General features: G+C 37.9%; 6 protein-coding genes and 1 long non-coding RNA gene across 19 annotated transcripts; 4 read left to right on the forward strand and 3 right to left on the reverse strand.

Annotated features, from left to right (window-relative positions):
- Positions 1–7,854: 7,854 nt before the first annotated feature.
- Positions 7,855–9,916, reverse strand: LOC5575435. Its single transcript, XM_001661900.2, has 2 exons — positions 9,227–9,916; positions 7,855–8,366 (listed from the first exon to the last, which is right to left on the reverse strand). The coding sequence occupies exons 1-2, from the start codon at positions 9,734–9,736 to the stop codon at positions 7,887–7,889; spliced, it is 990 nt and encodes a 329-aa protein (XP_001661950.2). The 5' UTR covers positions 9,737–9,916; the 3' UTR covers positions 7,855–7,886.
- An 8,303-nt stretch (positions 9,917–18,219) lies between these two features.
- Positions 18,220–18,954, forward strand: LOC110679124. Its single transcript, XR_002502234.1, has 2 exons — positions 18,220–18,499; positions 18,612–18,954. It is a non-coding gene; the product is annotated as an uncharacterized LOC110679124 (long non-coding RNA).
- Positions 18,955–29,976: 11,022 nt separating this feature from the next.
- On the reverse strand, positions 29,977–287,565 carry LOC5574464 (protein fem-1 homolog CG6966). Its single transcript, XM_021848954.1, has 7 exons — positions 286,415–287,565; positions 45,972–46,131; positions 31,553–31,753; positions 31,263–31,481; positions 31,016–31,202; positions 30,316–30,952; positions 29,977–30,255 (listed from the first exon to the last, which is right to left on the reverse strand). The coding sequence occupies exons 1-7, from the start codon at positions 286,493–286,495 to the stop codon at positions 29,977–29,979; spliced, it is 1,764 nt and encodes a 587-aa protein (XP_021704646.1). The 5' UTR covers positions 286,496–287,565.
- On the forward strand, positions 131,203–132,054 carry LOC5574465. The gene is made up of 2 exons (XM_001661429.2): positions 131,203–131,285; positions 131,347–132,054. Exons 1-2 carry the CDS (start codon positions 131,235–131,237, stop codon positions 131,836–131,838), a joined length of 543 nt encoding a protein of 180 aa, XP_001661479.2. The 5' UTR covers positions 131,203–131,234; the 3' UTR covers positions 131,839–132,054.
- A 16,629-nt stretch (positions 287,566–304,194) lies between the features above and the next one.
- LOC5573338 (protein groucho) lies at positions 304,195–968,994 on the forward strand. 13 transcript variants are annotated; one of them, XM_021849485.1, is made up of 16 exons: positions 304,195–304,896; positions 346,602–347,616; positions 644,106–644,197; positions 705,510–705,573; positions 777,129–777,173; positions 907,578–907,715; positions 908,127–908,162; positions 954,034–954,237; positions 964,891–964,992; positions 965,335–965,391; positions 965,798–965,980; positions 966,045–966,289; positions 966,368–966,617; positions 966,680–967,103; positions 967,160–967,374; positions 967,654–968,994. In XM_021849485.1, the coding sequence occupies exons 2-16, from the start codon at positions 347,581–347,583 to the stop codon at positions 967,759–967,761; spliced, it is 2,199 nt and encodes a 732-aa protein (XP_021705177.1). In that variant the 5' UTR covers positions 304,195–304,896; positions 346,602–347,580; the 3' UTR covers positions 967,762–968,994. The 13 variants fall into 13 exon arrangements, with proteins under 13 accessions (XP_021705177.1, XP_021705181.1, XP_021705179.1 ...); XM_021849489.1 differs by having other exon boundaries at positions 967,175–967,374; XM_021849487.1 differs by having other exon boundaries at positions 954,040–954,237.
- LOC5573342 (vitellogenin-A1) lies at positions 891,665–898,394 on the forward strand. The gene is made up of 3 exons (XM_001660768.2): positions 891,665–891,775; positions 891,846–897,059; positions 897,116–898,394. Exons 1-3 carry the CDS (start codon positions 891,745–891,747, stop codon positions 898,315–898,317), a joined length of 6,447 nt encoding a protein of 2,148 aa, XP_001660818.2. The 5' UTR covers positions 891,665–891,744; the 3' UTR covers positions 898,318–898,394.
- A 15,055-nt stretch (positions 968,995–984,049) lies between the features above and the next one.
- LOC5573340 (zinc finger protein 583) lies at positions 984,050–985,214 on the reverse strand. Its single transcript, XM_001660770.2, has one exon. It carries the CDS (start codon positions 984,800–984,802, stop codon positions 984,068–984,070), a length of 735 nt encoding a protein of 244 aa, XP_001660820.1. The 5' UTR covers positions 984,803–985,214; the 3' UTR covers positions 984,050–984,067.
- Positions 985,215–990,201: the final 4,987 nt, after the last annotated feature.

Below are 990,201 nucleotides of genomic sequence, written 5' to 3' on the forward strand. Positions count from 1 at the left end.
CAAAACAAAAAATGTCAGGCACGGCTCTTCAAAACTGTAATCTTCTTCTTCCTAATGTTTTTTCAAACCCGAATGCGAAATGAGCCTCTGTACGTGCCATAAATTCTTTTGTTCCCATGACTTTTATCAAGATTATTATAATGACAGGTTTACCAATTTTAGCAGTCAGTGGGTGCGCAGTGTGGTAAGCTGCGGGAAAGGCGGAAGTGAAAGCTGGCGAGTTGGCTAGCTGGCGGGTTTGTGTACACTGTTTTTCACTCAACCGTTTCTATTGGGTTAGGGAATGTTTACTCCAACAAACATAAACACAGTCAAGTGAAAATTTGCTCATGCATTTTGTCGCGAATCAAATTTTCGTCTTTAATGTAGTATTCCGGTGTTTTGTGTCGAAGAAAAGCAGATTAGCAGATTAGCAGATACTTGAAAAATTGGTTTACAATTGCACGTAATGCATGTAAATGGCTTCTTCTTTCTGGCGTTACGTCCCAACTGGGACAAAGCCTGCTTCTCAGATTAGTGTTCTTATGAGCACTTCCACAGTTATTAACTGAGAGCTTTCTTTGCCGATTGACCATTTTTGCATGTGAATGGGAATCGAGAAAATTTCCTTTACGAAAAGTCCCTCGACCGCGCGATTCGAACCCACGACCCTCAGCATGGTCATGCTGAATAGCTGCGCGTTTACCGCTACGGCTATCTGGGCTCCCGCATGTAAATGTAGAAATTACGAATAGTGCAGCGGGTGAGAGCCACCCACCACCGATGGTCTACCGATTAAAGAGAGGATGCGCCACGGTGTCGCTGTCTGACGATGACGGTTGTATTCTTGTAACTTTATCTCGTAAGTTAAGTCATTCTACTATCAGTGCATTACACAGTGAAGTAAATTCAGATACTTTGTCGCGTATACCACACAGATGTGGGTGTAGAAGAAACATTTTATACCTACTTTGTCACGCCATGCATGTGATATCCAAACAACCAAAACAAACTCGTCAGCTGTCACTTGGCATTTCAAAATGGCGGAATGGGAAATCTGACACATTGGACTACCTCCCTTTTAAATACCTTGATCACCGCTGCCGCCGCCAAGAAGAGAAAGAGGAAGCAGTCCACAGGAGAATTTGAGGTCGAACTGTGAACACGGTCGGGTGAGTCATTCTCTCATTGTGGTTCACCGTTCGTTTGCGTTCACCCAGCCATCATCATCGCCGCCGCAAATTTCATCGGCCGAGGAACTGTTGACCAGTGAATCAGCGGAAATGAGACGAAAATAGGCATTTTTCAAACAATCCGACAATTCATTGCCGCCTTTATCTGCGAGAAACAGATTTCGTGAACTGCTATATTTGTTGATCATTGTGCTGACGAAAAGCCAAGATCGATCCGATCATATGCACTGATCCAACTTTATCGGCTCTAAACTTATCGCGATAAATATCAGACGGGAAATAACAAAAATGTTTGCCGCCGATGGGGTTCGAACCCATGCCCATGAGCAAAAACGTTTTCAAAACGCGCTGGTACCATAACCACTCGGCCACGCCAGCTGAACTAAGAGGGATAGAAATTTGGTATATAAAAGCAACATGCAGAAGCGATGGACACTCCAAACGACGAAACAAGAGAAGAAAAGAAGGAAGCCAACTTTTTGTTGCTGGTGATAATATAAATTCACTGCTGCAGATCTCGTGAGAGCCCACTCACACTGATAACATCCCGCAGTGTTATTTATCTGTAAGAGCATCAAAGCTAACAAAGCCATCGGCCCTTTTCAGGGCCATCAAATTAGTGGAAAAGAGTTAAAAGAGAAATATTTCCGACTTTATATATGACTTATATTCCTAAATCAATTTCACACCTTCATACAAAATTTCATTTGTCATGAATAATTTATGACTCAACAATTTGTGACTGAATTCGCGGGCGCTGCCGCAGTGCCGTCGGGGTGAGTACTAAACATTTCACAACGATTGTAAAATAGAGTGGCATTTCCAACAGCGTCTTTGATGTCAGCGTCATATTTTATAGGAAAACTTTGATTAGAAAAAATATCATATGTAACAAAATTGCCACATATTTAGAATGCTTTTGAAAAGAAATTCTCATTGAACAAGTGTAATATGTTGGCACCCATGGATCAGAAATTTACCTTCATAAAGAAAAAAACTATTGATTTTCAATAGCTCGTATTGAGTATTCAGTTAATGTCAACCCTTCCAACATGTTCGACCAATTTCTCACGCATTGGCATTCTCCGATAATTTTCAAGTAATTCCAAGCCCAACACATTATTGTTACATACCCAACCCATTTCCCAGATTGGTCGATCAGAAAGCGAAGAGCACATAAGGGAGGAGCATCATCTGCTATTCTAAGGTTATAAAACATACTTCCTTCGTCGGATTTAGTTTCATTCCATTTCCGCTTTCGAGCTGGTAAGAGCTCTTCCGAACTTGCATAGCGAGAAGTACCTTGCTGCTAGAAACCTACTGTCAATACAGCATCTGGTTTGTGAAATTCAAGATTAAAAGATTGAGCTACGTTTCCAGATTTCAACTTAATCTCTGTGATCCGCTACTCTGTTGCTGTTATGCACCCATGAAATATTCAGCTGGTTTGTCGTATAAACAGAGAACTTATTCACATATACACTTTCGTTGGGGTTTCCCTGTTTAACAATGGCAATCAACTGTACATCCCGTAGTGCTAGTCATCTGTGACAGCATACAAGCTCAATCGGCCCTTTTGAAAGCCATCAAACGTTCTTAAAAGGGATTATAGAATAATATTTCCTGATTTATCTATCATGATCTTAATCTAGCGGTATTGTACAAAACTTGATTTGGTTCACATAATTTATCTCACATAATCTCATGAATTTTTAGAATTTACTCGTGGACGCCGCTGCAGCGCCGTCGGACCGTAATAACATCATAGTACTCAGCATTGTATGGCATTTCTAACTGCATCGTTGATTTATTGTGTAATGGGGGAACACTTCCTAAATTCTTGAGTACGGAAATTGGGAAATGTATTAAATTGCAACAGATTTTTAATACTGTTCACTAAACTGATTCTTGACCAGTTATAATAAGCATTTATTAATCTGAAATTTTTCTACATGTTAGTTTCAATAAAAAAAATGCATTGCAAATGTCATATTATATTAAGCATTCATATTAACGCTTGCATTGAATTTCGAATTCCGATTTCATTTACGAATCAGAATATTTATCAGAATTTATCAGAAATATTTAAAATTTGCTCGAAGGCAAAACATTCGTGTTTTTGCATTTATGGTAAACTATTGAAATAATGTTTTTTGTCCATCCGAACGCGTCCATGAATTTTCAAAGATATGCGAATCCCTAACCAAGACATCAACTTTATATACCTTATGTTCCAGATGGGTCGCTCAGAAGAAGGCGAAGAACAGGGAGGAACATCGTATGCTATTCAAATTGTGTAAAACATACTACTTTCGACTGATTCGGTTCATTTCATTTAAACTTTCGAGCTAGTCAGAGCTCCTCGTGGAAGTTGCAGCATCGGTACAGCTAAGATACAATCCCGTTAGGCACCACTACAAGAAGCCTCATGATCGGCTGATCTGAAAAGCTGCCAATCCACAATGGTCGGGCTCCATATAAAGGGGCGGCCAAAACTACCAAAAACTTTTTTGAGATTTTCATGATTTTTTTAATTTTAATATATACCTCATGTGTTATATTATTATGATCCTTAACTGAAATTGAACTAAAATTTAAATTTCCATGACTTTTATGACGGCAAACTGGCTGAAGTCAAAAAATTGAAAAATGTAACTATAAAATAAAGCACAAAATTCATAATTTAGGAATGCAATATTTCCCCAAAGTTACCCATTATCTGAAAGCTTATGGTTCAACACTTTTATCGAGCATGAGGATGGAAAAAAATATTTGGTTGAAGTTTTAATACTATTCAATATTACACTTTAGTGATTTTGATGATTTTGAACATGAAAAACAACTCTTGTCGCGTCATGTCGCCGCCATTTCGAATATTGCACTTCAAAAAACATTCTTAGATCTCACAAAAAACCTTTAAAATTTTTGCAGAAATTTGCTGATTTGCAAGTTAGAGCTATTTGATTAATTCAATATTTTACATATATTTTGACGATATTTTTCATACAAAGTTTATTTAAAATATATTTAACCACTATTCATACACATTTTGATCAAACTCGATCAAATATAAACAAAATTTGTGCTTTCAGTCCAGTTTGATAACAATTTTAATTTAAAAAAAATCTTTTTTTCAAAGTTACGTAATTTGTGAATAACCCCTTCTGAAACAACAAAAACGCCAAAGAACATATTCAGATTACATATTTCATCGATTAAGGCGATAAAAATAGTTTTGGCCAAACTTCACTTTTTTCCGACCATTGTGCAATCTTCAGGTATGTGGAATTGCCCAAGACTGAGCTACCTTTCCAAATTTCGACTTAATCCCTTTGCTTGTCAAATAGTCTATTTCCCAGATCAGAAAGCGAAGAAATAGGCTAAGGCGCCGTCCATAAATTACGTAACGCTCTAGAGGGAGGGGGGAGTAGGCGCAAGCTTTACGGCTCATACAAAAATTTAAAAAAATTCATACAAAAAGCGTTACGGAGGGGAGAGAGGGGGTCAAAAAATTTTCAATTTTAGCGTTACGTAATAAATGGATGCCGCCTAAATAGGAAATTAGCTATATGAAATTCATGTCTTGGCAAGGGATCTACAAGATGAGCATCATGCTGTTATTGCATCCCGACGGCACTGCAGCAGCGTCCTCGGAAACATCCTTAAATTATCGTATTGTCGATTATTTGTAATAAATCAGATACTGTATGATGCTACGAGATGAATTAAGAGATTATAGCAAGCATGTGGTAAACATATTAGGAAATATTGCACAAAAAACTCTTTAGAACACTTTTGTTGGCTCTGAAAAGGGCCGATTGAATTGTTGAATTCGAGTCACACGGACACATTGATTGATTGGCGCACTGGTTGAAATCCTCCTAGCCCGATGAGATTTGCGGTGGCGGCTTCTTCTTCATTACGGCGGTCTTTGAAACTTGATGGGGTTTTGCTTAGCAACTGCCTTTTTTTTCTCCTCCTTCTTCTCGGATGCCAGCCACAATCACAGTTTAGGACTGCGATGGCGGTCACAGCCATCTCGTTCTCCTGTGGACTGCTTCATCTTCTACTTCTTCTTCTTGGCGGCGGCAGCGGTGATGGATTTGGCTTCGGACGGCATCTTCTCTCTCTCGTACGACAGTTTGATTTGAGCAAAGCACGACAAACGGGGGGTCCTTTGCTATCGATGTCTGTGCCTGAGAAGCACGCCCGGTCAGAGCAAGCCAATCTGTTGCCTGCTGAGATGCGATCCAAGCGGAGAGTGAAAAGCAAATGACGCAAACTTTTCTCTAGCACCCCTATTTATAGATTTGCTTGAAATCAACATTCTCTTTTAAAACAATTATTAAACTATTTGGGCAGGTATGTGGGATTCAGTAAGTAAACGACATCACCTTGCCTTGTGTTTCGATTGAGGTGCTAATAAAGGAATTTCGTAAAGCCAGCAAAAAGTTATAAACGTATGCCAACGTAACGCTCTTAGTTTTGAAATTCCAATTTCACTTCTGTATAGAGAATTATAGCAATTTTAGTATCAAATTGAGCGGCATAATCAAATGCAAACGCATTCAGTTTCCGGTGGTTAGTGCCTGTGCTTTTATTGTTCATAAGTCGCAAGGTGGAACTTTCCCCGAAGTTGTGTACGCCTATGACAAAAGCAAGGATCAGCAATTGGTATATGTTGGTTTGTCGCGAGTTACTTCACTGCAAGCACTCTTTTTGACAAACTCTACCAATTATTTCAAGTTCCATCACGCCAAAGGCAGCATCCATAAATGACGTAGCATTTTATGGCCAATTTTTAACAACCCCCCCCCCCCCCCCCCCCTTCGTTGCTTATTTTTCCATACCTAAAATGCTACGTCATTTATGGACGGTTGTTGACTTGAGGAACGAGCTGCAGCGCTTGGGCAATCATCGATTACGGCCGCTTGGAGACGAACTGCGCGGCATACTGGATCATAGTAACCCTGCCTGCACATTGATGAGTATCAATGTACAGAGCCTAAATGCTAATGCAATGGATATTGCTACAGACCGAATTCTGACCAGTGTAGAATTCCTTGCACTGAGTGAGATTTGGCTAGACGATCACTCCTCCGTCGACATTGCTGGCTCCAGCTGCATAACCAGTTCAAACGCTCAGGCGTGAGAGCTGGAGGTGTGGCGATTTACCAGAAGGATACGGCCTTCAACGTACTGTGCAAGATATGAAAATGTTCATGACCCGTAATTTATTCAATTATCTATCTATCTTCTATCTATCTATATCTATATAAATAAAAATGGAATGGTGTTTGTATGTCACGAAATGGGTAGGGAACGGTCCAACGGATTGTCACAACTCTTTCACAGTTGCATTAGCCAAGGGTTCCGACGTGTTCGTGCGTAGAAAAAGTTTAGGTAAGTCTTCGGAATAGTCTTAGAAACGGGAGGAAACTAATGTGCCATTTTGTTTGGGAGATTGTATGACATTTTTCAACAGCCTACTTGATGGCAAGACGAAGCTTGCCGGGACCACTAGTGTAAAATAAGATACTTCTATTGTAGTCACCGGTTACTTTAATATTGATGTTTTCAAACAAGAAAATATTAAATTTGTCTATTTCATAAATTTGAAGGTCCACATTAGGTGGTTCTTGTACGATTTAATGTTTATTAAAAATATAAGTGTAGTGTGCAGTCGATATTGTTCATACTTTTCGTACCATAGACCGATTATCACGATCAAAGCACCCGAGCTATCAAACATCTAATCTACTGGAGGAGCTGGAGCCAGAACTGAAGCCGATCACCCAGCCAAACAACACAAGGAAGCAACGATCAAACAAACAAACTCAATCATCTGGCACAACACTGGATTATACCTCGAACCCCAAACACTGGTTCTCGGAACCACAAAACGACAAATGGTCCTTTTCAGAACCACCAAAATGAGTCCAAAAGGAGTTAATTTCTGAAAACTTCTTCCGATCAATAACAACGCAAAACTAATATACTTACAAATTCATACACATAACAAATTATTAATAATCTTTCATTACACTGATACTCAAACTTCACTGTTATTCAAACATCATAATCAAATCAAATCCTTTTTATTTGACTTTGAAATCTGAAATCCGAAACTCAGAAAAAGCTTTTAAACCATATGACAGATCTCCCTCATTGAATACTCACAATCACAGCACCTATCATCAAACATCCTATCACCTGCAATAAGCTACCGCACTGTTGTAAGAGTCTGACCCAGAATTGATCGAAGTTGTGTCCATAGTAGTTCTACGTCAACCCCGCGGTAATGTAACAGACATTACCCACCCCAATTTTTTCAAGAAATTCGCTCCAATCCTTATCATTCATTTTGCCATTCTCAGCTAAACATTTCGCGAATCTCAGCAAACAAACATAATGACTGATTAGATCTCGTCAATGACTCTATTTCTGGGTTCATAGCGGTGCCAGTCTCGATAAAATGTATTGAAAAACTGGCATAATCCAAAAAGGCGGTGTGGTTTTTTTTTAATTTAAAAATTACCGAATTTGGCAACATCTCCATTTTGGCAACATAAAAATCACGCCTTGTTGCCAAAATCGGTAACACACTGTATAACGTAAAAAGGCGATGATACGAGGCGATATAATTGCCAGTAAGTGTCGTTCTTTCTAATTAAAACGTTTCTTTATCGATTTTTTTATAACAAATCGTCGGTCCTATTTATTAGTATTTGGTAGGAAATACCTGTACACCCGCAAAGAATTTCTTTTCAGATAACTACCCCAGCCCTCGGTTGCCCTCCGCTTTTGCTCCTCGGCTTCCTTGAGTGCCCTCAAGCGTTCCTTTTCCTCTTCCTGCTTCCTCAGCGTTACATACTCGACTATGTAGCTCAGCAAATCTCTCAGACCATTAACTTTCTCATCCACCACCATCAGCCGCCCCACTCCATCACTGGTGGTCCTTTTGATGGTCTCGAACTGCGTATTCCTGTAGTAATAGTTAATGGACGTGGCAATTATCCCCAGTAAAGCACCCGCACACGAACCAATGATGGACCAGTACTTGACGTTGTTGGCCTGGGTTCGTTCTTTTTCGTGCGACGTTTTTACCGCTGCGGTCAGGTGCGAGAACAGTTCCCGCTCTTCCTGGTCCACAATCTGGAATATCTGATTCTTTTCCTTCTCCCGTGCTATCACCTGAAAAACAAAACAGACAAATGAAGCATTATCAATTTTTATTATTAGTTGTATGAAATGATAATAACATTCATTTCTTAGATGTTATGTGTTCCTATTTTGTTAAAATTAGAATTAGGCTACCATTATGTTAATGCGGGGCCCAGTTAGCCGTAGCGGTACACGCGCAGCTAATCAGCAAGACCAAGCTGAGGGTAGTGGGTTTAAATCCCACCGGTCGAGGATCTTTTCGGGTTGGAAACTTTCTCGACTTCCAAGGGCATAAAGTATCTTCGTACCTGCCACACGATATACGCATGCAAAAATGGTCATTGGCACAGCAAGCTCTCAGTTAACTGTGGAAGTGCTCTTAAGAACACTAAGCTGAGAAGCAGGCTCGGTTCCAGTAGGGACGTAATGCCAGAAAGAAGAAGAAGAAGAAGTTAATGTGTATGTGATGTGAAAAAATATTTATTTTTTCGGATGCCACATGCCTCTCCGCCAAAGGACGAAGCCTGCGTGTCATCTGTAGTAGATTGCAAAAACGTTTGGATTTCTTTTTCTTCATTCTTGCAAAAATGGAAGATTTCTCCTAATGCTTCCAAAGCTCAACTTATAATATTGTCACATAAACCAAAAGCCCTTTATTTAAATCCTTCAATTCAAGTAGACATGTTATCACGATAAGAGGGGTTCCAATAAATTGGTCAGATGAAGTTAAGTATCTAGGGCTAGAATTTAACTTTCAAAACTCACATTGAGGGCATTCAAGCCAAATGTAACAAATATGTAAAATATCTTTATCAAAACTTTGTCCTAAGAGTAAGCTGTGGTGAATGATTATCAGTGACTAAGCCTAGATGATCATACCCCGTACTCACATCAAATTCCTCCTTGATCAGTTCCACGTACCGATGCTCCCCTCGCACAGCTTTCTGCAGCTCGACGTGAATGTCCTGCATCTGCTTCCGGATCAGAGTCAACTCGAGCAAAATATGCCTCCGGCGTTCCTGCACCAACTGTAGCTGGTTCTGAATTTCGATCACCTTGCTCTGGGCGGCAATCACTTCGCTCATTCCGCTGAACTCGTTGTAGAAAGATTGCGCCTCGTAAAGTTTGCTTTTGGCCAAATCCAGCAAACTGATCCTCCGGATGGCCACATTGCTCCCGGAGGTGGATGATTGCCGTGCTTGGTGCCGGCTCGATTCCGGTTCCTGTAGCGTAATGTACTCGAACTGGCCGGCTGACTGGGGTGGATCCTGCTGGGAGGAATCGCCTATCGACGGTGGATTTTGTTTTTGGGATGAGTAATCTTGGTTCCGAATGATGTAACAGCTGCTTCCGTGGATTGTTCTCCAGCAGGGAGCTGAAACTAGCTTTTTGGTTAGCATTGTGGGCAACTAGCTTACTTTCCCGACGGGGAAAGGTTGTAGTTAAATTATTCAAAACATTTCAACACGAATAGATTAAATGCAACGCTGATAAACGGAGGAATTAGGATTGCAACTCAAATTTACTGATAATTAGAAAATCGTGTGCATCATCGGCTTCGGAATGTTATCAGCGAACTGTCAAAAAACGAAAACAACCCCAGTGCAAAATTAATGGGTGATAATATACAGCAAAGTTTTGATATTGCGATTTAAATAGGGCTCTGCGTGGGATTTTGATTTTCATTGATCATAAAATTTTGTTTTGAGTTTTGTCAAACTCCTTGGTTCAAACCTGGGTGCTGCGGTCGGACTCAATTTGCTTGTCAAGCGGGAGCCTGATTGTTGGAGCCAAACATTCAAGATTGTGGTTATGTTACTTGTGAGAGAGTAATGTGATCTCTTGAGAAAGTATTGTAATCTCAGAGATAAAATATATATTTATTTTTGTTGTTTTCTTTATATTGCAACAAATTGTTCAATAGTCTAAACAATATTTAAGATTTATTTTAACAACAGTGTACCTAATATTCACACATGGATAAATACTTGACACTCCATGCACAACATTTTGTCGGTTGAGTATTTCTTCTCCTTTTGGCTTTTAGCCACCCAAATAATCTTTAAAATCAAAGCGTTCGAGATGCTGATGCCATCGGTATTTCTGAAATTGATTAATCGGAATCGTCGTTTTCGATGTTATTCGTTTTGATGTTAGGAATCGAGTTGATACATCTTATTGATTAAGGGGGTATGCTACGGTCGGAATAATAAAACCATCGACATGATCCTTTCAATAGGGTCCTAAAGGCCTGTCCCAATTTTAATGCCAAACGCTTAAGTTTAGGCTAAAAACACATGTTTACTCAATTTTTTAATGTTTTTCTTTTGTTTAAGTTCAAAAAACATTTTTTTAGATTTTGTCACACTCCTTAGCTTAAACTCATATTTCGGGTGTATTTTGCTTTCCGTGTACCTTCCGAAATGTCAGATAGGAACAACCCCAGTGTTAAAACTAAATGCCCTGTGTTGTTTTTGTCGATTAAGCGTACGTCAAACATGATAAAAAATGTCAAGGTTCATTTATGGACCCAATTTTTAAATTAAAGTTTAAATATGATGTAGCCGTTATTTGAGCGGGAAAAATTGCTAAAATAGTTGCAGTAACATGCTCTTTCGTGTCATTAAATAAAAACAAGATTTCATTAAACATTTTAGGACCCAATTGCTCCTCCGGCAACTTTTGAACGAACTCAGCGTTATAATCCAAAGGCACCGTCACATAAAAATGGAATAGATCCACGGACTTCTAGCCAGGGGGGGTATACGCAACGAGGTACGCCTACCGCCTACCGTTCATGTTTTGTGGGTGTATTCGTTTGGCTCACAACGCTGCTTGGCATCCCGCTATTTGAGTGTTGAAATGCATCAGCATTTGCTGCCTGGCATGGCCCGCGTTTCGACCTGTGTTGTTTGGGTCGGCCCGCGCAGATGATGCTGTTTGGGCCGGCCCGCCAGAGAGATGATTGTTAGGCGAGTTTTGTTTGTAGTTGACAGCTGTACACCCACCCTGCTTCTAGCAGACCCACTATTAGCCGATTTCACAATGAGAAAGTCATTCGAGCTAGGACGCATTTAAGCTCTCCAGAGAGAGATCAGAGAGCGAAATTTGATAAACAGAGAACTCAAAGTGACGTTTGAGGGACTAATACGACAAAATCAATTCTTCACATGAAGCTTGTTTCAAGATTTGCTTGAAAATAAAAAGGGATTCAATTCGCAGCACCCAGGTTCAAACCAAGATTAATTTAGATACCTTGGTTCAAACTCAAATTTTGTATTCCACACGGAGAAAACGGAAAACCCATATTTGAGTATGTTTTAACTTACTTTTGAGTTATTTTTCTCTCCCTATTTCATTCGCTCTTTCTATTGTTGTCAGAGAGCGAAGAGCAAAACAACCCAAAACCCGAAACTTTGTGTGTTACCTCAAATTTGAGTAAGTGGCATAGTACTGAAAATTTGATCTGGGTTTGTTCACAAATTTCATAACGCCAAAAATATCCATTTTTTACACCAACCCACCCCCTCGTAACACATTTTGTATGAATATTTCTAAGATTTTGTATGAGCTGTAACGTTCTAAGGACACCCACCCACCCTCTGCAGGTTGAGTGAAAAGAACTTAGCCAGTAGGTGTTCTACCCCATCAACTCAAATTTAAGTTAGGGCTTATCCATAAATTTCATAACGCTATAGGGGGTGGGGGGAACATGTTCTTAAGATGTTACGGCTCATACAAAATTTATAGACTTTTCATACAAAAAGCTTTACGAAGGGATGGGTGGGTGCCAAAAACGGCCATTTTCAACGTTATGAAATATGTGGATGAACCCTTAAAGCACGAACCCCCGGGCCCAGAATTGAGTGGAATGAGCTCACTTTTGAGTACTTCATTCTCTCCGTGCTTGTTTTCCGAAATGTCAAATAGAAACAAGCCCAGTGTTAAAAAGTTGAACCCCGTGACAGCTAAGTTTAAAGCAGTACTTCCCAAACTGTGCGCCGCGGCGCCCTGGTGCGCCATAGCACTTTTACAGGGGCGCCGCAAGTTGATTCACATTGAACTCGAAAATCATCCCCTGATCCTAGAATTCCTTACAATTTATCTGAACGCTATTATTTTTGATATGTTTGTTGCTTGCCGAAGATGAAAAGCTACTATAATAAATGTATCTGAAGGCAGGCTCCGGTGGCATGTTTTATTTGAGTAGCACCAATAAAGTACAGCGTTTGAGACTATTTTTATCATACTTTTTTTTTGTTGTGTATCCTTTCGAAACTTTTTATTTGAAATTGTTTTATCTCGTAAAAATGAAAACAATATTTAACAGCAGTCTTTCATTAATATTGTATATCCACTTCAATGTTGGATTATCCCGTCTAGTTAGAAGACTGTTCAAAACAGTCGTCGCTAGCATGCCATAAATTTTGAATCACCCTCTTCTGACATTTATTGCAAACACTATAATTTTTTCATAGTTGAATCGTAGTGGTGGAGCAAATTTTTGATGTTTACGAACGTGTTTCCAGGAGACCAAAACGAAAAAGTGTTTTCAAGAAATTTCATATTCTACTCATTATTTTTACCTATTTTTTATGTATATTATTTATTTCAGGTGCTGATCGCGCACGGGTAGGGCCCATTATCAGATGTGCTTTTTCGGGATATCGGAATGATTAATTAGACGGCATACGGTGGCTTCTTGCCATTGCAATGGTCAAACGATAACTATTTATTTGTCTATATTACGTACACATACATCGAGGGGCAGGGACATGCATCTACTCATTTGCACAAACAGGTGCATTAAATAGGACTAGGACTGGAAATTAAATTGACAAACGGAGTTACGAATTTGTTGCAGAAACTATAAACGCTTGCAGCAAGATTCATTGAGTCGCCAATGGTCAATGAAGTGCATAACAATTCATGACCATTGAATGTAAACCGACATTTTTATTAATTACTCAGAAACCCGATTAAATTTATCTTTGACTAGAAGCCGTTGTTGCTAATGTAAATAGAGATAAAGAACAGATTATTCGATATTCGTAACTTCGTGCAAGAGAATTGTGGGAATATAAATAATAGTAGATGAAAATGAGCGAAATTTTTGCTTTGTGGTTTTCGGTCGTCAGTAGAGTAGAATAGGGTCGTGAGAATATAGCGTACGGCTGCTTGTCATGGACCTTAGCAATTGATAATACTTTTATTGCTTATAAACTTTGTTAGTAAGAGCAGTTGATTTCTATGCATGCTTTCAATTTGTTTCTCGAGGTGAAAATTAGATTTGGCGGATAGGTGTTCAATCAATCATCCTTTCCCATTCCCCAGCTTTCGCAAGGACGTGGCCAGGACTTTCGATTATTGGAGGATGCGTCTATCTTTTCTAAGAGTTAGAGGTTAGTCCCAAATTTCTGACGTTGGTAACGGACGGGAAGGAGGCAACCCTCATACAATGGTCTAGGACTGTACCACCTACGAATTTGTGCGAAATGCTTAATGCTAATGCTAATGCTAATCTCTGAACGTACTTTCTCGATGACCAATTGATTACCGTTAAAAAGAGCTCAGAAGTTATACACGATCCATACCATTTTGTCCGGTCATCATACAATTGCAAAAAAAAACTCGTTCATACCAGATAACTTATAACGGATCCGAATCGTTGTAAGCCTACGACACAATTTAGGATTATGAGAAAATGGTTTGTATGAATACAAAAAGTTTAACACGAAGATATTATTGCTGGAAACACACATCAAGTGAAAATTATTGACAGTTCAATCAACAAAATAAAATCATTGCCTGCTTAGATTTAACTATAAAATCTGCAGGCAAGCAATGTCAAAATTAAATTACCCCTTGTTGATTTATAGCTAGCGTAAAAAGCTGGATTCCATCCAGATGAAACAATGTTGGCAATGTTGTTGAAACACTTAATTAGGATAACTATACATACCTTACGCGCAATAAACTATTGCCACGTATTGAATTGTTTCATTGAACCTGTATTTTGAGCATTAGAAACATTTATCACAAGTTGAATTTTGTTTAGTGAAACATACTTTGATAAACATTCCATCCAACCGCCCCTCTTTTTCCGAGCCGTGCAGCCGGCAGCCGAGTGTCAACAACAGCTGTTTTGGAAATCTTACTCGACACCCACTCTGCTGTCCTTGTCCTTGTCTACTTGAAAGAGTAGGGGAGCTAGTTTGCGCGCGAAAATCTTCTCGCTCATTGTTGCTGCCAAATCTGACAGCGACTGTTTCACCGACAGTTAAGAACGACGGCTGTTTCAAACGGTCGTGAACAGTTAGGAACTGAACGGTCAATATCACAACTGGTAGTAAACGGGTTTTTATTGAAAACTAGCAAGAAAAGTAAGTTCAAAATTCATCTTCCAAGTTTAATCTTCAAAAATTTCAATATAAAACCACTATCGTCAAATCTAGCATCAACATTTAATAACTGAAGAAATTTTAACAGTCATCATCAAAACATTTCCAAGTTTTTCAATATTGTTGATATCCAAACCTGTTTTTTTTTTCAATTTATGAATACTGAACCCGCATAAAAAAATACAATTCGCCTTATAACCTCAACAGTTTATTTCTTCTAATCGTTAATGTTAGTGTATCATAAACAGTCGATTAAATGTTGAACAATTTGAAACCTAAAGCTTTTCACTATTAAGAACAGTTTGAAGCAACCAAATCAAATAGTGACAATACATGATAATGCTCAGTAATTGTAAAATAGTATAAAGATAAAAAATATTGAGAAATGGTAGAAACATACTGCCACCTTTCGTAAAATGGTTTGAGCTTATATCTGAACGACACACATACAAACATGTATTTCACAATATGATACTTTTATTCAACAGTTTGGCAAACAGTTGTATGTATTGATATTAGTGAGCACACTGTAGTAGATATAGTTTCCATTATGAATATTAGAAAAAAAAAATGAGTCATGTGTTGTAAATGTTTAGCGTGTCGATCTTTAAGTATAAATTTGCCATAAAAACGGAAAAGGCGCGGAAATTCTTACTCACTGAAACAAGCGTTGCAGTAATGAGAACCATGAACGTGTTTTTAAATTTACTATTCCAACCACGATTGAGCTATCATGAACGCTTTTTATTTGCGTTTTGTTCCCTTTCAACCCAACCGCGTCGATAGCCGAGCGGGTAGCGTTCGCGCTTGGCAATCGCCAGATCCTCGGTTCGATACTGATCTGCTGCAAGTTTTTAACCATGATATAGTCATTTTTACTATACAAATGGTGCCATGGTAAAATTGAATGCACAAAATATTCTAAATAAATGCGAATTTAGTCTGCACAAATCAAGTGGCGTTGTGTATTTAATTTAACCCTCTGATATAGTATTTTCAACCGCAACGCTGTTCTCAGTGTATAGTCTTTTTCGGCAGTGATCGTCTAAATGTGGTTTCGGACCTGGAATTGTGTTCGGGTTGAGATGAGACGGATGGCATTGCCAGGTGTGGAAAGCAAGACACGAAACTATCCGAGCGTTCGACTTCGTGTAGTTGCGAGTCCTGCTATGAGAGTGTATAGCATGCGATCATGGAGAGTGCGATAGAGAAGGAGAGCTTGCAAACTGTGACTACTTCGCGTCGGAAAGGCATGTTGATCGGCTTCTAGGGTTCGCGGCCGATGCCATGATTCGGTAAAGTCAGGCTGTTAGAAAATGTTAGCACGATTAGACGTGTTAGTTTTAGTAGTAAGAAGTTTAGGCCGAAATAGTTTTACCCGCGGATTGTTTGATGTGGCAAACTTTCCGACCAAAACGCTAAGCGTCACGACAATGGCGTAGATTAGCTCCCGTAAGTATTAAAGCAAGACTGAATTGAAAAAAGTCTGGAAGAAATGTAGTGGAAAACAGTGCTTCAGAAAATGGCGGTCGATTGTCCCAAGCCACGTGGACTAAAACTTAGTGCCGGAGTTTTGCTATTGCGGTGGGCAATACTGTTGTTAGCCTGAGTGTGGTAACAAAAATTGTAGTCAGCTGGATTTAAATTTGGCAGCAAGAAGTCAGTGATTGTAATAATCGAAAATGAAATGAAAATATAGGAGCGAGAGGTCTCCTGAAGAAAAAAAAAAGAGCGAGAGGTCTCTTGAATAAAAAAAGGAGCGAGAGGTCTCCACAGCAAAAAGAACAGTTTCTGGGAAGGCAGGAGCGCGAGGTCTCCGATGGGTAACTTTATCTAAATGCCAGGACAATAGGTCTTCAAGAAGAGAAAATAAAAAATACGACAGAGCCAGGAGAATTAGTTCCGGATTGGATTTGAATCGGATTTAGAATAAGTTTGAGTTCGGATGGTATTCAGATTGGATTTGGATTGGTTTTGGATGGATTTGGTCTGGATTTGAATTGGATTTGGATTGCATTTGGACTGGATTTGGATTTGATTGGTATTGGATTTAAATTGGGTTTTTATTGGATTTAGATTGGATCTGAATTGTATTTGGACTGTATTGGATTTGGAATGGATTTATATTGGATTACGATTGGATTTGGATGGATTTGGATTGGATTTCAATTGGATTTGGATTGCCTTTAGACTGGATTTGGATTGGATTTGTTTTGGATTGGGTCTGGATTAAATTTGGATTTTGATTGGATTTGATTGGATTTGGATTTGATTGGATTTGGATTGGATTTGGATTGGATTTGGATTGGATTTGGATTGGATTTGGATTGGATTTGGATTGGATTTGGATTGGATTTGGATTGGATTTGGATTGTATTGGATTGTATTGGATTGTATTGGATTTGGCTTTTGATTTAATTTGAATTTGGAGTTGAATTAGATTTGGATGGCAGTTGGACTGGATTTGGATTGGATCTGGATTAAGTTTAGATTGGATTGGATTTTGATTGGATTGGTATTGGATTTGAATTGGATTGGATTGGAAGTGGATTGGATTTGGATTTAGATTTAGATTGGATATGATTGGGTTTGGATTGGATTTGAATGGGATTTGGATGGCATTTAAATTGGATTTGGATTGGATCTGGATTAAGTTTCCATTGGATTGCATTTGATTGGTATTGGATTTGGATTGAATGGGATTGGATTGGATTGCATTGGATTTGGATTTGGATTTTGATCGGATTTGAATATAATTCGGATTCGATTATGATTTGATTTTGATTTGATTTGGATTGGGTAAGGATTATATTATGATTTAAATTTGGAATGGATTTAAATTTGACTAGGAATAGAATGGATTTGGATTGGATTCGAATTGTATTTGGACTGGTTCCAAGTCTGTGGCATAGTGTTTCATTATGCCGATGTAATTTTATTATATCTAAGCACTTAAGATAAAACGTTAAACTCTTATCAGATATTTAAAACGAATTATTATTTTTGACTAAGAAAAAAAAAAGAAATTATTTTTAAGAGAGTGGAGAAGGGGAATATTGTAGTAGATATAGTTTCCATTATGAATATTAGAAAAAAAAAATGAGTCATGTGTTGTAAATGTTTAGCGTGTCGATCTTTAAGTATAAATTTGCCATAAAAACGGAAAAGGCGCGGAAATTCTTACTATAGTCTTTTTCGGCAGTGATCGTCTAAATGTGGTTTCGGACCTGGAATTGTGTTCGGGTTGAGATGAGACGGATGGCATTGCCAGGTGTGGAAAGCAAGACACGAAACTATCCGAGCGTTCGACTTCGTGTAGTTGCGAGTCCTGCTATGAGAGTGTATAGCATGCGATCATGGAGAGTGCGATAGAGAAGGAGAGCTTGCAAACTGTGACTACTTCGCGTCGGAAAGGCATGTTGATCGGCTTCTAGGGTTCGCGGCCGATGCCATGATTCGGTAAAGTCAGGCTGTTAGAAAATGTTAGCACGATTAGACGTGTTAGTTTTAGTAGTAAGAAGTTTAGGCCGAAATAGTTTTACCCGCGGATTGTTTGATGTGGCAAACTTTCCGACCAAAACGCTAAGCGTCACGACACACACTATATATGCAAATTTGCAACATTTTGCTGCAAACTGTCATGTTTATTTTGTTCGATCCAGTCAGAGTAATTAAGAATCAAGTTTAAGTGAAGTTATTTAGTACTATAATACGATAAAATAGATCCTGTTTCCTCTTCGGGAACACCTGAAAATCCATAAGGTAAGAAAATTATGTATGTACCAAGTGCAAGGGCCTCTCTCCATCGAGCAGCGCTGAAATTCCATCGCAGAATTCTGCCAGTATTCAAAGTCAGTTTTTTTTTGTCAAACAGATCCGCATTCCGACCGGGTTCCGCATTTCGATGGATGGTGCGAATTTGCATCCGTGAGCTGTTACTACTGGAGTGCATTTGACGAATCCTTGTCAATGATCGCCTGTAAATTGAGTGACTGCAGTGTGAATGCGTAGGTCAATATTCCGCCGGAAAGAAAATGGATTCAGACCAAAGATCAAGCTCAACAGCGGATGTTTTTTGGATGGGCTGATTTGTATGTTGTAAAAATGTTATGAAAATGAGCATATTCTGATTGAAATGTTGTGAAAAATGGTGCTTGATTTATTTGTATAACTTTATCGCGTAATGTCTCAAATAAAATTTAATATAATACAATCGATTGCTTTTCGTGTTCTTTTCATAAGTGACGTCATTCTATATTCAAACTAAAAACTAAAACATGTGTTATTCGAATTATGCTCAATTTTTGATGTATTTCCATGGTGATACTTTCAATAACATAGGTACTGTTCAGGTTTTTAGTTTGAACATACTGTTTCTATTAGTAGAGGTTCACTAGAAAGCAGTACGGCATACGGTTGAAATACCATAACGCATCATAATCCAACAACTTCACATACATTATTGTTTATTTTTCAATTATACAGGACAACTATTTAAATACGGTTTGCTTTACAGTGAATTGGGCAAAAAATGGATAATATATTGACTGTTTGATAAATTGTAAACTAAAAATTTTGTTCAGAAAAATCGGCGTATTTGAATGGTTACATAACTTAACCGCCTATTTTCCACATTGTTATTTTCCCTAAAACCATTTACCAAACTGTAAAACCTATTTCTGGTACAGTTGTCATATAGTTATTTTTGGTGATTTACAAAACTGTTTACATATTGTTACAAATGGTGGTGAATAGTATAGGAAACAGTGAATGTATGGTTCATGATTATGCGGGAAGTTTTTTAATGTTTCATGTTTCATATCTGTGCATTGATTGGAATAAGTGCAGGTAATGCCATGTGAAGGAATATTTACTTATTATAACAGAAGCTTCACGAGTTCACTCTTTTGCAACTCATCATATCTTTGTATGTGAAGATTTACGAATAAATTTGAATTTCCTACATTTATAATTTCAAAGATAACTTCATACGCATAAACTGCCCTTCTACGCCTACTTGTCCCATGTTCTATGTAAACCTTATGGACCGAGGGACAAATATGCGTAAAACGGCAGTAAAGTTGTGGAAAATAAAGAAAGCTACTTATCATTGTTCAAGAGCTAGTCCGCTAAGACCACGCAGATCCTAGCGAGGCTAGCCCGTCCACATCCGATTGCAAATCATAAAGAAATACAATACAGTAGATGTCTCCTTCAACTGGGCAGCTAACTGACTGATACCTCAATCATCAGCTGCAACTCTCTTTATTCAAACCAGGTATACATTTACAATTCAATATCCTACACAAATATCATACCTCTCTCAACTAAACTTCCACACTTTTACCTACGACGACGCATGCTTCTCAACCGACGATTCTTCTACCTGAGGTGCGACACTACCTCTATTCCAACAATCATCACATTATTTTTTTTTTGTTCTTAGTGGTACTTTTCTTTAAGTTATTGTCATGTTTGGTCCATATTAAAAAAAAAGCTTGTGCGTAAGAACGTTCCTTCAATTTAAATGTTTGTTCCAGTGCGCCGCGTCATTCCCAGAAAATTGCTAAGGGCGCCCCGAGCATGAAAAGTTTGGAAACCTCTGGTTTAAAGCAATGATATTCAATGGACTTATCCACGGTCTTCTTTTATCCTCGACTTTCTTTTTCTTTTCTGCTCTAAATGCGGGCAATGTTTACATAAAATGACATCCGGACCAACATCCGGACGACGAATGTTCACCAGATGAACATGAAGTGGATGAATGCACAATGAAATCGTTCATTTTTTGTAAACACGGCCCGCAGTAAAAGGTGTTCTTCCCGGTGGAAGAAGCAGACGTCACATTGTAAATTAATTCATGCAGCAACCCACAATGGACCGATGCACGCGTTCAGTATTTGACGTTTGAGCGGTGCCGTGTTATTTACGTGACCATGGCAACGAGTGAATTTGGCACCGCTCAAACGTCAAATTAGTGAACTCGTGCACTGGTCCATGATGCGTTGCGTCAAACGCACGCATAGACCAATCCAGTTGCCTGCGTAGTAGTGCAATGTTGACAAAAATTTCTTTGTTTGCTGTGAGAACTGTCACAACATTGCTTTTGTTTGCTGTGAGAATCCAAATATAAACAGTATTGCAGCAAAACAACCACTTCCTTGTTGGCCTGCAGTTGACCGAAAGCTCAATAGCGTCAAACAAACATCGATACGTTTTCATTCTGAGGAAATCGATTTGTGTAAGATTGATTGGGCGTTGGTGTTCGTGGCAGTTTGCTTGGGGACCTCTATGAATTGTCGCGCGCCCACCAAATCGGAACGCGCGTATGGGACACGCGACGTGTGACTCGTTCCCGACATAAGTTTTATAATGACATGTGTGGCGCTGCATTCTTACGATGTTTATGAACACAACGCACTATTCAAATATTAGTCGCGACGCTTGTAGTTAAAAAAAAAATATAATTAAAATAAATGTTGGTCCATATTTCTGTCGGATCCATAATACTAAAAACGCTGAAGCTGTGCTAAACTTTGAAAATCTTCAAAGTTGACGCAGTAGCCAACGCGTTAAGAAAGATTCAAAATAAAAAAATGGCTAGTTTTGAAGAGCAGTTGATTGTTTTGGTAAAGGAGTACTCAAAGGGCTCAAAAGAGTACCGAAACGCCCAAAAATAAGAGCATATATGGATGCACATTGCGGGCCAGCTAAATAAAACAGGTAATTATTAAATGTTTATTTTACTGTATAAATGAAAACATGAATCTCAAAATAACCTTTGTTTTTCAGTTGAGCAAGAAAAAGCTCGCTAGAGGAGCCTCAGGGACCGTTAAGAAATGGATCATTAAAATAACCAAAACGGCCGCTATGGAAAGCATAGATAGCGCCACCGTTGCCTTGTGTGTTTGACAGAACAGCAATGCTGTCACAATGTTAAATCCCATATACAGTGGCGCCTTTGTTTTGATGCGGTGAGCACTTGCAAAAACTACATTCAATGATCCATTCATCCAGGAATTCCTTTTTAGATCTGGATGAATCTAAAAAGGAATTCCTGGATGAATGGATCATTGAATGTAGTTTTTGCAAGTGCTCACCGCATCAAAACAAAGGCGCCACTGTATATGGGATTTAACACCTCCTGGATACCTCCAGGAATTCCTTGTGGGATTCCTCAATGAATTCCTTCAGGGATGCCTCCAGGAATTCCTTCAGGAATTCCTCCAGGAATTCCTTCAGGGATTCCTCCAGGAATTCCCTCAGGGATTCCTCCAGGAATTTCTTCTGGGATTCCTCCAGGATTTTCTTCAGGGATTCCTTCGGGGATTCCTCCAGGAATTCCTTTAGAGATTCCTGCAGGAATTTCTTTAAGAATTCCTCAAGGAATTCCTTTAGGAATTCCTCCAGGAATTCCTTTGGGGATTCCTTTAGAAATATCTTCAGGGATTCCTCCAGGAATTCCTTCAGGGATTCCTCCAGGAATTCCCTCAGGGATTCCTCCAGGAATTCCTTCTGGGATTCCTCCAGGATTTTCTTTAAAGATTCCTTCAGGGATTCCTGCAGGGATTTCTTCGGAGATTCCTCCAGGGATTCCTTCGGGGATTCCTCCAGGAATTCCTTTAGAGATTCCTGCAGGAATTTCTTCAGGGATTCCTTCAGGGATTCCCCCAGGAATTCCTTTAGAGATTCCTGCAGGAATTTCTTTAAGAATTCCTCAAGGAATTCCTTTAGGGATTTCTCCAGGAATTCCTTTGGGGATTCCTTTAGAAATATTTTCAAGGATTCCTCCAGGAATTTCTTCAGGGATTCCTCCAGGAAAATCTCAAGGATTCTTCCAGGAATTTCTTCAGGGATTCTTCCAGGAATTTCTTCAGGGATTGCTCCAAGAATTCCTTCAGGGATTCCTCCAGGAATTCCTTCAGGGATTCCTCCAGGAATTCCTTCAGGGATTCCTCCAGGAATTCCTTCAGGAATTCCTCCAGGAATTCCTTCAGGGATTCCTTCAGGAATTTCCTCAGAGATTCCTTCAGAGATTCCTCCAGGAATTCCTTCAGGGATTCCTCTAGGAATTTCTTTCAGGGATTCCTCCAGGAATTCCTTCAGGGATTCCTCCAGGAACTCCTTCAGGGATTTCTCCAGGAATTCATTCAGGGATTCTTTTAGGGATTCCTTCAGGGATTTCTCCAGGAATTCCTTTAGAGATTCCTGCAGGAATTTCTTCAGGGATTCCTTCAGGGATTCCCCCAGGAATTCCTTTAGAGATTCCTGCAGGAATTTCTTTAAGAATTCCTCAAGGAATTCCTTTAGGGATTTCTCCAGGAATTCCTTTGGGGATTCCTTTAGAAATATTTTCAAGGATTCCTCCAGGAATTTCTTCAGGGATTCCTCCAGGAAAATCTCAAGGATTCTTCCAGGAATTTCTTCAGGGATTCTTCCAGGAATTTCTTCAGGGATTGCTCCAAGAATTCCTTCAGGGATTCCTCCAGGAATTCCTTCAGGGATTCCTCCAGGAATTCCTTCAGGAATTCCTCCAGGAATTCCTTCAGGGATTCCTTCAGGAATTTCCTCAGAGATTCCTTCAGAGATTCCTCCAGGAATTCCTTCAGGGATTCCTCTAGGAATTTCTTTCAGGGATTCCTCCAGGAATTCCTTCAGGGATTCCTCCAGGAACTCCTTCAGGGATTTCTCCAGGAATTCATTCAGGGATTCTTTTAGGGATTCCTTCAGGGATTTCTCCAGGAATTCCTTTAGAGATTCCTGCAGGAATTTCTTTAGGGGCTCCTCCAGGAATTCATTCAGAGATAAAATGCGCCTCTTCTCTTCAATATGTTAAGTAGTTCACGATCTTCAAGAGTTTTAGGTAAAACGCGACAATGAAGAAAGGATACTCTTTTCAATTTGGAAGTAAAGCTTGATTCGCTTGAAAGAGTTTAAGATCTCCTGCCTAAATCCTCCAAATTCGGAACAACTGATCACGATAGGCGGCACTCTTTGCTTCCTCACTTGAATCAAAGAGCCTGACTAGAGCTGCTTCGATTTGATGTTCGGAAAATTTGTCTAGAGCATCCCCAACTAACCATGGAGCATTATATCATTGCATATATAATGCAGCTGCATTGCCGTAAGCCTATCATTAAAGTAGTTTAAAAGTGGAAAAGGACACTTTTACAGTTGAACTAATGCGAAAAGGACGATAAAGCAATGAAGCAATTTATAAAGTAATATTAATGCAGCAGTACAAATTATAAAGTGATGTTTGTGCATTGATACAATTGTAATGTAGGGTTAATGCTTTATTGCTTGACAACTCTTGAAATTTGTCGAATAAAAGCAATGTTGCATCAATGTTGTTGATATGCAGTAGAATACGTGCAATGTTATAATGCTTGTGGTTACTTGGGTCGAACTGTTTGCTTATTTCGATGCAATTATCAACATTATCCATTTCTCCCTTGGAAAAAAGCGCGCATTCTGGAGATACGTCCTATCTTCCATTTTTATCACGTTTAGTTTTAAATCCCGCTATTATGGGAGGAAGGAATTCAGAGATTCACCCTTCCTTTTGTTAAAAGTTCATAGTTGCAACCATGTTTAGTGAATAAACGAAAGAAGAACAGACCTTCTAAGAGGTTTTTTTTTCAAGACGGTGTCCAATATTATTACCACCGCTAGCTTTCACTAACGTGTCCAACGAAAAATCGAAGGCACGGGTCCAAACAACGATCGTAAAGCTATCAATAGTAAAAAATAGTACTGAAAAGTACTGTTTTTGTAGCACTGAGAAGTACTGCTTTATTGCTTTAGGTAGTTTTAAAAACTTCCCAAAGCAGAGAGAATTTGTGTACGCACAGCACGAAGGTACGATAGTGCATTGCGCACTCATGTTCATAATCGTGCTTCTTATACAGTTTATTTAATTCGAATCGGACTTTCTTTCGTTCCATTTCTCATAAAAAAAAATCCGTTCGTCATATTATTTTAATAATTTTTGTTCTGTATAATTTTCCATACTAATAATCGTTCTGGTTTCTGCGTTTGAATCCATGTGGTTCACCTATTCACTCTCACTTGGTTTTCGACATTTCTCTACACCTACGCTCCACGCTCTACATCCCTTATGCACTCGAACCCACCCACAACTACGACATTCCAACTGAACTACAACATATTTTCTTCACATCGGGGATTAAATATTCCTTTGTCAACGCGGGTAAAATGATACATTCTATAGTTTTTTTTTAACACATGCAAATGGCGATTGTTTAGCTTGTTTTTGTTCATTCATCTCCTTCGAATTCACTATGTAACACTGTAACGTATAAGTTACATAAGGGATGATTTCTCTCTATGTCTCACTGTTTGTGTGCCGGGTAGTTAATATTTGATATATTTTTACTCCTTTTACTGGTTCATTACAAATCTTTCAGTTCTCTACAATTGTTTCAATCTGTTTTTGCTACTTTAAACGCTATAAGTCTGTTTTATTACCTGTTCGAAGAACAATGAACTGTTCATGGGTGTTTGTAATTTTGCTGGCTTCTATCGCCAATTCAGCACTATCTCGTAACGATGCTGACTTAGAACTGTTTTATAGCGTGTATATTTGCGTATAGAAGTATGCAGATAGAAATGTAATGGGTTTGCGATGTGCGTGAGACCGAATAGGGTTGATTCTGATCATAAAATTTAGCTAACTAAGGAGTTGTCTATAAACTCGTCGGTATCTTACCTTTTGAAACAAGAGTTCAGGGGAGCATTTTGTTCACCAGTTTATTCTATGTATAATGAAAAAGCAGAAAAACCGGCTGCTTTTGTACAGAGACAACGGTCCTGTTCCAACATTTACAATCTCCGTAACACAAAATGAGACTATGGTTGTATGTATTTCCTGAACACTTGAAAATGAAGATGAATATTCACAGTACCAGTCTAAGCGCTAACCTAAAACGTAAACGATAGAAACTGTTTGAGTTTTTCCACTAGAATATTAAAGCTAGGAAGTTTAACAAATTCAATGAGCGGATTAATGAAATTTCCAGAAAGTTGTTCACATTAAAACTTATCTCATACTTAACTATCACCGCACGTTTCTTTTGACGTTTGTTCGTTTCATTCATAACTTCAAGCATACGTAAAATTGCAAAATAGGCAAAAAAATGAGGTTCTTACATTGCTAAACAGAAAAAAAATCTTACTGTGTGAACACGAAAAAGAATCAAAATTCATTCATTAGGCTTCCAGCCCGGCGTCAGGGATTCAGACTCGTAGAAGGCTTGTACACAGTTTGCAAGGTAGCATTACCCGAGGCCCACCGCTGCGAGTTTGACCACGTGGTTGCGAACTGTTTCATTAGTTAAGAAATGTAACCTTCCTGTCGTGTGTGGTCGAAACCCGCAGCCAGGCCAAACTGGGCTCCTCCCTTTCTAATCTAAAAGTAAATGAAACTCATCACTCTTGTCCGTTTTGAATTGCTCGCTCAAATCGGAAGCTGACGGTCGTCATGATCAATCAGTGAAAATGGTGCCACAACTGTTGTGTGATAGCATTCGTGGGCCAAAGGTCCACGGTATATGCGTGAAAGAAACGGGCAGCACTCTTTCGAAAACTTAAAACCACTAAATAGTTTGAAATAGGTTTTTTTTCATCAACTCTAATGCTTGCACTCGTTCTCGTAACTCTTAAACTAGGGGCTTCGGCAGAATAGAACAATCCAATTCCTCTGGAAGCTTCTACGGCATATATGCGATATACGAGCCGCATCTGTAGTCCTGCTATTGAACGACCTCGACTTGTCTCTAATGGGAATCGATAAACTCGTACAAACACTTGGGCACCTGGTTGTGGTATTCTATGGCGTGACGCTGCAGGACCCGGGCGGCCAGGCAAGGACAGGCGGGTATACTTGATTGGGTTGACCAGCTCGTGGAGGCGTTGGTTCTGCAACAGCGACTCGAACGTGTCGCCATCCAGATTTTTGGTGTCCTGCGAAGAAATGATGATAATTAGTAAGACCAATTTAATTCAGATTTTCTTTGAATTGGGTTTGATTCGGGTTTGGATTGTATTTGGATTGGATTTGGATTGGATTTGGATTGGATTTGGATTGGATTTGGATTTGGATTGGATTTGGATTTGGATGGATTTGGATTGGGTTGGATTGGATTTGGATTGGTTTGGATTGGATTTGGATTGGATTTGGATTGGATTTGGATTGGATTTGGATTGGATTTGGATTGGATTTGGATTGGATTTGGATTGGATTTGGATTGGATTTGGATTGGATTTGGATTGGATTTGGATTGGATTTGGATTGGATTTGGATTGGATTGGATTGGATTTGGATTGGATTTGGATTGGATTTGGATTGGATTGGATTTGGATTGGATTGGATTGGATTTGGATTGGATTTGGATTTGGATTGGATTGGATTTGGATTTGGATTATTGGATTGGATTTGGATTGGATTTGGATTGGATTTGGATTGGATTTGGATTGGATTTGGATTGGATTTGGATTGGATTTGGATTGGATTTGAATTGGATTTGGATGGATTTGGATTGGATTTGGATTGGATTTGGATTGGATTTGTGGATTGGATTTGGATTGGATTTGGATTGGATTTGGATTGGATTTGGATTGGATTTGGATTGGATTTGGATTGGATTTGGATTGGATTTGGATTGGATTTGGATTGGATTTGGATTGGATTTTGGATTGGATTTGGATTGGATTTGGATTGGATTGGATTGGATTTGGATTGATTTGGATTGGATTTGGATTGGATTTGGATTGGATTTGGATGGATTTGGATTGGATTTGGATTGGATTGGATTGGATTTGGATTGGATTTGGATTGGATTTGGATTGGATTTGGATTGGATTTGGATTGGATTTGGATTGGATTTGGATTGGATTTGGATTGGATTTGGATTGGATTTGGATTGAATTTGGATTGGATTTCGATTGGATTTGGATTGAATTTGGATTGGATTTCGATTGAATTTGGATTGGATTTGGATTGGTCAAGGCTAAAAAATACATTTCGTCTAGTTTTTAAGATTTTGCCAAGCCCATTGGTTTCTATTGGGTTAATTTTGTTTTCTGTGTACCTTCTGAAACGTCAGATAGGAGCAGTGTTAAAAAGTAAAACCCCTACACTGGAAACATTCTACAAGTTTGATTACGGTGTTTCAAGCGTAGATTTTCTCTTATTGTAAAACATGCCCATTGAACGCGTAAAACCAGACGCTATCAACAATCCAAATCCAAATGGAAAACACGTTAATTTACAATTAATCAAAAACATTGCTGTAGGGTCCTAAAGCCCTGTCCTAATTTTAGTACCAAACGCCTAAATTTAGGTCAGAAACTCATGTTCACTAAATTTTTAAATGAGTCTGGTTGATTTGAGCCAAAAATACATTTTTAATGGTTTTTGAGACCTTGTCACCCCCCTTGGTTTAAACTCAAATTTTGGGTGTATTTTGTTTTCCGTGTCCCTTCCAAAATGTCAAATAGGAACAATCCCAGTGTTAAAACTATAGGCTCTGCGGCATTTTGCCGACAGAGCGAACGTCAAACATGATCAAAAGTGTCAAGGTTCATATTTGGGATTGGTTCCTAAAATGTTTAATGAAATCTTGTTTTTATTTAATGACACGAAAGAGCATGTTACTGTAACTATTTTAGCATTTTTTCCCGCTCAAATAACGGCTACATCATATTTAAACTTTAATTTAAAAATTTAGTCCATAAATGAACCTTGACACTTTTGATCATGTTTGACGTTCGCTTAGTCGACAAAAACACCACAGAGCTTTTAGTTTTAACACCGGGGTTGTTCCTATCTGACATTTTGGAAGGGACACGGAAAGCAAAATACACCCAAAATTTAAGTTTAAGCCAAGGAATGTGACAAAATAAAAAAAATGTTTTTTAAACCTAAACTAAAGAAAAACATTAAACAAATTGAGTAAACATGTGTTTTTAGCCTAAACTTAAGCGTTTGGCATTGAAATCGGGACAGGCCTTTAGGACCCTATTATTTTAAAAATTAAAGTTTAAATATCTCGATGTGTGGAAAATTTCTTCCCAGGAATGGTCCAAAAAATCACATTTTTCTGATCGCAGTACACAGTTGAGAAGAAATGTCAATTCAAATGGGGCTCTCTGTTGGACATTCTGTTTCGCTCAAGAAAATTAAAGAAATTCCTTGACTAAATGGGTCAAGAAATTTCCTACAAAGCGCCCCATTTGAATAGGGTCCTAAAATGTTTGAAAAAAACTTGTTTTTATTATATAAGATGACAGAGCGTGTTATCTTATATAATAAATTGGCAAATTTTCCCGCTCAAAGAACGGCTATATCATATTGAAACCTAAATTTTAAAAGTGGGTCAAAATTTGAACCTTGACACTTTTGATCATGTTTAACGTTAACGTAGTCGACAAAAACGCCACAGGGGCTCAACGTTTTTACACTGGCGTTGTTCCAATCTGACATTTCGGACGGGACACGGAAAACAGAATACACCCAAAATTTAAGTTTAAAGCAATGAGAGTGACAAAATCTCAAAAATCAGAAAAAATAGTTTTTTAGCCGAAAACCAAGGAAAAGCATTTAAATATTGAATAAACATGTGTTTTTGGCTTAAACTTAAGCATTTGTTATTTTAATTGGGACAGGACTTTAAAACCCTAATGACATTTCTTCACAACTGCTACCAGAAAGATGTAGTTTTCTGGACCATTTCTGGGAAGAAATTTTCTAAGCTCCGAGATAGGCGATTCCTTTTCTTGTCAGTAACAAACCAGCCTTTAGTCGACATAAGGGCCCACAGTCGACAAAAGGGTCGACAAAGACGCCACGGGTTTTTATTTTTTAACACTGGGCTTGTTCCTATCTGACCTTCCTATCTAGGAAGGTACACGGAAAACAAAATACACCCCCAAAATTTAAGTTCGATCCAAGGGCTGCGGCAAAATCTCAAAAAGGGCTCATTCATTTATTTCATAACGCTAAAATTTGCTATTTTAGACACCCACCCACCCCCTTGTAACGCTTTTTGTATGAATAATATTCAGTGTTTATATGGGCCGTAACATCTTATGGACACCCACCCACCCCCTTCAGCGTTATGAAATTTGTGAATGGGCCCTAATAAAATAACATTTAAAATTGAATAAACTTCAGCGTTTGATTCGAAAAATGGGACAGGGTTTTACAATTTTATTCTCTATTCCATCAAAATCAACCCGGAACCTCCGATACTCACCAAATGCGCTCCATACTCCAGCAACGTTTTCGCTAGATCGGCCGGGCAGGGTCGGGTGAGGGCCGCTAAATGCAGGGGCGTATTTCCGGCTTCGTCCTGTGCGTTCGGATCGGCACCGACCTGGAGCAGTGCTTTGGCGAGGCGTGGCGATGGCAGTTGACAGGCTGGATAGCGACCGACCAGGGCCGCCTCCTTGTAGCACGCAAGATGTAGCGCCGTCCGTCCGGATTTGGCTACAATCTAAAAATAACGTTTCAAGGTTAGGTTCACGGGCTTGTAGAAGTCCCATTAGATACTCACTTTTAAACTGACTAATTCGTAGAAAGCACGCAGGATCTGATGCTTCATACTATCACAACAAATTTCCTCGTCTTCGTCGAGCAGTCGCGCCAGAAGGCAGGCCAAGTGCAACGAGATGACGAGGGCGCGGTTCAGAGCCGTACTGTCCCGTTCGTGTGATGGCATCTGCTCCATCATGCGCTGGCCGAGTTGCACTTCGCGGATCGATTTCTTGAAGATGATCAACATGTCAGAGGTTTCGATCGGAGGCACAATTCGTCCGCGGGTAATCGGCCGGCCGGCTTCCCCAAGCATGAAACTGAACAGTTCGGCGAATGACAGAAGCGAGGATTGCGTCATTGGGTTCAGGGGTTCCAGGATGTTCTGCTGCATCGACAGGGCGTACGTCCACAGTTCTATACACCGGTCAAATCGACCTGAGTCGGCGTAGACGGCACCTCGGAAGCGAATGTAATAACTGGTATCGGGATGGACCGGTCCGAGTATCCGTTCACGTATGAGAAGCGCCTGCATACGCATCTCGTCTGGGTCCATAACCAGCTCGTCCAAAGCGCTGAGGTCATTCACTTCCTGGGCGTAGTCGTAGGCGGGAACCTGTTCGCGCACGGGTTTCGGCAGGACTGGGTTGTTGCTATATCTGGAAGAATCAGATCTGAGTTCATTGACCATAGATGTCATGACGTATCAGTTATCCACAAACCTATCTTCCATGGCACGTTTCCAGAACGAGAGTGCACCGAGCATGTCACGTTTCTTGTCTACATAGGTTGCACCGAGGAGTTCGAGGGCAGCTATTCTATCTTCCCGTTTCACGAATGGCAGGCTAATGAGGTGTTCTACGATGGGCAGGTGTCCTGTAACGCTGGCAGCTAGGAGGGGTGTCATTCCTGAAAGTGAAGTTCCTTGTGTAAGCACTAGAATCAGTTGAGGTCAGTTGAGCAACTCACCATAGGAATCTACGTCCATTGTAGCACCATGCTGCAGGAGCAGTTGGAGAATTTCCAGCGAGCCGGACTCGGCGCAATCGTGCAGGGCGGTGTTGCCTTTCACGCTACGCCGGTTCACGTCCGCTTTGAGCGATAGAAGGTAATGTGCAATTTTGTAGTGTCCCTTGTAGCAGGCGATCATCAGGCAGGTGTGACCGTGACGATTCGCCACTTCGATATCTGCAAAAAAGACGCGCGTCAATCATAAGTTTGAAGAAACGATCCTAGATCGCAAACACGGCGACACCTACCGGCACCGTGTGAAACGAGATATTTGACGATTTCGTAGTGCCCATCGAAGCAGGCCGCTCGCAGGGGTGTGCTGTTGGTTTTGGTTGTACTGTTCACTTTGGCACCGTGCTGAACTAGGAGTTTCACTATGCTGGTGTGGCCGGCGGCTGAGGCGCACCATAGGGGAGGAGCGCCCTCTATCGTTTCGCCGTCGAAAATCACTGGAAAGAGGAGGCGTTTAGTAAATATTGAACCAAACGGAATCCAGAAGTTGGAGGTCAGGAATTGAGTACCGCTCTGAGGTATGTAGGGGAACACGGGACAGTATAGACACCCTAAGGAATTTGCCTATTTTTACTGTAAAGACATGAATATTATACTGTTTTTTATGTGCAGTATGCTTTTTAGAGTACTTAAGCATTTGTTAAGCATGGTTGCATAATTAGGAAAAAAATATTTTGTTTTCAAAAGAAGGTTTGAAAAAAGCTTATATTTGGTAGTCGCCATCAAACAAGCGGGGCAAAGTGGACACCCCATGTAGGCTTACTAGAAGAATTTTTCAGAAAGGAGGACATTTTGCTTTACTGGTTTTGAAAAAGGAGGACATTTCAAAAATTTGCCATATCTTAACAAATGTTTATTTTTGGAAAAAATGCTATTGGAAAATAATGATAAGTGAACCATTTCTTCAAGAATTAACCTGAATCACTCAAAACCAGTTTGAGGAAGCAAACATAGCGAAGTTTCTACACCCAACACTAAGTAATGACAATTAGAACACTTAGACAAAGTGATAATTAGAACACTGATTAAGCTACTTACAACAGTGATAATGATCAGACGAATCTTAATTTTTTACCTTTTATACAAAACTAAAGTTAAGGGCATACTTACAAAACATATTTTATTTTACTCTGAGAAGTGCAAAAATTTTTGATTCGTGATTTCCTGAGCAAACGGGGAAATCATTTTGTAATTTTGATTTTTTTTTTCCTAAATGTTTAAGATCTTTTGTATTGTTAAATAAATGGACTTTTATTCCGTTCGTGACCAAAAAAAATTAAAAAATCTTATTACAACTCTTCATATTGTATTTAAAGTTGAAAACATTATATGACACATGAATTCCGCTGTCCTGAATATAAAACACTGTGTCGGTTTATTGATTAGATTAGATTTTTAAATAAAATATGCAAAAAGTTCAAGTATATTTTAAAAATGACCTGGGGCAGACACGAACATTCTGAAAACGCCATTATTTTTGTTTATTTTTATACTTTCAAGCCCGGGGTGTCTGGTCTCTGTGCATTCAGATCGACTTTTTTTGTCGAACAGTGTAATAGCGTTTTCGATAAGATGAATAGATGGTGTGCTTCTTCTAGACAGATTTCCATAGAAACGTTTTTTCTTCACTATTTTTTTTGTTAAATAAGAACATACATGGACCTGTATTTCTCATTTTCAAGAAGAACTTAGCTAATACCCTTTAAATTTGGTTGATAAATTTGCCCTGATATAATCCCAATATTATTGTTAAAGAATATTGTGCTATATAATCATAATTTAAGTGCAACCATTTTTATCTTGATAACCCAAAAGCATTTTATACCCGATAGATCTTCATGCAGCATGGGAAAGGTCGCTGTTGACCGAATATGCACAGCGAGGTGATAGGAAAGAGTTCATGAAGATATCCTTCATTATCTAACAATTAAGCATTATCTAGCAAAACAAATCAGAAACACTTTTTCAAAAACGATTCAAAAATCTTGGAAATATATAAACATATTTAAAAATTTAAAATTCGTAAACGTATAGAAAAAAGTGAAAATTCACAAAGCTACCAACATTGGTTTCAAATTGATAAATCCTTTATCCGTATCCAAGACTGATATATAGCTAGAGATTCTCAAGAATAAATGAGCAGAAAACAAATGGATAAATTGAATATTCGATTTATTTGAAAATGGAGGACATTTTCAGCTTAAAGGAGGACGGGAGCACGCATGATCAAAAAAGAGGACATGCCTCCCAAAGGATACCATCTGGTAAGCCTACCCCCATGGGGCAGTATGGACACCTTTATGTTTATAGGAAAATTGTGCCGCGATCGTTCTCAAAACCCCGAAAAATGAAGTACACATTCAGTAAACCATAGTGACAGGTCACTGTGTCACTGAAAACATGATCAAAACCAATTTACGACATTTTTCGTAGAGATGCAATATTGAAAGCCTCCAGGTTAGTTTAATATAGAAAATTGACGATTTTCAACCGATTTGTGGTTCCGCTTCATAATCATTGCATTGAATGCTCAATATTTTTGGATAATTTTGTATTTGAAGTTATATTTCTTTCTCTTTAAAGTGTCAGCTCTACTTAGTCCCCTGGTGTCCATATTGCCCCAACAGTATAAGAAATTTTCATATAAGTTTTTCAATGTCTTAAAGTACCAGAAAAAAATCTACTATATTTTTGAACATAGCATAAATAATTGAAGATTCAATCAAGAGCTACATTATCGGTCAACTTGCAGTCATTTGCATCTGAAACCTTATTTGGTGAGGTGTGAATGTTATAATTTTCGAACCAAATGAAATCATGCTCAATTTTTCGATTAAAAATCAATGTTTTGAACATTTTTTCTGAAATTTTAGTGGATAATTTAGTCTTCCAACAGGTAACTGAAATATTGTTTGCATTGAAAGTGTAAAAGTATTCGCTTATGCAAAGATACAGGGGGTGTCCATTCTGCCCCGGGTGTCCATACTGCCCCCGGTACCCCTATTAATTAAAAACATGTAGACATGAGCAATGCATTTCAAATCCATTGAACAACAATTAACTATATTTTGGAGTTCAGCTGTTCCCTTAGCGATTCCTTGTCTAGATATTTATCCAAAGATTCTTCAATTATTCAAAAGATCCTACGAGGTATTTTTTCACAGATTCTTTCAGAAAATCCTGCAAAAGTACTTTTTGAAGGAAATCAACTCAAAAATCCAACAATAATTCATCAAAAATATCTCTGGGAAATACGCCTGTTAATTCTTCTTCCCTTTGCCATACATGGATTCCAGTGCCCTTCCAGTTTTTAGAAATTACTCACCGAAAGACAATACAACCATGATTTTTGTAAATGATTCTTCAAGACATTCTTTAAGAAATTGCATCTGGAATTATTCCAAGACATACTTTAGCAAAAATTGTAGGAATACTTTTACAATACAAATTCCACACAATATTTTCCCAAGAATCAACTGAAGGATGTTCGAATCAGAGAACTCTGCTTAAGCAAGAAACCCTATTACATTTAATGAAACTATTTATAATTCTTCTAAGAGAACTCGGATTTTTAAAGAAAACTTTCCTGCCTTTCGAAAATTTATTTGAAAATTTCTCAATCATTTTTACAAGAAAAAATGCGAAAGGCCTTACTATTTCATTGAATTATGGTATGTATGTTGAATGGAAATAAATTATAGTCAACTCTCCCTAACTCGTTATTAACCTTTACGTTACCGGCCTCCGACAAGGCATTTTCAAACAGCTGCCATTTCGACAATTTCCATTCGATTTTTTTTAACTACCCTCAGTTTACTTTAAAAAGGTTTCAGTTATTTGTCATAAATGAACAATTCGGTCCTAAATTTTTTTAAGGTGAAGATGAATCGAAGCCAAAGTTCAAATTTTCAAGAGCACGGATTTGGAGAACCAAACATCCGTTTGAGCTGAAAATCTAATCGATTGGTCACCACCAGCTAGTGACCAATCGATTAAGTTTTCAGCTTGAATGGATGTTTGGTTCTCCAGATTCGTGCTCTTGAAAATTTGAAGTTTGGCTTCGATTTATCTTCACCTTAATGAAATCTTGTTTTTACTTAATAACACGGAAGAGCATGTTACTGCAACTACTTTAGCAATTTTTCCCGCTCAAATAACGGCTATATCATGCTTAAACTTTTATTTAAAAACTATGTCCATAAATGAACCTTGACACTTTTGATCATGTTTGACGTTCGCTTAGTCGACAAAAACACCACAGGGGTTTTAGTTTTAACACTGGGGTTGTTCCTATCTGACATTTTGGAAGAGACACGGAAAACAAAATACACCGAAATTTTGAGTTTAAGCCAAGGGGTGTGACAAAATTTAAAAAAAATATAAAAACATGTTTTTTGGACTTAAACCATCGGAAAACATTAGAAAATTGAGTAAACATGTGTTTTTGACCTGAGCTTAAGCGTTTGGCACTAAAATTGGGATAGGGCTTTAGGACCCTATTCTGTATTCCGAACCATGCCGGAGATATTCCGGGTTGTACTGGGGTCACGAGGGTGCCAAATTCGGTAAATGTAATTATTTTTTTTTATTTATTTCAGCTACAACTTTAAAGTTCTTATGTAAAACGTGAGATAATGGTCGATTGTCATAATTTTAACATAAATTGAATAAGCGGACCGTTCCACTATGGCCGGTTTCCATACAGACTGGCGGCCAAAAATATTTTTTTCATCTCATGTCGTATTAATGAGTTTTGTGATACAAATTTTATTTTCAAAAACAAGTTTTCGAGACTAACTTTTGAATAGGGCCTATAGCAAAATAATAAGTTTTGTTACTAATGATGTATATAAGCCATTTATGCGATTAACGTTGTGCAAACCATTATAAATATTATAACTTACAAAAAAATGATGATATGTATGATTAAGCTATATTCAGTCATCCTCTAAATTATTTTTTAGCTGTTTTTAATAGAAAATAATTAAAAATATTGGAAAAATTTAAAAAACCCTAAACCAAAAAGTGCAAATTTGTGCAGCTAAATTCTTCACGATCCTTTAGTTTATACCTCAAAGTACCCTTGGAAACAAATTTTAGCCTGGGACAACTTGGGACAAAAAAGTATAGGATGTGTAAAGTTTCGATAAGAAATCAAATATATTTTTTCAGTGCACTCCACGCATTTTCCCGACCTAAGGTACGAATTTTTATTTCATTTTATTTTTCTAAGATAGCTTTTTAAATAAGCTTTCGGACAGTGTATAAAGATCTGTATAAAATATTACGATTATGCAGTATATTGTATTCAAAGTGTACCTTGTGTTTCACTGATTCTTTTAGTTTTCTTAAAAACTCTAACTTTGACATACTGTATCAATTAAACTATACAAGATCCTGCCCTTATATTCGAGGATTATCTTAATAGAAGTGTTTACTATGGAATGATGCACAAGGAAAACCTATCAGAACAAGTCATTTTTTCGATTATTGGCCACCTGACCGCCCATAGTGCGTTCCGTAACATCGTAGCCGGTTCCACCAGGGCCAGTTTGGGGGACCTTCTTTTTCATGTCCAAAACATACCGTGCGACGTATCAATCTTCGTGAATTCGAGAGAACATGTCAATAGAAGAAGTAAAATTACGGTACAAACAGAAGCGGCCACTCCAGATCGTGGCAAAGATTCCACGACCCAACTAACATTTAGTGCAAATGTAAGGCCCTCTTTATACGGCTTTATGCTGAGTAAAGGCGCTGTACATACGAACGAAAGCTTCTATGCGATCCTTTTACCAACAAATCTGACGAATCTACTCAGCTACTTTTAAGCTGTGTTGACAGCCCCTATTCATACCGATCATTGCTCTATCTCGACAGTTATACGACAAGTAGCTGTGTAACATCTTCGGAAGGCGCTTTCTCAATCATTTCGCAACTGTTGAATAATTATTATACAGCTTCGCTGTATTATCGATTAAATATTATTTTCAAGCTGTTTCACAGCTTCCGGAATTCATATCATTAGTATCGGAATTTAATTTTCCCAACGTTACCTGCCACCGCTTGGAATCGAATCTGCATCCACGATCTCGACGCTGTCCTTGTTGCCACCACAGTCTATATCGAAAGGCAAAGAAAACACACCGTTTTGTTCTACATCGAAAACGGTTCACACAATATTTTATAATGATCGTAAAAGATGCCATAGCCGCGCTTACACCACTTCATCAGGCTGTAAAATGGTGCGAAACGTCAAACGTAATGTTTACATCTAACAAGCTGAGTAGATGCGCCACAAGTTGTTGTTTTACAGCATACTGCTGTATGCTCGCTGTACAACTAACGACAAAGCGCTTCTTAAATATATATTGAGCAGCATAACAAATCATATTGTATAGAAGCAGCCGGATTGACGATGGCGAGTTTTATTCCACATCATTAGGTTGCTATTTTTTACGGTGTTGAGTTACAGCTTAGTGAAAGCAGCAAAAGCAATAACTGACGAAATTTATTCAGCTAAGATTTGTAGCTGCAAAACGTTTGCGTTACAGCTGTATTAACGCTAATCGTTCTATTTTTTGACAGCTTTCATTTTTTGCTGAGTTCGCTGCTTCAATTCAACTGTTATACAGCACAAAGCAAATAATCTTGGCTTATAGCGCTAAAATTGTTAGTTGGCGAGGGCCTCTTTGGGGACATTTCTGTTTTATGTCTAAAACATACTGTGCGATGTCTCAATCTTCTTCAATTCAGGAGAACATGCCGATAAAGGAAGAATAAACTAAATATCCATAGCTGTGGCCACTCCACAGCACCTGACACAGGTTCCGGCAGGGCCTCTTTGAAGACATTTTCGTTTTTTGTTGGAAACATACCGTGCGACGTTTCAATCTTCGTGAATTCAAGAGAACTTGTCCATAAAACAAGAAAAAGCTCGGTACGAACAGATGTGGCCACTCTAGATCTCCAGGCACAGATTCCACGAGGGCTCCTTGAGGAACATTTCCGTCCAAAAACATACCGTGCGGCATCTCAATATTCATGAATTTTGAATAACTTGTCAATAAATGAAAAATAACACTATAATAAAAGATTTGGCCACTCCAGAGCTTCTGGCACAGGTTCCATAAGGGCTTCTTTGGGGATATTTCTGTTTTTGTCTCAATCTTTGTGAATTAAAAAATAACATGTCAATAAAAGAAGAATCAACTTATTAACATGTGATGTGGTCACTCCATAGCTTCAAGCACAGGTTCCACCAGGGCCTCCTTGGAGATATTTCTGTTTTATTTCCATAACAAATCGTGTGACGTGTCAATCTTCGTGAATTCGAATGAACATGCCAATTAATGAAGTATGAACTAGGTATCAACTAATAAGGTCACTCCTAAGCAGTGCTGGGAATGGTAATAGTAGTAGGCTTGAATTTTCGCGAAAATCACGTAGCTCTCCAGTACAGTAGTTCAAAAACGTGAATCTCATCAAGTAGCCTATGTTAGGTACACGAATTTTCTAAATCATGAGTGTCATTGAAGGCTCTAAATGCGGGAAATGCAGCGGGAAATAGAACATTTTTCTACAGTAATTCTGGGTTGCCCTTAGCAACGGATGTTTTGCTATTTTCAAGGCTTTTTGCCTACAGCAGCGATGGGCGTGAGTTTCACTGGCTTCGCTGACTGTGATTGGCTTTGCTTGGCTACTGTAGAGTGAATTTCAAGATTTTTCCCAACCCTGCTCCTAAGCACCTGGTTCCGCCAAGGCCTCTTAGGGGACATTTCAGTTTCATGTCCAAAACCTATTGTGCAACTTTTTTTTTCTTGTTTCTGTTCGGGATGAACCACTGCGACCAGTTTTCTTTGATCTTTTTGTGGTATACCCGTGTTTTTTGTTTAGTGCATGACGTTCTACTCCATTACCACAGACAAACAGACGTCACACTCTCATCATTGTCCATCGACCACCTTTTAAACGTTCGATTCAAAAATATGGTAGGTGGCCATTCCGCCACCCGCAGCGCTCGCATCGTTTTTGTTCGCGTTTGACGTTTACACACTACCGCCATCTGTTGGCCAGTCGGCCAAATACACTAAATTTAGCATTGAGCGTACATGTTCTCGTGACTATGATTTGGATCGAGATGTGTTCTAAGTGTTACGTCTGTTTGTCTGTGCCATTACTGTTGAGAAATAATGGAGTAGTCGGTTTTTTATACAAATATCATTCTTTACCATTTTGCATAGAGGCTCTTTAGAAAAAGATACCGCTATTTATACCTTTTGGAGAAAACAGTTTGTCACCATTAAACTCTCAAAAGCGCGCCCCTTAATCAGGTTCGGCCACGGTTGAATGATACTGATTTTGACCATGCATCGGTACTCTAGCGCATCAAATTATTACTTCTACTTATAAGGTTCAAAGTCGTTTTTTAAACCGTGACCAGGTTTCATCGCATGAGACATTAAGATCAGTTTCAATCTTCATGGATTCGACAGAACATGTCAATTAATGAGGAATAGACCCTGTGTTTCCACTCCTGAGCATCACGTAAAGGTTCCAGGAAGGCCTATTTTATGACATTACCGTTATTTGAAGGAAAAAATATGTCAATAAATGAAGAATGACCTCGCTACCAACAGATCTGGCTACTCCAGAGCACAAGGAATAGGTTTCACCGAAAACCTTTTTGAAAATTTTCCGTTATTTGAAAAAAACATGATGTGCAACGGGTAAAGCATAATGAAAATTCTGAAAAGTATTCAAATAAATCTAGGATAAAATACATACAAACTGATGTGGCTTCTCATCACTGATGCAGCCTTAGGCAGGATCTTTCTAAACAGATGTTTTTCACGATTTTGGGAAAATCTTTTATGCAAATCTTCATGAATACGTCAGGAATGCACTCCGCAACTAGTTAAAACTCAGCAGAAAGTTGAGAAGAAAACTAACAAGAAATCCACCAGAACTTTTCGAATCAAAGAAATCATCATCAGGAATCCAACAAAAATCTTTAAAAAGTTTTGGCTAGAATGTTACCAAGAATCTATTCTAAACTTCGAAGAAAATTTTCTATTAATTACTCAGGGTTCTCAATAAATTTGTTTATAAAAAACTTAGAAGGAATTCGCTTTGGAACTCCTCACGAATATACCATAAAACAGTCTTATGATTTATGAAATCCCTTTGGCTTACTGACCTTTGGCATATTTACTGCCAATAATTGTTTTAACAGTATAAAAAAGAACAACCTATTGCCCGTTTAAAGAAGAGAAAATTCGACCAAACGTCGGTTCCGTCAATCGTACCGCTTATTCATGAATGGAGGAATTCCACGTGCAACAGAATCAAAATTTTGCTTAGAATATGTTAAGAATTTCATCTAGCCAGCAATTATCTAATTTGCAACCCATTCAAGATTTCATGTGTTAGCCGCAAAAGGTTTTCCTACAGATTAGTGTTCGGTCCATTGATTGTGTCACTAGCCCCTACGGGGGAGAGCGATGCAATAGAAATCAGACGTGTCCGGTTCGCGCAGTGCGAAGAAAAAGTGGTGTAAGCCAGTCATAATTGTTTGGTTCATCGATTGTATTACTTGCCCCAGCTAGAGCGAGCGATGGGACCGGAAACACCCACTAACCCAATGTACTTTCCAAGACAATTGTGGAGATGCAGAGGTATATTCAGTCTTTGAACTCTCGATTCGTGCTCTTTGAGAATGGTTAGCTAATCCCAAGCCCCATTCATTAAATCTCTGTGCATCTTCGACTGCTTCGGTCAATCAAGGAGTGCAACTACGAAGCGGTCATCTATGCTTGAGCGGTCATTATCCGCAAAGGTTTTACTTACAAATTCTTCATGCATTTTTTATTTTTTTATTTTTGAAGCTTGAAACTGAATAAGCCAGTTCATTCGCCCCAATTCAAATTGTATTGCTCTGGAGTGGCCAAATCTTCGTTTATTGACAAATTCCCCCGAATTCATGAAGATTGGGACGTCGCACCGTATATTCCGGACAAGAAACGGAAATGTCCTCAAAGAGGCCTTGGCGCAACCTGTGTCAGGCGTTCAGGAATGGCCAATTCTATGAAAATTTAGTTTATTATTTCTTTACCGACATGTTCTTTTGAATTCGTTAGGGAGGTATCGAGATACAGAACACATATTTTTCAACTTTTAAAATTTTCTTTTATTTGTCAAATTACATTATAAATAGTATTATTAACGTGAAAATAGTAAAATTCCAACACATTACCCTATTTGACTCTTTTTTGACAATCTGGAAATTTTTAAAATTTTGTCACCCTGAAATGGGTTGTAAACCTTAATTTTACTGTTAGTATAATCATAATATTCAAATTCATAACATTAGTTAACATTTCCATATTTGAAAAAAGAAGAAAATATCGAGTTGGAGAGGTAAACTTGCATAGAAAACTGAAACTGATAACATCGAGTTAGGTAACATCGAGTTAGAGAGGTATCGACTAACAGAGGGATCAAAGTATGCCATATTGAAGAGACCGCGCATTTAGTTAGGGAAAATATCGATATAAAGAATATCGAATATGGGAGAGTTGACTGTAACACGGTCCTATTTTTTTATAAAGAAATCCTATTTTTAATTTTATTTTTATTAATACGAAAGTTCTTACAGCAAATTAAGAATATTTTTCCGCTCAAATAACATCTGTATAATATTTGAACTTTTATTTAGAAAATGAGTTAAAATATGAACCTTGACACTTTTTATCATGTTTGACGTTCACTTAGTCGACAAAAACGCCAAATTGGGATAAGGCTTTAGGGCCCTATTTTCAAATGCTTCTCGTTGATTTAAATCCAAAAATATTGTTTTCCGTGTTTTTAAGATTTTGCACACCCTTTGGTTTAAACTTAAATTTTGAGTGTATTCTGTTCTCCATGTCCCCTCCAAAATGTCAGATAGAAACAACCCCAGTGTTAATAAGGAAAGCCTCTGTGGCGCTTTTGTCGACTTGTGAGTGTCAAACAGGATCAAAAGTGTCAAGTTTCATATTTGGACCCATTTTTTAAATTAAAGTTGAAATATGATATACCCGTTATTTGATCCCGAAAGATTTACAAGGTAGGAGCAAGAATACGTTCATTAAATAAAAACAAGATTTTATAAAAAATAGGATAGTTTTTATTTCGATAACTTTTGAGCATCAAAAATGTAGAAAACATCATTTCTACATTTTTCATGCTCAAAAGTTATCGAAATAAAAAGTTTTGAGTAAAGCCGGTGTCCGGGCAGAGATACTTACCGAATTAGATTTTCACAGGATATTTGTCGAGAATTCGAATTGTTCCATTCGAAATTCATCCAATAACTGCGCTTGAAACATTCCAAGATACTTTAGGCATTAGGGTAAGTCGCTAAATGTTGAACGATCTAATTTTTCGCCAAATCTTGAACATCCCTCCCCATAAGAAAAGCACGGGTTGTTCATCACTTGGCGAGAAATTAGAAATTATATTGTTTAACAATTGGCGACTTACCCTACTCCTAGTATGTGTTCTTCTGCTATGAGTTACTCAATACTTAAAGCGTTTTTCTAGAAACTTTTCTAGTAATGTTTTCCTGACATCTCCAAAACAAGTGAGGAAAGGAGTTCGGAAATTGAACTTTGACTTATGCCAAGAAATTTTTTCTGAAAAATAAATCCGTGTGATATTTCTAAAAAACAGCCTAGAAAATGTACAAGGATCTGTAAAATAACTCATGGACTTTTTTTGTTTATTTTTTCTTGAGGAAGTCTTAGAAGATTCCCTAGATAATAATTCGTAGGATTTTTTAACGAAATTTCTCGAAAACATTGGACAGAATCTCTAAAGAAAAAAGTTTGTGTAGGAATGATCAGAAGGAATCATGTAAAAATAGCTGTAGTATAAACTAGTGTGAAAACTTAAATTAACTCTTGAAAATTTTATGGAAGTTTTTGAGAAACTTTCTAAGAAATGTTTGATAAAACTGCAGGCGTAATACTTGGATGAAATGCTGGAAAAATTCCAAGAAAAAAATAATTCGAAGGAGGAAACGTGGCTGAATTCTTCAAGAATCCACATGAACATGCGGAGACATTCTTGCAAGGTTAAAAAAACTTAAACTTTTTTTTTGTTTTCAAACACCCTGGAATAAACCTTTGTGGATTCCCTCGGAAGAAATTCTGTAGAAATTTCTGAAAGATCTCCTCAAAAGAGTAACAACTGGATAATTTGCTTGAAGGATAAGTGAAAAAAAATATCCGGAGAAAATTCTAGGATTGCTGTGGAAAACAAATAATACCGTTTTGATTCGAATCCCGGACAGCTTCAAATTCCGGACACTCTACTTTGTATGGGAAAGATTTCACTCGAAATGTTTCAAAATGGGCCGTCAAAAAGTTCCCAATTTGAATGATGATTTTTATAAACATTTCACATAGCAATCCATGAAAATTTACAATGTTCAACTAGTTTTGACGTCTTTCTAACGGATTAGTGCATTTAGTTAATGATTCGACTATTCTAATTGTGTTTTTCATGAGCTGTCCGGAATTCGAATCAATGTGTCCGGAATATGAAGCAAAAGTGTGGTTGTGTCCGGAATAAAAATCATGAAGAGGCCGAACATTTTTGTTGATTAAAGTGAATTAAAGCCGTGGAATCCAAATCTTCACCCAGCATTCGGAATTGAGGTGTTTACAAGGCTTGATTACGCTAAAGTTGTATAGGGAACGATTCAATTTATATATGTATCGATTAGTTGAAGTTCACTGAACCCTTAAGTGTCCGTAATATGAATCAAAACGGTACCTGAAAAAAATACTGGAGGAAGCAGCTTTGGAGTTCTCAAGCATTTCTTGGAGCAAAATCAGGAGAAATTCTGTTGAGCATCCGTTGAAAAATTACTGAAAGTATTTTAAGGAAAACTGGTAGAGATATCTATAGAAGAATTTCTGGAGAGATCCCTGAAGGACCACTTGAGAGCTTTTGTAACTAAAATAATTATAATAATTCCTCTGAGGAATCTGAGACGAAATTTTCGAGAAGCCTATTAAACCCGTTATAGTCTCTGAAGGTTTCTTTGGAACCCGTACAATTTTGCATCATGTTTCAATGCAAACAGAAGAAGGAAAAAAAGCAGTGCTGTTGTCCTAATTTCCTCATCTGTTTCTAGATAACAAATAGATGAACAGCAACAATTGAATTTGGGTAGTTTTTTTTCCTTTGTGCCGAAATGACTCTGCAAAGATCGCAAAAGTTATCAAGGAAAACTCAGGATGCTTGAAACATGTTTCATAGCGCAGAAACTTCATTAAATATTTCACTGGAATTTCTTTAGCAATTTAAAAAAAAGTCACTCGAAAAATCGTCATAATCTGCTCTAAATATGTTTATGAATGATGTAGCAATATATAAGTAGGGATTTAATTAAATAATTTTTCAGGAATTAACTAAGAATTACTTTCAGAAATTTCTACGGCAATCCCGAATCAGCCAAGAACTTCTAGAGATTATGCAGTGGAAGTACTATAGAAATTGCTCTTAAAATCGTCAAGAGATTCAGTCACGATTTGATAGATCTCGAAGAGGATTGCTCCATTTGTTTTTGTAACGGTTAAAGAAGTTTCTTGTAGTAATTTTTACAGTTGGTTTCCCAGGATTTTCAGATCTTAGTGAAATACCTGGTAGAATATTTGAATAATACCTGGGATGATTCGAAATATTCCTCCTAGTAAGAAGTTCGAATAAACATTTATCCGTAAAATATGTTCAATGCATGAAAGGTGTTTCCCTTTCTTATATTCATGAGCAGCCAACAAAAAAAAAAAAGTTTTTTGTGAATGTTGGGTAAAATTTTCAACTTTTCGAAACAATGATTTCCATGAATTTGAACTTTAAAAGGTTCATGTTTCACATGATTTAAGCAAGGGAAATGTGTTGTTTACTAAAATGGCATCTGAATTTTAATAAATATTATCAATCAGAAAGCAAAATACGTTAAAAAGTCAGGCGCGATGGGTGCCAGTACTTGTTTTAAGAATATAAAACATTCAACATTTGCATTATCAAATAAAAATTTCAATAAATAATCAAAAAAAAAAAATCAAAGTTACCTCGGATTACGGTTCACCCATGCTAGCGGTGAATGTAGATCAATTTTGGGATAGGAGAGAAATGTTGACGTTGTATTTGTTTTATGGAAGCCGCGAAGTCCTCTGCATTTCCACAAGAAAACACTAGGGGTTCGGGTGGGAATGGATTGTTTAAGGGATTCGTTTTGTTAACCCGACCAGTGGATTACAACAGAGTTGTAACAGATTTTGTTACTCAGTAAGCGCGTTTTTTCTAACATAATATGTTATAATTTTGTCAGGTTAGGTTAGTAGTTAAAATAATAAAAAATACAACACAATTTCCTCTACACTAAACGAAATATGTTATAATTTGAACAAAAATGTAACTCATTATGTTTCAAAAAAAAAAAAACAAAAATATAACTCACTTTTTTTTTATAATAAATTTTGTTATAATTCAGTTATGGAAAATAACAATAACTGAATTATAACGAAATTTGTTATAAAAAAAGTGTTTCTCTTTGCCTCAGAGCGGTTACCTTTCCACGTAAGTAATCAGATCCCATCCTACCTGATCCTGACTGTTCGACGTCGGCATGGCACCGTTTGATCAGATACTGCACTACGTCGAAGTGTCCATTCCGGCAAGCGATCAGCAGTGGGGTGGCGCCACCTGTCTTTGCCGTCACCAACATTTCGATCTCATTCTGTGGCCGTCCGCTGATGTATCGCTGCAATGAGAACGGAAACAAAAAACATTGTTGTTACTCAAGTGGACTACTTTCTGGCATGAGACGTACTGAAGTACTTAAGTCTTGAGGTGTAATGGTTGTTGATACCGAGCTTGTTGATTACAAATAGTGAGTTGAGCCAAAACAGGGAAGTGCGTTCTCATCGTCGACTGTCGCCTGCATTTGTTGCATAAATATTTAAAGTTTCGAATGGTTTCTATAAATAATCAGTCGGGTGGTCGTTACACAGTATGTGACAAAAAAACTGGGAGGTTTTCAACAAGGTGATAAGGTGTTTGTTGTCTTGATTAATGCACGTTTATGGACAAAGGACGAAGCCTGCGAGTCATCTGTTGTAGAGCTTGAGCTTGAGATTGAGCTTGATTGGCCGCCCGTGGATGCACTCCAGTATCGCCAGATCAGCTGCACTTACACAAGGAACCAACTGAATGACTGCTTGGGACTAACAGGCATCCTCAGTGTATAAGTGCTGGTGATCTTCTATTTTTAGGCAACAATGGCACCTGCCACGTCAGAATGCAGACCAATGAGGGGAAGGGGGAGGAATTGATGATGCATTGAACTGACTCCCACGTAGACCGTATATTCCACTGCATCCACGCCAGTTCATGCGGGAGTGTATGTATTGGGGGAAAGGCATGGCAGAGAGGTTTGCTTTTGTGGTTAGCAGACTGCCTATGTATCAGGCGTAAGAAAGGCGTGCGCGTGGAAGTAGGAAGCGTTAGGGAAACGGTTTCTTGTCCGTCTCTGGTTCTAGCGTTTGCTATGAACGAATAGGTTGAGTGTGATATATTTAGAATGAAGGATAGAAGTAAGTGAGAGATATACAACTACAAAGTACGAGGAAAGGGACGGGCCTGGGATTGAACCCATGACCTTCTGCATATGAAGCAGAAGCGGTAGCCATCAGACCACCAACCCCGTCTATTCTGCGAGTCATCTGTTGTAGATTGCAAAAAGGTGGGATATTTTTTCTCATAATTGCAAAACTGAAAAATCTCTTCTAATGCTTCCAAAACTCAACTTATAATATTTCCACATAAACGAAAAGCTCTTTATTTGAAACCTTCAAGTAGACATGTTGTTACGATGAGAGGGGTTCCAATAAATTGGTCAGATGAAGTTAAGCATCTAGGGCTGATGCTAGATAAGAATTTAACTTTCAAAAATCACATTGAGGGCATTGAAGCCAAATGCAACAAATATGTAAAATGTGTTTATCCACTTATTAAAAAAAATCGAAACTTTGTCCTAAAAACAAGCTTTTGATTTTCAAACCAATTTTCAGGCCAGCCATGTTGTATGCTGTACCAATATCGACTAGCTGTAGTAATAATAGAAGGAAAGCTCTATAACGTATTCAAAATAAAATTATGAAAATAATTCTGAAGCTCCTTCCCTGGTATGGTACTAATTTTGAAACGTTGGAACATGTGTCGAATAAAATTATCAATATTATTTGTTTTCCGTGTCCCTTCCAAAATATCAGATAGGAACAACCCCAGAACAACAACAAACTAGAACCCCTGTGGTGTTTTTGTCGACTAAGCGAACGTCAAACATGATCTCAAGTGTCAACACGGAGACGGAATTCAACTCAATTTTGGGTTGTTTCAACGCAATTCCGTAGTTGAGTCCAATAACTCAATTTTGGCTAAATTTCCAAGGTCCCCACTAGGTAGTTTAACTTTAATTCCATTAGAAAAATATACTCAATTTTGGGTTGATTTAACGCAAAATTAAGTTCTTTCGACCCAAACATAAGAAAAGTTGCATTTACCCAAATTTGGCTTATTGGGCCAAAGTACCCCCATTGGGTAGATGCAGCTCTCTCTATTTTTGACAACATTCGTGTGGGAGAAAGAAAAAACCGAGAGATTTTGGGTTGAAACTATAATCGATATACTTAATTTTGGGTAAAGTAAACTCAAAAATTAGGTAAAAATATTTCTCCGTGAAGGTTCATTTATGGACCCCATTTTTTAATTAAAGTTTAAACATAATATAGCCGATATTTGAGCGGTAAAAATGGCTAAAGTAGTTGCAGTAACATGTTCTTTCGTGTTATTGAATAAAAGCAAGATTCCATTAAAAATTTTAGGACCCAATTGGAAGCGGGCTTCTTCTCCTATAAACAGGCGAAATCAACTCAACCTGTAAAAACTGAAGGTTTTGAAGAAATCGAACATTTTTAAAAATCTGGTATAATAATGAGTTAACTCAAATTTTTCAAAAAAGGCTCGAAATATCTGGATTTTCTTAAGTTAAAAAGAAATCTAGGAAGTTTATTGACTTTATTGAAAATACACACTGTCCCAAGAAATGCTGACGTGACTTTTGATGGCGTCGATGACAACTTTCGACGATGACGACGACAAATGAAAGTTGTATTAGAGTTCTATATAAGTATAGCCTAGTACAGCTACACAGGTCACCGGCATTTCTAAACCAGCTGCTCTAAGTGTTCGAGACAAGCAGCGACGCTACTGCGATGTCAATCGAGCATTGAGGAACTGAACAACGTTCGCGTCGGTTTTCTAATCAGTAAAAGTGATCGGAATTGGTTCGATTGGTTCGGTGGCGGCGCAGCAGTGTGGAAGCGACCAAAATAACGGGGTGAATGGTTCAATCGAAGCTTCGCTTGTTTGTTTGGCGGGGAAACTGAAAATAGATTTGCATTCACGTGCTGATAGTTTTCTTTCGAGTTTTCGTTTTCGTTTTGATTTGCAAATTTCGATCGGGTTGTTCTTGACATTGTGGAAACGACATTTAAATCGATTGAGCTTGAACTTCTAGCAGTTGTTGCTCTGCGTAGAAAGCGTTGAAAGAATGAGATGGACGAATATTCTTAAATGTCTCTTTCATTATTTTCTCACAACGAAAATTATTTATTGGTAAATTCTCGATTCTACTCTCTTTTTTCAATTTTACATCAATTATCAGAGCCTTTTATAGCCGTGTCGTTAGAGTCCGCGGCTGCAAAGCAAAGCCATGCTGAAGGTGTCTGGGTTCGATCAGGATCTTTTCATAGTGGAAATTTCCTTGACTTCCCTGGGCATAGAGTATAATCGTACCTGCCACACGATATACGAAGGCGAAAATGGCAACTTTGGCAAATAAAGCTCTTAGTCAATAACTGTGGAAGAACTGCGCTGAGAAGCAGGCTCTGTCACAGTGAGGACGTAATGCCAAAAGGAAGAAGAATGAAACGATCAATTTTCATAATAAAATTTTGCCAACAATATTTCACCAATTCCTTGGTTAATGACCCCTTTGCTTTTCAGGCGGGAGATCAAGTCTGCCACCATTTATCCATTTTACCCGCGAAGCAAACAAATTGAATAGATGTCGTGAAAATCGTACCTTGACTGATGAATCATACCCTCCGCGTGGCATATTCAAGCGCAATATTAAACAGTAGAGTAGGCGCACGAGATCTATACGCAGCACGCTGGTAGAGAATTTTTGCTAACGAGTTACAGAGAAGTTAAATCAGATTTTAAGAGTAACTTCTTACTTTTTCGATTTTAACCTTCCAGTCGTCGCGCGGTTTGCCTCCGTTAGAACCACCGCGCTGCTGTTGTGTACGTAAAGCGAGGTTTTTTCAGCGGTGTTGTACAAAATACAACAGCGCGACGACTGAAGTGTTAACAAGAACATTTATTCTAAACACATGTTTGTAATAAAAAAATCGTTGTTCGTTGATCTTTTTTTTGAAGTTATGAACGATTGTATTTAAAAAATAGTCACCTTTTTGTCATTTAATATCATGAAAAGTATTATCAGTATCATTTTCTTCCGTTGTGTTCGAATGCAATTTGGGAAATCTTATATAGGCCCATTTAAAGTATTTCTTACATAACTTTTACATAATTATAATGATAATAAATCTTCGAACTGTTAAGTGGAATACCTATAAATAAATGGAAATCGAATTTAGTATAATACCATTTTATTCCAGTAGATTTTTGTATCCTTTGGCAGATACGCGTATTTCGACCTCAACTGTAAGGCCGTCTTCATTATCGTGTACTGTAAAAGTTCAGTCCATAGACTACACGACACTGAAAACGGCCTTACAGTTGCGCCGAGCAAAATTAAGTAACAAAACGATAACAAGTTGAGCTATCCAATAACAAGCATTTGATAACTTAGTTTGTTTTCATTATGGTTGAATAAGCAGGCAACATAACAAACGTGATAACGAAAGTTTATACTAAAGATATCTCATTGTGTTATCATTTGAAACAGATTGATAATGAGTCTTGTTAAACAACCAAATTCCTCATTGAAATCTCATTATGATATCAATTAACTATAAAGATCGAATAATGATAACAAACATTTGACGTCATTCACCTGTCAGTGGCATGCTCGATCTGACAGCTCAAAATTCGTTGATAGGGATGGTATACAAATTATGTCACGCTAAATTTCAACTTTCTACCCTTAGTCGAACTTTTTGTATTAGCCCTCCAAAACTTGTGTAAGGCTTGTCACGATTGGCTTGACCCCCTCTTGGAGCGTGACATAATTTGTGCACGACCCCTTCCTATCGATAACAAAAAATAATAAAATTAATTCATTATGTGTATCTTTGTATCACTATATTATGCGGTTGTTATTGGACTTTGCTCGGGGAGGTTGATCAATGTGTGACGTTCCATACAAACTTATTGATAGCTTCTCGAAAATAGCCTTTTCTTCGCCTTGCTCTTTATATTCACCCTAAATCCTTTATAACTATGAGTTTTTCGAAAAGTTACTAAATAGCATTAAAACACAACGGAATAAAATGATACAGTGCTTGATCGTTGATCAAAAGCAATATCTTTCAAATGGCAGTTGTTTAGTTTGTACCGTATTGCCGCTCTCCATGATTTAAATAGGGGGAGATCCCTCAGTGCCGGACAGCACCCAATACCGGACAAAGCCGAAACATTGAGAAATCATGGTCCAATCAAGATGGTGTATTAGTAGAAAAGAAAGCTATTATGTAGACTAATGATTGCATAGAATAACACATCCTTGAAATATGCATGCCTTTTTAAAAAAGTAGAAAAGTTTGAAAATCTTTAAAAAATTGACGTATCCACTTAATTTTGAGCCAATTAAGTAAATATTTTGAACATGAAAAAATACTTTAGATCCCGCAAGCATGATCGAACATAATCCTAATTTGAGAGTATGAATGTATTTTGTACCTTAATTGAACTAAATATGGATAAATTACAATTTTGGTTAAGCACCTCCTGTCCTCCAGTTTCGGACAGCTTGATTTGTTATATGATATCTTTGTAATTATTGCGTCGGTGTCTCAAAATACTTTCATTTTTCATGGGTTCCGTCGATCATGGTATCAAACAAGCAATAAAATTAAGAAAAATGAACATTTAGAACAACATCGTAAAATGTGCCATTTTTCATCATATATGGAAGAGATTTTTGATAGGCATCTTGCAAACTAAGAAAAACTCAAATTATTCTTGTAAATGTTGCAAATGTATTGAACTGGTAATTATGAACTATTCCTATAGTGTACACATTCCATGATGTTCAAATTTACAGAATTTGAGGCATTTCCAGATCGTGTCCGGTATTGGGTGCCACCTTTTAAGATCGATCAATTTTGTACTAAAATTCATCATTAAAATGCAGTGTCAAAATTAATATTTATGTTTTCAAATTTATTTTTGTACACTATAAAAATGATAATATTTATCATAAATGGGTAACACGAGCCCATAAAATCAATATTTTTTCAAATTATGAATTTAGTGGCTTAAGTGTCCGGTACTGGGGGATCTCCCTAACAAGAAGTGGCTTTTTTGTTTACAAAATCCGTTTATGACTTCAGATGAGATGATAGAAAGTTGGTATCTTCATGATATAAAAACAACGATTTTCTTTTTACAAACAACTTTCAATAATATTTTCGTTGCTAAAATCATTTTAGAAAAAGTTGTTTTGAAGAATCTTTTTTTTTTTCATTATAGATGCTTTAACCATATAGGTCATTCGCGTCTTATTTAAAGAATCTGGTTTCAGAGGTACTTTATAAGAAATGCTTTTGTCCAAAGTTGGAGTTTGAAAACGTTTCAATTATTATTATTTACATCTTTGCAGAAGCGGCTACCAGATTTTGAATTGATTGAAATTGAAAGTTATTGATGCAACGAACTGCATACATATTTTTTGTTATCACGAACATTTTTGTTATAGTTGGATTTCTCTAGGAGCATCGATCCTTTTTTCACTCAGAATCAGAAGCTAGTTGACTAAGCCATATTCAGAGTAAATGAGACATAAATTTTCCAACTCGCAAAACAGAAATAAAAAATGCTGCTTTTCAACACCTCTATGGAATAGTGCTAAAAATTTGCACTTTTAGTTACTGTTCTTATAGGTGGGAAAAGTAGTTCTTCCTAAGTTCATTTTTTTGATAAAAGCCAGGTCTGATATGCAACGAAATTCAATAAAAAGAAAGGCTAGGTGAGTAGAACACTAATATATTTCAATCAACATAAAATATGAGTGATGGTCGCTGAAAACAAGCCTTTTCTCTGTTTTTGTCAATTTCAGACGTAATGTTTTCAGAGAAGTTATCCGTAATTGAGAATTGCATCTTCTTAGAAAAGAATTGAATAGGGTGGTTCTTATATAAGCTTGAATTTTGATTCAAACTTTTTTATTTGAACAAATTTGTGGCTGCGCTCTTTTGTAAATTTTTAGAAAATGTTATTTTGAACAACTTTGTAAAAGACACTTTTGATCTAACTCTTCATTTGAGCTAATTAAATTTATTCTGAAAGTTTTTACTTTAAGTAGACACGGAAAATCAGTTATTTTGGGTCTTACTTTTTGTTTTCAGTTCGACGTGGATGTGATCTTCAAAAAAAATGTAGAGGAAGTAATGATACACATTTTTGCTGAACATTGAAAGTTTATAATTCTTGTAATTTTAATGTTATAAGAAAATTCAAGCGAAAAATTATGAAATCTTTGGATGCTTATAACTTATGGAGTTGGTTCGATAAAAACAAATACAAACAAAAAAGTTAGACAAAAAACTGATTTCCGGGTCCACCCTTAGTTAAAACTTTCATAATCAATTAAATTAGCTCTAAAGAGTTAGACCAAATGTGTCTTTTACGAAGTTGTTCAAAATAACATTTTCTAAAAATTCACAGAAGAGTACAGTCACAAATTTCCTCAAACTAAAAAGGTTGAATCAAAATTAAAGCTTATACTCCCTATTCAACTATTTTCTAAGAAGATGCAATTCTCAATACGAATAACTTCTCTGAAAACATTACGTCTGAAATTGACGAGAACAGAAAAAACACTTTTTTTACTGCTAAAGTTTCGATTCGGAGTATTTATTTTTTATTTTTCTAGGTCAGAGACCTAGAGAATACTGGAGTCGCCAAATGTTTCAATGGGTTCTCTGGATAAATTGCTGTGTAAATCCTGGAAACAATTATGAGGGAGACAATTATGGAACATCAAGAATTTTATTACTTTTACGATGGATTTGTAAAAATCTTAAAAGAAATCATTTTGGAAAATAAATTTTCCCAAGTTTTCCGTGAAAAATGTATTAGAGAATTCATGAAGAAATCCTTAGAGAACTCCATTAAAAAACAAGAAATATCGTTGTATGATTTTCTATGAAAAATTACCTGAACGAATGCTTGGTAGAATTATCGGCGGTATTCTTGGAACATTCTCCGAGAAACTTGGGTAACTTCATCAGTTTTTGGAGGAATATCTGAGTAATTTTTTGTAATAATAAAATCCGTGGAAAACATCTCTGGACAAATACTTCAAGAATTACTGGAAAATCCCATTAAGAACTTTCTCTAGAAATTCCTGGTGAAATCAGTGAAATTCTTTCCACATAATATCCTTAAATAAATTTAATTTGTAGTGTGTAGAATAGTTTAGGTTTACGGACGAATACCTGCACTTCTTTTTTTGGAATAGACTCACTCCACGAATTATTATTGGATTGTTCTTTTAAAGGGCTGTTGGACGAACCCAGAAAAAAAAAATGCTGGAATAATTTTTGGATCTCTAGACAGAAAATCCTGCAGAAACTTTGGAAGAAATTGAATTCCTACGATATGATTTTTTTGAAGAATTTATAGTAGAATCCACTTCAAACCCTGAAAAAAAAACACCTAATGAAATTCTTGATCAAAGGCACAGTTGAATTCATAGATATAACTGTTAAGAAACTGTCGGAGAAATTCAAAATCCTTGAATTCAAAAATCTTTGCATCCAAAATTCCTTGGACACAGTTCTTGGATATACTCTGGAGAAATATTTGAACCACTTCTTGGCGGAACTCCAGGACAATTTGCTGATTAAATGCCTCACGTAATACGTATCAAATGTTCCTAGGAACTCTTCGAGGAATCTCTCAATTAACTTTGGACAAATTCTTGTGGATTCCCTGGAAACATATCTGAAGAAAATCTCAGAAGTTTTTATACATGGATATCAGGAGGCCTAGGGAAGATTCAAATATAACGTCCATCGTTTTTCTGGATAATTAGACACCCTTCCCCCTCTGTTACGATTTTTCAAATACCTAATACGAGGTTACGTTTTATGGAGGTATGACTGTAGTTTAATTTATTATTCATAACTTAATATGTACATTTAAATTATCTTTTGGGACCACATCGAAGCATGTACAAAAATTGATCATAGGTCAGTGTTAATTTAAATGCTTCTATGGGCCTTTTACTTTGAACGGGCACTGTATTAGCAATATTCAATTGTTAAAGTCACGTTTTATTCATGGCATTTAACAGCCCTGGCTATGACTGTTCTTTGCCAAATTACCAGAGAATTAGCAAGAAAATTTTCATTCTCGAAAAGACTCTCGACTGGACGGGGATACAAGTCGCCACCTTCGGCATGTTCTTGCTGCATAGAATAGAGATCTCACGTAACTTTTCAAAAGGATCTATGTAGCCACAATTGTGAGCCACATTAATCTCTTATGTTGCGTTTTTTGTATGGAATGCTAGCCAAGGACATTGTCTTCCGATCTATAGTGAAAATTTTTCCTAAGGTTTAGTATTGCACTGTTATAACCGATATAGAGCGAGCGAGGATAGAATCTCTTATTGTTACCATTATTTGGGACTTTACGAAGATAAATGCATTTTAGCTGGATAGCCCGAAGTATGGCAATGCGTGTTTTCGTACCGATCTATTTTGTCAGAAGTGTTTTGTATGATTGCAGGGACCTTCTACTCGAAGAAGATTGGGACCGCTATCTTACCAAAAACTACCTAGAGTTTCGATCTACTTCGTCGTAAGCGCTTTTATTCGTCGTATGAAACATAAAATGCTCCACTACGGCGGATATTCGAATTTACCTACAATAGATTTTTTTAGCTGTCATAGTTCGTCGACTTGTAGACCAATAAAACTATTGTATTTTGATAAATAGCCAGAAGCGTCGCGTGACCTAATTATCCACCTGTGCACCGCTTACTTAACTTTATCTCTTTTTTTGTCATGTCATGCTAAGTTTTTCAAGAGCGTAATCATCATTCTGGAATATGTATTTTTTACTTAGCCTTTCAATAGAATCAAACATTGCATATTTTAATTACTAATCGGGCTGTTCAGTTAAATTTATCAATAGAGTTGTATATGGGTATTCAGCTTTTATATATTCTAAAAAAAATTGAACCAGAACTCAAAGTTTCAACATTTTCCGTGCCCTGGAACTATTTGAAATTAGTATGGAAATCTTTTTTGATCTCCTAGGAGCTGTCCGGATGAGATGTCATAAAGCCTCAAATTTGAGATTGAAATCTGTGAATGGTCAATCATTTACAATATCAAAATTAAGATATCGACCATAATGAAATCGTCAAAAAAAATGTCTGCTTTCGTTTAATTTACAAAAACTGGTAAATTTGTCATTACTGAACGACCCAATTTAATCAACACGTATTTTATGTGATTTTAAAATCAGACATCATTAAATGATGAATTCTGAAGAAGTAGTGACAATTTCAACAGCACTGGTTTCTAACTAATCTTGTAATTAAAAACTGTGACTAATGGTCACCAAATCTTTACATAGAAATGAACCAAAACAGTTAGTATCGTGTAAAATACTCGATTTTTATTGTACGTTCTTTATGACCCAGCACAAATTTCGTAGAACAAAGTCACTCAGAAATAACGCGATTTGTGCAAAACTCATGAAGAGCTTCCAGAAATGTAACACCAAGGGTTTATTCACAAATTTCATAACGCCAAAAATGGCCATTTTCAGCACCCACCCACCTGGTCATAACGCATTTTGTAAGAATATTTTCCGAATTTTGTATGACCTGTAATAACTTGAAGATACCCACCCACCCCTTCAGCGTTATGAAATATGTGAATGGGCCCCAACAGCAAACAGGTAGCGAAAAAAATCGCTCTAAATTCTAAATCTACTCTTGATAAGTAAGAGAATGAAATGTGTGAAAATCAGATTTTTATCTGCATTAGTCTCGAAATGGTAGTCTGGTAAAGTCGTGGCTATACTTTCTGGGACACACTATATGCAAAAAGTTAGGTTAGTTTAGGTTATCTTCCACTGCCTGAGACACACCTGCGCTTCACGCGTGGTGATGCCGATTACTGACGGCGCGAAGGCAAAAAGAGAACAAGCAGAAGGAATCTCTCTCGTGGATTGATTTCTCTCTTGTCACTCCCATCTGCGTTCTCACACTGATCGACTTGGTTGGTTGCTGTAGCAAGATGTGCACTGGCCGGAGTTGACGCTTTGGCTACTCACACACTGGCATTTGTAGTTCGAAAAGCTCTCTACCACATTGGCAGCATTGCGTGTACGATACCGGGCAGCCCGTTTCCCGATGAAAGTGCACACGTTGGGTTTCATCGTCACAGCCAACAACGTGTAGCGTGGAATAAAGTGTCACGCAGCAATGCGCGAGGAAAAATAAGTTCTCAGATCGCGCGACGCCACAAAACGCCTATTTCATTTCATTTGCAGTGCAAAATTTTAACAACTATTTTGATGAATGTAAATTACGAAGCAAACTATTGATAACAGTGATACTTGTAATGGTTGTTAAGTGAATGAATTATTAAATTGTCATTGATAAGTAGTACATATTGATGGTGGTCAGGATGAATGAGATGCCACCTGTGCAGTGCACATGTTGCACATGCTGACGCGACGCCTCTGTAAATAGCTAAAGCCCAATTATACACTTTGCACTTCTTCACCGAAATCACATAGACGAAAACATACCGAGCGAAATCAGATTTGAGGTAGACTGAGCCACGCCAAATTACGATTCATATTTCTTCCACCCTCCGAGTGATTTACTTAACCGGGCACCTATTTACACTACGGAATACCTTCGTACATCTTCACTGAAGAACTTTATTCCAATCACATGCCGTGAAACTTTCATAATTCACGAAATTTTACGAAATCCCCTCAACTACCGCATATAATTGAGAACGTAAACAAAATTTTCAATCGTTCGGACCGAGAGAAAATAAAACTTTTGACATCAATGTATGCGTGATGTTCGGCGTAGAAAACTGTTCTTTTGATTGTGGTGTTTTCGCTGCACTGTGAGTAGCTGTCATGATTGTTTGTTCGGTCAAGACTAGCTGTGCTTATTTGTGATCTAACGCAAAGCTGAAATGCATAGATGGCACTCTTCTAGAATTGGGCTTACTGCATCTTAATCAAAATTTCTAGTGATAACTTTGGAAGAAAAATCACCACAATCATTTATTTGACAAGACTTTTGCAATTTAAGGCACAGGAAACCGTAAATATTCAAATTGACGCTTATATTGAACTATTCGGTAATCCAATCCGCATGGTTATTAAATTAATTAACTCATTACGCGTGGTAAAGATGGACAAAGTATGGGTGAAATTACGAAAAAATCCACGTGTTCGGCTGACATTCGAACCCAGGACTCTTGTATGCTAGACGAACATACGTCTAGCATACAAGAGTCCTGGGTTTGAATCCCAGCCGAGCACGTGGATTTTTTTCATAATTTCACCCATAATTTGTCCATCTTTACTACGCGTAATGAGTTAATTAATTGTCGTAAATATTCATTTTAATTTGAAAAACTTTCGCAACCTAACCTTTTGATCGCCAATATGTTTGGGCTGTATTTTGATGGTCCCAATCAGTTTTAAAAGAAGTCGATATGTTTAATCATGCTGAAGGATTTGAAGGAGATGTCCGAAGAGCTAAATATTCTTGTAAATCATGTTATTATAAAGTTGAAGTGTTGTATTTTATTCACTCACTCTATCACAGTGCACTATGGTCCAGGAATCAGTTTTACGCGTAAAACTGATTCCTGGACCACTGTGCAGTGAGTCGTTAGTTGTGAGACGAATCAAAACTGATTGCGACCAAAATGAAAATGGATACGACGAAAATGGGCAACGGTAAGTAATAATTTCATTATTGCACAATGGGAAAGCCGTCTTAGCGAAGAATTGTTTGGCATCGGTTTGTATCAGCATTGTTTATTGAAATACTGGGAAAATTGCAGGGTTTCGCTGATCAAAGCTTAATACGATGGATATTAGCGCATCACCCCGAATTCAAATACAACGGCTCAAATGCACTCAACTTGACATTCAACTTGCGAGGACAAATCAATTATGTTTTTCCTATTATAATGCTATCAAGACGACACTCAATGACCATGTTAAACGAACCGGCTCCACGCCGCGCGTCGTCGCCAGAGGAAAAGAAAGACGCGCGCCCAAAACAGAGAGAGACCCAACCAAAATAGTCAAAACCGCTATGCTAGAGCTTGAATGGAAAACCGGTTCGCCATTGTGTATGTGACTTATGCGCGCACGGTTAGGTTGAGTTGATGCGGGAAGGTATTGTGCAAGATCCGAATTTGGATATGCATAGTTCAACTCAAATCAGCTGAGCAGCTCGCTGCTGCTGCTTCAAGGAAAAGGGGTGAACATATCATGGTTAACGGTTAATTTCCTCTCTAGCAGTAGTAGATGCCGCTAGTGCTAGTCGACAACGCCGGGCTTGTTGGGCCGATCAGGTTGACAGTGAATATACACACGGTCGGCAGGTTTTCAGCTCGCGACTTTCAAGGTCGCTTGTAGAAGGTGTTAATTTTTGCTCGAGGTTGTGTGTTATTTCCTACAAGATGTGTAGATACAATACGAATATGGAGTATTTAGAAATAGAATGAAGTGAATTAAAAACAAAAAGAAGGGTTAATCTCTGAATTCACAACTACCTTTCAAAAAAGTGGGCTTTAAAACTGTCACTGAACGTGGCAAAAATGGAAGAAAGGACGTTTCTCCAGAATGCGTGCTTTCTTCCAAGAGTGAAATGGGTAATGTTGATGATTGCATCGAAATGAGCAATCAGTTCGATAATTTAGACAAATTTTCCGAACACCAATTCGAAGCAGCCTCTAGCGCAGACTCTTTGATTCAAGTGAGGAAGCAAAGAGTGCCACCTATCGTGGTCAGTCGTTCCGAATTTAGGGGATTTAGGCAGGAGATCTAGAACTCCATTAGAGGAATCGAGGTTTCCTTCCAAGAAGCAAAGAAAGGAGACTGTCGCGTATTGCCGGAAACTCTTAGAGATAGCGAACTTCTTCTCAAACATCTTGAAGAGAAGAAGCACAATTTTTTTTACTTATGACGACTAAACCGAAAGTTTGTTCAAAGTTGTTTTGAAAGGTTTCTCAAGTTACTATAAGTCACCTGAAGAGATCAAAAATGGAATAAATGATTCACACCCAGTCCAAGTAATCATTATGAAAAAGAGAACCCAATCTGGGATTGTTCGGAAAGGGCTTTCACAAGAATATTATTTAGTTCACTTTAACAAAAAAGATCTAAATAATATTAAAGTTTTAGAAAAAGCTAGACTTATGATCGATGTCCGTGTGACATGGGAAAATTTCCAGAAACCTGGAGGAAATTACCAGAACCCCACTCAGGGGGCAATCAAAAGTCATTTTTTTGGGCTTGCCCTTCGCGTAGGCAAGTCGTCGAGGTTCGTGCCAGGCAGATGAACAATAATGTCCGTTACGATAACGGTCGTTACCGGAATTTCCCTGGTAGAGTATCGAACAATACTCATTTTTCAGTTAACGATCGCTTGATTACGATCATACCCATCAGCAAGATAATAAACAAGCTCATTCACACACCAATTTTATTCCGCCGGGTAGCCGTTCGAATCTTTTAATTTCGAATGTATCTACCCAAGGAAAATCCTTTGCCGATATCGTAGCAGGTAATTTGAACTCCTCCCCTATTCGTACTATGAGTACCCATTCTACTTGTTTCAAATCAAATGGGAAAAAAACCCTGCCGAAAATTGTAACGGAAAATCATCAAATGTACCCACTTCAAGTGATATGTCTGCCTCTGATTTTAATTTTCTAATTAAACAATTGAATCTAATGATTAATGCAATGTTCAAAGCCACCACTATGACTGAAGCAGTCCAAGTTGGTGTAAAATTTACTAATCAAATTGTTATTGGATAATGTTTTTCTAATGGATCCAAAAATTAAAATTTAAATTAAAATATTTTAAATTGGAATGCTCGTTCTTTGAATGGTAAAGAGGACGAGCTGTTTACTTTTCTTACAGCTAATAACGTGCATATAGCAGTTAATACTGAAACTTATTTAAAACCTGGATCCAAACTAAAAAAAGACCCTAACGTTTTTGTTTATCATAATGATTGACTAGATGGGGCAAGTGAGGGAGTTGCAATCATCATTCATAGGAGTATAAAGGTCAACTGTTTTCGTCATTTGAAACTAAAATTTTTGAAACTTTGGGTGTTTCTGTTAAAACACAGCTTGGTGAATATACTTTCATAGCTGTCTATTTGCCTTTCCAATGCTCTGGACAGCAAGTTAATTTGCTCCAAACTGACTTGCGAAAATTGACTCGCAATAAGTCAAATTTTTTTGTCATTGGTGACTTTAATGCCAAACATCGGTCATGGAATAATTCTCAAAGTAATTCCAACACCAGAATTTTATTTGATGAGTGCTCTTCAGGATATTTCTCAATTCAATACTCTGATAGCCCTACGTGCTTTTCCTCTTCTAGAAACCCTTCTACGATTGATTTGGTCTTAACCGACTCTAGTCATCTTTGTAGCCAACTGATTACTCATGCTGATTTTGACTCTGATCATGTCCATGTTACATTTCAAATACCTCATGAAGCGATTCTCAATCCTATCAGCTCCACTTTCAATTATTATTGGACCCTGACTCTAAGCCCTTTGGGAAAATATCTAAAATGTTTAAGAAACCTCAGAAGCCAATACCGGCATTGAAAGAGGAGAACAAATTATTACTAACTAAATACGAAAAAGCTCAAAAACTTGCTATGCAGTATGAAAGTGCACACAATTTTAATTTAGGACTCACTAGTACTAGTCCAATTGAAAATCAAGTTACTCAGGACATTTAAACCATTCTCAATCAAAAGAACGTTTTCGAAAATTCCTGGGAGACTGATTTGGAAGAAATGTTTTCAATTAGCATATTTTCATGACAAATGGAAAAATGCTAAGGTTGTTCCAATTCTGAAACCAGACAAAAATCCTGCAGAAGCTTCTAGGTATCGCCCAATCAGTTTGCTTTCCTCCATCAGTAAACTTTTTGAAAAGGTCATTTTGAACAAAATGATGGTACGCATCAAAGAAAATTCAATTTTTGCCAATGAACAGTTCCGCCATGGACATTCGATCACTCATCAATTTTTACGTGTAACAAATTTGATCCGTTCCAACAAATCTGAAGGCTATTCTATTGGTCTTGCTCTTCTAGACATAGAAAAAAGCTTTCGACAGTGTTTGGCTTCATGGCTTGATTGTAAAATTAAAAAACTTTAATTTTTCAACATACATTGTTAGAATAATTCAATGTTATCTGTCAAATCGTACACTTCAGGTTAATTATCAGAACTCCAGATCTGAAAGACTTCCTGTAAGAGCTGGTGTTCCTCAAGGCAGCATTTTGGGACAAATATTATACATTCTTACATTCTTACCTCAGGGATGTCGAAAATCCTTGTGTGCGGATGACACAGGCCTCTCCGCCAAACGACGAAGTCTGTGTGTCATCTGTAGTCGATTGCAAAATAGTTTGGATATTTTCTCTTCATACTTGCAAAAATGGAAGATTTCTCCTAATGCTTCCAAAACTCAACTAATAATATTCCTACATTTGTCAAAACTTTGTCTTCACAACTAGCTAAAGGGCGAACACGAAATTATTGCGACATAATTAACAGGGCATAACTTTTCTACCATTGGGTAAAAATCAACCAAATTTTGCACACTTTCTCATTGATGTGTATTGTTTACATGCTGTCAAACTCGAAGTCGTGTTTTTCGTTTCAATGAAAATGGAGGTGAACCAACGCGATTCGGGAGAACAAATTCTTTCCAAACACCTGGAATTTCCTGAACTGTCGCACCGACAGTAGGGAAAAATGTTGAACATTCACCATTCAACCGTCTCCAGGGTGTTGAAGCGGTTCCAGGAGCGGTTGACGTTGGACCATGGTAAAGGAGCTGGAAGAAAACCAGGACAGGAGAACAAAAAGACGGAGGGAAAGGTGAAGCGGATGATTAAAGCAAATCCCAACGTCTCAAGCCGTGATTTGGCTAAAAAGATCGACATGTCGCAGAGCTTCGTCCAAAAAGCAAAGAAGAGAGCTGGACTACATACATACAAGGTACAGAACTTCCGAAACCGCGATGAGCGGCAACAATCGACGGCTAAAACTCGGACACGGAAGCTCTACGAGAAGATTCTGACAAAATATGGCTGCTGTGTGATGGACGACGAAACTTATATAAAAGCCGATTTTAAACAAATTCCTGGGTTAGAGTTTTTCACCGGCAAGAGCAAGTTCGATGTGGACGACAAATTTAAGAAGAAGAAAATGTCGAAGTTCGCCTCCAAATATCTCATTTGGCAGGCCATCTGCTCTTGCGGATGAGGAGTGAGCCTTTCGTGACAAAGGGCACAGTAAATAGCGAGATCTATAAATCGGAGTGCCTCGAGAAACGCCTTTTGCCGTTCTTGCAGCAGCACGACAAAACTCCGCTATTTGGGCCAGATTTGGCATCATGCAACTATTCTAAAAGTGTCGTGGAGTGGTATGAGGCCAATTCTGTCCATTTTGATCTAAAGGACATGAACTGTCCGGAGCTGCGCCAGGTAGAGCAGTACTGGGCAATAGAAGCGAGAACTTCGGAAGAGCAAATAGACAGTCAAAGACGAGAAGGACATGTTAAGAAAATGAAAAAATAAGATGAGAAGCTGGTACCGGATGACACTGTAAAGATTTTGATGGAGGGCATCATGCAAAAATGCCTTCAATTTTACACTCAAGGCTTCATCGATTAACTTTTCTTTTGATTTTTGAAGTAAATATATGTGTAAAACTACCCTAAAATTTTGGTTTGATTCTAAACATTATAAGAAAATTGGCATGACATTTTCGGTGTCGGAATAATTTCGTGTTCTTTATTGATATTCAAACAAATTTTCAGGCCAGCCATGTTGTATGGCATACTAATATGGGCTAGCTGTTTTTAAACCAGAAAGAAGCACCTAGATAGCATTCAAATTCTTCTATGGAAATGATTATGCTTCTTCAGTGGTATAAAACTGAAGAATGACGTAGAATTCCTTATATTGAAGCACTGGAGCAATGTTGAATATAATTATTAATGATTTTGGGCAGAAACCGGTATAATTTTCTATTACATGATAAGTGCTTCGTATAATTAGATTAGGATAAGTTTATTGACAACATAGTATGATAGTCTAGCCTAACATAAAAACCTGGGTTAAGAAAATGAAAGTAATGTTTGAAATGATACTAATAAAAATTTAAAAAAGTTATCACTGAATAACTGCCACAAATCACACATTTTATGAAAATCTTTCAGAAATATCCTGCACCTCTAGTCGATTACCTGTCGCATCTTGCGTTCCCACTTCCTTCTTCTTAGCCCGAGCCACGACAGCAAAATGATGATCCCGATTAGCCAAATTCTCAGCAGCACCTGTTTAAACGCGACGTAGCTTTTGAGACCCTTCCACTTGAGCAGTTTCAGAATTGCACCCAGATAGAACACCATGACGTCGCACATTGGAACACATTTGCTAATCTCCCACGAATCTCGAATCTCCAATCTCCGAACACAACGCTAACAAATGCTTATCGTTTCACCACTTTTCGTCTACTGGATACAGGCGCTGCCGTTTATCAGCGTTCATCCATCGGGAGAGTTCACCACATTCAATCGTCCAAGAGCTGCGCACCGGTAATCAGAAATCCAGTTTGGGATTTCGGGGCTTCCTGCACTTCTTCTGGGATCGGTCAACTATCACTTTTCGAGCACTGCAACTGGACGACGACGGTAGAAAGGCACGTTCAGACGCGAACTTTTCCAGAACAAAATGCTTTCGAATCTCGAGCAGGCTTATTCACCGGTTGATGATCCAGAGAGAATGTTGTGAGTGATCTAATCGAACACGAAAATCTCACGCGGGGGAGCATTACGTGATCCATTCCGTTAGCTCCCGAGGAATATTCCACTGTGAGTGTTTGTTCGGAACAAACGCGGGATGGAGTCGCGCGTCACGTCGTCTGCTGCGCGAACAGAATTCGACCGAGACGTTGAATAACCGGTGAGGAACTAATATTTACCCTCCCAAATTTTGCCGTTTTCGATCCGGCCTTCTTTTTGTTTGGTTCCTCAACATTCTCGACGAAAAACTTCAAATTTCGATAGGTGTGCGCTTATGAAACCCGCTAATTGTAGGATGGAAGAATTGATTGGGCCAGTCGAGCAGTCGAACGGTTTCCATACATAATCGGGAGTTGGAAAAATTCAAGGTTGCCCAGAAAACGGAGCTGAGTGGAGCCACCGACGAGTCAATCTGTGCTGGGGTGTGGAAATGTGTTCGTGAAAAATTTTAATCGATCGAGAGGCGGGTGATCGACGGCGATTGCTCCAGATAGATGTATGAAAGAAAAAAAAATGTATCGATGATGAGATAATTATAACTTTCTGCACTGTTTTCAAGTGATCGGAATTGAGCGGGGATTCCGCTCTAATGTGCTGGCGTCTTCGGACCATGAAACCAACAAAGCCCCCCTACACGCATGGTTGCTGACAGAGTTTCCTTGAATGGGTTGAGAATGTTGTTGTTTTTTTTAACATTAAGACCTTGGAAGTGGTCTGAAGATTGATTTCAAGTTATTTTATGAATTACAAAACGTGATTTCACGGTTTGATTTTTCGATTATACGGAACATACGTTTCTTCACGTCCTTTTGAGGGGTTGTCCATACACTAAGTGGTCCAATTTGTGGGACGATAATATGCGACACCTAAGATATCTCAAGCTTCCGTGTAATATTTTGAATTCGTAGGGATACATTTAATATCTAGCAACAACAGTTAGATCTCTGAAGACTTCATAGATCATATCGCTCTAAATATCCTGATGGTTTGGCTACTTTCAAACTAAGTCAGCTCCAGGTTTCTTATCGTACGAGTTAGCTCAGGCCTATGGAAGACCCTTCCATGAATCAAGTATCCTTTCTTCTTCCTTTGCTAGTTTCCTGGCGAAATTTGTAGTACACAGGCTCTTGAACCATTTTCTCCTGAAATACTTGGTGGTACTCTACAAACAACCCTCAGGTGGTTTCTTGTAAAATCTGAGATCTGTTAGAATCTTAGTTGATAATTTCAAAATTTTAACAATATTTTAGCCTATTTCAGGTCTCCTATTACAGGGTGCCAATTACCTGAAAAACATGGTAAGTCAGGGAATTTCATTTTCGGTTTGTAAAGTCAGTGAGTTTCACATGAGATCAGTTCTTAATATTTTTTGTCAGTAAAGCTGTTAAAATTTTAATTTAAAATTTCATAACAAGGGGTTACCAAACGCTTGTAACTTCCCAAAAATCAATAATTGGTTGAAGAGCAAAAATCAGCAGCAATGATTGATAGAAAGCTCAAGCCACAAATTAAGGAAGTGCTCTCAGAACACTAAACAGGCTTGGTTCTACAAGAAATATTACTTAATAAGAGGGATGACAATCTGGAAATTGCTGTTGAAGATGGTTGTCAACCTTTTTTTATTTGATGTATGCAACAGTTTCGATTGCTTGCGTTTAAATTTATATTGTTTTCAAAAAAAAAACCCTGGGCTGTTTTGTCGACAATTACATGTAAGAGGAGTATGACTTAAAATTTGAGTTTTAAGGATTTGGCACTAAACAGTTTTCAATCGACACAAATCACTGCATTGTTTACACTATATGGATAACTTTTATCTCTACTAATGTAATCAAAGCATCTAAACAAACAAACCTCTAGTTGTAAAGTTCGCAAATAGTTGATTAGTTTATAAAACAGGTGATGCTTTCTTCGTTCACATCCATCGTTCCATGTTTTCTAGACCTTCTCCAGCATCCCTCACGAAATTATCAATATTTGAAACATGAACTGTAACATTTAGAAAGTCGTGTCTCCCCTCTTCGGATGATGAGTGTAATTTTTGAATATTTCGAAAGTTCAAAATATTCTGTTTCAATCATATTTCCAAATTGGTACACCTCAGTAGCGCAACCAAGATTTGTTTTTGAACCCTACACCCCCCCCCCCCCCAGAAACAAATCTTGATTTCTTGATACCTTGAAGTTTATGGTTTTAGGAAGGTATGTTTATATAAAAAAATTGGTTGAAGAATTTAAATTATATTCTGCTTTTTTTACATGTATAATAAGGTTGAGTTAAACAAGATTAAATTACTTTTGCGTGATATCGTTCAATCGCCCTTCATATATTTTGTACGTTAAGCGCCATATCAATTATTGCATGTGGAGACATAATTTTCCAATGTTACAGAATTTGCAATCCAGAAAATATAGGGTAGGTGTTAGGGACATAGTGGTTCCCTACATCGCCATACGTGATAACTTGAATTTCTCCACATTTAGAATGATTTTGTGTGTTGCAGCAATGAGATATAGGATATATCTTAATGTTAAAACATACAAACGGATTAAAAATGTGAAAAATATTTAAATTTCACATATGGCCAAATAGGCAACCACTATGACCATAACTGGTACACTTTCCCTAGCTTTCTCCGCTTCGAATTTGAATATGGTATAAGTATACTTCAATGTTTGACAAACTTCTCACACAAATGCTTTGGCTTGGTTTTTATAAAAAGTAAAACAATTTCGTGAGTTTTATCCACAGACAAACAGACGTAACACTTAGAAGAAATTTCATTAAAATCTATCGCCCAGCTTACACCATCATCATCTGGTGAGCATGTTGCACGAAACACAGTATGAATCACGGGGGAATCGCGGTAGTGTGAAACGTCAAACACGAAGAGATGCACGTGCCTCTGGGTATGTGTTTTAAAACATAGCAAATTTAAAATTTTCGTTAAATGTGTGGTCGATGGATTTTTTTTTGTGTTACGTCTGTTTGTCTGTGGTTTAGCCTTACAGCATTCGACACAATAAATTTTACATCACGGTCTCCATACAAAATGGTCAAGCTTGGAAGCCTGGGTCTCAGCTTAGAATATTCATTACAATTTTACTTAATTTTACTGAGCAGAAACTTCATGATAGTTGAGGCACATCTCAATTTGTCCAAATTGACTTTTGTGTCTACGACCTTCAGGTATTTTCAAAATTATACACCTACATGTTATTTCATGCCAAACGTACATTATGCTTAAAGTATTTTATGTCGAATATCTAGTATGCCTAATGTCTTTATGCCAAACGTCTTTATACCTAATTGGGTTCACTCAAAAACAGCAGTGATTATTTGAAAAACTGTCTTATTTTAAGGATTATAAATCTATTTTTTGACGCATTGTTGCTCAGTATTTTGAAATTATTTTTATTATGTTAAATGTCCTAAATCAACACATTATATAAACCGGCTTTTTCAAGTTTATAGACATTTCGCAACTAAAAAAATATGCATCGAAACTTACTTTAATTATGCCATAATTTATCACAGCTTTGCTTAAAATATTGATTTATGTAATATCGGATTTACAGTCAACTCTCCCTTACTTGATATTCCGTATCTCGATATCAAGTTAGAGAACCATAGTGTAAGTCAGTTTTCATGGCTTCCTCGATAATCCCTTGGATCTCATTCGCATTTGGTTTTGTGTTCTATAATTCGATATCTCTTCTTCTTCTTCTTGGCATTACGTCCTCACTAGGACAGAGTCTGCTTCTCAGCTTAGTGTTCTTATGAGCACTTCCAAAGTTATTAACTGAGAGCTTTCTTTGCCAAACTTGCCATTTTCGCAATCGTATATCGTGTGGCAGGTACGATGATACTCTATGTCCAGGGAAGTCAAGGAAATTTCCATTACTAAAAGATCCTGGACCGACCGTGAATCGAACCCAGACACCTTCAGCATGAATTTGCTTTGTAACCGGACTCTAACCACTCTGTTAAGAAAAGCACCATACCATCCTAATTCTATTGTCCCAACAATATCTAGTTCTGGAGAGTTGACTATATAAATCGCACCAAAGCCGTTTTCCCATACAAAATGGTCGAATTCAGCATTCAGCATAACCTTTATTAACTTTACAAAAAATATGCCGATAATTCCTTCAGGAATTCTTTCTGCTTCAGGGTTATTAAATGATCCGAAATTTTATTGAACCTCACCAAAATTTATTTCGTTGTATTTCGCTGGAAGGTCATATAAAAAAAATAAAACGAAATCCCAAGAAATCCCTCCGAATTTCAACAGGAATCCAACAAATGCTGTTCAAAGTGTTCTACAAGAAATCTTTCTCTATTTCTGCGAATAATTTTCCTTAAATAATAGTTCAACAAAGTCCACTGCCAATCCAAAAATTCTATCGACATTTTTAATGGAAACTTCCGCGATAGTCCAGTGGCGAAAGAAATGCGTAATATGTATCCGTTAGAAATCAAGACCAATAGCATCACAGCTAATATGTGAATAGTGCGCTGTTTTCATGAAAATCGTTAGAATGCAGCACCACAATAAAAACTGATTTCAAAATACGGCGAGTTGAGGCGCGTCGCGAGTCTCGCTGGCGCGATCCGGTTTGGTAGTAGTGCGACAATATTTTGATCATTCAAAGTAAATTTGTTACATATCTCTCGCAACTTACAGCATTCTTGAAATCTGATTAAAGTGAAATGGAGGTAAAGGAAATTTCGCATCTAATGAAAGAATAATCCAATTTCCCCAAGTTCTGTACTTAGTCCACTCTGACTTAACGCCGGATAATAAATAAATTCGAAAAATATATTTAATTTTCATTTAAATTACCCAATTTTATCAATATTTTTCCCTAAAATAATCTCGGTAACCTCGGAAATTTATTAAAACAATGAGAAAAAAGGTAAAGGAATGTTAAGAAATACAATTCGCAAATAAATTCATTTAGTTTTTCATTGAGAAGTTGAACATTTTCCTTTTGATTGTAGATCTTCTTATGAAAACTCTAGCACATTCTATGAGAAAGGCACTTGACAGAATACTTTAAGCCATCTCTCGATTTTTTTCAGAAAAATTATCGAAGTTTCGCCTATACTTTCTTTTCGATTACTTTGGCAGTTATTGATAAAATTTTTCAGAAATTCCGTCAAAATATATTTAGCCGTTGCGGTAAACGCGCAGCTATTCAGCAAGACCATGCTGAGAGTCGTGGGTTCGAATCCCACCGGTCGAGGTTCTTTTCGGATTGGAAATTTTCTCGACCTCCCAGGGCATAGAGTATCTTCGTACCTGCCACACGATATACGCATGTAAAACTGGTCATTGGCATAGTAAGCTCTCAGTTAATAACTGTGGAAGTGCTCATAAGAACACTAAGCTAAGAAGCTGGCTCTGTCCCAGTGGGGACGTAACGCCAGAAAGAAGAAGAATATTTAAAAAAATATCCTTCCATAAGTCTCTGTTAAGAAAAGCACCATACCATCCTAATTCTATTGTCCCAACAATATCTAGTTCTGGAGAGTTGACTATATAAATCGCACCAAAGCCGTTTTCCCATACAAAATGGTCGAATTCAGCATTCAGCATAACCTTTATTAACTTTACAAAAAATATGCCGATAATTCCTTCAGGAATTCTTTCTGCTTCAGGGTTATTAAATGATCCGAAATTTTATTGAACCTCACCAAAATTTATTTCGTTGTATTTCGCTGGAAGGTCATATAAAAAAAATAAAACGAAATCCCAAGAAATCCCTCCGAATTTCAACAGGAATCCAACAAATGCTGTTCAAAGTGTTCTACAAGAAATCTTTCTCTATTTCTGCGAATAATTTTCCTTAAATAATAGTTCAACAAAGTCCACTGCCAATCCAAAAATTCTATCGACATTTTTAATGGAAACTTCCGCGATAGTCCAGTGGCGAAAGAAATGCGTAATATGTATCCGTTAGAAATCAAGACCAATAGCATCACAGCTAATATGTGAATAGTGCGCTGTTTTCATGAAAATCGTTAGAATGCAGCACCACAATAAAAACTGATTTCAAAATACGGCGAGTTGAGGCGCGTCGCGAGTCTCGCTGGCGCGATCCGGTTTGGTAGTAGTGCGACAATATTTTGATCATTCAAAGTAAATTTGTTACATATCTCTCGCAACTTACAGCATTCTTGAAATCTGATTAAAGTGAAATGGAGGTAAAGGAAATTTCGCATCTAATGAAAGAATAATCCAATTTCCCCAAGTTCTGTACTTAGTCCACTCTGACTTAACGCCGGATAATAAATAAATTCGAAAAATATATTTAATTTTCATTTAAATTACCCAATTTTATCAATATTTTTCCCTAAAATAATCTCGGTAACCTCGGAAATTTATTAAAACAATGAGAAAAAAGGTAAAGGAATGTTAAGAAATACAATTCGCAAATAAATTCATTTAGTTTTTCATTGAGAAGTTGAACATTTTCCTTTTGATTGTAGATCTTCTTATGAAAACTCTAGCACATTCTATGAGAAAGGCACTTGACAGAATACTTTAAGCCATCTCTCGATTTTTTTCAGAAAAATTATCGAAGTTTCGCCTATACTTTCTTTTCGATTACTTTGGCAGTTATTGATAAAATTTTTCAGAAATTCCGTCAAAATATATTTAGCCGTTGCGGTAAACGCGCAGCTATTCAGCAAGACCATGCTGAGAGTCGTGGGTTCGAATCCCACCGGTCGAGGTTCTTTTCGGATTGGAAATTTTCTCGACCTCCCAGGGCATAGAGTATCTTCGTACCTGCCACACGATATACGCATGTAAAACTGGTCATTGGCATAGTAAGCTCTCAGTTAATAACTGTGGAAGTGCTCATAAGAACACTAAGCTAAGAAGCTGGCTCTGTCCCAGTGGGGACGTAACGCCAGAAAGAAGAAGAATATTTAAAAAAATATCCTTCCATAAGTCGTTTGGGTAAGCCTTTAAAAACTCCTAAATAATTTCACCAGAATTGCACGAATTTCGCCAGAAACTGAACCAAAAATAATATCTCAAGTTTTCAAAAGAAGGTAAAATTGGACTTTATTGAAAAAAATTCAGTTTTTCAGGAACTTCATTAGTATGACTTAGGATACAAATATCTTAAATAATTTGAAGAATACCTTGCAATATCATCAATTTCGAAAGACTAATAGCTAGTGTTTCGTTAAAAATTCAGTCAGATACATCGACAGCAATGCTTTTAGACAATCCTATAAAACAATTCTACTATTCCGATAAGAATTCAACAAAAATTTCTCCAATCATGCCGACAGAAATTGCTCATAGAATATTGCACCAAGATTTATGACTTTACCCAAATTTTATACTGATGTTACCCTAAGAATACTGTCGTAGATTTTTGAAGTACTTCAACATTATATCCAGGAATAACTTTACGCCCTAAAATTCATTAAAATTATCTTCAAATGTCTTCAAAATGGAAACATGTTCATATATCTGGAACATCCCCTTTGTACTATAAGGAAATCCCTAAAGAGTTATTTTCCTTGGACAAAGCCCTAGAAAAATTCATAAAAAAATCTCTGAAAAGATCTCTATTGTACTTAGTGGATGTTTTTTTTACAGCCTAATCCCTTAAATAGTTCTTGAAGAAAGTTCTCAAGAGTTTTCTGAAGTGCTGAATGAATTTCTGGGTGGCTTAGAGAAGAATAAAATGCCTTATGGATTTCACGAAGAAATTAATGGAGGATTTTATAATTGAGTTGTGAAACTCTTGGAATTCTTATTTTTTTGCTGTTTTTTCAAATACTTTCCATAATTTTTTTTTCAAAAATTGTCAAGAAAATCTTGTAGAATATGTGTTGCTATTTATCGTAGATCATCTGGTTCCGAGTTCGACTCGTAGCCGTAACTCACGTAAATATCTCAGGATACAGCATTTCTCTCATAGTCGTTCATTCACTTTTCGAATCAAGGAGAGTCTGTTCCCAACACATGAAGCAAATACGTGCAAGCGCTTTTTAGAATTGAGCAGGCATGATAATACTCCTCAACATCATCAGAGTTCAGTAACATACTCTGAGTAGCAGCCTTTGCCTCTAAGCCAGTGATTCCCAAAGTGGGTGAATTCGCCCCCCTGGGGGCGATTTTCAGGTCCAAGGGGGCGAAAATTTATAAAACTGAATTTGGGGGGCGAAAATGCTAGAAAGGGGGCGAAAGTGGGAGCAATTGAAAATCAAAAATAGATTCAAAGTTTGTAAGCGGCACTCATATTTTAATGACTGCATATCATCTGAAGAAGAATTTATTTGACACCTAACTAATTTATCGGTTCTCGTTTTTAAATTATAATAAACAAATTTGACGATTGTCATTGGATCTAAATAGTTTTTGCTAAAATTAATATTGAATGCTTTTTGAAAGCAGAAACTTTTGGCGATGTGTGAAATTTATTTCCAAGTCTAAGGTAAAGTTTGTTGACTTTCTGCTAGGGGATCTTCAGAATAAGGCACCTTAAGTTTTTATTATGTTTCACACATTTATTAAAGTACTCATTTGAATATTTTGTTAATACGCATACTTAATAGTATTTATAGTACAAATCATATTATAAACAAATTCATGTGACTTTGATGGACAAAAAATGGGTTTCAATGATAAAATCACTGAATACCACATACGTAAATCACCCTACTCAAAAATAGGCCTGAGCGACATAAAATTTCATGGATCAACGCTTTAAAAAATCTAAATTGAACGTTATATTTCAGTAAATTATGAGTTGAAAAAAGTTTGGGTTTACTGATATTTTCTTATATTTTGCCTAGATTCGATTGTTTCCAGAACAGCCAATAATGTATTACCCGAAATTTTTTAAGTTTATTTGAACAACTTAAGAAACATAAAAAAAGACAAAAAAACAGAAAGTGAGCCGACCATTTTTTGATAATCGCACATCAGATTTGTTGATACTAAGGCAATTAATGCATATGATAGATATTACATGACTCTTTTATGGACATACAAGTAGTAGACACTCTTTTTGCGGTATTTTTATTGAAGCATTATAATTGACTGCTACATCCTTTTAAATTTGACCAATGTTTGGTATACTTATGATGAGATATTGATCCACACTTCAACGTAAGTGTAACGCTTAGTACAAATGTTTAGATTTCATATCAGGGGGGCAATTCCAAAAAATATAGGTCTCAAGGGGGCGAAAGTCAAAAAAGTTTGGGAAACACTGCTCTAAGCAAAGAGGCAACGAAAAATGAGCGAGGAAGATGCGGCACAAAATACAACAGAGCGAAATTCCATCAAAAAAGAGTGCCATCACAACTCCGCGAGGCCTGTTTTGCTCGAGCAAGTCAATTAAAAGTTCTTTTAAATTGTGAGGTAATGTGAGCATATCAACAAAAGAGAAATAGTACTACAAAAATCCTCGCATTGTTTTGTACTCTAACACGAATTGTTTGAGGATCTGTGTTGAAAATTTTGAGTTTAATTTTTACTCCTCAGAAAAACGTCAGAATCGCCTCATTTTTACATCGCAAAGGAGATTCTGTCAAGCCTGGTAATAAGAATTTATGATATGGTACCATTTTGGCCGCATGGAGATCTTAAACCTTCAAACAGCTTCTTTTTGTAGTTTTCAGAATCTTTAAATATTCTATGAAGCAAAAAGTCTATGAAAATTTCCAATAAGTTCTAGGAAGCATCAAATTTAGTAGGTAACTTGTAGGTTTGAAGACTTTTATGCCAGAGACATCTAGATAGCTTTAGAGTGTCCCTTAAGTTGAACTGTTTTTCCTAAGCTTCATGAGGCTTCGGGATGAAATCTAATAAAGGGTGACTTCTGGATGTTTATTAGTACAAATTTCAAATTATCACTCCAGACTACTCTTCAGATGATATAAGGGTTTACTAACAACTCTACAAAATTTCAGCTCTATTGGTGAACCTGTAATTTAGCACCAGCTGTTCGAAGTTCGTATGGGATTTACTTTGGTAGGACTCATTATTGTAAAGGAAAATCGCCAGAGGTCACCTATTGATCTCTATAAAACAAATCTGAAGGCAGACCTTTTTCCATAGTAAATCCCGTATAAACTTTTATCAGCTGAAGCTGAATTATAGTTTCTCCGACTGAGATGAAAATTTTCACAGTTGTTATGGAACCGATATGACACTTGGAAGTAGGACTTGAGCGAAACATCATATTTTTCATACAATCGTGTCCCACGCTAATGTTTTCCACTGGGAATGAGCCTGCTTCTCATCTCAGTGCTCTAATGAGCTATTCCAAGCTATAAATCTAGAGTTTTCTTTGAACATAGAAAGGATGTTGAGAAAACTTCTAATTCGAAAAGTTTCTTGACCGGTGGGATTCGATCTCACGACCATAAGTTCAATAGCAACGCGTTTACCGCTACGGATATTTGGGCTCCTGTGGTGTCGACTTGAAAATCCATTTGAGAAAGTTATGCTTTTATGGGCATTCTAAAGGTCTAGCAGATGGTTCACATGTATTTTAGCCTGATCATGCTATTGAGCTTTTGATCTTTCAAAAAAGCTTGCACTAATGTTTGCGCGAGTACTTGATCATCCTGCATTACTCAGCATTCTTCATCAGAACGATCGATGATAGTTGATGACTATCGTACGGAATCTTTCTATCTAACCCATAATAGAATGAGAATGGAACGAAAGTCATCGTCTCGCTCGCCAGCACGGAAAAGTATCAGCAAAACAAGTTTCTATAAAGACTCTAACAAAAGCTGCCAATACCTAGAGTTTGAACCCCGAGCTCGAATACGAACACTCAGATCCGAAAGTCCGACTCGTTTGTCCATTACGATTATTCTACACGGACTACGAACAGAGGGGTTTGTTGTTTTTGTGTTAGATGAACCGGCCCTCGTGCGTGACCTTGACGGTTTGAATCGCCTCGCGTCAACTGCGACGACGAAGGCGACAGCTTCCTGAAATTTGTTCGTCCCTTGCGTCGACTTCACGGTCACAGTTGCAACCTGTTCCGAGCGAATTAACAGTAATAATTGATGAACCGTTGGTTGGGGCAAGTGGGCGTTGACAAAGGATGATGGAGCACAGACAAACAGATGTTCAAACCATTTTTGTAAGCACATTCAGAAATTGCTTTATAACGTTGAACGTTTAGAAGTATGCAACTTTGCGTAATGCATTGAAGCTTGCTCGAAATATACTTATTATTCTTCTTATTCTTCTTGCAATTACGTCTACCTTGGGATATAGCCTGCTTTTCAGATAAGTGTTCTTATGAGCACTTCCACAGTTATTAACTGAGAGCTTTCTTTGCCACATTTTTTCAGTCGTTTATTGTGTGGCAGGTACGCTGATACTCTATGCCCAGGGAAGTCAAGGAATGTTCCATTACGAAAAGGTCCTGGACCGATCGCGAGCCTTCAGCTTGGCTTTGCTTTGTAGCCGCGAACTCTAGCCTCTCAGCTAAGGAAGGCGAAATATACTTATTATTCCAAGTAAAATTGATTTATCATAAAAAAAATAATGTTAAATTCAGAAATATTGTTTTATAGACTTATAATGTTTGTCACGTTATTTGAACTTAAAACACTTTTGTCGGTGATTTCTATTAATTCTGTACTTTTATGAATTAAATCTAATCAACCTTCTCTATTAACAATCTTCAATCCAGTTCAACAAGCAAATAATGTCAAACAGTAGTTTGGTTGTGGATTTTCATGTGTTAACATAACTGTTAGAAAAGTCATCCCAAAACCAAAAATCGATTCCCGTCTGTATGTAATATTATAGGTGTATCCATAAAAACATTATACAATCTTTTAACTGCAATCGGTTACTAAGATAACAATATTGTTCTCAAAATGAAAAATTAAAGTTTCTTAAAAAGAACGCAGAAATATTAAGATGTTCTTCCAAACAACTATTAATGTTATCCCGTTTTACGGTATTGAGAAAAGAAAATTTGATGATTATGCCGCTTGCAGACAGTTTTGTTTATTTATCCATTGACTGAATCCATGAGGGATTGATATACAAAGCACTTGGCGGAACTCTACACAGGTTATTGTCGGTCGTGAACTATGTCATTCTTTGTGATTGAAATAGGCTGGGTCTACGGTCTACTTCAGTGCATTCAGTTTATTAAGTGGTACCCAGTAAACACAAACTCGTATATAATAGGATATAAGAGTACAAATGTGGAGGCGATATACGCACATGCGCCATAAGACTACATGAAAGATGTGCGTATATCGCCTCCACATTTGTACTCTTATATCCTATCATATACGATGGTGTGTTTACTGGGTAATGTCTTCGTTCAAGATAAAGTATAGCCGTCAAGCAATTCAATGCCCGGTCAGTGTTGAACAGATTTTAGCTGAATATTCCTTAATCGATTGGTGAATCGACTATAACAAACCACAGGTTTGTCGAATTTTAACATACGTTGCCAAAATAGGTCGTGAGTTTTTTTCATTTCATTAGTCAGAGAGTTGTCTCACCCGACAGTTTTTCATAAACCAATTATCTAAGTACGTTCATTATCAATATTACCGACAAGACATCGAATTCATTGTAATTTTTGGATCAATTTTTGAAAAAATAGAGTAAGTTTACTAGTAGTAGCCACCCAATAAATGATAATTTAAGGAAAAATTTTCAAACGAGAACTTTGGACGAAGTTGTTTTTTAAGTATTAAAAAATGTAACAGAGTAGTACAATTCTGAATGTCATGATAGTTTATCATCACCGCACAGATAACTCATTTTACTTCTAATATCGACAACAAAAATTTGAACACATCTAACGTTTTGCAGTTGCTATTAGGATTAAAAGTTCATATAGAAAATGCTATGACTTTATTTTTAAACATGGGACTAATCTCATATTTTTTACAACATTTTCAACTAAAGTGTGTGAATATAGAACAATATCGATTCGAAAATTCATATAATACAGTTATAGCTTCTCCTCGAAGCTGGAAAATCTTCTCCCAGAATTTGGAAAAGCTTCTCCCAGATGCTGAGAAAGCTTCTCTCAGAAGCTGGAAAAGCGTCTCACAGAAGCTGGAAAAGCTTCCCTTAAGAAGCTTTAAAAGCATCTCCCAGAGTCTGGAAAAGCTTCACCCAGAAGCAGGAAAAGTTTCTCGTAGAAGCTGGAAAAGCTTCTCCCGGAGGCTGAAAACGCTCCTCCAGAAGCTGGAAAAGCAACTCCCAGAAGTTGGAAAATCTTCTCCCAGAGGCTGGAAAATCTTCTCCTAGAGGCTGGAAAAGCTTCTCCAGAAGCAGAAAAAGCTTCTACCAGAAGCTGGAAAATCTTCACCCAGAGGGTATAAAAGCTTCTCCCAGAAGCTGGAAAAGCTACTCGCAGAAGCTGAAAATGCTTTTACTAGAAGCTGGAAAATCTTTTCCCAGAGGCTGAAACAGCTTCTCCAGAAGCAGGAAAAGCTTCTCCCAGAAGCTGGAAAAGCTTTACCCTGAAGCTAGAAAAGCCTCTTCCAGAAGCTGAAAAGCTGCTCGCAGTAGTTGGAAAAGCTTCACCCAGAAGCTGGAAAAGCTTCACCTAGAAGCTGGAAAAGCTTCTCCAGAAGCTAGAAAAGCCTCTCCTAGAAGCTGGAAAATCTTCTCCCAGAGACTGGAAAAGCTTCTCCAGAAGTTGGAAAAGCATCTCCCAGAAGCTGGAAAAGCTTCACCCAGAAGCTGGAAAAGCTTCTCCAGAAGCTAAAAAAGCTTCTCCCAGAAGCTGGAAAATCTTTTCCCAGAAGCTGGAAAATCTTTTCCCAGAGGCTGGAACAGCTTCTCCAAAAGCAGGAAAAGCTTCTCCCAGAAGCTGGAAAAGCTTTACCCTGAAGCTAGAAAAGCTTCTCCCAGAAGCTAGAAAAGCTTCTCCCAGAAGCTGGAAAAGCTTCTCCCAGAAGCTAGAAAAGCTTCTCCCAGAAGCTGGATAAGCTTCTCCCAGAAGCTGGATAAGCTTCTCCCAGAAGCTGAAAACGCAAATTCCCAGACCGGCAATCATTTGGCCTTACCGTTTTTAGGATTGTCATTGCTTGTGAAATAACAAATTCCTCTTGGATCAAGTTTTTAAACAAAGATGAACAATTGAGTTCTTAAAATGGTCCGTTTCAAATGCTTCTTCAGATTCGATGGAAATTTTCCGTAATCGTTTCGAGTGTAATAGTATACTCGCAATCCAATCTCAACAGCTGGAGAACGTTGCCCTTATTTTGCCAGATAATAACAGAAAGAAAACTTGAGAAGGACCAGCTTTGAAACTTGTTTTGCCTCTGTTCAAAGTTCAACTTGCTTTACTGTCCGTCTGGGAAACGTCCTTCGTTGAACCGGGAACGGAAAGTTGGGACCGTCCACTAATTACGTGTGACGTTCTTCTACATGTATCCAATCTTGCTTGAATTGTTATGTCTAAAAAAATTATCCGTTTCGTACTACATGGAAGCACCCTCTCAAGGCACCAAGGTGGACGATGTTTGATGTCTGATGGGGATGGACAACAATTATCTACGCTTCACTTCGCTGCATCAGAATCAACAGCAGCAACAATCTGCGGCGATCTTCCACTGTCCAGGAAACGATAATAACGATACAAGTTGTTTGTGGCAATGCGCATTATTGCAAGAAGAGTGGAGAACTACGGACCATCATTAGTGCGATGGAGAAAATTGCAATGGATTGCTGGTTTTGCAGTCGGATGTTCTGCCAGGCGTGGTGACTCAATGAAATACAGTATTTCATGAAATTACAAAGAGCTGGGCTAAGATACGTAATGTCAGATAATGCGTATAATCTTCTTGGAATTACGTTCTAACTGGGACAGAGCTTCCTTCTCACCTTAGTGTTCAATGAGCACTTCCACAGTTATTAACTGAGAGCTTTCTTTGCCAAACTTTCCATTTTCGCATTCATATATCGTGTGGCAAGTACCATGATACTCTATGCCCAGGAAAGTAAAGGAAATTTCCTTTACGAAAAGATCTTGGACCGACCTGGAATCGAATCCAGGCACCTTCAACATGGCTTTGCTTTATAGTCGTGGGCTCTAACCACTCGGCTAAGGAAATATGTGGGTATACTGGTCAAGGAAACTCTTATTAGATAACTGTAGAAATGATCATAGAACACTAAGCCGAAACAAAAGCTCCTTCTCTTTTGGGACGTAACGCCAAAAAGAAGAACAAAACGACTGATATTCTATTTAAAGGGCAATAACTCAACCGGGGATTCCTTGACTTGTCATGCCAATAATGCGCAGAAATCGGACCCTCGCCATTAATTCTTTGTTCGCTCGGTCCGATGCACTGCACTTCCTAGGCAGAGCGTTGACACAATTTATTACGGTCGTAATACAATTCCATCATCGCAGCTAGAATCTGCTCAGCTCACGGAAAGTGTCTCCCCACGGTTCAGGACGGAACCTTGACAAACGAACGGTTTCTCCTTTATTCCGGCGGCAGTCGATCAAATCAAAGGCGACGTGGTCACACTCAACCGACCATCTACACACCCTGAAGTGGACACACGAAAATATCTTTCTCAATTTATTTTGATACGTGATCATACAAAATATCCACGCCTGTGTGTCGACGAATCAAAACGATCAAGTTCAAGTTCAGCGGTTTTGCACCCCGTTCTTGACGGTGACCCTTCGTTTCCGTGAGTATGGGTTCGAATTCGTTTGCTTCGCACAGTGGTTCCATTTGTTCTACGAAACGGTCATAAGTTTGTTCTATCTTTATTAACGAGATTTTTAGCTCTGAGCAAGTTCATCACGGGACCAACGGCTATACTTCCCTTCCGAGGAAAGTCGTCACTGTAACCTTTACGTCATAAGTGACTATCTCGGTGATGGGATTCTGTACCATGTTTTGACAGCTAATCAGCATAGTACATTCGAATTTTTGCACGGCCGAGTAATACAAAGTTTTCATACATTTATTTTCAACATGGCTTTATTTTTGCATGAAACGTTGCATTTGGAGATTTTGTCAGAAAATTCAGTTGAACTTACAAAAAAAATGTTTTCAAGAAAATCGATTACGCCTTTACTATTATTTTATCGTTATTTTGTATGATTGATGAAATATCGGCAACGCAGTCTTTTTTGTTAAAAACGAGTTTTATTATTTAACCCGACGCCATACCAGCGTCAAAAATGGTCCTATACCATTTCCCGGATACCCCATTTCCCGGAAAATCATTTCCCGGAATACCTCGTTTCCCGGAAAGATATTCAAGAACAATTGAAATAATCGACGTCAAAAAAAAACTGGAGGGGTTGTGTGCAAGACACGACCGCAGTTTTGACGTTGGATAACTTTAAGTTGGTTAGAAATGGTCTTGAAAATGATTTTTATAAATGATCAATTGTTTTGGGGCAATGTTACACATAGTTTAGTTTGATAGTGATATTCTTTTTAAGATATATTATTCAAACCAACTCATAAGCATACTCTTAGTAGCCCTGAAAAAATACTCTTGGTGGCCCTGATGTACCGTCGTTTGAGGTGATATTGGACTTTAAGGGTGATTTTGGACCACTATTTTTATAGCAAATTAATATCAGAACCTTAATATTTACTTTGTAAATATCCATGAAATGCAGCATCGAAACGGGTGGTCAAAGTCACCCCCTAGGCTCAATGTCACCCTGCACGCCGATTATACTTTTTTGATGTATCGTTTAGAAAATCCATGCTGAACTGCATCCTCACTTTTTATGTTTAATTCAAATATTTAAACAATTATTGGCTTAGCAACAGGCAACGTGAATTTAACTTATATTTGGTCGGGGTTCTGCTGAACTGCACAAAGTATCAAATCCATCATATTGAGATATTTAACTTTAAAATCCACTCATCTGCGAGTACATCACGAATGACTCTTTTATAACTTTTACCGCGTTCAAATGACTAACAGGGTCCAATGAACAAGTCAAGATAGAATATTCAAGAAAATCATCAGATATTTCCCATGTAAACTCTTAGTTCACTCTGGCTGAACCAAACTATATGAAGGTGGTTGATATTCTGATTTGAAAAACAGTCTTACCGGACAATTAAGTAGCACAGTAATAAGACATATTCCAGTAAATCCTCTAAGGCAGTATAAGGACTGTTCATTTAAGAAAGTGGACACGTATTTTTTAAAGCAAACTGTTTATTTTCGAACAAATTCATGAGTTGTTTTGAAATATATGGAAATCAAAGTAATCTCGACCAAATTCACATAAGTTTGAACATTTATTGAGCATTCCTGGATAATGATCTGACTTTTCTCTTGATGCCTCCCATCGAATTCTGCACAACTTTCTTCGTAACTTTTCTTTGTGTTGCTTACCACATTTTCTTTAAAAAATCTATGGAACTTGCTTATCTTCCATCTTTCTTAAGATTATGTTTGATTATTGCCCAATATTTCCAAATGGGGCATAGTTATGGGCGATTCGGTAGAATCTGCCATGTTTTAACAAATTCGACTTTTTCCTTCTTGAACATCTCCAAAGTAGCCAGCCCTGGCCAAAACAATGGAGGCTTGTTATACTTTCGGTAGATGGGCAGAAGACGTTTTAAAATGCATTAAGTTCTGTATTTTTTGGCGTTGATTGAACCCGTTGTGAAAAATGTAGTACTTTTCATACCGCAGGAGCAAATTGTTTGCCATAAAAAACTTTTTTCCCAATTTTTTCTGTTCGGATGTATTGCAGGTCGTCATAAGCATCTGTTTTCGATACAGTGTTGTTAAATTGGAATTTGGACACTTCGCGATTTAAGCCAAACCTCGGAACGACAGCTTTTCTGAACACTATTTGTGCAGAATAAATCTGCGTGTCGCCATGTTAAACCGACCTATCGCTTGGAATTTACAACTGTTCGATGTCAACTTTCTTCTGCTGTCAAAATAAACACTTGAGTACACACTGAAACAAAATTTGAATTTTTTCCTTGGAATTTTTACACCAAAATGTTAACAATCAGGTGTCCACTTTCTTTAATGAACAGTCCTTATATCATGTAGAAAAATTTTCTAGATCTCATATCCCTTCGAAAGGTTTCCAACTGTAGACTTACTTTAAGACTAAATAATCTCAAGACATTCAAGACCTCTTCTATGGTACTATGTGCAGTCTATGAGGAATCATTCGGATGATAGAGTTATTATTGTCCATACTGTCTGTAAATTCATTGGATAATTGCCCTTCTTCCATACATAGGCTGTTCTTTCAAGTTATGTCATAAGAACAAATCATAATGTTCAAACTGATAAACAAATCGATTCACATGAATTCCGATTTTAGATTCTGTCATTCTCATAGATAATCACCCTTCTTTTGAACATTTGCCGTTCTTTCAAATTACATCCGATTCTGTTTTTGCACGGGGGATGCGTACCGTGCAAAAAAAAGTTTTCAGTTCAAAATTTCAAAAATTGTGCAAAAAAAGTAACACCATTTCTCGACGTTTCATGCAAAAATAAGGTTTTGGCGGAAAAAATGTATAGAAACTTATTTTGCACGGCCGTGTAAAAAAAATCCGTGCAAAAACAGAATCGGGTGTATACCGAAAGAAAAAATGTTTTGTCGAGAAGGCTGCCAATATTCCCAAGTAACCAAATAGCACTATAATTCGCCCTCCGTGCTAATATAAGGCTTTTACAGAGCTGACATGCCCTACAGCAGCAGTATAACAGCCCTATAAGCCCAAAAAGGCGAATTAGCGGGATAGTGGTTACTTGGGTTAAACACCATAAGTTTTCCCTTCTTTCAAACTTAGGTTGTTCTGTTGAATTATTGTATTAGAAACAAATCATTTTATACAAAAGTTTCACATATTTGATTAACTTCCACCTTGTCAAATTTGTAAGGCTTTTGATGCTTCCACAATTCCTTCCCCACCTTTGGAATAAGACATTAGCATGAACTGTACCACTATTTACTTTACATACCACTATTTACTTGATTTGAGGTCGCTGAATCTATTGCTGTTTTCAAAAAATCTTATGGCACGTAAGATTTTTGCGATATTGACTGTTAGAAATGCATTGTTTATCGATCCCTGTCAACTTGTATGCTGATTCATGTGCTTAATTTCCTACAGAAGTCAGTTTTAAGGTGCTTAAAAATAAGGAACAACGAAGATTGTATCATTTTTTTACTTAAAAGGTACCTTTCAATGTAAGTATTGTGTTGTGGCCAACAACAAGCCACCGGGGTGCATCATGCCGCACCACACCGGTGGACGAACATGCCTCATGTTGAGGCCACAAACACTCCATAAATTCTGCCATTCTGGCAACACTGAAACTACTTACCTGTAGAGCATACCATAACAATCGAGCATACCTGAAACAAAACAGAAAACATCAGTAAACCATTATAATTTCATCATAAGCAATCAACTTACCTTTCGATCTTTCCAGACCGAACACAATCCAACGATTGTTTATTTACATTTTCATTCTCTCTATTGTCTGACAGTTCCAGAATATTCAGTCCGTCAATTGTATAACAGTTTAGACACAACACATTATTGTATACAACAATGCACATCGAGAATATTCTATGCAAGTACAATAGGGTAGAGGACTATAAATACAACACCATGTGATATACCAAATCAGTCTGAAATAAATCGTGAACTAGAACGTATCTCTCTCTTAGTAATTATTCCCTACCGGATCGTATCCGCGGGAACATATTGTATCCAGCCATGAAAAAGAAACAACGAATTTTGTATGAAGGCTACTAGCATGTGCGAAAAGTCGATTAAGTCGATAGTGAATCCGACAATTTCAATCAAACTAGGATGACTTGCTGTTTTTTCGGCATTTTTGTTGTGTTCGTCATGGGTGGGTTTTTTTTAATAGCCTTTGGGCTCAAATTTTGCATCAATACTTTTAGCATATAAGCGCAACTTGCTGCCACAATTCAAAATATTTGGCTGGCAAAAACTCCCATGACGACGTAAACAAAACGAACTATATAACTGTTTCATACAATAGTTGAAGTCATGTTATACATGCTCGGGAGTAAAATTATTAAAACAAAGATTTACTATAGATACAATAATCTCTTAATCGAAATGTGATGGTCTGGGGAAGTTTTCCATGGAGTGGAGTAGGAAGCCTCATGAAAATCGACGGAATAATGACGGCAGATTCCTACATCAACATCTTGCGGGAAAATCTGGAGATTTCGTTGATCCAGACGGGCCTTGAAGAGAAATTCATATTTCTCTAGAACATCGACCCGAAGCATACTGCCAAGAAGACCAAGTCTTTCTCACGATCTTGTCGGATTAAACCGCTGGAATGGCCTCCACAAAGCCCAGACCTCAACCCCATCGAGAATTGCCGAAAACCAATCGATGAACCAATGGAGAATTAAGTTCGTGGCGATTGAAACATTGAAATCAATATAAGCTCCTGGATGCCATATAACACTTTAATATGTACCGGGACCACATAGGCGTAGATGCCACATTACACTTTAATGTGTACCGGGCCCACATATTCAGCGAGACCAAGCTGAGGGACGTGGATTCGAATCTCCCACTGGTCGAGATTTTTTTCGTAAAGGAAATTTTTCGACCTTCAAGTATGGAGTATCTTGTTCTTGTATCCGTAATAAATTTTCTGCTCAGATTAACCAAAACTAAAATTTTAAGGTTGTTTTGGAGATAACAATAAATATAGTTAATTTAACATTATATTGTTAGAATTAACTATATTTCATAGTTGTTAACAACTATATCTTTGATTGAGTTTACAAACGTCAAATTTCAACTATATTATAGTTGCTTCAAAATAAATTTAATTGAGTATACAATATTCTGCAATGTTGATCCGAAATTTTATTCTGCTTTATCACCTTATCTTAAATGGTGTGTTGCTGCTTTATCGACTTACACAAACAAAATAACAAAACCATAAGTGTGCTTTGGTAAACTTACATTTGATACGTGGTCTCCTGCTTGTGTGCAGGTTATTTTACCACCTACACTGTACCTCGCAAGTTACAAGTAAGTGAGCATGACTTGAAGTGAAAAGATGTGAATATTTTCTGATTTTGATAATAATCAAAGTTATAATTGATATAAGCACAAGTGGATCACTGATCCAATGATGTATGTGTATACGATTTGATGATAATTTAGTGCCGGACTCACGCCATGATTTTGTTTTGAAACAGCTATTTGTACCTAAGTAAAAGTAATTAACAGGATAGTAAGTTCAATACATAGATATTCCTCTGAACATGCCCCACGATATACATGCAAAAATAGGGTCATAAATGGGGACGGACCTGGTGTAGTGGTTAGAACACTCGCCTCTCACGCCGAGGACCTGGGATCGAATCCCATCCCCGACATAGTCACTTATGACGTAAAAAGTTATAGTGACGACTTCCTTCGGAAGGGAAGTAAAGCCGTTGGTCCCGAGATGAACTAGCCCAGGGCTAAAAATCTCGTTAATAAAGTCAAACCAACCAAACCAACCTAGGGTCATAAATGCCTTTCTCAATTTTAGTACCAAACGCTTAAGTTTAGGCCAGAAATATATTCTTCTTCTTCTTATTGGCATTAACGTCCCCACTGGGACAGAGCCGGCTACTCAGCTTAGTGTTCTATCTAAAAGCACTTCCACAGTTATTAACTGAGAGCTTTCTATGCCAAAGTTGCCAATTTCGCATTCGTATATCGTGTGGCAGGTACGATGATACTCTATGCCCAGGGAAGTCAAGGAAATTTCCATTACGAAAAGATCCTGGACCGACCGGGATTCGAACCCAGATACCTTCAGCATGGCTTTGCTTTGTAGCCGCGGACTTTAACCACTCGGCTAAGGAAGGCCAGAAACATAAGTTTACTAAATTTTCAAAAGGTTCTCGGTGGTTTAAGTCGAAAAAAACATTGTTTTGCGTTATTTTAGATTTTGTCACACCCAGAGGCGCGTCCACGTTCGAAACCATGGGTAGGACAAACGTTGGCAGATATTTTGTGCACATTGAAGCTAAGAAAAATTTTAGTTCTATGGAATCCTAGACTTAAAATTTCATATTTGAAGGGCTCAAACGCAAAGGGTGAAAGTTACATTTTGGTCGGTTTTGAGTGAGTTGAGGAAATTCTTCTGTTTGAAGCATTCTTACAATGGTTTCAGGTGATTTTCCCGCTTAACAGAAGAAATAACATGATTCTTAGAAATCAAGCTTTTTTGACTCTCATACAATTAGTATAGAATGGAAAATTGTATTGAAAGTTCGAAGTATATTTTCTCAAAACTAGTTTTTTTTTTCGTTACCACAAGACTAAGGATGCTTTCCAACTCGTAGCAACTGAGTGCCTTAAAATAGGAAATAAGAGAGATCTTGCCTGAAAAAAGAGACTTAAAAAGAACCAGAAAGAGGCTGAAAAGAAACCAAACAGGATCCAACAAAAAAAAAAAAAAACAAAACCTATTAGGAGCCAGGAGATAAGAGTTTGATTCTTCATAGCATCAGAGCAGACATTTGAAAATCCATTTTTTTGAATTACTTGATTTTCTCCTAGAATTTCATCTGAAATTCATTTAGATAAAATGTTCAGATATTACTTTACTAGGGAATTTCTTCAAGAATTTTGTGTTGGATGCTTCAAGAATTCAACCTGCATTTACCCAAAAGAACCACAGAAATGGAATTTCTCCAAAGACTCATCAGAATGCCTTCAAAAATTCTTTGTGTAATTTTTCAAGAAAGTTCCAACTCCTCTAAGATTTCATCCAATGATTCATCCAAACCTAGTGGAAGTTTCAAGGGCACTCTTAAAGAACAATGAGCCTGGACTCTTGAGAAAGTTTCAGCAGATTTCCTAGATAATTTGCTAAGATAATCTTAAAACAAAATCAATCGAATCTCGAGATAGCATTTCGCAGGATTTTATAATCGAAAAACATTGGACAGAATCTCTATAGAAGTTTGTGTAGGAATGTTTGGAGGAATTATTGGGAAAATTGTTGTAGTATTAGCTGGTGTTTGGAAAAAAAAACTGCAGGAGTTATTACTCGGATGAAATGCTGGATAAATTTCTAGAAAAAAAAAATATTTTTATGATTTTTTTTAAGTACTCTTCAAGGAACTTTGGATTTCTGGGATGAATCGTGGATGAATTTTTGAAGGAATCCACATGAACAGAAGGATGAATTCTTGCAAGATTTCTTGAAAAACCCGTTGGATATTGTTTTTCAGATACTCTGAAATAAACCTTTGAGGATTTCCTCAGGAGAATTTCTGTAGATATCTTAGAAAGATCTCCTTGAGGAACAACTGGAGAATTCAGTGAAATATTAGTGAAAAAATATCTGGTGCCCCGGAGTTCCCCGTAAGTAGTTAAAAGCTAAAGGTTTCGTAAGAAACTGAAGATTTTTGAAGAATGTTTCATCGTCCAGAAACTCCTTCATATATTTCATTGGAATATCATCAACAATCCTGCAAAACAAAAAAAAAACAATCAGAAAATCGTCATAATCTGCTCTAAATATTTTTATGAATTATGCCACAAATCTCAGAGGGAGTTTGATGCAATCATTTTTTTAGGTTCTAACTGTGGAAGTTCTATAGAAATTGCCTTAAAAATCGTTAAGAAATTCAGCAAGTCAAGAGTGATCGCACCTTCAGAAATCGCTAGCACCATCACACTCGTGCTCGACGATGCGATTAATCCATAACTTCATCCAAAAATTCTCCAATAATCTTCTGACAATTCACTATCGATGTTCCAGAAACGCTCATGGCAATTTATTTCAGAACATTTACGGTTGGCTGTAGATATGTTGAAGGAACCGACCACAAGGGCTTGTATATTGAACAGATGATAAATAGTTGAATTTATTTTCAAGCTTTCTGCTGATCTAGTTTTTTTTTGCTAAATCTTTATCTTCATCTTTATTGGAGCAGGGATCGTGGGTAGGACAATCCTTTGACTGTCCTACCCAGGTGTTTTTGTGCGTAGTACATGTCCTACCTGTCCTACCCACTTCCCGCGCCACTGGTCACACCCTTTCACTTAAACTCAAATTTTGGGTACATTTTGCTTTTCGTGTCCCTTCCGAAATGTCAGATAGGAACAACCCCAGTGTTAAAACTAAATCCCCTGTGTCATTTTTGTCGATAAAGTGAACGTCAAACATGATCAAAAGTGTCAAGGTTCATATTTGGTACAATTTTGAGAATCAAAGTTTAAATATGTTGTAGTCGTTATTTGAGCTGAAAAAAAATGCTTAAAACATAAAAGAACATGGTCTTTCATATTATTGTATAAAACAAGAATTCATAAAAAAATTGGGACTCAACCGGCATAGAAAGCTCTCAGTTAATAACTGTGGAAGTGCTCTTAAGAACGCTAAGCTGAGAAGCTGGCTCTGTCTCAATACGGACGTAACGCCAGAAAAAAGAAGATGTACCGGAGGTGGTATATATATATATATATGCTTTAAGGTTCTGCACTTTAAAATATTTGAAATTCATAGCTGCCTATCTGTCTTTTCAGTGCTCTGGACAGCAAGTTAATTTGCTTCAAACTGACTTGCGAAAATTGACTCGCAATAAGTCAAATTTTTTATCATTGGCGACTTTAATGCCAACATTTTGAAAATGATTCTGAAGCTTCCTCCCTGGTATAGTACCAATGAGTTACATAGGAAATTTAATGTTGAAACATTGGAACAAATTGCAAATAAAATAATTAATAATTTCAAGCGAAAATCGTTACAATCTTCTATTGCCACGATTAATGCGTTATATATTTAAGTTAAGTAAATTGAAATCGTGTTTTTTTATAAGCAGGTGAAATCAACTCACCTATAAAAAAAACTGAACTGCTACGGCAATTCCGAGAAATACATGTAAAAATGTAGTCTTCTACATTCTTGAGTTGATTCATAAAAAGCTAGGAAAGCGAAAAACAAGACAACCTATTTTTCGTTTTTGACCTATGCACGGTTCCACTGTGCATCGCATAGGTAGTTTCGTTTAAGAAGAACCCAAACGTGGTTCATAAACGCCGAGCAGACATCTCACCACTAGTGCCGGAGAGGCAGAGATCAACAAACTCTCTGATCGCACACAAATGGCAAGCTGCCTTATAAGGACGATATGCCCGCTATGGTGAGATCAACTCAGGAAACGGACTGGTTCGGTTGGGGAAGCAGAAATGTTCTTTGTTGCTGATGCTAGCTACGTAGTTGCAGCGATTTACGCGTAGATCAAGAAGTTGAATGGCTTGTTGGAATCTGTGTACACTTTGGTGCCGCATTCTTTATGGCGTTCCAAAGTTGAACTTTGTACTCTGGTTTTTTGTTGATCGATACATCTGTGAAACCCTCGAACCTTGTTTGCATAAATTACCAAAGTGACGTCAAACGTTTTACGTGGTTGAGTAAACATCTAGTTGATTAAACGACGGATTTATTTTAATATTCATGAAATCAATCGATCTGAAACCGGTTTCAAGTTGAACGACAAAGCTCTTTCTAAACAAAAAAGTGGCGTGGCAAGACAGGTTTGTATGCGAAAAGTGCATTGTCAAGCACAATAACAATTGATACTGTGGGATGACACGGTGGTAATTTCTGGTTGATGACACCAGTCAAGCAATCACGCGATGTAAGACGATGACGACGGAAGAAAAATAAACAAATTTCTACCAGAAGTAATGGCACGAAGACACGGGAGAGCAGGAACATAAAGAAATTCCATTCTTATCGGAGGAACAAGTGCATATTGATGAGAGTGTTACCACAATGATCGTTCAATCCGTCATCCAGATGATGCACAAGTGCAGTTGAATGTACCTACGGTAGTGCGATGGTCTTTTGTTCATAGTAATTTTTTCAAGTTCATATTGATCCTTCAGTGTGACCCAAATAGCTATTGCGGTAAATGCGCAGATATTCAGCAAGACCAAGCTGATGGTGTCGTTGGTTCGAATCCCATCGGTCAAGGATCTTTTCGTAAAGGAATTTTTTCGACTTCCCTGGGCATAGAGTATCTTCGTATCTGCCACACGATAAACACATGCAAAAACGGTCAATCGGCATAGATAGCTCTCAGTTAAAAACTGTGGAATTACTCATAATAACACTGAGCTGAGAAGCAATCTCTGTCCCAATTGGGACGTAATGCCAGGAACAAGAAGAGGAAGCTAAGGATCGTGGGCTATAATCCCGCCAGTCTAGGATCTTTTCTGAACCAGGTGGTATTGCTTTTTATTAACTCTTTTGGTGTTTTCATTTACAAAATTGCTGAAATAATTGTTTTATGGTGCTCTTGGTCTGATATATTTTAGGGGGTCCAATTTCAAAAAAGTTAGAAATCTCAATTCCCCATACCTTTCTTATTATTGTTATGATGAAAATAATATTCTGGGCAGTTATCAGCTTTTTCGGTGGTGATTTAAAGGTCGTCCAAAGACGATGTAGGTTTGTATGAAATTTTTATGGATAATGTGTTCCAAACACGTAAGTTCTGTAATGTTTGTACAATTTATCGCCGGATAGTGAAAACTCATTCTTCAATTCATAATTAAGAAAGTTGCTGAAGACTCCAATCCTTTTTTAGCTAATTTTGTTTTACATTATTGCAAAAGTCTGCAGGGTTATAACCCCATGTTGGGCTTAATAGTAGAAAACCAATTCATGAATATCTCTTCTCTCATCCGTCGGATTGAATTGTTCTCTTCAACAACTTATCACCATGAGATGATAAAATTGTTCTTACTTTTCAGTTCTAATGTGTTTGGAACATATTTCAAAATTTCTTCATATTAATTTCCATATCAACCTACATCCTCATTGGGCCATGTTCAAACCACCACCAGAACACTATTTCTATCACAAGGTTGATAAGGAAGATATGGGAAATTGGCTTTCTATACTTATTACAATTTTGAAAAGCCCTAAGGTCCATATGCCATAGCTCATTTATCTTGACAGATCATCATCAGTACTCCTCTGCAAATTCTCCAAATATACTCATGATGAGTCTGTAGCACAAAATCAAAAAAAAAAAAAAAACAAACGAACGTCGGGACAAAAGGTCGAAGAGGTTGAGGTTGTTTTTGAAGAAAAGAAGAAACTTGAAATTCACAATAAACTCTACTGGAATTTCAGAAAGACTTCTACATGAGTAATAACTAATTAAAATATCTACCTTCCATGCACTTTATAGATTTTTTTTCATAAGAATTACAAATACACACTATACAACAATCAGAACGCAAATGGGGTTGCTGTAATTAAACTGATTGATGTGTCCTATTACAGTGATTTCCAACACGACTTCTCAAGGGCAGTAATGACTTCTTTTTAGGTTCAGGGGACCATTGCTAAGCGTTGTTGTTTTTCCTGCTTGAAAACGATTGAAAGTTTACACAATTATAAAAATAATAGTCATTTTTTTTTTAATTTTAACACGCTAAAGCTTTGCCATAATATAATATTTGTTTGTTGAACACAATTATGCACTTTTTTTTGGAATACAAAACTAAAGTCACCTACAATTCATATATAAAAAAAAAACTTATTAATAAACTTCCAATATTTCCATATGAGCTCAATTTATCTCCAGATTTATGATCTGACCTTCTAAGCAATGGCTTACATCGTTTAGCTTGTTCATGCCTGACAAATTTAAATTATTCTTTTTTAGATAATAGTTAGTTTTTTATCACAAAATGCCATATTATCAATGAAGTTCATACATTTCTGCTTTACATTTCTCTAGTTTTTCAGATCAATATCTTTGTTTCAACAGTATTTGAGAAAATGTTAAATATTTTTCGAGTCTTTTATTCCAAATCCATTTTTATTATTCTTTAGTGGCCATTGTTAAACTCACTTAATGATGAAATTAAGGCCTGATTTTTTTAAATATATAATAAATCGATGAGTCATTGTATACAAATGAAACCTTTTTTGCTCTACAAACATAGGTCATAATTAAATAATCAAAATGTATGCCTGAACTGGGCCTTGGTCATTTTGCATAAAGCAATTTGGCATAATGTCATTTGGCAAAAAGGACATAAGACATACACGATCATTTAGTATAACAATTTTTCATCAAGAACAGATATCTTTTAAGAGAAGCGTCATTATTCTGATTATGTCAAATGGTGATGCCAACCAGCCATGATGCCAAATGGCCCGCTCTCCCTGAGCTCATGGGCCTAGCCAAAATTTCGTCCAGGGGTCGAGGAGTGTTCTGTGGACGAACAAACTCAAATACGTCTTTAGCAGTTTCACTAAAATGAGACTTTCACTTGTCGCATTTTTTTGTGTGTTTTGTTAACTAGTACCATAATCCGGGGTAACATTGATCAGCGGGGTAATATTGATCGGTATGACTCTCCTCATAAGAAGTTCGAATCAACATATACCGATAAAAAAAATCATGTCTCACATGAGTTCTGTGAACGATATGACCAAGAAAAATGCGGTTGATACTGAAAATGACATCGCCGAAAACGATTCCACTGTCAAAACATTCAAAAATTTGTTCAGATAAGCATAACTCACAAATTACTATAAAGAATTCAGAATTTCCTTAGTAAATTGCCTACCTTTAGGCGTATTCCACAATTCAAGGTGATTTAAAATTGATATAACTCAAAAAGTAAACGACTTATTAGAGTTTAGTTACTAATGATGTATTCAGTATTACTGAGAGCTGTTTTTATATCAGCAAATAATATATATAATATTTTTTTGAACATGGTTCAAAGTTTCAGAAAACAAAAACAGTACATACACATGAGCAATGAGTGTCAATACTTATTTTAAAAATATAAAACTTGCAACAAATGCTTTATCGAAAAAAAAAAGAAATATCCATAAAAATGATCAATGTTACCCCAAATTACAGTGATACTAAACTTTTGCAGGATTCCCCTTTTCTTCTTTAACGGTAGGCAAAGTGAAGTTCAACATGCAACTTGATAAAAATTTTTGACAATGTGACGGGTTCGCTAAGGGTTTTACAAGGATTGAAAAAAGTCTGAATATTTGATTGTTGGCGAAAAGGGCCAGAAATCAACCTTAAAAAGCTTCAAGAGAAATTCTTTCTAAGGGTTCCGGGACATTTGACCGAAATGGCCATTTGACCGAAAAGGTCATTTGACCGAACGTCATTTGGCCGAATGTCATTTGACCGAATGCCGTTTGGTCGATATTGTAAACAATAGTGAACTACAATTAGCATGAAATTGTAATGAATTTTAAAGCTGAATTTCAAAGAACAATTAAGACTTAAGGTAAAGATGCATCGAAGCCAAACCTCAAATTTGCAAGAGCACAAATCTAGAAAACCAAGCAGCGGTTTGAGCTGAAAACTTAATCGATTGGTCACACGCTGGTGGTTTCATAGGTTTACGCATTGCATTTGTAGTTAGCTTTTGACAGTAATTAAAACGGCTTACGGCTTACTCGTCCTTCATAGCATCGATTTACTTCAATCATTCTGATCGTACTTAGTAAATAAAGTAAATTCTAGCTACCACAAGTTTGGCTTCATGTTTTCACAAGATTTGAGATTTCTTACGCGCCATACAATTTATTTTTAATTTTCATATAAAAAATCTTACCATGGGGGGAGGGGGGGTTGAAAAACCCCGGAAATTGTCTTATGTAATTAATGGATCGCCCCTAACGGCAACTGATTGAGTGGCTACCGATTCTAAAAGCCGAAGGCAACCAAATGCATACCGAATGATTGTTTACATTCTGATTCCGTTGGAGTGGCATTCGGATTTGAGTGCTGATGAGTGTTCACTGACTGGCAATCCACACCACGGAATGATTCAGTGAGTGGGAATCCGCTCACTCAGTTCAATGCATTCGGCGAATGGATGCTTAATGCTTTCACTCGTGCCTCGCAGATACAAGTGTATTGGTATTCACTTCTCTTCGTGTTCCTTCCGGTTCTTGCTTTTACACAATCGGTTTTGACGCTTTCATGCTACACTCCACCCAGTGCGATTCAGCTATCACTGAATGTTCGGTAGCAGCAGATTTTTTGCTATTTTTTATCGGTGGCGTTCGGGTGAGTGAGTGAATTTTCCCATGCTTGACTGCCGATGATTTAAAGAAGGTAAAATTCCCTATTAAAATATAAGCTAAATTTTTGTCAATAATAATGAAACCAGTACAAATCGAAAGAATAGTTTATGTTTAAAAGAACAAAAAAAAAATTCTTATTAAATTATCTAAAAACACTTCAAACCCTACCACACCGTTGGTAACTCAGAGGCGAACCAACCATCAGCTTGGAGTCATGACGCGAGTTCACAAATTCGTTCTGAATGAAAGGATCGTAAAAATCCTAAAAGATAACTTATAGAGCAACAAACGTGACATCCCGCCACATCATAAAGATCATAAAATCTATTAGCTGATCGATTGTTGGGCCACACTTGTTACACAATGCTACACATCAACGTAGAAAAACATATTTTATTATTCGTAATTCGACCACACGGCATTCGGTCAAATGGCCGGTCACTTTCCTAAGTATCAACTAAAAATATCTTAATAAATAAATAATAAATTATAGGTTTGAAAACCGATGAAGACTCGTGTATTAGGGGCGTTATAATTTTTAATTTTAATTTTACAATCTATAGTGGAAAAATATGCGGAAACTTCTTGTTTTAGGACAATTTGAGTTAGAGTGGGACAAAAGGTAGTAACCAAATGTTGTTCCCCGTATATTTGTGGGTCTGCATCTCAACTTATAAAGTTCCGAATTTACTGAAATAAAAAAACGACCTAAAATACGGTCTTCAATACCAAATGTCCACAGCACTTGTAATCAACCATCAAAAATTTCAACCAAATTTTTTATTCAAATGCTCATTTACTTGTAACATGCAAAAAGCCAAATTTTTATGACCCCCCGGCCCAATTGGAATACCCCCCGTGATTGCTAATTTTACAAAATCCCATGATTTTGCTTGAGAGAAAATGATCTTTGGTCGAAATTTTTTGAGTGTGTGAACAATTGTTTTGTTGGATACAGTGTTTCCAAATATGATTGTTTCTAATTTTGAAAATTTAAATCGATTTTTAGTCAATATTTTTTATATTAAAAATTATGATTCCATCGTTACTCGTTTTGAGCCAATCTTGAGAAATTGCGTTTTTAAGTAAGAGTTTCGCCGAAAAAATTATTGTTCAATGCAAATTTAAGGTATTTTGCGTTGATTCAAAACTAAACAAATAAAAGGCAACAATACAAATCATAAGAGTGTTCCCAGATTACCTTTTTATAGTTAAATTGTTAAATAAAATACAAAACTTAGAGAGCACGATATAAATTAGATGCTCTAGTAATTTCGTTCTAACGTATCAAGTTAAGTGTTAAGTTGCAGTGTTGACAAATATGTGAAATATTAATCATAATTTATATTTCAAATTATTATCGAAATAAGTAAAATGTATAAAAATAATCAAATCTGACAACACTGACATCTTATGTTAGAGTAGATAAAACTTTTGTCAGTTAAAATAAATACTGGATTGAAAAATTAGTAGAGGAGAACCAATTCTACAGAAATGATGATCTGGAAACATTGATGTGGACTTTGTTTCAAAATTAATTGTTGTTCCTAATCAGCCAAAAATATCTTAACTTTGTACTTCAACAATAAATAGTTAAATTGTTAAATAAAATACAAAACTTAGAGAGCACGATATAAATTAGATGCTCTAGTAATTTCGTTCTAACGTATCAAGTTAAGTGTTAAGTTGCAGTGTTGACAAATATGTGAAATATTAATCATAATTTATATTTCAAATTATTATCGAAATAAGTAAAATGCATAAAAATAATCAAATCTGACAACACTGACATCTTATGTTAGAGTAGATAAAACTTTTGTCAGTTAAAATAAATACTGGATTGAAAAATTAGTAGAGGAGAACCAATTCTACAGAAATGATGATCTGGAAACATTGATGTGGACTTTGTTTCAAAATTAATTGTTGTTCCTAATCAGCCAAAAATATCTTAACTTTGTACTTCAACAATAAATAGTTAAATTGTTAAATAAAATACAAAACTTAGAGAGCACGATATAAATTAGATGCTCTAGTAATTTCGTTCTAACGTATCAAGTTAAGTGTTAAGTTGCAGTGTTGACAAATATGTGAAATATTAATCATAATTTATATTTCAAATTATTATCGAAATAAGTAAAATGCATAAAAATAATCAAATCTGACAACACTGACATCTTATGTTAGAGTAGATAAAACTTTTGTCAGTTAAAATAAATACTGGATTGAAAAATTAGTAGAGGAGAACCAATTCTACAGAAATGATGATCTGGAAACATTGATGTGGACTTTGTTTCAAAATTAATTGTTGTTCCTAATCAGCCAAAAATATCTTAACTTTGTACTTCAACAATAAATTCTTCGTCGGAATCCATGAATACTTGAGATTTTATATGTAAAATTTTGATTTTTGAACTAAATTACGCAATTTTTCAAACCTGGTTTGGACCAGCTCGTGTTATCTATTGTAAAATGTCTGATAAACACGATTCAAAAGATATTCCACTATGTTTTGAAATGGGCGAGAAACCGTTTCCTTACACTTCCATTCATCCATCATTATAGCACGCCTTTCCTAACGCCTGATCCATAGGCAGTCTGCAAACCAAAAGCAAGCATCTCTACAGACTCCTACACCTTCCCGCATGAACTCGCGTAGATGTAGGGTTATATCCGGTCTACAGTGGGCCAGTTTTAAATGCAACACCAATTCCTCTCCCTTCTTCCAATTGGTCTGCATTCTGACGAGGCAGGCGCCATTGTTGCCTAAAATAGAAGATCACCAGCAATTAAACATTGAGGGTGTTTGTTAGTCCCAAGCATTCATCTGGTCGGTCCCATGTGTAAGTGCAGCTGATCTAGCGATACTGACCATAAAATCTATTGACCAAAATTTGGTTGAAATCAGTGATGATCGATTATATGTTTGTACTTTTTCGTGGACATTCACATTCATTACAATTCTGTTATAATAAATAGACAGAGGATTAGTCAAAGACAAAGGTAAACGAGTGATTAAAAAAAAAAAAATTAAAGTTGTTGGATAGATCTGTTTAGCAAAAGTACTTAGTCTCAGAAGTTTGTCATGTTTGTCAAGCAAGCCAATCACAAGCTTCAGATTCGAAATGGTAATAAATAGGGTTATTGACTAAATATTGACTGCTCTAATTTCTCTCCAAGTGTCGAATAGCCCTTGCTTTTTTCATGGGGTGTACAATATTTGACGACTTACTCTATTTGATATAATTTTGAATTTTAAGCTTCTAGCAATTTTGGGTCTTCTCAGTACATGGCCATAGCACCAGTTGTTGCCAGTATGGATTATACATCATTTCATGTAGAAAACCAGCAAGGCAAGGATCATTTCGTGTTTAATAGACCACATCCATATATAAGGAACAATAATCTAATCTCGGGAAAAAATCAGAAGACAATTCAAATAATTCACTTTTTATAAAAAATTTAGCCGCTGTGTACCTTATTTCACCATGGTTGTCCACTCTCATAAGACATCAATGAGACTGGCCAATTGAGGAATGCGATTTTCAATGAGGAAATGGTTTCTGTGTAGTTTGGACAATTTCCTCATAAAATGTGGATAGAAAGCTTATGTCTGACGTAAATTTTGTACGCTTCCCATATATTTCCAGGGATCTCAGGAATTCCTGAGAATTTTATTCTCAAAATTCAGTAGACACATTATACCTTCATTTTATTGCTTTGTAGAAGCGACTACGAAGCAAAGAACGACAATATGCCCTCAGTAAACTTAGTAAATTAATCAATCCTCTGCATGCTAGTTGTCACTTTGCGTGATCACCGTTCGATTCTCAGTCTGAGACAGTCCGGATCCCGAGTGATGATGTTACAATCGTAAACAATTACATCAGCAAGTCGACTTGGTTGGAATTCCTCGGCGCTAGAAAAGTAGGTCGTTCCCGTTAAGATTACGGGCTCAATATTTTCGATTGCACGCGCTTTCTATTTAACGATTTTTACTGGGAATTAATTGTCCCCTGACGGTCGTGAATCAAGTAATCACTCTGATGAGACAGAACCAAATGAAGCATGACCCCCATCGGGACAAGGTCAGTCGCCCTTTTGCACGAACCAATTCTCGGACGGAACAACAACGTGTGTTCACAGCGCACAGCACGGCATATTTCACGCGTCTAACCCCGAAAATAACGGAAAGCCGTAACAACCAATCGAAAAACCAAGTTTCCACCTTGCTGAATGGGGACCAAGAGCGGGTGAAAAATAGGGGGGAAAACTCATTCATTGAATGTTGTCGGAACAGTCGACTACGTGACGAAGCAAAAGTAGGTGTAGGTTAGATTTCCGACAAATTTCAGCACCCCATTCTAACGAGTAGTGCCACCCTCATCCTATTTGACTGGGGGTGGTTCTAGTTTTCCGCTTTTCGTGCTCCCCAATTTTGACGGCACGATCGCCCTTGACATAGTCTTTGCGATTGTTTTATCGCTCTCCCCCTCTAGGGTTACCATATTTGCCTTTATCGAAAATGTTGAAAAGCATAACATAGGATACACTGACTGTACATTTCAATAGTTGCCACTCCGTGATTGATCGGATCTGTTAAGAGTTGCACTTTGATCCAAATGAATAAGGGATGGGACTTTTCGCTTACTCTCGAAGTGCACATTTCAGCAGCTCTCTTATTATAGATCAATAACGGAGCCCATTCAAGTCCTTACAGTCTGTTAGGATGGGGAAGGAATGTTAAGGTATAATGATTAATGCTGCTAGACACCGAGAATACCTCTGCATCTCCACAATCACCATGGGAAGGGTGTTTATTAGTGGGGTATGAAAAGTATATATTTTAACTTATATAAAACAGGAATAATGCCGACACTTGCAGTGACGAACAATACAATGTTTAATCGAATATTACATAAAAGTAACGCTGTCATGAAAAAATGTGTTATCATATACATAAAATGATCTCACCAGTTGGTAATCCTCGACTGAACACAAATATCTTTTCACTAAACTGAATAACATAACAAAGACAGAAACAATTTTTTAAGTCAAAAAAGAGTAAATTTACTCCATAGAGTTCACCGATGGTAGCCCTACTCTTCCGCCGCGATAAGTTCTAATGAATGCGAGTGAAGATTAGTCACTCTCGTGGAAAGTTTCTAGAGGCGAAAGTCGCTTTCTGCCTACGTCCACAAGAATGATTGCTTGAGCCACCTTTCACCTTAATTTGTGCCAAGTTAATTAGCACGCACCACCTTGACGACGTTGACGACGACGACGATGGCAGCTCGGGCAGGGTATTGATTCCATAATTTATGGTGACCTTGTGGGGTTGGAAACCTTGCACCGATTTATGGCATTTTCCGTTCGTATACGATGGCTGCTGATACCCCACTATCGACTGGGGGGAAATCTTACTAACAAATAGATGGATTGTTTCTCGGTTTAATGGCATCAAGTTTCGATGGAGGAAATTACCTGTAAAAGAGAAAAGAATTGGTGAGTAAGGATCGCAGTAGTAGAATTGTGAGGAAGTTGGTATCAATACTCGAGCTTAAGTATAGCTTAGAACCTTTTTTCATGAGGTTAAAATATTTTTTTAATTTTATTTTATTATTTTTCATTAGACGAAAAAATCACATAATAAATAGACCACTTATACTCCTTTGCTTGTGGCCTTCCAATTATAAAGTATTATAGTGTTATACATATTCTTATGATTAGCATTAAGATTTATTGGAAAGGTACGCTGCAGTTCACATGTATTTATTCAAATTCTGTGCTAAGCCTTTAGATTCCCGCCGAGTTCATAAATCATCGTGCCTGGTTTGTTGTTGCTTCAGCTTCCGACAACAAATCCATCGTAAACCAACAGTTATACCGACCGTACATTAATATTTAAACAGCTATTGCAGCAGGCAATAGTGACAAACAGCGACCATATCGCGATATGCAAGACAGAGTGGTGTTCCTAAGGCTCGTTAAATAGGGGACACTGGGGAGACTTGATTCCCTTTTTACACAGAAATAAATATCCATGTAAATTTCAGCTTAAAATCATGCGTCAGATTTGTCATAAATATACAATTCGATCTGGATGCACAAAAACGTGTAATTGTGTCACAGCCTCAGGAAATAAGTGACAATTAATAGTTTTTCATAGTTTGTGTGAAAATCCTTCGTGGATTCCTCTACGGATAATGCAAGGATATCCGCAAGTTGTCTAAGGGGCCTTTCTTAGCCGAATGGTTAGAGTCCGCGGCTACAAAGCAAAGCCATGCTGAAGGTGTCTTGGTTCAATTCCCGGTCGGTTCAGGATATTTTCGTTATGAAAAGTTCCTTGACTTCCCTGGGCATAGAGTATTATCGTACCTGCCACACGATATACAAATGGGAAAATGGCAACTTTGACAAAGCTTTGAGCTTTCAGTTAATAACTGTGCAAGTGCTCATAAGAACACTAAGCTGAGAAGCAAGCTCTGTCCCAGTGTGGACGTAATGCCAGGAAGAAGAAGATCCTTAAGTTGTCCTCTCGAGGTTCTTCCAGATATTATTTCGAAGATTTTTTCAGGATTGTATTAGTAGTACATTCAGGGATTCCATCAGAAATTCTTCCTAAGGTTCTACAAGAAATTAATTCACGAATTCCTCAAGGGATTCCTCAAGAATTTCCTCTAGGAATTCTCCTAGAGGCACCATGGATTTTTATTTCATTAAAATCTTTTCAGGGATTTTCCTTGGAACGGAGCCTAATCTCTACAGTGATTATTCCTGGGATACCTCAAATGATTCTCCAAGAATTCCTCCAGGGAGTCCTCCAGTAATTAACTCAGATAATTTACACCTGATTCTGTTTTTGCAGTTTCCATACATTTTTTCCGCCAAAATCTTATTTTTTATGAAACATCGAGAAATGGTGCTACTTTTTTTGCATAGTGTTTGAAATTTTGAACTGAAAACTTTTTTTGCACGGTACGCATCCCCCGTGCAAAAACGTAATCCGGTGTACCCAGATAATGCTTCAAAGTTTACTGTAAGAATTTCACTAAAGTCTCCTCCAGGGATTTCTCAAGGAAAGTCTCAACAAGGGTCCTGAAGAGATTCACCAATCAATTTCTTCAGGAATTTTTCCAAGGATAATTACTGGAATTACTCCAGAGATTTTCTCCTCGTGCGCTCTCCATAAGCTCCTGCAAGATTTTTTCCAGTGATATAACCGGGAATTTCTCAAGCGATTTCCTTATGGATTACTCTAGTTTTTTTTTCTAGAAGCTCCTCCAGGGGGAATTCGTCTTGGTAATTATCCAGAGATTTTTGTTTTCCTAAAAATACTTCAGGAAAGGAGTTTCTGGAGTGATTAATGGAAAAATTCATCGAGAAAACCCTAGAGGAATTCGTAGGGTGAATTCTGATGAAATCTCACGTGGAATTTCCAGAGAGTATCTGGGTGGAATCACCGGAGGAATTTTTAGATGCTTCGAACTAGTCTTTGGAGATATTTCAAGTGAAGGATTAGGGTAATTTTTGATAAAATCTCTGGATGAATTCATCTGAAATGCCTAGAGAAATGTTAGGAGGATTTTACGGAGACACAGAATGAATGTCTGGAGAAATCTAAAGGAGAATCCCTGGAGGATTGTCTGGAAAAATCCTTGGAATAGTTCACGTAGCGATATTCCTGGGGGTATCCCTGGAGGAATTCCTGTAGATAGCTCTTATGGAATTCCTATAGGAATTCGTGAGGTTTTTTACTGTAGAATCCCTGGAAGAATTACAGGTGGATTCCTGGTAGAAACCCTGGAGCAATCCTTGGAGAAATCCATAAAGGAATCCCAGAGATATTTTTTAAAAGAATCTCGAGATGACTACCTGAGAAAATCCCTGCCAGTATCCATGGAGGAATTTCTGTATAAATCACTTGAGAAATATCTGAAGTAATTCTAGAAGAGATTGTCATAGTATAACCTAGAGAAAGCCTTGAAATCCTTAGAGGAGCCTCTGGCTCTGAAGGAATATTAGGAGAAATCTCTTGAATAATATTTGGAGTAGTCCTTGTAGTAATCTCAGGAGGAATTCCTGGGAAAGTTCCCGAAGGAATCCTTAGAGAAATTGCTGGAGAAATTCCTGGAGAAATCTCTGAAAGAGTGTCGAGAGTAATTTTTGAAGGAATCTCTGGAAGTTTTCCTGAAGAAATTTCTAGAGGATGTACTGGAGCTTAATATAAACGGGTCCCAAAATTGCGAATACAGCCGAACTTTTTATGCTCACTTTTTTTACGCTCCCTCTTCTTAAGCATCTTCTGTTTACGCTCCAAAAATTCCAATCTACGCTTCTGGCTGATGACGAGAATAATTGTAACATGGGTATTTCTGGAACAGGACCGATGAGTAGATGCCAGAAATAGAAGTCTGACGCCATTTTTGAATCCAAAATGGCGACTTCCGGTTTGTGAAAATCACTCGAAATCCATACAATATGGTTATTTTTGGAACGGGACCGATTAGTAGATGAAGGAAATCAAAGTCTTACGCCATTTTGGATTTCAAGATTGTGACTTCCAGTTTGAAAAAAAATCATTTTAAACCCATGCAATAGTGGTATTTTTTGAATGAGACCGATGGTTTGATAACGGAAATCGATGTCGGACGCCATTTCGAAATCCAAGATGGCGAGTTCCGGTTTATGAAAATAATTATCAATTTCAAAATGGAGTCGGACATCGTTTCCGTCATTTAGGACAAACCCTACCTCTTCACAAAATTTCTTGATAACATTCGAAATGATAACTTTTTTACGCATCTAATTCTTTTTACGCTCCAAATTTCAACTTACGCTCCCTCTTTGTACGCTCCCCCAGGGGCGTAAAACAAGGTTTGGCTGTACTGTTAAAAGTTTTAAGTAGTCAGCGATAGAAACTTGTATATAAAAAATAATGTACTATGACTTGTCAAGTGATACAGAATCCATATATATTTTTTTTCTAATTTGACAGTACTTAACGGAAATGGTATTCGCATATAATAATTTATTGTTTGGAAGCCCCATAGGCGCAGACCAAGCAGAGGGGCATGGTTTCGAATCCCACCAGTCAAAGATTTTTCTGGATTGGAAATGTTCTCGACTTCCCTGAGCATAAAGTAACTTCATACCTGCCTGCCACACATGAAAAAAAAAAAGAAAGATTCCAGCTAACAACTGTAAAAGTCTAGGAGAGGCCTAGCAAATGTATATGTTTTAGAAATAATATCGTCGCAATGAATCTATGACATTTGGTCGAAAGACATTTGGTCGAACGACATTTAGTCGAATGACGTTTGGGCGAAAGTACATTTGGTCGAACGGACATTTCGTCGAATGGACATTTGGTCGAAAATGGTTATTTGCAACAGAAAGCATACGATATTTAGTCGAACCAACATTTCATGTAAAGGATAGTCGTCGAATCTAAATAGTATGAAAACAAAGTTTTACGCTTAGTCTGACTATCCTCGAGAGTAGCATACAAGAATGATTGAATAATTGACTACTAAAGTTTTGTTATTCAATTTGATGGACGCTCTTTCGACATATTGATCAACCTCTCGCGTTTTTGACGTTTTATGATGCTTTTTCGTTCAGGCATGTTCTGATCTGCGATTCGAGATAAGCCTGATCTTAAAAGGAAGTAACTTTTGTCGCCTCAGTCAACTCGTCTTCCCTTTCCCGATAGATAGAATTAGTATAATTTTCATTTTTAACAATTCAAGGCTTCTACTGCAAACTCTGTTATTCCCCCAAGGTCATCAACACTGTCAGCAAAGACATATATTTTCTTGAGGAATGTTATTAAGCTGGAAGTCACAATAAGCCAATTGGCCATAAATAAAGTTACCGACACCAAACATTCACTTCGTCAAAAAGGTTTTCCTCAAAGCAAAAAATTTACCTGCTTTTTCAATTCTGATTTCCGCATTCTAAAATCTTACCCACGTCCGTAAACTGCAAGACCCAAAATTCAAAGAAACATCCCGACCACACTCTCCGAATGCTTCCATCAGATGAAGATCAGCAGTTCATTACGAAGAACGATGACATTTCAAAGGAATAATAAATAGTAAAAACATTATGTTCACATCTTTGAGTAATAAAATAACTTGTGGAGCAGTTTTTCAAAGAATGATGTTATTTTCAAAGAATAATGAATTCAGCTAAATATTTCAGTCGATGTACAAAAAAACTATTTCTAAAAAGTTCATTTGAACAATCATCAAAATCATAGATTTCGGCATAACTTCAATTTATAAATAAAAAAATGTATGAAATTTAAAAATAAGACTACATAAAATGTCACATTTTTATTCAACAAAGTAAATGATTCAGATTATTAAAAAGATTACGTTATCTTACAAACTTTAAAAAAAATGAGAAAATAATGGTATATTTTACCAAATGATCTTCAAACAAATCATTTGAAAATAAGCTTTCAATCAAATTTCTATTCAACTACCAATATAAATGTTCCACAGCAATTCGACCAAATGTCCATTCGACCAAATGTCCTTTCGACCAAATGTACTTTCGACCAAATGTCATTCGACCAAACGTCATTCGACCAAATGTCATTCGACGAAATGTCCTAAAGCCCGTCGCAATAGTCACGATTTTCACAAACTTCGTAGTAAAATAGATGTGTATTGTAATATCTGTAAATTTCAATTTTCATTGAGGAAAATATTAATTCTTTGTCTAATCCAGTAAACAATCCTTCTAATATTCCTCCAGAGAACTGACGAAGCGTATCCCTTGTGAATCTTCCACAAACTATTAAGGTATTCAACCATGTGCTTTTAAGAGATTCCTTTGAGAATTGCCAAAAAGATTTTTTCATAAATTATTTCAGTACCTTTTCTGTGAATTCTCCAAGAACTCCTTTACTAGGTTTCTCTGAGTTCCTCCTGGGATTCTCATGGAATATTATTCTCGTAATTAGTATGAATCATTCAACAGATTTTTTTTCTGAATTTTCTTTTACGCTCTCTAATTCTACCAGGAAATTTCTAGAAAAATCGCTATCAAACTGCTCTAGAAATTCATTCAACGATTTTTTCAGGAAGTTCCTCTACGTATTTTGTGCATATAAATACAATTCTCGAAAACTTATTCAAATAGTCTCAAGTCAAAAAAGTGAATAAACTTACTTTATTGATCCTACGTGTTTCGCAGACGATATTCCACATGTTCCGCTTCTACCCAACTAGATTTTTCACTTTTAGAAGGTTTAATTTCCGGATTTACAAAACGACGAAAGTAAGATTTTCAACTTTCGCAACCTAACCACTACTTTCGCCGCTACGCTGTATAGAGAGACAAAGTGACTTAACCACGAATCAAAACAAAACACTACTTGAGCCGATTTTACACTGGTAGAAAAACGTCGAAAGTAACTGTATGAAACGGCTTATCATTTTGTTATAATTATTTTTGTTGAAAATAATAGAAACTACCTAGTTTTTGAACGCGATCTGATTGTATGCAAAATTTGAGCGATGTACACGGCGAAAAAATGTTAATAAGGTGATTCATTTTAAAACAGTTTTAGAAGACAGGTTGTGATTCTTCTCAATTAGTTTTTCTCAAAACCGTATGAAAGTTGCTTACGTCGATTTGAAAAAGTAATCGAGATATTGTAAGTTTAAAATTTCATCCAGTTGTTCTATGAAAACTTGTTTACGACTTTCTGGAATTATTCGTGATTACTTCAAGGAATAATACAACAAATTCTAGTAGTATCGCCAAATTTCTTTTCATGATCAGCAAGCAAAAAATCCTTTCCAGAAAATTTGCAAAGAGTTTATCGACAGCTAGATGGAAATTCCCCTCACAGGCTCGTCATACAGTTTCTGTTCAGATTCTTTCAACAAATCTTTCAGAAAATCTAAAAAAATCAGATTAGCTTAGCTTAGACTGACTACACATATCAATGGTTGCTATTCCGTGATTGACCGAAGTCAGTGAAAATGCACAAAGAATCAACTAGAAGATCGGCTGGGATTGGCCATAATCTTCTTCAGTGTGCATAATTCAATAACGGCGCCGGTCACGTCCTTACAGTCAGGTGGGATTGGGGGAAGGAATGTTAGTGTGTAACCTTTGCTATTTGGAGACCGTGTTTGCCTCTGCATCTCCACAAAGGTTACTGGGAGGGATGTTTGTTAATGGGGAGGATCGTTGGAACACAGGATTCACTTTGATAAGCGATTAGACCATGATAAATAATTATTGGTGAGATATAAATATGCTTATATGTAAATATAATATTTTCATTTGATATGAACAATATCTATGTAGAGAAAAATTATGCCGACACTTGACGTGACGAACCTTTCAAAGTTTGTTGAATAAAGCTAACCTTTCGCAAGTCTACACTCATAGTGTCGAACCATTCAAATTTTTTTTTAATTACAAAAATAAAAGGAAAAAGGTGTTTTGAAAAAAACAAATTTAGACATAAATAATTTATGAATCAGAGTTTATGTCGACACTCACAGTGACGAACCTTTCAAAGTTTGTTGAAAAATCTTATTTACGTCTCACCGTTGTAACGATTAAAGGTGCAGTCATACATATTTTATAGATTAGAAATAATAGCATGAAACGAGCTCACCAATTGATCCGCCATCCTTGAGCAGCAACAATCTTTCAGCTTCACTCGTTTGCTCGGCTATATAAAAGTACTCAGAGAAAATAGGCGCGCGACCCGAGAGGTAAAACCACTGCTCGGGCTTTCTTGACGCACTGCTCAGGAGCAAACGTCAACGTCGATAGATCAAAAAGAACTATTCGAACGCGGCACTACTTCACTTTACTCGACCGATGCGCGACATGTTTGATCCTGCCCTCATCGCCGGCCCCCGCAGGAGCAAGCGTCTAGGTCGAAGGATCTAACACAACTCTTTCAGAAAATCTTAAAAAATTCACAGCAAAAATTAAAATTAAATGGTAAAATGTTCTTAACGATATCTCAGTTTGTTCTTCACGGATCAATCTGCATTTTTAACGGAAAATGCTTTGAGAAATTTATATTCCTTTACAAATCAATTGTATGTTGTTCCCCACATTTTTCCACAACTCTCTCGAATTTCTTCTAAAATGCCCACAAAAAAAAACAATTATTTAATATTTTTAGCGGAATACCTTTAACTGTTCTTCCGCGAAAACTTTCAAGAATTTTCTACAAAAATTCTTGTCCTTTTTTCGTCTCTTATAAAAAACAATGATCGACATTAAAGCAGATCGAATTTTAACTGAAGGTATTTTCATCTAACATCTTAGAAAATGTTTTGCATGAACTCCGAAGGTTCATGATACTATGGTGAAGAAATGGATGTAGGAACAAGTGTTTTCGTACTTGTGGAAATTCCAATCAATCTTTTTTGGATGAATCATTATTATAGTGGAACTGTAGAAATTCAACACGAAAATATTGGCGGTAATTTGGAAGAATTTTTTGTTGAAATTTTTTTTAACGAATTTCTGATGGACTTTCATAAATCAGGAAACACACGTCAATTCTTCCATTTTTTGCAAATTATTAAAATATGCCTTCTCGTTAAAGTTTTGCTTTTTGGAGAATGGAAAGATTTTTGTACGAAATTCCTCGAGGAAGCGTAATGGGAAGGAAGCGTAAGTAGAAGAAACAACAAACTTTTGAAGCAGGAAGAAACAACAGATGAACAACGAACGATAAATCATTATTGTTATGAAATAGAAATGATTATTAATACAGTTAACTCTCCCTTACTCGATATTTTGTATCTCCATATCGAGTAAGAGAAACATAGTAATCGCAGTTGCACTGGTTTTATGTTCTGTAACTCGATACCTTCCTAACTCGATGGTCCCTTCAATATCGAGTAAGGGAGAGTTAACTGTAATGTTCATCAGATGTGAATGAATACAGGATCTTTAAACTCTCTCTAATGAATAAAAAAAAACTTCAGAATCTTGTTTCAAAATTATGAATGAAATTTAGCAGAACTCATTCCTTGACTTCTGGATTCTCCAGAATTCATCCAGAAGGCATATAAGAATGCCGCCTTGAAATTGCACATGGATTCTGCAAGAAATATTTTGAATAAGATCCTCAAATTTGTTTTATGAATATTCAAATAAATACCATACTCCTCCCCAGTAAGTGTGCTACTTGTTTCTCCACAGATTAAAAGACAAAAACCGGGTATTTGAAGTAGAACTAAAAAAAAAAAAATATTGAAGAATTTCTGGCGCAATTCGTGATGTATAGTAGGGGACCGAAATCCGTAAAGGCTGAAAATCCGTACAGTTCATTCAAAAATAAGGTGTTTTGTATGAGGTAGGCGGATATAGATTGATTTCTTAGGTGTTCGGATTTCGATCACATTTTGGTTTTGGAAACATTTCTGAAAGAGTTTTAATGAACTTCGCTAAAAAAATGTAATAACATTTTTGTTAAAAATATTTGTAGGAATTACAGAGGAATACTAAATATTCCATTATCAGCGAAATATCTCAGTATGAGATTTCAAGAACCAACGATTTTGTTTTGAAAGAATTGCGAGGGAAAACTTTGAGCTTTTGAAAAGTTAAGGTTTTTCTAGTTGAACCCGTGAACATTTTCCGGAATTTATTTGTGAATAAAAAGTATGCATACATAGAAAGAATGTTTGTCCTCCAAAAGGTATTCACGTTGAAAGTAGGAACAAATCTCACAATGTTACAATATTACAATATTATTGACTAATTCCCACAATGTTTATAGCAAAGTTCTGAAGCCACCCTTTGATATTCCTTGAGAAATTTAATTGTCTTAAAATTCTTCAAGAAATAACTAGGGGGAGATCCCCCAGTGCCGGACAGCACCCAATACCGGACAAAGTCGAAACATTGAGAAATCATGGTCCAATCAAGATGGTGTATTAGTAGAAAAGAAAGCTATTATGTAGACTAATGTTTGCGTAGAACAACACATCCTTGAAATATGCATCCCTTTTTAAAAAAGTAGAAAAGTTTGGAAATCTTTTAAAAATTGACGTATCTTCTTAATTTTGAGCCTATTTAGTAATTATTTTGAATATGAAAAAATACTTTGGATCCCGCAAGCATGATCGAACATAATCCTAATTTGATAGTATGAATGTATTTTGTACCATAATTGAAGTAAATATGGACAAATGACAATTTTGGTTAAGCACCTCCTGTCCCTCAGTTTCGGACAGCTTGATTTGTTATATGATATCTTTGTAATTATTGTATCAGTGTCTCAAAATACTTTCATTTTTCATGGGTTCCGTCGACCATGGTATCAAACATGCAATAAAATTAAGAAGAATGAACATTCATAACAACATCGTAAAATGTGCTATTTTTCATCATATATAAAAGAGGTTTTTGATAGGCATCTTGCAAACTAAGAAAAACTCGAATTATTTTTGTAAATGTTGCAATTGCATTGAATTGGTAATTATAAACTATTTCTATAGTGTACACATTCAATGATGTTCAAATTTACAGAATTCGAGGCATTTCCAGACCGTGTCCGGTATTGGGTGCCACCTTTCAAGATCGATCAATTTGGTACTGAAGTACATCATCAAAACTCAATGTCAAAATTCATATTGATATTTGCAAATTTATTTTTGTACACTATAAAAATGATAATATTTATCATAAATGGGTAACACGAGCCCATCAAATCAATATTTTTCGAATTATGAATTTAGTGGCTTAAGTGTCCGGTACTGGGGGATCTCCCCCTATGGGCGGCTTCGAAAAAAATGCAATAAATCTATTGGAAATGAGTCAAATAGTTTTTGAAATTTAAAACATACACAGTCGACTTTCCATAACTCGATATTCGAGGGACCATAGCTTTATAGAAAAATCGAGTTATAGAATATACCGATACCAAAAATCCTTAAATCATAGGAACAAATTTCGGTATGTTCAATACTTTTATGATTATTTCTGCAAGAAAGCAACATCATTTTTCTGATAGTATATTGAAAACTATTCTTTATTTATTTTTTTTCAAAATGCTCGAAAAATCATGTAATATTTATTTTATGTTTTTCAACTTCCCTTATAACTTGCATGTATTTTTTAACCGGTAAACTAGAATTAGTTCAAGTTTCTCCGTATAAGAATGACATCGGCTAGTGGCGATATCGAGTTATGGAAATATCGACTTATGGAGAGCACGGTGTATGGGAATTTGAAGGGATCGATAAATACATCGAGTTATACAATATCGAGTCGTGGAGAGTCCACTATATTTTTTTATTTTGAAGTTTGTAGTTAAAGCAATACGTTCTTATATGCAAAAATATTAAAAAATAAGCAAAATTTAAGAGATAATTAATTGCTGGAATAAAACACTATGGGTGATTTCGTTGAACTTTTTCACACTAGGGCAAATTTCGGCCATCCATATGAAGAACACTTCAAACAGGTTAATATTCCTTGAAAAAAAGGTTTTATTTAATAATTTTGCGGACATTATATGTGATATAGTTGATGTATAAATTTCTTTAGTGAATTCTCATCATCGAACACCTAAATATGGTAGCTTGTGCCAGAAAAAATATCAAATTTGTGAAACCGAATTATTTATTTTCATTGATCCCTTGTTTTGTACGAAAATATCTAAAAATTGAGCTTATCGCACACAACAACAAACTGGTTCTAGCGGTAACCTTTTGAGCGACGGCTAAACGGTTAATGTTTTAATTGTCGTGCGATTCACCGAAGTCAGAGCCTCCACGCTGATGCTGTGTACAAGTAAGGTTTAACAAATATCGTTGTACATCATTAAAGAACGTAACTACTGAAGATTTTTTTTAATTCAGTTTTCGTTAAGTCATGTAAATTTCTTCAGAATATTTTATTTCACGTTAGAATAAGGGTATGCGATATGGATTTTTTCCATGTCGATACGAAACGATACGATACGCGGAATATCTTGCGCTGATAATGACGAAACGAAACGAAATTTAAAAATGTTTCGTGTGACTCGATACGAAATCAAATATCTCACGGAATTTTTCGAAACGAAACGAAATTTTTGAATTTGTTTCGCGGAATACACGTTTAAGTTTTTTTTTCTTGTCAAAAGCTGGAAATTTGACAATAGGCATAAAAAACGTCTTTTTAAATCCTCTATCATATGGAAACCTTAGCGTTGCTCAGCGGAATCCTTACATGTTTTGGTAAGACTTTTTTCTGTTTGTTTGAAATCTTCTTAATAAGTTCATAAGGTTTCATTTCAATATATCTGACACTCACACAAGGCAATGAGTGGGTTTAATTTAAATGTTACAACTAAGAAGTGGGTTGAAAAGCACTTACCAACATTTAAAACAATCTCAAAAATATTGAGAGGAGCCCAAAATTAATTTGATTTTTAGAAATGCCTTACAATTGTTTTAATCATGTAGATGTGATGTTATGCTAATACATACCATAAAACATGGAATAATGATATTCATTTTTTTGCTGTACTTTATGCTTTGTGGCTTGAATGAATGTGGTTGGGGACACAAGTCGATAAGTGATCATGAAAACACTAAACTGAGAAGCAAACTCTGTCCCAGTTGGGACATAACGCCAGAAAGAAGAAGAAAAATAAGTAGAACAGAGGAATCACTGGAATATTTAGTATTTGCATTAGTATTTGCTGGAGTATTGAATTAATTTAAATTTTAAAGAATCCATCAACACATACCGTAAAACGGGGTAACTTTGATAATGCGGGTAACTTTGATAATGCGAGACTCTCAACATACTAAACGAAAAAACAAAGTTCCTGTTGATCTGTTAAGCAAAACGAATGCAAAAGTAAAGAGTATTAGTATGACACTTCATGTTAAAGCTGTTTCCGTTGGAATCAAGTACATTTGAGGATTTATATGCATACATGGAAAATTTATAAGATTTTGGCAATTTTGAAATGCTCTCAAACAATCTGTTCTACGATCACTATTTGATGAAGTCATAATGAAATCGTCACTTATACTTGATAGCCTAGTTATAGTAGAACTCGAATTCGGTCTCAAAACTCTTAGCGAATACTATTTTTACAAACTGGGACCATTTTTACAACTGGGTCAGGAATTTCCATATAGCGTTAAACGCCTAAAGATATGCAACTCCCTACAAATGTTCTGTAATCCATTCAATTTTGTTCGAGTGATGCTCCATTATCAAAGTTACCCCAAAACAGAAAACCGACTTTCGATTATATGAAAAATTATATATCCATTAAGAATAAATCTTTTGGAAATCTATCAACTGGAATCGATAGTTAGAATACCAGTACTTGTTTTAAAAATATGAATTAAAATTCTTTGAAACAGCATGCATAAATATTCAAGTTTTCTTCGAAAAAACTATCAAAGTTACCCCGTTTTACGGTACCTAAGAAATCAATCAAGATAAATTTAAAAGAACTACAAAAGTAATAAACTCCAAGAAATATTGCGACAGCAACTTAACCAGGATTGCCTGTTAGGGTTAATTTAGAAATTCTTAATAAATTTTCTGGAAAAGCCTTGCACTAATTCTTGGAGGTATCAAATCTGGATAAATGCAAACTTTTAGAGTAAACCTTGTAGAACATACTGAAGGCATTTCTATTATTTTATAGAGCAAATACTGGAGAAATGATCCTATTCCAAAATCTGTGGAGGAATTTCTGGACGATTTCTGGAAGATTTAAGGATTGTTGATATTATCTCATTTACAGATTCTGTGTTTAAAACTGACTACATAATCACATTTTCACTAAATTTTGAGCCTCGAGAGTATTTTAAAAAATATTTGAAAATTTCGAACAAAAAAAAGTTTTTAACCTGGACTACATAGCATAGATGAACCGCAAATAAGATTGACAAGTTCACCTAGGTTCGTTCAGACAATCCGTCTTTCAATGAGCTAAATTTAATGTTTGGCTTATTTTTTTTCTCGAGATTTAAATGTGCGAAAATCGAAAAAAAAATTTGCGCTTTTCCATTGTGAAATACCCTAGGTACCCCACTAAACTTGAATCTAAATCCGGAACCAATTTTGATGGTGCATGCAAATTTATAACTGATTTGTGATTTTTACTAAAACAAATCATCACAATCGATCGAAAGATGGCGAAACTAGAGAATTTTGTAATGATATATTATCAATATTCGCATTTTTGGGGGTCGTGAGGAAATTATGTCACGTTATAAGAGGAGAGAGGGAGTTGGTAGTGTGGTACAGCGTGAATAAACCTAGATTCATTTTTCGATATAACATAATGTATGCATTAGAGTGGTTCAAAAAATCGTTTTTGCTCCACACCGCTTATTTGATTCTAGATCAAATTCTAAGTGTCCTCCCAAAATTTGAGCTCATTCGGATGAAAACTGAGACTGCACAAGCCGTTTATAGTTTATATGCGAATAACTATGGGAATTCAATCGGTCATAATGTTTGTCCATGTGCTCTTGGAGATTAGAACTACGTTGATACTGTGAGCTACATTCATCAGCTACAACTTTGCCGAAGACCGTTTTTAAATTGGACGCCCCAGTAATTAGTTACTGATTTTTAATGAGTTGTAAAACTTTGGCTATAATTATTGGACTGCTCTGCAGGCATCACTGGATATATGCAGTAAAACATAGTAGCCATGATTTGTGCGTGCTATCTTTCGCGCCAGGTGCAGCAATGTTGCCTGTTAAGAAGTTAAATGAGCACTGCTGAAGAATTTGTGACTGGATATAAATCCATAACTAATTACTGAGGCGTCCGATTTGAAAACGGTCTTCGGCAAAGTTGTAGCTGATGAATGTATCTCACAGTATCAACGTAGTTCTAATCCCCAAGAGCACATGGGCAAACACTATGACCGATTGAATGAATTGCTTGCTTTTCCCATAGTAATTCCCATATAAACTTTGAAGGGCTTGTGCAGTCTCAGTTTTCGTCCGAATGAGCTCAAATTTTGGGAGGACACCCAGAATTTGATCTAGAATCGAATGAGCGGTGTGGAGCAAAAACGATTTTTTGAACCACTCTAGTATGCATCTTCCTTGTGTAAGGTGAATATAGATCGAAAGCATACTTCAGAATTTCAAGAGCACAAATCTAACGTACCCGACAGCGGCTCAAGCTGAACACTTGATCGATTGGCCATCGAGTAACCAAACGATAGAGTATTCAGCTTGACTGAACGTCTGGTTCTTTAAATTTGTGTTCTTGAAGATTTGAGGTGTGGCTTTGGATCACCCAAATCAACACGATTTTTACGGCGACAGCGCGCTGTAGCGACAAACAATCGCTGCGGTTTCGCTGCTACATGTAGAATTTTATGACACAACAACGAAATCGCGGAGATCCTTTACTCATTGATGCGTGCTATAAGTTTTCTCTTCTATTCTCTCGCTGTTCTTATGTAGAGTTAAAAGTGACGTCATAGCGGGAAAGCAAGAGAGAGAACTAATGTGTGTATCAATTATTTGCACCACCTGAGCAAATCCAGAACATCAGGGACTCACGCTCCACAGCTGTTTTTGACATTTGTGTATAAACAATTTTTGCAATATATTAACGGATTTGCTCAAAAGGACACGCGATGTTCCCCGGAGGGAAACGTGGATTTGCTCTCTTCATTCTTATGGGAGATAACATTGCGGTCGTTCATCAAATGCAGTTATTCCTTTCCTGGACTATTCGCCGCGAGGAATTTAGGGCAAATGGGCGTTTTTGGAAACTTTACAACGGCAGGGTTGGTTGGTTGTTTGGTTTAACGAGGCTTTAACCGCAAAAGCGGCCATTCGCCTATACAACGGCAGGGCAGTTTATCATATCCTGCGGACCAGTCAATACTACAGTCATCCCACAGTTATGAATAACACACAGATATGGGTCAAAGTTGGATTAAACGGAGAATATCTTATCAAATGGAGTAGCAATTACGCAGAACCCATTTTACCTACGCGAACCATAAGTCTATACAGCATCGCAATCATGCTTAAACACATTTGTTCCATTCGTAGGGAATAAAATATCATACATATGACTAGAAGCGTTGATTCATATTTGTGGGGCATTGAAACCCATACCACAGTTATGAATCAAATATAAGACGATTCCTAAAGAAACGCCAAAACGTATGCTTTCAGTAGCACACCATTCGTTTGCCTCACAGATAATTTGCTGTTATAGTGTTCTGATCCATGATATGAGTCGATTTGAGCCATTATACGGATTCATTTTTGACTGTAGCTAGGAGTAGAAGCGAACGCTTTGCTTTTTTTTTGTTCGAAATTAAACTCGAATTTCGCGAAATTCCGTTTTATTCCGTTTGTTTTCAATTTTCCGTGGAAATATTTTAACAATTTGGCGAAACGAAACGAAATAGCAAAATACAAATTTCGCCTGTGCGAGTTCCGTGGAATTCCGCGGAATTTCGTTTCGAAGCGTATTTGACGGAATCATTCGGTATTTCGCATACCCTTACGTTAGAATAAGGTAATTTGTTTTATTTTAAAATTTTAATATTAATTATTATCCAAATGTTTAAGACTTCTGGGAAATGGGGTGGGATCAAGTCTCCCCGGTGATCAAGTCTACCCAGTCTCCACTACCGTGTACTGAACGTTGTATTTGTCACCGGGTGTGCATGACTTGTCATTGAACAACCCGCCAGACCCCCCGCCACAGTCAACGAAGCTTTGTTTAGGAATCTTTCGCATCTGGCCGCACTCCTGAGTGTTTGCGTCGATGCATGGAGCAAACAAAAAGGGATGAGTAGAGAGACAGATATTGCGCCATTCATTATCGCGGCAAGCGCACATGTGAAGCAACCAACAAACAACCGTGACGCGGCCAGCCCTCATAATGCACTCGGATTAATTGAAACAAGCAACCGAGGATCGGTCTGTATATCTCCTTTCATCCGCCTGGAGGATCCCGAAAAGGAAATTCCAGTTAATGCGATACGATACGGTCCAAGAGACACAACCGGATTCCACGTTGACACATTAGCGAAGTTGAGCGCAGGCCTTTGTTTGTCTCCGGCCGGACGGAATATAATGTGGATCGATGCCTTTGTTTGAGATGGTGAGTGATTTATCGGTTGCTTGAGAGTCGGTTGGATTTGTGGTCGTGATGGAAGCAAGAGTAACTAATTGCACGTCAGATAAGAATTCCACGTCTTGGCAATGTTTAACACTCACCAAATCCTGCAGTTCCAGGATGCTCCATTTTGCTCTGTGCCTGTGTTGAATTGTAACTGTTAGTGGTCTCAGCCTTTATTCGAATGTTTGTCGAAGTACTGCTTTCACCTTTTAATAGAGTCCTTTTTTACAAAATCTTGACTTTATTATATAATACAATAGAGTATGTGCTTGCTACTACTTTATTTTGAAAACAGAATTTGTTATCGCAGAATTTGCAAATGCATACGGAGATTCAAATAAAATGTTATCTGACAACAACGGGAAACGAACCGCAGCGAAGATCTTCTTCATCGGCATTCACCGGTCGGTCTTGTGTTTGTGAACCGTTGAACTATTTTTTGACGAAAATTAATTCACCCACAAGCCGCTTGCATCGCGGTGCATTCAAATTCAGAGCGCACAATCGAAACAATGTCTCTCCAGTTTTATAGACTGTGACATAATTTCTTCTCCGCTGTACCCTTCCTGTGCACTGCATCAGCGATAAGTGCAGCGCAAACGTAATTTAGTAACAAACCGCAATAATGTTGCCATGCTCTGCGCGTTCGTTTGTCTGCTAGCTAAATTTGCCAAACAATTGCATTTGGCTTAATGTGGGCCAATTGGGCTCAGTTCGGTTGATGCAAACTGCATTCAATTATCTGATCACGATGGATGTGATGTTATTTGCTACAACAGATGCGACCTCGGTACTACAATCAACTCAACTCACTAGGACTATCTTCAAAGTCCATCACAGAGCCGCAAACTAACTGCAAAGTGGTTCGGTGTCGACATACATTGTAGATCACATGCGTTACATTCAAAATCATGTCTAACGATTTGATTCTAATAAAATTCGATTCAATTACTTGTTCACGAAAGGACAACACAAATATACACTTTTCAACAAGTGTGAACCACCATCATTAGGATGTTCCAAAATTTCATTTTGTCGGAAAATATGGGAGCCAAGGGAAACCAAGCCGCCATCGGCACCCATCGATAGAATTCCAATTTTATGTCAGTGATCGCTAGTATATGCTAAAACTAGAGGGTGGTCTTTTCGGTTTTCTCAAATTGGTGGACCTCTCGTACGCTAAACAGATTGCGAAAATGCCCATTTTTTTTATAAATAAAAAATTGAGTAAACATGTGTTTTTGGCATAAACTTAAGCGTTTGGCACTAAAATTAGAACAGGGCTTTAAAACCCTTTTCCGGTGAGTATATTTTTTGCGATTTTTTCCAGAAGCTCCTCAGGAAATTTCTCCAAGACTTCATTTCGGACTTTCATTGTGAACATTCCAGAAACACTTCACAGGGCTGTCAGAGACTAAGTGAGCCTTTTCTTCAGTTAGCCTCAAAGCCCTCCAGGATTTTATCCGGTGATTCTTTCCATCGGTTTCCCTAGAACATTCTTCAAGGCTCCCACTTAGAACATCTTCGAGAATACGACCAGGGATTCTCTACAAAATTACCTTCAGAATTTCTTCGCGATTTCAACTAAGGCTTTTCTAAAGATACCTTCAGGAATTACTTAAGAGATTCATCCTAAGATTTATTTGGAAATTCGTCCAGTAATTCTTTGATATATTGCTCAACGGAATCTTCAACAATTTGCCCAGGCATATTTTAAAGACATGTCTCAGAGATTTTCCAGACATATCTCCAGGAAAAAGTCAAGGAAATTTTCAGTAATTAGAGAAATTAAGGAAAAAAATGTGAGGTAGCTTTTAAGAAAATTCTAAAGTAGCCTCCGATGAACCGATGAGCCCTTGGTGAATAAGAGTTCCTGAAATAACTCACGGAGACTTGAGAAAGTTTTAAATGATTACCTAGATAAATTGCTGAGATATTTGAAAACAAAACTCAGAATTTTCTGAAGTAAATCCATGAATAACATCGGACAACTCTTAAATATCTATAGGAATTCAAAGTGTAATTGTTTAAGTTTTCCCTCGCGGAATTTGAAAAGAAATTGTTGAAGAATCAGTTAATAGTCGCGTTATAGTCTCTGGAAAGATAAACTTCCATAAAGCTGTAAAATTTTTCAACAGAATTCAATGCAAGCAGAATTACAAAAAAGAGGATTTGAAAAAGATACTAAAAATATGGACCTCTTTGAGACTTGCATTGAAATGGATATTAAGTTTCTCAAGAGAAATGCTACAAGACTTCAGGGAAAAATATATCAGGGAATTATTTTAGGAATTCCTCAAGAGAATTGCTGCCAGAGTTCTTTAGGTAATCACTTCTAATCACTCCCAAAATTCTTTTCAGAACTCTAAAGCTGAAGAACTCAAAAGATTTCTAAGAAGATGAATTTCATCCAGAATGAGTCGAAGAAAATGAAAATTGTTCTCGATAATCTTCGATTTGGGTAAAATTTTGCATATGTTTTTGATATGGTGGAATAAGCGTTTCCCATTAAAAAATCGATCATTTTGACTCAAGAATAATTTTTAAAAATGGCTTATAAACCTTTGCATGCGAATTATTTGAAAAATTCTAGTTGCGGAACTGTTGATTTTAGAGAAAAATGTTCTATGAAGAAATTGCAGTGAACCGTTCGGATTACAAAAAAGATATGCACTGAAAAAAATATTTTTTTTTAAATTTATAATTACACAGAAACACAATTTTTAATATTTTTTAAATTTTCACCGTAGAATCTTGATAGTAAGCAGATGTTTGTGACAAAGTTAAGTGATGGAGAATTTTCAATAAAAAAGTTTCTCTAAGAACAACTTTTGGTCGATTTTCAAAATTTTGTTTTTTTTTCTTGTCAAAGTTCTGATAATACGATAAGAATCTTGAAATTATCCTAGACCATAATGAATATCTTAATCACTTCTCTAGAAGTAGCCATTTTCGAATGCAAAAAAATATAAATGATATAATAAGATAGGCCATTTCCATAAGTTATTCGCAATACTCCATCATGTAAAATAAGTAAACGTCAAGAACAACTTGATGGAGAATCGAGAATAACTAATGAAAATGGCCTATTTTATTATTTAAATAATATTTTAAAGCACTAAACTCGATATAATTCGAAAATGGTTACTTCTAGAGAAGTTTTTCAGATGATTAAGAGTGATTCAGAATAATTTCAAGATTTTCAAAATCAGTTTTCAAAATCAATTTTCAAAATCGACTAAAAGTTGTTCTCAGAAAAACTTTTTGGTAAAGATTTCTCCATCGTGAAACTTTGTCACTACTATCAAGTTTATATGGTAAAAACTTAAAAAAATAATAAAAATTGGGTTTTTGTGTAATATAAAATTTTAGTTTTATTTTTAAACGTTTCATGAAAATAAAATAACATTTTTTCAGTGTATATTTTTTTCATGTAGTGAACCGTAGTGAACATAGAACATTTTTCTCTAAAATCAACCGTTCCGGAGTTATTTTTTTTTTCAAATAAATTGCATGCAAAAATTTATAGGGCCATTATGAAAAGTTATTCTTTAGTCAAAATGATCGATTTTTCTATGGAAAACACTCATTCTACCATACTTAAAACATGTGCAAAATTCACTGCAAATCTAGGATGATCGAGTTCTGACCGATTTGATATGGAATTTGTCAGGAAAGGCTAAGGAGCAACTCGTCCAGCAATTTATTTAGGTAAGTACTCTGGAATTACTCCTAGATTTCCATTAAAAAAAAAACTCCTGTGGAGATCAGCCAGGAAACCTCCAAAAATGACTCGGAAAATTAGTGCAGAAAGTCTTTAAGATGTTGTTCAGGATTGTTTTGGGGATTTTTTCCGGGCAATCAAATGATTCTCCTGCTGATTATATCAGGTATTTCTCAAAGACTCTCAGGAATTGCCCCAGAACTCTTATGGGAATTCCTCAAGGGATTCTTCTAGTAATTCCTACAAAATCCGTGATCTCCCCAGGAATTATACTGGGTATTTTTTTAGGAATTCCTCGGTAATTGCCACAAACATTTTTTTGGAAACGTCTTCAGGAATTTCTTCAGAAATATCTCCGAGTATTTCCAAGGGAATTTACCAGCAAGTTTCTCCAGAACTTCTTCGGAACACTCGTCTAGTCATTCCTTATGGAAACACTCAAGGAAATTTTTCCGGTGATTTCTCCATAAATTCCTTCAGGCATTCCTTAGCAATTTTTGTCGGACTTCTTCGGATAATTCCTTTAGAAGTTATTTCAGGCATTCTTTCGGAAAATTCTCCGTGAATTCCCACAGGAATTTCATCCTTTAGAAGTTCCTCTAGAAAGTTTCTTCAGAAATTTGTTCACACCCGGTCATTACTCGAGAAAGTTCCTTCAGGTAATTCGTGCATAAAATTTTTCTGAACGATATTGTAGGATTATTTTGTTCAAAAGTTCCTTTGGATTTTTTTTAGTAAGTTTCTTCGAAAGTTCCTTCGGATGTTCCTTCGGAAGTTCCTTCGGAAGTTCCTTCGGAAGTTCCTTCGGAAGTTCCTTCGGAAGTTCCTTCGGAAGTTTCTTTGGAAGTTCTTTTGGAAGTTCCTTCGGAAGTTCCTTTAGAAGTTCCTTCGGAAGCTTCTTCGGAATTTCCTCCTAAATTTCCTTCGGAAGTTCTTTCGGAATTGTCTTCGGAATTTCCTCTATAATTTCCTTCGGAAGTTTCTTCGAAAGAACTGAAGGAATTTCCGTAAGAAATTCCGAAGGAATATTCGAAAGATTTTCCCAAGTAACTTCCGCGAAAAATTCCAAACGAACTTCCGAAGGAACTTCTAAAGAAAATTCCGAACGAACTTCCGAAAGAAATTCCGAAGCAAATTCCGAACGCGTATCACAATGAACTAGCGAAGGAAATTCCGAACTAATATCGGAACGAACTTCCGAAGGAACTTCCGAAGTGAATTCCAAAGGAACTTTCGAAAGAAATTTCGAGGAAAATGCCGAATGAACTTCCGAAGAAAATTCCTAAGGAACTTCCGCGAGAAATTCCAAACGAACTTCCAAAGGAACTCTCGAAGGAAATTCAAAAAAAATGACGGAGGAACTTCCAAAGAAAATTCTGAAGGAAACTACGAAGAAAATTTTGGAGGAAAATTTAATGGAACTTCCGAACGAATTTTCTAGGAAAATTTCGAAGGAACTTCCTGAAAGAATATTTACTTTCAGCTATCAAATATCCAAATATTTGTATGTAAAATAAATGTTTCAGAACTATAAAAATGTTCCAATATTCATCACTAAAGGTTTCAGAAATTTTGGAATACCCTATCCACCATGCATTGTGCTCCAGCGCTCTGTTAGTAGTAATTTTACGAGCTGTTAACTCAGCAATTGCAACATGCTGGACCACTCCCCTCGTCGCATGCTGGTCCCACACTGCACTGCTGGGCCTAACCAATAATGCTACCCGCCGTTAATTTACAACCGCAATCATTTCGTGACGGTGAATTACGCGCTCCACAGTCGATAGTGTTACAAACTCTTGTACAAAACCAGTTGACCAACACGCATATGCACGGGTTAGCATCATAAACTGCCGGGCAAAAGTTGTCTAATTGAAACTCGCTATGGATTTTTTGAGGAAGGTAATAAGACTTATCTTACTTCGTAACTATTTTGCCCAAAAAAAATTTTTTATTCTTCATTTTTACTGAAAGTTGTGACATAATTCATGAATAACACTGAAATAACATTGCTTTTTTTCTTAGCATTAGATCGACCAAAATTTTAAAACAATGCGGTATTAGAAACCTAATTAGAAACTTTTCAAAAAGCATTCTGAAAAATCGGTGGAAAAGAATCTGAAAATTTCCTAAAACCAATGAAATAATTGCTTAGAAAAATAACCATGTTTTATTTGAAGTTAAGTTATATTTACAAAAATCACACTTGATTTTTTTTTAATATAATTCAACTTCAAATATAAATTTAGTAAAAAAAATCTAAATTTAAAATACGAAGTAAGGTGAACATGGAGATATGAACAAAATAATTTTGCATGTTTTTTTCTGAGGGTGACCCCAAACTTTTTCACGGCAGTGCGCCTACTAAGAGACCCTAACAAATTGGTGGTAAATGAGCTCGGGATTTTATGGTTCAGAGGAGCCCCTCGGCGATCGTTTTGTGGCTGGGATTAGATGAGAAATGCATTCGTCAACGGAGCTCCACACATGACAGCAAATTGATGCAACTATTATTATGTGACAGTCTCAGTTGGTCGTATGTCGTAGGGACCCCGCCGGTGCTTTCTCGTCACGTACACTGTAACCAATTCGGAATGGGGGAAATGTTATCATAACCTAGGAAAAGGATTACCAACACTATTATAAATAAGTTCAGTGAATAAAATAATTTGAAACAAGCATGAATTAGCAATTAAAATTCCAGAATAAACTTTGAGCATATATTTTCCGCAGCAATATTCGCGAAATATAGCAATGAAATATTGAAAATATACTTCTTGAATTCAATATTTTACAATAAAAAAAAACTATAAACAAGCATTACAGATTTATACATTTTTCAAACAATAACCGAAAATAGGACTTAAAATCTTCTAAACAGCAATCAAATTTTGCGGTTTTAAAGACATTTTTTTCATTTTTCTATTGACGTTTTTTGAAATTTAAAAAAAAACATAGGATTATTTTGAATTTTCAAGCTTTTTACTGCTAGTTATCATTATTTTTCTTGCGTCTTCTCATTTACATTTTTTAATAGCAATATCGATTAATTTTTAATTGCTAGTTTCGAATTGAAAATAGCTTATTTTTATCGATTTTTCGGTAAAAATACATATATTTATCAGTTTTTTTTTTCAATTTATTATTGCTAAATCTACTCAAACTACTGTCAAACCAAATTATTGTATTTATCACTTTTTGAAAAATCGAAGAATGCTCCCCTTCATTAAATGCTTGTAAATTTGTCTCCCAATTCGGAATGAATAGAGATAGTGTTGCATCCCGTGAAACAGGCATAACGGCGACGCGTTGTTCGCCCCATAATGCAATTGGTCATCATCGTTAGAGCTCTGATTGATAAAACCACCGCGGCGTTGCAAGAGCGCTGATATTTTCCTTTTGATTCATCAAGGCTACGAGAGATTTAGATTCGGAGCTGATGGGAGAATGTTTAGTGCAACAAGTCGTAAAAAGTTAATCGACCAGATCTAATGTGGTTTGCAAAGATTATATAAGTTTCGATTTACGTGCATCGGTTGCCTTGAAATGGCTTGAAAAGCTTGGGGAAACTGCTGTTTTCAAACAACGCACCGCTGATGAGCGTTTAACAAAAGGGAAGGGAAACAAAGTTACTATTTTGAAAACAACTCTGAGAAGAACTTCCTAGAACAATACTTATGTTTCAGTGACGCTTTGATAAGGTTTCTTATCAGCAGATTCAATTTTTGAAATATCTATATCTATTTTATTTTCAATATTTGAAAAATCTACCAAAATTGTCCCATGAATCCAACCAGGATTCAATTTTTAATCTTTCTAGGCAAATAATTTCAACAGTATCTATGTTTTGCTGCTCTAGATTTCTTCTACAAGATTTATCTGAATAATGTTACCTCGCTTCTTAGCCTATTTTTATACCTATATGAAATGTCATACACAGTTGTTGGTGCCCTCAATTATTTCTTTAACGAGTTTGAAATTAATATTCGTATATCTAATAGGAAAAATGTACCAGTCATGGCCATAGTGGTTCCCTATATAGACATATGTAAAATTTTGATAACGTCTACATTTTAAAATAAAGAAATATGTTATATGTTACTGCTAAAATACACAAAACCTTTCGAAATATAGAAACATTAAAATGACACCGTATGGCGTCATAGGGAATCACTATAGCCATAACTGGCACACCCACCTTATATTATTACAGGAATTCTGCATACAACAATGTTTGGTCTTTTGCAGTTCACTAGAGAATCCCACAAATTCACCAAAGAATATACATTCAAAAATCCTTCCAGAATACTTATATATCATTATTTAAATAAACATCTTCTAATTTTTTTCTGTCAGATATCTATTCATCATTTCTTAGAGAGGAGTACTCCAGGAACTCATCGAGAGGTCCATTTCAACATGGGTCAACAACTATGTCTACTTTTTATCCACAAATTGATTCCGCAATACTTTCTTGGATTTGATTGTTGTTCCACCCTGCTTCATCCTAATGTTGTTTCTCCATCCTTCGCATGACGCTTTCTTGAGGAACTTAGTATAAAAATCTTTCCATACTACAAAATGTATTAAAATGTTAAAAGAGGAAATTCTAGGAGTTTTGAAATGTTGCAGGGTTCTTTTAAATATGGTTCCTGATTTCTGAAAGTCGTCAAACAATTTATGCTGGAATCATTTTTTTTTTATTATAAAGTTCTTCAAAAACTTTGTTGCATATATTACTCTATAAATCTGATATATATTGGAACTGGATATGGATATGGAACAATACTCTAAAAAATATCGAGGTATTTCTGGAGTAGTTTTTTAACAACATATGGAGAGTGGATAGATTTGTAGATGTTATTTATGGAAGAAGCCCTGGATTCGGAAACAAATATGGAGTGATTTTGAGAACCTGGAGACTTTTATTTTTAGAAGTTCAAGAATGAATTGCATAATCCTTAAGTAAATCTTTAGATTATTTCTAAATCTGTAGAAGAATTGTTAATGCTGTTTAAAGTAAAAAATGTCTGAAAAATACTTGATTGGATCGCTGGTGAATTTTTCGGGAGAGTCCTACGACGACATTCCAGATGGAACAATAATATGATTCTGCGAAAAAATCCCTGAACGTTTTGCTCAGAAAATCTTTGAGTATTTTTGCGTAAGAGTTTTCGAAAGAACAGTATTCCGCTAGGAACCTTATATGAATATTTGAAATATTTTAAATTTTCTCAGGTAAGCAGTTTTTAAAAGGACTTTCAATATATTATTTTACAGAGGGAATTTTGGAGGGAGCAAATAAAATTGATTGTTAGATAAATTCAAGGATATACTCAAATATTTTTTTAAATGCAGATAGATCTGTGGAAAACTATTCTGAGAAAACGCTGACAACATTTTCCAAATTGAAACCTGTTGAATTGTTAAGGAAAATCTTTTGAAATATTAGGAGGAATTCTTAGAGTTACCTGGAGGAACCATTTAATTTTGTTTGCAGAAAGTTCTGGATAATTTGTGCTACGATTTTTTCAAGCAATTCTTGAAGAATTTCCAAAAGAATTTTTGGAAGATTCGTTACAAGAATTTGAAGAGCAACTCTAGGAAGAATCTCAAAGACAAAGTTGAAGAATTTGTGTAATGGAATCTGAAAGATGGAAGGTTCTTAAAATTTCTCGAACTAATTCTTTATAAAGTTTCTCCGTTCTCAATCTTGAACCAATTTTAATGAACTACTGGATGATATTTTAAACTAACATGTTTTCTGGAATTATACACTGTATAAGCGCAATTTTTTAGGCAATTTAATTTATATTATATATAGGGTAATTTTAAGGTAAGATCTCAAAGCCTAAAGAAACTTCAGGATAATCTGAGAATCTAATTCAATTCCAAATTATTTTCTTTGTAAAGGAAGCGTTCAAAATTAGGCCGTTCATTGAAGTGCCAAAAGAAGAGAAATCGAAATATTTCTCATGAACCCATTAACTTCAACTGCTTTCAGAATGGATAACAATTCATTGGGAGATTATAGGAGATAATTGTACAAGATTGTTTAGAGATACTCATATTATTTTCAGCACAACATACATGTTAGAATCCTTTCATCTAAAACCAGTTTTTATTCACATTCAATTTTTAATACAGCTTTTACAAAATTGAGTGCTACTCCTTCTGCGATTGTCGACATGGTTTGTTCTGGGACTGAAATTTCGGTTGATCACGGTCAAGTATTTTAGTTGTATCTCGTGTACCAAAGTTATGTTTTATTAAATCTGTGTCCTGGCTCAGTTCAAATTTACTTTCGCGTCCGTTTTAGTGTATTTTGTGTTTTAGGAATAAGGAAATCGCCTTATGAAATAAATAATTTAACTATAACTGTTGCTAGTATATGGCGACCGTGAAAGTGTATGAATTCAGACAGGAACAAATAAAAATAACGTTTGTTTTTTTTTCTGAATCGTGCTTCGATGGAGAGAAGAGGATATATAAACGGAACACTTCAAGAAGACATCTAACTAAAGAATTCATCAAATGCCCCATTAGAAAGGAATCAGAAGATGTTACCTTAACAACTGAAGTGAATTCCAATATAAAATGCTGTAGTTGGTGAGTTTGGCCCAGTTGGCAAGCTTAATTGGCTTTTTTTTTTAATTTCTAATCCAATGACTAACGAGTAACTGCAGGGAAAGCAAACATTTTTCTGAAATTCATATTCTTAAATTTGGTACACTGAAAATTCTTTTTTTTATTCGAAAGTTCTCAAACCCAAAAAATCTTGTGCTCTTTCGAATTCAAATCACATAAAAAAAACCTCAAAATTTAATCCAATAATATTAATATTTAGAGGCTACTTGAAGGTGGATTTTCAAGCTATAAAATAAGTCATTCAGGGAAGTAAATTAAATTATATTGTTTTTCAACCAACTATTCACATCATTATCTTCAAAATTAAGTTTATAAATACTTTATAGAACATCAAATTAGTCTAAAATAAAACTAGCCTTAGTTAAAGATTTTTTTTCGAAATTTTTCCTCACTTTACTAAAAAATCATCTTTGTTTGACCATAACTTAATGAATACTCAACAGATTTCAAATCTTAATATGCTTTTAAAGCTTAATAAGTTGTTTTCAAAATGCGCACATTTAACTAAAAAATGGGTTAGCAAAAACATGATTTTTTGAAGGAAAATACCAAACTTTTCAATTTTTTTTTCAGAAGAGCACACGAATTTTTGGTTTCGAGAACTTTTGAGAAATAAGCCGCACCTTACTGAAGAAGTGTATAAGTTTCACAGTTTTGTGTCAGATTTCCGCAACAACACATTTTCTGTGTAAAAAGAGTTTAGATTAAAAGTTTTACATACATTTTATAGTATAAAGACTACTTTGAATCATTATACGTGCCTTGTTTTGAAATCAACTGGTGCGCTCGTTTCATGCTTGTGATAACATTAATTTGTATCGAGGCAACGTTACATTTATTTAATAGTTAAACAAACTATGGAAGTGTCGACATTAGCTTTTATTCCAGTTTGATTGAGAACCTATTCTTTTATTTGTCACAATTACTAAAAATAACCATTGTATAGTTCAACATTTAAATGTCGTCGCACTGTTAGATAACTTTTTAAATTGAGTTTAAATGAGTCGCATTCACTTACCAAGGTGAATTTTGATCATGTAGCTTTTGGTGATGTTATGCTACTGCCAAGCTACATCCGTTAGTTCCCCGTGCAATTTTGATTATTCCAGTCAATCACTGAGTAGCAACTACGAATTGTATGATCATAAATGCTTGTGATTTGTTATGAGACTTAAATTACACTGTTTGCAAGAATGTTTAGTTTCTTTGAGAAAATATTTTTGGAGTATCATTGAAACATTTAATTAAAATTCCGAATTCCTGTCTGGGAAACATTTCCGGAAGCTACTAAACTTTCCTAAAGTTCCCATTTCTGAGGCTCGTTTCCATAAGTATTTTTAGTGTTTTAAGTGTGAAAACCCGCTTGACTTAGGCTTCTATCTTAAGGTTCGATGAGTTCCATCAATGGTTAGACTTCTAAAGGTATGCTTTTAATAAGTTATCCGTATTTTTAATCGAAGTGTTTGAAATATGAAGCAAAAAAGAGGAATCGTCCGGAACAAGAATCACAAAAAGGGCATACATTTCTATTTACTAACGTTTTTCAAGTTGCGTAATTAAAATCTTTTCCCACCAATCGACATATAAGTGTTTTCAAAGCTCGATATCACTAAAGCTTCACAAAGGATAATTTATTTTCCATACTATTTGATATTGGCGTAGGGGGGGGGGGGGGCTAGGGGGTCTAAGAAAGTTCAAGCTCCCCTAAGAAAATTATAACTCTCATGCTGAATTCACATCTTCCTAAAGGAATTTTTTTGATCGAATGTGTCAAGCCCTCTCTAGGTTTGAGTTTAAGTTACGCTATGCTATTTGATAAATTATACTTCACAAAGGCCTTAAATGTCCATAATAGGAATCTCAACGGTACTACACGGGGAAAATGTGGCACTTCAAACAAGGAAAAAGAATCATGAATTCGGGAGGAACGTGCATTTTTATGTTATGAAATGAGTTAAAGTCATGATATCATAAATCATTTAACCGTAATGCCAGCTGTACCTTACATTTTGAATTTTTAGCGAAGAAAAGTGTCAATTCAAATCATGAAATCATAAAGTTTGTATGCTGGAACCATGCAGGAAATGCGTGGAAACACAAGCACAGGTCATGGATTTAGTTAACTGTTATTTATGATTCTTCTCTTTAGAGATGGCCAAAGAGAATCGAAACCGTTCAAAAGATCCGGATCATCTTTCTTTGCCAGCCGCTGAGCCACTAAACCGTTCAAAAGAAGTGGTTCACTAAAATGAGTGATTTGGATCGGGTCCGTTCACAAATATGAGACGTTTCGCCCATATCTACTTCTCTTTGACATACCGTTTTGATTCATATTACGGACAGCTTCAAATTCCGGACACTGTACATTGTATTGGAAACATTTCACACGAAATGTTTCAATTTTTGCCAATCAAGAGTTCTCACTTTCGAGGCTCGTTTTAGTCAACATTTTTCATAGATATTGATGAAAATTTATAATGCTCAGCTATCTTAGACGCCTCTTTAAGGGTTTGTCGATATCAATTACACTGCGGAACACGTTTTTGTCTCCAGCATCAAAATCCATTGCCATTTACAGAAATATCGTAACACGTCTAGTTTTTGAGATATTGGTGGCTGAAAATGCAAAAATTGACTATTTAAGCCAACTTACATGCAAGTTTGCCAGCTTGTAAGGCAATTAATTTGCTTAACTTGCCACAGAATTCAAACTTTACGCCTGTAACAATACTTATCATCAAAGTTTATAATACTTTTGATGCGAAAAAGTTATTTTTTGATGGTTTAGAAAAGTATTGTATTTTGCCATATAAGAGAAACGAAGAATTTTGTATGGAGACTGCAAGCATGTTGAAAAAATCGGTTTAATCGAAATTTAATCGTGTAATTTCAACCAAAATATATCTAAAACAAAAGTTTAAGTCCTCCTTTGCATGCTTGGTGGATAAGATCCCAAAAAAGTTTGAAAAAAATACACTTCAAAATTTAGGTAAACTTTAATAAAACCAATGTTTCAAACAACTTTGGCGACCTGTAGCTAAAAATTGTGACGTGCTGGGAAATTTCTGAGAACGGCATCAGATTCAGCAAACCCAAATCTACTAGAGACACATAATTTGATCCTTGAGACAAGCAAAAATGTCATTTTTGTTGCGCTGTGTTATTTATTTGACTCTTTTATTTATGATTTCCATGAGCTGTTCGAAATTTGAATCAAAATGTCCGGAATATGGGGCAAAAGTAAGAAAGCGTCTGGAATAAGAATCATGAAAAGTCCACACATTTCTATTTATTTAAAATTATTCATGTCGCGGAATCAGAATCTTCATCCACCATTCGATAGTCAATTGTTTTGAAGGCTCGATAAAGTGGAGGAATCATACAGAATGATTCATTTAATATGCTTTGTGATGGGTTACACTTCACTGAGGCCCTAAGTGTCCGTAATATGAATCAAAACGGTAAGTCCAAAGCACACAAATTCTTGAAAAAATTATCATTCTTTCACAACTTGTGATCATGATTTCATGAAACGTAGAAATTTATGATATCATGGCGTTTTGTTTATGAATCCGGCAATTTCAGTGTACTGATATTTTTACTATAAGATAATGTATTTCTATCGCTCACCTGCTTATGTTCAAATACAGTGTTCATTACTGATAGGCCAAAATGCAAGCTAAATTATGCATTCTGAGAACATCTGCTCTCAGGGATGCGTCCCTTGAAATTTGAATACACCAGCCACGGCCAACATTTGCGCAAATATTTGCCGATCGCTGTTCAAAGTTCTGCATCAACTATAAAACATCGCTTCCTACTTTGACCTATTGTCAGTTCCCTTTCAGAATGTTTTCCATTAAGTTTATTATTGTGGTTGCGTTGACGTTATGCGCAGTGGTAGGTTTAATATTCATGCTGGAAGCATGAATACTCAACCTTATTAAAATTATTCTTACAGCTTCCATCAACGTTGGGAGTGCCAATTTTCTGGTTCCCGTGGAGCTACCTTCTTCCTACGACCAGCAGCAGTAGTGGATCTGGCTCCTCCAGCTCCAGCAGTTCTTCGACAACATTCCGACCAATCATGGCAAACATCTCCATTGGAAACCGTCGGAATACGAGCGCCATGGTCGATAGTGGAACCGTCATCAACGGTCTGACCATCAGCCGTGGCCGCCGGGATGTCCCCTTGGAAACTATCCGGAATGATCCATCCGTGACAAGCGAATCGTTCATCCAGGTTGGGAACCAGGTGATTCGACTCCCGCCGGGAAACGTAGCCAATTTGACGATCAACATCATCGATGGAGTGCCGTACGTGTTTGGAAATACGGAGTCTGACGTTTCCTCGGGAAGCGCAAGTGGAAGCAGCGAAGGCATGTCTGGACTGTTTTCACGAGTTAGGAACTTCTTTGGAGATTTGCTTGGTCGGAATCCCAATGCTAATTGACTCAAAAACTGCCTTTGTGATTTCGAAATACTGTGCCAGTTTTGTGTTATTATGTGAAAGGTTGTGAAATATAGTTCTATGTTTAAAAAGATGAATCAAAGTGAATGTAGATGTTACATTTTATATTGTTATCTTAAATCTGATACAAATCTTACATTGATTTTCAATACCGTAATAAAACCTTCTGTAGTATGGAACTTATTAAGCAATCGAAAATGGAACTAAATGTTAAAAAGTGATAATCAAAAGCCCAAAACAGTATTCCGCGTACATTCATATTTAACGGATTATTTCTTCATTAGCGGTGACTCATTTAATGCTTCTTGAGCACAAAGAGTTGGAAAAAAAAACTTCGCCCACTTGGCAACCGTTGTTTTCGTCCATGACTCGATAATTAATTTCGAGTTTAACCAAGAGTAAGTGTTTTCAGTTTCGAGAATTCCCACTTGTCCACAATGATGGCAATACGTCTTTTATGGCTGTGTTTAATGACTGACATATCATTTGTTTAACACTCTCCGTTAGAGGAAGCTTCCTACTTTAGCGAAAGGCGCGGTTCACCTACTGCCCAAAGCAAATGTGTTATTATTGTTATTACGAGTGCCAAATTGATGTTCATCAGCCAAATTATCACTCAATAAGAATACAATTCTTGAGATCTCCAGCAGAAACCCTACAAAGCAGCAACTTTCCCAAAGTCGAACTAATTGCGCCCATCGCCGCCGCCGCCGCCGTTTCGACCTTTGGTTAAATGGCAACCTTCGGAAAGTTGCTGTTTGTTACCCGGCAATAGCGCTGCAATTGCACTCGACGCGATTGCCCAGAATGCAGCATGCTTGCATGCAAAAATCCAATACCCGCCAATAGCAAATAGCTGACACGCTTCGGCACTAGCACTTGCACTAGCTGAAGCGCTGGAGAACGGTCTCGAGCCAGTACTCTACGGCGGCAGCCTGTTTGATGCACCAATAAAAAAGTGAAAATGTTCTACTGAAAGTCAAAAACTGCTCTATAATAAAAGGAACTTACAGGAAGTCTTACAGACTTGGAGTTCTAATAATTAACCTGAAGTGTACGATTTTATTGATAACTTTGGATTACTCTAACAATGTATGTTGGAAAATTAAAATTTTAAATTTTACAATCATGCCTTCACTGTCGAATGCTTTTTCTATGTCTAGAAGAGCAAGGTCAGAAAAATAGCCTTCAGATTTGTTGGAACGGATTAAATTTGTCACACGTAAAAGTTGATGAGTGGTTGAATGTCCATGGTAGAATCCGAACAGTTCATTAGCAAAAATTAAATGTTCTATAATGTGGACCATCATTCTGTTCAAAACGACCGTGTCAAAAAAATTCTGATGAGCTGATTGGACGATAGCAGGAAGTTTCTGTAGGATTTTTGTACGGTTTCAATATTGGTACAACCTTAGCATTGTTCCATTTGTCAGGAAAATATGCCAACTGAAAACATTTGTTAATTATATTAACTAAGAATGTTGTGGAGATTCTGCCTGGGGAATTCCTGAAAATAAAAACGTTTCCTTTCAACTGCCTGGTACGAGCCTTGACGATTCGTTTACGCGAACGGCAATCCCAAAAGTTCGACTTGTGGTTACCCCTGCAATTTGCAAGCTTTTTGGTATCTTCCTTCACAGGACAGACGTCCTCAGCATGATAAGAACCTCCGCAAATCATGCCTTTAGCATCCATGCGGCAATGTTTTGTTGCCATGACCCCACTTTTGGCACCGACGGCACTGAATGGGGTTCTGGAAATTTCCTCCAGGTTTCTGGAAATGTTCCCATGTCACACGGACATCGTACAAAAGTTTTGCTTATTCTAAAGCTTCAATAGTATTGAGATCTTTTTTGTTAAAGTGATTTTTTTTTCGACTACCTGTGGAGCATTTTTATTTTTTTGTAGTCACAAAAACTTTTTGCCATCGGGAACGGTTGAGTTACTTGTAATTATGTTTAATTTCAATCTCTAGAACCGGTTCCGTCGTCGTCGTCGTCGTCGTCGTCGTCGTCGTCGTCGTCGTAGAAGTTGTCGTAAGATATTCACCATCCACCAATGAGCAAATATTGTAGTTAATGAACTCTCGCGAACGAACGAACGTGGCACAAATGACTGTCCCCCTTTCGGTAGTAAACTAGGACTGTATAAGCTGGGCTAATACAAGTGAGGGAGAAGTGCCCAGAACTTTCAACACAAGGACTTGGGCGTTTGGATAAATATTGGTCGGGTAAACAGATTTTCCTTGTCTGTAGGATGGCGGTTAAAATAAATAATGATTTCATGGGTACTTGTAGAGGCGTAACTCCATGGAAAACAAGGAAACGGTGGTTTGCAGAATGCCTATTAATGAAAAACAAATGAACAACTTGCCGTTATAAATATCTAAACAAATTCACATTTTTTATGGACTCTGTTTGGGATCCAAGAACTCCTCCCGTACCTTAATTTATTTCAGAGCAAGTACTGTTTGGGCGGAGTTTTTGGCCAAGAATTGATCAGAAGCTTCACCCAGCACTTCGAAATTGGAATAGTGGCTCCAGGACCAATGAAGTCATGCTCCATGGCTAGCTAATTCATCATCTAATTCATCCCCAGTGATGGCCAGGTATCAATACAAGGTTTACAGAGTTGACTGAATTCAGTTCCTCAATTTGAGTTCGACATGCAATACCAAGCTTCGCCCTTGAGTTGGCCGAAGCAAAAGCTTTTATAGCAGCCTGAGTATCTGAACAGAACATTACGCTCTTTTGAAGTGCTGATCCACACAAAAAAACAAATATTTCTGCCTGAGAAACGGTGCAGTCTCTACCAAGTGAGTAAAACTGATTCAGTCTTAGCTCACGAGGATATACAGCAGCACCATTTCTACTTTCAAGAAGGTAGCCATCAGTGTAACATACTATATTGTTTGATATACTTCTTTCCAAATAGCCAGACGTCCACTATTCCTATGAAGGGATTTGTGTGGTAAATGTCCTGTAAGGGAAGTGACAAGTAATCGTGTGATCACTTGGACAGTTTTGTCCCAATTCACCAGAAGTGGAAACAACGAAGTGTGTGTTGATCTACGATTCACTGAATTTTGCACCAGTACATTCAATACCCATAAACGGTAAAAGCAAGAAAGTGCTTCTTGTTTAAGATGTATGTGTAGTGGTGCAACATCGAAAAGATCCTCGAGCGCTGCCATGGGAGTCGTAGATAGCGCACCAGATATTGCCATCAAGAAAATCTTTTGGAGATGACCCAATTTTGATTGGATTGTTCTCACTTCGCCCTTTTGTCAGCACACAAGACATCCATATGCCAATATTGGTCGAACAACTGTTGTGTATATCCATTTGATATACTTGGGTGTGAGGCCCCAAGTCTTACCAAAGGTTCGTTGCTACTGACCGAAAGCCCAGGAAAGTTAGGATTTGGAATCTAGAACGACTGCAACATACTTTACCTGATCAGTAACCCTTATCTCAACGCTGAAAAGACGTTAATAAATGTTTTATTCGGGCCATACTGGCGACATCAACCCTCGACAACCTGAAGAGCACATTGAATCAGGTCGAATAGGGTGCTTAAGCAAATACCAACTATCAAAGCTAGATAGTCATCGGCAATTCCATAAGTTGGAAACCCGCTATTTTTGAGTCTCCTCAATAGCGTATTTTTCAATATCTAAAATATTGAATATGGATACGAGATTCCACAATAGTGGTGACAGGACTCCCCCTTGGGGGCATCCGCAAACACTCAATTTTTGAATCGCTGCTTGACGCGATGTCGAAAATAGATGTCGGTGTTTAAGCATTCGATGACTCCAATTGGAAATCAGTGTAGGTAGGCCATGGTTTCGTGCAGCTTCCAATATAGCGTCGAATGACACGTTATCAAAGGCACCCTCAATATCCAAGAAGCGAATGCTTTTCCGATATCGTATACAACTTTGTGTAAAAGAGTCACAGTGGATTTCCAGATTGGTAATCATGTTGATTCACAGAATGTGATGATCGATAATGCGTTCCAGACATTTCAGAAGAAAAGAGGTCAGACTGATTAGTCTAAAATTCTTTGCTTCTTCATACGAAGCACGTCCTCCTTTCGGAATGAAGTTCATAGTAATATCACGCCAAGATCTGGGAATATACCCGGTAGCAAAACTGCTTACAAGTAGCTTTTTCAAAACATGTTTGATAAACTCAAATCCCTTTTGTAGCATAACAGGATAAATCCCATCCGCTCCTGGAGATTTGAAAGGGGCAAAACTATTAAGTACCCATTGAATCGATTCAGCAGTTACGATACTGTCCAAAGCCAGAGACTCGTAACTACATGAAAAGACATTTGGTTTATCTATAGGTGTCTATTATCTATTGTCTATAGGTATTGTCTATTATCTATAGGTGTCCAGGTTTGGGGAAAGTGAGTATTGCAAAAGCATTCTAAATCTTCTTCATCAGAAGAAGTGTAGTTACCAATAGGTAAGCAAATTTAGTCCACTTGGAAATCCTTAAATTTTGCAAGGATCCTGTTTAGCCGACTGACTTCACTCAACGTGTGACATTTGTAGGGTTTTTCCAGCCGGGTACAGCAAAATGAAGAGTCTTCTTGTAAGCCTTGCGAGTCGACTCGAACGAATCTAATCCAGTTGAACGGCGTTTGTTTCAACTACTTCTATATGGTTTCCTGAGTCTAGTCAGATCGGAATTCCACTATGGGGTATCTCTGGTAGTATTCACAAACTGCAACATGCTTCTCCAAATGCTCTCATTATGTAGGATGTTGTAGTATCATCGGTTTCACCCAAATCACTTGGATTTTCGGTGAACGGAGAGTATCCATGAAATTTTGTCGCAACCAATTCAATGTAGAGTTCCCAGTTAGTTGACCGAGGATTCCTAAAACGCAACGTTTGCGAAGTTACATTCGAATGTTAAAAGAAAATGTAGCGATAATGATTCTTCACTTGATACATGTCAATTCGTCAACTCGTGACTGATTCTATTCGAGCAGAGCGTTATCTCTAACACTTCTTCTCTAGCAGATACCATGATGCGCGATTGTCTATATTAAGTAATCCAAGGTCTGTACTACTTGAGTATTCCATAAGACTGAAGCCTTTCAAATTGATATTTGAGGTACCCTAGATGATGTGATGAGCATTTGCATCACTGCTCACAATTAACGGAAAGCCTTTTCCTACACGGTGTAGGACAACTCGTTTGAAGTCATCCTTTGGGGATGCTTCACCATGTGGTAAACATACCGAACATTAGACGTATTTCCTGTTGAGGTCACCTACAGAAACATCAATTGTGACAGCACATGCATCTCTGGTAGTTATCTCAGAAATGAGTGTAGCAACGATTGCGAAAAATCTAGATCCGTATCTATTGAAAGTCGTCAAAATCAAGAAAGAACAGAGAACACTGTGTAAAACGCATAATGCAAATCTATATGGGTGATAATTTAAACCGAATTGCAACATATTAATAATCCTACCCTTATTTAGCCTAGAGAATTAAGAAGGACAGTCGATTATCTTGGAGAAACACGATTGCTCTGGATAGCACAGGAAAGGCATCATACTGTGGAGGGCGCCCTGGTACTCCACGTGCTCCGGTTTTATTTAGACCCCCCCAAACCATTCAATCCTAGGCACGGTAAGTATAAAACTGCATCACACCATGAATATGGGGTCACCTGAGTGGTGGATTTTTACCACCGGAACAGGCAGTCCCTAGTGTTAATTCTTAGCCAATTGAAAAAATCGCTACCGACACTACGCGGCTAGCTAGGCTGATCGGGAAAAGGAGGTTAGCAGTGATGATTAACTCCTGACGTGTCCAACCAGCCTGTAAAGCAACCACTGTTACTAGAACCAAGAATACCTCTGCATCTCCACAGTTATCATGGATAGACTATTGGGTTAATGGCATAAAGTAACCTGAGTCACCTTTGGTTGGAGATGCAATCTAAACGAGTTTGTCATTTCATGTTTGTCATTAACGTAGCTAGGATTTTTTTTTTCTGGAGGGTGCTTAGGGGGGCCTAGCAAATTCTTGTTTAACAGAAGTACTTATCTCAAATTTCATAGTTTTCATAAGTTTGTATTGATTTTTTTTTTGTTTGTAATTTTGTCTCACGTCGCTGCCCATCAGTGTTTTTTTGTAAATTTCAGTTTCCACTTCGAAAAATATAAAACAGTAAAAAATAACGTGAAGATTTTTCCCAAATAACTACTGTGTTTTTAAGAGATTTTTCTGTGAATTTCCAAGGTAATTTCTTCATGAATTATTTCCGTACTTGTACCGTGCTTTCTACAAAAACTTCTTTACCAGTTTTCAGTTCCCCCTGGGATTCCCACGAAAAACCATTTGCATGATTAGCAGTTATTTTTCAACATTTTTTTCCTGGATTTTCTTTAGGCTTTCTTAAATTTATTCATAATCTTTTTCAAAATACATACAAAGATCTAAAGCCAGAGAATGTTTTACAAGTTCTTTTCAATACTTCTCCAGGAAGGCTCTCTATACATTACAATTTGGAGTGTTTAAATATCATCCAGTTGTTCATTAACAACAGAGCATTAACCAAAAAAACACAAGAAATTCTAGGAGCCGCACCAAAGTTGTCTGCAATCTCCTAGCTAGGATTTTTTCCATAAATTCTTTAGAGAGTCCACCAACAGTTTTTCCAACTTTGCACATGAGAATCCACGTGAAATTTTTCTTCAGATTCCATTAACAAATGCTTCAGAATATCTCTTTCGGCAAATCTTCAAGGATTAAAATTGAAAAATTATCCTTGAACTTCCAACAATAAAAATATTAAATGATTCTTCCAGGTGTTCTTCCAAGGATTCCTCCCAATATTCCACAAGATTTTCACAGCTTTTACTTGGAGAAGTTCTCAGCAGATCTATCCGCATTTTTTTCACAGAAAATTCTCTTAGTGCTAAGATTTATCTTTAAGAAACTCTCTCGAAAAATATATTTGAAGAATTCTTCAAGAAAATTTAAAAGAGAAATCGATCATTCCTATAAAATTTCTAGCGAAATACGTTCAACTATTTTCAAAATCTCTGACAATTTTCCCGAGTAATTTATTAATTCAGAGAATTATGTTATTGAATGTCGTCCTAGGGTTTCTCCGAAAAAATCACAAGAGATTCATGCAAGTAATATCCCCAGATTTTTTTTTCTTTAAACAGCACTAGAAACTTTCTGGGATTTTTTATAACAGTTTTACTAAAGGATTTTGCAATTCACTCTTGATCTTCGCGAAAAATGTTTCCATATTCCATCAGCTATTGTTTAAGGTTTTATAACTTACTAAACACATTTTTCTCAATTCCGGGATTTTTCCATAAATAACATATGGAAATCTATTTACTCTCCATTGTTTGTTCAAAAACTACTCCGGGAATACTTCAATAATTTTTCTGACGATTTTTTTTACAAATCACTTTATATACATTTTATATCAGATTTCACGAGTTACAGACACAAAAAATAGTTTTGAAAGAACTTCTATAGAAATATGTTCGATAATTTTAGCTTAAATTGAATTCAAAAAATTGCTTGAGTCGTAAAATTCAAGAATTTACCGTAGAACCTTTTCGACGATATATCCCACAGAGAAGCTTAAGAGATTTTTGTGAAATTTAGTACAAACCATATTGTTCTCTTTTCTTTGTCCTTGATGTTGAAGTATTTGACGAAAGTATTTGAATCTGACATCTTAGGAAATGTTCCGCATGAACTCCAAAGTTTCATGATACTATGGCGAACAGATTGATGTAGAAACCATTTTTTCCTACTTGCAGAAACTCCAAACGAACTTTTTTTTTGTGGGGATTTTTTTCAATTAGTGTGTTATTATTGCCATAATGTAAGATTTTTCTAAATTTAAAGCTTAGAGGAAATGCTTTCGTTACTTTGAAATTAGTTGAGGACTTTCAGAAATCGGGAACCATACGTATGAAACTTCTGTAATTTTTCAAAACTTCTAGAATTAACGTTTTTATTTGGATTCTTTAAAGTGTTGCTTATAGGAGTATGAAAAGAAAGCTCCTCAAAATAGCGTCATGCAAAAATTGGAGAAAGAACAAAGTGTTGAAGAAGATTGACAGCAACATTTTAAATTAATTAACTCATTAAGCGTGGCAAAGATGGACAAATTATGGATGAATTTATGAAAAAAATTCGCGTGCTCGGCTGGGATTTGAACCCAGGACTCTTGTATGCTAGAGAGCGCTTTACCAACTAAGCTACCGTGCCACTTGGTGACCCAATAACTGAGTTGATTACAAGTTTAGAATTCAAATCCCTACAGACCACGCGGACCCCTTTCATAACCCATATCCATCCATCTCATTTTACTACACACGCGGAAAGAGCGAGTGCGATTTATTTAGTGTTGAAACTGTCTGTAGGGATTTGAATTCTAAACTTGTAACCAACTCAGTTATTGGGTCACCAAGTGGCTCGGTAGCTTAGTTGGTAAAGCGCTCGTCTAGCATACAAGAGTCCTGGGTTCAAATTCCAGCCGAGCACGTGGATTTTTTTCATAATTTTACCCATAATTTGTCCATCTTTACCACGCGTAATAAGTTAATTAATTTAATAACCATGCGAATTGGATTACCTAACAGCGTCAATTTAGCAAAATTTTAGATGATCATAAATATTTTCTCTAGAAGTGATTACAGGATAATTGAAAACTCTCTAATAAATAAAGAAAAAATAGTTTTCTCAAGAAGTTCAATTTTCTCAAGAGAATCTAGCAAAATTCCTTTCTTGACTTTCGGATTTCCCAGAATTCTATATAATTTTATTTCTGAAGAAATATGTTGAGGAAGATCCGTAAAAATTTCTATATTAATATCTTATTAAATTCCTTCCCTTACCCAGTTATTTTGTTAAATGCTTCTCTACAAATTACTTTATCGTTACTCTGAACTCTGAAACAAAAACTTTCCTGTTTTTTTTATTTTCTCTGAAGTTTGAAGCAGAATTTCCAGAAAACAAAATCCATTAAGGAATTTTTGACTCAATTTATGATATATTTTGGAAATGTTTCTGCAAGACTTTTGATGCGCTTCGCGAAAGTGTATATTTTCATGAAAACTTTTTAGAGAATACACAGAGAAATATCTAGTAAAACTTTCAGCAAAATATCTCAGCATAAGATTTGACAGAATCTATGATTTTGTGGAGGAATTGTGAAGGAAAACTTTGAACTTTTGAAAGGTTGAGTTAATTTTGTATTGTTGATTATATGAACAAATGTGAAAATATTATTTGATTAATTTTTAAGAGATTTGCAGTTTTAACTACAAACATTTAAAATGTTCTGAAGTCACCCTTCGATATTCCATGAGATAGTTGATTATACTAGATTCTTCCAAGAAAATCGAAGGGTGGCTTCAAAGACTTTGCTACAAATCTGTTGGAAATAAATCAAATACGTTTTACTTGGAAAAGTGATGTTTATAATTGATGTTATAAGTAAATTCTTAAAAATAACTTTCAATAATGAAGCATAATCAAATAAATATTATATTGTTGTAATAAAAACTGTGGTCTATTTTATTAAACTTTTTTACACTAGGTTTCTGCCTTCCTACTGAAAAAAAAACTTAGTCAGGTTGAAATTTTTTCAAAAGATATGCAATGAATTAAGCATTGTTTTTCGCCAAAAATTCCCGCTTTCTATTGTTTAAGAAATGCTTTTAGTAATTTTGCCAATTTTTTCGTGTAAGTTTGTCGGTCATTATACAAGTTTTATGGAGGGATTACTTCAGTGAACTGCTATAATGGAAAACACCATCACCGGACCATCCAAAAAACATGGGAAATCATAATGCAGTTAATATGCTGCTTTATGCCAAAATATTTAGAACAGCATTTTTAGCATTATTAAGAAAATACGAATTTTCAGGAGTTTGACGCTTTTTCGTACCACGATAGTTTTTGCAACGAAGATGTAAGACATTGCGACAAAGATGAAGACATAGTCCATTTTACGAGACGTTTTTGAACAGCTGATCGCTTATTTTATGAATGAAATTTTGACAGGAGGCGGTGTCGTAACGTGTGAAAGTAACAGCAACATCATCAGTGTTGCCGTTTCCCAAAATGGACTATTGCGCATTTCGCACACAATAACGAACTGCATTTAGTGGTAACACAGCGTAACAAAAATGACATGTTTGCGTGTCTCAAGAACCAAATTATGTGTCTCTAGTAGATTTGGGGCTGCTGAATCTGATGCCGTTCTCAGAAATGTTTCAGCACGTCACAATTTTTAGCTACAAGTCGCCAAAGTTGTACAAAACACTGCTTTTATTAATGTTTACATGGAATTTAAAGTACAATTTATCATACTTTTTTGTAATCTAATCCACCAAACATGCAAAATAGAACTTGAACTTTCATTTCAGACATAATTTGATTGAAATTGCGCGATTAAATTTCGATTAAACCGATTTTTTCAACATGCTTGCAGTCTCCATACAAAATTCTTCGTTTCTTCTATATGGCAAAATACAACAATTCTCTAAACCATCAAAAAATAACTTTTCCGTATCGAAAATAATACAAACTTTGATGATAAGTATTGTTATACACATAAAGTTTGAATTCAGTGGCAAATTAAGCCAATATATTACCTTACAAGCTGGGAAACTTGCATGCAAGTTGGCTGAAATAGTCATTTTTTGCATTTTCAACAGTCAATATCTCAAAAACTGGACGTGCTATGATATTTCTGAAAACGGCAATGGATTCAGCAACCCTTAATTAAGTGAATAGCGGTATTTTGGTGCTGGAGACAAAAACGTGTTCCGCAGTGTAATCATTCGAGCGACAGCCGGGCGGTTAATCTTTCGATTGTAACGCGATTCACCGAGTACAGAACTGCCGCGCTGATACGACAAGCGACAAGCAAGAAAACAAATTGGTATTTATCAAGAATCACGTGAGCTGTTGGGATTTGAATCCGAAACTTGTAAGCTTCTCAGCTATTGGATCATCAGTTGTTCAGTTGGTCATTGATAAACTATTCCATTTGAACCATTTGACTGAATAAACAATAAATCCTGTTTTGGATGAGTCCTCCGAGCCCACCGATTGTTCCCACTAGGATTACTGATGATTTTAAACAGCATGCCGGCTGATCTCACCTGAAAATAAAAAGATAAAACAAATTGGTATTAGACGTGTTATATATTTAAAGGGTGTACGGAATCAGATTGCGATACACAACAATATTTCGAAAAATTCGTACGTTCAACCAATCATCTTCAAACTTTTAGGGAGTAAAATAAAACATGTTAATATTATCACATATTTGTTTTATTCAATTTAAATACCATATCCAAATGCACTAACTTTTCTCTTCACACTACTCATAAGGTCCTGTACAACACTTGTACCAACTTTTTTTTTTCGCGTGGCAGTCCGAAGACGTCCTCAGGGATATCGAATATATGATGAGCAATGAAAAATTGAACACCCGGAAGCTGCCGAAAGTCTGCTTTTACATACGTCTCATGATCCATAACGAGACAATGTGGTTTTGTCAACATCTGGATGTAAAGCTTCCTTTCACGCATTTTACTTATCGTATTCTGCCGTTCATCGCGATTAGGCGCCTTTTGGATTTTGTACGTAGGGTAGGTGTACCAGTTTTGGCCACCCTAAGGAAACATATTGTTTATACATAACTCAAACGACCTTTGGTTACTGTCAATACATCAAACGAAAGCTATCAATCCATGCTCAGCGAGGAAAATATAAAAACTAATCAGAAACTTTGTTTTTGTATTAAAAATGGTGGTGGCGAATACTGGACCACTTGTACCAGTATTCGCCACGATTTTAAGTTCGGTTCCTGAATTCGCCACTTACGTTGATTTCTTATGGAGAGTGGCGAAACAGGAACAGGTGGCGAAAAATAGATTCAAAGGAGCAAAAATTTTAGGGAAACACCGTTGAATGTAGCATTCCCAGCTTTCTGCTGATGGCACGATTAGACAGATCTGCTGTTCTGCATCTTCACAACGATTGCACATCTGATAGTGAAATTTACACAGCGTAAACAAATATACATCGAACAAATTATACCCAAAAATTCAATATAAAATACCCAACGGGTAAAAAGTTACAGCCATTTAAAAGTGGTGCAATTTGATTCCGTACACCCTTTATTCAATTAGGAATGGTTAGTGAGGGTAAGTATGCTAATGATTTCTGTTGTAGTTCAGCACGATGTTGATAACGAAAGAATCATCTGTGTGATGTTTTCATTTCTTTAAGCAAATTTGAAACTTTAGTAGTATTATCGTTTATAAGCTTATCCATTAGGCGGCATCCACAAATCAAAAATTTCCAATTTTAGCGTTACGTAATAAATGGACGCTACCTTATCGCCAAACTACTGTACCGTCCAAGGTAGCATCCGTAAATGTCAATACAGTGGGATTCCGTTTTTTGCATGCTCCGTTTTTGGCACCCCCCGATTTTGGCAACAAAATGGATCCGTTTTTGGCAACATTTTTCAATACTATTAAAATTTGTAAATTTTTGTAAATATTATCGTGTCTGTTGCTTTAGTCACTTGAATAGCATGTCAACTCCACACCGATTACTTTCCAGATTTCCATTTTCGTCGATGTTTCCCCAAATCTCACCAACTACTAAAAACTCGCGTACGTGCTTATTTACTTCAGTCATACATAGGCAACGTTTCATGAGACCAATAATATCCACCAGTATCTCAACTTAAGAGCATCTTGAGGAATCGTTAGAGTGTATAACTGGTTATGGAGGATTATGTCCAAAATCTGGTGATTCCTAATAAACTCTAGGGCGTCTTGTAAATTTTTAATGAATTTCTAGTAGTATTTTTAATATTTTCGGCGAAAGCTTGAGGATTTTGAAAAGGTTTCCAGAGGAATTTGAGCTGTGCTAGTGGTAGCCTAATAATAATAAACATTTATTTTTTTCATCGGAGGCTTGAGAATTTACGGCAACATCGCAGCGGAATTCCAAGATGTTAACTCATAGCAAAATCCTTAGCAAGATCCTGAGAACTCTATGCGAGATCCTACGGATGCTTGGCAAGATGCTTCAGAGCTCAAGCGTTTTTTCTGTAGATTTCTTATGAGAACCTGAAGATTCCTATAAGGTTCTTGAGGTTTCATAACAGGATCCTGTAAATTTCAGTTGATTTCATAAGGCAGGTGTAAAACATATATCAAGCTGAATTAAAAAATATTTCAAGTAAAAATTAAATTCTACACAATTACAAGACATTTATGCATCTTCTCATATTTATGTTTGCCCTTTTGATACAGTCAACCATTCATTAGAAAATGATTTACTTTATCAGAAACATAAATTGAAGAAGCAATTCTAACTTACCGAATTTTTCAGATTTTATGCTATAGTCCAAAAGTTAAACTGATTTTAAGGTGAAGATAAATCGAAGCCAAACCTCAAATTTTCAAGAGCATCTGCCGCAATCGCTAGCTGGTGGTGACCAATCGATTAAGTTTTCAGCTCAAACGGGTGTTCGGTTCTCCAGATTCGTGCTCTTGAAAATTTGAGGTTTGGCTTCGATTTATCTTCACCTTAAATGTTCATTTATTTAGAAAAAAAGGTCATGTCGTTTTGCAATACCCAGCGCTATTGATTCGCAAATACGTCTTTAAAAGAAAACATTTTTGTTTTCGTTTTCTCTCATAGTTTTAAGAAAATGTCCAGTTTTTCAATAAAAGTCATTTATGCGGTTATTGGTTTTACAAGGCCCTCTTATACAAACATTATGCATAAAGCTTCTAAAAAATAATTGAAGACGTTGAGGCGTAAAAACGCGACCAGAAAATCGTTTGCCATATTTAATATTACGGAGCTATAGATTCATAGCATAGTATAACCCTTCGGTAAAATGCTTCGAAGTGAACCTTTTCGAGGTCTCAACGCCTTATGATTCCATAAAAAGATGTATTAATATTGTAATGATGCTTTCAGAACCAATAGTTGATAAATAAAATTCGAAATATGGGTTCCGATTTTGGCACGGTTCCGTTTTTGCCAACTGAAAATTTCAACTTTGTTGCTAAAAACGGAATCCCACTGTACAACACACTTAAATTATTTTACCGTAATCCGTAAATTTCACCGTAATCTCAACAGCTGAACAGTTCGGTAAAATAAATTAACGGAGTACTGTAAATTTTTACAGTATTCCGTAAAAAATCACCGGAAACCGTAAAATTTCGACGGAATTACGGTGTTTTATTTCACCGAACTGTTCAGCTGTTGAGATTACGGTGAAATTCACCGTACGAGCTTAGTGTGAATATTTCATCATCCATACCAAACAAAGGAAACTTCCCAATGAGCAGTCTATAGGCATACCAAACCAATGGTTTACCAACTATCACTGTAAACAAATTTACCGGTGGCAAACATTGGCCCTTTCTCTATCGACAGTCACTCAGACTCAGCTCAGCATCTCGTGCTTGCTGGCTTGTTGTTATACAATAGCCGTTTACAGTCAGTGTGTGTTGCAATCTCCTTATGGCACCTTCGTTCTTCCTACGTTGTCTACGGGGCGTTTGGTTTCACTATCTTTGCTCTTTTTCTAAATGTGTTGAGCCACTACACCTTCCTGCTGAGGAACAGCTGCATCGAGCGTGTACTACCTAGTTACTTTCTATACCAAATAAACAAACTCTTGGCATCGCCGTCGTGACAAACGTGAGAAGCTCGCCTCAGAAGGAGATATATGTCTCTCTTACACGGTGATGCGCGAGGTTGGTTCTTGTTCGGTGTAGAGAGTTCAATTCTCTACTCAAATCTACTCTACGAGTTTTCCGCGTTTCGTCATGGTCTCGGGGAGAGAATGTGGACGGACTGGTAGGAACGGAAAGCGGAGGTTTTATATAAATAGCGATATTCAGATCGGTGACATCCTACAGTTTGGATTGTTGTTTAGGTTTTGAAGAAATTGATAGCATGGGCTTACTGTACATTTCAATGATTGCTACTCCGTGATTGATCGGAACTGGTAAGAATTGCACTTCGATTCAAATGAATATGGGATGGGACTATCGGCTTACTCTCGAAGTGCATATTGTAGCTCTCATATTATTGATCAATAACGGCGCAGGTCAAGTTCATACAGTCAGTTGGGATGGGGAAGGAATGTTAGTGTGTTATACCGAGAATACATCTGCATCTCCACAATCATCACTGGAAGAATGCTGATTGGTGAGGAAGGAGAAATACCTGGGAGTCACCTTTAGTCGGTGATGCGATCTATCGATAAAGAGGAACAATACTATTTTTCCTGTTCGTAGATCTTTTCGTAATGGAAAATTGCTCGACGTCCCTGGACCTGAGTATATTCGTGATCACCACATGATATTCACATATAAAATAGTCAATTGGCAAAGACACCTATCAGTTGATAACAGTGAAAGTGCTCATTAGCACACCAAGCTGAAAAGCATGCTTTGTCCAGTTGGACCGTAAGAAGAATAATCGCCTAAAAAGACTTCCAAGCAGCAAAATGCAAGAAATTGATACGATCTTGTCTGATTTGAATTCTGAATAACTGATTGAATGTAAGATGACTCGACAAAATAGTACTGCTCAAGCTCAAGGTAAACGTCCGACCCTCCAATACTTATCTTATCACTCGAAGAGCACTCACTTTGTAGGGTTAAAAGGAAGCTTATCTGTGCTCCGTAACTATCAGCAAATGTTATCAACCTCTCCTCACTTTGTTGGAACCAAAAAATTACACAACCTTCATTTCAATTAGAGTGGCCTCAACATCTATAAACAAAAGCTCAACTCAAATGCAATGTTTCGTAATAAAAAACCAAGTCCATAGCGTGTTGTAGATCTTTGATCCACGGACCACACGTCAACTCACTTCCTTTGCCCAAACACAGTCCACTCTCTTACCATGCGATTCCATCCGTCTGTCCGTCACCTTGTCAGGTTACCTTTAGCAAATCCGCTCGCGCATATCTATCCCTCATCTGACCACGACCACTGTGCATTTGACTACCATAGTCAATGAATGGCTAAGTAATAGATTCCACCACCTCTTCCCCCACCGAAAGGGCATTCATTATAATGGGCGCGGATGTTTGGTCGCGGCTTTCGACCCCCTTTCGAGAAACCGGACCTTCCACGTTTCCGATCACCGAGGCGGCATCCGTCGTCACCTTTGAAACCTTTGCTCGGCGCGATCGTTTTGTTTACAATTTCGACTACACCGGCGACTGGTGGTCATTGACAGGGTGGCCAGACCTAACGAGTTTTGGACTATCTATCGATTCATGGGTCTGAGTTAATAAACTATGTACTGATATACCAAATTTATCAACGAACTTATAATAATCTTATTTTATATATTTTAAAAATAAACTGTTTTCTTTGAAAGAAAGTAAAAAAGTAAGTCGAGTCCAGTACACGACACTGAAGACGGCCTTACAGTTTAGGTCGAAATACGCGTATCTGTTAAAAAATACAAACTGTAGTAGTATAGTACTAAATGCGGTTTTTCATCTTCTTAAAAAATTAAGAATTTTAAAATCTCGGATGGCTTAGAATCTTTTTCTTCTTGGCATAACGTCCTTACTGGGACAGAGCTTGCATCTCAGCAGTGTTCTTATGAGCACTTCAACAGTCATTAACTAAGAACTGTCTTTACCAAAGTTGCCATTTTCGCATTCGTTTATCGTTTGGCAAGTACGATGATACTCTATGCCTAGGGAAGCCAAAGATTTTTCCATTAGATTGCTCTGAAAATTATCCAGAGATCCATTCAGAGATTTAAGCCATGTTTTCCTATCGAATTCTTGATTCCACATAAAATGTTTCTATGCATTGTTCAAAGGAATCTTCAAATAATTGCTCCACAAATTTTGTCAGAGATACACGGAAAAAATATGCGACAATCTTAGCTTAGCTTAGCTTTGACTGACTACACATATCAATGGTTGCTATTCCGTGATTGACCGAAGTCAGTGAAAATGCACAAAGAATCAACTAGAAGTTCGGCTGGGATTGGCCATAATCTTCTTCAGTGTGCATAATTCAGTGCCTCTATTTATACAGGGTCAATAACGGCGCCGGCCACGTCCTTGCAGTCAGGTGGGATTAGGGGAAGGAATGTTAGTGTGTAACCTTTGCTATTTGGAGACCGTGTTTGCCTCTGCATCTCCACAAAGGTTACTGGAAAGGATGTTTGTTAATGGGGAGGATCGTTGGGTCAAAGGATTCACTTTGATAAGTGATTAGACCATGATAAATAGTTTTTTGTCAAATATAAATATGCTTTAATGAAAATATAATATTTTCATTTGATATGAACAATTTCTATGTAAAGGAAAATTATGCCGACACCTGATGTGACGAACCACCCAAAGCCCGCTGAACAAATATCTAAATGTAACATTCCTACAGCTGTCAGGACGAAAGCATGTGTTATTATATTTTACTTATTTGAAAAGAAACAAAAACTCGATTGGTTGGAACATCATAGAACACTCTTATTCTTATGCCGACACTCACAGTGGCGAACCATCCAAAGTTTGTTGAATAAAGTGAACCTTCCGCAAGTCTACACTTGTAGTGTCGAACCATTCAAAGTTTTTTTTATAATTACAAAAATAAAGATAAAATGAAAGAGGTGTTTTGAAAACAAAAAAATGTTAAACATAAATAATTCATGAATTAGAGTTTATGTCGACACTCACAGTGACGAACCATTCATAGTTTGTTGAAAAATCATATTTACGTCCTACCGTTGTATCGATTAAATGTGCAGTCATACATATTTTATAGATTAGAAATAGTAGCATGGAACGAGCTCACCAATTGATCCGTCATCCTTGACTGAGCAGCAACAATCCACATTCAGCTTAACTCGTTTGCTCGGCTATATAAAAGCACTCAGAGAAAATAGGCGCACGACCCGAGAGGGAAAACAACTGACGACTGCTTGGGCTTTCTTGACGCACTGCCAAGGAGCAATCGTCAAGGTCGAAGATCAAACAGAACTAACCGATCGCGGAACTTTTTCACTTCACTCGACCGACGCACGACATGTTTGATCCTGCCCTCGTCACCCGCTCCCGCAGGAGCAAGCGTCAAGGTCGGAAGATCAAACAGAACTCCACGGAAAAAATATGCGACAATCTATACAAAAAGTAAGAGTCATGATTTCAAGGGGAAGGTATTCATGTTAGGAAAATATATCATGACCAAAAGTCATGAAGTCTTGTATAATTTTACCGTTACGCCAGATGCGTTAGGTTTTCAATTTCAAGCGAAGAAACATGTAAATTTAAATCAACAATGAATTTTGTATGCTGGAACCATGAAAGAGATTTATAAGAACATTTTTTTCATGGATTAAGTTATCTGTCATTTATAATTCCTGTTTTGATGTGAAAAGTGGCAATTTCGGTCTAGAATCATGAACACAGTTCATGAAAATATAAGCACTATGCATGAGTTTGGTTTAATTGATGTTTAAGTGATATTTAAACTGTGATTTATCGAAATTTTTACCGATCTAATCCACCAAGCATGCTAATCTTCTTCTTTCTGGCATTACGTCCCCACTGGGACAGAGCCTGCTTCTCAGCTTAGTGTTCTTATAAGCACTTCCACACTTATTAACTGAGAGCTTACTGTGACAATGACCATTTTTGCATTCGTGTACCGTGTGGCAGGTACGAAGATACTCTATGCCCAGGGAAGTCGAGAAAAGATCTTCGACCGGTGGGATTCGAACCCACGACCCTCAGCTTGGTCTTGCTGAATAGCTGCGCGTTTACCGCTACGGCTATCTGGGCTCCTGGGCCAAGCATGCTAATAAGAACTCCAATTTGCGTTCAAGGTGTAATTTGGTTTAAGCTCTATTAAACTTACATTGAATCGACATTTCCAACATGCTTGCAGTATTTATAAAAAAAAATCTTCATTTCTCTTATATGGCAAAATAAAATACTTTTCTCAATCATCAAAAAAACAACATTTGGGCATCGAAAATATTGTAAACTTTGTTGAGCATATGAAGTTTGAATTTTGTGTTAAATTAAGCAAATGAATCACCATACAAGATTATCAGCTTAATCTTGCATGCAAGTTGGCTAAAATCGTCAAATTCTGCATTTTGCATGTCTTAAAAACTAGACGTGCTATTATACTTTTAAAGACGGCAAATTAATCTTCAATTGTAAATTAAGTAAATAGCGGTGTTTTGATGCTTGCGACAATAATGCAGCAGGATCTGAAAACATAAACTTATTCTATGAGAACAAGCATTATGCGTCAATTGAATTAACAGAATATATAAATGCATTGACAAAGATGAAATTAGTAACAGTAAGATTTGTGAAAAGCCCTGAACACAAGAATTCTTGAATAATAGACATGGTTTCAGTCTTGTAGTCATGATCTCATGAAACATATAATTTTATGATTTCATAACTTTTTGTTCACGAATCTGGCAAATGATTTTTTCCGTGATATTTCCTAATAAACTTCTGATTAACTGTCAGGTTTTCCCAAAAATTGTTCAAGGATTTGCAACATTTTTTTCTTCTCTGTTTCAAGAGTTCTTCTTTGAGAAATTTTTTGGAAAATCTCTGAAAGAGTCCCAGGAAAAAAAAATATTGAAAGAATATGTGTGAGGATTTTCTTGAAAAATCTCTGGATGTATTATCTATTGAAAAGTTCGAAGAATAAACATTCGAATTTCTGAAAAATTATATGGTCTCCTAAACCCATTTCTGTGAAAAAAAATCGAGGAGACGTTTCCAGGAGTGTCCCTAAATACATGTTCGCTAGATGTGAATGAATTTTATATTTAATTTAAATTCTTGCAATATTTTTCTACTAGGAAATTGATAAAAGATGAAAATGTAAAATATTAGGAACAAACAGGAAAATACATAGACAATCACTAGAAATGTTCCTTCATGTTTTTGTATGCAATTTTTTTTAATATTGTCTTTATGATCCCTCAAAGAATGGAAAATAGAGAAATTGTCTGAAAAAACTTTTGAGGAGATCATCAATTGTTAATGATACCTGTAATCCCTAGAAAACATCATAAAGGTTATGGATTTTGATGAATTTAGAATTCTTTGGTATTCTTAAAGAATTCACTTGACGAGTTTTTGGGGAAATATTGTTACTGAAATCCATTGAATTTGCATTATTTTAGTAATCCCTAATGGAAAATATAGAAAAAGTAAAAGAAAATTCAGGAGTGAATGTTGAAAGAAAAATCTTTGACGAAATTTTTTTAATGATTATATTAAAATTATAGTCAACTATCTTAAACACTATTTTAAAGGAATCATCGAGTTAGGGAGATATCGAGGTTGTATAACACAAAACCAATGCAAATGGGATCAAAGGGACCATCGAGGTAGCCATGAAAACTAACTTTTAGTACGGTTCTTCTACTCGATTTCGAAATACGGAATATCGAGTAAGGCAGAGTTGATTGTGTTTTATCTTCATCTAAAACAAACTTCTATTCACATAATGAGATTTTTTTTTGTCAAACTCTCAACAGTTGATCTCTTGGTAAAAATTTCCCATTGTTTGAAAGCAAACAAGCAAGGTCTGCTGACTCTCTCCTACCTGCTCGGTGTGAGAGCAAAAGAGCAGAAGAGAGTGAAAGCAAATGTAGATTAGATTAGCTAAAAATAGAACTGTATCGGTAAGGAAGATACAGATAAACTGATTCCGGCACAGTAGTGGCCACGAGCACGGAGTGCCTTAAAAAAAAAAAAAAGTTTCTATTGTGCTAACCTTGATGAGTGCGTCCGCTTTCTCACTATCCGGAATCGGATAATGCGAAGGGACCCAGACCAAGTTGATGATCTGATGTTCTAAATAGATGAAGTGGCGTAGCTTGAGTTTGCGGGGCCTAGTGCGGAGAAAGATTTTGGGGCCCCCAAAACAAAGATATGTACCACATCGACAACGTAATAATCAGTGGCGTAGCTAGAGTTTTCGTGGCCCGGTGCGGAGGGAAATTTGAGGGCCCCTTACATAGGGGTATGCATCGCCGTGAAAATTAGCTACCTTATGAGATAAAGTAGCTTGACACAGCTACTAATGCAGAGTCCCTGCGCTAAAAATCTGAACTCAATGAAAATAAATATTCCTATTATTTTTTAATTATCATGTACCTTTAACATTTTCATCGTAAAGTAATTTCTAGAGCGACATTTTGCGGAATCCAAGAAAAATATATAAATTAACTTGTTCAGAAGTTTTCGTATGAATTTTTCAAAGGATCTTTAAAGAAACTATTTTCGAATTTTGTTTGACAAAACTTGAAGAAGAATATCTTGAAAACTTTCATAGAATTATGCTAGTAATTCCTAGTTATATTCTTGGAAAAGTCGTAAAAATTCTTGGAACAATTGAAAGGAAAATTACTGGTGAATTCTCTTGACAAATTCCTTAAATTCTAATTCACTGGAAAAATCTTTCTTGTTTTTTTTTATGAAATCCTATGCAAATAGTTGATTCTATTATATGAGGTATTTGCAGTAATGCTCATAGAAATATCATAGAAGTAAAAATATATATTTGGAACTCTGACGGAGTTTCTTAATTTCTTGGCAGATTTTCTGTTGAAACTCCTAGTAATGCTTTAAAAACCTCGTGTAAGAATATTAAGAGGAATCCCGGGGAAAATCTGGAAGAATAACTGAGAAGAATCTGGAATAATTACTGCATGTACCGCTTGAAGAACTGCTTCCAGTAATACCTGAAGTAAGTCAAAGACGAATCCAAGACGGACTGCCTAGAAAAATTAAAGGACGAATCCAAAAGGATTGCCAATGATCTGAGGAATCATTGCAAACTAATATGATAGTTATCAATAGGAAATCCTTAGAGAACTCGAGAGGTTTGTTTGAAATAATAAAAAAATGTGGTAGAATCCCTGGAGTTGTTTGTGAAGGAATAGTTGCAGAAAAAACTTATGAGGTCTCATCCGAGAAATGCTTGGTTAACAATTTTCATTTATTTTTTTTTATTTTTTTTTTGTAGGAATTGTTGAAGAGTCCTTGAACAAAATCTGGAATGGATTTTAAAGATATTCCCTGAATCTCTCTGAATCTTTACCGTTATTTCTTGAAAAATTGCTTGATAAATTTAAAAGTTTCCATATAGAAATGGCAGATAATTACCCGAGAGAAGGTGAATAGCTGAATGATTAAACTAGTGATTGGCATGATTGACCACCAGCAGTTGCTACTCCGTTATTTCAAGAACAGCTTTATTTACACTGCGAACCAACATACGTTACTCAGGATCAGTAACATCCTCAATGTGTACATACTCGTGCTGTCATTATTATAAAAAACGATACCGGCACCGGCTGCGTCCGAATGCAGGTCAATTTCGGGATGGGAGAGAAATGTTGACGTGTTACTTGCGTACACACGGATGAGTGATACCAATAGTGCGGTTACTAACCAAACTACACTACTGACGCACTCTGATTTATTTTTCTTTTTTCTTCAATCGAATAACGCGAACCGAGCACAAATGATCCGGATTCCGTCTCTCGCTCACAAGGGAATATGCAACAGATTCAATGAATCAAACACTACTAAACTAGTTATTCACTTAGGTACACCCATAGTTATAATAACAGAAATTTGCTCTTAACTTAACATTATAATGTTAAAGTTAGTTCTTTACAGAACAAATCATTAAGGCGAAGTAGGCCCTCATTGAAATTTGTACTGGGCATCGATGATTGTGACTAATTCGTCTAACGATTATGAATTAAAGAAAATCACTTGGTTTTGCACGGATATAGCTGAATAAGTATCAGCATACATTTTGAAAGTCAGCGGTAGTAGTGATATTTTTCTGTACCAATATTATTTATGATGACTGAGTTTCATCACTTTGAAATTGCAAGCTGCAAAATCAACATGGCTGTCAAAACGAAGGACGGACTACTTAGCCTTAACTCATAACTTCGAGTTTGTTGTTTGTTTTTGTTTTTATTAAAATGTTTGTTATTAAATTAACTAAATTTCATGTTCTCATGTTATTTCAGGGGCAGCTTGTTGTTATTATAACTTAATTCAACCAAGTTGCTACAAGTTAATTAATAAATAACATTTATAAAATTAACTAGCAATTTACGTCCACTTGGGTAGATACTAGGGTAAAACTGGTTTTCGTCCAAAGAAATTCTTTCAGGATTCACTGTAAAAAATGTAGAATTTTTCTTGAGTAATTGGTTGTTAATGTAAACACTGAAAAAAAAAACCAGTAAAAGTTTTCTGTTATAATTCCTGAAAAAATACCTAAACCAATTCCTAAGAGTGCTTTAGTGATTGTTCAACAAAAATTTGGTGGAAGCTCTGGATATATTTAATCACAAAATTTTGATAAAATCTATGTCACCCGAGGTTAAATTTTGCAAAATATTGGAAAGAAATCTTGGATGATTAATACCTAACAAAATCTCGATTAATGAGCAAATTTATGGAGAAATAAACTGGAGATTGTTCAGTGAAATCCGTCGCAGAATCATTGAAATGCTTTGTAACGCAATTTATCAGAAGAATTCCAGAAGGAAACATTATTTTTACCTATTACAGACACGCAGTATTTCACTGTCCGTAACGCTGGTGGATGACCTTTTCGTGGTGCGTTACGGGGTAAGATCTACCATGTTGTACTCTAGGAGGTCGAAGTTGAAAAATGGCTCAATCAGCATCTGAGGTTGGTTTCAACTCATGAGACAAGTACTTACAGAGTTCAAAAGTTTATCTTTCGATATCTAGGAGGGAAACGATTCCGAATCAGTGGAAAAGCAGACCTCCTAATTTATAAAATAAGCTTCTTGTTTCAAGGAATCTAAATGTCTCATGCGATGAAACCTGTTCACAGTTTAAAAAAACGACTTTGAACCTTATAAGCAGAAGCAACAATTCGATACGCTAGAGTACCGATGCATAGTCAGAATCAGTAATACTGATACTGATTCAGTATCATTCAACCAGCTAGATGGCCGAAACTGATTAAGGGGCGCGCTTTTGAGAGTTTAATGGTTATAAACTGTTTTCTCCAAAAGGTATAAATAGCGGTATCTTTTTCTAAAGAGGCTCTATGCAAAATGGTAAAGAATGATATTGGTATAAAAAACGACTACTTCATTATTTCTCAATAGTAATGGAGTAGAACGACATGCACTAAACAAAGGACACGGGTATGCCACAAAAGATCACAGAAAACTGGTCGCAGTGGTTCGTCCCGAATAGAAACAGAAAAAAAATCTCCTGCTGGTCCTCTTAGGACTGAAGGATCAATTTTGAAATGAATAGTAGGTAATCAATCAAAACTTGTGCTTTCGAAAATATCTCAAGGGTTGAAATCAACATTAAGACCTGCTTGGGTCAGACCGTATAAAATAGCGGAGCTATTAAAACGTTGGAGATCATAACTTATTAAGAAAACATTCATGAATCTAGGACCGTAGTTCAGACGCAATATCTTCAACCTTTGAACCTGAGTCTTCTTCAAGGCCGCAATTAGATGAAAAAAGGTTCCTTAGGGGCCTTATCATGTGTGAGGTCGATGGAATTACATCTGTATTAGTTGAAATAACTCAAAACTATTTTTGTAAAGGTCCCCAAAATGTGGGGGTCCAAGGCCATGTTCACGCCGGGGCCCTCGGCCTACTTTAAATCTAGCCCACCTGAATAAAAAAAAAAAAAAATAAGGCATAATCAAGGGGCCCCATACCACCATGCCATGTGCATTTTGATTTTGGGGACTATCAGAATTATCAATTTCTTATAAGCTATTTCATTTTGTTTTATTTCTGTGATCAATCTTTACCGCGATTTTGGGGCCCCTAGGAATTCGGGGCCCGGTGCGGACCGCACCCACCGCACCCCCCTAGCTACGCTACTGGTATAAATAGCTACATGATCAGATAATTACATTTGTGTCAAGCAACTAATACAGTGGTTCTGTGCTGAAAAAGCTGAACTTATCAAAAAGGAATATGCCTATTATAAACAAATCTCTATGCTCCTTCATTTTTGTTTTTTTTTTTTTTTTTTTTCGAAAACGTTCAGGGTTCAGCAACTCTTTGGAAGACTCGTCAAAAAATCTTGGAACAATTTCTAGAAACATATTTGTTAAAATAGCTGGACAATTTCCTGAAATTCTATTTGCGCGAATAACAGAAAAAAAAACTTTTAATGTATTATTAGAGGAATTTTTGATTTAATTCTCCTTGAACTTAAAAAACTTCTTTAGGAGACACTTGAAAAATGAACTTGAGTGATTCCAAGCAACAGCACCAAAATTTGGTGAATTTTTTAATTCATTTTTTTCTATTGAGCTGAAACTTTGCACAGTTTTCCAGTTCCATCTAAATCGTCATTTTCCGATATCAAATCTTCAAGTTGAGTCACGACTAACTTTTCAAAAGGGTGTATGTGAAAATGGTTCAAAAATATTCAAAAAGCTGCACAGCAAAAACGGTTCGTTCGATTGTTAGACAACTAAAGAAACAAAGTTAGACAACTAAATAAAGATTCCAAAAAAAATACACACAGTAAAAAAAAAAATTTTTTTGCATTAAAAAACATCATTTTTGTCACAAAAACTCAAATATCTCAAAACCCTATCGGAATACCAACGTAATTTTTTGAGGGAAAACGGTCCATTATATTAACTATCTACCATAAAAATTTGGTGATGGTAAGCCAATAAACAAAAAAGTTATGACATTTCAAACATGTCACAATTTTCACATTTAGTAGAAAAAAATTTTTTTTTTTTTTCGGTGTAAATTATTACGGGAACCGCAGTTTGTTGCTGATTTTATTGTTAAGGGCCTTGCGTGAATTAAACAAGTCGTTTTCATGTATTCATTAGTATTATGTATATTATATGTATAAATATTATGTATATGTATAAATATTATATGTATATGTATATATGTATAAATTAAAATGAATTAACAGATTACACGAAAATAATTTTTTTTTTACCAGGATATTTTTTTTTAGAGTATAATCGATGAGTTTCTAAATGTTATATATAAACTTTAAAAGTTTTGGATTTGGGTATGCGTTATGAGATCATGAAAACATTTTATTAATACTTATTTATTTATTTATTGTTATTCAATTTTTTTACAATATCGAACACTTTTGCATCATTATCAGTACAGTTCGAGTATAGTTTTGCTTTAATTTTATTTTCTGACAATGGAATGAAACAGTGAAATTTTTGGGTTCCTTGGATCGTTTTCGCGTTATTATATTGCTCGCTGAGCTCTGATGCCGTTAATTCGTACTCTTCAGTAGTAGTAAAACAATATGATAATTTTGTTAAATCTTCTTCTTTTCTGCGATTCGCCCAATCAAATAGTTCTTTTGCAGTTTTAATTGGATGCTCACGTTCTTTGGCTAAACTTGCTCTTGTGGCCATGCGCTTTATGGTTCCTCCAATAGCATCACAAGGACCTTTGCCATGTGACGTAGCAAAGAAATGCCATTCTGCATCAGTTCCGTACTTTGATATAAATTGACATAGGCTCGATAAATTCTTACGGTTTTTGTACTGCGATGCTGCTCCATCAGACATGAAATATATCTTTCTGATTTCTTTATCCTTATCAACGCGAAAAAAGTTAATCATTTTGGCAATGAACAAATTTACGGATACTGAGTCGTGTCTTAAATCTTCGGAAATTACAATAAAACTAAAATGTTCAATTTGCGTACTTCCATTGAAATAAATAACGAATGGATGAATTGTAGCTTGTTGTACGTTCCAGTGATGGGACTGCACTTCATCTTGCAATACAAAGCTATAGTTTTCAGAAAAATCACAAATGACTAAAAATTCACCATCTTGTAATGTATTTTTCGTATTTTTTAAAAAGCGGGATTGCTCTGTTTTAATAAAGCCGCGAGGAATTAAACTTTCTAATTTCAAGCAAAAAAATGACACATTTCCAATAGATGCTATAATAGTTATGAATAATTCAATAAAATATCATGAAAACAACTTGTTAACCTCATGTGGTACCCTTAACAAAAAATTCAGCAACAAACTGCGGTCCTAAAAAAAATTAACAATGAAAAAAAATTTTTTTTTTCACTAAGTGTCAAATTTGTGAAATATTTGAAATGTCATAACTTTTTTGTTTATTGGCTTACCACCACCAAATTTTTATGGTAGATAGCTAATATAATGGACCGTTTTCCCTCAAAAAATTACGTTGGTATTCCGATAGGGTTTTGAGATATTTGAGTTTTTGTGACAAAAATGATGTTTTTTAATGCAAAAAAAAAATTTTTTTTACTGTGTGTATATTTTTTGGAATCTTTATTTAGTTGTCTAACTTTGTTTCTTTAGTTGTCTAACAATCGAACGAACCGTTTTTGCTGTGCAGCTTTTTGAATATTTTTGAACCATTTTCACATACACCCTTTTGAAAAGTTAGTCGTGACTCAACTTGAAGATTTGATATCGGAAAATGACGATTTAGATGGAACTGAAAAACTGTGCAAAGTTTCAGATATTTTTGAAATGGTCGATCAGAATCGACTTGCATGCCTCCGTGGAATCCCTCACTTGGAAGAAAAAATATATTTTAAAAATCTATCATATTATCAAACTTCTCAAATTCTTGATAGATTTTCTTGAAGAACTCCTTGTAATGCTTCTTCTAAGAACTTAGGAAAATTTATGAAAAGTAATCTGGTGAAATAGCTTTGAAGTTTCTGGACAAATAACTGCACGCATGCAAGAAGGACTGAATGAATAAATCCAAAAGATTTTCTGAGGAATTGTAGCAAACTTCACAGAGAAATCCTAAGAGATATCTACAGGAGATTACATGGAATGATCTAAATAATTCGTGTAAGTAACTCTGGAGGTCATTGCAAGTTTCTCCTCAGTAAAATGCTTTGTTTAACCCTTGAAAAATTCATGGAATGATTCCCATAGGAATTCTTGAAGAATCCTCGAAAACAATCTGGGTACAGTTTTGAAGAAACTTTCGAAATCTCTAATGCAATTTCTGGAAAAAAAACCAATGAATTCGAAAGTTGGTTTTTTAGGATTGGCAGATAATTGTCTTCTTGCTTTATTAGAGTGTTTTTTTTTCACCGCAAGCAATTCATTCAGAAGTAGCTAGAAAAATCTTGATGGCTTTGCTCAGAATATCCTGTAGAGTTTTTACATGGAAGAACTGGAATATTTTTTCCGGAGCATTTGAAAGTTTAAATTTTGAAACCAATTCAGTTAAAAAATCTGCATGAGTTTCTGAAAGAATTTCGAGACCAATTTTTGGAGGTGTTTTTGTGACAGTTCAACGATGTTTTGGGGAAATCTCTGTGTTTGTTTGCTACTACTTTGGTAAATTTTCCCACTTAAATGACGGCTATATAATATTAAAACTTTAATTTTTAAAATGGATCCCAATTTTAAACTTGATACTTTTGATCATGTTTGACGTTCGCTTAGTCGAGAAATATGACACAGGGGCTTCGCTTCTTAACACTGCGGTTGTTCCTTTCTGAAATTTCGGAACAGACACGGAAAACAGAATACAACCAAAATTAGAGTTGGAAAGTTGTGATAAAATTACAAAAATCGGAATAAAAAATTGGACTTAATCGAACCAAAAAAAATTTTAATTGAGTAAACATGAGTTATTGGCCTAAACTTAAGCGTCTTTTAGGAAAAAAATAAACTTTAAAAAAAATAACCAAAATCTACTTGAATCTCAGAGCCGCCTTTAGCTATGAGGAGGCAACGGGCTTAACCATGCGTATGGCAGATTAAGCTACACTAGTTTGAATGAAAACAACTTACAAAACTTGAAATACCTTAAAATTTGGGGGCATCACTTTATATTTGGCCTTGAAAGATAAACAAAAAAATTGGGATAATCAAGGGGCCTCTATACATCGTCAATTTACGTCCCCCATGTTTATTTATTGAGGGTCGTGGGTTCGAATCCCACCGGTCGAGGATCTTTTCGGGTTGGAAATTTTCTCGACTTCCCAGGGCATAGAGTATCTTCGTACCTGCCACACGATATACGCATGCAAAAATGGTCATTGGCATAGTAAGCTCTCAGTTAATAACTGTGGAAGTGCTGATAAGAACACTAAGCTGAGAAGCAGGCTCTGTCCCAGTGGGGACGTAACGCCAGAAAAGAAGAAGAGAAGATGTTTATTTTCATTTTGGAGTCTTACAAGTTGTTAGTATGGAAAATTTTCACGGTTAGAGTCCGCGGCTACAAAGCAAAGTCATGCTGAAGTTATCTGGGATGATTCCTGGTCGTCCAGGATCTTTTCGTGATATAAATTTTCTTGATTTCCCTGGGCATAGAGTATCATCGTACCTGCCACACGATATACGAATGCGAATAGTTGGCACCTATAGAATATACTATCACGCTTGAAAGTGATTAAGATGGATATGCAATATGTGGTGACTACAGGTTTTTCTTTTTAAAGTACGTTCTAGGCTATGGCGTCTTTCAGTTCGTTATGATCGAAACTGGATTTAACGTTTTTGAGCATAAAAGACTAAAAGCATAACCTAGATTTGCTTCTAGGTTATTATCGCAGTTGTATCCCCTAGAACGTATTCAAATTACTTTTAGCTTTAGAAAACCAATAAGATATAGTAGGATTCAGTTTTTGGCTACACAGTCAAAATTTTCAGTTATCCAACACAGATCTTTATCAAAATGATAATAAGACCTCGGAACGGTCATTTTGAAGCAGATTTTTGTATGGCAAAACTATGTTGCGAATCGACTCAAACTACTCAAAAAAGGTTTATGAAAATATATCAGAATTAGAACAAACGTTTCTATCCCAAGAAAAAAAGAAAAATTATCAGTCTATGGAGAAACATCTTGTAGATTATCTGGTATATTTTTGAAGAAATTTACAAAAGCATCTGCGAGAATTAGTTTTTTGAAAAGGATTTCCAGAAAAAAAAAATCAGGCGATATCTTTCTAGGAGTGGCTGGAAGAACATTATAAATATATTTGGCGCGGTAAATGGCTGGGCATGGCGTACCATTGGTACCTCGCGTACCTGCAGGAATAAAATAGACCCCTTTGTGTGGTCCTTAGCCTCTTGCCCAGCAACTCCTATCCCTACCTCCTCGTGGTACTGGCCGGGGTACGAGTAACCTTGGGGAAGATCGGGTAACCAACCCCCGGTGGGAACTTTGGTCGTATGCTGACAGGGAAGGGGGGGTTTGCCTTTGCAAACCTGGAGCGTCTGTACTCCATGTTAGGAGCGGCTCACAACAGCGTCTGTTCCCCATGTCAGGGGCGGCTGATCATCGTCCGAGTGCCAGAGAAGGACTCTAAGCTAAACTGCGCACTATGGCCCTCCGAACATTTAGGGGGAATGGTCCTCCGGAAATCTAGGGGGTTGGTGTCAGGCCCTGCAAGCCAACCGTAAAAACACATCAGCACAGGAACGTCAACGAGAGAACACGGACCGGAACAATCGGCAAAGACCACAGGGACGAAAAAGGACTAGCGATTGGAAACTCGGTACGTGGAACTGCAAATCTCTCAACTTCATTGGAAGTACTCGCATACTCTCCGATGTACTGAGGACCCGCCGTTTCGACATCGTAGCGCTGCAGGAGGTGTGCTGGACAGGAGCATTGGTGCGAACGTTTAGAGGTAATCATACCATCTACCAGAGCTGCGGCAACACACGCGAGAGATGTAGTTGCTGTACCGTTCTCAAGAAACGCGGAAGTTCTATCAGAAGCTCAACACATCCCGCAAAGGCTTCGTGCCGCGAGCTGAGATGTGCCGGGATAAGAATGGGAGCATCTTGACGGACGGACGCGAGGTGATCGAAAGGTGGAAGCAGCACTACGATGAACACCTGAATGGCGCAGAGAACACAGGCACAGAAGGTCAGGACAACGTGGGTCACAGTCGAGGATGGAGAGAAGCGGCCATGAACCGAGTGAATTGGCGAATTATTGTTGGCGAGGCTTTATCAAGATAATTGATGTAAAGCCAAATAAGTAAGTATTTGGGAGAGATTTACGGAGAAACTTTCTACAAAAACTCTAGGAGGGCTGACATGACAGTTTAGATGACATCGATATCATATGCAGAACATAGATATATGTCCAAGCACGTACCGATGGCAAGCTCCCCGAATGACTTTTTCAAGAGCTGTGAGTGCTATGCAGCATGTTTGAATTTGTGTCAAAACTTCCGTGTCTTGATTTCTACACTGTTAAAAATAATGAAGATTACTCGTCATGTTAATATCATTTATGCGATATAAACATGAAATCATGTAAATTTAAATCTGAAATCATGTTATAATGCGTTATATGTCACGTAATCCCACAGGATCCTGTTGGATTACATGTGATATAATTGAAGTTTACATGATATGTCAAGTAAATATCCATGATATGCCAAGCTCCAATTATGTGCGTTATATGTCACAGAAATTTACACGTTTCGTTCGAACTGTGTAGTGATTTTTTTAACATCTTTCTTGATGGTTAGCCGCATTGTTAAAAAATGCCGACGAATTACTGAAATCCACAATCGAAATCCCGTAAACTAAAGGACATGTTTGGACTGGGAAGCATTAAAAGTATCTTAATATAAATTCTTGTGTTTTGTGTAGACAAGTTGTACCAAATCTACGAAGCAGCTGTTTCTATTAATAACTTTAACTTCCTACAGACGTAAAGGAGCTGGTCAGTGAGTGTGAATGCCTGAGAAAAGATGTGACTTTTAAATTTTGAATTCTTGATTTGTGCACATTGAGAATGTTTCACTAATCCCATATCTCATTTATTGGATCTCTGTGCGACTTCAATTGTTCCAATCACGGAGTAGCAATTGCGAATTGTATGGTAATAACTCTCATGTTCTCATGTTCATGAGGGTGTCCGGCCATTTGGCCGAACGCCGTTTAGCCGAATGCCGTTTGGCCGAACCCCATTTGGCCGAATGCCATTTGGCCGAACGGGTCGTTTGGCCGAATGCCGTTTGGCCGAATTACGAACAAAAAACATATCAAATTACTACAACACTTATGTGTAGGATTCTAAGGTGTTGCTTAATAATTGATCAGCTAATTAATTGACTTTAATTATGTGACGAGACGTCATGTTTGTCACTTTTTAAGTGCTCCTAGAGAAAATGCTAAAATTGACCTGTTAATTTAGGAATAGGTTGTAAACTCCACTCATTGCATCAAGACTCAAAGCACATGATTGTTTCGTCTGGGGTTACCAACGGTATGATAGGGTTCCAGTTTTTTAATGATTTCATTAGAAGTTTTTTCTTCTTTTAAGCATAGGCTATTCTTTCGAGTTATACTGGTTTCGTTACTATTTGCAATAATTCAGCTTATATTTTAATTGGAAATTTTACCTATAAGTCATCGGCAGTTCTTTGTAGTTATACTACTATAAAAATTTTTTGCATTGCACTTGCTTAAATTTTTATAAGAGATTTTTCCTTCTTTTGATCATAGGCTGTTCTTTCTGTTTCTTCTCCAATATTCAGATTACAACGTGTGAACTGAGCTCTGCACCGTTGTTTGAGTATAGCAGTAAACCGATTGACTCGGTGAACAATTACGTGGAAAAAGCTCCCGTTGTGAAAGGAAGAAGCCAAAATTGGCGATTACTAGAATTATTAAATGATTTACTTATACGATTCAAGGTTTCAAAGCAATCCAATCCTACAGCAGGACTAATAAGTCGTAAACCGATTTAGTTACTGTCAAAAGCTGACTACAAACATAATACAAAAACATCTGCTGGCAGCTATTACCGCTAGCAGAAAAGATAATATTTACTTACATTTAGGATGTTCTTCTTTCAACACTAACTGTTTGTTGATCCAACATCAAAGAGCCAATTATGAGTGTGTCAATTATGAATAACCTTCTTTAAGAATAAGTTGAATAAGTTCTTTGAAATTCAGTTTCGAAACTCACTACAATAACATGCTAACTGTAATTCAAAATTATTTCCTATTTCGGCCAAACGGCATTTGGCCAAATGGCATTCGGCCAAATGACCCTTTCGGCCAAATGGCGTTCGGCCAAACGGCATTCGGCCAAATGGCATTCGGCCAAATGACCCGGAACCGTTCATGAGCATGTTCTCATGTTCATGAGCATGCTTATGTTTGATAAGCCCAGTAGGCTAAAAATAAACAATCTGGCCACCCTGATCATTGCAACGAACTACTCGAAAACGCACAACAATCATAATCTTCGCGTGTCCATCATACCTGGGGCCCCCGACGACGTAATAATCATGTTCACTCCCCTCTCCCCTTGTCGTCACTACAATATTAAGTGCTACTCTGCTGCAGATGCGCTGGCCAGATTTTTGGCCCGTTTGTTACCCGCTGCTGGTTAGCTACTTCTTCAGCCCGGCAGGCAGCGCTCGGTGATTGAAAGTGAAAATCGGGGCCAAGGTCTCTCTCCGGTGCGCGAAGCCTTCGTCCGGTTGCTGCTGGAGAGCGTTTGGTGGAAGCATAGCGCACACCCCACGAAGAGACGATAGCCGAAAATGAATCGGAAAACTGGCCGAATCGATTGGTTGGCTGTTTGATTCCAACGCCGCCGCCCCCATCCGATGGCGGCCAATTAATTGCTAGGCTAGAGGAAGTTGATGAGATGATGAAGAGGGCCGACTTGGTTTGGGAGGTGAAAGGTGCACACAAGTCACGTGCCAACACCTTCTCCACCGAACCGGTTGTTCAGAGGTACCGTAATTTGACCAGTTTAGTACCGAGGTACAATTCCTCCAAAGTATGCTAAGCATCTCGTTTGAATTCCAGACATATGATAATTTCTAGTTTTAGGTTTCAAATGATAACACTGTGGAGAATCGCGATTATCTAAAGAAAATGGCCTATTCCATCATTTAATAAATAATTTTTCGCATCAAACTTGGAATGACTCGAAAATTTCCACTTCTATATAAATAAAAATGATATTAATTGTAATTCATAATACCTGTAAGATACAAAATGGCTTTTATTTCACCAAAACAAAAACAATATTTTGAAAATCGACCAAACTTGCTCTTAGAAAAAAAAATACTTAAAAAGAGATTTCAGCATGAAACTTTGCCGTTAACATCTGTTCTCTATAAAATTCAATGGTGAAAATTAGAAAAAAAAAATATTTTCATGTGGGTTTTAGTGTAATTTGAAATTTATGGTTTATTGTTGTTTTTTCTTGATAAATTACTAAAATATTTTAGATTTGTACTTTTTTTCTGAAAATAGAAGTTTCGTAGCTCATAGTTTCGTAAAAACTCATAGGCCAATTTCAGATGTTACTCTTGAGTCAAAATGGCCGCGTTACGTAAGGAAAACACTTGTTTTCTACCATACTGAAACCACGAATAAAAGTCAATCCAAATTGAAGATGATCAAGCACGATTTTTAATAATTTCGACTCTTACTAAATCGTCATATGTAATTTGTACATAGAGATAAATTTCACTCCAGAGTGTCAACTTTAATTTTCGATTTTTTATATTTGTACTGATTTTGTTCTGATCAATGTACGCCTGGTTTACGGTACCGCCTAGTCGACGATACCGTACGACGGAATTTACCAACGCGACGAGATGCTCCGAAATTTATCGACCGGTTTGGCTTCTTTCACCTTGATTTGCATCGAATAAAAACTATAATTGGGGTTTTGAATGCCGTCACCGATGCTACTCGTCGAACTTGTTTTTTATTTCTTCCCCTCTTAGAGATAGGCTTAGAGAGGATGCGGCGATGTTCCTTGACCTTCGGTGCGTTTTTGGTCGTGAGGTAAGGGTTACAAAAAATGGTTGGCTTGCTAGGTGTCTCGAATTCCGGTGGCTGATTTTGACCCTAAGGCAAGGTTAACATATTTTGAAGTGAGTGATCTTCGAAGATCTAAGCGAAATTAGATTCGATAGATCATCAGATTATGTATGGGTTTGAATTGACAGAGTAGCGTTACACATTGTAAAATATATATCAAAAATATGTTTACATTAGTTTACACGAAACAAAAAAAAAACATTGAATACATCTTGGAAAAAATACATCCATTCACATTTACAGGGTGTTGGCTCCGGAATGCAGATATTTTTAGGGCAGATAGGTCTTCTCGGGGCCTTCCTTAGCCGAGTGGTTAGAGTCCGTGGCTACAAAGCAAAGCCATGCTGAAGGTGTCTGGATTAGATTCCCGGTCGATCCAGGATCTTTTCGCAATGGAAATTTCCTGGATTTCCCTGGGCATAGAGTATAATCGTACCTGCCACACGATATACGAATGCAAAAAATGGCAACTTTGGCAAAGAAATCTCTCAGTTGATAACTGTGGAAGTGCTCATAAGAACACTAAGCTGAGAAGCAGGGTCTGTCCCAGTGAGGACGTTAATGCCAAGAAGAAGGTCTTCTCGAGATGTAAAAAATGTCCAAGGAACATAGGGTCAAAAATCACTGCTAAGTGAGTTTTCCACAATTTTGAATTTATCAATCTGCCAATCTTTCACGCCCTATAAACTATATACTAAAGTCTTGTTTGAAGTTTGAACGCGTCCACGTTCAAAACCATGGGTGGGACAAACGTTAGCAAAAATTTTGTGACTCCATGGAAATCTAGGCTGGAAATACAAAGTTACTAGATTTGAGGGGCTCAAAGATTTCTAACTCAATTCAAAGCAAAACTCATACATGTCATGGTGGTTTGAATGTTATTGAAATATGAGACTTTCACTCCAAATATCATAAAAAAACGATTGATATTTGAAAAAGTTGTGGCTAATTATTGTTTTTCCACGTGAATATTGTAATTTTTGGTCAAACTTTTGTCGCGTGGAACCAAATATAGATTAAATCTTTTTCAATATTTTATGTAAGGAGATATCTAGGCCCATCATAAGGCTGCTTTTAGGTGTATTAGTTTTTGCATAAATGCTGGGAAACTGTTTTTGGCTTATAGTGGGGCAAAAGTTCGACCCATGTATAAACTCACGGTAAAAAATGCATATTGCCTGAAATTCAAATATTATCTTCAAATTTAACGAATTTTGCTGATCGTGCGAAAAATGTCACCAAAATTTCACATTCCTACTTAGTTTTCGTTAAACCGCTATTTTCGTGTATATTATAATAAACTTTGTACTGAACAATTTTGTAATGAAAATTTAGTGTGTATTTTTTGGCAAACATGAGTTTACGGCTGTTATAAAGTACACACTAAGCTCATCCCACAATTACATGCAGGAACTCCCGCTAGGATTTTTTAAGGGTTCTCTTAGAAATTCATTCAGAGGTTGCTTTAGTTACTTTTACTGGGATTCCTTCATGAATTCTTGCAAAACTTTTCCCTGAGATTTCTTCAGGAATACCTCCAAGAATTCCTCTAGGAATTCCTTCTAGGATTCCTTTAAGGATACTCATGGGAATATCACCAGACTTTTGTTCAGGTATTCCTCATTTTCAGGAATATCGCCAGAGATTTACTTTTACGAACTTTACGAATTGACTTTATTTACGAAAACTTCAAGCGATACCCCCAGGAATACCTAAAGGAATACCTCTTCCACAGGGATTCTTCGTTCCAGTAATACATTCCTTTAGGAATTCCTCCAGAATTACTATCAAAAATACTTCAAGGGATTCCTACAAGGATTTTTCCAGAAATAACTGCGTGTTTTGCTCCAGGTATTCAACCAGGAATAGCTATAGTAATTCTTCTAGGAATACCTTCAGGGATTCTTAAGAAACAACTTTGAGTTTTTTGCAGGAATACATCGAGGTATTTCTCAAGAAATACTCCAGGTATTACAAGAGGAATACCTTAAAAATTGCTCCATGAATTGTTCCAGGAAAATCGACTTGAATTTGTCAGAAATAGGTAGAACAGGGTTGGTGGTCTGATGGCTACCGCTTCTGCTTCATAAGCAGAAGGTCATGGGTTCAATCCCAGGCCCGTTCCTTTCCTCGTACTTTGTAGTTGTATATCTCTCATTTGCTTCTATCTTCCATTCTAAATCTATCACACTCAAACTATTCGTTCATAGCAAACGCTAGAACCCGAGACGGACAAGAAATCGTTTCCCTAACGCTTCCATTCTTCCACGCGCATGCCTTTCCTTACGCCTGATACATAGGCAGTCTGCTAACCACAAAAGCAAACCTCTCTGCCATGCCTTTCCCCCAATCCATATACTCCCGCATGTACTGGCTTAGATGCAGTGGTATATACGGTCTACGTGGGAGCCAGTATAATGCATCATCAATTCATCCCCCTTCCCCACATTGGTCTGCATTCTGACGTGGCAGGCACCATTGTCGCTATAATAGAAGATCACCAGCACTTATACACTGAGGATGCCTGTTAGTCCCAAGCAGTCATTCGGTTGGTTCCTTGTGTAAGTGCAGCTGATCTGGTGATACTGGAGTAGCATCCACGGGCGGCCAATCAAGCTCTCAAGCTCTCAAGCTTGAATTTGTCAGAAATAGGTCCTAGGATTCCCCTTGGAATTCCTCCAAAAATTCTTCTGACTTAACTTTAAGGATTCTTTTAGAAATTTCTCCGTGGATTTGTAAAAGATTTTTGTCAGAGATGTCTCAAGTAACTTGGGGATTCTTCCAGGTTTTATTCCAGGAATATGTCTGAGGTATTCAAGATTTTTCTTCAGAGTTTTCTCTTCGAATGTCTCTAGGGAATTTTTAATGAGAAATCACCACGAATGCTTAAAATGATACCTTCAAAAATGTCTTCAGCAATACCTCCAAGGAATACCTCCAGGTATACCTCCAAAGATTTCTTTAGTAATTCCTCCTAGGATCCTAGGGGTATTCTAGCCCTAAGTATCTATCTTGGAATACCTACAAGGATTTTCTCCGGAGCTACGTTCAAAGACTCCTTCCACGTATATTTACAAAGATGCCTCCTGAAAAAAAAAACAACAAGCATTCCTTTTAGGATGCTTCCTAGAGTTCTTCATCGATTTTTTCAGGAATTCTTTTTAATATATTTTCAATACTTCCTCCAGACATTCCTCCAAGGAGTTTTCTAGGAATTCCTTTCGAGTTTCAATCGACAATTTCCCTTGAACGTTCAACGCTCCGTCATCGTAATCATCGTCATCGTCGAAAGTTCAAAAGCAGCTTTTCTGTGCAAAACTAAAAATGATTCGATGAAAATGTGTTCACTGTGTTTCGGTTGGAAATTCCGAAATCAATGACGGATTCTGCCTCCTGAAACCCCTCCAAGATTTCCTCCGTAAGCTTTCCCAGGAGATCCAGAAGTTCTTCCAAGATTTTTTTCTGAATTTCTTCCGGAATTTTTATGGTTATATCTCTAATAACATCTCCAAAGAGTTCTACCGAGAAGGCTTCCAGATGTTTCTTCAGAAATACCTTCAAAGATTCCTTCAAATTTAATTGAAATGCCTCCAAAATTTCTCAAATAATATATCGAGACATTCCTTCAGTAATCCGGCAAGGGTTTTTCCGGAAACTCCTCAGGGTTTTTCTATTAGTTTTGCAGTGATACGTCTAGAAATTTATCAAGGGATTCCTCCAGGAATTATTCCAGGAAGTTCTCTACGAATTCTTCCAAAGGTACCTGCAGGGATTCCTTCAGTGACTTCTGCAATGATTCCCTGAAGAGTCCCTCCAGAGTTTCGAGCAGGAACTCCTCGTGAGTTTTTTTTTTCAGGAATTCTTCCAGATTTTCGTCAATTAGGTTTTCCAAGAATACCTTCAGGAATTTCACCAGAGATTTTTCACCAGGGCTCTAGATTTTTTGTTTGAATTTTTCTAAAAAAAACACTTCGTGAATATTACATGGAATTGCTCTAGGATTTCCTCCAAAGATGTCCTAATGCATTTCTTTAAAAACTCTGGAAAGAAAAAAAATCCTTTAGGATTTTCTTTTAAATCCTACGAAAAACACTGATTGAATATTTTCAGGAGTTCGTGAAACAACATCTAAAATAGCTTGATGGGTTTTTTGGAAGAACCTATAAAGGATTTAAGGCAAACCTTTAAAAAATCCGTGAAGCTATCCGTTGAAGAATTCTTGTAGCAATCCATGCAATTTATAAGACTCGTGCCAGGTGGTTGGGGCCCAGATAGCCATAGCGGTAAACGCGTAGCTATTCAGCAAGACCAAGCTGAGGGTCGTGGGTTCGAATCCCACCGGTCGAGGATCTTTTCGGGTTGGAAATTTTCTCGACATAGAGTATCTTCGTACCTGCCACACGATATACACATGCAAAAATGGTCATTGGCATAGTAAGCTCTCAATTAATAACTGTGGATGTGCTCATAAGAACACTAAGCTGAGAAGCAGGCTCTGTCCCAGTGGGGACGTAACGTAACGCCAGAAAGAAGAAGAAGCCAGGTGGAATTTCGGAAAGAAATTCTGAGGAGAAAATTTTCAAAGAAATTCCAGGTGCACCTTAGAAAAATTCTTGATGACTTTTTTTTTAAAATTGGATTAAAAAATAAAAAAATATATCGGATGGAATTTTTGAAATTCAAAACTTGAGGTACATTTCTGAAAAAATTTTTTTTAGGAATCATAGTAATATTTGAGCAATTTATTAATTGCTGAATGATTCTCTTTTGATGTTTTTATCATCAGGGCGGTCTGAAATTCGAAGAAGTTTGAAAAACCAACCTCCCATACCTTTATTACCATCCTTACAATTAAAATAATGTTCTGTGAAATTTTCAGCTTTCTCGATGGTGATTTAAATGTTGTTCAAAGACGATGAAGGTTTGTATGGAAATCAGTATTGAGAATTTTCGAAATACTTTCCAAAACGCTGGAAGTGTAATGTAAATCAAAATAATCATCACATAGTAAAAACTCATTTTGGGAAGTTTGAAAGAAGTTGCTAAGAAGAGCAGTTCAAGAAGGAGAAGAGATATTCATAAATTTGTTTGTCATTATTTAGCTTCATATGGTAATTTATCCCTGCTAAATTCTGCAATAAATGATAAACAAAAATAGCTCAAAAAGGATTTGTTTCTTTAGCAATGTCCATAATTGAGTTTGAAGAAAAATTCTCCATAGTAATTTCCATATGTGCATTAGAGTGCGGCTTATTTTTCGAAAGTTCTCAAAACCAACAATTCGTGTGCTCTTCTGAATTCAAATCACATAAAAAAGGAAACCTCAATTTTTAAGCCAAAAATATTAAGATTTTGCGGTAGCAAAAGCGACTTGAAGGTGAATTTTAAAAATATGAAATATGACCTTCAGTGAAGCCTTCATAACTTTGTTATTTTCTATCCAATTTTGAAGCTCTCAGTATCGTTCTCTTCAGAATCAAATTTATGAAAAGTTCGTAGAACACCAAATTTGTCTTAAATCAAAACTAGTCTTAGTGAAAAGTAGTTTTCTTTAAATGTTTCTTCTTTTTACTTAAAAAATTCATCCTTGTTCGACCATAACTTCATGAATATTTATCCGACTCCAGATCTTTGTACATGCTTTTGAATCAAATTTAAAAATGCTTCTTAGACCTTTTTGAAGGTTTAACGAATAAGAAAACCCACTTTCAGCTTAAGTATTACCGTTTAACTGAAAATATGAAAAATATAGTATTTTCCATTGAAAATTCAGGTTTTGGGTTTTTTTTTTTGTTTAACGACTAAGTCACTTTTTTAAATAAATTTTTGGTATGTACAGTTTGAAAACAACTAAATTTGCTTCAAAAGCATGTCAACATATTTTGAAATAAATTTAAATAAATTTGAAATAAATTATTTGGATAAAACTAATTTTAACTACAGTGAAACCCCATGAGTCGATATTGAAGGAACCATCGACTCATGGAAATATCGACCAATGGAACAGCAATCCTTTGGTAAGCTGCTTCTAGGGACCATCATAGTAATCATGAAATTTTGTTTTTAGTATGGTTTCATGAGTCGATATCGAGTCATGGAACATCGACTCATGGAGGTATTACTGTAGGTTTAACATTGATTTTAGACAAATTTGGCTTTCTACAAACTTTTCATAAATTTAATTTTGCAGAGAACGATGCTAAGAGCTTCAAAATGGGATGGAAAATAACTAAGATATATAGACTTCACTGAAGGTCATATTTCATAACTTGAAAATTCACATTCAAGTCGCTTGCACCACCTCTAAATCTTGATAGGTTTCCCTTTTTTATGTGATTTGGATTCAGAAGAGCACACAAACATGTTGTTTTGAGAATTTTTGAAAAATAAGCTGTACCCTAATGAGAATACATCGTATTTGAGCACCCTTTGAATCACCAGAGAAAAAGCTGAAAATTTAACTGAACACAATTTTAATTGTAAGAATGGTAAGAAGGATATGGGATAGTTTATGAAGCTTATGAACATATATAAACTTTAAATGAAATATGTTTTGTTGGAAAATTTATGAGAATACCTGATTTAATTTTTGAGCAATTCTTACGGAATTACTTAAGGAAGGACTTCCTGGCGTAATCCCTGACAAAATTCTTTTAGGAAATTTTTGAAAGAATCCTTAGAGTTATTTTCAGTAAATCGTGAAAAAATGTTAAGAATTCCTCATGGAGAAATCCATCAAGAAATTGTTGAAAACCTAATTCCAAAAATAAATTACTTGAAAAATTTGTAAACGAATTGCTGGAGAAAAATAACAAAAAATTCTGATCATTCTGGTGGAACTGTAGCAATTCCGGAAGTGACTTTTGTAGAAATCTTGAAGCACTAATAAGGAAAACTCCGGAGGTGCTTAAGGTGAAACAGTTTAGAATCAACTTCTAAGATTGCATTAAAACTTCAGAGACACAAATCTCGCAAAGAAAACATCCAACAAAAGTGCACTTTCTATTTTGGCTTTGTGCACTAGCAGAAATCTTAAAATAAGTTGATTGAAAAAAGGTTGGCAAATATTTCTTCTGTTGTCTTTGAAAACGTGAGTAGGGGCACAAGTCGGCCATTGTGGCAGCCATCTTTGGATTGCGAGGTGTTTCACCTTAAGAATGAACTCTTTGAAGGATTCCAAAAGAAACAATTTAAAAAAAAATCTAAATGCAGCGTTTGGAAGAATCCCGCATGTGTTTTCTGTTAAAGTATTACAACAGTCTTTGAAAATTTTCAAAAGATACTTTTGAAAAGATTTTAGACGAATCTCCTGGGGTCTGCTAAATGCAACTCTTCTAGAAGTTCCAAAAGATATCCCAAAAGATTTCATGAAGAAATTAAAAAAAAGCTCCTTAAGAAATAACACCTAGATTTTTTGCAAGAATTTATAGAACACTCGCTAAACCTTGGACCAGTTCCTAGAGTAATTCTAGAGGCAACCCTTAAAAAGTCATTGAAACATTTTTTTTTAATCCCGGCAGAAAGTTTCATGATAAATACTTGAAAAAATCTCTAATCTGCATAAATTTCTTGAGAAATAATTTGTATAATCCTCGAATTAATTACTAAAATAATTCTGAGGGGCTTCCTAAAAATATCAGGAGATACTATTTGTGAAATTCTTTGTTGGAACTCCAGGAGATTTCGCTGAAGTAATCATTTGAAAACCCCTAGACGAATTAACTGGATAATTTGCTGAATGCATCCAGTTTAATTGGGTCCTAAAATGTTTAATGAATTCTAGTTTTTATTTGATAATACGAAAAAGCATGTTCTTGCAACTACTTTAGCAATTTTTCCAACTCAAATTACGGCTATAACATATTTAAAGTTTAATTTTAAAAAATATTCCAAATATGAACCTTGACACTTTTGATCATGTTTAACGTTCACATTATCGACAAAATTGCCCATGGCTTTTAGTTTTAACACTGGGGTTGTTCCTATCTGACATTTCGGAAGGGACACGAAAAAAAATATAACCAAAACTTTGAGTTCGAACCAAGGGGTGTGACAAAATCTCAAAAACCAGAAAAAAAGTTTTTTGGACCTAAACCATTATTTAAAATTGAGTGAACATGTCTTTTTGGCCTGAACTTAGGCGGTTGGTACTAAAATTGAGACTGGGCTTTAGGACCCTATTATTCGCGAAAATGACATTTAAAAAATTGCAGCCGAACAAAATTTTGAAGTCATTTCATAAAATATATTTGCATTTTAATAGGGTTACCAGAAAGAGAGTTGGTGTATTCAGCAAACTTGTTTCGATTTCAATAATTTACAACTTTGTCAAAGACACGATATTTGAAAATTTAACTGACAATCTTCAGCGCCACCTATCACGGAATTCTGAACTAAATATTATGGTCACCCCAAATGCCATATTTTTTTTTAAATTTTCATCTGACGACATCATACCGGTAGAAACATGTTTTAACATGCTACTGAAAAAAAGGTCACGATTTTGACTGCTGAGTTGCGTGATTGACAACTCACGCACGAAACATTTCAATCGCGAGTTATGAGAATTTGAGTTCTCGCAACATTTCCTGAAACCACACTAAAAATAATCCTAACTATTTCGTTTATCGAAATCTCGAGTAACTTTTCAAAAAGACCTATCTAATATTGAGAGGATCTTTTTGTTTATTTTCATTTTAATCAATAATCAGGATTTTTAGCGTCCTTTTTGTAAGAAACGTTAGCAAAGGATATTGTTTTTCGATCTATAATGAAAAACTTTCCAAAAGTTTTAGCATTGCACTGTTATAGTCGAAAAGAGCGATAGAGAAGAGAATCTAATAGTTACATACCTAGGTCAATTAGTTCAGCGTGAAATCATCTAGTCTCTATCAACGTCCAGGCGTATAAAACATCATTTTTTTTCGTTATTTGAAAACAAAAATTTTGTGCGATTCTTTAAAATTATAGATTTCGAGAGAAAAATAAGTAAAAAGCTCCCGAACATCTCTTAATCCTATAATTACCTTGCAACAAGAAGGCATCCAACGGCATAACAAGCATATCATGCTTCATTTTACATCACCGAGAATCGATATCCATCTAGCGAAGATTGCATGACATGCCCACTTTTCATGTAAAATCATACGAATGTAAGCTCAATAAGCCCATTGCTATTACACAGTTTTGCCCGCTTACATGTTACTAACCAATAGAAGCCCGGACAAGGGGGTGAGAGTGCAAGTGCACAGTTCACTGAGTTCACCTTTCTCCCATTTACTTACCGGAGCACTCACTACTGTCACGTATTACTCACTCCTCTTCGCGCAGGTTACGGGCTTGCAAAACGTTCAAGTCGATACCAATCAAATCCACGCGGGGATTAACCCCTTCGTTCCCGCCCACCTCTTCAAAAGTTTGCTCAATATAGGTTATGTTCCGTTCGCGCTGTTGCTGTGCAATTTCTGTGTGAACTGAAGCAATCGAAACCCAATAAATGTGGTGCATTGTTTTTGTTTCATAAAGTTTTTCGATTTTGCAACCTCTCACTACACTTAGAGGTTGTGGAGTCTCTCGGTGGTACCGGCGCACAGTGGTCGAATTTTGTACAAATTTTAGCCGAAAATTGCATACTAAATTAAAACATACCATCGTGGGTAAACTTTTTGAGGTTTCTGAGTTTATCAAGGAGCTAACGATTACCAAGTGGCAATCTTTAAAACAAGTTTGATGATCTGATTTGCTGTGTAAGTCATAGTGTATTGAATACTATGGAACATTTATAGCACGTTGACAATTCAATGATCACCTAAAAACGTTTTCAAAATATCTTACAAAAAGCATTTTTTTTGGTTTTGTTTGATTTTATACACTGTCAAAATTCTCAAATACGATTCAAAACATTTTCAAAACAAAGAAAAATGCGCAATTGAAGTCATAAATCATCGAATACTATGGAAAATTTGTAGCACATTGAGAGGCCAATAATCATTTGCAAGCGTTTCCGAAATATTTGAAAAAAAAATTAAAATAATTCAAAATTTCTTGATACGTTTCATTTTATACTCTTTTCGTCATTCTTAAATGATTAACAAATCAAATACGATTCGAAACGTGGTGTATTCTTCCAAATGAGACCGGTTGAGCTTGATTTGGATTAGAGTTACAAAACAAAAGTTTAATTTTCAGCTGATATCTTTCAAGTTCACATGATGTTAAAATGGAAACATACGCCAATGGGTCCAAATGCGTGGAGAATTGATATTTAATACCAATCAGATTTTTGTTTTGTTTTTTCCAATGTTGGACAACTATGCGTCGTCTTCCATTTACTCGCACTTTGAAAAAGCGACGTTCCACTGAGCGCTTGGTTTGGCTTTTTGATTTGCTTTTTTTTTCTCTCTGTCTCGCCTATCTGCGCTTCGATTCATGATGTCTGGCGCTACTGTTTGCTACTGTTTGCCAGTTAAATAACCAGGTTATGGCATTTTAAGAGTTGCACCAGGGCACATTATTACAGTTTTAGGTCGTAGTTAGATACACAGGTCGGTAAGCCTGACTGACTCACTAACTGACTGGCTGTTATTACCTTTTGCCCTTGGCTTTTTTTATGCTCTTATGGGAAACTGTACGGGAGTTGAGGTGGTTTTGTGTCTGTGAATAGGTTAAACGTAATAGAGTAATTGCTACTTATTACAAGTACCTTGGGAGCTTTTGGCTTTCTGTCACGGAAAAGTTTCCGTTTGTTTTACATTTCTATATATATTTCAATCTAGGAATAGTTCGTCAACGTTCGATTCTATCTTTAGCTTAGATGAACAGAGTTTTTTAAGAATCTGTGTTAAGGAAGACCATCATCAAATTTTGGTAAAACTTAGCCGACAACAACATCTATTCAACTACATATAAATATTTTCAAAATTTATTCAACGACATATTAGTCTTCATTTATTTCGGTAACAATTTATAATTTTTCAATTGAATAGAATTCTACGTATTTTAATAGACCTAACCTAATTTTGTAAAGAATTGATCGATTATTATTTATAGAAAATTTGCAATATTTTTCGCCTCAACTAATTGATAATCATTCGATATTTTCTTCAATATTTCATCATTGGAAATATCATGAAATTCATTGGATCTATATGAAGTAGACGGATTCAGAATAACTTCAAAATTTCACTTTAAACAAACAAACGTTTTGCAACAAAGTTTTTCTTGTCATCCTTGAGGTATCTCAGACAACTTTGAATTATTCCAACAATGTAATAGGAAAATTGAAGTTTTTTTTTCATTTTACAATCAAGCCTTCATGCCTAAACGTGTCGGATGCTTTTTCTATGTCTAGAAGAGCAAGACCAGTAGAATAGCCTTAAGATTTGTTGAAACGAGTCAAATTTGTTACACGTAAAAGTTGATGAGTGGTCGAATGTCCATGTCGGAGTCCGAATTGTTCATTGCCAATAATTGAATTTTCTTTGGCGTGGATGGAAGCTACGGCAAGATTTTTTGTCAGGAAAATATGCCAACTAAAAACATTTGTTAAATATATCAACCAAAAATGATAAGCTGATCTCTGAAAAGTACTTGATGAGGATGTAAATAATTCCAAGATCGCCAAGGGCTTTTAGATTTTAGATTTTTTAATAATGATTCTTACTTCTTCTAAATCAGCACCCCAGGAATTTTCGAAAACGTTCTCTTGATTGCCTCGAGTGAAACAAATCTTACCAAATTTATGCAATAAATTTATTCTGTAAACCAAGCCCCACAAATAGAGTACTTCAACCTCAAATTTTACACGGAACTTGACTCCGTAACTCCACGTGCCGTACCGTAGATTAACTGGCAATCAACCGAACTCGGAACGGGCAAGAAAAAAATTGGATTTACAGCGGATTTAACAGCATTATCACGTCTTGTCGGGTGTCACGTCCTACTCGTCGTCGTAAATTCGTTTGCCATGCCAGGCCGGGTGCCATACACCACCATCGGAACTGCATGTGCACCAGCAGAGTGCCATCCATCCATCAACCCTTTACCGTTGTAGCAATGCAATTTCAGACGGGGTGTGGAATGGTAAAATCGAATCACTAATGATTTTCGGAAATGACAGATTCGTGTGATGATTGTGAGCACATGCTTTTCTGGTGACTATCCATACTGGTAACTGCTGAGTCGAGTTTATGAGCTTGGTGGTGGTGTTTTGAATAATAACTAACCGGAGATGCGTTGATCTGACATTCATCTGTGAAGTGCCGGTTGATTAACTTATTTGCACTTCGATGATTCGGAAATTTGAAGAAAACTCATATTAGAAGTTTCCATAATAATAATTACTGTTCTGTGTTCAGCGATTCAATGTTGTTGAGTTTTTTTTCTTTTTTCGATATCATTTTCATAATGATTTTTTTTACGTCCCAACACAGCTTCTAAGTCTAATAGTCTTATGAGCACTTCCACAATTATTTACAGAGGGCTTTCATTGACAATTGACCATTTTTGAATTCGTACATCTTGGGACAAGTACAAAGATACTCAATGCCTTGGACCGTTTTGTGATAATTCTAAAGTCTGTAATATACCTGAAATTAGAGAGAGAATAAATGTTAGAATGCAACTTCAGTTAAATCACAATTTTACCAAGTCTAGCTTAAGGGTTTTTTTTTAGAGATTACGTCAAGATATTTTTCTATTAAATTTTATATAATTTTCTTAACTAAAAACTATTCTTGAAACTTCTTCAAGGACATCCATCAATGCCTGAAGAAGTTTTCTCTTAAATTATTAAAGAGTTCAAACAAAATATTCTCTTTAATACTCTGCGAAGGATTCTTTCGAGGATTCAAACATAATTCGTCCAGAAGCTTCTCCAAAGGTTTCCCTCAGGATTCATCATTAGCATTTTCATCAGCTTTTCTCGAATACCGTCGATGGGGGTAACAATGATTCTAGGGGATAACATTTGGCCAAAATGAACAAATATAATACTTGGAATATTCCAGCTAATAACGCTAATATTACTAAAATCAATAATTCATATGCTAAGGAACTTAAACTTGTATTTTGGAACTATATAAAATTGACGCCATAAAAATGTTTCTGTGCAAAGTATCACATATATTTGGAGATTATTGATATTTTTCGATGATTACTAAACACTGAAACACGATTATAACGTTTCGGCTTACTAGCCTATAATTGAGGCTGTTCTTTCAAGAGAAAAGTATTTTTCATAGTTATTATAATTAAGGTTCATTCTTACTCAATTACATGATCATTCTTACTAAAACATATTTTTAGCTCATTGGTTGACTTAGGCAAGATTTCATTCTTTTCTAAGATTAAAATTGAAAGGTGTGAACTATACTCTACATCATTACTTGCGTATAGCAGTAAACCGAACGATTCAGTGGACACTTACGTCAAAGAAGCTCGCTGTTCCTCCGTTGTAAAAAGAAGAACCCAAAACTTGTTGTTGCTAGAACTATGAAATAATTTACTTAGTATGATTCGAGGATTCGAAACCAATCCTGCAAAACGACGAACTCGTAAACCGTTTCAGTTACTGGCAAGAGCTGACTACAAACGCAATACTGGCAGCTATTAGCGCTAGAACAGAAATAAAAAATAGCTTACATTTATAATGTTCTTCTTTCAGCAAAGACTGTTTCTTGAACTAACACTAAAAAGATAAATAATTATAAATCAATGGTGATTCATCCATTCTTTTTTTTAAGCTGAATGAGTTTTTTTTTAAATTCATGCTAACTATAGTTCATTTAAGGACTTTTTACATCAAAACGTTTGGCTGGGGGCTGGGAAGCTGAACTATCTACAAGTAAATTCAGCAATGTCTTAAAAACTAAATGCCTGGAATTGTTATTTCTATCGTCATTCCATACAAAATTGACCATTCGATTACAGAGTATGAAATATTCGCCTGTTTGATGTATCGCCTGTTTTCTTGCTAATACAAAATATTCTGTAAAATTTTGGCTTTGAGATTTTAAAGATAAGATAATCTCTTTGCTCAAGGCAAAAGACACTATCGATTATGAGTTTACTGTTATCATTCTGTTGCTAAAATTTACATGTTTATAGATTTTACTTAACACTTCAGTCGTCGCACTGTTGTATTTTGTACAACACTGGTGAAAAAACCCCGTTTTTCGTTCACAACAGAAGCGTGATGGTTCTGACGATGGCCAACCGCGCGACGACTGGAAGGTTAAAAGCATTTTTATTGCAAAACTGTTGGCAAGCTTCCCCCAAAAAGTGCAGATTTGAACCAAACAGAATTTTGTGTGCATAACTAAATACTTCACATGTCAAAAAGCTGCCTTAAATCGTACATGCAGTGCTGGGAATGGTAATAGTAGTAGGCTTGAGTTTTTAAAAGTATTCTGTGATTAGTTTTTTTCATAAATTTACAAGGAATAGCTTAGAAATCTTAGGCTAAATTCCAGTTAGAACCATTGTAGAAATGTGTGGGAAGATGAGCAGAGATTCCTTTCAAGGAATTATGGATATATTTTTAGGTTTGTTTCTACTTATTTTTCCGTTTTCGGAATTTTTATGGATTTATTTACACCATTTAGAATTATTTCTAGATTGTTTTATTGCATCTTGTAGGATACTCACTTATTATTGTCCAGGAATTTCTCTTGTGAAACTTCTAGAAATATCTCCAAAGATTGCTAAGGAAATTCCGTAGGTAATAATTTCATTTTTTGTGTACTCAACCCCTTTACTTGCAGCATCATATTTCAACAACAAGAAAATATTTAAATGATGATAACTTTTTTGTTTTTAAATATTATTGCACACTTTTTTCACAATTTTTCAAAAAGTTCATCTTCTTCAAGAGTTGGTGTCGATTTCGGTCATCTGAACACATAGCCATAACCCGCGCAAATATCTCAGGCTACACGCTTTTTCTCATATTCTAGTATCCGCTTTTAGAAACAAGACTTCAATAAAAGTCTATTGTGAAAGAATGAAGCGATTTGGTGCCACCGTTTTTGAAGATGGCGCATTTATGTTTGTGGTACGGATCTTGAAAACTTGAAATCAAAAAACATATTCTAATTTTAAAATTTCTTGGGGGCAGCTCAACCGGTTTGTATATATTTTTTATAGAAATTCCTAATTATCTAACATTGTATAGCCCTTGTTTTATTTTTTTTCAATAATTAGGGTCCTAAAGCTTTTGATAAAATGTTTTAAATTAATTAACTCATTACGCGTGGTAAAGATGGACAAATTACGGGTGAAATTATGAAAAAAATCCACGTGTTCGGCTGGGATTTGAACCCAGGACTCTTGTATGCTAGACGAGCGCCTTACCAACTAAGCTACCGAGCCACTTGGTGACCCAATAACTGAGTTGATTACAAGTTTAGAATTCAAATCCCTACAGACCACGCGGACCCCAAACTATCTGAAAAGTGCCTTCAGGTGTTATTTATTGTTCCATTCCTAATTCTTCTCCCTACTGTCCTTAAAAAGATGTTTTTACTGTTTACTTTTTTCTCAGTTGTTTTATGGAATTTAATAGAGAAACTCAAAAGTAGATTGGAGTACCTTTTATTTCCTAAAAGAATGTAATAGGTAGAATTCGACACTATTTGATCCAAAACTGTCATCAAAATTTTTGTTGAAATAGATAAATAAATAAATTATAACAATGATGAATTCATCAACGTCAAGATCCTTAACTGAACTCTTTTATTGATGAAATATTAATTATTCGACGAAATGTAAGTTAGAATTCAAACAAAAATAAAAGTATCGGCATTTTTATCAACAATCTATTATGCGATTAGCAAAATTTTGATATGCAATTTGATGGACGCTCTCCCAACCTATTGATCAGCCTCTTGCGTATTTGACGTTTCACCCTACCCAGCAAGCCTATTCTTGTTGCCTCAGTCAACTCGTCTTCCCTTACATACATAGAAGTCACAATGAGCCAAGTAAAGTTACCGACACCTAACATTCACTTGAAGCAAATTTATCCTGCCGTTTCAATTCTGATTTCCACATTCAAAAATTTTACCCACGTCCGTAAGCTATAAGACCCGGAATTCAAAGAAAGATCCTGAGTACTCTCTCCGCATGCTTTCATCGGATGAAGATCAGCAGTTGATTACGAAGAACGATGACATTTCAAAAGAATAATGAATAATAAAAACATTATGTTCACATCGTTGAGTACCAAAATAACTTGTTGAGCAGTTTTCAAAGAACGATGATATGTTGATAGAATTATAAATTAACTAGAGGTAAATATTCCAGTCAATGTACAAAAAAACTACTTCCAAAATGTTTAATTGATTAATCATTGAAATCCTAGATTTTGGCATAATTTCAAATTGAAAAGAAAAAAAATAATCAATTTTACCAAATGATCTTTCAATTAACAATTTGAAGATAGGCTTTCAACCAAATTTCCGTTCAACTAAACGTCATTCGACCAACATAAATATACCAAAGCAATTCGACCAAATGTCCATTCGTCCAAATGCCCTTTAGACCAAATGTACTTTCGACCAAATGTCATTCGACCAGACGTCATTTGACCAAATGTCTTGCGACAAAATGTCCTAAAGCCGTCTTCGAATCTATGACATTTGGTCGAATTACATTTAGTCGACGTTTGGACGAAAGTACATTTGGTTGAACGGACATTTAGTCGAATGGACATTTGGTCGAAAAGGTTTAGTTGCAACAGAAAGCATATGATATTTGGTCAAACCGACATTTCGCGGAAGGGGTCGTATCTGAATAGTATGGAAACAAAGTTTTACGTTTAGTCTGACTACTGTCGAGAGTAGATCTTTGTCGCTAATAGATGATAGAATAATTGAAAAAGTATCAGCCATTTTACCAACAATCTATATGCAATTAGCAAAATTTTGTTATTCAATTTGATGGACGCTCTTCCAACATATTGATCAACCTCTTGCGTTTTGACGTTTCACCCTACCTTTTTGTTCAGGCATGTTCTGCGATTCGAGATAAACTGATCATAAATGAAAGCACATCGTTGAGTAGCAAAATAACTTATTAAGCAGGTTTTCAAAGAATGATGATATTTTTAAAGAATAATAAATTCACTAAAGCTAAATATTTCCGACCACTACCTGGTGATGGTGAAACTGCGCCAAAAACTATCCGTCATTAACAATGTACGGTATCGACTCCCGCCTCGGTATAACTTAGCGCGACTGGCCCAACCGAACGTCGCTGCCGCATACGCGCAGCATCTCGAGGTAGCGTTGCCGGAAGAGGGCGAGCTTGACGAAGCCCCTCTTGAGGACTGCTGGAGCAACATAAAAGCAGCCATCAACAACGCAGCCGAGAGCATCGTCGGGTACGTGGAAAGGAGGACATGTGACGATTGGTTCGACGATGAATGCAGGCAGGTTTTGGAGGAGAAGGATGCAGCGCGGGCTGCAATGCTGCAGCAAGGAACGCGACAAAACGTGGAGAGATATAAAAGAAAACGAAAGCAGCAAACCCGCCTATTCCGGGACAAAAAGCGCCGCCTGGAAGAAGCGGAATGTGAAGAAATGGAACAGCTGCATCGTTCACAAGAAACGCGAAAGTTCTACGAGAAGGCAGCCGTGCCGCGAGCCGAAATGTGTAGGGATAAGGACGGAAGTATCTTGACGGACGGACGTGAGGTGATTGAAAGGTGGAGGCAGCACTACGATGAACACCTGAATGGCACGGAGAACACAGGCGCCGAGGGTCACGACAGCGGAGAAAGTTGCTACGTCAGCACGGCGGATGAAGGAAACCAACCTGCCCCCACATTGAGGGAAGTTAAGGATGCCATCAACCAGCTCAAGAATAACAAGGCCGCTGGTAAGGATGGTATTGGAGCTGAACTTATCAAAATGGGCCCGGAGAGGTTGGCAGCCTGTCTGCACCGGCTGATTGTCAGAATCTGGGAAACGGAACAGCTGCCGGATGAGTGGAAGCAAGGGGTCATATGCCCCATCTACAAGAAGGGCGACAAACTGGAATGTGAAAACTATCGTGCGATCACTATCCTGAATGCCGCCTACAAAGTGCTATCCCAGATTATCTTCCGTCGTCTATCACCAATAACAAATGAGTTTGTGGGAAGTTATCAAGCTGGTTTCATCAACGGCCGCTCGACAACGGACCAAATCTTCACTGTACGGTAAATCCTCCAGAAATGCCGTGAATACCAAGTCCCAACGCATCACTTGTTCATCGATTTCAAAGCGGCTTATGATAGCATCGACCGCGAAGAGCTATGGAAAATAATGGACGAGTACAGCTTTCCCGGGAAGCTCACAAGACTAATAAGAGCAACGATGGATGGTGTGCAGAATAGCGTGAAGATTTCGGGTAAACATTCCAGTTCGTTCGAATCCCGCCGGGGACTTCGACAGGGTGATGGACTTTCGTGCCTGCTGTTCAACATCGCGCTAGAAGGTGTCATGCGGAGAGCCGGGTTCAATAACCGAGGTACGATTTTCACGAGATCCAGCCAATTTGTTTGCTTCGCGGATGATATGGATATTGTCGGCAGAACATTTGGAACGGTGGCAGACCTGTACACCCGCCTGAAACGTGAAGCGACAAAAGTCGGCCTGATGGTGAATGCGTCAAAAACAAAGTACATGCTGATAGGCGGAACCGAGCGCGACAGAGCCCGCCTGGGAAGCAGTGTTACGATAGACGGGGATACTTTTGAGGTGGTTGATGAGTTCGTCTACCTCGGATCCTTGTTAACGGCTGATAACAACGTTAGTCGTGAAATACGGAGACGCATCATCAGTGGAAGTCACGCCTACTATGGGCTCCAGAAGAAGCTGCGGTCGAGAAAGATTCACCCTCGCACCAAATGTACCATGTACAAAACGCTTATAAGACCGGTGGTCCTCTATGGACATGAAGCATGGACCATGCTGGAAGAGGACCTGCAAGCACTTGGAGTGTTCGAACGAAGGGTGCTTAGGAGGATCTTTGGCGGAGTACAGGAAAACGGTGTGTGGCGGCGGAGAATGAACCACGAGCTCGCTAGGCTCTTCGGCGAACCCAGTATCCAGAAGGTTGCGAAAGCCGGAAGGGTGCGCTGGGCAGGGCATGTTGCAAGACTACCGGACAACAATCCTGCAAAGATGGTGTTCGCGTCGAATCCGGTTGGCACAAGAAGGCGAGGAGCACAGCGAGCGAGGTGGTTTGATCAGGTGCAACAAGATCTGGAGAACGTGGGCCAAAATCGAAGTTGGAGAGACACAGCCATGGACCGAGTAAATTGGCGTAACATCGTTAACGAGGTTTTATCAAATTAACTGATGTAATACCAACTAAATAAATAAATAATAAAGCTAAATATTTCAGTTAATGTACAAAAAAAGTACTTCTGAAAAGTTTAATTGAATTGGCATAACTTCAAATTACAAATAAAAGGATGCATGAAATTTAAAATAAGAGAACATAAAATGTCTCGTTTTTTATTCAATAACATTAAATGATTCAGATTATTCAATATAATACGTCTTACCTACTTTGCAAAACTTAGAAAAAATATTTAATTTTACCAAATGATCTTTTAATAAACCATTTGAAAATAAGCTTTCAACCAAATTTCCGTTCAACTAAACGTCATTCAACCAAAATAAATACAGTGAAACCTCCATGAGTCGAGGTTCCATGACTCGATATCGACTCATGGAACCATACTAAAATCAAAATTTCATGGTTACTATGATGGACCATCAAACAGCTTTTCAACTGATTTTTGTTCCATTACTCTATATTTCCATGAGTTGATCCCTTCAGATATCGACTCATGGAGGTTTGACTGTACACCTACACGATATACGAATTGTAGCAAATCCTCCTAAATATTTTCGTCGATCAGTTACTGGAATATTAAGCATTGTTGAATTAATTTTTCTTTGAAAATGTTATCGTTCTTTATATATAACTGCTGAGCTTTATAAAATTACATCTTCCAGAGTCAGTACTCGGAACCTTTATTACTTATCAAGTTTTACAGCGTGGCCATGGGTAAGAATTTAGAATGCAAGAACAGACCTAACAGACCCTAAAAGGGCCGATTTTGATCGTCTAAATGAAACATAGTGAATTATTGTTGTGATTGTGACTTCCAGCTAAATTACATTCCTTGGGCTAACATGTGACTTTGATAATGGAGTCGGTGACTTTGATTGAAAACAAACTGATGAATAATTCAACCGACTTTATAAACACACAAGACAATTGTGTTTATCCAGTTCATCACGTGAGGTGAGACTAACCAACTTAGTTGACAAAAGTTGACCTGCTTCAATTTGAGATCAGCTCATCACGGTGCATCTGAAACGCAGAAGAAGCCTAAATGGTGCAAATGGCATCAATTTGGGTCAACAAGGCAAGGGGTCAATCGGCTATATGGGGGGTAGTCTGAGTGATAAACTGCAATCCCAAATTATCGGTCGTCGCATATTGTTCAAGAAATACCAGTACACCAATGCAAATTTTTGTAGTTTATCATTATGTTCTAGCATTATGCAATCTCCAGTAATAGCACCTTCCATACATGCTTTCCCCCTTTTCAATTACTCAATCACTGTTTATCAACGTCAAAATTACACTCTGTAAAATAATCTGTAAAAATTCCTGTTCAACTAAAATTTCGATTAAAATCCTTGCAATTAAATCTCATATGATTCTTAAAGCAATAACATTCTTTTCGACCAAATGTACATTCGACCAAATGTCCTTACGACCAAATGTGCTTTCGACTAACGCCATTCGACCAAATGTCAAAGATTCAATTTTACCTGGTTAGGAATCTTCTTTTTGAAAGAATGACATTGAGAGTATGGTATCATCCTTGAAAAATGATGAATTTGCTTATCAATCAAGAAAATCGTCATTATCGTTATATTTGAATGAGCTTAAACGTTCGAAACTTTTCAAGATTGTTTTCCTTTTAAATCATATATCCTCAACAATACAAACACACCAAAAATAATTTTGTGATAAGTTCCAACATTTCTAACAAAGACTTTCAAACTATCCAGCTTTTTACGCTAGCTATAAAACTGCGAGGGGTGGATCGATTTTGACATGTATTGCGTACACATTTTATAGCATGATCTTAGTATGCAATAACTTCATAATGTGGATCGAACTGTCAATAATTTTCACTTTATTTGTTTTGGTGTTCTAATTGTCTTGTACCTATTGAAAATCAAATAAATTAAAGATTAATATTTTTTATCAGTAACTGCATTCCTTCTATACCATTCCAGGAACCACGCACTGAAGAACCTTTATCTATAAGTGGAAATAAAAATAATGGGATATTTGATATATGTGTATTAATTTGCGCTTCATTGTTGGCTAAAATTTTTGGAACGACCCAAGCAAAACAGCCCCGGTCGAGCTATGTTTTCCTCGAGGATCGTTCAGCACTTCCTCACTCATTCGCATTGATTTTTTCACATAGGGAGCCTTATGCTACGCCTGAGAACACCCATATTGGCCAGAATGATTCCATTCTGACGAGATGTCCAAAGTGTGTCAAAGCGAAATGGTCTAAGATGTACAAGAATTTGTTTACGTCTAGATCTATGTGGGTTATGAACAACGCAAAGCGTAACATGGTATAATTTTAATTAAGTATTTCCGATTGGGGCTTACCGGGGAATTGCTCAGGTTAGGATGAAAAAAAGATGAGGAAAGGTATTTTAAATTGCATTGATAAAAGAACACCCTATTATTGCGAAATCGCATATAAAACTACAAGATTACATCGGATCGGTCATCAGATCCGTCCGATAATACGTCAATCGGATCCGGGGTCATAATACATCTCAGCGAACGAACCAACTTAACATTTCGAGCGCATTAGTTTGAAACAAAAATGCTGTCAGCAATCGTCACGACATTTTATTTTTTTTTTTTTTAATTTTTACTTATTAATTTCAGTAAACACGATTGAGCATTCATTTTACAGGCACAATTACAACCAAAACCCTTTAGATGAGTTTTCACCAAACCTGAAAGAAAAGAACCATTAGTACAATAATAAAATAGAGAATATTTTTTAATTTTCTCCAAACCCAGCTAACAACCTAAGACAACAACATAACAACACAATCGTTTCTTTGACAACATAACATAATCAAAAATCGCAAAGCTTACTGCGACCCAGCTATAAAAATTATAGTGTGGGCAAGGAATGTCAGAAGGGGGTGATTCAAAGTTTATAGCAAGCTAGCGTAAAAAGCTGGATAGATTTAATATTGGCGTTGCCCAGCACCGCTATTCAGCAAGACCAATCTGAGGTTCTTCTTCTTCTTCTTCTTGGAATTAACGTCCCCACTGGGACAAAGCCGGCTCCTCAGCGTAGTGTTCTATGAGCACTTCCACAGTTATTAGCTGAGAGTTTTCTTTGCCTAAGTTGCCATTCTCGCATTCGTATATCGTGTGGCAGGTACAATGATTCTCTATGCCTAGGGAAGTCAAGGAAATTTCCATTACGAAAAGATCCTGGACCGACCGGGAATCGAACCCAGACACCTTCAGCATGGCTTTGCTTTGTAGACGCGGACTCTAACCACTCGGCTAAGGAAGGCCCCTACTAAGCTGAGGTTCGTGGATTCGAATTCCACTGCTCGAGGATCTCTTTGTAATAGAAGTTCGACTTCCCAGGACATATAGTATTTTCGTAACCGCCACACGATGCACATGCCAAAATGGTCAGTTGGCAAAAGAAAGCTCCCAGTCAATATCCATAGAAGTTCTTATAATAACAATCTGAGACTCAGGCTTTGTTCTAGCTGGGACGTGACGCAAGAAAGAAGAAGAAGATATATAATATAGGCAAGTCTGTTGTATAGGTAAGGTCCCATAAATTCTCACTATTTTTGTTTTGAGATCTTAATGATTCGTTGCCATACATTTTTAGACTCTCAAATTTGGCATTTCTTCCATGCAGAACTTTTATTGTGCTGCTTTTTTGTTTCGAAAAACATATATTTAAGTGTTTTTTCTTCCCATAACTGCTCCGCGCAGATCTCCAAATCAACCAACCACAAAGTTAGCGAACGTCAGATCTGAACTATTGACCCAAGCCGCGTTACCGGTTTTCTCATTATTCATTCCACGATTCCGACTGGATCGTAAATAAATAACCACATCATTATGACTAGCCGGGTTCTTCTCCCATCCGAGTTTCGATGAGCGATGGAGAGTTATTTTTTATCGATAACATGCGCAAATCAGCAAATCGGTTTCCGATGATCCAGCAATAAACAGAACCCGAAACGCTTCCCATGCAAGGTCATTAGCTTGGCCTTTAATGGACAATTTGCGCATTTAAAAATGATTCACCGCTAATCATAGAATATATGCTTCCTTTTCCCGGTATGGTAAGATTTGCCGTGGATCAGCATCCAGGAACTGGCGGGTCGATCTAAGGGAAGATCACGATCCCGGAAAACAAACACCCTTCAACTGTAAGTACATACCAGACTCGCTAACATAATGATTCGCGAAAACAATCCAATCGGATCCCTTTTGCGCAAATGCACTCCTTATTTGGCAGCACGGGCGATCGATCACGACCAGCAGTACAAGTTTGCTTTTCTCCATTCGAATAGAGGAGACTGGGGAGCTTGATCCTATGTTCATGATGCTGTTGTTACTCTGCAGGGAAGTCATAATTTGATGAGATGGTTCAAAATTGCGTAATCAGATCTATGTTGAATTTTATTTAAGTAAATTTGAACAAACTGCTCCTAAAACATCATTTAACACACCATCTTAAAAAAATCAGCTCCGACATTGTCTTTCGCATAGCCGAATTATTGCATGAAAGTACTTAGAATAAAATTATTTTAGATTTTGAGAAAATAGAGTAGGATTAAGTCTCCTCTGGGATCAAGACCATACCCATACTCCCCTACACAGCCAGCTCAGAGAGCTGGAATCCATCTATCTGTGACTGTCTTCCGGGGTCATCAACGATACAAATTGTTCAACAACAACGGCATGAGATAGCCTGGGATTTAATACCTGGTGATTGAAGTTCTAGTTTTCTCTATAAATAACCTCTCGTCGACATCGTCGCCATTGGATGACATCGCGATGAAGACAAAGGCCAAGATGGGGGCGCACAGAATAGGGTTGAGTACCTGAATTGCGGAGGGTGCAGAAATAATCGATAAAACGGAAATTGAAAGCACGGAGGGCGCAACATATGTCCCACCAGGTTGAAGGCATGAAGGCCAGCACAGCAAGTACGAAGCGACAAGGTAGTTGAGGGTGCTACAACTATAAGTCCTCCAATAGCTGGGGTTTGTCTTCCGAATGTTGGATACAAAAAGCATACAGTATCGACCTAGCGATTGAATTATTTAAATTTTTGAATTACAAAAAATCCATGCCCATGTTTTGAGGTATAATCTTCCATATACCATCTGCACCTGCGAGATGTATGTAGAATCAGTGCAAAAAGCACCTGCGATATACTCAGACCTGCTTCCTTAACATGACATGCCAATTTCGCCGGCTACGGGTATTCCACTGTAATTAATATATGGTTTGAGCTTGAAGTTGTGGAAAAAACAAAATGACAATCATTCCCCGCGCCGCCGCCGGTCTGGGTCGTTCGTTATGAATCATCATTGCTGTCTGCCGCTTCCCGCAACGAAACGGTACCGAGTTCAGAGTTGTTTGTTGGTACATTATTGTGTGTATGTTATTCTGCTGCCGATTCCGTTTGCCGATAAATTAACCGTCATGTCCAAATCGCAATCATTTATTCATTAGCGAATAACATGAAAAGTGAATATGTTCATGCGAGGGCTTCGAGGGAGTTCGGCAGGTGTGTAACTATAATGATAGGATGTATATTCCTGTACGACACAAACAAGTGGGAAATTTGTCTTTCGAAAGGAACAGCACATTAGACGACACCGGATTGGCAATTGTGGTTGTCATGATTTTCTTAGTACCGTCGTTGGGGGTGACTATGGGTCAAAAAGGGATATGTGTGATTTATTTTTTGAATAACTATCGCAATTTAACTCCAATAAACTACAAATTTGGTGTGTATGTACTTTGATGGTACATTAACAACTGTTCAAAAAATTAAAGACAAATATTTATTCACAGCGGCACCACAAGTGAACGAAAAATGATCCAATCTCACCCCATAGAGAGGGTGACATTGGGTCACTGTAATTGAAATAACTTGTTTTTGAGAATATGATTTCAAAACCATTCACAACTGAAAAATATTGATGAAAAACGATGCAAACAAGACAAAAAGATATCTAAGATGTGTCACAAGTATGATAAACCCACATAAACGAAAGATTATACTGAAAATTGAAGAGCTATGAGAAAAAATATGTAAACCCAACATTTATCGTCAAGTTTACATAAATTTTCTTGGTGTTTCCCTCAAATTGTCTTCAAAGGCTCATCCCCATTGCTATAAAGCCCATTCAGTTTCCCCAAAGGTGTACTGAAACAGTGATTATTTTAAACTTTCGCAAATAGTTAAATTTCGGTGCGACATTCCACGATCAATAAATTTCAGGCAGAAGTTGACGTCATAATCCAAGTATTTCAGCGATCCAACTTATTTGAACTTCCGTGAGATGTTTCTATAATATGAAAACACTGATAAATAATCAAATTTAGAAAAAAACACCCTTTTGATAAAAAATTACGATGTTGCTGCGCACGAAACACAGTTGCTGGTTTGAGAAGTTGTCAAAATGCGTTGTATTGTTATTCAATGCACGGAATACTCAAGTAGACTTGTTTGATGTTTCAGAGATGCTGTATTTTTAAAGAATAAACTCATTTTAATGAAAAAAGAGAACACCCGGCACCGTAAAATATCAAAAAAGTGGACTTGGAATTTCATTTACTATCGTTCTTGCTTGACCCAATCTCACCCCCATTTTCAATGTTTTAGACATCGTACCGAAAAAAATGATTTTTTTGTGGGAAAATCAAACAGATTCCGGAAAATACCTGTGATGTGTAATGGAAAGACTTTCAACATTCGACTAATACAACGATAGAGGCTAGAGTACATGCGTGAAACTTTGTACAGGAGAAATTTAATGTTGTAAATTTTATCTAGTTTGAACATGCAAGTTTATTGATGTAGTAAACAAAAACTACTATTTCTAAAAATGCATATTGTTATGAATTATGTGTAATAATATGTTCCCTAACATATGAATTATTAATTTTAGTAATATCAGCGTTATTAGCTGAAATATTTCACAAAACATATTTTTCCGTTTTGACCCAATCTCACCCCCTAGACCCATTGTCACCCCCATCGACGGTATAGTTTCAATACTCAGCTGTTTCACTCAAATAAACTACTGAGATTTAATTTATTGATTTGGGGCTGTTTGGGCACATCAGGAGTTAATCATCAGTGTTAACTTCCTTTTCCCGATCAGCCTAAATAGCCGTGTAGTGTCGGTAGCGGTTGTTTCAATTGGCTAAGAATTAACACTACGGATTGCCTGTTCCGGTGGTAAAAGTCCACCTAACAGGTGACCCCTAATTCATGATGTGATGCGTACCGTGCCTAGGAATGAATGGTTATGGGGGTCTAAATAAAACCTAACCGCTAACGGAGCCTGTGGAGTACCAAGGCGCCCCCCACAGTATTGAGCCCTTCCTGTGCTACCCGGAGCAATGGTGCAGGTGACCTTGTGTTTCTCCGAGATAATCGGCTGCCCTTCTCCAGTCTCAAGCCTGAGGCTAAATAAGGGTGGGATTATTAATACGTTGTAATTTAGTTAAAAATTTTCACCTATATGGTTTCGCATTATGCGTATTACACAGTGTAGTCTGTGCTTTTCGCCTTTGGCGACTTTTAAGAGATACCGATCTGTTTTTTTCGCTGCTGGTCTTTTTCGTTCTGAGATTGCGAAAAGCTTAATCCTGCCTAGTTTGGGTAGTGGCTACGGTTAGGATAGCTTAGTTAGACCAATCTTCAGCATAGAATATCAGCAACGATCAATCTTTGTAGACTCATGCAAATGGTACAGTTCAAATGGCGCAAAAACCTTACTTTTATCTAGGTAACCTTGTGGACCCAGTTTTTGTTACTTTCCCAAACATGAAATGGCAAACTCGCGTGCCATACCTCGTGCATGGGTGCTCGTAAATAGCGCTGACGTTGCTACACTCATTTCTGAGTTAACAACCAGAGATGTATGTGCTGTCACAATCGTTGTTTCTGTTGGTGACCTAAATAGGAAATACGTCTTTCGTTTTGTGGTGTATTTACCACATGATGAACAATATCCATTGGGGTAATTTCAAACGAGTTGTCGTTCACTGCCTATGAAAAGGCCGTCTACTGACTGTGAGCAGTGATGCTGATACTCATCACATTATCTGGAGCAGCTTAGATATCAATTTGAGAAGCTCCAGTCTGATGGAATGCTTAAGTAGTTCAAATTTTGGATAACTTATTTTAGGGAATCACCCAACCTTCATGGTATCTGCTAGAGAAGACGTGTTAGACATAATACTCTACTTGAACAGAATCAGTCACGAGTTGACGAATTGGCATGTATCAGATGATGAATCATTATCTGATCATCGCTACATCTCTATATGAATGTAAATTCGCAGACTTTGCATTTGTTATACTCCACAAACTGGGAATTGGTTGTGACCAAATTCTATGAATTCTCTCCGTCCATTGGAAATCCTAGTGATTTGAATGTTTCCACTTCCGGTGAATAGAGACACAATTGTCCTTGCTTCGAGTGAATCCCACAATTGCTTGTCACTTTGTTCCTCACAACTCCCTTCGCGGGACGAGTTGACGTCTGGCTATTTGTAAAGGAATATGTCAGATAGTCAGGCTGCTTATAAAGCTCTTGCTTCGACCAACTCTAAGCTTCTAATCGCACGTCGAACTCAATTTGAGGAACTGAATTCAGTGAACTCTGTAAAACTTATATGGGTCCTAGCTATTCTTCCATTGCTGGGAATGAATAGGCTTATGAATTAGCTCGCAATGGAGCATCGCATGACTTCATTGGCTCTCAGGCAGCTATTCCAATTTCGAAGTGCTGGGTGAAGCTTCAGAAATTCTTGGGAGGCAACTCAGCACCAGCAATATTGGAATAATTTTGAGTCATGTCGTCAAACAAAATTGTACATTACTGAGCCATCCCAAAGGTGGCTAAGTATTTAACAAATCTGTCAAAGCAGAATTGCAGTCTCTTGGTTACAACCTTGACTGGCCACTGCCGACTCAACTATCACATGGCAAATATTCAGTTGTTGATACATTTGTGTGTGATAGTTGTGATTCCGATTATGGAACTTCTTATCACCTGATATGTAACGATTCCAATTACTTGGTTAGCACTTATTAAGTGAAACTGATTTCAGAAACCTGAATCTTCAGGACATTCTAATATTCTTAACCCACTGTGGTAATGAGCTATAGGCTCTCTTTACGCTCATGCGTATTGCAGTGTCCTTTTAAGGGCGCTGTTCGAACCCATTGTGGTATGGAGCTACATGCTCTCAATACGCTTATGCGATTTTCCCTCTTCAAGGGACCCTACTTCTATTTCCTTCCATCTTTCCCTTCCCTTTCCTCTCCTATCGGGTAGATGATGAAATAGGCTCAAATATGGCGATGGCACAAATCTCCCTAATGGCGGGGAACGTGCCACTGGAGCCGGCCTTCTGATACCTTCTGATACCTAACAACGAGAACAGAGATTCATTTTGATATGAAAGCCGTATCATGGGGAAATCTTTGACCTATTTTGGAGTCTCACAAAATTCTACCAAAAATTTTACCAAAAATATTCCAAATAGGTATGTCTTAAAGACGCCGGTTAGATTTCACAAATAATCCGCTAGAGATATGTTCCCGTCGATTCTATGACACTACCCCGAATGCCATTACCCCGAACGCCATTACCCCGAAAGCCATTACCCCGAATGGGTCAATACCCCGAACGCCACTACCCCGAATGGGTCACTACCCCGAACGCCATTACCCCGAATCCAAAACATATTGAGATTAATTCTAATTAGAAGGTGGGGAGAAAATTGTATGATTCCTTATAAGTATTAAGCATTTTTGGCTTAACAATGAATTTTTCAAATATTAGGATATGAAAAAGGAGCTAGATTTTCATAAAACATACTAAGTTTCGTTTGAGCTTGTGCTCTAATTTTGATGAGATTAACACAGCTACACTGCAATGCTCTGAAGAACAGCCTATATCAAAAGAAGGGTGAATTAGTTAAGAAACCTTATAGACAATCGTTCCATAGTGGCATAGAAACGCTAATACACTTGTACATGTTAGAAAAACGGGGGCCTCTGACCACCGTTACAGTAATACTTTCGTTAGTTTGTGGGATCATTCAGCTGAGTTTCAATAAGATAACCACAAAAATAGTTGTGTTTGATTCAATACAATGAATAAATAATGATGGCAGAAAAGTGGTGAGCAGTTCAATAAGAGACCTGACTGCACCTTAATGCAAGAAGATAAAAGAAGGGAAAATTAAATATTAGAATAAGCAGGATTAACTTGATGAATGCCTTAAGGCTATCCTGCTTTAAAAAAAAATAGCTGTTCCATATGGAAATATTAACGCCTAGCATACCCAACGAAAATTTGGAAGAACAGCCTATTCAAGAAAGAAGGGAAAATTTCTTGTGAAATGCTCGCTGCTATGACGTAAATAATCACTGCAACAACATGATACTATCGCACAACCTATATTTATAACATAGTTAAATCGTTGTTAAAAACAACATTGGAATATGGACCTATGCACGAGTTCACTAATTTGACATTTGAGCGGTGCCGAATTCACTAGTTGTCATGGTCACATAAATAACACGGCACCGCTGAAACGTCAAATAGTGAACCCGTGCATTGGTCCATTAACACCACCAAGAAGTTCAAATGCCGTCAAGCACGCAGCTGTTAAGCGAGACCATATTGAGGGTAAGGGTTCGAGTTTCTCCGATGGTGGATCTTATTGCATTAAAAAGTTCCTTGACATCCCGGGGCTTAGAGGCACATGTGGAAGAATGATAAATTGACAAGGACAGCTCTCAGTCAATAAAATTCTTGTTTTGTTGGAAGCCTATTCACAAATTTCATAACGCTAAGGGGGGTTATGGGTGGTTGTCATCGAAATGTTACACCTCATACAACATTTGTAGAATTTCCATACAAAATGGTAACGAATGGATGGGTGTCAAACATGACAATTTTTGGCGTTATGAAATTTGTGAATAAACCCTTGAACTGCGGAAGTAGTCACTGAGCTGAGAGACAAGCACTGTCCCAGAAAGAAAAAGAAGAAGATAGTTGCCTACAAGATATTTCGAAAGAATAGCTGACATATGAAAGAAGGGAAAATAGAAAGCAAAGGGAAAGCATTTTACCGACGAATTTTACACACCACTGATTTCCAGTTTACATTAGAGACGAATTCACGAATGGTTAATCCTCTATAACGTGATGACCATACATCATTTTTGCATGGAAAACAAGATACTGCATTGTATCTCAAACTTTTCGGGGTAATGGCTCATTCGGGGTAGTGGCGTTCGGGTAATGACCCATTCGGGGTAATGGCGTTCGGGGGTAGTGACCCATTCGGGGTAGTGGCGTTCGGGGTAGTGGCGTTCGGGGTAATGGCGTTCGGGGTAATGGGATGGAGCCGTTCCCGTCCTATCATGGCGGACCTATGCACGGTGTTCAAATCTAAATCGTATATCAGTGCCAGTGTCCTCCCCTCTGTACGGTCCTTAGCCACCTGCCCAGCAATTCCTATCGCAATTCTCGCGGTACTGGTCGGGGTACGAACAACCTTAGGGAAGATCGGGTAACCAACTCCGGTGGGTACTTTGATCGTCTGCTGACAGGGAAGAGGGGTCTGCTTCTGCAAACCTGGAGCGTCTGTACTCCATGTTAGAAGCGGCTGATAACAGCGTATGTTCCCCATGTCAGGGGCGGCTGATCATCGTTCGAGTGAATGATCCTCCGGAAATCTAGGGGGTTGATGTCAGGCCCTTCAAGCCAACCGTAGAAACACATCAGCACAGGAAAGTGATCTCTCGTTACGGACCAGAACAATCGGCATAGACCACAGCGTTGGAAATGGACTAACGGCCTTCCATGCCGATACACCTGGAGATCACCACAGCAGACAGAATTACAAATCGACCACATTCTGATTGATGGACGGCACTTCTCCGACATTATCGACGTCAGGACCTATCGTGGCGCTAACATCGACTCTGATCACTATCATGACCACTGGTGATGGTTAAACTCCCCCCAAAACTCTAAATCGTTAATAACATACGGTACCGACGGCCGCCCGGTATGACCTAGAGTGGCTTATGCAACCTAGGCTGCATTATCGGAAGAGGGTGCGCTGGAAGAAAGCCCTTCTTGAGTACTGCTGGAGAACAGTAAAAGCAGCCATCAACAATGCAGCAATGAGCAACGTCGGGTACGTGGGCCGGAATCGACGGAACAATTGGTTCGACGAGGAATGTAGGCAGATGCAGGAGAAGAGGAATGCAGCGCGAGCTGTCATGCTGCAGCAAAGAACCCGGAGAATACGGAATGTTCTAGACGAAAACGGCAACAGCAGACCCGCCTCTTTCGGGAGAAAAAACGTCGCTTATAGGAAACGGAGTGCGAGGAGATGGAACAGCAACGGCTTCGTGCCGCGAGCCGAGTTGTGCATGCATAAGGATGCGAGCATCTTGAAGGACGAGCGTGAGGTGATCAAAAGGTGGAAGCAGCCCTTTGACAAACACCTGAATAGCGCTGAGAGCACAGGCAATGAAGGACGAGACAACGGAGGAAATGCCTTCGTCAGTACTGCGGGCGATGGAAACCAACCAGCCCCCACTTTAAGAGAGGATAAAGATGACATTCACCAGCTCAAAAACAATAAAGCTGCTGGTAAGGATGATATCGGAGCTGAACTCATAAAGATGGGCCCGGAGAGGCTGTCCATTTATCTGCAACGGCTGATAGGCACAATCTGGGAAACAGAACAGCTACCGGAGGAGTGGAAGGAAGGGGTGAGGCGTATTTCATCTACAAGAAGGGCGACAAGTTAGATTGTGAAAATTTTCGAGCGATCACCATTCTCAAAGCGGCCTACAAAGTATCATCTCAGATCATCTTCCGTCGTCTGTCACCTATAGTAAGCGAGTTCGTGGGAAGTTATCAAGCCGTACTGTATGGCAAATCCTCCAAAAATGTCGTGAATACCAGGTCCCAACGCATCACCTTTTCATCGGCATACGATAGTATCGACCGCGTAGAGCTATGGAAAATCATGGACGAGAACAGCTTTCCCGGGAAGCTCACGAGACTGATAAGAGCGACGATGAAAGGTGTTCAATATTGTGTGAAGGTTTCAGGCGAACACTCCAGTTCGTTTGGATCCCGCCGGGGACTACGACAAGGTGATGGATTTTCGTGCCTGTTGTTCAATATTGCGCTAGAAGGTGTTATGCGGAGATCCGGGCTTAACAGCCGGGGTACGATTTTCACGAGATCCAGTCTTTTTTTTTTGCTTCGCGGATAATATAGACATTGTCGGCCGAACATTTGAAAAGGTGGCAGACCTGTACACCCGCCTGAAACGCGAGGCAGCAAAGGTTGGACTGGTGGTGAATGCGGCCAAGACAAAGTACATGTTAGCTGGTGGTAGCTGGTGGGGCCGAGCGCAGTGTTGCGATAGACGGAGATACGTTCGAGGTGATCGACGAGTTCGTCTACCTTGGATCCTTGCTGACGGCTGACAATAACGTTAGCCGTGAAATACGGAAGCGCATCATCAGTGGAAGTCGGGCCTACTATGGCCTCCACAAGAAGCTGCGGTCAAAAAAAGATTTCCGCCCGCACCAAATGTACCATGTACAAAACACTCATATGGCCGGTAGTCCTCTACGGGCATGAAATGTGGACGATGCTCGAGGAGGACCTGAAAGCACTTGGAGTCTTCGAACGTCGGGTGCTTAGGACGATCTTCGGCGGTGTGCAGGAAAATGGTGTGTGGCGGCGAAGGAGCTTGTCAAACTCTACGGCGAACCCAGTATCCAAAAGGCGGCCAAAGCTGGAAGGATACGATGGGCAGGGCATGTTGCAAGAATGCCGGACAGCAACTCTGCAAAGATGCTGTTCGTGTCGGATCCGGTTGGTACAAGAAGGCGTGGAGTGCAGCTCGCTAGGTGGGCGGATTAAGTGCGTATCGATTTGGCGATCATGGGACAGAACCGAGGATGGAGAGATGCGGCTACGAACCGAGTATTGTGGCGTGAAATCGTTGATTCAGTGTTAACTGTCTAGATGTTAACTAAATAAATGAAACGAATGATGGAAAAGGGGGTCATAGTGAAATGAAAAGGTAATAATGAAAGAAGGAAACATAACAATTTATATTGTTAAAAATGAATGATTTTAGGAGGGCAAAGTAAAGTATGCTAAATCTTTCCTTACGTTGTCACTGGTATCTGATATACCCTTTATAAAAATATCGAATATCTAAGAAAACGAACCGACAATATGACCAATTGAGAATATTCTGACAGTAGCGTAGCTATGGGGATTCGGTGGGTGCGATCCGCACCGGGCCCGGGTTCATAGGGGCGCCTAAATCATGGTGAATATTTCTCATAGCAGTAGAAATTCATTTTTTAACAAATTAAAACGTAAACAGGAAGGAAAACAACAGGTTTCGAGGGAAACTGAATTTGTAATGTGTAGGGGCCCCTGCAGCATCCAGTTGTATTGATGAATGTAGCATTCGTTTAAACCTTATGGGACAGTAATATTTACCAGAATATCGGGTCATCAAATATCCGGGAGTCTACTATAACTTGAAGCTGAGGAAGTCCGAAACTGCTTTCTTCTATGAGCCATGTTCTGAACCAAGCCAGTCTCCAAGCTTTTTATGAATGTTTGTACTCCAAAGGTTACTACATGATTGTTCTAAAGGTTTACAGATTCATCATAGAAAAATATATTGTAAAAATTTCTCTAGTGATTCTCTCAGGGATTAATTTTAAAAATATTTAAAAGATTTCAATTTCAAAATAAATTTATTCACAACTTGCCACATAAAATCGTTCACCAATCCAACTAAGGGATTATTCCGGCAATTTTCTCAGGAATTTTACAAAATTTCTTAAAAAGTTTTTTTCAATTACCATCTCAAATTTCTCTGAGAGATAAATATTCCTATATTCAAAGAAAACATACATACGTTATTCTAAGTTTGAAATTATTCGTCTAGGCATTTTTTTAAATGTATTCCTTGAAAACCCCTGTTATTTTTTATTATAAATTCAACCGGGAATTTGTCGTACATATCTCCAAACCTTTTGAGATCTTTCAAACATTTTTCGGGTATTTTTTGAAGTAAATTCTCAATTGATTCTCCGTGCTAATAATTCATTTAGGGTTGAACATAAAACGCTTCCTGTTAATTCGTCCATCGAGATATTCCAAGGATTTTCTCTGAAAAATCCTGCAGCAAATCATGAGTTTCGTAGAGTAAATTTTACAATAATTACTTTATCAGTTTTTCGTGACACTTATTCAGACATTCTCAACAGTTTAGAAAATTTTTAAAAGACTTCTGTCTTATAGAAATTTATCTTTTTACCAGAATCAGTGAGACGCCCGTAGGGAAATCTTGGATGAAATCTTTTAGAACTCTTTTGGGAATTTTCTGGAAGTACCTGTTAAAGGTTATATTTAGATAAATTTCTAGAAAGTCTGAATGATAAAAAGAAAAAAACCAGAAAATTTCCCGAAGGAATCTCTAGCGTTCTTTCTGAATTCTATGGAAGAACCGCTGGCACGGTGCCCCGACAGACCGTTATTATGTAAAAAAATTGCCCATAACATCTGAGTACAGGGATCGATTCCTAAGGTCATTTTGCACCTCTGGGACAATTTAAAAAAAAATCCCTAGGCGGGACCTCGAGAAATCCTGATTTGAAATTTTTGACTTGAAATTTCAATATAATTTATATTAAAAATACACAATAGCGCCGAGAAAACCTCAAAAAGACGGCTAAACTGTCCTTAACTAGTATATAATTGTTATAGATCTATATAAATAATAAATATTTGCAACTGACTTAACTAACCAGAGTGGTTTGAGTATGTTTTTATTATGGCCTAAACCAGTAAGCTTAGTTCAATGGAATGAAATCTAAAAAACAAAATTACAATTTACTGTTTATGCTCTGTCGAAAGAAGTCAAATTTTCAATGGTTAATATTTTTTGTTTACAGCTTGTTTTTCGACTTTCACATTTAGTGACCAGCCCACTGAAGTCTGCCATATTTATTTTTATTAATAATATTTGCTTCTTTGAACGTCATGTACCACTCTTGATGTATACGCCATGTTTTCCACCGAGTATTGTCCTTGAGCTTTACGTTAAAATTAACGTATTCTGTATTCTCATCCATATCACGATTTTGACTACTCGAGGAACATCATTGTCACATATTGGAAGTATTCTGAGATTTACAAAGTCTACATCAATTTCAATGCCTAGTACTATCCGAGTTTCAACATCACTAGGACTCCCACTCTCTAGTCCTGCTATCATGTACTTTTTTTCTATTATTGAAAACTGATTTTCTTTTCGAAACACTTTTCTGTTCACTTTCTATGATAAAAGATCACGATATCGTAAGATAGAAGCATTGCAGTGGAGTTTATTTTGGCAAAATTATTTACGAAAGAGAGAATGGATGAAGTTTGATAAGCTTTTATTAAGCAACAGTGTAGAAATGTAATTTGCCATTGCAAGCAACGGGTTCCCAAGCTAATTACGTTATCCGTAAAAGTTGATCATCGTAGCCAGAACAAGGGTTTTTACTGCACGGGCAGACATAATTGTTACACGTCCAAGGCTCTTCGACAATTTCAAATACATCTCCATCAAGAAACTGCGTTTAGGATTTCGGAATTTTTTCCAGTATTTTTTTGTCAGTATATATATTAGCAGCATATCGGTGATATGTCACAAATTTCAAAATGGCCAGGCCCACTGCGCAGACTTCGGTTTGAAGATAATTGAAACAATAACGGTGACCAATTTATCCAAGTGTGGATAATATAATAAATGCAAATGTTTGAATTTTCAATGGAAGAAACGGGGACAACCGTACTAACCGTTTGATATCAGGGAGAAGCTGGGAGTGGCTTTGCTAAGAATGTTAATGCACACTCCATGAGTTGCTTCTCCTGAGATGGGACACATGTATTTCTCTCTTGTGCCCTGGCTCATGAGCCTTGGCTTAAGCGCCTTTCCTCGCTCTCTGGAAAGAGATGAAGACCTACCCATTTTGCAATAAATTCAGTTAAATAATAGATCTTCTGATCTTCATTAAAAAATAAATAAGAAAAAAACACACACACTTTTAAAGAATATATCGCACGCTATGCCTAAACCAGCAGATCATAAAGATCGAATGTACCTCGAATTTTTCCCCGCTAGATATCAGTGTTTAGTCTATAATTTTATAATCGGAAGGTTACAAAACATTCTATCGGTGAATTTTTTTTTGTATGAGCAGAAATGAAAATTGTTGAAGACTATGATAATCTTGAAACACTTTTGACATATGAGAATGATGCTCTACGTATAGTCGAAACCCTGTTGGGGCTAAGAATACAGAATACGGTAATGGATCATTAAAATAACCAAAACGGTCGCTATGGAAACATAGATAGCGCCACCGTAGCCTTGTGTGTTTAACAGAACAGCAATGCTGTCACAATGTTAAATGGCGCCTTTGTTTTGATGCGGTGAGCACTGACAAAAACTACCTTCAATGATCCATTGTAACGTAAAGTTACAAGGACAATACTCGGTGGAAGACTAGACGTATACATCAAGAGTAGTACCATATGTATAAAGAAGCTAATATTATTAAGCAAAATAAATACGGCAGACTTTAGTGGGCTGGTCACTTAGTGTGAAAGTCGAAATATAGGCTGTGAATGAATAATATTCAGAATTGAATGTTTCACTTTTATCGAACATAATATCAACATTATAATGAAATTTATTGTTTTAGATTTCATACAATTGAACTAAACTTACTTATTTAAGCCATATAAAAATATACTTAAACCACTCTGGTAAGTTAAGTCCGTTGCAAATATTTATAACTATAACGACTATAACAGAGAACAGTTTGGCCATCGCGGTTTTTTTTAGGTTTTTCGGGGCTATTGTGTAATTTTTATATAAATTATATTGAAATTTTAAGCCAAAAACTTCAAATCGAGATTTCTTGGCTCAGAGGTACAGAATGACCTCAGGAATCGAGTCCTGTACTCAGATTTGATGGACATTTTTTTACATAATAACGGTCTGTCGGGGCACCGTGGCTGAATGAGTGCCAAGAAACGAATCTTTGAAATAAATTCTGGAGGGTATCTTTGGAAAAAATCCTGGATGAATTCTTCAAGGTTCTTCTTCTTTCTGGCATTACGTCCCCACTGGGACAAAGCCTGCTTCTCAGCTTAGTGTTCTAATGAGCACTTCCACAGTTATTAACTGAGAGCTTACTATGCCAATGACCATTTTTGCATGTGTATATCGTGTGGTAGGTACGAAGATACTCTATGCCCTGGGAAGTCGAGAAAATTTCCAACCCGAAAAGATCCTCGACCGGTGGGATTCGAACCCACGACCCTCAGCTTAGTCTTGCTGAATAGCTGCGCGTTTACCGCTACGGCTATCTGGGCCCCAAAAATTCTTCAAGGTATTCTAAATGAAAATCAGAGGAAAATCCTTTTTGAACTTTGTGTAGGAGTTGCTCAACGAACTCCTGAAGAAATCTTTGGATTATTAAGCGATAGAAATTTTGAGGAAACACCTGAGTTTTTCTCTCAGTAAATCACTAAATACGTATAGAAATATTTTGCGTAACGTCAAGAGAAATCCTTACCGAAATTTTCATAAAGATCCTCTGAGAGATAACTGGTTGGATTCTCTGAGGAATCTCAATTGAATTCGAATCCTGATTAGTCTCTTCTTAATCACGTTTTTCAGGCATGAAGTTTCTTAGACTAATTCCATCCAGCATTAGCCGAAAAAAAAGGACTCGATACTCTTCGATTTGGATAAAATTTGCACATGTTTCTAGTATGCTTAAAGCATAGCTTAGCTTAGCTTAGACTACACATATCAATGGTTGCTATTCCGTGATTGACCGAAGTCAGTGATGATGCACAAAGAGTCAACTTGAAGTTCGGCTGGGATTGGCCAAAATCTTCTTCAGTGTGCATAATACAGTGCCTCTATTTATACAGGGTCAATAACGGCGACAGACACAGATTTGAAATAAAAGCATGAAACGAGCTCACCAATTGATCCTTCATCCTCGACTGAGCAGTCACAATCCACTATCAGCTTCAATTAACGCGTACAGACTAACTGAAAAAGAAATCACTCTGGAAGGGCGAGAAAAATAACACTTTTGCTTTTCATGCAAAAGATCGCTCTGATGACACAAAAAAAAAGCACTTGGGCTTCCACGAAGCACTGCCGAGCAAAATGCGCGTAACCCGAAAGAACGAAGAAACAACAACAACGAGGCACGAATCCGACTCGTTTGCTCGGACCATATTAAAGCATTCCTTGGGTAAAATTTTGCACATGTTTTTGGTATGGTAGAATAAGTATTTTCCATAGAAAAAACGTTCACTTTGACTCAAGAATAACTTCTGAAAATAACATATGAGTTTTTGCATGCAATTTGTATGAAAAATTTTAAGTCTGAAACTGTTGATTTTAGAGAAAAATGTTCAATGTAGAAGTTGTAGTGAACCATTTGGACTATAAGAAAAAAATACGCACTGAAAAAATATTTTAGCATGAAAAATTTTTAAATACCACAACAACTAAATTTTAAATAATTTTTAAATTTTTACCGTTGCATATCAGGAATTAGAGGTTTTAGATAAAGTTTCATGACGGGGAAATATTTATTAAAAATTTAGGGTTTGTGCGTTTGAAATGCAAATATCAAATGCAGGAACACCAAATGCGGAGAGATTTTTCACAAGAAATGCGGTGTCAAAGATAGATTTTTCTTGCTAGCACGGCGGTGATTTTTATTATCGTTGCTAGGTGTCCTTTGATTGTTTTGTGTTACCGCATTTGGAGGACGATTAGTCAAGGTTTGCATCTCAAATGCAAACAGCAATACAATAAGAATCTTGAAATCATTCTTATCCATAATTAATACCATGATCACTTCTCTAAAAGTAGCCATTTTCGAATTATATCAAGTTTAATGCCAAAAATTGATAATTACATAATAAAATGGGTCATTTCCATTAGTTATTCGGGATTCTGCACACCATCAGTGATTCCGATGAAGGATTCCAAAAAAAAAAAGTCATACGGCAATTCAAAAAGTTATTATTTTAGGAATATCTTCAAATTTTACTTATAGATTTGGACTTCTCCAAGAACTAAACAGTTATTCATCTAAGGCATAGTTACCCAAAATGTGTTTCGCAACTCCCTTTTGGTCGCATTCACGTTTTCTTTCAAAAACGAAATGGATCATAAAACAACAATTTTCAGAAATTGTGAAATGATGGTGAATGCATGCCGATGTTATTCCTGATACCCTCAAGTAATCTTCTACGAAATTGCAAAAAATGTTGAACGCATCTTGTTGCAGAACTCGATGTTAAATTGTCGAATGAAAGACTACTATTGTACATCTGTCTTTTAGTTCTTTCTACTGTTGGCATGACATCATTGCAGAAGGATGTCTCAAATTCATGTGCCAATTAAATTAGTTCAACGACACCACTCGTGTTTCCAACCAGAAATATTCCTCGATATAATATTTCCACTTCCCGTTTTCACACCGGTGATACGTTCGCAGCTGATACCTAGCGAGCTATGTATTGCATTACCGCTAGAATAAATATTTTACCATGGAGGAAGAGGAGATAGAGGGGGAGGGATGGGATGTTGTCAAACGATTCTCCGGCTTTTCGCCGATCGACGCAATGATCCGACGCAACAACGCCGCTTTCCGACGTAATAGCCATTTAGGTGCCGGCCGCTTCTGCTGTTGTTGTTGGTGAATTCGCGTCAGATCTGATTTGCCGCCACATACTGGGTGAATATACTAAAAATAGCGCACGCTATTAACTGCTGAAGTTTTTCATTTTCACGCTACCTATTTGTTGTGGGAAAATCCGCCCGAAAGTCATTCGTGAGGATGGTTTAGCAGTGCAACAGTATTTTGTTCGGTTTTGGGTTCAGTTGGATGCCTACTGAAATTTTCAATTTACAGTATTATTATTTTTTTCAATGAGGTTGTCTCGAAGTTTTGTCTAGTTTGGGTCAAAACTTCCAGTTATTCGAAATATTTCATTCATTCGTCTACGGCAACCAATTTCTTGCCCCAATTCTGCCAAAGATCATCAATTTTACAAATTCGATTCTCATGCAGCAGCGATGTCTCCACAGTATGCTCATCATTGGGTAACCGCGATCGACCATCGCCGAGCAGTATTCTTGCGCAATTTTCTTCTGTTTCAGTTACAATTTTCTCATTCTCCATCAAGCTTCAATCGATCGTTTCGCTTGTTTTGTTCAGTTTTTCGGTCACTTACATTTCGTCGGACGTTGATGGCTGTTCGAAACTCTGCTCTGCTGGGACGACTTGTCGATGACGTTGATTAATAACCGATCTATCTAATCCTCGGGCAGTCTCTAAGTGAGTGTGTAGTGCATCTATGTGATCCATCGCCAATCGCTTCACTTACCTATAAATAGAGATGAACAAGAAGAGAGGAGGGCAAAATGAAGTAATTAGTTTAGTGGCGAACAACCAGAGTGAATGGGCGCTTGAAGACTTGAACTGGCCCATTTTGGACCCCATGGGAAATGCGAGTCGTTGAAGGATGGTGGAAGAGAGGGCGGCAGAGGGGGTGACATAATCTCTTCGTTTACTGTGTGCAATTAGATGAGGCTTTTGGGCTGCGGTTTTAATTTTGCACCACACAACTGCTGGCAGCCAGCGGTTGATGGCATGTGAAACAGTTTTAGTTATGAGATAATGTGGGAGAGTAGACTTTTATGCAACAATGCTAAAATATGATAGTTTATCTGCAGTTAGTGAATGGAAAATCACGGATTGGTCTTATTGAGCGGAATCAGCGGTTTTTTTTTCAAAAAGTATTACTGTTGTGTTACCAGAAAACTCCAGATATATAAAGCGGCATGGCTCAACTTTGGATTTGAACACTCGATCAAATTATTTTATGAACATTTTTGTTGGGGTATTGATAAACACGCGGCTATTTATCAATACCATACTGAGGTTCATGGTTTCAAATCAAACTGGTCGGCGATATTTTCGTTGGAGATTTTTTCAACTTCTCAATAAAACCATGGAGTATCTGTATGTTAACTACACGTTATACAAATGCAAAAATGTTGGTTTTAAAGAAAACTGTCAGGTGAGTAATGACTGTTAAACTTTTCTCGTTCAAGATATAATGCCAAAATGGAGAATTTTTATTTCAAATTCTGTGAATACTAATTTAGAGCTTTCTGTGGAAACTTCTATAAAGAATTGTGTGGAGAACTATGAGTAGATCTTTGTAGAAATGTATTTTAAGATTTCTATGGATATACCCTTAGAGACTTCTAGGGAGACCGCTACGTAAAATTTAGAACAAATAACTGTATAATTATCAGTAGACACCTTTGAAGGCTTTTGTGAAGCTACATGTAGATATCAATCAGCTCGTTGGGGAGACTTGTGGAGGCCCCTGTGGGGGTTGAAACTATTATGAGGATTTCCGTAGATATTCTTGTTCGGCCTCTATGTTAATCCTGCAAACATCCTTTTTGAGACTCATAAGGACACCCCTGGCTCTCTAGTCTTATATCCACAAGGGAGACCTTCGAAAATATAATTCAGTTAATATTAATTTGAAATCCTCGTAAAGACTTCGTCGTTGTGCAAAACTATCTGAGAATCACGATTTGATTTGACTTCTAAGCACTAGTAGGGAAATAGAAACTGACACTGAACAGTAGGCCGTCCCTTATTTTTTGAAAATGCGAAATGTTATAAGTTTATGATGACTATCAACGCGCACAGGAGAATGTGTAACTAGTGGCTTTTTATACCCATGTAGCGTGCACTAGAGTAGCGAGCTCGATTTGCGCACGGAGGTCATGGGCTCCTGATATCTTCAAGGCCGTTGGGGGACCACTTAGCGTTCACGTTCATTTCATTTATTTAGTTAACATCTACACAGATAACACTGAATCAACAATTTCACGCCACAATACTCGGTTCGTGGCCGCATCTCTCCATCCTCGGTTCTGCTCCACGCTCGCCAAATCGATACGCACTTGACCCGTCCACCTAGCTCGCTGCGCTCCACGCCTTCTTGTACCAACCGGATCCGAAGCGAATACCATCTTTGCAGGGTTGCTGTCCGGCATTCTTGCAACATGCCCTGCCCATCGTATCCTTCCAGCTTTGGCCACCTTCTGGATACTGGGTTCGCCGTAGAGTTGGGCGAGCTCGTGGTTCATCCTTCGCCGCCACACACCGTTCTCTTGCACACCGCCGAAGATCGTCCTAAGCACCCGACGTTCGAAGACTCCAAGTGCTTGCAGGTCCTCCTCGAGCATCGTCCACGTTTCATGCCCGTAGAGGACTACCGGCCTTATGAGCGTTTTGTACATTGTACATTTGGTGCGGGCGTGAATCTTTTTTGACCGCAGCTTCTTGTGGAGGCCTTAGTAGGCCCGACTTCCACTGATGATGCGCCTCCGTATTTCACGGCTAACGTTATTGTCAGCCGTCATCAAGGATCCAAGGTAGACGAACTCGTCGACCACCTCGAACGTATCCCCGTCTATCGTAACACTTCTACCTAGGCGAGCCCTGTCGCGCTCGGCCCCACCAGCTAGCATGTACTTTGTCTTGGCCGCATTCACCACCAGTCCAACTTTTGCTGCCTCGCGTTTCAGGCGGGTGTACAGGTCTGCCACCTTTTCAAATGTTCGGCCGACGATGTCCATATCATCCGCGAAGCAAACAAGTTGACTAGATCTCGTAAAAATCGTACCCCGGCTGTTAAGCCCGGCTCTCCGCATAACACCTTCTAGCGCAATATTGAACAACAGGCACGAAAGTCCATCACCTTGTCGTAGTCCCCGGTGGGATCCAAACGAACTGGAGTGTTCGCCTGAAACCTTCACACAGTTTTGCACACCTTCCATCGTCGCTCTTATCAGTCTCGTGAGCTTCCCGGGAAAACTGTTCTCGTCCATGATTTTCCATAGCTCTACGCGGTCGATACTGTCGTATGCCGCCTTGAAATCGATGAAAAGATGATGCGTTGGGACCTGGTATTCACGACATTTTTGGAGGATTTGCCGTACAGTAAAGATCTGGTCCGTTGTCGATCGGCCGTCAACGAAGCCGGCTTGATAACTTCCCACGAACTCGTTTACTACGGGTGACAGACGACGGAAGATGATCTGGGATAATACTTTGTAGGCCGCATTTAGAATGGTGATCGCTCGAAAGTTCTCACAATCTAACTTGTCGCCTTTCTTGTAGATGGGGCAGATTACCCCTTCCTTCCACTCCTCCGGTAGCTATTATGTTTCCCAGATTGTGCCTATCAGCAGGTGCAGACAAATGGCCAGTCTTTCCGGACCCATCTTTATGAGTTCAGCTCCGATACCATCCTTACCAGCAGCTTTATTGTTCTTGAGCTGGTGAATGGCATCCTTAACCTCCCTCAAAGTGGGGGCTGGTTGGTTTCCATCTTCTGCAGTACTGACGAAGGCATTTCCTTCGTTGTCCCGTCCTTCATTGCCTGTGCTCTCAGCACCATTCAGGTGCTCGTCGAAGTGCTGCTTCCACCTTTCGATCACCTCACGCTCGTCCGTCAGAATGCTCCCATCCTTATCCCTGCACATCTCGGCTCGCGGCACGAAGCCGTTGCGGGATGCGTTGAGCTTCTGATAGAACCTACGCGTTTCCTGAGACCGGCACAGCTGTTCCATCTCCTCGCACTCCGTCTCCTCCAGGCGGCGTTTTTTCTCCCGAAAGAGGCAGGTCTGCTGTAGCCGTTTCCGTTTATAGCGTTCCACGTTCTGCCGGGTCCCTTGCTGCAGCATGACCGCCCGAGCTGCATTCTTCTCCTTCAAAACCTCCTGGCCTCGTCGAACCAATCGTTCCGTCGACTCCGTCCCACGTACCCGACGTTGCTCTTAGCGTTCACGTAGGGAATTCATATTTTTACATGATTTTTTTCTTACCAAAACGATCACTTTACAATGACGAACTTATAACATTTCACATTTTCGAAAAATAAGGGACGGCCTACTGAACAGTCTGTAAGTCGCAGACGAAATAAACCTTAGTGTCACAAGGTAAGCAAAATATATTATAAATTAACCGAATCCACTCGTCTTAGTTGTATTTTCATTTTCTTTGTTATGTTTGCACAGTGAAGTAAAGTGTTGAAATTTTTATTAGTTTTTTAATTTTATTCCAATAAAACCTCCGAATTCCAGCCGAGCATGTTGATTTATTTTTTCATAATTTCACCCATAGTTTATCCATCTTTACCACGCGTAATGAGTTAATTAATTTAATAATCATGCGGATTGGATTACCGAACAGCTCAATATAAGTGTCAATTCATATCTGATTGTCTCTATACTTCATTTATCGAATTGATCTGAAACTTTAAATATCTAGTCAACTAGGTTCTGCTGATATATCCGTATTATGATCCGAATTGACTTGAATGCGGATCGTCCAACGGATATAGGGTCAGAAGCTAGTTTACAGTGATGAATTCTGAGTTGGAACAGGATCGTTTGGCGAACGATAACTTGTTAGTTGGCTCTCGAAAAAAACAAGAGCTTAATGTGGCTCATGTGGATTTTATTGAAATTTGTTTATGTTCCAACTATAGCGATTGCAAAAAATTTTTCGTAATTGCAAAATATGTTGTAAGCAAGTCTTAGCTTAGACTAACTACACATATCAATGATTTTTATTCACAAAAAATTAACTAGAAGTTTGGCTGGGATTTCATCAGTGCCTCTATTTAAACAGGGTCAATAACGGCGGCGTCCACGTCCATGCAGTCAGATGGGATTGGGGGAAGGAATATTAGTGTATAACCTGTGCTACTCCAAGACCTCTGTTTACCTCTGCATCTTCACAAAGTTCGTAGGATCGTAGGGTCACAGGCTTCTCTTTGATAAGCGGTAAGACCATGCTAAACAATCATTTGTGAGTAAATATAATATTTTTACCATACATGAAAAAAATCAAATCGAAGAAAATTAATGCCGACATATGTAGTTCTAAGACCTTAAAAGTTTATTGAACACCTTCTAAAACGCAAAATTCTTGCCGTTGTCAGGACGAAAGCATGTGCTGTCATATCTCACTTATTTAAAAAGCAAAGAATAAATAGAGCTGCTACTCCATCCTTGATTGTGCAGTCAAAAACCAATTTAAAATCCGTCAACACAAAATGCTGACGTAGATATTGAATCACTGCGTAGACGCTCACTAAAAGAACTCGATTGCTTGGACCCCCGTAGAACGCCTTGTCCAGCGCACGATCACGAAAAAAAAAAAACTTCCCCAGTGACCCGAAAAGAAACCGCAGTTCTTAGGCTTGATTTATAAGAATTTATTATAGAACGTTTCATTAAAAAAATGGTAAAATTGGTAAATTTTATAAGGATCTCGCCAATAACATTGTTTTCTATCATTTATATCAAGTTCGACAAAGACAATGAATTCATATCAAGTTCTAACAAATGATGTCTACAAAAAGTTACACCTCACTGCATCGTAGGGTTTAAAAATTAATTTAAGTACAGGATTGTCAAATAAATACAGAAAATTTAATACAGGATTCTCAAACAAATTTCACCAACAACTTAGGCACGATTCTCACAGAATATTGAACAAGAATGTCCCCTAATCTTAGTAAGGTTTCATAGAATGTCAGACTTCTATCGAATCCAGGATATTATTCTGCGACAGGTTCTTGCACAATCATTAATAAATTTCTTACAGAATTCTGAATATCACAGACTTCTCCAGATTCTAATTAAGGATTTTTAAATAATTTTAGAATGGAGCGTCCGCGGCTACAAAGCAAAGCCATGCTGAAGGTGTCTGGGTTCGATTCCCGGTCGGTCCAGGATCTTTTCGTAATGGTAATTTCCTTGACTTCCCTGGGCATAAAGTATCATTCTACCTGCCACACGATATGCGTATGCGAAAATGGCAACTTTGACAAAGAAAGCTCTCAGTTAATAACTGTGGAAGTGTGCTGATAGAAACACTAAGCTTAGAAGCAGGCTCTGTCCCTGTGACGACGTAATACCAAGAAGAAGAAGAAGATATCAATAAAATGCTATGATACTAAAACATCATCATTCCTCTAAATAATAAAACTTAATTTCTTACAAGTAGACTCCAAGAGGCAAAACCTCGTCTTACGAACTAAGTTCCGTCGTTTTACGCATTGGTTCAATTTACTAACCCCCGATCTAGTTTGTAAATTTAAGTTACAGTGAAATTTAATTTATATTCATTCAGATATTTCTATAGTAAATTTCACAGAATGCATCGTAAATCCCTCCAAGAATTTCGTATGGAAATTCTTAAAGGAATACATCAGAAAATCTATTAGGAACTCCTGAATAGACTTGCTTAAAAATCCTATATCAGGTATCTTGCAGGAACTTGTGGGTCCATAAAACAATATGTTGTGAAATTTTCTATGAATTTTGCCCATTATATTGTGATTTTCTTAGATGCATTCATAGGTTAATGATAGTAAAACCTTAAGAAATCATTTGAAAAAGTCCTGAAAAATATCTGAAATTGTTTGCAGTAATATTTTGATGAATCCTGAGAAAAGCTAATAGATTTTTTCTAATAGAAATCACAGGATTCACTCCTAGACAAATCAATGCGATATATTTAAGATGTACTTTTTGAAGAATTCTTTTACCAATTTTGTTATGAAATCACTGATAGAATCACTTAGAATTTCCTGAAAAAATGTTTCTGTAATATTTGGAGTAATACAGAGTAGAATCCGGAAACGAGTGCTTGAAAGAATAGACAGGGGATAATAAAAAAATCCAAAAATTACTATCGGAGCCATTTTGCAAACTTGTTTTAAAATGTATTTATGAAGAAATTCTCAACATAATATTTTAAATCTGTTTGATGAAAATTACTTTGACGAATCCCTGTTTTTGAGGAATCGCTGCTTAAATATATTACTACTCGAATCTCTGGAAAACTCCTGGAAAAATCAGGAAATTCCTGTAAGAATCTTGAAACGAGTTTTGGAAGAGCTCACAGAGATATTCCTAAAGATGTGTTTTGATTCGTCGTTCGTGTTTTTTCTGATTTAGGATTTCCATATAAAATGTCAGGAAAATGAAGGTATGGAGACATCCTTCAAAGAGTTTATTGATCCCAAGAGAGTTATCAGGAGAAATTGGTCAGCGTTAAGTCAAAGTCGACCAAGTACAAAACTTGGGAAAATTGGATTATTCTTTCATTAGATGCGAAATTACCTTATCTTCATATCACTTTGATAAGATTTGATGAATGTTGTAAACTGAGAGAGATGTGTAACAAATTTACTATGGATAATCAATAAAAATCCATAAAAGTATACAGTCAGAGTGGACCAAGTACTTAATACCATAACAGCGAAAATGATCAGCGTGCTGATGAATGCGAGGAAATGAAAGACATTTCAAGTGATTTATCAGATTTTTTTTACATCGAATGATTCATCTTCTCATCCATCAATTTCTATCCATAAATATTACTTGATTCGATGCATTTGATTTTGATTTTTGACCATTTACCATATTTGGATGGGTGGTTAGAAATTGCCCCAATTTCTGTGCAGACAGAATTAACAAAGTGTCAAAAAGCAATAAACTAATTGATTATTGCAATTTTTGAAGTCAATTCCAGAGTCTGATAGAAGGTTTTGGTAGTTTTATGGTGTCTTTATAGAATGTCCTAGAATACGCTCATTGGACCAGTATAGCTTGGCCGGCACTCAAATTTTCACTTGGTCCACTATGGCTGAACGCATATTTGAATATTTCTGGCCTTCAATGCCCTGACCCTGCAAGTTTCAATTTTCAAGCTATCGTGATGCAACTGATTTTTGGATTGAAAATATAGATTATTGAAGAATTTACGATACTGATATCGAAAGATGTTGATAATCTGTTTTTGTTAGAGATATGCATCCAATTAGACTATGCAAGCATTGAATGATTATTATTTTCCAAGAAATTATTCAGTCAGAGTGAACCAAATCACTGAACGGTGGTATTTAGTTCAGTCAGAGTGGACCAAGTGCTCACAGTCCATCAAAAAATCTTCCTATTAGATGTTTGGATTATGTTTTTTTCATGATTTTCACTTCACATTATATTGTTTGAAAGTAACACAAAGATGTGTAGAAATATTGAACCAAATTTTAAATTACTACTTGGGACTAATAGACACCCTCATTGTGTATAAGTGCATGTGATCTTATATTTTTAGACAACAATGGCGCCTGCCACGTTTGTATACAGACCAATGAGGGGAATGAGGATGATTTTATGTTGTATTTAAAACTGACCCACAGTAGACTGGATATACCCCTTCATCTACGCCAGTTCATGTGGGAAGGTGTAGGGGTAAGGTAATTCAGTGCACTGGTTAGTGTTATTAACAATATGGTGCAATTGTCTTTTTTGTTTCGGACTTTTGTTAGTTCATTTCTTTAGTTGTTTAGTATGTTTGCAAAAGTTCAAAACTCCTCAAAAGCAAAGTAAATTTTTCATGAAGGTAATCATTTTCGATTTTTTTTCTTTCGGCCTTCAACACTATTTCAGGAATCCAAATCAGGGCTCGTGGAATCACATTTCCTGGAAGTCTTTTGAGAGTAATTCTGAAAATCGACGAAAGACTTCTATTGCAAGTACCATGACCCCACAGTTATGGATCAAACAGTGTAGAGTCCAACCTATAAAATTCAATAAAACGACATGGAAAACGTAAAATTGTAATTGAAAAGCACGAATTGAATCGTTTCAAATTGGAACTTCGGTTAGTAAACTGTTTTGAGTGTAATATTTACATAGGATTACATAAAAATTAAAAATTGCATCGGTTTCTGAAAACCATATTATGGATCAATTTTCATATAATGGATCAAATTGTGACATATTACGGATCAGTGCGCAAAATCAAGAGATTTTAAACTCAATGCATCTGTATTGCATGATTTGGTGAAAGTTAACAATGTGTCACATATTACTGCAAAAATAGCATTGTTAGAGCTGGAGACAAGGGTAAAATGTCCTTTTTTGTGATATACTGCATTGTAGTAACTGAGGCATGAACTGTTTTCGCTCCACACCAAGTTTTCCACCCATTTTTTGTCTGCTAAAAAATTAAATTTACCAACCTTGATGTTGTATCAGTTTTATCCTTAGTGCTATTGTCTGAAAATGTCGAATCCAATGCTTAAAATAATAGAAATCTACATTCTTTGGAAGTGATCCATAACCGTGGTAAACAATCATTTCCTGGTTCATATTATGGATCACTAGTTAGAAGTGATAATATTCGGTATTTAGAATCAACAATCAAGAAAACTGTTTTCTGAAGATGAATTCACACTAAATCGAAGCAAACGAGCATGTTTTATGCTATAACATATGAATTTTACCACTTGTGGGTGCTTATGAATGCTGACGGCACTTCTTACAGAAAACGACCATATAATGATAGCAGTGTGGTACCAACTAAACATTTGTTAAATACACCGTTATTTAGCGGTTGAATGTTGTGCTTAACTTTACAAATGCTAGAAGATAAATAGTATAACATGGGAAAAATATGTTTGACGTCAACGTTTATGTTTTGAGCGAGTTATCCGATGTTGAACGCCAAAGTGATCCGTCACTGTGGGTGATCCGTAACTGTGTGGGCATGGTATCTCAATAAATGAATATTTTCAATTGGATAATTTTGTCCAACTGCTGCAATATACAATTACCCGCGAACCCCTTCAATTAACACTCGGCGGAATCCTCACATCGCCATACCTTTCTCTGACCCAGATTCTCACGTGCGGCTGCACATGAATTCACAACGCTCGACCAACCGGCCGACCTACCTACATAATGCTTTTTTCCCACCTGAAACCCTAGTTGTCTGCGTTCGTCCAAGACGGTCGGTAGGTAAGTATGTACCGACGATTGCAACGCCTAAGACCAGCCTCTGGGAGCCACCGGCACACACTGGGGCAGATCGCTGTTTTCGACGACCAAAACCTCTAGTACTCTAGATATGCACCCATTGTGCGGCACCCAGAGGTTCAGTTTCCAGAAGAGTTAGCAAAATCCTAATCTCCGAACATATTATTAGTTGAGAAACAAAGTACAAACAGTATTTTTTCGAAATGTTTTTCTTGATCTGCAACTTTAAAACATGTTCCACAACAGATATAACTATCTAAACTTGTAATATTTCAAATATACGCAATTTTGCCATGATTTTTAAAAACTGAACCACTGTGCACCACCCACCGCCACCAGCAACAAAATGCATCACTTTTCTCCTTGACTGATTTCTGAGCAGAGCAGCTGTCTCGGCCTGTGGGTTGGTTGCAACTTACAACCACCATCCATAAGGTATCATCAGCCTGGGTGGTTTTGAAATTGAAATCAACAAAATTTGAACACTTCTCCACAGCACGCGACCACACCATTCGCGCGCATTGGCGAGATTTTCGCAATTGAAATTACCCTCTTGAAACCAAGCCCGGCTTTGGTTCCCACGTGCGAAAAACAACTAAGCTTTGCAAGAATTAGCTGTGAAAGACCGGCATTGATGCGTTTGAACTATTTTTGTTGTGGTACTTTTCTTGCTTCAAGAGTGTTTGTAAGTAGTACGTGGTGTAAAGTAAAATGAGGTGGCTGGCTTCGTCTAGGTGGGTTACATAATGTAACTGGATACTTCTTCTATACTACACCTACCGGCTGTCTCCACAACATTTGCAGCATGCCACATAAATTTGCAGTATTTACACCTGTAAGTAGTGGCAGTGAAACTGAACATCGATCGAATCGACTGTGTCTTTTTCCATAGGCAGCACTAAATTTCTGGATATAGTGACCCAAGTCTCTTAAGAGATACTTGAGTTTCTACTTGAATTTGAATTGAAAAACGTATTTTTAATTGAAAAAGTTTTATGAATCAGCAAAGCAATGCTAAAGGTGTCTGGGTTCGATTCCCAGTCGGTCTAGTATCTTTTCGTAATGGAAATTTAAGTGACTTCCTTGGACATAGAGTATCACCCTACTTGCCACATGATATACGAATGAAAAAAATGACAACTTTGGCATATACAAGAAAATTTACGCATAGCTATTCAAACACACCATCAAATTGGTTGTTTCGCTCAAAGTTTTATAGCATAGCATTAATATCTGTGATAGCGCTTAGGCCCCTAACCCTCGAAACCCCCCACCGAATGCCACTGGAAAGCCGAGTCCAGCCGGCATTTGGCGTCGCGTCGTCAAAACACCACAGCAGACCCCACTAATGCGTTCCCCGCTTAGGGGCGGCCGGTGTCGATGCCAGCAATGTTTGATCAATCGTGGCACGGAGGAAAATTGGTCAGTTTTTCTGCAAACAATCCAGACGGAAAACCCGAGTGCAGATTTCCGACGGTGCCTAGCCTATACACAAAAAGCGAAAGTGAAAAACACCATTGACTGAGTGAGTGTGAGTGCTGCGAATGTTTGTCTCGGCACAGAAATTGATACAATTTTTAAATGGATAGAAAAAAATGTGTAATAGTGTAACAAGTCCGCGCAATTATTTCATTAGCTGCCGGTTTGACGGTGTGCCAGGTGAATCAATACAAACACGATTTGAACAGGCGAAAATGGGTCTGTAGGCTTTTCGAGTTGATTGACTCGGAGCTCGGTCGGTCATGGACGGTGGATGGCGGCTGGCACTTGAACCAAATTAGAGCCCATTGGAAATTTATCGGTAATGATGATGATGATGATGACGATAATGATGGTGATGATGATTGTTGTGACCATGTGGAAAAGTTGCCCGGATAAATGCTACACATTTTAATTGAGTTGCGCGATGTGAAGGAAGGGATTCAATTATTAGGTAATCAAATTCGTAACGAATTAAAACTGGTTGATGACGAAAATGGATGTTAAAATTACTCTTAAAACCTTTCAAATTGAATTTAGGGGATCCTAATAATTCAATGTGTGGTTTAAGCTTTTCTTTAGGTTATACAGCCGGTGGTAGGTCATTAGGCATAAATTCGTTTGGCATAATGGTCGTTTGGCATAATGAATCTGTAACCAAGCATTTCTTAAGATGACATTCGTTTTTACGTTTCTATTGACTCTTTCTGATGACATCAAGCTTTTTTTAGTCAATTGATACAAAATGACACTTTATTCAACAATCATATGCTCTTGAATAAAATGAAGCATATAAGGAAAGTAATTCCCAATTGTATTTCATTATCTATCCAGCAATTACCGTTCTTTCAAATATGAATTCTTCTTTTGAGTTCCGCTATTAGAATAAATTTTTGCACTGAAGATTTTGATATATTTAGCACAAATTTACCCTTCTTTCAAACAGTCTATGTTTTTTCTTCTTCTAAATATGATGTAATAATAATTATAGGTATAAAACTGTTGAATTGAATTTTAACTAAACTTCACCTTCTTTAATACATAGGCTGTTCTTTGGAACAATATTATTTAAATATTTTATTGTTTCCAACTAACCAAAGGGCGACAATCGATAATATTGATCTGCTCAAGTAATCAGCGCAAATGTAACCGGGCAAATGGAAAAATCAAAATCACATCTCGAAACGAACAAATTATGATCACATATCTCAATTTGATATTGATAAGATGTTCGAAAATTTTGTAAGTCTCAGTGTTATAGCTCAAAATCTGAAAATATGTCAAAATGAGGCCATTGACACGAAACCAAACACATTCAAAATCAAAATGGCGGGACTGAACAATGTGACATCAGGACAATATCTAAAAGCAAAAAGTAGTCGCAGAAAGTGAAGAAAATGATGCTCTTAGTGGATTGGTTAGCATCTCTTTTCATAGTTCTGAAGGTCGAAAGGTTCGATCTTGGTTGTTGACTGCCTGATTATTTTTATTTTTCGTCATCTGTAAGGTCATATTATGATATTGGTTTGTTGGTTAATTAATAAACTTGCCAGATATTGTTTTGATTTTATAATATCTTAACAAGATGTTGTTCACTACTTCTCCATATAAATTTTTGATATCAATATTGATCTTTTATTCTCTTATCTCCAACAAACTCGTCATGTAATTACTTTAGAACAACAGCTTTCTACCTGCTTGGATTTATATTTCAGGGTGATGAACGAAACGGCCGTTTAATATGCACCCTTCTTTCGGCGGTTCTTTCGAGTTTTACCGTCCTCAGCATTTTTGCTAATATGTGTATAGCCGAGAATGACAGAATACCTCCTTCTTTTGATTGCTTATCGTTCTTTCTCGTTCACCATCCAGCCACCGAAGATTATTAAAGCACCTATTCAAACTGCACAACTTTTCGGGAAAACGGTTCATTCGGGGTAATGGCTTTCAGGAAAAAGCGTCATTGGAGGAACTGGCATTTGGGGAACCGATATTGGGAGAAACGACATTCAGCGAAAAGTAGCACACCCACTTCCATGATTCTTAACGCAATTTTTGATGTTTCTTCGTTTTATCATTTATGGTTTTATAATATTTGGCGCCCAATCATAAATTTTGCCATCTTTTAAAAATAGGCAGTGCTTTATATTTATACTTTTTTAAATTTTATTATTTCGTAAAGCTAAATATTTTGTTGTCTTATCATTTCTTGCAAAACGTGCTGTTAGAATGATAATTACTTTAGAATCTGTCAATATTGACATATTTTTTTTTTTGCGAACACTTGATCTCCTTTTGAGAAATGCTGAAAAAATATTATTTCAATCACAAATTTTTTCTTTATTCAATAACAGACGGTGTTTTTGATGTATACTTCCAAAATTAAATATATAACATATATTGAGACGTTCAAAAAATTTGCAATAAATAATATCTTTTGAAAATGTGTTGTTCATTTGAGTTATGCTGTGAAAAGATTTTTTTTTTGAAGTCTTGAGTCTTGAACATTTTAAACGAGAAATAATCTGCTTCCGTATACATATATGCTATTTTCGTATATATGCTGCAATAATAGATCTTTGGATAAGAGTTTCAAACGTTTGCAAAAAAAATTTCATTTTATCTTGTTTCACTTTTATAAAATAATTTTCATCTAGTGTTACGTCCAAACTGGACAGAGCTTGTTCTGCAGCGAAATATTGTATGAGCGTTCCCTTTATTAATAACTGCGAACTTTCTTTGCCAATTTACTATTTTCAAATATGTATATCCCAACCAGTTTAAAAATACTCTATGTTCTGGGATGTAGAGAAAATTATTATTCCGAAAAGATCTTCCACCAGACCCGTCACGAGTTTTATTTAGTTAAGCTCGCTAATGCCACAACAATTTTTGACATTCATAGCTTGGAAAATCTCTGAACGAACACCACCCTTGTTGAACCTACCAAATATTCTTGCTTTGGGCCACCACCGATTTGGTGATCTCGGTAAGAGCTTCGAAAATGCCGATATTCATACTAAGTCAATCATTATGCCAAACGGTAATTATGCCAAACGGGATACAATCATCGAAACGTGCAGAAATCCAACGATTGATGAGCTTGAGCTTGATTGGCCACCCGTGGTTGCTACTCCAGTATCGCTAGATCTGCTGCACTTACAGAAGGAACCAACCAGATGACCCTCAGTGTATAAGTACTGGTGATCTTCTATTTTAGGCAACAATGGCGCCTGCCACGTCAGAATGCAGACCAAGGGGAGGAATTGATGTTGCAATTCAACAGCCCACAGTAGACCGGCTATATCCCTGCAGCTACGTCAGTTCATGCGGGATGGTTTTAATGGTAAGGTAATTTTATGGCAGATAGGCTTGCTTTTTGGTTAGCAGACTGCCTACGTATCAGGCGTAAGGAAAGGCGTGATATAATGATTGAAGAATGGAAGTGCGTAGGGAAACGGTTTCTCGTACGTCTCTGGTTCTAGCGATAGCTATAAACGAATATAGTTAAAAAGATTAAGAGTGGAAGATAGAAGCAAGTGAAAGATACAACTACAAAGTACATGGAAGGAGACGGGCCTAGGATTGAGCATATGACCTTTTGCTTGTGAAGCAGAAGCGGTAGCCATTAGATTAGCAAACCTCTTCTTGATTTATTATTAACTTATTAACTTTCTTATATCAACCTTAAACTTAAAAAAATGAATTATTTTTCTCTTGAAGTCTTGTTGGAAGTTTTCATGTTAATGAATGTTTGCTCGGAGTCGTGAGTTAGAGTCTCATTAGAACACGTTATTAGCGTATTTTTCGCTAATTTATGTCTCAATTTGTCAAACAAACACACTGTGTCTTCTGATTACAAGTTCCCAAAAGTAGTTTTCATGTGTCAAAAGTACTTCTTTTTTTAATTTTGGCATGGAAAATGCTGCTAACAAAAAAAGCAATCCCTCTAATGCATTGAAGCTGTGCATACGGGTACATATTCTAATTGGTGAGGCTGGCAAATGAGATTGCTTCTAATTGAGTTAATGTGACCGAACCGACCGTTTCTTTCTCAGTCCCTGTCTGAACAAACCGTATCCGGAAGTCGACTCCGGAGCTTTGTTCACACCACTTGCAGCCATGAAGGTCAAACGCGCAGCTTCCCGTTTCGATGACTGCTTCTGTTCTGATTAGAGTGTCCATCCCGGGACATCCCGGGACAAAAAATCCCGGGATTTGATAAATTTCGGGATTTCCCGTTTCCCGGGATATACGATCTGCCGTCCCGGGAATCCCGGGATTCCCGAAATGAATGCAAAATTCATTGAATGCCACTAGGTCTAAATACAAAACAATGATATTTTTCTTCAGACTCAAGCTTTATTACATAAAAGGGCTGATTCCCATATTTCATACCGCTGAAAATGATCATTTTGGACACCCACTCACCCCCATGTAATGCTTTTTGTATGAATATTCTTCAATTTTTGTATGAGCCGTAACATTGTAAGGACACCCACCCACCCCCTTCAGCGTTATGAAATTTGTTAATGGGCCCAAATAGCTCTGCAAAGTTTGTCATTGATAACGTCGGATAACAACTGCAGCAGAGAAATTCGAAGACGTATCATTGCCGGAAGTCGTGCTTACTACGGACTCCACAAGACCTTGCGGTCTGGTAAACTTCACTTCCGTACTAAGTGTACCATGTACAAGACGCTAATAAGACCGGTAGTCCTCTACGGGCATGAGACGTGGACAATGCTCGAAGAGGATCTGCAAGCGCTAGGAGTTTTTGAACGACGTGTGCTTAGGACGATCTTCGGCGGAGTATGTGAGAACAGCGTATGGAGGAGAAGAATGAACCACGAGCTTGCGCAACTCTACGGTGAACCCAGTATCCAGAAAGTCGCCAAAGCTGGAAGGGTACGATGGGCGGGACACGTTGTGAGAATGCCGGACAACAATCCCGCAAAAATGGTGTTCACCTCAAATCCGGCCGGTACAAGACGAAGAGGAGCGCAACGAGCTAGGTGGTTTGACCAAGTGGAGCAGGATCTTGGAAGTGTGGGGCGATCGAGAAATTGGAGGATAGCAGCCATGGACCGAGTTAGTTGGCGTAACATTGTGGCGCAGGTCATGTCTTGAAGGACGTAGCGCCAGCAAAAGTAAAAGTAAGTAAGCTCTGCAAAGTTTAGATTACTTTCTGAATATATGAAGCAAGTTGTTTTAATTTTATGACTTAGATGCTTATCACACATTCATTTCTCGCGTTCAGTATCATAAGGGCGGAACTGTAGTGATTGATTTTTCTTTATCGATTTTATCTTCCGCTAATTTCGTGGCCGGGCGACTGTTTCCGACTGCTATTTTTGACTCAGTAGAAAGTTCTCATCATTTTTCATCGTGTGCATCGTGTTTCGAAAATCGATTGAATTTCATGTAATAATGCAAAGAGAAAATTGACGAAGAGAAATTGATCACTGCAGATATGCGAGATTTATATAATAGAGAATTTGAAAAAAAATCCCAGCAATCTCGTTTTAGTCAAGGTATTTTTTTTTGTTTAGTTACCTGATGAAGTTATATATGAATTACAATATGATACAGTTAACCATTTATCTTTAAAAATTACTTTTTCCTCATATTTTATTGTTGGAATGTTGTATAGTTGAAATTATACTTGAATTTCAACTAAAAATACTGGTTTTATGGAAAATCTGAGAAATCCCGGGATCCCGGGATTTCCCGGGATAGGCATCCATTTTTGTCCCGAATCCCGGGACAAGCAAAACGGTCGGGAAATGGACACTCTAGTTCTGATCGAACACTCGACGACGGCTACGTCGATCTACCGGACAGTCGGCCAACTTGTGCATTGCTCCCACAGAACAGTCCAACAGCTCGCTATTCTATTCATATCGCAGCGTTGCACAAAGGCAACCACACCAGTACAGGAGTGGTTTTCCAACAGAAAATGCACTCTCATTCAACTCACTTGCTCGTGTGCGGCTATAGGTAAGAGGTGCACGCCACAAATAAATAACACGTTCGGTCGATTTTCGATCGGTATTATTGTGGTTGGTTTCATGACCTTTGGGCATTCGCTTCCCTGCTGAGCGAGCGGCCGTTAATAACGAGAATTGACACGCGGACATCCATATGTGAATAATTAAGGGTATACGATATGCAATTTTTTCAGGTTGATATGAAACGAACCCATACACGGAATGCGTAGAACTGATTAATGACGAAACTAAGTAAGAAATGTTTCATGAAAATAAATACGAAATCCATTATGATACGGAATTGTTAAGAATGACACGAAATTTTGATACAGTTCCCCGAAATATATTTTTCAACATTATTTTTCCGATTTCATTTAGAAAAAGGCTTGGTAAAACATATAGTGTTGGATAACTTTTTCGAATTATCACACAAAATGGTAAAATCACAGCGCTTCAGATGTATTTTAAATTTTAACGTATATTATGTACCATGTCTTTTACTTCCACGAGTTTAAAAGTAATAACGGTTTTATCAACGTTAGGTTTCAGAAGAGCACTTGCATAACCAAAAGATACGGGACCGGGAGCGAACCCACACACCTTCAACATGACTTTGCTTTGTAGCCATGTACTTCACCACTAAGTTAAAACCTTGATTACACTACGCGCGCAATGCACGATCGTTCCTTATAAAAAGTTCAATATTCGCTCGAACTGTCCGAGGTTCTGTAAGTACGAACTGTTCGCCCATATTCATATATCACATAATTCGAACAAACATGTCAGTTCCATGCCTGAGGGTCGTAGCAACTAATGGTCAATAAATTTTTAGGTCAAAATGTCACTAATGCTGTTGATGTTATTAGAGTATATTATTATCAAATGATTTCCTCATCTAATCCTTCTTCACTTTGAGGTATTAATTCCAATTCTCCTATGAATGCCTTCAAAGACCGTTCCAAAAAGGAATGCAAGAATGTTTAGAATTGCCTCCATGAATGACGCAATAATAAAGTCGAGGAATTCCTTTAAAAAATTCGTCGAAAACTCAAGAACTTAATGAATTTTTAGAAATTTCTCCAGGAAACCCAATAACACTTCGTGCAAAATTTATCATGCGATTTCGTCAAGATTGTTTCCAAGCGATTTTGCTGGGATTTAACAGATGTTTTTCATGGTGTTTTATAAATTCCATTTTTTTTTTCGTCTAGAATCCATGAACCATGGACTAAATTCCGATTTTTTTCATCTAGAATTCAGAATGGCAACGTCTTCTGTATTCAATTGTTGAAATAATCATTTTCGGGTGAATTAAGGCCAGTGTCCGGGATTCGGCGTTCGAATTACCCGAATCAAAACGGTACAGGGATTCTTTTTTGAATGTGACTTTTCTGAGGATTCATTTTGAAATGGATTACTTTTTAAAGTTCAATTTAAAATGTCTTGAGTTATTTTATTTTTGAATGTATTTGAAAAAAACAATCGAGCACTGCGAATCCCGATTATTTCATGAATCCTCTAAAAAAATCATTAAGCAGGATCCATCAATTAGTTTAGAATTTCAAAAAGCACATTTTTTTCTCATTTGAAATCGACAATATTTACATGAAAAAGTGTTCTCTATATTACATTATCTTCAATCGAAACGTTGTGAACAAGTTCTCATCAAACAAATTTCAGTTATGAGTAGAAAAACTGCTTTAGAACATTCTGAATTTCGATTCTTGAACGTTAATAGATAACAAAGGGGCCCAGATAGCCGTAGCGGTAAACGCGCAGCTATTCAGCATGACCATGCTGAAGGTCGTGGGTTCGAATCCCACTGGTCGAGGATCTTTTCGTAAAGGAAATTTTCTCGATTCCCAGGGCATAGAGTATCTTCGTACCTGCCACACGATATACACATGCATAAATGGTCAATCGGCAAAGAAAGCTCTCAGTTAATAACTGTGGAAGTGCTCATAAGAACACTAATCTGAGAAGCAGGCTTGGTCCCAGTTGCGACGTAATGCCAGAAAAAAAAGAAGATAACAAAGTTAATTAAGAAAACTGGAGAACTTTTTAGCGAATATTTTCACGGATAAATCTACAATTGTTTCCTGGAAGCTAAAAGAATTCATTTCATAAATACTTCCAGCAATTCCTTAACCAATTTTTCTTTACATTCCCTAAATATTTTCAGTATTTACTTTTTCAGTGATTTACTTTGACACATAAGGACTGTTCATTTAAAAAAGTGGACACCTAAATATTAGCATTTTGGTGTAAAAATTCCATAAAAACAAATAAAATTTTGTTTCAGTGTGATCTCAAGTGTTTATTTTGACAGCAGACAAAAGTTGACATAAAAAAATTATAAATTCTAAACGATGGGTCGAATTGACATGGCGACTCTCAATTTTTTTCTGCACAAATGGTGTACAGAAAAACTGCCGTTCCGAGATTTGGCTTAAATCGCGAAGTGTCCAAATTGAATTTTTTCAACGCCAAAACAGATATTCCTGACGACGTACGATACATCCCAACAGAAAAATTTGGGAAAAATGATTTGGTATGGCAAGCAATTTGCTCCTGCGGTATGAAAGTACTACATATTTCACGACGGGTTCAATCAACGGCGAAAATTAAAGAACTGAATGCATTAAAAAATGGCTTCTGCCCATCTACTGAAAGCATACCATGCCTCCATTGTTTTTGCCAGACTCGGCTCACTATGCTTCAGCTACTTTGGAGATGCTCAAGAAGGAATAAGTCGAATTTGTAGAAAAATGATCGAATCCATCAAATTGCTCAGAACTACGTCTCATTGAAACATATTGGGCAATAATCAAACGGCATCTTAAAAAGGATGGAAGAGAAGCAAGCTCCATCGATTTTTTCAAGAAAATGTGATCAGCAGTTCAAAAAGCAGTTCGAAAAGTTCCGAAAAAAGTTGTGCAGAATTTTATGGGAGGTATCAAAAGAAAAGTAAGAGCATTCTCCAGCAATGCTCAATAAATGTTCAAATTTATGTGAATTTGATCGAAATTACGTTGATTTCCATGTATTTCAGGTAAACTCATGAATTTGTTCGAAAATAAACAGTTTACTGTAAAAAACACGTGTCCACTTTCTTAAATGAATAGTCCTTATGAGATGAAATTTCTTGCCTAAGATTCCATCCATCCTCTATGAATTATTGTAATTTATAGCCCAGGTTCCCAGTTCTAGTAATTTTCTAATTAATTGCTCCAGGAAATTTATGTTGTGTTTTTTTTTTTTCAAAACTGCTGTCCGTGTTTTTCATAGAATTTTACAGGTCAGGTGTTCTCACACCTGTATTAGTTCTAGAAGAAATGTTCGCTGATATATTTTACGGATGGCTAAAATATTAACGTCCCATAAAAAAATATAAAATTTCCATGAAAAATGCAAAATTTGCCAGTAAAGAAACAAGGGTTATTTCAACAGAAAAGTTTAAAATTTCCATAAAAAAAATTAAAAAGTGCATAGATAAAATCACTCGCCACTAGCTCAGTAGAGAAACCTATCGAAGAACAGAGACTTACCTTGTTGTGCTAAACTCGTCAAACGTTCCTTCGCCAACTCTGGTTCCTGAATCGGGAATCGTTAATCAACGCATCTACATACGACGACTAATTAGCTCCAATTGTGAAAACAATGCTTCAGTTTGACTGAAAATTTATGAAATCCATTACACACATTATTCACATTATTGGAAAATTACGTTATTTTTATGGAAAGTTTTACTTAAATATTGGAATTTTCTACAACATTTTCATGTATTCATTGTCATTTTGAATTGCTCAGTTGGGTTTGTTTATTGCAACTTTGCATTTACTGCTATTGCTCTTTTTGATTTTTTGAATGGAAATTTTAGATTAATTGTGGGCGAATTATTATTTATTTATTGCAAATTTTGGCTTTTTTTGTGGAAAATTTATAATTATTTCTTGCTTTTTGTGAAGAAAATAGCGACAATTTGAGGTTTTTAAATGTAAAATTCGATATTTTTTAGTGATATCATTGTCGATTCTACTGCACTTTTGAATCTATTTATTGCTCAAATTTTTTTTATTTATGGAAAATTTTGTTTTTTCTATGCACTTTTTAATTTTTTTATGGAAATTTTTGACTTTTCTGTTGATTTTACCCTGGTTTTTTTACTGGCAAATTTTGCATTTTTTATGGAAATTTTATATTTTTTTATGGGACGATTAATTGTCTGCCTTTACGGATTGAGGCTATGAAACGGGATTTGTCTCAGCTAGAACGTAATTATCAAACGTAATCGGGGGTGGACAAATTCCGGTAGAACTCATGAAAGAACATTTGGGTGAATAACTAAAATAATTGTGGAAAAATCCTCGGTGTGATTTATTGTGAGATTCATGAAGCATTAGAAATTTCAAGTTACTAGCCAAATTTTGTTTTTTTTTTTCATTTTGTGTGAATTATTAATAGAATCCAGAAGGGAATTTTCAAACGGTTTCCTGAAGGAATACCGGACGAAAATCTGGAAGAATTCTTGAAAGAAAATTGGGAAAAAATCCTTTAAAATCTTTGGAATAATTTAAGAAGGAAGATGATTCTAGATATGTCACCAAGGATTCCTTTAGCAATTTATCCGGGTAATCCTTCTGAGATTTCTCCATCAATTTCTACAGGAATTTCCTCCAAAAGTTGCTCTAGGGATTTTTTTCAGGAAATCTTCCAGAGATTTTCCCAGGTATTCTGTCAAAAACTCCGGCAAGAATTTCTCCAGGGATTTAACCAGATATTCCTTCAGGAATTTTCTCTAGGAATTCCTCCATAAAATCCTATAGGAATTTATATTTTTGGTTTGTTTTGACACAAATGGTTGGTGCGTTCGCAAAAACAGTCCGATATAAGAATTTTGTACCTCAAATAAAAGCTTAATAGTATATCTAATTGATCAATGTATAAACTTTTGAATTTGTATCAAACATTTTGCTAGCGAGACAAATAATGGCAAACATAAGTCCGGTCCGCGGGCCGCATCATTTTTTCGACAAAAAAATATAAGATAAATTCTAGCTTTACTTCATGTATTCGATAGATATACAACAGAGCTTTCATTTGAGGTAAAAATAAAATCATTTCGGACTATTACTGCGGAAGCACCAACCATTTATATCAAATATGAGACAAAATGGTTGCTCTTGCAATCCCCCCAAGTATTTATCTACGGATATCTTAAAAAAAGTCCTCTCGAGAAGGAGTTTCTAGAAAAAATTGTTGAATAAACAATTCTCATGATTATTTCTGATGATATTCTGGAAGAATTTATGGTGGAATCTCTGGAGGTATTTCTAGATGAATTCTTGAAAAAATCCCAGTGATATTTGTTGAGGCTTAGAACAATTCTCTAGATAAACTTCTAGGGAACCTGGAAAAATCTTTTTCCTATAGCGATTTTGCTTAAGCTATCTCTAGGAGAATTGCTAGTGAAAACTCTTGAGGAATCGCTTTAGGAATTCGTGAAGTAATTGCTTGTATAATCCTAGAAAAAAAAATCCAAGTGGTGTCCCTGCAGGAATTCCTGATAGAATCTCTGAAGCAATCCGTGGAGAAACCCAGAAAAAATCTCCGGAATCAATCCTGGAGAAATTTCTAAAGGACTGCCTGGGGAACACACTGAAACTATCTTCGAAAGAATTTCTGAACAAATGTCTGTAGTATTCCTTAAAGAATTTGTCCTAGTGTATTGCCTGGATGGAAATCTTTGGAGACTTCTCTGCAAGAATCTCTGTAGACATTTTTCGGGAGAAGTCTCTGAAGGAATATCATGAGGAATCGCTTGAAAAATGCCTGAAAGAATTTTTTGAGGAATCCCTTAACCAATCCCTGAAAAAGTTCATGATGGAATTCTTGAAAAAATTCTTGGAAATTTTCGCAATTTACTGAAGACTTTCCCGCTGGAACTCCGAGAAACTCGTTGCAAAATTTCTAGATGATTCCCAGTAGAGATTTTTTTTGAGGATTCCCTGGAATAATCCTTGGGGAAATTCATGGTAGAATCCCAGGCCGAATTTCTGAGGAAATTATGAAGGTACTTCTGAATGTAGACGTGTTTTATTTGGACGATTGATTGAGCGGTGAATGCAGAATTCGGTAGGTTTGTTCCAATATGAACCAATGCCCATATATGTCATACGTGCCAGAACGGCTACCAAACGTATCCTATGGCCTTTCCCATTCTATTTACATTCCACAATATCCCGTAACACCTATGAAAGGTCGTAGAGTTCTCTGCATCTTTTTAAGTAGGTGTTCAAATAATCATTCCTTCCCATTCCTCAGCATTCCCAAGGACGTGGCCAGAACAGCTTTCGACTGTTGGAAGATGCGTCAATCTTGTCTAAGAGTCAATGGTTGGTCCCAAATCTTTGACTTTGGTAACGGACGGGGAAGAGGCAACCCTCATACAACGGTCTAGGACTTTACCACCTACGAATTTGTGCGAATTGCTTAATGCGTATGCTAATGCCAATGCTAATTGCTAAAGGTACTTCTATCTGATCAAGTCTAAATATCTTATTGCGATCAAATGTTCTTCATGATTAAATCTCTGGCGAAATCGTTGTATGGATCACTGTAAAGATTACATTGGACAAATTTCTGGTTAAATCCCTGGAGGGATTCTTAAAAAAGACCCTGGAGAACTCTCTGTGTACTTCCATATGCAAAAAGTAGACATGTATAAAATGTACTGAGAAGTATTTACGCATTTTTTCGTAATGTAACAAAATAAATAAGTGCTTTATCGTCAGTGCAACTGAAAGATCATGGAGAGATATGTTTGAAATTAATATCAACTCAATTTGACTTGCAATTCACAGCATTGGCGCCAACTGGATATCACCGAAGCTAGAAACTTTAATCCCGGAAGTACAATCTTTAACGGAGCTTATGATTCTTGGTAATTGGATCAACATACAGAAACTTCTCTAAATATTTTGCTGGAGTTTTTTCAACAATTGTGCAAACATTTTTAACTGTTTCTGACAAGAATTCTTTCAGAAATTCTCAAAATGTTTGTATAAATCATGGGAAATATCATTTTCTAGGAATTAATATAGGATTATCTTGCAAAAATATTTACAACAATTCAGCCAAGAACTTCTACAGAGTGTGCTTTGGGAACTCTGTAGGAATCAATCAACAGATCATAAACAGATTTTTTCCAGGAATGTCTTGAGAAATCAAAAGCATCAGCGATCATCGCCAGTAGCACTACGCTCGTGTTGCAAGCGATTTTTGTTTGAGATGCGTATACTCAGTACACGATTTTTTTTTTAATTTATTCAAAAACATTTACATCAGGTTTTAGAAATTCTGTAGGCATGATGTCAATTCTTTGACTATCCTATACAGGTATTTTTGTGCGTAGGACATGTCCTACCTGTCCTACCCACTTCCCGCGCCACAGATTCTAGTCAATCACTGAATAGAAACAATTAATTGTATGGTCATCAATGCTATAACTAAAATACTGAGAATAAATTTTTTTATAACTAATTTGATTCCGTGGATTTTTGCAAAATTTCGTTTCGAACGCATTCATCAGAAGTATCGCATACCCTTAAGTACGATAGTTCGCTGACTACGGAACAACCAAACGAGCGTGATAGTAAACGATACGAACCGAACGGACGGCGCGAGTTCTTGCTTGTGATTTCTTTTGTGCTGGTGTTATCAAGTGTCCGGTCGATCGTTCGTTCGCCCGGCGATCGCACCGTTAGGAGTGAGTGAGTGCTGCGGTAATTGGTATTGCTTCCACATATGGAAGAAGATTAACGACCGGTATCCAAGTGTCGCGTCGCATTTCGATCCTGCTCGGTGTCTAGCCTCTAAAGTGGCCTAGCTTCATATCGTTCAACAAGTTCAGCAATAAGGAAGTAACAGCTGCCGCGCCGCTGCTGTGGAGATCTTGTACGATGGGATAGACTGACACTCGTTTAGTAACTAGCAGCGCGTGGTCATCCCGTCTATTAAAATGTTCATATTAATGACGAATCATGATAGGGCAGTTTGGGATTGGATACGCGAGGCACTTACTATATGTAAGACTTGGAGAGCAATTAACGGGAATGGCCTGCAGGCAAAGGAAGCGTAATGACTAAGAGGTATGACATACAGATGAACAGGGTAATATCTGGTGTTTTTAAGTTTGGATCGTTTGAAATTAAGCAGAATAATCCGCTTCCTACAAAGAATATTTGTTTGAGCCATGACCACAAAGATGCCAAGAATACTACAAGTTACCTAAAGGTGATTATACCCTACAGTAATCAATTCCGGTAAATGTACACTAGAGCAATTTAAATAACAAAAGCAAGTTTGAAAATCCCCTCCCCTGCTTACAATCTAAATGATGAAAATAGTTGTACCGGTGTTGAAAATATCAAGCTTATTTTTTCGTTAGGATTTTCAAATAAACATTAACCTAATTGGGCCATCTTTAAATCCTCACGAGTATTTCTTCTACTACTTGTATGTCACTCGTATCCACTTTTCAGTGGATTGTTTCAGAATTTTAAACTTTCCTCTACATATGTATCTCAACGAAATCATTAGTTGGCGCTTTCTTGGAAAAGTGCTTAAAGTTCGAATAAGTTTATCTGCAAAGTTGCTGCACAGTTTAAAGCATATCTTTTAATCTTATCCCAACCCACACTAGGGTAAATGATGGCTTCGGCACCCTGAGGGTATTTTTGGCAGCACTAATTTATCGTCCTTGTTTAAATTTATCTACGGAACAAGAGTTAACTTCAATGGACTCAACATATTCCTTGAACTATTATCTTCCATGTGGATCTCATCTTTCACAAAAATATTAAATAACATTGGTTAAATCATTAAATGAAATAAATGCTTACGAAATTATCGTCATTCGTGAGCTGCCGAATAAAACAACACAAGAACAGCTTAAGAAAAACTCACCACTTTAAACGGTCCAATTCTCCGCTCCAATCACAATTTTTTCATCAAAGCTACGCACTAGCGTTGGGCAATTTTGAATCGATGTTCCGAAAATCGATGTTTCCTTTCCGATTAATCGATTTTCTGAATCCATGTTTGGCACACCTAAAATCGGGTGAATCGATTCTCTTCATTCGATTCTTTGATTCGATTCATTTTGTTGAAATCGTTGAATATTTCTTAATGAGTTTGTCGAGAAGAAACCATATTTTGAACTAAGCTTGAAGTAGTAAATCTGTTCGATTGCTTTTCGAAACTGATTTGATTGAAAGATGTTGAAATCAAATGCAAATGTGTTTGGTCTCATTTTAAGCTTTATAAATGTCAATTTGTATCCGATTCGAATCGATTCGAAAACATCGATTCAAAGGATTCGATTAAATCGGTGAATCGATTCAGCAGTTCAAATGTGAATCGATTCAGTAACATCGATGTTTTGCACAAATTTGCCCAACGTTACTACGCACCGATCACTTATGCACTATTGAACTTTCGATTTGTATATAAAGCACTCGAAAATACTTAATTTTAATGTTTCAAATCACATATTAAAATTAATGCACTTTGATTTCCTCAGCAATCGCTTTTATTACTGGACAAGGTTGCCAGGAAACCATATTTAATTGCGGTGTATTTATTATTCACAATTTAAACTCGTACAAAAAGTCGAACACAACTAATCAATTTATTGGAATTAGGCAACAAAGCATACATTGGTAATAATTGAGCCTATCAATACTTTCCTTATCTGTGTATTGTAGCGCATAAACATCAATAAACCAACAAAAAATCGTGAAACATCGCAACCGGAATATTTTTTAATGTTACCATTCACTTTCTGGGGAATAACATGGCGATAGAGCATTCAAGAGCAGCAACCTTTACAGACCACAACCATATCGAGCCATTCAGCGAATAGTTCAATTCACAGTGAAATTATTTACCTTTTGCATTTAAAGAAATTTGAAAACAACTGCGCAAGTACCGTCGTTGGGGGTTAGATTTGGCCAAAAATGCGTAAGTCCTCATTTATTTTTAAACAACTTTCGCAATTCGCATGATATGTTCGGCTAAATATGAGAATACTTTGCAAATGCTGAACAAATGATTGAAATTTGATTATTTTCCTTTAAATAGGAAACTTATGAAAATTGGCACAATCTCACCCCTTCGAGGGGGTGACATTGGGCCAAACAAACTACACTCAGGAAAGTGAACTATCGATAAACATAGGAACCCCTTATGAAAATTCTCCACAAGAAATCGGATTGAAATTCATAAATTTACGTAATAAAACCGAAACAAAAATAGTTTTCGCGGCATCCTGGAATCGCTCCAAGAACCTTGTGTTCGATAGGCTCGTGCGCACTCCTTTTGTCTATCGACGCCTTAATGTGGGGTGATGCTAAGACGATACATACAGCTTTCGTATTGCAATAATTGTTTCATCATTCTTAAGGCAAAATATATGAATTTCTATAGTCCAGTTCGCTGCGTGTAGAATTGATACGCAATAAGAACAAATCAAGAGAGCTGTGTTCCTTTCAAGAGCTTTCCAATATGATGGACAGGAATAAGAGATTTCAAAATAGTATTCGTCCTCCTAAAAGCGAGATTATCTGTGTAGCCTCAAAAGTGACAATTTAAAAAGGCCTTTTTCAAGCTTTTTTCGATGATTTATTAAAAATAAACTACTAGTTCCATGAATCTAATATTTTGATGGTACATTTTATATTCTGCAAATAAAGAATAAAATAATATGTTAATCAGTCCATTTAGGTACGAACAAGTAAATGGTACCAGAATCATAAGGTAGAATAAAGATTATCGCTCGAGTTAGGTAGACATAACAGTACAGTCAAGCTTCGTTCGTTGCGCTATACCTGTAGCACAGAGAACAGACATGGAGGCTCGAACGAAATTCCATCAAAATCATGTGTAAAGGTTAGAGTCAATCATCAGCGCCGCAAACGCGGGCAGCGCAACATACAAACTCGTATTGACCACACGATGGCACTAGCGAACGTCAACATACATTGGCACACAAAGCAACGCTAGCGACAAGTGGCAATTTCTGATTGTGACACTAGCGCCAAAGTGTAAAAAGCGGCAAAATTGAAGCTCCTATATTCTGATGACAGCGCCGCGTAACAGGAGCATAACGACATACTTTGAAATGACCAGTACAAAGCTTTACACACGCTGACGATTCAAGATACACGTCTGTTCTCTGTGCCTGTAGCCCACTTAGTGCAAGACTTTGACTAATCGGGCTGATTTTCGAGCTGTCAAATAACATAAAACAAAAAAAAAAAGGAGCTATCAACATTGATAAATTGCGTCTTATGTCAGAAAATGACGTTTGCCTTCGTTTTAGGAGGGCTATGAGCCTACGCATGCTATAAAACGTTTGACTTTTACTGTGCGCCCTGTTTTCAAGTTGCCCGTGAGAGAGAGCGAGACAGCATGAACACACGGCGCACAGTAAAAGTCAAAAGAACAAAAGAATTTATGGCACGTACAAAGGCTCATAGCCCAACTAACGGGAGCCCAATTGAAACGTAGCCCACTTAAAGATAGTGCCAAGAGCGAAATTCGACTGTAGTAGTAGATAATTTCAAGGATTACCACGGTTACAATATTGAGAAGGTGATATATTCCGAAAACTGACAGCTACTTGATGACGTCATTCCTAACCATCTCGAACACATTTGTGAAATCGAATGATCTAGTGGTCCTGATGGTATATAGTACGATAGAAGTGACGTCACATGTTTACAACCAAATTCGAGTTTAGACCAGTAAGAGCCTGCTTTGTTTATTGTTATGCCGTGAGGAATACTACATTAAAGTTTTTTAATATTCCCATTGCTTGCTGATATATTTCAGATTATAATTTGGCCCAATGTCACTCTCGACGACAGTACCTGTAAACTTTGACAGGCACTGGTGCCGTTGTTTTCAGTTCTTTCAAAGGAGAGGAAACCAGTGTGTAGCAAGTAATGAGTTACAGTCGTCGGCATTAACCAGAGGACGGTGTGTCCATCCTTTTCTCTTTTGTGATTTCTACCTTTCGTGACGACAAAAGTCATGCGTGTTGTTTGAATGCGGATGGATGGTGTGGATCAGGAGCGAATTTATTCGTGCTGTTCGGAATTTGAATCAAAGTGTTCGGAATATGAGACAGAATGAACGCATTGTTCGGCATTTGAATCAAAATGATGTTCCATACTCTTACGTAAAACAATACTAAAACTAACTTAATCAACATTATTATCGGTACACCCAACAGCTAACAGTTAGACTTTGCGAATAAGTTAAAATTTACACAAATATTAGCCAATTTATGCCCATCAGATGCATTTGAAGTCACTGTTGGCCTTAAGTGTTCGGAATAAGAGTCAAAACGGTACGCGCAATTCAAACGCAATTCTGAAATCCAAATTATCCGTTCCGTGGATTTTCCTTGCAGAGCACAATATTATGAACCAATTAACAATGACGTCACGCTGCAATTTCTTGTTTGTTTGGTTGGTTCTTGGTTAGAATCGCACCTGCTGCAAGTTTATAACCATGGTATGTCAATTTTCACAGCCGAAATGCTGTCACAGTGAGACTTGATACAAAAAATATTCGATGAAATAAATGAAAATGAATTTAGGCAGCGTCCATTTATGACGTTACGCTAAACTTTTCATTTTTCGAACCCCTTCCCCCTCCGTAACGGTCTTCGTATGAGAAAAAAATATGTATGAGCCGCAACATTTAAGCTTACTTCTCAACTCACTAAAGCGTTACGTAGTGTGTGAACTGCGCCTTTATCTGCTCAAATTAAGTGGCGTTGTGCATTCAATTTGATTCTCTGTTACTGTATTTATAACTGCAACGCTCTTTTAAGTGTAGTCTGTATTTTTCTGCATAGGTCCTTTCAACCAGTAGAACATAATGTGTGACGTTTAATTTCAGTCATTGTCAACACATGCGAAAAGTAACCAATACATAAGCTCGTTTTTACACAGTTTTGGATTGCCGAAGAGAACATTTTAGTTGCCGACAATAGTAATTGCATTGCCGATAAAAGAACAAGTGCCTCGTGACTTTGGCGAGGAAAAATAGATGATTTAGGGAACAAAATAGTTTTTTGTGTATAATAACCAATGAATAAAGAGTGTTCAAGTGTGTTTCAGGTGTCTCCTGCTAATTCTTTTGCTTAATTGTTGTGTATAATGGCCTTTTTAAAAGTCCAGCTGCATAGACTGCCGAGAATACGTAAGTTCCCCTATTGAATGTAGGAATTATTTTTTTTCTAGTTCATTTATTTGAGCCTCAATCGCGTTTAACGCTTTACGGAGCCGAAATTCATTTTTTGTATTGTTTACAAATCATTCACTTTTTTGTACTAAGATTAGTATGGGGTGGAGCCAGGGTACTCGTGGCAACTCGAGGTCAATGGTCACAATTTTTGGAAGGAAGGACATGGTGAGGATTGGGTTTAGGGTTTTCTGCAGCACATCCGCGAGATATACCTATCGTGGTATCGCGATTAACGTGTAGTGGCGTTGGTACCAATTTCTTGCCGGCATTCGTCTGCCGGAACATACAGGGGACAAAACACAGAAAAAAAACTGGAGAAGAGAACACAGTAGAATGAAACTTTTATACTGGACAAGCGAAGAAAATCAAAAATTGCGACCATATAAATGAGATCGCGGGTGCCCAACACATCTTTAACAAGAACATAGGGTTGTCAATGTAGGAATTCTTGATTTGTGGTCGTTTTGTTTTCAAATAAATAGGGCTTCTATTGAGGGACTGAAACTTTTAACTTAATCAAACCGTGTTTAAATTGATTAAATAATATCAAAGGAAGTTTTCAGTCAACACTTCAATACTAAACAGTCTGAACATACGTTGATTTTTTGTGTTTTATTTCACAGACATTTTGGTTCCAAAGAACCTTTTTTTTTCAAGAATCAATACAGTGTCCGTTCGATTCGAGCAACATACAAAAATCTCTCATTGAACGAAAAAAAATCAGCAACCTATTAAACCAAACCATTTATCGAAACAGACCGGCAAACCGGCTGCGGTGTTGTTGTTTTGTATGTTTTATTAGCGTTTCCACGCGCATGGAGGTAGTAGTCTCCCCAAGAGAAAAAGGAAACGAAATACATAATAAAACCATTCAAGGTCGAAACAAAATCGAATGCACGCTTCGAAAATTTCACGCAAAACTGCGCACGATTCGGGCCAGCTCAAAGTTAATAGAATAAATTCAAATTTCTACCGAAACTATTTTATGATGCATTAGAGGACTGAATAACTGCAGCGAGAAAATTACAGAGGGTGGTGATCACGGTGATCATTGAGAATCATTTCGGGTTGAGAATTGTCTTGACTTCACAGGTCAAAGAGCATCTTCGTGTGTGACATTGTGTACATCGAATTTCAATGCAAAACTGGTTAAATGACAAAGAAAGCTATCAGTTGATAACGATGGAAGTATTTACAGAATACCATGCTGATAAGCAGGCCTTATCCTAGTAAGGGCATGAAAAATTGTAACATGGAATGAGAATAATTTTTCATGTTACACATTTCGTTACTGCGTGCAATACATCGCACTTATTTTTGTCTTGGGTAATTAAGATCAATTTCAAAACCGAATGGAACGTTGTTCTGTTTCTGAAACATTTCTAGGGTGCTGAGTAAAATCAGCGTACCGGTCGCCGACCGCACCGAGGGGAGAAGAAAAACCAATAAAACAAGCTTACGTTCGTGCGTTCTGCTGTGTTTAGTTCCTTAACCTTTGAGTGTCTCTCGGTTGTTGTGGTGTGTTCTGCTATATGGCAAGATAAGTTGAACGTTTTCAAACAAAATAGGTATCATCGTGCATGTGAGTGTAGTATAAATTTAACTAGCATGAAAAAAAGAATTTTGATAGGAATTACTAAGCTCTGATGAACACAAATTCTTGATTAATTACACTGCGGAACACGTTTTTGTCTCAAGCACCAAAATACCGCTATACACTCAATTTAGGGTTGCTTAGTCCATTGCCGTTTTCAAAAATATCATAGCACGTCTAGTTTTTGAGAAATTGGCTGTTGAAAATGCCAAAATTGTCTATTTTAGCCAGCTTGTAAGGCAATTTATTTGTTTAATTTGTCACAGAATTCAAACTTTATGTGTATAACAATACTTATCAACAAAGTTTACAATACTTTCGATGCGGAAAATTGTATGTATTTTTCCATATAAGAGAAACGAAGAATTTTCTATGGAGACAGCAAGCATGTTGAAAAAATCGGTTTAATCTAAATTTAATCGTGCGATTTCAACCAAATTATGTCTAAAATGAAAGTGCAAAATGGCATGCTTGGCGAATAAGATCACATCGATAAAACCAGTGTTTTATGCAACATTGGCGACCTGTAGCTAAAAATTGTGACGTGCTGGAACATTTCTGAGAATTAAATCAGATTCAGCAACCCCAAATCTACTAGATACACATAATTTGATCCTTGAGACACGCAAACATGTCATTTTTGTTGCGCTGTGTTACCTATCTAGAACACTATCGGCTCAAAGATGGAATCCTTTCAACGAGCATTTCCAATATTGCATAAATAGAAGATTTCATAGAAAATCCAAATTCGGAGTTAATCATTAATATAAACCTCCTTTTACCGATCTATGGCCGCGTCGTTTCGGTAGCGATTGTTTCAATTGGCTAAGAATTAACACTACGGATTGCCTGTTCCGATGGTAAAAGTCTACCTCACAGGTGACCTCTAATTCATGGTGTGATGCGACTTCATTCTTACCGTGCTTTGGAAAGAATGGTTAGGGGGGTCTTAAAAACCCAACCGTTAACGGAGCCTGTGGAGTACCAGGGCATCCTCTACAGTATTGTGCCCTTCTTGTGCTACAACCATGTGTTTGCTTAGTTTTGGTAAATGGCAACGGTTAGAATAGCTTAGGTCAATCTTCAACAAAAAATAACAGCAACAGGGGCCCAGATAGCCGTAGCGGTAAACGCGCAGCTATTCAGCTAGACCAAGCTGAGGGTCGTGGGTTCGAATCCCACCGGTCGAGGATCTTTTCGGGTTGGAAATTTTCTCGACCTCCCAGGGCATAGAGTATTTTCGTACCTGCCACACGATATACACATGCAAAAATGGTCATTGGCATAGTAAGCTCTCAGTTAATAACTGTGGAAGTGCTCATAAGAACACTAAGCTGAGAAGCAGGCTCTGTCCCAGCGAGGACGTAACGCCAGAAAGAAGAAGAAGAAGAAGAACAGCAACGATCAACCTTTGCAGACTCATGCAAAATTATGCAGCCCAATAGACCCTAGTTCAATGACCTTACTTTCGTAAGGAAAACTTCTATTCAGGTAATCTTGTGGACTCAGTTTTTGCTACTTCCAGCAAACATGAAATGGCAAACTCGCGTGCCATGTCTTGTGCATGCGAGCTTGTTAATAACGCAATCGTTGTAACACTCATTTCCCAGATAACTACCAGAGATGCATATGCTGTCAGAGCTGATGTCTCTGTCGGTGATCTCAATAGAAAATACATCTGTTGTTCGGTTTATTTACCACATGATGAACCATCCCCAACGGATTGTGAGCAGTGATTGCAAATGCTCATCACATCATCTGGGGCAGCTCAGATATAATTTTGAGAGGCTCCAGTCTGACGGAATACTTAAATAGTACTGATCTTGGATTACTCAATATATGCAATGACCCAACTACAAGGGGTACCCCATGGTGGAATTCCGATCGACCCACTAAAATGGAGAATTTCCAAAACAATGCCGATACAATGGAGTTCAACACAGAAGGAGTCGAGGACGCAAGCGCGTTCCAGAAAAGCGGTAAGATGCCACGATCTCCGGTGCATACCACGAAGAATCTACCGACGTATAGTAGTAGCTCGAAGCAATGTGAGACACAAAAACCACAAGGAGTATTAGGGATTCAGAGTCCAGTGTACACACCGAAATCGAGCAACAACGCTGCTAAAGGAGGGAAACAATCTGAAAACTCAAGGTTTACGGAGGAGGGATTCCACGGAGGCATGCAAGTCGATTCTGATCGACCATTTCAAAAATATCTGAAACTTTGCACAGTTTTTCAGTTCCATCTAAATCGTCATTTTCCGATATCAAATCTTCAAGTTGAGTCACGACTAACTTTTCAAAAGGGTGTATGTGAAAATGGTTCAAAAATATTCAAAAAGCTGCACAGCAAAAACGGTTCGTTCGATTGTTAGACAACTAAAGAAACAAAGTTAGACAACTAAATAAAGATTCCAAAAAAAAAAATACACACAGTAAACAAAATTTTTTTTTGCATTAAAAAACATCATTTTTGTCACAAAAACTCAAATATCTCAAAACCCTATCGGAATACCAACGTAATTTTTTGAGGGAAAACGGTCCATTATATTAGCTATTTATCATAAAAATTTGGTGATGGTAAGCCAATAAACAAAAAAGTTATGACATTTCAAATATTTTACAAATTTGACACTTAGTGAAATTTTTTTTTTTTCATTGTCAATTTTTTTTAGGACCGCAGTTTGTTGCTGAATTTTTTGTTAAGGGTACCACATGAGGTTAACAAGTTGTTTTCATGATATTTTATTTAATTATTCATAACTATTATAGCATCTATTAGAAAGTTAGACGCGATCCAGTGTTGTGATCTAAAGTCTTGATAGTGTCATATTTTTTATTGTACGTAACTGAAGAAAAATTCTCTCAATAGTGTTGAAACCTTTTGATAAAAGAAACCTATAAGAAATCTAATATTGAAGACAAAAGCTACAAAAAAAGTTTTCTATACAGGTATAGACCCGCCTTGGTAGAGAATAGACTTTGTTAATCATATTTGGGAGAAAGCGAGTAACTTCAACAACATCAAAAACATGATAGGTACATACCATGAACATACACACGAAAAAGCTAAAAATATACTACCACTATGGTTATAAAAGATTTAATTGTAAAATGTTTCTTCAGTCAAGCAAACGACACCAAACTAGTCAGTAAAAACTTTAAAGTGATTTTGTTTATTAAAATCTAACGAGCAACATGAGTAGTCGCTTTCTCAACTGTTGCAGGCCGTTTGCAGAAAAAAAGTGTTCGAAAGAGCTACGAAATCTCACCGAAAGCACCATAGATAAACTGAAAACGGCTGGTTATGCTCCAATGTCTACATTGAATACAAATTTACGCATTTGTACGTCCGTTTAAACGTTGACAAACGGGCAATCTGTACATCATCGGTGGATTAGGTTGCAGGAAGTTCGAAAACAACAACAACTGAGGAATTACTAGATGCATCGACAACAACTGAGGAGTTACCAGAAGTACCAAGTGCAGATAGTCTTGCCACGGTACCATCAGCGACATCTGTTTCAACGAATCAATCAGAAGATGAGTGCATCCAGAAGGTCAACATCGAACGCTTCAACGAAGGGATAGCTGGAATAAAAGTGACTCCGATTAAATGGACGAAGATGGGTTACGTCAATTATCCCGAGAAAAAATACCGTGAAATCAACGAAGCTGTACGAAGAAACCTCTTCAAATTAGGACCTGAGGATGTGGAAAATACAGACTACGATGAGGTAATTATGAATATGAAGGAAAGGTTCTCGAATCTAGCCACGACAAGGAAAGAAAAATTATTGATTTTGTCGATGCTGCCAAGCTCGTGGTCTATTCAAGATGCCATTGATGAGTTCAAAACCAATAGAAATACAGCAAAAGAGGCAAAACAATTCAAAAATAACTGTCTTGCAACCAAAAATGCTAGGTCGAGTACTTCATTAACAGATGAGACAAAAGAAAAAATAATTCAATATTTTGAAGACGATGAAGTAAGTAGAGCTATGCCTGGCCAAAAAGATTATGTATCTGTAAAAAAAGATGGAAAGCGTCAAGCAATCCAAAAATGATTAATGATGACTACTTTGAAAGAAGCGTATATACGCTTCAAGGAAATTAACGAAAATATTAAGGTAGGTTTTTCCTCATTTGCAAGCCTTCGTCCAAGGCAATGCAAGCTTCTATCCAATTCAGGAACACATAATGTTTGTGTGTGCACAACACACGAAAATATTAACCTAATCTAAACTATGCATGAAAAGAATCAATTTATCAAAGGATATTGAAACGTTAACTGGTAGTCTTTTGTGTGAAAATACAACATCAAATTGCTATCTCCGATCTTGTTCGGATTGTCCAGATTCTTCATCATTGGAAAATACTTTATTCGCTGAGTTTGAAGAAAATTATATTGATCAGTTATCATTTGAGCAATGGGTGACCACGGATAGGTGTGACCTAGAAACTATTGTAAAACCTGTAGATGAGTTTGTGTCATTTTTTTGCTTGAAATTAGAAAGTTTAATTCCTCACGACTTTATTAAAACAGAGCAATCCCGCTTTTTAAAAAATGCGAAAAATACATTACAAGATGGTGAATTTTTAGTCATTTGTGATTTTTCTGAAAACTATAGCTTTGTATTGCAAGATGAAGTGCAGTCCCATCACTGGAACGTACAACAAGCTACAATTCATCCATTCGTTATTTATTTCAATGGAAGTACGCAAATTGAACATTTTAGTTTTATTGTAATTTCCGAAGATTTAAGACACGACTCAGTATCTGTAAATTTGTTCATTGCCAAAATGATTAACTTTTTACGCGTTGATAAGGATAAAGAAATCAGAAAGATATATTTCATGTCTGATGGAGCAGCATCGCAGTACAAAAACCGTAAGAATTTTTCGAGCCTACGTCAATTTAAATCAAAGTACGGAATTGATGCAGAATGGCATTTCTTTGCTACGTCACATGGCAAAGGTCCTTGTGATGCTATTGGAGGAACCATAAAGCGCATGGCCACAAGAGCAAGTTTAGCCAAAGAACGTGAGCATCCAATTAAAACTGCAAAAGAACTATTTGATTGGGCGAATCGCAGAAAAGAAGAAGATTTAACAAAATTATCATTTTGTTTTACTACTACTGAAGAGTACGAATTAACGGCATCAGAGCTCAGCGAGCAATATAATAACGCGAAAACGATCCAAGGAACCCAAAAATTTCACTGTTTCATTCCATTGTCAGAAAATAAAATTAAAGCAAAACTATACTCGAACTGTACTGATAATGATGCAAAAGTGTTCGATATTGTAAAAAAATTGAATAACAATAAATAAATAAATAAGTATTAATAAAATGTTTTCATGATCTCATAACGCATACCCAAATCCAAAACTTTTAAAGTTTATATATAACATTTAGAAACTCATCGATCATACTCTAAAAAAAATATCCTGGTAAAAAAAAAAATATTTTCGTGTAATCTGTTAATTCATTTTAATTTATACATATATACATATACATATAATATTTATACATATAATATACATAATACTAATGAATACATGAAAACGACTTGTTTAATTCACGCAAGGCCCTTAACAATAAAATCAGCAACAAACTGCGGTTCCCGTAATAATTTACACCGAAAAAAAAACTTTTTTTCTACTAAATGTGAAAATTGTGACATGTTTGAGATGTCATAACTTTTTTGTTTATTGGTTTACCATCACCAAATTTTTATGGTAGATAGCTAATATAATGGACCGTTTTCCCTCAAAAAATCAATCGTTGGTATTCCGATAGGGATTTGAGATATTTGAGTTTTTGTGTCAAAAATTATGTTTTTTAATGCAAAAAAAAAATTTTTTTTTACTGTGTGTATTTTTTTTGGAATCTTTATTTAGTTGTCTAACTTTGTTTCTTTAGTTGTCTAACAATCGAACGAACCGTTTTAGCTGTGCAGCTTTTTGAATATTTTTGAACCATTTTCACATACACCCTTTTGAAAAGTTAGTCGTGACTCAACTTGAAGATTTGATATCGGAAAATGACGATTTAGATGGAACTGGAAAACTGTGCAAAGTTTCAGCTCAATAGAAAAAAATGAATTTAAAAATTTACCAAATTTTGGTGCTGTTGCTTGGAATCACTCGGAGGTGAAGAATAAGGTCGATGAACTCATCCAGTTCGTGAAGGACCACGGCACAATGTGCATACCGCGATCAAGAGCAAGCTGACGAGCATCAAAACCTCTGTCAACGCTGCCATGAACGGGCAGAAAGCACTGAGGATGAGAGCCGACCTTGCCAAAAAGGCACTGAAATAGGTTACAGAGCAAGCAGCGGCTGACAAGCTTAGGACCCCGAGGTGATAAACCTACGAAGAAGCGAGACAGAGAGTCACCAGGAGAAGGGGGAGTCTTAAAAAAGCATCCCAACGAGCAAGGAAAGGACGAGAACGATGACGGATAGCAAACCGTCGTGAACACCGGAGATAAAAAAAAGAAACAGAAAAAGAAAAAAAATGCCATACTTGTTAAGGCAAACGACCTACCAACGTATGCAGATATCCTTCAAAGTTAAGGACGATCTGAACCTGAAGGACCTCGCAAAAACGTGGTTAGAACGCGGCGAACCCAGAAAGGGGAGATGCTGTTTGAGCTAAGAGCGATCCAGCGATCAAGAGCTCGGCCTATTATGAGCTAGTCACGAAATCTATGGCGAACGTAAGAGCACTTACTCAGAAAGCAGTTTTTGAGTGCAGATATCTGGACGAGATAACAACCGTGGACGAGGTGAGTGAGGAGCTGCGTAAGCAATGCAGTCTTGAAGGGGAGGCCATGGAAATCCGTCTGAGGAAGTCGAACGACGGCACACTGTCAGCGACGATTCGGCTACCAGTAAACACGATGCACAAACGGGTGGAGATAGGCAAGAACGAATTGGTTGGTCGATATGCCCACTGAGACTTGTCACACGAGCAGATAAGCCACCGATGAGATGCGGAGGTAACGCAGATCAACCTGAATAAATGCGACACCACACAGCACCTGTTGTGGCAGTCGATAACAGAAACTAAGTGCGACGTTGCGATAATAGCGTTATTGAAGAAGTGATTGCCAGCTCAAAATCAACGTAATTTACTTTTGCATCTGCTACGCACCTCCACGATGGACGCTCGAAGAATTTAGTCGGATGTTAGAGGAGTTGATCGATGAACTAGTTGCTCGAAAACCAGTGCTGATTGGAGGTGACTTCAATGCATGGGCCATGGAGTGGGGTAGCAGGGTAACCAATGCCAGAGGTTACAACTAAGGCACCGTTAGCACAATTCGGAAAGCCGAACGGGAGTCGATCATCGACCAAACAATTTGTAGCCCACCACTGGCGGGCAACATGAACCCATAGCTATCACCTGGCGATTCGCTACAGAATTGGGGATGCCACGAAAACGGGAGCCCGCAACGATCGATGTGGAACGAGAGACTCAACGCCCTCTGCGCTGCTTGCCTTAAAGCCAGAGAGCAAGGAACGTAGAAGTCAAAGAGGAGCGAAAGGTCGTATTCCAAGCAGCCATAGCTGCTTTCAAACGCGAGATAACGCTGCGAAAGTCTGAGTGCTACAAGGAGTTGTGCCGAGCAGCTGACGCCAACCCATGGGGGGACGCTTATCGAGTGGTCATGGCGATAGGAAGTTAAGAGTAACGGCGGGAGTTCCGCAAAGGTCCATACTGTGTCTGACTCTATGGAATGGGATGTACTTCGGTGTCCTATCATTGGAGTTACCCATGAGCGTCTAGATCGTCGGCTTTGGTGATGACGTTATCCTAGCAGTATTAGGCGAAATGCTGGAGTAGGTGGAAGTACTAGCCACGAAGGCAACGCACTTACAAGGATCATGCCGAACGCTCATGGTCTGAGAAGCAGTAGGAGATACGGAGTTCCGGCCGAGTGCTATCAGCGGAGAGGCACCAGGCAGCAAAATGATGAGCGATCCTACCCTTTGGAATCTGGCGAACAATATGGTGGTGAAGATAACGTCTATATTGCAGAGAAACTGGCGGGAAGAGCAGCGAACCGAGAGGCAGAGGTCGTCTGGTCGTCGGAGCACGATTAGTGCGGACGTCTCCCCAACCGGTACTGGTGACAACCTCCGACGCCGGAGGAAGTCAGGAGGAAAAGGAAGCAAGAAGGAAATAAGCGGATGAAAGACGGAAGGAGAGAGAGAGAATCGGATGAAGATAACGTGCAAGAGCAAACCTCTGGCAGACTGCGCATAGTGCAAGAGCACAGAGCGGGAAACGGTCAAGAGCGTAATCGAAGTGCAGATGCATAGCTTGCACAGATTGCGTGCGACCAAGCTGAGGGTCGTCGGTTCGTATCCCACTGGTGGAGGATATTTTAAGGGTGGAAAATTTTCTCGACTTCCCGGGGCATAGTGTATCTTTGTACCTGCCAGACGATATACGAATGCAAATATGGTCAATTTGCGAAGAAAGCTCTCAGTTAATAACTGTTGAAGTTCTCATAAGAACAATAAGCTAACGTAACGAAAATACATTTTTTTTGTTTGCTCATAATTTGAACCAAAACGATAAATCAAAGTTGAGTATTTTCATGATAGTACTTACAATCCTCTGTATTAGCCTCAAATATGATTAAACAACTTCCATACAATAGACATCATGTTATGGCGATGATAGATTCTGTGTTCCGAATATTTTACATACCTGCGGAAAAGAAAGAAGAAGTGGATTATTAATTAAGATGCTTTATATTTATGTGGAGAGCAATATTAAAATTGATACGGTAATTTAGTTTCTACAATACATTCATTCAATTGCAACTGCATTCTGTATATAAACTCGGTCAGTAATTTATATTATAATTTTCCTATCAGCTGTTGAAAAATATATCAATAAAACAGAAAAATCGCACAATGCAAAATAAAGCAATGATTTTCGGAAATAAGTACAGATGCAAAGAATTGTATTTACGTACTTCAATCTTAAGAGTTCATATTAGATGGCTTGTTAATAAAACATGTTCACCCAAAAACGTTGATGGCAAACCCATTGCACCGGCCAATCCGGTTGACGACCGCAGTCATGTGAAATATTTCGAGCTCCACATGACCGACCCGAATGCGGAAAAGAATCCCTCAGGGCATTACACGTTTTGTCGCTCCACACTGTCTACCGATGACTGTTGGGAAACCCTAGTTACGCCTTCTTCCCACCCACAGTCATTCCAATATAACGGTGAACACTGTTGAACGCTCAGAACGTTCGCTAGCATGTGAGCTAATCACGTGCTAAAACATTCCGTTCTTCCTCGTTTTTCCGAAATTGGATTCCGACACCACAATCATAAAAATATAACCTCATTCAAGAGCTCACGAATATATGTCTCGGAGAACTGGCATCGCAGTGTCTTGGCAATCACTCACTTATTTCACTTCGAAAACGTGGTTTGCGCTGCATCACGTTCATGTGAAATTTTCCAGTCTCAAAATTATACGTTTCGACAGATTTTTTTCCACCGTCGCTTGCGCGATATACTTCTGGCGAACGTGCGTGACTAATTTAGCGTGACTGTTGCCGCGTCGTCGCAATTGTTGTTGTCGTCACCAAACAGCGACGAGGTGCAGTTGCAATCAATGAGTGCGATGACGACTTTCCAAAAAAAAACCCTTCGCAGGTTCCCAGCACCCGCAATTGGGGCTTGATTGGCGCACTGTGGTTTAGATATTGAAAATGATGATGAAAATAAAACATTTTCAATATTCATCTATTTCGAAGATTTAATACTATGATGGAAAATATGTTTATGTTTTAAGGTGAAGACGAATCGAAGCCAAACATCAAATTTTCCAGAGCACGAATCTGGAGAATCGACCACCCGTTTGAGCTGGAAACTTAATCGACTGGTCACCATCAGCTAGTGACCAATCGATTAAGTTTTCAGCTTAAACGGATGTTTGGTTCTCCAGATTTGTGCTCTTGAATATTTAATGTTTGGCTTCGATTTATCTTCACCTTAATTCGCGTGTGTGTGCTTAACTATCCGATGTTGTAGCTGAATGTTTGACATTACTTTTCAACATAAACCTATGTTTGGAAATTGGGTTTTTGACAGCTTTTTCAAAAACTGGACCTCTGTGTTGGCGGTAAGCTGGCGAAGGCGGTGGCAGACAGATTGCACTGAATGGCGGTCGCACAGAAGCCGGTGTTATGTGATAATGAACCAAATATTATTGCACAATTATTTAGCGTTGCATTTGGTATGCGTTGCGATGCGTTTCCCAGCGATGATGATTGAGGTAAGGGTTGTTTTTATTGATGGGTACTAGAGGTTTAATTAGAATCGAGAAGTTTCATGTTCATCATTGGCTTAACAAATGCTATACTAAATAGGACTTGTTTAACCCGTATAGGCCTGAGTGAAAGAAAAATTACTAAAACTTACACCGCTCAACAAATACTTAACGGATTTTGATTATTTTTTGTCAGTATACTCGAACACATATCTAGTTTCTAAAAGTGGTCAAAGGATCTTGGGAATGTTCATGTGGCCGGAGTTATTGTGGTGGATCACTGGGTCAGGTCGGGTGACAAGGATTCTGTTCTTCTGTGCCCCTGGAGGTAGGCAAATTTCAAGTCACAGATAATTTCCAGAATCGGCTATAATGTGGCCACTACATGAAGCAGTTTTAAGAAAAACTGCATCAGCGTAAACCTTCTGATAATCGATTAAATTGAATAATTATGTCGACTGCATTTGATCTATCCTACAAATAACCATTTTCGGGTCCTCAGGATGCCTGAAATTTATGGTAAAGTGCACAATTTGTATCTTAACGTATGTTTCAAGCTTATGGAAACGCGTTCAAGTGAACTATTACGTTTGATCTATACTTATAGAGATTTGAAACGGTTTAATACCTAACAAATCTAGAGCCGGTTCTTTAGGATATTAAATCCGAATGGCCGCATCTGGTACACTCTAAACGGTGCAAAACTATTTATTTATAATGTTGAATATCAGATCTTACTGAATTATGCAAATTAAAATGATTGCCATTGCAAATAAACAAAGATAACTTGGCATGTCCCAACAAATCGCCTTTTTCTACCCGACTTGACCCAGTAACCCACCGCAATAACTCCGGCTAATGGAGTATTCCCGAGTTCCTCTGGCTACTTCTAGAAACTAGATATGGGGGCCAGCATACTGACAAAAAATTATTTGGATTCGTTAAGTATTAGCTGAGTGGTGAGGGTTTTAGTATTTTTGTTTTCACTCAGGCCTATACGGGTTAAAAGCGATCCCATGAAGCTAATAGACGATGGCTCAGAATTACGCAATATTTAATGGAGTCAATTCCCACAACAGAAAGGAAGAATTCTGCAGAGTCTGAGTCTGAGACCTCTGATGAGACTGAAGAAGCCTAGTTCTGATTCTGTAGAAACTTATGCGGAGATTTTTTTTTTTGAAAACTTCCAAAAAGGTTTGAGAGACCCAATGTGAATCTTTTGCAGATACTCCTAGGAAGAATTCCTCATAAACGTATGAGAAACTTTCGTGGCGACATCAGCAGAGACTCCATTGGAGTCTCTTTTGGAAATTTCGGCGAAGGCTTCTTTGAAGACTTCTGTAGATACTTCATTGGAGTCTTCTGCAGAGGCTCTTTTAGAGTTTTATGCAGAGTCTTCTGAGGGGACTTCTGTTGAAACTTCTGCAGATATTTCTGTGAAGACTCCTGCAGAGACACCACTGGAGTCTTCTGCATGGACTTATGCGGAGACTTCAGTAAGACTCCACTTTTCTGGAGACTTCTGTGAAAAATTCTGTTAACCCTCTAGTACCCAACACCGCCTTTAGACAGGATACCTTACCTTTTAAAAATTTGTGTATTTTTTCTTAGCTTGGAAATCAAAATGATTTTATTTTAGGCTTAGCCCTGGGCCATAACACGCGTATTAGGAAAGCTTTAAACAACTTCTGAAACATTTTTGTATTTTTTAAAAATGTAGGAAGACTTGTATGATTTTATGACCTACAAATGATTGGGTCTATTTCAACGAGTAATACAAACATTTGAACATTCTATAATTTTCTACAATCACAGAACCTATCACAAAATAAAAGGCTGGAGGAATTGAAGGAATTTCTAATCGCTTTTGCCGTTAGTTACACAGAAAATAAAATATGTTTTAGAAAAAAAAAAGATTTTTTTTGTTTTCCAAAGTAGTGCAAACACTCCTGTTTTGATTATGTATTGTCAAAAATTGGTACCGTAAATTCGGGTGAAATTGATCAGTAGGGTGAAATTGATCACCGTGTCACACGATTTTATATCTTCCTAAAGGAGCAAAAAAATCAATTTAACCTGCAGTGAGCGAACGTTGTTTGTCGTAACTATTGTAGAATTGTGTGTTGTGAAGCTTTTTGCGTTAAACAAAGTTAATTTCTATTAAAATAATGTAAAATTTAAAAATCATGTACGGTGCAGTATTGACAAACATCCATAAACTTCTAGTTCTAGACAAGCATTTGAACATGGTTTAAACCTGAAAGTTTGTAAGGATGCTGAAGATATATCCCCAAACCAGATTTCATCACCAAAACATGTATTAATTTGCTCATTTGATTGAAATAATTGAATTTCTGTTAGATATCGGGAAATTCCTTAGGAAATTGCAAACATTTAGGCGCTTTCCGCATAGTTCTTGAAATTTAACTATTCATTATTTCTATAAATATTGTATTGTTAAGAATTTGGCAAGCATATTCGGATTCAGGAGGCCAAAATTAGGTATGTAGAGTTGATTTCAAAACTAACAATAATCGCATTGACAATTGATCAATTTCACTCCGAAATAAGATCCCCCGATATTTTATTTTAGGTACATTTGTTAGAAAATTTCGTTACATGAGCCAATGAGGCTCACCTTTGTACTTGTTTTCCTGCATTCAGTTGTTTGACATTGTCAACTTTTAAGAAAACAGACAAGAAAAACCTTGAAAAATGATCAATTTCACCCGAAATTACGGTACCCAGGAGAGGCTCCAAAAATAAATAAAAAAAAATGATAGGGACGTTAAAAAAAAAAAAAAATACAAAAGCCAAAATTCATAAATTTGCGAATAAAAATACATCATTGCCATGTTAAATTCAATTTTAGATAACGAAAAATGATACTTGGATCGAATATATTGGATTGGAGGGTTAAGGCGAAGCAGGCCGTCATTGAAATTTGTACGTGTTGTTGATGATTGTTGCTAAGTCATGCCACAATTGTGAATTCAAGAATATCAGTTGGTATTGCACTGATAAATCTGAAAAGTTATCAACATACTTTCTGCGTGTCAGCGCAGAAAACCTATGTTGGTGCAGAATCTCTTGGGAATCGATGATCTGCTGAACTGATTTAACGCTTTTGTGTTGAGATTATATGCTCGAAATTTGTATGATTGAGATGAAATAAAATTTGTTTTTTAGCTCCTAGTTTCCAAATTCTTCAATGAGAAGCATTGAAAAGGGTTTGTTGTACTTACATGAGTAATTCAGACAATTTCCAACAGATTTCTTGCCTTTTTTAAAGTTATTGAGTTAGAGATTTTAAAAATACCATCTTTTATGGCAAACTCTTCCACCTGGTAAGATATTTTTATATTTCAATGGAGATTTCTTTAAAATAGATTTTCAGAAAATATGTAAGGGTATTCTTCAGAGATTCGTTCTAAATTTCGTACAGGATTTCCTCCACAAATTTTACCAAACTTTACACCATGTTTTCTTCCAATTAATTATTCCTAGAGGTTCCACTAGGAAGATTCCCGCACTATCTTTGTCAGATTTGTCTTTTAAAATTTCACTATTACAGATTTTGTGTTGGATTACGCCAAACTTTTTTGCAAGTAGTCTCCAAGGTACATATCTGAAATCTTTTTCTATTTATTTATTTCGCCAATCAATTGTAGAATACATGTTTGCATCTGAGAGAGAGGAGAAAGCTGGCTTAGATTGCGAGCTCCCAAAAGTCAAGGGAACCTGTCATCAACTGTCACTGGAAAACCGCACATTCGAAGGGCAAAGTGTGAAAAACCGCCAAAATTTGGCCAAACAAAAACTGAATATGATTGAAAATTCAAGTTGTTTTCCTGTGCTCTCGCATATTAAATAGTTGATTATTTAAATATTGTCAATTGGACACAAATTGCTATTGATTTTTTTTTATTTTATGATCTTTTTGATAACAAATGGAATGTGATTATGGTTTTGACCCAATTTGTGCTCTCCGAACCATTGTGCACCCAAACATGAGAAGAAGAAATCAAAAAACCAAAAAAAAAAAACAAGCCAGTTGTCAGTGAGCTGTCTGCTCTCTCTCAGGTTTGCATAATTCTATGTTGTATTATATCTTAAAGAGTTAAAATATTGTCTTAGCATTGTTCGTGACAAGGTCAAATCAATTACTGTGCAATGTTGATTATAAAGAGACATCAATCGGGCAAATGAATTCCGATTTCTTAACTGTGTACTGGGCGTGTAGAAATTCAAACTTGATAAGAGTGTTACTTGCAAGCTTGTTTATTAATTTCTAGGTGGCGTACAACTCAGTGAAAAGAAATGAGCTGTGACAGGTAATGTTTTCATGGTTTTCTGGTGAGACTAATTGGGCTGATACGTACTACGCAAAATTGAAGGCGATATATATGAATGATTTATGTTATAAAAAATATTATTCAACGCGAGTTTATTGAGAATTAATCTGTAGTCTTATGCGACTTAACTCATGATAATAAAGTTGATTTCACGGCCGCTACCGGTCAATCAGACTTACTTTGTACCAGTATGTTGGAGGTGCAACTGTTATGTTGATGTTTGAGGTTATGGCTTTCAGTTTTAAATAAGCGAAAATCCGTTTTTGAGTTTTATTTAAGTCTGAAAGCCATAACCTCATACATTTGTAAAAGTATACGGAAGGAAATGAAATGCGAGGAAACTCATCGATCAAGTGATTTCATCCACCATGGAGTGTGGATGTGATGCAATTTGTAGAAATGAACGACTTTATTCGTAAACTGTTATACGGCTTCTGGTTGTCTTGGTCCATTGGAATCTCATGCAGAGTCCTCTATGGAGACTACTGCGGAGACTTCTGTAAAGAGTCCATTGGAATCTTCCTCAGAGACCTCTTAGGACAATTCCGTAGAAAATTTTGCGCAGACTTCTGTGAAGACTTCATTGAAGTCTCCTGCAAAGACTTCAATGATGTCTGCTGCGCAGACATATGAAGGGACTCCTGTGGAGGATTTTTCTGGAGACTTCATAGGAGTATTATGTCTTATGATATCTGTGGAACCTCTTTAGTAAAATAAGTAGCTTAATACCAGCTCATTAGGCTGACATATTCTTATTCTACTCTTATTCCGAAAAATCTTATGGTTTTGATGATACATCCAGTAGCGTAGCTAGGGGGTGCGGTAGGTGTAGTCCGCACCAGGCCCCTGGTCTCTAGGGGCCCGGAATTATAGTAAATATTTCTCATAGCAATAGAAATTCAGTTTTTTACAGTGTAAAATGAAAATAGGAAAGGAACATCAGGTTTGAAGATTACAGGGGCCCCTGTATTATTGAAGCCTTTTAGAACAGTAATTGTTAACAGAACTTCGTGTCATCGAATATCCTGGGGCCCTCTATAACATGAGCCTAAGGTATTGCTTTGGAACCATTTCTATTTTGAGCCATATTCTAAACCAAGCCGGTCTCCATGTCTTTTAAAATGAATGTTCGTACTCCAAAGATTACTACGCATACTCCTTAGGTTTGAAGATTCATCATGGAACAGCCTCAGGAGTTCAAGAGCTTTGATCGAGAATACATTCAAAGACTCGTCCAAAAATCCCTCCAGAGATTATTGTAAAGATTTATCTAGTGATTCTCTCAGGACAATTCACTATATTCAATTCTTACAAGATTTGTTTTAGTAATTTTCTCTCAGTTTTACCAGTTTTATAATTATCATCTCAGAGCTAATAACTAGACAAATATTCCTACAGTAGTTCTTCTAAAAAAATATACATAGGATATTCCAGGGTTGAAAAAAATCATGTAGAGATTTTTTTGAGAAAACAAACAAAAATTCCTTGAAGAGATCAGTTATTTTTTCAGTATTCTTTGTGTCATTTTAGAACCTTTCCTTCAAGAATTACCCTACAGATTATAACATAAATTGTTCCATAGATTCTACCAAGGATTATTTCACTAAATCTAACAGGAATTCTTACAGAAGTTTAAATTATAAATTCAACCGTGGATTTCTCATACATCTCTCCAAAAATACTGAGTCCTTTCCAAAATTTCGTGGATAATTTTTGAAGTAAATTCAAAATTGATCCTTCAATCAAGTAGTTCATTTGAGCTAAAACACCACAAAATGGTAGAGTAATGCTTCCTATTATTCCTTCAAGAATTCCACTCGAGATTTTCTAGGGATTTTATTTTAAAAATCCTACAGAAAATTTTGGGTTCATCCTTTTTTTCGGGACACTTATCCAAGACTTTCTCAAGAGTGTAGAATAAATCCTAAGTTCTTTAAAAGACTTCTTTCTTGTAGGAAATTATCATCTATTATCAGAATCAGTGATATTTTTGAGATTTAGCTTAGAAATTTCCCCCGTTTTTTTAAGGGATGAATACTTTGTGAACTTTTTGGAGCATTTTTGGAAGAAACTGTTGAAGAAAAGGAAACTTGGAAAAGATCTCTCGAAGTTTAATATAGATAATTTTCTAGTTGCAATATTGAAGCAACTCTGAATGAAAATAAAAGGAAATTCAAAAAACACCTCGAAGAACCTCTAGAGTTATTTCTGAATTCTATGGAAAAATCGCTGGCTGAGTGCCGAGAAAGATCACATCCTTAAAAAAAAAAATGATAAATCCCTGGAGTAATTTCTGAGGGTATCTTTGGAAAAAAAAAACCTGGATGAATTCTTCAAGGTATCCTTAACAAAAATCTGGGAGGAATTCTTTGTGAAATTTCTGAAGGAATCGCTCAGCGAATTCCGAAGAAATTTTTGAATTATTAACTGGAGGAAACACCTGAATTTCACTCTCAGGAAATTAAAAAATACAGTAATATTTGACGTCACGACACAAGAAATCCTCTCAGAAATTTTAGAAAGACCCTCTGAGAGATGGCGGGTGGGTTGTCTGAGGAATCTTCATTGAAACGTGGTTGATCGGTCTCTTTCTGATCACGTTTTTCAGGCATGAGGCCTCTTAGTTTATATTTTAAAATACTTAGCCGCTACCAGCCCTTTTGATTAGTCACCTATGAATTGTATGTTAGTATAGCGCCCCTAGCTACGCCACTGAATACATCTGGACCGTTGTAAAAACCTTTTTGGAATCCAGTAGAAATGTTTGTTTAGATCAATGGAGAGCTCTGTATCGCATACAAACTTATGCATAACTTCTTGAAAACCCCCGGCCAAGTGAACTATTAAAAACTTCTGCTATTAAAGTATACTTCCGAAGTTTGAACTCTTCATTAAATTTGATTTTAAGCTCCTACACTCGCCAACGGCGTTGCTGGCTGAGATTTCTATTGAGTGGGCTCAATGTGTAACTTTTTCGCAAAACTTCACATCAATTTGTCCATTTAATCCAATTACAAAGTAGGGTCGATGTACCAATAGCCGCATAGCTAAGAACAAATATTCGTATAAAATCGAAAAATAACGCTAGCGTCATTATTTTTACATCACCTGAAAGCTTTTTATCTTGGTTTTGTGGGAAAAATATGAAAACTGCGAAAACTCATATGTTTGCATTTATTATCGCTTGTGCCACTATAGGAATACATGTGCCTATAGTAGCACTATTTCTAATTTCTGTTCCTATAGTAGCACTAGCATCACGGCGTTGGCAAAATACTAATCAAAACCGTATTTTTACAAAGGTTTTATATTTTTCCTTGAAAGTGTGGATCAAAAGCTTTCGTTTGATGTAAAAAAGTATTCAATTCATTAATTATTTCGTATAATAAAAAATAGTTTCTCTCAGTAGTGCTACTATAGGAACAATAGGTTAACTATAGGCGCAAGGGAGCTCATATTTTAAGCGAAACTAATTATTTCGATCATTTTTTGAACAAAATCCAGCTGTGTATCAATGGTACTTAGATAAATAGCTCCTGATCTTCATGTCAAAAAATATTTTGAAAAGATTCATAGCAAAACGGCCGTAAAAAGCCACTAGTGCGACTATAGGGGACTGTCCACTAAGGGAACACTGACCCTATATGTAATGTATAGTTTTTCGGTAGTTGTCAAACTTCCACTCGACTGGTTAGCCGTAAACCACGAATCATAATTAAAAACAGGTATGATAATCGTGGTAGCTGAGCGTCAATGTTCTCATCGAAGATCTAAAATTTTTCTGTTGAAATTGGAAGGGTTCTCGATTTACACTGTTGTAACAATCATTGTCTTTATACCTTAATAAATAATAAGTCTTAATAAATCTGTTTCTTCGATTTTACTGTCATAACGCTGGATGGAAATTTGCTCTTACATTTATTAGTAGTTTTTCTTTCAAATTTGCTATTCTTTATAGCGTTCATAGTTATTGTTGGAGTTATGGCTACTTACGATTTCATGATAGATTTTTTTCTAATTATAAACATTGGTTGTTCTCTCGAGTTATTTTGCTTCAAATTCAAAGAGTTGTTGGCATCAAAGTTGCATTGATTTAATCCGAATTTTTTCCATTTTTTTCAATATATGCTTGTCTTTAAAATTCATCAATACATTGATTATTGGCACATTTCATATCACGTAATTGGTATTACTTTCTTAGTTCAGCAAATCTTAATATAAAGCCCTTCAATCATCTCAGAGTACATTGTAAAAATTTGGCATTAAATGATGAATTATGAAAGTTGTTATCTAACATCATTTTTTTATTTCATTTGGCCTAATAACTATTTCGACCTAATGATTCATTCCGCCTAGCGTGTTTTGGCCTAACAACCCTCGGTCTAATGTACTTCGGCTCAGCATCCTCATAGAGATTACTCTAGTTCTGTTTGTTTTGTTCAGGATTTTCTTAAGAGTATCTTCCATTGGTTATTCTAAAAATTTGTCTTTTCTTTACAGGCATTTATCCAAGAATTGCCCAGAGATTATGCTTGGAATGTTCTCAGCAATTCTTTTAGGAGTTCTGCCAGGTATTATTATAGGAGATTCTTCCGTAGGATCACTCCAAATGAACCTCCCAAAATATGTTCAAGGATTTCTTCAAAATTTTTGTTGAATTTCAACCCGTTCCGGTCCGGGCTAAGAATTTAATTTAAAAAATCACCCTGGCCCCAATTTCAAAACGATATTTTTGAAAATTCCACGAATGGTGCATCTACATATCTATTTTTGAGGAAAAATATTTAGGGAGTCATTTGGACTTTAAAGCTAGAGTTATAAAGGGGGTCTCCTGGATCAAATCAGGTCAAAAAACGGTCAACTTCCTCTTAATCACTGAAAATTCAAAAAAAAAAATAACTCAAATGTAGTCAATTATACTTTAATTGATGCAAAAGTCAAACAGGCTCTGTACCAGCAGGGACTCAATGCCAAGAAGAAGAGAATGAAGTTTGATTCATACCTTGAGCAAGATGCATACGGGAAATCACTTAGGTTTCAGATTTTTGCAAAAGTTGACCTCTGATGTCTGTTCTGTGCAACTTTTTCCGATTGTCTTGCAATTCATGCAACCCCGCTCGCCTTAGTTACGATGCAGCGAGCTTCCACGCTAGGATGAATGGGCTCTTAAATACTGTTTTATTGTAATCCAGCGCATTCAGAATCTGACTCCAATGATTCAAATCAACTAAATCATGACTTTCGCATCAAGTAATGTATAATCGACTACATTTGGGATAGTTTGGAATTGTCAGCGATTAAGAGGAAGTTGATCGTTTGACCCAGGAGACCCCCTCTATAACAAAAAACTCAAAGTCCAAATAACCCCTATATATTTTCCCTCAAACATAGATATGTAGATGCACAATAGTTCTTAACATTTTCAGAAAAATTTGTTGAAAAATTATTTTAGGGTGATTTTTTGAATTTACTGCTCTACCAGTTCAGGTATGTGTACAAAAACTTGTTTGAGATACAACAAAGTTTGGAGTTCAAAAAGGTGTTCCACTATCTATTTTCTTAAATAATCTCCAAACAAAATCTCCAAAAAACAGATAATTTCGCCTGTGAATGTAAAAAAAATTGTCCTGGATGTCTTCAAATTATCTCTGTTATACATCCTAGAATACCACCAAGTATTGTTCGTACACTTCATACAAATGTTCCTTTTGTATTTTTTTTTAAGAATTTATTTTAAATTTTTCTGACATTTGAACTGAAATCCTTAAGAAAATCAAAATAAGAGCCACGAGCATGCCTGATATCAACATTTATTTCATGACTGAAACAGAATATTGATTACGGATTCCAGCAAAATCCACTTCAGATTAAGGTTTATCTTCAAAGAACAATAACATCTTCAGCTTTCCCTGAAATCAGTGCATTTTCTCTAAAGCCATTATTTTCGATCGAGTATGGTTTTCAGCGGTGTCATCTTCCTCTGACATCCAAAATGCGGAGCCAGTGTTTTTCCTGCACCAAATATTTTCGGGAAAAAGCAACAAACATCCCGCCTGCTCACGCGTTTTATCCCAATTTTTTTTTCTTCATCAGGCAAACTTGGACGCACGACCCAGAATCGGTGCCAAAATGAGGCGACGTCCACATGCCGCAAACGTACAGTGCTGTTCGGATTAATAGCAGTGCCTGCCAATTTCTTTACAGACTGGTGGCCAACTTTGACATGCTCTTGCTTTGATCCCTTACAAGCAATTGAGCTAAAATTTTCTCCAGGGAAGTACAATTATGTTCAATTTTGTAATCACAGTATTTCAAATTTGTCTCTGCCCCTGTCGGAGAGTGAGAAACTAGGTGATTATTTTTTGTTTTTCCTCCTTCCTGAAATTTTTCTGCTGAAATGACAGCTGATTCATTATTAAACATTAACTTGGTTTAATATTTTAGCATTGACACTTTTGATCATGTTTCACGTTAACTTTGCAGGCAGAAACCCTCTGTGGTTTTGCTTTTTGACACTAGTGTTGTTTTCATCTGACATAACGGGAGATGCACGAAAAATATAATTCACCTAAATTTTGAGTAAAAATCTAGGGGTCTGGCATAAACTAAAAAAACAAAAGAATTTGTTTTTTTTTTATTTGAACCAATAGAAACATTAGAAAATTTAGTAAACGTTTATCTGACGTAATGTCAAGCGTTTGGTAAAAAAAATGAGAAAGTTTATTTAGAACCCTATTGCTTGTAAGGGAAAAAAGCTAGAGCATGTCAAAATTTACCATTTTGTTTGGACAGCACTGTACTTTTTCTGTTTCCCCACATATATCATCAGGACGGACTTGTTTACACACGGTGTGGATAGCTATCGGTTTGTCCTTCGGTCCCATTTCCGTATTTTCCCACCTAGTGTCGGGTGCATCCCCGCAAAATCTAGATCACGTTGCATCTGTCGATAAATTCGCCCTGACGGCTAGTTTGTTTTTCCAATATTTGGGGCCAACCAGAATGGGAACGTGATAAATTCAGTTCAAGTTCACACGCGGATTACTCTCGGCGACGAGGGAACACGTGCACCCAATTCAATTTGTCTGATGCGGTTATTGATAATTAGGGAGCATGTGAATCGAATTACCGAAAGTTTATCGCCGTTTGAAATTGGAGTTTGTTTCAAGAGAACAGCACCGGTAGCGACACTGTGGTGTCCAATTATCGGCCGATTTATGTCCTTGTTCTACAGCGAGAAGCGTTAAGCGAACCGTGTCCTCATTTCCTTGTTTTCTGGTGGAAACTCGATTAGTGGATTGCAACAAGGTGTATCATTTTTTTTATTATTTGTTACCAATATCAAATTTTGTTTCATTTTCGTTAGAAGTACTTAAAGCTGATAGAAGTACCAAAAACCTATTAATACTTTTTTGTATTAAAACTTAATTATAACACAATTTGATATAAAGAATCTGAGAGCATTGCATATGGATGGACAAAAAAAATACAGAAAATAAAAAAATGGAAAGGAAACCAAAGATAGAAAAGAGAAAAAAATATTGTAAAATAAACTTTGTTAAACAATCGTTATTTCAATGTTAACTAACCAAAATTATAATATTGTTTTATTAGTGCTAACTAAGTAACAAATTTTGTTGCAATTCTGTTGTATTCTACTGGTCGGGTAGGTAGCTATCTACGTTCGATTTCCGTCGGAGGTTGACCCTGGACGGGCACCTCCAAAGCGTCACGGTGACGGCCTCGTAGGGTTGTAAAAGTTCGTCACGTGTTCCGCCATTCCGGATTGAGGTAGCCCCGGTCAAATGTGTGCCGCAATGGAAACGCACGATAACGCCGTAGTAATCTGATTGGGATCGTCATTTGCGTTTATGGTCAATGGTCACAGTTGTTACCACGGGACGTTAGATGGAGCCAACGTAGGTGTGATAGGGACCGTTTTCTAATCAGGGTCATTGCGACTGGTGTCGGGGAAATCACGCGATGCCGACGTATATCCGGTGGATGGCATTGTCTGGTTACAAAGACACTAATCGATAAACAAGCGACGCCGTATTTCATGGATATATTTCAATTGTTGACGTAGGACTACAGAGTCGACACTTGTAGTGACGAACCATTCAAAGTTTGTTTGAAAATGACATAAACGTTACGTTGAAACGATAAAAAATGTGTTATCGTAAGTATGAAACGAGCTCACCCACACGAACAACGCGATGCATTCAATTCCATCAATTTTTCAACATGTTATAAGCTTACCAATTTTGCAACAATTTTGCCTAACCTCTGTAGCTTTAACAAAAATTAGCATGAATCACATCTTCTTCTTCTTCTTTCTGGCGTTACGTCCCCACTGGGACAGAGCCTGCTTCTCAGCTTAGTGTTCTTGTGAGCACTTCCACAGTTATTAACTGAGAGCTTACTATGCCAATGACCATTTTTGCATGCGTATATCGTGTGGCAGGTACGATGATACTTTATGCCCTGGGAAGTCGAGAAAATTTCCAACCCGAAAAGATCCTCGAATCACATAGATAACAATATTTGTCATTGGGAAGCACATATTTCCATTTCCAAAGATTTATTCATGAAAATTTTATATACTTCATTTCCTACAATCACCCAAAGTCACATCCTTATCTTATCACGAACCTTCTGAGTCAAACAAAAGTGCACACAGTATGCACCTCTTAGTCCACTACTGATTCGTTACGGCTTGCTAGTTAAAAACAACCGAATCTAATTTCAACACAGCGGAGCAAACAGAAAATTTTGAAAACAAAAAATAACAACAATCCTCTTGTCAGCCGCCGATGTCGATAGCGGTGTTAATTTAGTTATGATTATGTTCACACCACACGACCGAGAAACGTGGTTCTGCTTGCGGGGTGTACCTTTCCTATGGGGCCGGCGGCCTCTAGTCTAGAGTCTCGCTCTAATCATCAAAATGTGTGCAAGCGTTATCACATCGCTGCCACTTTTTTTTTTTTGCGATGAACTGAAATTGTTCTACACCACGAACATAAAATCAATTTGGTAGCGCACAGTGGCGCATGGTCGGATAAAAGCTCAACTATTTAAATTTTCAAAATTATATTTAAAATTAATTTTCGATACAGGTTTCTGTACTACTGAATGATGTTTTCCCAAAACTTAAGATTGATTGATTTGGTTTTCGATACTTCTATCACATTTCAAGTGTGCGAAAATTAGCAAAATATGATTACTTAAGATGAAGATACACCAAAGCCAATTCTCAAATTTTCAAGAACATAAATCTGGACAACCAAACCCTAGCTGGTGGTGACCAATCGATTAAGTTTTCAGCTTAAACGGATGTTTGGTTCTCCAGATTTGTGCTCTTGAAAATTTGAGATTTTGCTTCGATTCATCTTCACCTTAAGTAATCAACTAGCAAAAATTGAGAACTTACTTCAAACAGCTCTATCTCAATGAAATCTCAGCCAATTTGATCCTAACAGGTCTAATTTAAAAGCGACGTCCTTCCTCTTCCCCTCATTGGACGACATTCAGACGTGGCAGGCGCCATTGTTGCCTAAAATAGAAGATCATCTGCACTTACACACTGAGGATGTAAGTCCCAAGCAGTCATCTGGTTGATTACTCGTGAAAGTGCAGCTGATCTGGTGACACTGGAGTAGCAACCACGGGCGGACAATTAAGCTGAAGCTCAGGCTCAATTAACTTTACATCATCTTCTTCTTCTTGGCATGGCGTCCTCACTGGGACTGAGCATACTTCTCAGCTTAGTGTTCTGATGAGCACTTCCTCAGTTATTAACTGAGAGCTTTCTTTGCCAAAGTTGCCAATTTCGCATTCGTATATCGTGTGGCAGGTACGATGATAGGGTAACGGTCGTATTTTGGACCCCCTAAGGAAGTGATTTTAGTTTTAGGTCCCAATTAATTAATTGCACAGCGTAACCAAGCCAAAGAACATGCCAAAATGTAGAGAAAAACTTCCTCTACGAGATTAAAATGCTCAAACGGTCATGTAGAGTTAAAAAAACATCGAAAATAATTGAATTGTGAAGCACTGTTTTTCATTATTTTGGACACACCAATACATTTTGGACCCTTAAAGTATATATTTTGACCCCCGGCATTTTTTATCATTTGACGACAAAGTCCATGACACTGGATGTATAATATGCTTGCCCATAGTTTAATCAATCGATTGACAATGGAAAACCGAAGGAATTCTAAGCCTTTAGTTCAGAAATTTGAAAAAAGTTTTTGTTTACATTTGAAAAATTTCTGACGGTTTTAATTTCTGTGTGCAACGTGTTGTAACCAGGGTTGGGAAAAAATCTGATACTCATTCTACAGTAGCCAAACAAAGCCAATCACAGTCAGCGAAGCCAGTGAAACTCACGCCCATCGCTGCTGTAGGCAAAAGGCTTGAAAATTGCAAAACACCCGTTGCTAAGGGCAACCCGAAATTACTGTAAATTACGAAATAAATGTTCTATTTCCCGCTGCATTTCCCGCATTTAGAGCCTTCAATGACACTCATGATTTAGAAAACTCGTGCACCCAACAGAGGCTACTTGATGAGATTCACGTTTTTGAACTACTGTACTGGGAGAGCCACGTGATTTTCGCGAAAAGTCAAGCCTACTACTATTACCATTCCCAGCACTGGTTGTAACGATTGCATGGATGAACCGATTAAATTAAATTATTTTCAGATAACATAAATACATTATCTATGTACAAACGGTTGATGCAAGTGCGAAATAGTTCCATCTTTCCAAACGGCATGCGAATTGAGTTGGTCTTTCGATTTTAACTGGTAAATTTGCAGGAAAATAGGCCAGGGGGTCCAAAATATATAGGGGTCCAAAATATATCGGTTACCCTATTCTATGCCCAGGGAAGTCAAGGAAATTTCATTTACGAAAAGATCCTGGACCGACCGGGAATCGAACCCAGACACCTTCAGCATGGCTTTGCTTTGTAGCCGTGGACTCTAACCACTCGGCTAAGGAACCCTTTTAACTTTATATGTAAAAACCGTAAGACTGTCGTCAAATTGGATGTCTATAAGGCACTATGAAAGATGCGGGTCAGAAGCGGTAGCCATTAGTAACAGGTTCATTAAGAGTTAGGAAAATTGCCAATTGCTAAAAGTTCGGAAACTTAATTGGTTGTGATCTCAATGCCCAGCAATTTTACCCTGGCCAAGTATTGACAAGGACACATGACATTAAAAATTCATACAGTTCCTTCAAGGGTTCGTATGATAGACTTCGCCAACATTTCTTAATTCACAATTCCCGAAATTCTGCAGGCATCCCTAAAATAGTGTTCTTCTGAAAAATTTCTTCCGAATTCCCTTGAAAATGTTTTTGGATTCCATAAGAGATTAATCCAGGATTTGGTTTTGGTTTTTCGTTTCGTTTCATGTATTCTATCAAATGTAAACTTTACCAACACAAAGCTTCAGTACATGTAGCTTATACAAACTTTGTTAAGATCTCTCAATTTGTTGTTCCAACAATTACACTAATTTTTATTTAATATAATATTTATCAAAAGATTCCTTCTAATGTTTCCTGTCTTCATAAAAACTACTCAGTATTGTTCCAGGGAGCTGATTTTTTTTTTATTTCAAGAATAAATTCAAGATTATTTGAAGTTTTTTTTTCTCAATTTCATCTAGTTTTGTTGTTTGGGATATCGTCAAGAAATTTCTGTAGACATCAGTCTTAATATTTTAATGCGACTTTGTCATACATTTTCCGGGTTTCTATCCAACTCTTTTGATAATTCTTTCAGAACGAACACCAACAACTACTCGTAGAATAATTCAGAAGCTATTTTCAGATTTTTTCCCCAGGGATTTCTACACAAATTTTCCATGCATTTCAATCCATGTAGGAGTTTTTTCCAATTTTTTTTCTCCGAAAACCTCAGAGATTCTTTCAGGACGTCTTGCAAGGATTTTTCGAAAAAAAAAAACAATAATATCACTTGTAGACATTTATGGAAGAGAGAAAGAAGAAAAACTCCTTAAGAAACATCTTTTGGAGTATAAAGATTAAATTTTGGTAGTGTTCCTAGAGATATTCGTAGAAAATTTTAAACTATAAAATAAGAACCCAATAGAAGCATTAGATGAATTTTGTTTCAGATAAAAATTTTGTAGCACAAAAGTACCTGGGTAGGACAGTCAAAGGGTTGTTCTAGCCACGATTCAACAAATAAATAAAAAGTTCAACTGAGAGCTTGAAAAATAGATAAAAACTATTTATCCATTGTTCTATATACATACAAACACGATCAATGCCGTATCCATTCTTATGAAGGATGGGGGACACCATAAGGTTTTTTATGGTATTCTTATGCTTAGTAAAACGTGACATGCACAAACATGACCCCCAAAAGTTCTGTCTCGTGAGAAGAACGATTGAAAATCCTGGGAAACTAACTGTAATAATTGCTTCAAGGAACTTTTTTAACCGTTAGAAATACAAATGGAGAAATCCTTTTTGGCATTTCTGAATGAATCAATGGTTGGTTTTTCAACGTTCAAGAATCAGTCATCACAATTATCGTCAATATCCAAGCTTCTAAAGCAGTTTTTTCTGCTCAAAACTGAAATGAATTCGCTGAAAACATGATTACTGTTTGTTGGTTGGAGAACACATTTGCATTTATTTATTTTTTTTATTTTGAACAAAAAACTGCTTTTGATTTTTTTGAAATTGCTGACGGATCCTGCCCCTTGAAAATATCTACGACCAACCGACCGATGAAGAATCGTTGGTTGAAGTATGGATTGATCAAATACCAGCCGCACCGTGTTATACACAGCACGAGTGTGATGGTGCTAGCGATTACTGAAGGTGCGATTACTCTTGATATAATCTTTCAAAGTATTGCTGAATCTCAATCAATCACAGCACACTCTCTAGAAGCTCTTGGCTGATTCATAATTGTCATAGAAATTTCTGGAAGAAGTTCTAAGTTTATTCCTGAAAAATGATTTAATCAAATTTTTGCCGATATTTTGTGGCATAATTATGTCAATTTTATGAGACATTTTTTTGTTGTTTTGTTGAAGAAATTCTAGTGAAATATTTTATGGAGTTTCTGCGCGATGACACATTTGTCAAGCATCTTTAGTTTTTCCTGACAACTTTTGCGAAATTATAACCGGGTCACTTCGGTACAACATAAAAAAAAATACACATAATCACTGAACTTTTGCTGTTCATCCATCTGTTATTTATGAATAGAAGAGGAAATTAGAACAACCTTACTGGTTGTAAAAGCAAGTAGTTTGGTCTATTTTTGTTTCTCTTTTTTAATTAAACTGATTTAACAAGGATATAAATATAAGGGATATTAATATTATTTAAACTAACGTTGATCCGATGAATGATTTCAAAGGCAGGACTGGTAAAATTGCATAGACTCCGAAAAAACCTTCCAAAACTATAACGAATTCAACAGGCTCTTCAAGAATTTCGTCCCAGTTTCTCCGAGGAAAAGCTTTATGAATTGTCATAGTGATTTTATTTAGAATACTTTCCGGGTTTACTATAGGGATCTCTACAGGAATTTTTCTGGAGATTTCTCGACCAATTCTCCCAAAAATTCTTTCAGCGACTTTTCAAAGGATGCTCAGAAGTATTTCTCTAGAATTCTTTCCCGGAAATCCTTGAGAACTCCAAAGTTACCACCTCCAGTAATTTCCTCAGATATTACCTTGATTTTTTTCCAAAGCTATCCTAGGATTTTTTCCAGCACTTCCAGAAATTTCTACACAATTTCTTCTGAAAAAAATCCACAAAGATTTATTCCTGAGTTTAAAAAAAACTTAAGTTTTTTTCCCCCAAAAACCCTGTGAGAAATCCAAAATTCATTGAGAGGTTCCTCGAAAAAATCTATTTTTTTCTCAGCATTGCATCCAAGTGTTATAAAGTATTTTCAAAAAATTTTCATGCAAACATCAAAAGTTTATTTTAGTTCTCACACCAAATAATACTACAATATTTTTTCTTATTATTCCTACAACCATTCCTACACAAAATTCTATGGAAATTCTGTCCAATGTTTTTCGAGAAATTGTTTGCGGAATACCATCCTCAGATTCGATTTGTTTCGATTATCAAAGCAAACTATCTAGGAATTCTTAAACTTCCCCAAGAGTTCAGGAGTTATTTTAGAGATCCTTGTTCATTAAGGTGATTTTAAAATTTACAGAAGTTTTATGATGGTTACTTTAGGATTTACTGAAGTTTCCTCTAGCTTTCTCTCTTCTAGACCTCACGGATTTACTTTTCAGAAAAAATCTTTTGCATTACCCTGGATACATTCCTGGAAGAATTCCTGAATATAGTTTTAGTAAATTTACTTCAGAAAATCTCAAAGAATTACTGGAGGAATATCTGTAGAAATCTTAGAAGGAATCTTTGAAGCTAAGAAAAACCCCTAGTTGAAATCTAATGTAAATCCTGAAAAACAAATTTAAAGAGAATGTCCAGAAATTTCTAGAGAAGTTTGATTGAATTTTAGAAGACATTTTGACCGGGAATCTTGGGGATGTCCTAGGAACATCGATGAATTAATCACTAGATAAAATCTTAAAGAAGTTTCTCGAATATTTTTTGGAGGAATTCAGATGATTTCTGAAATAATCCTTTCGTAATTCCATTTCCGTGGTACTCTTTGGGGAAATTCAGGTTGAATTCTTGAGATATCCTACATGAAATTCTTGGAGTTATTCCTTAGGAAATAATCACTAAATGAACTCCTTTAGAAATTTTCGGAGTAATCACTTACGCTCCTTGCATATGAGCCCCTGAAATATATTTCAATTTCCAGCCTAAGATTCCATAGGGTAAATATTTTTCTTAGCTTCACTATGCACAAAATATTTGCCCATGGTTTTGAGAGTGGACGCGCCTCTGCTAAGGTAAGGTAAGGTACTTCTGCTAAAATAACTTTAAATGAATTTTGATTTTTGCAAGAACTTTTCAAAATATCTTTGAAAACTCCATGGAGAATTTCTATATAAAAATCTATCTTATGGATTCCCAGATAAACGCATATAGAAAATATTGCACAAATTGTCCTAAGATTTTCTATTCTGGTACATGAAGTAATTCATATGATAATATGGAAAGGAATTTTTTGAAACTATACAGAAAAAAAATCCAACTGATTCTAATTATCCGAAGAATTATTCAAACTTCTTTGAAGAAGCCCAAATAGCTTCAGAATAAATTATTAGGATAATATCTACTCAAGACAAAGTACAAGAAATCCTTGGAGTTATTTCTTGAGTAATTCCTATAAAAAGCAGTATTTGGCAGATAAGTTTGGTGTTAATTTTGTAGAAATGCCAAAAGCGAAACTGAATTTTTGGAAGACTTTCTCAAGGATTTCTCAGTGATTTCTATGGACAACTTTAAAATTTTTTAGAAAATTTAAAGCAAATTCAAGGAATCCTTTTAGTACTGTAAGCAAAAACCTGAAAGAATATTGTAGGTTAGGAGGTAGTTTTTTTTAGATAAAAACTGGATGAGTTTAGCAAAAAGCAAGAAAATATTTTTGAAAAATGCAATTCTTTAAGTGTAATTATGGATATGATTTCCGCTCAAGTTAGTGAGAAAATTCATGGGAAAATTTTCCAACAAAAATGTTGAATAATTTCCTAAGGTGGCACTTTTAGAGGAATACCATCAAACTTCCCAGTATGTTCTATGCTAGAAAAACTTAAATAATTCGTGATGCAATTCCTTGTACCATACTTGGCAGAATAAAATGCGCATTGGCTGTTTTTCTATACAAAATTGTTGTGTAGACTGTAGATATCGGTTTCTAGTACTCCGATTGACCTAAAATTTAATCCGCAACATGGAAGTAGCTTCGACTTTGCTAGGCTGGAAATTTAGAGCTTTTTATAAACAAAAATAAGAGTTACCGTAAATCTGACATTTATCAAAAATCATACTATTTTGAATTTAAAATAGCATCTAAATGGACAAACTTATAGCAATCTGCTCTTCTGTAAAATTTATAAATTTAATGACACACAAGATCGTAGGAAAACAACTTGAGAAACAGAAAACTATTTCGGGATTGCTCAAGACTGATCGAGGAATTCGGTCGGTAGCAAACCAGTTTGATTTATTTTCGTCGGCCAGAGGGGCACGTTGTCTATGGGGTGAATGGATCAAATATATTTTTATAAAAGTTTCAAGCTATTTAGTATACCTTTTCTCAACCGTTTAAAATACTGCATCTTGATCTATAATTGTTCTAAATATCCAGTAGAATTTCGATTTAAAACTTGAGTTTGTATCTCTGTTTTCCATCACAGTATAACTTTTTGCATATTATTAAAATTGTATATAACTACAGCCATTTCATACGTTTTTTTTAAACGTGATCTTGACCAAATACACTGAAATTATTAAGTTTCAAATTTTCGTTTATTTCTATGAGGGTATTTCGATGCTTCGAACATCGAGCATAATTTTATCTGGTTAGGATCGCCGTCGAATTTTATATGTTTCGACTATTGGAAATTTTCGGTGAGCATAATTGTTAAATTAGAATTATGCGGCGCGACGGATCGTACTCAACTTTTTCGCCATAGAAATCTTTCGATTTAAATGCTTCTAAACCCCGGCTCTATTTTATCAAGTAGATTATGAAAGGTCCAACAATAAAAAAGAGAAATAATGAGTTCAGAATATTAGCTACAGTATTACGAACGGCTTTAAAATGCTACAAAATATACTATTTCTTGAAATAGTACACTTCTACCTGTTAAGAATATTAAAATGAAAGATTACCAACAGACTACGTTCAAATTCCAGTTAAAATGCCCTGTCGGGGCTTTCCTTAGCCAAGTGGTTAAAGACCGCGGCTACAAAGCAAAGCCATGCAGAAGCTGTCTAGGTTCGATTGCCGGTCAGTCCAGGATCATTTCGTAATGGAAATTTTCTTGACTTCCCTGGTCATACAGTATCATCGTACCTGCCACACAAATAAAGCTCTCAGTTAATAACTGTAGTAGTGCTAACTGAACACTAAGCTGAGAAGCAGGCTTTGTCCCAGTGGGGACGTAATGCCTTGAAGAAAAAGAAGAATGAGTTTGATTGGCCACTTGCAGTCAGGAACAACTATACTTGCACAAGGAATCAATGGATGCTACTTGGGATTAGGTGAACTTCCAGTGTGCAAGTGTTGGAGTTAGGGGGGTCTGTAGCCTTGATGTTACGCTTTCGCTTCATAAGCGGAAGGTCATGGGTTCGATTCCCAGCCCCTCCACAAAAAAACCGGTCCAGCCACCAGAAGACGCATACCCCAAACATAACATAGTAAATAACGATGCCTCAATTGAAAAAGAAGTCTATCCATCTGTACAAAACTTGACTGCGCGCACAAAATATTAGGCGTGTTGTTTTTAAACATTATGAAAAACTTGAACTAATTGTTGTACACATACATCGATTTAGGTACGTACGGTAAATGTATATCATCATATCTAGATAAATTTTAACGGAAGCATGAAACGAGCTCACCAGTTTATATTCCATACGTAATTGCATAACAAGAAAGCGCCCAACAAAAATTCACTCCGGTGATGCGAAAACCGTAACCGCTTGCTCGAAACTTTAAAATCAGTTTTTCTGTTTATTCTTTATTCGAAGAAAATTTGTTGTTTAGTCAGACTGGACCAAGTATTTTTTTATTGATTTCAGGAAAACACATTTAAAGCAATTGAAATTACAAAATATGCGACTTTTTTATTGTAATATTGGAACTTATATCTATTTGTAAAAAAAACACTATCTCAATAGCATTGGAAAGATCAAAATTTATAGATTGCTCGACTTTTTACAAGGCCAAAACATTATCTAATCCGCTCTAGCTGCACACCGACCAATTATAACTGGTATTCAGCACCGTGATAAAACCGAACGTGAAGTAGCGATCAAAATGAGTGATGATAAAACCGAAAAAACACTGTAATATCAAATGCATGATCATGGAATCGAAGTTTTTTATCCAACCGCTACTTGTTTAGTTTGCATTCCTGAAATTATTGTCTATATGAGCTTTTATGGTGGTAAGCTCCATCGAAGTTAATACGCCAATCGTGTATTATCCTCGATTTTACTATAGTAAAATCGAGGATAATACGCGATAGGCGTATTAACTTTGGTGGAGCTTACCACCATTAATCTTTCTACTACTTCTTGCCATCTTGATCATTTTTGTCATTCGACATTCCGTTTATTCAATCTTTTGTACTTCATCCTTTTGTCTTTCGACCTTTGGCCATACTTTATTTGAGTATACGAAAAAATAAACTCGAGAACAACCTAAAATGCACCGTGAACTAGATCATGTTTATATGAATGTGTTGCTTTGATTCGGGAACGTACATGAAAACGTGCCATTAGTTCACGGTGCATTTTTGACAGTTCTCATCTTCTGTAACTCATTTTTAAGCGTGTATAGTCAATCCCACATATAATACGGCATTCTGTTTTACAATTCTTCTAAAATTCCAATTAAATTTCCACTTAAAAGTTAAACTTGTTTTTCTGCTCTCAGTCCTTGTATATTACTGTATTTGTTTTAAATGTATGTAATTTCAACCTTTTTAAGCAACTCAAAAAACCGTCATCTGGACAAAATACACAGAAAAAATGAAGTTTTAAATTGTCGATAATTTTTATGAAGGTTGCTTCCAATATCAAGAAAAATTATCGTTTTGAATCGCTTTGAGACCTGTTAAAGCTTCGGTCCAACCTTAGTAAGAAGATACACCACTGTGCAGCGGCATTTTCCAAATAGAATTTTTTTCTCCGCATGAGAGCCGCTATGGAATGCAGCACCAATCGACCACCGGGCACACTTTCGCAGTCAGCTGATACTGACAGACGGGACCGGGGGCGAAATGGTCATTAAATGTAAATTATGGCGCTCATCGGCTGGATTTGGTGTGCTGACTGGATGGCAACTGAGCAAATCAACCAAAATAGTATGGCAAAAAAAACAGGCAAATCTGTCATTATCGGCATCGGCATATTTTCGGGATGTGAATTATTTTATTGCTCGCCGGCAGAACAAAAGCATAGACTCGCGAAAAACAACTTATCAATCAGGGCAGAAGCCGTCATCTGGCTAATTGCGGGTCATCGGATTTTGACACTATAAATAAAAAAAAGGTGGACATTCCTTTCGGGATCCGTCACCACCGTAGTGCGCGAGCTATGATGAGCAAATCGACCGAAATCGGGTGATTTACATTTTTTGCAAGCTGTCATGTCCTTTGTCAGCGAGGCGATAAGTCATTCCACGAATTCGATTTTTTAACAATAAAGCAATAGCGGGCTAAAACCGCAACTTTTAGAAGTCACTTATTTAAACGTTATTCACGAAAATAATGAGAGTAAATTAAGTCTCTTAAATTTACAGTTATTCCAATCCAGAAAATGCGTTTGTTTGTGATAGGAAAGATTTGTCCATATTGGTAAGCCTACTGAACCGGCAAGCATGGTTTAGTAACTCCGCGTGCAGCGAGGTTGCAGTCTATTTGTTCCATTAGTTCCAGCTGGAGCTGGAGTGGAGCTAAGCGAACGAGTGCAATGTGGTGGTGGTGATGTGTCGTCACGACCCACGACAACAACTGTGTTGCTCGGCTGGAATATTGCACACTGCTGCTCTCGCGTAACAGCGCGCTCCACACACTACTCTGGCGAAACGAAGCAGGGCAAAAGTTGCATCAATCTGCATTTTTCTCCTTTCATATTTTTATTCCTAAGCACCCATAGAGACGGCGGCGGCGATGGCGCGGGAGTCGGCAATGGCAAATAACGAGCCACTTGGAACCGGCCCCAAGTGGTGCTGGTACGAAATTCTGAACAAAGCACGTAGCTCCGGCGTTGATTGGGGCCTGTTTTTGATGGTTAGTCAAGACAAAAACCTCTGTTGGTTGGTATTTTCGTCTTTCATTGTGAAATGCCGAACTGAATTGAACGATGATGCACTGAAAAACCTACAATAGGACAAGAACTAGTTCGGTTTACAATTAGCTAGCAATAATTTGTTTTCCTCTTTCAATGCCGGAATTGGCTTCTGAGGTTTTTTTTTCAAAATTTTAGATATTTTCCAAAAGGGCTTAGAGCAAGGGTCCAATTGAAACACTTTATTTTCAAATTTTTGTTTCTCAATTGAGAAAAACGTATTTTAGTTCATTTTTACAGATTATGCCATATATTTTCATAGCAGGATCACGAGTGCGTTGAAATTGCCTTCTTCTCACGTTTTGAGGACGGATCAAGAGTCTATAATCGTGGATTAGAAATTTTACTTCACATTTTGGTATTGCAATAGTGGTTTCTGCGCTCGTGTACATACACGGTACATGTCACCAACACTACTTAAAAATTGCTGGTGGAAAACATAAACAATGATCAGCTGTTCCCAGCATAATCAAATGGCTGTATTTTTCAACCAGCAAATTTGCGCATGTGTTCGTGACACCGCTCGGTGAGAGCTCATTGCCTCTTGCTTCAACAATGGAATTTGTTGAAGTTTCAAGAGCATTGTCAATATCAAATATGGTTTGCACAGATATGTTAACATCAAGATTACTATCGATATATGTTTCATATGTATTCCAGTCGACTCGTTAATAATTTAAGGTGATTATAAAACGAAGCCAAACTTCGAATTTTCAAGTGCACAAGATTGGAGAATCTGACAACAGTTCGCGTTGAAAATCAATCAAATTACTTGCTTGCTGGTGGTGACCAATGGGATAAATTTTCAACGCAGGGCGCTGTTTGGTTCTCAAGTCTTGTGCTTTTGAAAATTTGAGGTGTGGCTTCGTTCTATAATCACCTTAAAGTGGAACTGATATCATTGATATTCTCTTAATGGGATATTTCAAATGTAACAGGGGCATGATCAGAATTAAAATCAGCGTGAGTAACCAGTTGGCTACAAAGGCAACTAGAGTCTATTAACACCAAATCAACCGTAGAAAGGTTTCTAGAAGAGGAAAAACAAGTAGGGCTATCAGGGTATTGGATTTAGAAATATCCTGAAGAGCACTCATCAAATGAAGTTCTGCCGTGAAATATTCCATGAAGCAATTGTGAAATATTCCATGATCGATATTTTGCATTAAAATCACCAATGATCAATTTTTTGACTTATTGCGAGCCAATTTTCGCAAGTCAGTTTGAAGCAAATTAACTGGCTGATCAGTGCAAATAGGCAGCTATGAAAGTATATTAACCAAGCTGTATTTTAACAGAAACACCCAAAGTTTCAAAAACTTTAGTTTCAAATGACGAAAAAAAAGTTGATGCTTTATACGCGAATGAATGATGATAGCAACTCCTCCGCATGATCCATCAAGTCGATCATTACGATAAACAAAAAAGTTTGGATCTCTTTTGAGTTTGGATCCCGGTTCCAAATAAGTTTCAGTTATAACTGCTATATTTGTGTTATTAGTTGTCCAACAGCTCGTCTTTTTCTCTATTGAAAAATGTGTTTTTAGATAACACATATTTTTTCAAACCAGTTTTCGTAGTTTCTTCTTTGCGTGATAATCTTCTTGGAATTTCAAATAAGTGTGATTTGAAATCAAACAAACTTGAGCCTAGTTTGTTACACAATAAAAGAAAAATCAACAAACGGACCAGTATTAAATTAAATATAGTAGGTATGTGTGCATATGGAATATATCATGAAGCATTTATGCATATAACGGCACTACAAGTAAACAAGAGTGGCTGTGCAGTTCAAAAGGAAAAAAGGGAAGACAGAGCCACGACTGGAACTACGATGTTTTGTTGACTCGTAGCATTTTGTTGTTATTCTCGAGCTTCGGTGCTGTGTATAGAGCAGCGTAAGTAGAGGAGAACTTGTAAGTAACTATCGGCCTACCAACAAACGGTAGGCAGACAGTTAATGGTATGCATGGTTTTGCCTTGTTGATTGCGTAGTTTAACACAAATTACAAAACTAAACTAATAAATCTTTAGATGTCAACATCAAATCTTAGGGAGAAAACATCTATTCTAGAAGCATACAAAGTATTAACAGTTTTGAACAGATGAGAATTAGAATAAAAGTCCGGTAATTTTTTGAAGAAAATAGTTGAGAATGTCGAGAAACATCTTCTCAGCAATCCCTACAATGTCTCTCCAGGGATCACAAAAAGACTTTGTCATAACACTCGTGTAACCTTTCAAAAGGACCTATCTAACACTGAGAGGCCCTCTTTGTTGTTTACTTTCTCTTCAATCAATAACTGAGTCGTATTAACCTCATCTGTTGCGTTTTTTTTATGAAACGATAGAGATCTATAGTGAAAAAACTTCTCAAAAGCTTCAGTATTGCTTCTTCTTCTTTCTGGCGTTACGTCCCCACTGGGACAGAGCCTGCTTCTCAGCTTAGTGTTCTTATGAGCACTTCCACAGTTATTAACTGAGAGCTTACTATGCCAATGACCATTTTTGCATGCGTATATCGTGTGGCAGGTACGAAGATACTCTATGCCCTGGGAGGTCGAGAAAATTTCCAACCCGAAAAGATCCTCGACCGGTGGGATTCGAACCCACGACCCTCAGCTTGGTCTTGCTGAATAGCTGCGCGTTTACCGCTACGGCTATCTGGGCCCCTATGAAAAACATTGATTGATTCGAATACTGAGTGGGGAGCAATATTCACATCGCATTTTCTCAGAAACAACGATCTGATGATTGGCCCTTTTGAATTATTACGCGTGCTTTCTGGTATCTTCTAGAGCATTCTATAGTAAACCATTCAAAGCTTTTTAACCGATAAAAGATGGAAAAAAGACTAAACGAAATCTGCGTAGATTTATCCAAAAATGTCTGCGCATTTTCTTGAAGACTCTCCACAATTTGTTCACTTAAATAAAATATTGGGATTCATACCGATTTCATGTTTGATGGCTAGTCGAACAAGTTTACACAATTCATGGATGAATCAAAACTATCACAAGACAACATTTTGTCGTATAGGTATTTTATTGTCGTATTATTATCTCTCTCCATCAAGAGGGCGTACAATCGGAAAATTTCGTGAACTGCCATTGGCCTTAGCAAATTACTCTCTCTTGCTCATTCGTTGAAAACCAAAAGGGCCTGTCTTGGGTCAATGTACGCTAGCAAAATTCTAGTAGGCCGATAAAATAGGTCAAAGTCAGGGAGAAAATTGATTATTAACGTGTAGTACTAGTAAATCGTCATACAACGAGTAAGAAATCACATTGATTGATTTAAATCATAAGAAAAAGGAATTGAAAACGTGGTAAACACTGTTTACACCGAATTTTCGCAGAAACAACCATCTGGGAATTGACCCTTTTCGAATAGTTACACGAGCTTTCTTCCAGAACATTCGTCATGTCGATGAATTTTCTCCAAGATTTTCCAGAATTTGTTCGCTTAAATGAAATGTTGGGACCGATTTCATATTTGATGTCTAGTCAATCAAGTTTACACAAGTGATGGATGAACCAAAATTATCACGAGACAGAAAAAAAATGAAAATTTGTGCCATAAGTTTATTCATATTTAGATTCTTCCAAATTTAATTTTATCAATCAGATGCCCAGAATAAGAGAGTTAATGGCTTCCGTCGACAATTCTAACGGAACTTTATATTCAAATTGTTCAACTGATTTCGCTCTCAATCCATCCAGTGATTCTTCCTGACATTTTTCTTCTGAATCTGTTCATTGATTATTTACAATTTGTAACTGAGATTGATCCACTAGATATTGCTGCTGGAATTCTTCAAGCGATTTATCATGATATTCTTTCAGAGATTCCTCTGAAGCCTCCTTCAAGGATTCATCCAGGAAAAACTATAGGAATTCTTACAGAGATGTTGCCAAGTCTTTCTTCAGGGATAACACTAGAACAATCGCTTCAAGGATTGCTCCAGATATTTCATCAGAAATTCCTCCATGGACTACTCCAGGGATACACAGGTAATCCTTTTGAGGGGGGGGATATACAGGTAATCCTTTTGAGGGCTCTATAGATTCCTCTAAAGATCGCTTCAAAACATCGAAAGACAAAACATCGAATCCCAAAACGTCGAAAAGACAAAGCGTCGAAAAGAAAGAAATTGAATGAAATTACAATTCATGGAAGAATTTTTTTTTTCCAAAATAATAAATAATTCATTGTATGCCAAACGGTAATCATAGCATATTTAAACGATCCCGATGTGAAAAAGAAGTGTAGCAAACAATGTGAAATTTTTTCCGTATCCGGTTTTGTCCTTTCGACGTTTTGTCCCTTTCGACGTTTTGTCTTTCATAATTTTGTCCCTAAGCCGCTCCAAGGATTACACCAGGAATTTCTTCAACGACAAGTAATTACCTCATGAATTTTTTGAGGGATTCCTACTTATTCCTAATTTCTTAGGGAATACCTTCTGGAAATTCGCTGGGGTAGGTTACTCCAAAGAATTTTTCAGGTAATCTTCCAGGCATTCCCTCAGAAATTTCTTCAGAAATTCGTTCTGGCTTTCTAAAAATTCCTCCGGGAATTCCTTCAAGGATTCCTCTAGAAATCCCTTCAAACATTAACCATGGAATCATTTTTCCAAGTATTTTATAGGAAAATAAGGATTGTCTCAGGAAAATCTCTACCTAGATTCCTCCAGGAAAATTTTTTCATTGATTCCTCCAGATATTTCTGCAGCAATTTCTCCAAACTTTCCGCGATGGATTCCTCCACGGGTTATCCAGGGATTTCTCCAGGGATTCCTCCCGCATAATCTTCACAGTGATTCTTTCAGGGATTTCTTTAAGTACCGTCAAATGGGGTAACTTGCAACACTTTTCAACTTTAAAGCTATGGGGATGAAAAATATAGGGATTCAGATGAACCAAAAACAATCTGGTATCCTTATCGCCACGAAAAGAACACTGCGTGGTATTTGTTTTATTATAATTTGGTTTCCTGGGATCAGGAAATACTGAAAATATACATTTTTCATGCTACCCCTGATGTGGGGTAACATGCAACACACAGTGCTACCTAAAGTTAACCATCAAAACTTAACCAATACTTTCCATTTAGTAATTTCCTACAGTAAAAACATGACAATAAGCAAAAACAAGGTAACATACCCTTTAAAAACTATTTAATGATGCTTTAATTATGAGTATTTTGCCTATTCGATTGAAAAGTCAAATGGTATAGTATTGGGTATCAACACGTGAAACTATTGGCAAATTACAAGTCTTGAGGCTAGTGGAAAGCTATTCAAATGTTTGCGTGTTATTTTTTTCTACAAATACAAATGGTTTAAGGTTATGCATTACATAATTCATTTTTTATACATTTTTTAACCAAAGTAACGTATCATATATTGATATGCTATGTCTTGAAATAACCTCTGTTGGTCTTTTGTTATATTTCATGCAAGAAATTCACAATGACAGATCTGCATGCTATCTTTGATACTGATTTTTTAAACTAATCACATTTTAAATTAAGAAAAATAAATAATTCTAATAAAAATGTGATTTGTGTAAATTTTCTATTATTTGGTACCAATCGTGTAATTAATTGGTTGCAGTACTACAATTTAAACGTAAATTTACGAATAAATGTTAAATTTAGCTTTTTCATCTGTTTTTGATGACAAGCGGTAAGAAATATAGTGCAGTTGAGAATAAAATTGTTGTTGCAAGTTACCCCATAGGGGTCGTCAAAAACGTTTTTGATTTTTTTTAGTGTTTCAGCATGAAAACTAAAAAAAACTTTTATGTAGTATTTGTTTACACTATAAAATACTGTAACACATAGCAAGTGCCTCGAATTGCATATTTCTTCCGTTTGTGTGGTACTGGGAACGTTTTTCAGTATTGTTTTAATACAATTAAACGTGTGATATGTGAAATCAAACAAACAACAATAGAAAAAATACTCAAATCATCGCCAAAATCATCTGTTTTATACCTTAGGTGTAATAAGTTAAAATAATTTTAATCCATGCTACCGAAACCATCAATTCCATTACATGTCAATGTGTTGCATGTTTCACCCCTGTTGAGAGTTACCCCGTTTGACGGTACTACTTCAGGCATTTCTCCACAGATTTCTTCTGAGATGCCTCCAAGGATTGCTTCAGCAATTTACCCAGATCTTTCAAAGATCCTTTCATCAATTAACTCAGGTTATTTTTTTGACTCATTCGGTATTTCTCTCAGGTAATCGATTATCCTGCAGGAATTCCTACAGGAATATCTCCAGACATTGTAAAGCAATTTCTTCTGAAACTTACTCCATAAAAATCTCTATATGGGTTCTTCTAAATAACTGTTCCAGAGATTTCTCGAACAATTCCTCCAGAGATTTCCTCTGGTATTGATCCAGAGACTCCTGCGAGATTTTTTTTTTCAAACAATTTCCCAATGAATCTTCAAAGGGTTAGGCAAGGATTTCTCAAGGTATTCTCCCAGAGATTCTTCTAGATATTACTCTTAGGATTCCTTCATGTCCATGTCCATGTCATGTCAATACTACACACATTTCTTCATATTTTTATTTTCAAGAGGAGTCGTCTAATCTCTAGGAATTACTCTAAGCCATAGTTTCCCAAACTTAATTTTCGCGACCCCCCAACGACGCTTCAGCACACTTTTTGTATAAGAGACAGAGCGAAGCGCTGGTAGGCTAGGGGGTCACGAAAACCAAGTTTGGGAAACAATGCCTAAAGATTCCTTCATTAAATATTTCTAGAGGTTCCTCCAGGGTTGGCTCAAACATTATCTTCAGCTTTTCCACCAGGAACTTATCGAGGGTCTTTTAAAAAACTTCTTCAGCAAAGGAGTACTCCGAGCAATTTCTAAAAAAATCTTGTAGACCCTTTCAGGGTAATTTCTGATTAAATCCTTGGTGGAAATCAAGAGAGAATCCCCACAGGAATTTGTACAGGAGTTTTCGGAAGCCAATAACAAATCTGTGGTAAAAATTCTGTGAGAATTTCTGGAGGATTAGTTAGAAAAATCTTTGGAGTATTTGATGTAGCGATTTTTTTGGAGATATCCCTGGAATAATTATAGAAAATCTAAAAAATAAAATCTTGTAGTAATTTCTTGTAGAATCCCTGGAGGAATTCCTGGCGGAATCTCTGAAGAAATCTCCGGAATAATTCCTGGAGGAATCTCGAACGGTCTACCTGGGGTAATTTCAGAAGGTATGTTTAGTAGAATTTCTGCAGAAATCACTGGGGAACTAACAGGAGTAATTCTATAAGATCCCTGGAGAATTCCTGGACAAAGCCAAATTTTTTGTAGAGATTTTCCTGTTGGAATTCTTAAAGGAGTATCTGGAAAGATTTCTGGAGGTTGCTCTAAAGGAATATCAATAGAAAACGTTAGAAGAATCCTTGAATAAATCTCTAAGGGAATCCCTGGAGCATTCCCTGGACTAATTGCTTGAAAAGTTTTCGGAGAAATTCTTGAATGAATCCCAGTAAAGATTGAACTGGAGTAGCCTATGAAGAAATCACTGGAGGAACATGAATCATTGTAGAGATTTTCCTGCATAAATCCCTGAAATAATCTTTGGATGGATCCCTAGAGGAACACCTGACAGAATCGCTGGAGAAATTTCTGAAGGCATTCCTGGAGCCTTTTAGTAAGCGGTCCAAAATTTCTAGTAACGATCAAATGTTCTCCCAGGAGTAATTCTAGGAGAAGTCTCTTGCAAAGTTCCTAGTCGAATTTCTGGAGGAATCGCTGTTGTGATTACAGTAGAGATTATCTTGGAGGAATTCCTCGTACGATCCCTGGAGGAATCTTCGAAAGAATTCCTGGAGAAATCTCTGGAACAGTGTCCGGAGAAAGGGCTGGTGGAAACATTGGAGTTATTTCGGCAGCAACTCTTGATGCAATCTCTGGAGGTTTTTCTGAAGGAATTCCTGACTGTATGTCGCTTTAGATGCAGATTAATCATAGACAATTTTACTTTCTTCATTTCTGGACAAGCATTTGAAAAGGGAACATCGTCAAACAATTATCCCGGAGTTCCGTAGTTCCTCCAGGAATTGCTCCGTACTTCCTCCATAATTTTATTTAAAGATTCTCTAGGATTTTTTCAAAGTTCCTCTAGGAATTCCTTCAGAGTTCCTTCGGGAATTTCTTCGGAGCTTTACCGGTAAATGCTAATGAGTTGTTGCAGAAATTCCTCCGGAGTTCCTTCAGCAATTCTTCTGAATTTTACCCACCATATCCTCCAAAGTTCCTCCTGAGAAACACCGGGAATTCTTTTGGATTTCTTTCATAGCCCCTTTTGGAAACGTTCCGAAGTTTTTTCAGAATTTTGAACATGAATTTCTCCGCTGTTCCTCCAGCAATTCTTCCGGAGGTCCTCCAGTAATTCATCTGGAGTTCCTCCGAGAATTCCTTAGGAGTTCTTCGAGGAGATTTCCTCCAAAAAATTCTTTGGGGATTCGCACCAAACTTGCTAAAGATAAAAATACTAAAGGGATTCTTCCGGGGATTTAAAGAATTCCTCCGGGAGTTTCGCAAGCGATTCTTTCGAAGATTATTTCTAAAAATCGCTCCGAGGATTTCTCTTCAAGAATCCCTCCGGGGATTCTCTCCTGCAATTTCTCAAAGTATTTCCAAAAGCAATTCCAGCGGGGAGTTCGTCTAGGAATTCTTCCGGGATTTTTTTTTTCAGAGAATGGATCCGGAGATTTCCTCTAGAAATTTCTTTGGAATTCGCTCCAGGATTTCCTCCGAGATCTCCTCCAAAATATCATTCAAGAATTCCTACGGGAAATTCAAGGATTCCCCGGGAGATTATTCTTAAGAACCACTCAGGGGATTTTCTCCAGGAATTCTGCAGAGGATTTCATCCTTAATTTCCTCTTGGGGTTTCGTCCAGAAATTCTTCCGGAGTTATACCCCAAGAACTCATTCAAAGGTTTTCTCCAGAAATTCATTGGGGGATTTCGTCCAGAAATTATTCCGAGGATTTGCTACAACAAAATCTCAGGGGGTTTTCAAAAGTAATTCCTCCGGAGATTTCTCCGGTGTTTTCCTCTAGAAATCCCTTCGAGGATTTCGTCCAGAAATTTGTCTGAAGATTGTTACCAAGAATCCCTCGGAGGATTTCCCCCAAGAACTTCTCCTGGGATTCTCTTCAGTAATTTCTCAGGAGATTTCCAAAATCAATTCCTGTGAAATTCCTCCGGAGATTTTTTTTCAGAGATTTTCTCCAGGAATTTCTCCGGGGGTTTGCACTAGGAGTTTCTCCGGGGATTTCAACGGTTTTCTCCAAGAATTCCTCCGGGGATTTCATCCAGGAATTTCTCTGAAGATTTCCACCGAGAATTCCTCCGAAGATTATTCCCAAGAATCCCTCCGAGGATTTCCTCCAGGAATTTCTCTGCATTGAAAACTTCTTTTTGTATTTTATCCAAAATCCATTTCGTAAAACAAGATTTCGTACATATAACGCTATTTTCATTCATTGTACGAATTATTTGCACTGGACAGAATTTCGCGATTTAGTGACTTTACGAAATAATCGTAAGATGTACGATATGCAATTCGTAGATGTGCGTTATCGTGTTGTTCGTATTACGAATTATTTAGTATTACGAAACTGATCGTTTAATCTACGAAATCATTCGTTGTTTTCTGCAACGAAAGATTTCGTAGACACATTTCGTAAAATAAAACATGACACGACCGCAGCCGAGGGAGATAAGAAGAAGCGCGTATAAATGTTCGTTCTGAATAAGAAACAAACGAATTTTGATTACGAAATGTTTAGTACATTATAACAATCATTGTTTGTTTTGATTTCGAGCTTGAATCATATTACGAAGCTGGTTGCATACATTTTACGAAACTGTTTCGTTGCAGAAAACAACGAATAATTTCGTAATTCAAACGAACGTTTTCGTAATATAACAATATATATTTTCAGTGTGGAAGTTTGCACTAAGAGTTTCTCCGGGGATTTCAACGATTTCCTCCAGGGATTTGATCCTCCGGGATTTTTCTTCAGATTCAGGATTCCTCCGGGAATTTTCTTCAGAAATTTTTCAGCAGATTTTCAAAAGTAATTTCTACGGAGATCTCGTCCAAAAATTGTCCTTTTTTTTTTCAAAGAGTTTATCTGGAAATTTCGTCCAGGAATTTCACTGGATTTTGCGCCAGGTGTTTACCCGGAGATTTCGTCTAGGAATTTTCCGGGAAATTCTTCCAGGAATTTCTTAGGAGATTTCCTCCATAAATTGCTCCAAGAATTTCCTCAAAGAATTCCTCAGGGAATTTCCTCCAGGAATTTTAAAGAAGAACTACTTTTTTCCAGGAATTTCTCAGGGGATTTCTAATTGTGATTCTTCCAGAGATTTTCTCAGGAATTCTTCCGTATGTTTCCTTCGGGGAATTTCTCCAGAAATTATTCCGGGGTTTTCTTCCAGGAATTCCACCAAAAATTGCTCCGGAGATTACCTCTAAAATTCTTTTAGGCTCCAGAAATTCCTCCGGAGAATCCCTCCGGAGATTTTCCGGAGAATCCCTTTGAGGGTTTCCCCCAAGAATTCCTGCGGGGATTTCGTCCATGAATTTTTCTGGGGATTTCGTCCAGGAATTCTTTTGGGGATTCCCTCTGGGGATTTCATTAAAAAATCCTCCGAGGATTTTTTCAGAGAACTAATCCACAGATTTCCTTCAGAAATTTCTCAGGGGATTTGCAACAGGAATCATTGCGGAGATTTATTCTAGGAATTTTCCGGGAATTTCCTCCAGGAACATCAAGGATTTTCCGGAGATATCAGCCAAGAACTCCTTTGGAGATTTTCTCCATAAATTCCTCTCGGGATTTCATCCAGAAATACTCATCGAGGAAATCATAAAGAAACTACGCTTATTTGAAGCCTCCACAGCGAATAGCATCGTAATTTCTCCGGGAAATTCATTCGGGTACTTCTTCGAAGTTGTTTTTTTGCAATAAACTTAAGAATTCCGCTGGTTCTCTCCGCTATTTGTTTGTTTTTGTTGATCACATTTGAAATGGATCAAAAAAAAAAAAAAAATTACAACAACCGGTGCATGTCGGTGTGGTTTGATCTATTTTTACTGGTCTACTTAATTTTGACAGGTCCATTTTTGGCACAGATTTGAATATTAAAAAATGGACCACCGGTGAAGTTGCCCTAACTGCAACAAAAATTTAACTCTCATGTTATAGTATTGCACAATGGGCTAAACTAACCTACTTCTTGGGCAGAGTATTGTCTTTTATCTGACAAAAACTTGTTTGTTGTAGTATGTTCCATATTTAAATGGCAAATATTTGTTTGTTGTGCACAGTTTGTTAATGTGGAATTTGAACAATGATTCTGCGAATATAACAATTTATACAGCCACAAAAACCCTATTGATCAATGAACACCTCGATCATCTAGGATGATTTGATTATTATGATGATTGAATGAATGACAATCATTTATTTATATAGAAAAAAAAGATCGACCATTGTTTCCACTGTTGAGGAAACAGGTGCCTATAATTGAACCAATCATCGAAATCCAAATGTAATTCGTTTGCCCTGAGGTTAAACGTTTCAGTAACAGTTCTCTGTTGTGACAAATCTTCCACTAACATTTTCCTCACAGCCACAACAAACATCAACCAGTCTTCCCGAGCGTCATTTCGCTTCCTGTTCGTTCTCTTTCTCTATTTGAGCTGTGCAAAGAAGCGCAATATTATGTAACAATCTCAGTTGAAGATAAAAATACATCTTCGCCCGTATCCCATCCATCCATCGACCGAAAGCCAAATCCGCGCACGAACCCAGAAGAGATGCAACCAAATGGATAGAGGGCATAAATAATCTCGTTCCGTCCACAGAAACGTCTACTAGTGAGTGAATCCCCTTGAACTCAGCGCATCCACGCGTTATCGGACGGCAACAAACTCACACACATTTTACACATTTACACACAGTCGGCAGTCAGATTCTTTGCACACAAACGACGACAACCTACCTTCAGGACAACCAAATTGCCGTCACGAGCTGCGTTGAATACGTTCTCCTTGTTATCCATTGCTATTGCCAGCATCGCCATCTGAGCGCGGCTATTCTCTCTGGAGGTACAACTCCCTTGAAATATTCTTCCTCTGAACTACTGTGACAACACACCACTATTTAGCCAAGCACTCAGCACTTGCAACTTTGGGAATTTCTTTCCTTCCCGATTTACGTCGGATCCAAGCTTGATTCTAGACTTTTCTCTTTCCCACTTTCAACTCTTTCACACGGGATCACTACTCCTCCTCAGATTGCCTTCGTCACTTCGATGTTTTATTTTTAGCTCTCTCTCATCACTTCCCTAATCGCACTCTCCCGTTTTCCTACTTCTATTGTTTCACTGATTTCTTCGGTTCGGATCACTAGGCACCTTTCTTTTCCTTTCGGCTTTTTTGTTACATTATACCTCCTCTATGACATTCTTCGACGATTCTCGGAGACTGAGGCTGATCGCAGTGCCCTTCCTGTCCATCCAAGCGTTGGCAGAAGGCAGAAGCACTAATCTCACTAATTTCAGTTTGCTCTGCCTGTGTATTTAAAACACAAACACAGATTCGAACAGATGGTCTCGGATTTGTTGGACTTACTCTTATTCCTACTTCACTCTGTACCCTCACCAATAATTTGCAAGGACCTTGTCCGCAGAACTTTTAGCTCCTGTTTAAGGGTCAAGTTCTTTCTACAAAGTTCACGCACCGTTTCGAAAGTGCACCAAAAATTACTCTCCAACTTCCGGGGCGAGAGTAACTATTTGTTCCTTAAAGATCGAAGCAGGCTTCCACTTTGAACGAAACAATTAACTCCAGGGCTTCCTTTGATTAACCCCAACGCAAACCACGCGCAATTCGCGAACTACTAATTCTCGACTCAGAACAAAACTTCGAATCCAATTTCCAACCTGACGCGCGGAAACTTTCGTTCTCGTTTTTGTTGGTGATATTCTAAGTTCAACAAAGAATCGCGCGTTGGCTCAATTATTCGGTCTTGACTTGACACACACTTGAACTCTCGGGGGAAAGAAAGCGAAACCCTTCTGGGGAGGGACAGCTTTGTTTTGGTTTTCTCACTGCGAACCCAACGAATGCGAGCGAGCAACTGAGCGACCCAGCTGGTAACGGACGACCAACAAGCCCCACAAACCACATCAGCGAACCAGCTTGATGGTAGAATTGAACCAACACATTGACGCTAGTGGTGGTGTCGCGATTGTCGCCAACGGCTCGCCTTCCATTGTATTAATGCGGGCAAAGTTGCTTTGTGCCAGAATTACGATAATAACTCGTTGAAAACCATAAAGATATTCATCGGTGAGATTAGATTCACTGAAATAGAACTAGAGACTTCATAACGACCAATCAAGAAATTCAATTCGTTCAAAATCATAGCTTATAAGGCGACGGCTCCGTAATGCTTCTCTGACAATTGAGCCTAGAATGTCAAACATTCTTTGTTAACGAGACGTTAAACCCACCATCGAATTATCTCTATCCACCGAACGCCTTATTACCAAGCAATCAATCTTTGCAAACATGCCTATCTTCGAAGCAATCCATCGAATTACAATGTGTAAGTTAATAATAAACGGTGAGCAACATCAACGATGATGAGCCCGCATTCGTTCGATGGATGGATGTTTCAATGCGCATGTTAGCTTGCCAATCACGTTTCATAACAAAAAAGTAAATATGGCTCCCGTTGAACGGAGCGCTTGCCGTATACGGTGAGAGAAATGGTATCTCCGACGTCACCACTACTACTGCGACGTGCGATGCCACGTTTAACGGAAATCGTGAAACGGAGGAAGCGGTATCGTTTCGTTAGTCGTCGACTGAATCGAAATGTTTTCTGAGCGATAAACGATAAAGTGGTGAACAAGTAGGTTACAGCTAGTTGTACAAAGATGGCGTTTTTGGTGAAAATAGAGATGCTTTGAGTAGAAAATTAAAAATATTAGTTTTCATCCACATTGAATTTAATTTTGATTTGGATTGGATTTGGATTGGATTTGGATTGGATTTGGATTGGATTTGGATTGGATTTGGATTGGATTTGGATTGGATTTGGATTGGATTTGGATTGGATTTGGATTGGATTTGGATTGGATTTGAATTGGATTTGGATTGGATTTGGATTGGATTTGGATTGGATTTGGATTGGATTTGGATTGGATTTGGATTGGATTTGGATTGGATTTGGATTGGATTTGGATGGATTTGGATTGGATTTGGATTGGATTTGGATTGGATTTGGATTGGATTTGGATTGGATTTGGATTGGATTTGGATTGGATTTGGATTGGATTTGATTGGATTTGATTGGATTTGGATTGGATTTGGATTGGATTTGGATTGGATTTGGATTGGATTTGGATTGGATTTGGATTGGATTTGGATTGGATTTGGATTGGATTTGGATTGGATTTGGATTTGGATTGGATTTGGATTGGGATTGGATTTGGATTGGATTTGGATTGGATTTGGATTGGATTTGGATTGGATTGGATTGGATTTGGATTGGATTTGGATTGGATTTGGATTGGATTTGGATTGGATTTGGATTGGATTTGGATTGGATTTGGATTGGATTTGGATTGGATTTGGATTGGATTTGGATTGGATTGGATTGGATTTGGATTGGATTTGGATTGGATTTGGATTGGATTTGGATTGGATTTGGATTGGATTTGGATTTGGATTGGATTTGGATTGGATTTGGATTGGATTTGGATTGGATTTGGATTGGATTTGGATTGGATTTGGATTGGATTTGGATTGGATTTGGATTGGATTGGATTGGTTTGGATTGGATTTGGATTGGATTTGGATTGGATTTGGATTGGATTTGGATTGGATTTGGATTGGATTTGGATTGGATTTGGATTGGATTTGGATTGGATTTGGATTGGATTTGGATTGGATTTGGATTGGATTTGGATTGGATTTGGATTGGATTTGGATTGGATTTGGATTGGATTTGGATTGGATTTGGATTGGATTTTGGATTGGATTTGGATTGGATTTGGATTGGATTTGATGATTGGATTGGATTTGATTGGATTTGGATTGGATTTGGATTGGATTTGGATTGGATTTGGATTGGATTTGGATTGGATTTGGATTGGATTTGGATTGGATTTGGATTGGATTGGATTGGATTTGGATGGATTGGATTTGGATTTGATTGATTTGGATTGGATTGGATTTGGATTGGTTGATTGGATTTGATTGGATTTGGATTGGATTTGGATTGGATTTGGATTGGATTTGGATTGGATTTGGATTGGATTGGATTGGATTTGGATTGGATTTGGATTGGATTTGGATTGGATTTGATTGGATTTGGATTGGATTTGGATTGGATTTGGATTGGATTTGGATTGGATTTGGATTGGATTTGGATTGGATTTGGATTGGATTTGGATTGGATTTGGATTGGATTTGGATTGGATTTGGATTGGATTTGGATTGGATTTGGAATTTGGATTGGATTTGGATTTGGATTTGGATTGGATTTGGATTGGATTTGGATTGGATTTGGATTGGATTTGGATTGGATTTGGATTGGATTTGGATTGGATTGGATTGGATTTGGATTGGATTTGGATTGGATTTGGATTGGATTTGGATTGGATTTGGATTGGATTTGGATTGGATTTGGATTGGATTTGGATTGGATTTGGATTGGATTTGGATTGGATTTGGATTGGATTTGGATTGGATTTGGATTGGATTTGGATTGGATTTGGATTGGATTTGGATTGGATTTGGATTGGATTTGGATTGGATTTGGATTGGATTTGGATTGGATTTGGATTGGATTTGGATTGGATTTGGATTGGATTTGGATTGGATTTGGATTGGATTTGGATTGGATTTGGATTGGATTTGGATTGGATTTGGATTGGATTTGGATTGGATTTGGATTGGATTTGGATTGGATTTGGATTGGATTTGGATTGGATTTGGATTGGATTTGGATTGGATTTGGATTGGATTTGGATTGGATTTGGATTGGATTTGGATTGGATTTGGATTGGATTTGGATTGGATTTGGATTGGATTTGGATTGGATTTGGATTGGATTTGGATTGGATTTGGATTGGATTTGGATTGGATTTGGATTGGATTTGGATTGGATTTGGATTGGATTTGGATTGGATTTGGATTGGATTTGGATTGGATTTGGATTGGATTTGGATTGGATTTGGATTGGATTTGGATTGGATTTGGATTGGATTTGGATTGGATTTGGATTGGATTTGGATTGGATTTGGATTGGGATTTGGATTGGATTTGGATTGGATTTGGATTGGATTTGGATTGGATTTGGATTGGATTTGGATTGGATTTGGATTGGATTTGGATTGGATTTGGATTGGATTTGGATTGGATTTGGATTGGATTTGGATTGGATTTGGATTGGATTGATTGGATTGGATTGGATTTGGATTGGATTTGGATTGGATTTGGATTGGAATTTGGATTGGATTTGATTGGATTTGGATTGGATTTGGATTGGATTTGGATTGGATTTGGATTGGATTTGGATTGGATTTGGATTGGATTTGGATTGGATTTGGATTGGATTTGGATTGGATTTGGATTGGATTTGGATTGGATTTGGATTGGATTTGGATTGGATTTGGATTGGATTTTGGATTGGATTTTGGATTGGATTTGGATTGGATTTGGATGGATTTGGATTGGATTTGGATTGGATTTGGATTGGATTTGGATTGGATTTGGATTGGATTTGGATTGGATTTGGATTGGATTTGGATGGATTTGGATTGGATTTGGATTGGATTTGGATTGGATTTGGATTGGATTTGGATTGGATTTGGATTGGATTTGGATTGGATTTGGATTGGATTTGGATTGGATTTGGATTGGATTTGGATTGGATTTGGATTGGATTTGGATTGGATTTGGATTGGATTTGGATTGGATTTGGATTGGATTTGGATTGGATTTGGATTGGATTTGGATTGGATTTGGATTGGATTTGGATTGGATTTGGATTGGATTTGGATTGGATTTGGATTGGATTTGGATTGGATTTGGATTGGATTTGGATGGATTTGGATTGGATTTGGATTTGGATTGGATTTGGATTGGATTTGGATTGGATTTGGATTGGATTTGGATTTGGATTTGGATTTGGATTTGGATTGGATTTGGATGGATTTTGGATTGGATTTGGATTGGATTTGGATTGGATTTGGATTGGATTTGGATTGGATTTGGATTGGATTTGGATTGGATTTGGATTGGATTTGGATTGGATTTGGATTGGATTTGGATTGGATTTGGATTGGATTTGGATTGGATTTGGATTGGATTTGGATTGGATTTGGATTGGATTTGGATTGGATTTGGATTGGATTTGGATTGGATTTGGATTGGATTTGGATTGGATTTGGATTGGATTTGGATTGGATTTGGATTGGATTGGATTGGATTTGGATTGGATTTGGATTGGATTTGGATTGGATTTGGATTGGATTTGGATTGGATTTGGATTGGATTTGGATTGGATTTGGAATTGGATTTGGATTGGATTTGGATTGGATTTGGATTGGATTTGGATTGGATTTGGATTGGATTTGGATTGGATTTGGATTGGATTTGGATTGGATTGGATTGGATTTGGATTGGATTTGGATTGGATTTGGATGGATTGGATTTGGATTGGATTTGGATTGGATTTGGATTGGATTTGGATTGGATTTGGATTGGATTTGGATTGGATTTGGATTGGATTTGGATTGGATTTGGGATTGGATTTGGATTGGATTTGGATTGGATTTGGATTGGATTTGGATTGGATTTGGATTGGATTTGGATTGGATTTGGATTGGATTGGATTGGATTTGGATTGGATTTGGATTGGATTTGGATTGGATTTGGATTGGATTTGGATTGGATTTGGATTGGATTTGGATTGGATTTGGATTGGATTTGGATTGGATTTGGATTGGATTTGATTGGATTTGGATTGGATTTGGATTGGATTTGGATTGGATTTGGATTGGATTTGGATTGGATTTGGATTGGATTTGGATTGGATTTGGATTGGATTTGGATTGGATTTGGATTGGATTTGGATTGGATTTGGATTGGATTTGGATTGGATTTGGATGGATTTGGATTGGATTTGGATTGGATTTGGATTGGATTTGGATTGGATTTGGATTGGATTTGGATTGGATTTGGATTGGATTTTGGATTGGATTTGGATTGGATTTGGATTGGATTTGGATTGGATTTGGATTGGATTTGGATTGGATTTGGATTGGATTTGGATTGGATTTGGATTGGATTTGGATTGGATTTGGATTGGATTGGATTGGATTTGGATTGGATTTGGATTGGATTTGGATTGGATTTGGATTGGATTTGGATTGGATTTGGATTGGATTTGGATTGGATTTGGATTGGATTTGGATTGGATTTGGATTGGATTTGGATTGGATTTGGATTGGATTTGGATTGGATTTGGATTGGATTTGGATTGGATTGGATTGGATTTGGATTGGATTTGGATTGGATTTGGATTGGATTTGGATTGGATTTGGATTGGATTTGGATTGGATTTGGATTGGATTTGGATTGGATTTGGATTGGATTGGATTGGATTTGGATTGGATTTGGATTGGATTTGGATTGGATTTGGATTGGATTTGGATTGGATTTGGATTGGATTTGGATTGGATTTGGATTGGATTTGGATTGGATTTGGATTGGATTTGGATTGGATTTGGATTGGATTTGGATTGGATTTGGATTGGATTTGGATTGGATTTGGATTGGATTGGATTGGATTTGGATTGGATTTGGATTGGATTTGGATTGGATTTGGATTGGATTTGGATTGGATTTGGATTGGATTTGGATTGGATTTGGATTGGATTTGGATTGGATTTGGATTGGATTTGGATTGGATTTGGATTGGATTTGGATTGGATTTGGATTGGATTTGGATTGGATTTGGATTGGATTTGGATTGGATTTGGATTGGATTTGGATTGGATTTGGATTGGATTTGGATTGGATTTGGATTGGATTTGGATTGGATTTGGATTGGATTTGGATTGGATTTGGATTGGATTTGGATTGGATTTGGATTGGATTTGGATTGGATTTGGATTGGATTTGGATTGGATTTGGATTGGATTTGGATTTGGATTTGGATTGGATTTGGATTGGATTTGGATTGGATTTGGATTGGATTTGGATTGGATTTGGATTGGGATTTGGATTGGATTTGGGATTGGATTTGGATTGGATTTGGATTGGATTTGGATTGGATTTGGATTGGATTTGGATTGGATTTGGATTGGATTTGGATTGGATTTGGATTGGATTTGGATTGGATTTGGATTGGATTTGGATTGGATTTGGATTGGATTTGGATTGGATTTGGATTGGATTTGGATTGGATTTGGATTGGATTTGGATTGGATTTGGATTGGATTTGGATTGGATTTGGATTGGATTTGGATTGGATTTGGATTGGATTTGGATTGGATTTGGATTGGATTTGGATTGGATTTGGATTGGATTTGGATTGGATTTGGATTGGATTTGGATTGGATTGGATTGGATTTGGATTTTGGATTGGATTTGGATTGGATTTGGATTGGATTTGGATTGGATTTGGATTGGATTTGGATTGGATTTGGATTGGATTTGGATTGGATTTGGATTGGATTTGGATTGGATTTGGATTGGATTTTGGATTGGATTTGGATGGATTTGGATTGGATTTGGATTGGATTTGGATTGGATTTGGATTGGATTTGGATTGGATTTGGATTGGATTTGGATTGGATTTGGATTTGGATTGATTGGATTGGATTTGGATTGGATTTTGGATTGGATTTGGATTGGATTTGGATTGGATTTGGATTGGATTTGGATTGGATTTTGGATTGGATTTGGATTGGATTTGGATTGGATTTGGATTGGATTTGGATTGGATTTGGATTGGATTTGGATTGGATTTGGATTGGATTTGGATTGGATTTGGATTGGATTTGATTGGATTTGGATTGGGATTGGATTTGGATTGGATTTGGATTGGATTTGGATTGGATTTGGATTGGATTTGGATTGGATTTGGATTGGATTTGGATTGGATTTGGATTGGATTTGGATTGGATTTGGATTGGATTTGGATTGGATTTGGATTGGATTTGGATTGGATTTGGATTGGATTTGGATTGGATTTGGATTGGATTTGGATTGGATTTGGATTGGATTTGGATTGGATTTGGATTGGATTTTGGATTGGATTTGGATTGGATTTGGATTGGATTTGGATTGGATTTGGATTGGATTTGGATTGGATTTGGATTGGTTGGATTGGATTTGGATTGGATTTGGATTGGATTTGGATTGGATTTGGATTGGGATTTGGATTGGATTTGGATTGGATTTGGATTGGATTTGGATTGGATTTGGATTGGATTTGGATTGGATTTGGATTGGATTTGGATTGGATTTGGATTGGATTTGGATTGGATTTGGATGGATTTGGATTGGATTGGTTGGATTGGATTGGATTTGATTGGATTTGGATTGGATTTGGGATTGGATTTGGATTGGATTTGGATTGGATTTGGTTGGATTTGGATTGGATTTGGATTTGGATTTGGATTGATTTGGATTGGATTTGGATTGGATTTGGATTGGATTTGGATTGGATTTGGATTGGATTTGGATGGATTTGGATTGGATTTGGATTGGATTTGGATGGCTTTGGATTGGATTTGGATTGGATTTGGATTGGATTTGGATTGGATTTTGGATTGGATTTGGATTGGATTTGGATTGGATTTGGATTGGATTTGGATTGGATTTGGATTGGATTTGGATTGGATTGGATTGGATTGGATTTGGATTGGATTTGGATTGATTTGGATTGGATTTGGATTGGATTTGGATTTGGATTTGGATTGATTGATGGATTTGGATTGGATTTGGATTGGATTTGGATTGGATTTGGATTGGATTTGGATTGGATTTGATTGGATTTGGATTGGATTTGGATTGGGATTTGGAATTGGATTTGGATTGGATTTGGATTGGATTTGGATTGGATTGATTGGATTGGATTTGGATTGGATTTGGATTGGATTTGGATTGGATTTGGATTGGATTTGGATTGGATTTTGGGATTGGATTTGGATTGGATTTGGATTGGATTTGGATTGGATTTGGATTGGATTGGATTGGATTTGGATTGGATTTGGATTGGATTTGGATTGGATTTGGATTGGATTTGGATTGGATTTGGATTGGATTTGGATTGGATTTGGATGGATTGGATTGGATTTGGGATTTGGATTTGGATTGGATTTGGATTGGATTTGGATTGGATTTGGATTGGATTTGGATTGGGATTTGGATTGGATTGGATTGGATTTGGATGGATTTGGATTGGATTTGGATTGGATTTGGATTGGATTTGGATTGATTTGGATTGGATTTGGATTGGATTTGGATTGGATTTTGGATTGGATTGGATTGGATTTGGATTGGATTTGGATTGGATTTGGATTGGATTTGGATTGGATTTGGATTGGATTTGGATTGGATTTGGATTGGATTTGGATTGGATTTGGATTGGATTTTGGATTGGATTTGGATTGGATTGGATGGATTTGGATGGATTTTGGAATATGCGATGTGGATTGGATTTGGATTGGATTTAGGATTGGATTTGGATTGGATTGGATTTGGATTTGGATGGATTTGGATTGGATTGGATTGGATTTGGATTTGGATTTGGATGGGATTGGATTGGATTTGCGATTGGATTTGGATTGGATTTGGATTGGGATTTGGATTGGATTTGGATTGGAATTTGGATGGATTTGGATTGGATGGATTGGATTTGGATGGATTTGGATTGGATTTGGATTGGATTTGAATTGGATTTGGATTGGATTTGGATTGGGAATTTGTTCGTGGTGGGCCTCCGTCGCGGCCCGATTTTCGAGCGAATTTGCGAAGAAGATGCTGCAACGAGTTTCGACGATTTGATGAAGATTGCGTTGAAGAAAGAATGTACCCTACAACTGCGAGAAATTTTGGACGTCCATAAAATCCAGCATGGTACAGACAAGAAGCAGTCAAGTTCTGGAGCGAAGTGTTTTGACTGTGGTAGAGGCGACCACGATTTACGGAAGTGCCAATACAAGAGTTACGTCTGCAAGCTCTGTGATAAGAAGGGTCACTTGGCGAAAGTTTACACCACGAAGACGTCGGAGCAGCCAAAGGAGAAGAAAAAATCGTTTGGAGCAGAGAAGCGAGGACCAAGAGTGAACCACCTGAGGATCAACAATCAACCTGGATGTGCCCCCACCGATGATGGTACGGATTCAAGTCAAGCCCTATTTGGTTCGAGATGGACACCGGTAGTCCGGTGAAAGCCGTTTCCAAGGAACTTTACGACACTTTGTTTTCTGCACTGCCGTTGAACATCGATTCCAATGATGAATTCACATGCTACAATGGATCTGGTTTCCGAGCGGTCGGCACATTCAATGCGGAAATGCGATACAAGGATCCTCCATGACCACGGAGGAGATTTACGTGTTCGAGGAAACAAGACAGCCGTTACTGGGCACCATCATCAGAGGCCGAATGGAATACGCCACTTATCGTCGATACGACTGTGTGCAGATTATCGTATCACGGTCAACCCATTCCTGCTGGATGACCGTCATCCGTTTCCTGTGATCGAGAAAATTTTTGCAGCGCTTCAGGGAAGCAACTATTTTTCAAAGCTCGACCTGAAGAACGCGTATTATGAGCTAGAGGTGGATGATGACACGAAGAAGCTGTTGGCCTGGAGCAGACACAGGGGTGCCTACTTGATGAACCGACTTCCGTTCGGAACGAAGCCAGCGTGTTCCATTTTTCAAGCGACATTGGAGAAAATTCTTCAGGGATGCCGTGGAACAGTAATTTATCTGAACGATATAATGGTGTCAGGTCGGACCATTACGGAACATTTGGCAAATCTGGATGCCGTGCTGTCCCGGCTCAAGGAGGCCGGATTCCTGCTGAACAAGACGAAGTGTGAGTTTTTCGTTCAGGAAGTTGTTTATCTTGGTCACGTTATCGATCAGGATGGCTTACACAAGGATTCTGAGAAGGTGAAAGCAATTATGGATGTTAAATCACCGACGGATGTCAAGGAGGTTCGAGCGTTTGTTTGCCTGGCCAACTATTGTGCCAAATTTTGTCCAAGTTTGGCCCAGTGTTTGAAGCCATTGAACGAGTTATTGAAGGACGACGTCAAGTTTGTGTCGACGAAGAATCGACAGAAGGCTTTCGAGATGGCGAAGAAACTTCTTTCCGAAGACACAGTACTTGTCCACTACGATCCAAAACTCCCAGTCAAGCTTTATTGCGACGCTTCGAATGAAGGAATTGGAGCAGTGATTGTTCACGAGTTCCCGGACAAAAGCGAGCGACCCATCTCATTAACGTCCAGGATCTATAAGAAGCATGGAGCTAATTACTCGGTAATCAACAAGGAAGCACTGGCTATTTATTGCGGAATCAACAAATTCAAGGCTGGCATTTTGTGCTGATGACAGACAACAAGCCGGTCTGTTCAGCCCCTAAGGTGTCCCGGAGACGGCAGCTGGTCGGCTTCAACGTTGGGTGGCATTCCTATCAGGTTATGATAACGATATTTGACACATGGAAGGAGTTCAAAATGTTCCCGCACATTATTTGTCCCGGTTTTCCACCGGAAGCGACGAGTGTGCTATAGACGAAGACGAGGACGAATTAGCAAGTTTTCTGAATTTCATCGAAGCAGAAACTCGTTCACTGGTGGACCGCAAACAAATCGTTGTTGAATGCCGTCGTGACAAGCTGCTTAGCCTGTGTAGCTGAATACGTGAAATCGGGCTGGCCGAACTCAATTCAAGAGGACAATCTGAAGAATTTTTTTCAAAAAAGAGAAGAGCTGAGCGTAGAAAAAGACGTTCTCCTGTGGGGCTACCGCATCGTTTTTGCTAGACGAGTTCAACTTCGTATTTTTGATGGCCATCGCTAGAGAAAGAAATTGAAGATATTTGCAAGAAATGTGAGTTACGTATCCAGCAGCGACCCATACCGAGCGATCGAACCTCATCATGGCGTTTGACGAATGCACCCTGCGACCGAGTACACGTGGACCATTTCTGGTTCCGAGGGGCGGATTGCCTTGTGCTGCTGAACAACTATAGTAAATTGAGCACGACACCTCAGTCGTCTACAGCGGCAGATTCACGAGAGCGTTAATATCTCGACTCCAGAGAGGCCTGAACGTCTTTGCAGATTATTTGAACGGCTGGAAGATCTGTACACTCTTGTAAATAATGAAAATTACCGGGGACGTAATACTCGTCATGACTGGATGACACATGATGTAAGTGATGGGACGACACAAAATCGTGACCTTGAAGATGTATTGAACAAACACGAAAACAATGGAACTGTGATTGACATTTCTCGAATCAGACACCAATGTTTTGGAAATTCGACTCAAATTTACGTCATTTGATAAAAACATTAGAGGAGCGCTTTGGTGACTCGATCGATAAATTCAGGGCTCGTTGCCACCAATCTGGCCAGCAGGTGATCCGGGACCTCGTTCTCCCCTAGGTTATCAAATTTTATTGATAGTTTTGTAAACAGTAAATAGGTAATTAGGTAATTGTAATTTTAAAATAGTGCTTGAGCCCATAAGGCCAAAAGTAACACCACTAGGGTAAAACCAACCTAACTTGAAAAAAAAATCAAATAACAAAACTGAACAAAGCGGAAGGACCTCTAAGTCAAACTAAAAAAAGTAAAAGCCAAAGAAAAATAAACATAAATTTAATGCAATGTCTAGTCTAGTCAGTTTAAGATCCAGCTTCAATAAAGAAACAACCAATCTTCAAACAAGTCTTAATCAATTTCCTACAACTTCCATCAGCCGAATTGAAAATTTTCCGTGCCAATTGCTAATTTTAAGCACTATTCGACCTGTTCAATAGGATTGTAAAGAGATTCGTTAATTAATTACCCAAGTAACCGTACAGCTGTATATAGTTGCATCAATATCACTTTATATGCTATTATAAAATATGGCATATAAAGTCATACTGCATTACATGTCTCATTAATGCAGTATTAAGGTGGAAAAGGGCGCTATTAAAGTGTAAATACGGCTGCATTTCCTAGCTCTATGTTGGCAATTGCTAAAGTATAGTTACTGCCTGTACCGTATAAAAGCTATAGCCAAAGTGTATTTAATGCACCATTATTTTTAGATCAAAAATAGAAACACAAAAATATTATTGTATTTTTTTGTTCGTTGGATGTCAGCTCAGTGTTGTTTACGAACTTATTTGCTTGTCTTTTTTTTTTTGTATGATTGGTGGGATTCGAACCCAAATTAAGTGAGATGTTTTCGATGACCCGCCGCGCCTATCCTCCGGACTATGGATGCTGCATGTCTTGGCCGGGAAATTGTGCAACTTCAAGCAGCGCCCTTTCGTTGCCGGTGGCAAATACTGTCGGTTTCTCTCTAAGTTGGACCATCACAAGTGTGTAAGCTTCCTCAAAGTGTGATAGCAGGGATACGTCGAATCATGATAATGTGTTTAGTGCACTTATTCCTTGTGGTTCAAGGAACAAGTGCACCAAATACGTTGAGATGATCCGTTGCAAGCGTGCACTCTTATCACACTTTTTCTGCACTCTACAAATTTCGTGATAGTTCAATTTGGATAAGATAAATCTACGAATTTCAACCAGATTTCCTGTGGCGAATTTTCATAAGAAATATTTAAGTATTTATATAGTCTATTTGTCTGAGTGAATGAAGGATCGACGATAAATACTGCATTGAAGTCTTGCCGTTTTTCTTGCGATGAAGCACTGAGTAAGATGATGCAATGAAGCATTGAGCGGTGACCGTATATCACCCATTAATGCACATTTCATTGCAACAATAAAGCAATGCTACATTGCATTCATAAAATGGGATTAAAGCATTAGTGCACGCATATTGCAGAATAAAAGCAATGATGCATTGCACTCGTTGAATTAAAGTTAAAATACGGTAATACCTTAATGCTTGTGGTTACTTGGGTAGTTGTGTTAAAATTGTGTTCTTTCACCAACCGATTGACATTTTCGACAGTCTTGAAAATATACACGGATGCGAGCAATATGGTGACAGTTGATTCGAACATGTCTCTATGGCTCCACCCACCAGTGGTCTGGTCCGATTCGTCAACCGTCAAATCGGTTTTACAAACTGTCAAATTGGTTCGTCAAGCAGCATCACACACTGTCAAACATAGTACCAACGTGAGAACAAACCTGCGGGCGAAGTCAATGTTGGTCAAACAGTCTGAGTCATTTGTTGCTGTAGTCTTGAAAACGTATTTGTGCAAATATCTTTGAAACCCATTGCACTGGGTTTGTTGAAGATGCATTAGTCGAGTGTTTTGAAGCAAAAATCGAGGATTTTGGACATGTTCAACTATTTATTGCCCGAAAATGTTGAAACATTTTTTTCTTTTTGACTTCTCGTAGGTTTTCTTAATTACAGTGACTCAATCTCATTTTCGTACGGGGCACTGTTTTCATATCAAGTTGGTATAAATCTATTAAATGGTGCATGGACTTCGATATACTTTATCAATAATGAAGGTTATAGGTGTCATCTATTGTTTGGCAATGACAAACTGTATTCATTTGCTTAAATCTTTGGAATAATGGAAAAGTATTGAGATTGTGTCTATAATTGACCCAATTCCATATTCGTACACCTAACAAAAAAGAAATATACAGCATTCAAAACTAATTTTAATGGACTAGATGATTACTTAAGCTCTTCGTTGTGTTGTTCAAATGCAGTAGAATACATTTGGAAAATTTAAAAGCGGACATATTTGAAACTTAAGTAAATTTTAGAAAAATACCAGTTTTCCCATGCTTTTCCTAAAATATTCGGTATGTCGAACAATATATTGCATTTTTTTCAACATCACTTCCTTAAGAATGATAACTTCGAATATTGCACAAGTTTCAAAAAATTATAATCAGTTTTAGAGTAGCTAGGAGTGGATATCGACAACTTATACTTTTGAATCTTAGGTAGTATAACATTTATAACAAATCTAAAACCAAAAATTTTAGTCAATTTCTTTATGTTTGGCTCCTATATGTATATACATAATCCATAGTTAATGTTCCTATCAAAACATTGCGTAATTATCATTTTTAATTTACATACATATTTACATTACATGATTATAGAGATTTAAAGAATGAATATTATTGCCATAACCGCAACACAAACGTTTTTTAAAATGATGAAGACAACAGGATATATTCTATTAAAAAGTATATCAATGCTCTCCGCTCATTCAAGTTTTTTTGTATTTTTCTTATAAAATCAATAAATTGCAAAAGAGGGTGCTATTTTGAATATAATTTGAATATTATTGCAAAGATAATTGAATATTACGATCACATCAATTATGTGGAGGTATGTACAGCGTAGTTTAGGGTACTTTATTGTAAAACGAAGTTCGTAGTTCAAATTATTTTTACAGACAAATTCAAAATTAACATTTACCTGTTGTTTAGAATGAAAATTTGGTTTACATTGATTAAAAATATCATTTTAGAAGAGTTTTGAACTTATGGCACAACAATTTTCTGAACTCAAAAGAGATAAAAACTGTTTATGATTTCTGTAAACTATATATAGTTCAACTAAATTTCTATCAGAGCTTACGAGTATAATCTATAGATTGGATCCAATGACAAAAATAAACGTTATTGTACGAATTATAGGATTTTCTAGCAAAAATCATTGGAAAACTGGCATTTCTCATAACTTTACCTTAATTTCATATATGTCCACTAATAAATTGTCCAAATGTATTTCACTACATCTGAACATCATAATAAAGCATTTCAGTAATCAAATAGAGCTTCTAAATTTAGTTTTGAACGTTGTGCGTATGAATTTTGGTAGGTGTACGAATATGGAATTGGGTGAATTTTAGACATCAATTGGGTTGTTTAGCGATGAAAAATTCACGTATTTTTGGAGCTTGATCGAAAGAGCACATTTTTCTAAGTGTAACACGATTTTATTGCGTTTCCATATCTTAATTTTGATATAGTAAATAATGAAAAAAGATTTTATTCCGTCGACTCAATGACATTTCAATTTACATAATGACAGCTCGTCCCGAAGTAAAATTTGCCGAGGGGTGATTCAAACGCGATTTCCATACTAAGTTCAAACGTGTTTTAAAAATAGTTCTAGGGCACGGAAAATTACGAAACTTTGGATTCTGGCTCAGTTTTTAACGTAGAATCAGATTATGTAAAAAACCGGATACCCCTAAACAAGCCAATTCAATACTTTTCTATTAATCCAAAGATGAATGTAAATGGAAACATTTTGTGATTGGCAAACAATAGACGACACCTGTTACCTTCAATGTGGATGAAGAATTTGTAGCTCAATACTTCATTTAATAGTTTTTTACTAACTTGATGTGGAAACAGTATCCTGTACGAATATGAAATTGGGCCACTGTATTTGATTTTTACACGCCTTTCTGACTTTGTTTTCCAACTTATAATTAAATTTTGGAAATTGGGTTTTTGCCATTTTTTTAAAAATTTTGTCTGTGGCACGTCAGTTTTGAGTCAGAGGTCGCCAAAGCTTCATAAAATACTGATTTCATTGAAGTTCCCATGAAATTCAAACTGTCATTTATTTTAGTGATCTCATCCGCCAAGAATGCAGAACAGGACTTGAATTTTCATGTGAGATATAGTTTGGTTCAAATCACGCAATGAAGTTTCGAATAAATCGATTTTTTCAACGTGCACGCAGTCTTTTTCCAAACTCTTCACTTTTTTCTTAATATATTATCTTTCCTTTTCGAAAAACTGAGCATCGGAAGAATTCTGAACTTTGTTGATTAGATATGGCGGGGGTTCGACTGTAACACTACATCCTTCAGATTTAACGGCTACGCAGTCTTTACTGGATTAAAACGAGGTTTATTACTTGCAATGCAACTGAAAATAATCTATACTATCGGATATGACTTTTGCTTTAAATCTAAACAGTAAAAAATGTTTAACAATCCATGTCACATACCTATCCCCATCTGAATTTGGTGGTGCTGTCATTTCCAAGCGTTTTTTTTTCTTTTATTGACTGTCAATGTCAGAGAGAAAAGAGAAATAATAACAATCATTTAATGGAGAGCGAGCGATTGAAATAAAATTGAGCACGGCGGCCATCTTTTTTTCTCTCTGTTTACCAACAAAGGCTTTGGGCGTTTGCACGCACACTTTCTCACGTCACGTCGACTTCATTGAGTTTAGTGAACTCCCATGTCTCTGTTGAACAATATTTTTACAAGTTTTCAATAAAATCGTGAAACATTTGTGAAATTAGAGCAATCAATGTATGATTAGATCAAATTCAAGCATTTCCAGACAACATTACCCAATGTTTATATTACGTCGTTCGCCAGGACCACACGTGAATCGCATCGCTCTCTGCTCTCAATCCGTAGCTCTTGCACTTCCGAAGCTCCCGATAATCGGCGTGTTCCGAACACGCTTCGTGCTCCGTTCGCTCTTCTGAGCAAACCATAGCACATCACATTGTGAGAGCATACCGGCACACATAGGCGCAAATCGCGCCCTCAGTCGTACTTTCGAACCCATCGGAAGCGTTCATCCACGTCGTCCGGAGTCTGTGCTCAGGCAGAACTAATCAGCGTATTCGTTCGTTCGTCGGAATTCCTGGCAAGTGTCACGCGCGCATTCACGCATTTCACAGCTCGTGTTTGTGTTATAATTTACGACGGTTCGCGGCCATCATCATCATCAGCAGCAGCAGCGCCAACCATCTTGGCAAGGGGTGTGTCAATTGCCGTCGCAGGGGTGTGCTGGTGGAGTGCGGGGGGTCGTCAATTTGATTCGATCACAGTCGGTGCCGGAGTTGTTGGTGGCGATTTTTTTTCGGGTAAATGACCAAGGTGTCACCTAGTGCAAATTACCCCTGGGGGTAACGTATGTGAGCACTGAGCAGCACGCGCGCGCTTTTCTGTGTACCTCTACAGTTGGTATGATTGTTATGCAAATGCGCAAAAGTGTGTCTTTTCTGCGGAGAGTTTAGATTGTGACAACAAATTTCGGGAATTTCGGTCGGAGGAAGGGATCGTGAGGAAACGAGAGAAAGGCCAATCAGTGTGTGTGGTAAAGTGTGAATTTTATTCTCTCCTGTGGGTAGACACGAAGATCTGTCGTAACGGCGACAAGGTTGCTTTTTTCAGCGGAAGCGCCATCTGTGAGGCGCAGTGGAGGAAGAGCGTGAAGAGAGAGAGAGGTGAGAAGCGTTTAACATATTGTGGGGATTGTTCACACCAATCGTTTTGCTATTGTTTATTTTTTCGAGTGTGTTTTTTTACCGATTATGGAGAATCGATGTGTTTTTTTTTTTTTTTTGAAGAGCGAGAGCAGTTATTGTTTGCTCAGCTCAGTGGAATGAATGCAAGTGCACGTGAGTTGGTGAAGAGCACTAATTGACTCCTCGTAGCACTCCCTTTGAAAGTGCTATCAATTAGTTAATTAAAATGAATTGTGCGGTTACTCGATGTGCCATCTATCGTTTCTCTTCATAGTCGGTAGTGATTTCCATAAAACAAGTGTTTAATCGCAAGGCTCACCCACTTCAAAAATCACTGCCGCCATGAAGTGCAGCGAATTACCGAAGCGTCTAATAAGCGGATTCATTCTCAATTTCGAATTTCCAAATTTGCTCAGAAGGTACAAATAGGAGCTCCGCCTGAGTCATTGCCCGTGGTGTGAGCGAGTCGAGATCGATTTGAGAAGTAAATCACCGGTTCCTGCAGAAGGGGAAGGCGAAGAAGGGTAACGGATTCGGCACACTTGAGTGTGAAACGAAACATGACTTCTCCAATATTGCCGCCGCCTCTTTAGTTGAGTTCGAGCTGTTGCTGCCAGTGATGCCAGATATTTTGAAATTTTTGTAGTTCTGCGGAATTGAAGTTTTTATGAATCTATGAAAATCGACTTTTTGTTACCGAAATCTACGGAATCGAAGCTAAACTTAAAATTTTCAAGAGCACAAATCTGGAGAACCAAACACCCGTTTTAGATAAAAAAAAAAACTAAATCGATTTGTCACCACTAGCTAGTGACCAATCGATTAAGTTTTCAGCTTAAACGGAGTTTGGTTCTCCAGATTTGTGCTCTTGAAATTTTATGGTTCGGCTTCAATTCATCTTCACCTTAAAAGACAAAAAGACAGTTTTCTTTAGTCTTTCCAAATACTAAAGAAAAGTGAGAGTCAAGTTAATTAGTTGGATCAGAGCGTAACCAATAATCTATTGAGAAATTGGGTTTGTTTTGATATAATAAATGATTGAAAAGTATACGACGTCTTGAAGTAAAGTTTGCCGAGGGTGATTGAAAGTGATGTGCTAACAAATTTCAGCAGCGTTTTTAAAATAGTTCCAGGGTACAGAAAATTTTTGAAATTTTGGATTCTGCTTAAATTTTTAACGTAGATGCAGAATATGTAAAAAGTAAGAGGTTGTTTCCGAGATACGACCGCCAAGTTGACGTTGGATAACGTTAGCTTCTTCTATTTGCTGGCTTGAGACAGTCACAAACTTATGAAACATTTCTTTTGCTAAAAATCCAATTAATTTTCACACTATTTGTTGCATGTCAATTCTGATTTATTATAGACATTGTGTGTTATTATTTTGTGTTAATACAAAATAATCACTTTACATGTATTCAGAAGCTTAAGCGATTATATTGAAGAATTGTTTTTCAAATGTATTAATTCAAAATAACTCTTTTTCATTGATTTTGTGGCCCTGAAAAGGGGAAATTAGGGAATATTACACAATCAACTCTTTAAAACACATTTGTTGGCTCTCAAAAGGGCCGATTGATGAATTGTTGAATTTGCGTAACACGGACACATTTTGACGGCGCACTGGTTTCAATCCTCCTCGCCCGATGAGATTTGCGATGCGGATGACGATGTGCGCTTCAACAAGCGGCTTTGGTCGATTTTCTTCAGCCATCTCGTACAACAGCTTGCCTCTGGTGGCGAGGAGCTGAGCAGGTTTGGAGGAGCTCTTACCAGCTCGAAAGCGAAAACAGAATGAAACCAGATTCAACGAAGGAGGGATGCTTTATACCCTTAGAATAGCAGATGATGCTCCTCCTTTCATATTCTTCGTTTTCTTATCTGGGAAATAGGCTATATGAAACTGATGTCTGTGTAAGGGATGTACAGATTAGCATTATGCTGTTATTGCAACCCGAAGGAACTGCAGCAGCATCCTCGGAAACAGCTTCAAATTGCCGTATTGTCAATTATTCGTAATAAATCAATTATTGTATGATGCTATGAGATGAATTAAGAGATTATAGCAAGTATGTGGTAAACACATTAGGGAATATTATACAAATAACTCTTTAAAACACATTTGTTGGCTCTCAAAAGGGCCGATTGAGTTGTTGAATTTGCGTAACACGGACACATTTTGACGGCGCACTGGTTTCAATCCTCCTCGCCCGATGAGATTAGCGGTGCGAATGACGATGTGCGCTTCAACAAGCGGCTTTGGTCGATTTTCTTCAGCCATCTCGTACAAATTAGGGAATATTACACGGACGGTGACGGCTGTGCCGCTCGATCTAATGAACCAGAATGACCGCGCTAGCCTCCCGCATGGCAATGACAGCGGATCACTGGCTGTAGCGACGATTTCTGGCTGAAAACGATTATGCTGGCTGGTGCACTCAAATGAGCGGCTTCAGTTGCTGCGGCTCCGAAATGCGTGGTTCTTCGGTTCTAATGCGTGTTGTATTCGCGTCCTATTGAAAACTGAACTGAGGACGCGAATGACTCTCGAAATTTGCTCGCCGACCGTGTTCACAGTCTGACGGCAAAAAGAAGAATGAGGGAAGAAGCAGGGTGCGGTGCACTTTTATAGTGGGAAGCGGAACCGAAAAATGTGCTTGAACGTGATTGGTTAGATAAGAAAGGGGTCAACGTTTTACGATATTTCAATAGTTTGTTGCTAATAATCAATAGTGTCCTCCATTTGGATCGACGCGTAGATAAATTTCCAATCGATTCATGGATAAATATTGAAAATCTATCGATAAATGACTGAGTTATTAGCGGTCAAAACCTGACCATTTTTCGTTACATGCTCAATTTTTCGTTTTTCTGAATTGTACCCCCATATGTTGCCGTAAGACGTTATCCAACGTCAAAAACTGGATACCCCTAATCGAGTCTATTACGAATAGGTACAAACAGGGTTCTGAATTTTCGTATCAATGATGCGAAATCTACGATTTTTCGCACGTAAGGAGAATGCTTTTTTCGCTTCCTCACGTGAACATCTTTTATCGCTCACACTAATTTTCCCCGGAGCTACGATGGTGGATAACCGAAAATCATTCCACTCCGGGGATAATATATTTTTCACTCCATCATATTTTCGCTCACCAACTGCTCCCGAGAATTATCACTATGTGGATAAACAAAAACTAGTGCCGGCGACGGGATTCGAACCTAGAACATTGCTAAAAACAACTGCGATGCGTGCACGCTAACCATGCTACCACACCAACTTGACGAAAGGGGTGGTTAATTTGGTGCTTAAAAGCAACTGCTGCTTGTGGCGATGGATACAGGAAAAGTTCTCCATGGATCGGAGAAAGAGAAAACAAACTTCTCACAGCTGCGGAAATGTGCAATTATCTATTTTCGCTTTGTTTTGTGGACGGATAATATCGCAAGGCAGCTAATCGCTGAAAATTGCTGTGAGGGATAAATCCATTATCGTGAGAGTGAGTGAGAATTCGGAAGCCTGGGTACAAACTTATGAAAAACGAACATAATTTAACATAAGTTTTGGCACTAACACCATAGACCTCAATTTCATTAATTCTTCCAAGAGTTCTTGTGGTGATGTTACCAAGAATGCTTAAAGGATTTTCTACAGGAAATTGGCCGGCACTCGTCAACGCTACTACCTTCATTATCTTCCACAAGAAATTACTCAAAAAAAATCCCAGGAATTATCCAGTTATTTTTCTAGATATTTTTCAACCGATTTCTGCAGTTTGTACAAGAGTTCTTCCAATAAAATTATCAAAGGGTTGTTTCATGATTTGTTCCCAATTGAAATAAAAAATCGTTTAGGGATTTATTTTCTTCAGAAAGCCCAATATGAATCTCCTCATGGGTTCCTATGCTGATTTTATGCATAAATTATCCATGCAGTCATTACAAATATTTCCCGAGCAATTACTCTTGTAAATCCTGTATTATTAAAGGTTTCACGACTGCAAATAATACAACAATTACTCCAGTAAATCCTTCGAACAATACACTTTTTTCAGCGATGTCCTATGTTTTTCAAAACGAAATTTCATAAAATTCTGAACAATATTCCAGATATCCAGATTTTTATATGGATTTTTTCCAATAATTATCTTGGTTCTTGCAGGAATTCACTAGGGATTTCTACATAAGGTTCATTTAAGATTCCTTCATGATTACCTGTAGAAATATTTTCAGGGTTATTTTTTTCAAAAATTTCACCAAAGATACCTGAAAAAGAAGTTGAAAATTCGCAAGAGATAATCCTGGATAAATTCTTTGAAAGAATCTTATGGGAAATCGCTGAGGTAACTCTTGAAAGGTATTATTGAAAAAATCCTGGCTAAAATCTTTTTTGGAGTTTCTATAAAATCCGTGGAAGTATCTCTGTGATTAATAAGTTATTTCTACAAAATTATAAATTGAACTCTTGAAGAAAAGGATTTCTAAGCTTAGTTTTGATTGAAATCCTAGAAAAATCTATGTAAGAATCAATGGATGAATTCCTAGAGGACATAAGGAGTCTCTTTTACAAGTCGAGTCGATCAAAATGGCTAAAATATTAACGTCCCATAAAAAAATATCAAATTTCCATAAAAAATGCAAAATTTGCCAGTAAAGAAACAAGGGTAAAATCAACAGAAAAGTTAAAAATTTACATAAAAAAATAAAGAAGTGCATAAAAAAAACAAAATTTTCCATAAATAAAAAAAAATTTGAGCAATAAATAGATTCAAAAGTGCAGTAGAATCGACAATAATCTCACTAAAAAATATCGAATTTTACATTTAAAAACCTCAAAATGTCCCTATTTTCTTCACAAAAAGCAAGAAATAATTATAAATTTTCCACAAAAAAAGCCAAAATTTGCAATAAATAAATAATAATTCGCCCACAACAAATCAAAAATTTCCATTCAAAAAATCAAAAAGAGCAATAGCAGTAAATGGAAAGTTGCAATAAACAAACCCAATTGAGCAATTCAAAATGACAATCAATACATGAAAATGTTGTAGAAAATTCCAATATTTAAGTAAAACTTTCCATAAAAATAACGTAATTTTCCAATAAGGAGTACTAATGTGTGTAATGGATTTCATAAATTTTCAGTCAAACTGAAGCATTGTTTTCACAATTGGAGCTAATTAGTCGTCGTATGTAGATGTAGTAATTGCATTTAAGAGTTCGATAATTAATTACGTAAGAATTTAGGGGAGGGGAGAGCGGGGAGATTGGCCGGGTTTGAAAACACATTTCTTGCCATATAGAAAAAATTAATGTTTCATACAAAAAATTTTGATTTGGCGACAGATCCTCATCGGAAAGAATTTGGATCGAACGTGTGGATTATTTTCAGAGTAGCAACGACCAGTTACCTGTTTGTGAATATTAACAAACTGGATCGTTCCATTATCAAACTTCGTTCAGTTTAAACCTTAGGGCAACTTCACCGGTGGTCCATTTCTTGGTCCAATCAAAAATGGACCTGCCAATATTGAGAATTTTCCACCTGATGCTGATATTTACTGATAGGTGGAAGAGCGGGTGCTGCGATAGAACTTCGAAGCAATTTTCGGTTGAATTTCCCAGGAATTACTGGATAAAATCCAGAAGAAACTCCGGAGGGATCCAAGGAAGAGCTCTGAAGGAATTTCGGTGAAAGTTCTAGGACTCTTGATAAATTCCCGGAGGAACTCTAAAGGATTTCTTGGAGGATCTAGGAAAATTCTTGGAGTAACTCCAGAAGAATCCCTAGTGGAATCAGGAATTTCTGAGGAATTACTGATGATACTCCGATGAAATTCCTGCAGGAACTATGCCATTCGGCACGATAGATCCACGATGAAAAGAATTTGGATCGAACGTGTGGATTGTTTTCAGTGTAGCAACGACCAGATTGACCTGTTTGTGAAAATTAATAAACTGGATCGTTCCATTATCAAACTTCGTTCGGTTTAAACCTTTGGGCAACTTCACCGGTGGGCCATTTTTCGGTCCAAATTTTTTTTAAAAATGGACCAAATTAGACCTGAAAAAATAGACCAAACCGCACCCAAGTGCACGGGTTATTCAATTTTTTTATCCATTTCGAATGTGATCAACAAAAACAAACAAATAGTATTGAACCAGCAATATTCTACAGTTTATTGCCGGAGCTAGAATTTTCCACCTGATATTTACTAATAGTCGAAAGAGCTGGTGCTGCGGAAGAACTTCGATGCAATTTCCGGTTGAACTTCCGGGAATTGCTGGATGAAATCCAAGAGAAACTCCGGAGGGATTCGAGGAGGAGCTCTGTAGGAATTTCGGAGAAGTCCTTGGACTCTTGATAAATTCCCGCAGGAACTCTGGAGTATTTCTTGGAGGATCTAGGAAAATGGTCGGAGTAACCCCAGAAGAATTCCTAGTGGGTTCAGGAATATTTTTGCGGAATTACTGAAGTAACTCTGTAGAATTCCTGGAGACACTCCGATAAAATTTCTGGAGGAACTATGGCGAAAATTTGAAGGATTTCTCGATGGAGCACCAATGGAACTCCCGGAGGAAATGTGAAGGAACTCCAAAGAAAATCCTTTTGGAACTCTGAAGAAATTCTTGGAGGACTTTTTAAATATTCCTGGGGAACTCCGAAGGATTTGCTGGAGGAGCTGCTGAATTATTTTCAGAGAAACTCCGGAGAAATCATTGGAGGACAACGTGGGAAACTCTGCAGAAAGATCTTCATGGAATTTTCTTAAAGGACTTCGGGCAATTTCTGGAGAACTTCAAGGAATAATCCAGTAAAATCCAGAAGAAATTCCGAAGAATTGCTGGATGAAATCTAGACGAATTGTCAGAGGCAATCAGGAAAAATTTCTGGAAGAACTTAAGAAAAATCCTAAAGATACTCCGAAGGAATTACACGAATTGTGGAGGGATTCCTTAAGAAATTCTACAGGAAATTCCCGGTGAAATTTTATGAGGAACTCTGGAGGAATTCCCGGAAGAAATGTCTATGGAGGAAATCCAAAGGAGTTACCGGTAGAGCTCCGGAGGAATATCCGCCAAAATGTTTTGATAGAATTCATGGAGGAATTTCTAGAAGAACTCTGAAGGAACCACTGAAAAAACTCTGAAAGAATCACTGGAAAAACTCATAAAGAATTCCTGAAGAAACTCCAAAACAAATCTTGGAGGGATTTCAAAGACTTTTTTTTCGTAGATATTCCCGGAGTAACTCTGAAGAAATTCTCGCAGGAACTCTGGAAGAATTCTCGGTTGAGCTCTGGAGGATTTCCCAGAGGATGTCTGGAGGAATTCCTTGAGGAACTCTTAAGGAATCGTTGGATGAACTCTGAAAATATTCTTGGAGGAATTTCCGAGGCAACTCTGAAAGAATTCCCGGAGGAACTCTGAAGGAGTTCCTGGAGGAGCTCCTGATGAATTTCCGGTGAAATTGCGTAAGAATGAATTTCCAGAAGAATTGCTGCAGGAAATGCGGAGGAATTCATGGTTGAAATCCGGAAAAAAAACCTGGTGGAATTTTTTAAAGAACTACGGAAAAATTCCAAAAGCAACTATGAAGGAAATCCAAAGGGAATCCTGTTGGAGCTCTGGAGGAACTTCGGAGGAAATCCTGAATAAAAACCAGAAGAATTACTGAAAGAATTTCAGAGAAATTTCTGGAGGTACTCATGAGGAATTACCGGTGAAGTTCGGAAAGAATTCTGGGAGGATCTCTGAAGGAATTTCCGGAGGAGTTTTGAAGGAATTCCTGGAGGGACTCCGGAGCAATTCTTGGAGGAACTAGCCGATCAGAAGAAAAGTGCTACTGAATACCAAACTGAGGTATTCCATACCAGATATTTTCCAACACTCACAACCTGAATGAGGTATGAATGAGTCCTGCATAAGAGGTAAAATACCTCAAATAATATCTCATGCATGTTTTATTAACACTAAACTGATAATTAGATCAGGTATTGTAATACCTAAATAATACGTGATGGATTTTCATATATAAAAGAGCAATTTTTCAATAGTAGTTCAATACCTCAAGCAGTCCTCAATAGCTGTCGAAATCCTCAATGAAGTATTTTTGATTATTTTTTAAACAGTTTTTCCAATACCATTATAATACCAAATTGAGGTATTGATTACTGAACAATACCTAATAATGGTATGATGCCAAAATATGGTATTCATATGTTGTTACGAGTTATTTATTCCTCCTCGGGTACGGAGGCATTTCTGGAAAAAACTCCGGATGTATTTCTAAAAATACTCAGAAGGCATTTCTGGAAGAACTCCGGGATTATTGTTAGAGGAACTCCGGAGAAAATCCTGGAGAAACTATGGAGGATGTTGGAAGGAATTCCCAGTGGAACTCCGAAAGAACTTTCCAGGAATTACTGGGTGAAATCCAGAGCAACCGCTTGAGGAGCACCAAATGATTTTTTGGAAAAACTCTCTAAGAATTTCTGTTAAAAATGTAGAAGAAGTTCCGAGAAATTTCTGAATGAAATCCAGAGGAATTGCCGGAGGAAATTAGAAAAAAATCTGAAAGAACTTGAGAAAAATCCTAGAGGATCTCCGGAAGAATTACATGAGGAACTCTGAAGGAATCCCCAAAAAAGTCTAAAGGAAATTCCCGGAGAAACTCTTGAGAAATTTTATGAGGAGCTTTGGAGGAAATGTAAGGAATTTTTTGAAGTAACTCGTGAAGAAAATTCCTAGTGAAAATCCGGAGGATTTTCGAGGTATTGCTGTAGAAATTCCGAAATAAAAATCCAAGAGGGTTTCTCTTGCATATCTGAAGAAATTCCCGGTGGAGCTCCAGAAGAATTCCCGGAGGAACGCCGAAAAAATCCATGAGGAACTCTGAAGAAATTCTTGGAGGACTTACAAAGAAATTCCTGCAGCGACTCCGGAATTTCCGGATGAATAATTTTTGGAGAAACTTCGGAGAAATTCCTGATGCAACCAAGGAGGGAATCCCGGAGGAACCATGAATAAAATCCGGGAGGAGCTCCAAGAAATTCCTGGAGGAAATCCCGGAGAAATATCTGGAGCATATCTCCGAAGGAATTCCAGGAGGATATCTCGGAGAAATTAATGTGAGCAATCCCTGCAGAAATTTCTGAAGGAAAACCGCGGATGAATTCCTGGTGGAAATTATGTGAAATTTTGTAAGAAATCCTCACAGGAATTTATGGTGGAAATTCAATGAAAAATTCCAGAAGGTAATCTCCGGAGGAATTTCTGGAGAAATTCTTGGTGGAAATCTAAAGAGAAATTGCCGGGTTAATCCCCGGAGGAGTTTCTGGAGCAAATCTCGTAGGAATTGCTGTAAAAAAACCGCATAAATATCTGGAGGAAATTCACGGAGTAATTTCTGAAAAAAAAAATCCAAGTGGAAATCTTAAGAGGCATTCCTGGGAAAATTTCCAAGAAGGATTCCTGGAGTGAATCCCCGGAGAAATTCCTCGTGGAAATCTTAAGCGGAATTCTTAGAGAAATTCTCTGTAGTAATATCCCAGAAGAACTTCTGGACGAAATCGCTAAGGGAATTATTCAAAGATATCTTCAGAATGAAGATATCTTCGGATTCCTGAATGAAACCTACGGATGCATTCCTAGAGGAAATTCTCAGAGGAATGCCTGGACGAAATCCCTTCAAAAATTTCCGATTCAAATCCCCAGAAAAATCCTGGGTTCCTGGAATTCTCCGGATGAAATAATCAAAGAATTTTATTAACAAAATCGCTGGAGGAAAAATCCGGAAGAATATCTGAACGAAATCCCCGGAGAAATTCCTAGAGAAAATCATCGGAGGAGTTCTTGGGGAATATCTCCGCCCGGAAGAATCTCTGAAAGAAATCCCCGGAGTAAAATTTCGGAGGAATTTCTGGAGAAAATCCCCTGGAAAATACCTGGAGGCTATTCTCGGAGGAACTTCCGAAGGAAACCTTCGCAGAAATTTCTGATGCGAATCCCCCAGAGGCGTCGCGTGGCCTTATTATCAACCTGTGCACTTCTAATTTATGTTGAATTCGTTTTTTAACCTAGGTTGGAACTGACGCAACCTGTTCTGAACCACAGTTTCAACCCCAACCCGATTCAAGTTCGGCCGAACTACAATTTGCTTGACGTTGGATTATTTATGTGCTGATAACCGACCCAGTTCCTAAAAACGAAAACAACATATGTGTCATTTTATATATGTAATTATTAGGTACACCGTGGATTCAAACCATTTTTTTCTAAGGTAATAAAATGTATAATCAATCTTTACTAACCTTCGTTTTCAAATATATTTGTTTTTAGTCTTTCAGTTGATTAAAAACATACATGATTGCAGATGCTAATCGGGTTGTTTAGTTTTATTTACTCACTTTTTCATTTCTAACGATTAGTCATCATTATGGGGAAATTGTAAAATTACATATGAAAATAATTCAAATTATGCGGGTCATCAGTTTCGATTTATAAAGCACTGGATCCTAACTAATATTGCAATATAGAGTTAGTGATCATAACCCACATATTTTTACATAGAATTAATACAAGATCGTTCGCTTCGTGTACTTGGTGCACGCATCAAGAAAATTGCTCGCTTTTAAACCACACCACTAGCGTTATACTGACGATGACGGTACGGAGGGCACGACCGCTTTTGAATTCATTTTCTGATTGTCTTCCGACTGACCATCACAAGTACCACCGCGCTAATACTGTATGCTGGAAGCGAGGTTCTTAACCAGTATTGTACAAAAATACGCGCGGGCCCTGGGTCTCAAACTTACAGAAACTTCTTACCGTCAGCCGTCTAAAAAATCACGCCAGTACTCCACACCACAAGCGTGGTGATGTTGAAAGAGCGAAGGAAAAAAGAGAGCAAGCAAAATGGATCTCTCTCGTGGATTGATTTGTCTCTTGTCTTCCCACCGCACGCTCGCACAGATTGATGTGGCAAGACTGTGCACCGGCCAGAGTCGACGCTTTGGCTACTTACACACTGGCATTTGTAGTGCAAAAAACATTCTACCACATATACAGAATTGTGTGTACGACGAAAGGCAACGCGTCTCCGGATGAGAGTGCACACGTTGGGTTTCATCGTCACAGCAGCAACGTGTAGCGTGGAACAAAGTGTTGCGTAGCATGCATCGCACTGAGCGCGTAGGGAAAATTAGGGCACAGATCTCGCGCCGCACCAAACAGCTTTTGCATTTAATTTGAATACCAAAAATATAACAACAAATATTTTGAAAGGTGTAAATTGCGATGATCAATGATAAAGATAATTGAAATAGGCTAAATTTTATTGAGAGAATTGAAGAACCGTACTTCAATAATAGTAGAAATTGTAGGTTGTTATGATGAACGATTTGCCACCTGTGCAGTGCACATGTTGCACATGTGGACGCGACGCCTCTGGAATCCCCAGATACATTTTTGGACATTTGGACCCGTGGTATTTATATTCGATTGGAGGCAAAGCCTCAGATACTGTTTGTTTAATGGTTATTGTTCACATACTACAAAATGTTTGAATTGTTTAAATTGAATTAAATTAATGAGTCAAAATAAAGACATTTTTCATGCACTAGCTGTTGATGCAAGTGTAAAACAACCATATCTATCCAAATACATGCGAACTGAATCGCTCTTTTGATTTAAACTGGGAAATTTGTTGGAAAATGCTCTATGCCAAATAGACGTCCAAATTATATTGTTTGCCCTAACTGTAATACTTCGCAAGCAAGGTGGCAGAAATTGCATACAAGTTGTATTTGTTCGCCACGGCGTTCATCTTCTTCTTCTTCTTTCTGGCGTTACGTCCCAACTGGGACAAAGCCTGCTTCTCAGATTAGTGTTCTTATGAGCACTTCCACAGTTATTAACTGAGAGCTTTCTTTGCCGATTAACCATTTTTGCATATGTATATCGTGTGGCAGGTACGAAGATACTCTATGCCCTGGGAATCGAGAAAATTTCCTTTACGATAAGATCCTCGACCAGCGGGATTCGAACCCATGACCCTCAGCATATTCATGCTGAATAGCTGCGCGTTTACCGCTACGGCTATCTGGGTCGGCGTTCATATAACAACTCATGTATAAAAATTCCTCAATAAGTCTAATCTACGAAATCAATGCCCCAAAAATCTGGCATCGCTGATTACGTTGCTATTTGCCAGATTTGAACTGCTCCGTTAAATGGTTGGACTGACGCTGAGTGAGCAAGTGTTACGGGCTTAAGTGGGCGTGAAAGAGAAGAAATACGTACGAGCACACGACGCCTTAGTCTGGTGCGGTTAAGTACTACCTAACTAGCAGAAGTGTTTCTTTGCGTTCTGGATCTGGGGATTCCAAGGAGAGGAATTTCGGTGGAACTGCAGTCACGGTTTTGCTCGCTGAATACGGCTCGAATTGATTGATTGAACAATTGCAGAAAACATGCTCATCATCGGCTCCATCGTCCGCCGTCTGCCGACGACGACGACGACCGTTTTAGTCGTTGTGAACGGAGAACGAGGGAAAAAAGAGCAGAATATTTCCGACTCGGATCGGAAAGCGATAAAAGTATTGAGTGGGTTGTTGAGCGGCCAAGTGAAATCATGTTAATGGTTGAGGATGTCATAGGAATTGGATGATGGTTGGAGTTGAATTAAATGCCACTTGAAATACCTAGTATAATACTGTGCTGAGGAGTTTTATAAAATGAATCTTCTTCTTCTTATTATTATTATTATTATTATTATTATTATTCTTCTTCTTCTTCTTCCTCTTCTTTTTCTTGGAATAACGTCCTCATTGGGGCAGAGCCTGCTTTTCAGCTTAGTGTTCAATAAGCACTTCCACAGTTATCAACTGAGAGCATTCATTGCCAAAGTTGCCATTTTCGCATTCGTATATCGTGTGGCAGGTATGATGATACTCTATGTCCAGGGAAGTCAAGGAAATTTCCATTACGAAAAGATCCTGGACCGACCGGGAATCGAACACAGACACCTTCAGCATGGCTTTGCTTTGTAGCCGCGGACTCTAACCACTCGGCCCATGCTCACCATGTGTTGAAAAAAACTAATAGTATTCGATTCTAGACTGAGATACAATAGATTTTTGATTGATAGAAAACAATTTTGAAATTAATTGAATTTTGCAGCTAACTATATAAATTGTTGTGCGTCTGATCCTTCACGTTTCTTGTGCAAAAACGGTAGACTATTACAGTAGTGAATTAGTATTTTGAACAAAAGGAATATTTGTAAAAATATATTTCAGGGAGTGCGGAGTTAACTGGACGTATCGACCTTCGAAAACCAGCTACATTCTCTTCGTATGTGCAGAGAATAGGAATTGCCCTTGGCCTCCTTTTTTCCCCGGAACTACCCTACGGCATTACATCGGGAATGTATCAGCCTGTAGAAATAGCCTTTGCGAAATGCTTCTCGTAGCCGACGAGAGATTCCCTCTCCTTTTTTGATTCTGAGTTGTCTTGATGATTTCCACAACAGTTTGGATGGCGTCTGCAGTAGAGCTTCCTTGCCGGAAGCCGAAATGCATATTCGACAGCCTGTTCTCATTCTCCTCATGCTTCGTAAGCCAGTTTGCTGGACGTATCCAGCAAGCATATAGGCCTATACGCTGAAGATTCGCCTGGCGGTTTGATATCGTACCAACCCGCTTCTGGCAAACGGATTTGCCGCGCCTTTTCCGATGTTGTTTACCCTCTCCATTCTTCAGTGTCCCCTTCCAGACCGCTATCGTCAACCGCTGTAAGTAGTCGTCATCCCTGATCCCATGGTTATCTAGGCAAGCAGAGAGGTCATGCTAGGGTTGACTCTATCCCTTATGCACGATTCTCATGGCCGGATCGGCGCAGGTCGGGAATGGTCATCCAAGCCAACTACTCATCACTTAAGATGGACGGTTTCCGAACGTATCCAGAGGCCTGGAAAGGTTTTAATGGGACGGAGGAAGTCGTGCCATGAGCCTACTCGCCGTTTCAAGTTGGTGTCACCCTTCCTTACTCAAGGAGCAGAATGACACGACTGTCAGCCCAATATCGCGATCCAATCCAAAATCCTTGCCTTGTCCTATTTGAGCGCCGTAATCGTTTTTTACCAGTAATTTTACTGGCATCTATCCTGATGTACCGATTGGCACTTCAGGGGGTTAACGCACTTTGAAAGCGGTACCAGGTCGCTTGTTCAGAACTACTTGCAGATATGTGGCCTTTTTTAGATATTCAACAGAGCCCACTGTTAAACCCCCGCCACGCCCTAGTCAGTCTCTGCATGAGCTATGGTCTAATGGACCAGAAGCTTGGCCACCTATTTCATACGGATGTGTGAATTGGGACAGACAAATCAAGCGTGTGCTAGAATAAGGGCGTAAGTCGCATGATTGATTTCTCTTCGTCGATACTCTCTTCTGTGAATAAAGGTGACAAGATGCGGGTTTGTTGGCATTTTTTCACTTCAGGACGCTAGGCAGTAATGCAATCTTGCCTCCTGAGTGTAGTAATTTGAACAACGTCCGTTCAAGCCAAGTTTAGATCAATGACTGACAGTATGTTTTTCTTGGTTTCCATACTCCCTTTTTTCTAAGCCTACTTATCATACGATATTGCCTTCTTGACTTCCTTACATTACTTCCTCTTTCCACTCTTTTTCAAATAAATTTAGTGTCCAATCTGTAATTTTATTAGTAACTAGAGCAAAAAAAAAATGATTTAATTTTTTTAGGTTCTAGGTAGGGGAACTTACGTATTGTCGGCAGCCTAAGCAGCTGAACTTTTAAGAGGGCAATTTTACGCAACAATAGAGCGCAACAATTAGCAGCAGGCACCTTAACTACACTTGAGCACTCTTTATTTGTTAATTATAATACACAAAACACTATTTTATTCTCTAAATCTTCTATGTTTCCTCACCAAAGTCACGAGGCACTTGTTCTTTTATCGGCAATGCAATTACTATTGTCGGCAACAAAAATGTTCACTTCGGCAATCCAAAACTGCGCAAAAACTAGTTTATGTATTGGTAACATTTCGTATTTGTTGACAAATCCTGAAATTAAACGTCACTCATTATGTTCTACCCGTTGAGAGGGCCAATGCACAAAAATACAGACTACACTGAGAACAGAATTGCAGTTATAAATAGAATAGCAGAGGGTCAAATTGAATACACAACGCCACTAAATTTATGCAGACTAAGGCACCGTCCACAAATTGCGTAAAGCTCTAGAGGGAGGGGGAGTAGGCTCAAACGTTGCGGCTCAAACACAAAATTTATTTTTTTCGTGCAAAGACCGTTGCGGAGGGGGGAAGAGTCGAAAATTGTACATTTTAACGTTATGTCATAAATGGACGCTTCCTAATTTCGTTTTCAATTATTTGATCGAATATTTTTTGTACATATTCAATCTCACTATGGCAGCATTTCGGCTGTAAAAATTGCCATGTTATGGTCTTGTAGCAAGTGCGAATCCAGCCTAGAAGTTGCAGCGTGACGTCATAGTTAATTGATTCATAATATTGTGCTCTGCAAGAAAAATCCCCGGAACACGATTATCGGATTACATACTTGAATTTCAGAGCTGCGTTTGAATAGGTTACATGCATGCCCCTATTCGCTACTCACACTGTTTATTAGGGTGCGGCTTATTTTTCAAAAGCTAACAAAACTAAAAATTCTTGTACTCTTATGAATTCGAATCATATTAGAAGAGAAACCTCAAAGTTTGAGCCAAAAATATTAAGATTTAGAGAGGGCGCATGCGTCTTGAAGGTAAATTTTCAAGTTATAAAAAATTGCCGTGAGCTATGGTGACTTATAACTTTCGTAATTTCGAACCAATTTTGAAACTTTCAGCACCATTATCTTAAAAACTAAGTTTATGAAAACTTTGTAGAAACTAGTTTCAATAAAAAGTAGTTTACTCCAAATGTTTCCTCATTTTACTAAATTAATATCTTTGTTTGACCATAACTTCATGAATACTCAACCGATTCCAAATCTTTTTGCATGGTTTAGAAGCTTATTTAATTGTTTTCATACTTTTCATACGCCACATTTCACTAAAAAAAAAAAAATGACCAAGTTATTTAACAAAAACTGCACATAACCATGAATTTTTAACGAAAAACGCCAGTTTTTTTTATTTAATTTTTGTCAGTTAAACAATATTAAAGCTGAAACTGGTTTCCCTCATTTGTTAAACCTTTGAAAAGGACTTGTCAACAATTTTTGAAACAATACAACTTTTTTGCTCATGTTAAAAAATATATGCACTATTCAATTCGTAATTAAAACAAAATGCTTTAAAAATACAAGTTTTATAGGAAAAATGTAATTTATGGTGAAAAAACATAAACAATCCAAAGAAATTCGATTTTTTCTTTAAAAAAATATGTTTTAGGGTAGTTTTTGTTACAAAACTAAGCCAAAACCATTTTTTTAGAAAAATGTGTTGTATGAACAGGATGGTAACAACTTTTTTGTATGAACAGGATGGTAACAACTATTTTTTGCTGCTTCAAAAACAAGTACAGTCGAAGGGGGACGGACTTGGTGTAGTGGTTAGAACACACGCCTCTCACGCCGAGGACCTGGGATCGAATCCCATCCCCGAGATAGTCACTAAAAATTTCAGTGACGACTTCCTTCGGAAGGGTAGTAAAGCCGTTGGTCCCGAGATGAACTAGCCCAGGGCTAAAAATCTCGTTAATAAAGATAGAAAAAAAAAGTACAGTCGAAGTTCGTCATAACGACCACTTTTATAGCGACAAAAGCTCTCTATAGCGACATTTGTCGGTCCCTTGATAAAGATTTTAATGTTATCACTATTCTCTATAACGACATTTCTCTATTACGACGGTCCCTTGCCATGTCGTTATAATAAGCTTCGACTGTACTAATATTTGAAATAGGTTGAGTATTTATGAAGTTATGGTCAAACAAGTATGAATTTTCCAGTAAAATGAAGAAAAATTTCGAAAAAACTATTTTTAACAAAGACTTGTTTCGATTTAAGACAAATTTGAAGTTTTCATAAATTTAATTTTGAAAATAATGATGCTAAAGGTTTTAAAATTGGTAAGTAATAACCGAAGTTATGGTGACTTCACTGAAGACCATTTTTTATAACTTGAAAATTCACCGTCAAGACGCATGCGCCACCCCTAAATTGTTAATAGGATAAGAGATAGAATTTAAGTAAAGTACATAATATTAAGTTTTCAGTCTGTGTGATCTGTAGTCAAAGACGGTGAATAAATAAATAAATAAATCTTAATATTTTTGGCTCAAACTTTGAGGTTTCTCTTCTCATATGATTTGAATTCATAAGAGCACACGAATTTTTGGTTTTGAGAAATTTTGAAAAATAAGCCGCACCCTAATGTCTAGGTAACACGAAATTGAAAATTCTACAGGCTATTTTTACATTTTTTTACGTTCATATTATTCTCAGTGTATGAGAAAATCAGAATAGACCCTTTGGAAATCAATGCACTTATGACCTGACACAAAAACATCATCCTCTGATTGCCTGTAGAACAACAGGAGTGTTGCCAAAAAAGTTAACCTATTGAGAGACGTATATTTTATATGTTTCCCAGCATATTAAAGATTATGCACTACAATCTTCAAATAAGAATGTATTAAAAGGCTCTATTGTTACCAATGCATGCTTTGTTGCCTAATTGCAATAAATTAATTAGTCATGTTCGTTTTTTTCTGTCAATTTAAATCGTGAATAATAAATACACCGCAATTGAATATGGTTTTCTGGCAACCTGGCTCCGTAATAAAAAGTGATTGCCGAGGAAATCAAAGTGCATTAATTTTAATTTGTGATTTAAAGCATAAAAATTAAGTATTTTCGAGTGCTTTATATACAAATCAAAAGTTCAATAGTGCATTAAGTGATCGGTGTGTAGCTTTTGTGAAAAAATTGGCATTGGAGCGGAGAATTGGGCCTTTTAAAGTGGTGAGTTTATGTAAGCTGTTCTTGTGTTGTTTTATTCGGCAGCTCACGAATGACGATAATTTCGTAAGCATTTATTTCATTTAATGATTAAACCCATGTTATATAATATTTTGGTGAAAGATGAGATTCACATGGAAGATTATAGTTCAAGGAATATGTTGAGTACACTGAAGTTAACTTTTGTTCCGTAGATAAATTCAAACAAGGACGATAAGTTAGTGTTGCCGAAAATACCCTCAGGGTGCCGAAGCCATCATTTACCCTATTAGCTAATGGTTTAACAAGTCTTTCAATATTTGCTCAAAATTTATCCAAATATTATACACTGAAACAAGTTATTAAATTTTGAAGATTCATTCAACCTCAAGTTCAACCTACTCTTTTAATGAGCCATTATCACTTCAAATATTTAATAAGGTAATATATTCAGTGCTGAACTCACCGAGAAAAAAACACATTAATAAACATAATAATTGTGACAACACAAATATTATACAATAAAAAAAATTGGGAACGATTTGAAAGACCTCTTTTAGCTTATGTGGAAATGTTTCATTGGAGAGGTTATAAGCTCGATGCTTCTTACGATGTAATAAAATTATGTTTTATACTTCTTTGTTTGAATCTAACTAAAGAATACGCTCCACAGGAAATGCTCCCATATGGCCTTGTTGGGAAGACTGTAAAGTTTATTTTTTTCATGGTTTTACAACGTTGCTTTCTAGAAAATGCAATTTCACAATCTTTGAATAACCAAGGACCTAACGATCTAAAATATTTGATCACGAACTCAAGTCTTCGCATCTTTGCCTTAACTACTCGAAACCAAGGCATCCCGTATCGATTCTGCATTGATATTTTTCCAATAAAATGTTTGTCATGTTCACGCCAAGAATTATTGTCTGCGTATCAAACGAAGTTCATTCTAGAATAAACTGAATATGTAATTAAAACCATTGTATTGTTCAGAAATTATCTATTACTATCCATTGCTCTGTTTCCGCAAAGTTATCATTAGATATGTAATGATCGTAATTTGGATTTACTAACATACTGTGCAAACATAGCCGAGATGTTCCGTGAAATCACTTGTTCTCATTTATCATGTAGAACAATCCGCCCGGATGATCATACAAATAAATTTGTAACGAACTTATACTGCAAATCATAAATATAATCAGGATGAGAGAGATCTTCATCAGAACAATTCATAGCTAATAGTGCTAACCTGGGCCCCAAAGTGAATGAAGAAAAGAATTTCCACATGTGTGACGTTAACCTTAACCAATGCATTGTTCTCAGTCTGGGGTTTATTCGAAGGCATTCAAATTAATCGACTTTAAACGTAACATTCATTTTTTTAATTTACAACTTTTTGAATCATTTTGCCGATTACGAAACTCCAAAAACATACGAAATTCGTTCGTTGCAATACTACGTCTCTAATGAACTCCCGTGAATTGGGCCAGATGCCACCTAATATATAATATTTCTATCAATTCATCCATCAAGATTCCATCCATACATCAAGACCCAATCAAGACTTTATTCACATATAGACTCTGTCTAACCGGTCTAACCAGACATTTCTGATCTCCAGATTTCTGCCCATTTCCGTCAGAATCTATTTTTTTTTTGGTTCTCTGCCTTTGTCCATCAGAGACCTTTTGCACGAATTTCTGCCCTTTTCCGTCAGAAATCGTCAATTTTCATCTCCGCCCATGTCCGTCGGAGACTACTGTTTCAATCATTTCGTAGGCGTTCTGTTCTCTCAGAATCCTCATTAGTTGCTCAATCTATAAAAAATATTACCTGTGTTCTACCAACTACGCCATTGTAGTAATTTGAACAACGTCCGTTCAAGCCAAGTTTAGATCAATGACTGACAGTATGTTTTTCTTGGTTTCCATACTCCCTTTTTTCTAAGCCTACTTATCATACGATATTGCCTTCTTGACTTCCTTACACTGAGGTGAAAAACTGCTGACAAACTTGCGTGTTGTCGTCTTTATTAACGGAAGAGAGGATCGATGAAGAGAAAACGATCATGCGACTTACGCCCTTATTCTAGCACACGCTTGAAATGATCATCGGAGCACCTATGAACCGGATGCTTACCTCCATTGGAAACGCAGGACCAACCTCGGAATCTGCCCAGATAGCATCGAGTAGCATAAAATCGGTTCGGAAGATTTTCCTACGTCGAGCAACTTTCGCTGGATTTGGCTAGCTCTACCGTTGGAGACTAGGGCGAGTAGCTTCAATCGTCACAAACCACCAGTTTCGGGCCGGCGGGGCACAGTAGAAATATCGTATGGAGTAGCCGTCTCCCGATTCATTGGTACGGAGAGCCTTCACTCCGTTACCAACGACTACGTTTAGTGAATTTTGCTGCCACCAGGGGGATGGCCATCAGTAGCACCTACTTTGCACGCAAGGATATCCGTAAATACACTTAGCGACACCTGAATGGTAAACTTTGCACCCAAATAGATCATGTTCTGGTAGATGAGCGACGTTTCTCCGATGTCGTCGATGTTAGAACTTTCAGGGGTCCTAATGTTGACTCAGACCACTATCTCGTTGTAAGCAGAATTCGAGCGCGGTTATCAACCGTTTCGAGTTCTAGAAATCGACAATCGTTGCGTTTCGATATCCAACGCCTGTCAGCAGATGGTGTATCAGCGGACTACCATCGGATGAGCGAAATCAACGAGAGCATCAACATAGGCGTAAATAGTCATCAGACTTGAGAGAGGCCACGGCCCCTTCTCATGAGAGATAAAAGTCATAAAAGATTAAGATAACTTAGCAATGCTTGTGTCGATTAGGGGGAGATCCTCCAGTACCGGACACTTAAGCCACTAAATACATAATTCGTAATATATTGATTTTATGGGCTCGTGTTACCCATTTATGATAAATATTATCATTTCTATAGTGTACAAAAATAAATTTGAAAAAATAAATATGAATTATGACATTGTGTTTTGATGATGTATTGTAGTACCAAATTGATCGATCTTGAAAGGTGGCACCCAATACCGGACATGATCTGGAAATGCCTCGAATTCTGTAAATTTGAACATCATTGAATGTGTACATTATAGAATGCAATGCAATTGCAACATTTACAAAAAATAATTTGAGTTTTTCTTAGTTTGCAAGATGCCTATCAAAAACCTCTTTCATATATGATGAAAAATAGCACATTTTACGATGTTGTCATGAATGATCATTCTTCTTAATTTTATTGCATGTTTGATACCATGGTCGACGGAACCCATGAAAAATGAAAGTATTTTGAGACACTGATGCAATAATTACAAACACATCATATAACAAATCAAGCTGTCCGAAACTGAGGGACAGGAGGTGCTTAACCAAAATTGTAATTTGTCCATATTTACTTCAATTATGGTACAAAATACATTCATACTATCAAATTAGGATTATGTTCGATCATGCTTGCGGGATCCAATGTATTTTTTCATATTTAAAATAATTACTAAATAGGCTCAAAATTAAGAAGATACGTCAATTTTTAAAAGATTTTCAAACTTTTCTGGGGATGCATATTTCAATGATGTGTTATTCTACGCAAACATTAGTCTATATAATAGCTTTCTTTTCTACTAATACACCATCTTGATTGGACCATGATTTCTCAATGTTTCAACTTTGTCCGGTATTGGGTGCTGTCCGGCACTGGGGGATCTCCCCCTATGTTTGTGAACCGATTATAGTGGCGCACTTTCATACAGAGGTAGATCAAAACCTAAAAATCGTCTAAAACCGACTGATCAACTTTCTTGAATACCAAATGTCACTTTTATGGAAACATAGTATAAAATTATTTAAAAATCAATGTTTTCGTTTTATATTGTTAAGATGACGTATTCAACCCACTCTTATAGATCTCGAATAGAATACAAGGATTTATAAGCAGATTATAATCAGGATTTATCTTTCCAATTCGTTTTGAACTAGATGTTTGCAAAGTCATAAAACAAGATAAAGATTCAAATGTCTCACCCAAGTCTTTGAAGAAAAAAATGCTTGCTAGTTTGAAAATATGGATTATTGTTGCTCAGCATTTCTGTAGCAAACGATTCATTTCTCTAAACATCTCGAAACCAAAATTTGTACATGAGATTGAATAATACCTCTTTTGTTAGAAACTTTAAATCCTTAAGCTGCTTGGCTACCATCAAATTGAAGGTTTTTTTTGTATTCAAATAAAGCTGTCGTCAGCAAATTCGTACGATAACAGTTGTTTGAAGAAAACAGGATGGAAGGTATTTTGCTCATGGATTTGTTATTATCCAATCATAGTAAGGCAGAGCAAAATTTCGACCTTAGTGGTATAATCAAAATTTTTATAAAAACAATAGCAGTTGAAAATAAATACCATACAGTGAACCTTCAACATATTTGCTATAATTTCGCTGATTATCTTAAACAAACTTTTGCCCGATCGGTGGGGCTCGACACTTTTACGACAGACATGCTTTATATAAACTTATGTTCACAGATAAATTCACTCAAATTTTTCATCAAAAAGTTGCCCAAAGCCCATAAAACCGTTTTTCGCATAACTAGGTGAAAATGTGAAATGTTGGTGACTTTCTTCGCACCATCATGCAAATTTCACTAAACTTGAAGATAATATGTAAAACTGGGGTAATTTGTAAATTTCCCTGCTAGATTATATGGGTCAAACTTTTGGCCCGCTGATTCGAACTTTTGCCACACTATGGGCCAAAAATTTATTCCAAGCAATTATGTTGTAACTAATACACCTCAAAACATCCTTATGATGCATAAAAACACCCTCACATAAAAAAATCAAAGATGATTTTATCCTTATTCATTTCAATGCAATGAAAGTTTGATCAAAAACTATAATCTTTACGTCAAAAAAACAACAAATAGCCATGATTTTTCCAAATCTCAATCGATTCTTATGATATTTGGAGTGAAAGTCTCTTACTTGAACACTATGGCATTTAAAAGCTTTGATTTGATTTGAGATAGAAATCCTAAACATTTGATATCTTATCATCAATCTAGAAACAAGTTTTATCTATTTTTCTTACAAATAACGCAACGTCTTCTAATTACAGAAATTTTTCATGAATGCATATATATATTTATAACGAAAAAAAAAAAAAAACATCTCTGAACCGAATTAATGTGGTGACGGACCTGGTGTAGAACACACGTCGAGAACTTGGGATCGCATCCCATTCTGGAGGTACCGTAAACCGGGGTATCATTGATCAGGGGGGTAACAATGATCGGAATGACTCATCTCGTAAAAAAAATTTATTATCATTTATTGATGAAACATTTCCAAATCATGAACGGTGCTTCTCTTTCTTATATTCATGAGCTAATAAAAGTGAATATTATTGCGAAAATTGCGTTTACCTTATGCGTAAATTTGTCAACTTTTCCAAATAATAATTCTAATGGTTCAGCATGACACTACCGAAGATTCATGTCTCACAGAAGTTCTGCAAACGATATAAGCAAGGAAAATGTAGTTCTAACTAAAAATGGCATCGCCGAAAAGGATTCCGTTGTCAAAATATTTATAAGTATGCTCAATTAGGCAACATTACCGAATTACTGTTGAGAATTTAAAATTTCTCTTAAGAAATTGCCTACCTTCAGGCGTATTCGGTGGTTCGAGGTGTTTTTAATTTCAAAGTAACTAAAAAAGTAAATGACTTGTAAGCGTTTGGCCTTCATATTCGTCTTCAGAGGCCATGATTTAAGTAAGTAACGACATTTTCAATATTACCGAACGTTGTTTACATAGGTGATCAATGTTACTCCATATCAGCTAAATCAAAAAACGCTTTAAACATTTTTTTCAGCATGCTAAAATTTGTCAATAAACAAAATACAGTATATAGTCTCGAGCTATGGGTGGTAGTACTTGTTTTAAAAATAAAAAATTTGCAACATTTGCATTTTCAAACGAAATATTGAAGAAAAATTCAGAAAAATGATCAATGTTACCCCGGATTACGGTAGTCACTTACGACTCAAAAAGTAATAATGGCGACTTCATTTGGAAGGGAAGTGAAGCTGTTGGTCTCGTTAACAAAGACAAACAAAAAGAATTCATGTAATGTCCATATAAACTACGTAAAACGCCTAAAAAATGACGCAAGAAAAAATTATAAAAATTAATAAAAAGAGGGTCGTATTATAAACACTTATAGAAGAATTAAATGCGTGTCTTAAAACAATCTTCAGTATGAATAAGGTTTTACGTTTATTCAACAGAAACAAATAGTAACATGGTCTTATTATCTTTTCAATCTAAAAACTTCAGAAAATTGGTGTCAACATAACATTGAAAAAATTGTTGCGACATCTACGATTTTACACGGTTCGATGTGGTTTTTTGTACGAATCTGCCATTATCTTACTATATGTAAAAAAAATCAATGTTTACAAATGTCACATTTGAATGCAACTGCTTCACTGTCGTCTACTTTCTAGCAGTTTATATATGTTCCCGACGTCTCGAAGTCAAATTTATCGAATAGCTCATAAATTTGAATATGAAACATTTAAAAGTTCGCGAAAAATGTATGTTAGCGCACATACTAGCGTTCATGGAACGATCACTATCGGTCGGGACTTGTTTTAAGGAACGATTACGGAACACACAGTGACCAAGGATTCTGGTTGCTTCTTCTTCATAGTAATGACGACTATAACTGTAGTTTCACACTCGATTTGTTCTTTAGCGAATGGACTGTATTTCTGACTTGGACGGATAACAGTAATGACACGTGAACTGGAATATAACTTGGACTAATAACGGTTTATTCTAACATGGAAATGGATCTATCTGCGCGCACGTTCTTGGAGAAGTTATTTGTACTACGAGTCACAAGGACTATTATTTAAAACTCTCTTCTGTGGCGGATTTATAGGCTTCATGACATACATTATTAGATGAACAAATATAGCAGTCTTCTGGTTCAATAGATGAAAGGTACAATAGATTCTCAGATAAGCACTCATACATAAATCCTTTTCTTTACAATTATCTCGGTTATGCCGACAACTGGTGGTGAAGCTGCTACCAATGTTATACAGTGTGACATTCTTTTTCCGGATCATGAATTTGCATAAACATACCGGCCCCCTTGAAAGGCGTAAGTCTTTTAGCTGAAGGCTTTCAACAAAATTTGAATTTCTTGGCTATGGTATCTAGCGAACGAACTTGCCTAACTAGGAGCTTGTATAAATCTAACTCGAATTGTGTGCTTACTGATACGGAATGTTTACAGAGTTTAATACTCACGATCTAATCCTGCACCTCTCTGGATTATACTGTGCTGCTGGATGCAAACCAGGTGATCATAAGCCAAACGGTTCAGTATTCTTCAAGCAAGGAACGGAGCTGACCTTGCGTCAGCTGTACTTCATTCATCTGTCGTATCTGCTCCAGCTGGTACAAGTGCTATCATGATCGGGAGATGTGCTGACATCTGGATTCTATGCTGGATTCCTTTCATGGACAGACTCGGTGTGGAACAAACCAAGTAGTTTCATCATCAATCGCTTTTTCCATAGTTGTGGTAGGGGTTGAGTACTGCTTGCAGTCCGGCATGGAAATGTTATGATTGCTCTCAAGTTGACTCGGTTCCTGGCAAGTTGACAGTTCCAGCTTCATCAACGTCCTCGATTCACATCCGTTTCACCTAATCTTCCTTGGTGGTGGTACTGGATGCCATCGGTTGAATGACTGGTAGATCGATCGTTCTCTTTCACTGTTGCTTACAGAATTGAAGATCTGCGACTGGGTTTCAGCTAAAGATGGACTTCAAAGGATCGTTACTTCGGTGGAACGAGCGTGGTTGATGAAACCTGTCTATGATGGCTGTCTGGTCCAGTCTTGTCAACGTCCTTGAGCCGATGAATCTGCAAGTATCAAACGACTTCAGAATTCTACTTAAAATGCCAAATGTGAACTGGAACACTGATACTTATCTGTGTCCCGGAGCGGGTGCTCCGGGAGGACGTGACGAAGCGTTTCGACTGGAACCGGACTGATGACCGTGATTAATGGTTGAGAACTGCTGGTCTCCTCTCGATGATCGTTATAGGATGAACTGGATTTCTATCGTAGCTAGCTGGTTGATAACATTCGGCAAGTTGATTGGTAACTGATTTGATCCCTCTTCTGGATTCTACGGTTGTATTCTTACTTCACGATTGTACTACAATGTATGGCCCTGATCGGTTTCTGGTTGGCAATCTTCGACCTTAGAAGGTAACTGTTTCAGTGTCTGGATGAATTTCGCTGGATCGTCATCCACATCTCGTGTATGGATTGAAGCGGCTATGCGAAACGTATCGCATGACGGTTGTTCCCTACGTTAGGCGAACATTGATGAACTTCTTCTGCTTATCCGATCTGGAAACGGAGGCCGGTTGGCCTCCGTACACGTCCCTTGACGTGGCCTTGATGCTCTCTCATTGACGAACGTGTATACTGTTCTGCTTCTAACTGATCTGGATACTGGTGTGGGCTGAATGACAAACTTTCCGCTACTGGAGTCTCATAATCTGCTGATTGACGATCTGGACGATTTCTACAAGCTTCTACGGTTTGACTGGATCGTGAATGGATTACTGATGACTGGCTAATCTTCGACGATAAAGACACTGTAGTCTTGACACTGGCACGATACTCTAGTTGCGCTCCTCTGGATGTCCAACTAGCTGTTGTCTACCTCTGTTGAGGCACTAGTTGAACCGACTGAACTCCACCGTTGTGAAGCGATGATCTCCCTAGCCGGGCAGATCCCAACCCCATTCCTACGAGCGCATAGAAATGGGGAGCTTGCTACTTTAGCAAGCTGACAGGACAACGCAATTGCTCCTTGTTGCAATGCGTTGTGTCCACTCTTGTCGAATGAACCAATGGAAATGTATCGTGCCTTCCTCATGCCCCAGCGACTCGTTCGCTGGACTGTTGGCAAGCTGCTCATGAGGCACCAACGGACCTTTAACCGTTGGCGTGGAATGTCAACCCTGTGTGGTCGACACAACGAAGATAGCAGAAGCTCGGCTGTGCTTAACAAACTTATCTTGCATCCTCTCGTGACCGGCAATAGACGGCGCAAATTGGTTGAGATCCAGAGTTCTATCTGGATTGGACTGACTTCACAATTGAAGCCTCAACTTAGGTAGAAATTGCTGTACTGGACTGGAGATCAGCTTGACCTCCATGGACTTCATACTTCCGGACTTCCGAAAATGACAATTTGATATGTGGGGTTCACCAAAATTCAACCCAAGGGAGATTAGTCTTCAGTTAATGTCGAAATAGAATGGGAGCGGTAGTAATACGCAAAAAAGTGTTTATTTTGCCAACTAGTTCGAAGTTCAACACTGTAGTCAATAATGAAACAAAAAACTGCACGCTTCTGTGCTTCAAAACTTAAATGGAATTTTCGTGTCACTCAAAATTAACGAAACACCCGATTGAAAGGGTTCTTGTTGCACACGGAATCATTTGCTAACGGGTCTCCTTAACGCGTTCCAACCCGGCATTGAGTTTGGTGTGATGCTTCATCGGACAACGATCACAGCGGGCTTCACGGGGACATTTCTCTGCCGGGTGCGTAGCGTCGAAGCAGTTGAGACACAAAGCTTTCTCTTTCACAATCTTGAGACGCTGACTGGAGAGTAATTTGCGGAACCACTCACAATTGATGAGGCAGTGTCTTCCTTCACAATAATGGCAGGCAACTTGGGCAAGAGGGGATGATGATCCACACCCACGATTTACCATCTTCCTCGCTCCGTCAGTTTGTTTCTCTGAGCCCACTTCCTTGGTGTCATCATCTCCAGCTTCTTCCGTATCTTCTTCCTCTGGATCGGATTGTGCCTCATGGAGTTTCTCAATGGGTTGTTGTTGGCGAAGAGGTTTTCCCCGCAGTTTGCATAGAACGACTTGCATCGTTTCGTCGATCTGTCTGGTGGATTCGAGCTGTTGCGTGGCGTCCATCTTTAAAACTCTACATTCTCCCAAAATGCGATTCCTCCATTGCAAAAGTAGCGAGAGTGCGGCACGTAGGAATTCGTTTTCCTCTTCTTCGAGCGAATTTTAACTGTGACGGACGCAAACTTTGCACAAAATGATCGTGTTCGGTAGTTGAGTTTTCCTCCACTGACAGTTCACACGCGAGATCGAGAGGTGATCGGAACTATTCGATTTTCGCCCGTTCAAGGAGCATGGGTTTTCTTGCGGCTGGTGGTCTTGATTCGCATTTCGCCCGTTTTGATCAAAATGATTACTTTCATTTAATTTAAAGTTTGGGATGAAACATCTTCAATTCAACGTAACTGAGTGTGGCGGTAACACTCGGAATTCAAAAATCAACTTTTTCAACACATATGGCAAAGGCACGTAAAACAGAATCTTCTCGAACTCGATGGAAAAACTTCGTCGTTGGACTTTTCAAAGCAATCACTTGTATTTTCAGGAATTTTGGATATTTGCCTTGAACGTGTACTTAATTGGAATTTCGCCGCAACACACACAGTGGCACAAATGGTTCCATTGAGAGCGATGAACAAACACTGAACACAGTCGTAGTTGTACCGACGCAAGCATTTTAGCGCGAAAACGAACAAAAATGGTCACAAAACACCGACAATGATCCTAATCGGCCCGAAACCATCGGATCCGGCTCGAAGGACCAAAATATGTTAGCGCACATACTAGCGTTCATGGAACGATCACTATCGGCCGGGACTTGTTTTAAGGAACGATTACGGAACACACTGTGACCAAGGATTCTGGTTGCTTCTTCTTCATAGTAATGACGACTATAACTGTAGTTTCACACTCGATTTGTTCTTTAGCGAATGGACTGTATTTCTGACTTGGACGGATAACAGTAATGACACGTGAACTGGAATATAACTTGGACTAACAACGGTTTATTCTAACATGGAAATGGATCTATCTGCGCGCACGTTCTTGGAGAAGTTATTTGTACTACGAGTCACAAGGACTATTATTTAAAACTCTCTTCTGTGGCGGATTTATAGGCTTCATGACATACATTATTAGATGAACAAATATAGCAGTCTTCTGGTTCAATAGATGAAAGGTACAATAGATTCTCAGATAAGCACTCATACATAAATCCTTTTCTTTACAATTATCTCGGTTATGCCGACAACTGGTGGTGAAGCTGCTACCAATGTTATACAGTGTGACATTCTTTTTCCGGATCATGAATTTGCATAAACAATGTATACAAACAAAAGTTCGCTTACTGCACCATTGTTTATTTTCGAGATTTTGTTTGTTAAACTTTACCATAACTCTCATACACAAACATTTCCCAGTAACGACGACTCGTTCTAGATAATTGATCACAACATATCACAGCTTGTTTTAAAATATAAAAAGACTTTGGTTTTATAATTAACAGCCCCCACCCCCCCTTGCCCCTCCCTATTTACGCCAATGAGCATCAACCTCAGCGATCTAGTAGAGGCTAGTAAAGCTGAGCTTGTCATCCATCCTGCCATCATCCAAGATGCCTAAGGGATGCGATCACCTACCGAGATAAGAGCTTTCTGCTCGGACTCACGGTTGTTGACCACTATCTCAGTCTTGTGATGGACTAGTCCCAGTTTCCTAGCCCTCATTCGTTCCTCAACTACGGCGATAGAGTGCGCTGCGGTCAACTCTACTTTTTCTATCGATTCTTCGTAGACTATAAGGGAGATGTCATCGATAATGCCAACAATCTTGACACCCGTCGGAAGGGGCAGCCTCAATACGGCATTGTACATTAGACTGATGCAAATTTTGAAGTTCTTGCTCCCCTATGCTTAAACGATGTCAATTATGATGAAAATGATCCTCCCAAAATTTGAAGTGTTTCGGAAGAAATTTGGCTGTGCACACGCTATGTAAATTACTATGGAAAAGGCAAACCTTTTGTGTTCAGTCCTCTAACTGATCGTTGTAATAATCTATGGAAAAGTGAACACACTCATCTCTTGTGAAAACTTCCCAGCTACAACTTTGCCGAAGACCATATTTTGATGGGACGTGAGGATGCTGAGAGAGTAACACTGCTTTTTTGCTGTAAAATATAGTAGCCTGGATTACTTCGATCTATTCTTCCCTACAGGAGCACCACTGTTGCCTGCCGAACAGTTGGTTAAGCATGCTACATGCAAACCAACTTTATGGTGATAAATAACAATTTATCCTGACGTTCAATCAAAAAGTGGTCTTCGGCAAAGTTGTAGCTGGGAGGATTTCACATAAGAAGAATTTGTTCACTTTTTCATAAAATTTTATGATGATATAGAGAGCTGAACACAAAAGATTGGCGTTTTCCATAGTAATCTCCGTATAAACTTCAAATGGCGTGTGCACAGTAAAATTTCTTCCAAATCACTTCAAACTTTGGGAGGATGCTATTTACCATAAATAAAATGGTTTAAGCATAGGGGAGCTAAAATTTTAAAATTTGCGTCACTCTATTGTATATTGCATTCCATACTACTGGGCCCAGAATAGATCCTTGAATTACACACGCTATAAATCGAACACTACGCTTGTAAAAAGATCTACATACTTCGAATAATCAATTAATTAGTTTATCGAACACCGAAAACACTCCGTCCTCAATAAGCTGTGTAGGTCACATCGTTCAACAACTACTTACACTCACATTTCACAATCCAGCATCGAACATTGTCATACAACACTGACTGCTTGTGTGTAGTAGGTAATCATCAGACCTCAGATCGCACAGCACCTCCTGTCCTGCGCCGGAGACAAGCAATCAGTATAGTTCCTACTTCTGTGTCGGTTTTCGCCGAGTTGAGTTGAGATTGGATATATCGTCGTAGTGTATAGTGTCGCGAGCAGTACGTAATTAATTGCTCAGATCCGTTCCCCCAATCGTCGTCTATCCGTCTCGACCCGATCGTGGATGACCATCCACACTGTTCTTCGTTCGAACGGTAATCTGACTGAACAGCATCCCATTCGCGTCAGCTTCTGAACCGTGTTCAACCAACCAACGAGCTGCCTCTGCCTTGCGGGGGCACCGTCAGAAGAGGTGTCGACGGATAAAAAGTCATAATAAATAATTAATTAATTCGGTGCCACTTCTGCTTACTGCTTTGCTACCGAGTTGTTGCTGTTGTTGTTTGCGGTGAGAGAAGCTAATTTGCACTCACCGGCTTCGCGTCAGCTACTACTATAGGTATATTCTCAAGAGTGGAAACGTTATCGCCAGTACATATCTGTGAATGGACCTCGGCTATTCCCGGGATGTTGTATCAACATTGGGTTGTTCGATTTGTATGCCGGTTAGGGTGTTATAAAAAATAAATTTGTATTCTTGGGTATTCTAACCATCTCGATGATTCCTATGTAGGACAAAAACCGCATATTAGTTGAACTAGGTAGAGTTTTAAACTATTTCGTCGCAAGCGCTATTTTGCCGTTCTTCGCTTATTTGTCCCGCAGTTCATAAGGAGCTCGTCAAACTCTACGGCGAACCCAGTAACCTGAAGGTGGCTGAAGTAGTAAGGGTACGATGGGAAGGGCATGTTGCAAGAATGCCGAAAAACTGCATTGTAAAAATGGTGTTTGTTTCAAATCCGGTCGTAACAAGAAGGCGAGGAGCATATTGTTGGCGATGTTATATCAAGTTAATTGATGTAGTATCAAATAAATAAAATAAAATGATAGCTGTCATAAAATTTGACAAAATCAGTAAGTTTTTCTAGATGCTAGTCCGAAAAATCAAATTGTTTTCAAAAGTCTTAATGGGGCATCCTCTAAAAGTAATTTATCGGAATTCTCCCATTCGAAAGTTTGTTTGTAACTTTCCCTTCTACCATTTGAAAGTTGAGCTCTCAGATGTTCTGACAAAGCAATATTTTGGGACACCCTAATGTGCTCGTCGAGGGTCTGCTGTCCAAGTTTATGTGATGTTCTGTGGTTTGAGCTCTTAAAGAATCAAAACCAGAAAGGAGACCGAAGAATGCAGTTCAGCGAATAGGGGGAAAAGCTGTCCAAGGTGGCAGCCAGAGCCACCAATTAGCATACAATCGTGTAAATCGAAACCCAGGACGAGGAAAGAGAGTGTCATTGACGGGGAAACACGATTCAAAAGAGATAAAAGTTCAACATTCGGTGTATGTAAACAGAAGCACAAACGAAGCAAGAAAGAAACAACGAACGGAGTGTGATCATCTCCGCGATGGAATCAGAAGCACAAGCAGCAGTGAGCAGAAATAATAAAATTTAAACAAATTTGCGGCTTCGGGTGGTGGTTGGAATCGTAGCATATAAACAAAGGAGGCTGTGGGATGGGTGGGGACCAGTAGAGCAGGGCCGGCTAAAGGCGCAGCGAAGCGGAGCAAAAACCGAACCAAAGAAAATTACCCGTTTTAACGTCATCCGTCGTGCCGGTCTCGTGGCGGGTCCGTAGTCTCGGTCGCGCCGGCTTGGATTGCGGTTATTTCGCACGGATAGTGCTTGACATTATTGTTGTATTTTTTCGGTTTTTATTTCTTGCGATTTCAATCTAGGGTGGTCTATATGGATGTCGATGATCAGTCTGATGTCAGATTCGATAGACTAGTACTGTGTTAAATCTCTAGTTATATGTTAAGCCTTCCTTAGCCTAATAGTTAGAATCCGCAGCTATAAACAAAGCCATGCTGAAGGAGTCTGGATTCAATCCCCAGTCGGTCCAGGATCTATTCGCGATGGGAATTTCTTTGACTTCTCTGGGCATAGAGTATCATCGTACCTGCCACACGATATACGAATGCAAAAATGGCAACTTTGGCAAAGAAAGCTCTCAGTTAATAACTGTGGAAGTGTTCAATGAACACTAAGTTTAGAATCAGGATTGATCCTATTGGGGACGTAATGACAAGAAAAAGAAGAAGAAGAGGAAGAAGTTATAAGTTAAGATTTTTGAAACAGGTGCTAGTAATAAAGACGAAATAAAGATATGGTATTCGGACTCAAAGTAGGTACCACTTCTTGTACAAAATTTGGTCCGTTACTCTAATACCTCATGTGCCATACAATTTTAAGGCTAAGTAGCCCGTCATTTTCAGCTTGCATTTAAAAGACTCTTGATAGTTTATCTTCTTCTTTCTGGCGTTACGTACCAACTGGGACAAAGCCTGCTTCTCAGATTAGTGTTCTTATGAGCACTTCCACAGTTATTAACTGAGAGCTTTCTTTGCCGATTAACAATTTTTGTATGTGTATATCGTACGAAGATACTCTATGCCCTGGGAATCGAGAAAATTTCCTTTACGAAAAGATCCTCGACCAGCGGGATTCGAACCCACGACCCTCAGCATGGTCATGTTAAATAGCTGCGCGTTTACCGCTACGCGCTATCATGCTTAAAGTATGCTGATAATTTTTGAGCTGTGTCAGTACAAAACCAACTGTTTTTCTTTAATCCGAAATCGTGAGATGAATTAGCAACAATCATCAACGACGCGTACAAATTTCAATGACGGCCTACTTCGCCTTAAGCAACTGCGAGGGACATGGAAGTCTTCATTCCATCTGGTACCATTTGTCATCAATAATACTTGCAATTATTTACTATACAGCTAGGCATTTTCTTTGCGCATATCGAGTCGTGATTAAAATTGCATTCAACTAATTGTAATATAATAGCTGCATGTTTACAACATTTCGGATGTAATTTAACGCAACATTCAATAAAAATAAAGTATACTACAAATAAAAATCATCTTAATGTAACTTGTTCTCAAAGGATTTTATTTTCGCAAACTTCTCTCGACAGTTATACTCAGCAAAAACTTATTTGTAATATCACGTTTTTTTTCTCAGGGTACTTCCAAAACTTGCTTTTGAAATTACTCATGACATCATTCTTGAAATACCAGTACGTATTCCTCTGAGGATATCTGAACCTGAAATAGTAATCTTTACAGAAAAAATCTTGTATAATCACGTCGTTATTTTGCGTAAAATGCTCTCTGGCAATTCTTGAATTTGTTGATTTATTTATTTTCAGTATTTCTACAGGAATCATTGGAGGCCTCGTCAAAAAATTTCATTAGGGCCAGTTTTCTTCTGTTCTTAGCAAAGTGTTTCCAATCGACAATTCTTTTGGCTAAGTATTTCTTCTTGAATTCATCGAAGATTTACTACAGGGTTTTTATTTCCGGAATTTACTAAGAATACTATATTATCCTAAAATTCTCCAGAAATTCCCTCTGGCATTCAGTTCAAGAAGTTGATGTGAGTTTGTAAGAGATAGCTCATGAATGTTTTTCCAGTCGTACCTGCTCCTGATTTTCCAAGAACTATTCGAGACATTACAATTCCTATAGCGGTTTCCGCAGAAATTTTTTAGGGGATTCTCGACGATAGTTCTTGAGGTTTTTTTTTTGCCAAAAAATCTTATCTAAGAATGTGGGGCAAGAGTTCCAATCAAGTGTGGGCAGGCTTGATAAGAACTCCTCTGCGATGCAAAGATGAGGCGATTTAGACGTTTTTCTGAGGAGTAAAAACTAAACTCAAAATTTTCAACACAGACCCTCAAACAATGCGATTATTTTTTCAGGTACTCTCTCTCTTTTGATGCGATGCTCACCTTTACTCACACTTCAAAACAACTCTTGAGTGTGCCGCCCGAACAAGACAGTTCTCGAGGAGTTGTGATGGCACTCTTTTTTGATGGAATTTTACTCTGTTGTGTTTTGTGCTGCATCTTCCTCGCTCATTTATCGTTGCCTCTCTGCTTAGTATCTTTTTCTCTCCCTCGAAAAGAGGCAAAGGAAGCATGCTGCTCTAGAGTATGTCACCGAACTCTGATGATGTTCACTAGTATAATAGGCCTAGGCAAGCCCGTTCAACCGATTATAATTTTCACGTCTAAAACCAATAAGTCGCTCTACCTCTCGCAAATCTCAATCGATTACCATGACATTTTGAGTGAATGTATCTTACTGAAATAGGTTTTGACCCAGAACAACATTTGTAATATTTGTTTTGGATTGAAATAGAAATATTGAAAAGAAAATTTCGCCCCACTTTACTCTACTTCAGAATTTATTGTAAACAACTTTTGAGAAATTCTAGAAGAAGTTCATAAACAAGCTGATAAGACAATTTTAAAGGGCTCTTTGTGGAAATTCCTGTAAAGATTTTTGAATGAACTTTTGTTGGATTTTCTGGATGTTTATTTGGATGAACTAAAATAAGAACTTCTTAGTAAACAATTGTTAATATTTCAAAGCAGTTTCTACAGTTAATGTAAGGAAAGGACAATTTTTTAAATTTTTAGTGTTTTGAGAGATATATCTAGATTAGGGGGCCAGATAGCCGTAGCGGTAAACGCGCAGCTATTCAGCATGACCAAGCTGAGGGTCGTGAGTTCGAATCCCACCAGTCGAGGATCTTTTCGGGTTGGAAATTTTCTCGACTTCCCAGGGCATAGAGTATCTCCGTACCTGCCACACGATATACACATGCAAAACTGGTCATTGGCATAGTAAGCTCTCAGTGAATACCTGTGGAAGTGCTCATAAGAACACTAAGCTGAGAAGCAGGCTCTGTCCCAGTGGGGACGTTATGCCAGAAAGAAGAAGAAGATCTAGATTATCAAAGAAGTTGCAGATGTGAATTCTGAAAGAATCCCAAAAAAACAAGAATAAATGAACATTTTTAATCAGAGATATCTCTGGACTATCATTTGAAAAAAAAATCTTGAATTACTTAGGAATCGTTTGACAAATCGCTCTGGAAAAAGTTCCAATGTGGAATTCATGACAGAATCTTCAGCAAATTGTCATAAGATTTTGGTGAAGAAACTCGGACTTCTCAAGAGATATTTTGTATACATTTCATTTAAGATATTCTTGAAAAAAAAAGGCAGTACCGCTGAAGTAATCCGCTCAGTGTAACTTCTTACAGTATTCAACAGAAAGTACTCTAACGTATCTGCTGAGAATTTTTAAAAGGAGTTACTAATGTTTTTTGCAATATTTGGAGAAGTCCTCAATGTATTATAGGAAGAATATTTGCTGAATTCCCTGGAAGAAAACTTGAAATTATTTCTTGGGGTCAAAAACGCGAATGATTTTTTTTTTTTGCAAAATGCTGATTCAGAAACTCAAGCTATATTGTTACCATAGAAATTAGGTTCTTCGCACTAGTTTTTGCCACAAAACGCAACTATTTTGATGACATCTTAGCATTGTCAATCCTATTACAAGACTTTTGCAAGAATACTGACTTGTAGTTTTGTTTTGTTTATCAAGCACGATCAATTCCAAAAGTGTGGAACATGACAGAAAAGCACTTGACGTTTTGCATACAAATATATCTAATAAATTAAATTCATTTGTTTTTTTATTATTATTAAAATCGACCTATCTTTCTTACGTATCATCGAAATATGAACTTTAAATGAGCGCGAGGATGGTTGAAAACATTTAATTCGATGAGAAATAGTAGTTAAGGAGACTAGAAAATCTTCCTTTATCGAGACATTGCGTATGAAAGTTTTTCTGTCATTTGCATAAATTGTGAGTATAGGAACTTATCGTTCTTGATCAATGAATAGAAGTCCATGCTAGTACTACTACGTAGAAGTCTTGAAATCGTTTTTACAACTGAACATTAAATTTACGGTAAAACCAGTACAATAAGCTTAATCTGAATGAGAGAAACATGGTTTAAGGCCCTTTATATGAACTTTGTGTGCAAACTTATTCATTTTTTTCATCTGAACTTGGTGCAACAGAATGTTACAAATACCACTTGTTAAATAAAACCATTTTGTGGAAAAAAAAACTTTTTGAATTTGTAATGGTTTAGATGAAAAAACATAGAGAACTCATAATTTACTGGTATTAAACATAATCCCCGCCCTTATCAAACTGTTTTCCAAATAAAATGCAGTATACTGTTAGAATATAAAACAATTTATCAACAAAAAATCGTGAATGTCTGTGAATTCCATATTGATTTTAGTAATTTTCCAGTCAAAGTTGTGGTTTTATACAATTGTGCTACTTCACCCCGAATGTCGTTTCCCGGAATGTCATTTCCCCGAACGCCAGTTCCCCGAATTGTCCTTTTACCTGAATTCCATTTCGACGAATGACCCGTTTCCCTGAAAAATGATGCAGTCCAGAAATATACCAAAATAATCTTTAGTGACATGGTGGCACACTTGAAAGAACGATAAGCAATCAAAAGAAAACCAAATAGATATTGCCAAAGATGTCAAGAACGAAGGAACTCGAAAGAACCGACAATATGTTTCGAAGGGTGCATATCAGATGACTGGTTCATTCACCACCCTGAAATGGATGAAGTTTTGACAATTATGAGTGCCAAGCACTTCTCGGGGAAATGGGCTATTCTGGAAAAGTAGCACAACCATTTAATATGTAGATCGCGCAATTTTTCAAGTACTGCTTCCTAATTGTTTGTTATTGCTCCAGTTATGTTTTGCAAATGCGTTATTCGAAGAATTAAATAGAAAAATAGAAAAAAAAACCTCAATAGCTATATGGGAAATTCAACACGCTGATTAATGGATTGTTTATTCAACAAAATTTGGGTCAAACTTGATAAACCTGTTTGTCATCTGAGGGCCAACAAACATTATTGTTGAATTTAACCCAAAATGTTTGATGGTGCTACAATCTTGATTGCTCATTACTTCGTATGTTTGCCATTTCTACAATCTTTTGAGTCAGTTGATTGTAACTCCGACAAAATTTCCATCGACCACTCATTTAACGATCATCGCTATTGTACAAATCTCACAACCAGAGGCGCGTGCATCGTTTTGCTTTGCGTTTGACGTTTCACACTACCGCGATCTGCCGTTCTTGTTGCACGAAAAACCTTTCCGTGCAACATGCTCACCAGATGATGGTGGTGTAAACTGGGCGATGGATTTGCAATGGAAGCAATTTGTTTTAAGTGTTACGTCTGTTTGTCTGTGGATGAACTTTTATACTTTTTTCGAAAATATTTATACCAAATGTACTTATCAATATAAATCATCAAGTCATAGCTTTAAAAATGTTTACTGCAGGTAATAATCGCATTCGATAATCTGATTTTCTCAGGGGTCCAGGTAGCCGTAGCGGTTAACGCGCAGCTATTCAGCATGACCAAGCTGAGGGTCGTGGGGTCGAATCCCACCGGTCAAGGATCTTTTCGGGTTGGAAATTTTCTCGACTTCCCAGGGCATAGAGTATCTTCATACCTGCCACACGATATACACATGCAAGAATGGTCATTGGCACAGTAAGCTGTCAGTGAATAACTGTGGAAGTGCTCATAAGAACACTAAGCTGAGAAGCAGGCTCTGTCCCAGTGGGGACCTAACGCCAGAAAGAAGAAGTAGAATCTGATTTTCACAGCCAGTCCTCTGTTTTAACATACCAAAATGTTCCACTATTAACTTCTGAAAAACGCATAAAGAATCATGGCCAGAATTGATAAAATAATTTGTACAATCGAACCAAATTATTGTCGAGTCAACAAAATCATATTGTTGCTATGATACAACATGATAGCTCAAAAACCAGAGAATATTGAATACAACAATCAAGTTTGTTGATTCAACCCAGCAGCCATTTCTATACGTGAACGAATATGGAATTCAGTCTAAAAGTTTTGCCCTTCACTGTATTTCAAAACTTTTTATGTCATATGACATAGCTTAGTTGGCATTATCTATGAAAAAAAAAACTTAGTTTTTCAGGTTCATCATATTTGAAACAATTATTTTTCAAAAAGTTGTACTAAAATAGGAAAAGATTTTTTAAAGAAATCTATCTAGGAAATAAGTAAACCTATCATGCTCACACTCATACAAATAAACCTAGAGTGCTTTATCGACTCATATCCAAGATTACATGCATTATTGAGAATTCGTTATAAAGTTACAGATTTCGAAATTGAAAATACATATTGAACATAGACAATTTTTCCCACCCTCAAGCCATTTAAAATTTATATGGAAATTACTATGGCAAATGTCTACCATAAATAAAATAAGAGTAAAAAAAACTTTACTTAAATGAAGCCTTTCCAGCTACAATTTTGATTGGACGTCAGTATACATTAATATTCATATTTATAAAGTAGGTTTACATGTACCATGCATCATCAACTGTTCAGCAGGCAACAATGGATCAAAGCAATCCAGGCTACTATATTATACTGCAAATAAGAAGTTTTGCTCTGAAAGTAACGGGTGTTCAATAAAAAATGAGATTTTTTCAGTCATATACCGTTTTGTCTAAAATTTTGACCAGACTCATTCCGAACATTCAGTTTTTGTATGGCAATTTGGTTGAATTGTTTCGTTGAAATATGTCATCAAATTATTAGGAATTGGCAGTCATATTTGTTTGCGAAATTATTCATTTCATTACGATTTATCCGTGTTGTTGGAAATTTGAATCAAGGTGTTCGAAATATGAGACAAAATGAACCCAGTGTTCGGCATTTGAATCAAAATGTTGTTGCATTCTATTGTATAAAACCAATATTAAACAAGTTTAAATAAACATTTTTATAGACACACCTAAGCTTACAGTTAGACTTTAAAGACTAGAAGAAATTAAAATATTCACAACAAAAAAGCTAATTTCTGCCTAACAGTTCCATTTGAAGTCACTGTTGATTTTAAGTGTTCGGAATATAAATCAAAACGGTATTTTTTTTTTTCAGTATAATGAGGGTTTTTTAAACTTTTATTTTTTGTTCTTCAAAAAAAAAAACATCAATGAAAATTGGAGAAGGTGCCATGGTTAGCCGTACAACGCAACTTAGTCGCGATGCTCTCACAAGAGCGCTGGATGACATTGACGTCCATCTTCCGGATCCTCGTGGTAAACTGCTTTGTACCCTTGGCCCGCCAATTATTTTTATGTACTAGGGCTCTGAGGGTACCGAAAAAATCCACAAATCGAAAGCCGTCTCCTGTGGCAAGTTGGTCGGGTTTCTTTCTTTCGGTACATACGGTAAAACCGTCTAACCGCACAACACGATCGCGGAGTGCTTGCTGTTTAGACGCCATCTACGATTGAGCTCCCGTGCGAAAAGAAACATGCACCCATTTTTATGGAGTCCAGAGAGCAATAATAAAGAATTATTCTCTTGAAGAAAAAAAAACAATATAGGGTGCAGAGCTACCTTGGCACTTCCATGATTCACTTTGGCATGGGTTTTTTTTCGGCCGAATTGCCTGAAACTATACAATAAGAAGCACTTCAATACGACGCATATTGAAGTCAAAGATGAGCTTAGAAGCTTACAAAAAAAAAACCCACTGCCGAAGTGAATCAAAGTGCCAAGAATAGGATCCGACTCTCTACGCTCTTTACCCCAATTGAAGAAAGGTATAGAAATCATTCTTTATTGAATTTTCATCTTTGTATGATATAGACATTGATATCAATAATAACAAATTATTACGATGAGCAGTTACAGGACTGAACACAAAATGGTGCCCTTTTCCATAATAATCTATCTACAGTCGACTTTCCACATCTCGATGTTCTACATCTCGATATTTCTCCCTATGTCGATGTTTGCTTCGGTCCCTTCATTCTGCATACGATTTCGCTCTCTATCCTCCTTATCTCGATATCTCCATATCTCGATGTATTCCTGTTGATTTTTTGTTCCCAATTTTCTCTCTATATGTCGATATGAACATTATCAAAGGTTACTAGACTTGGTTTAAGCGATTCAAAACTATTTGGAACTCGAAATGAAGTTTGTTTGTTTATTATTTTCCTAGTAACGGAGTGATTTTCAATCTAGTGTTCATTTAATTAATGTTCTTTATCTCGATCTCTCCCTATCTGGATGGTCCCTTCGATATCGAGATGTGGAGAGGGGACTGTATATAAATAAAAATGAAATGGTGTTTGTATGCCACGAACTGGCTTGCGAACGGATAAACGGATTGGCGAAATAACAGTAGAATTACACTCGAGAAAGGAAATGCGAAGTGGTCGGGCGAGGAAAAAGTTTGTGAGAGTTTCCGGAAAAGTCAAGAAAATGGGAGAAGGCTAACGTGTAATTTTGTATGGAGGATAACATAACGTTTTACAACAGCATACTTGATGGTAGTGCGAAGTTTTCCGGGACCACTAGTTTCCATATAAATTTCATATGGCATGTGCACAGCCAAATTTTTTAAGCATAGGGGAGCCAAAAATCCCAATTTGCATCAGTCCACTACTCCGTATCATCGTGGAATGCAGTTTGAGTTAATTCGACACTGGGCAATCGGTTTCTTGCACATTCCCTTTAATTACTACCGCAGTATCAACACTTCCTCTGTTTCCACCTGCAACCATGTACCACTGTTCTGCGATCGAAGTCAATGAGGTCGATATTATCCGCAAAGACATGAAGAATCATATTATGTATTTTTTTAAAATTATACACCATTGCACTAATCTGATATTGGTTTTTAAATAGATTGCAAACGTGTCCATGGTGGTCAAACAGACCACCTTGAATGAACTATTGGACCACCCCATTGTAACCCGCTTCTCTGTTTCTTTTCATCTTTCCCGCAGGGTGCAACTCTAATTAATCCACGGTAAAAACGAAGCAGAAAAATCAGTGCGCAATTATTGTTTCGAAACAACATCAGAAAGAAAAAACCGATTCGATTCAACGGGAGTAAAAATCGAATCATTTGAGCGGGCGCGATCAGGTGAAAACAAAAGCCAAACAAGCATCGAGCGGAAGCGGCAAAGGCAGCGGCGGCGGTGCCGCTAATAAGTAATAATCAAAATGTGTTAAGCTGAAGCAAATAAGAAATTACTTCTCCTGAGTTCCCCCCGTTGTACCAACGAAGAAAAAAGTGAATCAATAAAAATTAGCTGTTTTCTGGTTTAAGTGTGCTAGAAGGAAGAAGAAAAAAATCCAGCGCTGGAAAAACTCACTCGTTGATTGATAAATTGATTGATTGTGTGTTTCTCCGGGTTCGCTTGTTTCGCCGCTCTCCGAGTGACGCGAGTGAGTGTGTGTATTCTTCGGTTTTCGGTTCGGCAATGAAAGATAATTAATCGTAATAAAAGTGCGTAGCGGTGGTTCTGCGACCTGGGAAAACAAAAAGAAGAAACCATCCCACCGAGAAGAGAAGGTGCAGAAATTATCTTTCAATTTGCTCCGGTTTTTTTCTTTCGTTTCGTTTCGTGATTGCAAATCGCTTAATGTGAAACCGGTTCGGCTGAGCCGAAGAAAATGAAGGCGTGAGAGCGATCACGATCACGATCAAGGCGACGACTTCCAACATCTCTGTGAGGTGTGAGCGAAAAGAACACCCAGCGGCGCTCAGGCAGTGACATCAGCATCCGAAGCACACAGAGTGTAGAGCAAGTGAAGAGAAGAAGAGCCGAAAATTCAATTAGGAGGGTACGCGTACACAAGCATTCTAGTGGAAGGGCTTGGTGGAAGGAGTCAGTCGGTCGGAGATCCATTCCATTCCAATTATCATCGAGATAGCGGCTGTAAAGTGAAGGAATTCGAGTGGAGTAAAAGCAGCGGAAAATGTATCCGGCGCCAGCAAGACACCCGTCAGCTACGGTGAGTTTGACTATCATGATGGCATTTGTTTTTCTCGGGCTTTGACGCGATGCGAGGATTTTTTATATTTTCTATGAACCATAGACCACGAAGCCATGAATAATGAAGTTGATAAATGAAGTTCATGAAAGAAATTTTTAGTACACACATTAAATTTTACATAATGCATCAACCATAGCATATAATGTGTTAGAGTATTCGTCCTATTATGGAGGATTTAAACATTCCTTCGTGTTAATGACACTGCACGGTACTTTCGGTTTGTATGACATTATCTGTAAAAACTACTATTATTTTGAGCGATTTGACCTGGTGCTTAACTTTGTAGCCGGTAGTGTGAAAATTTTCAAATCTTGTGATAATGAAATTGAGTATATTTGTAGTTCACTGCCAAAATTTCATGCCGATTACTCATATGGAAACAAAGTTACAGCATGCCAAAGTTGAGTATTTTGTATGAAAATCGGCTTTCACTACTATTATTTTGAATACAACTGTATGCAAATAAGAGAAACTGCAGAGTAAAGATATTCAGAAATCTTTTGTTTGAATGAATAGATGTATGGATAACACAAAAAAGCTGCAAAATAATTATCAAAATGTTTCTAGCAATTACATTCAGTATGGCTATTTTGGAAATTGTTTTTTTTTTTTATTTTCAATGTGATTCTTCAAAATTGCTATTCTTCAAAATATGCCTATCATGTAACTAGATACATCATAAGCTGATCTACCTGCTGCATGTAATTGTTTTGATTCTTAATTTAAAAATTCACGCCTATGAAATTTGTTTCGCAGATAGGGGCCTGGTTGAAAGGTTCTTTTTGAAGCATCGAGACTGTTCTTCTAACGATCAAAATCGTTTAATTATAAAAGCATTCATTTATTTGAGCGTTAGAATATAATAAACTTTCATCATCGGTAATAATATTTAAAGAAAATAGAGATTTTGATTAAAAAAGTAAGGATCTAATTATTATTCTGAAGTAATAAGGAATACCGCAATAATGGGCAAATTACCCTAGAATGATATATTTGCGGAAAATTTGTGGTTATTTTTAAACTTTGTCATTTAATATACTGTGAATATCGGTCACTGTCAGTTGCGACAACTGTCAAAACATAGACCATTGCTTTGTTCAAAAGGTTGTTATGATTTGATTAGCAATTGTTTAAATCTTATCAATTGCCAACACTGCGCCAAAAAGTTGAAATACGTTCATATTACGATGGCTTTGGAAGGAAAGCAAACATTTAGTTGCATCCTACAAGCCTCCACGCGTGCAAGCGGTTATTTTATTTTGTCACTTGTTCGATTACGGATCGTAAACGTTGGACACAACAAGCCATTATTATTACACTCTCGATTCAATTTATTCGAAAGAAGGTAAAACACATCAAGATGATGACTACGCTAGAAGCGATTAGTTTATAAAAATAGTTATTCTTCTTCACAGAGGCGCGTCCACGTTCGAAACCGTAGGTAGGACAAACGTTGGCAAATATTTTGTGCACAGTAAAGCTAAAAAAATGTAAACCCTGGACTGGAAAATGAGGCGCCCAAGTGCAAAGGGGTGTAAGTGACGTTTTGGATTGAGTTGAGGATAATCTACTGTTTCCAAGCGTTCTTAAGATAGTTTCAGTTGATTTTTTCGCTGTACAGAAAAAAATAATTAATTATTTAATTGTTGAAATACTGGCTGGTAATTTTGACTCCCATACAATTTGTATAGAATGTAAAGTTGGTGAAAATTGAAGTAATGCTCTCTATTTTCTCTAAACTAGGTTTTTGTCACTGACACCCCTTTGCTTTTAATCACCTCACATTCATGCCAGTCGTTACCGCAAGACTATCAAAGCTTTTCGTCTTTAGGGTTGGTAGCGACTGAGTGCCTTAAAAATTGGAACTTAAAGACGGCTTGCCAGAAAAAGACCTAAAAGGAATCAAAATGAGACCAAACATGAACCAAAGAAACAAAACGAAACCTAATAGGAACCAGGAGGCAAGAGTGTTTTCATAGCATCAGAGCAGACATTCATCTGAGATCTAAAACTTCCTTTCGGAGAATTCCTGGTGACAATATGACAAATATTACTGTTCTTTTTCATGATTTTCTCTAGGAATTTCATCAGAAATTTATTCAGGTAATTTCCCAAATGTTGGTACATTACTCCGGAAATTTAAAAAAAGGAGTTAATGTAGTCATTGTTTTCCAAGCAATTTCTCCACAAATTTTAGACTATCAGGTATCAGAAGGCCGGCTCCAAAGGCACGTTCCCCACCAGTTGGGAGATTTGTGCTATCGCCATATTTGAGCCTATTTCATCATCTACCCGATGGGAGAGGAAAGGGAAGGGAAAGATGGGAGGAAATAGGAGTGGGGTCCCTTGAAAAGGGAAGCTCGCATAAGCGAAATGAGAGCATGTAGCTCCATACCACAATGGGTTCGAACAGCGCCCTAAAAAGGACACTGCAAAACGCATGAGCGTAAAGAGAGCCTATAGCTCATTACCACAGCGGGTTAAGAATAACAGAATATCCTGAAGATTCAGGCTTCTGAATTCAGTTTCACTTAATAAGTGTTTACCAAGTAATTGGAATCGCATTTGCGAAAAAACTGGACAGTTACATATCAGGTGATACGAAGTTCCATAATCGGAGTCACAACTATCACACACAAATGAGTCAGCACGCTGAATATTTGCCATGTGATAGTTGAGTCGGCAGTGGCCTGTCAACACTCTGACCAAGAGACTGCAATTCTGCTTTGACAGATTTGTTAAATACTTCGCCACCCTTGGAGATGGCTCAGTAATGTACAATTTTGTTTGACGACATGACTCCAAACTATTCCAATATTGCTTGTGCTGAGTTGCCGCCCAAGAGTTTATTTGAAGCTTCACTCAGCACTTGGAAATTGGAATAGCCAGCTCAGGGCCAATGAAGTCATGTGATGCTCCATCGCGAGCTAGCTCATCAGCCAATTCATTTCCAGCGATGGAAGAATGGCCAGGTACCCATACAAGGTTTACAGAGTTGACTGAATTCAGTTCCTCAATTTGAGTTCGACATGCGATAACAAGCTTCGACCTTGAGTTGGTCGAAGCAAGAGCTTTTATAGCAGCCTGACTATCTGAACAGAAGTATATGACTTTACCCATTACGCGCTGTTGAAGTGCTGATTGCACTCCAAACAAAAGAGCAAATATTTCCGCCTGAAAAACGGTGCAGTTTCTACCAAGTGAGTAAAACTGATTCAGCCTTAGCTCACGGGAGTATACTCCTGCACCAGCTCTACCTTCAAGAAGGGAGCCATCAGTGTAACATACTATATTGTTTGATATACTTCTTTCCAAATAGCCAGACGTCCACTCTTCCCGTGAAGGGAATTGTGTGGTAAATGTCCTGTAAGGAAAGTGACAAGCAATTGTGAGATCACTTGGAGCAAGGACAATTTTGTCCCAATTCACCAAAAGTGGAAACAACGAAGTGTGTGTAGATCTACGATTCACTGGATTTTCTCCAGTAGATCCAGTACCCATAAACGGTAAGAGCAAGAAAGTGCTTCTTGTTTAAGATGTATGTGTAGTGGCGCAACGTCGAAAAGGGCCTCGAGCGCTGCTGTGGGAGTTGTAGAGAACGCACCAGACATCGCCATCAAGCACATCCTTTGGAGATGGCCCAATTTTGACTGGATTATTCTCACTTCACCCTTTTGCCACCACACAAGACATCCATATGCCAATATTGGTCGAACAACTGTTGTGTAAATCCATTTGATATATTTGGGTTTGAGGCACCAAGTTTTACCAAAGGTTCGCCGGCATTGACCGAAGGTCATGCAAGCTTTTTTGACTCTGAAATCAATGTGAGGTGTCCCTGAAAGTTTGGAATCTAGAATGACTCCGACATACTTTACTTGATCAGTCACATTAATCTCAGTGCCAAAAAGACTCAAAGGTCGAATTCCATCGCGGTTTCGTCTTTCCGTAAAAAGAACAATAGATGTTTTATTCGGGTTAACCGAAAGGCCATATTGGCGACACCAACTCTCGACTACCTGAAGTGCACTTTGCATCAGGTCGAATAGGGTGCTTATGCACATACCAACTATCAAAGATAGATAGTCGTCGGCAAATCCATAAGTTGGAAAACCGCAATTATTGAGTTGCCTCAATAGCGTATCTGCTACGAGATTCCACAAAAGTGGTGATAAGACTTGGGGGCATCCGCAAACACTCAATTTTCGAATCGCTGCTTGACGCAATGTCGAGAAGAGATGTCGGTTTTTGAGCATTTGATGAATCCAATTGGTAATCATTGTAGGTAGCCCATGGTTTCGTGCGGCTTCCAATATGGCATCGAAAGACACGTTGTCAAAGGCACCCTCAATATCTAAGAAAACACCCAAGCAGGATTGCTTCTGAGCGAATGCTTTCTCGATATCGTATACAACTTTGTGTAAGAGAGTCACAGTGGACTTTCCAGATTGGTAAGCATGTTGATTCACATGAAGAGGCATGTTTGCCAAAAATAACATGTGATGTGATGTGATGATCGATAATGCGTTCCAGACATTTCAGAAGAAAAGAGGTCAGACTGATTGGTCTAAAACTCTTCGCTTCTTCATACGACGCACGTCCTCCTTTCGGGATAAACTTTACAGTAATATCACGCCAGGATCTGGGAATATACCCGGTAGCAAAACTGCTTACAAGTAGCTGTTTCAAAACATGTTTGATAAATTCAAATCCCTTTTGGAGCAGAACAGGATAAATCCCATCCGCTCCTGGAGATTTGAAAGGAGCAAAACTATTAAGTGCCCATTGAATCGATTCAGTAGTTACGATACTGCGAGCCGAGGCCAGAGACTCGTAACTACATGAAAAGACATTTGGTTCATCCGTAGATGGTATGTCCACACATCCGGGGAAGTGTGTATTGAATAAACATTCTAAAACTTCTTCATCGGAAGAAGTAAAGTCACCATTAGGTAAGCGAATTTCGTTCACTTGGAAATCCTTAGATTTTGCAAGGATTTTGTTCAGCCGACTGACTTCACTCAAACTGGAAACATTTGTACAAAGATTTTTCCAGCCGGATCGTTCAGCAGAACGAAGAGCCTTCTTGTAAGCCTTGCGAGCCGACTTGAACGACTCTGATCCAGCTGAACGGTGTCTGTTGCAATCCCTTCTACATTGTTTCCTGAGTCTAGTCAGATCGTAATTCTACCATGGGGTCCCTCTTGTAGTCTTTACAGACCGCAGAGGACATGCTTCTTCAAAAGCTTCCATAATGTAGGATGTTGTAGTATCAACTGCATCATCCAGATCACTTGGATTTTCAATGGACGGAGAATATCCATGAAATTTGGCAACCAATTCAATATAGAGTTCCCAGTTTGTTGACCGGGGATTCCTAAAACGCAAAGTCTGTGTAGTTACATTTGAATGTTCAAAGAAGTTGTAGCGATGATCAGATAATGATTCCTCATCTGATACATGCCAATTCGTCAACTCGTGACTGATTCTATTCGAGCAGAGCGTTATGTCTAACACTTCTTCTCTATTAGAAACTATGAAGGTTGGGCGATTGCCTATGTTAAGTAATCCAAGGTCTGTACTACTTAAGTATTCCATCAGAATGGAGCCTCTCAAATTGATATCTGAGCTGCCCCAGATGATGTGATGAGCATTAGCATCACTGCCCACAATCAGCGGAAGGCAGTGCTGGGAATGGTAATAGTAGTAGGCTTGAATTTTCGCGAAAATCACGTGGCTCTCCAGTACAGTAGTTCAAAAATGTGAATCTCATCAAGTAGCCTATGTTGGGTGCACGAATTTTCTCAATCATGAGTATCATTGAAGGCTCTAAATGCGGGAAATGCAGCGGGAAATAGAACATTTTTCTACAGTAATTCTGGGTTGCCCTTAGCAACGGGTGTTTTGCTATTTTCAAGGTTTTTGCCTACAGCAGCGATGGGCGTGAGTTTCACTGGCTATGCTGACTGTGATTGGCTTTGCTTGGCTACTGTAGAGTGAATTTCATGATTTTTCCCAACCCTGGCGGAAGGCCTTTTGTTACGCAGTGTACGACAACTCGTTTGAAGTCATCCGTTGGGGATGGTTCATCATGTGGTAAATATACCGAACAATAGACGTATTTCCTGTTGAGGTCACCAACAGAAACATCGATTGTGACAGCACATACATCTCTGGTAGTTAACTCAGAAATGAGTGTAGCAACGATTGCTTTATTAACGAGCACGCATGCGCGGGGCATGGAGCGCGAGTTTGCCATTTCAGGTTTGCTGAAAGTAGCAAAAACTGGGTCCACAAGGTTACCTAGATAGAAGTTCCCTCTACGAAAGTAGGGTTCTTGAACTAGCGCCACTTGGGCTGCACCATTTTGCATGAGTCTGCAAAGATTGATCGTTGCTGTTCTTTTATGCTGAAGATTGATCTGAGCTAACCTAACCGTAGCCACTACCCAAACTAGGCAGGATAAAGCTTTTTGCAATCTCAGCACGAAAAAGACCAGCAACGAAAAAACCAGATCGGTATCTATTTAAAGTCGCCAAAGGCGAAAGAGCACAGAATACACTGTGTAAAACGCATAATGCGAATCCATATAGGTGATAATTTAAATTAAATGTCAACATATTCATAATCCCACCCTTATTAAGCCTCAGGATAGAGACTGAAGAAGGGCAGCCGATTATCTCGAAGAAACACAAGGTCACCTGCACCATTGCTCCGGGTAGCACAGGAAGGACTCAATACTGTGGAGGGCGCCCTGGTACCCCACAGGCTCCGTTAGCGGTTAGGTTTTATTTAGACCCCCCTAACCATTCATTCCTAGGCACGGTACGCATCACACCATAAATTAGGGGTCACCTGTGAGGTGGACTTTTACCACCGGAACAGGCAGTCCGTAGTGCTAATTCTTAGCCAGTTGAAAAAACCGCTACCGACACTACGCGGCTATCTAGGCTGCTCGGGAAAAGGAGGTTAATATTGATGATTAACTCCTGACGTGCCCAAGCAGCCGGAAATCAGAGCAGACATTCATCTGAGATCTAAAACTTCCTTTCGGAGAATTCCTGGTGACAATATGACAGATATTACTGTTCTTTTTCATGATTTTCTCTAGGAATTTCATCAGAAATTTATTCAGGTAATTTCCCAAATGTTGGTACATTACTCCGGAAATTTAAAAAAAAGGAGTTAATGTAGTCATTGTTTTCCAAGCAATTTCTCCACAAATTTTAGACTAAGAATTTTGTTAAAGATACTTAAAAAGTTCAAGTAAAACCACAGAAATGAAATTTCTCCAAAGTTTATTTAAGAAATCATCTGTAATCCTCCAAAAAATATTTGAGAAATTTTTCAATAGAGTCCTAACAACTACAAGATTTTCCCTGGGACACCCTCCAAGATTTTCGGTCAGAACGTCTTCTTAAATTCAATCAATAACTACTCCAGAAATTTCTAAGGGTTTCCTTTAGGATTGGCTTTTAATACTTATATAAGCTTTCAACTATGATTTTTTTTCGAAGATACCTTCATCAATCGCTCCAGAGATTTCTTCTGATATTTCTTGTTTTCTTTTCAGAAATTCTCACCAAGGGAATTTTTCTGAATAATGAATCCGTGAGGTATGTTTAAAGAAAATCCTAGAGCAACCTCTAATAAAAATTTGTGTTAGTTTTAAAATCACCCTTAATGAACAAGGATCTCTAAATGTACTCCTGGACTCTTGAGCAGGTTTTAGAAGATTCCCTAGATAATTTGCTAAGATAATCGGGATAGTATTCCACAGGTTTTCTAAAAAAAATCTCGAAAAACATAAACGTTCGAAGATTGCATAGGAATTTTTAAGATTTTTTTAATGACATGTTCAGTGAAACTGGATGATGGATGATTGGATGAAATCTCGCATACTCTGAGATAACGCCCTAAAAGCCATTGGTAAGCATGTGTGTAGCTCGTTGTTTCTGAGCAAGTGAAGGAATAAACATCCAAACCAACATCACTGGTAGGTAGATAATGATCCTTTCTTCACCATAGAGTTGTTAAACAACGTGTATATCCATTCAAATGCTCAGAAACAATGAACTACACACATGGTTACCAATGGCTTTTAGGGCGAGATCATAAGTTATGCGACAAATACCGAAAAAATCCTAGAAAAATAAATATAATTGTTTGAAATTTTGGAAATTTTGGATTTCTGGAAGAAAACGTAGATGAATTATTGATGGAATCAACATTGTAGGATGGCTTGAAAAACCCCTAAAACTATTTTTTTGCAATTTCTCATCGTAATAGGCTGTTTTTCATCACGTCAATCTGTCATGAAACAGCCTACTTTCCTGCACTGAAGTATGCTGTGCGGGAATAGTCATAGCGTAACTAAAACCAGTGCTGTAATGATTCATTACGCAACGCTTTTTTCATTACGCAACTGTTTTGAGTTGCGTAATGAATCATAACACAACTAGTTTTAGAAATTGTAAAATAATGGTGGCTGCATTCCGATATAATTTTTGATACCCTCAAGTGGTCCTCTACGAAATTACAAAAATATGTGTACTCGTTGCAAAACTCGATTTTTACAGCACTTGTCATAATTATAATAATAAAATTACGACTCGTGCTGTAAAAATCATCTTTCTGCAACTTGTTCCGTAAACTGCTATTTTCAAACAATTATGGATTTCCTCGGAAGTAAATCTGTAGAAACCTTTGGAAGATCCTAGAGTAACAACTGTGGAATTCGTGAAAACATATCTGGAAGAAATTCTATGATAGTTTTGGAAATAATCATACCTGTGGAAATTACTGGAAGTAGTAGCTTTGGAGTTCTCAAGAAATTCATTTAAGCATCCTTTGAAAAATCGCTGGAAGAATTTCTGGGAGAATTTTAAAGAAATTTCGAGAAGAATGTCTGGAGAGATCCCTGTAGGAGACGCAGAAAATATTCTAAATAAAATCACTATGATAATTTATGAAAAGCCTGATTAACCCGTTATATACAATTTTGCATCAGTATTCAATGCTTGTTTTGAATAAGAAAAGAATAGACTTTAGATATCGTTTTGATTAAAATAGGTACTTTAGAGACCTTCCGTTGTACATCGTAGCGACTTTTTAGATACTTCAATTAAAGTAGAGACCATATTCTATGCTTTGAAACTCGACAAGAGATTCAGCTTCGATAGTTTATACCAAAGTAATCGCACATTCAACAATCGCTAGCAACATCACACTCATAATGAGTATAACACGATGCGACTGGTATTAGATTCATACATCATTTCATCCAAAGATTCTTCAATAATTTTCTGATGATTTTCTATGGATGTTCCAGAAACTTATCAAGAATTACTTCCAGTAATACTCACAGCGATTGGTCCCAGAAAATATACAGGTGGCCGTGGATATTGTTAAGAAACCATCTGTTATCGAAATGATTCGACTCGTGAATCGTTGAATTTATTAATTTATGTCCAGCGTATAATCCGAGAAATGTGAATTATAAATTCCTAGGAAAGATAGTGATAGCTTTAGGTTAGGTAGTTCATAATTTCAATCAAATTTCACATACATTTGGTGATTCACGTCTGCATTGCGGGTTTGATGATCTCACTATTTAGCACAATTCTTGTTTGTAGTCTGTTTAGTGGTAATATAATACAGCCATTCCATGAAAAACCGATCTAGTGTGTCACCGAATTCCGTGAAAATTTGCTATTTTGTTCCTTATCCGAAATAAGGATACACGTGTTTTTTTGATTTTTTGATTAGTGTGACCATTTCCAAAATAGGGTGACCAGAAAAATCGCGATTTTGCAAAAAAATTATTTATAAAATAATTATAACTTTTGAACCGTTCGACCGATTGTCAATCTTTTTGGACGAAATGAAGGCTAGAGATTTTGACTTTTCAGGAAAAATATAAAATTTCACAAAAATTGTGGTAAAACTCAAAAGCTTCTGTTTTTTCGTGTTTTGAAGGCCTCGGGACCAAAGGGGCTATTGCTGTTCTCATTTTTTCTTGAAAGTTCAGAAAATTTTACGTAAACTGTCAAATTTTCAGCGATGTATGTTTTTTAGTTTTTGAGATATATTTTTTTGAAATTAAAAAAACAGTCATTTTTCATCGGCACACACTGTAGAACTCAGCGCATAAAATTTTTACTGTTTAAAAAAAAATCATAACTTTTGAACAGCTCAACGGATTTTCAATTTTTTTTTATGGAATGAAAGCTTAAGATTTCAACTTTTCAGAAAAAATAGAAAAAAATAGAAAACTTTGAAAAGTTATTTTTTTCCATTAAAATATATGAAATTTTCTAAAAAAAACTAGAAATTTTTATATTTTTTCACAATTAAACATATTTTTATCAGATTTTTCAATTTTGTCTGAAAAGTTGAAATTTTAAGCTTTCATTCCACAAAAATAATTTTCAAAAAAATATATCTCAAAAACTAAAAAACATACATCGCTGAAAATTTGACAGTTTACGTAAAATTTTCTGAACTTTTAAGAAAAAATGAGAGCAGCAATAGCCCCTTTGGTGCCGAGGCCTTCAAAACACGAAAAAACGGAAACTATTGAGTTTTTTCATGTAAAAAACACAATTTTTGTGAAATTTTATATTTTTCCCGAAAAGCCAAAATCTTTAGCCTTCATTTCGTCTAAAAAGATTGAAAATCGGTCGAACGGTTCAAAAGTTATAATATTTTTAAAAATAAAAATTTTGCAAAATCGCGATTTTTCTGGTCACCCTATTTCGGAAATGGTCACCCTAATCAAAAAATCCAAAAATACGTGTATCCTTATTTCGGATAAGGAATAAAATAGCAAATTTGCACGGAATTCGGAGACACACTAGATCGGTTTTTCATGGAATGGCTGAATAATTATAATGACTTCTATTCATGATGTTCAATTTATTACCCTAATGAAAATTCAAACAATACGAATGCCGTTTGTTTACATTAGCAAACTCTGTTATTGAATGTGACCAGTAATGTTAAGTGAATTCATAATTTTAAGTTAGATTTAAGCGAACTCAAATTCTCACAAGAAATAAATTTACCTAGATTAAGCCAAACAAACAAATTCCAATGATAAATTGTTAAATTGAACTTGTAGCACATACAACGTGAGGTGTCTTCTCTGATGCCTTTGTTAGACCGATCTGTCAGAATAGACCTATTGTTCATGGTTCAGCTCTCTACGTGCGACGATCCTTCGATTGGGGCACGGGTGTGTATTTCACGAACAAGGAGCTTGTGGATTGACTAGGCGCTCCATTGATTCATTCAGAAATGCCCTAGAGGATTGCTCCTTCTGGTTTTCTAACTGTTAAGGAAGTTTCTTGGACATATTATTACAGTTAGTTTCACAGGGTGTTCACTATATATATTCTCAATCATTCTTCTCACGAGCCAGAACTTTTTGTGTCATGCACATACCATGTCACGTTTTACTAGGCATTAGAATACCATAAAAAAAATCTTATCGTGTTTGCCATCCTCCATTACAAAAAGTACGACGTTGATCGAATAATTTATTTAATCTTTCAAGCTCTCTGCTGAATTTGTTTATTTTTTGTTGCATCTTGGGTAGGATAATCCATTGACTGTCCTACCCAGAACTTCAAAAAAAAACTTTGAAATTTTCAATTATAATTACTTATACTCCAATTTGTTCTTACAACCTCTAGTACTACACTCTAAAAAATTTATTGTCCCGAACTTTTTAAAATATTCTAAATTTCTCAAATAGATAATAGATGCATAGATAACGATTGTAAATTTGGAGCCTAAATTTCAATTTGAAATTTAGGAAAACTTCCAGAAATTCATCAAAAAAGTTTTAAAGAATCAACGGGAATAATGTCAAAAATTTCTCCTGTAAATATTCATGGGAGTTTTGAAAAAAAAAAAACTTTAGAGTTACAAAAAACAGGATAATTTTTGAGAATAATTTCTGTATGAACTTCTGAAGAAATACATGGAAAAATTATTGCAAAAATAACTGTTACATTTCCTAGTGGAAGCCCTCTAAATAATCTCCTAGAAGAGTTCAAGGAAAAAATATTTAGAGATATTTTTTGACATAACCGCAGAGGATACCGTCAAATAATGCCTGTACAAATCTTTGTGTATTTTTTATACAACCCTGAACTTCTGGATGAATCCTTGAGAGCGTTTCTTGAGAAATCATGGAAAAATCAATTGAAGTTTTCATGGAGAAATTTCTGCGAAAATCTTCGTTACAGCTCCTTTGTTAGTTAGTTAAAAAAATAGTTCAAAAATGCTTGCAACCGCTGAAGCATTGCTCAAATTAGTCGCTATTGTTTTTTCTGGGAGAAAACATAAGATAATTTTTAGAGAAATGTCACTGGTAGAAGCATTTCAGAAATCATTTAAAGGAAATGATGTTTTTTTCATATACCGTGCTGCTTCGAACTGCTTGACGCTTCGAAAAACGGACAGTGGCCTTTTCATGGTGATTTTGGACTAAGCACCGATTTTTCTCGTATGGAATCCGTAATTGCGATGTCCTCAACATTCTCCATGCATAAATGTTGTCGAAATAATATTTTCCGGGCAATAAAAACCAACACAGTATTCCTGAATAGGTTCATGAAGTAATATTTGTGGTATTATTTTTAAGAGTCGCTGGAGCAGAATCTAGTTCTAGAAATTCCTGGAGAAATTCCATGAAAAACCATGATAGAAATTATAAACCATAAAGGTTTTAACAAAATGCGTTGTGGATATTACACGATTGGAGAAATTGATTCCATCAGAAATTTACAGGAAAATTCTCAGTAGTAACGGTATTTCTGAACATTGTTTCAAAGAATAATACTTAGAAAATCATGTGAGGATGATTGTGAGGACCCTTCTTATCCTTTCTGATGGTGTTCAAGTGGTCCGCATAGACTATTACGGCCATTACCTATCCCTTGCCCCGGCTTTGGACTGACTTGCGCTCTCATTGTCCCACCAAACGCTGCAAAATGAAAATAAAAATGATTACACATCTTATTGAAACTCTCAATGGCTTATTTGAAATGCAATGAGTTTATCTTTATGCTCAAGGAAAATCGAAAAGTCTTCAAACGAGATGACTAATGGTCAATATCGACACAGATTTCAAAAAAAAGCATAGCATAAGCATAAGAGGCCCAGATAGCCGTAGCGGTAAACGCGCAGCTATTCAGCATGACCATGCTGAGGGTCGTGGGTTCGAATCCCGCTGGTCGAGGATCTTTTCGTAAAGGAAATTTTCTCGATTTCCAGGGCATAGAGTGTCTTCGTACCTGCCACACGATATACGAATGCGAAAATGGCAACTTTGGTAATGAAAGCTCTCAGTTTATAACTGTGGAAGTGCTCATAAGCACACTAAGCTGAGAAGCCGGCTCTGTCCCAGTGGGGACGTAATGCCATGAAGAAGAAGAAGAACTTGGAAGTTGGCGCTGGCCACGTCCTTACGGTCATCAGGGAAGGGAAGGAATGATAGTGTGATGTCCATTGCTACTAGAGACCGAGATAACCCCTGCATCTCCATGGATTTCACAGGAAGGAGTTTTGTTAATGGGAGGGATCATAAGCTACATGCTTGGGATTCACCTTGGTCAGTGATGCGATTCATGTAGCCTCGATTTATATAAGTTATCTATCAATGTGTCGACAATTTTAATGTCAAACTGTTCAAATGTTATTTTTGGAAATTGCGATAAATTTGTACAAGAATATGTAAGAATAGCTCATTTTTTTTAAACAGAAATAAAGGATTATGTCGACACTTACAGTGACAAAGCATCCATAGTTTGTTTAGCAGTTAAATAAATGAAACATTGCCCTGATACAGATTTGTATATGCACAAGCATGAAACGAACTCACCGGTTGGTAATCCATCCTCAACTGAAGTCACAATTTCGGCATCAACACGCAAAAGCTGGTAGCCAAAAAAATACATTTCACTCCGACGACGCGAAAAACGAATCCGCTTGCTGGGGCTTCACAAATCTCACTCTATTGACACAGATTTCAAAAATAGAAGAAAAAGAAGAAATGTCTAAGAACTTGAGAAAAAATAGTGTAAAAAATGATAAGAAACAAAAAAGTTATCGCGATGAATTAATTTGTTTCGGTGAAGTTGCTAGTAGAGTATCAAACAAAGTTCTAAGACTTCAGCCCTCACCTTATGTTAGTCAAGAGAAAACGAAAAAGACATGCTAGATTACATAGAAGAATGTGGTTTTCATATCCACAATGTCTACTGATATTCTGAGAGGATGTTGTCAATCACTGGATGATTTAGTGCAAAGGGTGCTAATCAACTCAAGTGTCCTATCGAAACATCTTCAGCAGGGCTGGTAGCAACTGGTTGTCTTGAAAATAGGCACTATAAACCACTTGCCTTAAAAAGAGGCCTAATTGAAACCAAACGTGAATCAATAAAACTAGCAGAAGCCGGAAGCCAGAGCTCTATTTAATTTTTACAAGGTTTCCGTTTAATGTCAGTAGAATTTAACCAGTTATTTTTCCAGATACGCCTCCAGGGATTATTTTAAAGATAACATCCTCCAGGATTTTATTTTTCAAACCCCCTGAAGGGACAAAACGTCGAAAGCAGCAAAATTTCAACAGCGATTGGGAATTGTTTTCCAGATGTCTTTATTTGTTCGATGAAATTGCGTTTCCCACATCGTGCATTATTTATTCTTTCGCAAGAGAATCTTTCTTCCAATAAATTCTTGTTTTGTCCAACTCTCATTTCGACGTTTTTAAATTCGACGGTTTGTCTTTCGAAGTTGTCTGGTTTGGTGACAAGATATCTCACTTTTTCGAAACTAGCAATAAAATATTGATAGAAATAAAGTTTTATAAAGAGAAATCTGCTACCAGCCCTGCTTCAGTCATCACCTGGCACGAGTGGTCGTCAACAATACATACCAATCCGATATCGCTTGTCTTATCAGTTAGTTTTGATTGTAGATAATTTTGATTTCTGTATCTGATTTACTAGGTCTTTGATTAGGTACTTCAAACAAGCTTTGAACACGCCACAAAAGCCTCCTCCTACGGCCTGTGTGGCAATTATGCTTCACTAAGAACTGCCAACATGCTTGCCAGACACGAAATCATTTTCCGCTCGGCCAGTGCCCAGCCATACGAATATACAAACCGGCAATCAGTGACTATGGTTCCAACAAGGGGGTAACCCTTGGGTGGATCACATTACAAAAAAGAAGAAAAAATTCCTGCTTATATGTCGTCCTTACAATCTCTATGATAAAAATATTGTTCTCTCAGAATTTCATTTAAATCCTCACCAAAATGGTTGAAATTTTAGCAAAACTCTTTTTTCATCATAAAGATTGCAATGAAACAATGGAAGATTGGATATTTTGTACTTTGGGCCATCCTAGTGTACCACCACCGTCTCGTACGTCGAATTCCTTTCAAATGTAGTCACTTTTTCATGCTCACACCTTCTTCGAAGCATGCCGGTAGATTCGTCATCATCGTCTCACGGTGCAATTTTCACGGGTGCTGGGGGTGGGTGGCAGCTCTGACTGGACTGGCGGCTGGGAGGCATAAATTGAAGCGTGGAAAACCGATGTAAGTCTTGCAACAAAGTTGCACACGTGGAAAAGAGTTTGCTGACCGTTAAGACTGATTAGCGGTTGGCGGCGGCGGTGGCGTCGGCCGGTAACCATCGAGAGCCGGGACAGGTAATTAAAGTGGTAATTAGCTCTCGGTGTGGGTTTTTGTTGAACGTGAGAAAATTGTAGCTTTTCTTGGCACGAAGGGATGGACGGTGCGATTGTTGGAGAAAATTTCTGTCGTGGGTTATTTTTCTGACATTTGAGAGAGGTGCAGAAGTCGATCCAAGAGAATTTGTGATATATTGTCAAAGAAAGATACAATCAGATGCCAAAAAGACGACCAGAAACCGACTAGAGGACAACCAGAAGACGACCAGAAAGTGACCAAAAGGCGACCAGTAGACGACCAGAGAACGATCAGAAGACGACTAGAAGGCGACAAGAAGACGACAAGAAGACCATGAGATGCCGAGAGGAAGACGACCAGAAATAGACCAGAAGACATCCAGAAGACAACCAGAAGACGACCAAAAGACGACCAGAAGGCGACCAGAAGACGACCAGAAGACGACCAGAAGACGACCAGAAGACGACCAGAAGACGACCAGAAGATGACCAGAAGACGACCAAAAGACGACCAGAAGACGACCAGAAGACGACCAGAAGACGACCAGAAGACGACCAGAAGACGACCAGAAGACGACCAGAAGACGACCAGAAGACGACCAGAAGACGACCAGAAGACGACCAGAAGACGACCAGAAGACGACCAGAAGACGACCAAAAGACGACCAGAAGACGACCAGAAGACGACCAGAAGACGCCCAGAAGACGACCAGAAGACAAGAAGACAAGAAGACAAGAAGACAAGAAGACAAGAAGACAAGAAGACAAGAAGACAAGAAGACAAGAAGACAAGAAGACAAGAAGACAATAAAACAAGAAGACAAGGTGCAAAACATGATGCAACTCTTTCATGTATTATTGCGTAAAACGAAATAAATGAGACGATGAGACAAGACGACAAGAAAGCAAGAAAGCCAAAAGCCACCTAGTAGAAAACAAAAATAGAAAAAAATGCATTGTGAATAAAGAAAATGGGAAAACAACAAAATGTAGAGAAGATGATACAATCAGAAGACGAGAACATGAGCTAACTAGACAGCTTTAGTATGACAATAAAACGATAAATTTGGAAGTGAAGAAAAGAGAAAACAATAAAAAAACTGTTTCTTTGATGGAAGTGATTTCGTATATGGAAGTAAAGAGGGGCTAGGAGACGAGCAGACCGGATGAAAAAATGGTTATACAAGAAAATATTAAGATGATAATTGAATTATCTTCTAGTTCAGAAGTAAAAGATAAATTGAGAATAAAATATGAAGAAAGAAAGATGTAAAGACACAAAAACCAAGAAGCCTAGAAAACCGAAATGAAAAAAAAAAAACAAACAAGAATATACAAAGATGAGAATATGATTAAATGAGAAAATAAGAAGAGGAAAATTAGTAGACGATAGACAGAAGAACTAGAAAACAGGGAGACAATAATAGAAAAATTTAAGGAATACATAAAACTCGGTTGCATAAAAGAAGTTATTCCGATCAAGATAAGAAAACAGGATGGTAGGCCAATAAAAGGCTATACGAGAAGATGAGCAAACCAGAAAATGGGAAAAACAAATCGAAGAGAAGACAAGAAGAACAGAAGTTTTTTTCTGTGGAAACATTCCTAATAGGTAATTAAAATAGACAATGAAACAAAAACACAATAAAGCAAGTTGGCGGGAAGATGAAACAACGAAGAAAACAAAAAAATACAACAATATGATACAAAAATGAAAAAAAAAAATCAGAATACAACAAGACGAAAAAACGAAGAGGTAAGGTAACAAAAAAAATAGAGATAAGACGAAAGCAAGATAAAGACATTAAGAAAACATGTCACAAAGTTGTAAAGTAACAAAAAAGGAAAAGATGATAAAACGAAAGGAGAAAAAAGGTTAACGTGAAGACAACACAACAAGTAGACGGATAAAACATAAGACGAGATAAAACATAACAAAAATTTACGAATCTATTAGACAAGAACACAAATATTTAAAAAAATAAAAACTAAATTACAAGAAGACAAATAGGGGAGATATAAGAATAACAGAAAAAGCTTCTCTATGAAGGAACGACTCTCACGGAATACAACAGACGATATGACGAAAAAACAATATAGTGAAAAGATGAGATTGTACGACGAAATGAAATAAAAAAAACTCTATAAAACTTTATAGAGAAAATGATAGATCAAGAAAGCAGGAAGACAAAAATAGAAGAAGGCTTAGAAGATGAACAAAAAAACAATAAGATTGAAAGACTGGATGATAAGTAGGGCAGCAAAATTTCCCTCATATATTTATGAATAATATAAAAGAGCAAATGATCTGGCGAGAAAAATAAAAGATGAGTAAAGCAGCAAAAATAGCCAAAATACGATGTCTTAAAAACGAGAGAGAGAGAGAGAGAAGAAAAACGAACGGGTTATGAGAATCCTAATATGATCTGATGGCAAAACAAATAGACAAGAAAATTAGAAACCAACTAAACAATAAGACAAAATACTAGTACGTTTTTTTGGTGAAAGAAGACAATCCGAATAACGGAATATTTTAATCGAAAAATAAATGAGAAACAAGTTGATCCATTCAATCAACGAAAAAAAGTAAAATGAGAAGAAAGGATAACGCAAATAAAAGCAGACAAGATGTCGACAGAAGCCGAGAAACCGAAAAATCTGAATAAGCAAAGAGACAAACAGATAATCAGCCATTCAATGATAAACCGATCTAATGGGTCACCGAATTCCGTGAAAATTTGCTATTTTGTTCATTATCCGAAATAAGAATACACGTGTTTTTGGATTTTTTGATTTGGGTGACCAATTCCGAAATAAAGTGACCAGAAAAATCGCGATTTTGCAAAATTTTTATTTGAAAAAATATTATAACTTTTGAACCGTTCGACCAATTTTCAATTTTTTTGGACGAAATGGAAGCTAAAGGTTTAGACTTTTCAAGAAAAATATAAAATTTCACAAAAATTGTTTTTTACATGAAAAAAATCAATAATTTCCGTTTTTCCGTGTTTTGAAGGCCTCGGGACCAAAGGGGCAATGTTTTCATTTTTTCTTGAAAGTTTTACGTTTACTTTCAAATTTTCAGCGATGTGTGTCTTTAAGTTTTTGAGATATATTTTTTTGAAAATAAAAAATCAGTCCTTTTGCATCGGCACACACTGCAGGTCTCAGCGCATTAGATTTTTTATAAAAAAAATCATAACTATTGAACAGCTCAATCGATTTCCAATCTTTTGTGGAAGCTTTAGATTTCAACTTTTCAGAAAAAAATATGGAACTTTGAAAATATATTTGTTTTGCATTAAAATAAATGAAAATTTCTGCAAAGTTAAAATCTCAAGCTTTAATTCCATAGAAAAAGATTGGAAATCGGTGGAGCTGTTCAAAAGTTATGATTTTTTTAAATAAAAAATCGAATCGAATGATTTTTTATTTTCTAAAAAATATATCTCAAAAACTAAAAGACATACATCGCTGAAATTTTGACAGTAAACGTAAAATTGTCTGAACTTTCAAGGAAAAATGAGAGCAGCTATAGCCCCTTTGGTCCCGAGACCTCCAAAACACGAAAAAACGGAAATTATTAATTTTTATTCATGCAAAAAAACAATTTCTGTGAAATTTTACATCTTTTCTTAAAAGTTAAAATCTTTAGCTTTCATTTCGTCTAAATATATTGATAATCGGTCGAACGGTTCAAAAGTTATAATTTTTTTACAAATAAAAATTTAGCAAAATCGCGATTTTTTGGTCGCTCTATTTCTGAAATGGTCACCCTAATCAAAAAATCCATTTCGGATAACGAACAAAAAAGCAAATTTTTACGGAATTCGGTCACCCACTAAATCTGTTTTCGATGGAATGGCTGTAAGATGAGTAATGTGGTAACAAGAAGATCACAGTAAAGGAAGACGAGATAATGAGAAGTCGTACAAACAAGATATCAAAAAAACATGAAGACAAAAAACGAGGAGAATAACGGAAAAATCATTGACAAAAGAACAAGATAATCAGAAAGCAAGATGCTAAGAAAAGAAAACAAAGAAAGAAACAAAAACAAAATATATCGTGAAGAGCTGCAGACGTGACGAGAGAATACCAAGAAGACAAAAAAATATAAAAACAAGAAATAGAAAAAATGAACTGATGAAACTCAAGGAGATAAATATTAAACACAAGATAAAATTGGAAAAATAACGTATAATAAATTTGGAAAACTAACGAACAAGTTTTCCAAATTTTTCTTGTTCAAACTTCTAGATTTTATCTTGTTAGACATCTAGAAAAGGATAAGACAAACGGAGGAGAAGATAACAGTTAACTCTTTTCTTTGAAAGAAGTAATTCCGAATGATAGTTTCGAGGAAACAACATTAGACGAATTAGACGAACATATAACATGAAGAAGGAAAGGCGAGAAGACAAGGAAAAAAGTTGTATAAAGGAATACGTGAAGAGAAAAAATGGATGTGGGAAGTAGAAAAAAAAAAACAAGAAGACTACTCGAAACGACGAGAAGACAAGTGAAAGAAGTTATCCCGAACAACAGGTGAATTCATCCATCCCCACCTCAGCCGTAATGGCAGCAGGTGCATCGAAAATCAAACTGCCACTCAGCCGTAGCAAAACTTTCCTGTGAAGATTAGAGAGATCCGGACAGGGCTACAAGTGTTCTAATTAGACTAAATGTATTCCTCATTGACTGCAAGACGGAGCTGAGGGTGTCGACATAGAGATGTTTCAACAAGTGTACCTCATCTAGCTATCTATATCGTCGTCGTCGTCGTCTTCGTCGTTACACACAGCCAGCCGCAGTCAGTCAGTCAGTCACATTCACTCGCAATTTGCTGGATGTCAAGCACTAGATGACGACGATACAAGGCTTGAGCAAACTGAATGAGACAACGGTAACTATATGTACCTTGGTGGAGACGAGAACCTCCTGGGACTTGAATGCGGGGAGAGTGTGGCTGCAAATAACTGTGACGACGACGACAACGACGATGATGAGCTGCCTTTGCCGAGTGTGCAAATATTGACACATCTTTATGATTATTTTGTTAAAACCAGAGAATGTAAATAACTTAGATAAATACACAGTGTGGAGCGTAAATATCTTTCACAAGCACTCTGGGGACGGCCAACCAGAGGAGACCAACCAACTGCTCTTAGCTGATTGATGGGACTATTTTAGAGGCGAAACAGAGGTTTGTGTTGCAAACCGCAAAGTCCGACTCTGAGACGTAGGTAGCAGTAGCAGAATGCAGGGCTGGTAGCGAAAAGTGGTGAAAAAATAGTTTCACAAATATTAATCAAACAGTAAACTTTATGAAAAGGTTACTTAGAACAGAAAATGGTCCACAACAACGAAAATTCAATTTTTGCCAATAAACAGTTCGGATTCTGACTTGGACATTTGCCCACTATTCTACTAGTCTTGCTTTTCTAGACATAGAAAAAGCATTAGACAGTGTTTGGCATGAAGGCTTAATTGTAAAATTGAAAAACATTAATTAACCAACTTACATTGCTAGAATAATCCAAAGTTATGTGTCAAATCGTACATTTCAGGTTAATTTTCAGAATTCCAGATATAAGAAGTGGTGTTCATCAAGGCAGCATTTTGGGACCAATATTATACAATATTTTCAGTCAGATGTTACCCAGGGATGTCAAAAATCTTTGTTTGATAGGCCTTTCCGCCAAAGGACGAAGCCTGCATGTCATCTGTAGTAGATTGCAAAAAAAAGTTTGGATATTTTTTTTCTTCATACTTACAAATATGTAAGATTTCTTCTAATTCTCCAAAAACTCAACTTATACTAATCTCACATAAAACAAAAGCACTTTATTTGGAGCCTTCAAGAGGCTACCAGCCCTGCAGAACGGACGGAACATGATGCTTCTCGTTAAATGTGGCCTCTTACGCCCTCAACCCAATTCTCGGCAGATTATGGATGAAGACGACGAAGACGATGACGACAAGTAGCACATCACCCGTTGCGAGTGTATCATATTAGGTATGTAAGTACGGAACGGACGATGAAGAAACGCGCACCAAACTAAACTCCGAGAGAAGCTGTCATCTGTAAAATAACACCACCGAGTGTATAGTTTGTGTAGGATGGATTACCACAAGACTGTTTCCCGTTGCCTCCCCAAATGTCGTTGTCACCCGGAGTCCTTCAAAACCTAAGGGGGGAACTGATGACGGTTTAGCAACGGGTTCGCATCCATTAGCTTCTGATTGCGCTTGCATGCACGCCGAGGCAGACAGAGGCATAAATATGGATGACGAGTGGACAACCGGACGGTTCTACATACATACACTGCCGTGTAAAAGTTCTAGATCATTCCATAGAAAACATACTTAGGTGCTTTGCCTGAATGATACTAATAAAGGAATTAAAAAAAAAATGGTATGTGTTTTAGAGAGTGACTCCAAACTTTTACACCGAAGTGTACACATAGGTAGCCATCCAATCTTGAGGCGCAAAAGAGTAGCGGAGACATTGTCTCACCTCAAGTGTTGACAGATGCGGAGTTGTTGAAGCAGATGCATGACAGCTAGCAGACCATTTACATATGCGAGATGTTGCGCGTCCTGTGACGGAATCGATGGGTTAACTTGTGGAACGTTTCAATATCTAGCAAGAGGGTTTTGAACACGAATAACGATGAAGGTTTTACAATGGGAAGCAAACAGAGCGCCAAGACAATTGTGTAGAGTAGTTTTATCGAGCGTAAGCTATTCAGAATATTCATTAAAATATGTCGCAATCTAAGTCAAATAAGGATAAGATTATGTATGCATAGGATTGTGTTCGAATACTCGCGACCCCTTCAAGCGGATCAATAAAATTTGCATTTTTCGAAATTCAAATTATTTCTTATTTTTGTAATGTACAATTTTAAAACGGGAAGGTTCGGTTTGGATACCAGAGATATTCATCTTCTTTCTGGCGCTAACCATTATGGTTCGCGATTGTTTCTAACGGAGATCAGTTTTGAGCCAATCCCAAGAAATAGCGTTTTGAAGTTAAAAAGGTCCGAATTGTATTTTAATGGAACATTATTGCTCGAAGCAATGCTCAGGTATTAACTTTGGCCTATTGAAGAATAAAATAAACAAAAAAAGTTTATTGATTTCGCATAATGGTTTGATTTTTTGTCATTAGGATATTTATTAAATAAACGAATCATCTGTTCATCAAAGCATGAAAATGATATCAGATAAGCTATTCTCATTCGAAAATGTTTTTTTTGTCTACAAAAAATATGTTGCGACATATTTTGAATATCCATAAACATTGCAAAATAATCCTAACTTCGATTGGGTTTGAATTTTGGAAAATGAATTGAAAAACTCAGTTATCTTGCAACTTTTTTTTCTCAATAACATAACAACTTACAATTTGATTACTGTTTAAAATTGGCAATCAGAAGAGGCTTCACAAAATAACAAAAAACAAAATCGCATAGAAATTTGAAAATAAGCATTTTGAAAAACCGAATCTCATCATGGACGAATAAAAGTGTTACACCGCCAAGAAATATTCAAAAACCTCTTTAAGCAAACTTCAAAGTATTCTGTCGAAATTCTCTAACGGATTTCTATAGGTAGATATTCATACCATTAATCCTACAGCAATTTTCTTTGCATTACCCCGGAAATTTTTGGAGATCATGTTTGGAGGTAGCACGGTAAATGGCTGAGTATGGCGTACCATTGGTACCTCGCGTACCTGCAGGAATAAAATAGACCCCTTTGTGTGGTCCTTAGCCTCTTGCCCAGCAACTCTCATTCCTACCTCCTCGTGGTACTGGCCGGGGTACGAGTAACCATAGGGAAGATCGGGTAACCAATCCCGGTGGGAGCTTTGGTCGTATGCTGACAGGGAATAGGAGGTTTGCTTCTGCAAACTTGGAGCGTCTGTACTTCATGTTAGGAGCGGCTCACAACAGCGTCTGTTTCCCATGTCAGGGGCAGCTGATCATCGTCCGAGTGCCAGAGAAGAAGTCTAAGCTAAACTGTGCACTATGGTCCTCCGAACATTTAGGGGGAATGGTCCTCCGGAAATCTAGGGGGTTGGTATCAGGTCCTGCAAGCCAGCCGTAAAAAAAAAGCAAGCAACGAGAAAATACGAACCGGGATAATCGGCGAAGACCACAGCGACGGAAAGGGACTAGCGATTGGAAACTCGGTACGTGGAACTGCAAATCTCTCAACTTCATTGGGAGCACACGCATACTCGCCGACGTGCTGAAGGACCGCGGATTCGGCATCATAACGTTGCAGGAAGTGTGTTGGAAGGGACAATGGTGCAAACTTTTAGAGGTAACCATACCGTCTACCAGAGCTGCGGCAACACACATGAACTGGGAACAGCTTTTATAGTGATGGGTGATATGCAGAGGCGCGTGAAAGGGTGGTGGCCGATCAATGAGAGAATGTGCTAGTTGAGGCTCAAAGGCCGATTCTTCAACTTCAGCATAATAAACGTGCACAGCCCTCACTCCGGAAGCACTGATGATGATAAAGACGCTTTTTACGCGCAGCTCGAACGCGAGTATGACAGCTGCTCAAGCCACAACGTCAAAATCACCATAGGACATCTAAACGCTCAGGTTGGCCAGGAAGAGGAATTCAGACCGACTATTGGAAAGTTCAGCGCCCACCGGCTGCCGAACGAAAACGCCTTACGACTAATTGATTTCGCGGCCTCCTAGAATACGGCCATTCGTAGCACCTACTACCGGCACAGCCTTCCATATCAATACACCTGGAGATCACCACAGCAGACAGAATCACAAATCGACCACGTTCTGATTGATGGACGGCACTTCTCCGACATTATCGACGTCAGGACCTATCGTGGTGCTAACATCGACTCAGACCACTATCTATTGATGGTTACACTGCGCCCAAAACTCTCCGTCGTTAACAACGTACGGCAGACGTTAACAACGACGGCCGCCCCGGTATGATCTAGAGCGGCTTAAGTAACCGGATGTCGACAAGTTAGATTGTGAGAACTTCCGAGCGATCACCATTTTTAATGCAGCCTGTAAAGTATTATCCCAAATCATCTTCCAAGGTCTGTCACTTGTTTACTACGAGTTCGTAGGAAGTCATCAAGCCGGCTTCGTTGACGGCCGATCGACAACGGACCAGATCTTCACTGTACGGCAAATCCTCTAAAAACGTCGTGAATGCCAGGTCCCAACGCATCACCTTTTCATCGATTTCAAGGCGGCATACGATAGTATCGACCGCGTAGAGCTATGGAAAATCATAGACGAGAACAACTTTCCCGGGAAGCTCACGAGACTGATAAGAGCGACGATCGAAGGTGTGCAAAACTGTGTGAAGGTTTTAGGCAAACACTTCAGTTCGTTTGCATCCCGCCGGTACGATTTTTACGAGATCCAGTCAATTTGTTTGCTTTGCAGATGATATGGATCTTGTCGGCTGACTATTTGAAAAGGTGGCAGACCTGTACACCTGCCTGAACGTGAGGCAGCAAAAATTGGACTGATAATGAATGCGACCAAGGCTGGGGGGGCCAAGGTAGCAGTGTTACGGTAGACAGGGATACGTTCGAGGTGGTCGACGAGTTCGTTTACCTTTGATCCTTGCTGAAGGCTGACAGTAACGTTAGCTATGGAATACGGAGGCGCATCATCAGTGGAAATCGGGCCTACTTATTCATCTTCTTCTTCTTGGCATTAACGTCCAGACAGAGCCTGCTTCTCAGCTTAGTGTTCAAAGCGCACTTCCACAGTTATTAACTGAGAGCTTTCTTTGCCAGGGAAGTCAAGGAAATTTCCATTACGAAAAGATCCTGGACCGACCGGGAATCGAACCCAGACACCTTCAGCATGGCTTTGCTTTGTAGCCGCGGACTCTAACCACTCGGATAAGGAAGGCTCCAGTCGGGCCTACTATGGCCTCCAAATAAAGCTGCGGTAAAAAAAGATTCACGCCTGCACCAAATGTACCATGTACAAAACACTCATAAGGCCAGCAGTCCTCTATGGGCATGAAACGTGGACGATGCTCGAAGAAAACCTGCAAGCACTTGGAGTCTTCGAACGTCGGGTGCATAGTACGATGTTTGGCGGTGTGCAGGAAAACGGTGTGTGGCTGCGTAGGATGAACCACGAGTTCGCCCAACTCTATGGCGAACCCAGTATCCAGAAGGTGGCCAAAGCTGGAAGGATACGATGGGCAGGGCATGTTGCAAGAATGCCGGACAGCAACCCTCCAAAGAAGTTGATCGCTTCGGATCCGGTTGGTACAAGAAGGCGTGGAGCGCAGCGAGCTAGGTGGGCGGATCAAGTGCGTATCTATTTGGCGAGCGTGGGGCAGAACCGAGGATGGAGAGATGCGGCCACGAACCGAGTTTTGTGGCGTGAAATTGTTGATTCAGTGTAATCTGTTTAGGGTAGAAGTACCAATTATGGCTATAGTACCAATTATGGCAATAGTGGGAACAAAAAGAGATTTTTCTTTTTGTTTCACTAGACTATAATGGCTTATACTCACAGGAATGATTAAACTATTTGTTTTTGATGGTAACTAAACCTTGAAAAGAACATTTGTGCAATAAGCTTCGAAAAATGAACATTTGAAAATTTTGCCTCACATATATGTCACCTTCTTAGCAGTTGGCTAAGGGACCTCCGTTACGAAATGTATGTTTTCATCCGGATAAACTGTTTCAACCGATGAATGTATGTTACCTAGTGCGAACAAATGAATAAATTTAGCTGGTATGCAATCAATTCTACTGTTTTAAGTTGGAAATCGTGTTATTTCCACTATGTCGATAACTGGTACAAAGAGTGTATGAGAGCCCAATTATGGCAATACTCTGGAGGCGGTTTGTTTACATTTTTTGATCAGTAAAATAAAAGAAGTAAAGCTATTTTACGGGTGACTTCCACGACGTGACGGTTCGGTAAGGCATTATCTTCATGTTTTGTACTCAATTACTAAGATTTTTCAATCACACGTTCGAAAACGTTCGCGAGCGGAAGATGCTAATTTCATGATAGAGAGGGGTTTTCAGCGACACTCGATTTTTGAATTTTCCCTCTTTTTTCGTTAAAAATTGGCACTGGAAAGGTAATGTGAGATCATTAATGCTGTTTTGTATCATAATTTGCATTTACACTACATTTTGACTTCTTTTTCGAAAATTAATTTTCTCCCATGAACCCATTGCAAAAAATTGATTTAACATATATTTAACCCAAAATTTTTGGAAAATTTTATGAGCGATGTCTTCATTACATATAAGCGTTGCATTATCGTTCGCTCTTCATGGCGTTTGAGTTCATTTCGTGCAAATATTCGATAGTCCATAATTGGTACACTTTTATGTCGAATGCTAGGAACGCTATTGCCATAATTGGTACAAAGACAACGCTTTTTAAAATCCATTTTTAGAAGCTTAAAGTCAATTTAGTACTAAAGCTGTTTAAATCAACAGATTCGCAAGGCTTTAAACTAGTAATTGACACCAACAAGTCATGCTTGCTTTTTAGAAACGCGGTTACAACTAGATTTTTATTACTACTGTTGACATATTGCATCCATAATTGGTACACCTACCCTAGATGTCAACTAAATAAATGAAATGAAATATAGTCAGTAGGGTGAGGCTTATTTTTCAAAAGTTCTCAAAACCAAACATTCGTGTGCTCTTATGAATTTAAATCACATTAGAAGAAAAACCACAAAGTTTCAGCCAAAAATATTTAGATTTAGAGGTTGCACAAGCATCTTGAAGGTGAATTTTCAAGTTATAATAAATGGCCTTCGATGAAGTCACCATAACTTCGGTAATTTCTAACCAATTTTGAAACTTTTAGCATCATTATCTTCCAAATTAAATTTATGGATACTTTTTACAACATCAAATTTGTCTGGAATTGAAATCAGTCTAAGTTAAAAGTAGTTTTCTCCAAATTTTTCTTAATTTTACTCAAAAGTTCGTTTCATAAAACTCAACAGATTTGAAATCTTTTGACATGTTTTTGAAGAAAATTTAGTTGTTTCCAAACTGCTCATACCACACATTTGCTAAAAAATGGTTTTGACTTAGTTTAGTAAGGGGTCATGCACAAATTACGTCACGTTCCAAGGGGGGGGGGGAGGTGGTCGAGCCAAGCGTGACAAGCCTTACAAAAGTTTTGGAGAACTCATACAAAAACTGTGACATAGGGGGGGAGGGGGTCAAAAAGTTGAAATTAAGCGTGACATAATTTGTGTACCATCCCTAACATAAACTACCCAAAAACATATTTTTTATTGAAAAAATCCAATTTCTTTGGATTATATAATTTTTTTCGCCGAAAATTACATTTTTCATTCAAAACTTTAGTTTGCAAAGCATCTTGGTTTAATTACGAGTTAAATAGTGCAAATATTTGTTTAACACATGCAAAAATATTTTTGTTTTCGAAGATTTAACAAATGAGGGAAACCAGTTTCAGCTTTAAAAATATAGTTTAACCAACAAAATTAAAAAAAACTGGCGTTTTTAGTTGAAAACCACGTTTTTTTGCGCAGTTTTTGTTGAATAAATTGGTCGGAACAATTTTTCAGTCAAATGTGATGTATGAAAAGTTTGAAAACAAATAAATAAGCTTCAAAACCATACAAAAAGATTTGAAATCGGTTGAGTATTCATTAAGTTATGGTCAAACACAGATGAATTATTTTAAAAAGATGAAGAAAAATTTGGTTGATTTCAGACACATTTGGTGTTCTATAAAGTTTTCATAAATCCAATTTTGAAGATAATGGTGCTTAAAGTTTCAAAATTGGTTGGAATTTACCGAAGTTATGGTGACATCATTGAAGGCCATTTTTTATAACTTGAAAATTCACCGTCAAGACGCCACCTCTAAATCTTAATATTTTTGGCTGAAACTTTGAGGTATCTCTTCTAATGTAATTTGAATTCATACGAGCACACGACTTCTTGGTTTTGAGAACTTTTGAAAAACTTGCATTCTATGCAGCGCTGTGACGATGGCCTCCCAACTAGCAGCACTAGTTTCTGGATCTTCCATATATATGGGAAGTGACCTTCGTCCAGGCATTTCTACATCACATTCCGGAAAATATGCGGGTACGCTAGGATTGCCGCTTTAACCCGTTAACGCCCAAGGTATCTCACAATTGGAATTCAGCTCCGTTTTTGTTACTCATTGTCGTATTCCCATAAATTAAACCTTATTTCACCAAAAAATTTCAAGTCTATGGTGGGGATCCAAAAAAAATCTTGAAAGTGTGGCGTCCATATCTAGCTGTTCCATAAGTTTATTTTCGAGATTAATCAAATATATTTTCATGCAGTTCGACCCATTACAATGTAAACAAGTTGGAAAAAACTGCTGGTGAGGGGAATTCATAAATTACGTCACGTACAGAAGAGGAAGGAGGGGGTTACAATGAAACGTGACTACCCATATAAAAATTGAAATCCATACAACAAGTGTGATATAGAGGAAAATTGAGGAGGATGAATATGGCAAAACTTTATGTGACGTAATTTATGGACGTACCCTGATATAGAAATTGCAACATAAAAAATAAAAATTTCAGAAGCGAAAGGTGCATGCCAGAACTAAATCATTTAGTGACTTCAATTCAATTTTCTGCACTACTACGTAAGTAAGATACAGACATACATACATTTCCATACATGTACATGTACAATTATGCACACTTAAACCATTTATACAAAAAAAAAAATCTTACGTCAAATTTTTTGATGTAGAAAAAAAAACCTTCAGATGTATCACAATAGTCTTCAAACAGATTCTATAAAACTTGCCAGCTGATAATGAAAACATAACTATCCAAATATTTTTGCTGGGTCAAGTTATTAGTATACAATGTGACTCGGATCTGACAGCTATCGAAATTTATATTTGGCAATATTAGAATTTCGTTGGTGCTAATCAAAAGTTAGTCCTTCAGTCAATCGACAGTCAAATATTGCACTCCACCTATTACATGCTTTACAGACGTGAATATTTGAAGCCAACATTATTCGTCTATAACGTTGAAGTTACTGCATCACTGATGCATATGGTCTTATCCACAGATAGAACCGAATCCACGCGGTCCAAGATTTTTGACACTAAAGCTGGCCAGAATACCTGGGGAGCATACGGAAGCGTGCCCGCTCAAATGTCACAATTCTTGGACCGAGTGGAAGGCTCTTTACTGGTACCTCAACGCGTCGCTGGTTCTAAAAGTAAACAGTCATACATAACTACGATCAAACAATAGCGAAGGCGTAATCAATTTTCTCGAAAACATTCATTTTGGGAATTAAGTAGAATTTTCTGATTGAATTGGCAACAACGCACTTAGAGTTTTCAATCCCGGGAACATTTCCCGGGAAATGAGATTTCCCGGGATTCCCGTTTCCCGGGAAATAATTTTCTGCTTCCCGGGATTCCCGTATTTCCCGAGAAGCTCTACACGCAAACAAATTTTGTTGTATAATCTACCGAATCCATGGTAGAATTAAGAACTGCACCAACGATTTTTAACCGACTACAAAAATCTGTTAACTTTACTATAATCTGGTAAAAATCACTGATCAGTGAAGTAAATGTGACCATGTCAAAGCTTTGTTTTTCAATCCGAGACACCCACCGTGCAACACAGTGTGGTCAAAAGTATACTGCCAAATTTGTCAAATCAAGATTTTTTCTAGTTATTAATACTGCAGCTCTTGTTAAATAAACCGAATATATTTTCTTGTGTAGTGATTTGACTGTGTTTTCATAGAGTTAACAGATTAATGTAGTCGGTTAAAAATCGTTGGTGCAGTTCTTAATTTTACCATGGATTCAATAGTTTCTACAATAAAATTCATTTCAGTGTATTTTCATGAAGAATTCTAAAAATCATCTATATACAAATAAAAACCATCGTTCAATTTACTCTTAATTTATTGAGCTGATTTTCGTAATCGTAATCTTCTCGTAATAGTTATCGAAAAATGCATATATTCAAAAATGCATTTTGAAATATTGGCTGTTGAAAATAGGAAATTTGACATTATCAGCCAACGTGCATGCAAGTTTGTGAGCTTGTAGGGCAATTGATTTGTTTAATTTACCACAGAATTCAAACTTTATGTGTATAACAATACTTATCAGCGAAGTTCATAATACCATCTCAAAAGTTATAGAAAAGTATTGTATTTTACCATATAAAAGAAACGAAGAGTTTTGTATAGAGACTACAAGCATGTTGAAAAAATTGATTTAATCTTAATTTTATCGAGCAACTTCAGTATGATTATATCTGAAATGAAACTTGAAGTCCTATTTTGCATGCTTGCTGGACTAGATCACAAAAAAGTTTGATGAATTATATCTTTAATTTCATGGAAATATCAATTAAACCAGTGTTTTTTACAACAGTGTAGCGAAGTGTAGCTAAAATTTGTGACGGGCAGGGACATATATGAGAACGGCATTAGATTCAGCTACCCCAAATCTACTAGAGACACATAATTTAATGTTTGAGACACGCAAAAATGTCATCTTTGTTACGCTGTGTAACAGTCTCAATTTTCAACGAAAGACTAGTTGGTTTTTGATTTAATGTTCGAAAAGATGGAATTAATGTTGGGCAATATTATTTGAACTTTATACGATTTGTCTAGAATGACCTGCACATGGATTTTTGCTTAAATATATAAAGTTGTTTTGTTTCGAATCCTATCATAAAACGAAGCCAAAAGATTTTTTTGAGAAACATAAACAAATTACTTATAAAAAGTAAATAACCGTACAAATTTACTGGTCTAAATTATAATATACATATGCATGGATAATTCAAAAACACTCCATCAAATTAGCATGATGTTCACGGTTTTCATGAATTTCCCGGGATCCCGGGAATTCCCGGGAAATAAAAATTTTCATTCCCGTTTCCCGGGAAGTCAAATCCCGGGAAAATTGAAAACTCTACGCACTGCAGTAGCGCGTAGTAAATAACTGCTTGCAAACAATATCTTTCAAGCGCATTTATTACCTGTAATTTTGCGAATCATAATTTATACTTTTCCACGTTTAAGTCATAAAACTGCTTCTGGACTTAGGTTGGCGGCTATTTAATTTTACTCTCATTTGACAGCCGCCCTTCACCCTTGGAGTTCAGTTCATGGATGGATAAGTCAATTTGTCGGTTTTTTCGTTTTTCACTCCCTTCAAAAGATCAAAAGATCTAAATGGTGTCAAGGTTCATCTAAAAATGTAAGGAGCATTGCATCCGAAATAAGCGATTGTTGCTCGAATCGATAGTAAGTATCCATTGTTTTGATCTAGGCAGACCAATTTCTTATTGGTTGTTTCCTTGATGTTTCGCACATAAAAGCAATTCCCAGCTAATATGTTTTTTTTGCGAAAATATCTCCTTTAGTTGATCATCGTTTTCGAAGATACCAAATTTTTCATCACTGGACTTCAATCTTGAGAACGACTTCCGAACTAAGGTTTTAGACGAATAGCTTTCTTTGGATTTGATCAGTGGACTGATATATAAGCGAATAAAATGTGTGCCCAGCAGTGACATTTAGGTGATTTCCAAAGTAATAAGTTTCCAGGCGAATAGGTCTCATTCAGTTCTCCAACTTTGTCAAAAACACTAACTTTGTATCCAATCTCTAGATTGAGATAAAAGCAAATAATATGTTTGTCTACTAGCGCCACCTTGGGAGAATTTTTCAAACTACTATGTTTCTGGGCGAATAGATCCCATTCAGTTGAACACTTTTGTCGAAGATACCAATTTCGACAGTTCGATTTTTTTCAGTCTCATCGCTGGACTGATATAAAAAAAATATATTTGACCACTAGCGCCACATTGTAAGTGCTTTCCGAACTAATATGGTTTTAGGCGAATAGGATTCATTTAGTTGTTTAACATTGTCCATGACACAAACTTTGTATCTAATAACTTGACTGAGATATTAGCTAATGAAATCTTTGCCCACTAGCGCCATTTTGTGAGTGTTATAAGGTTTTATGTGACTAAGTTCATTTAGTTGTTCAACAGTGTCGAAGACAACAATTTTGTATCTCATAACAGAACTGAGATGCAAGCAAATGCAATATCTGCCCACTAGCACAATCTAGTGAATGTTTTCCGAACTAATAAGTTTTCGGGCGAATAGATCTCATTCAGTTGAATACGTTTGTCGAAGACACCAATGTTGTATCTCATCACTGAACTGAGATATAAACAATCAAAATGTTCGATCGCTAGCGCCATCTTTCGAGTGTATTTCGAACTAAAAAGGTTTTAGGCGAATATGTCTCATTAAGTTGATCAACTTTGTCGAAGACATCAATTTTGTATCTAATAACTGTACTGAGATACAAGCAAATAATATCTCTGCTCACTAGCGCCATATAGTGAGTGTTTTCCCAACTAATAAGTTTTCGGGAGACTAGATCTCATTCAGTTAAACACATTTGTCGAAGACACCAACGTTGTATATCATCACTGAACTGAGATATAAACAATCAAAATGTTCGACCACTAGCGCCATCTTTTGAGTGTTTTCCGAACAAATAAGGTTTTAGGTGAATAGTTCTCATTTAGTTGTTCAACTTTGTCGAAGACACCATTTTTGTATCTCATAACTGGGCTAAGTTATAAGCAAATAAAGTTTTGGCTCACTAGCGCCATCTTGGGAGTGTTTTCCGAATTTATAAGGTTCTATGCGATTAGGTATTATTTAGTTGTTCAACTTTGTCGAAGACACCATTTTTGTATCTCATAACTGGACTAAGTTATAAGCAAATAATTTTTTGGGCTCACTAGCGCCATCTTGGGAGTGTTTTCCGAATTTATAAGGTTCTATGCGAATAGGTATTATTTAGTTGTTCAACTTTGTCGAAGACACCATTTTTGTATCTCATAACTGGACTAAGTTATAAGCAAATAATTTTTTGGGCTCACTAGCGCCATCTTGGGAGTGTTTTCCGAATTTATAAGGTTCTATGCGAATAGGTATTATTTAGTTGTTCAACTTTGTCGAAGACACCATTTTTGTATCTCATAACTGGACTAAGATATAAGCAAATAAAGTTTTGGCTCACTAGCGCCATCTTGGGAATGTTTTCCGAATTTATAAGGTTCTATGCAAATAGGTATTATTTAGTTGTTCAACTTTGTCGAAGACATCATTTTTGTATCTCATAACTGGGCTAAGATATATGCAAATAAAGTTTTGGCTCGCTATCGCCATCTTGGGAGTGTTTTCCGAATTTGTGAGGTTCTATGCGAATAGGTATTATTTAGTTATTCAACTTTGTCGAAGACACCAATTTTGTATCTCATCGCTGGACTGAGATATAAACGAAGCAAATATTTGTACGCTGGAAAGTTGTTTCATATGTTGCTTATATATGCGACATTTGTTGGCGTCTGTGCGCCACCTGGTGAGTTAATTCTGAATTAAAATAGTTACCAAGTGGAAGCCAGCAATCCTGTGATCAACTTTGCAGAAGACAGTTTTCTCCTAATCCTCTTTATTTTCAAGATATTTGCACTACAAGTACTGTCCTATTTTTAGGACGCTGGGCGGATATGGGTTAAGTGCCACATTCGGTATTCCATCAGCTCCGGGGGCCTTTTTCACCTTCAATGCATTCGCCGCTGCTACAAGCTACCTGACTATCTACGGCGTTTGCTTCTTCCTCGTCGACTTACGGTGTGGATGGTCACGGTGTCAGATCATGCGTTACGATTAGACCCTCGACAATAACCCTCAGCTTTTTAGCACACGTTTTAACCAGCCCTGATGGACCCTTGACTTTCGCTATGACCACTTGATAAGCGTCCCTCCAGGGGTTGTCGTCAGCTGCTTGGCACAGCTCCTTGTAGCACTCAAACTTTCTCAGCGTTATTTCGCGTTAGTGCGGAGTGCGTTGAGTGCCTCGTTCTACCAAATCGCGGGACATCGATCGTTGCAGGGCTCCCGTTTTAGTGGCATCGTTGTGTTACATGCCCTTACCATCGCTGTTGTCAACCCTACCGTATCCAAATTCAGGACATCGCTGTCGATAGCAGGGACGAAAATACTCAATCTACCCTAGCCTATATTGACACTTGCTGGGTTTTTATCCTCACCTTGACAACACAACAAAGGAGTTCTGTTTGATCTTTCGACCTTGACGCTTGCTTTTGCCGGAGCGAGCGACGAGGGCAGGATCAAACATGTCGCGCGTCGATCTCGTAAGTGAAAAAGTGGCGTGATCGGGGAGTTCGGTTGGAGTAAGTTAAAAAGTGCCGCGATCGGTTCGTTCTTTTTGATCTTTCGACGACCTTGACCCTTGCTCCTGGGCAGTGCGTCAAGAAAGCCCGAGCTGTCGTCCGTGTTTTTTTTTCGGGTCGCGCGCCTATTTTTTTTTTTTTTTTTTTTTTTTTTTTTTTTTTTTTTTTTTTTTCTGAGTGCTAGCCGAGCAAACAAGTGAAGCTGAAAGTGGATTGTGGCTGCTCAGTCAAGGATAACGGATCAATTGGTGAGCTCGTTTCATGCTACTATTTCGAATCTATAAAATATGTATGACTGCACATTTAATCGTTACAATGGTGGGATGTAAATATGATTTTTCAACAAACTATGGATGGTTCGTCACTGTGAGTGTCGACACAAACTCTGATTCATGATTTATTTATGTTTAACATTTTTTTTTCAGAACAACCCTTATATACCTTTATTTTTGTAATTAAAAAAACTTTGAATGGTTCGACACTACAAGTGTAGACTTGCGAAAGGTTCACTTTATTCAACAAACTTTGGATGGTTCGCCACTGTAAGTGTCGGCATAAGAATAAGAGTGTTCTATGATGTCCCAACCAATTGAGTCTTTTGTTTCTTTTCAAATGAGTAAAATATAATAACACATGCTTTCGTACTGATAGCTGTAGGAATGTTACATTTAGGTATTTGTTCAACAAACTTTGAATGGTTCGTCACCTCAAGTGTCGGCATAATTTTCCTCTACATAGAAATTATATGAACAATTATATTTACGTATAAGCATGCGATCTCACAAATCATTGTTTATCATGGTCTAATCGCTTATCAAAGTGAATCCTTTGACCCAACGATCCTCCCCATTAACAAACATCCCTCCCAGTAACCTTTGTGGAGATGCAGAGGCAAACACGGTCTCCAAATAGCAAAGGTTACACACTAACATTCCTTCCCTAAATCCCACCTGACTGCAAGGACGTGGCCGGCGCCGTTATTGACCTTGTATAAATAGAGGCACTGAATTATGCACACTGAAGAAGATTATGGCCAATCCCAGCTGAACTTCTAGTTGATTCTTTGTGCATTTTCACTGACTTCGGTCAATCACGGAATAGCAACCATTGATATGTGTAGTCAGTCTAAGCTAAGCTAAGCTAAGCTAAGCTAAGCTCACCTTGACAACACAACAAAGATTGGCAAAAAGCTTGCCGCAAGATTTTCAGTTTCCTTTCAGCCTGCTGATACTCTACCGCTTTGTGATTATCGGAAACAAAAAAATTATATTCATTTTAACCAGCTTGACTTTTTACACTCCGCTTCAAGAAGTTGTAATTTTTGCACGAAGGACACTAAAGACGCGTCAACATAATCGATTCCGTGCATGGGATCGTTCATTACCCGTATAGCAGAATATTGTTTAAATAATTTGAACCTCATTGATAACCAATTTTCTTAAATTGACACTCTTCTGCTTCTGATAATCAAAAACACCAACGACATACGGGCATCGTTGTTTGTTTTCTTCATCTACTTTTGTGCCATCTTCATTGGTACCGTAATCCGGAGTAACATTGATCATTTTTTTTAGTTTTTCTTAAATTTTTCATTTCACAATACAAATGTTACAAGTTTCATATTTTTAAAACAAGTACTGGCACCCATCGCTCCTAACTATGTACTTTACCGTCGTTGGGGGTGACAATGGGTCAAAAAGGGATATGTACGATTTATTTATTGAATAACTATCGCAATTTAAGTCCAATAAACTTCAGATTTGGTGTAAATGTACTTTGATGGTACATTAACAACTGTCCAAAAAATTATAGAAAAATATTTATTCACTGCGGCGCTATAAGTGAATGAAAAATGGCCCAATCTCACCCCATAGAGGGGGTGACATTGGGTCACTGTAATTGAAATAACTTGTTTTTGAGAATATGATTGCAAAACCATTCATAGCTGAAAAATATTGATGAAATACGATGCAAACAAGACTAAAAAAAACATCTAAGAAGTTTCACAAGTATGATAAACCCACCGAAAAATTGAAGAGTTATGAGAAAAAATATGTAAACCCAACATTTATCATTAAGTTTACATAAATTTTCTTGTTTTTATCCCTCAAATTGTCTTCAAAGTCTCATCCCCATTGCCATAAAGCCAATTCAGTTTCCCTAAAGGTGCACTGAAACAGTGATTATTCTAAACCTTCGCAAATAGTTAAATTTCGATGCGACATTCCACGATCATTACATTTCAGGCAGATGTTGACGTCATAATCCCAGTATTTCAGCGATCTAACTCATTTGTACTTCCGTGAGATGTTTCTATAATATGAAAACACTGATAAATAATTAAATTAGAAAAAAACCATTTGATAAAATTTTACGATGTTGCTGCGCACGAAACACAGCTTCTGGCTTGAGAAGTTGTCAAAATGCGTTGTATTGTTATTCAATGCATGGAATACTCAAGTAGACTTGTTTGATGTTTCACAGATGCTGTATTTAGAAAGAATAAACACATACACAGTTAAAAATAATGAAAATTACACGTCATGTAAACTTCATTTATGCGATGTAAACATGACGTCATGTAAATTTAAGTATGAAATCATGTAAAAATGTGTTATATGTCATGTAATCACTCAGAATCCTGCTGGATTACACGACTAATGATTGAAGTTTACATGACATATCATGTAAATATCCACGCTCCAATTATGTGCATTATATGTCTCAGAAATTTACACGTTTCGTTCGAACTGTGTATTAATGAAAAAAGAGAACATCCGGCACCGTAAAATATCAAAAAAGTGAACTTGCAATTTCATTTACTATCGTTCTTGCTTGACCCAATCTCACCCCCATTTTTGATGTTTTAGACACCGTACCGAAAAAAAAAAGAAATTTTTGTGGATAAATCAAATACATTCCGGAAAATGCGTGTGAAGTGTAATGAAAAGACTTTCAACCTTCTACTAATAAAACGATAGAGGTTAAAGTACATGCGTGATACTTTGCACAGGGGAAATTTAATGTTGTAAATTTTATCTAGTTTCAACATACAAGTTTATTGACATAGTAAACAAAAACTACTATTGCTAAAAATGCATAATGTGATAAATTACGTGTAATAATATGTTCCCTAACATATGAATTATAAATTTTAGCAATATCAGCGTTATTAGCTGAAATATTTCAAAAATCATAATTTTCCGTTTTGACTCAATCTCACCCCCTAGACCCATTGTCACCCCCATCGACGGTATTTTGTTTTTCGAAAGATCTAAACATGTTTAAATAAATGTTTTAAGTGATTTTTTGATTCAGCTGATATGGAGTAACATTGATCACCCAAGTAAACAACGTTCGCTAATATTGGAAATGTCATTACTTAACTAAAATCAGGGCCCCTGAAGCCGAATATTAAGACCAAACTCTTACAAGTCATTTACTTTTTGAGTTATTTCAAAATTAAAAACACCTTGAACCGCGGAATACGCCTTAAAGTAGGCAATTTCCTCAGGAAATTCTACATCCGTAATAGTAATTAGTTAATGTTGCCTAATTGAATAAGCTTATGAAAGATTTGACAACGGAATCGTTTTCGGCGATGTCATTTTTAGTAACACCCGCAATTTCCTTGATCACATCGTCTGCAGAACTCAAAACCTTGGGTGAAAAACCTTAGCACCTCCCACTTTTATCAGAAGAAATGCTTTGCATGTTGAACACGAATACATATCAAATTCCATGAATTTATGACTAATTTACTGACTTTCGTATTTATGACCTCCCTCCTATGTAGCTGGAACCACTGTGCGTTGGAGACCTTAAAAGATTCCTGGAGAAAATCCTCTAAACATCCTTTGAAAAATCGTTGGAAGAATGTCTGGGAGTAATTCAAATGAAATCTATGGACAAATTATTAGAAGATGTCATGAAGTTTTTCCTCAAGACATCACATGTGAGACGAAATTCTTGAAGACCAGTGTTGTGAAAAACTCAATTTCTCACAACTCACGCTTGAGATTTTTCAAGCGTGAGTTGTCAATCATGCAACTCAGCAGTCAAAAAATCATGGATGAGTTGGCTCACCTTTTTAACTCATTGTCTCGTATTTCCACAGTTTACTCACACACGGCAATAATTTCTTGTTAGTCTGGTAAAATTATGTTAATCCTTTCTAACGTAAACAACAACATTCGGGTTTCACGAGTTTTTGCCGGGTTTTGCGTCTGAATCATTATTTACGGTTTGAGTTGATTGAGTTGATTTTGCATCAAAATCTCAAGCGTGAGATTTGCGAAACAGATCTCTTATGAGTTTGCTCTCACGGGAGAGCGTATTGATTGATATTTTGAGTGTGAGTCTATCAACACTATTGAAGACCCTGCTGAATGGCCGCGTTAAAGTCTTTTTCTCTGAAACCTGAAGAATTTTTCATTAGGATTCACTACAATAAAAATTTGGAAAAAAGAGATTTTAGAGATAATTTTGATTGAAATAAAAACCTTAGAGGCCTTCCATTAAAAATAGAGACTTGAAAATAAATACAGACTTGAATTAAGATAGAGACCAAATTTCTAGAAAAAGAAAATTGGTAGACCTATACCAATTTTTTCTACTCAAAACTGTTGAGGAAATCTGTGTGTTTAAAAACTTGAGTATTAAAACATGGATTGTATAAACATAATTTAAACTGAGGTACTAATAATTTTGTTGTTGACGAATAAGCCCCAAAAACATTGAATTTACCCTGTAAACATACAAAATCAACGAAGATATATAAGAAACCATTAGGGAGAACATATTGAAGAAAACATTAGTTACATTAATTTAAACTTAAAATTGGTTTACTTTCATAAGCAATTTAAAGAATCCTTGAACGTTATACAATAGTTTGACTTCTGATAATGAAATCCATACAAAGAACATTAAAAATATTTAATCTATTCTGGGAAATGGACTCCCACAAGACAGTGGCCCCCGAGCCCCCATATTTGTAAATCCGGTCCGGAAATAGCACGTGTTCTTGTAGCACTGGGAAGGGTTTTGTCCATAAACCACGTGATTACATTTTTAGTTTTGTATACCTCAACTCCCCTTCGTGTTCCATCGTCAATATACACTTAACGTATAGGTAAACTTTCCCCCAAATCTAGGAGATTTTTTTTTCACCGACAGCGACAAAAAATCGCCGCGATTTCATAGTTGAGTCGCTGTAAGCACTCTTATATGGAACCACGAGAAAATCGGGGGGATCCTTTATTCATAAAACAGTAGTATTAAAGGTTAAAGAAATGCTAATTTACTATTAATCTATCTTTGCCAAGTTCCAAAAGAAAGGACATTTAATGAAGGCGAGTAACTGTTTCATAAAAATTCCATCTATATTCATTAATATATACAATTGATTTCAAGACACACTCGGTTACATCTTCCACCTCTACAGTATACCGGCATAATTATGCCACCACAGAATCCCCTCGAGCTAACTAAATCTGTCAATATGTTCGCCTGTTGATCCACATACCCGTAGCGATATCCGCGCATCTATTCATCAAGACCACGCTAAGGGTCGTGGGTTCAATTCCCACAGATTGAGGATCTTTTCAGGTTGGAAACTTTCTCAACTTCCAAGGGCGTTGAGCATCTTCGTGCTTGCTACACGATATTCGAATGCAAAAATGGTCAGTAGACTAAGAAAGCTCTCAATTAACGTCTGCGGAACTGCTCATAAGAACACCTAGCAGACTCTATTCCAGTTGGGACGTAACTCCAGAAATAAAAAGATGCTCGCATCTGCCATCGGTCCGCACCATAAAGCGTAACACCCTGATGACGGTTATTAGGCAAGGAATTAAGTCTCATTACACGACAACACTCGGCAGTAAATACCCACCGAGTGTCTTCAACGACAGACAGGCAGAAGCCAGAGCGCAACGCCTTAATTATCAGATCAACGGGGCACCCTTCGCTCGTGGTTCTGTTACGCACACTGAATCTTTTCTTCGGACAACTCAAGATATCAAGCGTCTCACCATTTTCTTGCTGCACAAGTGTTCTCTGTATCTACTTACCGTTTCGATTCGTATTCCGGACTCCGGCATACAGTGACTTCAAATGTGTCTGATAGATATGAATCAGCTTATGTTTTTGAAATATTAGTTTTCTTAGAGAGTCATACATACCCCAGAGTATAAAAGAACTTTTGAGACATAAAAATTGAGTTGGAATTGAATTCCATTTCCTGGCAATTCAATTGCATATATTAGTGAAATATTTCAACCAAATAACTATACTAAAATCAGGTGTTCAGAATTTGAGACATAACAGTACCCCGTTTCCAAAGAGTTTCGATAAGAGAATTCAATGAAAGCGATTGCGGTACGCATGTAGACACGGGCTCCTAAATTGGTTTGAATGGAGTGTTCGCGATCGCTATCGGGGCAGGTTTGCTTGTCGAAACAGGCCGGTACTAATTATGAGTTGGAACGCCAACACGCCATTGCTGCGAACAAGTGGAAACATCTTGTTCACGCGGCGGGGTCCATCGACCGGAGAGAACCACACCGGGTGACTTGCGTTATCAGGACGCAGTGTGGTGCTGATTGCTACATGATCAGTACCTGTAGCTCCTTTCAGCGCATTGTCTTTATCGTCCAAGTATTGCATAGGAGCACAGATAGCTAAAGTGGTAAGCGCGTGGCTGTTTAGCATGAGGGTCGTGGGTTCGAATCCTGACGGTCGAGGATCCCACTGAATTGCAAATTTTCTCGTATCCCCCGGGTATAGAGTATCTTCGTGCTTGCCACACGATACACTGATAAATAATATTTTTTTAATCTTTATTATAGTAGCTTATCGCCCTTGGCGAGTTCGCCAAAATGATCATTTGGCAAAAAAAGTTCACAGTTAATAACTTCGAAAGTGTTCTTAAGAACACTAAGCTGAGAAGTAGGCTCTATCCCAATTGAGACATAACGTCAGAAAGGAGAAGGGATTGTTTTCATCCAAATTTGCCAATTGACTGATAGCATTCTCTCCATTCGGTGATTAATTACTACCGATAAGGAAGGGGCCGAGGAAGAGTGAAAAATGAGTGTTGTACAAGACCGGTGGTGTCGTGCTGATAATATTAAGCGTCAAACAGTTTAAGGCCGCTGACAAGAAAGATTGAGGTATTTAAATTCAATTTTGGAGGCAGCTACTATGGAATGGTTTCGGGGTATCTGCAGCCTGCGATAACAGCTAATTGGATTGCTTGTGCGAATGAATGACAGTAGGGGATCGTGACTACATGACCAGCAGTATTGACTTAATTAGTGATAAGATACGCTGAATATAAATTAGGTGGAGAGGTTTTCAAAAAAAAAAAAGTATTTTTATATGCCAACAGAACAAAACTCAGTAGGGGAAGTGTACCAGTTATGGATATAGTGGTTCCCTATTTGGCCATATTCTTAGTTCAGAAAATGATATTTGACTAGGTTATTGTTCATAGTAGATGACAGAAGTACTATTAAGAAGTACCGGCCAAGAAGAAAAATGTTGAAGAATTAATGAATTTGTGACAAGAAGTATTGCGGTTGGGAATAGGTCCTCACACGGAATTCGTATTTTAGCTAAGGTCCCTCAGCTTGAAAGTAGATGTTGAAAGAGGCAGATCAGAGAGCCTTCGGTGTTTTCGAGCGTTAAGTACTGTGGACAACAATCGATAAGAAACTAGAAAAAGGTATGTGACGCAGACGCATGGATCACGTATTATATGAAATAAGCGAATATTATCAAGCGTATAAATTGTAAAAGGGAACGCTGGCTGTACGCAGAGGAAGAGGACCTTGGAACCCTAAACGTTCGGAGCAACTGGAGAAGTATCACCCAGGTCCGACGAAGATGGAGCTCTACAATACGGTCAGCAATGGCTATTATGGCTTCAACGGCATATTGTCCTTGCCGTTCACTTAAACAGTTATTCCTCCTGCCATCTAGGTGTTTTTCATCATAATCATTCACATGTTCAAGGTAGTGCTGCTTTCACTTTTCAATGACCTCACGCTTGATCCAAAAATTGAGGTGGCCTGCAATATTTTCGATGAATACCAATATTGCTCACATTAAAAGACCGTAAAAAGTTATAAATTGCAAACCATCGAATAGCTTCCCGTGAAGTCCTAATCCACCCAATAAAGCTAATTGCGTAATTCAAATTCCATCATAAATCAACTGGCGCGCCTGTGCCATGGAATTCTTCATTCTCGGTGTGATCAATTGACACCGACAAAAAAGTTATTGCTCCCATATATCTCGGACTGGACCACGGACTTCGGCTCGTCCACGCCGCACTTCATCAGCATTCTGATCAGGCATCAGCAAAATAGCACCAGCAAACCGGCCAACCAGTTCGCTCCGAACCATAATCGCTCGCCCAAATCAATCCGATTCTCGAGCAAACTGTTTTGGCATCGGCGACGCGTCCGAAATTCGAGAAAAAAATCGTTCACATACCTCGGAGCCACCCGACAGTCGACAGTGTCCTCCATCTGTACCGGTCGAAACCCGACCAGAAGCGCATAACAAGATTATTAAGTACACAAAAATCTTTGTTAGCGGATGATACAGGCCACGGGCGGCCAGTTAAACTCAAGCTCAAGCTCAGATTTATAATAAAATAAGATATAATATTATTTTATATATATTTTTTTACATTATTTTATATTGAAATTGAACGCATTTTATAAATAAGAGCTCGACTAGTGTATTGAAACAGTATTATAACGGTTGTGCGATATTTGCCAGAAAACCATTCGCCAGAAAACTATTCGCCAGAATGACATCTGCCAGAAAACCATTCGCCAGAATGTACCATTTACCAGAAAACCATTTGCCAGAATGTACCATTCGCCAGAAAGTACCATTCCCCAGAATTATTTTTCTTATCGATTTTGATCATGAAATAACTCGGAATCCAAGGATTGTCGTCACAATATTTGACTTGTGCCATTTTTCACATGTTCAAAAGCACTAAATTGAACAAATAGTACGTTAACTACAGTCAACTCTCCCTTACTCGATATTCCGTATCTCGATATCGAGTTAGAGAACCATAGTAAAAGTTGGTTTTCATGGCTAACTCGATGGTCCCTTGGAACGCAATTGCACTGCTTTTGTGTTCTGTAACTCGATACCTCCCTAACTCGATGGTCCCTTCAATATCGAGTAAGGGAGAGATGACTGTATATCGTTCTTCTCATTTTAAGCTTTCTGTTAGTGCACAAAGCGAAGACAATATAACACTGTTATTCTACATCTCTTGCGAGATTTTTTGGCTATGAGGTTTTGATACAATATTCTAAGCTGTTTAACCTAGTTTTAAGAAAATTAAATTTCCTGTCACCGCGAGCTGTTCTTTATCAGAATATTGTATTGTACAGAATTTCTCGTACATCTACCAGATAGTTTTTGCTTTTCAATGGACAGTTAATTGGGGTTGTGCTACTTTCTCCCGAGTGTCGTTTCCCTGAAAACTACTTCCCTGAATACCCCGTTTTCTCAAGTGCCCTATTTCCTCGAAAATGTTTTGGCACTCATAATCATCAGAACTTATTGATTATTTCAGGCTGATGAACGGTTCATATGAGATGCACCCTTCTTTTTTGATCAGCGATTCTTTAAAGTTTCTCCGAATTCAGCATTTTTTGTTGTTTTCTTTATCGTTCTTCCTAGTTCACCACTCTGTCTCTGAAGATTGTTTCTTATCCATTTTGAACTGCATCTATTTTGGGGCCGTCCATGAACATGTCGTTCAAGAGGGAATAGAAGTGAGTGGTTCTATCATAATACCACGATCCATACAAACTTTGGGTCATTCGGGAGAATGGATTGCAGGAAAAAGTATCATTCGGGTATCTGGCGTTCGGGGAAATGATATTCGTGGGAACAACATTCGGGTTAAAATAGACCAAAAAGTTTTTAGTAATAATGGTCACCTAAATATCAGTACATGAAAAAGTATTCCAAAAAGAGTATTTGGTTACCGCTACTTGACATGGTTTTTGTCAAATAATAATTCTTCATTCCCCTTATATAGGATGTTCTTATTGATTTTACAGCTGTCTTATTTGTCTAAAAGCTCCTGAAAGTTGTTATAGTAAATGTAACTTTGGTTTGCGAGTGGAGGCATTCATTACTTCATCGTCCGTTCGAACAAATAGTTGCAACGTATATCGAAATCTTGTAAATATCCAATGAACTAGCTCTTAAGAAGCAACAAAACTTTTAAGAACAGCTTATGATGAAAAGAAGGGAGCACCACTTGTGAAATATTTTTTAAACTATTATTCCCTGTAAAACTTAATAATATTAAAAAAAATCAATTGAAACTGAAAAAACAGAAAGATGGAATTTAATAATTTTTAAATAGCATAATCTCATGCTATAACATCTGTAGAATGATAGTTGCAACGTATATTGAAATCTATTAAATGAATGTGTCCACAAGAAGCAACAACACTTTGAAGAACAGCTTATGCTGAAAAGAAGGGCGAACCGCTTGTGAAGCCTTTCAAACCTTAATACCATTTTACAGGGACAACATATATTTAAAAAAAAACTTACTTTACTATCCGTCATGCTAAATATCCATTCTTTACATCAGTAAGCAGTATCTTTCTTACATAGTGAAGCAGCTTTTAATGAATGCAATTGTTATTCTATTGCCGTGGCTGAGGATCACTGTTCTATTGTATATTTTTTTCTTTCTAGTTCCACGGTCCCCCAGTATTAAGTGTTGCCTTTTCAATTCATATTCAGAAAACTTCAAATATTGCTGTTGATCGTTGAATGCTCGAGAAACCGATATTTTTATTATATGTACCTAGTCCAACAATTAAAATATGGATATTCGAAGCTGGCTCACTAAGTCAACGGTAGGTTGTGTCCAAGAGACCCTGTACTTTTTGAGTATATCAACTAAAATAATCCCACACATTTTTTAATGCTCTACAATTGCAAACTTGATTTACCTGAAAAAAAATCTAGGGGATGGTAAATTCTGGGGAATGGTACATTCTGGCGAATGGTTTTCTGGCGAATGGTACTTTCTGGCAAATGGTTTTCTGGCATATGGTACTTTCTGGCGAATGTCATTCTGGCGAATAGTTTTCTGGCGAATGGTTTTCTGGCAAATATCGCACAATCATTATAACAGATTTTGTCACTTAGTCGACACGATTATTCCTAACAAAATGAGTTATTCTTCTTCTTCTTCTTTCTGGCGTTACGTCCCAACTGGGACAAAGCCTGCTTCTCAGATTAGTGTTCTTATGAGCACTTCCACAGTTATTAACTTAGAGCTTTCTTTGCCTATTGACCATTTTTGCATGTGTATATCGTGTGACAGGTACGAAGATACTCTATGCCCTGGGAATCGAGAAAATTTCCTTTACGAAAAGATCCTCGACCAGCGGGATTTGAACCCACGACCCTCAGCATGGTCATGCTGAATAGCTGCGCGTTTACCGCTACGGCTATTTGGGCCCCTTTAATGAGTTATTATTTTGGCTTGTTAATATTTAAAGTGGATTTGTACGCAATATTTCAAGATGTCAGCTGAAGCAAGAATAATTTAGCTGCACATATTTGCATTTTCTTCATTTAGGGCTTATTGTACTTTTAGTAATAACAGCTCTAGATTATTTCAAGGGATAATTGTATATCGCTAAATGATTCCAATTATCATTTCTATGAACGTTCTCATATTCATAAAGGTTTTTAAAACTATTATGAATATGCATATTATTAACCTATGTACATCATTGGCAAAAAAACTCATTTTTTGCTATAGGCCCTATTCAAAGGTTGGTTTTGAAAACTAGCGTTTTTTGAAAATTAAACATCATTAAGACTCTTAAATATGACATAAGATGGCAAAAATATAAAGCCGGATAATAAAAAGCTTAAATTTTCATCATGTTAGAGTATAGTTTTAGAAAAAAATAAATAAGATCAATTATAACTGAAACATTCCGAATGAGAATTCAGCACAATACGATGCCTCGTTTAGTGTAATAAAATTGAACAACTCGTGGATTATATCAATAGGGTCCTAAAACACTGTCCCAATTTAAGTACCAGATGCTTAAATTAAGGTCTGTGTTTACTCAATTTTAAAAGGATTTTTGTTAGTTTAAGTCCAATTTTTTTCTGAAGGAGTCCTGAAGTTCGTAGACACAAAAGCCAATTTAGATAAATTGAGATGTAAAATTGTGAAAAATAATGTAATTGTTCTGGTGGGCTTCGATCGAACTACTCCTAATACACTAGACTGAGCGCGTTAACCATCTTCGCCACAACGATTCTGCAGCGCCGTCGGCCAACCTGAGACTAAAGTCCGTCACGACCCAACATTCTCCTTCACAATTCTACATCTCCTTCTAGAGTTTGTCCAAATTGACTTCTTTTTTTTTCAAAACAACATGACATCACTATTTGGCATTTTTTTTTCTTGTTTTTGAGATTTTGTCACACCCCTTGGTGTCAACCCCTTGGTCGTATTTTTACTTAATGATACGAAAGAGCATGTTCTTGCAACTACTTTATCAATTTTTCAAGCTCAAACAATGGCTATAACATATTCAAACTTTAATTTAAAAAATGGTTCCAAATATGAGCCTTATCACTTTTGATTATGTTTGACGTTCACGTTGTCGACAAAAATGCCACAGGGCTTTTAGTTTAAACACCTGGGTTGTTCCTATCTGACATTTCAGTAGGGACACGGAAATCAAAATACACCATAAATTTGAGTTTAAACCAAGCGTTGTGACAAAATCTCAAAAATCCTAAAAAAATGTTTATTTTGGACTTAAACCAAAGATTGTTTTTAGATCAACACGTGTTACTGGCCTAAACTTAAGCGTTTGGTACTAAAATTGGGACAGGGCTTTAGGACCCTAATAAATTTAAGTTTTGGGTATTCCCTGTGCCATCCAAAATGTCAGATAGGAGCAACCAAAGTGTTAAAAAGTTAAACCCATGTGACGTTTTTTGGCTAAGTGAACGTCGAACAAGAACCAAAGTGTCACGGTTCAAATTTGGATCCATTGTTAAAATTAAAGTTAAGATATGATGTAGCCGTTAGATGATCGGGAAAAATGCTAAAGTAGTAGCAAAATACACTCAATTGAATAAAACCCAGATTTTATAAACAACAAAATAGGACCCTATTCTAGTGTTTCAGTTCAGTAGTTACCTGAACTCACAATCTTTAAATGTTTAATCCATAACACACTTAATTTAGAATGCAGAAACTTGGCTTAAATTTACCGAGATTTACATTGTCGAGTAGTAGACAAACAAATTTCATGAGATCTCAGCAGTTAATGGTGCTTCGTTAATAAGCAACTTGTCAATTTAAATTTGTTTAAATTGAAAAACCGAGATTTGCCTTGTGAGGCTCGTGAAAAATCTAAGTTTGTATGAAAACTTTGTCAAAATGCAATTGATTTCATTCTTTTATGTGATTAATTTTATAATTCCATGTTGAAATGAAGCTTTACAGGTTTTGATTCAAAAGTTTCGAGATTTATAAACGTGTCCCTTATATATAGACAGGTCTCATTGTATTGACTATTTTCATTGTATAATCTCAATATGTATCATCTTCACTAAGATTTTCCATACAACTATTCATTGTATTAAAAGACCTCAATCAATTACGATCATCAATCAATAAATTAAAAACATAATTTAGACATTTGTGTTTGCTCAAGATTCCGGAAGATAATTCACCACGGTATTTTAAGAAGTTTACGACAAGATCATAATTGTTATCGTAAAATTCATCTTGTCGACTAGATTAACCAATACATCTTTTTGTTCCATTGAAAATATTTCAAATAATTCAGAAGCATAATGTGTTTTCAATGAACGCATAACAAATTTTATTGTAATAAATTTTGTCATGATTTAAACTTGTAACGCAGAATGCTTCCAAAAATTGAAACATATTATTATATATAGCATATTTTGATATAATTCAGAGAGATCATTGTGTTGAAACTTAGATTTAGCAGCAAAGTTTCAATAATTTATTTTTAAATTTCGTTTCCATTGAGAAGGATCCTGGATTGAAGGATGATAATCCTAGAAAGTTTCTGATGAATCTCTCATAATCCTCTCAGGGTTCTCATTGGATTCCTCCCAGGAGTCTCATCAGAATCTATACACGATTCTAATCAGAATTATAGCAGGGTTCTCATCAGAATCATCACAAGAGCTCTTCTCATCAGAATTCTCTTCAGATTTTTATCATTTTCATCAGAACCCTCTCGAGCATAGTCAGAATTTTCGTAGAGTTTGACCAGAATTCTTCCCAGGATTCCCATCAGAATCGTTTTAAAGTTCTCATCAGAATACTCAAAAGATTCTCTTTCATCATATTATTCTAATACTCAGAACCCTCTTGGGATTCTCATCAGAATTCTTATACGATTCTCTTTGAAATCCTCTCCGGTATTTCATTATAAAACTCTCAGATTTAACATCAAACTCGTTTAAAGATTTGTTTGAAATTCTTTTTTTTTTAATTCGAGGATTCTCAGGATTTTAATAATAATCTTCTCAATATACTTATCAGAATCGTCTCAGTATTCTCATCAGAATCCTCTAGGGATGCTTGTCAGAATATTCGTACAATTTGCATAAGGAATCTTCCCACGATTCTCAACAGAATCTTTTAAAATTTATCATCAGAATCTTCTCACGATTTGCATAAAATTCCTCCCAAGATTTCATCAGCATCGATTACGAATTCCCATTAGAATCATTCCATGAATTTTATCAGAATTGTTCTAGGATTCTCATCAGAATCCGTTTAGTATACTCATCACAATCCTTTCAGGATACTCATATGTTTTCTTTCAAGATTCTCAAACTTCAAAATATCTCTTCAGAATACCTCCATGGTTCTCTTCAGAATCCTTCCAGGATTCTCATGACACAGATTTTCTTCAGAATCCATCCAGGATTCTTCACAGAATGCTTCTAGGATTCTCCTGAGGTTATTTAAAATTCTAAATCCTTACAAGACTTTTATCAGATTTCATCCAGGATTTTCGTCGAACTTGTTTTATCTCCACGAAACAGTTCTGTTTTATATTTCTCTTGATGAGAATATCCTTCAAATTTGCATTTTTGAGCCATAAGATAATTATTACTCAACCCGTTTCGGTCCGGGTTGAGAATGTAATTTAAAAAAATGACCCTGAACTCAATATCTAATATTCAGCCATTGAGAAAAATATTTTTGGGATCATTTGAACTTTGTAGCTAGAGTTATAAAAGGGGGTCTCCTCGGTCAAATCGGGTCAAAAATCGGTCAACTTCCGCTTAAATGCTAAAAATTCCAAAAATTACTTCGCAAGTGTAGTCGAATAAACTTAACTTGATGCAAAACTCATGTTATAGGTAGTTGATTCGAACAATCACGCCTTTTAGGGAATAACTGGTGATTTAAAACAAAATCCTTACAAAATAACACATTCTGTTCCAATCCTGTTTCTTTCATACACTCGGAAAAGCAAACGAAACAAAACGCGAAGAATAAAATCCCGGGAAATAAAAACACGTGATAAAACGAAGATACATCAAAGTCACGCCGCCGTCCGTCGCCACCGGCGAATTGATCTGCGCACGTATAAAGAAGGCGTCCGCACGGGAACAGAAAACTTGCTCATCATTCGAAATCATGGGCGACTGACGGACGACGGTGGACACGGGCCGGCCTTCCGCAGATTCGACCGTCATAAAAAGCGTCAGTTTGCATGACTTATGAGCAGCAGCAGCAGCAGCAGCCAGTGATCTTTCATCGCGGTGTTTATGTCGCGCTGCTTCGGTTCGGTTCGGTTGAGGAAAGGTAGGTAGCGCTCCGAGCTAATAAAAAATCGTTTTGCCCTGCGGATTGAAGACGAAGACCGGACGACGACGTTGATGAACCGAGAGCAGATCGCGATGTGGTGATTACTACAAAGCGGTTGTAAATATTTGGTAAATAACTTGGCTAGGTTGGCGGTGTTGTCGCGGTAGCTATTGAGACTAATTTGTTGTGGCGGTTCGCTGCGTTAATCTGTCGATGGTGGGGCTTCCTGAAGTCGAACAGCTGCGCTATTAAATTAACTTTTCACTTAAATAGTGTATGGCCCCCACTATGTAAGTTAAAAGTTATGGGATAGGAACGAGATAGTTGAAAGAATTCGTTCCAAGGTATTTAAACAATAAATTCTCACCCTTTTGAAAAAGGTTTTTAAAAACCAATTTCTGCTTTTGAATTGACAGTAATATCATTGTAAAAACTAAATATTTACTGAAAGTGATATTTTTAACCTACATAGACGAATAACCCCTTAATAAATCTAAATTTTCCAGACATCCATTTTTTTTACTACGACGCTTGTTGTGTTCTTTTTTTACGTTCACGTTGCCATTGAAATCAAATTGTGCTTCCGTACTTTAGAGTCATCGAATGTTGTCACCATGTATCGAGCGTGATAACAAATCCAACTGTGTGGCACCTTGTAGCACGCAATCAAATACCGAATTTGCTGATAGCCTTATCTGCCGAATCGATCGCACTTTATATCCCGCAATAAATATTCGAAATAATCGCCTTCAATATCGCATACTACTTGCCACCTTCGATATCTGGTTAGCACCGAGATTCAGGGAACCGCCTTCCACAATCTCTACTACGTGTTCACACCGCAATCCATCTGTAACCGGTGTCGCTTGAATGCCCGTGCGTTGATTATTCATCGCTCACTCACATCGCCATCATCATCATCATTAGGAAGGCTCTTGCGCACCGTTCTGTTTTATCTTTTAATACCCTCTCACTCAATCAGGGAGCCCCATTCTCATAGGGGACCTAGGTGTAAAATGTGCCGTCGAGGAAAAACGGGCCACCGCAATATCTCCAAATAAAGGGTATTTTAGTCAAATTCGATAGTTTAATACGATACCTCTATTAATTTGAAATCCTCTCACGGAAAAATATTTCCTGATTTTCACATAAAATAAATCAAACACGATTTTGGCAGCCTTGAGAAGCCAAGCCCCGAAATTCCAAACTAAAATTTTACCACAAAATTCGTTTGGAACTGGATCACGCGTTATGCCGTTTTTTGAATTTAATTTCTTGAATACGATATACTCTGTCCTATGACTGTTTTGAGTAATTGTAAACCCAATAAGAATATTTTTTCGACGCAATGCACATTTAAAAATGATGTTTTCCTTGAGAGGCACATATTACCCCGTCTTCCCACTCTGATCGAACCACAGGGAACGAATTCCATCGCCGCCGCGTCGCGTCGCACCGTTTGAAGAACCGCACGTATGCAAATTACTTAATTGTCGGCCTTGCTGTGGTTGCTTGCTCGGTAGTTAAGTACTTGCGCTGACGTTGTCGTTTAATGACTCTTTGCATGTAGTTGCGATTTAAATTAATTTATATGAAATTTACTGCGAAAAGCGCTGCAGGTGGTCGTCTCGAAGACTACGTGTATGGCTACCTTCTTGGGTTGCGACATATGTACAAGAGGGTAACTTTCTTTGAAAACGGTGGAGAAGTGCGATAGCTAAGTGACTCCATCCAGATGTTACTGAATTGATTCGAAAATTTGTCAAATGAGTAAAGAAAAAGACCAAGATAACGAAGAAATGACGACGTGTGCATGAAAATAATTTTAAAAATCATTCCTTATCTGTCAGCATCATATCACCTTTCGAGTGTACAATACAATTATATGCCGGAACAAATTAAATCTATAAATAGAGAAATTTTGTTCACGAAGTACTGTTGATGACAACATTACAAATCATCGAAGTATCAATATTGTAATTTTGACATCGATCGACATCGAACACGTGATACGTAGGGATCTGGTACGTTCGATACTTACCACATGTAAAGTCCCATCGAACAATCGATCTTGATCTTCCCACGAACTCTCTAGCTATAACATAGATGTTAGTCATTCACACTCCAGTATGTCGCCGTCCACTCTACCGGCAGTAGCTTCGTGTAGTATGTGATATTATGATTCTATTGCATGCTCCTGTGGGGGGACTGATGGATTCTTGATCCATCGTATCCGGTTCACGTTGTGCGAGTGCGAGAAAGTATTCGTGTTCAGGATGGGTTACCAACTGGTGAGCTCGTTTCATGCTTATGATAACACATTTTTTCGTGGCGTCGTAAAGATTATGTTATTTTTAAACAACCCTCGGATGTTTCGTCACTATGAATGTCGGCACAAACCTTTATTTTGTTTTATATAATTTCAATCTTCTCTTCTTTCTGACGTTACGTCACAAGTGGGACAGAGCCTGCTTCTCAGCTGAATATTCTTATGAGTATTTCCATTTGGCCATTTTTGCATGTTGTAGTTATCGTCTATGTCGGCGGAGAGCAGTACAGAGACTCCCTGAATCAAAGACCTCAGGATCGGCACGCTCTCCTCACGAAACTGACGGACATGGAATTTTCGCACTCATGAATAGGGTTACCGATATGGTGACGGATCGACCTTCGGCGGGTGCTTTTCCGGAACCAGTAGGAACGGTTCAACCGAGGATGCAGGGTTTTGAATTACAAAACGGAGGGGTTCTGATAGTGGAGAATATGGAATATTTAGGTTTCTTTCTGAAGGCGTATTTTTATCAGTTACCTGATGTCCACTTCGCCTTCTCACTTTCCACTTTCAACTTAAAACTTTAATTTCGTACACTTTTTATCTTTTCCAAGTGTCTTTAAATTTTTCGAAGTATCATCGTCGACGAACTCTGGTGAAGTGGATGTAAATTTCATTGCCGAGTCATCGGGCGTATTGAGGTTCTAGACCTCGCACCTAGGTCATTGGCCTTCCATTCTCATTCATCTCTGGAGGTCGGTTGATTCAGTATTGTAGATGGTTGGCTGCGAGTTGGTAGTAGGGGGTGAAGTCTGCTTTAGCCTAGTTCTATATAGCTTTAACCTGCTCTCTATCAGAAACATTGTGCTGGGAAAATCTACACTGATAAACTATTATTAACTGCGTTTCCAAACACTTTCACTATTACAATACACTATCCACAAATTTCTCGGTAATACTCAAATGACCCACACTTACAATGCTTATTGTAACCGTTCGTAAAACTTTACTAGAGATTATTAGCAAACTCGGTGGCTTAAGCGCCACTCTCAATGAGAGACCACCAGTCGTGTTCAGATTTGCCCGACGTTTAGAGACTTTTTCTCTCTGGGAGAGTTTTGAACGGTTCTTGGTAAACAACACTAGAAAATCCAACGCAAGAATGACTTTTACTCCTCCACAGCCTTAAAGTTTTAGGGAATTCAGAAGAGGATGCTTACTCAAATGAGCTAATAAACGGAACGAAACGTAATGTAAGTTAGCGAGTAGTTTTATTTAAGCATAGTTAAACGTAACGGAAAAAGTAACTAATCTTTCTTCAAAATTGTTTATTTTAAGAAACGATTCACCATTCATTCGGGGTGGACTAGCAAAAACCGTACGGAATGGAAAAGAGTAAACATGGCCATGTACAAATTAAGCTCTTGACGTACCTGCGCAGGATTTTGGCGTTGACTCGATGAAGGCTCGTTGACGGGAACCGAAATGTCGACTCCGCAGACTCGATGGGATGGCGACGATCGACCTCAGCGATGGCGGTAACGAGATGGCGAGCACCGGCGTGTCCGTGCTGCAAATTGGCGGGCAGCGATGAATTGACCCGCGTGCAAAATGGCCGGAATAACGTTGCGGAGGAAGTGGTGGCTGGAACGGAAGCTTCCGATTTCGGATCTCGAGAGTGAGACGGCGATTTCGCCTATTAATACCCGGGACGATCCGCTCCTGCCAATAGAGGAACACGTACCCAGCGACCCGGCTTCGCGTACCTGTCCGCTAATCCGAGCGGGGAGTAATGTCGCCCTATCTTTGGGTTAGGATCGAGGTTCGCGGCGTGCAATTGGCGTCACGCTTCAACGAACCGAACTCTCGGAAATGGTCCACTAGGAGTAACGGAATGGGACCTTACCTTCGGTAATTGGCGTCCGAAGGAAGAAAACTCGCTACAGAAGAGTTTTAGCGACTTCACTCACGTCTCCGTTTAGCTACCTAATTAAAAGGCGGGCCTTTGCACTGCACACGGGTCTGAACGATGAACGGACTTCCAGAATTCTCGACGAACGGACCAAATTCACGATTCGGCGGTGACGGATGCCGAATACCAACGAAATCCAATAGAAATCCAGCCGTACGGAAAAAGCGCAGAGCGCTGCACGTCCAACGCGAAATCACATTAGTTTTTAAGTCTTCATGCAATTAATTAATTATAACTACTTTTTTCCGTTGAGATAAACTTAATAAAACCTTTTGCGCAGAAACGCGAATAATTTATGGACCTCGGTCCTCTAGAGATGGAAAAAATACACAAAACGTTTAACTTAACTTATCACGAAAAACTCACTCACTAACTTTTACCTTAAATTTAAACTTCAATTTCACCAGAATAAACTTTAACTTTTCGAATTTACTTCAATTAAACGTAATTGGTTCACTAAACTCGCGCACTTCTGCTCTCCAGCCAACTTCGTAGCGAAATGATCGAGTTGAAGAAATTCTTGCGCCAAGAAACTGCCTATTCTGACCGTCCAACTATTCAAACAAAAAGCAACTATTATAGAAAATCGCGCCAACTGCTTTTGCATGGCGTGTGGTAGGTATGGCGACAAATCTGAATTACGCCTGTAGTCCGCCAAAATGTGTACATGGCGCTTTGCGAAGCTTTCATAATTCGTTATGGCAAACGCAATCCACATACGCTTACGCTACATGGATCGCTGCATTTTACGAACGCAAACAAAATATTTTTATTCAACGCTATAAAAACTAAAATCACTTTTTGTTTTATTTTTTTGTTTGTTTATTATTAATGTTTTTAAACTACAAAAAACGTAAAACGTTACAACTTGAAAGAACTGCATAAGGAGTAATTCTGAGATAAATCCCTACGAGAATCTCTATTGGATTCATTGGATTGGATTCTACTCAAACAATAAACTGAACCCGTTGCTAAGCCGAGTATTTGAAAGTCGCCTTGCCCACCGTGAATGAAAAATGAGGATAGACGTACTCCACATTATGTATTACGTTCGATACAAACATTTTGAATAATCATTGTTTCCCTTATTTCGTTCCTTTTGATGCCAGATTTACGCTCTTGCTATAACTCTATAAGTTATTCATAAAGTTGCCACGAAATTCAATAGAATGTTGAGGAGTTTTTTTTTTTGAATTTGTGGAAAAAATTTAGACTACTTTTTCTACAACATATAGAGCTAGAATTTAGGAAATAAAAAAATACCGTAGAACATCTAAGAACAAATTCTGATGAGCTCATGAAGGTGTTTCTTAAATTATTAAGATATTGCTCTTCTCTAGATTGGAAAATGAACATTCTGGATTTATTTTGATTGATGAACTAGCCTAATGTGTTGAAGTTCACATGTTAATGAAGCTTAACGATATCTATAGACGGATTTCACGCCAACTCGACACGCGATTGTCAGCACCCCTTCAGAATTCAATGAAACTTTCTGGATGTCAAAAGTATGTGAAACTAAGATACTTTGCATACTTTGTTTTTTTCAAAATCGATCTAGACTAACATTTGGAAAGGGTCAAAGTTTTTTTTTACTTTTTTTTATAAACCCGTATAACTCAAAAACGGTAAGACCTACAAAAAAGTGTTGTATGGGGGACTGTCGTGAAATTTCCTGACGTTTGAGAAAAAAATATTGAAAAAATAAAAACACATTTTCTACACTGAAAAAAAAATATTCAAAACTTTAAAGTCGATTTAAAAAAAAAAACTGCCATTTCAGATTTTGATTATCCTTAAGCAAAAAGTTTCGTAAATAAATTTACTAAAAGTCGTCCATACATTGCAAATTGGGCAAATTTTAGGGAAAAAAGTTTTTCTAACTTCGAATTTTTTAAGTCCAAAACTGATTTTTTTTTTCAAAGATTTTGTTTTAAACCGTCAAATATGATCGTGTTTTCAAGTGATAAATGAGTTTGAATCAGAAAATAGATTGTATTTTTTATTGAGAATAGTTAAAAAACGGAATTATACAGTGATCATGTTTTTTAAATGAAGGCAATCAATGGACTTCGCCTCTGCCTATGAGGAAATCAACTCCGTCTAACAATCCGACGGATTTTTATGGTTCTAAAGGTATCACAACAGTATTGCAAACATTGAAAACTTACAACCTTATCCATATCCCATTAAGTTCTCTTCTAGAAAAAGTTTTGTGAAAAATAACTTACTAAACGTACCTGCGTTAAACGCCAGATGAATGAGAAATAATGAATATGTTTGTATTGTTATCTACCTAAAAAAAGTTGATAAGCTCATAACTCATGATTTTATTTGCAAATAACAGTCTTCTTCTTCACGAAACAAAAAAGACTCCTTAAAACAAGGTTAAATACTGGTAATTAGTGACTTTTCTGAAAATTATAACGCTGCTCAAAAATATCACTGGAATAATTCCCAATGCTAAATTTACCATAAAAAAGATAATAAATTGGAAAATGTTAGTTTTATTATAATATCAGACCCATGACACAGTAGCAGTTCTGCTATTTATTTCAAAATTGATAAATTTTGTTAAACAAATCAAAAGTTATTTTTAAGTCAGATGGAGCTGCAGCTCATTATAAAAATAGAAAAAAAAATTGCCAGCTTATGTAATTTCAAGAAAATACATGGATTGGAAGCAGAGTGGCACTTTTTTGCCACATCCCACGGCAAAGGCCCCTGTGACGCTATTGGTGGCACTCTCAAGCGAATGGCAAAAAAGCAAGTCTTGCAAAATACTATGGAAACACAATCGCAACTCCGCGAGAACTATTCGACTGGGCAGTGAAACAAACTGATACATGTATCACCAAATTAAATTTCTGTTATATATCTAATGAACAATATGTTAAAATGTCAGAGGAATTGGTGGAATTGTTTGATAAGGTTAAAACTGTCCCTGGTACCCAAAAATATCATTGTTTTATGCCTACTAGTGATACACAAATTGCAGCCAAACGGTATACCAATTCAGAGGATGAACCAAAAATATTCAATTTATTCAGTAAAGCCCAAAAATAATGTAAATATTCATGTGCAGATACTACGTTTTAGGATATATAGCAATAATAAAAATAAAAACAAACCACGACATTTTTCATAAGCATAATATTGACCCTTTCCAGACACCTGTTAAGATTGGCTTTGACCAAATAAGAAATTAAATATTATTGTGATATCTTTCCAACCATAAAAAAAAAAACCCATCGGATTGTTAGAAGGAGTTGATTTTCTCATAAGCGGTATGGTGCGAGATCAATTGAATTTAATTTAAAAAAAAACTGTATAATTCCGTTTTATTTCTTTTAACTACTCCCAATAAAACAAATATAATCTATTTTGTGATTAAAACTCATTTATCACTTGAAAATATGATCATACTAGACGATTTGAAGCGAAATAAAAATTAAATAAAAAGTTCATTTTGGACTTAAAAAATTCGATGTTAGAAAAACTTTTTTCTCTAAAATATGCCTAATTTGCAATGTATGGACGACTTTTAGTAAACTTAATTACGAAACTTTTTGCTTAAGGATGATCAATCAGAAGTGGCCGTTTTTTTTAAATCGACTTTAAAGTTTTGAATATTTTTTTTTCAGTGTAGAAAATGTGTTTTTTATTTTTTCAATATTTTTTTTCTCAAACTTCAGGAAATTTCACGACAGTCCCCCATACAACACTTTTTTGTAGGTCTTACCGCTTTCGAGTTATACGGGTTTATAAAAAAAGTAAAAAAAAACTTTGAGACTTAAAAAATTCGATGTTAGAAAAACTTTTTTCCCTAAAATATGCCCATTTTGCAATGTATGGACGACTTTTAGTGAATTTAATTACGTAACTTTTTGCTTAAGGATGATCAAAATCTGAAATGGCCGTTTTTTTAATCGACTTTAAAGTTTTGAATATTTTATTTTTTCAGTGTCGAAAATGTGTTTATATTTTTTTAATAATTTTTTCTAAAACGTCAGGAAATTTCACGACAGTCCCCCATACAACACTTTTTTGTAGGTCTTGCCGTTTTCGAGTTATACGGATTTATAAAAAAAAAGTTAAAAAAAAATCTTTGGGACTTGAAAATTTCGATGTTAGAAAAACTTTTTTCTCTAAAATATGCCCAATTTGCAATGTATGGACGACTTTTAGTAAATTTAATTACGAAACTTTTTGCTTAAGGATGATCAAAATCTGAAATGGCCGTTTTTTTTTTAAATCGACTTTAAAGTTTTGAATATATTATTTTTTTCAGTGTAGAAAATGTGTTTTTATGTTTTTTAATATTTTTTTACTAAAACGTCAGGAAATTTCACGACAGTCCCTCATACAACACTTTTTTGTAGGTCTTAACGTTTTCGAGTTATACGGGTTTATAAAAAAAGTTAAAAAAAACTTTGACCCTTTCCAAATGTTAGTCTAGATCTATTTTGAAAAAAACAAAGTATGCAAAGTATCTTAGTTTCACATAGTCTTCACACCCAGAAAGTTTCATTGAATTCTGAAGGGGTGCTGCCAATCCCTTTGTCGAGTTGGCGTGAAATCCGTCACTGCGGAACACGTTTTTTCTCAAGCATCAAAATACCGCTATTTACTTTATTAAGGGTTGCTGAATCCATTGTTTTTTTTTTTTAAATGTCATAGAACGTCTAGTTTATGAGATATCGGCTGTTGAAAATGCAAAATTTGTCTATTTCAATCAACTTGCACGCAAGTTAACCAACTTGTATGTCAATTTATTTGATTAATTTGTCACAGAATTCAAACTTCATGAGTAAAACAACACTTATTAGGCTGATACAAATACTAATTTTCTTTTATGTCACCACCCCCTCAAAAAGTCTAAAATATTGAAAGGGGAGAAAAAAAAAGTTGTTTTGCTTTCGTTTAACTTTATAAGGTTTTTGAGGCAAAAAAGCCGTTGAAACAACTACCCTATGGTAAACCTAAATGAATGTCATGCATGAAGTTTATTTATTGTCAATTTATTTAAAAAGTTATTAGACAAAAAATTGTGAAATTACTTTTTTTGCATTTTGTTTTTTTGTTCCTTAAGGTACCCCGGGGCAAGTGAGAATCCGGGGTAAGTGGGGCGTTTCGTCGTAGCTCACTTAGGAAAAGTTTTTCATGGGGGTATTCTTCTAGAACGTCGATGATACAATGACAAGGAATGTATTTAGTACTAAGCATATTGTTATTTTTATTACCATGTGGTTCATGTAACAGTTGTCAGTTCAGCGCCATTTTCAACTTGCACAATAAATTGTGACACGTTTCACGTCTTGCATTGACTCATAAAAAATAAATGTGTTATAAATCGAATTTCCATCTGTAAGCTACAATTTTAAGTATTATTACAAGCTGCTAACGGTAAACCAGTATTTTGTTTTCATTTCATATGAAATTTTCGATGGTCTATCTTAACCCAAAATATGTTTGTACCCGGGGTAAGTGGGACCTAGTGGAACAAAAACCAGAATCAAAACTTTTCGTATACGTTTCATGCATTTTCCTAGAGAGTAACACTAAAACATTCAAACAAATGATTTTCATCAAAAAAGATCAATCTCAAATTACATAATTGCATAAAAGGGAGCAGAAATGTGTAATGATTCTTTATTTTTTTTATTATTTTTTTTATTTTTGAAACACAATTTCAAAATTGAACAAACACAAAGATGAAATTTGAAATGCATCATGAGAATGATTTCTTTTCTATTTTATTTGAACTTTATTTGTTATTTCTACCAAATTAAGTAGTGATCGAAAACAATTCCACCCCATTAAGTGGTTTTCTGCCATGCATATAAATAATTACAAAACATATTTATAATTTCGTCATATATTGATTGTTTATGTGCTACATTTTAATTAACAACTTATAAATGATATATTTTGAACATGTTTAATTCCTTTTTAAGCTTTTATTGAGGAATTTTCAGTAAATATTTGGTGACATACTATTAATAAAAGGTTTTCTTCCTAAAACGTTACGTATTTTATGGTTGATCCCTAATGTACATCATATATGTACTTAAAATAAAAAATCTATGATTTCTCAATCCTATTATTGTAATGGTTGACTTACTGATGTGGATTGACGCATGAAACTGGATGTGTCCCACTTGCCCCGTTTAGCGAGGTAACTGCGTCCAATGGCTCCTTCTAAAACTTTCTTCCAAGGTTTTCACAATTTCAAAATTATTCGATCAGTTTCATGCACACACCAGCAAATATGTTGCCAAAATGTGATTTTGTTGTTGGATTTGGAAAATACTGACATTTGAAAATTTTATTGCACAATTTGTTTGAACTATCGTTTTTTTCGTTCCCATTTGCCCCGCGGTACCTTATTTGTTTTTACCCCCCTCGTACCTTCCAAGTGGTCTCGGACATAAAAGAAAATTAATATTTGCATCAGCCTTTCTGCAGTTCATAATACTTTCGATGCTTCAAAATTATTTTTCAATGGTTGAGAATTGTATGGTATGAATGAATGAAGAATTTTGTATGGAGACTGCATGCATGTGCATGTTGAAAAAATCAATTAATCTTAATTTAATCCTGCAATTTCACTAAATTCTATCTGTAATGAAAGATGAAGTACTATTTTGCATGCTTGGTGGATTAGATAAAAGAAAGTTCGATAATTCGTACCATAAATTATGTGTAAACATCAATGAAACCAGTGTTCAATTTCAATTTTGGCGACCTGTAGCTAAAATTGTGACGTGCTGGGACATTTCTGAGAACAGCATTAAATTCAGCAACCCCAAATCTACTAGAGACATATAATTTTTGTTACGCTGTGTAATTCCTTTTGCAATACGCGAAACCTTTATCAGAGCATGTCTTGGAGAAAGTATTGAGGGAATTAAATTTGCAATCAAACGAGTTTTCAGTTACTTAAGTACGTTATTCCACATAAATTTTTATCTCAACAGGTAGCTACGGAAATTTGAATTATCCTTGTTACACTTAATGTCCAAAATGGCAAACAATTTAAAGACACAACACCATCCCATTAACGTCCTCAACACGTCACCGATGAGCACGAAAGCAGCCGTGTCAGAATGCAAATAAAATTACCACCGGAATTTATCTTTTCCGCTTCCGTCTCCTACGTTGGGGACGGAAGAAGCAAGAGAGGAGAGAGGAGAGAGGAGAGAGAACTCCCATTCTCGCCCAACAGAAAACCCCGCCACGCTCAGACAGAAATCTGAAGAATCAAAAGTACACCGCAATAGAGTGGCCATTTCGGCAGCAGCTGTGTGGAAAGTTGTTCCTTTGGCATGGGCCCAGTGACCCGACCCGAGTGTGTGCCTCCTCGAAAGCGAGAGCGTCAATATGGCTGCTCCGGTTTCGACTCCCTGGTCTCAAACCAACGAGAAAACTCAATTTTCCTCGATACATCAACGCTTAACTTTTCGGCCATATCGCACACATTGGGAAACGGTTCTGCCGCTTGTCTCCTGGGCACCTTGAGAACCGACCGTGTTAGTTTTATTTAAACGCCTCTCAGTTTTCCGACCGACGGAAGAACGATGATTCCAATCCCATCCCAACCCCTTTTAGAGCAAGCTTTTATTCAAGCAATGTGAATTCTCAAAAGCATCTTTCTCACCGAGTTCGGGTTAGCCAGGGTGCTCTTGAGAGCAGTGGAGAGGGGAGTGAAATCGGAAAAACGTTTAAGTGACTATCGGCACTTGTCGACTCGACTGCTCACTCTCATTCTCGGTGGTTGTAGTCACTCTTGCCGAGCTGGTTTATGTGGTTTTGCTGAAGGTTTCCAGAATCAAATGGATTGATGCAGTGGTGCTCATAATGTGACTCGCAGAACTTTGTTGGACATATGAAAATTTACATTCAATTTTTAAAAGTCATTGCATTTTTGAAAGTTAAATTTTTATACAGCATGAGCCCTAGATACTTAACTTCAACCCCTTTCATCGTGGCAATATGTCTACTTGAAGGTTTCAAATAAAGAGCTTTTGGTTAATGTGGGAATATTATTAGTTGAGTTTCGAAAGCATTGGGAGAAATCTTCCATTTCTGCAAGTATGAAGAAAAAATATCCAAACTTTTTTGCAATCTATTACAGATGACACACAGGTTTCGTCCTTTGGCGGAGAGGCCTGTGTCATCAGCAAACAAGAATTGTTGACATCCCTGAGGTAATTCAGGTAAGTCAGATGTGAATATTGTATAATATTGGTCCCAAAATGCTGCCTTTAGGTACACCAGTTATTACAGGAAGTCTTTCAGACCTGGAGTTCTGATAATTAACCTGAATTATACGATTTGACGGATCACTTTTAATTATTCTAACATTGTAAGCTGGAAAATTAAAGGTTTTTTTTTTTTATTTTACGATCAAACCTTCTAATGCTTTTTCTATGTCTAGAAGAGCAAGACCAGTAAAATAATCTAAAATTTGTTGGAACAAATCGAATTTGTTACACGTAAAAGTTGATGAGTGGTCGAATGCCCATGGCGGAGGATCCTTTTCCTTATCAGTCCCATATAAAGATGTTTGGTGGACTCCTGACCAGAATCTTAGTGGGCATGGTGGACTCCGTAGAATCATATTAGAGTTCTTACATTATCTGTTATGGATCACAGACGGCGTGCCTACTAAGGATATCTATTGATTAACTATGAGATCCTTTCTTAAACTTAGATGCGGGATGCTTGAAAAACTTTAAAGGAGGTCGCACCTTTAAAAAGGTTGGGAGCCACTGATATGATGCATTCAGTATTTCTGTATCTTATGTGAATTTTAAAACATGAATCAGGAACGGAAAGTTTCTTGGTTTTTATATATTTCGCTCAAGTTTTGGAAAAGATGACGTACACTAAGCGTTCATAACCACATGGTACTTGCATTATTGTTTGTAGTATTGAGCTTACCTATTTGAGCAAACTTCTATATTAAACATGCATCAAATAGATCAGAATTGATGGAATTCTAGACTTATCAGTATAAATCTAAAATATCCAGTATGTTTAAACACCTACCATATATGGTGTAACCCGTTAACGCCCAGCGTTCCCAAATGAGAGCAGTGATTTGTGCAAATAACTTGAAAACGATGCATTAAATTTTGATTTATTGGTTAATAGTATAAACACATGAGATTTGCATTGGTTAATAGTATAAAAACATGAGATTTTCGCTATTTTCAAAATTGAAATCAATTAAGAGTGTAATCAAAATATCATATTTCTCTACAAATATATTCAATAGACTTCAGCAGTCATGTTTCTGTCGAGAAATCCATTGCAGTTATTACATTGACTCTATAGACAAACAATGATAAAAAAGTTCTTTGTGTTTTTTTTTCAATTAAAAGATATATTGAGTTATTTAAAATTGCAATTTCTGCCTAAAAATGTTTGCTGGGCTTCTACAATCAAATTCACGTAGAAAAAACTACTTGTCACTGGTTGAATTCTGATCTATAAAAAAAATAAAAATAGGGGTTTTGAGGTTTCTTGAGTAAAACAAATTTTGAGTGTAATCGAAAATTTATATATCAACCCAAACATGTAAATTGTGGTTCCTGAACTTTTTTTATAGTAAGAAAACCATTATTTATCACCTTAAATATTATTACATTGCTCAATTTGTGCCATAAATCCTTATTAAATAAATCTTTTGTTAAAAACTTTGGGTATACTATCTTTTTGCTGAAAAGAAATGATAATCGCTTAGAAATGGACGATATGCACTGTCAAAGTTAGACTTTCAACTTTTTCTGGACCCTTTGCTGAAAGCTTAAGTCCAATCGAAAATATTTTTTCAACGCTTACTGTTTCTAAAGGATCAAATAGCATTAATTTTGTCTTAATAAAATGCAAAATTATTTCTATGGAGCTATTAGATATCTAACAACTACCGAAAAGCTAAACATTACATATAATTTGCAATTGGATTAGATGGACAAATTGATGTGAAGATTTGCGAAAAAGTTACACGTCTTCTCAGTGAGAATCGAACTCACGACTCCCCGACCCCGACTCGATTCTCACTGAGAAGACGTGTAACTTTTTCGCAAATCTTCACATCAATTTGTCCATCTAATCCAATTGCAAATTATATGTAATGTTTAGCTTTTCGGTAGTTGTTAAACTTCCAATCGGCTGGTTGGCCGTAAACCACGATTCATAATTAAAACAAGTATTTATCGAGCAACGGACTCATGTTCCGTAACCGGTCGTTTGAGAACGTCGCGACCCATTGGAAGCCCACACAATAGAAACCTCAGCCAGCGCAGTTGCTGGCTAGTGTAGTGTGCTATTCCTATATCTAAAAAACAATGCGCTCTCGGGCTAGGCATTGGATATATATAGAAAGCGTTGTGTTTGGATGGGCATCTAATTCTTCCGAAAGAGGTGCACTTTGCGAAAGAGGACCACGTGATTATTGAGCTGAAATCGAATTCAGGTTAACTTCTGCGTTCATGAGTCCTCTCATGGCGTAGTGGTTAACGCGCCCCAACTAGAGATCGGGGAGTCGTGAGTTCGATTCTCACTGAGAAGACGTGTAACTTTTTCGCAAATCTTCACATCAATTTGTCCATCTAATCCAATTGCAAATTATATGTAATGTTTAGCTTTTCGGTAGTTGTTAAACTTCCACTCGGCTGGTTGGCCGTAAACCACGATTCATAATTAAAACAAGTATTAGATATCGATGACACACTTTTCAGATTTTTTTTTTGAATCCTCACTATAGGCTTTATTTTATTTCATTTTTTTTTTGCTGAAACTGTGTTTATTATATGGGAACGAGACTATGGATAACATTTCGGAATATAAGAAAAAAAAAACTGGTCAACATTTTTATTACATATAAAGTACTCCACCTGTTAATTTGATAATTTAACCAGCTCTTGGTACACTTAAAATAAGATGTTGATCTGAATTTCAACACAGTATATTGGTTATACAAAAAACTAAAATATAAATTACATACCACGGGGCAAGTCTTAAATATATTGACCTCAAAGGGGCGAAAAAGTTTGGGAAACACTGATTTTAAAACATCTATCAGTTTCAATGGAGAATCCTCTATAAATTTGATATTATAAAAGAAATAGGTATTTTACAATTGGAAAAGCAAACAATAGGCTCCAAAAACAAAAAAAAAATGTTTTGCATAAAAAAAATCACAGAATTTCTGATATAATCACAACTAATAACAAAAAAAAAATAACAAATTACAAAAGATCCTAACTGAAACCATGTTCATTCAAAGGGCCAAACTGAAAGGGCCTAATCGGTTTGAACTTTTTATTTCGCTGGTTGCGATCGTCATGGAAATTTAGTTTTTCCGATAACATCCAATATGGCGGTCAAATTCAATATGGCCACCAAATAGTTTTATTTTTGCAAATGAAGCTCCTATGTTTTCTTTTCCCGAAACCATGATATTGTGAAGGGCTCGTTGAAGAAGTTTTTAGTTATGGAATTTTGGGTCAAAAATAGAGGGGTCCTTAAAAAGAGTATACCCCATTAGGCATAAAGACGTTAGGCATAAGGACGTTAGGTATAACGGACGTTAGGCATAATGGATGTTTGGCATAACATACGTAAGGCAGAATAGACGTTTGGCATAAAATAACTTGCGGGTGTGCCATGAGTCTTACATCGAAGAATGTTTGGAACAATTTTCAAATTCCATTACGATGATGGGGGTGCACCCTAAAGATGTCACAGCTCATAAAAAAATAGTGCGAAATTCATACAAAAAGCGTTACGATAAGTGGGTTGATTGATTCATCATAAATAAGTATTATCGGCGAACATTCAATCATTTTTTTTTCCAGAAATTGAACCCAGAGGATTCACAACTATGGGACAACTGCAACCGCAACCGCATTTCAGAGGACACATTTGTGTTCTAACGTATTTATGCCTAACGTCGTGCACCCCCTGAAAAACTGTTTCAATTACAACTACCGAGGGATCCATCAATTCGACCAACCGAACGCAACAGGAGCTTTCGAATGAGCATAAATTTGAACATTTTGAAAGACCTACAGTCAGTGACATAAGTTAGTAACCAAATGCTGTTTTTTTTTATATAAAATGCCCAAGTTTAGGGTGCTGTACCTCAGCTTCTGGTAGTTCAAATTAGCTGAAATTTGGATGATGAATTAGAAATAACTTGAAGTTTTGCCTGTAAGGGAGTTATTACATTGCACTCATTTTACATAGATTTTCAGAGGGTTGTTCAATTGTTCAAAGACAAAAGTAAGTATCCGAGAGACTTTTAAATTCAATTCGAAAACGGTAAGTTCCACAAAGTTGTTCAATTTCAGAAGTCACGCAAATTTGCAGAACACACCAACTTTCCACGACTTACCGTTTTCGAATTAAATTAAAACCTATCTCGATTACTTACTTTTGTCTTTGAACAAACCTCTGAAACTCTATAGAAAATGACTGCAATGAAATAATTCCCTTACAAGCAAAATTTCAAGTTATTTGTAGTTCGTCGTCCAAATTTCAGCCAATTCGGCCTACCAGAAGCTGAGATACAGCACCCCAAACTTGGGCATTTTATATGGAAAAACAGCATTTGGTTACTAACTTATGTCACTGACTGTAGTTTAAATTGTGGACCGAACTTAGCGAGAATTACTCATATGTTCTTGTGTTTGTTTTATTCTGTTGGGATCACCTTTTCATTTGTATCTAACGATATTCGACTGTGAGTGTTTTTGATCCGTTAAATCTGTTACATACTCCTGAGGAACAAAACGAAACTTACTACGAAACTTTTTACTTATGACGACAAAACTGAACGTTTGTTCACGGCCATCTTCAAAGGTCTCTCAAGTGACTATAAGTCACCTGAAGAGATGAAAAATGGAATAAATGATTTCCTTGGATTTTCCCCAGTCTAAGTAATCATTATGAAAAAGAGAATCCAATCTGGCATTTTTCGGAAAGGACTGTAACAAAAGTAATTTGAATAATATTAAAGCTTTAATAAAAGCAAGATTAATGACACGTAACGTGATGTAACTTGAGTACCACTGCATTATGTTAATGCTTCAACACATGATCCTCCATTGAGATATTAAAACCTAGAATGCTATAATGATAAATTAATTGTTATTAATTTGAACTTTTCTTTTTTCTTTTCAGGTAAGACACCAAATTGACCTGACCTCAGTTCAGAATCAAATCTGGCATCACTGCACAACTGCAAACAACCGAAGAAAAAATCTCTCAGGGATAACTTTCCAGCTTTTGAACACTGGTTCACCTACTCTTAACCTCAATGTGATATTCTTTTCGCCTCCTTCCTCCCTATAATCCACCCCATCATCCCCACTTGACGACGACCCCACCCGAGAAACAACTTCCCAAGCTTGCCCTCCAAAACCGTAAGTGCCAGGAACCAAATGGTGTTGTTATTGCCTCATCTCTTTCCCGCTATAATCTCAAGTGGAAACTCAACTTCCCATTCTCGAGCTGCCACCAGAGCACCAGTCCCAGTGCTTGAATGCCTTTTGTCGCAAATCAGCTACAGGAACCGTGTCGTGTGTGTGCGCGAAAAGGACGGATGAGAGCTCCCTGCTCAATCTTGTTGGTAGCTTCCCTTTGCCCCCAGCTCCACGATCCGGACATCATTTCGGAAGCAATCCGAATGCGCGCCGCAAACATGGCAGACATTATTAATACAGACATATTTGCAAACGAGCGAAAAACACACTACGTGATTGCTCTCTTGATCCTTCTGTGGGGTTTGCTGCCTCTGAACCGAATCCCCGCTTCGCCACGGATTTCTCCGTCCCGGTGGAATGAGGATTGTAGAGCTTGCAATGGAGTTACTAGGTTGGCTTGAGGGGCTTTAAAACGGCTTCCAAGATGCTTTCGCAATGCTTTCCCAAAGAAGGAGAATGTGTACTTATGCTTTAAGAATCCTTTTGTAAAGAAAACTAAAAATTCTTTTTATATAGCATCCGGCCACATCTAGACAATTTCCGGAAGCTTTAACAAAACGGCTATGCATATGGAAAATTCTAGCGACGCTAATGGTTGTTCCTATGTGCCACAACCTTCTAGTTGGCATAATAGGAACACAATGACACACGACGGCAGGGGCGGGCGATCAGTAGCGCGTCCCGCAAGGCTGAGAGAAGCTGCTATCTCCGTGTGGTTGAGTGGAGCTTAGGAGCGTGCTTCGTGTCGACGAGCGTGGAGCCTGGGTTGAAGTTGGGTGACAATAGCTGTGTTGTTATATTCACCAAAATGGTTTTGGTGAGTGAATTTGACGGATAGCGCTGACAATTTTTGTAGCATAGAATTCACGAATGTTGCGCGGTTTTCGCACAGGGGCCAGATTCACTACTCAAGCGCGTACACGGAAAAAATAACCCTTAACAAAAAAAAATTGCCGCAAAAAAATTAAAGTTTATGCATTAGTTATTATTTTTTAATCTTCTTTCATTCAATGTTTCTTTGGGAAGATTATCGAATCACTTTAGGATTCTTTAAGAAGTTCTGAAAATTCTATTGGGATTATCGGAAAATCTCACTGAGATTCTTCCTGGAAATTTATCAGGAAATCCATCTGTTGCTCATTCATAAGCCAATCTCGAGCTGATCCGTCCAAAAATCTTTTTTGGATTATTCTGAAAATGCTTCTGGGATTTCTCTTAGAACCCCTTTCTGGGGTTCTTCCAAAAACCTTTCGGAAAGTCCTCTTAGTTTCCTTCGGCAATCCTCCTGAAATAATTATAGTTATTTCTCTGATCGGTCTGTGATTCTTCCGAAAAAAAAGTACCAGGAGCACTTTTTCTTAGATTATCCCGCAAATTTGTCTTAGATTTTTATAGAAGTCTTTCGTATTTCATCAGTGAAATTTCTCTGGAATTCTGCAGAAAATGTTTTTATGATTGCTTTTCAGATGGATGGAATTCTTTAGAAAGATTCAATCCAAAATTATTACATTATACCATCTGGAATTTTTCCAGAAAACCACCTGGAATTTTTTTTTATATATTTTAGATTGTCTTAGGATTATTTCGGTTCTTCTGATTCTTCAGATTATTTCGTTCAAATGCTAGGAATTCTACCGCAAATCCCTTTGGAATACTTTCGAATATCCTGTCCGGAAATTCTTCGCGGATTTATTTCACAATCTGTTTTATAGAAATCTTCTAGAAATTCTTCTTCAATTCTAACGGAATCCTGCCTTAGTTTTTCCAGAAATCTTTCGTGTAAAATTTCGAATATCCGTTTGGAATTCTGATATTCTGATACAATCCTTTTGTGATTCTTCGGGAAATGTTCTTGTTTTTTTTGTGATTTATCAGTTAATTAAAAAAAAAACTTTCGGACAGCCCTCCGGGACTCTAAAAAGTACCTCTGAGATTCTTATTGAAATCTTTCTAATACTCTTATAAAAGCTACCCTGAAATAGTTCCGGAAATTCCGTTTGCTATTCCATGAATCATCGTTATTCGTAATTTTCAGGAATTCTTCCGGACGTCTTAGTGAAATCTTCCAAAAACCCTGGAAATTTCTTGAAAATCTTACAGGGATTCCTCCGATATAACTTCTGGGATTCTTTTGGATATAACTATGAAATACCTTTTTGTAATTCTTACATAAATCCTCATGGGACTCTTTCAGATTTTCACGGAAATCCATAAGTATTTTTCCAGAAATCTCCTCTAAATTGAATCAAAAATCACTATGTGATTCTTTCGCCAATTCTCCTAGAATTCATCCAAAAATCCCACCAGGATTTTTAGAAGAAGGAATTCCAGAAGAATTTGTTTTAGGAAATCTTTGAAAGACCCCTCTAAAAAATATCTGATAAAGTTGCAACAGGATTTTCGGTAGAAACTAAGAATTCAATTTCGAGGATTATAAAAAAATCGCCAACATAACAGAGAAATTCCTGCGAGAATCCCAAAAATATGCCCAGAAGAATCACAGAGGGGTGTCTAGAAGAATCAGTAGTAATACCGGAAGGGTTTCAAAGAGAATTTAGAAGATATCAGAAAGAATCCCAAGATTATCAGAACAATCCCAGAGGGGTTTTGGAATAAATCAAGAGGAATTTAAGGAGAAATCCTAGCGGAATTTCCCAAAGGATTCTAGAGCAACTTTCTCAAGCATAATTAAGGTGTGTTTCTTGAAACATGTATACTAATATTATGATTCAAATCCATTTTTTGTGTAACATTGGATTATACTGTGAAGGCAAATCGTAACATCAATATTGCATTTAGTCTATAAATCATCATTCAGGTTAGTTTTAGCACATCCATATTAAATAACAGTTCAAAGAGTAGAATCACGTTCTCATTTATTTGTTATTTGATGATAAATACTTGAATTATATTGTATCACAAATTAACAATTAATATTAAAAACGTATTATTTATAAAACAAATATGTATTTAGTTTGGATAATTGATTTCAGAAAGAATTTGATTTTCTATAAATAATAATTAAATATTTTTTTCAGTAGTTTAGAATTCAAAATGTTATTTTAAATATCGAATAACTATGCAGTTCAACAAGTGTTTGAATAAAGAAGGCTTTATTTCTGTATTCAAACACTTGTTGAACTGCATAGTTATTCGATATTTAAAATAACATTTGTTAAGCCGAACATACTAATCTTTCCGCATGAACCAACAACGCTTCAAGATATGAGATTGTTTTGTTTCGTTCAATCAGTATAAACATACTCCCGTTTTGTTTATGTATGTTCTTATTAGAAGCTCAAACCATATTAATTAAGTTAGTTTTGTTGACTATTCTTCTTCTTTTCTGGCGTTACGTCCCCACTGGGACAGAGCCTGCTTCTCAGCTTAGTGTTCTTATGAGCACTTCCACAGTTATTAACTGAGAGCTTACTATGCCAATGACCATTTTTGCATGCGTATATCGTGTGGCAGGTACGAAGATACTCTATGCCCTGGGAAGTCGAGAAAATTTCCAACCCGAAAAGATCCTCGACCGGTGGGATTCGAACCCACGACCCTCAGCTTGGTCTTGCTGAATAGCTGCGCGTTTACCGCTACGGCTATTTGGGCCCCAAGTTTTGTTGTCTACTCTTTATAATAATAATCATAACCGGTCATTTTAAATCGAGTGACAGTCTCTATCCGTGCGCGCGCTTTCTGCGGAGCCGTCAACAAACTTTTGTGCGCCTTCTTTCTTTTGCTCTCTTACACAACTTAACAACTCAGCACGATTCACCTCGGGATGGATTGGTGAGCTGTTTGGTTGTTGCAGATGAAAAACTTATCGTGTAGCGCGACATCGCATCTCAACTCACCAAACAAACGGCCAGTTGGGTTTAACAACAGTCCTAATGATTTTTTATAATTTCTGAGGGTTTTGAGCAGAAAAATCAGATGAACTTTGACTTCTTTTTCCTCATCAAAGGTTTCTAGGGTTCTTCTAAGAGTTTATCTAGAATTATTCTCATAAAACATTTAAGAATTATTGAAAAATTGTTTCAAGAGTATCTACAGGAATTTATGTAAGACAAATCGCAGAATTATTAAAGGAAATGTTAGCATATCTATTAGCATAGACTGGCTGTAGAGGTCAATGCTTCCTTCTCTGTGATTGATTGGATCTTCGATCCAAATGAATAAGGAACGGGACCTTCCGCTTATTCTCTAAGGGCACATTTTCATATAACGGATCAATAATTGTGCCGGTCAAGTCCTTGCAATGAGTTTTGATAGGGAAGGAATGTTAGGATGTTGATTCTAGAGACCGAGAATACCTCTGCATCTCCAAAATCACCACGGGAAGGGTGTTCATTGGTTAGGGAGGAAATGATCTGAGAGTTTCCTTTGGTCGATAGTGCGATCTTTGGATAAGGAAGAAAATGCGACTTACAACTACTTAAGACTATTTTGTATTTTTGAGTCACTGTTAAAAGATTAGAAAAATACGTCGGCATTCATAAAGTTTTACTATTGCCTGGCTTGACGAAGCACTCTGTCAGGGTACTAACGAGATTAATGACAAAAATACTATTCGAAAATACTCAAAACATTAACTATTTTCTTCCTCTTGAATCCGTCCTCGGAAAAGTGAACCCTGATGATTGTTTGCATCTCGGCACCGTTTCTGGTATGGGTGAAGGACATGCGCCTTACGGGAAAAAATCGGCATCCATCGCGGCGCTGTAATGCGAACATGGGTGCCGAAGAAATCAAAAGCAACTGCTCCGTGAGAGTGCACTCACCGAAGTCAACAGCTGCAGCTGTCGAATCGCTGTCTAAGGACTTCAGTTTCGTTTGAGACTTTGGCCCTTCCACGTCGAAGGCTTAGGAAAGACGAAACCACAAAATTGCGATGTTTCCGATACCCCCCATCATTGTGTCTCACTTACCCGAATCGCTAAATAATAGATCCATTTCCATTTCGTTCATCACAACTCATTTTCTGCGCCGATTGTTGATTGATTATTCCATTCAGGCATTATCGCGTGGTGGCGAACAATCGCCAATCTTTGTCGTCGTCGACCCCTTCGTTTGGTCGGCGGGGCAAGCCCATTAAATTGATCACACCAATCTGACATTGTACATGACTTCGTTTTTCATCGTCCATCGTTTGTCGTCGTTCGTGGCGACACAGCGCAACAGCGTTGCCAGATCTACGGAAATTTACGTATGTCTACGATATTGAAGATATCTACAGACCTACGGTTTCCATGCACAAAATCTACGAATTTTCTCTACAAACTTCTAATTAAAATCTATTTTCCAAGCAAGTTTTTTAATTTTTCTATATTCTCTATTTCTATATGCTCTATTCGGGGCCTTCCTTAGCCGAGTGGTTAGAGTCCGCGGCTACAAAGCAAAGCCATGCTGAAGGTGTCTGGGTTCGATTTCCGGTCGGTCCAGAATCTTTACGTAAGGGAAATTTCCTTGACTTCCCTGGGCATAGAGTATCATCGTACCTGCCACACGATATGCGAATGCAAAAATGGCAATTTGGCAAAGAAAGCTCTCAGTTAATAACCGTGGAAGTGCTCATAAGAGCACTAAGCTGAAAAGCAGGCTCTGTCCCAGTGAGGACGTTGATGCCAAGAAGAAGACGATATTCTCTAGGTGTTTTGTGTTAGAAAAAACTATCGTTCTACTTTGGTAAAACTAAATTAAGTTTTCGTTAACAACATTTTACTTTTCCTTTGCCGTAGCAGCCTGCTATTAAGAGAAAAAAAACGCTTTCAATGTACTAAACCTAACAAAACCTAAATGTATATCACATTTATCGTGGAAATAGAAGATGGCAACGATAATTTTACTCGACATTTGTTCCAATGTTTCAACATTGGATATTATATGAAATTCATTAGTACTATAGCAGGGAGGGAGCATTAGATTGATTTTCAAATTTTTATTTTGAATCCTCTGCAGAGCTTTGTATAGCTAAACAAAGTTTCATAGTCATACGCAAAGCATATCCCATAAAAATGTAAGGATCATATGTTGATATATATTTGATTCAGATAGAAAGAAAAAAGTCTGTAACAGAGGCCCGATAAAAGTTATGTCAATTTCGTTCAAACCAAGGCAAATTATGGGAAAATGTTTAAATTTGAGTAATCCTGACAAGTTCTGACCGACTATTTCAGGAACAACAAAGGCGTTCAAAACGTTCAAAAAATGAGGAATTCGGGAAAAGAAAGGGAAAATTCGAGACAAAACCGAAAAAGAGACCTGGAAAGAATGTTAATCATAGGTTCGGAAAGATGCAGACAGTTTAACACAAAACAAACAAGTGTTTATTTATATTGATGTAGAAAATATTGGATTCTCATAGAGATTTTATTAATTTTGTCATCTAAAAAAATCCTATAGAACTTATTCTAAATGTTTATTAACAGAAATGTTTTACACAAAGTCTGCTAGGAATTTGTTTAACGATTTGCTTTTTATTTGTGAATTCGTTCCAAAACAAACTATCCTATTTGGTTTCTTACCCATTGGTTCAAGTCTTCCTCTAGGGATTCCACCAAGAAATCTAACATAAAACAATTTCAAATATTTCAACCAATGTTCATGTATATAAAAGGAATTATTTAAAGCTTCTTCCAAAAATAAGAAATGTTTACTTGAGTATTTGAAGCTTTCTAGGTATTCATCTTTAACTTAGGTACTCCATGGATTCATCCAAATAATATACAAGACATTTTGTAGTGATTCATGAGTTCATAAATCTACCCTATTACATAGCTTTTTTATTGGATTTTCTGAGAATTTATCCTAGAAATTCTCCCTCCCCGAGGACCAAACTCACCCAAAGATTCTTCAAAAAATATTGCATAAATCCTCCCTAAGAACCTTGCACGGATGTATAAAGAATTGTAGGAATTACCGTGCTGCGAATTGCCGGATACATCGAAATCCGGATACTCGCATTTTTACCGGTTTTTGTTCTTTTTGGAATAAATTCCGATTTTTTTCGCTTGAGATCCACAATTATGACGACTTCTACATGATGCATTCTTAAGAGTTGACAACATTTTGGGTGTTTTCAGACCGATATCATTTGGAAATCTTTTGAAGGTTTATTCAAAATTCCTAAAAGGAGGAGAATCCTGTGAAAAAAAAATCAACAGAATTTTTTAATTATCAAGCAATTTTAAAAAGAAATTCTCCCATTAGTTCCGCGTTATTTTATTTTAGTATTCTACGAATGGTTTCCCAAGAATTTTCAAGTGGTTTCAACATATTTTACAATACCATTGGGAAATTCACATGAAAAGCCGCCCTTCAAACGGACTAAGAATTCCTTCATCAAATGATGCTGCAATTTCTTAACCGTCTTTATCGCAGATTTCTTTAGCACCTCCAAAATAAATTGCTTCTGAAATTTTTCAGAGATTCTTACAATGATTTAAAATTGTTCAACGATTTTTTGATTTTTGTTCAAACTTCACAGACACTTAAGGAATTGCGGTTGAAATTTATCATGATTTTGCATCCAACTCTCGAAAATTCCTTATTAAGTCATCTATAAAAAATCCCAGAGTTGTCTGCCTGTCAGTAACGCTTTGGAATGTGTCACTGAAACGATTCATTGTAAAGCACTCCAATAGTTTAATTAAATGTTAGAACATTACAACTGTCGTTTCGAAAGACAACAATGAACTTTAGACAACTACTATATTACTTCAAACTTTCTTCTAAACAAAGATATTTTCTGATCCCTGTTGCAATGCATCACACTGATAAAAATGATATTATTAGTGCTCTTGTATGGCATATCAATAACATGGTGAACGAAATCGTTTGATTGACAAGTTTCTTCGCATAAAACGCTTTTCTATGAGTTCATTTGGGCATTTTATTTTGGTCCGTATACACGCACAAAGAAAATAAAGAATCCGTAGTAGCCGACAAATGAACTTTGTTATCATAAATTAAGTCGAATAAGATAACATTAATAGTCACTGCACAAAGGTGCGAATCGACAATTTAGCAGGAAATACCTAAGTGTATTTTTTCCATTCTCGTAGATTTTAGACGTATGCTGAGCATTGCAACTCTTGTCATTTTTAAGTTATAAGCGAATTTAAAAGTAAAACTAAGAAATCTTAAGATAATCATAAGCCATGCAGTTTGCTTGTTTTTTTTTTTCTTTTGGTGACATTTTTTTGGTGCAAACTGTGAGAACGTGTTTTTTAAACTGCAAAAAAATATCCCAAAAATACACTTAAAAACTCTTGATTTGCATGTTGCTCACAAGCTTTTAATCTTCAGCAAAGTTGTAGGCATTAACTAGATCTACAAGTTTACTATAAGGTAGAAGCACCGGTTTTGGCCAGCTCAAGAAAAAATGTCAATATAAATTATATGGGAAGCCCTTTTTTTACTACAAACATGTCAAATGCAAGTTTTCAATCCATAATATGTATGTTAAATATCGTAACTGAGGTAAGCCATTGTTTCGCTTTGAAAATCTCGTTGGTTAATATAGGCCATCAGAACCAGTTTCGTCCAGTGATTCAGTTTCAGTTCCTAAATTGACCAATCACATTGATTTCTTATGAGAGTGGTCAAACTAGGAGTACCCTGGCCAAATTATGTGTACGGGAGTTAAAATATTAAGGGAAATTGATTGTTTTTCTTATGTTTCGATAAACTCGGACGGGTTATAATGTGAATGTGAATGTGAATGTGATCTACTGAACACAAAAGATTTCATGCTGATTTGCTATTGAAAACGGTGTAAAATCCACTATGGCTACAACTGGCGTATGGCCAATACCGGTGCCTCTACCCTACACTATTTTTTTTTTTTTTTTGAGAAATGGTCGGCGTTAAGTCAGAGTAGACCAAGTGACACTTTCCATATTTTGAGAAAAATGGGTTTGAAGTCTAACACTCTGTAATTTTTGAACTCGTTTAAATTTTGGTTCAATATTTATACACATCTTTGTGTTACTTCCAAACAATATAATGTGAAGTGATAATCATGAAAAATCATAATTCAAACCTCTGATAGAACGAGTTTTTGATGGACTATTTGTACTTGGTCCACTCTGACTGAACTAAAGACCACCGTTCAGTGATTTGGTTCACTCCTACTGAACTTTTTTTTTATCAAAATAACAATCATTTATTGCTTGCATAGTCAAACTGGGTGCATATCTCTAAGATAAGCAGATTATAATGACCCTTCGACACCAGTATCGTAATTTCTTTAATAATCCATTCGTCAATACAGAAATCAGTGGCATTACGATAGCTTTTTGAAATCAAAGTTTTGCAGGGTCAGAGCATTGATGACCATAAATATTCAAATATGCATTCAGACAGAGTGGACCAAGCGAAAATCTTGAGTACCGACTAAAATATACTGCTCCAATGAGCGGGTTCTAGCACATTCCACACATACACCATAGAACTACCATAAGCTTCTATCGGACTCTTAAATTGACTAAAAAGTGCAATAATCAATCAGTTTATTGCTTTCCAACACTTGGTCCGCTCTGTCAGCACAGAAATTGTTGCAATTTCTGACCACCCATCCAAAAATGGTAAATGGTCAAAAATCAAAATCAAATTCATCGAATCAAGTAATATTTATGAATTTCTATTGATGTATAACTAGAAGAATCATTCTATGTCGAAAAATCTGACAAATCTCTTGAAATGTTTTTCATTTCCTCGCATTTCTGAGCGCGCTGATCATTTTCGCTATTATGGTTATAAGCACTTGGTCCACTCTGACTGCACACTTTTATCGATTATTATTGATCATCCAAAGTAAATTTGTTACATATCTCTCGCAGTTTACAGCATTCTTCAAATCTGGTCAATTTGAAATAGGTAAGGTAATTTTGCATCTAACGAAAGAATAATCCAATATTACCAAGTTTTGTATTTGGTCCCCTCTGACTTAACACCGACTAAATGTGAAGCAAAAAATGCAGAAATAATTGTACGTTTCAGATATAGGTCACCTTGTATTTATTTCAATATAGAAACTCAATAGCTGGTTCCATATGCTTGTCGTAAGCATTGTATAATTTAGTGATGTTATTATTATTTTATTAGTGCTCAGTGATATAAGTCACATATAATTCAAAATGAAAATAACTGTGCCAATGCAATTTCAAAAACTCAAGATGATTTTAGATTATTGTGAGTGTTTTTATTGTTATCGATTACATACAGAAGTGTCCTGATATATATAACTGTGGTAGCAATGGAATAATCTAGCACAATTAAAAGCCAAGGCCACGAAAAAGTGTACAGGTTTGGGAAATTATTAAGAGATTAAAAGTTAAACTATATAGCTGGTACTTGAAGAAAATATTGATAAACTAATAACAAAGTGCATTATATGTTCTAAAGCTTTTAGCTCACATTTTTTCAAAAAAAATGTTTATGGCAAAGTTTTAGGTCTAGTTGAAACATCCAGGTTTGCTGAAAAAAAAAAATTCTGTCGCTTTTACCTCGGCTTTTTTTTCAATTCGGCCGGAGAGACACTGAAACGGCTGATGGCGCTATGCCACCCGGCTAATGATAAACTAATCGATGATTCGGCTAATACCATTAGAGAGTAGAAGTGGAACTTCGGTAACCACTACCGATCTACCGGTAGTTTTGACAGCTTATCCGTCGGGTTCAAATTACAGTCCTTACGGTATTTTTTTTTCGTTTGCCGAACGGATTACCGACCGTTCAGCTGTTGACTAACTGTGCTATATATAATCCCTAACTGTGTGTATATATAATCCCTAAGATCAATATTGTTTGACGCTTTTTATGCAATGAAACAAGTGTTTGGCGAGTGAAATTGCTGCGGCCGAGCGCAACGTGTGCAATGGCTAGAAGGAACTGCAGCTGAAGTATCTTACAGAAATTAGGAATTTGGAACCATCAGTATAATGTGTGAGATCCTTCCGAAATAGATTGAATGAAATGAAATGACTACTGAAATGAATTTAATTTTACTAGCTACGTAAATTTGTTGGCAAATGTTGAAGTGTTTAAGGGGATAAATAATTGCTGCTTAAAAGTCGAGGGAACAATTTCTTTTCGTTTCAGAGAGCGATTAGTGGCGCTATAGCCTAGGTTATTCCAGTCAGGACACAGCTAACAAAAGGAGTGTGCATTAACATTTTTTGCGATTTTTCATCGTAATAGGCTGTTTTTCATCACGCCAATCCGTCATGAAATGGCCTACTTTCCTGCACAGAAGTATGAAGGGCGGGAATAGTCATTACGCAACAGAAACCAGTGCTGTAATGATTCATGTTTAGAGTTCATGTAATGATAATGTTTTAAGTTGCGTAATGAATTATTACACAACAGTTTTTCAGAAATTGTAAAATGATGGTCAATACATTCCGATATAATTTCTGATACCCCAAGTGGTTTTCTACGAAATTGCAAAGAATGTTGTACGTAACTCGTTGCAGAACTCGATTTTTACAGCACTCGTCGTAATTATACTACTCGGCAAGCCTCGTTGGACAAATGTACGACTCGTGCTGAAAAAATCAGCATTCTGCAACTTGTTGCGTAAACTACTATATAGCAACGCCACTTCCAACGATTTCACTTACCTCCCCTTGCATGAAACGGTTGGTACGGTTGTCCCCGTTTCTTTTCAAATAAAATTGAAAATTTTTCGTCTATCACGTTATTCATACGTGAATAATCTGATCGCCGTAATTTTTTTTTGATTATCTTCAAACCCAAGTCATTTAGAACTATAATATCTTGCATACCACGAAGGATTCTGCAAAAGTACCATGCTCAATTTGAAAAAATTTCCAATTTAAATAATATACAAATTCTCAGCTGATGATCGATATACCTACTGAGTTCTCGTAAAAAAAACATATTCTGTCAAAACTTCTAGGCATTTTTTTAATTCATCTACCATGCTTCGAAAATATTCAGTCCTAAGCAACTATTTAAATTGAAAATCTTCCTCTCTCAATCTCCAGCATCCTTCTATGTTTCTGAAATCTTAAACTGTAAACGAATTGTGGAAACTGAAACCATTTAGCCGTATTTGTGAATTAAGTTTTGACTACTTAACCCCTCTGTCCGCAGCATCATATTTGTATCACAAAAATAATTTAAATCGCGATACTTTTTTTCGCTTTTTGAAATTTTTGCACAAGCTCACATAAAACTTCTAGTTTCAGAATCTGTATCTATTTTGATCATTGGTAATTTGGGATCGGATTGCCTCCGCGTTGGCATAACACGCGTAAATATCCTAGGGTACAGTATTTTTCTTATGCCCGTTTTTTTTCTGTTCGGAACATAAACCACTGCGACCAAGATTTGATCTATTGTAGTATATCCCGCGTCCTTTGTTTAGTGCATGTCGTGTTACCTTATCACTATTGAGAAGTGATAAAGTATTCGATTTTCTTACAGTTGTAATTCTTAACTTGATCGCAGGAAAGCATTCTAATTGAAAGGTTCCACTATTTATACCCTTTGAAGAATGTGGTGGGTACAATCTCCACAGGTGCGCCCCTTTATCAGTCAAAATCGGATCCCTTGATAAAGCCAAGAAATTACACCGATATTGTCCATGCATCAGAATCCTAGTCCTTACTTCTTCAAACTAGAGAACTAAATAAATAAAAGATTAGAAAACAAATTGTTGTATTCGACTCATTTTTTCCTTGTCTCAAGATCATTCTCGGCAACCGGGAAAACCGAGACTTGCCACTTTCAACAAGGTTTACAATTGTAATAAGGACTAAAAAATGTTCCTTTGATTACTATAATATCCTGTTATCTTCGTTTGAACCAGTCAGGACTAGGGTTCACTGGTAGATCTTTACCCCATAACGCACCACGAAAAGGTGATCTACCAGCGTTATGGGACCTATGCCCGTTTGTTTGCTTTTCAAAGAAATACTGAGGATCTGCTTCAAAACAGATTTTTTGGTTATCAGTCAACCGATTTCACGATCTTAAAGAGAAGTTGTTGAGTACATAGCAAACACTAAAATCAAAATGTTAGTCATAGAAATCTTTAATGGGGTATGTCGTTACTCTAAGGAATATTGGAATATCTTTAAATCCAGGTACCAAATTATCAACATAGATGCATAGATAAGAAAAAAAGTTGTACAAACAAGTATAAAATAAGCAAAAAAAGCTTTCAATTTAAATATGATATAAATTAACACTAAATATGGCTTATCCGTAAAGTTGCCTGCAAATGCTTTTTTGAGTGTATATTTCCTTATGAAAATATGTTTTTTGTACGTTAAACCAGACAATCTGGCATCGCTGCGTCTCAACGAAGAAAAAAAAATATGACCGAATGATACGATGAAGCATGGCATCGCGCAGAGGAGGATAGGATAAAATCGATACATTATAGGTTTATTATTTCAACTTCATTGATTATATGTGTGTATGGCTGTCGAAGGGGGTGCAGAAGATGTCGGATGGTGGTGAACTGGATCGAGGGGGGAAACCACTCTCGTTGGGGTCGGTTCTGATGTGGGAAGCGAACACGAAGCCACACGACGAAGACGACGACGGCGACTACGACAATGGCGTGAAGACGAGCAAAAACTAAAATCGCTGTTTTAGTGGGATGTAAGAAAAATGGGAATCAAGGCTTTAGTAGGGGGGTATGGCAAAGGGCAACCGAGGATGAGCAGAAAAACCGCCATCAGTTTGCCGCCAACGATGAAACGACGGACGGACGAACGGAACAAGGCAAGGTGGCGATGATGATGAGTGAATCGATGGAAGGCCATGTGTCATGTGCTCGTCGTGGCCGTCGGAGCTGCTCATGTGTGGTGAGGTTAATAATTTGCCGCATGGAAAAAAAGTGGGGATAAATAAAAAGGAAATATCGTGCCATGGTTCATCATTTTGATGATATGGATTCATTTTTTTCTTTCTGTCTGCCGTGGGTGCTTTCGGGAAGGAAACGGAAATGGTTGTTATGAGCTGAAGATTACGAGATATGGTTTTAGGGGTAGGAGTTGCTGTATAGGTAGTTTTTCGATAGATATTTATTATACATTATTCGTCTTCAAGAAAAATAAGTGGAACGATTCCATTTTCATCTTTTTGTTCCAAAATGATTACAGTCAAGCCTTGTGGTAACGAATCATTTATCTGCTGTTGATGATAGCCTTCAAGTCTTGTTATAAAAGTTTGTCAGTTTCTTCCACATTTCCCTGTGGAAAATTAATGTTTAAATACTATTCAAAGTTTAAACACATTCATAAAAAGTCAACCTTAGTGGGTAAGCCCGTAAACCATCAGAAAACTACCTCACAGCAACAATAGCTCAGCAACAGCAGATTGACCACAATTGGATCATAAATACACGTTTGGATATTTGCATTTGAAACACGGAGTTTGTCCATGAACATGTGAAACGTGTGTACAAACCGCTCCTTCCCCGTCTCACCTGTCATGTCATAAAGCGCCGGTATGGGCCCAAAACTACATTAATGTATGTAAATTGAATGATAATTGATATTGATATGACACGCCAGATATCCAGTTAATTGAGCGTAGAAAATTGCACTTGTGCCTCCTCAGGTCGCCCTCGGCCCTTCCTCCGTTCACTCAAAAGCACTCAGCTCGCTCATAGTTCATGGAGAAGAGTGATGTTCGTCGGAGTCAGAGAGTTGTGATTGGCGGCAGTGCATTACGGAGCGGCTTTATCGCTTCCCATCGGAAGGGGTAGCACCGTGCCAGAGGCGGTGCTGCGATTATCGAAGCTATGTCCGATAATTATACGGCAGGTTACAAAGTTGTGAATAGTTTAGCTCGTGTCCATCCGATGGCAATTGCTTTCAGTTCGTGAGCACTTGGCTTTGTGTTTTTGTTGGGAATTTTAATGTATTTAATGCGCATATGGTATTTAGTAACAGAAAACAAAAATTATCAGCCCCAAATCAGCAACAGAAATGCACAGATTCATTCTCATGGCAAAAGCAGACACGTACACAGCTTTCCCAGTGCGTAGGAACCCTATTACTGCATCATTAATGCTTCTAAGCTTATTGCGCATGTATCAAATCTGCACTGTATTGGCTCTGTATACGCATATTGTGATTGTTGCCTCTGCATCTCCACAATCACCGTTGAGTAGTGGAGGGAGGAAAAAAATCTGGAAGTCACATTTGGTCGATGATGCGATCCATGGATAAGGAGGAAAAAGCAAGGGTGGAAGGCGGCTGTCAAATGGGAGTAAGATTAAAAAGCCGCCAACCTAAATCCAGAACCAGTTTTAAGGCTTAACGCGGAAAAGTAAAAAATATTATTCGCAAAATTCCAGGTAATCAATGCACTTGTAAGATTTTGTTTGCAAGCAGTTATTTGCTACGTGCTACTGCAGTGCGCTGTTGGCAATTTGATCAGCAAATTCGGCTTAATTCCCAAAATGGATGTTTTCTAGAAAATTGATTACGCCTTCACCATTGTTTGGTCGGAATTTTGTATGGTTGTTTACTTTTTAGAACCAGCGACACGTTGGGGTAGCAGTAAAGAGCCGCCAGTTCCACCCTTGGGAAAAAGACGAATTAGTTAGTTTTGCGTTTTTGATTCGTGGTGAAAAGATATTGATACAGATTGGAAGAATTTTCAAAAAATACGTCGACATTCATGATGTCAATCTTACCACAGGTTGTATTTAGTAATGACGAAAAAACAAATAAATTAACTCATTACTCGTGGTAAAGATGGATAAATTTTGGGTGAAATTATGAAAAAAATCTACGTGCTCGGCTCGGATTTGAACCCAGGACACTTGTATGCTAGACGAGCGCTTTATCAACTAAGCTGCCGAGCCATTTGGTTAATAACTCAGTTCTACAGTTTTATTCCAATAATTAAAAATAATCCCAGCAAAAAAGTATGTTTGGGATTTTTGCAAGTAGCAAAAAAATCTGTTCGCAATAGTATCACAAATCTTCAGAGTTCATGAAATTTTTCTAAGATTTTCGATACAAATACCTTTAGTAAAAATTAATGTTGAAAACTATGAGAAAGAAACAAGAATATTTGTATTCAATCATAAAAATATCATCAGGAATTTCGTTAAAAAGGTTCAGGAATTCTACGTAAAAATTTTGATTGTTTCGACAGAAAACTGATGCAAAATAGATATGGATAAAGCAATTTGTAAAGACATCTCTTAAAAATATGTTGATGTGCGAGTTTTTGAACCAGAAATAGAGAGTGGATAAATTTCTAGATGTAATTTATGAAAGAAAGCTTTCGAATTTTTTTTGGGTAATTTCAAGAAACTAAACGTATACAACAATTCCATGAAAACCCGATCTAGTGTCCCAAGTAGCACTGGTAACAAATGCAATATTTTAGAAAAATAAAACAAATTACATTGCCGTTGCATTTCAGATAATTTGTGGCATATCTAATTGACGATTCTCAATGTTGGTTACTAAGCTATTACATTGTAACTTACGCTTTGTTTACATTACATAGGTGTTGCATTTTTACTTGCATGTAACTTAGCCTATCAAAATGAATAAGTTACATTGAAATTGAATCTGTCGTTGCAAAGAAACAAATAACACACTATGTTACATACAGATTGCTAAGTGACATGTGTGTAACAGCATGAAGTTTGTTTACCATGTGTCATAGGGGAAACGGTGAAAAAATGAACAGGGTGGTAAAATGAACACCGAACTTGTTACGCATGAACAACAAATTTCAATAATTTTTATTACGCACGGATGATTTAGAGCATAAATAAGAGTGTTCTTGTTGATACGGAGATAAATTGAAGTTAAAACCGCGCTCCGAAATTAAAACTGAGGTAATTTTAGGCACGGAGGTGTTGAGGTTTTTCAATGAGGTGAATATCGTAATAATATGGTGTCGAAGCAGAAACATTTAGAACTGTTTTCGAAGGGGTTATAATCATTTACCGATGTGTTTTCTGAACTGTGCCACAAATTTTAATTCGTGTCGCTGCGTTAATGAACATCACTATTTTTGATGTTGTGCGATTAACCTAGTTATAATAAATAAACAAAATAATAAATGAAGGACAATTCCGCGAGTAGGCATATAATAGAGATGGTCGGGTTTCACATTTTTCAAACCCGAACCCGACCCGTACCCGACTTATTTTATTTCTTCAAACCCGGACCCGACCCGAACCCGAGACAATAATTGAAAAGCAAACCCGGACCCGACCCGAACCCGAAAAATTTTTGCTGTGTAAACCCGAACCCGACCCGAAACCCGAATTTTTTTTGTAAGAAAAACCCGAATAAAACCCGAGTTTGAAAAGATGGTAAATTCATCGTTTCTGATGCATAGGGAAGCTTTTAGGTTGTTACTCTGTTCACAATTCTCACCAAACCCGACCTAAACCCGACTCAAACCCGACTTTTTGTAAGCCCGAACCCGACCCGTACCCGATAGTTTTGTAGCCTCGAAACCCGACCCGAACCCGAACCCGAAAAATTTCAAATTTTCAAACCCGAACCCGACCCGAACCCGTCGGGTTCGGGTTCGGGTCGGGTTTCGGGTTTGAAAACCCGAGACCCGACCATCTCTAGCATATAACAGAACATCGAGTAACATTTGTAATGTTCTCTCTACTTATTTTGTGGGGAACGCCAATCTTTGAGCCGATTACACGGAATGACGAGGTTTCGTTTAAAGTGTTTGGGTCCTCTAGTCAATTCGTAATCAAACGTGAAAATCCTACCGCAAAATCGTTAGTTTTTGGAGGTGATGTTTACTTCAAAATTTCAAAATTATCATCCCCAACCTAGTTCCACCCTCCGTTATATGAATTATGGTGGCGCGTCGATCGTCGCAAGTTTCTCGTTAAACAGTCAACCCCATAAATGATATTTCGTTAAGCTTGGTTACTTTTAGTGTACAGCTTATCAGTTGCTGTCTGCTTTGTTAAAATTTGTTATAAGATTCCAACTCCCACAGGATCCACTAATGCATTGTCATAGTTTGTATAACGTGCAATAAATATGTAAAATTTGTCCTTGAAAAACTTATCGAAAGACCTAAACTTTAATCAACTCGTGGGGGCAAAACCGCCACCCTCCCCTAATTCATAACACCAATACAGCTTCTTCTTCTTTCTGGCGTTACGTCCCAACTGGGACAAAGCCTGCTTCTCAGCTTAGTGTTCTTATGAGCACTTTCACAGTTGTTAACTGAGAGCTTTCTATGCCAATTGACCATTTTTGCATGTGTATATCGTGTGGCAGGTACGAAGATACTCAATGCCCTGGGAAGTCGAGAAAATTTCCAACCCGAAAAGATCCTCGACCGGTGGGATTCGAACCCACGACCCTCAGCTTGGCCTTGCTGAATAGCTGCGCGTTTACCGCTACGGCTATCTGGGCCCCCATACAGCTGTTGAATTCAAATTCAACCAAACGTAATGCCACGCGCATATTAGAGCTTTACAAATGTACATTTTCGCATCAGCATGTATCTATTATTGAACAATAACATCAGAACAAACGCCTGTAGGTATGCATTATATATGCATGCATGATTAAGTGCGTACGTTCATTGCGCCACTAACCCGCACAAAAAGACAAAGTTTGTGTTGTTTTTTAATAAGGGCTTATCTACATTCATCGATTTCTCTTCATCGTTGCTCTCTTTGCGTTATTGCAGAAAACTGATTCTCTTTTCGTAACACATTTTTATGCTCTAGGATGAAGAATCACTATATCTTGCTTCATTAACAAGAAATATTATGGATTTATCTAATATAGCGAAGTTTTTAGCGAAAGAGAGAATCGATGTAGAGAAATCGCTCATGTCAGTTAGGCTCTATTGAAGACACAGCACAGAAATGCAGTTATAAGGGGCTACCATTAACAACGCGGTTATTTTTCCCGCCACCCCCTTAGTATGGACCGTGGTCATTGGGCAGAACCTCTCCCCTCCCCCAATGAATAGCTACGTAGTTTATTAATGACCCCTAAGCACGCATTTTTTTGATTTTGATTTATTAACCCTAAAAATACTCAAATGTTGTTTCTACTATTTGATAGAGAACATATTTGTCTATCATAATTCAAAAGAGCATGTTTTTCACATCTAAATCGCTATTTTCCTCATCATGAGCATATTACCCTCAGTCCCTAATATTGGCACAAATTGATCAATTTCTAAATTCAAGCGTTTGCTAGAATAAGGGCGTAAGTGCCATGATCTGTTTCTCTTCATCGTCCCTCTCTTCTGTGAATAAAAACGACAAGAAGCAAGTTTGTCATCGTTTTTTCATCTCAGGACGCAAGATTGCATTACTTCCTAGCGTCTTGGAGTGAAAAATTGCTAACAAACCCGCACGTCACAAACAATTTGCTTTCTTGGATGGAGCATTTAATTTTTATACCTTTGTAAGGTTCCAGTCAATTGGCTTAGGGATTTTTGCACATTATTTAGTGATTTATGGCAAATTCATCGTTTTCCCATTAGAAGCAAGATGATATCCTTAAGGTGTTCATTTTACCATCCCTTCCCCTATTGACAGCAGTGTATTTTAATGGAAGTTTCAGTATAGTTACACATCAGTTACAAAATAACATAAGATTTCTGGGTAACTGATGTGTAACAAACGAGTAACTTGCTGACAGTGGTTAACACTACATGCCAAATGTTTTCATACGTATGGTGAATTTTGATATAAGAACTTTACTATTTTATGACTTGTTATTGTTTTCATATATATTATTCCAGTAATAAACTAAAATTGTTGGATTCACAATATGCAGCCTCTCTAACAACTTTTTAATAGTTGTCATCATTTTAGATTGGTTGTCTTCAAACAATTATTCGGCAGTGTCTGCAGCCAGATGAAATTAAATGGCGGTTTATGATAGGCAATCAAGAAAATCCAGCTGCGGGACACGAAAAAACTTGATTTTGGAATCACAATCTTCACAAACGATAAAATACAAATCTAAAACACTGCTGATTTGAGTGACAGTGTCAATTTCCATTTTTTGTGGCAATTCTAATGAAATAATATCTAAACATTCCAGGTATCATGTGTTATTCAATTTAAAATTATAAGCTATTTCATAAGCGCGTCAATTTTGAGCAAGTAAAATGTTTGATTTCACAACAAATTCAAATCTGCATGTTAAATTTATCATGTACTTGTGAATAATTACGCGTTCGAAAATCATACGTAGTTTTTTTTGACATTCAATTCTAAAATGGTTGTTCGGTTTCAAAACTGTGAGAATGTAACAATAACTTCAATGCTGTTTCATTTATTTTGTCGCAGGAAAACCCATTCTTAAACAACAAATTACAGTCGCTAGTAAACTTCTTATGTAACGAACAAACAAGTTACATAAGGCTCGACTTTTTGCGCTTTTTCGGTTACATAGCAGTATTTTTTCATGTTGCAAATGTATCATATTGTAACTATTGAATATGTTAAGTAGCCGTTGCTGTAAGTTACTTGTAACAATATGTGCTGCTTGGGGGGTCACCGAATTCCGTGAAAATTTTCTATTTTGTTCCTTATCCGAAATAAGGATACACGTGTTTTTGGACTTTTTTTATTAGGGGCCATCTCTGAAATAGGATGACCAAAAAAAATCGCGATTTTGCAAAACAAATTTTGTTTTAGAATTATAACTTTTGAACCGCTTGACCGATTTTCAATTTTCTTGGACGAAAGGAAGTTAAAGTTTTTGATTTTTCAAGAAAAATATAAAATTTGACAAACATTGTTTTTTACTAAAAAAAAGTCAATAATTTCCGTTTTTTCGTGTTTTGATGGCCCCGGGACAATTTCTGGCTATTTCTGTTCTATTTTTTTTTCTTGAAAGTTCAGAAAATTTTACGTTTACTGTCATCACTGATATCATAACTGTTGAACAGCTCAACCGATTTCCAATCGTTTTTTATGGCATAAAAGCTTATGATTTCAAACTTTCAGAAAAAATATAAAACACTAAAAAAAAAATTTTTTTGCATGAAAAGATATTAAAATTTCTAGTATTTTAGGAATTTTTGAATATTTTTCATTAAAAATTTTTTTCCCTAGTTTTATAGTTTTTTTTTGAAAAGTTGAAATCTTAAGCTTTTGGTCCATAAAAAAAGATTGGAAATCGGTTAAGCTGTTTAAAAGATATGTTTTTTTTTTAATAAAAAATCTAATGCGCTGAGACCTACAGTGTGTGCCGATAAAAAATGACTGATTTTTTTATTCTCAAAAAATATATCTCAAAAACTAAAAAACATACATCGCTGAAAATTTATCAGTAAACGTCAAATTTTCTGAACTTTCAAAAAAAAATGAGAAAAGAAATAGCCCTTATTGTCCCGAGGCCTTCAAAACACGAAACAACGGAAATTATTGATTTTTTTTTCATGTAAAAAAATTGTTTTGGGAAATTTTTTTATTTTTCTTGAAAAGTCAAAATCTTAAGCTTTCATTCCCTCCAAGAAAATTGAAAGTCGGTCAAGCGGTTCAAAAGTTATAATTTAAAAATAAAAATAAAAATTTTGCAAAATCGCCATTTTTTCTGGTCACCCTATTTCGGAAATGGTCACCCTACTCAAAAAATCCAAAACCACGTGTATCCCTATTTCGGATAAGGAACAAAATATTAAAATCGGCTTTTCATAGAATGGCTGAATACCTGATGGAAATCATGGAGAATTGTTTGAGAAGCTCAAGAATGAATTGTAAAATCCTTCAAAAAATTTGTTGAAAAATTTCTTTAGGAAATCCCCTGGAGAATCACTAGTGCTGTCTAAAGAAAGAAATCTTTGGACAATAGTTGGATGGATCTCTCGTGAATTTTTCAAAAGAATCCCAGGACGCCATCTCGAAGGAATAACAATAATATAATTCTCTGATGAAATCCCTGCACAGATTGCTCGGGTAACTTCTGAGTATTTTCACGGAAGAGTTTTTGAAAGAACTTTTAAACGTATTCCGTCAGAAACTGTATAGGAATGATTAAATTTCCTAACATTCTCAAGTAGGCATTTTTGAAGAAATTTTAAAATATTGTTTTCGAGACAGTTTTAGAGGAATGCGTTAGTTTTTGTGTTTTAGAGAAATCTAATGAAACACTTAGAGAATTTTCTGCGAAAAATGCATTGATCTGCAGAAACTTCTCTGAGAAATCCCTAAGAGTTTTTGTTCCAATTTATTTCAGTGTAATTGCTTATGAAAATCTTATAGAATATTTGGAGAAATCATTAGAGTAACACATGGAAGAATAATTTAATGTTTTTTTTTTGCCAGGAAGTCTAGAATGAAATTTTCTACGGATTATCCAAGTAATCCTTGAAGCATTTCCGATGGATTTCCTGAAGTATTTGTTGAAGAATCTGAAGAGAAACTATATCATGCAATGCTAAGCAGTCAAACTAGCTTTTCCACAATTCTTCCACAAAGCTTGAAAATCCCTGCAAATAAAAATGACACAAACATTGAACGGAGGAGTTCAACTGATCAGTTTGTAATAATAGTATCGTACATTCGAATACATTCTACGAAGTGCGAGTTTCCAATAAAAGAATAATGAACTATTAGGTCTTTCAATTTTGCTTTCATTCCATTCTGCCAGAACACTATGGTCGACAAGAAGCCAGTGTTCCCCATTCCCACAGAGTTGCCAACACAAATTGAAAGCAATTTCACTGATTCATAATTCGTATTCATAAACGAATCACACAAAAAGCAAACCAATGATTTTTGGCTACACTTGCATCGAACCAGATTGAACGAATTTCCCAAAGAACCACCCTCTCTCGAATTTCGGCCAATCTCCCTCCACGTACTCCCACTTTCCACTGATTCAGTTCCAATTCGACAAACCGTTGCCAACTGGTGTATGAGCGGATCTGCGTTCACAGAAGAGCGATTTTCAACGCCAAGTGCTCTTACCCCTTACCATCCCCTCCTCACAGCACCATCAGTCCCGTATTCGTTTTAATAAGCTTTTATTGATAAATTAATTCGATGATTTTCGAACTAATATATTTCGTTGATTGGTTTGCTTTTTCATTCATACCCGGTTGGTTGAGGCCAGCGTTTCTCCTCCCCTTGCCCTGAATTGCTCGGTAGTTTTCTCGTTTCTCATTCTACTGTTGCCGCCGGTTGAAGCTATTCGATGATCATCAACATCATCATCATCACCGCCACTGAACCGGCAAGCTATTTGTTTTTCTCACTCTTGTATACTTTTCGAGCTGATTTCCTCCCCAGCTTCTTCAACCATTATAGAAGCGAGACTTGATTTAAAGCAGCCTAGCTCTCCACTGTGAGCCAGAAATAAAGATATCGCGACAAAATTTCAAGCCCTTTCATAACGAACAGAAATTGACCTAGAAATATTACAATTCCCAATGTACAGTGATGGACAAAATCTTAAGACTACTACTCTCATTTTTCTCATATTTGCTAGATCGCTATTTTTCTAACTACCTACTACCATCAGATTTTTACGTCAATTTCATGTTATAAATCAATTTTACGAATGAACGCATTTCAAGAACAAAACGTAGACTTCGTGGCCGTGCGGTTAGTGTCGTCACATTCAGCCGCATCGAGTCAAGTAGTGTGGGTTCAATTAAAATTTACCGGCAAACTTTCCGTAAGGTGGGCCACAGGGTGTTGCATGCTAGTCAGTTGACTAGTATGATGCTTCCTTCAAAGGGAAAAATGTCCATTGGAAGTATTAATATGTGTGTCTTTTAAAATAATAGAGAAAAGAATTAGCACATATAAACATTAAAAGCTTGGAAACATGAGACCACTACAGGAAATATAGTATTCTACCAAATCGTTAGAGTAAGGTGGGGCAAAAGTTTGTCCTTAGTGGTATAACCAAATTTCCAGAAATACAATAGCAGTTGAAAAGAAATAAATACCTCACATTGAACCTTCAATATATTGGCTTTAATTTTGCTGAACAAACTTTTGTCAAAATAGTTACCCATTTTTAATTATGTTTATCGAAAAAAACACACTAAATTCTCATAAAAGAATTGCCCAAACAGAATTGCAATATACCCAAAAATAGCAGTTTTTCGCAAAACAAAGTAGAAATTCGAAATTTTGGTGAATTTTTTTCGCAAAATCAGGCAAATTTCGCTAAATGTATAGATAATATGAGGATTTTAGGCAATTTGCTAATTTTCCCATGAGCTTATATATGGGTCCAACTTTTGTCCCGCTGATTCGAACTTTTGCCTCACTATAGGCCAAAATTTGTTTCCAAGCATTCATGGAAAAACTAATATACGTCCCAGCATCATTATGATAGGCTAAGAAACCTAACATAAAAAAATGAAAAAGATTGTATCTTTATTTGCTTCTACGCAACGAATGTTCGACCAGAAAATTACAATTTTCACGTCAAAAACAACAAATAGCCATAACTTTTCAAATCTCAATCGAATTTTATGATATTTGAAGTGAAAGTCTCTTACTTGAATAGCATTCGAACCACAATGAAATTTTTAAGTTTTGTTTTAAAATGAGCTAGGAATCTTAAAAAGAAACTCTTTCCCCACTCGAACTTTTGCCCCTCTATCGATTGCAAGATCATTCATGAGTTCTTGTAGAATATCCTTTAGCAGTACACTGCAGCTTTTCAAGTCAACATTTTGATAATTCATGCTATTGACAATGTTTTTAATACGAATAAAATATATGTTTTATATATTTCGCATAAAAAAATTCAATTATCAAAATATTGCCTTACAAAACAGTTTACATTGTATACCGATCGATTGTAATATGCTCGATTAAATTCAGATCAAAAGAGTGGATTGATTTACAACAAACAAAATATTAAGGTCGTTAAACATTATATTATTATATCAATGAAGAGACTCGCACCATCGGTGGGGCAAGAGTTCGAATCTAGTGTGGGGCAAAAGTTCGCTGGCTAAAACACAAAATATCGATCCTTTTATGACAGGCATACTTTACACCAGCCGTAAACTTAAGTTTGACGAAAAATACACACTATATTTTCATCAAAAAATTGCCCAAAACCAGGTTAATTGTAATATACTCAAAAATAGCAGTTTTACGCAAAACTAAGTGGAAATGTAAAATTTTGGTGACAGTTTTCATACGATCAGACAAATTTAACCAAATTTGAAGATAATATGTGGATTTAAGGCAATTTGCAAATTTTCCCGTGATTTTATACATGAGTCGAACTTTTGCCCCACTATGGGCCAACAGTTGTTTTCAAGCATTTATGCAAAAACTAATACACCTCAAAGCAACATTATGATAGGCCTAGAAACGCCCATACATAAAATATTGATAAAGATTTTAACTTCAATTGGTTCCATGCAACGAAAGTTTGACCAAAAATTACAATATTCACGTCGAAAAACAACAAATAGCCATAACTTTTCCAAATATCTATCGATTTTTATGATATTTGGAGTGAAAGTCTCTTACTTGAATAGCATTCGAACCACCATGACAATTATAAGAATTGTTTTGAATTGAGCTAGAAATCTTAAAAAGAAACTCTTACCCCACTCGAACTTTTGCCCCACTTTACTCTACACAACTTTGCAGCCATTTTCATTTCAGCATTTCATTTTTACACTATTTTGAAATTTCTGATCTGGTGGGCTGGGTGGACTATCCGTTCAGCTCGCAGTTGTGAGCTCGCGTCAAGACTCTGAGCTCATGGTTGGTTGGTCTCTGGACTACCCACGGTGTGCTAGGGTTTGAAATGTGTTTGATAATTATGATTTATAAGAAATTTAACCTTCTTTTAAACATAGGCTATTCTTTCAGCTTGTTCTAGTTTCATTACTATTGGCAATAATTTAGCTTATATTTTAATTGGGAGTTTTACCTTTTCCAAATCATCAGCAGTTCTTTATAGCTATACTGATATGAATATTATTTGCATGACACTAGCTTAAATTTTTATAAGAAATTTTTTCTTCTTTTGATCATAGGTTGTTCTTTTATATTTTAATATTTTTCATAGTTAATGGAAATAAGGTTTATTATAATTCATAGAGACTTATTAAAACTTAAACCGAACGACTCGGTGAACACTTACGTAAAAGAAGAAGCCAAACTTCCAGTGCGCATCGTACCTTCGTGCTGTGCGTACACGAATTCTCTCTGCTCTTGGAAGTTTTCTTAAAAACTACCTAAAGCAATAAAACAGTACTTTTCAGTGCTACAAAAACAGTACTTTTCAGTGCTAAAATTAAAAACGGTACTTTTCAGTGCTACTAAAACAGTACTTTTCAGTACTATTTTTTCTACTATTGATCCCTTTACGATCCTTGTTTGGACCCGTGCCTTCGATTTTTCGTTGGACCCGTTGGCGAAAGCTAGCGGTGGTAATCCTTCTTGGACACCGTCTTGGGAAAAAACCTTTCGAAGGTCACGTCTTCTTTCGTTTATTAATTAAACATGGTATCAACAACTAACAAAAGGAAGGGTGAATCTCTGAATTCACTACTTCCTTCCAAAAAAGTGGGTTTTAAAACTGTCACTACACGTGGCAAGAATGGAAGAAAGGACGCTTCCCCGGAATGCGAAGTTTCTTCCAAGGGTGAAATGAATAATTGTATCGAAATGAGCAATCAGTTCGATGCTCTAGACAAATTTTCCGAACACCAAATCGAAGCAGCCTCTAGCCCAGGCTCTTTGATTCAAGTGAGGAAGCAAAGAGTGCCGCCTATCGTGGTCAGTTGTTCCGAATTTGGGGGATTTAGGCAGGAGATCTTGAACTCCATTAGGGGAATCAAGGTTTCCTTCCAAATCGCAAAGAAAGGAGACTGTCGCGTTTTGCCGGAAACTCTTAAAGATCGTGAGCTTCTTCTCAAACATCTTGAAGAGAAGAAGCACAATTTTTTTACTTATGACGACAAAACTGAACGTTTGTTCAAAGTTGTCTTGAAAGGTCTCTGAATCACCTGAAGAGATCAAAAATGGAATAAATGATATACTTGGATTTTCCCCAGTCCAAGTAATCATTATGAAAAAGAGAACCCAATCTGGCATTGTTCGGAAAGGGCTTTCTCAAGAATTTTATTTAGTTCACTTTAACAAAAAAGAACTAAATAATATTAAAGCTTTAGAAAAAGCAAAACTTTTGTTTGATGTCCGTGTGACATGGGAACATTTCCAGAAACCTGGAGGAAATTACCAGAACCCCACTCAGTGCCGTCGGTGCCAAAAGTGGGGTCATGGTACAAAAAATTGTCGCATGGATGCTAAATGCATGATTTGCGGAGGTTCTTCTCACGCCAAAGACGTCTGTCCAGTGAAGGAAGATACCACCAAATTCATATGTTGTAATTGCGGGGCTAATCATAAGTCCAATTTTTGGAATTGTCCTTCACGCAAAAAGGTCATTGAGGCTCGTGCCAGGCAGATGAAAGATAATATCCGTTACGATAACGGTCGTTTCCGGAATTTGCCTGGTAGAGTATCAAACAATGCTCATTTTTCAGTTAACGATCGCTTGATCATGAATCATACCCATCAGGAAGATCATAATCATGCTCATTCACAAACTAATTTTAATCCGTCGGGTAGCCGTTCGAATCTTTCTATTTCGAATGTATCTACCCACGGTAAATCCTTTGCCGATATCGTAGCAGGTAATTTGAACTCTTCCCCTATTCGTTCCATGAGTACCCAATCTACTTGTTTCAAATCAAATGGGAAAAACCCTACCGCCACAGGTAACTCCTACCCCGCTTCTTCGTCTACCGAAAATTCCAATGGGAAATCATCAGATGATATGTCTGCCTCTGATTTTAATTTTCTAACTGAACAATTGAATCTAATGATTGATGCAATGTTCAAAGCCACCACTATGACTGAAGCAGTCCAAGTAGGTGTAAAATTTACAAATCAAATTGTTATTGGATTACGTTTTTCTAATGGATCCAAATAATAATTTAAATATTTTAAATTGGAATGCTCGTTCTCTGAATGGTAAAGAGGACGAGCTGTTTAATTTTCTTACGGTTAATAACGTGCATATAGCAATTATTACCGAAACTTATTTAAAACCTGGATCTAAACTCAAAAGAGATCCTAACTTTTTTGTTTATCGTAATGATCGACTTGATGGGGCATGTGGGGGAGTTGCAATCATCATTCATAGGCGTATAAAACATCAACTGTTTTCATCATTCGAAACTAAAGTTTTTGAAACTTTAGGTGTTTCTGTTGAAACACAGTTTGGTAAATATACTTTCATAGCTGCCTATTTGCCTTTTCAATGCTCTGGGCAGCAAGTTAATTTGCTCCAAACTGACTTGCGTAAATTGACTCGCAATAAGTCAAAAATTTTTGTCATTGGTGACTTTATTGCCAAACATCGGTCATGGAATAATTCTCAAAGTAATTCCAACGGCAGAATTTTATTTGATGAGTGCTCTTCAGGATATTTCTCAATTCAATACCCTGATAGCCCCACATGTTTTTCCTCTTCTAGAAATCCATCTACGATTGATTTGGTCTTAACCGACTCTAGTCATCTTTGTAGCCAACTGATTACTTATGCTGATTTTGATTCTGATCATGTCCCTGTTACATTTCAAATATCCCAAGAAGCGATTCTCAATCCTATCAGCTCCACTTTCAATTATTTACGAGCCGACTGGAATATATATAAAACGTATGTTGACTCCAATCTTGATGTTAACATTTCTTTAGAAACTAAACTTGATATTGACAATGCTCTTGAAACTTTAACAAATTGCATTGTTGAAGCCCGGAGCATTGCAATTCCAAAATGTGAAGTAAAATTTGAATCCGTGATTATAGACGATGATCTTAAACTCTTGATCCGTCTTAAAAACGTGAGGAGAAGGCAATTTCAACGCACTCGCGATCCTGCTATGAAAATTATATGGCAGGATTTGCAGAAAGAAATCAAGAAACGTTTTGCTCAATTAAGAAACAAAAATTTTGAAAATAAAATTTCTCAATTGGACCCTGGCTCTAAGCCCTTTTGGAAATTATCGAAAATCTTGAAAAAACCTCAGAAGCCAATACCGGCATTGAAAGAGGAAAACAAATTATTACTAACTAATTGCGAAAAAGCTCAAAAACTTGCTATGCAGTTTGAAAGTGCGCACAATTTTAATTTAGGACTTACTAGTCCAATTGAAAATGAAATTACTCAGGAGTTCGAAAATATTCTCAATCAAGAGAACGTTTTCGAAAATGCCTGGGAGACTGATTTGGAAGAAGTGAGAACTATTATTAAAAAATTCAAAAACATGAAAGCTCCTAGCGATGATGGAATTTTCTACATCCTCATCAAGAAACTTCCAGAAAGTAGCTTATCATTTTTAGTTGATATATTTAACAAATGTTTTCAATTAGCATATTTTCCTGACAAATGGAAAAAATGCTAAGGTTGTTCCAATTTTAAAACCAGACAAAAATCCTGCAGAAGCTTCTAGCTATCGTCCAATCAGTTTGCTTTCCTCCATCAGTAAACTTTTTGAAAAGGTTATTTTGAACAGAATGATGGCCCACATCAACGAAAATTCAATTTTTGCCAATGAACAGTTCGGATTCCGCCATGGACATTCGACCACTCATCAACTTTTACGTGTAACAAATTTGATCCGTTCCAACAAATCTGAAGGCTATTCTACTGGTCTTGCTCTTCTAGACATAGAAAAAGCATTCGACAGTGTTTGGCATGAAGGTTTGATTGTAAAATTAAAAAACTTTAATTTTCCAACATACATTGTTAGAATAATTCAAAGTTATCTGTCAAATCGTACACTTCAGGTTAATTATCAGAACTCCAGATCTGAAAGACTTCCTGTAAGAGCTGGTGTTCCTCAAGGCAGCATTTTGGGACCAATATTATACAATATTTTCACATCTGACTTACCTGAGTTACCTCAGGGATGTCAAAAATCCTTGTTTGCGGATGACACAGGCTTCTCCGCCAAAGGACGAAGCCTGCGTGTCATCTGTAGTCGATTGCAAAAAAGTTTGGATATTTTTTCTTCATACTTGCAAAAATGGAAGATTTCTCCTAATGCTTCCAAAACTCAACTAATAATATTCCCACATAAACCAAAAGCTCTTTATTTGAAACCTTCAAGTAGACATGTTGTCACGATGGGAGGGGTTCCAATAAATTGGTCAGATGAAGTTAAGTATCTAGGGCTCATGCTAGATAAGAATTTAACTTTCAAAAATCACATTGAGGGCATTCAAGCCAAATGTAATAAATATGTAAAATGTCTCTATCCCCTTATTTATAGAAAATCAAAACTTTGTCTTAAGAACAAGCTGTTGATATTCAAACAAATTTTCAGGCCAGCCATGTTGTATGCTGTACCAATATGGACTAGCTGTTGTAATACCAGGAAGAAAGCTCTACAGAGAATTCAAAATAAAATTTTGAAAATGATTCTGAGGCTTCCTCCCTGGTATAGTACCAATGAGTTACATAGAATATCCAATGTTGAAACATTGGAACAAATGTCAAATAAAATAATTAATAATTGCAGACAAAAATCGTTACAATCTTCTATTGCCACGATTAATGCGTTATATGTTTAGAGGTTAAGTTAGGTTATGTAAATTGAAAAAGTTATTTTTTTTTCTCTTATAAGCAGGTGAAATCAACTCACCTGTAAAATATCTGAACTGCTACGGCAAATGAAATGTAATATGTTGTTAACAAAATGTTGATAAAATCTTAAATTTGTGTTACCAAATTAGGATGATAGTGTTGTCTAATAACACAGAACAATTAGATATAAGAAATAATGAATGTTATGTTTAGAATGATACTAATAAAAGAATTAAAAAAAAAAACTACTGGGAAACAAAGTTTAACAAATTCAAAATGGATTTATATGTCATTAATGATTACTTGCCGTGTCTTGCTACTTGGGAAAACTATCTGGTATCCGTGACCATTTTTTTCATCGAATCAAATGTTTTCAAACATCTTGGCTCTCAATTAAGGTTCATATTCTGATAATCTTCTTCTTCTTCTTGGAATTACGTTCCCACTGGGACACAGCCTGTTTCTAAGCTTAGTGTTCAATGACCACGTACACAGTTTCTAACTGCGAGCATTCTTTGCCAGAGTTGCCCCTTTCGCATTCGTATATCGTGTGGCAAGCACGATGATATTCTATGCCCTATAGACCGGGAATCGAACTCAGATACTTTCAGCAGGGCTATTCTTTGTAGCCACGGACCCTAACAACTCGGCTAAGAAAGGCCCCCATCCATTCATATAATAGAGAAATCAAATTGATTAAATTTGATGAAAATCATGATCTTTCGGTTCCGGGTCGTTTGACCAAATGGCGTGCGACCAAACGGCGAAGTTATAACCGTTAGCTGTGATCTTGCAAATACTCAATAATAGCCAGTAAAATAAACAGTGAATTTTTACTTCTGGTCAGAGGCGACTCGTAACCTCACTTTTTACCTGTTCTACGAATTTAAAAATGGCTAATTCGGCAAATTTAGATTATAAAGCACACAGTTAATGGCTGGAATTCTCCCTTCTAACAAAGCTCTACTTATTAAATGCAAATTTGTTACTGTAAGTCAAGAATTTGTAATCGTGGAACAGGTAGATTTGAGGTTAGGGAATCGCCTGGGAGTTTTATACACAAACACGTCGGAACCCTTGACGAACAAAACGGAGGAAGAATCATTCAAATGCGTTGACCTGTTCGTAAGCCATTTCGCGACATACAAACACCAATCCATTTTTATTTATATAGATTACTAAAATTATTTTTTTGTATTTGATTTGAAAAATATAAGAAATTTCCTTTCCAAAAGTAAACGCACAATACTTATTCTATTTACAACAAACAAATTATTCTGTGAGTAGTCTAAAAATCCCATTTTCAAGATAACACAATCTATAATTGGAATTAAGTTCTGTAATAAATCGAATGAAACCATTGGTACCAAATAACACATGCCCTCAATAGGAAGAAATTAATCTTATATAAGTCGTATCACAAAGAGAAGCTTATTATTTACTTTTGTCGCTAAATTTTGAACTCCAGCCCATAGTGCACTCTTGGAGCTGCTCCGAGAAGGCGCACCGGAGTCTCTCCACCCCTTTCCCCCTTCTCGTCGATCGTAGATTCCCCTTTGATGATTGAAGATCGATTCGGCTGGGTCAATTGGTTGCGTTGAAGAGAAGGGGTTCGTCGAGGTGAGGATGAAGCATCTATTACACATGCTCACACGAGAACGCACCAGGCAAACAAATATCTGAATGATGTTCGTTCCCGTGTTCAGCGCGGTTTTTGTAGCGCACTCGTTAAACGATGAGCAGATAAAACTATTTGTATTTGAGATCTAGCGCCGTTTCTCGGAGATTACCGAGCGTGGAGTTGATCCGATCTGCACGTGTTGGCCTCGCGGGTGAGACGTGCTATTAGCGGAATTGGGCATTGTTAGCGTGGGGGTTAGCTGATTGTAAAAATGGCTTTTTGACCTGTTGCGTCAATTAATGGGGAGATGTTCCACGATGTTTATTATTGAAGCCATTGTCGTATGACTATGCTTGTAAGAAGAGTGCAACTTGATGGCATGAAAACCATGACATGAAATTTAAAATCATTTTATTTCGTATCACAATCAGAATTGTGAAAATCTCAATTTCTCATATCTCATGCTTGTCATATCATATCTATAGCTCATCAGCCATGCATAAGTTGTCTGATCATTGTATTTGCATATTTGCATAATTTTTTTTTTTCAGGCAAATCACTCATACTTTATTTTTATGCTAGCAATATAACATACCTTTCCAACGTGATTAATAAAAATAGGTTTGGATTGATTTTCGATAGGTTTTATTAATGAATAATTTTTGACAGCATAAGCGTGAGCAAGTGATTTCGCATCAAAACCCCATGCGTGAGTTTCGTAAAACAGATATTAAATGAGTTTGCTCTCGCGGGGAACTCTAAATTATTAAGATTGGAGTGTGAGTCCACCAACATTGATCACAATTTACTTTCTTTTCAAATACATCGAAAATACCATCAAAAGAAGATCCGGCGTCAAAACTGTTATTCCTCTTATTGTCCCCATTAAGCACAATTGTACAAAACCTATCACGCTTACAAAGCACTCAATACAACCCTTCAGGACCGTGATCATCAATAGGCCAACATGTATGTATTTGCCCGGCGCAAACAGCGTTAAACGCTAATGCAAACATTTTCGCAATACTACGTTTTCCGAGTCCGTATCACCCGGTCATCATCATTGTCATTGTCGTAGTTGTAGTCACTGTCTCTTCTTCTTCATCATCGCCCCCACCTTTCCTATAATGGGCACCATTGTTATCACCATTATCAAAGCGTCATACAATGCAATTGAGAGGAGGTAGGAGGAGGTGGGGGGTTGATTTCAGCCATTATCACCAACGACACAACATCAAAGTGGGTGGAAGGGGGAAGCGGGGCAACCATCAAACGCAAACACCCCCTCGCGGGCATTATTAGGCGCATTAGAGGTGCACAACCCGCAAACGGTGCTCCAGCAATGACAGAACGTATCGGAGGCGATAAGGGGTGGAAAAGGGGATAACTCAATTGCATAGGGCAAAGTGGTTTGAAATAGACTCATGGGGTTAAACGGCACAGTTTACGTTTAATGGAATCTATCTTCTATCTTCTATCTTCTATCTTCTATCTTCTATCTTCTATCTTCTATCTTCTATCTTCTATCTTCTATCTTCTATCTTCTATCTTCTATCTTCTATCTTCTATCTTCTATCTTCTATCTTCTATCTTCTATCTTCTATCTTCTATCTTCTATCTTCTATCTTCTATCTTCTATCTTCTATCTTCTATCTTCTATCTTCTATCTTCTATCTTCTATCTTCTATCTTCTATCTTCTATCTTCTATCTTCTATCTTCTATCTTCTATCTTCTATCTTCTATCTTCTATCTTCTATCTTCTATCTTCTATCTTCTATCTTCTATCTTCTATCTTCTATCTTCTATCTTCTATCTTCTATCTTCTATCTTCTATCTTCTATCTTCTATCTTCTATCTTCTATCTTCTATCTTCTATCTTCTATCTTCTATCTTCTATCTTCTATCTTCTATCTTCTATCTTCTATCTTCTATCTTCTATCTTCTATCTTCTATCTTCTATCTTCTATCTTCTATCTTCTATCTTCTATCTTCTATCTTCTATCTTCTATCTTCTATCTTCTATCTTCTATCTTCTATCATCTATCTTCTATCTTCTATCTTATATCTTCTATCACTGTGATTCGCTACAAGTTGTTTTGTAAAACTTTATTATTTCTGTCTAATATGTGATTGGACTCGAGTTGGCATTTTAACCCACCTTTTCCTACCCTCCGATTGGTTGTGGTTTGCCTTTGAAGGGTTCAACAGGAAGGGGAAGCTGCGGCTAGCGACGCGGTCGGAATACACTGCAACTTGACTTCATTTTCGATGAGTGTGTTTATTCCGCTAATTTGTATCATTATCGAATGTTTATGCATGCGAAGTCCAGAGCCAGCCCGGAACGGGTGGAAGCGTGGGTGCACGAGGAATGCTCGCTCGATGTTTGCATATTTAGCAGCAGTTTGATGGGTGGTTCTTTGATTACACAATAATATCATCGACTTGACCGGTGTGACACCGAACCGATGCTGCTGAGGTCGGAACTAATTTAGCTGGATTGATTGATGCCATAGAGGTTGTAATGCGAGTACTTCCAGTCAGTCATCGGTCAGAGCGGAGCACAGTGGTTCAGAAGAATTCGTGGAAAAAATTACGCTTACTTAATATCTTGCAGTTATTAGTCACCAAATATTTTGTTCACACAGAACAAAAATTCAACAAAATTAATTATTTTTATACATTTAAAGGCTTTCCAATTTTCGAGTCTAAGGTGTTCTGGATATGTGCACCTATGTATTGTCCAAAACGGGAGAAAACAATTTTCTTTTAAATTTTTTGTATGTGTTTTAAAGGAAACTAAAGGGAAAGCAACCATTATCGACCTGCAAGAATTCTGTGCTATCAGGCATCAGAGGCGTGTGCTTTAAGCACTACATTAGATCCGTTCCCTTTTGACTTTGTTATTTAACTAATAACTTGTTTGGAAATTGGGGTTTTGTCAGATTTTTTGAAAAACTGGACCTCTGTGCGCAGAGACCACTGGAAGAGACTGTTTGGATCGGTGTGAAGGAGAGCAAGATGCATCAATACCGACGTGTAGTGATGTTAATCCACAGCATGGATACAGTACTACGGAACATGAAACTGAGAAGCGAATAAAGAGCAAAACATAGGTTTGAGTGAAAATGCCTTCAGTGAACAGTAATTTTCGGTAATAATGACCCTTGAAACCGCATTTTGCTCGCCACATTACCGCCGAATGGCGAAGCGTTGTGCCTTCTGCTAAAGGGTGTTAACGGTGTTGCGTAGAAACAAATGGCTTTGAAATATGCCGCATTTCAACATGTTAATAATATAAAGATTTACGCTTTTGTCCGCTATTGGATATATTGTTGACACCCGAACATTCGATATATTCTAAACACATGTTTTGTTAACTATTAGTTTGATACAGTTTGTTTAATTAATTTGATGATTTGTTTTTATGTGACGGGATGTAATGTTAGAATGATAAAATCGATCCTATAATTCAGGACAAAGTTGTGGACCTTACTAATCACATGAGAACTCTAAGCTGATGATGGATTTGTCTCTGGATTTCCAACGGTGTTCTAGAGTTTCAAATGCACAATGAACCGAATCGACAATTTAGCTGGAAAAAGGTGTTTTCTCTGTTCTCGTCGATTTTAGACGTTCGATGTCTTCAGAGAAGTTATTCGTGGGTGCAGGTCGTTAGGCCGAAAGGGTCGTTTGGCCGAAATATTACATTTGATATATATGATCATTTACTACTATTTTAAATGGCTAACACATTCATCAGTGTTTCTTCCTTCTTTTAATCAAAGGCTGTTTTTTCTAGTTATATTCCACAGGGGTTATTGTGTGCTCTCAGGTAATGCAAACCAGCTTGATCTAATTACTAACAATCCATTCGATCTGAAAATTCATATAGCGGCTTCTAGGTGAACCTCACCTGTCCTTGTTAATTAACCAGTCGACCTTACGGTTCAATATAACTATCGGCCATTTTTGGCCTAATGACCCTTTCGGCCTAACGGCAATCGGCCTAATAACATTCGGCCTAACGGGATAGAACCGAAAAGAAGAAGCCAAAAACTTGTGGTTACTACAACTATGAAATATTTAGCTTATTACGATTCGAGGATTTAAAGCTACCCGATTCTGCAGAAGGGCGAATAATCCGCAAATCGTTTCAGTTACCGTCCAAAGCTGACTACAAACGCGCTGCGGAAACCTATTACACTAAAAAGTTAATTATTTGCATATCATTGATGATTTATCCTTTTTTAAGAAAAGCTCAATAAGTTCTTTGAAATTGAGCATTGAAATTCTGTACAAATGCATTTTAACTATAGTTCACTATTGTTTTGAATTTCGGCCAAATGGTCTCCAATGTGGATTTTGGAATTTCAGTGTGGATGCTTTGATTCCAGTGTGGATCATAAGATTGTAGTGTGGATCGTAGCATTTCAGTGTGGATTTTAGGATTATAGTATAAATTGTAAGATATCAGTGTGGATCCGTGGATCGTCGAATTTTAGTGTGAAACTTGGGATTCAAATGTGGATTCCAGTGTAGATCCTGGAACTGCAGAATAAATCCTGGTATTTCAGTGTGGATCCTTTGATTACAATGGAGGCACTGGAATTATAGTATGGATCGTAGAATTTCAGTGATGATGCCGGGATTGTAGCGTGGATCGCAGGATTTCGATGTGGATCTTAGGATACCAATGTGGATCCCAGAACTCCAGTGCATTCCGGGGCAGGAGCAGAATTCAGCCAGACAAAACCTCTAGCGCTTTAGGAGTGCATTTTTTCGTGTTGGTGTCAAAGGAGTCTTATCTTGAATTTATTTGTTCTTCAATTTGCTGATGAAAGTTAGTTGAAAATTTCGGCGCATAGGTGGCGCTGCAATGTAAACTTTTTTGTTTTGCATCCTACAGCTTTCGCGTTTTCGGCAAAGTCTTAGATCGTGTAAAAATACGAAGTTGTCGAAGACACCAAAGTTTAAGAACTTCAAATAACAAAATGGTAAACAATGTGTAAATCATTTAAATTTTAGGTTTTTTTCTATTTTTTACGTTAAAATCGTAAAATGTTTCAGATTAAACACCATACAGTATCGTACATATAAAATGCACCAAAGAAGATTTCCCATACAAAATGGTCGACTTCAAAGAGCTACATCTCCGCAGTTCTCAACCGATTCTTTTCATTTTTTCTGTGACTAACTACAAATTTTCTCAATTTTCGAAAACTAATGTAAAATTTGTGTGAAAACTATTGATTAAAAAGATACAGATAGGTTGAATTTTGACATAAAAGATGCACCAAGACAAAAAGTGATGTAGCAGAAGAACTACGCGTCATAAGGACTGTTCATTTAAGAAAGTGGACACCTAAATATTAGCATTTTGGTGTAAAAATTCCATAAAAACAAATAAAATTTTGTTTCAGTGTAATCTCAAGTGTTTATTTTGACAGCAGACAAAAGTTGACATAAAAAAAATTATAAATTCTAAACGATGGGTCGAATTGACATGGCGACCCTCAATTTTTTTCTGCACAAATGGTGTACAGAAAAACTGCCGTTCTGAGATTTGGCTTAAATCGCGAAGTGTCCAAATTGAATTTTTTCAACGCTGTGGCCAAAACGGATATTCCTGACGACGTACGATACATCCCAACAGAAAAATTTGGGAAAAATGATTTGGTATGGCAATCAATTTGCTCCCGCGGTATGAAAGTACTACATATTTCACGACGGGTTCAATCAACCGCGAAAATTACAGAACTGAATGCATTAAAAAATGGCTTCTGCCCATCTACTGAAAGCATACCATGCCCCCATTGTTTTTGCCAGACCTAGCATAGGCTCACTATGCTTCAGCTACTTTGGAGATGCTCAAGAAGGAATAAGTCGAATTTGTAGATAAATGATCGAATCCATCAAATTGCTCAGAACTACGCCTCATTGAAACATATTGGGCAATAATCAAACGGCATCTTAAGAAGGATGGAAGAGAAGCAAGCTCCATCGATTTTTTTCAAGAAAATGTGGTCAGCAGTTCAAAAAGCAGTTCGAATAGTTCCGAAAAAAGTTGTGCAGAATTTTATGGGTGGTATCAAAAGAAAAGTAAGAGCATTCTCCAGCAATGCTCAATAAATGTTCAAATTTATGTGAATTTGATCGAAATTACGTTGATTTCCATGTATTTTAGGTAAACTCATGAATTTGTTCGAAAATAAACAGTTTACTGTAAAAAACACGTGTCCACTTTCTTAAATGAACAGTCCTTAGTATCTTGGTGTCTTCAGCGGATTTGTTCATTACGTGATAATGATCAAATGCGCTGAAGACACTGAAAGGATACTACGCTTATTTTGTCTGATACATAACTTTTTGTCTTGGTCCATTTTTTATGGCAAAATGAAACCTATCTGTAACTTTTAAACCAATAGTTTTCACACAACTTTTTCAATAGTTATCAAAAATTGAGGTAATTTGTAGTTCGCCACAGAAAAAATGAAAAAAATCGGGACAGAAACGGCGGAGATATAGCTCTCTGAAATCGACCATTTTGTATGGGAAAACGGCTTTGGTGCATTTTATATGTCCAATACTGTACGTCGCTTAAATTCGATAACAGGTTATTTGAAGTCCTAGAACTTTGGTGTCTTCGACAACTTGTCGTATTTTAATGCGTTCTAAAACTTTGCCCAAGTTTGCATCGCAATGCCATCTATGCGGCGAAATTTTCAACTAATTTCATCATCAAATTGAAGAAAAAATAAATTCAAGATAGGTCTTCTTAAACACCAACCCGAAAAAATGCACTTCTAAAGCGCTAGAAGTTTTCTCTGGCTAAAGTCTGCTCCTGGCCCAGTGTGCAGTGTGGATTCATGAATTTCAGTGTGGGTCCCTTTGTTCCAGTATGAGTCCTGAGATTCTAGTGTAGATCAAAGGATTTCTGAGTGGATCTTAAGAGACTGTGATGTACATCGTAGGATGACAGTGTGGATTTCTGGATTCCAGTGTAAGTATTGGGATTCCAGAGTGGATCCTAGTCTTCCAGTGGGATCTTGAGATCCCCTTTTAGATCCTGAGATTTTAGTGTGGAACTTGGGATCACCAGTGTGGACCCTGATATTTTTGCCTGGATTTTGATACTTCAGTGTGGATCCTTTGGTAACAGTGTACATCTTAGGATTAATGTGGTAATCTCGAAATTCCAGTGTGAATCTTGGAATAACATTGTGGTTTCAATGATAATAGTGTGAATCTTGGGATTTCGATATGGATTTTGGCTATTCATGTTGAACCCTGGATTTCCAGTGTAGATCTTGGGATTCCTATATGTATTCATGAAATGTAGAGTGGACCGTAGGATTTCCATGTAGATCCTGATATATCAATGTAAAATGCAGAATTCTAGTGGATTTCAGTAGGGATTCAGTAGGTTTCCAGCGTAGATCCTTAGTGTGGATCCTGGTATTCCAGTGTGGATCCTAGGGTTTCCATGTTGATTATGTTACTTCATTGTGGATCCTATGCTTCTAATGTGGATTTTGGGATTCCAGTGTGGTTTGTAATATTTGGTGATCCTGGGACTGTTGTATTGGGAATCTTGGGATCCCAGTAGAGAATTTTTTTTTATTTGTTGTAGGGTACACAAAAGCTTCAAACACCAGGTCTGTTGTGTGTTGACACGGTGTGGGATTCACGTTAGACGTGGTTTACGACTAAAATACTTTCCTTGCTGCTCCTGCGCCTCACGTCAAGCCTTGTTGAACTTCTACTGGACGCTCATGTGCACTTCTCTACTCTACGATGACTCCGCTGCTACTGTTCGAGCTCACCTGGTTGACCAGTTGGATGCAAAAGTTGGTCCAGCGATTCCGGTTAGAGGATGGCTTCTGGTTCACTGGCGCTCTAACGACTCAATTCGGTGATACGTTACGTACTACTCAGAGTAGTCCCCGGGATTCCGGGCTGATGTCGAGGTCGGTCCTGCGATTCCGGTGGTAAGCTTCTGGTTTACAGGCGCCTCGACGATCATTTACTGGTGCTGTTTCGCGAACTACTCAGCTAGACCCCGGCTGTGGATTCAGCTTTTTCCGACTCGACGTTGGTCGGCCAAGTGTCAGGGTCGGTTCAGCAATTCCGGTAGGAGGATGACTTCCGGTTTGCAGGCGCCAAGACAACTTATTACCGATACTGCGCTATGTTCGCTCTACTCGATATTGTCCCCGATGGAGGATCTAGCCTACTCCTATCGCGGCCCGGAGCTCTCTGGTCTTCACGACATCTCTTTTGCATCGACGATTAATTAACATAATCTGCATTATCCCTCTGTCCCCCGCATACTGGCACATGGTTGTCCGGATTTTGGACGCTTGCGGTTTCTGACATAATCTCGCTTCGTATATCCCTGAATCGAGGGCAGTCGAATATGACATGTTCCGGTGTCTCCTAGATATTTGGACCGGCTGGACAATGTGGAGACTCTGCATGTCCGAATCTGTGCAGATATTTTTAGTACCATCCTGCCAAAAACTGGGTCAGGAAGAAGTTAACTACGCCATGTTTTTTGGTAGTCCACACCAACACGTTAGGAATCAGCCTGTGGTTCCATCTTCCTTTCTCCGAGTTTTTCCACTCCTGCTGTCACTTGTCCATTGTATCCGATCTGATGGTATTCCTCGCATTTCTTGTGTCCCTTTGCTGGTAGCATGCTATGTCCTCAGACAGAGTGATGCAGATGGGGATCATTCCGGTAACGATAACGCACACCACCTCCGAGGATATTGTGCGGAAGGTACTCGCAACCCGTATAGCCTTGAGCCGGAACGTACCTGCCAGCTTCTCCCGATTGCGTTTGGTTGTCAAAGCTGCAGCCCAATCCGGGAATTTATAGAGCGCTTCGATAAGATTGCGTGTCGTTCGACGTTGATCTCGAACTGTTGAAACGTTTTGTGATGAGCCAACTCCAGTCGTCCACGATTCAATGATGTCCAGCGATTCCGTCGTCAGTATCTCCACCTCCTCCGCAATCTCGCCAGTTATCGCACGAACGAAGTCATCTACGAATCCAACTATCTTGACTCCACTCGGCAGTGTCAATGTTAGCACTCTCCTCTTCTGCTTGGACGCTTTCTCCGCACACGTGATGACTGTCCGAATGGCATCCACCGTCAAAGTCTTTTTACGGAATCCGAACTGCCTTTTCGAAAATCCGTTCTCGCCTGCCGTGTAGATCGTCAGCCTGCCGAGAATGACCTTCTCCAGAAGTTTACCAAGAGTATCCAGCTAGCACATTGGTCTATATGAAGCGGAATCTTCTTCATCACTACACGATAGGCGTTGCCACAGGGATTTGCGGCAGTTTCCCTGCACAACTTCATGTAGCAGTTCGTTTTACTCGTAGCTATCTCCCGTTTGAACGCGGCTTTGGCCATCCAATAGGTAACCTCACGCTCTTCCATGCTGGCTTCTGATCTAGCTCTCTGCACGCGTCTTCCGGCTCTTAAGCAGGCTGCAAGGAGGGTGCTGAGTCTGTCGTTCCACCAGTATACAGGACGCCGCTGATTCATTGGCTCCAATTTTCTCGGCATAGTTGCGTCACACGCTTTCTCCAACGCTCCTGTCAGCTCTCTTGCATCCATGTTTGGAGCGTCGCTTACTGCTCGGAGTGCTTTAACAAAAAGATTCTTGTCGAAATGCTTCGTCCTTCACCTACGTTATCCATTCTTTCTCTGGCATACTGCACAACTTCTCCGGCCAACGCAGTAGTGGATCGCTTGTCACTGTGGGTGTATTCTTCGCTAATTCTTCAACTCATATTGTTAATCAGCGACGGGCTGCAAAAGGTCACGTCAATGATGGATTCCTTACCGTCTAGCGAGGCCGTCGTTGAAAGCCCACTCTACGGCTCAAGCATTGAAGTCTCCTCCGATGATTACCGGCGTTCGACTGATCAGCTTGACGGTTAGCACATCCAACATCTGGATGTACTTCTCGAGTGTCCACCTCGGAGGGGCGTAACAGCTGCACACGAAGATTCCGTTAATTTTAACGATCACGAAACCCTCGTATGAGCGATCGACTACTTCTTGGATACGGAACCGGCCTATCAGTTGGATTGTCATCGTCTCTGCTCTGTCTGCTACCCAATAGCCGTATCCAACACGGTTCTGCAATGATCGCAATGTCGCACTTTGTTTCCGTTGTCGACTGCCACAACAGTTGTTGTGTAGTGCCGCAATGATTGAGGTTCACCTGCGTTATCTTCATCATCATTACTGCTCTGCCTTCACCTTCTGATAGGTGGGGCTTTTGAACGAGTGGCGTATGGGAATTACCAACCTCCGCTTTGCACAGATTGCACCTAGGTGTCTTCAGACTGTCCCTGCCAACATGACCTTTATCATCCGATTTCCTGCAGTGTTCGGACCTGTCCGAGCCTTTGCAGTTGATTGCTCGGTGGCCGAAATCCATGCATCTGAAGCATCTCTCCAACGAATTTGTCTCCCGAGGGATTAGTTTCAGCGAACAGATTGACCATCCCAGCTTGACCTTACCAGCCTCGACGAGTTTTTGGCTGCTGCGACTGGTAATCGGATAGTCGCTATTTTCATACCCCCGTGTACGCTTTCCTCAGGCGGATGGACTGCGGTGTTTCTTCCAGATTGCATTGAGACAACAGTGTACCTCTCACGTCGTCTTCTGTTGTGATCCTGGGATAAGGCTCTCACACTTGCGTCGTTGCCCAGCGACTTCGCGACGAGTTCCCGGCAGACCGAACTCTTGATCGACAGATGTTTTTTGAGCTCAAAGAGCGTATCTCCTTTCTGGGTGCGCCTGGTTCTCATCCAGCAACTTCGCGACGAGCTCCCGGCAGGCCGAACTCTTGATCGACGGATGTTTTTTGAGCTCAAAGAGCATATCTCCTTTCTGGGTTAACCTGGTTCTCACCACGTTTCCACCCAGCTCCTTCAATTCTGGATCCTCCCTCACTCTCCTGAGAATCGCCGCGTAGGTTGTTTTGTCACTTGTCTCAATGACAAGAGCATCTTCGGTTCCTTTATTCTTCCTCTCCTTACATGCTGCATTCTTCTCCTTCTGGCATTTCACGGTGTGCCATTCACTGCCGTAATTCTGCTCTCTGACACACTCAGTGTCGCTTCTCTGCCTGCTCTCCTGGTGTATCCCTCGTTCTTTTCTCCGAGTGGGTGCTTGGATTGCTCCTAGGTGTCTCCTATGAACCGGCTGTTGCATTCACCGAGATCAATGCCTTTTTGGCTTTTTCCGCTCTAATCCGCAATTCCTTCTGCCCGCGTTCTGCGGCTGTAACGGCGGACTCGATCAGCTCCTAGATCCTGAGGTGGACGTTGGTCTTGTCAAACTCAACTTCTCATGCTGTCGGTAGTCTTGAACAAGTGAACACTTGGCTTGGTGTGGACACTTGACTCAGGAAGCTTGCATCCAGCTGGTTTCCCGGTGGCTTACTCTGTGTGCTGCATCTGCTAGTTGTGTCACCCTTCCTTATTCAGGGAACAGTAAAGTACACTGCCAGCCGACTGTTAGTCGACGTATTCAATCCGTAATCCATGTCCTGTCTATTGTTCTACACTGTGACCAGTATACCTTTATCAGGATTTTACTGGTATCCATCCTGATGTGCCGGTTGGCACTACAGAGGGCTAAGGCACTTAGAAAGCGGTACCAGGTCGCTTGATCAGGGCTACTTGCAGATATGTGGTTTTTTGTAGAGATTCTACAGAGCCCACTGCTGAACCCACGCCACATTCTAAGTAGGCCATGCTTGAGCTCATAGTCAGATGTACCAGAAGCTCGGCCACCTCCCGAAGGAAGTTCCGAAGGTGGTATTCCATACGGCTGTATAGATGAGTTTAGCTTGGAAAAGGCAAGAATCCTAAGCTTCCACCTGGCACACCCTCAGAAGGACAACAGTGCCCAGGTTGCACTACCAGCTAAGCACGCAATCCTCAGCTGGCGGTCTTTGTTATCGTTTGACCGGAAGAAGCATGAGGTGTGGAGACCAGAGTTATGTTGGACGCTCCTTCCTAGTTGTTGACTCACCATTTTGAAACCCTTCAAAATACGGTTTTTTTTTGTGCAACTAGGAGTTTAAAAATCTTCATAGACTGGCCTGTATATGTTCATGCTCATGCCAGTGTGATTTTTGGCGCGGTGTGGGATCCACAAAGTGCTTTCCCCACGAAAAACACTCTCCTAGGTTTAGTACCATTACCCTCCGGAACCACCTTCCGGTATTACTTCGGAGGGGAGGCTAACGTGCTGAGCGCACCTCTTCAATTTGTTATTCTACATGCTGAACCCTTCGGCTCCTGTTAGCAGTTTTAAAAACCGTTCAACGTTGTGCCTCATGCTGAGCCCTTCGTCTCCACCCGTAAGTTATTCATTAGTATCTACTATTTTCGCCCATTGGCGACCCGTCAATTTGTTAGTACCTACATGCAACATTCTGAGCCCTTCGGCTCCAGTTTGTACGCTACTCTGCACTCATTTAGAGCGCTTACTCACACAGTTACGACGACCTTCTCCTTTTCTTTGTTCAGCTGGTAGGATGCCGAGGTCGGTCCAACGATTCCGGTTGAGCATAACTTCCGGTTCGTAGGCGCCTCGACTACCTATTACCAGCATCCCGACGTACTCTACTCGACTAGTCCCCGACGGTGGACCTAGTCTACACCGACGAAGAATTTCCCGGCGGTGAAAATTCTCCCGAGACCGATTCTTCTTTTTCTACGTTTCGAGCCGACCGGAAGGGTGCCGAAGTCAGTCCAGCGATTCCGGTGGAGCCTAGCTTTCGGTTCACTGGTGCCCCAACGACTCTAAAACCGGCGCTATGACACGTCTACTCAACTAGTCCCCGGCGGTGAACCTAGCCTACACCGACGAAGAATTCCCCGGCGATGGAAGTTCTCCCGAGACCGATTCTCCTGCTGCTGCTGCTGCTGCTGCTACTGTTGATCTTCACTTTTTTACGAGACGACCGGTAGGGTGCCGAAGTCAGTCCAGCGATTCCGGTGAAGCCTATCGTCCGGTACACTGGTGCTCCTACGACCCAGGACCGGTGCAACGCCGCGTCTACTCAGCTAGTCTCCGGCGGTGGATCTAGCCTACTCTTTCAGAGAGTTCCCCGGCAAAGGAATATCTCCCGAAACCGAGCAGCCATTCTTCCTTTTCATGTGTTCACTCTAGCTAGCAGATCGTTGGTCGCTACGCCACTTTCTCTGAAGCTCGGAAATTATTCTCGATACCGTGCTATCGACAGCGTTCCAGATGCCTTCTTCTCGGCACATCTCTTCGACAACGTTATCGACAGTGACTCCTCGCATGTCCCTCCTCACTTCTTCGAACCTAGGACATTCGAAGACTACGTGCTCCGGTGTCTCCTCCGCATTCTCGCACTCCGGGCAAAAAGGTGAAGAAGCATGTCCAAACCGATGCAGATACTTCCGGAAACAGCCGTGTCCGGACATAAACTGCGTCAGATGGAAGTTCACTTCTCCATGCTTCCTATTAACCCACAGTGATACATTTGGAATTAGACGGTAAGTCCACCTTCCCTTCTCCGCGTTGTTCCACTCTTGCTGCCACTTAGCCAACGAGTCCGTTCTGACGATCCTTCTCACATTTCTGGTGCCTCTTCGCTCATAACACTCCACGTCCTCGGCCAGGGTGATGCAGATGGGCATCATGCCAGCGATAACGCATACTGCCTCCGATGAAATCGTCCTATAGGCGCTCGCTACTCGTATGGCCATGAGTCGGAATGTGCTGTTCAACATCCTCCGATTACGCTTGGTTTTTACCGCTGCGGCCCAGACTGGGACTCCATACCTGAGAATAGAGACCGCTACACTCGCTAGGAGACGCCTTTTACTACTTCTCGGTCCTCCGACGTTCGGCATGATCCTCGCTATCGTATTGACCGCCTTCGACGCCTTTCCGCAGGCGTTGTCCACGTGAGCGTTGAAGTTTAGACGGTCATCTACCATCACCCCCAGATGCTTCAAAGCACGTTTTGATGAAATGTCTTGTCTACCGATGTTGATTTCAACCCTCTGAACAGCTTTGAGGTTGCTAACCAGCACTAGCTCCGTCTTATGATGAGATAGCTGCAGTTTTGCTCCAGTCAACCACGCTTCAACCGTGTCAATCGCTTCCATCGTCAGCATTTTGACCTCTTCCAACGTCTCGCCAGTCACCGTTAGAACGACATCATCTGCGAATCCAACGATTTCCACTCCGTTAGGTGGTTCCAGCATTAATACTCCATCGTACATCGCGTTCCAAAGCGTTGGACCAAGGATTGAGCCTTGTGGCACTCCTACCGTGATCCTGATCGACTTTTGACCCAACTCCGTTTCATATACCAGGACTCTGTTTTGGAAATAGCTTTCTAGCATACTGCACAAGTAGCCAGGAACATGATGCCGGACCCTTAAACTTCGCCATCACAATACGGTAGGCGTTGCCCCAAGGGTTTTCTTCGGCTTCTCGACATAGCTCCTTGTAACAGCTGGACTTGCTCCGCTTAATCTGTTGTTTGAAAGCAGCTCTAGCTTCACGGAAAGCGATTCTCCGTTCCTCTCTCTCTACATCGGTTCTTGCTCTCTGGACGCGTCTTCTGGCTTGGAAGCATGCAGCACGGAGGGTACTAAGCGTCTCATTCTACCAGTACAATGGGCGCATTCGGTTCCTAGGCTCCATCTTTCTCGGCATCGATGCATCACAAGCCGTTGCTACCACTTCTGTCAACTCTTCTGCGTCAAGGTTCGCCCTGCTGTATGTTCGAAGCGCCTCAAAAAACACCTCCTTGTCGAAGTCCTTTGTCTTCCACTTCCGCTCGTATGTCCTCATTTTCATCGGCGCTGGGAAGATTCGCTGGCCGATGCTGTAGAGAATCGCCTGGTGATCACTGTGGGAATATTCCTCGCTCACCCTCCAATTCATGTCATCCAACAACAATGGGCTACAGAACGTAACATCGATGATGGACTCCCGACCGTCTTCACGGAATGTACTGACAGCCCCTTCGTTGCACAGCCTCACATCTAGCTTCGCCAGAGCTACGAGTAAGCTGTACCCCCTGGCGTTGGTCAATCTGCTGCCCCACTCTACGGCCCAGGCATTGAAATCTTCTCCTATGACTACCGGCGTTCTTCCCACCAGCGTATCTGTGAGCAAATCCAACATACTATTGTACTCTTCGTCTGTCCATCTCGGAGGCGCATAACAGCTGCATACGAAGACTCCGTTGACTTTGGCAATGACAAAGCCGTCGTGCGAGCTATCGACTACTTCTTGAATGGGGGTGTTACCTTTCATATGTACCTCTGTCGATAGAACGAACATTATTTTATGCGTGTTTATGATAGTGAAAATCTTATGTAACGTGATTCAATCAAAACAATATATGTTAATAGTTGTTCAACACATTTTAGAAGGTTTTAGAAGGTCTAACCTATGCAAAAACTTAAGAAACTACGGGTTCTTCTTCTTGGCATTATGTCCTCACTGGGACGAAGTCTTATTTTCAGCTTAGTGTTGTTATGAGCACTTCCACAGTTTTTAACTGCGAGCTTTCTTGACCGGGTATTTATCTATTCAAACAATTCAAATCAAATGGAAATCTCTCTGGAAGCACTGAAATTGGCCGTATTCAGCTTATTGTATATAGCAATACTTAGTGTTTTCAAATTTCCCGGGATTTGATTTCCCGGGAAACGGGAAATAAAATTACAATTTCCCGGGAAATCCCGGGATCCCGGGAAATTATGAAAAACGTGAAAATAAAGCAAATTTGGTAGAATTTTATTTTTCAAATTATTCGTATTTCGTGTAGGGTCGGTGTTCTCTTAGTAGACAGTCCCCTATAGTCGCACTAGTAGCTTTTTACGGCCGTTTTGCTACAAATTGTTGCAAAACATTTTTAACACGAAGCTCAGGAACCATTTACCTAAGTACCATTGATCCACAACTCGATTTTGTTAAAAAAAATAATCGAGATATAGTTTTGCTTGTAATATAAGCTCCCTTGCATCTATAGGAAACCTATTGTTGCTATAGTAGCATTACTAAGCAAAACTATTTTTCATAAAACAAAATAATTAATTAGATTATAACTTTTTAATATCAATCAAAAGCTGACGATTTGAAAGCAAAAATGTAAAAGTTTTGTAAAAACACGGTTTTGATTTGTATTTTGCTTTATATTATAAGCTATAGTAGCGACAATAAACACAAAAAAAAAAATATTTTCGTATTTTTTGTTTGTTTTTTTTTACATAACTGTCATAAAAACCTTTCAGACGTAAAAACAATGCCTGGCTTTATTTTTCGCTTTTATTCGAATATTTGTTTTTAGTCATGCGGCATCATCGACCCTATATGTATTTCTTCTTTTTCTTGGCATTAACGTCCCCACTGGGACACAGTCGGCTACTCAGTATAGTGTTCTTATGAGCACTTCCACAGTTATTAACTGAGAGCTTTCTTTGCCAAAGTTGCCATTTTCCCATTCGTATATCGTGTGGCAGGCACGATTATACACTATGCGGGTAGTAACAAGACACTAAGACCCACCTATTTGTCCTAGATAATGAGGAGGTCGAGGTGAAAAAATGGATCAATCAGCATCTGAGGTTGGTTTCAACTCATGAGACAATTTCTTTCCGAGTTCAAGAATTTATCTTTCGATATCTAGGAGGGAAACGATTCCGAATCAGTGGAGTAGCAGACCTCTTAACTTCTAAAATAAGCTTTTTGTTTCAAGGAATCTAAATGTTTCATGGGATGACCTGTTCACAGTTTCAAAAAACGACTTTGAACCTTATAAGTAGAAGCAATAATTTGATACGCTAGAGTACCGATGCATCAAAATCAGTATCATTCAACCAGCTTAGTCGCCGAACCTGATTAAGGGGCGCGCTTTTGAGAGTTTAATGGTGACAAACTGTTTTCTCCAAAAGGTATAAATAGCGGTATCTTTTTCTAAAGAGGCTCTATGCAAAATGGTAAAGAATGATATTTGTATAAAAAACGACTACTTCATTATTTCTCAATAGTAATGGAGTAGAACGACATGCACTAAACAAAGGACACGGGTATACCACAAAAGATCAAAGAAAACTGGTCGCAGTGGTTCATCCCGAACAGAAACAGAAAAAAAAGAAATGATAGCTTCATTTCAAACGCTAGGCTTCAGAACAACCAAATTTATAGCATTAAGCAAAAGCCCTCGTGGAGTTTATTCTTGATCCAACTAAAGTCTTTATATTAAAAATTGTGACTGTTACATCCATGAAAACTTTATAAGCCTACTGAATTCATAGGAAAGATCCCTTGAAAATTCCCTTTTTTTATTTAGCAAAATTCATGAAATAGATATCGTCAAAACGATATATTCTTTATGAACAATTATTTCATTACAAAAAAAAACAAAAAATCAGCATCGAAATATGACTAGTGATGTAGTGAGTTCATTGGTTAAATTATATGGTAAGTAAATGGTGCGATGGTTTTGTTTGAAAATAGATAGTTATTTCTTTTTTTATAAAGCTTCCCGGGAAATATGAAAATCCCGGGAAATACGAGAATCCCGGGAAACAGAAAATCATTTCCCGGGAAACGGGAATCCCGGGAAATCTCAATTCCCGGGAAATGTTCCCGGGAATGAAAACTCTAGCAATACTGATTGATTCTGTACTAAGATAACATGCACCAACTTTGATTGGAAGGAATCGCCAAAGATCAAGAATCAAATTTATCAAGTATTTATATATTGCGTAAAAATAGCTCTGGGTCGAAGTGGAACGAGATTACAAAAAATATCAGGGTAAATTTGATAAGAATCTTATAAGAAGTTCACAAAGTCCGATTCCTCTTTGAGAATCTAGCAAAACTTTGTAAATTATACTTTACAAGATAGCAATTTAAGCTTAGTTTTATACTTAGTTTTGCTGTCTACTAAGTCATTATCATCAAACTACACGAGTAAACGGCCTTCAAACTCCCATCGCTCACTCTTTACCTCTCGTTTAACCAAAACCATGAACTGCAAAATGCATTCAAGGGAACCTACCACCCCGACAACCCAGTTCCAGTCGCCGCATCCTCACCGAAAAGCCCGAGTGGCTCCGGAGTGCCCAAGAATGGACGAAGAAAATAGTGGAATTTTGACTCAATTGTGGTGTGTCCCACCAGTTCATACCACAGCACACGGTGATGGGACACCATTTTCCGTCAAGGTGCTCTCTTCTGGACTTGGTTACTCGCCACTCCACGTGGAGTCCGGGCAACCATGTGCGAAGCGAAGCAGACACCATGTACCCGAGCAGGAACGAATAACTTGAACCTGGCTTTGTGTATCATATTTTCGTATCATACCATAATTAGGTATTATTCTTGTCTTGTATTGCCCACACCTCAATTTGATATTTTAATGGTTTTGAAAATATTGTTCGAAACAGTTAAGACTATTTCTTGAGGTATTGAACTACAGATGTAAAATTTCACTTCTGTATGATAATTTGTGATGTATTATTTAGGGTTTGCAATACCTGATTCAGTTATCAGTTTGGTGTTTGTAGAATATGCTCGAGATATTATTTGAGGTATTTGACCTCTTATGCAGGAGTCTTCCCTACCTTATCTGGTATGGAATACCTTCGTTTTGCATTCTGCAGAAACTTCTGCTCGGGTAGTCTCTCCGTTGAGTTGATGGTCACTTTTGTGCGCCTTTTACGTGCGAGCGAGTGCATTCCGGATCGGTCTGATGGTGAACTGCATTGTGTCCACCAATCTATCTGATGGCAAGATGGAGCTTTATTTTTGTGCGCTTTCGAGCTGCGGAATGGAAGCAGCTTGTAGTTGATGTTTCCTTCTCCTTTCGTTCCTTCGGTTTTCTCGGCTCTTAAGATTTTCCGTGTTTGGTCGGCTGTTATTGTTGTTGATGATTGCAGTTATTATCGTTATTTTGTTCCACGCTTTGTTGGGTTGAAATATGATGAGTTCCCGGACTTGAGTCAGTTGCCACTTTATTGTGCTTCCCAAGTATAGAGATAGAGACCGGGAGGGCATAACGGTATTACACATCTAGAGAAGTAATTTGAAACTTAGTTGTTAAAAACTTAGAGACAATTTCAAAACAGTTGGAATTTCAATATAAAACCAGTTGAATTTTTGCATTCACGTCCAATTGAATCAAGCTATATCTTGAATGAAAGTTTAAGTCCTTGAGTTTTGAAGGTAAGTGCTTGATGTTTTGAATTACTTAAAAGTTTAATGAAACCAGTATTTTATTTAACTTTGATGATACATTCAAGTTTACGAAGTCACTTTCGTCTACCTGGTTCCATGATATAATATTAATTTCGCATTTTTTTCTTCCGACATACGCACTTAGTGACCAGCCCACTGAAGTCTGCAGAAGAATATCCGCGTTTTGCGTCAAAATCTGGGTTGAAAAAAAAAACTTTAAACAATTGTTGTTTAAGGGATGGGTAACAGAAGGGTTAATTATTTTGAATCCCAAAAAAATGGTAAAATTTAATTTTCAAATCAATTTTTCTTTGTTCCAACGACTCATTCAATTTCCTATCATCATTTCGCCTGCATCAAACGGAATCCATCTCTTCTTCACCAGAACCGCATTAACAGCCAGATAACAATCGCTTTCGGAAATTACCGGTATCAATCATTCCGAGCGGAGCAGGCGAGTCGAGCAGCCACTCGTCCATCCTCCGAAGGCGGCAGCGGCTCCGTTTTATTGCGCGCGTCTCATTTTGTCTCACTCAATGTGGGCCTCGGCCGACGATTAAAAGCGACCATCCACGCAAGCCGAAGAATCCAAATAACACCTTTGGAATCACCTCCCGGACGAACCCATCACTCAAGTCGATCCCGATCTTGCTTGGACTGGCACTGAGGAGCTTCGAATGTGCCCTCAGATTGGGCATATGTTGGTATTAGGGTGCGGATTATTTTTCATGAGTTCTCAAAATCAAGGACTCAAGGTTTGAACCAAAAATATTGTAGAAGATCAAATTTATCTTAAATCAAACTAGTCTTATGTTAAAAAAGTTTTCCTTTTTCTTAAAAAGTAATTTTTGTTTGACCATAACTCATGAATACTTAATCGATTCAAAATATTTTTACATGATTTTAAAGTTTATTAAGTTGTTTTTAAACTGTACAAACGACAAATTCAATTGTAAAAATTGATTTGAACTATTTATTCAACAAAAACTACCCAGAAACAGGAATGTTTGATGAAAACCAAGAATTTTCTAAAATTAACCTCACCCTACTGTTCAACCAAACCTTGGGGTGTGCTTCCCGGTAATTTTATGGCCACAACTAACCAGTTCCCTGTGTGGTGTGGTGATTCGAACGGGAAGAAACGGGGAGTAGTCGTGAAGTTCTAAAGTGAGCAAGATGTTACCATCCATCCGAGGGTTTCATGTGGGTCGGGGGATGGAGAGTTCAGTTGCCCTCTACACGGTCGAGAATGAGGTCGTAAACGTTAATGACTGTTTAATGCTTAATGTTATAATATCCCATTTTCTTGACGATGCACCGTCGTCGATCGTTAGGCCGGCAGTCGATGGTGTACTTTCAAGAATGTGGAGATTTGTTTTGGGTTTAAGAAGTTAATTTTGGGAATTTGTATCGTTGACCGGCTTGAAATTTGTTACTATACTAATACTTATAGTAACTCATGCGTTAAATTCGAAATCTTTTTTTTGGGTTTCTAATACAAAACTCCTTTGAAAATGTTCTGTTTTTTTTTGGTATCAACATTTCAACAAAATTTATCAATGATTATCCAATGATAATCCACGGTGTGTGTAGAGTTATTATGGGTTTCGAGAGCGTTTTCAGTAGATCTGAAAGGGTTCTTGGGATCCCTAAGTGGTGCTCAAAGGTTACCCGAGGCCTTAAAGAGATTTCAAGACGGTAATAGGGGTTCTTAAGTAGTTCCCCAGAGGTTCCTAATTCAATTCCAGGGGTTTCTCACAGGGCTCTCAATATTTCCCAGGGTTTTGAAAAGTGATTCACATGGCTTGCAAAATGTATCCAGAAAGCTCCGAGGTCAACTCAACGGTTGATCAGATATTACCATGTGATACTTACAACGGTTGCTTAGTAATTATGAACGTTTTCCCTACGCAACTCAAGAAGTTTTCTGAGCTTAATCCCATTCAAAGTTGCCTTTCAATGGATTTAAAGCGGTTAGCGGGCGAGGTCCCTTTGAAAATTTCTAGAGATACTTTGAAAACCTTTGGGGTACCTTTGAAAACTCCTCCGTGGAAAACTTTGGACACCTTCATGCATTTTTTTTCTATCTTTATTATCGAGATTTTTAGCCCTGGGCTTGTTCATCTCGGAACCAACGGCTGTATTTCCCTTCCGAAGGAAGTCGTCACTTTAACCTTTTTTGATCATAAGTAACTATCTCGGGGAAAGGATTCGATCCCAGGTGCTTGGCCTTCAATAGATTTCAAGGCGAAGGTTAACAGGGGGTCCCAAGTGGCTCCCCAGAGGTCGCTTAAACAATTGCAGGAGATCTTTACGGGACTTCCAGTATTTCTCAGGGGTTTGCAAAGCGACTCAGTTGTTTTCCAAAACGCTTAAGGAAAGTTCCAAGGGCTTCTCAATGGATTTTCAGATGTTTCCATGTGTTTTCAGATATTTTCTTGGGATATTCAGTGGCTGCTTAGTAATTTTGAACGTCTTCTTTTTGCATGAAGTTATTTGAGTTTTATCCCATTTAAAGTTACCATTCAATGGATTTATAGCGGTTTCCGGTTGAGGACCATTCGATAACCTCAGCAAACCTCTTAAAACCACTACCAGTACCAGTACCCTTTGGAAGAGATTCTTTTGGAAAAGGTGCCTTTGAAAACTCTTAGGGATTCGGCGGAAAATTATGGACACCTCAATGTATCACTTGAAATACTTCAAAAACACCTTTAGAAATCATAAGAGACCTTTCAAAACCTTTTTGACACTCCTGGGAAAACCTTAGCAATCCTTGAGAACATATAGTGGCGGGTATCCTATCAAACGCTTTTCTATGACGCACACTAGAGCATTGGGGGTGCGATTGAATATCGTTTATACCTTAAGAGCACAGTAATGTCTTCGGCGAACTTTCAGTACGATCTACCTTGTTGACGATCATCCTTTTAGTTGAGAACTTGGACGGTAGGGGCGCTTTTTCTATATAAACCTATATGAACCCTGAGGGTAAGAATGTAACCTTTATAACATATGATATCTCTAGATCCTAAGGATTTGGAAGGTTGGTGTCTTCGACAAATATTTGTTTGATTAATTATTATTCGTGGTTTACGGCTAACTAGTTTAGTGGTAGTTGTTAGTCTTCCACAAAGTTTTTTAGTAAAGCAAGGAATGACATGCGGTGGTCGTTCGGATGCAATCCGTCACTAGGCGGCGCTAGTGTGCATAAAACGTTCATTTCGCGGATATCTCAGGATCCTGAACGCTTAGAATGATGGCTTGTTTGGCAAAGTTGTTCAGTAGCTCAATATTTTAATTCAAGCCAAGAAATTCGAGATTTTACCACTTGGTGACGCTGGTGAGCGTGAAACTTTTGATATGTGGATATCTCAGGATCAGATGACGCCTTCGGCAACATTGTTCAGTAGCGCCACCAGGCGGCACTATTGAGCATGAAACTATTGACTTACGGATATATGAGGATCCTGACCACTTTGAAAGATGACGTCTTCGGCAAAATAGTTCAGTACCTCAAAGGCTATCATTATGCAAGTCAAGAACTTTTGCCATCAATAATGATAGCCCTAGAGTTGCTGAACAACTTTGCCGAAGACGCCATCTCTTTAGGGGTCAGAATCTGTGCTATCTCTTAAGGCATACGAGATATTCAACAACACCCCCAAATTGATGAAATCCCATAAGCCCTCGGTCTCATATAACGCGGACCCCAACAATGTGTCTAATAGGGGACCTGACTGTATGATTCTATAAAGAATCCTCTGAAAATCCATTGGTAATTCGTCGTAATCGGATAATGAATATGAACCTCTTGAATTAATGCATTATTTTCTTTTTTATTTCCAGGTAAGTGCATTGATGTAATGAACGGCGTAGAACATGATGTATTGTTTGGTGAGTTTGAAGAAATACTTATAAAAATCGGTTTGTCTGAAATCATCAACAAGACTCATATTGTTGCCAAGGACGTTTTGTGATGAAAATTATTTATAGTTAACGAGAACTTCTAAAAATTATTGTATTACATTCATGCTTTTGGTTTTCTTGTTCAAGATTGGATCTAGGTTTGCTCCCTAACCTTGTTCCTGAAAGCAGTCTGATCGAGATAAGAAAAACAAACAAAACATGAGTTTTACTAGTATTCAATCTGAGAAGTATGCCGTAACTACGTTAACGCTAACCTCTCTAGAAACATTTGTTAGAATTAATATAGATTTTGTAGACACTCTTACGGATACCCTTGTATGAGACGCCTGAGAACGTGTATTCTCATGAATCCAATAGATTTAAGGGGTCCAAAGCGTTTTTCGGGATTTAGAAATTGCTATTTAATTGGAGTTCACAAAGCCTTTGCAGGTTTCATGGATCCTTCCGAATTTGAACAATAGTTCAGATGAAGCCTTAAGCATTCAATAGCGTATCTTACATCTTCTGAATGATTCTTAGTTATTTTCAAGGTTTTTATTTGAATATTAGTATATCATGAACGCTTTTAAAATCCACGGCAACCTTTGAATATCCTTTGATATGCTAAGGAGTGGAAACAGATAAATTCTCTATCTACAATTATAACAACAATCAATCACTATTCGAAATGTGGCCTATCGTCTGTTACTTGCTGAAAAAAAAGGTCTGTGGGTTAGTTTTTAAGTTTTCTTGCTGGACGGCTGATCGACAACTGATCAGATCATTACTGTACGGAGATTTCTCCAAAAAAAAAAGCTGTGAATTCCAGGTCCCAAAGACTTCAAAGGCGGTACATCAAAGGCTCAGATATGGTTTTTAGGAGTTTCCAGGGGTTTTCAAATTCCTAAAGTTTCCCAAGATTTTTGAAGGCAAGGTACCCAATCGATTCTCAGAGATTCTCAAGAGGACTCCAAAATGCCTTAACAAGGGATTTCAAAGGTATTGCTCGAAAATCGTTGAAATTTTCTTTTCAAGGCTTTTAGTAATTCAGCTGGAATGAGCTGTATAAACAGATCTTCAGCTCAATAAGCTGATATTCAGCTACCCATGCCACTTGGGTTATACCTACCTTGATGCATTGATGGCGTGGCTAGCGCCATTGCTGGGCTCGTTAGAGAGTTCCACCTTATTCGGTCTTGGGCGATATTTCTGCAGTTGTCCCAAACGTTTAGGGTTGCTAGGTTCTATTCCACTTCGTACAGCCAACGTGTTCGTGATCTTTCACGAAGTCGCCGACCACTACCTGGTTTCCTGCTGAATACTATTTTCGCCATTTTTTCTTCCGACATTCGCACTTAGTGGCCACTGACCAGCTCACTGAAGTCTGCCGTATTTCACACGCTTAAAAATAGTCGCATCTTTATTCAATTGATACTATTCTTGATTTATGCGTCTGTGCCACACACCATTTTGTAGTTTCTCACCGAGTTTTGTCTGCAGCACTTTACGCTCTAAAACACCGAAGACTTTCAGGTCTGCCTTTCTCAACGTTCACGCTTCACAGGGCAAACATTGTCAGCTTCAAACACATCCCTATCAAACACTAGCTCAGCAGCAACATCATGAGACCTTCCTCCATCTTTACCTGCGACCACGTACTTCGTTTTGATAGAATCAATGCTCAGGCCTATCATCGCTGTCTTCCTCTTCAGAGGCACAAAAGTCTCCTCAATTGACTTGCGATCGATTCCAATAATTGAAAACTCATCTGTAACCCAGCACTTGATTTCGAACCATGCAGCGTTGCACGTATCAGCCACATTAGTTTCGTCGGAAAACCATGTTTGACCCTTATCTACCACAGCTCATTTATTTTCACTGAATCGTACGCCTTGTATTCAATAAACCGATGGTGAGTCTGCAAGTTATGCTCCCGGAATTTATCGAAGATCATTCGCAAAGTAAACACCTGGTTCGTTGTTGATCGGCCCTCACGAAAACCAGCCTGGTATTCGCTGGCGAAGGTCTCGTCGAGCGGTCTCAGTCTGTTGACCCTTAAAGCCCGAGACGAAACATGAATTTTTAATGGCCACAACTCGGTAACTCGGTAGATCAAAAAATTTGAAATAAATGTGATTAGTTGGTCTTACAACTCTTGGGTGAGACTCCCACATCATCCCTCCCCCTTTTCTAGGGAATCGAAAAAGGGTGGACACAAGGAATCCAAAATTGGTTTCAAATTAATATCTCAAAAATCAAATGAGCTAGAAGGTTGGTGTCTTCGGGCTATATGATCATGAACAATTTGGTTGGGAATTTATCCGCTAGATGGTGCTAGTAATAAAATTTCTTCTGTATGTCAAGATCCTTAGCAGCGAGAAAGTTGATGTCTTCGCCAAAGCTGTTCAGCAGATTGAGTGCTATTTGGTAGTAAAGAGTTTAATTTGAAATCAATCCGCTAGGTGGCGCTAGTAAAAAGAAATCTTCAATCTTTACTACATCAAGATGCTTATCAACGAGTTGGTTGATGTCTTCGACCTAATAAAACAAATAAATCAATGCAACTGTGCATCAAGAAGATTTGTTCCTAGCGTTTACAAGCGGTTGAATAATCAATCAGACTTTACATGGCCAAATAGCCCTTGATCATCGGACAAGGATCTTGAGATTCAGAAGATTGAATAAAATGTGTTACTAGCACCGCCTTGTGGATGTATTCCTAATCATAAATTCCACCATAAGATAACCCTTTATCAGTTTAACGGCTTGGCCGAAGACACCAACCTCCTAGCTGATAAGCATCTTGAGATAAAGATGATTGAAGATTTATTTTAACGAGTTTCATTTAGAATTTAGATGATGAATTACAACTCAGACTCTTCACTGCCAGAGTGCTAAATATCTTTGCCGAAGACTTCGACCTTCTAGATGATAAGAATCTTGAGCAGCAATACTGTTGCCTTTTGTTGGTGATATAGTCGGTCATGTGTCCAATCAGGTTTTTAATAGCTATTTCAAATTTTCTCAGCGTTTTTAGGTAGTCAGCTTTAGGCATACTTCATAACTGTTTGAATAACGCATTGGTAGTAATTTCTGATCGGCTATACATTGGCGCCAATATTTTTCATCTTCAGATAGCCCTCGATCAGCTTAGAATATCTTTGCCGAAAAAGCATTGAGGTATAGAAGATTGAAGATTTAATTTAACTAGCGCTATCTAGCGGATGGTTTCCCAATCAGGCTCTTCACAGCCAGATAGCCTTCAATCTACAATCTACTCTTTACCGAAGACATCAATCTTCTAGCTGCTAAGGATCGTGAGACGTAGACGATTTAAGGAAAATTGTCACTAGCTCTACTTAGTGACAAAATTCTCAATCAGAATCTTCATCGCCAGATAGTTTTTTATTTGATGATCAATTTTGCCGAAGACACCAAACTTCTACCTGATAATGATTTTGAGATACAGATGGATTAAGAAAATTTGTCACTAGTGCCATCTAGCGGATGAATTCACAATCTCTTTGGTCATCACCAGATAACTCTTGATCTGCTGAATATCTTTGCCGAAGACATCAACCTTCTAGCTCCACGTTTCTCAACAGGGGTCCGCGAACCCCCGACCGTGTAAAAAGCACGCTGAAACAAACACCTCACAGCGATTGTACCCCGTTTGGCATAAAGTCGTTTGGCATAAGGTCGTTTGGCATAAAGCCGTTTGGCATAATGACCATTTGGCATAATGATCGTTTGGCATAATGATTGACTTAAAATAAATATTGGCATTTTTTAAACTTTTACCGAGACCAATACCACCGAGCCCATAGCAAACAATTTTGGTAGATTTGCAACAAGCGTGATGTTCGTTCAGAGATTTTCCAAGCTTAAAATTTCCAAAAATGTTGTGACATTATAGAGCATTACTAAATAAAACTCGTGACGGGTCTCTACATCTCAGAACATAGAGTTTTTTCCATCTATATTAACGTGTTTTTTAACATTATGCTAGTTCAACACGAGAACATAGAGTATCCTTGATCAGGTTGCGATAAACATATTTTATTACAGTTATTCATCAAAAGAACGCTCATAGAATATTTCGCTGCAGATCAAGCTCTGTCCCAGTTTGGACGTAACACTCGATGAAAATTACTTGATAAAAGAATGGATTTTTTTTTTGCAAAATATCAGTAGCTCTGATCCAAAGATCTATCAGTGGGACCTAATGCAAAAAATAGGCTATATACGAGAGCAGATTATTTTTCATTTAAAGTGTTTAAGGCTCTAACGCAAAAAATCTTTTCACAGCATAACTCAAATGAACAACACATCTTTAAAAGAAAATATCTGTGGCAAAACTTGTCAATGGTTAAATATAAATTCTAATTTTTAAATATAATAAATTCTAATTTATAAATATAAAAATGATTAACATTAAGCTTCACTAAATAATAAAACTTAATTTTTGGATGAGCTTCGACTGAGGTTATGTTATTGAACCAATATTGGCTGAGCAGTCTTCAGGGAATTAAAAACGCTAATTTTTGATTTTTTCCCGACGTATCGGTCCGTATGGGACCTTTTTTAAGGGTTCAATCAATACGGTTTTCTATTCAAGATTGCTTTGCTAAACGCTAAAATGTCATGCGGAAATATCGGTATCGATTGAGTCCGACCGGTTCTGAACCATCGTGGGGCGGACAGTCTCCTACCTAGCGAGCGGTCTGGAATTCGGTGTCCTATATTTAGATCTTCCACCATTACTTTTTCAAAAAAATAATATTTAAAACAGTATAAATATAAAGAACAGCCTATTCATAAAAGAAGGCAAAATTTATAATTAAACCAATAGAAGAATGGACGCCAAAAATTATTGCGGCATAATAAACCGAAAAGAAATGAAATGTGCGTTCAGAATCATCGAAGTGATTATGCTACTTTTCCCCGAATGACTGGTTTCCCCGAGAAGTCACCACTTCAAACGAAGTGAACGATAAACAGGCAAAAGAATGAACTATTCTGTAATTCTCGGCTATACACATGTTGGAAAAAATACTGAGGACGATACAAATCTAAAGAAGTGCCAATTAAATAATGAAGGGTGCATATTAGATGGTCAGATCATTCACCACCCTGAAATGTATAAAAGTAAGACAATTATGAGTGCTAAAAACTTTTTGGGGAAGTGGGCTAGTTGGGGAAACGGGATATTCGAGGAACTTGCATTCGGGAAACTGGCGTTCGGGGAAACGACATTCGATGAAAAGAAGCACAACCCATCGAAGTAACTGCAGTAATCGATTTCTCTTTTCGCTGATAATTTGAGTAGATCAATGTTTTCGATTGCCGCCCTTTTGTCAGTTGTACACAAAAAAAAAACTTTAAAAATATGACTCCAAAGAGAAAAATAAAAGAAATAGAAATTTGTTGAAATTATAAATCAACAGTTTTCATACCTATAACTGGATGCATCATATTTAGAAAAAAAAGAACAATTTAAAAAGGGTTAATTTGTGCTAAATATAAAAATCTTTAGTGCAAAAATTTGTTCCAATAGCGAAACTGAAAAGAAGAATTAATGTTTGAAAGAAGGGTAATTTCTGAATAAATTTTAAAATACTATTGGCAATAACGTTCCTAATACGCTTAAAATTATTCAAGAGCAAATGATTGTTGAATAAAGTGTCATTTTGTATCAATTGACTCCAAAACAAGCCTGATGTCATCAGAAAGATTCAATAGAAACGTAAAAACGAAAAAATGAAAAAATTCTTGGTTTCCGACTTATTATGCCAAACGACTATTATGCCAAACGACCATTATGCCAAACGACCGTTATGCCAAACGACCGTTATGCCAAACGACTTTATGCCAAATGACCATTATGCCAAACGACTTTATGCCAAACGGCTTTATGCCAATCGAATTTATGCCAATCGAATTTATGCCAAATGACCTACCACCCCTCACAGCGAGTCGTTTTGTCGACGTTACCAAGGTTGAGAAGCAGTATTTTAGCTCATTTGGATACAGTTGATACAGTCAATGACATAAGGGGATTTTTTTAAATTTCCGCACAATGCGGGCCGAAGGGTCTCAGATTTTCATGAAACTTTTTCCACAGGCAGGGCTCATCAATATATGAATAAAAAAATTGAGAAAAAAACAGGGTCGCTTATTTTCCCGGATAACTCAGTTGGATTTTTTTTGTTTTCCTCTGACACTACTAACTTTGAAAAATTATAACTCAAGAACGAAGCATCGTAGAAACAAAGTTTTTTTAAAGAAAATTTTCTCAGGAATAAAAAAAAAAATATTAACTGGAAAAAAAATTCGACCGTTGAGAAAATTCATAAAGAAAAGCCGGAAAAAAATCCGCTCCAACTCCTGGAAAATTTTCAAAAAAATATTTTTGAGGAGATAATTTCATAAGCTTTAATCGCTGAAATTTTTGAAGTGTACTTTTTTTCGTTTTTGAGTTATGGCCAATTTTGTAAAAAATGTGCAAATGTGCCATTTTAAGCCTTCTCTTTGAAAAATCATAACTCAAGAAAGAAGCATCGTAGAAACAAAGTTTTTTATAAAAAAGAAAGCAAATTTTCTCAGGAATAAAAAATATATTATCTGGAAACAGTTTTCCACAAAATTTTTCACCGTTGTGAAAATTCGTAAAGAAAAGCCGGAAAAACTATGTTTCAATTAGTGAAAAATTTCCAAAAATATATTTTTGAGAAGGTAATTTCATAAGCTTTAATCACTGAAATATTTGGAAATGTACTTTTTTTTCGTTTTTGAGTTATGGCCAATTTTGTAGAAAATGACCATATAAGCCTTTTCTTTGAAAACCTATATTTCAATCATTCATAGGAAAAACAATTTTTTTTTATCAAAGCGATTGCAAATTTTCTAAAATATCTGAAAAAAAGATATGGGATTGATTTTAATGAAGTATAAATCGGAAACGATGATATTTTTCATGAAAAATTACAACGCTAAGAAAAACTGAAAAAAAAACTGTTTCTGCCTCAATTTTTCATTACACTGAGAAGGGATTCTTTCTTTTCTATGGAACAAATGAGATTATTATTATTATTTTTTAATTTTATTTATTCAATTATTCAGTATATAACTTACATTTTCATCTTAAAACTATCTATTTTTTAAACCGGGAAGATTGTCTTTGGTTGCTAACACCGGAAGATTTTCGTTTCTTTGTATTATTAAGAACAAAGCATGCTGATTTCAAAATCATTTTCATGGTTGCATACATTTTAGAAATTTGACATTAAGTGAATGGCTAGAGATGCTAGTATTAGAAAGTCATCAGAAATTGATAACGCCAAACAATTTTTCGACTGGGCTGTGTCGCAAAAGGTGAAAGACAAGTTTTAAAAATATTGGGAATTTATCTATGCAACTGAAAATGACTATTCAGAGGCTGAAAAATTTCTTCAGGAAAGAAGTTCCAATTCCTGGAACAAAAAAAATATCATTCATTTATACCAAAAGACGAACGAAGCATTTTTGCTAGTGAATTCTCAGATGCACATGAAAACCAAGAAAACAGCATGCTTTGTTCTTAACAATACAAAGAAACGAAAATCTTCTGGAGTTAGCAACCAAAGACAATCTTCCCAGTTGAAAAAATAGGTAGTATTAAGATGAAAATGTGAGTTAAAAAATAATAATAATCTTATTTGTTCCATAGAAAAGAAAAAATCCCTTTTCAGTGTAATGAAAAATTGAGGTAGAAACAGATTTTATCATTTTTTCTCTGCGGTGTAATTTATCATGAAAATATCATCCATTCCGATTTATACTTCATTAAAACCAATTCCATATCTTTTTTCAGATGTTTTAGAAAATTTGCAATTGCTTTGATAAAAAATCTTTGTTTTTCCGATGCTTCGATTGAAATATGGGTTTTCAAAGAAAATTCCACAAAATTGGCCATAACTCAAAAACGAAAAAAAGTACATTTCAAAAATTTCAGCGATTAAAGCTTATGAAATTACCTTCTCAAAAATATATTTTTGAAAGTTTTCCACTTATTGGAACATAGTTTTTCCGGCTTTTCTTTACGAATTTTCTCAACGGTGGAAAGTTTTGTGGAAAACTGTTTCCAGTTAATATTTATTTTTTATTCCTGCGAAAATTTGCTTTCTTTCTCATAAAAAAAAACTTTGTTTCTACGATGCTTCTTTCTTGATTTATGATTTAAAAAAAAAAGGCTCAAAATGGCACATTTGCACATTTTTTACAAAATTGGCCATAACTCAAAAACGAAAAAAAAGTACATTTCAAAAAATTCAGCGATTAAAGCTTATGAAATAATCTTCTCAAAAATATGTTTTTGAAAATTTTCCACGAGTTGGAGCATAGTGTTTCCGGCTTTTCTTTACGAATTTTCTCAACGGTGGAAAATTTTGTGGAAAACTTTCCAGTTAATATTTTTATTCCTGAGAAAATTTGCTTTAATTTTCATTAAAAACTTTGTTTCTATGATGCTTCGTTCTTGAGTTATGATTTTCCAAAGTAAGTAGTGTCAGGGGAAAACAAAAAATTTCCAACTGAGTTTTCCGGGAAAATAGGCGACCCAGAATTTTTCTCATTTTTTTTATTCATATATTGATGAGCCCTGCCTGTGGAAAAAGTTTCATGGAATTTCTGAGACCTTTCAGCCCAAACCGGTACGGAAATAAAAAAAATCCCCAGCAGCTAGCTCATATGCATGATTACCCATATTTCAGGAAGTTCTTAAGTATTAAAAGACATCCAATGAATACCAGCCGAACTCTATAGAGAGATATATCTTAACCTGTTAGATGCCAGGGAGTTCACATATTGGGGTAGGTAGATATGTAATAGAGCAGTAATTTCAACGGTTTTGAATTTGTGACCCCCCTTTTAATATAACCGCCCTTAATGATTTTGTATTTTACATCTTAACTAAAGAATCCCCGTTCTCCTTTATTTGGCTAAATGGAACGACTAAGTGATAAATATACATCCAAATATCACAAACAACTAAGTACTGCAGTTTTGATTTTATTGTTCTGTTTTCAATTACATTTAATACACCTCCAACCACCTACTGGCCGGGCCCATACGGAAACTGAATCCCACAAAATCCCGCCAGTTCCCGTGTTCCTCCCCGGAGTTCCGGAGCAGCATCGTTAAGGGAATTAAATGCGCGGAACGACGGTCCCGAAACAACAGGCTTTGAATATTTAATCGCTTTTCCCCGCACTTTCCCGGGCAGCTCTCAAATTGGTTGCCTGAAGATGGGGTGTTTGGGGGAAGGGAGGAAGTCTGACAAGAGCATCCACCCTCTATGTTCTGCAGGGGGGTATCGCTATCTCGAGCACAATGTTCCACTTCCAACTTCAACTGGTGTACAAAGTTGAAAGTAAGTGGAAGAGAAGGGTCCTACCTTTGGAAGTTCTCCACAGCTCAACAACCAAGAGCACGTGGTGGGTGTTTCATGGCGTTCTTGACGATGATACTCTTCACTTGCGGAACAATGGCATCGTGTCGAGGGATCTTCTATGTAGAAGAGGACGGTAGTGCTTTCTCCACTCGACGATGACAGACAAAGTCAGTTCAGCATCATCATCATCATCAACATCTCCGCCATGATCGGTGCGGTAGCGAGGTGCCGCTATGCAAATGAGTCCCCTTCCTTTGGAAGTATGTAATTAGTGAAAGAAGAAAAGTCTGTTTTCCCAGAGTACGGGTTACGTATTACAGGACTGGTAGCAGGTCTCTTTTTAAAGAATCCTGGACGACAATTTTGAGAGAAATCTGAAGAATGGGGAAATAGATTACTGCTTGAATTTTTGAAGATATTGTTAACGGAAATCTCGCAAGAAGTCATAGGAAAATCGATGAGAAACGAATCACTGGATAAACTCATGGGGGATTTGGGACATTCGTAAAAAAAAAAAAAATGAGATATTTTTTCGAGAAATTTCATATGGAATCTCTATTAGATAATTTCTGTGATTATCCTTAAAAAGCGATTAACTCTGAAGCAAACTTTGGGAAAATACATGAAATAATTTCTTATTCTTTAAAGAAATCATGAAAAAGTGAATAATAACAGAAGTCGTTGTAAAGAATAGTTATAATACCAAAAATGTCGCTTTATAAAGCTTTTATCACTATAATAGTTGTCGTTATGACTAGATTCTATACTCTTACAGAAGTGTTTGGTCAGATTTTATAACGAATCAATCTCCTATCTCCAGATTCCGGCTACGTTTATTTTCGTTTGGGTTTTTGGCTTCTTTTTGGTTCTTTTTTCTATAAGGTTCCAATGTTTGAGAAACTCCGTCGCTACCAGCCCTGTAAAATAACGAAATGAGTCGCGGAATCCCCCAACCTTTTTGGCGCCAAGCAAAGCTAGGTGAAATTAACCGTACAAATTGGAATGGTTGTCGTCGACTTTTGGAATAGAGATAAGGGAAAAAGCGGTGCCCTGTAACTCTTGGGACCACATTACCTAGGGAGGACATAACATCGTGAATTTATACCGATCATTGTGTGAATGGGAACAGGTTCTTTAGCTAGTTGTTGTTGTCGGTTACTACACAAAACAAGTGAGAATATCAAATCGCTTGTTGGGTTGTTCTAAATCCATTTGGGTATGGAATTGCCCCGGACAGACGCCACCATGTAACAGGAGCCCCGGAATCGTTCTGGAGAACCGGGGGAGGAATGATAATGGAGTTTGTGAAAATTTACTTTATGAATCCCTAATTAGCTTTTGTGTAAACACGCTGGCAGTAAAACGCGTTGAGTGTTAGGGCTCAATCGTGCCCTTCCTCCTTCGAGGGATTGGATATGAGTGGAGCTGGATTGGCCATGGAAGGGATGTGCTGAACTGAAACATGATTTAATTCGCTATGCAATAGTTTTACATGAGGAAGTATCCTACTTCTTCATTGATTCACTTCGTCATGGGGTTGCTCTGAAACATGTTCTCAGTTTCGGGTATCGAAATTTCTCATTCCTTTTATAAAACCAGATTTCTTTTTTCGACCATTGAAGGAATTGATATTATTATCCCGCAAGTAAAAACGTTAAGACGGCAGAGAGATCTATTGATACACAAATGTTCGTATAGCTGACAAATCTGCTAAAACAGAATGAAGAATTGATTTGTATCCCAAATTCACAGCAGGATAGCATAGATAGGGACTTTCCTCAGTTTTTCTGAAGATAACCGGGTTCGACTCACAGACGATCTTTTGTCAACAACGATATGCAAATTTAAAAATAACCATTTTCGCAGCAAAAGGGTCCTCAGGGATTCTTTCAAGAATTTCACTAAGAAATTATCCCGAAGTCTCTTTAGAATCCACCCGAAAAAAAAATCTCCCAGAGATTTATTCAGGATTCACCTGGATTTCTTAACAAACCATTCTGTTTGTTTCGCCATTCCTTTGAAAAATTGTCGAGATATTCCCAGATAATACTAAATCAATAATCGTCGTTATCCTAATAAAAAGGTAGAAGCTACAACAGTTAGGTTGCATTGCAAAATGAGAAACAAATGTATGACATCTGACGACTGATTCAAGTTTGTTTGTTGATCGACTCTGATATCTTTTAATGGAACTGGCATTTTAAACTTCATTTATTTTGATTTGGATAGGTTTGACTATTTTGACCAACTTGCAGACAAGTTTGCTAGCTTGTATGGAAATTCATTTGCTTAATAGAAGAGTGCATAGTGACGTATCGAAAAATTCTCCTCCTCTGTCCCTCTTTCATCATGCTCAATTGACTGCCCTGCTATTTGACATTCACTGCTGGAATTGTTGACATTTTTTATATGGAGTTTTGAGGTTAGGTCAGGCGTGCATCGATCTATTTGCCACATAATTAAAACTTCAAATATCTTCATTCATAACAATTCTTGTGTTTTATACAGGACAGACATTCGTCAGATTCGTCACCGTGCGGTGACGAAATAAAACAAGACATCCTCATCCAGTATAATAACTCTGGCAGGTCGTCGTCTCGTCATCGACGAAAGAATGCACGACTAACTTCAATTCAAAATTGTCAACGAGCAAACTTTTCTTCATTTCGCTTGCTACCCTCACTCACAAGAAGAAGGCGTTTACTGTATATTCGCTTGCTTCGCACCAACCAACGAATGCCATCACATGATTGCTTGTATTGGCAAATGAACCCGCACTCCTCATGATTCTATAATAGCTCTGTTGGTGAGCACGAGGAGTTGACGATTCAGAGATCGTTTGTTCAATTCTAGACGTGTTTTGTTGCTTTGTTTTTTTTTTTTTCAAAAAATGATGTTAATCTGTCGAAGACACGATTCATATTTTAAGTCGGCTCAGTGCTCCCGAATGAAGATTCGCCCGTAACGAAGGAATCGTTTTTAATCGTCATGACGCCGAGCCTATGTGATCGGATATCTGCGGCAAATCGTCATCCGACGCTGGTTGAGTGACGATGACGATGCTTCTTTTAGTTCCGTCGCTGATTTTTTCCATTTGGCGGTGACGATTGTCTACCCTGAGTTTTATACGACTTTGGTGACTTATAGCTAAAACTTGTGACGTGCTGGAACATTTTTGAGAACGGAATCAGATTCAGTAATCTTAAATCTACTTAGAACACATAATATCATCCTTGAGACACGCAAAAATGTCAGTTTTGCTACGCTGTGTTTTGTATTAATTTATAAAGCATTGGATTCCATTAGACATGTATGCCACATTTGGGATATCATGTTATGTTGCAATCATGCCGTGAATCAAATCCTCAGCATCAATACTTTCAAAATATCATCGATCTAGTTTTGTTCATATCAATCGTAAGCTTTTCAATGATAATGTCGTAGTAGTATTCTATCAAAGGATTTATATATCTCAATTTAGTGGACCCTCGATTTTATGTACCGTGCATCCCCGCTATTTGTATGCTACCTCAGGTGAATCATCGAGGTCCTTTTTTTAGCTTGAAAACCTAAAATCGTACTTCTGGTTATCTTTTTCGCTGTTTTGTTTTTGGATTTCGTTTCACAATATTCCATTTCACTTCACTCCATTCCAATAGCTGAATGACGCTTAAACCATTTTTAATTTGAACGATGTGCAAATTAGCGGGGATCATATAAACGTATTAACTAGTACTGGTAACTGGTACTGCGATTTCATGAACAATTCACTCCGATTTTAATAACATTTGATTTTTTTGTTTTATTAAGCAAATAAGTGTCCCAAACACAAAGGGGTGTAAGTAACATTTTGATGGGTTTTAAGTTCTACTGTTTCCAAGCTTTCCAACGGTATTTTAAGGGGATTTTTCTGTCCAACAGAAAAAATAATTTAATTCGTTTTGTTTTATGGCCCTCATACAATTTGCAAGAAATAAAAAAATGCTGTAAGAACTTCAGAGTCGGTTATTGTCATTTACACCCCCCTTTGCGACTAACCCCTCAAATGTTTTACTCTAGAACAGCATCTGTCATATTTTCAGTTCTTTTTTGAATCAACTGTAGTGATATTCAATTATCAAAGGCAGTGCTTCGTGAAGCCCAATCAGGATGGTTCGTTGTTGCGTCGTCGGATAGGTATTTGGGAAAGCCCAAGCAAGACGGTTTGTTTTCGGGACGCCAAGAAGTTTTTCTGTTCGCACTGTGTGAGTGCGAAGAGATATTTGTGTTCAGTCGAGGATGGATTATCAACTGGTGAGTTCGTTTCATGCTTATGATAACACATTTTTTCTTGAAAGCGTAACTTTTATGTAATTTTAAAACAAACTTTGTATGGCTCGTCACTATAAGTATCGGCATTATGCTTGTTTTATACAATTTCAATATACATAAATTGTTCTCTTTTTGACATTATTTAAAATATCTTTTGAATTGTTCGACATCGTGGATGTTGACGTATTTTTTAAAACTTCTACCATCTCGAGACAAAATGCACAGTAATACTCATATGTAATTTTCAAACAAACTATGTATTATTCCTGTTTCATATGATTTAAAATATATACGTGCAATCCTCAGTTTTAGCTATTCATAAAAACTTGTTTTAAATTGTTCGACATTATAGATGTTGACGTATTTTTTAAATCTTCTACCAAAAACTTCTCGAGACAAGAATACAAAACTAGCTTTAAATATAAGTCGTGTATTTCCCCCTTGTCCATGGATCGCATCACCGACCAAAGGTGATTCCCAGATCTTTTCCTCCCTCACTAATAAACACCCTTCCCGTGGTGATTGTGGAGATGCAGAGGTATTCTCGGTCTCTAGAAGCAACAATCATTACACCCTAACATTCCTTCCCCATCCCAACTGTCTGTAAGGACTTGGCCGGCGCCGTTATTGATCAATAATATTAGATCTGCTAAAATGTTCACTTAATTTCGGGTTTGCACTTTATTATTCAACTATGGTTGTCATGTCTATTACGGCTTAACCAGCCGACGGTGTTTTGAAAATACCTGAAGGTCGTAGACACAAAAGTCAATTTGGACAAATTGAGTTGTAAGATTGTGAAAAATAATAGAATCGTTCTGGTGGGCTTCGATCCCACGACTCCCAATACGCTAGACTGGGCGCGTTAACCAACTACGCCACAGAACGGGTAACGATTCTGCAGCGCAATCGGCCAACCTGAAACCAAAGTCCGTCACGACCCCATTTTCTCCTTCACAACCCTACACCTCCTTCGGCTCTCTGAGGAGGTGTATTGGGAGCGTATTGGGAGTCGTGGGATCGAAGCCCACCAGAACGATTCTATAATTTTTCACAATCTTACAACTCAATTTGTCCAAATTGACTTTTGTGTCTACGACTTTATTATTGTTTGTTCCAAATGGAAATTTAGAAATGTGTGTTTTATTTTTGATAATGTTTGCTTGATTTTATTATGTCCACCATATTTGTATATAATCTGCAGATTCTTTCAGAAATACAGTTGCGATTCAATATTGTTCATATTTTCGTGGAATAATAACTTTGTTTGTTGTAAAATTATAAATCATAGCACTTTACATTTGAATCTTAAAAAAAAGCATGGAAAGATTTTTGAAAAGTTGCCTTTTTTAAGAATAATGTTAATTTACAACATAATTTTTGAATTTCATATGTTGAAAAAACTAAATTTCTCAAGAAATATTTGCATGATGATAAACATATTGAGATGTAACAATAATATCCTCTATATAAAGTTTAAACGTTTTAAAAAATAAATAGAATATGTTGCACAAAACTCTTTTAAAGCTACAATCTAGTTTACCGAAGTCGATTCAATAAAATCCTAAAAATAAGATTTTGAAGTCAGCGCTTAATTCTATAATTGGATTGCAATAATGGAAATTTACAAGTAAATTTGTATGTTTATAATGGTTTAGGAACAAAACGTCGAAACCCCAAATGTCGAACCCCAAAACGTCCAAAGGGAAAAAACGTCGAAAGCAGTTATTTTTTTTTTAGCGAAGGTTTCTAAGACTAGCGTTGCTAAGGGAAAAATGGTTGCGATGCAAACGGTGTACAAAACAGCAAAATTTTCAATGTTCATCAAAGTTAGCACGGAAAAAAATCAGTAAATTGTCAATTTCACATCCATTTTTGTCCAGTGAAGAAGCAGTGAAGCACTTCAAGAAGCAAATTCGCCGCACCTTTGGATGCTCATAACGGCTAATGAAGAGAATAACAGTGTAAGGTGTATAGGGGCAAGATGAAATGCAAAAGTTTTGAACATGATTTGTATAGATTTGAGTAGGTGTTTCTTCCCTAAAAGTGTGTTCCATTTGTCAAATTGATGTTCCTGTAGCTTAAATTGTCATCTTCTTTAAATTTCACTATGATACCTTGCCATTTTATCTTACCCTAGCCGTTTAAACTCTCCCCGGTGAGCTTACATTTTTTCCTCGTGAGCGAACTCAATTTTAATTTCCACTTAAGCAATATGTATCGAAATGTGGGAATTACACCTGATTTGTATGTTTGGAGCGTAAGAATTTTGCTATAGATTATTTTGTTTTTATTAAAATAATATCTTTTTACCTCAATAGGCTTTTCTTTAATTTGTGAATATATTACTTATTTTTGGTTGATAAATTATTCATTTTTATAAAACACACTCCCCAAACAACACACATGTTATAATAGAGCATCATCAACTAATATATGACCTAATCTGGTCATCTACATGTATAGTTTAAAAATACTCTATTATAACATACGTGTTGCTTGGGTTATTCTTTAACCAAACCTCTGACATCATTTTTATCATATTTACAATTGGATTTTTGATAATTAATGAATCATTTATTCTATAAAAAATACTCATTCTTTTATCGAATAGGTACAATTGAATCGATTTAAATACTTGCTTTACCGAAACAGGTGTTCTTCTTCAGGATTTTCAACATTTTTTTATTTGTACTATTCAATTGGTTTCTATACATTTGACAGCATGGTTTTTTGTAGAGAACTTCTATAGTTATATCGTTAAAATACTAAATAAAAAGTTTTCGATACTTTAAATTTAATATATTTAAATTAATTAACTCATTACGCGTGGTAAAGATGGACAAATTATGGGTGAAATTATGAAAAGAATCCACGTACTCGGCTGGGATTTGAACCCAGGAATCTTGTATGCTAGACGAGCGCTCTACCAACTAAGCTACCGAGCCACTTGGTGACCCAATAACTTGCTACATTTTGATCGATCACGTTTTGGCATTCGACATTTTGTCTTTCGGTGTTTTGTCACCCAACCGTTTATTATAATGCAGTAATTTTTAAAATTAGTTAGTTCGAATAACTAAAATGTAAAGTAAAATCACTATATTAAAAAAAATCATGTGTTAAATCTTTAAAACGAAACTATCCAAGGAAATATGGAGAAGAGCGAACAAATTGTTGTGCTATTGAAACTTATTCCATGGAAAACTGTAGGTTATATAAAAATTAGGAAGGCATTGCAAAACTTATCGGAATCATGAAACAATATTCATAATTGAATTTTAAAAATTAAATAAAGTTCAATTCTTAAAGAAATCTTAATACTATGAATGAAATGCTTCTATATGATCAAAAAAATATGCTCTTTATATAAGTTTTGGAGGGTATAGAGAGTTTGTACCATTCCAATTTTGCAAAATCCATGCCTAGATTTTTGTGGGCCTCGTGGCCGTGCGGTTAGTGTTGTCTGGCATGTAAGCGTATCGCGCAGCCATTGAAACTTTTCGTCAGGAATGCTTCGCGGCTGATCCACTGGAGCATGCTTGTCCGTTGTCTAGTGTTAAGTTACAGTCTGTGCAGCTAAATGGCTGAAAACGGTGTCCGTGTCTTTTTTTTTTAAAGCTGCCCAGACATTTATAAATGTGAAGCAAAACACACATTTATCTCGAAACATGCTGTAAGTCATTTAAAAGTTAAAGTGTACATGAAAGAGCTAATCTATTTTAAGCGAACGTATGCTGATGAGCATACCAATAACTTATTGTGTAATAGAACAGTTTAATTTCAATGTAAATAAACTCATTGAAATCTTTTATTCTGTAAAACACTGTAAGGGTTTTGAAAATTCTGTAACACAGATCTTTGCTGTGCGTTCAAGCAGTATTGCCAGATATCTGATATTTTTTGCATATTTTTTTTTTTTTACTTGATATCTTTACATAACTTCGATTAGTTCTTGTTATCCACTCCACCATTTATACGAGAGATATGGAAATAATTTGTGGCATATATAAGGGGTTCAGATATTCTTTGTGGCAATTGCGTAGCTTATTCTGTCATGATGAGTGTTGTAGATTTTTAGAACCCACCGATCAATGATCTTTTCGAGATTGGAATTTTCTTGACTTCCTAGGGCATTGAGAATCTTTGTGCATTGACATACTAGCCAAATTTGTAACCATTTATCCGCCTGCATTCACACAATACGCATGACATTTATCGTTCGTGGAATATGACGGGCCACGAAAGGAAAAAAGACAGACACATACGACCCATTGTTTGGCGCCGATCAGTGTGTGTCAGCACGTGTAACATTCGCTGACACATTCTCATTCTGATCGAGAAACAGAGGCGAATAGTTTCCATTTTCTATGCTATGTTTGCAACTTAAGTGGTGTTCAATGATCCAATAGATTATAATGAAGTTGTTCGAGATTGCATTACCAGAAAATATGAAAGTTATTACGAATTTTATGCAAAACATAAATCACCCAAATGGCTCGATACCATTGTAGTCTGTGAGAGTTACTGCTCTTGAACGCTCTCTCGCCACGTACCAAACGAGGAAGTGAATATAAACATTCATAGGGCTCTCCGATTGCGATGTGCCACGAACTGTTATGGTTCTGAATATGGCTCGATCGGCTTATGCGGATCGATACTAAGCTGAGAAGTAGGCTCTTTTTTTTCTTTTAAGCAATGGGGGGATAATCTGTTCAACAGACGCCGTGTGGGGTTAGGGACCATTTACTACATGCAAGCAGTAAACAGGACTACACCCCCGACCCACTAAACCATTTCCATTGCCGCCAAACCCTTCGTCTCTCCGGGTCCACCAAGAAGGCATTGCTCCGGAGAGGGGCTATTGCACATCGCATCCTCCAGGTTAGCTGCGTAGCCATGCAGCAACGAACATCGATGACACGCTTAGGGGGGTCCACCAAGGTAGCATTCTGGCGGTATGACCTACGTAGCCGACTGCGAACCCTTGGACCACCTGTTGTTTAGCGTCTGCACTAGCCACTCCTCGAGTCCACTCGCCACCTCCTTTGCAGTTCCGAGACGATGTGGGTGATAGCCGATGAAACGGCATTCCAGCCAAACTCGTCTTCACACATCCTCTGGACCAAATTGTCCGGAGTCGTGTCCCGACCGCATGTTGCAAACAACATGGTGGAACTGTCCCACGCACGCTGCCATTTGACCATGGAGGCCAGTCTGGCAGTCCTGCGTATGCCTCTTGTGCCGCGCATTTCGAAGCACTCTATGTCTTCCATGATAAGGATACCAATAGGCACCATACCGGTGATGACGCAGAGTGCATCGTGTGACACGGTACGGTACGCGCTCGCAACCCTCAGGCACATTAGCCTATAAGTACTCTCTAGCTTGCTACGGTAGCTCTTGGTATTTAAGGCCGTGCCCCAAGCCGGGCCACCATACCTCAGTATGGACGAGGCGACACTGGCCAGAAGCTTTCGCTTGCTGGCGTACACCGCAGAGCTATTGGACATCATCCGGGACAGTGCCACAATAGCTGTGGAGGCTCTCTTGCAGGCATAATCGACGTGGCTACCGAAGGTAAGCTTATCGTCGATCATCACCCCCAAGTGTTTGACGGAGCGCTTCGAAGTGATCGTGCAGTCGCCTACACTGATCACTGCTTGCTGCACCGACTTTCGGTTGTTGACAACAACCGCCTCAGTTTTGTGGTGAGCCAATTCCAGTTTCCTGGAGCTCATCCACTCCTCCACAATTGCGATCGAATGGGCTGCAGTCAATTCCACTTCTTCGATCGATTCACCGTAGACCTCCAGCGTAATATCGTCGGCAAAGCCAACGATGACCACACCCGCCGGGAATTTTAATCTCAACACCTCGTCGTACATGACATTCCATAACACTGGGCCCAGGATGGAACCTTGCGGGACTCCTGAGGTTATGTGAAAGCACTTCCTCTGGGTGGGTCACCTCTGTGTCATAGACTAATAATCTGGAAGTAACTTCCGAGAATCTTGTACAGGTACTCGGGTATCCCCAGACGCAGGAGCGCATCGGCAATAGCCGCCCAACTGGCACTATTAAATGCGTTCCTTACATCCAGAGTCACTACTGCGCAGTAGCGAATCCCCCTCCTCTTACGCTGGAGTGCTATCTCAGCGGTTTTCTTAACCGTCAGAATAGCGTCTACGGTGGACTTCCCTTTCCGGAAGCCGAACTGGTTGCTTGAGCGACCATTTACACTCTCAGTGTACCTCAACAGTCTGTTGAGGATGATCTTCTCGAGCACCTTCCCCGCCGTGTCAATCAAGCATATTGGTCTATACGCCGACGGGTCACCAGGTGGTTTTCCCGCCTTTGGCAATAGTACCAGGCTCTGCCTCTTCCACGCATCTGGAAATACTCCCTCGTCCAGGCATATCTGCATAGCAGATCTGAACATACCGGGAGCCTCCAAGATTGCGACTTTGAGGGCCAGGTTTGGAACTCCGTCCGGACCTGGTGCCTTCCCCATGCTTAGGGATTTTGCAATCCCTACAAGTTCCTCATCGGTTACTCTATCCTCATCGCCAGCCCCAATCCCCGGCTGTCCTACCAAAGGAGGCCATGGGCTAGGGTTGTGGCGCGGAAAGAGCCCCTCGATGATCCCCTCCAGCATCTGTGGAGATTGCTCCGTAGGAGCAATTGCACCTCTTGTCTTCGCCATAACGATCCTGTAGGCATCACCCCACGGGTTCGCGTTGGCACTCTGACAGAGTCTCTCAAAGCAGGCCTTTTTGCTTGCCCTTATCTCGGACTTCAGCGCGACTTTGGCAGCGGTGAACACCGCCCGTCGTTCTTCACGCTCCTGCTCGGTACGTGCTCGCTGCATCCGCCTCCTGGCCCGTAGGCAGGCACGGCGCAGGTTCGCAATTGCTTGAGTCCACCAGTACGTCGGTGGTCTCCCATTCCTAGGGTGGACTTTTCTAGGCATGGTCGCATCGCATGCACGCGTAAGCACCGCTATCAGTTCGTCCCCGCTTAGGCCGAGTAGGTTACGCTCACGGCGGAGCGCCTCCCTAAGTACTTCGTCATTGAAGTACGATGTCTTCCACCTACGAGGGCTTGGCCTTGACCTAGCCGCTTCCTCAACCCGCTTCCTGCTGTTGTTGTAGTCGATACTGTAGCGAACCGCCAGGTGGTCGCTGTGAGTGTAGGCATTGTCTACCCTCCAGTTCGAACTACTCGTTAGGCCAGGACTACAAAAAGTAACGTCGATAATCGACTCCGCTCCGTTTCGGCTGAAGGTACTTTTGGTACCAACATTAGCCAGATCGACATCTAGCACGGCCAGTGCCTCTAGCAGGATTTGACCTCGCTGGTTCGTGATACGGCTTCCCCATTCCACGGCCCAGGCATTGAAGTCACCCGCTATTACTACTGGCCTTCGCCCTGTCAACACGGTCGTCATGCAGTCCAGCATCTGCGTGAACCGCTCGGTCGACCAACTCGGAGGCGCATAGCAGCTACAAAAGAGGACCCCGTTTACCTTGGCGATCACGAAGCCCTCGTAGGTAGTAGACACCAACTCCTGGACGGGGTATTTACCAGTCGTCCATATCGCCGCCATTTTTCCGGATCCATCCACGACCCAGTTGCCGTTGCCGGCGGGTACTCGGTATGGGTCCGATATGATGGCGATGTCCGTCCCCCACTCAGCAACTGCCTGGTACAGCAGTTGCTGAGCTGCGTCACAGTGGTTCAGGTTCAGCTGCGTTACCTGCACTGTGACTTTTCGTTAATGGCTCGTTTGAAGGTCGGGCACCTTGAGCCTCCCGTTGGATGATTGTTGTTCACGGATTTGCCGGAACAAATCAAGCACTTGGGAGGGTTCTTGCAGCCTAGTGCCTTATGACCTTCCTCACCACAACGCCTACACAACTTGGTCCTATCAGGGCCTTTACAGCCCCAGGACTTGTGTCCTGGTTCCCTACACCTAAAGCAGATCACCGGTTGCTCATGTATGTTCAGTGAGCATACTGACCAACCAACCTTGATCTTGCCTACCTTAGCGGACTTATTTGCGTCCGCCACAGGTAGGTGTACTAAGGCCACCTGAGTACCTGCCGGACCTTTCCGTAGCTGAACGGCAGCGGTGGGCACCTGAATCTCGCACTGTTGCCGCAGTGCTGTGACGAGCTCTTCTGCGTTGGTGATCTCATCAAGGTTCATCACCTTCAGAGTCATTGACTGCGTCAGAGCCCTCACTTCGACACCCTCGCCAAGGACCTCTTCCGCCAAACTTTTGTAGGCGGCGCCCTTGCGCTCCTTGTCGCGCTTAAGCTCGAGAATCATTTCACATGTACGAGTGCGTCTGACACTGCGTACGTCGGCTCCAAGATCTGCGAGCTTCGCGTCACTGCGCATCGCCTTCAGGACTTCCGAGTACTTGGACTCTTCCGTCTTGATGATGATCGCATCACCCTTTTCGCGCTTGGCACCTACCCTCCTACTTTTCTTAGGCCTGGTATCCCTGCGCTCCTGAACTTCCTGCTTCTCCTTCTTCTTCTTTCTCACTACGGTTGTCCAGGGGGCGTCCCCCCCCCCTGATCCGCCCTAACCTCTCAAAGGTCGCAACCCCCTGTTCCCATCACTCCGTGAGGGGCCAGCCTTTTCGGGCCCACCCTTCTCGGCTTTCCGGGACGCCTGGCTGAGGTCCGATTTTCCGGCACTTCTGCCGGTTTTCGGGGTTAATATCCGCCTGACCTTGCGAGCGCCGCCGGGTAGCTCCTCTCCTGACGGCTGCCTCGCGCGCTTCTGTGATTGCTTGTTGTAAGCATTCGCTTCCGTACTTTTGGGGCTATCCGCGAAGACGAAGGGCTCCGTCTGGGTAGACTTCGGCACCTTCAATTCCACGGGTTCTGCCGCAGCCACAGTCGCCATGGTTCTGCTTGGCCGCGAACATCGACTTACGAAGTCTGAACAGGGCCTGCTTGAGGTCCTTGCTGATGTTAGACTTCGAGGACGCAAAGTCAATTATGGAGTCGAGCTGCTGTGCAGCCACTTCCATCGCAGAGAGCCCATCTCTACTTTTATTGATGGCCCTCATCAACCACGCTCCATCCATAAGTAGGCTCTGCCCTAGCTAGAATGTAACACCAAAAAGAAAAGAAGCAGATGATGTTATTTATAATCAAAACGGTCGTTAATCTAAATTTCGGTCGTTAAAAAGATACCTTAAGAAGAAATGTCGTAAAATGCATCGCAAGACTAAGTTTGAGCAATTTTACCTACAAATTCTAACAATGATAAGTACAATTATGGATATGTGGATGTTATGCAAAAAAATCTTGACTGAACTGAGAGAAAGCACACATAAAAAAGGCAAACACAGCCCTTTACAAAAAAAATAGGGGAAAAAAAGAGCTCACCACCCCCATCGTTTATACATTGAAACGTTGAACTATATCTGTTTTTTTTCTAAATTAATTGGTCGGTTTTACAACTACCGAAAAGCTAAACATTACATATAATTTGCAATTGGATTAGGTGGACAAATTGATGTGAAGATTTGCGAAAAAGTTACACGTCTTCTCAGTGAGAATCGAACTCACGACTCCCTGATCTCTAGTTAGGGCGCGTTACCCCTACGCCATGAGAAGACTCATGAACGCAGAAGTTAACCTGAATTCGATTTCAGCTCAATAATCACGTGGTCCTTTTTCGCAAAGTGCACCTCTTTCGGAAGAATTAATTAAAAACAAGTATTTATCGAGCAACGGACTCATGTTCCGTACGGTCGTTTGAGAACGTCGCGACCCATTGGAAGCCCACACAATAGAAACCTCAGCCAGCGCAGTTGCTGGCTAGTGTAGTGTGCTATTTCCATACCTTAAAAATAATGCGCTCTCGGGCTAGGCATTGGATATAGGGTAAATCGCCAAATGTTGAACGGTTAAGATAGACGTTTTTTTGTTATTTGATTTTCATGGAAATTTTGATAGAAAGGTTGCTAAAAAAGCATTCAACACCGTAGACGATTGTTTAACACTATTTCTGTAACATTTTTAGCACGGGAATGTCCATTTTTAATTGAAAAAAATATATATTTAAAAAGATAGTTCTATACCCAATTGTTGAACATATACATAACCCATCTTATCCTAATGTTGAACGATTGTCGCTAAATGTTGACCGTTTTACTCCCGCATTCATTCAACTTGCAAGTTCGCGCTCCTCGTCGGTTGTGAGGCCAGGGTTAGGTCCGCGAAGCACTTTCCCTGACCACTCTGGGCTGAAACGGAAGTGAATCGTCCCCTACGACACTCCATAGACTTTAGAGGCTTCTCCTAATGTACATTATTTTAGACATTACAGCATCAATCGCGAGATTGAGGTTATACTCCGGATAAATCGGCTGCCGATGCGTAATTTCAATCATGGTGTAAACAAACAATCGGTGATGGCATTGATGCCATAGTGAAGATAGTGAAATTCGAAAAAAAAAAAAAAAGAATCAGAATGGCTATGGGAATGTGATGCAATTAATTATACTTTTCTGAATCGCGTTTTTCACCGTTGCAACATACACCATTATAGGATTTTTTATAATAATTATTCAACAGATATTTAAAGCAAAAAACAATACTTTATTGTGTAATGCAATATTCCATTTCAATATAGGTGTTTGGTACGAAAATAAAAAATCTGGCAATACTGTTGATGAAACCATGCCTTTCATGTTATGCTAGTGTTCAACAAATGGAAAATGTACGTGAAACGAAAGTGCAATTGAAAATGATTTTATGTAATTAATAGATACGAGTAAATTGTACGGATGTTTAGAAAATAACTAAAGTAGACTTTTACTGATATCGTGAATAGGAGCTTAACCCAATATACCGTTTTGATTCATATTACGGACACTTGAGGACTCGGGGAAATATAACCCAGCATAGAGCATACAAAATAAATCATTCTGTATGATTCCTTAACGCTATCGAGCGTCAGAAGCCCTTTACTTTCGAACGGTGGGTGAAGAATACGCTTCCGCAACTTCAATAATTTTAAATAAATCAAAATGTGTGGCCTTTTCATTATTCCGGACGCTTTTGCCTCATATTCCGGACACTTTGTATCGAATTCTGGACAGCTCATGATAATCATTAATGGAACAGTCAAATCATCAATCGAAATCGTTAAACCACCAAAGAGACATCTAAGGTAGTTGGGCATTATAAATTTTCAAAGATATTTATGGAAAAAGTTTACTAAAACGAGCCTTGAAATTGAGAACTTTTGAACAGCAAAAATTGAAACATTTCGCGTGAAATGTTTCCCATACAAAGAAGAGTGTCCGGAATTTGAAGCTGTCCGTAATATGAATCAAAACGGTACGTAGTATGTTTTACCACACAGCTTATTTCATAGCAGCCCCAGCTTAAGTTATTTTTTAAGAGAATTGAAATTTTCGTCCCACCTACCGATAAAAATTGTCAATAAATATTTCGTTTCAGAAATTGATGGGCTAATTAAATTTATTGTGTCCAATAGTACAGCTAACTTACAAAATAATCTGTATAATTTATTGAAACTGTTTAAAAATGGTTCAATTTCCTGTTTTAACATGGTTTGTACATATCGTTCAACATTTGGGTAGCGTTCAACAATTAGCGAATTACCCTATATAGAAAGCGTTGTGTTTGGATGGGCATCTCATTCTTCCGAAAGAGGTGCACTTTGCGAAAAAGGACCACGTGATTATTGAGCTGAAATCGAATTCAGGTTAACTTCTGCGTTCATGAGTCTTCTCATGGCGTAGTGGTAACGCGCCCCAACTAGAAATTGGGGAGTCGTGAGTTCGATTCTCACTGAGAAGACGTGTAACTTTTTCGCAAATCTTCACATCAATTTGTCCATCTAATCCAATTGCAAATTATATGTAATGTTTAGCTTTTCGGTAGTTGTTAAACTTCCACTCGGCTGGTTAGCCGTAAACCACGATTCATAATTAAAAATAAGTAATTGGTCGGTGTTTAGTCAGACTGGATCTAGTGCTTTCTGGTGGTTTCATGAAAACGAACTTTCAATTATCCAAAACGAACACTAGCAATAAATAAAAAACCGAATTAAAAAGGTACCGTAATCCGGGGTAACATTGATCATTTTTTTTAATATTTCTTAAATATTTGGTTTGAAAATGCAAATGTTGCAAATTTTAAATTTTTAAAACAAGTACTGCCCCCTATAGCTTGTGACTATATACTTTATGTTGTTTTTTGAACGATTTAAGAATGTTTAAAAAAATGTTTTAGGCGATTTGTTGATTTAGCTGGTATGGGGTAACATTGATCACTTATGTAAACAACGCTCGGTAATATTGAAAATGTCGTTACTTACTTAAATCATGGCCCCTGAAGCTGAATATGAAGGCCAAACGCTTACAAGTTATTTACTTTTTGAGTTATTTTAAAATTAAAAACAGCTCGAACCACGGAATACGCCTAAAGGTAGGCAATTTCCTAAGGGAAATTTACATTCCTAACAGTAATTCGGTAATGTTGCCTAATCCAACATACTTATGAAAGTTTTGACAACGGAATCGTTTTCGACAATGCCGTTTTTAGAAAGAACCGCATTTTCCTTGATCATATCGTTTACAGAACTTATGTGAGACATGAATGTTTGGTAGAGTCATCCTCAACCATTAAAATCATCGTTTCAAAAAGTTTCCAAATTTACGTATAAGGTAAACGGAATTTTCGCAAAAATCATCTCTTTCATTAGCTCATGAATATAAGAAAGGAAAGCAACATTCATGGTTTAGAAATGTTCCACCAATAAATGATAATGCGAACTTTTTACGAGATGAGTCATTCCGATCAATGTTACCCCGCTGATCAATGATACCCCGCTGATCAATGATACCCCGGATTACGGTACTATTCAAGAGGTTCTCAACCTTGTTAAAATTGCGGCCCTTTCGAATTTCTACACACATATTGCGGACCCCTAAAAATGAATGTTTTCGGAAGCACACTTCATGAACACTTTGCTTTTCAATCGTAGTAACAATTAAATCCTGTGAATCTAATATAATAATTCAAATAAACATGAAAAATTAAACTTCTAAAATTTTTGAATCTTATCGCCATACGTCTGATAAAGCTCTCACCAGTAATCCAACAATGAATATGTCGATAATCTTACCAGTTATACTGAATAGAACTAACATGGGAACTGTTTGAAAGCTGAAGACAAATCGTCAAAAGATCTTGAAAATGCATATTCATACGTCTGAATCCCATCTCAGCTTATTTAAGAAACTTGCTACGATCCTTTAAAGTAATACAGACATGGTATATAAAGTATTTTCCAAAATTCCCAAGAGTTAGTAAGTTCCTTACTAAAGTGTCTTACTCAAGCCCATCAAAACTCTTGCGGATCGGGTTCTTGGCAAAAACCCTTAAAAACATTTCACCAACATTCATTAATATATTTCCCATATATTCATCATAATCTCCCTTTGATGTCACCTCAAAAAGATTAACACATGGTCTGAAATGATGCCTCAGGTACAGTCCAATAATTTCACCAGAAATTATTTGAAGATAATGCTAGGAAAGTATGTAGTAGGTATAAGTTCTCGAATCTGCTAACGGCACCTGCTATGGATTTCCTATAAGCTAACTATACTGCCCATAACTGCAAAACAGTCACATTCGACATTTTTGACAAAATGGAGTTAATACCATGGAGAGTCATCAAATGATAAATACTTTCGATCAACTTACTGAAATCTTTGAGATTGTTCTAGAAAAATCGAAAAAAATACCAAGTTGTTTTGTCACATTGGTAATTATAACCGCATAACAGTCACATTGAGATTACAAATGGGTCTCGTAATGTGATAGCAATGAAATTTCTATCAGAATTATTTTCAGACAATTCACCTAGTACGCGATATGAGTTGTACAAAATATCAGCTTCAAATAAGCACTTTTGAGTTCCTGGTAATTTTTATAAATTTTAGTTTCCTTCCGTACTGCCATAAAATGCACACTTGGTATTCCATTTACTCAATGCCTACTTTTGTCGAATGTTACAAATATGCAGTTATGGGCAGTATAAGCCTTGCGAAGAATCCCGTTAAATCTCATCAGGAACTTTTCGAGAAGATTGTGATTTAAATACAAACACTTACCCAAGAATTGATCCACAATTTCCAAGAATTGCTCAGATATATCTTAGGATAACGATTTAGTAGGAAGTATATAGTAACAATGCTTGATACGGAACTTCTAATTAACATAACGATATTGGAAATTTCTTATCAGTATTTACGTAGTTCAAAGTAAGAGCTTTGCGGACACCCTGAGAGGTCACGGCCCCAGAGATTCGTGAACTACCGGTTGGCAAACCCTATGTAAGACCGTCTTCGGTGTTCCTAGACTCGAGTAGTATACAACACTGAAGACGTCTATATAATGAAGGTCGAAATACGCATATCTGTAGAAGGATACAAACTCTAGTGGAATTAAAAGGAAATGTATTCAATTCGTTTTTTTATATAATATAGAATCTATATATTATTTCGAAACTGATTCAAAGAAACTCAGAATCATGTTGATACTCATGAACGCATTACACGATTGTTTGTTCTTCCACTTTAATTGGTCAACCCGTCGCTTGCGTGTCTGAAATTGTATTCTTCCCACAGAAGATCGAAACAAAAAAAGCCACAATCTTCCTATCAACCGCGCAAGACGCGTCGTCCGTCTACCATTCCGGTGGTGGCAGGTTTCGCTTCGCTAAACACTCAATTACCATCACCGATGATGACGCCGGCAGAACAAAATCAACCTGCCACCAAGTCAACCCCGTACACCCGAGCAAGAATGAATAACTTAGGTAGTATGCATACCATATTATGGTATTATTCCTTAATTGTGCAGTAGTTCATGCCTCAATTTAGTATTATTAAGGTATTGAAAATATTGCTTATAACAATTAAATAATAACTCATTGCGGTCTTGGAAAGCTATTGAGGTGACTGCTTGAGGTATAGCTGAACTACTATTGAAAAATTCTTCTTCTTTATGGACAATTTACCATCTATCATTTAGGTATTGCAATATATGATCCAATAATCAGTTTGGTGTTTGAAGAATACGTATCAGATATTATCTGAGTTATTTAACCTCTTATGTAGAGCTTTTGCATACCATATTCAGTTGGTAGGTATTGAACATTATCTGGTATGGAACACTTTATTTTGGTATTCTACACCAATTTTCTACTGCTCGGGTAGTCCGTCAACAAACTTACCGCTACTGGTTTTCACAGACCTAGCCCAACCTGACATCCCCGAAATACAATGCCTAATAAAAATTAATTCGAATGTTCCCTTCTAAGCAGATTGCAATCAGAGGGGGAAATCATCACCGTCATCGTCGTCGTCGTAGTCAGTAAAAGCTTGTGAGTTGGTGGCGTGGGTGGATGAGTACTGAAGGGAAAGGTCGGAGAACACCCACCACTAATGGTGCCATCGAACTGATGGAGGAGAAGCATCAAAACATTTGTCGAGTCGCACGCGGCTGCCGTTGTTTATCATTGGTAAATACAATTGTGCTGATGGAAGATAGTCGTGGTGGGGTGTGTTGCCAGATGTGAGACTTTTCTCGAGGGATAGTAAAAGTTTAGTAGGTAAATGCATCGTTTGAAATATTTTTATGCTTATTAATTGTAACAAAACATAAGAATTTCCATCGAATTTCAATTTCGTTACTTAAAATAGTTCAGACAAAATTACTTGGTTTATGGGCGATTACTTTCCCACACTTGGATGAGCTTCAACTGAGGTTATGATATTGATACAATGTTGGCTAAGCAGTCTTTATGGGACTAAAAACGCTTCAATATTTCTTTTTTCCTGAAAACTTCTCTCGCAGCGCAGTTTGAGTGATGGTTTTACAGGTTAGTTAACTTGGAATGTGCGATAGTCACGCCAACGAATCTAGCGAGTTATGAACTAAGTTATAAGAGCTTGTATTATCAGGTGGTCGCCATATCGATACAAACTATCATCTATCTATCTAGCAACAGTGAACCGATCAGCGGCGAATATGATATTTTGTTCAAAGAACGTTTGGGTTTGGATTAGATTTGGATTAGATATTCGTGGTTATTACGTTATTTCCTGAGAATTCTTATTTATTATGCTTATTCGACTTTTCATGGACAAATCATTCAACTATCACTCACTAGGACTCTTACAATTGAGTGTAAGAGGATGTAAGATTTTTTGCTTCTTATATTGTTATTTTTTCCACTCTTTGTCTGGGTAAAGTGTACATTTTTATGTGGGAATTTTCCACGCTTTTCATTGCTCTCGTCAGCTCCCTCTTCACTCTTCAATGCTATGGTATCCATCGCCCAAGTGGGATGCAACACGCAAGTGGATGAAAAACCCTCGCGAGAAGATATGATCCTTGAGCGTACGCGAGCGAAATAACCTTGAGTTCGAGAGTGCATGGTGGAAGATGGGAAAACGGAGGAAAATGCTCATTCAATTTAGCTTGAACTCATTTTTCTTCCTTCACCTCGGCTTTTCCGGTTGTTTGAACTGGCGTAGCGAAGGAATTGCGAGAGGAAAAGGCGCGAGGGGTTCCCTTCGTACATAATATGCTAATGTGAGCGCCGAACATTTGTAATGGCAAGTCGTGCGGAAGGAGATTGCTTTCCCCACTCGATTTGAATGGCACTGTTGAAACAGGCGTTTGTGTTGATGGCAAAGATTGGGGGAGGGTGTTATGGTTATGCTGACAAGGCACGAAGGAGCGAATACTAGCCAAGTGTACTCAGTCGTCGATTCCGTTGTCGTCTTGGTCGTTTGTGGATGTTTTTATTGATATCCACTTGGGCGAGGTCTTCCTTGGAGTGCGCTGCTCGCCAAAGTGAATGGTGCAATCGAAAAGACATATTTATTGTGGAAATAATATGATGATTATTATGGCAACCACCCATCGCTTATGGTTGATAGATGCGATAGGGAGAAGATTTGGAAGCAATAGAGTTATTTCATTGAATAGTTTTGCAGACATTCAAAGAGAGTTGATTGATTGTTTGGTTTGAAAATCAAACCATGGCAAGAGGAATATTCTTCCGGATGTCGTCCTTAAAGGATATTGGTTCTGCTGGACTTCCTGGAGGAATGTCCTTTAGGGAGAATTCTCTGAGGAATCCCCTTTTGGGGGACTTCTTTGGGGAATCCCCTTTCGGGGAACTTCCCTAAGGAATCTTCATTCGGGATATTTCCTGGAGGAATCCCATTTAGGAAGAGTTCCTGAAAGAATCCTCTTTAGGGGGACTTCCTTAAAGAATCCTATTTCGGGGGACTTTTTGGAGGAATCCCCTTTCGAGGGATTTTCTGAAAGAATCATCATTCGGGAGACTTCCTGTAGGAATCCCCTTTTGGCAGACTTCCTAGAGGAATCCCCTTTTGGCAGACTTCCTGGAGGATTCCCCTTTCGAGGGTATTCCTGGAGGAATCCATTTTCAGGGTACTTCCAAAAGGAATTCCCCTTTCAGGGTACTTCCTGGAGGAATTCCTTTTAGGGAGAGTTCCTGGAAGAATCCTCTTTCGGGAAACTTCCTGGCATAATCCACTTTCGTGGTATTTCCTAGAGGAATCTCCTTTCGGGGCACTTCCTGGAGGAATCCCCTTTAGGGAGAGTTCCCGGAAGAATTCTCTTTAGGTTGACTTCCTGGAAGAATCCTATTTCAGGGGACTTTTTGGAGGAATCCCCTTTCGAGGGACTTTCTGAAGGAATCATCATTTGGGATACTTCCTGTAGGAATCCCCTTTCGGCGGACTTTCTGAAGGAATCATCATTCGGGAGACTTTCTGGAGGAATCCCCTTTTGGGGGTATCCCTGGGGGGGGTCCCCTTTCGGGGAACTTCTTGGAACAATCCCCTTTAGGGAGAGTTCCTGGAAGAATCCCTTTTAGGGGAACTTCCTGGTGGAAACCACTTTCGTGGAATTTCCTGGAGGAACCCCCTTTCGGGGAACTTCCTGGAGGAATACCCTTTCGGAGGGCTTCCTGGAGGAATCCCCTTTAGGGAGAGTTCCCCGAAGAATCCCCCTTAGGGGCACTTCCTGGAAGAATCCCATTTCGGGGGACTTTTTGAAGGAATCCCCTTTCAGGGACTTTCCGGTGGAATGCCCTTTCGGGGGTCTTCGTTTAGGAATCCTCTTTCTGGGACTTTCAGGAGGAATCCCTTTCCGTGGCACTTTCTAGATGAATTTGCTTCCTAGGTACTTCCTGGTGGAATCCCCATTGGGGTACTTTCTGCAATAATCTTCTTTTGTTGACTTCATGGAATGTCTCATGAACTATGTATCCACCCAATCAAATCATTTTTGAAAAGTATTTAATGCGAAATCTATCCACCCGAGTAATTAATTGTTATTTTCATCGGAATATTCACGCATCTCGTTCGATCACAGAACGACTCGCGGTCGTTGTCCCCATCGTCACCACCACTTTTTGCCTGGAATCAAACATCCCAAATTGCTTTCCCTGACCCCTCACACAGTCCTACCCTGTTTTGATGGCCAATCCAACGCGCTGATGATGCCGCCTCCCAACGATGACGACGATAATTTGCAGCGGAATATTTATAATCCCAAATAAACACGGGGTGCACGCTTCGACTGCTAGCGGCAAATGTGCGTTTCACCCGACGACGAACCGATTCAACCGAGCCCGAACTCGAAATGAGTGCATGAGTAGGGTCATTTGTCTCGACCAAGTGGTAACACACTCATCCTGAATGCCACCTCCCTCCCTCCGTGAGGGCAATGGGTGAAAGGGAGAGTGAGGGGTGAAGCGGAATGGGTCGCGTGTCCCCTCGAAAAACAGCGCTCGAGAGCAAGTGCTGCTGCTCCTGCTGCGGAATACTTCTGGCGGGTTTGGTCTGTTTGTTTTATTTCCAATTCCGACTGCTTCATCCATCATAGCCATTGGCGTGGGAAGGATTTTTTTTCAGGAGGGGGCGCTTTACACGCTTAGGAGGAAGCCCAATTCTTAGCGTGTTATGATCATTGCCATGAGCAACTCAAATTCTCATAACTCACGATTGAAATTTTGCATTGCGTGAGTTGTCAATCACGCAACTCAGCAGTCAAAAAATCATGAATGAGTTGATTCATCTATTTGACTCTTATGTTCACAGTTTACTGACACAAAGTAACGATTTCTTGTAAGTCTGGTAGAACTAACGTAAAAAACAACATTCGGTTTTCAACAGTTTTTGTGGGCTTTTATGACTAAATCATTTTTAACGGTTCGAGTGTGATTGAGTGATTTTTCACGAAAATCTCAAGCATGAGATTTTCGAAGCAGATCTCCAATATGTTTGCTCTCCCGGGAGAGCTCATTGATTGAGATTTGAGTGTGAATCTGTCAACACTGGTTATGATTGTTGCTTCTAGATATCGAGAATACCTCTGCATCTCCAACATTACAACGGTAAGGGTGTTGATTAGTGAGGGAGGAGTTAGATCTTTGTTCGGTGATGTGTTCGATGGAGGAAGAGGGATAATACGGTGAAATTAAAACTAATTTTGCATTTTTGTTTCGCGGAGAATACATATTGGTAGAAAAATAAAAAAAAGCGTCAAAATTCATAATATCGGAGTTTTTGAATATTTATGATAGAATTAAAAATAGAATGTACAGGCAATTCTCTATAACTCAATATTGGTGGGACCATCGAGTAATAGAACACAAAATCAGTGCAAATGCTATTGAAGGTATCATCGAGATATCCATGATATCTAATTTTTACTATGGTTCTCTATCTCTATATCGAGATACAATATGTCGAGTAAGAGAGGGTTGACTCCATATTAAAATTATATGAAATAAGGGTTCATGTCAACACTTGTAGTGTCGAACCATCCATAGTTGCAACGCAACGTTGCAAGGATAAATATGTGTTATAATAGGTATAAAACGAGCTCACAAATTGATAATCCATCTTCGACTGAACACGAATATCTTTTCACACTCGAACAATGCGAACCGAACACAATTACCGTTTTGATTCATATTACGGACGCTTATGGCCTCAGGGAAGTATAACACAGTATAGATCATACAAATTAAATTATTCTGTATAATTCCTCAGCGTTATCGAGCTTCGGAAACCCTTAACTTTCGAATAGTGGGTAAAGAATACGTATCCGCAACTTGAATAATATAAAATAGATCGAAATGTATGGCCTTTTATGAATAATGATTCTTATTCCGGACGCTTCCTCACTTTTGCCCCATATTCCGGACACTTTGATTCAAATTCCGGACAGCTCATGAAAATCATTATTAGAAAAATCAAATCATCAATTGAAATCATTCAACCACTACAGAGACGCCTTAGGCAGTTGCTCATTATAAATTTGCATAGATTTTTGTGGAAATAGTTTATTGAAACGAGCCTCGAAAATGTGAACTTTTGAACTACAAAAATTGAAACATTTCGTGTGAAATGTTTCCCATAAAAAGTAGAGCGTCCGGAATTTGAAGCTGTCCGTAATATGAATCAAAACGGTAGTCATGATTTCATCGCTCGTACCAAGAAGCCAAGAAGCAGAAGAACATTCAATGTCAATGAGTTGAATGTTTTGGAATCGTGTAAAAGTTTCTACAGAAATTCTTTTAATTCCACCTATAATTTATTTTGTTCCATTCATCTTTCATGCTTTTTTTTTTCAGAAATTGGTGTACCGTTTTGATTCATATTACGGACAGCTTCAAATTCCGGACACTCTCGTTTGTATGGGAAACATTTCACATGAAATTTTTCAATTTTCGCCGTCCAAAAGTTCTCATTTTCGAGGCTCGTTTTATAGGTTTTTTTTCCATAAATAACATTGCAAATTTATAATGCCCAACTACCTTAGACGTCTGTTAAGTGGTTGAACGATTTCAATTGATGATTTGACTGTTCCATTAATGATTATCATGAGTTGTCCGTAATTCGAATCAAAGCGTCCGGAATATGAGGCAAAAGTGAGGGAGCGTCCGGAATAAGAATCATGAAAAGGCCACACGTTTTGATTTATTTAAAATTATTCAAGTTGCGGACGCGTATTCTTTACCCACCATCCGAAAGTTAAGGGCTTCCGACGCTCGATAACGCTAAAAAATCATATAAAATGATTTATTTTGTACGGTCCAAGCTGGGTCATACTTCACTGAGGCCTTAAGTGTCCGTAATATGAATCAAAACGGTATGAGTTTCTAGGATTCTTCCAATCATTCCTTTAAGAAATAAAAAAATATCATTGCTTCTGTCAAAATTATCTTCACGAACAACTCTATTAGTTTTTCGGAGAAGTTCTTCAAAAAGTTGCGAGCTTTAAGACACAGCTCCTTGGAATCTATACAATTATTCATCAAGGAATTCTCTAGTGGTTCCTGCTAATATTTATTAACAGTTTTCATTTAAAAATCGAACAGAATTTTGTTCAAGTAATCCTTCAAGAGATTTCTCTAGTTTATTTTGGCAGGAAGCTCTTAAGATGTTTTTATACATTCAATGTAGGTACCTGAAATTTCGTTAGATAATACTTTATCAATTATTATATTCCTCAAAAATTATCTTGTTCGATTTAACCATATTTTCTCAGAGCTTCCTCCATTCCTTCTCCAAGGAACATTTAAAAAATCTTTGTTTATTTCCATCTATAAACTGGAACTGGAACTGGATAATATTTTACATATAAGCTTGATCTGAGATTCTTCTATAAGACTTCTCTAACAGAATTTGTTTTTTAAACTTTCAGAATCGGGGAATCTTTCAGAAAAAAATCATTCCAAAAAAAATCCCTATTCATCTATGAGATCCTCTGTCTTCTGAGAATGGTTCGGAAACTTGACATGCTTTCAAAATCAGAAAAAAATCCAGAAGTTTTTGGACATGAAAAATTAACACTAGTTCTGTTGATTCCTCCTGGGATTTCCACAAGAATTATTATCAAAGGGGGTATCAGATGTAAGGGGCCCAGATAGCCGTAGCGGTAAACGCGCAGCTATTCAGCAAGACCAAGCTGAGGGTCGTGGGTTTGAATCCCACCGGTCGAGGATCTTTTCGGGTTGGAAATTTTCTCGACTTCCCAGGGCATAGAGTATCTTCGTACCTACCACACGATATACGCATGCAAAAATGGTCATTGGCATAGTAAGCTCTCAGTTATAACTGTGGAAGTGCTCATAAGAACACTAAGCTGAGAAGCAGGCTCCAGTGGGGACGTAACGCCAGAAAAGAAGAAGAAGGGTATCAGATGTACAGACATTTGGAATTTTCAACAGAATTTCAAAAGGCATGAATTTATATAAATCTATATACATAAAATTGGAATGGTGATTGTATGTCACGAAATGGCTTCAGGACGATTCGACAGATATACTTGATTCTATCACTGTTGCGTTTGTCGAGGGTTCCGACGTGTTTGTGTGAGGAAAAAGTTTATGATTGGTCTCCGAAACAGTTGAAAAAACTGGAAAAAATCTAATCTGTCACTTTGTATGGGAGTTTTTCTAGCGTTTTTCAACAGCCTCTGGATGGCTAGACAGAGTTTGCCGGGACCACTAGTTTCAACTAAAACGAATTACGAAATGTTTTGCAGTTATTGATTTAATTCCTCAAGCAATATCTGGTGGATGAATTTGATTCTTTTCCGCAAATCCCTGTCGGAATGGTCGAAGTCTTTTTAAGAAATAATCCTAAGCAGTTCTTTATAAAAGCAAGTATTAGCGAAGGGAATCGCCTCAGGAGCCTCCTAATTAGTTTTCAGGGGATATTTTTAAGTCTGTCGATGAATTTTCTTTAAATACATTGTCCATTATGTTTATGGAAAAATTCAAAGGGGGACATTTGAAGAAATTCTGCTAGTTTTTGCGATGAAATTCTCATGCAATTTTTTGTTTCTTGTGCGTCAATTATTGAAATAGATATGTATTCTCATGCAGCCATTCCATGAAAAACCGATCTAGTGGGTCACCGAATTTCGTGAAAATTTGCTATTTTGTTCCTTATCCGAAATAAGGATGAAAAATAGGATTTTTTGATTAGGGTGACCATTTCCAAAATAGGGTGACCAGAAAATTGCGATTTTGCAAAATTTTTATTTTCAAAATAATTATAACTTTTGAACCGTTCGACCGATTTTCAATCTCAATCTTTTTGCATGAAATGAAGGCTAGAGATTTTGACATTTCAGGAAAAATATCAAATTTCACAAAAATTGTGTTTTTTACATGGAAAAACTCAATAGTTTCCGTTTTTCGTGTTTTGAAGGCCTCGGGACCAAAGGGGCTATTGCTGTTCTTATTTTTTCTTGAAAGTTCAGAAAATTTTAAGTTTACTGTCAAATTTTCAGCGATGTATGTTTTTTAGTTTTTGAGATATATTTTTTTGAAAATAAAAAATCAGTCATTTTTCATCGGCACACACTGTAGATCTCAGCGCATTAAATTTTTGATGTTTAAAAATATCATAACTTTTGAACAGCTCAACGGATTTCCAATCTTTTTTATGGAATGAAAGCTTAAGATTTCAACTTTTCAGAAAAATAGAAAAAAATAGAAAACTTTGAAAAGTTATTTTTTTCCATTAATATATATGAAATTTTATAAAAAAAACTAGAAATTTTTATATTTTTTCACGTTTAAACATATTTTTATCAAATTTTTCAATTTTGTCTGAAAAGTTGAAATTTTAAGCTTTCATTTCATAAAAAAAGATTGGAAATCGGTTAAGCTGTTCAAAAGTTATGATTTTTTTTTTAAATAAAAAATCTAATGCGCTGAGACCTACACTGCCGTGAATCAAAAGTCAGTCCCATCTGCATTTTCGTCAAAATTGAGTTGAGTTCAGTTTTCAACATCTATTCCAATGCACTTTCAGCGGCACTAAATAAATAATATGGTTTGTTCGGAAAAAATAGGAAAAAACAGCAAGTCAAATTGTCCCATAATAAAAAGTAACCGCATATCAGTCCCACTACAGATTTTCGCACCGTGGAACACAAAAATGTAACTTGTTTTGATTATCTTTATCTTTTTCTCGGTAAGATATCGTAGTGAAAAGCAAGTTGTGAAAGTTTCGTTAATATTGGAACATGTTTCAATCCTCTGGATTTTTTTGAATATTCGTATGGAAAACGAGTTTGAAAACTTCACAGCCCATTTTCTCAATGCCTACTTTTTACAGATGGGACTGACTTGCGATTCACGGCAGTACAGTGTGTGCCGATGAAAAATGACTGATTTTTTATTTTCAAAAAAATATATCTGAAAAACTAAAAACATAAATCGCTGAAAATTTGACAGTAGACGTAAAATTTTCTGAACTTTCAAGAAAAAATGAGAACAGCAATAGCCCCTTAATCCCGAGGCCTTCAAAACACAAAAAACGGAAACTATTGAGTTTTTTTTATGTAAAAAACACACTTTTTGTGAAATTTTATATTTTTCCTGAAAAGTCAAAATCCTTAGCCTTCATTTTGTCCAAAAAGATTTGTTTGCATGCAAATAATATGTGGTCGGCCGATATTGCACTCATCGAGCGATGCAACACGTGTCTACCTGTCGCCATCCAACACCTCTTTCGTAAGACCGGCAATGTGTGCGAGATCGACGATGTAACGACGCAGATCAACTAAGAGCGGGAGAGCTGGAGCTGAACGATCCCTTCACGAACGAGAACTCACCTTATGGGTGGAAATCGAGTTCTACGAGCTGTCGGGAAACTCATCGGACGGCAGTGCGCCTTCTACACTTCGCCGGGATTCCGATCCCGCGTCTAACTTTTCTGTGCAGTGCAATTTAACTATTGAAGTGAATTAAATCTAATAAAGTAGTTTTAAGTATTTCGTGATAATAAAACGATTTTGATCAAGTGTTTGCCAATAAACTATACATATAGTGTTGTAAAACGCGTTGAAGTGTCTTAGAACTACGAATTACAAAACCACTCCGAAAGCTAACAGTGATAGCAACGCTCGTGCTAAGTGTCGTCGATGGAACGAGAGATTTCGTTTTCGATGTAAGTCTACTCCTCATCCTGACCGCTACAAGATTGAAAATCGGTCAAACGGTTTAAAAGTTATAATTTTTTAAAAAATAAAAATTTTGCAAAATCGCGATTTTTCGGGTCACTCTATTTCGGAAATAGTCACCCTAATCAAAAAATCCAAAAATACGCGTATCCTTATTTTGGATAAGGAACAAAATAGCAAATTTTCACGGAATTCGGTGACCCACTAGATCGGTTTTTCATGGAATGGCTGCATGATGGAATTTAAAAATTGAGATTTTTAAGGTGAAAAAGGCCATCATTGGAATTTGTACGCGTCGTTGATGATTGTTGTCAATCAATCTCACGATTTCGAATCAATGAAAATCAGTTGATTTTGCTTGACATAGCTGAAAAAAGTATCATCATACTTGCTGCAAGTAAGCTTTTTGTAATCTGATGAAAGCTGATACTTTTTCTTATCAAAATTAACTATGAGTGCTGAGTATTATTACATTCGACTCTCCACATCTCGATGTCGAAAGGACCATCGAGATAGGGAGGGATCGCGACATAGAACAAATTTTTAATGATCACGTTCGGATTTAATGGATACGCAGTTTTTTTCGGAAATAAAACGAGGTGTATTACTTCCCCAACGTTTCGACACGGGGTTGGTGCACAGTCGTTAAATGCGAATGAGATAGTGTTACAGTGGAAATCCCGCCAGGTTAATGATTAAAATCACTTCGCTACCAGGAACATTAAAAACAAACAGACGTCATTTCGTATTTGCAAATTGTTTTGAATCCCTAAAATCTAGTCTTTTAACCTTTGATAATGGGAATATCGACATACGGAGAGAAAATCGGGAATGAAAATCACATCGAGAGTCGACTGTACTTCGAAATAGCAAGCTGGCCAACATGGCACCAAAACGAATGACGGGCTTCTTAGCCTTAGAAATTTCCTTTTTTTTCTTGAGATATCTCGAAATATTACTTGCCGGATCATGTTGGTGTTTTCGTGAAGGTGTCTTTTTAAGAAGTTCTGAAAATTTATTTAATAATAACATCTTAAATTACTACAAGTAAAACATCAGATATTACTTCTTGAAATTTGTCAAGACATCCGTTCTTCTGAAATATTTACAAATTCCATGTAGAAATTTCAACAAGATCACATAAACTTTGATGTTCATTTCTTGAACAATTTTCCAAAACAAATCCAAGCTTCTTGACGTGATCTTTTATATACAAATTTCGGTGAAATTTTGGAATTTCCGACGAATTTCCTTTAAACAACAGGAATTTGGGAAGCATTCCTGATACATCTTCTGATGAACTTTTTGATGAAATTTGTGACGGAATTTCTAGTGGAATTTGTGGAGAAAGAAAAACGAGCTTTTATCGGTATACTGTCTCCAGGTGAAAATTTTCATCGGGTGACCAGTATATTAAGCTGGGAATCCTGCAGAAAAGAGGCACTGAAAAATTCAAGTTTTTTATTTGACTTTTTTTAAAATATGATGGCTTCGACGAAGTTGTAAATCAATGAAATTGAAACAAGTTTGCAAAATACAAACTCTCCATCTGGTCAGCCTATCGAAATACAAAGAAATTTAAAAAAAGAACCTCTTTTTACAAAATTTTAAGTATCTGGTGGTAACAATATTCTTCAAACTGATGTAAATAGTCAAAACACTCAACCTCATAGGAGTCAATAGGAAATAATATTGACAAATTTTAGTAAAAAATGGCTATTTCATAACAGATGGATACAGATATATCCTCCCTGAGATAAAACTACATTATTATAAGTTGCATATTCCAACGGCTCAATCTGTATCCTGACTATCCTACCCAACTATGTTAATCTTTAAAATGACCTAATATGTTTTTAAAGGCACTTTAGTACCCCATAAAGATAAAAAAGTGATGATTTTCAAACAAAACAAAACATGTTTGAAAAAAGATTACTCAATTAAAAAAAAATCGGGCCGTGGATCTGATTTTTTTTTTGGAGAAAGTTAAAAAGAAACGTAGAATAGCTCTTCTATCTATCGATCAATCAGCGCAATAATTCATTTGTATTTTAACCAAGTTTAATTATTTGGAAAAAATGACATTTTAAAAATTGCAAAGAAGCTGTAGGAATGCATCGCCGTTTAATATTTTGAGGATTGCGATTACTCCAATGGGTATGTACAAATTTTCTTCACCTAAAACACTTGTTTATTTTTCCATAGGTGGGTAATTCTAGACTTATGGTAGGTAATGTTTTTTGTAATATGATTCAAAATGTAAATAGTTAAAAGCCTTTTTGAGGACAATGGGTTCCTAAGTGGTATAAAAAATCAGATGCGGTCATACTAGAGGTAAAAATGGCCCTTGATATTCAACCTTCCTCGTTTGGATATTCATGCATACAGGTAAAATCTCCAGAATATGCAACTGATCATAATGTAGTTTGAACCCAGAGAAATATTTATGCACCTTATTGCTCCTCCCAATAACTATCAAAACTATTACAACGTCACATCTAAAAAATGACCATAACTTTTCTCTGCCACAAAGTTGTAGAACATTGTTTTGTAGAACATTGTAATCATCAAAAACTTAAATTAAAAAAAAAAATCGAACACACCCGATTCTGTTTTTGCACGGGGGATGTACACGGGCCGTGCAAAAACAGAATCGAGTGTTAAGCGATATTTTGAGGACTTTTAATGAATTTTCCTTGTATTTCCGTAGGGTTACCAGATTAAGAGTTGATGTATTCAGCAAACTTATCTCAATTTCAATAATTTACAACTTTTGTCAAAAAACCATATATAGAAATTGTCAAATAAAAAATATTAAATATAGTGAATTTTCGGACTAGCTGTTCTGGTCATTCGATGCGCCATTTTATTTAAGACATGGTGCTCCCCAAACCGTTATTATCAGAAGAAAAAACCTCTGTCAAATGTGTGCTCACCAGTCATTTCGTCTTTTTATGTAATATGTCCAGATATACAAAAGAAACTTGAGGTATTCAAACGGGTTTTCATTGGCCGTAATTACCAAATGGAATATACCATTGAATCTTGATCCAAAGTTTGTTTGTTTAGTTATTTGTAACCTCTGGGCAGGGGACCCTAACAAAAGGCGGAAACACGAAAGGCGGAATCACAAAAGGCAGAAACTCAAAAGGCAGACTACCTTAGACGTGTAACGAAAGGCTGAAACTAACATAAGGCATAATCTGAAAAGGCTGAATCAGTCAAAAAATATTAAAATTATTTACTTAAGCTTCCAAGCGATCATGGCAGCATTTTTAAAATCTCCAAGCAGACTTAGATGCTCTTTAGAAAAGCGTAGAATCCTGCATACCATTTTAAAATGTTTTTTTTTTGTTTCAACTTCTTCTTCTTCTTCTTCTTGGCATTACGTCCTCACTGGGACAGAGCATGCTTCTCAGCTTATTGTTCTTATGAACACTTCCACAGTTATTAACTGAGAGCTTTCTTTGCCAAAGTTGCCACTATGCCCTGGGAAGTCAAGGAAATTTCCATTACGAAAAGATCCTAGACCGACTGGGATTCGAACCTTCAGCATGGCTTTGCTTTGTAGCCGCGGACTATAACCACTCGGCTAAGGAAGGCCTTGTTTCAACTTATATGTAGGTTATTTCTTATTAATTTGGTTTTACATCAATTAACTTGATAAAACCTCTCCAACAATATTTCGCCAGTTCACTCGGGTCATGACCGCCCCTCTCCATCCTCGACTGTGACCCACGCACTCCAGGTCCTATATGTAGGAATTAGCCTATTATTACATGGGTACCATCCAATCCCTCCATTGCGCTACGGTGCCCCCACTATGACCGAAAAATTTCTTATCACACAAGGTTGATGTTGCGTGAAATGGTAGAGCCTGTTTTTATTTCTATCAGCTCTAGGTGCGCTCTAAATTTTCGATGAATTTAGCCAGTCTTATTGTATCTTATTGGCATTATGTCCCCATTGGGACTGAGTCTGTTTTTTAGCATGTTAAATAAGCACTCCCACACTTTTTGTCAAAGTTTCCATTTTTGCATTCGTGTATCGTGTAGTTCTACGTCACTAGCCCTAATGCCCGAATGACGAACATAGTATATTCCTCAGAAAAAAAAATGTTTATATATTGTCAATGATTTTTCCTTCTTTTAATCAACGGCTATTCTTTCTGGACTTTTCATGAACCTTGAACAATAGAAAGGAAGTTATGGATTGCGATTATTTATGTGATATTAGAAACGGTGCCTAATTATTTCCTAAAAGCAATCATCAGAATCACATAAGGCTAATTTAAATTAGGCGGACTTTTTGAACCAGCAGAGCAAACGGCCGGCCGTTTGCTCTGCTGGTTCAAAAAGTCCGCCTAATTTAAATTAGCCTTATGTGATTCCGCCTTTTGTGCTTAGTCGCCTTTTGTTAGTTCTGCCTTTCGAAATTCCGCCTTTTGTGATTCCGCCTTTCGTGTTTATGCCTAACGTAGGACACCCAACCTCTGGGCAGAGTTTTGAATAAAATGATCAAATAAATTTTGAGTAACGCCCTATTTGCACCGTAATCATCAAAAGCGTTATTATTTAATACTAGTGGTCCCGGCAAACTTCGTCTTGCCATCAAGTAGGCTGTTGAAAAACGCTATGAATCGTCCCATACAAAATGACAGTTCCGTGCACTCCAGTTTTTCCAATTTTCCCGGTGAATTTCCTGGGGTTTTTATACACACAAACACGTCGGAACCCTTGACGAACACAATGGAGAAAGAATCATTCAAATGCGTTGACCCGTTCTCATGCCATTTCGTGACATACAAACACCACTCCATTTTTATTTATATAGATATGAATGAGGCATCTTATGACATTAACCAGGGCAGACAATCGTCAGATTCGTCACCGACTGGTGACAAAATAAAAAAAAAACATCGTCCTCTTGTATTATAACTCCGGCAGGTCGTCGTCTCGTCGTTGACGAAAGAATGCACGACTAACTTCATTCCAAAATCGTCAACGAGCAAATTTTTCTTCATTCCGTTTGCCATCCTTACTCATACGAAGAAGGCGTTTACTGTATATTCGCTTGCTATGCACCAAACAACGAATGCCATCACATCATTGGCAAGTGAACCCGCCCTCCTCATGACTCTAGAATAGTTCTGTTGGTAAGCGCGCGGAGTTGATGATTCAGAGATTTAGTCACATAATGAAAGTGGCTCCGTAATGCCTTATAGCACTTGAGCCTATGAACAATCAGTTATTTGTTGAAAACTTCAAATGTTTGTTATAACGGTTTGTCATTGAGAACATTTAACCATCATTAACGGTATTGGAATGCCTCATTTTTTATATATTTAAAATCAATGTTTTTGATTATTACGCTGCCAAAAGGACGTAGCTCAAAATTTTGTTCATACTTACTTATTTGGCTTTACATCAATTATCTTGATAAAGCCTCGCCAACAATATTTCGCCAATTCCCTCGGTTCATGGCCGCTTCTCTCCATCCTCGACTCTGACCCACGCTCTCCAGGTCCTGGTGTACCTGATCAATCCACCTAGCTCGCTGCGCCCCACGCCTTCTTGTTCCGACCGGATTCGTGGCGAACACCATCTTTACAGGGTTGTTGTCCAGCATTCTTGCAACATGCCCTGCCCAGCGTATCCTTCCAGCTTTAGCTACCTTCACGATACTGGGTTCGCCGTAGAGTTGAGCGAGCTCGTGGTTCATCCTTCGCCACCACACGCCGTTCTCCTGCACGCCGCCGAAGATCGTCCTTAGCACTCGGCGTTCGAAAACCCCAAGAGCTTGCAAGTCCTCCTCGAGCATAGTCCACGCCTCATGCCCATAGAGGACTACCGGTCTTATGAGCGTTTTGTACATCGTGCATTTGGTGCGGGGGTGAATCTTTCTTGACCGCAGTTTCTTCTGGAGCCCATAGTAGGCACGACTTCCGCTGATGATGCGCCTTCGTATTTCCCGACTAACATTGTTGTCAGCCGTCAACAAGGATCCGAGGTAGACGAACTCGTCCACCACCTCGAAGATATCCCCGTCTATCGTAACACTGCTACCTAGGCGGGCCCTGTCGCGCTCAGTTCCGCCAACCTGCTGTACTTTGTTTTCGACGCATTCACCATTAGCCCGACTCTTGTTGCTTCGCGTTTCAGGCGGGTGAACAAATCTACCACCGTTTAAAATTTTCTCCCAATAATATCCATGTCGTCCACGAAGCAAACAAATTGTCCAGATCTCGTGAAAATCGTGCCTCGACTGTTAAGTCCGGCTCTCCGCATGACACCTTCAAGCGCAATATTGAACAACAGGCACGAAAGTCCGTCGCCCTGTCGTAGTCCCCGCCGAGACTCGAACGAGCTGGAGTGTTCGCCCGAGATCTTCACGCAGTTTTGCACACCGTCCATCGTTGCTCTGATCAATCTTGTGAGCTTCCCGGGAAAGCTGTTCTCGTCCATGATTTTCATAGCTCTATGCGGTCGATACTATCGTATGCCGCCTTGAAATCGATGAACAAATGGTGCGTAGGGACCTGGTACTCACAGCATTTCTGGAGGATTTGCCGCACGGAAAAGATCTGGTCCGTTGTCGAGCGGCCGTCGATGAAACCTGCTTGATAACTTCTCACGAACTCGTTTGCTATAGGTGATAGACGACGGAAGAGAATCTGGGATAGCACTTTATAGGCGGCGTTTAGGATGGTGATTGCACGATAATTTTCACACTCCAGTTTGTCGCCCTTTTTGTAGATAGGGCATATAACGCCTTGCTTCCACTCCTCCGGTAGCTGTTCCGTTTCCCAGATTCTGACTATCAGCCGATGCAGACAAGCGGCCAACCTGTCCGGGCCCATCTTGATGAGTTCGGCTCCGATACCATCCTTGCCAGCGGCCTTGTTGTTCTTGAGCTGTTGAATGGCATTCTTAACTTCCCCCATCGTGGGAGCTGGTTGATTTCCGCTGTCCGCTGTGCTGACGTAGCCATCGCCTTCGCTGTCCTGACCTGTGCCTGTGTTCTCTGCGCCATTCAGGTGTTCATCGTAGTGCTGCTTCCACCTTTCGATCACCTCGCGTCCGTCCGTCAAGAGGCTCCCATCCTTATCCCGGCACATCTCAGCTCGCGGCACGAAGCCTTTGCGGGATGTGTTGAGCTTCTGATAGAACTTCCGCGTTTCTTGAGAACGGTACAGCAACTCCATCTCTTGGCACTCCACCTCTTCCAGGCGGCGCTTTTTGTCCCGGAATAGGCGGGTTTGCTGTTTCCGCTTCAGTCTGTATCGTTCCACGTTTTGCCGCGTACCATGCTGCAGCATTGCAGCCCGCGCTGCATTCTTCTCCTCTAAAACCTCCTGGCACTCCTCGTCGAACCAATCGTTTCTTGAGCTCCGTTCCACATATCCGACAACGCTTTCGGCAGCGTCGTTAATGGCTGCTTTGACTGTCCTCCAGCAGTCTTCAAGAGGGGCCCTATCGAGCTCGCCCTCATCCGGCAACGCTGCCTCAAGATGCTGCGCGTACGCATTGGCGACATCCGGTTGTTTCAGCCGCTTGAGATTATACCGGGGCGGGCGTCGGTACCGTACATTGTTGATGACGGATAGTTTTGGGCGCAGTTTCACCATCACCAGGTAGTGGTCAGAGTCAATGTTGGCGCCACGATAGGTTCTGACGTCGGTTATGTCGGAGAAGTGCCGTCCATCGATCAAAACGTGGTCGATTTGCGAATCTGTCTGCTGAGGTGATCTCCAGGTGTACCGATACGGGAGGCTGTGCTGGAAATAGGTGCTACGAATGGCCATATTCTTGGAGGCGGCAAAATCTATCAGTCGTAGGCCGTTCTCGTTCGTCAGCCGGTGGGCGCTGAACTTTCCAATCGTCGGTCTGAATTTTTTGTTCATCTTTTCATTCAAAACTCTGCTTACAGGTTATACATTACCAACCAAACCAACTTTGAACTAAGCATGCATAGTGAACTTCATTTGGTAATTACTTTCAATGAAAAACCAGTGTAAATATCTGTAATTTTCTTTGAATATCTGAACATAAACCATCAACAGGGCGTTACTTCAAAACTGTCCTTACGATTTAAAAAAAAATGCCAAGACATGCAGATTAGCCATAGGAATCGACTGATGAGCACAAATGTGATGGAGATTTTTTTTCCTGATATTAACGGTCTTGGGAGCACCGTGAAGAAAATTTATCCGAAGACACAATACCGATAAAAGCAAGTCCCACTGTGGATTATTTCCGGTAGAACACTTTGAATGGTAGGGTGGAAGCACCTGTTTTGGCCATACGTCAGTTGTAGCCATTGTGGATTACACACCGTTTAACATAGCCGATCAGCATGAAACCTGTTGTGTTCAGTAGATCACATTCATATAATGCAGCCACATTCCAAAAAGATATGGCCATTCTAAATTCATACAAAACATAATCTCGGCCTTCAAATTTTGTTAATAAAGATAATAATTATAACAAAACATCATAAAAAAATGAGTTTTCCTTATAATGTCAACTGCCATGCACCTAATCAGGGCCAGGGTACTCCTAATTTGGTCACTCTTATAAAAAATCAATGTATCTGGCTTATTTAGGAAGCGAAGCTATATCTTTGGCCGAAACTGGTTCTAGTGAACTACATTAACCAACGAGATTTTCAAAAAAAAACATGGTTTTAGCTCAGTTCGGATATTTTTCATGCATAATATGGATTGAAAACTTGCGTTAGACATATTTGTACTTTAAATAGGGCTTCCCGTATATTTTTTAAAGAAATTTTTCAACCTAGGCTGGCCAAAACCGGTGCTTCTACCCTACATGATACAAGTCCTAGAAAAATCGCTGATATAACTCCTGATAAAATTTCTCCGGAAATGCCTTTCCTGAGGAATTCCTTAGTGTACTCTTTACGGACCTCCTTTGCGTACTCTTGCGGTGCACTGTGTATCATTTTCTCAATTTCATGCGCTTTTTGAATAGCGCCCAAACCGTTGATTTTAGCGATATAGTTTGTTCGGAGAAGTTTCTTGGTATATTAAAACGCACCTAGCAGTGAGATAGAAAAACTATTTTTTCAAAACATTTAGATAGACATATGGTGTCTTCGGCAAAGTTGTAGAATTGGCAATTTGAAACAACTTTATCGAAGACACAATTTTTCTATCTCTTATACTTTTTGAGATATATGCCATTGTATGTGAATGGCCCCTAAAAATCATACTTTTTGTCATAACATTTTTCCAAGATTTTTGAAATTTTTTGTGTTCTCTACAAAGTTATTTGTCTTGAAAAAACTCGTGTTTTTGTTGAACATATCATCACTCTATCTTTTGAAGTAACAAAGTTATTCATGAATTACTCTTTTTTCAAGGGGTAGTTTAGGCCTCTATAACTGGCTTCGGCGCAAAATGGCGCAGACAAATCTTACAAATCATGAAAGAACCATATCTTCCCTTTCGGCATTTGATAAAAAGTTTTGTCTATAAGCGTCTTTGCATGGGATTTTATTATCAAACAAATAAGCTTTATTAAAAGGAATTCGACTGATAATTCTTTTACTTTAAGAGATAGAGAGTTGCGATGTTCAGCAAAAACACGTTTTTTTACATGTTTAACAACTTTGTAGAAGACATGAAAAATGTTAAAAATCTTGTAAAAGAGTTACGATTTTTTTAACACAAAGTACACAAATTTGTATGAAAAAACTCGTTCAAAATCATTTTTTCTCATAACTTTATACTTAAAGTTATACGGAATAGCAACTACGAATTGTACGATCATCTATGCTCATGTTCTTAACAAATATCTGGAAGAACCAGGGTGGATATACGACTGTCAACTACGCACAAAGCTCGCCTAACAATCATCTCTCACACGGGCCGGCCCAAACAGCACAGGTCGAAAACGCGGGCCAAGCCAGAAAGCAAACGCCGATACTTTTCAACACTCAACAAGCGGAATGTCTAGTAGCGTTGTGGGCCACAACAACACTCTCACAATGGAATCCCACCTATTTTACTAAAAAACTTAGCTAATGAATTTACAGCACCATTATTTTGGCTATTCAACAAGTCACTTGAAATGAGCACATTTCCAAAAGAATGGAAAAGATCGTATCTCATACCCATTTACAAGTCTGGTAGAAAATCTGATATTCCAAATTATCGTGGAATTGCTATTATTTCATCCATTCCAAGACTATTTGAATCAATTATAAATAAAAATGTTCAGCCAAATAAAGCATAGAATAACGAATACACAACACGGTTTCTATAAAGGTCGTTCTACTACAACAAACCTTTTGGAATTTGTGAATTACACTTTGAATGCAATGGATAGAGGTAACCACGTCGAAGCACTTTACACCGATTTTAGTAAGGCATTTGACAGACTAGACATTCCTATGTTGATTTTCAAGCTCAATAAAATGGGAATTGCGATGAGATTCCTCAACTGGATTTAATCTTATTTAACAGATCGCCAACAAATAGTTAGATTTGCCGGAAAAATGTCTAAACCTGTTCACGTTACATCAGGAGTTCCCCAAGGTTCGCATTTAGGTCCATTGTTATTTATATTATTTGTTAACGATATTTCATATGTGCTTAAACATCTTAAAATTCTGATTTATGCGACGATATGAAACTTTATATGGAAATCAATAGCAACAAAGATAGCGACATTTATCTGAATGAAATAAGTATATTTGATAAATGGTGTAGCAAAAGCTTACTTCAATTAAACGTCAAAAAATGTAATTTAATCACATATAGCAGAAAACGGAATACACCACAGATTACTGTCTCTTTAGGAAATCAAATTGTTCAAAAGTGCGATAAGATTAGAGATTTAGGTGTCATATTAGATTCTAAACTTACCTTTACTGATCATTATAATACGATTATCCATAAAGCAACCAATATGTTGAGCTTTATTAAGCGTTTTAACTACAATTTTCGAGATCCATATACGATTAAAACCTTGTACATTGCTTATGTAAGATCAGTTCTAGAATATTGTAGTATTGTGTGGTCTCCGCATATAAAAATACATGGTGATAGAATCGAATCAGTACAGAAGCAATTTCTTTTATATGCCTTACGCAAATTAGGCTGGACAACGTTTCCACTGCCATCATACGAGGCTCGATGCATGCTTATCGATATTCAAACCTTAAATGAGCGTCGCGAAATAGCCATGATTTCATTTATCAATGATATTGTATCGCAGCGTATTGATTCCACCAATCTTTAATCATGTTTGAATTTCTACACGCCCGCTAGACAGTTAAGAAATCGGAATTTGTTTGCATCAAATAATCATCGAACTAACTATGCAGGGGCCCAGATAGCCGTAGCGGTAAACGCGCAGCTATTCAGCAAGACCAAGCTGAGGGTCGTGGGTTCGAATCCCACCGGTCGAGGATCTTTTCGGGTTGGAAATTTTCTCGACTTCCCAGGGCATAGAGTATCTTCGTACCTGCCACACGATATACGCATGCAAAAATGGTCATTGGCACAGTAAGCTCTCAGTTAATAACTGTGGAAGTGCTCATAAGAACACTAAGCTGAGAAGCAGGCTCTGTCCCAGTGAGGACGTAATGCCAGAAAGAAGAAGAAGAAGAACTATGCAAAATTCGGCCCAATGAATCGAATGATGTCTCTTTATAATCAGCATTGCACAGAAATTGATCTGACCATGTCGCGAACAAAGCTAAGACAATATTTTAATTCCTTAAGATATAATACAACATAGAATTAAGCAAATGTGTAGTCTACTATTGATTGACAAAATAAATAATTATAAATAATTATATATTAATCAAAAAACATGAACGGTAGGCTTACCTCGTTGCGTATACCCCCTGGGAAGAACAAAATAGCTGTTCGAGAGAAAAAATCTGGAAAATCATGTTAAAAAGAGTAGAAGAAATAGTTGATATTCCTAAGGAATTGCAAGTTAAAGTGTGTTATAAATGTTAAATTGAATTCCAAAATGAATTCACAGTAGAATTTTTCAAAGTTCCTTAAAATATTGTTAAATGAAAAAAATAAAAATACTACTTGTTTTTGGACAGTCTTGAAATATGCAAAGATATTCATTTACATAGGTTGAGATCCTGTCGGCTACATTTATACTACCATAGCCATATCTGCCGATATTGAACAATTTTCCATGATTGATGAAATATCGGCAACGCAGTCTTTTTTGTTAAAACCGAGTTTTATTATTTAACCCGACGTTTCGACGCGATTTTTCATCAATCATTGAAAATACAGTCGAACTCTCAATAGAGAACAATTTTCCTTAAAATAATTACCTATTATTATTCTAATTTCATATTCAATATCCCAAAAAAAAAAAATCTAAAGGATACTTTCAGGATTCTTGAGGGCCAGCCCCCCCTCTCTGTTCCTACGCCAATGACCATCGCGTATTCACATTTCGAAACAGGCAGTGCTGAATGGATTGTGGTTAGGGAAAAGGGGATGGGGAGTTCGGTCCGAGCGCGAAGGGTAATGCCCGGAACACATGCTCGAATTTTCATGTATGGCAACAGAATCGTTTCATGCCTCGGCGAGTAATCATAAATTCATTTATTTTCGTAGCTCTGCGCTCGGTTGAGTATATGCTCACACTTTAGGGGCTTCTGGTTTTACGTTTCTGTCGGAGGGAGATTTCCTCTTGCCCCCGCCTATCCCATAGAAGGAACCGAGAGTGGGTAATGATTTCTGATTTCCACACTCAAGCGGACACAAAAGGCCGTTGAACAGAATGGAAAATTTATATTTATAAATTAATTAGCCCAGTAATTACCCCCATTGGAGGAGAGGGGCCACCCTGCTCTCTGTTGCTCCTCGGTTTGCGATGCGGCGTATGGTGACAAAAGGCACAACAATTTATCACTCACCCAATGAAAGGAAGAAAATTATTGTATAATCTTCTACTTAATTCGCTCCCATTCCGCCGGACGGACGGAGGGAACAAAAAAGGCGAACCAAATCCTCCCCATTAGGAAAAAGCCAACCGAAGAAAAGCGTCCAAGTCATCCAACCGACAAACGAATGGCACTGAACCGTAAACGCATTCACCCCAACCAGCCAGCGTCGTCCCTGGCCCTTGGAGCAATCTTTGGCGTCGCCTTTGCTGCCGTCGGCCGAAGCGAAAGCAAGCAAATCCAGATCCTTCCCCACTCACTGCAACTCCGCACAATGGGGCAGATATTGAAATTTCACGACAAATTTCCAAACAGTTGTGTTATGAATAAAAATGAACCTTTAAGTACAGGACTGGTAGAAGCCAAACAACAAAATAATATTGACTTTAATTATGAAAATGTTAAAAATTATGACCAAATTGTGACTGAAACTAGAACTAGAAATAATGGTTTAAAAAATAGGCATTTAATTTTTTTTATACTAATGGATAATGAGTTATAAATGTAATATATAAATTGTTGTAGTTTGAAATATTCCACTCGTCGGGGCAAGACTTTATTGCTTGGTATTATAAATTGAGTAATTTATTATACCAAGCAATATTTCGAAATCTAGCCCAAAGTTCACCGTCGAGGACATCCCATTAGCAGCAAGTTGCCACAGGAGCAAATCTGTCCAAATTTTCTTTCAGCACCGCCGACCGCCAACCAACCAAAGAACACCCCCACCCCCTCCCACTTTGGATTTTCTTTTCGTTTTATTATCCCACTTCCAGCAGCTTATCTTAATAGCAAAGATCTGCCATCGTCGTCGTCGTCGGCCAACATCTCATTCTATTACCACAGCGGTTGGCGAGGTTGGATTGCTCTGCTTGTTCGGATGAAGGCGAGCAGAGCGACACACAATTGGGTGGGAAATGGAGAGAAGAATGGAACATGATTCGTCTTTTCTCCGTTTTGGCTTCCAGATCTACCCCCTCTCCCTCATTCGTGTAGAAAAGAGGTTCTTAGAAAACCATCATCATCATGAGCATCATCAGCTTCGTTGTTGGTGTCGTCACCATGGCTGTCATCACTTTGGTAACCAATGGGAACCTCTTATATTTTGTTGCGTCGTGACTTGTGGTTGGTGAACATCGTGAAAAAGAGATATAGTCGGGTTAAGTTGACTGGCCGAAAAAAACTTGTTTTTCCGAGATGGTAGAAAAACTGTTTATGTTTGTCACAAATTAAGTTATATGGGAAAATCTTCGTTCGATATTTATTGGGTGTTTGATGTAACGTACTACTCTGCGAATCTCCCTAGTAATCAAAAGATCAAAAGTTTGGTTGATCTTGTTTTTCAACCTGGTCAAATCAAAGCTCAAAAAACCAATCCAATCCAAAAATCAAATCCAAAAAAAAAAAAAAAAAAAAAAAAAAAAAAAAAAAAAAAAAAAAAAAAAATCCAAAAATCAATCAAATCCAATCAAATCCAATCCAAATCCAATCAAAAAATCCAATCCAAATCCAATCCAAAAATCCAATCCAAATCCAATCAATCCAATCCAAATCCAATCCAAATCCAATCCAAATCCTCCAATCCAATCCAAATAAATCCAATCCAATCCAATCCAAATCAATCCAAATCCAATCCAAATCCAATCCAAATCCAATCCAAATCCAATCCAAATCCAATCCAAATCCAATCCAATCCATCCAAATCCAATCCAAATCCAAATATCAAAACCAAATCCAATCCAAATCCAATCCAAATCCAAATCCAAATCCAATCCAAATCCAATCCAAATCCAATCCAAATCCAATCCAAATCCAATCCAAATCCAATCCAAATCCAATCCAAATCCAATCCAAATCCAATCCAAATCCAATCCAAATCCAATCCAAATCCAATCCAAATCCAATCCAAATCCAAATCCAAATCCAATCCAAATCCAATCCAAATCCAAATCCAAATCCAATCCAAATCCAATCCAAATCCAATCCAAATCCAATCCAAATCCAATCCAAATCCAATCCAAATCCAATCCAAATCCAATCCAAATCCAATCCAAATCCAATCCAAATCCAATCCAAATCCAATCCAAATCCAATCCAAATCCAATCCAAATCCAATCCAAATCCAATCCAAATCCAATCCAAATCCAATCCAATCAATCCAATCCAAATCCAAATCCAAAATCCAATCCAAATCCAATCCAATCCAATCCAAATCCAAATCCAATCCAATCCATCCAAATCCATCCAAATCCAATCCAATCCAATCCAAATCCAATCCAAATCCAATCCAAATCCAATCCAAATCCCAATCCATATCCCAATCCAAATCAAATCCAAAATCCAATCCAAATCCAATCCAAATCAAATCCAAATCCAATCCAAATCCAATCCAAATCCAATCCAAATCAATCCAAATCCAATCCAAATCCAATCCAAATCCAATCCAAATCCAATCCAAATCCAATCCAAATCCAATCCAAATCCAATCCAAATCCAATCCAATCAAATCCAAATCCAATCCAAATCCAATCAAATCAATCCAAATCCAATCCAAATCCAATCCAAATCCAATCCAAATCCAATCCAAATCCAATCCAAATCCAATCCAAATCCAATCCAATCCAATCCAATCCAATCCAAATCCAATCCAAATCCAACCAATCCAAATCCAATCCAAATCCAATCCAAATCCAATCCAAATCCAATCCAAATCCAATCCAAATCCAATCCAAATCCAATCCAAATCCAATCCAAATCCAATCCAAATCCAATCCAAATCCAATCCAATCCAATCCAAATCCAATCCAAATCCAATCCAAATCCAATCCAAATCCAATCCAAATCAAATCCAAATCCAATCCAAATCCAATCCAAATCCAATCCAAATCCAATCCCAAATCCAATCCAAATCAATCCAAATCCAATCCAAATCCAATCCAAATCCAATCCAAATCCAATCCAAATCCAATCCAAATCCAATCCAAATCCAATCCAAATCCAATCCAAATCCAATCCAATCCAATCCAAATCCAATCCAAATCCAATCCAAATCCAATCCAAATCCAATCCAAATCCAATCCAAATCCAAATCCAATCCAAATCCAAATCCAAATCCAATCCAAATCCAATCCAAATCCAATCCAAATCCAATCCAAATCCAATCCAATCCAAATCCAATCCAATCCAAATCCAATCCAATCCAATCCAAATCCAATCCAAATCCAATCCAAATCCAATCCAAATCCAATCCAAATCCAATCCAAATCCAATCCAAATCCAATCCAAATCCAATCCAAATCCAATCCAAATCCAATCCAAATCCAATCCAAATCCAATCCAAATCCAATCCAAATCCAATCCAAATCCAATCCAAATCCAATCCAAATCCAATCCAAAATCCAAATCATCCAAATCCAATCCAAATCCAATCCAAATCCAATCCAAATCCAATCCAAATCCATCCAAATCCAATCCAATCCAATCCAAATCCAATCCAAAATCCAATCCAATCCAATCCAATCCAAATCCAATCCAAATCCAATCCAAATCCAATCCAAATCCAATCCAAATCCAATCCAAATCCAATCCAAATCCAATCCAAATCCAATCCAAATCCAATCCAAATCCAATCCAAATCCAATCCAAATCCAATCCAAATCCAATCCAAATCCAATCCAAATCCAATCCAAATCCAATCCAAATCCAATCCAAATCCAATCCAAATCCAATCCAATCCAATCCAAATCCAATCCAAATCCAATCCAAATCCAATCCATCAAATCCAATCCAAATCCAATCCAAATCCAATCCAAATCCAATCCAAATCCAATCCAAATCCAATCCAAATCCAATCCAAATCCAATCCAAATCCAATCCAAATCCAATCCAAATCCAATCCAAATCCAATCCAAATCCAATCCAAATCCAATCCAAATCCAATCCAAATCCAATCCAAATCCAATCCAAATCCAATCCAAATCCAATCCAAATCCAATCCAAATCCAATCCAAATCCAATCCAAATCCAATCCAAATCCAATCCAAATCCAATCCAAATCCAATCCAAATCCAATCCAAATCCAATCCAAATCCAATCCAAATCCAATCCAAATCCAATCCAAATCCAATCCAAATCCAATCCAAATCCAATCCAAATCCAATCCAAATCCAATCCAAATCCAATCCAAATCCAATCCAAATCCAATCCAAATCCAATCCAAATCCAATCCAAATCCAATCCAAATCCAATCCAAATCCAATCCAAATCCAATCCAATCCCAAATCCAATCCAATCCAATCCAAATCCAAATCCAATCCAAATCCAATCCAAATCCAATCCAAATTCCAATCCAAATCCAATCCAAATCCAATCCAATAATCCAATCCAAATCCAATCCAAATCCAATCCAAATCCATCCAATCCAATCCAAATCCAATCCAAATCCAAATCCAAAATCCAATCCAAATCCAATCCAAATCCAATCCAAATCCAATCCAAATCCAATCCAATCAATCCAAATCCAATCCAAAATCCAATCCAAATCCAATCCAAAATCCAATCCAAATCCAATCCAAATCCAATCCAAATCCAATCCAAATCCAATCCAAATCCAATCCAAATCCAATCCAAATCCAATCCAAATCCAATCCAAATCCAATCCAAATCCAATCCAAATCCAATCCAAATTCCAATCAATCCAATCCAATCCATCCAAATCCAATCCAAATCCAATCCAAATCAATCCAAATCCAAATCCAATCCATCCAATCCAATATCCAAATCCAATCCAAATCATCAAATCCAATCCAAATCCAATCCAAATCCAATCCAAATCCAATCAATCCTCAATCCAAATCCAATCCAAATCCAATCCAAATCCAATCCAAATCCATCCAATCATCCAATCCAAATCCAATCCAAATCCAATCCAAATCCAATCCAAATCCAATCCAAATCCAATCCAAATCCAATCCAAATCCAATCCAATCCAATCCAAATCCAAATCCAAATCCAAATCCAATCCAATCCAATCCAAATCCAATCCAAATCCAATCCAAATCCAATCCAAATCCAATCCAAATCCAATCCAAATCCAATCCAAATCCAATCCAAATCCAATCCAAATCCAATCCAAATCCAATCCAAATCCAATCCAAATCCAATCCAAATCCAATCCAAATCCAATCCAAATCCAATCCAAATCCAATCCAAATCCAATCCAAATCCAATCCAAATCCAATCCAATCCAAATCCAATCCAAATCCAATCCAAATCCAATCCAAATCCAAATCCAAATCCAATCCAAATCCAATCCAAATCCAATCCAAATCCAATCCAAATCCAATCCAAATCCAATCCAAATCCAATCCAAATCCAATCCAAATCCAATCCAAATCCAATCCAAATCCAATCAAATCCAATCCAAATCCAATCCAAATCCAATCCAAATCCAATCCAAATCCAATCCAAATCCAATCCAAATCCAATCCAAATCCAATCCAAATCCAATCCAAATCCAAGCCAAATCCAATCCAAATCCAATCCAAATCCAATCCAAATCCAATCCAAATCCAATCCAAATCCAATCCAAATCCAATCCAAATCCAATCCAAATCCAATCCAAATCCAATCCAAATCCAAATCCAAATCCAATCCAAATCCAATCCAAATCCAATCCAAATCCAATCCAAATCCAAATCCAATCCAAATCCAATCCAAATCCAATCAATTGAAAAATGCAATGCCAATTCAAAGTAATCAATCCTTAAGAAGTTATTCCAATACATGCTAAATAGAAGTTTTCTGAGCTATCGAATCGGAAGGCGAAATAATATTTTGTTAATCCGTGGGGAACGACTCTCCTTATTTTTAGTATCCCTCCTTTCCGCAGTCATTGACGAAGGAACCGCAGGCTGTTGAAGAAGGGAAAATTGAAAACGATGGAAATATGCTGACTTTGCTGGCTCGATTCGGGTTGCTTCCTGCCACCACCATCAACGAAAACGAAGAAAGGTTCAACAACGGAATCCTTGTGTGATGATTCTTCTTTGTGTGTTGTGGAAATCCATGCTGAAGGGGTGCCAACGAAATCGGAGGTGAACTTGAAGAAAATAGAGCTGTTTTCGGATGTCGAACAAAATTGCTTTCTCAGTGGTTGTTTTCCGGTTTTCTGATTTGGGAGTAGGTAACAGGGAAATGTTGATTGACGGAGTAGTGGAAAGATAGTTTCGAGATGGTTGCGGTAGATTTCCGGTTGAATGTGCTCAAGGTTCGTGGAAAAGCTTCCACTGAGGGATTAAGATTCAATTGTTTTAACGACGGAATATTCTGTAAACTTCGATGGTTGTTTTCAAGGCTGATAAGTTCTTATTATTCTCCGCTGAGAAAAGCTTCCGTTCTTCACGTTGAATCTCCTCTCAAGGTGTCTAAAATGTCAGGATGCAAACCCCAATCTGTTGGTGAAGTAAATCATCGCTCTTTTCCCGAGCGCTCCTCGACTGCCTCAATCTGCGATGGTGGAGAAGATTATGTCGAACCGAGAAAAAAGGGAGTGGATGTTGAATGGTGATCAAAGGAAGATATCAGAGGTTTTCGTTTCGTGGTGGGCTCATGTTTAGGAAAGGGAAAGCATGAAGCAGCTACCGACAAGGATAAGACGGCATATCTTAATGAATATAAATTTATTGGAAATGTAATCAGAAAAGTAATTATCGAAATGGTTGAAGGGTGTCAGATTCGTTGGGAAAGCCAATTGCTGTTTTAGGATGCGGAAACGAATGTAAATGTGTTTATATTCAGGTTTCGATCTTTAGAATCTTATGCTTTTATAGGGTTACTTCCTCATTTTGTCAATGCCTGCTCATAGCATTATTTTTTGATCACTTCTACAGTTTTTAATTTGAGAAGTGTTTGGTCTTTTGATTCCGTTGCATGCAAAGCCATGTTGATGGTGTCTGGGTTAGAATTCTGGTTGGTCCAGGATATTTTCGTAATGGGAATTTCCTTGACTTTCCTGGGCATAGAGTATATTCGTACGTGGCACACGATACACGAATGTGAAAATGGCAACTTTGGACTCAGAATACTCTTTTTCCAAAATTCCCATGCCTTCGAAACCCACCGTTTCACTCTTTTTTTTACTCAATATGCACCACAGCAAATGTCAATTTGATTTCCTGATACAGCGCCTCATCCCCTATCCAATCTGCTACGAACAGCTTTTCGGCTCCAATTCTCGTCTATTGGGGGTGGTGCTTTCCTGATTTTTTCCTATAACATTCTCTCACATTTCCCACCCACAAGCGGGCAGCTCAACGGTGGGTGGGTGCTCAGAGTCTCGATTCCGATGATGATTCGTGAATAACAACAATATCGAGTTTCCTGCCGCTCTTCTTCTGCTCAGGCAGGACGACGACGATGAGGCTTATATTTTACTTGGGAGGAAATCCTCGTCAGTTCCGTTCGCAGAGACGCCTCCACACGCCGGATCGGGCGAGTCACGTTTCGGTTTGGGGCTCCCTTCCGAACGACAGCTAATCGAGTGCTCCTTTAAAAAAAACTGAAAATGCTCCATATAAGAAAGACATTTGGTCGAATAACGTTTAGTCGAGTATGGTTGAATGGACATTTGTTCGAATGTAAATAGTATGGAAACAATGTTCGATTATCGTTGAGAGTAGCATTTTGTCGAAAATACACAGAGTAATTGAACAATTGACAAGAGAACTAGCCATTTTACCAACAATCAATAAATCGTTAGCAGTATTTTGTTTTCCTAACCTTTACATTTTTTTTACATTTCAGGCTACTTTATCATTGAGGCTTGTTCTGCGTGTTGATACGTGGTTATCTGACATAGATGCTAGCAAATGGAATAAACATTTTTTTGTTTGCTTTTTTATCAAAATAAATGATAACATGAGCTTTTTGTATGTAGAATTCTCGATAATTAAAGAAAATCTGATAATGCAAAAATAAATCGCTATGTGAGTTTCATTGAATTCTGAGATAATGGTGACATTCAATTGTTCAATTTTGTTTGCAAATAACTACCTAAAAATTTTAATATAAGATAAGAAAAAGTTTTTGCTACAAAAACTTTTTTTATATGCCCATCTCGCGATGTAGAGACGGTTGACAGTAAACACAATTATCAATCTTGAGAAAAAAAATCGTCCCTTTAGCTTTTTTTTTTAATTCGACTTTAAATCTTGAAAACCTATTGACGTTAACTACGTCTTACGGCAATATACTGGGTGTCAATTGAAAATCTAAAATTTTGCGACCGTCACGAAATTATGAAAGATTTTGAACGCTAATAACTCAGTCATTTATCGATAGATTTTCAATATTTTCCCACCAATCGGTCGGAAATGTGTACAACAATTTCCTCGAATGGAGAAAACTATTGATTATTGACAAAAAACTATTGAAAATTGGGAAAATGTCGACCCCTTTCTTACGCAACCAATCACGTGCAAGCAGTTTTCCACGCTTTTTTTGCGTTCCGCTTCGCACTATAAAAGCAGACCGATTCCTGCTTCTTCGCTCATTCTTCTTTTTGCCGTCAGATCATGTTGGTGTTTTCGTGAAGGTGTCTTTTTAAGAAGTTCTGAAAATTTATTTAATAATAACATCTTAAATTACTACAAGTAAAACATCAGATATTACTTCTTGAAATTTGTCAAGACATCCGTTCTTCTGAAATATTTACAAATTCCATGTAGAAATTTCAACAAGATCACATAAACTTTGATGTTCATTTCTTGAACAATTTTCCAAAACAAATCCAAGCTTCTTGACGTGATCTTTTATATACAAATTTCGGTGAAATTTTGGAATTTCCGACGAATTTCCTTTAAACAACAGGAATTTGGGAAGCATTCCTGATACATCTTCTGATGAACTTTTTGATGAAATTTGTGACGGAATTTCTAGTGGAATTTGTGGAGAAAGAAAAACGAGCTTTTATCGGTATACTGTCTCCAGGTGAAAATTTTCATCGGGTGACCAGTATATTAAGCTGGGAATCCTGCAGAAAAGAGGCACTGAAAAATTCAAGTTTTTTATTTGACTTTTTTTAAAATATGATGGCTTCGACGAAGTTGTAAATCAATGAAATTGAAACAAGTTTGCAAAATACAAACTCTCCATCTGGTCAGCCTATCGAAATACAAAGAAATTTAAAAAAAGAACCTCTTTTTACAAAATTTTAAGTATCTGGTGGTAACAATATTCTTCAAACTGATGTAAATAGTCAAAACACTCAACCTCATAGGAGTCAATAGGAAATAATATTGACAAATTTTAGTAAAAAATGGCTATTTCATAACAGATGGATACAGATATATCCTCCCTGAGATAAAACTACATTATTATAAGTTGCATATTCCAACGGCTCAATCTGTATCCTGACTATCCTACCCAACTATGTTAATCTTTAAAATGACCTAATATGTTTTTAAAGGCACTTTAGTACCCCATAAAGATAAAAAAGTGATGATTTTCAAACAAAACAAAACATGTTTGAAAAAAGATTACTCAATTAAAAAAAAATCGGGCCGTGGATCTGATTTTTTTTTTGGAGAAAGTTAAAAAGAAACGTAGAATAGCTCTTCTATCTATCGATCAATCAGCGCAATAATTCATTTGTATTTTAACCAAGTTTAATTATTTGGAAAAAATGACATTTTAAAAATTGCAAAGAAGCTGTAGGAATGCATCGCCGTTTAATATTTTGAGGATTGCGATTACTCCAATGGGTATGTACAAATTTTCTTCACCTAAAACACTTGTTTATTTTTCCATAGGTGGGTAATTCTAGACTTATGGTAGGTAATGTTTTTTGTAATATGATTCAAAATGTAAATAGTTAAAAGCCTTTTTGAGGACAATGGGTTCCTAAGTGGTATAAAAAATCAGATGCGGTCATACTAGAGGTAAAAATGGCCCTTGATATTCAACCTTCCTCGTTTGGATATTCATGCATACAGGTAAAATCTCCAGAATATGCAACTGATCATAATGTAGTTTGAACCCAGAGAAATATTTATGCACCTTATTGCTCCTCCCAATAACTATCAAAACTATTACAACGTCACATCTAAAAAATGACCATAACTTTTCTCTGCCACAAAGTTGTAGAACATTGTTTTGTAGAACATTGTAATCATCAAAAACTTAAATTAAAAAAAAAAATCGAACACACCCGATTCTGTTTTTGCACGGGGGATGTACACGGGCCGTGCAAAAACAGAATCGAGTGTTAAGCGATATTTTGAGGACTTTTAATGAATTTTCCTTGTATTTCCGTAGGGTTACCAGATTAAGAGTTGATGTATTCAGCAAACTTATCTCAATTTCAATAATTTACAACTTTTGTCAAAAAACCATATATAGAAATTGTCAAATAAAAAATATTAAATATAGTGAATTTTCGGACTAGCTGTTCTGGTCATTCGATGCGCCATTTTATTTAAGACATGGTGCTCCCCAAACCGTTATTATCAGAAGAAAAAACCTCTGTCAAATGTGTGCTCACCAGTCATTTCGTCTTTTTATGTAATATGTCCAGATATACAAAAGAAACTTGAGGTATTCAAACGGGTTTTCATTGGCCGTAATTACCAAATGGAATATACCATTGAATCTTGATCCAAAGTTTGTTTGTTTAGTTATTTGTAACCTCTGGGCAGGGGACCCTAACAAAAGGCGGAAACACGAAAGGCGGAATCACAAAAGGCAGAAACTCAAAAGGCAGACTACCTTAGACGTGTAACGAAAGGCTGAAACTAACATAAGGCATAATCTGAAAAGGCTGAATCAGTCAAAAAATATTAAAATTATTTACTTAAGCTTCCAAGCGATCATGGCAGCATTTTTAAAATCTCCAAGCAGACTTAGATGCTCTTTAGAAAAGCGTAGAATCCTGCATACCATTTTAAAATGTTTTTTTTTTGTTTCAACTTCTTCTTCTTCTTCTTCTTGGCATTACGTCCTCACTGGGACAGAGCATGCTTCTCAGCTTATTGTTCTTATGAACACTTCCACAGTTATTAACTGAGAGCTTTCTTTGCCAAAGTTGCCACTATGCCCTGGGAAGTCAAGGAAATTTCCATTACGAAAAGATCCTAGACCGACTGGGATTCGAACCTTCAGCATGGCTTTGCTTTGTAGCCGCGGACTATAACCACTCGGCTAAGGAAGGCCTTGTTTCAACTTATATGTAGGTTATTTCTTATTAATTTGGTTTTACATCAATTAACTTGATAAAACCTCTCCAACAATATTTCGCCAGTTCACTCGGGTCATGACCGCCCCTCTCCATCCTCGACTGTGACCCACGCACTCCAGGTCCTATATGTAGGAATTAGCCTATTATTACATGGGTACCATCCAATCCCTCCATTGCGCTACGGTGCCCCCACTATGACCGAAAAATTTCTTATCACACAAGGTTGATGTTGCGTGAAATGGTAGAGCCTGTTTTTATTTCTATCAGCTCTAGGTGCGCTCTAAATTTTCGATGAATTTAGCCAGTCTTATTGTATCTTATTGGCATTATGTCCCCATTGGGACTGAGTCTGTTTTTTAGCATGTTAAATAAGCACTCCCACACTTTTTGTCAAAGTTTCCATTTTTGCATTCGTGTATCGTGTAGTTCTACGTCACTAGCCCTAATGCCCGAATGACGAACATAGTATATTCCTCAGAAAAAAAAATGTTTATATATTGTCAATGATTTTTCCTTCTTTTAATCAACGGCTATTCTTTCTGGACTTTTCATGAACCTTGAACAATAGAAAGGAAGTTATGGATTGCGATTATTTATGTGATATTAGAAACGGTGCCTAATTATTTCCTAAAAGCAATCATCAGAATCACATAAGGCTAATTTAAATTAGGCGGACTTTTTGAACCAGCAGAGCAAACGGCCGGCCGTTTGCTCTGCTGGTTCAAAAAGTCCGCCTAATTTAAATTAGCCTTATGTGATTCCGCCTTTTGTGCTTAGTCGCCTTTTGTTAGTTCTGCCTTTCGAAATTCCGCCTTTTGTGATTCCGCCTTTCGTGTTTATGCCTAACGTAGGACACCCAACCTCTGGGCAGAGTTTTGAATAAAATGATCAAATAAATTTTGAGTAACGCCCTATTTGCACCGTAATCATCAAAAGCGTTATTATTTAATACTAGTGGTCCCGGCAAACTTCGTCTTGCCATCAAGTAGGCTGTTGAAAAACGCTATGAATCGTCCCATACAAAATGACAGTTCCGTGCACTCCAGTTTTTCCAATTTTCCCGGTGAATTTCCTGGGGTTTTTATACACACAAACACGTCGGAACCCTTGACGAACACAATGGAGAAAGAATCATTCAAATGCGTTGACCCGTTCTCATGCCATTTCGTGACATACAAACACCACTCCATTTTTATTTATATAGATATGAATGAGGCATCTTATGACATTAACCAGGGCAGACAATCGTCAGATTCGTCACCGACTGGTGACAAAATAAAAAAAAAACATCGTCCTCTTGTATTATAACTCCGGCAGGTCGTCGTCTCGTCGTTGACGAAAGAATGCACGACTAACTTCATTCCAAAATCGTCAACGAGCAAATTTTTCTTCATTCCGTTTGCCATCCTTACTCATACGAAGAAGGCGTTTACTGTATATTCGCTTGCTATGCACCAAACAACGAATGCCATCACATCATTGGCAAGTGAACCCGCCCTCCTCATGACTCTAGAATAGTTCTGTTGGTAAGCGCGCGGAGTTGATGATTCAGAGATTTAGTCACATAATGAAAGTGGCTCCGTAATGCCTTATAGCACTTGAGCCTATGAACAATCAGTTATTTGTTGAAAACTTCAAATGTTTGTTATAACGGTTTGTCATTGAGAACATTTAACCATCATTAACGGTATTGGAATGCCTCATTTTTTATATATTTAAAATCAATGTTTTTGATTATTACGCTGCCAAAAGGACGTAGCTCAAAATTTTGTTCATACTTACTTATTTGGCTTTACATCAATTATCTTGATAAAGCCTCGCCAACAATATTTCGCCAATTCCCTCGGTTCATGGCCGCTTCTCTCCATCCTCGACTCTGACCCACGCTCTCCAGGTCCTGGTGTACCTGATCAATCCACCTAGCTCGCTGCGCCCCACGCCTTCTTGTTCCGACCGGATTCGTGGCGAACACCATCTTTACAGGGTTGTTGTCCAGCATTCTTGCAACATGCCCTGCCCAGCGTATCCTTCCAGCTTTAGCTACCTTCACGATACTGGGTTCGCCGTAGAGTTGAGCGAGCTCGTGGTTCATCCTTCGCCACCACACGCCGTTCTCCTGCACGCCGCCGAAGATCGTCCTTAGCACTCGGCGTTCGAAAACCCCAAGAGCTTGCAAGTCCTCCTCGAGCATAGTCCACGCCTCATGCCCATAGAGGACTACCGGTCTTATGAGCGTTTTGTACATCGTGCATTTGGTGCGGGGGTGAATCTTTCTTGACCGCAGTTTCTTCTGGAGCCCATAGTAGGCACGACTTCCGCTGATGATGCGCCTTCGTATTTCCCGACTAACATTGTTGTCAGCCGTCAACAAGGATCCGAGGTAGACGAACTCGTCCACCACCTCGAAGATATCCCCGTCTATCGTAACACTGCTACCTAGGCGGGCCCTGTCGCGCTCAGTTCCGCCAACCTGCTGTACTTTGTTTTCGACGCATTCACCATTAGCCCGACTCTTGTTGCTTCGCGTTTCAGGCGGGTGAACAAATCTACCACCGTTTAAAATTTTCTCCCAATAATATCCATGTCGTCCACGAAGCAAACAAATTGTCCAGATCTCGTGAAAATCGTGCCTCGACTGTTAAGTCCGGCTCTCCGCATGACACCTTCAAGCGCAATATTGAACAACAGGCACGAAAGTCCGTCGCCCTGTCGTAGTCCCCGCCGAGACTCGAACGAGCTGGAGTGTTCGCCCGAGATCTTCACGCAGTTTTGCACACCGTCCATCGTTGCTCTGATCAATCTTGTGAGCTTCCCGGGAAAGCTGTTCTCGTCCATGATTTTCATAGCTCTATGCGGTCGATACTATCGTATGCCGCCTTGAAATCGATGAACAAATGGTGCGTAGGGACCTGGTACTCACAGCATTTCTGGAGGATTTGCCGCACGGAAAAGATCTGGTCCGTTGTCGAGCGGCCGTCGATGAAACCTGCTTGATAACTTCTCACGAACTCGTTTGCTATAGGTGATAGACGACGGAAGAGAATCTGGGATAGCACTTTATAGGCGGCGTTTAGGATGGTGATTGCACGATAATTTTCACACTCCAGTTTGTCGCCCTTTTTGTAGATAGGGCATATAACGCCTTGCTTCCACTCCTCCGGTAGCTGTTCCGTTTCCCAGATTCTGACTATCAGCCGATGCAGACAAGCGGCCAACCTGTCCGGGCCCATCTTGATGAGTTCGGCTCCGATACCATCCTTGCCAGCGGCCTTGTTGTTCTTGAGCTGTTGAATGGCATTCTTAACTTCCCCCATCGTGGGAGCTGGTTGATTTCCGCTGTCCGCTGTGCTGACGTAGCCATCGCCTTCGCTGTCCTGACCTGTGCCTGTGTTCTCTGCGCCATTCAGGTGTTCATCGTAGTGCTGCTTCCACCTTTCGATCACCTCGCGTCCGTCCGTCAAGAGGCTCCCATCCTTATCCCGGCACATCTCAGCTCGCGGCACGAAGCCTTTGCGGGATGTGTTGAGCTTCTGATAGAACTTCCGCGTTTCTTGAGAACGGTACAGCAACTCCATCTCTTGGCACTCCACCTCTTCCAGGCGGCGCTTTTTGTCCCGGAATAGGCGGGTTTGCTGTTTCCGCTTCAGTCTGTATCGTTCCACGTTTTGCCGCGTACCATGCTGCAGCATTGCAGCCCGCGCTGCATTCTTCTCCTCTAAAACCTCCTGGCACTCCTCGTCGAACCAATCGTTTCTTGAGCTCCGTTCCACATATCCGACAACGCTTTCGGCAGCGTCGTTAATGGCTGCTTTGACTGTCCTCCAGCAGTCTTCAAGAGGGGCCCTATCGAGCTCGCCCTCATCCGGCAACGCTGCCTCAAGATGCTGCGCGTACGCATTGGCGACATCCGGTTGTTTCAGCCGCTTGAGATTATACCGGGGCGGGCGTCGGTACCGTACATTGTTGATGACGGATAGTTTTGGGCGCAGTTTCACCATCACCAGGTAGTGGTCAGAGTCAATGTTGGCGCCACGATAGGTTCTGACGTCGGTTATGTCGGAGAAGTGCCGTCCATCGATCAAAACGTGGTCGATTTGCGAATCTGTCTGCTGAGGTGATCTCCAGGTGTACCGATACGGGAGGCTGTGCTGGAAATAGGTGCTACGAATGGCCATATTCTTGGAGGCGGCAAAATCTATCAGTCGTAGGCCGTTCTCGTTCGTCAGCCGGTGGGCGCTGAACTTTCCAATCGTCGGTCTGAATTTTTTGTTCATCTTTTCATTCAAAACTCTGCTTACAGGTTATACATTACCAACCAAACCAACTTTGAACTAAGCATGCATAGTGAACTTCATTTGGTAATTACTTTCAATGAAAACCAGTGTAAATATCTGTAATTTTCTTTGAATATCTGAACATAAACCATCAACAGGGCGTTACTTCAAAACTGTCCTTACGATTTAAAAAAAAATGCCAAGACATGCAGATTAGCCATAGGAATCGACTGATGAGCACAAATGTGATGGAGATTTTTTTTCCTGATATTAACGGTCTTGGGAGCACCGTGAAGAAAATTTATCCGAAGACACAATACCGATAAAAGCAAGTCCCACTGTGGATTATTTCCGGTAGAACACTTTGAATGGTAGGGTGGAAGCACCTGTTTTGGCCATACGTCAGTTGTAGCCATTGTGGATTACACACCGTTTAACATAGCCGATCAGCATGAAACCTGTTGTGTTCAGTAGATCACATTCATATAATGCAGCCACATTCCAAAAAGATATGGCCATTCTAAATTCATACAAAACATAATCTCGGCCTTCAAATTTTGTTAATAAAGATAATAATTATAACAAAACATCATAAAAAAATGAGTTTTCCTTATAATGTCAACTGCCATGCACCTAATCAGGGCCAGGGTACTCCTAATTTGGTCACTCTTATAAAAAATCAATGTATCTGGCTTATTTAGGAAGCGAAGCTATATCTTTGGCCGAAACTGGTTCTAGTGAACTACATTAACCAACGAGATTTTCAAAAAAAAACATGGTTTTAGCTCAGTTCGGATATTTTTCATGCATAATATGGATTGAAAACTTGCGTTAGACATATTTGTACTTTAAATAGGGCTTCCCGTATATTTTTTAAAGAAATTTTTCAACCTAGGCTGGCCAAAACCGGTGCTTCTACCCTACATGATACAAGTCCTAGAAAAATCGCTGATATAACTCCTGATAAAATTTCTCCGGAAATGCCTTTCCTGAGGAATTCCTTAGTGTACTCTTTACGGACCTCCTTTGCGTACTCTTGCGGTGCACTGTGTATCATTTTCTCAATTTCATGCGCTTTTTGAATAGCGCCCAAACCGTTGATTTTAGCGATATAGTTTGTTCGGAGAAGTTTCTTGGTATATTAAAACGCACCTAGCAGTGAGATAGAAAAACTATTTTTTCAAAACATTTAGATAGACATATGGTGTCTTCGGCAAAGTTGTAGAATTGGCAATTTGAAACAACTTTATCGAAGACACAATTTTTCTATCTCTTATACTTTTTGAGATATATGCCATTGTATGTGAATGGCCCCTAAAAATCATACTTTTTGTCATAACATTTTTCCAAGATTTTTGAAATTTTTTGTGTTCTCTACAAAGTTATTTGTCTTGAAAAAACTCGTGTTTTTGTTGAACATATCATCACTCTATCTTTTGAAGTAACAAAGTTATTCATGAATTACTCTTTTTTCAAGGGGTAGTTTAGGCCTCTATAACTGGCTTCGGCGCAAAATGGCGCAGACAAATCTTACAAATCATGAAAGAACCATATCTTCCCTTTCGGCATTTGATAAAAAGTTTTGTCTATAAGCGTCTTTGCATGGGATTTTATTATCAAACAAATAAGCTTTATTAAAAGGAATTCGACTGATAATTCTTTTACTTTAAGAGATAGAGAGTTGCGATGTTCAGCAAAAACACGTTTTTTTACATGTTTAACAACTTTGTAGAAGACATGAAAAATGTTAAAAATCTTGTAAAAGAGTTACGATTTTTTTAACACAAAGTACACAAATTTGTATGAAAAAACTCGTTCAAAATCATTTTTTCTCATAACTTTATACTTAAAGTTATACGGAATAGCAACTACGAATTGTACGATCATCTATGCTCATGTTCTTAACAAATATCTGGAAGAACCAGGGTGGATATACGACTGTCAACTACGCACAAAGCTCGCCTAACAATCATCTCTCACACGGGCCGGCCCAAACAGCACAGGTCGAAAACGCGGGCCAAGCCAGAAAGCAAACGCCGATACTTTTCAACACTCAACAAGCGGAATGTCTAGTAGCGTTGTGGGCCACAACAACACTCTCACAATGGAATCCCACCTATTTTACTAAAAAACTTAGCTAATGAATTTACAGCACCATTATTTTGGCTATTCAACAAGTCACTTGAAATGAGCACATTTCCAAAAGAATGGAAAAGATCGTATCTCATACCCATTTACAAGTCTGGTAGAAAATCTGATATTCCAAATTATCGTGGAATTGCTATTATTTCATCCATTCCAAGACTATTTGAATCAATTATAAATAAAAATGTTCAGCCAAATAAAGCATAGAATAACGAATACACAACACGGTTTCTATAAAGGTCGTTCTACTACAACAAACCTTTTGGAATTTGTGAATTACACTTTGAATGCAATGGATAGAGGTAACCACGTCGAAGCACTTTACACCGATTTTAGTAAGGCATTTGACAGACTAGACATTCCTATGTTGATTTTCAAGCTCAATAAAATGGGAATTGCGATGAGATTCCTCAACTGGATTTAATCTTATTTAACAGATCGCCAACAAATAGTTAGATTTGCCGGAAAAATGTCTAAACCTGTTCACGTTACATCAGGAGTTCCCCAAGGTTCGCATTTAGGTCCATTGTTATTTATATTATTTGTTAACGATATTTCATATGTGCTTAAACATCTTAAAATTCTGATTTATGCCGACGATATGAAACTTTATATGGAAATCAATAGCAACAAAGATAGCGACATTTATCTGAATGAAATAAGTATATTTGATAAATGGTGTAGCAAAAGCTTACTTCAATTAAACGTCAAAAAATGTAATTTAATCACATATAGCAGAAAACGGAATACACCACAGATTACTGTCTCTTTAGGAAATCAAATTGTTCAAAAGTGCGATAAGATTAGAGATTTAGGTGTCATATTAGATTCTAAACTTACCTTTACTGATCATTATAATACGATTATCCATAAAGCAACCAATATGTTGAGCTTTATTAAGCGTTTTAACTACAATTTTCGAGATCCATATACGATTAAAACCTTGTACATTGCTTATGTAAGATCAGTTCTAGAATATTGTAGTATTGTGTGGTCTCCGCATATAAAAATACATGGTGATAGAATCGAATCAGTACAGAAGCAATTTCTTTTATATGCCTTACGCAAATTAGGCTGGACAACGTTTCCACTGCCATCATACGAGGCTCGATGCATGCTTATCGATATTCAAACCTTAAATGAGCGTCGCGAAATAGCCATGATTTCATTTATCAATGATATTGTATCGCAGCGTATTGATTCCACCAATCTTTAATCATGTTTGAATTTCTACACGCCCGCTAGACAGTTAAGAAATCGGAATTTGTTTGCATCAAATAATCATCGAACTAACTATGCAGGGGCCCAGATAGCCGTAGCGGTAAACGCGCAGCTATTCAGCAAGACCAAGCTGAGGGTCGTGGGTTCGAATCCCACCGGTCGAGGATCTTTTCGGGTTGGAAATTTTCTCGACTTCCCAGGGCATAGAGTATCTTCGTACCTGCCACACGATATACGCATGCAAAAATGGTCATTGGCACAGTAAGCTCTCAGTTAATAACTGTGGAAGTGCTCATAAGAACACTAAGCTGAGAAGCAGGCTCTGTCCCAGTGAGGACGTAATGCCAGAAAGAAGAAGAAGAAGAACTATGCAAAATTCGGCCCAATGAATCGAATGATGTCTCTTTATAATCAGCATTGCACAGAAATTGATCTGACCATGTCGCGAACAAAGCTAAGACAATATTTTAATTCCTTAAGATATAATACAACATAGAATTAAGCAAATGTGTAGTCTACTATTGATTGACAAAATAAATAATTATAAATAATTATATATTAATCAAAAAACATGAACGGTAGGCTTACCTCGTTGCGTATACCCCCTGGGAAGAACAAAATAGCTGTTCGAGAGAAAAAATCTGGAAAATCATGTTAAAAAGAGTAGAAGAAATAGTTGATATTCCTAAGGAATTGCAAGTTAAAGTGTGTTATAAATGTTAAATTGAATTCCAAAATGAATTCACAGTAGAATTTTTCAAAGTTCCTTAAAATATTGTTAAATGAAAAAAATAAAAATACTACTTGTTTTTGGACAGTCTTGAAATATGCAAAGATATTCATTTACATAGGTTGAGATCCTGTCGGCTACATTTATACTACCATAGCCATATCTGCCGATATTGAACAATTTTCCATGATTGATGAAATATCGGCAACGCAGTCTTTTTTGTTAAAACCGAGTTTTATTATTTAACCCGACGTTTCGACGCGATTTTTCATCAATCATTGAAAATACAGTCGAACTCTCAATAGAGAACAATTTTCCTTAAAATAATTACCTATTATTATTCTAATTTCATATTCAATATCCCAAAAAAAAAAAATCTAAAGGATACTTTCAGGATTCTTGAGGGCCAGCCCCCCCTCTCTGTTCCTACGCCAATGACCATCGCGTATTCACATTTCGAAACAGGCAGTGCTGAATGGATTGTGGTTAGGGAAAAGGGGATGGGGAGTTCGGTCCGAGCGCGAAGGGTAATGCCCGGAACACATGCTCGAATTTTCATGTATGGCAACAGAATCGTTTCATGCCTCGGCGAGTAATCATAAATTCATTTATTTTCGTAGCTCTGCGCTCGGTTGAGTATATGCTCACACTTTAGGGGCTTCTGGTTTTACGTTTCTGTCGGAGGGAGATTTCCTCTTGCCCCCGCCTATCCCATAGAAGGAACCGAGAGTGGGTAATGATTTCTGATTTCCACACTCAAGCGGACACAAAAGGCCGTTGAACAGAATGGAAAATTTATATTTATAAATTAATTAGCCCAGTAATTACCCCCATTGGAGGAGAGGGGCCACCCTGCTCTCTGTTGCTCCTCGGTTTGCGATGCGGCGTATGGTGACAAAAGGCACAACAATTTATCACTCACCCAATGAAAGGAAGAAAATTATTGTATAATCTTCTACTTAATTCGCTCCCATTCCGCCGGACGGACGGAGGGAACAAAAAAGGCGAACCAAATCCTCCCCATTAGGAAAAAGCCAACCGAAGAAAAGCGTCCAAGTCATCCAACCGACAAACGAATGGCACTGAACCGTAAACGCATTCACCCCAACCAGCCAGCGTCGTCCCTGGCCCTTGGAGCAATCTTTGGCGTCGCCTTTGCTGCCGTCGGCCGAAGCGAAAGCAAGCAAATCCAGATCCTTCCCCACTCACTGCAACTCCGCACAATGGGGCAGATATTGAAATTTCACGACAAATTTCCAAACAGTTGTGTTATGAATAAAAATGAACCTTTAAGTACAGGACTGGTAGAAGCCAAACAACAAAATAATATTGACTTTAATTATGAAAATGTTAAAAATTATGACCAAATTGTGACTGAAACTAGAACTAGAAATAATGGTTTAAAAAATAGGCATTTAATTTTTTTTTATACTAATGGATAATGAGTTATAAATGTAATATATAAATTGTTGTAGTTTGAAATATTCCACTCGTCGGGGCAAGACTTTATTGCTTGGTATTATAAATTGAGTAATTTATTATACCAAGCAATATTTCGAAATCTAGCCCAAAGTTCACCGTCGAGGACATCCCATTAGCAGCAAGTTGCCACAGGAGCAAATCTGTCCAAATTTTCTTTCAGCACCGCCGACCGCCAACCAACCAAAGAACACCCCCACCCCCTCCCACTTTGGATTTTCTTTTCGTTTTATTATCCCACTTCCAGCAGCTTATCTTAATAGCAAAGATCTGCCATCGTCGTCGTCGTCGGCCAACATCTCATTCTATTACCACAGCGGTTGGCGAGGTTGGATTGCTCTGCTTGTTCGGATGAAGGCGAGCAGAGCGACACACAATTGGGTGGGAAATGGAGAGAAGAATGGAACATGATTCGTCTTTTCTCCGTTTTGGCTTCCAGATCTACCCCCTCTCCCTCATTCGTGTAGAAAAGAGGTTCTTAGAAAACCATCATCATCATGAGCATCATCAGCTTCGTTGTTGGTGTCGTCACCATGGCTGTCATCACTTTGGTAACCAATGGGAACCTCTTATATTTTGTTGCGTCGTGACTTGTGGTTGGTGAACATCGTGAAAAAGAGATATGTCGGGTTAAGGTTGACTGGCCGAAAAAAACTTGTTTTTCCGAGATGGTAGAAAAACTGTTTATTGTGTCACAAATTAAGTTATATGGGAAAATCTTCGTTCGATATTTATTGGGGTGTTTGATGTAACGTACTACTCTGCGAATCTCCCTAGTAATTAAAAGATCAAAAGTTTGGTTGATCTTGTTTTCAACCTGGGTCAAATCAAAGCTCAAGAACCCATCCAATCCAAATCCAATCCAAATCCAAATCCAAATCCAATCCAAATCCAATCCAAATCCAATCCAAATCCATCCAAATCCAATCCAAATCCAATCCAAATCCAATCCAAATCCAATCCAAATCCAATCCAAATCCAATCCAAATCCAATCCAAATCCAATCCAAATCCAATCCAAATCAATCCAAATCCAAAATCCAATCCAAATCCAATCCAAATCCAATCCAAATCCAATCCAAATCCAATCCAAATCCAATCCAAATCCAATCCAAATCCAATCCAAATCCAATCCAATCCAATCCAAATCCAATCCAATCCAATCCAAATCCAATCCAAATCCAATCCAAATCCAATCCAAATCCAATCCAAATCCAATCCAAATCCAATCCAAATCCAATCCAAATCCAATCCAAATCAAATCCAAATCCATCCAAATCCAATCCAAATCCAATCCAAATCCAATCCAAGATCCAATCCAAATCCAATCGCAAATCCAATCCAATCCAATCCCAAATCCGAATCCAATATCCAAATCCAAATCCAATCCAAATCCAATCCAAATCCAATCCAAATCCAATCCAAAAATCCAATCCAAATTTCCCCAATCCAATCCAATCAATCCAATCCAATCCAAAATCCGAATCCAAATCCAATCCAAATCCCAATCCAAATCCAATCCCAAATCCATCCAATCCAAGCCATTCCAATCCAAATCCATCCAAATCCAATCCAATCCCAATTCCAATTCCAATCCAAATCCAATCCAAATCCAATCCAAATCCAATCCAAATCCAATCCAAATCCAATCCAATCCAATCCCAAATCCAATCCAATCCATCAATCCAATCCAAATCCAATCCAATCCAATCCCAAATCCAATCCAAATCCAATCCAAATCCAATCCAATCCAATCCATATCCAATCCCAAATCCAATCCAAATCCAAATCCATCCAATCCAATCCAAATCAATCCAAATCCAATCCAAATCCAATCCAAATCCAATCCAAATCCAATCCAAATCCAATCCAAATCCAATCCAAATCCAATCCAAATCCAATCCAAATCCAAATCCAATCCAAATCCAAATCCAATCCAAATCCAATCCAAATCCAATCCAAATCCAATCCAAATCCAATCCAAATCCAATCCAAATCCAATCCAAATCCAATCCAAATCCAATCCAAATCCAATCCAATCCAATCCAATCCAAATCCAATCCAATCCAATCCAAATCCAATCCAAATCCAATCCAAAATCCAATCCAAATCCAATCCAAATCCAATCCAAATCCAATCCAAATCCAATCCAAATCCAATCCAAATCCAATCCAAATCCAATCCAAATCCAATCCAAATCCAATCCAAATCCAATCCAAATCCAATCCAAATCCAATCCAAATCCAATCCAAATCCAATCCAAATCCAATCCAAATCCAATCCAAATCCAATCCAAATCCAATCCAAATCCAATCCAAATCCAATCCAAATCCAATCCAAATCCAATCCAAATCCAATCCAAATCCAATCCAAATCCAATCCAAATCCAATCCAAATCCAATCCAAATCCAATCCAAATCCAATCCAAATCCAATCCAAATCCAATCCAAATCCAATCCAAATCCAATCCAATCCAAATCCAATCCAAATCCAATCCAAATCCAATCCAAATCCAATCCAAATCCAATCCAAATCCAATCCAAATCCAATCCAAATCCAATCCAAATCCAATCCAAATCCAATCCAAATCCAATCCAAATCCAATCCAAATCCAATCCAAATCCAATCCAAATCCAATCCAAATCCAATCCAAATCCAATCCAAATCCAATCCAAATCCAATCCAAATCCAATCCAAATCCAATCCAAATCCAATCCAACCAATCCAAATCCAAATCCAATCCAAATCCAATCCAAATCCAATCCAAATCCAATCCAAATCCAATCCAAATCCAATCCAAATCCAATCCAAATCCAATCCAAATCCAATCCAAATCCAATCCAAATCCAATCCAAATCCAATCCAAATCCAATCCAAATCCAATCCAAATCCAATCCAAATCCAATCCAAATCCAATCCAATCCAATCCAAATCCAATCCAAATCCAATCCAAATCCAATCCAAATCCAATCCAAATCCAATCCAAATCCAAATCCAATCCAAATCCAATCCAAATCCAATCCAAATCCAATCCAAATCCAATCCAAATCCAATCCAAATCCAATCCAAATCCAATCCAAATCCAATCCAAATCCAATCCAAATCCAATCCAAATCCAATCCAAATCCAATCCAAATCCAATCCAAATCCAATCCAAATCCAATCCAAATCCAATCCAAATCCAATCCAAATCCAATCCAAATCCAATCCAAATCCATCCAAATCCAATCCAAATCCAATCCAAATCCAATCCAAATCCAATCCAAATCCAATCCAAATCCAATCCAAATCCAATCCAAATCCAATCCAAATCCAATCCAAATCCAATCCAAATCCAATCCAAATCCAATCCAAATCCAATCCAAATCCAATCCAAATCCAATCCAAATCCAATCCAAATCCAATCCAAATCCAATCCAAATCCAATCCAAATCCAATCCAAATCCAATCCAAATCCAATCCAATCCAATCCAATCCAAATCCAATCCAAATCCAATCCAAATCCAATCCAAATCCAATCCAAATCCAATCCAAATCCAATCCAAATCCAATCCAATCCAATCCAAATCCAATCCAAATCCAATCCAAATCCAATCCAAATCCAATCCAAATCCAATCCAAATCCAATCCAAATCCAATCCAAATCCAATCCAAATCCAATCCAAATCCAATCCAAATCCAATCCAATCCAAATCCAATCCAAATCCAATCCAAATCCAATCCAAATCCAATCCAAAATCCAATCCAAATCCAATCCAAATCCAATCCAAATCCAATCCAAATCCAATCCAAATCCAATCCAAATCCAATCCAAATCCAATCCAATCCAATCCAATCCAAATCCAATCCAAATCCAATCCAAATCCAATCCAAATCCAATCCAAATCCAATCCAAATCCAATCAAATCCAATCCAAATCCAATCCAAATCCAATCCAAATCCAATCCAAATCCAATCCAAATCCAATCCAAATCCAATCCAAATCCAATCCAATCCAATCCAAATCCAATCCAAATCCAATCCCAATCCAAATCCATCAATCCAATCCAATCCAATCCAAATCCAATCCAATCCAATCCAATCCAAATCCAATCCAAATCCAATCCAAATCCAATCCAAAATCCAATCCAAAATCCAATCCAAATCCAATCCAAATCCAATCCAAATCCAATCCAATCCAATCCAAATCCAATCCAAATCCAATCCAAATCCAATCCAAACCATCCAAATCCAATCCAAATCCAATCCAAATCCAATCCAAATCCAATCCAAAATCCAATCCAAATCCAATCCAAATCCAATCCAAATCCAATCAAATCCCAATCCAAATCCAATCCAAATCCAATCCAAATCCAATCCAAATCCAATCCAAATCCAATCCAAATTCAATCCAAATTCCAATCCAAATCCATCCAAAATCCAATCCAAATCCAATCAAATCCAATCCAAATCCAATCCAAATTCCAATCCAAATCCAATCCAAACCAATCCAATCCAAATCCAAATCCAATCCAAATCCAATCCAACATCCAAATCCAATCAAATCCAATCCAAATCCAATCCAAATCCAATCCAAATCCAATCCAAATCCAATCCAAATCCAATCCAAATCATCCAAATCCAATCCAAATCCAATCCAAATCCAATCCCAAATCCAATCCAAATCCAATCCAAATCCAATCCAAATCCAATCCAAATCCAATCCAAATCCAATCCAAATCCAATCCAAATCCAATCCAAATCCAATCCAAATCCAATCCAATCAATCCAAATCCAATCCAATCCAATCCAAATCCAATCCAAATCCAATCAATCCAAATCCAATCCAAATCCAATCAAATCCAATCCAAATCCATCAATCCAATCCAAATCCAATCCAAATCCAATCCAAATCCAATCCAAATCCAATCCAAATCCAATCCAAATCCCAATCCAAATCCAATCCAAATCCAATCCAAATCCAATCCAAATCCAATCCAAAATCCAATCCAAATCCATCCAAAATCCAATCCAATCCAATCCAATCCAAATCCAATCCAAATCCAATCCAAATCCAATCCAAATCCAATCCAAATCCAATCCAAATCCAATCAAATCCAATCCAAATCCAATCCAAATCCAAGCCAAATCCAATCCAAATCCAATCCAAATCCAATCCAAATCCAATCAAATCCAATCCAAATCCAATCCATCCAATCCAATCCAAATCCAATCCAAATCCAATCCAAATCCAATCCAAATCCAATCCAAATCCAATCCAAATCCAATCCAATCCAATCCAAATCCAATCCAAATCCAATCCAATCCAATCCAAATCCAATCAATTGAAAAATGCAATGCCAATTCAAAGTAATCAATCCTTAAGAAGTTATTCCAATACATGCTAAATAGAAGTTTTCTGAGCTATCGAATCGGAAGGCGAAATAATATTTTGTTAATCCGTGGGGAACGACTCTCCTTATTTTTAGTATCCCTCCTTTCCGCAGTCATTGACGAAGGAACCGCAGGCTGTTGAAGAAGGGAAAATTTGAAAACGATGGAAATATGCTGACTTTGCTGGCTCGATTCGGGTTGCTTCCTGCCACCACCATCAACGAAAACGAAGAAAGGTTCAACAACGGAATCCTTGTGTGATGATTCTTCTTTGTGTGTTGTGGAAATCCATGCTGAAGGGGTGCCAACGAAATCGGAGGTGAACTTGAAGAAAATAGAGCTGTTTTCGGATGTCGAACAAAATTGCTTTCTCAGTGGTTGTTTTCCGGTTTTCTGATTTGGGAGTAGGTAACAGGGAAATGTTGATTGACGGAGTAGTGGAAAGATAGTTTCGAGATGGTTGCGGTAGATTTCCGGTTGAATGTGCTCAAGGTTCGTGGAAAAGCTTCCACTGAGGGATTAAGATTCAATTGTTTTAACGACGGAATATTCTGTAAACTTCGATGGTTGTTTTCAAGGCTGATAAGTTCTTATTATTCTCCGCTGAGAAAAGCTTCCGTTCTTCACGTTGAATCTCCTCTCAAGGTGTCTAAAATGTCAGGATGCAAACCCCAATCTGTTGGTGAAGTAAATCATCGCTCTTTTCCCGAGCGCTCCTCGACTGCCTCAATCTGCGATGGTGGAGAAGATTATGTCGAACCGAGAAAAAAGGGAGTGGATGTTGAATGGTGATCAAAGGAAGATATCAGAGGTTTTCGTTTCGTGGTGGGCTCATGTTTAGGAAAGGGAAAGCATGAAGCAGCTACCGACAAGGATAAGACGGCATATCTTAATGAATATAAATTTATTGGAAATGTAATCAGAAAAGTAATTATCGAAATGGTTGAAGGGTGTCAGATTCGTTGGGAAAGCCAATTGCTGTTTTAGGATGCGGAAACGAATGTAAATGTGTTTATATTCAGGTTTCGATCTTTAGAATCTTATGCTTTTATAGGGTTACTTCCTCATTTTGTCAATGCCTGCTCATAGCATTATTTTTTGATCACTTCTACAGTTTTTAATTTGAGAAGTGTTTGGTCTTTTGATTCCGTTGCATGCAAAGCCATGTTGATGGTGTCTGGGTTAGAATTCTGGTTGGTCCAGGATATTTTCGTAATGGGAATTTCCTTGACTTTCCTGGGCATAGAGTATATTCGTACGTGGCACACGATACACGAATGTGAAAATGGCAACTTTGGACTCAGAATACTCTTTTTCCAAAATTCCCATGCCTTCGAAACCCACCGTTTCACTCTTTTTTTTACTCAATATGCACCACAGCAAATGTCAATTTGATTTCCTGATACAGCGCCTCATCCCCTATCCAATCTGCTACGAACAGCTTTTCGGCTCCAATTCTCGTCTATTGGGGGTGGTGCTTTCCTGATTTTTTCCTATAACATTCTCTCACATTTCCCACCCACAAGCGGGCAGCTCAACGGTGGGTGGGTGCTCAGAGTCTCGATTCCGATGATGATTCGTGAATAACAACAATATCGAGTTTCCTGCCGCTCTTCTTCTGCTCAGGCAGGACGACGACGATGAGGCTTATATTTTACTTGGGAGGAAATCCTCGTCAGTTCCGTTCGCAGAGACGCCTCCACACGCCGGATCGGGCGAGTCACGTTTCGGTTTGGGGCTCCCTTCCGAACGACAGCTAATCGAGTGCTCCTTTAAAAAAAAACTGAAAATGCTCCATATAAGAAAGACATTTGGTCGAATAACGTTTAGTCGAGTATGGTTGAATGGACATTTGTTCGAATGTAAATAGTATGGAAACAATGTTCGATTATCGTTGAGAGTAGCATTTTGTCGAAAATACACAGAGTAATTGAACAATTGACAAGAGAACTAGCCATTTTACCAACAATCAATAAATCGTTAGCAGTATTTTGTTTTCCTAACCTTTACATTTTTTTTACATTTCAGGCTACTTTATCATTGAGGCTTGTTCTGCGTGTTGATACGTGGTTATCTGACATAGATGCTAGCAAATGGAATAAACATTTTTTTGTTTGCTTTTTTATCAAAATAAATGATAACATGAGCTTTTTGTATGTAGAATTCTCGATAATTAAAGAAAATCTGATAATGCAAAAATAAATCGCTATGTGAGTTTCATTGAATTCTGAGATAATGGTGACATTCAATTGTTCAATTTTGTTTGCAAATAACTACCTAAAAATTTTAATATAAGATAAGAAAAAGTTTTTGCTACAAAAACTTTTTTTATATGCCCATCTCGCGATGTAGAGACGGTTGACAGTAAACACAATTATCAATCTTGAGAAAAAAAATCGTCCCTTTAGCTTTTTTTTTTAATTCGACTTTAAATCTTGAAAACCTATTGACGTTAACTACGTCTTACGGCAATATACTGGGTGTCAATTGAAAATCTAAAATTTTGCGACCGTCACGAAATTATGAAAGATTTTGAACGCTAATAACTCAGTCATTTATCGATAGATTTTCAATATTTTCCCACCAATCGGTCGGAAATGTGTACAACAATTTCCTCGAATGGAGAAAACTATTGATTATTGACAAAAAACTATTGAAAATTGGGAAAATGTCGACCCCTTTCTTACGCAACCAATCACGTGCAAGCAGTTTTCCACGCTTTTTTTGCGTTCCGCTTCGCACTATAAAAGCAGACCGATTCCTGCTTCTTCGCTCATTCTTCTTTTTGCCGTCAGCTGTGAACATGGTCGGCGAGCAAGTCTCGAGTGCCTTTCGCATTCTCAGCTCAGTTTTCAATGGAACGCGAATGGAACAACACGCCGCCGCGACTGAAGCCGCTTGTTGAAGCGCACATCGTCATCCGCACCGCAAATCTCATCGGGCGAGGAGGATTTCAACCTGTGCGCCGTCAAAATGTGTCCGTGTTACGCAAATTCATCAATTCAATCGGCCCTTTTCAGAGCCAACAAATGTGTTTTAAAGAGTTGATTGTGTAATATTCCTTAATTTGTTCGAGATGGCTGAAGAAAATCGACCAAAGCCGCCAAAATGTGTCCGTGTTACGCAATTCAATAATTCAATCGGCCCTTTTCAGAGCCAACAAATGTGTTTTAAAGAGTTATTTGTGTAATATTCCCTAATGTGTTTACCACATACTTGCTATAATCTCTTAATTCATCTCATAGCATCATACAATAATTGATTTATTACGAATAATTGACAATACGGCAATTTGAGGATGTTTCCGAGGACGCTGCTGCAGTGCCGTCCTCATCCCGACGCTCAACATTTCACAACGATTGTAAAATAGAGTGGCATATTTTATGGGAAAATTTCGCTTACGAAAATTTTCACATTATAACGAAATTGCGCGATTGTAATAATGTTGACACCAATGGATCAGAAATGTACCTTCATAATAATAAAACTAATGATTTTCAATAGTTAAGTATTGAATATTGAGCAAATGGCAACCCTTCCAACAATTCATTCATTTTCTCACGCATTAGCATTTTCCGCGATTTTCAAGTAATTCTAAGCCTAATACATTATTGGCACATACCCATTTCCCAAATTGGTCGATCAGAAAGAGAATAACACGAAAGGGAGGAGCATCATCTGCTATATTAAAGTTATAAAACATGCTTTCTTCGTCGGATTCGGTTTCATTCCATTCTCGCTTTTGAGTTGGTAAAAGCTCCGAACCTGCTCAACGAGTAGTATCTCGCTGCCAGAAACCTGCTGAGCTGTTGATCTTCAAGCTGCCAATCCAGCGACCGGATTGTGAAATCGCTCAAGATTTCTAAATTGACTTGCGCTTCCAGAATTGGCCCTGCAGGAATCGGTGCGCTAACGCAAGATTTGTACGAGATGGCTGAAGAAAATCAGCCAAAGCTACTTGTTGAAGCGCCTATCGTCATCGCCACCGCAAATCTCATCGGGCGAGTAGGATTTCAACCTGTGCGCCGTCAAAATGTGTCCGTGTTACTCGAATTCAACAATTCAATCGCCCTTTTCAGGGTCAACAAATATGTACTAAAGAGTTAATTGTGTAATATTTCCACATACTTGTTATAACCACTTAATTCTTCTCGGAGCTTCACACAATAATTGATTTATTGCGAATAATTGATAATTGCCACTAGGGGTCTTCCTTAGCCGAGCGGTTAAAGTTCGCGGCTACAAAGGAAAGCCAATGTGAAGGTGTCTGGGGTCGATTCCTGGCCGGTTCGGGATCTCTTCGTAATTGTAATTTCCTAGACTTCCCTGGGCATAAAGTCTTATCCTACCTGCTACACGATGTACGAATGGCAAAGAAAGCTCTCAGTTAATAAATGTGGAAGTGCTCATTGAACACTAAGCTGAGAAGCAGTGAGGATGTTAATGCCAAGAAGTAGAAGAAGAATTGACTAAACGACAAATTGAATTTACAGTGGCGATGACTGGAGCACTTCTCTTAACGGAGAGCTTCTCACTGTTCTTAAATTCTCAAACCGTTGACCTTAATTCAAATGCATCAAATCACATGGCGTAGTTAACGTCATGCGGTCGTGTCTTGAACACAACCCCCCCTGATTTTTTTCTCGGTGTACTCATGCCAACACTGAGACTACATGAGACTATTTTTATATTTAATTCTCGATAATTTAAAGAAAACTGATTGCACCAAATTGACTCGCTTATTGCTCTTTATTGAGCTCTGAAATAATTGTGTTTTCACTTGTTTAATTTTGTTTGAAACTGACACACCATAAAAATATATAACACAAGAAAAAGTTTTTGTTTTAAAAACTTTTTTCCCTTAAAAGTGTCCATCTCTCGATGTATGCACGTTTGCCGTTTGGCATAAGGTCGTTTGGCATAATGGTCATTTGGAATAAAGTCTTTTGGCATAATGGGTCTGAAATCAAGCATTTTTTTAGGATGACATTCGTTTTTTCGTTTCTATTGAATTTTTCTGATGACATCAGGCTTGTTTTGAAGTCAATTAACACTTCATTCAACAATCATATGCTCTTGAATAAACTAATGCATATTAGGAAAGTAATTGCCAATTTTGTATTTTGTTATCTATCCAGAAATTACCCTTCTTTCAAATATTAATTATTCTTTTGAGTTTCGCTATTGGAATAATTTTTTTCACTGAAGATTTTGATATATTTACCCTTCTTTCGAACGTTCTGTGTTTTTTTCCCTAAATATGATGTGACCATAATTAAAGGTTTAAAAACTGTTGGTTTAAAATTTCAAAAAATTTCACCTTCTTTCATACATAGGCTGTTCTTTGGAGCTATATTTTTTAAATATTTTATTGTTTCCATTTGACAAACGGGCGGTGTTGCATCGTCGGCACTGGGTTTTAGAGCAGATCAAGGCTTTTGTTCGTAATGATCAGCTTAAACAAATTATTTCAATAAAATATACATATTACTTAACTTTATTACTTACAATCTTCAGCGAATTGCGAATTGCATGTTAGGGTTACCAACTTTTTATCAACCAAAGATTCCAAATTATTTGAAAGTATTTTACGCAACAAGTTTCAGAATGATGATGATTTTTACAGCACGAGTTGTACATTTATCCAACGAAACTTGCCGAGTTAGATAATTACGACGAGTGCTGTAAAACTCTAGTTCTGCAACGAGGAGCGCACTATTTTTTTTTTTTTTGCAATTTCTTAGTAATCATCGTATCAGAAATAACATCGGGTTGCATTCACAATTATTTCACAATTTCAGAAAATTGTTATATTATGATCCATTACCCAACTCAAAATAGTTGCGTAATGAAAAGACGTTGTGTAATGATTTCAGTTGCGTTATAACTACTACACTGATAGAAGTTATATGGTAATGCAACCCATTACAGAATGCTCAATTCTAGTATGTAAATAAATAGTAAAAATGATCACACATAATGGAGCGTTTACTATGTTTTAGTTCATTTTACCATGGATTCATGACAAAGCACATGGTATCCTTAACTACACTTTGTAGTTATCTCCGGTGCAAAAATAATTCTTCATTGTTGATCATTTTGTAGCGAGCTGCAGAGAAGACTTTTCATTTTTAATAAACTGTCTCTTAAATTGTATAGTTTATACACAAATTAAATGAAAACACAAAGCTGTGGTAAGTAAGTTCATTATTGGATCAGTTTGTACAAAAAATAACACGTTTTTTTGAGAACGCAGGAGGATGCCAGCTGGAACAAGAATATGTATCATAATTCCAATTTAAACCTAAAATGTAGCGCATTACATAAGACTCTGATCACACATAGCCATTGGAGGAATAAAGGAACAAGCTGCAAGCCTTGTACAGGAAAACATTTCGTCTTAATTCCGTTCTCTGATGCCGGTTTTGACCCTGAATTGGACAGCCAAGAGCCGCGTTTAGTTGCACCAGCTTCATCGACAGATTCTTACCTTCTATCGTGCATTCTTGGACTTTTTTTTCGCATATTTCTTAGTGAAAATGTTAATCCTCTTCAGAAATAGATAATGAAATAAAAATTCCCTAATATAAACAAATCAACTATACTTTTTATACCGCGGAACAACATCTGGGGGTTATTCTTACTAGATCCACATAATCGCAATTACCAGAAACATGGTAAATTTTACCATGACAGGATATGCTGTCAAAACATAGTAAAGATCACTATGGTATATTAGTGCCAATAATTTTCTTCAATAGCAATTCCTAATTCTAGGTATCCTGATCTGTAGTTACGTTTACGTATTTTGAAGCAGTTAAAAACTAATTCCTGATAGCTGGAGCCTTACATTCAATACAATAAACAAAAAATAAAAACCTTAGAGTCAATTTTATAAAAAAGATTTTTGAGAAAAAGGCCCCCACAAGACTCTGGCCCCGGGGCCCCCACGTTTGTAAATCCGGCCCTGCCCCGAACGCTAGTTCCCCGAATGCCAATTCCTCGAATATCCCATTTTTCCGAAAAGTTTGTGGTACTCATAATTGTCGTAACTTTATACATTTCAGGATGGTGAACGAACTGGCCATCTGAACCCTTCTTTATTTAATTGGCGGTTCTTTCGAGTATTACCGTCCATAGCATTTTTGCCAATATGTGTATAGCCGAGAAAGACATAATACTTCTTCTTTTGATTGGTTATCGTTCTTTCTCGGTCACCATCCAGTCACTGAAGACTATTATAGAACCTATTTAAACTGCATCACTTTTCGGGGAAACGAGTCATTCGGGGAAAAGGGTCTTCCGGAAAACTGGCATTCGGGAAACCGACATTCGAGGAAAAGTAACACAATCACTTATATGATTCTGAACGAAATTTTTGATGTCTTTTCATTTTATTATGCCGCAATAATTTTTGGCGTCCAATCTTCTATTGGTTTAATAATAAATTTTGCCTTCTTTTAAAAATAGGCTGTTCTTTATATTTCTTCTTCTTCTTTCTGGCGTTACGTCCCAACTGGGACAAAGCCTGCTTCTCAGATAAGTGTTCTTATGAGCACTTCCACAGTAATTAACTGAGAGCTTTCTTTGCCGATTGACGATTTTTGCATGTGTATATCGTGTGGCAGGTACGAAGATACTCTATGCCCTGGGAATCGAGAAAATTTACTTTACGAAAAGATCCTCGACCAGCGAGATTCGAACCCACGACCCTCAGCATGGTCATGCTGAATAGCTGCGCGTTTACCGCTACGGCTATCTGGGCTCTTTATATTTATACTGTTTTAAATTTTATTGTTTAGTTTAACTTAATGTTAACCATTTTTATTTTTTGCTATTTTATCAATTCTTACAAGACGTGTTGTAAGAATGATAATTACTTCAGAACCTGTCAATATTCAACACATTTTTTTGCATTTAACATTTTAAAAAAAAGACACGGACACCGTCTTCAGCCATTTAGCTGCACAGACTGTAACTTAACACTAGACAACGGACAAGCATGCTCCAATGGTACAGCCGAGAAACATTCCTCACGAAAAGTTTCAATGGCTGCAGCGGGAATCGAACCCACACCCCATGACACGATACGCTCATTGCCTGACGACACTAACCGCACGGCCACGAAGCCCACTTAAACGAAAAATAATCTGCTCTCGCATAAAGGCTAGTTTTACATTATGCTGCAATAATAAATCTTAGAATAAGAGCTTTTAATATTTTGCAAATAAATTTTCCCTTCTTTTATGAAACAATTTTCATCAAGTGTTATGTCCAAACTGGGACAGCGCTTGGTCTGCAGCGAAATATTCTATGAGTGTTCCCTTTATTTATAACTGCGAACTTGCTTTGACAATTTACTATTTTCAAATATGTATATGCTCTCTAATGTCACTACAATTTTTGACATTCATAGCTTGGAATATCTCCGAACTACCACCACGCTTATTTAGAACCTACGATTTTTTTTACTATGGGCTCGATGGTGTTGATTTCTGTAAAAGCTTCGAAAATGCAGATATTTTTTACTATGCATTCTAACTCAATCATTATGCCAAACGACTATTATACCAAATGACTTTATGCCAAACGGGGTACAAGCATACAGTACAGTCAGTGACAAATCTGATTAAAAAATCTATACGTACTTTTGTCGTTGTTTTTGGAACATCATATAAATGGTAATGCTAAATTGCTTGTTTTTGATTTTTAGCATTTTTATTTTCTTAAGCTCTTAAAAAATTTTGCCCATCCAAGCACAAATCGAAAATCAAGCTGTGTGTTGTGTCGATTTCGATTTCGCATCGAGAGGGTGGAAGGTCCCGGAATAGAACCTTCTTCCTCTCACCCATGGCGCGTTGAGTCGCATTTCGTTGTGGGTGGAAAACAGAAGGTGATTTGTTCTTGATTGAGCTTTCCACTCAATATCGGTAACGTGTTCTCCGGTTGGTGTGCTTTGCTTGATTGATTCTGGGAATTATTTGTTATTCGGATGCTTACCGCTTTTCTGTAGTCTTATTTGTTCAATGATTCTTTTTATCTCTGTACCCTAATGCATGAGTATTGTATGGTATTAAATCATGGTACTAATTGATTATCATATTTTATCTTTTCAGGTAAGCTAAAGTTGATTGGTTCGAAATCACCAAGGGATAATTTATCAACCGAACAACAACTCATAAAAGCACAACTACATGCAGCAACAGAAGATACTACCAAACCTCAAAATTCACCCCCGATCTTTTCCGGTAAGCCTCAGCTGCAGCAAATTCAAACAGACCGCAGAGCAGATTAGAGATATCGACACATAAAAACATTGCTTCGAACAAACTTTATCTATCGCCCCCTTTTCATCTTTTCGACCAACTCCTCACCATCCCCAAACCCGGCGCGTGAAGTATCAATTTCCGGCTTCAAGAACTATTGCCACTTGCCCAGCAGAAAACATCATCGCCAGCCACCCTTCCCAAGGGGAGACACTTCCAATCAATAAATGTTTTAATCGTATCGGATGAATCTTTGAATAATATTTGCATTTGCCCACGTCGCACTGCGCTTCGTCTCTCTCCGACAACGATATTCCTTTGTTGGAACACTTTCCGGTTGGAAACAGCTAGCCGGCTTGGCAGAAACTCCATCTACTACAGTGGTTGAAGACTGGTCACCCGATTGGCTGATCCAGCCTAGATGGTATTTTACTTCCGACTTCAGGCCCAAGTCAGATCCGGTAAAGTCGGAAGGAGACCAGAACACCATCTGGCAAAGGTTGAAGTTATGCACTTTCAGCTCAACTTTGTGGTGGACAGAGGCGTCTTCAAGAGGAGAATCAGGAAGAATAAAACGAATGTACTAATTTTTGAGTACGAAAACCTGAAAAAAATCTTGGGTTCTTACCCTCTCAGATTTTAATGACAATAAGTTCCTCCAAAATTTATCTAGACCATCGTTTCCCAAACTTGGGTTTCGCGACCCCCCAACGCCTCGTCACCCCGCTTTTCGTTGCACGATCAAAGCGAGGCGTCGACAGGTCGGGGGTTCGCGAAAACCAAACCAATCCAAATTATGTCATCGAAAAATGGTTACTCCTACAAACATCGCGTTGATTTGGGGGAGCCTTAACTCTCACTGACACCGCTCATGGCGACCGGCGGTGAACCATTTCCAGTCCCAGCACATCCGGAGGATATCCAGCTCAAAGAGAGACTGTACATGGAAGCGTATTCAGACGAACGCCAGAGGATGATGGTTTTATCCTCTTTACGTATCCATATGTGGTTCATATCTTATTCATTGTATGTTTAACTAACTTTTCATTCGATCAAATAATCGTCCTCCTCCGTTCAAAGCCGATTCCCCTCTAGGCCTCGGGTTATGGCACTGCATTGCATCGATGCCTACACAAGAGTGGGTGTGCGTTTGTGTGTTGAAATTGTGGGGGAGGCTTTTTCCAAGTGGTCGATTTCCTCTTTGTCGTTCCGCCGCCATGTATCGACAGGGGATGCCTGTAAAATGGATATCCGTGCTTGTCATGCCACTTGCCGATGGTCCCTCCCCAGTTTGAAAGGGGTTTCTATGCAGGAAAGGACCGAGGTTTTGCCTTCTGTATTACTGAGAAAAAACGTTCCTCCTGGAGCTAGGGATTTGAAGATAGTGTTGATGATGTTTTGGGCTTAGACGATTGAATTATTTCCGATACAGATGGATATGCAAGAATCGATGTTTGAAGAAGGCTAGAAATTGTTTTTCAGGGCAATTTGAAATGATTGGATTTGGAACATGATGGTAAAATAGTCTTACCTTGACTACTATTTCTTGCATCTTTTAACACCTGTTGTGTTCCTTTCTTATGGATCAACCACAGCTAATTCAGTTTCAGCATGGCAATTGTAAGCTTATGTCTACCCGAACCATTAGTATTACTAACTTCTCCAACCACACACTTAATGAATTACGACATATTTATGTCGTCCTTGTTTAGAGAAGTTCATATACTCAAACCACCATGATTCCATTACATTCCTGCTTGTGATCTTGTTCGACAAAGGTAACGAAGTTTACCAGGTTTGCAAACAAACAATGGACGATAAAACGAACGTCTTTCTGACCACTGACTGAAAACAGTTTTGACCAACTTGCACATGCCTTGATAACGTTATTAGCCACCCAAAGTTTGTGATATCGGAATAGACGTAGATGATGTACACTCAACATCAAGACAGAGGTATGCAATGCCTTGGGCATCAGATCAACAGAAAAGGATAATTTGTGCAGATTATGAGCCTTCAACTTCCCTAATGCATTAAGAAAAACTTACACATTATGCATTAAGGGTCAGAAATGAACCATGACTTTGAAACGATCTAAAATAGTTATTTAGGCAACAAGTTGCAAAATGATGATTTTTTCAGCACGAGTTGTACATTTATCCAACGAGGCTCGCCGAGTTGGATAAATACAACGAGTGCTGAAAAAATCGAGTTTTGCAACGAGTTGCCTACAACATTTTTTGCTATTTCGAAAAATGCCATTTCAGCTGGATAAACTCTAAAAGCACAATCAAACATTTCAAGAGAACCCACATGGCACACATCCATCCATTTAGTATTTTTCAATCACGTAGGCTGTGATACAATAGTACCTACCCATGAATGTCACAAGTTTTCACGCTCCCATCGAAATCAGGTAAGACAGCACAAACAGTTGCTGACTACAAATGTTGGACTATTCGATTCCAAATCGGAATCACGTGGTCATTCATGGGGAGAGGGAGCGTTCAATGATCACGGTCCATACAAATTTTATAAATTTGTGTATGGACAAATGACCACCAGGGGGGAGGAGGTTGGCCAGGAATCCCAAAAAAACTGATCACGTGGTTAATGGACAGCCCCTGTCCGAATCGGATCGCACAACGGATCTAGAATCAGATGCAATTATGCTTATTCTGCGCGGCATGTGAGGCGAGACGAGTCGAATGAGGGACAACTGTCGACTCGCTCCCATTGGATTAACATTAGGGTTTGTTCACAAATATCATAACGCTAAAAATGGCCATTTTCGACACCCACCCACCCCCACGTAACGCTTTTTGTATGAATATTTTACAAATTTTGTATGAGCCGTAACAGCACGAGGACACCCACCCACCCCCTTCAGCGTTATGAAATTTGTGAATGGGCCCTTAGTCGCCTCACATCACCCGAGGTGAGAAGGACTCGTCTCGACTCACACGCCGCGCAAATAAGCACAAATGGCATGAAGCGACTGGGTTGTTCGGTTGATGCCTACCAAAACAATACTGAAAAGTGCTACTTTTCAGCACCGAGAAGAGTGCTGAAAAGTAGCACTTTTCAGCACTGTTTTTTCAGTAGGAAAAGTAGGCCGTTATGTTGATCAACTTCTCAATGAAAAGTTGATTGATTTGCAACGGAATTGCAAAAAATCCATTTTTGAACCGATTTTTGTTCTTTTAACTTTAAATGAAAGATATGGTACTCTAGAATAGAATCCTGTATTGAATATGTACATGCCAGTTCCTTCCGAAACAGGTTCCAGGTTCCCTTGTGCCCAGAATGGCCATACTCACAAAAAATGACACAGTTCATACACATGTATATAACGACGGTTCAAATTTCATGGTTTTTCATTCCGATTTATAAGAGCACCAAGTGGACCAACATTTAGATTTGGCCGGATTTGGTCGGAGTATTCCGGGACCGGTTCCAAAAATGTCCAACCCGGAAAGATCCTCGACCGGTGGGATTAATTCAAACCCATGCCCCTCAGTTTGATTCTGCTGAAAAGCTGAAAAAGCATAAAGTTATCTTACTCGAATTCCATTTCCGTTACGCCCTAATTAGTAAAAAAAAAATATTGCTTGCTTGACAAGTCATAATTCATGTTTTAGATAAGTAAAACGACATTTTATTCCTGAGAAATATTACATTTGGCACTAATCGCAATTTTGAAACTTCTTCAAGTAGGGCCTCTGACATTCTTTTAGGAAAATCTCCAGAGATTCCTTCAAGAAATCCTCTCTGATTATCTTCGGAGACTCTTCCAGAAAATTCTCCAGAAATTATTTCTAAGATTCGTTCAGGGAAAATCGCTACCGTAATCCCTACAGCAATTTCTTTACTAGAACTTTTGTCAGAGATTCCTCCATGAAGAACTTTTGTTCACCAAGATACATATTAGACCGGTTTCGATAGGTCTCAAAGAATATCTTGGCAATTCCTCCAGAAGTTTCTTCAGGGATTCTTCCAAGAATTCCTGCAAAAAAATATTTACATGGATTCCTTTAGAGATTTTGCATGTAGTTCCTGCAAGCATATCTCTAGTGATTCCTCCATAGATGACTCCAGTAAAATTTTTACTGGGATTTTTTACAGGGATTTCTCCCAGAAATCCTCCAAGATCGGTTTCCGGACTTCTTTAAGGAAAGCTCCGGAATTTCTCCAGAGATTTTTCAAGCGATTTCTTCTGGTATTCCTTCAGAGATTGCTCTAGAAAATCATCCAGAGTGGTTTTTCGTATCTTCAAGGTTTTTCCAGGAATTTTTCCAGGAGTTAAACTAGGACAATTTCTTTAAAAAAAAAAAGACAATTTACACCGTCTTCAGCACATACGCTGCACAGACTGAACGATCACCAACATTAGGCAACGGACAACACGAAACACCCAGTTTGACGAAAAGTTTCCACCGACTGGAGCGGGAATCGAACCCACACCCCGTGGCACAATACGCCAAGGCGACTGACGCCGCTAACCGCAAGGCCACGAAGCCCACAAAGATTTCTCATGATATTTCTATAGTGATTTCTTCAGACTTTCCTCCGATGATTCCTTCACGGAAAACAACAAAGATATCCCCAAGTAGTCCTCTCAAGATTCTTCCAGGAATTATTCCGGAGATTTCTAGCGTGATTCCTCCCCAGATTGCTCTAGGGATTCTATCAGGAATTTCTGCAGGTGTTTCATAACTCAAATATTCCTAAAAAAGAATATTGTAGGAATTCTCCCAGAGTTCCTTCCTTCTTTCTGGCGTTACGTCCCCACTGGGACAAAGCCTGCTTCTCAGCTAAGTGTTCTTATGAGCACTTCCACAGTTATTAACTGAGAGCTTACTATGCCAATGACCATTTTTGCATGCGTATATCGTGTGGCAGGTACGAAGATACACTATGCCCTGGGAAGTCGAGAAAATTTCCAACCCGAAAAGATCCTCGACTGGTGGGATTCGAACCCACGACCCTCAGCTTGGTCTTGCTGAATAGCTGCGCGTTTACCGCTACGGCTATCTGGGCCCAGAGTTACCATGAGGAAAATCGCGACATGAGTTATTATAATGATTTCTCCAGATAACCCTCCAGGGATTCCCCAGTAATTTCTCCCGTGACTCGTTCTGGGCCTTCAAAAATCCCTCGGGGATTCCTACATGAGCGCCTCTTGAAATTCCTTCAGAGATTTTTCTATGAATTTCTGCAGGAATTTCATCAGAAATAATCCTTAGAATTAATTCAGGGATTACTTTAGGAAAATCTCTAGAAAAGTTCCTCTTGTAAATGCTCTACATTAATTCCATTTGGAAAATCTCTTCATGGAATCCTCCTAAGATTTCTCCTGGGATTTCTCCAAAAATTATTCCAGGAATTTATCGAGACAAATTTCAACAGGGGGTTTTCCAGGGGTTTCTCTACAAATTCCATCAGCAAAATATCTATAGTGGTTCTTCGAGGGATACCTATAAAGATTCTCCAGGAATTCTTTCAGAAATTCTTCCAGAAGCCTTTCAGAAATTCCTACAGGAGTTTCTCCAGAGACTCAACCAGGGATTTTTCTCAACCAGCGATTCCTGCAGAGATTTCTTCAGCTTTTCCTTCAGGAGTTTTACAAAGGATTTCTTCAGAAAAACCTCGAAATGATTTCCTCTTGAAATTGTTCCTGGGATTAGCTGGTAGATAAACAGCTGCATATTTTAAAGAAGTATGGTTTTCTTTTACGCGATCGATATTATAAAAAAAAACGTTGAAAAATAAAAACTGCGTAAGATTTCCTCAGGAATCCCTTGATAGGCTCCTGCAAGAATTTCTCCAGGGATTCTTCCAGGAATTTAACCGGGGATTCCTCAAGGGGTTACTCTAGATTTTTTTTTCTACAGTTGCAAAGCATTTAGCCGCATCGACCAAGAAGTGCGGGTTCGATTCCAGCTTCAGTCCGCAAAACTTTTCGTCAGGAACGTGTTTCGACTGTGAAATTGGGCGTTGTATGCTAGTCCGGTGTCTGGTGTGGTGTTTCTTTCAAAGGACAAATCGTCCACGTGCAGGTGTCTTCAAAAAAAGGTTTCTTTAGGGATTACCTAAGGATTCCTTTCAGGAACTTATCTAGGTTTTTTTTCTAAAAGCTATTTTAGAAAAGAAGTTCTTAGAGGAGTCTCTAAAAAAACGTAGATGAAATTCTAGAGGAATTCTCAAAGAATTCTCCGAAGAAGTTTTTGGAAGACCAGAACGAATCTCTGAAGAAATTTTCAGGGGAATCCCTGGAAGATTACCTGAAAAAAATCTTAGAATAATTCATGTAGCACTTTTCCTGGATGCACGCCTGAGACAATTCTAAAAGGAAACTCTTGAGGAGTCAATAAGAAGAATAAGTGTAACGGTAGCATTATTATTCAGAAAGTGTTGATAAAAAAGCGTAGGTGAAGAAACAGCTAAAACCATAAAAGTTCAAGTACAAACTAAGCTTATACACAAAAGCTCAACAGAACCGGTTACAGTGTACTTCCAAAATATTGATACAAGCACAGTGACCACAGTGGGTCGCCATTAGATGAGGACCGTATGTAGAACACCCCTTCCTTAACAACGAAACGCGTCTTCAATCCTTGATAAAGGTTGAATAAAACAACCGAAACCGTCGGATGTAAAGGCAAACTTGTTTTCGCCGTTATTCAAGACTGCGAAGGCCGAAAAATATCCTCAGATAGCTAAATTACAAAGCAAAAGTTTAAAGCATATCGTCTTAACTCAAAATACGAACTTGGTAAAAAATGAATTAACGTAAAAAATGACTTCGTAAAATAAGGTTTTGGCGTATTTCACCCGCTGAACTCATCCATTAATCCAGCTAATAATATGAGCATACTGGACGTATACTGTTCTTCAAACAATCAGTTGTTATGCCGGTAGATCTTGTAGATCTTAAGACCTATCCTTTCGGGAAGTTCTTGGATGACTTAAAACTTCCGCTGTGATCGTCAATATTCGTAGTTAAAATTCATCTGAGCATGTACCAAATACAAACTCTTCAATTAACATATTATGCTCTTAAAATTTGAAGACCTTTGTTTCAGAAAGTTCTTCGATGACCCAGATTGTCCACAATTTATTTTTCCAATTCTATTTAAATTTAGATTTTATCGAACCTACTTCGTTGAGTTACTAGAGCGAATCTATGACATTTGGTCGAATGACGTTTGGTCGAATGACATTTAGTCGAAAGTACATTTGGTCGAATGGACATTTCGTCGAATGGACATTTGGTCGAAAAGAATTTAATTGGTTCATGAAGCATATGAAGCATTTGTTCCAGAGGACATTGATTCGAAAATTTGGTCGAATTTCTTAGATCATTTTAAATATCACTCTGTAATGTATTAATTGACATTGATACACAGTGATTGAGATTGAAAGAGCGGAAATCTTGTGTGATATGAGCTATTACTGGAGGTTGCAGATGCAAAAACAACATGATAGAGTGCAGAAAATCTGAATTGTTTTACTGAATAAACTTCAAGCTTTTAATAAGCGTCGAGTGATATTTTGGGATTCCAGTTGATCTTCCTGACTCTTCATAAAATCGAAATTGTTGACGTTACTTGATGTCATTTTTCTCATTCAAGATAATTCTGCGAGTTGGATGATTCACTACGAGCTGATCTCAAATAGAAGAAAGTGAACTTCCATCACTCAAGTCGACCCATCTCATCTCACGCGAAACATGGGATAATCACAATTATCTTGTTTGAATACTTTCGATTTAATTAATAATTAACTTATTATCGATAGAAGTCATCAACTCTGCTATCAAATCCACATGTTTGCTCAAGGAATGTGATTTAGCTGGAAGTAACAATCATAACGATAATTCACCATGAGTAGGAAACGTACCCTACAGGCGGAACTTCCGATGGTTTCCGTCAAAATCGGTTCCTAAAAGCCATGGCCATCAAAACTCGTTCTCTTCAATTCAACGTGACCATGCTCAACCGATTCAGGTCTGGTTCCCGCATTCGAAATTCTTCTCACTGTCGTACAATGTAAAACTTGATACGTAATAAAGACTTCCCCAAATCAACGCGATTTTATTTTCAGCGACAGTGTCGGAAATCGCAACGAAATCGCGCCTCCGTGGCTTGGGAATTAGGCCGTCCCTTATTTTTCGAAAATGCGAAATGTTATAAGTTCGTCATTGTAAAGTGCTCGTTTTGGTAAGAAAAAAAATCAGGTAAAAATTTGAAGTCCATACGTGGACGCTAAGTGGTCCCCCAACGACCCTAAAGGTATTTGGTGTAAATGACCCCCGTGCACCAAATCGAGCTTGCTGCTCTAGTGTACGCAGCATGAGTACGAAAAGCCATTAGTAACAAATTGATAATCAGCATAGATTTTTAAGAAAAATAATATTTTACACTGTGGATATCTTCATAACATTGCACGCTGAATTTTGCGTTGCGTAATAATTGAATCATCCCAAAGCAAACAAACTTCTATGCTGATTATCAACGCGCGCAGAACAATTTGTTACTGGTGGCCGTTCTCATGCCGCGTGCACTACAGCAGCGAGCTCGATTTTGCGCATGGGGTCATCTACGCCTAATACCTTCAGGGCCGTTGGGGGACCACTTAGCGTCCACGTATGGACTTCAAATTTTTACCTGATTTTTTTCTTACCAAAACGAGCACTTTACAATGACGAACTTATAACATTTTGCATTTTCGAAAAATAAGGGACAGCCTATTGGGCATGCTCATAAAACAGTGCATGCAGCGAAACATCAGCGAAATCGCAGCGATTGTTTGTCGCTGTCGTCGTAAAAAATCGCCTTCATTTGGGAGAGCCTTAAAGCTTCCGAGCACTTACATACGAAGTTGTCATAGGATAAAGATTAACAAATTATATATGAACGATGACATTTTTAAAGAATAATAAATTCAACAATGTTTATTATTACAATAACTGAGCAACGAAGATATTGAGGAGAATTTTTTGCAAAAAATGATGACATTTTGAAAGAAAAAAGAATTATGTTTCCAACGTTGAACAATGAGTACCCGAACTCCTGCAAAGTTTTGTAAAATAAAACGTCCTGTTTTCCGATTCAAAATTGGATGAAAAATGAGTACATGTACAAGAATAATTGATCCTATATAGACATGTATACATGCATGCTAATCACGCTATAAAGCGTAGGTAAAAAATATAGATAAATTCGTCATTGGCTTCTAATGAAAAGTATGTTTGTCCATAATAGACTTACGATCATTCATTGTGCAAAAAATATCTGTTATCTGTTGAAAAAAACGATATTTTATACAAAATAATGTTTTGAGGTAATTCGACCAAACGTCCATTCGACCAAGTGTCCCTTTGACCAAATGTACTTTCGACCAAATGTCATTCGACCAAACGTCATTCGACCAAATGTCTTTCAACCAAATGTCCTCAAACCTACTAGAGCATGTCCTACATCAACAATCGTCCACAATGTTACTTATTACGTATGTAGACGTTAAGACCTATATTCCAGGAAGTTCTTGGATGACTAAAAAATGTCTTTAATACAACAATAAACTTAAAAGCAAGATATTGCTGTGAACTTCATTGCATATACAAAGAGTTTCAATAGTTCATTGTTAACTCTAGACAGAATTGGAAACTTTATTCCAGAGTTTTCTGGAGTTTAAAGCATGTATCATTTCATTCATTATATACGTTTTAACTGAACTGTAAAACATAAATAAGATCTTTACGAAAGTAAAAAAAGACTTGATTTATCAAGTTGGATTTTAACTATGCTCACAGGTTTCTAATGAACCTCAACGAATATTGGATTTCGTATCTACAAGCGTAACTAATGCACTCTCGAGTTTTACTTGATAAAATATAATTTTATGAACCTGTGTGAGTATAACTCATTAGTAATGCTAATGTTGCTGGTTCGATTCCTGGTCGGTCCAGGATCTTTTCTTAATGTAAATTTTTTGACTTCCCTTGGCATAGAGTATCATCGTACCTGCCACACAATATACGAATGCGAAAATGGCAACTTTGGCAAAGAAAGCTCTCAGTTAATAAATGGGGAAGTGCTCTTTGAACACTAAGCTGAGAAGCAGACTCTGTTCCAGTGAGGACGTAATGCCAAGAAGAACAAGAAGATTTTGTAGAAAATCAAAGCTTGCATCTGTCTCTACCTGTAACCATGCACTTCGTTTTGGCTGAATTGATAATCAACCCTACTCTCGCCGTCACTCTCCTAACTGTAAACAGTATGTAAAGTTCGTAGCTCTGATCAATCAAAATGTATCTGATGACTCAATCTTTAGAATGTCTCGATAACACGACTTTCACTCACCTAGTTAATCTGAACCCCAGAAAGTATGCCATTGTAACCCATCACCGAATTATCCGCACCAATTTTCCCAGCGCATCGCTTGTGTCTGCCTTTCAAAAGCCCAATTCTTGTCTGGCGAAGGATGCGGTATGCCTCCGTCGTTGTCGTCGTCGTTGTGGAAGACCTTCGAATACCATAAACCAAGAAACAGTCTCCTGTCCTGTCTCCAACCACCACCATCACCACCAAAGTTGTTGAGGCTCAATTTGCTGTGAAATGCTCGAAGCGATTTTCCAACCATGTGTGGGTGGTTGGAGGCGTTGTGGGATGAGAGCATCCCACTCTCCCCCACTTGTCGTACCTCTCGTTGTCGTCTTCGTCCGGGGTGTGGAGCTGGTGATGGTTGGTGGTGAGTGTTTTTCAAGAAACTTCCTCCAACCCGAGACGATGTCGACACCGACGTCTTCAGTTGATTTCACAATGTTGCACACGCCATCAGCCTCGGATGATTTTATGTACAAATTGTCCGAAAACGTTTACCCGAATGGTACAGTACTGTGAATTAGTCAAGATATCTTTGTGTGGATATGTTAGTAATTAGATACTGCCTGTAAACGTATTTGAAAATTTCAAAATTTAAAAAAGTTCAAAAAAACAATCTCCCATATCTTCCTTACCATCATTACCATAAAAATAATGTTCAATGAAACTTTCAGCTTTTTCAGTGGTGCTTTAAATGTGGTCCAAAGTCGTTGCAGGTTTATATGGAAATTACTATGGAGAAATTTTGAAAAATGTTCCAAACACTTCAGTACTGTAATGTAATTTCAAAGATATCATCTCATAGTGAAAACTAATTTTTCAAACCTTAATGAAAAATGTTGCTAAAGAAACAAATCCCTTTTGAGCTAATTTTGTTTGATATTTTTGTAGATGTTCACAGGGCTATAATCCCATATGAAGCTGAATAATAATAGCAAACAAACTCATGAGTGTCTCTTCTCCTATCCATCGAATTGAATTTGTCTCTTCAGCATTTTTTTTTATTATGGCGTGAAGAACAAGTTTTCAATATAGGATGATAAGTTTGTATATACATTCCACTACTAACGTGTTTGAAGCTTTTTTTTTTCAAAATTCCTACATATTAATTTCCATATGAACCTACAAAGTCTTTGAGGCACTTTTAAATCATCACCTAGAAAGCTAACAATTTCACAGAACACTATTTTTAAGATAAAGATGATAAGGAAGATATGGGAGAATGGATTTTCAAACTCTTTGCATTGGGGCCTTCCTTGGCCGAGTGGTAAGAGTCCACGACTATAAAGCAAAGCCATGCTGGTTCGGGATCTTTTCGTAATGGAAGTTTCCTTGATTTCCCTGGCAACTTTAGCAAAGAAAGCTCTCAGTTAAAAACTAGAAGTGCTCATTGAACACTAAGCTGTGAAACTGGCTCTGTCCCAGTGGGGACGTTAATGCCAAGAAGATGAAGAAGTAGAAGAAGAAGCATTTTGATTTATTCTAAATACTGTACCATTCGGGTAAATATTTTTCCAACAAATGGTGTCCGGGTATTTTTGTTATGGAATCACCCCCGAAGACGACGTGGAGGACTCACTGGAGAGATTTGAGAAAAGAAAGCACGACTGAGGGCTTCACAAGAGTTGTTATGTGTGTCGAGAATATGAACATGATTCGCACCAGTAGTGCAGCCCAGAAAACAGCACAGTGGAAGTGTGATGCGTGGTGGGAGATAAGGGTGGCTGCGGATGTCTTTGGGTGGGAGTGGGGGGAACCACTGGGGGGAATGGGAAAATTGTTCTCGAGAAGTGAGCTCCGTATCATCAACATCACTTTTCAAGTTTTCTCGCTTTGGTAGTCGGTTTGCCTCGTTGTCGGTGCCGGTGGGAAGGAAGCAGGGGTGTATGTAGGAGGGTTGTAGGGGAATCTAAGAATCATTCGGGGTATCGTTGATGTCACTATCTGATAGGAAAAACGTGAGATGTTGAACATGGATTTGATACATAAGTTAGAAAGGGACAATGTATGATACAAGTTTTTATTATCGGTGTTTTATTTAGAATCAGTGTTTAAATACTTCGTAACATCAAAGAAGTTGTCTACATTAATTCTTCCAAATCTACCTTGAAAATATATGGCCATATTTGAAACGGCACTAGAAGAAATCACTGCTAGGGAGACGGGCTCTAATATTGGCAGTTTTGATTCACTTTGGAAGGGGATTATTTTGAAAGCTGTTTAGCTCACGTTTTGCAACAATACGCTTTGTATGTACTGCCAAATTTGAATCAATTAGATAGAGAAAAACCTCGATGCCAAAGTTTGTGAAGATAGTCAAATAGTTGTTCACCTTGTTCCTTCAGACATCTATCTAGACATTCATTATTAATCTTTTTTTTTCGTGGCCATTACTGTGCCAGAATCAGTTGATCTGTAGCTTTTTCTTTACCGATGCAGATCTATTTTCAACTTATCTATATTTACATTTTACTTTCACTCTCTCCTACTCTTTTACTCTCACACCGAGCAGATAGGAGAGAGCTCTGCTGTTAGTGAGGCTAGCTGCCTGCGAAGAGGGTCAGTTTGTCTCAGTCACCATCTGATACAGACGGAGGATGGATGTGCTCCCCAAAGCACGGTCCTCCGTGAGGCGTCTTATGGTGGCTGGACGGGTTTTTTGTGGAGGGGCTGGGAATCGAACCCATGACTTTCCGCTTATGAAGCGAAAGCGTAACATCAAGGCTACAGATCCCCCTAATTTTTTTAATCTAGTATGTAGATCTCTATTTTTATGAACATCTATTCTTCAAAGAAATTCTTTCAGGCTTCAGGAGCCATCCCAATGGAATTCATCGTGTACTTCAATAGAGGTCTACAAGCAAACCGCCACGAAAAACAACGCACGATCAATCTTACACAAGTCGATTTTCTCAGAATGAAAACGTATCGATGTTTGTTTAACGTCATTTGATACCTCGGTCAACGTCAATCCAACAAGGAAGTGAATGCTCGGCAGCAATTCTTTTAATGTTTGCCTTCTCACAGCAAACAAAAGCAATGTTGTGACAGTTCTCAAACAGCAAACAAAGAAAATTGTGTCAACATTGCACTACTACGCAAGCAATTGTATTGGTCTATATAAAAAGTTCATACATGATTAAATGGTGTGATATTATATGCTCTTGATATTCCTTTACAGAAAACCCCAATTAATTCCAGTAAAAATTTCAAGAAAACACTCTTGTTAGAATCTCTTTACATCTTCCTGTTGTAATTCCAAGAGAGTTTCGTTGGAGAAAATCTTCGTGTGAGGGAACAGTTTTGGAAAAATCCTTATTGAATCTGTAGAAAATGTTTAATGATATATTTGATGGAGGTTTTGTTAGAATTACTTCAGAAATATCTGCAGGGAGACCTTAAGAAGAGCCTAGAAAAACTGGAGAGGAATCTCTTAAACAATTCTGAAAACAATCTGAGGTTTTTAATTGAATAGATTTTGTAGAAATTCATAGTTGTATTCTTGGAGGAACTTCCTCAGAAATTCACGTAAACATCACTTGCTAGCAAAGCCCTTACTCGTGAATAAATCCTGGAAAACCCCTAGATTTCTTGAACGCACTTACTTATCGGTGTCTTCTAGTTAATTTAAATATAAGTTACTGAACTGTTTTTTGAAGAATCCCTACAAACTTAAAGAAAACTTCTTGCAAGAACCTCTGATTGAATTGCTGGAGAAAACCCAGAAAAAATCGGGATTAAACCTTGGAGAAATAATGATTTCTGAATAAAAAAATCTCCTAAAACATCTCTGTAGGAATTTTTGGGAAAATATTTGGCTTAAATTTAGAAAAAAATTCTCGTTCGTATCTTGTAAAACCGCTGAAAAGATTCCGAAGGGCAACCTGGAGAAATGTATTAACAAATCTTGAAGAAAATCAACCTTAATTTCTGGATATATTCCTTTAGGATTCCAAATAGAATTTTCTATAAGGAATGCTGACTAACATTTGCCAATTTGCCAAATCCCTGCATTGAGACAATAGTGCACCTTGCACATCGTCTTCAGTTGTGATCTCGTCCAGTTCTCTACATTCGATTACTGCCTCCTGTGATAAAGCTCTCACACTTGTCTCGTTGCCCAGCGTCTTCGCTATGAGCTCCCGGCAGGTGAACTCTTGATCGATGGATCTTTTTTGAGTTCAAAGAGCATGTCTCCTTTCTGGGTGCGCCTGGTTCTCACCACGTTTTCACCCAGCTCCTTCAGCTCAGGATCCTCCCTCACTCTCCTAAAAATCGCCGCGTAGGTTGTCTTGTCACTTGATTCTATGACAAGAGCATCCCCTAGCTCGTGAACCTTTCACGAGGTGACCGTCGTTTTTCTTTCTTCTTCGGTTCCTTTCTATTCCTCTCCTTACGTGACGCTGGTCTTCGAACTGCTTTTTCAGCCTCGTTGCTGGCTCTCTATATCCTTCTCCTAGCTCGAAAGCAGCTTACACGCAGATCCGCAATCGTCGTGTTCCACCAGTAGGCTAGGTGGCGACCCTCCCTCGGCATGGTTGCATCACACGCTCGTGCTAATGCCGCTGTCAAATCACCCGCAGTAAAGTGCTGAGCATTGCGCTCCAACCTCAACGCTTCAACGAACTGCGACGTTTTCCACCACCGCTCCTTTGATTGAGTCACACGCGCTTCCAACTGCTATCCGCTACCAATATTATGCCGAATTGTTTGGTGGTCACTGTGGGTATACTCCTCAGCCACTCGCCAGTTCAAATATCCTGAGTTCCCATCGCCGGCTCTATGGCCCCGATATGATGGCCACATCGCAATTGTACTATGTGCTGTGTCACAGTGGTTGAGGTTAATTAGTATAACCTCCGCTGTGGTTTGATAGCACTTGCCTTTATGAAGACCGAACATCGCAGGCCTCCTGAAACGTGGTTGTTACTCGCTCCGTTAGGGCAGATCATATATTTTGGAGGCTTCCGGCAGGCTTACGCCTTGTGGCCTCCTTCTCCACACCTTCCGCATAAATTACATCTGTCAGGCCCCTTGCAGAATCTAGCAAGATGACCGTACTCGTGGCATCTATAGCATGCTTCCAGTGCCTTGATGACCGCTTCAATCGGAAGCCTTATTGATGCTATTAGCATTTCGGATGACCCCTTCCTTATGCGGATCTGCATCTATGCTTCCGCTAGCTCGCAGTGTTTCTTCATGGCAACCCTATCTCTACGTCCGTAAAGATTACATCCAGGTTCTTGCATTCAAGGACAGCCTTCGGGTACACTGCTCTCACTTATACAGTATTACCCATGGCTTTTTCGGTGAGCTCTTTGTAGGAAGGATCATATCTCCGGTGCGGGTGCGCCTGACTTTCCGCACATCTGCATTTAGCTGTTCGAGCTCCGGGTTTGTCCGCATTGCACGGAGAACCTTCTCGTACGAGTCATTGCTTGCTAAACGCCTCACCTCTCTTCCGGCCCTTGAAGAGTTTTTGTTTTTCGGACCTGCTCTTTGTTTTCGTCTTCCGAATGGGATATTGTTGCCTTCCTTGGTGGTTGCTGCGTGCGCTGGGCCTGTCTCTTTGACGCGAGCATCCTTGAGTTTCTTGGATCCGCCCGGTTTTGCATCTCCTGGTGATTCTCTTGGCCTCTTCAGCGTGAAGGGCACGCTTTCCGTCCTCTGGGATTTGTCCCTCTTTGCGTTGATTTCCTTCGCAAAAGTGATTGGCATCGCCGTTTGTTGAGTCGGTGCTTGCCTTATTTCTAAGGCAGTCTTGGCCGCTGACAACTCCTTCTCAGTCGATTATGCTTTCTGTGCAACGGCCGCCCACTCCTTAACAGCTAGTCCAAGGGATCTTCAACACCAAAGTATTGATGTCTTTGTGCACATTGCTTCTTTTACCGACGAACACGTGCAATTCGTCCACCAGTTTCTTAGCTGCTACAACTCTCGGTAGCTTCGGTACCTTCGGCCATGCACTGACCTTAGCCTGTTACTGCTGCTATCGAAGCTGCTGCCACTGCTGCAGTTGCTGATCACGCTGCTGTTACCCAAGCTGCGATGGTGATGATCTTACTTAGCCACCACTACTATCATTTCCCACAATACGTTGTCGCCTTTCATGATCCCATGGTTATCTATGCAAGCAAAGAGGCCATACAAGGGTTGACACGATCCCTTATGAGAATCGTGTTCAGAGCCGTATCGGCGTAGAACAGCTTTTACCGGGACCGGGGCAATCGCACTATTGGCCTACTCGCCGTTTCAAGTTGGTATCACCCATCCTTACTCGGGGAGTAGAATAACACGACTGTAAGCTCGGTGTAGCAATGTTGTCTGACGTACAGGTTGGCACTCCAGAGGGCTAAGGCACTTTGAAAGCGGTATCAGGTCGCTTGTTCAGGACTACTTGCAGATATGTGTTTTTTTAAGAGATTCAACAGAGCCCACTGCTGAACCCCACCACAGCCAAGGTAGGCTATGCTTGAGCTCCTAGTCAGATGAACCAGAAGTGGGCTTCGTGGCCGTACGGTAAGCGGCGTCAGTCGTATAGGCGTAATGTGTCATGAGGTGTGGGTTCGATTCCTGCTCCAGTCGGTGGAAACGTTTCGTCAAACGAAAAATTCACCACTGGACTACTGGGTGTTCCGTGTTGTCCGTTGCCTAATGTTCGCGATTGTTCAGTCTGTGCAGTCTTTGGCTGAAGACGGTTTAAATTGTCTTTCAGAAGCTCGGCCCCCTCCCGAAGGAAGTTCCAAAGGTGGTATTCCATACGGCTGTATGGATGAGTTTCGCTTGGGAAAGGAAATAAAAATAGCCCCCTCTGTTGGAAACTGTTACGTGAAATTTTCTTGGCTTGTTCACATTTTAGCACAGAGCCTTTAAAAATATGAGTACGAAATTAAAAATAGCCCCACTTAATTTCAATTAAAGATTTAATTTTATTCATTTATATTTTCTTGTTTGTGGATTAGACGATTGTACCCCGTTTGGCATAAAGTCGTTTGGCATAATGATTGACTTAAAATAAATATCAGCTTTTTTTTTAGTTTTTACCGAAATCAACACCACCGAGCCAATAGCAAAACATTTTCGTAGGTTCTAAACAAACGTGGTGTTCGTTCAGAGATTTTCCTAGCTAAGAATAACGAAAATTGTTGTGATATTAGAGAGCATTACTTAACATTACTAAACTCGTGACGGGTCTCTACATATCAGAAAATAGAATATCTTTGAGCTTGTTGCGATGTACATATTTGAAAACAGTAAATTGTCAAAGAAAGTTCGCAGTTATTTATCAAAAGAACGCTCATAGAATATTTCGGATCAAGCTCTGTCCCAATTTGGACGTAACTCTCGATGAAAATTACTTGATAAAAGAATGCATTTTTTTTGCAAAATATCAAAAGCTTTAATCAAAAAATATCAATGCGACCTAATGCAAAAAAGCAGTTTATTTTTCGTTTAAAATGTTTAAGGCTCCAACGCAAAACAAAATCTTTTCACATCATAGCTCAAATGAACAACAAATCTATAAAAGAAAATATTTGTGGCAAAGCTTTTCAACTTTTCACTATAAATTCTAAGTTTGAAAGTGTACATCAAAAACACCATTTAGAAACACCGTCAAGAGAAGGGAAAATTTGTGATTGAAATAATATTTTTTCCAGCATATCTCGGAAGGAGATCACGCGTTTGAATATTGGCAGGTTCTAAAGTAATCATCATTCTAACAACACATCTGGCAAGAATTGATAAAACAGCAAAATATAAAAATGGTAAATGTTAAGCTTTACTAAATAATAAAATATAAAACAGTATAAATATGAAGAACAGCCTATTTTTAAAAGAAGGCGGAATGGAATACTATAGAAGAATGGACGCCAAAAATTGCGGCATAATAAAACGAAAAGACATAAACTAAACGCACTTTCAGAATCATCGAAGCGATTGTGCTACTTTCTCCCGAATGCCATTTCCCCGAATGACTGGTTTCCCCGAAAAGTGGTGACAAGAAAGAACGATTAACAGTCAAAAGAAGGACATATTCTGTCATTATCGGCTGTACACATGTTGGCAAAAATGCTGAGGACGGTAAAACTCGAAAGAACCGCCGCCAATTATATAAAGAAGGGTGCATATTAGATGGTCAGTTCGTTTACCACCCTGAAATGTATAAAGTTACGATAATTATGAGTACTTAAAACTTTCCGGGGAAGTAGGCTTGTCGGGGAAACGGTATATTCGTGGAACTGGCATTAGGGAAATTGGCTTTCGGTGAAACGACATTCGGGGAAAAGTAGCACAATCCATCGATTAATGTTATCGATTGCCGCCCGTTTGTCAGTTGGAAACAAAAAAATAACTAAAAAATATAGCTCCAAAGAACAGCCTATGCATAAAAAAAGGAGAAATTTATTGAAATTTTAAATCAACAGTTTTCATACCTATAATAAAGGTAACATCATATTCAGAAAAAAGTAGAACAATTAAAAGAAGGGTAAATTTGTGCTAAATATATGAAAAACTTCAGTGCAAAAATTTGTTCCAATAGCGAAACTCAAAGGAGGAATTATTAAAGAAGGGTAATTTCTGGATAAATAATAAAATACTATTGGCAATTACTTTCCTAATATGCTAGAATTTATTCAAGAGCGAATGATTGTTGAATAAAGTGTCTTTTTTTATCAATTGACTTTAAAACAATCCTTATGTCATCAGAAACATTCAATAGAAACGTAAAAACGAAAAATTGAGAAATTCTTAGTTTCAGACTCATTATGCCAAACGACTATTATGCCAAACGACTTTATGCCAAACGGATTTATGCCAAACGAATTTATGCCAAATGACCTACCACCGGATTAGACTTTTTCTTGTTTACATTGGTTTAAAAAAATTGAGCATATATAATTTTGTTGTTCTAATTATAACAAGAGTTCAGCACATTTCTGTAATTGGACTTTTTGTTTGACACGCAAATCAATGAAACTCTAAGCATATGCACTGAAACAATGAAGTTTTTTATATTTCATGAAACAGACAATAATCTACTCACGTTACTGTTTCCTCAAGATCTGCTGAAGGCGTTTATGGAAGTGGCTGCGGAGACGACGTTGAAGAAGATTTTCCCAACAAGGAAAAACTCAGACAACAATGATGATAGCATTGTCGGTTGAGAACTTTCCGCACGTTGCTCTTGTTCCTTGGAGCAAGAGTGGGGTCCATTTCCGGATGGAGGAAAACTCCGACTATATTATTTTATTATTGTTCTATTATTGAGCAAGTGGCAGAAGCCGTGACCGAGAGAGTGAGATACATTTCTCTCCTTCTTCAACCAACCGTCATTTTAATAGCTTAACTTTTGCCAGATGCGGTAGAGTTCAAGCAAAACCCGAGAAACGGCGGGAGGTATTTTGATTTGATTTGTATTTCGTTAGCAATTTCGTTCTAACAAATCAACTTACCCACCAAACCTAATCTTGCAAATAGACAGCTTCTGAATCCCGGAGTACCCTGAGGTTGCGATTACCACCCCGCCCTATCTTCATGAACATGACACGAATATCGACCGAACGACCGACCGACGATGCCTAAGCTGATGTGCTTCCGTAGAATATGAATAAATGGTGATGAATGTGAACCCGTCGTGATGATGCTTTCCCACCCCGAGGCTCATCGTCGTCCTTGTCGTGACAAACACACAAACGAGGAAAAAAGCATCTCTGCTCATCCTTCCACTTAGCGTGATCCGTCATCATCATCAGCAGCAACATCATCCAAATCGTCATCACCGTCATCCACTCTTCCAATCACACACTTTTCACGACTGCTACTGCTAGTACACGCGGTTTGGGCGCTGTAGGTGGAGCATCCACGGTGTTTCTCAGACCGATATTATACGAAAAATCAATTTTTTCTCTTACTCTTATTGCACAGATTAGCAGCTCTCATATTCTGGATCAATAACGGCATCGGTCAAGCCATTACAATCAATTGGGATGGGGAAGAAATGCTAGTTTGCAAGGATTGTTGCTTCTAGAGACTGAGAATACCTCTGTATCTCCACAATCATCACGGGAAGGGTGTTGGTTAGAGAGGGAGGAAAAAGATCTGAGTGTCATCTGAGTGCATTTTTGTCTCGCGGTGAAAAGATATTGGTAGATATTGGCAAAAGCTGGCGTTATAAAGATCTAAAGAGAACCGTTCCATCCCCATCGGCACCGGCATCGGATATACTCAACCGATGGATTCCTAGCAGCTCTAGCCGGAGCTTTGGATGGATAGATGAGAAGGATCTGCGCCCACCGCCATCCGCCACCGTGTTGATCCCCGCGCGCACGGTTCAGTGATTTCTCGCATATTTGAACCACCACCGGAGAAAGGTGGCAGCGGAGTGGCTCTTTTTTCCATCATCATCATCGTTCAATCGTTGGATCCATTGTGGAACCTACGCTACGGAGCAACCTCAGAGCCACCCCGTGGCCTAAGTAAGCCTGGGAAAGGAATCACTTCACCACCGGCGAGACCGACCACCACCAGGACTCAAACCAGTCATCCATCCATCTATCCAGCTATCTATCTATCTTGCTTGGTGGATAAGTTTGCTAGGCCATACGGATGTCATGTTACGGAGCATCGTGGTTTCAGCAGATCGGTGTTTGCCGTTGTTGGGTTGGACTTGAACCTGGAGCATGAGCAAAAAGTGACGGAAAAATATTGTTGTTTAACGTTGACAAAACGGTAACCGAGGTTCTGGGATAGTGGGAGAAAGTTTGATGCATGACGGTCATGCATCGGTTTACGATAAACTTGAATTTCTCATGCGATCGTCCCAATATATGCTCAAAAGCTTCAACGTCCAACAAACTCAAAATAGGCGTCGATAATCACTCATTGTTCTCAAATTGTCATTGCGATTCTCACAGGAATTTTGTCAAGATCCTTGGTGAACTTGAATCTATTCCTAGAAAATATTATTCAGATTTCTCTAAAGAGTACCTACTCCACGAAATCTTTGGAGAAAATCTTCTGCAACAAACTGTTGGGATCTCTCAAGAATGTCTCATCATCATCGGTGGATAACGCATAAGATTCTTGGAAAATATCTACCGTTTTGATTCATATTACGGACACTTAAGGACTCAGGGAAATATAACCCAGCATAGAGCATACAAAATAAATCATTCTGTATGATTCCTTAACGCTATCGAGCGTCGGAAGCCCTTTACTTTCGAACGGTGGGTGAAGAATACGCTTCCGCAACTTCAATAATTTTAAATAAATCAAAATGTGTGGCCTTTTCATGATTCTTATTCCGGACGCTTCCTCACTTTTGCCTCATATTCCGGACACTTTGAATCGAATTCCGGACAGCTCATGATAATCATTAATGGAACAGTCAAATCATCAATCGAAATCGTTAAACCACCAAAAAGACATCTAAGGTAGTTGGGCATTATAATTTTTCAAAGATATTTATGGAAAAAGTTTACTAAAACGAGCCTTGAAATTGAGAACTTTTGAACAGCAAAAATTGAAACATTTCGCATGAAATGTTTCCCATACAAAGTAGAGTGTCCGGAATTTGAAGCTGTCCGTAATATGAATCGAAACGGTATTATGATTCCTCTCTAAGCTTTTGGAAGAATTCCATTGATTATGATTATAATAATATCAAGAGATTGGTTTAGATAATTTTGATTGTTGAGAATAGAAAATATCGGGCAAGTTCCTTTTGATCTTCAAACAAATGTTCAGGCCAGCCATGTTGTATGCTGTATCTTTAGGGGCTAGCTGTTGTAATATTAAGCAGAAAGCTCTGCAGAGGATTCAAAATAAAATTTTGAAAATTATTCTGATGCTCCCTCTCTGGTATAGTACTAATGAGTTACATTGAATATCCTATGTTGAAACATTGGAACAAATGTCAAATAAAACTATTATTAATTTTAGACAAAAAATGTTGCATCTTCTGCATGAAAATAAAAAAAATGGTGTTATGAGCAACACAATTGAAAAACATCCCACTATGCCACAATCTGCAAACTCCGAACCAGCTTGTTACAGCTAGCGAATAAGCTGTTCCGCAATCCCCATCTTCTTCGTTCCCGTTGCGAAACTTCCGGAGGCCAAACCATCAGGCTCCCGCACTCGTCATATTGTTCTTGGTGTGGATAACTGAACTCCCGACAGAGAGGCCTTCCTCTCCCCGCAGAAACGGTACATGAACAGTGGAAAAGCGAGCTGAGCTTCCCCAGTCTCCCAAACAGCACCTCCTCTCTCTCCAACAAAACTCAGGCGGGAAAACTCCCGGTAAATGCTTACTAGGGTAGCACATTATGATCGAACTTCAAAAATCTTAAATAACATCAAAGCTAATGGATTCGGCACTGCTGTATTGAATTGAATCAAAACGATGTTTCTAGCTTTTCCCGACCTTTTAACTTAAAATCGAGTCTTCTTCTAGAAACATTGTTTTAATTCCTTCCAAGACTGCTGTGCCGAATCCAGTAGCTTTAAAGCTCACATCAGTCGAACCTCTTTCTTCTTCATTAAATAATATCTTCCAAATTTGTTCAATTCCAACCCCAGAAAATACTAAGAAAATTTAGATGGAATCCGTCAATTCTAAGGGAGGCTAAATTAGCTCGATTTTTTATGGAAAAATTTAAATTTACCAAATGTATGGGAAAACTGTTTTGACTACATTCTTGGCACTGTATTCTATAAAATTCTTTCGTTAGTGACTTGAAGATTTCCTCTGCTCAATTTTACATATTATCTAGAGCTACCTAGCGGTGAAATTACGAACCAAACTGTCTGTCTTCCGAATGCCCTTGTTCTCTTGAGCAACTTTGCCGAAGACTTCAACTTTCTATCTCAAGTAGATCACAAGATAGAACAACCGAAGACTTGAACTTTCTATCTCATGTGGATCACGAGATAGAACTTGCTTAAAATGTACAATTTTACAAGCTCACTAGTGCCACCAAGCGGAAAAAAATCGAACAAAACTTTTCGCTCTCCGAATGTCTTTGACCTGCTAAACCACTTTGCCGAAGACTCGAACGTTCTATCTCATGTGGATCACAAGATAGAACTGGCTTAAAATGCTTAATTGTACATGCTCACTAGCGCCACCTAACGGCGAAAGTACGAACCTGTCTGTCTGTCCTCCGAGTGTCCTTGATTCGCTGTACAACTTTGCTGAAGTGGCCGTGCGGTTAGCGGTGTCAGTCGTTTAGGCGTATTGTGAGTGCCACGAAGCGTTGGTTCGATTCCCGCTCCAATCGGTGGAAACTTTTCGTCAAATGAAAAATTCATCACTGCTACTGGGTGTTTCGTGTTGTGCGTTGCCTAATGTTCGTGATTGTTCAGTCTGTGCAGCCTATGGCTGAAGATGGTGTAGATTGTCTTTATTGTCTTTATAAGTTCGGTTCTTTGCAAATCATAAGGATCTCGAGATAAAGCAATGTGAATTTACTTATTTGAGGTGATGCTAAACTTTTTGGGGAGTGATTCAATATTCAACTGGGTGCTGCAATACATATTTTAGTGAGTCAGTATTTATGACGGGTAGTGTACATTTATTTTTTACGATCACTGGATCTTGTTTCCATAAAAAAATTCTCTTCTTTCAAAAATATGTGATTCTTTTTATTTATTTTTTGAAAAAACAAATATTGGAGCTCCCTAAAGTTTTGCCAGAACATTATTTTTTAAAAATGTGTTGTTCGTTGAAGCTATACGGTGTAAAGATTTCTGATATTAAACATTTTAAACAAAAAAATAAACTTTTGTGAGAAGGCTGTTTCTGAATGATTCTGCAGCAATATGTTTTTGGATCAAAGCTTTGAATGTTTTGCATATACCGTTTTGATTCATATTACGGACAGCTTTTAATTCCGGACACTCTACTTTGTATGGGAAACATTTCACACGAAATGTTTCAATTTTTGCCGTTCGAAAGTTCTCAATTTCGAGGCTCGTTTTAATAAGCTATTTTGATAAATATCTATGCAAATTTATAATGCACAACTGCCTTAGACGTCTCTTTAGTGGTTTAACAATTTCATTTGATGATTTGACTTTTCTATTAATGATTTTCATTAGATGTCCGGAATTCGAATCAAAGTGTCCGGAATATGAGGCAAAAGTGAGGACTCGTCCGGAATAAGAATCATCAAAAGGCTATACATTTCGATTTATTTAAAATTATTCAAGTTGCGGAAGCGTATTCTTTACCCAGGATTTGAAAGTTAAGGGCTTCCGGCGCTCGATAACGCTGAGGAATCATACAGAATGATTTATTTTGAATGTTCTATGCTATGCTATACTTCACTGAGGCCTTAAGTGTCCGTAATATGAATCAAAACGGTATATTTTACCTCCTTTCACCAAGTTTATCTTTATCAAGTGATACTAACTTTTATCAAGCCATAGCTTTTCTCAAGTACATAAACAATGATGTTACAACAACTCTTGACAACCACTGTTCATAATTCAATTAAAAATTCTACTCAGGATTTCATCGTGTTAATATTCTAAGTTTCTGAGATTTTTTCAGTTTCATCAGGTTAAAATAATGTGCACAACCCAAACTGCATTCGGTATTTGTTGTCGCTGCCCTGTGCTCTAAACGAACACCGCGCTTGCTGAGAACTACCCAACTAACAATTTTAGCGCTATAAGCCAAGATTATTTGCTTCTTGTAGTATAACAGTTGAATTGAAGCACCGAATGCTGAAAAAAAACCAAACCTCCAGAAATCCTCCAGAAATTCTCTCTTGGGATTTCTTTCAGACATTCGCCCAAGGATTTGCTGCGAGAATTATTCCGGAGATTTGCTCCAGGAATTCCTCCGAGGATTTCGTGTAGAACACACACACCACCCACTGTTTGGTGCCGATTATTGTGTATCATTACTTGTAACATTCGCTGACACACTCTCATTCTGATCAAGAAATAGTTGCGAATATTTTCCATTCTTTGTGCTATGTTTACAACCAAAGGGGTGTTAGATGAACCAATAGATTATAATTGGGTTATTGAAGGCTGCATTACCAGAAAATATGAAAGTTATTACCAAGTTTATATAAAACATAAATCACCCGAATGGCTCGATACTGTTGTAGTCTGTAAGAGTTACTGCTCTTGAACGCTCCCGCGCCACGTCCCAAACGAGAGAGTGAATGTTTACATTTATAGAGCTTGCGATGTGCCACGAATTGGTATGGTTCATGAACTGTTACACTCTCTGAATATGGTTCGATCGGTTTATTCTGATCAAAATCCAAATACTGCCTCCAGAAGTTCCTCCGAGAATTTACTCCGATGATTGTTTTCTAGAAATTTCTCAGGGGATTCCCGAAAGCAATTCCTCCGGTAATTTCGTTCAGATATTCTCCCGGAGATTTTCTCTGGGGATTTCATTCGGAAAATTTAAATTTAAATTTATTCCAGGAATTCCTTTGGGGGTTTCATTATGAAATTCCTCCAGGAATTTTGTCCAGAAATTCCTTCTGGAATTTTTTCAAGAATTTATTCGGGGTATTCATCCAGGAATTTGTCTGAAGATTCGCATAAGGAATTTCTCCGGGGATTTCCTGCAGAAATTCCTCCGGGAATTTACACCAGAAATTACTTCGGGAATATTCTCCAGAAATTCCTACACGAATTTTCTCCATTAATTCTTTTGAAGATATTTTCCTAGAATTCCTCTTGCAATTTCGTCTAGAAATACTTCCGGGGTTTCACTCCAAGGAATTTCTCCAGGAATTCCACTTAAGAATTCCTCCGGGGATTCGCTCCAGGAATTCTCTCAGGAATGCCTCTTTTGATTTCCAGCAGGATTTTCTCCAGAAATTCGCCCGGGAAATTCCTCCAGGAAATTTTCATGGGATTTATGCGCGGATTTTTTACAATATTTGCTACTGGATTCTTTCTAGGATTTCCTCCGGGGATTTGCTCCAGATACTCCTCCAGGGATTCCACCAAGGAAGTCTTTTTGAGATCTCCACCAAAAGTGTCTCCAGAAATTTCTCCAGGGATTTCCTTCTGGAATTTTTCATGGGATTTCAACCAGGAATTGGTGCGAGGATATCTTACAAAAGTTCTCCAGGATTCCCTCAAAGAATTCCACCGGGAATTTTCTCCATGATCAATCCGGGGATATCCACCAGGAATATCTCCACATATATGTCCGGGTTTTTCATCCAGGATTTTCTCCTGAGATTTCCATCAGGAAATTCTCCTCGAATTTCCTCCATAAACTTCTGTAGGGATTTCTTACAGTAATTCCTTCGCTTTGATACAGAAATTTCTCGAGGATTTCCTCCGGGAATTTTCTCCAGGAATCCATCGGAAGATATCCTCCAGAAATTCATCCGGTGATGTTTTTCCAAAAATTCCTCTGCGGATTTTTCGGAGGAAATTCCTTAATGGATTTATATAGAGTCTCTCCAGGAATTCCTTCAGAGTTCCTCTAGAAATGCCTTCGGCGTTCTTTCGTGAATTCTTCCAGAATTTTTGCCGAAAATTCCTTCTGAGCCTACCAAGAGTTTCTTCAGCGTTCCTTCGAGAATTCTACCGTAGTGAATACGGGAATGCCTTTGGAGTTACACCGGGAATTCATTTGGATTTCGTTAATGGATTCTCCAAGGCTTTTTTCAGAGTTCCTCCAGTAATTCTTCCTATTTCATCCAGAAATTGCTCGTAGCTCCTCCAGGAATTTCTTTGGAGATTCCTCCGGAATGTATTCCATCCATGGTTCCCTTCATGATTCCATCAGGAATTTCTCTGGAGTTTCTCTAAAAATTATTCCTCCGGCAAATCCTTCAGAGCCCCTGCAGGAATTTGAAAGTTCCTTTAGAGCTCCTCGTGTAATTTTTTCGGAGTTCCTCTAGGACTTGTTTTTCCTGATTTCCTCCGGCATGCCCTCTGGATTTCATCCAGCAATTCTTCAGAGCTTCTTCTGGGTTTTCACCAGGAATTCTCACAGAGTTCTTCCAGAAATTCCTCTGAAGTTTCTCAAGCGGATGCTCTGGATTTCATCTAGTAATTTCTATAAATTTCTTCAGGAGTTCCATCGGAAAATCCTTTGAATATCCTCAATAGTTTCTCCAGGAATGTCTCCGGAGTTCTTCAAGCAATAACCCCGGAGTACATCCAGGAACGCCTTCGGAGTATTTTTAGAAATGCATCCGGAGTTTCTGCAGGAACACCTCCAAAGTTTCTCCTAGAATTGCTCCAGAGTTCCTCCAGGAATTCCTTTGGAGTTTCTCTAGGATTTTGTACAGATTTCTTTCAGGAATTCTTTCAAAATCCCTGCAGAGTTCATCCGAGAATTCTTCCAGAGCTTCATCGGTTATTCTTCCTGAGTTGCTCCAGAAATTCCACTGGAGCTCTTTCAGCAATTCTTCTGGTTTTTATCAAACTTTTCCTACGAAGTTCTTATAGAGACCCAACGGGAATCCCTTTTTATTTCCTTCATAGTTGCTTTTGGAATTTTTCCGTAGTTCTTTCAAAAACTCCTCCAGAGTTCAGTTTCTCCAGAAATTCATCCAGAGCTCCTCTAGGGATTCCTTAAAAATTCCTCCAGGAATTTCCCTCATAGCCTCTTCTTCTTCTTATTCTTGGCATTACATCATCACTAGGATAAAGCCTGCTTCTCAGCCTAGTATTCAATTCGTTTATCATGTGACAGGTACGATGATACTTTATGCCCAGGGAAGAATTTCCATTACGGAAAGATCCTGAACCGACCGGGAATCGAACCCAGACACCTTCAGCATGGCTTTGCTTTGTAGCCGCGGATTCTAATCACTCGGTTGAGGACGGCCTCGGGCATTCCTACAATAATATTGTCAGAGTTCCTCTAGCAATTCCTTAAAAATTCCTCCAGAAATTCCTCCAAACTTCCTCTGGGAAATCTTCCAGAGTTTTGTCGGGAATTCTTCCAGAATTACTTCGTGCATTCCTCCAAGAATTTCTTCGGAATCCCTCCAAGATTTACTTCAGAGTTTTTCAAGGAATTCTTTCGCAGTTTTTCAAGTTATTTCCTCAGAGTTCCTCAAGAAATTCTTCCCAGAATTCTTTCAAAACTTCTGTTGGAAATTTCTTCGGAGCTTCACCGGTAATTCCTTCGGATTTCCTCCACAGATCCTGCAAAAATTCTTTGGAGTTCCTCTAGAAATTCCTTGAAGTTCCTTCAGAAATTGCTCGGAGTTCCTCCAGGAATTCCTTTGAAGATCCTCCAGAAATTTCTCCAGATATCCTCAATAGTTCCTTCAGGAATTTTTCCGAAGTTTAGGGGTCCTCCAAGAATTTCTTCAGAAATCCACATGGATTTTCTCTGGAGTTCCTCCGGGAGCTTCTTCAGTTTTCCTCCAGAAATTTATTTGAAGCTCCACCAAGAATTCCTTCAAATTTTTGCCTCAGTTCCTCCAGGAATTTCATCGGAGTTCCTCCCGTAATGCCTCAGAAATACTCCTGAGTCCACTAGGAATTCTTCTGGAGTTACTCCGAGATTTTTCCTAGATCCTCCAGAGTTCCTCCGGGAATTTTTCAATGGTCTTAGATTTTCTTCGGAATCCCTTCTGAGTTTCTTTTTGATTTTTCCGGAGTTTGTACAGGAATTCTTCTGGAAATTAAAGTATAAAGAAAGCTTCGAGAATGTTTACATCTGCACTAAATGTTAATTGGGTAGTCTGAATGTTTGCTATGAGTTCGGTGCTGCCAATGCTTATGAAATGGCAATATTCAAGGTAAAAAAATTGATTGTCAACTTTCAAGAAATTATTGATTATATGCACATCGGGATTTCATTTTTGGCAACGAAATAGAAATTTTCAGTTGCCAAAATCGGAACCTATATTTTTTATTTTATTTTTAAAACATTGGTTTTGAAAATATCTGAAGATCTTGTTTGGTCATCCTGCGATGACCAGATTTCAAAACGGTTTACTTGAAAGCAGATTTCTGTAGGGTAGGACTATGATATGAATCTATAGACCCATATTGTCATACTTTTTATCGATATAATTAAACGTCTAAGGGCATTTATTACGTAACGCTAAAATTGAACATTTTAAGCTTCAAAGCTTTTGAATGAGCTATAAAGCTTTAGCCTTCCTCCTCGTGTCTTCCAGCGTAACGTAATTTGTGGACCAAGTCTTATGAGCTTTATGTTTACTATTTACATGAATGAACCATGTTAAAATAATAATCGCAAAATCGACCTTTATCCAAGGACTGGACAATTCTTCAAAAAAAAAAAAAAACATACGATGATTTTTGAGAACAGCAATGAGCTGCATGAATCAGATGTGTTTTAATTTCAAATTTTCCGTGCAACGTGCAACGAAAGAATTTCATTTATTTACAGCGCACACTATGGTCAAAACCAGTGAATCAATTCTCGCGGAACATTACTAAAGGACCTATCTAACATTGAGAGGCTCTCTTTGTTTACTTTCTCTTTCATTAATAACTGTGTCACATTAACCTCTTCTGTTTCGTTTTTTGTATGAAACGCTAGTCAAGTAAATTGACTTTCGATCTCTAGTGAAAAACTTCACAAAATCTTTAGTTTTCCACTGTTATAATCGAAAGAGAACGAGAGAGAAGAGAATCTCTCATTTGTACATAGGTCCTTTAGTAATGTTCCGCGAGAATTGTCAACTAACACGCAGCATCAAATGTATTGTCCTCTCCCATTATTGTTGCAACAATTCTATTCTGCAACAGCAGTTTATTACTACTTGAACAGAATATGACATTGATCGCTCTCTGCGTGCCCAGCGATTTTCCATGCTTTAAATTGTAATTTTCGTGAAGTTTCTTTGTGTTGGTAAACATAGCCACATTATCGAACAGCATCCATAAAACAAGTTTGATTTTGTGTTCAACCCGTATAGGCCTGAGTAAACGCAAAAATTCTAAAACCCTCACTGCTCAGCGAATTCTAAATGCATTCAAAAGATTTTTTTTTCAGTATTTTGGCACACATATTCGTTGAGCGGTGAGGGTTTTAGTATTTTTGCTTTCACTCAGGCCTACACTTTGTCCAGCTAGCTTAAGACCACCTGATTTTTTTCAGATCCAATAGGAAAACAGTTTATATGTATGACCCACCCTATGACACTTTGCTTGTATTTGTGTAAGCAGTCGAATGTACGAGTAGTGGTGGATGATGATGAAGGATCAGTGTTTATTCGTCCTTCGCATACTTTTGCGGTGTCCATTTAAGTTAAGACCACAAGTGTTTTACGTGTGTTTTGAAATTTTTAAGAAGAAAAAGTTCATTATGTCGAAGGGAAAAGCACTGACGGATAAGGAGAAAGGCAAAATAGAAGCATTTCACCGGGATAAAGTTGGAATCAGAGAAATTGCTCGTAGGATTGGCCGGTCACATCAAGTGGTCCTAACTTATCTGAAAAATCCTTCCGGATATGGCAAAAATCGGAAGAAACCTCGCAAATCGAAGTTTTCCGGACGAGAGAAACGTGAAATCGTTAGAACCGCTTCGAACTCCCAAAAATCGCTGAAGCAGATTAAGCAGGAGCTGAATTTGAACGTTTGCCGGGAGACTATTCGTCAAGTTTTGGTCCAAAGTCCGTACATAAAAAGGGCCAAAAAGGCAAAAGCTCCAAACCTTTCTCCATCCCACATCGAGAGACGCTTGAACTTTGCAAAAGCCAACATGAATCGACAGTGGACCATGGTAAGTTGTGAAAAGGGCGTATTATTTTAAAGCAATTTTCAGTGTGATTAAGGAATGTTTATTAAAAAGTATGTTTTCTTTTTTGTTTACTTCCAGATGATCTTCAGTGATGAAAAGAAGTTCAATCTGGATGGTCCCGACGGATTTAATGGATACTGGAGAGATTTTCGGAAAGAAGAACAATATTTCACCACAAGAAATTTTGGTGGCGGTTCATGCATAATTTGGGCAGGATTCTGTGCATCTGGAAAGCTGGACCTTGCGTTCACGTCGTTCAAAATGAACAGCAAGGACTACATCCAGGTGCTAGAAACGCGTCTTCTACCATTCCTGCGCAGATTTCGACGCAAAAAGTTCGCTTTTCAGCAGGACAATGCTGCTATCCACACAAGCAAGGAAACCAAACAGTGGATAAAGGACCACAAAATCGATCTGCTGGACTGGCCAGCGCGCTCCCCAGACCTAAATCCTGTGGAAAACCTCTGGGGAATCCTTGTACGCAGGATTTATGCTGAAGGTAAGCAGTACGCCACTGTTGATGAGCTCAAATCAGCTATTTTGGAGGCAATGGGAAATATTGAGAAGACTGTACTGGAAAACTTGGTTAACAGTATGCCGAACCGAATGTTCCAGGTTATTAACAGGAATGGTAAGGTGACCGATTATTGACACATTAATTTCACTGTTTACATAGCTTTTACTGTGTAAAAGCGAACAATATATGAAATGGTCCTAAATAAAATGGTAAGCAGAAATCAATAAAGTTGCTCTAAAAAATTAGATTTATTCATTAGTCGTAAGTTAATCATTACAAAATACTGTACAACTGAAGTACTCAATAAAACATTCACAACTACTTTGAAGTTCAACAAAATTTGTTTCATTTGTTCTAAAATGTAGGTGGTCTTAAGCTAAATGGACACAGTATATACGGGTTAAAATAAGTGATTAATCACGAGTTGAAAAAAATTCAACAATGTGGACTTCTGTGATTGTCATGACATTTTTTCTTTTGATTGTATCCCAATCCACAAAAGTTAGAACAATCGGCTGTGAGCTCGCTTGCTATATTGTTTGTTTTTCGTCTGTTTTGATGACAATTTGTTTCACTGGTCAAAACTGTAGTTGGAACCTGTTAGAACATAATAAATATTCGAGCTGTTTAGTGGATTACTAGAATACTAGACTCAATACTCAATTCGGTTTTTCATTTATTGAGTTGGAAGAGTTTCTTTTCATGTAATTCGATGAAATTATCTATACTAACTTCAACTTGCTCGCACCCCTTCTTTCAAGTTGATCGATTTTGCTTAAGTTTCTAGAGTATTTTTTTTTCTAGAGTCCATATAATTGAAATTGGGTGGATTAGCTTTAATTTTTTTACAGCTTTCTTTTTCAATGATGGGCCACCGTAATACTCACTCTCTCTCTCTCTCCCTTGAGGGGCTGGAGGTTTCTGTGTTAATTTTGTGTTTTTGTGATAAATAAAAAATGTGGAAAGGATTCCGAAACGAAGCGACGGCAGCCGCACAACAACCATCCCATCATCGAGCAGCAGCAGTGGGAAATCCGGAAGAGGACGGTGAAAAGTGGGTGATTTTTTGCCGCTCTTCATCCTGGAAATTTTGCGTGTCACTCGTGTAAACTTGCCCGGTTCCCCCCACAACGCGAGGTGCCATAAAAAGCGAGATGAACGATGGTTTTCGTAATGGAGGTGGTACGGGTGGTGAAAGCATGAATTCCTACTTTTTGCTTGCCTTTTTTTTTTTTTTTAGGAGGAAGCAAGTTAGGTGGGTTGGTACTCCCATCAAGTTGGCATTTTTACTGCTACTTGCTTGCCGGTCCGACCTCCTCCGGTGAAATCCGAAATGGGAAACCGTGGCTGCGGTGCTCTCTTGTGACAACATCCTAGCGAGCGTCGGGAAGTTTATGTACGTTTATTGGTGGGGGAGGATGGGTCTTTTTTCGGTGGGAGCTTTATTTTTTCATTTGATGCTGCTGCTGGTGGTTGGAGGATTTCTCTGTAATGTCAACGAGCATGTTGGAATAGAGGACCCTACTTGCCAGTTGAGGCGGGGGAGGTGAGGAACATAAAAAGGATATAATACGACGACATTTCAAGGGGATTGATTTACAAAAATTCTGGCACTTGGTTTGGTACTGTTTCGTCTTTGCTGCTGTTTCATTATTATATTTTTTATGCTTCCCGAGGGAGACGCTCTGTTGGATGTTTACTGCTTTCGGCACGGTATAATTGTTCTTTCAAAGTGGAAATAATGTGGAGCATTATTATGTATTTTATTGACTAGGTAATTGGTAGTAATTACAAAATTCTTGTCAATTCACTTACTTTCTTGATCTTGCGTCCAACTGGGACGGAGCCTGCTTCTCAGAGTTGTGTTTTTATGAGCACTTCCACAGTTAATAAATGAGGGTTTTCCTGGCCAAATGATCATTTTTAATGTGTACATCAGTGCCTCCAGAATTTTGAATGAAAGCGGCAGAATTTTGAATGAATTGGCATAACCCAATTAATCATAATCACAAATAATAATCCCTAAATCAACATCAGAATGGCAAAGAAGCGTTTTAAAAGCACTTTAATTCTAGGCGTCCCAATGATCTACCATGAAATTCGTTAGCACAATTAACTGAACTCTGTTTTAAAATCAAATTTGAATCTTTCACATCTCCAGCAGTTATACCAGTCCACGAGATAAGTTATCTAATTTTCCACTTTGCAACTTCACAATTGAATCCAAACTACTATAATGGCAGCCCTGTTATAAATTCCCAAGCTCCCAACCATATTTTTCAACCAACCTCTTCCAACGAAATGCGTTCCATCCATCTACCTATGTACCTAGGTATCCGGTGCATCTCCAGCACAAGGATTATTTCGCTCATCCTCAACTTGCAGCAGGGGCAACCATCAACCGAATCATCCAGTCGCCCACTTCTCTGCTCACTGGTGGTGCAGCAGCAGATCATCGACGCACAACGTACGTCCGATATTTACCTATATTCTCGCCGAAGCGTATTCGTCAGGATTTCCATGGAAAGAGAACGGTGTACCGTGACTGGCCCATATTCTGTGCAGCTTTTAATTCTGCACGTTTTCACCAAAGTTCATCAATTAACCCCTCTACCGGCAGCTTCATTTTTTACCGCAAAAACAATTAAATCGCGATAACTTTTTTGTTTCTTGGTATTTTGCACCAGTTTTTCACAAGCTCTCAAAAAACTCTTCTAGTTCCACAATATGTGTCGATATTGAGCATTAGTCATCTGGAACCGGAGATATTGCAGAATTCCTTGGGGGACCAACGCGTGTTATGGCTACGCGAACTAAGGCTACAGAATTTTTATCGCATTCGGATATTCACTTCTAGGGACAATACATTAATGAGAGTATGTTGTGAAAAATTGAAGCAATTTGGTACAGCCGTTTTTAAGTAATGTGCATTTATGTATCTGCTACCACTATGATCAAATACAGATTTTGAAAACATCATAAAACCTCATATCGTAATTTTCAGATTTCTACAAGAATACTGAACCGTTTTGCATGATTTTTGCAAAGTAGCTCCTTATTACCTGGCATTGTACAGCCCACATTTTATTTTTTGATAAATCAACCAAAAAGAAAATGGCCGCCAAAACGTTTTGTTTGGAAAATGTCGGTCCCCCAAGAAAAATTGGAATATCTTTAAAACCAGATCACCAATGATCAATATCGACATGGGTTCTTAAACTAGAAGAGTTTAAAAAAAATATCAATAATCAAAAAAGTTATCGCGATTTGATTTTTTTTGTGGTAAAAAATGAAGCTACCGGTAGAGAGGTTAAGAAACTTATATCTTCGTATAGAATTTATTTTCCAAATATTACTGTAATAGTAATTAGAAAGTACTCGAAGATTTTTTAACGAATTTACGTTTATTACTTTAAACTATCTATCTTGTGTTTGACATTTTTTTTTTGTCACGAGTTGGCTTGAGAAAGATTCAAAAGATTTTAATGATTCTCCCACAAATGGAATGGTAAAGGGTTGCAAAGTATTCGTGTGACGAATTAGTTTAAAAAAAATCTCCAGGAAATTGTAAACGGGAGAAACTTATCCGTCATTTTGTATGGGAGATTTCTTGGCGTTCTTTTCCATATCATACTTGAAAAAATGCAAAAAAAAACTTTGAAATTGTTAGTTAACGTCAGAAATGACTATTCGTTATTAAAAATGCAAAGCAATTGCCTCATCACTTAAGTAATTTTATGTAAAATAAAAAATAAATCAAAATATTTCAAATTTTTAATTAGAACTGTATTGTTAACCAAAATGAATCCCTTAAACAAACCTTTGCTATATCCAAATTCCCAGTGTTTCTATTCAGAGTGCAGAGGACTGAACTGCTTCCTTAAAGCAAGAAAAACGTCAAATTTTCCTTGCCATCCCCTAATTGACCTGCATTCAGACGCAGCCCACCATTATTGTTTGTTATAATGATGAGAGTACTTGCATTTGAACATTGAGGATTCTACTGATCTCGAGTAGCATCTGTTTATTCCCTGTGTAAGTACAGCTGTTCTTGTCATCTGGGCAGATGTGATAAACCGTTACTTTCAACATACAGGCAACTCTCCATTAGTCGATATTAAAGTGACCATCAACTCATGGAAATATCGATGTATGGAATAGAAATACCTGTTTGTGGGAACCTTCATAGTAAATAGTAAATTGCATTAGTTTTGATTTTCTGTATACTCCCATGAGTACATTAAGTAATTGAATATCAACTCATGGAAATATTACTGTTCTTCAAACATAGAAACGTAAATAAAGTGCTATTATTGATTTGCAATAAGGGATGGTTCACTAAGTGGAGCGGTATCATTTCTCAGTTGCATGATGAACAATACAACGGTGCGATATGGTAGGTCATTTGGCATAAAGTCGTTCGGTATTAGATCGTTTGGCATAAAACGAAACCAAATATTTTTTAGGTGACAATCATTTCCAGGTTTCTTTTGGATTAAACTGACAATTCGAGCTTATTTTAAAATGAATTGGTACGAAAAATATGCCTCATCTAACAATCCTATTCTCTTGCAGGTACACAAGGTACAGTCGGGTCTCCTATTAATCGCATTCCTGTAACGGGTATTCATATTACGCGCATTCCTATAAGACACAATAGCGCGTTATAGGAGTTAAATATCTCGTATGCCTTAAGAGATAGCACAGTACTGTGATGTTTCAGAAAGCAGTACGAACTTGGCCGGTAGGGGCGCTTTATCTGACTTGCATTTAATGAACCTTAAGGGATAAGAAAGCAAGCTTAGTAACATATGATATCTCTAGATCCTGATGTTGTGGAAGGTTGGTGTCTTCGGAAGAGTTGTTCTTTCAGATTCGAAAATACGTCACCAGGTGGCGTTTGTGTGCACGAAACTGATTACAGTTTTTGTTTTGCAAATATCTCAGGATCCTGATCAATGAGAAACATGGCGTCTTGTTGATAGTTGTTAGGTAGTTCAAGGGCTCTTATTATTCTAGCCGAAAGATTCGATATTTTTCCACCAGTTGGCGTTAGTAAGTACTAAATTTTTGTTTTGCAAATATCTCAGGACCTTGACTACTTAGAATGATGGCACCCTTGGCAAAGCTGTTCAGTAAATCGATTGCTATCGAGCCATGAAATACGATATTTTGCCTCCTAAAACCTAAAAAAAATGTTTTGTGGATATCACAACAGCCTGACCACATGGAAAGATGGCATCTTCGACAGACTTGTTCATCAGCTAAAGGGGTATCCTTATTTGAGCCAAGAGATTCAACATTTTGCCACCAGGCAACGCTGGTGTGCTTAAAATTTTGTTTTTAAAATATCTTAGGATCCTGACCACCTGGAAAGGTAGCTTTTACGGCAGAATTGTTCAAAAGCTTAAGATCTATCATTATTCTAGCCAGGAGAATCGAGATTTTGCCACCAGACAGTGTTAGTGTGCATAAAACTTTTGTTTCGTCAAACCTTTGACAAACGTTTTCAGTAAGTTGAGGATTATCATTGTTCGAGCCATATCTTTTGATCCTGACTACTTACAAACATGGGGTCTTTGGCAAAGATGTTCAGTAGCACAAGAACCAACATTATTTGAGTCAAAAAATGTGTCTTAGGTAAAGTTGTCCAGTAACTCACAAGCGTCATCTGGTGGCAGTATATCTCTTCGCTACAAAAATAATAGTCCTGTAGCTACGAACATCTTTGCCGAAGATGTCATCTTTCTAAGTAGTCAGGCTACTTAGCTATCCACAAATCAAAAGTTCCATGCTTATCCATGCGCCGCCTGGTGGCAAAATTTCGAATCTCTTGGCTTGAAAAGTGTTAGCCCTTGTCCTACTAAATAACTTTGCCGAAGACGCCATCTCTCCACGACGTCAGGATTCTGAAATATATGCAAATCAACTGATGTCGCCTAGTAGTTCCGTATCTGTGTGACTACCGAATTTCAGCCTTTGAGCTACTGCACAACTCTTCCGAAGACACCAACACTCTAAAACTTCAGCGGCAAGAGATATCATATGTTGAAAAGTTTGCATTTTTGCATCCCTCAAGGTTCATATAGTGCAAGTAAAAAAAGCGCCATTTTCTCAACTAAAAGAATGATTCTCAACTCCTAAAGATAGTTTTTACTGAGCCCTACAACTTTGCCGAAGACAGTACTGTGCTATCTATTAACGTATACGAGATATTCAACAACACCCCCAAATGATGATGAAATTCCATAAGCCCTGGGTCTCATTTAGCGTGGATTCCTATATCGCTCCCGACTTGACTGTTCCATTTTATCAGTGTTGCCAACATAAAAAATGTTTGTGTTTTGTTTTCACGAACGCGATGTGTGACAAAAAATTAATGTTTAAATTTTGGTCAAGATTCGTGTTAGTGCGGTGAATTTGATATATTGAGTACTACTGATTTACTTGAGCAGTGTTGCAAGCTGCGACATAATTTTGAACCTTTCATGGAAAAATGGATTACAGTGGAGTATTCCTACCTTGCCGAACATTATATTTTTTATATTCCGCTCAAATTTAATGATTTTGAACTTCTTTCAATTCTTCTTAAACAGTGTTACCAGCCATATCAACTTTTGTGCTTCAGCCGACCGTACGAATGCAACACTTTCTTTAACTTTGATAAACATTCGGTATCGTTATCTTTAGAATTTAATGATATTGGCATATAACACCCCCATATAATTGGATCTTTTCATAACAATTAAGCAGTTTTGCCATACATTATCAGAATATGAAAACTTAAATGATCATATTGCAAAGGTCTCAATCCACGCTTCAACTTTGCTGAACATCTAGAATCAGTATTTCCACATCTAGACGTATTTTTCTAATAGATAATTATGATCCTAATATTTTTTACGACCGATTCTTCATGACAAACGACAATTATGCCAAATAACCTCATGTCAAATGACTTTATACCAAACGGAGTACACTCAATACAACAAGAAAAGGAGTAGGCGCGGCAATATTGTCATGTGGGACTGCATGTTTTACCATCGTAAAAGCGGTGCAAAATCTGATTTTGAAAATAAATAATATTACTACAACGAAAATCTTAAACCATTTCAGTTTTAAGTATGAGCTTTGTATACAACTTTTTCTATTGTATTTACATTTTTTCACGATTGCATCCCGTTTGGCATAAAATGGTTTTAGATAAGGCCGTTTGGCATGATTGTACCCCGTTTGACATGAAGTCGTTTGGCATAAAGCCGTTGGACATAGTTATTTGATATAAAGTCATTTGGCATAATGGCCGTTTGGCAGAATGAGTGATATAGAATGAGCAGAATCAAACACAATATATTGAATTTGCTTTGCACCTTTAAAAAAATGCATGAATTTATCATTGAAAATGTACATTTTAGAAGCATTCCACCCCAATCAACACCCACAAAAGCATACCCAAAATTTTTGGTTAGTGTTCAACAAGCGTGGTTTTCGTTCAGAAATTTGCCAAGCCATGGATGACAAAATTGTTGTTACATCACATTTCGAACGAATACAATTTGATTGAATGCAGGTAAATGTTTGACTAAAATATTAACGAACAATTTTTTAGTGATGAGTAGAAAGCCTAACTGAATAATACTCCTGAAGAGTGGAAGCTTTTTCTGTTGAGACGCAACACTTGATGAGAATTTCTTGGTAAAGAAGAGAAAATATATGCTAAATATTGAAAACTCCAATCCAAAGATCCATTATTGCAGCATAATAATAAGGTAGCCTATATACGTGATCAGACAATTTTTCGTTAAAAATGCTCAAGGCTTTAATGCCAGAAAAATCTTACATCAAAAGTCGGATGAACAAGACAGTTTTAAACAGAAAATATTTTTGGCAACATTTTTGAATGAACCTCGAAACGAGGTCATGTGTTTTTAAAAAAAATATGTTGTAATATTAGCATCATTGAAACTAATGATCAAATCGTGCTTTTAAGAATAGACAAAACAGAAAAAAAAATCAAAAAATGTATTACATTAAGCTTTATAAAATATTATTTTATAACAGTATTGATATAATGAACAGCCTATGTTTAAAAGAAAGTAAAATTTATTGGTAAAAATATATAAGATTAGAATCCAAAAGCTTCTTCTTCTTAGCATTACGTCCTCACTGGGACAGTGCCTGATTTCAGCGTAGTGTTCTTATGAGCTTCTACTTCAAAACGGTTACTTCCACAGTTATTAACTGAGAGCTTTCATCGCAAACCTGCCATTTTCGCAGTCGTATATCGTATGGCAGGTACGATAATACTTTCTGCCCAGGGAAGTCAAGTAAATTTCCATTACGAAAAGATCCTGGACCGACCGGGAATCGAACCCAGGCACCTTCAGCATGGCTTTGCTTGGTAGCCACGGACTTCAACCACTCGGCTAAGGAAGCCAAAAGCTACTGCAATTTGATAAAACGAAAGGACTTCAATTATTGCATTAAGAATCATCGCAGTAATCGATTTCTCTTTTCGCAGGTCACTTGGGCAGTTCAATGTTATATTAGTTGTAAACAAAAAAATACTGAAGATATAGAGCTCAAAAGAACAGCCTATGCTCAAAATAAGGAGGAATTTATTTAAATTAAAAAATATGTTACAGTTTTAAAACCTATAATTATTGTTACATCATATTTCGAAAGAAATTCTAAGTCTAGCAGGGAGTGAAATTATCGGTCACGGCGATAATTATAAGCCTATCACTCAAGCCGATTTTCCGAAGAAAATTCCGAATATCCTACCCGTTCAGTACTGCGAGAGTGTGCTCTCACGAGATCTGCAGCAGCGAATTTATATTATCACCAGCAACGAGAAGTTGGTTTCCTTCATGACGGGTTCAGCTCCTCCTAAGGTGATACATTATGCTCACTTTGCGGAGAAAACCAGGAAGGGTAGGTGAGGAAGGGCTGGCCGTTTTATTTACAAAGATCTGAGACAGGTAGTCGGACAATTGACTTCTGATTGGTTGGAGAAACAGTGTTATCAAGAATTATTCTAATACGGTCGCTCCTGCTCCATGTGTGCTCTATACTTCTTTCTCTCTTTTCTACAATTTCGTCCACACTTATGGTAGCACGGTTAGTTTTAGTTTCAGCATCTTGCGGGCCAGGCAGTAATGACTTCTGATTGGTTGGAGAAGAAATTGTGTCAGAAGTTATTCTAATGCAGCCGCATCTACGCGTAGCGTACTCTACTTTTATCTCTCTTTTTAACTATTTCGTTCGCACTATTGGCAGCACGGTTAGTTTCAGTTTGAGCGTTATCCAGGCCAGGCAGAAATGTTTGTAAACAAAACGGCCAGTAAGTTAAAGATGGCCTCCTATCCACTTTCGCCAAGTCAGATAACCTAGGTGATACATTATGCTCACTTTGTGGAGAAAACCAGGAAGGGTAGGTGAGGAAGGGCTGGCCGTTTTATTTACAAAGATCTGAGACAGGTAGTCGGACAATTGACTTCTGATTGGTTGGAGAAACAGTGTTATCAAGAATTATTCTAATACGGTCGCTCCTGCTCCATGTGTGCTCTATACTTCTTTCTCTCTTTTCTACAATTTCGTCCACACTTATGGTAGCACGGTTAGTTTTAGTTTCAGCATCTTGCGGGCCAGGCAGTAATGACTTCTGATTGGTTGGAGAAGAAATTGTGTCAGAAGTTATTCTAATGCAGCCGCATCTACGCGTAGCGTACTCTACTTTTATCTCTCTTTTTAACTATTTCGTTCGCACTATTGGCAGCACGGTTAGTTTCAGTTTGAGCGTTATCCAGGCCAGGCAGAAATGTTTGTTAACAAAACGGCCAGTAAGTTAAAGATGGCCTCCTATCCACTTTCGCCAAGTCAGATAACCTTACTCTGGCTACAGAGTACAATGAACCAGCCTTGGTTTTCTTCTTTTCTACTCTTGTTTCGTCGAGTATCCTTCGCTTACGCATGTAGCTTTTATATACCAAATTTCTCTTCCCCTTCGCTCAGCTGGCGTGGTCGAGTGGTTATGGTGCACGCGCGTTTTTGCTCATGGATGTGGGTTCAACCCCGTCGGCGGCAAATGTGTTTGTTATTTCCCTTGTGATAATTATCGCGATAAGTTTAGAGCCGATAAAGTTGGATCAGTGCGTATGATCGGATCGGTCTTGGCTTTCCGTCCGTACAATGATCAACAATAAGGCTGATACAAATATTAATTTTCTTTTATGTCATCCCCCCCCCCTTCGAAAATCCGAAAATTTTGAAGGGGAGAAAATAAAAGATTCATCATTTTTTTGACATCAGTTAGGTTTTTTCAATTTACAAAGTAAGAATCAAGTAAAATAATGATCCAGAGGATGATTAAAAACAGTTTAACAACTATCATTAAAAATAAAAATTTCGAAAAAATAACTTTATATCCATTTTTATTTTTTTGTTCCTTATTTATTTTTATCCCCCCCCTCGTACCTTCCAAAAGGTCTCGGACATAAAAGAAATTTAATATTTGTATCAGCCTTATAGCAGTTCACGAAATCGGTTTCTCGCAGATAAAGGCAGCAACTAATTGTCGGGTTGCTTGAAAATGCCTATTTTCGTCTTATTTCCGCGATAATTCCATTCACTGAAGTCTAGTACACGACACTGAAGACGGCCACACAGTTGAGGTTGAAATACGCGTATCTGTCAAAGGATAAAAAATCTAGTGGAATTAAATGGTATAGCACTAAATTCTAATGTTTGAAAGAAGGGTGAATTTGTGCTAAACATTTCAATGATAAAAAAATATTCTAATAGCATAGCTCAAAAGAGTACCTAATATTGGAAAGGAGGGTAATTTCTGGGTGAATAACAAAATAATTTTCGCTATAATTCTCGTAATATGGTTAACTTTAATCAAGAGCATAGTACTGTTGAATAAAGTTTCGTTTGTGTATCCATTGACTTTAAAATAAGCCTGATGTCGCCAGAGGAATTCAATAGAAACGCAAAAACGAATGTCATCTAAAGAAATCCTTGATTTACTACTAATTTTGTAAAACGACCATTATGCCAAACGATTTTTCACCAAATGACCATTATGCTAAACGGCTTTATGCCAAACGATTTTATGCCAAATGATCTACCACCGTTTGGTATAAGGTCATTTGGCCTAAAGTCGTTTGGTATAACGACCGTTATACGAATAGTTTTATGCTAAATGACCATTATGCCAATCAACTTTATGCCAAATGACCTTTATCACATCAGCTAAATCTTGTACTATCAATAAGCATTTTGTGCACGAAATTGTATAGATGCACAAATGAATTTGCAAAGAAAACAGAACGTTATTAACGCGTTAATCTAGGTCATATAATGTTAAGGTTACCTTATCACTCAATATTGTCACTGCGCGTGATTTTAAGCGAAACCATAAATTTATAACTGATCGAAGTTATTTGAATATCGATGTTCGAAAGTAAAACACTATGTCGTTGGTTGTTTGACTGTAGTTTCTTGTTGATATCGAAAAATAAAACAAAATTAAAAGCTGTTTTTTAATTTTGTCGAACGTTTCGGTGAGGAAGGTCCCAAACCGACCTAAACGTTGGACAAATAAAATAACAGTTTTCAATTATGTCACGACTGAAAAGCCAATCCATCGTAAAATACTATGAACTATAATTTATTCAACTGTCGTCTATATCTGAAATTGTATAATTCAAATTGGACTTTAACCAAAAACGAAATAAAGACATAGCTGTCGAGCTCAGAATGGTTACCAGTTCTAGTAGGGGAAAAGCGCCAGGCCCACTGTGCAGACTTGGTATTGAAGATAGTTTATAAATTGGCGACGGTCAGATTATTCACTCATGATAATATGATAGACGAAAATTTCTAAACTGTTCGAAGAAAGAAACAGGGACAACCGTTTCATTTCAGGGGATAGATAAAATAGTTGGGAGTGGCTTTGCTAAGAATGTCAGGGCGCACTCCATCATAGTGAACTTTCATATTCCTGGGATGGGATATAGGTATTTCTGCCTTATGCCCTGGCTCAAAAACCTTGGCTTAAGCGCCATTGCTCGCTCTCTGAAATGAAAAGAAAACATTCCCGTCCATATTATGAAACAAATCAATGTATGGAAAACACAGGAGCAAGAATAGGGATTCAACCATGGATGAAAATCAATATTAAGTCTAAGTAAGTAGCAAAAGTGATGTTTTGTCGGAAAAAGTGCCGCTGTGAAATATTTATCCGCGGTTAAATCCATACACAAATTTGCCATGAAACTAGAATTGACTCGTGATTGCTTTTTAAAAATAATCAAATGGAATTCATTCACCAAATTTATGTTCAAAGTCATCTTTCTTCAATTCTTCAACCATTCTCCCTGATTAAAATAGGACACGTGCTTGAAGTCGTGTTGAGACTCCCCCAAATCAACGCAATTTTTTACGGCGAAAGTGGCAAACAATCGCAGCGATTTCGCTGATGTTTCGCTGCATGCACAGTTTGACGAGCGTGTCTAAACCACAGCGACACGATTTCGCAGCGATTTTCGTCGCGTCAGTCTAGATGGTTCCATATACGAGTGTTTAAAGCAACTCAACAACGAAATCCCGTCGATTTTTTGTCGCTTCGCTGAAAAAAATCGCGTTGAATTAGGGGAGCCTTTAATCAGGATCATCTGCTTCCAAATCCAGCGATTTTTTTCGGGTCAGCTGTTTCCACTTCATCAGATTCCTGTAGCTCTTCAATTAACGAACAATCTTTACCAGCAGTACAAGTTAAATCTTTCTTCAGACATCATATTTTTAGTTCATGTTCACAAATGAAACCTTGCACAAAAATCAGGTTCGAAAATTGCAGAAATCTGTAATAATAAAAATGGAATTGTATTTGTATGTCACGAAATGGCTGGAGAACGAGTCCACGGTTTAACCTGATTATTCCACTATATTGCATTCGTTATGGGATGCGACGTGTTTATGCGAGGAAAAAGTTTAGGATTGATCTCCTGAATAGTTAGAAAAGGGGTAAAACTAATTCGTCATTTTGTATGGGAGTTTTTATAGCGTCTTTCAATAGCCTAATTGATAGCAAGACAAAGCTTGCCGAGTTCATTAGTTTCAAATATGCATGGTAAGCCAGAACTCTAGGTGTAACAAAATTCAACCACATTTTTTAAACGTCTGTCCACGCTCACAGATTGTTACGATCAAACCTGCTCCATTTGAATTTACCGTTTTGATTCATATTACGGACACTTAAGGCCTGAGCGTAATATAACCGATCGAAAAGCATATAAATTGAAACAGAATATATGATACCTCTGCGTTATCATGCTTTCAAAACACTAATCTTTCGGATGGCGGTCGAAGATTCGGTTTTCACAGCTTGAATTACCTGAAATAAATAGAAATGAGTGATCTTTCCATGATTCTTATTCCGGACGCAACCTCACTTTTGTTTCATATTGCGGACACTTTGTTTTGAATTCCGGACAGTTCACGAAAAGCAAAACTAAAATGGTTAAATTATAAATTATACTTTCTCATCCGTTAAAGCAACGTCAAAACTAATCGCGCATTATAAAATTTCATGGATTGCTATGGTAAATTCATATTGAAACGTGTCTGAAAGTTGTGAACTTTTGAACGGGAAATTTTGAAACATTTCAAGTGAAACGTTTCCCATACAAAGTAGAGTGTCCGGAATTTGAAGCTGACCGGAATTTGAATCAGAACGGTACATATTAAAATTGTAGATATTCAAAAAACTAATCAATGTTACACCGAATTACGGTACATATTTTGCAAAGTACAAGATGATTTTGATTACCTTGAAAACTATACTGAACACCATAAGAAACTGTAATTATCACGCGTTATATTAGAATAGAATTTACTTCGATTAGTAAGCTTATATGTTTAAGATTTTCCATCGGCTAGGTAAAACGAATGCAAAACTGAAGAATATTAGTATGACACTTCATATAAGACTTGTTTTCATTTTAATTGAGAACATTTAAGGTTTTATATACGAATTTAAAAAATTGAAACGATTTTAGCATTTTCGAAACGCTTACAAACAATCTGTTCTACGACCACTATTTGATGTAGTTTTTAATAGTTGGTCACTTATCTTTGACAACCTAGCTATCATAGAACTTGCATATGGTCTCAAATCTCTTAGCGAATAGCAGTTTCACAAACTGGGATCATTTTTGTAATCTAAGTCAGAAATTTCCATACAACGTTAAACGCCTGGAGGTATACAATGCCCTATAAATGTTACGTAATTAATTCAATTTTGTTCGATTTTTACTCAATTATCAAAGTTTAACCAAAACAGAAAACCAACTTTCGAGTATAAGAAAAATAATATATCCATTCAAAATAAATCTTTCGGCAATCTATCAGCTGCAATCGATAGCTAGGATGCCAGTATTTGTTTTAAAAATATAAACTATAATTCTTTGAAACAACATGCATAAATATTCAAGTTTTCTTCGAAAAAACTATCAAAGTTACCCCGTTTTACGGTACTAAAAAATCACTACCTAGTGAAGATTCTAAATTATTTCTTATACGAAACAGTACCAGAGTAACAAATTTCGCTTTTAAATATTTACAGCTGATTGGAATTTGAAAATCATTAAGTGTGCAGAATCCGGGGCCTTCACGGTGCTTGAAAATTGTGTGCTTTCTAGCGAAGGCACTTTTCCAGCAGCGACCGTATTGTATTGCACACGCGTTTGTAGGCGTCATCGCTTTGCGCTCTGTTTCTTCTGCACCAGTAGCAGCAACGCATCCAACGCAATGCGTTTTCGTTGAACCATTCCTGTCAAAAGCGAACCTTCCGAGCGACGACGACGACGACGACGAAGCACCAATGCGATGCTCTCCAGTTCCCATGTATATTTTTTTTATAACCCACGCCAGCTACTGTTTGTCTATCGTCGTTGTATCGTTCCGCTGCTCTTGGCTTGATAGAATACAGTCAGTGAGCATTGCTTCCACCCCGCTTATGGCTCAATGACGATGATGATTGCGCTCGGATTCGTATCCGCTGTGCTCTTCCGTTACTCTATGTGCCAGTCCTAGCAGCATCCCAGAGATGGCCATCGACGATGATGACGACGAGGAGAACAGCAGCGACGAGATACCCATTCCTGAGTCCTAGCTTCTGGTAGGATGCTTCCAAGCCGTGGTGGCACTTTGGGTCGCCGATTCCGTGGGACAGTGTTTCTCAACCAGTTTTTGTTTTAATTAATTTTATTTTATTTTGAATCTTCTGTAGATCTTTCTACCTGGTATAAGAACTGCTAGTACATTTTGGTGCAGTCTTCAACATGGACGGCCTGCAAATTTGTTTTTAAATCAAATGCTTGTTTTTAATACAAAGACAAAATCGAATTGTTAATAAGTCGATACAGACAATTTATATATTTGTTACATATGGCTTGAATAACCTCAATGTGATATATAAAAGCTTATTCCACCAAATTGCGAACCACTGCATACAAACTTCTCTATGTCATGCCTAGCGCACCTCCCCCGTCCTCGTCCCGAGAGTCATCCTCGGTTGTCTAGCCGAGTGCGTTTGTGTATGCTCCTGTGTTGCCATTGCCATGTTTGTACAGCAATCAGCAGTGTCGGGAAAGGTACAAGGATCGCATCGGTGAAAACCAGCGCGCCCGTCCAGAGAAGTGGTGGGAGAGTGCGGAAGCATGCCCTTCCTGCCTTTCCCCGCTTGCTCACGCTATGCACAACGTGCTGAGATCACGACACGACTATGCTCTGTGGCGAGATGCGGAAGGGAGGAAGCCGAGGCCCGCGGAGAGTGCTTGCTGCAGCAGATCCTTTTCCAGTCAACGCGAACCTCAAACCACACTAATTCGTCCTTTCCTGACAACGACGACAACCAAGAGTTGTTCTAGAGGGAATGAGTCGAGTCGAGCTCCGGAGTCACAATCGTCGACCGACAACGACACGAAAGGAGAAAAAAGGCAGAAATAAAATAACACTCACACACGCACTCGGGAACAACACCGGGGATCAGTGGGTTCCCTTCGGATCCTAGCGGGCGGCAAGAGGAAGGTGCAGACAGAAGGCGCGGAGACGGTATACATTTCAACAACTTTCATTCATGAGCACAAAGTGGAAGCGAGTTTGCCAAATTTCGGACGACGACGACGACGATGGCTAAAGAGCGGAAGAAAGTTCAGGGAGCGAGTTTACTCAATATGGTTTGGCACAGATGCAGAGCATTTTGAGAAATGGATGGTCGTGTGAGCGCGCAAGGATGACGGCGGGGAAGTGATGCCAGATTTGTTATGGAAAAACGAAAAACAATCGTGAATTAATTTCAATAATAATCTGATTTTTTCTTCATGAAATCTGTTATCAAACTGGAATAGCCTAAGGTTTAGTAAGCCGAAGTTGTTAATTTACCCCGAACAAATATTCCAGAAATTTCTTGGTTTTAACAACAGCGCAAGTTTTTTTATTATTCCCAGAAGGAAAAAAACATACAATTTTTTTTTTTATTGAACATTTTGTTTTGTTTCTCCATTACTTTTTTAAATCGACGTAACCACCCTTCACACCGTTCTGAGAAAATTAATTAGAAAAAATCATATTATAGTTTCCAAAACGCATTGGCGTAGGAACAGGGGGACCAGGAGGGCTAGGTCCCCTCCAGAACCATTCAGCCCTCCCGACTATTTTGGATGCTGATATATATGGAAATTTAAAAAATATATTTACATGAATATAACGTAAAGAAAATTGTTCTTTACCAATTTACATGACTCTTATTATTAACAAATAACTCTTCAGTAGTAACGTTCTTTCATTTTGTACAAAAAGAGTGGGAAAACCGAAAGATTAACTTTCCGGCTGTCGCTTCATTGGTAACTGCTAGAATCAGCTTGCTGGTGTGTACATTAAGCGCAATGTTTCGACATTTCTGTTGCAAGAATACTGTTGTACAAAATTGCGTTATTTTTCGCAGTTCCAAAAATTCGTATTATCTGAATAATGCAAGCAATGTTTTTCCCAATGTTGTAACACAAAGCAGCATATTCCCATGCATTATGATTTCCCATGTCCTGCTTGAGTTGTCCGGTGATAATGCTTTCCTTAACCCTTCAGTCGTCGCGCAGTTTGCCACCGTCAGAACCACCACGCTTATGCTGTGTACGATAAGCGAGGTTTGTTCACCTCTGTTGTACAAAATACAACGACTGAAGTGTTAATAAGAATTCACTAAAAAAAATCATGCATTAACTAGAAATCACATAATGTCCGACAGTGTTTGAAAAAAAGGCAACATTACTAAAGGAATTTCTTAGACAGTAGTTAGCGGAAATTCTTGGTTAAAAATTAAGGCGTAATACATAACAAATCTATTCATGAAATTTCAACCTGGCTAAGTCGAACTCGATTATCCGGAGTATCGATTTTTTTTTCACTCCGGATAATCACATCACTAAAATAAAGATTAAAATCGACGATTGAAGAACTTCAATGTTACCTTTTTCCGTTGTTTTAATTATGTGACGCAGTGGTGAAGCCAGAAATTATTTCTAGGAACATTCTAGGAACATTAGAAGAAAAATAAATTTTTGACTGGCACACACCAAAAACTCCTTTTTCAAACCCCTCTTTTCTTACCTACTTACAAAAATGCTAAACCATTCATATTGTATATTGTAATACCTAATTATCTCAAAGTTATGCGTAAAAACTGAAAAGCAAGTATATCAAAAAATATATTCCGGATCGAGTCTAAAATTCCGGATAGGGGAAGGGGTGGTAAAATGAACACCTTAAGGAAATCATCCTGTTTCTGATAGAAAAACGAGCAATTTGTATAGTTCTATCCCACTAAATCAAAAACAGGGATGTTTTCTATAGCAGTGAATTCAGATTAAAATAGTTGAATTTTCACATATTTTTGTCGCTAGCAAAAAACGATGTAAATATTCATTTTACCTGTACTATGTGGGTAAAATGAACAGCTGTTGGTGGTAAAATGAACATCATGCAAAAAACGTGAGTAAAACAAATATTTCTGAAAAATGTTATTGCCTTATCAAAAATTTATCCATTAATGATTGTAACTCATTCAAAAAGAATTCTAAAGGTACCAGATTTGACCTCATATCAAAAAAAAGCTCAAGCCTTCCGAGTTAAAAGTTACGTCAGTTCTAATTTTCAAACGTGATTTTCTAAAATTTTAGTTTTCATTGATATTCTCACTTCAATTGACCTACGTATCAACTCGAACACTCTGATTTATGCTATAAATCGTCCGTGAGTGAAAAAAATTCATTGAAATTTGTTTTTCTCGATAAAAGTCAAAGTGTTCATTTTACCACCACTTCCCCTAATCTATTCCGACCTGTATGCAGCGAAGACAGACAGAATAACAAACTATTCCAACTACGATGTTGTTGATTATTGCGACCGACTTCTGTAAACAAGAATTTGCTAGAAAAAAAACCCTTGGTACGCCAGTGCTAAAATGGTTTTATAATGAATCCCTTTTCAACATTTCTCAAATTTTGAATACAGTAAGCTCGAGCTCAAAAACTAGGAGTTTTTTTTTATTATTTCCTTAAAAAAATATGACAAAATTATACACCGTATCAATTACTTACGACGTTTTCGTACCAGTTTAGAATCGACTCAAATAGTGTTTTGTTTTGAATCCCTCTACTAGCAGCTTTATTTTTTACCGCAAAACATATTCAAACTCTTCTAGTGTCAATATTGATAATTGCTCATCAGGGTCCGGAGATATTTTAAAATTCGGTCCCCGACTCTTTGCTCTGGGAAGTCAAGGAAATTTCCGAACCGACATGGAATTGAACCCAGACACCTTCAACATGGCTTTGCTTTGTAGCCGCGGATTCTTACCACACGACCAAGGAAGGCCCAGGTTTATTATGTCGATGTTTATAATTATAAGGTACAATACTCTAATCTACTTTTTAGATTCCCTTTATTGACATTCTGCTAAGAGAGTTCAAATAAATAAAAGAGATACAAATTCATTATTTTGATGTTAAGTTTAATTACATTAAATTACACGAACAATTTATATTTTATGTATTTGTTAATACACAGTCTCGCTGAATAACATGCAGGATTTTCACTGATCTCTGGGCATGAATTTAAATAATTTAAGGAGGGACTTGCACAGAATCTATCATAGAGTCTTGCAAAAAATGCTTACATAATCTTACACAAGATTTATATCGAATACTTGGCCAACATTTTCATGGTATCTTATTATTGAATATGACACATAATACTCACAAATCCAGCATAGTACAAGATGGATTTCTAACAGAATTATGAGGAGGATTCTTATGAAATCTAGGACAGCATTCTTACAGATTACAGAACATAATTTTAAAATGAATTCATAGAGCGATTCTGTTGGAATTCTGATCACAACTCTTACAGATCCATTCTACCAAATTTGAACTTTGGAAGAATTTTAAGTTTGATTCATGGGTTGATTCTTGTTTAAACCTGTACATCGTTTTCAAATAACTTAAGGCTGCATTTGAATAGAAAATTTTGGCCAGATTTCAATGTCATCCAGAAAACAGTTCATACAGAATTTAGAGCAATATCATCAGTAAATCTCACAAAATGCTGAGAAAGATACCGTTTTGTCTCAAATTCCGAACAGACTCATATTCCGAACACTAGGTTTTTGTATGGCGATGAGGTTGAAATGTTTCGCTAAAATGTATCATCAAATTACCAGGAAATGGCAGTCAATTACAATTAAATATAATCATCTTCCAATCTATTTTATACCTCGGGAGTAGTGATGAATCTCTAGTTCGAGACCAGTATACCGTTTAGATTCATATTACGGACAGCTTTAAATTCCGGACACTTTACTTTGTATGGGAAACATTTCACGCGAAATGTTTCAATTTTTGCTGTTCAAAAGTTCACAATTTTAAGGCTCGTTTTAGTAAACTTTTTCCATAAATATCTTTGAAAATTTATAATGCCCAACTACCTTAGATGTCTCTTTTGCGGTTTAACGATTTCGATTGATGATTTGACTGTTCCATTAATGATTTTCATGAGCTGTCCGGAATTCGATTCAAAGTGTCCGGAATATGAGGCAAAAGTGCGGAAGCGTCCGGAATAAGAATCATGAAAAGGCCACACATTTTGATTTATTTAAAATTATTGAAGTTGCGGAAGCGTATTCTTCACCCACCGTTCGAAAGTAAAGGGCTTCTGGCGCTCGATAGCGCTAAGGAATCATACAGAATGATTTATTTTTTATGCTCTATGCTGGGTTATATTTCCCTGAGTTCTTAAGTGTCCGTAATACGAATCAAAACGGTAACTACCTCAGATAAATTTATTTGCAAAATTATTCATTTGAATACGATTTATTCGTGCTGTTCGGAATTTGAATCAAGGTGTTCGGAATATGAGACAGAATGAACACAGTGTTCGGCATCCGAGTCAAAATGTTGTTCCATACTTTTACGTAAAAACTATACTAAACAAGTTTAAATTAATATTTTTATCAACACACCCTTCAGCTAACAGAAAGACATTGCGAAGAAACTCAAATGTTCATAAATATCGGCTAATATATGCCTACCATGTGCATTTAAAGTCCCTATTGGCCTTAAGTGTTTGGAATATGAGTCAAAACGGTACTCTATAGCTCTTTACCTGTATTCAATTTCTCCAGAAAAAAAAAATACTTCCTGACTGACTTTCGTTCGATTTCACGAAAATGTTGGAATTGTGAACTTGTGAATTCAAACAGGTGGGCAGTCCTTGTATAGATAGTCTTAAAACGCTCAGATGACTTAGGCGAATATTAAGTGAATATTTTGTTTTAAATAATTTCAATAATTCACAATGATTATAAAGAGGTTTCTAATTAATTATAATCAGCTCTATTGGGTTCCTCATAGTATTAAAGTAATTCTCTAAAATGTTCCACGGATTTTACAGCAATACCCATAGGTTATTAGTTTCTTCCAAAAGACAACCGGGAGATACCAAAGGAGAGGTACAAAACGAATTACTTGACGTGTTTCTTAACAAATCTGTGGAATAAATCAAGGGAAATTTTTGGTTGTAGATAAAATTGTAGCGAGCATCGTGAATGAATTTCAGATCATTTTGAAAAGAATCCTGGCAGAATTCAAATACAAACAATAAATAGGAACTCAGGGGATCTGGGTCCTTGGCTTGAAGCCATTTGGCTTAAAGGACATTTAGCATCACGGTCATTTGTCATAATGGTCATTTGGCATTTCAGATAATTCATGTTAGAATAAAATTTCAAGACTTACATTTGGTCTCCAAATTTTAATTCGATTTAATTCTTAGGGGCCTTCCTTCGCCGAGTCGTTAGAGTCCGCGTCTACAAAGCAAAGCCATGCTGAAGGTGTCTGGGTTCGATTCCCGGTCGATCCAGGATCTTTTCGTAATGGAAATTTCCTTGACTTCCCTGGGCACACAGTATCATTGTACCTGCCACACGAGATATGGCCACTTTGCAAAGAAAGCTTTCATTTAATAACTGTGGAAGTGTTAATAATAGCTACTGATATCACTATTGATTAATTATTATTGTTCAATTATGTTCAAGCATAACGTGTTTCATGCATAGAAACAGTTGGCCAAAGTCGTGTAAAAATTAAAGCGTAAAGGGTTAATCAAAAAAATGTATGCATATCTAATTCAATTTCTGAAATGATTTCTAACAAAATTAGCACTCGCTTTTGAAGTTCTGGTGATTTTTTATAACAAACTTCTTGATTTTTTTTTCATTGATATTTCTAACCGTCTCTGAGTATACTCCGGAGGAGTTTTGATGATGTTCTTTCAGAAGGCAGGCTTAGCATTCCTTCTATAGCCGTAGGTAGATTTTATAGAAAGTATTATGATATTTTATTCAGCAGGTCTGTCAGATATTGGCTCTGCTTTTTGCTAAAATTTATTGGTATAATTAGGGCCGAAACTTTTCTCAGAAAATTTTTCATTTTTTTACGGCATGCCCACGGTATAGTCACCTAAATCCTTCTTTAAAGTTACGGAAATCGCTATTTTGTTTTTGGGTCAAGAGTCTTGACACATTGATTTCTAAATCACACTTTAGCTGTCTTTATAATAACAAATATCTATTTCTTCATCAGATCACGAAAAAAGTGACTTTGGTGAAAAGTTCTGAAAATAGTGACTTTAGTGACTTTTTGTTGGAAATAGTGACTGCTTAGTGATCATGTCGAAAAAGTGTTCAAGTCATTAAAAACTAAATTGCTACTAGCCCTGTAAGGGCGATCAGATGCCCAAAAATCAAAAAATAATTTATTTTGATTGTTTTTTCTTGTACGAAAAAACTTGAAACTTCTGTTAAGATATTCTTGGAATATTAGAGCAAGTTCGTTTGTAGTTTCCTTGAAACAGTGTGTCAAAGTTAGAGTTTTCATCAAAAATAAATTATTCAGTATATAAACAAGGTATACGTTCAAGGGAACATACAATATGGCCTATAAAAAATGCGATAATAGCTAAAAATTGAATTTAGCATCCACAAGCGTTATTTTCATTGGTTTCGTGATTGAATGTCATTTCGGATGACTGTCTGATATATCTTCGCTATCTAGGACGATCATGTCATTTTTTTACTAACCTAAATAATGTACGGAAGCTTGAATGTTGGAGGGTTTTTTCACTAAAAGTTAGTCTTATGGGTTTGATGTGCATATTTTAATTTTTGTTTAAGTTTAACAAAAAATAAATGCAGAGTGCTATAAGAGGAGCAATTTGTTCTTTCGGTTAGAGACAACTTAGATCAATTCTAGTTCATAGATTTTGAGCAAAACAGTGCCGCCTATCATACTTTCATGAAGGTCCAGAATTAACCATTTATTCTAAAATATGTTCAAGTCTCCAGCGCTCCAGGTATGGATCCATTCTATCACATGATATGGGCGAATTTTCGAGGCAAGGCTTGTAAAGAATTTCATCACACAGATATTGCCTTCGATGACTGCATGATAAAATTTGAAGGTATGCTTTCATTACCCCTCTAGTAAGGTAAAGGTAGCAGATAAAAATTCTGTCCAAAGTGAAAAATAGGTGAAAACCGATATACCGTTTTGATTCATATTACGGACAGCTTCAAATTCCGGACACTCTACTTTGTATGGGAAACATTTCACGCGAAATGTTTCAATTTTTGCTGTTCAAAAGTTCTCAGTTTCAATGCTCGTTTTAGTAAACTTTTTCCATAAATATCTTTGAAAATTTATAATGCCCAACTACCTTAGATGTCTCTTTGGTGGTTTAACGATTTCGATTGATGATTTGACTGTTCCATTAATTTTTTTTTTTAATTTCTTTATTAGCATCATTCCAAACATTACATTCATTTCTTATATCTAGGTGTTCTGTGTTATTAGACAACACTATCATCCTAATTTGGTAAAATAAATTTAAGATTTAATTAACATTTTGTTAACAACATATTACATTTCATTTGCCGTAGCAGTTCAGTTTTTTACAGGTGAGTTGATTTCACCTGCTTATAAGAGAAAAAAAAAAGTTTTTAATATACTTAACCTAACTTAACCTAAACATATAACGCATTAATCGTGGCAATAGAAGATTGTAACGATTTTTGCCTGAAATTATCGATTATTTTATTTGACATTTGTTCCAATGTTGGATATTCTATGTAACTCATTGGTACTATACCAGGGAGGAAGCCTCAGAATCATTTTCAAAATTTTATTTTGAATTCTCTGCAGAGCTTTCTTCCTGGTATTACAACAGCTAGTCCATATTGGTACAGCATACAACATGGCTGGCCTGAAAATTTGTTTGAATATCAAAAGCTTGTTCTTAAGACAAAGTTTTGATTTTCTATTAATAAGGGGATAGAGACATTTTACATATTTATTACATTTGGCTTGAATGCCCTCAATGTGATTTTTGAAAGTTAAATTCTTATCTAGCATGAGCCCTAGATACTTAATTTCATCTGACCAATTTATTGGAACCTCTCTCATCGTGACAACATGTCTACTTAGAGGTTTCAAATAAAGAGCTTTTGGTTTATGTGGGAATATTATTAGTTGAGTTTTGGAAGCATTAGGAGAAATCTTCCATTTTTGCAAGTATGAAGAAAAAATATCCAAACTTTTTTGCAATCGACTACAGATGACACGCAGGCTTCGTCCTTTGGCGGAAACAAATATTTTTGACATCCCTGAGGTAACTCAGGTAAGTCAGATGTGAAAATATTGTATAATATTGGTCCCAAAATGCTGCCTTGAGGAACACCAGCTCTTACAGGAAGTCTTTCAGATCTGGAGTTCTGATAATTAACCTGAAGTGTACGATTTGACAAATAACTTTGAATTATTCTAACAATGTATGTTGGAAAATTAAAGTTTTTTTAATTTTACAATCAAACCTTCATGCCAAACACTGTCGAATGCTTTTTCTATGTCTAGAAGAGCAAGACCAGTAGAATAGCCTTCAGATTTGTTGGATCGGATCAAATTTGTTACACGTAAAAGTTGATGAGTTGTCGAATGTCCATGGCGGAATCCGAACTGTTCATTGGCAAAAAATGAATTTTCGTTGATGTGGGCCATCATTCTGTTCAAAATAACCTTTTCAAAAAGTTTACTGATGGAGGAAAGCAAACTGATTGGACGATAGCTAGAAGCTTCTGCAGGATTTTTGTCTGGTTTTAAAATTGGAACAACCTTAGCATTTTTCCATTTGTCAGGAAAATATGCTAATTGAAAACATTTGTTAAATATATCAACTAAAACTGATAAGCTACTTTCTGGAAGTTTCTTGATGAGGATGTAGAAAATTCCATCATCGCCAGGAGCTTTCATACTTTTGAATTTTTTAATAATAGTTCTCACTTCTTCCAAATCAGTCTCCCAGGCATTTTAGAAAACGTTCTCTTGATTGAGAATATTTTCGAACTCCTGAGCAACTTCATTTTCATTTGGACTAGTAAGTCCTAAATTGAAATTATGCGCACTTTCAAACTGCATAGCAAGTTTTTGAGCTTTTTCGCAATTAGTTAGTAATAATTTGTTTTCCTCTTTCAATGCCGGTATTGGCTTCTGAGGTTTTTTCAAGATTTTAGATAATTTCCAAAAGGGCTTAGAGCCAGGGTCCAATTGAGAAATTTTATTTTCAAAATTTTTGTTTCTTAATTGAGCAAAACGTTTCTTGATTTCTTTCTGCAAATCCTGCCATATAATTTTTATAGCAGGATCGCGAGTGCGTTGAAATTGCCTTCTCCTCACGTTTTTAAGACGGATCAAGAGTTTAAGATCATCGTCTATAATCACGGATTCAAATTTTACTTCACATTTTGGAATTGCAATGCTCCGGGCTTCAACAATGGAATTTGTTAAAGTTTCAAGAGCATTGTCAATATCAACTTTAGTTTCTAAAGAAATGTTAACATCAAGATTAGAGTCAACATACGTTTTATATATATTCCAGTCGGCTCGTAAATAATTGAAAGTGGAGCTGATAGGATTGATAAACGCTTCTTGGGATATTTGAAATGTAACAGGGACATGATCAGAATCAAAATCAGCATGAGTAATCAGTTGGCTACAAAGATGACTAGAGTCGGTTAAGATCAAATCAATCGTAGATGGATTTCTAGAAAAGGAAAAACATGTGGGGCTATCAGGGTATTGAATTGAGAAATATCCTGAAGAGCACTCATCAAATAAAATTCTGCCGTTGGAATTACTTTGAGAATTATTCCATGACCGATGTTTGGCATTAAAGTCACCAATGACAAAAAATTTTGACTTATTGCGAGTCAATTTACGCAAGTCAGTTTGGAGCACTGTTCCATTAATGATTATCATGAGCTGTCCGGAATTCGATTCAAAGTGTCCGGAATATGAGGCAAAAGTGAGGAAGCGATTTTGATTTATTTAAAATTATTGAAGTTGCGGAAGCGTATTCTTCACCCACCGTTCGAAAGTAAAGGGCTTCCGACGCTCGATAGCGCTAAGGAATCATACAGAATGATTTATTTTGTATGCTCTATGCTGGGTTATATTTCCCTGAGTCCTTAAGTGTCTTCAATATGAATCAAAACGGTATTTTGTTTTATTGTAATTTTTATTTGGTAAATGAAAACGTAACAAAAATGTTATTCATCAATTAAATTAAATGTTTAATCTGTTAAGACTCATATTTTTTCAACTGATTAAACTTCTTCTTGTTTCTGGCGTTACATCCCCACTGGGACAGAGCCTGCTTCTCAGCTTAGTGTTCTTATGAGCACTTCCACAGCTATTAACTGAGAGCTTACTATGCCAATGACCATTTTTGCATGCGTTTATGGTGTGGCAGGTACGAAGATACTCTATGCCCTGGGATGTCGAGAAAATTTCCAACCCGAAAAGATCCTCGACCGGTGGGATTCGAACCCTTTTGCAGCTTTTCGGACGATTTGCGAACTATCCGTTCACCTTTTCGTTCGTGAACCTACGTCGGCTCTGAAGTACTATCAAACCATCATCCCTTCGATTACTTTTTGTTCATCCTTAAGTTATTTTAACTTCTGTACTGCCAAATATTCAGCCTTGTGATAGTCTTTTACTATGTTGAAGGTGATATTTCGATTCCAGGATGCTCTAGGATCGTATCATGGTTACTATAAGTATAATAGGACACGAAAGAACTTCTGCTAGATAAAGTGCCGTATCTATGATGCACGAATTCAAAAATGGAAAGAAAGCTTGCGGTAGAGTAAGGTGGGGCAAAAGTTCGACCTTAGTGGTATAATCAAAGTTTCAAGGAAAACAATAGCAGTTAAAACAAAACAAATACCATACAGTGAACTTTCTACATATTGGCTATAATTTTTCTGAACAAACTTGTGTCAAAATATTTACCCAGTTTTAGTTATAACAGTTTCAAAATTGATTGTCTTATTCGAACTTTTGCCCCACCGGTGGGGCAAGAGTTCGAATCTAGTGTGGGGCAAAAGTTCGCTGGCTAAAACACAAAATATCGATCCTTTTATGACAGGCATACTTTACACCAGCCGTAAACTTAAGTTTGACGAAAAATACACACTAAATTTTCATCAAAAAATTGCCCAAAACCGGGTTGATTGTAATATACTCAAAATTAGCAGTTTTTTGCAAAACTAAGTGGAAACGTGAAATTTTGGAGACATTTTTCACATGATCAGACAAATTTAACTAAATTTGAAGATAATATGTGGATTTTAGGCAATTTGCATTTTTTTTCCGTGATTTTATACATGGGTCGAACTTTTGCCCCGCTGATTCGAACTTTTGCCCCACTATGGGCCAAAAATTGTTTTCAAGCATTTATGCAAAAACTAATACACCTCAAAGCAACCTTATGATAGGCCTAGAAACGCTCTTACATAAAATATTGAAAAAGATTTTATCTTCAATTGGTTCCATGCAACGAAAGTTTGACCAAAAATTACAATATTCACGTCGAAAAACAACAAATAGCAATAACTTTTCCAAAACTCAATCGATTTTTATGATATTTGGAGTGAAAGTCTCTTACTTAAATAGCATTCGAACCACCATGACATTTATAAGTTTTTTTTTTTTAATTGAGCTAGAAATCTTAAAAAGAAACTCTTACCCCACTCGAACTTTTGCCCCACTTTACTCTATAGGCTGCATAGGGTGGTCAAATTAGCCCTCTTTCTATATCTTCCTAATAATGTTCACGAACAAAACAAGATTTTTATCAATTTTCAACCATTTTGTTAAAGGATTGGAGGTTAATTCAAATGTTTTGCTTATCTTGTGATAGATTGGCCCGTTTTTAGTATATTCATAAAAAATCTAATAATATCTCCAAAATTTAAAATGTAGTGAGTAGTAGCGTGTTGAGCACGTCTCTCAAAATTGCAATTATCACCGAAAATTCTGAACATTCATGATTAATATATTAAGAAAAATGTGGGAAATAGGGTTTTTCAAAGATGTTTCATTTAAATGAGATATATGTTCTTCCTAAAATTGGCTTGTATAGACCGGAATACGAAGATATCCCTCTTTTATAAAAATTGAAAAAGACTAGAAAGTTCTTGGCAACACTTCATACAGCATTTGCTGCTGCAGTAGCAGCTGTTCACCGTAGTAGCTTCAGAAGAGAGCCCTCTTCTTTAGGTCCTTGCCACACCAACAACCATCAGCAGTCCGCACGCGAGAGAACTCTGGACTGACTCCGGAGAGAAAGTGAGAACCACCCAACATCGTCGGCGCCCGCCGCCGTTATCCTTTTGCATGCTTTTACAACACAACACAGCAGCGCGACTGTCGACGACGACCGCATTCGCACGTATTTCATTTGTGTGCAAACTCCGGCGCAGGAAGGATCATCCTTGGAGCCGTTAGCTCGTTGCGTTCGAAAGGCAGTGCTCTCTGAATGCCGTACTGTTATAATAAACAAGCTTGGATTGAAGTGCGGATTTAAACGATTTGACGATTTGGGATCGGTGTGGTCGTCATCAGAGTGCGAAAGGTTTCTGCGGTTGAATTAGTGTCTTTTAAAGAAGAAAACCAATTGAGCAAGGATATAAGAAAAAGGATAACACCGCGACAAAAAGGGAAATATTAGCGGTGAAGAAGCAAAAGCATTCAAAGGAGAAGAAAAGTGTGAGGTGAAGAAGGTCATCGTCAAACTGACGGACGGCGGATTACGTTGTATGCTGGCTGTGTAATTCGGGGGAAAATCGTCCTTCAAATTGGATTAATATCGGTCCCGTAATTGAATTGGCCAGGTGCCAACGGTGAAGAAGTGTTGTGAGCCAGGTGGGGCAGTGAATTTCCGGCAGTGTACGTCAACAAAAGCGAGAGTGTTTTACGGTTTGGGGCGGAAAAAGTGTCACAATTCGTCTCGCTTGATTCGGTTTTCGTCCTTCTCGGTTTCGAGGCAGTCAGTGTAGTGGGTTGTGTGGGTGGTGATGATGATAATGGTCGACAATCATCGAGAGTGAGAGTTATTTCCTGCTGTCGGTAGTGCTTCGTGCCCCCTCGTCGCCCCCAAAGGGACTTCCGAGGATACATCATAATTCAATCATTTATTAAACATAATCACATTAAAAACAGTTACCATCCCAGTTCTGTATCCACACGTGTAATCGCCCTCTTCCACCACAATGGTCTATCCAGTGAATGAATAAAACATCAATATTACGATAATAAAATAAAGCACATTTTCCATCGGATGAATTAATCAGTTTAATTATTATGCTCTGCTACTGAGCTGGAAGAAGGAGAGTGGCTGTGGTGTTGGGCTGCCCTGCTGTAAATGACGATATAAAGTCGGTCGAGCGCTGTGGTGGCAGCCGTGGTCGTTTGTGGTAATAGCAACAGACGAATTCCATGGAAAATCGGTTGGTCGCGGAACTAGACCATCTTCGATGGAATTATGCAGTTGTTTTTTTTCTTTTGTGATAGAATATAGATGTTTCCATAGATAATGCGACAATGTTGGCTCAAGAGTAGTTTTTAAAAAGGACCTACGAATCTTTGCATGTAATTTATTTTAAAATCTAGACTATCCGTTTAAAAGAAAACTAATTTACGAAAACTCGTAATACGAGTGGTTAAACAAACGTACGGAAGAAAAATGTCAAATGAATGCAGCTGACCGCGATGGTGATCCAGGGAACAGTACGGTTTTGTGTTTTTCTATTATTTCTCGTACTAAGAGCTGCTTTCACTGTACATGTGTCTCATTCGACATAACAAGCAAGATTAAACTATTTTTGTTGTTTATGAATGGACATTTATGAAATCTATGCAACATTTATGATTTATGAAAATGTCATCGTGTCAGACGACATTCATTCCATCGTTTTTGTGTTTCTCAATGTTCATTCTACCGTTCGTGTTATGAGTTAGAGGAGACGGTAGTGGATAAGTGTAGAAAAATGACCATGGAAGCGTTTATGCTGGCGAACCGGTTACGTTTTCGTTGTATTGTCGCTCTTATTGCGTTTGGGCCTTCATGTTTTGATAATTTTTGATATTTTAATACAAACATTTTCATTCCATCTAAATATCAAAGATTCGAACATAGGAGGGACTGGAATTTGTAATAATAGCTCGGTGTAAATTTTGAAGTTTTAATGATGGACTTTTTTTTTGCTTTTTACCATCAGTTTGATGGGTCTTCCAAAACCGTGTGGCTACAAAGCAAAGCCATGCTGAAGGTTCCTGGGTTCGAATCCCGGTCGGTCCAGGATCTTTTCGTAAAAGAAATTTTCTTGACTTCCCTGGGCATAGAGTATCATCGTACCTGCCACACGATATACGAATGCAAAAATGGCAACTTTGGCAAAGACTGCTCTCAGTTAATAACTGTGGAAGTGCTCATAAAAACACTAAGCTGAGAAGCAGGCTCTGTTCCCATAAGGACGTTAATGCCAAACAGAAGAAGAACCATCAGTTTGACGGAAAACCAGGGCGAATTCCGTACATACATGCTGAGTGAATCTATATTGAAATTCCTTGAGTAATCTACAGCGATTAGCCAAAAGATATCTCCAATCCACCTTAAAATGGAATCTTAACAAATGCATTTCAAGAAAGAATCCTTAAACTTGTTTAAAACACAAACAAATTCTTTAGATTCGTTAGGAAATAGTTTAGGAGTTATACTAGTAGTTCACCAAGAAACTCGTTAATAAGTTCAATGAAATCATGAATTTTACTAGAAAAAAATGCGCCAGAAATTCATTCGCGATTATGGATACTATGGACCAATGCACTAGTTCACTCTATGACGTTTGAGCGGTGCCGTATTATTTATGTGGCCATGGGAACGAATGAATTCGGTACTGCTCAAACGTCAAATTAGTGAACTCGTGCATTGGTCCATGGACCTTTGCACGAGTTTACCGATTTGACACATGGGCGGTGCCGAATTCACTCGTTTCCGTGGCCACATAAATAACACGGCACCGCTCAAACGTCAACTAGTGAACTCCATTCTTCATTTCACCAAAAAACATAACCTCTCTAAAGTTGACAATGGGGCTCTGCACTGTTTTGATTTTGTATGGGATTTTGACTTTTACTGGCCTTGTTGTTAACAAATTTTGTGAAGCAGTGATAGAGAAACCACCATTATTTTGCAAAGCCCCATACTTAAATCATTTTGACAAATATTACATTGGCTTTGTTATTTTTCAACCAATTTTGAAACTTTTGGCATCATTCTCTTTAAAATTAAATTTATGAAAACTTTGTAAAAACTCCAAATTGGTCTAATAATAAAACAAGTCTAAAAATACCACATTTTTCAATTTTTTGTCAGTTAAACGTTATTTTTTAAGTTGAAACTGTTGTTTATTTCGTATGTTTAGGTATTTGCAACCGTATGGAAAGGTTTTTGCAACAATTTTTAAATAATTGTATAACATATATATTTTTGCATGTATTAAAATGTAGGAACTATTCATATTAGTTTTATATGACGATGCTTCCGAAACAATAGTTTTGTAGTAAAAGTATAATTTAGGACAAAAAAAAACTTAAATTATCCAAAGAAATTTGATTGTTTTTCCATTTTAAAATCATGTTGTGCAATTTTTGTCGGACAACTAAGTCAAACCCTTTTTTAAATTAAAATGTATCACATACTTAGTTTGAAACAACTAAATAAACTTCGAAGGCATGTGAAAATTGGGATCGGTTAAATATTTATGAAATTATGGTCAAACAAAGATGATTTTGTTACTAAAAAGTACAAAGTTTTCATAAATTTATCTTTGAAGACAATAATGTCAAGTTTCAAGCATACTTCACTAAAGGTCATGTTTTATAACTTAAAAGTTCTCCTTCAAGTCGCTTGCGTTACCTCTAAATGTTAATATTTAGGGTCATATATTGAGGTTTTTCTTTTTATGTGAATCGTATTCAGAAGAGCACAAGAATTTTTGGTTTTGAGAACTTTCGAAAAATAAGCCTCGCCCTACTGTGGATGATCTGTCAAATTGACCTAAGTATTGTCAAACTCGATTCGTGGTGTAATGACAAATTATAAATAGGAGGTTCTCTGAGGATTTGTTAATTGTTAGAATTTGATATGTTGTGAGTGATGATAGTTATAATTGATTTGGTTACTTCGAGTACAGAATGATATCTAGATTTTGCCATCTTATTACTATGGCACAATAAACATGATATATTCAGTTTTTCTCACTGGGATTATACCCTATTCTATTTCTCAATTCTTGATTCTGACAGGAATTTCACAAAAACGTTCAGTAATTCATCCACAATTATTTAAGGCTACCTTTAGCTGTGAAGTCAATTCTTAGCCACTATTTGGCCACTATGGTGCAATTATTTATTCAAGTCACTTTAACAATCTGTCTGACCGCTATCAGCCCTGGAATGCCGTTTCACCAAACGCCACTTCCCAGAATAGCTCTTTCCCTCGAAATATGTTTGACGCTCATAATTGTCAACTTTATCCATTTGATTTGCACCCTTTTTGTATGGTTTTCTTTTTTTTTCAATTTCACCGCCCTCCTGGTCGAATATAACCAAATATCTTCTTATTGCTTATCATGCTGTTTAGTTCACCATCCTATCATCGAAGATTAATCTTGCCTATTTTTGAACAGCATAACTTTTCGGGGAAACAGGTTGAGGAACTACCATTCGGGAAAAAGTCATTCGAGAAACAACATTCGGAGAAAAGTAGTACAATTCAGATCTTATAAACGAGAAGAAAAAGCAGAAAATTTTTCTACGAATTGTCAAGAAAAAACATTTTCTGCGCTTATTTTGAGAATAACCCCATAATTATTCTTCGGAATGATTCTTTCAGGTATTTCTTTAGGAACTGATTTTTTTTTTCTATCTTTATTAACGAGATTTTTAGCCCTGGGCTAGTTCATCTCGGGACCAACGGCTTTACTTCCCTTCCGAAGGAAGTCGTCACTGAAATTTTTTTAGTGACTATCTCGGGGATGGGATTCGATCCCAGGTCCTCGGCGTGAGCGGCGTGTGTTCTAACCCCTACACCAGGTCCGTTCCCCAGGAACTGATGACTAAAAATTGAAAACTATTGTTGTTAAAACACAACGATATATTTAAACAGTTTCATCAAAAACTTGCACAATGATTCCTCCATTAATACTTGAAGGATTTGTTATGGAATTTTTTACTACTACTCTAAGTATTTTTTTGACGGTACATGTATAATGATATATTTATATCCAGACCAGTTGATTGACAAAGAGTTATAACAGATTTTGTTACTCAACTAGCGCATTTTTTCCAACAAAATATGTTAAAATTTAGGCTAATTGATAGCTAAAATCACGAAAATTATAACACAATTTCTTCAAAATTGGAACAGATTTGTTATAATTTAAACAAAAACATAAACCATTATGCTTCAAATCATACATTAAATATAACTCATTTTGATATTTTTTAGTAACTGAATTATAATAAAATTTCTAATTTACTTTACATGAATAGAAGCGTTCATGTATAAGCAATTGCCCTCAGATTTTTGTGTTATAACTATGTTTGAAATTATGTTATAATTTCGTTGTAAATTTAAAAAAATTGAAACTGATTTGGTTTTAATTGTGTTATAATTTCGTTAATCAACTTAAAAGCTTTTAACGAAATTGAAAAAAACTAAAAATGGTTTTTCGTAACAAATCTTGATATAATTGTGCTATAATTTTGTTGTGATCTACTGATCTACTGATACTGAAATTTTATCCATAATTCCTGTTAATATTGTTTCAGGGATATTTTTCAGGAAAGAATTCATGTTTTTCCTCAAAATTTCTCTACTCCTGTAGGCGAATTCCGGCGCGTATTTTCTTCGAAGAAAACACAATTTTCTTAACTACCGAAAAGCTAAACATTACATATAATTTGCAATTGGATTAAATGGACAAATTGATGTGAAGATTTGCGAAAAAGTTACACGTCTTCTCAGTGAGAATCGAACTCACGACTCCCTGATCTCTAGTTAGGGCGCGTTACCACTACGCCATGAAAGGACTCATGAACGCAGAAGTTAACCTGAATTCGATTTCAGCTCAATAATCACGTGGTCCTTTTTCGCAAAGTGCACCCCTTTCGGAAGAATTAGATGCCCATCCAAACACAACGCTTTCTATATATATCCAATGCCTAGCTCGAGAGCGCATTGTTTTTTAGGTATAGGAATAGCACACTACACTAGCCAGCAACTGCGCTGGCTGAGGTTTCTATTGTGTGGGCTTCCAATGGGTCGCGACGTTCTCAAACGACCGGTTACGGAACATGAGTCCGTTGCTCGATAAATAATTGTTTTTAATTATGAATCGTGGCTTACGGCTAACCAGCCGAGTGGAAGTTTAACAACTACCGAAAAGCTAAACATTACATATAATTTGCAAAAAATATACCTGGAGTAATTATAGGAGGAATTCAAGAAAAAAAATCTTCGAAATCAATTCAGTTAATACGTTTATTAACATTTCTGGTTGAGTTTTTCATAAATTCTTGGGATGATTCTTCAATCCTTAGATAGCCTATGAGGGCATTGCTGGTGGAATAATTAAAGGAATTTATGCAAACTGCTATGACAAATTCAAGAGTTGTCCAAAGAAAAACTTTTGGAAGTTATCTGTGTTGAAATGATCGATTGAAACTCTTAACCAATTATTTTCAGGAATCCTTGTAAGGAGCTAGTTGAATTCACGAGGAATCTCTACAAGCATTCAAACTAGTGTTAATTTAAAAAAAAAATAATTTCTGCAGTAATCTACTATCATTTCTAGGGAAGTACTCGAGGGTAACTAAGGGTGATTTTCGTGTAAACTTTCCAGAGAAGAGTCCTTCGGGAAATTTTTTAAGGAATTACTTACATATTCATTGCCAAATTCGAGAAATATTATCAGTAACAATTTCAAATAAATTTAGGTTGATTTTTTTAAAGTTATTTGATTTATTATACTCGGTACAATCAACTCAAAGTTTTTAAGACAACTCTTTGATGGAATCAATAAAACATAATTTGAGGTGTCGCTGAGGACTCGCTGGTGAAAAGTTTAAAGAAGGATTCGATAAATGCTTTCAACTATGATGACTCATTTTTTTTCTGAGGTTTTATCGGCAAAAGTAGACGGAAAAGTAGTTTTAGCTTCTTCAAAGCTGATAGAGCCGATCTAAATCCTTAGGGACAACGAAACGTCGGAGAGGTAGAAGAAAAAGTCGTTTTAGCATCTTAAAGTCTGGTAGTGTCTATACAACTTCAGAAATAAATTTAAGGAAGAATCCCTAACGTAATTCTTGGTGCATTTTCTGGTGATTCCTGCAAAGTGTTGTTAAAACCTCAGCCGATAGATTCCAGATCAGTGCGAAAACTAACAAAACAATTCATTCTGACTTTGAGAACAAATGCGACGCGATAGAGAGTGAGTGGAACACACGTACGCATTCAATGTCACCCATTGTTTATGTCTACTGGATCATATGTGTCTATTTGAGAGCCAAACAGAGAGAAAATGATTAAAACTTTTGGTTTGGGATTAGTAACAAATGTTATATCAACCAAGAACCCAAAGTATGGGATGCCGATATCCACTTGTAGCTACTACAATACTGATTATAAGTTTTTGAAACTTGTTCAGTAATCGCAGTAATCGTTCTTAAGGAAGAGGTGTTTAAAAAAAATTCTATGACTTACTAGATTTTTTAGCAAAAAACATTAAAAAAAGTTGTATTTTTGTTTAATTAACTTAAGGTGAAGATGAATCGAAACCAAACCTCAAATTTCCAAGAGTACAAATCTGGAGAACCGAACACCCGTTTGAGCTGAAAACTGAAAAAAAAGCTGAAACCAATTGAAAATCAATTGGTCACTAGCTAGTGGTGGTTGGTGGTTCTCAGCTCGAACGGGCACGGTAAAAAATCAGCACGTTCGATTGAATAGATTGATCACTTGACTCAATTCAAAACACCAATCACCATGATTTGAAGAGTTCTAACTTTGGATTTGCTCTACTGTCTCTAGAACTAGACTCTGAAGTGAAAAGTCGTTGATTTTGAACATCGTGTCTATTATATGAAAGCAATCATTGACAGCTCGTTGAAGAAAGTGATTGAGATCAATTCAACTCCTTTCAACAGATGCGAGTTGGTGTCGAGGTAAGACACTAGGCTTGCACTCCGAAGATTGGTGGATCAAATCTGGGTCAGGCGGAAATGTTTATTTTAACTTTTTTTTAATTTCAAATCAAAACATGCAACGTTGAATTCAAGTGATGTTACCTTGATTTTGCCAAGATTCAACAGTAGTGCAAATCCAAGTACAGAACTATTGATAACATGGTGCTTATTTTTTACCGTGGGTGTTCGGTTCTCCAGATTTGTGCTCTTGAAAATTTGTGGTTTGGCTTCGATTCATCTTCAACTTAAGTTTCAAATATGTCCGCTTATAAGTTGCCCAAATATACTCTACTACATTTGAACAACGTAATAAAGGACTTGAGCAATAAAGTAGATCATTTATATTAGGTTGTGAATATTGTATGTTTGATTTTTAATAGGTGTACGAATATGGATTTCAGGCATGAATTCGATACTTTTCCATTATTTCAAAGATGAATATAAATGAACACATTTTATGATTGTCGAATTACAGATGACACCTATGATCTTCACAATTGATGAAATATTTGAAACTCTATTATTTAAAAGTTTTTTATCACCTTGATGTGAAAACAGTTCCCCGTACGAATATAAAATTGAGCCACTGTAAACAAAACGATTGGATGATGGCGACGACAAGCCTGCTAAAAAAATGTTCGCGGATTACCAGACATGACGTCATCTTCAGCCACTTCGTGAACTTTCGGCTCTCCGAAGTTAGCATCTCACAACTAACATTTCAAAACTGAAGCTATCACAAATACTTATTTGGTGCTTCAACCGTACTTCCCAATATACATCGGGTTGAGATGTGAATGCTACAAAGATAAAGAGAAGAACGATGATATTGATACAAATGTGCAAACAACAATACAAAAAAGTTAGAATTAACTTTAAACCTAATTCGTTGTCCCAAACATTTGTGTCCTCTATAATTTTTAAAACTTTAAAAATATGGATTATGTACCTATAAGTGAAAGGTTGTTTTGAAGAACTTTTTTTTCAGTGTGTATTTTTTCATTTTTTCCCAAATGGTTGACAACCACTTCTCCATAGAAAGTTTTTCTTTAAAACGACCAGTTTTGGAGCTAAAATGTTTCAAATAAAATTAATGCTATAACTGATAAGTTCTTTTTAAAAGTTACTCTTGAGTCTAAGCGATCAGTTTACATATGGAAAACACCTATTTTATCACAAAAAAAATATTTATTAAATATAATCCAAATCGAAGACAGTTAGTCACGATTCCTGCTAAAATCAACTCATTCTGTATGGAATTCCTCAACAGCAGCATCATCATCAGCAGCAGCAGTGTTACAGTGATTCACAGTGTCAACCGGTGGAAACAGTCGTTTTCGGGTAGCTTCGTGAAAAGTGATTAATTTTTAAATCATCGCGCCCGCCCATCAGAGTTCGTTCGCCAGGGTGGAAAGACGCTCCCCACCTTTCGCGGATTTACTCTCATCGCGCGCAGGCCACCACGATTCCAGTGCTCAGCAAACAAGTTGTTAATATGACTGCCAATTTGAAGGTGCGCGATAATTATATTTAATTTGAGCTTGTAAATATTTCAAACATGTAATTGTGCGGATGAGCGAGAGAACCGAGAGAGTATGTGGGAGAGTGAGTGTGAGCGTGAGTGGGGGGGGCGTTCAGCGGTAACATGCTGACATCGATGCGTTTCGGTATGATTGTTTCTAACACGGGTTTTTTTTATATCGTCTGCAGTGTGGAATGTCGTTTGATATGTAAATGGTAAATTGATTAGCTGAAGGTTGTATTGATGAACTTTGCTTGGGTTTGAACTCAGAGCTTATGAAACCGTAATACGAGACCAACTTTACCGATCGTTGCAAAATTATGTAGTTAGAAAACACTTAAAATTCTTTCAAATATTTACGTATACCTGTTTTATACGAAGTTCGTAAATTGAGTTAAACGGGAATTTATGTATTGGAATGACAAGTTTCGCGAAAATTTTATGATTTGTTTTCAACTTATGCTTTAGGAAGATTCAAGAATGACAGCTCATTTTTATTTTAGTTTAGACATGATTGACCTACGATGTATTGTACCACATGTTTAGTCATGCCTGTCATAAACTTCAGAATATTTCGGAATATAGTCTCCATATCAACAAGCGCGAAGGACGAACCTTTAAAGTTTTTGAACATGCAAGAAGTTCAGGGAAATATGTTGCATCGTTTTTATTGTTGTATTGTTATCTTGCATTTAAGGAATGTTCACAGTCATCCATCATGTTCACAGCTTCTTGGAATATAGATCTTAGAATCTACATAGGGTGACTCGTTGTATTTTCGTCATGGGTGGTTTTCTAGAAGCTGCTGGGCTTAAAATTTGCATCAATACTTTTAGCATATAAGCACACCTTACTGCCGAATTTCTAAAGATTTGGCCGACAAAAACCTCCCAAGACGAAGAGAACAAAACGGACGAAAATACGTAAGTTCCCCTACGTAAGGACGAGGACGAGAACGTTTGATGCAGTACTAGGGCGGTTCAAAATTTTAAAAAATTTGAAAATTCAATCTCCCATATCTTCGAAAATTATCATCCCATAGTGAAAACCTTTTCTATAAACCGGTATAAAGATATTTGCTGAAGAGAACAAGCCAATCCGACGGATACGAGAAAAGATATTCATGAGTTTGTTTGCTATTATTTAGCTTCATACGAGATTTTAGCCCTGCAAACACTTACAAAAATCCCAAACAAAAAAAAAAAACTCAAAAAGGATTTTTTTTTCTTTAGCAACATCCATCATTGAGGTCTGAAGAATGAGTTTACACTATGGGATGATAAATTTGTACTTACATTCTATTACTAACGTGTTTGAAACATTTTCCAAATTTTTGTCAAAGTAATTTCTATATAAACCTACTTTGACTTAGGGCCACCTTAAATCGACACCGAAATAGCTGAAAATTACACAGAGCACTAATTTTATGGTAAGGAAGACATGGGAGATTGAATTTTCATACATTTTTTAAATTTGAATCGCTAAAATGCAGTATGTGCTATTAGTAATCCAACGATGTATGATTTATGAAATCTAAATAGAGTTCATTTAAAAATGTTTGTGGGCTATTACGACCATCTAAGAACTTCCTGAAATATAGTTCTTCAAAGTAACGAGCTTATTTTTTGCATATTAAAGAATTTTTAATTTGGTAAATGAAATGTTGGAAAAATTTACCTGCAAATACAACGGAAGTTCTAAGTCACCCAAGAACTTCTGAAAAGACAGTCCACAAGATCTACAAGATTGACCAGCGTAATAACCGATTGTTTGATAAGCGGTACACGTCCAGTACACTCACTTTATTATGCTTAATAAATTGTTGTGTTCAAAGGGCGCTCCTCTTTATCCAATGTTTTACTTTTATGAATGCAATATTTTGAAACTATCATTATATCACTAGCTACAATTGTAGACCCCAAAGACGTAGATCATATGCCCTATATTACATAAATTTATCGAGAACATCTGTACATATCAATACAATATTCTATTTTACTTGTGTGGACAAAAAAGGGACCTTGCAATAACTGAAAGCTATCAATCAACCACTGGTTACGCTAGTAGCTATGCTGTAGCTAGACTTAGCCCAATATCACATGAAGGGGATCAAAATCATCCGTACAAATGAAATTAAAACTAAGTATACTTAAACGAGGGGTTAATACTATATGCCATTATATATTAAAAATCTTCTAGAGTAATTAGAACAGATCTGAATAGATCTCCATTTACTCATGTAAAATCATATTCCTTAACTCCAAGGAATTCTTGGATCACCCTCACTTCAAAATTTTCTTTTATGAACTAAACTTCCTTGTTTTACGAACTGATTCAACTACCGAAATGAGATGAACCAGCCTAGGGCTGAAAATCTCAATAATAAAGAAAAAAAAAAAAAAAAAAAAACTACCGAATCAATTCAATTCACGAACCCCTTATCTAATTCGAAAATTAAGTTTACAGTGTTTTGGGTAAATTTTCAATTTTCATAGATGTCTCATAGAGTGGCCCAATTTTGTATGAAAATTTCTTTGGACTCCCCAAAAACTTAGTATAGTGAAAGTTTGGGCAAACTCGGTTAATCGGAATTCGACGAGGTTGAAATATGAATGGGTAATATGAGCCCAATGTGTTTAAAAATGACATGAAATCGAGTTTTCCATTGATTTGTGTTGTAAACGTCATACTATCATAAAATTTGTTGTTCGATAAGAAATGTCCATGCCAAACAATTTCGTTGAAGATTACAAAGTAATTCGATTTCCTTTACCAAAGTTATGGCCAGGTTTGCTGAAATGGCGATATTTAACCCCTCTACCGGCAGCTTCATTTTTTACCGCAAAATAAATATTCAAATCGTTATAACTTTTTTGTTTTTCAATATTTTTGCACCATTTTTTCACAAGTTCTCAAACATATCTTGTCCGTGTCGAAATTGATCATTGGTGATCTGGTTTTGAAGATATTTCGATGTCCGTAGGGGGACCGACATTTTCCATATAAAATGAATATGGCGGCCATTTTGTTTTTGGTCAATTTATTAAAAAAATAAAATGTGGGCTATATAATGACAGATAATAAGGAGCATCTCTGAAAATATCATACAAATCAATTAAGTATTCTTGGAGATATCTGAAAATTACGATATGATGTTTTGGAAGTTTTTAAGATGTTTATTTGGCCAACAAGGTTACAGAAACATATATGCTCATTATTTAAAGACGGCTGAACCAAAATGCTTCATTTTTTCACAGCATACTCTGATTAATGTATTGTTCCGAAGAGTGAATATCCGAATACGATTAAAATTTTGTATCCTGAGAAATTAAGGGGGGGTTTTGGTTAAGCGTCGGTCCCCCAAGGAATTTTGGAATATCTTCAAAACCAGATGACCAATGATCAATATCGACACAGATCCTAAAACTAGAAGAGTTTTTTGAGAACTTGTGAAAAAATAGTGCAAAAATATTGAAAAACAAAAAAGTTATAACGATTTGAGCATTAATTTTGCGGTAAAAAATGAAGCTGCCGGTAGAGGGGTTAATCATTGTTGTCATTTTTATATGTTAAGTATGAAACATTATAATTTATCTTCAAAGCTAAGGTAAAAACTACAACTTTTTTCAATAATTTTACAGCCTTCTTCGAAACTTTTGGGTACATTTTGTTTTTACTACATAACCATTTTGATGATATTTGAACATTTACAAAGCATTATATTGGCCAACAAGAAAACAATGTCTTTCCAGCACATGTTTTGTCAATTTTGCTCATAAAAATTTCAAACTTACCTGTATCATACAGTATTTATTGGTTGCACTCAAATTTTTACTGTTATTTTTAGAAGTTAAAATCTAGAAATATACAATATTGGACAATACATACTGCACTAGAATCTTTGTTTTTCGTTCATTATATCTTATATTTCCGAAAACGTGATTATTTCAAAAGATATTTACTACTTATATAATAATAAATTTAGCACTACACACTAACATTTTACCGCAATCCCTGAATTTCACCCTAATCTCAACAGCTGAATAGTTTGGTGAAATAAAACACCGTAGAAATTAACGGATTCCGGTGAAAATTTATCTTATACTGTGAAAATTTACCGTACTCCGTTAATTTATTTTACCGAACTATTCAGATGTTGAGATAACGGCGAAATTCACTAACTCCCGTAAAATAATTTACATAAGTGTGTAGGGTTCAGTTTTAATTTTTTGGTTTCAATTGTTTTAAATCGTTAAAATTTGTTTATAGAAATTCAATAACGTAGACTGACAAGGACAAGATAATACTAATTTAGTACAAATTAGTTTTACAATATCTGGATCTCTATAAATGAAATGGTAGTCAATCCTGAATTACTGATCTATTTGCCCCCGGTTTACGGTACCAACATTGTTACGTATTGATATATCTCAATTTTTCAACTTTAAACTGTATTTGTTTTTTACACAAAAACATCAATTCGAAGATGAAATCATTGTGGGATTTGTAACGAAATATCTAAGGACTGTTCATTTTATAAAGTGGACACCTTGTTCATGCTATATCTTTTTTATTCATTGATAAAATCGTAATCGGTTTTCTGCACATCGTTCAACTTTTATTCTACAATGTTAGTGATTTATTCCTTATGGCCAAATTTGCTAATACACCATCCTTTTACTTCCAGCAAAAAAGTAAAGCAATAAGCGTGTTCAAAACTGGTTTAGATTACTGAAGAAACTACATTTTAATAAAAGAGAACAAAATCTTGAGTTTTAACCGCATTCTTAGGTACAACATTTACTAATACTTATGATCAGTTAATTAGAAAAATCCCATACTTTTCAAATATATGCGCATGTTTATCGATCTAGAGCAAATTGTAAACGTTTTTCTTGGAATATTTTTATAACTAATCTCAGAATTTCATTACAGCAGTTTTCCAAATTTTGATGATTGTCATTGGGCTTTGAATGGTCTTCTGAAAATAAAGCATTTGTTTTTCTATTGTGCTTAAAATATGACGTGGGGACTAAATGAGCAACTCTATGAAGGCGTAGGTTATGTTGCATATTAATACTATATTATTACTTCCGTCTGGACGTACCTTAAACCTTAAAATTCTAGTCACCTCAGTTCCATTTAAATTTAAAATATATTTTTCTTTGAAAAAATCGATAAATATCAAGTTAGTTCTGGAGAAACAATTTTCCAGATATCATCTTATCAGATATCTGAAAAATTCTTTCTCCAAAAATAACATGATATTTATTGAAAGCTCCTAATTAATGATGTTTTTGAAGGACAAGCATTTTTTGAAAATAAAAATTATAGATTGTCGAATTTTCCAGCCAATTTTTAATAATCCTTGATTTTGATAACCTCCAAAAATCGACCGTTCTAAACGTTGTGCCTTATAAGTGTAAAGTTTAATTATTTTGGTAACTTTTTATTACCACAACATTTTACAATATTAGTCGAACGATGTACGGAACCCGATGCGATTTCATTGATAAATTAAAATATTGTATGTACAAGGTGTTCACTTTATTAACCCGTATAGGCCTGAGTGAAAGCAAAAATTCTAAAACCATCACCGCTCAGCGAATTCTTAATGGATTCAAATGATTTTTTGTCAGTATACTGGCACACAAATCTAGTTTCTAGAAGTGGACAGAGGAACGCGGAAATATTCTTGTGGCCGGAGTTATTCCGGTGGATCACTGGGTCAGGTCGGGTGAGAAGGGTACTGTACGTTTGTGCCCCTCAAGGTAGGCAAATTTCAAGTTACTGATAATTTCCGGAATCGGCTATAATTTGGCCACTATATGACGGAATTTTAATAAAATTGCATCAGTGTAAACTTTTTGAGAAACGATTAAATTGGATAGCTATGAGTTTTGCTTTTGATTAATCCTATAAATGATCATTTTCGAGTCCCGGGACGCCCCAAACTTATGATAAAGTGGCCAATTTGTATCTGAACATCTGTGCCAAGATCATGGGAACGCATTTTAGTGCAAAATTATGTTTGATTTCTACTTTTCGAGAATTGAAACGGTTTAGTATCTAACAAATCTACAGTCGGTTCTTCCGGGCATTACGTCCGAATGGCCACATCCGGTATATTTTAAACGGTGCAAAACTCTTCATTTATAATGTTGAATATCAGATCTTAATGATTAATCCAAATTAAAATGATTGTCTTTGCAAATAAATAAAGGTATCTTGGCATGTCCCAAAAAATAGCCCTTTTTTGTCCGACTTGACCCAGTAACCCACCGGAATAACTCCGCCCACAGAAATATTTCCGAGTTTCTCTGGCCACTTCTAGAAACTAGATATGTGGGCCAGTGAACTGACAAAAAATCATTTGAATCCGTTTAGAATTCGCTGAGCGGTGAGGGTTTCAGTATTATTGCTTTCACTCAGGCCTATACGGGTTAAATAAACAGTCCTTGGATAAGACTTCAACAGTTTTAGAGGACTCTAAGAATCTAAGAAAATTCCTGAAAGAAACTCCTAAAGGAATCTCAGGTTGATTTTTTCTACATAATTCAATTATCCTATTTTCAAACAATCATTTGGATAAGAATGATAATTTTAACAAAAAAAACTTCTGGAAAGCTATTGGCAGTACTACCAAAATATTCTGGACAAAATCTAAGAGTGAATTCTTGAAGGAGTATTCCTGGGAAGTTCTTGGATAAACGCTTTGTGGAATTCCTAAACAAATTTCAGAATAAACTTTTAAAGATATCCCTGGAGGATTCCTTTTTTTTTTTTTTATCTTTATTATAGTGGCTTTTCGCCCTGGGCGAGTTCGCCACTCAATCTCGTTCATATATGCGTAACAATGTTTTAAACACCATTTATCAGTATTTTCTTGTACATCAACATTATCATGTCTATTTAGATTCTCCCTTCATTCGTGGAGCCAGTTTTCGTGTCCGAAGGAAGATGTTAGTTTTATATTGCTTCATACATTCCCGCGTCTTTAAGGAAACTTAGGATCGCAGTTTCACTATTACGTTCGTTCTGTAATGCCATTCTAATACTTGATATGCCATACTGCTGCCTCAGATGTTCCGTTGACGGACAGCTACAGATAAAATGTTCCACGGTGTTGTGGACTCTACATATATCACACTGCTTCCGGAAACCTACTCCACCGTTAAAGTTGTGTGAAATTCTTGTGTGCCCAGTTCTGAGTCGCGAGAGAACTCGTTGGTCCCTACGGTTTGGTAGGTCCTTCCAAGTGCCAACGTAATTCTTGATTTTCCCGGTGAAATTCGTTCTGTCTTGCTGCCATACGGTAGCCCAGGCATTTGTTGTCTTGTTTTTCAACCACATTTTGATATCTGCCCCTGGAATATTCCGCGTTAATGGCCTTTTACTGCGCCCAAGATTTGCTAGGCGGTCTGCCTCTTCATTTCCTGAAATCCCTTTATGTCCTGGGATCCACATGAAGGTTATGTGATTCCCTTGTCCTGCTACTATTTCCTGTGTCGCTTGAATCCATGGATGTGGATTCTCTGTTGCTTGGAGAGCTGACAGTGCACTGGCCGAATCCGTGACTATCAGCAATGGACCTTCACTATGACGAGAAGCAGCTTGGAAGATAGCGGCAGCTTCCGCCGAGAAAACGGAACAGAGCTTAGAAAGACCATGTGCTTCTTCGTATGAACTGGAGTGGATTCCAATTCCGACGTTTGTGTTGTTTATTCCAGGCACCTTCGATCCATCTGTGTATCGAATTTCAGTGAAAGGGTATTTGGTCCTTACCCATTCCTTGAAATGCGCTCGAACTTCTTCAGGAAGGCAGTTCCGACTGAAATGGTTTTTAATATGAGAGTCAATGCTGGGCTCCTTAGCTTGCCAGCTTTGGGCTCCATTCCGTTGCCGTTTGGCCACCAAGGGAAGCTTAATGTTGACCACAGAGTTGAGAATTCGGTTTGTTTGATTGGTGATAAAAGTTTCCGATCTTCTGTTTTTTGTATGTTCTAGGAAGCTAACAGCTTTCATACTGATGGCAGTGACAGCTTTGAACTTGAAAGGCGGCACTCCGGCTTCTACGCATGCTGAAGAGGCAGGAGTAGACGGTAGCAGGCCTGATATTGCCCGGATTGTATTGTTATATACGGGTCCTAATTTCAATAGCATATCTTCGTACGCGCGGCTTGTGATTTCTACTCCATGGAACAATTTACTACAGACTACTGCGTTAGCTACTCGCAACTGTGCTTTTCTATCGCTCTTTGTACGTTTATTCGCAATACTTTTCACCAGGTTCACCCGGTTTCTACAGTTTTCTTTGACAAGGTCAAAATGCTGTCGAAAGTTTAGGTGCCTGTCAAAGGTCACTCCTAATACTTTTACAGTTTTTCTGGTTGGTATGGCCTTACCCTCTATCTTGATAGGTTTTCGTATGACTGGATGTTTTTCCGAGCAGATATGAATTCTGGAACATTTTTCGACTGAAATTTCGAACCCAACTCGATTTGTCCAGCGTGAGACGGCGTTCACCGCCGCTTGAAGTTTTCTTCTGGTAGCGGCAGGATGTTTTCCGGCCACTACTAATAAAATATCGTCTGCATAGATGAAAATTTGTACCCCTTTAGGGAGTATTCCGAAGACGCTGTTCATGCTTATCAGGAAGAGGGTCACCGCTATTACCGATCCTTGAGGCACTCCTGTTTCCTCATTGACCAATTTGGAGCGATGATTGCCGATTATGACCCTGAAGCTCCGGTTTGATAAAAAGTTTTTCACGAAGTTTAGCATATTACCGGATATTTCCCATTGGGCTAATTGCTCCAATATATTTGGTGCCCAAGCCCTGTTGTATGCTTTTGCTAGGTCAAGCGAAGCCATCTCAATGTGTTCCTCTTTTTCTAAGGCGTCGTTTAGAGCTTGTCCTAGTGAGGCAAAATAGGTTCCAGTGCCATATCCAGCCCGAAAGGCGTGCTGGCGCTTGTCTAGTAAAGAGTTTTCTACAAGATATTCCATCAGCCGGCGGTTAACCAACCTTTCCATTATTTTCGCCACACAGCTTGTTAGGGCTATGGGTCGATAGTGCTCTACATCGTGTGCGGATTTCGTCATTTTTGGTAAGGGAACGACAAGACTAGTCCTCCAGCTGGATGGAAGTGTGCCAGCTGTCCATTCTCTATTGAGCCCTTCCAAAAGGGCAACTTTTCCTTCGGCGGGGAGGTGCCTTAGCATTGGGTAGCCGATTTCGTCAGGGCCCGCTGATTGGCCGTTTGCTTTACTAAGAGCAAAACTAAGTTCTTTTTCAGAAAATAAACGATTGAAGGCCTGGCCCTTGTCTGGAGGAACGATAAAGTTAATCACGTTCTGTTGTGGAGTTGGATGCTTTCTTAGAAAGTTGCTTGGGTATTTTTGATGCGAAGATAAGCCGGCGAAATAATCAGCCAAGGCGTCAGCAACGACAAGTGGTTCACGGGTGGTGTGGTCATTGATTTTCAAGGCAATTCCTCGAGTGCGTCTTTTGCCTTGTATTGCATTAACCCGACTCCAGAGTTCAGTGGAAGATTGCGTATCGTTTATCCCATCGAGAAAGTCGCGCCAAGATGCTTCTTTGGCTTCCCTGATTAGCTGTCGGCAAGCGAGATGCGCTACCCGATAGGCTGTCATGGCATTCTTCTTTTCGGGGTGGTCGGCTGGCAACCGCCTTGCGGCTCGCAGTTTTTTCCTTCGATTCTTCACCGCTTTTTTAACTCCATCTGACCACCAGGGGAGAGCGCGACGTCCAGGTGTAGCACTTGATCTGGGGATAGATACGGTTGCAGCTTCATAGATTCTTGTGGTGAGCACTTCAATCGATGTTGGTTGGGAATCAATTGTGCTGGCTAAAGCAAATTGGAAATTCATCCAATCTGCTTTTTTGTACAGCCAGCGAGGCCTTCGGGATGTTTCGGGGGCGATGTTGTTTGCGTTGATCCAGATCGGGATGTGATCACTACCAGCTGAGTCTTTATCGGTTTTCCACATAAAACGGTTTGCAATTGTGGAGGATGCCAAGGAGATATCGATAGCTGTTTCCTGTTGTCCTCGGATGAAGGTCGATGAACCGTCATTCAGAACGTGGAGATTCATTTCCGTTGCGAAATCATGGATGATTCGTCCCCTGGTGTTACTGGGACGATTCCCCCATGCCTCATGGTGCCCGTTTCCATCAGCAAGTATAATAATCGGATCCGCAACTGATTCGAAAGCTTTCATTAGTCTGTTCTTCAAATCTGGTTGCCTGCCGTTCGGTAGGTAGAGGCAGACTATCGTTACTGGAAAAGGCCAGGAAACACGGACGGCAATCATCGGTAGATCGGAGTCAATCAATATGGGTTCATGAGGTATCTCGATTGAAACCCCTATGGCCACTGAATGGTATATATTTTGGCCGCATTTAGTTGTCCAGGTATACTTTTTCCTCAGAGTCTTGTTCATTGTATCGGTGAATGCTCTGTGAGGTTCTTGGAGTGCGATAACAAGAGGTTCATAATTATGCACCAGCCTTTCAAGTTCCGACAAGTTCTTGAAAAAACCATTTATGTTCCATTGTAGGATCAGCGGTGTGCTTCTACTATGAAGATCGGTTCTATTCGATGACAAGGATGTCATAGAACTATTAGGCGTAGCCATTGATATCATTGAGAGTAATTATACAGTCTATGACCGCTGCAGACCCGTTTTGATGCCCAATCCGTACAGGTTGTGTGTTTCGCTTTCGTGGTTATGGGAGTCGAATGGGTCAAAGCTCCACTAGGTGGGCCTTCGCTAGCTAACAGTAACCCAACAGGATAAAACGACACGGGATGGGACTTACCACCTGGGAGGAGATTCCCAGGGTGCCCAAAGGTCCTTCTTTTATTTGCTCGTGAGGATGATCTCGAGATTATTTGTCTTACTTCACCATTTTCATTTTTGCTGGGGCTTGCAACGTATCCCTCGTCGTCCTTAGGGGTATAGGATAACCATCCCTTGTCCGTCCCTCTTCCGACAACCCCTTGGCGCCAAGGGAGATCCCCCAGTTCCGGTGTGAGGAAAACGTCCGCACTGGAGGGGCCAAGGCTACCAGGGGGTCTCATCGGGTTCTTGACATTTTTGCTTTCCTTATTTTCTTCGTCCGTCGGATGCCGAGGTCGATCGAACTGTTCCGGTGGCTCCTTAACTTCCGGTCTGTCCGTGCCTCGACTATCCGAGGCGCAAAATTCTTCATCTGTTTCCTCTGGATGTCGAAGTCGACCCTGTGATTCCGGTTGGGGTATAGCTTCCAGTACACTGGCGCCTCGACTATCCACGAAGAAGAGCAGATATTGTTGTTCGATTGAATGCTGAGGACGGTCCGGTTGGACCATGGCTTCCAGTTTGTTGATGCGTCGGTAGCTCTGTTTCTTCGGGTGTTTTTTCTCGGTTTGAGATGGATTGTGTTGTCGTTCAAATGAAGGCATTGTATGTCTCTTGGTGGTAACTGCAAAGTGGTGGAGTAGTGATAACGACTGAATGATGTTGGTTTTGGATGGCACTACCGCATGGGAATGGTCCCTGTTCCTTCCGGGATGCTTTTATGCCTAATACGCTTTTGTTGTTGCTGGATGACGGGTTCAGTGCGTGGAAGCAGTCTTTTATTAGGTGTCCTTGGAGAGCTGGAGATTGATTTTGCGGCGGTTGGAACCGGGGTATCCGGTCGAGTGGATTTGGAGATATGCTGAGCAGTTGAAGTTCTTGTTGTTCGTAGATTGATTGTTGGGTTGATGCGGTTTGGGCTCTGGTTTGGTGATGCTGAGTCGGAGTCGGTAGAGATTTCGAGTTCGATCGATTTTTGGTTATTTTGCGTCAGGTGGATGTTTTTGCTCGGTGGATCATTCGCCATGGGGACTGGTACTTCTGAAGCTTGTACTGATGTTGACGGCAAGGCGACTGTACCTGCGGGCATAACCATCTTAAGAAAGTTGGAAAGCTGATTGGTGAGAGCTTCGATTTGGTTTGATTGGGTTGCTATAATGGCTTGTAATTCCTCTATTTCTGATCTATCCACTGGTGGCGGGGTATTACGCGCAGCCAGTGCAGAGCGAAGCTCGGTAATTTCGTTATCCTTCTTTTCAACTACGGCAGTTAATTGATCGACTTTCCTGGTGAGTTCCGCAATGGCATCGTTATTACCTACTTCAACGGCTTTGGAATAAGATCTGGTGCCAAGATTTCCCTCAACTGTTGCACGAGCTGCCGGATACGATAGCCCTTGGTCAATCTTAACCCGTTGAATCGTGTTTTCCATTTTGAAGAGCGGACAGGAACGGCTAGAGATGGCATGTTCTTTAGTCTCACATTGCTTGCAGTAGTTTTCATTAGAGCATGTCCTGTCCTCGGGAATTGGGTGGTTCCCTGAACACTTCCCACATGTACTTGTTTTGCTTTTGCAGCGTAGCTTGGTATGACCAAAGCACCAGCAATTGAAGCATTGCATAGGGCTAGGGTAGTACGGCCTAGTTCGGCACCGAATATACCCAAAATCGATGTGATCCGGTCGATTAGTGCCCCGACAGGTTAAAATTATGGACGGGGTGTTCTCTCTTCCATTTCCGGCTCGACGAGTTATCCTCCGTACATCTCTAACTCCTTGCTCTTTCAATTCCTCCAGGAGCTCCGATTCAGTAACATCAATAACGTCGCGACAGCTCACTACGCATCGCGTTGAGTTTAGTGTCGGATGTTCGGTGATCTTCACTGGTGTGCCGTCAATCAGTTGCGTCATGGTTAGTAGGCGGTTGAACTGTCTGAGGCTTCTTACCTTCAAAGCATAAGTGGCCCTGTTTGCTTCCGGGAAAGCACCTTCGATACGTCCACAAACGTAGCGCTGCACCGATTTACGGATAACGAAGGGTGCATTTGGGAGGGGTCGATCAACACCTGAGATCCTTAATAGAAGAAGCTCTCCATGATTTTGCTCGGAGTCCATGAAAGGAGGATTCCTTTCTAGATTTTTTGGAGGAATATCTACAGGATTTTCTGGAGAAATTTTTAGATAATGTCCATGAACTACTGTAATGTTTTCTAAATATTCTGTTGAATAATTTCATGCAGTTAATAATATAGCAATCTTGAAAAAATGGTCTAATTCTCAGAAAAAAAAATAGTATGTAATTCCCAAAATTAATGAGTATGTTGTAAAATTCTTTAGAAATTCAAAAAAAAAATCCTTGTTTAGCCAGAAAATTACTGGGAAAAGTTCCTGGATATACACTTTTCCTCATTGGAATCCCTAGTGGAATTCATGAGGGAATAACTGAACAAATATTTGCATAATTTCCTTGAGTAAACCCTGTAGAAATGTCTACATCTATAAAGAATCGCTTGAAGAAATCGAGAGAAGCATATAGATGAACTAACAGAAATTATTAGCAAAAAATCCTGATAGAATTCCTGAATTTATTTCCGAATGAATTTTCATTCATAGAGTAGTTACTGGAAGAACCCCTGAAGATATCCCTGGATAAATTCCTTGTGGAATTTGTCTAAAAATCGCTAAAAAAAAACATAAGAGAATATCTCGCCAAATACTGACAGATATATTTGGAAAAATTTCTATAACTTACGTAAACTTCTCAAAAGAATTTTTAAAAGAATCTCTGAAAGAAATTTCACAGAAAATTTTTGGTAAGTTTATAAAGTCATACTTGGAAGCAACCCTAAGGGAGACATCACTGGAAGGAATCCCGATCAAAACACTGAAAAAGTACTTGGAGAATCTTCTAGAAAAAATCACCTAGACATTCTTTGAGGAATTTCTGTCCAAAATGGTTTTCTATTATTTTATAAAATTCTTCGAGTTTAATAATTGAAAATAAAAATTGCTGTCATGATGCCAAAAATGATCTAGTAGGAGAAAGTTAGAACAAAACTGACCAGCAAATGAGAAAAGTTTTACCATTATTCTTAGTATAGATCAATCAGCCATTTCATCAACCACACAATTCACAACTATCTGATTGATTGATTGATTGATTCATGGCGTGAAACCACAATGCCGTCCCATTTTCCATTCATTGTAACCGAAAAGCAGCATGACAGCATGCTGGGTGGGTGACGGTCCTCACTGTTGCACCAACTTTCCAGTTTTCCCGTCACCCGCATCCAATTGTTGCCGGATAGCAATAAAGATTATGCTAATTAGAGTTCGATGAATTATGATTATACATCCCCGATTACTGCTGGTGGTGGTGGAGGGATCCCGATCGCTTTCAAAAGGGGGAACGGGGGGTTCGGTTAGTGCGTGTTTGTGGCGGCAGTGGTGGAGCCTAATCGGATAATTACATTTATACACTTAAACATGATTGGTTTCGAATCGAATCGAAATGTACCGCGGATGGGTGAACACTAAGGTGTGCCAGAATTTCGTTTTGTCTGAAAACTTGAATTCTAATGATGTAACAAATAAACTTTAGTATGGGTCCAACTCAAAAGAGATCCAATTTTTTTTTTGTTTCTTCGTAAAGATCTAGTGAAAGGAGCATTTGAAACTAAAGTTTTTGAAACTTTTAGTGTTTTTGTTGAAACACAGCTTGGTAAATAAACTGCTATATATGCCATAGCTGCCTATTTGCTTCTTCAATGCTCGGAACAGCAAGTTAATTTGCTCCAAACTGACTTGCGAAAACCGACTCGCAAAATGTCAATTTTTTTTTGTTATTTGTGACTTCATTGCCAAACATCGGCCATGGAATAATTCGCAAAGTAATTCTAACAACCGAATTTTATGCGATGAGTGCTCTTCAGGATATTTCTCAATTCAACACCCCGATAGCCCTATTTTTTTCGTCTTCTAGAAACCCTTCTACGATTGATTTGGTCTTGACCGACTCTAGTCACCTGTGTAGCCAACTGATTACTCATGCTGATTTTGATTATGATCATGTCCCTGTTACATTCCAAATATTCCATTAAACGATTCTCAATCCTATCAGCTCCACTTTTAATAATTTACGAGCTGACTGGAATGCATATGAAAGATACATCGATTGTAACCTTAATGTTTGTTTGTTACGTCCTTAGCTACTGTTTAAAGGTTGAGCTCTCAAATTTTCTTACAAAGTCAAATTTTGGCACACCCTACTACACACTGATAGTCATCTTTGCGTGGGCTTCAATAATGTTTGCCTTTGTACTCACTGTGTGTTTAGTTGCTGCCAGTTGGGGGAGAGCAATTAATAATCGATAATGAGTGCGGTGCAGGGTAATTTAGTAGAAGCTTCCCGGCTAATGTGTGTGGTTGTCTTTTTTTTATTGTTTCGTTCAGCTGATTTGTGTACACACGGTCTGATGAGTTCTTTCTCTTTGTTTGTCATTTACAGGGTCCTCCCCCTCAGGGGCGACAGTTCACAATTGCGGAAACACTCGAACGGATAAAGGAGGAGTTCAACTTTCTGCAGGCACAGTATCATTCGTGAGTATTGGCAATTTGTAATGGGTTTTAGTTTGTAATGGGTTTTAGACACGTGGGAAGTTGGTGGGAGCATTGTAGACATCAAATCATATTTATTTAGTCTCACCCGGATAAATTTTCCAACTAATTGAAATTCTTCGCACACCAACAATGAATTTCGCTTATTAAACACAGGTACCAGATATCAGAAGGTCGGCTCTAGAGACACGATGTTTACCATTTAGATATTTGTGACATCATCATATTTGAGCCTAATTCATAATAGTTTAGCATGCATAAGAAGTCACCAAAGGCGAAAAAGCACAGAATACACTGTGTACAACGTATAATGCAAAGCCAAGTTAGCTTAGCTTAGCTTAGACTGACTACACATATCAATGGTTGCTATTCCGTGATTGACCGAAGTCAGTGAAAATGCACAAAGAATCAACTAGAAGTTCGGCTGGGATTGGCCATAATCTTCTTCAGTGTGCATAATTCAGTGCCTCTATTTATACAGGGTCAATAACGGCGCCGGCCACGTCCTTGCAGTCAGGTGGGATTGGGGGAAGGAATGTTAGTGTGTAACCTTTGCTTTTTGGAGACCGTGTTTGCCTCTGCATCTCCACAAAGGCTACTGGGAGGGATGTTTGTTAATGGGGAGGATCGTTGGGTCATAGGATTCACTTTGATAAGCGATTAGACCATGATAAACAATGATTTGTGAGATATATACATACTTATACGTAAATATAATATTTTCATTTGATATGAACAATTTCTATGTAGAGGAAAATAATGCCGACACTTGAGGTGACGAACCATTCAAAGTTTGTTGAACAAATACCTAAATGTAACATTCCTACAGCTGTCAGGACGAAAGCATGTGTTATTATATTTTACTCATTTGAAAAGAAACAAAAAACTCGATTGGTTGGGACATCATAGAACACTCTTATTATTATGCCGACACTTACAGTGGCGAACCATCCAAAGCTTGTTGAATAAAGTGAACCTTTCGCAAGTCTACACTTGTAGTGTCGAACCATTCAAAGTTTTTTTTAATTACAAAAATAAAGGTATATAAAAGGTGTTCTGAAAAAAAAATGTTAAACATAAATAAATCATGAATCAGAGTTTGTGTCGACACTCACAGTGACGAACCATCCATAGTTTGTTGATAAATCATATATTTTATAGATTAGAAATAGTAGCATGAAACGAGCTCACCAATTGATCCGTTATCCTTGACTGAGCAGCCACAATCCACTTTCGGCTTCACTCGTTTGCTCGGCTATAAAAAAGCACTCAGGAAAAAAAATAAGCGCGCGACCCAAAAAGAATAAAAAAAACTGTTCGGGCTTTCTTGACGCACTGCCCAGGAGCAAGCGTCAAGGTCGAAGGATCAAACAGAACTAACCGATCGCGGCACTTTTTCAGTTACTCCAACCGAACTCACCGATCACGCCACTTTTTCACTTACGAGACCGACGCGCGACATGTTTGATCCTGCCCTCGTCGCTTGCCCCGGGAAAAGCAAGTGTCAAGGTCGAAAGATCAAACAGAACTAACCGATCGCGGCACTTTTTCACTTACGAGACCGACGCGCGACATGTTTGATCCTGCCCTCGTCGCTCGCCCCGGCAAAAGCAAGTGTCAAGGTCGAAAGATCAAACAGAACTAACCGATCGCGGCACTTTTTCACTTTCTTCAACCGAACTCACCGATCACGCCACTTTTTCACTTACGAGACCGACGCGCGACATGTTTGATCCTGCCCTCGTCGCTCGCCCCGGCAAAAGCAAGTGTCAAGGTCGAAAGATCAAACAGAACTCCGTATAATGCAAAGCCAAGTTAACTAACAAACTCCTCATAATTCTACCCTTATTGAGGTTCAAGTAAAAATGGAGCAACTGTCAAAAATGAAAATCAGTTTCCCCCCTTAAGGTCAACAAATCCAAAAAACACAGCTTTTCTATTTTGCAAATAAAACGACGAAAACTGCCTTTTCACTTTTAACATTTGCTCCATATTTACTTGGACCTTAAGTCGCAGACTCACGATTTACGGGCAGTCGATTGTCTCGGAGAAACACAAAATCGCATTCACCTTTGCTTTGGGCAGAACAGGAAAGGTAGAATGACTCCTTATGTGTCCTAACATTCGGTTCAAATCGTATTGATTCAGTCCTAACCGGATAAATTTTCCATCTAATTTAAATCCATCGCAAACCCGCAGTGAATTTGGCTGATTAGGCACAGATTATGACGTTAATCCTCCGGAGGGTTAACAGATTTATTGCTACAGTCACACATGAAAGCACATCATATGTGAAAATACTGCATCAGCAACAATCGACAAGCGAAAGGGGACAAAACCATTGTCAGAAAGTTTCACATTTCATCAACACGCGAGTCCTAGTCCATCCATCCATCTAGTTGATTCCCCGCATATGATTTCCAGGATGAGGCATCCAGAGCCCTTCCCTCGCACACTCGCACACATGGACGGGCGAGAATCGTTAATTTAATTGTTATTATGACCCAGCTGCCGACAATTTTCAGTCCTGCTGTCGCCACCATCACCACCACCAGAACCATCATCGTCAGGATCTTCAACAAGCTTTGCTCGGCATCATAAAGTCAATTGAAAATGGAAAATGTGGGATGAAATGGCGATGAAATTGATATGGGTCGTCGGGGATTACCCTCGGTGCACAGTGGTTCGATCCAGAGCAGGCATTGCATATTTCTTTCTCATTTGGTCGGTGTTCAGACAGACCAGACTAGATTATATTTGAGCGCCTTAAAGATACTTTGAAAACTCCACCGATTCCGATTTAATCATGCTATTTGAATACAGAAGTATCATGAAATAGATATATTTCTTTATTACAGCAAATATTTTAATATTTCGAATACTTGTAGTACGTTTTCCTGATATCATTAAAAACACTTGATCCAGTATGCCTGAACACCGACCATTTGATGTCAAAGCACGATCAAAGCAGGTGAAGAAAAACGTCCCATCTAAATCGGTCAATGATCGGCAATGTTTCACAAGTTGTAAAAGGCTTGATGAAGGACATCAGCGATCGAGAGTCCCAAAGGGTGAGCGATGATAAAAACCCATTTATCTCGCTTATTTACCATTGAGGGCAGGTATTTTATTTTACTGGCATGATATACAATCCACGAACATCCGATGTCGTTAGTGTCCCACATGTATGGAGCTTGTTTGGACTGTTATCCCCACGATCGAATCAGAGCTGTATCAGAAGATGATAAACAGACGCTCATGACGTGTTGCGGATCATGATTATTACAGAGAGCGATAAGTGAGAGATACTATCAATTTTCAACGAATGCAATCCCTAATCCAGAGCAAAAGGCGGTGGTAAATATTGTTGTATTTCTGCCTAACTTATATATTTGACATGTTTTCTATCATATTTAACCATTATGGATCATTATGACTTATATATTTATATATTTATTGTTTTGGATTGGTATTTAGAAAGTCACGGTGCTCCCCAAACCGTTTTTATCAGACAAAAAAAATCCATCAAATATGTGCCCACCAGTCATTTTTTATAGCTATGTTGCATATTTGGGCAAATTAACCCCTCTACCGGCAGCTTCATTTTTTACCGCAAAATTCAAATTCAAATCGTTATAACTTTTTTTGTTTTTCAATATTTTTGCACCAATTTTTCACAAGCTCTCAAAAAACTCTTCTAGTTTTAGGATCTGTGTCGATATTGATCATTGGTCATCTGGTTTTGAAGATATTCCAAAATTCCTTGGGGGACCGACCCGCAACTACAACCTCCTGTTAATTTCTCAGGCTACAGAATTTCAATCGTATTCGGATATTCACTCTTCGAAACAATATATTAATGAGAGTATGTTGTGAAAAAATGAAGCAATATGGTGCAGCCGTCTTTAAGTAATGACCATTTAGGTTTCTGGAACCACGCTGGCCAAATAAAGATCTTAAAAACTTCCATAAACAACATATCTTTATTTTCAGATATCTCCAAGAATACTGAACCGATTTGTATGATTTTTTCAGAAAATCTCCTTATTAATTGGCATTATATAGCCCACATTTTTTTTTTTTTGATAAATTGATCAAAAACAAAATGGCCGCCAAAGGCATTTTATATGGAAAATGTCGGTCCCCCAAGAAACATCGGAATATCTTTAAAATCAGATCACCAATAATCAATATCGACACAGATCCTAAAACTAGAAAAGTTTTTTGAGAGCTTATGAAAAAATGGTGCAAAAATATTGAAAAACGAAAAAGTTATAACGATTTGAATTTTGCAGTAAAAAATGAAGCTGCCGGTAGAAGGGTTAAAAAAATGTGGGCCCGTTTTGAAGTCACGCCCTTTTGGATGTATATGTACACAGATTCGAAGGAAATCAGTTATATTTTAACGAGTTTTCATATATCGCGATTATCTGAAGAAACTTGATGGTAAGTTGCTATGTTTAATTATTATAGTTACCTCTGGGCGAAGTTTTGAATCAAGAAATCGTTAAAATTTAATGTTATGCATTTTTCGACGCGTAACAAGTAGAACCACTGATTGTAAATAGATGAAAGAGGCATTTTGAATTCGTTAGTCATGTTCAAATCTTGTCAATAATAAACCGCAATTACTTATAATACAAGTTTTCCAAAAATAACTGATTTTTCACAGGCTTAAGCGCTTTAAGGCATTACGGAGCCAATTTGACCATATGTATAATTTTTTTTGTAACTCGATATTCTGAATAATTTGCTGAACTCATGTACTCACGTTTTAATCCATTTCACATATAACTTATGTTTACATGTTACATGCTATCTCGAGGAATAGATCTAGACATCAAGTTTTCGGTAGTGGATAATCCGTCATACTTTGTTGCGTTTGATCAAGTCCTATTATTACGATATGGAATTAGAGAACCATACTTGAAGTTGGTTTTCTTAGCTAATTCTATGGTTCTTTGGATCGCATTTGCACTGGTTTTGTGTTATTTAACTCGATACCTCCCCAGCTCGATGGTCCGTTCAATATTGAGTTGATTGTATTTGTTTACGCAGGACGTGAACTTTATTTGAAATATTTTGGCCATCAACTATGCACGCACCCATAGTGCAAATAGCAATCCATACTGCTGTGAGCGATGTTGCTATTCATCTCTTCATGACCATTTATATGTTATTGTTCATGCAGTATAAAACAGCGCCAAACCAACAGCAACTACAGTAGAACGACTTACAATCCGGCATGTTTCCACGATGATTCTAAACAAATCCTGCACAGCCAATATTTCTCATCTATACTGTTAGCTGCTCAGCTCACATCTAGCCACACGTATAGAGAATATACGGTAGAGTGAAACAGAAATTTCTAGACCATGATCCCACCGGAATATTTTTTGGTCGTAGTTATGTCTACTACGTTTTTATGAAAAAAATGAGGGACATAATACAAAAAACGTCATTTTTACTGAGACATTCCTTTAGCCCAGTTTGGTTCAATTTTTCATATATTGCGAAGCTTTCTCTGTTATTTTTTTTTTCAGGACGATATCATTCAGAAATGCCTATCAATTAAGATTAAAATAGCTTGCTTTAAAAAAAAGGAATAGATTTTTTTGACTGTCACAGATCCAGATATGACTTAAAATGTCATGAAAATAGGACAAAACATAGAATTTCACTTATTTAAAGACCAAAAAAAGGCAGTAATGACAGTAAAAATATGTTTTGTCAATAAGCAAATACAAACCGTGCTGTTTCTGTAGCATTGAAGCGTATATCATGCAATAATTATTGTATAACTAAATGTCAAGTTGGACCATATACACTAAAATTCACTTTAATACCATATATGATGACTTATCAAAATTCCGTCCATAAATGACGGTTCTACCCCGTTAGAATGAATGTCATTAAGCTGAAGGCCACTAGGCCGAATACCGTTAGACAGAAAGAGTCATTAGGCTGAATGGGACATTAGACAAGGAATTGCCGATAGTTCTAATGAATTGTAAAGTCGAATCAAATAAAGTTTCAGGCCGAATGGATTGTTAGTTATTATATCAGGATAATTGGCATAACCTAGAAGTCCACTGTGAAATATGACTAGAAAGAACCGCTTTTGATTAAAAAAAAAAAATAAACACTGATAAATGTGTTAGCCATCTGAGTAGTAAATGGTCAAATGTTATTTCGGCCTAATTACCCTTTCGGCCTAACGTCATTCGGCCTAACGATATTCGACCTAACGGTATTCGATCTAAGGACCTGCTTCCATGAAAAAAAACGAGAATTTCAAATTAGGTTTCACGTTTAGTTGCTCAATAAAAATAGCATATAAGATATTTTTTTAATTTTTAATGTTTGAATTGAAAATGCGCTTAACGTTTTTGCAGGATTTTTAAAAATACGACTAGGCCTCTAGAGAAATGCTCAATCTAAAGAGTGTATCTGGTTCCTATCAGAACTTTAAAATTTAAACATATTTGCAATTCTATCAGAAAGGGAAATTCTTCTATGATTATTTTGAAAAACTTTTCTATTTTGTATTCCGTAGTTGATGAAGTTTTCTTTGAATTCAGAAGAGGCTTAGAATAAACTACGAATATAATTAATAGAATATACAGTACTGTTAAGAATAAAGTACATGAAGGCCAATTTCCATACAAAAATTGTCAAGTTTAGAGAACTGTATAACAGCTTCCAACAAACCGATTGACCTGAAATTTGAACTACATCTCATAAATAACTTGAGTTATGAGAAATTAACCAAATTCTATTCAAGAGTTTGGAATCTATTAAAAAATACTGTTTGGAGAAAAATGCCAAAATTTTCAAATAGGAAAATTTTTGAAATTCGAATATTTAGAAAAAGGCATGCTTCTGCAAATTTGTTCACTTAGATGAAATGCAAAAATTATCCTAAATTGTTTATTTTCAAAATATCTAAGCATCAAAATTTGGACATTTTTGTCAAAATGGGTGGATTTTAAGAACTTAGATACTTTTGCATTTAAATTGATGATTCATTTACAAATCTAATTTCAAGTGTTTTCCAATGTGCAGTTCTATTTTCAAGTCAATCGGCTTCGTGTACTGTATTCTTGCCAGAACTGTAAATACTTTGTTTTTTTTCAGAGAATGCGGCAACAAGGGACAAACTGGAAACTTGTACTAAATAGAATAAAAAGGAGCTTTGAAGCAAAACGGCTTTTATTATTTTCAACAATGTTTCACTCTATACAAATTATTAAGCCAATAAACCAGAGGCGTCGCGTCCACATGTGCAACATGTGCACTGCACAGGTGAGAGCTCGTTCATCCTAGCCTCCAACAATATGTACTACTTTTAAAGAACAATTCAATAATTTTCTTAATAAAATTAAATTTATTTCTTTTCAATTATCTCTCATTGATAGTTTGCAACGAAATTTTCATCTAGCAAAATATCTGTTGTTAAATTTTTGCTATGCAAATTAAATGAAAAAGCTGTTTCGTGCGACGCACGATATGGGACCTAAATTTTTCTTGGCGCTCGTCGCTATGCATGCTACGCAACTCTTCGTTCCACGCTACACTTCGTTGCTGTGACGTTGAAAACCAACGCGTGCACTCTCGTCGGGAAACACGCTGCCTTGTATTGTACACGCAGTTCTGTCTATGTGGAGAAAGCATTTTGAACTGCAAATGCGAGTGTGTAAGTAGCCAAAGCGTAAACTCCGGCCGGTGCACAGTCTTGCTACATCAACCAACTCGATCAGTGCAAGCGTGCGGATGAGAGATATAAGAGAAAAATCGATCTACGGGAGAGATATGTTTCGCTTGCTCTTTTTTACCCTAGCGCCTTCAGCATTACCACGCTTGGGGTATGAAAGCAGGTCCAGTGCGATTTTTCCGATTTTTCAGGCGGCTGTCCGTAGGAAGTTTGTTCAAGCTTGGCACTCGCGCTGCTATTTTCTGTACAATACTGGTTAAAAACCTCGTTTTTAACATACAGTATTAGCGCGGTAGTACTTGCAAGCGATAGTCAATCAGATGACAACCTGAAAATTAACGTACCCTCCATCATCGCCAGCATCTTGGCGCTTGTTGTGTGTTTTAAAAGCCAGCATATTCCATGATGCGTGCACTCAGTACAGAATGCTACCGATCTTTTAGTTCTAGGTAAAGATATGTAAGCTATGATTACAGCAATATTGCGCATTTCTTTCATCACTGGACTATCGCAGAAGTTTTTACAAATGAGGAAACGCTAATGAAGGTGCGCAATTGCATCTAATCGGGTAGGTGTCTTCGGAGGACTTATTCTTCGCACAACAAAGAATAAGTGCTCTGAATACATCAACATGATTTGATGCTATCCCGCACCTTTATTCACACTTTCGCACTTATGAGACTGCACTTCGCAGTCCAGTGGTGAAATACCCAATATTGGCTAGAATCCAGTGCATTATAAATCGTCACTGATGACCCGCATAACTAGAATTATGTTCATACTCAATTTAACAATTTAACCATAATGATGACTAATCGTTAAAATTGAAAAATTGTTGGCTGAGTTGATAAATTAAACTAAACAACTCTATAAGTTTTAAATATTTTGAATCAACTGAAAGATCAGAAGAAAATTGTATTTGAAAACGACGTTTAACCACTGGATTATTAACATAAAAAAATGGTTTGAACCCAAGGTACCTAAAAATGACAAACATAAAATGACACTTAAATATAAGTGCACAGGTTGACAATTAGACCACGCGACGCCTCTGCAATAAACGAGTCAATCTCCTAAAATTTATTATATTTTTCCCTTTGAACGGAAAAAATCACCTCAAAACACTATTGGAAAACTTATGAACTGTCGAATTTTTTATCTATATTGCACACAACTGAAAATGTCATTTACACTGCTTTGAATTTGGGCCCCTCTTATGTTTGGACCGTCCATCTCGTTCAAAACTCAAATTGAATACGTTAGTTTGTGGAATCCCGGCTGAAATTTGTATAAAGGGGCCCCCTTTTTGAGATCTGACCCGGGCCCCCGAAGCCCAAATCCGGCACTGGGTTCATCCTTGTTCATTTTTATTGTTAAAACTAGCAGGTTTTGGTCTTATCATGACTGAAAACCCGTGTTTTGTCCTATTATGACAAACTTTAGAGTGTTGTTCTTATAAATTTCATTTGCCTTCTATAAAATAAAATGTTTTTAATAACTATTTATTCATCAAAGTAACATATTTTTCTAAAAATCTTTATGTTGACATACAGAGAGCACGTTACAAACAAAATAGAGAGGGATTAAGAGGGAAGGATAGTTTTTAAATCTAGCCAGAATAAGTTTAAAAAATGCCTAACAAATTAAACAATTTTTATGATTTGGAAATTTATAACTGAATAACGGTGCATTTGAATAAATTCATGCGCAAAAACAGAATGATAGTCAATTGCATTGTTTAAGTTTACTGTGAACTATTGACTTTATTAATAAAAGTAGTAATTTTATATTTTTATTACCATTTTTTTTTTCAAGAGTATGAGTATTATTTCATCAGATTTCCTCCAGGGATTCCATCAAGAGTTTACTTCAGGAGTTCCTCAAGGAATTCCATCCGGATTTCTTCTAGGGATATCATGAGGAATTCCTCTAGGGATTCTATCAAGATTTACATCAGGAATTTTATCAGGAGTTCCTCCAGAAAATGAAATATGAGTTCGTACATTGATTTCAGCAGGAAATTCTTTAGAGATTACAGCAGAAGTTCCTTCAGGGATTCCACCTGTAAATCTTCTAAGGATTCCATCTGGAATTCGTATAGCAATTCTATCAGAAGTTTCTCCAGAGTTTCCATCAGGAGTTTCTTCAGAGCTTTAAGCTGGAATTCCTCCAAAGATACTATCCAATGCTTCTCTAAGGAGTTCCACTTATTTTTTCCACAGGAGTTGTTCTAGGGATTTCATCAGGGATTCCACAATAGATTCCATCAGAAGATCCAACAGGGATTCAATTAGGAGTTCTTCCAGGCATATCATCAGAAATTCTTCTAGGGATTACATCAGGAGTTCCTCCACGGATTCCATTAGGAGTCCCTTCAGAGATTTCACCTGAGATTTCTACAGGGTTTTTTTCAAATGCTCCTCTAGGGAGTCCATCAGGATTTCCTTCAGAGGTTGAATTTGGAGCTCCTCTAATGATCAGAGGTTTCTCAAAGAATTTCATCAGGGTTTCTTCTAGGGATTTTAAAAAGAGTTCTGCCAAGTAAATTATCAAGAATCCAGAGACTTCCTCAGAAGTTCCTATAGGGATTCCGTCAGGAGTTCCTTCAGTGATTCCAGGAGTTCCTTCTGGGGTAACATAGCAGGAGTTCCACTAGGGATTCCTTCAGGTTTTCCTTTAGGGATTTTATCTGAAGCTTCTCATTCCATAAGAAGTTCCTTAAGAGATGCTACCAGGAATTACTACAGGAATTTTAACAAGAAATTTTGTAGAGATTCCATCAGGAATTCCTCCAGGGATTCCATCAGCACTTGTTACAAAGATTCCATCAGAAGTTTCTCTAGGGTTTTCATCAGGAGTCATTTGGATTGCATTAAGAATACTTCGAATATTTCATTATGAAATCCTCCTGGGATTCCATCATGAACTCCTTCTAGAATTTTATCAGGAATTCTCCTAATGGTTCCTTCAGGAATTCCTCTAGGGTTATTCCGGGTTCCATCTGGCAATTAACTACGAATTGCTCCCGGAAATTATTCAGGGATTCTACAATAATTTCCAGAGGGTTTTCTAGGGAACTTTTCAAGATATTCGTCCAGCAATTCTTCAAGGGAGTCCACCCGGAATTAATCAATGAATTAATCTAGAAATTCCTTAAGCGATTTGTCTCGGAACTCCTCCCGGAATATCTTCAAGGATTCTTTAGTGTTATGTGGAATTCCTCCAGGGATTTTACCAGAAATATTTTATTAGGATTTCACCACCAAAATTCATCAAGCGATTCCTTCCGGAATTGTTTAAGGAATTTCTCGAGAAATTCATCAAACGATTTTTCCCGAAATTCTTTAAGGTGAAGATGCAGCGAAGTGCTCTTGAAAATTCTAGGTATGGCTTCGATGCATCTTCAACTTAGAAAACTAATCCCGGAATTCTTCTAAGGAATCCTACCGGTTTTTTCAAGGAATTTCTCTCGGAATGCCGGAATGCGGATTTCACCAGTAATAAGGGAATCCCAAAGTATCTCCAGTGACTAAATCAGGAGTTCCTTCTTTTAAAAATGGAATTCCTTCAGGGATTTCTCCAAGAATTTCCACCAAGAATTCCTTCAAAAACTCCGCAAGGGGTTTTTTCTAAGGATTCTTATTAAAAATCCCCTTTATAACCTCTCATGGGATTTCTTTAAACATTCCACAGCAGATTCCTCCATGGATTTCATCTGGAATTCGCCCAGGTAATTCTGCGGGGTTTCCATTCGAAAAACCTCCGAAGATTTCAGTTGAAAATCTTACAGGGATTGCATTAGAAATTCTTTCAGAAACTCCATTCGAAAAATACTCCAGAGGTTCTTCCAAAGCATTCTGGAAAAAAAAATCTCCAACGTTTGCGCCAAGATAAATTCCATAAAGAATTTCTCAAAGGATTCGACTACAAATTTCTATATAGATTCCACCAGCAATTCCTGCAGAAACTTCATCAGTTTCTCTAATTATTTCACCAGTCTTTTTTCGAGGAGTTTTTTGAAAAATTTCCCCAGGAGTTCTTTCAGGCTTAATACTGGGAACATTACCGGAGTTTCGCCAGAATTCCCACCAGAAAAATCTACCAGGGTTTTGTCAGAGGTTCTACCAGAAAATACTTAAAAGGTTTTATTATGATTTATCTTCTTAGTATCTTTTCAGAACTGCTTCAGGAAACTAACCAAAAATTTCCAAAGAGTCCACAAGAACTTTTGTTTTCTGATAAACCTGAGAATTTACGAGGAATTCAACGAAGGATTGAACTAGAAATTCTTCCTTTCTCTACTCTAGGTATTGCATCAGGAAGCTTCCACCAAATTCCAAAAGATTGTTCATCCACGGTTTCCACTAATGTACAATGCATTTCTCTGAATGCCTCCAAGTTGAATTCCTAAAGCAACCTGAAGGATTTTTTTTTAATTTCTGGAAAAGTCCATGAAGTGGTTTCTTGAAAAATCTCTGGAGGTATCACCAAAAAAATCATCTGAGAAATTCCATGGAGAAATTCCTAAATATATCTCTGGAAGAACTTTTAAAGCACTCCTAGAAGAATTTAGTTGTGTTGAGTTCTTTTAGAGTATTTCTTGTGGAATCCTTGGTGAATCGCTGGAGAAATTCTGGGTAGAATCGCTGTTATAATTCCTGGAGTAAATCTCTGCCTGTATTTCTTTAGGAATTTTTGAAGGAATTTCTAGAGAAAATCGTGTTGGAATCCCTGAAGTAATTTCTGGAAGAATGTATGGATCAATCGTTGAAGGATTTCCAGGAGGAATCTGTAGAGGGATTCCTACGGAAATCACTAGCAGAATAACGGGAAGATTTGTGGTAGGAGGAATTCCTGGTAGAATTTTCTTTAAGAATTTCATGAGAAATTTCTTTAAGAATTTCTAGAAGAATGTCTGATGGAATCACTGAAAATAAATCCTGCAAGAATCTGTTTAGGAGTTAATGAAGTTTCGCTGGAGGAATTCTTAAGTACATCTTGGGAGGATTTTTGAGTGGAATTCTTGAAAGATTCCCAGAAGAAATCCCATGAGGAATTTTTCAACTAATCCCCAGAGGAATCATTTTGTAAAATTACTACAAGGAATCTCCGATGGAATTTCCGATGAAACTCCCGGTGGAATTTGAGGTGAAATCCTATGCCGAAGCCCTGACAAAAGTCCTGTTGAAATCCCTGGGATATCCGTGATTCCTGGGTAATGCGTAATGGAATCCTTGTAACTAACTTCTAGAGAAATTCCTGGATAAATCTTTGATGAAATTGTTGGAGGTAGCCTCGGAGTAAGCTTTGAAGAATTATTGAAAAATCACTTGAGGAGTTTTTTGGATTGATCGTTGATGGAATCAGTGGAGAAAATCTTGAATAATTTATAGAAGTTCTTTGAAGGAATCTCTAGAAGAGGAATTTTTGGTTGAATCTGTGGGTACTTTTCTAGAAGAATTATTGATAAAATTCTTGATAGAATCCCAGGACGAATTTCTGTTGGGATCCCTAGTATAATCCATGGATTCCTGGAAAAACTTCAAAGTAGAATAACTAGAGGAAACCACTAGAAAATTCTAGATAGAATTTTCGGAGAATCCTATACTCCTATACTTCGTTTGAATTATAACTGGAATTGCTCATCAATGTCCATTTCTTTCGGTACTTTAATTTTGAAAGTTCTGCTCTTCCTTACTACGATTATGGCCCAAACATCGTAGATAAATTCCACCCCAAACAAAATTGTTAAGGAAGCCGTGAAAAATCATATTGTTCGGAGACATCATATTTGATTTGCGATATTTTTATCTTTTTCGAACCACTGTGCAACGGCTTCCAAACACCGAGAAGGGGGCGAAAATTCGCCTCCCCAAACTCCGCTCACTCGACTTGCAAATATGAGTGTGCACATTCAATTTATAATTATGTTGCTCGCTGATGATGATGATGCTCGATAATGCTGCTCTATGATGCCCCGCAGTGTGAATTAAATCGCTGACGCTAATGGTGACTTCCGGGCGGTGTGACAATTTGGGATGGGGCGGATTTCAATAAACTCCGCAGCTTATAATGCCGATTAAAAGCTAATTAATATTAAATTCTTCCCCAACGGATTCCACACACACACACATCAGATATCCAGTCGGTAGAGTTTTGCCGTTCCACAAATTGGAATTATGTTGCCTCGAATCGAACCCTATTAGTGCAACTGGCCCTTCAATTTGTACCATCTGCTCAACTCCGGCTCCCTTCGCCTGTCCTTTTTCGATCATAGACACGGGTTTCGGCCTGCCGTAAGGCAAACAATCGAATTAGCCATAGAACTTAGGACAGAACAGGGAAACAGGGACCTATAAAGCGCTACAAACGCCACCGGGCATTCTGGGCCTTGAGAAGCGGTGGAACGGCGAAGGGAAAAACACCCTTAATCGCCTAATTGTATTCCTTGTTTACCTTTTTTTGCTGTGCTCTCGTATTCAACAAAAGCACGGCAGTTGTAGCTCTTTGCTATTTATATTTCAATTACATTTTCTTTTATGCTTGCTTTCCCGCGCAATCCACAACTCCGATTTCCTGGCCATTTACCTACCCTTACTATGGTGATGTAGATGGCTTTGTGTTTTTCACACCATTCGATAGCTAGCAGTGGACGAAGGTAGAGCGGAGCACAATCCAACAATAAAAACATCAACATGGAAATAGGAATCCATTTGGTGCTAGATTTCATTAACTTTTTCTTTCGTCAATGTGTAATGATAATCTCATAAAACTAGGATTAGAGTTTAATAAATTAATAAATGCAAGAGGGAATAATTTGAATTTGAATTGGTCTTAACGACTGTTGAACTGAATAGGATTTCGAGCAGATTTCCTTTGAAATTGATCTATCTATTCCATGTATATCGTCACAAACTTTGTTGACACCTTGTCTGCAGTCCTAACACTTGATTTTGGACCATTCAGCGTTGAATGTATAAACCTAATTAGTCTCGCCGGAAAACCATGTTCAGACGTTATCTGCCACAGTGCATTTTTTTTTTTTCACTGAATCGTATGCGGCTATGAGATTAATAAACAGCTGATGAAGTTGTGTTTATACTGCCGGAACTGATCTAAAATTATTCGCAGGGTAAACATTTCTGTCTTTTTTCTTTGTTGTACATTGGGTGTACGAGGCCATTCAAGTTACCCATTCCCAGTAGTATTTGTTTAGCTTGCTAATAACATTTTTAATCTTTCCTATTAACTGTAGATCTACATCACATTCTTCATCTCTCGCTGCATTTACAGTTTTACCATTAAACAACTGCTTAAAGTGCTCCTTCTACATGGCTGTCACCACCGTTTTATCGGTCAGCAAATTACCAGCCCTGTCGTCGTTAAATTTGAGCATCCAAGTCGTGCTTTTTTGAGGGGAGGAGGGGGGGGCGCTGCTACAGCTCAGAGGGCGCTTCTACCCCCAGGCGTTAATAAGGTCGTCTCAAAATAAATTGTCCCAAATACTTTAATTTACATGACAAACAAACGACAACCAATATACATTTGCAATAGTTCAGTTTGTGTTCCATTTCAATTGAAATATGGAACGAAACGATAAAGTTCAAGTTCTTGAACATTGTTCAGATCAAAAATTTGATCTAAAAATTTACCACAACTTGTTCTAGCAGATGTACCATGCTTACCCGATCAGACGGAAGAAACAAGATTAGAACAGAATGTGTTCCCCTGATATGATTTTTTTTATATCATCAGTTGTTACAAAACATGTACCGTTAGTAGTTAAAATAACAAAAATTCTAACAAAATTTGCACCATCTTGAACAAAACTATAACAAACCCTGTTACAATTATATCAAAATTATTACAGAATGTGTTGCAAGGATGTTACAGAATAACAAAATTTTTGCAAAATATGTTACTGTTTATGACATCAGATGTTATTTGCAACAAACTTATAAATGCGATGTCAAAAATATAACAAATGTTGTTTTAAATGTGTTACAAAATATATAACAAGTTGAGAACAAAGCCATCTTGATAGCAAAATTTTATCAACTTCTGTTATTTTTAACTGCTGCTGATCGGAATGTGTTATAATCTTGTTATGTGGTTCTGGTCGGGTATATATCAATGTTATATGAAAAGCGTACACATTTAGAATGAGTGTTGTAGTTTATTAATAAATTAAATTTAGTATTATCAAATTATTGCAATGGTAAAAATTCAATTAAAAACATGGAACCGGTTTATCCAACAATTAAATTAAATAAAATGAATCATCTTATGTCTTCTGACGTTACGTCTCTACATGGACAGAGCCATATTTTTATCTAGGAACAATTATGAAACAAGTTACAGTGCATCAATTCAAATGAAATTTTAGTTCAATAAAATCCAAAAGTTAAATCGATGCGTTGTGACTAATAGTTTTTTTTAATCTTCTTATTTAGAGGAAAATCCGCTAATTGCTGCAAACAGCAATGAAGTCAAGTTTATCAAGATGTATTCAGTAACTTCACAAACAAACTCTTGCAACTTCTCCCAAAGTTGGGGCCCAGATAGCCGTAGCGGTAAACGCGCAGCTATTCAGCAAGTCCAAGCTGAGGGTCGTGGGTTCGAATCACACCGGTCGAGGATCTTTTCGGGTTGGAAATTTTCTCGACTTCCCAGGGCATAGAGTATCTTCGTACCTGCCACACGATATACACATGCAAAAATGGTCATTGGCATAGTAAGCTCTCAGTTAATAACTGTGGAAGTGCTCATTAGAACACTAAGCTGAGAAGCAGGCTCTGTCTCAGTGGGGACGTAACGCCAGAAAGAAGAAGAACTTCTCCCAAAATGCCTATTTTAATTATGTTTCAAATTACTTTCAATTAAAGCATCCGCAACTTGAGTTTAATGCATTCAAGTTTCCTTTCAATGCCCACTACTCAAGAAGATTCATCCTAGTTGCGCGAAAGTTGCACTTGACTACGTGATTGACAGCTAGAAGTTTGTTTGTTTCAATCCAGTTGCAATATAGTTGAGTTTCACATTACGCACCATGTAACTACGAAGACATGTTCTAGCAACAGTTTGCCTGTTTAAATGGTGTTTTTCATATGTTGCGCGACAGTTTTTGCAATAACTTTAGTTTATTTGAGGTGTGGAGAAATTTCGCCTTGTAGGGTGCAGTAAAGTAGCAAACAACAAGCGTTCATTAACAGGTAATGTGGTCGCTCATATAGTGGATTTGCGAAGCAATCGTTCGAAGAGCTGGTGGAGTAGTGAATAGAGGAGAAGATTTATGATCTTGAGGTCGAAAGTTCGATTCTCTTTGATATTTTCTTTCTTTTTTTTTCTCTTGAGTATTTTGCAACAAATTAGCAATTTTACTATAACATAAATATGTTGCAAACAGGCTCCGCCTTTTGCTTTTTTTGCTTTGCTATTCAGTGCAATTGTAAGTCATATTTTCAACGATTCAAATCATGATTTTCGGTCCATACATATTTTTATATTTATATGAACCATTGGCCTTGTCCCTCTTAACGATCTCGTGTTTTTTATCCAGGGATCTCTCCAGATAATTTGATCCGATTCTCTTTAGGGACCAAGTGCATACTGTTAACGTCTTGTCGGACAACAAACGAAAATTCCGCACTTATCAGCACCATGGAATAATATGACCTTATTTTACGTAGATCTAATCAAAATCAAGTGCTTTAAAATACATTTCTAAGCTGCATTAAGACGTTTGGATTTATTACCGCACAAAGAACATGTGAGATAGGGTCAAATTATTCCTTAATTTTCGATTGATGTTTACAGGGCGTCAAGTTGCAGCAGATCAACAAGAGACAAGGTCAAATTACTCCTAGGCGTTGATGCAGCTTGATAATTACTATTGATGTCGACCAGGGCGTTGAGATGAACCTGATCTACATTGGATAATGCCAAATTATTCCAGGGTGTTGATGAAGCATGGATTTTTGAATTGATGTTCTATAGGGCGTTAAGATATATCTGCTCTACATAGAATAAGGTTAAATTATTAGAGGGCGTTCATACAGCTTGGATATTTCAATCAATGTTCTACAGGGCGTTAAGATGTACTTGATTTACGTGAGACAAGGTCAAATTACTCATAATACAACTTGTCAATTCCGATGATAGCATGCAGGGCGATAAGATGCACCTGATCTATATGAAATAAGCAAAAATAACTCCAGGGAGTTGGTAAAGCTTGGAAATTTTGATTGATTTTCTACAGGGCGGTAATATGCTCTTGATCTCGCAAAGATTTATGTGGAATGAAGTCCACGGCGTTGATACAGCTTAAAAATTAGATCGAAGCCATACAGTGTGTTGAGAGGCTCTTGATCTACATGAGATAAGGTCAAACTAGTCTAGGACGTTGATAAAGCTTGAAATTTTCAAATGATGTTCTATAGGGCGTTAAGATGCGCCTGATATTGAAGAGAGGTCTAATTACTCTTTGGCATCGATACAGCTTTAAATATTCAATTGATGTCCTTCAGGGCATTATAATGCACCTGAATTTGATAAGCTAAGGTCAAATAACTTTAGGGCGTTGGTACAGCCTAGATTTTCCAATTGTCCTATAGGGCGTTAAGATGCATCTGCTCTACTTAGGAAAAAGGTCAAACTATTTGAGGGCGTTCATACATCATAGAATTTTAAATTTTTGTTCTACAGGGCGTTAAGATATACTTGATCTATGTGAGACAAGGTAAAATTTCTCCAAAGAGTTAGTACAGCTTGGTAACGTTGATTGACGTCATACAGGGCATTGAGATGCACCTGATCTACATGGGATAATTATTCCAGGGTGTTGATGAAGCTCGGAATTTTCAATTGATGCTCTACAGGACATTAAGATGCATATGGTTTATGTGGAATGAGGTATCATTACTCATAGACGTTGATAGAGCTTGATATTTTAAATTGATGTTCTACAGGGAGTTAAGATCCACCTGATCTATACCAAACAAGGTAAAATTACTCATGGGCGTTGATACAGCTTGGAAATTTTGATTGATTTTCTACAGGGCGTTAAGATTCTCCTAAGCTCACAAAGATCTATGCGAAATTAAGTCTAATTACTCCAGGGTGTTGATACAGCTTGACAATTTAGATTGATGTTGGGGTGTTAAGAAGCCTGATCTGCATGGGATAATTTCAATGTAGGTTCTACAGGGTGTTAAGATGCATCTGATCTGCATAGGATAAGGTCCAAATACTTCTGGGCGTTGATACAGCTTGCAATTTTCAATTGATGTCCTACAGGGCGTTAAGACGTACTTGATCTACATAAAACAAGGTCAAATTGGTTGGTGAGCGTTGGTAAACTTATGATTTATGTCAAACCTCTCAGATTACAAATGATTTCAAGTGAAAATTGTAAAACAAATTTGAGAGAAGCTTCTTAGTCGTCGACTAAGCACGACTAAGCACGACTAAGCAGGACGACAGGGCTGCAAATTACCCTCACGATCAAAACTCCGCATATCGTCTTTGTTCACACTATCTTGCACTTCAGCTATCACTCTCTTATCGTGCTTTTCTTTTTACGGTGGATTCGCTTTTCTTCGATACTCGCTGCCCTATACCGCTCCCTGTTCTGGCGAGTACGGCCCCTGACGGTATTATCAACTTCTGTCACTCTCTGGCAGTCTTCATCGAACCAGCCATTATGCCTTCACCGTTGACCAGTGCAGTTGTGGTCACAACTTGTATAGCAGCAACAAAGGTTGTTTTGTGTCATGATCCCACTTTTGGAACCGACGGCACTGAATTTTCCCATGTCCCACGGATATCGAACTTAAGTCTTGCTTTTTCTAAACCTTTCATATTAAGTAGACGAGAAAAAAAAAACGAATTTAGTACTATGCCATCATTTTCCTAATCTACTTATAGGTATTCTACTAAACAGCTCGAAGATTTATTACCTTTAATATTATTTAGATCTCTTTTATTAAAGTGAACTACATAATATTCTTGAGAAAGCCCTTTTCGACCAATGACAGATTGGGTTCTCTTTTTCATAATGATTACTTGGACTGGGGAGAATCCAAGTAAATCATTTATTCCATTTTTGATCTTCAACTTATAGTGAATAGAGAGACCTTTCAAGACAACCTTGAAAAAACGTTCATAAGTAAACAAAATTGTACTTCTTCTGTTCAAGATGTTTGAGAAGAAGTTCCGGCAGAACGTGACAGTCTCCTTTCTTTGCGATTTGAAAGGAAATCTTGATTTCCCTTATGGAGCGCAAGATCTCCTGTTTAAATCCTCCAAATTCTGAACAACTGACCACGCTTCGCAGCGCTGAAAGCTTTACATCATATTTGTGAAGTTTTCTTTAGAAATCGTTGGCATTTGGAAGCAAAAATGAAAAACAAATTTCCTCCTAATTTTCTTCTCATTCATTGAAGCTGTTACATCAAGTCTAAACGTATCCTTTCTTCATCACTACTCATACCGAGTGATGATGGTGATTATTATCGGCAAATGTAAATACATGTTTCCTCGATCCCTCACATTCTGTTCGCATGCATCAGTCCGAACTCCATCGACTTCTCGAAACCATTATTACTTCCCGTATGTTTTTTTTCCCTGCTCATCATCGTCCATCGTCGTATCGGGGTCCTTGCCATACGAACCGAACATCCGTCACCCTAACGCGCACCCCACGCAGGGATCCTTCGAGGGCAAATTTATTCATAAAAGCAAAGCACAACCCCTATTAATTCACGTGATTTCACCCTCGTGTCTGTGCGGTACTTGATTTCATCGTCGTCCCGCAGTTGATCGCTTCCACAACGTCGAACACGCCGGAATCGGATTATAATAAAATGCGAGAGTTGTAGAATACGCTGCTTCTTGCGTGCGTGTGTTCGTGCTACTCGAGGGCGCCCACCTCGCTGATTGTTTTTCACCACCCTACAATTTTCCACGTCCTTATTATCCGGCCCTACCGTTCCGTGTCACTTGCCGTCCCATCCAAGTTGTCGTCCTGCGACGTTATTTGGTCAATAAGTACATTACACACCAGACCCAGAGCCCGAACCGTAACCCACACTCACTTTCCGACGAATCGCCGAATCATCATCATCATCTTCCCTTGGTGCTGAGCGCGTCATCACCCCTCCGCCGGAGTTCCCAATAATCTAATGGAAAATATTACAACACCCGACCTAGTGCCAAGCGACAACAAGCGAAGTGCCGACCCTATTCGTTCGGGAGAGAGAGAGCGCCTTTGTCGAAGTAAGGTCCTTTCTTTCTTCCTTCCGCTTCGCACCGATGAAATCGAAACGATAGATAGGGGAAGATGGTACAAAATGCCTACTTGAACTCTGCCACATTTTACTGAGATTTGAAAAAAAATATTGAGGGTGTCGCAGGAAGTATGGGCACGAATTAACCATACTGTCATTTTAAGACTATCCAATAAACAAGTTTAGCAGAAAACTGACTTCTGCAAAGTTGATCGCTGGATTCCACTTGATAAATATTTTAATTCAGAATTAACTCACCAGGTGGCACACAGACTCCAACAAATGTCGCATGTAAAAGCAACATATAAAACAATTTTTTGGGGTACAAATATTTGCTTCGTTTATTTCTCAACGATGAGATACAAAATTTGAGTCTTTGACAAAGTTGATTAGCTAAATGAGATGTATTTGCCTGACAAATGCCACCTTCGACATATGTGTTAAACTAAATGAGATCTATTCGCCCAAAAACTTATTAGTTTGGAAAATATTCACAAGATGGTGCTAGTGGGCAAAGATTTGATATACTTGTATCTCAGTCCAGTTATGAGATACAAAGTTGGTGTCTTCGACAAAGTTGAACAACTACATGAGACCTATCCGCCCAAAATTGTATAAGTTTGAAAAATAAAATACAAGATGGCGCTAGTGGTCATTTTTTTATATCTCAGCCAGGGATAAAATACAAAATTGGTGTCTTCGATAAAAGTGTTCAACTATATGAGATTTGTTCGCCTAGAAACATAGTAGTTTGGAAACCTCAAATCAGTGTTTGGATGCAAAGTTGGTGTCTTCAACAAAGTTGATCAACCTATTTGCATAAAAACTTCTTAGGTCAAGAATAGCGCCAATCTAGCGCTAGTGGGAACTCATTTCTTTCGTTTATATGTCAATCGAGTGATTGAATACAAAATTGATCTGTTTGACAAAGTTTATCAACTACATAAGGTCTGTCCGCCTTAAACCATATTAGTTCGAAAAACACTCACAAGATGGCGCTAGTGGTCGAACATTTTAATTGTTCGTATCTCAGTTCAGTGATGAGATACAAAGTTGCTGTCTTCGACAAATGTGTTCAACTGAATGAGATCCATTCGCCCACAAACTTATTAGTTCGGAAAACATTCGTAAGGTGGAACTAGTTGGCAAATATTTTATTTGACTTTTTCGCAGTCCATTTATGAGATACAAACTTGGAGTCTTTGACAAATTTGAACAACTAAATGCGACCTATACTCCAGGAAACATATAAATTCGGACATCATCAACATGGCGCTAGTGGGCAATGTTTTACTCGCTTATAAATCAGTCAAGTGATTAAACCGAAAAAAAGCTATTCACCTAAAATCTTTTTTAGCTCAGAATAATGGCGCTAGTCGGCAAGTATTTTGTTCGCCTATATTGAAGACCAATGATGATAAATAAATATGATGTCTTCGACAAAGTTTATCAGCCAAATGAGACATTTTCGACAATAAAAACTTATTAGCTGAGAATTGACTTTATGAGCAAAACATCAAGGAAACAACAAATCATAAATTAATCTGCCTAGGCCAAAACAATGGATTCTTACTAAAGTGTCGAGCATCAATATACTTTTCTTGATGCAAAGTTTTTAACATTTTTAGATGAATCTTGACACTATTTATGAATTATCTTGAAAGCTAAAAATAGAACACATGTTTTCTAGTCATCGAATGAAGAAGATGGACATTTGAAGGGACTGAAACTGGAAAAACGACTTCAAAGTCAACAATCCTGGACCGGGCCTTTCTTAGCCGAAGCGTTAGAGTCCGTGGCTACAAGACAAAACCATGCTCAAAATGTCTGGGTTCGATTCCCGGTCGGTCCAGGATCTTTTCGTTATGTAAATTTCCTTGACTTTCCTGGGCATGAAGTATAATCGTACCTGCTACCTACAGATTTCTCCAGGGTTTTCACTAGCAGTTTTGCCAGAGATTCCTCTAGGAAGAACTTTCATTCGCTACTAGATTTTTCAGACCGGTTGCGATAGGACTTTAGAAATACCCTCAATAATTTGTTCAAGAATTTTACCACGAGTTCCTCCAAGGATTATTCCAGGGATTTTTTGAAGAGATTACTTCAAATGCTTCTAGCGATTTCGCCAGCAGCATCTGCCGAAAGGCCTCCAGCGATTACTCCATAGATCCCTCCAGTAAAATCTATACTGCGATTTCTCCAGGAATTGCTCCAAAGATTTCTCAGGGAATTTATTCAGGAATTATTGCAGAGGGTTTCAATTTCTTCCATGATTACTTCATATATTTCTCCAGCGATTCCTTCAATATTTCCCCATTGATTTCTCGAGATTACTCTAGGAATTATTCCTCAGATTTCTTCCAAAAATTCTTCCGGAGATTTCGCCAGAAATTTATCTAGGACTTCTACGAGAAATAACTTTAAGAATTCTTATTTCCTTCAGAAATTCTTGCAGGTAATAAGAATTCGTCCAGGGTTTCCTCCGCGATTTTTTTTAGAGACTTATCCAGGAACTCCGAAAACTGAAAGTTTTTCGAGAAATCCCTGGTAAAGTTCTTGCAGGGATGCAGGAATCACTGGAGATATCTCTAGAAAAAAAAATCCAGTGTAATCCGTAGAGGAATCCCCGGTTAAATTCCTTTAAGAATCCCTGGAGAAATTGTAGCAGGAGCCCATGGGGGAATTCCCGAGGAAATCTCTGAAGAAATTAAAAAAAATCCCTGGAATATTTTTTGGCTACGCAGTCTTTATTTTTTCAACGGCTTTTTTATGATAAGGACTGCGTCGACGAACAGCAACAACAGATGGTCATATTTGATTCAAATATACAGTCGATTCTGTACCAGCTCATCCCTGGAACTATTTCTGGAGGAAACCATGTAGTTTTTTCAGGAGCAATCTCCTGAAGAAAAACTGAAAAATCTCTGTAGGAATCAATGTAAAGATTCCCCTAGAGAAATCCCTGAAGAAGTCTCTGAACAAACTCCCGTAGAAATCTCTAGAGGATTAACTCAGTTGATTACCGAAAGATTCCTGGAGGCATCTCAGGAATCTCTGGAAAATCCTTGGAAGTATCCCAGAGAAATCACTGTAGAAATTTTGCTGTTGCAAATCCCTGGAAAACCCCCTTAGAAGTTTTGCTGGATTCTCCTTGAAGAAAACCATGGAGAAATTTCTGGTGGAACCCCAGGAGAAATCTCTGCAGGAATCCATGAAAAGATTTTCCAAAAGGAATTGATTTTGAGATTTTACTGGAGGAATTTTCGTAAAGACTTTCCTGGAGAAATTCTTAGGATAATTTCTTATTAAATTACTGCAGAATTTGTGGAAGAATTTGAAGAGGATCTCTTTGAGGAATCCTCGGAGGATTTAAAGAGGCCAAGAATGAATCCCTGGAGAATATTGTAGAGAAATCCTTGGAATTGAAATAAGTCATGTAAAATTCCGTTTGTAGCTATAGGAGAATTCCTGGAAATATATAGAAGAATTCCTGAGGAATTCCAGGAAAATTATCCGGAGAAATCTTTTGAGTAAGTCATGTATCGTTTTTCATGGTGGTAACTTTGAGAAAATTCCTAGAGGAAATTATTGTGGAATTCATGAGGTGTTGGACTCGTAGAGGGATTCCTGATGGAATCTTTGGAGGTGCTTCTAGTAGAATCTTAGGAAAGATCTGTGGTAGAGTCCCGTGGGGAATCCCTGCAGAATTATCTGTAGAAATTCCTGAAGAATTATCTGAAAAAAATCTTGTAATAAGTCATGTAACGATTTTCCTGTTGATAACTTTGGGAGAATCCCTAAAGAAAATTCTTGAGGAATGCGTAAGTAAATGATCTCTTGGAGGAATTTGTGCACCACTCCTGGAAGCATCTTGAAATCCCAGAATAATCGTTCTTCTTTTTCTGGAGAAATACTTGGAATAACCTTTGAAGGAATCCATGGAGAATGAGGAGATTTTCCAAAAGGAGAGATTTTTCTAATGTAATTCCTGTAGAAATTCTTATGTTAGTTTATGATGAAATTACTGCAGGAATTCATGGGAGATTCTCTGGAGAATTTTAGGAGGAACTCTTGGAAGAATCTCCGAAGGATTCTTGGAGGCCAAGATCCCTGGAGAATAATGAATTTCTGGAAATACCTTTAGAAATTCCCGGGAAAAATCTCCGGAATAATTCTTGGACGAATCTCGAGGAGACTACTTGGGTATATCTTTGTATGTATCCTTGGAGGTGATTCTGGAGAAACCACTAGAGAAATATCTTGAATAGTCCTTGAAGTGATTATCCTAGTGCAACTCCTGGAGGAACTTCTGGAGAAAGCCTTCAAGATATCTCTGCAAGAATTCTTGTAGAGTTTTTCCTGGAGGAATCCTTGGAGTAGTACCTGGAAATTTTTCTAACGGAATCTCTAAACAATTGCCATAAGAAAACTGGAAAATCCCTGGAGAAATCTCCGGAGAAATTTTGGAGCATTCCTGAAAGAGTTTCTGGAACAGATCCTAGAGGAATGCTAGGAGAAATTCTTGAAAGAATCCCAGTAGAGATTTTACTGCAGATATCTGAAGGAATCACTGGATACATTCGTGCAGGAACTCGAAATCTCAAAAGGAATCCCTGTCCTTGTCGAATCCCTAGAGGAACTTCTAGGGGAATTTTTAAGGTATTTCTGGAGCCCAATCGGAACTGACCTAATATGTGTCATGGCGAAAAAAAGTTCTTCCTAGATGAATCTCTGGTAAAAGCATTAGTGGAGAAATCGATGTACAGAATTCCTGGAGAAATCTCTGGAAGAGTCTCTGGAGATAACGGCTATATCCCGGTCAACCAGTCAGTGATTTTCGTTGGCGATCGATATCGATTCGTTTTGAATCGTTTTTTTTTCTATCTTTATTAACGAGATTTTTAGCCCTGGGCTTGTTCATCTCGGGACCAACGGCTTTACTTCCCTTCTGAAGGAAGTCGTCACTTAAATTTTAAGTGACTATCTCGGGGATGGGATTCGATCCCAGGTGCTCGGCGTGAGTTTTGAATCGTTGGCGATCGTCATCGCTGGACAAAGAACTATAAAGAAATTGTAACACTGGTTGATAGGGATATTCGTACTTCACGACTTTCAGAAGCGATCAGAAATATGTTGTACAAAATTTTAATGAACAAAAAGTTTTCACCTAGCCTCAATAATGGGACCTACAGTATCAAAATTTAACTTCTTACCAATACACCATCGAGTGATTCATGACAATGATGTCATTATTCGCCAATATGAATGCAAGCTTCATTAGGGTGGGGCTTATTTCCTAAAATCTTTCGTAGTCAGGATTTACAAAGTGGAAAATGATCATCGGTCCCAAAATAACATCCTGTGAAAAAATGAGAATTTTTGGTGAAGGTTTAGAGGTGGCGCAAAGGGCGTATGTGCAGTTTTCCCATTTTAGTGAACTCTGTAAAATTTTGGTATGCTTTTCAGCTTGTTTTGGTAATTTTAGGACCCTTAAGGGCAAAAAATCACCTCAAAATATTTCGATATCTCCACTCCTTTAGATGATATTTGACGATATATATTTTATGATTGTGCTACTTTTCCCCGAATGTCGTTTCCTCGAATGTCGGTTCCCCGAACGCCAGTTGAATGCCCCTTTTCCCCGAATGTCATTTCCCCGAATGAACCAGTTCCCCGAAAAGTGGTACTGTTCGAATAGGAGCTCTAATAGTTTTTAGTAGCAAGATGGTGAACTAGAAAGAACGATAGGCAATCGAAAGAAGGAGGTATTTGGTCTTCCTCGACTATACACATGTTGCCAAAAATGCTGAGGACGATAAAACTCCTAAGAACCGCCAATCAAATAAAGAAGGGTGCATATCAGATGACCAGTACGTTCACTTACCTGAAATGTAAAAAGTTATGACAATTATGATTGCCAAAAACTGTTCGGGGAAGTGGGTTATTCGGGGAAACGGGATATTCGGGGAACAGGCATTCGGGGAACTGGCTTTCGGGGAACCGACATTCGGGGAAAAGTAGCACAACCATATTTTATGCATGCGATTTTTGGCCCTTGAATAGGTTACAATGACTGATTACTATGAACCCGAATAAGAATAGCTGGGGAGGATTCCTATGCTTGTAGAATGGAACAAAGAGCAAAGAAGAATGAGAGAAAGAACAAAGAACACAGAAAAATGTAGAAGAAGAAACAGGTGGGAGGGTGAAACTAGTGATGTCTTGAGCGTAATTGAGGAATCTAGAAAACGATGGTTATATTTATTGACTTCATTTTTTTTCAATCTTTATTAACGAGATTTTTAGCTCTTTAGCTATGGGCTAGTTCATCTCGGGACCAACGGGTTTACTTCCCTTCCGAAGGATGTCGCCACTGAAATTTTTAGTGACTATCTCGGGGATGGGATTTGATCCCAGATCCTCAGCATGAGAGGTGTGTGTTCTAACCACTACACCAGGTCCGACACCTTGACTACTATTTAATATTACCTACTTCAGAAATATTTCGAGCAATTTTTCTTCAAGTAGGGGAAGAGCACCAATTTTTTAACCATCTCTAGTATTCGACCCATGTATACGATTTTATTGGAACTTTATTGGACTTTACGGAAAAATTGCAATAACGGCTAAAATGTCCTTAATTCCATGCGAAGTTTCATCATTATTCTCCTGGTAGATATAGATGAATGCACGTCACTTTACTGCTTTAGTTCAATAATCGTTTGGTTGTTTTTTTTTCTGAATGATGATAAAATTAATCGAAAGGGACCGTTGCAAAATTTACATCCTGGAAATTCAGCCTCACGCAGTATCTATTAAATTCATAACTAATCTATATAATTATTTATATAAACATAGGGCATCCTGTGAAAATTCCTTCATGTAGCTCTGTCCTAAAAATATGTTTCAGAACTGTGACGACCTAATTTTGGTTTTATTGGAGAGGTTTTCAACCTGAAGTGCTTTATCTCTTGCACCCTATAGAAGCTCGTGCACTAATTTGAATTTTGACTGCCGACTTTTTCTCCTTCTGCTATTGTTTATACACATCGATTTCAAATACAGATGTAGAACGATGTATTGAACTTCATCTGCATTTTCGTTTGTCCGAAGTTATGTTGAAGGTGTTGTGGCGAAAGTGAAGTATTGGAACCCCAAACGCAATTAATTGCTGGTGTGGCATCATAATCCAGAAATTCCTGTGGAAATTCTAACAAGAAGTGTTATTGCTCGAAAGCAAAAATCGTTTATGGGTTTACCTAATAAGGATATATCGTGTGGGATCAAAATCCGAACACCTAAGAAATAAATCTAAACCCTTCCTTTTCATACAAAACTCCTTCTATTTGTATGAAGTGTACGGATTTTGAGCCTGTATGGATTTGGCCCCTCTGTAATTTCTTTCAGATTATAAAAGCAATTGCTGGAGTTATATCAAACGGACATTCTAAAATACTAAATGAGTGTTAAACTTGCATATAATCACATCTCATACATCCAACCGAGATATTTTCACGGCTCCATAGTTGATTCTAATATAATATCATCAGTTACACCCTCCCCCCCTGTTTAACCCACCCCACCTTACATTCTTCTGTGTTCTTTGTTCTTTCTCTCATTATTCTTTGCACTTTGTTCCATTCTACAAGCATAGGAATCCTTCACAGCTATTCTTATTCGGGTTCATATTAATCAGTCAGCGTAACCTATTCAAGGGCCAAAAATTGCATGCATAATATATATTTCGTCAAATATCATCTAAAGGAGTGGAGATATCGCAATACCAAAATTTTTCAGAGTTCACTAAAATGGGAAAACTGCACATACGCCCTTTGCGCCACCTCTAAACCTTCACCAAAAATTCTCATTTTTTCACAGGATGTTATTTTTGGACTGATGATCATTTTCCACTTTGTAAATCCTGACTACGAAAGATTTTTGGAAATAAACCCCACACTAAAGCTTCATGTACAGGGCCATTTTACCTCATGAGTGCATATTGACCATCTTTGCCCTACAGAGCTTACAAGTAAGCCATAGAGACACACATTTCGATCGTTCCTTCTTGTTTTATTTCCCCTCCCCCTTCCACCTCCGCCCTTTCGTTCACCGCACGCACCGTTGTTCCCTATTATTCCATTTAACCAAATTCCACTCATTTAGTCCTTGATAATCATATTTCACCCTTGTCGTCGGCGTCGTCGTCCTGGTTGTCGTCATTTGGATCTTCGGAGCGCTGTTCATGACTTGCCCTTGCCTTTGGTTTCCCTTCTTAAGTTGTCATCGTTGTGTCGATGTATCGCATGGATGCCATCGTAGTTATGGTCGTCGTCGTCGGAATTGCTCTGTGCTTTTGTGTGTTTTTATTTCAATCTAGATACTGGAACTAACTGCGGCGCACGGATCGTCGTCGGTTACGACGACTTTTGCACACTTATCGAGTCCTTGTGCTGTGGCCGACTTCAGACGACTGCTGACTGAGAGCAGAGTGGCACTAATTCGAGGTTGATGTCCTCAGCGTGCGTCTGATATCGGGGGGATTTAAGGATGCTTCACAGTTTCTTATTTGTTTGCTTGGCTTGTGCGGGACTCGGTGAAACGATTTGATTCGATCTCGAGAGCAAGATTATCGTTTGTGGGTTTATGAGAGTGCGATTGAACATGACATATAAAGTATGTCGCTAATAGAACTTTATGGATTCAATTATCTGGATGGACTCAATGAATTGCTTTGAGCATGGAATATTCTTCTATTTTTGCTTTACATCCCATCTGGGTCAGAGCCTGCTTCTCAGCCCAAATTTCAAAACACAGTTATGAGTTGACAAACGTCAATGACACATTTTTAGTAAATCGTGTGACATATTTGTCCCAGAGATTTATTCCTTCGTTGGTGACTTTTGATATCTGAAAGAATACACTAGTAAAATTGTGCAACGATATTTCAAATATTTGTTGTGATATTTCATGTATTGTTTTGTTTGTTGACAATGAGTAACGGTTTCAAATTTTCAAAATATGTTGCATGATTTCAACTTATTCTATGCGGTTATTCAGAAACTTTAAAACAAGTATCGCACCATATATTATTTCTATTAACTTGTGTTTTACTTTTTATAATGATTTTTTTATAATTTAGTCCCAGTATATGACTATGCCAAATTTGGCTTTCAACTCTGTTTCATTTCATTATGCTACCAATCTTTCCCAATCCCCCTTCCCTCACTTATCACCAAAACTACACCTCGGGTCGGCTACAAACGATGATCTCAAGCCCAATCCTCGCCATCCGCCGACAGCCATCAGCGCCAGGAGGGAAAATCATCGGCAAATATTTGCGCAAATGTGCTAAATTAAATATTCAACAGATTTTATACGTTTCGTTTGGCACATTTTTCCGGGCTGCTCGGGCATAACAGTAAAGGGAGCGGATTATTTTTTGTGTAGTACGGCCACCATCCCTCGCCGCGCCGTGGCGTCTGTTTTTCATTCAGATAGCTAGCTACCTGTTCCGGTAGGATGAAAAGGGAGGAACAACCGCGGCGCGTTAAAAAAATTGAATTTTTTTTTCAAAGGGGTGACTGCGAATTCGTCCGGTGCCTGTTTTCTATTCATTTCGTTATTTTATGTTTTTATTTTTGACGCGTGCATGTATTTTGTTTCGATTTTCGATTAGGGCTTTTTTTCTCGTCTAACTGTAAGCGAATGTGGATACATATCAGTTATTTAGCTTTGGATAGTCAAGTGAATTCAGTGGATTTGAACTGATTTGTTATGTTTTGCGCGGCAGAGCTTAAATGGATTAATTTTTTTATCTACACTGGGGAGTATATGCAAGTTTAGAACGACGAGAGCTTCAATTGGGTGGCTACTCCCATAGTGTTCACATGCAGGGCGATATGCTGCTATCCTTCCTGGTATTGCAACAGCTAGTCCATATTGGTACAGCATACAACATGGCCGGCCTACATTTTTGTTTGAAAGATCAAAAGCTTGTTTTTCAGACAATATTTTGTTTTTCTGTTTATCACTGGATAAAGACTTTTATATATTTGTTACATTTAGCTTAAATGCCCTCAATGTGATTTGTGAAAGGTAATTTTTGTTTTTTCTAGTATGAGCCCCAGATATTTAACCTCATGCGACCAATTTATTGGAAATCTTCTCATCGTAACAACATTTCTACTTAAAAGTTCCAAATAAGGAGCTTTTGGTTCACGTGGGAATATTTTAAGTTGAGTTTTGGACCCATTAGGAGAAATCTTCCATTTTTTGCAAGTATGATAAAAAAACCCAATCTTTTTTGCAGTCTACTACAGATGACACGCAGGCTTCGTTCTTTGGCAGAGAGGCCTGTTTCATCCACAAACAAAGATTTTTGCAGTAGAGTGAGTGAGCATGAACCCGAAACCACCTATCCCATCTAATCCATCATCGAAAGTTTGCTAGAGTGTCCGTACCGACCGAACGACCGACCGACGATGATGAACCATCACGCCCAACGAGCATCGTTTTCGCTATCCTTTCATTATCCACCGGGACACCCTGGAAGGCCAAAAAAGCGGCCCAGCTTCCGGTGACCGACCTTCCAGAATGCAATCTCGCTGTCCACCCCATCATCCACACGACAACGAACCGGGGAGGCGCCATAGCTACTCATTTATTCCATTACAACTCACCGCACGGACACAAAGGAGCACCGGAGCAGCAGGCCGAACACCGGGAATGCCATCCGAGATATCCATTCCGGTGAATGACTTCGGGCGAATGCCCATCGTACCGTATCATCATCATCAGCGTCATCAGCATGGTCATCGTCATCAAACCGTGCGTTCCAAGCAGCGGCAGCGCGTGTAATTCTACACCAAAGGACAACTGGGCATCCCACAGCCGGGGCTCTTGCATCCTTGCTTTCGCGAGCGACCTAGGTTACTACCCTTACCTAAAATGGACAATCGTTTTCTGGGACCGCACATTGGAGTTACAGAACTAATTTCATGGCTAACATGAAAATGAAAATTTTGAATTGCTTGTTTTTGAGCATAAGTTGATATTTTCTCATTACATTTGGAGGTTTTCTTCACAAACATGCCAGTAAAATAAAACACCAACCCATCGTGGTAAATAAGCGAGAGGCATGGGTTTTATAATCGCTCTCTCTCTCTCTCTCTTTGGGGCTCTCGTGCGCTGCTCTTGTTTATCAAGCTTGTTACAACTTGCGAAACATTGTCGATCATGGACCGATGCATATGCGATGTTTTTCTTCGCTTGCTTTGATCCTGCTTCTGCTAGTTACACACTTAAAATTGTGGTCATATATTCAAAATGGTTTGAATACATCCGTAATTTGACAACTGCGCTTATATCGGGCGACAGCATATCGTTAGGGGTCCAGATAGCCGTAGCGGTAAACGCGTAGCTATTCAACAGGACCATGCTGAGGGTCGTGGGTTCGAACCCCGCTGGTCGAGGATCTTTTCGTAAAGGAAATTTTCTCGATTCCCTGGGCATAGAGTATCTTCGTACCTGCCACACGTTATACACATGCAAAAAATGGTCAATCGGCAAAGAAAGCTCTCAGTTAATAACTGTGGAAGTGCTCATAAGAAAACTAATCTGAGAAGCAGGCTTTGTCCCAGTTGGGACGTAACGCCAGAAAGAAGAAGCATATCGTGAATCATCACGATACTGATTACGCAAATAATGCACTATACTGCCTATCACTAATCATCAAAGATTTTAATGATGGCGAGAATATACAGTATTGGCCAATACATTTGCAATGAACGATTTCTCAAAAATCATGAAAGCCTTACACTAAAACTTTCTTTAACAAACTTGTAAAACTCGTCCAAATCTACAACTGTGCTTAAGATATTGTGAAGCTATTCTTTCATTGTTTTAGTACTTATTCTTTCTGTTCTTGCGTCCGAACTTGGTAAGAGCCTGCTTCTCAGTTTAATATTCTTATGAGAACATCCTCTCCCTTCAACTGAAAGCTTTCTCTGATAATTGAGCATTTTAGCATGCGTGGATCGTGTGGCAAGCACGAAGATACCTTCTATAAAGTGGCTCTTTGTGTATCAATATCTATGATTATTTACAAAAACTATGATGAAGCTCCTACAGATCGTTTTTGGTCACTTTAGCTACTTGGTCGAGGTACCAGTCACAGAAAACTTGTTTTCAAGAAAAATGATAATATTTTGAATGCATCTAAATCCAGACATGTGATGTAATAAATTTAATAATTTTACGAAACAAGGATTTTGGATGACCTTTCTAGAGTTTTCGGTAGCATTAGTATAAGTACGATGTTATAGTCGAATATGATTTTTTTTAGTAGTACTAAAACTAGGTTTGCCAGCCATCATGTTTCTGCAAAACATTTACATCGAAGGTGTGTACTACTGATCTCAATTTTGAGGTCATACACCATTACAAGCACATTTTTCAATCATCAAACTGTTTCTTTTCGAAAAATGTGCATATTTCAAGGGTAATTGCCTACATCTAGGCGTATTATCCCGATTTCTTAAGTTAAACTCTACAATGAAATGGCCAAATACACGAATTGTGAGAATTTTAACGTCCTTTTCAGATTCAAGGAATCTAGGAAGGTAGTCAAGAGACATTCACTTTTAAAGACTACTAGGGTAAGCGTTCCCTTAGTTGTGGGTGTTCCTATAGTTGCGGTACTGCCGTTTTCACTGATTTTATTACATTAGCCACAGAACCGACACTTCCAATCGACGTATTGGCTTGGTGATACACGGAATAGTAGAAAAGCACGTTACAATTGCTTCAAAACTGATGAAATATAACTAAAATGGCTAAAACTTCTCTTACAAAGTTTTACCGGATTGTTTGACTGTTCAAAAAAATAAATAAATAAATGAACTGTAAACAATTTGAGGTGTGTATTCTTCTTAAAAACAAATAAGTTTAACAGAATCTTAAAAACTTTTTCAAAAGAATCACTAAAAACAATTTTAAAAGCCATCACACTGAAAACACTTTAAGGACATATAGGAAGGAATCCCTGTCATGGCAGTAAAAATGGCTTCTTCACATATACAAACACATTTCTGGAAGTCCACATTATTTCTCAAAATATTTCACTAACCTACACTAAGTTCACTCTCAAATTGCTAACGAGACATCAGAACACTATTACCTTACGATTTCCGTAGTTTCAACACTAGTAACTGATGGAAATTTCATGAACCGTGCTAATTTTCAACACGGACGTTTAACTTTGCTACAATTGTTTACACTTATTCGCCTGCGAACGAAGAACACTTTTCGCCGAATTTTACCACTTTTGCTAAACGTAGAACCACCAACACTGTTTACTTTCACTATTTGTTAATTAAAGAACAATTACTGGTTGATTTCTGATGAAAACAACTTAAAATTTCACCAAACCGTGCTAAAAACAATCACTTGATCACACTATTTCGCTTTATTTATTTTTCTTATTTTACGTCGGCTGCTCGCTTGCAGGGCCGTCAGATACGTTGATGGTTACGTACGACATCAAGCAATCTTATTTAGTCGACGGGAAAAGACTCAAATTGAAGTAGCGATTACTGGCAACAACGTCTTATCAATTATAATTTCACTATTACCAACATATAGGAGAATATTTTTTGTATACCACTACTTTTATACAGTTATTAGTGGATTCAAAGGAGTTTCACTTTAAATAACAAGAGTAATCTAAGGAGAAATTCGAGCTTGAGCTTGAGCTTGATTGGCCGCCCGTGGATGCTACTCCAGTATAGCCAGATCAGTTACACAAGAAACCAACCGAATTACTGTTTAGGACTAACAGACACCCTCAGTGTATAAGTGCTGGTGATCTTTTATTTTTAGGCTATAATGGCGCCTGCCATGTCAGAATGCAGACCAATGTGGGGAAGGGGGAGGAAATGATGCTGCACTTATACTAGCCCACTGTAGACCGTGGAGTCCGACTGCATCTACGCCAGTTAATGCAAATGTGTATGGATTGGGGGAAAGGCATGGCAGAGAGGTTTGCTTTTGTGGTTAGCAGAATGCCTATGTATCAGGCGTAAGGAAATGGCATGCGCGTGGAAGAATGGAAGCGTTAGGGAAACGGTTTCACGTCCGTCTCTGGTTCTAGCGTTTGCTATGAAAGAATAGTTTTGAGTGTGATATATTAAGAATGGAAGATAGAAGCAAGTAAGAGACATACAAAGTACGAGGAAAGGGACGGGCCTGGGATTGAACCCATGACCTTCTGCTTTTGGAGCAGAAGCGGTAGCCATTCGACCATCAACCCCGTTAAGAGTGTCAGTTAAAATAGTCACATTGTGCTTCTTAATTATAGCGAATTCTCAAAAGGGCAAAATGGAAACTCGTGTGCGAAAGAACACCGTTAAAATTGTGTGCACCACTGGAAGCAAAACCCGAGCTCACCTGGAAGTGCTCAAGTTTGCACTGCAACACCTGAAAGTCCCCCTAGCCAACCTTCATTCCGTGGCAAGCCGGATTTTCAGGTACGTCAGAATATTCAGTTTACCTCCGTAAATCGAGGATAAGGATATCGCTCAAGTCCTTGGTCAGTACGGAACAATCCGTCAGCAAGTGAGAGAACGATTCGCGGCAGCACATGGCGTCAACATCTACACGGTAGTGCGAGGAGTCCACATGGATGTGGTCAAAGAGATTCCTCCACATGTGTACATTGGCCATTTTCGAATCAGGATTTTCTACGACAGCTTAAAGAACAAATGCTTCCTGTGCAAAGACGAAAGCCACGTGAAGGCGGACTGTCCCCGAACGGTCGCCAAGAATGGCGGTAGTAGTGAAACATCGTACGATAATGTGGCTGAGATTTACAGTTCCACGTACCGAGCTTCCAATCGCTAGTCCCTTTAAGTCACTGCGGTCTTTGCCGATTGTCCCGATTCGTATTCTCTCGTTGATTATTCGTTGCTTGATTTTTTACGGCTGGCTTGCAGAGCATGACACCAACCTCCTAGATTTCCGGAGGACCATTCCCCCTAAATTTTCGGAAGACCATAGTTCACAGTTTAGCTTAGAGTCCTTCTCTGGCACTCGGACGATGATCAGCCGCCCCTGACATGAGGAACAGACGCTGTTGTGAGGCGCTCCTAACATGGAGTACAGACGCTCAAGGTTTGCGGAAGCAAAGCAGAAGCAAACCCCCCTTCCCTGTTAGCATACGACCAAAGTTCCCACCGGGGGTTGGTTACCCGATCTTCCCTTAGGTTACTCGTATCCCGGCCAGTACCGCGAGGAGGTAGGGATAGAAGTTGCTGGGCAAGAGGCTAAGGACCGCATAGAGGGGTATATTTTATTCCTTCAGGTGCGCGAGGTATCAATGGTACGCCATGCCCAGCCATTTACCAACCGCAGCTGTCTTACGGATTGTCTTATTAGAAGCATTGTCAGTATCTTTATTTTTAAACCTGAAAGTTTCCAAATATTTAAATACATAAAAAAAATTTATTGTTTTATGTAATTTTTCAAATAGCTGGAATATATGTATCAATTTCAAAAAGCAAATTCATGCTTTAATATGGTTAATGACCTGATTTTGACAATCCGTTTTAAACGGGTTTTTAGATTCCCTGTAATATGTAGGCTATCCGTCTAAGTTCTTTCAGTTCTACAAACTACTAAAAACCGAAATTACAATGAAGTAAAGTCAATTTTAAGCAAAATACTCGTTGTAAACAAAATAGAGTAAATATGATATTGGAAGCCAGATAGCCATAACGGTAAACGTGCAGATTAGACTGGCCCAGCTCAGTATGGGAGAAAAATAAAGTTGTATGATTCCACGCGGCACCTCCCAGGATTTTTCATTGGGGTTAGAGGAAGCCCTGTTGAATAATTCTGCTCATTTGATCGTTCCATCTGCTGGCGCATTTGAATTGAAAAATTTGAATTAATCGCATTCAATTGGATCCAGAATGTCGAAAACACTACTTAACACTATAGCGAAGAATATTATAGAAGGTTGTACCATTATTAAAATTAATAAAGTTGGTGTTTTAACCATCTGAAGTAGATCATGCAATACTGCTTTGTATTTCTTCAACATAGCTTGGTGATAGCCACTAAGCGCTTCATAGCCACCTATGACGCTGGGCGAGCTGAGGCTCATGGCGCATGCATGTAAGTGATTGTACGGGAGTGCTGATCTGAGCATAACTTTCAACAACTGAAAGGGTAATAAAAATAAGATTAAATCCAGGTACAACCTTTTGCAATTATGTTCGTTAAAGTATAAACTAGTGTATTTGTTATTCTGGGCTTTATTGAACAATTATTATACGGAACGATACAGTGACATAGGGTCAATTTACAGAGAGCTTTTTTCTTACCCTAAAGCTCATATCTACGGGGTGCCCCGTTTAGTTTTACATCTTTTTTGTTTGAGGGCCAGTCTAGTGCAGATGCTGAGGGTCGTAGCATTGTTTCGATACATTTATAAAAAAAGAATCATATAAATTGAAGTATATTATTTGATTTAATTTTAATGTACATTAAAAAAGAAACAAAATTAATTCTGAATTTTTAGGTCACCCTTTCCCACGAAAGAGCAGCCTAACGACGAAATAAAAAAATACGGATCCAGTTTTTCAAAAGGCATGACTGGTACAATTTCCTAAAAAATATTTTTTTTCGAACATCGACCGCCTTTTTGAGCAAAGTTGAATAGCAAAATGATAACAAATCTTGTTACCTGGTTGTCATCATTTGATAACTGACTTTGTTATCACGTTGGCTGAATGACCAGCCAACATAACAAAAATGAGAACTCAAATTTGTTTGTCGAATAACAAATTAATAGCTATTTATGTTATCATTGAGTTCAAGTTGATAACTCAATTTTCATCATCATATATTTTTGAATTTCATGGTCATAAATCAAAGAAAAATTTTGAGAGATGAATGTTTTGGATTAAAATTACGCTTCAAATAAGTTTACAAAATCTTGTATGACGAAAAAACTTTGTCTAACAACAAACATGTTGAGAAACTTAATAATCTATGACTTATTAGAAGTCTTTCGTAGCAACCAGTTTGTTACTGGGGACCTAGAAGCTAATTTGTAATTAATTCTTGTACTAACCACCAATCAATCAAGACGTTTTTCAATAAAAACTTGTTCCTTGTTCTTCGAAACCACTCCGTATTTTCTCTGAACTCAAGAGGTTATGGACCCTGCACGGCGAGAATCAGTCTATGGTATCCCACAGTTTTCTGGAACTGGCTACGAAAACTGGAAGTTTCGCGTTGAAAAGTTCCTGAACTCGGTTGGTTTACTGGAAGACCTGAGTCAAGATGTTCCTGAAGCCGCTCCAGAAGCAGTCAAATTCATCAAAAAGGGTAGCAAGGCATCGAATTGGATTACTCCCAGATTCCCTTCCCTCCCAGATATTCTTTCCAAATTCCAAATTCGGAACAACTGACCACGATAGGCGGCACTCTTTGCTTCCTCACTTGAATCAAAGAGCCTGGGCTAGAAGCTGCTTCGATTTGGTGTTCGGAAAATTTGTCTAGAGCATCGAACTGATTGCTCATTTCGATACAATTATTTATTTCACCCTTGGAAGAAAGTTCGCATTCCGGGGAAGCCTCCTTTCTTCCATTCTTGCCACGTGTAGTGACAGTTTTAAAACCCACTTTTTTGGAAGGAAGTAGTGAATTCAGAGACTCACCCTTCCTTTTGTTAGTTGTTGATACCATGTTTAGTTAATAAACGAGAAAGACGTGACCTTCGAGAGGTTTTTTCCCAAGACGGTGTCCAAGAAGGATTACCACTGCTAGCTTTCGCCAACGGGTCCAATGAAAAATCGAAGGCACGGGTCCAAACAAGGATCGTAAAGGGATCAATAGTAGAAAAAATAGTACTGAAAAGTACCGTTTTCAATTTTAGCACTGAAAAGTACTGTTTTATTGCTTTAGGTAGTTTTTAAGAAAACTTCCAAGAGCAGAGAGAATTCGTGTACGCACAGCACGAAGGTACGATGCGCACTTGCAACTTCGATTGTTCTGGTCAATCACGGAGTAACATCTACGAATTGTACGGTCAGCTATGCTCATGCTCATGCTTATGCTATAATATGACAATATAGAATTCTCGATATGTATGTGATAGACATATATGTTTAGTTCTTTATTATATGGGATGCACCTGGGAATAAATTCAAGAATGTTTGGAAAACGGCAAGGGACATGATAGAGTTTATTTTACTTTTTAAAAGACTGTAGACCCCGTCATATTTAGGACATAATCTATCATTTGTCAAACTCGATAGCATTGTACAGATTATAGCAAACAGCTATTGATTAGGCCCTGTCCTAAGGTGTAGGGGAAGAGGTCCAGAAAAAGCATTATACTAAAAAAATGATGCTGGACGTTCTCATCTCAAATTTGCTGGGATCTTGATCTTTGAACAGACATGCACCCCTTCGCCACATGCAGATCAAAAGGTTAGTTGTGCAATACTCTTATTTAAGGTTATGCGATATGGATTTTTTCCATGTCGATACGAAACGAAACGATACGCGGAATATCTTGCGCTGATAATGACGAAACGAAACGAAATTTAAAAATGTTTCGTGTAACTCGATACGAAATCAAATATCTCACGGAATTTTTCGAAACGAAACGAAATTTTTGAATTTGTTTCGCGGAATACACGTTTAAGTTTTTTTTTTCTTGTCAAAAGCTGGAAATTTGACAATAGGCATAAAAACGCCTTTTTAAATCTTCTGCCATATGGAAACCTTAGCGTTGCTAAGCGGAATCCTTACATGTTTTGGCAAAACTCTTTTCTGTTTGATTGAAATCTTCTTGAAAAATTTAATAAGGTTTCATTTCAACATATCTGACACTCACACAAGGCAATGAGTGGGTTTAATTTAAATGTAACAACAACAATCTCAAAAATATTGAGAGGAGTCCAAAATTAATTTGATTTTTAGAAACGCCTTACAATTTTTTTAATCCTGTGGATGTGATGTTATGCTAATTCCATAAAACATGGAATAATGATATTCATTTTTTTTGCTGTACTTTATGCTTTGTGGCTTGAGTGAATGTGATTGGGGACACAAGTCGATAAGTGATCATGAAAACACTAAACTGAGAAGCAGACTCTGTCCCAGTTGGAACACAACGCAAGAAAGAAGAAGAAAAATAAGTAGAACAGAGGAATTACTGGAATATTTGCTGGAGTATTGAATTAAATTAAATTTTAAAAAGTCCATCAACACATACCTAAGAAAAAAATCAAGATAAATTTAAAAGAACTGCAAAAATAATAAACTCCAAGAGATATTGCGACAGCAACTTAACCAGGATTGCCTGTTGGGATTAATTTAAAAGTTCCTAATAAATTTTCTGGAAAAGCCTTGCATAAACTGTGAATTAATTCTTGGAGGGTAGTAGTAAATACTGAAGGTATTTCTATTATTCTGTAGAGCAAATACTGGAGAAATGATCCTATTCCAAAATCTGTGAAAAAATGTCTGGACGATTTCTGTAAGAACTAAGGATTGTTGATATTACCTCATTTTCAGATTCTTTGTTTAAAACTGACTACAAAATCATATTTTCACTGAATTTTGAGCCTCGAGAGCATTTTAATAAATATTTGAAAATTTCGAAAAAAAAGTTGAACCTGGACTATGTAGTCCGAGAGGAACCGCAAATAAGATTGACAAGTTCACCCATGTTCGTTCAGACAATCCGTCTTTCAATGAGCTAAATTTAATGTTTGGCTTATTTTTTTTCCTCGAGATCTAGATGTGCGAAAATCGTTGTTGCGCTTTTCTATTGTGAAATACCCTAGGTATCCCACCAAACTTGAATCTAAATCCGGAACCAATTTTGATGGTGCTTGCAATCCATGAATCAAATTTATAACTGATTTGTGATTTTTACTAAAACAAATTATCAAAATCGATCGAAAGATGGCGAAACTAGAAAATTTTGAAACTTAATGTCGGTATTGAAAAGGTTAAGACACCTTTGCCTTGCGGCATTTGGCTTCCAATACTTGTAATGATATACAGTGGCCCAATTTCATATTCGTACAGGATACTGTTTCCACATCAAGTTAGTAAAAAATTATTAAATGAAGTATTGAGCTACAAATACTTTATCCACATTGAAGGTAACAGGTGTCATCTATTGTTTGCCAATCACAAAATGTTTCCATTTACATTCATCTTTGGATTAATAGAAAAGTATTGAATTGATGTCTAAAATTCACCCAATTCCATATTCGTACACCTACCAAAATTCATACGCTCAACGTTCAAAACTAAATTTAGAAGCTCTATTTGATTACTGAAATGCTTTATTATGATGTTCAGATGTAGTGAAATACATTTGGACAATTTATTAGGGGACATATATGAAATTTAGGTAAAGTTATGAGAAATGACAGTTTTCCAATGATTTTTGCTATTAAATCCTATAATTCGAACAATAACGTTTATTTTTGTCATTGGATACAATCTATAGATTATACTCGTAAGCTCTGATAGAACTTTAGTTGAAATATATATAGTTTACAGAAATCATAAACAGTTTTATCCCTTTTGAGTTCAGAAAATTGTTGTGCCATAAGTTCATAAATCTTCTAAAATGATATTTTTAATCAATGTAAACCAAATTTTCATTCTAAACAACAGGTAAATGTTAATTTTGAATTTGTCTGTAAAAATAATTTGAACTACGAACTTCGTTTTACAATAAAGTACCCTAAACTACGCTGTACATACCTCCACATAATTGATGTCATCGTAATATTCAATTATCTTTGAAATAATATTTAAATTATACTCAAAATAGCACCCTATTTTGCAATTTATTAAATTTATAAGAAAAATACAAAATAACTTGAATGAGCAGAGAGCATTGATATACTTTTTAATAGAATATATCCTGTTGTTTTCATCATTTTAAAAAACGTTTGTGTTGCGGTTATGGCAATAATATTTATTCTTGAAATCTCTATAATCATGTTTGGTAGTAAAATGTAAATTAAAAATGATAATTACGCAATGTTTTGATAGGAACATTAACGATGGATTATGTATATACATTTAGGAGCCAAACATAAAGAAATTGACTAAAATTTTTGGTTTTGGATTTGTTATAAATGTTATACTACCTAAGATTCAAAAGTATAAGTTGTCGATATCCACTCCTAGCTACTCTAAAACTGATTATAATTTTTTGAAACTTGTGCAATATTCGCAGTTATCATTCTTAAGGAAGTGATGTTGAAAAAAATGCAATTTATTGTTCGACTTACCGAATATTTTAGCAAAAAACATTGTAAAACTGGTATTTTTCTTAAATTTACTTAAGTTTCAAATAGGTCCGCTTTTAAATTTTCCAAATGTATTCTACTGCATCTTAACAACACAACGAAGAGCTTAAGTAATCATCTAGTCCATTAAAAATTAGTTTTGTATGCTGTATATTTCTTTTTTGTTAGGTGTACGAATATGGAATTGGGTCAATTATAGACACAATCTCAATACTTTTCCATTATTCCAAAGATTTAAGCAAATGAATACAGTTTGTCATTGCCAAGCAATAGATGACACCTATAACCTTCATTATTGATAAAGTATATCGAAGTCCATGCACCATTTAATAGATTTATAGCAACTTGATATGAAAACAGTGCCCCGTACGAAAATGAGATTGAGCCACTGTATTATCAATATTCGCATTTTTTTTTAAATTGGGGGTCGTGAGGAAATTATGTCACGTTCTAAGAGGAGAGTGGAGTTGGTGGTGTGGTACAGCGTGAATTAATCTAGATTCATTTTTCGATATAAAATAATGTATGCATCTTCCTTTTTAAGGTGAATATAAATCGAAGGCATACCTCAGAATTTCAAGAGCACAAATCTAACGAACCCGACAGCGGTTCAAGCTGAACACTTGATCGATTGGCCATCGAGTAACCAACCGATAGAGTTTTTAGCTTGAATGGACGTCTGGTGCTTTATATTTGTGCTCTTAAAGATTTGAGGTGTGGCTTTGGATCACCCAAATCAACGCGATTTTTTACGGCCACAGCGACAAACAATCGCTGCGATTTCGCTGCTACATGTAGAGTTTTATGACATAACAACGAAATCGCGGAGAGCCTTAACTCATTGATGCATGCTATTAGTTTTCTCTTCTATTCTCCCGCTGTTCTTATGCAGAGTTAAAAGTGACGTCATAGCGGGAAAGCAAGAGAGAGAACTAATGCGCGCATCAATAATCTGCACCACCTGAGCAAATCCAGAACATCAGGGACTCAAGGCCCAAACGCAATGATAGCGAAACGGCAACGGAAAGCGGAACCGATTCACCAGCATGGACTACAACAAGCTTGTCGACTCAGTGTTAGTTCAATTTCATTCGTTGTCAGCTCAGTCGAGGTGGTGTGGTTCATCCTGGCGAACCGGTACCGCATTCCGTTGCCGTTCCGCTATCATTGCGTTTGGGCCTTCACGCTCCGCAGATTTTTTGACATTTGTGTACAAACAATTTTTACGATATATAAACGGATTTGCTCAAAAGGACACGCGATGTTCCCCGGAGGAAACCGTGGTTTTGCTTTCTTCATTCTTATGGAAGATAACATTGCGGTAGTACATCAAACGCGGTTGTTCCTTTCCTGGGCTATTCGCCGCGAGGAATTTAGGGCAAATGGGCGTTAATGGAAACTTTACAACGGCAGTGCAGTTTATCATATCCTGCGGACCAATCAATACTACAGTCATCCCACAGTTATGGATAGCACACAGATATCCCAGTCAAAATTTTGCTTGTTATATTTTTTGCTATACATCATTATATATAAATCAAATCACTCGTATAAAATGCATGAAAATGCTATATACACACCAAAGTGGAGGCCATATACGCACTTCCCACGACTTTTTCAGACTTTCCAAAATTTCGAAAAAAATAAAAAAAAAAGTTTCCAGCGAGACTCGAACACCAGACCTTTTGGAACCCTAACCCAGTACCATACCACTACACTACAGACCGCTTCATGAATGAGGAGTGATTATTTGCCAATATGAAAGGAAGTTTGCTCTACAACACACACGCTTTGTTGTTCTTTGAAGCCCACCGCCAGAAGATCCAACCACCCTCGGGTGGTAAATTTCGCTAAGTTATTGCGATTTCATTTGATGCTAGTCTGCATTGATATATGATCTGTCAGTTTATACAACTTGACGCGATTCTAGATTAAACTATTTACGGCATGGTTTGTTGTCAACAAAGTTTGTCGACAATGAATCGTATTGGAATTATATACAATTTGTGTTAACATTTATTCGTTTTGATTTGGCATATTGTGCGATTCTGATTTTTGACGTATGAATATGAGATTTTTGGCACACATTCTTATACGATACGTGGTTCACTGGGATGGATCAAAGTTGGATTAAACGGAGAATATCTCATCAAATAGAGTAGCAATTACGCAGAACCCATTTTACCTACGCGAACCTTAAATCTATACAGCATCGCAATCAACAATAACATGCTTAAACACATTTGTTTCATTCGTAGGAAATAAAATGTCATACATATGCCTAGAAGCGTTAATTCATATTTGTGGGGCATTGAAACCCATACCACAGTTATGAATCTAAGATAAGACGATTCCTAAAGAAACGCCAAAACGTATGCTTTCACTAGCACACCATTCGTTTGCCTCGCACATAATTTGCTGTTATAGTGTTCTGATCCATGATATGAGTCGATTTGATCCATAATACGGACCCATTTTTGACTGTAGCTGCTAGGAGTAGAAGCGAACGCTTTGCTTTTTTTGTTCGAAATTAAACTCGAATTTCGCGAAATTCCGTTTTATTCCGTTTGTTTTCAATTTTCCGTGGAAATATTTTAACAATTTGGCGAAACGAATCGAAATAGCAAAATACAAATTTCGCCTGTGCGAGTTCCGTGGAATTCCGCGGAATTTCGTTTCGAAGCGTATTTGACGGAATCATTCGGTATTTCGCATACCCTTACTCTTATTCATTAAATTTGACAAATAAGTTTCTAACCAAAAAGTCATATTTTATTGATGCTTGTTGTGGAGTTTGTACAAATTGAATTGTTGTGAAATTGATGAATGTGAAATTGATGAATTTAGTATTAGTTTTACTAAACAGAAAACTAGAACATACGTTTAGCTTATTGCCAGGCTATTCCTGATCTAACGTAAAGCTAAAGGGCGAAGGTGGCGCTGTTCTAGAATGGCGATTAGTATAATCCCAGTCGAAGTTGGTAGTGATAACTTTAGAAGAAAAATCCACACAATCATTTTACTCGCCAAGGCAATTCAAAGCACAGGAAACTGGGACACTGTCAATATTGATTTGAGTTTGCAAAACTTTCGTAACATAACCCACCTTCAATCGCCAATCGGGTGTGGCCAAAATGCAAAAAAAATATCTTTGCAAAAAGCTTCCAGTTTATAACTTTCGAAATGTTTATAAGAACACTTAGCTGAGAAGGAGGCTCTTTCTAATATGTAATGCTATAAAAAAAGAAGCAGATGGATGAGGATGAAGAGAAAGAAATTGGTTCTTGTTAAATCTCTCTTGAAAAAAAAGCAATGATCAGCTTGACCCACTTCTTATAGTTATTTTTACAAATACGACCCATCTCATGATGCAAAGCACATTTTGGCGATTATCGTTTTGATATTCCATATTACACATTTCAGAATTCTGACTTTCAATAAATTATCACAGAATCATATTGATTTGAGTCTTCCATTAATTATCATTACGAACCTATATGAATGAACACTCTAAATGCTCCACACAGCTTCTAAAAACAATATTGTACATTCATATAATGAGAATGTGTGTTATTCTGACAAAATTGAAATTTTATGTTCAAAACTGTAAAATATTTTGTCTAAGGAAGTTATTCCGTTTTTGTCAACTGAAAATTGCCTGTATATATTGTGACCATGAAAAACAAGCTCTCTAAGACCTTCTGATCCTCTGAGAACCTAATATTTTTTTAACAATAAGATGCGGTTTTTGCACGTGTAAAGATGTGACAATCAAAAGCTTTTTCTGACTTCTAGAAAACCAAATCTTTGATTTTCTTGCTCTAGTATATTATATATATTCAGCCATTCCATGAAAAACCGATCTAGTGGGTCTCCGAATTCCGTGAAAATTTGCTATTTTGTTCCTTATCCGAAATAAGGATACACGTATTTTTGGATTTTTTGATTTGGGTGACCATTTCCGAAATAGAGTGACCAGAAAAATCTCGATTTTGCAAAATTTTTATTTTTAAAATAATTATAACTTTTGAACCGTTTGACCGATTTTCAATCTTTTTGGACAAAATGAAGGCTAAAGATTTTGACTTTTCGGGAAAAATATAAAATTTCACAAAAATTGTGTTCTTTACATGAAAAAACTCAATAGTTTCCGTTTTTTTGTGTTTTGAATTTTTTTTTTTTTTTCTATCTTTATGAACGAGATTTTTAGCCCTGGGCTAGTTCATCTCGGGACCAACGGCTTTACTTCCCTTCCGAAGGAAGTCGTCACTGAAAATTTTTTGTGACTATCTCGGGGATGGGATTCGATCCCAGGTCCTCGGCGTGAGAGGCGTGTGTTCTAACCACTACACCAGATCCGTCCTCTCTTGTGTTTTGAAGGCCTCGGGACCAAAGGGGCTATTGCTGCTCTCATTTTTTCTTAAAAGTTCAGAAAATTTTACGTAAACTGTCAAATTTTCAGCGATGTATGTTTTTTAGTTTTTGAGATATATTTTTTTGAAAATAAAAAATCAGTCATTTTTCATCGGCACACACTGTAGATCTCAGCGCATTAGATTTGTAATGTTTAAAAAAAATCATAACTTTTGAACAGCTCAACCGATTTCCAATCTTTTTTTATGGAAATTTGCACGGAATTCGGAGACCCACTAGATCGGTTTTTCATGGAATGGCTATTTTAGTAAAAATGTTTCAGAATTTCTTGTACAAACAATTGAGTTAAGTTCTTACAGATAATTTCAAAAGAAATTATGCGTTTATTTACAAATTCGGCTGGCATCTGAGCTCAACAAATATATGAGCCATGTTATGAAAAACAAATAATATCTGAGTTTATTGGTAGATTACTGAGGAAAATGCTTCATGACAATACGTTACATTGTATGCCAAATATATGGGGATATACCCCATTACCCTTACCCGTTACAAACTCTAAAATTATTAGGTCTATGAAATCTTGTAACCCTCTTTTGTAAATATGATTATTTACGTTTCATACAAAAATAAATTTTAATTTATACCGGCATTAAGTTGAATAACTGTATTCTAGCACCAAATTTATTTTAAGCATTATAATTTTTTGGGTTGTTTTTTCTCTAACATCGTTGAAGTTCTATATTGTAGTTTTATACCTTTTGCAGAGTGCTGGAAAATGTTTTAACTTTTTTAATACCGAAAATGGTGATAAATCAGTCAAAATCGTGATTTGTTTGATCTCAACTGAGAGATAAAATTCATAAATACTATAAATTGCTCTAATGCGTTCACCATCTAAAGTAAGAAATTCATCCGTTTAAGGAGAATATTTTTTAATGTGAAAGGTATTTTGTGCTTTGTTTTGTTTGATACAGTATTAAGAATGATATATGATAAAGAACGTCTAATTCTATTTACCGTAACCTTATATTCTAGAGCACCTTCTAATAACTCAAAAAAAAAAATGAACAAAAAATATACATATCGAATTATGTCCACTAATTTGAACCAGTACATCCTATGTGAACCAGTCGGTCTATCATTCGAACGCGGAGTCAAACCACCGAGGACACATCATCGCTATCGTTCGGACTATCTAATCCCAACGCCAGTGGTTGGGCCCTACCTACGCAGAACATGCAGGGCAGCGATGTCTATGCTGGCATGGCATCGTCGTCCATCCATCCGGGAAGGCCCAGGAAGCAGCTGCGTAAATACATATTACGGAAATAATAACAAGGTCCGATGGTCGTTTCTCTTGCGCTGGAGCTTGGGCTGGGATATCAGTGCAAGAATTATCCACCCGAGGCCAATTGTAGCAGGAATTCTCAGTACAAGTTGGAGGATCATTTGATAAATCGATGACTGAGCAATGTGCATTGTTTGCGGTATATTAGTGAGAGTATCTAGAAAGGTTGGTTTGCGATTGTGTAGGAATGGGACAGAAATAAGTGCTTACTGGAACATTGGATTAGAGTGGGCAAATTACTTTCATTTATTTAGTACATTTATATAGTATCTGATGAGTAGGTGGTGCTCCTCTGTATTATTGATTGGTGTATTACTGTCTCTTTAGAAAGAGACATGGAATTGCGAAAAGAGACGCGTTAATGGTTAGTACTCGGATTCACATTGGCTTTCTATTCCGCAGAATCATAAGGTGTTCTGTAGCTTGGTTGGTTCAAGCGGTGGTCTAGCGTACACGGAGTCGAAAGTTCTAGTTTCATTAGAATGCGTATTTTTTTTTCGCAAATTCGTGTCTCAATTTGTCACACTGTGCCTTCTGATAACAAGTTTCCAAAAAGTATGTCTTAGACATACCAGCAAATCTGGTATGTGCCAGTAAAGAGCAAACATTAATTAATGAATAAAAGTAAGGAGCGACACTATTTCGTCAAATAAACTTTTAAGTTTAACTCTTTTCATAAAGAAAGAAAAAATATTAACATTGTAATAATTCAATTTATTGAAAATTTCACAAACTGAACCATTCCGCCACCGATCCATTCAAGTCCACCCATTGCAGTTTTCCAAACAATACCTTCCAACTCAAATTTGTTAACACCCTATAATGGGTACCTGGTAGAAGAATTGGCCAAGCTCAATTCGGAACGAGCACAGTCATTTGCCACAGTCTGCCCGAAATTCCACCCAAGCAAACACCCATTCCACCTTCCCTCTGGGGGTTGGAGCTCGGGTGCCTAAACCTAAAAAGCGAAAAACCAACCCCCACCCAACCCAACTGGCTCGGTGCAATAACAATAATGCGAGAATGTGTACACCCAATCTCCTGACCGCAACCGTTTACCACAGTTTCGTATTTAAAGCTGTTTTCGGTGTAAATTTTCCCCTTGCACTACCATCGAGAGGAGCTGGCCACCGAACCGAAGTCGGAACAGTTGTGCGGCACACCAGCACCCAGCTGCTGGGGGAGTTTGGGGTTGACCCCTACCGTTTGAGCACAGAGGCTACGGCAACCAAGTTCTCTAGGTGCCGGTTTTCGATTCGTCCGGTCCGAGTTCGGTATAAAATGCTCCAACATCCTTTTCGCCGTCAGTGTCGGCCAGAAGCAGAAGAAGAAGGAGGTAACGAAGCGAAGTTGATTGTTTGAGTTTAGTACTAGTAGTTTGCTTGATGCCAGGGTGCAGACACGGAACCACCTCCGACCGTTCCGTCCGGCCAACCGACCGCACTCTCTCTGGGAAGCGTGCTTGGACGTTTTTCGAAACGGCCACTCGAACTCAAGCTTGACAACGTATCGGGGAAAAATGGCTCCCTGGAAAATTGTTTCCACTGCTTACCCGGTGCACGCAGGGGTAATGTGGGTCAATAATTGCCAAAATTGTTTGCTTCCCTTGATGGGCTTTTCTTTCCATTTTTCTTCTTCTTCATGGCATTACGTCCTCACTGGGGCAGAGCCTGCTTCTCAGCTTAGTGTTCTTATCAACACTTCCACAGTTATCAACGTAGAGCTCTCTTTGACATAGTTGCTATTATCGCATTCGTATATGGCGCAGTCCACAAATTACGTAACGCTCTAGGGGGAGGGGGGGGGGGGTAGGCCCAAGCGTTACGACTCATACAAAATTTTGAAAATTTTCATACAAAAAACGTTACGAAGGGGGGGGGTCAAACAAATTTTAATTTTAGCGTTACGTAATAAATGGATGCCGCCGTGATATTTTATGCATAGGGAAAAATAGAAAATTTCCATTTCAAAAAGATTCTGGATCGACCGGGAATCGAACCCAGACACCTTCAGTATGGCTTTGCTTTGTAGCTGCGGACTCTAACCACTCGGCAGGAGATTCTGAGTGCCCGAACCTATGCAGGTACTGTCTATAGCAACCATGTCCTGACAGAAACTGCGTCCGGTGGAAGTTCACTTCCCCATGGTTTCTAGATTGGTATCTGACACATTGCGTATTAGCCGATGGGTCCATCTACCCTTAGTGGAGTTATCCCATTCCTGCTGCCAGCTTCTGAGCGTTTCCTCTTTACACATGTCGCGGACTCCTCTGGTACCCCTTAGGTTGAAACATTGAACATCTTCCTTCCTCATTGGATACCGTCCGGTATGCACTTGCTACTCTTAAGCACATTATCCTGTACGTGCTCTCCAACCGCTTTAGATTTCTGCTCGTTCAAAGTGCTTTTGACCAGATTGGCCCTCCATACCTTAGTATGGATAGCGCTTGCCAGTAGCTTGCGTTTGCTGGCAATTGCAGCAGAGCTGTTAGACATCATCATTGAAAGTGCCGCAATATAGCCGTAGATGCCCTTTTACAGGCATGTTCATCGTGGCTATGAAGCTGAGCTTGTTATCGATCATTACCCCAAGATGCCTAAGGGACTTAGACATCCATTCCTCAACTATAGAAATAGAGTGCGCTGCTGTCAACTCTACTTCCTCCATCGATTCACCATAGACCACTAGGGTGATATCGTCGGCGAAGCCAACAATCTTAACACCCATCGGAAGGGGCAGCCTCACTACGTCATCGTACATGGCATTCCATAACAGCGCACCCAGGATTGATCCTTGAGGTACTCCCGCGGTAGTTTGAACGCTTTTCTGTCCCTTCTCTGTATCATACAATATAATCCTACCATCAAAATAGCTTTCTAGAAGCATAGTTGGATTGCTACTCTCAATGTGAGCAGACGTGATTCTACTATACACCCGAACTTCTTATCTTTCTTTCAAGTAATTACCGCAGATATCCTTAAAAGTCGGCGCTGGTGCGCCTGTCGGTTGATGCACCGTCGCGTTAAACCTAGTAACAGACGGTGTAATCAAAATGACTTCGCGTAAAATCCGGGAAAACACGTTTCGGATCGATTTCTCGAACATACCCAGGAAACCGTTCTTCAAGGAAGTGCATAGCTTCGTCGCGCGCGAACTCGGTCTCTCAAAAGAGAAGCTACTACGTATCCAAATAAGCCATGTGTATGGATGTGCGTTTGTACAAACGGTGGATAACGCTACTGCCGAACAAGTAGTAAAACTACATGACAATAAACATGAATACGAGTGTAACAAAAAGAAGTATCGTCTCCGTATTCTGATGGAAGATGGGTGTACACAAGTTAAACTTCACGATCTATCTGCTGATGTAAGTGATGAGCAGATAACACATCACATGTCACAGTATGGCGATGTGGTGTCAATACAAGAGCTTGTATGGAGTGATGACTATGAATTCAGCGGGCTGTTTACAGGAATCCGTCTCGTCCGAATGGTATTGAAACAACAAATCAAATCCTACATAAACATCGGACCAGAAAGCACCTATGTGACTTACTCTGGACAGCGTGCAACATGCCGGCACTGCGGAGAATATGTCCACACCGGCATTCCTTGCATTCAAAATAAAAAGCTTTTAGTGCAAAAAGCCAGTGTGAATGAGCGACTAAGGTCTGCTAAAACAACCTCGTACTCCGATGTTCTCCGGAAAGCTCCGGTCCGTTCCTCTTCGACCAACAGCAACACGCAGCGTGCCGAAAAACCGGCGACGAAAAACCAATGTCATAATTCAGAGAGCCTTACCGTCGTAGAAACTTCGGCCACCAAGCCGGCTGAAAAAGATTCTGCAAATCCACAGCTGGACATTTCTCCCTTCGGTAGTCGAGAATCTTCTTCCTCTTCGCAGAAAATCGGAACAACCAACGCATCTAAGCTGATGGACCAACAAACACAAGCAATGGATTTCTCACTGGATTCCGATCTCCCACTCTTCAGGGTTCCAAATAGGATTGGATCGAAGGAGACTATAACCGGCGGCAAACACAAAAGGGATGACGATAGCGGTACTGATGGATCATCTGTGTCACAAACTAGAGAATCGCGACCACGTACTAGGAAATCCTTCCTGAAGACACCACGATCAGAAGAACAATGAATTTTTTCTCATATAATATAGCTTCTATTAATACCAATACAATATCCAACACCACTAAATTAAACGCACTGTAGTCTTTCGTACGTCTACACGATTTAGATATAATACTCTTACAAGAAGTTGAGAACGACCAACTAGCTATTCCTGGCTACAATCTTATTAGTAACGTAGACCATACCAAACGAGGTACAGCGATTGCTCTAAAAGCTCATATTCGTTTCTCGCATGTGGAGAGAAGTTTAGACACGAGACTTATAACAGTTCGTATAAACGACTCTATAACTCTCTGTAATGTATATGCTCCCTCGGGCACGCAGTGTCGGAATCAGCTTGAGTATCTGTTCAGCAATTCTCTTCCACACTATCTATGACAATCCACCGAATACTTGGTTATCGGCGGAGACTTCAACTCTGTGATAGAACCAAGCGATGCGACAGGAGAGAGTAACTACAGCGGAGCTCTTCGTAACACTTTACAACAACTACAAATGATCGATATTTGGAACCCGTTGAGCAGAGGTCGAAGAGGATACACGTATTTTCGCCACAATACCGCTTCAAGAATTGACCGTTTGTATGTCAGCAGTAATCTCCGGAGCCAGCTTCGTGTAGCTGATGTGCATGTGTGTTCATTTACGGATCACATGGCACTAACTGTGAGATTGTGCCTTCCGCAGCTCGGCAGGTAACATGGCAAGGGGTTTTGGTCTATCAGGCCGCACATACTATCAGCAGACAATCTGGAGGAATTTGAGCTCAAGTGGACGTATTGGACCAGGCAAAGGAGGAAGTATAATTCGTGGATGGAGTGGTGGATCCACTTCACAAAACCTAAGATACGGTCATTCTTTCGTTGGAAATCGCGTGAAAAATTCATGGATTTTCAACATCAGCAGCAGATTTTGTATGTCCAGCTGAGAGAGGCTTATGATGCGTACTACGGGAACCCAGTGATGATTGCGACTATCAACCGTCTAAAAAGTGATATGTTACTACTACAACGCAAATTCTCAGAAACGTTTTTCCGGATCAACGAAGACCACTTCAGAGGAGAACCTCTCTCGGCTTTCCAGCTTGGGGAGAGAAAACGTAAGAAAACCACGATTGAAAGCTTAATAACGAATAACAACGAAACTATCAACGAATCTGAAAGCATACAGCAGCATGTGGTGGGGTACTATCGGACTCTATTCTCGCAAAGTGAAATTGATGAAGAGAGTCGATATGATTGCGATAGGGTGGTCCCAGAAGACAGTAATTTAAACCAGGAATGTATGGATGTAATCTCCATAGAGGAAATATTTATTGCTTTAAAGTCGAGTTCATCAAGAAAATCTTCTGGAGCTGATGGTATTCCTGTTGAATTCTACTTCAAAACCTTCGACATAATTCATCGTCATCTCAATTTTATCTTGAATGAGGCAATTAACGGCAACTTTCCTCCTGAATACGTAGAGGGAATCATTGTTCTTGTAAAAAAGAAAGGAAACGACAGAACGATTAAAGGTTATCGTCCTATATCACTGCTTAATTGTGATTACAAGCTTCTTTCGCGTGTAATCAAAACTCGTCTGAACCGCATTTTACAAGCACATTCCATTCTGAGTCCAGCGCAAAAATGCTCCAATGGGAAAAAAATATTTACCAGGCCACACTGTCAATTAAGGACAGGATTGCTTACTATAAGAGAACTAGGAGATGCGGAAAAATAATCAGCTTCGACTTAAATCACGCGTTTGATCGTGTTGACAGACGATTCTTGTTTCGGACGATGGGTAACCTTGGCCTGAACCCCAGATTGATAGATCTGTTGAAGACAATTGGAAGGCTTTCCACTTCGAAAATGATGATAAATGGACATTTATCGCCATCCTTCCCTATCGAAAGATCAGTTAGACAGGGTGATCCTTTATCAATGCATCTTTTTGTGATGTACTTACACCCCCTCATCTCCCATCTTCAACACATCTGCAATGGACCCGACGATATGGTAACCGCCTATGCTGATGATATAACTGTCGTCACTTCATGTCCACAAAAAATCGAAAGTATGAGAAACGCCTTCAATCTCTTTGAACGACGAGCAGGAGCAATGTTAAATCTGCAAAAAACGTTCTCAGTTGACATCGGCCAGATATCTCCAAGGAATCGTATACTCGTTGATTGGCTGAACACAGACAACAAAGTGAAGATTTTAGGTATAGTCTACGCAAACTCTGTTCGTCTCATGTCCAAGTTAAATTGGGACTCTCTCGTTTCCCATTTTGCACATCAACTATGGAATCATCGCACGTCACTAATAGTGACTCCAAACAACGTACACATTGCAAAAATGACTTCACTAATGGGAAGCTTCATCTGGAGTGGGTATAGCACGAGAGTACCAATACATCAGTTATCACTTCCCACTGAAGAGGGAGGATTAAAACTTCAGTTACCCGTATTCAAGTGTAAATCGTTACTGATTAATAGACACTTGCGAGAAAGTCAAGATCTACAGTACTTTTCAACATTATACAGCCGTGAAAATCCACCAAATCTTCAAGCTCTGCCGACAAATTGTCCTTGTGTGAAACTTATCTGCCAGGAGTTAGCATACCTTCCGCCACCGGTGCACGATAACATGTCAGCAGTATCCCTCAATCAATACTTTGTGTCGAAATCCGACCGGCCAAAAGTGGTACAAGAAGACCCGAATTGCAACTGGAAAGCAGTGTGGAGGAATATATCGGATCGTCGACTAAGCTCTTATGAGAGGAGTATGTGGTTTCTTCTGGTGAACAAGAAACTCATGCATCAAGATCTGCTGTTTAGGATGCAACGAATCGACACACCATCGTGCCAGAACTGCAACGCATCAAGGGAAGACCTGGAGCATAGATTCTCAAGCTGTGTTCGAGTCTCGACAGCGTGGGCGGTGTTACAGCATAAGTTGCAACTCATTGTACCTAATAAAGTTTTCTCTTTCACAAATCTACTTCAGCCTGTATTGCAAGGCATAAGACGACAAGCAAAATGTAAACTTCTAAAAACGTTTATTCAATATGTAATATTTGTTAACAACAACGATAATGTTATCGACATCGATGCGTTAGAATTTCATCTAGACACTGAAGTTTGAAATACTTGAAAAATTGTAAACCTTTCAAAAATACATGACAAAATAAACCATTAAAAAAAAAAAAAAGAAGCTTACACAACTGCACCGGTACCTTGTGGCGGTGAAGCGCGTGTGCTATTGCTTCCCACCTTGCCCTGTTGAACGCATTCTTCACATCCGGAGTGACAACCGCGCAGTAACAGATGCCGCTCCTTTTATGCTCGATTGCCACATCAGTTGTCTGAACGACCGACTGGATAGCGTTGGACAGGCCGTCCGCACTCTCCGTATACGGTACTAGCCTGTTGAGAATCAACCTCTCCAATGACATGCCCGTCGTATCTAGTAGACAGATAGGTCTATACGCCGACGGGTCACCTGGTGGTTTCCCCGCCTTTGGTTGTAGCACCAATTTCTGTCGCTTCCATATATCCGGGAAGATTCCTTGATCTATGCAGCGTTGCATCGTGGTTCAGAACATGTCCGGATCCGCGTTCATTGCCCCTTTTAAGGGATACCATCGGGTTCCGGTGCCTTGTTTGACGCGAATGATTTCACGACTTCTGCCAACTCTTCGTTCGTCACTCCCGCCACTTCTTCTCCATCATCTCCCGCAAACGACGCTGGGGGCCATGGGCTTATGGGATGGTGCGGAAAGAGTACATCGATTATCGATCGCAGCAATTCGGGCGACTTCTCTTGGGGCGCTATGGCACCTTTGGTCTTAGCCATTACCACTCTGTAGGCGTCACCCCATGAACTCAAATTGGCACTCTCGCATAGACTATCAAAGCATGTCCGTTTTCGACTCTTGATTTCCTTTTTGAGAGCCAACTTTGCCTCTCTGAATGCTGCACCACGTTCTTCTCTTTGTGCTTCTGTGCGTGCGCGTTGCATTCTTCGTCTGGCCCGAAGGCAGACTGCTCGAAGATTTGCAATTGATTCGCACCACTTGTACGCCGGCGGCCTGTTCTCTCTAGGAGGGGCTTTTCTTGGCATGGAAGCATCACACGCTCGTGATATCACAGCAACTAGCTCTTCACCGTTTGGGTCCAGAGTATTCCATTCGCGCCTCAAGGCTTCAGTGAATACTTCGCCGTCGCGTCCTAATAATTTAGTAAACGCTCATACTGTGTGAAACTTGAATCTACCGACTCAATCTTTCGAGTTAGCTGAAGTCGCAAAGAAGTTCGCTTACACTGCGGAACATGTTTTTGTCTCAAGAATCAAAATACCGCTTTTTACGCTGAATCCATCGCCGTTTTCAAAAATATTATAGCACGTCTAGTTTTTGAGATATTGGCTGTTAAAAACGCAAAAATTGACTATATTTGCCAACTTGCATGCAAGTTTCCCAGCTTCCCAGCGGAATTTATTCACCTAATTTGCCACAGAATTCAATTTTTATGTGTACAATACAAATTAGCAATGTTCATAATACTGTCTATGCTTAAAAGTATTTTTTTTGTGTTAAGACGCTCATCGTGCAACTTGTGCTGACCTGCATATCGCGGACCTCAGAAGGACATGGTTCTTACCCTTAGGAGCAGTGATGAATCCAAACAATCCCGGAAAGGTACGATGCAGCAGGGAAGGTTTCTGGAGTTTCGTTGAATAGCGTCTTGCTTGAAGGGCCGGACCAGCTTACATTGTTGCCGGCTGTACTGTTTCGCTTCCGGCTATATTCCGTTGTCGTCAGTGCGGGTACAAAGCAAATGTTTCATCAAGTCGGAATTCGACCAAACAACAGAACACCCTGCGCTTTTTGTAGAGTGGAAAATCTGAGGGACCTAATGCGTTTGCTCGCCGGCATCGTCACAGTGTGTGCAAAAAATGAATGCCATGGAACACCTACAGCAATATCTGAGGGCCGTCGAAGGGATACTAAAGAGCCACTATGTAGATGACTATCTGGGCAGTTTTGGCAGTGAAAGTGAGACAAAGAAAGTATCAGTATCAGTACGTTTGGTCCATCATTACGGTGGATTTCATCTACTAAACTGGAGGTCGAAAAGCGAATGTGTCACGGCAACATTTGGTGAATCAGCGAAGGAAGACAGCATAAATCTTTACCTGGAATCTAGTGAACATTTGGGTCAAGTACTCGGAATGCTATGGTCTTCAGACTTCAGACCTGCATGTGTGAAGAAGTCAGACAACTTCTAGGTAACGGTACCCGCGCAATGAAACGACAAGTACTGCGGTGCGTTATGTCATTGTTCGAACCCCTGGGGCTCCTGTCGTATCCACGGGAAGGTGCTTATACAGGACATGTGGCGAACCGATAGGAAGTGAGGTGAAGCAGTAAGTGAGGAAGTCATTGATCACTGGATTCGCTGGACAAAAAAAGTCGAGTTCGTAGCATCCACAATGGTGCTTGACTTCACGTTTTTGTTGACGTCAGCGAAATTTCTGGCTCATGTGCAGTGTATATCCGGAAGGCTGCCGGAGATGGAGCCTTCCAATGTGCTCTAATCTATGTCAAAACCAAAGTTGGCTGCACTTAAGCCTATGTCTATTCCGAAATTAGGCTGTGTGCTTGGTGCTCGTCTTCTCAAGTTTGTACAAGATAACCAGCCTATCGCATTTTCCAAGAGGTTCCTGTGGACAGAGATTACAACAGCGAGATCATGGATAAGGTCAGATTCGCGACATTACAAACCATTCGTAGCTGACCGAGTAGGAGAGATACTGGAGGGTGGTGGGTTCCATCCAAGCTAAACCCCGCGAATAAAGTCACAAAGTGGTATCGTGGACCATACTTTAGCTGGGATAGTCAATGGTCTAACGGACCAGAGTTCCTGCGACATCCCGAGGAAGCTTGGCCTAGAAAAGACGACGCAATTGGGTCAACAGCTGAAGACATCAGACCTTCAGTATTCTTCCATTTTACGATTGATTCGACACTGTACTTTGAACTTTTTTTTTTATCGTGGAACAGATTGCTGCACACTATAGCCTATGTTTTACGTTTCCTCTTCAATGCCGCCTTCTGTTCTGAAAGCTACGTGGATCTCTAGCACAATCTCAGTTGTAAGCGCAGAGTGCACATTTTGGAAACTTGTACAGTGAGAAAGTTCTCCTGATGAAGTAGTCACCCTCGAGCAGATATGCAGAAAACCCCATTGATCGGAAAAGCAACCTTTTCAAGTTGATGCCAATGTTAGATGAAGCCGGATTGTTTCGGCAGCAAAGCCGCATAATAGCCGCGGCCTACGAAGGCAGGTATTCGATAGTTCTGCCATCGAAGCATCTAGTTATTACCCTCTCAATAGAAGGTTCTCATCGTCGTTATCGCCATAGAAATAACGAAACTATCGACAACCTCTGACATATTTGCCTCCGAGGAGTCAGAAGCTTTGACACCAAATCACTTTCTTCTGGGAACGTATAGTGGAGCGAAACAGAGCGTAGGTGAATCCCAATAACATCTACCCGATACTTGGAGAGGAATCCAATGCCAACCAGTCATCCGAGGACAACCAATATGGTTTGACGAAACAAGACCCTTGCAAGTCGGCGACCTTGTCCTGGTTGCAGACGACGGTAAGCGCAGCGAGTGGGTACGAGGAACGGTAGCTCAGATATTCGAAGGGGACCGGTTGCCATGTGCTACAGAAATCACTGTGAAGCCTTTCGTTTCCTGTCCTAACACCAAGTGATTTTGTGTAGCTGAACTGCAATTTTGGTCGCAATTTAAAAAAAATAGAGTCTATTTTGAAGTTGTCCTCCTTTTATTATATAAAGTAAAGTGGGGCAAAAGTTCGAGTTGGACTTAAACTTCTTTTCATGATTTCTAGCTCTATTCAAAACTTAACAATTGTTATTGTGTTATAACTGGTGTTTCGAATGCTATTGAAGTAATAGACTGTTACTCTAAATATTACAGAAATCGATTGAGATTTGTAAAAGTAATGGCACTTTGTAATTTGGAAGTTATGGCCACACCGGTGGGGCAAAAGTTCGTTAATACAGGTTTGGTCAACAAAATTTTAGCCAATGTGTTGAAAGTTCACTGTGTGGTATTTATTTCTGTTCAACTGTTATTCTGCTTTTCTGTAAATATCGATTATTCAACCAAGGGTCAGCTTTTGCCCCACCTTTCACTACAACAGTATCAAAAATCACAATTTGTGAAATTGTGAAATAATGGCCACGAATTCGCTCTACTAACTCTTCTGTGCCTCGTGCAAATTGGTGAAGGCAATATGTGTGCGGGAAGAAAGGAAAGGATACGAGGATCGATTTGAACCGTAAATAGACGGAACGGGTTGCACAGTTTTATATAAACCCGGATGTGTCCGCAGAGGAGAGGGAGGTCGGAGGTGGGAAGATCGGAAAACAATTCCTGCCAAGTTAGTGCACCTCCGGTCCGGATTGGACGACGTTGGACTCAGGATGATGATACGAGCGGTGGGACCGTAAGGGTGTGGGAGTTTCCTGTTTGTCTTGTTTGTCATGTCCTGTTGCAGGTTCGCGACTACTCCGAGGACAACGATGGAGTGAAGGAGAAACAAACTCGACCAATGGATTACAACAAAATTGAATTGTGATTATAGCATGATAATAAATATGTTACAAAGAACAAATTTTGTTTCATTTTGTGTGAAGCATAGTTTGTTATATTTTTGTGTAAATTATAACATGTTTTGTTTCAACATTAATCAATGTAAATGAAAATTTGTTATATTTTTTGTTATTCAAACTACTAACTAACCAAAATTATAACATATTTTGTTAGAAAAAAGTGCTTAGTGCATTAAAAAATCTGTTACAATTCTATTATTATTTCCTAGTCGGGTAGGGCCAGGTATGGACAAGTCACGTAGAGTGAGCAAAAATTGATACAGACTCGATGTTTGCGGTGGGGTGCTTTAATGTGTTGAACGATCCTTGGTAGGGTGGTTGGAGTTGGTAAAAGGGAATTGATTGGAACCGGGTACGACGACGTTCGGAGCTGATGGTCCGGAAGTACAATAGCTCCTGTGTGCTGCAGCAGTAGGTAGCAGTTGGCTCGTTCTGAACTCAATGAAGCGATAAAGAAATAAGTAATTTATTGAATTTGCTCTTTTGCTTTTTGCGGTGCTATTTGTACTTGGGGAGTGCGGTGTGCTGGATTTGAGATTTTATTGGATTAAATTAAGAAGTGGGTTGAATAAACTGTAGAGTGGTGTCAATTAATTACTACAAATATATGTAACTATAAATTGAATATGAAATTCAAATATTCACCGGAACTCATGAGTATACATAAACGTTCACGTGTGCCTTCATGATTATTTCCTGGAAATCCTGGGTATTGCTTCCTGCTCCTCTATGTTCCTTCGCCAATGATCTTCAATCAATATAGTGTGGTAACTACAACATCATCACTAATATTCCTAACTCCAGATACCATATGCTAACTTCACGGCTGAGTCTATGCACAGTATCTGAACTAACTTCCTTTCAGGTCAATCCCCTGTGAGCTCATAAATATCCTCCAGATATTTACCCAAACTCAAGAACAGCTCCCCCTCAGCACCCCCTTTCTTTAACATTTCTCAATACACCACCAACCAACGACCCACCCTAATCGTGCAGATTTGTTTTAATTACAAGACATAATTAATAATTGAAGCGCCCGAAGCACCATTCTATCCCCTCACTCTACTCAACAGACTTTTAAATCCCCGAGTCCCTTCGGCAAAATTGTTCATTTAATTCCGAAACTCGCTCTCTCCCATTTTCTCCCTACCCCCCGGATCTCAAATAAACCGTCCAACAAATTAAATTTCAAATCATTCCTGCCAAAGTTTGCAACAGCCCTTCTCGAAAACAAGCACATAAATCTTAATTAATTCGCCCCATTTTCTGCTTCCACTCATGCCGAGGCGGTTTGCCTACTCTCGCTCACTCATTTATTTACTCACTGTTTCACTCACTAACTCACTCGTTTGCTCTCTTGTTTTTCTCTTCCGCAGATTGAAGCTAGAATGTGATAAGCTCGCCAGCGAGAAAACCGAAATGCAGCGACATTATGTCATGGTAAGTCCAAGTTTGTAATTGCTTCAATCCCCAAACCATCCCCAGGCTGTATCAGACTGTCTGAGTTCCGAAAAGAATGATATCTCTCCTTCTCACACCATCAATCGGAAACGGAAGCATTCAACTCAGTCAGAGGCAGCGTGTTGATTGCCAGTTCGGTTTCATTCCTTTGGCTGGCAGGAAAGCTAGTTACCCACTCTCACTCTTCACACTTTGCAATACAGATGGTGTAAGGAAGTTGGAAATGAGGATTGTGAAGCTGTGGAAAGTGCACGTCCCATAATGCCGAAACAGTTATAACGGCTCATTCTTCTCAATTGCTTAATTTTATTAGGCGACTCTTCTGTCGCCAACACAATAATGGACCTCCATTAATTCCTAGCGGTCAATATCATGACTGAGGACAATCAGACTTTTTCGTTTTTCTTGGTTGTAGGTCGATTGGTCGATTCATTGACACTGAATGCCAAAAAAAGAAATGTGGTACGATCATTTTGCATTTCCTGATTGTCGTAAACTGGGAAACAATATTAAAGAGCTAGACCATTTGGAATCTAGGATATGAATTTCCTCCAAAAATACAGATGTTTTAAAAAAAATTCCGGCTTAGTTTTGGAAATAAAATCTTACTGCATTGTTCATAATAATCAGCACCATCGTAATCGACTCATTTATTTCTATGAAACTGTGTACCACCCTTAGTTTAAGCAACACTAAGCAACTCCAAAGCTATGTCTAAAACTCTAAATGTATGTTTCCTCGTTAATCTGCTTTCATGATCATAGTGCAGTGGAACATGAAGAGAATGATTCAAATATATTATAAATTTGTTTGACAAAGTATGTTCTCCATCCACATTAGAACAGAGGGACTGCTTACTGCGGACTGCTAAATAAATTTTTGACCTCTTCTTGGACTAAAAAGGAAATAAATTGCATCGTCAATTTATTTTAATATTCATCAAGAGCTTTCTCACGAATTCACAGAGATTATTCAGGGTTTACCCTACCAATTTAAAAATTCGATTAGAAGTTTCTTTAGCAATCTTTTCAGGGATTTCTAGTTTTTGTTTCATCAGAAGCTCAAGAGTTCCTCAAGAAATTCCTCAAAAGATATCTTCAATAATTTCTTCGATGGGGGACGGACCTGGTGTAGTGATTAGAACAATCGCCTCTCACGCCGAGGACCTGGGATCAAATCCCATCCCCGAGATAGTCACTAATGACATAATAGTTATAGTGACGACTTCCTTCGGAAGGGAAGTAAAGCCGTTTGTCCCGAGATGAACTATCCCAGGGCTAAAAATCTCGTTTATAAAGATAGAAAAAAAAAACAATTTCTTAGAATTATATCTCTGTATTTTCTGCATAAACTTCTTTATGGATTCCTAAAAGTTTTCAGGGAATACTAAGGGTTTTTTTGGATACTCTGAGTTTCTTAAATGATTAATTTCAAGATTTTTTCAAACCTTCTTTCTTGTGATTTCTTGAAATGTCAGAACATTTTCAAGGAAAAATCTCATGATTAGAGGTTGTATTCTGAAAAATGGAGAATATCTCTCACCTATTGCTCTCTGTAACAATCATGATCCGCAACACATCATGAAATTCTGGTAAGCATTTTCTCCTACTGCTCTGATTTGATAGTGCAAGATCTGAACAAACTCTAAATCTGGGAACAGTGGTGGAAATGTTTGCATCACGAACCACCTCACGAGCGTAAACCAACGTAAAACAAACATGACCGACTCGCGAGCAGGCTTGACGTGAGTGAGTTCACACCCATTTGATAACGTACCAAAAGAGATAGCAAAAAGTTCGCGAACATTTACACGCGAGCAACCGAACAAGGCGAGGTTTATCATGGTCTTGATAGACAAATCAATTGTTTATCCATCAAATCGACAGTAAACTTCCAGTTTGTGGTAAAAAAACCTTTAAATCTCGAAGGGGAAAAAGCTGTTTTCCCAAAAGCGCAATTTAATCTGAATTGCTCCGAAGATGTTCACGAATCATTTTAGTTTCGTTTACTCTCGAGCACGACAGATGCGAGTAAATCAGCACTCTAATGCTCGTGAGCATTCTGTTTCGTTTTTTTTTTCTGTTGAGCAGACGTGTTCACCACTTTCCATAACTGCCTGGGGAGCACGATTGTTATGTGATTTTCGGGAGATGTTTATCATGTCAGTTAAATAAAACTCCTGCCTCCAATGAGAAATAAGCGATAAAATCGTCACACTTTCTTTGGGGCTATTGTTCGCTGCTGCTATTTATAAAGCTTGTGACAACTTGCGTTACATTGCCGATCATAAACCGATAAAGACGCGATGTTTTTCTTCGCTTGCTTTATCGCGCTTCTAAATAAATGAGAACGAATTGTGCAATGCCTGCTCATGATATTACTCAAGGGATTCCCGAAGAAGGAGCAATATAAATTTTCCGATGGATTCTCCTAAGAATTTTCCGAGATATTACTGTTAAAGTGTTCTTAGTAAACAGGTATATCAAAGAACGTCTCTAGGAATTCTTCCAAGAATGTGATTCCTATAAAACCACAGGACTATCTCACAAATTTCCTGTAGAAATTTTTCAGTTGAAGCAGGTTTTTTGTATAATAGAGCACAATGTACATACTGAGTAAATATTACCCTAGGGTGCGCCTTATTTATCGAAAGTTCTTGTAACCGAAAATTTGTGTGGTATTCTGGATTCAAATCACATACAAAGAAAAAACATTATAGTTTGAGCAAAAATAAATATTAGGATTCTACCTCATTACCCCGAATGTCGTAAACCCGAACGCCATTACCCCGAACGATCCATCACCCCGCATGACATTACCCCGAAATCATGGGGAAATGACATCAGTATCATCATGTCAAGCTAATTGTAATTTCAGGGAAATAGCATTCGGGTGGAATTCGGGGTAATAAAACATACGGGGTAATGGAAGTCAGGGTGATGGCATTCGGGGAAATGGAATTCGGGGTAATGAGGTAGAATCAAATATTAGGATTTAGAGGTGACGCAAGCGATTTGAACGAGTATTTTCAAGTTATCCTATTTACACATCTTTATAATTTTCTAAACAATTTCAAAATTTTTGGCACCATTATTCTCCACTATTTCTTCCTTATTTTACTAAAAAAAAATAAACTTGGTTTGATCATAACTTCATGGAAACTCAACCGATTCCAAATATTTGTACATGCTTTTTTTTAAATTGTTGTGTCTTAGTTATCCATCAAACACTGCCCAAAAACATGATTTTTTTTTTTAACGAAATATACCGAATTTTTCAAGTTTTTTCGGTTTAACATCAATACAAAAGCTGAAACTGATAATATTCATTTGTAAAAACCTAAGTCTAAGTCTTGGTTTAAGCAACCATTTTAAAATGATAATAATAATAAAAATATTTTTGCATGTAAAAAACAAATGTATGCACTATTCAACTCGTATTTATAACAACATGCTTTAGGCAGCATTCAGTTATTACGTAACGCTAATATTGGAAATGTTTGAGACCAGCTCCTTCCCCCCCTTCAGCAACGCTTTTTGTATGGAAATTAACAAAATTGTGTATGAGTCGTAACGCTTGAGCCTACCATCCCCACCCTCCTACCAGCGTTACGTAATTTGTGTACGTCCCCAGGACAGACTCACACTCAAATCTCAATCAATGAGCACTCTAGCGAGAACAAACAACTTGTTTGCATATCTCATGGTTGAGTTTTTCATGCCAAATCACTCAATCACACTCAAGCCGTCAATAATGATTCAGTCAGATAAAGCTCGAGAACACCGATCATTGTTTTTTATTCAAGCAATGATTACTATAATCATACCAGACTAACAAGCAAGCATTGATTTGTGTGAAAAAATAGTGAAAATACGAGACAATCAGTTGAACAGATGAGCCAACTAATCCATGGCCTTTCGACTGCTAACTCACGCTTGAGAAATTTCAAGAGTACATTATGAGAATTTGAGTTTCTCACAACTTTTAGAATAATTCCCTAAGATAAATATATGAAGTGTTTTACTTGTAAATCTCCAAGAAACCCCTTTTTCAGTTTTCCATGAGTCATGGCTTGGAACTCCTTGGAAGATTCTGTCGGTAATTTCCTCAATTGACTGCCGATAGTTTTTCTTTTGGAAACCAAAAAGAATCTATTCCGTTAATCTATCTAAGAATTCCTCCCAGAAACTCCAGTTGGGATCATCTTTGTTTTACATGTTTTCCCGTTACATTTTTGTATGGAGGTGTCTTGAGTAATATAATCAAGTTTTCCACAAAGATTCCTTCGGATCACACATCCATGGCTCGTTTCAAATGTTTATAGCTATTTTAAGCAATTTAGAACCAGTTTTAACCGTTTTAAGCCATTTAAAACTATTTTCAGTAGTTTGGAGCCATTTTAAACCGTTTTTAGCCGTTTAAAGCCACTTCATACCGTTTGAAACCATTTTAAGCCGATTTATGCCGTAACATTCCAAGCCTTTTTATACCTTTTTAAGCCATCTTCAGCTGTTTAAGCCATTTTGATTCTTTTAAAAACGTTTTAATTCGTTTTGAGCTATTTCAAGCCGTTTTAAGCCGTTTCAAGCCCTTTTAATCCGTTTGAAATCGGTTTGAGCTTTTTTATGTCTTTTTTAACCGTTTTAATCCATTTCAAGCCGTTTTTAGCCATTACTCGAATACTTTCTCAAATTGACGTAAGTAACTTTCATACCGGTTTGAGAAAATTAGTTAAGAAGAATCAAAACTGTTTTAAAATGAACCACATCTTTATTATTATGGTTATTTAAAAAAAATCTTTAAAATAATAATAAATACTTTATTTAGGTATTAGACAGCTATTGAGGTCTGCTGGAGGTATTGAACTACTATTGAAAAAAATCACTTTTATATGAAAATCCATCAAGTATTTATTATTGAGGAATTTCAATACCTGATCTAGTTATCGGTTTGGTGTTCGTAGATTATACTTAAGATATTATTTGAGGTATTTTACCTCTTATGCAGGGCTCATTCATACCTCAGTCAGGTTGTAGGTATTGGAAATTATCTGGTATGGAATACCTCAGTTTGGTATTCACTAGTTATTTTCTTCTGCTCGAGAAGTAGCGTTTTGTTTTGATTCGTGGTTAAGTCACTTTGTCTCTCCGTTCTAAAAGTGAAAAATCGAGTTGGTTTAGAGCGGAACGTGTAGAATTTCGTCTGCGAAACACGATGGATCTATAAAGTAAGTCTGTTTACTTTCCTGACTTGAGACTGTTTGAATAAGTTTTCGAGATTTCATGCCGTTTTAGTTTTTTTTAACCATTCTAAGCCGTTTCAAGTTATTTTAAACTATTTCATTATCAGCTTTTCATACCTTTTTTAAGCCAGTTTTAGCTGTTTTAAGCCGTTTTAATCTATTTTATGCCGTTTTGAGTTTAAGTTTTAAGTTATTTTAGGCTGTTCTAAGTCGTTTTATACCGTTTCAAATCATTTTCAGTTTGCAGTCGTTTAAGCTTTTTTGTTCGTTTATAAGCCACCTTAAGCCATTTCCAAAAAGTTTAAAACCGTTTTACACCATATCATGTATTAGGCCTTTTAAGCCATTTTATGCCATTTCAAGCCGTTTTAAGCAATGTTTAGCTATTTTAAGTAGTTATGGGTTCAAAATAACTATTTTAAGTCGCTTTAATACATTCTTAGCCGTTTTGAGCTTTTTTTTATTTTTTTTTAATATTTTTTTTTAATTTTCTTTATTAGTATCATTCCAAACATTACATTCATTTCTTATATCTAGGTGTTCTGTGTTATTAGACAACACTATCATCCTAATTTGGTAAAACAAATTTAAGATTTAATTAACATTTTGTTAACAACATATAACATTTCATTTGCCGTAGCAGTTCAGATTTTTTACAGGTGAGTTGATTTCACCTGCTTATAAGAGAAAAAAAAACGCTTTGAATATACTTAACCTAAACATATAACGCATTAATCGTGGCAATAGAAGATTGTAACGATTTTTGCCTGAAATTATTTATTATTTTATTTGACATTTGTTCCAATGTTTCAACATTGGATATTCTATGTAACTCATTGGTACTATACCAGGGAGGAAGCCTCAGAATCATTTTCAAAATTTTATTTTGAATTCTCTGCAGAGCTTTCTTCCTGGTATTACAACAGCTAGTCCATATTGGTACAGCATACAACATGCCTGGCCTGAAAATTTGTTTGAATATCAAAAGCTTGTTCTTAAGACAAAGTTTTGATTTTCTATTAATAAGGGGATATAGACATTTCACATATTTATTACATTTGGCTTGAATGCCCTCAATGTGATTTTTTAAAGTTAAATTCTTATCAAGCATGAGCCCTAGATACTTAACTTCATCTGACCAATTTATTGGAATCCCTCCCATCGTGACAACATGTCTACTTGAAGGTTTCAAATAAAAAGCTTGTGGTTTATGTGGGAATATTATTAGTTGAGTTTTGGAAGCATTAGGAGAAATCTTCCATTTTTGCAAGTATGAAGAAAAAATATCCAAACTTTTTAGCAATCGACTACAGATGACACGCAGGCTTCGACCTTTGGCGGAGAGGCCTGTGTCATCCGCAAACAAAGATTTTTGACATCCCTGAGGTAACTCAGGTAAGTCAGATGTGAAAATATTGTATAATATTGGTCCCAAAATGCTGCCTTGAGGAACACCAGCTCTTACAGGAAGTCTTTTAGATCTGGAGTTCTGATAATTAACCTGAAGTGTACGATTTGACAGATAACTTTGAATTATTCTAACAATGTATGTTGGAAAATGAAAGTTTTTTAATTTTACAATCAAATCTTCATGCCAAACACTGTCGAATGCTTTTTCTATGTCTAGAAGAGCAAGACCAGTAGAATAGCCTTCAGATTTGTTGGAACGGATCAAATTTGTTACACGTAAAAGTTGAAGAGTGGTCGAATGTCAATGGCGGAATCCGAACTGTTCATTGGCAAAAATTGAATTTTCGTTGATGTGGGCCATCATTCTGTTCAAAATAACCTTTTCAAAAAGTTTACTGATGGAGGAAAGCAAACTGATTGGACGATAGCTAGAAGCTTCTGCAGGATTTTTGTCTGGTTTTAAAATTGGAACAACCTTTGCATTTTTCCATTTGTCAGGAAAATATGCTAATTGAAAACATTTGTTAAATATATCAACTAAAAATGATAAGCTACTTTCTGGAAGTTTCTTGATGAGGATGTAGAAAATTCCATCATCGCCAGGAGCTTTCATATTTTTGTATTTTTTAATAATAGTTCTCACTTCTTCCAAATCAGTCTCCCAGGCATTTTCGAAAACGTTCTCTTGATTGAGAATATTTTCGAACTCCTGAGTAACTTCATTTTCAATTGGACTAGTAAGTCCTAAATTAAAATTGTGCGCACTTTCAAACTGTATAGCAAGTTTTTGAGCTTTTTCGCAATTAATTAGTAATAATTTGTTTTCCTCTTTCAATGCCGGTATAGGCTTCTGAGGTTTTTTCAAGATTTTAGATAATTTCCAAAAGGGCTTAGAGCCAGGGTCCAATTGAGAAATTTTATTTTCAAAATTTTTGTTTCTTAGTTGAGCAAAACGCTTTTTGATTTCTTTCTGCAAATCCTGCCATATAATTTTCATAGCAGGATCGCGAGTGCGTTGAAATTGCCTTCTCATCACGTTTTTAAGACGGATAAAGAGTTTAAGATCATCGTCTATAATCACAGATTCAAATTTTACTTCACATTTTGGAGTTGCAATGCTCCTGGCTTCAACAATGGTATTTGTTAAAGTTTCAAGAGCATTGTCAATATCAAGTTTAGTTTCTAAAGAAATGTTAACATCAAGATTAGAGTCAACATACGTTTCATATATATTCCAGTCGGCTCGTAAATAATTGAAAGAAGAGCTGATAGGATTTAGAATCGCTTCTTGGGATAATTGAAATGTAACAGGGACATGATCAGAATCAAAATCAGCATGAGTAACTAATTGGCTACAAAGATGACTAGAGTCGGTTAAGACCAAGTCAATCGTAGATGGATTTCTAGAAGAGGAAAAACATGTAGGGTTATCAGGGTATTGAATTGAGAAATATCCTGAAGAGCACTCATCAAATAAAATTCTGCCGTTGGAATTACTTTGAGAATTATTCCATGACCGATGTTTGGCATTAAAGTCACCAATGACAAAAAATTTTGACTTATTGCGAGTCAATTTTCGCAAGTCAGTTTGGAGCAAATTAACTTGCTGCCCAGAGCATTGAAAGGGCAAATAGGCAGCTATGAAAGTATATTTACCAGACTGTGTTTCAACAGAAACACCTAAAGTTTCAAAAACTTTAGTTTCAAATGACGAAAACAGTTGATGTTTTATACGCCTATAAATGATGATTGCAACTCCCCCACATGCCCCATCAAGTCGATCATTACGATAAACAAAAAAGTGAGGATCTCTTTTGAGTTTAGATCCAGATTTTAAATACGTTTCGGTAATAACTGCTATATGCACGTTATTAACCGTAAGAAAATTAAACAGCTCGTCCTCTTTACCATTCAGAGAACGAGCATTCCAATTTAAAATATTTAAATTATTATTTGGATCCATTAGAAAAACGTAATCCAATAACAATTTGATTTGTAAATTTTACACCTACTTGGACTGCTTCAGTCATAGTGGTGGCTTTGAACATTGCATCAATCATTAGATTCAATTGTTCAGTTAGAAAATTAAAATCTGAGGCAGACATGTCATGTGATTTCCCATTAGAATTTCCGGTAGCCGTTTTGAGCTATTTCGAGCCATTTTATGCCGTTTCCAGCCATCTTAGTCCGTTCGATGTCGTTCTAACTTTTAAGCCGTTAAAGGCCTTTCAAAGCCGTTTAGAGCCGTTGTACGCAATTTTATTCCGTTTTTAACCGTTTTAGTCCTTTTTAAGCCATATTAAACCGTTTTAAGCAATTTTAAGTTATTTTATGCCGTATTATTGAAGAGTTTTTTGCATTTATTTTTCAAAACATTGCACTAGAAACTCATAAGGTAGAACCATTATTCAAATTTTCTGAAATATGTATGTAGAAATTCACCAAAGGATTAATTCTAAACCTTTCCAAGATATTCTTCTTGTATAAAGTGTACTAAGTCTAAACGAATATTGAAATAAAAACACCAAATGTCCTTAAGTATTATTTCATGGCTTTCTACAGTCATCAATGCTATAGGGGTACAACTTCGAAAGTTTCTGGTGGTATGTTCTTAAGAGGTACCTTAAGAAGTTTCTCGAAATTTTTTTCTAGAAACTCCCTAAAGAAATTTTCAAGAAATCATTCTAGCGATACTCAAAGAATCATCCATGTGATTTGTACGGAGACGAAAGTTTGCTTTATCCTGGTAAGATGTCTCTAACTCAACGTTTAATTTACTCAACAATACTTCACTCTGATTTTCATATGAGTTTCCAATACATACGTTTGTTTTAGTTTCACAGCTTTACATTAGTCCTTTTGATGACTTTCAATGCAGTTTTGGAGTATTATTGAGCAACATTTGCTTTGTCTTGCTGTTTGTGACGTAAAAATATGTTTATCGTCAATTCCTTCTGCATCTTAAAATAACACTGATAAAATAGTCAAAGCGCCCAAAACTCTCCGTCATTAACAACGTACGGTACCGACGGCCGCCCCGATATGACCTAGAGCGGCTCAAGCAACCGGATGTCGCAGCTGCATACGCGCAGCACCTCGAGGCTGCATTACCGGAAGAGGGTGAGCTGGATGAAGTCCCTCTTGAGGACTGCTGGAAAACAGTGAAGGCAGCCATCAACAACACAGCTGAGAGCAACGTCGGGTACGTGGGACGGAGTCGACGGAACGATTGGTTCGATGAGGAGTGTCAGGAGGTTTTGAAGGAGAAGAATGCAGCGCGGACGGTCATGCTGCAGCAAGGGACCCGGCAGAACGTGGATCGTTATAGGCGGAAACGACAACAGCAGACCTGCCTCTTTCGGGAGAAAAAACTCCGCATGGAGGAGACAGAGTGCGAAGAGATGGAACAGCTGTGCCGATCTCAAGAAACGCGTAAGTTATATCAGAAGCTCAACGCTTCCCGCAACGGCTTCGTGTCGCGAGCCGAGATGTTCAGGGATAAGGATGGGAGCATTTTGACGGACGAGCGTGAGGTGATCGAAAGGTGGAAGCAGCACTTCGACGAACACCTGAATGGCGCTGAGAGCACAGGTAATGAAGGACGGGACAACGGAGGAAATGCCTTCGTCAGTACTGCGGGCGATGGAAACCAACCAACCCCCACTTTGAGGGAAGTTAAGGATGCCATTCTCCAGCTCAAGAACAATAACGCTGCTGGTAAAGATGGTATCGGAGCTGAACTCAGATAGATAGGCCCGGAGAGGCTGGCCATTTGTCTGCACCGGCTGATAGGCACAATCTGAGAAACAGAACAGCTACCGGAGGAGTGGATGGAAGGGGTAATATACCCCATCTACAAGAAAGGTGACAAGTTAGATTGTGAGAACTTTCGAGCGATCACCATTCTAAATGCGGCCTACAAAGTATTATCCCAGATCATCTTCAGTGGTTTGTCACCTGTAGTAAACGAGTTCGTGGTAAGTTATCAAGCCGGCTTCGTTGACGGCCGATCGAAAACGTCACAACGGGACGAGAACAGCTTTCCCGGGAAGCTCACGAGACTGATAAGAGTGACGATGGAAGGTGTGCAAAATTGTGTGTAGGTTTCAGGCGAACACTCCAGTTCTTTTGGATTCCGCCGGGAACTACGACAAGGTGATGGACTTTCGTGCCTGCTGTTCAATATTGCGCTAGAAGGTGTTATGCGGAGAGCCGGGCTTAACAGCCGGGGTACGATTTTTACGAGATCCAGTCAATTTGTTTGCTTCGCGGATGATATGGACATCGTCGGCCGAACATTAGAAAAGGTGGCAGACCTGTACACCCGCCTGAAACGCGAGGCAGCAAAATTTGGACTGGTGGTGAATACGGCCAAGACAAAGTACATACTAGTTGGAGTGGCCGAGCGCGATAGGGCTCGCCTAGATAGCAGTGTTACGATAGACGGGGATACGTTCGAGGCAGTCGACGAGTTCGTGAAATACGGAGGCGCATCATCAGTGGAAGTCGGGCCTGTTATGGCCTCCAGAAGAAGCTGCATTCAAAAAAGATTCACACTCGCACCAAATGTACCATGTACAAAACGCTCATAAGGCCGTTAGTCCTCTACGGGCATGAAACATGGACGATGCTCGAGAGAGACTTGCAAGCACTTTGAACGTCGGGTGCTTAGGAAGATCTTCGGCGGTGTGCAGGAAAACGGTGTGTGGCGGCGAAGGATGAACTACGAGCTCGCTTAACTCTACGGCGAACCCAGTATCCAGAAGGTGGCCAAAGCTGGAAGGATGCGATGGGCAGGGCATGTTGCAAGAATGCCGGACAGCAACCCTGCAAAGATGGTGTTCGCTTCGGATCCGGTTGGTACAAGAAGACGTGGAGCGCAGCGAACTAGATGGGCGGATCAAGTACGTATCGATTTGGCGAGTTTGGGGCAGAACCGAGGATGGAGAGATGCGGCTACGAACCGAGTATTGTGGCGTGAAATTGTTGATTCAGTGTTATCTGTCTAGATGTTAACTAAATAAATAAATAAATTAGTCAAAATTAATCTTTCCATGAATATTATCAGACATTCAGTATTGGAAAGGGTTCAACATATCTGTTGATGCAAAAGTCTGAGAAGAAAACTAACAAAGTTAGCATGGAACGAGCTCACCAGGCTTCCTTCTTTGCTTGTTTCCATCCAACGTCTATCGATGTCACAAAATACCGTGCGGTCTTGTTTTATTGCACAAAATAATAATACAGACTGGTGGGAGTTGCTTCAAGATACAATGAGAGAAAAGACTTCATTATCAAAAGATGGAAAAATTCCGTAAATTTTAATTTTTTTTGTTTTTTTAATTCCAAACTCACCGCATAATAAAAGTATCAATACTCGCGAAACATTACTAAAGGACCTATGTACAAATGAAAGATTATCTCTTCTCTCGCTCTCTTTCGATTATAACAGTGGAATACTAAAGCTATTGGGAAGTTTTTCACTACAGATCTAAAGGCAGTTTCCATGACTAGCATTCCATACCAAAACGCAACAGAAGAGGTTAGTGTGACTCAGTTATTGATCAAAGAGAAAGCAAACAAAGAGAGCCTCTCATTTGTACATAGGTCCTTTAGTAATGTTTCGCGAGAATAAGGCGACTTTCGTGGTTTCATGTTGTAATGCTTTTTCAGCTAATACCTTATTAAGGAGTTGGATATGCTGGAAGGAGAAAGAAAAATGGACAAAGTCATCATCGATGATGAAGACCTGTGAATGCCTGTAAAATTTAGTCTCAAAAGCTTTTGATCTTCTTTGGTAGGTTCATACCTCTGTGCAATGTTGTTGATATCGACAACGACAATTTAATTCAATTTCAAACGATGTGGAAGACAACGACAACGAAGGCGATGATTCTTCACTCCATGCTCTACTCCATCAGTAGATTGTAACATCCAGTAATACTGGAAAGGAATTGACAAACTCTCAGACCGGCATTTAAGTCGGGAGATGAAACGTGTCAGATTCCGAACGGGAGAGTCAACCAGTCGTCAGTAGATATCAGCTGCTCTCGTTCCGGTTCGCATTAATGGCTGACGACTGTCATCTTTCATGAGAGCGTGCAACTCTGAGAACGAACCTGTGGAGGACGGAAACTGTGGAGGACGAAACGGAATGTTATAGAACAATCAAAACGATTTGAGTGGAAAACTAAATACCGCCCCCTACCAGTGACTTCCAGTTTAGGGAAAGTGGTGTGGAGTGCACTTTTGAGATAAAACGTTTCATCTGAAAACCGTATGAGCCGAATTCTTTAATCTTCTTTTCGCGAGTTATGTTTTTTTCTATACTTTATTTTCGATCCATTTTACTGCAAATCTCTTTGACTTCTATCGAATTCATGAAAGATGATTATAAATGTGTTGTGCTGGCAAAATCCATACTGTATTTCATTTGTAGAAATTATGTTACCAGGTTTCATTGATATATCAATTAGTTTAATGATTACTCAGAAGCGTATAATAACCTGATAAAAGTCCAATAATAGGCATATTGCCACTAAAGTGTTTTTTTTCCTAACTTCAGTATTATTATTATGTATCTTTATTTAAGTAGCTTTTCTCCCATGGTGAGTTCGCCAAGATTCCATACTGCATACACATCAAGAATCTTACATTTTTCTCCAGGGACATATTTCACCACACTCTCTCTCTCTCTCTCTCTCTCTCTCTCCTAATAATACTGTGTTCTTGATGGAGATACAGACTAATCTCTGCTTTCTCTACCGAGAAAATGGAGTTGGAGGTCGAAAATACGGGAGACAAAAAGCAAACAAACTTGTGTGTTCTCCAAGTTCGATAAGATGCTTTCGGGTTCTAAATCGAGAAACTTGCGGGTGGTATGAGGAGGAGGACCCCATCTCGATTAGGATCTTCGTCTTGTTGGTCGTCGTCGGTAAGTCGGAGCAAACACGAGTCTGATCAACAGCAGAAGTTGTCGAGAGCAGTTCAAGAGAAGACCCACGTGTGGCTGCTTTTGGTACCATGGTTGACGATGAGGAGGGAAAAACCGCCAGAGGAAGGGTTTTTAAATGGGTTTTCCCAGTCGTGTTATTCGTTTTGGAAGTTGAATCGTTTAACAAGTCGTTCCGGAGAAAACAGAATGAGGTGGTTCCTGGAATGGGGTGATTATCTCGAGAAAAGTTCGGCTGGTTGGGTTTTGCCGAGTTCCAATTGGGGCGAATTGAGCCGGTTTCGATTGTGGTGATTATGATGACTGAGAAATGCGATTGATTTGATTTTGGGTGTGATAGGAACTGAGCTGTTCCATTGTTACTAGATTTTAATTCATGCTAAGCACAATATATAAGAATTATATTGTTAAGATTCGAAAGTTAAAGTTCGACGTCCGTCCATTCTTTTATTTTATTTTTTCTCTTAAGTTTAGATATTGCAACAAATAAATGATTTTACTATTATAGAAATATGTTCCAAACAGGCTTCACCTTATGCGCTTTTTGGTTTGCATTGTAATTGTAAGTAATATTTTCAACAATTGACAACTTTGATAATTTTCGAGAGATACTTTTAGTTCTGAGATAAAACAAACTGTGCTGCTTGCGCCTTTAATGGTTTTGTGAGAAACTAACAACCATGCGTCTCCACCGCGAACCAAACATTTATGCTCACGTGTGAAAAAGTGTTCAACGTTCCCGGAATTCAAGGCATCCATCGAACATCGAGCACCAACACAAAAAGTAGACCCCTTCCGGAATACAATGTAATCCAAAGTGCCATGTTTCACTCCATCATTCGTCGGAACTCGAAATTCCATCGTTATTTGTGTACTCAAGCACTAGTCTTAGCCATTGCCAGCACATGGCAGAGCAGCCTTGGTAGCATAGGGCACGCCATAGATCTCCATCTGAGCGCGAAACTAACCAACCACGCACCTCGACTCACTACCATATCGCGTCGCTACTGGAGAGAAAGCCACTTTACAGCTGCACCACCCATACTGGGTGGTAAAAGCACTAGTCACACACCGGAGGAATGAGCTGACATCATTCAACCAACCATCGTGCCAACGACGACGACGAACCAAGCAACATAACTCATAGTTGCACCCACCACCCGGCCAGTGTACACTACGCTTTTATTCAGGATTTTTTTTTCCCAAACCGCTGAAATGACGAGGGTAGTTCTTCAAAAAACTACTAACCGGTCTCGGGTTTGCCCGGCTGTCTTTCTATTTGTTCAGCACTTTTCCATGCGTTGTTGAGCAGGACATAGCATAGCAGGGAGGACACAACCGGGTGTAAGCACTTCACGTTCGCACTTTCCATCGAAGTGGGTCTGAATTTTTCCATTGCCATCGGTAAATTTTGGGGTCTGATTCCTTCATTATTCCCAGAGTAGTGTAATATGGAAGCAAATGTAAATTTCAAACAAATTCAAAAAAATTTGAGCTTCGATCGTTTGACAATGGGGGATTTTTTTTATTTCCGTACGGGTTTGGTCTCAGATTTTCATGAAACTTTTTTCACAGGCGGGGCTCATCAATATATGAATAAAAAAAAATCGATAAAAATTCAGGGTCGCTTATTTTCCCGGAAAACTCAGTTGGAAATTTTTTGTTTTCCCCCGACACTACTTACTTTGAAAAATCATAACTCAAGAACGAAGCATCATAGAAACAAAGTTTTTTTTATGAAAATGAAAGTAAATTTTCCCAGAAATAAAAAAAAATATTAACTGGAAAAAGTTTTCCACAAAATTTTCCACCGTTGAGAAAATTCGTAAAGAAAAGCCGGAAAAACTATGCTCCAACTCGTGGAAAATTTTCAAAAAAATATTTTTGAGAAGATAATTTTATAAGCTTTAATCGCTGAAATTTTTTAAATGTACTTTTTTTTCGTTTTTGAGTTATGGCCAATGTTGTAAAATATGTGCAAATTTGCCATTTTGAGCCTTTTCTTTGAAAAACCATAACTCAAGAAAGAAGCATCGTAGAAACAAAGTTTTTTTTTATGAAAATGAAAGCAAATTTTCTCAGAAAAAAACCAATTAACTGGAAACAGTTCTCGCATAACTTCTGATCTCGCCCTAAAAGCCATTGGTAACCATGTGTGTAGCTCGTTGTTTCTAAGTATTTGAATGGATTTTCATGTAATTTAACAACGCTATGGGGAAGAAAGGATCAATATCTACCTGCCCGTGATGTTGGTTTAGATACTTATTCTTTCATTTGCTCAGAAACAACGAGCTACGCACGTGGTTACCAATGGCTTTTAGTCAATTTTTGCAAGCACACCAAAATATATTTTTGAAGTATTCCTTCAAGAAATTCGTCAGAAAATCTCCTTGAAAATGTCACTAAAGTCCATTAGAAACTTCTCCAGATTTTTTTTAAGGTTTCGCCTCCGGTATGTTTCAAGTGAAAAACACGTAAAATATTTCAAATATTTCTCAAGTAATTTTTCCAAGATTTTCACTAATGCTACATTTAATTTATCAGTAGATTCCTTCGAATATTTCCTCTTGAATTCCTTTGGGAAATCCCTCTACATTCTTAAGAGTTTGTTTAAAGGATAAAATCAATTATTATTTCGAAAACCAGATCAAAATTGTTTCAAGATTATCTTCTGGATTTCATCTTATTTTGTTTCTCAGGACATCGTCAAGAAATTTTTTAGACATTACTCCAGGTAATAATAAGTCGGGGAATCTGCCATACAAAATAAAAAAAAGAGTTCTAACAAGGATATCTCCAAATGTTCCTTCTATTCCATTATTATTCTTTTCAATTTGTTCTGAAACACTTTTTACGTTTTTTTTCGGAGTTAAAGCCAATAACAATTTTAAGAACCAAGAATACTCTTAGATATGGGGCCCAGATAGCCGTAGCGGTAAACGCGCAGCTATTCAGCAAGACCAAGCTGAGGGTCGTGGGTTCGAATCCCACCGGTCGAGGATCTTTTCGGGTTGGAAATTTTCTCGACTTCCCAGGGCATAGAGTATCATCGTACCTGCCACACGATATTACGCATGCAAAAATGGTCATTGGCATGGTAAGCTCTCAGTTAATAACTGTGGAAGTGCTCATAAGAACACTAAGCTGAGAAGCAGGCTCTGTCCCAGTAGGGACGTAACGCCAGAAAGAAGAATACTCTTAGATCATCAAAATTCCTTCAGAGGTTCATATAAGAGATTCTCTGCGGATTTATTCAGTGATATTTTCTTAGGAGTTCTCCTTAGCATACGTTGGACATTATTTGAAAGATTCCTCCAGAAGTTCATCCAAATATTTGTTAAAAAAATCACAAAAATTTCGGAAAATACATCCATGGCAAATTTTCTCTAATAGAGCCATTCTCGCCGAAAACAGCACATTATTTACACTTGGTATTTCGAATTGTTCAAATTGATGCTCATTGGAAACCTCCTGTCAAGTAAGTAAAGAAACTGCATTCGCTCGATCAACTTGATGGAAACCTCGGTAGTTATACCTAATTAAAGTTATAAATGATTGAAAGAATTTTTGATGGACTTTATGGAGTGATTGACTTCAAAATCCGAAGGACACATTTTACAAGGAACAAACAAATATATATTCATGAAGTAATTATGAAAAAAAAATATAATTCTCAAAGCGGTTGAAATTTCCAGAGGGAATACATGATGAAATTTCTTAAAAAGTATGCACAAGAATTCTCGATGGTGACAGCTCAGTCTAATACTTACAAACTTCTAATAAATGTGCCTGAAATTTTTATAGAGGTTTCATATAAATTCTTGAATAAAATCAACGATGGACTTCTGAAAAAAAAAAAATAAGAAGATATTTCTTTAGAAATTGCTACAGATAGTTTTCTTCCGGGGTCCAGCGATGAAAAATTCCTTTAACATTAAAAAATCCCATTTCCAAAAACATTCTTATAAAATTCTTAATAATATGCAACTCATAAGAGAATATATAAAGAATAATATGGAGCTCATAAGAGAAAACTGATTGTCGATATATCTGAGTACTCCTTTATGAACTCTTGAAGAGAGTCCTTCAGAAATTCCTACAATCTTTATTATGAACTCTGAAGAATTCCAGTCATCGTAGTTTCGTACAGGAATCATCTCACGAATTTCACTAGATACATCTCCAAACAGCACTGTACGCACCACCCTAAGCAAGTATATGTAACAGTGGTAGCCCAAATGGTCAGTCACGACGAACGGTGTCAGCAAAAGTGGAATGAAGGAAAATGAATGTAAAAAAACGTAGAAAAGAATCATAGAAATTTCGGGATTTAAAACGATTAAAGTGTAGACTTTTCAATTGTTCCTATAAACTGTCTACACTGAATTTATGTAAGTCGAATTAGCTTTACATCAAAGGAATTGTATGCAGAAGATATTTTCTAGACCGAAGCGAGAATTCAACAAGGGCTTCTACAGCAACAAATCAACTTGAACTGAATCGAGAAACTATATAATGTAAGTACTATTGAAATATCCTAAAATTTAAGTATTATAATTAAATATATTTATTTTCAAGCTGTTGAACTATTTAAACGCTGATGTGAAAATTTTAGTTTCGAACTGTGGTCCGAACAATCACCCTTGGTAGGGATCCCCCAAGAAATGATGATGATTTTTTCAAGCATTTTGAGCTCTTACAATAATTACCCTAGGGATTCCTGGAGGAAGTTTTTCAAAGCAGTATTAGATACTTCACTAAGAATATCTTTAGGTTTCCTCAAAGAAGTTTTACAGACTACCTAAAATTGGACCTTTGATTTGATTTTATTTTTGAAATTATCCAGAATTTATTTTGCAAGATTTACTTTTTGGACTCAAATAAAAATTAATTCAGGTATCATGTGCAAAAATTCTACAGTGTCTACTGCAGTAATTTCTTTGGGATTATGCTGAAGGTTTTTTCAAAAATTTAATCTAGGAATTCTCCCTTGACTACTCTAAGAGACTTCGTCGAATGCACCTTAAAATTTCTCACAGAGATTTTAGAAATTTTCAGGGAATTTAACCATTACTACTCGTTCATCTAGATTCTAGAACATGTCACATAGATTTATCCCGAAATGAATCCTGCAATATCTGTGAATACTCAACTGGCAATTTTTCCAATGATTCTGTCGGTCAGCGAATACGGTAGCTTTTGTTTTCAATCCGCCGCGAAAACACACATCCTGAAGCTCCAGCGTATCCAGTATCACTTCAGATTGCGCTAGAGTGCATGTCATCAACTCGTACGATGAGTTTTTAGCAGGTTTTAGCAGGACTACTGCGTTCATCAGATCGTTTCGCGGAATTATCGCTATGTTTCCTTATCCGCTGTGGGGTGTTAAACCTATTTGTGATTGGAAATTTTGAAGAGCTAGTGATTAGCCTCTCTTTCATCTGACCGATGTTTGATTTTTTCGTATAGTCTCAGCTCTATTGAGGCTATACGTTAGATAAGGCCGTTAAAGCACTCCTCGTATCTCCTGCGCTAAATACGATCTTCATTGAGAGCTTCATCGAATCACACCATCACCTTGATATGGGTCCCTTCCCATTGCTCGATACCTGGCAATGAAAAAGGAGACTCACTCGATTGTCAAATCGCCTTCATTGAATTTTTCGCAATTGCTCGACAGCAAACCCTGCTGAGTAGGCTAAAAAAAATGGGACAATGGTGACTTGGATAGGTGGTTGCATTCCATTGGTTTCCAAGAAGTCGTGGTATAAAGGGTTGCACATGGGTCGAGATTTCATCAAGGTTATGTTTCGGCTGATGACCAACCACTACTCTTCGGGATCGCACCTCTATCGAATAGGGCTCTCAGACAGTAACTGTTGCAGTTGTGGTGATACATCATCAGAGACATCAATCATGTGGTGTGATACTGTTCCGACTACGGCATTGCCAGATTCGATTTATGTGAATTCCTTAGCGCTCGACGAAAACCAAATAAGCAAGACATTAGAGATGTTCAACTAAATAATTGAACTTAGAATGTTCTATCTCCATATCTATGGAAGAATCAACAAGCCAGAAAAAAATATTCAATATCTTTGTGGACAGCCCTAAGCACGTAAGTTCTACAAGAAACTAAATGCATCCCGCAAAGGCTTTGTGCCGCGAGCCGAAATGTGCCGGGATAAGGATGGTGGTATCTTGACGGACGAACGTGAGGTGATTGAAAGGTGGAGGCAGCACTACGATGAACACCTAAACGGCGCGGAGGAGGAAGATCAAGACAGCAGGAGGAATGGCTTCATCAGTACGGCGGATGAGGGAGACGTGCCAACTCCCACAATAGGTGAAGTTAAGGATGCTATCAAACAGCTCAAGAACAACAAAGCAGCTGGAAAGGATGGTATTGGAGCGGAACTTATTAAAATGGGCCCGGACAGGTTGGCCACTTGTCTGCACCGATTGATAGCCAGGATCTGGGATACAGAACAGCTACCGGAGAAGTGGAAGGAGGGAATAATATACCCAATATACAAAAAGGGTGACAAGTTAGAATGTGAGAACTATCGAGCGATCACCATTCTTAATGCAGCCTATAAAGTGCTTTCCCAGATCATCTTCCGCCGTCTATCGCCACTGGCAAGCAGATTTGTTGGAAGTTATCAAGCCGGATTTGTGGACGGTCGATCGACGACAGACCAAATCTTTATGTTGCGGCAGATCCTCCAAAAGTGTCGCGAATATCAAGTCCCTACGCACCACCTATTCATCGATCTCAAAGCGGCCTATGATACCATCGACCGCGAAGAGCTATGGAAGATTATGGACGAGAACGGTTTTCCCAGGAAACTGACTAGACTGATCAAAGCTACGATGGATAGTGTGCACTGCTGTGTGAAGATATCGGGTGCTTTATCGAACCCGTTTGAAACACGCAAAGGACTTCGACAAGGCGATGGTCTTTCTTGCCTCCTGTTCAATATTGCGCTAGAAGGTGTTATGAAACGGGCGGGCTTCAACATGCGGGGCACGATCTTCAATAAATCCAGCCAGTTCATTTGTTTCGCTGACGACGTGGACATTGTCGGAAGAACGTTCCAGGTGGTTGCTGAACAGTATACCAGGCTGAAACGTGAAGCAGATCGAGTTGGATTGAAGGTAAATACGTCGAAGACGAAATATCTGCTGGCTGGAGGAACCGAGCGCGATAGAGCTCGCATAGGCAGACGCGTGACGATCGACGGGGATGAGTTCGAGGTGGTGGACGAATTCGTCTACCTCGGATCATTGATAACGTCGGATAACAACTGCAGCAGAGAAATTCGAAGACGTATCATCGCCGGAAATCGTGCTTACTATGGACTCCACAAGACCTTGCGGTCTGGTAAACTTCACTTCCGTACTAAGTGTACCATGTACAAGACGCTAATAAGACCGGTAGTCCTCTACGGGCATGAGACGTGGACAATGCTCGAAGAGGACCTGCAAGCGCTAGGAGTTTTTGAACGACGTGTGCTTAGGACGATCTTCGGCGGAGTATGTGAGAACGGCGTATGGAGGAGAAGAATGAACCACGAGCTTGCGCAACTCTACGGTGAACCCAGTATCACGAAAGTCGCCAAAGCTGGAAGGGTACGATGGGCGGGACACGTTGTGAGAATGCCGGACAACAATCCTGCAAAAATGGTGTTCAACTCAAATCCGGCCGGTACAAGACGAAGGGGAGCGCAACGAGCTAGGTGGTTTGACCAAGTGGAGCAGGATCTTGGAAGTGTGGGGCGATCGAGGAATTGGAGGTTAGCAGCCATGGACCGAGTTAGTTGGCGTAACATTGTGGCGCAGGTCATGTCTTGAAGGACGTAGCGCCAGCAAAAGTAAGTAAGTAAGTGGACAGCCCTGGTTTAGGGCTATGGAGTGTCATGGACAAGAATAGCTTACTCGGGAAGATCACAAGACTGATTATGACGAGACACAGTATGCAGACTGCGTGAAGATCTCGGACGAACAATCCAGTTTCTTTGGAATTCCACCTGGGTCATGCGGAGAGCCGGACAGACGAGGTACGATTTTCACAAGGTCCAGTCAATTTATTTGCTTCGCTGATCTGAAGAATATTTGAAACGCTGTCAGATATGTATATCCGTCTGAAACGCAAATCAACAAAAGTAGGACTGGTGGTGAACGCGTCGAAAACAAAGAACATGATAGTGAGCGGCATCAAACACGAGAGGGCTTGCTTAGGAATCAAAGTTACGTTTGACAAGGATTACTTCGAGGTTCAAATTATTGCTGACGGCGGACAACAACGCTAGCTGTGAAATACGAAGTTGAATTTATTATTCTTTCATCATCTGTGGAAGTCGGGCCTTATACGGGCTCCAGAAAAACCTGCGGTCAATAGTTATTCGTCCCCGTACTAAATGTACCACCGGTAGTCCCCACTGGGCATAAAACGTGTACGATGCTCGAGGAGGACTTGCAAGCACTTCGAGTTTTCAAGCATCGGCTGCTTAGGAAGATCCTCAGCGGCGTCTAGTAGAGTGATGAGCGGCGGCAAAGAATGAAGGGTGTGAATGCCGGACAAAGACCCTGCGAAGATGGTGTTGGATTCTGATCCGGCAAGTACAAGAGGGCGACTAGTGCAGCGTGCACGTTTGGGCGAGTGAGATCCGCAGCCGAGGATAGAGGGAGGCTGGTATCAGAAGGCTTGGTCCAGCGGCACGTTCCCCGCCAATCAGGATATTTGTGCCATCTAATGAATAAGAAATTTAAACATTTGAAAGAATTTATTTCGAATGCCTTGAAAGAGTACTACGACAAATACTTTGAGGAATACTTGAACACATTCAGATGAAGTGCTATCTCAAGCATGTTAAATACTAATTGAATTTATTTTAAATAATTTCGTGAAGGACCTGTATGAAATCTTGGTAAAAACCAACGGTCTTGTATGACAAGAAATTTAGATTCAGAGTGTCTAACCCACTAGGGCAATATTACGTCAGCGAATCTTTAGCAATTTCTAATCAACTACCAATTCTAAAATATCCTCTACACTATAACTTTTCAAAAGGGCACAGAGGCTGTTGACATTAATAAATTTAGTATGAAATTCGTTCATCAACTTTTGAGATCGCTCGCATGTTTCCCCTAATTGAAACCCTAGTTAAGCCCATGGCCTGTGCTCCTAGCCATCTAGAATTACCGGTAACTGTGATACCGTCAGTGCAACAGAGTGCCATCCACCTCCGGAATGGGGAAACATCGAAGAAACGAGTACGGATGGGTGCGGAACCAGGCTGGTTTTGTAGAAGGATGAAAAATGTAAGTACCATTCCGACGAGAGGGGTTTTCGATTGCATACCGCATCCACCCCCCCCCCCCCCCCCCGCATGTATCCTTGCATGCATCATCATCGGTGTTCATCATTGAAGTCATGCTCCGCGGGATGGGGTAGTCATCATCGTCGTCGTCGTCATTCTTCCCATGTGCCAGTCAGACGGGTGTTGCACCCAACCAAAGCTCGTTCAAAGCCACTAAAAAGTGGCACTATAGCCCGTCCTCCCCCTCTGCGGCCATACCACAAAAACCCACCCTTGCCGTCGTCGGCCGTGTAGTCATCATTCCCAGTCGTTCGCCAACACTAACGATGGAGTTGAACGTCGAGCGAGCTTCCCCAGACACGGAACGACGGTCGCGCAAAAAAGAACGTTCACACAATCTGCCCTCCCACCTCCGGGACACGACCAGTGCGCATTTACCAAGTTATGTACTCTGGCGCGCGCTCTTCTGCCATCATCCACCACAGGAGCAGAACTCCAGCAGGACCTATCGTTTTTCCAACATATGCCATGTATTCACAATGAATAAAAGTGGTTTGAAGAGCGCTGCGCTGGTTGCACTGGAAAGCGCGGCAGGATCTGCAAGTGCACTCTCTTACAATCCATACGTGTGGGAAGTACATTTTTCGTTTTTCCCCCGCTTCATCCCCCGAACCGAGTCGTACTCTATAGATCGGAGGTGCAGTTGCACAGTGCATGGTTGCTGTTTCGCTGTTGGCACAACATCAACCGTGTATGGCAGTGTTTCCCAAGTAGTTTAAGACTTAGGTTTTTGTTTTGAGGACATTAACTTCTTGAACTAATTGAGATTGGGCTTGTCGGCATCGTTTGATTGCCAGAATCTGAAAGACATAATATCTACTGGAGGAATGCGAGCTAGATATAACATGCCATATCTATAAGAAGGACTATCGAGCAATTACTATTTACGATTCGGCTACGAAATTTCATCCCATATCATTTTCCGTGGTATGTAATCAATAGCAAACGAATTCGTGGGAAGTTATCAAGTCGGTTTCATGGACGGACAATCGATAAAGTACGAGACCTTCAAAGTACGGCGAATCCTCCAAAAATCTTGAGAATATAAGATCCTTAGCCATCACATGAACATCGATTTAGAAGCCGATATGGAGGAACATTGACAAGATCGGCTTTCCCGGGTAGCTCATAAGACTGATTAGACATTATAGCGATGATGGACAGTGTACAGAATTGCGTAAAGATCTCGAGCGAACACTCCAGTTCGTTCAAATCTGCCAGGGACTAAGACAAGGTGATGGACTTTCGTGCCTGTTGTTCAACATTGCGCAAGAAGGTGTCATGCAGACAGCCGGGTTCGACAGTTGGGGCACGATTTTCATAAGGTCCAGTCAATTTGTTTGTTTCGATATTGATATGGATATTGCCAGATATAGAGCGTGGACGATACTCAAGGAGCATCTGCAAGTACTCAAGGTTTTCGAATGTGCTTTAGAAGATCTTTGGCGGTATGCAGAAGAGGGTGTGTGGCGACGAAGGATTAATCACGAATTTGCTGAACTCTACGGCGAACCTAGCATCTTGAAGGTACCCAAAACTGGCAGAATGCGTTTGGCGTGACTAATCAGGTGATGTAAAATTTGAGGAGAGTGATGAGGCGGGTTGAAGCGGATTTGTCGATACCAAAATATTTTACTGTAAAGCGGGACGAAAATTAATCACTTTCTTCGTTGTATGTTTTAAGAATTCCGTTGTATGTTTTAAGAAAACACCTTGAATTAGTTCCGACAAAATCAGAACTTTATTGATCTACATAATTTCACGTGTTTGATTTTTCATGACACAACATTAAAGAACTCATAAAATAACCTTATATACTAAAATTGAAAATGACACACTGGGGCGAAATTGATTATCATATACAAACCAGGTATTAAAATAAAAAAAATCCCTGTCATTCAATTTTGGGTCTCCTGAATCTGTAAATAATGTCAAAATAAATCGGGTATTTGTTCATTTATTTGAAGAGTCGAACTTATAAAACCACGATAATATCCTCAACTAGGGTTGTCATGTCTATTACGGCTTAACCAGCCGACGGTGTTTTGAAAATACCTGAAGATCGTAGACACAAAAGTCAATTTGGACAAATTGAGTTGTAAGATTGTGAAAAATAATAGAATCGTTCTGGTGGGCTTCGATCCCACGACTCCCAATACGCTAGACTGGGCGCGTTAACTAACTACGCCACAGAACGGGTAACGATTCTGCAGCGCAATCGGCCAACCTGAAACCAAAGTCCGTCACGACCCCATTTTCTCCTTCACAACCCTACACCTCCTTCGGCTCTCTGAGATGCCCAATTCGACTCTCCTAAGCGTGCCTACGAACAACAGTGAGAGATTTTATTTTTAGCGTCGCACTGTTGCCTTGTTTGTGTCACACTACTCATAAGCCAACATTGGCTCAATGAGATGGATAGTATGGGTTCGGCTTTCGACGTGGTCGTATCTCGTCATATCGACCCCTTTTGCGATAGAGAGAGAGAGAGATCGCCGCTCAAATTTACTCAACTAGGGTTGTCATGTCTATTACGGCATTCCACGGTGCAGCTTGTGCGCAAGAAAGGTAAATCATCTTTCAGACATTTTCATTTTGAAATCAGTTCTCTATATCAACCTCCCACGTGATCATGCTTTTCAATGTTCATCTTTTCGGATAATTTTACTTCGTATTTCTTGTTTTTTTTAACTGATCTTCAGCGAAAAATGGTTTTGACTAAGTGATTCAACAACAACTACTCAAAAACATGATTTTTAATGAAAAAATCCAATATCGTTGGAATATTTAAGGTTTTCTGCCGGAAATTGCATTTTTGCTTTAAAATTCAAGTTTATAAAGCATGTGGTTTTTTTTTTTTTTTTTTTTTTTTTTTTTTTTTTTTTTTTTTTTTTTTTTTTTTTTTTTTTTTTTTTTTTTAATCAGTAAACGTTACTAAACTTTATCCATCTTTTAAAACTATTTTCATACAATTTCCTATTATTCCATCGTTGTTCGCGAATCATTTCAATGAAATCTGACAAATCCCGTTTTGTTTTTTTCAAACTGTATGCGATTCCTAGAGTAGTAAGCCACAATGCTACTTTGCTCTGCAGTTGATTATTTTCTATTATTCTACCAAGCATGTCTATAGGATCATTGATAACTATTTTTAACTTATTTGTTATGGTGTTTGATATACAATTCCAAATAATGCTACTATTTTCACAATTTTTAAACCTATGTTCAATGGTATCTGTTTTTCCGCAAATATTGCATAAATGATTACTGGTACCTTTCACTTTTTTATCTAATAGTTTTTCTTTGGTAGGAACTATATCGTTTAAACCTAAAAATACAAAGTGTTTAACTTCAGAACTGATAAAATTTTTGTTTAAGTTTTGCCATAATTGATCCCATGGTTTATTTGGAAATTTCGTTGTAATTTTAGGTGTAATACACTGTTTACTTAGACAGAAATTATAGATTGTTCTACAAGTTGTAATATTAATCTGATTCTCTAATATTTGAGCCTCACGAATCCATTCACGCGTGTTTCTGGTTATCGATTGACTAAATTCTTGTAAAATCATAAAACAGTCTTTTCCATTATTTTGGCCAGAATTCAATAGATTTTTTATAAACAACGAAATAGTTTTGCTTTCAACGTCAATGAACCCTAGTCCACCCTTATCTATATCGAGATACAGCTGATTAAGACTTACTCTAAATATTCCGATTCCTTTAAATAAAAAGTTCCTACAAGCCGTTTTGATTTCTGCTAAATGAGAATTATTTGGAGGAAAAACTTGTGATAAGTACCACAATTTTGAAAGAATCAAATAATTTAAAATCCAAGTTTTTTGGAAAATGTTGAGGTTTCTTTTTTGATGGATATTAATTAAATATTTCATGGTCTGTATCAGTTTTGAATAGTTAAAATTTACCGTTTCTCCGAAATTTTGAAAAAAATCAACTCCAAGGATATTGAGCGATTTGACTTCTGTCAAAAGATGCGGTCCAGTGCGACAATTATTTAATCTCATGAAAAAAGATTTCTTAACATTCAATTCAATTTTAGCGAAATCGCTAAATTGATTGATGATATCTAAAATTGTGTCAAACTCTTCATCATCACGGACGAAGATGGTGATGTCATCTGCATAAGCGATAACGTTGTAAAAGATATTGCCTATGAGACAACCTCTAATACTATTACTTATTTTTAGAATCAGTGGTTCAACGTACAAAATAAACAGAGCCATACTCAGAGGGCATCCTTGTCGGACTGATGATCTGATTGGAATTTCATTGGTTAGAAATCCGTTGAATAAAATTTTTGATGAGGCTTTTCCATACAAGTTCTTCAAGCAGGTTATAAATTCTATTGGAAATCCAAATTTCTCCAAAACCAACCAAAGAAAATCGTGAATTACACGATCGAAAGCTTTTTCAAGATCGAGACTTACTATGGACCCTTTGAATCGTTTTGAGTTTGAAGCTTTGATAGTTATGTTCCTGATTTGCATTAAATTTGTAGTACATGATTTATTGGGCATGCAAGCCGATTGACCAGGGCCGATAAGAGATTCGATGATAGGTTGCATGCGATTGTACAAAACTTTTGTAAAGATTTTGTAATCACAATTCAACATACTAATTGGTCGTTTATCGTTAATTGAGCATGATTCTTCTTTTTTTGGTATTAAAGTAATTATACCTTCAGTAAATGAAGGATCTGGTTCTGTTCCAGATAAAAAACAGTTGAACAATTTGACCAAATCGTGTTGTAGTTCCTCAAAGAAAACTGAATAGAATTCATACGTAAGACCGTCCGGTCCTGGGCTTTTCTTTTTTGTTGCTTGTTTTAGTACTATTTCGATTTCTTTAATTGTAATAGGAGCATTAAGACGTTCGCGGTCGTCTGCAGTGAGATGTTTATCAATGACATTGAGAAAGTTGCCTGATCCAGGATGGAAGACGTTATCCTTTTCAAATAGTGACTTGAAGTGATTCTCTAGCGCTAACTTAACTTTTCTTGCTTCAGTTGTTACAGTTCCATTTACATTTAACTTCAAAGGTCCATTTTTCCTATTTGCTATGTGTTTCGAAATTTGAAAAAGGCTTAATTTTTCATCTTCTAGTACATTGTTACTTTGAACTTTTAGTTTCAAATTTTCCAACCTTGACTGTTCAATAGCCATAAGTTTTGATTTAATAAAACCTAATTCTTTTGCAACATCGCTACCTTCATTTTGTTTAGCTGTAACTTCTCTTAAACAACCATATAGGAAACTTTTCGAACTAGTCACTTGATTGTTCAACTCAAACGCTTTAGATTTAAAAAAAGACTTTGTCTTTGTTTTCAAATGATTATTCCACCATGCGCAAAAATTTTCATTGTACGTTACTCTCCTTCGAGTTTCTCGGATAACGTTTGTAAATTCATTTTTGAGGTCTTCATCCCGTAGCAAGGAGGGGTTAATTTTCCAGTAGCCTCTACCGAATACTGTAACATCATCGTTTGAATGAATTTCATACTTAACAATCAAAGCATGATGATCAGAAAACGCTGTTGCTAAGCTTTCAAAGCTACGAACTTGTTTCAAGAAGGAATCAGGATCATAAACCCTGTCCAATCTGGACATTGTTCCACCTCTAAAGAAAGTGTAATGGGTTTTTCCTTGAGTAGTGTTTCCGATATCTTTAATTTTGAGATTTTCAACTAACTGTTTGAGACCTTGACTTATGTTCTTTACCGATCCGTTTGAATCTTTTTTGAGTAAAATACAATTAAAATCACCTAAAACTACATTACTCTCGTTGCTCGACAAATGAGGGATTATATCTTGGGTAAATAATATATCTCGTTCCTTACGGTAACCAGATCCGGAATGGGCATAGATATTAACAAAATTAATTCCTCCGACGCTTATGGAAGTAATTCTACCGTTCGGATTTAACAAAATGTTGGAGAAATCCACATTTTTGCGCACTAGAACCGCTGTTCCCTTATTATCATCGCTAATATTTACAAATGCTACGTGGCTCGAAATGAAATTAAAATTTTCAAAGGCGACTTCTTGTAAGAAAATGACGTCAACATCATTATTCTTAATGAAGTCCCTCAGCAAATTTTTCTTCCGTGTGCTGCTGATTGCATTTATGTTAATAGATGCTATCTTTCTTGAAAACATGGATGCTCTAGAATTTAAAACTTTATGTGAGCACGCTTGATGCTGCTTCACTTTTTGTTACGTTTTGGTTTACCTCCGTGCTTCCCAGTAGAACTGACTGCTTTTGGTTGTATTTCTGTCGTTGATGGGGCTCCATTGTTTTTACTGGTGACGTGTGTCTCATCCATATCTGAACCTTCGGAAGAAGTGTTCATCGAGCGTTTGTACATCGCTCTGTCCCTCTCGCTGGTCTCGTCGGCCATGTGCTCGACTCGATCAGCCCCGTGGACAGCTTTACTTACGTTGGCTTGCTTGTTGCTGGTGTCTTTCACGGAAGCTTCTGAGGTTGTCGCCGCCGATGGTGGTAGCGTTCCATTGTTGCTGTTGTTGTTTTCGGATTTCGGTTTTGGAGTCAATGTCGTCATAACAGCGACATCTGGTGCAGCTGTATCGATGACAGGCCGAGTGGGCCTCCCCAGCGACGACGCACCTGGTGCTTTAGAGGTTGACCCTTCAGCACCACCGCCACGTGTTGCCGCCGCAGCTAGCTTCGGACAGTTAGATTTTTCGTGACCTTCACTTTTGCAGTAGAAGCACTTGTTTTTAAGCCCGTCATAAAAAATACGAGCTCGGAAATGTCCGACATAGAGGTGAGCTGGAATCTCTCTGGAGACCTCCATGTGGACGCCACGCACACCCGTAAAAATGTTAACATTCACTTCACTGGGGAAACGTTCGCGCACGTGTTGCCGTATTGTACCGTATTGACCTAACACATATTGGATTTCACGGTCCTCGATTTCGGGCGGCAGGTTAAAGATTCGCACGTATCGGAAGATACGGCACGCTTGATCCACTTGTACCTCGGTCACTGAACCGTCGTCATAACTAAAACTGTAATTTTCTTCTGAGTCCGCGATGAAGGCAGAGAACGTTGGTTCATCGATCACTTTCACATAAAACTGACCACCATTTTCGTCTTTGTAAATGGAGTGGATATCCGCTGCTGATAATTTCAGGTTTCCGAGGGAGAACTTGAGCACTTCCAGATGAGACGGCACTTTACTACCGGGTCCGAAAACGAGTTTTACGGTATTCTTCCTTACACTGTTGGCCATGTTTCCGATTAACTCTTCCCTCAGGGAAAGATTCCGCTAATGAAAAAAAAACACAAAAAAATAGAACAATAGCCAAAGAGGACTATTGTTCAACAATATTCTTCGGGAGCAAACGAGTATCTACGTCCGTATCGGTTGAGCGATTGTCCGAGAATGAAATATTCAAGGTTTTCTGCCGGAAATTGCATTTTTGCTTTAAAATTCAAGTTTATAAAGCATGTGGCTTTAGTAACGAGTTAACTAGTGCATATATTTTTTAATACATGTAAAATTATTTTTGTTCAGAATTTTTCGGAAATTATTGCAAAGTCCTTTTCAAAGGTTCATCAAATGAGAAAAACAGTTTTTGCTTTAAAGATAATGTTCAATTTTCAATTTCAATTCTTTTAATAGTTCTCGTATAATTTAAGTCAAAACATTTTTTTTAGTGAAAAACAATTAAATTATCTTCAAAAGCATGTAAAAAGGTTTTGATTCAGTTAAGTATTCATGAAGTTATCTACCGTGAATCACAAGTCAGTCCGATCTGCATTTTCATTAAAATCGAGTTTAGTTCATTTTTTAAAATATCTTCCAAAGCTTTTTCAGCTGCACTAATGAGATAGTTTGATTTGTTCGGAAAAACTAGGAAAGAAAACAGCAAGTCAAATTGTCCCATAATGAGAAGTAATCACATACCAGTCCCGTTACTGATTTCGCACCCTGTTTTGGTATTCTTTATATTTTTCTCGGAAAGATATCGTAGTGAAAATCAAATTGCAAAAGTTTCATTAAAATTTGAAGATGTTCAAATTCTCTGTAATTTTTTGAATATTCGTATGAAAACTGATTTTGGAAACTTCACAGCCCATATTCTCAATGCCTACTTCTTACAAATGGGACTGACTTGCGATTCACAGCAGTTATGGTCAAACAAAGATGAAATTTTTAGTTAAATAAGGAAAATTTTTGAATAAACAACTTTTAACTCTTAACTAGATTTAGACAAATTTGATGTTCTAGAAAGTTTTCATAAAATTACTTTTGAAGGGATAAATGCTAAACGTTTAAAAAATGGTTGGACAAATAACAAAGCTATGTACAGTATTGAACAAAACATTTGCTACTTTTTTGATTTTCCATACAAAATGAGCAACTTTGGTAAGCTAGATTTCAGATACTTATGGAACGATTCGAATGAAATTTTCACAGGGAATCAGACACATAATTAGAATTTTAACATATATTTTTGATTCACGAGCTTAACAGTAATAACGATTGACCCAAAGTGACATTTTCGACGAAAAATTCAAAACTATTCATCTCAAAATCTGATAGCTCTACACAAAAACTGTCTTCAGTATTCAGTATACAAATAAACCTCCATGAGTCGATGTTCTATGACTCGATATCGACTCATGGAAACATACTAAATACCAAATTTCGTGGCTACTATAATAGTCCCACGAAACACTTTCCAAAGGATTCCTGTTCCATGACTCGATATTCCCATGAGTCAATGGTCCCTTAAATATCAACTCATTGAGGTTTGACTGTATTTCAGTCTCGTCATATTCTATAACTTTGCTGAAGATATCTTAAACCTTAAAGTTTAGTTATGTCAATTATAAAAAAATCGTCAAAAATTTCACTTTAGTAAAAACGTCATTGCTTTTGAACTCGTGATGGGCAAAATAATTCAAAAATATACGTTTAAGTTGTTTCTGAAGAACTTCGAAAATTTCAATGACCAATACTGTATACTGTATACTAGAGGTCATTTTTATAATTTGATAAGTCGCTTGCCTCACTTCAAAATATTAATATTTTTGGCTCAAATTTTGAAGTTTCTTCTTTTTATGTGATTTGAATTCAAAAAAGCACACGAATTTTCAGTTTTGAGAACTTTATAAAAAATAAGCCGCCCTCTAATGGTCTCGTGTCAGTTGATTTTCCTGCACTCTGTGTGCTGTGTGTGAGAGGTGACGATAATGAACCTCTCACACACAGCACGAGCGGTAGAATAAACATGAAAAATAAACGCGAAAACTGTGAAATGAATGTCATCTGACACAATGACATTTTTTAAATCATTAACTTTGCATAGATTTCATATATGAATATAATTTATTCGTCTTTGTTATATCCAATGTGACACCCATGCAGCGAAAGTAGCTCTTATTTTGAAAACAGATAGTAATAAACTATACCGTATCCTTTTCTCACGGCACTTTCGTGGTCAGCTGCATTCAACACTGACAACACTGACCTAAACATTAAAAATTGCTTGTTCACGAGACAGAAATGCATTAATTTACATATTCACCATGATATAACATATTGGTTCACTAAGTGGAAGATGAAGTTATGGAAACTAGCAGAAAGAATTGATCGGTATTAAGTCAGACCTGGCCAGGTGCTTTTTAATTATTCAAGAACAACCTTCACAACCATCTACAGTATTGAAAATACAAAAATTAAAAATTATCTGCAATGAAATGAAATTATGAAGTTTGAGATATTTTGAAATTCAAAAAATGAGTAAACAACATCAATGTACAATACCCCAAATAAGACATTTTTTTTACAAAATAATCTAATATTTGTTTGTGTTAGGGCTGTGGCGGATTACAAATTAGGAGTATAAAAAATCACTTTGATTACCATTCTCTAAATTTATATAAAAATGATGTTGTTTACTTGTTTATTTCAAACATGGGCCCGTCTAGAACTTTAAAGCATGTGTATGAAAATGTTAAAATCCAACAAAAATTAAAATTCTCGTTATACTCCGTTCCTAACTTGCAGTTAGTTCTTCGCAAAATTTCATGTCATTCGGATCATTACACACAGAACTACAGGCCTCCAAGCATGACCATTTCATTTGGAAACCAGATGTTTTTTACTTATTCATTTCTAACACTATATCTTAATAAGTAGTGTCTGAACTATCAATTTTAACATTTGAATGATGACCGACCAATTTATTTGGAAACCAAATGTCTGCTATTTTGGACATAAGTGTTGTCCTTTTCAATAGCATTTTTGTAATATATAATACCATGTTATTTTTACTACTACTTATACTGTTTAAGTATATCGTAAAAATTTCGTAATGTTTATTATTTGAATTTTCTGGAAACTTAATTTCAACTAATTCTAGACTCCAAAAAACTGACAATCCAAGAAAAACCAACTCTAGTCTCATTACAAGGCAATTTATATTTTTTTTAAATTCAGAAGTACTCATCTCCTAAAATGAACAACAAAAACTACCTTTTTCGGCCAGGACGTCTTTCCGTAAATCGTGTTTTACGGTTTAACGGTGTGGACAACGATTCAAATGAACAACGAATTATTTTTGAGGCCACAAGTTTATTTAATACACGTTACTCGTAATCTCTCTTCCACACATTTTAGAAAAATCTAAATTATTAATCTAAATTTTTAACAACTCCAGGAAAGTATTTTTTTATTTAATTCTCCTTGATATATTTTTTTACTCCTGAGCAGGGGTTAAATTCTGAGAAAAATGAGAGTACCTCTGTGTTATAATCATGATCTGCAACACATCATGAAAGTCTGCTTATCATTTACTGCTACAGCTCTGATTATATCGTGGGATAACAGTGCATGATAAACCCCATCCAAAGCTCCGAACTTGTGGGACACTATTGCTATAGGATGTTCGGGTATTGTTTACCATGCAAGTAAAGATTTTTTACCCCATTGTCATGAAGACCGCATCCAGGAAAAAGACATTCCTCACTTTGGGAAACACTGGTGCATAGAAAGCTAGTCACAGCGCTGTGGGAAACAGCATTGGGAGAATACTTGCACACACTTTGCCACTCAAGGGGGGGCACCCGCCAGCCAGCAGCTATGTAAAGGTCCCATCTCTCATGGAATGGAAGTCATCGTTGATACGCTGGTTGGTCCCGGAATCAACGCGCCCGGACTGCCCGATATTAAATGCAACAAATTTATTATTATGAATGTGAATATTTATGGGCTCCGACCGCAGTTCCCTCCCTCAAGGTCTGCTTTTGTGGCAGCTCCGACAATAGTAGAGATGGGTGGCAGGGAGGTTCTAACACCACTGTAAGTGGTATGTGAGAGTACATTATTACTCTTGGGCTGCTGGATGGCGTGTGATTTAGTGGTGCGAAAGGCACTTTTTCGCCAGAAGTGCGCCACGTCGTGTTGCCATGGAGGTTCTGGAATGTTGCCATCTGAGTCGTCCCGTACAGATCAAACTGTAGGGTTTAGCTTTTGGGGTGAAATATAGCATGAAACAAAGCCTTTCCATGGGCATAAAGTATCACCGTGACTGCCACACGATATACGAATGCAAAAATGGCAGCTCTAAGTTAATAAATGTGTAAGTTCTCAAAAGATTTCTAAGCTGAGAAGCAGGCTTTGTCTCAGTGAGGAAGTAATGCCAAAAAGAAGAAGAAGAAGACATATACATTAAACGCTTATTTTCCCTAACTTATCCAGGGAATATCTTATTGTGCAAAAACTCTTCTGAACCGTAATTAGCCGCCCGTCATCCATAGGCCATATTCATCCAATCAACGCAAAAATAGCTCCCGGACTGTAATCATATTCGTTCCCATCATTTTCCTACTTACCCTCATCGCCACCCTCCTTCCAGAACCAAGAGAGAGAAAAAAGAAAATCAACCAAATGCCATGATTGACATCGCAGAGCATCTTTTTTTTTCTCGCCCGGATCCACTCAGTTCCCATTCCCATACTATTCCCCGGAAGTCATCTCAGCAAAACGATGAACGTCGACCGAAAAAGGAAAATACATTTATCGACATGGCTGACTGACTGACTGACACAACGTGCCTGAACAGAAGGGGGCAGGAGGAGGAGCAGGGTTGGAGCCCATCTCCATCAGGATCAGCTTTCTCGCTGCTCTGGAGGAGATCTTTGTCATCTCGTAAATACATTCATCTTTCTTTATTTGACTCCACTCCGCCTCGCCCGCCCGTTTTGCCTTTTGGTCTCCAGGATCTCCCGAACCACCCCAGGTTTTGGCTTCAAATATTTATTCAATCTGCTCGCTTCGTATCCACTCGCCCGCCTCCTTCTGTAACGCCCCCGCCGCAAGGGCTTAGGCAAAGCATTTTCGGCTTTCCACCCAAATGGCGTTCACACATATCTTTGGTTCTCCACGGCAGCATTTTTATCGCACCAATAATAGATTGAAAATACCCTGTAGCAAATTAAAAATTGCTCTATTACAAAAGCAGTTATTCACCTTTACAATGTGTGACATGTTCTATAAATAAACGAAATTGTCCCATAACTATCTTCAGTGGTACCGGTAAAGTACCAAATTTTCTGTAAAAGTTCCCATGTCAGTGAACTGGAAGCAAAAACGAAGGTATTAACGTATTGATGGGCTCCTAGAAAGCACATGGTTGGGCACGTGGTCATCAGAATCCCAAATCAAATCTCAGCTATGAAGACAAAGAACTGACGTCTAAAAGCAATTGTTACATTAATTAAGAACCCTTTTTTCGACATCTTTCATTTTTATCTTTACCTGAGTTAGTTCATATCGGAATCAACAGATAAGTAATCCTAAGGAAACCTTCCTAAGGAATTCGTTGCTATAACCTTACGATCATAAGTGACTATCTAAGAAATGGGATTCAATACCAGGTCCCGGCGTGAAAGATAGTATTCTAACCACTGCACCAGACCTATCCCCAACTTTATTCTTCTTCTTCTCATTGGCGTTCTGCCCCATATGGGCAGAGCCTATTGCGTAGCTTAGTGTTCTTATGAGCACTTATACAGTTCTTAACTGAGAGCTTTTTATGCATATTGACCATTCCCAAGCATCATTAGACGCTTAATAATTGCTTATTCCGTTGATGCATGATGTTTATACAGCTTATTTTAGCTGAATAAACTGTTGCTGTGGAGCCCCTCGAGAGTACCCGATGCTTGGAGGCGAACTGAACTCGATAACCCCAAAGCACATGGTATCATCATTTTTCCATACATTCAAAGGAAGTTTAGACTGCGAAATGATGATACTATGTGCATTGGGGCAATCGAGTTCAGTTCGCCTCCAAGCATCGGGGTCGCTCAAGGGACTCCGCAAGTTGTAGGTTGAATCGTCCATCTAGCGAATAGGGAGCTCAGGGTTTCTTTTCGCAGTATCAATTTCAATTTGTACATTTGACACGTGTTTGTAACCTTCAAAGCCTTGAAACAGCAAAATCCCTTAGGCTGGAATTACCTAGAACTTGACAACAACTAGGAAAAAAAATGTTCGTATGCGTGTTCAAATTTCCCCTAGAGCAGGGTTTCTCAACTGGTGGTCCGCGGACCCCTAGGGGGCCGTGACGACTGCTCAGGGGGTCCGCGAAGCCATTCTAATGTGTCATTTTTCATAGTTGAAAAATAAAGAAATAAAATTTATATTTCAAATATTAAAAAATGGGCTGGTTCAATTATTATGTACACAATGACTAGCAATGTGTTTCTGCCAATCAGAGATCCAATCACTATTTTACCTCACTGACTACGCATGATTTTTTTTTTCAAGTGTGACAACGAACCTAACTCGTTCCTAGAGGTATGGACCAGCTTCCTGGCGAGACCTCCGGAATATTTCTTGAAAGCGTCTTAGTGAAGGAATTGAATAAATTTGAAATTCTTTTCCGTTTGTAAATAATCATACTATTCTTCGCGAATTTTTTGGCATAATAAGATTTTTGGCCAATATATGCCATAGTGATCCTATAAAGATTTCTAGAAAGATTCTTGATCTGAAAAGACTTTTGAAGAATTCCTGGCGAAATTTTAACGAACTCCAGCAACGGCCTTTTAGTTGGCTTCTTCGGAGGACACCTTACCTTTCTTTGGTAAATTTTTTGGCGAAAATTCCAAGGATTATGATGGAAAGCTTGAGAATACTCAAAGAGATCATTCAAATCTAAAGAAAATCTTTTGGATTTCGAACAGTTTTTCATTGTACTATTGTGAATATAACAATTTTACCAAATTTTGAGAAAAGTTTTTTTCTGGAGATATTCAGTGACTTACGAAATAGATCCCTTAACTTTCCATGCAGATTAACTTCACGGAACAACCCAAAGCTTTATTGAAATACATAACATTGTACTATTGTGAATATTGTTAACAATCCAGCAAGAACTTTTATTGAAAACATCTCAATTTTGACAAGATCCTTATCGGAAGTTTATTATCGGGTTCATAGAAAGATGTCTAGTAAACTCTTGGCAAGATTCTTAGTAAATTTAGTGGACTCCAAATGATCTCAGCAGAAGTATTGCATTTTCTGTCTGTACAAACGTATAACAATTTGTAGAGTTCTCTGCATCTCTCTTAAGTAGGATATCACTCAATCATATCATTCTATTCCTTAGATTTTGCAAAGACGTAGTCGGTTGATGTGCCAATCTTGTGTGAGAGTCAGGGGTTAGTTCCAAATGGCTGACTAAAGTAATGGAGGCAACTTTCATTCATCAACGTCTAAATATGTATTACTTATGTTTTTATACGAACTGGTTAGTTTCAGTGATATTTTTAATTAATTACAGAGGTGACTTTTGGGTGTGCCTGCCAAGTGTATCTGCAGGTTCATAATGAGATCTTCGGAAGGCTTCCATGAACTTTCATTTCGCAACCATTAAACTTCAAAGGGGGTCGCAGCTGCAAAAAGGTTGAGAACCCCTGCCCTAGAGCAGTTAAACAAATACAATTTTTTTCACGAACCGAAGCGACATGAGAATCATGTCAAACTTTATAGCAAATGTTATAATTTAAGGTTTTTGAAATCCAAATGCCACTGGATAACTAGACAATGTACGTGAAGTTAAAAAATATTTTGAGCATCCCTAACGAGGCAGATTTGTGTAGATCGTGTATTTCGCATGCCAAAATCTTTGGTGTTCTTGATGTTCATGCTAGAGGTTTGGAATTTTCGACAAAGTATTGTGGAAACGGTTGCGCTACAAGTTGATCCCTTTGGATTTGATCTAGATTACTTATAACTCAACTAGATCAGCTTTATTTCTTGAATGGAACGTTCTAGTGAAAAATTTCCTTCCGCAATGTTGTTCAATTACACATTTTTCGACACAAATTTGCTTGCAGAATTGCAGAGAACATGCTTGAACTGAAACATTAATTTTTGCTTACACTCAAAATTTAAATTACTGAAAAGAATTGGGAAATACCTTTTTTTAACTTTTTGTCTACGAACCAAAGTTGTAAGCACTGGCATGTAGTTTTTTTTACACTTATTATATTTGTTGTAGTAGTCTAGAAAACACTTTCAAGTAGAAATCAAAATTCGAGATGATACTCAAATTTTTTTCGATTCAAGAAATCCAAGTTTTTGAACCTGTTTATCTCTCAATCAAATTTCAAAGTGGTTACCTGTAGTTTTTTCAGTATAAACTGGGTTTTACAAGTCCAGTTAACGTGTTTGAGTAGATTACATAAGTTTTGGATTACACTCTAAATTTCTTTTACTAAAAATCTACGAAAAACCCTAATTTTTTATCCAGCTAGCCTCTAAATCAATGGCAGGTAACTTTTGCGGTATGAATTATTTATTATAATTTATTATCTGTGGGCATACTAATTATTGGATGCATTCAAAATTTCTTTTGTTGAAAATCTAGTTAAATACTTATTTTATTATAACTATTTGCCTTCAAATCGAGTTGCAGAGCGCTGACATTCTCTTCATGATGCGTATATTTGAATAGAACGATAAATGTTTGATTACACTCGAAACTTCTTTTACATAAAAAACATAATAAATATGTTTTGAAGCTGTTTTTTTTATATTTATATGTTGTATTTTTCATTCTAATTTGAATTAACAGGTAAAACATAGCGATTTTCTTAGTTGTTATTGAAAATTTGAGTATAATCAAAAATGTTTATTTAAACTTGAACAAATTCACAGAATTTGTACTAGAAATTCAATGTTGAAAAAACTATATTTCGTCGATGCTAATTCTGATTTACAAGCCAAAAGGTTCTACAAATTAGAGGTTTTTGTAATTTTTGAAGTAAAAGAAGTTGTTCGGAATCCGTCAAGAAAAACTACTTTTTTGTAGCAGTCCCCTTTTATGGTCAGCTCAAACTGCAATTAAATTCCATATTAGCTACGGTTTTTACATAAATTTCTTCTACTTACTTTTATATCCTGCAAATAAAGAATAAAATAATATGTTAACTAGTCCACAGTCCGGGAAGTCTCTCTTCTGCGCCTACGGTAGCCAGTATTTATAGCTCAGAAATCCCGTAGGTACGAACATGTAAAAGGTACCAGAATCATAAGGAATATCACTTGAGATAGGTAGACATGACACTTACAAGAAATAGTTTATTCCTGCTCGCGCGATGTTCTAACCGATGGTTTATGCACTTTTTCAGCACCCTAGACGTTTTATTCCAGCACAAGTCCTACATAATTACGGACAACTAGTAATTTGCATAGTTCTCGGTTTTAAGACTATTTACGAACAGTTTTGACAACTGTGAATAATTTTCAGATCGAAAATGCTTCCGCTAGCCACCACAACGTCTATGTCGAAATTGGAATAAACAATCGATTTCGCATCTATTTTCTAATTTCAAACTAATTTACTCACGAATTCAATTAATAGAGCGAATTAAACCGCATAAACTTCCACCAGCTTTTGAGATTCAAATCACTAAAAAACTGTTTATTGGTGTATTAACAAGAACTAATATATCTCCTTTTTTTTACTCCGTACTAGTTTTTTTTGTTATGTTTTCCTTCTCCTTGTTTGACAACACATCAATAACATCTCCTACCACAGTTGACCGGTCGCGCATATCGCTTGTCTTGGTGACCCTTCTCACTTCTCACTTTCACTGCTGAGCTTGGGGTAGAGCTCGGCGCCATCAACACTCCCCAGTCCGTAACTCCGGTAGCCAGTTACCGTATACTCCGGAATCACCGCTCGCAGTTTTGGGATGTGGAACTTCTGCCTCAACTCGTTGAAAACGGTCTCCCTATTCACATGTCCGAACGCTTCATGGTAACATTGGATGACCAACTCCGTTATCCTGTGATTCCTCTACAGAATGATCGGGAACCGCTTGTCGTACGACATGTACTCGGCTCGCTGCAGCCTCCCATCGACTCGCAGTACCCCATCTTCATCGAACATCGGCTTCAGCTGATACAGCACGCTCTTCCGCTTCAGTAAATGTGACTGCATTTCCTTATTGCGCTCCGTCTTCAATGCATGCAGCTCGTCCGGGAATCCTTCGCTCTGCGCTTGCTTCCACAGCACCACCTCCGCCTTCTGGAACTCACTCTGCTGAAACGGTTGGTTCATCCCCGATTTTTTCTTCTTCACTAGCGCTTCCGATGCTTTGATCGTCCAAATTGGCTCTCCTCCAGCTTTTCGCCGACAGTTTCCAACGAACCGTAGCACTGCAGCTGTGATTAGCACCAACCTTTTCCACCGATTGGTAACTCCCACGTCAATCACCGGACCACCGCGAATTGCATCGTGGAAAAGGAAACGCGCCTTCATCTCCTCGACCGTGTTTGCCGTTGGTATGTTTGGACCAGGCCATTCTTCCTCCGCTCCGTACAGAAATTCTGGTCCCCTGAACCACTGGCTGTCCGACACCAGGGGAGGACCACCACCCCACTTCGTCAACACGTCCGCAATATTATATCGGGTCGGGACCCACCGCCAATGCGCTACGCTCGCCTATCTCGCCTATCTTGAACGCTACTGCCTGTTTATACTTGTACTGATCCGATCTTATCCAGCTGAGAACGGTTTGCGAGTCCGTCCACAGGTACTGCCGATGAACAGTAAGCGAATGGTTTGTTTTTACTGTTGTCAACAGCTTCACACCTAGTACCGCCGCCATCAGCTCCAATCTTGGAATGGATTGCTGCTTCAGAGGTGCCACCTTGGATCTGGCCATCACCAGAGAACACCGGACGTGATCACCCACAGCCACTCGAAAATATGCCACAGCTCCGTATGCGCACTCGCTTGCGTCAGTGAAGATGTGCAGCTCTATCGATCGGAGAGAAGAAGAGTAGAGATCTCCGAAGTACCTTCTGGGTATACGCAGCGCTTCCATAGCAGACAGCAGGCTCATCCACCGCTTCCAGCTTTCTAAGCATTCGCCTTCTATTTTCTCGTCCCAGTCACAACCGGTCCGCCACAACTCCTGCACTAATATCTTCCCGTGGACGGTGAATGGGGCTAGTAACCCAAGTGGATCGAAGAATCCCATCACGCAGCTTGGAAGGTTCGCTTAGTGTGGGACGGCCGGGCTTCTGTGAATGGAGTGTCGCTGAATTCGCAGCTGATGAAGGGGCCCGATATGCTGGCATCGCTGCCCGCGGTGATAAACCGGTTCCGAGAACGGCGAATCGGATTTGGTGGGGACATCAAGGAAATGTACCATCAAATTAGGATAAGAGAGGAGGACAAGCAAGATCAGCGTTTCCTGTTTCGAGCGGTGGAGAGTGAGCCACCAAAAGCCACGTTTGGCTCAACGTGTTCGCCGTGCTCAGCGCAGTTTGTTAAGAACAAGAATGCGATGGAGTACGCGGTGGAGTATCCAGAAGCGGCAGAAGCGATTGTGAAAAAGCACTATGCAGACGATTACTACGATAGCGTCGATACGGAGGAGGAGGCTATTCGCCGAGCCAGTGAGGTGAAGCTGGTTCATTCGAAAGGAGGGTTCGAAATCAGGAACTGGGTTTCGAATTCGGCACTAGTGCTCCGAAGCCTCGGAGAGCAGAAAGCGGACCAAGCGGTTCATTTCAACCAGGACAAGGAGTCAGGTAGCGAAAGAGTGCTCGGAATTATTTGGAACTCGAAGCAAGACCTTCCAACTGTGCTATGGGCTCCATTGTTAACTAATCCGTAGGCGATTAGAATCATTGAAGATTGTTGGGATGGGGATATTACTTTGCCGCGAATGCTCAACAAATGACTGCTGTCATTAGGTGATCATTCGCGGCAAAGTAATATCCCCATCCCAACAGAAAGTTTTAATGTGATCCAGAGTTTCTTTTTCTAGTTAAATATAGGTACCGTAAAACGGGCTAACTTTGATAATGCGGGTAACATTGATAGGGCGTGACCCACCACATACTAAACAAAAAATCATAATTTCTGTTAATCGGTTAAGCAAAATGAATTCAAAACTAAAGAACATTAGTATAACACTTCATGTAAGAACTATCGGTTAAATTCAGAATTAAATGAGGTACCACCAGAACAACTTTGCTGAAGACCCCAAGTTTTTAAATTATCTGGATTTTGAGATAGGGGAACTTACGTATTATCGGCCGATTTGTTCTCTTCGTCATGGGGGGTTCGATCGACCAAAACTTCTGAAATTCGGCAGTAAGATGCACTTATATGGTGAAAGTATTGGTGTATAATTTGAGCCCAATATGTTTTAGAAAACCACCCAAGACGAAGAGAACAAAGCTGCCGAAAATACAACAAGTCACCCTATACCGCTTCCAAACTGTGGTCTACTACATAGCTAAAAATATGTTGTAAATTTCAGTTGATTTTCATGCACATATTTGGAGCATCAATATAAACTGAAATGACAACGACAAATTGCTTACTTTTCAATCGAATGCACTTTAAATTTACACGATCATGTAACATTCAAGCATCTTTCGTTGAAAATTCAACGTGATGCTGTAACAATAGATGATTTTGGTTTACTTTTACTATATTCTTCGGTTTACACTACATTTAAATATTTTTATCTGTGTAGAACCGTATATAGTGCTGCAGGCAAGAATTCCGGTTAGTGCATCATCTGCTCGGAACGCAAAGTTAAGCATCTGAGGGAAATGATTGATGATTCAGCTTAATTTCAAAACAGCGGTGAAGACGATATCGACGTTAACCTGGATTATGACAAACGACTCGTCGATTAAGCCCGTAGTGAGCGTGACAACATCTGTCATCAGATAAGGAAGACCAGCATGTGTGACTGCACAGAAGACCGAAACGAATCGATCTCGTCTATGCAGTACGTATATGCATAGGTTGATGGCTATGCGGATTAAAAGTTCGTACTGTACCATTTCATTGGAGGAAGTCTGTGTGATAGCAGTGATGATACCTATCAGCCTTCTTCTCGAGACTCCCCCGAGACTCCCGTGGGAATCTCTGGAAAAGCTACTATAGGCTACCAACCACTCCCGGGTAACTAGCTCAGTAACATGAGACCCCTGCGCTGTATCGCAGGGTCGGCATGTTGCTGGGTAATCGGAGGGGCTTCGCGAACTAAGTATGAATCACTAAGTAGATTCACATTTCTAAAAATTTATTGATGGCGTGCAACCGAAACTAGGAAAATGCATCGTACTCACAGCTGCAACTATCGTTGATCCTTCTACGTCGCGTTGGCCCACATGCCTGCTCCTGCACTACCGTGTGGCTAGAAACTCGCAGCAAGGCTGCTCGGGGCTGATGCTGAGGTTATGGAGGTTGTGAATCTTCAGCTTCCAGCAGGCGTATCTGGCTCGGATTCTATGGGCAGGCGTCTTTCTTCATAGGCAAGTTTGACACGGTCCAGGACGAGACCGGAATGACCGTGCCGAGAAGGGAACCTCCTTGACGTTTAAGGCCTGAGGGCTTCGTCCAGGATTGGATGAAGGCAATTCCTTTGCTGTTAGGCTTAGACATCTGAGCCGCCGTGTGGTAACCGTTCTTGAAAATGGATTCGAGGTCCTAGTAAAAGGAATTTGGTGGTTTACCGCCAATTTCATTTATTTTTGGAACATAACATCAATCAAGATGGTAAACAGCTTCATTTGACATCGAGCAATTTTTGATATTCTTTGGAGCTTTTTCATTTTCTTACAATCGCAAAAACTTTTTGCCGTTCTCCCTGATCTGACTCGCTCGCATAAGATGAAAAACTGGCTCGAAGAGGGGAGAGGGAGGTCTGGGCTGGTAGAGAAATGTTACATATTTTCCCTCGAGCATAACGAACACACGATTGGGTTTTCCCCCATCCCCCCTTGTGAATTGGGTTGCGGAAACCGGGAAGGAAGCGAGTAACATTCTTGTGAAAAGACTTCGACTTGTGTGCAGAATGTGAAAAACATGCTTACCACCTCCTTTCTCCCCTCGTCCCCACGGCTGAGGAAGTTCCGAGAAAGGCACGGTGCAGAAACCGAAATGATATATGTAAATAGAGATAAGTTGTAAATTCATATAAAATTCATACAATCTCCCTTAAGGATGCTGCAGCTTCAGAAGCACTTCACCGCCGCCCGTTTCGTCCCAGTCGTCTTCCATTTGCTTCCACTCTTGCGTGACTTTTTCTTTCTCCAGCCGTTCAAGTCTGATGAAGAAAAATGGAAAGGACGATCCTTACATTTTCATTTCTTATTTCCTTCCAGCCGTCCCACCTTGTAGCACTTTGTCGACTGTGACGAGGATTCGTACCTTCGACTTCCCCCTCCCAAACTTCTTTTCGGTCCTTTTGATGCACAACAACAATAACAACAGCAGCAGCGGCCATAGCCTCTTTTTGCTTTAGCACACTTGTCGCCTTCTTGATAGCATGACAATTTGCTCTTTCCTTTTCTTTTTTCGAGAAAATAAAATAAATTGTATTTGCTCTTCTTCGTGCCTTTTCCGTTCCGGAACTGCCTTGGATTGTGTTTTTCTTGTCCCACCGCTTCACCGAGGGGAGTAAAAGTGCTTCCTGCATCTCTATCTGCCGGCCCTCCGGCCGAATCCCTTGAGGAAGACATAGAGATCGTCACCGAACTATAAGCTGCCTAAAACCACATGCTCAGAAAATTCGCCTCCGGATCGAGCAGTTTTTTTATTTGCATCGATTGGTGGAAGGAAGGAAAACATGGAAGATGACTTTTGATTTTTTTTCTGGATTCGCATATTGAATTTTCATGGCGGCATCTCTACAAAGGCAGTTCAAGTTCATTTGAATTTGGAAACTATGAATAAAAAATGGAAGAATGCATTTCCTTCCCTAGGTATTAAGCTCGATTTCAAATATTAGCTCAGTAGCCTTAACAAAACTCATTTATCACTTCAAAATATGAACATACTAGACTATTTAAAGCGAAATAAAAAAAAGTAAAAAAAAAACTTTGGAACTTAAAAAATTAGAAAAACTGTTTTCCCTAAAATATGACCAATTTGCAATGTATGGACGACTTTTAGTAAATTTAATTACGAAACTTTTTGCTTAAGGATGATCAAAATCTAAAAAATATTTTTAAAATAAAATATTAAAATATCAAAATATTTTTCTCTAAAACGTCAGGAAATTTCACGACAGTCTCCCATACAACACTTTTTTGTAGGTCTTACCGTTTTCGAGTTATACGGGTTTATAAAAAAAGTAAAAAAAAATTGACCCTTTCCAAATGTTAGTCTAGATCGATTTTGAAAAAACAAAGTATGTAAAGTATCTTAGTTTCACATAGTCTTCATACCCAGAAAGTTTCATTGAATTCTGAAGGGATGCTGCCAATCGCGTGTCGAGTTGGCGTGAAATCCGTCTTTAGATCAAAGGCTTGGAAGAATATGCAAGAGAAATCCCTACATTGACTTAAATGCTATTTTGATACAGATGTTTCATTATATAAATATACATTCGCAATAGGACATTTCGCATGAGGTCGTTTGGCATAATGTACGTTTCATCGAAGGACAGATAACATTTTAAGGAAGGCATATAATTCTCATTATAAAAACGTCTTTATGCGAAATGTCCCGCCCAATTTGTGACCTCTACAAGGAGTTGTATTATACAACTTGTATAAACTCATTTCAGAAGGATAACTCATATTTTTACCAGAAATCAAGCTCGTCCGCTCATTCTACCCCCAAATTTTCCACAATCCAACGTTTTTCATACCCTCCATGGCAGCGGAATGGTGCGGGTTCAGTTAAGTGCATTATTTTCCGCTTATTACGCGGCAACACAGGCGATGATTCGAGCCATTCTCCGTTCCAGTGCAGAGCACCGGACGACAAACCCACCATAAGCACCCGAAACGAGAGCAACTAGACAAGCTATGAAACTTGAAATGGTCGTCCCTTGAGTCTTTTTCCTGCCGCTCGCTCACTTACACTATGGGCGATTAGGTGACCAATAATTCGAAAAAATGTTTGTTTTTGTAGTTTCTACTTTTCTTTAGGTATTCCTGGAATATCAGTGCCAGATCTTTTGTTGTTTCATTGATACAGTAAGTCAAAGTTGGAGTTTTGAAGAAAATAAAAATAAAGATTTGAATTGTTCAACGTGTTGGTCTTAGGAATTGGCCTTCTTCAGGGATCCATACATTAATTGGACGATTATTATAATAATTTACACAAAGCGTTGAGTGCGTTACGAAAACCTTTCTGTGAGTTTTATTTTGCTAAACATGTTTTTGCTCAGGGGATTACGCAAAATAATATCAACCATGCAAGTTCCAATTTTTTTCGCTACTATAATCACACAAGTGGCCTATATGCACCATTAGCATAGCACAAACTCAAAGTAACAAAATAACATTTATTTTACTTTAGGTTTTAGTTAAAATTTTGTTTTCGAAAACATTGTATAACAAAACTCTTGAATATGACATGAGATGGCAAAAATATTTTTGACCACCAGTCTATTTGGAAACTGCCCATAGTGGGCTTTCCACGCTGTTTGCAATTCTCCAGCAAGACAGGGGTAAAAAAGGGAAATCGCATAAAATAATAATAACTTTATATGAGCACGGGGCCCATCCGGAGGGAGATTCTCGTTGATTTTCTTTCATTTCCGCCCCCCAAACCGACCGAGGCCAGTTGAGGAGAATATTTTCGCAATCATTTTCGCATAAAGCGCCAAAGTTGGTGAAAATGAGCACTGCTCTTGGTGACAATGGTGAACAGTGGGGGACAGGGGGGTTCTGTTCTTAAATTTGCATAAAATATATGCTCCGCGCGCTCTGTGGAGCTAACCTCCTTGTGGAGTGGCAGCAAAATTGTAATAAACTTTATGAGGGTGTCGTTTTGGGGTGCTACGAAGAATTATGGCGACTTGGGTATTATGGGCGGTGGCTTCCAATGGTCGTTGTCATCGTGAAATATTTCAATGCGTTTATTAGGATGGAATAACGTGCCATCTGCTTTCCCAGGCTCTGTAATTGGCCCAGTTTTCGCTTCAGCTGTCAATCTCCACCGAATTCACTCTCCGAGGGAGGACAAAAAAGGCACGATAGCCGGTGAAAATTCCGATCCAATCAAACCGATAAAAGCAAATCCAGTTGCTCGGTTTGAACTTTTTGCATTTCTTTCTGTGATAAGTGTGCGGAAAGGTTTTACGATTGTTACAAAGATAAAAAATGATAAAATAATTATACTTTTGACTTGGAAGGTTTCGGGACAAAATGTCGAATGACAAAACGTTGAATACCAAAAGGTCGAATTCCAAAGCTTGGTAAGGACAAAATGCCGAATTATTTACTTATTCGGACGAGAACCTTTCTCAAAAGAAATTTTCGTCCTCTGTTAATTCTCTCTTTTAGACGTTTTGGTATTTGACTTTTGTCGACCAATCGGCCTTGAAATGTTGAACACCAATTGACTCGGATTGAAAATAATACGTATTTACAAAATACAAGACGAAACCCTTGTGACGACTTTTGTCGACCCCCTCTAAGTCTAAGTATATTCCTCACAAGTTCCTTAGTGAACTACTTGTAGGATCTTCAGAGATTTTCTTTCGTTATCCTTGAAGTATTTTATAATTGAGTTTTGAAAAATTTTCTTCCGAAATATTCTAAAAGTTACTGGGGGCAGCAATATGACAGATTTTGGAGTGTACACCATGATACGAGCTAAAAAATAGGTACCAATAGTTCATAAGTTTTGATTCACACTCTTTCGGAAATTAAATTGTTAAGTCTTGGATTTGTTATTACTATTTAATTCATTTTGAATATTTTTAATAATTAAGTTTGATAAAAGTAAGTATTTTGAATTGAATTACATCTACTTAGCGGTCTACTTTCGAACAACCGTGAAAAACCATGCGTCTCCACCATTAGCTCGAATTTCATCATCCAGCAGTTTCGAGTAGTCGTTAATAGTTTGCTTACTATGGTTCGATTAGGTGTCAAGGAGTAGAATGGATAAGTTGATTCGGATTCGATTGGTCGAGTTACAACGCGTTTTTTTTTTTTTGGGAAAACCAACACGCTCTGTTACGGTAACGGTAACAGAGACCCTTCTCCAGAAGGTGGCGCTTCAATCACTATATATGAGTAACCATTGACGTTGTTAGCTTCTCTTTTCGTCTATTGGGTCACAAAACAAGGTAACATATTTTGAGGTCTTAAACCCTAAATGAACAAAAAAAAAATGAAGAATTTAAAGTGAATTTACCTAAAAAATAATTCAAGAAATGATTCAAAGAACTCAAAATTTCTGGACAAATGTTCCAAGAGCCCCCTGTATATTATTGTAGAATGGATTAGTACTTGTGATAATCTGTAGGATAATTCCTGAAGAACTGGTCCTAAAACGACACAAGTAATACTGAAAAGAATAACATGAGATTTTTTCAAGGAATTTTTGTTTGATTTCTCGAAAAAAAAACCTACACTATTTTTTTATCCCTAGGATAAATCTATGTAAAATTTCTCGGAAATAATGACCAAAGAAATCGTTAAATCTGGAAGAATCTTACTAGGAAATCCTGTTAGAATTTCTGAGAAAATTGGGTCCAATAATTTTTGATAAAATTATTTTTTAATTGAAAAAAAACGATAGAGTGTGTGCTTGCTACTACTTTGCCAAATTTTCCCACTCAAATAAGGGTTATATCATATTTAAACTTCAATTTAGAAAATGGGTCCAAATTTGAGCCTTGACAGTTTTAATTATGTTTGACCTTCACTTAGTCGACAAAAACGCCACAGGTTTACTTTGTTACACTGGGGTTGGACTTAAACCAACGAAAAACATTTGAACATTGAATAAACTTCTGGCCTAAACTTAAGTGTTTGGTACTTGATTTGGGATAGGCTTTTAAAATGCTCTAGACGAATCACTAGGGGAATTCCTGAAGCTTTCCCTTAAAGAATCGGTAAACCTATGGAATAGTCGCAAAGTTATCTTTGGAGTACAAACAGTCATTTTAAATTACTACTCTATAAAGCGGAAATTAAAACCAAATTACCAATATATCTACATGGGCCCATACGCATTACCAATTCAGGTTCCCTTTAAACTTGATTTTTCCTACCTGTGTACATTTTAGTTTGTTTAAACTGAATTTCATTCATATTGAACATTAATTCTTCCAGAGGGTTGAAAAAACTAATGAAAATGAACTTGGTTAATAGCCCGAAAATAATGTTCAGTTATTGAAATACCGATACTTGCACAAGAAATAAAAGATTAGTTGGGATTGGTTGCGTCTTCCAGGTGCAAGTACTGAAGTTCTAATTATTTGTTTTAAGCTATACCAACGATAACTGCATCCCAATGCAGATCATTTAGGGATAGGAACAAAATGCAGACCTCTGTTTTCGACCGTTATAGGAGGGGGCGTAATAAGAATCGGTCGTAAAAATATCAGGGTTATAATTATTATATTTTTGACAAAGGCAACGTCTAGATGTGGAAATACTGATCCGAGACACTTGACAAAGTTTAAACATGGATTGAAAACTTTCCAAAATGGCAATTTAAGTATTCATATTCTGATAATAGATGGCAACACTGCTCGATGTATGTCAAAAGAGCCAATTATAAGGGGGTGTTATTTGCAGATAGCGTTAGCGTTAGCGTAGTTACGGTATACTTCGTAGATTGGATACTAGCAACATTCATGTTTCTTTTTAATAATCTCATCCTGACTACTTTCAGGAACAAGGCAGGGGAGTATACCTTGTTCAAATCATAAACAAGAATACTAAAAGCATGAATATCACTATTCCCGGCCACGCCCATCTTTACCGTAACTTGGGATAGGGGAAGGAAATGTTGATGTAGCACTTACTTAATGAGAGGCCACCGACTCAGCGACACCCTCATAAGTGCTACGGAGTTGGAGGTTGGGGAAGGTATATTGTCAGGATTCGCCTAGAAAGCTGGCGATAGACCATAAACATGTGTTGTTTAATTCAGCTAGATAGGAACACTCTTAAACTCAGTTCCAAATCCAGTTTTCATAAAAGGTTCAAAATTCTGTCGTAGCTGGCAACGCTCGTCGAGATAAATCGATAAAACTCAATACATTTCTAAGTCGTCAGGTTCATGAAATATTCGTTAAACAAAAGATTCACATTCACAAGTGCTGCCTCATAGTTCTTGACTTATTGTAGAAAATTTATAAAGCCGTTATTTCTCTAAGCTAACTGGTCAGGACCCTGAGATATCAGCAAAACAAAAGTTTCATACTAACTGGTGGCGAAATTTCATGGCTTGTCTAATAATAATAGCACTTGAGCTGCTGAACAACTTTGCCGAAGACGCCATTTTTCTAAGAAGTCAGCGCTACTCTGGGCAAAAATGCTGACATTGTGTTCTAAATCGTTGAACTCTCAAAATGAATATTAACAGGGAATCAGGAAAAGCCAGAATGCAAGAATAATTCAAATCAGAAATGAAGAAGTGAAAACACAGAGGGCAAAGGAGTTAAAAAATCAGAATGACAAAACGAAAAACAATAGAATGCAGAAACAATGATACAGAAATGTCAGAATGCAGACACTAAAATATAAGTAAAAAAGTCAATAATGTAGAAAACAGAACAGATAAAAGATAGGCAAATCAAGCAGAAGGAAATAAAGCCAAAAAGCAGCCTTTTAAAGCTCTTCTAATAATTCTTCGTTTTGGCTTCCGGTCTTTTGAGGTTAAAAAGTATTACTATAATTAAAAAATAAGATGTTTTGCATTAGTTTTGAAACTGAATGAAAGAAAAATATTACAGATAAGACTGAGCAGTGAAAATAGTTGAAGTGACATACCATGCCATAAAAAAGAAAAATAAAGAAAATATAAAAACTGAAAAATAATAAACGAAGAGTCAGAGAAATCCTGGCATGAATGTTTAAAATAAATTAAAGTGAAAGTAAAAATCAGAAAGTTAACACGAAAAAAAAGATAGAATGCAGAAAAATAAAACAACAACAGTCAGAAATGACGAGAGCGCAGAAAAAAATAAGAGGTTATAAGTCAATAAGTGTGGCAAACAGAACATGTGAAAGATAGGCAAATCAAGCAGAAGGTTATAGAACCAAACAGTAGATGTGCATCGCCCTTCAGATAATTTCGCCTTTTGGCTTCCGGTCTTTCGAGTGGTATTACTATAATTCCAAAAATAAAAAAACGAAGAAAAAGATAGAATGCAGAAAAGAATCAAAGTTCAGAAATACTCATAATGCAGAAATATAAAACAGAAGAAAACAGAACAGGTGAAAGATAGGCAAATCAAGCAGAAGTTATTAGAGCCATACAATAGTTATGTATCGCTCTTCTGGAAATTCCGCCTATTTGCTTCCGGTCTCTTGAAGTCAGAATTACTATAATTTAAAAAGGTATTACTATAATTAAAAAAAGAAAATATTTTAGTTGATTATGACAACTGAAAGAAGAGTAAGCCAAGGAAACCGCTAAGATTCGTTCAATGCTGATTTACTGGTACATACTTAACTTGGCTCTAGGACATTTCTTCGAATGAAATTTGGTCGAATGACGTTTGGTCGAATGACATTTGGTCGAAAGGACATTTGGTCGAATGGCTTTAGAACATTTCGTCAAGTGACATTTATTCGAATGACAAAATTTGGGCCGAAGGCTTATTTTGAAAATGTTTACTGAAAGATCATTTGGCAAAAATAACGTATTCTTGTTAATAATCTAAATTAATAACTGTTGTTGAATGAAAAATGGGACATTTTATGTAGCCATATTTTAAAATTTCAAACATCTGTTTGTTTGTGATTTGAAGTTATGTCAATATCTAGGATTTCGATGATTATTCAAATGAACTTTTTAGAAGTAGATTTTTGTACATTGACTGTAATATTTAGCTCTAGTGTATTTATTATTCTTTGAGAATATCATCATTCTTTGGAAAACTGCTCAACCAGTTTTTATTTTATTACTCGAATTTGCACACATAATGTTTTTATTATTAATTATTAATTTTAAATGTCATCGTTCTTCGTAATGAACTGCTGATCTTCATCTGATGGAAGAATTCGGGGAGTGTGCTCGGGTTTTTTCTTTGAATTCCGGGTCTTGCAGCTTACGGACGTGGGTAATGTTTTTCAATGCGGAAATCATAATTGAAACGGCAGGAAAAAAATGCTTTAGGGTAAACCTTTATAGCGAAGTGAATGTTAGGTGTCGGTAACTCTACTTATGGCCAATTGGCTTATTGTGACTTTCAGCTTAATATCAATCTTAAAACAAATATATGGCTTAGCTGTTGATGACCTCTGGTGAATAACAGAGTTTACAGTAGAATCTTTGATTCATTAAAAATGAAAATTGTGCTGATTCAATGTATCGGGTAAGGGAAGACAAGTTGACTGAGGACTAATTTGCCTCAATTTAGGATCAACTTATCTCGAATCGCAGAACATGCCTGAACGAAAAAGCAGCATGAAACATTAAAAACGGAAGAGGTTGATCAATATATTGGGAAAGTCTTCATCGAATTGAATAACAACATTTTGCTAGTCGTATAAATATTGTTGGTTAAATGGCTCATACTTTTTCGATTATTCAATCACTCTTGTATTAGCGACAAAATGCTACTCTCGACGATAGTCAGGCCAAACGTAAAACTTTATTTCCATACTATTTAGAATCTACCTTTATCCTTTCCACAAAATGTCGGTTCGATCAAATATCAAATGCATTCTGTTGCAACTAAACCTTTTCGACCAAATGTCCATTCGACGAAATGTCCGTTCGACCAAATGTACTTTCGACCAAACGTCATTCGACTAAATGTCATTCGACCAAATGTCTTTCGACCAAATGTCATGGATTCTGTAGAGAATTTATGACATTTGGTCGAAAGACATTTGGTCGAATGACATTTAGTCGAATGAGGTTTGGTCGAAAGTACATTTGGTCGAAAAGGTTTAATTGCAACAGCATTTTATCGCGCATACGCAGGGTAATTAAATAATGAAAAACAAGTATCAACAATTCTACAAACAATCTATATGCGGTTGGCAAAATTTTGTTATTCAATTCTATGGATCCTACTCTCTTTCTTCATTCATGCATGTTTTGAGAGCTGAGATTAGCTGAAATGAAAGTGAGTCGACTTTTGTCACCTCAGTCAACTTGTCTTCCTTTACATAATAAGCTCAATTTTCTCGTTTAATAATTCAAAGCTTCTAACGCAAACCCTATTACTCACTTGAGGTCATCAACAGCCTATCTTTGCTTAACGAAGCTGGAGGTTGGAAACCACAATAATCCAATTGGCTATAAGTAAAGTTACCGAAATTCAACATTCACTTCGCCATGAATGTTTTCTTTCAAGCAATTTTTTTCTGCCGTTTTATTCACAAATCTAAACCACGTCCGTAAGCTGCATAAATTTTATAGAAAGATCCCGTGCACACTCTCTAAATGCTTCCATCAGATGAGGATTGGCAGTTCATTATGAAGAACGATGGAATTTTAAAAGAATAATAAATTCATAATATCATAATGTACACATCGTTGATAATAAAATATCTTGTTGGACAGTCTTCAAAGAATGACTACATTTTAAAAGAATAATAAGTTCGCTGGAGCTAAATATTTCAGTCAATGTAATAAAAACTACCTCTTAAAAGTTCTTTTGAATTATCATCTAAATCCTGGATATTGGCATAACTTCAAATCACAAACAAATAGATTTATTTATTTTAAAAATAAAATGCCCCATTTTTCATTCAGTCAATTAATCAGATTATTAAAACGAATACGCTATCATACCAACTTTGCAAAACATAGATAAAAATAATCAATTTTACCAAATGATTTTTCAATGAAACATTTCAAAATAAGCTTTCGACCAGATTTCCATTCAACTAAACATTATTCGACCAAATGTCAGTCGATGAATTGTTTTAAAGCCATTCGACCAAATGTCCCTTCGACCAAATGTACTTTCGACCAAATGTACTTTCGACCAAATGTCATTCGACCAAACGTCATTCGACCAAATGTCTTTCGACGAAATGTCCCAAAGCCGGTTGTAGACCATTAAAAAAAATTCTTGACATTATTTTCCGAGATATTTAGCAATACGTATTGCTATGAGATTCTTTCGGTATTGCTATGAGATCTTTCCTCAAAACCATGGCGGATTTCAGACGATTCTATAGAATAATTATAAAATAGTGATGATGAAATGTTGGAAAGATAATTTTAGCGTTTTTTTTAATGAAAACTCCGTGGACATTTGGTATTTGGTATTGGTGTTCGACCAAAACCTATCAATAAAATAATTACAAAACTAATTCCACCAATTTTGTTATTGTATTTGTAAGGATCCGCAGAACTTTCCAGGAAAATGCTTGACAATATACATACATCTAACTTCTCAGTATTTTTCTATGAGTCGTTTGTTTTCTCCTGAAGAATACATCAAGAACTTTGTGGGAAATAATCTTGAAACAAATAGGGACGAATTATCTGTTAGTCTCATTAGCAATCTAATACTGATGTGGATGGAAAACTGACGAGAATCTAGTCACAAAAGAGTGTAAGAAACTCTACAACAGACTTCATATATAATGAAAGAATTCCATCTGTAACCACTGAGAAAATGGCCCAATTTGAAACTGAGCAAAATCTTATCCTGTGACATAACAATAATAACCTTCTGAACTCGAATTCCTACAACCAAGTTTGTCGCCTAGGTGGATTACCCAGCAAAAGGTTTTTGCTTACCCCATTCAACAAAACCAACTCGATTGCATGGATCTGTCAGTCGAGTCGTCGAGGTGCAACTCGATTTCCATCCTATCCTAACTCACATTTTCACCATTTGCGATGGCATTTTCAGCAGCTCGATTCGCGCCATCCTCCACTGACCTGATCCAAGCGTTGCGTTTTGAGGGAAAATCCCCCAAAATCCAATCGATCTCGAAAGCATCCGACAAGCTCGCAGGAACATAGTAGGGTGGAAAAAAATAGAAACACCAACTCTCGGGAAGCAACAAAACCATCAATCATGTCATCCACCCGGACCCCAAAATCCGCCTAACCTTCCCAAACAACGAATAGCGTGCAGGGGTCTAGTTCTCTAAAGAGCTGGCAATAATTCAACTCTCAAACATGTTTTCAAACATGTGGTTAATTATCCGAATTCCAAGTCTGAAAGACTCCCTGTAAGAGCTTATGTTCATCAAGGCAGTATTTTGGGACCAATGTTAAACAATGTTTTACGTATGATAAACATGAGTTGTCTCAGAGATGTCAAACATCTTTGTTTGCGAATGACACAGGCCTCTCCGCCAAAGGACGAAGCCTGCGTGTCATCTGTAGTCAATTGCAAAAAAGTTTGCATATTTATTTTTCATGATTGTAAAAAAAATGGAAGGTTTCTCCTAATGCTTCTAGAACTCAACTAATAATATTCCCACATAAACCAAAAGCTCGTTATTTGAAACCTTCAAGTAGACATGCTGGCACGATGAGAGGGGTTCCAATAAATTGGTCAGATGAAGTTAAGTATCTTGGGCTCATTCTAGACAAAAATTTAACTTTCAAAAATCACATTAAGGGCATTATAGCCAAATGTTACAAATATATAAAATGTCTGCATCCACTCATTAAAAAAAATCAAAACTTGTCTTAAGAACAAGCTTTTGATTTTCAAACAAACTTTCAGACCAACCATGTTGTATGCTGTAGCAATATGGACAAGCTATTGTAATACAAAGAAGGAGCTCTGCATGTAGATAAAACTTTGAAAATGATTCTGAAGCTTTCTCCATTGTATAGTACTAATGAATTACATAGAATATCCAATGTTGAAACATTGGAACAAATGTCGGATAAAATTATTAATAAGTTTAGACAAGAATCGTTACAATTTTGTATTACCACAATCAATGAGTTATATATTTAGGTTGAGTCAGGTTAAGTTAATTAAAATCTGGACCACTGTGTGGCGGCGTTTTTCAGCATCGGTCCTTGCGGTAGGGATAAAAAAGAATCCGAGCTACTTTTTCATCCGATTCGATTTTGCTCACTCCCCCACACTCACACACAAAAAAACTCTTCACTTTGGCATGACATGTTTTGGTATCCGAGGCCCCGGAAGTGGCAGGACAGCAGGCAAGGACAAGTTGCGGCGCGAGGGAATCAAAGAGGGATTTATCGCCCTCGTCTGCCCGTTTTTGGGGTTCAGCGAGAATATTGGTATCGATGTTCGCATTCAACTCAATTTACAGCGCGTTGTTCACCCGTTCCCAAGGGTGGTGATGATAGGAAAAGCTGGGTGTGAAGCAAATAAAATGTGGACAAAGAAAGAAATGGGGTGGGGGTAGTTCTTGTATATTGCTTCCTTAGTAGATTAGCATGTCGAATGGAATCGAATATTCGCCTTGTCACGGATTGTTTGGAGCAGAATTGATTATGGTGGTGAAAGGTGAAGATAGGGTTCAAATTGTTATAGTTTCCAAAACTGTTTTAAAATATTTTTGAATTGCAATGGCGTAGAAACCTGTGTCATCCGCAAACAAAGATTCATGACACCCCTGAAGTAACTCAGGTAAGTCATATTTAAAAATATTGTATAATATTGGTCCCAGAATGCTGCCAGCTCTTACTGGAAGTCTTTCAGAATTGTATTTCTCATTATTAACCTGAAGTGTACGACTTGACAGATAACTTTGGATTATTATAACAATGTATGTTGGAAAATTAAAGTTTTTTAATTCTACAATCAAGCCTTCTTGCCAATCACTGTCGAATGCTTTTTCGATGTCTAGAAGACCAGAAGACCAGAAGACCAGAAGAATAGTCTTCATATTTGTTGGATGTTAAATTTGCTGTTCATCGACTCATAAGACTATCGATCGTCCTACAATCCGAACGGTTGACGCTCATCCCGCCCAAAATGTTAGCCCAAACTCCCACCACAAATCGAAAGCTGCCTTACCAGTCCAGCTCCAAGCCAATCATTGACGGACCACACCGTTTTCCGGACACACAATTTGAATAACAATAATAATTTGCGCGAAATGGCGACCTCTCACAGCCGCGCGCGTGGTAACAGAACTGACTGCCCCTAACGGCATTGCAACGCGCGGGAACCTCGCGAAAAGCATCACGACCGCAAATTGCGCACCAAGTCGTAGGTAGGTAGCTACGTACGATAAATATTGTTCGAAATTATTCAGATTCTCCCTCATGGGACGCGGACCTCTCGCGTAGGATTTGCAATGATGATGATGAGTTGGTGCCTACGTGGCATCGGGTGGTTTGCGCAAATTTGATTGGATTTCGCCTCTAGATCGATCTTTGGCTTCTGCTAACGCCTAAACCTATGTACGTTCCACGATGACGGCGATGACGGCGAAGAGGCGCACAGTTTGACTAATTTCGACAGAAAATGCGGTTCTGATGCTGCCTACCACCGCGATATCATGTCAGAGCTATGGAAAGTCTGAAAATTGGTAAAGAACGACGCATGTAGTTGATCTGGTATGAGGTGGTTAAGTTATCAACGTCTAAATCCAAACATTGGTTATCTATACGTACGATGCAATTGCGGTCATGAAAATATAATTAATATCGTATAAAATCAAAATAACGTGCTGCATCGTCATTTGCGGCTCAAATAGCAAGATAATAGTGAGAGTAACGGGTACGAATCCCGATCCAGTCAAGCATGCTCTCGTATTAGACTTGCCAGAACAGGACAGGATGACACTTAAATTGCCACGCTCACACGAAATACAAATTCAAATATTGCATTTCGCAAAAAAAAAAGGTTCATCCCCTCAAAAATATACAAAAGTGTTTTGCTCATATCTCTGTGATTACACGTTCAATTAAAACTCTCTATGGCGCATTAGAAAGACTATGAGTAAATCTTACTTTATAGGTATTGTGGCAAAAACATGTTTTGAATTTTATTAACTTAAAGCTGTGACATGGTCCAAAAAACACACTGAAGAAACATGTCTAATTTTCTCATCATTGCAATGACATCCAATGCATTGGATCGACCAAAACCAGTGCGTCGTTAGAACCGTATATTATATTCCTAAAAAGCACATGCGAAATATTGGCGGAAAAATTCTAAAACAGTTCAATTCAAGCGTGTTCTACAATAAAGGCGTAAGTCCCATGATCGATTTCTCTTCATCGACCATCTCTTCTGTGAATAATGGCGACAAGACGCAAGTTTGTCAGCAATTTTTAACCTCAGGTCGCAAGAATGAATCGCTACCTAGCGTCCTGAAGTGAAGAAATGCTAACAAACCAGCATCTTGGCACCTTTATTCACAGAAGAGGTGATCAATGAAGAGAAATCGATCATGCGATTTACGCATGCGATTAACTTACTCTAATTTAATTTTAATAAAATAGTCAATTCTCTCGCACTCAATTATCACACACCTTTTTATCTGAGGAAATATTTGGCAAAATATGTATAATCACGAAGAAATAGGGAGAGGCATTCAAGTCTGTCTTGATTCTCAATGTGAGATACCTTTGATATATGTCCTGCCGGTGCGACGGGCAATCTCATCAACTTGTTTCACGCCAAAACAAACCTTCTACCATTTCTACAAGCAGTACCCTTATCAATAGAAAATCAAAACTTTGTCATAAGAATAAGCTTTTGATATTCAAACAAATTTTCAGGCCAGCCATGTTGCATGCTGTACCAATATGGACTAGCTTTTGTAATACCAGGAAGAAAGCTCTGCAGAGAGTTCAAAATAAAATGATTCTGAGGCTTCCTCCCTGGTATAGTACCAATGAGTTACATATAATATCCAATGTTGAAATATTGGGACAAATGACAAATAAAATAATTAATAACTTCAGGCAAAAATCGTTACAATCTTCTATGGCCACGATTAATGCGTTATATGTTTAGGTAAACTTAGGTTAAGTAAATTAAAAACATGCTTATTTTCTCTTATAAGCAGGTGAAATCAACTCACCTGTAAAAAATCTGAACTGCTACGGCAAATTAAATGGTGTCCGGCCATTTGGCCGAACGCCGTTTGGCCGAATGCCGTTTGGCCGAACGCCATTTGGCAGAATGCCATTTGGCCGAACGGGTCATTTGGCCGAATGCCGTTTGGCCGAATCACGAAAAAAAATGCTTCAACGCTGATGAGTAGGAGTCATAAGTGTGGCCCAATAACTGATCAGGTATGTCATTTGTTGACTTTGATAATGTGGCCGAACGCCATATTTGTCGCTATATTAAGGTGAAACATCTCGGAATCCAAAGATGGCCGGCGCAATGGCCGACTTCTGCCCCTACTCACGTTTTCAAAGGCACACAACTGGTGAAATAGTTGGCAACGTTCCTGACCTTCTTATTTTATGCTTTCTGCTAGTGCACAAAGCCAAAACAAAAAGTGCACTGTTGTGGGATGCTTTCTCCGCGAGATTTGTGGCTTTGAAGTTTTAGTACAATCTTAGAAGTTGATTCCAAACTGTTTCACCTTAATGCTCCAAGATAATAATTAAAACGATCCGTTAATTCAGGACGAAGTTTTGAACTCGCGTCAAGACTCTAAGCCGATGGTTGGTTCGTTTCTGGATTACCAACGGTGTGCTAGGTTTACTCCTGATTGATTTTCATCAGATTTTTTTTCTTCTTTTAAGCATAAGCTATTCTTTCGATTTGTACTGGTTCCGTAACATTTGGCAATAATAAGTCTTATATTTTTTGGGGATTTTACCTTCTTTAAATTATCGGCAGTTCTTTGTAGTTATACTGATATAATATTTTTTACATTGCACTTGCTTTAATTTTTATAAGAGATTTTTCCTTCTTTTGACCATAGGCTGTTCTTTCATATTTGAATATTTTTCATGGTTTATTGGAATTATGGCTTATAATACGCTCATAAAGAATCTTATTAAAAATAGCCGCTAGCAGAGAAGTTAATAATTGCTTTCATTTAGGATGTTCTTCCTTCAGCATTGACTATTTCTTGAAGCAATACAAAAAAGCTGTACATACATGAGTAAAAGTGGCGCCAAAACAGGCAACTGCGTTTTCAGTTCTGCGACCCGGATTGTTTTCGGATTTCTACTCCCGTATAGTACCCGAACGGGGAATTCGTTTTATGCTGTTGGACAAATGTTGCCTATGCTGTGGGCAAACGATAAAACGGAACACAGCTAATCCTTGAAAAAGGCACAATACATGTGTCCGAAACGTCGGATGTAAGCAAAAATCCGTTTTTGAGTTTTATTTAAGACTGAAAGCCATAACCTCAAACATCAACATAACAGTCGTACCTCCAAGAAAAATACATGATGATTTATCCTTATTTAAGAATAAATTGTTCTTTGAAATTCAGCTTTGAAACATTAAAAATTCATGCTAACTGTTTATCATCTATTATTTTCAATTTCGGCCAAACGGCATTCGGCCAAATGGCGTTCGGCCAAATGACCCTTTCGGCCAAATGACGTTCGGCCAAACGGCATTCGGCCAAATGGCGTTCGGCCAAATGACCCGGAACCCTACAAGCAACACCAAATGTTGCAGAGTGGTCCTTCGATAGCCGAGCAGTGATTGGTTCCTGACCCCAAGACGATTCCATCCAGAAGAGAGGGGAGTAATCATCTTAAATATATTTTTTCTCTTGATACATTTTTTTGAGCAGGAAAGGTCACGATGGCCTAACTTGACTGTTTTTAAAAGTCTGTACGACAGAAAGGGCTTCTTTTCAGTAACTAGAATATATTGCAATAGCAAATAAATATAAAAGTCTATTAGAATATTTTAAAGGCGGTTTAGGGACTAAATGAATAATGTAGACAAAAAAATAAATAAGGGTAATTTCCAAAATGACCCTGGAAAGAGATAAGGACTAGTGTTAAGTTGCAAAAAATTAGTTACACTTCACATAAAAAGTGTTGTGGAAGTGTGAAAATATGTAAATTTTTTTTGTATTTGTGTTTTTTGCATTAAGAATTTTTACCAATCTTAACACCCGAACATATCACCTGATTCTTCTAGAAGAGTTACGTAATTTAAAGATTGAGTATAACAATTTGACGTTTGATTGGCACTCTGAATAACGTAAGTCTTCTGGTTTTATAACTGTCTCTTATTCAGTTTTACTTCTAATACAAAATGAACATATACCAACTGTTTACATTAATTTTGTAAGTGTCAAAATGTTTCTACATTCGCCTTTACTGTCTACACTACTGCTTCATATCACAGCAGTTTTGTCAATAGGGTCCTAAAGGGCTTTAGGACCCTATTGACAAAACTGCTGTGATATGAAGCAGTAGTGTAGACAGTAAAGGCGAATGTAGAAACATTTTGACACTTACAAAATTAATGTCCCAATTTTAGTATCAAACGCTTAAGTTTAGGGCAGAAACACATGTTTACTCAATTTTTAAATTAATTTCATTGGCTCAAGTCCAAAAATCTTTTTTTTATGATTTTTGGGATTTTGTCACACCCCTTGGTTTAAACTCAAATTTTTGGTATATTTTGTTTTCCGTGTCCCTTCCGAAATGTCAGATAGGAACAACCCCAGTGTTAAAACTATAAGCCCTGTGGCATTTTTGTCGAAAAAGTGAATGTCAAACATGATCACAAGTGTCACGGTTCATATTTGGAAACCATTTTAAAATTGAAGTTTCAAAATGTTATAGTCGTTATTTGATCTACAAAAATTGCTAAAGTAGTGCTAAAGTAGAACATGCTTTTCGTATTAATAAATAAAAACAGGAATTCATTAAACATTTTAGGACCCAATTCACTATATGTTTCCATTTGCATTATTTAAAAACAGCCTTATAATTAACCTCGGAAGTTTTGTATGCAGAATTTCTTGTCTTGTTTCGGTTCGTAGCTCCATATCGTCTACATTTTTCAACTAGCCTCTTTACAATACCTTTTTGATTGAACTATTGACAAAATGTCTCGTTTTCTATGAAAGAAATGATAAAACCATAAGTGCATGGAATATGGACACCAAACAAGTTTGTTATGTCAAGAAGAACCCATCCTGGTTGCGCCTATGGTATAAAAAAATACATTTTAAACATACGTCAATGTCAATCCTGTTATGGTCGAGAACAATAAACACTGAAAAAATCTGTTTGTCTAATTTTTAAATAGTGCTATAATATTATATACATACAAAATTGCCCCTTTCAGAGCGCCTCCTGGCTACACCACTGGTCCATCACCCAAAAGGCTTTGTTTTTTTTTTTTTTTTTTTCATATTTTGACTTGTAGAATCTAACAAAAATAGTCTGGTTGAAAACCCCGTGTAACAACATGGTGACCTTCCCTTGTTAGTTAATTAGCAAAAACTGCTCTGGTTTGTCTCATATGTTAAACCATTAGAATGGTCTAGGAACATTTGTGCAGGTAAAATGAACATTCGAAAATTTAGCTATTTCAATATGAATTCGTATCGCTGGTATAGATAATATCCCTATTTTTGATGTTGTGCGATAGAACTATACAAATTCCTCGTTTTTGTATCAGAAACCAGATGATATCTTTAAGGCGAAGTAGGCCGTAAATCAAAGAAAATCAGTTGGTTTTGCACTGACATAGCTGAAAAAGTATCAGGACACTTTATGTATGTTAGCGCGTACAGTGATACTTTTCAAGTCAATTAAAATGCAAGATGAAAAGTCATCATTGTTGCCAAAACGAATGACGGGCTACTTAGCCTTAAGGTGTTCATTTTACCACACCTTCCCTATTAGTAATCGTTAGCATGTGTCCAATCGAACAATTTTTCAGCTTAAACGAATGTTTGGTTCTCCAAACATGTGCTTTTTACACTTTCAGGTTTGGCTTCGAACAATTTTCACCTCAAAAGATTGGCTAACATAAAACTTACTGTATGATTTCGTCCAGATTTTAAACGGAGTTATGATGAAGAGTAGATGCATCGCGCAACAATTTTATTTCAAAATATGCTCGGCGAGCTGAACAGATTGAGAATCCATACTTTAATCCTTTATTGATAGGGGAAGACGGGGTAAGAGCGCTCGCCGGGGTAAGACGGACCATCTTCAGTTTGGCATGAAAATGGTGGTTTTCTAAAAAAAAAAAATACCCAAACACTTTCAATAAATACAAGATTTTTGACATTCCGAACCATTTAGGATGGTATTTACATTAAATTTTTTATAACAAATATCAAAAACAAAGATTCTGCTCGTCAATATTGAATTTGATCTAAATTTAATAAATGCTCACTTAAGCATTTCGGAAGGGATATTTTTTTTTGTAAAAACATAACAAATTACCCGTCCATGCATCAACAGACCACTGTTGATGGGGTTAGACCGCCACCCCTAACTTATACCAAATAAAATGTCTAAACCATTTTAAAACTTCTAACTACGATTTACATTACTATTCAAATAAAATGAAATCAATTTTGTTATATAAATACAAGCTCAATCCGTATATTTTTCCAAAATATGGATGTCTCAAGGTAAAAATAAGTGAACATTTATGTTTTTTAATTAATTAACCCTAAAAATGTTTCAATAAATCAATTTCGTTAATCAATGTAAAATTATACTTTTTAGAATCTTAGGGAGCAGATATATTTTTCGCAAAACTGTGTTCGATAATCGTGGTGGTCGCTTTTATCCCGTGGGTAGGCGGTTGTACCCCGTCGCTAAAAATAATCGTGATAAGACATTACTTCTTCAAGCGTCAAGAAATAAATATTTTTTTACAAATACAACACCTGTGATATTTTTTGATCATGCCTAAGGCTTCAAAAAACGACATGCTGCGTCGGAAAAGGATTCATCAATTCTTGATTTTGACATATGAAATCACATGCTTAGGTGGGCGGTCTTACCCTGCTAATAATAATGGAGAATTTTCTGTTTTCTACTAAAAGTATGCTCTTGATGGCTCGATATTTACTATTTTGTTGGAAATCATCTAGATTCTTCCAGTAATTTATCCAGGGATAGGGTAGATGCAACGGTTTCGACCAGCATAAGAGAAAATATTTCAAAAAAATATATTGGAAGCCCTAATTGTACAGTAAATTCGTCAAATGAAAGCTTTCAATTCAGATCATGTATGAAACATATTGGACCTGACCTGACCCCTTGTAAATACTATGAAAATCGCGTTAGTTAACCCCTCTGCCGGCAGCCTTATTTTTTCACCACAAAAGAGTTATTTAAATCGTGATAACTGTCCTGTTTCTCAATATTTTTGCACTATGTTTTCACAGTTTCTCAAAAAACTCTTCTATTTTCAGAATCCTTGTCGATATTTATCTGAGGATATTTTCCGGCCTTAGCAGTCTTGAATAAAGGCGAAAACAAATTTGCCTCTACATCCGACGGTTTCGGTTGTTTTATTAAACCTTCATCAAGGATTAAAGACGCGTTTCGCAGTTAAAGAAGACCACCAGTCATCTGCTTTTGAAAATATTCCGATATTCTTTGGGGGACCGAAACTTCCCATATAAAATTTATTTGGCCACCATTTTGTTTTTATTCAATGTATCAACAAAAAAATATGGGCAATATATTGTCAGGTACTAAGGAGCTTCTCTGAAAAAAAAATCATACAAATCGGTTGATTTGTCTCCAAGAAATCTAAAAGTTATAGGGTAGGTGTACCAGTGGTTCCCTATTTCGCCATACGTGATTACTTTAATGTCTTCAAATTTTGAAAATGTTTGTGTGTTGTATCAGTTAGATTTAAGATATATCTTGATGTTAAAACATTCAAAAAGATTAAAAATATGAAAGTTACCAAATATCACATATGGCCAAATAGGGAACCACTATGGCCATAACTGGTACACTTTCCCCAATATGATTTATTTTTTCGAAGTTTTCAAAATCTTTCCCGGCAAGAGTGGTACCTGAAACATAAATGATGGCTACGCGTCGGTCCATCTACCCTACCTGCTAGAAAATCGTTCACTTCGATGTCATCTAGTGATTTTCCATATGAGGCCAGCAGCAACCACGGAGAGAGCCTTTTCATATTCCCCCAAATATCGCTCCACGACATCATCTAAAATTTCTTACAGATATACTTTTAAGAATTATTTCACGAGTTCCTTATGTATTTCTTAAGACATAATCTGAAGGCTACCTTCAAAAATCTTAAAAAAAAATCTTCAACAAATCCTCAACGAACGAATTTAAGATTTCGTCGAATAATCTGCAAATGTTTCATTTCATTTCATTTTTATTTTCCATAAACATAAGACATAGTCTTTTCTGTTAAGCGTAGATTAATAGTATGAGATGACACATTAAAAAAAACTTTCTACGAAAATTAATATCTATTCATGATTAAAGAATTGTAAACATGTTTTCTTAAACCCTAAGGATGAATTCGTATTTTGAATATGCGATGGTAAATTATTCCATAAAGATATACCTCTAACTAGGAGTGAACTGGCGTAGTGAGAAGTTCTTACGCGCTTTATAACAAATTTTTTACCTCGTACGCTTCTCAAAGGAATCAATTTTGAGAATAAATAACTAGGAGATTGAGTTCGTATTATGTTATGTAACAATAAAACAGATCTAACTGAAGGAAATTTGTTAAAAGGGCAACCGATCAAAGCATTCTGTAGCGGAGTAACATGCGAGTAGCGATTTAGATTGTAGACAAATCGAATGCAGCAATTAAGTGCAACTTTCAATCGATCCATTGTAGTTCTGGATGCCTGAGTCATAATAAAGTCGCAAGTTATGAAATGTGGGAGTATTAAGCTTTTGAACAATCGAAGTTTCGTAGCCGAACTCAAAAAATATGCGTTTGATCTAAGAGTACGTAAAGCAGCATAAACTTTCCCACACTGGTGTAGAATGAAACTATCCCATTCGAAATTTTGTTGAACGATGATTCCCAGACTCGTTACAACATCAGAGTACAAAATTCGATTACCATTCAACACTATTTCTGGTTTTTCCACCATCCTCTTAAAACGGCTGATGTAACAAGCCTGAGTTTTACGTGCATTTAGAATTATATGGTTCTCCACAGCCCAATCCAAAATTCTTTGCAAATTATTGTTTATCAATTCTGCAGCAGCGTCAGTAGTAAGCCCTGAGCAATTAAAGTACACTTGTACGTCGTCTGCAAAAAGGTGGACATTACAGCCTGCTAACTTTATTGGGAGATCGTTGATATATAACGTGAATAATATCGGCCCAAGTACTGAGCCCTGTGGTACACCTGAAGTAATAGGCAAATATTCTGAAAACTAATTATTCACGAACACAGTCTGCGATCTATTCGTCAGATACGAACGAACGAGACTTACAGCATCAAAGTCGAACCCAAACTGACTCTCTAACTTGTGACACAGAGTCTCATGGCAAATTGAGTCGAATGCTTTTGAAAAATCTAGCAGCAGAAGTACTACTGAGCCGCCACTATCTAGGACAAAGCCCATGTCGTCACATATTTTAATCATGGCTGTTTTTGGACTATGCCCTTTACGATAGCCAGATTGTGAGGAAGAGAGTAAATTACTATTCGAGATATAGATGACTATTTGGTTCTTAACCAACTTTTCGAATATTTTTGAAATGGCACTCAATATGCTGATGGGTCGGAGGTTATCCAAAGAATTGCTATTAGATTTTTTATTTATCGGCACGATTTTTGAAATTTTCCACGCATTAGGATAGACTCCCAGTTTTATTATGCTGTTGAAAATATGGTGCATTGGCTTCAACAAGAGAGGTAAAATAGACTTCACAAATTTTATTGGGATTCCATCTAAACCGACTGCATTAGACTTGATTTCATAAGTTGCATTTATTATTTGATTCAATTCAATGGCACTAAAAGTAAAAAATGAATCAACCAAAGACGGATTATTCGCAACAACATCGTTGCTAGTGCTGTAGCAATTAGAAAAATGGACATTAATATCATCAGGCGAAAAACGTGTATCACCGTTCGTTTTCTTAGAATTGACGTTCATTTGTCCAAAATATTTCCATAATTCTTTTGAGGTAGAAGCATTTGAAACTTTTGTGTTCCAATACTCCTTCTTAGCTGTATTTATCAAAGCTTATTTCTTAAGCTTTTATACAACGAATAGTCAGTATCACATTTTGAGACCTTCCACACTCGGTAGGCTAGATCACGATCAATCATTGCTTTGGATATATCCTGGTTGAACCAAGGATTGCTTCTTGGATGGTTATGGACTGTTTTTAATGGTACGCAGGAATCGAATATATTCTCTATGTGATTGTTGAAAAAAGGAACCAAATAGTCAGGGTTATCAATAGAATAGAATTCATTCCACTCAATTCGGTTATACAATTCTATTACTTTGGATGAATTAATTCGACTATAGTCACGTAAAGTCCTCGTATTATTATTAGGCAACAAATCAAAATCCAGTGAAGCAAATAATAAATCGTGATTAGATAAAAATGGAACTTCAATTTGATTTAAGCGTAGCACAGAACCAGTATCATTTGTAATAATCATATCAATAAGTGATGCACCAGTTCGATGAAAATGTGTTGGAATACGACCTAGACTTGAAAGAGATAAACATTGTAAAGTAGCACAGAACCGCTTTACTTTTTCTGATAAAGTATTTATTATGTTCGTGTTAAAGTCTCCCATCAAATAGATATGGTCATATTGATATTTTAAGCAGGTCAATTTATCGTGAATCACTTGCGAGCAATCTAGTTCTGGGGGATTATAAAAAAATCCCATGAGCACTTTTCTGTGATCGATAGAAATTTCCACAAAAATGAATTCTGTTTCAGGTGTACCAATATCATTGCTGGATGCTTCAATAATTTTGAAATTAATGTTCTTTTTCAGGTATACAAGAATACCTCCTCCAAGCCTACCCACACGATCATTTCTGACAATTGTGTATCCTTCAATATCCAACACATTACTGGAAACATTAATATTTAACCAGGATTCTGTGATGCAAATAACGTCTACATTTGAAACTTTTGCAATCTGACGCAGCTCAACAACTTTACTCATTCGTCTGGCACATACGCTTTGAGCGTTCATGCAGCAAATTGACAGTTTGTTAGATATAAATGCTGATTTCATTACGATTCCCTGAACACTCCAATCTGTAGAGGTATATTCGCGGCGTACATTAGCCATTATCCCAGTTGAAATCCCACCCTAAGAAAACATGTTTACGCATTCCTTTTTCGCTCGAATATTGCATTATTTACAAAAACAAAAACCTGATTTACATTGATATGGACTACTAAAACTACTAATAACGCAAAGAAAAAAGAAACGAACTAGACATAAAGATAAAAATAACACAATCTACCGGTAATAGCAAGGATTGATGTTAAACCTTAATTAAAAAAAAAAAAACTTATTGGCTACAACTTTCAGGACAGGATACATGGAGAAATTAGGACAGGTGAGGAAGGACAGAGAGCACTTATAGGGATAGGATTAGCCGCCAAGATGCTCGAAACGTCTTAGATCCTCTTCAGATTTGATGATAACGTCTTGGTCGATCTGATTGCTTCTGACGAAAATTTCCCCTGCACGTGAAAAAACCTTTGCCAGCTTCCCTGCTTTCCTCAATTCGATGGCCTTGGATTTGATTTTTCTGGCCGTGGGAGTAAGATTTTCATTTACGTACACTCGCTTGTTGGTTTGGAAGCCAATTTGGTTCAGATTGAGAGACTGATTCCGCAGATAACACGAGAAAAAGTCGTTGCGCTGGTTGGTTATAGCGAATTGCACCAAAATGAAATAGATGTTGCCAGCATTCAGCGGTGTCCTGGACAGGCGTCGAATATCCACGTATGGGACATTACCATCTGCATAGCCCATAGTCTTGCACCAGCATCGGAAATAGTGTAGTAGATCTTCGTTCTCGGTGAAAGGAACTCCGCTAATGATCAAATCGTTCGAAAGGTTCGATCGAGCAATCGCGTTGGCATTGTCGAACACATCTTGTCGCATACAGCATAATTTGGAATTGACTTCAACCAAATCTGCCTTAATCTCATCCATTCCTTTCGAAAACTCTGCACGCAAATCGTTCCCGAGTTTATTTACTTGGTCCTGCATTGTTTTGCCCTGGTTTGTAATCAATCGTGCCAGTTCATTGTTGGAGATCTCGTTAGATGGGGCACTACCGTGAACGATCTCCTTACGCTTGGAATCGAGTTTTGACATTTCGGCTGTTCGGCTGCGTAACCACAGTTGACTCATGAACTGTTATTAAACCGAGGCACACCACGACGAACAGTACCACACAAACAGCAGCAGCAATAGTCAGATGGAAGCAGCAACAGCATACAACAGCAACAGCAATACAAATAGAGCGCACAACACAGCAACAACAGCAACTTGTAGACTTTATCTCGCGGAATGTCCAACTGATGATATTAATCGCTTTTCTTCCAAAGGACTTCACCAATCGATGAGATAACGGTTTAATGTACAGCAACACGATTATACTCAACGGTAGAGTGCAGATGGCGAACACAACAAGGTGGATATACGCGTTATTTTCGCTTTAGAGGCGCAACGATATAACCATGTCACCTCATTCTACCACTGTTGACACACACTTTGCTCAAGTTTTTTTTTTCGAAGTAAAGATAAAAATAACTTAATCCACAACTAGTTTTTGAGCTTTCCGTACAATCTTATTGTAGATTCAAGCCTTACACTGCCCGTGTTAAAATAGTGTACGTAATCTTCGATATGATATGATATATTTTTATTGTTATGTATTACTTGCTTATAACACACTTATTGGACATTCCAATAAAACATATTTGAGTTGTTTCTTGCGTCAGGTAAGATAGTTTAACGCTCAACGCTCCGTCATCATGATCATTGTCATCATCGAAACTTCAAAAGCAGTTTTTCTGTTCAAAACTGAAAAGTATTCGATGAAAATGTGTTCACTGTGTTTCAATGTGAGAATACAATACAGTGAACACATTTTCCTGAAAATTTTCTTGATTTTGAACGAAAAAACTGCTTTTGAAAATTCCAAAATCAATGAAGGATCCTGCCCCCTTAATCTAAAAATAATAACAAACAATTGCTATGGCAACCAAGCGGTCACGTCAATAAATGCATGAAATCGCTCGAAAAACTAAATATTTTTTCGCAAAAAGATACATCACTTTTTGAGATGGCAAAATAATGGCATGAATCATAAAATCTTTGAACTCTTGAGGTTTTGAGCCAAAAAAAAAAATCAGACGGTTGTAATTTTCGGTTCACTAAACTCGCCTTGATCGCAAAAATTTCGCTACACATCATTAGCTTCAACGGAAAACGTAGAGCAATAGCAACGAAAAATGATTTCCCTCCCTATCGCTACTGATGCTTGATGCCAATATTATCTTAATTTCGTCTACCGCACCGCACGTCCGTACCGTGATAAGGGGGTTCAGTAGGCAACTGCACGGTTGATGGAATCCATTTCACCGAGCCAAAGCCACCCCCAAATCTCATTCGATATTACGCATTTTGACGTGCTGTATTTTTTTGCCAGCTCTGATCTCATCCGAGCTGGGATGAGATTTATTGATTTTTTCCTCATCTTTATGTTTCATTTTCCATCACCTTTGCTTGTGCAATCTGCTGCTGGTATTCAGATTCTGAATCAAAAGCAATCCCCAAAACTAGAAAAAAAATGGAAAATCGATACGAGCTGCACAAGTCTTTGATCTTCTTGAGAGGAATATAATCGATGTTTTTATGAGGATAAATTGACTTCAATTGGATATGTTTTTATATTAGCTATGTGGTATCGACAAGTTTTGGAACTGGAATATGACTATTTACATTTCGCATAGCACTAATTTTTTTCCCATACATGATTATACTTCCTTTTCTTCTTGACATTATATTACTTTTGAGACAAACCCAGCTTCTCAGCTCAACAACCTAGAGAATGGAATCGTCTGAATAGAGATTATTCAATGAACTCCGACAAACCAAATTCACCATTTTTTCTAAAACTGTTCTTAACATGTACTAAAATCTGATTTCACACCCTTTCTCATTTCAGTATTACGAAATGTCGTACGGCCTGAACGTGGAAATGCACAAACAGGTAAGTCAATTAGAAACCAAAACCGGCCTCACCGTCGCAATTTCCATTAATCATGTAATTCAGTCCGATCGAGTCGGATCCTGCAAGCAGTTTCCTAATGAATATCGTTCCTCGCCATTTACGGCAAACAACTTTACTTCTCGCCATTTCTTGAGCATGCCAAAACATCATCGAGTTTCCTCACATTTTCTTCCCGTTCCCCTCACTTCCGTTTTCCTCGCTGTAAATAAGATAATCACATAAAATTAAATAAATGTCACAGCACGAAAAGACAAACTCTCTACTCACTTCTGGCCCGAACCGACTACAAGCTGCGGTAAGGTGTGTGTGTGTGTGCGGAACCAGGGAGACCCTTTTCTTCGCCTTTACTCTCTTATCAGATTTAGCGTGACGACGACGACGACGACGACGACGACGAGAGAAACCATGCTCCCAAACCCAGCGCCTTCCGATTAACACCCATCCGCACCGGAAATTACCCCTATCGTGGCAAAGTTGGCAACACTGCCACGGTCAGGTTCAACACGAACCACGTCGACAGGGAACAGCGCTCAAATTGCTCCCATTCCTAGCACATTCACTCTGTTAAAACCGACTCGAGCTGTGTAACGCCGGGATGGTAGGAACATTCCCGAGCATCCTTTGTAAGCATGCATGGTCGAAGCAAGGGGGCAGAGCCAACCCCCGCTCACCGTATGCCATAAAGAATTCATGTAGAAAAAACCTAAAAAGTAAGACTCGATCCAATCTGGAATTTTCCAGAAGATCCTTCATAGATTAACGTTCCATTCAAAAGTTGCAGCTGTTGTATCTTAGGCTCGTTTTGGGTGAAACTCTTGAAAGAACTTTAAAGGTCGCTCGCCCTTTCCCCCCTGATAGAAATCCTGAATACGCCCATGTGAAGTGAAGCGCTTACTCTGCAGTGGTTCCCAACTGAATTCGGTCCGATGCAGCCTAGCATGTAGCACTTCAACTCAATTGAACAGATTGGAACCCTAAATGGGAAACTTCCGTTTCCTACCTAGCCCCATGTATTCGAGCATCGTTGGAAATTGAGCTACCACCCTGCCGACGGACCAAAGACAAAGTGCAACCGAGGTGAGGGCGAGGGTTATTAAATTAAAATAACAGTAATAGCTGTGAAAGCATGAAAAGTAGGAAAATCATGAACTCGTTTGAGTTGCTTCCTTGCCCACTCCGACACTCCGGCAGTTTGGTATTCTCTCTTTCACGCTCTCACTCAAATCGTTCGAACCGAGAAGCGAACGAGACTCATGATGTGGAATGAGAACCTCCTCGCCTTCGCTCCGAACCCGAAGTCGTCTTGCTCTGGAACCCGCCTTGGAATTCCTTCGAAAGGGAAGGTGTATGTGTGATTGAGGTCGGTGCGGAATGTATTTGCTTAATTGCGCTCGTTCCGACCGACCCGACAACTACGACCGATGTGCTATGAATTCGCCGGAAAACGCCAAGCAGGGATTTCTCCGGTGCCAGCCAGTGGAAATTGACACGGTTTGGGTTGGGGTCGGTTAACGACCACGGGAAACGCTGGAAGGGGGGGGAGGGTGAGGAAAATTAGTGTTTGTGTGTAGCGTAACCGATTTCCACAGGAGTTGGATCGGGTACCTATAGTACCTACTTTCGCCGATTGGACGAGGTAGTTGTTGGGAAAGGGGTGTTTGAGGTTCGTTTCTGGCGCTGTTCGTTGACTGGTGAGCGACGTTGTGGGTTTAGGGGATGGCTTTCACGAGTTAGGGAGCTGTCAAGTTTTGAGAAGCGGTTAGCGTGCTTGGCAGCCAAGTGAACCGTTTGTCGTCCTTTGCCGGGTGTTTTCTGCTCGTGAAACAAGTCAGTAGATTTGATTGTGGGGGAAGGGTAACTAATGGATATAGAGTTGGATATTTGCCACAGAAAACAATTAGAGAAATTAGAAAAAAGAAACTCAGAAACTTAGAAACATAGAAATTCAGAAACTTTGAAATTACTTAAACTTAGAAACTCAGACACTCAGAAACTCAGAAACTCCACAACTCCGAAACTCAAAAACTTAGAAACTCAGAAACTTAAAAACTCAGAAACTTAGAAATTTAGGAACTAAGAAACTCAGCAGCTCAGATACTCAGAAACTCAGATACTCAGAAACTCGGAAACTCAGAAACTCAGCAGCTCAGATACTGAGAAACTCAGATACTCAGAAACTCAGAAACTCAGGAACTTAGGAACTCATGAATTCAGAAACTCAGGAACTCAGAAACTCAGGAACTCAGAAACTCAGGAACTCAGAAACTCAGAAACTCAGAAACTCAGAAACTCAGAAACTCAGAAACTCAGAAACTCAGAAACTCAGAAACTCAGAAACTCAGAAACTCAGAAACTCAGAAATACAGAAACTCAGAAACTCAGAAACTCAGAAACTCAGAAGGTCAGAAACTCAGAAACTAAGAAACTCAGAAACTCAGAAACTTTGAACCTAAGCAATTATGTTTTTCGGCTACGCAGTCTTAATTTTTACAACGGCAAATAGCCCGACGTTTCGACACGAGAACCTAAGTAAATCAGAGACACAGAAACTCAAAAAATCAGCGGAATCAGAAGAATCAGACTAATTAGAACAATAAGATGAATCAGAGGATTTGGAAGAATCAGAAGAATCAGTAGAATCAGAAGAATCAGTAGAATCAGAAGAATAAGAAGAATCAGAAGAATCAGAAGAATCAGAAGAATCAGAAGAATCAGAAGAATCAGAAGAATCAGAAGAATCAGAAGAATCAGAAGAATCAAAAGAATCAGATGAATCAGAAGAATCAGAAGACAGTTCAGAGACAGTTCTGGAATAGTTCAGAGACAGTTCTAGAACAGTTCAGGAATAAATCAGAAACAGTTCAAAGACAGCTCAGAGTCAGTTCAGAGACCGTTCATAGACAGCTCAGAGACGCTTCAGCGACAGTTTAAAAAAAATCATAAATAGATCAGAGACAGTTTAGAATTAGTTCAGAGAGAGATCAGAGACAGTTTTGAGACGGTTCAGAGACAGTTATAAGACAGTTCAAAGATAGTTATAGATTGTTCAGAGTCAGTTCAGAGACAGTTCAGAGATGATTCAATGACAGTTCAGAGATAGATCAGAAATTGTTCAGAGACAGTTCAAAGACAGTTCAGAGACAGTTCAGAGATAGTTCAGAGACAGTTCCAAGGCAGTTCAAATATATTTCAGAGACAGTTCAGAGACAGCTCTGGAATAGTTCAGAGACAGTTCTAGAACAGTTCAGGAATAAATCAGAAACAGTTCAAAGACAGCTCAGAGTCAGTTCAGAGACCGTTCATAGACAGCTCGGAGACGCTTCAGCGACAGTTTAAAAACAATTCAGAAATAGATCAGGAACAGTTTAGAAATAGTTCAGAGAGAGAGATCAGAGGCAGTTTTGAGACGGTTCAGAGACAGTTATTAGACAGTTCAGTGACAGTTCAAAGATAGTTTTAGATTGTTCAGAGGCTGTTCAGAGACAGTGCAGAGACAGTCCAGAGGTGATTCAATGACAGTTCAGAGACAGTTCAGCGATAGTTCAGAAACAGTTCAGAGACAGTTCAAAGACAATTCATAGACAGTTCCGAGATAATTCAAAGATAGCTCAGAGATAGCTGAAAGACAGTTCAGAGACAGTTCAGAGGCAGATCAGAAATGGTTCAGACATTGTTGAGAAACAGTTCAGAGACAGCTCAACGTCAGTTCAGAGACAGTTTAGAGACAGTTTAAAGATAGATCAGAAACAGTTCAGAAACAGTTTAGAGACATCTCAAAGCCAGCTAAGATACTGCTCAGAGACAGCTCAAAGACAGCACAGAGACAGTTATAAGACAGTTCAGTGACAGTTCAAAGATAGTTCAGAAACAGTTCAGAGACAGTTCAAAGATAGATCAGAAACAGTTCAGAGACAGTTTAGAGACAGCTTAAAAACAGCTAAGAGACAGTTTAAAGACAACTCAGAGACAGCTCAGAGACTGTTCACAGACAGTTCAGAAACTGTTCGGAGACAGTTCTAAGACACTTCAGAGATAGTTCAGAAACAATTCAGGGACAGTTGAGGGAGAGTTCAGAAACAGTTCAGAGACAATTCAGAGGCAGTTCAGAGATGATCGAATGACAGTTCAGAGACAGTTCAGAGATAGTTTAGAGACAATTCAAAGAAAGCTCAGAGACAGTTCAGACATAGTTCAGAAATAGTTCAGAGACAGTTCAGTGACAGTTCAGATACAGTTCAGAGACAGTTCAGAGATAGTTCAAAGACAGCCCAGAGACAGTTCAGAGTCAGTTCAGAGACAGTTTAGAGACAGTTTAAAGATAGATCAGAAACAGTTCAGAAACAGTTTAGAGACATCTCAAAGACAGCTAAGAAACAGCTCAGAGATAGCTCAGAGATAGCTCAGAGACAGCTCAAAGACAACACAGAGACACTTATATGACAGTTCCGTGACAGTTCAAAGATAGTTCAGAGACAGTTCAAAGATAGATCAGAAACAGTTCAGAGACGTTTAGGGACAGCTCAAAGACAGCTGAGAGACAGCTCAGAGACTGTTCAGAGACAGTTCAAAAACTGTTCCGAGACTGTTCTAACATAGTTCAGAGACAGTTCTGAAACAATTCAGAGACAGTTCAGAGACAGTTCAGAGACAGTTCAGAGACAGTTTAGAGACAGTTCAGAGACAGTTCAGAGGCAGTTCAGAGACAGTCCAGAGACATTTCAAAGGCAGATCAGTGATGGTTCAACGACAGTTCAGAAACAGTTCAGAGACAGTTCAACGACAGTTCAGAGACAGTTTAGAGAGAGTTCAGAAACAATTCAGAGACAGTTTAGAGAGAGTTCAGATACAGTTCAGAGACAATTCAGAGACAGTTCAGATACAGTGCAGAGACTGTTCAGATATAGTTTAGAAACAGTTCAGAGATAGTTCAGAGGCAGATCAGAGATGGTTCAACGACAGTTCAGAGACAGATCAGAGATAGTTCAGAAACAGTTCAGAGACAGTTTAACGACAGTTCAGAGACAGTTTAGAGACAGCCCAGAGACAGTTCAGAGTCAGTTCAGAGACAGTTTAGAGACAGTTTAAAGATAGATCAGAAACAGTTCAGAAACAGTTTAGAGACATCTCAAAGACAGCTAAGAAACAGCTCAGAGATAGCTCAGAGATAGCTCAGAGACAGCTCAAAGACAACACAGAGACACTTATATGACAGTTCCGTGACAGTTCAAAGATAGTTCAGAGACAGTTCAGAAACAGTTCAAAGATAGATCAGAAACAGTTCAGAGACGTTTAGGGACAGCTCAAAGACAGCTAAGAGACAGCTCAGAGACTGTTCAGAGACAGTTCAAAAACTGTTCCGAGACTGTTCTAACATAGTTCAGAGACAGTTCTGAAACAATTCAGAGACAGTTTAGAGTGAGTTCAGGAACATTTCAGAGACAATTCAGAGACAGTTCAGAGACAGTGCAGAGACAGTTCAGAGACAGTTCAGAGGCAGTTCAGAGACAGTCCAGAGACATTTCAAAGGCAGATCAGTGATGGTTCAACGACAGTTCAGAGACAGTTCAGAGATAGTTCAAAAACAGTTCAGAGACAGTTCAACGACAGTTCAGAGACAGTTTAGAGAGAGTTCAGAAACAATTCAGAGACAGTTTAGAGAGAGTTCAGATACAGTTCAGAGACAATTCAGAGACAGTTCAGATACAGTGCAGAGACTGTTCAGATACAGTTCAGAAACAGTTCAGAGATAGCTCAGAGACAGATCAGAGATAGTTCAGAAACAGTTCAGAGACAGTTTAACGACAGTTCAGAGACAGTTTAGAGACAGTTCAGAGATAGTTCAGACAGAGACAGTTAAAAGACAGTTCAAAGACAGCTCAGAGACAGTTCAGAGACAGTTTAAAGACTGCTTAAGGACAGTTAAGAGACAATTCAAAGGCAGCTCAAAGACAGTTCAGAGGCAGATCAGAGATGGTTCAGAGACAGTTTAGAGACAGTTCAGAGATAGTTCAAAAACAGTTCAGAGACAGTTTAAAGACGGTTAAGATACAGTTCTAAGATAGTTCAGAGATAGTTCAGAAATAGTTCAGAAGCAGTTCAGAGATAGTTCTGAGACAGTTCATAGACAAATCAGAGAATGTTCAAAGACAGTTCAAAGATAGTTCAGAAACAGTTCAGAGACAGTTGAGAGACAGTTCAGAGACAGTTCAGAATAGTTTGAAGACAGTTTAGAGACAGTTCAAAAACAGTTCATAGACACTTCAGTTTTAGCTTCAGATCGGAGTGGAAAGTTAAACAATTAGAAAATGGAAAATGTAGATTGGATGTATTATATTTACAAGAAATTTGTACTAAAAAAGGAAAAAATAGAAAACAGAAAATAAAAAATGGAGTTTTAAATAAAAAAAAATAGAAAGTTTAACTTTAAAGAAATCTAAAAATTAAAAAAAAAACATTCGGTTCCTATAATTATTTTATTAGTCTCCCAATACCTTCAATTCTTCGGCCATTTCCAAATTTGCACAGTTAATCTCACTGCTGTATTACGACATGGTTTGCCTTTATTGGAACGAGTGTACGATTCCCCTCGTCCATCATCCCAGAGTTGGGATGACAACGTCTTCAAGACATCAAATACAACCCCACCAACCGACGACAAATCCTCACCAAGTTTATGTTAAGGAGGAGTGATCCTTGTACTCAATGACGACGATGATACCGATGACGATGGTGATAGCAGTTGATTTTCTCCATGCCGAGAAGGGTGGGTAGGATTTCGAAGTTGGAATTATTATCAACTCGTGTAGAAGTGTAGCTGCGGCTTCGAACGCGTCGGAGCAGAGGAATGGGCACCCTAATGGAGCAGTTAGATCAAGGCAGGAATTGGAACGCGTTACACTAGTGGAATAAGGTACACGATTCCTAGTTGGGTCGTAAAATTCTGCCGACTAGTGTTGTTGTTTATCGAGAATGACGAAGACAGAACAAGTTCACCCCGGTAAGGGTCCATGATGGCGTGTGTCGGTGCGGTTGCTTGATATGGGTACGCGGGTACGTGCAAACTTGCTGTGTTTGCCTGGAGAAACGGAAGTGAAACGTCTTCGTCCTGTTCGAGTTTCCTTCGGTGCTAAGTTTAGATATTCATCGCAGCCGGGGTGGGTGGTGGAGTTGAAGATGGTGTATATGTGTATATTAAGCAATAATAATCCAATTAGACATTGAATCAGATTAAAGAGAGTGAGAACCGAGAAATTGAGACTTGGGTGTGTTTGGTTGCGGTTGTTTAACATCGACAGGATGACAGTGCAACGAAGTGAGTAATTTAATTAGAATGTTTTGCGTCAATTTGGCAACTTGGAACTATTCTGAGCAGCTAGGAAAGTATTCAAATTCGGTTTGAGACCTCAATTGTAAGGCTGTCTTTAGTTTCGTTTACTAAATTCGCTTTAGTATCATCATGCTTATCTAAGGTTATCCAAGTACGCCTTTGAACTAAGGACTTCAAATCTACACACATAACCAGTACACTATTTGACGCAATCAACGGTTGTTAACATTTATCCGAAAATTTCTTTGAGTGAAGGCCTTCGTGTTTATGAATAAGGTTCATACCCAAGCAGACTCAAACAAACATATTCTATCAATTTTGCAGTTCTCTACACTTTGTCAAGCAAGTACTGTTAGAAGTTTATTTCATATTAATTTAAGACATTTCGCTTAATTCAAACTGAATTTCGCTGGAATTCCATTTGCGCCCTCCATTGATCAAATAAATCCAGAGGTTTCGAAACAATAATTCATACTGCTCATCATAATGAATCCAATTTACATTCAATTATGCTCCACCCAACGAAAAATTGTTCGCCTTTAATTTTTTTTCATTTGCCACATCGAGTTCGCCTCAGTCTCCTCCCTCCAACCTCCCTCAAACCAATTTCACCAAGGGAATTCGAAGCAACAGAATGTCGACCGGAGTAAGGGACAGGCAAAACCCCGCAGCTCATGCCATCCGCACGTTCCGGACGCCAGGATTAGGCCGTTTTAACAAGCATAAAAACGTGCACAACGTGGTGGAACTGCGAAATGAGTCTGATCTTTCCACCTTTTTCGCCCTACAGAAATGTCCCTGCCAGAGGGTGGTGGTGAGCTCATCGTCTCGTCCTTTCGATGTCGTAGTCATCGTCTGCAGGCAACCGCGAGGGCGACAAAAGCAGAAGCTCTATTCATTTTCCGGAGTTGGATTTTTCTTCTCCGCTTTGAGTGCTCAATGGCATTTTTTCACACTTTGTACTGTCACTGGGATCTAGTTTCTTTTCAGTTTATTGTCGCCGACCATTGCTGGGGGATGCAAAATATTTTCATTGTGATTTTGTTTTTCCTTTTTTGTTAAGCAGGGTAAAAGCACTGGTTTTGGACAGCCTAAGAGAAAATATCAATAAAACTTATATGAGGATCCCTATTTAAACTACAAATATGTCAAATGCAAGCTTTCAATTCATATTATGTATGTAACATATCAGAAATGAGCTTAAACCACTTATCGCTTTGAAAATCTCGTTGGTCAATATAGGACACTCGAACCAGTTTCAGCCAGAGCTTCGGTTCCTAAATTGGCCAATCACATTAATTTCCTATGAGAGTGGCCAAATTAGGAGCACCCTGGCCAAATTAGGTGTATGGGGGTAAATATTATAAGGAAATGAATTGTTTTTCTTATGTTTTGAATCAATTTGGCCGAGTAAATGAATGTAGCTCTATCATGTGAATGTGATCTACTGGACACAAAAGTTTTCTGTTGATTGGCTATGTAAATCGGTGTATAATCCACTATGGCTACAACTGGCGTATGGCCTAAACCGGTGCTTCTACCCTACAGAGATTCCCAAACGTTCAAAACATCATCTGTATCTGTCTGTACATTACAAGTGAGCGTTAAATTTTAAAAATTTAGCATGGAGACGCATGGTTTTCCACTGCCTGAATTACCTTAGTTTTTAGATGCCATGGCTTGCTTTAGCATCTCTTTTTCTATTTCGCCTTTAATTCTTCTCTTGAAATTATTCTAAGTAGTTATTAGAGCCATAAAAATGTTAGAGTAGAGGAGATTATGGAATATTTCGTTTTATTTGTTAGAACCCAACCTAGATCAAACCATCATCGCTCCTCCATTACGACCTCATAAGCCAACAACACACAAAAGGAAATCAGAACCCCCTCTCTCCCATCCCCTCCTCAAACAAAACCATTCCACGGGCATCCATTTCCGCTGTAATCGCTCCTTCCGAACACGGTAGCCATTGTAGCGAAACACCGCCCAGGACAGCAAAACGAGGTCGTACAGAGGCGTTGATTAAGTGGAAACTGGATTGAGGGCTTCCCACCCGTAAAATTCCTTTGTCTTCTTCATTCCGTGAATTCACGCTCTTGCGGTGGTGCTCGTCGTCGTCGTTGGCTCGGTTCTACTTGGATAAGCTGTGAGGGAAATAAAAATTTTGTCGGCTCAAATTAGAGCCTTGTCGGAGATCAGGATCCGAAAGTGGGAGAAGGTGCCTTAACGGCAAAAGCGAAAACGTCAAGACAACTCCGATGATAGTGATGATGATGACGGTAGATGCTGGGATTTGCCTCGGAGCTTGTGAAAAGAAGATGAAAGTTCTCGGTTGTTATTCAGGGGGCATACCGATGATGGTGTCGTCGTCGTCGTCGTCGTGAAGGAAAACCAAAGCTGTGGAAGAGATGAGTAATCTGAGCAGTGAATCATTTTCATTCCTTTGTTGCACCTTTCCCTACATTTTCCCAAAGTACTTGCGCGGGAATAGGGTTACCATACGTTTTTTTAAGTGTACATATACTCTTTTTTGCCATACAAAATGGTGTACTATTTTCTTTTACTCAATGTGATCAAGTGTACTTTTTCCAAGTATCACTCAGGCTTGACGAATGATGACAAGACATGGCCTGCGCCACATATTGAACCAGCAAACTCGATACATGGATGCTTGCCTCAATGTTCTCGATCGTCTTACACTTCCAAAATCCTCATCCACTTAGTCAAATCATCTAGCTCGTCGAAGTTCGTCGAAGATCGTCGTCAGCACACGTCGTTCGAGAGCTAATTGTACTTGCAGGTCCTATTCAAACATTGTCTACGTGTCATTCCCGTGTTATCAGTAGGTACATGGTACACTTAGTACGATTGACTTTACTAGACCGCGATGTATTTGGGGAGTTCGTAATAAGCACGAATTCCAAACTAATTCCAAACGAGTTATAAACGATCTGAGATACACAAATTGAGCCAACACCTTGAACTTATATCCGTCCATTGTCACACTTCTGCCAATGCGAGCTCTATTCATTTATTTAGTTAACATCTAAACAGGTAAAACTGAACCAACAATTTCAAAACTTGGTTTCTCCATCCTCGATTCTGCCTCACGCTCGTCAAATCGCTGCGCACTTGATCCGTTCACCTAGCTCGCGTGCCTCAAGCCTTCCTTTGCTATCCGACATTCTTCCAACATGACCTGCCCATCGTATCATTAAAGCTTTATTCACCATAGAGTTGAGCGAGCTCGTAGAGCTTGCGGAGGCCATAGTAGGTCCAACTTTCACTGATGATGCGCCTTCATATTTCACAGCTAACGTTATTATCAGCCGTCGGCAAGGGTCCAAGGTAGACGAGCTCATCGATCACCTCGAACGTATCCCCGTCTATCGTAACACTGCTTTCTAGGCAAGCCCTGTTGCAATCGACTCCATCTACTAGCATGTACTTTGTCTAGGACGGTGGTAGGTCATTTGGCATAAAATCGTTTGGCATAAAGCCGTTTGGTATAAAGTCGTTTGGCATAATGATTATTTGGCATAAAGTCGTTTGGCGTAATGGTCGTTTAGCATACTGGTCGTTTGGCATTATAGTCGTTTGGCATAATGAGTCTGTAACCAAGAATTTCTCAATTTTTCGTTTATATGTTTCTATTGAATCTTCCGGATGACATCAGGCTTGTTTTGGAGTCAATTGATACGCAATGACACTTTATTTAACAATCATTCACTCTACAAAGCACACACAAGAACATACACGTACGTGCACAACACATACTAGTTTGCACATTCAAACATACATATATTCATACACATCACGGAGAAAAAACAAGTTAGTTTGAAACAACAACAAAAATGATTGAAATTCAAACTAATATTTTTGTTGTATGGAAACTAACACTTGTTGTTTGTAAAACAAAATTTTGTTTGAAACAAACTATCTACATTATTTGTTTCCAACTTATATTTTTTCTGATTGAACAACAATGATCAACGTTGTATCAAACTAATATATTAGTTGTTAGCAAATAAAATTTTGTTTATTTCAGTTTGCACGTTTCAGTTTGCACGATACCTTAACGAATTTCTTAAATCAAATAAAAAAATAAGATTGATTCAAACAACACCACACATCGAAATTGATTTTTTGTTTGTAGAAATAACAACCTAAGAATTAGTTTTAAAAAAGCTAGATTTTTAGATTATTTGCGAGTTTAAACTCTGGGTCGAGAGTTAGCCATGTTTTCATTTTGTGTTGTGCCTGAAAACAAACTGTCATGTAAAAATATGAAACTTACTTATAAAATAATGGAACCAGAGTCTAAATATTATAAGATGCTGAATGTTCTGTCAATAATTCAGGTAATTAATTCTTTGTGTATAATGATACATATCTTAATTTATAAAGCTCAAACAAATTATTTTGTTTGCAGAACTATTCGAATAACATTTACGTGAGCCGACAAATGCTGAGATTTCAAGTTTTGAGAGGTATTTCTTTCATTAGTTTTCGTTTACGTTTTGTAAAATATATTAATTTTCCTATTACAGTATTACTGTTGATAACATGTCTACTAGTAGCGGAATATTTGGCGTGGAGCTTAGTGGCAAGCATTAGCGGCATTATTGATTAGATGGACGAAGTCGCCGGATGCAATCCCGGAATACCAGTGAACTTCGATTTTGTCAATGAGATTAAATTTGTTTGATATATTATTGTACTTTTTATAAACAAAAGCAAATATATAATATGTAGTTGCGGTTTGGAAATTTATAATTTTTGCTTTAAAATGATTAAAACAAAAAAAAGAGAATATAATTAGAATGTTATTTCAATAAATTTGTTGTTTGTTTCGAACTGCACCTCTTGTTTGTTCCAAACTAATTTTTGGTGGATTCAAACTAGAAATAATGCTTGATTCAACTATTTTCTTCGTTTGTTTTGAGAACTGTCAAAATCGAACAACCTACAAATAAGTTATTTCTAACAAATGTTTGTTGATTTCAACTAAGACGGCGTTAAATATTTAACACAGAATGTTAGTTTTTTTTTTTTTTTCAAACAACGCGATTAGTTGATTCAAATTGATTTTATGTTTGTGCAAAATTCAACCTTAAGTTTTGGTTAAAACAAACCAAAATTTGTTTGTAATTTCTTTATATTTTTCTCCGTGATATAGCCGCAGTACTCGCATACTCCTCGTATATTTTACGCCAGCCTCGTTAGTATCAAATGGTTACGGGGTACACACTTATGAAACTTTCCACGAATATGATAATATTTGTCGTAATAAAAACCACTAAGGATTTAGCAGGATTCCAAAGATATTGACATATTGTTTCTACAGAATTTTTGAAGGCATCCCACAGGATTCCCTCAGGATTCTCGAAGAATATCACAGAATCCCAATTGGATTTTTTCCAGGATGCTCATGAAAAAAAAACACACGGAATTCCCGTAAGGTTCACAATTCCCGCAGTATTTCTACACAATTCCCAAAGAATTCTTGCGGATTTTACAAAAAGTTTCCTGAGAATTCTCACATGACTCTTTCTAATAAGACCAATCCAAATTCCCAAAGTATTTCTACGAGATTCTCTCAGGAACACTAACTATTTGCAATATAACTATAAGATAAGATTTCAACAGGACCTTCATAAGAATCCCAGCATTCGCGTAAGATTCCCTATGTATTTTAAAACTTTTTGCTCACTATTTCCGTAGAATTTTTACAACATTTGCACTGTCTTTCAACATAACTCCAACAGTATTCCCACAGTATATCCTTGGGTTACCATCTAACAATTCCCACTGGAATGCCAGAATCCTTACCGGAATACAAGCATCTACACTAGAATCTTAAATCGGCATTGAAAATCCATAATCTATGCTGGAATCCAGGATCCACACTGGAATTGAAGGATCCACACTGGAAACTCAAACTCCCCACTGGTATCCCCATATCGCACTGAAATCCTAGGATCCGCATCTGAAATCCATACAGGAATACAGGATCCTCAGTAAATTCCAAATATCTACACTGTAAATGCAAAATACTCACTGGGGCTCAAATATCTACACTGAAATCCAAAAATTGGCTCTGAAATCCCAGCATTCAAATTAGAAAACAAGGACCCATGTTCTAATCCACTAAAATCTAAAATCGCAAGATCCATACTGGAGTATCAAGATACTGAAACCCCAAGGTCTCAACTGAAATTTCAGGTTTCACATTAGAATTACATGAACCATGTAACAATCCCAAGATTCAAACTGGAATTTCAATATACACAATGGAATACCAAGATCCACACTGACACACTATGATCTGAACAACAGTCCCAGGATATACATAAAAATATAACAAACATAGTGGAATCCAAATCTTCACGTTAGAAACCAGGGATCTACAATGCACCAACACAATCTACACTATAATCCTAAGATTCACACTGGAACACTTGGAACCAGAGTGGAACACCAGGATCCACATTGTTATTCCAGGATTCACACTGAAAACCCATGATCCACATTGCAATCCCAGAATCCACACTGGATTCCCAGTATCCACATTATATTTTCAGAATCTACACGGAATTCCCAGAATCCTCACGGGATTCCCAGAATTTTCACGGGATTCCCAGAATCCTCACAGGGATTCCCAGAATCCTCACAGGGATTCCCAGAATCCTCACAGGGATTCCCAGAATCCTCACAGGGATTCCCAGAATCCTCACAGGGATTCCCAGAATCCTCACAGGGATTCCCAGAATCCTCACAGGGATTCCCAGAATCCTCACAGGGATTCCCAGAATCCTCACAGGGATTCCCAGAATCCTCACAGGGATTCCCAGAATCCTCACAGGGATTCCCAGAATCCTCACAGGGATTCCCAGAATCCTCACAGGGATTCCCAGAATCCTCACAGGGATTCCCAGAATCCTCACAGGGATTCCCAGAATCCTCACAGGGATTCCCAGAATCCTCACAGGGATTCCCAGAATCCTCACAGGGATTCCCAGAATCCTCACAGGGATTCCCAGAATCCTCACAGGGATTCCCAGAATCCTCACAGGGATTCCCAGAATCCTCACAGGGATTCCCAGAATCCTCACAGGGATTCCCAGAATCCTCACGGGATTCCCAGAATCCTCACGGGATTCCCAGAATCCTCACGGGATTCCCAGAATCCTCACGGGATTCCCAGAATCCTCACGGGATTCCCAGAATCCTCACGGGATTCCCAGAATCCTCACGGGATTCCCAGAATCCTCACGGGATTCCCAGAATCCTCACGGGATTCCCAGAATCCTCACGGGATTCCCAGAATCCTCACGGGATTCCCAGAATCCTCACGGGATTCCCAGAATCCTCACGGGATTCCCAGAATCCTCACGGGATTCCCAGAATCCTCACGGGATTCCCAGAATCCTCACGGGATTCCCAGAATCCTCACGGGATTCCCAGAATCCTCACAGGGATTCCCAGAATCCTCACAGGGATTCCCAGAATCCTCACAGGGATTCCCAGAATCCTCACAGGGATTCCCAGAATCCTCACAGGGATTCCCAGAATCCTCACAGGGATTCCCAGAATCCTCACAGGGATTCCCAGAATCCTCACAGGGATTCCCAGAATCCTCACAGGGATTCCCAGAATCCTCACAGGGATTCCCAGAATCCTCACAGGGATTCCCAGAATCCTCACAGGGATTCCCAGAATCCTCACAGGGATTCCCAGAATCCTCACAGGGATTCCCAGAATCCTCACAGGGATTCCCAGAATCCTCACAGGGATTCCCAGAATCCTCACAGGGATTCCCAGAATCCTCACAGGGATTCCCAGAATCCTCACAGGGATTCCCAGAATCCTCACGGGATTCCCAGAATCCTCACAGGGATTCCAGAATCCTCACAGGGATTCCCAGAATCCTCACAGGGATTCCCAGAATCCTCACAGGGATTCCCAGAATCCTCACAGGGATTCCCAGAATCCTCACAGGGATTCCCAGAATCCTCACAGGGATTCCAGAATCCTCACAGGGATTCCCAGAATCCTCACAGGGATTCCCAGAATCCTCACAGGGATTCCAGATCCTCACAGGGATTCCCAGAATCCTCACAGGGATTCCCAGAATCCTCACAGGGATTCCCAGAAATCCTCACAGGGATTCCCAGAATCCTCACAGGGATTCCCAGAATCCTCACAGGGATTCCCAGAATCCTCACAGGGATTCCCAGAATCCTCACAGGGATTCCCAGAATCCTCACAGGGATTCCCAGAATCCCAAGGGATTCCCAATCCTCACAGGGATTCCCAGAATCCTCACAGGGATTCCCAGAATCCTCACAGGGATTCCCCAGAATCCTCAACAGGGATTCCCAGAATCCTCACAGGGATTCCCAGAATCCTCACAGGGATTCCCAGAATCCTCACAGGGATTCCCAGAATCCTCACAGGGATTCCCAGAATCCTCACAGGGATTCCCAGAATCCTCACAGGGATTCCCAGAATCCTCACAGGGATTCCCAGAATCCTCACAGGGATTCCAGAATCCTCACAGGGATTCCAGAATCCTCACAGGGATTCCCAGAATCCTCACAGGGATTCCCAGAATCCTCACAGGGATTCCAGAATCCTCACAGGGATTCCCAGAATCCTCACAGGGATTCCCCAGAATCCTCAGGGATCAGATCCCAGGGATTCCCAGAATCCTCACAGGGATTCCCAGAATCCTCACAGGGATTCCCAGAATCCTCACAGGGATTCCCAGAATCCTCACAGGGATTCCCAGAATCCTCACAGGGATTCCAGAATCCTCACAGGGATTCCCAGAATCCTCACAGGGATTCCCAGAATCCTCACAGGGATTCCCAGAATCCTCACAGGGATTCCCAGAATCCTCACAGGGATTCCCAGAATCCTCACAGGGATTCCCAGAATCCTCACAGGGATTCCCAGAATCCTCACAGGGATTCCCAGAATCCTCACAGGGATTCCCAGAATCCTCACAGGGATTCCCAGAATCCTCACAGGGATTCCCAGAATCCTCACAGGGATTCCCAGAATCCTCACAGGGATTCCCAGAATCCTCACAGGGATTCCCAGAATCCTCACAGGGATTCCCAGAATCCTCACAGGGATTCCCAGAATCCTCACAGGGATTCCCAGAATCCTCACAGGGATTCCCAGAATCCTCACAGGGATTCCCAGAATCCTCACAGGGATTCCCAGAATCCTCACAGGGATTCCCAGAATCCTCACAGGGATTCCCAGAATCCTCACAGGGATTCCCAGAATCCTCACAGGGATTCCCAGAATCCTCACAGGGATTCCCAGAATCCTCACAGGGATTCCCAGAATCCTCACAGGGATTCCCAGAATCCTCACAGGGATTCCCAGAATCCTCACAGGGATTCCCAGAATCCTCACAGGGATTCCCAGAATCCTCACAGGGATTCCCAGAATCCTCACAGGGATTCCCAGAATCCTCACAGGGATTCCCAGAATCCTCACAGGGATTCCCAGAATCCTCACAGGGATTCCCAGAATCCTCACAGGGATTCCCAGAATCCTCACAGGGATTCCCAGAATCCTCACAGGGATTCCCAGAATCCTCACAGGGATTCCCAGAATCCTCACAGGGATTCCAGAATCCTCACAGGGATTCCCAGAATCCTCACAGGGATTCCCAGAATCCTCACAGGGATTCCCAGAATCCTCACAGGGATTCCCAGAATCCTCACAGGGATTCCCAGAATCCTCACAGGGATTCCCAGAATCCTCACAGGGATTCCCAGAATCCTCACAGGGATTCCCAGAATCCTCACAGGGATTCCCAGAATCCTCACAGGGATTCCCAGAATCCTCACAGGGATTCCCAGAATCCTCACAGGGATTCCCAGAATCCTCACAGGGATTCCCAGAATCCTCACAGGGATTCCCAGAATCCTCACAGGGATTCCCAGAATCCTCACAGGGATTCCCAGAATCCTCACAGGGATTCCCAGAATCCTCACAGGGATCATCCCAGAATCCTCACAGGGATTCCCAGAATCCTCACAGGGATTCCCAGAATCCTCACAGGGATTCCCAGAATCCTCACAGGGATTCCCAGAATCCTCACAGGGATTCCCAGAATCCTCACAGGGATTCCCAGAATCCTCACAGGGATTCCCAGAATCCTCACAGGGATTCCCAGAATCCTCACAGGGATTCCCAGAATCCTCACAGGGATTCCCAGAATCCTCACAGGGATTCCCAGAATCCTCACAGGGATTCCCAGAATCCTCACAGGGATTCCCAGAATCCTCACAGGGATTCCCAGAATCCTCACAGGGATTCCCAGAATCCTCACAGGGATTCCCAGAATCCTCACAGGGATTCCCAGAATCCTCACAGGGATTCCCAGAATCCTCACAGGGATTCCCAGAATCCTCACAGGGATTCCCAGAATCCTCACAGGGATTCCCAGAATCCTCACAGGGATTCCCAGAATCCTCACAGGGATTCCCAGAATCCTCACAGGGAGGATTCCCAGAATCCTCACAGGGATTCCCAGAATCCTCACAGGGATTCCCAGAATCCTCACAGGGATTCCCAGAATCCTCACAGGGATTCCCAGAATCCTCACAAGGGATTCCCAGATCCTCACAGGGATTCCCAGAATCCTCACAGGGATTCCCAGAATCCTCACAGGGATTCCAGAATCCTCACAGGGATTCCCAGAATCCTCACAGGGATTCCCAGAATCCTCACAGGGATTCCCAGAATCCTCACAGGGATTCCCAGAATCCTCACAGGGATTCCAGAATCCTCACAGGGATTCCCAGAATCCTCACAGGGATTCCCAGAATCCTCACAGGGATTCCCAGAATCCTCACAGGGATTCCCAGAATCCTCACAGGGATTCCCAGAATCCTCACAGGGATTCCAGAATCCTCACAGGGATCCCAGAATCCTCACAGGGATTCCCAGAATCCTCACAGGGATTCCAGAATCCTCACAGGGATTCCCAGAATCCTCACAGGGATTCCCAGAATCCTCACAGGGATTCCCAGAATCCTCACAGGGATTCCCAGAATCCTCACAGGGATTCCCAGAATCCTCACAGGGATTCCCAGAATCCTCACAGGGATTCCCAGATCTCACAGGGATTCCCAGAATCCTCACAGGGATTCCCAGAATCCTCACAGGGATTCCAGAATCCTCACAGGGATTCCAGAATCCTCACAGGGATTCCCAGAATCCTCACAGGGATTCCCAGAATCCTCACAGGGGATTCCCAGAATCCTCACAGGGATTCCCAGAATCCTCACAGGGATTCCCAGAATCCTCACAGGGATTCCCAGAATCCTCACAGGGATTCCCAGAATCCTCACAGGGATTCCCAGAATCCTCACAGGGATTCCAGAATCCTCACAGGGATTCCCAGAATCCTCACAGGGATTCCCAGAATCCTCACAGGGATTCCCAGAATCCTCACAGGGATTCCCAGAATCCTCACAGGGATTCCCAGAATCCTCACAGGGATTCCCAGAATCCTCACAGGGATTCCCAGAATCCTCACAGGGATTCCAGAATCCTCACAGGGATTCCCAGAATCCTCACAGGGATTCCCAGAATCCTCACAGGGATTCCCAGAATCCTCACAGGGATTCCCAGAATCCTCACAGGGGATTCCCAGAATCCTCACAGGGATTCCCAGGGATCCAGATCCTCACAGGGATTCCCAGAATCCTCACAGGGATTCCCCAGAATCCTCACAGGGATTCCCAGAATCCTCACAGGGATTCCCAGAATCCTCACAGGGTTCCCAGATCCTCACAGGGTTCCCAGAATCCTCACAGGGATTCCCAGAATCCTCACAGGGATTCCCAGAATCCTCACAGGGATTCCCAGAATCCTCACAGGGATTCCCAGAATCCTCACAGGGATTCCCAGAATTCTGCACTGGAAATCCTCGATCCACATTGGCATCCCAAAACATATTCTGAAATCTGCACTCTGGAATCCCGCAATCCACACTGACTTCCGGCACAGGATCCATTCTATAATTGTTCAAGAATCTCTGATTTGCAAACCACGCTTATTACAGTATACGACGAGCGTGGTGATGCCGATAAAAGCTGGTGGCAAAACAGGTATGTTTTATGCTGACAGCGCAACCTAGTGGAAGAAATCTGAATTAAAAAACTTGTCATTGGACTGCCCTTAAGGTCTTTCACAACTTTGCCATAGATACCAACCATCCATTTTGTCTAAAAAATTAACTGTATTCAAAAATGTTACTGATTTCAAAATAGATCACTGGGCGTTCGAGGCATCTGATCTCAAAATAGATCACTGGGAGTTAATGGGTTAACCATAATTTTAGGTATGAAAACTGTTGATTTAAATTTCAATAAATTTCTCCTTCTTTTATGCATAGGCTGTTCTTTGGAGCTATATTTTTTACGTATTTTTTTTTTGTTTCTAACTAACGAAATTGCGGCAATCGATAACATTGATCTGCTCAAATTATTAGCGATAAGAGAAATCGATTACTGCAGTTACTTCGATGGGTTGTGCTACTTTTCCCCGAATGTCGTTTCCCCGAACGCCAGTTCCCCGAATAACCCATTTCCCCGACTAGCCCGCATCCCCGAAAAGTTTTAAGCATTCCTAATTGTCGTAACTTTATACATTTCAGGGTGGTGAACGAATTGACCATCTAATACGCACCCATCTTTATTTAATTGGCGGTTCCTTCGAGTTTTACCGTCATCAGCATTTTTGCCAACATGTGTATAGCCGAGAATGACAGAATACTTCCTTGTTTTGACTGTTCATCGTTCTTTCTCGTCATCACGCACTTTTTTATGTCTTTTCGTTTTATTACGCCGCAATAATTTTTGGCGTCCATTCTTCTATTGGTTTAATTATAAATTTTGCCTTCTGTTAAAAATATGCTGTTCTTTATATTTATACTGTTTTAAGCTTTATTATTTAGTAAAGCTAAATGTTAACCATTTTTATATTTTGTCGTTTTATCAATTCATGCCAGATGTGTCGTTAGAATGATAATTACTTTAGAGTCTGTCAATATTCAACATATACTTTTTTGGGGAAAACGCGTGATCTCCTTTCGAGATATGCTGGAAAAATATTATTTCATTATTTTATTAGATTAGATTAGAGATTAGAGCTTTTGATGTTTTGCAAAACAAATTCCATTCCTTTATCAAGTAATTTTCATCTAGTGTTACGTCCAAACTGGGACAGAGCTTGATCTGCAGCAAAATATTCTATGAGCGTTCCCTTGATGAATAACTGCGATCTTTCTTTGCCAATTTACTGTTTTCAAATATGTACATCGCAACACGCTCGAAGATACTCTATGTTATGAGATGTAGGGACCCGTCACGAGTTTTATTTAGTAATGCTCTCTAATGTCACAACAATTTTTGAAATTTTTAGCTTGAAAAATCTCTGAACGTTTAGAACCTACCAACATGTTTTGCTATGGACTCTGTGGTGTTGATCTCGGTAAAAGCTAAAAAATGCCGATAATTATTTTATTGATGATTGACACTATGTCAAACGGCCATTATGCCAAATGACCATTATGCCAAACAACCATTATGCCAAACGACTTTATGCCAAACGGGGTACAATCGTCCAGGACACATTCACCACCAGACCAACTTTTGCTGCCTCCCCTTTCAGGCGGGTGTTGAGGTCTGCCACCTTTTCAAATGTTCGACCGACAAAGTTCATATCATCCGCAAAGCAAACAAATTGGCTGGATCTTGTGAAAATCGTTTCCCGACTGTTAAAGCCGGCTCTCCGCATAACACCTTCTAGCGCTATATTGAACATACAGGGGATTGTCAAAACAACTGGGACAGGCAAATATTGGGCCAACTTTGGAATGCTGTAACTTTGAGTTCCCCCGGGGCACTTGGCGGCGCCATGAGTGGCCAAATCTGTACAAGACTCATTTTCAATTTATAATAGGGTATTTTATGATAAGCTAGGGAGAAAACGATATTGCGCGACAAATTTTGAGTGAATAAATTGTTTAATCCCAATTCGGATCCACTACCGGCACCGATTCCGAGTAAATGGCCATATCTTGGTTGTTTCTGGACCAATCTTAATACTTGGCGCACCAATCGCTTCAGAATTTGATCTTCTATCTTCATGAGTAGTAAAATTTTGATTTTTTAGCCGAGACCATTGCTAAAAACACGTCATAATTTTACTGCATAAGACATGCTTCCGGAAATCCGGATTATCACCGGTATCCGGTGGTCATAGTTCATCTACATGGATGCACCTCAAAAGTAGATTAGTTGACCCGTCCATTACTTCTTAAAGAATTGAAATACATCGCTGAAAATTTCACAGTAAACGTAAAATTTTCTGAACTTTCAAGAAAAAAGTAAGAACAGCAATAGCCCCTTTGGTCCCGAGGCCTTCAAAACACGAAAGAAGGAAAATTATTGATTTTTTTTCATGTAAAAGAACAAATTTTGTGAAATATTATATTTTTCCTGAAAAGTCAAAATTTTTAGCTTTCATTTTGTTCAAAAAGATTGAAAATCGGTCAAACGGTTCAAAAGTTATAATTTTTTAAATTTCTCTCTATTTCGGAAATGGTCACCCTATACAGAAAAAATCCGAAAACACGTGTATCCATATTTCGGATTAGGAACAAAATAGCAAATTTTCACAGAATTCGGTGATCCACTAAATCGGTTTTTTATGGAATGGCTGAACTTTTGTCACTGACTGTATATTGCGTCTATGATTCAACGGAATTTGTTTAAGTGTTGCTAGTTGCTGAAACTAACTAGCTCTATTCCAAGAGTTGATGGTCACTTCAATATCAAGCTATGGAGATTGAAGGAAAAGCGTAAATTTATTCAAAACATTGTTTAAAATAAAATTTTATCAATTTTTCACAGAAATGTCATAAGGAAGCTCCTGCAAAATTTCCTAGTTACTAAAACTAGAAGCTTTTGTGATTGATTTTGAAATAAATGACAAAATTATTTTGAAATTGAAAATTTTAAAAATTTGACATCAGGCATCATGCTCTCATAATCACTTATAATACTGAGTTTAATTATAATCATTATTAAAAATCAAAGTTCAATCATTAATTATTATTAAAGTTCAATCATAAAATTAAAGTTTAATCATTATTCATAATAATTAATCATCAATCACAATCATTAATCATGGTTTAAAAAGTTTCAATCATAAATCATAATCATTAATCATGGAAATGTTGAATTTAATGATTAATCAATCATTGCTACCCGTAAATCATCAACACTCTGAGTGGAATATTGTTTTAAGTATTGTACTCTTTTACAAAGTTGGATAGAGCAAATATGGTAACCCTACGCTCCAAATTTAACGTTGACGATACTCAGAGCACGAAATGAAAGTAGAAAAAGCTCAGTCATCATCTGTGCCGCCACTTTTCGATGTTGGCTTCAGATGTCGTCTTGCCAGTGCACAACAAAAAAAAAGGGAGAACCAAGAGTCCTTTGAAGGTCTGCTCGTTTCGCTGCAAGCAGTGTTCTAGCTTTTTTCTGTAGCATGACACCATTGAAAGGAATGAGACGAATTCTCCGCGTTGGTTTTCACTTATTTTTTCTTTTGACTTTCCGGGAGTCAAATTGTGTCTCTTGGGAACTTGGGTGTTTCTTTTCCGATGAAATGGTCTCTAGTTGCTTGTCTACACGGAGAGGTAAGTTGGGCTTGGGGTTGAACAATTTGCGGTTGCGGATAATCTGATTTATCCGAGAACTGTTTCGAGATTATGATCGTAATTAATTTCGGACTTGTTGGAACGCTCTTTTTGTGGAAAAACTAAGATTTTCGTAACGTCTCCTTCATTTATTATGTTGGTAGATATTGAATATCTCTTTTGTGTCAAATTACAACTCTCTGAACATTGTTGAGAACTTATGGAAATTTCAGATGAGATGTTGATGCCTAAATGCTCTGTGTGTCAATGCCAGAACCCAAAATATATTGAACCAACCCAGGGCTAAGAGCTCTTGCTGAAAAAAGTATCCTTCAAACTACTGGTATTACACATACCACTCTGATTTCGCACGCACGAATAAATTAATCTCAATCAACGTTCGTCACCGTCTTTCCTTGTTCCTTCACAGCAATCTTCTTACCATTCAACATTCTCTTGAGAAACAAACCAAGTTTTTATGCGCTCAATTTCCCCAGCCTTCCGTTTCCGATCTAGAGACCGGGTTTTCCCTCGATTCGCCTTGCCAATTCGTTACCAAGTTGTCCAGGGTGGTCCAATCACCCTCCCAATCGCACCCCCTCAAACGCAAGGTGAGCAGGTAAATAAATTTATCATTCAAGACGTGACGTGGAAAGGAAAAGTTCTTCCGGTGTCCGACTGATGGTTGTGGGGGTTAGCAGCAGCTTGGGCAGAACTTTTTGTACTTTTGTTGTTGATATTGCGCCGAGGGGATGGTTCCGCTTTGTACTCTACAAAAATGTCAACTTGCGAAAGATTCTAGTTTAAGCAAGGTCTGTAAATTGTGAAACATTTCGTATTTCTGGTTTGAAGGACTTGTAATAAGTAGAATTGCTGTCATTAAAATTCGAGCTGCTTATTGGAATACCTGTACCTAAATAGAAAAAACAACTAGAAGTTGTATTCTCTGACAGATTCCCGTAAATCTGCCACAACAGTTCTTTTTGAATTTTGTATAAGTTTATTCTCACTAAACTACAAAAAAAAAACATTGAGGAAAACAGAATGTGTTTTTGATTGTGCTACTTTTCCCCGAACGCTAGTTTCCCGAATAATCCATTTCCCCGAATGGCCCGTTTCCCCGAAAAGATATGTGGTGAATAAATTGCCGAAAATGCCGGTAACGGAGAAACTAGTAAAAACCGCCGATCAAACAAAGAAGGGTGCATTTCAGATGACCAGTTTTCTCACCACTTAGACATGTAACTTTGACCTAATCAGGAAAATGATTTTTCTATCAAATGTCATGCTTTTCAGCCAAATGTGCATTAAAAAAAATGTCCGTTCGATATTTTTTGCTTCGACTAAACCTTAGTCAACCAAATGACATTTGGCCGAACATCATTGCACCAAACGTCAATCGAATAGACATTATTCGAAACATTTGGTCGAATGTCATAGTTTCGATTAAATGAATCCCGACCAGAATCACATAACAAGACACATTTCTAACAATGAAAATAACAGCTACATATTTTGTAACAGCTTTATGGTAACATTTGTTATATTTTTGAAATTGCATTTGAGAGTTTGTAGTATATTGTTATATGTCCAAAGTTATGAACAGTAATATTACAGTAATACTTGTTCTCAAAGTAGTGTTCTAAGTTCATTTGGTCGATGGTAAATTAGACCTGATTAAGGAAATTATCTACCTGGATCTTACTGAGATTTGAACCGCAAATCCATCTGCATGAGGGATTTGCTTTATAATCAAAAACGTTCCAACGTAGCTAATGAAGGCGCACTAAGTGGTATAATGCCGTCAACTCCTCATATGAACTCCATAAACGTAAACTCAACCAGTCCACTAAACCGGGTGAGATAATAAATCGAGGGACGAATAAAGGAAAACAAGTTCCATTTACTTCCGTTGCCATTTCCGTCACCAATGTCTACGTGCTGTTTCCAAGAATTCTCACCGACCGGTCCATATTTTCCTGGTTCCACTTAGCAACTACGACCAGCACTCCACCATTCTTACTTCTTATCCACAAAGGCGCTCACAAAAGCGTCCGAAAAAAAGGTCAAGACCTCTCCCCGCAGCAGTTCCAAGCGCCCGTAATGAATTCTTTTTTTCACCTTCGCCCACTTTTTTTCCCTCCACCAGGTTCAACTTTTATATTTACTTGCTTCCGCTTGAAACGCTCGAACAAATAAGCGTCCAATTCCCCATTCCCCATTCCCGCAAGCCAGTTCCCAACCTGCTCGAATTTCCTTCGGTGGTAAATCACCATCCACTAAGAGCTCCGCCGCATTGCTCCGGACGGACCGGAGGAAAAACGAAACGAGCGAAAAAGTGGCGCTTCCTTGACGAAGCTCTCGCTTCCAACTTCGCCACCTTACGGAGGTATTTTAGATCCCATGGCTGTGTGTATGTGTGCGAGTTTACCCCGCAGGGAATAAAGCCGGGGAGTTTACCGTTTTCTCACCTTCATCAACTTGGGAAAACCCAAGTAACTTAACAACGGCAGCTCAGTGGAAAATCTTCCGTTTGAAATTCAGGGCTGGTAGCGACTAAGTGTCATGGAAACTCCTTGAAAAAGATAGAATGGAGTAGACCAAAAATGGTCCAAGAAGGTACCAATAAATCAAAAAGAAACCCGGAGTTTGATTCGTTGAACTATCTGACCAAACATTTCTCTGAGAACATTTCTAAGAATTTATTTAAAAATCTTCTAGACTTAACGAAAAGTTCAACTTATCATATTACTGTATGAATTTTCAAGACTTTGTTTTGAAACTTCATAAGAAATTAATTTATTGTTTTCTTCAGACTTAACTATAAAATTTGTCCAATGATTTTTTCACGGACATTCAATGGTATTTATGGACTTCATAAGACATTTCAATGCAATTTTTTTTTGTCTATCTTCATTAACGAGATTTTTAGTCCCGGGATAGTTCGGACCAACGGCTTTCCTTGCTTGCACTATAACATTTTTATGAAATCAACTAGCAATTTCTCCATAGATGTCTCCAATGATTTCAAAGGTTAGGTTTTCATAAGTGATTTATCCATGATTCTTTAAAATTTGAATCAGAAGTTTCTTTAAGGATACCTTCAGGAATTACTCCAGAGATTCCAACGATTCCTTCAACAGTTCCTCCAGAAATTCTTTGAGAAATTTCCCAATTCTTTACAGATTTTTTTCATTCATTCTTCCAGTTATATATCCAAGAAAATATCGAAGAATTTTTAGAAAATTGTTGGTGAAAATTATGAAAATTATGAAAATGATGAAACTTTCATACCTTAATGAACAAGAGAGAGCTTTTGGAGTTTTTAGGTAGCTTAAACGATGTTATCATTTCGATTATCTGAATAATAGTTCGAGAGACTCCTTGGAAAAGAAATTAGACCGAAGTAACTTCTAAGCCTACCCTCAACGAGTCGAAACCATAGGAAATAGTGCCCGAAAATCATCGATTTGGATTAAATTTTACTAACATAATCGGTGAGATACAATAACTGTTTTCCAAACGTAAGCTGGTCCCCTTGACTCAAGAGTATTTTCTTAAAACGACCTGAAAGTGTTCACCAGCGATTCATTTGAAAAGTTTAGCTTCGAAATTATTTATTTGAGTGAAAATTGTTCTGTGAACAAGTAACAGATAACTATTTTGGCAACGAGGAAAAAATATACATTGAAGAAAAATTAATTCATATTTTTTTTTTCAAAGAAAAAATAAAAATGAAATAACCTTGAATTTTCAAGTGCGAAAAATCCCCATTTTTATTATTTTTCCAAATTTTCGCCATACAATCTTAATGAGAAAAAGATGTTTGAAACAAAGTCTGATGAGGTGACCATTTTGAAGTTATTTCAAGTGAAATGAGAAAATTAATTTGTAAGCATATAAGATAAAAATGGATTATTATATAAGTCAAAAGTTATTCTTTGTTTTCGAGTATTAAGTTCATATCTTCTAACGCAAACATAACTCATGTTAACAATTAAGATTTGGTATCGAAATATAGGATTTTCTCACAAAATTCGAAGGAAACCGATCCTTCTTTTTTTTATTTCCAAGACTGAATAGCGAGAAATCTTTGCGTCGGTATTGTATTTCGTTGTTCTTAATGAAGAATCAAGACTTATTTATGAAACGGGCCTATTTTATCATTTTTCTCAAAAAAAAAAAAAATATATGGCCACTTATAGAAACATGATCATGAGGGTGCGGCTTATTTTTCAAAAGTTCTCAAAATCAAAACTTCGTGTGCTCTTATGAATTCAAATCACATCAAAAGATAAACCTCAAAGTCTGAGCTAAAAATATTTTGATTTAGCAGTGGTGCATGCGTCTTGAAGGTGAATTTTCAAGTTACAAAAAATTTCCTTCATTAAAGTCTCTATGAGCTCGGTGTTTTCTAACAAATTTTGAAACGTTTTCCACCATTATCTCTATAATTGAATATAAAAAACTTAGTATGATACCAAATTTGTCTAAAATCGAAACTAGTCCAAGTTAAAAATAGTTTTCTTCCAATTTTTCCTCATTTTACCAAAAAAAATCATCTTTGTATGACCATAACATCAAAACTATTCGTCCGTTTCCAAAACTTTTTACATTATTTTGAAGTCAATTTAGTTGTTTTCAAATTGTTCATGATGTACCATTTCTTCAAAATGGTTTTGGCTTTGGTATTCAACAAACACTACCCAAAAACATGATTTTTCAATAAAAAAAAATCAAATTTAAGGCGATTCAAATTAAACAAAAATCCAATCTCCCATATGCTCTATACCATCCTTACCATAAAAATAGCGTTCTGTGAAAATTTCAGCTTTCTAGGTGGTGATTTAAAGGAGGCCCAAAGACATTGTAGGTTCATATGGAAATAACTTTGGAGAAATTTTGAGAATTGTTCCAAACACGCTAGTACTGAATGGTAAGTAGAAATTAATCATCCCATATTGAAAACTTAGATTGGATTCTCAAACATTTACAAATTTTGAACCGACCTACTGCTCAGTCAAGGATGGAGGGTCAATTGGTGAGCTCGTTTCATGTTTTTATTTCGAATCTGTCAAAATAACTACACGTTTTATCGCCACAACGGTGGGAACGTTATGCAACAATTATTTTCCAACAAACTTTAGATAATTCATCGCCGTGAACTTCTTCAGATATTTCAACAGCAATTACCTTAAGAATTCATCACGCTTCCTTCACGAATTTCTCAAGGAATTCCTTGAAGAATTAATTAAGGAATTACTCAAGGATTTTTTAAGGAATTAAAAAAAAATCGTCCAGAAATTTCTTCAATGATTTAAGCCTATTCAAAGAATTTTCATAACATACCTCAAGATGTTTCCTCCAGAAATTCGTTCAAGGTTTCTTCAGAATTTTCTACAGATTATGCTTCATAAGTCCTTCCAGGAATGTCTCCGGAAATCCATTCAGAGATTTCTACAGAGAGTCCCGCAAGGAATCATTCAGGTATACTTCCAACAGTTACTCCTCCAGCATTTTCTTCAGAAATATCTGTAGGGATTCCTCCGAGAATTTCCGGGAATATTCTATGTGTCCTGCAGAAACTTTTTCAGAGATTTCAACATGGATTTCCTCAAGAATTCTTAAAGGAATTTCTGCAGAAACTCGAACAGGGACTTAAATTGAAATTCCTTGAAATTGAAATTCCTTGAAAATGAAAGGAAAATGAATTCCTTGAAGGATTGCTCCATGAATTTATAAAGAGATTTTACCCAGGAATTCCAAGTAAATAATTTTAAAGTTTTGAGACAATTCACAGCTATTTAAAAAAAAAAACTTCTCCAGATCCACCCGATGTTCAGCAATTTCTCTAAGGATTGCTCCAGGTACACTCTCAGAAATATCTCCAGGGATTCCAATAGGTATTCCTCCAGAACCTTCTTTAGATACTTCGATGAAATTCCTGCTGGATCCAAAGATTTATACAGCGATTTCCTCAGGAATTCCTGAAAGGATTTGTCCAGAAACTCTTACAGGGTCTTCTTTTAGGAACTTCACAAAATAAATTCCTTGAAGGATTGCTCCATGTGTTTTAAGAGAATTTACTCAGGAAATTATACAGGAATTTCTAGAAAAAACAATAATATAACTTCAAAGCTTTAAGACCATTCTCAGATTTTTTTTTCCAAAAATTCCTCCAGATCCTCCAAGGAAGTTCAGGAATGTCTCTAAGGATTGTTTCAGGTACTCTTTCAGAAATATCTCCAGGGATTCCAACAGTAATTCCTTCAGAACTTTCTTCAGATACTCCTGCAGTTATTCCTGCTGGAACCACTTCTTCAAAAATTTCTCAAGGGATTCCTCTTACAATTCTTATATGTATCCTCCAGAAACTCCTCCCGAGTAAACAGGGATTTTCTCAGGAACTCCTGAGAGGGTTCCTTCAAGAACTGTTACAGGAATCCCTTCAAGAATTTCCTGTTCAAAAATTTCACAAGGGATCCATCTCACCATTCCTCCAGGGATTATTCTGTGTATCCTGCACAAACTTTTTTTTCAGAGATTTAAACATGGATTTCTTCAGGAATACTTGAAGGGATTCCTGCAGAAACTCTAACAGGGACTTCTTTTAGGAATGTCTCAATGAATTCCTTGAAGGATTGCTTCATGAATTTTTTAAAGGGTTTAACTCAGGAATTTATGCACGAATTTCTAGAAAAAAAAAAAACGTCTAGAAATAACTTCAAAGTTTTAAGACAGTTACAGATTTTTTCCAAAAATTCCTCCAGTTCCTCCGAAGAAAAAAGTTCAGGAATTTCTCTAAGGATTGCTCCAAGTACACTTTCAGAAATATCTCCATGGATTCCAACAAAAATTCCCCCAAACCTTTCTTCAGATACTTCTGCAGAGTTTCCTGCTGGAACCTCTTCTTCAAAAATTTCTCAAGGGATCCCTCTTACATTTTTTCTATGTATCCTCCAGAAACTCCTCCAGAGATTTAAACAGGAATTTCCTCAGGAATTCCTGAAAGGATTCCTTCAGGAACTCTTACAGCGATCTCTTCAAGAGTTTTCCGGGACCAAGAATTTCTCGAAAAAAACTTTCAGAAATAACTTTAAAGTTTTAACACAATCAAAAGATTTTTCCGAAAATTGCTCTGCTGTTCCTCCAGGAATTCCTCTCGAAATACAGGAATTCCTCTAAGCATTACTCCAGGTATTTTTCCAGAAATATATCCAGAGATTCTAACAGTTATTCCTCCAGAACATTCTCTAGTAACACTGGCTGGAATTTCTCAAGGAAATTCTTCTTCAAACATTTCTTGAGGGATCCTTCTTATAATTCCTCCAGGGGTTCTTCTATGTATCCTCCAGAAACTCTAGAAAATTCTTCCAAGAATTCCTTCTAGGATTCCTCCCGAGGATTACAACAGTAATTCCTCCAGAAATTTCATTAGAAATTAGAAGAATATCTTTGCATTATTATCTGTAGAAATAATACTAGAGAAATTCGTTTAGAAATCCCTGCAAGAGTTCTTGGAGAAATCCCTGACGAAGCTTCTCTAAAGGAATATCTTGAGAAATCCTTGAAGGATTTTGTTGAGGAATACTGTTGAAGAATCCCTGAAGATATTTGCTTGAGAAATTCCTGGAGGAAGCCTTGATTAATCCCTATAAAAATCTCCGTGGAAATTTTCGAAATCTTTGGATGAATCTGTGGTAGAATTTCTGGAGTCTTCTCTAAAGGAATTGCACGTAATTTTCCGGGAAAATATCTGCATTATTTTTTTTTTTTGAGAAATAATGAAGGAATCCTCGTATTACTGGAATATCCGGAGAAGTTTTCTAAAAAATCACCTATTTCCCGGAAAATAATCTTATTAAAATTCCTCAAGAAATCGTTGAAGTCGATTTTGAAGAAATTCCTGAGTTAATCCCAGGTAATTTCCAGGAAAAAGATCCTCTAGACAAATTGAAGGAGTAAATCTTGTAATAATCCCAGGTGAAACTTTGAAGGTATTCCAGGGAGGAATCTCGAAGGAATTCTTAGAACAATTTAAGGCAAATGTCTGAATTATGTCAAGGTGAAATCTATGAAGGAATTACTTAAATCCCTACAAAAATTCCTTGATAAATCGGTGAAGGAGTTTCTAGACGAATTTCTGAAGGAAATATGTGGAAGAATCGCTTTAGAAATTGCAGAACTTCCTAATGGAGCCCTGGAGGATTACTTGGAAGAATTCCTGGAGAAATCTGTGGCAGAGTTCCTGAAGGAGTCTCCGGAGGAACTCTTGGAGAAATTTCTGGAAAGTTCTAGGAGAGATCCCTGGAGGAATCCGTAGAAAAAATTCTGGAAAATTGGTGAAATCTTTGAAGGAGCTACTGAAATCCTTGGAGCAGTTTTTGAAAGAAAATATCTGAACTATTTCGTGGTGGAATTTTCCTACTCTAATTCCTTAACAATTAGTTTTAGAGAAATCCTTGAAGGAGTTTCTGGAAAAAAATGGGACATTCTTTAGCAAAACAGCTGGGGTAATCCTGGAGGAGACCCTTTGAGAGTTCTCAGAACAAACTCGAGGAATCTGTGAAAGAATTCTTAGAGGAGTCGCTGGAGGTGTCACCGGAAGAACTTGTGGAAAAAATCTAACATAGGTACGTGTTGGTGAATTTTTTGAAGAAATCATTGAAGGAGCTAGTGAATTCTCCAGATGATTTTTCTCTTGAGAAATTTCTTGATAAAACCTTGGAGAAATGCGTTTTTACTCCGGTATGGTTTATATATACAGCCATTCCATGAAAAACCGATCTGGTGGATCACCGAATTCCGTGAAAATTTGCTACTTTGTTCCTTATCCGAAATAAGGATACACGTGTTTTTGGATTTTTTGAATAGAGTGACAATTTCCGAAATAGGGTGACCAGAAAAATCGCGACTCGGCAAAATTTTATTTTTTTTTTAAATTATAACTTTTGAACCACTTGACCGATTTTCAATTTTCATGGACAAAATGGAAGCTAAAGATTTTGACTTTTTAAGAAAAATATAAAATTTCACAAAAAAAAATTGATTTAACATGAAAACAAAATCAAACATTTCTATTTTTCGTGTTTCGAAAGCTTTGGGATAAAAAGGGGCTATTGCTGTTCTCATTTTTTCTTGAAAGTTCAGTAAATTTTATGTTAACTGTCAAATTTATACCGATGTATGTTTTTCAGTTTTTCAGATATATATATATATTTTTTTGAAAATAAAACATCAGTCATTTTACATCGGCACTCACTGTAGATCTTAGCGCATTAGATTTTTTATTTAAAAATAAATCATAACATCTATATGCTGGAAGAATTGGTTTAGGAATCTTTAAAAAAAATAATAGTATGATCTTTATAAGGGTCCTTCCTTAACCGAGTGGTTAGAGTCCACGGCTAAACAGCAAAGCCATGCTGAAGGTGTCTAGGTTCGATTCCCGGTCGGTCAAGGATCCTTTCGTAATGGAAATTGTCTTGACTTCCCTGGGCATAGAGTATCATCGTACCTGCCACACGATAAACGAATGCGAAAATGAAAACTTTGGCAAAGAAAGTTCTCAGTTAATAGCTGTGGAAGTGCAGGCTCTGTTCCAGTGAGGAAGTAATGCCAAAAGAAGAAGAAGAAGATGATCTTTGTAGGAGTCCCTGAAAGCTTTCCAGAAGAAATCTTTGGGAATATCACGAGAATAAAATAGTCGCGTAACAGGAGTCTCTGGAGCCACTAGAATTATAACACAATTCACTACAAGCAGAATAGCGATACTAATGAATTAAGAGGTGATTTTATCTAAAACAGAGACTTTAGAGACCAACCATCAAAAATATAAACTTGCATGAAAAAGGAACGAAGTCTCCAAAAAAAGATCTTCTACCAGCCCTGGTTGAAATAGATATTTTCAAGGCTTTCCGGCGAAGCTCCGTTCTGTCATCCCTTCCCCAATCCGGCTCTTCAATGCTCTTGTGTTTGTGTGATTCTTAGTGCTCATCCCCTCATTCTCGACAGTGCCGTCATCAAACATCCCTACATACATAGGTGGTGGCGCTGTGCCCTTCCATATCCTTGTTGGCACGTCGGGAAAACTTGTGGCTGCTTAAACACAGTTCAACAGCAACAAACGGCAAAAACATAGACTGCGATACAAGAACCCGTGTCCTAAAAATGGGGAGGGATCGGAGAGAAACTCGACGAGGAGCGAGGTCGAGGATTGCTGATGATGTTGTGTAATGTTAAGTGAAAGCAAACCAAAAAGACGGATAAAAGTTGGTGTTGAAATTGTTATGGCTCTACCACCGGACGACCGTTCACAGAAACAGCGCCAGGGCGTGGAGGAAACCGGAGGAACCGACTGCCTGCTTGTTTGGTTCCGTTTTGTGTCGTGCGGTAGAGTACCTAAGAGTGGTGGAGACGGTCGGTGTGGTTTCTGATGTGAGTTGGTCTGCACAGTGGGTGAGAACAGCTTTTCACATACAGCAAAAAAGATCTCCATGACATCCAAAAAGATTATGAACGAATGCTGGTTAGGATTTTGAACGAATTCTGGTCAGGGTTCTGAACGAAACCTGTTCAGGACAAACATTTCTTTGCCAAACTGCCCATGTTCAAACCCACTATGCCACCCACTTTCACTCTGGCAGGGAAAATCCTGCCACTCCAAAAACGAATTGGAGAAAGAACGCAAAACCGAGGAGAACAATTTCTCCGCACCCTCCGCTCTCGTCAGCCTCCCTCGCCATCCGTGCAATTTTCCCGCTCATCAAACAACGAGCAGAAGCCAACAGAAGAGGAGCCAACAAATGCCGCCAAGGTACACTCTTGGTTGTTATGCCATTGGCTTTTCCCCCGTGGCCTAGCTCTCCCCATGCCGTGTCACCCGGACCCGGATCATCTCCTTTCTTGCCTTTTTCCCCTACCATACCTATCTCCCTTAAGCCTCGAGGATCTATACCACAGCGATGCTTAACGTTCGGCCTGTGGGCCACATCCGACCCGCTTAGTATTCTGCTTTAACAACTTTAAATTTCAATATATAAAGACTATCGAATTTCAAATTCAATTTCAAGAAATATATCAAATTATTTATTTATATGCATTCCATACAATTTTTTTTAATTCCAAAAGATTAATGTTTATGCAATTTCACCAAAAAGGTTGGAATCGCTCGTGTACCAACAAAATATAGTCCGCCGTACAATATTGCTTCTCAGATTTGACCCGTGACTCAAAAAGGTTGGACAGCCCTGCTCTACTGGGATTTGGTTCGGCTGCACAAGTGGCGGCAGTGGTAGCATCAGCAACTCTTGGGACTAACAGAACGACGACGACAACGCTTTAGGTCGAGAGCATCCTCGTCGTCGTCGTCGTCAACGTCCCGGCACGTTGACGTAGTTTTCAGCGAGGACGATAGGGAGGGGGGGGGGTCGAGGGGAGATCATGTTTATGAAATTAAATATAAAAGAAGAGAAAATGATACGAAAAGGATGAAGTGATGTCAGCTTGGTCGGGTGTGAGTGGGTGTGAGGGGCTTCCACGGGGGAAACTCAACTGAAGTGCCTGTGTTATTGTGCTGTATTATCAGATCGGTGAATCTCTTCGGTAGGTGGCGCTGAAAGCCAAAGAAGAGGTGGGGTAACAGGGGCTATGTGTTGGGTTGGGTGGTTGTTGGAGAAGTTTTCCGAGTGTTTATTCCAAGCAGAAAACAGAAGGTTCCACTTTGGCTTCATTTGCGGGCGTGGGTGTGCAATAGGGTACGACTCATTTTTCGGAAAATCTAGAATACCAAAATTGGAATTCAATTAACATAGAAGAGTATGTATTATTTAACACTCCAAATACCGTGTTAAAAAACTTTATGCGGATTACTGAAGATAAGTGGGAACTCTGAACCTGCGATTTTCTTTCAATGAACAGTAGGAATTGAGGCATAGATAAATGTAGCAATAGATAAATTTATCTGGAAGCCCACAATTTAAGCTATAAGAATGTCTATAAATGAAGGAAACTTATGATGTAAAACATTTACTTACTTACTTTCAATAGTGCTACGACCCACACTGGGGCAGATCGCTGTTTTCGACGGCCAAAACCTCTAGTACTCTAGATATGCACCCTAGAGGATTGGTGCCTTCGAGAAAGTGTTTTGGAATAACTTGTACTATGTTTTGACACATTCAGATTTGATCTAGATAAGTGAAAACTGATCTAGATCAATTTTATCTTTTGATAGCAGCGTCGTAGCAAAAAACTTTCTTCTGCAAAGTTGTTCATTGTAGCATTTTTGACATTTCTTCGGAAGACACTTACACTCTATCACTGACGTGGATTGCAATATATGACAATTTAGTAAAAACAGTCAAAAAATCGATTTTGACCATTTTTTCATACAAAAAAATGTTAAAAAATATTTTGTCATCAAGTATGAGAATCTTAACTATAACAAAGTAAATATACATCATTTACTAGCAACATTCTCAGATTTATTTATATTTTTGGTAAAAACAGTCTAAAAATAGCGTTTTACAAAATCTAGGATAACTCATGAAGCGGCAAATGGCGGCAGCTAATTGTTTGTATACGACTAGTCAAGAACATAAGTTTCATTGTCCCGAAAAAAGAAAAGTGGGGCCACGTGGGCCTTTTTTGTTGCGGTTATTTGAAAATTTGATGAAAATATGTTAAAAAATGATTGAATTTGAGAAACTTTTCATGAACTTATATTTTATTAAATGTATTTCTAAAACATATTCCATGTTGACGAAATGTTTTGAAAAAATCATCACCAAACTGGTATCGTATAATATGGCTTTTATTAAACACAATACTATTACTCTAATAAAAATCAAAGGATAGATAGAGAGGAAGATATACATATAGCACAAATTATCTTGAATTCCGTTTAAAAGTTTATTGGAACACCAGTATAGAGATGACTTCTTCAAAACACTTCGTCAACACGCAATATGTTTCAGAAATACATTTGAAAAATATAAATTCATGAAAAATTTTTCAAATATAAGCATTTTTTAACATATTTTCATCAAATTTTCCATCCATCACAATAAAAAAGCCCCGCGTGGCCACACTTTTCTTTCTTCGCGACAATGAAACTTATGTTCTTGACTAGTCGTATACAAAAAATTAGCTGCCGTTATCTGCCGCTTCATGAGTTATCCTGGATTTAGTAAAACACTATTCTTATACTGTTTTTACCAAAAATATAAATAAATCCGAAAATTTTGCTAGTAAATGATGTATATTTACTTTGTTATAGTTAAGCTTCTCATACTTGATGACAAAATATTTTTGAACATTTTTTTTGTATGAAAAAATGGTCAAAATCGATGTTTTGACTGTTTTTACTAAATAGTCATACACTGATAGGCAAAATAAAGTGCCCACCTCACCAGTTTTCGAATTTCTCTCATTAATTTGGTTCAAATTAAAGTTATCACACTTAAATCTTTTTTGATATTTTATTTTTGATATTCTTTTAAAGTTGCACTTACGAAATTTTTATAAAAAAAAGAATTTTACTCAAAGAAAAAGAAAATAAATTTGTATTGAAAAAAAATAGTGACAAAATAAAGTGCCCACTTCCTTCTTGGCCCCAGAAAAGATGATTTAAGAAAAATAAAAAGCAATTTAATAGTTAATGTGTCCTCCGTTGGCCTTAAGGACTTGCTGGAGGCGCTTTGGCATGCTTTTCACCAGGTTTTGTAGGTGTTGTGGTTCTAGTTCTTCCCAGGCGCGCTACAAGGCCTCAAAATAATTATTTTTCTTGGTAACACCAGTTTTGTCAACCCTGGCATCGAGAATTGCCCACAAATTCTCGATGGGGTTGAGGTCTGGGCATTGTGGAGGCCATTCCAGCGGTTTAATCCGACAAGACCGGAAGAAAGACTTGGTCTTCTTGGCAGTATGCTTCGGGTCGTTGTTCTAGAGAAATATGAATTTCTCTTCAAGGCCCGTCTGGATCAGCGAAACCTCCAGATTTTCCCGCAAGATGTTGAGGTAGGAATCTGCCGTCATTATTCCGTCGGTTTTCACGAGGCTTCCTACTCCACTCCATGAAAAACACCCCCATACCATCACATTTCCTCCTCCATGCTTCACCGTTCCTTGGATGTGGCGCTCTGCAGCACACACGAGCCCGCTGCTTTCGGTCAAACAGCTCGAGCTTCAGGAGCGCTACATCCAAGAAACGGTGACGCATGGAGGTGTGATGTGATGAAATGTGATGGTCTGGGGGTGTTTTTCATGGAGTGGAGTAAGAAGCCTCGTAAAAACCGACGAAATAATGACGGCAGATTCCTACCTCAACATCTTGCGGGAAAATCTGGAGGTTTCGCTGATCCAGACGGGCCTTGAAGAGAAATTCATATTTCTCTAGAACAACGACCCGAAGCATACTGCCAAGAAGACCAAGTCTTTCTTCCGGTCTTGTCGAATTAAACCGCTGGAATGGCCTCCACAATGCCCAGACCTCAACCCCATCGAGAATTTGTGGGCAATTCTCGATGCCAGGGTTGACAAAACTGGTGTTACCAAGAAAAATAATTATTTTGAGGCCTTGTAGCGCGCCTGGGAAGAACTAGAACCACAACACCTACAAAACCTGGTGAAAAGCATGCCAAAGCGCCTCCAGCAAGTCCTTAAGGCCAAAGGAGGACACACGAACTATTAAATTGCTTTTTATTTTTCTTAAATCATCTTTTCTGGGGCAAGAAGGAAGTGGGCACTTTATTTTGTCACTATTTTTTTTCAATACAAATTTATTTTCTTTTTCTTTGAGTCAAATTCTTTTTTTTTTATAAAAATTTCGTAAGTGCAACTTTAAAAGAATATCAAAAATAAAATATCAAAAAAGATTTAAGTGTGTTAACTTTAATTTGAACCAAATTAATGAGAGAAATTCGAAAAATGGTGAGGTGGGCACTTTATTTTGCCTATCAGTGTATATTGTAATCCACGTCAGTGATAGAGTATAAGTGTCTGTCGAAGACATATCAAAAATGCCTCAATGAACAACATTTTAGAAGAAAGTTCAAAAGATAAAACTGATCTAGATCAGTTTTCACTTATCTAGATCAAATCTGAATGTGTCAAAACATAGTACAAGTTATTCCAAAACACTTTCTCGAAGACACCAAACCTCTAGGGTGCATATCCAGAGTACTAGAGGTTTTGGCCGTCGAAAACAGCGATCTGCCCCAGTGCGTGTGCGTCCTTCGAGACATGACCTACGCTACAATGTTACGCCATTATTATGGTCCATGGTTGCTAACCTCCAGATTCTCGATCGCCCCACACTTCCAAGTTCCTGTCCCACTTGCCCTCCTCTTCATCTTGTACCGGCCGGATTTGAGGTGAACACCATTTTCGCGGGATTGATGCCCGGCATTCTCACAACGTGCCCCCCCATCCTACCCTTCCGGCTTTGGCGACTTTCTGGACACTGGGTTCACCGTAGAGTTGCGCAAGTTCGTGGTTCATTCTTCTCCTCAATTCGCCGTTCTCGCATACTCCGCCGAAGATCGTCCTAAGCACACGTCGCTTGAAAACTCCTAGCGATTGCAGATCTTCTTCAAGCATTGTCGACGTTTCATACCCGTAGAGGACTACCAGTCTTATCAGCTTCTTGTACATTGTACACTAAGTACGGAAGTGAAGTTTACCAGACCACAAGGTCTTGTGGAGTCCGTGTGGAGCATTCTGACGTGGCAGGCACCATTGTTGCCTAAAAATAGACGATCACCAGCACTTATACTGCCCATAACTGCAAAACAGTCACATTCGACATTTTTGACAAATTGGAGTTAAGGCTAAGTAACATGCATAAAGTATGCTGATACTTTTTCAGATATTTCAGTGCAAAACCAACTGATTTTCTTTGATTTGAAATCGTGAGATGAATTAACAACAATCATCAACGGTGCGTACAAATTTCAATGACGGCCTACTTCGCCTTAATACCATGGAGAGTCATCAGAAAAAATTGTCAAATCAGACAAATAAAAGTTTTCCACATCGCTAAGTTAGATTTTTTTCACCATGGAGAAGCAGTGGAATTCCATGCTGTTTGTATTCACCGACTTTCTATACAGCTCGCAGAGTACGGTGCAGAGTGTTGAGCACACTTTGAACTTTGAATCACATAGGAGCGGTTCCACGCCGTTTCACCAACCCGATTATTTTTGTATTTTTTGAATCGTCTGAAAATTTGCATACAGATTCTTTATGATCAAAAATGCCATTATGCACTTTCAGACCGCCATTTTGAACCTTGCCTTATTTTTGAGAAGGGCTTATCGGAAAATGCAATCTTTGAAAAACTGTAACTTGAAAACGGTTTGTCCGATCGATTTGAGATCTTCTACAAAGTTGTAGGTATTGCTTAGGAATATATGGAGAAAAATATGCACGGTAAAAAAAGTTACAGATTATTTTTTATTTCAAAAACAAAATTTTAAAATCGATTTTCTCCAGAAACGCAGTTTTGATTTTTTTTTTATATGTTTTAGGGGACAACTTATGTGATTTATTGCACAATGTTTCAAAATAGAAGAATTATGGACAAAAAAGTCATGATTTTTTTAAAAATAACAGATTTTGAAAAAAAATCGAAATAGAGGAAAACAATAATTTTTTATGTGATTATTTGAAAGTACAGAAAAATTGCAATCGAAAAGTACTCGAGTAATTTTTTTCTAGGTTGCATCAATTTCGAGATATACTCATATTTATATATATTTTTCAAATAAAAAAATAGGCCCTTTTCAAGCATATTTCGTGTTTCTCCATTCCAGAAAAAAAATATTTTAATTGAGCGAATCGTAGCTAAATCGTTTATCGTTTGATCAAAACATTTATGCTTAAGTAGTGAAAAAAGAGTGCACGGTAAAAAATATAAACGATATTTTCAAATGAAAATTTGAAGCTAATTGTTCTAAAAAACCGTAACATTGATGTTTTTAATTTTTGGATATATTTTGCGGTTGTTGTAGGTATTGTTTAGGACTGTTTGGAAAAAAATATGCACGGTAAAAAATAATGACAGATTTTTTTAATAAAAAAAATTAAAATCGATTTTCTATGAAAATGCATTTGTGATTTTTATTATTTTTGGACATGTTTTCGGTATGTTTTCGGTATTCATAACTTATGTGATTTATTGCACAATGTTTCATAATAAAAGAATTATGGACAAAAAAGTTATAATTTTATAAAAAATTACAAATTTAGAAAACAATCGAAATAGAGGAAAACAATATTTTTTATGTGTTTATTTGATAGTACAGAAAATGTATTGGAAAAGTAAAATAACTTAAGTAAATTTTTTCTAGGTTGCATCAATTTCGAGGTATACCCATACTTAAATAAAATTTTCAAATAAAAAAAGAAAAATAGGCCCTTTTCAAACATATTTCGTGTTTCTCCTTCCGGAAAATTTTATTTCGATTTCAACAACACAAACCAAGTCAAGTCAAGTACACAACACTGAAGACGGCTTTACAGTTGAGGTTGAAATACGCGTATCTGTCCAAGGATACAATAGTAGAATTAAAAGGAACAATACTACTCATCTTTTTGTATATTTACAGGCATTCTACTAAACAGGCTCCACAAGGGTTTTCATCTCTTTTGCCTGTGTTAGTAGGTATGATGAACAAACACGTTTTTCCCATACCCATACATTTGGACATGTTAAATGAATAAAAGAAAAACGATGCTTTTTTTTTAAACGTACTTCATGGGTACAAAAATAATGCGCTATGTTGTCAAGTTTTATCACTGTAGCAATCACCATTGAAAAAATGCGGTACAAAAACTTCGTGGTGTGAAGTACCTATGGTACTTGGTGGTAAGTCTGAAACCGTGAGAGCATTAGTGTTGTATCAACAGTGATTGTTCAGTGATTGTAGGTGACGTTTATTTGCCTGTAAAATTGACGTGCTACAAAAAAAAACAAACTCCTTCTCCATGGTTTTACATTCTTGCCGCGATGAGAGTGCTTTACCCATTAGCCGGGCTTATCCCTGGGGACCAAAGGTACACCGTTGTGATAGAATCACATTTTTAAAGCCACGTTTAGATTTACCGTGTATATCTCGGAAGTGATGCATCTCAGCTGAATTTTCCTTGAGTATTTTTCGATAGAAATTTTTCATATTTAAAAATATTTAGTTATTTTTCTGTACTCAAAAAACGCACCAAAAACATCGTTTTACATAAATTTGTTTTATTTATTTTTTTAAATAATTTTTTTTTATCCAAAACTTTTCCGTTTTGAGGCATTGTGCGAGAAATTACTAACAATATGCTGCAAAATACAGTGGGATTCCGTTTTTGGCAACAAAGTCGAAATTTTCAGTTGCCAAAAACGGAACCGTGCCAAAATCGGAACCCATATTTTAAATTTTATTTTTCAACTATTGGTTTTGAAAACATCATTAGAATGTTATTACATGATCCTTATGGAATCATATAGACTTCAGAACGGTTCACTTCGAAGCAGTTTTTCGTAGGGTTGTACTATGCTCTGTATCTATAGCCCCGTAATGTATATTGTGGCAAACGTCTTACATACTTTTTACGCCTAAAAATCTTCAATATTTTTTTGGAAGCTATTTGTATGAATGGGCTTCGTACAATCAATAATCGCATAAGTGACCTTTATTTAAGAACTATGATATATAGTTATAAGAATATGATTTTTACTTGAAATGAGTTATAATTAAGTTTCATATATGTTTTACATTTACCTTATGAGATCAACAGAAATTTACATGATCGCACCTTGAAACTTCAAGAGCCTGATAGGAATCCTCAGGTGCTCGTAAAGGATCTACAGGACATCGCTAGGACTCTGAAGTATCTTGCTAGGAATCCGTAAGATTTCACCTAGAATTCTCAGTATTATGCTAGGAAATAGCATCTTTGGATTCCGCTGCGATATTGCTGAAAATTCTCAAGTCTCCGGTGAAAATTATCAAAAGTTCTACCACTACCACAAAAGGCTACCACTAGCACTCCTCAAATTCCTCTGTAAACCTTTTCAAAATCACCCAGATTTTACCACAAATACTCAAAATATCACTAGAAATCTACAATATATCGCAAGAAAATTATAGGACGCCCTAGCAATCTTAAAGTGAAGATGAATCGAAGCCACAATTCAAATTTTCAAGAGCACGGATCTGGAGAACCAAACATCCGTTTCAGCTGAAAACTTAATCGATTGATCACTAGCTGGTGGTGACCAATCGATTAAGTTTTCAGCTCAAACAGATGTTGGGTTCTCCAGATCCGTGCTCTTGTAAACCTGAACTTTGGCTTCGATTTATCTTCACCTTAAGAGTTACAGATATCCTCAAGAATCCGTTAACATTTCTGAGAATTCCCCCAGGAACCCTGAATTCCCAAAGGATTCTCATAGACCCAGATCGTAAGGATCATTTTTATTATGTTCAGACCCGTATCCTTGATCAAAAATCTTATATATAATTCTGGATCGTCTCTTTTCAAATCAAACGTCTCACAGAATCTCTAACAAAGAGGAATGTAGCTCGAAATAGTTGACGCAGAAAGATCAGAATACATACCAATATCACAGAAAAAAGTTAAAACACTGTCAATCGGTTTTATCGCACGCTTCAATAATATTTTTGAGAATAAAGTATAGTTTGAACTGTGTTCGCATTTGTCATGGTGCCGGTGATTCCACCTTAAAAAAATATATAGAATGTAATAAAGCATCCACTCTTTCCATGGATTATATATTGACACTTCTGCAAAGCTCTAGAATTACGCAATATATTTTATGAAATTCCTTAAAAGTTATGATAAACGACATTTTTCTGTATTTATATCTATGTGTTTGTGTTTTTTTACATATCCATAATAATGAAAACAGTAGCCTAAAAGTTGAGACAGAATTAAGATTGTGAGTCATAAAATTTTTGTTACTCTTTTGCTGTGCTTGTGCTCAAACAACCTGTTTCAAATATGAAGAAAAGTATGTTTTAGTGTATCACCTACTGGCAGACTCAAGTGGGCTGGTCACTCAGTATGATTGCCTAAGAAAAGAAATTGGTCTCTAGTTGAGATACTAGTGTAGATTATTGGCCTCATGAAATCTTGCGAATGCATGACCAATGACCATCCCGAAGATAATACGCGCGTACGGGAGCCCTTAGTAGTTGATGAGATTTGGGGGAATGTCGATGAAAATTGAGCTCTGGAATGTTATCGGTGTGAAGTTGACCTGTCATTCAAAGGACTCAAGCAACAGACACAAATATAATTGCAAAAATTTACATATTTTAATGGTTTCCAAAAATGTTGCCAAAAACGGATCCATTTTGTTGCCAAAATCGGGGGGTGCCAAAAATGGAGCATGCCAAAAACGGAGCATGCCAAAAACGGAATCCCACTGTATATCCAAAAATTATAAACATCAATTTTGAGGTTTTTAAGAACAATGAACTTCAAATTTTCATTTGAAAATTTCGTTTATATTTTTTTTACCGTGCATACTTTTTTAAATACTTAAGTATATAGGTTTTGATCAAACAATAAACAATTCAGCTACGATTCATTCAATCAAAATAAAATATTTCTGGAATGGAGAAACACGAAATATGTTTGAAAAGGGCTTATTTTACTTTTTTATTTGAAAATTTTATATAAATATGAGTATATCTCGAAATTGATGCAACCTAGAAAAATTTTACCTAAGTACTTTTCGACTGAAATTTTTCTGTGCTTTCAAATAATCACATAAAAAATATTGTTTTCCTCTATTTCGATTTTTTTTTTCAAAATCTGTAATTTAAAAAAAAATCATAACTTTTTTGTCCATAATTCTTCCATTTTGGAACATTGTGCAATTCATCACATAAGTTGTCCCCTAAAACATATCCAAAGATAAAAAAAATCAAAACTGCGTTTCTGGAGAAAATTGATTTAAAAATTTTGTTTTTGAAATAAAAAATAATCTGTAACTTTTTTTACCGTGCATATTTTTCTCCATATAGTCCTAAGCATTACCTACAACTTTGTAGAAGATCTCAAATCGATCGGACAAACCGTTTTCGAGTTACAGTTTTTTAAAGATTTGCTATGCATTTTCCGATACGCCCTTCTCAAAAATAAGGCGAGGTTAAAAATGGCGGTCTGAAGGTGCAAAATGGCATTTTTGATCATAAAGAATCTGTATGCAAATTTTCAGGCGATTCAAAATATACGAAAATTAAATTAAAAAAAGAATCGTCATGTTCGGTGGAATTGCTCATAGGTCTTAGGAGATTGACAGCCCTACCAAAGACATTCAGTTGAAATAATGGCTTATTTTCAAAAAAAAAAGGCAGTATCTCTAATGAAAAGATTAGAAACAATGATGTCATTAGCATTTTTTACGACATAGAGCGAAAAAAAGGCATAAGATTGAAAAAATAACCATAAGAAAGAAGGGTGCAGAGCTACTTGGGCACTTCCATGATTCACTTTGGCATGGGGGGTTTTTCTCGACCGAATTGTCTGAAACTTTTCAAAAAGAAGCACTTGAATACGACGCATATGGTGGCCAAGGCTCAGTAGGTTTCAAAAAATCCCACTGCCGAAGTGAATCAAAAGTGCCAAGAATAGGGTCCGGCTCTCTATCACCAGCCTTTTTTATATCGATTTTAATTGTGAAATCAGTTTATCTTGAAGAAATAGCCTCTTATACAGAAAAAAATTCATATAAAAATCTCAACAGCTCTATCAGAAATAACAATCATGAACATTTTACTCGAAGGAACAGAATCTTTCAAAGAAGGAAAAATCTCTTGAAAAAGCTTTGTAAATCTTAAAGGGCAATCTTTCTAGGAGAATTGAAATATCATTTTGTCAAAACATAAAAACTGACATGAGTCAGACTGTCTGGAACTAAAAAAATAATTTGGTGAGCATTCCTGAATCCAACCCATTGGAACTGTTGACAATGAGACTTAGTTTTAGTTTGTAATTCGGCCAGATGGCATCCGGCCAATTGGCGTTCGATCAAACGGCATTCGGCCAAATGGCCGAAAACTTAATGTGACACTTTTTATCAGTCTGAAAATTTGAAAATTTTGTCACCATAAAATGGGTTTTGAGCTTTAATTTTATTTTCAGTATAATCGTAAAATACAAATTCATGACATATTTTAACATTTGGAAGATATTTAAAACTATTCATGATAATATACTACACATGAGAAACTGGAAGAGATGGCATCGAGTATGGGAACATTGAATTAGATAGGTATCGACTTACAGAGACATTAAAGTATGCTAGATTGGAGGGACCGAGCTTTCCTTCGGGTTAGATAAAATATTTACGTTCACACTATTTTAACAGTTCAAATATCTAGAGCATGTCAATAGGTTTGGAATTGAATGAGTATTCAAGGAGCAATAATGGTCCAGCGAGACCATTCATAACACTAGAAAAATGGATAAAACTACTTTAAAATGGCTACCCGAGCAAAGTCCAACATCAAAACGAAAGCAAGTTGAAAACATATATTGTTTTCAGCATCAAGTTGATATCATAATTTGATATCAATTTATCAATGAAATATTCGATATCATATTTTGTTTTCGCTTTGCTATAATTTCAAATTTTTGTTTATATTTTTTTTTATTTAATTATAAATTTATTTGTGCTACATGGTTAAATACTACGAGAATATAAAAATAAAGCATTTATCTAGTCGCAGCCACATTTCAATATCAATCAAAATATGTATATCTTAATGAGTTCTCAATTTGCTTTCAATGATAGCAGAAACTGTTTTCAATTTGCTTTCAATGACAGCAAAAAGAGTTTTCAATTTGATATCATGGGAACATTTTTCTGCTCTCAGTTTTGATATTTTAACCGTTAAAACGACCAAAATGACAACAAACTGAGTTATCAAAATCCGCAACATCACAACATCAAAATTAGTTTTCAATATGATCTCAAGCTTTGCTTGGGTAGGTTGGGTGACAAAACGTCGAAAGACAAAATGTCGAATGCCAAAACGTCGAATGCCAAAATGTCGAAAGGACAAAATGTCGAAAGACAAAATGTCGAATGCCAAAATGTCGAATGACAAAATGTCGAATGCCAAAATGTCGAATGTCAAGGGCCTAATGAAAAGACTAGAAATGCGTATATCTGAAAAAACGTCGATCTATTTCATATTAACCGATTTGATAAAGAAAAAAGATAAAAATGTAAGATGAAATGCAAATGTAAAACAATTTTTTGAACAGTTAAGGCAGTGAAAAAATATATTTTTGAATGTTATTACTGTGATACCGTATTTTTTAGTTGATTTTGGAAGGGATATCCAACAGTCAAATTGAAAATTGCCAAAACTTGTCGGAATTGTTTCAGATATTGTTTTAAACTTCAGGTTTCAGAACAATTATTGGAGTCTCTCATTGAATTGTTAATTTTAGTCCAACATTACTAGGAGGAGGCAAAGGACGTGTTTTGAAATAAAAATATGAATTAATACTAGTTGGAATTAAATTGTATCTTACTCGGTTTTCATTAGCTTATCAATTATAAATGTATTGTCTTACTACTTGATACTATCGTATAAATTATAAAACTGTTTAAATTCTCTAAACAAAAGAAATGTTTAAACACAATTCAGTAGTTCATGTAGGAAAACTGCAGGAGATCCTTAATTCTATATTTGTTATCCTGAAGATTTTGGAAAGATTATCAACTTTCGGAAAACAATAATCTGTTTCTAAAAAGATAATCGATTCAATTATTATTCCACAAAAGAATGAGTAATTTTTGAAAGAATAAAAAATTCACTAATTGTCCAAAATAATGTTTAAGTTGTTAGTAATTAGTTCACATCACATTGAAATAATTGACCATGCAAATGGAATTAAGTTATTGAAATTATCATATTTAGTATTATCATCCCACCTTCTACAAACTTTTATATGTTAGTTTATAAGCTAAATATCATGAATTTCAAACACTATAGTAACAATCGCATAATATCACATTAACGGAACTTAGAAATAGATGAAACTGATCAGATAGTACAATAGCAATAGATTAGTAAGTAACACTGCAATCGATAGCCTATCGATTCTTGATTGCATGCCTGAAGACAAGATTCGCGTGCGTTGTTTCAGGAACAAGATTTTTCACACGACGGGGGATCTGCGGAATGTCTTGCTAAAGGTATAACTCAATCCTCGAGCACCATGGTTAATTGGTTTGATCATTTCAAGAACCTAGTTTCGATTTGCTTCACAAAGTGCTTCTATCCTCGTCTGAAATGGATGAAAGTGTGACATTTTTCTGAAAATTTGTTCCATGCTTACTGTGATGAAAATTACAAATTTTGCTGTTTCCTACGCCACCCGCATCGCAACCAATTTTTCCTTAGCAACGCTATTTTTCCAAAATCTTTCGTTGGAAAAATGACTGCTTTCGACGTTTTGTCTCTTCGACGTTTTGTCCCTTTCGACGTTTTGGGATTCGACGTTTTGGCATTCGACGTTTTGGCTTTCGACGTTTTGTCTTTCGACATTTTGTCCCTAAACCGCTCGGGTATAGTCTCAGACAAATTTGATGTTCTAAAAACTTTAAATCAAATAAATTCTGAAAATATTATGCTAGAAGATTCAAAAATGGTTGAAGATAACGAAGTTATGTGAACTTCATTGAAGGCCACATTTTATAACATGAAAATTATCCTTCAAGTCGCTCGCGCCACCTTGATTTAACGTTCAAGAATCCGTCATCGCAATCATCGTCATCATTGAAACTTCAGAAGACGTTTATCTGCTCAAAATTTAAATTTATTTACTGTAAACATGTTCACTGCACATATTTTGGTTGGAGAAAAGTATACAGTGAGCACATTTTTATTTATACTTTGTTAATTTTGAACGAAGAAACTGCTTTGGAAAATTATGAAATTGATGATGGATTAATGTTTAATTTAAAGTTTAACTGTTTTCCAGGGCATTTAAATTCAGAAGACCATTTTTGAAATTTTACTAGAAATAAGCCGCACCCTAGTGTAGAACCATTGCTTGCAAACGGCCATCCTTCGGTTAACTTAGTTATCGATGGAGGCGAGTTGGGGTTACAAGTTTAGCACGTCTCCATTTCACTGTTGCTCGATAAATTTTCTAATTAGCAGTAGGCACTTAATTGTGAGAAATCGAAATACCAATCGACCCCCTTGGCGCGTTTCTCCGGGCACGCCACTGACTGCCACATTCACTTTTTCCTCGAAGGATCAGACTGCTCATGATGATAGGAGGTGGTCGACGGGGATGACGATGATGATGACGCTGATGATGACTGGGATCATTGTGGTGGTGGTGGGTTGAGGTTTATTTGTTGAAGACGAGCGACTCTGAATTTCAACGATGTCAGATTGAGTCGAGATAGGAATGTGTATAGCGGTTTACCCCTCGCTTCTGCTCACTCTCATCCACCTCACGGACGCTTATAAGGCTTTCACGTTATCCTCATCCTTCGGGGCGGCGGTTGGTTGGACGCTTCGTTGGCTGGCTGGTATGGCTCCTGTGGCTTTCCGGTCTTATGTAGGTGAACTCGGTCGGAATAGGAAATGTATATTATCTAATCTTCATCACAATTTGACACTGTTTTATTTACACAGCGATTCGCAACTTTTTCGCTCTTCGGTGTGAGGGGGGTGGGGGTAGACGGTCGGTCGGTTGGGAATACATTAAATTAGTAAGGGAGAAAAGATAAGGCACTCGTCGGGTCGGGTCATCCCGTAGACCTGTGAGCGTTGTCTGTGGCCGCCTGCAGTTAGGCAACCGTAGGGGGTGAGAGTGGAAAGTGAGGCAAAGTAAATTATACTAAATTTATGCTGCTCACCCGGTGTCTGTCCGTTTTCTTTTTTTGTGTGCTTTGCTTTGTTTTTTGTGCCAGTGGGAGTGACGTTTGGGACCGAGGGGTGGTTGTAGGTTTTCAACGCTCTTTTATTAGCGCTGCTTTGGGACTTGATGGCGTGCTTAAGTGAGCGAGCTCGGAAAATGGGAAAAGTGGGAAATTTAATTTGTTTTGTTAGTTTGCGCTTCCTTTCCGAGTCGGTTGGCTGGGAAAATACGTTGGTGGGGATATTTTAATGCGTTTTTCGTCGGAATTATAAACTTGTTTGTACTTTCCCTTTTGGCCGATGACCTTGCTAGAGTACGTTCTTGGGGGGAGTTTGTTGGCGTGCTGTTCTTGATTAATTAATGAAGATTCCTGTCACGTCTGTAACAAACATTTAAACATAGGGAAATTTTACGGTGGTTTGCGATCGGATAAGGTATTATATTAAGGTGAATTATTACTTTTAATGAATGAGTAGTGTTTCCAGCCAATTTTATTGAAAATCTTTAACTCGTTTAAATATTAGGTGATAAGTTAAATTCAATATAAATCTACGTTTCCCAAATTTGCTCAATACCCCAATCTAAATTAGTAGAAAATATTAAACTCATGAATTCTCATTTTTTTTTTCATTCCAGGTATGTTCAAAGACCTTACGAGTTAACAGTAGTAGAACCACGTAAGTTCTTTTCTTTATGATGTATTGCATAACATTTATTGAATTGAATTGTAAATTATGAATGTTGAGGTATTCTGCCCTTCGGTATCATTTTTCACCTTTTTTATTCAAAGTACAACAAAGAATTTCCAGCTCAAAACGCAAAAAAACATCATTTTCAGGGTGGTAGGTCATTTAGCATAAAGTCGTTTAGCATAAAGTCGTTTGGCATAATGCGTCTGAAACCAAGAATTTCTCAAGATGACATTAGGTTTTACGTTTCAATTGAATCAATTTGTTGTGTGGTCAATAGATACAAAATGTCACTTTATTCCACAATCATATGCTCTTGAATAAACTAAAGCATATTAGGAAAATTATTTCCAGTAGTATTTTATTATTTATCCAGAACTTACCCTTCTTTCAAATATTCCTTCCACCAGACCCGTTAGGCAGCATCCATTTATTACGTAACGCTAAAATTTGAAATTTTTGACCCCTTCCCCCCTTCGTAACGCTTTTTGTATGAAGCCGTAACGCTTGAGCCAACTGCCCTTCCTCCCTCTAGAGCGTTTCGTAATTTGTGGGTGCCGCGTTATGCTCTCTACAATTTTTGACATTCATAGCTTGAAATATCCCTGAACAACCACCACGCTTATTGAGAGCCTACGAAAAACTTTTGCTATGGGGTCGGTGTTGTTGATGTCGGTAAAAGCTTCGAAAATGCCGATATTTTTTCTAAGTCAATCATTATGCCAAACGGCCATTATGCCAAATGACCATTATGTCAAACAACTTTATACCAAACGGCTTTATGCCAAACGACCTTATGTCAAACGACTTTGTGCCAAACGACTTTATGCCAAATGGGGTACAATTCATTTTCAGACTCATTTTTTTCGATGTAATTGAACCTTTGTGCTTGTATAAATAACTTACTTACTTGATACTTGATGGGCAACAATTCCTTGCTATTGCGTTGAATCTACGCCGAATGAAGAAGCCTTCTCCATTGGACCCGGTCCTGGGCCAATCGCTTCCAGTCGCCCTGAACGTTAAGCGACCTTAAATCCTCCTCAACTGCAAAAAGCCATCTGGTGCGCGGCCTTCCACGTAGGCGACGGCCTCTTCCTGGTTCCCTGCTGAATATTTGTTTAGCTTGACGTTCCTCCGACATGCGAGCTACATGCCCAGCCCACCGCAGCCTGCCGTGTTTTATACGCTTAACAATATCCATTTCATTATAGATTTGGTATAACTCGTGATTCATGCGACGCCGCCAGATGCCATTGTCCAATTTACCGCCGAGTATTGTTCGCAGCACTTTATGTTCAAAGACCCCAAAAGCTCTCCGGTCGACCTCTTTCAACGTCCAAGATTCGTGGCCGTACAGAGCCACCGGAAGAATTAGAGTCTTGTACATCGCGAGTTTGGTCCTCGTCTGTAAGCTGCGGGACTTTAGCTGGTTACGAAGTCCGTAAAAAGCCCGACTCGCAGCTGCAATACGCCTTTTAACTTCGCGGGTAACATCATTATCGCAAGTCACTAGAGTTCCAAGGTACACAAATTCTTCAACTACTTCAAATATATCACCACCTATCACCACCTCACTACCAACATCACCTATGGGCCCTTGATGTCTACCAGCGACCATGTACTTTGTCTTCGTGGTATTGATAATGAGCCCAATTCGCGTTGTCTCCCTTTTAAAAGGCACGTATGCCTCTTCCACGGCTCGGCGATCAATCCCGATTATGTCGATATCGTCCGCAAAACCAAGGAGCATATACAAACGAGTGATAATAGTGCCATTCCTATGCACGCAAGCTCTCCTTATTGCTCCTTCTAACGCTATGTTGAACAATAGGTTTGAAAGTGCATCGCCCTGCTTCAATCTGTCTAAGGTTACGAAGGATGTGGAAATCTCATCCGCAACACGTATACTTGATTTCGATCCTTCCAACGTTGCACGAATCAGTCTAATCAGCTTCGTCGGAAAGCCATGTTCCATCATTTTTTCCCACAACTCGTTTCTTTTAACTGAATCGTACGCCGCCTTGAAATCAATGAACAGATGATGAGTTGCAAGTTGTACTCCCGGAATTTATCAAGGATCTGTCGCAGGGTAAACATTTGATCCGACGTCGAACGGCCCTCACGAAAACCAGCTTGGTATTCGCCGACGAAGGACTCTTCAAGCGGTCTCAATCTGTTAAACAGAATACGTGACATTATTTTGTACGCCGAATTGAGGAGTGTTATTCCTCGGTAATTGGCGCACTCCAATCTATGCCCTTTTTTGAAGAGAGGGCAAATGAGGCCATCCATCCAGCTAGCAGGCAGTTCTTCTTCCTCCCATATCCTTAGTAGTATATGATGAATTATTCTACGCAGCTGCTCACTACCGTGCTTGAGAAGTTCGACCGGGAGCTCATCCTTCCCAGCAGCCTTGTTGTTCTTCAGCTCTATAATCGCCTTCTTAACCTCATCTAGAGATGGAGGCTCCACAGCTTGACCGTCGTTGTCGATGTTCATTCTGTTCTCCGATGCTCTATCGTTCCCTCCATTCAGTAACGTTTCGAAGTGCTCTTTCCACCTGGCAGCCACCATCGTTTTATCTGTCAGCAAATTACCTTCACGGTCGTTGCACATGACGGGAGACGGCGCTGACTTTCTCCGCACGCCATTGACAGTTTCATAGAATCGTCGCATATCGTTCTTTTCTATACAGTTTTGCGCCTCGGCTATCACGTTCTCATCAAACTCTTTTTTCTTCCTGCGATGGATTCGCTTTTCGGCTGATCTTGCTTCCCTGTACAGCTCTCTGTTCAGCCTGGTACCAGACACTAACATCCGACGTCTGGCCACGTTCTTCTCATCCGTCACCCTCTGGCACTCCTCGTCGAACCATCCGCTTCTGGGGCGTCTTCGAGCAGTACCTATCACTTCTCGCGCTGTTTCACTCACCTCTCCATGGATTGCATCCCATAGATTGTTGAGGTTTTCGCTCACATTGACCTCACTTATCCGCTCGTCCAGCTTTTGGTGGTATTCAGCTGTAACACCGTCTGCTGAGAAGCGCTGGATATTGAATCGCATTGTTCGCTGTGGTCTTGAATTCGCTACAGTTGATAACCGCGCTCGAATTTTACTGACAACGAGGTAGTGATCCGAGTCAATGTTAGGACCCCTGAAACTCTTAACATCGATGACATCTGAGAAATGTCGGCCATCCACCAAAATATGGTCTATCTGGTTGCAAATATCACCATTTGGATGCCTCCAGGTGTGCTTCCGAATATCCTTGCGTGCAAAGTAGGTGCTGCAGATGGCCATCCCCCTGGCAGCAGCGAAAGTCACTAGTCGTAGGCCGTTGTCATTGGTAACGGAGTGAAGACTCTCCTTACCGATGATCGGACGGAAAAAGTCCTCTCTTCCGACCTGCGCATTCGCATCTCCGATAACGATTTTCACGTCGTGTTTTGGGCACTCTCCATAGGCCTTATCAAGGCCTTCATAGAACGCGTCCTTCACGTCATCAGGTTTGTCGTTCGTCGGTGCATAGATGTTGATCAGGCTGTAGTTGAAGAATTTGCCCCGTATCCTCAGTACACAGATTCGTTCGCTAATCGGTTTCCACTTCATAACGCGTTTCATCTGCTTCCCGATCACTATGAAACCGACTCCATGTTCTGCCTTATCGCCGCCGCTGTGGTAGATGTTATATTTGAACGTAGTGTTGGCGATGGGATCAACCGCCCGGAATTCAAGTTCTCCAGATCTAGGCCACCGCACTTCTTGAATGGCGGCCACGCCCACTCCAACCTTCTGCAGTTCACGAGCCAAGAGGCTCGCTCGTCCGGGTTCATTTAACGTCCTGACATTCCAGGTACCAAGTTCCCATTCATAGTCCTTATTTCGTTGCCAGGTCGGTTGCCGAAAATATCGTTCGTTATTTCTTCTTTCTCCATTTTTATTGGTAGGTGAGAAATTCGGTATGCTACCTTACCGGGGTTGCGCTACCTACATCACGTTGATGGGGCTGCCACCTTAGGTTAGTTGACGTGATACAACATTTCATACTCAGCCGCTGGATACCAGGACAGACGCTGTTTGAGCCGCACCTCCTGGTGAACAGACGCTCGGGACGCACCCCCTCACTCTAGCTGATGTCAGAAGGACAACAGTGCCCAGGTTGCACTACCAGCTAAGTACGCAACCCTTAGCTGGCGGTCTTTGTCATCGTTAGACCCGAGGAAGCGTGAGGTAGGGACTTGCGAGGACCAGAGCTATGTTGGACGCTCCTTCCTGGTTGTCGACTCACCATTTTACAACCTAATAAATAACTATCACATTAAAAACTTACTTGAATTCATTGACTACGTTTAGAAAAAAGTTTACCAACAAAAATATTTATTCTTTGATTTCGTAGGATAAATTGGGAGCCGTATGTCGTGATTTTGTTTGTAGCAATTGAGCTCACATTTAGCATATATGGTCGGCGTTAAGTCAGAGTGGACCAAGTGACATTTTTCATATTTTGAGAAAAATGGGCTTAAAGTCTAACGCTTTGTATGTTTTTTAACCCGTTAACATTTTGGTACAATATTTCAACACATCGTTGTGTTACTTTCACACAAGCATGGGAAAATTCACTCACTCACCCGAACGCTACCGATAAAATATCTGCAAAGTATCTGCTGCCACCGAATGTTCAATGACTGCCGATCGCTACTAGGGTGAGCGCAATCCTGACGAATCGTAAACGATTGAGATAAACCGAAAATGAAAAGATAAACGGAGAGAAGAGAGCGCCTATCCTCTCTTAAATTGGAGACACGAAAGAACGCGTTCGCCATTCGATCACTGAAAGCTTCCTGCGAAATGTACAGATTTTGCGTTCACTGAAACATTTCGCCTTGTGTATTACCAGTCAGTGAACGCTTTTCAGCTCTCAAATACGAATGCCACTCGTGCGGAATCGGAATGTAAAGAATCATTCGCTACAGCAATCGGATGCTTCGGCACAAGGAGTCGGTAGTGAATCATTCTGTTGCCGTTTTTGTCTAACTTGTCGCTCGGCGAACAAGAAGAAAGTGCATTGGAAATTGAAACACTCAGCTTGGTCGGAGAAATGGCAATCTCGCTCTTGACCGCTTGTGGATGAGAGCGAGAGAAATGCAATATTCGAGAGTGAATGTTTCCCATGCTTGCTTTCACACAATAGGTATAATGCGAAGTGATAGTCATGAAAATTCAAAATACAAACCTCTGGTAGAACGATTTTTTGATGGACTTTGTGTACTTGGTCCATAATGACTGAACTAAAGAGCACCGTTCAGTGAGTTGGTTCACTCTGACTGAACAATTTCTAGGAAAAAAAAAACAATCATTTAATGCTTGCGTGGTAAAACTGGATGCATATCTCTAAGATAAACAGATTATCAAGACCCTTCGACAACAGTATCGTAAATTCTTCAATAATCCATATCGTCAATCCCGAAATCAGTGGCATTTTGATAGCTTGAACATTAAGGTTTTGCAGAGTCAGGCTTGAAGACCAGAAATGTTCAAATATGCGTTCAATCAGAGTGGACAAAGTGAAAATCTTGAGTACCGACCAAAATATACTGGTCCAATAAGCGAGTTCTAGGACATGCCATACATACACCATAGAACTACTATGAACTTCTATCGGGCTTTGAAATCGACTCAAAAAATGCAATAATCAATTAGTTTATTGCATTTCAAGACTTGGTCTGCCCTGTCTGCACAGAAATAAATGCAATTTCTGACCACGCATCCATATATATTAAATGGCCAAAAATCAAAATCAAATGCTTCGAATTAAATAATATTCATGAATTTCTATTGATAGATGCGCTGAAGAATCATTCGATGTCAAAAAATCTGACAAATCTCTTGAAATGTTTTCCATTTCCTCAGCACGTTGATCATTTTCGCTGTTTAATACCATAGCACTTGGTCCACTCTGACTGCAGACTTTTATCGATTTTTATTGATCATCCAAATTAAATTTGTAACATATCTCTCGCAATTTACAGCATTCATCAAATCTGATCAAAGTGGAATGGAGGTATGGTAATTCCACATCTAATGAAAGAATAATCCAATTTTTCTGAAGTTTTGTACTTAGTTTCCTCTGACTTAACGCCGACCATATGCGTCATATAGAAGTGTATATTAGTACTGGATTTGTGAATATGCGGCCGCGAAACACTCTCCATGCTAAAGCGAATCTTAAATATCCCAAGTAATGAAAACAACATTTGTTTAATTCATGATCAATTTTGTATGATGAAAATAGTTAAAAAAATTGAAATTCAAACAGAATTTAAAAAATATATAACAAAAATAGAGATGACATTGGCTATTGATATATAAAAGTTTATTTTTATTAGTAAAACTTTTCTGAAATCACAAGTTTAACGTAACGAAGTAACGAAAGTAATGAAATGACAAGATGAATAGAATCGCAAGCGAGCGACGAGAGAAATGAATAGAAGATGAAAATTTGTTTTAACAGAGGGCCATATATGTGAACAACACAATCGAAACAACAAATCGTTGCCTAACGTCCTGGTCTCGAACGGCTAGATGTTGTAGTGTTGGTCACTACTAACACTAGACAGGCAAAAATTTGTCGCCTCGACCTGTTAACTATATTGTTCGGCGTATGTAACAGTTCTATCGATCGTTGGCATATTTTCGGAGATTGATACGAAATTGACGTTACTTATTGGATTTTTTCGCGTCTAATATCGCAAATCTAACCTCAGTTCGAATGATCACTTGGGCAAATTAGGGGTATGCGATATTAGACGCGAAAAAATCCAATAAGTAACATCATTTTCGTATCAATCTCTGAAAATATGCCAACGATCGATAGAACTGTTACATACGCCGAACATACGCCCTCTGTTAAAACAAATTTTCATCTTCTATTCGTTTCTCTCGTCGCTCGCTTGCGATTCTATCCATCTTGTCATTTCATTACTTTCGTTACTCCCTTTCACTCTGAGTATAGATATTGTATTCACCGAAAAAATGCCAATAAATTTTCATAATAATAATATGACAAGCACTACACTAAGGACACAGGTGATGTCACAATAGATCAAAAAACTGGTCGCAGTGATGGACCCAAACAGGAAAAAAAGGAAAAAAAATATAATATTTGTAGAGCAAACATTTCTAAAACAATCACTGCTATTTCGAAAAATTCCACATAACATATCACTTTGCCAGGGCTGAGAAAACTTGAAATTTTATTGTTACAAAATTGAACATATTTGTAGTTCTGTGCAAAAATAAGCATTATTGCTCGAAAGGGAACAAAACTAGAACATGCTAAATTTGAACATTTTGTATAAAAGTCTTGTCGACTCTTGTCGCTATTATTCAGAGCAGCACTCTTCAAGCGACAAAAAAAAACTTTTTCCAGAATTTTGGCGTGAGACGCTTCACTGCCGCCTTAAAAAATAAAGCTGCTAATAGTTGAAGTATTATTTTAAAATTCAGAAATACTCTTCCTACGTACCTTTTCTTTTTCTGATAGCTTCAAGCGACTAGTAATAATCCACTGCAACCCGTAATTAAGAAATAAATACCTCCACCCATCGACCCGCCTATCACCGCTAATGGAGAGAAATTACAGGTACCAAGCTTATTACCACCATCGTCCCGATCAATTGTTTCCACCTCGAAACAACGACATAAACTATTCCATTACTCACAATTACGAAACAATAATGGCCATCAACTGCTAAGGGTCGCTTTCGGACTGTGTGGTAACTGGTACCAGTTTTCCACCTCCCAACGAAGCAGGTGGCTGCTGGAGAGCAAAACGGAACCTCATTTCCAGACTTGCCAAAAGCTAATAGATGTAGTTACCGGCCATAATGACTCTCACTGCCGCCATCTCCTGTCCCAAAGACATCCCACAAACACCCACCTGAATCTACTTCCCCTTCCTTTCGGCACTGTGCACAGGGGAAAAGAAAAAGACGAAAGCAACAGCAGAACCAACCGACCGACAAAACTTCTCCAGCACTTTTCCAACTGTAATTGAAGCGGGCAAATGAATAATTGTTTAATTAGAGAAAATATGCTCCCGACCAGCAAAAGAACTTGTGCCGTGCACGTAGACCATTAGGGGAAGTTTTACTGCGCTCTTGTGCGACCACCATCATCCACAACCAGTCCAGCCCAGACAGCCAACCCAGCAATCTATCACCATCTTGCTCAGCAGTGTCGGCGAAAAGCAATCGCGCGCCAACAATTCAACAGCTTTCGCTTAGTTACGTAGCAGTTTTACGGCGGCAACGGGGTGGGATGGGACTGCCAAGTCAATAAAAAGAAGTGGTAATTAGAGGATGAGAAATTCTTTTCCTTTTTTTATGCTTTGACAGGGAAGCATGAAGGAGCTGCCATGGAGGCGCTTGGTTGATTGTGGGGTGAGAACTCGACGGCACTCAGAGGATTTACAAGAACAAATTCGTGGTCTTAATTTCATGTTTGACCATATTAGATTTTTGAGCTCACTCTATTTTTTAAACAAAACTACATAATATTATGTTGAATGTTCTAATTTCATTCAGTGGACGTCAAAAACCATTGAAAAAAGTGATGAGATCAGGTATTGCAGACTTCGTGCTCAATTGATTTCGAAGCACGATCAAAGCAAGCGAAGAAAACCATCGCATCTGTATCGGTCCATGATCGACAATGTTTCACAAGCTTTAACAAGTTTGATAAACAGCAGCAGCGAAGGAGAGCCTCAAAGAGAGAGAGAGTGAGTGATGATAAAACCCATTTTTCTCGCTTATTTACTTTACTGGCATGATAGACAATCCCCGAACACCCTATAGCAATAAAACGCCCTAGGTTCGGAGCTTATTTAGACGGAGTTTCTCATGCACTGTTATCCCATGATCAGAGCTGTAGCAGTAGACGATGAACAGACTCGTTTGATGAGCAGCAGATCATGATTGTTACAGAGAGCAAGATTAGTGAAAGATACTCTTAATTTTCTCAGAATTCAACCCCTGGGTGAGATAACAAAAAAATGTATTTTAAATTAATTTACATCTTTTTCAATTATGTTTTTATAATTATTGTTAATCTGTAATGAATTTAGTAAAATTGATATAAATTTCTTACTGCACATTTTGTATATGAACAGTTTTTATAGGACAAGTTTAGACTGAAGGTTCTTCTATTTGGACAAAACATTTGCAACTTTTTTTTTATTTTCTATATATATTTTTGTAATTTTTTTCTTATCACAAGCATAAAAGTACTGACGATTTGACTTAAGTGAAATTTATGACAAAAAATTATAAACGATTTATCGAAAAGTCCTACACTAAGACTGTCATCAGCAAACTTGTTCATCTCGCCAAAATTTACAATCTAGCTAAAGATACCATGAAGCTTTTTTCAACTTTTTTTTAATAAGGGTCGGTGTACCAATAGCTGATCAGCTGAAAGCAAATGTTTGGTGGACTTCGTCGCCGTGCGGTCGTGTATTTTTCATGCCACAAAGCGTGGATTCGATTCCCGCTCCAGTCGAGGAAAGCTTTTCGTCAAACGAAAGATTCATTGTTGGGCTGCTGGGTGTTTTTGAGTTTTCCGGTGCCTAATGTTAGTGATTCTTCAGTCTGTGCTGTCTTTAGCTGAAGATGGTGTTAGCTGTCTTTAATAATTGATTAATGAAGAAAGCAGTATTACGAAAAATCATATTTTAATATTTAGTATCGAAAGAGCCACTTTTGAAACACATGTGCCTATAGTAGCTCTATTGCTGTACCTGTATTAGCACTACCTTAACGGCGCAGGCAAAACACAAATCAAAATAGTACTTTTACATAACTTCCAAATCTTTCCTATGAAGAATAGATCAAAAGCTTTTGGGGTAAAAAAGTTCCTAATTCCACTTATTTTTAGTTTATTTAAAAAATGTTTCTCCTAACAATGCGACTATATTTACAATAGTGCTATTATAGATGCAAGGGAGCTTAAATTTTAATAAAAACTATTTATTTTGATCATATTTTGGACAAAATCGTGCCACGAATCAATTTTACTTAGATAAATAGCTCCTACCCTTTCATAGCAAAACAAGATTTTGTAACGATTTATAGCAAAACGGCCGTAAAAAATCAGTTGAGACGAATTCCATGTCAAATCGATCAGAAACAGAAATTGATCATCTTTGATATGCAGTAAATTTTTCACATGTTTTTGGTATGGAAAAATAAGTGGCCTACATAGAAAAATCGATCATTTTGACTCAAGAATAACTTTCGAAAATTACCTATAAATTTTTAAAAGCAAATTATTTGAATCATTCTAACTCCGAAACTGTTGATTTTAGAAAAAAAAATCCTGTGAAGAAGTTGTAGTGAACCGTTTAAATCTCATTTTTTTCTTGAAAAAAATCAAAATTTAATCTTAATTTTTGAATTACACAAAAACATTCTTATTATTTTTTAAATTTTCACCATAGAAAGGGAACAAAACGTCGAAAGCAGTAATTTTCGCTTGAAAAATTTTGGAATTGAAACAACAGTGTTGCCAAGGAAAAAATGGTAGCAAAGCGAACGGCGTTGGAAACAGCAAAATTTACAATTTTCATCAAAGTAAGCATGGATCATATTTCCAGATCCACGGTGTACTATATTGAGAAGGTGATATATTCCGAAAACTGACAGCTGCTTGATGACGTCATTCCTATCCATCTCGAACAAACTTTTGAAAAAAAAAAATGATCTAATGGTCCGGATGGTATATGGTACTATATGAGTGACGTCACATGTTTACAACCAAAGTCCATGTTTACAACCAAATTCGATGTTTACAACAGTAAAGAGCCTGCCTTGTTAATTTGTATGCCGTGTGACAATCCAACATCCATTTCTGACCAGAGCAGTAGCAGTGGAGCATTTCGAGAAGAAGATTAAAATAAAGACAAAGGTATAACACATCCGTCGGTACTAGGGAGCTTGCCCCTGACGAATCCATCCCGCTAGCCGCACCTCGAAAAGCTGATCAATTTTGGTTGTATTTGTCCGGCTTCGACCCTCAAGCTACTGTGCCACAGATAGAAAAGTTGGTGAAGAACAATCTCAACACTGATAAATCGTTTGACATTGTCAAATTAGTGCCGAAAGGGAAAACTTTGGATGAACTTACGTTCGTTTCTTTCAAAGTTGGCATGGATTTGCAGTTGAAAGACACCGCACTATCCGGCTCATCGTGGCAGAAGGGAATTATCTTCCGTCAGTTCGATTTTAATCACTCCACATCCACTCGTCAAACGTTTCGCTTCCGACCTTCACCAAGAGACGACCATTCACAACAATCACCAAACATCACATCGTACCATCAATGAACGATCCTCCGCACAGCTCCGAAACACACAACACACTACCACTCCACGGGAAACGATTACTCTGTACTATCAGAACGTCCGCGGACTTCGAACCAAAACAAACGACGTTTTCTTAGCATTGTCTGAAAGCGACTATGATATAATTGCTTTCACGGAAACTTGGCTCAACAACGATATTCACAACTCAGAACTCACACACAATTTTACGATCTATCGTTGTGATAGAAATGCCAGCAACAGCTGTTTTCAGCGTGGTGGTGGTGTGCTGATCGGCGTAAGAAATTGTTTACAAAGTACGTCTCTCACTATTGCGGAATGTGAATGTTTAGAGCAAATCGTTGTTCGCATCACACTACCAGATTTCGATTTGTTTGTTTGTGCGATCTACCTACCACCCAACAGCGATACCATTCTATACGAACAGCACTCCGCCTGTGTTCAACATTTGCTGGGTCTCGCCGGCGATCATGGTCGTGTGGTGGTTATCGGTGACTACAATCTCCCCCACTTGTGTTGGATGTTTGATGAGGAAATTAGCTCTTTCTTGCCGGTGAACGCTTCATCTGAGCAAGAATTAGCCTTGATCGAGTCAGTGGTTGGCTGCGGTCTACATCAAATTAATGACTTGACTAACGCTAATCGGAGGCTTCTCGATCTGGCGTTTGTTAACGATGATAAATATGTGGAGCTATTGGAGCCACCGCAACCGTTGTTGAAAATGGACAACCACCACAAACCCTTTGTTTTGAAATTTGAAAGTACCATGCGTAGCGAGTGTGATACTTTGGACCCCTTCGATTTTGATTTGAAACAATGTGACTTCTCATCACTCAATGAACAAATAGCTGCAGTTGAATGGAATGAGTACCTTAATGGATGTCATATTGATGAAGCAGTGGCAATATTTTATGATCAGGTGTATGGAATTCTTCGTGAGACTGTTCCGTTGAACCAGAGACGTCGAGGTATCGGAAAAAGGCAACCCTGGTGGAATAATGAACTACAACGTCTACGTAATCGACTGCGCAAGGCTAGGAAACGTTATTTTCGTTCGAAAAATGAACAGCACAAAGTTGAACTGCGTGACTTAGAGAGCGAATACAACTCTTTGCATGCACGATGCTTTCGCTGTTACATTCGTCGCACGGAGGAAAATATTAAGCATGATCCGAAATCGTTTTGGTCGTTCGTGAGAAGTAGAAAGCAAACAAATAGCATTCCTCAACATGTTTTTTACAAGGACGTGGACGCCGAAACACCATCTGATTCGGCAAATCTGTTCTCTTCATTCTTTCGAAGTGTGCTAAGTAATAACCGATCACCTTCGTCTGAAGAGTACCTGAGCAGTTTGCCACGATACGATTTGAACGTTGCTGTTTTCAACTTTTCGACGAGGGATGTGTGCTGCAAGCTGCGAGGAATAGACGACTCAAAGACCGCTGGACCTGACCGCCTTCCTCCTCTCTTCGTCAAAAACTGTGCTGACTCGCTTACTGTTCCTGCGACTATTCTCTTCAACCGTTCATTGTCCGAAGGAACATTCCCGTGCGTTTGGAAAAATGCTGCTATTACTCCCATACACAAATGGGGTAATATGAACAACGTCGAAAACTACCGTGGCATCTCCATTCTAAGTTGTCTGCCAAAAGCTTTTGAAAGCCTCATTCACGATTCCCTCTACCCTCACGTGCAACACATCATCTCTGAGTTCCAACATGGCTTTGTGAAAAAACGGTCAACAACTTCAAATTTAATGTCGTATGTGTCTTCGTTGGTGAAAGCGATGGAGAAGCGCCAACAAATCGACGCGGTCTATATTGACTTTACGAAAGCATTTGATAGAGTACCGCACTCACTGTCGGTGAAAAAATTAGATAAAATGGGTCTGCCCTCTTGGTTGACACGATGGATACTCTCGTACCTCACCGAACGCAGCGCTCATGTACGTATTGCTGGTATAAGTTCCGATCCCTTTGAAATTACATCAGGCGTCCCCCAGGGGAGCCACCTGGGTCCGCTGTTGTTTGTGCTGTTTGTCAACGACCTTTGTGAAGTTATTAAATCTCAAAAACTAATGTTCGCGGACGATTTGAAATTATTTCGTGTGGTTTCATCGTTGACTGATTGTTGCGCTATGCAAGCTGATATTGACGCCTTGGTGAGATGGTGCATGCTGAATGGAATGGAAGTGAATGTTCAAAAATGTTGCGTCATCACTTTTAGCCGAAAGAGGAATGTGATTGACTTCGGATACAGAATGTCGGCAACTAATATCACCAGAGTCAACACCGTAAAGGACCTCGGGGTTCTATTGGACAGCAAATTGAATTTCGCTCAGCACATAGCTGCAACAACTGCCAAGGCATATGCGGTACTTGGATTTATCAAACGCAACACTCAGGAGTTTGAAGATGTCTACTGCCTGAAGTCTCTCTACTGCTCGTTAGTACGAAGTATTCTGGAATACGGCGTACTTGTTTGGGCGCCATACCATACCACCCAAACCAACCGGATTGAACGAATTCAGCGCAACTTTATTCGTTACGCGCTCCGTCGGCTACCATGGACTGATTCAGTTCGACTTCCACCGTACGAGCATCGATGCGCCTTGGTTCATCTAGAAACTTTGGCTTGCAGGAGGGTTTTGCTTCAACGCTTGTTCGTGTTTGACATCTTAAGTAACAACGTAGACTGCTCAGTGCTGTTGACCAACATCAATTTAAATGTGCCCGCTAGAACTACTCGACAAGCTGATTTTCTCCGGTTCCCTGTGCATCGTACTTTGTTTGGACAGAACAATCCGTTCTATGTTTGTTGTCGTCGTTTTAACGAAGTATCTGACAGATTTGATTTTAATATGTCTAAGTTAACATTCAAAAGAAGTATTAGTTCATAAGTATCAGTCTGTGCGACTTGTTCGAAGACATGTAATAAATAAATAAATAAGAAAAAATATGATAAAAGTATGAAAAAGACGTTTAGCTTTCGTTCGCCGTTCCTCTAGACTCACATAACGGCAGAGGAAATGAATCTCAAAAGCAGTGAACTATTTTCGCAAGTCGAGTCTAGTACACGACACTGAAGACGGCCTTACAGTTGAGGTCGAAATACGCGTATCTGTCAAAGGATACTAACTCTAGTGGAATTAAATGGTACAGTACTAAATTCGTTTTTTTCATTTACTTAACAATTTTCTGTTTTTCCACTCTTCGAGGGCGAACGAAATCTTTTTTCCACCAGATGCTATTGGAATAATATTGGATATATAATATTGGAACTATTGCATAATTTAAGTTTATTTATATTACAAGCTATTTTTATCTCAAGGGGCACTATCTCGGTGACCTCTTCTGGCGAGTGTTGAGCTAGCTGTAAGTTAAAAAACACTATAATAAAGGAAAAAAATCTCAATAAACTCATTCTTTCAACAAAGTAGTGATATAAATTACATCAAATTTGCAATTGAATTTTTGACAATTAGTGAAATCTATGTTCTTGAAAAATATACTCATTCTTCTATCGAATAGGAACAATTGAATCGATTTTTTATTTTGCTTATCGGAATCTGAAACCCTGTACTTTTAATAGACACAATTTTCTTGTCAGCATTGATTTTTTCTTGTGTAGAAAATGTTAAATTGTATACACACCAAATAGTAAGAGCAATGCAGTCGTCAATTGATAGTTTTTATTCAAAACATGTTCTTTCAATGTTTAACCCCTCTACCGACAGCTTCATTTTTTACCGCAAAATTCAAATTCAAATCGTTATAACTTTTTTGTTTTTCAATATTTTTGCACCGACCCGTTACTAGACCCCTCCTTCAATTTATCAGGCTACAGAATTTTAATCGTATTTGGATATTCACTCTTCGGAACAATACATCAATGAGAGTATGTTGTGAAAAAATGAAGCAATTTGGTGCAGCCGTCTTTAAGTAATGACCATTAAGGTTCCTGAAACCTCGCTGGCCAAATAAAGATCTTTAAAACTTCAAAAAACATCATATCGTAATTTTCAGATTTCTCCAAGAATACTGAACCGATTTGAATGATTTTTGCAGAGAAGTTCCTTATTACCTGGCATTATATAGCCCACATTTTATTTTTTTGATAAACTGATCAAAAACAATATGGCCGCCAAAGGCATTTTATATGGAATATGTCGGTCCCCCAAGGAACATCGGAATATCTTTAAAACCAGATCACCAATATATAATATCGACACAGATCCTGAAACTAGAAGAGTTGTTTGAGAACTTGTGAAAAAATGGTGCAAAAATATTGAAAAACATAAAAGTTATAACGATTTGAATATTTATTTTGCGGTAAAAAATGAAGCTGCCGGTAGAGGGGTTAATTAAGGTGAACATGAATCAAAGCCAAAGTTTAAATTTTCAAAAGCACGTATCTGGAGAACCAAACATCCGCTTAAGCTGAAAACTTAATCGATTGGTCACTAGCTGGTGCTGGCCAATCGATTAGCTTTTCAGCTCAAACGGATGTTTGGTTCTCCAGCTCTGTGCTCTTGAAAATTTGAACTTTGGCTTCGATTCATCTTCACCTTAAAAGTAGCATTTTGATGGTAGACTCCAATAATTATGTTTTATCCCTAAAATTAATTTAAAAAACCTAAGCAGTTCTGACAAATTTAAACTATTTTCAATTTAACTTTTCAAATATCAGCCAAAAATTAGAACATCACGATGGTTTTATCGGAAAATAATATGCCGTACTGGACAGAATAATAATGGATCTCTGCTACTAGTGCTAAGGTTGATCTAAAATTTTCGTTGTAGCTTAAAAGTAACTTCAAATTCGCTAAGATAGAAATTCAGAGCTTTTCATAAACAAACTTTTAAGTTATCACAAAACTACAATTTTGACAAAAATAATAAAGATTTTAATTATAAATATTTTTTACATAAAAATAAAAAAGAAACATGAAAAAAAAATACAAAAAGGTACACAAGCTTGTAGAGATTTTTTTAGTAAAACTAATTGTTCTCAAAATATTTCCAAAACCTATTTTTCAGTTCAGTTTTTTTCTGAGCGACAGTGAAAATTTCCACTCAATCGGACCACTGTAAGGCTAAAACCAGTCCTCCAAGCTTCACTATTTTGTTCTCTGTTCTTTACACACTTAGATTAAATTACTGGGGTCGGTAAAATTTTACTGCGTTTTGGAACTACCGAAAAAGTCAGTAAAATGAAAACTGTCGCCACGCGTAATTGAAAAGCAAATATCACCTTGTTTTATTTTTTATCGATATATGATATAAAAAGAAAGCTCTCTGCAAAATTTCAGTGAAAAATCTCTATTTTTTGATTCCTGACATTTTTTTTAGTTTACTGACTTTTTCGGTAGTTCCAAAACCCAGTTATTTTTACCGAACAGATTGAGTGTGTACATTTTTATCGATCCTCTTTTCTTCTTCTCTTCTCAAAGTTTTGTCCTTTCGACGTTTTATCCCTTCGACGTTTTGTCCTTTCGACGTTTTGGCATTCGACGTTTTGTCTTTCGACGTTTTGTCACCCAACACAGCTCTATAACAGCCCTTTACTAGCACGGAGTGTGAATTAAAGTGCAAACCAATCGATGAACCAATGGAGAATAAAGTGCTGTTTAGTTACTTGGGTTTTCGTCTAGCGGAACATTTTACAATGGTCCGAATCGATAATTTAACAGGACAAAAGTGTTTTCTCTGTTTTCGTCGATTTAAGACTTATGATGTCTTCAGAAAAGACATTCGAAATTGAGTTTTGCATCTTTTGAAAAAAAGTAATAGGGTGGCCCTTATTTAAGTATTTAAGTGTTTCCTCAAACTTTTTTGTTTGAGGATATTTGTGGCTGCGCTCTTCTGCAAACTTTAAGAAAATGTATTTTGTAAAACTTTGTCGAAGACACTTCTGATCCGAGTCTTCATTTGAGCTAAGTAAATTGATTCTGAAAATTTCAATCTAGAGATGACCTGAAACAACAGATTTTTTGGCCTTACTTTTTTGTTTTCAGTTTTACTCAAATGTGGTCTTCAGAAGAATTTGCTGAACATATAAAGTTTGTAATTCTTGTGGTTTTGCAGTTATTGGCAAATTTAAGTATAAAGCTGTAAAATATTCAAATGCACATAACTTATGGAGCTGGTCCGATAAAATTTTTCTTATACCGGCATTCTTAGTGCCAGACATTAGGCAACTTTTCCCGCAAAAACTATGAGAAAGTCAACTTTTGTGAATTGAGAAAAATCACTTCAAAAATACACTTGAAAATTCTAAATTCGCTTTGTTGCCAAAGAATAGGGCGATTGGTCGGGAGCTGAACTTCTTTGAGCAAATCAAACGGACTCCACAAATTGGTGGATAAGCTAAAGCTGAATATAAAATTTATTAGTCTAAAATCATGAATCGTGCTCAACATCATCTTACAAATTTTCAGTGCAACCACTAGTTATGCCCTATCATCCAAATCAGCAAACTCAGTTGGCATCGGCTTATCGTTAATGGCAGAAGTGGCGAAATGCTATCACTATTTCATAGTTTTTCATTCAGTTTTTCAAACTTACAATCTTTAGCAAAAATGTGTATCATTATTTCCTCTACAACTCTTCTGATGACCAATTTCACGATAAACTGAAAACAAAAAAGACTAAAAAACAGATTTTTCGATTCCACCATAAACTCTCAGAATCAATTACCTTAGCTTAAATGAAGAGTTAGATCAAAAGTGCCTTCGACAAAGTTTTTCAATAAAACGTTTTCTAAAAGATCACAGAAGAGTGTAACCACAAATATCCTCAAGCCAAAAGAGTTTGAAAAACTCTTAATGAAAACTATCCTTATCAACTTTTCCTTAAAAGATGCAAAACTCAATTATGAACAATTTATCTCAAGACATCATACGTCGAAAATCGACGAGAACAGAGAAAACACGTTCTGACTGCTAAAATGTCAATTTGGACCATTGTACATTCTCCAGTATATTGAATGGTCCCGAGAAGAAGAAAATTGAGGCTGAATGGCTAAGGTATTCCATACAAGATGATTTTCAAAACTTATTCGCTGAAGGAGGCTGAAAGAGCCCTGCACAAATTTAAAGAACCAGACAACCAGACCGCGCTGAAGGTATAATCGATTGGTCACCACCACCGAGGGACCAGTAAGTTAAATTTTCAGCATAATCGGATGTATGGTTCTCTATTCAATATTTCAAGCAGTGCGAGTTATTCGTTCCTGCTTGAGATGTGTACCCGTTACCTAGATAGTAACGACTTTTACATGGAGACCATCGAATAAAATTCAACAGAAGAAAGTGTTTTCGATTTCACTACGAATCTTTTGTTCAACAATTGCAGTCTCCCACTGAAAAAGATTCGGGTTTGAGTCGTAACGTCGGGGAAAAATCTAAAACAGTCGTTTAACTACCCAAGACTGAAGCTTCGAAATTAGTAGCTTCAAATAATTTTGGCTATGATTAATCTAAACTACGCCTGTGTGAATCGGTGCGATTCTAAGTGGTGATCACAAATCGAGCAAAAAAGGAATAGTCATTCCAGGAAACAAATCCGATTACCTGTGTTGTGTCTGTGTGCTATTTACTTACCTCAGAACGAAATCTCCAAACGGTTTTCCACAAATTTTGACCTCATACCGTATTGTGAATCCTAAAATCTTTTTCATTGCACATAGGAATTAGTTACCAAAAATAATTTCATTGACCATTTCACGAGCCTTATTCCAGCTCCAAAAACCGAGTAAAACCACCTCCTAACAGCCATTATCGGTATTATGGGGCGCGGACTGAACGTATTTACTGCGACGAAACAACAGTGCTCAACTCGAGAGCAATTCCAACGCCCCCTCGAGGGAAATGTGGCTAGGTGTGGTGTAGGAAAAAAACATCCCTCCAACAACGACTGCGATCCACGATTTTCCCGACGAGGGAGGCAGCATAGCACGGAAAACGAACGAACGAATGGAGACCCAAGCAATTGGAAATGAAATTGAGTTTATTAGTAAATTAATTAAGATAAAAACAGAAATCGTTAGGTTGTTAGGTACGTGTGTACATTGCAGCGCTCGGTCTGTGTCTGGTTACTGTTTCCGGGGTGGGAGGGTCGAACCCACTCTGAAAGGATTTTGTGTTTTTTGCACAGCTCTACGAGGGAGCGCTATCCGATAGGACGAGGGTGAAAGCGAGAGTATTGTACAGTAAATACGAAACCAGAGGACGACGCAGGTGAATCATTTAGCGATGGCCGATGAAAATGAAATTGAAAATACACCGGAACCGATGGTGGAGAAATAAGAGGGAAAAAACTGCGAGGATGTTTTAATTGGATGGTAACGATAGGCGTTTTTATGCTGCTTTTCCGTTACGGATGGATCCGAATAAAATGGGAAAGCGATTCGCAAAGCTGAAGTGGATTAAAAATTGATATTCATGGAAATGTTGTTACGTAGCACCTTCGGCACGGTTAGTGGGATTGAAATCCTAAAAATGTTCTGTGACCACCTTCTAGACCCGTTGGTTTAGGTGTTATTGATTCAGTGTTATTGTTTTTTTTTTTCAAGCAAATTTATTTAACATTTGATTACTTAATAAAAATGTAAAACACTCAGAAATAGATCTGTTTTTGACAGCAATATTCTCTTAATTTGCAGTTCAAATTTTTCACAAGTGAATTGAAATCACTGTCTCATAAAAAAAATGCTATTTTAAGATACTCATCCTTTGAATTTTCGATGATTGTTCAATACAATTGATTGAGAATGATTCCAATATCTTGAAAATCTTGATTTCGATTGGACTGGTGGAACTTAAATTGAAATTTTGCGCGCATGCAAACTTAATAGCAATTTTTTTGGTATAGGTTTGCGTTCAAGAATCCGTTATTGTAATCATAACTATCATCGAAACGTCAAAGCAAGTTTCTTTCGAAGTGTCTTTCGTGGTTGTAATCTTCCTTCCTTTTAGCATGGTAGTAATCATAATAAGAAAATATACCTTCTAGGATCTTTTTTACCAAGACGTTGTCCAAGAAGGATAACCCCCGCTAACGTAACTTTGCTCTGGTTGGAAAGTGATGCCAATACAAAACACTATTAAATATTCTTATCGCCCTAACGTAAGCAGCTGCCTATTCTCAAAATCACATCCTTTCGAGATTGCAGAACAATATTCCCTCCATCACGGCTGCTGGCAATCGCAACAAAAGAAAAAGCTTGCTTCAACATCAAACTTACAAGTGACTGCCAACCGCACCGCCGCAGCCAAGGGAATCCAAGTGGTGGGTAATGTAAAAATATTTTCATAGCGTGTGTTTTGTGTAAAGTAGGGGGGAAAATCGAGCAGGAAAGGCCGACGCGGAAGGCATTAAATCCCCCTTTTCCTCTCTACCGCTCTGTTCGTATATACTTCCGATGTACATAGCCAGGAAAAAGTTTTCAATCCCTCCAGGTTTTCCCCCGTTTCCTCTCCGTGCCTAAGGTTGAGGCCAAAGATGATAAATTTTTATTTCCCTCCGGGGTTCCGGTCTTGCTTTAGCAGTCGTTGTTTTTTTTCAGGCCACTTCTTGCCTTCCAAGAGTATCCTCCAGTCCCAAGAAATTGAGAAACGAGCAAAGAACCTGCTGACTCTTAGCTCTTCGACGACGATGGTGGTGGCAACTTTATAGTCCTTAAAATCGATTCTTATTTTATTTGCTACGGTTTCTTCGTCGTCTGCTTCTTAGCCGTTGCCGTCGTCGTCGGTTGGAAAATTTTCCACCCCAAGTTTGTGTTCGGCTCGCCCCGGGGGTAGTTCTGGTTGAGCTTTTATTGGAAGGACAGATTTCCGCTCCCCGCACGTCTGACGGTTTCGGGGAGGTTCTAAATGCTCAGCAAGGGTCGTCACGTCGCACAGTGGACCAGTTTTCAAAAAAGCTAGCTAAACCCTGTTTGTAAAACAAATTTTTGTTAAAAACAAGCTCAAACATTCATGTACAATATTAGATAGTTAAGAACAGATACAAAGGTTTTCCTCTTTGCCTCAGAGCCTCAAAATGTTTGAAAAACAGCAATTCTATTGAAATTTGATTGTGACCAAAAAATTCTGACTCTGCCCAAAACAGGGTCTGCATCCCAAAGACATGTTCCGAAACACTCGTCAATATATTAGGAATGCGTAATTTTTGCAATGATTTTCCAAATCTGGACCACTCTGTGCATCGTTGTCGCCATCGACTGTCGTTTGCTATGAGCAAAGTTGGGAGCAAAATTAAGTGGTGTTCTTCCTGCTGCTGTGTGGTGTGAACCGCTTTTTCGGTGGGGTGGGGCAAGGAGAGAAAAAGGTTCGGTTGCTTTATGGTGAAGCAAAGGAAAAGCTTGATTGAAAAATAATAAAACGAAAAGTGGTTAGCGAACTGTTACCGAGCCGGGGTCTTGGAATGGGAAATCACGATGGCGTGACATTTGAACTGTGAAAATAGATTTCCCTGTGTGCAAGAAGATATCAATGGGATGGGTAGTGAGAAACAATAGGTGGTATAAGGATTGGATAGATGCACGGAGGAGGGTTTTTATGTTAGCATCTCTTGTTCACCATAATGTGAAATTTTTTTTTTGCAGACGAATTCAAGAAGTTTCAAAAGAAGACCAAAATCGATTACCGAGTAAGTGATTAGTAATCTGAGACGAAACGCTTGAAGAGTATCGTGCTACTCTATTTTTGTAAGCAGTGAGTAAATATGTACAAAAAAAAAATCAAGAACCTGTTTCTACGGACACCCTATGACAACATATTAAAAAAGATTTCTGTAGCTCAATTTTAGAGCTACATATAAACACACGTTGCATGAAATAAAATGGTCTGCAATATTTCTAAAGTTGACTAAAGAAAGCTCAGGAAGCGAATCTTGCTCAGGATGCGGAGCGAATCCTGCGCAGTATTCGGTGCGAGTTCTGCTCAGGATTTGAAGCGAATCCTGCTCAGGATTCGAAGCGAATCGTGCCCAGAATTCGGAGCGAATCCTGCTCAGGATTCGGAGCAAACCCTGCTCAGGATTTGGAGCGAATCCTGTTCAGGACACGGAGTGAATCTTGCTCAGGATTGGGAGAGAATCCTGCTTAAGATTTGGTGCGAATCCTGCTCACGATTCGGAGCGAATCCTACTCAGGTTTGGAGCGAATCTTTCTCAAGATTTGGAGCGAATCCTGCTCAGAAATCGGTGCGAGTCCTGCTCAGGATTTGAAGCGAATCGTGCTCAGAATTCGGAGCGAATCCTGCTCAAGATTCGAAGTGAATCCTGCTCAGGATTTGGAGCGAATCATGCTCAGAATTTGGAACGAATCATGCTCAGGATTTGGAGCGAATCATGCTCAGGATTTGGAGCGAATCATGCTCAGGATTCGGAGCAAATTTAGCTCAGGATTCAGAGCAAATTTAGCTCAGGATTCAGAGCAAATTTTGCTCAGGATGCGGAGCGAATCATGTTCATGATACGGAGCGAATCCTGTTCAGGACATGGAGAGAATCTTGTTCAGGATTCGCAGCGAATCCTGCTCATCATACGAAGCGAATCCTGCTCAGGATTCGGAGTGAATCCCGCTCAGGATTCGGAGTGAATCCTGCTCAGATTTGGAGCGAATCTTTCTCAAGATTTGGAGCGAATCCTGCTCAGAATTCGGTGCGAGTCCTGCTCAGGATTCGAAGCGAATACTGCTCAGGATTCGAAGCGAATCGTGCTCAGAATTCGGAGCGAATCCTGCTCAGGATTAGGAGCGAAACTCGCTCAGGATTCGGAGCGAATCCTGCTCAGGATTCGGAGCAAACCCTGCTCAGGATTTGGAGCGATTCTTGTTCAGGATTTGGACCATATCTCGCTCAGGATTCGAAGCGAATTCTTGCTCAGGATTCGGAGCGAATCTTTCGCAGGATTCGGAGCGAATCTTTCGCAGGATTCGGAGCGAATCTTTCTCAGGATTCGGAGCAAATCTTGTTTAGGTTTCAGAGCGAATCCTGCTCAGGATTCGGAGCGAATCTTTCTCAAGATTCGGAGCGAATCCTGCTCAGGATTTGGAGCGAATCATGCTCATGATTTGGAGCGAATCATGCTCAGGATTCGGAGCAAATTTAGCTCAGGATTCAGAGCGAATTTTGCTAAGGATTCGGAGCGAATCCTGTTCATGATACTGAGCGAATCCTGTTCAGGACACGGAGTGAATCTTGCTCAGGATTCGCAGCGAATCCTGCTCATCATACGGAGCAAATCCTGCTCATCATACGGAGCAAATCCTGCTCAGGATTCGGAGCGAATCCTGCTCTGGATTTGGAGCGAAATCTGCTCAGGATTGGGAGAGAATCCTGCTCAGGATTTGGTGCGAATCCTGCTCACGATTCGGAGCGAATCCTACTCAGGTTTGGAGCGAATCTTTCTCAAGATTTGAAGCGAATCCTGCTCAGGATTCGAAGCGGATCGTGCTCAGAATTCGGAGCGAATCCTGCTCAGGATTCGGAGCGAAACTTGCTCAGGATCCGGAGCGAATCCTGCTCAGGATTCGGAGCGAATCATGCTCAGGATTCGGAGCAAATTTAGCTCAGGATTCAGAGCGAATTTTGCTCAGGATTCGGAGCGAATCCTGTTCAGGACACGAAATGAATCTTGCTCAGGATTCGCAGCGAATCCTGCTCTGGATTCGGAGCGAATCTTGCTTAGAATTCGGAGCGAATCCTGCTAACCATACGGAGCTAATCCTGCTCAGGATTCGGAGCGAATCCTACTCAAGATTCGAAGCGAATCCTGCTCAGGATTTGGTGCGAATCCTGCTCACGATTCGAAGCGAATCCTACTCAGGTTTGAAGCGAATCTTTCTCTTGATTTGGAGCGAATCTTTCTCAAGATTTGGAGCAAATCTTGCTCAAGATTTGGAGCAAATCTTGCTCAAGATTTGGAGCGAACCCTGCTCAGGATTCGGAGCCAAACTTGCTCAGGATTCAGAGCAGATCCTGCTCAGGATTCGGAGCAAACCCTGCTCAGGATTTGGAGCAAATTTTGTTCGAAATTGGACCAAATCTCGCTCAGGAATCGAAGCGAATTTTGCTCAGGATTCGGAGCGAATCTTTCTCAGGATTCGGAGCGAATCTTTCTCAAGATTTGGAGCAAATCTTGTTCAGGATTTAGAGCAAATCTTTCTCAGGATTCGGAGCGAATCCTGCTCAGAACTCGGAGTGAATCCTGCTCAAGATTCGGAGCAAATCATGTTCAGAATTCGAAGCAAATTTAGCTCAGGATTCAGAGCGAATTTTGCTCAGGATTCAGAGCAAATCCTGCTCAGGATTCGGAGCGAATCCTGCTCATGATACGGAGCAAATTTTGTTCAGGATACGGATTGAATCCTGCTCAGGATTCGGAGCGAATCCTGCTCATCATACGGAGCGAATCCTGCCCAGGATTCGGAGCGAATCCTGCTCTGGATTCGGAGCGAATCTTGCTTAGAATTCGGAGCGAATCCTGCTTATCATACGGAGCGAATCCTGATAATCATACGGAGCGAATCCTGCTCAGGATTCGGAGCGAATCCTGCTCATGATACGAAGCGAATCCTGCTCAGGATTTGGAGCGAATCTTGCTCAGAATTTGGAGCGAATCCTGATAATCATACGGAGCGAATCCTGCTCAGGATTCGGAGCGAATACTGCTCTGGATTCGGAGCGAATCCTGCTCAGGATTCGAAGCGAATCCTGCTCATGATACGAAGCGAATCCTGCTCAGGATTCGAAGCGAATCCTGCTCATGATACGAAGCGAATCCTGCTCAGGATTTGGAGCGAATCTTGCTCAGAATTTGGAGCGAATCCTGCTCATCCTACGGAGCGAATCTTGCTCAGGATTCGAAGCGAATCCTGCTCTGGATTCGAAGCGAGTCCTACTCAGGATTCGGAGCGACACCTGCTCATGATTCGGAGTGAATCCTACTCAGGACACGGAGCTAATCCTGCTCTGGATTTGGAGCGAATCCTGCTCAGGATTTGGAGCAAATCCTGCTCAGGACATCTCGGCTGGCGTCGAAGGGCCCTTATTTTGCAGTGATAGATTTTTCTTGTATGGGTCTAATATAAGGAAAATTGGTGACACCCTCATATAAATCATCATAATCAATCTTGCCAAGTTTCTTCCACAACATCCCACACGAATACATGAAATACAAAACACTTAACATTCTCAAAATCCTATTACTATCTCCATTTGATCTGTCACCACTTCTACTCAAATCCAATCCATTGCCCAACGCTTTTCAATTTCATTCCATTTCCAATCCGATATCATTTGTAACAATCTCGCCGACTCGACTCCGCCACCCCCCTCTGTCAACTGCCATTCAGCTTCTCATTCGATTGTGCTTTTTAATATTTCAATTATTCCATTGATATTAATTTCAGCCAACATGCAAACAAATATATGTGCCACCCATCGGCATCACTGTTGAAACAGAGCGAACAAAAAAAACCCTCGCATTTTCCAACCATTCGGAAATTCCATCCGTGCTACACCTTTCAAACACACCTGCGCTGTTGCCGCCACTGCACCACCCTCGTCATCATCATCACCATCGCTCAAATGGCCGGACGGGTGAACATTGATTTTCAATTTTTATATATTCATTTGTTTCACCGACAATAATTTGTTTCCATTTCGCACCGTCGGGTGGCTCGTCGTCTGTCACTGGTTGCACGCTTCGTACAGTGTTGGACCAGAGATTTGCAACCTTTAGGATTTTCCATACAAAATGCCCAACTAACATTCACTCATTTAACAAACACCATTATGGCAGTTTTATCCAGCATCATGTTTTATAACATTTTAATAATTTTCATGGCCAACCTTTGTTCAAGCATTGTTCACACAAATTTGGAGAAACTTTAAAGCATGTCGTTGAATATCAACTTTATTTTTCAGCTTTAAAAACGTTTTACAAGCATTTAGTTCAGCTTTTATACGGCTGGTCCAAAAATAATTTAAAACTAATAAAAACAAAAAAAGATTTTTCTAGGCACTTTATAAATGTAGCGTGCACAATTATTATGATAGTATAACAATCTTATTTAAAAATCGCCTGGATACTGGATTCGAACTCGAGACCTTCTAATCGTCAGCGGTATGCCTTGCTATCTGCGCCATCCTAGAATTGATGACTACACCGTCCAGTGCAAAATATAAACTTCTCATAGCTGAATATTGACCATGTTTGAGCTTCTATTCGACAACGTCTAATAAACACATGGCACGCTGATCTACAACTGAACAACCATATTATTTAGCTGCTGTTTAGTGCTGATCCAAGCTGAGTTCAGTCGGCTATTTTTAGCGCACAGTGTGAAAATTTATGTCGATGTTGGTCAAAATAATGTTTATTTACACAAAGTAAAATCAGTCTGAAATGTTTAATCTTATTTCACAATAAGTTTTAGTTTGTTCAAAACTGATTCATTAACTTAAATAATTTTATGAATTATAGTTGGATTATTTTTTTATTTGTATTTTTCATAAACCTATTACGTATGCATTGAAGAAAAAGTTCTCTGTATAAATATACTTGAATCATTTGAAGGGTTAGTCCTCAGAACCCACCTGAATAGAAAAATATTCGAAAAGCTTGATGTGTGGGATTTTTATTTTCAGAAATGGCCAAGTAAATCATTTTTCTTAGATCGCAGTATTTATTCAGTTGTGAAGAAATGTCATTTCAAATGTAGCTCGCTATAGAAATTTATTTAATTAATTCTGTCAAAGAAATTTCCACTTTTCTTGTACGGAAAACAGTTTGAAACCCGCTCTCGTTGTGATCGGACGTGTTATTCATCGCGCTTTATTCTCGATCTATTATTCAAATAGTCTTTTGTTTTCGTGATCTCCTATCGTTGTTGCAGCATCGATCTAGCACCGGCGGCCGCTGGTCAAAAACGGAATAGTTCCACAGTAATATCAAACGGCGTGGAGCCAAATGGCCCGACCCAGAAACTTCGTCGCCCTTTAACGGATTTCCCGAGCACATCTGCCCTGATTGAGCTTCCGATCATGGATACAACAGATCAACAAAACGCCACGTGCTCTTCTATCAGGTACGGTTACAACATCGCCACATCAAATCAGTTTGGCACTCTAGCTGGCAGTGATACCAACGTGCTGCCTATCACGCAAAATAAAAATGCCAAAAAAGGAAAAGAAAAGATTCCGCTGGTCACGATTACTGAGACCAACATCCCTGCTGTACAAGGAATGGCCTTGAACGCAGGCGTCTCGATGTTCAACGTCAAGCGAACATCAACTGGGGTCAATGTGTTCATGTACACAACCCAAGACCACTCCAAGCTCGTTTCGTACCTGAAACAGCAAAAAGCAAACTTCTTCACTTACGTGCGAGATGAAGACAGAATGACTAAAATTGTCTTGACTGGGCTTCCAGACATGAATGTCGAAGAGGTATCCGAAGCACTTAAGGAAGTGGATGTGTTTCCAAAAGAAATCCGAAAAATGACGCTCAAGAGAAAACGGAACGAAGATCATGCTTTGTACCTCCTGTATTTCAACAAAGGAAGCGTGCAGCTCAACGCCATTAGGAAAATCAAGACGGTTGGCCATTGCATCGTTAGGTGGGACTTTTATTCCACAAAGACAAAAGGACCCGTTCAGTGCCGCAATTGTCAAATGTACGGACATGGATCTGCACAATGTTTCCGCCGGCCACGTTGTGTCAAATGTGGAAATGATCACAAGACTATTGATTGCCCGCTAACGGCAAACCGTGAGGATAAGTCCATTAAGCTCAGTTGCTCGCTGTCTGTCGTAAACATCGTACGCGACTGTTGGTTAGCTCTGCTGGATTGTTTTTTTCTACCGGATCAGTGTTTCGGTACTATTGTTCGCCTGAGTCATTTGTTCTCTCCCCGGCCCGCGTTAGCAGACTTGCTTTTGCTGTGCGAATAGAACAGCCAAATCGTTCAGCATGTGCGATATATTTATTAACACTGTCGAGTTTCGTTTCTCGACAGATGCCCCCCGGCCGTCGTGGCTTGAGATTGCCGAGTTTGTGAAGCGGTTACAAACTGATGTGTCCGATGTGGAAACTGTCTACAAGTTGACTGAGAATCGTAGCATTTGCATCAAGTTTAAGTCTGAATCCGCAATGTTAGAGGCTTTGCGACTAAATTCGGAACCGAAAAATTTCCTATATTCATCCGGGAAATCAGTGAAAGTTTGCATGGTAGTTGCAGGTCGCAATATTGAATACGTTCGAGTATTCGACCTGCCACCGGAGATCTCCGATGACGACGTGTCGCTAGCGTTTGAACCATACGGAAAGGTGGATAGGATAGACAGAGAAAAGTTTCCCAGCAATCTTGGCTTGAATCATGTGTACAATGGTGTGCGGGGTGTACACATAGAAGTGGAAAAGGAAATCCCGTCTTCGATTGGAATCAAGAACCGGAAGGCAAAGGTTTATTATGATGGTCTGAGGGACAAGTGCTTCGCCTGTCAGTCTCGAGGACATCGGATGAACGCCTGTCCAACGAGGAAAACTACGTACGCTGCAATCACCAAAGCAAAAGAAGCGGTAGCTGTGGAAGAGGAATTGATCGTCACCGAGGACGACATTGTGGAAGTTATTGAAGAAGAAATACTTGAAGAGCCTTTCGAAGTCGAGAAGGAAAAAACCGGAAAGAAACAGCAGACTGATAAGCAAAAACCGGAAATCGACGATGACTACATCCATCGGACGTATGGTATTCCTAATGCCACGCAATTGGTGAATAACTTTAACGCCGTAATGGAAGAGCAGAAGAAAAAGCTAGTGGCAAGCCAGCGTCGAGCCCAGTTTGCCTCTTCAGGATCCGTCGACCGCGCCCCTCCGAAGAAAAGTTCACGCAAGGGATGATAGATAGCTAAATAAGACATTGTGGAATAATTCTTGTGTTATCCTCTAGATAATCGGCTCCGCAAAGGTTTCAGAAACCGTATGAGCCTAACAAATAAACGATTGGTAAAAAAAAAAAAAAAAAGTCCATTAAGCTTCCAAAAGAACAGCTTGCATGTGCGAATTGTGGTCAGCAACATACCGCTAACTTTCACCTTTGTGAGAAACGTCAAGAGTTCATCAACGCCAGGAATCATCAACTTCTCAAGTCCAAAACCCAGAGATCTAGCCGTGAAGGGTTCCAGTTTCGTCCAGAAGAATTCCCCCCATCCGGGCCACTGGGAGGGTCGTTCCAGAAACCGTTTCGTCAACATGCTCAGCTGTATTCCAACGTTGTGTCCCATCGTGAAGATCGAACCGTTCCACCCCAGTTCCGCCAACATCATAATCCCCGGTATAGCAGTAACCAGTCCACAAAAAACGATCTTTTCTCCCCAGAAGAAATCGTCGACATTGTGTCTGATGTTTTCTCAAGGTTAAGTACTTGTACGACCAAGCAACAACAGATCAAAGTGATTTTTGAAATTACAGCTCAGTACTGTTTCCCGTGTAATGGATAATAATACCAGAAACATCACAGTTTCATACTGGAATGCTAATGGTGTTCAGAGCAAATCGCATGACCTTTTCCGATTCCTCATTAATAATTCGATTGATGTTGTTCTCATCTGCGAAACTTTTCTCAAACCAGCTATCAAACTTGTGCATTCTGATTACAAAATTTACCGCTTAGACAGATCTGGCCGTCGTAAAGGCGGAGTTGCAATAATCGTTCGTTCTAATGTTGCGCATACATTGCTGCCTTCTTTCGACCTTGAAATTGTCGAGGCAATAGGTATTGAGGTTGTCACATCTACGGGTCCAATTTCGTTAGTTTCTGCTTACAATCCTGGCGCCAACAGAGATAATGAGCTTTTTCTACAAGATATTCAAAAGCTCACTAAAATTCGAAACAGCTTCTTCATTTGTGGAGATCTAAACGCCCGCCACCGTCTGTGGAACTGCATTCGTGCTAACACTGCAGGCAATTTGCTTTTCAATGAACTGCAATCTGGTACTTTTATTGTACAACATCCTCCATTATCTACGTATATTCCCACTGATCCAAACCGTCGATGCTCTACTCTTGATTTAGTGCTTACAAATGGTATACATTCAATATTAAACATACGAACTGTTCAAGATCTAACATCTGACCATTTACCAGTGCTATTTGAAATTGATTCCGCTACGGCAAACTTAGCCCATCCTCGATCCATTCCAGACTATTCCCGTGCCAACTGGAGAGGATTTAAATCTTTCCTAAATGATAACATTGATCTACAACAACTTAATTTGAGTACAATTCACGAAACCTATCAAATTGACAACCATATTGAATATTTTACCACTATTATGCACCAAGCTCATGAAAGATTTATTCCGCTAATTGTTCCAGACAGGTACAAGCTTATTTTACCTGATGATATTCTTCGTTTGATAAGATTAAGAAATAGTCGCCGGAGACACTGGCAACGAAATCGAAGAGATTCATTCCTTAAATCCGTCTATGACTATGTATGTACTTTAGTCAAAAAACGTATCGACGAGTTCAGGAACAAATCATGGTCAGATAATTTGCTGAGCATGAATTACGATCGAAATAATCACAACAAAATGTGGAAATTTGGTAAACTTTTCAAAAACAAACATAATTTCATACCAGCACTTCAAAAAGACGGTAAATTATTGATTACCGATAAAGAAAAATGTGAAGAAATTGGAAATAGCTTTGCCAGAGCACATCTCACTACCTTTCATGATCAAAGTCCCATCGAATTCGAAGTTAATTCATCAGTTGATAATTTTCTTGCAAACCACGAACAAGTTGATCTTGATACTCGGAGGCTAGTCAAACCGAAGGAAATATTACACTTTCTAAAAAAGTTGAAAAACAACAAATCTCCAGGCTTTGACCAAATAAATAATCGGTGTTTGAAAAGATTACCGAGAAAAGCTCTCGTACTTTTGACATTTATTTTCAATTCGTGCATAAAACTGAATTACTTCCCCTTGGCATGGAAACATGCTAAGGTTATAGCAATTCCGAAGCCAAATAAAGACCAATCTGACCCGCGAAACTACCGTCCTATTAGTCTATTGAGCAGTTTAAGTAAAATCTTCGAGAAAGTTTTACTAAACCGAATCAATCAACATATCTCAGAAAACAATATAATTTCAGAAACTCAGTTCGGATTCAGGACTGAGCATTCTACAGTTCACCAATTGCATCGACTAACTAGGAATATAAAAAACAACCGCGAAATCAAGAAGTCTACTGGACTAGTTCTGTTAGACAATGAAAAAGCATTCGATACGGTTTGGCACAAAGGTTTGATTTTCAAAATGATCAATTTGAATTTTCCTACTTATCTGGTAAAATTAATTCATTCCTACATATCAGATCGTGACTTTGTAGTAACGATAGGTTCCGAAACCTCTCAGTTACAAACCGTTCCTGCTGGTGTCCCTCAAGGGAGCGTTTTATCTCCCGTTTTGTATAACGTCTACACACATGATATTCCAGATTTTGGAGGATGTGTACGATATCAATTTGCTGATGATGTAGCCATAACATCGTCATCTAGCGATCCAGTTGAGGTGATTATCAATCTCAATGCGAGCCTAGTCCAGTATTCCAATTATTGCAAAAAATGGAAAATTAAGGTCAATGAAAATAAAACCGAAGCTGTTTTCTTTACAAGGTTCAGAAGTCCAAGAAAACTTCCTAATAGATGTCTGAATTTGAATGGATTTGATATACCGTGGAAAGATGAAGCGAAGTATCTAGGTTTAATTTTAGATAAAAAACTTACGTTTCAAAAACATTCTCAGTATATACTTGAGAGATGTGAGAAATTGATTAGAATTATGTATCCTTTTATTAATCGAAAATCAAAACTAAATACTCGAAATAAGATTTTGCTGTACAAAACTGTATTTAGATCAACTCTAGCCTACGCTTCGCCAGTATGGTCCGAGTGTGCCATGTCTCATAGGAAAAAGCTACAAGTTTTTCAAAACAAGTGTTTAAAAATGGTTCATAATTTACCTCCTTGGTTTAGCACCAGCGAATTACATGACATTAGTCATATAGAAACCCTAGATCAGTACTGCAATAGAATTAGATCAAACTATTATCAGAAATGTGAAAGTTCTTCTTTTGATATGTTGCGTGCTTTATGTAATTAGTGTTAGGGTCCTAGCTTTTAAGTTTTTGATTGTTTCAAGTAAGAGGTTTTTTATCTGAAAAGATTGTTTTCCTCTAAATGAAAAATCAATATGATATAACATCATCACTATATTGTAAAGATACTTAAAAAAATCGATCTAATGTTGAAAGTTGCTAACGAACTCATTATTTGTAGAATAAGGAATTTATTGTATAATACTCTTTTATGATGAATAAACTGTTGATTGATTGATTTGATTGTACGGAAAAACATCCCGAGCAGGCGAAAAAAGCTTAGCAATAGAAAATATAATATGGATAGCTAAAAGTGATATTAACTTGATAGATATATGATATGAAATATCTGGAAATGATATCTAATATAAACTACTAGAACAAAATTGGCATGTCATATTTAGATTCTGCAAGATTTTACCAATAGCTGCGAGCTATTCATTAGATCTGCGTAAATCAAATTTTTTATAGGTTTATAAGTTCCAGAAACAAAATTTTTATATTGTCTTCAGATATTTTATCTCTTATGTCAATCAAGCCAATATCACGCTTTGTTTGTCAGTACTTTGCTCCTACTCGGAATACTTAGCTTAAATGTTTATTTTTGTTTTCACAATAATTCTGCATTTCTGGAGACTGACCATGTTTATTTTTTGAACAGCTATTTCAAAAGTTTTAAGAAAGCATAATTTATGAGCTTTGAAATGCATTCGGAACTCAACACGAATTTCGGATATTTTGTCCATTTTATGAAATTTAGCTATAGTGTGATCGCTTTTACAAGGCTTATTTATTGCTGAACAATGTGTTTGTTAATCGTCATTTTGGCCTCTATTGGATCAACTGTTCTTATAATATACTGAAGCTGAATTAGGATTTTATAAGATACTTATTCAGCTCTTATTCATGCTTATGTTAAACATGTGGGAATAGCTGAAGTGCGACGCAAGTAAAACGTTAGTTCGTCTTCTGAATATCCTTCTATACATATACATTTGTTTAGTGGAATATTGGCTTTTTAATTGGAGGAAACGTGTCTTGTTCAGCTCATTAGTAAAACAATCTTGACTAGTCGAATTAGAATCTTTAGAAACGTTTAATTAGTGGCGATTCAACTTTCGTTCATTCTAATGCATAGCGTTGAACATTGATCTTAGTTTGTGTTAAAAAAGCACCTTCTCAGCTCTTTATAGAGCAAATTTATTATTCAGCTGCCATTACCATTATTGAACAATAATTAAACATGCATGCTTGTTTGTGGCTCTGAATTGTTAGTTGGGTGGTCAACCTTATGGATTGATGTGTCCATGTCGGAGTCCGAACTGTTCATTGGCAAAAGTTGAATTTTCGTTGATGCGGACCAACACTCTGTTCAAAAAGACATTTTCAAAAAGTTTACTGATCGAGCGAAGCAAACTGATTGGGCGATATCTGGAAGCTTCTGCTTAAAAAATCATTATTGCTTTTCAAGTCGTGATTGGAAAAATCACTCGTAATTATATGTTGAAATTCGAATTATATCTGAAGAACTGTGAATATTCCATTCAAATCGATTATTAAATAACTAGAATCCAACCCCCCACAGTTGATTACTCGTTATGGATAATCGAAAACGTTGCAAATTTATTGCCCAATACTGTATGAAGGGGTTGGGGGGTGATTTGTATAAATACTTTTCCACAGATTGCCATTGATGAGGTCGATGGACGGAGGGTGGGTGTCGGCAAACAGGTTGGTGGAAACGGAAAGAGAATGGATTTGCGCTCAATGCATGAGAATCGACAGTCACGCAATAAAAGGACAAAGGGTACAAAAATGCACCGGGAACAGTGAAGGGCGACAGTTTAAAAAAAAAAAAAATGGAAAATCAACTTCTGGAATGGGGGGACGCCAGGCAATGGACGATTGTTGAAATATGATGTCTGTGGAGCAATGCACCCAGTCACTGATTGAATTGCGCGACTGGCAATTGGGTGCCATTGATATTGTAATCGGTGGTGCGTTGTTTTTTTTTTTTTTTTTGTGCGTCGGAGAATAATATTTGACTCGATTAAATGTTTTGTAAAAAAAATATGCCATGACTTTTTATTAGTTGGTAACTCGCTGTATATACTAACTGGTTAGTAAAAAATGGAGACGCATTGTACTTTTAAAAGATTCAATGCAACACTGAATATTATCCATGCATCCAGTTACATATCACTTTGATTCCTAAGCAGGACTCCCCCAGCTCCTAATTCTGAGAAGGATTGACTTCCAATCCTGAGAAGGATTAGCTTGGAAACATGAACGGAAATCGCTTGAAACCTTCATGACAAATCCTGAGCAAGATTCGCTCCATAAATCCTGAACAGGATTCGCTCTGAATCCTGAATGGAATTCGCTCCGAATTCTACGCAGGGCTCACTCCGAACAATGAGCTGGATTCTTGATTAGACTTTGCTTTAGCAGGATTCGCTCCAATTCCTGAGTAGGATTCGCACCGAATCCTAAGCAAGATTTGCTCTAATTTCTGAGCAGGATTCGTTCCGAATCTTGAGCAGAATTCACTCCAAAACTTGAGCAACATTCGCTTCAAATCCTGAGCAGGATTCGCTCCACATCCTAAGCAAGATTCGCTGTAAACCCTGAACATGGTTCGCTCTAAATCCTAAGCATGATTCGCTCCAAATGATGAACAGGATTTTCTTCAAATTCTGAGCAGGATTCGCTCCAAATCTCGACCAGACTTCGCTCCAAATCTTGAGCAGGATCCGTTCCGAATCATCAACAGGGTTCGCTTCGAATTCTTTGCAGGATTTGCTCCAAATCTCAAGAAGGATCCGCTCCAAATCCTGAATTGGATTCGCTCCGAATCCTGGCCAAAATTTGCTTCGAATCCTGAGCAAAATTCGCTCCGAATCCTGAGCAGAGTTTGCTCTGAATCCTGAGCAGGATTCACTCCAAATTCTTAGGAGGATCAGCTCTGAATACTGAGCAGGATCCGCTCCGAGTCCTGAGCAGGATTCACTCCAAATCCTGAGCAGGAATCGCTCTGAATCCTGAACAGGATTTGCTCCGCATCCTGAGAAGGATTCGCTCCGAATCTTGAGCAGGTTTCGCTCCGTATCCTGAGCATAATTCGCTCCAAATCCTGAGCAGAATTCACCCCCAATCTTGAGCAGGAATTGCTCCAAATCCTGAGCAGAATTCACTCCGAATCCTGAGCGAAATTCGCTCTTAATCCTTAGCAGTATTCGCACCGAATCCTGAGATGGATTTTCTCCGAATTATGAGCAGGATTCGCTCCGCATTATGAGCAGGATTCGCTTCGAATCCTTAGTAGGTTGCCCCGCATCTTGAGCAGGAATCGTGCCGCATCCTGAGCAGGATTCACTCCGAACTCTAAGCAGTATTCGCTCCAAATACTGAGCAGGATTCGCTCCGAGTCCTGAGCAGAATTCGCTCCAAATCCTGAGCAGGAATCGCTCTAAATCCTGCTCAGGATTTGCTTCGCATCTTAAGCAGGATTCGCTCCGCATTCTGAGCAGGATTCGCTCCGCATCCAGAGCAGGATTTGCTCCGCTTCCGTAGTAGGATTCGCTCCGATTTGCTTTGAATCCTGAGCAGGATTTGCTTTGAATCCTGAGCATGATTTGCTCTGAATCCTGATCAGGATTCGCTTCTAATCCAGAGCAGGATTCGCTCCCAATCCTGAGCAGAATTTGCTCTGAATCCAGAGCAGGATTTTCTCTGAATCCTGAGCAGTAATAGCTACCAATTCTAAGCAGTAAAAGCTACGAATTCTAAGCAGGATTCGCTTCGAATCATGATTCACTCCGGATCCTTGACCGTATTTGCTCTAAATACTTAATATATATATATATATATATATATATCGATATCGAGTAAGGGAGGTATCGAGTTATAGAACACAAAATCAATGCAACTACAGTTGAAGGGACAATCGAGGTAGCTATTAAAACTAAATTTTACTATGGTGCTCACGGTGCTCCGCTGGCCGTTATTATCTGCAAAAAATCTCCATCAAATCTGTGCTCACCAGTCGTTTTCTATAGTTAAGCTGCATGTCTGGGACAAATTTTGAAAAAATCGTAGGGTCCGTTATGAAGTTACGCCCTTTTGATTGTAGTAGTATTAGTACGTCTACTAATTCAAAAATAATCTGAGATATTTATTGGTCGTGATTATCAGGAAAAATATAGTACAAAGTTGGGTTCAGAGATAGTTTGTGTAGTTATTTGATCCTCTTGATAGAGTTTTGAATGCAAAAATTCCCGAACTTTGGAGTTATGCCCTTTTTGAGATGTAACCATTGAAAACACTAATTTCAAATAGATTAATTAGGTATTCTAATATCGATAAGCATGTTCAAATAATTTCAATGACACATTGCACTTACATTTCGTCTAAGTGTTTTACAATTGTTTAATTTTTAAAGGCTCAAGCGCTGTAAGGCATTACGGAGCCATTTTTTGTGATATTATTATTATTCAAAAAATATTGTTAGAGCCCAACTAGCTACCCCTTCGGCTGTTCAGGCTAACTGTACTAGAAATAGACTAAATAGAAACAGACAATACTGTCCTAGAACTCAAACTTCAATAGCTGAGTAATGGATTATTAACCAAACTATAGAACTCTAGATTACTGTCAATACTTTTGTAATCATTTGTAATATTACTACATTTAGATTTTGCACAAATCTACATGTTTCCCTTGGGTTTCCCGGTCTATTCGATTACACAAACACTTAAGAGCCTTGGATAAATACAAAAGTGAAATAATTATGTAAATAAATTATCTCATTCTCAAGATAACTTGTAAAGAGAGAGCCTCAGTACTTGAAATACGCTCAAGAGAAGTGAGAAATATGCATTAAATGGAACTCACGGTGATGGTCTTCAGGTATTCAGGATACTAGAATTCAATGTTAAGTGTATAATTTTAAAAAGATATATTGAGTATGATAAAAACAGAGTTGTTCATGGATTCTACGTAAATTCCAGTTTTGGTTACCGCAAATCGTAAATTGTTCTGTGGTCCTGTTTATTACCTGCTGGTCTATCTGCAATGGTTTGAATCCTACACAAACTGAAGATTTATATGTAAACTTGTTTTTTCGATCGCAAACTTTGCTTGTGAAGTAAAGACACACCAGCTGCTATACCCTTAACAAACGAAAAAAAATCATACTTTGGAAGCTATACAAAGTTTTTCAAACTGACAAAGACAAACATTTAAAAATTAGCTTTGTAAATGATTGAATTTCATTCATCAAAATAATAGCTGATGTTCTAAACTTTGTATTATTTTCTTCCATTTTGTATTGCTGCTTTCTATGTCATTAATTTTATTTCATTCTATACACTGCTATCCATAACCGAAAAATAAACTCATAAAGTACTCCTTGACGTATACATTATTTGATGTACAATATGGAGCAAGTCAATCTGAATCGTGAATAAATGGGTTCACCAACCTAGCCAGATTATTGCGCTACATGAACTAATTTGGCTACGAGATGAAATTAACTCCGTAATTCCTTAAAGCACTTGAGCCTATGAAAAATCAGTGGATAGTGAAAGACTTTTGTGACATGTAAATGCAATGTGTCATTGAAATCATTTAAACATGCTTAACGGTATTAGATTATTCTATTTAAAATTAGTATTTTCAATGGTTACACATCAAAAAGGGCGTTACTCCAAATTTCGTCTTTTTTCTCATTCAAAACTCCACCAAGAGGTTACAAATAACTAAACAAAACTAATTTGAATCAAATTTTGATAGTATATTTCTTCTGATAATCACGGTCAATGAAAATCCGTTTAAATATCTCAGATTTTCTTTGAATTAGTAGACTTATACAATCAAAAGGGCGTAACTTTAAAACGGTTCGTACGATTTTTTTTTTTAATTTTGCCCAGACATGCAGCTTAACTATAGAAAACGACTGTTGAGCACAGATTTGATGGAGATTTTTTTCTGATAATAACGGTCAGGGGAGCACCGTGGTGCTCTAACTCGATATGGAGATCAATAATATCGAGTTAGGAAGAGTTGACTGTAGTTCCTGAATCCTGAACATTGTCAGCCATTTTCAGCAAAGTAAAAATGATCAGGTTTCCATACAAGGTTAATAAAGTTTACTGTTTTCATTTTCTCAATTCAAGTACGACATGCGACATTTCAGCACTAAAACGGTGCAGTATCTACCAAATAAATAGAAATTCTCACTTATGAAGCAACTAGTGCACTGCACAGCGATAAAAACTATCCTACAAGCAGTGTTGATAGACTCACACTCCAATCGCAATCAATGAGCGCTCCCGCGAGACAAAAATAGACCATTAGAGATCGGCTTTGAAAATCTCATGCTTGAGTTAATCGTGCAAAATTGCTCAATCACACTCAAGCCACCAAAGGCTGTCAAAAACTCGTAAAAACCGAATGTTGTTGTTATCTTTAGAAAGGATAACTGTAATTCTACCAGACTAATAAGAAATCATTGCTTTGTGTGAGTAAACTGTGGAAATGTGAGACACTGAGTTGAGATGAAACGTCTCAAAATCCAAAAATGGCCGACTTGTACTCCTACTCTTGTTTTCAAAGGCACTAAACTGGAGAAATAGTTGGTAAACGTTTCTAATCCTTTTTTTCTGCTAGTGCACAAAGCCAAAGTGCACTTCGCGATATTTGTGTATTTGAAGTTTAAGTGCAATATTAGAAGTTGATTCCAAAAGGTTTCACCTTGAACAGATGAGCAAACTCATCCATAAGTTGTTGCGTGATTGACAACTCTCGCATGAAAAATTTCCAACATAATTAATGGATTTTAGACATAGAAGATTATATTTGGTTGAATTTAAACTTTTTTCGTTAACCCCAGAGGAATTACTGATTGATTCGAAGGTCTGTGCTCAAAGGAGTTCAATATCGTTGAAAAGTCATTGAGCTCGTTTGGGTTGGATCTGGGTGATCACTTATTGTTTTTATAAATCTGAAGACCAATACTTCAAGCAGTTTGTGAATTTGAGAACGTATGTCCTAGATCTTCACGAGGGTAATAATTGTTTTCTGTTTGTTCCCGTGTTTGGCACAAGCTGAGTTTTACCCAAAAATTGTACTATAAAACTATAATAAAACCAAAATTATGACATTGCGATCGGTGCGCATTTTTTTCTTATCGGAAGATGAGTAATTTTGGTTCTCTTGTCAACTATGTATACACGGTCAAAGACTAAAGTGCGCCAATTACTGAGCACTAGCAGCCCATTCCATAAATCACTCCCTTTGAATACTCATTCTGCAACTTAATTTCCTCAATCCAATCTCTCATTACCGTTTGTGAACGAATCGCAAAAGATAATTAATGAGTTTAACATTTCAACGATCAACCGCGCACCATACTGCATGTTCCTATTTTACTCTCAACTCGACGACGGGCAACCAGATCAATTGACAAAAATAAATGGAAATCACCAGCGCCGAAATATGTAAAACCCTGTGGTCAATTGATTAAATCTGTCGATACACCGATCCGCGGAAAACCCGCAGCGTAACTCACTGCTTATAAATGCATGACTGTCCCATTAGTTATCGCACATTTATGTTTCATTACATTCTTTACCATGTATATAAAAATTAACAATTTGCGAATTTGAGAATGTTTGGGGAAAAAATATAGTTAGTGGGACATGCAGAAACTTACTAGAAAAATATTGAAATTTGTATGAAAAAATTTTAAGAGTTGCCTATTTTTTCCACATGGGACAGTTCTGCTTTTATGAGCAGCTCAGTGCCATCCGAAACCACCATGTTTCAACTGCAAATGACAGAGTAGGTACCTTCGCATACTCAATCCACACACCATCGGGCCAAAGTGTGAAGTGATAAAAATTAAAAATAAATAAAACCCACCTCATTAGCTTCCAATTTCGCCACACGTTCGAAGAACGGGAGCTTATCAGGACGGGACGAGCCCCCGCCGCCGCCGCAGCCGCTTGGCAATAATTATAAATCAAACCGAATTTAATTGATACAACTATTTATTATCATTAACAATTATCAGCTGCCAGTTTGACCCGTGACACGATGGAATGGTGTGTTCATCTGCTTTCGCTTACCTCGCGGATTGCGTATTGCATACTTTCTGGGGGTGGAAGGGTTTCGTATCAGTGCTGCTCGCTGATGAAATTAATTTGATCGGCGATTGCCAAGCGATGGTTGGTGCTGGCCATCCCTAGGGTGGAACGCGAGGAGCGTCGAAAGTGATCAACACACTGTTCGTTTGGATGGTGATGAGGATGCCACCCACTAGACCTATGCGCTGTAGAATTTCTATGGATTTCCAGGAATTCTTCAACGGACTTCATCGAAAATACTTTCAAAGATTCTTCCGGGGATACCTCCTGAAGTTTCTAAAGGGATCACTTCAATATGTGCTTCAGAGATTTATCCTGAAATACCTACTGCAATTTCTCCACAAACTGTTAGGGAATCCTTTATGAATTGCATCACAGATGTTTTAAAAAAGTACTTTCAATGATTTTATATTTTATAAGTACTTCTTTACAAATTTTCACTCGGATTACTTTAGAATTTTCCCAGTATTTATGCAACAATTCTCCAAAAATACTAATATTATTTTATGAATTCTTTCGGGGGTTCCTTTCAAAAATATTCTTGTTACTATTCCTCGAAATTATCAAAGGATTTCTTCGAACAACTCTACTCAGATTTATCCAAAACCTAAGAGAAAATCTGAGATTACTACAGAAATCCCTCCAAGCATCTATCAAACTATCAGTCCAAAAATTGATTCAGGGATTACTTGTTCTTCATTTTTTCGTTCACGCCACCGCCGATTAAAACTATTTCGGCACACAGGTCTACCACCCACGGTCAGAGCTCATTATCTCTCTGCACTATCTGTGGAAAGAGAACGGTTGGGTCGTCATGCTGGAACATTGGCAGCAGCTTTACGGGTTTCGAGGCTTGAGGTTTGACCACAAAATGCCAGAAAAAGTGGGTGGTTTATCATTTCGTTCAACCCGGAGAGGCGGCACACCTGGGTCCAGAGATAATCGTTGTGCACAGTGAAAAATACTGGTTGATTTTTCTCTATGGCAAATTTTAGGAATAACTTGAATAGTCGTTGTAATGATGTTCATCGCACATCTTTTATGAAATTCCACGATTTAATAAATGAAAATTTTCATTCTCAATAAATAAATTTCAGCTAATTAGCATTCGTACCTCACCTACACACTTGATTTATGCTCTCCGAGGGGGGTCTCACCCGGAAAGCCGTCATTTGTCCTACACCCTCCTTCTGTGCTAAACGATGACGTGAGTGCACTCACGTAGAGCATGGAAGCACTTTCGCGTGTTTGCAGAATATTGTCACATGGTTTATTTTAATTAATTGGTAATTACATGTTATGTTAATGTCCAACATGGGGCCCCGCACGGTTGACCGCTGGCTGCTGTCCCGATCATCGAAGTTCAGTTTATCGTCATGCCAGTGTGTGCGCTTACATATGCCGGAGTGTTTACTCCAGCTGCTGAAGTTGTAGTTTTGGTTACCTGGTGAGAGTGGTTTTGGCAAACATACCGAACACCGGACGCTGGAATGATTGATGGTGGTCAGTCACGGTATATTTCTATGGGTCGCATAGAAGTGTGGGAGGTGAGTTTGAGTGCAAAAATTCTAAGAATATCTATGATGGCGCAGCTTTATAAAGAGAACGAATACTATTTTTGTTAGAAAAATCAGAGCATTTGTTCAAATTATTAGACCCAGAAGCAGAAGTGGAAGCGTACTCAAGAATGTTCTTGCGAACTTTCCAGAACACATGGACGATCCCAAAAATTGTAAGAAACATTGGATAGATTTCTCTGCTTTTTTTTGCTAAAAATTCTTCAGATATTTCTTGACATTCTGTTCTTTACTTTCCAAGATTTCTTGAAGGTGATATCAACGTATTTCTCAAAAGAATCTTAAAATAAAATTCTGTAGTAATACTTGAATAGATGCCAGGAAAATTTGTTTATAGGGAGTACATAAATGAATTGAGAAATCTATTAAAAAAAATCTGTTAAGAAGTTTTTGGAAAAAGGGGGATATTTTTCCAAACACTCCTTAACAGATTATTTAATAGATTTATCAATTCATTTATGTACTCCTTATAATTTTCCTGGCATCTATTCAAATATTATTAAAAAATCTTGAAAGTGCATAGCAATTCATGATTTAAATAATTTTTCGGATGTTTGGCAAAACTTCTGTCAGAATGATCAAATATTGTAAATGTTGTTTTTTGTGAATTGAAAATAATGTAAAACTATTGAATACAATCAATAACAATATCTTTTGAAATATCCAAAGATTTTTTGTTTGATGGTTTGAGTAGTTGAACTGCTATTAACAGCGTAATATTTGTAGAAATATTTAACATTATTGGAAACAATCATGGGAAAATTAATTCACTCACCCGAAAGTCACCAATAAAAAATAGCAAAATATCTGCTGCTACCAAATGTTGAGTGATAGCCTGGGAAGAGTGTAGCATGAAAGCGTCGAAAACGATTGTGCGAAAAATCTAGAATCAGAAACCGAACACGGAGAGAAGTGAATACCTTATTGTATCTGCGAGGAACGAGTGAAAGCATTTAGCATATTTTCGCCGTATGGATTTCCCTCTCATTGAATCATTCCGTTGTGTATATTTCCAGTCATTGAACGCTCATCAGCCAGACTTGATAATACTCCTCAACATCAACAGAGTTCGGTACCATGCTCTAGAGCAGCGTGCTGTCTTTGTCGTGAAAAATACTAAGCAGAGAGGAAACCAAAAATGAACCAATAAGATGCGACACAAAACGAAAAAGATTGCCATCAAAACTCCGCGAGGCCTGTTTTGTTCGGACGGGTCACTCAAGAGCTTTTTAAAGTGTGAGTAACGATGAACATAAAAGCAAGAGAGGAAGAGTATCGGAAATCTTCCTCGCATTTCAATGCAATCCCACTCAAATCGTTTGTTTGGTTCGTAATGTAATTGTTGAGTTCAATTTTTATTCCTCAGAAAAAAATACCTCGAGAAAAACCTGTTCCACTTTATGCTCGCCGAAAAATCAGAATGGGCACTAGAAATGGGTGACGTGCATGCCCTGATTCGCTACTCATCGCATAGTAACGCACTTGCGCTATGCACGAAAAATCGCTAAAAGGTAAGGTGAAAAATATTTGTATGGCGAAATGCATCTAACGAATTATTTCTCAAAATTGGGAATTATTTTTGACAGAATATTTGGTACCGTTTGTACGTAATGATAATGACTATCATGCCTACCAAATAATTTTTTCGATTAATGCTTTCATTTACGAGAAATTTGAAGTTAGATGCGTTTCCCCATACAAAATGAAACGAGAATATTTCTGCTGATCAACTGTGAGCAAGAGCAAATTAGGTAATCCTGTTTCCCCATACAAAATGTCCAAGTTTGAACCTCTGTATCTTAGCTTCTGGAATTTTAAAATGGCTGAAGTTTGAATGACGAACTACAAATCAGTGTTGATAGACTCACACTTCAATCTAGATCAATAAGCTCTCCCATGAGAGCAAACTCTTTAGAAATCTGCTTCGCTAATCTCACGCTTGAGATGTCATGCAAAATTACTCAATCGCATTCAAGCCTTCAAAAATGATTCAGACATAGAATCCGTTAAAAACTCGCGAAAACTGAATGTTGTTAGAAAGGTGCTGTTGCTTGTACAATAAGGCTGTGGAAACACGAGAATTCTACCAGACGAACAAGCAATCACGGCGTTGTACAATAAGGCTGTGGAAACACGAGGCAATCAATCAAACTGATGAGCCAACTCATTCATGATTTTTTGATTGCTGAGTTGCGTTATTGACAACTAACGCATGACAAATCTCAAACGTGAATTTTGAGATTTTGAGTTTTTCACAAAACTGCCACAAACAATCTGAAATTTTGTAAGTAGTGCATTCGAGTGATTCCAAGCAACAGCACCAAAATTTGGTAAATTTTTTAATTCATTTTTTTCTATTGAGCTGAAACTTTGCACAGTTTTCCAGTTCCATCTAAATCGTCATTTTCCGATATCAAATCTTCAAGTTGAGTCACGACTAACTTTTCAAAAGGGTGTATGTGAAAATGGTTCAAAAATATTCAAAAAGCTGCACAGCAAAAACGGTTCGTTCGATTGTTAGACAACTAAAGAAACAAAGTTAGACAACTAAATAAAGATTCAAAAAAAAAATACACACAGTAAAAAAATTTTTTTTTTGCATTAAAAAACATAATTTTTGACACAAAAACTCAAATATCTCAAAACCCTATCGGAATACCAACGTAATTTTTTGAGGGAAAACGGTCCATTATATTAGCTATCTACCATAAAAATTTGGTGATGGTAAACCAATAAACAAAAAAGTTATGACATTTCAAACATGTCACAATTTTCACATTTAGTAGAAAAAAAAAAAATTTTTTTCGGTGTAAATTATAACGGGAACCGCAGTTTTTTGTTGATTTTATTGTTAAAGGCCTTGCGTGAATTAAACAAGTCGTTTTCATGTATTCATTAGCTTATGTATATTATATGTATAAATATTATGTATATGTATAAAGATTTTATGTATATGTATATATGTATAAATTAAAATGAATTAACAGATTACACGAAAATAAATTTTTTTTTTACCAGGATATTTTTTTTCAGAGTATGATCGATGAGTTTCTAAATGTTATATATAAACTTTAAAAGTTTTGGATTTGGGTATGCGTTATGAGATCATGAAAACATTTTATTAATACTTATTTATTTATTTATTGTTATTCAATTTTTTTACAATATCGAACACTTTTGCATCATTATTAGTACAGTTCGAGTATAGTTTTGCTTTAATTTTATTTTCTGACAATGGAATGAAACAGTGAAATTTTTGGGTTCCTTGGATCGTTTTCGCGTTATTATATTGCTCGCTGAGCTCTGATGCCGTTAATTCGTACTCTTCAGTAGTAGTAAAACAAAATGATAATTTTGTTAAATCTTCTTCTTTTTTGCGATTCGCCAATTCAAATAGCTCTTTTGCAGTTTTAATTGGATGCTCACGTTCTTTGGCTAAACTTGCTCTTGTGGCCATGCGCTTTATGGTTCCTCCAAAAGCATCACAAGGACCTTTGCCATGTGACGTAGCAAAGAAATGCCATTCTGCATCAATTCCGTACTTTGATTTAAATTGACATAGGCTCGAAAAATTCTTACGGTTTTTGTACTGCGATGCTGCTCCATCAGACATGAAATATATCTTTCTGACTTCTTTATCCTTATCAACGCGTAAAAAGTTAATCATTTTGGCAATGAACAAATTTACAGATACTGAGTCGTGTCTTAAATCTTCGGAAATTACAATAAAACTAAAATGTTCAATTTGCGTACTTCCATTGAAATAAATAACGAATGGATGAATTGTAGCTTGTTGTACGTTCCAGTGATGGGACTGCACTTCATCTTGCAATACAAAGCTATAGTTTTCAGAAAAATCACAAATGACTAAAAATTCACCATCTTGTAATGTATTTTTCGTATTTTTTAAAAAGCGGAATTGCTCTGTTTTAATAAAGTCGTGAGGAATTAAACTTTCTAATTTCAAGCAAAAAAATGACACAAACTCATCTACAGGTTTTACAATAGTTTCTAGGTCACACCTATCCGTGGTCACCCATAGCTCAAATGATAACTGATCAATATAATTTTCTTCAAACTCAGCGAATAAAGTATTTTCCAATGATGAAGAATCTGGACAATCCGAACAAGATCGTAGATAGCAATTTGATGTTGTATTTTCACACAAAAGACTACCAGTTAACATTTTAATATCCTTTGATAAATTGATTCTTTTCAAACTATGTAAGATTAGGTTAATATTTTCGTGTGTTGTGCACACACAAACATTATGTGTTCCTGAATTGGATAGAAGCTTGCATTGCCTTGGACGAAGGCTTGCAAATGAGGAAAAACCTACCTTAATATTTTCGTTAATTTCCTTGAAGCGTGTATACTAGAGTGGTTCAAAAAATCGTTTTTGCTCCACACCGCTCATTCGATTCTAGATCAAATTCTGGGTGTCCTCCCAAAGTTTGAGCTCATTTGGATGAAAACTGAGACTGCACAAGCGCTTTAAAGTTTATATGGAAACTACTATGGGAAACGCAAGCAATTCATTCAATCAGTCATAGTGTTTGCCCATGTGCTCTTGGGGATTAGAACTACGTTGATACTGTGAGATAGAAAAAGCAGCTACAACTTTGCCGAAGACCGTTTTTAAATCGGACGCCCCAGTAATAAGTTATTGATTTTTGAATGAGTTGTAAAACTTTGGCTATAATTATTGGGCTGTTCTGCAGGCATCACTGGATATATGCAGTAAAACATAGTAGCCATGATTTGTGCGTGCTATCTTTCGCGCCAGATGCAGCAATGTTGCCCGTTCAGAAGTTAAATGAGCACTGCTGAAGAATTTGTGACTGGATATAAATCAATAACTAATTACTGAGGCGTCCGATTTGAAAACGGTCTTCGGCAAAGTTGTAGCTGATAAATGTATCTCACAGTATCAATGTGGCTCTTATCCCCAAGAGCACATGGGCCAACACTATGACCGATTGAATGAATTGCTTGCGTTTCCCATAGTAATTCCCATATAAACTTTAAAGGGCTTGTGCAGTCTCAGTTTTCATCCAAATGAGCTCAAACTTTGGGAGGACACTCAGAATTCGATCTAGAATCGAATGAGCGGTGTGGAGCAAAAACGATTTTTTGAACCACTCTAGTGTATACGCTTCTTTCAAAGTAGTCATCATTAATCGTTTTTGGATTGCTTGACGCTTTCCATCTTTTTTTACAGATACATAATCTTTTTGGCCAGGCATAGTTCTACTTACTTCATCGTCTTCAAAATATTGAATTATTTTTTCTTTTGTCTCATCTGTTAATGAAGTACTCGACCTAGCATTTTTGGTTGCAAGACAGTTATTTTTGAATTGTTTTGCCTCTTTTGCTGTATTTCTATTGGTTTTGAACTCATCAATGGCGTCTTGAATAGACCACGAGCTTGGCAGCATCGACAAAATCAATAATTTTTCTTTCCTTGTCGTGGCTAGATTCGAGAACCTTTCCTTCATATTCATAATTACCTCATCGTAGTCTGTATTTTCCACATCCTCAGGTCCTAATTTGAAGAGGTTTCTTCGTACAGCGTTGATTTCACGGTATTTTTTCTCGGGATAATTGACGTAACCCATCTTCGTCCATTTAATCGGAGTCACTTTTATTTCAGCTATCCCTTCGTTGAAGCGTTCGATGTTGACCTTCTGGATGCACTCATCTTCTGATTGATTTGTTGAAACAGATGTCGCTGATGGTACCGTGGCAAGACTATCTGCACTTGGTACTTCTGGTAACTCCTCAGTTGTTGTCGGTGCATCTAGTAATTCCTCAGTTGTTGTTGTTTTCGAACTTCCTGCAACCTGATCCACCGATGATGTACAGATTGCCCGTTTGTCAACGTTTAAACGGCAGGACGTACAAATGCGTAAATTTGTATTCAATGTAGACATTGGAGCATAACCAGCCGCTTTCAGTTTATCTATGGTGCTTTCGGTGAGATTTCGTAGCTCTTTCGAACACTTTTTTTCTGCAAACGGCCTGCAACAGTTGAGAAAGCGACTACTCATGTTGCTCGTTAGATTTTAATAAACAAAATCACTTTTAAGTTTTTAAGACTAGTTTGGTGTCGTTTGCTTGACTGAAGAAAAATTTTACAATTAAATCTTTTATAACCATAGTGGTAGTATATTTTTAGCTTTTTCGTGAGTATGTTCATGGTATGTACCTATCATGTTTTTGATGTTGTTGAAGTTACTCGCTTTCTCCCAAATATGATTAACAAAGTCTATTCTCTACCAAGGCGGGTCTATACCCAGGTGTAATCAGATTTTAACTTTGTGGAGAAAACCAGCGCCGAGAAAACGGACCTGCTTTACGTATACTAGATCACCTGGGTATAGACCCGCCTTGTTTTCTACGAGGTAAACTTTTTGCAGGTAAACTAGTCGTATACCTGTATAGAAAACTTTTTTTGTAGCTTTTGTCTTCAATATTAGATTTCTTATAGGTTTCTTTTATCAAAAGGTTTCAACACTATTGAGAGAATTTTTCTTCAGTTACGTACAATAAAAATATGACACTATCAAGACTTTAGATCACAACACTGGATCGCGTCTAACTTTCTAATAGATGCTATAATAGTTATGAATAATTTAATAAAATATCATGAAAACAACTTGTTAACCTCATGTGGTACCCTTAACAAAAAATTCAGCAACAAACTGCGGTCCTAAAAAAAAATTAACAATGAAAAAAAAATTTTTTCACTAAGTGTCAAATTTGTGAAATATTTGAAATGTCATAACTTTTTTGTTTATTGGCTTACCATCACCAAATTTTTATGGTACATAGCTAATATAATGGACCGTTTTCCCTAAAAAAATTACGTTGGTATTCCGATAGGGTTTTGAGATATTTGAGTTTTTGTGACAAAAATGATGTTTTTTAATGCAAAAAAAAAAAATTTTTTACTGTGTGTATTTTTTTTTGAATCTTTATTTAGTTGTCTAACTTTGTTTCTATAGTTGTCTAACAATCGAACGAACCGTTTTTGCTGTGCAGCTTTTTGAATATTTTTGAACCATTTTCACATACACCCTTTTGAAAAGTTAGTCGTGACTCAACTTGAAGATTTGATATCGGAAAATGACGATTTAGATGGAACTGAAAAACTGTGCAAAGTTTCAGATATTTTTGAAATGGTCGATCAGAATCGACTTGCATGCCTCCGTGGAATCCCTCATTCGTTATATTTCCATTTTTTAAAAACTTTTCGAAGTTTGTTTGAAAACAAAAGTATGCAAACGAAAAATTCGTTAAATTGTATTCGAAAACATTAAGTTGTGGGTGTTTCTGTTAAGTATATTTTTTGTAATCTATTTTTTCGGGTATTGACGTGATGGCAGGTTTTAGTGCAAATATGGGTAATGGTTTACCTCTTGGTGGTTTAGCTAAAAGATAAATACATGTTTCTACCGCCCGTGATACCATATTGTGAGGCCTGCACAAGTGTTTGTAGATTCTTCTCATATTTGACCCGTTGACTATTCTAGAGGTTAGAACATAGCTACCGAGGCCAACAGTTTTAGTTTTCAATCAAGTTTCTAATTAATATTTTGGGTAAGTATTTATTTGAGCTTTTTTCATCTTTAATTTGAATTTTTTAACTCGATACCTCCCTAACTCGAATTTTAAGGCTTAACAATAAAAAAGTAGTTTTCAATCAATTACTAGCGAAATTTTCAGATTCAATGATAGTTTTAGTGGAAGATGCCCGCAGCTATTTTTCTATCTACGACTAGTCAAAAACACTAGTTTTATTGGCGTGACTGAAAGTGGGGCCATTTTACTAAAAGTATCATAAAATTCGAAAATTTTGCTAGTAGATAAAGTAAATTTGCTATGTTATGGATAAACTTAAAAAACTTGATGACAAAATATTTTTTAACATTGTTTTTGTACGAAAAAATAGTCAAAATCGATTTTTTGGCTGTCTTTACTGAAGTGTCATATAGTACCTTCGGAAAAAATGTCAAAAATGCGTCAATAAACAACTTAGTGGAAGATTTTTTTTGCTTGGAGGCCCCTGTCAAAAGATAAAACTGAACTAGATCAGTTTTCATTTATCTAGATCAAATTCTAATGAGTCAAAATGTAAAACAAATTGTTCCAAAAAATTTTGTCAAATATACCAAACCTCTAGGATGTAATCCAAAGTACTAAAGGTTTTGGCCGTCGAAAACAGTGATCTGTCCCAGTGTGCGCCGGTGCTTTTACCACTTTTTATGTGAATTCTTTTTTAATTTGACCCTCGTTAATTTGCACACCGTTCAAGTTAAAAATGGTTCAAATGTAAAGTGACATGGAACGTTGTGAAACGGGACACAACAAATCAGCTAATGAGGTGACCAGCAACACGTTTTTTCGTTGTGCGTAAGGTAACTAGATATTCAAATTCAAAATGAACTCCGATGGTTTGCATAAGGTGCCTTCTTAAAAAAAAAATACACACCGGGCTCTGTGCCTGCTTTTCAGCTTAGTTTTCAATGACCACTTCCACAATTAACGCCTCAAAGTCAAGGCCGAAGTACGTTAGTCCAAATTCTCAGGTACGGGTACGAGGCCGAACGTGTCATTAGTCCGAATGAGTTAAAAACGAAGAAATAATAGCCTATTATAAAAGAAGCAAAAGTCACTGGTTCCGGTTAAGATTTGAAAATTGCGGTGCAATGGCTAATTCGGCCTAACAACATCAGCCTAATCATCTGACACCACATGAAGAATACAATTCTTGCGTTCTAAGAGCAAGTTGAATGGAATATTGCAAATTTGTTTGTGACAGTCTCCAAGCTAGCAAAAATTTTATCAAATGCTCGGTGTTCAGACAAACTGAACCAAGTGTTTTTAATGGTTTCAGGGTAACGTACCCCAGGCTTTCGGAATATCAATAGCATTATTTGCTGTAATAATGGAACATATCTATTTGATGATACATCTGTATGAAGGGGGCAGGCTGTTAGGCCAAATGTTGTTAGGCCGAAGGCCATCAAGCCGAAAAGATCGTTTGGCCAAGAGCGTCGTTAGGCCGAAATTACATTTGACCATTTATCACATCCATCCGTGTTTTTTTTTCTCCTTTTTTTAAACAAAGGCTGTTCTCTCTAGTTATTCTTCACAGCGGATATTGTGGTATTCTCGGTAATGCAAGTTATCTGGACCTAACAACGAAAAACCCATTTGACTTTAAAATTCTTTCGGCAGCGTCTAGGTTATGCAAACTACCCTGACCAAACAACTAACAACTCATTCGATCAAAAAATTTATGCGCCTTACGATCCATTGTAACTATCGACTATTACAGACTTAATTACCCTTTCGGCCTAACGAACCTTTTGACCTAATGTCCCTTTCGGCCTAACGTCATTCGGCTTAATGGCCCTCAGCCTAACGGCATTCGTCCTAACGTGATAGAACCCTGTATTAAATTAGCATCAGAAAATTCTGAATTGATGAACTACTTAGCGTATCTTTAGAGCGCCAAAATATCATCTAGTCCGGTCTGTCTAAACACCAATCAAATAATTGCACTGGTAGAAATCAGAATCCAAAAACAAGATTATGATTCATGATATCATGATTTCAGAGTGTTTTCAGCTTATGAAAATACACCATGATTTGGACTCATGATATCATGAGTCAAATTGCCGTAACGCAACATACGCGTTATGTTTTTTGTTGCGGATTGCCCGGAATCATGAATCACATGCCTAAAATCATGAGCCGCGCATCCGTTTATGATCGACAATATAAAATAAATAAAGAGCTAGAGCGAGATTCGAACCAAGAACTTTCAGATTGAGAGTCTTGTATCATACCACACCACCACTTTGTTTTATTGGAATCAAGGTAATCAAAACGATTTAAATGATGCAATGTACCCCGTTTAGTGTTGTCACTCTGGATGTTACGCTTATGAGGAATCATGATTATGACTCCAGGAACCATTATTTGTGGTCCTGATATCATGATTTGACCAAATTATGAATTTCATGACTTGTAAATCATGATTTGGGAATCAAATTTTTTTTGCCGTGTGTGGTATGAAATATGTTGCAAGACTTTTTTATTCAACAGGTCAAAAATTTCCAAGCATTTACTCTAGTAATTTTTTACATTAGCGGTTTTTAGGTCTTGCTCCCCGGAGCACTTGGTACTTTGCGAAGCATTGGCAGGTACTCCACGACACTTCTACCGTTGCTCTGAAATATATAATTTTTTGTTCGAAAATGCACTATGACTTATAGAACTTTTTTTTTTTTCTGTTCGGAACATAAACCACTGCGACCAATAGTTGATCTATTGTAGTATAGTGTAGTATAGTATAGAACTATAGAACAGCAGTTTATTTGCATTAACTCAAACAAAGTTTAACAAAGATCTTTTGGACGTCTTTGAAAAATCCCTATAACTTTGTGTATATTCTACCGAAACGTCTTAAGTATTCACAATTTGGATAAAATGTGGTACAAATATTTTTTAGCTTAGCTTCAGTGCAAATATAAAAATTAAATTGGTTCTTTCCAATTTCATTGAACAGTATTTATAGAAACCTTAAGTTAATATCATTTTTAGAAACTGTCCCAGTTCGTTTGGAGGTTGAACACTATCAAAACAAAACTATTTTACATTTTTCTCAATACATAAACTTTACTTTAGTGTATGTGTTCAAAAAAGGAGCGAGTGTCATCAAAAGCTTCGTAAGACATATAATTTTATAAATGAAGTTTTGAATATCCTAATAGCATTTTCTAGCCATCTATCAATTTATCATGATGCAAACCATATTTACTGAAGGGCTTGTGCCAGAAACGATAGCAGTTCTGCCGTTTGCACCATCTTATTTCAAGATATTTGGCATTGACATTTTGATTCCATTTGAATGTTGAATTATATCATTTGAACCCAAAATGGAAAAAGGTTGCTATATCAAAAGAAGGCATATTTTCAGATTCAGAATCAACTATTTGAAAGCAAATAATATCAAAACAGATGCAGACGTTGAGAAAAAGCTTATTGAATCGAGTTACGCGTGTCGAAAATTAAGGATTTCTAACCTAGTCGCGATAGTTAACCGGTGCTTGTTTCCCTTTCAACCCAAGAAAACAAAATTTCGGTGAAATATACTCTATAGTATCCCACAAATATTTTGTGATGTCGTTATAACAAGCTTCGACTGTATTATAGAATTAGTAAAGCACTATTTTACCAGCAGTGGGTTTGTATTTTTGTCACGCATTTCTGTAAGCTTTTTATATTCTTGCTAATATTTCATTATTTTTTTTTTAATCTGTAATGAATTATTCGGAAACTGGAATAGTAAACTATAATTGTAAAAAAAAACGATACCAGTCTTGCCTTCTTAGTTTTGATGCTGGCTAAACAAATTTACAATAGAATCATTCTTTAAAAAATTAAAAACAACATTGGACGATCAGCTTACTGATTATCAACCTGAAGTATGTTTAAAACACTTTTGGGCTGGAACAAAATTAGTAATGAAGTTAATGAAAAAATAATCATCAATGCCATAAACAGGATAGTTATATAAGCATTTTTCTAAACAAGGAAAATTTTTCTGCATAAGGAAAAAAATCTGAATAAAAATAATAAAAAGGGATAAAGAGTCTTGAGGGATACTAAATTGATGCCTCTCAATTGTATCCCATTAATCACGATGCAATGCTACGTTTCGTTTGCTCAAGGCGCAAATCAAACTGCAAATGAAGCAATAATTACCTGTCAGTGCTGCAAAGGTACCCCCACCATCGAGTCACATTCCAGACATAGCCCATATCAACACATAGAATGGAACCCTAATTTCGCTTCTCAAAACCGCTCAGAAAATGGTTCACAAGTGAAATGACTGCACTTCGACTTGTAACTGAAAAGACTAGGTACATCATATTGAGCCACCCATTCCATTGATGGTGGTTCCCACCCGATAAAAGAGCTATTTATAGCCTCTACAACGGTTGGTGTTGCGTTGTCGATCCAAAATGCTTCGGCTGCTCGCTATTGTCGCTCATTGCAAAACAAACTGGCTGCTGGGGTTTTTATGTTTTTTGTAGGAACTGCTTTCCATTCTTCCTGTGTTCTAACCAATCCCAAGTCTAACATTAGGGTGGTTCAAGCAACAAAATAGTTTACTTTCCAGACCGTTATAATCATGAAAAAATGTGCTTCAAATCTTTGCTCACCATCCAACTTTTTTTGTAATTTGAACCGCCCTAGTCAACCATGCCGTTCCAGACAGAGTTTGGATGTGTCTCCGAGGTACACTCGTTCTGGTTTTCTCCATTGAGACCTATTTGGACAGAGTCAGGGTGACCACGGCAGAAGCACAGGAAGCCGAAAAGTGTTTTGATATGTTTTAGTCTCGTTCCAAGGCACAACATACACCCGGGCGGAACGAGGCTTGTAGTAGCCCAGCACACGACAGACAACCACCCGAACGGATGCTGTTACCATTACCACCATCTAAATCGGCCTTGCTGACACATCCCTAGCATAGGTACCTACTCGCTGCTAGGCGATTGCATGAATGGCCTTATTTCATTACGCTCGAAGAAATCAACGTGCCACGGGCTTTGGTCCATAGAATTCGGTACCGAAAATTTTGCAGTTTTCGTCAGACGCATCATTGGGCACTGTTAGTTCCATGCAACGGTCGCATGTACGGGCCATTGGTCACACCAAGGAACCACATCGCCATTACCATCGTCATGATGATGATCATCATCGTCATCATCAGCGCCAGGCTATCCTTTGCCAGAATGCCCAGAATGTAGTTTACCATGTCGCTTCTTACCGAAACCAAGGCTACCACACCGCTTCATAATTGAGAGTCCAGTTTGTGGTTTGGCAGGTTCGGCCTCCATCCTGGACAATGGTTGCCAACACAGCGCCTGACCAGGGTCGTTCGCGCCTTTGATGCAATAAAAAGGTTCGTTCAATACATTCAATATTTCAGGACGTTTTTGAGTTAAGTGCACATCGTACTCTCGTAGTGCCGTGCTGCCAGAAACAACAGAATTGGTAAATCTTTTGGATCACATCTTCCTTCCCTTAAAGGTGAGTTTTAAAACCGTCGCTAAGCGTGCTAAAATGAAAGGAAACACTTTTTTTCTAAAATTTGATTTGATTTTGATTTTTTTTAATATAGAGGCTTAGAGCCTTAGGCGGGTTCACCTCTTTCTTTTTTCTAAGGATTAAATGGATCACTAAAAATTGTGTCCAAATGGACAATTAGTTCAAATCAGTTCAATCTCTAGCCCAGGATCTCCAAGTAAGGAAGCAAAGGGTGCCACCAATTGAGAACAGTATTTTAGAATTTGTAGGATTTAGTCAGGATATCTTGAACCTCATTAGAAAGTCAAGCTTTCTTTACAAACCGTAAAGAAAGGATTTTTCCAGAACTTTTCAAAGATCGCGAATCAAAGAAGTACATCTTGAAGACATTTTTTGATTTGCGATAGAAAGCTAAACGTTTATTTCTTGAAAAATGTCTTCTCCGATGATGTTGAATCACCTGAAGGAATTGGTAGATTGAAGTAAATGATATACAATCCAACCTCGTAATAATAATCAATCGTAAAAATATCAGGGTTATAATTATTTTTTGAAAAATGCAACGTCTACATGAGGAAATACTAGAGTGTCGATTTCCCGACCATTTTTCGAGATTCGGGACAAATATTAATACCAACACTAAATCTCCCTCAGCTACCTCCGTTACTTGGTCGAACCACTTTGATCTTCTCGATATCACGCAAGTACTCCTTTATCCATCTCCTCCTGATTCCGTCCGACAAGTGTTGCGCTAACTTCCATCCATTTTTCAGCGTTGCTTGATAGTCCGTTGGTCGTACCGGCATCTGCTTCACTCCGCTTGAGCTCCCCAACAGTAAGTGGTTAGGAGTAAGAGACTCCTGACCCGCCGATTCCAACAGTATATATGTTAGCGGTCGTGAGTTTATCATCGCCTCTGCCTCGATCACTACCGTCTCTAACACTTCATCGTCCGGACGTCGCTGGGTCTCCAGTATGCCATCGATTGCTACCTTCATTGTACGAACCATTCGCTCCCACGCTCCGCCCATATGTGGTGCGTCAGGTGGGTTCAACGACCAGCAGGTTTTGGATGCTAGATGATGGCTCAGCTCTTCGATCTCCTGCTTCAACTGATTGCTTACACCGAGGAAGTTTGTGCCGTTGTCGCTGAAGATCTCAGCTGATGCTCCCCGTCGCGACACAAATCTCCTCACCGCCATTACGCATGACTCCTTCAACAAACTGTGTACAACTTCCAAATGTACTGCACGAATCGTCAAGCAGGTTAAAAGAGCTATCCACCGCTTAACGTTGCTGCAACCGGCTTTCAGCAACACCGGACCAAAATAGTCGACGCCTACGAATGTGAACGAGCCCACATAAGGAGTCTTCGGACCTTCGGTAGAGGCACCATAGGCGGCGAGCTAGGGGCTAGGGGTAGCCCGGCGGATTCTGCATGCCATGCAGTTCTCCACAACCTTGACCACTATCTGACCGCAGCCTCGGGATCTCAAAGTGTTGCCGTATCTCGTTTACAATCGTATCGCAGTTGCGATGGTGGAACCTACGATGGAATTAGTCGACGACAAGAACTGTGGTGGGGTGTTCGCGAGGTATGAAAAGGTATCCAATCGGCGTTTCCTAAACGACTTCGTTTTCACATCACTCAGGAGTCATCGGCAAACCGCCACAGCATGTGTAGTGTGCTTGATGTCGATAGGCCTTCGTGGACACCCTCCGGGCTGCCGTTCGTTTTCTGCAACAGCTTAAACTTCAACGTAAAGGACTCTGCTTGAGCTTGGAGCCATAGTAATCTCTCGGCAACTACCAACTCCTCTTGCGATAAAGATCCAGACTGCTGTGCTTCGTTTTGATGAACTCGCTGCACATTCTTGATGAAGCGATGCACGTACGCCATAGTGCGATGTAGTTTCTCCCATTTACTAAACCTAGCTACATCCACCAGCGCTGGCTGTAATGCGTCATGAATATTACACGCCACTATCTCCTCTTCTGTGAGATCAATCTGAACATCTCTTCCGGGCCAACACTCTTCAGGCTGTCGGAGAAACTGGGGTCCTTCGAACCATCGGCTGTCGGAACTGATATTCGGCCCCGCGCATTCTCTTTTGTAGGTACCTTCCGCCACTCGTTGACGTCCGTCAGCGATAGAATTTCGCTGATCCGACCGAATCCAGGCCAGGTCGGTATTTGAATCGGACCAGAGTACCCGCTTTTTCACTGGGATAGCGTGTATGGCAATGACGCTGTTGAGCAGATGAGATCACAAAACAACTGCCTGAAGTTCTAGTCGTGGAATCGTCAACAGCTTCAACGGTGCTACTTTGGATTTCGCTGCTACGCGGTTGACCACCGGATCCTCCGGCGTTTCTGCTCGGAAATACGCGGCAGCTGCATACGATGACTAGCTTGCATCGACGAACACGTGGACTTGCAACTCGGAATAACTGCTTTCTGTGGCTCCACGGATGTAGCAACGCGGAATGCGGAGATTGCTCAACTCTGGGGTAAGATCGATCCACTTCTTCCATTGCATGCAGATCTTCACGTTGATCGGATCGTACCAACCAATACCAATCGCCCAAATTTCTTGCATCAAAATGCGCCCGTGAACTAGATAGAACGAGATCAGTCCCAGCGGGTCGAAAAAGCTCATTACAGTGCGCAAGACTGCTCGTTTCGTGGAAACATGCGACCTATTTAGGACGTGCTGAAGGTTATCTCGTGGGGAAACGGTGAATGTGAAGGTGTCGCTGCTTGGGATCCACTTCACTGTTCCGGAGCTATCCAGGTAATCGTCCACGTAGTGGATGCTTCGAATTCTCTGCCGAGCCAAAGATGACTACGTCCTTGACGTAGATTACTGGCCCCTCATGTGGATGATCCCTGAACAGGAATCGCTGGAACTGACGATCTTGATCCCGGATAATGAACCGTTTGACTTCATTGATGTCTCGGTTAAGGCGTAGCAGTACAATCAAAACTTTCCAATGACAGCCGGTAATGAGGTAAGGAAGTCTGGCCCTTTCAGCAGAGCAGTATTTAGGGAGACCCCGTCAACTGTTGCCGCTGATCCCCAGATCATCCGCAGCTTGTTTGGCTTCTGTGGGTTCAGGACGATCATCCCAACGGCAAGTACCAGCACTGGTTCGAACTAGTGGCCTAAAAGTGCCTAACACGTTCTTAGAGTGTCGAATCCTTCTTCAGTCGTCTCTCCATGGTAAATCTATGACAAAAGGTCGAAAGGATAGAAGGTCGAAAGTCAAAAGGTCGAAAGTCAAAAGGTCGAAAGGACAAAATGTCGAAGAACAAACAAAAAGGAACAAAAGGTCGAAAATCTTTTTTCAAAGAAGGAAAATTTTCCCACTATTTAAATCGTTTTCGACCTTTTGTCCTTTCGACCTTTTGTCTTTCGACCTTTTGTCCATAAGCCCTCCATGGCACACATCGAATAACGAATGCACATTTCTTCGTAGTTTACCGTCTGGCAGGGAAGCAGCAATCCTCCGACTGTACGAGCTTTGGTCCGTTCCTATTCCGGAAATCGTGGCAGTGATACGTCTTGAATTTGGCTTACTATGCTTGATGTTTCCTCGTTGATGGCCCCTCGACTCCAAGTTGATCCACCACCGTGTCTTTTAATAGCGTAATCTTCGACCCTTCGTCCACGAACGCGTAGGCGTTCACCTCGCAATCCTTGCCGTACAGTGTCACAGGAACTATTCTGAAGAAAAGCCCCTCACTTGTGGTTGTATCGCTCAGATGACTTGTTGAAACGATTAACAGTAGACTCCGTGTGCGTCTGCACAAACGCTTGTTCCTTGGGTTTCTGTTTTTGCTTCTGGATCTTGTCGCTTCTGGGAAAATCATGTGCTACTTCATGTACCAGCTCCACTAAAGTTAACATAAACTGCCACTAACGTACTCAGATCCACGTCAAGCCGCATACTCTTGTAAACGGATCATTTGAGCTTGTAGTCCACAGGCAACTTTCCAACCGGATCGTGCAGCAACTATAGATTAGTTAGACGTGTCTGTTGCTCTGCATTCTTGAGGTGCTGAATCAGATTATCGAGCCGAATTCGATGATCCATCCAGGTCATTGATCCTCAGAGAAGGCTGCCGACAAACTCGTTTCGTCATGGAACGAATAAGTGTTTCCGGCCGACCATACCGCATCTCCAAAGTGCGTATCACGTGTGGAACACTAGCCGGACAGAACAGTCTGCTACGAACTGCTTCGAGGGCTGGACCTTTGAGACAGCGTTGAAGGCGAATCAGGTTTTCATCGTCAGAGAATCCACAAGTAGATGTTTAACGACGAAAATTTCTGATCCAAATCGGCCATTCTACTGGATTGCCAGAAAATTAGGCAAATTCTTCCCCATCACCTGCCTGGCAGTCAGCTGGGCCCTCGAGGAATTCTTCTTCTTTGTTACGCCCTTGGTTGATGGACTCATCAGTTCAAGGAACCGGTTGCCGAATCCTGTCACTTTAGATATTCGACAAAGTTGAAGCTTGGATTGAGAACTTTCTTAGACAACTGTAATCCACGTTTTCATTGAAGTTTCAAATTGAATTCTTGGCTGGCAACACTGCTCATATGAAATCGTTGAATCCCGATATATCAAATTTTCTTTACGTTATCAATCATTTTTTTACGCTAGAAACACTGTTAAAATTGTACGAATAAGCTAAATACAGTCAAGTTTCCTATAAGACACATAGTTGGGGGGCATTACTGTTGACCTAGGACAGAACGTGACAGCTCAACTAAGACTGCCCTGTTGTTTTTCAGCCGATAACCTTGACGATTCAAATGCCAGTGTTGTCAGTATCCTTTCTGAGCAAATCTTGTGAACAAATTCAAATATCAAGGCGCATGATGATAATTTGATGGTTTCTTGCACGCTTCATTCATTTACTGTAATAGAGGATACAATATTTTCTAAAACTCTGGATAAAATTCAAAACCGGCGATAATTTTAGAGAAAATTAACACAATTTCCTTTATATTGGTCTCAATTAGGTATTTTTTTATATGTTTTAGTATTGTATGAACACATGCTTTGAACTTAACATCGGATGTGAATATATTTGAAACAAAATGATTTCATGAAAAATTTTCAAACTTTTGATGCAAACTCTAATCTATTAACTAGCAACACGGCTGGGTTAGCAACAAAGTGCCCTGTTGCAATCCAATTCAACGATGCGAAAGTAGGCTTTTTGCCAAAACGACCAATGAGAAGTGGTCTTTTTTGACAGGCAATTGGTTTCGTTTTTGCACTTTGACCTGTCACGTCTTGTCTTAGCTGTTGACGATGTTGTTTTGATTGCAAGAAATGTCAACCATGGTGATTGGTAGCAAAGTAAAGGGTTGCCCTGTTCATTCGTTTTGGTAGCGACAAACGTCAAACTTTCAATTAATTCCTAAGATAAGATCGGACACCTGGCTTCTTTTATTTGTTCTTCTTTCCATCCATGAGCCCAGTTGTGAATTTTCCACCCTTGCGTGTTACGTTAAAACAGTGTTGCCATTTGTATGGAAGACGGTACACTATTTCACAAAAAAAAATATTCCTAATTATTATTTATTTTTTAATTGTATTGATTAGGTGAATTATAGTGTATTCTTCTTCTTGGCATTTCGTCCTCACTGGGACAGAGCCTGCTTCTCAGCTTAGTGTTCAATGAGCACTTCCACAGTTATCAACTGAGAGCTTTTATTGCCAAAGTGGCCATTTTCGCATACGTATATCGTGTGGCAGGTGCGATAATACTTTATACCCAGGGAAAGGAAATTTCTTTGCTGTGTAGCCGCGGACACTAAAATTTGTTTTTTCAATTTGTTTTTCAATTCGAATAATTTCAATCGATTCAATTTTTCATATATTTACTTTAGACATATTACGGCTTTCCTTAACCAAGTGGTTAGAGTCCACGGCTACAAAATAAAGCCATGCTGAAGGGTTCTGGGTTCGATTCCCGGTCGGTCCAGGATCTTTTCGTAATCGAAATTTTCTTGACTTCCCTGAGCATAGAGTATCATCTTATCTGCCACACAATATACGAATGCGAAAATGGCAACTTTGGCATAGAAAGCCCATAATTGATAACTGTGCAAGTGTTCAGTGAACACTAAATTGAGAAGTAGACTCTGTTCTAGTGAGGACGTAATGCCAAAAAGAAGAAAAAGGCATATCTTTCAAAGGCAAAAGTTCTGTCACTTCGCCTTGTGCCTTCTTCTACTGGAAATGTTACTACTACTTGTAGTTTTGCAACATACAGTTTCAAATTTTTTATTCGATCTGATTCGTTTCACTTTTTTGTTAGGTTTACATCAGTCGGCTACGAACTTTTATGCATAACCGCAAAAAAATAACGACCCAATATAGTAATCCGGCAACACGGGCAAAACTAAAACAAACGCATCCGATGGTAACTTTTCACACGCAGCTACACACTCGTAGACATCAAATTCAACCAATCAGCGACTGGATCACAAACTGGATTCAATTTTATTCCCAGTTGTCCTATCTTTATCTTAGATTAATTCGTTTCCCGCATTTTGTAGTGTTCAGACGTAAATAAACACATCTACTGTAAAACCTGTTTTTTCATTGCTGCCAACCATTACAGGAGACCCAGGGTTTATGGGATTTCATCAAGTTGGGAGTGCTGCTGAATATCTCGTATGCGTTAAGAGATAGCACAGTACTGTCTTCGGCGAAGTTTCTATACTCGGTACGATTTACCTTCAGGAATTGAGGATCTTCCTTTCAGTTGAGAACTAGGCCGACATGGGCGTATTTTTTCCTAATTTGCACTATATAAAGCTTGAGAGGTGAGATTGGATCATATGATTTATGAAACATATGATATCTCTAGATCCTGATGATTACGAAGATTAATGTCTTGAGTCGTTCTTTAATAGCTCAAGAAGAGTTCTTTAATAGCTCAAGCGCGTTATTGGGCTACGGAATTCCACCACCAGGCAATGCTAGTGTGCATGAAACTGAATGCTTAGAAAGATGGCGTCTTCGGTAAAGTTGTTAACTTTATCACTAGTGCCACCTGGTGGCAAAATCTTGAATTTCAACAATGATAGCCTTTCACTTATTGAACAAGTTTGTCGAAGACGCCATCTCTCTAAGTAGTCAAGATTTGGAGATAACGGCAAACCAAAAGATTAATATTCACTAGCGCCACCTGATGGCAAAACTTCGAATTTATCGGCTAGATTAATGATAGATCTAGAGCTGATGAAAAGCTTTGCCGAATACGTCATCTTTCTGAGAGACCAGGATACTGAGTTATTTTTAGAACAAAGGTTCCGTGCGCACTAATGCCGCATGGTGGCTAAATGGCTTTTATACTGAAAACGCTTGAGCTTTGCCTAACACGTCGTTTTTTTAGAGAGTCAGGAACCTGATACATCAGAATAAAATCGATACACCAGTGCCGCCTGGATTCCGCATATCTATTGCCACCGCATGTTAGCCCTTTATCCACATAAAAAAAAATTACTGAACATCATGACTCTCTATGTTGATGACTTTTCAATAAGCATTTATAATAACGGTCGTCAATCTCAATTTCATTCGTATATATAACCATCGTAGTACGAATGGTCATAAAAAGAGGTTGAAGTGTGTTTGGATTCTCCCCAGACAAAAAATCGAAATGAAAAACTGAAACCCATTTTGACAATCGTCGGAAAGGTCTTTCTGTTTAGTTCACTGTAACAAAATCAATCCAAAGATATGAAAACTTTGAAAACGGCAAAAGTTATTATATCTACCGTTTTGATATTACGGACAGCTTCTTATTCCGGATACTCTACTTTGTATGGGAAACATTTCACATGAAATTACCGTTTTGATTCATATTACGGACATTTAAGGCCTCAGTGAAGTATAACCCAGCTTGGACCATACAAAATAAATCATTCTGTATGATTTTTTAGCGTAATCGAGCGTCGGAAGCCCTTAACTTTCGGATGGTGGGTAAAGAATACGCGTCCGCATCTTGAATAATTTTAAATAAATCAAAACGTGTGGTCTTTTCATGATTCTTATTCCGGACGCTCCCTCACTTTTGCCTCATATTCCGGACGCTTTGATTCGAATTACGGACAGCTCATGATAATCATTGATGGAACAGTCAAATCATCAATTGAAATCGTTTAACCACTTAAGAGACGTCTAAGGTAGTTGGGTATTATGAATTTGCAATGATATTTATGGAAAAAACTAAATAAAACGAGCCTCGAAAATGAGAACTTTTGGACGGCGAAAATTGAAACATTTCGTGTGAAATGTTTCCCATACAAACGAGAGTGTCCGGAATTTGAAGCTGTCCGTAATATGAATCAAAACGGTATTTGACTTGTCTTTTTATGATTTTCATGAGCTGTCCGGAATTTGAATCAAAGTGTCCGGAATTTGAATCAAAGTGTCCGGAATATGGGGCAAAAGTAAGGAAGCGTCCGGAATAAGAATCGTGAAAAGTCCACACATTTCTATTTATTTAAAATCATTCATGTATCAGAAACAAAATTTTCACCCACCATTCGAAAGTAAAGTGTTTTGAAGGCTCGATAGCGCCGAGGAATCATACAGATTGATTTATTTTATATGCTTCCTGATGGGTTATACTTCATTGAGGCCTTAAGTGTCCGTAATATGAATCAAAACGGTACATATGTCATGGCAACATTTTCCGAAACCTGGAGATAAATTACAGAGCCCACTCAGTATCGCAGATGCCAACAGTGTGGCTATGGTACCAAACATCGTGCAAAAGTTTGTCATTTTACTCAATAACTGACTTGTATAATTAGTTTAAGCTTATTCAAATGCTTTTTACAAGCTGATGATTTCAATTTGCCTGTGAAAATTCTGAACTGTTGCGGCAAATGAAATGCAATCGATAGAAACAAATAATGTAGCAATAGCAAAAAATAATCATTTTTTGCTTATCTTACTATCTTCAATTCACATCTGTAGTCTCAATTGAATAATCTGGAATCCATTGCAAGCTAAGTAAATTCACGTGTGACCTAGCGGGAGGCCAATGGTCGAGTGAATCTTTATTTCTTGAATGGCAGAAACGATGCCATGAATCAAATCCAGGATGCGAAACCGATGCACAAGAATACCAATACGAAAACTAATCCCAATACAACGATCACCAGGTGCATCGATGCGACCGCGATTACTTTGTTACCATCTGTTGTGCTGCGGCTTATCGCTTTTTCGATTAGAAGGCGAACGCTGAACCGATCGTATGCTTATCATCGCGAACGAAAGGATGCTGTGAATCACTGCTGATGGGGGCAAAAATCTACGAAAATGTAAGCAATCACTTTCAAATATAAACCCTTCCAATGGCCACAGACGGTATCACTTCTCGTTTTGGTTTCAACGAGAGGAGGAGAACACACAATCGGAACAGCTGCCGGATACTTGAAGACAAGATGCTAGCGAAACTACTTCTTCTCGCTTTGGGTAAGTGCTCCCGGGAATGTTCGCCTCAAACTTCGAATACTATTCTGTTCTTTCCTTTCGACTTCCACAGCGGGGCTCACTGCTGCCTACCAATACGAGAACTCGTTCAAGGGCTACAATCCTGGCTATAAGGGCTACGATGCTGGCTACAAGGGTTACGGCTACGATGCTGGCTACAAAGGCTACGGATACGATGCTGGTTACAAATACAACAACCAAGGCTACAGTTACAAGAACGGTTTCGAATATGGATATCAGAACGCCTACCAGGCTGCTTTCTATAAGCACCGTCCAAACGTAACCGAATTCGAGTTCAGCTCATGGATGCCGAACTACGAGTACGTCTACAATGTGACGTCCAAGACCATGACCGCTCTGGCGGAATTGGACGATCAGTGGACTGGTGTTTTCACCCGTGCCTACCTGGTCATCCGTCCCAAGAGCCGTGACTACGTCGTGGCTTACGTCAAGCAGCCAGAATACGCTGTCTTCAACGAACGCCTGCCACACGGATATGCTACCAAGTTCTATCACGATATGTTCAAGTTCCAACCAATGCCAATGAGCAGCAAGCCATTCGGAATCCGTTACCATAAGGGCGCCATCAAGGGTCTGTACGTCGAGAAAACCATTCCCAACAATGAAGTCAACATCCTGAAGGCTTGGATCAGTCAGCTGCAGGTTGATACCCGTGGAGCCAACTTGATGCATTCCAGCAAGCCCATCCATCCTTCCAAGAATGAGTGGAACGGCCATTACAAGGTTATGGAGCCATTGGTTACCGGAGAATGTGAAACCCATTACGATGTCAACCTGATCCCAGCCTACATGATCCAAGCTCACAAACAGTGGGTTCCTCAAGGACAACTCCGTGGTGAAGATGATCAGTTCATTCAAGTCACCAAGACTCAGAACTTTGACCGTTGCGATCAACGCATGGGTTACCACTTTGGATTCACCGGATACAGCGATTTCAGACCCAACACCAACCAAATGGGAAATGTTGCCTCCAAGTCTTTGGTTTCATACATGTATTTGACTGGAAACTGGTACAACTTCACCATCCAATCGTCCAGCATGATCAACAAGGTGGCTATCGCTCCTTCCCTAGTGAACAAGGAACCAGCTCTCGTGTACGCTCAGGTTAACATGACCCTCAACGATGTCCACCCTTACGATAAGGTCCCAATGGGCCCAGCCGAAGATCTGAAGGTGTTCGTCGATTTGGTTTACAGCTACAACATGCCAAGTGATAAGAAGAACTACGTTCGTCCTGGCAACGAAACCTCCTCCTCCTCATCGTCATCTTCTTCATCGTCCTCCTCCTCATCGGAATCTAGCTCGTCCAGCTCTGAATCTGTGGAAAACCCCAAGATCAGCCCCGTTGAGCAGTACAAGCCTCTGCTGGACAAAGTTGAGAAGCGTGGAAACCGCTACCGTCGTGATCTGAATGCCATCAAGGAAAAGAAGTACTACGAAGCTTACAAAATGGATCAGTACCGTCTGCACCGTTTGAACGATACTTCATCCGACTCCAGCAGCTCTGATTCCTCATCATCCAGCTCGTCGGAATCCAAGGAACACCGCAACGGCACTTCTTCCTATTCCAGCTCCTCATCGTCCTCTTCTTCATCGTCCTCTTCTGAGTCATCCTCCTACTCATCCTCTTCTTCCTCTTCCTCGGAGTCCTACTCCATTAGCAGCGAAGAGTACTACTACCAACCAACACCAGCTAACTTCAGCTATGCTCCCGAAGCTCCGTTCCTGCCATTCTTCACCGGATATAAGGGATACAACATCTTCTACGCACGCAATGTTGATGCCATTCGCTCAGTCGGCAAACTTGTTGAGGAAATCGCCAGCGATCTGGAAAACCCATCCAACTTGCCCAAAGCCAACACCATGAGCAAGTTCAACATTCTGACCCGTGCTATCAGAGCCATGGGATACGAAGACATTTACGAGCTGGCCCAGAAATACTTTGTTTCGCAGAAAGAACGTCAAGTCGCTCAGTTTTCCGACAAAAAATTCAGCAAGCGCGTTGACGCTTGGGTTACCCTCCGTGATGCTGTTGCTGAAGCCGGAACCCCATCCGCTTTCAAATTGATTTTCGATTTCATCAAGGAAAAGAAACTGCGTGGATACGAGGCTGCCACCGTGATTGCTTCCTTGGCCCAATCTATCCGCTACCCAACCGAGCATCTGCTGCACGAATTCTTCCTCCTGGTTACCAGCGATGTTGTTTTGCACCAGGAATACTTGAATGCCACCGCTCTGTTCGCTTACTCTAACTTCGTCAACCAAGCTCATGTTAGCAACCGTTCAGCTTACAACTACTATCCAGTATTCAGTTTTGGTCGTCTGGCTGATGCCGACTACAAGATCATCGAACACAAGATCGTCCCATGGTTCGCTCACCAGCTCCGTGAAGCCGTCAACGAAGGAGACAGTGTAAAGATCCAGGTCTACATCCGTTCCCTCGGAAACCTTGGACATCCACAAATCCTGTCGGTATTCGAGCCATACCTGGAGGGTACCATTCAGATCACTGACTTCCAGCGCTTGGCCATTATGGTCGCTTTGGACAATCTGGTTATCTACTACCCAAGCTTGGCCCGTTCGGTGCTTTACCGTGCCTACCAAAACACTGCCGATGTCCATGAAGTTCGTTGTGCTGCCGTTCATTTGTTGATGCGCACCGACCCGCCAGCTGATATGCTGCAACGCATGGCCGAGTTCACTCACCACGACCCAAGCCGCTACGTCCGCGCTGCCGTCAAATCCGCCATTGAAACTGCTGCCTTGGCTGACGACTACGACGAAGACAGCAAGTTGGCCCTTAATGCTAAGGCTGCCATTAACTTCCTGAACCCAGAAGACGTCAGCATTCAGTACTCCTTCAATCACATCCGTGACTACGCTTTGGAAAACCTCGAGCTTTCATACCGTCTGCACTACGGAGAAATCGCTTCCAATGACCATCGCTACCCAAGTGGACTGTTCTATCATCTGCGCCAAAACTTCGGAGGATTCAAGAAATACACCTCGTTCTACTATCTGGTTTCGAGCATGGAAGCTTTCTTCGATATTTTCCAGAAGCAATACAACACCAAGTACTTCGCTGATTATTACAAATCTGCCGACTACAGCACTAACTACTACAACTTTGACAAATACTCCAAGTACTACAAGCAGTACTACTACAGCAAGGACAGTGAATACTACCAGAAGTTCTACGGACAAAAGAAGGATTACTACAACGATAAGGAGCCATTCAAGTTCACTGCACCACGCATTGCCAAGCTGCTGAACATCGATGCTGAAGAGGCTGAGCAACTGGAAGGACAACTGTTGTTCAAATTGTTCAACGGATACTTCTTCACCGCTTTCGATAACCAAACCATCGAAAACCTCCCACATAAGATGAGACATCTTTTCGAAAATTTGGAAGATGGCTACGCTTTTGACGTTACCAAATTCTACCAGCAACAGGATGTTGTTCTGGCCTGGCCTTTGGCTACTGGTTTCCCATTCATCTACACCCTGAAGGCCCCAACTGTCTTCAAATTCGAGGTTGATGCTTCTGCCAAGACCCACCCGCAAGTGTACAAGATGCCAGCTGGTCATCCAGAAACCGAAAACGACGATTTCTTCTATATGCCACAGTCTATTAACGGATCCGTCGATGTGAACCTGTTGTACCACCGCATGGTTGATGCCAAGGTTGGATTTGTCACTCCATTCGATCACCAACGTTACATCGCTGGTTACCAGAAGAAGCTGCATGGTTATTTGCCTTTCAACGTTGAATTGGGATTGGACTTCGTCAAGGATGAGTATGAGTTCGAATTCAAATTCCTGGAACCCAAGGACGACCATCTGCTGTTCCACATGAGCTCGTGGCCATACACTGGATACAAGGACATTACCGATATGCGCCCGATTGCCGAAAATCCAAATGCCAAGATTGTGCACGATGATAACCAATCTACCAAGACCATGGAACACACTTTCGGTCAGGATATGACCGGTGTTGCTCTGCGATTCCACGCCAAATACGACTTTGATCTGATCAACTTCCAACAGTTCTGGAGCTTGGTTCAGAAGAACGACTTTGTTTCGGCTGTGAACTATCCATTCGCTTACCAGCCATATGAATACCATCAGTTCAACCTGTTCTACGATTCCCAGCGCACTCACGCCAAATCGTTCAAGTTCTACGCTTACCAGAAGTTCGGTGCTCCTTCCTTCGAAGAAACTGGACCCAAGCACCCAGCCAACCGTCACTCTTACTCTGGAAACTATTACGAATCAAACTACGCCCAACCCTTCGTCTACAGCCCTGGAAGCCAGCGCCGCTATGAACAATTCTTCCGCAATGCTGCTTCTGGAATCAGAAATAGCTTCGTTCGTTACTACGACTTCGGCTTCGAATTCTACGCTCCACAGTATAAGAGTGAATTTACTTTCACAACCGCTTTCGCTGATAGTCCAGTTGACAAGACTTCCCGCCAGCTGTACTACTTCTATGCCAGCCCAATGTTCCCAAGCCAATCGTACTTCAAGGATATTCCATTCAGTGGAAAGCAATTCCAGTTCTGCGCCACCGCTACCAGTGAATTCCCACGCGTTCCTTACCTGAAGTTCTCGGACTTTGACAAATACTACGGAGATGCTAGCCAGTACTTCGATTTCCTGTATGGTGAATCTTGCCAAGGAGGAGCTCACATTGCTGTGAAGGGTAAGCAGAAGCAGACTGGAAAGTACCGCGAATACCTGCGATTCTCGGATGTTGCTAAGGCTTGCAAGGAACAGATGGCCAACGGATACTACCAATTCGAGGAATGCCAACAGGCTATCGATCAGGCTTACTATTACGACTTCTACGATTACGCCATTGAGTACAAGGATGTCGGCTCTGTTGCCAAGAATCTGACCAACAAGTTCTACAACTACTTCCAGTACGCGTTCTACCCGTACTTCGAATCGAACTTCTTCTACCATGGAAAGTCCAACTACATCAAGGCTGAATTCGAATTCGCTCCCTATGGCGATTACTACAACGCTTCGTTCTTCGGACCAAGCTACGCCTTCCAGGTTCAGAACTACCCGGTCTCCAATGACTACTCTACATACTTCCCATACTTCTTCAAGTACACTTTCTTCCCGCGTTATCAACCATACTACATGCACCGTCTGCCAGCGCACAAGCCCCGCAACCGTCCGTACTACGAACTTTCCAACTACGAACAGTTTGCCATCTTCGATCGTAAACCACAGTATCGTAAGTTCAAGTAATTCTGTAAGTTTTCAATTAATAACGTTAATTACTTTTTTCAGCTTCATGCTCTTTCTCCAACGACTACTTCTACACCTTCGACAACAAGAAGTACTTCTACGATATGGGAGAATGCTGGCATGCAGTGATGTACACTGTGAAGCCAGACTACGACTTCTACGCTCAACAATCCCACTTCTACAACTCTGACTTTGAGTACAAGTACAAGAACGGATTTGAAGAGTACGAACAGTTCGCTGCCCTGGCCCGTCGTGGATCTGACAATCAGCTATACTTCAAGTTCCTGTTCGGAGACAACTACATTGAAGTTTTCCCCAACAACGGTGGTATTCCATTTGTAAAGTACAACGGACGTCCATACGACATCAGCAAGAGCAACATTGCCCACTTCGAATACAAGGAAGGCTACCCAAGCTTCCCCTTCTTCTATGCCTTTGCCTACCCGAACAAGGATTTGGAAGTCAGCTTCTTCGGTGGAAAACTGAAGTTCGCTACCGATGGATACCGTGCTCGCTTCTTCTCGGACTACTCGTTCTACAACAACTTTGTCGGTCTGTGCGGAACCAACAACGGAGAATACTTCGATGAATTCGTCACCCCAGATCAGTGCTACATGCGCAAACCTGAGTTCTTTGCTGCTTCCTACGCCATCACTGGCCAGAACTGTACCGGACCAGCCAAGGCCTTCAACTATGCCTACCAACAGAAGGCCAAGCAGGAATGTGTCAAGCGTGAGGTCTACTACGGTGACATCATCTACAATCAGGAATACTACCACCCCCGCTACCGCTACTACAACCACAATGTTGAAGAGTCCTCCAGCTCTTCATCTAGCTCCTCTTCCGATTCTTCGTCCTCGTCGTCTTCCTCGGAATCCAGCTCTCGTTCCCGCTCTGGCAGCTCATCGTCTAGCTCGAGCTCTGAGGAACAAAAGGAATTCCACCCACACAAGCAGGAACACAGCATGAAGGAATGCCCAGTTCAGCATCAGCACCAATTCTTCGAGCAAGGTGACCGCACTTGCTTCTCCCTGCGTCCTCTGCCAGTGTGCCACTCCAAGTGCGTTGCTACGGAAAAGATCAGTAAGTACTTCGACGTCCACTGCTTCGAGAAGGATTCCACCCAGGCTAAGAAGTACAAATCCGACATTGGTCGCGGCTACACTCCTGACTTCAAGAGCTTCGCCCCACACAAGACTTACAAGTTCAACTACCCGAAGAGCTGTGTCTACAAGGCTTACTAGGAAACGACATTTGCAGATCCCATTTTTGTATGACGAACCAATGAACTAACGAAATAAATTATAAGGCAATTTTTAAATATGTGTTGTTTGAATTCCAATTTACGAATTGAGTCGACCCTGAATCCTGTCGTTGTGCATCATCCGCTTAGTGCTGTCCAAAAAGGTCTTTAGATCCTAACATACCTTACTTGCCTGGTTCAATGATGGACAATGTGTTGAGGCTATTCTGTGAATCCTTTGTTGGCAGACTCCTCCGTGCAGCCCACTCACCATAAACCGCGCTGCACTGGGATGCAGCTGCAGACCACCACACACGCTTGCTGGAAAAAGTGGTGGTTATGCATGCGATATTACGAAATCGATTTCCATGACAGCACCCTGGCCGATGCAGTTGGTCATTTCGGCTTGAGTGACCTCCTGTTTCTCGAACGAGCCGTGGTAAATCGAAAATCTCTTTCCCCGGGCAGTAGTAGGGTAGCGTCATCATCATCTAACCAGTCTTCACCCTCACCATCATCAAACGAACGAAAGGGTCCTTCCATTCTTTGATTTTAACGGTCCGAAATTGATCCGAAGGAGGCGTGACGGCAGGCAATGAATGAAACGGTTCTAATGGGACTGCAGCCTGCTGCACTGCTGAAGTTTTCGGATGGGGATGAGGATTTTTGCCAATTAGAAGGCACTTGTAAAGTCATGATCTATGACAGCCGGAAATGTTTGAACACTAACTGGAATGTGAGTTTATCGTGTGCACCGCATGTGGAAGAAAGGAACAGTTGTGCTCGGTCGCTTCGTATGAGAGCGGGCCAGATTATTGAAAAGCTAATATTTGAGTCGGATTCAGGATGTTCTCGACTCAGTCATTCTCTTGTTCAAGAGAGTGGAATGGGTTGAGTGTGGCCAGAATTTGAGAGAAAGTATCGTTACGTTGTAACAGGTTGATCTTTTTCTCTCTACATCATCAAAGAAAGTTATTGAAAGACTATTAGACATAAAGTACTAAAGGGATCTGAAAATGTTTGAAATGTTTTGTTAGCTCCATGTAGAAGATATACAACAAAATTGTTTTTGATACTTTTTGAATTAGTCATATCTAATATGAAGAAATCTATTTTTTATAATTGCATTCAATGACAGACTATAGCGTTAGCGTTAGCGTAGTTACGGTATACTTCGTAGATACTAGCAACACTCATGTGTCATTTGATAATCTCATTCAGACTGCTTCAGCCTTAAATATTGAGTGAGTTATTTAGGAATTTCACCTTCGATTCTTTGAAGGGGCTTTTCGACGACTCCTTCAGATTCTTTACCACTCTCTAAAATAGAGTTACACAAAATCGGGCTCTCGTGGACCAACACACAATGTGTGTTATTTTTGCACATCCTGCAATTTCACAGGGGATTCTTCCCGAATTTCATTTAAAGATTTCTCACTGAATTTCTATACTGGCTCAATTGGGAGTTTGTCAACGGACTGATTCTAGAATTTCTAGATGAATTCCTTCGGTAATTTCCTCTTGTCTGGATTAAGGTACCGTGGGGTAAGTGGATACAGAAAAATCAATAGTTAACTTCATTATTATGTACAGCTAACGTGAATAATGTAACTCAAACTTCTTTCTGTGGATAACAAATAAGGGACTATTATACTTCAAATCGTCATTTATTTCGATTTTTCTGATTGTTATGTATTGAGTATGAGAGACTTAAAAATTTGCACCAAATGATCTACTTGCCCCACCATGGTGAGGTAAGTGGATCACCTTTTAAAAAAATCTGTTCTCGAAACAAATGAAGTGTGATTATGTTTAATAAGAATGATATTACCCTCGCTCTTGTTATTAGTGCTACTTATGTTACATTTTAATACTTTGAAATTAAATAGTATTTTTATTAAATCAAAATATTATAAAAAGTATGTATATATTAATTGATACTAATTTGAACAAAAAAAAACATTGTAACTAGAAAAATTTGGAGAAAATTCTTCCTTTTATACGCATAAGTTATACAGAAGTATTGTAGGATTATTCTTAAAGATATTTTCGAAAAACACTCATGGTTTAAAAATATTAGTTACATTTACTTATGAATAACAAACTGAAATCCTTCTATTTTATTTATGAATATATGTGTATCATCTGTCTAGAACAATTTATATGGTCAAATAAGGTACGATACTATGGTTTCGATTGGAAAATAGGTATATATTGCTCTTTTACAACTCAGCTTAGATAAACCACGGAAAGTTTCGTGTGAATTTTGAAATTATTATTCTTTTAATATTTTTTTTTATACAAGAAAGGTTAAAAAAACTTTTAGGTGGATTAATTCAAATTTTCTATGGCCAATTTGACAAATGCAAGCTGGGAATGGAACAAAATAAAGGAAAACAACATTTGTGGATATTATAGCTTATTAAATTTCTCGTTAGCAGTCTGCCAATAAATGATAATTATTCTTGATCCACTTACCCCACCCCATTAAAAAGTAGGGGTAAGTGTACCATGTCCAATATATTTGTATTTATTTATAAAAATGACACATTTTTCATTGTGATTCATTCAATTAGAACTGAAATGCTCACCATGTGTCGAAAAAAATAATAGAATTCGATTTTAGACAGAGATACAATGAATTTTTGATTGATGGAAAACAATTTTCAAATTAATTATTTTTTGCAGCTAACAAGTTTGCTTGTGTTAGTGTACGTGTAGTACCAGTTTTGCAATAGTTTCAGTGTGGGCGTAAGAATATAACCTAAAACGAAGCAATGGTGCGAAAACATTCAACATATTCAAGTATTTATGCTTTATATTGACAAATGATCCACTTACCCCACTGCTACACTTCCCCCACTGTACCTTATCTCGTCTACGAAATTTCTCCTGCGATTCATCAAACAGGATCTTCTTTTCCAAAATTTTAAATTCAAATCTTAGCTGGTGAGATTTTCCTCGGATTCCAGTAAGCATTCCTCTCGGAATATTTCCAGAAAGTTCCGGCTCATGTCATCAAAAAGCTCCTACCGATTTTTTTCTTACGGTTTCTTACTGAATCTCTTCATTAACGCACTTTTTGCATTATTTATTTAGAAATTCATTTCTACATTACCCCTACTGAAAGTCTTCGGCATTCCTCCACGAACCTCTTCAGAAATTCCTCCTGAGATTCATCCCGAAAAACGTCCAGGGTATCTCTTCAGAATTCTATTCCACTAAGGATTTCGTTCGAAATTTAGATTATTTTCAGGAATTATTCCTGCAACTAGTGTTAGCGATTTCTATCCGAGTTTCTAAATGGACTTCCTTCGTTACTCGTCACAATTGCATTAGAACTTCTAATAGGAATCAATCTAGAAACTTCCCGGAGTTCGTCTGTCCTGGGCTGGTCCTCTGGAGTTGCTCAATGTCTTCCTTCCAGAATCCCATGTACGGTATCGCCTATAATTCCTCCAGAATTTCTTCCCGAGGCTCTCTAGATATTTTCCCATGATCCTTCTACAATTTATCCAAGGATTCCTACTTTAGAAGGAATCCTTGGAAAAATCTCTGAATGCTTCAGGGCTTCCTTCAAAATTCCTGTAGAGGTCTTTCCTGTATTCCTCCAGAGACACCTTTAAAGATTCCTCCCATAATCGCTTCAGATTCAGTGATTCCCTACAGAGTTTTGCTTGGGATTGGACGCTGAATAGTATCAGGAATTCCCCCTGAAGATATTTCCAGGATTTAATTCTGCGATTTCAGCTATGTATCCTAAGAATTTCTCTATAGAGACTTCTACCATTATGTCACATGAATAAAATCACTAAAGGAGTCATTGAAAAAATTCTGAGAAACTGCCTGATGGCTTCCACTCTGATGTCCTATCTATCCCTATCAATATCTGCACCTTTTTTTCCGAAATCCCTAAAAGATACCAGAAGACTGGTTAAAGAAACTATTACAAAAACACCTGAGAGCTTGCCTTGGTTTGGAATTCAATATCAAAAAAGAATCCCCTTCTTCTTTCAAAACACTTTGAATCCAAGATTCTTCCAAGAAAAATTATCCGAGATTCAATGGGTTTTTGCTACAATTCACAATCATCAAAATCCACATCTTCCCTGAATTTTCAAAACCCTACCGGTATCCTAGATTCCTCAAGATATTATCAGCTTATCTATATGATCCCTATCTCCCCCTGGAAGCTCAAGCTTCGTTCTGGAATTATCAGATTCATTAAAAACAAACAACAACAATAGAGCAATAGTTTCCGATTTCCACTTCAAATCTGATTTCAATTCATGCAAACATAACGGAGGCGGGACGTTTCGCATAAAGACGTTTTGCATATTTTTATGGGTAGACGTTTCGCGTAATAACCACTTCTTGATACACTTAAAGTACCAAGATATACAAATTCTTCCACTACTTCAAATGTTCCACCATCCAGCACCATTTCGCTACCAACATAACTATTGGAACCACGCTGTCTAGTGTCTACCGGATTTTATGTGCTGGTATTGACGGAAACGTCCACGAAACCAAAGAGCATATGTGGCCGGGTGACGATGGTGCCGCTTCTTTGCATGCCTGCTCTCCCAATAATTCCTTCGAGGGCAAAGTTGAAGCGCTTGCTTCAATCCATCTATGAGGTAACTAAGGAGGTTGAAATCTCATCCGCAACCGGCTTGATTCCGATCCATCTAACGTTGCACGAATCAGTCTAATCAGTTTCGTAAGAAAACCGTGTTCTATAGTTGTCTGCCATAACTCATTTCTCATCGTACGCCGCCGTGAAATCAACAATCACATGGTGAGTCTGCAAGTTGTATTTCCGGAAAATATCAAGAATTTGTCGCAAGGTAAATATTTGATCGACCCTCACAAAAACCAGCTTGGTATTCGCCGATGAATGACTCCTCCAGCGGCTTTAGTCTGTTGAACAAAATACGTGATATTATTTTGTACGCCGAATTAAGGAGCGTTATTCTTATGTGCTGTCAAGCTTCAAGTTCAATTACCCTTTTAAGTTATCCAAGAACTTCTTCGAGTAGCATCTTCTAGCATAACCAGTGATTTTTTCCGAGCATGATGAACAAGGTTGAACTCAAAACGAGCTTATTTTATTATATTTATCCCCGGTCTCAGATCTGTTTAAGATTATTCTACAGATGTGCAAGCAAAATCAATGATCTTTCGGAGGACTATAAACAGTTTTCATAGTCATATAAGTTCTCGTGAGTTTTATTTGAGCAAATTTTTAAAGATATTCAAGAACTGTATGGAGTATAAGCGTCAGACCTACAATAGCTGATAGGTCTGACGCCTATACTCCATGCAGTTCTTGAATATCTTTAAACATTTGCTCAAATAAAACTTATATGACATGAACATCTTTGATTGTACACAGATAAAAATATTTAAATTTCAATGTAGTGTAAACAGAAGAATATAGTAAAAGTAAACCAAATTCATATATTTTTACAGCGCCACGTTTATTTTCATCTAAAGATGCTAGAATGTTACATAATCGTGTAAATTTAAAGCGCATTCGATTTAAAAATGAGCGATTTGTCGTTGACAATTCAGTTCATTTTGATGCTCCAAATATGTGCATGAAAATAAACTGAAATTTACAACATATTTTTAGCTGTGTAGGCCTTCCGACATACAAGGGTGACCAGCGGTTCATGAATAAGGTTACAGCCATGAGGTTTCATAAAAATATATTAGGCCAAAGTTTGAGTCCAACTACTTATAAATGTAATCCAAAAACTTCAATAGTCTACAGCCCTTCAGATCTGCAACCTAAGACAGTGAGCTCTCTTTGTTTATTTTTACAAATCTGAAGGTTCATGCTCGTGGGTTAGAGCTTGTTCTTCGTATAAGCGTAGACTTTACAGTTTTTTCGCAATCGCGAAATGGGAAATGATAGGATGTATACAAAATACTTCAACGCCGGATGAGGGAGAGGGATAAAAAGCGCCGCCAGGAAGAGTTGACATGCGAAGAGATGGAGCAGGCCGCGAGCCGAAATGTGCCGGGATAAGGATGGAGGTATCTTGACGGACGAACGTGAGGTGATTGAAAGGTGGAAGCAGCACTACGATGGACACCTGAATAACGAAGAGACGGAAGAACAAGACAGCAAGACGAATGGCTTCATCAGTACGGTAGATGAGGGAGACGTGCCAACTCCGACAATAAGTGATGTTGAAGGTGCTATCAAACAGCTCAAGAACAACAAAGCAGCCGGGAAGGATGGTATTTGAGCGGAACTTATCAAAATGGGCCCGGACAGGTTGGCTACTTGTCTGCATCGATTGATAGCCAGGATCAAGTCCCTACGCACCACCTATTCATCGACCGTGAAGATCTATGGAAAATTTGGGACGTGTTTTCCTAAAAAGCTGACACTGATCAAGGCAACAATGGACGGTGTACAGTGCTGCTTGAAGATATTGTGTATGTTATCGAACCCGTTTGAAACATGTGAAGGACTTCGACAAGGCGACGGTCTTTCCTGCCTTTGAACAGGCACTAGAAGGTGTTATGGAACGGGCGCACTTCAACATGTGGGGCACGATCTTCAATAAATCCAGGCAGCTCATCTGTTTCGCTGACGACGTGGACATTGTCGGAAGAATGTTCTAGGTGGTTGCTGAGCAGTATACCAGGCTGAAAAGTGAAGCAGTACGGTTTGGATTAAAGGTAAATACGTCGAAGATGACAGACGTATGATGCTCGACGATGGTGAGTTCGAGGTGATGGATTAATTTGTCTACCTCGAACGTATTTGCCTAACGGTAACGTCGGATAACAACTGCAGCAGAGAAATTCGAAGACGTATCATTGCCGGAAGTCGTGCTTACTACGAACTACACAAGACCTTACGGTCTGGTAAGCTTCAACTCCGTGCTAAGTGTACCATGTACAAGACGCTGATAAGACCGGTAATCCTCTACCGGCCTGAGACGTAGACAATACTTGAAGAGTGCCTACAAGTTTTAGAACGACGTGTGCTTAGAACGATCTTTGGTGGAGTATGCGAGAACGGCGTATGGAGGAGAAGAATGAATCACGAGCTTGTACAATCCTAAGCTGGACCCAGTAACCAGAAAGTCGCTGAAGCTGGAAGGGTACGATGGGCGGGACACGCTGTGAGAATGCCGGACAACAGTCCCGCAAAAATGGTGTTCACTACAAATCCGTTCGGTACAAGACAAAAAGGGGCACTATAAGCTAGGTGATTTGGCCAAGGGAAGCAGGGTTTTGGAAGTATGGCGTGTGGGTGGATCGAGGAACTAAGGTAAGGTTGTGGCGCAGATCATGCCTTGAAGGACGTAGCGCCATCAAGTATAGTAAAGTAAAGAGTGCCTTAACACATTCTGGTGACTTAAAAATGAAACGGCGCATATGTTTTTTCCATTGTATTAATTATAATTTAAATTGCAGAATCGTTATGATTCTAATAAGAAGTTTTTTGAACTCGAACCGATTGTTTAAACCATATGTATTTAAGGTGAAGGTTTATTGAAGCCACAAATTTGTAACTGGTGGTAATCATTCGCTCAAATTTTTTTTTTTTTTCTATGTCGTTTATTTGAGAGGCTCAATTGTTTAATTGAAAACTTCACGGAGCCGAGGATCATGTTAACAAAATTTGTTATTCTAAACTATTTCAAAGAAATTCAATGATAAGATCTACGAGAGCTCTTCTTCCTAGGCTGTGAATCGGAACTGGAACTGGAGTTCGCAAATTTAGCTCGCCGTATATTTGCAGTTTCGTTTTCAAACGCTTCCTTGATGGCAATTGCAGCCGCTCTCATTTTTTCCATGCTCTCCTGCTGTTGCGTTTCCTCCTCCGAGGCGGGTTCAGTTACGCACATAGTTGCTTCATTTTGTTCCGTGTCGTCTGTTTCCGAGGGCTGGTCGATAAATTCCTCATCGAGAACTTCGATGATTTCGTCCGTCGGCATCACTTGCTCCGCAGGTATCACTTGCTTTCCGGAAACTACCGCAGCATATGAATTTATCGCTGACTTGTCCTGCTTCATCTGTTCCTGTTTCCTTTCCCGAGTTTTCCGCTGAGGGCAGGAGTCCCTTCGATGTCCCACAGTTTGACACAAAAAACAAGTGTCTTTCAGACCGTCGTAGAACATTTTGGCTTTCCGGCCCACCACATCGACTGAAGGTGGGATATCTTTCCTTACATCCATATATACTCCTCGCACTCCAGTGAACATATGGTCGAGGCCCAAATTCGGAGGAAATTTTTCTCGTACCACACGTTCTATTTTGCCGAATTCTCCAAGGACTGATAATAGTTCATCGTCTGGTAGTTCCGGGGGTAAATCGAATACCCGCACGTAACGTATATCGTCACCTGCGATCGTCATACGCACCTCTACTGTTGTTCCACTGGTATATACAAATGATCGTGGTCCCGCGTTCCTTTCGAGAGAGTTCATCATAGCTTCCTGGGTTGTAAACTTGATGAACAACGATCGATCACGCGCTGTTCTGTATGTTGTCTCCATCAGTGCCACATCCGTATCCAATTGCTTGACAAAATTGGCGATTTCGATCCAAGACGGTCGTGGGCTTCCCATCGGGAAGCGAAATTGAACAGTGTTCACAATCATCACATCACCCATGATGATGTATAGATGGAAAAAAAAAAAAAGCACTACCGGCGAACGGCGTAGAAGTTAAAAATCGAGAAACAAAAGAGATTCCTAAACAGCGCTTGCTGATGACAAAGCAATACCGCAGTGCAGAGCGCACTTTTGCCTTCGACTTTGTCTGACGACGGCAGAGATCGAACTGATTCGCTCAAATTTTAACAGCAGAGTTCTCTAGATTTTTGTAAATTCGATATATAGCTTCAATATGGCAAAGATGGCTCAAAGCTTTGAGCTTTGCTACCAACACAGCCTGTGTTGGAAGCAAAGCTCTAAGCTTTGAGCCAACTCTTTTCTAGTAGAGAAGCTAGGCAAAATACAGGACGCTTCGATGCTTACTGACTTTAAAATGGCTTGCTCAATTTTCACCACCTAATATAATTTAAATCTTGTCGCTCCCTTGCGACGTCTATCCACCTATTCGTTTATCATTTGAAAAAATCTTCTACAGACTCCCTTTAGCTTTGAGTCGCATGACCGATATAGCCATAACAAAATAGAATATAAAACAATCACGGTTGATACCTTCTCCTATCTAAATCAGACTTCTCCTGAACTCATCCAACCTATTCAATTCTTACCATTTCAGACGGAAATCGCCAAACGGCTGAATGCGCTCATAGGGCAGTTGCTGCCATTTCTCGCCACCGAACACCAACAGCAAGTGGCACAAGCAGTGGAACGAGCGAAACAAGTCACCATGCCGGAGCTGAATGCCATCATCGGGGTAAGTTTACCATCTTCACGTAATCCTTTGCGCAAGATTCTCAATCGGAAGATTTTGATTTTACCTCTGTATGATTTCGTGTTCTTTCAATTTAGGATTCTGGAATGCTAGCTCCAGATATCGTTTCTCCAAGTACACACACTCGATTGGTTGTTTGCTTTAGTTTTTGAAATTCACTCCAATTGCAGGCAGCTATTTTTCTTCTAGCCTGATAGCAATCGATTCCAAGTTTGGTTTTGATTTTCCTGCCTTTATCCTGTAACATCCCATATGAAGAGTGTTTTGGTTTGTTTTTATAAAAATATATTCCTTTTCTCTTTTCTTCTCTCGTGGCTTTGTGTATTCGGGCGATAATTGTCTTCCTCTGGGTGCGTGAAATTTGCGAAATCGTCCTGTTTTGTTCAACCAAAGCAGCAACATCAACAGCAGGGAATTCAGCAACTGTTAGTAAGTGATCGAATCATCTCGTGTCGGTGCGAAAACCGATATTTTTATAGTTAACACTGCAAAAATACCACAAAACGAATCAATGCACCTCCCGAGCAACAGCTCTCATTACACGTTGCTGTCCATTTGTGTTTAACCCCTTCTTGTTGTTTCATCACGTGTCATGGAGTCTTTCAAAGCAGTGATTCTCAACTTTCTCAACGCCCTGTTTTCCGTAGAGGAGACTTGGTAGAATTGATACCCGGAGAGACTTGATCCCATCTTATTTTCTCGAAATCTAAAACAGCTCTACTCAAAGTAATGTTGTGCAATACTTTGTCTGTAAGAAAGACAATGTTCAAGCTGGAAATCCATCAGATGGTATACAGTATTGATTTCACAAAAGTCCAGTTCGTTGAGAATCGCTGAAAGGATTGAATAACTCTCATTCGCCTGTTTTAACACTCTTGTCCGTGCCGTTGTACCGATTAATTACAATCCAACCATTATTCTCGTTTGCATTTTCCCGACTTCACTGGATGTTGTTTTCCCGTCGCCTCACAAAAGCCCCAAAACCAGTAACACTTTATTTTAATTTCGTTCCAAATTAATCAGCCCAATCTCTGTCCACTTTCCGGTTTAATTTCATCCTCTCGCCGGTTTGTGTGTTTGCATCCCATTTGAGTTTGTGTGCCCGTGTGCGTACGTTTGTCTATTTGCTCCAACGTTGAATGTTCATTATTTTCATTAATTGATCGTATCGTTTGACGTACCCCGTGGGGATTTTATTTTTGTCACAACCCTTCCCCACCAGCATGTGATTCCTATCCTCCGCTTGTATCCAAAAAAAAAAAAAGATCAACACGATATTTTACGTCGCCACATATTCCAAACTGGCAATCATCTCCGCAAGCTCCCTATTAGTGTGATTCTGCCACACAATCAACCGCGAAATGCTGCCAATCTTCCTCTTGCCTTACCACCCATTCCCCTTACTCTTTCAAAATTCCAATAACGGCCACTCAACTCTGGTAAGGATTAAATTAAATTGTATCACGTTATGTACATCATCGGCGTGGAAAATCAACCGCATGCAGAACAATCCTGTTGCCACGGTGTGTCTGAAACTATTAATAACGAAACAAATCGGCTATCCATTTCTACACCCCCCATTCGAAAGATATGATATTCTAGTATCCTCTCCTTGAATTGAATTTGAAAAAAGTTTATAAACGAAACGAGAGTTAAAATAATTTAAAGGCTTTGGACCATCTTCAACGGACATTCCAATGCTTGAATGAACGTCAACTATGTGGCATCATTTACCAATAAAAAAAAGAGGCATAGAAAGATGTCAAAAGATGTGATATCCAAGCATCTCTTTTTGTAAATTTAAAAACATTTAGTTGATGGAATCACTAGTTATGGTGGAATATGTATCTAACACCATATTGTGTTAAATACACAGATGTCAATTAGATTAACTTTCAATATTCAATATAACATGTGAGCACCCTGTCTATAAATTCAAAAGCTTTTTTCAAAGGAAAGTCAAACCGCTTCACCCATATTTGAATCTTGGGACTTTATTTGAAGTTTTTCTTTTTCTTCACAATTTGTTGTTAATCCCTGAAGTTGGATTGCAGACTTCTTCTAAATGAATTTGGAAACATTTATGAAAGAAATAATTGTAACATTGAAATATGGTTATACATCAGTTCATAGCTAAGAGCAGTGTTCCCAGCCTCTTTGATGCTACGATCCTGTATAAGGTTCTCCGAATTTCTTAAAGACCCAAAAATGTATATTCTTGAAACCAATGTTCATAGAAATCTGTCGGAGATCTGTTGAAGAGATATACTGGGCAAATAAAGCCTAAAAATCACACCTGTTATTTACCACAGATAAAGATAATGCTAGAATTCTGGTGTGATCTCTTGGATGAGTCTATCAAGAGTTGGGCCAGGAGTCTACCAAGTATTATTCCTAGAATTCGATGAAAAAAAGCACTTGGGCACCTCTATGATACGGGGCCTTGGGGGCCTTTCTCGGTAAGGTGGAGATGCATCGAAACCGGACCTCAAATTTTCCGGAGGACAAGCCGGACAGTGGGTCGGGCTAAGGGATTCAACGGATGGTACTAGCTGATGATGACCAATCGATCAGGTTTTCAGCTTGAACCGCTATCTGATTGTCTAGATTTGTGCTCTTGAGGGTTTGAGTTTTGGCTTCGTTCCATCTTTATCAGAAAGATCGTTTTTTTTTCTTTTCGTCGTCGCGCCGCCGGACTTTTTTTCTCGTTTTGTTTTAGTTCGCACGAGTGCAATCGAGCTCAAATTTTTGCGTCGTCGGAGTGATATTTTGCTATTGTGAAATGCACATGCTTATTAAGGCCCAAGTAAAAATGGTGCAAAAGTCAAAACTGAAAAAGCAATTTTCTCTTTTTAAATAGACAAATCAAAGAAAATAAAAACACACAGCTTTTTTATTTTCCAAATAAAAAGGCTGTGTGTTTTTATTTTTATCAATTTGTTGTTTTAAAAGGAGAAAACTGCTTTTTCAGTTCTGACTTTTGTGGCATTTTCGCTTGCGCCTTAAAGTAGCTACAGAAGCTGAATTTAGGATGGATGATCATTTTGGTGAGCTCGTTTCATGCTTTAATTTTAAATTTACAATATATTATGAACCGTATTTTTAACAACGGTGGGAATGTTACTTAAATAAAATGGTTCAGCAAAATATGAACAGTTCGTCACTGTAAGTGTCGACATTTAAACTCCACACTTTTCCTTTTACCTGATTTTTTTCATTACAAAAATAACCTTTGAATGGTTCGACGACTAACCGTATGTTCACGTTGCCTTCAGAGTACTGATAGGTGATTTTTTTAACTGAGGTGCATGAATCGCATCACATACCAAGGTGAATCCTAATCATGCAGCTATGATCCTTCCCCACTAACAAAACTGCTTCCCGTGACAACCATGGAGATGCAGAGGTGATTTCGGTCTCTAGTAACAATGGATGTCACACTAATATTCCTTCCGTTCCCCGATGACCTTAAGGACGTGGCCGGCGCGTGACTTTTTAATGTTTGGAATTCTCGAAGATGTACATTGAAGATGGAAAGCTACTCCCAGGCTACATCTTTTGATTCCTTCTGCAACTTCGATTGTTCATGTCAATCACGGAGTAGCAACTACGAATTGTACTGTCATCAATGCTTATGCTTATGCTTAATATTTTTCCAGCGATTTTTGAAAGAATGCTTAGAGAAATTGTTGCAGAATTTGCTCCAGGAAATCTCTGAGCCTTTCAACATTATTACTCCAGTAATTTCACGACCAGAAAGAAGAAATAAATTTAAAACATTATGTGTTTTCTTGATAAGATGTTTCATATCACCATTTGTTATGAAACATGTACCGTTAGTAGTTGAAATAACAAAAATATTTACAAAATTTGCACAAAATAACTAGAATTTAACAAATCCTGTTATAATAACAATAACAAAATTATTTCAAAATGTGTTTCAAGGATGTTACAAAATAACAATATTATTGCAAATTATGTAACTATTTAGAACTTAGGATGTTATTTACAAAAGAATTTCAATTTCAAAAATATAACAAAAAATCACTTTCAAAATTTAACAAATCCTGTAATAAATCTATTACAAAATATATAATAAGTTAAGAGCAAAGCCTAATAGATAACACATTTTTATCTACTTCTGTTAAATTTGAAACTGAAGTAGATATAAATGTGTTGTAGTGTGATTCTGGTCGGGTCCCGATTATGGGTACATAACAAAATTATATCAGCTTATGTTATTATGATATGAAGATTTTACCGAGCATAGGTTGTTATAATTTTAATGCAGGATGTTGTTAAAATAACTAAATTTATAACTAAAAGTTCTATGAACATAAATAACAAAATGTGTTTTTGATCTATCAAAAACAAATCAAGTCAAGTTATAATTTTTGATACAAAGTATCAAAATTATAATACTGTATAATAAACTGGGTAACTCTTTAAATTACGAGCTTTTTGATCAAATATATGAAATTCTAACATAACAGAGTGCTTCGTGAAGCCCAAGCAGGACAGTTCGGTTTTGCGTCGTCCGATTAATTTGGCTCACGGTTTCGCGCATGTTTTCGTCGCCGGAGATTTTTTTTTTTTTTTCCTGTTTTCAAGCGTCTTGCTGGGTAGTGCTTCGTGAAGCCCAAGCAGGACAGTTCGGTTTTGCGTCGTCCGATAGATTTGGCTCACGTTTTCGCGCATGTTTTCGTCGCCGGAGATTTTTTTTTTCCTGTTTTCAAGCGTCTTGCTGGGTAGTGCTTCGTGAAGCCCAAGCAGGACAGTTCGGTTTTGCGTCGTCCGATAGATTTGGCTCACGGTTTCGCGCGTGTTTTCGGCTCCTAAGATTTTTTTTTCTGTTTTGGAGCGTCTTGCTGGGTAGGTATTTGGAAGGCACAAGCAAGACGGTTTGTTTTCGGGACGCCAAGAAGTTTTGCTGTCAGTATCAGTTTTGTGTTCAGTCGAGGATGGATTACCAACTGGTGAGTTCGTTTCATTCTTGTGATAACACATATTTTCTTGAAAGCGTAACTTTTAAGTAATTTTAAAACAAACTTTGTATGGTTCGTCACTATAAGTGTCGGCATTATGTTTTTTTCTTATACAATTTCAATATACATATATTTGTCTCTTTTATACGTTATTAAAAATTATCTTTTGAATTGTTCGACATTGTGAATGTTGACGTATTTTTTAAAACTTGTACCATATCGAGACAAAATGCACAGTAATACTCATATGTAATTTTCAAACAAACTATGTATAGTTCGTCACTACAAGTGTCGGCATTATTCCTGTTTCATATAATTTAAAATATATACATGTAATTTTCAGTTTTCGTCATTAATAAAAACATCCTTTGAATAGAGTAGTGTTTGATCCTTCGACCTTGACACTTGCTCCTGCTGGGGCGGGTGATGAGGGCAGGATCAAATATGTCGCGCGTCGGTAGTGAAGCGGTGAAAAAGTGATCGGTTCGTAAGTAGTGTTTGATCCTTCGACCTTGACGCTTGCTCCTGCGGGGGCGGGCGATGGGGGCAGGATCAAACTTGTCGCGCGTCGTTCGTTCAGAGAAATGAAAAAGCGCCGCGGATCGCTAGTAGTGTTTGATCTATTGATCGCGTCGCTTGCTCTTGCGTGGGCGAGTGACGAACACTTGTTCGGCGTTTAATGCGATTATCGAATTATTTCGCGAATCCGGTTAGGCGTGATTATATCATGGCTCGCATCACCAAACATTGGTGACTCCCAGATCTTTACCTTATCCCACTAACCCAATATCCTCTCCATGACAACCGTGGAGATTCAGAGGTGATCTCGGTCTCTAGTAACAACGGTAGTCACACTAACATTCCTTCCATTCCCCGATGACCGTAAGGACGTGGCCGGCGCCGTTATTGACTTTTAAATTTGAGCTCTCGATTTGTGCACATTGAAGAATGGTAAGCTAATCCCAAGCCCCATTCATTAATTCCCTGTGCAACTTCGATTGTTCTGGTCAATCACGGAGTAGCAACTACGAATTGTACGGTCATCTATGCTTATGCTTATGCTTATGCTTATGCTTAAATATATGAAATTCTAACATAACATGATATTCCGTGCAATAGACAGAAACATGTATGGTAATACCCAGTTTTTTATCAATTACATATATAAAAATTCTAATAAAACTTCATATACGGTGCAACAAACATACATTTTATGTTTTGATATGAAACAAGGAATTCAAAGTCACTTTTAAATCAACAAGTCAACAACAAGTTACTTTTTAATCACTTGCAATTAGTCAATAAAATAAATTAAGATCATAACACAACATAACATATTACAAACCCAAGATTTTTTTGTCATTCTTCTCAAATAAAAAATATATGTTTCGCTTGATTCGAAAACTCAAGTTGATTAAAATGCACAGATGTGTATTCAAAATAAATATAACACAATATGATTTATTTTTGTTTCAATATTTTTTTGTGGATAACGATGTCTAACAAAATTATATCATAATAAGATATGCATATTATATTCTGATAAAATTTTATTATATTTTGGTTATGTACCTCTAGTCGGGGTTGCTCAGGGATTTGAACTTTGATGTTTTTCTAAAACCCGCAAAGGTTAATTCCCAGAGTTTTTAAAGAAATTCATTCACATTTTTTTTCCAACAACAATTACAAGAATTTCTTACGCCATTTCATCTACTCAAACAAATTGCTTCAAAAATCATCGAGATGTTCGAACTTTTCGAAGAATTCCGCAAATTCCAAATGAATGTCATCAATGAATTCCTCTACATTTTTTTTCTGGAAATTTCTTCAGCATTTCATCCAAGTATTACAACTACAGTTCTTCTAAACATTCTTGGCAATATATTGGCATTATGTCCTAACTGGGACAGAGCCTGCTTTTCACCTTAGTTTTTACTCTAACTACTTGGCTAAGGAAGCCCCCCTCCCTTCTAAACATATCTCAGTGAATTGCTAAAAGAAAAAACCTCATGGAATTTTCAAAAGTGTGTTTGACGTTCCACATCATTGAACACTACAATTTTTCACAAATATCCTCCAATTCTTCATACATTCATACATCAAAGAATTACTGTAAGAATAAAAAAAACAAAGAAGAAATATCTGGAGTTATTCCTGAAAGTATTCTTAGTGAAATTTATGTTGAAATTCTTAAGAAATTCTGAAGGACGGACAATTTTGTAAGAAATCCCTAAATGCATCTCTGGAGAAGCTAATGGTTGAATTTTTGAAGATGTTCTAAGCGGATGTCTTATAGAAATCGATAGAATAACCACCGGATAACATCCTGGAGGACTTAGGATTTTCTTGAAAAATATCTAGCAGGCACTCAGTTGCTTCCACTATCAAGACTATAAAGCATATGTTCTCAATTTATTTTAATTAATTAATTCAACATGTTTTTATACTAGGTATATATTCGAAATGAATGTCTTTTCAGTTAAAAGTTCCAAATTTATAATAATTCTTTGTCAACTTTTCTTTTTGCCTGTGTCATATATTTGAATATGCGTCGATTTATTTGATATTCGTCGACGTTTCGGTACTCGGACAAAATAAAAATCAATGGATTTAGATTGCAAATCTAGAATTATTGTTACAATAAGTCGAATCAATTTGATAATTTGATGCCTTGATCACTTCAAGCACTGATTTTGAATTTTGTATACCATATTTTTGAATATAGATCCTAAGCTTCATATCACGATGAAATATTCTCAAATTTCCAGAGAAGATTCTCAAATACTATATCCTTTATATGTATGCGTATATTGAAATATACAGTCAGTGACAAAAGTAGCCATTTGTTTCATACAAAATGCCCTAGTTTGGGAATCTCTGCTTCTAGTACCGTTTTGATTCATATTACGGACACTTAAGGACTCAGGGAAATATAAACCAGCATAGAGCATACAAAATAAATCATTCTGTATGATTCCTTAACGCTATCGAGCGTCGGAAGCCCTTTACTTTCGAACGGTGGGTGAAGAATACGCTTACGCAACTTCAATAATTTTAAATGAATCAAAATGTGTGGCCTTTTCATGATTCTTATTCCGGACGCTTCCTCGCTTTTGCCTCATATTCCGGACACTTTGAATCGAATTCCGGACAGCTCATGATAATCATTAATGGAACAGTCAAATCATCAATCGAAATCGTTAAACCACCAAAGAGACATCTAAGGTAGTTGGGCATTATAAATTTTCAAAGATATTTATGGAAAAAGTTTATTAAAACGGGCCTTGAAATTGGGAACTTTTGAACAGCAAAAATTGAAACATTTCGCGTGAAATGTTTCCCATACAAAGTACACAGTTCGAACGAAACGTGTAAATTTCTGAGACATATAATGCACATAATTGGAGCGTGGAGTGTCATACATATTTACATGATATGTCACGTAAACTTCAATTATATGTTATGTAATCCAGCAAGATTCTATGTGATTACATGACATATAACACATTTTTACATGACTTTAGACTTAAATTTACATGATGTCATGTTTACATCGCATAAATGAAGTTTACATGACGTGTAATCTTCATTATTTTTAACTATGTAGAGTGTCCGGAATTTGAAGCTGTCCGTAATATGAATCAAAACGGTAATCCTAATTGGTTGAAATTTGGATGACAAAATAAAAAAATAAATACTTGTTTTTAATTATAAATCGTGGTTTTACGGCTAACCAGCCGAGTGGACGTTTAACAACTACCGAAAAGCTAAACATTACATATACTTTGCAATTGGATTAAATGGACAAATTGATGTGAAGTTTTGCGAAAAAGTTACACGTCTTCTCAGTGATTCTTACTGAGAAGACGTGTAACTTTTTCGCAAAACTTCACATCAATTTGTCCATTTAATCCAATTGCAAAGTATATGTAATGTTTAGTTTTACGTTAGTTGTTACAAAATAAAACCTAAAGTTTTTTGTAGTTTGTCACCCAAGTTTCCAAACTTGGGCACTCTGGCAGCACTGTTAAAAATAATGAAGATTACACATCATGTAAACTTCAATTAAGCGATGTAAACATGAAATCTCGCAAATTTAAACATGAAATCATGTAAAAATGTGTTATATGTCACGTAATCTCACGTGATTCTGCTAGATTACATGACATATAACTGAAGTTTACATGACATATCATGTAAATATCTATGATAAGTCACGCTCCAATTATGTACATTTTATGTCACAGAAATCTACACGTTTCGTTCGAACCGTGAGCATTCGGTTACTTACTTTTGTCACTGACTGTATTAGAACAATTTTCGAGAAGATGCTGCAAAACCAGATATTTTGAAAGGTTGGTGCTGAATTGATAGTCAGTTTTTCTCGTTAATAACGATTTCAGACACACCGTGCTCGCAGCAACAGCTACGCCCGAACAGGTCAATAAAAACCACTAAATACATAATGAGGTGAAGCCGTGAAAATTTTTCCAGTGCGGCGGGTTTACCGCGGCACTTTGTGAACGGAAATAGATGCGTGTCCGATCCGAAGCTCATCAATCGCCGCCGCCGCTGGATGCCCCGGGCCGAGAGGCAGAGGTTGCTTTATCGCTATCAATCAACACGTGGCTTATTGGAGTTTAATTAGCCGTACAGCTGACATTTGACTCCCGTTGTTGAGCCTTTGCTGGCTTTCTGTTTTCGAAATAATCGCGACTGCAGATAATTGGCATACACTGAGTTAATTATCCTCGGCTTCGTATCAAGTCGAATAAAAGAAACAGATTATCTTTGAATTCCAAATTGATTTTTTCTTCGAAGAGTTCGATTGTTTTGCAGCTTAATCAAAGAATGACTCTTGAGAATGCTTAATCAAAGAGTGACTTTTTTACGAATATTCGAATGAATGCAAAATATTTTTTCTATTTGGCATTACATCCTCACTGGGACAAACCTGCTTCTCGGCTTAGTGTTCCAAGTGCTCTTCCACAGTTATTAACTGAGAGCTTCCTTTACCTAAGTTGCCGTTTCCGTATTCGTATATCGTGTGGCAGGCACGTTGATATTCTATGCCCAGGGAAGTCAAGGAAATTTCAATTACGAAAAGATCCTGGAAAGCTAGAAACGGGTATAAAAAAATAAGCAAGTTGACTAAGTCATTGAGAAATCCAGAGCAAATTGATGAATAACGTATGGTGGCATTCAAATGTCAATTTGCCAACTCTCAAAACAGAACTGGAAAGCATTACTTTTCAACACCATTATGAAATTGTACCACAGACAAATCAGTACTGAAAAGTAGCTCTGTTTTTTTAGCAATAAAAGTAGGCCATTCTCTTAATAAAGAGCAGGCTGATATACAACGAAAATGCAGAAAACCCGTAATACGACTGATTTTAGTTGAAAAATTACTTATTACGCAATGCTATTTTATTACGCAACTCTATAAAGTGCATTGTTTTTGTTTTTCTTCTTCGTCCGGGAAACGACTTCACAAAATGTATCATTTTTGCTGCACACAAATCACAATCATGAAAACTTCTGTATGAAACATCTTTTTGACCTTCATCGCAAACTATCCACTCGAAATTATTCTCATGTTTTTACATTTCACCAACTAAAGCCAACCCGAACGTCTTTTCGTGCTCCTTATCAGTGCACCATACCCAGCAATTTTCCCGATAAACCCTATCACTAAACTCTTTATGGTTCACATCAAAGTCTCTTAGCCCCTCCGACATCGCATCGCATCCAGCTATCAGCAAATTCCCCTAACCCAAATAAAAGATTCCTCACACTTGGTCCGCATTCAACATTTAATTAACAACATCATCACGTTCCATAAGTTTCTCTATTATCCTTCTTGCCATGTTTGCGGACCACCCTCTCTCCTTACACACAATTTCCCAAACTTGGCTCCACCAAAAGCACATAATCATTTTCCTTCGTGACTATATCGTCGCTCGCTTGTTCGGACGGACGGTCGGTCCCACCCTACAACCCGACTTGGGCTACAATACCGTAAGATTCCTTTGCTCCTTGGCTACAAACGACCGGGGAGCTCTATACCTTCGCTGCCATGGCCAACAACCAACCAGTCAGTCGACACCCAAGGAACACGAAACGCTTCACATTTATGGCTCACTTTACCGTAACCACCCACCCTGGCGCCCCTTTCCCAGAGGGTGGGGTGGCAAAAGTCTTGAAATCACTTTAGCCTCATCAGTAGCAGTGTAGCACTCACTCACTCAACCACCCCCACTCGTCAGACCCTTATGGGGGAAGATGGTTCAAAATGCCTACTCAATTTCAATTGCTTTTTACAAAGAAATACCAGTTTTACAAAAAAAAAACTTGTATGATACCAAAGTCATGACAATATCTCACATTGCGATATCATATATTTTTCTATTAAATCAGTTTAAGGTAACATATTGGAGAGTGGACTGTATTATAAAATGACGGATTTTACCCCATTTATATAGGAGTGCATTTTGAACCACTTTGCCCTACTTTGAAAGCTCACTCCGTTTCTCTCTGACTTGCACTCGAGTCTTACAATGTTTGCAGGATAGATCAGACAGATGCCTTCGTCCTCGTCAGCACATCACCCCCATGCCAAAGCAATGGTAGTAAGCACACACAAAAGAACCCGCACTTCCTCAAGAACTGCTCTTGAAGGTTGCGCGCTTGCTCGTTGTTTCTTGTCCTTTGCCGCTCTCTGGGCAGCAGATGCTAACTGCCGGAGTGCTCCACCGGGAGTCAACAGTAGGTAGTGAACCGACGAGCATGATGGGAACCCACTTTTCTCTGGTGCTCGTCATCGAGTCGCTCTCTGTCCAAGGATTACTCGGCTCGGTGTGGAGATAACGTCCGGGTAGTGATGACGATGACGACGATGATTTTGCTTTCTTCGTGGAGTTGAGGAAAGCCGCCTCCTTCTGCATTGTGGCTGTGGCTATTGACTTACTGGGGTAGCGTCATTATCACTTTTGTGTTTGTCGGATCTTGCCAATTCTTGAAGGGCATCTCGGTGGTGCCAAGAGCAGCGATAGGCAAGCTCTTCTTCTTCTTTTTTCTAGCGTTACATCACCACTGGCACAGAACCTGCTTCTGAGGTCAGTTGGAGCCAAGTCTCGTTAGAGAACCAAGGCACAGTGGCCGCATCCCCTACAAATGCTGGTCAAAAGTACAATTCTCACTCAAAACGTTCAAAAATGCTAATTATTTGACAAAACATGATTTCTAGAGGTAATTTGATAGAAATAGTCGCTGAAATAGAAAATCGATATTTCCGGTACATTTGACAGAATTAGTTTAAAATAGCACATTTTATCAATTCAATTAATGAAATCCGTATCAAGATCAAAATCAAATGAAACATCATTATTTTGATGACAATGTGAAGTAAAATATCGTGGGCAAGCTCGAGGCAACCCTCATGAAATTTGAAAAATTTAAAGGAGTTAATTTTAGCTGATATTTTTCAAGGTCACATGCTGTTAAAAATCGAAATATACAGTCTAGACCTGTTCATATTTAAAAAAATGTCTGTAAAACTACCGGTCAAGCAATATTCGGCATTCTTATGCCAGAAACAATGTCTGGTCAAATTTTCAGCTCATTTGATAAGGATTTCAGTATGCTTCAAGTTGAAAATGTGGTTTTGGGCTTATTTCAAGATTTGAAAAATCATAACTAGCATGTGGAAAATCAAAACCACTTCCTATTACCACTATTTGAAAGCTAATTCTATTCTAGTCAACGGCATTTAAACATAATATAATAATGAATTCATTAACCATCAACTGCTTACATGTTGCTTAAGACAATAAATTACAATAAATGCCCAAAGATCGAACACCGCATCGCAACTTGATGATAGTTAAATCATGCATGACACATGTACCGAAACCGAATGAATTGAACAAGTTAGCATTGCTTTTTTTCCGAGTGATGAGTGTTTTGATCGCATTTCACTGATCATTTAGAACGATTTGAAAACAATCATCTTCATCGACTGAGAAAAGGCAGTGCTAACGTGTTTATTTTTTGTATTCTTTGAAGCTCGCGGTGATGCTCTTGGCTCACCCACAGTGGATTTACAAATATGCTTCACAATTACCTATTTTTTACAATTTATTTTCGTAATGTAAGTGGTAACTTTGAAAATGGTTGACTTTTAGATATACATAGTCATCATGTATGGAAATAAAAAATCCGAAATTTTCATGCAGGCATGCTTATCAGTGAAAACTCTTTCCGAAAAAAGAGATTTTCAAGAACCTCGAGATACAAACCTCAACCAGACTATGTTAAAACTTGCTCCAATCAAAAAATCGTGTTTGGCAAAAGTTCGTAGAATTGCATAAACTACTACACACTAAGATTTTATTACCGAAGTCGGTAAAATTTTACTGGGTTTTTGAACAGCAGAGATAAGTCGGTAATAGTTGGTGAGTACCGAAAACTCCGCAAACTGTAAAATATTGAGATGTCAAAAAACTACCGATAAAGTCAGTAACGATCTATCCAAAACGTTACTGTCTTTTTCGGTAAAGTTATTTTTGTTTATTTCTTTTATTACTGATTCTTTCAGTTTTTTTCATCAGCCCCAATCCCATTCTCATTTTCCCAAATTTGATCATATTTTTTTAATTTCCACTATATTTCCAAAATTCTCATATTCCGCCTCTGTCGACTGCTCGTGATTGGAATCTGGTGTCCTATTATAACGCACCCACAAACTCAATTTTCACGACGTCTGGCATGTTGGAAGTTCGCTCAATTATGCAGCCTCCGACGAGTTGGAGCGCCGCGAAAAGTTTGGGATGCGCAGTCATACAAGAAAATATCGAAAATTCATGGTGAGTGTAATCTTTCTACCGGAATCGGAATGGCCTAACAGTTGTGCTATCTTTCCAGCCAGTGCGCTAGCTACGTTTCTGGTCCGTCGAAAGATTTTTGAATACTTACCGTAAGCAGCGATAGGACTAAAAAATTAATAAAATGGAATTTCCGTCTGTCCATTTCGTGAAATTGATCATCAAGCGGCATTCTGTTGCAGGAGCTTCTTACTAAAGGAAATTTTCTCTTGACAGATTGAAAATTTTATTAGGTATTTGTTTTCGTTGCGTTTTAAAGAAAACTCGGTAAAAAATATTCGATACTGGTAAGTCAGTACTAACATTTACTGACTTTTCACATTTTCTCGGTATTTTGTAATTTCACGGTGTTATCAGCACAAGCGTTTACCGTGTTCAGTAAATAAAGAAATATATTACTGAAAAATCAGTATTCTAATCAAGAAATGCTGGAATCTCAGTATTTTTTGTGATTTACTGATCAAAAACCGTAAAATAATTTACCGAACAGCGATATCGTTTTTAAGTGTGTATATAGAGGTATTTTCGATAAATTTTGATGTTTTGTTCGGTAGTTATGATTTTTTAAAGCTTGAAAATAGCTCAAAACCACATAGTTGATTTGAAGCACACCTAAATTTACTCTAAATTGAGTGAAATTTTGACCAGAAGTTCATTTCGCAATGAAAAATCAAAATATTGGTTGACTGGGAAGTTTCCAGACATTTTTGTAAATATGAATAGGTCTAATATACACCGATCGATCTGAAACTTTGGGGAATTGTTATTCAATACTGAAGAAATCAAGGAAAAATTTCCCAGAAGGAATTTTCAAACTTCATTTTATTGACTTTTGGCCAGCTTTGGGCCACTGTGCAACGTTTAGTGCTCTAGTTCATTTTACTAACAAGTGCGCTTATAATCAGGTATCAGAAGGCCGGCTCCAAAGGCACGTTCCCCATCAATTGGGAGATTTGTGCCATCGCCATATTTGAGCCTATTTCATCATCTACCCGATAGGAGAGGAAAGGGAAGGGAAAGATGGAAGGAAATAGAAGTGGGGTCCCCTGAACAAGGAAGATCGCATAAGCAAAATGAGAACATGTAGCTCCATACCACAATGGGTTCGAACAGCGCCTTAAAAATGGCACTTCAAAACGCATCAGCGTAATGAGAGCCTATAGGTCATTACCAAAGAGGGTTAAGAATAACAGAATGTCCTGAAGATTCAGGCTTCTGAATTCAGTTTCGCCTAATAAGTACTTACCAAGTAATTGGAATCGCATTTACGCGAAAACTGGACAGTTCCATATCAGCTGATACGAAGTTCCACAATCGGAGTCACAACTTTCACACACAAATGAGTCAGCACGCTGAATATTTGCCATGAAATAGTTGAGTCGGCAGTGGCCTGCCAACGCTCGAACCAAGAGACTGCAATTGTGTTTTGACAGATTTGTTAAATACTTCGCCACCCTTGGTGACTCAGTAATGTACAACTTCAAATTATTCCAATATTGCTTTTGCTGAGTTGTCACCCAAAAATTTCTAAAGCTTCAGACAGCACATCGAAATCGGAATAGCTGGATCAGGGCCAATGAAGTCATGCGATGCTCCATCGCGAGCTAGCTCATCAGCCAATTCATTTCCAGCGATGGAAGAATGGCCAGGTACCCATAAAAGATTTACAGAGATGACTGAATTCAGTTCCTCAATTTGAGTTCGATAACAAGCTTCGACCTTGAGTTGGCCAAAGCAAGAGCTTTTATAGCAGCCTGACTATCTGAACAGAAGTAGGGTAAGTGCACCAGTTGTGGACATAGTGGTTCCCAATTTCACCATACGTGATTACTTTAATGTCCTCAAATTTTTAGAATTTTTGTTTGTTTTAGTAGTTAGTTTTAAAATATATCTTGATGTTAGAGCATTCGAAAAGATTTAAAATGTGAAAGTTAACGAATTGTCACGTATGGCCAAATAGGGAACCGCTATGTCCATAACTGGTACACTTTCCCTATATGACTTTACCCATTACGCGCTGTTGAAGTGCTGATTGCACTCCAGCTCCACACATACGAACAAATATTTCCGCCTGAAAAACGATGCAGTTTCTACCAAGTGAGTAAATCTGATTCCACCTTAGCTCACGAGAATATACACCTTCACCAGCTCTTCCTTCAAGAAAGGAGCCATCAGTGTAACATACTATATTGTTTGATATACTTCTTTCCAAATAGCCAGACGTCCACTCTTCCCGTGAAGGGAATTGTGTGGTAAATGCCCTGTAAGGAAAGTGACAAGCAATTGTGAGATCACTTGAAGCAAGGAACATGTTGCCCCAATTCACCAAAAGTGGAAACAACGAGGTGTGTGTAGATCTACGATTCACTGGATTTTTCTCCATTACATGCAGTACCCAGGTATCAGGTTTGGAGGCCGGCTCCAAAGGCACGTTCCCCACCAGTTGGGAGATTTATGCCATCGCCCTATTTGGGCCTATTTCATCATCTACCCGATGGGAGAGGAAAGGGAAGGGAAAGATGGGAGGAAATAGGAGTGGGATTCCTTGAAGAGGGAAAATTGCATAAGCAATAAATGAGAACATGTAGCTCCATACCACAATGGGTTCGAACAACGCCCTAAAAAGGGCACTGCAAAACGCATGAGCGTAAAGAGAGCCTATAGCTCATTACCACAGCGGATTAAGAATAACAGAATGTCCTGAAGATTCACCACATTCATTTTGCCACCACACAAATCCATTTGATATATTTAGGTTTGAGGCACCAAGTTTTACCAAAGGTTCGCCGGCATTGACCGAAGGCCATGCCTTCTTTTTTGACTCTGAAATCAATGTGAGGTGTCCATGAAAGTTTGGAAACTAGAATGACTCCGACATACTTCACTAGATCAGTCACATTAATCTCAGTGCCAAAAAAACGTAGAGGTCGAATTCCATGGCGGTTTCGTCTTTCCGTAAAAAGAACAATAGATGTTTTATTCGGGTTAACCGAATGGCCATATTGGCGACACCAACTCTCAACTACCTGAAGAGCACTTTGCATCAGGTCGAATAGGGTGCTTTATGCACATACCAAGAAACATACAATAAGCAGTGAATTCAGTGAAGCACAACTCTAACTGCCATAATCAAAATACAGATAAAAAAGGAATGAAATAATTTTTGACGTATTCAAATTATGACAATAGCTTGATGGGCGACGATGAAGGGCAACAAAAGTGTTTAGTTTATATTTTCAAAAGAGATTATCCGCCTTGGGCTCCTTCATTCCCGAAACAAAAGTACGTTGCCTTCTGCTTGCTATAGTACACGCGATTCGGTTGTGACAACGTAGGCAATTCCAGTTTTAACAATCAGTTCTCGTTTATTCTTCAAAGATGTAACAAAGTTCCTTATAGAAATTTCGTCGGAATTTCATATGGATTTTTTCGTTGGAGTTTTCAACAGAATTTTCTTTGGAGTTTCCTTTGGCATTTTAATCGGAATTTCCTTTGAAATTCCTTTTAAAAATGTTTATTAACCTTTCCACCAGTGTCCTTCGGAATTTCATTCTGAACTTTTCATTGAAATTTTTTTCGGAGATTCTTTTTGAGTTTCCTTCGAAATTTGCTTTGGAATTTTCTTTGGAGTTTCCTTCCGAATTTCTTCTAGAGTTTGTTTCGGAATTTCCTATGTAATTATCTTTGGAGCTTCCTTCAGAATTTTATTCGAAATATTATTTGAAATTTCTTTCGAAGCATTGAAATTTACTTTGGAATTTCCTTCGAAATTTTCCTTGGAGCTTTCTTCGGAATTTCATTTGGGATCTCTTTTGGACCTTTGAAATTTAGTGCGGAATATTCTTGGAAATTTCCTTTACAATTTTCTTTGGAATTTCTACAGAGTTTTCTTGAGAATTTCCTTACAAATTTGCTTTGGATATTCCATAGAAAATTCCTTAGAAATTTTCTACGAAATTTCCTTTCACTTTTTTTTTCATTGCAATTTGCTTCGGGATTTGCTTTGGAATTTTCTTTGGAAATTCCTTAGAAATTTCCTTTTAAATATGCATTGGATATTTTTCAGAATTGTCGTCGGAATGTCCTTTGGAATGTGCTTCAGAATTTCTTTTAGAATTTTATTCAGTTTTTTTTTTCGGGATTGCCCTTATATTTTGAAAGTTTTCATCGAAGTTTCCTTTTTCTTCGAAATTTCCTTAGAAATTCCTTTTTGAATTTCATTCGGAATTAGCTTTGAATTTTTTTATGGAATTTCCTATGGAGTTTTTGGAATTTCATTTGGATTTTTCCACGGAATTTTCTTCGGAATTTCCTTTGGATTTTTTTTTGGAATTTCCTTTGGAATTTTCTACGCAATTTTCGTCAGAATTTCCTCTGAAATTTGCATCGGAAATTCGGTTGGATTTTTTTTAGTTTCCTTCGGAATTAACTTTGGAATTTCCGTCGAAATTTCCTTAGGAGTATCCTTTAAAATTCCTTTGCAGTTTTCTTTGAGGCTACTTATCAAATTTTCTTCATAATTTCCTTTGGAATTCCTTTATTACTTCCTTCAAAATTCTCTTTGAAATTTCTTTTGGAATTTCGTTTGAAGTTTACTTCCAAATTTGTTATAGAGTTTCCTCGGAATTTCCTTTGGAATAACCTTTGGAATTTCCTATGGAGATTTCGGAATTTTATTTAGAAGTTTTGATTGGAAGTTTTTACGGAATTTTCCTTTGGACTGTTTTACGTAATTTTCATCAGAATTTCCGCTGAATTTTCTCGGAGTTTACTTTGGAATTTCCTTCGAATTGTTTTTCGGAATTTTCTTAGGAGTATCCTTTAAAATTCCTTTATATTCTTCGGAACTTCATATCTCATTTACTTCAGAATTTCCTTTGGAATTTCTTCATGAGTTTCTTTCAGTAAGTTGCTTCAGGAAGTTATTTTGGATTTCTTTGGAATTACTTTCGGAATTTCCTTCTTCAGTTCTTCAAAATTTTCTTGGGCGTTTCCTTTGGAATTTCTTTCGAAATTTCTTCTGGAATTGCCTTCGGAATTTCCTTTGGAATTCGCTTCGGAAGTTCCTTTAAAATTTCTTATGGAATTTCCTTTGCAATTTCTTTTAGAGCTGGCTTCGGAATTTCATTTGGAATTTTCTGCGCAATTTTCGTCCGAGTGTTCTTTGGAATTTGCTTCGGAACAAGTCGAGTCTAGTACACGACACTGGAAACGGCCTTACAGTTGAGGTCGAAATACGCGTATCTGTCAAAGGATACAAACTCTAGTGGAATTAAATGACGTAGTACTAAATTCGGTTTTTTATCTCATTTTATCTCATAACTTCGGAACATCCTTCAAAAATCCATTCGGATTTATTTTAATGGAATTTCTTTTTAAATTTCTTTCGGGATTTGCTTTGGAATTTCATTTGGAATTTCTTTTGGAGCTACCTTCGGGATTTTATTTGGAATTTTCTACGTTATTTTCGTCGAAATTTACTTTGCAATTTGCTTCGGAATTTCTTCTGGAGTTTTCTTCGGAATTCCTTTTGGAGCTTCATGCTAAATTTGATTCGGAATTTCATTTGGAATTTCTTTTGAAGCTTTGAAATTATTTCGGAATTTTCTTCGGAAGTACCTCTATAATTTTAGTTTCCTCTGGAATTTCCTTCGGTATTTCCTTTGGAATTTCCTCTGGAATTTCCTTCGGAATTTCCTCTGGAATTTCATTCGAAATTTCCTCCCGTATTTCCCCTAGAATTTTCTTCGAAATTATCTCTGGAATTTCCTTTGGAATTTCCTCTGGAATTTCTTTCGGGATTTTCTCTGGAATTTCCTTCCGAATTTTCTCTGGAATTTCCTTCAGAATTTTCTCTAGAATTTCCTTCAGAATTACCTCTGGAATTTCCTTCGGAATTTCCTCTAGAGTTTCCTGCGAAATTTCCTGATAAATTTCGTTTGGAATTTCCTTCGGAATTTCCTTCGTAATTCCCTCTGGAATTTCCGTTGGAATTTCCTTCGGTATTTCCTTCAGAATTTTCTCTGGAATTTCCTTCGGAATTTGCAAAACTAAATTGGAAAGGTCACTGAGGCTCAATGCTTGATCTCTGAGATGAGTGCATCTTAAATCACGAAGTAGCAAGCGGTTTTTTTGTGAGACGAGGACTCCGAACTGGTTCAGCTTAGTGAAGTGTTGCATTCCGAATGAAAATCACGCAAAACTTTTCAAAAGGACCTTTCTAACAATGAGAGGCTTTCTAAAAAACTCTTTTGTTGTTAACTAAGTTACCTTTACATTTTTCGTCGAACATTACGCAAATATTATGTACAGTGAAACCTCCATGAGTCGATATTGAAGGGACTATCGACTCATGGAAATATCGAGTCATGGAACAGCAATCCTTTGGAAAGCTGCTTCTAGGGACCATCATAGTAACAATGAAATTTTGTATCTAGTATGGTTCCATGAGTCGATATCGAGTCATGGAACATCGACTCATGGAGGTATCACTGTATTGGTCCACACCATAATCTTTCGGTCTGTAGATATTAAGGTTGAAATTTTTACAATGACACCATAATTAAGGAAAGTGGACGAGACTTTTTCGAGAAATCATGGTTTCAAACTGTACGAAAAATGATTTTTTTTTTAATTTTCGGCAAACACCAATGAGCCACCTTAATAAAAATATCACGAATCTAATGAAGGAAATGCCCTACGATGATGAAGGAGGTGATAAAATACTATTGTTTTTATTATCCCATTCAAATTATGATTTTTCGATAGAAAGGCCCACCCTAATGGAAAATAAGTGGACCACCCTAATAAAACACCACATATTAAATGTAGAAAATGGCTTACGATAATGTGAGAGATGCTCCAATACTATTGTCTTCAATATTCAATTAAAATTCTAATTTTTATTTTTTAACAAAAAGGACCACCCTATTAGAAAGTAAATGAACCACCCTAATGAAATATAATATGCTTTCAGTGGCCAACAATGATATAGGATATGTTTCAATACTATTGCCTTGAATTTCTCAGCAATTGAATTCAAATCGTTCATTTCAAATTAAATTTACTCCCCCAACTCAAAAATTTAATTTAAAGTCCCAAAAGGTCGATTTTTTCAAAAAAAAAAAATTCCAAAAAACACCAGATCTCGACGTTTCATGCATTTCTAAGACATCTGGCATCAAAAAAAAATTTCGATTTCGGAAATTTCATGTACGAGAAAATTTCCAACCCGAAAAGATCCTCGACCGGTGGGATTCGTACCCACGACCCTCAGCTTGGTCTTGCTGAATAGCTGCGCGTTTACCGCTACGGCTATCTGGGCCCCTTGATAAACTCAAATCCCTTCTAGAGCAGAACAAGATAAATCCCATCTGCTCCTGGAGATTTGAAGGGAGCAAAACTATTGAGTGCCCATTCAATCGATTCAGTAGATACGATACTAAGACCTAAAGCCATTTGGTTCATCCGTAGATGCTATGTCCACATATCCGGGGAATTGTGTATTAAATAAACATTCTAAATCTTCTTCATCAGAAGAAGTAAAATCACCTTCAGATTTTGTTCAGCCGACTAAATTCACTCAAACTGGAAAAAAATTAACAAAGGGAAAAAATTTAACAAAGGCAGGACGAAGAGCCTTCTTGTAAACATTGCGAGCCGACTTGAACGACCTTGATCCAGCGAATGGCGTCTGTTCCAACCCCTTTCTATATTGTTTTCTAAGCCAAGTCAGATCGGAATTCAACCATGGGGTCCCTCTTGTAGTCTTCACAGACCGCAGAGGACATGCTTCTTCTAAAGCTTCCATAATGCAGGATGTTGTAGTATCAACGACATCATCCAAATCACTTGGATATCATCCAAATCACTTGGATTTTCAATGGACGGAGAATATCCATGAAACGTGGTCGCAACCAATTCAGTGTAGAGTTCTCAGTTTGTTGATGTTTTGTAATGTTCAAAGAAGATATAGCGATGATCAGATAACACAGCGCAACAAAAATGACATTTTTGCGTGTCTCAAGGATCAAATTATGTGTCTCTAGTAGATTTGGGGTTGCTGAATCTAATGCCGTTCTCAGAAATTTTCCAGCACGTCACAATTTTTAGCTACAGGTCGCCAAAGTTGTATAAAACATTGGTTTTATTGATGTTTACCTAAAATTTAATGTATGATTTATCAAACTTTTTTGTGATCTTATCCACCAAGCATGCAAAAAAGGACTTAAACTTTCGTTTTAGATATATTTTGGTTGAAATTTTACAATTAAATTTAGATTAAATCTATTTTTTTCAACATGCTTGCAGTCTCCATACAAAATTCTTCGTTTCTCTTATATGGCAAAATACAATACTTTTCTAAACCATCAAAAAATAACTTTTCCACATCAAAAATATTATAAACTTTGATGATAAGTATTGTTATACACATAAAGTTTGAATTCTGTGGCAAATTAAGTAAATAAATTGCCGTACAAGCTGGAAAACTTGCATGCAAGTTGGCTGGAATAGTCAATTTTTGCATTTTCAACTACTAATATCTCAAAAACTAGACGTGCTATGATATTTCTGTAAACGGTAATCGATTCAGCAACCATTTATTAAGTAAATAGAGGTATTTTGATGCTGGAGACAAAAACGTATTCCGCAGTGTAATGATTCCTCATCTGACACATGCCAATTCGTCAACTCGTAACTGATTCTATTCGAGCAGAGCGTTATGTCTAACACTTCTTCTCTAGTAGATATCTTCAAGGTTGGGCGATGATCTATTCTATGTTAAGTAATCCCAGATCTGTACTACTTAAGTATTCCATCAGATTAGAGCCTCTCAAATTGATATCTGGGCTGCCCCAGATGATGTGATGAGCATTGGCATCACTGCCCACGATCAGCGGAAGGCGTTTTGTTACGCAGTGTATGACAACTCGTTTGAAATCATCCGTTGGGGATGGTTCATCATGTGGTAAACATACCGAACAATAGACGTATTTCCTGTTGAGGTCACCAACAGAAACAACGATTGTGACAGCACATACATCTCTGGTAGTTAACTCAGAAATGAGTGTAGCAACGATTGCTTTATAAACGAGCACGCATACGCGGGGCATGGAGCGCGTGTTTGGCATTTCAAGTTTGCTGAAAGTATCAAAAACTGGGACCACAAGGTTACCTAAATATGAGTTCCCCTTACGAAAGTAAGGTTCTCGAACTAGCGCTGTACCATTTTTCATGAGTCTGAAAAGATTGATCGTTGCTGTTCTTTTATGCTGAAGATTGATCTGAGCTAACCTAACCGTAGCCACTACCAAAACTAGACAGGATTAAGCTTTTTGCAATCTCAGCACGAAAAAGACCAGCAGCAAAAAAACTAGATTGGTATCTATTGAAATTCGCCAAAGGCGAAAAACACAGAATACACTATTAGCGGGCTGGCTCCGTTAGCGGTTAGGTTTTATTTAGACCCCCTAACCATTCATTCCTAGGCACGGTACTCATCACACCATAAATTAGGGGTCACCTGTAAGGTGGAATTTTACCACCGGAACAGGCAGTCCGTAGTGTTAATTCTTAGCCAATTGAAACAACCGCTACCGACGCTACGTGACTATCTAGGCTGCTCGGGAAAAGGATAACATCCTTGATATTGATATTGATCATTAACTCCTAACGTACCGTCAAACGGGGTAACTTGCAACAGGGGTGAAACTTGCAACACGACGACATGTAACTGAATTGACGTTTTCTAAAGCATTAAGTTAAATTATTCTTATTTGTTACACCGGTTAATGACCTGAGTTATAAAAAGAAAGGTTTTGGTGAGGATTTTGTTATTATTTCTACTCTGGTTGGTTTGCTGGAGGAGAAAATCATATCACACATTTGATCGTATAAAAACAAGACTGAAAATCGTTCCTAGCACCACACAAACGGGATACAAATATTATTCAAGGTATTTGCTATTCACTACAGTATTTAATAGTGTACAAAAGGACTATAAAAAAGTTTTGTTAATTTCACGTTTAAACCCTGAAAATAATTAAAAACGTTTTTGAGTACCTTTGAGGGGTAACTTGCAACAGCAATTTTAATCTCAATGGTAAGATATTTTCTGCCGCTTGTCATCAAAAACACATGAAAAAGCCAGATTGACCATTTATTTGTAAAATTACATTAAAATTGTTGAACCTCAACCAATTTATTACACGTTTGGTATAAAAACTAGAAAAGTTACATGAATTGCATTATTGTTGGAATTTATTATATTTTCTTCGTAAAAACTATGATTAATTTAAAATATCTCTATCGAATGTAACTTGCAGATCTGTCATTGTGAACTTTTTGCATAAAATATAAAGATAGCTACTTTCAATGACCAACAGAGGCCATTTCAATAGATGCTATCAATATATGATACGTTGCTTTTGTTTGAATATGATTAAAAAATAAGTTATGTGAAGCAACACCTCAAAACCATTGCCGTTTTATACAAAAGTAGCGCTAAAACTTTTGTATGGCTTTCTATTAGCCGTCAAGACGACTTGTGAAACCAATAAAATACAAAATCAATTGATTTTTTAATCGGATAGGGTCAATACTCGTAATTCAATAAAAAATAATGATTTTTCAAAAATTATGGTAGCTAGTTTCTGTTTATTGTCATGCTTTTACTGCAGTTAATAATTTAATGATTAAAAACACGGTATTGATAAAATTTTTGATAGTAAACTTCAGTCAGCATTGTGTGTTGCATGTTACCCCACATCAGGGGTAGCATGAAAAATGCATATTTCCAGCCTCTCCTGATCCCAGGAAACCAAATTATAATAAAATAAATACCACATGGCATTCTTTACGTAGCGATTAGGATACCAGATTGTATTTGGTTCATCTACGTCCTTAAAATTTTCTTCCAAACAGATTTGAAGTTGAAAAGTGTTGCAAGTTACCCCGTTTGACGGTACCAAAGCAGCCCATCAACGCTAAAAATATGTAATCATAAGCATGAAACGAGCTCACCAATAGGTAATCCATCTCGACGGAATATGAATATCTTTCTCCCTCGCACAATGCGAACCGGATACGATTGATCTTGATTCCGTCGCTCGCCCATTACTTAGTTATACATTTATAACTTTTTCAATTGTTTATGTAAAATGGTCTACTTTGGAGGCTAAGATATCGATTATTTATGGAACGATTTGAATAAAATGTTCACAGCACGTCAGACATAATTTGATTTTTTTTTTCAGTTGTGAGTTAGAAACGATTTATCTGATAATATGAAAATTCTGCAGAAAAACTTTGGTTAAACTCGTGATTGGAAAAATCATTTAGAATTATTTGTTGATATTCAAGTTATGTCCAAAAAGTTGTGAAAATTTCATTCGAATCGGCTCATAAATAACTCATATCTAAGCCTCCTAAGTTGGCCATTTTGTATGCAAAATCAAAAAAATTACAAATCTATTGTCCAATACAGTACTAAATTCTGAAAAACAAGACAAAATTACTCTTAAAGCATTTACCAGGTGACTGAATTCTTTTTTATTGTACACTTCTAATTCCATCGAGTTGCCATTCATGGAGCAATACCGGCTGTGGACGGGTGAAATTGAATTGGAGCAAGATTAAATTATAATGTGGTTATACGATTATAATTATGCCGGCAATTTAGTTTATGATCCAAAGTACACACCCCTTTCTGTGGAAACCATTCCCATTGGTGGGTGGGAGCCAAACAGAAGGAAACGATGAAAGCAACACTGTTTGTGTATGTATGGCCCAGTCGTACTGGAAGCATTCATGGAAGGCGTTGACTGGCTGTTGAGGGTTTCAATTACTCCCGTTTACATCCTTCTGGTAAGCACATAAAGTGTTTCGAAGGACGTGAAATAAGTTAAGTGCAATCACTCTTTGCTCAATTGTTGCAATGGGACAAAAATTACAAATATTTCGGATTGAGCAGGACGCCTGAAGATGATCAAGTAATGTTGTATTCCTATTTGTTTGTATCACTTCAATTTGCCCAAACATTGTGCCTGAAATACGATTATTATACCCATTGCGGCACACTTGTCAATCGACAGGAAACAAAAACTAGCAGCAGTATTCAGATACTTACACCATAAACTATCAAGCCTCATGATTCACAATAGTCATTGCCTTCGGTTGATTTAACAAACAAACCATCCAACCACCCATCCACCCCACAAACATATCATAATCTATAAAGCAATTTCGCATCCGACCGGGTCAACCCATTTCCTTGTGCTCCCCCCGCAAGCCATGGGACCATTCCAGCCCAATCATCAGGCTGTTGGCAGGGGTGCAATCTGGGGGAGGCAGGAAAAAACCCATCACGGGAAATGTTATAAACGAGGTTTATTTCATTACATTATATTTTACTGCCACACATATTTCTCGGGTCGTGTCCTACCCAACAACAACAACATCAGCACCAAACTGAGCTCATAGCCTCGGCAATATATCTGTTGGTCGGATGGTCGGACTAACTGGTGCTTTGTGTTCGCTTTTCCATCACGTGCGCTTTTCTGCCACCACCGCCATCAGGAAAACGGATGATGGTTCGTGGACGATTCAACATTTGGGAAGGAAGAGCTCTCCCCAACCCAATACAGACCCGGGACGACGGGACAGGGGTCGCAGCACACATCACACATATCCTCCCCACGCCGCCCATCCCCACAATCACCGACAGAAGTTGCGGAAAGGAAGGGGGTGGACGATTTGTTTGGGATGGGAGCTCGAGCGACATGAAACGCCATACAATACCACGCCGAGGAGCGAATCACAAACGGTCAGGGAGGGAGGGGATTCGTTTCACTATTTTTCGGTTGACGGGTTTCCAGCTTTTGGCCGTTGGCTACTGCTGGCTTTTTGGGGTTGTGAATTGTCGTTATTATTATTGTTCGTGTTGTTCATGCAGGGGTGGTGTGGGGCGTTCGTTTGTGACGGTGCCATGTGTTTTCCTTTCCGTACTGAATTTGGGAGTAAACTGGCGAGCAGAGGCATCATAAAACAAAAGTTTCGTTTCGTTTTCGAACGCCTGGCTCTATATGGTTTCACTTAAGTGACAGGCGATTACATGGATGCCAAGCTTGGCTAATTTTCGGATGAGTCGCATGCAGGGGGCTTAAGGGCATGATGGACACATTAAGCAATTTCTCTGTAAAACTACCCTGAGGACAAATATATTATATCAACAATATGGTTCACTTTCACTTATCCCATACACAAATTTGGCGACCCGTTAAGCATTGCCAACAGCACCATCTGTTAACGAAAAAGGTGACTAAACCATGCTTTGATTAATTCCTTTCGATCGTGTACACTGATTTGACAAGGGGAGTGAAATGAGCCAATAATGACCTACCCTACATTTATTCAACATGGCGTCCAGTGTCTTTGACAAAACATTGGATAGGAGACATCAATGAATAGCTCCCATGAATTATAATCTTAGCTGTTTATTGCTTTTCTCGTAAATGTAAAAGATGTACACTGATACTTTTTTTTTAAATATGACAGTACAGAACCATTCATTATTACGATATCGTTAGCAGTGCAGTAGCGTGCGGTTGGCCAGGTTGGCGCCCGCCAAGGGCGCCAAAATGCGTGGCACTTTGGTCAATGTTTTAGAAATACATATGAAGTAATGGCATCTTTAAATTCAATGTTTGAAAACATGAACATTACAAGTTCTGAAATTTCTGGATCGATTATAACAAAATATATTGTAAGCATCCCACAAGATGTTGAAGGATTCTTTAATTGAAAGGAATTTTCAGATAATTTCAAATTTATCAAAGATTTCCTAAAATAGTTCTTCATGCCAATTATTTGTAAATCAGTTTACGCATGGTGCCTGTGTCAAAAACTAGGCAAATCGAAGCTAATACAGTGGACGCCACAGAAGTCTTAGCTTGAATTTCACGCAATCTGAGACGCAATTCCCATTGAAAGTCATGTCAAGTAACCCATAACCCGAAAACAAATTAAACAGGATGCTTTAGTTTTACTGGACGGTGTTATCATGGAACTTGTAAAAAACTCTCATAGAGTCTTAGCCAAAATTTAGATGAAATACTGAGCACAATTATAAACGAATCGTAAATATAATTCTCAGAGAATTGTTAAGCATTAAAAGAACATAAAGTTGATTATTACTCGTAACAACAATCATTCTTTTAAGTTTCGACAAACAAATGCTTCAAACTGACTGATAACAATTCGAAATTATTGAAATGTTTCAACAAGTATTTTCTAGAAATCAGAGCAAAATTCTCTGACATTTAAAAAAGGTTTTACTGACTAGTTTCAAAACTTTTTGTTCAATTCCATACATCTATTTTTAATGAAACATTTAGATGATAATTTTGTAAAATTTAGGGTAGAATCCTCCTATTCGATTTCAGTATGTCATGAAATATGAAACTTCACAGAAAAAATATTTAAATTTCAATGTAGTGTAAACTGAAGACTACTGTAAAAATAAACTAAATCCATGTAGTGTTACAGCATAATGTAAACTTAAATGAATATACATTTAATTTTCAACTAAAAATGCTTGAAATTTACATGATCGAGTAAAATTCAATTAAATTCAACTAAAAATAATAGATTGGTCGTTGAAATTTACGTTTATTTTGATGCTCCAAATATGTGCATGAAAATAAACTTAAATTCGCAACATTTTTTTAACTGTGTTCATCTATTTTTACACGAATTCTTTGAACAACTTTCATAAAATTCAAAATCTTGGAATTAATTTAGAATTAATTTATTTATTTTCATGTCAACAACATTACATTAAAAGATTAAGGAACATTTAAATTGGAATATTGACCAAATGTATTATACTTATGCAAAATAAATAGTTTGGAAATGTCTACAATAATTTATTTAAGGAAGAGAGTTTTACCGAGATTTTAACGATGATAAAAATACAATAGTTGTTACTAATTCACTTCTAACCATATAAACGGCAATTTTATTCGCTATTTATTGAAGGTTAAGATGTTTTGAAGCTTTGAAGTATAGCTTCAGCGTTTCGAAACTTGATCGATAGGTCATCACTAGCTTGAACGGTTGTCTGCTTCTCTAGATTATCTAACTCTCAGTTAATGCTTAAGCTTTATCATTAAATATCCATAGACTTTCAAAATTTGATGTTTTTCTGAAATTTTGACCACATTAATTTGTAAAATGTTTAGCTGAGATGAACATGCCTTCGGCAGATAATGCGTTAAAAAAGAGAAGGGAAAACATTGTGAATTTTGCTTTGAATAAAGGGCGCTCAAATGGTTGTTCGCCAAGGGCGCCATGAGACCACGCTACGGCTCTGATCGTTAGACGCGTACAAATTTCAACGGTGGCATACTTCACTTTATTTAAGATTAAGTAGCCCGTTATTCTTTTCCATAGCCATGTTGGCTTCTAAGCTGGTAATTTCAAAGTAATGAAAAACAGTCCGCAAAGCTGATAGTGATTCGAAAAAGTATCACTATATGCGCTTACTTGCAAAATATATGCTAATACAGCCATTCCATGAAAAACCGATCTAGTGGGTCACCGAATTCCGTGTAAATTTGCTATTTTGTTCCTTATCCGAAATAAGGATACACGTGTTTTTGGATATTTTGATTAGGGTGACTATTTCCGAAAAAAAATCACGACTTTGCAAATTTTTTATTTTTTTTTTAAATCATAACATTTGAACCGTTTGGCCGATTTTCAATTTTCTTGAACACAATAAAAGCTAAACATTTTATTTTAAATAAAAACAAAATTTCACAAAAAATTGTTTTTTTACATGAAAAAATAATCAAAAATTTCCGTTTTTTCGTGTTTTGAAGGCTTTGGGACAAAAGGGGCTATTGCAGTTCTATTTTTTTCTTGAAAGTTCAGAAAATTTTACGTATACTGTCAAATTTTCAGCGATGTATGTTTTTTTTATTTTGGAAATATTGTTTTTTGAAAATTAAAAATCAGTCATTTTTCATCGGCACACACTGTAGGTCTCAGCGCATTTGATATTTTGTTTCTAGTTTATTTCCTATATATATATATATTTTTAATTTCTAGTTTATTTCCTATATATATGTACCGTCAAGCTACCATTCACCGTGCATTTAAGAGAAATTTGCATAGGGGGAGATCCCCCAGTACCGGACACTTAAGCCACTAAATTCATAATTCTAAAAATATTTATTTTGTTGGCTCGTGTTACCTATTAATGATAAATATTCTCATTTTTATAGTGTACCAAAATTAATTCGAAAATATAAATATGAATTTTGACATTGCATTTTGATGATGTATTTTAGTACCAAATTGGCCGATCTTGAAAGGTGGCACCCAATACCGGACACCATCTGGAAATGCCTCGAATTCTGTAAATTTGAACATCATTGAATGTGTACACTATAGGAATAGTTTATAATTATTAATTAAATGCATTTGCAACATTTACAAGAATAATTTGAGTTTTTCTTAGTTTGCAAGATGCCTATCAAAAACCTCTTTCATATATGATGAAAAATAGCACATTTTACGATGTTGTTCTGAATGTTCATTCTTCTTAATTTTATTGCATGTTTGATACTATGATCGACGGAACCCATGAAAAATGAAAGTATTTTGAGATACTGGTGCAATAATTACAAAGATAGCATATAACAAATCAAGCTGTCCGAAACTGAGGGACAGGAGGTGCTTAACCAAAATTGTAATTTGGCCCTATTTAGTTCAATTATGGTATAAAATACATTCATACTATCAAATTAGGATTATGTTCGATCATGCTTGCGGGATCCAAAGTATTTTTTCATGTTCAAAATTATTACTGAATAGGCTCAAAATTAAGGGGATACGTCATTTTTTTAAAGATTTTCAAACTTTTCTACTTTTTTAAAAAAGCATGCGTATTTCAAGGATGTGTTATTCTACGCAAACATTAGTCTACATAATAGCTTTCTTTTCTACTAATACACCATCTTGATTGGACCATGATTTCTCAATGTTTCGACTTTGTCCGGTATTGGGTGCTGTCCGGCACTGAGGGATCTCCCCCTATATAACTTTATATAACAATTATATAACTTTTTCCAAATAATTTGAAGCGTATTAGAATACCACTACGTAGCGTACAATTATATAATAATTCAGGGAAAAATCTGAAACTAGTGAAGCATAATTAAAAATTACTCAAAATTTATGTTTGAAAATCTCATGTTAAGGTCGCCTCGTACCGTTCTATGTCACCATTTACCGGGCACACTAATGCACCATTCACCGTGCGTATAGATTTCGTCATGATTTAATTTTGTTTCTTGAAGAAACGTTGTTGATGGAGCAACTATGTTGCTAATAGTGAGCGCACTCATGTTTAAGACTGTTCAAATCTTCATTTACAATAGTATCCATAAAAAGTTTAAAAATTGGACAAATAATTATTTTTTCATTAAAATCGTTATAGGAGGTTTGACTGTATTGTCCAAATCATTTCATATTCACTCAAAAACTAAATATGAAGTAGTTTAATGACGACATAACAATAAATCTAATATTACCGAATAATTACATGCCTTTTACACTAATGCACGTTAGCCTATATTTTTTTTCAGGAATTATTTCTGGATAGAAAAAAAATTTCTAAAGGATTATCTCTTGAATACTTCTTCAGTCGTGCCATTTCGGATTCTTTGAGGCATAACGCCATGTCAATCTTCATGAATTTTTTACAAAGATTTCATCAAGATCATTGATGGCACACCAAGAACATTATGTCCCTAAAGAGATTCAAGTTCATGTAGAAATATCTGGAAGGTCTCCAGGAGAATTGTTCACAGGAGGATTGTTCATCTCAATCAAAAAACAAGCTTTTTCGGACGGATCCTTCGAGAAATCCTGCGAAGAACTCTTTCCAGGATTTCTGAAGATATTCTGGAGTAATTATTGGATTACTAAATAAAGGGGCCTTCCTTACCCGAGCGGTTAGAGTCCGCAGCTACAAAGCAAAGCCATGCTGAATGTGTCTGGGTTCGATTCCCGGTCGGTCCAGGATCTTTTCGTAATGGAAATTTCCTTAACTTCCATGGGCATAAATTATCATCGTAGCTCTGCCACACGATATGCGAATGCGAAAATGGCAACTCAGGCAAAGAAAGCTCTCAGTCAATAACTGTGGAAGTGCTCATAAGAACACTAAGCTGAGTAGCCGGTTAATGCCAAGAAGAAGAAGAATGAAAAGTTGAACAAATATCCTGGATATTTCTTAAGGTTGATGTCGAGCATCTCACGCCTCCAATCAAATTTTCAGATTTTTCCAATCCGCCCAACTTTGCACGCAGCTAAAAAACACTACAAAGTTTCAAATCGTAGTAAGTTAAATGGATAACAACTCAATTGACCCACTTTCCTGTTATCGATTCACACTGTAAGTTTACTTTCCACCCCACCCAACACTTTTGCTGCCCATTGCCTTCCTCCCGCCTTTACCACAGCAAATAACAATTCCATTTACAACAGCATACCACCAACTCCTCCCAACCTCAACCATCGATCGCGACAAATATTTCACAGAGAGACCTCCCCATAGTTCTTCCCCGCGGTTCATAGCGCAAGCAATCGTGGAAAACCATTCGTCCCATAATTCAAATCCGGATCCGGTTCGCGTGTTGTTTTCCATTCATCGTCGTCGTCGCGTCGATTTGCGTGTGCAAATAGAGCTTTTACGACGCTTCCACCTCCACCACTGCTCCGAAAGGAAACCGAAGAAGGGTGGGTCATGAGGGTGGTTCAAAAAAATAAACAAAAAAAAAGTTTGGAAACCCTATTTCCCATGTCTTCTACACAAACTCTATGATGAAAATAGAATTCTTCCTCAATGTCAGCCATTTTGTCAAGAGTTTAAAGAAGACTCAAAGACGTTGAAAGTTTATATGAAAATAGTTGTGTAAAAATTAAAACTACATTTCCAACACTGGTAAATTCATACGTTACTGCTAAAATATATTTCAAAACCTATTGTTAAAACTTTCAAATCGAAAGTTACCGAATAAACAAATGTGTTATGAACTAGTTGCATTTCTACAAAAGTTTACAGGACTAAACCCCAACATAGAACTAAGAAATAGAACATAAATGTATGGATATCTCTTTCCATATCTGTCAGATTGGTTTATTCTCTTCAGCAACTTGTTTTTCTATGGTTTAAAGAATTAGTTTACATTATCTATGGATCGCCTTAAAATCACCATTCCGATGGTTTTGGCAGCACTCTATTTTTATCACAAAGATTATAAGGAAACTATGGGTGCTAGATTTTTCCTAAACTTTTTTGTAATCTGAACTGCCCTAATGTGTCATGAATGAATAAAAAACAATATCTCGCAACATGTTATATGAACTGTTTGCGGACGGTTCGGGCAAATGTTTTACCGCGCGGTAGTTCAATTCATTTAAACTATTGCCGGAAATGGGAACCCAAGTCTTGCACCTTGCATGCTGTTATCGTGATGTTTATCGTGGAATGTACCTGCAATGGTTCTCAATTTGCGTTTTCTGACGATTCGTGTCAAAACATTTAACTGATTTCCTATAATATATGGATAATAAACCATATAAAGTGTAATTTCCAACTTACATTCAAACAAGTGTAGGTACATTCTCAATAATGGATTGAGAACGCATGGCTTTCATTCCAGGACAACATGGAAAGAAAAGTCAGTGACGGAAAAGCAGTACGTAGTCAATAAAATATGGGAATTATCCCAAAGCCAAGCGAAAACGGGTTCAGTCCCACCACTTCCGTTCGGGCTAATGTGCGACGATTGCCAGACCAAGTGTAATAAAAGCAATAATAGCAATTTTGCTTCTAGCGAGTTGTTGCAGGCTCACGCAAGAACACCGGATAAGGTAAGCGAAGTTTTATGAGGAAGTTTGTAAGGTACCCCGGGGCAAGTGAGAATCCGGGGTAAGTGGGGCGTTTCGTCATAGCTCAACTAGGAAAAGTTTTTCATGGGGGTATTCTTCTAGAAAGTTGAAGATACAATGACAAGGAATGTATTTAGTACTAAACATATTGTTATTTTTATTACCATGTGGTTCATGTAACAGTTGTCAGTTCAGCGCCATTTTCAACTTGCATGACAAATTGTGACACGTTTAACGTCTTGCATTGACTCGCAAAAAATAAATGTGTTTTAAATCGAATTTCCATCAGTAAGCTATAATTTTTAGTATTATTACAAGCTGCTAACGATAAACCAGTATTTTGTTTTCATTTCATATGAAATTTTCGATGGTCTATCTCACCCCAAAACATATTTGTACCTGGGGTAAGTGGGACCTATCAAAACAAAAACCAGAATCAAAACTTTTCGTACACGTTTCGTACATTTTGCCAGAGAGTGGCACTAAAACATTCAAACAAATGATTTTTATCCGAAAAGATCAACCTCAAATTACGTAATTGCATAAGAGGGAGAAAAAAAGTGTTATTATTCTTTATTTTTTAATTATTTTTTTTTATTTTTGAAAAACGACTTCAAAATTGAACAAACACACAGCTGAAATTTGAAATGCATCATGAGAACGATTACTTTCTATGTTATTTGAACTTTATTTGTTATTTCTACAAAATTAAGTAGTGATGAAAAACAATTCCATCCCATAAGCTGGTTTTCTGCCATGCATATAAATAATAACAAAACATATTTATAATTTCGTCAATTACACTGCGGAACACGTTTTTGTCTCCAACATCAAAATACCTTTATTTACTTAATTAAGGGTTGCTAAATCCATTGCCGTTTACAGAATTATCATAGCACGTCTAGTTTTTGAGATATTAGGTGTTGAAAATGCAAAAATTGACTATTTCAGCCAACTTGCATGCAAGTTTGCCAGCTTGTAAGGAAATTTTTTTGCCTAATTTGCCACAGAATTCAATATTTATGTGTATAACAATACTTATCATCAAAGTTCATAATACTTTTCATGCGAAAAAGTTAATTTTTGAAGGTTTAGAGAAGTATTGTATTTTGCCATATAAGAGTAACGAAGAATTTTGTATGGAGACTGCAAGCATGTTGAAAAAATCGGTTTAATCTAAATTATATCGTGAAATTTCAACCAAAATATATCTAAAACGAAAGTTTAAGTCCTCTTTTACATGCTTGGTGGATAAGATCACAAAAAAGTTTGATAAAATATACTTCAAATTTTTGGTAAACATCAATAAAACCAATGTTTTATACAACTTTGGCGATCTGTAGCTAAAAATTGTGACGTGCTGGAAAATTTCTGAAAACGACATCAGTTTCAGCAACCCCAAATCTACTAGAGACACATAATTTGATTCTTGAGACACGCAAAAATGTCATTTTTGTTGCGCTGTGTTATTGATTGTTTATGTGCTACATTTTAATTAACAACTTATAAATGATATATTTTGAACATGTTTAATTCCTCTTTACGCTTTTATTGAGGATTTTTCAGTTAATATTAAATGTGAGGTGACATACTATTAAATAAAGGGTTTCTTCCTAAAACGTAACGTATTTTATGATTGATCCCTTATGTACATCAAATATGTACTTAAAATTAAAAATCTATGACTTATCAATCCTATTATTGTAATGGTTAACTTACTGATATGGATTGACGCATGAAACTGGATGTGTCCCACTTGCCCCACTTAGCGAGGTAACTGCGTCCATTGGATCATTCTAAAACTTTCTTCCAAGGTTTTCACAATTTCGAAATTATTCGATTAGTTTCATACACACACCAGCAAATATGTTGCCAAAACGTGATTGTGTTGATGGATTTGAAAAATATTGACATTTGAAAATTTTATTGAACAATTTGTTTGAACTATCGTTTTTTTCGTTCCCACTTGCCCCGCGGTACCTTAATTCATTTTACCATCCTTCGAAGTACGTACGGTAACTTACAGCTTCGATGTAGAGTATCTACCCCGTATCACGTTGACTACAACATAGCTCGATAGCAGGCCATATTGTAAGATTCGGTAACGTAAACCTTTTCGTACAAAAACTTCTTGTGAAGTTTCTAAGGGAATTATTAACGCAATAATAAAGATTTTTTCGAAATCCACAACAAATTTAATGCAAAATACTTCGTAGGATTGCAGGTGAAACTAATAGCATAACGTTAACTGGCAATGTCATGGTTGAATTCCGGAAATTTCTCTCAAGAGTCTTAGCAAAATATGTTTTTGGTTTTCTGGTGAAATTTTGGCGGAATATATTTAAGGCTATGTAGCCCGTCATTCGTTTTAGCAGCCATGTTGACATAGCAGCTCACAATTCCAAAGTAATAAACCTCAGTCCTTCTAGATCATATCAAATCAGAAAAGTATCAATATATGCGCTGACATGAAGAAAGTATGCTGATACTTTTTCAGATGCATCAGTGCAATACCAACAGATTTTATTTATTTCGGAATTGTGACATGATTTAGCAATAATCGTCAACGACACGTATAAATTTCAATGACGGCCTACTTCACCTTAAAGTCTCCCCTCAAGCATTTGAAGAGATCATTGGAAGATTATCAGTTCGATGCTTTAGACAAATTGTCCAGTCTCTTTGATTCTAGTGAGGAAACAAATGCCGCCAATCGTGATCAGTTGTTCCGAATTTGGAGGATTTAGGCAAAAGGTCTTGAACTCCCTTAGGGGAATCAAGGTTTACTTCCAAATCGCAAAGAAAGGACACTGTCGCGTTTTGCCGGAAACTCTCAACGATCGCGAACTTCTACTCAAACATCTTGAAGAGGAGAAGCATATTTTGTTACTTATGACGGCAAAACTGAACGTTCGATCAAAGTCGTCTTGAAAGGTCTCTCAAGTGACTTTAAGTCACCTGAAGAGATCAAAACTAGAATAAATTATTTACTTTGATTTTTCTAGTACAAATAATCATTACCAAAAAGAGAACCGAATTTGGCATTCTTCGGAAAGGGCTTTCTCGAGAATATTATTTGGTTCCCTTTAACAAAAATGATCCAAACAATAGAAAAAAACATGACTTATGTTCGATATACGTGTGACATGGGAACATTTCCCCACTCAGTACTGATGTTGCCAAAAGTGAGGTCATGTTACAAAATTTTGCAGAAGTGATGCTAAATGCATGATTTGCGGAAGTTCTTCTCACGCTAAGGACGTCTGCTATGTGAAGGAAGATACTAAAAAGTTTGTTTGGGCAAATTGTGGGGGCAATCATGAGGCAAACTTTTGGTCCAAGTCCATCAATTCTCATTTTTCAGTTAACGAATGCTTGCCTAATAATCAAACCCAGTGCTGCGGGAAGTGGGTCAACGTCATACTTATTTGGAGGATGGAAGACACGATAAGGGGGTTTTCATGGGATTCTGATGCTAGTAAAGCGTGACATGGTTTGTGTTTGACCCCCAAAAGTTCTGGATCGTGACAAGAATGATTGAGAATATCTATAGAAAAAAGTTCTGAGAAACTAACTGTAATAATTTCTACAAGAAACTTCTTTAACCTTTAGAAAAACAAATGGAGCAATCCTCTATGGCATTTCTAAATGAATAAATTGATGTTTTTTTAAATATCTACAGCCAAGCCTGTATATGCTCTGGGAAAAAATCCGTGAGCATTCATGGAAGTAATTTTTGAAAAGTTTCTGAAACATCTATAGATATTTCTTTATACCTGATTATTGAAGAATCTTTGGAAAAACTCTCGATATAATCTATCAAGGTATTGCTGAGACGATTTTCAGAGTAATCATTCTCTAGAAGTTGTTGGCTGATCCAGAATTCCCGTATAAATCTCTTGAAAATTTTTGCAATTAACCGGGCAATGCAAAGAAAAACAACACTACAGCAATTTACAGAATTTTTGCTGATCATCCATTTGTTATTTAGAAATAGATAAAGAAGTTAGAATAACCTCACTGGTTGTAAAACCGGGCAGTTTTTTTTTCGTCTAATTTGTTTAATGAAATCGATTTTTGAATATAGAGGATCTTCTTCTTCTTTCTGACGTTATGTCCTCACTGGGACAGAGCCTGCTTCTCAGCTTAGTGTTCTTATGAGCACTTCCACAGTTATTAACTGAGAGCTTACTATGCCAATAACCATTTTTGCATGTGTATATCGTGTGGCAGGTACGATGATACTCTATGCTCTGGGAGTCGAGAAAATTTCCAACCCGAAAAAATCCTCGACCGGTGGGATTCGAACCCACGACCCTCAGCTTGGTCTTGCTGAATAGCTGCGCGTTTACGGCTACGGCTATCTGGGCCCCAATAATATAGAGGATACTCATAGTTTTTAATTTGACTGATAACAAAAGTGATCCAATGAATGATCCTAAGGACAGGACAGGTAGTCGGTTTCTTTTTAAAGACTTGGTCTCTGTTTTTTTAAAAGTCTATTTTAATGGAAGGTCTATTTTAACCAAAATGGTCTCATTGTACAGGCGTCAAAGATACCATTGAAGAGCCATAACAGTTTCAACAGGCTCAGATTCCCCGAGAAAAAGCTTCAGGAATTATCCTAGTGATTTTATTTGGAATACTTTCAGAGTCTCCTACAGGGATCTCTCTATAACTTTTTTTAGAGTTTTACTACCAATAATTCCAGAAATTCTTCCGGCGGTTTTTAAAGGATGCTTAGAAGAATATTTCCAGAATTAGCTCCAGTAAATCCTTGAAAACTCCGAAGCTACTACCTCTAATAATTTCCTCAGGTATTACATTGGTTATTTTTTTTTTTTTTTTCAAAACCATCCTAGAATTTTCTCCAGATATTTTTTTCAAAATCCTTCAACCAAATTCGCCAGTTGCTACTCTAAGAGATCTTTCAAAGATTTTTAAAGAATTTCTTCCAAGGAAACCCACAAAGGTATTTTCTTGAGTTTTTGAAATAAAATAGCTTAAGGGTTTTTTCAAGCAACCCTGCAAAAATTCCCCCGCCTGTGGGATTTCTTCGTAAATTTTTCCACGTTTCTTCCCAAAAATCCAAAAATCCCTGAAGGTTTCTTCGAAAAAATATACTTTTTACAAGGAATTTCCTCAGCATTTCATTAAAGTATTATTTCTGCAGTTTTTTTTTTTGTTTTTCCGAAAAATCTTCCAAAAATACTCAAGCAATCTTTAATAATTCATTTAAGTTTTTACACCAGTTAATCCTACAGCATTTTTCTAATAATTCCTCCAATTTTTCCTCCACAAATTTCTACAGAGATTCTGCTCAATGATTTTCTAGAAATTTCTTAGAAAAAACCCTGCGGATGCTATCCCAATTCGACTGATTCTTTCCTTCTAAAACTTCCCACATTTTTTTTTATAAGTTGACGTAAAACAAAATGGCCGCCAAAGACATTTTATACGGAAAATGTCGGTCCCCCAAGGAAAATTGGAATATCTTTAAAACCAGATCACCAATCATCAATATCGACACGGATTCTTAAACTAGAAGAGTTTTTCGAGAACTTGTGAAAAAAAATGGTGCAAAAATACCGAGAAACAAATGAGTTATAGCATTTTTGAATTTTTTTCTAGCGGTAAAAAATGAAGCTGCCGGTAGAGGGGTTAAAGATGGAATTTAAGAACACGTTTTGACCGAGAATCTTGGAGGATATAGAGGTCCCCAAGCAAACTGCCACGAACACCAACGCAGAATCAATCTTACACAAGTCGATTTCCTCAGAATGAAAACGTATCGATTTTTGTTTGACGTTATTGAGCTTTCGGTCAACGGCAGGCCAACAAGGAAGTGATTGTATTGCTGCAATTCTGTTTATATTTTGATTCTCACAGCAAACAAAAGCAATGTTGTGACAGTTCTCACAGCAAACAAAGAAAATTTTGTCAACATTGCACTACTACGCAGGCAACTGGATTGGTCTATGCCAGAGAAATCGATGGATAAATGACTGAATAAAATATTGAAAGAATTAAGATTTAAAAAAAAATCTCAATGAATTTTAGGAGGAATTGAGATGATTTCTGAAATAATCTTTCAATAAATTTAATCCCTATGATTCTCCTTGAGAAAAATTAGATTGAAACCTAGGGGACGGACCTGGTGTAGTGGTTAGAACACACGCCTCTCACGCCGAGGACCTGGGATCGAATCCCATCCCCGAGATAGTCACTAAAAAAATCAGTGACGACTTCCTTCGGAAGGGACGTAAAGCCGTTGGTCCCGAGATGAACTAGCCCAGGGCTAAAAATCTCGTTAATAAAGATAGAAAAAAAATAGATTGAAATCTTGAGGTGTCCAAAAAAAAATTCGTAGGGAAATTTATTGGGAATTTATCACAAAATGAACACTTTTAACGATTTCCGGAGTAATATCTGAACATTTCGGAAACATCCTTAATAAATTTTTGATGAAATTCATAGAGAAAATAAGGAATAAGGATATTCTTAGAGAACATAAGGAATAAGGTTGTACCAATTTTAAAACCAGACAAAAATCCTGCAGAAGCTTCTAGCTATCGTCCAATCAGTTTGCTTTCCTCCATCAATAAACTTTTTGAAAAGGTCGTTTTGAACAGAATGATGGTCCACATCAACGAAAATTCAATTTTGGCCAATGAACAGTTCGGATTCCGCCATGGACATTCGACCACTCATCAACTTTTACGTGTAACAAATTTGATCCGTTTCAACAAATCTGAAGGCTATTCTACTGGTCTTGCTCTATGTCTAGAAGCATTCGACAGTGTTTGGCATGAAGGTTTGATCGTAAAATTAAAAAACATTAATTTTCCAACAAACATTGTTAGAATAATTCAAAGTTATCTGTCAAATCGTACACTTCAGGTTAATTATCAGAACTCCAGATCTGAAAGACTTCCTGTAAGAGCTGGTGTTCCTCAAGGCAGCATTTTGGGACCAATATTATACAATATTTTCACATCTGACTTACCTGAGTTACCTCAGGGATGTCAAAAATCTTTGTCTGCGGATGACACAGGCCTCTCCGCCAAAGGACGAAGCCTGCGTGTCATCTGTAGTCGATTGCAAAAAAGTTTGGATATTTTTTCTTCATACTTGCAAAAATGGAAGATTTCTCCTAATGCTTCCAAAACTCAACCAATAATATTCCCACATAAACCAAAAGCTGTTTATTTGAAACCTTCAAGTAGACATGTTGTCACGATGAGAGGGGTTCCAATAAATTGGTCAGATGAAGTTAAGTATCTAGGGCTCATGCTAGATAAGAATTTAACATTCAAAAATCACATTGCATTCAAGCCAAATGTAATAAATATGTAAAATGTCTCTATCCCCTTATTACTAGAAAATCAAAACTTTGTCTTAAAAACAAGCTTTAGATATTCAAACAAATTTTCAGGCCAGCCATGTTGTATGCTGTACCAATATGGACTAGCTGTTGTAATACCACGAAAAAAGCTCTGCAGAGAATTCAAAATAAAATTTCGAAAATGATTCTGAGGCTTCCTCCCTGGTATAGTACCAATGAGTTACATAAAATATCCAATGTTGAAACATTGGAACAAATGTCAAATAAAATCATTAATAATTTCAGGAAAATTCGTTGCAATCCTTTATTGCCACGATTAATGCGTTACATGTTTAGGTTAAGTTAGGTTAAGTAAATTAAAAACGTTTTTTTTCTCTTATAAGCAGGTGAAATCAACTCACCTGTAAAAAATCTGAACTGCTACGGCAAATGAAATGTAATATGTTGTTAACAAAATGTTAATAAAATCTTAAATTTGTTTTACCAAATTAGGATGATAGTGTTTTCTAATAACACAGATCACCTAGATAAGAAATTAAAAAAAGGAGAAAGGCGCGGGAAGTGTTTAGGACAGATAGGACATGTACTACGCACAAAAAAGCCTTGGTATGATAGTCAAAAGATTGTGCTACCCAAGATTCAACAAAAACAAGATCAGCAGAAAAGTTGAAAAATAATTTACACTATTTATCATCTGTTCAATATACACACAAACTCGATCAACGTACTTGTTCTTATGAAGAATGGTAGACACGATAAGAGTTTTCATGGTTTCTCATGCCTAGTGATGCGTGACATGGTTTATACATGAGTTCCGAAAAATAATGGCTCGTGTGACGAACGATTCAGAATGCATATAGTGAAAAGCTTGGGAAACTAACAGTTTACAACTTCTTCAATCGTTAGGAAAACTAATATAGGAATCTTTTATGGTATTTTTGAATGTGTCAATGGATGGTTTCTTAAAAATATCAACGATTAGCCCTGTATATGTTCTGGAACAAATTTCAGTGAGTATTACTGGAAGTAATTCATGAGAAGTTTTTAAAACATCCATAGAGAATGATCAGAAAATTCTTGAAAAATCTTTGGAAGTAGCTATAGATTTATATAAGACCTGTCGAATCGTGTTATACAAAGCACGAGTGTGGTGGTGCTAGCGAATTCTGAACGTGCGATTATTCTTGACGTAATTAATCAAAACATTGCAACAACCTCTTGACGATTTTCAGTCAACAAGTTCTTGGCTTATTCCGAATTGCCGAAGAAATTTCTCGAAGTAGTTGTTAGATATTGAAAAATTATATTTTCGGGTCTTTATTTTAATGCAAGTCTCTTAATTTTCTGTACTTTATTGGAAGTTTGCTAAAGTCTCCGTTTTAACCAAAATGGTCTCTAAAATATCTTTTTTATATCTTTTGCTTGCATTGAATCTTGATGCAAAATTGTTCAGGCTTTAGAGAAAGCTTCAGAGACTATATCTCAAATCTTCAGAATTCAATAGTGATTTTATTGAGAATACTTTCAGGGTCTGTCCAAGAGGGGTCTGTTCAGAAATTCTTCTAGAAATTTCTCTGCAAATTCTAGAACGATTTTTTCCAGCAATTTTTCAAAGCATGTTTAGAAGAATTTCTCCAGAACTTGCTCCAGGAAATCCATGACTATGTCATGGAGAGCTTTGGTCTTGCCTCTACTAATTTCCTCAGATATCATTTTGTTTTTTTTTTTTCAAAACTATCCTAGAATTTCTTCTAGACATTTTTTCACTAATCCTTCCACTTGTTATTGTAGGAGAACTTCTTCAAGAATTCATCTACGTTTTCTCCCAGGGATCCAGGAATTAAGGTGTTCTGCGAATAAATCTATTTATTTTTTCTAAGAATTTATCCTGCATAGCATCGAGCATGTAATCCAAATATTACCCCCGTAATTTTACAAATATTTTTTTTAAATGTTTCTCAAAACATTCCCATGCAACCTTAAAAAGTATATTTGAGTTTTCACACCAGTAAATACTGCAGCAATTTTCCTAACAATTCTGCCAATCATTCCTGCACAACTTCTTTCGAAATTCTGTCCAATGTTTTTCGAGAAGATCCTTTAGAAAACCCTGTGAAATACTATCCCGAGATTCGATTGATTGTTTTTAGATTATCTCTGCAAATTATCTATGAAATCTTATTAAACTTCTTCAAATGTCCAATAGTTCTTTGATAATACATCATTAATTACTTTAAAACTTACACAGGTTTTATCAAAGATAACTTTAGGATTTTTTTCAGAAATACCTCACGGATTTATTTTTCAGCAACACATTCTTAGAATTTCCTTGGAGAAATTCATGGAAGCAATTCTGATAAAAAAAAAACTTCCATGCCTTACTTTAGAAAATCTCAAAGTGGAGAAATTTCTGTAGGATTCTTAGAAGAAATCTCTACAGCAATTGCTGAAGGTAGAATTTTGAAGATTAATTTCTAGTTGATATCTTATATACAATTTCATAGAAAATCCCTACTAGAACTTCCTGGAGAAATTATAAATTAAATTTTAGAAGATGTTCTGATCAGGAATCATGGAGGTTGTGTCAGAGAAATCTATGAATGAATCACTGGATAAAATCTTGGAGAGGTTATGACTTTCCTGAATAATATCTCCAAGAATTTTCGGAGGAATTATTATGATTTTCGAAATAATCTTTGGAGAAATTCCATTTCTATGGTACTTCTTGGGAAAAACAAGGCTAATTGCAAATTATTTTATCATAATCCTTTCATAGTCTCTCGTTAACGGAACCTAAAAGATTAATTATGTTCAGCATGCTATTTATAAAAAGGTTAATTTTAATCTATGAGTGATGTTTTCAGCAAAATTAGATCAGTTGTTAATATAGACAGTTTTACAGAACACGCAGTATACCGTATTTATTGCGCAATATACATAATTGTGGCTTGAATTCCCGACACATGGTTTGTGAGATAGCTACAGATATATGCAAATGTTAAATCTAAGTAAACTATTGCATAAGTTGCTATCAATCATCTGCTTGTAGAGTTCGTAATACTGAAGATAGATACATATATCATACTCATTATCGTCAGTTAGATAAACTACACTTGTTATGGATTAACTAAATACTTTATCAATAAAATCTATTGTCAACACCATTTATTGCTGCTAAAACCAATTCAAATACTGTCTGTTTATCCATCACTTAATGGTTCACAGTCATGTTTGCCTTTAGTTCATTTAATACAACAATATCATCGCTAATACCCAGTATGTTCTTTATCGCGAAAGCATTCTCATTAAAACAAAAATACTTCCCATTGAAAACATCATTTTAACGTTCAATCCCAAACCGCATATGAATACATTCCATTCATTATCCAATACAGCTCCCGTGAAAAATCGCACCATAAAAAGACCACCGCCAACGCCCGCTGTTGTTACGTGCCTCTCCCTCAAGTAAAAAAAATAAACATTTTATGAATAAGTGTCTCGCTGTCATTCTCGTCATCAATCAATCGACCGACCCTTTGTCAACTCACCCCATTTACACTCATTCCTTTTGCGGGCGAAAATGCGTTCAATCAGATCACAACATTCATAACCGTGGCGAACCGCGACCAAATCCACCACCACCCACACCCACTTCCAGTGCACTCAATATGTTTCCCCGTAGGGTAGTTATGTATGCATGTGCGTGTTTTACCAACTGCAATTATGAGTGTTTTAGTTATTTTTTAAACGAACAGTTTAATCGCTGCCATCCATATTTAACGTGTCACACATAGGGTGCCGGTACCAATGATTGTAATGTACCAGTAGATTGGACTATGGAATAAAACGAACATTTTTCGATAAAAACGACATGTGCTATTTTTGGTGGATAGATCGTCTCTAGTTTGATCGATTTGCCAAATTTCAGCTTTTTATTTTATCGAAAAGTCATATAAATAATAAAGTTTATGCAAAAAATTTGCTCCCTTGCACCAATAGTTGCCGTCGTGTTCCAGTAGTGGATCAACGGATGGAAGCATAGATGTATAAAAATGAAGAAAAGCCCTAGAGATGATCTTGATGCTTCATTCGAAAGATATTAATTGCTGTTCCGAGGGAAAAATGTTAAACCTATGTAAAATTTTACCATTTTGTTTCAAATTCCTTGTATCTTTCCCGAACGTCTACTACTGGAGCACTAGCGCAACTACTGGAACACGTGTACCAATAGTGGCTCAAGCGATTTCATGTTAAAACAATAGTTTTATCACTCTTTTTATATTTTTCCCATATAGTAGAGGTTGAAATCTATCTGTTGACGCCAAAAGATCTTGGTTAAGGCTTTTCGTTATTTTGTTATGATTTTTTATAGCTTAGGTAGTCCACTAATGGCACCGGCACCCTACCAGCCGTTTGATGTTCTCACAGCCCCCTGTTTCTCCATTGAGCAACTATCTACCGCGCAATATAGTGTTTGAAGCATGACCTGTTTGCATGACTGTGGGTTTCGGGGATCACTAGGGTGTAATTTAACAGTTTTTCGTTCAGTGTATGTCGAATATTTTGCCAAAATGGAAAGTTTTAAGAACTTAATATGAACCCTTTCAGGACGTTCATATTCTAAATGCCTATATGCGTCATGACTAATTAACTTATACGTATATGAGATATGCTAGATCTGTCAAATGATTCAGGAGTTCATGTCAGATGATCTACATGATCAACTTATGCTCACACTGTTTTCTTTTTAATAATACATATCCGACCGTCCTGAAAGGGTTTAATGTCGAACCACCCTGCTCGCATCCTTCATTGAAATTGTGGTGGCACTTCATTGGCGCATAATGATAATAACAACAATGCAATTAAATCATTTATACATAATAATTATCCGCTTCCGAATGCCTGCTGATTATCCTTCCTCCCACCCTTCCCCGTCCTATTCCAACTGCATCGCATTGTGTGCTTCCTGTTGCAACCCCCTCATACACGTCGTAACCCCAAACATCTCACAAGCACACGTACGCCCACATAAAACCACACCCACATACGCCTTCCTGCCCGCAAAAGTTGATGGTAATTAATTTCCGATTCGTGTTCCTCTCGTGTGTCTCTCTCGCCAGCAACAGATTCACGCACAGCAAATTCCCGGCGGACCACCGCAACCGATTCCGGCCCTGGGCGCACTGGCCGGACCGCTGACGGCGTTCGGCGGCCCGATGGGACTGCCACACGGTGCACCGCAGAGTTTGCTGAAAGCACCGCCCGATCTGCACCGGGAGGACCTCAAAGTGCCCCTCGGGGGGCCGTCCGCCGAAGAACGAATGGTAAGTTAGTTAGTGCGGTTTACTTTGTTGCACGATTATTAGCGTAAGGGGTCGTTTATTGATTACCTAGGTGAGTGGTTATGGGAGAAGGAGGGATTTCAGACTTCATACAAATGAAAAGTTAACTATAGGGTCAAGGACAGACAAGTTGACCAAACTTTTGTAACTGAAGTATGTCGGGAGCCGGATTATTGGCACTTTTGATTCACTTCAGCAGTAGGGTTTTTTGACAGCTACAGAGCTTATATTTGGCCACAAAGTACGATGCATAGTACTGAAGCGCTTCTTATTGCAATATATCGCCCCATAAAATCCCCCATGCCAAAGTAAATCATGGAAGTGCCCAAGTGGTTCTGCACCCTCTTAAAATTCAAAAAGGTCTAGTCACTGTTGTCTGAGACGACTTATTTTGGTAAGATAAGATATATGGAGACGCATGGTTGTCCAATGAACTGCACTCCAATATTGTCGCACCGCCACCAAACCGGATCGCGCCAGTGAGACTCGCGACGCGCCTCAACTCGCGCGATTTTGAAATCAGTTTTTGAGTGGGGCGCTGCATTCTTACGATGTTTATGAACACAGCGCACTATTGAAATATTAGTCGCAACGCTTGAAGATTGAGAAAAAATAAATTAAAAAAAATTGGTTGTCCTTATTTCTACCGGATCCATAATATGTTAGGGCACTGGATATGAACCAGAGGTAGATTCGTACTGTAGTTCAGACGCTACCACCCAATATCCTCCCACCGCAATTTCTCAGCAGTTGACATGAAGCTGATTTTTCGTATGTGACTGAGGCTTAGTATGAGCTTATTACCTACCAAATTTTATCCGAATCTATAGAACAGTAGCTGAGATATTGCAGTGAGTGTAATGTGAGTGGCAGCGTCTAATAGGAGACCTGACTGTATTAACTATTATTGATGGTAGACATAATATTTCACACAAGCTCCACCATACCAATTTGGGGAAGAGCACCAATTTTCAACCTACCACTAATTTTCGACCCATTCATACGATTTCGGCCTATTTTATATAAATATTCGAAAATTAGCACAGAATTCTTGTAGGTCGAAAATTATTGCTTTTCCCCTATATAGTTAACTGATATCGTTTTTAATTGATTGTTTTTTTTTAATTGATTGTTCGCCATCAAAATTCAGCTCACACATATTAATAAAATTCTCTATTTTACGTGGTCATTGAGAAAATTTCCATAGTGAAATTAAGTGCCCGGTGAACTTAGTCTCACAGGGGGCGGAAAGAAACTTTTATCATAAAGTGGTGTGACTGGTGTCGATCGCTAAGCATTTCTTTCAATTCGTGTTCGTCCATGCGATTTCAGTGTAAACGTGCAAAGTGGATAATTGAACTGAAGTTATTTAGCGAAATACAGTAGTTTTATTGCATTTTTGGAGTACAAGTGTACGAACCATAACAGCTTTCACAAAATTACACTTGGAAAATGAATCTATGTTGCAGGTAAGTTGTAATATCCGCCGTAGTGGAACATTTTAAGTTTGATACGACGAATAATAGCGCTTACGACGAAGTAGAACAAAACCCCATAGTTCACAATTAAATTTTTAAGTTTTAATTTTGGAATATAAGCCATATTCGGAATTTGAGGCAAAACGGTATTTATTATGCTTTTTAAGTCAGTATCAGAAGCCATTTTATAATTTCGACAGTACCGTTTTGACTCATTGTCCGAACACTTAAGGCCAGCAGTGACTTCGAATAATAAAATCCTCTTAAAAATTCTGTTATTATTCAAAAGAAATCCAAAACGATCTGTTTAACCCGTATAGGCCTGAGTGAAGGCAAAAATTCTAAAACCCTCACCGCTCAGCGAATTCTCAATGGATTCAAATGATTTTTTGTCAGTATACTGGCACACATATCTAGTTTCTAAAAGTGGACAGAGGAACGCGGAAATATTCCTGTGGCTGGAGTTATTCCGGTGGGTCACTGGGTCAGGTCGGGTGAAAAGGTCACTGTGCGTTTGTGCCCCTGGAGGTAGGCAAATTTCAAGTCACAGATAATTTCCGGAACTGGCTATTATGTGGCCACTTTATTACGGAATTTTAAGAAAAGTGCATCATTGTAAACCTTTTGAGAAACGATTGAATTGGATAACTATGAGTTTTGCATTTGATTGATTCTACAAATGACCATTTTCGGGTCCCGGGACGCCTCAAACTTACGATAAAGTGGCCGATTTGTATCTGAACATCTGTGCCAAGCATATGGGAACGCATTTTAGTGCAAAATTATGTTTGATTTCTATTTTTCAAGAATTGAAACGGTTTAGAATCCAAAAAATATATAGCCGGTTCTTCCGGGCATTACGTCCGAATGGCCACATTCGGTATATTTTAAATGATACAAAACTCTTCATTTATAATGTTGAATATCAGATCTTAATGATTTATGCAAATTAAAATGATTGTCATTGCAAATAAATAAAGGTAACTTGGCATGTCCCAAAACATAGCCGTTTTTTACCCGACTTGACCCAGGGACCCACCGGAATAACTCCGGCCACAGGAATATTTCCGAGTTCCTCTGGCCACTTCTAGAAACTAGATATGTGGGCCAGTGAACTGACAAAAAATCATTTGAATCCATTAGGAATTCACTGAGCGGTGAGGGTTTTAGTATTTTTGCTTTCACTCAGGCCTATACGGGTTAAAAGGTTATGAACTTATTTCAAGAGAAATGAACAAAATTAGATCCAATATGGATTTTCTTAAGGGTGAAACACAAATTAAGTCACACAGAATTTGGCTATTTTGAACCCACTTCTCTTTGTCAAGTTTTTTTTTTTGTATGAATCGTCTGAAAATTTTGTATAGCTTGTCACGCTATTCATCATGCATGAGCCTCTACAAATTCCTCATGTTTTTTTTTTGTATTTCAACAGTTCTCCCTGAGATCCTTCCACAGATCTGTTCAGGCATAGGTACTTTAAAATTGCTCGCGAATTTCTTTCATGTAATCGAGAGTTCCTTCAGAATGTTTTCTTGCTTTCTCTAGGATTTTTGAAGTGCCGTAATACGGGGTAACTTTTAATTTTTTTTGGAACAAATTCTGAATCAATTAGCGTACTGTATTGAAGATTTTCGTTTTACAATTTTAAAACAAGTACTGGTATCTCAGTTATCGATTGCAGTTGAAAGATTGCATAACGTTTCATTTTGAACCAATCGATAATTTTTCATATAATTGAAAGTCTATTTTCGGTATTGGGATAACTTTGATAATGAGTATGTAAATACATAAAAATCGGCAACCGAACTACATCATTGCAGTCGGAGCAGGGATGGAGAATGTTATTGAAGAACATGGACTAGATTTTGTTCATAAAATAACATAATTTATAGAAAAAATCTGAAAACAAAAATAAGTCTTACCAAGGTTCCGAGTTCTTTGCAGCGAAAACCTGCCTTGCGAAACTATCCGTCATCAAAACAAGGCAAAAATAGATAATCGCACACTTCCACAGCTATGAGAAGTTCGTTTTCTCTTTCTCCTATCCTTGGAGAACATTTCCAGTATCAATTTTCACGAGCAGCAGTTGCTTTTATGCACCAAATTAACCGCTGCTTTCGCCAAGTTCATGTGGTACCATGGTTAGAGTTCACGTATCACAGTTGTTTTTAGCAATGTACTTGGTTCAAATCCCGTCGCCGGTACCAGTTTTTGTTTCTCCACATAGTGATAATTCTTGGTGGAAGTTGGTGAGCAGTAAATTGATGGAGTGGAAAAGAATTTCCCCCTCAGTGGAATGATTTTCGGATATGAAAATTTCTTTCATTACTTTTGTTTGAGATTCACCTGCCTCTTTGGAAAACATTCTGATTGAAAGTAATGAATGTTTAATTACCGCAAATCGGTGTACAGGCAATTTATGCACCATATGAGATATAAGGGAATCTGGGGTAATATGCACCCTTGAGGCAAAACGACCCACGGTGCTTTTTAGGCTATTTGCGAAGTAATTTTGAACAATTTTTCATCAGGAGCTGATAGTAAGGAATCCAGGCATACGATTTGACAAGAAAAAATCCGCGGAAAATGTCTCAATTTTTCCCAAATATTCATAGAAACCCCAAAAAGCCGTTTTGCCCCGAGGGTGCATGTTACCCCAGATGCCCCTAGTGTACCTGAAACGGTCGATTATTACAGTACGCCTTCTGACTATGATGCTGACTTTCCAGTCTAGATTAAAAAGCATAACTATAACTGTGCGTTATTTGAACACGTATAGATAATTTGCTTATTTAAGGCTATAGTTTAGGGACAACCACGCCAAAAAAATAGTAAAGTAAATTTGGGAGATGTTTTCAAAAAATGTTATTAACAGTTATTTACCTATGATATGGCAATATAATTGACAAACAGATACGCATAAGTGGAGTACCGTAATGCGTAATCGTTAACTCAACTTCTAAATACTTTTCGTTGATTTAAGTCCAAAATTTTTGTTTAAGTTTTGTTGTGATTTTGTGTAGTTTGAACTCAATTTTGTTATATACCCAACAAACATTTTTACTGAATAAGAGCTGAACAAATCACTTTTAGGCTTATTTTAGTTAAATAACCTACTGTTCAGCTACTAATGTTACTTGGGTATTTTGGGATACAGTAATCCCTTCCAAAATGTTAAAAAGGAACAAGCCAAATGTTAAACAGCTGAACTCCAGTGGCGTTTTCGTCAAACACGATCGAATGCGTCAAGTTTCAAATTTGGACTGATTTTTGAAATTAAAGTTCAAATATGATATAGTTGCTATTTGAGAGGGGAAAATTGCCAAAGTAGTGTCAAGAACACAATCTATAGTGTTATCAGACAAAAAAAAAGATTTTATCATAATTTTTAGGACCCTATTATCTATGGAACTTAGGAAGTTAATTTGAGAGAAAGCTCAAAATGTAATTAAATCCGGTTATTGCTAGATGAATTTTAATTAGTTTAATGGTATTTGGACTTGTGCGAATACTTGGAGGATTCGCAACTGAGGGTCAATGAAATATTAGGAGTAATATTCTTGTAGTATTCAAAATATTTTTGAAGGAATCAATAGAATTTTTTTTTCAACGATTCCTAAACAAATTGTTGATGACTTTCTTGAGAAATCGTTGGAGGACTGGGCGCAGTGATTTATGTAGTGACTTAAAGTAAAACAGCTTGAAATCAAAATTCAATAATGTACCAAAACTTTGAAGGCACAAATCTTTCAAAAGAAGCATCAAACTACAATGCAATTTCTATTTTAGCTTTGTGCACTAGCTGAAAGTTTAAAATAAGAAGATTGACTTTGTATATTCATCATTTCAGCAGATTGCCTTTGAAATCGTGAGTAGAGGCCCAAGTTGACCATAGTGCTGGCCATGTTTCACCTTAAAGACGACTTTAGTATGATACCAATCTCGCTGCCCTAGAACGTTCATTTAAACATGAATCGCGAATAACTATTGAAAATGTCCTATTTCAATATTTAATTAATATTTTTTTGCATTAAACTCGATACAATTCGAAAATGGCTACTTCTAGAGAAATTATTAATATAATCATTATGGTTCAGAATAATTTTTAGATTCTTATTGTATCATCAGAACGTATTTATTTCGACAAAAATTCAAAATTTTAAAGATCGATCAAAAGTTGTTCTTAGAAAAACGTTTTTATTAAAAAATATTCCACCATGCAACTTTCCCTCAAGCATCTGTTTACTATCTAGATTCTATGGTAAAATATTAAAAAATATTTACTATGGGGTTTTGGTGTAATTTAAAATTTAAGTTTTATTTTTGATTTTTTTATAGAAATAAATAAAATATTTTTTCGGTGTATATTTTTTTATAGTCCAAACGGTTCACTACAACTTCTTCATAGAATAATTTTCTCTAAAATCAGCAGTTTCGGCGTAAGAATTTTTCAAATAAGTTGCATGCCAAAATTTATAGGCCATTTTCAAAAGTTATTCTTGAGTCAAAATGATCAATTTATCTATAGAAAACACTTATTCTACCATACCAAATACAAGTGCAAAATTCAAAATGACCTACCGGCTGGCCAGAGCCGCGTTCAAACGGGAGATAGCGACGGGAAGCTGACGCAAATCCCTGGGGCAACGCCTATCGAGTAGTGATGGCGAAGAGTAGGGGTCCAGTAACACCAGCTAAAATGTGCTCCGACAAACTGAAGTTGATAGTGGACGGTCTCTTTCCTACGCATGCACCCACCGCACAGTGGGACGAAACTGAAAATTGACGGTCAAAACCTCTTAGAGGCGTTTTAGCCCATAGGTGTCTTCGGGACATTGTTTTGAATTAGTGTCCCGAGTAATAATAAAAAATAATTTTAAATTAGAATCAATAGGGCACCCGAGCAAAAAATATGTTTTTGAAAAAAAAAATTTTTGGCTGGTCATTTCTTCAGCAAAGTTTTAGTTCTTTTTATTTTCAACAACTTTGCTGAACATGCTTGATATTTTTGACTTCGTTTTCACGGTTGAATTTTTAAATTTAACCATTTTACCATAAATATCAGTTTTTTGACCATTTTTATGCTGAATGTGCAATTTACGAACATGACATGTTCTACAACATTTTATATATATCAAAAATACACAAATTTGCCGAATATACCAAAGCTGTGAAATCATCACATCCAAAGATATAATGAAATTATGTTAAAATTTACATAATTTTCAGCCATATTTCTAAGCAAGTTTCTCCTGAATCGGCACTTTTCGGCAGCCATATTTAGTATACTTTGATGCCTTATTATATCAGTTAAAGCCCCATGGCGACAGAATGATCGGATCTCACAGGGCTTATTGATTTCAACCATTTTTTTGACAAGCATGGAATTTTATTTTGACCTTTTGTATGCTCATAGTGCAGTCAATAAACTTGGGATGTTCTTTTATTTTTTATATCACAAATCTTAACAACTATGTCGAAGACATCTGTATAAACTGACAAGCTATCAAAAAACAATGTTTTATTAAAATAAATACTATTTTTGAGAATTTACTAGGTAGGTTTCTCATGTACCAGCAATTTTGGACACAAGTTCACTTCGGCCGGCACAACAAACTGGTTGAAAATGGTAATAGATGAAAAATGAGAGGAATTATGTTCAACATGCGAAATTATGTTTTACTCTCTATTATTATTTGCTTTTTATCATAAAATACATATGATCGATGTTCAGACAGACTGGACCAGATGATATTTTGGTGTCATAGAGATATGTTAGTAAAACAATCAATTTTGATTTTTCTGATGGTATTTTGATTCAGACGTATCATCAAATAGATATGTTCTATCATCACAACAAATAATGCAAATATTTTGATATTTCGAATGCCTGGGGTAAGTTTTCCTAAAATCTTTAAAAAACACTATTATTTGTTCTTAATTTGCACGCATTGTGACCGAAGCCAAATTATCGTCGACAACTACAATTTGATGCTAAAATTGAGCAGTTTTAGTGTGATAAAGATGTTTACTAATATGTTTTTTTATTATATAATTAATACAGAGTATTGCACTGTGAGTATACAGAAGGTCGAAAAACTATTTAAGATCGAAATTCCAAGCTCGTCAAAAAAATATTGAAATCAATAAGCCCTGTGAGACCCGATCATTCTGTTGCCATGGGGCTTTAACTGATATAATAAGGCATCGAGGTATGCTAAATATGGTTGCCGAAAATTGCCGATTCAGGAGAAACTTGCTTAGAAATATGGTCGAAAATTATGTAAATTTTAACATAATTTCATTATATCGTTGGATGTGATGATTTCACAGCTTTGGTATATTCGGCAAATTTGTGTATTTTTGTAATATATAAAATGTTGTAGAACATGTCATGTTCGTAAATTGCACATTGAGCATAGAAATGGTCAAAAAACTGATATTTATGGTAAAATGGTTAAATTTAAAAATTTAACCGTGAAAACGAAGTCAAAAATATCATGCATGTTCAGTAAATTTGTTGAAAATAAAAAGAACTAAAGCTTTGCTGAAAAAATGATCGCCCAAAAAAATTTTTTTAAAAAAAATATTTTTTGCTCGGGTGCCCTATTGATTCTAATTAAAAATTATTTTTTATTATTACTCGGGACACTAATTCAAAACAATGTCCCGAAGACACCTATGGGCTAAAACGCCTTTAAGAGGTTTTGACCGTCAATTTTCAGTTTTGTCCCACTGTGCACCGTGTGGCCACCCATACCGTACGCTAGAAGAAGGAAATGCCGATATCCAAGTTTCTAACGCCGAGCTGATAACAGTTGCGAAAGGATTGAAGCTGTACAAAGCTCCCGGTCCAGATGGTATCCCTAACGTAGCGCTAAGGGCAGCAATCTTGGCGTTCCCAGATATATTTAGGACAGCTTTGTAGAAGTTTCTAGCGAAAGGCTGCTTCCCAGACAGAAGGAAGATGCATAAGCTGGTGTTGCTGCCTAAACCGGGAAAACCGTCAGGAGATCCTGCTTCATATAGACCAATATGCTCACTGGATACTCTTGGTAAACTTCTGGAGAAGGTCATCCTCGGCAGGCTAACGCTCTACTCGGAAGGCGAGAACGAATTGTCGAAAAGGTAGTTCGAATTCCGTAAAAAGACTTCGACGATGGATGCTATTTGGACAGTCATCGCGTGCGCGAAGAAATCGTTCAAGCAGAAAAGGAGAGGCAATCTGTACTGCGTAGTGGTAATGATAGATGTTAAAAACGCGTTCAACTGTGCAGTTGGGAGGCAGGGAGGCAGGAGGCGGTTCAGCAGTTCGAGATCAACGTCTGAGGACACGCAATCTCATCGAAGCGATCTCTAAAGCACCTCGGAGTAGTGGTCGACGACAGGCTAAACTTCAACATGTCTACGAAAAGACAGCGAAAGCAGCTAACACTGTAGCTAGGATCATGCCCAACATTGGAGACCCAAGAAGCAGTACGAGGCGTCTTCTGGCGACCGTATCATCGTTCATACTGAGATACGTAGTCCCGGCTTGTGCTGCAGCGTTGATAACTAAACGCAATCGAGAGAAGCTGGCAGGTACCCATGGCTACCGCACTATATCGTCGGAGGCAGTGTGCGTTATCGCCGTAATGATCCCCATCTGCATCTCTCTGACAAAGAGAAGTTAACTTCTTTCTGACCCAGTTTTATCAGACCATGGATGCTTCCGGAAATATCTGCACAGATTCGGACACGCAGAGTCTCCACATTGTCCGGCCTGTCCAAATATAAAGGAGACACCGGAGCATGTTATATTCGACTGCCCTCGATTCAGGGATACACGAAGCGAAATGATGTTAGAAACCGCAAGCGTCCTAAATCCGGACAACATCGTGCAGACCATGAGCTAGCACGAAGGCACTTGAAATACGGTGAACAGAGGGATAACGCAGATTATATCATCACTGCAATGGAGATGGCGTGAAGACCAGAGATCTCCGGGCCGCGATCGAAGTAGGCTAGATCCAAGGTCGGGGACTAGATCGAGTAGAGCGGACGTAGTACCGGTAATATGTCGTCTGGACGCCTGCAACCTGGAAGTCATCCTCCAACCTGAAATGCAGAACCAACCCTGGCACTTGGGCAACCAACGTCGAGTCGGAGTAGGCTGAGGCCGACATAGGCATCAGCCCGGATAGGGATATCTCCCGTCGCCGTCGGAGTAGGATAGATCCACGGCCGGGGATTACTCTGAGTAGTTCGTAACGTATTACCGGCAAGAGTCGTCGGAACGCCAGTGAACCGGAAGTCATCCTCCAACCTGAATTGCAGAACCGACCCTGGCGCTTGGGCAACCAACGTCGAGTCGGAGTAGGCTGAGTCCACCACCGGGGTCAAGCTGAGTAATACGCGAAACAACACCGGCAAATGGTCGTTGGGGCGCCTATGAATCGGAAGTTGCCCTCCACTGGAAACGCAGGACCGACCTCGGCATCTGCCCAGCCAGCTTTGGAGTAGACTAGTTGAGTAGATCGCGCAGTAGCGGAAGTTTTCTTCCCCCGGAATCGCAGGGCCCACCTGTACGTGGGAGCCTTGTATCGCTCTTCAATTAGACTCTCCAACATCTCAGTTAAAATAAATTTCAAATATCCTTGATTCAAAAGGTCCAAAGCTTTCTCATAGACAAAACAAAATAAAGGAACTCTTGGAATTTATTGACCTGTTGCAGAAATAAGTGGAGCTAAGGTTAGCATTAGATATTTTCGCTCGGCTACCTGTCCTTTATCACTGGGATTCGGTTCAAATCAACTTTTCAAAGTATCGTGATGCCTACTCCAAAGTTCGATCCTCGAACTCCATTGAGCACTAGGATTGTGAAGACTACAGATATGTCGGACGGTCCTTCCGTATTGTCGACTCACTATTTTTAGACCTTCAATACGATTAAAAGAACCTAAAAATGGTAAACTTTACCATAGAATACTTTTGCCCGGCAAATGTAGAAGCGAGAGACAAGCTCTGCTCTAGCGATATATGTAATTCAAACATAACAAGAAATTTTCAATTCCTTCATCAAGCAAATAGGGTCTAGCACTATATTATCTAAACATTGAACGACTTTTTACATTAATTAGGAAACCAATTAACACAAAGAATCTTCCATTTTCAGCGCAACTCAGTATCTCCTGCCGAACGTGAAAAGTACCGACCTCGTTCACCCCTAGACCTGGACAGCGAAGCCAAGCGACGGAAAGAGGAAAAACTTAACCACGTAAGTCTGCTAGCTGCAACGTCTATTTCTTTCTTCCTATTTGTTGTTGCGTAACTGGGATCCCTCAGATCTTCAATAGCCAACCGTTAAAGGCATCGGGCGGGAAAAGTCTATTCTTCGAGTCATACTAGCGACCAACAGAGTGAGCACCCACGATAAGTGCTACAGCTGACTTTTGTTAATTTCAACCCAGTTTAGAATTTCATTCCAAATTCCCTAAGTTTAAGTTCTATACGGAAATCCTCGATAATTAGTAATTATTTCTTTAAGTTCTCCCAACTCTCTTTTCCAAAATATCATTTCGATTCTTATGAAAACAAAATTCCTCGTATTATTTCACAGGACAACGACGCCGACAAAAGCGAACAGGAATTGGTGGTGGACGTCGCCAACGATACGGTAAGGGCTTGATTTCCGAAGAAAGATACCCACACCCACTGCAAAAACACAAACCTTCAGTTTCATTTCACTTACGTTCAATTTGTTTCAGTATCTGTCCGTTTTGATTTATTAGTTTTGTTTCAGTTGATTGAAGTATTTTCCATCACTCGCTCATAAATCACGTATCGTAACGATGTCACAAATGTAAAAAGCTCGCTCTGTTGTTGATCGTGTGAATGCACTCTCTAGTTCTATGTAGCGATCTTTCTAGATAGACACAATCGGTCTACATAAACCAATAAACCAGTAGATCTTCCCGCCCAGTGTTGGTTTGCGTTTTCCATGAATCCTCAAAGCCCTCAGATCCAATTTTGAAACAAGATCATTTATAAGCTCACGATCGAATGTTCTACGATCTTTGCAGGGAACCCCATCTCCGCGCCCAAACGGTGATCACGCGTCGTTGGAAAACCGAGACCGCGATAGTGTTGGTTTGAACGGAAGTGACAAAGCCGGCTCAAGTAGTCTGAAAGGTGTGAACGACAGACCGCCCTCCCGATCCGGATCCAGCTCATCGCGATCGACCCCAAGCCTCAAAACTAAAGATGTAAGTCGAAACCCTGGTAAACTTGATTCAGACTTCTGATCGGATCGCAATCCATACATTACAGCTCGACAAACCAGGTACCCCTGGTGCGAAAGTGCGCGTCCCAACGCCCAACTCTTCCACTCCGGGAGTTCCCAAAGCAGCAGTACCTCCAACGGCCGCCGGCTATCCGGCGTCACCATATCAACGACCTTCAGATCCATACGTGCGACCACCGCTTGACGCATACGGACGACAGCCGATTCCATTCGATCCTCACGCACAACTACGGACCAACGGAATCCCTCTGCCCGTCTCGAGTGGTAAACCGTGAGTAGAGCTCTACGATGAATTCCGGAAAGTATGTTACTAACCTGAACTTCTTGTTTCTTGTCTTATCTCACGCAGTGCCTATTCGTTTCACATGAACGGCGAAGGAGGACCTCAGCCGGTGCCATTTCCTGCCGATGCCCTAACCGGACCCGGAATCCCGCGACATGCCCGCCAGATCAATACGCTTTCCCACGGTGAGGTCGTCTGCGCCGTCACCATCTCCAACCCAACCAAATACGTCTACACCGGCGGAAAGGGATGTGTCAAAGTTTGGGACATCTCCCAGCCCGGCAGCAAGAGTCCTGTCAGCCAACTGGATTGCTTGGTATGTTAGTCTTTCGGAGTTGAACTTTCTCAAGGTTGAACGATCATCTCCCTTTTGTACAGCAACGGGACAACTACATCCGCTCGGTGAAGCTGTTACCGGATGGGCGAACGTTGATCGTCGGCGGGGAAGCATCGAACCTGTCCATCTGGGATCTGGCGAGTCCGACGCCGAGAATCAAGGCTGAACTCACCTCGGCAGCTCCGGCCTGTTACGCGTTGGCCATCAGTCCCGACTCGAAGGTATGCTTCTCGTGCTGCAGCGATGGCAACATTGCCGTGTGGGACCTGCACAACCAGACGCTGGTGCGGCAGTTCCAGGGTCACACCGATGGCGCTTCCTGCATCGACATCAGCCCTGACGGCGTCCGGCTTTGGACCGGAGGACTGGACAACACGGTGCGATCGTGGGACCTGCGGGAAGGACGGCAACTGCAGCAGCATGACTTCAGCTCCCAGATCTTTTCGCTCGGCTACTGTCCAACGGGTAAGCATTTCACCGCATATTTTCGATTGGGAATCATTTCGAATGTAAAACCTTAGTCTTCGATGAAACAGGTGAATGGCTCGCCGTCGGCATGGAGAACTCCCACGTGGAGGTGCTGCACGCCTCCAAGCAGGACAAGTATCAGCTGCATTTACACGAAAGCTGCGTGCTGTCGCTGAGGTTCGCCGCCTGCGGCAAATGGTTCGTCTCGACGGGCAAGGATAACCTGCTAAACGCATGGCGCACACCGTACGGTGCCAGTATATTCCAGGTGAGTGTCGTACACTGGAGCCTCAATTTAAGAACTAGATCGAGAGTTCGGCTATGAAGTCTCATTGCAGTAATTTCATTTTTACTCTTAAAAAACTTTGAACAAAACAGTATTTTAAAATACGCGGACACGAAAATGTGTGAATTGTATTAATTTGTCAATCAAACCGTGCCAAACTCGAATTTAATTAAACTGACTTTTTTGAATATTTGCAACAATAACTTTTAAAAATGTCAATTATAATTATTTGTTGAATATTCTACCCTAATTTCGTTCCAGTCCAAGGAGACCTCATCAGTACTTAGTTGTGATATATCGACCGATGACAAGTACATCGTGACTGGCTCCGGCGACAAGAAGGCAACCGTCTATGAGGTCATCTATTAAACCGATCGAATGCGGTAGTAATCTTTAGTTTGATTCGAAGTGCAACAAACACCCCTCCCGATCCCCTGCTACATCGAAAACCATCGATACCCGTAACGATACATCACAAATTCTCTTGATCGTGACAACAAAAAGGCAGCGTTGACTTGATTTTGAATGTATCATAGAACATCACAACTCCCAAAACAAAAAAGTGACTTAAATCGAGGAACTCACAGATTCGAGAATCTTTACACACATACAGCAGCTGTATCAGTTCATTCATTATATATAGAATCTATGTAGAAAGGAATAAGACACACTTACACACACTCACAACAGTCAGTCGTGTAGATGATGCAGTAATCTTTTCACGCCAACACACACAAACATTTTTAGTAAAATGAGAGACAATGGGCGCAAAACAGCAAAGATCAAGAACATCAACAAAACAATGCTACAAATGTTAAATGGTAAGTTTACAATTTAAGTAATTTAAAGTAAATTAAAGGAAAAGAAACCCGCAAAGCATCCCTTTAATTATACAGAAAAAAAAATCAAAGAATTAATTGTAGAATCTAGGCGATAAAAGGATGAAAAATTGAATGCAGCGTGTAAGGTAAGAACCAAACAGAAGAAGCAGATTAATTTAAAATTATCAAAATTCTTAGTGATTACCGTATAAATTGAAGCAGAGTATTGTACAGTATTTGAAAAAACTCGTAATGTTAATTATGGTTATCAACCCTCTCCCAGTACATACGACCGAACGAAACTTAAGCTAGATCAAAGCATAGAGCGAGAGATCCCTCGAGGTTTCAAGTGGAAATTCATCTCAAATTCAATTCGGAAGAGAAAATAAAAAAAAATCGCTTGATAAAAACAAATTTAAACATTTACATCTAATTGTTTTCCAATATCCTTCTTAGAAAAAAAAAGAGAATCGTATCGATGTCAGTTTGTTCCATTTAATCCTTTTAATTTTTGAATAAAACAAACACTGTAAGATATTTCAACCATTAGTAATCAATGCGAAGAAGTGAAACCAAAAAAAAATGCGAAAAGTAAAAATTGTTATCGATTCATAGTACGCATTGCAAAAATCAAGCTGAACTTTCGTCGAATATCCTCTTTCCACCACTAACCGAATCTAATGCTAATTGAATCACACAATAAGGTAGATTGAAAGAAAGCGTGAGAATCACATGATAAATGAAGCGAAGAAGGATCAATTGATGAAAACAATATAGAGGATTGAAAAAACTCTGCAAAAGAAGAAAACTGCTGGAATAATATCTCACAGTAAAACAACCAAAACATAAAAACAAGAAGCAAACTGAGAGGAAGCAAAGATTCGGAGAATCCCAACCACACACTGGAAAGTTCAATACAAATATTATAAATGAATATTTTTAGACATGAAAATATTGAAAACAAAAAAAAAACGTAAGTAATTTTATTTGATCCGAACTACCATTAAAAAATAGTATTGTATTCGTCTCTCTGTTGAACCGGTACCGACTTTTCAATCGTGATCATCTATTTATTACAGCGGAATCAATCCGTTTGATTTACTTTTGCTATTCTTGGTTTATGGTAAGTCTTTGATAAGCTATCTAACCAAGGCTACATCCATCCCCTGCCTACATTCATTCAATTTATTTAGTTAACATCTAAACAAATAACACTGAATCAACAATTTCACGCCACAAAACTCGGTTCGTGGCCGCATCTCTCCATCCTCGGTTCTGCCTCAGGCTCACCAAATCCACGCGCACTTGATCCGCCCTACTAGCTCGCTGTGCTTCACGCCTTCTTGTACCAACCGGATCCGACGCGAACACCATCTTTGCAGGGTTGCTGTGCGGCATTCTTGCAACATGCCCTGCCCATCGTATCCTTCCAGCTTTGGCCACCTTCTTAATACTGGGTTCGCCATAGAGTTGGGCGAGCTCGTGGTTCATCCTTCGCCGCCACACACCGTTTTTCTGCACACCGCCAAAGATCGTCCCAAGCAGCCGACGTTCGAAGACTCCAAGCGGCGTGTGAGTCGAGACGAGTCGCTCTCACCGCGAGTGACGTGAGACGACTAATGTTAATCAAATGAGAGCGAGTCGACAATTGTCACCTCATTCGACTCGTGTCACCTCACACACCGCGCAGAATAAGCACAAATCAGCCGGTGCAGACAGGCGGCCAACCTCTCCGGGCCCATTTTGATGAGTTCAGCTCCAATACCATCCTTACCAGCGGCCTTGTTGTTCTTGATCTGGTTGATGGCATCCTTAACCCTCTAATACCCAACCCCGCCTTTAAACGGGGTACACTTTGCAAATTTGTGTATTTTTTTGTAGCTCAAAAATAAAAATGATTTTGTTTTTGGCTTAAACCTTGGCTCATAATACGCATATTAGGGAAGTTCTTTATGACTTTTGAAACTTTTTTGTATTTTTGAAAAATGTTTGAAAAATTGTATTCTTGTATAACCTACAAATGCCTGGGGCTAATTTAACGTGTAATATAAAAAATCGTATCTCTAATATTTTTCTACAATCAACCTATCACAGAAGAAGAGCCTGATGGTATTGAAATTATTTCAAATCTGTTTTTCCGTTAGTTACACGGAAAATAAAACATGCTTCGAAAAAAATACAAAATTAGTATTTTCAAAAGTACCGTAAAAATGTGATTTTTTATTATTGCCAAAAATTAGTACTCAGGAGAGGCTTCAAGAAAAAATAAAAAAGAATAGGGATGTTCAAAAATAAAAATTACAAAAATCAAAAACCAAAATTCATAGATTTGCGAATAAAAATAAATCATTGCCCAAAACGTGTTTAGAACGATTTTAGATAACGAAAAATGATATTTAGATCGAAAATAAAAATTTGGGTATTAGAGGGTTACTTCCCTCAATGTGGGCACATGTCACACACATGCTGACACACGTGCTAACGTAGTCACTTCCCCGTGCTGCTTCCACCTTTCATTCGCCTCACGTCCGTCCGTCAAGATGCTTCCGTCCTTATCCTTACACATTTCGGCTCGCGGCGCGAAGCCTTTTTGGGATGCGTTAAGCTTCTCGTAGAACTTTCGCGTTTCTTGTGACGGATGCAGCTGCTCTATTTCTTCACATCCCGCTTCTTCCGGTCCGACACGAATGCACTCAGGTGTAAAGTGTCGTAAATACACAATCAATCAATCAATCCGCTTCTTCCAGGCGGCGCTTTTTGTCCCGGAAGGCGGGTTTGCTGCTTGCGTGTTCTTTTATATCGCTCCACGTTTTGTCGCGTTCCTTGCTGCAGAACCTGCCTGTATTCTTCGTCGAACCATTCGTCACATGTACTCTTTTCCACGTACCCGACTATGCTCTCGGCTGTGTTGTTGATGGCTGCTTTTATGTTGCTCCAGCAGTCCTCAAGAGGGGCTTCTTCAAGCTCGCCCTCTTCCGGCAACGCTACCTCGAGATGCTGCGCGTATGCCGCGGGCACGTTCGGTTGAGTCAGTCGCGCTAGGTTATACCGAGGCGGGCGTCGATACCGTACATTGTTGATGACGGATAGTTTTGGGCGCAGGTTCATCATCACTAAATAGTGATCAGAGTCAATGTTAGCGCCACGATAGGTCCTGACGTCGGTTATATCGGAGAAGTACCGTCCATCAATCATCGTGGTCGATTTGTAATTCCGTCTGCTGCGTTGATCTCCAGGTGTACCGATACGGGAGGCTGTGCTGAAAGTATCGGTACACCTTTTCTCGCACCTATCATTTGGATTCTCTTTCATTCAACTACCGTTCCCTCATCGTTATCATTTTTTCATTCCTGTCGAAGAGTTTTTCTGACACTCCTATAAACATTCGGCTACCAAATTGTGCACGCTTAATTGATTTCAACAACTAATACAGCACATTCACTATAACCCTCTCCAGAAATTTTAATGACAACAAAAATAAAAATTGAAAACAAAACAAACAATTGACATGATTCTCACGCGAAGAAAAATCTTTTGAATCGATTGGGTTGTTTAGGGATGAAAAATTAACAGTTTTTTTTGTAACTAGATCGAAAGAGCGCGTTTTTATAAGTTTATTACAATTTTATTGCGCTTCAGTATCTTGATTTTGATATTATAAATGATTAAAAAAGATTTCAATCCGTAGATTCAATGACATTTTAATTTACACAATGACAGCTCCTCCCGAAGTAAAATTTGCCGAGGGGTGATTCAAAAGTGATTTCCATACTAACTTCAAACACGTTTTAAAAATAGTTCCAGGGCACGAAAAATTTTGAAATTTTGGGGTCTGATTCAAATTTTGTAAAAAAATTCTGATTCAGAATAGGGTAACGTATATAACTTGGACATGCATATAATTTGGACAGACTGGTCGTTCTATGCTCATTTACAATGAGAAGATGACTAATTTATGTACGGGAAATCATGTAATGCATTATCAATGCACTATGCTACTTATTAATGATGACCATTTTCATAACCATTACAAATTGGCTTCAAAAATATCAAAATTGTAAATTGTATCAATAGAACATCTGTGAAAGCTACGAATTCAAGAGGATGTACATGTCAAGAACATACATCAAACGCAAAAATAGCGCTCATAATTGGCATTCATAAAAAGTTTAAAGGTGGCAATATGATAAAATATGTCTAAAATTGAAGCTAAGTTCATCTAAAATCTTAACATGGGTATTTAAGGCATAAACCAGGTGGTGTCCAAAATATATTACGGTTTATGTTCAGTTGATATAATTTGGCCATCTGATGAAACGCACTGAATTGTCGCATGCATGAGTACTTGCAGGCGTATTTCGTGGATCTGATGATATTTGCTTGATTTAAATGAAATTATTGATTATCACTAATACAGGGTGTCCGCAAATTATCCGAACAGCAAAATATGGGAAAGATGATCTTGCATTGAAAACAATAAAAAAGCAATGTCCATGTACCTTTTATAATACATCTAGGGTGGGTGTACCAGTTATGGCCATAGTGGTTCCCTATTTCGCCATACGTGATACCTTGAATGCCTTCACATTTTGAAAAATCTTTTGTGTTTTAGCAGTAAAATAAAAGATAAATCTTGATGTTAAAACATTCAAAAAGATTATAAATGTAAAAGTTATCCAAATTTTGGATATGGCCAAATAGGGAACCACTATGGCCATAACTGGTACACTTTCCCTATATATTAACACAAAATACAGCTTTAGATAGTTTCGAATTGATTGGTTGTTACTGAGATAGGCAAATTTAAATTTTTAGACGTCGTTTTCCCTGATGGCCGCTAGTCATACTGGAGATGAGTTATCCCTAAAATCTAAAAGAGATGAATCCAAATGTCCTATTATTATTTGAAGTAACCTATAGTTTAGTGGCTTCAAGTTAGACTGGAGATAGAAAATTGTACGGTTCAAATCCAGTGAGTTCTATGGACATTTCTTTTCCGTCATAAAGCACGAAAAACAGCTCCCTTCAAGACACCTCTACATATTTGGCTTTCTTTTACAAATATATGAAATCGGAAATGTGTCAAATTTACTTCTTGAGAATATAATAAGCCAATGATTAAAACCATGCAAGAATTTTGAATTTATTATGCTTGATTGTATAGAGCCATGTCTTCAAAGTTTGTACGGATGATTTGCGGACACCCTGTATCCAGCTTTTTACGCTAGCATGCTATAGATTTTGAATCACCCCTTTCTGGCATTTCTTGCTCACACTATAATTTTTTTTATATCTGAATCAAAGTAAGCTTTGTTGAAAAAAAAACCGTTATGTTGACATTGAAACGTGGAAAGTTTTCACTTTTTTGTTTTGGAAACGATCACAATTGAAAACCTATTTCCTATTTCATTCTAATTATTTGCTCTTCTATATAGATGATATGCGAATATCAACGGAATAAAGGATCGGCATTGTATACGAATTGATAGGAATTATATTCATGGTTGGAGACATACAAACATAATCCTGGAAAAATTGAATAGCAGAAGGAGGTGAACTTTTTCCGAGTGGTAGATTGTATTCAGAAATCTTATGTTGCCTGTGAGCTGCTATTTCCAATATATTTCCCGCTTGAATCCCTACTATATGGCTATTTTTGATAACTTCTTGTTAAATTGAACATGTGAACCAATCGTTTACCAATGGTTGCGCATTTTCTCTGTACTCAACATATGCACAGCACCATTTCTGTGCAACGCAACTAAAGGAAAAGCCCATGCCCGAAAACCCCCTAATTTGACATGGTAAAAGACACGTCGTATGAGTATAACCAATATGTGTCGCTGCTTACAATATAGGTGTGAATTGAACTAGACCAGCTTTGACCACACAATTGTGTATTTAGTGATTTTTCTATAGATTTTTTTACAATGGATCATTGAAGGTAGTTTTTGCAAGTGCTCACCGCACCAAAACAAAGGCGCCTCTGTATATGGGATTTAACATTGTGACAGCATTGCTGTTCTGTCAAACACACAAGTCTACGGTGGCGCTATCTATGCTTTCCATAGCGGCCGTTTTGGTTATTTTAATGATCCATTCAATAACCTAATCTTCTTAATAATGCAATGGTTCCACCTGAGCCAATATTCTGGTTTGTATGCGACTTTTCAAAATTTATCGAGACAGCTGTCCGTTGAAGCAAATACTGTTGTTTAGTGGGGTTTTCTTTTGGTAAAATATTGTGCTTTTGCCTCTGCCATATTGATTCTTTCCACGAGCTTCGGGATGTTCTATGATGCCTAAAATTGTATAATAAAAGTAATTAATAAATATAAGATGAATTTTTATGATTTTAAGTTCGAAGAAAACTGCTGCAAAACAAATGCTGTGGAAACACGAGTGAAAATTATTGACAGTTGAATCAACAGTCTGAATTTACAGTCTACTTTGATCAAACTATAAAATCAGAAGGCAGCAAATGTCAAACTCGATTAACCCCCTGTCGTTTTATAGCTATCGTAATAAGCGAAAAAATGCATAAGTCACATGTAAACTCTTAAAACATTATGCTATGATCGTCTTTTTAAGAAACCATTGAATAGATATTGAGATAACGCCCCTGTCCAAATTATATTCACATGAGGGTGTCCAAAAGGTATATTTGATGTCCGAAATGTATAAAAGACAGGCCGCTAAAATACGCTATTTTGGCAGCTAAAGGTACAGTGTATAAACTTTTTATTTCCAGAAACTCAAAGTACAATAAAACATTAAGCATATAAGTATCATAACGCAATAAAATATTAGTATCTTAGGCAGTTAATCAATCGCTGTTTCCAGATATATCCTTAGCCAGTCCCAAAAACATAATTTTCCCTATGTATAAAACTGGGTATCGCTAAACAAGCCAATTCACATGACTATTGGATTTATTATAGGAGTGGCGTGAGGTGACAATTGTTGGTGTCGTATAGCGAGGTGACAATTTTCGACTCGAGTGAAGTAACTCTCCATTTGATATGCACGGCATGTCATTTCACTCGAGTCGAGAATTGTCACCTCGCTATATGACACCGACAATTCAAGCGTGCTCTAGAATAAGGGCGTATTTCTTTTAATCGATCCTCTTCTCTGTGAATAAAGGTGACAAGATACGGGTTTGTCAGCATTTTTTCACCTCAGGACGCAAGATTACATCGCTGCTTAGCCTCCTGAAGGCTTGAGTTGTCACCTCACGCCACTCGTAGAATAACCCATATTATTGACTAACTTCAGTAGTTACTTTCTTTTATTTTCTACAACAGTAGTGGGAAAACCTCGCTTATTTCACACAACATTAGCGTGGTGGTTCTGACGTCGGTGGATCGCGCGACAACTACAAGCTGCAAATCTCTTGAAGGATAGTTAAATAATATTGCAAGATTTTCTCATACTTTTAACGGGAATTTCAGGAGGACAACTATTCCTTCTACCGTAAGGACACCATTCACCGCTCATTAAGCAGCATTTCAACATGTTAAATTCTGTCAAAAATCGGGTTTTCGACATTTTACAAAACATCTTGCGCTAGACGCAAGACAAAATATCTGTTTGCAAATTTTGAAGTTTTTGCTCCCCTATGCTTAAACGGTGTCAATTATGATGAAAATCAATCTCCCAAAATTTGAAGTGATTTGGTTGTGCACACGCTATTTAAAGTTTATATGGAAATTACTATGGAAAAGGCAAACCTTTTGTGTTCAGTCCTCTAACTGCTCATAATAATCCATGCAAAAATGAACAAACTCTTCTTATGTGAAAGCTGCACGGCTACAACTATGTCGTAGACCATATTTTGTTGAAACGTAAGGATAATTTGTTATTGTTGAGTCCAAAGTATACAGTATTGGACAAAACATTTGCAACTTTTTCGATATTCCATACAAAACGACCAACTTTAGTAAGCTAGAACTCAGTTATTTATGGACCGATTCGAATGAAATTTTCTAAGAACATCAGAACATAACATAATTCCCAAGCAACGATACACCCATTCGAGATTTATCATAAAAAAGATAATAAATTGGAAAACGTTAGTTTTATTAAAATATCGGAAGTGTTGACCCATGACACAGTTGCAGTTCAGCTATTTATTTCAAAATTGATAAATTTTGTTGAACAAAACATAAATTTCTCAAAAGTTATTTTTACGTCAGATGGAGCTGCAGCTCATTATAAAAATAAAAAAAACTGCCAACTTATGTAATTTCAAGAAAATACATGGAATGGAGGCACTTTTTTGGCACATCCCACGGCAAAGGCCCCTGTGACGCTATTGGTGCCACTCTCAAGCGAATGGCAAAAACAGGAAGTCTTGCAAAAGACTATGGAAACACAATCGCAACTCCGCGAGAACTATTCGACTGGGCAGTGAAACAAACTGATACATGTATCACCAAATTGAATTTCTGTTATATATCGAATGAACATTATGTTAAAATGTCAGAGGAATTGGTGGAATTGTTTAATGAGGTTAAGGTGATTATAAATTATTATTGTATTATGGCTATATCGGTCATGCGACTCAAAGGTAAAGGGAGTCTATAGAAGTAAATGATGGAAACGAATAGGTGCATAGGCGTCGCAAGGGAGCGACAAGATTGAAATTTAATTAGGTGGTGAAAATTGAGCGAGCCATTTTTTAAAGTCAGTAAGCATCGAAGCGTCCTGTATTTTGCCTAGCTCAATTTTCACCACCTAATTAAATTTCAATCTTGTCGCTCCCTTGCGACGCCTATGCACCTATTCGTTTCCATCATTTACTTCTATAGACTCCCTTTACCTTTGAGTCGCATGACCGATATAGCCATAAAACAATAATAATTTAAAACAATCACGGTCGAAACCTTCTCCTATATATATGGTGATTATAAAACGAAGCCAAACTTTGAATTTTCAGGAGCACAAGACTGGAGAATCTGTCAACAGTTCGCGTTGAAAATCAATCAAATTGCTTGCTTGCTGGTGGTGACCAATGGGATAAATTTTCAACACGGAGCGCTGTTTGGTTCTCAAGTCTTGGACTCTTGAAAATTTAAGGTGTGGCTTCGTTTTATAATCACTGTCCCTGGTATTCAAAAATATCATCGATTTATGCCTATTAGTAATACACAAATTGCAGCCAAACCGTATACCAATTTAGAGGATGAACCAAAAATATTCAATTTATTTAGTAAAGCCCAAAAATAATGTAAATATTCATGTGCAGATACTACGTTTTAGGATATATCCAGCTTTTTACGCTAGGTTGCTATAATTTTTGAATCACCCTCTTTTGACTTTTCTAGCGCACACTATATTTTTTTATGGTTTTATCGAAGCAAGCTAAGAGATGATGAAAATTTTCATTGTTGACGATTCAATGTCAGACATTTTCACTCAAATGTTCAGGAAATGTAAATAAGATTTTCTTCCATTTTTTAATCTTTTGCTTTACAATTCTAGGATAAAAAGCAGCAGAAGCTAATAAGTAGTAGCCGGAATCATATAAATTGTATGCAGATTGGACTGACTCTATGAATATTTTTCAGTGATCAAAGGGATTACTGTTACTAAAACGTTGACCGCTGATGCTCTTTCAATAATCAGTTGCAGATCGTACAAGAAAAAAGTTAAATCCTCTAGATGTGAAATTTTAATTTTCATTAGAATTATCATTTTTGTTATCTGTCTCAGATTTCTACTACTCAAGATGGCCAATTTAATGTGAAGGTTGGTAACCTCGAACCCTCTATGTAATCATCAGTTTTATTGATTGATATTGATTATAAGACTCAAATAGGGCTGTTAGCCGTGATAGCTCTGATTGTGTATTGAAATTTGATCCAACTTTTGAGAGACACTGCAAATAATAAAAGCCAGCAACGAGTCTTTAAAGATATTGGAGTGAGAATTTTTGGCACAATTACCAGTTTTATTGGCTAAGCGATAAGAGGTGAAGTCTGTATTTCATAGAGTGAAGTATTATTTTTACATCCAGCTTCTTGAATACGTTTGCAATTTTCTACTGTGATTATGCTTATAATCAGATTTGCGTTATGGGATACGATTTGAGTGGAATCTATCGATTGGAAATCAAGCTGCTTCTTGAACAACATCAACTAACAAGGGTCTTCGGCAATAGTCCCAATGTTTCAGGAAGTTCGTATGTGGCAATTAACATTTGTCCATGCACGTACAGGCAACATGAAAGGCATCTTGATAGCTAAAATATAAAAAAAAGCAATTTAATCTTTGAAATAATAATTATAAATGTAAAACAAATCAAGAAGGGTAGAAATCCGTAACAAATGTTGTGAAAAATTTTGACATTTTAATCAACAAGCGTAAGGTACTGCCTACTTAGACCCAGCTATAAAATATGTTGGCAAGACATGTCAAAATCGAATCACCCCTGTATGTTTTATGGCTAGCGTAAAAAGCTGGATAGCAATAATATTTTATTTTATTGCAATTTTAGGGAAAACTTTCCGTTTTACGGTTCAACGAAAAGCTACCGCAGCTGTCACATCAATGATTTGCTCTGGTAAATTATCAGTAGGCTTCAATGATAGCTTGGATACCGTCTTGATGATTGTTGTTTGTTGCTATTTTTCATAGCGTCTTCTCTTTCAAGCATACTATGATTGAATTTTTGCTTCAATGATAGTATGATTTCGAAGCCTGCGGTAGAACTTTGACAGCTGCGGTAGAACTCTGCGGCTACCGCAAACTGGAAAATTTTCTTAACAACCGTAATATTTTATTGATGTACAAGGGGGTCAGGGGCCAAGTCTCCAGCATAAGTTTAAAAACTCACACCTTCCATAATACACCGGGGATTTTGGAATACGGGAAGTAGGCAACGCAACATCTTTGACCAGAAGGTTCTTTAAGTTTTGCTTCTACTCTAGACTTCCACTACACGTATGAATGATGCAAAATCAAAAGAAAATGAATCAGTCATACATATAGCGGCAGTGAAGTGTTTTGCCTAAGGATTTGAGAATGGAGGGATTTTGTGTGGTGTTTTGTAAATCGCTTCGTGGAACAAATGTGTCATTAGTTAAATAATAAGATAATCTGATTTACCTTTCATTTAGTAATAAGAATGATTATAAAAACTTTATACTCATCTTTTTTTTTCGGTCATTACGCTGCCATGATAAGGGATGTTCGTCCTCTCCGTTAAGAGGGCAAGATCCGTCATTGATTTTGGAATTTTCAAAAGCAGTTTTTTTCGTTCAAAATCAAGAAATTTTATAGGAAAATGTGTTCATTGTATTCTGTTCTCCAACCGAAACACTGTGAACTCATTTTCATCGAATAGTTTTCAGTTTTGAACAGAAAAACTGCTTTTGAAGTTTCGATGATGACGATGATTACGATGACGGAGCGTTGAACGTTAAGGTGTTCCTCATAATAATGGCGGGTTAGATATGAAAACAAGGATAAAGAGAGAAGGAATGTTAGTGATTGTTACATGCTTTATTGCAGTATTGGCCTACATTGAAGTCATACAAAATTCGTTCTTTGGATTCCCACGATAACAATCCCTGAAACTAATGATAAACAACAAAAAATGAATCCGAAAGAGCGAAATCCTTGAAGTTTCAATGTAGGACAATCCAGCTTTATTGCATGTGAGAAATTCTTGGTGATATTCTGACAACGGCCATTCAGAATGGTTCGACGGATGTGGATAAAAGATCATTATGATGAAATTAACGCGACGACATGTTAGTAAGCTCGGAACTATTATTGTATTTGCAACTGTTAATTTAGATAGTTAAGCTAAGGGTCGGTTATTGTATATAACTTTTTAGATAAGCAGAAGTAAAGCACCTTGAACGCGAAGTAATGACCTTCCATCCCATCTTCAAGTGCTCCCCACAAGCACAACACTTCATTCTGGCACTTTAGAACGTCCATGTTGTAACTTGTTCACACAAGAAATCTGCCTCGACCGAGTTGGCAGAACGCGCCCAAACCCCTTTCTGAACCAAAGGACAGGGGATATATCCAGCTTTTTACGCTAGCTTGCCATAAATTTAGAATCAACCCCTTTTGACGTTGCTTGCCAACACTATAATTTTTATGGTTTAATCGAAGCAAGCTTTGTGAAGAAGAAAATTTTTGTTGTTGACAATTCAATGTCAGAATTTTTAAATTGTGGTTTTACAAAATCTAAATAGGAAATTTAAGATATATTTTATAATTTTTCTCTATACATTTTAGCTCTACAAGGAACAGGAATCAATAGTAACCTGAGGTCCAAATTGAAGACACTATATGCTCAAACATTTACCAAACCATCAACCTACTGATTAGTATTTTAGAGATGCCTCTGGCTAGAAGGCAAACCGTTAATCTCTGTTCAACATTACGGCGATTGTGAAAAGATTTTCAAGGGTGTAGACTGTGGAGAATAAGATCGGGCCAAATTTGTAGATAGTAAGTTATATTTTTATTACCGTCGATTTTTTATGTCAGTTATCGGCATTGTCCCTTGCACAATCATTTTTCAGATTTTTAGAATTTGCGATTGTCGATTCAATCCTAGATTTAATCTATTGGTATGGTTATCCGTAACATGCAAATAAATTCACAGCTCATCTGGGGTTCGAAGGGCGAACTTGAGCAAAAACTCAATGTAATTTATCAGCTTGCCCCAAAATTTAACATAGATCCGTAATACTATTCTGCAAGCTCGCAAAACTATGCTTTTTGTTCATAGCCTCTGCGTTAAGGACACAACATTATGACTAACATCATCAGCATCATCTTTGTTGGAGGTATTTATAAAAACCAACAATAAAGTCAGCATATAAGGGTCTTCTGCATTAGTCTCCTCACTCCAGATATTTAATCAAATTTAAATGGAGCAACTATCACATTTTCATGAAGCTATCAACACCAGCCTGAGATATTTCATCATCCGGATACCTAAAATATAAGAAATAGACATTAAATTCTTGAAATAGTGTTAGACTACGAACAGTTACAAAATTCTAATACGTAATAATTCATAACAAATGTAGTGAAAATTTTTGACAATTCAATCAACAAAGTCAGATCACCGCCTGCTAAGACGTAGCCATAAAAAACATAGGCAATAAATGTCAAAATCTAATCACCCCTTGTTGTTTTATAGCCAGCGTAAAAAGCTGGATAGCAATAATAAAAATAAAACAAACCACGACTAAGTAGATGAAAAAACCGAATTTAGTACTATACCATTTGATTCCACTAGAGTTTGTATCCTTTGACAGATACGCGTATTTCGACCTCAACTGTAAGGCCGTCTTCAGTGTCGAGTACTAAAAAAATCAAAATTTTTTCTCTACATAAAATATCATAACTCTCCCGATATTTTCAATATATATAATAAGAACGATTCGTTTCAAATTGGCTTGTATCAAACATTTATACTTTTGGATAGGCAATAATAATTTTTACATGTTTCAACATAAATATAAGGGTTTGGTTTTGGCAATTTTTTAATCTAGCACAGCGAAAATCAGATTCTTTATTCTTTACAATTTTTATATAACTTAAATTTAAGTGCAAAATTGAAAAGAGGAGCTTTTACAAATGTAACACCATCAACTAACAAAAAGCGAAATAAATTGCTAAAAATTCAAAATCTCTTTTTGCATAAAATGTGTGAAAATCATATTTTTATCTGCACTAGTCTTCAAATGCCAGTATGGTGAAGTCGTGTCCATACTTTCTGGTGCACTCTATAGTAAAATCTTTCATTACGAATTTCACCATCCTTGGAAATAATCTTAGAAAATACCAGCAATATTTTCTCGGTTAAATTTCTACAGATTTACCATTATTATTAAAAACAATTTCTGCAATTAGGAAAAAAATGGATTCTACGTGAATCTGTTAGCAACAGTACCATGAAACTTCAGAATTCATGCACAAACATCTTATAAGATACCTACAGTATAAATTCCGTAAGGTATATAGTCAAAAAAAAATCGTCAAAAAGTTTCAGGAATTTTGCGATGAATTCTTGAACTTTCCGACAGGAATTTAGATTTTTTTTTCGAATTAAATTCAAGTTGAACTAGTAATAAAAAAAAAACTTCTAAAGTTTTTCCAAAACTCTAGAATCTGCAGAAATTTTGATATGCGAAATTTCTTAGTTAATCTATAGAAAATTTTATTTAAAAATCTCCGTAAGAATTTGTGTATTTTTAAGAGAATTTTGAAGAAATGCGAGAAAAAATAGTAGATGGTTTTTTTTAGAGAAATCTGAAGAAAAGCTTAGAGAATTTTGAGCTTGAGCTTGATTGGCCGCCCGTGGATGCACTCCAGTATCGCCAGATTAGCTGCACTTACACAAGGAACCAACCGAATGACTGCTTGGTACTAACAGGCATCCTCAGTGTATAAGTGCTGGTGATCTTCTATTTTTAGGCAACAATGGCACCTGCCACGTCAGATGCATTGAACTGACTCCCACGTAGACCGTATATTCCACTGCATCCACGCCAGTTCATGCGGGAGTGTATGGATTGGGGGAAAGGCATGGCAGAGAGGTTTGCTTTTGTGGTTAGCAGACTGCCTATGTATCAGGCGTAAGAAAGGCGTGCGCGTGGAAGTAGGAAGCATTAGGGAAACGGTTTCTTGTCCGTCTCTGGGGTTCTAGCGTTTGCTATGAACGAATAGTTTGAGTGTGATATATTTAGAATGGAAGATAGAAGCAAGTGAGAGATATACAACTACAAAGTACGAGGAAAGGGACGGGCCTGTGATTGAACCCATGACTTTCTGCATATGAAGCAGAAGCGGTAGCCATCAGACCACCAACCCCGTATACTGAAGAAAAGCTTAGAGAATTTTGAGTAAAAAATAAGGAGAACTTCTCTAAGAAATCGCTAAGAACACCTTCTCAAATGAATCCTGTTCATTTGCTAACGAAAGCCTTGTGGAATATTAGGAGGAAGCCTTAGAGAACACCTAAAAGAATCATTTAATATTTTTATGCAGGTCCTGGACAACTGTTGTTGTGAATGTTTCAAAAAATTCAGATGAAATGCTGAGAAAGGGAAGAATCTCAAAGGCAGATTAGGACAAACTGTTGGTGGACACTCTGAAGAATTTGTTAAGAGAATCCTTGCTTGGTGATGACGAAGATAATTTTGGTGAGACTCCTTTAATTTCTTGCAATTTCACAAAATGCATATCAAATTATTAATGAACAACTGGATGATGTTTCAAATTAACAATAGGAATAAATATATAGTACGTAGAAGACTTTCTTAAAGGTAGATTTCTTCCAGAGCTTCTAAAGCAATTTAATACAGATTCGTCGAGAGATCAGAAAGCTTAATTACTGAGCCTGGGAACTGTTTTTCAGAAAAATAATTACTGAGCCCGGGAATGATTTTCCATTGGAATCCCAGGAGAAACTCAGTGAAAACTGGTAAAGGAGTTCTTGGAGAAGACACTGAAAAATTACTAAAATATTTGATGAAGGAATCCCCTAGGGAATCATGGGAGGAATCTTTTGAAAATACAAGATAATTAATTAAAAAGTTCGTGGAAGAATCACAAGGAATATTCCTCGTGAGTTCTTCGGAAAAATTATTGGAGATTTTTTTTTCAAACGGAATGAATCTACCTTACCAAATATGCCCATAATTGCAATTTTCTGAAATCATTGCAAGTCTAGGTTCTACATTAGTAATGTTCACATAGAATTTTACATACAAAATTCTAGATAATAATAAAATAACCTCTCAAATTTATTATCAAAACTATTTATTACACCTTCATAAAATTATAGCATACGATCATTAAATCCACACCTTTTATCACGCTTTGCTAGCACTTTTGGGCTTCCGGCCTGGTTTACCCCGCGGTAAGCTGATCCACACAGCCTTCGACTTGCCGGCCGCAATCTTCCGCTCGTGCACCTTCCGATGCTTGGCCAGATGATCCGATCGGGAAAAACACTTAGGGCAGAAATCACACTTGTACGGCCTAACGCCCGAATGGGACCGGAAGTGCCGTGCCAGTTCATCCGAGCGGGAAAACCGCCACTTGCATCCGCTCCATTTGCACTGATACGGCTTTTCACCCACGTGTCTCCGAAGGTGTGCCTTCAAATGCACTGGTTTGGCGTACACCTTCCGGCAGGATTCAAATGGACACACATAACTCGCTGGATTCTGGTCGTTGGGTTCTTGTTCTATTGTAGTTGCCTCACGTTGTTTCTGTTGAGTCTCACCTAGCAGCAGGAATGCATCACATGAACCATCGCACAGGAATGTTCGCTCCGGTAGCTTGTAATCGTTCTCCCAAATCTGGCTGAAGTCAATGCAGCTGTACTCCAGGATAAAGTTTTCCACTTGGGCCTCCAAACCTTCTTCGCAAGATTTCTGTTCAGCTGACGGTTGCTTCAGTTCAGCGACCTCAGTCCTTATCGGATCTCCAAGAAGGTCATCTCCAGGTTGGAATACATCGAATAGATCCTCATGGAACTCAGTATAGAACTGATAGAATCCATTGGCAAGGAAGTCCTCCGTGGAAGCGTCGAAGCTATCCATCCTGAACACTTTGGCAATCGAACTGCAACTGATCAATGCCAGGGCCGAAGGCAGACACAAAATTTCCCGGATGACCCATTAGACTCAGACGTGTCGCCGGATGAAATTGATATTCCCTCTCGACGGACCGACGCAGAGTCTGTGTCCATGACGTCGTTTAGTGAACTGATAAAAAGAGAGCCATAATCTGCTGCCGTGGTGTTAAAATGCACACATGCCTCTAATGAATCTGCTTCTGGAAAGTGTTTAGGCCCGGACGATATCTATCAGTAGCACTGAACTCAATGTCTCCCGATTCGGGAACACGACGCATAAACCAGAAGCCCTTTTCGAACAGCGATCAGACGACAACGCGTGGATCATATCCATTGACGAGGAACAGTAGAAAGAAGAAAGGATATGTACAGCTAGAAGATAGATTGCCATCGACGATGATCAATATAGTTCTGTATCGATACACAAATATATGAAACTAATTAGTGCGGCATGTTATCGGTCTTGTTTTCGGTATGTTACTCATTGACTAGCGACAGGGCCCGATAATCATCCTAAACTCGATAATGAGCCGGGAAGTCTAAAACCAGATGCACTTTATTCTGATTGATATCGAAACACAGAGAAACAAAATACTAATGTATGGCGGCTGTTCTTTTTTTTTTTTTTTTTTTTTGTTAGGTGAGAAATCATTAATTAATTTCAACGATTTCAAAATGTAAATATACGCGTTGGTATGCTATTGCAAATTTATGACTCTACATATGTACCATGGGAGTACGCATTTTTAGTATATTTTAATTCGAATTATGCAATGGCGCGGGAAGTGATTAGGATGAGTAGGACATGTAGTACGCACAGTCAAAGGATTATCCTACCCAAGATTCAACAAAAAAAAAACAAGGCCACCACAAAGCTTCAAAATAACTTAAATTATTTATCGTCTGTTCTATACATACAAACTCAAACAACGTCGTAGATATATATTCTCATGGAAGATGAAAGACACGATAAGGTTTTTCAAATTATTCTAATGCCTTGTATCCATAGAGAGTTATCAGAAGAATATTGAATAATCTTTGGATGGAGTAATGGATTGATCTAATACCTGGCCCATCGTTTTTTACACAGCACGAATGTGATGGTGCTAGCGATTTCTGAGTGTGCGATCGATATTGATATAATCTATCTAGGGATCGTCCTTATACCACGTGGGGAGGGGGGTCTGGCCAAAGACCACGGTTCATGCAAATTTTAAAATTTTTGTATGGACAAATGACCACGATGGGGCAGGGGAGTGGTCTGAAATCCCAAAAAACTGTCCACGTGGTTGATGGACAGCCCCCTAAGCATTGCTGAATCTCTTGATAATTTTCAGATCAATTCCTATAGAATTCCCATAGCACACTCTCTAGAAGTTCTTGGCTGATTCGGGATTGTCGCAGAAATTTCTGTAAGTCGTTCTTAGTTAATTACTGGAAAATGATTTGATCAATTTTCTACTGATATTTTGTGGCATCATCATAAAAATATTTTTAGAGCAGATTATGACGATTCTTGAAAAAAAAATCGCAGATTGTTGAGTTGATATAAATATAAAGGATATCCATTAGACTGATGCAAATTTTGAAGTTTTTGCTCCCCTATGCTTAAACGATGTCAATTATGATAAAAATCATTCTCCCAAAATTTGAAGTGATTCGGAAGTAATTTGTGTGTGCACCACGCCATTTGAAGTTTATATAGAAATTACTATGGGAAAGGCGAACCTTTTGTAAGTCAGAACCTTTTGTGTTCAGTCCTCTAACTGCTCGACATAATAATCAATGGAAAAGTGAACATACTCCTCTCATGTGAAATCTTCCCAGCTACAACTTTGCCGAAGACCACATTTTGATTGGAGGATAACCACATTTTGATTGAAAGGATAATTTGTCATCATTGATAACAAAGTCTAAATCATGCTGAGATGATCATTCACTTATTTTCAGAGCAACACTGCTTTTTTGCTGTAAAACATAGTAGCCTGGATTACTTTGATCTATTCTTCCCGCCAGGAACACCACTGTTGCCTGCCGAGCAGTTTTTTAAGCATGCAAAATACAAACCCACTTTATGATTATGAATAGCAATTAATCCTGACGTCCAATCAAAATGTGGTCTTCGGCAAAGTTGTAGCTGAAAGCATTTCACATGAGTAGAGTTTGTTTACTTTTCTATAAAATATTATGACGACGAGTTAGAGGGTTGAACACAAAAGGTTGGCGTTTTCACAGAGTTGCTTCACATGCTCAGAAGCCTACTTTTTGGTATGTGCATGTAAAAAGCTAATGAACACTTTTCTAAGTGCCGAAGATGTGCGTACCAAACAAATACTTGACATACTTATTAATTGATAATGCCAATTTCAAATCAAATCTCTACCAAAACCAAATAACGAACATGTCACTTAATGTAATTAACCTTAAGTTTCAAATATTTAGAACTGAAAAATAACTAATGAATTATTTGGTATGAGTAGTGAAAAATTAAATATTTTGTATATTCATTCCAGTTAGCTACAAACATACTGGTATGTAATCAATTCTATGAATATTTTTACCATTGCCTTTATTGCTAAAAACTCTCAACTTTGAATGCACGCTGCTAACTTATTTGCAAATATTTGCAGTCAGAACCTTCACAGGTTCATTTTCCTACTCAAACATGATCATTTGGTGGTGGAAGTTTGATTAAATGTGATTAAGAACATAGTTAAAAACGCACTTCAAATAAAGTGATGTAGTTACTAAGTGAGTATATTTCTATCGTCATTACTCACATGAATACTGACTCCTAGATGTCAAATAACACTCTAAAACGTATCGGAAGTGATAGATATCCAGCTTTTTATGCTAGCTATGAAACGACAAGGGATGAATCAATTTTGACATCTCTTGCTCACAGATTTTATAGGAAGGTCTTAGCAGGCGCAGGAATTCGCGTTTGTTGATTCAACTGTCAACAATTTTCATTTCACTTGTTTTGCATTCCATCGTATCCAAATGCTTATAAATTACCTTGATTTATTTTAATACATTTCTTTTCTTTTTTTTTGGTAATTTATTGAAGAAATTCTTTGACGTTATGCCAATTTATGAAGAATCACTTCTGCAGCTAATCGTTGAAATATAAATCAACAGAAACTTTTGTGATACAACCCCCTCACTGCGTAACCATTGTCGCAGAATATTGAAAAACTTTGCGTCAGTATTTCCTTTTGAGTTTCGCTGATATATGAGTATTGCTTTTGTCCGTAAAGCAACCATTAGATCACCGATGCTGAACTTACGATATTCGTTCAAAGTTTCATTAAATATATACACAATAATGGGAGTTGATTATTGTCAAGATTTTAAGGATGATTTTAAGCTGGACTAGTGTAAAAAGAGAAATATACCGAAACAAAAGGAGTCAAAATCGTGATAATAATACGCCGATAGTTTTTTGCATGTTTAAACTAGTGCATACAACAAATTTATTATAATCTTGCTTTTGGTAAATATGTTTCCGTCATTGTAATGATTTGCAGGCTTATACGTTTAATCGTTCATCGCAATTTAAACGATATTTTTATTCATAGTGCCACATCAATAGGGACGACTTCAATCAGCATAGGTAAATTATAACATTTTAAAGATTCTTCAATGAATTTTGGCTCATTGCTTTCCAAAAGCTCCGAATTGTTGAGTCCAATATAAAGAAACTAAAAACAAAGAAGCGAAATGTTCCAATTGGAATTCCATGTTTACTGTCAATGTCATTCCAATCGAGCAGGAGACTTGTCAAACACTTTTTCACACAAGCTGAAAACGGCTCACACAAAAATGTTACCGTCCACGAAAATTTTCCTTCTTCTGAAGTAGCATTTTTTCTGAATACATGAGTGTCGGTTGCAATTTTCATGCTTTGCATAAATAATGCTCTACTCACTACATTGGTTTTCCACACATTTAGTCAATTTTTCATTCGTTACCCAAACCTGTGAAAATTCAACACATAAAACCTGTGACTCACTTTTAGCGTGGGATTCAACATTGGCAGTGCTGCGTAATAGATTTGGCATAGTTGCTAGCTGATTTATTTTGAATATGATCAGATTTCGTCTCTTTATAATTTAGACTCTTTAGTCCAATAGTATCTTTCCAAGAAAAGAGTTTATACAACGAGTCACTCTCACCTCGAGTGACGTGAGACGACTAATGTTTATCAAATGGGAGCGGGTCGACAATTGTCACCTCATTCGACTCGTTTCACCTCACACGCCGCGCAGAATAAGCACAATTAGGGGGACATGGGGCAAGAAGGACACCCGGGGCAAGAGTTCCACCTCTAATTTCACGTAGTTCAAATCAATTTTTTGATGTTTAACGCAGGATAAGTATAAATTGAGTACTAATTGAGGGTTGTGTAAATATTACAGTTAAAAATGTTTAGTACAAAAAAATAGAAAAATGTCTTTAACTCACCAACGCAAAATATGCGAAATATTATAAGAATGTAAGACTGGAAAACAAGGTTTGACTCCCAATAAATACAAAACATATTGATTTTTCCGCACAGTATTGATGATTTTCAATTGTTTAATATAGCTGTGAGGATTTTTTTTTCGAAAAAGTCCTTTTGACATTAAATTTTACATATATAATAACAGTATGTCTTATGGGGCAAGAGGGACACCGCAATTTTCTCATTTAAAATTAAATGAACTTTTATTTTTCTTGTTTAATGTTGCATTCAATCAATGTTTCCTACTAAATAAAATCAAAATAAACCATCTTGGACATTCAAAATGGTTTCTGAAAATTTTTACTATTATTGTTACAGTCAAATAAGATGAAAACTAAATTAATTTCGTAAAATTACTTTTTAACTATAAGTCAACTTTTATCCCTCAGTTTTTATCTTTACTTACTCTACAATTTATCCCTTAGGCGGGGAAATAATAATATACAAAATTTGTGGCATTTTGCTCTGGTGGTCTTCTTGCCCCATACGAGTGGCACTCTTGCCCCGTGCCTCGTTTAAAAACCTCATAAGAAGGGACATTTTCAAAAATCTCAAATCATCATGTGTTTCTTATATTTTTGAAATCTATCGATAACATCATTTAGAACAAGAGCTGAGCTTGCCCCTACACTGGAATAATCTTCAAAAATTGTGCTAATTAACCATGATTTGAACCTATATACTTAAGGTGTCCTTCTTGCCCCCAGCCCCCCTATTTGCCTTGCTTGGCTATTTTTAACTGATAACTTATCCACCTGAAAAAGGCAAAACGTCATGAAAATTCAAATTTTTTTCTAATATGGCTCACCTGAATACAAATGGAAAAATTCTGACAATAAATAAATGACAAACATTAG

Source organism: Aedes aegypti, chromosome 3 (assembly GCF_002204515.2).
Source record: "Aedes aegypti strain LVP_AGWG chromosome 3, AaegL5.0 Primary Assembly, whole genome shotgun sequence".
NCBI lineage: Eukaryota > Metazoa > Arthropoda > Insecta > Diptera > Culicidae > Aedes > Aedes aegypti.

Bases quoted from the DNA above. Each gene is read 5' to 3' on its own strand.
- LOC5575435 (XM_001661900.2), bottom strand. From the start codon at position 9,736: ATGCTAACCAAAAAGCTAGTTTCAGCTCCCTGCTGGAGAACAATCCAC. The intron at 8,367-9,226 runs GTGAGTACGGGG...TTTGTTTTTCAG, and splicing joins TGATCAAGGAGGAATTTGAT to GTGATAGCACGGGAGAAGGA.
- LOC5574465 (XM_001661429.2), top strand. From the start codon at position 131,235: ATGTTTTCCATTAAGTTTATTATTGTGGTTGCGTTGACGTTATGCGCA. The intron at 131,286-131,346 runs GTAGGTTTAATA...TTATTCTTACAG, and splicing joins CGTTGACGTTATGCGCAGTG to CTTCCATCAACGTTGGGAGT.
- LOC5574464 (XM_021848954.1), bottom strand. From the start codon at position 286,495: ATGGCGATGCTGGCAATAGCAATGGATAACAAGGAGAACGTATTCAAC. The intron at 46,132-286,414 runs GTAGGTTGTCGT...TTCTCATTGCAG, and splicing joins GCAATTTGGTTGTCCTGAAG to CGATACATCAGCGGACGGCC. The intron at 30,256-30,315 runs GTGAGTATCTAA...CGTTATTTTTAG, and splicing joins ACGAATTAGTCAGTTTAAAA to ATTGTAGCCAAATCCGGACG.
- LOC5573338 (XM_021849485.1), top strand. From the start codon at position 347,581: ATGTATCCGGCGCCAGCAAGACACCCGTCAGCTACG. The intron at 644,198-705,509 runs GTGAGTATTGGC...TCTCTTCCGCAG, and splicing joins CTGCAGGCACAGTATCATTC to ATTGAAGCTAGAATGTGATA. The intron at 908,163-954,033 runs GTAAGTGATCGA...CTCTCTCGCCAG, and splicing joins AGGGAATTCAGCAACTGTTA to CAACAGATTCACGCACAGCA.
- LOC5573342 (XM_001660768.2), top strand. From the start codon at position 891,745: ATGCTAGCGAAACTACTTCTTCTCGCTTTGG. The intron at 891,776-891,845 runs GTAAGTGCTCCC...CGACTTCCACAG, and splicing joins ACTACTTCTTCTCGCTTTGG to CGGGGCTCACTGCTGCCTAC. The intron at 897,060-897,115 runs GTAAGTTCAAGT...TACTTTTTTCAG, and splicing joins CGATCGTAAACCACAGTATC to CTTCATGCTCTTTCTCCAAC.
- LOC5573340 (XM_001660770.2), bottom strand. From the start codon at position 984,802: ATGGATAGCTTCGACGCTTCCACGGAGGACTTCCTTGCCAATGGATTC.